This window comes from Galleria mellonella, unplaced genomic scaffold (assembly GCF_026898425.1).
Source record: "Galleria mellonella isolate WM207_F2 unplaced genomic scaffold, CSIRO_AGI_GalMel_v1 utg1053, whole genome shotgun sequence".
NCBI lineage: Eukaryota > Metazoa > Arthropoda > Insecta > Lepidoptera > Pyralidae > Galleria > Galleria mellonella.
Window position 1 is genome coordinate 446,122 of NW_026441968.1, and position 1,103,082 is coordinate 1,549,203.

General features: G+C 35.8%; 26 protein-coding genes and 2 pseudogenes across 39 annotated transcripts; 19 read left to right on the top strand and 9 right to left on the bottom strand.

Annotated features, from left to right (window-relative positions):
* Positions 1-504: 504 nt before the first annotated feature.
* Positions 505-11,362, bottom strand: LOC113511139 (cilia- and flagella-associated protein 45). Its single transcript, XM_026894739.3, has 12 exons — positions 11,194-11,362; positions 10,243-10,435; positions 9,277-9,478; positions 8,553-8,688; positions 7,720-7,855; positions 7,164-7,299; positions 5,745-5,923; positions 4,998-5,147; positions 3,897-4,001; positions 3,310-3,389; positions 2,915-3,011; positions 505-1,587 (listed from the first exon to the last, which is right to left on the bottom strand). Exons 1-12 carry the CDS (start codon positions 11,286-11,288, stop codon positions 1,507-1,509), a joined length of 1,590 nt encoding a protein of 529 aa, XP_026750540.1. The 5' UTR covers positions 11,289-11,362; the 3' UTR covers positions 505-1,506.
* Positions 11,363-11,807: 445 nt separating this feature from the next.
* LOC113511140 (S-adenosylmethionine mitochondrial carrier protein homolog) lies at positions 11,808-18,640 on the top strand. The gene is made up of 6 exons (XM_026894740.3): positions 11,808-12,100; positions 13,331-13,451; positions 13,590-13,735; positions 15,044-15,142; positions 15,695-15,850; positions 16,993-18,640. The coding sequence occupies exons 1-6, from the start codon at positions 12,044-12,046 to the stop codon at positions 17,269-17,271; spliced, it is 858 nt and encodes a 285-aa protein (XP_026750541.2). The 5' UTR covers positions 11,808-12,043; the 3' UTR covers positions 17,272-18,640.
* Positions 18,641-19,265: 625 nt separating this feature from the next.
* LOC113511087 (rhophilin-1) lies at positions 19,266-158,278 on the bottom strand. Of its 5 annotated transcripts, none has more exons than XM_052903441.1 (16): positions 158,025-158,278; positions 121,007-121,376; positions 56,088-56,204; positions 52,803-52,930; positions 33,425-33,578; positions 32,694-32,835; positions 31,475-31,566; positions 29,188-29,337; positions 28,252-28,398; positions 27,591-27,669; positions 26,637-26,747; positions 25,842-25,962; positions 24,939-25,069; positions 23,271-23,929; positions 22,328-22,480; positions 19,266-21,666 (listed from the first exon to the last, which is right to left on the bottom strand). In XM_052903441.1, exons 2-16 carry the CDS (start codon positions 121,115-121,117, stop codon positions 21,469-21,471), a joined length of 2,493 nt encoding a protein of 830 aa, XP_052759401.1. In that variant the 5' UTR covers positions 121,118-121,376; positions 158,025-158,278; the 3' UTR covers positions 19,266-21,468. The 5 variants fall into 5 exon arrangements, with proteins under 5 accessions (XP_052759401.1, XP_031767904.2, XP_031767906.2 ...); XM_031912044.2 differs by lacking the exon at positions 158,025-158,278 and adding an exon at positions 121,463-121,551; XM_031912046.2 differs by lacking the exons at positions 121,007-121,376; positions 158,025-158,278 and adding exons at positions 95,339-95,483; positions 98,748-98,862.
* Positions 37,987-39,786, top strand: LOC128202599 (uncharacterized). The gene has a single exon (XM_052903460.1). It carries the CDS (start codon positions 38,365-38,367, stop codon positions 39,445-39,447), a length of 1,083 nt encoding a protein of 360 aa, XP_052759420.1. The 5' UTR covers positions 37,987-38,364; the 3' UTR covers positions 39,448-39,786.
* A 2,186-nt stretch (positions 158,279-160,464) lies between the features above and the next one.
* On the bottom strand, positions 160,465-300,971 carry LOC113511306 (uncharacterized). The gene is given in 32 exon segments (XM_052903210.1): positions 160,465-166,953; positions 167,374-167,518; positions 167,767-167,937; positions 168,529-168,723; positions 170,247-170,405; positions 170,408-170,419; positions 171,215-171,375; positions 171,560-171,722; positions 172,265-172,383; positions 172,796-172,940; positions 173,679-173,857; positions 175,560-175,686; positions 175,831-176,013; positions 176,560-176,639; positions 177,386-177,560; positions 178,637-178,750; positions 179,842-180,077; positions 180,454-181,440; positions 181,932-182,044; positions 183,198-183,289; positions 184,576-184,745; positions 186,134-186,245; positions 187,608-187,730; positions 189,262-189,441; positions 190,047-190,229; positions 192,279-192,455; positions 193,719-193,910; positions 194,237-194,343; positions 194,895-194,967; positions 245,842-245,944; positions 248,020-248,186; positions 300,684-300,971. Coding segments are annotated over 32 exon segments (5,490 nt in total). The 5' UTR covers positions 300,739-300,971; the 3' UTR covers positions 160,465-166,661.
* A 4,337-nt stretch (positions 300,972-305,308) lies between these two features.
* On the bottom strand, positions 305,309-323,930 carry LOC113511010 (cathepsin L-like proteinase). The gene is made up of 13 exons (XM_026894566.3): positions 323,815-323,930; positions 323,014-323,104; positions 322,136-322,238; positions 314,027-314,138; positions 313,790-313,922; positions 311,602-311,714; positions 310,789-310,891; positions 310,361-310,438; positions 309,430-309,659; positions 308,365-308,491; positions 307,215-307,320; positions 306,378-306,562; positions 305,309-305,540 (listed from the first exon to the last, which is right to left on the bottom strand). The coding sequence occupies exons 1-13, from the start codon at positions 323,888-323,890 to the stop codon at positions 305,360-305,362; spliced, it is 1,638 nt and encodes a 545-aa protein (XP_026750367.2). The 5' UTR covers positions 323,891-323,930; the 3' UTR covers positions 305,309-305,359.
* Positions 323,931-329,652: 5,722 nt separating this feature from the next.
* LOC113511309 (uncharacterized) lies at positions 329,653-335,129 on the top strand. Its single transcript, XM_026894932.3, has 2 exons — positions 329,653-329,780; positions 334,867-335,129. Exons 1-2 carry the CDS (start codon positions 329,769-329,771, stop codon positions 335,122-335,124), a joined length of 270 nt encoding a protein of 89 aa, XP_026750733.2. The 5' UTR covers positions 329,653-329,768; the 3' UTR covers positions 335,125-335,129.
* A 3,385-nt stretch (positions 335,130-338,514) lies between these two features.
* On the top strand, positions 338,515-346,313 carry LOC113511308 (pancreatic lipase-related protein 2-like). Its single transcript, XM_031912050.2, has 4 exons — positions 338,515-338,942; positions 343,420-343,567; positions 344,508-344,648; positions 345,609-346,313. The coding sequence occupies exons 1-4, from the start codon at positions 338,810-338,812 to the stop codon at positions 346,288-346,290; spliced, it is 1,104 nt and encodes a 367-aa protein (XP_031767910.2). The 5' UTR covers positions 338,515-338,809; the 3' UTR covers positions 346,291-346,313.
* An 18,191-nt stretch (positions 346,314-364,504) lies between these two features.
* LOC113511307 (oxysterol-binding protein-related protein 3-like) lies at positions 364,505-424,704 on the top strand. The gene is given in 26 exon segments (XM_052903622.1): positions 364,505-364,614; positions 365,907-366,126; positions 368,604-368,696; positions 373,461-373,526; positions 373,529-373,616; positions 375,303-375,432; positions 376,217-376,437; positions 377,361-377,455; positions 384,958-385,050; positions 387,729-387,850; positions 390,314-390,448; positions 394,810-394,891; positions 404,439-404,611; positions 405,728-405,851; positions 406,516-406,595; positions 407,236-407,358; positions 408,334-408,430; positions 409,619-409,893; positions 410,947-411,159; positions 412,190-412,360; positions 413,017-413,130; positions 413,810-413,936; positions 415,098-415,212; positions 416,010-416,132; positions 417,140-417,260; positions 418,480-424,704. Coding segments are annotated over 24 exon segments (3,000 nt in total). The 5' UTR covers positions 364,505-364,614; positions 365,907-366,089; the 3' UTR covers positions 417,243-417,260; positions 418,480-424,704.
* On the top strand, positions 378,095-382,231 carry LOC116413362 (uncharacterized). Its single transcript, XM_031912049.2, has one exon. The coding sequence runs from the start codon at positions 380,076-380,078 to the stop codon at positions 381,603-381,605; it is 1,530 nt and encodes a 509-aa protein (XP_031767909.2). The 5' UTR covers positions 378,095-380,075; the 3' UTR covers positions 381,606-382,231.
* Positions 424,705-429,136: 4,432 nt separating the features above from the next.
* Positions 429,137-446,743, top strand: LOC113513379 (probable aminopeptidase NPEPL1). 3 transcript variants are annotated; one of them, XM_052903534.1, is made up of 12 exons: positions 429,137-429,325; positions 432,828-432,991; positions 433,784-433,966; positions 434,807-434,966; positions 435,251-435,423; positions 435,615-435,842; positions 436,074-436,219; positions 441,284-441,348; positions 442,320-442,411; positions 443,524-443,700; positions 444,600-444,710; positions 445,432-446,743. In XM_052903534.1, the coding sequence occupies exons 2-12, from the start codon at positions 432,836-432,838 to the stop codon at positions 445,606-445,608; spliced, it is 1,668 nt and encodes a 555-aa protein (XP_052759494.1). In that variant the 5' UTR covers positions 429,137-429,325; positions 432,828-432,835; the 3' UTR covers positions 445,609-446,743. The 3 variants fall into 3 exon arrangements, with proteins under 3 accessions (XP_052759494.1, XP_052759482.1, XP_052759488.1); XM_052903522.1 differs by lacking the exon at positions 429,137-429,325 and adding an exon at positions 429,340-429,487; XM_052903528.1 differs by lacking the exon at positions 429,137-429,325 and adding an exon at positions 431,701-431,723.
* A 2,577-nt stretch (positions 446,744-449,320) lies between these two features.
* On the bottom strand, positions 449,321-486,785 carry LOC113509239 (coactosin-like protein). Of its 2 annotated transcripts, none has more exons than XM_052903597.1 (5): positions 486,433-486,785; positions 457,572-457,654; positions 456,293-456,403; positions 454,725-454,854; positions 449,321-449,989 (listed from the first exon to the last, which is right to left on the bottom strand). In XM_052903597.1, the coding sequence occupies exons 1-5, from the start codon at positions 486,484-486,486 to the stop codon at positions 449,873-449,875; spliced, it is 495 nt and encodes a 164-aa protein (XP_052759557.1). In that variant the 5' UTR covers positions 486,487-486,785; the 3' UTR covers positions 449,321-449,872. The 2 variants fall into 2 exon arrangements, with proteins under 2 accessions (XP_052759557.1, XP_052759552.1); XM_052903592.1 differs by lacking the exon at positions 486,433-486,785 and adding an exon at positions 460,221-460,622.
* Positions 450,273-452,035, top strand: LOC113509238 (origin recognition complex subunit 5). The gene has a single exon (XM_026892556.3). The coding sequence runs from the start codon at positions 450,371-450,373 to the stop codon at positions 451,754-451,756; it is 1,386 nt and encodes a 461-aa protein (XP_026748357.2). The 5' UTR covers positions 450,273-450,370; the 3' UTR covers positions 451,757-452,035.
* Positions 486,786-487,783: 998 nt separating the features above from the next.
* LOC113520052 (EKC/KEOPS complex subunit TP53RK) lies at positions 487,784-489,016 on the top strand. The gene has a single exon (XM_026905313.3). It carries the CDS (start codon positions 488,255-488,257, stop codon positions 488,975-488,977), a length of 723 nt encoding a protein of 240 aa, XP_026761114.1. The 5' UTR covers positions 487,784-488,254; the 3' UTR covers positions 488,978-489,016.
* A 1,403-nt stretch (positions 489,017-490,419) lies between these two features.
* On the top strand, positions 490,420-497,714 carry LOC113520051 (39S ribosomal protein L39, mitochondrial). The gene is made up of 8 exons (XM_026905312.3): positions 490,420-490,615; positions 490,687-490,866; positions 491,839-491,939; positions 493,230-493,371; positions 494,022-494,240; positions 494,968-495,081; positions 496,007-496,122; positions 497,568-497,714. The coding sequence occupies exons 1-8, from the start codon at positions 490,543-490,545 to the stop codon at positions 497,643-497,645; spliced, it is 1,023 nt and encodes a 340-aa protein (XP_026761113.1). The 5' UTR covers positions 490,420-490,542; the 3' UTR covers positions 497,646-497,714.
* An 8,463-nt stretch (positions 497,715-506,177) lies between these two features.
* Positions 506,178-515,423, top strand: LOC128202628 (uncharacterized; annotated as a pseudogene).
* A 2,398-nt stretch (positions 515,424-517,821) lies between these two features.
* On the top strand, positions 517,822-527,040 carry LOC128202601 (serine/threonine-protein kinase PRP4 homolog). 2 transcript variants are annotated; one of them, XM_052903478.1, is made up of 12 exons: positions 517,822-517,908; positions 518,400-518,511; positions 519,794-519,903; positions 523,059-523,121; positions 523,343-523,970; positions 524,066-524,206; positions 524,300-524,590; positions 524,808-524,896; positions 525,088-525,231; positions 525,414-525,682; positions 525,812-526,188; positions 526,379-527,040. In XM_052903478.1, exons 4-12 carry the CDS (start codon positions 523,111-523,113, stop codon positions 526,583-526,585), a joined length of 2,157 nt encoding a protein of 718 aa, XP_052759438.1. In that variant the 5' UTR covers positions 517,822-517,908; positions 518,400-518,511; positions 519,794-519,903; positions 523,059-523,110; the 3' UTR covers positions 526,586-527,040. The 2 variants fall into 2 exon arrangements, with proteins under 2 accessions (XP_052759438.1, XP_052759442.1); XM_052903482.1 differs by having other exon boundaries at positions 517,872-518,011.
* Positions 527,041-529,385: 2,345 nt separating this feature from the next.
* Positions 529,386-538,635, top strand: LOC113520053 (serine/threonine-protein kinase PRP4 homolog). 2 transcript variants are annotated; one of them, XM_052903467.1, is made up of 12 exons: positions 529,386-529,472; positions 529,964-530,075; positions 531,363-531,472; positions 534,655-534,717; positions 534,939-535,566; positions 535,662-535,802; positions 535,896-536,186; positions 536,404-536,492; positions 536,684-536,827; positions 537,010-537,278; positions 537,408-537,784; positions 537,975-538,635. In XM_052903467.1, the coding sequence occupies exons 4-12, from the start codon at positions 534,707-534,709 to the stop codon at positions 538,179-538,181; spliced, it is 2,157 nt and encodes a 718-aa protein (XP_052759427.1). In that variant the 5' UTR covers positions 529,386-529,472; positions 529,964-530,075; positions 531,363-531,472; positions 534,655-534,706; the 3' UTR covers positions 538,182-538,635. The 2 variants fall into 2 exon arrangements, with proteins under 2 accessions (XP_052759427.1, XP_026761115.2); XM_026905314.3 differs by having other exon boundaries at positions 529,436-529,575.
* Positions 538,636-541,011: 2,376 nt separating this feature from the next.
* Positions 541,012-549,880, top strand: LOC128202528 (serine/threonine-protein kinase PRP4 homolog). Its single transcript, XM_052903229.1, has 10 exons — positions 541,012-541,040; positions 542,620-542,731; positions 544,020-544,129; positions 547,286-547,348; positions 547,570-548,197; positions 548,293-548,433; positions 548,527-548,817; positions 549,035-549,123; positions 549,315-549,458; positions 549,640-549,880. Exons 4-10 carry the CDS (start codon positions 547,338-547,340, stop codon positions 549,878-549,880), a joined length of 1,545 nt encoding a protein of 514 aa, XP_052759189.1. The 5' UTR covers positions 541,012-541,040; positions 542,620-542,731; positions 544,020-544,129; positions 547,286-547,337.
* A 437-nt stretch (positions 549,881-550,317) lies between these two features.
* On the top strand, positions 550,318-735,959 carry LOC128202604 (serine/threonine-protein kinase PRP4 homolog). Of its 3 annotated transcripts, XR_008253882.1 has the most exons (13): positions 550,318-550,404; positions 550,896-551,007; positions 552,289-552,398; positions 555,544-555,606; positions 555,828-556,455; positions 556,551-556,691; positions 556,785-557,075; positions 557,293-557,381; positions 557,573-557,716; positions 557,899-558,167; positions 558,299-558,675; positions 558,866-559,175; positions 735,711-735,959. XR_008253882.1 is itself a non-coding variant. In XM_052903487.1 (12 exons), the coding sequence occupies exons 4-12, from the start codon at positions 555,596-555,598 to the stop codon at positions 559,070-559,072; spliced, it is 2,157 nt and encodes a 718-aa protein (XP_052759447.1). In that variant the 5' UTR covers positions 550,318-550,404; positions 550,896-551,007; positions 552,289-552,398; positions 555,544-555,595; the 3' UTR covers positions 559,073-559,527. The 3 variants fall into 3 exon arrangements, 2 of the variants coding, with proteins under 2 accessions (XP_052759447.1, XP_052759452.1); XM_052903487.1 differs by lacking the exon at positions 735,711-735,959 and having other exon boundaries at positions 558,866-559,527; XM_052903492.1 differs by lacking the exon at positions 735,711-735,959 and having other exon boundaries at positions 550,368-550,507; positions 558,866-559,527.
* Positions 562,213-569,054, bottom strand: LOC113520050 (gastrulation defective protein 1 homolog). Its single transcript, XM_031912054.2, has 4 exons — positions 568,349-569,054; positions 565,469-565,580; positions 564,710-564,905; positions 562,213-563,375 (listed from the first exon to the last, which is right to left on the bottom strand). Exons 1-4 carry the CDS (start codon positions 568,880-568,882, stop codon positions 562,244-562,246), a joined length of 1,974 nt encoding a protein of 657 aa, XP_031767914.2. The 5' UTR covers positions 568,883-569,054; the 3' UTR covers positions 562,213-562,243.
* Positions 569,174-589,555, top strand: LOC113515318 (digestive cysteine proteinase 1). The gene is made up of 15 exons (XM_052903544.1): positions 569,174-569,333; positions 569,707-569,794; positions 573,649-573,754; positions 576,581-576,704; positions 577,466-577,601; positions 578,420-578,535; positions 579,474-579,588; positions 580,443-580,523; positions 581,455-581,576; positions 582,297-582,398; positions 583,763-583,889; positions 584,222-584,327; positions 584,898-584,987; positions 586,437-586,534; positions 587,608-589,555. Exons 1-15 carry the CDS (start codon positions 569,273-569,275, stop codon positions 587,792-587,794), a joined length of 1,659 nt encoding a protein of 552 aa, XP_052759504.1. The 5' UTR covers positions 569,174-569,272; the 3' UTR covers positions 587,795-589,555.
* On the bottom strand, positions 683,776-921,360 carry LOC113511494 (neuropilin and tolloid-like protein 1). The gene is made up of 16 exons (XM_052903615.1): positions 921,031-921,360; positions 832,874-832,911; positions 804,161-804,192; positions 737,976-738,548; positions 700,770-701,294; positions 698,967-699,052; positions 698,472-698,646; positions 697,436-697,581; positions 696,681-696,778; positions 695,288-695,466; positions 694,696-694,823; positions 692,294-692,431; positions 691,475-691,642; positions 691,056-691,356; positions 689,218-689,364; positions 683,776-686,731 (listed from the first exon to the last, which is right to left on the bottom strand). Exons 4-16 carry the CDS (start codon positions 738,013-738,015, stop codon positions 686,643-686,645), a joined length of 2,220 nt encoding a protein of 739 aa, XP_052759575.1. The 5' UTR covers positions 738,016-738,548; positions 804,161-804,192; positions 832,874-832,911; positions 921,031-921,360; the 3' UTR covers positions 683,776-686,642.
* An 80,697-nt stretch (positions 921,361-1,002,057) lies between these two features.
* Positions 1,002,058-1,014,916, bottom strand: LOC113510345 (phospholipase A1-like). The gene is made up of 5 exons (XM_026893795.3): positions 1,014,559-1,014,916; positions 1,011,907-1,012,016; positions 1,008,799-1,008,945; positions 1,007,414-1,007,567; positions 1,002,058-1,004,700 (listed from the first exon to the last, which is right to left on the bottom strand). The coding sequence occupies exons 1-5, from the start codon at positions 1,014,567-1,014,569 to the stop codon at positions 1,004,022-1,004,024; spliced, it is 1,101 nt and encodes a 366-aa protein (XP_026749596.2). The 5' UTR covers positions 1,014,570-1,014,916; the 3' UTR covers positions 1,002,058-1,004,021.
* Positions 1,014,917-1,026,148: 11,232 nt separating this feature from the next.
* LOC113510347 (phospholipase A1 2-like) lies at positions 1,026,149-1,047,543 on the top strand. The gene is made up of 6 exons (XM_026893798.3): positions 1,026,149-1,026,611; positions 1,031,851-1,031,957; positions 1,040,551-1,040,697; positions 1,042,101-1,042,254; positions 1,045,580-1,045,767; positions 1,047,041-1,047,543. Exons 2-6 carry the CDS (start codon positions 1,031,855-1,031,857, stop codon positions 1,047,523-1,047,525), a joined length of 1,077 nt encoding a protein of 358 aa, XP_026749599.2. The 5' UTR covers positions 1,026,149-1,026,611; positions 1,031,851-1,031,854; the 3' UTR covers positions 1,047,526-1,047,543.
* A 14,568-nt stretch (positions 1,047,544-1,062,111) lies between these two features.
* LOC113517877 (carbonyl reductase [NADPH] 3-like) lies at positions 1,062,112-1,063,224 on the top strand (annotated as a pseudogene).
* An 863-nt stretch (positions 1,063,225-1,064,087) lies between these two features.
* LOC113519230 (snake venom 5'-nucleotidase) lies at positions 1,064,088-1,087,294 on the top strand. Of its 3 annotated transcripts, none has more exons than XM_052903515.1 (15): positions 1,064,088-1,064,260; positions 1,071,758-1,071,878; positions 1,072,318-1,072,425; positions 1,073,062-1,073,148; positions 1,075,124-1,075,290; positions 1,077,495-1,077,593; positions 1,079,192-1,079,314; positions 1,080,001-1,080,166; positions 1,081,315-1,081,493; positions 1,081,727-1,081,882; positions 1,082,372-1,082,551; positions 1,083,881-1,084,005; positions 1,084,877-1,084,984; positions 1,085,968-1,086,064; positions 1,086,565-1,087,293. In XM_052903515.1, exons 2-15 carry the CDS (start codon positions 1,071,818-1,071,820, stop codon positions 1,086,643-1,086,645), a joined length of 1,737 nt encoding a protein of 578 aa, XP_052759475.1. In that variant the 5' UTR covers positions 1,064,088-1,064,260; positions 1,071,758-1,071,817; the 3' UTR covers positions 1,086,646-1,087,293. The 3 variants fall into 3 exon arrangements, with proteins under 3 accessions (XP_052759475.1, XP_052759470.1, XP_052759476.1); XM_052903510.1 differs by lacking the exon at positions 1,064,088-1,064,260 and adding an exon at positions 1,066,913-1,067,065 and having other exon boundaries at positions 1,086,565-1,087,294; XM_052903516.1 differs by lacking the exon at positions 1,064,088-1,064,260 and adding an exon at positions 1,068,834-1,068,853.
* An 11,185-nt stretch (positions 1,087,295-1,098,479) lies between these two features.
* Positions 1,098,480-1,101,541, bottom strand: LOC113519229 (protein SYS1 homolog). Its single transcript, XM_026904283.3, has 3 exons — positions 1,101,111-1,101,541; positions 1,100,440-1,100,561; positions 1,098,480-1,099,876 (listed from the first exon to the last, which is right to left on the bottom strand). Exons 1-3 carry the CDS (start codon positions 1,101,288-1,101,290, stop codon positions 1,099,687-1,099,689), a joined length of 492 nt encoding a protein of 163 aa, XP_026760084.1. The 5' UTR covers positions 1,101,291-1,101,541; the 3' UTR covers positions 1,098,480-1,099,686.
* Between the last annotated feature and the right edge of the window lie 1,541 nt (positions 1,101,542-1,103,082).

Consider the following 1,103,082-nt stretch of genomic DNA (forward strand, 5'->3'; position numbering starts at 1 on the left):
CACTTGTGTGATTTCCATTGCAGTGTACACAAATAGCGTTTTCCATTCCAGTTGTACAAGTTTTATAATTATGCTCACCTTTGCAGATGCTGCAACGCTCAGAATTCTTACAGAATTTAGCTAAATGTCCATACCTCAAGCACCGGTAGCATTGTTTAACTGGTGGTATATATGGAGTGACATTGTGGCGCCAACCTCCAATATCCAGATATTCAGGTAATACAGATGCAGCAAAAGTAATTGTCACGGTTAGAGTTGGCTGTAACACATATCCATGAGTCAAGGTATTTTTTCTTAAAATTCTTTTAATAGCAATAATTTTCTTAGAACTCGATATCATAGTATATATTTTTTTATTAGATATATTTGTAGGTACATTTCTAATAACGCCTGTAACTTCTGTTGAAGAAGCAGGAATACTGGCCTTAAAATGGTAGTCATTTAAAAAAGTTTTATTATTTAAAAAAGCATTGGCTAAGTCTGGCTTTTGAAAGTATACTCCGATTTTGAATTTATTTATAGATCTAAGATAAGTTACCCCTTTATTAAATCGTTTTAAACAGGAGGAGAGTGAGAGCAAGTCTCTGGATCCAATGGTTTTCTGACTATCTGAGGATTCTACAAAGACAACAAATTCTGTCCCAGGGGATTCCTCGGGATATCTTCTAATATAATCTGTGACGTAGTAAGGTTTATACTTATCGGCCTTATCAATTTCAGATTCTGAGTCAGTAGAAGTATCTTCCGAATATATATCCTTGTCATTACAAGGTTCATGGTCTACATCACCTGAATCGTCATCTTTTTTTTTCCTTTTTCTACAACTGCGCTTCCCCATGAATGCTAATTATATTACTGTCGCTGAATTTAGTGAAAATATAATATTTTATTCAATAATAAGAATTGATAGAGATAGTTTTAATAAATTAATAAAAAAAAATTAAAAAACCCGCTTGTTCTTATTCGAGTTTCCCGCCTTTTTTTTTCTTGGTAGTTTGTATTCATACAAATTCTTTTTTTTTTTTTGGAGTTGGTACGCGGGCGAAAGACCGCGCGAGTTTTTTGAAAAAAAAAAAAAAGCAACAGCTGAGTTTCTTGTCTATTTTTATTGGCTGTAATTCGGTCCAATGGGTGGTAATGTGAAATAAGACTATTCAAAAACACTTTAATATAAATTTACTTGAATAAAATATTTCATTCTTTCCTTTTGTTTTATTCACATCTTGGGGCGGATATGTAGGTACACCAGTAAATTCTAGAATGGGTATTGGATGTACCTACTCGCCGTATTATTGTTACAGTATCAATTTTTTTCGTTTTTTGATTCATATTCATTTGAGAAAAAAAAAAAACTTACTTTTTCTCCTGCTAATAACTTCGATTTCACCTGTATATATGTAGTTAATATTTCTCCCGCACTATCTGCTACCCTGGTACTAGTGCTCACCAACTTGCATAAGTGTAAACAAACTACAAAAAACACACACACGTATAAAAACCTTTCCCCTAATACCCATGTTTTCCTAGTGTCTGCTCTACTTCTTTGACATATTTCTCGGAGATTTTTTGTTGTCGCATAGCCGCCACCTGAAATGTAATTAATATATTATTTATCTAAACAATCCTTTGTTATTTCTCTATTTTTTTTTTATGGCTGAAAATGGTATGGTAACCCCGTCCGCGCTAACGGGATACGCTGGCGTAGCACCAGTGAAGGGTGATAGATGGGAATGAAAACAGGCCAGTTAGCCCATCATGATGAATTCATTAGGAATTAACCACGATAGTTTCCAGGGAGAACCGCGAGGATGTCGACCTGGTTGGGTATATTGCTAGCAATGGGATTCTCAGTCTCCATTACTAACAATCCCTTTCCCCCCTGTCATTTCTCTATTGTACACGGGCCTATCTCCATATAAAGACGATATTATATTCTAGTTTTTTTATGGGTGATAATGGAATGGTAACCCCACCCGCGCTATCGGTATACACCGGCGGGGCACCAGTGAAGGATGATAGGTGAGGATGAAGCAGGTCAGTTAGCCCATCGTGACGAATTTAACAAGAATTGTTCACGATGGTTTCCAGGGGGAACCACGTGGAGGTCGATACACTATATCAGGTCGATCTCCACGTGATTCTCCCTGGAAACCATTGTGAACAATTTTTGTTGAATTCGTCACGATGGGCTAATTGATCTGCTTCATCCTCACCTATCATCCTTCACTGGCGCCCCGCCGGTGTATACCGATAGCACGGGCGGGGTTACCATTCCATTATGACACATTAAAAAATATATATGGTTTTTATCCATAGTACAAAAAGATTTGTCTTATAGTTTTACGACCGGCCGCCTGTCTGACGTCAACCCTCTTTGGGAATACATACATAAATAAATAGATATAAATATTACTATATGAAACAAGTAACTGTAGGTAATAGAAGAGCAAATATCAATCTATGACACAAACAGAGTAAGCAGCGAGATTAATCATTAAATACCTGAAGTTTCAAATTTGATACTGGCCTTTGCATTGTTTCATTGTTAAATAAATTTAGCTATTTTTATTACCATAATGCCTAAAGTATCAAAAATGATACCAAATGTTTTTTCAAAATAAATATATAAAAATATCGTATTGATTTCTTTTACTATTTTTCCCCATTAGTAGACACAGTAAAGGGTACACTTATATATTTTTTAATTTGATTTAAAAAATCAGACTTTTAAAGGTCAAGTTTAAAGGTAAAGTGATTTATTCACTGCGTCATAAGGCTGAAATTACATTGGCGTGAAAACTCTGGGTACTTTTTTTTGTAATGGGCGAGACGAGATGGTAACATAGCCCGCTCTATCGGATGGCGGCTTACTCACATCATCAACAAGTGCCACACATTTGAACACGATGCTTACCTTCTGCTTGATGACCTTCCTCTCGTACTTGTCCTGCTGCTCTTGCTCCAGGCGTAGCGCCACGCCTTCGTTGTGTATCTTCTCTCTCAACTCCGCCCTAAGAAGTACACCAATAAATAAGTTTTTTTTATACTACTTAGAATGGCAAACAAGCTGACGGCCCACCTGATGGAAAGTGGTAACCGTCGTCTATAGACATGAGCAGTACCGTGGACATAATCGCGATATGTGTGTGTGATACCCCCCATGCGTTGCCATTCCTGAGGACTCAGGTGTTATTTCTCTGTACCCTGTAAATTCACACCATATCCCACCCTTCAAATCGAAACACAGCCATGCAAACACAACTGCTTCACGGTTGAAACACGAATGGAACAGAAATTTTAAATACACACCTAGCACGCTCCTTATCGTTGATCTGCTTCATAATCTCTTGTCGATGTTGTTCAATAAGAGCTTTACGTTTGTCTTGTAACTGTAAAAAAAAATTACAATTTAAAATCAGTAACTACCGCTGTTGTCTGAACCATGTAGAGGTCAAGGCCCCATAAGTTGTCTTACCCCTTTTTTGGCCAACCTTTTAAATATATACATACAAACAACATACCAAAATGAGGGATGACCAGCAGCGTCCCTTTTAAAACATCACCAAAACTTAACTGCGATTGTTAACTCTACTGCCAATCATGGAAATCACTAGTAAACCTGTTCTTTTGGGGACGGCCTATGTTCAGCGGTGAACAATTAACGGCTGATATGATGAGGAAGGTTTCTGAACCATATAATACTGCCATATTCCATGTCACCCATCTTTTGGCCTTCTACCTGAACTGTGTTTCAGGTGATGAAAACTAGGAAGTTCCACGACAGAAAGGAGAGGCCCAGAGGTCCTAGCAGACTTTCTCCGGTTCTCTGTACAGTCTTTCACCCTGGTAAATCACCTGCTTAAATTCCTCACAGATACACATACAAAACTACTTACAGCCTTCTCTCTTTGGATAAACTCTTCGTTTTGTCGCGCCGCATTGTTGAAGCTTTGCTCATCTTTGGCGATTTCCCGCGCTATCAGACGATGTATATCCTTGATCTGTAAGTAGATCTCTAAGTTATTATTTGAGATATATCCCGTCATGAGACAATATTTATTCAAACTTTTTTATCTATTAAAGTGCGGCTGAAATATTTTGAACTTTGATTATGATATTTAAAATTACAAACAGACCGACGAATCTCCTGATCGAAAATTATAATCGTCATTTATAGGCATATATAATAAAATACACTGTGATACCCGTTGCCATTCTTGAGGATTATAGTGTTTTTTATGCAACTTAGAATGGCAAACAAGCTGACGCCCCACCAGATGGAAAGTGGTAACCGTCAGATATGGGAGGGGGGGGGGAGGGATTGTTACTAATGGGGCCAAATTGCCTCATAACTAGCAATATATTCTATCAAGTTAACCTCCTCGCGATTCCCCCTGATAACCATCGTAATTGATTTATTATTGAACTCGACACGAAGAGCCAACTGACCTATTTCATCTTCACCTATCATCTGTCACTAGTGCCTCGCCAGCGTACACCGATAGAGCAGGCGGGGTTACCATTACATTATCATCCATTAGTAACCGTCGCCTATAGACATGAGCAGTACCATGAACATAACAAAGTATACGGTTCCATCCATGATACCCCCCATGCGTTGCCATTCCTGAGGACTCAGATGTTATTCCTCTGTACCCAGTAAAATCACAGCCATATCCCACCCTTCAAACTGAAACTATGCTATGCAAACACAACTGATTCACGGTAGAAACACGAATTGGACAGAGGTATCCAAGCAAACAACTTTACAAAGTCTCCTTGTCGTGTTATGCCTTGTCTTATATGAAGGCAATTAAATTGCCATATCCTATCCTTGAAACTGAAATTCCGTATAGAATATAGCACCTTGAAACTGAAACACAGTCATGAAAACAGCTGCTTTAAGGCAGAAATACGAATGGAATATAAGTAATCATGACGACCTATGTACAAAGTCCTCCTCTAGTAAAACTTGGATATAAGTGTTTTCCAGATACCTGCTGGACTCTGGCTTCATGGAGCTGTTTCATCTCCTTATTCCTCTTGATGGCAGCCTCCCTTTCCCGCCGCCGGTACTCTCGTTCCACGTCCTCCTGGATCTTTAAGTTGCGTATTCGTTCCAGTTCCTCCTTCAACTCTTGTTCTGCCTGTAAAAAATAGTCACAGGTTATGTGGCCAAAAATCATGAATTTCATAAGTTATACTACTGAATAATATAGATCTTTATAGGCAACCCTCGATTATCGATGGAAATCATAAATATAAACATATTTGAGTACATTATACAACACAAAAACCCTTATTCTTATGGCACAAAACCTGAACACCCTTGTCTAGAAAGTCCCCTTTTGTTTTTTTTTTTGCTTTATAAGTAATAAAACAAATTTAAACAATATACACCTAATCACTTATCTCAATTGTAAACCCGTGTGGTTTCCATGTGGTCCTGGCCAGAATAGGCCACCCCTTCCTTTCCCGTGGGTGTCGTAAGTGCCGACTACGGGAGGGCGAGAGATTGGCAGCAGCGTTTCTCTTAAAACATCTTCAAAGCCTAACTGCGGTTGCCGCTCCGCCTGCTAAGCGTGGCGAAACGAACTACTGGCAAAACCCCTCAAGGGGAGGCTTATGTTCAGCCGTGGACAGTTAAAGTCTGATATGATGATGATGAACTGTACGCTCAGATAAGGTAGTTAAGGTTATTTATCGATTTATTGACGTTCCGCTATTTAATTGGTTATACTTACCTTTTGTGCTTTAGCAATGTGATCAATCCCCTTTTGCTTAGCTGTTTTAATAGCTTCAGCCTCAGCCCTGGCCTTCATCTCCCGTTCCTGTTTTTGCTTCAGGAAATTTGCGATACGAAGATCCATAATTCTTTCTTCTTCGTTTTGAAGTTGTTTATAATATAGTAGTTCAGTGTTGCCTGGGATAGAAAGGTTCGAAGATGATTTGTTAAAGCAATAAATTAGATTCAGGTTTGCTTCTTATTCGGAAATAATGAATAAACAAAATAACATTTATTACTTGTCGTGTGGTCCCGGCTTTTGTTTTTTTTTTTGCTTTATAAGCAATAAAACAAAGTTAAACAATAGACACCTAATCTCTTATCTCAATTGTAAACCCATGTGATTTCCGTGTGGTCCTGGCCACAGTAGGCTACCCCTTCTTTTCCCGTGAGTGTAGTAAGAGGCGACTAAGAGAACTTAATGGTCGAGACATTGACAGCAGTGTTTTTCTTTAAACATTTTCAAAGCCTATATTTGTAGTTGTTAACCCGCCTGCCAAGCGTGGCCACTAGTAGCAAAGCCCCCAACCACTCCTTATGGTGGAAGGCTATGTTGAGTAGTGGACAGGTAATGGCTGATATGAAGATGACGATAAATCACATTAATTGCCTGCTTCTAAAGTTAAGATATTTTGTGTTATATGGAAATAGGTAGCCAATATTTGGCGGCACCCAGAACATCCAGACACGCGCAGAATTTAGGAAAGATCATTTCCTAAAATCGGCCCGACCGAGAATCGAATCGAGAACTTCGTTATGTAAAAAAATGTGGATTAGGGGTTAATAATATCTATATATTTTAGTTACAGTATGTATATATATATATATATATATATATATACCGGCCCAAATACGACGATGATAAATGTCTGTTATCCAATATTTATTGTCAAAATGAAAAACCCGATAGAAATTAATATAACACACAACTTACAACACACAAATTACAACATATATATGCAAAAAAAAGCGAGATAACATAAATGATAAAAAAATACACAAAGCTAAATACAATTTTCGTTTGTGAGTGTGCCATAGCAATACCGCACACATACACACACCACAACTCAGTTTATTGTTTCGCCCTCAAAAGAGCAAAGCACTGATATTCTGTTGCGGCCAAAGGGAATAGGGTAACAATAAAACAACACTACCAGATTATCCGTACAATAAAAAGATAGATATACGGTAAACAGACAGATATGACAGTCTATCTAGCAGACAAATGGAACATAGAGGTAACTTGCTGGAATGTCTAACTTTTGCCTCTCAATTAAGAATTTTTGGAAATTAATTTTGAAAATGGACTCTGGATCTAATTTATTATTCAAGCCAATCTTTAATTTACCAAGTATTATTTTGTAGTCAGATGTCTTACCCTGGTCAAGTATCTCCTTGAGTTTGGCCTGCCTTCCCTGTTTCTCCTTCAACTTTTGCGCCTCGTCAATCTGCATCGCTATGTTGGCTTGGTTCACTCGGATACTCTCTTCTTCGATACGTTCTGCTTCCATTATCTGGAAAAAGTCATATTTTTTTTATGCAACTTAGAATGGCAAACAAGCTGACGCCCCACCTGATGGAAAGTGGTAACCGTCGCCTATAGACATGAGCCTATAGCCGTCGCCTATAGAGTACCATGGATATGACAGAGTATACTGTTTCGCCCATGATACCCCCCATGCGTTGCCATTCCTGAGGACTTAGGTGGCATTCCTCTGTGCCCTGTAAATTCAATGCCATATCCCACCTATCAAATTAAAACACAGCCCTGCAAACACAACTGGTTCACGGTAGAAATACGAATGAGACAGAGGTGCTCAAGCAAACTACTTTTGTACAAAGTCTCCCTCTGGTATATGCATTAAAATATTCTTCACTTACAATATCTACCAGAGGGGGAAACAGTAGTTTTTTTCTCTTTGGTGGCTATTTACCTTAGCAGTTTCATGTGCCTTTATCTGTTCTTTGAGTGCGGCGAGGTTCTGCAGCCGGAGGTTGTGTCTACGCTCTTCTTCACTTTCAGCCCGATGCACCGCCGATGCGCGATTCTCTTCCATTATCGCGTCCAATCTGATATGAGCAGTGTTATAAAATTTACCAATATAGAATAGGCCACTTCTTCCTTCCTCTTGGGTTCCCGGTTTCCGTCCTAAAGGGCTACTAAAGGAACATAACGGTAGAGGAATAGGCAGCAGCGTTCCTCTTAAAACATTTCCAAAAGCCTAACTGCGGTTGGCAAGCCGCTTGCACAGCGTGGTAAGTACTGGCAAAACACCCCTTATGGAGAAGGCTTGTTCAGCAGTGGACAGTTAACGGCTGAAAGGATGATGATGATGATATAAAAAGCAATGCTGTTCTATTTTGATTTTGAACGAGACGTCTTTTAAAACTGGCAAGAGACTGACTGGCCAGAGGGAGACTGTACAAAAGTCGATTGCTTGGGTACTCTGTCCCATTCGTGTTTCTACCGTGAAGCAGTTGTGTTTGCATGGCTGTGTTTCGGTTTGAAGGGTGGGATATGGCGTGAATTTACAGGGTACAGAAGAATAACACCTCAGCCCTCAGGAATGGCAACGCATGGGGGGTATCATGGGCGAAACAGTATACTCTATTATGTTTATGGTACTGCTCATGTCTATAGGCGACCGTTACCACTTTCCATCAGGTGGGCCGTCAGCTTGTTTGCCATTCTAAGTTGTATAAAAAAAAATAACCATAAAGAAGAAGCAGTGTAAAAATAATTAAATAAAAGTAACATGATGGTCACCTTTTCTCCTCTTCGTCGAGTTCCTTCTTGATAAGTTCCTTTTCAGCTATCTGAGCGTCCCGTATGGCGTGGCACTTGGACGCTAGGATGATGCGGTTGCAAAGGCGAGGACCCTGCATGTTGTCAGCGCGCAGCACTGAACAATAGATAAAACGGAGCGTCAACCATCATTTACAATATAGATTTCTGCTAATTAACTATTTAGTTAAATATTCTGCATTGAACTAGGTGTTATTTTGTGGAAGTTCGTATCACTGGTTAGTTGGTTTAGTTTATTTAAGTTTAATTCTGCTATAATGGGTATCACCTGTGCGTACGATGTCAACACTCGAATCTATTCTTCACATCATCATCATTTCAGCCATTATATGTCCATTACTAACCATAGACTGCCAAAAGGAACGGTCTTAAGCCACCTGCATCGACTGTTTCTCAGCAATGTATTTGAGGTCATCACTTTATCTAGTGGAGGGGCATTGTTTCCTCCTATGGAATTGTCAGCACAACGGTTTCCCTTCTCCCCTATTGAATCGGTTAGGTTATATAATATACCTAGGTATCTGGTTGAATAAAAACCTATAGAAATAGTACAACTCTTGTATTGTTTTTAAAGGTGATAATAGTTACCTACACCATAGAGAGACCAATACCAAGTAAAATATGACGTAAATGGAATCGTCAAGAAAATTACAGCCTATACTAAAAATGTGTGTGTGAGGCATACTTTCAGCTCGTGAAAGGGTGTGCGCCGTCTGATCAGGCCCCTCGAGCTCGGGGTCTGCGGTGCCAGTCGCAGTTTCAGCGCCGGGCTGGGGCAGAAGTTTCTCCTTTAACATCTTCTTTCTCGCCTCGGATTCCTTCGCCGCCTTTTGTATAGCTGCTTCTTGCGCATGCATGGCTTGGAGTTGTTCCTCTTGGGTTACAATCTAGAAAATATGATATTTTAGTCACCAGATCAGCGAGACATCATGCTTGAGTCTACCTCTGCTCGATTAATGTTTACGCGTGAGGCAGCTTTTTTTAAGGGGTGCAAATGGAATGGTAACCTCGCCTACGCTGTTGGTATAAACTAGCAGACACCAATGTGATGATACGCGAGGTACACTTCTATTGGCATACCACAACCACAGATAATATAAAGAATTAATCATAATAATTATTAGTTATAGTGTGGTTTTTTTAATAGGTGACAATGGAATGGTATCCCGCCCGCGCTATCGGTATACACTGGCGGGGCACCAGTGGAAGATGATAGGTGAGAATGAATCTTGGCCAGTTGGTCCACAATGATGAATTCGACAAGAATTAACCATGACGGTTTCGAGAGGGAACCGCGACCTGCAAGGGTATATTGCTAGCAATGGGGCTGTTAGACCTCATTACTAACAATCCTTTTCTCCCCTGCTATGGGGTGGTTAGAACTTTATTACTGACATGAGATTGTTAGTTTTTTCTCCCAAGCAGTCGTGTACCCTGTCAGGTCGACCTTCATGTCTCTCCTGGAAACCATCGTGCTGAATTCCAGGTGTATTCATCACGATATGCTAACTGACCTGCCTTTTCATTCTCACATATCATCCCTCACCTGTGTCCTGTCAGTGTATACCGATAGCGCAGGCGGGGTTACCATACCATTATCTTCCCACAAAAAAAAACTGTATTTCACTTAAAATTAAGTTTAAGAGTTTACCTTGGCTCGTTCTTTGAGCTTCTCATATTCCTTCTTGTGCATAACAGCTGGATAGAAGTTAGGTTTGGCCTTCGGCACGAGGAGGCTCCGCCAGCCGCCATTTTGCGGTACCATGGTGTGCTCCCGTTTCGGTAGCTCGCATTTGTGTATTGGTCGCTTCGTTATGGGGAACTTGAGACGGCATTGCGATGGTCTGTTAAAAGTATCAATGAATGAGTATACTTGCATTATACAATATAGAACAGGGGTTCCCAAACTAATTTTGTTTACTGCCCACTTTGAGAATAAATTATTTTTAGCGCCCCCATTTTTTCACACCTACCTTTTTTTAATCTCTGTTTAATTTGGTATTTTTTATTTTTAAAATGGCAATCCTATAATATCTAAACAAGTTATCTACTGTTATAACTAAACAATGCTACTTATTAATTCACTTAAGAACAGCAAAGCAATCACCACCTCCTTAAAACCACTATTATTTCAAGATCAACAAATCACCCCCCAAGCCTCTACACAACGCCCCCATTTTTTTTGGGTCTCTTACCGCCCTCTTTAGGCCTGCAGCGCTACAAGGGGGCGTTATCACCCACTTTGGGATAGGCTGATATAGTTTCAGAATAACTCCAATTTGAATCGTGATGGAGGGGAGGAGAGTTGAAGGGAATAGGAGACTCTCTGAGGGGTGATTAAGCTGTTCAAATTACGCCTCAACTTACTATGGTCGCCGCTTCGATCCCCGCACACTACCTACAAACATCGTGAGTAGGTTTGTTTGTGTTAATCTGGGTCGTTTTTTACATTTTATATAGAAAATTATTGTTTATTTTTTAATACCATTAAGGTGGCAAACAAGCAAACGGCCCACCTGATGGTAAACAGTTACTGTAGCCTATGAACGTCTGCAATACTGGTGAATATTAATTTATGACAATAATACTTTTTACTACCCACCTGTGCAGTTGATAGCATCCAGGGTCGCTGCCCTGCCGCACACTGTGATAAGGAATGCCGTCATGAGGATTCTTCACTGGTGGGACTTTTGGCATTATAAATTAAGTAAAAATTAATAAAAAGTCTGCTTTAACAAATAAAATCTAATAGTCTATATGACGATAGATACCTGCCCACTGTTAACGGTTGCTTAGTTACGCATTTTTATATTTAAAGATGTAATTTCATTTAGGTATATGAAATTAATATGATTTAAATTACAATAGTTATGTATGACGCTATAAGATTTTGAATAATCCACTATTTTTTAGTGGTACGTCTGTATCATATCAGAATACTACTATATTTAGAGAAAGTGCATTGGATTGCATGGTTGCTATCCATTGTTTAATATTATAATAACTAGGTAATTAGAATGAATATGGTTTATTATTATGAATACAATTTCAATGAATAAATGATTTTAATTGAAGCTGTGTATTAGATAATATCTGTGCCCAAGATCGCTTTAAAAATTAAGACATCCGTGTTTTTTTTTTTAAATGTCGCGTTTGTTGTCAATGTCAATGGTCTTGTTATATAATGTCAAAATTGTCATTTGTCAAACTCACATGTTGAGGATACGAAACAGTTTTTGTAGTTTTACGATTTTGAAATTAAATTAACAAATTAATTTTTTTTTTGCTTATGATATTAATTTTTATACTAATCGTAATTGACTCTTCCAATAGCTTTCAAAAAATTAAATTCGATTTTAATTTCTGTCTCCCCCAGAATACGTGTATTTATTGAACAGTTACAAGAGTATGAAAATTCTATTTAAAATTCATATTTATAAAATAAAATCATAATGGAATCTGCAGATAAACACAGAACATTAAAGTCTACCTATTTGGCACCTTTACTGGTAAGTATTAACTCAATATTTTATACAATTATTCAATTTAAAAAGCTTTAAGGTTACATCATCCTCATCATTATTTCAGCTCTTAATTGCCCACTGATGAATAAAGGACCCTATATATTCCTCCTATATATAGCCTGAAACTTACATTATATTCCTATTAAAAATATGTTCAAATGATAGGTTTAAATTTAAAGCAACTTTTTTTTATAATGTTACTAATTGGAAATAAGCTGATGGAAATTGTAATCGTCAATTATATTTTTAACGGTCCAAAAATACCCCCTTCTAATTATAGGTTTTTTTTTTGTAAATAATAAAAATTAATTGTAATTTTTATATATTTTACTTGGCGTTTAAATAATTATTATTAATATGTACTTATTTCGTATATGTATTTTAATATATGTACCAGTTGAAATAAAGATGATTAGTTTATTTCAATTAAAAATATTTGTATTATTTTATTACATATTTTTTTGATTAAATTTTATTCATCTATATTAATATAATAAAGAGAAAATTTCATTGTTTGTTTCTAATGGATAAATCCAAAAACTACTCGGCCAAATTTTGAATATTCTTTTACTTATATAAAGCTACATTATCAGCTAATAATATAGGCTATATATTATTTTGGAATATTCTATATACTTATGTGAAACTGGGCCGAATTGCTATTTGATAATAATCATATAATGTAACTAGCGACCAGCCCCGGCTTCGCACAGGTGCACATTACATTACATCACATTAAAAACCTTTAAAATTATCAGTGTTTCTCTACAATATTATGCATGTATTATGCATATAAACCTTCCTCTTGAATTACTCTATCTATTAAAAAAACCGCTTCAAAATCCGTTGCATAGTTTTAAAAATCTAAGCATACATAGGGACGGACAGACAGCAACTTTATACTGTTTTTTTTTTATACAACTTAGAATGGTAACCGTCGCCTATAGACATGAGCAGTACCATGGACATAACAGAGTATACTCTTTCGCCCATGACACCCCTCATGCGTTGCCATTCCTGAGGACTCAGGTGTTATTCCTCTGTACCCTGTAAATTCACACCATGTAGTGATGTGATGTTTCTTCTTCAAATAACTAACAAGTAACACCCTTTGTAATAAAGAAAAGTTAAAATTGCTAATAGTTTGGAGAATTTTATTCTGCTGAAGTACCATAAGATGTATTACTTATGCTCTTTACAATGAATGTTCTTTAGGGAGGTGCTATAGCTGGTTTGTCTGTGGACGTAGCACTCTATCCATTAGACACGTTGAAGACTCGTCTGCAAAGTGAACAGGGCTTCCAGAAGGCAGGAGGCTTTAGAGGCGTATATCGTGGTATGTAAACTTTTACAGATTAATATGTTTATCAGTTATATAATTATTTCTATGAAATTCACATTGAATACATGCTGATACATCTCAGCATTTATTGATGCTGTTTTGTTTTAAAATACATTTATTCTTATTGCACAGGGCTCCTGACTGTGGCCACCAGTTCGGTGCCCACGACCTCACTTTTCTTCGTATCTTACGAGACAACCAAGAAGTTGGTGCAGCCGTATGCTCCGACGCAGTATACACCACTCGTGAACATGTTGGCAGCCAGCGTTGGGGAAGTGGTGAGTGGTCTATTGAATAGAATAGAAATAAACTGTACTAATTTATTTTCAAAAATACCACATGCATATTATGTAATCTCCTCTAGTCCCAAATTAAACAGTTTTTTCTTTCAGAGTTTATACTTTGGCTACTAGACAACTGTTAGGAATACGATTTTTTTAAGTAAAAACTTCTTTAGATGCATTGGGCATTTGTTGACATGGTAAAAAACCATATAACTTCCAAAATTGTTACCGTAACCTTCACCTCTGACGCTTCAAAGAATATATTCGTAATTGTTCAAGTTTTCACTCGTTTTTACTTCTGTCTGCACTACCGGAGTGCCACTGCCATTTTTTCCTATATACACCTTTACAGATGTAATAAATACTTATTATAGCTAGCCACTACTGCTATCATGCTTGTCTGCGAAGCCTTAAAAAATCTAAGCGCCATATTTAAATCTACAGTTTTGGACAACCATAGACTATAGAATACAATTCATAAGTTTTGTTTTTTTTTTTCATTTCTTTCTAGGCCCGATCTAGAATCGAGCACGAAACCTAATGCGACATGTTTACTAAGATATGGCCACGAGGATGGTTGTTCTGGTCATGACTATTGTTATGAATGGGATAGTCAGACTCGTTTATGGGGTTACACCCATTAGTAATTATAGTCGTAAATATATATTTAAATTTTAAATTAAAAAAAGACTTATTGAATAAAGCCAAACACACTAAACGATTACTTGAATGACAAATGTATGGTGTTAGTCGATCATGCATGGGTTTTTTAACGACCTTGTAATTTTAGACATAGTACATTTAAATAAATACACAGATAATTCAAAAAGTATTTTTTTTTATATAACTTAGAATGGTAACTTTTTTTATAAAACAAGCTGATGGCCCACCTGATGGAAAGTGGTAACCGTCGCCTATAGACATGAGCAGTACCATGGACATAACAGAGTATACTGTTTCGCCCATGATACCCCCCATGCGTTGAGGGCTCAGATGTTATTCCTCTGTACCCTGTAAATTCACGCCATATCCCACCCTTCAAACCGAAACACAGCCATGCAAACACAACTGCTTCACGGTTGAAACACGAATGGGACAGAGGTAGCCAAGCAAACGACTTTTGTACGAAGTCTCCGTCTGGTAAACTAACTAACTTTTGAGTTTCTTGCGGGCTCTTCTTAACAGATAACAGCCTTCCGAACCATGCAGTAAATTAAAAAAAGATGACGAATTAAAAGTGCTTGTAAACAATTGTATTTTAATAAAGGTAATTTCTATTTTGAATTTTTATGTTTTCCGCAGTTGGCGTGTGTGATAAGAGTGCCCACAGAAATAGCAAAGCAACGCAAGCAGACGTACGTAGGCAACAAGGCACGCAGCAGTATATCTATATTGTTAGAGGTACAGTGTACGTACTGTTTTTTTAATGTGTGATAATGAAATGGTAACCTCGCCTGTGCTATCGGTATACAATGGCTGGGTACCAGTGACGGATGATAGAATGAGCATGAAAGCAGGAAAGCAGGTCAGTTAGCCCATCGTGACGAAACAAGTATTAATCACGATGGTTTCCAGGGGGAACCGCGTGGAGGTCGACCTGACAGGGCTTGCTAGCAATGGGGCCATGAGTCTTCACTGCTAACAATCCCTTTCCCCCGAGGTATGTACTGTTGGTGAATAGAAGAGCTTGGGGGGGGGGGATTGTTAGTAATGCTCCATTGCCAGCAATATACCTTCTCAGGTCGACTTCTAGGTGGTCCCTTGGAAACCGTCGTGCTGAATTCCAGGTGGTTTTTCATGTCCTGCTTTTTCATCCTCACCTATTATCTCTTACTGGTGCCCCGCCAGCGTATACAGTTAGCGCAGACGGGGTTACCATTCCATTATCATCCATTAAAAAAAATGGCTTCTATATCTCCCTGTATAAATGTTAAAGTGACTTATTTTTTCTAGGCTTATAAAGCGGAGGGTTTCCGCAAGGGTCTGTACCGGGGGTTCATGTCGACAGTGGCGAGGGATCTTCCATTCAGCTTCATAGAGCTACCTGTTTGGGAGATGCTGAAGTCGTCAATCAGGCAGCATAATGATGGACAAATCAGTACTTTACAGGTTTGCTATTTTCATTTATCAGAATTCGTAATTGATAAACGTTGGCGTGGTGTTTGTGGAGAGCTTTCAAAATAAGCTTGTGCTTGGGTTCTAAGAATGTATTAGGGGGTACGGTATGCTTCCGTCAATTATTTATTATTGATTGATCGACCGATTGATTGATTGGTTGGTCGACCGATTGATTGGTTGGTCGAGCGATTGATTGGTCGACCGATTTATTGATCGATCGATCGAACGATTGATTGATTGGTTGGTCGACCGATTGATTGATTGGTCGACCGATTGATTGATCGAATGATCGAACGATTGATTGATTGATTGGTCGACCTATTGATTGATCGATTGATCGAACAATTGATTGATTGGTTGGTCGACCGATTGATTGATTGGTCGACCGACTGATTGATTGATTGGTCGACCGACTGATTGATTGGTCGACCGATTGATTGATCGATCGATCGAACTATTTATTGATTGGTTGGTCGATCGATTGATTGATTGGTCGACCGATTGATTGATTGGTTGGTCCACCGATTGATTGATCGATCGATCGACCGATTGATTGATTGATCGAACGATTGATTGATCGACCTATTAATTGGTATCAGGATGTACGGCATGCCTTCGCCAAGGTGAGCACGGTCGTACCATCATTGATTGATTGATGAATTAACTGATTGATTGCTTGATTAACCGACTAATTAATTGATTAATTTTTCTTCTGAACAGCAAGTTTGAATTTGTATCTAATATTGTGTGTATCCCTGCATAGAATGGGCCACTCCTTCCTTCCCCGTGGCTTAGAATGGCAAACAAGCTGACGGTCCACCTGATGGAAAGTGGTAACCGTTGCCTATAGACATGAGCAGTACCATGGACATAACAGAGTATACTGTTTCGCCCATGATACCGCCCATGCGTTGCTATTCCTGAGGACTCAGGTGTTATTCCTCTGTACCCAGTAAATTCACGCCATATCCCACCCTTCAAACCGAAACACAGCCATGCAAACACAACTGCTTCACGGTTGAAACACGAATAGGACAGAGGTACCCAAGCAATCGACTTTTGTACAAAGTCTCCCTCTGGTATATCTGATTTATACATACAATACAATTTTGTAATTTATTCATATATTTCAGAGTGCTCTGTGCGGTTCTGTGGCGGGTGGTTTCGCCGCGGCCGTGACCACGCCGCTAGATCTGGCCAAGACCCGTATCATGCTGGCCGAGGAGTACGCAGTCACCCGCAAGTTGCGCATCAGGCCGGTACTGGCCAGTATATATTTAGAGTCCGGCCTGCGGGGCCTGTTCGCGGGTGTAACGCCCCGTATGACCGCATTTATGATCGGCGGATTTGTTTTCTTTGGCGTGTATGACGATGTGAAGACGCTGATTGAGAGACGCTTGGATGGCAGCTAGCGAATGTAGTATATATGTTATATGCAACTTAGAATGGCAAACAAGCTCACGGTCTACCAGACGTAGCACTAATTGTGACCAGCTTAGCTATGGCTTCCCTCGAGACTGCTGACCTTTGTATATACCTTCGTGGTGAATTCCATAAGAACGAACCACGGTGGTTTCTGGGGGAACCTGATAATTATCACTAACAGTTCTTCTTCCTGTATATAGTGGCTGTGATAGAATATATATCGCCACCGCCAAGTCGCACCTGTACTGCTCAGTTTGCTCCCACTTATCAAGCTATTTCTCTGATTGCTCAGCAGCCAGATATTGATATATTTCATGACAAAATAGATATATTTTTTAAATGTTATTAAAAAATTTTGGGATACTGTTAGTGTGGTGAGTAATTTATAAATAAATAAATAAATACATAAATAAATAAATATAATGCCCCCAGGCGTTCGTCGCGTGGTTCCTTATAACACAGGGTACCTTAGCATGAGGAGCAGGCGATCGGTGTGGTTATAGAGCAATTATAAGTATGCATTTATTTATACTTATTTATTTACCAGAGGGAGACTTAGTACAAAAGTCGTTTGCTTGGACACCTCTGTCCCATTAGTGTTTCTACCGTGAAGCAGTTGTGTCTGCATGGCTGTGTTTCGGTTTAAAGGGTGGGATATGGCAGTGAATTTACAGGGTATAAAGGAATAACACCTGAGTCCTGGGGGGAAAGGGATTGTTAGTAATAGATGATGGGCTAGCTGGCCTGTTTTCATTCTCATCTATCACCCTTCACTGGTGCTCCGCCAGCGTATCCCGTTAGCGCAGGCGGGGTTACCATACCATTTTCACCCAGCAAAACACCTAAGTCCTCAGGAATAGCAACGCATGGGGGGTATCATGGGCGAATCAGTATACTCTGTTATATCCATGGTATTGCTCATGTCTATAGGCGACGGTTGACGGTCGAGCCTCAAAAACGAGTCAACTTTTTGTCAGCTAACTGTCAAATTAGCTGATTTGTTTTTTTTTTATCAGTGTTCTATATACTTACGCATAAAATGTATTTTGACGTATTATTTAATAAATAAAATGAGTGTTTACGCATTAAAAAGATGCAATATTTGTAAGACAAAATAAATATAGAAGTTATAAAGGAATCACTCGTAACTATTTATCACGCAAAATTGTATGAAAAAGTTGACCCGTTTTTTCTCGAAGCATTTATATGGAGACACTCAAACTATATAATTTAAGGATGTGGCCTAGATTTATTTAATATATTATAAAAAAAATTGTGACTGTTTTTGTTTATTGTTTTTAATTGCATTTGAAATTTTAATGATTAAAAATTTATTAATAAATAATTTAAAAAATACATATTTGTTGTTTTATTTATTGGTTTTTGTTAAGATGTTTGGATGGAAAAATAGACGAGAACTTTTAATATTTCTTATATTTTATTCTAATACATATTCTAGACATGCGACGCAAGTGACAGAGGAAATCAGAGAGCGAAATACAATATGGCGTGCGCCGAGTTATTCTTAAAGCGATAACAGATGGCGCTACGTTTATTACGTTATTTATATTCCATCTGTGTCACTGCTCTGATCCAAAATGCACACCTCTCTCTTCTAAAACCTCTCTTTTTATTACTTTCTTGTATATATTCTAAATTCTGATTTAAATGAAAGCAAGAGGGAAGAGGGAGACTTTGTACAAAAGTCGTTTGCTTGGGCACCTCTGTCCCATTCGTGTTTCTACCGTGAAGCAGTTATAATTGCATGACTGTGTTTCGGTTTGAAGGATGCGATATGGCGTGAATTTACAGGGTATAGAGGAACAACAATGGCAATGCATGCGGGGTATCATGGGCGAAACAGTATACTCTGTTATATGCATGGTACTGCTCATGTCTATAGGCGACGGTTACCACTTTCCATCAGGTGGGCCGTCAGCTTGTTTGCCATTCTAAGTTGTATAAAAAAAAAGCAAAATAATACCTTTATATAGACTTTATTATTCCAAAGACTTTTCAATGATTCATAACAATTTATACATATTTCATACGATAATAGGTTTTAACTTACTTTATACAGATATACACTCTTACAATAATATCTAAGTAATCTTTATACAAAATCAATAAATTTTAAATTGTGACAAAGTTTCAATCTAAAATGTATTGGTTACATGTCATTATATTTTTGGGTGCGATCAATTGTTATAAAAAAATAAAATTATTGACTTACCAGATCGATCACAACCAAAATTTATATATTTACTTCATAATCTATTATTTTTTTTATAATACTGCAAATATATATTACTCAGTTGACAGTTTCGTTCGATATATTAATACCTAAGATTATATAGATAGAGCATAGAGCCTCAAAAACGGGTCAACTTTTTGACAGCTAATTGTCAAATTAGCTGACTCGTTTTTTTTATTAATGTTTTATATACTTACACACATAATGTATCTTGATATATTATTTAATAAATAAAATGAGTGTTTACTTATTAAAAAGATGCAGAAATTACGAGACAAAATAAATATAGAAGTTATAAAGGAATCACTCGTAACTATTTATCACGCAAAATTGTATGAAAAAGTTGATCCGCTTTTCTAGAAGCATTTGTATGGAGACACTCTATCTATATAATCTGAGATTAATACAATATACATACATATAATTACAAAGTATTAAATTAATAAACAAAACGATATGTCATTATTTTTTTATTTTTAATTTGATTTCAACTCCAAGGTCATGATATAATATATATATATATATATATATTATGATATGTATATGTATTTGCTTACAAGCTGGACGGTAGGCTATTCGATAGAAGCGTTCGCAACTAAATTAAAATTCACTGTGCACGTCTTTCAATATAAAGATGCGACAGTTCACGTGAACAAAGATTAATAGTGATTACATATAAGCTTGTATCACCTCGATTTAAAGATATCGAGAAGTCTTTATTTCTGCTGTAACTAAATTTGTAGTTACAGTTTTTGGCGTAGGGCGTAAAAATGTTTTGTTTGAGGGAGAAAAATGAGAATAAATTAACAAGGTGATACGAGATTATATATAGAAAATAGCTTGGCAAGCATTTAGTATATATATTTGGTTTTCGAAAATATTTTTTTAAATTTGTTTTTAGCTTATTACAACTAAACAAGAATAAAAATGTCATTAATATATACATATTTTTATATTACCTGATATAACTATTATAATATGTATATATACCTATTATATAAAAAAGTATATAGATGTAATTTGAAATGTGCTTGCCAAAATTAAATAGTTAAGATCCTTAAGGTAAAAATAAAAGAAAATATACTTTGGATAACTTCATAGCCCAGACAAAGGTTCCATAAATCTATCTATATATTTAGGAACCTAAATATATAATAGTTGCATAATAATATGCCGATTACAGCTGCTTCTTGTCGTTGTTTCACTGCGATGTTATACGAATGATAATGAAGACCCAAAAATCCATGAAAGCTCAAATCAAACGGACATTACAATCCAGTAATTAAATGATTTTGTGATATTAAAGATCTTCTATCTCACTCTCATGCGTTTTATGCAAGGATTAAAGTTTTCATTACCTTGCTACACCACAATACGAGTTGTTTATAAAAGACGTTATAAATGGTGACTTGACCAAGGTTCAATTTATTAATTTCCAGTTTTTGTTTAAATGTGTAATATCCATTTGGTTTTAAGCTTGTTACTAACATCCTATGATGAACATGAACCGGTTACCTTGAATTCAAATCTTTAAGACTACAGATACTAGATATAGATGGCGCTTTTACCTTAAAAATAGAGATTACGTAGCTCACGTGACAAGAAAAATATTTTCGGTTTATGAAGCGTAATTTTATTTAATAGTTGTGATAATAAGGATTCCTTTTATAAAACAAACCAATCGAGTTTCTTACGTGTCTAATTCAACTTCGATTATAAAATCAGTTTCCTGTCACAGGTAGGTGGTACTGTTAACTTAACATCGACTTTTTCTATACAGAAAGTGCTATCTATTTAACGACATCGGTGACGATATATCAGTCGAACTACTTTGCATAATTCATCATTTCCATTCCAGTCGACCTGACTGAATTGCTGTGCCCTCTAATAGATGGCGCTATACATTGCACAACTGGCCGATAGATGGCAGTTATCTGAATATTACGTTGGTATGGGACCCGCGGTGGGAGCTCGTGTCCCTTGTGGTGTGTCGCCTAAATGGATTCCAAGATGGTGCCCGTCGTGCTGAGGACCGCGCTGTGACGGCGGTGGACCCGCTGGACGCGGTGGAGGCAGCTGATACTGAACCCTGGTTGGAGTTCGACTGACGAGGGGTTTCTGGTGACGCCTGTGGGATTAAAATTTTTGTGTGCGATCAATTAGTTTTGGTTCTATCATTAGCGTATTTAAAATTATTTCCAGTCTCTTAAAAAGTCATGTATTCTGAGATGTGTTTGCGCATAGTTTAAAGCTCCGCTCGCATTCTGAGGTAGATGTCCAGCTGTCGAGTCAGTATGGGAACCTTTGGAGTCAAAGTTGAAGAGAGTTTTCTAATGGATGGTATGATTTTGTGTTTTATTTTGCCGCAATAGATGCTTGCCCGATTAACGTTCCTGTTTGTTTCTAAAAAATAATAATTTTTTTGACTGCTTGGCTTTGTAGTAATTAGACTCCTAGACCCTGACTTAAATGAGTAACTTTATATCGTTCTTTGTTCTTAATATTTCTATCTATGACAACACCATACCATATCAGCCATTAACTATCCACATCTGAACATAGGCCTCTCCTATTATGGGGGCGATCCCCCATTGCTAATAGTTGCCATACTTGGCAGGCGGATTGGCAACCGCAGTTAGGCTTTGGTGATGTTTTAAGAGAAACGCTGCTGCCCATTCCTCGACCATTAAATTTCCTTAGTCGCTTCTTACGACTTCCACGGGAAAAGAGAGGGTGTCCTAATTTATGTCGATACCATACGGACATATGAACAATGCTAGTGCCAATACCTTCAGCGAGCTCTTGTCCATGGGCGAGGCCAGCCGCATGGTGAGCGTGTCCCCGCTCTGCTGTATGAGCCTCACCACCTCATCGTGACCGCTCCACTTGACGTCCTTGTCTCCTATTGAAATGATGAAGTCACCTTCGCGCATACCACCGATCTGGAATGATGAGGATTTAAATTTAACTATGATCACATTACATACATAACATATATATATCGACCTAGGGCATACTGCTATTGGGTCTTTAAGGCCTAATTACTAAAAATCTCTCCCCCCCAGTTTCCTTCGTTAGCAATATACTCTGTAAAGTCGATCTTCACAAGTTTCCTCTAAAAGCCATCGCCGTTTTTTTTTAATGGATGATAATGAAATGGCAACCCTGCATGCGCTAACGGTATTTATTGGCGGGGCACCAGTGACGGATGGCAAGTGAGAATGAAAAGGCAGGTCAGTTAACCCATGTGATGAATACACCTGTGATTTAGCATAATGGTTTCCAGGGGATACCACGTGGAGGTCGAACCTCACGGAGCGGTTTCTTCAGGGTCGATGGTCATCAGGTAAGCCATTTGCTTGTTTGTCACTTAAGTGGTATAAAAATATACTATTTCTTAGAAAGAATAGTGTCTTACATCTTAATGCAGTATTAGTCCCATGTGTATGTTAAATTGCGTTCAAATCCGTCTAGCCGTTGATACCTCATGGAGGTATAAACAGCTGGACGGTATAATCATTGAAAAATTTACCATATTTTAATATTAGTAAAATTTGAAATTGGATTTTTTTCCTCTAGACAAGTGGCAAATTAATTTATCGGTTTTTATAAGAAGATACCGAACATTGTTGTCTCTTTCTATCTCCCGCATGTGGTAGCGAAAATATATCTACTGTATACTTACAACTTGTCTAGAGGAGCTTTAAGTTTATATAGTAATGTTTCTCTTACATCAGCCAACGAGTTGGGCTCCACCGCAGCAATGATGACCGGTGCATCACCTCGCACCGAGAAGCCAAACCCGTCATCATCTGACTTAGAGTTAGACACGTTGTATTCGCTCGCCACCCTCCTCAGCTCTCCCTTTCTCCTCTCCCTCCCACTTTTCACCTTCCCATTGACCGCCTCGTGTTTACAACTCCCATTTTCGGTGCCCATTATAAATTCATTGCTAATTTTATTCTTATAATTATAATCTTTGTCATAATCTAGAACTTTCGGGTGATACTCGTAGTTGTTATTATTGTAACTATTGATATAAACGCCATTTTGTTTCATTACTCTGTGCAGTTTCTTCTTCTCGTATTCGTCTGTGTACTTCTCGTCGCTTCTTATAACTTGGTTGTAGTATGTGCTGTTATCTTCGGATCTGTCTCTCTTTTCTGATCTCTTCCCGTTTCTATCTTCGAACTCTTCCAATCTCCCGTTTCGTCTCTCAGATCTTCTGTTTGTTCGCTTGTCCCCGTTCTTCTGGAGCTGTACTAGTCGGGGTGCGCTCCAGTGTCGCTTTGCGGAGAAGATTGCGATGGGTCCTAGGGATTTGAAGAGGTCTTCCACCCGGTGCTGCGCGAAATCCGGTGGTGTCAGCGATAGTTGGAATTTTGATGATGCTGTGGAGTTAGGTAAAACAGAGAATATCATAAACGTATTGGATGTGTGTAAATATTGGTAATCATAGACGTATATTGGTATTAATAGGGGCCGGATGAGCCGTGCCCACGGAGCCAGAGGAATAACGCCTGAGTCTACAGAAATGGAAACGTATGGGCGAAACAGTATGTCTGTTATGTCCATGGTACTGCTCATGTCTAAAGGCGACGGTTACCACTTTCCATCAGGTGGGCCGTCAGCTTGTTTGCCATTCCAAGGTTTAAATAAAAGATAGCTACATGATTCTGATAGAAGGAACACTTCTAGAATAAATACTTCTAGAATAATAGATAGTATAAAATATCTTTTCTTTTTTCAAAAATTGCCAAAGATTGCCACATATAAAAAATCTTTTTTATATGTGGCAATCTTTGGAGATTAAGATTGTAGTCTCTGCTTTCCTTCTAAGGAAGTTGGGGTGAAGATAAATTATGAATAGCTATAAGAAAGCTAAAAAACTGTAGAAGCAGAGATGGACAGGGGACTGAAGCCGTGACAGAATGGCTAAGAGAAGAAGAGAGAACAGTTGGTAGACCACCAACCCAATAATTGGATAAAATAATACGAATAGCGAGAAAGTAGTGGATGAGATTGGCATAGGACTGTTACCAAAGAAGGACTATGCCCAGCAGCGGATTAATGGCTGAAGAGATTATACCAGAGGGAGACTTTGTACGAAAGTCGATTGCTTGAGTACCTCTGTCCCATTCGTATTTCAACCGTGAAGCAGTTGTTTGCATGACTGTGTTTCGGTTTGAAGGGTGGGATATGGCGTGAATTTACGGGGTACAGAGAAATAACACCTGAGTCTTCAGGAATGGCAATGCATGGGCGAAACAGTATATTCTGTTATGTCCATGGTACTGCTCATGTCTATAGGCGACGGTTATCACTTTCCATCAGGTGGACCGTCAGCTTGTTTGCCATTCTAAGTTGTATAAAAAAAAAGATAGTTAAATATATACTCACGATGTATGTGGGGTGCGTCGATGAGGTCGGCAAAATCGGGCTCGTCGACGGCGGCGGCGGCGCGGTCCCGTGCTGCCCTCTCGAGTTGAGCGCGAACAACTAAAGATAGCGCCTCCTTATTGCGCAGCTCTCTGTAACAGCACCATAATATTTTAATATTATTTTTAAAACTAATGGTCAATATTGACACGGCTGGTGTTGCAGGCGTTCATAGGCTATAGCAGTGTTTCCCAATCTTTTTTGTGCCAAGCCCCACTTGAAGTTATCTAAAAATTTTATGCCCCCATACATAATTGACGACTCTAATCGCCCAGTTGATATTTTGGCAACGTCAAACGAAATTATACCTAATAAATATATACAGCATTTTATTAATTTACTTTTATTTGTTAAATTTGGCACCGATATCTACTCGTAGCATTTAAGTGCAAATCTACTCGGAGCAAGAGGGTTAAAATCGCTTTAAGTTCATTTTTTGATTCCTCCCCCCCCCCTCCACTTAACTATCAAATTGCCCTCCTGTGGAGCGTCGGCCCTACGTTGGGAAACACCGGGCTATAGTGACCGTTTACCATCAGACGAGCTGAATGCTTGTCAGCCAGCTGTCGTGGTATAAAAAATAAAATTTTAAACTACTTCATAAAGAAAGATTGTGTTTTAAAAAAACAGACTTCAATTTCTATCTATTATTTTGTTATTTTGGTATTTTGATCTCAAAATTGGACAACTGAACCGATTTTGATAAAATTTCTATGGAACCAATATGTAAATATATAGTTTCAGATGAGAAAAGAATTTTCCAAATTGGTTTACTAACTGATGGTGTTATGAGGTAACAAACAGTAAAATACTATATTACGATTAATCTTATATTATTTTTTCTGGATATCTAATGTTTCTTACCGGCACATCCTTTGCAGCCTGAGGGCCTCTTCGTATAACGTTAAAGCCTCGGCGAGGTGTGCCCGTCCCAAGGCCATATGGTCCAACTCCTGATCTTTCAGCACGGGTGTTACGGATGAACCTTTGGAAACAACAGATGTTCTATTACACTAGATCCCTTATGAGGTGATCAGAAGAAAGCTGTTGGAGTCCTAGCGAAATTAAAGAAAACCAATATGGGTTTATGGAAGTCCACCCATCCTTCTTCTTTAGATTTTGTTCGAGTACCTGAGCACCTGCCCTGGTAGCGACATGCAATGACCAGTCTGGAAGGGATTTTAGTAGTTAGTAATGTGGACTACCAGTCCCATTGCCCCGCCAGCGTATACCGTTAGTGTAGGCGGGGTTACCATTCCATCATCGACCATCAAAGAAAAAAAATTAGATTGTCTATTGACTTAATGGAAAAAGAAGAACCACGATTTCATTGCTAAAGGTTTTGTAAGTACACATTCTATTTTAATGTAGTAAGTACTGGTTTAACTTATGCGTTTACGAGGCGCGCAGTCAGAATCGCGCTCGCGTCACAGCCGCTAAAGAGTAAGGGTTCCGAATGGTCTTGAAACTAGTCGAACTTTCTCGATTTAACTTCACGGAAGTTAAACTGGTAGTAATTACATTAAAATAATAACCACCATGTTTTCCTGCGGTAGTTGAAAGAAGCTGCGGTAGCGTAAACGTAGTTGCAATCGTTTGCCACTGGTCACACCGTTTAATCGTATAGAGACGAAATTGTCCAAACAAATAAATACATACCATTGTCGAGCGTCCTGTCACTAGAGGGCGCGTAGAGGGCGAGCAAGCGTTCACGAGAGCTTCCGGCAGGCGCGTGTAGCAAGCCGGTCGCGCAGTACTGGTGCGCCAGCGCTGGAATAAATATATCCAAATGATTTATAAAGTAACTTATAAAAGAAGGAAATCTTTTATTACGACAATGACACGCGATTGTTTTCTTATGCAACTTAGAATGGCAAACAAGCTGACGGCCCACCTGATGGAAAGTGGTAACCGTCGCCTATAGACATGAGCAGTACCATGCACATAACAGAGTATACTGTTTTGCCCATGATACCCCCCATGCATTGTCATTTCTGAGGACTCGGGTGTTATTCCTCTGTACCCAGTAAATTCACTGCTACTTCCCACCCTTCCCAAACCGAAACACAGCCATGCAAACACAACTGCTTTACGGTTGAAAAGTTTACCACGACAGTAATCGGTTTACCTCGTCGTTCATCGGTATACTTCGGCAATCATCGGTATATCTCGTTATTCAACAGTGTGTGTGTATGCGTGTGTTTATAATTAGTTTTTTTTAGGATCACAATATATTACACAATTATGGATGCTGTCACTTGATAAACCTTATTATGCTCTATGCTGAACCCTATACTGTTGTCTTTAGGGAAAATCTCTACCTTGAGTTTCGAGAAGGTTCCATTCGCAACTAGTATTCGGTGGATTGTTAGAAATGAGGTCTAATAGCCTCATTACTAGCAATATACCCTCTACGGTCGACCGCCACGCGGTTCCGCCTGGAAACCATCTTGGTTAATTTTTGTCATTATTGAATTCATCATGGTGGGCCAACTGACCTGCATTCATTCTCACCTATCATCTTCCACTGGTGCTTCGTCGGTGTATACCGATAGCGCGGGCAGAGATACAATTCCATCATTTAAAAAAAAAAAACTAGTATTCGGTAGTTACCTTTATAAAACTCAGTCTTGACGTGGACCAGCGAGACCCACGAGTATGGCACGTAGTTGTACACACCCTCTGTTTGCATCTGAAGACGAAAGTAAGTTATTTAAATAAAACACTGATATTCTGTTATTAATTATTATTATTTTATTCTGTTATTATTTATACGGATTTATTAAAAAAAGAAGACGATTACATAAAATTTACTATAGGAATGGGTTTTATGTTTGTCTCAGCTCTGATAAATACATAGTATTTCTTCTGCGTTGCCGTTTCTAAAAAGTGACGAGTTTATCTCGTTACCTTGTAATTTTATTGCCACATCCAACCTTTTAAGCTGCAATAGCCAAGCAGGCAAAGCTACATCACGGCAGAAACACGAGTAAGAGCGGGGTAGCGTATTGAGGTAGGCCCTATTAAATATTTTCCGAAATTTCGGGAACTAACAAAACAGAAATTTGATGTTAAAATTACATAATACATGCCGTTTAAAATTATTAAAAAACGTTAAAATATCGTTTCTCTGGACTATTAAAATAGGATTTATGATGAACGAAATGTTAAGCTCCATCGATCTCTCAATTGATCCAGTAAATGGTCGATTTCGGTACGAACAAAAACCCGAAATGGAGCCCGAAAATTGCGAGTTGAATGCCATGGTGGTCACCTTGTCGTAGAGCTGGCGGTAGGTGTGCGCGAGCTGCGCGCTCTCCTGCGCGAGGTCGAGGCACAGCGGCGGGTCGCGGCGCAGCTCGCCCGCCGCCTCGCGCGCCTGCAGCTGCAGCTTCTCCACCAGGCACTCGCGCGCCTGCGCCTGCGGCCACACACGCACAATCTTAGCATTTACTATTACAACACGATTGGGGTTGCCCAATCGAGGGCTCTACTCCACCACCACTCTATTATCTCAGTAGCAGTCTAAAGACCGTCACAATCTTAATTTACGCCCCAAATTTATAATTTGCAGGCTCTACACCCAAATTTCTGATGGAAAATGTACTTACAGTAGCATGGACATAACAGAGTATACTGTTTCGCTCATGATTAAAGTTAAATGGCCCGTATTATTAACAATCTTTTTTCAACTCACACTCCCCTCCGACGATACGACACGACACCCATGGAAAAGAAAGAGATGGCCTCTTTTATATCGGGAACGAAACATATGAATTGATATGACGCAAAATATTTTGTTGTTTTTGAGTTTTATTCACGCAGTTTCTATCCTAATATATTTTACAACATGGGTTCTTAGACATTCTTAGTTGAACGAATTCTATTTTAATCTACATGTAGTAGTACAGTATGGTAGATTCCTTCTGGTACTGTAGATGTACTCTGGCACAGTGTATCCTGAGCAGTACGTACAATGGCCGTGAGCCGTCGCAGCGGTTTTTTTTTTACAACACAGGGGGCAAACGAGAATGCGGCTCACCTGATGGTAAGTGACTACCGCCGCCCATGATCACCCACAACACCAAAGGCATTGCAGGTGTGCTGCCGGCCTTTTAAAAAGGAATATGCTTTTGAAGGTTACGATGTCATATCGGTTCGGAGATACTGCTGCTGGAAGTTGATTCCAAAGAGTGGCTGGTATACTGACGGTCATGAGCGCGCCGAGCACGAGCAGCGTGTCGGCGGCGAGATCGACGGAGGGCGCGTTGGTGAAGTTCTCGTGGATGTAGCGCAGCGTGCCCGCCGCGCGCAGCAGCGCGTCCACCGCGCCGTCCAGCCCCGCGCACGTGTGCCGCTCCTGCAACCGAACCGCAACCACCATGTCTGTCTTTTTTTTTTTTTTATAAAACTTTGAATGGCAAACAAGCTGACGGCCCACCTGATGGAAAGTGGCCGTCGCCTATAGACATGAGCAGTACCATGGACATAACAGAGTATACTGTTTCGCCCATGATACCCCCCATGCGTTGTCATTCCTGAGGACTCAGGTGTTATTCCTCTGTACTCAGTAAATTCACGCCATATCCCACCCTTCAAACCGAAACACAGCCATGCAAACACATGTCTCTACTAGAGTAGTGCAGGCGCCCCCTACGCTCAAGAGTTTGGCTGCTTCTCGTATAGGAGTGGAATGGTTACCCCGCCTGTGCTATCGGTATACACCGGCGGGGCACCAGTGAGGGATGATAGGTGGATAATGAAAAAGAAGGTCAGTTAGCCCATCATGATAAATACATGTGGAATTAAGCAGGATGGTTTCCAGGGGGCACTATATAGAGGTCGCCATGACAGGGTAAATTGCTAGCAATGGGACTAGTAGTCCGCATTACTAATAATTCCTTGCCCCGGAGGGAGGATTGTTAGTTACAGGCACTTTCATGTGATCCTCTGTGAAAATCATTGTGGTTGGTTAAGGCGAAAGGCGGAAGTTATACGTTCGATAGCTGCAACTCACGAGTACAGCGCTGGTGTGCCCAAAATGGATGACCTAACCACCGCACTGCTCCTCGTCTTCTTTACTGTTTTGGGTGGCTTCGATGGGCAGAATATAGCATGGAATAGTCTTTAAGTTTGATTTGTCCAACACAAAACTGTATAGTATATTTTTCAAAACGATGCGCGCGCGCGACGGGTTCGCTCGGCAAGCGGGATAATTGCACTCTGCTCTGTGGCGATTTTGGTGCGTCATTTGCCCACAGAGCATAATAAAATAGATGAACTCAGGTACAATCGAAGCGGCGTAACCAGTGGTTAATTCTAGGTTTTTTAGAGGATGATAATGGAATGGCAACCTCGCCTGCGCTATGGGTTTATGCTGGTGGATCATCATATATGTCGTCAATTGTCCACTGCTGAACATAGGCATTTTTTGGGGGATATTGTTTAGCAGGCAGGTTGGTAACCACAGTTAAGCTTTATTGACGTTTTAAGAGAGACGCTGCTGTCCATCCCTCGACTGTTAGTTCGCTAGCAGAGCACTTTTTAAATAATCTGTCAGCCGTTAACTGTTCACTGCTGTACATAGGCATACCTCTATTGGGAGGGGTTTCCCAGTAGTTGCCACGCTTGGCAGGCGGGTTGACAACCGCAGTTAAGTTTCAGTGACGTTTTAAGAAGGACGCTGCTGTCCATTTCTCGACCATTAAGTTCCTTTAATCACCTGTTACGACATCAACGGGACAGGAAGCAGTGGCTCATTCTATGCCGGGACCACACGGCAATTGGAAAAATAGTTTTTATTGTTCCTTAATTTTTTTTTACAAACTTATACCTGCTATTTTGTACGGGCGGATATAAAAGAAGGAAATTTAATGAAATAAACCATTACCAGATGTCGTACCAAAATAAATAATGTACCCATTTTTGAGTTAGAGCTTCAGGAATACTAGTGAACTACATTCAATTTGGTGTTTTTGCAATAACAAACATAGAGACAAACACACAGACAAAATTTACGTATTTTTTTATATATTCAATGTGTTTTTTTTTTTGTTTTTATACAACTTAGAATGACAAACAAGCTGACGGCCCACCTGATGGAAAGTGATAACCGTCGCCTATAGACATGGGTAGTACCATGGACATAACAGAGTATACTAATTCGCCCATGATACCCCCCATGCGTTGCCATTCCTGAGGAGTCAGGTGTTATTCCTCTGTACCCTGTAAATTCACGCCATATCCCACCCTTCAAACCGAAACACAGCCATGCAAACACAACTGCTTCACGGTTGAAACACGAATAGGACAGAGGTACCCAAGCAATCGACTTTTGTACAAAGTCTCCCTCTGGTACACCTCTGGTACCTCTGGTCTGTACAGACATTGTTCAGTTACAAATTTTTTTTATATTATTAAGAAGTAAATTGACTGTAATAACTGGAGTGTCTATTAATTACATTATACAGTATATTGGATTTTTTTTTCTATCGTACCTGTTTCGCGCCAATTTGTGTATATATGCCCGCCATATTGAACAGGACACAGGCTTTCTCGAAAGCCACTGTTCTTTGGCAGGATGGGACTCCTGAAAGTAAAATTATAATATTTAACAAATAAATATATATATTTCTTTAATTCAATAATGCATCGCCCACTTATTTCTCTGTTCGCCCATTGGTTGACTGGTAGAGAACACCGTCCGGTGTTAAGTCCACTAAATGTACGTAGAATTTTAACTATAAACTGCACTGGCATTAAAATTTAAAGAATCTAAAGATTTGTCTTTTTCCCAATGTCCTCTATCCAAATGTTGTCTGGAAGAGATTGCTTAGCGATAAGGCCGCCTTTTGTATCACTTCTCGTTTATATTTACTGTATTTGTTATTTTTCTTTTTATTTGGTGCAATAAAGTGTAAAATAAATATATAAATAAAATAAATTGAAATAATAAATTAAAATATATGTAAACATGTTGCTTTGCGCAAATAAGATTCAATTCTCGGTCGGCTCAATTTAGAGGACGTACTGAATTGGTGTTCTAGTTTTTTTATGTAACTTAGAATGGCAAACTAGCTGACGCTCACCTGGTGGAAAGTGGTAATCGTCGCCTATGGACATGAGCAGTACCATAGACATAACAGAGTATACTGTTTCGCCCATGATTCTCCCCCATGCGTTGCCATTACTGAGGACTCAGGTATTAATCTTCTGTACCCTGTAAATTCACTGCCATATCCCACTCTTTAAACTGAAACACAGTCATACAAACACAACTGGTTCACAGTAGAAACACGAAAGGAACAGAGGTACCCGAGCAAACGACTTCTGGGTTGTGCCCTTAGATGTTTTTCATCTGGTTTTTCATAACATATGAGTATCCTAGTTGGTTATTATTATTGTTATTGTTTATTTTGTTATTGTTGTGGTTGGTTATTTTTGTTGTTTGTTATTGTTGTTGTTTATTTTGTTATTGTTGTTGTTGGTTATTTTTGTTGTTTGTTATTGTTGTTGTTTATTTTGTTATTGTTGTTGTTGGTTATTTTTGTTGTTTATTTTGTTATTGTTATTGTTGTTGTTAGTTATTGTTGTTATTTATTTTGTTATTTGTTATTGTTGTGGTTGGTTATTGTTGTTGTTTGTTATTGTTGTTGGTTAATGTCGTTTGTTGTTGTTGTTTTGATTTTATTGGTGTGGAATACAGTAGGACCTTACCAGTTAACGAATCGAACCACTCAAAGTATACGCCGAGCGATCTGTCCGGCGGGAAGAATCGCCTCTCGATAAAGTACAGCTGGTTGTAGTACTTGAATAGTAGTGCCACGCCCGCCGTCGACCGGACCGGAGTACGCATCGCCTGGAACGTGTGACCATTATCGTTATAATAACCTACAGGCGCTCCAATGTTGTCCACGGTCCCCTGATCAGGAGGAGGGGAGATCGTAAAATGCCCTGTTTACCTAACCTCCCCGCCGTTTTTCTGGAAATCATCGTGGTTGTTTTAATGAATTTATCACTAAGGGCCAACTAACGGATGAGCTGGCTCATCTTTCTTCTTGGGGGGAGAGGGGAAGGTTTGTTAGAAATGCGGACTACCAGTGCTATCGCTAGCAATACACCCTGTCAGATCGCCCTCAACGCGGTCCTCCATGGAATCCATCGTGATTAAGTCTTGATCAATTTACCAAAATTGGCTAATTGCTCCGATTTCTGTTATCCGTCACTGGTACCCCGTCGCCATTCTATTTTGACGTGTTTTGCATTACTTAAAAGTGACTAGTACTGTCAGTAGCTCTCACGCTTGACAGGCGGGTTGGCAACCGCAGTTAAGCTTTGGATATGTTTTAAGAGCGATCACTGCTGTTTATCCTTCGGTCATTAAGTTCCCTTAGTCGCCTCTTGCGACACCCATGGAAAAGGATTGCTATATTAAAAAAAAGTTATACCTGTCTCATATCCATGAAGTCGGAGATCGCGTCTTCATACATAGCTGCATCTTCACTGTAGTGCTCCAGAATGAAGTCTTTGAACGGCTCCCTGAAGTCGACCTCCTTCGTCTCCTTCAGGCCCAGTGGGATCATGGGCATCACACATTGCTGGCTGTTGACAGATAAAAAAAGCATTGAAGATAATTTGATCATAAATATTAATTTTTATGTAACTTGCTTCAAGAATTGCAAACAAGCTGACGGCCCACCTGATGGAAAGTGGTAACCGTCGCCTATAGACATGAGTAGTACCGTGGACATAACAGAGTATACTGTTTCGCTTATGTTACTCCCCATATGTTGCCATTCTTGAGGACTCAGGTGTTATTCTTCTGTACCCTGTAAATTCCCTGTCATATCCCACCCCTCAAACTGGGATAATGGGGGAGGTGGGGGGGAAGGGGATGTTTCATTTATCACCTCTCACTACTACCCCGATAGAGTGCGGAGCGTCCCAGAATATTTATTTATTTTACACTTTATTGCACAACCAACATTAACATAAGTAACTTATTGTTCGAATTACCATTCATTCCGAGGGGTGAGGGATTGTTAGTAATGGGGACGTTAATCCCATTGCTCTGATTTCTCATACACAGTCAGGTCAATCTCCACGCAGTTCCCCCTGGTAGCTATCTTGATTAATTCCTGTTGAATCCATCACAGTGTGCTAACTGACCTTTCATCCTCACCTATCACCTCTCACTGGTGCCCCGTCAGCGTATACCGTTAACGCAGGCGGGGTTACCATTCCATTATCATCCATTAAGATAGACCATTCATTCCAATTGGAAGTCATTCCGAATATGTGGATGTTGACTGGTTGCAAAAACTATAACAAATTACCACAGTCCACGTACACGGTTATTTTAAAATAATCTTTATTTTTATATAGTTTTAAGGATGATTATAGCTTTTTTCTTGTATGATGGTAAAGGAGCCGCCGCGTCTATTATGTTGTCATTCAAGTACTTCGGTTAGAATCCTTGCGGTGAATGCGACATTGTTGTTTGGGTTCCGTAGCAAAAAATTTTAACCTAATTTAATTTTATTTACTACATTTTATGCTTATACATTAAAATTGTATGTCCGTGTGGCCCCGGTATAGAATAGGCCATCCCTGTTTTCCCGTGGGTGTCGTAAGAGACGACTAAGGGAAGGCGAGGGATGGGTAGCAACATCCCACCCAAAACATCTCTAAAGCCTAACTGCGGCTGCTAATCCGCTTGGCAAGCGTTGCCACGCTTGGCAATTATTCTATAGGATGAAATCGAAACCCTAGTGTTTGCGTGATATCGGAACAAACATACCGACAGAGAGCCAAAAATTCTGTATATACTAATACTGCGGTCCAACCGGGGGGAAAGCGATTGTTAGTAATAGAGACTGAGAATTCCATTGCTAGCAATATACCCAACCAGGTCGACCTCCTCGCGGTTCTCCTTGGAAACTATCATGGTTAATTCCTGATGAATTCATCATGATGGGCTAATTAGCCTGTTTTCATTTTCATCTATCACCCTTCACTGGTGCTCCGCAAGCGCATCCCGTTAGCGTAGGCGGGGTTACCATACCATTTTCACCCATAAAAAAAAACTGCGATCCAACCCATCTGCCAAGCGTGGCAAGGCAAGCAAGGCAAGCAAGGCTTATGTTCAGCAGTGGACGGTTAAAAGCTGATATGATGATGATGATGATGATTAAAATGGTAATTGGACGATGTCTATACAACACAAAAGAATATGGTAAACTATTATTAAAAGTAAAACAATATTTTTTAGAATTTTTGTCTATCTGTATGTTTGTTCCGGCACTGGCATTACGGAAAAACTACTGTAGCAAATTTAATGCGGTTTTCACAGTTGTCCTCCTGAAGTCTGACTTAAAATCTGGTGTATGCTTTATCTTAACATGACACCTAAAAGTGGTTTACTTCCACGTATTGCAGGCAATAGTTGTGTTAAAAGTAACGTTTATTTATTATATATGTATTTCTTATGTATTATGTATATTTATTTTAGTATGTTACTATAATTATGTCACATATTTTTCACCACATCTGCCCTTCATACACTTTCTGTTTTTACTTAATGGTCAGCTGGTAGAGAATGCCATATGGTATTACACTCGCCACTTGTACAAAGTTTTATTGTGCAATAAAGAATAAATAAATAAAACTACTGTATCGTAGCTTAATATTTTATCACTCCATCGTACTGTTATTAGCTTAGAAACACAACTCAAAGTTCATAACATTGTATTAAATTTTTTCATCGAACGATTTTAAATGCCCGCCATGCTCTATGGTTGAATTATGACAACTGAAGCGCGGGAAAACACAACAATGGCGGAAATAGAATTTTTAACATTCTCTTTTTTAATTTATAATTGACCATGAGAACGGATTAATTAAATGTAATTCTATTGCTCGGTTAAACTGTATTATATTATAAGACGCAATAATAGGCAAGGAAAGTTTCGTATGTTAATTTTAGTTTCCAATTTATAAAAAGACAAAGAACAGAAAACACCTGAAAAACAGGCGAGGGAATTCCTGAGAGTTCTGCCGTTTTATTCATTTAGCAATTTTAGTGTACATTTCTAAAAAAATTAAGTACAGTTCTATCGAATCTATTGTTTTTTTAATTTTCAATAAGTTTTTAATTCCAAGTGTGAGCTATAGGCAACGACGTGTTAGCTATACAGCTATTTATTGCAATATAGTTTTATTTCGAAGTAGGTACCTTAAACTTTCCTTCCGGTCTTTTTTATAACGGATTGACAGATACGTAGGTGTTGAATGACAGGATTTTACGTTTCATTTTAATTCTAAAGTGCGAACATGTCATGTTATGAAATTATTTGAAATCGTTTTAATAACTTGTTATACTTATAAATAATTATGTAATTGTTATGTACTTTTACAGTCATATTTATTATATCACTATTTGGATACCTACTTCTTTTTTTTTGACAATATTTGACAAGTTTTAAAATGTGTTTTGGTAGATATAAATGTTATGTAATTATAAATTTATTGAAGTACTTTTATGAAATGTTATTATTATGATTAAGAGGGAGACTTTGTACAAAAGTCGATTGCTTGGGTACCTCTGTCCCATTTGTGTTTCAACCGTGAAGCAGTTGTGTTTGTATGGCTGTGTTTCGGTTTGAAGGGCGTGAATTTACTGGGTACAGAGGAATAACACCTGAGTCCTCAGGAATGGCAACGCATGGGGGTATCATGGGCGAAACAGTATACTCTGTTATGTCCATGGTACTGCTCATGTCTATGGGCGACGGTTACCACTTTCCATCAGGTGGGCCGTCAGCTTGTTTGCCATTCTAAGTTGTATAAAAAAAAAAGCTATTACATTATTCACTTAGCATTTAACAGTTAAATTTAATCACAATAATTTATGTTTTATTATGTAAAAATAAAAAAAAAACCTAATTAAAAAAAGTAACTTCAATCGTGAATTGTTATAAAATTAACATGGGACCAATATGAATATTTCTAACTAATAAAAGTAAGTTTATTTGTTCGTTTGTTACGCTTTCACGCCTAACCGATGAATCGATTATGATGAATTTTGGTATAGAAATTGATTTAGACCAGAGGTACAAAAGTACAAAAGTTGTTTGCTCAACAATACCATATCCCGTACAATACAATACAAGAGGTGCCCAAACCTCTATCCCATTCGTGTTTCAACCGTGAAGCAGCTGTGTTTGCATGGCTGTGTTTCGGTTTAAACGGTAGGATATAGCAGTGACTTAACAGGGTACAGAGGAATAATACTTAAGTCATCAGGAATGTCAACGCAAAATGCAAATAGGGGGTATCATGGGCGAAACAGTATACTCTGTTATGTCCATGGTACTGCTCATGTCTATCGGCGACGGTTACCACTTTCCATCAGGTGGGCCGTCAGCTTGTTTGTCATTCTAAGTTGCATAAAAAAAGATGTGGTCCTGAAGACGGTAATAGACTAGTTTTTTTTTGCAAAAAACTTCAAGAGTGTGGGGTGAGAGAAATGTAATTTTTGTATGAACCTTTTTATTGAGTCGTCCGATTTGCTTTAGATAATTATTATTATTTTTCAAACTTTTCCTCTAAGTGGATGGGTTTCTTTTTGTATCTATTTTACATACATACATATCTGTCACGCCTGTCTCCCATTAGGGTAGGCAGAAACAATGGAACGCCAAATGCTTCGATTCAAACAAACCTCTTTCGCTTCTTCCACATTAGTATCTATTTTATTACTAAAAAATATAATATTTTATTTCTATCTATGTCAACAACCAGAATTGTTGAACAAAAACAATATAAACGCGAGCAAAGCCGTGGGTGAAACTTAGTAATATATATAATAATCAATATGTACATAATTGCAATACGGTATACCTCACGATAGTTATTCAACAAAGTGTGTAAAATTAAAAACAAGTCAAGAAAATTGAAAACTTCTGTTTAGAGTTTGGAAATAGCTAAAAATAGCTAATAATTGGAGTCAGCCGCGAGTTTTCGTGTCGTAAACATTGTTATCAATTGCGCTGTCACTAGTAATTATTTAAATCGCATAAAACATTCAATTTTGAGTACTTATCATATACCAAATTAAACGTAATTACACGGACTAAATAAACGTTAAAATAATTTAGTGTTGTAAATCATATTAAACCTAATAAAAGTGATTTTATTTTAAACTAAAAACGTTAACGGTCAAAAAGTGAAATTCGTGACCTTGCTTGCCTCTTTCAGCGGTCTCGGTCAGCTGGTGGCACTTGCTCTCTCGCACTAACTCGCGTGTGCATCTCGCTCTGGTCGGCTGTGCATTGCGGGTGAATCATCGTTTTGTGTCTGCACTTGCATATTTTTGTTATATAGAGAAATGAATAAAATGTCATCTACGGAGCTCACTTGTGCGGGATGTCGCTGTGTTATCTCCAACAGGGAATACCTTCGTTGTAGCCTGTGTCAGGAAGTGTACGAGCGTAAATGTACGACAGTTTCAGAACAACGCTTTTATAACACTATGACAAAGGAACACAAACTCTCATGGAAATGTGATCAGTGTAGAAGCAAACAGCCTAAAACGGGTAACTCAAATACGCCGGTGCGTGGTGCTGATGAGAACGTCACACATCGCCGAGGTACAGCCAGGACTGCATCATCATCTAACGAGGAAGGCACTGACTCTTTACTTGTATTGGAGATGCGCTCTGTTGGTGAGCAGCTGAGGGCGGTGCGGCATCAGATGGAGGAGCTGACGGCCACTGTCTCTGGTGCCATGTTGAAGATCGAGGCCTGTAATGAAAGGATTGATGGTCTGTCAGCTCGCATGGACGGTATGGAGCGTCGAATGAATGAGATATCGGGGAGCCAACGCGATGGTGGCTCCTTACTGCGAAGTATAGCCCAACTTAAGAGCGAGCTAAACGAACGTGATCAGGAGCTTCTGTTGAACGACGTCGAGCTATCTTGTGTACCGGAGCAGCAGGGTGAGGCGGTTGGTCACGTGATCCTGACATTGGCCACTAAACTGGGTGTACCGTTGACGGAGCGGGATGTGGTGAGTGCGACTCGTATGGGTCGTGTGCCGGAGCCTAGAGAGGGCACAGCTCCTCGTCCTCGTGTCATCGCTGTGCGGTTGGCGCGACGTGCTTTGCGAGACCAGTTGATACAGGCGGCCAGGGTGCGCCGTGGCGCGACAACTGAGGGTGCAGGCCTACCGGGTACGCCGCGGCGTTTTTATGTTAATGAAAGGTTAACCAGGGCTAATCGGCAATTATTTCAAAAAGCGCGTGAGGCGGCGAGGCAGCACGGCTGGCGCTTTTGCTGGACAAGGAATGGGAAAGTATATGTTCGAAAGCATCCGGGGGGTGATGCTGTTAAATATCGAGTTCACTCGGAGGATGACCTGGAAGGTGTTTTTGGTTTGCCTTCCGTTTGTTCGTCCGTTGAAAAACAATAGAACACGATTATTTGTAGTCACTAATTATTTATATTTATTATCACAAACTGTCCATTGTTATAAGTTTGCTTTTATTTGTATTATAAAATTTGTGTTCATAACGTTTGCCACCGTAACACACTTTTTAAGAGATTATTTTAAAGGTCACTTGGTTGTCTTTGTAAATGATTTCGAACAATACACAATCAACATAAACTTTATTAATGATCAGATGTATGAAATGTCTATTTCTGGGGTTACTTGTGTGAGTTTATTATTATTTATTGGTATTTATAATTATATATGGTTAATTATTTTATTATATCACATTCATATTTAGCACTAAGTTTTTTAAATTAGGGCTTTATAATGAGGCTCTTTAAGCACCGGACAAGATGACTTTATTGTAGCTATGAGCCGGTATAACGCTGATATTGTTGCAATTAATGAAACATGGTTACGCGAAGGTGAAGAGGCGCGTGCTCCAGTCGTGCCCGGGTATGACTGCTGTTTCCGCGCCCGCGCCACATGCGTAGCGGACGCGGCGGTGGCGTAGCTTTTTACATCAAACGCAGTTTGTGCGCGCGAGTTGTACAGCATCCTGTCGCAAATATCGAACAAATGTGGGTAAACGTAACCTTTAATGGAGTACGGGTTATTATTGGAACGGCTTATCGACCAGAATGGGTAGGCATTGATGTTTTTCTTGATGCTGTTACGGAGTCAGTAACATACTTTTCTAATTACGATTACATTGTCCTACTTGGGGACTTTAATGCTGACATGTCAGATGCTCATAATATGAAGACTAAAAAAATTCAACAGTTTCTGCAGTGTTTGAATCTTAAACAGGTGGTAACTGAACCAACTCACTTTTCTATACACAATGAGACACTTTTAGACATTATTTGTACCAATGCACACGCGCAGGACGTAACTGTGAATAACATCACTGGTTCCTTGGGTCATGCTATGGTTATCACTACCTTATCAATTAAAAAAAAAAAGTACACCAAAGACCATAACGTATAGACCTATTAAAGATATGAATATGACAGAGTTTATTGAAGATTTAAATTCCATGAACTGGGAATCCGTGTTGCTTTGCTCATCAGTCGATTCTATGGTGAATACGTTTAATTCGTTAATCCTATCATTGTACAACAAACATGCTCCTGAAAAAACGATCAAAATTAGAAACGGTCGATCTTTGCCGTGGATAACAAATACTATTAAATATATGATGGACTTACGCGATAAGGCATTTAAGAGATATCGTAGATCTAAAAATGGTAATCATAAGGAGTATTATATACAATGTAAAAAGCTAGTAAATAGTAGTATTTATTATGAAAAAAGAGCGTATTTTAATCATTTAATTAATTCTAAGTGTGACGATCCTAAACTATTCTGGAGAAATATTAGGGATAAAATTAATATAAATATAAAAAAAAAGGACTGCTTACCTGATCGTTTCAATGACCCGAACGAAATCAATGACTCTTTTATTAACGTGCCTGCCCCCTCGTCTGTGTCTATTTCCGATTTGACATATTTTGAGTATCACAGATATGGTGATATTTCACTCACTCTTAAACCGGCCGACGAGAGTGAAATAGCTAAGTACTTGTTGTCTATTAAGTCCAACGCTTGTGGGGTGGATGGTATAGGGAGAGACATGATCTTACAGACCCTGCCACGTACACTGTCGATAATAACGGCTATAATTAATAAGTCTATCGTAACAAGCGCGGTGCCCGAATTATGGAAATCGGCTATTGTCACTCCTATACCGAAAGTAGATAATCCAGTAGAACTAAAAGATTTGCGTCCAGTTAGTGTTCTTCCATACTTGTCGAAAATACTGGAGAAAGTTATTTACACCCAGTTGTCTAAGTATGTTGAGGAAAATTGTATCTTACCAGCGATGCAATCCGGCTTTCGCAAAGGTAGAGGTACAGTTTCCGCTTTATTGGACGTCGTTGACAATATTCTTACGAGTCAAGATAGTGGAGAGGGATCACTTCTAGCATTATTAGATTACTCTCGTGCTTTTGACAGTATCAGTATTCCACTACTTCTGGCAAAATTGACATTTTACGGTTTGGACGAACAGTCAGTCGGATGGTTTACGAGTTTTCTCGATAATCGTAGACAGACTGTTAAATTGGTGGGGAGAGCTGGTAGACCTGCGTTTTCTGATTCTTCGGAAGTCACGCGCGGAGTGCCTCAGGGCACAATACTCGGTCCATTACTGTTTATTTTATATAGTGCTGATCTTATAAAACAGATACAACATTGCAAATACCATATTTATGCAGATGATGTTCAACTTTATATCCCGGCTTCTCGTGGAAATGTCTCAGGAAGTGTTTCAAAATTAAATGAGGATCTTGAACGTATTGCGAATTGGTCGGTTAAAAATGCAATGATGTTAAACCCCAAAAAATCTGTATACATGGTTCTAGGATCTAAAAAACAAGTAAAATTTATATTTAGCCAGAATCCTGACATATATATTTCCGGGGAAAGAATTGACTATGTTAAAGAAGCTAGGAATCTTGGAATAGTAATCGATAGTGAACTACGCTTTGAGACTCATGTTCTAAAACTAGTTCAAAGCTGCTTTTATCGTCTAAGAGTTCTATATCAAATTAGAAATCTTCTGAATGAGGAAGTTCGTGTCACTCTTTGTGAATCATTGATCTTGTCTAAATTGAATTACGGCGATTTAGTGTATGGACCTCGATTGCATTCTAAAACTCAACGTCTTATACAGCGAGTACAAAATGCATGTACTAGATTTTGTCACAATATTCCGCCTAGAACGCACGTAACGCCATATTTAAATAATTATTCCACCTTAAACATGTCCTCTCGGAGAAACTTTCATCTCGCTTGTACAGTATTTGACATCTTAAAGTATCGGCGACCGGAATATCTATATTCTAAATTACAATTTAATTCATTCCATGACAAATATAGTACAAGACCCACGCGCTACTTATTAGCAGGGCGTCCTCATAAAACTGTGGCATTTGAGGGAAGTTTCCGCTACCAAGCTACGAAATGCTGGAATAATATACCACCCCCAATAAGATTGTCTAATAGTAAACACATTTTTAAAAAAAAACTTAAAATCTTTTTAATTAATAAACAAAAAATTGGAATACCCAATAGGTACGTAGCCGAAATATTTATTGCCTGAATATCTGAATGTGACAGAAAGTGATCTCTGACTACCCCTCATCTAATGGTATCTGTTATTTATTTATTTATGTAGAATATAATGTCAAGTGGAGGCAAATATAATGGACACATACAATGCAGTTTATTTATGTATATGTGTATGTATGTGTATGTATGTGTGTATATGTGTGTATGTGTGTGTATATGTATATATATATATATATGTGTATATGTATATGTATATGTATATATATGTATATTTATATTGTAAATTTTTAATGAAAAGTTTCGCGACTGACTCTTGGCCACAGCAGAATATCAGTGTTTTGCTCTTTTAAGGGCAAAGCAATAAACTGAGCTGTGACCATTTTGTGTTACTATGGCACACGCGTGAAGGAATTGTTAGATTATGTATTTTGTTTTTGTATTTTTGTTTTTTTATTTGTGCTTTTTTTATTTTTATTCTTTTGTCTCTTTTACTGTGTATTACGTGTATGTTTTTTTTATTTTTTTTATTGTAATTTGTGTGCTGTAAGTAATGCAAATAAATTGTCTATCTATCTATCTATCTATCTATCTAAATAGGTAAATTAAATGAGTATTGATTTATTTATTTAACTCTTTATTGCACCAAAAACATAAAAATAAACAATGACATAAAAACATTTCAACTGAAATACAGTAGCATGGAGTACAGATCAAAATATACATATAACGGTACAAAAGGCGGTGTTATCGCTAGGGCGATCTCTTACAGACAACCTTTGGTTAAAGGAGAACATACAGAAGTGGGCAGGCGCAAGAGTACCTACGTATTATATTAAGTTTATTTATATGCACGAGGATATGAAATACATTAAAGAATACTGTTACCTACTATATATATAATTAGGAATTACAATTTGAAGAGAAGCATAAAATATGCACAGAATGCGGTCACTGTCGTAACTAGAATTGTTATAAAATAAAACTATTTTAATGCAGCGGATTGTTTTCTGCATATGTGTATTTTTATAACATACAATATATCATTAAAGCTACATTTAAATTACTAAATCACTTAAATAGAATATTTGGATGTACGTTTTTTTTATACAACATAGAATGGCAAACAAGCTGACGGCCCACCTGATGGAAAGTGGTAACCATTGCCTATAGACATGAGCAGTACCATGGATATAACAGAGTATAGTGTTTCGCCCATGATACCCCCCATGCGTTGCCATTCCTGAGGACTCAGGTGTTATTCCTCTGTACCCTGTAAATTCACTGCCATATCCCACCCTTCAAACCGAAACACAGCCATGCAAACACAACTGAACAAATCTCAATGTAAATATAAAAAATAGTAATGAAATCTGTACCTGTATAACAGACAAAGCCGCAGAATATAGCTAGATTAATACGTTTTTAAGGACGAGGTTTAAAGCGAGGTCACTAAACTATTTTCATCTCTTAAAAAAAAAACAACCATCGCCATTATAAATTTTACGCGCCATTTTGCTTTTTCTACAACTCTGGGCAGCTTCTAGACGTTTCGCCATGTAAATTTTTATTTTTTTTCGTAATTGCTCGGCATTATGTAAATTTTCAAGAGCATTATGGTTCATTATTATAGTGGGATTTTTACATACATAAACGTAGTGGCCAAGATCATGGGACATTACAAAAACGTTCTCGTGTCCGGTAAGTATAAATCTACGTGCGATTTGTACATAAATAGGTTGTAGGTATAATCTATGGCTGTAGGCTGTTTCAAGTCAAAGAACTAGAGAATAATTTAAACACCACTTATAGATATAACATACATATGTATATGTAGCATATATAAGGTTTCTTTTTTTCATAAGAAGTATAAAGCAACCACAGAACAAAAATATTAAAATCTATCTATGATTTCCCGCTATTCTAGAACGTTTTAAAATATCAATCATTGTCTATGGCCCATAATAAATTTATACGTTATGAATAATATTCATAAATCGAATTAAAAAACATATTTGCATTTTGTTTCGTTACGAACGGCTTGTACTCACTGTATCGAGGGTAACGGTACTAAATATGTGCATTAGAAAGATCGCTTGATATGCTTCAAGTCTTTTATACGGAAATGATTGGACCACATTATGCGAAAATGTCGCTTCATAATCAGTATGTATTTTAGCTGACTCGACAAATAATGTTTTGCTCTTTATGTTACACTTAGATTATATAGGTAGTCTCCATACAAATGCTTAGCTAAAACAGTTAACTTTTTTATTGGTGTAATTATAAAAAAAAATGATACAGTTTTTTAATATATACCTATTCGAAAGAACTACATAAACAGTTCATAATGATTCGTAATGATATTTATCTTTACTGTATATACTTTGATTTATATCTGATATTTTTGTTTTTAAATAATTGAAAATGGCCGCCATTGTAACGACAAAGATGGCAAACTAGCATACACAACTATAAATATATAAAAATATTATGGAATATTTTATTTTACTTTTTTCTACAGACAAACAGACAAAAATCCTAAAAATCATTGTTTTGAATTCTGCTGCGTTTATAAAGCAAGCATATAATAGTTTTTCTTATATACCTTCCATGTACAGACAGCGACCAGCTACGATTTTATTATAGATAGATAGACATATAAGTGATCTCTGACTACCCCTCATCTAATGGTATCTGTTATTTATTTAGAATATAATGTCAAATAGAGGAAAGTGGTTACCGTCGCCTGTCGACATGAGCAGTGCCATGGACGTAACAGAGTATACTGTTTCGTCCATAACACCCCCCACGCGTAGCCATTACTGAGGACTCAGGTGTTATACCTCTGTACCCTGTAAATTTACTGCCATATCTCACCCTTCAAACCGAAACACAGCCATGCAAACACAACTGTTTCACGGTAGAAACACGAATAGGACAGAGGTGCCCAAGCAAACGACTTTTTAGACACAATGTACTTAAAAAAAATTCAATATTTTGGATATTCTAAACCCAAAAATGCCAAACAGAGATTGCACGACGAATTGTCGAGAGATCTTTTTCACGATAAGCACTTATCTTATACTTATATACATATGAAAGCAGTTATTTTTGTATATATAGTTAAAAAAAATTAAGTGTGAATAAAAGCATTACGCTTTAATGTGTGAATTAATTGTTATTTACAATATTATTCGTCAAGAATCATTAAAATTTATTTGAATATTATTTAGAAAGCCTTCTCTTTTCACCGTCCGTGTATAATAGGCGGCCAGATTATATATGTATGTATGTATTATGTATGTCCATGACATTATTATGATGGAGAGCACCGTGGTATATTAACCATGACTTATGGAGCGCAAGGTTCGTGAGTTCGAATTCGTCTGAACATTTTGTGAGCCAATTTAAAAGTCCGACAGTTCACGTTCAAGATTAAGGTAGTGAGTGTATTTTTTAAGCACACTTAGGAGGAGGGGAAAGGGATTGTTAGTAATAGCTTCATTGCTAGCAATATAAAGTATATTGCTAGCAATGTGGTTATTCATTCATTCAGATCAGGTCGACTACCACGCGACTCTTCTGGAAACCATCATGGTTAAAAAATCCTGTTGAATTCTTTACTATAGACCAACTAACCTGCCTTTATCCTCATCTGTCATCCTTTACTGGTGCCCCACCAGCGTATACCGATAGCACAGGCGGGGTTACCATTCCATTATCATTCATTACAAAAGCTCTTGTCTACTTTTTTATTCGGTCAATCAACGCATCTCGGTCACGCGGACAAAGTTGCGGGTAAAAAGTAATAAATAAATAGTATATATTATAAATAATTAACTATATATTGATGTTATTCCAACATCACTTTACTAGTCTAGTTTTTTAAATCTATTCAAGCTAATGCTCGCCCATTGGTCGAAATTCTACCATAACATATATTGTAATAAATGAATTACCAGAGGGAGACTTTGTACAAAAGTCGATTGCTTGGGTACCTCTGTTCTATTCGTGTTTCTAGTATGAAGCAGTGGTGTTTGTATGGTTGTGTTTCGGTTTGAAGGGATATGGCCTGAATTTAAAGGGTACAGAGAAATAACACCTGAGTCCTCAGGAATGGCAACGTATGGGGGGTATCATGAGCGAAACAGTATATGTGTGTACTGTTATGTCCTTGATACTGGACATATACATAGGTCGTTAGCTTATTTGTCATTCTAAGTCGTATAAAAAAAATTATTATGGTTATGTTCGACATAAAGTAAGACCATAGACAAATAATGTTAAAGACAAACAATATTAATCTATTCTCAATTTGACCACAGACTTTAACAATAAACAAAAGAGTATATATGCGTGTGTGTGTGTGTGTTAAATACACGGAAGTGTGTGTAATGTTTTTTTATTGATTTAATATATTTTTTATGCATAATTAAAATAAAAAAAAAAATATCATTCTTCTCTACTTCTCTATATGAACTATAAGTGTGCGAAATTTCAAACTCCTCCGTCCATGCAATTTTCATAAAAAGATGTACAAAGTTTTTGCTTTATTACGTATTAATATATAAATATATGTACATATATATATATATATATATATATATATATATATATATATATATATATATATATATATATATATATATATATATATATCGTGTTCACCTACTTCAGTTACAACTTTCGGATCAAACAACGTAACGGATTTGGTCAAAAAAAAAAAAAAAAAAACACCAATCGGCCATTTCGCAAATTGAGCATGTAAATTCATGTTAACGTGTTGCATAACGCGCGCCATCTACCGACTTTTACTCGCTCTACAAAAGGTAATACTCTAATTAAGTAAAACAAGTGTTGCGAGAATGTGAAAGTACAGATAATGAATGTCGAAATATTTAATCGATTGATCGATTAGTCGATTTCTGCAATCGAGTGGACCGAATTACAATTTTTCTTTATATAAATGCTTGTTTATGTAAAGCGATTAGTTCGTTACATAAATAACAATAAAATAATGACATAATTTTACAAATATAATAAAATTGTAACCACGCGATGTTTGTACATGGGAGATATTGAAGAAAAAATAATATGTCTTAATAAGAACAAAGGCGTGTGGTCCCAGCATAATATGGGCCAAGCCTCCCTTTCCCGTGGGTGTCGTAAGAGGCGGTTAAGGGAACTTAATGGTCAAGATATGGGCAGCAGCGTTTATTTATTTATTTCTGTGGTACAACAGCAGATTACAAACAAATCTTTTACCAATAGAATACAACAATAGCATTATAAGTCTGCAGTCCAATTATAGTTGTACTCAACATTCACAGAGGTGAAACGGAATAGGTTGATTTTTAATACAAAAAAAGAATGAATGTTAAAAAATACATACAAAATAAGAAACAAAAACAAAACTACCAAACTATGCTTATAAAATATTGGGTTATCAGTGTATGTAAAGTTTTTTTTTCATACAACTTGAATCGCAAACAAGCTCACGGTTCACCTGATGGAAAGTGGTAACCGTTGCTTATAGACATGAGCAGTACCATGGACATAACAGAGTATACTGTCTCGCCCATGATACCCCGCATGCGTTGCCATTCCTGAGGACTCAGGTGTTATTCCTCTGTACCCAGTAAATTCACGCCATATCCCAACCTTCAAACCGAAACACAGCCATGCAAACACAACTGCTTCACGATAGAAACACGAATGGTTCGAGACAATGAAAATTTCTGATAGAACATGTCAATATCCGATTTACAATCAATGTCATTGTACAATTTGCACATTCTGTACATTGGATTATTATATGACACATTATTGTTTGCGAACGGTATAAAAAAAAAGTTTAGTTTTACGAGAAGAGTGTTCAATGGCTTTCAGGTTTATGTACTCCAATAAATTACCCTCCAATTCATTTTTTACAATTTTATATAAATATGTTCTTTTTTCAATGGGTGAAAATGGTATAGTAACCCTGTCTGCGCTAACGGGATACGGTGGCGGAGCACCAGTGAAGGGTGATAGATAAGAATGAAAACAGGCCAGTTAGCCCATCATGATGAATTCATCAGGAATTAAACATGATAGTTTCCAGGGGGAACCGCGAGGAGGTGGACCTGGTTGGGTATATTGCTAGCAATGGGATTTTTAGTCTCTATTACTAACAATCCCTTTCCCCCCAACTATATAAATATGTTAGGTCAATAATTTTACGACGCGCAACCAAACTCTTCCTTTTAAAACATTACTAAATCCTGACTGTGGTTGCCAACCCGCCTGCCAAGCGTGGCAACTACTGGCAAAATCCCCCAACAGGGGAAGGTCTATGTCCAGCAGTAGACAGATAACAGCTATGATGATGAATAAGAGCAACAGATGCTAAAACAATATTACATTAAAATTTTCGTATGCCTGACTATGCATGTTTGTTCCGGCATCATACAAAAATTACTGCACCGAATTAGATGCAGCTTTTACAGTTGAACAAACCCTTTTTCACATCTACACACTCTATAGGTACGTTATAATTTAGGTTTCAATAAATAAATACAACCTTAAACTGTGCCAGGTGGGATTTTTTTATTATTCAATATATTCCTGAGCTTATAAACACAGGTTAGAAATCTTAATATCGCGTTGTAGCACACAGATACTAAAATTACAACTCCATCTAGTGGTCAACGTGAGGAGTATTTCTGTTGTTGCCATGGTTACAGCAATTAACTCAATACGGATTATACAACAGTTGTATTCCCGAAAGTTTAACTTAAAATCTGTGGTAAATCTTTTATCTTGACTCACCATCTACAAATGGTCTATTACATTGACTTTCTTACTCTGGAATCAAAGAGTATGAACTGTATTTTTTTGTTTTTTTATTTCATACTACTAGAGTGGCAAACAAGCATACGGCTCATCTGATGGTAAGCGGTTACCGTAGCGTATAAACGCCAGCAATACTTTTTTTTTGATGGGTGAAAATGGTATGGTAATCCCGCCTGCGCTAACGGGATATGCTGACGGAGCACCAGTGAAGGGTGATAGATGAGAATGAAAACAGGTCAGTTAGCTCATCATGATGAATTCATCAGGAATTAACCATGGTAGTTTCCAGGGAGAGCCGTGAGGAGATGGGTATATTGCTAGCAATAGAATTCTCAGTCTCCATTACTAACAATCCCTTTCCCCCCAACGCCAGCAATACTAGAGGTATTACGCGGGCGTTGCAGATCCTAAAGAAACCTCTACCTCCCTTTTGAAGAACCCCATGCTGTAGTCTCTTGGGAAAACCTCGGCAGGGAGCTCATTCCATAACCTGAGTTTTCGTGGGAGAAAACATCCCTGAAACCGCGTTGTACACGACCATCTAGGCTGTAGGGTATGGGGGTGAACTCCCTGTCGATGGCGAGCCGTACGATGTATGTTTTTTATTTATAAACAAACGAACTTCGTACAACCTAACCACAGACAATTGGGGAGGGGGGAGGGGGGTTGTTAATAATGCGCATTACCAGTCTCATTGTTAGCAATATGCCCAAAAAGGTCAACCTCCACGTGGTCCCCCCTGGAAACCATCGTGCTGAATTTCAAGTGAATTCATCACGATGGGCTAATTGACCTGCTTTTTCATTCTCACCTATCATCTCTTACTGGTGCCCCGTCAGTGTATACCGATAGCGCAGGCGGGGTTACCATGTCATTATCATTCATAAAAAAAAAACAGACAATTTGTGTTTGACTAATGTTACCGTTGTATAAATATTGACATCAATGTTTATACGATACTAACTTCATTCAATTGTTTCGCCTTCCCGGAACCTCTCCACTAACGCTCGACCTTTATGCTATGGTATTAAAATTCAAGTTGACTTTAAGGCATTATTACGAACACATTCAGTGATTAATTTTTATATTATGTATTGTATTGTATTGTATTGTAAAATCTTTATTGTACATAATTCATACTGAATACATTAAATGATTTAATATAGAATGGCGGACTTATCCCCATAAAGGGATCTCTTACAGTCGACCTTTGAGAAGCTGAAAGAAAACTGTAGAATGTACAAGGGTAATAACCAGTAAAATAATATATAAGATACACACTACACATATATAATACACACACACACGCACGCAAAATAATATATACCTACATATGTAAATAATAAAAGTACATGAATAATAATATATAACATTAATACATAAACCGCAACCGCACACGCACGCACGCACGCACGCACGCACGCATAAAAACGCACGCACGCACGCACGCACGCACGCACGCACGCACGCACGCACGCACGCACGCACGCACGCACGCACGCGCACGCACGCACGCACGCACGCGCGCGCACGCACGCACGCACGCACGCACGCACGCACGCACGCACGCACGCACGCACGCACGCACGCACGCACGCACGCGCACGCACGCACGCACGCACGCGCACGCACGCACGCACGCACGCACGCACGCACGCACGCACGCACGCACGCACGCACGCACGCACGCCGCACGCCGCACGCCGCACGCACGCACGCACGCACGCACGCACGCACGCGCACGCACGCGCGCGCGCGCGCGCACGCACGCACGCGCGCGCACGCACGCACGCACGCACGCACGCACGCACGCACGCACGCACGCACGCACGCACGCACGCACGCACGCACGCACGCACGCACGCACGCACGCACGCACGCACGCACGCACGCACGCACGCACGCACGCACGCACGCACGCACGCACGCACGCACGCACGCACGCACACGCACACACACACACATATATATACATACATACATACATACATACATACATACATATATACATACACATACATATATGCATAAAAAATACATAGATACATATATTCATGTATGTGAGAGCCATATTTAAAGAGAATATAATCACTCCATTTTAATCATATTTGGTTAATTAGAAGCAAAGCTTACAAGAATCTGCCTCAGGCTACAGGCTGTTCTGAGTCTGATGTCACATTTCTTTCCATGTACTTTCACCAATAATTTCTGTTCAAACGAAAAGAAAGTGCAAATATATTTTTTTTTTTTCATATAAATTATCACGTCCTCTGTGGTGTAGTCGTTAACAACTCACATTCCGGGGGTCGCGGCTTCGATTCCTGAATAATTTCTCTAATAAAATAAATAAACTAAGAAACGGTCGGAAGACAATATAAATTTAAGAATCTCTGGTCTATTTCTGTCTACGTCTGTAGTGAAGACGGTACTCCAAAAAAGAGGATGATTTCAAACAAATTAGGCCTTGAATTGAATGTGAAGGCAAATAAAGTGACATTAATGCAATTTAAAAATTGCAATTTAATATTTATAGCGAGACACGCTATAAATATTAAAACGTTTCAAACGCAAGCATTCCGCCTGAGAATACATAATTATGTCTTCGCAAATAAGCTACTTCAATAAAAAGATTTGTGTTCCAACAAAAAAAAACAGAGTTCAACTTTTTTTATACAACTTAGAATGACAAACAATCTGACGGCCCACCTGATGGAAAGCGGTAACCGTCAACTATAGACATGAGCAGTACCATGGACATAACAGAGTATACTGTTTCGCCCATGATACCCCCCATGCGTTGCCATTCCTGAGGATTCAGGTGTTATTCCTCTGTACCCTGTAAATTCACAACCATATCTCACCCTTCAAACCGAAATACAGCCATGCAAACACAACTGCTTCACAGTAGAAACACGAAGGCGACAGACATAAAAAAAAATACAATCGAATTAAAAATCTCTCTTTTTTTAAGGCGGTTGAAAAAACAAATATACTTCGGAACATTACGTACGAAAAATGATTATATATGCATATTAAAAAAAATTGCATTCCATTTTGTAAATGTTGCTAAAAGATGTAAATATTGCATACATTTGAATAGTTAAGTAGATACATTCACTGCAGGCTAGGAGTGTATAATTAAACATTGTGTACCACAAAAAACCGACTTCAATTTAGACAAATTCTGTTATTTCGATTTAAGAACTAAATTACTGAATCGATTTTGATTAAATTGCAGTGGATGCAGGTGGTTCAGGACCGTTCCTTATGGCAGTCTACGGGGGAGGCCTATGTCCAGCAGTGGACGAATAATGGCTGGAATGATGATGAAGATAAAAAACAATTCTAGCACAATGCTGGTTTACCTGTCACTCTGGTACAGTTCCACCGAGGAGTTGAGCTCGGCGAGTTGCTCTTTCAGCAACTGCAGGTTTGAGTTGACGAAGCTCAGCTCCAGGGCCACCGTCTCGCGCAGTTTCCTGTTCGTTGTGGCCTGTGAACAATCATATTGATTAATCATTAGACAACTTTATCTAATCACTAGCGGGCCCTCTAGATAAGTGGCAAGCGAATGCGCCGATGGAATCGACATCGGTAGCGAGTTCCACAGAGACACAGAGACACACTGTTTCGCCCATGATGCCCCCCATGCGTTGCCATTCCTGAGGACTCCTCTATTGTTGATACCGTCATCTGTTATAAAAGTATAATATCATTGATTTTTCTATTTTTGTAATCATGCATACCAAAATTTTTCTTAAAAATCATTGGCTTTAGTATGACGAGTAATTCTCCGAGTGAATTACATTTTATCAAGCAAGTAGCATTGTGTCCAATACCGAACAATACTACCTGTTAGTACGTTGACACTTGTGCCTTTTGGTGGAAAAAGATGCGCGTGCGCCGATCCGTGACACCCCTCGGTCTTTGAACTCCAACCTTGAGGCTGTGGGCATTGTATTTACATATCGAGACAGCTGCCTCTTTTATAGATGAGCAATAATTTTGGAAATATAAACCTTGTTGATTTATGGACAAACTTGCTTTTACACGCGACTTCGTCCGCATGGAATTAAAAGGAGGCTAGGTCTTTCATCTCATACAGTATCTGTATACCATATATTATAGTGATTGTTTAAGTCGATAAGGCGTTAAGAGGTAACAAACAGACAAACTCACTTACACGTTAGAGGACAAGATAAGTATGTATATTCCTATATTAAAAAGAAATTATTTCAATTCAATCGTGTACGCTCTTAAAATGTTTCGGACATAGGTATATTATAATGGATAATCTAAGATTGTGTTTCAACAAAAAAAAAAACGATTTTGATTGTTATAAAGCACCAGAGACTTTGTACAAAAGTCGATTGCTTGGGTACCTCTGTCCCATTCGTGTTTCTACTGTGAAGCAGTTGTGTTTGCATGACTGTGTTTCGGTTTGAAGGGTGGGATATGACGTGAATTTACAGAGTACAGAGGAATAACAACTGAGTCCTCAGGAATGGCAACGCATGGGGGGTATCATGGGCGAAACAGTATACTCTGTTATGTCCATGGTACTGCTCATGTCTATAGGCGACGGTTATCACTTTCCATCAGGTGAGCCGTCAGCTTGTTTGCCATTCTAAGTCGTATAAAAAAAAATGTTATTTTAACCTAAAACTAACCTACTGAACGAATTTTACTAAAATTTCAATGGAATAGATCTAAAAGTATGTCCTTTTAAGTGAAAAGGAATCTAAAGCGATTTTTAAATGACGGAGTTGTGAGTTAATAAACCTAAAAATGATACAACCGAATTGACAGCCTCCTTCTTATGGGGGGAGGAGGAATTGCTAGTAATGGGGATTAGTAGCCCAATTGCTAGCAATATACCCTGTCAGGTCGACCTCCTCGTGGTTTCCCCAGGAAACCATCGTGACTGATTTATTGTTAGATTCGTCACGGTGGGCTAACTGACCTGCTTCATCCTCACCTATCATCCCTCACTGGCGCCCTGCTAGTGTATACCGATGGCGTGGGCGGGGTTGTCATTCCATTATCATCCAATTAAATAAACCTCGTTCTTATTGAAGTCGGTTAAAATCGGTGTTTATTTTTTTTCAAAAACAAAAGCATACTTTTTTTAATATTTGACGGTACATAATGCAAATTTTGTGACCTTTTCTTTTAAAACAAAAGTATACTTTTTTTTAATATTTGACCGTACATAAAGCAAATTTTATGACCTTTTTAAATATAACGGTTTCCTCTATTCATAAAAGATTGATTATTACCACTATTATTGATTACAAGATTGTCATCATTGTCTTCTCATTTATTTAATATATTTTTTATACCACTGAGGTGGCATTCAAGCATACGGCCCACCTGAATGTAAGCGGTTAGTGTAGCCTATGAACGCCTGCAATAACAGTGGTATTACGCGATATATATATATATATATAGACTTATATATGTTTATTCTATATAAGTATTATATATTTCAAATATAGATATTATATATATATAATATATAATTATGTAAATACTTATTGTTGTTTTTGTCTTGCACTACTACTGCCCACTCACTACTTCCTATGCCACTGTGTTACGTTGACTGGAAGAAATCTCTTTTAGAGATAAGTTCACGTTTACTTATATTGTTTCTAAATGTTATTATTACGGTACGTTTTAGTGTAATAAAGAATATATATGTATAGAAAAGAGTATATATATATATTGAGAATAAGCCGCAACAGATGTGGCGTTTGCCAAGATTGACTTGTACGTTTGCAGCCACAAATTGTTGTGGTCAGTAGACAGTAGACATGCGGGTATTGTGAGGTTCATTGTTGGAAACTAAGTAATATATATATATATATATATATATATATATATATATATATATATATATATATATATATATATATATATATATATATATATATATATATATATATATATATATATATATATATATATATATAATATATATATATATATATATTGCATATACATATCTTTAAAAAGGGAGGTAAAGACGTTTCTTTAGGGTCGATAATGCGTGCGTAATACCTCTGGTATTGCAGGCGTTCATAGGCTACGGTAACCGCTTACCACCGGTGGGCTGTATGCTTGTTTGCCACATCAGTGGTATAAAAAAAAAGGTACAAAAGGCGGTCTTGTCGCTTGAGCAATCTCTTACAGACAATCTTTGGTTAGAGGAGAACATATCTTTCTCTCTCTCTCTCTTCAGTCGTACGCTCTTGACAGAGCGGTCGTGGTTTTCATAATGGTATTTATATACGAGGGTCATTTGAAAAGTTCTTAGTCTAACATACTTAATGAAACCACACGATTTTGAGTTTATTTTTATTTTTCAACATACTCTCCTCCGAGCTCAAAACACTTTTTCCATCGACCCGGTATGGTTTCGATACCCGTTTTAACAAAAATCTTCGTCTAACTCCTCAAAATAAGCGTCCACGGCGGCTATGACCTCTACATTTGTAAAAGACATGTTTACCACCTAAAAATTTTCTTCAGCTTTGGGAACAAATAAAAGTCGGACGGTGCTGAAACCGGTGAATATGGGGGATGAGGTAACAATTCGTATATACGTGCGACGATACAATATATAGAAACATATAAATAAGTTACGTTACCTTAAAGAGATTCTCAGCGCCGGCGCGCAGCCTCAACTCCTTGTTGATCTCCTGGTTGAGCTGGCACCGGCGAGTCTGGAGGCGGCCCCGGCACGTGGCCACGCGGGGGTCTGACCCCTGCAACAACAGATAAACACACTTATTGATGGGTTCCCATAGGAAAGTGGCGATACAATTGATTCATTACGCAACTTTTTCTATACCACTGAGGTGGCAAACAAACAACGGCCTACCTGATGGTATGTGTATATTTCGATCTGTATTTATGTTACTGTATTTCACTTGAATTATTCACTTGACATTGTATATTTTTATTTATGGTGCAATAAAGAGTTAAATAAATAAATAAATGGAAAAGTTTTTGTTCAGCAGTGGACAGTTGAAGGCTGTTAGATGATAATTTACCAGACTGGAGACTTTGGAAAAAAATATTTTGTTTTTTTTAATAGATGATAATGGAATGGCAACCCCGCTTGCGGTAACGGTATACGCTGGCAGGGCACCAGTAAGGTATGATAGTTGAGAATGAAAAGGTAGGTCAGTTGGCCCATCGTGATTAATGCACTTGGGATTCAGAACAATGGTTTTTAGGGAGTACCACGTGGAGGCCGACCTGACAGGATATATTGCTAGTAATGGAACCGGTAGTTCGCATTACTAACAATCCTTCCCCCGACAAAAGTCGTTTGCTTGGGTACCTCTGCCTCATTCGTGTTTCTACTGTGAAGCAGTTGTGTTTGCATGGCTGTGTTTCGGTTTGAAGTGTGGGATATGACAGTGAATTTACATAATACAGAGGAATAACACCCGAGTCCTCAGGAATCATAGGCAACGCAAAGGAGGTATCATAGGCGAAACAGTATACTCTGTTATGTCCATGGTACTTACTGCTCATGTTATTAGGCGACGGTTACCACTTTCCATCAGGTGGGCCGTCGGTTCGTTTGCCATTCTAAGTTGTATAAAAAAGCAATGTTATTTTGTTAAACTGTATCTACTCGTGTGAAACTGGCCTGGATCAGTCGTGTCAAAAAATAGATAATTTAATTGTTTGCTAGTTACCGTGGATTACGTATAAATGGTTAACGTCGTGTGTGGATGTGTTGCGTTTTCAATTGGTATTTTAATTGGCGTACTGTGATCAACGGTGAAAGTTACAGAACACAAATGGTCCGTTCATCACGACAGTGTACTAGGTATGCGAAGACATTGAAGATTATTGATTGATTGATGATAATGCAATCATTATTATCGCTGAGGGTTATTATTATTTACGAGGTCTGTCCGGAAAGTTCGTATAAAAGTGTTCTGGAATGCGAGAAAGAGGAGTGGGGAGGCCAGGTAAGCGCAGGACCCCTTCCTTATGTCCCTAACAATGCTTCAGTTCTGGTCTGACCGTCGTGCGGTGCGAACTGGCTTGTCACGCCATCTGTGAAGTTACCTCTTAACGAAACCCCGTCGGCATGGAGCCCGCTTCCGTTGAAGAGCAGCGCGTCAAAGTTTCTCTCGAAACTCGGCAAGAATGTCCGTGAAATTTTTGCCGATCTCAGAACAGTAAAATCCCAAAGCAAAGAGTGGAAGACATCCGGGGAACCACGAACAAAAAAATCAAGAAAATCCCGCTCAAATGTCAAGACAATGTTGATTGTTTTTTTCGATGTTAGGGGGATTGTCCATCAAGAATTCGTCCCTCCAGGCCAGACATTGATGGAAAATTCTACGTCGATGCTCAATCAGCTCGTGTAGTTTATTGGCGCGAGAGGGGCGTTGGATTCACCACGACAATGCCCCTGCCCACACCTCTCTTGTTGTCCGTGAGTTTTTGAGTAAAAATTCCATTACGGTGACCGAACACCCCCCCCTATTCGCCGGATTTGGCCCCGTGTGACTTCTTCTTGTTCCCAAAAACCAAATTGGTACTTCGGGGGCGGCATTTGGGGGACATAAATGAGATAAAAAAAGCTACGACGGGGCAGCTGAGAAACCTACAACCAGAGGACTTTCAAGGATATATATGCATTATATATATATATTTATATATATATATATATATATATATATATATATATATATATATATATATATATATATATATATATATATATATATATATATATATAGAGCACTAAAACATACAGTAATAATAAAAAGTTTAAAACAATGTTAGCAAAGGCGAATTTATCTCTAAAAGAGATCTTTTCCAGTCAACCTAGCAGTGGCATAGGAAGTAGTGAGTGGGCAGTAGCAGTGCTAAACAGAGGTTAAAATAAATATTTACATAAATTATAAATCATTATTTAAGCGATTTATATTATAAATATAATACTAGTCACAGTTCTCAGTTTGTTAAAATATTAGATAGATAGATACTCTTAATTGTTTAGAAGGTAGCAGATTTAGAATATGACCGTGTGGTCCCGGCATAGAACAGGCCACCCCTTCCTTTCTCGTGGGTGTCGTAAGAGGCGACTAAGGAGGGCGAGGGATGGGCAGCAGCACCTCTCTTAAAACATCTCCAATGCCTTACTGCCTACTTGGAATTGATTACGATGGTTTCTAGGAGGAGATCGACCTGACCTATTAATGGGCTACTATCTCCCATTACTAACAATCCCTTCCCCCCCTAAAGGGGTAGTTGTATATGCGTACCACCATCTATTTCTACAATCCCGTATTACCTAACGTAATGTGTCGCAAATGCGATCATAATGGATGCTCGTTGAATTTGTAACAATACTGTTGCATCGTTTAATGAAATAATTGTTTGGTCGCAATAGTTGCATAATGCATTGAAGAAAGCATATTGTTGAATGTTAAAACGATTGTTTTGCATATTGAAACTTTTATAGAACATGTATATAATACATACGTGAATTTACTGGGTACGGAGGAATAACACCTGAGTCCTCAGGAATGGCCACGCATGGGGGGTATCATGGGCGAAACAGTATACTCTGTTATGTCCATGGTACTGCTCATGTCTATAGGCGACGGTTACCACTTTCCATAAGGTGGGCCGTCAGCTTGTTTGCCATTCTAAGTTGTATAAAAAAAAATACAATTTTATCTTTGATACTGTGCATGGTACTGCTCATGTCTATAGGCGACGGTTACCACTTTCCATCAGGTGGGCCGTCAGCTTGTTTGCCATTCTAAGTTTAAAAAAAAATATTTAAATTGTGATCCAAAAAACCGATTTCGACTATGGCAAAATTAATTGTTTTCATTTCAAAACTAAACTACTAAATCGACTTTTCAAACAGCATTTATTAACTAAACAAAAACTTGGATTGGTCGCCTGGTAGCGACTGCTTTCAACATAATAATTATTGTGGTGAATTATTTATACTGTATGTTTAATTAATTAATGAAATATATTATTTATGTAAGTATGTATTATTATTTTATTTATTCATTAGTACAAATATGTGTACATGGCGGACTTAATGCTAAAATCATTCTCTCCCAGCCAACCATAGGGAAGTGTCAGAATACTCGAATGCGGTACTACTAATTATTGATATACATACATACTAAAATTACATATATAAACGAATAAATATATATGAATAACAAATATACTTACACATATATGATATATACTATATTATACACGAATTTGGGAATAATATAAAGCACTTATTGCTGGGATAAAAATAAAAAGTGAGCGTGAACGCTGTAAGTATGTATCTATATAATACAATTTTATCTTTGGCTGTTAAATTGGTTACACAGGTTACACTCTGGGTTTGTTGCACGCGTCCGTGTAGCCTCACTTCAGGTTGCAGCTGAAAATCAGTGCTTTGCTTTTAAGCAAAACTATCACTGAGCTGTAGCCCATTTGGGTCACTGCGGCACACTTGGCGGAAACATATTTTCATTTGTCTTTTGTTTTATATTTTAAAAAAGTGTAAATAATCAGATTGCATAAACTCATTTGTTAATTTATGTGTGTCATACATGGCTCAAATAAAGTGTTTATCTATCTATCTATCTATGTGTAGTAACCATCATGATAAAATCAGCCGTCAACTGTCCACTGCTGGACATAGGCCTCCTTCTTAAAGTTCCCCACTTTGTCAGTAGTTATTTTGCTTGGCAGGCGGATTGGTAACCATAGTTAGGCTTTCAGTGATGTTTTAAGAGGGACGCTGCTGCCCATCCCTCGCCCTCCCTTAGTCGCGTCTTACGACACCCACGGTAAAGAAGGGGTGGCCTTTTCTATGCCGGGACCACACGGCCATATAGCTGTTTATTCCACTGATTTGATTCCACTGCTGAATGTAGGCCTTCCCCATAAGCGGGCTTTTGCCAGTAGTTACCAGAGTTAGTTTACCAGAGGGAGACTTTGTACAAAAGTCGATTTCTTGGGTACCTCTGTCCCATTCGTGTTTCAACCGTGAAGTAGTTGTGTTTGCATGACTGTGTACAGAGGAATAATACCTGAGTCCTCAGGAATGGCAACGCATGGGGGGTACCATGGGCGAAACAGTATACTCTGTTATGTCCATGGTACTGCTCATGTCTATAAGCGACGGTTACCACTTTCCATCAGGTGGGCCGTCAGCTTGTTTGCCATTCTAAGTTGTATAAAAAAGAAAAATAAAGTTGTCACGCTTGGCAGACGGATTGGCAACCGCAGTTAGGCTTTTGATGATGTTTTAAGAGGGACGCTGCTGCCCATTTTTCTACCATTAAATTCTCTTAGTCATCTCTTAAGACAACCACGGTAAGGAAGGGGTGGTCCATTCTATGTCGTGTAGAGACCACATATATACGTTCCCTTTAATGGCGAGTAGCCATAGATTTTCCCTTTTTCTTTTCATATAATCTGTATTGTCTATATCGGTCAATCTTATGTGACAATTTTCAAAAAGAATTTAACAATTCTTTCTTATGGTATAAACATGAAACTGTGTTTGTTTGTTGCGTTATAACGCTTTAACGGCTTAACCGATCGCTATGCAATTTGGTATACATGTACTAAATGGGATGGAAACGAACATAGGCTTCATTTTATCTTCGTCAGTAAATATATCCCTATAACGGGGAGGGGGAAGGGATTGTTAGTAATGGGATCTAATAGACCCATTGCTAGCAATATACCCTATCAAGTCGACCTCCACGCGGATCCTCTTGGATACCGTCGTGGTTAATTCTAGTGGAATTCGTCACAATGGACTAACTGACCTGTCTTTTCATCCTCACCTGTCATCCCTCACTGGTGCCCCGCCGGCGTATCCTGGTAGCGTAGGTGGTGTTACCATTCCATTATCACCCATTAAAAAAAATTCTATCAGGTTGATGTCACACAAAGGTGGAGTATTTTTTTTTATACAACTTAGAATGGCAAACAAGCTGACGGCCCACCTGATAGAAAGTGGTAACCGTCGCCTAACGACATGAGTAGTAAATTGTAAATTCACTGCCATATCCCATTCTTCAAACCGAAACACAGCCATGCAAACAAAATTGCTTCACGATAGAAACACGAATGGGACAGAGATGGCCAAGCAAACGATTTTTGTACAAAGTCTCCCTCTAGTAAACATATCCCCGTCACGAGGGGGGGGGGGAAGGGATTGTTAACAATAGGGTCTAACATCTCCATTGCTAGCAATATGCCCTATCAGGTCGATGTCCCACAAAGGTGGAGTATAAATACAAAGCAAAGGAATGCACTATAAATGTAGCGCATTTTTATGCACCAATGCATTGTACATAAATCAAATCAATTTCCTTCCAAACAATAACAATTCCACTCATCTCCACTTTCTGGCGGTAGTCAGTGCACACAGGCAATACAAATAACACGATTTCAGGGTTCCGCACCAGAATGGTGCAAAGGAACCCTTTACCGTGCCTCTTCACCCGTCCGTTCTGTCTGCCACAGCGTTATATCTCAGCAAATACTAATGCTGTAGATTTCAAATTTGGAATACTTTCACATATTGTTAAAAAAATATTTTTATTTTTTTTAGCAATACGTAAAATTTTGGTTTCAAAATAGGTACTCAAAATAGTTCTACTAGTACAAATGGTATCATACGAAAGAGCTTCATTTATATATCGTAAAACTATTTATTTTGATATATTATCCGTGTTTCTAACATGAAGCAGTTGTGTTTACATGGCTGTGTTTCGGTTTGAAGGGTGGGATATGGCAGTGAATTTCCGGGCACAGAGGAATAACAACTGAGCCCTCAGAATTGGCAACACATGGGGGGTATCATGAGCGAAACAGTACACTCTGTTATGTTCATGGTACTGCTCGTGTCTATAGGCGACGGTTACCATTTTCCATCAGGTGGATCGTCAGCTTGTTTGCCATTCTAAGTTGCATAAAAAAAAACATTGTACTGAATTCTAGGTGTGTTCATCACGATGGACTAACTGACCTGTCTTTTCATCCTCTCCTATCAATCCTCACCGGTCTCTACGAGCAACTACCGTTAGCGCAAATGGAGTAACCATTCCTTTATTATCCATTAAAAAACACCCTAATCACCTGGCGATAAGAAATATACTTTACGATTCATTCTCATATCTACCAAATATACATAAAAAATAATAATAAAAATCGGTCGAAGTGTTTAGGGGGAATTCGACCACATACACCGTGACACGAAATCTTTATATATGTATAAAATATACTGAACCTTTAGCGTATGAGTACGAGTCAAACCTGACCGGTTTTTATATTCTAACCACGTTTACGCTCAACATATTGAATACAAACGACCGAAAATGCTTTTGGAATGAAAAATGGTGACAGTTCACTAAATGCTTTTGTCTGTAATAAACTATTTACAGCGTGACTTACACATTAAAAAGATGTGTGTTTTGTATGTACGATGTAATATTATTGAGCTGTGCTTGACCGATTCTGATAAAACTTCTCTTTCAGCAATTTAAAATGGTAAGGTATTGTGTCTCATGATCATCATATCTTTTTTCTTTTTTGATGGGTGAATATGGTATAGTAACTAGTGACGGGTGATAAATGTAAGTATGTAAACTCATATCTGTCCTGTAATTTAAAAATGGAATGACCTTTTACTTCGAAACATGGCTACCAAGGAGGTAACTAATAGAATACTTTATTTAAATTTCGAACTGGCTTGCAAATAGAAAGCTATTTATTGAAAAAAAAAAACAACGGAACATTATGGCGCGTAAAAAAATATTAATGTTCGTTATTTGTCATTGAAATAAAAAGTAAAATTGTGTTTTTGATTTCCGCGCATTGTTTGAGAAAAGTACTATACAAGCCTTGGCCACAACTAGGCATTGATGGACTCACGTATGTGTGCCTCGGCTACGTCTCGGTCCACATTTGTACTCGTATGTTCGTCCATCAATGCCTCAGTTGCTGGCCGCTGCAGTAATGTACTATAAGTTAAAATGGTGCATGAATTCTTCTCTTTCCTTCGTGTTTATACGACACTCTAATAAAATATATTGCACATCATCTATGGCAGCCTTTTCCAAAGTAGCCGATAACGCTCCCTTGTGGGCGCTGCAGGCCTAAAGGGGGGCGGTAAGAGACCCAGAAAAAAATGAGGGCGTTGTGTAGAGGCTTGGGGGGTGACTTATTGATTTTGAAGTAATAGTGGTTTTTAAATAGGTGAAAAAATGAGGGTGTTAAAAAATAATTTATTCTCAAAGTGGGCAGTAGACAAAATAAGTTTGGAACCCCTGATCTATGTTATCACAAGTTTGACAGCGGCATAAGTGCAATTTTTTTTAATGGATAATGACCAAGTCAAAAGTTGATCCCAAAGAGGGTTGACGTGAGGCAGGTGGCCGGTCGTAAAACTAAAAACTAAATCTTTTTGTAATATGGATAAAACCATATTACGCCGACCCCAAATGATTGGGATAAGGGTAGGAAGATGATGATGAATGACCAAGTCGAAGTCGAACAGCTACTTTAATATTATATCTATTGAAGGCTACCTGAATACAGGGTTGTACATTTTAAAATATTTCCAAATATCAAGGAAACATAAAACTGAAATGTTATTTCCTTATCCTAATCAATAATAAAATATGCTTTGATTTATTTTAAATGCCAAACTAATATATTATTAATGTTATAAATTTTGGATTTAATTAATTAAAATATCACTGTTTTTTTTTTTTTATTTTAAATCCACTAAATCTGTATCTAGGTATATGTATAAACTGTCAATGTTAACCTTTTAAACTAGTTTTGCAAAATATTTATTTTAATTTTAATCATTTTTAGTGTTTTTTATGCAATTTGAAATGGTAATCAAGCTGATGGGTCACAGGGAGAATGATAACCGCCACCTCTATCTAGATAGAGACACGGACGTCACAGAATATACTGTGATGCCCATAGTACCATTCATGGGTGATAATTTAATTTCAATAATTAGATATATTAATTACTTCGAAATTTTGATGCGTCGTTTGCCCCAAATAGTCGTCTTCTTTATTTTTCCTTTTAAAGCTTGTCTGGAGGAGATTGGTTAAGTAATAAGACCGCCTTTTATATATTTTTTTGATGGGTGAAAATGGTATGGTGACCCCGCCTGCGCTAACGGGATACGCTGGCGGAGCACCAGTGAAGGGTGATAGATGAGAATGAAAACAGGCCAGTAAGCCCATCATGATGAATTCATCAGGAATTAACCATGATAGTTTCCAGGGGGAACCGCGAGGAGGTCGACCTGGTTGGGTATATTGCTAGCAGTAGGATTCTCAATCTCCATTACTAACAATCCCTTTCCCCTCCGCCTTTTATATTTTGTACGTGTAATATATTATATTTTATGCATAGTGGTGCGATAAGGAATCAATTAATAAAATCGGTAGATATAATGTAAAGGAATTTGTTTATTTTGATCCAATGTTAATTCTATGAAAAAGCGTCATTATTAGTAAATACTCATATGTCGAGTAAGAAAGAACAGAGTTAATGATCTGGATAAAGACAATTACCTGTACAGGTTATGTCGAAATGTCTTACGAATATATGCGCGTGCGCCGCCCGACGCATTAGCGAAATAACATGAAACGAAAGTCGAAACTATATATAGATATGTGGTATCAAACTTTATTACCAATAATCTGTTCTCATAGCGGTACGAAACTTTATTACATGCACAATCTGTGACCCGAATTAGTTGTTCCTCGACCAATAATAATACGCAGATATCCGGACAAAACGATAATAAACATCCGTTCAAATAACGCCTCATTTTTTACTTTGAAAATTTTATAAGATTTTATATCATGAAACAAAAACCGGCTTCAGTTGTCGTGAAACCAGATATTTTGATTTAAAAACTGAATCGATTTTGATATTTTTTTTTTACAGATTGTAAAGTTTGTAAGGTAAGAGTGCAAGGTTTATACCTGACGGAGTTGTGAGGTAACAAACATAAAAAAGGACAACTGAAATGAAAACCTCGTTTTTGTCAACTTTGACTATTGTTTTGTCTACAAAAAAGTCATTAAAAATGGACATAAGTTTTGAATATAAAATAAAAACAAAAAATATTATTTGTATTCGATTTTCTAACGGAATTTTTAGTTAAAGTAGCCTTGCTGTTTTAATTCGTGGGGCGTTATTTAGAGGTGTCACATTGGAGGTATGTTTTAGTCCATTAGTTTTATCTTGTCGGTATTATTGATCGATGTTATTAACATACTCTTGTATGCATCAGAATTCTGGAAATAATTATTTTAAATGCTCCACGTGGGTGGCTGGCTGACTATGATGGATATTTAACGAGCGGGTTTTGAAGCTCGTGATTATTATATTAAGTTTGTGCCTTCCGAGAAATGCATTTATCTTTGTAGCTAAATATAATAATATAATATTTATTGAAATCCAAAAATACATGTTACAATTTTACATTTGTTCCCAAAACTTCACATTAGGACTGCCTGTGTCGTGAAGTCTTGGTACCTGGTACTGCTCATGTCTATAGGCGACGGTTACCACTTTCCATCAGGTGGGCCGTCAGCTCGTTTGCCATTCTAAGTTGCATAAAAAACCTTATATTTTGGTCTAGCTACGGCCCTGCACATGTCTAATTACGCGTCTGTACCCAGTAATTCCACGTAACCTTTATTGCACGAATTTCTATTACGTCGCCCATTTTGAATACATATACGTAAAATTTAAATGCATACAATTGGTCTGTCTTTTTCACCATTTCACTTAGAAACGAACTATTACGGAATGCCTATGCGCAGTGAATGCCCTACGTTACTTGAACCATTATTTAAAACAATTTCTAGCTGTACACGGATCAGGTAAAACTGGACAATTGTAAGCACGGGTGCCATGAATTATTTATTAATAGGCACCTCTATGGTATATGCGTACGTACTTGGCGTTTTTTTTAACGAGAAATAGCGAATATGTCTCAATAAAAAAAAGTTTCTACGCGGTTTTTTAAGTCACTTTTAAAAGATAGAGGTGTCGATTCGTCCGAAGTTTTAGATACCAAAAGGGTACAAAAGAATACTTATATTGCGACTTTGTCCGTCCGTCCGTCTGTCACAGCGTTATATATCAGCATTTATTATTACTATCAATTTGAAATTTGGGATACTTTTACATATATTACAATGAAAATAATTGAAAAAAATATTTATATTTTCTTTGTTTGGAAGCTCAGAATGGATATATAAAATTTCAAAATTGGTTGGATTACTAGTCCAAGAGGAATATCATATCAAACAGCTTCATTTGTACATTTTAAAATTTATTTTTGGTTTTTTTTATGCTGCTTAGTTTTTAGTTTTCATAAATGTGAAAAAAAAAGAACCATTCGCTCCCTTATCTCTTAAGTTTGTGAAGCGAATTCGAATTTATAATGATATATGTGAATATCATAGAAAAAATAAAACGATGATTCCAACTGGCATCGTTTTTGAGAATTTATCTAAAAACAAAGTCAAACCACAATTACGGCCCAAAATTAAAATTAAATTTCTCTCCTTGAAAAAAAAAAAACTGATAAATGTAGTCAAAGTTTGTAACAAATTCGAGAGAAGCCGGGGGGCTGTGCGTAGTGGCGCGAGCCGTGTTATTATTACCGTGCAACGGCCTGCCGGGTATCGAACCTACGTCCAGGGCAATATAACGGTGTTTCGCTTCCTGGTACCATGTTACGAACTGGACTTGAAGCTACTTTTACTGCAATATCCACTATGTATGAAAGTAATTAGAATGTTGTTAGTTAGTTGGCGAGTTTAACGACCTTAGTCAATAGTAAGATGGTTAACTTTATGTATGCTCACGGGGTAATTTGTTTATGCAACTTAGAATGGCGAATGAAGCTGACGGCCCACCTGATTGAAAGTGGTAACTACCTTTTATTCACTTTTGATGGTAAGCCAAAGCCATAAAGGATCTTAGAAGGAATAGTTTTTACTCTATCCAAGTTTATAGACCGGCTGTATAATGTTCTTTCCTTTGCCTTCAATTTAACGTAAACAAAATATAAACTAAGATGGCTGCTGGCGGTACGTTACGTAATGGAGGAATAAAGTGATTACAGAGTAATCTAATAGGTGGGTAATAATTGATAATTTACTAGTAATCAAGTAATTATTGTAAAAGAAACTAAGGTCGCAAATATCAAATAGGTAATTAGAAACCGGTCAAGTGGGAATGAACTTAAAACAAAATTCAGCGTACAATTTATACACAAATTTATTACATATTTAAAAAGTTCCAGCAGAAACAAACCTTTAGAAACAGTTAGAACAGATCTTCATAAATTGTAGCTAAGAACGACCTCGATCACGTTAGCTTTCAAATAAAAAATACCGTATCATAATCGGTCTATTCGTTTAGGAGCTACCATGCTACTACAGACACGTCAAACTTTACACCCTTTTTTTGCGTTGGGGGTTAAAAACAAATTATTGATTGCTCGACTAACGTTCCACTCCTACTTGTCACGGATGAAAATTGTATATATAAACCTTTCGTAAAAAATATCTAAATAATAGTGGAGTCCGTATCAAAATTTACTGCAGGATTTAGAAGAAGTAATCAGAAATATAGACAAATGCAGGTTAGCCCAGGAATAGATACATAGATAGATAGATAGATACTCTTTATTGTTTCCTCCAAAAGATTACAATAGTAAACTTATTATAAATATAAATAATTACAAGAAATAATCACAATGAGAAAACAATGGGCGACCTTATCGCTAAGAGCGATCTCTTCCAGGCAACCTTTGGATGGAGAGGAGTAATTATAAACAGTTTGGTAGGAGGCACGATGAAAAATTTTGTTAGTTCTAAATATGGGAGATGTGATACATATAATAATATAAATATATATATAGAATATGTATAGGTATGTCACGGGATAACGCATAGTCCTAGGGAAACATCGACGTTAATTTATTGTTGAATTCGTCCCGATGGGGGTCACTATTTTAGTTTTATACATAAAAAAAAAACAGTGGCAGTTACCCCAAATGCGTTTGCAAACTTTGGCACAATGAGGAAGAAACGCCGCAGCACTTAATGTGTGGCTATAGCCCACTCATACATAAACGACATATCTCCTTTGGAAAACACACTTTATATCCTAAGGAGATAAAAAAAATCACTATCCTACCTATCACTTTTTTTTTTATATAACTTAAATTGGCAAACAAGCTGATGGCCTACCTGAAAGAAAATTGGTAACCATTGCCTGTAGACATGAGCAGTACCATGGACTCAGGTGTTATTCCTCTGTTATTCCTCTGTAAATTCATGCCATATCCCACCCTTCAAACCGAAACACAGCCATGCAAACACAACTGCTTCACGGTAGAAATACGAATAGGACAGAGGTACCCAAGCAAACGACTTTTGTACAGTCTCCCTCTGGTTGTACTGATAGGAATAAGTAGCGGCTTTAAAAAGGGGCGAGCACAAAAGATCATAGAAAGGTCTCAGTGTCTCAGGTTTTTCTGTCTTAAAAAGGCCATTTCTCAATCATAATAATACCCTAAATGCACTGTTGACTCTGTGAGACCCTACACCACGGTGCAGTGGACCGAAAACGTAACTGCATTCGTTTCCCGTTAAATGCTCGTTTCCACTCGATAATTCGAGTGCAAACGAATTATGTTGTGCTGGCAATCTAGCGTACTTCTCTGCTTCAGTGGTGAATTATGATCAAAGTTTTAATGTATTCATCACCATCATCATCATCATCTCAGCCGTTAACTGTCTACTACTAAACATAGGCCTCTCCCATAAGGGAAGTTTTTCCATTAGTTGCCATTAGTTTTTTAATTGATGATAACGGAATGGTAACCCCGTTTAACATAATTTTTTTTTATTATTTCACTTTATACGTAGCGAAACACGGATCGGGCCGCTAGTGCTCTATAAATACATATGAGAACGGCCACTACAATAGTATCAGATATCGACTCTCACACTTTGCTAACAATAATTAAAATAACATACACACAATCTGACTTCGTCTTCCTTCCCATGTCTGTAGAATAAAACCGATTTTATATGGATCAAACCGGTTCTAGTACCCAATACCCTATAATAGAGCAGTCTTGCAACTAAATAGCACTTGCACTAGGGGGAAAGGGATTGTTAGCAAAGGAGTTTGACAGTCCTATTGCTAGCAATATGCCCTATTGGATCGACCTCCACGTGGTTCCCCTGGAAACCATCGTGAACAATTCTTGTTGAATTCGTCACGATGGGCTAACTAACCTGCTTCATCCTCACCTGTCATCTATCACTGGCGGGACATCATCATCACCCATTAAAAAAAACACCTAATAAGCAATAAACTAAGTTGTGGCCATTTAAAGTTACATTTAAGTACACGCATGAAAAATTTTTCCTTTTTTTATGTATTTGCATGGCTGTGTTTCGGTTTGAAAGGTGGGATATGGTGTGAATTTACAGGGTACAGAGGAATAACACTTGAGTCCTCAGGAATGGCAACGCGTGGGAGGTATCTAACGGATGATATTGGCCGCTTGCGCTAACGGTATACGCTGGCGGGCCACCAGTGAGGGATGATAGGTGAGAATGAAAAAAGCAGGTCAGTTAGCCCATCGTGATGAACACGTCTGGAATTTAGCACGATGGTTTCCAGGGGGATCACGTGGAGGTCGACCTGGTTGGGTATATTGTTAGCAATGGGACTGGTAGTCCGCATTGCAAGCAATGCCTTCCATCCTCTATTCATATATATATAAGGTACGAGATTCTATGTATGTTCCAAGGTCAGATTATGAAAGTACACAACGTTGAATTCGCATTAAATAAGTGATTATGTAATACTAGTTACATATCGATACGAAACTCAAGGCGATCGATACAGAAAGTGCTATTAGATAGGCAAACAAACTATATGACTCATGAGTCCACGCTAATAAATTAAATTAAATTAAATAAATATATAATTTATTTGCATTTCTTGCATTTTCAGTGAAAAGAGATAAAAGGATATATTTACAAAAAACAGCAAAATACATAAAAAAGTAACAATTTTTTCTTTCATGCGTGTGCCATAGTAACATAAAATGGCCACAACTTAGTTTATTGCTTACTAGCGGCCCGTCCCGCCTTCGCACGGGTGGACATTTTTACATTTTAAAAAGTGGCCATTAAGGCTGCACACGCGACGGAAGCTTAAAAATGGAGTAACTTCTCTCGTTTTCCCAACATTTCCCTTCACTGCTCTGCTTCTATTGATCGTAGCGTGATGAAAAGTATACTATAACCTGCCCAGGAGTATGAAGAATAATTGTACCAGGTTTCGTTAAAATCCGTCGAGTAGTTTTTGTTTCTAAAACGAACATACAGACAGACAGACAAAAAATTTACTGATTGCATTTTTGGCATCAGTATTGATCACTAATCACCCGCTGATAGTTATTTTGGAAATATATTTCATGTACAGAATTGACTTCTCTACAGATTTATTATAAGTATAGATAGATAGATTATGTTTTTTTTATACAACTTATAATTGACGGCCCACCTGATTGGTAACCGTCGCCTATAGACATGAGCAGTACCATGAACATAACAGAGTGTACAGTTTCGCCCATGATAGAAAGACCCTCAAAATCCCTCTTCACTCGTCTACGCGCTATACCGGATCCTTTACCGTCCATGCTGCTAGACTGTGGAATTCTCTTCCCATGTCTATTCTTGAGAGTCAATCCCTGAATATTTTTTCAAGTACACTTATCTTTATGAACATCTATTTATTTATTTATATGTATACGTATATACCTATATACGTGTATGGATATGTATGTATGTATATAAACGATTAAATATAATACAATTATTTATGTATAAACTTAAGTTCGTCTCTTTTATTAAAAAAATTGTCACAATATTGTACACCGCTCTACCCGCTGACATTGATGCTCCTTTCCACTTTGGGTGTTTTTTTTAATGGATGATAATGAAATGGTAACCCCACCCGCTATCGGTATACACCGGCGGGGCACCGAAGTGAAGAATGATAGGTGAGGAAGAAGCAGGTCAGTTAGGCTATCGTGATGAATTCAACAAGAATTGTTCACGATGGTTTTCAGGGGGAACCACGTGGAGGTCGACTTAATAGGGCATATTCCTAGCAATGGGGCTGTCAAACCCCATTGCTAACAATCCCCTCACTTTGGCTGTTACTGGAAGAGAACTCTTTCAGCGTTAAACTCACCTTTGTACATTTACTTACTTCTGTCATCTTTGTTATGGGTCTGTTAGACCTCTTCTTGAGAAGTCAATTCTTATTATTTATTTATATGTGTAGGTATATTACCTATATATGTGTATAAGATTAACGTTTTTGGAAGTTTATTTGCTTATTTCGTTGTTTTATTAAAAAAATATCAAGATAGGTTAAAACATAATGTCAAATAAACGTTTGCCATAGAGCCATTTGTCCATAGAGTTTAAACCGAAGCACCGCATAATTGGCGCGAATCTGTGGCAATCGTGCCGCGCTTACCACAGTTTCCCGCCAAAATTATTAGATAGATGATACATAAAAACTTAATAGGCACTGTACAATACACTCGGACTGTTATTACGCGTATATTGAAGAGGTAACGGGTAACCCAAGGCAATGTTTCGTAAATAGCACACGAAATTGGTTTACGTCGGTTATTGTTCAAAGAAATTGGACGGTCTCGGTGCGTGGATTTTGCAGCATCACGACATGGAGGAGACGATGTACATATACATGAATACACTTACAGATACATAGATAGATAGATACTCTTTATTGTTTCCTCCAAAAGATTACAATAGTAAACTTATTATAAATATAAACAATTACAAGAAATAATCACAGTGAGAAAACAATGGGCGACCTTATCGCTAAAAGCGATCTCTTCCAGGCAACCTTTGGATGGAGAGGAGTAATTACAAACAGTTTGATCGGAGGCGCGATGAAAATTCTATTATTTCTAAATATGAAGATGTGATACATGTAATAATGTAAATATATATACTTACAGATATCATCATTTTTTTTTTATTCCACTGAGGTGGCAAACAAGCATACACACCTGCAATACCAGAGGTATTACGCGTGCGTTGCCGACCCTGAAGAAACCTCTTTACCCCCCTTTTGAAGAACCCCATGCTATAGTCTCTTGGGAAAACATAACAGCTATTGTAGACTGCTGGACATAGGCATCCCTCAATAAGGTGGGTTTTGTCAGTAGTGATCACGCTTGGCAGGCGAGTTGGCAACCGCTGTTAGGATTTGGTGATTTTTAAAGAGGAACATGCCAATTCCTTGTCCATTAAGTTCCTTTAGTCGCATTTTACGACACCCACGGAAAAGGTAGGGTGGTCCCGGCATAGAATGGACCATTTCTAGATAGAGATTTAAACAAATTGTATGAATTTCTTTAAAAGTATGCTAGAGTGTATATTAGGTACTATTGTATCAGAAATCATAGAGTCTTGATTTATTTTTGCCTGTGGCAATTTATTAGGGACGCCTAAATTTAGCGGAAAATCGAACGAATGACCATAATTAGGAGATCTTTTAATGTATAGTAAAAACAGTAAAAAATAAAATTGTATATTTTTTTAAATTCTTAAATTAGTTAATAAACGCATTTTTTTTTTCACATCTGTAATATGTTATTTATTGGTTTATTTATACTTCAATGCATAACTATATAAGTAAATGTATATATGGCGGATTTAACATTAATATTTTGATAGCATTTTTTTATATATACTTCTCTCATTTATCTGTGAATAGTGGTATTGGCTTTACAATAATTAAAGATTAATCATATAAATAATAAAAAATACTTATTGTAACATAAATAAATAAATAAGAATGTACCTTTAAAAGAAAAACAAAGTTATAACCTCAAAAAAATATTCGAAGCTTGCATGAGATACTTTCGCGCCAAAACTCCTAACGGTACAAAAACGAGGTAAAATATTTGTATTTAGAATAGAGCGACGTGTTTGTACCGTAAGCGATTGAAATCGAAACCTATTCAATGCATCGAATTAACGTCCAATTAGATCTAGTGAGGTCATACAACAATCGATGCGTTCGATTTTCGAATCGGAAGCGGTCACGGACCGGCGAACTGGCCGGTTGCGTCACACTGCGACTCGATTATCAATTATGCAATCGAGTCGATATTGATTTACGTTCTAGAATCTGATCGATTTGGTAGTACGATAATTTCGTACTCCAATTTGTGAGTATATTTTTTTGGAAGATTTATGTGTCGGTATCATTTTACCATAAAAAGAAACCATATTATATTTAATTATAACTCTTACTAGTTATACCCCGAGGCGTTTTTAGTTATTTATTTTTTAATTTATTGAAGTTACAAAGGCCCACGTGAATTAGTATATAAAGTAATATATAATATAATTTTATATACTTAGTTTAGGATATAATTTACTTGTGTACCAGATTACTTTTTAAATAATCAATCGACTACATTGATAATCCTGTTTTTTTTTTAAATTGACAGATAATTGCAATATTGCCAAATTTTGTTATGAATGCTTTTAAGTCAGCACTTAATGATGAAAGTGGTGATGAGTTGTCTTCTTACTGTATCACCATAAGAAGTATTGAAAGATGGAGGGAAAATTAAAGAGGTAAATTTCTCACATTTAAAATAATTAAAATTGTTTCTGCCCCAACCAACCAACCGCATTCGAATCGGTTAAGCCGTTTCTGAGATTTGCGAGCACAAACGTACAGGCAAGTAGACAAAAATTTAAAAAATCACTGTTTTGGATTCTATGGACAGCGACCAGTTACGATTTTATTATAGATAGATACTCTTTATTGTTTCCTCCAAAAGATTACAATAGTAAAATTATTATAAATATAAACAATTACAAGAAATAATCACAATGAGAAAACAATAGTAATATAAATAAATCTAGAAATTTCCACAGTAAAGAATAAAAATATATAAAACCCATTTTACCATATTTTTTAATGGGTGATAATGAAATGGTAACCCTACCCGCGCTATCGGTATACGCTGGCGGGGCACCAGTGAAGGATGATAGGTGAGGATAAAGCAGGTCAGTTAGCCCATCGTGACGAATTCAACAAGAATTGTTCACGATGGTTTCCAGGGGGAACCACGTGGAGATCGACCTAATAGGGTATATTGCTAGCAATGGGGCTGTCAAACTCCATTGCTAACTATCCCTTTCCCCCCATCCATTTTACTATTGACAGACTAGTGAATACACCAGGAAGTTGAGCAAAGTGATTTAACGCTCGCCAACTGCGATGCTTGCTCAAGCGTTGCTCAACAAAAAGTGCGATCGGTTGCATGCCCAGCATAACTGTCATTACGACGTGCAATATTTGCTCATATGTATTTGGACCATAGACCTACATGGTCATAGACGACGCAACCTCTATCTACATAACGAGTGGTCCGCAAGAGCGATTTTGTTAATGAAAAAAAAATAGCATAGACTAATAAAAAATAAGAAAAAATGCGTTTTTTACAACACAGGGGGCAAACGAGCATGCGGCTCACCTGATGGTAAGTGGTAACCGTCGCCTATAGACATGAGCAGTACTATGTACATAACAGAGTATACTGTTTCACCCATGATACTCCCCATGCATTGCTATTCCTGAGGACTCAGGTGTTATTCCTTTGTACCCAGTAAATTCACGCCATATCCCACCCTACAAACCGAAACGCAGCCATGCAAACACAACTGCTTCACGGTTGAAACACGTATGGGACAGAGGTACCCAAGCAATCGACTATTGTACAAAGTCTCCCCCTGTAGTACCGCGTTCGTGATTCACTGTTCGTCGCAAAGGTTGACTGGTAGAGAATGCTACCAGCATTAAGTGCGCCTACATTATCCTATCCAAAGCCAGGGGACTACAGATATCTTAAACTGCGGGATGTCGTTAGGGTAACACATGGGATCTATGAAATGATGGTATAAGGCAGGGGGAAGTACAAAAGATCCCGATGGGTCGACGTGCATCGGCTTAGCTGACCCCATATGCGAATATAAGATAACGTCTCTCTTTCATACCAAAACTTAAATGCGGTTGCCAATCCGCTTGTCAAACGTCTGCTTCTAGCAAAGCCCTCCTTATAAGAGAGATCTGTAATCAGCAATGGACAGTTAACGTCTGAATGATGATGACGAAAAATTAAAGTTTTCTTTGGAATTAAAATCAGAGTAAAAAAGTAAAGTTGGCATAAAAAGCACCATAGACTCTGTCCATGTAGATAGAGTAGATAATACCAAACAAAACAAGCGCAACGTAACGCGGAGTCCACATTGTTAGATTAAGCAACACGTGCATTGTTCGTCTGAAAATTGCTTGCATCGATAAAACCGAATGGTTTCACACAAAACGAGCGATGTGTGAACAAAGATATCAATTAGAAGCGCAAAATTCATGCTAGTGTCTTTATTATCCTCTTCTCAGCCATAAGGAGGGTTTTTTTTTAATGGATGATAATGGAATGGTAACCCCACTTGTACTAACGGTATACGATGACGGGGCACCAGTGAGGGATGATAGGTGAGAATGAAAAAAACAGGTCAGTTAACCCATCGTGATGAATACACTTGGAATTCAGCAAGATGGTTTCCAGGGGGATCACGGGGAGGTATACCAGAGACTTTGTACAAAAGTCGATTGCTGGGGTACCTCTGTTCCATTCGTGTTTCAACCGTAAAGCAGTTGTGTTTTCATGGCTATGTTTCGGTTTGAAGGGTGGGATACGGCGTGAATTTACAGAGTACAGAGGAATAACACCTGAGTCCTCAGGAATGGCAACGCATAGGGGGTTTCATGGGCGAAACAGTATACTCTGTTATGTTTATGGTACTGCGCATGTCTACAGGCGACGATTACCACTTTTCATCAGGTGAGCTGTCAGTTTGTTTGCCATTCTAAGTTGTATAAAAAAAAGTCGACCTGGTTAGGTATATTGCTAGCAATGGGACTGGTAGTTCGTATTACTAACAATCCCTTCCCTCCCTAATCATATATATTAGATACGAGATTCTACACACTCTGTTCTCACATGTTTTCGTATCTCCAATCTTGCTCTCATCTCAGAGCGAAATATCGCTCGCTCGGCGGCTCGTGTCTCAAAACACTCGTATATTAGGGCACTTGTATAGCGAGGTACCACTGTATTTAAAAACTCTGTAACTCCATTCCATTACATCTAACAGTACACGGGTATAGCAAAAGGTGAATTCCGTACAAGATACGCAGGGCCGGATTATCTTTAGTCAGTGTAGGCTACCTAGGGGCCCCACATTGAGCACGAGCCCCCGTTCCGTCAAAAAATTGTTTCTGAGAAAGTTTTCTTTAAGTGGAAATTACGTTTAAAGATCTAAGAAACATTCAATGAAAAAATATATATTTTTATATTTTGATATTACATCTTTATTACATCATCCATTAATTGTGCACTGCTAAACACAGGCCTTCCCCTTGGGGTAGTTGCCATGCTTGGCAGACGCGTTGGCAACCGCAGTTAGCCAGGGGGAAGGGATAATAATGTGGACTACCAGCCCCGTTGCTAGCAATATACCCTATCAAATCGACCTCCACGTGGTTTCCCCCGGACACCATCATGCTAAATTGTAGGTGTCTTCACCACGATGGGCTAACTTGACTTGCCTTTTCATTTTCACCTGTCGTCCTTCACTGGCGCCTCGCTAGCATACATCATTAACGCAGGCGGGATTAACATTCCATTATCATTCATTAAAAAAAACCGCAGTTAGCCTTTGGCGATGTTTTAAGAGAAACACTGCTGCTCATCTTTCGACCATTATACATCTTCGTATTTCAGTATAATTATATGTAGAACTAACTTTTTACCCGCTACTTTGCATGCGTGGATATCAGAAGAAGGAAAACCGATGGAATAGACTGCTTCCAAATGGCGTATCATGATAAAATATAAGAGTACGTTAGTTCTTTAGAGACATCTGTGAAAACTGCGCCTAATTTTGTGTAATATAGTTTTTGCGTAATGCCAAAACACACATATAGGAAAATAAAGTTGTAAAAAAATATTGTTTTGGCATTTATTAGTCTTATTAAAATGTGTTTCGGTTTTAAGGGTGGGATATATCAGTGAATTTACAGGGTACAGAGGAATAACACCTGAGTCCTTAGGAATGGCAACGCATGGGGGTAACATTGGCGAAACAGTATACTCTGTTATGTTCATGCTACTGCTCACGTCTACAGGTAACGGTTACCACTTGTCATCAGGTGGGCCGTTAGCTTGTCTGCCAATCTAAGTTGCATAAATAAAAAAAAATTAAGAATTTTTATATTAATTTTTCTGAAATATTTTCCATCGTTTACTTACAATTTTATTATATAAGTAAAATAATGTTATACCAGTATTTTGCGAGGGAAACATGCACCGTCTCGGGGCCCCGACATTTTTAATCCGGTCCTGGACATAAGATTGCCACGGTTCGGTTCACAGGGCCTTAATTGTTTATCAACTATTTAATTGTATTAGATGGCTGAGTAGGGAAATGGTATAAATTGATCGCTTCGTAGAGGCCAATACTAGAACACCCAAACTCGACCCAGGTTAGAACTTTTCTTTTCCTAAATTGGCTAGACTAAGAATCGAACTCGGGACCTCATTACGTAAAGCAATGTGAGCCACTCTCTCAAGAGTGTATGACAGAAGACAAATAGATAGTATGAAAGGACATTAGCCTTGTAGGTCCCTGCATAAATTAGGTTATCTCTTCCTTTCTCGTGGGTGTCGTAAGAGGCGATTAAGGGAACTTAATGGTAGACGGATAAACACGAGAGGAAAAGGGATTGTTAGTGATGAGATTTAACAGCCCCATTGCTAGCAATACACCCTATCAGGTCGACCTCCACGCGGTTCCGCCTGGAAACCACAGTGGTTAATTCTTGCTCAATTGGTTACTATGGGTCAACTGACCTGCTTCATCCTCACTTGTCATCCTTCACTGGTACCCCGCCAGTGTATTTTTTTTCTTGGATAAAAATGGAATGGTAACCCTGTGCTGCGATTTCATTCTCATCTATCACCCTTCACTGGTGCTCCGCCAGCGTATCCCGTTAGCGCAGGCGGGGTTACTATTCCATTTTCACCCATCAAAAAAAAAACCCTGCCCGCGCTAACGGGATGCGCTGGCGGGGCACCAGTGAAGGGTGATCGATGGGAATGAAAAAAGGCCCGTTAGCCCATCATGATGAATTCATCAGGAATTAATCATGATAGTTTCCAGAGGGAACCGCGAGGAGGTCAACCTGGTCGGGTATATTGCTAGCAATTACATTCTCAGTCTCCATTACTAACAATCCCTTTCTTTTTCGCCATTGTTAATATTATTAGTAATGTGGCCCCAACGGCACATACAGTGTACAGTTAAATTACGGCTGTACACACAGTAATAATCAGAAACTTGTCAAGTTAACAAGTGCAAGAAATTACAAGAGAAAGTAACTCGCCCATGGTCCGCAAGCCCATACTTACTTGCTACAGATAGAAATCTATGCTTTCTATCGCCTTATTTATACATTAAGGGATGCTTGTGTTGATTTTCTTTTACAACACAGGGGGCAAACGAGCATGCGGCTCACCTGATGGTAAGTGACTACCGCCGCCCATGGTCACCCACAACACCAACGGCATTGCAGGTGTGCTGCCGGCCTTTTAAAAGGAAATATGCTCTTTTCTTGAAGGTTATGTTGTCGTATCGGTTCGGAAATAGTGCTGCTGGAAGTTGATTCCAAAGAGTGGTTGTGCGTGGGAGAAAGTCCCTTGAGAAACGCACGGTGGAGGACCGCCACACGTTCAGATGTATCGATTGATTCGTTTCATTGATTCTCAAAGTGGGTGCCACGGAATATGGAGGTTCCGTAGAAAAGTCAGCAGGGTTCCTCGTAATCTATGAGAGTGAAACAATTTTATTCTTTACTTCTTGAAAGTTAAAGTTAAAAATAAAGTGTTTCATTTTTAAAATATCATCATCATCATCATCATTTCAGCCATTATCCGTCCACTGCTGGACATAAGCCATAAATATCAATACATATAACAAAATTGTAACTGGTCGCTGTCTGTACATGGAAGATATATAAAGAAAAACTATTATTCCTTTATGAATTTAATAGAACTCAAAATAATGATTTTTAGATTTTTTGTCTGTTTGTTTGTACGTTTGTGCATGCTAATCTCAGAAACGGCTTGACAGATTTGAATACGGTTTTCACTAATGCATTGCGGTTTGCTCTACTAACCACTTAGTGTTTATTTTATTTCAATCGGTTTTAATTTCAATTAGTACATAAATAAAAAAAGTTATTTAAATCTAAATTAAAGACTTTTTTATTATTTATATATATATATATATATATATATTAGTTTAAAAACGGATATATTATAAATATACAATATAAAATAACTAAATAATAATAAATGTAGATACCGACTGGTATTGATTGTTAGTAATGGAGACTGAGAATCCCATTGAGCAATATACCCAACTCGACCTCGCGGTTCTTTATCATTAATTCATGATGAGCTATATATATATATATATATATATATATATATATATATATATAGGGTTGCCTTTTTGTCTTTTGAATTTCGCAGCTATGTACAAAGCGCTACAGAGCTCGTGTCTGGCAATGCAATAAATATATGCAATATATATATATATATATATATATATATATATATATATATATATATATATATATATATATATATATATATATATATATATATATATATATATAAATGTATATAAATTACAATTATAATAAACATAATTTATATATATAAATATATATATATAAAGAATTCAACATGACCAATTACATATAATTATATTATAATTAGCGCAGCACGACGCTAGATGCCGCTGTGTAAAAATGTAAACAAAAAATATTGTCTCGCTTGATAACTCGAGTTGTTCTATAAAACATGTACATCACTAAATGTTTACATTAATTTTATTACGTGTGTGTGTGTGTGTGTGTGTGTGCTCGGGTACAGCGCGTTAAATATATATAACGATTTGTTGTTATTAACAAATAGGAATGTAATACATTTATGTCCCATTCGTGTTTCTACCGTGAAGCAGTTGTGTTTGCATGGCTGTGTTTCGATTCGAAGGCTGGAATAAAAAAATACAGTCGAATTAGGAAACTCATCCTCTAAATCGGTTAATACTTTTTTTATTATGTAACAGAATCGCAAACAAGCTGACGGCCCACCTGATGGAAAGTGGTAACCGTCGTCTATAGACATGAGCAGTACCATGCACATAACAGAACATACCGTCTCGCCCATGATACCCTCCATGCGTTACCATTCCTGAGGACTCAGGTGTTATTCCTCTGTACCCTGTAAATTTTTTATGCCATATCCCACCCTTCAAACCGAAACACAGCCATGCAAACACAACTGCTTCACGGTAGAAACACGAATGGGACAGAGGTGCCCAAGCAATCGACTTTTGTACAAAGTCTCCCTCTGGTAAAGACATATAATCCACATGTATAAATCAACTATTCGTTCTTGTAACCACTCCACGCTCTGTTAAACCACGGAATTCGGTCGCGACAAGAGAAAACACATCACCTCTCTCTTTCGAACATCGGTTAATATGTATTAATGCTATATGTACATAGTGGTATAATAAATAACAAGAACATGATATGATAACATATATATTTTTAACTTAGTAAACAATACAAAAACAAGAGATCTCTTTTAGAGATAAGCCCTCCCTTGCTAACAAGTTGTTAAACTAACCGCTGTATCTATTGTTCAAGTGCAATAAAGAATATATATGTATACAATAATATATAATGGGGGGAAAGGGATTGTTAGTAATGGAGACTAAGAATCCCATTGCTAGCAATATACCCAACCAGGTCGACCTTCTCGCGGTTCCCCCTGAAAACTATCATGGTTTATTCATGACGAATTCATCACGATGGGCTAACTGGCCTGTTTGAATTCTCATCTATCACCCTTCACTGGTGCTCCGCCAGCGTATCCCGTTAGCGCAGGCGGGGTTACCATACCATTTACACCCATCAAAAAAAAAATAATATATATATATAATTGTGGATAATATTAAATAGCAAAAATCCCACGGAATATATAAGATTAAAATATCATTAACTAAACTGGGCTATTAACAAAATAAAAAATAATGCCTGTAGGTTATTTCAAAAGCTGTAAATAAAAAATACAGGTACTTAGTACCGAGCGCGTTGCAGTTTTTATAAATAATTGAACCTTCTTACAGCAATTTAGTGACGGACGGTTGACATTTGGTATGTTAAAATAATTATAGGCGAGAGCACTACAGATAAAAACTCAATAATGACACTCGTTTTATCTTAGAAGTGTTTTTTTTTATACAACTTAGAATGGCAAACAAGCTGACGGCCCACCTGATGGCATTACTAGCAATCCCTTCCCTCCTTATGGAGAGAGCTATACTCGGAGTCTCTTTGCGTGATAGAATCCGAAATGAGGATAGCCGCAAAAGAACCAAAATAACCGACAAAGCTCGAAGGATAAGCAAGCTGAAGTGGCATGGGCTCGTCACATAGCTTGATGAACCGATAACCGATGGAGAAGAAAGGTTCTTGAGTGACGACCCCGTATGGACAAACGCAGTGTATAACGACCCCCCACTAGATGGAGTGACGACCTGAAATGCATTGCAGGGAGTCAGTGGATGCAGGTGGCTCAGGACCGTTCTTTATGGCAGTCTATGGGGGAGGCTTATGTCCAGCAGTGGACGGATAATGGCTGAAATGATGATGTCACGATGGGTCAAGTGATCTGACTTCGTCCTCACCTACTATCCCTTACTTTATTACCAGCGTATACTGATAACGCATCATACATTCCATTACCATATGTTACCATTCTATTCTCATCCAAAAAAAAAAAAACAAAACTATCACTTCTCGCTTCAACTGGAATTTCTTTGATTGCATCACATCATTATAACACGAAATATGATATATTTAAATAAGTCTACACATAATTAAGCGACCGGTCTATCGGATAACAGTACGACCGGTTCACTTCGGATATTACGTGTGTCAGTGTGTCCGTCGAATACTTTCGTGTTAACGGATATTTTGTATCGTTCCGTTGTTTTGTCTGTGGGAATGCTAGTATTAGTCTGTGGTTCACAACGGAAACAATTTCGCAGATTGTATTGCTTTGAGCGATAGAGAGTCGTTTTTTTATTTGCATTAGTGTTTTTTTCTTCTATTTACTTGTAAAGGTTAATACCAACCATAGAGTTAGTGTAATGTACTTAGGTACAAAGTTAATATGCACTGTGAAATGAAAAAAATGGCGGGAAAGGTGAACGTTTAGTTTAAATTGAAGAGCTGTAGTTTGAATATACAGAAATACGCGATGGCTCAATGCATAATTGTTTATATTAAAATTTGTTATATAATATTAAAATTGATTATATTAGAATACACCACGATCACGTGGTATATTTTGAATATTACTTGTAGAAAAATCATAAGTTTCAGTACGAGCCTATTATGCATGGTAATGGCGTAAAAATGGCGACCAATTGTTTATGACGAAAACAAGAAAAAATAACAAGCGAAAAAATCGCATGGAAATAAAACAAATTGTCATCTAAATAAGATAAAATAAAAACAAAGTATTGGTAATCTTATATCGTTTTAGACTTTTTTTATTTAATTTTATCCCAAATTTGAATATATATTGTATGATTTTGCATGTTTTGTATTATTCTATTATTTTCCCCTTATCTTGAATATTTAAGGCAGAGCAAAAATGTACGTGTAGTAAGTGTAGTGTATCTGGTACCACGCTTAAAGTAAAAGAAAAAAAAATTAACGACCCTGAGATCTTGACATACCAGTGTTGAATGAATGCCGAACTCGAACATGTTGACCCAAATCTGAGAGTACCGTAACTTAGCTTCCGGAGCGACGGACATGAATACCGTAATTATTTTATATGTATATATTTTGGTCTAATGCTGACCTGTTCGGTAAGACATTGAAAAAAAAAAACGAGTCATTGTCACACAAACAGGCCAACGTCACTACGTACAATGTACGTAAAATGCTTATATGAAATCTATACAATTAATTTAACTAAATTTGATTACTTTACCCTAAAAAGTAGTAAGATCTTTTATGATTCTTATCGATATTGATATTTTAGATTAATTAGCATATTATAAATAATTTTACAACATTATGAATATTCATTTAATTCGTTGTAATGACGCTTTTAGTTGGTTACATAGATTTTTTTTCTAATTTTATAAATATAAGCACAGTGCCCACTCTCAAATAATATAGACGTCTTATTCTACGATTGTTATTTTGAAGAATGATTGTAGAAAACTGGAAAAATGGCGGGAACGGTGAGCACTGGTGAACGTTTAGTTTAAATTGAAGAGCTATAGTTTGAGTATACATGATACGTACATGCATACGCATGAAGGAAGGGAAAGAATGGAGATTGTTAGTTTATATATTTTGTTTTTTTTTTTAATTGTGCTTTTTTATTTTTATTCTTTTATCTCTTTTACTGTGTATTATATGCGTGTTTTTTTTATTGTAATTTGTGTGTAGTAATGTAAATAAATTATCTATCTATCTATCTATACATAAATACGCGATGGGACAATGCGTAGTTGTTTATGATTGTTGTGTGCTTGAATATTACTTGTAGAAAATAATAATTTTCGAGTCACGTGACTTTTATACTTGAAGCTGGCAGAAAAGATCGTAAAAATGGCGACCGACTGACAATGAGGGAAAGAAGATTGTACCGTAGAAATAAGAATCAATTGTTTTTTTTTTTACAATAATTAATGGAAGCTTAAGTCTGTGAGTTACAATGTGACCGACATCAAAAATTAGAATAATTTAATTTTTTTACATAAGTCTTTTATGATGGAATTATTTCAAAGAACCAATTGACTTCATTCTCAATTTATTATTCTTTACTAGTACCCCGTCAGCATACATATACTTATAGCGGGTTGCCTTTCATTTTATCCATCTATTTACCTACTTGTAAAATGGAATATTCTATCCTAAAATATTGGATGAGACACATTATAAAATAACAGTCTTAAAAATTAATAAATAAATTGCTGATATTGATGCTTCTTTCCATTTTAGATTTGCTCGATGAGAACTCTTTTAGAGTTAAACTCGTCTTTGTACATTTGCTTACCTCTATTCTTTGTTTTAATGTATTATTATATAAAATAAAGTATAAATAAATAAATCATATCATTATAATAAAAAAAAAAAAAATTCGTCAAATTCCAAAAGGCATCGCCCTTAGCTAGCGTTTTTAATATCATAGAATTCCCCTGTCCCCGATACAACTTAGCACGTAGTTTATATGTCTGTTATAAATAACATTCTGAACGTTTCCAATCCTATCTCGGTAGTATATTTCTGAGTAATTTATAATCCAGTTCCTATGTACTTACTTGTTATTAAGTATATAGTAAGTCGAATGTGCCTTGCACATTCGTACACTGAAAGACTTTATACTGACGACTTTTGTACAAATAGTTATTATATTAAGAGTGAACAAGGCCAGTCCGGGGTGTTCTTCTCTAGAAATCTATCCGATTCTAGAATAAGGACATACGGGTATGCGACCCGGGCCTCCCGAGCTGCTGCAGTGTCCCAGTCTTTTCCGTAACTGTAGTGTCCCCCTTTTTCCTTCCCACATAAATCCCTTATTCCTTTTATTTACCAATTTCCTTTACGTATTTCCAATGTTCCCTTTCTTTTTTTCCTCAAATCTTTCCTCCATACTGTAGATGGCGGAAAAAACCAACAAATGCATTCCCAAAGAGGGTTGACGTCAGGCAGGCCGGTCGTAAAACCAAGACAACTCTTTTTGTAATATGGATAAAAAACCATATTACTCTGACCCCAAATAATAATTGGGATAAGGGTAGGAATAAGAAGATTGAAGAGTAAATAAGGTATAAGGATCGAAAATATTGTAATTCTTCGAGACATAAAATTGTGTACCATAAGAAAGTCTTTTTGAAACAGCTTTTATTATGTATTTTTATATTTTATAAACACATTAGTAAAATCTCTATACAAAAAGATACTTTCCCAAACTTTGCCAATATTTGTCCACTGCTGAACATAGAACTTCCTCTATTCAGGGATTTTGCCAGTAGTTACCACGCCTGAAAAACGGGTTGGCAAATGTAGTTAGCTTAGGTTTTAAGAGGCCCATCCCTCAACCAACAAGTTTTCTTATTCGCCTCTTACGATACTTACGGGAAAGGAAGGAGTGGCCCATTCTATGCCAATATTCTTTTCGATTACAAATAGGTAATAATATATATCTTTGAATATGGTCCTTACCATACCTTTACGGTATACGGTACCTTTACCGAGACAACATTTTAGATTTCAGGGATTATGACTCAAACAGAGTAACCAGCAAGATATAGTTTAAAGGGAAAGTTTTTTTTTTAAGAAATATAGAATATAAAATAATATATATATATCTATTGATTTAATAAATATAAATCAATTGTAATTTACAATTCACTTGTGTAATAGCTATCCGTCAAGCGGGCCGCCATCTTGTCCGCCATTTCATGCTGCATACAAAAAAAAATTACCTATCACAAACAGATCTAGATCTTCAACTATTCGTGTGTACGCAATCGCTTAGTGTGCGAAGGGGCTTATATATATATAAATATATAAGCTTGTGTATGAATCTAATAGATCGTATATCAGACGGATGCAAATACAGTGGCGACATCTTGCGCAACTAGTGCGATGACCCGGCAGAATGGTGTGGAGTCGACATGCGTTGGAGAAAGGCGAATTTTATGATCGCAAAGACATATTACCATATTATTTATGTTGGTTTTGATGGCATATTGACGTTGTCGACTTGGTTGTATTTGAACTAGGCTTTGCTTACGATTTCGCATGAGTGGGAGGGTTTTTTTAACGGATGTTAAAAATGGTAACCCCACCTGTGTTATCGGTATACACTGGCGGGATACCAGTGAGGGATGATGGCTGAGGATGAAGCTGACGAATGAAATAGTAGTGATTTTTTACTAATATCTTGTTACTATATTTTTTAAAAATTACGGCTCTGGCACCTTGTACTTCAAAATTGCAATAATGTAATTCAAACTATCATAAATTTAATATAGAAGACTGATTTACTTTATCTGTCTACCCGTGCAAAGGCGGGGCGAATTACTAGTTTAGAATTACTAAAATAGAATGTTATACTAAAATATAAATAAACTTATTTTTTTAAACCGCCATCGAATAATTTTGCACATCTTAAAACTTGGCTGGTAGAAAATGCCTCTTAACATTAAGTCCGCTTTTTGTACCAGATTTTATTGGTCAATATAGTTTAAATAAATAAAAATTTTGCAATGTAAACTAGTTTACATTGTAAATATTTGAATTTAGAACGTGCAATCGCGTGTTTACGTGCAGATTATGCTTCGCAATAAGCAGTTTTACGTTTTACATTTGCCAAAATTCAAATGCGACCAATAAGGCAATTAACGCTATTGATTGAAAAAATAATTGTGAAAATCGGTTTAGAATTTGTCTTGTCATCGCGTGTTTTTTTATTTTTTTTACAACACAGGGGTAAACGGACGTGCGGCTCACCTGATGGTAAGTGACTACCGACGCCCATGATCACCAATAACACACAATAACAACATGAGTGATCATAGGATCACCCACAACACCTACGGCATTGCAGGTGTGCTGCCGGCATTTTAAAAAGGAATATGCTCTTCTCTTGAAGGTTATGATGTCGTATCGGTTCGGAAATACTGCTGCTGGAAGTTGATTCCAAAGAGTGGTTGTGCGTGGGAGAAAATGCCTTTAAAAACGCACGGTGGAGGACCGCCACTCGTCCAGATGGTTGGGATGAAACTTTAGTTTATGGCGGATTATACGATGGTGAAAACAGCAGCAGGTATCAATCGGAACAATTCCTCAGAGCACTCCCCATGATAAATTCGGTAGACGATGAACATTATTATGAACATCATCGAATTTGAATCAGTAACAAATCGAGACATCCAATCGAATAATCGATTTATTATTTTTATTACTATTGAACATCGGCAGATTGACCTATGATCGGGTCAATCATTTGTTTGTTTACAATTTCAATCGATTTCAAGAAATTCCAAGAAGGAGTATCTCGATTCTTTGTTATTTATTTGTTACCTCACAACTCCGTCAGTTGTAAACCGATTTGGAAACTTCTTTTTTTATCCGAAAGGATATACTTTAAAATTGATTCCATAGAAATTTTTTCCAAATCAGTTTATTAGTTTAGTTTTTTTAAATGATTGAAGATGGAATGGTAACCCCGATTGCGGTATCGGTATACGCTGGCGGGGCATCAGTGAATGGTAACAGGTGAGGATGAAGGCAGGTCAGTTGACCCAGTTGTGGTGAGTGCGAAAGCGAACCCATGTCTCCGACATATGGCACCTCGAGGGTATATCGTCTGGTTTTTGGTGGGTACACCCCCACTTTACGGGGGGATTCCCACAGTACCCATTCACCTCCCACAAAGTGCATAAAGCATTTTTCAGATGTTACACAAAAAAAGCTCCATTGACCCATAGTAGCCAATTGAACAAGAATTAACCACTATGATTTCCAGGGGAGACTGCATGGAGGTCGAACTGATAGAGTATATTGTTAGCAATGGGGCTGTTAAATTTCATTACTAACAATCCCTTTCCTCCTAAATAACTGGTTTTATTTTATTTATTTATTTATTTTTAGATAACTGGGATCCATTCTTGTTAGTAAGTGTACTTAAAAACTATGTTAATACTTAATCACTAATAACGATCTAGTCCTCTCGGAGAGCATTTTCACGAGAGGACTATCCAATTTATTAACAAACATGTTCAGGATACTGTTGCTACTCCCGCGTATTCGACGTAAAAACGAAGCTGTCTTTTTTCGCCAGACTGCGTCAAAACTATCTGTGCGAGCGTCGGCAAACATCGCTGAGGCGCTACAGAAGCGCGGAAGCCGCAACAGTAACCTGAAACCATTATTAAATTGGATACGCAAGGCATTGCAGGCCCCCCGAGTATACTGGAACCACTGACTCGCCGAAGGTTTACCACAAGCTTTCTGTTTTTACTTAATGGTTAATTGGTAGAGAATGCCATATGGTATTACACTCGTCACTTGTACAAAGTTTTATTGTGCAATAAAGAATCAATAATAATAATACTTATTACTCAATACTAGGTACTTTTTTAATTATACGGCACTGTCATACCTACTTGTACAACAATTAGTCAATTACCCTAAGGTTGTCTTGAAGAGATTGCTCTCAGCAATAAGACCGCCTCACTGTACTTATACAATTGTATCGTTGTGTTTGTAAATTGTCTTGCTTATTTCCTATATTGTATAATGCAAATAAAGTATACTCATTCATTCATTCATTTATTTAATAATAATTTTTAATACATTTACACTCTCCATGGTTGTCTTTATTCCGCACTAAGGTCTCAGGACATTATCCCGGCATATTGGCAGGAAACAACATCCACGCGCGTCAACAAAGTTGTATGCCGCCTTCACACCCACGCCGCGCCGTTAAATAAGCTATCTGTCTATCTGTCTAGTACAAAAGTCGTGACTGTGTTATTTTTATTTATTTTCTTATTTATATTTATTTATTTATTCATTAGTACAAATATGTGTACATGGCGGACTTAATGCTAAAAGCATTCTCTCCCAGTCAACCATAGAGAAGTGTCAGAATACTTGAATGCGGTACTACTAATTATTGATATACATACATACGAAAATTACATATATAAATATATATATATATATATATATATATATATATATATATATATATATATATATATATATATATATATATATATATATATAACAAATATACTTACATATATATAACATATACTATATTATACACGAAATTAGGACTTACGTATTTAGGGCCTACTGAAAATCAGTGTCGTAGCTTCAGATTTGAAACTGCGACATATGCTGAGTTACGTCCTTTGCACAAACACTGCTACATTCATTTTTTTTTTTATTATGTTTTTCTTTTTATTCTACATTCAAAGTAAAATATTTAAATTGAGAATAATATAAAGTACTTACAAAAATTTATTCTAAATAGAGTCTAATTAAATTGCGTTTCACAAAAACCGACTTATGTTGTGGGAAAAACTTTGATTTTAAAATTAAACTACTAAATCGATTTTGATAAAATTTCTATGGGACCAATCTGTAAGTATATCCTTTCAGATAAAAGGAGAATTTTCTAAATGAGTTTACAAGTGACGTTATGAGGCAACAAACATTAAAATAAACAGAATCGAATTAAGACCCTTTACCTTTTGAATTTGGTGGTAATTAGGCTTTACAAAAAAAAAAAACTACTACAAATGTGACAAAGTGGTACAGTAATGTCAATAGTCTTATTTTAAAACTATCTAGCTATCTGTCCTGCTTCGTGTTTTTTGTGTTTTTTTTTTGTAAACAAAATAAAGTCTATTTTACTCCTTGATGACGCAGGTGAAAGAATTTTTAATATCTGTTATTTTAAGACTTTTTTTATACAATTTAGAATGGCAAACGAGCTGACGGTCCACCTGATGGAAAGTGGTAACCGTCGCCTATAGACATGAGAAGTACCATGGACATAACATACTGTTTCGCCCATGATACCCCCCATGCGTTGCCATTTCTGAGGACTCGGGCGTTATTCCTCTGTACCCTGTAAATTCACGTCATATCCCACCCTTCAAACCGAAACACAGCCATGCAAACAACTGCTTCACGGTAGAAACACGAATGGGACACAGGTACTCGAGCAAACAACTTTTATACAAAGTCTTCCAAAGTCATTAGTCACTAATATCCATTATTAAATAAAATTATTTATAAATTATTAAATAAAGTAATATTTTTTCTTTATAATATTAGTTTAAATAGATAAAAGTAACTCTTCTAGATGCTCCGTAAAAAAAACAGTACCAATCGCGAAACACAAGATTAAAGTCTATATATGGTACTATTGCAAAATGAATGATCAACATCGGTTCGGAATTAGAAAACACAAATAAATTAAAATAAAGAAAGAATGAAAAATAATTTATTTAGTAACATACATAGATATTACAAAAGCTAACAATAAAAACTCTTACTCAGCACGTGTCGGGAATCCTTACGATTCACCGACGCCGGTCTACCGTAAGAATCTATACAAGGAGAATTAATGACAATACCTTCATTTTGGAAGTCGCTTATGAAAGTTGAAATTTTCCATAAATACTGACGTTTCAATATCCAACTCACGCTTCGGTTTATTTGTTCTAACAAAATATTTTATTGTTCAAAGAAAACTGAATCGACGTTCGTAATACAATACAATACAATCACCGTTTATTTTCGTGACGAATTACAATCGATTCGATCCGTCGTGGTTGCTTTAACTTTCGCGTTAATATTAGTCATAGGTACTTGTTTTTTTTAATGGATGATATTTTCTTTTTTGATGGGTGAAAATGGTATGGTAACCCCGCCTGCGCTAACGGGATACGCTGGCGGAGCACCAGTGAAGGGTGATAGATGAGAATGAAAACAGGCCAGTTAGCCCATCATGATGAATTCATCAGGAATTAACCATGATAGTTTCCAGGGAGAACTGAGAGGAGGTCGACCTGGTTGGGTATATTGCTAGCAATGGGATTCTCAGTCTCCATTACTAACAATCCCTTTCCCCCAATGGATGATATTGGGATGGTAACCCCACCTACGCTAACGGTATTTGCTGGCAGGGCTACAGTGAAGGGTGACAGGTGAAAATGTAAAGGCTGGTCAGTTAGCCCATCGTGACGAATTCAACGATAAATTAGTCACGATGGTTTCCAGGGGGAACTGCGTAGAGGTCGATCTGATAGGGTATATTGCTAGCAATGGGACTGGTAGTCCACATTACTAATAATCCCTTCCCCCCAATCATAGGTACTAGGTACTGTTTACGATAGATGCAAGTTGGAAGTGTAATTTGTTAAATAATTAATAGGTTGAGAAAATACCTTCCAGCAATTATTTGCTTAATTATTTTTATTACCCGTGACTTAGTGATCGCAATCAAAAGTACTCTATATCTTTCTCCATCCCATCTAGTTAGTGTATGTCCTTCATAGGGATTGGTTAAGTCATTAAGATACTGGGAGTAACAAACAAACTCACATTTTCATATTTATGTATTAGTAAGGATTGTCTACACTAATATTATAAAGAGGAAAGATTTGTATTTTTTTATATATGTAAATATGTTTGTAATGAATAAACTCAAAAACTACTTTGCCAATTTCTTTGCCCCTCATGGGGGGACGCCTAAAGTAGTAGGCAGTAACGTGATAACTCTATCTGCGCTATCACCAGTGAGAGATGAGAGGTGAGAATGAAAAAGCAGGTCAGTTAGCCCATCGTGCTGAGTTCCAAGTGTATTCATATACACTTGGAACTCAGCACGATAATTTTTAGGATCACGTGGAGGTTAAACTGATAGGGATATATTGCTAGCAGTGGGACTGGTAGTCCGTATTACTAATAATCCCTTCCCCCCTCCGTCACCTTGTTTATTACTGTATGTTTCATAAAAAAATATACTGTGTTATGGGAGATTACTTATAATTAGTGATAGTATTTAAGAAATTGTATATTAATTTTAATTTATTGATGAAATATAGTTTTTAGTAGTTAAATAAAAAAAAAATTAGGCAATTATCTAAAAGAATACTGTGTTCATAAAAAATATACTGTGTACACGGGATTGCGTCCAGAGTACGGTGTGACTGCACCTTTAGAGCACAGATTGTATTATCACATAAAACGACCCTCCCCGCATATTGATAGTCGTAGTTGTACTTCTAGTTTTTCCTATACTTAAAGCTGACTGGACTCATATTATCTGTATTTATTATGTTTCTAGTTTTTTAATCTATGTCTATATATAGACAGATAGATAGATACATTTTATTGTTTCCTCCATGAGATTACAATACTAAACTTATCTACACTAATATTATAAAGAGGAAAGATTTGTATTTTTATGTGTATGTATGTTTGTTATGAATAATCTCAAAAACTACTTTGCCGATTTCAAAAATTCTTTCACCATTAGAAAGCTACATTCACCCTGAGTAACATAGGCTATATTTATTGCTAGAAAAGATTAGGGATCCTTATTAAAACTTTAGTAACGTAACTCGAGGTGTACAAAAAATGCTATAAAATGTCTTTCGGCGCGTGCGCTGCGGAAATTATTGGTGATAGAACGAAAGTATGTTCTACAAAAAACTTCGCGATACTACATGTCCAACATGTCATTATGTCACAATAACCACTTTTTAAAATGTTGTAAAAATGTCCACCCGTGCGAAGCCGGGACGAGCCGCTAGTGTTTATATATAGACAGATAGATAGATAGATACTCTTTATTATTTTCTCCATGAGATTACAATGGTAAACTTATTATAAATACATATAATAAACTATGTAACTCTAACTGGATAATCTAACTATATAACGTCCAGAGGATACCAATATATAGTAATTGAATCGGTATCCAGCTTATTAATGCCTAAATACCATTTATTTTGATTTATTAAAACTAAACTATTAAATCTATTTTGATAAAATTCCTTCGAGATTAATCTGTAACACTTTCAGATAAAAAATAATTTTCCAAATCGGCTTACAACTGACGGAGCTATGAGGTAATAAACATAAAAAAAAAAATACAACCGATTTGATAATTTCCTTCTTTTTGATATCAATTCAAAAAAGTAACTGTTGAGTTTCCTGTAGGTCCTTCTTAGCAGATAACAACATTCCGAACCCTACGATAGAACAAAAAAAAAAGTTTTTTTTTTTATACAACTTAGAATGGCAAACAAGCTGACGGCCCACCTGATGGAAAGTGGTAACCGTCGCCTATAAACATAAGCAGTACCATGGACATAACAGAATATACTGTTTCGCCCATGATACCCCCCCATGCGTTGCCATTCCTGAGGACTCAGGTATTATTCCTCTGTACCCAGTAAATTCACGCCATATCCCACCCTTCAAACCGAAACACAGTCATGCAAACACAACTGCTTCACGGTTAAAGCAAGGTGATTTCTATTCTGTTACATGTTACTAACATAGTTTTAAAGTTTTGTTTATTGTATTATATTTTTTATTTAAAGAAAAACCAACAGCTGGAATAATTCACAATAAAAAAAAACAGTGAAAACAAAAAGCCAATTACAGGTTTTCATAAATAAAAACAAGATTACCAGAGGCTTTGTACAAAAGTCGATTGCTTGGGTACCTCTGTCGCAGTCGTGTTTCTACCGTGAAGCAGTTGTGTTTGCATGGCTGTGTTTCGGTTTGAAGGGTGGGATGTGGGATATAGCGTGAATTTACAGGGTACAGAGGAATAACACCTGAGTCCTCAGGAATGGCAACGCATGGGGGGTATCATGGGCGAAACGGTATACTCTGTTATGTCCATGGTACTGCTCATGTCTATAGGCGACGGTTACCACTTTCCATCAGGTGGGCCGTCAGCTTGTTTGCCATTCTAAGTTGTAAAAAAAAACTAATGCACATAACATCGCTAATACTTACAACCAACTGAATTAAACTTAGAGTAATAACATTATAGTAATAAACACATTATAGGTAGGCAGTTATCTTCTATACTTATAATAAATCTGTAGAGGTCAATTCTGTACATTAAATATATTTACAAAATAACTATCAGCGGGTGATTAGTGATCGATACTGATGCCAAAAATGCAATCAGTAAAATTTTTGTCTCTCTGTCAATCGGTATGTTCGTTATAGAAATAAAAACTACTCGACGGATTTTAACGAAACTTGGTACAATTATTCTTCATACTCCTGGGCAGGTTATAGTATACTTTTCATCACGCTACGATCAATAGGAGCAGAGCAGTGAAGGGAAATGTTGGGAAAACGTGAGAAGTTACTCCATTTTTAAGCTTCCGTCGCGTGTACAGCCGTAATGGCCACTTTTTAAAATGTAAAAAGGCCGCTAGTTTAAAATAAAAAGTTGAAGTCATTCAAAGATGAACTATCAAAGAACCACTGCACACTCAGCACACGTCTTACGGATTCTATCTTAGAATTAAACAAATGTAAATCGACATCTCTAGATATTTTATTAAAATTTTCGTTTGCACACCAGTTTTTTTATGCAACTTAGAATGGCAAACAAGCTGACGGCCCACCTGATGGAAAGTGGTAACCGTCACCTATAGACATGAGCAGTACCATGGACATAACAGAGTATACTGTTTCGCCCATGATACCCCCCATGCGTTGCCATTCTTGAGGACTCAGGTATTATTTCTCTGTACCCTGTAAATTCACTACCATATCCCATCCTTCAAACTGAAACACAGCCATGCAAACACAACTGCTTCAAGGTAGAAAAACGGATGGGTCAGAGGTGCTTAAGCAAACGACATTTGTACATATTAGATTATATTAGATAGATTTTGGTGCGAAATAAAAATTATTAATATAAAAAAAAAAAACTTACCATAAGTACAGCTGCCATTTTCATCATTTTTAAAGAGTTTTGTTCACTAATGTGTTCACATCACAACATACACTTGCACTGCACTTGAAATATTAATGCACGTTATGTAAATGGTAAGCACAGTGTATAGAAATGAAATGATCCACTTATTATAACGTAATTATATTAGGAGATTTAAAATATAGACATGTAAGTAGGTAAATATAAAGCTTTTATGCAATTATTTTTCATGCAACTTAGAATGGCAAACAAGCTGACGGCCCATCATCTGCAGACATGAGCAGTACCATGGACATAACAGAGTATACTGTTTCGCTCATGATACTCCCCATGCGTTGCTATTTCTGAGGACTCGGGTGTTATTTCTCTGTACCCTGTAAATTCACGCCATATCCTACCCTTCAACCCGAAATACAACTATGCGAACACCACTGTTTCATGGTAGAAACACGAATAGGACAGAGGTGCTCAAGCAATTGACTTTTGTACAAAGTCTCCCTCTGGTGAATAGAATAGAAAAAATTTTAATTCCACATAAAGTGAAATGAATTTATTTTACTAGAAAATATGTAATTTTTAGATGAAAGAGCTTTACATTTCTCGTATACTAATGTTTAACAATATAGGAAATTTACACATATATTCCACACTAGCTGTTGCCAGCGACTTCGTCCGCGTAATAATGGGTATCATGGGCGAATCAGTACACTCTGTTATGTCCATGGTACTGCTCATGTCTATAGGTGACGGTTACCACTTTCCATCAGGTGGGCCGTCAGCTTGATTGCTATTCTAAGTTGTATAAAAAAAAATTCTAGAGGACTACGGTGTTATGGCTCCATGCTACATATAGTAAAATTAGATTACTGAAATATCCCACCCTTTAAACTAAAACATAACTAACACAGCTTCAAATATCAATACTGAGAGGTTTTCCCTTCGGGTTCTCAAGGTTGACTGGAAGAAATCCCTTTAAGGAATAAGTCCGCCTGTGTACATTTTTGTTATAACCTAATATCTATACTATAAGTGAATATCTAAAAGCATATATAAATAAATAAATTTTTCTCAAACATGCTTGGAAATGTGAGCATTATTTTGACAATCTTCTTCGAGATAAATCAAAATTGCCGTACTGGACAGATACATGCGGGCGGTCGTGTTTTGCGGCCAGATAAATTACTATGTAAACTTATATCTGTCCTGTAATTTAAAAATGGAATGACCTTTTACTTCGAAACATGGCTACCAAGGAGGTAACTAATACAATGCTTTATATAAATTTCGAACTGGCTTGCAAATAGAAAGCTGTTAATTGAAAAAAAAAGGAACATTATGGCGCGTGAAAAATTATTATTCTTCGTTATTCGTCATTGAATTTAAAAAGTAAAATTATGTTTTTGATTTCCGCGCATTGTTTGAGAAAAGTACTATACAAACCTTGGCTACAACTAGGCATTGATGGACTTACGTATGTGTGCCTCGGCTACGCCTCGGCCCACATTTGTACGTTCGTCCATCAATGCCTCAGTTGCTGGCCGCTGCAGTAATTAATGTTATAACAAATACACTTTTTATTATTTTAATATTAGAGATAACTTTAGAAAAATAGCTGTTCAGAATCGACCCGAGTGGATACGTAATAGTATTTACCGCCGCGACATCTTTCTTAGAAAGACACGAATGGTATTATGAGTGACCATAACTTTTATTAGTGTTTCTACAAGTTCGATCCGTGTTCCGGGTTCGATTCACATTTCTATGTGTCCCGGACAGAAATAGAGGTTATGTTTTCCAAGTATAAGTTTTTATGTCGAGGAAAATAACTGATAAATTCTTTTTTTTTAATTTAGAAATACTGTAATAAGCACAAGCAAAAGCTGAACTTATCTCTAAAGGAAATAATAATGAAACTAGTTAAAATGTGAATTTAAAAATGAAGGTTACAATTTTAATATATATATTTTTTTTTATTATATTTGAGACTCTAAAGAAGGATATTTTAAAGACTATATATTGTTTTTTGTGTAACATGATACCTTCGTAACTTCTTAATGTAACTTCGTAAACCGATATGATTATTTTTTTTTAAATAAATACAAGGTTGTTTTTTTTTAAAGAGCAGTCAGAAGGGTTTTATGACACACACTTAAATAAAATAGAAATGTCGAAGACATCGGAAAATGCAGTCGAATTGAGAATCATCCCCTTTTTGAAGTCAATTAAAAAAAGGTAAAATATTTAACTGAACTCGGTGTTCTTTTGCAAATTAAAGGTAGTGGAATTAAGCAAAATAATTCTAATCAATTAATCAAAAAAATAGTTACTCAAAATAGCGACCGAAATCTTCAATTTGAAAAATGAATGATTTGTAATTGCCTTGTCAACGATTAGATCTAGTTGTGAGCTCAGTGAGATATTTTATTAATATTTATATTAAAAAAAAAAAACAACAACAACAAAGTAACTGACATTATTCCAGTTTCGAACCACTTGCACGGAAAGTGACAAGAGAAAAGTATGAATTCTCGCTAAAGTGCCAATAAAAACAAAACGAAGCCAAATACCGAGTACACGAAATGAAAGTATCGCAGCGGTGTCCGTCCGCCGAGATAAAAGTAACACCTTAATGCGTTTTGTTTTTCTTTTATTTATTTTTTTTCTATATGTGTACACGCCCAGTTATTTATTGCGTTTCGTTATTGCTGTTTACTTTTTTATTTAATTTTCAAATGCTCCAATTTTAAATGTAGCACGTAAATTGCGTTTTGTTTCTACATACCTAGGCAATGTATTGAATAATGAATAAATAATTACTGTGCTGTTGTAGCATTTAATATTATTGTTTATTTTAAACAATTATATATTTAACTTGAGGGAGAAGTTGGGAGTTTCTAAACCGGCATTGTATGAAACGAGTTATCAAAGTATATGTATAGTAAGAGTCATGTTTTTCAAGTTTAAAGTATATAAGTTAAGTCATTGCCAATATTGGCATATAAATGATAACTTTCCAGGGGTTACTTAAAAATCTATTTTTAATTGTGACATTGTTCATAGCAGACACTTCTATTCTTGTTACTAAGGTGGGCACAAAATAACTTTAGGGTGGACACGACCCAAAAACGTCTTAAATACGCTTATTTTCCAACCTGACCTGACATGATAATAATTTTCCAATCATACAGATATTTGGAAAAGCGTGATAACATTATGTAACTAAAATGAGATGTAGTATTTCATAATCATAATATTTATGCTAAAATTATGCCTATACAGAAATGTATTAAATTATTAATTAATATTACATTATACGAACTAACCTACATATTCGAATTTTATAAAAAAATGAGGGTAGAAGCAAAAACAGGCTCTATAATGTTTGACGAATTCAAAAGTAGCTAATCACCTCAGTGAATTCCAAAATCTTCATATAAAATCCTTATGTACAGGTGTACATCACAATTCACAACACTGAACTACTTAGATACTTTCTGCGTGCACGTGAACACGGCGCGACGGTCGCGAGAGAATGCGCGCGCGCAGCAAGGCGTCCGTACTTCGGTGCGCTAGAGGGATTGCTTAAGGCCAATGTGTTAATATTAAACTTGGTTAAAAAATAAATTGTATCTTTAATAGTTTTTTTTTAAATACCTACAAACTGATGATTTTAATAGACTGAGTCATTATAATAGTTTTTTTCTACAACACAGGGGGCAAACGAGCATGCGGCTCACCTGATGGTAAGTAACCGCCGCCCATGATCACCCACAACACCGACGGTATTGCAGGTGTGCTGCCGGCCTTTTAAAAAGGAATATGCTCTTTTCTTGAAGGTTATGCTGTCGTATCGGTTCGGAAATACTGCTGTTGGAAGTTGATTGCAAAGAGTTACCACTTTCTATTAAATTAATTTTTATTAAATGAAAAGGAAGGTTCTTGAGTGGTGACTCCGTACAGAGTCAAGTCAAGTACAAACGCAATGTAAAAATTGGGCCAACCCCACCATAAAGTTGCCCCCCTGATTTACTGCGATGAGATCGTATACAAACTAATTTATTGGACGGGTAAATTTAACTTAATCGTTATCTTTCCAGTGCAATGAGGTGCAGTACGGTATTTCTAATATTCATTACCTGTTAACATATACTACAGAGAAACATATGAGAAATTGATATTTTTGTAAATATTCATTTTATGATTTTTATATTCAGTACGACCCGCTACTAGATGGAGTTAAAATCTCAAATGACAGGGTGCCATTAGATGTAGGTGGCTCAGGACCGTTCCTTATTGTAGTCTGTTTGAGAGGTCTATGCCCAGCAGTGGACAGATAATGTCTGAGGTGACGATGATTAAATAAGCCAATGTTCTATTATATGACACTATGGATAGGTTTTTTTTTGATGGGTAAAATGGTATGGTAACCCCGCCTGCGCTAACGGGATACGCTGGCAGAGCGCCAGTGTATACTACGTACGTATACGTTAGCGCAGGAAGGGTTACTATTTCGTTATCATCCATAAAAAAAGATATGATGATAATAAAAAAGTCACTTACTATAACGGTGATCGATAAGCTTCGATGAGCATGTGAAACCGTCTTCCTGTCCAGGAGTTCACACCTAGGAAGGTTTGAACGTAAACGAATCAGTCAATACATTGGGTTTTTAAATGTATAAGTTACTATATCTCTTTGCCAACTCGTAACCCATTTTGATGATCCTTTTTAAATTAACAGGCTTTACTCTCGTTTCAAATCCCATAAATGTTGTCATACTTGCCTGTATTTTTTTACAGAAATCCTCATATACAAAAAATATTATAGGTATCATGTAACATAGAAAAAACTATATACTCGCGGAATACCTCTTTCTTTTTAAAGTCGCTTATAAAACGTCGCCTTAAGAGGATGCGCGGTGGGTGCGCGAACGCGGAAGTGGCGCTCGACCGGCGCGCGCGCACCGGCCACTCCGGTACGCAGTGTTGCCAGGTACGATTTTTTTATTTCCACCCAAAGTTCCGATATTTTTTTTCTCCAAATTGATATGTCAGTGGACAGATGTCATTTTGTCAAAAGCTATTCGGTTTGTTTGACGTCATTATTTTATTAAAAAAGAATAATGGTTTTTTCGTGATTTTTTCGAGCATTTTCCCAATTATATTAGTTATAAGAACCGTCTTTAGATTTTAACGAATATTTAAAAAAAGAGCTGATTGGTTCAGCTGTCTTCGACATTTGCGTTTACTAATACATATTGCGGATGGGAAAGGGATTGTTAGTAATGGTGTCTAATAGCCCCATTACTGGCAATATACCCTCTCAGGTTGACCTCCACGCGGTTCCCCCTGCAAACCATCATGTTTAATTCTTGTCGAATTCATCATGGTGGGCCAACTAACCTGCAAATCATTCTCACCTATCATCTTCCACTTGTGCCTCGTCGGCGTATACCAATAGCGCGGGCGGGGTTACCAATCCATTTTCATCCATTAAAAAAATACATATTGCAGTTTTTTCATATAGATATGTTGTATATAGATGGATTTAACCATACTTCATTATATATATTATTTCTAAAATAATCTCCAATAATTTAATTTAACTGATTGCGATAGGAAGGGATGGTTGTGTATTCAAAACTATAGTATTTGTCTTATATATACATATATGTTTTGATATAAATCATATCTTTTACATAATCCTAATCTTTTATTAATTTTCACTTCGTTTCAACAAATAACTAGAATGCGAGCGACGAGAAAGTAACGTCCGTATGCTAATCTCTTAACGTCATGTGATTAATTTCAATGGTGTATTCTATTAGTACCCAAATTATTAATCACCTACCAATCAAATTTCTCTATACCAATTTTATGTTTAAAAAAAATTCTGTAACGCAATAATTTTTACCCAAAATAGCGAAAAAATATTCAACCTGGCAACACTGCGAAGTACATTCGGGCGTAACGGTGAACGTGCTTGGTGATCGATTCTTCATTACTGACGACAAGTTCTCGTGAACCTTTACTCGACTGCGAGAGGAACAGGTGGTTGTGTATTTGAAATCTATAATTTTTAACCAGTTACAAACAACGTGTTTCCTATTCACCTGCGTATTGTTTTTTTTTTTTTTGTATTAATCGGTATCAATAAAATTTTATAGACAAGTATAATTTTTTTTTTAATTATCACTATGATCTAAATTCACTTAGTAACAAATCTAAATATTTTAACAATAAATCGATTTACAATTTTTTTTTTAATGGGTGAAAATGGTATGGTAGCCCCACCTGCGTTAACGGGATACGCTGGTGGAGCACCAGTGAAGGGTGAGAATGAAAACAGGCCAGTTAGCCCATCGTGATGAATTCATCAGGAATTAACCATGATAATTTCCAGGGAGAACCGCGAGGAGGTCGGCCTGGTTGGGTATATTGCTAGCAATGGGATTCTCAGTCTCCATTACTAACAATCCCTTTCCCCGCCCGATTTACAATTTGTACTAGTTACTTTTTTTAAATTGCAGATATCATGTTATATGTAGTATTCAAATAGTCTTCAGAAGAAACTACTGGACGGTTTATTTTTATATAAAAAAAAAGAATATATTTTATAACATTTTCCACGTCAATCTGGCTGTAAGGAAAGAAATTTGAACCCCTTGAATTGGAGCAAAAATTTTTCTTATTTCCAAAAATTATTCAAAATAACTCGTAATGTCTTATCATTATTTCAAATTCATATAAGGTTTCTAAGAACATTTTTTTTTATTTATAAATGATTAAATATTTTTAAAAGAAAATATACACATTAAAACGCCTGTTGAGTTTATATAGCAAAATATATTTCTTGAATTATCTTGCTATTTGAATTTCTGAAGGCGCGATGGTAATTTCTTCATTACAATGTAGTATACTTCCTAATTCTATTTAAGACTCATGGTGATAGATTTTAAGATTTAGTTTCACAAAAAAACTTTTTCAATCGTTACAAAATAAAATTAGCTAGTATGAGAATTGTCCAAGGGTCGGTACATGGCAAACGTTCTTGGGGTATATCGCCAATGCGATGGACTGACCTCATCACAACGGCCACACAGCCATCTATTGTGGAATGCTCTCGCTCGGATGTGAGCAGAAGTAGATGGAGACGCGAGGACCTCAATCGCGAGGAGAGCCTCATCGACGATTCACTATTACTATAAAAACCACGACCACTCTGTCAAGAGTGTACGACTGAAGAGAGAATATGAGAATAACTTCTAGTCTTATCTACTTCAAAAGGACACTTTGATATCTTTTGGCAAAACATTAGATTTAAAATCTTTTGTCAATCAAAACTCGACCTGTCACAAAAACAGTAGAATAAAGAACTTCCTCATTTTTGAAGTCGGTTGAAATTTAGTCTAGGTGACAATTCCACCAGTTACTTAAAATATTAACCTACAGTTAACAGTTTCAAGAGGGAGACTTTGTACAAAAGTCGATTGCTTGGGCACCTCTGTTCCATTCGTGTTGCAACCGTGAAGCAGTTGTATTTGCATGGCTGTGTTTCGGTTTGAAGGGTGGGATATGGCGTGAATTTACTGGGTACAGAGGAATAACACCTGAGTCCTCAGGAATGGCACCGCATGAGGAGTATCATGGGCGAAACAGTATACTCTGTTATGTGCATGGTACTGCTCATGTCTATAGGCGACGGTTACCACTTTCCATCAGGTGGACCGTCAGCTTGTTTTCCATTCTAAATTGTATAAAAAAAATGTTTTCTTATAATCCTAATATGTATCATACTGAAATGTAATGAAATTATATCATACTGATATTTATATATTTCTTTTTTTATCAATTCATCGTAACAAATTCAACAATAAATTAGTCATGATGGCTTCTAGGGGAAACCGTATGGAGGTCGACCCGATAGAGTATATTGATAGCAATGGGGACCGACCTCCCCGTTACTAACAATCCCTTCCCCCAGTTATACTCATTAGGAATGACCCTGTAAATATTTACAATAAAGATTTAGTAGAGTATCTACTCTAATAACCGTCAACTCCAACAGCAGATGGCGTAGAAAGGTTTTTAAGTGGCGACCCCGTACGGGCAAGTGTAGTGTAGGACGATCCCCTACTATATGATGTGACGATCTCAATTGCATGGCAGGGAGTCAGTGGATGCAGGTGGCTCAGGACCGTTCCTTATGGCAGTCTATGGGGAGGCCTATGTCCAGCAGTGGACGGATAACATGGCTGATAAGATCTACTCTAAATAGGAAATATTATTGTTTATTATTTCCATAATACTAAAGGGGGTGGGGGTTGGGGCTGTGGCCCCTTAACACAGGTTTTTATATATTTTTTTTAATGGGTGATAATGGTTTGGTAACCCCGTCCGCGCTATCAGTATACACTGGCGGGAAACCAATGAGAGGTGACCGATGAGGATGAAAGCAGGTAATTTAGCCCATCCTGACGAATTCATCTAGAATTAGCCATGATGGTTTCCAGGGGGAACCACGTGGAGGTCGACCTGATAAGGTATATAGCTAGCAATAAGATCAGATCCTCATTACTAACAATCCCTTTTCCCCCCAGGTTATTATATTAACCTATTGAGGAGGCCAGTTCTAAAACCACAACTACTGTACCCTTACAAAACTGTAATATTAATATTAGGAAACTTAAAAAATTACAGTTATGTTTTTTACGAATAAATCTCATTTCATTTCATTTGATTATGAATTGAGACAGTGAGTTTGTCTGTTATTTTATAACGGCTTAACTATGAAAATTAATATACACGTACTTTATATGGAATTGAGAAGTATATAGGCTATTTATTATCCCGGCCAGTAAACATATCTCGGCACGCGGACAAAGTCGCCGGTAAAAACTAGTATTTTTATAAATTCAAGCAGTAACGAGCCATCCGTCAATATGATGGTATGTCTGTCAAGGATTACTACATTGCACTCACCTCACATGCCTGGCATAGTTTACAGTACCTAGGTACTAGTATATGATTACATATACAAATACACTATGAGTCACTAGAGACTGTATAAATCTACATGGGTACATCTGTCCCATTCGTGTTTCTGGTGTGAAGCAGCTGTGTTTTTTCTTAATGCATGATAATGGAGTGGTAATTCCATTACAATTGGGAATGTTAATAATGCGGACTATCAGTCCCATTGCAGCAATATACCCCGTCAGGTCGACCTCCACGTGGCCCCCACTGGAAACCAACATGTTGAATTCCAGGTGTATTTACCACGACGAGCTAACTGACCTGCCTTTTCATTCTCACCTATCATCTCTCACTGGTGGAAAGGGATTGTTAGTAATGGGGTCTAATTGACCTATTGCGTGTTGGCAATACGGGGTGTATTACCAGCAGGTCGTCTCCACACCCTCACTCACGCCTGGAAACCATTGTGGTTAATCATAATGAAACTCATTACGATGAGCTAGAAGACCTGTTTTCATTCTCACCTATCATCATTCATTTTGTTTCTTATATGTTTTTCTTTTTATTCTAAATTAAAAGTGAAACAGTAATGTTATTATATAATTGAGTAATCTTCATTATTATGTTGTTTTGTTATATGTAACATGTATAATTTATATTATTTTTCTTAAAGAGAGATTGTATCTAATTAATATATATATATATATATATATATATTCTTTATTGCACTAAAACATACAGTAACAACAATAAGTTAATAACAATGTTAGCAAAGGCGAACTTATCTCTAAAAGAGATTTCTTCCAGTTAACCTAACGCAGTTAGTTAATGATATTATTTAAATGAAAAGTTTGTTTAGTGTATGTGTAAAACAAATAAATAAATAATGAATATAGATTACAACTACTATAGGATTTAATTAGATTAATAAATAATTAATTAGTTTAATAATTAATTAATTAGATTAATAACTAATAATTAGAGTATTAATTATTAATTAGATTATTAATTAATAATTTGATTAATAACGAATAATTTGATTAATAATTAATTACCTAATTAATTTAGATTTTAATTTAATGGTGATCTACTGTAGTAAATTATCTATACAGACTCATGGTAGCGGTGCTGTCTTCATCCTCACCTATCATCCCTCATATGTACAGTGAGAGATGATTTTTTTAATGGATGATAATGGATGGTAACCCCGCCTGCGCTATCGGTATACGCTGGCGGGGCACCAGTGACAGATGACAGGTGAGAGTGAAGCAGGTCCCTTGGTCCATCGTGACGAATACAACAAGAATTATGCAGGATAGTTTCCAGCGGGATCCGTGTGGAGGTCGACCTGATAAGATATATTGCTAGCAATGTGCTGTTAAATTTCATTCAAACAATTACTTTTCCCCGAAGTAGCTATGCATATCTGTCTTGGTAAGTCAGTTCGAAGGTTCGGGTCCAGTAACCAGCAAATTGAGCCGTCATTGGTGAATGATTATGCAAATCAATAGATGATAAATATTTGCCAATAGCATTATCCGTGCAATAATCGTTCAATCATTTCCATTTGTCGGACGTAACCTCATTCGGTCGGCGCATGCGCAGGCGCATCGGTGCTCGCGACCTCGAGCGACCTTTGATGGGAGAGCGCTGACATTTCCATGTTCTTGGAGACTGCGTACAACAAATATACGCTATGGTGACCCATTTGCACAACACAAAATCATAGTGTTATGGGAATTTGTGGCCTTATTGCAGGAAATATACAATTTAATTTATCTCACTATAGTTTTTTTTATGCAACTTAGCATGGCAAACAAGCTGACGGCCCACCTGATGGAAACTGGTAATCGTCGCCTATAGAAATGAGCAGTACCATGGACATAACAGAGTATACTGTTTCGCCCATGATACCCCCCATGCGTTGCCATTCCTGAGGACTCGGGTGTTATTCCTCTGTACCCAGTAAATTCACGCCATATCCCACCCTTAAAACCGAAACACAGCCATGCAAACACAACTGCTTCACGGTAGAAACACGAATGGGACAGAGGTACCAATTTATTGGTGTTTCCTTACGTTGCACAATCGGATACACGACAAGCTTTACCACCAATACAAAAGCAATTAAATATTTCTATTGTATGTAAAGTTACCACCCACACGAGTGCGCGCAAATGCGACACCTTTTGCCGTTATATTGCATTTGTTTCGATCAATCGCTCTTAATATATAATAATCTAAGTGCTTTATATTATTCTCAATTTCGTGTATAATATAGTATATGTCATATATGTGTAAGTATATTTGTTATTTATATATATTTATTCGTTTATATATGTAATTTTAGTATGTATGTATATCAATAATTAGTAGTACCGCATTCGAGTATTCTGACACTTCCCTATGGTTGACTGGGAGAGAATGCTTTTAGCATTAAGTCCGCCATGTACACATATTTGTACTAATGAAAAAAAAAAAATATTAAAAAGAGAGCCTGTATTTATAGCAAGATATGTATTTTTTACCCAAATGTTATAGCAATATATGTACCAATATATGTATTTGTCAATATTATATTTGTTATTAAATTCATTATAATTGTTACTTCATTTTCTCGCACTGTATAACTATGTTAAAGTGAATGCTGTGAATGCCTATAATAGGCGTGTGCATTAACATTGTATTGTATTTAATGTTTGTTATACCTATATGTTATAACATTATAATGAAATATGCTGTTGGTGTTCCTTAAATAAATAAATAAAATAAAGTATTTTATTTATATATACTTTGGCACACACAGTGGCGGATTTGCCCTAAGGCCTAGGGGGCCTGGGCTATTGGTATACACCGGCGGGGCACCAGTGAAGGATGATAAGTGAGAAAGAAGCAGTATAGTTAGCCTATCGTGACGAATTCAATAAGAATTGTTCACGATAGTTTCGAGGGGGAACCACGTGGAATTCGACCTAATATTGCTAGCAATAGGCATGTCAAACTCCATTGCTATCTAGCCCTTTTCCCAATGGAGAGGGCTATGCTTTGAGTTTCTTTGCCTGATAGAATCCGAAACGAGGATATCCGCGGATATCCGCAAAAAAAAAGAACCTCGAAGAACCGACAACCGATGGGGAAGAAAGGTTCTTGAGTGGTGGCAGTGTAGGATGACTCCACTAGATGGAGCGACGACCTCAAATGCATTGTAGGAAATCAGTGGATGCAGGTGGCATAGGACCGTTCGTTATGGCAGTCTATTTTTTTTTTTTTTTTTACAACACAGGGGGCAAACGAGCATGCGGCTCATCTGATGGTAAGTGACTACCGCCACCCATGATCACCCACAACACCAGCGGCATTGCAGGTGTGCTGCCGGCCTTTTAAAAAGGAATATACTCTTTTCTTGAAGGTTATGTTGTTGTATCGGTTCGGAAATGGGGGAAGCCTATCAATATTGGATGGACAGTGCCTGAAATGATGATGATGATGAAGTAAAACTTTAGTCTACTACCCATAGTACATTTAGACTTTTTGGTTTTTTTTCAATACCATATCGAAAAACAATAAAGTTAACCCATCTGATGGCATGTCGGCTAAATATAAACGACTTTTCGGGCCTCACGAATTTATTGTAAACCTTTAACCGCCCATATCTAGTTTTGTAAAAGCTTATGGGTGTTAGGTCATTGTCACTGGCGCGCCCTCTACAGTGGAAAGCATAAACGATTGTCAGATTAAGGTCGCTGTACGGAGATAAAAGTCAATGAGCAATTATAATTGTTTGCTATGGAATGCCAAGCCTTGGAGGCATTAAATGCTATAACGTTGGTTATTTGTTTAAAACTATTTTGTTTAATTCCGCTGCCATTAGTATGTGTTCGACTGCCAACATTCCAAGATTGACTATGTAGGTTTTTTTTAATGGATGATAATGGAATGGTAACCCCGCCTGCGCTATAGGTACACGCTGGCGGGGCACCAGTGAAGGGTGATAGATGAACATGAAAGCAGGTCTGTTAGCCCATCATGACGAGAGTAGTCATAATGGTTTCCAGGGGGAACCACGTGGAGGTCTACCTGACAGGCCTTGCTAGTAATGGGGCTTTTAGTTCCCATTATTAACAATCCTTCCTCCCCCCCCCCCATTATGTAGGTTGTACCTGAAGTTCTACAATCTTTCATATCAGACATCAATCTTTCTCTTACTATCATTTCGCCCATCGTGTTTCATCTCTTAACGAGACATCTTCAGGCAAATTATTAGATCGCTGCAGGAAGCCTAGTGTTAACCATTTGGTAACCAAATGCTGATGGTAACAGAATTAAACAAAATATAAACATATAAATATAAAATATAATAATTATAAACACCAGAGGGAGACTTTGTACAAAAGTCGATTGCTTGGGTACCTCTGTCCCATTCGTGTTTCAACCGTGAAGCAGTTGTGTTTGCATGGCTGTGTTTCGGTTCGAAGGCTGGGATATGGCGTGAATTTACTGGGTACAGAGGAATAACACCTGAGTCAACGCAAGGGGGGTATCATGGGCGAAACAGTATACTCTGTTATGTCCATGGTACTGCTCATGTCTATAGACGACGGTTACCACTTTCCATCAGGTGGGCCGTCAGCTTATTTGCCATTCTAAGTTGTATTAAAAAAAAATGTAAAAAAATAATTTTAATCAAATAACCAGTGATATGGACTTCCGCGAAATAATACCTAGTTTAGTAAAATGTTTACAATAGTATTGTTTTCAAGTATAAGCGTCAAAGCCTACTTTATTATATTTTATACACAAGTTCTGATAACAATCTACTATTATTTACTCTGGATGCGAAATTTGGAATTCGATTCAGTCTATTCGACTGTCGAATAGGTGAATTTTAAAGTTACCGATGACTGTTGCAGGCAGACAGACAAGTTCGTCACGCATCGTCGCACAAAATCATTTTACATCTGTATTGTACTCTAATAATTTGTTTATCACAAATCCATTGCAACTTTAGTTAGACATTCTCTAAAAGAATCACTAAAGAAACTGGCAATGTTTATCGAATAAGGAGAATCAGTCAGATACCGAAGAAAAGTTGCATCAAACGACGTATTTAAAACTCATTTAAGTATAAAGATCGTATTTACAATAGTGTGAATGTTAAAATAGACTTTGATAGTTTGCTTTTAAGGTATAAATCTGAGAAAAGTGTAAAGATAAGTTTGATGTAGGCTTGGTTATTGCACAAAGTCGATTGAGGTCACAGAATAAATGAGCAACATGAATGAATGGGATTCCACGGTGTCAGTGACAGCGGGCAGTTTTTATTTAATAGTTTCTGATCAGTCAGTTTACTTTTTTTTTACCTGGCAATGGCAAAATGGCAACAAAACTTAATGGTTTCATCCCACCTATTGAATATTCTAAATCAAAATGGGTAATCAAGTAGGCAGTAGTTCATCATATGCATCTATACATATAAAATATACGTATATATTTATACCACCAGAGGGAGACTTTGTACAAAAGTCGATTGCTTGGGTACCTCTGCCCCATTCGTGTTCTACCATGAAGCAGTTGTGTTTGCATGGCTGTATTTCGGTTTGAAGGGTGGGATATGGCGTGAATTTACAGGGTACAGAGGAATAACACCTAAGTCCTCAGGAATGACAACGCATGGGGGTATCATGGGCGAAATAGTATACTCTGTTATGTCCATGGTACTGCTCATGTCTACAGGCGACGGTTACCACTTTCCATCAGGTGGGCCGTCAGCTTATTTGCCATTCTAAGTTGCATAAAAAAATATGTAGGTATTAATATTTATATATTTATTTAAACTTCAATGCACAATTATATAATGTAAGTAAGTAAACATACAGTGGACTTAACACCTAATGGCGTTGTTTAGTAATGTTAGTATGTATGTAATTATCATCTTATACTAAAATATAAACAATTTTATTTTTTGAAACTGCCTTTGATTATCTTTGTACATTCTAAAAGTTGACTGGCAGAGAATGCCTATAGTATTAAGTTCGCTGTACCACATTTTATTAGTAAATGAAGTTTTAAAATAAAGAAAAAAACGTCTTTGATGTAAACAATCGAACAGCGTGAAACTAGTTACAAAAAATTTAAAAAATCAGTTAAGTATTTTTTTATACCACTGAAGTGGCAAATAAGCATACGGCCTACCTGATGGTATGTGGTTCTCACAGCCTATGAACGCCTGCAACATCAGGGGTATTACCCGTGCGTTGCCGACCCTAAAGAAAACTCTTTACCCTCCCTTTGAAGAATTCCATGCTGTAGTCTCTTGGGAAAACTTCGACAGGGAGCTCATTCCATAACCTGAGTGTTCGTGGGAGAAAACATCTCTGAAACCGCGTTGTACGCGAACATTTAGGCTGTAGGAAATGAGGGTGAACTCCTTGTCAATGGCGAGCCGTACAATGGTAGAAAGTGGTCGAATTTTATGAGATTGAACAATTACAAACAAACAATCAAATCTTTCCTCTTAGTTAGTCTATATTAGTATATAAATATATATTAAACTATATATTTTTTTACATTAATTACATATTCAAATATCGCTAAAAGTGGGGCCATACAACAAAAATTCTCAGTGGAAACACGAACGCCACCTAATTGCAGCGGACTGGATGCGGACAAAAAATTTGGCTACGTTCACTTGCTTAAGGAAAATGTTGGCAAATTGTCAGTCTGAAAAGTGATCATTTAAGTCCACGAGTCGAGACGTACAATTTTTTACTCTGTAACTAACCATAGAGGTCCCATTTTTTGTTTTTTTTTTTCTTTTATACTCCTGGAAATGGCAGATAAACTTATGGCCCATCTGATCGAAAATGGTAACTATCAATTATTTATATGAACAGTACCATCTTTACTTTCTCTCTTTTCATTTAAGAGTCTCCTCTTGTCGGTGCAACTAATTCATGCATCTTCCTCCAGCCAGCTCTATCCCAGGCCATATCCTTGACCTCCCTATACGACATGACACCTAGTGTTTCTTTTCCTCTTTTGCCCTTTATTTTTCCCTCTACTATGCTCTTAAAAAAATCGTCATGTCGTATAAGGTGGCCCAGCATTTTGCCTCTTCTATTCTCTATTATTTTAATTAATGTTCTTTTCTCGTTCACTCTTTTCAGGACTTCCTCGTTCGTTAGTTTTTCCGTCCAGCTTATCCTTTCCATTCTCCTCCATGTCCACATTTCGAATGCCTCAAGCATCTTTCTTTCCTTCTGCGTCATTGTCCATGTTTCACACCCATATAATGCTATGCTCCAAATATGAGTTTTTATAAATCTCTTAAGGATTATTTTGGATATTTTTGATGTAAATATATGTTTTTTGTCATCGTAGGCCTGTTTTTTACTCATTTTTACCCTAATCCATAATTATTTTATAAACATTATTTGTTTCATATTATAGATTATATCTCATAAAACAAAACCGATTGAAATTGTGATAAAACCATAAAATTAAATTTTGATCTAAAAAAACTAATCTACTGAAGTGATTTTGATATTTTTTTTTCTGACAAAAAAAAGAATTTTCCAAATCGGTTTAGAACTGACGAAGTTATGGGGTAACAAAAAAAGAATACTTTTTAATTATACAACTTAGAATGGCAAACAAGCTGACGGCCCACCTGATGGAAAGTGGTAACCGTCGCCTATACACATGAGCAGTACCATGGACATAACAGTACACACTGTTTCGCCCATGATACCCCCCATGCGTTGCCACTCCTGAGGACTCAGGTGTTATTCCTCTGTACCCAGTAAATTCACGCCATATCCCACCCTTCAAACCGAAACACAGCCATGCAAACACAACTGCTACACGGTTGAAATACGAATGGAAAAGAGGTACCCAAGCAATCGACTTTTGCACAAAGTCTCCTTTTGGTACTATCTTGTAATACTATCGAATTAAGAGCCTGAAAATGAAGTATTTCTTAAGAATACGTTATAGAAAATGCCGTTTAATACAGAAGAATATAAATATTTTTCTTTTTAGCTTGATAAATAATGAGTAATTAAGTGAAATGAGGAAATCCCTGTACGAAACGCTACCGGCGAAAGAAACAACGAACAAGTAAATTTATATTTGACATAATGGCCAGTTATTTACAAAACTAACCATTGTTCTAGCCTCTGTTACCGCATACAGCGACACATGGCAAATGGCAAACATAATTGTTTGCTTCCTGTTGCCAATTAGTTCGAAAAGTTTATTTCTAACTAGCTTTATGTTCGCTATTTCGTTCACGTGATTTTTAAGAAGTAGGAAATGTAATGAAATAGAACACTTGTAGTTTATACAGGGAAAGAGTGCAGAATGATAATATTTTTTTCTTTTAATTATTCATAAAAAATCCATTAAAACAATTAAAAAAATATATTACATACACTACCATCTATTTGACACACACATTCTTTTGTTTGTCGTTAAAGTCTGTGGTCGAATTGTGAATAGATTAATATTGGTTGTCTTTAATATTGTTTGTCTGGAGGGAAAGGGATTGTTAGTAATGGAGACTGAGGACCCCATTGCTAGCAATATACCCAAACAGGTCGACCTCCTCGCGGTTCCCCCTGGAACCTATCATGGTTAATTCCTGATTAATACATCATGATGAGCTAACTGGCCTGTTTTCATTCTCATCTATCATCCTTCACTGGTGCTCCGCCAGCGTATCCCGTTAGCGCAGGCGGGGTTACCATACCATTTTTACCCATCAAAAAAAAATTATTTGTCTATGGTCTTACTGAACGTCAAACATAACCATAGTAAATTCATTTATTACAGTATATGTTATGGTGGAATTTCGACCACAGGGCGACCATTAGTTCAATCAATTATTATGTGTATATTTTATTTGTACTTCTATCGGGCATCAGTAGTAAGAGGCAGTCTTTTCTAGCTCAATCCTCCCCCCCCCAATGCCCCCCCCCCTCACTTCAGCTACTGAGCCTCATTATTTAAACGATTTGTAGCACAAAAAGTTTTAGTGGTCGTAGAGTTCATATCTCGCGTCCATTTTGACGTAGTTCTCATGATTATAGAGATAGCTTTCAAAGATTTCCAGCTTCATCCCTTTTACTACTGACACCAGACTGCCTTGTGATTAATAAATTGACCATTTGTTTATATTTCTATTGTTTTTTTTATGCAACTTAGAATGGCAAACAAACTGACGGCCCACCTGATGGAAAGTGGTAACCGTCGCCTATAAACATGAGCAGTACCATGGACATAACGGATTGTACTGTTTCGCCCACAATACCCCCCCATGCGTTGCCATTCCTGAGGACTCAGGTGTTATTCCTCTGTACCCTGTAAATTCACTGCCATATCCCACACTTTAAACCGATACAGCCATGCAGACACAACTGCTTCTCGGTAGAAATACGAATGGGGAAAGTTTTATTATGTTCCATTGAAATAGAGATAGGTTTGAGTGAACATAAAACAGAGGCTCCCAAACCTATTTTGTCTACTGCCCACTTTGAGAATAAATTATTTTTACGCGCCCCATTTTTTCACCTACTTAAAAACCACTATTACTTCAAAATCAATAAGTCACCCCCCAAGCTTCTACACAACGCTCCCATTTTTTTTCTGTGTCTCTTACTGCCCCTTTCAGGCCTGCAGCGCCCATAAGAGGGCGTTATCGCCCACTTTGGGAAAGGCTGATATAAAACATTATCCTCTCTAATGTAAAGTTGGGATAGTTTTGCAACAACATTATGAAATCGTATGATCCGTAACGACTCTCTAGCGAGAGTGGTTTGGACATATATGTTGAATGACAGCATATTTAACTGGTACAGTTAAATCGACTTTCGCATTGACTGACACGGGATAGGTCTGTTTTTTAATCGATTTCACGGAAACGTGGCTCGTAATTCATTGACCACGACGCGTAGTGGTGTGCACAGTTGTTTTTTTTTAGTATTCCAGTATTTTAATACTTTTTAGGAGGAAACCCGTTTTATTTTTTAAAGAGTGATAATGGAATGGTAACCCCGTCTGCGCTATTGGTATACACCGGCGGAGCACCAGTGAAGGATGATAAATGAGGATGAAGCAGGTCAGTTAGCCCATCGTGACGAATTCAACGAGAATTGTTCACGATGGTTTCTAGGGGGAACCACGTGGAGGTCGACCTAATAGGGCATATTGTTAGCAATGGTGCTGTCAAACTCCATTGCCAACAATCCCTTTCCCCCCAGTGGAAACTCGTTAGCGCAGACGAGGTTATCATTCTGTTTTCAACCCATTAAAAAATAATGCGACGTGTGTTGATGATTTCGTGTATTGATGATGATTTAATAACGAATGTTTAAGCTGAAAGTAATTAGTCACTAAACAATTTTGGATTCGATATACTAGATGGCGTTACAATCGAAACTTGATATTTTTTTACAACACATTTGTTCTGATATTTGGTTTTGATTTTAGATAGTCCCATTGCTAGCAATATACCCTATTAGGTCGACCTCCACGTGGTTCCCCCTGGAAACCATCGTCTACAATTCTTGTTATTTATCACAAAAAGTTAACATATTTAATTAAATAAAAAAATCATCCTTCACTGGTCTGTGTATAATGTTGAAGATGGGGTTACCATCCATTATCACCCATTAAAAAAAAAAACAACATTTGTTCTGATACCTTGGTTTTTAGATAGTAAATTAAATAGGAATAAAATTAAGTCAATTTTAAGAATCAGATCTGGTCACTATCCATCAAGAAAGTTTGCATACTTAATGAAAAAAGAAAATTCACCAAATTGCATTGTCTGTGGAAAAGTTGAAGATGTACAGCACCTATTGATAGAATGTGATAGGAACCGAAGGTAAAGGGAAACATTTTTAAAAACTTTTTTTTTTACAACACAGGGGGCAAACGAGTCGGCTTGATTTGCCATTCTACCGCAGCCCATGCTACCCAAAAAACCAGCGGCATTGATGGAATGTGCTGCCAGCCTTTTATAAAGGAATATACATTTTTTTATTGAATATTATCGTATTAATAAACGTAGTTAAACGTAGTATATACATTTTGCAATTTGATTGATATTTATAACAAATTACCAATTGATCTGTGTATATATGGAGTATATTAAAAATATATGTGTGTGTATGAAAAATGTATTTATATATATAAATGAATTTATGTGTTATATATATATGTGTGTGTATATATATGTATATTTTTTTTATATATGTTATTATTATTTTCGTTGAAAGACTGACATTTTTTATATGTAAAGCACTATCATACCTATTCGAACAATTAGTCCATTATGAATAAGGTTGTCTTGAATTGAATTGAATCTCAGCAATAAGACTGCTCACTGTACTTGATACAACTGTATCGTTGTGTTTGTAAATTGTCTTGAAAAACTTATTTCCTATATTGTATATTGGGATGAAAGTTTAGTCATTGTGGCATTCATTCATTGTTCAGAGCATAATGCATGAACTCCTCAGAACACTATCAAAATTGCTTTGTGCACAGAGATGAATCTCTAAATAGTTTGTTTAATCATAATTATAATAGTAGATAACATGTTTAGATTTTATGGGATTGACATGTTAAAAAAACAAAAATCCCAAAATAAACGTAGATAAAAAAAAAACACATTTGTTAATTATTTTGTATTTAAATATAAATTGAGACAAAATTTATAAATTTGCGAGTCATGTTATTTATTTTTTACCGATACAGTAACAATTTATCATATTTTTTTATCTTTATTCTCTTGTATTTTACAATTTTACAAACATGGCCGTGTAGTCCTGGCATAGAACAAGCCGCTCCTTCCTATCCCGTGGGTGACGTAAGAGGCGACTTAGGACATTACATTAGAAATCTCTAAAATTATCAGTGTTTCTCTACAATATTATGCATGTATTATACATATAAACTTTCCTCTTGAATCACTCTATCTATTAAAAAAACCGCTTCAAAATCCGTTATGTAGTTTTAAACATCTAAGCATACATAGGAACAAACAGACGGATAGTGACTTTGTTTTATACTATTTATAGTGAAGTATGAACAGTTAGAATATTTTACAATATCATAATCTTTTGTTAGCATTTGTTATCTTGAAAAACAATATAGTGAACACTCATATTTTATAGTAGGTCAAATGAGGCCTACACTACATGTGGGTGTTAATAATAAAGTAAATTTACTTAGTCAAAAGTCGATTGCACCTCTGTCGCATTCGTGACCGTGGAGGTGTGTTTGCACAAAGGTGGGATATGGCTTGAATCTACAGGGTACAGAGGAATAACATGGGCCAGAAATCTGTCCCATTCGTGTTTCCTACCGTGAAGCAGTCAACCACTTTATTGTGTTTGCATGGCTGCATGCTGTGATTTATATATATGTCGTCACACACACACACACACGATATATATATATATATATATATATATATATATATATATATATATATATATATATATATATATATATATATATATATATATATATATATATATATACAGGGGACAAACGAGCATGCGACTCGCCTGATGGTAAGTGACTACCGCCGCTCGTGATCACCCACAACACCAACGGCATTGCAGGTTTGCCGCCTGCCTTTGAAGGAATATGCTCTTTTCATGAAGGTGACGATGTCGTGTCGTATCGTATCGTCAATTCCATTTTTGTCATTAATAAAAAAAAACTCGTCAGCTTGTTTGTCATTGCATTTTACATAAAAAAAATGCAATTACAACTTGCTCTGCGGGATACTAAATAAGTAAATGAGAATGCAGTTTCATACACTTTCGCTCCAAGTGTTGCCAGCAGGAAATATACGTCTAAACAGTCAGATTTCTTTTTTATAGCATCAGGAATAGCAAACAAGATATCCTAATGGAAAGTGGTAACCGTCGCCTATAGAAAATCGCTTATAAATAAACAGTACCTTGGGATATGACTTCTATCCCCTTCGCGTTTCTACCGTGCAGCAGTTGTGTTGCATGGCTGTGTTTCGGTTTGAAGGGTAGGATATGGCGTGAATTTACTCTGGGTACAGAGGAATAACATTTGAGTTCTCAGGAATGGCAACGCATGGGGGGTATCATGGACGAAACAGTATACTCTGTTATGTCCATGGTACTGCTCATGTCTATAGGCGACGGTTACCACTTTTCAACAGGTGGGCCGTCAGTTTGTTTGCCATTCTAAGTTGCGTAGAAAAAAAAAACTTTATACTACATCTATGGATATTTACAGAGTACATACACAGCTTAGATTGTACAGATAGTGTCCCCATATAAATATATTATCAAAAACAGGTAAATTTTTTTATCCATCTATGCGCAAATAGGGTTACTATAATGTACATTTACTACACAGTTTATGGGAGAAATTATATTGTAAGGTTAAATTAAAAATTAAAAGGGATACAAATTTTTTACGAATAATTAATGATTATTTTTATTTATATCTAAATATAAATTTATAATATGGTTTTGTTGGGGGTAAAGGGATTGTTAGTAATGAAGACTGAGAATCCTATTGCTAGCAATATATCCAACCAGGTCAACCTCTTCGCGGTTCTCCCTGAAAACTATCATGGTTAATTCCTGATGTATCCATCATGATGGGCTAACTGGCCTGTTTTCATTCTCATCTATCACCCTTCACTGGTGCTCCGCCAGCGTATCCCGTTAGCGCAGGCGGGGTTACCATACCATTTTTACCCATCAAAAAAAAAAATAGTTTTGTTTTAATTACATACATACATATCGGTCATGCCTGTCTCCCATTAGGGTAGGCAGACACAAGCAGCATTTTGTTTTAAAATCATTGTATATTTATATAATATCGGAATAAATAGTTCGGAATTCAAATTTAAATAATTAAATTGTGTGTTATTATTTTGACTTAAGAACTAAACTACTGAATTAATTTTATTAAAATTCCTACGGGACCAATCTCTAAGTATATATACTTTTAGATAAAAAAAGAATTTTCCAAATTGGTTCACAACTGACGGAGTTATGAGGTAACAAACAGAAAAATACAACCTTTTAAAGTTTGACATTTTGAAGTCGGGAACGCTTTGGGAAATTTTTAATTTAATTACTTGTAACACTGGAAAAAAGGTGCGTTTTGTTCTGATTTAAAAAATAAATGCGTCTGTCAATTTAATGTCAATTTAGCTGATTTAATATTTACACGTTTTTGACACTTGAGTAATTTATATAAATTAAGATACATTTGAAAAAATATTACATTAGCTACGTTTTTCGACAATCAGGTGAATAGAATTACCTGGTGACGTTGTCGCATGTACTATGGTGTTTATTCTCGCTAGCAATTAAACACATAATTGTATCACAATACGTCTGTATGTACTATGTATGTACAAAGAGGTCGTTGACCCAGTTCGCGGGTTTTTGTTGACGAATGAACAATAATGTTGCGGTGCTGGTGAACTGTGAAACTGCGTAAACTCTTTTATCGGTTGATAACGTGTTCTCTAATGTTTTTTTTTTTGTACTTTATGGCGTTTCTAGACGGCTAGCTAGTTGAAAATGGAACGAAATTATCAGAGAGGCATTTGTGTAATTTTTTTGGCGCGTAATCACGCGAGTCTTAGGAGCTAATTGCACAATGCCATAATAAGGTAAGTCAATGTAGTAGCCAGAAACAAAACGTATTCAGTTGACAATCTTGTGGAGTAAATAGGCATGTTGATTTACGTCAATGAATGCTAGGATTCGATTCTCACTCAAGCCAATTTAGGATCGTTGCTAAGTGTCAGTGTATTTTGGGTTGGGTTACTAATTGTTTTTTTTTTTTAAATGATACATAAGCTGACGGCCCACCTGATGAAAAGTGGCAACCATTGTCTATAGATATGATCAAAAAACACCATAGACATTGCAGCATATACTGTAACTCCCATGGTATCGCCTCATGAGTTGCCATTCCTGAATGTCATGTCTCCGTACCATGTAATTTCATACTTTTCATGAAAAGCAGTCATGCAATCTCAGTAGGTTGGTGGCAGGAACACGTGTGTTACAGAAGAGTCCAAGCTGATGATTTTTGTATTTTTTGTTGTTTTTTGTAACATTAATTATCTAAACTTGAAAACTAGGCATTAGGTATGACTTTGTGGTAAAAAAGAATGTCGTTACAGAGTAACGTTATTTGGTTGCGGTTTTCTGTTAACCGGAAGTTCTTCCCCAGTTGGGCAGCTTGATAAATTACACTGTGGCCTAGTTAATTTAAAAAGTATAACATAGAATAGTTTAAGATGATTGACTCAAAACAGCGATTCCAATTTTGAACAAAATTGTATGGGAAGAAATGTATGGCAGTCTGGGGGGAAAGGGATTGTTAGTAATGAAGACTATGTATCCCATTGCTAGCAATATACCCAACTAGGTCGACCTCCTCGCGGTTTCCTCTGGAAACTATCACGGTGAATTCATCATGATGGGCTAACTGGCCTGTTTTCATTCTCATCGATCACTCTTCACTGATGCCTCACCTGCGTATCCTGTTAGCGCAGGCGGGGTTACTATTCCATTATCACCCATCAAGAAAAAAGTATGGCAGTTTATGGGGAAAGCTTATGCCCAGCAGTGGACGGATAATGGCTGAGGAGATGAGCTTCTATGCACAGACGTCGTGTAGACACAATTTTATAATATTCTAAAATAAGAAGACCTACTTCATTCTCACCTATCATCTTTCACTGGCGCCTCGTCGGTGTATACCAAAGATTAATAATAGAAAAAAAAAATAAAAAAAAAAGTTTAGTTTAAAAAAAATTATAAGACCATAGATTTTTTTATCTGTACATATGAATGACAATTACTATTGAATGACGTCAGAGCGATTTAAAATCATAGATTGAAGATAATACCTGATAGTACAGTCGGCGTCATTTATACAATATCTATCTCAACATGATCAAGTGCAATGAGTGGGAAGGGGAGGGGAGGGAGGGGATTTTAAGTACAGTCTAGAGATCCTATTGCATGCAATGCACCGCATCAGATCGACTTCCAGCGCGGTTCATCCTGAAAACCATCATGACTAATTTCCAATAAGTTCGTCATTCGGTAATAACTCCATTGTCAGTAATATGACCCAATAGGTTGACCTGAGGGGAAGGGATTATTAGTAATGCGGATTGCAAATTCCATTGTTAGTATATACCGTGTCAGGTCGACCTCCACGTGGTCCACCCTGGAAAACATATATTGGTAGCAATGGGGACATTACACCCCATTACTAACAATCCCTTACTCCCATATTGATCTTGGTGTTCCCCACATATAATTTAAGCACGTATGTCTGTACTCTATTATTCAAAGTACAAGCTCTGCTTAGTTTGGAACTAGAGGGCGTTGTGTATTATTTCAATGATACTCGTATTTATTATTAATTGTTTTAATAATAACTTTGTTATGTATGTAATGATGTTTACAAATTTAGAAACTAAATATTGTAAATTAACGATATGGGCTTAATGTACCATAAAAGTTTATTAATAAATGTTTATTGATTTTTGTCGCTGACTGTACCTTAAAATCTTCCACGTTTCACGTACTTAAATAATAATTATGTACAATTAATATGTATAGACTAGTTGGTACAGAACATTGTAGTAACTTACCCGCACAAAGGGATTCCTCTTTGGTAGTTCATGGTCGACCTCGTCTCTCTCCTCATCGTCCGCGGAGTTGACCCTCACGCAGGTCTTATGTATCGTCTGGGGCTCACCCATATTCGGCACACATCATACACACACTGTAATACACAAAAACGTATACACCTTAAGAACACTTCACAATTCACAATCACTGGCACGTTACGAGCTCTCGGACGATTGAAAATTTAAAAAACACAACAGATCCGTTTGAATTTTCAAATTTCGAATCTCGCGATGTGAAAGTTTATCGGACACCGTATTTGATTGTGGCACTATATTTTTTTTTCGCACTGACTTTTGATTTTAGAACACCGCTCGGACGTCTGGTGTCGATCTGAAAAAAAAAAAAAACAACTAGAGTGAAACTCTCTGGCTTGTAATCGTGTATTGTTTACGATGTTAGTCAATTATTTTACAGACATTTTTAAAGTGGTAGGTGTTTGTTTGAACGATATTTTTATCTCGGTTAGCGCGCGTACCCAATACAACTTGTGCTACGATTGTAAAGATAATGTGATATATAATTAATCAATTGTGAAATATTTCAGTAATTTATGTGTCACTCGTTAAGTACTTTGATTACGGAATGATTAAATAGGATTTATGATATTTAGTCGACTTTGAAAAAGGGGGAGGTTTTTTTTGATGGGTGAAAATGGTATGGTAACCCCGCCTGCGCTAACGGGATACGCTGGCGGAGCACCAGTGAAGGGTGATAGATGAGAATGAAAACAGACCAGTTAGCCCATCATGATGAATTCATCAGGAATTAACCATAATAGTTTTCAGGGAGAACCGCGAGGAGGTCAACCTGGTTGGCTATATTGCTAGCAACGGGATTCTCAGTCTCCATTACTAACAATCCCTTTCCCCCTACGGGGGAGGTCTATATTCAGGAAGGCTGAATGATGACAATGATTATATGTTACCCTTACATTATATAGATAGAGCATTGAGCCTCAAAAACGAGTGTACTTTTTATCAGCTAATTGTCAAATTAGCTGACTGGTTTTTTTATCAGTGTTCTATATACTTACGCATAAAATGTATCTTGACGTATTGTTTAATAAATAAATTGAGTGTTTACGCATTAAAAAGATGCAAAATTTATAAGACAAAGTAAATATAGAAGTTATAAAGGAATCACTCACAACTACATTCTTACTCTTAGTCTTTTCTCCTACATTCATCACGACTCTGGAACGCGCTTCCTGATGCCATTAAGAGACTACCGACTAAACCGTATTTCAAAAAAAGTGTTCACGCTCACTTTTTATTTTTATCCGAGCAGTAAGTGCTTTATATTATTCCCAAATTCGTGTATAATATAGTATATATCATATATGTGTAAGTATATTTGTTATTCATATATATTTATTCGTTTATATATGTAATCTTAGTATGTATGTATATCAATAATTAGTAGTACCGCATTCGAGTATTCTGACACTTCCCTATGGTTGGCTGGGAGAGAATGCTTTTAGCATTAAGTCCGCCATGTACACATATATGTACTAATGAATAAATAAAAATAAAATAAATAAATAAATAACTATTGATCACGCAAAATTGTATGAAAAAGATGAGCCGTTTTACTCGAAACATTTGTATGGAGACACACGTATCTATAAACTAAGATGTTAGATTATGTCCTATCTATTACTTCATGTAATTAAAACGTCTGAAACAATGAATTATGGATTAATTTTATATCAATTATTGGATAGCAACTGTTTAAATCTGTTTTTTTTTTATACAACTTATAATGGCAGACAAGCTGACGGCCCACCTGACGGAAAGTGGTAACCGTCGCCTATAGACATGAGCAGTACCATGGACATAACAGAGTATACCGTTTCGCCCATGATACCCCACATGCGTTGCCATTCCTGAGGACTCAGGTGTTATTCCTTTGTAGGGAGAGCGTAGGATGAGCAACAGCCTTCTTAAAACATCTCTAAAGCCGTCCGGTATATACACTAAACTGTCTTTAAAAAAAAAAAAACGTTTACGCTTATTTTTTACTTTATCCGAGCAGTAAGTGCTTTATATTATTCTCAATTTCGTGTATAACATAGTATATATCATATATGTGTAAGTATATTTGTTATTTATATATATTTATTCGTTTATATATGTAATTTTAGTATGTATGTATATCAATAATTAGTAGTACCGCATTCGAGTATTGTGACACTTCCCTATGGTTGACTGGGAGAGAATGCTTTTAGCATTAAGTCCGCCATGTACACACATATGTACTAATGAATAAATCAATAAATAAAATAAATTAAAAAACACAGCAGTACTCAACAGTAATTAAAAAACTATCATACTTAAATTTAATTAGTTAATACAAAATTTTGATTTATAAAATTTTCTTCGAATAAATATCAAAATATAATAATTACCACGTAATTAGAAATTAATTTAATTATATAGAAACATGTATGTTTTGTTGTATAATTCATGCTCGGGTTTCTTTAATGTCTAATACGAAATAACATCGAATTAATTCCGTAGTTTTGGTTAAAAAAAACAGTGTTACACTACGTCAGTCACGTGTATTAATTTAATGGATTCCAACTAATATAATAAATGTGAAAGTTAGTTTGTTTATTTCTCAAACCCATCCAGTTAAATTTTCACCGAATATATCATGGGCAGTGCTCTGTAGGAATTGTTCCCACTGATACCTGCTGCTGATTTTCACCACTGTACAACCCGCCACAACCAGAAGTTTCATTCCAACTAGAATTTATAACAATTGGTCCCACAGAAATGTTATCAAAATTAGTCTAATAGTTTAGTTTTTTAATAATTAACTGGTCTTGCCACAATGGAAGTCAGTTTTTTTAAACACAATTTAAATATATTAAATACTAGCTTTCGCCTAGGACCTTGGTTATCGCAATGTGCAATTTTTGGAAATAACTCGATAGATTTGGATAAGGATTAATAGCACGAGTAAAATAAATGCGTTTAAATGTAGTCCAAAACAAATTCAAGATTTTTAAATAAAAAGTGATTGTTGTGCCTCACTCGACATAGATAGGTATAGTGTGTCGCGGACTTTTTCGTAGATATTTATAAGATCTACAATTAATTAGAACATTTTACGGTTCTATCTTTTATAGTTTAGGCAGCGTACGCAAAATAAAGTAAGTTTTCTGGTTGATTTTTTACACCTTGTGTCCGATAAAGCCAAATATTTTACGGAACCCTATTTTTTTCGAAAATAAACTTTAGCCTATGTTACTCGTGGATAATGTAGCTTTCGAATGGTGAAAGAACTTTTAAAAACGGTCCAGTAGTTTTTGAGCTTATTCATTACAATCAAACAAACAAAGTTTTCCTCTTTATAATATTAGTGTAGATAATATAAAGTACTGTCCACTCTACAAATCGTTTTAGCATTAACATAATACCTCCGCGTCATGAGATGATCTGATAATTTTTTATTCATGCTGATAAAATTTCTGAGAACATCAAGGGATTAAAAGATAAGGCGATAAAGATGGTAAATCGATTCACCTGTACAGACTCATTCACTGACACATCATGGGTGAGGTTTTTTTTTCTGATGTGTGAAAATGGTATGGTAACCGCCTGCGCTAACGGGATACGCTGGCGGAGCACCAGTGAAGGGTGATAGATGAGAATGAAAACAGGCCAGTTGGCCCATCATGATGAATTCACCATGATAGTTTCCAGGGGAAACCGTGAGGAGGTTGACCTGGTTGGGTATATTGTTAGCAATGGGATACATAGTCTTCATTACTAACAATCTCTTTCCCCCTCATGGGTGAGGTTAGCACAGTATAAGTAATAGTCCCGGCATGGATGGACCACCCTTTTCTTTCCTGAGGGTATCGTAAACCTAAAAACCTGTCATAAGTGTGAGTGCCAGTCCGCCTGCCAGTGGTAACTAATCGCATAAATCACCTTGTGACGAATTCTTACATTTTGCAGTGGGATGTTAACGGGTGATATGATGATGATGATGTAATAGTTAGCATGATAGTGTATATATATATATATATATATATATATATATTGTTTATAGGATATCGAGCCTTTAAGTCTCGCCTTAGACTTAAGGGCTCGATACCGTCTGCAAACTTGGCTTGTTTTATATTAGTTCAAAATAATCACATTGTGTATTTTATCTACTTTATTGTTTATTAAAAATTAGGCAAATGATCAGAAATACGAAAAAAAAGTACTTTGTGTTTGTCTACTTTGTATGTGTTTGTCTGTGAATCATCACATTGCTAACATTCTTGGTAGTTGATAGCATAGCTGCATTACAGGTATAAAACTGGTTAAACTCAGATTTTTTTTAAATAGATGATAATGGAATGGTAAGCCCGCCTGCGCTGGAAGGGGCACCAGTGAGGGATGATAGGTGACTCACTTGGAATAGAACACGATAGTTTCCAGGGGGAACCGCGTGGAGGTAAACCTGACAGGGTGTATTGCTAACAATGGCACTACTAATCCCCACTTTTAACAATCCATTTTACCCGCGTTAAACTCAGTTGGTCCATCGTGGCGAATTCACCAGGAATTAACAACAATAGATTAGTGTGTAAAAGTTGATCTGACTGGATTTTTTTAATGGGTGATAATGGAATGGTAACCCTGGCTGCGCTAACGGTATACGTTTGGCTGATGCCCCATCAGTGAGAGATGATAGGTGAGGATAAAAAGGCAGGTTAGGTCACGCCAAGAATTACCAGAGGGAGATTTTGTACAAAAGTGGATTGCTTGGGTACCTCTGTCCCATTCGTGTTTCTACCGTCAAGCAGTTGTGTTTGCATGATTGTGTTTCGGTTTGAAGGGTGGGATATGGTGTGAATTTACTGGGTACAGAGGAACAACACCTGAGTCCTCAGGAATGGAAACGCATGGGGGTATCATGGGTGAAACAGTATACTCTGTTATGTTCATGCTACTGCTCATGTCTATAGGCTACGGTTACCACTTTCCATCAGGTGGGCCGTCAGCTTGTTTGCCATTCTAAGTTGTATAAAAAAAAAGATTTCAGTATGTTGGTGTATATGATGGTTTCTAGGAAGGACCATGTGGAGGCCTACCTGGCAGGGTGTATTGCTAACAATGGGAACAATAGTCCGCAGTACTACTTAAATCCCTCACTGGTTAGCGCAGGCGGGGTTACCATTCTGTTGTCACATATTAAAAAAAAAACGCGTATACCGCGGTAACGGCCTATTTCATTGTTCAGTCGACGATGGACGTTTAGTCACACAGCGTGCACATACAAATTAACAATTAAAGTGTTGGAGAAAGATACTTATTACGTGTTACAGTCAATAATAGACCTGGACATTTTGATAAATTACCGATTAGCGCAAATTTTCTAAAATTTCAAAAAGACAATGCAGTATCAAAGACGTTGTTAGGAGTTTTTATCGAATACTAATTTTTGCATGACTTTGTCTATGTGACAGTTGCCAGTATATGTACATCAGCAATATTACCATCACTATCATCAACTCGAACGACAAATGCGCATGGTGTTAGTCGATCAAGCATGGGTTTTTAACGACCATGTTATTTTAGACATATTTACATTTAAATAAATACACATAATGCTAACATGGGATTTAAAAAGTAACTGTTGAGCTATTTGCGAGCTCGTCTCAACAGATAACAACTCTCCGAACCCAGCAGTATATAGATAGATAGATAGATACTCTTTATTGTTTCCTCCAAAAGATTACAATAGTAAACTTATTATAAATATAAATAATTACAAGAAATAATCACAGTGAGAAAACAATGGGCGACCTTATCACTAAGAGAGATATTTTTTTATATAACTTAAAATGGCAAACAATCTGACGGTTCACCTGATGGAAAGTGATAACTATCGCCTATAGACATGAGCAGTACCGTGGACATAACAGAGTGTACTGTTTCGCCCATGATAACCCCTCATGCGTTGCCATTCCTGAGGACTCAGGTGTATGTAGTGCTGGTAGGGTTAGCATTCCATTGTCACCCATTAAAAAAAAAACAGACGGAGTTATGAGGTAACAAACTTAAAAAAAAATATATAACCTAATTGTAAATCTCCTTTTTGAAGTCGGTTGAAATTACAAATGAAAATATTTTTTTTTGGAATCTGCTTAAAAATAATATAGAATTCCAGTAATTTTTCAAAAAGTCTACACTGCGCCTCCCCCGCGACATGCAGCCATGCTCTAATTCCCGCATATTACTATGCGAGGTCGCCACGCGTCGGTTCAAGGCTGACGCTTATTAACTGCTAATCGAATTAATAATAAAAAAATATATTATTATTTAATTAAATATTATCAAGGGGGATAACCAAGATGAAGTGGCAATGGGTTTATTTAAATGGCTAATAATGGTATGGTAACCCCGCCTGCGCTATCGGTATACAATGGCGGGGCACCAGTGATAGATGACAGATGAGGATGAAAGCAGGTTAGTTAGCCCATCCTGATGAATTTAACTAGAATTAACCACGATGGTTTCCGACAGGGTATATTGCTAGTAAAGGGGCTATTTGACCCCATTACTAATCATCCCTTTCCCCCCAGTAGCAATGGGTTGGTCACATAAACGAAGAACCGATAACCGATGGGGAAGAAAGATTCTTGAGTATTGACCCCGTACCGGTAGGGGGAAAGGGATTGTTAGTAATGGAGACTAAGAATCCCATTGCTAGCAATATACCCAACCAGGTCGACCGTATGTGTACATGGCGGACTCAATGCTAAAAGCATTCTCTCCCAGTCAACCATAGGGAAGTGTCAGAATACTCGAATGCGGTACTACTAATTATTGATATACATACATACTAAAATTACATATATAAACGAATAAAAATATATATATATAACAAATATACTTACACGTATATGACATATACTATGTTATACACGAAATTGAGAATTATATAAAGTACTTATATATATCATATAATTTTTCTTATACTTCTATGATAGCAAACGAGCATACTGCCCATTTGATGTTAAAATGGGGTTACCGTAGCCTGTGGACGTCTGTATTATATGGGCGCCTGGACTATAAAAAAAATCTATCGTTTACAAAAAACGGAGGACTTTCTCAATACGGCTGTATGTTTTTACGTTTGTCACTTCAGAACCCCGTCATTTATAATTACAAAGAGATTTGGAAATTTATATATTATTTAATGGGTATTTTATTTTGACATTTATTTTTTAGACATATTTTATTAAAATAGATAGACAATTTATTTGCATTACTTACTTACAGCATACAAATTGCAATATATATATTCATAAAAAAAAGCGAGATAACATAAATGATAAAAAAAAAGTACATAAAGCTAAATACAATTTTCGTTTGTGAGTGTGCCATAGCAATACAGAATGGCCACAACTCAGTTTATTGCTTCGCCCTCAAAAGAGCAAAGCACTGATATTGTGTTGCGGCCAAAGGGAATAGGGTAACAATAAAACAATACTACCAGATTATTCGTACAGTAAATAGACAGATACACCTACAGTAAACAGACAGATATGACAGTCTATCTAGCATACAAATGGAACATAAAGGTAACTTGCTGGAATGTCAAACATTTGTCTCTCAATTAAGAATTTTTGTAAATTAATTTTGAAGCTGGACTTAGTAGCGATCAGTCTTATGGGAGGTGGTACATTGTTCCAACATTTTGTGGCTTGACATCGGAAGCTACCATTAAAAGCTGCTGTTTTATGGGGATTACAAGCTAGAAGAAAACGTGACTCTGTATTACTGTGATTATGTAATCTGGTTTCAAATCAGTTGAGTGGTTGTTTTTTAATCAAAATAACCGGGCTCTTGATGGGCTTAGTCCGCCACTGTATTTAACCGTACCCTCATTTCCCTGAAGGTCTTCCAAGTGACATTGTAGATAACAAAGTTAATGTGATTACGCATTTCGAATGTTGTACATATTAAGGATAAATAATACGCCTACGCCTGCAATGCAGAAGCCATGTGGTTTTTTTTTTATAGGTGATATTGGAATGGTAACCCCGCCTGCGCTAACGGTATACACCGGGGGGAAAGGAATTGTTAGTAACGGGTGTTAATGAATCCACTGCAAACAATACACCCTATCAGGTCGACCTTCACGCGGTTCCCCCTGGAAACCGCTGATAACTGATCTGCTTTCATCGTCACGTACCATCCCTCACTGGTGCCCCGCCAGTGTATACCGATGGCGCAGGTGGGTTTACCATTTCATTATCACCCATTAAAAAAGGTATACACCCCTCCACGCGGTCCCCCTGGAAACCATCATGACTAATTTATCGTTATTTTCGTCACGATGGGCTAACTGACTTGCCTTGATTCTACTGCTGGTTTCTTTTATTTTATTACATGTCAGCATTTTCGATAAAAACTCTCAGTGGACTCGATTTCTTCCGACATTTTGAACAATTATCGACATATTTCAATATATTAACACAATACAATATTAAACTATATGTTAAAATGTTCCTCTTGAATCCATATTAATATCTGTTGATGAAAACTACATTAGAGTCCGTGGCGTAGTTTAAAAGATCTAATCGTATAGAGCAGTGATTCTCAACCTTTTTTTTGTTGCGGCACGTATGTTATTTAACGATTTCAAAATTTGGCGGCACACATAGGGAAAGATAAAAATTATTTACTTACTACATTTACACACTGCATAAATAGTTTATGACAAAAATTTTAAATATTTGCAAAATTTGGCGGCACACTTTTAAAATTTGGCGGCACACAAAAGTGCCGCGGCACAGTGGTCGAGAATCACTGGTATAGAGCGTGAGTATAACATCAAGAAGTGATATATGTAATCAATTATGTGCTGTAAGTAATGCAAATAAATTATCTATCTATCTACAGGAAAGCGACTTCGTTTTACACCATGTACGTATTACAACCTTTAAATTCAAGGCGACAAGTTTCAAAATGGCACGTGATAAGTCACCAAAGGTTTTACGACAATTTTCCTATACAATTTTCCTTTTACTTCATTTTTTCCTCAAGATTTTCCTTCTTTATTATAATTAATTTTATTCAATTTATTATCTGTGAATATTGCCATTGCTTTATAGTGTATTCACTTAACATTTTTTTTTATGCAACTTATAATGGCAAAGAAGCTGACGGCCCACCTGATGGAAAGTGGTAACCGTCGCCTATACACATGAGCAGTACCATGGACATAACTGAGTATACTGTTTCGACTATGATACCCCCCATGCGTTGCCATTCCTGAGGACTCAGGTGTTATTCCTCTATACCCTGTAAATTCACTGCCATATCGCATCCTTCAAACCGAAACACAATCATGCAAACACAACTGCTTCACAGTAATAGAAATACGAATGAGATAAAGGTGCTCAAGTAAACGACTTTTGTACAGTCTACTATTTTCTTAAATGTCTAATTAAATGCAGAGAAAGCCGCGGCATACAGCTATAGGATGTGTGTCATTTATTAACCTGAAATATCGGAATAACCTATCGGGTGACTCATGTTGGGATAGCAACACCCTTCGTTAAACAGTAACCACTGGCACGTAACGATATTTTTAACTTAATCCAGTTAACTTACGGCTGCGGAAACCTAGCAAGTGTACAGTTTATACCTATACCATAGTTCACTTAGTCTAGTTTTTTTTTCTAATTTTTTTTTAGACTAAGTGCTGCAAACTGGATATTTTAAAAATTGTTATAATAGATTATTGAATTACTGATTAATACTGATTCTCAAGGTTTTGTAATCATCACAATGAAGTTTTTTTTTTAATGGATGACAATGGAATAATAACCTGCGCTACGGTATTTATTTATATATTTTACATATATATATTCTTTTATTATTTCATTGGTGTCGTGTCGTATCAAGAGGTGAAGAGGCTCGCTGAAAATCGTAGCGAGTGGCAAGAGCTCCACCGACAAGAGAGCAGCTCTTAAATACGATAGATAGATAGATATATTCTTTATTGCACTTGTAAATTACATTGTATAATGCATATGCATAATGCATTTATAAATATTGTGAACAAGGGTGGACTTATCTCTGAGAGAGATCTCGTCCAGTCAACCCAATGCAGTTAGAAAGCATGTCGTTAGCGGGCAGCTGAAGTGCTACAACTATTAATATTTAGTGAACATAAACAAATATACAGTTAAATAAAATATTAAAATATTACATAAATACATATACTATGAATAAATATAATACCTACCTATTTATACAATGGATGTTAAAATATATGAGTATACTACCTACAATAGATTTTAAGGTTTGACAGTTCAATTAGAAAAATGAAAAATTAAGATTATTCATTAGTACAAATATGTGTACATGGTGGACCTAATGCTAAAAGCATTCTCTCCCAGTCAACCGTAGGGAAGTGTCAGAATACTCGAATGCGGTACTACTAATTATTGATATACATACATACTAAAATTATATATATAAACGAATAAATATATATGAATAACAAATATACTTACACATATATGATATATACTATGTTATACACGAATTTGGGAATAATATAAAGCACTTATTGCTCGGATAAAAATAAAAAGTGAGCGTGAACGCTTTTTTTTGAAAGACGGTTTATAATTCAAAGGAAAGAAAATGTAACTTCAACCTTTTCTTGAAAGAGCCTTTTTTTACAACTAAGTGAGCTTTACAGTTTCCCAATATGTTTACTCAGGAATGCATCAGTATAGTAACCCATGAATAAATAAAGGTAATTACATTAATTTTTTTGCTTTAATGGATAATAATGGAATGGTAACCTCACCCGCGCTATCGGTATACACGTGCGGGGCACCAGTGAAGGATGATAGGTGAGGATGAAACAGGTCAGTTAGCCCATCGTGACGAATTCAACAAGAATTATTCACGATGGTTTCCAGGGGGAACCACGTGGAGGTTGACCTGATAGGGTATATTGCTAGCAATGGGGCTGTCAACCTCCATTGCTAACAATCCCTTTCCCCCCAATTACATTAATTAGATTTAAATCACAACATAACAATAATTGAAATAACGTCTATATCTCTGAACACAAACAGTCTGTTGTTGTCGACGAATCTCAAGCAAGTTAGAGGAGGTAGGACGGGGTTACCATTCGTCACGATGGGCCAACTGTTCCGATATCGTCCTCGCCTATCATCTGTCACAGGTGCTCCACCAGCGTATACCGATAGAACAGACGGGGTCACCGTGCCAAGGTTATCTTAAAAAAAAACATATGAGATATCGTGGATATTTCTTTTTTCGAATATCTTCAAAGAGAAAAAGATTCTTAATTCGAACGTATTTTTTTTTATTTTTGTTACCTCATAACTCTGTCAGTTGTAAACCGATTTGGGAAAATCTCTTTACATCTGAAAGGATAAACTTGCAAATTGGTCCCAGAGAAATTTTATCAAAATCGAACAATTGGCTGTTAAATTGGTTACACAGGTTACACTCTGGGTTTGTTGTACGTGTCCGTGTAGCCTAACTTCAGGCTGTAGCTAAAAATCAGTGCTTTGCTTTTAAGCAAAACTATCACTGAGCTGTAGCCTATTTGGGTCACTGCGACACACTTGGTGAAAACATATCTCCATACTTCATCTTTTGTTTTATATTTTAAAAAAGTGTAAATAATCTGATTGTATAAACTCATTTGTAAATTTACGGGTGTCATAAATGACTCAAAGTGTTTATCTATCTATCTATCTATCTATACAGAAGTTTAGTTTTTAAATCAAAATTGGTTTTAGCATAATCGACATCGGTTTTTCTGTGGAACACGATCTTTTTTTTTAATATCGTTTTTTTTTAAAAGGAATTCACTCAGCCCTTAACCTATATTAGTAGACGATAAAGTCATCAGGAACCGTAATGAACATACAAACAAACAGTGCGTCGTGTACTCACGGCCTCAGTTAACATTCATTAACACACACGGCGAGTCGTGATCGCCGGTCACGAGCCCACGACCCGTGATCGTAATAAATTTGTTACTCGTATTTGCTCATGTTCGTATAAATCGTAAGGGTTATATTATATTTTATTTTAATCATACATTATTGTATTTTTTACAAAACAGGGGGCAAACGAGCATGCGACTCACCTGATGGTAAGTGACTACCGCCGCCTATGATCACCCACAACACTAACGGCATTGCAGGTGTGCTGCCGACCTTTTAAAAAGAAATATGCTCTTTTCTTGAAGGTTATGTTGTCGTATCGGTTATTGTACACAAAAATTGTTATAATATAATATCAGAGGGAGATTTTGTACAAAAGTCGTTTGCTTGAGCACCTCTGTCGCATTCGTGTTTCTACTGTGAAGCAGTTGTGTTTGCATGGCTGTGTTTCGGTTTGAAGGGTGGGATATGGCGTGAATTTACGGGGTACAGAGAAATAACATCTGAGTCCTCAGGAATGGCAACGCATGGGGGGTATCGTGGGCGAAACAGTATACTCTGTTATGTCCATGGTACTGCTCATGTCTATAGGCGACGGTTACCACTTTCCATCAGGTGGGCCGTCAGCTTGTTTGCCATTCTAAGTTGTATAAAAAAATATTGCTAGCAATATCTCAATACTAGCAACATACCCCATCAGATCGATCTTCACGTTGTCTCTCCTGGAAATCATCATGTCAAAATTCTTAATAAATTGTTCACGATGGGCCATCTGAACTGCTTTCATCCTCACTTATCATCCTTCACTGGTGTTATTCCTCTGTACCCAGTAAATTCACGCCATATCCTATCCTTCAAACCGAAACACAGGCATGCAAACACAACTGCTTTACGGTAGAAACACGAATGGGACAGAGATACCCAAGTAATCGACTTTTGTACAAGTTGAAGAGGGACGCTGCTGCCCATTCCTCGCCATTAAGGCATTAAGGAAAACTTTACCACAACCCTGACATTTAAAGTCATTAGTTCACAGGTAATCCGTTATTCTTTCTAATCACCCCCCAAGTATTAACTGGGAACGTGCCATCGATCACCGCGGCTCGGATAACTGTATGCGACCACAGTTAGGTGCGAGTGAGACGTCAATATGCGCATGATCGCGATAGAGAGAGAGATAACTAGCGTGGAACGATCAATTTGCGCACGCGCAAGTGGAGTGTGAAGCCAATAGGGCTGTCGCCATAGTGATAATACGATAGGATTGATTGGTTAATTATTTTTCGATTTATTAAACAAAACTTTCAACGCCAGATGGCGCCACCCTCATATTAATAGTGGTGGTATTAGAAATATTAATATTTTATTTCGTAAAGAATACATTTTGCTCCGTAAGAAAAGCAGCGCTTCAATAATAACATTAGAAATTGAATAATGATTAGACGTTTTGTAGACACATTAGATTGAAAATATTTTAATTTAGAATCATCATCATCATCATCATACTATATCAGCCGTTAACTGTTCACTGCTGAACATAGGCTTCCCCCTAATGGGAGGAGTTGCCAATAGTTGCCACGCTTAGCAGGTGGGATAGCAAATGCAGTTAAGCTTTGGTGATGTTTTAATAGGGACGCTGGTAAATTTGACAACCCTAATTGCAACTTGATCGTGCATGACACATAGCAAGCACACGCATATACACACAGACACACACACACACACACATATATAAACAGATACAACCATCTAACTGCCATGCATACTGTGTCCGGCTACTTCCTGCATTTTTATGGTGTCCATATATGCACAATGACAGGTTCTGTGTTTTATTGCTGTGCCGTGGATTATGGTGGTTCGGTCGATTTGTTTGTACGCGGTATCAGCTGTTTGATTTTAAAAAAATAAAAGTTTATTGGTAAATTTACAAAAAAGATTGTATAAAGATTCATTAAAATCGGTTCTGTATTGAGAACGTAATCGCAACGTCGCTAGATGTAATTTTTTATTTCTCCTCAGTTTATATGAAATATTTAAATATTTTCCTTCAAAATTTAAACGATTTGCTTCAGTTTTAGTGAATCATAAACTTACGTACGATTTCACTGCGTTTTTTTTAATGGATGATAATGGAATGGTAACTCCGCCTGCGCTAGCGGTATACACCGACGAGGCGCCAGTGAAGGATGATAGATGAGGATGAAGCAGGTCAGTTGGTCCATCGTGACGAATTCCACTAGAAAATTAACCACGATAGATTTCAGGGGGATCAACGTGGAGGTCGACCTGATAGGGTATATTACTAGCAATGGGCTCATTAGACCCCATTACTAATAATCCCTTCCCCTCTAAACAATGAGGTTGCTAATGCCCATTACTAACAATCCCTTCTCCCCCCTCTTATATATCAATCAGCCCTGTGATACCCTGAACTGTCTTCTTAGATAAGATATCATCTAATTTCCATACACATGGAAAGAGAGGAATTTATGGGCAAAAATAATTTAGATAGATAGATACTCTTTATTGTTTCCTCCAAAAGATTACAATAGTAAACTTATTATAAATATAAATAATTACAAGAAATAATCACAATGAGAAAACAATGGGCGACCTTATCGCTAAGAGCGATCTCTTCCAGGCAACCTTTGGATGGAGAGGAGTAATTATAAACAATTTGGTAGGAGGCATGATAAAAAATTTTGTTAGTTCTAGATATGGGAGATGTAATACATATAATAATATAAAAATTATCCCTACTCATTATTATATATACATATATATATATATACATATACATATACATATATACATATACATACACACACATATACATATATATACACATACACATACATACACACATATACACACATACACACATATACATACATGCATATAATCGTTCACGAAAAATATGCAAGAAATAAGTATGCTAACCAGACATATAAACATATTAAGGAGATGACAACTTGCTCAAATAAAAGTCCTTAACTTTTGTTTTAAAAGTAACCAGACATTTTGTATTTTATTTATTTATTTAACTCTTTATTGCACCATTAACAAAAATATACAATGACAAGTCATTTTTTTTTATACAATTTAGAATAAAAAACAAGCTGACGGCCCACCTGATGGAACGTGGTAACCGTCGCCTATAGACCTGAGCAGTACTATGGACATGTATACTGTTTCGCCCATGCGACGCCACTCCTGAGGATTCAGGTGTTATTCCTCTGCACCCTGTAAATTCATGCCATATCCCACCCTTCAAACCGAAACACAGCCATGCAAACACAACTGCTTCACGGTTGAAACACGAATGTGACAGAGGTACCCAAGCAATCGACTTTTGTACAAAGTCTCCCTCTGGTAATAAATAATAATAATAATAAACTAGTTCTTTAACAATTAGACTCGTTCTTGTTTCTTGCATTTACGAGTAATTGTCATATAAAGCTATTAGATGTGGTAGCCATGTAGCCATGGCATTTGTCATCAGAACGGAAAGTCGGCCATGATATTATGGAAACAAGAGCAAATTGTTGATACTTTCACCAGTATCACACTTTACACGTCTTACCATCAGACTAGCCGTATGTTTTCTCACTATTCAGTAGAGAGGTTCTTGAATGGCGACCACGTACAGGTAAACGTAGTTTAGGTAGATGGGGTGACGACCTGAAATGCGTTGCAGGGAGTCAGTGGATGCAGGTGGTTCAGGACCGCTCTTTATGGCAGTCTATGGGGGAGAGTTATGTCCAGCAGTGGACGGATAATGGCTGAAATGATGATGAAAATGAAAAATTGTTTAAATCAAACATATTAGAAGTATTTTTGCCGTTAAACGGTTGTTATTGAATGACTTTGAAGAGATATGGCAGTAAAATTACATAATACTAATGATAATTGACCATTTACCATCAGACGGGCTGTATGCTTGGTTGCCACCTTTATCGTATAAAACAATACACAGGTGTAACACTATAGTCTTGAAAGATAACGTATGAAGACACCACGGGCATCACAGTATACTGTGTGTGTGGGGAGGGAAGGGATTGTTAGTATTGGAGACTGAGAACCCCATTGCATAGCAATATACCCAACTACTAGGAGGTCGACCCCTCGCGGTTCTCCCTGGAAACTAACATGGTTAATTCCTGATGAATTCATCATGATGGGCTAACTGGCCTGTTTTCATTCTCATCTATCACCCTTCACTGGTGCTCCGCCAGCGTGTCCCGTTACCGCAGGCGGGGTTACCATACCATTTTCACCCATCAAAAAAGTATACTGTGTGGTGTCAACAGCGCTCCTCGTGTCTATAATCGACCGTCAGTTTGTTTGTCATTTTAAGCTATTTAACAGTTTACCTTAATTTATGTAATTCGATACCACTTAATGCCTTACAGCTTAACCAATTACAGTATCTCGATTATCCGAAACAAATAAATCCGTATAATCGAATACCCGGATAATCGATTTTAAAATCGATTCAAATAATAATTAAATCGTTCAGAACTGACAGAGTTATGGGGTAACATACATAAAAGAGATCCAACTGAATTAAGGACCTTCTTATTTTTTAAGGTCGGTTGAAAATATATTCCATTCACGCGTACGAAGTCGCGGGTGGAAACTATTTATCCATATCATGCTGACAATTCCAGATAAAGTCGAGTCGGAAAACGATGCATTTCTAAACAAACTGGCAACACAGCTATTGTTAGTTCGCCGTTGTTATGGCAACACTGTTATGGGAAGCCAGACGGTGTCGATTCGCACAAGGAAATAATACGTCTTCTATGTACATAGGTAGGGTAAGGATTAAATACCGTCTGTGCTAACTACATCTAGCGGGAGGGGGGGGGGGGATTGTTAGTAATGAGGTCTAATAGCCCTATTACTAGCAATATACCCTCCACGCGGTTCCCCCTGGAAACCATCATGATTAATTTTTGTCGAATTCATCATGGTAGGCCAACTGACTTGCATTCATTTTCACCTATCATCTGTCACTGGTGCCCCGTCGGTGTAAACCGTATATATATATATATATATATATATATATATATATATCGCACAATCTTTAATTAATAAAAAACAGATTTCAATTGTGACAAAACCAATTTGTGAAAAAAAATTGGTTTAAAACTGACGTAGTTATGAGATTAGAAACATAAAAAAATATAACCGAATCGAGTGCTTCCTTGGTCTTTGAAGTAGTTTGAAAAAAATTTTGTGTTTATTTTGTATGACAGTTTTGTATGTATTTGTTTATGTGTATATTTATGTATTTATATGTGTATATATATGTATATGAACGTGTATATGTATATATCTTTGTATATATTTGTTTATATATAATAGTGCGCCACCTACCCTTTGTTTTTCTATCTTTTCTCAATGTCCTCTACCCAAAGGTTGTCTGGAAGAGATTGCTTAGCGATAAGGCCGCCTTTTGTATTACAGTTAAAGTAATTTCCTATTACAGTTAAATGTATTTACTATTTTATAAATGGTGCAATAAAGTGTAAATAAATAAATAAATAAATGTCGTGCTGTGTGTAAACAGTGGCTTTTATCGTGTAATGATAGTTCATTAGTATAACATAAACTAACAGGGTAACAGGGTAACAGGGTAACAGGGTAACAGGTAACTACACGGAAATGGATAATTTAACTCATCACCGTATGAAAGTCAAGGTTAGACATCATACACAACACAGTGGTGTATGATTTTGCGTATTACATATGAATAAATAGAAATATGCAAACAATAATTCGATTAAAGAAATAATAATCTAGGTTCAGCTAAATTTAAAGAAACAGGAATTAGCAACGCAGCAGCCGAGTGATACCATTGACAAGTAGATTTAGTTCTATTAAAAAACACATTAACTTTAATCGTAAAATCAGTATAAAAAAAGTAAAAGAATCATAGGTATTAAAGTATAAAGATTGCTTGGACACCTCTGTCCCATTCGTGTTTCTACCGTGAAGCAGTTGTGTTTGCATGGCTGTTTTTCGGTTTGAAGGTTGGGATATGACAGTGAATTTACAGGGTACAGAGAAATAATACCTTGAGTCCTCAGGAATGGCAACGCATGGGGAGTATCATGGGCGAAACAGTTTACTCTGTTATGTCCATGGTACTGCTCATGTCTATAGACGACTTACTTGTTTGCCATTCTAAGTTGTATAAAAATATATATATATATATATATATATATATATATATATATATATTTATTTATTTATTTATTTATTTATTTATTTATTTATTTATTTATTTGGGCACAGCAACAGTATTACAATTCACATTAAATTAAATATAATGAATTTTATAATTAATTGTTTTAAAATTGTATACCATTAATTGCTACGCACAGCGTTAGCTTATACTAGATTCAACATTATATACAATAACTATAGAAAATGAGAACAATTATATATTAAACTCAGACACTTCTTTTGCCATTTTAAGAAAAGAATTTAAATTATAAGCAAAAATGTCCAATTCATTACAATTATTATACAGTCTGCACATGCGGAAGAGAGGATCATTAAAAGTTACATTGTTATTACAATAAGGTACATGAAATAATTTTAATATTCTCTTATTACCTCCTGTTTTAAACGGAACATGGCCTAATAGATCGATAGCATCCCACTTTGCGTTTATAATTTTATATAGCGTGTTCAAATCTTGGATTGAACGTCTAGATTTTAACGTAGTAATACCAAAAAAATTTAGTCGACTTTCATATGTAGATAGCTTACGTCTCATGCCAAGCTTTGAACTTAAATTACGAAGGAAGCGCCGCTGAATAGCTTCCAATCTATCAATATGAGTGCTATATTGGGGCGACCATATGACAGCATTATACTCTAAAACTGCTCGAACAAGCGCAAAATAAAGGATTAATATACTAATTGGATTTCGGAAAGGTTTTGCGGTTCGGAAAATGAAACCAGTCATTTTATTGGCTTTTGAGACAATATAATCGTAATGATGTGAATAAGTCAGCTTTGAATCCAGCCATACTCCGAGGTCCTTGACAACAGTTTGGCGACTCATTAAAACATTATTAATATTATATGAAAACTGAATCGGAAATTTCTTTTTAGTGAAAGTTATAAGGTAGCATTTTGTAATATTTAAGTACATATTATTACTTATACACCATTCATGTAATTTATTAAGATTTTTCTGTAAAGCAAAACAATCCTCTATAGTTGAAATTTCATTATATATTTTAATATCATCAGCATAGGCAATACATTTGCACGAAATTGATTCTACAAGATCATTAATAAACACAATAAATAACAGAGGTCCCAAATTTGAGCCCTGAGGAATTCCAGATGTGGATTCATAGGGAATTGAATCATAACCTTGAACCGTTACTAATTGTGTTCGATTAGAAATATAAGAATTTAACCATCTTAGAAGATCTCCGTGAATACCAAGATGATATGCCTTACGGCAAAGAATATTGTGGTCAACTTTATCGAAGGCCTTCGCGAAATCTGTGTAAAGCGAATCAACCTGCACATGTTTATTAAAACTATTATTGATATAATGTATATATGTCAAAAGGTTGGTGGTTGTTGAACGGCCTGTAACAAAACCATGTTGTTTGCTACTTATAACTGGTTTCATGTGAAAATAAATATGTTTATAAACTATACTTTCAAAAATTTTTGCTAAGCAGTTAAGTATGCTAATAGGTCTATAGTTTTTAATATCTGTTTTATCCCCTTTTTTATAAATAGGTACAATTTTGGCGATTTTCCATAATTTTGGGAAACTGCCCATATTTAAACTTTTATTAAATAATATGCATAGCGGCTTTACCAAAGCTTTCCTGCAGTTCTTAACAAAAATAGGTGGTATACCGTCTGGACCAGCTCCCTTCGTAACATCTAAAGATTTTATAGTTGCATCGATATCCGATTCAGTTATAATAACAGAAGAGATGGTATTACTTGATTCAGGGAAATTCGGTATATAAGTACTACATTTCGAGTGAGCATTATAAACAGATACAAAATATTTTGCAAATAAATTTGCAATATCGCCTCCACTATCTGCTAGATCAGAATCATTATGCATTTGACTTGGTAAAACGTTTGTTGATCTCTTTGATTTTGTATATTTCCAAAAAGCTTTAATATCCATTTTAATATTATTTTCAGTTCTTTCTAAATATTTTTTATAGCATTTACTAAATTCCGCTTTAGATCTTGATCTAAGCATTGAATAAGTATCAAAATCGCGTGGATTACCGTATTTTTTAAACTTAGAATGAAACTTCTCTTTTTCTTTTAATATTTTAATTAATGCATGAGAAAACCAAGTGGGCCAAGAATTACCAGACTTAGATAGTGGAGTGTACTTTTCGATCACTTCCCATAAATGATTATAAAATACAAGTAAAAAATCATCACAATCAAGATCTGAATAATTCCTCCAATGTACCTGCTCAAGTTCTGAGTTGCATGCTAAGTAATCAGTTTTATAAAATCTATATTTATTAGTTTTATGTTCCTTCAAAAGACATTGCTTACCATAGTTTAATGTGATTTCAATTGGGGGATGAAAGTTATCGCGACGGCTAAGTTCTTGAGCCTCTACTACAATACAAGGTGTTTGACTATTATTCAATACAAGATCCAGTATTTTGCCCTGATTATTAACAATGCAATTAGATTGTGATAAGTCTGTTCCATTCATAAATTCTCGCAAAGCGCAAATTTTAACATTAGTTGTAAATGTGAATCGTTTACTGGACCAATCTATCTCAGGAAAATTGAAATCACCTACTATTAGTGTTTGGTCTGACGATGTCGCAATAATATTTTCAAAATTACCAAGTAGATCTTTAAAAACGTCATTAGGTATATAATTTGGCAAATATACTGTGCATATATTCAAAGTCACATATTTTAATTTTAAGCTAACCCATATATCCTCTAGAGATGACTGCCAAAGCGGCTTTTCGGCAGATATAAAACATTTCTTAACAGCTACAAGTACCCCTCCGCCATGAGATTTTTTGTATTGTTTCATGAATTTCGCAGGACGGTCTCTGCGGTAAACAATATATCTATCATCAAACAGCTCAGTAGAAGCCACCGACTCATCAAGCCAAGTCTCACACAAGCAAATAATATCGTAATTATTAGTTAATATTGAACCAAATATGTCTGTAGTTTTAGATTTTGTACCTCTAATGTTTTGGAAATAAACAGTTAACTTATCCATAATAAAAAGAAAATTTAAAATACATAAACTGATATCTCAAAAAAAAAATAAGAAACAAATACAAAATAAGAATAGATCAGTCCAACAAATTCAATGTTTGCTCACTCCTGATGTGAATAAACGGTGATGTTTCATTTTTGCGCATAAATATACGCCCGTTCCGAACCCAGACGAATTTGTATGCAAGTTCTTTAGCTTTGGCTCTAGTAGCGGCATGCAGTGATTTATTCGCGGGTGATAAATGTTCGGACACGTAGATAGGTGAGTTTGGACCCGTATAATCTAGTAGAAAAGATCCAAGCTTGCCACTGGGGTGTGATCTGTTATAACGAGCTACGGCGGAATAAAACTCATCTCGACAACGGTTACTTCTCAGTTGAACTATTATAGCTCGCGGATTCTTGTTATCTTTATTTTTGTGAGCCACTCTTGTACAGTTTAACAGATCCTCATCCTTTAGATTATGAGACACCACATCCGCAATCCTGTTCACTATAGTCACAATATTTTCATTTTTTTGTTCTGGGACTCCTTGAATCTCAAGATTATTCTCTCTCAAATGTTGTTCCAATACATTAATACGCAAATTCAATGAAGAGATCATCGAATGTAATCTCTCATTGTTGGACTCCATATTTTTGTAATCCTGCATTATTGTATTTGTGGTTTTAATCAACGCGTCATATTGATTGCTAATGTATTGTACAGAACTTTGTAGTTCAAATAGTTTTTCGTTCATTGGTGCCATTTCGGCCCGAATAGCATTTCGTATTTCTTTTTTAATTAAATCAGTTAAATCAGTTAAATCACCATCTGCATTTACCATTCGGTTCGAACGGAGCGTGACATTATCACCGATCGGAGGCGAGTCTTCCGGAGTTTCTTCAGATGAGCGCCCTCGTGAATCATTTCGGCGTACTGGAGTATTCGTTGTGTCACCTTTCGGTTTCTTATTTATACATTCCGGGCAGGTCCAGACTGACTTACGGTCACCTCCTACAGCACAGTACAAGTTTTTGTATCGTTTTTCACTTACTCCAGCACACAATAAATCGTAAGTTTTATCACAGTTAATACATTTTAGAAATTGTTTACCCTTCACAGTTTTGAGACATCCAGCGCAAGTTATGTGTTTTGAAGCCATATTGATATTCGCATGCACCGCTACTATTACAAAAACAAATTTAATCTACCGACCGCTGAAAAGAAGGCACTAACACACCTCACGAGAAGAAGGTCTTAAGCGCCGTGAATTCCACGGTACTTACGCGTTAAGCCGCGGCGGTTTGTTTCACTTGCAATGTATACGGTATTTGCACTAATTTTATTGTTATGTTTACTGTATTTTATTTAAAGAACAATATGCACACTGATTTATCATTAAAAATACAGGACCATCAATACTAATCACATTCACATAATATTTGTACGAAAACAGTGAATTAGAACTACTTTTTAGCTAATTTTAAGAGGAACAAATTCGCAAACGACCTTTGTTGGTGAAGCGTAGGGTATATATATATATATATATATATATATATATATATATATATATATATATATATATATATATATATATATATATATATATATATATATATATATATATATATATATATATATATATATATATATAAATTAAAAAAGTTTACAACTGATAGTTATGAGGTAATGAACGTAAAAAAATACATCCGAATACAGGTTTTTTGCCGATTACGATCGAGACATTGAAGGATCAGTCGGAAAGTATTTCTTTCATAAAAATCCTTCTGTTAAAAGCATTTTCTTTTAGAAGTCGGTTGAAGAAAGTATTTATATTAAAAATGTTAAAGTGGGCGAGGAACGGTTAATACTAGGTTGCAAAAACAATCTAATAATTTAGGGGGAAAGGGATTGTTAGTAATGGAGACTGAAAATCCCATTGCTAGCAATATACCCAACCAGGTCGACCTCCTCGCGGTTTTCTCTGGAAACTATCATGGTTAATTCCTGATGAATTCATCATGATGGGCTATCTGACTTGTTTTTATTTTCATCTATCACCCTTCACTGGTGCTCCGCCAGCGTATCCCGTTAGCGCAGGCGGAGACCTGTTACTATACCATTTTCACCCATCAAAAAACAAACATATATGATGGATTTTAAACAAACAAATCTAATAATTTGCCGGAAAATGCCTCGTTTAGAGGGTGAAACACGTGTCACAAAAGAACAAAATGGCGATCGGAGATTGATGGTTTCTGTTATTACATATTACAATATGGAAGATTGTGTGTGTACTTCTAGTAGCAATAATGGTAGTCAATCTTCGAGTGTTGGCAGTCACAGACATACCGATGGTAACGGAATTAAACAAGATAATTCCAATCAACTGCAACTTAGAATGGCAAACAAGCTGACGGCCCACCTGATGGAAAGTGATAACCGTCACCTATAGACATGAGCAGTACCATGGACATAACAGAGTATACTGTTTCGCCCATGATATCCCCCATGCGTTGCCATTCCTGAGGACTAAGGTATTATTCCTCTGTACCCTGTAAATTCACTGCCATATCCCACCCTACAAACCGAAGCACAGCCATGCAAACACAATTGCTTCATATTTAAAACACGACGAGTACCCAAAAAAAAAAGCAAAAGTGAATTCTCTCCTTCCTCTCTCTTGATTATTTTACGCAAAAACTTCTTTTTATGTTTAAAAAAATATATACAAATGTTTAATTTTCTGCCTATCAGCTGTCGAGAGTCGGCCATGTTGCTGGCGCGGCGTATAAAAAACACGACGAGTTAACGACAAGGTCGCGGATAATTTGCCGTCATCCAACCGTAACGGTTCAACTCATTTACTATGTAATGGTTATATTTAATTGGTGCCGTTGGTCAAATGTCAAACGGGGGGGGGGGGGGGGGAAGGTATTGTTAGTACTTCTTACTTGATAGGACTTCTACACGGTTCCCCCTGGAAACCATTGTGTTAACTGACCTGCCTTTTCATCCTCACCTATCATCTCTCACTAGTGTCACGCCAGCGTATACCGATAGCACAGGCGAGGTTACCATACCATTATCATCCATTAAAGACATGGTGAAATTTATTATATTTGTAAAATAATCAACTGCACTCACGATATTTATAAAGTAATTAATGCTCATTTATACTCGCTTATTTTAGACTAGCTGTTGCCTGCGACTTCGTCCGCGTTTCCGTCGTTTTTCGTTAAATAAGTAGCCTATGTCCTTCCTCACGGTTCAGTGGTTTTGATGTAACAGACACATTTCCCTTCACTGCTCTGCTCCTATTGATCGTAGCGTGATGAAAAGTATACTATAACCTGCCCAGGAGTATAAAGAATAATATACCAAGTTTCGTTAAAATCCGTCGAGTAGTTTTTGTTTCTATAACGAACATACAGACAGATAGACAAAAATTTTACTGATTGCATTTTTGGCATCAGTATCGATCACTAATCACCCGCTGATAGTTATTTTGTAAATATATTTCATGTACAGAATTGATCTCTCCACAGATATATTATAAGTATAGATTTTTAATTCGAGTTTTCGAACTCTTATATGGGAATTTAAATTGAAGGAGTTTTTATTTTCCATAATTTTCTTTTACAACACAGGGGCAAACGAGCATGCGGCTCACCTGATGATAAGTGACTACCGCCACCCATGGTCACCCACAACACCAACGGCATTGCAGGTGTGCTGCCGGCCTTTTAAAAAGGAATATGCTCTTTTCTTGAAGGTAACGTTGTCGTATCGGTTCGGAAATACTGCTGCTGGAAGTTGATTCCAAAGAGCCACGTAAATTATTCTTCTAAATCCTCTATTGTAAATTGAAGAAACACTTAAGTACATACATATATTAACGTGCAAACAAATAACTTATGCTAATTATAAGACATCAGAATCCAAGAGCAAAAAACAAAGACACAAAGATCCGGGAGTTAAAATCGAAGATAACTATGTTCGTTTTAGGGTTCCTTTAGATGTAAAACAAAATCCAATCTTGGATATAGACAGAATGTCTCCACAGAGATGTTTAGAGAAAAACGGGTCAACTTTTTCATACAATTTTGCGTGATAAATAGTTAGGAGTGACTCCTTTAGAACTTCTATATTTATTTTGTCTTATAATTTCTGCATCTTTTTAATACGTAAACACTCATTTTATTTATTAAAGAATACGGAGTCTCTTTGCGTGATAGAGTTCGAAACGAGGATATCTGCAAAAGAACCACAATAACCGACATAACCGGAAGGATAAGCAAGCTGAAGTGGCAATGGGCTGGTCACATAGCTCGAAGAAACGACAACCGATGGGGAGAAAGGTTCTTGCGTGGCAACCGCATACGGGTAAACACAGTGTAGGACGATCCCCCCACTAGATGCAGTGACGACCTGAAATGCATTGCAGGGAGTCAGTGGATGCAGGTGGCTCAGGAGAGTTCTTTATGGCAGTCTATGGGGGAGACTTATGTCCAGCAGTGGACGGATAATGGCTGGAATGATGATGATGAAAGTATAAATAAATAAAAAAAATATTACTATATAGAAAAACTGGTAAAGAATGGCCACTAGCATTAAGTCCACCTTTTGTACCTTATTTTATTTTTGTTAATAAAGTTATTTAAATATGTACATAAATAAATAATAAATAAAAATAAAGAACCGACCATACCATGAAAAAATTTTTACTTAAAATTCTCGTAACAGATCGGTTTTTATTATCACTTCTCTTCCCAGCATCATCATTAGGCTGTTTATTTATATTCTACAAGCTTTTTTTTTTATACAACTTAGAATGGCAAACAAGCTGACGGCCCACCTGATGAAAGTGGTAACCTTCGCCTATAGACATGAGCAGTACCATGGACATAACAGAGTATACTGTTTCGCCCATGATACCCCTCATGCGTTGCCATTCCTGAGGACTCAGGTGTTATTGCTCTGTACCCAGTAAACTCATATATCTCACCCTTCAAACCGAAACACAGCCATGCAAACACAACTGCTTCACGGTTGAAACATGAGTGGGACAGAGGTACCTAAGCAATCGACTTTTGTACAAAGTCTCCTTCTGCTTTTACCCGTAACTTCAATTCCTTCGATTCATTGGGTCAAATAGTAGCTCATGACATCTTTCATATTATATAGTATATGTATATTAAATTTCATAATAGTTAGTTAAGCTGTAAAGGTGTTAAAATATAACTGTTTGTTACCTTTTAGCATGTAGTTAAGTTTTATGTTTAAAATATGTGTTTTAATGGGTGAAAATGAAATGGTAACCCCGCCCACGCTGTCGGTATACTCTGACGGGGCACTAATAAGAGATGATAGGTGAGAATGAAAGCAGGTTAGCTGACCCATCCGTGATTTCCAAAGGGAATCGTGTGGAAATCGACCTGATAGGTTATATATATATATATATATATATATATATATATATTCTATCAGAGGGAGACTTTGTACAAAAGTCGATTGCTTTTTTTTATGACAGGTGAAAATAAAATGGTAGCCCCGCCTGCGCTAACGGGATACGCTGGCGGGGCACCAGTGAAGGGTGATCGATGAGAATGAAACCAGGCCAGTTAGTCCATCATGATGAATTCATTAGGAATTAACCATGATAGTTTCCAGCGAGAACTGTGAGGAGGTCGACCTGGTTGGGTATATTGCAATGGAATTCTCAGTCTCCATTACTAACAATCCCTTTCATATACAAACATATACAAGTACTATGTTGTTTACCATATACATATGCTAAGTCTTTGGAACTCGTTTCCTGTACGTTTGTTTTTGTAAATTAACTTTTCTATTTCAACATTATCAACATAGCTGTTCATTGTTCACTGCTAAACATAGGCCTCCTTCTTGGGAGGCTTCACCAGTAGTTGCCACGCTTAGCAGGCGAGTTGGCAACCGCAGTTAGGCTTTTAGAGATATTTTAAGAGGGACGCTGCTGTCTATGCCTCGCCCTCCCTTAGTCACCTCTTACAACGCCCACGGAAAAGAAAAGATTGGTCCATTCTATGCCGGGACCACACGGCTAAATGGAAACATTATATACGTGATAATATAAATGAAATAGATTGAGTTGAATGTATGTAAATGCCGTTAAATGTTATCTTACGTAGGTATATAATATACTGTGTGTGTGTATATATATATATATATATATATATATATATATATATATATATATATATACTCACACAAAAGAATGATTAATACTGTACTAATATCTATTATGCAGTAAAAACACGTTTTTATCAAAGCACCTTACCTTATTTTCCGGGGGGGGGGGGAGGGATTTTTTTTTATACAACTTAGAATGGCAAACAAACTGATGGCCCACTTGATGGAAAGTGAAAACCAGATGATAGATGTGAGCAGTACCATGGATATAACAGAGTATACTGTTTCGCCCATTATACCCCCCATACGTTGCCATTCCCGAGGACTCAGATGTTATTCTTCTGTACCTTGGAAATTCACACCATATCCCACCCTTCAAACCGAAACACAGCCATGCAAACACAACTGCTTCACGGTAGAAACACGAATGGGACCGAGGTACCCAAGCAAACGACTTTAAGGTTAAGTAGTTTAGTATTTAAATCGAAATAACTGGTTTTGCCATGACTGAAGTAGATTTTTTTGTGGAAAACAATCTTAAATTATTTATTCGTAATTATACATAAGTATATATATGTATATAAAATAATAGGAACCTCTTATTTAAACGTAAGGTGATCACTTGACGTGTAAACTTGAATAGTTCAAGGATACATCAGCTGACAGCGTCTATTGTTCATCTCATTCTATTATGTACACGATTGTTATGTACTGCTCGCTCATTATGTAAACCGGCTTGGTTTGACGCGGTGACGTCAGTATATTCTTGAAGTGTACATTTACATATATGTATATATATATATATATTTAAAATAATATAAATAATATATATATATATATATATATATATACATATATATATATATATATATACATATATATATATATATACATATATATGTATGTATATCTTCTTTTAAAAATATAATATCTCATAAAATAAAATGTAATTTAAAAATAAATAATTAATTACAAATTGATAATTATTTAAGACATAGCTAAAACTGACATTGCTCAAATTTTATTAATAAACTATTTCTTAATTAATTCTACAATATAAATATGAATAATTATAAACTACACTATATATTAAATAACTATATAATACTAATAACAATTACGATATAAATAGATACACACCAATACTTAAATAATGAATAATAATAATAAAAAAATACGTACCTATCGTGATACAATGTCAATGACTGGATAATATTGTAACGGATCCATAGACTATTTCTAAAGTGAAAAAAGTGTTGTCCTCCTCTCTCGTACTCGTGCTTGCAGTGCCCAACAGGGTCCATAATTGAAGTTGCAATGTTAATTATATTATGGAATGCAATAAGAAATAAAGAAAGAAATAAATAAAAAAACTTTCGTAACTAGATATTTGATAGATATTTGCTGGAGATATTTGAGAGAAATTGAATTTTTTTTATCTGTTTGTATTTATGTTTGTTTTTGACATCATGCTAAAACTGGTGTACCAAACTGAATGCGCTTTTCACAGTTCCTGTAGGGTTATTTCTTTTTTTAATTTTTTTTTAAGACCACTGAGGTGGCAAACAAGCATACGACCCATCTGATGGTAAGCGGTTACCGTAGCCTATGAACGCCTGCAGACCCTGAAGAAATCTCTTTACCCCGTTTTTTAAGAACCCCATACTGTAGATACACCGTTTGTCGTATATACAAGTATACCATCCACAATAGTTACTGTATCCTATATCTGAAATCCACGCTTAGGAAGCAGCGGGCAGTAACTAGTTTCACATAAACCAATACCAACGGTAAAATGTATTGTGCAATGCTCACACCTGTAATCGTAAATTATACACTATTTTCATACATATATAGAGAAGTGTTTCTACATTATTTGTGGAGAGAATTATGCAGATTATGTAGTAGTTTATTTATTTAGAACTGGCAACCCGCCCTAACTTCACACAAGTGCAAATTAAAATATCTTTATATAGAAATAATTACATAGCGTCCATTAAAACGAAATTAAATAACAGTGAAATAGGTATTAAAATTCGTTAAGTGGTATAGTAATGAATGGAGAAACAGCCGGAAGCGGATAGTGACTTAGTTTTTTTTAACCGACTTCAAAAATAAGGAGTTCTTAAATTCGGTTGTATTTTTTTATGTTTGTCACCTCATAACTCTGACAATTGTGAAGCGATTTGGAAAATTCTTTTTTTATCTGAAAGGATATATTTACGTCTTGATCCTGTACTTTATATTATTCTCAATTTCGTGTATAATATAAGTATATTTGTTATTTATATATATTTATTCGTTTATATATGTAATTTTAGTATGTATGTATATCAATAATTAGTAGTACCGCATTCGAGTATTCTGACACTTCCCTATTGTTGACTGGGAGAGAATGCTTTTAGCATTAAGTCCGCCATGTACACATATTTGTACTAATGAATAAATAAATAAATAAATAAAAATTCAGCAATTTTGGCAATCATCAGTAATGCATAAAATAGGGCTACCTTGAGTAGAACTGATTTCTATTTTATTAATATATAATATATTTAAATTTATTACACGTGTCTACATTATGGTGTAATTAGCACGTATTGACACGAGTATACAGATAAACAGGTGTCAATTTATGACGGTCGAGTTTGTTGTGCCCGCACTATCGGTATACACCGGCGAGGCACCAGTGAAGGATGATAGGTGAGGATGAAGCAGGTCAGTTAGCCCATCGTGACGAATTCAACGAGAATTGTTCACGATGGTTTTCAGGGAGAACCACCTGATAAGGTGTATTGCTAGTAATAGATTCATTAGACCCCTTTACTAGCAAACTCTTCCCCCTCCCCGCGAGTTTGCTGTGTTTTTTTTTTGATGGGTGAAAATGGTATGGTAACCCCGCCTGCGCTAACGGGATACGCTGGCGGAGCACCAGTGAAGGGTGATAGATGAGAATGAAAACAGGCCAGTTAGCCCATCATGATGAATTCGTCAGGAATTAACCACGATAGTTTCCAGGGGGAACCGCGAGGAGGGCGACCTGGTTGGGTATATTTCTAGCAATGGGATTCTCAGTCTCCATTACTAACAATCCCTTTCCCCCCAGTTTGCTGTGTTAGAAAATTAATCGAATTAAAATAATTAAAATATGGTGTCCCACAAAAACTCGACTTCAATTGTGAAAAAACCTTTTAAATTTTGATTTAAAAACTAAACTACTAACTAATTTAAAAAAGAAATTTTATTTTATTTTATTTTATCTTTATTTGGTCTCCCAGCAATTGTTACACTGACAAGATTTAATATTAAAATTACCGTCTATTCATACTTAGTGTACAATCATTTTAAAGGAAACACAGCGTGCTAATTAACAAATAAACAATAATATGGCATAACAAACTCTTGAGGTATTCGACATAGGTATAGTTTTTTAAATTCAATAGACGATTGCTTCACATAAGTTTTAGCTATTCAAATTAACTGCAATGCTTTCAAATCAAATCAAATCATATTTATTCGCTTGCTACATGGTACAATAAGAAGTTACATACATATACAGGCACACAACATGCAGCACCCCGCAGACGTATGTAAATGTTAAAATGGTTTTAAGTCTACATTATATTTATTTATTTATTTATATATTTTGTGGTAACAATGGATGGTAAAACAATATAAGTCCTCTATGATCGACCCCATCTATCGAGGTATACAAATTTACAATTAAATAAGAAAAAATTTATATTATATAAAAAGAAAACTCAGCAATGTCACATTTATAGTAAAAAAATATAATTATGGAAATTTATTACATTTATCTTCAAGGAAATCGTCAATTGAATAGTATGTTCTGTTTATTAGGTATTCATACAGTTTAGTTTTATATTTTTTTATGTCATCTATATCTGTGAGGGATTTAGGTAATTTATTATATATTCTAGGTGCCATCCCTAAGACACGTTTAGTGAATAATGTCAATGTCAAAAAAAGTTTTACAATTATACAGTCCAAACATTTTCCAAATTACAATATTCTTTATGTCAAAATATCATATAAAATTATGGTTTATATTTTAAGTAATTTTTAATACATTACATCTTTCATTACATTGTTTTGTCATTTAAATATTCAATAACCGTAATAATAACATTTCTCTAAAAGAAAGTGAATAACTCTGATCTAAATCTCTCTATCGGAAGATCCTTTATTTCTGAAGGTAACTTATTGTATACCCGTATTGCCATTGGATAACAGTTATCACTATATTCCTATAGAAATCCCCTTATCGAAGTGAATATCCAAGCATTGCTTGTAGTCATTCAACAGCTTGCAAAGACGTGGTACAGTGGTGTTGGCACCAAGAACAGATGAGATTTATGGGGTGATTTTGTACAAAAGTCGTTTGCTTGGGTGCCTCTGTTCCATTCGTGTTTCAACCGTGAAGCAGTTGTGTTTGCATGGCTGTGTTTCGGTTCGGAGGGTGGGATATGGCAGTGAATTTACTGGGTGCAGAGGAATAACACCCGAGTCCTCAGGAATGGCAACGCATGGGGGGTATCATGGGCGAAACAGTATACTCTGTCATGTCCGTGGTACTGCTCATATCTATAGGCGACGGTTACCACGTTTTTCTCGAAGCATTTATGAAAAATCATTTAGTTTATTGTGTTGATACGTAGTGGTTGCAAACTCGACGTTACAATCCAATATCTCTGGTTACAAACAAGAATGCGACGACATCATATGATACACGATATCTCGGTATGTAAACTGCGTTTTGTTATTGAAGAGAAAATTCAGTTAAGTGAAACCAAAGTATTAAAAAATTGTAGTAACGTTGTATCTGATTGGCAGCTAGTTGTTGGGCGAAACAGTATATTCTGTTATGTCCATGGTACTGCTCATGTCTACAGGCGACGTTTACCACTTTCCATCAGGTGGGCCGTGCAGCTTGTTTGCTATTCTAAGTTGTATAAAAAAAAACTAGGATTCCATTAGCGTAACCAGGGTTCTACAATGAAAGGAAATTTCAAATTTTCGGACTCAATTTTGTGTTTTTATTCGTCCCGAAATTGGCCTAGTAAATGGAACTTAACATTTCGTTTGTCATAAATCCTATTACAAAAGTCCAAAGAAATTATATTTTAACATTTTTAAATGGTATGTATCAGGGGGAAAGGGATTGTTAGTAATGGAGACTGAGAATCCCATTGCTAGCAATATACCCAACCAGGTCGACCTCCTCGCGTTTCCCCCTGGAAACTATCATGGTTAATTCCTGATGAATTCATCATGATGGGCTAACTGGCCTGTTTTTCATTCTCATCTATCACCCTTCACTGGTGCTCCGCCAGTGTATCCCGTTAGCGCACGCGGGGTTACCATACCATTTTCACCCATCAAAAAAAAAACAACACTTGTTTGTATATACAAGTGCCTATATTAAAAGCAAAATTCAACAAACAAGCAAACAAGTAGGTACATCTTGTCTTATTCTCGGAGTCGTCAACAGTTTTTATAAACAATATAAGTACATATTGTCTCGTCTCATTTATTCCTCTGAGAAAATAACGTCAATATAATGAACAAATACGACTAGGTACACCGCCGCTCGTTTTTCACGTAAAACCATTCGAACAACCTTGGCATCGAGCGTGTGACTGGCAAATAAATCGTCTTGTTTACTTCAAATACTCTCGTTCGAGCACGTGGCTCGCTTCATGAACGATGTACAAATTGTCTGTGGAAAAACTGCTGTTCAGATGTGGCTGTATGTAGATTTGCTTTGAACTTGAATTTAAAATTTAATACATCTTCTAAATGTCTATTTAAAGGCTTCGCACGGGTGGACATTTTAACAACATTTTAAAAAGTAGGTTATTGTGACATAACGATAATAGTTGGACATATAGTATTGCTAAGTTTTTTGTAGTTATTGATATTTCCTTCAATATTGTTGAACATACTTTTGTTCTATCACCAATAGTTTCCGCAGCGCACGCGACCAAAGATATTTTATAGCATTTTTTTACACCATGACTTAAGTTACTAAAGTTTTAGTAAGGATCCATAATCTTTTCTAGCAATAAATATAGCCTATGTTACTCAAGTTGAATGTAGCTTTCTAATGGTAAAAGAATTTTTGAAATCGGCAAAGTAGTTTTTGAGTTTATTCATTACAAACATACATACACACAAAAATACAAATCTTTTCTCTTTATAATATTAAAGTAGATATACGTATATGTTTAAATTTAATCATCATCATCATATCAGGCTTTAACTGTCCACTGATGAACATAAGCCTCCGTCTTGGGGCGTTTTGCCAGTAGTTGCCAAGATGATGTTTTAAGAGGGACACTGCTGTCCATCCCTCGCCATCTCTCAGTCGCCTCTTACGACACTCGCGGGAAAGGAAGGCGTAGCTTATTCTATGCCGGGACTACATGGAGAATGTATACATATGTGTATAAATCGAATTATTATATTTTTTGTTTAACTTAATATTAAATCTAATTTGTATTTTACAATTTTTAATTTCGTGATTCTGAAATTGTTAATATTCCTAATGTTAATCAATAAGTAATAGGTTTAAAATTGTCTTTAATTCAATAGGTAATTAATGTGAATATTTGGATAATAACTAAAAATTAACTAAAAATTAAATTTGTGTAACATCATGTAACCAAAATATTTACCTACCTATGTTAATACAAATTAATGTGTGATTAATTGATACATTGCAATTTTAAAAAAGAGATTTGTACCAACTAGGATGGAATATTGCGAGTGTGCAAGTCATTATTCATTCGAGAATATGTCGCGTAAAGGGGTTTAATTTATTCTTACGCTTCTCTTTTTTCATGGCATAGAGAAACGCACTGTTTTATTAACCGACTTCAAAAAGAAGAAGGTTGTCAATTTTTTTTTGTAATGGCTGAAAATGGTATGGTAATGCGCCTGCGCTAACGGGATACGCTGGCGGAGCACCAGTGAAGGGTGATAGATGAGAATGAAAACAGGCCAGTTAGCCCATCATGATGAATTCATCAGGAATTAACCATGATAGTTTCCAGGGGGAACCGCGAGGAGGTCAATCTGGTTGGGTATATTGCTTGCAATGGGATTCTCAGTCTCCATTACTAACAATCCCTTTCCCCCCTTATTTATATATTTATTACCTCATAATTCCGTTAGTTGAAAATCGATTTGGAAAATTCTTTTTTTTTTATCCAAATGGATATATTTACAAATTGGTGTGCATAGAAATTTTATCAAAATTGATTACGTAGTTTAGTTTTTAATTTTGGTTTAAAAACTGGTTTTTGCTGTGGAACTTTGAGCCAGTTCTTTTTTAACATAATCTTATGTATACGTACTGTAACCATTAAATTAAAAAAATAAAGTTATTTGTAATTTGCGAGTCGCCATATTTGAAGTTTCTCGTAATTCCGTAAATAATTTAGCGCGATGATGCAATGATACAATTTAAACTCTCGTTAATTTATTTTTGAGTTAATTCATTTATTACAAACAGTCTAACCTTCGAGTTGGAGTCCTAACCATTTCCGTTCGATACATTATTTTATTATCATCAACATATACTAGAGATAACACGCGGCATTGCCTGTGTGTTACGACTATTATGTTAAGCATAATTCAGTAACATGTCTAAAATATATAAACAAGAACAACAACAAAAAATTTACTATTTAAAAGAGATTTTTTTTTAATGGGTGAAAATGGTATGGTAACCCCGCCTGCGCTAACGGGATACGCTGGCGGAGCACCAGTGAAGGGTGATAGATGAGAATGAAAACAGGCCAGATAGCCCATCATGATGAATCCATCAGGAATTTACCATGATAGTTTCCAGGGGGAACCTCGAGGAGGTCGACCTGGTTGGGTATATTGCTAGCAATGAGATTTTTAATCTCCATTACTAACAATCCCTTTCCCCCCTGAGTGGTACGTTAGGTAGACACTTACCGCCGACTGCAATTTGGTGTATTCGTGTTTCTTTTCGAAATAATTCTGTATGTAACATAATTATGTATTACGAATTGTTTGTAACTTCAGGTTTATAATGTCCATAATTAAATAACTATGAGGGAACATATATTTTTTAGGCGAAATTGACGTCAATTATAACAGAATTAGCGTGGGAAGGAAACATTTTTTGTAAAAAAAAAAAAGAATTACGTATATCGGGCCAGACGTCTCAAAGATTGGTATAGGCTAGTTATTTTTTTTTTTATACAACTAAGAATGGCAAACAAGCTGACGGCCCTGATAGAAAGTGGTAACCGTCGCCTATAGACATGAGCGGTACCATGGACATAACAGAGTATACTGTTTCGCATATGATACCTCCCATGCGTTACCATTCCTGAGGACTCAGGTGTTATTCCTCTGTACTCAGTAAATTCACGCTATATCCCACCCTTCAAACCGAAACACAGCCATGCAAACACAACTGCTTCACGGTTGAAACACGAATGGGACAGTGGTACCCAAGCAATCGACTTTTGTACAAAGTCTCCCTCTGGTAACACGAACATGAAGTATTTCTAGCCCTTTTTGAAATTTTCGATAACTATATAAAAATAAACAGTATATGTGTGTATGTACGTACAATATTTATTTTCATACATTTACCTATGTAGGTATCTGTAGAAAAAAACATAACTGGCCACTATAATTGTCTATACCTCTTTATTTTTTTTTCGAGCTGATTATTTTAAAAAGGTGTCATGTCAAATTATGGATTTTTAATCCTATTAATATCTTTTTATTCATATGTTATATCTAAGTAAATTGTAAACCAATTTTGATATATCTTTTGTACTTAATAAGGTTTATATATCCATTGTTGATCAAATACTATTATTTTTTTATAAAAAAAAAGAAACGTCGTTTTCAAAATCGGTTCAGAATTGTCAAATTGATGGCCTTTTTTAATATAAATAAATTGTTTATACTAAACGCAGACGAATTGGGACCTTCCTTTTTTTTTAGTCAGTTAAAAAAATATAGTCGTAAACAATGTACTTAGGTACTAGTTTTTTTTTTTGATGGGTGAAAATGGTATGGTAACCCCACCTGCGCTAATGGGATACGCTGGCGGAGCACCAGTGAAGGGTGATAGATGAGAATGAAAACAGGCCAGTTAGCCCGTCATGATGAATTCATCAGGAATTAACCATGATAGTTTTCAGGGAGAACCGCGAGGAGGTCGACCTGGTTGGGTATATTGCTAGCAATGGGATTCTCAGTCTCCATTACTAACAATTCCTTTCCCCCCTGTACTTACTAGTAGACATTTGATTATGTAGTGAACGCACCTATTTTTTATCAGATACATCTAAGTATGTACCTAATTTACTTTTAAAAATGTCTTAAGCGATTTTTTCTCTTATCAATCAATACAACTTTTTGTCTGAGCCAAAAAAGTTAACTTTGAATATAACCAATGTGCGTGACTGTAAAATGGGGTACACACATAAAACTTGAGAATGCGGCGCTGATGCAGTAAAACGGAATGTTATCTTAATTGCTATAGTGCCGCTCCAAAACTAAACGACAAAATCTATTAACCTACCTTCGTAAGTTATCGTATTATCATGGCGTAACCTGACCGAAAACAATAAGGCATCACACTGTATTTTCTAAATCACAATTCACAGCACTGATTCAAAAAAAGAAAACAAAAATCACTGCAATCAGATGTCAAATAAAAACGCGCCAACGAAAATGTATTCGAAATTTAAATTGTGACAGTCGAAAAGTTATGCGCGTTTTGCCGCGAAAACGCACAACTTCCAAACGCCATTCGGGGAACGCGACGAGCGCTCAACTGAGTTTTCAATCGCATTACGGTACCTTTTACTGTGAAATAAAGTTATTTGATTACTTTAGACTTCTTCTAGTTGGTAACAATACAACGCTGCTTTGAATTACTCGAATCCGAACGATTATAGTTACAAGTCGGCAATGTACAATGAATTATCTTTAAACAAATTATAATAAAACTTATAATGACAATTGGACACGAGTGCGTGCATTGCGTAATTAGTTCAATTGATTAATGATTTAGTTGGTTTTGTCATTGGTGTCGTGATAGTACTTTCGATTAATTTTATTTATTATTATTATTATTACTTAAGATTGTGTCACTCAGTGATAAAATTTAGAAACAAAACTCTCAAGGTCATTTAATGAGGTAACTTTTTTCTTTTCTAACACTTTTGAGGAGGTTTTCAAGTCTGTTATATAAAAAAAAAAAAATTGCTTGAAACACAATTTTAGTTATTTCATGTGATTTGCCATAATTCCAAGCATTGCTTGTCCACTGCTGAATATAGACATTCTTCATAAATTGCCTGAGGGAACGGTTTTGATCTTGCAAACACATGTTTTAAGGTCGGTGCTCCATCTAGTGAGAAGATTATTTAAATATCAATTTTAAAATAGTAACTGTGAATATTGGCTGTAAAAAAATATAGTTAAGTATCAAATTGTTTATAATTACTCCTCTCCATCCAAAGGTTGCCTGGAAGAGATCGCTTTAGCGATAAGGTTGTCCATTGTTTTCTCATTGTGATTATTTCTTGTAATTGTTTATATTTGTAATAAGTTTACTATTGTACACTTTTGGAGGAAACAATAAAGAGTATCTATTTTAATTACATATTAAAAAAAAATTGTAGCCACGATTTAAAAATTCAAACAAAGCGGCCAGGAATTAGGAAATGACCAAACTGCTGGCCCTCTAGACAAGTGGCAAAAGTATTCATCATTGGAATCGACTTCGCCAGCAAGTCTGTGTGATAGAATGAGATAGCAACGTCGGATGTCTCATTCCAACTCGTGGACTCGCTTTCGATAACGATTCCCTCAATGGACTATCGCTAGCGAGACCGTCAAATAGAATGAGATAGCTCTACGTCCGATGTCTCATTCCAAAATAACTCAAATTAATTAATATATTGTTGTATTAAAATTTTTAAATCTACTAACAGAATAAATAAATAAAGCATACAATATAAAAAAAAAATGAAGGAAAAATATAGAGCAAAAGAGGAAGAGGAAGACCGAGGAATAACTACATGAGACAGATAAAAGAAACACTAGGTGTCATGTCGTATAGGGAGATAAAGGATATGGCCTGGGATAGAGCTGGCTGGATGAAGATGCATGAATTAGCACCGACAAGCCGGTTTCTCTCCCTAGGACCCTGAACCCCGGCCGACTGTGCTTCTGCCGGGGATTAGTTGCCATCTCCTCTCCTTAAGAGGGGAGATAATATTTTTGTAAAATTTAATATAGGCCCATTTTGTTAGTTTAAAAATTGACTTAACCTATGTTAGTAAATGAGCGGTCATGACGCTCTTGCATTGATAACCTGTCCCACCCAATATTTTAGGATGGGACAGTCCATTTTATCAGCAATTGTCTTCAGGACACTGTTTGAGTTAACACGCACCCTAGCCAACAGCGAAACAATTCGTTTGCGTCGTATTGCGTAAAAATCACCCGTACGCTCCCGTGCAAACATGTGTGACACACTACAGTGACTTATTTTAATCTTAGATTATATAGATAAAGCATCGAGCCTCTAAAACGGGTCAACTTTTTGTCAAATTAGCTGACTTATTTTTTTAAACAGTGTTCTATATACTTACGCTTATAATGTATCTTGACGTATTATTTGATAAATAAAATGAGTGTTTACGCATTAAAAAGATGCAGAGATTATAAGACAAAATAAATATTGATAGAAGTTATAAAGGCATCACTCATAACTATTTATCACACAATATTTTATGAAAAAGTCGACTCATTTTTCACGAAGCATTTCTTCTATGCTTCGTGAAAAACGAATTATTATTATTTCCACAAAAAGTTTTTCGTCATTTTTCCACTTATGTTTTTGTCGTGAAATTGTTCAGTTCCACTAATAGGATTTTTTTTAAAACAATGCTGACTATTTCAGTTTCACGTGTGTACAGCTCAGTAAAAAAAAAACAATTACAATCAGATTTGAATTTAATTCATGTTTAGTTTGGCAATTAAATAGGATTATTACATTGTAATTATGAATTTTATTCAACGTATACATAATTAAAACATGCTGAGTTTATAACTTTTAAATATATTATTTTTAATTTAAGATATGTGAATTTTTGAGCGAAAATTTACATCAAAGATCAGGCAATATTTGTTCGTATTAATTATATATATATATATATATAGAGTTTTATGATTAGTACCATAAACAATAATTAAAAGTAAGTTATATTTTTTAATCACAATATAAAATATATTACATTTTATCTATGAATTTCAGATACAAAAATTAAAAAAAAATCCTAACGAATCAACCCATAATTCAATTTAAATATATTTTTTTATTATTAAGAAAACTTTATGATACCTGTTGATAAAATATTTTTATTCACCTGATCTTTGTCAAATTTCAGAGGCAAAAGTTTTCCAAACGTTTGTGCGTGGTACATACATACATATCTAACGTACTTAAGTACTTTTAAATTACAACTATAATTAGTTTATCTATTAGTTAACTTATTTAAAACGTGGACAGTTATGACAGACCTAAGAACAAGGAATTACATAGAAGGAATGACAAAATTAAAATTGTAAATCATATGGTTTCCTCCTTTCTTCTTAGGCAAATATAATTAGTAAAAAGAGGACGAAATATACACCAACAGTTGCTATTTATCTCAATTCATAGCAGGCTAGTGTATAGAAAACGTTTGATATGTCAATTATTTGTTAATAACAAATTTTACATTACTAGATTATATATTCGACACAGTTTATGTAGAAAGTATGCAAGCAGATTGTATCTGAATTTGGTAGGGTTATGCGGTCGTATAACATTGTCTATACACTAGCCTGCTATGAATTGACAATTTTCTCACTCCTACGTAATTCCTTGTTATTTGTGACAGACAATCGACGCCATCTTGCCATAAAACCACAAAGAATGACGCGGCAAAATATTTTATGACTGCAGTGTTTTTTTTTTAAATCAGAAACGAAAACCATTAAGGAAATTAGACAAAGAACTTTATTAAATATTACTAGATATTTATCTTGTTAAAGTCCATATAAAATGATTTTAATCAAATAACCTTTATTACATAGATTTTTTTTATACCACTGAGGTGGCAAACAAGCATACGGCCCACCTGATGGTAAGCGGTTACCGTAGCCTATGAACGCCTGCAATACCAGAGGAATTACGCGCGCGTTGCTAACCCTGAAGAGACCTCTTTACCCCCCTTTTGAAGAACCTCGTGTTGTAGTCTCTTGGGAAAACCTCTACAGGAAGCTCTTTTTTTAAAGAGATTTTTAAACTAAAAAATTAAATATACAAATTATTACTACCCATAAGTTTGCTTTAAATTTTTAAGACTGACGTATTCGAAATCAGAAGACTGAGTATTTTTCAAATGATTATCACAGAAAAAGAAATATTAAGAAAATATCTATTTCTTATTGCATTCCATAATGTTATTGTCAAATATTGAAACAGTTCTGATTATAGACTCTGTTTGGCAAAATAATAAATAATACAAACATCATTTTAACGTTTTCAGTTAAAATCTACAAACTCATAATAAAGCTTGCCTAATCTTGAATGAAATTGAAAATTAATATTAGAAAAATGGCAAAAGATCACGTTGTGTAAAAATGTATAAATGTTCATGCAACCATTTTTATAAAATATAAATATTTGCATGCCTACATCGTTTAAGGCAATTAAACAGGTGCCAAATTTAACACTACATGGCCTTTGTTAATAATTTTAAAGTTATTTAATGCAAATAAAATTCATTTCAATACATAAACAAATGTCCGAGAAAAACTATAAAACTATGTACTTCAAATTTCAAAGAATAATGTAGGTACATTAGATAATATCGTACATTAGATAATATATGTAAATCGTACTGTTTATTATAAAACTAAGGAAATAAATGAATGAATCATATATAGATAGAGCATCGAGCCTCAAAAACGGGTCAACTTTTTGTCAGCTAATTGTCAAATTAGCTGACTTGTTTTTATATTATTATTCTATGTACTTACGCACATAATGTATCTCGATGTGTCTATATTTAATTACTTAATAAATAACATAAGTTTTTACGCATCAAAAATATGTAAAAATTATAAAACAAAATAAATATAGAAGTTATAAAGTGATCACTCATCAGCTATCTATTATTCAAAATTGTATGAAATAGTTTAGCCGTTTTTCTCGAAGCATTTGTATGGAAACTCTCTCTCTATATAATATAATAAAGACTCGTATATGTCAAATGTAATACTAAATACAGGTATTTATTTATTTATTTTACACTTTATTGCACCAAGTGAAAAGAAAAATAACAAATACAGTAAATATTAACGAGATGTATTACCAAGTATTCTCTAAAATTTCGCTCTAAAATTGTTTTTTTCTTTTAAAGATTCTAAGCTAAAATATTTGCCGCATCATTCTAGTAGTTGCAGATTTTACGAATACGCTTTGCCGTCTTACAGTCTATGATATGGTTTTAAATATTATGAACAGCACTAATGACGCCATTTTGAATTCTTCGTGGTTGGACTTCCAATTTTAGATTCGTCAATGAGCACTGTAAGACGCCCATTACAATATATTTTGTTGTCCCTTTTGCCATAGTCATAAGTCATAGCTGATGGTTTTTTTGTTGTTTTTTATGCAATTTTTTTATTTAATAAATTCTAGATAATGAATATGTAAAACGAAAAAAATAATAAACTTTTTTTTTATACAACTTAGAATGTTAAACAAGCTGACGGTCCATTCGATGGAAAGTGGTAACCGTCGCCTATAGACGTGAGCAGTACCATGGACATAACAGAGTATACTGTTTCGCCCACGATACCCCCCAACCAATGATAATGGAAACCCCACAGTTATATTTTGATAGTCTTCTCTCTCAAAGAACTGTATTAAATAGATTTTTTTTTTTTATTTAAGTCTATCTAACAAACATAGTTGATACTGCCAAGTCGATTCTGAAGCAACATTTTCTATTTTTAAAATTCGAATTTCAATTTGATATTACAGCAAAGTGATTCTAAACAACAGAAAAATTTAAAATATTAGCAGATTGGTATCATAACTGCTTAATATATCGATGGACACCATAATAGTTTTACTGAAGTATTAAATAGAAATTGTAAATTTGGAGATAGGTTTAGGAAATACGAGCAGTGCCCCAGAATTAACCCACTTTCGCTTAATTGTATGTTATATTGAACCGATAAGTTTGCGATGCGTTACGTAAAGTCCAGTAAAGTAATGATCGACGATTACTTAATATAATCATTAAATATTGTTTTTGTTTAATAATACTAAATATATAATAATATTATTGTTTCATTTAATTTTATATTTTTCAAACAGTTTTATGTCTTAAATGTAAAGGCATATATAGATTAAATACCTTAAAGTAAAAAAAATAAAATTATTATAATTACATATCTACACTCGATTTTAATCTTTATGAACATTTTGTTAACGTTTAAAATTGAATTAAATTATTGTTCATTAAATTATTTTCCACACTGGCAAATAGCATTACATTTTTAGAATACTTTTTACAAGTATACAAGCATACAGCCCGTCTAATCGTAAACGGTCACTGTAGTCTATGGACGCCTGCAACACTAGTGGTGTTACATGCGCGTTGCCGACCCTGTTTATATTTAGGTGTAAGTTTGTGACAAACGTACAACAAAATATATTATGTCATGGACACCTAAATCCCACCGAACGAATCCCACCAAATAACCCTACAGTAACAACTATTAACTATTATTTATAGAAGTATGTACTCTAAACTTTGGCAAAGCGTATATTTACAATATATTTTTTTTTATCTATTAAAAAAAAATAGACAATTGATTAATTATAATATTAATATTATTTAAAACAGTCTTCAAAATAATATTACTTCACAATACGTAGGTTATTTGATATTTTTTTTTATAATAAAATTAAAAGTAAAGTAATAAGTAAGGTAGTTACAGTAGTAAAGTTTTTTCAAATTCTCAAATATCTAGTGGAAAAAAATTATTTATAAGTATTGTTTATTACGGATATAATTGCATAGACTTTTCATAATTTTTTTTTATCTTAAATGCGTAGTTCTATTTAGAGACACAGGTAGAACGGGAACGTTTTTAAGACGTCATTTTTCAGTAGTTTTATGACTTTAAATTACTAGAAAATTACGTCTTTTTAGAGTCGCAAACATCAGTGAGATACTTGTTTTTACATTTTAATGTTGCGTCGAAATAAAATTTAAACTATAAACGTTAACAATTAAAATTGAAAAGTTGAGTTCTTATTTTTTTTTTAATTCTATGTCATGGACTCTATTGTAGGACATTTCTTGCCAGTGTTGATTTTGGATTTTTCCTTTTTCATTTGTTTTTACTTTTTTCCGGTCAAATCTCAATAATACAACGTAATTATAAGTTAAATAGAACTTCGTATTTGTAATATGGTATTAGAGGGACAGTAACTTCATTGAAATTACTTAAACATAATTTTGCAATATAATTCTTATGAGTGTATTTATAGTACACACTAAAACAAAATGTGTTTTTGGCAGCAGTCTAATACTTTAATTCTACTCTAATTCTCTGTTTTTCAAATCCTTGCTTACACTTAAATAAATTTACCAATTATAAGAATTAACTTGGAGATCTGTTTGGTAACTTTAGTTTTATAAATGACTAAATAATTTCCTTTGCCTCACTTATTAATAATGAAACAAAATTGCAATTGCTTAAATTTAAATAAATTTAAAAATTATAAGAATTAATTTGGAGATCTATTTGGTAACTTTAGTTTTATAAATGTTATAATAACTTTTCTTTGCCTCACTTATGAATAATGAAACAAAATTGTATTAATTAACCCATGTTCATACGAGTGTTAAATTCATAGATTAAGAACAGTACCTATCTACGGTAATTTTACTGTGAGTAAAAGGCGAAAAGGAGGATAGAGGCTGTATAAGAGAAGTCAAATATTATGTCTACCAATTTCCGATAACGTAATCACGTGGGATTTATGAGATAAGTAAAATAATAATATGTACATAGTAAAAAGGGGGAAATATCTTGACCTTTTAGTATGTATCTAGCTTCTTAAAAGTTTGCCTTTTGCATTCTCTTTCTATGTATTGTCTAAGTAACTTAGCCTCTTAAAAAGAGTTGTATCTACAGATGAAGCATCAATTTCAAATATTTTAAGCTACCAGAGTGATAATAAATTTCCGGCGATACAACGCAAGTGTGATTGATATATTTAAAGTTTAAAATAATTAACGACAAGTTAAATTACGATTAGAGGCGCCGAGAATGACCGCCGTGATCGTAGATTAAGAAATATGACCCCATAATTTAGGGCACACGAACACTTTTATTTTATTTAATCTGTGACCTGTTTTGTAGATTAATACTCTTAGTTATCTAAGAGGAATATCTAATGGTACTTTTAACAGTATTCGAGCATTTAATTGGTTGTTAATGTAAGACAACATTACCTATTGATTATGCTCATTAAGCCAATTTGGAACTTCAAATGTGAATTCATTTTATAACTGATAACAAAATTAAAATACATTAATTTGTAGATTGATTTGAGGTTATCGTTCTATCAACAATTATTAGGTGGAAACGTAGTCGTTAGTATTTTTTTTAAGGGAGTGTTCTACAACGATATTAATAAATTTTCCCAAAATAATACTGGTTAAAAATAATAAAAAAATATTAAGCTTACCGGCCGATAAAATGAAGGTTCCAAAAAAACTAAGAATTGATAGTTTCACTGGTGGAACATTACTTTAAAAAGATGTTAATGATTAAAGTTTCTTTCTGTATGTACATTTCGAAACTACGTTATAGGTAAGAGTTATTATTATCAAATGTTTAATACAGAATATATATCAGAGATGGATGGGATGAAATACCTATATATTTTCGTTTATATTATCACGTAACTGAATTAGTTACTTCACAATATTTATATTATCTATGTATTTTATTTGAATTACAAAGATCGTCGAATATGACACATATATTTTCATATTACGTAAAACATTATGCCACTTGAACCATATCTAATATTACTACACAAAATCAATTCCTTTCTTCATAAAAATTACCTCTCAGTGTCCCTTCGTAACAACCTATTCACTCTAGAGATCCTATTTTTATAATTTTCAATTGGAGCTCTCCGTAAAAATTTGGCGGCCGCGACCCGCGTCATCGCGGCCTTATAACTCTCCGGTGACAAAATGGCGGGAGTTTCGTGCGTCTTCAAAATGTCCGTCGGCAATATGGCGTCCGACAACATGGCGTCTACGTCGCCTGTCAGCATCGCGACAGAATCTGACGAGGTGTAGTTGTTGATTGGCGTGCATAGAGGGATCGCATTGGACCATTTTCTATTTCTGTAAAAAAAATAAACGTTTATTTACTATTATAGAATTGTAAGAATAATATATAGATAGGTGCGTAGGTAGTTTTATGAGCCACAATAATGAACACGTGATCAATTCAATTGTAGATTTATACAATTTATTTTGTTAATTTTATGGGATAGATAATATGTATCAGTAACTACATGTGCTTACAATATCTATGTATTGGCTCAATAAAGGATATTAAAATATCTGTTATACAATATATAATAGCGAATTGAAGTACCCGATCGAAATGAATATAGATGTCTGACCGATACGGGCCGTATCGAGATAGGTGACGAGCTTTTTTGTCCCCATTAATGTCAATAGAAATCTAATATGTCAATTTATTAATAAGTTCAAGAGGAAACTCACAAGTAAAAAAGAAAAAACTTATTCTGTACTTACTTCAAACATCTTAGCATGGGCGCTCCCTTCAACCTATACCCGGGCTCACAAGTAAAAGTCACGGATTCGCCAATCTTGTAGTAGAATTTCACTGAAGACATGCGTCCGGATATAGTCGTACCCGGATATGTGCAAGCTTGAGCGCCTGAAAAATAAAGAATAATATATGAATAAATGAATGATATAATTCTCTTCACTTCACTTCAAATATAGAACTTTCCCTATATAAGGAATAAGGGAAGTTTTGCCAATAACTGCTGTACTTGGCAGGCGGATTGGCAACCGCAGTTACCCTTTGGTGATGTTTTAAGAGAAACTCTGCTATAACCATCCCTAGATGGGTATAGTGGGATTATTATTCTGGGATATTATTGTGAGTATGAGAATACTCACAAGTGGGAGGCTTGTCGCTCCATCGTCCACTGTCCTGGCATACGAGGATTGGCCGACCGTGAAGCGTGTGCTCAGGGTTGCAGTGGAACTGCAGCACGTCCCCGGCCCTGTACGGCGCCCTTCCCAGCACGTAACCTGACGCTGGGGGCGGAAGCGCTGGGCAGGACACCTCTGGAATCATCACCACAATTTATGAACTTCACTAATACTGTTAACTACATATTCATATGTTGCCTCTAATGTACCCATTTGCGGTTAGACATTTATTTATTTGCTAAGTTTTAACTGCGACTTTGTCCATATATTGATTAACCGAGGTAAAAACTAGTTCTTTCCCATTCCAAATGCTATATGTATACAGATTGCAATGAATAGTCGAGCATTCGAGGGGGCCAAGAGAGTAATCTTTTGCCTTTGCTCTTTTGTTCAACAAATTTTATTATCTCTGGTTCAACAACCAAAATTTACTTTCACATTTATAATATTTATATATATTTAGTAAGGAATTTTTTTGTTGATTAATTCCATCAAATTATTTTAAAGCCATTCAGGTCAGAGCTAGGGGAGAACGGTATTTACGTGGCAGCATCTCACCTCGCTCTGCCTCTGAAGCAGACTTCCGGATAAAGTCCAAACAATTTTGGAAACAACAAATGTAGCAAGTTTATACTAGAATAGTTTTGTTTAATCAGGTAACCGAAACTTGCATTTGGGATATCTATTGAATAAAAAGCTGTGATTACCAGGAATCTACCTATATACCTCTACAGACAGGGAACGGCCGAGCCCAGTCCGCAGCAGGCAGGCAGACGGTCTCGGTGGCTCCGCTCAGCGCCCAGCCCGGTGGACAGGAGAAGGCCGCCCTGCCTCCAACTCCTCGGGACACGACCGCCACGCGTGGCCTTCGTTCCCCTTCATTTAGCGGAGTATCGTGGATCACTTCCCCGCACTCCACACCTGAATTTTTATATAGATACTTTTTTGTATTTTTTTTTATTATTATTATTGTTTTTTTTTTTTTTTTAATTTAGACTAATTGAACTGAATTTATTATAATTGCTTTCTATTTGTATTCTATTGTTTTTTTTTTGTTTCTTTTGTTTTTGTTTCGTGTGCTACTGTATGGGTCGCATTTTCTTTCTTTCTTACTTATTGTTCCCTCCAAAAGACAACAGTAGCAAACTTATACATAAATAATTACAAGAAAACATCATACCGGGAAAATAATATGCGGTCTTAATAAAAGAATCATTGAAATCGTTTGGACGGTTTCGAAGATTAGCGTTAATGACCATAGTGAAACGGAATTTTTATATATAACTTACTAGAAACTTGCCACTGATTTACACGCAATGTCAGAAGATTTATAAATTTATTGATAATTAAATGAAATGATGAAATGAACATGTCACTTTCACGTTAATGTTACAGCGGTCAAAGAATTTTTCAATTATGTCAAGTATTTTTTAAGATTTTCCATTACAAACGGAAAATCTAATTTTTCCTTTAAATAATATTAGTTTAAGAGATTAAACAACGTGCAATGATAAGATAAAACTATACATATAATAAAACTGTAGAGGTCGAATGTCTGTACATAGAAAAAAAAAAACGTTAAATACCGAGTCAGGGCGATGTTAAAAATGAAATAGAATACATCAAATTTTTTTCAAATTTTTGTTTCTCTGTTTGTCAGTTTATTCGTGCTAATCTCCGAAACTCTTGGAGCGATTTAAATGAAATTTTGCATAGTGGTACCTTACATCCTCGATCAAGCTATCTAGCTTTGATCACGAAAAATTTAAGGGTTCCCGTGGGTTAGTTAAAAAACTATAGTAACTTATATAGCTTAATACACAACCTACTTAAGTAAAGTCATTTTGACCTAAGACACAGACGGAGAATGACACGTCATTTGTTAATTTTAGTACAGTATTCCCAGACATAATAAATAGGTTTTTTTTTTATACAACTTAGAATGGCAAACAAGCTAACGGCCCACCTGATGGAAAGTGATAACCGTCGCCTATAGACATGAGCTGTACCATGGACATAACAGAGTATACTGTTTTCGCCCATGATTTGCCATTCCTGAGGACTCAGGTGTTCCAATTATATGAATTTAAAGGTTTGGCTTTTAGTTTTACGAACAGCTGCTTGCTTGACGTCAACCCTCCTTGGATACACTTATTGGCGATATCTGCCGTCTACAGGAAGGAGGGAAGGATCTAGGAAAGGAGAGAGAAACTTTGGGAATGAGTAAAGGAAATTGGTAGAATAGAAATGAAGTACTATTGGAGAAAAGCGAAAAGGGCACACTGCATATGGGGTGTGGATACTAATCAGAAGCTGCAGTAGCTCGAAAGACCGAGGTCGCATACCTGATTGCTCGTAATCTGGAACCGGTCAGACCACTAGAGGAGAACAATCTTGGCACATAAATACATAAATATTTTAATAAATAAATATTATAAACTGACTTTCACAGACGGGCAGCGGCGCGCTCCAATTGCCCGAGGCGCGGCACACGAGCGTGTGCGCGCCCAGCAAGGCGTTCCCGTTGGCGCACGAGAACCGCACCTCCGTCCCCAGCCGCGTGCCCACCCCGCTGCCCACCAGCCCGCGCCGCAGCGGCAGCGGGGGCAGTGTACATCTGGTAAGCGAAGAGTTTTTACTCAAAAGACCATAACGAGTATTCATGAGTATCATTACCGTTCTGATATCTATATATCGTCCTAGTCGTAGAATACTGACGGATCTGACGAATATTACATATAAAGATCCGTCAGTATTCTACGACTATGACGATATTGGACTGTCTATATATTGCACTGGACATAGATGGCGTAACAAAGGTCATTCACCATTTTGATATACATCGAATATTAAAATTGGATTTAGTTCTTCATTTCAATATTAAATATTGGATAACCGGTATTTAATACGTCTGTTATTAGGGAAATATATAGATATTGTAACTACAATATATAAATATTCGAGTTATAGAAATAGATAAAGCAAGTATTTATGGGTATTTAAATAATAATCAATCAAACCAAACATTTCAAAGTGCGCTTTGTATAGTGGATCTTACGTCTGATTTGGATACATTTTTGCATAAAAATAGTATAGGTGTATTTGGATTTATTTAAAATTTTTTATTACATTAATAATATTTAATCTTAATACTTTAAATTTAATATGATTAAAACTTTAAAAAAATAGATTTAAACTAAAGGTAATTTCTAACGAATTTGTAAGAATAGATGTTTCACAAGGGTCTACTCTAGGTCCACTCTTTGGTATTCTTTGAGATCTAACGCCTTCAATTGTAATATTTCTTACTACATAGTTCTCTTTGAAGAAACCTACCTTTCTAACTCCATAATAAAATCCTATAAGGTTTATATAATATAACAAATATTTTGAAAAATGATCGTAGACTGACCTTCGACAATTATCTCGACCTGGTGACTTTGTCGGGCTGGAGTTTCACAACGATATATTCCTGAATCTTCTTTCACGGCGCCCATGATACTCAACCGATACTCCAGCTGGCTGTCTCTACCTGGATCTGTAGTCCAGCCCTCAGGGTACTTACGATCGACACTGTGGATGAACTACTTTTAGCAAAACTTCGTGCAACTATGCAAAAAAGATTACTTATATATAACAACAACTAACTGACAGAGTACATTGACAGCAATGGAACTAGTAACCCGCATTACTAACAATCCCTTCCCCATCCTATTTGTTTATTTATCAACATGTTTAATATTTATATTATACATACTCAGGATAGTGATGCGTGACGTTCCACTTCGGGTTTCCAAACCTCCTCATCCAAAGACACTCCATATGCAACACAGTTCCTGGGTACACCAATAATTTACCATCGTTGGTCTGCGCAATGGGACCTTGCGAGTGTCGGAATAGGATCGTTGGAGGCTTTTCCACTGAAAGCAAGTTGAATAATAGCAAGAATTACAATGTAATGGATAATATCAGACTTAAAATAAAACATGTTAAAGAGTGAAAAATAAAGATGTAATAAATGATAATAACATCAATTAAAGAAAAAAATTGTCAGATAAGTAAAACGTTTGATATGTAGATCATATACAAAATGAAATACTTCCGTATAGTGATGGAGTAAATATACTACATGTCAGTAATTGATTTTAATCACGAAAATTCTTTTTTTTTTAATACCATGAAGATGGCAAACAAGCATACAGCCCGTCCGATGGTAAACGATCACTGCAGCCTATGGACGCCTACAACACTAGGGGTATCACGTACGCGTTGCCGACCCTGAAGAAACCGTAATATACTCTTTTTGAAAAATCCCATACTGTAGTTTCTAGGGAAAACGTTTAGTTAAATCATGGCCCCTTCATTTCATGTTCACATGATAAAATTAGATGCACGAGTCTTATTAAAAATCATGCTGCATTTTAAACAGTAGACGTTACCACGTGAAACTATTAATACCTACTGGCATAATCATTTTCTTGGTTGAGCCCAAAACACGTGGGCTTCACTCCATCCCAAGCGCCACCCAAACACCTACGTGCTTGAGAGCCTGTCATTGCATACTTTCCGACGTCACTGCATCTATAATTAATATTAGAACATTGATTATTTCTAGCTATATAAGACCTGTGGATTTTCTTACGTAAAAATAGTATTAATCTGCAAATACAATAGGCTATATATTATTTTCAATAAAATTTCAATGAAAGGATTTCTATTCTTACTAAAATTACAATATGTAATGTAATCCATGGTATCAAAAATGTGACTATTAATACTAATATAAAATACTAATTTATCTTTCTATCTCCCATATCCCGTGCGAAGTGAGGGCAGATTGCTAGTAACATATATTATTGAAAGCTGTAAAATTCGTGACTTCTCTATAAAATGATGATTTAATTGAAAATAGCCATTCTTGGTTATATCTGTATTATTAAATGTAATCACAATTTAAAATTAAAATCGCGGATCTAGTGAAATGTAATCTTACCTGGAAATAATGATAGCACCAGCTGGAAAGTCTACGGTTTCAGTGATTTCCAGATCATTGTAGAATGACACAACGTGGGGCTCCTCATTTCGGAACGTACAACTATTATTGTTTAATAGTTCTTCACTTTGTGCTTCTAATTCTTCTGTAAAATATATTAAAAGACGTATAATATACACCGAAATACCAGAAGAAGAGTTTGTATGAAAATCATTTGCAATTTGTATGGGTAACTCTCTCATACTCGTGTTTTTGATAACCGCTATGCTTACATGGTTGTTTTTCGGTTTGAATGGGTATAGCAGTGAAATTACAGGGTGTAAAGGAATGATATCTTAGTCTTCAGCAATGGCAATGCATTAGAAGTACCATGGGTATCACAATATGTTATAATACGTCCATGATAGACTTGCTTATATTAGATCACTTTCTATCAAGTGGGCTGGTTGCTTGTTTACTATTCCATGTTGCATAAAAAATAGACATTAAGGAATTTTAATATAGCCATCATTTCACCTATTTCTCTTTGCCTCGCCTTATCACATTTCATTTGTAGCCGGTACTTATCTTCATTCGTCTTTAATTTTCGTAATGGTAGTATTAACTTTCACTTTCTTTAATTTACGGCTGTCACCACCAAGTCCTTCTCACAATATTCCCAAAATGTTCCAAAGTGATTATAATACAATACTTCAGTGCAGTATAAGAAAAACCCGAAATAAAACTGTTGTATTCTTGTTTGCCACCTTTGTGATATAAAAAAACTCTGTGTAACCATGGCCGTGGTAATAGTAGCATACACTCTTTCCGACATACATCCAAAATTGGGACTGTATTGATTATTTTGATGGCAAAGACAAATAATTGCCCAAACAAGACTTACCACAATTAAAACTCTTCCCAACCCAGTTCCCTTGTTCACAAATCAGTTTCCATGTGGTCTTCTCACCCATTATGGATGCAATGCATCGAAACGTTATCTCTGTACCGTGAGGATACCCTTCTAAACCGAGGGTCCCGTTCACCTCAGTTCCATCACGATAAATGAGTGTGCCTTGTACCCTATGAAAGAGTTGTAAATGCCTAATTACATATAATTATACTTTAACAACTATTGGGTTGCTTGAAAACTTCCATTGAATTTATAGATGACTATAATAAAAAAGATGAAATTTTATAATATTTTTAACTTAATAAATCCTTACCTATAGCTGTCTCAGTAAAGTTATAGCCACTTAGAAATTCAATTAATTTGGAAAGTTCTCAATATTTTCACAATAGAGAGGGAAATAGTATTAAAATATTTAAAGAACTTAATATTATTTTACAAAATTAATAAATATTGAAACACCATGCACTACACGTTAAAAATTTAGTAATTAATTGAGCAACAAAAACCAAGCTTGGCCAAGACATACAAAGCCATAACAATGGCCATACAAACAGCTTTTCCAATGTACATATGCACATAAAAATATTTCATTTGAACCTAAACAATCTAAGCCCTGCCGTCTGAGGATTTGATAAGTCCTATGCAACTTTTTATGGGTATGAAAAAGACGTAGATTCCTTTAAATGTAACAAGATAGGAAAAACTGATCGAGATTTTAATAAATGTGAAGTATTCGATGCAGATGATGGATCTATTTGAGTTGTTCATGATATTATATTCAATAATGATGATGAGATAAATGATGAAGAATTTAAAGAAGCAAAAGTCCGAACCTATAAGGCTCTCACCAGGGCTTCGCATCCCTGAACGCCTGTGTTCCCTTCAGTCTATCCAGCCAGCAAATAAGAAACGCAGACTCTTTGCAAAAACATTATTTTTTCGTCATTCTTCTCATCCACTAATGGATGATGTTGCGATATAATATTTTAAACAAGTTGTACTCAATATTTTTAACATTATAATAAAAGTTTTTGTAAGTTACAATAACAATACTTCAATATTCTGTTCACAGAAAATATCGATTTCAATCGTGACAAAATAAATTACTTTAAATTAAAAAAAATCAGTAACTTTGATTTAAAAGCAAACCGATTTTAATAAAATTTCTATGAGGTCAATCTAAAAGTATGATATGCTTTCCGAAAAAAGAAAACAAATAATAATATTATTGACGCAGTTATGAATAAACAAACATAAAAATGCCACCAAATTTAGAACTTCTTCTTTTTTGAAGTCGGTTGAAAAACAGTATGACCATTGGGTTCAACTTGTTATTATTACTGCTCAGAATTCACGTGACAATAGCAAAACAAAAAAGAAACATTAACTGAATGCGTCAAAGCACAAAGATCAGTGGTAACTTTTCTAGTGTTTAATTTTGATAACGTGTTAAATTATATGTTAAAGAAACAATTGAATATTGACACCAGAAAAGTAGGACTTGTTTTACAAATACATGGCGACATAATACATATCTCTGAATGAGATGTTAATACAGATGAAGGAATACATTAAATAAACACACAAGCTACAGTGAAAGCGCTTGATAAACCGATTAAATAATATATTTATATACAAAGCCAAATGTGTCCATTTCAAATAATCACTTCGATGGATAGAAATCATTATTTTGAATTGAATTTAAAGCTATAAAATTTACAATGCAATTTTTGAAGTAGAAACAATGAATATTGAAATGGGCCATGTTTATTTGGCTTAAACTTACATCCAGATATGGCTCTTAATATGAAAATATAGCAACAATTTCGTGTGGACTTAGCAAGGAATATTGCAATAACATAACATTTTTACCGTGCAGGCGGTCCGCAATCTGTGACAGTTCTTCCATCTATATCTGGTTCTAACTCAGATATATCTTCACGAACGATGTCAGAGCCACTTTGGAATTCAGATGTTGGACGGGGTCTTGATAAGTTAGCTGAAATTAGATATTTCATATTATTATGAGCAACATTTATTTCATTAATAATAACTTGCACGTGTTTTATAATTTCATTAATGTTTATACAAAATAGTAAGAAATTATATAAAAGTTCTAATGTGAATAAATTAAGTAGCATACCTAAAGGTCTGCAGAAATCATGCACAGTTGGTTGCAATCGGCCTAAATGGCAGTTTAGCGTTGCCGACGGTGCTCTGCCGGCTTCACACGCTATGTTGACAGAGGATGCGTGAGCGACAGTAAGACCGGCTCGGTATCCAGCCTCGTACGTGGCACCATGCAGGAGAGGCAGTTCACATGGCGCTGGGGATGAGTTAAGATAATGCTGGTTGATTATTCCTTTATCATACTTTATCATCATCATTGAAGAACTTTTTTTATTTAACGCAGAATTGCTTACAATCTGTTGGTCTACCAGATATAAAATGGTAACCATCACCGTAAGACGAGAACATCGCAGAATATACTCAGATGCTTACGATGATACTCATACACTGACATTCCTGAGGATAAAGATGTTAATAAGATATCATTCTACTTTCACCTTTTCTCAGGCTGTGGGATGATCGTCCTGCCGAGGTTTTCCCCAGAGACTACAGTATGTGGCTCTTCAAAAAGGATATATTAAGATTTCTTCAGGGTCGGCAACACGCACGTAACACCCTTAGTTCTAATTCAGGCGTCCATAGGCTACAGTGACCGTTTATCATCAGTCAGACAGTGGTATATAAAAAAAAACATAATGTTCTTCTAGGCACCTCTTACGACATATAGTGGTTGAAGTTGAGTGGTGCAAACTCTATTCTTACTTTTTTAGTAGTGCAGAAGTTAAAGTATTTGATACTTTACCTGCAACGCATTCTGGCATACTCGTAACCGCCCATTCTCCAAGCCAACAACGAAGATTCGTTGGGCCTTGTACATTGTAACTGGAAAATCATAATAACTCATTATTTCTATATCGAACTCCTATAATTTCTAATACATTGTTTTATCAGTGATGCTTAAAATTTAATGGAATGTAACGTATTCAATTTTCTCACTGAAAGGTTTGAGAGTATTTCGTAAAACCAGCATTTTAATATCTACTACCTAAAGTCTTTCATGTTGACTCCATTTACTAACACTTCATTAATCTATTAATATCTATCCTCTCGCTAGATCCTACTCTAAACTTCTATTTCCGACATATACCTGAATTTAGTACCCTAGAATCAATAAAATTGAATATTTTAAAGACACTATCGGGAAACACGATGATTTTTGCAGGTAAATAGTACCTACATACCTGTTTTTTTATTACTGACGTTTGCACCATATCGTGGTCACGACAGAACTGAAGTGAACGGCGTTTTCGTCTGGCAGCTCGTACAATCGGTTTTTCGTCGCATTAAGTCCCGATAGTGTATTTAAAATAGAATATTTCTCTTAAAATGTACAATCTAACTGAGATTTAAATTTATTGTCTTGTTTGAACAATTTTTTGCGAGAAAAATGTTCAGGTTCTCTAGTAGAACACGTCAAAATAAAAAACGAAAAACACATAATGTCATCGTCCGGTAAACTATATTAGAGATCTTTGCATACTACGAAAGCAGCATGGAATCTTGATGTGGCTTCTACCACTACCTTTTTAGGAGTGAAAGTAGGTTCTATAAAGTAATTGCTTACTTACCCATATTCACAAGAGAAATGGACAACTTGCCCATTAGGTACCGGGTCGGTTTCGTTCAATTCTCTTTCCTCTCCATTACCTATCCCTGAGCCCAGGACTTGACTGGCGGTCATCGGGCCGACCTCTATGGGCATCGTGTAGATGCCATACTCGGTAGACGGTACGTGGCAGGGCACTGACAATGAAGGATTTAATTTAATTCCAACTAGTCCTGTGGATACCATTTTTTACATAATTTGGAGTTATCTTACAAGCTGAGTGACTTCATTCTCGTAAGAGAAAACCGTTCAAGTTCTGGAGAACTACTCCATTGATTGAAATTTCTAGAAGGAGGCTTTGTACAAAAGTGGTCTGCTTAAGTACTTCTGCCTTACTAGTCAGTCTAACTGTGCTTTCGTAGTTGTTTTTGAATATCTTAGTCCTGAGGACTGATGATGAAACTTGAGGGATACGATAAGCAGAACCACAGTGTATTTTGTGAAGCCCATATTTGTGGCAACGGTTAAAGCTTTCCGTGGGCCATTATTTTGTTATATAGATTGACAAAGTTATATTAAATAAATTGTGTTTCACAAAAAAATCGACTTTAATCGTGGCCAAACTAGTTTTGATTAATAACTTAACTACTAAAACGATTTCGATTAAAAACTTAACTACTAAAACGATTCTATGAGACTAATCTGTAATTATATTCTTTCAGACAAAGAACCTTCTTCTTTGAAATCATTTAAAAATAAGTTTTAACCAAAATTTTCAAAACTTAGATTATATTAAAGCCTGATCCATAGTATAATGCCAATGTCAGTTTGTTCTAGGTCAAATTTTAATTTTGGGTAGAAACACTTCGACTGGGGGAAAACTGGACTATACTACACATATATTTTTTCTTACGTATTGGTACGCATTATACCAGATTGAGATCAGACTGAGAACGAATTGATTAATATTATATTATTAACAGATGGATACATTTGTTTATGCATATTAGAATGGCAAATAAGCTGACGGCCCACCTGATGGAAAATGGTAATCGTATAAACATGAGCAGTATACTGTTATGTCCATGATACTCCCCATGCGTTGCCATTCCTGAGAACTCGGGTGTTATTCTTTAAACCGAAACACAGCCATACAAACACAACTGCTTCACGGTAGAAACACGAATGGGACAAATTTTGTACAAAGTCTCCCTCTGGTATACATTGATGGACAACAAGTTTATTAAAGCATAAAAAAAATTATAGTACATACGTATTTCACATTTTGGTTTCTCTGGCTTCCACCTGCCTCGCACACATTTCGCTGTAGCGTTATTCTCTAAATTCAGTCCATAGCCTTTACCGCAGGCAACTCGAACTATTGTACCTGTTAATAAAATTTATGTTATATAAACACTATATATATAGTCACGACTGAAACCAAAAAATTGAATAAGACCAGTCAAATGTTGCTGCTAAGCTGGACTTTATTTTATAGATTTGCCATTACAATCTTTCATTTTACTTTGTCAATTAGCAGTGATTTGTCAACACCAAGGGAATAAATATTATGGACGTGCAATTCCGTGACACAATCGTTAGAAAAAATTAAATGTGTCTCCATACATTTTGTTATCCTATAATATCGTGAGATTAAAATCTTACTATCGATATATATATACATATCTGTCACGCCTGTCTCCTATTAGGGTAGGCAGAAACAATGGAACGCCAAATGCTTCGATTCAAACAAACCTCTTTCGCTTCTTCCACATTCATCAATCTTTTCATACACGCTCGCCGGTTACGGGTACTTTTAATCTGGCCCTTCTTCAGCACGTCGCCTATTTGGTCGACATACGTCCGTCTAGGGCGGCTCCTACCGACATCTCCATTCATTCTTGCCCGATAAATCTCTTTCGTAATTCATCTTTCATCCATCCTCCAAATGACCAAACCAACGCAACATTCCTTTTTCGATTTTTATCGATATACACGTAATATTAATTATAAAAGCGCCCGATATACCAATATGATTGCAAGCAGTCTGCACTGCCCTTAAATTGGTCGCTGTTGTAATATCTTAAATGGGATGCTTCAGTGGTAATCAAGTTTGTTTATTGTCTCTTTTATTTATTAATTTTATTGGAAGATGTATTAACATTAGGCTAAGATAAGAATAATAATATCTTTATTTCCTTTAACAAAATTAGCCTATGGTACAATATAGCTATGACCCCACACTAGGCAAAGCCTGTCTCGTGGAATTATTACGTTATTAAAAAGATTACGTTACTAACAAATTGTGTCATTGTAGCCTGTAATAATACAGATTATTATTATTATTATATTGTTCAGGTTTATGTTAACTTCAATTTCCAATTTCATATTGCCATTAATTTTAATAATAACTGGAATAATCTATTGCTCTTTAATCTCAGTTATATAATTAAAAAACTTATTGAAAGGTTTACTTACCAGAACTAAAAGTATTATTAGGTTCTCTCCCATATTTCACTATCTCAATATTTACATAAGGCTCACTCTCTATTGGTTCACAAGGGCTCTTCGGTCGACCCTTCTTCCCTTTCTCTGTTTGGTTGCCGTCCATTTTATTCATTCCTTCTACAATTTCTTTTATTTCTGTGCTTTGATTTTCTTCACTGTTACTTTCAGCTTGAAGGTTACGTCTGCCGCCTTTACCTTCTCGTCCTCTGGAAGTTAATTAGTAGCAAATTTATATAAATCTTAATAATTTTAAATATGACAGTCAGTATCTACTAATACAGTGTTATTATCGAATACATAATATACTATTAATGTATATTATTAGCTGTAACCCGTGGCAACATCAAAACATTTAAAAAGTATCCCATGTGTTATTACAAAATATAGTTCATCTGTGATCACAAATTTCATAAGAATCTGTTCAGCTTTTTAAGAATAAATTACAAACTTGTAAACATCTTTACAAACTTTTATGCTTGTAATATTAATATAATGCACGACTTTTTCATTATATTTACCTTTATTTATATCGCGTATGATAGTACAGCAATTAATGTTATTAACTTATTATATTTCACTTACGTTTTTGGTATAGTCGCAGTAGTTTGATTCAGTCTGTCTGTTTTTCTACTTGTCCTCTTTTCCCGTTTATCAAGTATATTATCTACTTCAGTAGAATTCGTGTTATTATATTGTAATGGAATTACAGCCATTTCTTCGCCATACACTTTCATGGTATCATTATGCGATTGAGTTTCTAAAGGTATTACTTTTAAAAAATCACCATTGATATCATTAATTGACTCTAAACTTTTCATTGTAGAAATAACATTTACTATTTCTCTATAATTCTCTTCAGCGTTAATTCCACGTCGCTTTCTTGATTTCGTTGTAGTTTCTACTGTACTAGTTGTAACTTCAACAGAATTTTCTGTTTGTAAATCCTCATTCAACTCCTTTTTACTATCATCAATAGTTTTTGGAGTTAAAAATCTTTTTCTACGTTTATCAACATATCTTTCAAAATATTGATGTTTTAATCTGTCTATGTTCCGTGCGTTTCCATTATTTTCCGAATCATGATCGGGAAATAGTCCTCCTTTTAATACAGTAACATGAGACAGGTCATTCAATTCTTCAGAATTTTCATACTCCGAAGCATCTTCGCGTACGACTAAATCATCCTCCTCTGGTTCATATACTGGTTGGTAAGAGTATAACCTATGACCAATGGGTTCTCCATGTACATTATAAACGGTATACACAGCCGTAGGAAAGTTTTCCTCATCAGAACTCTCAATATCACTACCAGGAACCATGTCCTCTTCAAAGTCCGTATCCAATTTCTTCATAAGCTTAAAGTTTGCATGCCTTAATGTTTGTTTTTGATTATTGTGATTATATTTGTTATAAAGTTGATCCACGTACTGCTGTGTTGGGTCTGTTTGTCTCCGTATATTGTTGTAATATTGGCGTAGATAAACATCTCGGCGGTGACGTATTTCTGGCTCTGTGACTGACCGTCGTCTGCGACTCCACCTTATACGTGGATGCTGATACAGTGTGCATCTAAGGGCATTTTTGATTAATTGGTACAGCAATATATAACAAGATGTACATTGGGTAATATAATTTTAAATGTTTGGGTCTTAATCGTGTATTTATTATTTTTGTTTATTTTGTAAAGATTTCAGCCTGTTATACTACTTTGATTTTGTTATTTATTAAATGCATGTATGCATGATTTTGATAGTTTTTTGCTTTATTTTGTAGTCACAAAACTTTTCATTTGATTGTATTTATAGAAATAATAAACATTTTCCTACTATTAAAAATATTTAAAAATTTCAAGCACACTCGATCTAAACCAATCAAATACAAATAAGTATATTAAAATTTAAATGGAGATGTAAAATAATCTCATAAAATGCATATTCTATGCATTATTTGTATAGTAAAATATCTACGTTGACTTTAGCAGTAGTTATTTATCATGTTACTAAATGATACATTAGAAATTTCGGTTAACGTCCTCTGGGTTCGATATCAACGTTACTTACTTCGGCAATTCTCTTGGACTCCAATGTCCTCCGACGCAAGTGGCTCCGGGAGGTCCCTCGGACAATACATACCCTTTCTCACACTCATACATTATTTGCTTGTTGTTTACTACCTGAAACAAATACTATATGTCTTATTCAATTTTAACTAGGTATCATTGAGTTTATTTTTAGTTGTACGGTTTTTACCCTTGAACATTCTATAATTTTCTTTCAGCTTCTCAAAGGTTGACTGTAAGAGATCCCTCTATGGGGTAAATCCGTCATTGTATATTAAATATTTTAATGTGGATACTTATACCAATGTTAAATATATTATTTTCCAGAAAGAGACTTTGTATAAAAGTTGTTTGCTTGGACATCTCTGTCTCATTCGTGTTTATACTATGAAACAGTTGTTTTTTTTTTTTTTTTACAACACAGGGGGCAAACGAGCATGCGGCTCACCTGATGGTAAGTGACTACCGCCGCCCATGATCACCCACAACACCAGCGGCATTGCAGGTGTGCTGCCGGCCTTTTAAAAAGGAATATACTCTTTTCTTGAAGGTTATGTTGTCGTATCGGTTCGGAAATACTGCTGCTGGAAGTTGATTCCAAAGAATGGTTGTGCGTGGAAGAAAGTGCCTTGAAAAACGCACGGTGGAAGACCGCCACTCGTCCAGATGATTGGGATGAAACTTTAGTTTGTGGCGGGTTGTACGGTGGTGAAAATCAGCAGCAGGTATCAATCCGAACAATTCCTCAGAACACTCCCCATGATAAATTCGGTAGAAGATGCACAGAGATGCAACATCTCTGCGCAGTTTCAGTGGGTCGAGTCGGACAGTAAGTTGTGTTTGCATGGCTGTGTTTCGGTTTGAAGGGTGGGATATGGCAGTGAATTTACAAGGTACAGAGGAATAACACCTCAGTCGTCAGGAACGGCAATGCATGGGGGTATCATGGGCGAAACAGTTTACTCTGTTATGTTCATGGTACTGCTCATGTCTATAGGCGACGGTTACCACTTTCCATCAGGTGGGCCTTCAGCTTCTTTGCCATTCTAGTTGTATAAAAAAGAAATTTATTAGAAAAAAGAATAATTCTTCTCCCTCCAAAGGTTGCCTGAAAGAAATCGCTATTAGCGATAAGGTCGCGCATTATTTTCTCATTGTGATCATTCCTTGTAATTGTTTGTATTTATAATAAGTTTACTATTGTAACCTTTTGAAAGGAAACAATAAAAAGTATCTATCTATCTATCTAATATAGAAATTTACTCACCTTTTTAACGTAAGGCCGATAATCATACAGTCCCATGTTACCAACAAGCAATACTTTCCCATTTTCAATGTAACCAGGAAATGGACAGAAAACTGTAATGTAAAAAGAGTCAGGTCAATCTCAAATAATAATAATAATAATAGACAAATGAATAATAATAGTAAAATGTCCCATATTCACACCGATATCCTGGTCCTTAGGGTAGGATACCGTTTGTTACGGGAAACCATGCATTGAACACCTGAGGGCATATCCTAAAACATCAAGATCCAAGCTAATTCAAAGAATATTATTTATTTATTTTAATTTAAATAACCCAAAATTTCAACAACAGAAAGATTTCATACAAAAATCAACCGAGATTTTAATGGAAACATTTTTCTTATACGACTATATTATATATGTATACATATAATATATCCATTAAGCAATTATAAGCCAATTTTGCTAGGCTTATGTCCAACAGTGGACGGATAATGGCTGAAATGACCATGATAAAGCCAATTTTAATTATATTAATTTATTATAAGAAAATATACTAATAAATAATAAAGTTTTTGTATTTTATGCACGAAAAATTATTAATTCACTCTTGCGCCACCTGCCCATTTCTATCTGTTCTCCTTTGTCTGTAAGAGATTGACCTAACGATAAGACCGCCTTTTGTACCTTTATGTGTATATTTTAATGTGTATTTATGTTACTGTATTTCACTTTAATTATTCACTTGTCATTTGTATATTTTTATTTATAGTGCAATAAAGAGTTAAATAAATAAATAAATATATTAGAAAAATACTCTGATCACCTCGTGTTACTATCTTGAAGCAACTGTACTTACATGACTGTTTTGGAGGGATATAACCTATTACAGGGTATGAAGGCATGACATCGTAGTCCAGAGAGAAAGGAATTGTTAGCAACAATGTCTAACAACCACATTGCTAGCAATATACCCTATCAAGTTGCCCTCCACGTGGTACTCTTTGAAATCATGGTGGTTAATTCTTGTGAAATCTATGTCATGACAGACTAATTGGCTTGCTTTTCTCCTCACTTATCACACTTACTGGTGCCCCACCAAATATACCGATAACACAGGCGGGGTTACCATTCCATTCTCACTCATTAAAAAAAATCGTAGTCTTCAGGATTGGTAATGAGAAGCACATATGAAGCGTGAATTTACAGGGTACAGAGGAATAACATCTGAGTCCTCAGGAATGGCAACGTATGGGGGGTATCGTGGGCGAAACAGTATACTCTGTTATGTTCATGGTACTACTCATGTCTATAGGCGACGGTTACTACTTTCCATCAGGTGGACCATCAGCTTGCTTACCTTTCCAAGTTGTATGAAAAATATATTTAGTACTACCTTCTTCGCATTTGGGTGCCTCTCCACTCCAGTTGCCAAAGGAGCACACCACAATAGGGTTCCCTTTCAGTTCGTATCCATCTTTGCAACGGAACCTCGCCTTCATTCCGTGCTCCGTCTTAGGTGCTATAACCATCCCGTTGCGCGGATACTTTGGCATTTTTTTGCATCTGAACAAAATTTTGAAAATATCATCTGCTTTTTTTTACTTATTACATAGTTAATAATAATAATAAGCTTTATACAAACAGTAAGTTACAAAATTGCTTAACTATATCCCCACACGGGTCGAGACTGTATCTGGGAAACCTACTAAATTATACTTAGTTTAGTAGGTTTCCCAGATACAGTCTCTTACTTCCAAATTCCTGTTACAATAACTGGATAGTTACAATTTAGTTTGTGTATATTGTAGGACTAAATATTGCGTATACACACACACGCGCGCAATCTTTATATTATAAATAGGATGTTTAGTTCTAGCGTGTGTGCGCGCTCTTGTGCGTGTGTGTGTGCGTGCCTGTGTGCGTGTGTGTATGTGCATAGACGCGCGCGCGCGCGTGTGTGTGTGTGTGTGTGCGTGCGTGCGTGTGTGTGCGTGTGCGTATGCGTGTGCGTGTGCGTGTGCGTGTGCGTGTGCGTGTGCGTGTGCGTGTGCGTGTGCGTGTGCGTGTGCGTGTGCGTGTGCGTTGTGCGTGTGCGTGTGCGTGTGCGTGTGTGTGTGTGATATGAAACTATAGTACATTTGCATTTCGATAAATATTTTAGACAAACAAATATTTAAAACCTATTATCAGATCCTCTGTAATTTTAATAGAATATTTAAAATGCCAATAACAAAACAATATATATACTAAGTTATACTAAATTAATAATTGTAGACTAAACTAGACACGAATTTCAAATCCTGTTTGCTACATAACACTAATAGTAATTCATGAATAGGATTTGAATTTTATAATTAATTTATACCTTTGACTAGTAACTAGTTATGCATATACTATTTTAACACATCGGACATTACGTAGGTAACGCCACGGGTTACAGCTAGCTTATGGATAAAAAACCAGAGGGAGACTTTGTACTAAACTCGTTTGCATGGGTACATATAACTTATTTGTATTTCTACTGTAAAGCACCAGTTAGAGGATACATACTCTTAACATCTAGTAGTGGGGGGGAGGTTTAGCGATGGGTCCTAACAGCCCCATTGCTAGCAATGTACTTTGTCAGATCAACCGCCCTGCGGTCCACCCTGAAACTATCGTGCTTAATTCTAGGTGTATTCATCACGATGGGCTAACTGACCTTCCTATTCATCCTCACCTATCATCCCCCACTGGGGCACCAGTGTATACCGATAGCGCAGCCAGCGGTTACCATTCCATTATCATGACATCTTAATATTCAGGAATAGTAACCCATAAGGTTACTACAGTAACTTCTGTGTCCCATACTGATCTGCAGTACTGGTCATGTCTACAAGCGATGGTTACCACTTTCCATCAGGCGAGCCGTTAGCTTGTTTACTAATTCTAGTTGCATAATAAGAACAAACCTTGCCGGTTGACATCTTGGTATCTGAGTCCAGGTTCCATTGTTGCACGTGACTGCTGCGTTGTTTGAAGGGAACTCATAGTTTTTCTCGCAGTCTACGAGGATTATCTCACCTGAGGATAGATTTAAAACAATTATATCACAGGAAAACCCACAATATTAGCTTGTTTTATATTTATTTGCCTGTCAACAGTTTACAGTGGTTATCATACTCGTATTACAACATTGGTTTTCAGTCTACGCTTCCCTCTGAGAATTATTTATTTAATCATTTAAACTTCAATACGCAATTATATAATACAAGTAAGTGTACATATGGCGGACTTAACACCTAACGGCGTTCTCTACCAGTCAACCATAAGGCAAGTAAAAATTTTTTATTATAATGACAAAAATATTATAATTATTTTAAATGCAATGAGAAGACAAATAAAATAGCACAATGAAACTTCACTTTTAGTTTCACCAAGCACAAGCACTCATTAGTTTGGTATTGATTGGTAAGCAAATTTGCAATCTATTATTTATGTATGTATTTATTTATGTAATATTAGAGTATTTACATAATTTTCTGTTTTATGCGCGCATGTCTTCGCGAAGCACTTCATTTTAACTTGTTGCTTTCGTAAAACTGGCTTAGTATTTTAATTTAATTTATATTTGTAAACCACCGTGTCATGGTAATCTCATATGGACTCCCGCGATACAGGTTCTCCTAGTGCGCTACTCGCTGTTGTATTTTTTTTTTTGTATTTAATAAATAAATAAAATAAATAAATAAATATTTGATATAATTAAAGATTGTATTCCGTTAAAAACCCTACTTCAGTTGTGACAAAACCAGTAATTTTGATTTAAAAACTAATCTACTGAACCTATAAGTATATTCTTTCAGATAAAAAAAGAATTTTCCAAATCAGTTTCTAACTGAGGGAGTTATGAGGTAACAAACATAAAAACAAACAAACAAACATTCCACAATAGAGGAATTAAGGATCTCTTTTTTTTTAAGTCGGTGGAAAATTAGTGTCACAATTTATGGGTATTGGGTTGAATTGGCAGACTACTTCTTTAAATCTTTTTTTTTTATGCAACTTAGAATAGCAAACAAGCTGACGGCCCACCTGACGGAAAGTGGTAACCGTTGCCTACAGACATGAGCAGTACCATGGACATAACAGAGTTATACTGTTTCGCCCATAATGTCCCCCATGCGTTGCCATTCCTGAGGACTCAGGTGTTATTCCTCTGTACCCAGTAAATTCACGCCATATCCCACCCTTCAAACCGAAAAACAGCTATGCAAACACAACTGCTTTACGGTTGAAACACGAATGGGACAGAGGTACCCAAGCAATCGGCTTTTGTACAAAGTCTCCCTCTGGTAATGCTAAAAATGTCCAACAAAGCTGATCATTTTCCTAAAAGAATTTGAGCCGAGAGACTTCATATTGTGGTTGGTAAAATTCACTCACCATGTTGCACCATAGAACTGCTGCCAACGATCTGAGTGTTGCTCTCCTGAGTATCATTCTCCCCAGTTTTATTTTCCACCAGCACCACTCGACCTTGAGACACGTGAGGAACCACGCATGGAGCTAAAACATAATGCATAATACAGCAATTGATTAATAATTTTGTATTAAAATGACGTATTCTCTGTGTATTGCGGATCAGAACTAAGAATACAATATATAAACCATCGACAGGTGGTTCAGACACATTCTAGGAACTAAATAAACATGCATGGGACGAGGAAGGATTACAGTATTTTTTTTATACCACTTAAAATGGCAAACAAGCTGTCGGCCCACCTGATGGAAAGTGGTAACAGTCGCCTATAGACATGAGCAGTACCATGGACATAACAGAGTATACTGTTTAGCCCATGATACCCCCAATGCATTGTCATTCCTGAGGACTCAGGTGTTATTCCTCTGTACCCTGTAAATTCACGCCATATCACACCCTTCAAACCGAAACACAGCTATGCAAACACAACTGCTTCACGGTTGAAACACGAATGGAACAGAGGTGGCCAAGCAATCAATTTTTGTACAAAGTCTCCCTCTGGTAAGTAATGGGAATTTTGGTCGTTAAGAACTGCACGCGACTCCCATAGAATTAATTTTGGTTAATTCCTGTTGAATTCACCACAGTGAAACTAGCTTTGCTACATCCTCACCTATAATCATTCATTGGTACCCCACCAACGTACGTCATTAGAACAAGTGGGGTTACCATTCCATTTTCACCCCAAATATACTACACAGTACTGTCTCAGAAGAATTCCATCTCGTGAACGCTTAGGTTTTTTTTAAATGGGTGATAATGAAATGGTAATCCCGTCATCATAGCAATCCCGGCGCTATCGTTACACGCTGGCACCTAGTAACGGATGATAGGTGACATTAAAAATAGGTGCTTTAGCCCAATGACAAATTCCACTAGAATTAACCACAATAGTCTCCAGGAAGAACCGCGTGCAGGTTGACCTGATAGAGTGCACTGCTAGTATTTTTACTGCTACTATTTTTTTTATACAACTTAGAATGGCAAACAAGCTGACGGCCCACTTGATGGAAAGTGGTAACCGTCGTCTATAGACATGAGCAGTACCACGGACATAACAGAGTATACAGTTTCGCCCATGATATCCCCCATGCGTTGCCATTCCTGAGGACTCTCTGTACCCTGGAAATTCACGCCATATCCCACCCTTCAAACCGAAACACACCTATGCAAATACAACTGCTTCACGGTAGAAACACGAATGCCACAGAGGTACCCAAGCAATCGACTTTTGTACAAAGTCTCTCTCTGGAGAAAGGATTAAAAACTACAGTACATGGTTCTTCAAAAAGTGTGTTATAAAATTGTTTTACTGTTGACAAACTACACGTTACATTCCTGACATTATAGAAATCTATAAATGATAATTTAAAATTTAAAATCTCATGTTATTGTCCAATAAACCACGTCAAAAATCTTCGTGTACAAAGCGAGCTGGAAATCTTTCATATATCTTTCATATCAGAAGACACTAACCTCACATCAATGGTATTATTAAAGTACTTATACATTAAAAATTATTTAAAAAGAAACAAATTAGTAGTTAAATATATTTACCTAAACACATAGGCAAAGGATGGCTCCATGTGCCATCGCTTTGGCATATGGCAGAACCGTTCCCTTCCATCTTCATACCGTCTTGACATCTAAAGATTATGGACGCGCCCAGACCAGTCCCTGAAGATATGTTCTCCAGCCAACCATTCCACAGTTGTCCTGGATGACCGCAGTTTATTTCTATGAACATATAAATTTAAAAAATGACAATCATGTTGCAACAGTCTTTAAAGGTTTTTCCAAGAGACTACAGCATGGGGTACTTCAAAAAAGACATGAAGAGGTTTCCTCGGGGTCGGTAAACGCGTGCGTAATACCCCTGGTATTGCAAGCGTTTTTGGGCTACAGTAACTGTTTACCATCAGGTGGGGCGTATGCTTGTTTGCCACCTCAGTGGAATAAAAAAATGTGAAAGGGATTATTAGTAATGGTTAAAAAAATAAAAGTTATTTATTGAAAATGAACTACCTTTTACCGCGTAACCGAGATTATGAACACTATCCAGGGTAAAAATAGCCTTACTTTCGTTATTATATAAATAGGACTAGCTTTTTCCCACAACTTCGTCTGCGTGACCGAGATAAAAAGTAGCTTTTAATCTTCTCCATACCATGTAGTATGGGTATACCAAATTTCATAGTGATTGGTTAAGTCGTTAAGGCGTCAAGAGGTAACAAGCAAACCCAACACTTTCACATTTATAATATTGGCGAGTTTTTTTAAATTGGATTACCTAGATTCTTTGATTAAGGTCTATCAATAAATGGTTATAAAAAAAATCGTACCTTTACACACTGGCTGTGTCCCGGACCACTTTTTATCTGCCCCACAACGCCTCGTAGCGTCACCAACAAGCCGGTATCCATATTTGCATTCATATGACACCACTGAGTTGTATGCACACGATGTGTACACAGCCTTTCCATGCCTGGGAGCTTCAGGAGGCGGGCACTGCACCTGCGTCACCACTAGATGGCGACACGCGTCGCTTTAACCTAACTCCATTTTTAAATCACAGATGGTATTGATACTATAATTACTGACATTGAAATGAATAGAATTGGGTTTATTAAAGGAAATACCTATAAATATTATTACATCAATTAAAAATTATATATTTTGAAGGGAATAGAAGCAATTGGAAATGAAACACATGCAAAACATAGATTAGAACACGGCATGCATGAAATAAAACAATCGTTCAATTTTTACCTTTATTTCGCTACAGCATAGTTAGTAAGGTAGATTTAAGAAATTCTTTACAATAAATTCTTGCACGTTCAACATCGATTTAAAGCCTTCACTACATAAATAATTGTATAATATCATCTACATGTCGCTATAACGTTTGGCTATAGGCAGTTATAGTAATTTATCATGGCCATATAAATTTCGAGTCCACTAATATTGGAAAATTACTAATTGTTTAGAATTTGAATAGTACAACAATTCTATGGTAACAAATAATTTATTAAGACACACTACGTTATCTAATGATAGATTCAGGGTGTCCCCTTCTCTCCTCCTTCTGAACAGCGGCAGGAAAGGAGAAAAAATATGTTTAAAATCTCGTTAATCACAACTAAATATTAATGGAAATCCCACTACGAAAACAAACGTTAAAACACCAAGACATCAACTTTGCATATCGAATAGCAAAGAAATCATTACCATAGATGACATTATAAAAATAATCAATAAAAACGATTAAACAAATGTTAAGAAAGAAGTAAAAGATGTTAACAATGATTTTGAAGTAATATTCAAAGTGGGAGATCCATCAATCTAATTGCATCATGACAATGATATTGCCTACATGATAGCCATGATAATAGCCGGAGTACAAGCGTCATGCTAACTAGTCACCGTTAAAGACATTGAGATGTCCACAAGATTCCACAAACTCGAAAACCATGCAACATTCCAAAAGATAACACTTAAATTGGCAACTACATTGTCACGAAGCGATGCCAGACGATTGTAAAATATCTTAATGTTTAGTGACGAGTCTGTTCTGTGATTTTAAATACATCTTAAGTAAGCATCAAGCAACAAATGACTCTGACCGTCCCATTAGAGATTATAGTAGTGAGCATATTTATTGATTTATATTTTTAAGTAACGAATGATTCAATGTAAAGATACCAAATTTGATAATATAATTATCTGTAGGAAAAGTAAATAAACCAATTGCTTTGATGCTAATAATAATAAAAATTAAAGAATATATATAAAAAAAATTTTAACACGATTGATTAACCAAAAAAATGATTTTTCATAAAATTTGTAGACAATATGATTCGCCACGATGGGCAGATTCAAACGGTACTCCAAACATCCAAATATATTCAGACATAAGTTACGCTTGAATAAAGAAGTTGGCTAGTTATGTAAATATCATCAGATGATACAGGTAAGTATATAGTAATAAAGTAATAGGTAATTGAAACTTAGGATGAAATAGCAAAAAGAATCAAAGAGAGGTAAGAAAAAAACCAACATAGTAATAACACATGTAACATTTTGTTAGAACAATGGATATTAGTAGTATTTATATATTGTAGAAAGAGTAGAGTCCTAAAGAGTGGCAAATGTACAATAAAATGATTTTAATCCCAGATGAGGAGGTAGTCAGTTTGTGCACTTTCAGATAGAACATTCGAGCATCTGTATCATGGCATAGCAAGCCGCTATGTTGTATTTGGGAACATCAAAAATTGCTCATGATTAAAAATCTCAGATGGTCCCGAAAGTGGCCGAGTTTTCTCCAGAGAAATACACTTAACATACATTAAATCGGCTTTATCTTACAGTTAAAGTTGAATTCTAAGAAAAAGCGAATTGAAGATCAAAAACATTTAAGTTTAAACTTAAAAAACATTTTGTTTGAACTCAAATTGTGTGTATAAACATCCAAATATCCGAAGTTAAATGAAAATTGACGTATTAAAATTTTGTTTGGGCCTAAACAGACTCATCCCTAAAATACAATCAAAAACCCTGACCAATATACTTACGGACACAAGTTGGGAGCTCCTTAGGAGCCCATACTCCGTCTGCTTGGCAGTATCTCTCCGCCTTGCCGACCAGTTCGAACCCTTGCCCACACTGCACCACGGCTCGGCAGCCGAACGTGTGACAGTCGGCTGTTACCCACCCGTGGGGTACATCGCCTGGCTCGCCACAGGAACGAGCTGTAAACATAAGATTATTATAATGTACACAATATACAGTTAGTGTCGTAAAAACTCGACGAAAAGAGAAAAATTCATTCGATATTTTCACATTTTTCCATTTCATCACATTAAATATAGATTTTACAATTTTTTTTAACATTTTTGTAATTTCTTAATGCCCTTTAATTTTTTTCCTTGCGTGGGCAGGCAAAGTAGATAACATTGATCTTTTCTAAAAAATCAGTACAGGATACGATACGTTTGATATACAAGTATCTAAGGAAGACAAAGCCCTAAATTAAAAAAAATAACTTCGCTAGCTGCTTCAGCGACTTTCTCCGCTTGAATCAGTATAAAAGTATCTTAGGTGCTAAATTAAAATATACAGGTGTAACAAATTTTATTCAAATCTGTCAGCTGTCTAAGCATGATTAAGTAACAAGCAAATATTTATAGTTTTAGTAGGATTAGTAAAAGTAAACAGCTTTCAATTATTTTAGGTGTAGAATGGTCCATGAGATCAATCAACTGAAGGTAACCACTGAAACTTTGTCTAAAATTCGTCTGCATAAATAACTCTAATACTATATAAATATATTCGCCGTACGATCCTGGCATAGAATAGGCCGCCCCTTCTTTTCCCGTGGGAGTCATAAGAGGCGACTAAAGTAGGGCGAGGAGTATGCAGTAGTGTCCCTCTTAAATCATCTCCAAGGCCTAACTGCCAATCAGCCAAGCGTGGCAATTACTGGCAACTTCAGCTTGTATATCATTTATAATATTATAAAAAAATCAGACTCTATTGGTCAATCTAATTCTGCAGATATACTCGCTTCCAAGTCCAGTATACCCAAGAGTCATAATAAAAAAATACTTTCTACCGCTTGTACAACGGATTGTGCTCAGAGGGATTATTCAATATGATCCCTACGGCTTCTACCATCGTACAGTTCGCCATCGACAGAAAGTTTATCCACGTTCCTCAGAGCCTAGATGGTCGCGTACAGCGCAGTTTTAAAGACATTTCCTCCCATGAACGATTAGGTTCTGGAATAAGCTCTCTGTCGAGGTTTTCTAAGTGACTACAGCATGGGGTTCTTCGAAAAAAAAGTTTCTTTAGGGTCGGCAACGCGCGCGTAATTCCCTGATATTGCAGGCGTTCATAGGTTGCGATAACTGCTTACTATCAGATTGGTCATATGCTTGTTTGCCACCTCAGTAATATAAAAATAAGAATGTTAGTAAGGAATCTTACTTTTAATTAATTTTATAGATACGTACGCTCACAACTAATGTCTGGACCATACCACGAGGCCTGACCGTCTATGGCGAGGCACTTCGCCCTCGGGAAACCATTTGTAACGTAACCCGTGTGACAGATGTATTGGACCGTGGCGTCCAGATCGAAGGTGGCCTGTTCGGGTAATGCGGAATGGCGGGCGTGCTCGATCGTTGGCGGCTGCAGGCAGTAGACTGGAAATATGAAAGAAAAAATAAAATCAAGAAAATGAATCAGCATTTACATGCAATACTGACAAATCAGTGGGATTTCTTTTAGCTATTGCATTAGAAATTTCAAAATTATAACGCCAACGCCAAATAATTAAGATAGGAACAAGATGATTAGGAATTATTAAATTTAAAAGATAAACGTTCAAAGTTCACATTTGTAGATTACATTTAAAGTTAAAATTCTAAATTTTTGTAACGAATTAAAGATTTTTTTAGTTTATCCAACAAGGCGGTTCTTTTACAGACAAATACCTAGAAGGCAAAAGGTATTAGGACATAAGACTTACTGTTCTCCTTGCACGCTGGCGCTTGGCCCGCCCATTTGCCATCTGCTTGGCAACTCCGACTCTGCAGTCCCACCACGTGGTACCCATGTGGACACGAGTACGTCGCCCTGGATGAAATGTTTGGAATAAACATGAACTAGATGACACCAACGGGAGACTTCGGATAAAAGTCGTCTGCATGACTATGTCTGTTCCATCCGTGATTTTGTAACAGCTGTGTTTTTATTATAGGTTTATTTAAGGGGGGAGGGGGAGTGCTCATTTCTGAATTTCTTGGTGCACACTCTAGAATGCAAGCGGGAGTTTTAACTATGCGCAAAGAGATATAGATTCGAATATGTAAAATGTTAATTTTTAAGGAGCCAAGTCTTTAAAAATAATCTTAAATACACGAATGGATGCTTGCATGGCTGTATTTCGATATGAAAATAAAAGATGACAGTGAAATTATATATACATATATGCAAAGTACTGTGATATCCATGGTACCATTAAAGTTCTATTGGCAGCGATTACCACTTTCCATGAGATGATCCGTCAGCTTGTTTGCCATTCTTAGTATGACTAAAAACTGATTTGACGAATTTAAAATATCAGGACCTCTGCCTATACTGCTTGTTTGCTACTTCAGTGCTATTAAAAAATTTAAATCACTCACTTTCCGCCGAATAACTTTCCGTCTATCGTCACATGACCGACTTCTGGCTGTTCCAAGTCGGGACATTCTCGATCTGTAACAATATATAGAGAAACATTGGACAAACTCAATAAAATCAAAAGCACCTATAAACAAGCTTACACTTACAGGATTGTTTTTGTCTTTCCGCCTTATTTAAATTTTATTGGTCTTGTAACTACTTTAAAATGTTTTAACTTTAACTACTTCTAGGTTTTCCCTAGAGACTACAACTTGAGGTTCTTTAAAAGGGGTTAAAGAGGTTTCTTCAGGGTCGGCAACGCGCGCGTAATGCCCCTGGTATTGCAGGTGTTCATAGGCTACGGTAACCGCTTACCATTATGTGGACCGTATGTTTGTTTACCAACTCAGTGGTTTAAAAAAATTAATTTAGAAGACAAGTTTTCTTTCTGATACGTAGGAGTAGAAGGTAAAAAAAATTATAATCCCAATATTGATCTAATAAGCGACTGCGCGAGAAAATGTATTCGGAGTGACGTATAAACCCCAAACAGATTTATGTTTCACTATTTTATTATCAGCATGTATTTCTTTCTGTTGATACTCAAAATAAACCAATATTTTAACTTCTACCTCCATAACACAAACACAATTTATTCCAATTGTATTTTAACAAACTATTTTTGCATTAATCTAAACAAATTTTTATCATTCAGCGATCTAAAATGTTTGTAAAATACTCGTAGAATACAAATAATTCTTATTTGAATAGACTTGGTTACAAGTTCTTTTAAAACAACACCCGTTCTCGAGTATGAGTGAAAGAAAGATAGACAGACAGAGAGAGAGAGAGAAAGAGAAAAACACTGAATATGATTTTGTCATGTCTGAGATTAATCCTATAACGACCACAAAATAATCGTCTATTGACTTGGAAATTTCAATTATAACTTTCTCATATTCAAACGTTCGATGCAAGATTATTAACAAAAAGCAAAACAAAATCCCATTCAAGCGGAGATGTATAATTAAATTTGTCAAAACAAAATTTTAATTAAACGCCGAATGGAAAAAATAAATTTATGCCCTTAATGAAAACGAAGTCATTAATAATAAAGGAGTCTCGGCCCACGGGTGTTCTGGACGCGACAGGGTTAGTGACGAAACAAAAATGAGGCAACGGTAAGCCGTCACAAATCCATTTGGGCAAAAGGGTTTTTGTCAAAGGCCCAACGTTTCGCTTCTTGAAGTTGGGTAATTTGTGTTTTATTTCATAAATTCTCAATGGTTAATAAAGTATATTTGGAGTTTATAATTAATTTATAAACAATTAGAAGGGAAAGGTTTTTTTTTTAATTTTTTACTTCATTAATCTGTGTTTTTTACTAATTTAAATTGGAACCATATAATGCACGTTTACGTGGTCAATTCTGACCAGATATTAACAACTTTATCCTTTTTTATCCTTTTTGGCCTTATATTTTGCCTACTTCCTTAGTGCACTGACGGACTGCTTTTTATGCAACTTTAGAATGGCAAACAAGCTGATGGCCCACTTGAAAGTATGGAAAGTGGTAAAAGTTGCCCATACATATGAGTACTACTATGGACATACCACTTTCGCACATGATACCCCCATGCGTTGCCATTCCTGAGGACTCAAGTGTTATTCCTCTGTACCCTGTAAATTTACTGCCATATCCAAACCCTTCAAACCGAAACAGAGCTATGCAAACACGACTGCTTCACGGTAGAAACACGAATGGGGCAGAGCTACTCAAGCAAACGGCTTTTATACAAAGTCTCCCTCTGTTTGCGTAAATGAGGTCCAGATACTATTCAAAGTCGAATTTAGAAAGCAGATTTTTTTAATCGGCTCGAGTTTTGGTGTTCTGGATTGTTCCAGATGTTTGACACCTAGTTTATCATATAACAGAATATACTACCTCGGGAACTAGGTGATTGGTGCGATAGTGTAGCGTTTATTATTATACTAATTGTATTATTTGATTGAAGCGGCCATTTTTGTTTCATCATCATTTTATTAGCCATTATCAGTCCACTGCTGAACATAGGCTTTTCCCATAAGTCTATTTTGGGGGTTTGGCTTTGTTACCACGTTTGGCAGGCGGATTAGCAACCGCAGTTAGGGTTTCGTGATGTTTTAAGAAAGACACTGCTGTCAATCCTTTGACTCTTAAGTTCCCTTAGTCGCCTCTTACGACACCCACGCGAAAGGAAGCCGTGACTCATTCTATGGGGGGTCCATATGGCGAATTTTTTTCACAGCAAAAACTTCTATCCAATTTACTCGCCATAAGTTTATTTAATTACGAATAAAATCTTTTTGCAGGACAAAATAGTATTATGTTACAAAGGCCAGATTGTTTAAAGAGTGAAGCAATTTATTCTAGAATCCTAGACTTTATATTCAAAGCGAGGGCTGCTCTCTGGTGGAGTGCACTCGAGCGTGAGTGACAATTGACTGTGATCTTCTTGCATCTCCACATGCTAAGTCAGCGAATCCACTTCGTTTATTTCTCTAGCCAGTTATAAGAGATAATACAACCAGTTTATAAGTGACTAACTTTTGTCAGCTTCGTATGTGTGATAGACATAAATAATGGGAAATTCCACATCATCGTCCATCAGCTGGTCCTCAAAGTGGTAACCAAGCGAAAAATATCTAAGACCAGAACCCAGAATGATCTCGGCGTGAATTTACTGGGTACAGAGGAATAACATCTGAGTCCTCAGGAATGACAACGCATGGGGGGTATCATGGACAAAACAGTACACTCTGTTATGTCCATGGTACTGCTCATGTCTATAGGCGACGGTTACCACTTTCCATCAGGTGGGCCATCAGCTTGTTGCTATCAGCTAAGTTGTATAAAAAAAATCTCGAGCCAATTTAGAAAATGTCGTTTCTCAAATTAGTAATATAGTTTCGAATAATCCGGTCAGCTGGTAAGTATCGATTGTAGCGACTAGTGTTGGCTATAGGCAATTGTCCCTGATATTGGAGTGGCCTCCAGTCGAGAAGCGTCTCCCTAACGTCTCCCGTCGTGTCAAGGTCAAGGTCAACTTTGAGAGGCAGTTAAGGGTATTATATAAAAACGGCACGTTCAGTTGTTAAGAGAGGTTATTTCGTTTGGACGCCATATTGGTCGACGTTTTGTAACCACGTGACGGCCTGAAGCCCTTTAATAATGTGATAATTTTCTTCAAATATCTATAACCTTTATATTATTGAATATTTATTTATTTATTTATAGGATTACCAACATAAGATACAGCTACAATAAAGCTAAATTTTAATACAATACACTGGCAGATCAGATCTCACTGTTCTTACATTTATAGGCAACCACAGCATGCCTTGTGTTTGACAAACATTAAAATATAATTAAATTATTAAATGAGTAAAGATATTAACAATACGAATAATAATATAATATAAATAATGGAAATTGTATTCAAATTATTATAAAATATAAATAAATATAATGTAACGGGGAGGTATATCAACACTTTAATTTAGTCATGAATACAGAATGATTATCGTTGTGAATATCAAGTCCACTTAATATCATCATCATCGGCATCAGTTGTCAAATTTCCACTACTGAATTAGGCCACGCCTTGAGGGATTTTGCCTGCAATCGTCACGCTTAGCCTTAAGTTGTCAACCGCAGTTAGAATTTGGTGATGTTTTAAGTGGGGCGCTGCTGTACATCCCTTGACCAACACTACTGCAAATCTCTGGATCACTTAATATATATATATATATATATATATATATATATATATATATATATATATATATATATATATATATATATATATATATATATATATATATATATATATTTTTTTTTTTTTCGATATGTGAAAATGGTATAGTAACCCCGCCTGCGCTAACGGGATACGCTGGCGGAGCACCAGTGAAGGGTGATAGATGAGATGAGAGAATGAAAACAGGCCAGTTAGCCCATCATGATGAATTCATCAGGAATTAACCATGATAGTTTCCTGGGGGAACCGCGAGGAGGTCGACCTGGTTGGGTATATTGCTAGCAATGTGATTCTCAGCCTCCATTACTAACAATCCCTTTCCCCCCTATTTACTAATATTATTTTGTGTACATATTGTTAACTTTTGTAATCTGTATTATTCTATATGAAATAGTATTATTTAAACCTTTAAATTGTCAGCAATATATAGTTTTATACAGAAATATAGTTAAACTGCTATATATTAATAAAAATAAATTATTAATTACAATGATGTAACATGGACTATCTAATACCTACTAGTTTATCATACCTATACGAAGACTGAGAAAATTCGATTATTCAATTATTTGTAATCTCAATCTCAAGGGGGGAAAGGGGTTGTTAGCAATGGAGTTTAACAGCCCCATTGCTAGCAACATGCCCTATCATGTCGACCTCCACGTGGTTCTCCCCGGAAACCATCGTGAACAATTCTTGTTGAATTCGTCACGATGGGCTAACTGACCTGCTTCATCCTCACCTATCATCCTTCACTGGTGCCCCGCCGGTGTATACCGATAGCGTGGGTGGGGTTACCATTCCATTATCACCCATAAAAAAATAATCTCAATCGCAATGAACAATCGACGTATGACGATTATTCTACGTAACTGGAGCAAAATTAACAGTTTCTTTTAAACCCATACATTTTCAGGTATCTTTTATGACCGACAAGTAACATTAACTAAAGTAAATAGGCACTCAACTGCCTCACTATATACCCATTTTCTATCTGACCTAAAAACTGGGACGGTCGAGACCAGGGTTGCCGGATGCGAATTTTTATTTTTACCCAAATGTGTGTAATGTTTTTTCTCCAAATCGATACAGTTTCCAGGATTCTTACCCAATTTCCAATCTCAATTACCAGCTAGTATATTATATAATAATTGTATGGATATTATTGGTTTTTCATTACGTTTTGCCATATGCCATAATGTGAACAACTACTTTTCCCTCTTCTTCTCTTATCCTGTATCTATTGTATACCATCAATCGTATATTTTACTATAATTATATTTTTATTTTGTACAACTTTGAATAGCAAACAAGCTGACGGCCCACCTGATGGAAAGTGGTAACCTTTGCCTATAGACATGAGCAGTACCATGCACATAACAGAGTATACTGTTTCGCCCATGATACCCCCCATGCGTTGCCATTCCTGAGGACTCAGGTGTTATTCCTCTGTACCCTGTAAATTCACGCCATATCCCATCCTTCAAACTGAAACGCAGCTATGCAAACACAGCTGCTTCACGGTAGAAATACGAATGGGACAGAGATGCCCAAGCAAACGACTTTTGTACAGTCTCCCTTTGGTGATAATTATATACCTTATATAGAGTACAACACTAAAACAATTATCCAAAATTTACAAAATAATTACTCAAATATCTCAAAAACCCATTTCACTTTCCTCCAAAAATTTCTGTTCTCCAAAATTTCGCGAACAGAATATTTTTTACCCATAATTGCGAAAAGCTACCCAATCTGGCAATGCTGGTGGAGACTGCCGGTTGGCTATTAGCATGCGGCGTGCTTTGAATATGGCCTCTGGATTAATGGACTACGAGACTGAACCTTGACAGGAATTACTTGTATGGGAGGTGATTTAGAAGCACTTACTGAAAGAGGCGCAATATATCACATGAATATGAGTACATTATACAGGGTGGAAGGGACCGATTGGCCAAAACGAAAACAGACGATTCAGATAAATGGTCAGACCAGATGGCAGATTATTTTCCCATCGGAAATGCCCCATAGTCATATAATTAACGATTCTTAATTTTGACGCCACGCAATATACAGGGTGGCCCATAAGTCCTTAGTAATGAAAAAAAATAATTAAAATAAAACTAATTACACTATGAATAATATTTTTATTTGTAAATATAGCTAGAAAAAACGGGAATTATTTTTTGTAAATAACGTCGTCCAAATGTAATCCGTTACAGTCACGGCACTCTTGCAAACGCCTTCTGAAATTGTCGATGACTGCGTGGCACGTCACTGCTGAAATGCTTGCCATTTCTCTGCGGATGTTTTCTTTTAGGTCATTAATTGACCGCGGGTTAGAGTCGTACACTTTAGCCTTAAGGTAGCCCCATAAAAAAAAATCCATTGGAGTCAGATCCGGGCTACGTGATGGCCAGGAAATGTCTCCTCTCTTAGAGATAACTTTGTTTGGAAAAAGTTGACGGATAACGGGCATAGCAGTATTGGAGGTGTGGGAAGTTGCTCCATCCTGTTGAAACCATGTTCGGGCATTAAAGCCTGGAAAGTTTTGCAATTTTTGTGTGAAAAACTCCTCGATCATGGCCACATATCGCTCTGAAGTAACAGTAACAGCACGCCCTCTGCCGTCCTCAAAAAAGTAAGGCCCTATGATGCCATGGGCTGACATAGCGGCCCAAACTGTAACTTTAGGGCTATGTAAGGGCTTCTGGTGCTTAAGTTTTGGATTAATCGGGCTCCAATAGCGGCAATTTTGTTTACTAACATGTCCGTTAATGTGGAAGTGTGCCTCATCAGAGAACATTATGTTATTGAACGAAGTAAACCAATTAAACATTTCATTAGCATAATTCACTCTCTGAATAGCATCAGTTTCTTTTAATTCTTGCACCAACTGAATTTTGTAAGGGTGCATAAGTAAATCTTTCTTCAAAATCCGTTGTAACGATGTCCTGGATACGTTTAATGCACTGGAACGCTTACGAGTTGACTGTGTAGGATTTTCACGAATAGATTGTGCCACTGTGTCGATGTTTTGTTCCGTACGTGATGTCCTTGGGCGACCCAACCGCGGTTTATCTAACGTCGAACCGATCTCCTCGAACTTAGCAACCCAATTCTTAATCGTTTGGAGAGCTGGGGTGTCATCAAAGTTGTGTAAACCTTTGTGTTCTCGAAATTTACGCCTCGCAACGGTTGCCGAATTGTTGTTTTGATAAAACTCGCGCACACAAAACGCACGGTCCGCTCCGGTGAAACGCTCCATCGCGACTAAATTCCCAGAAACCGAAGTTACTGCCCCCGCTTCCCCTGCACCGCTCACGCGCGCCGTTTTCGTTTAATTCATATTTTACTTTTCTAAGGACTTTTGGGCCGGCCTGTATTTGAAATTTTACGATTCATACGACGCGTGATACGTAGGTTTTTTTTCATTTTCATTTAAGAGTTTCCTCTTGTCGGTGCAACCAATCCATGCATCTTCCTCCAGCCAGCTCTATCCCAGGCCATATCCTTTATCTCCCTATACGACATGACGCCTAGTGTTTCCTTTATCTGTCCCATGTAGTTAATCCTCGGTCTTCCTCTTCCTCTTTTGCCCTCTATCTTTCCTTCTACTATGCTCTTAAAAAATCGTCATGTCGTATAAGATGGCCCAGCATTTTGCCTCTTCTACTCTTTATTATTTCAATCAACGCTCTCCTCTCGTTTACTTTTTTCAGGACTTCCTCGTTCGTTAGTTTTTCCGTCCAGCTTATCCTTTCCATTCTCCTCCATGTCCACATTTCGAATGCCTCAAGCATCTTTCTTTCCTTCTGCGTCATTGTCCATGTTTCACACCCATATAATGCTATGCTCCAAATATAAGTTTTTATAAATTTCTTAAGGATTATTTTGGATATTTTTGATATAAATATATGCTTTTTCTTGTCATAGGCCTGTTTTGCGACTGTTATTCTAGTTTTAATATCCAATGTGCACCTAGCGTCTTCTGTGATTATACTTCCCAAGTACTTAAAGTTCCTAACATTTTGGATAGGTATATTATTTATCTTAATTTGACTTTGGGTTTGCAGTTCAATTGGCTTTTTAGAAGTACTGAGTATTTTGGTTTTATTTGTGTTAATTTTGCGTGACATTTCCTTAAAAATTTTATCCATAAAATTTAATAATGTTTCTAATCTTTACGTGTTTCTGCTATTGCTGCTATGTCATCGGCGAATCTAATGAATTTAATAACTTTTCCATTGAATTGGACACCCTTATCTGTATGTTCTGAAATTTTTATACATAGGTTTTATACGTAGGTATCTAGCAATATTGCCCTATCAGGTCGACCTCCACGTGGTTCCCCCTGGAAACCATCGTGAACAATTCTTGTTAAAGTTGTCACGATGGGCTAACTGGCCTGCTTCATCCTCCCCTATCATCCTTCACTGATGCCCCGCCGGTGTATACCGATAGCGCGGGTGTGGTTACTATTTCATTATCACCCATAAAAAAAACCCTTACTAATTATAATATTAGCCATATAGATGACTTTTGTGTAAAGTCTCCCTCTGGTTTGGCTGTAATATAATTATATTTTTATTTTGTACAACTTATGCTGCATTATAATTTCAGCCGTCATCTGTCCACTGCTGCACACAAGCCTTTCCCATACGGAGAGTTTTGCCAGTTGTTGCCAACGCTTGGCAGGCGCGTTGGCAACCTCAATAATTGAGGTTGTTAGCTTTAGTGAGGTTTTAGTGGTGTTTTAAGGGAGACGCTACTGCCCATCCCTCGACCATGAAGCTCTTTTAGTCGCCTCTTATTACACCCATGGGAAAGGAAGGGGAAAGGACTCATTAAATTTAAATATTTCAATTAGACTAATGAAACATAGAGAGACACCCACAAAATCTATAAACCATAGAATATATAATACTTTATTTAAATCTCTTTTTAATTCAACAGTTAAAAATAAATCCGTCAAAAGGTCATCTGATTTATGAAAGCAAATTAGAGTTTTCACGTAAAGTTAGTAAACGCGGTTTTAGAGATGCTTTCTCCCACGAACACTCAGGTTATGGAATGAGCTCCCTGCCGAGGTTTTCCCGAGAGACTACAGCATGGGGTTCTTCAAAAGGGGGATAAAGAGGTTTCTTCAGGGTCGGCAACGCGCGCGTAATACCTCTGGTATTGCAGGCGTTGATAGGCTACGGTAACCGCTTACCATCAGGTGGACCGTATGCTTGTTTGCCACCACAGCGGTATAAAAAAAAAAAGTACACATTAAAATGACTGGGAGCCGTGCAGCTTCCAGATGTGCTTACATAAATATTATTTAAACAGTTTTATGTTTGCTTTGAACCAGTCTGTCTGGCCGCAAAGACCACAAATGAAATTTTATCCAGCATTCCGGACTTTCATAATAAACGGACGCGGATTTACTAGCTGCATTTTGATTAAACTTTTTGCAGACTAAAAAACGAAAATAATTTATTACTCATATACGCGTCTCGTGCATGCATGGGGTGAGTTATGGAATTGGATAAAGCGGGTGATATACGTATAGAAGGATGAAGGCCTTTGGCGCTTGGTTATTTTTCGTGTAGTAACAAATGGCCAAGCCAACCGGTCGTATATGGAAAAATGGTAACTACGCGGTATAGATATACAACAGTATGGTATTTTTTTAATGGGTGATAATGGAATAATAACCCCGCCTGCGATATTGGTATACACTGGCGGGGCATCAATGAATGATGATAGGTGACGATGAAGTAGGTCAGTTAGCCCGTCGTGACGAATTCAATAACAATTAGGCACGATGTTTTCCAGGGGAAACCACGTGGAGGTCGACATGATGGGGTATATTGCTAGCAATGGGGTTGTCAAACTGCACAACTAACAATTCCTTTTCCCCCTACAGTATGCTATTGTGCATTACTATTCCTGAATTCTAAGATGTTAGAAGATCGAAGATCTTACGACACCAATGGGAAAAAAGGGGTTGCCTATTCTATGCAAAAACTATATGATAACCCCATGTTATCCATTGAACAAAGTATGTTTTACCAAGATCGAAATAGTTTTTTTTTTATGTGGACCAAAATGTATCTTCTAAAGTAACATGGAAGCGATCAATTGAAATAAAGACTACATCAATCGATTTGAGCAGAGAAGATCTGAAAGTTTACGCACAGGAACGTCAAAATAGCAATCCTTTTCCGAATCCTATGATTCTGATGAAGGATAACATCATTATCATCAACATATAGATTTTTTTATGCAACTTAAAATTGCGACCCACCTGATGAAAAGTGATAACCGTCGCCTATAAACATGAGCAGTACCATGGACATAACAGAATATACTGTTTCGCCCATGATACCTCCATGCGTTGCCATTCCTGAGAACTCAAGTGTTATGTCTCTGTACCCTGTTAATTTCTTGTCATATCCCACCTTTAAAACCGAAACACAACCATGCAAACACGACTGCGTCACGGTAGAAACACGAACGGGACAGAGGTACGCAAGCAGACGAGTTTTGTACAAAGTCTCCCACTGGTTATGTTGTATATGTACAAATATACAATATGGATCCCTTACTGGAATTTAACAAATCTATTGTCAATAACGTCTAACCATCTAGACCGCATACAACCGATATTCCGATATTAATCAGTTTACGATTAATTAATTTGAAACCGCGATACTGGCTGGCGTCGGATTGTTTGATAATTAAAATTTAACGCCTTCATGAGAAATTTGGGGTTTCCTATTATATCTCCAAATAAGAGACGACGGAGGGGGGGGGGGATTGTTAGTAATGCAGAATACCAGTCCCATTGCTAGCAATATATCCCTATCGACTTTCACGTGATCTCCCCTGGAAACCATCGTGCTGAATTCTAGGTGTATTCATTACGATGAGCTAACTAACCTGCCTTTTTTTTCTTACCTATCATCCCTCACTGGTGCCCCGCCAGCGTATACCGATAGCGCAAGCGAGGTTACCATTCCATTATCACACATTAAAAAAAAATTAGAGGCGACGGTTAGGGCAATTTAAAAAATGAAGAAAGTAAACGAGATAAATGGAAAAAAAGAAAAAGGAATAAAACAAAAAATAAATTGATTTCTTTTTTGTTTTATTCCTTTTTCTTTGAGAAAGAAGAAGAAAAAGTAAGAATAATAATAAAGGGAGGAAAATCTAGACAAGAAATTGCATCTAAGAGACTCCGCGGAAATTATTGGCAATTCATAATTTATCTATTCGTCTATTGTAAAAGGAATCATAACAGTTTAGAATAGACGAAGATATCGGACAACATACACACAATTTGAAAGGCGTGAATTTACTGGGTACAGAGGAATAACACCTGAATCCTCAGGAATGGCATGGGGGGTATTATGGGCGAAACAGTATACTCTGTTATGTCCATGGTACTGCTCATGTCTATAGGCGACGGTTACCACTTTCCATCAGGTGGGCCGGCAGCTTGTTTGCCATTCTAAGTTGTATAAAAAAAAAAACACAAAAACAATAAACAAATTGAGACCCACTTCTCTAATTTTCAATATTAAAAAAAAGTAACGCTCTTCGGTTTCACATAGATCAATAATTTCTTAAAACACGCCATTTTTTTTTTAATTTTGTCATTCTTTAAATATTTTTTTCCCCATTTTTTTCCTCCTAAATCCACGGTCCTGATAAAGTAATGGGTGAAATGTAAACATTATACCGCCTGACCCAGTTTTACTAGGCTTACACCTTACGGTCCGGTCGGCCTTAATGGAATCAGAGCGTCTGAACGGTAACACCCTATAAAAATACTGTAGTTACCCCGCAAATGTACTTGCCCATGAAGTTACAAATGTATGGACATTACATTTCGGAACAAATACTAAAACATTTTTTTTTATACAACTTATAATGGCAAACAAGCTGACGGCCCACCTGATGGAAAGTGGTAACCGTCGCCTATAGACATGAGCAGTACCATGGACATAACAGAGGATACTGTTTCGCCCATGATACCCTCCATGCGTTGCCATTCCTGAGGACTCAGGTGTTATTCCTCTGTACCCTGTAAATTCACGCCATATCTCACCCTTCAAACCGAAACACAGCCATGCAACACAACTGCTTCACGGTAGAAACACGAATGGAACAGCGGTACTCAAGCAGGGGACTTGATAGGGGTATAAAGCTCTCTCTGACTTTCAGAAAAAAAGTCGCTTTGTTGCACTCATGTAAATTGCCTTACAACTGAAATATTGTTTTATTTTTTATTCGAACGTAATATGTGAACCGTACAGGTCCCGGCATAGAATAGGCCACCCCTTCGAATCCTGTGGGTGTCGTAAGAGGCGACTAAGGGAGCATATGGTAGAGGGATGGGCAGCAGCGTGCTTCTTAAAACAACACCAGAAGCCAAACTGCGATTGCTAAACCGCCTGCCAAGCGTGGCAACTACTGGCAAAACCCTCTTTATGGGGAAGATGGCTATGTGTCATATGTGTCAGCAGTGGACTATAATCGGTTCATACAATACAATACAAAAGTATGTGTGGACCAAATAACGGATATTTTCTCGTGGAGGAAGGGGATAGTTTTTTTTTTGATGGGTGATAATGGTATGGTAACCCCGCCTGCGCTAACGGAATACGCTGGCGAAACACCAATGAAGGGTGATAGATGAGAATGAAACCAGGCCAGTTAGCCCATCATGATGAATTCATCAGGAATAAACCATGATAGTTTCCAGGGAGAACCGCGAAGAGGTCGACCTGGTTGGGTATATTGCTAGCAATGGGATTCTCAGTCTTCATTACTAACAATCCCTTTTCTAGGGAAGGAGATAGTTACTGATGGGTTTCTTTTAATGGATGAAAATGGTATGGAAATCTTAGCTATACTATCGGTATACACTGTCGGGGCACCAGTGAGATATAATAGGTGAGGATGACGACAGATTCATTGGTCCAACGTGACAAATTCAACAAGAATTAACTACGATGTTTTCTGCAAGGAACCGCGTGAAGGTTAACCTAATAGGATAAATTGGGGGAGAAAGGGATTGTTAGTAATGCGGACTACTAGTCCCGTCGCTAGCAATATACCTTATCAGATCGAAATCCTCCACGTGGTTTCCCCTGGAAACCATCGTGCTGAATTCCAAGTGTCACGATGGGCTAACTGGCCTGCCTTTTCATTCTCATCTCTCATCCCTCACTGTTTCCCCGCATACCGATAGCACAGACGAGGTCACCATTCCATTATCTCCATTATCATCCACTATAAAAAAAAGCATTCTCTCTCTCTCTGTATCTTCCTCTACTACAATTACGATTATAAAATGTTATATACAGTATTTAATAATTATATACGTACAAAAAAGTTTTCATACAATATTTTCTTTACAATTTATCTAGAAACACTATGTACTCGTACGTACGTTACGTACGAGTACATAGTGCGGCACTTGAATTTTTTATTTAATAAAACTAAATTAAACTACAAATAACTTTGAGAATAGAGTTCGTGTTATAGTCCCGGGCGAGACTCCATGTTCGCAACTTTACGACAAAGGTAGCAAATGTTTTGTACGTGACCGTACCTTGAAGGGTCCCCGATTAGGGTTGTCACATTAATATAATTTATATAAGAACCATTTACAGCGTCTACCTAATCTTGTAAATAAATATATGTTCTCAAACATGCTTGGAAATGTGAGCATTATTTTGACAATCTTCTTAGAGATAAATCAAAATTGCCGTACTGCCCAGATACATGCGGGCAGCGGCCAGCAAAAGTTGTATGAAAATCCATATCTGTCGTGTTTTGCGGCCAGATAAATTACTATGTAAACTCATATCTGTCCTGTAATTTAAAAATGGGATGACCTTTTACTCTGAAACATGGCTACCAAGGAGATAACTAATAAAAGGTTTTATTTAAATTTCGAACTGGCTTGCAAATAGAAAGCTGTTTATTAAAAAAAAAAAAAAAAACAAAGGAACATTATGGCGCGTGAAAAATTATTATTGTTCGTTATTCGTCATTGAACTTAAAAAGTAAAATGGTGTTTTTGATTCCCGCACATTGTTTGATAAAAGTACTATACAAGCCTTGGCCACAACTAGGCATTGATGGATTCACGTATGTGTGCCTCGGCTACGCCTCGGCCCACATTTGCACGTTCGTCCATCAATGCCTCAGTTGCTGGCCGCTGCAGTAATGTACTATTCGTTAAAAACTACTTCACAAAAAATATTCATTCACTCTTGCGCCACCTACCTACTATTACAACAAACAAATACTAAATATACAGATCCATCAATATTCTACGACTATGACGATATGTTCTCCTTTAACCAAAGGTTGTCTGTAAGAGATCGCCCTAGCGATAAGACCGCCTTATGTACCCTTATGTATATATTTTAATCTGTACTTTATACTACTGTATTTAACTTGAATTGTTCATATAACATTATTTATTTTTATGTTTTTGGTGCAATATAGAGTTAAATAAATAAATACTTTTTTTTTAAATAAAACCGTATACCAGAAACAGTAAGAAAATCAAGAATTCACGCGACAACCCTACAATGATGTGAAGTACGTTGGCCCGGAAAATAAGTTTCGAATACTCTCAGATATATTGAGATTTTGTTGGAAATGAATCGGATTTTATATTTTCACAGTTTCCCGCGCGGAATTTTGAGTGGATCTGTCCTTCTGAAAAATATGTTACATCTATTGAAGCTAGTAAGTGCCTGCTTAACTTTATAATCCTGTTTTGTAAGTTTCACTATTTATTTATTTATTTTTTATTGACTACATTACAAAAAAAAATGTCTGGTACAAAAGGTGGACTTAATGCTTTTTTTTTATACCACTGAGGTGGCAAACAAGCATACGACCCACCTGATGGTAAACGGTTACCGTAGCCTATGAACGCCTGCAATACCAGAGGTTAACACGCGCGCGTTGCAGACCCTGACGAAACCTCTTTACCCCCCTTTTGAAGAACACCATGCTGTAGTCTCTTGGGAAAACCACGGCAGGGAGCTCATTCCATGCTATAGATCAATGGTAGCCAACCGGTAGACCGCGACTATTAGTCCAGTCGATCGTGGCAAGCCAAAAAATATAATATCTTGCTAATCTAGCGGATGATGCTCAGACGCAATGCTCACACTAGTATAAATAAGTAGTTACTGAGAATAATTTACAGTTTTATGTTTTCCATTTTAATAAAATAAAAATAAAATACTACAATACTACATAACTGTGTACTGAACTATGTTGTTTCATTCGTGATTTGAAGATGTATGCAATTGGTAGATCGCACAGGGTTTCGTCAGTACACAGTAGATCTTGGGTCTAGTCAAGACGACCACACTTGCTATATGCCCATACGGGAAATAGGTGTTGGCGATCCGCACGCATGCTAAAGGTAAAAGAGTTAAGGGGCCGCCTGAAAATCAGCGCTATGTAGGTACTTCTCGCTGGAGCTGTACATATATAGCAACAGCTGAGGCGGCTCCTGTTACCAGCAATATTAATTGTTTTTTTTTTTTCTTTTTGTTGTTTTAATTTTTTATTTTCTTAATACTGGTAATAAAGGTAATCTATCTATCTATCTATAAAGCATTCTCTCCCAGTCAACCTTTGGCAAAATAAAGATGTAATTTTGCGGTAAAAAATATCCATATTGATTTACAAATTGCAGTAGTTCTCTATTGTATATAGAGAACTACTGCACATTATGACTATTTAAACATACATGAATACATTAAACAAATATTACTTAAATATACAAATATATATCATAAATACATACATACAAATATAGATATACATATATACACGATTATATACTATAACACGAATGGGACAGAGGTTTTTTTTTTACAACACAGGGGACAAACGAGCATGCGGCTCACCTGATGGTAAGTGACTACCGCCGCCCATGGTCACCCACAACACCAGCCGCTTTGCAGGTGTGCTGCCGGCCTTTTAAAAAGGAATATGCTCTTTTCTTGAAGGACAGAGGTGCCAAAGCAAACGACTTTATTACAAAGTCTCCTTCTGGTAAAAGTTTTTCCCTTTATTTTTAAAGTTTTTAGATCAATATAAGTGGTGTTATCACAACTGAAGTCGGTTTTTTGTGGTACATTATCTTTAATTATTATTCTATTAGAACATTCGACTCAGCATTTAATCAACAATCCAACATATAGTCTAAGATCTAATGATAAAATTGAGTTAGGTACCTCATATAAATTATGCAGTTTTTCTGACAAATACATAGTTGGTGATCTGAATATCAAATTTAACCCAAGGATAGGATCGTGTGCATTTCGATAACGGTATCTGTATGCTTAGATATAATTGAATTTAAACTCTAAATGAAATATGTAACCTAAAATACCTCGGATTCTGAAAAATATTGCAATAAAATTCTTCAGCATATCACCCGATGAAATTTGAATAGTATTGAAAAATTCACAGTTGTATAGTCGAGGGCAATTTAATAAAATTTACATATGAATTGTAAAGGAAATACCAACAAACACGGTCTCAATATAACGTAATAGGGGGGAAAGGGATTGTTAGTAATGGAGACTGAGAATCCCATTGCTAGCAATATACCCAACCAGGTCGACCTCCTCGCGGTTCTCCCTGGAAACTATCATGGTTAATTCCTAATGAATTCATCATGATGGGCTAACTGGCCTGTTTTCATTCTCATCTATCACCCTTCACTGGTATACCGTTAGCGCAGGCGGGGTTACCATACCATTTTAACCCATAAAAAAAAATATATAACGTAATAACTAAATAAACTTTATGAGTAAAAAAGAATATTATTAAATGAGAATTTAATATATTTAATCATTTAATCATCATCATCATCAGCCACTATCCGTCCACTGCTGAACATAGACCTCTCCCATGCATCATTACCATAAGGAGCATTCCGGAGCCACTTACATTCACTGACTTTCTGCAGTGCATCTGAGGTCATCACTCCAGAGGGAGACTTTGTACAAAAGTCGTTTGCTTGGGTACCTCTTTCTCACTCGTGTTTCAACCGTAAAACCCGTGTGCTGTAAGTAATGCAAATAAATTATCTATCTATCTATTAAAATAAAGTACAAAATAAAAATAAAAAAAAACAACAAAAAAAATCTAAGAGGTGACAACCCTGGCAATGACAAATCGAGGTTACGCAGAGAAATTTTAAACTCGTCCAAAGTCCTCTTTGATAACTTCGCTCTTTATTAAAGAAAAAAAAAAGTAATTTTTTATCGACTTTATAATTTTCCCCCACATTTTCCCTTTGATTTTCTTTCTGAATGGCCCCTTTCAATTAAGCATACTCAGAGTTGTTTCCGGATAGGGTTTCCATGTTAATGATGTTTTCCATTAGTGATTCATATAATGAGATAATGGGGTCAAATAGCCCCATTACTAGCAATATACCTTGTCAGGTCGACCTCCACGTGGTTCCCCTTGGAAACCATCATGGCTAATTCTAGTTGAATTCGTCAGGATGGGCTAACTGACCTGCTTTCATCCTCATCAGTCATCTATCACTGGTGCCCCGCCAGTGTATACCGATAGCGCGGACGGGGTTACCATATCATTATCACCCATTAAAAAAATACTTGACTATACTTTCTATTTATTTATTTTTTTACAACACAGATGGCAAACGAGCATGCGGCTCACCTGATGGTAAGTGACTACCGCCGCCCATGGTCACCCACAACGCCAGCGGCATTGCACCTGCAATACACCTGTACTGCCGGCCTTTTAAAAAGGAATATACTCTTTCTATTTATCTTCTTCGTTTATTTTTTTAATTTCTCAATAAATAGTTATTTATCGAGCAAGAATGAATGGAGATGTCGGTAGGGGCCGCCCTAGACGGACGTATTTCGACCAAATAGGCGACGTGCTGAAGAAGGGCCAAATTAAAAGTACCCGTAACCGGCGAGCGTGTATGACAAGATTGATGAATGTGGAAGAAGCGAAAGAGGTTTGTTTGAATCGAAGCATTTGGCGTTCCATTGTTTCTGCCTACCCTAATGGGAGACAGGCGTGACAGATATGTATATATGTATGTATGTAGTTTTTAACCCGCGATTCCGTCGACGTGTCTAGTAATTAGTGTCCAATGCGTGAAATGATTAAACACAATAGAGAATAGAAGAGGCAAATTTCTGGGCTACCTTATACGACATGACTATTTAAAGAGAAAAATAGAGGGTAAAAGAAGAAGGGAAAGACCAAGGAATAATTACATGGGAGAGAAAGGAAACACTAGGTGTCATGTCGTATAGGGAGGTCAAAGATATGGCCTGGGATAGAGTTGGTTAGAAGAAGATGCATGAATTAGTTGCAGCGACAAGAGGGAACTCTTAACAAGAAAGAAAGTGTGAGGTGGAGTGACGATTTCAGGAAGGAAGTCCTCGGATGCAGGTAGCTCAGGCCTGTTTCTATATGCATATGCAGAAACAATTTCCAACTAAACGGAACAGAAGTCAATATACAGTTTATTTTACGTTCGGAACCCTAAATTGCTAGGATTTTTTTTTAATGGATGATAATGGAATGGTAACCCCACCCGCGCTATCGGTATACACAGGCGGGGCACCAATGAAGGATGATAGGTGAAGGTGAAGCAGGTCAGTTAGCCCATCGTGACGAATTCAATAAGAATTGTTCACGATGGTTTCCAGGGGGAACCACGTGGAGGTGGACCTAATAAGGCATATTGCTAGCAATGGGGCTGTCAAACTCCATTGCTAACAATCCCTTTCCCCCCTGCTAGGATTATTAGTATTTAAGATTATGTCCCAAAAAAAACCGCGAAAAAAATATTTTGATTAACTATTACTTTATTAATCAGTTTTCCAAATCGGTTCACAACTGACGGAGTTTATTTTAATGGATGATTATGGTATGGTAACCCTGCCTGTGCTGGGGGAAAGGGATTATTAGTAATGAGGTCTAATAGCCCCGTTGCTAGCAACTGACCCTCTCAGGTCGACCTCCACGCGGTTCCCCCTGGAAACCATCATGTTTAATTCTTGTCGAATTCATCATGATGGGCCAATTGACCTACATTCATTCTCACCTATCATCTGTCACTGGTGCCCCGTCGGTGTATACCGATAGCACGGGCGGGGTAACCATTCCATTTTCATCTATTAAAAAAAAAACCCTGCCTGTGCTATCGGTATACACCGGCGGAGCATCTGTGAGAGGTGACAGATATGAATGAAAGCAGCAGCCCATCCTGACGAATTCAACTAGAATTAATCACGATAGTTTTTAGGGGGAACCACGTGGAGGTCGACGTTACATGGTGTATTGCTAGTAATGAGGCTATTTAAACCCATTACCAACAATCCAACTTCCCGGGGGGAAAGGGATTGTTGTCAATGGAATTTGACAGCCCCATTGCCAGCAATATGCCCAATAGGTCGACCTCCACGTGGTTCCCCCTGGAAACTTTCTTCTTTTCTTTCTTTGTTGTTGATTTCTTGTTGATTTCGTCACGATGGGCTAACTGACCTGCTTCATCCTCACCTATCATCCTTCACTGGTAAACCCGCCGATGTATTCCGATAGCGCGGGTGGGTTTATCATTCCATTATCACCTATTAAAAAAAAACAATCCCTTCCCTCCCCCTACTGATGGAATTATTGGGTAACAAATATCAAAAAATACAATCGAACTGCAAATCTCACTCTTTTTAAAGTCATTTGAGAAATAAACATAAAAAACATAAATGCTAAGTAAAAATAATAATTTAAATAAATGCATCGCAAGGTGAACCAGAAACCAGAGGCAGTGGAACGTTAACTTCCCACAAGTTTGGTGGGCAGAAACTTTTTAAAGTTACTTCTCGGCGGCGACGCTTCGAATAAACAGCCATAAAAAGTTCAGGGAATCGAGAAAGAGGTCTGTTTAAGCTATTTGGTCGGAGCCCGATATTTGTTCAACTAATTTTGTCTTTGTTCTTTGATTTTTTTTTTTATTTCAGCCGTTAACTGTCCATTGCTGAACATAAGGCATCCCCATAAGGGGAGTTTTGCCCGTAGCTGCCACGCATTATTTTGTTTATAAAATGAATGGAAATGAAATAGTGACCCCACTTGTGTATACACAGCGTGCGGTTCTTCAAAAGGGGGATAAAGAAGTTTCTTCAGGGTCGGCAACGCACGCGTAATACCTCTGGTATTGCAGGCGTTCATAGGCTACGGTAACCGCTTACCATCAGGTGGGCCGTATGATTGTTTGCCACCTCAGTGGTATAAAAAAAACTGCATCATCACCATCATATCCACCATCCCCATAAAGGGAGTTTTGCCAGTAGTTTTAAAAGGCCGGCAGCACACCTGCAATGCAATGTGTTGTGGGTGATCATGGGCGGCGGTAGTCACTTACCATCAGGTGAGCCGCATGCTCGTTTGCACGCTGTGTTTAAAAAAAAATTGCCACGTTTGGCATGCGGAATAGCAACTGCAATAAAGCTTTGGTGATGTTTTAAGAAGGACGCTGCTGCCCATCTTTCGCTCTTCGTTAGTCGTCTCTTACGACACCCACGGGAAAGGAAGCTTCAGTGTATTTCGGCATATTTAAATAACTTAAGTAATATATATATATATATATATATATATATATATATATATATATATATATATATATATATATATATATATATATATATATATATATATATATATATATAATATACAATAGCATAGCCGTGAGAGCTACGTAATAAATACAAAAAATAACTGGAACGAAGCGAGCGTTTATGTATATTATTGTATAATATATACATACTTAGGGACGGGGCGAATTCACCCCCACCGGGGGGACGAAGAGACAAATCAAATAACATAAAACGGGTCATTGCTTCGCAGGTGAGGTAGGGTGAGTAGGCGTTCGATGCGATTTCGGATTAGTTATCCCGTCCTGCCTATGAAACTTTGATGTGAAAACTTATTGTACATTTCGAAGTCCAAACCAAATATCCAAGTTTGGAAAACAGAGGTGACAGTTCGAATGAGCTGTATAAAGTCTGTTAATGTCGGCTCAAAGGTCGTGACTTTCTCCGTAATATTTTATTAATAATTCATGATATTTGTCAACGCGAGAATAGCGTATCTTTTTTTATTAAAAAAAAATGCAGCTCAACTGATGGCAAAAAATTAAATATATACACATACACAAACACACACGTACACAGACACACACATACACACCCACAAACTCACACACACACACACACATATTACATATTAAATAAATATTTTTTTTGTATGCAACTTATAATGGCAAATAAGCAGACGTCCACCTGATGGAAAGTGGTAACCGACGCCTGTAGACATGAGCAGTACCATGGACATAACAGAGTATACTGTTTCGCCCATGACACCCCCCATACGTTGCCATTCCTGAGGACTCAGGTGTTATTCCTCTATACACTGTGAATTTAATGCCATATCCCACCCTTCAAACCGAAACACAGCCATGCAAACAAAACTGTTTCACGGTTGAAACACGAATGGGACAGAGGTACCCAAGCAATCGACTTTTGTACAAAGTCTTCCTTTTGGTAAATAATAAATATTGATTTTTAGTTTAAAACACAATATATACGTAAATTTATTTATTGTGTTTCTTATACGAAAGAAACAAAATGTTTATATACGGAATCCTCGATGTACGACTTCAACTTACACTTGACAGGTACAAAAAGGTATTATACAAAACCTAATGCTAATGGTTCTGACTTAGTAGAATTAGACGAAATAAAAAATGCCACTAAAATGTAAAGAAATGTCCTTAATGGAATATTAAAAGGGTCCCACTACAAGGACAGGGAGGCGCACACCGAGCCAAGTTAAAAGTTATATTAAATATTATAAGAGCTTCGAAAAATATAATAACATATAAACAAAAAGAACTTATTGGGAAAATTGCAATTTTTAGAAACAAAAGAATTTTCATCGTGCCTCCGATCAAACTGTTTATAATTACTCCTCTCCATCCAAAGGTTGCCTGGAAGAGATCGCTCTTAGCGATAAGGTCGCCCATTGTTTTCTCACTGTGATTATTTCTTGTAATTGTTTATATTTATAATAAGTTTACTATTGTAATCTTTTGGAGGAAACAATAAATAGTATTTATATATCTATATCCTTTATCTAACATATACGTAGACAGATAAATATCTATTTTAAATACACAATTGGGACTTAACGCGATGTTAAATTCTTTACAAGTATATAGTACCTACATACGTCGTAGTCACGATAGGACCAAAGAAAGAAAAAAAATTTTATACGGCCGTATAACCCTACCAAATTCAGATACAACCTGCTTGCATACTTTCTATATAAACTGTGTCCAATATATAATCTAGTAATGTAAAATTTGTCATTGACAAATAATTGACATATCAAACATTTTCTATACACTAGCTTGATATGAATTGAGAAAAATAACAACTAATGGTGTATCTTTCGTCCTCTTTTTACTTATTTGCATAAGAAGAAAGGAGGCAACCATATGATTTACAGTTTTTATCATTCCTTCAATGTGATTCCTTGTTCTTGGGTTTTTGATTAAAAATAATATGTGTCAAATTGAGTTAACTAAATGTCATTTTAGTGACTAAATGTTGACACGTTTTTAACACTCGATGCCCTATCTATATAGTCTAAGAGCGTTTTATTTCCCAAGCGAAAGCGTCTGCCATTATTGACTTTGTACGCCAGTCAAAGGAATACAGAAATAGATTAAGAGACATAATTGATTATCAAGATCCGTACGTCTATCCCACTTATGAATTTACGAGTCTGAAGTCCTTTGAGGTCGTGTCTTGGGGATTGAGATATCGACTTCTTTTGACGTCCAACAGATAACTGATGGGAATACCGATTGGAAACCTGTTCGTGTACTAAGGTTTCGCAGATCAAAGGGGAAAATTGGGTTGTGTAAAATCTCATGTCAACAGTACGACTATTTGATCGTCATTTTATTTTTACTCGACTTTCAAACTGTTCTCTGTTTGTACATAGATATTTATGAATATAATTATGATAAATAATAAATGGTTTGACTACAAAAAGAAAGATGTTCTCAATTAACACTTTGTTAACCTGTGAGTTAACTCATCGTTTCATATCCAAACGTTGCTGACCTGTGACGAGTTAACTCGTCGTTTCATATCCAAACGTTGCTGACCTGTGACGAGTTAACTCGTCGTTTCATATCCAAACATTGCTGACCTGTGACCAGTTAACTCGTCGTTTCATATCCAAACGTTGCTGACCGGTGACGAGTTAACTCGTCGTTTCATATCCAAACGTCGCTGACCTGTGACGAGTTAACTCGTCGTTTCATATCCAAACGTCGCTGACCTGTGACGAGTTAACTCGTCGTTTCATATACAAACGTTGCTGACCTGTGACGAGTTAACTCGTCGTTTCATATACAAACGTTGCTGACCTGTGACGAGTTAACTCGTCGTTTCATATCCAAACGTTGCTGACCTGTGACGAGTTAACTCGTCGTTTCATATCCAAACGTTGCTGACCGGTGACGAGTTAACTCGTCGTTTCATATCCAAACGTTGCTGACCTGTGACGAGTTAACTCGTCGTTTCATATCCAAACGTTGCTGACCTGTGACAAGTTAACTCATCGTTTCATATCCAAACGTTGCTGACCTATGACGAGTTAACTCGTCGTTTCATATCCAAACGTTGCTGACCTGTGACAAGTTAACTCGTCGTTTCATATCCAAACGTTGCTGACCTGTGACGAGTTAACTCGTCTATTCATATCCAAACGTTGCTGACCTGTGACGAGTTAACTCGTCTATTCATATCCAAACGTTGCTGACCTGTGACGACTTAACTCGTCATTGCATTAGCGTGTAGATACGTTCTCCTAACCACGACGGACAACACCATTTGGATTACAAAGCGTTCATGACCAAAAAATTACCTTTGTATTTAGATTTTTATCATAATTTTAGTTTAAGTTTAAAGATTTTAACCCTGACTGTATTCTCGGTCAGCAAGGAAAAGGGGAAAAGGGATTGTTAGTAATGGAGTCTGATTGACTCATTATTAGCAATAGACCCTATCAGGTCGACCTCCACGTGGTTCCCCCTGGAAACCATCATGATTAATTATAGTGGAATTCGTCATGGTGGGCTAACTGACCTGCTCTCATGGTCATCTATCATCCCTCACTGGTGCCCCGCTAGCGTATATCGATAGCGTAGGCGAGGTTATCTATTAAATTATCTATTAAAAAAAAAAAACTTTTGATACACTTTTCAGTGTCTACGTCTGAAATAAAAATTAGTAAATTTAAGTATAATTTAAAGGAGTTTTCGGTGTCTATGTTACAAAGTAAATATCAGTAAATCTGATTAACATTTGAGAGAGTCTTTTGAGTCTACATATATGAGGATTAATTCGTTGAATATTTAATAACGAAACGAATTTATTTGTACATGAAATTCCTTTATAATTTACTACCCGTATCCCGCGGCTATGCCTGTGTCAATTAATATATTAAGTATCCTATCTGCTAAGTTAGAGCATCACTTATCCATGTACTAAGTTTCATCCAAATCTGTTTAGTGTCTTTATGCGATAATTAGATTATTTCCCACAAAAGAAATCTTTCCAATTTTGTTTAAATATAATTGATTAGAAGACTGTCATCATTGTGTTCTCTTTTATTTCATATTTATTTATATGTTGTATTTAACATATGTATATGTATATATATTTATATTTATGTAAGGTTTATATATATATATATATATATATATATATATATATATATATATATATATATATATATATATATATATATATATATATATATATATATATATATAAGTTCGACTTCTAACATTGTGATTAACTTATTGTTGTTACTGTATGTTTTATGCAATAAAGAATATAATGAATATATATATATATATATATATGGGATCAATCTGTGAAATATATCCTTTTTTGATAAAAAAAACTTTTGAAATCGATTTTACAACTGGCGGAGTTATGAAGTAACAAACATAAAAGAATAAAACTGAATTGAGAACCTTCTTTTTGAAGTCGGTTAAAGTTTTTTATACAACTATAAACGGCAAACAAGCTGACGGCCCACCTGATGGAAAGTGGTAACCATCGCCTATAGACATGACCAGTACTATGGACATAACAGAGTATACTGTTTCGCCCATGACACCCCCCATGCGTTGCCACGGGATAGAGGTGTCTAAGTCAACGACTTTTGTCGTTTTCTTAGACACCTCTGTCCCATTGATGTCCCATCCATCCTTCCATCATTATAAACGTTAAGATTTTAAAATGGGATGTTGATAGGCTATAAAAGCTTTGTCTGAAGAAATTATTATAAATTTAGTATAACGTACTATAAATGTACAAGTTACACAGTATTTAGTGTTTGTAAACAAATATTAAGCTACATTTAATTAAGCGAACTTTACCACAGAGCAAACCAACCATGTAATGATTAGGCAGGGTAAGTTTACCCAAATAATTAGGCGAAACCGAGCGGTTTCGATAATTGACGATAACTACCGACTGTGTAGGGTTTATTAAATTGTTTTAATTTAATCTAAATATCTATTTATTTATTCATTAGTACATATATGTGTACATGGCGGATTTAATGCTAAAAGCATTCTCTCCCAGTCAACCATAAGGAAGTGTCAGAATACACGAATGCGGTACTACTAATTATTGATATACATACATACTAAAATTACATATATAAACGAATAAATATATATATATGAATAACATAAATTTATATTTTTTTTAAACGAAATCAACCGTAGTGCCGTAGATCGAGTGTCTGTATAGAAAAGCTTCGGTAAAAACAGGTCACCCTTTTTATCCATGCTGCGTGAATGGGGTCATCATAATATATATTTATTACTAACTATATGAAAGAAAATATATGCTAAAGTTTAAATGGAAAATAAAATAGAAAATGCAATGCAATTTATATTATAATAGAATAAACGATATAATAAATATATGGGTGTGAAACATGGACAATGACGCAGAAGGAAAGAAAGATGCTTGAGGCATTCGAAATGTGGACGTGGAGGAGAATGGAAAGGATAAGCTGGACAGAAATACTAACGAACGAGGAAGTCCTAAACAGAATAAACGAGAAGAGAACATTGGTTGAAATAATAAAGAATAGAAGAGGCAAAATGCTGGGCCACCTTATACGACATGACGATTTTTTTAAGAGCATAGTAGAAGGAAAGATAGAGGGCAAAAGTGGAAGAGGAAAACCGAGGATTAACTACATGGGACAGATAAAGGAAACACTAGGCGTCATGTCGTATAGGGAGATAAAGGATATGGCCTGGGATAGAGCTGGCTGGAGGAAGATGCATGAATTAGTTGCACCGACAAGAGGAAACTCTTAAATGAAAAGAGAGAGAGAATAAACAGTAAATAATGATTCGTAATAATATCTATCTTTACTGATAACTTTGATTTATATCTCATTTAAAACATCTCCAAAGCCTAACTGCAGTTGCCAACCCGCCTGCCAATCGTGGCAACTACTAACAAAACTATCCCAATTATAGGTACATGGTATTGTAAAGGTAAGTTTGAAAGACAGTAATGTCTACCTTCAATTAGATTAGGTTTTGCAATAAACAGTTTTTTTGAACGCAAAGAAAAATAACTGTTTCAATCGTCACATATTGAGGCAAAATTATTATGAAATTTATTATATCTTACTATATATTCGTAAATGGTGTTCCTTTAAATAAATAAATAAATGGAGATGGCTATAAACAGTTTTTCAATCCGGTCAGTAAACATAGCCCAGTTTTTTGTTTTATGGGTGATAATGAAATAGTAACCTCACCCGCGCTATCGGTATACACAGGCGGGTCGCCAATGAAGGATGATAGGTGAGGATGAAGCAGGTCAGTTAGCCCATCGTGACGAATTCAACGAGAATTGTTCACGATGGTTTCCAGGGGGAACCACGTGGAGGTTGACCTGATAGGGCATATTGCTAGCAATGGGGCTGTCAAACTCCATTGCTAACAATCCCTTTCCCCCCAATATAGCCCAGTTACGCAGCCGAAGTCACGATAGCTTTGTAAAAAAAATTTAGTTAAAAAAATTTGAATTTTATTACACGCACAAATTCGTATAGACTTTTTAAATTAAATTTTATTTCTCGAAATGTATCCGTTATTTGTGTGCCATTATATGTTTGCAAAACTCAAAATCTAACAGCCCGCCTCGAAACACGTAAATAGGTACGGAACACTTCACAAAATTTACAACCATCCACTTCCGCGCGGTAACGGCGGGCATTGTCTCGAAAAATTTATTATCAAAGCTGTATTTGTTGCAAAGTTAGTACGGTACAAAGAGTTCCTTTGCTTCGTTTGTGGAAAAAAAATAAACACTTGACATAATTAAATAACCACAGAGTAAGCAATCACTACGTTATTTAAGAGTCGGCACTACCACTATATTAACGAAACAGAAATTTTAATCTATGCAACCACCTAGGATTGTTAATACAGTAAAATATATTAATATTCATATTTTAAAACTAATTACATATAATTAACATATATGTGTTTAAGTACATTTGTTTAAAATGTAAATTGGTATCTATTTTTTTCTGATATAACATAAATATACATACTTACGAGTTGTTTACAAATTAATGTACATGTATTAATTAAAATGATGGTTTTTTTAGTGAATTAAAAATGAAAACATGTTTTCAAATATATAATTACATATACATTGAAGTAATCAATTATGGTACATTATGGTAACCCTATTCATGCATACATACGAAAAAGGTGGCCTGTTTTTGGTATTAATGTAAGGACTTATATAATTTAGGAAAAGAGGAAATCAACAAGAAAATAAAACTCTGCATTGAAAAAAAAAACGTAACCACGTTACACAGACACACTGAATAAATACTGAATAAAATGAGGAATATTTTTCAACGACTTTCAAAAAGAAATAGATTTTCAATTCAGTTGTATTTTTTTTGTTTGTCACCTCATACTCAGTCAGGTGTAAACCGATTTGTAAAATTCTTTTTTTTTTTCTAATAAGAAATACTTAGAGATTGGTCCTATAGAAATTTTATTAAAATCAGTTTAATAGTTTAGTTTTTAAATAAAACTGGTTTTGCCACAATTAAAGTTAGTTTCTTTTTGGTGGAACACAATCTTAATTATTTGCCTATCGCTTGAACACTTAATTACCTACTTGAATCAACAAAATCGGCTATCTATCATGCTTGAAACGTTTAATTAAAGGATTAACATGATAACTCCTCAGCTTTATCTAGCGCAAGGCTTGATGTCTGAGACTTAAGAGATTTACTATAAATTCAGAGCAGTTTCAGACAAAAGGGGAATAAGGTGTGGGAAGGGAGGGGGGAATTTTGACCCGTAATAATGGAGTTGGAATTAATATCAAGAAACTTTGTAATATACTAGTCAAGTTTATGGCTATTAAGACATGTTTTTCGATTGTAATAACGGAATAATTATTTCCAATATTATGAATTGAATCAAACATATAACTCTTCTCCATTGCCTGGAAGATATCGCTTTTAGCGATAAGGTCACCCATTGTTTTTTTACTATGATAATTTCTTGTAATTTTTTGTATCTAAAATAAGTTTACAACTGTAATCTTTTGGAGGAAATAATAAAATTGTCTACCAATCTATCTATCTCAATGTATTTCATTTGACATTAATTAGAATAGAATATTAACAATAATTGACTTCATTAAAGTAATAATTTAAGTAATTCTTGTTCTGTTAAACTAATAGACTATAACTAATAGATAGATAAACTCTTTATTTGCATCGAGAGATATACGAAAATTGTGACAACAGTAACAGGAAAAATAAACAGTGTTTAACAAAAAGGCGACCTATACATATATTTTTACATAACATATTATGTGAAAATATAATAATATGTGTACAACAGTGACACAAAAAGGCAATATCTCAATTAGTGGTTGTTTAATAAGCAACCCACTGATTTTCGGTTACTGCTTAAATAATCTATGCAACCATTGTTTGAATGCAACTGTTGATTTTAACAAATCGAAAATTGGGAAGACGCAGAACTTTTTGCTTAAAAATCTAAAGCCCACTGCTTGCGTTCGGAATGAACACCAGATCTTTTTACAGAATAAAGAACGTCATGATGATTGCCAACCTCTGTTAGGAGATGGTACCTTAAGATGATGAACAGTTGAAATTGTTGCATGTTCTTTTCAACTAAAATTGCAATCCGAATGGGCGGTGTAGTCAATAAATAACTACTTCACAATAATTGAAAACTGTGAAAAAAATTTCAATTATGACAAACTTTTGTTTTAAAAACTAAACTAATGATACTGATTTTGATAAAATTTCTACATGACCAATCTGTAAATATATCCTTTCAGATAAAAAAGAATTTTCCAAATAGTTTTACAACTGACGGAATTATGAATTAGTAGTGAAACTTATTAAATGTTCCAATTTCAATAGAGTGCCGACTCTCCATTAATTATTTTAAAATTAATGAAGTGCCGCTGTAATTTGCCTTTTGAACAATAATCGTTTGTCAAAAAGATATACAAAGTGGCATAACGACCAATTTGCAATAAATTACATTTTATCTCACTAATATAATAACATTGTAAATAAATGTTGTCCGTACATGGCCGTAATTTTATTTGCCTGTCTATCTGTCTGTCTACTGCGTACCTTTCTGCCTATCTGTCCGTCTGTCTATCTACCTGTCTGCCTACCAGTCTGTCTATCTGGTTGTCTAAGTGGCTATCTACCTGTTTTTCTATTTACCCGTCTGTCTGCCTGTCTATATGTCCAACTATTATCGTTATACCACAATAATCACTTTTTAAAATGTAAAAATGTCCACCCGCGCGAAGCCGGGACGGGCCGCTAGTATTAAATAAATCTGTCGACTCGCAGTCGAAATCCCATAATATTATGGAAATGACATAAACCATTGGAGTCGTCTGAATTGTCGTTGGATATTCGACTTTCGAAAGCAAACTGAACAATTATTTAATATTCATACGGGATTATAATGGGATTTGTACAGTTTTATAATTATTTCAGCCGTTAACAGTCCACTGCTGGACGTTAGCCTTCCCCAAAAGAGGAGTTTTGCCAGAAGTTGCCACTCTTGGCAGGCGGGTTGGCAATTGCAGTTAGGCCTTTAAGGATATCTTAAAAGAGAGATGCTGCTGCCCATCCCTCGATCTCCCTTAGTCGCCTCTTACGACACCCACAGGAAAGGAAGGGGTGGCCCATTCTATGCCGGGACCACACGGCGTTTCGTACAATTTTGGAGTGAAAATGTCATAGTTTATTTTTAATGGATGATAATGGAATAGCATGTACCGTGTGGTCCCGGCATAGAATATGGCACCTCTTTTCCGTGGGTGTCGTAAGACGACTAAGAGAGAGCGAGGGATGAGCAATAGAGTCCCACTTAAAACATCTACAGAGCCTAACTGCGGTTGCCAATCCACCTGCCAAGCGTGGCATCTACTGGTTAAAACCCTTAAGAGGGTGGCTTATGTTCAACAGTAGAGATTTTTTTTAATCAGTGATAATGGAATGGTAGCCCCACTCGCGCTATCACCAGTGAAGGAAGATAGGTGAGGATGAAGCAGGTCAGTTAGCCCATCGTGACGAATTCAATAAGAATTGTTCACGATGTTTTCCAGGGGGAACCACGTAGAGGTCGACCTAATAGGGCATATTGCTAGCAATGGGGTTGTCAAACTCCATTGCTAACAACCCCTATCCCCCCAGCAGTGGACAGTTAAAAGCTGTTAGAATGATAATGACAAAAGAAATAAATATTTTCTTTGTAAGCATCTCCCTCTCGATGGCGACAGTTCACCCTCATACCCTACAGCCTAAATGGTCGTGTACAACGCGGTTTCAGAGATGTTTCCTCCCACGAACACTCAGGTTGTGGAATGAGCTCCCTGCCGAGGTTTTCCCAAGTGACTACAGCGTGGAGTTCTTCAAAAGGGGGTAAAGAGGTTTCTTCAGGGTCAGCAACGCGCGTGTAATGCCCTGGTATTGCAGCCGTTCATAGGCTACGGTAAACGCTTACCATCAGGTGAACTGTATACATGTTTGCCACCTCAGTGGTAAAAAAAAACTAGACTATATATATATATATATATATATATATATATATATATATATATATATATATATATATATATATATATATATATATATATATATATATATATATATAATTTGAAATTTCAAATCAAGTAGCCTTAGCAGTTACTCAGAAAAACCGATATGATAGACGGACGGACAAAATCATACCATAATGATTCCTTTATACCATTTTGGTAATATAATATTTAAAAAAAAACTTTTACCAACATGTGAGCGTCAGTATCCAAAAGACATCAACACACTCTGCTAACGTTTGAATTGAATTAAATTAAATTGAATTTTTATTTATTTACAAAATATTGGTATACTGATTGCCAATAGCGGATCTAAAATTACAATTGTTCAGCAATATTTACCATTTCGGTGTGTAAATGTTTTGTTTTTTTACAATTACTAAAATAATAGTCATAATAACATTAATAAATTTCTTTATACAACTTAGAATGGCAAACAAACTGACGGCCCACCTGATGGAAAGTGGTAACCGTCGCCTATAGACATGAGCAGTACCATGCACATAACAGAGTATACTGTTTTGCCTATGATACCCCTCATGCGTTGCCATTCCTGAGGACTCAGGTGTTATTCCTCTGTACCCTGTAAATTTACTGCCATATCCCACCCTTCAAACCGAAACACAGCCATGCAAACACAACTGCTTCACGGTAGAAACATGAATGGGACAGAGGTGCCTAAGCAAACGACTTTTGTACAAAGTCTCCCTCTTAGTTACTTTAAATTACAATTATAAATAATAACAAGTGAATGTTATGTTTTTACAACATCAAATATTATAACTTACAATTATTTAAAAACTCTGCTATTTCACACCACTGGATCCCTGCCTACAATTACAGAGTACATATTGTGTGGCGTAAAATAAAATAAAAAATGTCCAACAAAGTCCTGTCTCTAGGGTTGCCAGTCATTGAGACGGGTTTATGGGACATTTTGAATAATAATTTGACCAGTAAATTGCCACGTAGCATCCACGCAGCTATGTATATCGACTAATCCTCGTTGGGACCACGTAATGTTTTATTTTTTAATTTTCAACTAGTATTAAATCTTACTACCTCTCACTTTAGTACTATTTTCCTGTGTTCTCTCTTCGTTTTCCTTCATCATTTTTTTTTCTGTTGTATGTGTGCTGTTAAGTATGTGTATGTTATGTATATATTTGATTGTGTATATATTATATATGTATGTGTATGTATGTATATATATGTTTGTATATGATAAAATTTATATAATAGTGCGCCACCTACCCTTTGTCTTTTTCTCAGTGTCCTCTATCCAAAGGTTGTCTGGAAGAGATTGCTCAGCGATAAGGCCGCCTTTTGTATCACTTCTCATTAATATTTACTGTATTTGTTATTTCGCTTTTTACTCGGTGCAATAAAGTGTAAATAAATAGATAAATAAAAAAAATAATAAGTAAGTATAAGAAGTGTGGATTGAAAGACGATGTAGTGACAAAAATCAAAAAAAGAATGTTGCGTTGGTTTGGTCATTTGGAGAGGATGGATGAAAGAAGAATTACGAAAGAGATTTATCGAGCAAGAATGAATGGAGATGTCGGTAAGGACCGCCCTAGACGGACGTATGTCGACCAAATAGGAGACGTGCTGAAGAAGGACCAAATTAAAAGTACCCGTAACCGGCGAGCGTGTATGAAAAGATCGATGAATGTGGAAGAAGCGAAAGAGGTTTGTTTGAATCGAAGCATTTGGCGTTCCATTGTTTTTGCCTACCCTAATGGGAGACAGGCGTGACAGATATGTATGTATGTAATAAGTAAGTATAGGTTTTGTATTAATTTACTTATACAACTATTATACGGGATGGAGAAGGACATAGTTATAGTAACAAATAATTGTTATTTCCATCAATTATAAATGGTAAATATTTTATTTATTTATTTACACTTTATTGCACCGAGTAAAAAGCGAAATAACAAATACAGTAAATATTAATGAGAAGTGATACAAAAGGCGGCCTTATCGCTAAGCAATCTCTTCCAGACAACATTTGGATAGAGGACACTGAGAAAAAGACAAAGGGTAGGTGGCGCACTATTATATAAATATTATCATATACAAACATATATACATACATACATACACATACATATATACACATTATTATATTATATATATATATATATATATATATATATATATATATATATATAAATAAATGTAAAACAATATTTGTATAACTGTTTAGATTGTATGTATAAATTATATAAAGTTACGAAATGGACTAAATATAATTAAAAAATAATAACTATTTGATTTGTATTGAGTGCAAATGAGCTATATGTTAATTTTAATTTATACTCGAAATTTTTTGTAATGTTGTTATATAATACGATTATCTATCCTGTACAATGTATTTTGTGGTTTAGATAAATAAATAAATAAATATCCGTGTACCAAATTCCAGTTATTTTAAAATAAATAAGTATCTTAAACATCCTAAATGGATACCTATTCATAGATAGATAGATAGATAGATACTCTTTATTGTTTCCTCCAAAAGATTACAATAGTAAACTTATTATAAATATAAACAATTACAAGAAATAATCACAATGAGAAAACAATGGGCGACCTTATCGCTAAGAGCGATCTCTTCCAGGCAACCTTTGGATGGAGAGGAGTGATTATAAACAATTATTATTCATACATCCAATCCATCCATTTCACCATTCATCCTTACGAATTTTTGACGGTTTACTGCTGACGGGGTACCAGTGGAAGATCATAGGTGAGAATGAAAATGCAGGTCAGTTAGTCCATCGTGACGAATACACCTGAGATTCGACATGATGTTTTGACGTTTCCATTTGGGAACCACGTGGAGGTCAACCTGATAGGGTATATTGCTATATATATATATATATATATATATATATATATATATATTTATTTATTTATATATTAATATATATATATATATATATATATATTTATTTATCTAAACCACAAAATACATTGTACAGGATAGATAATCGTATTATATAACAACATTACAAAAAATTTCGCAGTATAAATTAAAATTAACATATAGCTCATTTGCACATTATATCAATACAAATCAAATAGTTATTATTTTTTAATTATATTTAGTCCATTTCGTAACTTTATATAATTTATACATACAATCTAAATAGTTATACAAATATTAATTTTTTACATTTATTTTTATATATAGGTATATAATATAATAATGTGTATATATGTATGTGTATGTATGTATGTATATATGTTTGTATATGATAATATTTATATAATAGTGCGCCACCTACCCTTTGTCTTATATATATATATATTCCTCTATATATATATATATATATATATATATATATATATATATATATATATATATATATATATATATATATATATATATATTTATATATTTGTTATTTCGCTTTATATATATATATATATATATATATATATATATATATATATATATATATATATATATATATATATATATATATATATTTCATACCCCTCAATGATAAGGGTGATCCACCTCTAAATATTTTATTTTTATTTTTTGACAATTTTTTTTTATTTTTTTATAACTTAGCATTGAAAAATACATACAAATTCAAATATTCACGTGTTTGCGATCAAACCTTGTTTTTTAATCACGATTTTTATATTACCGCAATAGGGTTACAAGATGGCAATCGAATATAATAATTGTAGTAGGATAAATTTTCATGTATAATTCTCGAAATAATGTATATGGTAAAACAACGTTTGCCGAGTCAGCTAGTAATTATATATATATTAACGGCGAGAAATTGAAACAAAAAGTGCTTATTCTATAACGAATGGACACTATTACATGTGCGTCCTATTAATTCAAGTTGCAGCATCCGTGTGATTTATTTCAGCAATAATCTCGCTCGTTTGTCTCGCCGCCACGGACGCGGGGCGAGCTTGTCGAGTTTTACGACTTTACGAGAGTGCAACCTTTGTTTGTATTGTATTTATTTGTGAATACAAACCCTGCAAATGGTGATCGCAACTAATATTTTTCTTTCTATATTTTTCTATATTTTCTATATGAGATTTTTAGTAATGTTATAATAACATCAAACTGAAACTACCCACCTGTAAGTGAACGCTGCATCAACAAAATTGCGGTGTAATGGCTATTCGAATTTATAATAGGATACCAAAAAAAAATAAGAGAATTGCCATTAAATTATTTTAAATTAAAATTGAAAACATGGTTAATAGACAATAATTTTTACAATATTAATGAGTTTTTGTAAAATATAAATGCTGTGACATTGACTTAGTTTGAAATCTAAATTGTAATTTTAATTTTATTTGACATTTGTATCATTTTATTATTTGTAGTAGCTTTATTGACTGTTTGTAATGCATGACCAAAGTGACACTTCGTACTAATAGTGATTTATTGTATATGTAATTGAAAATTAAATATATGATGTACCTGTATAAAATAGAAAATGGATAAATTCAATAATTAATATTTGCATGCCATTCGATGTGGCGAAACATAATGGACATCTTATAAACTTCACAAATGCAACACCTTTTCTACAATGTTTCTAGCAAATAAATTTCATTTCATTTCATTTCATTTCAATAGTTTGTATATATTAAATTTATATATTGGAAAAAAAAACTCAGTTTTATACACAGTTATATTAATAATACAGATAAGAAGGTTGTCGCCTAAACAATAGCGACAGAAAACAAAGTTTTATAATAAAAAAAATAAATAAAAAAATCCAATATTTTTTTATTTTTTTTATTGGATGATAATGGAGTGATAACCCCGTCTGCGCTAACGGGATACGCTGGCGGAGCACCAGTGAAGGGTGATAGGTGAGAATGAAAACAGGCCAGTTAGCCCATCATGATAAATTCATCAGGAATTAACCGTGATAGTTTCCAGGCGGAACCGCGAGGAGGTCGACCTGATTGGGTATATTGCTAGCAATGGGATTCTTAGTCTCCATTACTAACAATCCCTTTTCCTCCTCATCCAATAGTATTGTCTACCCCTGTAATCTCGAATCAGTTACACTTAGCATTTTATATTCTTGATCTGGGGGGAAAGGGATTGTTATCAGTTGGGAGGTTGGTCCTTTTTGCTATCAATATATCCTATCAGGTAGACCTACACGCGGTTCCCACTGGACACCATCGTGACTAATTTATTGTTTGAATTCGTCACGATGGACTAACTGACCTGCCTTCTCATCCTCACCTATCATCCCTCATTGGTGCCCCGCTAGCGTATACCGCTAGCGTGTGCGGGGTTACCATTCCATTATTATCCATTAAAAAAAAAACTTTCTTGCTACACTTACATCGAAGTGCAAAAGTCTATTAAAAACTCCCCCTTATGGGGAAGGCTTATGTTCGACAGTGAATAGTTAACGGCTGAAATGATAATAAAATTATTTGTCCTGGCCAATCAACATATCCGGGGCATACGAACAAAGTCACGGGTAAAAGCTAAGTAAGAATAACAAAAAATGTTTGAAGTTTCCATGTACTTCTTTTTTTTTTATACAACTTAAACGTTGTAAAAGACTACATAACAATAAAAAAAAAATCTACGATATATATGTGGAGATGAAAAAAATCGATAGTTCTAATTTTAAAATTTGTTATTTCATAATATCATAGACAAGAATGAATGTATGTAAATGTGTAATTCATTTGTATTGTATGACATTTGTTATATTATTGACTTGTTATGTATTTGTTTTTGTTTAGTTTGTATTTGTATTTATTTAGTCTGCTACCACTAGTATGTGTGCGGCTGCCAATATTTATGGATTGATCCTTGTAGGCTATTAATATACGTAAGCCACTAAATTATAATACTTAATTTGCATGCCTTTAGATAAGGCGAAATGTGTAGATCTATTATATTTAAGACCATTATTATAACCACATTTCTAGCAAATAAATAAATTATTATTATTATTATTATTAACTTAGAATGACGAACAAGCTATGCTCCCATGCGTTGCCATTCCTGAGGACCCAGGTGTTATTCCTCTGTACCCAGTAAATTCACGCCATATACCACCCTTCAAACCGAAACGCAGCCATGCAAACACAACTGCTTCATGGTTGCAACACGAATGGGACAGAGGTGCACAAGCAATCGACTTTTGTACAAAGTCTCCCTCTGGTAAAGTTCTTGCACCGTCTTGCACTTCTTGACCAGTTCAACCAATCGTCATGGAATTTACCATACATTTGTAATCCGGCTCGACTTCCAACAAGTAGATTGAATTTTCAAAAATAAAATATGGCCACAAGTAATATATATTTGTTAATAATGTTTTTTTATGCAACTTAGAATGGCAAACAAGCTGACGGCCCACCTGATGGAAAGTGGTAACCGTTGCCTATAGACATGAGCAGTACCATGGACATAACAGAGTATACTGTTTCGCCCATGATACCCCCCCCCCCATGCATTGCCATTAATGCCATGTTTTACCACGTAGACAGAGCTTTGTTAAACACTGTTTAGATAGGCAGTGTTTTAAATTATTTTTACTGTAAGAGGGGTAATGTTTAGGAAAAGAACATCATAGGATTATAAATTCTTTAATATACACACATAAAGGTAAAAGAAAGGGGATCTTTTAAAAAATGTGCTGTATAGAGGGCAGCCTTATCGCTGAAACAGTCTCTACGGGGGTTATATTATCCCTGTAATGTGAACGAAGCCGCCGGCATAACACTTGTACTACAAAAGTATGTTTACTTAAACGCGTCTAATCAGAGGACTATCTAAAAAGAAAAGAACAAAACTTTATTTTACAGAAATATAACACCTGAGTCCTCAGGAATGGCACACAGGGGTATCATGTTCGGAAAGTATACTCTGTTATGTCCATGGTACTGCTATGTGTATAGGCGAAAGTTACACACAGTTCCATCAGGTGGTCCGGAGCTTGTTTGCTATTCCAAGTTGTATAAAAAAATACAAAATATTTATATATAAATAAAGAATATAAAATAAAAAAAAATAAAAAGTAAATTAAATAATAAATAATCTAGTTCAAAGTAGAGATGGGTAATATACAATATCGATATTTATTTATTTATTTATACTTTATTTAAAAAAAGAATGTAAAAAAATAATAAATACAGTAAATATTAATGAGAAGTGATACAAAAGGCGGCCTTATCGCTAAGCAATCTCTTCCAGACAACCTTTGGGTAGAGGACATTGAGAAAAAGACAAAGGGTAGGTGGCGCACTATTATATACATACTAATCTAAATAATAATAATAAGTAATAAATAATAAATCTAAATAATCCTTAAGAAATTTATAAAAACTTATATTTGGAGCATAGCATTATATGGGTGTGAAACATGAACAATGAAAAAAAGAAAGATGCTTGAAATTAAATGTGGACATGGAGGAGAATGAAAAGGATAAGCTGGACAGAAAAACTTAAAATAATAGAGAATAGAAGAGGCAAAATGCTGCGCCACCTTATACGACATTACGATTTTTTTAAGAGGATAGTAGAAGGAATAATAGAGAGGCAAAAGAGGAAGAGGAAGACCGAGGAATAACTACATGGGACAGATAAAAGAAACACTAGGTGTCATGTCGTATAGGGAGGTCAAGGATATCGCCTGGGATAGAGTTGGCTGGAAGAAGATGCATGAATTAGTTACACAGACAAGAGGAAGTTCTTAAATGAAAAAAAAATCTAAATAAACATACATATATAAAAAACAAATATATACATAATCATATACATATTATTTCCGTTGCATTTATTCTATCCGTGTAGCTTTCAGCATAGAATAAGCCACCCTGCCCTTCCGGTGGGTGTCATAAGAGGCGACTAAGGGAACTTAGTAGTCGAGGGATCGGCAGTAACGTACTCTTAAAACATCACCAATGCCTAACTACGGTTGCCAACCGCCGGTAGGCTTTTTTTTTATTGATTTAATGTATTTTTAAACATAATTTAAAAAAAAAATTAGCATTCTGCATCCCTTCTCTATATAAACTGTAAGTGTACCAAATTTCATATTCTTCCGTCCGCGCATTTTCGCAAAAAGGCGTACAAAGTTTTTGTTTCACATATATATATATTCATATATATATGTGAAACAAAAACATATATATATATATATATATATATATATATATATCATGAAGCAGTAAGTGATACTTATGTACCTGTGATCACCGACGAACTTGAATAACTACATTCGAACGGCGCCGCTAATATTATTTTGAATTATTCATATCGAAGATACCGGTCGCTTATCTATGAATTATACAAAAGCCATGCCACGGAACCGAGGCAGGGATGGCGGACGGATTTAAATAATTATTTATTTATTTAAATAACATCATTGGCCAAAAGAAAATATGGTACAAAAGGCGTACTCAATACTAGTAGCATTCTCTACCAGTCAACCTTTGGGATGAATGGTGAATCACGAACGCGGTACTTCATTATTGGGATAGGTGAAGAGAATAACAGCTAATACCAGAGGGAGACTCTCTACAAAAGTCGATTGCTTGGGTACCTCTGTCACATTCGTGTTTCAACCGTGAAGCAGTTGTGTTTGCATGGCTGTGTTTGGATTTGAAAGGTGGAATATGGCGTGAATTTACTGGGTACAGAGGAATAACACCTGAGTCCTCAGGAATGGCAACGCATGGGAGGGGTATCATGGGAGACTTTTTATATAGTCTCCCTCTGGTGAGACTATCTATGTATTATAACTACAATATCGGTATATTGACTCAGTAAAGTATGTATTCAATATTTGTTATTAATTATAAAATACCGAAATAAAGCACCCAATCAAAAAATATATATATATATATATATATATATATATATATATATATATATATATTGAAACTGGTATGGGTGATATCGGAAAAGGTGATGAATATATCAATATTTAGAAGAACCCAATATATAAATATTGGATACCGATATTCAGACCGTTAACAAGCTAGACACATCACTAGCGCTAACACCGCGAATAATTCACGCTGAATATTTATGTACATACATAAGATTGTGAATTTTTCATGAATATTCATAAACTGTTTTTACGGTAATTTGATGGAAGTGCGTAGTGATGGCTGAATGGGACTCGTATTTTAGGTACTGTACTGTACTATATGTATATTTGTTTATTCTCAACCTTCTTAAGAAGATGATAAGGTACTCAAATCGGTTGTACTTTTTTTAATACTTGTTACCTTATATCTTGGTTGTAAACCGATTTGGAAAATTATTTTTTTATATCTTAAAAAAATATACGCATAGAAATTTTTTGTTTAGTTTTTATTTTATTTCTTATTGCATTCCGTAATATAATTAGTAGATAATATTTCAATTATGGACCCTGTAGGACACAGCAGTAGTAGTACGAGAGAGGAGGACAACACTTTTTTCACTTTAGAAATAGTCTATGGATTCGTTACAATATTATCCAGTCATTGACATTGTATCACGATACGTACGTATTTTATTATTATTATTATTATTTAATTATTAAATTTTAATTATATAATTTATTTAATTTATATTTAATTCAAAATAATTGGTTTTGCCATAATTTAAGTCAGTTTTTGTTTGTAGAACACAATTTATTTATTTATTAAATGTACAAAACAACTTTACAATGGCACATTTTTAATACTATCAATACGGGCTGTATACATAGGTACCTGTAGTTGCAGGCCAGATCTAAGTTTTATTACAAGATAATTATTGTTTTATATATATATATATATATATATATATATATATATATATATATATATATATATATATATATATATATATATATATATATATATATATATATATATATCACCCATACCAGTATATATAGTATATATATATAATATGCAATCAGAAAAGTATACTCTGTTATGTCCATGGTACTGCTCATGTTTATAGGCGACGGTTACCACTTTCCATCAGATGGGCCGTCAGCTTGTTTGCCATTCTAAGTTGTATATATAAAAAAAAGTTACATAGAATTATACTTAATCTTTTCAATACAGCGATCGGTCAACATCAAAGAGTCTACATAGAAACGCCATTATGATTTTTTTTATACAATTTAGAATGGCATTTAAACTGAAAACATGATGAAAAATAGTATAGGCTTTCTTGTCAGTTGGGCCGTCAGCTTATTTGCCATTCTAAGTTGCATAAAAATCATTTCCATCATTAACTGTTTATTGCTAAGTATAGGTCTCTCCCATAACAAAAAAATTGGCAATAGTTGTCATGTTTGGCAGGCGTAATGGCAACTGTTATTTCCGGAGGGGAAGGGATTGTCAGTAATAGGGAGGGTAGTCCCCATTGCTATCAATACACCCTATCAGCTCGACTTCCACGCGGTTCCCCCTGGAAACCATCGTGCTGAATTCCAGTTGTATTCATCACGATGGGCTAACTGACCTGCTTTTTCATCCTCACCTATCTTCCCTCACTGGTGCCCCGCCAGCGTATACCGTTAGCGCAGGCGGGGTCACCATTCCATTATCATCCATTAAAAAAAAATGGCAACCGTTGATGATGAAGCTTTGATGATGTTTTAAGATGGACGCTGCTGCCCAGCTCTCGCCCTCTTTTAGACGCCTCTTACGACACCCACAGGAAAGGAAGGGGTGGCCCATTCTATGCCAGTGCCACACGGCAAGATGCTATAATACTATCAGGAATAATAATTCTACATCGTAATAGGCCATCTTACCTCTTGCATACTTTATGAGAAAACCATACCTACCATCCGTTGGGCTTACCACAAAAACACCTTTTCATACGATTTTTCCTTGCGGACTCATAATAAAAAATGACTCCCGTTCACGGCTATCTTTTCAAGCCATTTCTTTAAAAGTAACGCATAAAATATGCATTTCGTACTCAGGGCCGGCTACAGGGCAACGAGAGGGCGCCATTGACAAATCCAATCGAAAAATTATGTATCACGTGCACAAAATTGCAATAAAAGCTAGTATCCAAATATATTTTATTCCAAATCGTCATTATACATAGATATATTATTAATGCTTTAACATTAATAATATGCCATGAATATTCATCACTGCTGCGTATAATGAAGCGTTTTCAGCGGTAAAACCAATGGACGACTGCTAAGTTATTAATAGACAATCACACACAACATCAACCAGTCACAAGAGTCGCTCATCACGACATCGCGAGAACGCCAATCATAACGCAGGAGAAATTTACATAAGCTCTCAGGTTTCAAATTGTAACTTACTTTCAAAACAAACTTCAACGCATTCAATAAATTTTATACTCAATACAACGCTTTAAAATTATTTATTTTTATTTACCCTGGTTAAACCGCTTCAAATACTAGGTGTATTTATTCATCATCATCATCATCATATCATCCGTTCATCATCAAAACGCAAACACACATCATTAACAGTCATCGATACCATATGTTCTTTGCTCTGTTTTGTAAAATATAATTGATCATATAGAATCCATTCAGAGGAGATTCATAAAGTAGATAGTTTTACCAGAGGCAGACTTTGTACAAAAATCGTTTGCTTGGGCACCTCTGTCTCATTAGTGTATCAACCGTGAAGCGGTTGTGTTTGCATGTCTATGTTTCAATTTGAAAGGTGGGATACAGCGTGAATTTACTGGGTACACCTGAGTCCTCAGGAATGGCAACGCATGGTGGGTATCATGGACGAAACAGTATACTCTGTTACGTCCATAGTACTGCTCATGTCTATAGACGACGGTTACCACTTTCCATCAGGTGGGCCGTCAGCTTGTTTGCCATTATAAGTTGTATAAAAAAAGAAAAGAAAAGATTGTTTCAATTTATTCTGAGCACAACATTTGACACGAATATTTGTAATAAATAGCAGCACCCCAGACAACTGAGCCCTACACTGTCATTGTGTAGCCGCGCTAGTGTAAATCCGATTACAGAGATTCACTCGTTTAGCTGACTGAGTTGGTAAATGATAACCACATAAATAAAGGGGGAAAGGGATTGTTAGCAATGGAGTTTGACAGCCCCATAGCGCAGGTGATAATGAAATAGTAACCCCACCCGCGCTGTCGGTATACACCGGCGGGGCACCAGTGAAGGACGATAGATGAGGATGAAGCAGGTCAGTTAGCCCATCGTGACGAATTCAACAGCAATTGTTCACGATGGTTTTCAGATGGGAACCACGTGGAGGTCGACCTGATAGGGCATACTGCTAGCATTGGGGCTGCCAAACTCCATTCCTAACAATCCCTTTCCCCCCAAGTGTAACTCCATTGTAGTAAGACAATTTGTTTTACTGTTCAATGCCATTCTTTTACTACTTTATGCGGGTTCCCCCATGAGACTGGCAAGTGCATTACATCTTTTACAAAGTGTACAACATTTTTCACATATTTTTTTATAAATAAAACAAATGTACTTTATTTAAGCTATACTTATTTATAGATAGATAGATAGAAAGTTTTTTTTATGCAACTTAGAATGGCCAACGAGCTGACGGTCCAGCTGATTGAAAGTGGTAACTGTCGCCTATAGACATGAGCAGTACCATGGATATAACAGATAGATACTCTTTATTGTTTCCTCCAAAAGATTACAATAGTAAACTTATTATAGATACAAACAATTATAAGAAATCATCACAGTGAGAAAACAATGGGCGACCTTATCGCTAAAAGTGATCTCTTGCAGGTAACCTTTGGATGGAGAGGAGTAATTATAAACAGTATTCGTGTTTGGTTTGGCTTCGAAATTTCGGAACACATTTCATGGTAGATCCTCGGGTCACGCAGTTCTTGAGCACACTCTTCCAAATACAGGATGTAGAAAATAGCGACTCGCGCAATTTTGCTAAGGTGTTCTACATTTTAAAATATGGAATGCAGCACCAAATCGTCCCCTACCAACTTTTTGGCTTTTTATTTTAAAATCCGGCCAAAATTTTTCGCAATTATGCTAAGAAGCTGTTAGAAATATCTAACATCATATTTTGCAGTATTCAAATCATTTCATTAAGGCTCGCAGCTTAACGTCCACTCAGAATTATGTCATGGGCGCAATATTAAAAAAGGCGGGTGCAGTTTGGGCGTTCCGTACAATTTATCCACTTTTTTTTATATCACAAAGATGGAATACAAGCCAGAGGGAGACTTTGTACAAAAGTCGATTGCCTTTGTCCAATTCGTGTTTCTACAGTGAAGCAGTTGTGTTTGCTTGGCTGTGTTTGGATTTGAAGGGTAGGATATGGCGTGAATTTACTGGGTACAGAGGAATAACACCTGAGTCCTCAGGAATGGCAACGCATGGGGAGTATCATGTGCGTAACAGTGTACTCTGTTATGTCCATGGTACTGCTCATGTCTATAGGCGACGGCTACCACTTTCCATCAGGTGGACCGTCAGCTTGTTTGCCATTTTAAGTTGTATAAAAAAAACAAATAACACACGACTCGTCTGATAGTAAACAGCGCAGATAAAAAATCATATGCGCGTTGTCGACTCTTAACAAGCCTTGATTTGTAATGTTTAACTATCTACTGACGATCATAGGCCTCCCCCTTGGGGGGCTTTTGCCAGTAGTTGCCACGCTTGGTAGGCGGATTGGCAACCGCAGTCAGGCTTTGGTGATGCTTTAATAGAGACGCTGCTGTCCATGTCTCGTCCATTTATCATTGTTTTTTTCTAATGCATGAAGAACGGAAACGGAGTTAGGGTGCATCACCGCCCATCTATGTTAACGGTAAACGCTGGCGAGGTACCAGTGAAGGATGATAGATTAGGTCCAATTGACTTTTTGCAAGTCAGTTGGCCCATAGTGAAGAATACACCTGGAGTCCAGCGCAGTGACTTAAAGAGAGGACCTCGTTGAGGTCGATCTGACACTTAATATACACGGTAGTTATTAGTTTGATTATAAAATTTAAATATATAAATAAATAGGATAAAAAGTAGAAGGGGCCAATATTCAATTTCCAATGGTTTACGGAACCCTAAAATATATAGGCTTCCGAGCCAAGAGCCTCTCGACCTTTTAAGTAAAAGACGTGTTTTTTCACGGACGGCTATTTTGTGAGTCCGCAATTTCTAGGTCTTATAATGTATTTTTTATTATGAAAACACATTAAATGGAATTTATAAGTGCAGAATGGTCATAGTCTGTTTTTACTTATATCATCATCATCATCATTTCAGTCATTATTCGTCCACTGCTGGACATAAACCTCCCTTAAACTGCCATAAAGAACGGTCCTAAGCCACCTGCATGCACTGACTCCCTGCAATGCATTTCAGGAGGGGAGAAAGGGATTGTTAGTAATGGAAACTGAGAATCCCATTGCTAACAATATACCCGGCCAGGTGGAACTCCTGATGAATTTCCTAATTCCTGATGAATTCATCATGATGGGCTAACTGGCCTGTTTTCATTCTCATCGATCACCGTTCACTGGTGCTCCGCCAGCGTATCCTGTTAGCGCAGGTGGGATTACCATACCATTTTCACCCATCAAAAAAAATGCATTTCAGGTCGTCACTCCATCTAGTGGGGGGTTGTCCTACACTACCTTTGCTCGTACGTGGTGGCCACTCAAGAACCTTTCTTCCTCATCGGTTGTCGGTTCTTCGAGCTATGGGACCAGCGCATTGCCACTTCAGCTTGCTCATCTTTCTAGGTGTATTAAAATTTAATAAATAAATAAATAGTTTTAAGATTTCATCTTTTATCCGTCTTTAAATATTTTAAACGTCTTTTCATTTAAGAGTTTCCTCTTGTCGGTGCAACTAATTCATGCATCTTCCTCCAGCCAGCTCTATCCCGGGCCATATCCTTGACCTCCCTATACGACATGACACCTAGTGTTCCTTTTATCTGTTCCATTTTATTTTACCTCGATCTTCCTCTTTCTCTTTTGCCCTCTATTCATATATATATATATTTTTACAACACAGGGGGCAAACGAGCATGCGGCTTACCTGATGGTAAGTGACTACTGCCGCCCATGGTCACCCACAACACCTACGGCATTGCAGGTGTGCTGCCGGCCTTTTAAAAAGGAATATTTTAGCTTACTCGAAATTATTTTACGCCTACAAAATTTTAAGTCAATACAAAGATAATTAAAACGGTCTTAAGATAACTCATTTATTATCCAATCCTAATTAATGCCTGGCATTAATTAAGTGTTCATAATTGGAAATTGAATGTACGAACTTCCAACTTGGTTTATAAATTTTATAACCATAAATTCTCGTTATTGTTTCATACGAAACAATTTTATCCGCCGACTTCTTTTGCGTGGTTTTTTTTAAACCGCCGACGCAATAAAAGTTATATTTTTTACGATGATTCAGTTATTATTTTCAATTTAGAGATGAAAATAAAAAAGTTGATTGAAATTATTAAAGTAATTTCATGAATTATAAATTTGAACCTCAATTTAATTCATTCTCGTCGAAGGATTGAATTTCAATCGATTACATAATGAGTGAACATGTTAATAACTAATAAATCATCCTGGCTTTGTATGTATATATATATTTAACATACATACAAAATACATACACATATAAATACATACATAGCACACACAAGGAAATATAACAAATGTAGTCCAAAAATTACAAAGGAATGGAAAAGAGTAACTACAGTGAAAGAAAATGTGATTTGACTTGTCCTTCAAACGAAGCCAAGGATTGAGCACTCCGTATAGACGGTGGCAGCGAGTTCCATAGGCGCACTGCCTGAACGGAAAAGGCTTTGGTGTAGTACACGGAAGTATGTGCAGGGGTTTTTAAACATTTATTCATGAAATTCCCCTTCCAATATATACTATAGCTTCTTATTATATTCTATAGCGACTTAATGGTCGAGGGATGGGCAGCAGCTTCCTTTTTAAAACATCACCAAAGCCTAACTGTGGTTGCCAACTTGCCTGCCAAGCGTACTACAGGTAGTATATATATGTGTAGTAAAATAGTAAATAATTATTATGTACCACCTGATAGAAAGTAACCGTCCCCTATAGACATGAGCAGTGCCATGGACATAACAGAGTATACTATTTTTTTTATACAGTTGCTATTCCTGAGGACTCAGGTATTATTCCTCTGTACACTGTAAATCCACTGCTACATCCCACCCTTCAAACCGAAACACAACCATGCAAAAACAACTACTTCACGGTTGAAACATGCAAAAACAACTACTTCACGGTTGGAACAGAGGTGGCCAAGCAAACGACTTTTGTACAAAGTCTCTCTCTCCCTGTATCTCTAAAACATCTGTGAGATAATTTCCTATTACAGACTATTCTGAGCCAGCGAAAAAGTAGTCTATTTTTCTAAATAAAGAAAAAAATATTCATTTAAGAAATTCAATAGCCGGGTATTTATAACCGGGTCGCCCGGATTTCTTATTTGTACTTTCGTTGTATCCGGCTGTCAGGTATTTTGCGCTAACCTTTTGATTTATACTCTGAAAATAGACACGGCTATAGCTTGTTATTGGACATCGTGCTTAAGAAGAAAGACAAAGATTTATGATGCAAAATATTGTACCTATGATAGTAATAAATAATAATAATAAATAAAACGCGCACGTGACACCCCTAGTGTTGCAGGCGTCCATAGGCTACAGTGACCGTTTACCATCAGACGGGCTGTACGCTTGTTTACCACCTTCGTGGAATAAAAAAATGGATCGAATCTGCGACGTCGTTTCTCAAAAACATCTCTTGTAAACTAATATTTTAAATTGATAATTTTTTTTTTACAACACAGGAGGCAAACGAGAATGCGGCTCACCTGATAGTAAGTGACTACCGCCGCCCATGATCACCCACAACATCGACAAAACGTCATCGCAAGTGTGCTGCCGGCCTTTATAAAAAGGAATATGCTCTTTTCTTGAAGGTTATGTTGTCGTATCGGTTTGGAAATACTACAGCTGGAAGTTGACTCCAAAGAGTGGTTGTGCGTGGAAGAAAGTGCCTTGAAAAACGCACGGTGGAAGACCGGCATCCGTCCAGATGGTTGGGATGAAAGTTTAGCTTATAGGTGGTTGTACGATAGTGAATACATTAAGTACTATACTGTCTCTACTTCTTATTGTGTTCCTTTCTACTCAGGGTTTGCTGGAAGAGAACTCTTACAGAGTTAAGGTCGCCTGTTATCTTCATTTAATATAAATTACAACAATGGTTTCAAAGAGGGACCACGCGGATGTCGACCTGATGGGGTTTATATTCGGCAATAACGCTGTTCGAAGTCAAACTAATAGGTATACCACTAAACCAGGACGACGAATTCGTTAAGCGTAAACCACGACGGTTTCCGATCCAGAGTACGGCATGGCTGATCGCTAGCGAAGGGATCAAGTGTCGCCGTTACAAATTGTTCCCCTCTTTTTGCAGACTACATGCTACATCAATTTATTAGCCTAGTCTCCCTTTTCACTTTTCACATCGGTAGGCCCGTGACCCGCATCAAATACCCGTAGCTAAGACAAGACAGCCACTTACATCAATGTTAAATTTACTAAACTCAGAAAAATGTGTACAAGACATTGTTAAAACACGTGAAATGTGGAAAAAAACAAATAAATAAATCGGAAAAACGGTTCGGTTCGAACCAGAACAATAGTGCGAAGATCAAACGAAAGTATCGGAAGGCGAAATAAAATTAAATGAAGTGAAACGAAATTAAACGAAGTCGTACGTAATTAAATTAAACAAAAAGAAACAAGTCATGTTATTGTGATCTGTTACTGCTTGGTAGTTTATATTCGCACAAATTCATCTATACTTATAATAAATCTGTAGAGAGGTCAATTTTGTACATGAAATATATTTCCAAAATAACTATCAGGGGGTGATTAGTGATCGATACTGATGCCAAAAATGCAATCTGTAAAAATTTTGTCTATGTCTGTATTTTCGTTATAGAAACAAAAACTACTCGACAGATTCTAACGAAACTTGGTACGACTCTGGAACGCGCTTCCTGATGCCATTAAGAGACTACCGACTAAACCGTCTTTCAAAAAAAGCGTTAACGCACACTTTTTATTTTTATCCGAACAGTAAGTACTTTATATTATTCTCAATTTCGTGTATAATATAGTATATGTCATATATGTGTAAGTATATTTGTTATTTATATATATTTATTCGTTTATATATGTAATTTTAGTATGTATGTATATCAATAATTAGTAGTACCGCATTCGAGTATTCTGACACTTCCCTATGGTTGACTGGGAGAGAATGCTTTTAGCATTAAGTCCGCCATGTACACATATTTGTACTAATGAATAAAATAAAAATAAAATAAATACTCCTGGGCAGGTTATAGTATACTTTTCATCACGCTACGATCAATAGGAGCAGAGCAGTGAAGGGAAATGTGTCTGTTACATCAAAACCACTGAACCGTGAGGAAGGACATAGGCTACTTATTTTACGAAAAACGACGGAAACGCGGACGAAGTCGCTGGCAACGGCTAGTAATTCATAAAATTCTATTTTTTTAACAAAGCAACATCTTAGTTTTTTGCTCGTTCTTCGTTCGTTCGTGTGGCATGTTTTTTTATACCAAAAAGATGGCAAATAAGCGTATAGCCAGTCTTTTAATAAACAGTCCCTGTTGCCTATGGACGCCTGCTATGTGGACTTTCGCAAAACAACATCTAGATCAGTAAGATATTTATTCTACTTTTATTGTCCATTGTAGCATCTACCTAACAATTACACAAACGTAAGCCATTCAGTACAGCTAGGCGGAGGCAATACAAGCGCTCCTCGAGCCCCCTTCTTTGTAGGCGACTCGCAAAACATCTTGCTCCTTGTTACAGGACAATAGCTCTTAATTTAAGTTATAACAACTTCCAAATTTCAGTACCTGTTTCTTGTGAAATTGAGGATCTATTACTCGGTAATTTAATTTCAGTTTTAAAATTTATTTGACAAATTTCAAAATAATATGAACTTTTATTGACGGAGATGTTATAATTTTGATTGTCGTGAAATCAGTTATTTTTGTTTTAAAACTATTTTAAATTACTGAAACGATTTTGGTAAAATATCTATAAAATATCAGATAAAAGAATAATTTTCCAAATCGGTAAATAAATGACAGAGTTCTGAGGTGACGAACATAAAAAAATCACAACCGAAATGTGAACCTTTTTTAAAGCGGTTAGATTATATATATTATAGACAAAGTCGCGGGTAAAAAATAGTCGTTTACAAGTTACAGATTGTTTTATTTATAAAATAAATGGAAACGAAATTGTGACTCCACTTGTGTAATGGCTGAAAATGGTATGGTAACCCCGCCTGCGCTAAGGGGATACGCTGGCGGAGCACCAGTGTAGGGTGATAGATGAGAATGAAAACAGGCCAATTAGCCCATTATGATGAATTCATCAGGAATTAACCATGATAGCTCCAGGAGGAACCGCGAAGAGGTCGACCTGGTTGGGTATATTCTAGCAATGGGATTCTCAGTCTCCATTACTAACAATCCCTTTCCCCCGATGGAAAGTGATTACCCCGCGCATAGACACCCGCAACATTAGAGAAATTGCAGCTGTGTTGCGAGCCATTTAAAAAGGAAACTCAAAAAATATTTTACTTATTTTAAAAATTTTACAATTATCAAAAGCTACATTATAATATATGCGCTGTATTCTTTTTGCAAAAAACCAGGCAAAGTCGGGGCGGGTCGATAGTAAATTTATACAACTAAACTGACCTGGTTTGATGCACGACATGCCACAAGCCGCATCGCACAGGCATTTCTTCTTTTTACTTTTGCAGTCCTCGTCCGAGGAACACTTTCGCAGGCATTTCTGACCCTGAAAATAATAAAAAGTTAGTACCGTACCATACCATTAATTACCAATCATTCATTCATTCATAATCGTCCACTGTTGAACATAGGTCTTCCCTTATTAGAGTAGAGTAGTTGCTACGCTTGGCAAGCGGGTTAGCAACCTCAGTTAGGCTTTGGAGATGTTTTAAGTGGACAATGCACAAAACATCAAATATATATATATATACACACACACATATATATATATATATATATATATATATATATATATATATATATATATATATATATATATATATATATATATATATATATAATAACAGAAAAATGGAAAAGAATAAATACGGATTATATAGATAGAGCATCTAGCTTCAAAAACAAATCAAGTTTTTGTCAAATTAGTTGACTTGTATTTTTTTATCAATGTTCTATATACTTACGCACACTATGTACCTTGATTTATCTATATTTAATTATATAATAAATAAAATGAGTTGTTACGCATTAAAAAAAGTGCCGAATTTATAAGACAAAATAATAAATATAGAAGTTACTAGCTGACCCCGTAAACGTTGTTTTACCACTTATTACGAAATATAAAAGTCGCGATTAAAATACAGGGGTTGATCGTAAAACGATAAAAATTTAAAGTTGTGTGTATTTTTAATGCTAAATCATAATAAAATAAAAATGGAAAAATTTGTTAAATAAAAATAAAAAAAAAATGTTTGGGGAAGGTCACCCTTATCATTGAGGGGTATGAAAAATAGATGTTGGCCGATTCTCAGACCTACCCAATATGCACACAAATTTTCATAAAAATCGGTAAAGCCGTTTCGGAGGAGTTTGGTAACAAACACCGTGACACGAGAATTTTATATATAAGATAAAGGAATCACTCACAACTATTTATCACGCAAAATTGTATAAAAAAGTTGCTCCGCTTTTCTCGAAGCATTTGTATGGAGACACTCCATCTATATAATCTAAGGTGTTTATATCTATTTATTTATTTTTATGTATTTCTATTTCACGTAAATAAAACAATTTGCATTCAAATAATTTACATAAAAATGCCTCCGAGTTTGCGTATACAGACAATTTGTTTATTGGAATAATTCAAACATTCCAGACAATGTTTTCCCGCTGTTTCCCGTATAAACAGCAATCTGAGCGACATTGCCTTTTTAATTGACGCAAAGAAGGCCCCCGAGGGGAGTGCAAAAACGCTAGAACGACCCACGACGTATTAAATTGCCAAGAAAAATAATAGAACGATGTAAGCTTAGATTGTTAGTACCAGTCTTGTGTAACTACCATACTAGCTTTAAATGTATTGATTTGACCAAAAGGTTAAACATACCAGAGGGAGACTTTGAACAAAAGTCGATTGCTTGGGAACCTCTGTCCCATTCGTGTTTCTACCTTAACCATTTGTTTTTGCATGACTGTGTTTCGATTTGAAGAGTGGGATATATCGTGAATTTACAGGGAACAGAGGAATAACACCCGAGTCCTCAGGAATGGCACCGCATGAGGGGTATCATTAGCGGAACAGTATACTCTGTTATGTTCATGGTACTGCTCATGTCTATAGGCGACGGTTACCACTTTCCATCAGGTGGGCCATCAGGTTGTTTGTCATTCTAAGTTGTATAAAAAAAAAGGTTTAACAAGGTTTTGGCTTTTGACTTTACGACCGACCGCTTGACGTCAATTCTTTTTGGGTCCATCGGTTATTACATCGTCATACCAGCCTTTAACTGTCCACTGCTGAACAGAAGCCTCACCCTTGGGAGGTTTTGCCAATAGTGGCCAAGTTTGACAGGTAAACTGGCATCCGCAATTAGGCTTTTAGGTATACTTTAAGGAAGACGCTGCTGTCCATCCCTCGCACTCTATTAGTCACCTCTTTCGACACCCACGGGAAAGGAAGGAGGGTTACATTCTATATATATACTATATATATACTATTGTCTATTCGAGGAAACAATAATGAGTATCTGTCTACATATATAATTATATAAACTGCTGTTGTAGTCCCAAATAAACTAAATAAATAAAAAAATACAATAAACTAAATCAATAGGGTCATACCAGCATAGTAGCCTGGACTTCATCCCTGGGGCAGTCGACCGACGGAGAGTTCCTGGGGTTCTTGTACACACGACCGTCATCGTCGGCGTCGGCGCGGCCCTGGGTAGGTGTCGGGTCATCCTCATCCTCATCCTCGTCCGCCGTCGTCGGGCTCGGTAGGGAGGATACTGGAACAAACGGTTTCATGTAACTTCTAATCTATATTAATATTATTTGGTTTGAGAGACTTTGCCTCTCTTTGTGTCTTCTACCACCTGATGTAACTGTCGCCTTTAAAATGAGCAAATCTTGTTTTCTGCCAAGGACTCAGGTGTTATTCCTTGTTTAAAATGATGTTCCTTCTACAGTAAGAAATCCTAAGGAATTTTATCATGCCACCGCTCGCCATAGACAGGGGATTCATCCTCACACGCTTGAACCTAAATGGTCACGTACAGTGCGGTTTCAAAGGAATTTTGTCCGCGAACGCTCAGTCTGTGGAATCAGAGTCGAGGTTTCCCCTAGAGACTACTGTATAGGGTTCTTCAAAAAGGATATATTAAGGTTTCTTCAGTGCCGGCAACGCGCACGTGACACCCAGTAGTGTTGCAGGTGTCCATAGGCATAGGGTTTTTTATCTATATTACAATACGATTTGGCTTAGTTTTACGACCGGCCGCCTGTCTAACGTCAATCCTCTTTGAGAATGCATTTGTTGGTGGTTTCCGCCACCTATGGTATATAGGAAAGGATTGAAGAAAAAAGTCAGGGAACGTTGGAAATGCGTAAAGGAAATTGGTAAATAAAAGGGATAAGTAGCTTATTTGGAAAAGTAGGGGGGTACACTGCAGTTGCGGAAAAGACTGGGACACTGCAACGGCTCGGGAGGCCGGGATCTCACACCCGTATACCCTTATTCTAGAATCGGACAGATTTCTAGTAAAGAACACTTCTGACGCCCTGTAAATTATCTGTATTTATTATTTTTACAAATGGTGCAATAAAGTGTCAACAAATAAACATATTCCGATCACGTGGATGAATTCGCGGGTAAAAGCTAGTGGGTATATAGGTATAATAACAGAAATGTTGATTATATAATCCATGAATAAAGAAATGATCCATGCCAGTAACTCGTCCCGGTATTTCACCCAACATTGCGAAACAATATGACGTCGGTCTGACGTCGCCTCGCCCGGGACATGTGTGCAGTGGAGCGATTCGCAGTTCGCTGACTCATGACAGTCATTATATTGATTATTCTATAAATCCAGAAGTATCCTTGTTTTTAATAAACTAGCTATCCGTCCCGGCTTTGCATGGGTTTTTAAATATGATTTAAATTAACATATATATGTTTTATAAGTGATGGCAGTTAACCCGATCTTTTAAGTCAATTATAATCAACATCATCATTATATCAACCGTTAACTGTCCACTACTGAACATAGCCCCCCTCCCCCCCCTGGGTTACCATTAGTTGCCATACTTTTTTTATGCAACTTAAAATGGCAAACAAGCTGACGACCCACCTGATGGAAAGTGGTAACCGACGCCTATAAACGTGAGCTGTACCATGGACATAATAGAGTATACTGTTCCTCCATGATAGCCCCCATGCGTTGCCATTTCTGAGGACTCATTTGTTATTCCTCTATACCTTGTTTTACTACCATACCCCACCTTTCAAAACGAAACACAGCGGGGGGTTAAGGGATTGTTAGTAATGGGGTCAAATAGCCCCAATATTAGCAATATACCCTGTCAGGTCGACCTCCACGTGGTTCCCCGTGGAAACCATCGTGGCTAATTCTAGTTTAATTCGTCAAGATAAACTAACTGACCTGCTTTCATCTTCATGAATCATCTATCACTGGTGCCCCACCATTGTATACCGATAGCGCAAACGGAGTTACCATACCATTATCACTCATAAAAAAAAGCCGAAACACAGCCATGCAAACACGACTGCTTCATGGTATAAACACGAATGGAACAGAGGTGCTCAAGTAAACGACTTTTTTACAAAGTCTTCCTCTGGTAAAAAACTTGCCAGGCAGTTAGGCTTTGGTGACGTTTTAACAAGGATGCCGCTGCTCATCTTTCGACCATTTCTTAAGTCGCCTCTTACTACACCCACTATAATAATTCACCTGAATTGTCTTCGACTTACTCTTCATCCCGTACAGTAAACATATCCTGGTCACGCGGACGAAGTCGCAGGCAATAGTAATACGACAAATATATAATAATTTCGAATAACTGAACTAAATAAAGATTGTTAAATTGTGTTCACAGGCAATCTTATCTGTCTTACGTTGAAATAGCGATCGTTCTCGCACCCACTAATGACAAAGGGCCTTTAATTAAATATAAGGCAAGATGAAAGGCCCAAATAACAGCTTTGACTCGTTCAACAGATTTCTTTGGCCTGACTTTGATGGAATGAACGAATTTGACGGAACGACAGCTTAGTACCTAAATGGAAGGCGATGAAATAAATAGGCTGTAAAACTAACGGAATGCCTATTCGCTTCTGTATCTTCAAGGTAGATCGTGTAGGTAGAAGGTACAATCCTAATTATAGACTTACGCGCTGAATGATTTATGGTTTATAATGAATTGAGATTATTAATAATAGGGTCTAATGGCTTAATCTTCATGTGGTCCCGACATAGAATAGGCCACCCCTTCCTTTCCCGTGGGTGTCGTAAGAGGCGACTAAGGGAGAGCGAGGGATGGGCAGCAGCGACCCTCTTTAAACATTTTCAAAGCCTGCGGTTGCCAATCCGCCTGGTAAGTGTAGCAACTATTGGCAAAGCTCCCCCCCCCCCCAAGTGGGAGGCTTATTTTTTTTTATTTATTTATTTTAACTGTCCAATGATGAATGGCGTAATTGCTAACATTCGTTTCCGGTCATCCTCCAGACAGACACACGCTAAAAGCTAATATCTAGTTGGATAGCTAATAATAGTAGGATCAAATTGAACCTAACCCGAGCTTATAAAACAGAACTGAAACTAATCCAGCCGTATTTCTATCTTTTCATTCTAAGATAAACATCAACTATCCACGTCTCCATGATACATATAAAGCCGGTAATCTCTGAGATCTGTCGGTTCTCACGAAATGTACCTACAAGTAGATAGTTACGTTCAATAAACAATATAATGAATATTATAAATAAGTGTATGATAATATTTATTTATTAATTTATTTTACACTTTATTGCACCAAGTAAAAAGAGAAATAACAAATACAGTAAATATTAATGAGAAGTGATACAAAAGGCGGCCTTATCGCTAAGCAATCTCTTCCAGACAACCTTTGGGTAGAGGACATTGAGAAAAAGACAAAGAGTAGGTGGCGCACTATTATATAAATTTTATCATATACAAACATATATACACATATATAAATACATATATTATATATACACAATAAAATATATACATAAACAAAGACATACTTAATAGCACACATAAATAACAAATGAATACCAGCACCTCTGTCCTCTTCGTGTTTCAACCGTGAAGCAGTTGTGTTTGCATGGCTGTGTTTCGGTTTGAAAACTGAGATGTAGCAGTGAATGTACAGGGTACAGAGGAATAACACCTTAGTCCTCAGGAATAGCAACGCATGGGAGGTATCATGGGCGAAACAGTATACTCTGTTATTTCCATGGTACTGCTCATGTCTATAGGCGACGGTTACCACTTTCCATAAGGTGGGCCGTTAGCTTGTTTGCCATTTTACGTTGCATAAAAAAAGGTGTATCAGGTGTTAGTTTTGCTGCTATTAGACATTTGAAGATGACGCTTTTTTGTTATTATTACAGCCGTATGGTCCCGGCATAGAATAGGCCACCCCATCCTGTCCCGTGGGTGTCGTAGGAGGCGACTAAGGTAGCTTAATAGTCAAGGTATGAGCAACAGCGTCCGTCTTAAAACATCACTAAAGTTTAACTGTGGTTGCCAACCCTCTTAGCAAACGTGGAAACTGGCAAAATATCCCTTATGGAGAAGGTCTATGTTTATATATATGTGTATGTATACATACATATCTATCATGCCTGTCTCCCATTAGAGTAGGCAGAAAAAATTAAAGCACAAATATTTAGTGCTTAATTTCAAATTAAATTAAATTTCAATGGAACCCCAAATGTTTCGATTCAAACAAACTTCTTTCGCTTCTACCACATGCATCAAACTTTTCATACACGCTTACGATCTGTCTAATTAATTAAATATTAGTTAAATTAATTATACAATTTCATCTGAACTAAACAGTAAAATCGTTGTAAGACAACGATAAAACCGGTCAAAACCAGATGTTACCGGTATAATGTCGTTATACTATCCATTTACGAGCTACATCTACCGGAGTTATGGTGATATTCACAATTCTTTGGAGTCATTCCTTTTTTTACGATCCACGTTGTGCTGGTAGTTGATTTGGGACTTTATTATTATGACTGGATATTTTAGATCGCATTGCATTGTATTTTTCAATTATTAATTTTATTTCAAATTATACTGTAATAAAAAAAAAACCTATATCCTTCTCCGTCCTATATACCAAATTTCATAGAGATTGGTTAACCTTTCTTTGCGTAATGGTGGAAATTTCCATTATAACATTGAATGCCCAAAAATTTATACGAGTAAAAGAACAATTTCTCTTTATTTTCTTTTAAAGAGGAGGACTTTGTACAAAAGTCGATTGCTTAGGTACCTCTGTCCCATTCATGTTTCAACCGTGAAGCAACTGTGTTCGCATGGCTCTGTTTCGGTTTAAAGGGTGCGATATGGTAATGAATTTACTGGGTACAGAGGAATAACACCTGAGTTCTCAGGAATGGCAACGCATGGGGGGTATCATGGGCGAAACAGTATACTCTATTATTTCCATGGTACTGCTCATATTTATAGGCGACGGTTACCAATTTTAGTATAGTGTTATATTATCTGTGCCACTTTCCATCAGGTGGGCCGTCAGCTTGTTTGCCATTCTAAGTTGTATAAAAAAAAAGTTGATCGTGTCTGGATACCTTTTTAATGTCCTTTGCAAAAAAACCATAGCTGTCAAGTTTATTTTTTTTACCATTTTTCCTTTAATTTTGAACACCTTGATTTATTTCACCAATAAAAAAAAACATGCAAAGAAGGGTTAAACAGTTAAGGCGCTATAAGGTAAAAATGCTTTCTGTTATGATTATTTTTTTTTACAACACATGGGGCAAACGAGCATGCGGCTCACCTGATGGTAAGTGACTACCGCCGCCCATAATCACCCACAACACCTACGGCATTGCAGGTGTGCTGCCGGCCTTTTAAAAAAGGAATATGCTCTTTTCTTGAAGGTTATGTTGTCGTATCGGTTCGGATTTGTTAAGTCAACGCGTCGCCAAGTATCAATCAAACTCATCTTTACTTTTATGTGATTAGAACAGTTTTGTTACAATGGATGAAAATGGAATGGTAAACCCACCTGCGCGTGGGAGGCGGTTGTTAGTAATGCGAACTACCAATCCCATTGCTAGCAATAAACCATGACAAGTCGACCTCCCTGGAAACCACCGTGTTGAATTCCAGGTGTATTCATCACGATAGACTAACTGACCTGCTTTAGGGGGGAAAGGGATTGTTAGTAATGGGGCCTAAGTGACCCATTGCCAGCAATACATCCTATCGGGTCGACCTCCATGCGGTTCCCCCTGGAAACCATCGTGGTTAATTTTTGTGGAATTTTTCACGATGGGCTAACTGACCTGCTTTCATCATCACCTATCATCTGCCACTGGTTACCATTCTATTATCACCCATTGAAAAAAAAATTGACCTGCTTTTTCATTTTCATTTATCATCCATCACTGGTGCCCCGCCAGAGTACACCGATAGCATGAGCGGGGTTACCATTCCATTATCATCCATTAAAAAACACCCACCTGCGCTAACGGTATACACTGGCAGGGCACCAGTGAGGGATGATAGGTGAGAGTGAAAAGACATGTCAGTTAGCCCATCGTGATGAATACACCTGGAATTCAGTACGATGGTTTCCAAGGGAGATTACGTGAAGGTGGACCTGACAGGGTATATTGCTAGCAATGGGACTGGTAATCCACGTTACTAAAATTGCCTCCCCCCCCAACTCCTACCAAGTATTAGTACAGTTTTTTTTTTATGTGTGAAAATGGTATGGTAACCCCGCCTGCGCTAACGGGATACGCTGGCGGAGTACCAGTGAAGGGTGATAGATGAGAATGAAAACAGGCCAGTTAGCCCATCATGATGAATTCATCAGAAATTAACCATGATAGTTTCCAGGGGGAACCGCGAAGAGGTCGACCTGGTTGGGTATATTGCTAGCAATGGGATACTCAGTCTCCATTACTAACAATCCCTTTTCCCCCAGTATTAGTACAGTTAGGCAAGGAATATACAAATACACAATATAATGTGGCTATGTGAAGCGATAATCTCGCTTGGTTGAATGAAAAACGTAGGGCGTGACCTAATGGTTACCCTTTATAGTCGAGGAGGTGGCGACAGTTTTTTCCATCTTTTAGATTATTAGTTGTATTTTTATATAATTACATATATTTTTTATGGGTGATATTGGAATGGTAATCCTGCCTTCACTATTGGGATACGCTGGCGGTGCACCAGTGAGGGATGATTGGTGAAGATGAAAAGGCAGGTTAGTTATACTATCGTGATGAATTCCGCTAGAACTAACCACAATGGTTTCCAGGGGGGGCCACGTGGAAGTCGACCTTTTTAGGCATATTACTAATGAGACTGGTAGTCCGCATTATTAACAATCCCCCCGCCCCAACCATTACGTATTTTTTTTATGGGTGAAAATGGTATAGTAACCCCGCCTGCGCTAACGGCATACGCTAGCGGAGTACCAGTGAAGGGGGATAAATGAGAATGAAAACAGGACAGTTAGCCCATCATGATGAATTCGTCAGGAATTAACCATGATAGTTTCCAGGGGGAACCGCGAGGAGGTCTACCTGGTTGGGTATATTGCTAGCAATGGGATTCTCAGTCTTCATAACTAACAATCCCTTTCCCCCCACTATTACTTATTTGTGGCATATTGCTTGGAATCATTAGTGATTAACATTTACACAATTACATGTAAGAAGGAAATATCGTGACTTTGTTGACGTAAAGAAAATATCTAAAAAAAAGATATAATAACTACCTTTCCAACTTTCTAATTACATATATTCTTACATATAATTTTTAAAGGACTTTTCCCATTTTTTTAAGTACATTGTTTAGTCTTAATATATTTTTTGGATATGAAGTTTTTATGTTTTGGATAATGAAGATTGCGTTGCTTAGAGTTATTAGGCAACGAATTAACAAATATTGCAAAGATGCAATTGAAAAACCATATTTTAGGGTCGTTTGAAAATTAAGTATTTACTTATTTCACATTTCGATTGGATTGTTAGTAACTTGTTAAATTGTATTTTACCGTTATTCTCTTTCTAATTATTCTTATTACTTTTAAATTTCAAAATTTAAACATTTCATGTGTGTAACATGAAATTAAAGCTTAAATACATTTTTAGTTGTGAGAGGGTCAAAAGTAGCTCGAAATGGTTCGTGTAATATTACACATGATTGTAACGTCGCCTGTTTCTTTCTCTTTGAACTTGGCTGGACACAACACACGCTGCCACGAGTTTAAATATTATCATGTTTTGTTGCTCAATAACGCTTTAACGACTGAACAGATTTAAATGAAATTTAGTACATAGATAGGATATGTCCTAACTTAACAAAAAAGATACTTTATATGTTTATTTATTTAACTCCTTATTACACCAAAACAAAGTAAAAATAAACAATTAAAGCTAAAATACAATAGTATGAAATACATATTAAAATATACATATAAAGATAGAAAAGGCGGTCTTATCGTTAGGGCAATCTCTTATAGACAACTGATATATTGAATCATACAAGATAAGTTACGGAAAACAACCAGAATAATGCAAATAAGTTATTATCAAATAAAATTATTCATCTAAATTAAATATACAGAGCAGACCGTAAAAAAACGGGTTGAGCTCATGGCCTACAGCTTATCTGTGAGAAGCGGCGTCAGAAATGATACCCAAACCGCTGAATTATGTGCTTCAAGTGATAAATTGCTATGAACAACCCTTCAATATCTAAATTGGGCCTTCTCCAACAACCAGTTGGGTCGAATTTCCCTTGGCGGTCATTAAAAATATTGAATATTGGCTCGTAAATTTAGAGGCTCTAGGTGAATTTTTGTGGATTTAACGACTGTGAAAGTGGAGTTGACTTGGTGGTATTTTGGTAGAAATTTGATTTGGGATAATACTTAAAGAGAAAATACGAATAGAAAACCTCTTTTCTTTTGAAATCGGGTAAAAAAAATGGAACATTGTTTAACTTATAAAATCTGGTTTACGTTTTATCTTGACGTTGATCCAGAAATTTTTAACTTAAACCTTCAGGAACATAACTGCGAAAAGCCGCCTCCAATTTGGTGCAGTAGGTTACGCGATACCGGAATGAACATACAGTCAGAGAAAGTAACTGTTGAGTTTCTTGCAGGCGGTCAACAGACAACAACTTTCTGAACCCAGCACAGACAGAGGAAACTTTGTACAAAAGTCGATTGCTTGGGTACCTCTGTCACATTCGTGTTTCAACCGTGAAGCAGTTGTGTTTGCATGGCTGTGTTTCGGTTTGAAGGGTGGGATATGGCGTGAATTTACAGGGTACAGAGGAATAACACCTGAGTCCTCAGGAATGGCAACGCATGAGGGGGATTATGGGCGAAACAGTATACTCTGTTATGTCCATGGTACTGCTCATGTCTATAGGCGACGGTTGCCACTTTCCATCAGGTGGGCCGTCAGCTTGTTTGCCATTCTAAGTTGTATAAAAAAAAAAATATTAATTTTATCATGACTGAAGTAATTGTTTTTAAAGAGATATCTCGACATCTTGTACATCGATTCGTCTTTCCATTTTTACTATGATCCCTGATATACGTCGTAAAGTGAAATTGCGGTAAGTTCGTACATTAATAAAATAAGTTCGTATCTCAGAAAGGGATATAAAATGATAATAACTTTCGTTAATATGATATTACTCTTGGAAAAGGAGAATAATCTTTATATATATATATATATATATATATATATATATATATATATATATATATATATATATATATATATATATGCCCTTTATTTGTTATTTTATTTATTTATTATTTGACAAAAAACACAAAGTTACAAATACATAATACAATGGGCCCCACACTAGGCGAACCTGTATCGTGGACACCACGACCAAGTCGTGGTTAAAAATTAACCTAATATAATTGATTGACAAATTCAAAAGTTATCCAGTTAGGTAATATTGTACGTAAATGCCTCGTATCCACGTTTCTTGAATGAAAAACCGATCAATAGTGAAGTCTCAATTATCTATTAACGATTGGGTAGCTCTCCTTTCATTCACAAAATATAAAAAGTAGGGATATATATTTATATATTTAAAATATTGCATGTATTACATATATTTATGTATGACATTCATTATGTTTTTTTAATGGGTGATAATGGAATGGTAACGGTATACGCCTTCGCTAACGGTATACGCCAGCGGGGCACCACTAAGGGATGATAGGTGAGGATGTAAAGGCAGGTCAGTTAGCTCATTGTGACAAGTACACCTGGAATTTATCATGATGGTTTCCAGGGAGAAGTATGGAGGAAATTAGCTGGAGGGATCGAATTAGCAATGAGGAGGTCCTGCTTAGGGTTAAGGAAAAAAGACAAATTATTAAAACTATTGAGGACAGAAGGGGAAAAATGTTGGGACACTTGATACGACACAACGAACTTATGAACATTATAATAGAAGGTAAGATAGAAGGAAGAAGGGGGAGAGGGAGACCGAGACATAGTCACATCAGGCAGATCAAGGAAGGAGTTGGTGTCGATTCGTATCAAGAGGTGAAGAGACTCGCTGAAAATCGTAGCGAGTGACAAGAACTCCACCGACAAGAGAGCAGCTCTTAAATAGGATAGATAGGTTTCCAGAGGGTACCACGTGGAGGTCGACCTGAGCTATTGCTAGCAATGGGATTGGTAATGCGCATTATTAGCAATCCCTCCCCCCCCCCCCCTCCCGATGATAAGTTGGTAGGTACTTATATTTATTATAATGAAATTCATACATTGAATATACTATGAAAACCTATTAAAAGATATTTGAATGCTTGCAACACTAGGGGTAATATTCGCGTGTTGCCATCCTTTGTAATATAAAAATAGGCAAGCGCCATGAAAGGACTTTGTACATAAAGACTGTCCGGTGACAGATTTATGATTATTGAACTAAACAGTAATTACAACGGTGTAATTTCCCCCTTCATAAACCAATACAACAGGGGGGAAAGGGATTGTTAGCAATGGAGTTTGACAGCCCCATTGCTAACAATATGCCTTATTAGGTCGACCTCCACGTGATTCCACCAGGAAACCATCGTGAACAATTCTTGTTGAATTCGTCACGATGGGCTAACTGACCTGCTTCATCCTCACCTATCATCCTTCACTGGTGCCCCGTCAGTGTATACCGATAGCGCGGGTGGTGTTACCATTCCATTATCACCCATTAAAAGCAAAAAAAGTCATTTTCACACCTTAACTAATATTATAAATGTAACAACAAGCTTGGTTGTTTGTTTGTTACCTCTTAGCGCCTTGTTTCAATTTATTACATAACTACTTCATGGAATAGAGAAACACACGAGCTAATTTTTATTCCTTAAAACACGAATTAACATACCCTGGTCGCGCCAACGAAGTAGCATAAAAGCTAGCGATAAATAAATAGTAAGTACAATTAATTACATAAACAATTCCCATATGGTCCCGGCATAGAATAGGCCAAACCTTCCTTTCCCGTGGGTGCCATAAGACGCGACTAAGGGAGAGCGTGGGATGAGGCAGCAGCGTCCCTCTTAAAACATCTCCAAAGCCTAACTGCGATTGCGAATCCGCCTGCTAAGTGTTGCATTTACTGGCAAAACCCTCCAAAGGGGAGGTTTATGTTAATTTTTTCCTTTAAAAAAGTGTCTCGGTATATAATCATGCATGGAAAGTCGCCGACGTTGTTTTATATGTAAATAATATACATATTACCAGAGGGAGACTTTGTACAAAAGTCGATTGCTTGGGTACCTCTGTCACATTCGTGTTTCAACCGTGAAGCAACTGTGTTCGCATGGCTGTGTTTCGGTTTAAAGGATGGGATATGGAGTGAATTTACTGGGTACAGAGGAATAACACCTGAGTCCTCAGAAATGGCAACGCATGGGGGGTATCATGGGCGAAACAGTATACTCTGTTATGTCTATGGTACTGCTCATGTCTATAGGCGACGGTTACCACTTTCCATCAGGTGGGCCGTCAGCTTGTTTGCCATTCTAAGTTGTATAAAAAAAAACAATTTTTTTTATAAAACAAAATTATTTAAGGTAAAATAACAAAACAGAAATAAATGGCGCGAGATATGAAAAGATGGATTTAATTAAACGCTGTCATGAGTCTGTGGCTTCAACTTCCGCGATGCAATGTATTATTTTATTAAACTTATATAGGTGTATTGAGGACAGAAGGGAAAAAATATTGGGACACTTGATACGATACGACGAACTTATGAACATTATAATAGAAGGAAGGAGGGTAAGAGGGAGACCAAGGCACAGTTACGTCAGGCAGATCATAACACAGATATCAAGAGGTGAAGAGACTCGCTGACAATCGTAGTGAGTGGCAAGAGCTCCACCGACAAGAGAGCAGCTCTTAAATACGATAGATAGATAGATAGGTGCATTATGATTTATCGTCCATACATATAGAGGGCGGTAAGGCATACTATTTTTATAAAAGCCGGCAGATATTCGACATACCTACTTGCTAATTAAGACATTAAAACCAGATAAAATATTACTAAATTTGACTATAAAAATTGACACCTGATACAAAAAAAAATTATATTTTCCAAATTCAAATTTCATATAAACGAAAAATAAAAGTATTTTTTCTAAATTTAAATTGTATATGCCTTTGATTATTTTTTCACCGAACATTTATGTTATTTCGTTTAATTTGTATTTGGAAATTTTAATTATTTATTTTTAATATCAATTTCTTAAAGAAAAGCTAATGGATATTTTCGTTCTTTTAGCAAAACAATGTTTTTATAAAAAGGTTATTTATAACACAGGGGGCAAACGAACATGCGGCTGGTCTGATGGTAAATGACTACCGCGACTCATGATCACCCGCAATACCAGAAGCATTGCAAATGTTGACTGCTGGCCTTTTAAAAAGAAATATGCTCTTTTCTCGTAGGTTATGATGTTGTATCGGTTCGAAAATACTGCTGCTGGAAGTTGATTCCAAAGAGTGGTTGTGAGTGGAAGAAAGTGCCTTGAAAAACGCACGGTGGAGGTTAAAAAAAACCTTATAAATGCTCATACTATACAGCTCATATGTACTATAAAAAGTATTAAAGTAGATACCGCAGTTAGGTAGTATTCTTAATCTAAATCTTTAATATTAATAGATTATGAATATTATAATATATTATTGCTTATATTAAAACTAGAACTTTTTAAAAAGAACATTTAAAATCTACGTATTATAATCTAGAAACTCCATTAAGTTTATTTAAAATTTTATATTCTGTAACGTTAGACTTTCAGATTAGATATGGCAACATTTCAAAAAATGTAATAACCTCATAATCTCGATGTCCTTGAGATGATATTTTCTGATAAAGTTTTTATCAAGGAAATTCCTTCTCCGGCGATATTAAATTCATGGAATCTATTTATTCGAGCAGAAATTGTGTCTAATACGGATTCAGAAAAAAATGGAAGTGTATTCCGAAATTAAAAAGTTGGTCCCTTATTAGGATTTCGTCCAATTTTAAAAATATTGTAGGTTAAGCATTGTGAATTTTCAACTTGCGACAGATTTTTACAAATTGCGCAACATAAAAAAACTTTATAGAGATTACTCTGTGGAAAAAGCGCGCAAAAATAATATTAGGAAAAATGAGAAAATTTGGAAATTCGTATTAATAGTGAAGCATATTAGAATCTAACGTGGCAAATTTTGGTGTTTTTCATTACCGGAAAATTTAAATAAATAATCGTAAATTTCAATTGACATATAAAAGTTTTGATGTCAGCCATAACTGAACTTACGACCTTTGCGGTTTGGCAAGAATACAAGAACTTTAAGCCAAATCAAAGATTAAGAACTACGTAACAGAGATTGCTTAGCAATAAGACCGCCTTTTGTACTACACTATACGTATTGAAAATTGTTTTAACAAATCATGTTATGTTGGTGCAATAAAGTGTTAAATAAATAAAAATAAATAAATAAATAACATTTATAAATAATCTTAGATTTAGAACTCTAATTATGAATAGTTCTTCATCTAAGAATACTTAAATGGAACATTTTTTATTCATCGCAATTTTACCCGCCAAAACTGCGTTTGTCATGAACTGTCAGAAATGTCAGACCCGATGTATAGATGAAAAAGTTTGCTACAGGAAATATTATTATATCGTATTTCTTTTGAAGTTTATTACAGTGGAAACTTTGCTTCTGTTTACATTTCTATGGATCTCTAACATCGTGGGTGCGCCCCTTCCATGTTTTAGATTCAATCACACGTATTTATAAGTATATTGGAGATTAAGGGCCCGCGGGGCTTAAATGTAAATCATTTTTTTTTGGATGATCACAGCGCGTCTTGTCGAAGTTACTGGTGACCCAAGCTGCTAGCTACGCGCAAAAGATAAGTTTAGCCATCCAAAGAGATAATGCTGCCTGTATCTTGGGTACGCTGCTTCGATGCGGTGCATTGAGAGACTATTTGTAATAATAGTGTCTCAAAATAAAAGATTAAATAAAAGTTCCTAATTGTAGCTAATTCCTAACTGTTGTTACATGAGTGCAGCATTAAATTGTCATTAGCGATAGATTTGGATTGAGATCGATGTTGGATTCAAGAGTTATCCTACTGTTTGTTTGTTTATTGATTATTATTATAATTTAATAGCTTTCTATTTGTACACAATTATTATTTTCTTTTGTTTGTTTTGTTTTGATTTCTTTTGTTCTTGTTTTGTGCGCTACTGTGTGGGCCGCATGCTTCTTCGAATAAATTATTTCTTTCTTTCTTTCTTTCTTAATTATTTTTAATTATATAGATAGATAGATACTCTTTATTGTTTCCTCCAAAACATTACATTTAGTCTTATTATTTCTTCTGAAGCTACGATGAATTGGCATTGGCACACTGTCTACTACTTCCTATTCTAGATTACGCTGATTCCTGTTATGTTAATCTTACAGAAGATCAATTAAATAAACTTGAGCGACTTCAGAACATATGTATACGGTTTATATTTAATCTTCGCAAATATGACCACATTTCTGATTTCCGCAATCAACTCAAGTGGCTTCCAATTCGCCTTCGCAGGAACTGGCACATCCTATCTCTTCTTTACACTATTCTTTTTCATCCTTCAACTCCCGATTACCTCAAAATGTGCTTTGAGTTTCATGTCGATTCTCAGGGTCGTACATTGCGCAGCGCGAGATCCCTTCGTTTAGTAACTCCTATTCATTCTTCTAAATTCTATTCCTATTCTTTCACTATCCAAGCTATCCGTCTCTGGAACTCCTTACCTCTTTCTATTAGATCAGCGCAATCTCTTGCCTCGTTCAAGAGGCAGGTAAAATCTCATTACCTATCTCTCTAATTTGCTTTGACGTTTACTATGTGTGATTTATCTTGATCTATTTAGTATATTTATGTTTATGTATTATTATTTATATTATATATATATGTATGTTTATGTATTATTATTTATATTATATATGTATGTTTATGTATTATTATTTTTATAATATTATATATGTATGTTTATTTAGGTTATGTAATCTTATTTTTATATTTAGAATTTTTTGCATTTTGTCTGATTCCTTTTATGCATTTACTGTGTCTGATTTGCGCCATCTACCTTTCTCTCTGTACTTATCCATTCTTTATGCCAGGTTGTCTGTAAGAGATTGCTTGTAGCGATAAGGCCGCCTTTTGTATATGCACGTTCTGTATAAATACTCCTTGTATACATCTTTACTGTGCGCAATAAAGAGTTTATTATTATTATTATTATTATTATTATGAACAATGAATTTACAATAACGCATACAGATTGTCGCTGGCTTCACAGCCGCAGATTACAGATGTCATACAATTAGGGGCGAGGGGTTAATAATGCGTATTACCAGTCCCATTTCTAACAATATAGGGTATATTGCTAGCAACGAGACTCAGGTCTACCTCCACATGGTCCCCCCTGGAAACCATCGTGCTGAATTACAAGTCTATTCATCATGATGGGCTAACTGACCTGTCCTTTCATCTCATGTAGCATTCAATCTACGAGTATATGTAGCACTAAAAATTTAGCTGAACCAATATTATACTATGTAATGAGGGTTGAGCGCTGTTGTCTGAGATACAGGTTTTACAACCTAGTTCAGGCACAGATGTTTAAACTGATCCAAATGTACAAATGAATTTGTATCTACTTTTACTGTAATTTCCAGTGCTGAGTTTGTTACAATCATGGTTTTGCAATAAAGTTATTATTATTATTATCTCACCCCTTACTGGTGCCCCCCACCGTATACCTTTAGCGCAGGCGGGATTACCATTCCATTGTTATTCATTAAAAAAATTATACAATTAGTATATAATTGTATTAATAGTTGTAGCACTTCAGCTGCCCGCTAACGAAATGCTTTCTCACTGTATTGGGTTGACTGGAAGAGATCTCTGTCAGAGATAAGTCCACCCTTGCTCACAACATTTATAAATAGTTTATTTTATATGTAACTTACAAGTGCAATAAAGAATATATATATATAATCTATGAAAGCATAATGTTACATTATTTGTTATTAATCGTAAGTGGCATTATAAAATTGTTTGTTCAATTCTACATACTAAGATAGTTTTTTATACTATGCTAAAATTATGCTTTTTATAAGAAACCATAAAAAAAAATACTATATAATGATACCAACAAACCAATCAATTTGCATATAGTTTAAGATTTTGTTATACAAAAAAAACACCCATTTAAATCGTGGCATATCTACTCATTTTGATTTAAAAACTAAAGTACTGAAATGATTTTAATAAGATTTCTACGAGACCAATCTACAAGTACGTCCTTCATATAAATAATAAAATATTTTTTTCCAAATCGGTTCACAATTGACGAAGTTATAAGGTAATCTTACATTATGGGGGGGAAAGGGATTGTTAGTAATGGAGACTGAGAATCCCATTGCTAGCAATATACCCAACCAGGTCGACCTACTCGCGGTTCCCCCCGGAAACTATCATGTTTAAATCCTGATGAATTCATCATGACGGGCTAACTGGCCTGTTTTCATTCTCTCATCTCATCTATCACACTTCACTGGTGCTCCGCCAGCGTATCCGGTTAGCGCGGGCGGGGTTACCTTTTTACCATTTACCATTTTCACCCATCAAAGAAAAAACCATACATTATATAGATAGAATGTCACCATACAAATATTTAGAGAAAAACGGTACTTTTTCATACTTTAATAATTTTGCGTGATAAATAGTTATGAGTGACTCCTTTATAACTTCTACATTTATTTTATCTTATATTTTTACATCTTATTAATGTGTAAAAATACATTTTATTTAATAAATAATTAAATATATATACGCTATGTGTGTAAATATATAGAAAACTGATAAACAAACTGACATTTAATTTTTGACAGTTAATTTGATAATTAACTTACAAAAAGTTGGCCCGTGAAACTCAATGCTCTATCCATATAATCTAACAAAAGGTAACAAAACAAACAAAGATACAACTATTGATTACATCTTATGGATCGGATATTAAAATCGCAGTTGTCTACACCAATCAACAGATGGCGTTAGTCGCAACCCAGGAACTAACAAGAGGAAGCGCAGAAGGGAAACCGGCATGAACATTACACAACGTAATAAACACGATCATTTGCGTGTATTGTGCGCTCTCTTATGCAGAACGGACCGATAGACTGTTAATCGTATGTATTAATATGCCTATTATATACTAGATACGTTAGAAATATAGATAAACCTTAGGGCCTACCATGAAATGTTTTCCAAAATTTCGGAGCCAAACGAAACTTTGTACAAAAGTCGATTGCTTGGATACCTCTGTCCCATTCGTATTTCAACCGTGAAGCAGCTGTGTTCGCATGGCTGTATTTCGGTTTGAAGGGTGGGATATGGCGTGAATTTATTGGGTACAGAGGAATAACATCTGAGTCCTCAGGAATGGCAACGCATGGGGGGTATCATGGGCAATCCAGTATACTCTGTTATGTCCATGGTACTGCTCATGTCTATAGGCAACTGTTACCACTTTCCATAAGATGGGCCGTCAGCTTGTTTGCCATTCTAACTTGTATAAAATGATGATATAAAAAAGGACGAGATGACTCGTAGTTGGCGTCCTAGAAAAGAACGCAATCTACCAGTTACCTCGTAGTTGGCGTCCTAGAAAACAACGCAATCTACCAGTTACCTCGTAGTTGGCGTCCTAGAAAACAACGCAATCTACCAGTTACCTCGTAGTTGGCGTCCTAGAAAACAACGCAATCTACCAGTTACCTCGTAATTGGCGTCCTAGAAAAGAACGCAATCTACCAGTTACCTCGTAGTTGGTGTCCTAGAAAACAACGCAATCTACCAGTTACCTCGTAGTTGGCGCCCTAGAAAAGAACACAATCTACGAGTTACCCCGTAGTTCGCGTTATAGAAAAGAACGCAATCTACGAGATAACTCGTAGTTGGCGTCCTAGAAAAGAACACAATCTACGAGTTACCCCGTAGTTCACGTTCTAGAAAAGAACGCAATCTACGAGATAACTCGTGGTTGGCGCCCTAGAAAAGAACACAATCTACGAGTTACCCCGTAGTTCGCGTTCTAGAAAAGAACGCAATCTACGAGTTACCTCGTAGTTGGCAGTCAACGTGTTAATAAGCTTTTCATTTACCATTTACCACATAACCTTTTGGTTGAAACAATAAGGAGTATCTACATATCTACGTAATCTACGGGAAATTTGATATCGGCGTACAACAATTAATAATGTGAACAATAGCTAGGAACAAGGTGTGCTGGCACGAAAGCGGTTTGAAGTAATGAAGTTGCACTGTTAAATAAATCTATACGCCGACTATACAAGCTACACTTTAATTAGCTGCATCGAGATTGGTAGAATGGGGTGCCAGTGACAGCGGGCTTTCAACCGATTTAAAAAAAATAGTGTTCTAGATTTGGTTGTATTTTTTTTTTATTTATACTGTATTGTACACAAAAAAATTACAATTATTTTTATAAATTACATACATATAAATATAAACATATTATTTATTAATTAAACACAAGAAATATAAAAGATGAGTACATTGAAACCCGCATTAGGCGAAACTGTATCGCGGGAGTCCATACTGTTACTAAGACACAATGTGTTACAAAAATAGGTCGGTGAACCAATTTTATCGAAACAAACATGATAGAAGGACATCGTGTATATGTATATATATATATATATATATATATATGTATATATATATATATATATATATATATATATATATATTAGCCCATTTAGGAGTTCAGTTCTTAAACCACAACTACTCTATATATCTCTTTTATTTAAGAGCTGCTCTCTTGTCGGTGGAGCTTTTGCCACTCACTACGGTACCCATTTAAAATTATTATATTAATATTAGTAAACTTAAGAAACTACAGTTATGTTTTAACGAATAAATTTCATTCCATTTTTTTTTATGTTTGTCACATCATAACTCCGTCAGATCTAAAGAAATTTGAAAAATTTGTCTCATAATCATTTTATCAAAAATGGTTCAGTAGTTTAGTCTCATGAATCAAAATAAGTGATTTTGCTCCAATCAGTTTCTTTCTGAAACGCAATCTTTTGTAGTCATATCTTAACTTAGTACATAGGATACTTTTTACAATCACGCAGATGAAGCCGTAGGATACATATAGTATATAATATATTAAGATATTTTCCCAAATATTGAAAATATTGCTATTTTTTCCCCATTTTTTGGGAGTTATTTTATATGCTGCTGAAGCGTTCCATGGGGAAAGCTTATGTTCTTATGGAAGGGAAGCTTTGCCAGTAGTTGCCATGTTTAGCAGGCGGTTTGGCAACCGTAGTTAGGTTTCTAGACATATTTTAAGACGGACGCTGCTGTCGATCCCTCTACCATTAAATTCTTTTAGTCGCCTCTTACGACACCTACAGGAAAGGAAGGGGTAGCCTATTCTATGATAGGACCACATGGAGATAGGATAAATATTAATCGATAATTAATTTCATATGTATTTCCATCACTTTTAAAACATGAATTATTCCATACGCTTATTCCTTATCGCTAACAATGCGACCACTACATTTATTTATCCAAGAAACAACTCCCACGAGTGAGTTTCACGTGATATGGACCTTTATATCCGTTCAGTGTACATTGTTTAGTTTTTGTCTCAACTTCTCGTGAGCGTGTGAAAGAGATGGCTGCAGGGAATTGTTTGTTAATTGTTTGACAAGAGAGGTGAACGAGGTTAATTGTTTGGCACCTATGAGGGAAATAAGGATAATGCAAAGCAAAAATGGAGACTATATTAAAGTAAATATATTTTAAACGCTAACTCTGAATTTTTAACTTTTAAAAAGGTTTAAAATCATATATACAAAGTACAGACGTATAACACCTTGGTGCTCACAAATAACGACGTATAAAAGGTATCATGGACGAAACAGTATACTCTGTTATGTCCATGGTACTGCTCATGTCTATAGGCGACGGTTATCACTTTCCATCAGGTGGGCCGTCAGCTTGTTTGCCATTCTAAGCTGCATAAAAAAGAATTATTCTCGCTGGTTGAACACTCCCTTCAAAGTATGCTGATGATTTCGACTCCACCCTGTATACTCCGTTTTATAATATCATCATCATCATCATCATTTCAGCCATTATCCGTCCACTGCTGAACATAGGCCTCCTCTATGCACTGCCATAAGGAATGGTCCTGAGCCTATTCCATAGAGATATTCTCTGCTATTTTTTTTAATGGATGATAATGGAATGGTAACCCCACCCGCGCTATCGGTATACACCGGCGGGGCACCAGTCAAGGACGATAGGTGAGGATGAAGTAGGTCAGTTAGCCCATCGTGACGAATTCAACAAGAATTGTTCACGATGGTTTCCAGGGGGAACCACATAGAGGTCGACCTAATAAGACATATTGCTAGCAATGGGGCTTTCAAACTCCATTGCTAACAATCCCTTTCCCACTATTCTCTGCTATTAACAATTCAAAGATGATAGACAACAAACCTCAGTTACACAGAGCAAGATCTCTACCTATATAACTAGCAAGCATGATCGTATCTAGGGAAGGCATTGAGAGACAATGCTCTACCTTAAAAGGTCCAATGCCCTACCTTAAAATGTAAGGCCCCAAGAAAATTAGACAGTTTCGCTTTTTCGAAGTCACTTAATATTGGCTTCTGTTCTACCAAAAAGTTCTCTTGCCCTACCTTAAACTTGGGTCTAGCTACGGCCCTGCTGGCAAGCAATCGATAAATTATCAATGCTGCCTCAGGGCTTTACCATAGTTCAACGCACAAGCCACACTAAAAGCTAAGCTTTTTTAAGAAGTGAGACTCGTCGCCAAGGTTTGAGGGAATCCAGTGGAACTTATTTTTTATTTTTATAACAACAAATTTCCTTTACGCATTTCCAACGTTCCCGTCCTTTTTTCCTCAATCCTTTCCTCCAAACCGTAGGTGGCGGAAATCACCAACAAATCCATTCCCAAAGAGGGTTGACGTCAGGCAGGCCGGTCGTAAAACTATAAGCCAAATCCTTTAGTAATATGGATAAAACCATATTACGCCGACCCCAAATAATAATTGGGATAAGGGTAGGAAGACGAGGATGCATCTCACTTGATGATAAATGATGACTAGCGACCAATGATTGGAGAAATTGCAGACATATTGCCAGCCTTGTAGGAAATTACACGGTATAATTCGAAGACCTTTTTTATTACACACGGGGATGAGATCCACCTGATGGTAAGTGACTACCACAACGCGGGGTTGTTTACTCCCGCTTGTAAAAAACGTCCACTAGCAGCCTGTTTATCTTGTTTGAGTTTTACTCCTTTCGGAAGTAAAATTACTTAAGGATAGTCTTTTTTTTATCTTTATTTCGTTAGGGACTGTTTGTCCTTTTAGGCACGTCAGTCCCATCGTACGTTAATCAATTTTAGGACATCATTGTATATATTTTCACAATCAAAAGTTCACAACTTTACAATTTTTTAACAATCAAAAACACCACCATATCAAATAAAATAAATGAAAGGAATGTCGTGGAATAATAAAAAAAAAAACTTAATAATCTATGGTCCGATGCAGGCCTCAAGGCAGGCAGATAGTCTTAATTTTTTAAAGTGCCGCTCTGAAGAGCAAAGTGATATAGCCACTTGTTTTATATATATATATATATATATTTTATGCAACATAGAAACCTGCAATCATGCCTTGGAGGATTGACTGTTGATAAATACTACGAATGGGAATTCAGTCAAACATTATTTGACTTCAGTCCGGTAATACCAAAACACAATCTCTGCATTTCTGCTTGCAAATTTAAAAATAGTTGTTATTTACTTCATTCTTCGAAAGACATATAAACTCCTCATCCTGTAAGCGAAATCACAGCCTTTCATGCATAATAAAGGTGGCCCATAAACTCTTGATATCGAAGGGACGACCATCACATGGGTAGTGAGTGATATGGACCCAGATAGTCACTACATAGTATTGCCGGGGGAAAGGAATTGTTCGTAATGGGATCTAACTATCCCATTGCTAGCAATACACTCTATCAGATTGACCCGTGTGGTGGTGGTTCCCCCTGGAAACCATCATGGTTAATTCTAGGGCGATTCGTCACGATGGGTTAACTGACCTGCCTTTTCATTCTCACCTATCATCCTTCACTGGTGCCCCACCAGTGTATACCGATAGCGCAGGCGGGGTTACCATTCCATTATCATCCATTAAAAAAACATAGTATTATTATATACTATTTACCCACTTTGCTAAGTTACAACATTCTTATTGTACCAATTTTACGACCACTTAACTAAATGAACTAATGTAAATAAAGTTAATGTAAATAAATGTAAAGGTAATGTAAATAAATGGTTTTTTTTATACAACTTAGAATGACAAACAAGCTAACGGCCCACCTAATGGAAAGTGATAACCGTCGCCTATAGACATGAGCTGTACCATAGACATAACAGAGTTTACTGTTTCGCCCATGATACCCCCCATGCGTTGCCATTCCTGAGGACCCAGGTGTTATTCCTCTATAAATGTAAAGGTAATGTAAATAAATGTAAATATAAATAAAGTATAATAAACTTCGCTTAGCTTAGCTCATACTGTGACTTGTACACAAACCCTCTAACATAGTTCGTGTTTCGGTAAACAAGTAAACGCTGTAACTACATACGTACATATCAATTAAAACTGAACAAATTACAAGGAACACGGGCTCAAATAAATCCATAATACTTTGCTGAAATAAGTGTTACTTTACGGAAGTCCATATCACTGGTTATTTGTTTAAAACTATTTTGTTTAATTCCGCTAACATTAGTATGTGTGTGACTGCAACACTCGAAGATTGGATTATATTATTCGAAGATTATATAAACCTAGTAACAACTAGGTTTATATATTGTTATTTATATATAAACCGTGTGGCTCCAGTATAGAATCGGCTATCCCTTCCTTTCCCATGGATATCGTTTACCAGAGGGAGACTTTGTACAAAAGTCGATTGCTTGGGTACGTCTGTCCCATTATTGTTTCTACCATGAAGCAGTTGTGTTTGCATGGCTGTATTTCGGTTTGAAGGGGGAATATGGCAGTGAATTTACTGGGTACAGAGGAATAACACCTGAGTCCTCAGTAATGGCAACGCATGGGGGTATCATGGGCGAAACAGTATACTCTGTTATGTCCATGGTACTGCTCATGTCTATAAGCGACGGTTACCACTTTCCATCAGGTGGGCCGTCAGCTTGTTTGCCATTCTACGTAGAATAAAAAAAAAAGAGCCGACTAAGGCAACTTAATGGTCGATGGATGGGCAGCAGTGTTCTTTTTAAACCTAACTACGGTTGCTAAGCCGCCTACCAAGTATGGCAACTATTGGCAAAACCCTCTAATAGGAGGAGGCCTGTGTTCAGTAGTGGACAGTTAACGGCTGGTCTTTTATAGTGTAAACCTGGCCTAATAGTGTGAATCGAGCTTTATAGTAATAGTCTGGCCTTATAGTGTGAATCGAGCCTAATAATAATAATCTGGCCTTATAGTGTGAATCAAGCCTAATCGTGTGAATTTGGTCTTAGTGTAAATCACGCCTTGTGGTAATAATTTGGCCTTATAGTGTAAATCTAGCCCGATCGTGTGAATTTGTTCTTAGCGTAAATCACGCCTTGTAGTAATAATTTGGCCTTATAGTGTGAATCTATCCTTGTAGTGTGAATCTGGCCTTATCGTGTGAATTTGGCCTTATTGTGTAAATCTAGCTTTGTAGTGTGAATCTATCTTTATAGTGTGAATTTAGCCTTACAGTGTAAATCTGTCCTCATAGTATATGTATATAACCATCTCTTTCCGTGTCTAGGGAAAGTAGATAAAGTTTTGTTTGAGAAATCAGTTCAGGGTACAATAGAACTGATATACCTGAAGAAGGTAAAAGCCCTTAAAATAATATTAAAAAAAAAATGTATATAGCCTTAATCAACAAACATACCATACAATTTACCAGCAACTCCCAATTACCCAAACCTGAATTCGAACTAACTGAATTCATTAAGTTTCCACAGTGAAAAATGTAATAAAATGCAATTAAAAGCAATGCAAATTCGAAGCACGCCCGCTACGTTCCGCGCGATACAGACCGGAGCGATTTGTAAAAAAAAAAAAAAACACTCCGGTACAACTCCGGAACAATTGTAAATTCAAATTCCAACTTCATGGCGTAGTCTAGGGGGCAGAGTCCTGGAAGTGCACACTAGTTCTTTATTTCTAACAGCAGACCAGTTAGTAATGGGGTCAAATAGCCCTATTACTAGCAATATACCCCGTCAAGTCAACCTTCACGTGGTTCCCCCTGGAAACCATCGTGACTAATTCTAGTTTAATTCGTCAGGATGGGCTAACTGACCTACTTTCATATTCATCTGTCATCAATCACTGGTGCCCCGTCAGTGTATACCAATAGCGCAGACGGGGTTACCATACCATTATCACCCATTAAAAAAAAAACCGTTCACGAGTATGACGGATGAGCCAGCCATCATTGCGCTCAACCATATTCTAGAGAACTCAACGACCTGGTGCATTACGCCGCCACCAGTTGAATTGATCATAAGTTCAAATTACGTAAATACACTACCTATGTGATTATCCATACGCAAGTCTTTTTAAATAAGTCAATTTGCAATGGTAAGCCCACACGCGCTAGTGGTATACAGTATCGTGGCACCAGTGAAAGATGATAGGTTTTTTTTTTTTATACAATTTAGAATAGCACACAAGCTGACGGCCCACCTGATGGAAAGTGGTAATTATCGCCTATAGACATGAGCAGTACTATGGACATAACAGAGTATACTGTTTCATACATTCAGTACCATGGACATAACAGTATACTCTGTTATGTCCATGGTACTGCTCATGTCTATAGGCGACCGTTACCACTTTCCATCAGGTGGGCCGTCAGCTTGTTTGCCGTTCTAAGTTGTATAAAAAAAAAAAAATACTGTTTCGCCCATGATACCGCCCATGCGTTGCCGTTCCTGAGGACTCAGATGTTATTCCTCTGTACCCTGTAAATTCACGCCATATCACACTCTTCAAACCGAAACACAGCCATGTAAATACAACTGCTGCACGGTAGAAACATGAATGGGACAGAGGTATCCAAGCAATCGACTTTTGTACAAAGTCTCCCTCTGGTAAAGATGAGGATGAATCAAGTCAATTAGCCCATCGTGACGAATTCAACAATGAATCAATCACGATAGTTTCCAGGGGGTACTGCCTGGAGGTCGATCTGATAGTGTATATTGCTAACAATTGAGCTACCCGTTATTGACTATCCCTTCACCCCCATATTGTTTAAGTTAGGTTAGGAAAAAGTAAGACTGACATGTTCATATTTAGAAGAAATGTCCTTAAAAATGGTTGATCGTGGTACCTACATATGTACACGAAGCACGATATTCCAAACTAAAATTCGAGTAAGTACGCATTGTCTCCAGGGCACACAAATTATGCACAAGAGGTACGCGCCCGTGTGTAATTAATTAATTAATTAGCCCGTTTAATAATGTTAGTAGTGCGTCTGAAACTAGAGGTATATACCATACATTTATACATATATACTCTAGATTATATACACATAGAGTGTCTCCATACAAATGCTTCGAGAGAAGCGTATCAACTTTTTCATACAATTTTGCGTGATAAATAGTTATGAGTGATTCCTTTATAACTTCTATATTTATTTTGTCTTATAATTTATGCATTCTGCAATTCTTAGAATTAAATTTTAATATAGATACGTCTAGATACATTGTGTGCGTAAATACATAGAACATTAATAAAAAATAAAAAAACAAATAGATGTTTTTTTAATTATACAGCACTATCATACCTACTTGTACAACAATTAGTCCATTACCCTAAGGTTGTCTTGAAGAGATTGTTCTCAGCAATAAGTCCGCCTCACTGTACTTATACAATTGTATCGTTGTGTTTGTAAATTGCCTTGCTTATTTCCTATATTGTATAATGCAAATGAAGTATACTCATTCATTAAAAAAAATGAATCAACTAACGTCATAAGTAATTTTAGGTATCTTTTTTACAATTAAGGATGTAATAGCAGTTAGTTTGTAATACTTCATTGTACACTAAAATCTTAAATTGTAGAACACACAGCTGTTAAGAGAACAATGAAAATAATGGCGGATTTGCCCCATAAAAAGGATTTCTTCCAGTCAACCTTTGAATAACTGACCTGCTTCATCATCACCTATCATCCTTCACTGATACCCCGCCAGTGTATACCGATAGCGCTGGCAGGTTAACCATTCCATTATCATCCATTAAAAAAAAAATATTATTATATAAATATTTATAACTGTGTAACTATCCCCTGGTCTATATGGCAGCGGTTTGCACAGCATACCCATCAACGGTAACAACATTTGCAACTTGCAAATCATGCTTGTTTCAAAATATATCCATTTTAACCATCATATTGTTCATCATTACCATCATCATCATCACCATCGATTGCTTGGGTACCTCTGTCCCATTCGTGTTTCAACCGTGAAGCAGTTGTGTTTGCATAGCTGTGTTTCGGTTTGAAGGGTGGCATATGGCGTGAATTTACTGGGTACAGAGGAATAACACCTGAGTCCTCAGGAATGACAACGCATGGGGGGTATCATGGGCGAAACAGTATACTCTGTTATGTCCATGGTACTGCTCATGTGTATAGGCGACGGTTACCACTTTCCATCAGGTGGGCCGTCAGCTTGTTTGCCATTCTAAATTGTATAAAAAAAAAATTCATAACACAGCGAGCAAACGATCATGTGGCCCAACTGATAAGTGATTAAATTACCGTCCCACTTCTGGGCATATATATATATTCGTACAGACAGAAATTAATATAAACAGACATACGAATACATACTGACGAAACCTCTTTACCCCCCTTTTAAAAACCCCACGCTTTAGTCTTGAAAAAACCTCGACAGGGAGCTCATTCCATAACCTGAGTGTTATAATGGAATTCTTAAATTTTAATTTCCTAGAAAATTCCATTCCCAATTTAAACGAGACCGGATAGGGCATCCACAATCCGGTTATCCGGACCCAGTGACCCGGTTAATAAGACTGAAAGTGCATCGCATTCTATACCGGCAAGAGTTGGCCACGCGCCAGACCAACGGTTATTGTAGTTCTGAATCTTTAAACCGTGATAAACATTCTTAATCCACAATTTGACCTTTTTAACCGGTTTTGTAATTAACGTAAAACTCTGAATACTTATAATTAGATTCATTTAATTTAATTCCATTTATATATTTTGTGATACTTAGCTAATCAATACTTATAATAAATCTGTAGAGAGGTCAATTCTGTACATGAAATATATTTACAAAATAACTATCAGCGGGTGATTAGTGATCGATACTGATGCCAAAAATGCAATCAGTAAAATTTTTGTCTCTCTCTGTATGTTCGTTATAGAAACAAAAACTACTCGACGAATTTTAACGAAACTTGGTACAATTATTCATCATACTCCTGGGCAGGTTATAGTATACTTTTCCTCACGCTAAGATCAATAGGAGCAGAGCAGTGAAGTGAAATGTTGGGAAAACGGGAGAAGTTACTCCATTTTTAAGATTCTAACGCATGTGCAGCCTTATTGGCCACTTTTTAATATGTAAAAATGTCCACCTGTGCGACGCCGGGACGGGCCGCTAGTAGTACATAAGAATAGATGTTAGAACAAGATAAGTCCTCTAAGATCAATCTCATCTATCAAGCTATACAAATTCGCAAACATATATATAAGAAAAAAAAAACCAATAATGTCATTTAAAACATAAAAAATATAAGGAAATTTATTACAAATGTCCACCATTGGAAAATGTCTACAGGACGGACTTAATGCCTGATGACATTCTCTACCAGTCAACCGTTACGATCAACAGAGACAGAGTAAATGGCGGTGCATGGATTTAAAAAAAATTGTAAATTAATTAATTTACAATTTATCTCCAATGAAATCGTCAATTGAATAGTACATTCTGTTTACTAGGTATTCATACAGTTTAGTTTTGTAATTTTTTATATCACCTATGTCTGTGAGAGATTTAGGTAATTTATTATATATTGTAAGTGCCATTCGTCCTACGGATTTGTCCGGACGTGTTATAATACAATAAAAAGTCTTTTTTTATATAACTTAGAATGACAAACAAGCTGACGGCCCACCTGATGGAAAGTGGTAACCGTCGCCTATAGACATGAGCAGTACCATGAACATAACAGAGTATATTGTTTCGCCCATGATACCTCCCATGTGTTGCCATTCCTGAGGACTAATGTGTTATGCCTCGGTACCCTGTAAATTTACTGCCAAAACCGAAATACTACCATACAAACACAACTGCTTCACGGTAGAAACACGAATGGGACAGAGGTGCCCCCAAGCAAACGAGCAGTCTTCCTCTGGTATATACAGTATTGTATGTGATTTATGTATGTATAATTTTTGTAAGTATATTATTCTCGTATATAGTTGTATATTAATTTATCTTTAAACGTATTAATGTTGTTATCTCTCAAAATATTTATTTAATTTACAAATTGTTTTTGTTAAATAAATGCATCGCCATTTACACTCTCTGTTTATCGTAACGATTGATTGGTAGAGAATGCCATCAGGCATTAAATCCGTGCTGTTGACATATTTTAATGTATGCAAAAGTATAAATAATTAAATAAAGAATCCCAATGTAATCAATAAAAGCGGAAACAATAGTTTTTGGACTTTTTGTCTGTCTGTATACAAATGGAATGCCATTTTAATAGTTGTGTAAGGCGTAACTTCAAATTTGACATATATTTTATTATCCATTCTCAAAGTCTACATGTACGAAGTCACAAACAAGTATTTGTTTTATAAAAAATAGGAATAGGAAAATAGACACAAATTGTATAAGTGTGCGTGCGTGAGTGTGTGCTGTGCGTGTGCGTGTGCCTGTGCGTGTGCGTGTGCCTGTGCTGTGCGTGTGTGTGTGCCTGTGCTGTGCATGTGTGTGTGCCTGTGCTGTGCGTGTGTGTGTGCTTGTGCTGTGCGTGTGTGTGTGCCTGTGCTGTGCATGTGTGTGTGCCTGTGCTGTGTGTGTGTGTGTGCCTGTGTGTGTGTGTGTGTGTGCCTGTGCTGTGCGTGTGTGTGAGCCTGTGCTGTGCGTGTGTGTGTGCCTCTGCTGTGCGTGTGTGTGTGCCTGTGCTGTGCGTGTGTGTGTGCCTGTGCTGTGCGTGTGTGTGTGCCTGTGCTGTGCATGTGTGTGTGCCTGTGCTGTGCATGTGTGTGTGCCGTGTGTGTGTGCCTGTGCTGTGCATGTGTGTGTGCCTGTGCTGTGCGTGTGTGTGTGCCTGTGCTGTGCGTGTGTGTGTGCCTGTGCTGTGCATGTGTGTGTGCCTGTGCTGTGCGTGTGCCGTGCTGTGCGTGTGCCTGTGCTGTGCGTGTGTGTGAGCCTGTGCTGTGCGTGTGTGTGTGCCTCTGCTGTGCGTGTGTGTGTGCCTGTGCTGTGCGTGTGTGTGTGCCTGTGCTGTGCGTGTGTGTGTGTGTGTGTAAATTTATTTGAATTTAGAACACTAAATTGTTTCAAAGATTTTGTTTTGCAACAAACGGCATTTTGTTCCATAAAGAAATTCAGTGAAGCAACCATGTTTTCTTTGTAAAGCGAAATAAAAATGTAGGTACATTTTGTTCTTAAAATCATTATAAAACATCTTTTCAATATGATACTTATTGGAATGCAATAAAATTTTCAAATGTTCGTCCACAAGACGCAATAATAGAATTCCCGTTGGTCTGGAGGCACTAAAATAAAATATCTTTTGTGTCCTAGAACCAGTTGCCCAACTTTAACGCTTCTATTGGAAATAGTTGCTGGAATGTTTCCAGAATTTTAAGATAACAAAATTGTAGTTGGAAAATGGTCACTATTTGTAATACGGATGATTATTTTACACTAGTTTTGGCCGGCGACTTTGTCAGCGTGAATCGAAATAAAAAAAACTTTTTTTATTTAGATAGATATATTTACTAGAACGTTGGTTTTATTGACTTTACTTTAACTATAAAGTACTAACGATTAGTCCCGACTTCGCACGGGTAAATTATTATTATTATTATTGTTCAGGCAGAAAAACCTGTGGTACTGCGTCCTTTCGATGATCTTTTGTGTTTGCTCTTTTTTTTTTTAAATTCGCTCCTAATTCCTATCAGTGATAGGAATTTTAAGATATTTTTTGTAACGATGTTTTTTATTTCCTTAAGATTTATTTTTTATACAACTTAGAATGGCAAACAAGCTGACGGCCCACCTGATGGAAAGTGGTAACCGTCACCTATAGACATGAGCAGTACCATGGACATAACAGAGTATACTGTTTTGCCCATGATACCCCCTATGCGGTGCCATTCCACACAGCCAAGCAAACACAACTGCTTCACGGTTGAAACAAGAATGGGACAAAGGTACCCAAGCAATCGACTTTTATATATATATATATATATATATATATAGTATATATTAGTTTATATATAAGTTTGCAACTATCCTTTGTCTTTTTTCTCAATGTCCTCTACCCAAAGGTAGTCTGGAAGAGATTGCTTAGCGATAAGACCGCCTTTTATGCCTTGGTGGTGCTTTTAATAAAGTATTAATAAATAAATAAATAAAACATACATCTGTAATCTTAATATAACATTATCGTACGTAGTTATTCCTATCACTTGTTGGCGTCTCAGTTGGAAGTTCGTGATAAACATTTCTCGATGCGAACAAACTTTGTACGAGCAAACCGCACAGCCTCCCAGTAGCAAAATTTAGATAAACGTCACAACACATGTTTATTGTTTGTTTTATAGCACCCACTTTAATTATTCTTCTTGGAAACGGTTAATTAATTATCCATTTAAAATTACTTCCTTAGGTTTTAATACAATTTAATCTTGGATTATATAGATAGGGCATCGTGGCTCAAAAACCGCTCAACCTTTTGTCAGCTTATTATCAAATTAGCTCTCTTTTTTTTGTAAACTCTTTTTAATGCATAATTTTTTTTTTATGAAATGAGTTTTTACGCATTAAAAAGATGCACAAATTATAAGGCAAAATAAATATAGGATTTTTTTTATTTAACTTAGAATGGCAAAAAAGTTGACAGGCCCACCTGATGGTAAATTGTAACCGTCGCCTATAGACATGAGCAGTACCATGGACATAACAGAGTATACTATTTCGCCCATGATACCCCCCATGCGTTGCCATTCCTGAGGACTCAGGTGTTATTCGTCTGTACCGTGTAAATTCACTGCCATATCCCACCCTTCAAAACGAAACAGCCATGCAAACACAACTGCTTCACGGTTGAAACACGAATAGGACAGAGGTACCCAAGCAATCGACTTTTGTACAAAGTCTCCTTCTGGTATTATAAAGGAATCACTCATAATTATTTATCACGCAAAATTGCATGAAAAAGTTAACCCGTTTTTCTTGAAGTACTTCCATATAATCTAAGATTAGTAGCGACATACTTTATATACTAAATCATGCGGACGAAGCCGAGGAAAATGACAAGTTATGGAATAAATTCGAGACGAAAATACAACATCGAAATACCGGGATAAACGAATCGGACAGTGGCCAAACATTTGATTTTACAAACCAAATCATTGGAAAAATCCAGAGCGCCGAATTCCGCGCCAATTTTTCATTAAAACACGAATACATTATTTTGGCTCGGACAAAAATGAAATGTCAAAATAAAACTTTACGTCTTTAATATAACACAATCTGTATAAATTAAAGATATTTTAATGTATCCGTCTAATTTAATTTAATGAAATACTAGTTGTAAACCGCGGCCCTGTACGCAGGAATTTATATAATCTTAATTTTTAATCTAGGACATAATCATCTGTACCCATACAAAATTTTACAATCTTTGCTATTTATTTTTTATTTATTTATTTATTTTATTTATTTATTTACACATACACTAAACAAACTTTTCATTTAAATAATATCATTAAATACAATCGCTCTTTAGGAAAATAATATAAATTATACATGTTACATATAACAAAACAACATAATAATGAAGATTACACAATTATATAATAACACTACTATTTTACTTTTAATTTTGAATAAAAAGAAAAACATAAAAAACAAAATGAATGTAGCAGTGTTTGTTGCAAAGGACCTAACTCAGCATATGTCGCAGTTTCAAATCTGAAGCTACGACACTAATTTCCAGTAGGCGACACTGATTTACTATTTGGTCATATAGGATTCATAAACAATTTTCTTTAAATAGCATCACTATAATCCTTAATCTTATCATAGACAATTCCCGCCAAAATGCACTTTTTAAATTATAATTTTTAAGACACTCTTGTCATATTCCGTTCCGTTGTACGCTATGTCTGCTCACTGAGTAAATTACAAACATAAAAGTTGTTCAGTAACACGAATATTACCGTTGGATTTCGACTTTTTTATATCCGTTCCGTTATACGTATAAATATAATGGCATTAAATTAAAATAAAATGAAATAAATATTTATTTGCTTTAAAGAGAATATAATATTACAACGTAAAAGTTGTTCATTTTCACAAACAATATCACCAGATTTCGGCTTGTCATGTTCGTTCCGTTACTCGCAGTAATGGAACGCAATAGTTACACACTAAGACCAAGGAATTACATAGGAGTGATAAAATTGACAATTCATAGCAGGCTAGTGTATAGAAAATGTTATACGTCCGTATAACCCTATCAAATTCAGATACAACCTGCTTGCATACTTTCTACATAAGATGTGTCGAATATATAATCTAGTAATATAAAATTTGTCATTGACAAATAATTGATATATCAAACATTTTCTATACACTAGCTTGATATGAATTGAGAAAAATAGCAACTAATTGTGTATCTTTCGTCCTCTTTTTACTAATTATATTTGCATAAGAAGAAAGGAAGCAACCATATGATTTACAGTTTTTATCATTCCTTCTATGTAATTCCTCGTTCTTTGGTTATATTACACACGTCTGTAGAGAGTACACTGCAACCATATCTGTGCCCATTACTTGCAAACCTTAACTGCAAACAAACCTCGTAGCTTTAACTCGAAAAGGAATTTTGTATCTCTTGTTACCTAGAGGCAATATCTAAAGCGGTCATATATTACATCCGGGTAGCACAATATCCGATTGTTACCCGTACAAGTTGCAAGCGTAGATTACGTTCACAATAACAATATATCACACGTGATGCACCGACCGGGTATATCCGGACATCCGTATCCGTATATCCGTATACGACGTGCCCACGTCTGGCTGATTGATGTGTTTGCATTTAAGCAGCCAACCGGTTCAATATTTATGCGGAATACGTATTGGAGTGACAAATTGAAATACGAGGTACAAGTATGTTCTGAACATTTATTTATCGGGTCGAATAACAACAATTTGTGACAATTTTGTGTTGTTTATTATATACTAACTGTTCCCCGCGACTTCGTCCGCGTTTCCGTCGTTTTTCGTAAAATAAGTAGCCTATGTCCTTCATCACGATTCAGTGGTTTTGATGTAACAGACACATTTCCCTTCACTGCTCTGCTCCTATTGATCGTAGCGTGATAAAAGGTATACTATAACCTGCCCGGGAGTATAAAGAATAATTGTACCAAGTTTCGTTAAAATCCGTCGAGTAATTTTTGTTTCTATAACGAACATACAGACAGACAGACAAAAATTTTACTGATTGCATTTTTGGCATCAGTATCGATCACTAATCACCCGCTGATAGTTATTTTGGAAATATATTTCATGTACAGAATTGACCTCTCTACAGATTTATTATAAGTATAGATTAGCTTTAATAGATAAATTTTTGATACCTTAATGCACATTATTACAATTTTCACAGGGATCTCTATTTTTTTTAATAATATTTAATTCTATAGATGAAAGGATTTTTAAAATTTATTGAGTAGTTTTTGAATTTATCAGTTACAAACAAGCGTAAATCAAATCCTTTCTCTTTATAATAACATTAGTATAAACTATTCTTTATATATAACTTCGTTTTTCTCCACCCCAAGTAAGACTTTAAAATACTAAGAGATAGATATGTCCTTTTATACATACGACATACACCAATAATTAAAATTGTATTTCCCATGTAGTTAACCGATTTCATTTTTGCCCTCTATCTTTCCTTCTACTTCATGTCGTATAAGGTGGCCCAGCATTTTGCCTCTTCTATTCTCTATTATTTCAACTGTATAAATACAACAAGTATAAACTACATACATACATACATATCTGTCACGCCCGTCTCCCATTAGGGTAGGCAGAAACAATGGAACGCCAAATGCTTCGATTCAAACAAACCATAAACTACTCGTTACATATAACTTCGTTTTTCACCACCCTAAGTAAGAATACGGCCATTAAAATACTAAGAGATAATATACATGATGATAGAGATACATGTCACTTTGGCAAAACTATTAATGTAAAAATCAAAAAAATGGAATGACCTCCCGCTTCCAATACGAAATTTAAAAACAATTTACACTTTTAAAAAATATGCTAAGAACTAATATATAAATCTACAAAAAGCATGTAACTCCTTGTGATTGCATAACATAATATGGTGTTGTTGTATTGTTATTGTATTATTGTTACGTATCTATGGTAGTCTATCTATGTCTGTTACAGTGTGTCCATGTATGTGTGTGCGTGTGTATATATGTATATGTGTGTGTATGTGTGTAAAAAAATGTATGTATATATATATATATATATATATATATATATATATATATATATATATATATATATATATATGTATGTGTGTATGTATATATGTATATGTATGTTTGCTGTCGTCGTTCGTAATGTCACTTATGTCGTAATGTCACTATATTATTAATGTTATTTTTATTTAGAAACTAAACAATTGAATCGGTTTTGATAAGCTTTCTATTTAGTAATAGATTTTATTTATATATTATTATAAGCTTTCTATGGGGCCAATCTGTAAATATGTATATCCATTTATTTTTCCAAATCAATATAGAACTGACGGAGTTATCTTTATTCATTTAATGACATTTAATAATTTAATGACATTTAATAATTTAATTCAATTTTAATGTTCATCGAACACAAAGCACGCTGTGGTCGCCTATAAATGTAACAGTTAGATCTAACCTACCAGTGTATTGTACCATATTGAAATGTTTCGGTGTATCTCATGTTGGTAATCCTATAAATAAATAAATAAGTAAATGATGTAACAAACATAATAAATGGAGTTGCAGGGAGTCTATGGGGAAAATCTATTATCAGCCGTGAACAGATATGACGGCCGACATGACATTGTTGATGATGATGAAACAAAAAAGTACAAACGAATTGAGAACCTGCTTTTTTGAAGTCGACTGAAGCCTAGCTTTTACCTGTGACAACGTCTGCATTATCTAAATGTGTTGATGTTACAAAATTACATGACAATTGGTCAAATCGTTAAAACACAAGGAAGTAAAAAAACCTCTGTTAAATCCTACTACCTCTTACTTTAGTACTATTTTTCTATGTTCTCTCTTCGTTTTCCTTCGTCATTATTTTTCTGTTGTATGAGTGCTGTTAAGTATGTGTATGTTATGTATATATTTGATTGTGTATATATTATATATGTATGTGTATACATGTATGTATGTATCTATATATGTTTGTATGTGATAATATCTATATAATAGTGCGCCACCTACCCTTTGTCTTTTTTTCAATGTCCTCTACCCAAAGGTTGTCTGGAAGAGATTGCTCAGCGATAAGGCCGCCTTTTGTATCACTTCTCATTAATATTTACTGTATTTGTTATTTCGCTTTTTACTTGGTGCAATAAAGTGTAAATAAATAAATAAATAAATAAAACAAACAAACTACCACATTTATAACGTTAGTAGTAATCATACTTATTTATTTAATTTTATATTTTGCTAAAGGAGTTAACAGTTGAAATATCCCATGTTAAAAGTGCTGACCGCATTACCACAAATCCTTGCGGCATCTAACCATAATATCGTACGCTCTTTAGGCCCAATGTCCGTTCGACACATCTCAATTCGTTCGACACAAAATGGCGTAAAAGGTCCGCTGGGAGCCGATAACGTGCGTCGCTTATGTTATTGCCAACTTTGCCGGAGTTAAGTACCCTACTCTTATCGGGTATATGGAAAGAGATTCGGCAGCAATATTACAAATGGTTTCGGAGTTTTTTGGTACCTATTTCTGAATTTGGGGCTTTATTACCTATTTCTTGTTCAGTGACTTTAAAAATGGGTCAATTCGTCCCAATAATTATAAATATTTTTTATATATTTATTTATTTTTTGGAAAACGTACAGCTGAATTACAGTCAATACATAATCAAATTTATATCTATGTTAAGCCATGAATTGTTCTCACATTTTTACTGGGTCTTTTTTAGTTTATCTTTAATTGTACAGTTATTACCTTATACTTATATATATATATATATATATATATATATATATATATATATATATATATATATATATATATATATAAGCTTCTTAAAGGTTGATTGTAAGAGATCCCTTTACGGGATAAGTCCGCCATTGTATATTAAATCATTTATCAGTGTTCAATATGAATTATGTACAATAAAGATTTTACAATACAATATTATAAAATGGCAAATATGCTGACTGGTCGTTTAGTGGAAAGTGGTAACCGTCACCTTGAAATATCGAAGAATACATTGTGATACCTTTGGTACTTCGCATGCGTTGCCATTTCTGGAGGGTTGGGGGGGGGAAGGGATTGTTAGTACTGCAGACTACCAGTCCTACTAACAGAATACCTTATCAAGTCGATCTCTACGTAGTCCCCTCTGGAAATCACCCTGTCAAATTCCAGGGGTATCCATCACGATAGGCTAACTGACCTACCTTTTCATTCTCACCTATCATCCCTCACTGGTGCTCCGCCAACGTATTCCGTTAGCGCAGGCGGAGTTACCATTCCTTTGTCACCCATGAAAAAAACCGCGTTATTTTACTGCAATATCCCACCCCCCAAACTGAAGTGCCACAAGTGAAAAGTCACCAGTGAGGGATGATAGGTGACGATGAAGCAAGTCAGTTAGCCCACCGTGACGAATTCCACTAGAATTAACTACGATGGCTTCCAGGGGGAACCACGTGGAGATCGACCAGATAGGTTGTATTTTTTTTACAACACAGGGGGCAAACGAGCATGCGGCTCACCTGATGGTAAGTGACTACCGCCGCCCATGATCACCCACAACACCTACGGCATTGCAGGTGTGCTGCCGGCCTTTTAAAAAGGAGTATGCTCTTTTCTTATTTACATTGCTGGCAATGGGTCAATTAGACCGCATTACTAACAATCCTTTTACCCCCGCAGTGAACGGTTAAAAGCTGACATGATAAGGTGCACTTTATATGTCTGGCAGAATACCTTATGTAGGGGGGAAAGGGATTATTAGTAATGGAGACTGAGAATCCCATTGCTAGCAATATACCCAACCAGGTCGCCCTCCTCGTGGTTCTCCCTGGAAATTATCATGGTTAATTCCTGACGAATTCATCATGATGGGCTAACTGGCCTGTTTTCATTCTCATCTATGATCCTTCACTGGTGCTCCGCCAGTGTATCCCGTTAGCGCAGGCGGGGTTACCATACCATTTTCACCCATCAAAAAAAAATATCTTATGTAGTTTGTGCATTCATCTCGTAATATCTAGAACATCGAGTAGGTACTACCATTGTATGCTAACAAATCCGTATGTGGTATACGTGATTTACATCAGCGGTTGAAAGCAGTCGAGTTTTCTCAGGGTTCCACGTAACATGGCGACGTAACAATACTTTCCGATGTTTATGTACTATGTAAGATAGATTTACTATTAACGATTTATAAGACACGAGAATTGATGCGATCGTCTTGGTAAACTATGACAATTTACCTTTTTTTTTAATACAACTTAAAATTGTAAACAATCTGATGGCCCATCTGATGGGAAATGGTAATCGTATAAACATGAGCAGTATTATGGATATAACAGAGTATACTGTTTCGCCCATGATACCGCCCATGCGTTGCCATTCCTGAGGACTCAGGTGTTATGCCTCTGTATTCTGTAAATTCGTTGCCATATCCCACCCTTCAAACCGAAACACAGCCATGCAAACACAACTGCTTCACGGTTGAAACACGAATGGGACAGACTGTTACTATTGTATTCGACTTTTATAACTTTTCTTCTCTTTTAAAAGAAATTCAATTAAAATGTAAACAAGTATACTTTTAAAATTACTTATTATTGTTGTATGAGTCGTTGACTGTCCACTGCTAAACTTAGCCTCCCCCATAAGACCACCAGAGGGAGACTTTGTACAAAAGTCGATTGCTTGGGTACCTCTGTCACATTCGTGTTTCAACCGTGAAGCAGTTGTGTTTGCATGGCTGTGTTTCGGTTTGAAGGGTGGGATATGGCGTGAATTTACTGGGTACAGAGGAATAACACCTGAGTCCTTAGGAATGGCAACGCATGGGGGGTTTCATGGGCGAAACAGTATACTCTGTTATGTCCATGGTACTGCTCATGTCTATAGGTGACGGTTAACACTTTCCATCAGGTGGGCCATCAGCTTGTTTGCCATTCTAAGTTGTATAAAAAAAAGAGGGGTTTTGCCAGTAGTTGCCACGCTTGGCAGGATTCAGTTAGGCTTTAGAAATATTTTAAGAGGTATAGTACTACACATCCCTCCACCATTAAGTTCCTTTAGTCATCTCTTACGGTCCACGGGAACAGAAGGGCTGGCCCATTCTATGCCGGGACCACACGGACTTAATATATAAATCCTATTAATAATATCAATGAGAAAGTGTCTAAAGATGGTTGGACAGACATTTGTTACTCTTTCACGTTAAAACTACTGAACTGGTTTGACTAATATTCAATACACGAGTAGACTATATTCTCACAAAGGACATTTTAGGGGGGAAAGGGATTGTTAGTAATGGAGACTAAGAATCTCATTGCTAGCAATATACCCAACCAGGTCAAACTCCTCGCGGTTTCCCCTGGAAACTATCATGGTTAATTCCTAATGAATTCCTGATGTAAAGAGAAAAACATCCAAATTAAAAATCTATAAAAATCTAAAAGTCGATTGAAAGGAATCAACAAATTCTAGAATCAGCGAATTCATCGTATAACATAAAAAAAAAAATACTCGAATTAAGAACTTCTACTTCGGTAAGTCTGTTCTAAATCGATAGTGATTACCTTAAACCGCGTGCACATAAAAAACGAGCATATGCGGTGACAAAGATCGACATATTTCACCACATAACCACAGTGTAGGAAAATCTTTCTTACCAGTTGTACAAAGTACATACAACGTACAACATACATATAGACAGAATTATACATACTGAATTGTCATGTTATCAATGTATATATTTTTTATACAACTTAGAATGGCAAACAAGTTTTTTTTTTTTTTTTTTTTGGCAAACGAGCATGCGGCTCAAGTTGACGGTCCACCTACGGCATTGATGGAATATGCTCTTTTCTTGGTATGTTGTCGTCGCGGAAATACTGCTATAGTTGATTCCAAAGAGCAGAAAAACGCATGGACACTTGTAAGATGGTTGGGATGAAATTTTAGTTTATGGCGGGTTGTTTCGCCCATGATTCTTCAGAACACTCCCCCCATGTGTTGCCATCTCCTGAGGACTCAGGATTTTATTCCTCTGTACCCAGTAAAATCACGGCCATATCCCACGGTCATATCATGGTTAATCCCTGATGAATTCATCATGATAACTGATAGACTAACTGGTCTGATTTCATTCTTATCTATCACCCTTCACTGGTGCCCCGCCAGTGTATACCGATAGTGCAGGCGGGGTTACCATACCATTATCACCCATTAAAAAAATATAATCAAAGTGTAAGTATACGATGTTTTTACATGAGAGATATTTAAGAAAAATTTGTATAAAAGATTTTAATGAGACCTAATGATGCCAAAATGATAGATATTAAAAATTTTGTCTGTCCGTCCCGTCCGTGAGTAAAAATTCTTTTTTGCGTGATGCCACGTACTCGTACTGCACCAAATTGGCAGTTTTCACAGTTATACTCCTGATTGCCTAACTTAAAATCTGATATATATTTTAACTTGGTACGCCACCCATAAGTTGTCTTTTTTATACCTTTTCCTACTTTTTTATATCCACATATACGAAGTTGTGGACGAAAAACTAATATCCATATATTATTAAAAAAAGTAAATGTTTTTACATGAGAGAAAAAAAATATAAAAGATTTTAATGAGATGACAAAATGATATCAAATTGGCAGTTTTCACAGTTATACTCCTGATTGCCTGATTTAAAATCTGATATATATTTTATCTTGATACGCCACCCATAAGTTGTTAGAAAGAAGTTGGACGAAAAACTACATATATTATTGAAATACAAAAAAAAAAATGAACAATAAAATTCTTACACTGTGGTATAAAGATCAAGTAGGTAAGCGAACCGAACAAAAACTCGCCGACTCCAAACAACCATCGGACGATTTCCCGCCAATTTCCCCATCTACTTGTTCCGTAAAAACGTCCAATCAGCTTTAACTGTCGCATATATCATTACGAACCAATGCTGCCAAGGAACTCTATTATTTTTACTCAATTTAATAATCTATACTTATAATAAATCTGTAGAGAGGTCAATTCTGTACATGAAATATATTTACAAAATAACTATCAGCGGGTGATTAGTGATCGATACTGATGTCAAAAATGCAATCAGTATAATTTTTGTCAGGCAGACGTCTGTATGTTCGTTATAGAAACAAAAACTACTCGACGGATTTTAACGAAACTTGGTACAATTATTCTTCATACTCCTAGGCAGGTTATAGTATACTTTTCATCACGCTACGATCAACAGGAGCAGAGCAGTGAAGGGAAATGTTGGGAAAACGGGAGAAGTTACTCCATTTTTAAGCTTCCGTCGCGTGTGCAGCCTTAATGGCCACTTTTTTAAATATAAAAATGTCAACCCGTGCGACACCGGGATAGGCCGCTAGTTCTTACTAAGATTACAAATGTGACAGTAAGTTTGTCTGTTACCTCATAGCACATTAACGACTTAAGCCATCACTGTGACATCATCATCATGACATCAGCCTTTAACTGTCCACTGCTCAACATAGCCATTCCCTTGGGGGGTTTTGCCAGTAGTTGCCACGCTTGGCAGGCGGATTGGCAACCGTAGTTAGAGATGTTTTAAGAGGGACTTCATGCCTGCCCTGCTGCTGCCCTTCATTCATCCTCTCTTAGTCGCCTCTTACGACACCCACGGGAAAGGAAGGGGTGGCCTAGTCTATACTGGGACCACACGGTGACTATGACATATAATTTATTCATTTATTACCAAATGCATAGTTCCTAAAAACTATAACATTGTAATATTACTTTTAGTACTCATCGCCAATTATGGATATTTAACTTGTATGCGTGTGTACTATGTATGCGTGTGCGTGCATGTGTGCGTGTGTGTTTTTTTATACAACTTAGAATGGCAAACAAGCTGACGGCCCACCTGATGGAAAGTGGTAACCGTCGCCTATAGACATGAGCAATACCATGGACATAACAGAGTATACTGTTTTACCCATGATACCCCCCATGCATTGCCATACCTGAGGATTCAGATGTTATTCCTCTGTACCCTGTAAATTCACGCCACATCCCACCCTTCAAACCGAAACACAACTATGCAAACACAACTGCTTCACGGTTGAAACACGAATGGGACAGATGTACCCAAGCAAACGACATTTGTACAAAGTCTCCCTCTGGTGTAAGCATGCTAATTATTTCGATCTAATTCTATATCCTTATGTGTCGTAAATCAATCGTTAGGTTTTTTTTATGGGTAAAAATGCTATGGTAACCCCGCCGGCGCTAACGGTATACGCTGGCGGAGCACCAGTGAAGGGTGATAGATAAGAATGAAAACAGGGCAGTTAGCCCATCATGATGAATTCATTAGGAATTAACCATGTTAGTTTCCAGGGAGAACCGCGAGGAGGTCGACCTGGTTGGGTATATTGCTAGCAATGGGATTCTCAGTCTCCATTACTAACAATCCCTTTCTCCCCTCAATCGTTAGGTAAGTCCGTTTGAAGCATTGTCCCATCTTGTATTCGTATTCGACGCCTACATTTCATTCACGGATTGTTGATAACCCGCCGGGCGGTATTCATTCATCGCAACATGTCAAATGAATACTTCGAAGCACAAAACGTCGTTTTATCCAGACGCGGGAACACAAAGAATGTTACTAGCTATATATACAGAGTATTAATAGTGTTGGGATCGTGGTCATATCGAGAAAAAATATCGATTAAAAAATCTATATCGATACATTTTTCACGATATAATATATACATGTGGAGGGGAGAGATTGTCAGTGTTGCGGACTACCAGTCCCATTGTTAGCAATATACCAGGTCGGCTTCCACGTGAGCCCCCTGGAAACCATCGTGCTGAACTCCAGGTGTATTCATCACGATGGGCTAACTGATCTGCCTTTTCATCCTCATCTATCACCCCTTACTGGTGCCCCGCCAGCGTATACCGTTAGCGCAGGCGGGGTTACCATTTCATTATCATCCGTTGGAAAAAGTTGCGTTCATCTTACACACTATCAAGTTTTCCAATTTGTTTGACATTTAAATCACCTTTATTCAAATGGCGGGCAAGGTACCAGTAAGGAATGATAGGTGAGAATGAAAAGGCAGGTCAGATAGTCCATCATGCTGAATTCCGGGTGTTTCCAGGGAAGACCACGTGGAGGTCGACCTGATAGGGTATATTGCTAGCAATGGGACTAATAGTCCGCATTACTAACAATACCTTCTCCCTGTCTTCCGGAGTTTCACTGATTGCACGTTCTGCGTGTATGGCGAACGTGTGTGTATGATTGATCGAACATCCGAATTACATTACTACTATATGGCTATACTAAAATATAGTTCAAAAGATTTTTCTCACTAACTTTTAATATTATTATTTGAGCCGTTAACTGTCCACTGCTGGTCATAAGCCTTTCCCATAAGAAAAGTTTTGTCAGTAGTTGCCACGCTTGGCAGGCGGGTTGGCAACCGCAGTTAAGCTTTTAGAGGTGTTTTAATAGGGATGCTGCTGCCCATACCTAGCCCTACCTTAGTCGCTCCTTACAACACCCGCGGGAAAGGTAGGGGTGGCCCATTCTATTTTTTTACATGCAACTTACTCGTAGAATACCAAACAAGCTAACGGCCCACCTGATGGAAAGTGTTAACCATCAACTGTAGATATGCGCAGTACCATGGACATAACAGAGTATACTGTGTCGTCCATGATACCCCCGATGCGCTGCCATTCCCGAGGACTCAGGTGTTATTCCCCTGTACCCTGTAAATTCACTGCCATATCCCACCCTTCAAACCGGAACACAACCATGCAAAGCAACTGCTTCACAGTAGAAACACAAATGGGACAGTGGTGCCTAAGCAAACGACTGTTGTACAAAGTCTCCCTCTGATAAATATGGTCTATGTAACAGTATATTGACTGTTACTAACGGTAAATACAGTAATATATATTTTCTCAAACATGCTTGGAAATGAGAGCATTTTTTTGACAATCTTCTTCGAGATAAATCAAAATTGCTGTATTGGCCAGATACATGCGGGCAGCGGCCGACAAAAGTTGTATGAAAATCCATATCTGTCGTGTTTTGCGGCCAAATAAATTACTGTGTAAACTCATATCTGTCCTGTAATTTTAAAATGAAATGACCTTTTACTTTGAAACATGACTACCAAGGAGATAACTAATAAAAGGTTTTATTTAAACTTTGAACTGGCTTGCAAATAGAAAGCTATTTATTGAAAAAAATAAACAAATTAACATTATGGCGCGTGAAAAATTATTAGTATTCGTTATTCGTCATTGAACTTAAAAAGTAAAATTGTGTTTTTGATTTCCTCGCATTGTTTGAGAAAAGTACTATACAAGTCTCGGCCACAACTAGACATTGATGGACTCATGTATGTGTGCCTCGGCCATGCCTCAGCCCACATTTGCATGTTCGTTCATTAATGCCTCAGTTGCTGGCCGCTGCAGTAATGTACTAATATCGATACTTTGTAATATAAATATAATACGCGTCACAACACTATAGGGCTTCCAAGCTATTATATTCAGATACAATAAAGGCTTTCCGCGACCTTGCTGGAGATCCGCGAAGCTACCTTTGATATTATATATAAACGATCAAGTGATAATTGTCCCATTTTCAACAGCCTGTGAAATATTAATCCCTTACATTACATAGATAGAGTATCAAGCTTCAAAAACGGGTCAACTATTTGTCAGCTAATTGTAAATTAGCTGACTCGTTTTTTTTTTTATTTTTTTTTATACAACTTAGAATGGCAAACAAGCTGTCGATCCACCTGATGGAAAGTTATAACCGTCACCTATAAACATGAGCAGTATCATGGATATAACAGGGTATACTGTTTCGCACATGATACCCCCATGCGTTGCCATTCCTGAGGACTCAGATGTTATTCCTCTGTACCCTGTAAATTCACGCCATATCCCACCCTTCAAACCGAAACACAGCCATACAAAAACAACTGCTTCACGGTTGGAACACGAATGGGACAGAGGTACCCAAGCAATCAACTTTTGTACAAGTCTCCCTCTGGTCAAACTTTGGTGATGTCTTAAGAGGGACGCTGCTTTTTTAATGGGTGATAATGGAATGGTAACCCCGCCCGCGCTATCGATATACACCGACGGGGCACCAGTGAGGGATGATAGGTGAGGATAAATCCAGGTCAGTTCCAGGGGGAACCGCGTGGAAGTCGACCTGATAGGGTATATTGCTAGCAATAGGGCTATTAGTTACTCTGTTATGTGCATGTTACTGCTCATGTCTATAGGCGACGGTTACCACTTTCGATCAGGTGGACCGTCAGCTTGTTTGCCATTCTAAGTTGTATAAAAAAACCAACCTGCCTGCTACTACTGGCAAAACCCCCCCTATGGGGAAGGCTTATGTTCAGCAATGAATAGTTAATCACTCATATGATGATGATGATGATTTAATTATTGAATGACTTAAGCGATCTTCGCTTTTTATTCTATTATATGAAAAAAAATGCCCAATTAATTTATTAATTCAATCTTGCTCCACCTACCCACTTTTATCGGGGAGATTGGGATTGTTAGTAATGGGATCAAATAGCCCTATTACTAGCAATATACCCTGTCAGGTCGACCTCCACGTGGTTCCCCCTGGAAACCATCGTGACTAATTCTAGTTTAATTCATCACGATGGGCTATCTGACCTACTTTCATCCTCATTAGTCATCTATCACTGGTGCCCCGCCAGTGTATACCGATAGCGCAGACGGGGTTACCATACCATTATCACCCATTAAAAAAAAATCCCACTTCTATCTGTTCTCCTTTAACCAAAGGTTGTCTGTAAGAGATCGCCCTAGCGATAAGACCGCCTTCTGTACCTTTACGTTGTATATTTCAATCTGTATTTATGTTACTATATTTCACTTGAATTATTCACTTGTCATTGTATATTTTTGTTTATAGTGCAATAAAGAGTTAAATAAATAAATAAATCGATTACTAAAAAGGAATGGGTGTCCCATTCTATGCCAAGATGACACGACAAATAATTTGGATGCGTCTAAATTATTCAAATATTTCCGTGTCTGATTAAATTAGCTGCAATTAATTAATATTTATATTTATTTCTATCTATCGTATTTAAGAGCTGCTCTCTTGTCGGTGGAGCTCTTGGCACTCACTACGATTTTCAGCGAGTCTCTTCACCTCTTGATACGACACGACACCAACTCCTTCCTTGATCTGCCTGATGTAACTATGCCTCGGTCTCCCTCTCCCCCTCCTTCCTTCTATCTTACCTTCTATTATAACGTGCATAAGTTCGTCGTGTCGTATCAAATGTCCCAACATTTTTCCCCTTCTGTCCTCAATTATATTTATATGTAAAATATATTATTATTGTCGGATGGTTGTAATATTTAATTTAATGTTTTTTGTATGTTTATCTCTCATTTCAGACACAATGTACATAGTTTTTTGAATAAATGACTAATGACTACTAAATCAATTCCCTATCTTCTTCAAGACAGACGGATTGATGACCTGGAACTTAAATACGTAACGTGTTTCAATAACAGCATTATTATTTGCCGGCAACACGATGTCGTGATAGCCGGAACGTGTCGTGGTCACGCGATACTTCCCTAACATCGAATACGCTGATATTTATTACTCTCAAGTATCTATTTACTTTTCTAGTAACAAAACTATCTTATGCACTCATATTTATTATTCTAAACAACATTCTAATTCCATTTGTTATTCTAATAAATTTTGCCACAATTGTTTTTGGTACAAATATTTTACCTATTTTTTTTTAGTGGGTGATAATGGTACGGTAACCCCACCCGCGCTATCGGTATACACCGGCGGGGCACCAGTTAAGGATGATAGGTGATGATGAAGCAGGTCAGTTAGCCCATCGTGACGAATTCAACAAGAATTGTTCACGATGGTTTCCAGGGGGAAGCACGTGGAGGTCGACCTAATAGGGTATATTGCTAGCAATGGGGCTGTCAAACTCCATTGCTAACAATCCCTTTCCCCCCTATTTTACCTATTCAAGAGCACAACTTTGTACAAAAGTCATTTGCTTGGCCACCTCTGTCCCATTCGTATTTCTACCGCGAAGCAGTTGTGTTTGCATGGCTGTGTTTCGGTTTGAAGGGTGGGATATGGCAACAAATTTACAGGGTACAGAGGAATAACACCTGAGTTCTCAGGAATAGCAGCGCATGGGGGTATCATGAGCGAAACAGTATACTCTGTTATATCCATGGTACAGCTCATGTCTGTACCACTTTCCATCAGGTGGGCCGTCAGCTTGTTTGACATTCTAAGTTGCATAAAAAAAAAACACGGAACTAATGTCGTTCTAAATCATTATACTCCCCTTAAGTTGTTAACTCCTTAATCCCTACATTAACCTAACCAGGGCCGTATTCCCTTATTTAAATTAACCTAAGTACACTCGGCGGCGGAATAAATTATGTTGACGGACAGACTACTATCTGGCCGACTGTACACCCGTAAGCTTTTAATGTCTACTTGGAAGTTGAAATGAATGAGTTTTTCATGTAAATGAAGGGAACAGAGTTATAAAATTGTTTGGTTTTTCTAAAAGACTTTGTCCACTGTACGATAGAAGTAATTCTTCTATTATTAACTACGGTTATGTTAAATGTCATTGCCTTTCTTTTCCGCTGTTTTTTTTATCTTTGTTTTTCTTTTTTTTTTTAATTTTACTCCTTGCTTATTTATACAACTTAGAATGGCAAACAAGCTGGCGGCCCATATGATGGAAAGTGGTAACCGTCGCCTATAGACATGAGCAGTACCATGGACATAACAGAGTGTACTGTTTCGCCCATGATACCCCCCATGCGTTGCCATTCCTGAGGACTCAGGTGTTATTACTCTGTACCCAGTAAATTCACGCCATATCCCACCCTTCAAACCGAAACGCAGCCATGCAAACAACTGCTTCACGGTAGAAACACGAATGGGACAGAGGTGGCCAAGCAAACGACTTTTGTACAAAGTCTCCCTCTGGTGATTTAAACAAAATTCATATACAACTACGGGTAAACTGACTGGATATAGCTAGTAAAGGGTTTTTAGGGGCGCAACACGTGGCTGGTTAATATTTAATTAACATAATTTATATAAATTTAACAGATTCAGTTATTCACTTTAATCGAATGATCGTGATTGCCACCAGAAACTTGGTTTAATATCGCTTGTGGTAATAAATCAATTATTTGATCATCCTCACTTGTCTCTGTGAATGAAAGGAGAGCTACCCAATCGTTAATAGATAATTGTGGCTTCACTATTGATCGGTTTTTCATTCAAGAAGCGTGGATACGAGGCATTTACGTACAATATTACCTAACCTATATATATATATATATATATATATATATATATATATATATATATATATATATATATATATATATATATATATATATATATATATATATATATATATATATATATACATACATATATATATATATATATATAGATATATATATATGTTAATGTTGATTAACCGGGATCTGAAATGGGCGTTCGTTCGTTCATTCATCATTGTTAACATACGTTATTTGTATATTGTAAGCTTAAATTATATAGATAGATATATGTCTCCATACAAATGCTTCGAGAAAAGCGGATCAACTTTTTCATACAATTTTGCGTGATAAATAGTTACGAGTGATTCCTTTATAACTTCTACATTTACATCGTCTTATAATTATTGCCTCATTTTAATATTTTAATGCGTAAAAACTCATTATATATATATATATATATATATATGTGTGTGTATGGAACACTGATAAAAAAAAAGTAAAAAATTTGACCTGTTTTCGAGATTTTTAGAGATTTCGATCCTCTAGTACCTATATAATCAACATATAAAAGATATATACACATATATATATACCATCTTAAAACCCTTTTAAAACATTATCAAATAGTCATTGATGATGTTTGAAGAGGGACGCTGCTGCCCATCCCTCGACCATCACATTCCCTTAGTCGCCTCTTACGACACCCACAGAAAAAGAAGGGACGGCCCATTCTATACGGGGATAACACGGCGATATTATACATAAAAATATATAATTTCGCCTCATAATATCGCATATATATATATATATATATATTAGCATAAATGCACCTATTTTTTATCATTATTATAAGTACATTTTGTACACAAAAATACTTGAATTTTGAATGCGTAAATCTACTTAATAGAATTTGCTTTACCAAATTTTTTTGCTCCGCACACAATAATGGCCGCTTCGAACATCACAAAATGTGTACGGGAGCAAAACGAGAGTTAACATAACGTGACGACGCGGCCCATTTGTTGAAATCCGTCGAGCCATTTAAACAGCACATTGTGCCAAATATGCGAACATATAAAATACAAGCGAACCGACCCGGCTTCGCATGAGTAGACAGGATTTTTGTAAATCAATACTGGATAAAATAAAATGAAAAAGTTTCAGCCAATTCATCTGATCGGTCATTTTATAGCATTTTATATGTGATTCTTTAGATGGATATAACTTTTTTTATTTATAAACCGATTGAAATAAAACAAACATTAAATATTATGTAGAGCAAACCGAAACGAATTAAGGAAAACCGTATTCATATTGGCTAATCCATTTCTGAGATTAGCGCGCACAAACGTACAGACAAGCAGACAAAAATTCTAAAATCCTTTGTTTTGGGTTCTATTGTGTTTATAAAGGCTCCCTATAATAGTTTTTCTTATATATCTTTCGTGTACAGACAGTAACCGATCAGACAGTCGTTTGCTTGGGTACATCTGTCCCGTACGTGTTTCAACCGTAAAGCAGTTGTGTTTGCATAGCTGTGTTTCGGTTTGAAGGGTGTGATATGGCAGTGAATTTACTGGGTACAGAGGAATAACACCCGAGTCCTCAGGAATGGCAACGCATGGGGGGTATCATGGGTGAAACAGTATACTCAGTTATGTCCATGGCACTGCTCATGTCTATAGGCGACGGTCACCACTTTCCATCAGGTGGGCCGTCAGCTTGTTTGCTAAGTCTAAGTTGATTAAAAAAAGAAAAGAATATACCATTTGTTGAGGTTTTATTTATGTTACTTTTAAAAATAGAACTTATTCATTTTTTCTTTTATGTCAATGAAAATTAAAAAAAAAAAAAAATTTGTTTATTAGAGATACGTCATTATTTTTAAAACATCTATTATTGTACTAGGGAACAATATAATATATCTTTATTCAGTCTCTTATATTTTTTTTTTTACAACACAGTGGGCAAACGAGCATGCGGCTCACCTGATGGTAAGTGACTACCGCCGCCCATGATCACCCACAACACCTACGGCATTGCAGGTGTGCTGCCATTTTTATTGTTTTATCCAACGAACCCTTCACACCATTGTTTAGGTAATTAATATGTCGTCCAATCAACCCCATTCCACTAACGTGAGCGTGATAATATCAAAGGAAAACAGAAATGTGTCATAATAACCAGATAGTAGGTAAGAGCTCAGCAGGCTTGGCTTTTACATCAAATTGAAAACAGTAATATGAAATGAAAATTATTCGACTCTAGACTTCATTTCAAGAGAATTAATATATCATTACTAATTAATGAGACTGTCTGTCTATCCGCCTGTTAAATTCTCACAGTTAAAATGATTCTGACATAATTCAGTGTTTCTCTAACATTTTCATGGCGCGACTCCTTTAGTATGTAAAAAAGAGCCCTTACCCTCCACGGTTACTAACCTGTAAGTAATTTAGTATTATATTTATTTATTTAACTCTTTATTGCACCATAAACATTTATAAAGACAATTGAATAATTCAAGTGAAATACAGTAACATAAATACAGATTGAAATATATACATAAAGGTACAAAAGGCGGTCTTATCGCTAGGGCGATCTCTTACAGACAACTTTTTGGTTAAAGGAGAACAGATAGAAGTGGTTAGGTGGCGCAAGAGTGAATTAATAATTTTTTTTTATACAACTTAGAATGGCGAACAAGCTGACGGCCCACCTGATGGAAAGTGGTAACCGTCGTCTATAGACATGAGACAGTACAATGGACATAACAGAGTACACTGTTTCGCCCGTGATACCTCAGGTGTTATTCCTCTGTACCCTGTAAATTCACGCCATATCCCAACCTTCAAACCGAAACACAGCCATGCAAATACAACTGCTTCACGGTTAAAACACGAATGGGACAGAGGTACCCAAGCAATCGACTTTTGTAATTTTTTCATGTATAAAATACAAAAACTTATAATGCACAAAAATATCAAATACATATAATTTATTATTGCCGTGTGGTCCCGGCATAGAATAGGCCACCCCTTCCTTTCCCGTGGGTGTCGTAAGAGGCGACTAAGGAGGACGAGGGATGGGCAGCAGCGTCCCTCTTAAAACGTCTCCGAAGCCTAACTGCGGTTATCAGGGGGACAGGGATTATTAGTAATGGAGACTAAGAATCCCATTGATAGCAATATACCCACCCAGGTCGACCTCCTCGCGGTTCTCCCTGGAAACTATCATGGTTAATTCCTGATGAATTCATCATGATGGGCTAACTTGCCTGTTTTCATCGATCACCCTTCACTGGTGCTCGGCCAGCGTATCCCGTTAGCGCAGGCGGGGCTACCATACCATTTTCACCCATCACAAAAAAATAGATTGTATTGCACAACAAAAATACTGACTTCAATCGTGGCTAAAACCAGCTATTTTGATTTAAAAACTAAATTACTGAAACGATTTTGATGAAATGTCAATCAATGAGATCAATCTTTTCAGATCTGAAATATACGAAAGTATAAAAAAAAACATTCAAATCGGTTTATAAACTACAGAGTTACAAGGTATATACATATATAACCGAATTGGGAATCTCCTCCCTTTTTTAATATCAGTTGAATTAATATTAATAAATATTAAAAATAAATAAAAAATAATAATATTTATTTTCAATTTTCGATTCAAATGTAACTTTTATTCTTTTTTTTTTATTTTCATCTTCTATAGATAAAAAAATAAATATAAATATGAAATATAAATAAAAATATGAATAAGTATGTATTAATATCTATTATTACTCGAAATCATCGCCAACTCTGATGATTCTTTTTGTCCCTGCTTTACTTCCTTGTCTGTCTTATACTATAATTTTGTACTTATTAAAGTCTATATTTTTTGTACAATACCTTCTTCATAAGTGTAAAAAAAATTACAAGTTCCTTCTAAATAGTCTACAATTTTTTTTTTATAAAAATACCATAAAAACCTACAACAACATTTCACAACCATAATAATCACTATTTTTACCATAAAAAAAATATATTTCACATAATAACATTATTTATTATGGTAATACAACCCACAAAACGGTGTCATTCTTAAATCTATCGCCAAAAACCTTTCATCTTTATAAAATTGGTAACAAAAAAATTACACAAAACGAAGTATTTTTTTAATGTATAAAAAAAAAACATTTACACCATTAATTTTCTAAACTCCATACATCAAATACAGTTGAAAGTCACGCAAATATTCTTTGTTTAACATGTATTTGGCATAATAAAGATGAGAAGGCAATTAAAACATGCAACTTTCAAAATTGTAAACCTTAATAATATTCGACTTACCCACAACAAGTGAGATTGCTAAGAACACGATCAGAATTATATTGTTCTTCGACATTTTCAACGAGCCACAATTGTTTTGCTTGAAAAAAAAATCTATACCATGGTAGCGGCGAGGCGCGGGCGAACGGGGCGCGCGCTGAACGCGTTCTGAATGTGAAAGGGGCGGCCCGGGTCCGGGGGTGGTCTGTCCACACTACAGCTGAAAATCGAGTGAAAATCCTGCGTGTTTCAAGTGAGATTTGATAATGACTCTTGACGGTGACAGCTGGCTGTTTAAAGAATAGCTTCGTCCTGCTAATCTCATAAATATTGGAAATGCAAAAGTTTTATAAGACGTTTTCAGTGGTACTTATTCACGATCACACGACTGAATGGATTTGAATGAAATTTATCATCTAAACATACAGACATTTTACTTATTATATATATATATATATATATATATATATATATATATATATATATATATATATATATATATATATATATATTTTTTTTTTTTTTTAATGGATGTTAATGGAATAGTATATACCGATACCAGTGTATCTCATAGTCAGTGTAGTGTATAGCTCATGCTATCGGTATACACTGGCGGAGCACCAATGAGGGATGATAGATGAGGATGAAAAGACAGGTCAGTTAGCCCATCGTGACGAATACACTTGGAATTCAGCACGATGGTTTCCAGAGGGGGCCGCGGGGAGGTCGACCTAATAGGGTATATTGCTAGCAATGGGATTGATAATCCGCATTACTAACAATCCCTTCCCCCCTGAATTTATATTTATAATATAATATGTCATTAACTGCTGACTAACTGACATTGAAATAATTGTATTAAACTAAATTCTAACAATTTATTATTTTAAATTATAAAATGTATTAAATATGACATACTATATTTATCTCAGCCGTTAACTGTCCACTGCTGAACATAAGCCTTCCCCATAAGGGGAGTTTTGCCAGTAGTTGCCACGCTTGGCAGGCGGGTTGGCGACCGCAGTTAGACTTTTACAGATGTTTTAAAAGGGACGCTGCTGTCCATCCCTCTACCATGTGCTCCTTTAGTCGCCTCTTACTACACCTACGGGAAAGAAGGGATGGTCCATTCTATGCCGGGATCTATGTTATACGGCGACATACTATACTCGTATACTGTACTATATTATAAACTGTAGCTTCATTTTTTTTTATGATAAAAATGGTCTGGCAATCCCGCCTGCGCTAACGGGATACGCTGGCGGAGCACCAGTGAAGGGTGATAGATGAGAATGAAAACAGGCCAGTTAGCCCATCATGATGAATTCATCCGGAATTAACCATGATAGTTTCCAGGGGGAACCGCGAGGATGTCGACCTAGTTGGGTATATTGCTAGCAATGGGATTCTCAGTCTCCATTACTAACAATCCCTTTCCCCCCCTGTAACTTAATTATTGGTAGTCGTATTGAAAAAAAAAATTAAATTATAATTTGCAGACTTAATATTGGCTCAATATGGAACTGTATATGTATTGCATAAGAACTTTGTCACTACATATTTAAAGTAAATAAAGCATTTATATTCTATTCTCGTTTGTATACAATACACACATAATAGTCACAGCTTATATTTACATGAAATATGTTTTTTTATACAACTTAGAATGGCAAACAAGCTGACGGCCCACCTGATGGAAAGTGATAACCTTCGCCTATAGACATGAGCAGTACCATGAACATAACAGTGTATACTGTTTCGCCCATGATACCCCCCATGCGTTGCCATTCCTGAGGACTCAGGTGTTATTCCTCTGTATCCAGTAAATTCAAAAATATTATCACGTTTACGATCAATAAACTCTTTCGCTGAGTAGATACACTTTTGTAGGCCACTTCGACAAGATTTGTTTGAATTGATCAAGACCTAATTCTTTAAACACTTTAGAGATTGTATTATACAATTTCATACACATATAATAAGATTTTTTTTGATAAACTGCTTTTTTTGTAACACAATTTAAAACTTATTAATTTCGACGAGATAGCAAAAATACCTATTTGTCTGCTTGTTATATTTTATAATAAGCAGCCTTTCTGTTGGAAAAATGTATTTATAAAATAAATGAATTTTAGGGATATATTAATTGTGAGTTGTTTGTGGTTGCTTGTTTTTTTTTTTTTTTTTTTTTGACTGAAACTGTTATTATTATTAATTCGTTGATTGTATCTGACATTGTTTATATGTAAAATTCCTGTCATACCTATTCGACACAATGTAATATTGTTATGAATAAATTGAATTGAATTGAATTGAATACAGCGCTGACAGAAGCCTCTAGGGCAAACCCTTTTATAATAAGCAAAAATGTAATGTTACAAATGAATGATTATTTTTTATGTCTAGAATACTAATACAGATAAACTAGAGAGAGAAAGATGTATAAAAGATATATGTGTGAATTCACAGGGTACAGAGGAATAACACCTGAGTCCTCAGGAATTGTAACGCATGGGGGGTATCATGGGCGAAACAGTATACTCTATGTCCATGGTACTGCTCATGTCTAGATGACGGTTGCCACTTTCCATCAGGTAGGCCGTATATATATATATATACCCCTATCAGGTCGTCCTCCACGTGGTTCCCCCTGGAAATCATAGTAACCTGTATATCTTGTTCAAGTGGTCACCATGTGCCAACTGACCTGTCATCATCCTCACCCCTTCATTGGTGACCCGTCAAAGTATACCGATAACGTAGGCGGGGTTACCATTCCATGTTCACCCATAAAAAAAATACCTATAGCATTAACCTCATGTACCACACTTTATTGGCCAATAAAGTTTAAATAAATACCGTCTTTCAAAAAAAACCGTCTTTCAAAAAAAGCGTACACGCTCACTTTTTATCTTTATCCGAGCAATAAGTGCTTTATATTATTCCCAAATTCGTGTATAATATAGTATATGTCATATATGTGTAAGTGTACAAATACACTTATATATTTATTCGTTTATATATGTAATTTTAGTATGTATATATATTTATTCGTTTATATATGTAATTTTAGTATGTATGTATATCAATAATTAGTAGTACCGCATTCGAGTATTCTGACACTTCCCTATGGTTGACTGGGAGAGAATGCTTTTAGCATTAAGTCCGCCATGTACACATATTTGTACTGATGAATAAATAAATAAATATACAGTACAGTGCGATATTAGAGATTTCCACCTACGAACACACAGGCCGTGGAATGAACTCCCTACCGAGATTTCCCCTAGAGACTACAGTATGGGGTTCTTCAAAAAGGCGTAATCAAATTTCCTACATTGCAAACGCACATGGGCTGCAACAACGTTTTACTAACAGACTGGCCGTATACTTGTTTGTCACTAGTGTAATAATAAAAAAAGTTGAAGGCATTTAACAAACTTATACACTTGTTTCAAGGTACCTACTTGTAAATTTTGTAAAAATATAATATTAAGATAATCTATTTATTTATTTATTTATTTATTCTTTATTGTACACAAAAAATTACAACATATAATATATATATAAAATAAAGATGTACAACAGGCGAGCTTAACTCTGTAAGAGTTCTCTTCCAGCAAACCCTGAGTGGAGAGGAGCATTAATTACCAGCGGGCAGCGTGCGTACAATAATAGGAGGAAACATTATAGATGTTTCTATTAAGAAATAATAAATATGTTGACATATATAAGTAACTCATACAATTAAAATCAAAATACATACATATCTGTATACAATAATACATATACATACGAGTATAATACAGATACTCCGTATTTCTTTTAATTCGAAAATACTTTTTTACGAAAATATGAAGTTTGGAATTACATAAAATATTAACAGAATGTTATTTATAAAGTAATAATAAGATATCGCCATCTATCGGGTTTTTCTGGACTTGTGAATAAAAATACACACATTATACCTACACCATAAAGTAACAAATAATATCTTATATGTTATATAACAGGATTATATCTGTAAATATTACAGCAAGTATTTATTATTATAATATTTAATAAAACTAGATTAATACATTCCTACGTAAAGATATTGTTTACATTAGTAATACTAGAAAATATAACTAGATGGCGCTGAAACAGTTTTCGCCATTTGAAAATTCTGCCATCTCCAGTCTAACTTTGAAAAAGATTATGCATATTATAACTGAATTAGAACAATTATAATTCATTTATATTTATTTTTCTTTATTAACCAATGTAACAGTTTTCGTCACACTATGGCAAATCAATATTTACATTATAATTTTAGCTTGCTTGCCATTCTAAGCTGCATAAAAAAAGATCTATTTTTTTTTGATGGGTGAAAATTGTATGGTAACCCCGCCTGCACTAACGGTATACACTGGCGGAGCACCAGTGAAGGATGATAGATGAGAATGAAAACAGGCCAGTTAGCTCATCATGATGAAATCATTAGGAATTAACCATGATAGTTTCCAGGGGGAACCGCGAGAGGTCGACCTGGTTGGGTATATTGCTAGCAATGGGATTCTCAGTCTCCATTACTAACAATCCCTTTCCCCCCAAAAAAGATCTATTGATCTATCGCATAAGAAGTTAGTTCGGTAATAAAACAAAAATTATGTACGTGGAATATTTAATATTTAAATACAATATTAATACTTCTTTAATTATACAATTGCATAGTAAGGATAGTCTAATATGGAACAGTTATCAATGTCAGCAGCCATCAAAATGTAGCCGCCTTCGCCCCAATCCGTGCCCCAGGAGTTACGGACTATCCAGTACTCCTGGTCATCACGAACGCCGTACCCGATTATTGTTACTCCATGGTTGATGTCCTGACCTTGGCTGTTTAATTTTTAATTTTAATTTTTGTTTTTATATTAAATTATATGCGAGTAAGTCATGATTTTGAGGGGAAAGGGATTGTTAGTAATGGGGTCAAATAGCCCTATTACTAGCATTATACCCTGTCAGGTTGACCTCCACATGGTTCCCCTTGGAAACCATCGTGACTAATTCTAGTTTAATTCGTCACAATGGGCTAACTGACCTGCTTCATCCTCACCTATCATCCTTCACTGGTGCCCCGCCGGTGTATACCGATAGCGCGGATGGGATTACCATTCCATTATCATCCATTAAAAAAATAGCCCCATTGCTATCTGGTCGACCTCCACGCGGTTCCCATGGAAACAATCGTAGTTAATTCTCAATGAATTTGCCACGATGTGCCAACTTTCCTGCACATACCGATAGCGGAGACGGGGTTACCATTCCATTTCCTTCTTGTTAAAAAAAACCTCCATTGCACCACAGAAGTTGACAAAATATATATACAAAATACTTGATTTGCATTTTTTTTATACAACTTAGAATGGCAAACAAGCTGACGGCCCACCTGATGGAAAGTGGTAACGTCGCCTATAGACATGAGCAGTACCGTGGACATAACAGAGTATACTGTTTCGCCCACGATACACCCCATGCGTTGCCATTCCTGAGGACTCAGGTGTTATTGCTCTGTACCCAGTAAATTCACGCCACATCCCACCCTTCAAACCGAAACACAGCCATGCAAACACAACTGCTTCACGGTTGAAACACGAATGGGACAGCGGTACCCAAGCAATCGACTTTTGTACAGTCTCCCTCTGGTAATGCATGCTTATAGAACAGACTTACCATTCAGGATCGTAGTAAATTCCACTTGAGTATTGCTTCATGTTCATATTGACATGAATAGCCACCGCAACCGGTCCGTACTTGTTTAGAGCTACCTTCAAGGAGTTTGGGCTTCTGGGTGTCACACGTGTGAAGCCAACAATCTCGTGTACAGACGACACGTTCTCTAGCTCACAGTAATCGTCCTAATGATGAAAATAAATTATAAATAATTAAAATACATTTTGTCTCTCTTATATATATATATATATATATATATATATATATATATATATATATATATATATATATACAGACATATATATATAAAAAATAGTAATATTATTATATAATTGTGTAATCTTCGTTATTATGTTGTCCTTAGTCCTCAGGAATGGCAACGCATGGACTGTATCATGGGCGAAACAGTATACTCTGTTATGTCCATGGTACCGCTCATGTCTATAGGCGACGGTTACCACTATCTATTAGGTGGGCCGTCAGCTTGTTTGCCATTCTAAGTTGTATAAAAAAAAAACTATATCTAATTTATGATTCGATCAATCTCTTTTCATTTAAAAGTTCCTTCTTGTCGGTGCAACTAATTCATGCATTCTCTTCCAGCCAACTCTATCCCAGACCATATCTTTGTTCTGTCTAAACGACATGACACCTAGTTTTTCTTTTATCAGTCCCATATAGTTATTCCTCGATCTGGTCCTTCCTCTTCTGCCTTCTATTTTACCTTCTACTATGACATTTTAAAAAATCATGTCGTATAAGGTGATCTATTCGATCTCTTCTAATCTAAAAATAAGATCTAATTCCGTGATTATACCATATACTATTTATGCATACCAGTTCCTCATAAGTTCCGTAGTCCTCAGATGTTGGAATACCATTTTTTGCAATATATTCGAACGCCGTGTCCAACATACCACCATTGCACCCCTCATTACCATATCTGCAACATGTATATAAATAATATTAATTAATGTTATGGTATGATTCATCATAACCACAAAGGATCTATGAAATGATGGTATAAGGCAGGGGGAAGCACAAAAGATCCCAATGGGTCGGCGTGCAACAGCTATGCTGACCCCATATGCGAATATAAGATAAGATGGTTCATCACCATAGAATGATTCTATGTTTTAGGTCTTCACCAACCTTATCCATTTAGGCAATCTAAGACCAATTGTACCCCTTTGTCTTGAGGAGAAAGGGATTGTTAATAATGAGGTCGATCAACCCCACTGCTAGCAATATACTCCACTGGGGGAAAAGGGATTGTTAGTAATGGAGACTGAGAATCCCATTGCTAGCAATATACCCAACCAGGGCGACTTCCTCGCGGTTCTCCCTGGAAACTATCATGGTTAATTCCTGATGAATTCATCATGATGGGCTAACTGGCCTGTTTTCATTCTCATCTATCACCCTTCACTGGTGCTCCGCCAGCGTATCTCGTTAGCGCAGGCGGGGTGGGGTTACCATACCATTTTCACCCATTAAAAAAAATATATACTCTATATACTATAAAAATATACTCCACCAGGTCGACCTTTACGCAGTTCCGATTTATTGCTAGATACATCACGGTGGGCTAACTGAGCTACTTCCTCTTCACCTATCATCTCTCACTGGTGCCCCACCAATGTATACCGATAGCGCAGACGGGGTTACCATTCCATTATCATCCCTTAAAAAAATATATACTCCACCAGGTCAATTTCTACGCGATTCCCCCTGAAAACCATCGTGATTAATTCTTGTAGAACTTGTCACAATGGGCTAACTGGCCTGCCTTCATGCTCACCTATCATCATTCACTGGTGCCCCTCCAGTGTATACAGATAGCGCAAGCAGAGTTACCATTCCGTTCTCACCCAATGGAAAAACCCTGTTACCTTCACCAGATCATCGTTCCAGCCTGTCTTTAGATCTTCTGCAATGTTTCTTTTAATGGTGTGACTATGGGAAAGATAATTACTGCGGTACATACCCCCAAGCACAGTCAACAAGTGATTGCTCGCTTAGGTCGAAACTCTTCCCTCCAAGGCTTTTGGCTATAGCTCCTTCCACAGCGGCTGTTGAGGAGAAAGCCCAGCAGGAGCCACAGTGACCCTGAGCTGAAAGAAATGTAAAGGCAAATGAGTTGTTTGTATGCATTGAACACAATGGATACTGACGGTTGCATTACTCAGTACATACATACATACATATCTGTCACGCCTGTCTCCCATTTTTTTTGATGGGTGAAAGTGTAATGGTAACCCCGCCTGCGCTAACGGAATACGCTGGCAAAGTACCAGTGAAGGGTGATTGATGAGAATGTAAACAGGTCCGTTAGCCCATCATGATGAATTCCTTAGGAATTAACCATGATAGTTTCCAGGGGGAACCGCGAGGAGGTCCACCTGGTTGGGTGTATTGGTAGTAATGGGATTCTCAGTCTCCATTACTAACAATCCCTTTCCCCCCCTGTCTCCCATTAGGGTAGGCAGAAACAATGTAACGCCAAATGCTTCGATCCTAACAAACCTCTTCCGCTTCTTCCACATTCATCAATCTTTTCATACACGCTCGCCGGTTATGGGTACTTTCAATACATACTACTCAATACATTATATCTAATTAATTAAGTAATACCATTATTATTTACGTTTTAATAAAATAATTCTAAAACACTTGTCTTAATTTTTTTGTACAACACAGAATGGCAGACAAGTCGAGAGCCCACCTGATGGACAGTGGTAATCGTCGCCTATAGACATGAGCAGTACCATGGATATAACAGAGTATACTGTAATTTTTTTTTGATGGGTGAAAATGATATGGCAACCCCGCCTGCGTTAACGCTCAATCCCTATTACTAACAATCCCTTTCCCCCCACAGAGGCGTATTACCTTCATCACCATATGAGCTTTTCACTGCCCACTGCTGACTGGTTAAATTTAAATATGCACATACACACACAGCCATGCAAACACAATTGCTTCACAACAGTAACTCAAGTAGGGAAGAGGTACCCAAGCAAACGACTTTTGCACAGAACTAAATACTTACATTTAATTGGCCTGATGAATCCTTCAAGTCTTAGATCCAACTCTTTCGGTAACTCTTCCACCAAAGCGTCCACTTGTTCCAACGTATAGGGGAATGGATGTGTGCCTTCAACTTTCTCATGCGGAGCTCTGGTTCCAGTTAAATATTTGAGTTCCTCATCAGTGCGGTCGGAGAATTCGTTTATCGCCATTTTGTAGCTCAAATTCTTCAAATTATGTTCTCTGATGTGTCTGAAATTAAGATGGCTCGTTACAAAATGTATATAACCCCAAACACAAAGAGATTGTTCGCATTATCCGTCCACTGCTGGACATAAGCCTCCCCCATAGACTGCCATAAAGAACGCTCCTAAGCCACCTGCATCCACTGACTCCCTGCAATGCAATTCAGGTCGTCACTCCATCTAGTGGGGGATCGTCCTACACTGCGTTTGCCCGTACAGGGTCGCCACTCAAGAACCTTTCTTTCCCATCGATTGTTGGTTCTACGAGCTATGTGACCAGCCCATTGCCACTTCAGCTTGCTTATCCTTAAAATAAAATTAACTTAACCTCATTGCTAGCAATATACCCTGGAAGACCAACCTCCCCATGGTTCCCCATTGAAACCATCGTACTGAATTCCAGATGTATTCATCACGGTGGGTTAACTGACCTCCGCCTTTTCATCCTCGCCTATCATCCCCCACTGGTGCGTCACCATCATACACTGTTAGCATAGGTAGCAGCATTACATTCTCACCCATTAAAAAACACCAACAAGGTTGTTAAAAAGCTGAATTTAAACTAGGCAAAATCGCTAAATCAAAATCCCATGGAGTTCCATGTATCCATAGAGCAATAAGCTCTGTAGACACATGGCAGATGAGTCCTAAAGAATTAATGCCAACTGCAAAATACGTATAAATATTAATTTATAAATCAATACCAACCTCCAGTTATGTGAGAAAATGTCCTTCCGAAAGTCGTGTTCGCTTTCTATATATTTCTTTTTATGGTGTTGCAAGTAACTAAAAATCAAGTAAATATAAATTATGTATATAACAATACAAATGATAATTTCAGATCGTGCTCTACAAAAAAACTTAGTTATTTTTATTAAAAAATAAAATAGTTTACTTTGGTATTAAAACTAAAATACTGAAGCGATTTTGATAAAATTTCTATAGAACTAATCTAAAAGTATTTCCTATCAAACATATGTACTTGCAGATTAATAAATTAATAGATAGATAAAAAAGAATATATCAAATCAATTCACAACGAGATAAAAATACAAACGAGACAATAAAAAACAAGAGAGATAAAAATATAGTTTATATGTAATCTCGTAAGTCGTAAGTAAGATCTACCATCTTACCTTGTGTATCCTAAGTTGACGTGTGAAGGTATATCAGGATGCAATATCTGTAGATCCTCTTTCAGATTTTTACCAAATTTTGCGTCAAATGTGCAATCTAAATCTGTAATACAATATGACGAGGTTACAATGAAATAATAATAATACAGTAACAGATATGAGTTTACGTAGTAATTTATCTGGCCACAAAACACGACAGATATGGATTTTCATACAACTTTTGCCGACCCTGTCCGCATGTTCCCAGTACGGCAATTTGGATTTATCTCTAAGAAGATTGTCAAAATAATGCTCGCATTTCCAAGCATGTTTGAGAAATAGTGTAAATCCAGCGGTAATATATAATACAGTAAATAATATTATATTACCATTGAATATATACACAACGCCATCTAGTTTCCATACTAAGCAGAACTTGTACCATAGATCTAGTATCTATGATATAAGTTCGCCAGATGTTGCCGTCTCGTTATATCACATGCACGCGGTAGCGATAACCTGTCTAACCATCTGTTCTCCAAGATCTGTTATCTAAGGAAGCTGGTGATCTCCCATTAAATGAAATTCCGAATTTTCGGACTCAATTTCGTGTTTTTGTTCATACTTAAATCGACCCAGCAAATGGAGCTTAACGTTTCGTTCATCATAAATCCAATCCTAACAGTCCAGAGGAACGATATTTTAATATTTTTAATAATTTTAAGCGGCATGTATTACGTAATTTTAACATCAAATTTCTATTTCGTTCGTCCCCGAAATTCCGAAAAATATTTCATGGTAGGCACTCTGATTCCATTTAAAACAAAGACTTACCATCGCTGAGTGTTAAATCTTCAAGTAGCACAGTTGAATTGAAATTATAATAGTTCGTTATTGTATGTTTAAAAATATGTCCGTTCCATGATTTCGATTTTTTACTTTCATACCTAAAAGTTAACCAATTGTGAAATACAAAATACAACAAAAAAAATTCAAATAACTTTATTTTGTTAAAAAAGTAAGATATAAAGGATGGTACACAATATTTAAATAATAGGGGGAAAGGAATTGTTAGTAATGGAGACTGAGAATCCCATTGCTAGCAATACACCCAACCAGGTCGATCTCCTCGCGGTTCACCCTGGAAACTATCATGTTCAATTCCTGACGAATTCATCATGATGGGCTAACTGGCCTGTTTTCATTCTCATCTATCACCCTTCACTGGTGCTCCGCCGGCGTATCCCGTTAGCACAGGCGGGGTTACCATACCATTTTCACCCATCAAAAAAAAAACTTTAAATACGATTCACACTGTTCACCAAAATTTAGCATACAAAATTCATATAATTTTTTTTTATTTATTCAGGTATATAATGGTCATATAATTATGCTATGAATATAAACAAAAACCGAATGTCATATAGAATATTTTACAATGACAACATATTTACTTGTTAATTAATTATACTTGATTATAAAGACTAAAGAGGGCGAGGGATGGGCAGCAGCGTCCCTCTTAAACATCTCTTAAAGCTGACTGCGGTTACTAACCCGCCTGCCAAGCGTGACAACTACTGGCAATACCCCCCAAGGGGGAGGCTTATGTTCATCAGTGGAGAGTTAAAGGCTAGTATGATGATGATGATGATAAAATCAATTCAATTGAGCCCGATTTCAAAATTTCAAATACACATCAACATCGTCTAGGGATATTTTGAATTTTCTCAATTAACAATTAATCAAAACAGAGGATTAACACCTGAGTCCTCAGGAATGGCAACGCATGGGGGGTATCATTGGCGAAACAGTATACTCTGTTATGTCCACGGTACTGCTCATGTCTATAGGCGACGGTTACCACTTTCCATCAGCTTGTTTGCCATTTTAAGTTGTATAAAAAAATTACTAAAATAAAAATACATACATGTTTAATTCAAATATATACAAGTTCATGTTTCAATATATACAGTTAAATAAACTATTAAAATATAATTTAAGATATTTACATGGAAGAGTCATTGTATTTAGTATATTTATTATATTTTATTTTTCTTTAAAGAAATATTGATTTTTTTCTAGATCAGCGAGGAGGAGGATCAAGCGAAAGTCATTAAGCAAAAAAATTATAACTTTTTAATTTCAAAATGGATTTACGCTTAATCTTACCGAGAATCGCTAGATTGGTTTATTTTGTATTCGCAAAATTCTGCAGAAATTAAGTAGTTTGAGAAATTTTTGGAGAAACACTAATTGGACGTGGATAAATTTGGGTATTTTTTGATAGTTTGTACATTATGTTTAAAATTTGTTGTTCTTAATATTATGTTTGTGTACAAGTACAACAAAGAATAGTTTTAGTGTTTAAAAATCGAAAAGGATAACCTAAAAATATGTATATTACTATAAATATTAATATGTATGTATGTATATTACTAAAAATATGTGTATTACTCCTCTCCATCCAAAGGTTGCCTGGAAGAAATCGCTCTTAGCGATAAGGTCGCCCATTGTTTTCTCACTGTGATTATTTCTTGTAATTGTTTATATTTATAATAAGTTTACTATTGTAATCTTTTGGAGGTAACAATAAAGAGTGTCTATCTATGAATGAAATGCGTGAAGTTGACTATAATTTTACAACAAAATCAGATTGAAAGGTCAAACCACGCTATCATATTAGCAGTTAAATGTCCACTGCTAAACATAGACTTCCCATATAATGATGGTTTGGTCAGTAGTTACCACACTTGGCAGGCGGATTGGCAATCGCAGTTAGGCTTTGTTAATGTTTTGAGCAGGACGCTGCTGCTCATCCTTCGACCTATAAGTTCCCTTATTCGCCTCTTACGACACCCACGAGAAAGAAAGTAATGGTCCATTTTATGCCCGGGAGCAGACGGCAAAAATAATTAAAGTAAATTATGATTCCATTCCAAAAAGGTGAAAAGGAACTTGTCTCCGACTGTCTGTCTGTCACACCGCTATATTTGAACACACTTTATTATTGCATCGTACTTACCTTATGGGAACATCTTTTCCATCAGCCAACCTGTACGTCCATAGAGTCTCTTCTACTCGACCGCCCACGATCCCTAAGACAGTCGTCTCACCGTACCAAATTTGGATTTTTCTACCGTCGTACTCCGTTTCACCTGGTGAAAACAGAATTTTTAGGTTATTGTATTCATTTATTCATATACATATTCATTGAATCTTAATATAATAATAGGTTAATTGACATTTAAGTTTCTACTACCGTTTGGCTCCAAGTTTTCCGTGTCTGGCAACAAATTCTCCATCGAACCTTTTAACTTCACTTTGTTACATACAATTTCGTTCTTTAAATCCATAGTGGCTATCGGATGTGTCTGTAATAAATATTTAAATAATCAAAATCATTTAGAATAGAATAGAATAGAAACATTTATTGCCATACAATTACAATATAAAATATAAATAACATATACAAAAAGTGCCCATACTCGGCAAAAGGAACCGGCTCAGCTGATGCTGTGTTGCAGCGCTGGTTTTCAGCCAAGCCCTCTCTTAACAAAACATAACCAAAGTGCAGGGTACCACTGTAAATTACTTCTTACAAGAATTATTTCTCAAATATACTAATTAAAAAAAAAAGGAAGAACTTTTTATTTGTGCCTATATTTGACACATACATGGCTTTTTATGAAAGACGATGTAGTGACAAAAATCGAAAAAGGAATGTTGCGTTGGTTTGGTCATTTGGAGAGGATGGATGAAAGAAGAATTACGAAAGAGATTTATCGAGCAAGAATGAATGGAGATGTCGGTAGGGGCCGCCCTAGGCGGACGTATGTCAACCAAATAGGCAACGTGCTGAAGAAGGGCCAAATTAAAAGTACCCGTAACCGGCGAGCGTGTATGAAAAGATTGATGTATGTGGAAGAAGCGAAAGAGGTTTGTTTGAATCGAAGCATTTGGCGTTCCATTGTTTCTGCGTACCCTAATGGGAGACAGGCGTGACGGATATGTATGTATGTTTGTATGGCTTTTAATGAAGTAATAATGGAACAGAATGAAATGAAACCTCCTGCTCTATCTGTATCATTTACCAGTAGAGATGGGCAATCCACCTGGGTGGGTTTAAAGTCTGGTGGGTAAAAACCGGGTGTTTTGGGTTTATTGGGTTTAAACCCCATAAACACCCAAATTTTTGGGTGTTTATGATTTTGTACTTCATCATCGTCATCTCAGCCGCAAGACGTCCACTATACTGGACATAGACAATATTATTATGCAGCCTACAGAATAAAAAACTTTTAATTTGATTTTGAGTTTATTAAGAAAGAGATGAAAGTAAAATGTAAAACTACAGTCAATCACTGTCAGATTCAGAGTTATTACAAGCGATGAATTGTATAGGTTCGATAGGCTCTATTTCGTCTAAACTGTTATGTTCATTTACTTGCTCAATGAAAGCTTCTAAGGTATTTTTTCATTAAACTGAATGTCCTCGCATTCAGCTTTATGTTTAAGATTCCAGTTATAACAAATGAATGAAATTTTTTCAGTTCTTTCAGTTGTAAGTCGATTTCTTTTGTTATTATGTATGTAGCCTTGGATACTAAAGGAACGCTCAGTGGCTGCCGAAGTACAGGGAGCTGATAGAATACGAATCGCTACTTTGCTTAACTCAGTGGAACCACAAATACCTTTCCACCATATTAGGGGCTCAATGCTATCTAATGAGCTCCATACAAATCCTCTGGCCCAAAAGTTTTCTTTAGCTTTATAACACGCCAAATCTGCCATTACATTTGACAAACTTAAGTGTTGGCTTAAATTGTAGATAAACTCCATACCCTTAAGTTCTTCCTCTTGAGTAAGTTCGACTCCTAGAGTCCTGGGGTCTAGAATATATGCTGCAAAATGTATTGGCCTCATTGCCATATTGCATCTTGAAGATACTGATGTTAGAATCTGCTGTTTGCTTTCTTCGCTCAATGTCGAAATCTCATTTAATGCAAAACGTATCTTAGCTTGTACATCTCTAAATGTAATGTATGTGCGATGCAAACGATTCTGGTCGCTCTCTAAGTAAAATATGCTTTCAGTGACTGGTTCCAAAATACTTATACATTCCCCTGTCTTCGTCCAGAAATCATCACTTAGAATTAAATCTTTAATATCTCTTGAAATTACCACATCTTCTCTAACTGTTAATATTTGCAAAGCTATCTTATTTGCTTTCAAACTTTTTAACGAAGTAACATGACTTCCCCATCTTGTAGCACAAGGCAATTTTAGTGTTTGTGTAGAATCTTCACCCTGCCTTGATTTTATCAACAAGGAACTTAATCGTTGACTCCTTTTAACAGTTTTTATTATATTTATGGCTTGCATAATAAACACAGTTACTTCTTGTATCTTTACAATATCTTGGCACAACAAGTTAAGGATATGTGCACAGCAACCGAGAGGAACAACATGTGGATATTTGAGTTTTGTTAATTCGAATGCCTTTTGTATATTTCTAGCGTTATCGCCAATAATTTTTTTTTTTTTTTTTTTTACAACACAGGGGGCAAACGAGCATGCGGCTCACCTGATGGTAAGTGACTACCGCCGCCCATGATCACCCACAACACCAGCGGCATTGCAGGTGTGCTGCCGGCCTTTTAAAAAGGAATATACTCTTTTCTTGAAGGTTATGTTGTCGTATCGGTTCGGAAATACTGCTGCTGGAAGTTGATTCTAAAGAATGGTTGTGCGTGGAAGAAAGTGCCTTGAAAAACGCACGGTGGAAGACCGCCACTCGTCCAGATGATTGGGATGAAACTTTAGTTTGTGGCGGGTTGTACGGTGGTGAAAATCAGCAGCAGGTATCAATCCGAACAATTCCTCAGAACACTCCCCATGATAAATTCGGTAGAAGATGCACAGAGATGCAACATCTCTGCGCAGTTTCAGTGGGTCGAGTCGGACAGTAAGGCGTTGACTATCGATAATTCGAGCCGCCCGACTTTGAATGCGGTCTAACGGAAGGAGTTGGTACTGTGGCGCTCCTGCCCACAGGTGAGAACAGTATTCCATATGCGGCCTGACTTGGGCTTTATATAATTTCAGGCGGTGTTCTGGCATGAAATATCGTCTCACCCTATTGAGTACTCCTAACTTTTTGGAAGCTATCTTAGCCTTCTCCTCCAGATGACCGCAAAACTGGACGTCGCAAGATATATCAACGCCCAGAATTCCTAGACTCGACTTTTTATCAAGGGAAGTGCCCTGAAAGTGAGGAGATACGACAAACGGCGTCTTTTTTGCGGTAAACGCGCAGACTTGTGTCTTTTTGGGGTTAAATTGGACAAGATTTTGTTCACCCCAGATCGAAACTTGATGGAGTGAAGTTTCGATTTCAGACACAAGTCTATTCCGGCACTCATCGGTATGTGCCCGCGAGATCTTTGCATGACCGGTATATAATGTATCTCCTGTACTGTCGTCTGCATAGCAATGAATATTACTTATCTGTAACATATCATTGATATGCAGAATAATAAGTACAAGAAACTTATTTGCTCCATACACTTTCATTACTTTTTCAACTTCTTGGCTAAGGTATTCACTAGTGTGAGGATTACTTTCTGTATTCAAACTTTTAACGTATGCAGGTTGAGGTTTTGATATAAGAAAGTTTATTATTCCTTCATTTCTTAAATTAGACCAGCCATCGCACTGAAGGTGTAAGTAACTACAAGCATTTAGTTCCTCATTTAACTCAAAACGCATTTCTCTATATATTTTATCTAAGTATTTTGTCGCTAAAGCTTTACGTGAAGGTATTTTAAATTTTGGTTGCAATTTTTCGAAAAATTGTATCCATAAAGGATGTTGCACCATCGATAATGGCGTCCCTGTTACAAATATAGCTCTCGCTAATTCTGTTTTTATATGATCATCGGTGTCTTGAAACTCAGCATTTATTGTAGTGTTAGCAGACGACGAGGGGCTTATAAAAGAATCATTTGTCTCTATCTCTGACAGTCCAGACATTTTGGTTTTGGACGAGCTATCTTTTATAAGTTTCATAGAGTCTTTTAATGTTTCTGGAGATTTTGGACAAGTGATAAGATGTTGAAGCATTTTGGCAGCATTACTGAATTTGTAGACCTTATTACAAAGCTTGCAAGAAACAGACTTGTTTGGTAAAGTACGGTAGTGCTCCCATATGCGTAAATCTTTAGGTCTCCCCATTGAACCTAAAAAAATGAACGATGATTAGTTGGTCTGACGAAAATTCAACAATAGAGTGCCTATTTTTTTACAATGATTATTTCTTGTTATTTACAATAAATTTATTAAAAAAATAATAAAATAAATAAAAAAAACCTTTGTAAAATTACATCTCCTCGGAGGATTAAACGCAGACGCTAGTTTATTATCGTATTGTTCTGTATTTTTCTCAGCAACTTCTTTAATTCGATTAGGTACTTACGCATATTATGTTAAAAATAAATATCTAGTACACATCTTAGGCTATCCACCATTATTATCCAATGACGACTCTCAGCTAACTATGCACTATCATCCAAAATAAACGTGTATGGAAAATTTTATCCCAGTCGGTTGAGGATTGAGGATAATTGCATCAACATACGAACATACCTACATACTTTTATTTACATAACGCAAGCTAAATAAAAGCTTGTAATAATACATCTAATTTTAAGTTAAAATTGTTAAGTGATCATGATATAATTGTATCATTCAAAAATCCACTTACCTTTAATTATTTCTTGTTAAGTATAAATATTATTTCAAATCTGCTCCCTTAATATGCACTTTTTTACTGCTTTTCCTACCTAACACGTTACCAGGAAGTCACGTTACCAGAGTCAGAGTAATAGTGAACACGTTTGACAGTGATTGTCGTCGCCTCATATTCAGCGTCGACGAATAGGGGAATCCCCAGTCATAATGTATTGCATGCGTGGCGGTCTTACTTCAAATCCATAAACAAAGAGATAATTACAGAACTCGATACTAGATGGCGCTGTTTTTGTTTGAAGAAAGTTTGCGGGCTAAAATACATAGAATTTCATCAATGACTTCCACAAAGAACAACATTTCTGTTTTTTCTAAGTCCGTATCTCTTCCGTATATTTCATAAGATATAAGCTTGGGCTACATTGTTATGCAACGTGATTTTGTCGCTGTCTTGCTAGCAGGGTTGACAGATATACGATTTAAATCGTACTCATACTATTATTTGTCTATTTTTTAATGTACGATCGTAAAGATTATGATCGTAATTCGCACAAAAACATACGACTTTTTGGTTACCTGGCAACATTTTTATTATGAAACGAACATGCTCACATCATCAGTCACATGCAACAATTTATTGGGGATTTCCCCTTCACATCTGGCAGTCCTGCTTGCTAGAATATAGGTAAGTCAGCCACAGTTACTGACGATCGATATTTAAAGGATATTGTTTTTGTGCTAAATATTTCATAAAAACGTTATTTAATACTTTGTGGATTATTAATTTAGTTGATAATCACTGGAAGTAAAATGGATGCTAATTTGAGAGATCAAGATCTTCGTATAAAACAGTTAATAAAAGAAAATCTACGTAAGTACTCTTTTTATACCTAGGTAGGTAAGGTATAATAAACACAAAAGGTACTTAGATCGCGTGTGTTCGAAGCATTTATTCTAATAAATTTAATTTAAAATTGTAGAAAGAAAAAAATGTCTGCCAAGCCGTAGCCGAAGCCGATCTCCAAATATATTTGGCGATAGTGAGACCCAGTGTCCAGATGATTTACCCAGCGTCGTCGCAACAAAGAAAAAAGACGAGGATAAAGTAAAAGAAAATTTACTGAAAGAAGAAACAAACTGTTCTAAATGCTTAATTTATGGAGAAGAGGATAAAAGAAATGAGTATTTCGGACTGTTAGTGGCTCAAGAATTTAAATATATACGGCCATGTGTGCGAACGAGGTGTTATGAAGAAATTTTAAAGTATCTACGGGAAGCAAAAGGCCAACATGTTGATCAACTGCAACATGAAAACACTGAAAATTAATTACTTTCATTTTATTATATATAGATTTTTAAAATTTCCTGAAATATTATTAGTTAACGTTTTATTTAATATTGTAGAATTGATCAATACAATTTATAAAAATAATTTATTGGTATTACTTACATATTTTCAAAAAAATACGTAAAAACCTATTTTTTGGGTGATTATGGGAGTTTATGGGTGTTTATTGGGTTTTTACCAAAGCACCGGGTTTAAACCCGGTGCTTTGCCCATCTGTATTTACCAGAGGGAGACTTTGTACAAAAGTCGTTTGCTTGAACACCTCTGTCCCATTCGTGTTTCAACCGTGAAGCAGTTGTGTTTGCATGGCTGTGATTCAGTTTGAAGGGTGGGATATGGCAGTGAATTTATAGGGTACAGAGGAATAACACCGGAGTCCTCAGAAATGAGAACGCATGGGAGATATCATGAGTGAAATAGTATACTCTGTTATGCACGTGTCTATAGGCGACGGTTACCACTTTCCATCAGGTGGACCGTCAGCTTGTTTGCCATTCTAAATTGCATAAAAAATATGAGCCTCCCCCTTGGGGGGGGGGTTGCCAGTAGTTGCCACGCTTGGCAGGCGGGTTGGCAACCGCAGTTAGCCTTTGGTAATATTTTAAGAGGAATGCTGCTACCAATCTCTCGACTATTAAGTTCCCTTAGGCGCCTCTGACGACATCCACGGGAAAAGAAAAGATGGCACCTAATTAGAACAAAATAAGTATATTAGGAACGAACTGAATCGTTCTTTATGGCAGTCTATGGGGGAGGCCTATGTCCATCAGTGGACGGATAATGACTGAAATGATGAATAAAAATGATGATGAAGTATATTAAAACAAATTTCGTGAAACAAAACTAAAAAAACAACGAGAAGTTTCAACCCATACTAATCTACTCCCATACTAACTAAACAACTGGGTACATCACATTAATATGAAAGACCCAAACCCAAATTTTTTTATTTTGTTTTTTAACCAATATTCCTTTAGAAAAAATGATCATTTTGACTCCCTTTAAAGCAGGCAACAATTTTGACTTCACCCTTCACCTTTCAATAGTCAACTGCATTTTTGGGGGAAAGGGATTGTTAGTAATGGAGACTGAGAATCCCATTGCTAGCAATATGCCCAACCAGGTCGATTTCCTCGCGGTTCTCCCTGGAAACTATCATGAATAATTCCTGATGAATTCATCATGATGGGCTAACTGACCTGTTTTCATTCTCATCTATCACCCTTCACTGGTGCTCCGCCAGCGTATCCCGTTAGCGCAGGCGGGGTAACCATACCATTTTCACTCATAAAAAATAAAAATAGTCAACCGCGCCTATGAGGTCCATCATATTACTCCTGTCAATACACCATTCTTGCTAAGTATTTTCCACCAGGTCATTGTTATTTAGCCTTCTAATGGAAAACTGTAGCCGTGTAGCTCCCGGCATAGAAGGGGCATTCCCATTCCTTTCCAGGAGGGAAAGGAATTCTTAGCAATGGAGTTTGACAGCCCCATTAAATAAATAAATAAATATATACGGACAAATCACACAGATTGAGCTAGCCCCAAAGTAAGTTCGAGACTTGTGTTATGGGATACTAACTCAACGATACTATATTTATAATAGATACATATATAGATAAACATCCAAGACCCAGGACAATCAGGAAAAGATCGTTTTCCATCATGACCTGGCCGGGGATCGAACCCAGGGCCTCCACGTCGCAGGCAGGCGTGTTGACCGCTGCGCCACGGAGGACGACATTGCTAGCAATATGTCCTATTAGTTCGACCTCCACGTGGTTCCCCCTGGAAACCATCGTGAACATTTCTTGTTGTATTCGTCACGATGGGCTAACTAACCTGCTTCATCCTCACCTATCATCCTTCACTGGTACCCCGCCGGCGTATACTGATAGCGCAGGTGGGGTTACCATTCCATTATCACCCAATAAAAAAAAAACACTCTTTTCCCATGGGTGTCGTAAGAAGAGCCTTAGTCGCCTCCATTTTAGTTATATTTTCCATTTAATTTTCCATTTTATTATTATTGTTATATCAGCCGTTGATTGTCCACTGCTGAACATAGGCTTTCACCATAAGGGAAGATTTTTCCTTAGTTGCCAGGCTAGCCAGGCGGCTTGGCAACTGCATTCAAGTCTTTGGTGATGTTTTAAGCGAGGCCCTGCTACCATCACTCAACCATCAAATTCCCTTAGTCGTCTCTTACGACACCTATAAGAAAGGAAAGGGTGGCCTATTCTATGCCGGGACCACAGGCAAGATACTTACTGTATATAAAATCCCATAAGGTTTCTTGGCTTTGCTAACGTAATACTCTTTGCAGGATCCACCAAAGTAATCACTCCGATAACGATCCAACTTTTCACTGTACCTGATTTGGAATTAAACTCAGTTAAAACACCTACATTCCAACAAAGACCAAACAGGGGGAAGAGATTGTCAGGAAATGGGACTAGCGGCCCCATTAGATAACATAATGAATAAAAATGGTAATCCCGCGTGCGCTAACGGTATACGCTGGCGGGGCACTATTGCGTGGAGGTCGACATGATAAACTATGGCATACTGATAGGGTATGTTGATGGCAATGAGGACTAATCTCCCCATTACTAACAATCCCTTCCCCCGGTAGCTGATTATTAGGCTACTGTAGCCGCCCTGCTCAAGCAACCTGGTTTAGGTTCTTGTTCATTAAATATTAACAATGATAATGTGGTAACGCTGTGATGAAAAAGGCAAGACTTTCAAGTATGCATCACCATTACTCCTTACACTGTGGTATCAAACTGATAACTTTATTAATAACTTTCTAACAGTCTGTCCTTAGTCTCTCTCCCTCCCTTACTCGCCTCTTACGACAACCACGGGAAAGGAAGGTTTTTTTATACAACTTAGAATGGCAAACAAGCTGACGGCCCACCTCATGGAAAGTGGTAACCGTCGCCTATAGACATGAGCAGTAACATGGACATAACAGAGTATACTGTTTCGCCCATGATACCCCCCCCCCCCCATGCGTTGCCATTCCTGAGCACTTAGGTGTTATTCATCTATAATCCAGTAAATTCACTGTCATATCCCACCCTTCAAACCGAAACACAGCCATGCAAACTATTCTACGCCGGGACCTACCCGGCGTTACTCACCAAACCTCAAATGGCTTCACAATGCCCGTCACGAGATTAATTTCCTCGGCTCTAAGGTGATACTCCGTCGGGTAATTTATTGTATGATTGCCTGTAATTAAAAATAATTAAATTAAAACTAAACATGCCGTGTGCCCCGGCATAGTATAGGCCAATCCTTCCTTTCCCGTGGCTGTCGTAAGAGTCGACTAAGGGAGGGCGAGGTATTGGCAGCAACGTCCCTCTTAAAACACCTCCAAAGCCTGACTGCGGTTGCCAATCCGCCTGCCAATCGTGGCAACTACTGGCAAAACCCCCCAAGGGAGAGGCTTATGTTCAGCAGTGGACAGTTAAAGGCTGATAACGTTTTAGTACAGCTGTTTATTGTAAAAAAGAAATAATTAAGTTTAAATAATTTATTTTTTATCTAACATTATTTAATAATACCTAATTGTTGCTGAACATAGGTCTCCCTCTATAGGGTTTTACCAGTAGTTACCACGCTTGGCAGGCGGGTTTTTTTGATGGGTGAAAATGGTATGGTAATACCGCCTGCGCTAACGGGATACGCTGGCGGAGCACCAGTGAATGGTGATAGATGAGAATGAAAACAGGCCAGTTAGCCCATCATGATGAATTAATTAGGAATTAACCATGATAGTTTCCAGGGGGAACTGCGAGGAGGTCGACCTGGTTGGGTATATAGCTAGCAATGGGATTCTCAGTCTCCATTACTAACAATCCCTTTCCCATCCCATCAGGTGGACCGTCTGCTCGTTTGCCATTCTAAGTTGCATAGAAAAATGAATTTTTTATACTTACTTTTTTCTTGTTCACAATTACAGCTGTGATAAAACGTTATGGTGAACCATATTAGTAAAGCTGTTAAATAGACCATTTCGGACGACGCCTTGCCACTGTTTGGTTTAACAATCTTGTATTTTATCGATTTAATATTATTTGTGTTTTTATATAAAAATATGTCATAAAAAATGTACATAAAGGCCCGTATACATCATAACATGCTAATATCTATAATCTTGGGGGAAGGAATTGTTAATAATGGGAAGGTCAGTCTCCATTGCTATCAATATATTCTATCAGGTCGACCTCCACGCGGTTCCCCCTGGAAACTATCGTTACTAATTTATCGTTGATTCCTGACGAATTCAACTAGAATTCATCCCACGATGGTTTCACTGGTGGAACGTCAGTGTAGATCGATAGCGCAGGCGGGGTATATTTTTTGTTTAATGGGTGCTATTTGACCCCATTATCGGTATACAATCCCTTTCCCCCAGGATTACCCTTAGGTTACCATGACATTTTCACCCATTAAAAGAAAATCTATAACCTAGTTGTAACGTGCGATTTTTCTCGCATTTATTTCATATAAAGATAGTTAATTATACTAATTACTAATGTAGTAAACTAGTATTCCGCCCAGGTTTCGCACGGGTAAATATATGGAAAGATAAATCAGTATTTTCATCATCAACATCATCATATCAGCCTTTAACTGTCCACTGAGGAATACAAACCTCCCCCTGGGATGTTTTGCCAGTAGTTGCCACGCTTGGCAGGAGGATTGACAACCGCTGTTAGTCTTTGGAGGTTCTTTAATACCACTGAGGTGGCAACGGTCCGTTTTAAAAGTTTTAAAAGGCCGGCAGCACACCTACAATGCCGTAGGTGTTGTGGCTGATCATGGGCGGCGGTAATCACTTACCATCAGGTGAGCTGCATGCTCGTTTGCGTTTGGTTTGGGTGTTGTAAAAAAAAAAATGGTCCACCTGATGGTAAGCGGTTACCGTAACCTATAAACGCCTGCAATACCAGGGGTATTACGCGCGCGTTACTGACCTTGAAGAAACCTCTTTACCCCCCTTTTGAAGAACCCCATGCTGTACCCCCATGTAATTTCTTGGCAAAAACTTGGCAGGGAGCTCATTCCTTAACCTGAGTGTTCGTGGAAGAAAACATCTCTGAAACCGCGCTGTACGCGATCATTTAGGCTCTAGAGTATGAAGGTGAACACCCTGTCGATGGCGAGCCGTATGATGGTAGAAAACGGCCGTGGGCATCATATTGAACAATTCCTCTGAGCACAGTCCGTTGTAAAAGCGGTAAAACACGCAGAGTGAGGCAAAATCTCTCCTAAGATTTAAGGGTTTGATAGCGCTTGTAAGTAAGATGTTTTAACAGAGACGCTGGTGTCCATCGACATGAATATTAGCCTATGCCGGTACCACACGGCCAATATAATATCTATCTATATACCAAATTCCGTTCGAACCTGTACAGCCATATTATGAAGAGTTACAAATATTCAGACATTCTAAGTTGTATAAAAAAAATATAATCTTTCACATTTATTTATTTATAACAAAGTAACAGAATATCAATCAATACTTTAATAAAATAAATATTTTTTATGCAACTTAGAATGTCAAACAAGCTGACGGCCCACCTGATGGAAAGTTGTAACCGTCGCCTATAGACATGAACAGTACCATGGACATAACAGAGTATACTGTTTCGCCTACGATACCCACAATGCGTTGCCATTACTGAGGATTTGGGTGTTATTCCTCTGTACCCTGTAAATTCACTGCCATATCCCACCCTTCAAACCGCAACACAGCCATGTAAACACAACTACTTCACTATAGAAACACGACTGGGATAGAGGTGTCCAAGCAAACAACTTTTATACAAGGTCTCCCTCTGATAACTGGCGGAGTTATGAGGTGACAAACAAACAAAAAATGGAGCCGAATTGAGAATCTCCCTCTTTTTGATTAATATTGAAAAATTTTATTCAAAATAAATATGCTCATGACTATAAACCCTAATGGAGTAAACAGAGACATTTGTCGACGATCTACGTTATTTGTAATGTAAAAATCATAATTTCATTTGTAGGCATAATGTATACGGCACTTAATTATCTCAAACACATAACACATTTTCACTCATATCGAGCAATTTTAATTTGATAAGAATAATTATTAATTTATATAAATATTAATAAGGTAAATAAATAGCATTCATTAAATCGAAATTAAAAGCATCCATTTTGGATAATAGCGACAATTTATATACATATACAAGCTTTCTCCCGCGGTTTGGACCGCGAGAAAATATGTTTTTTTTTTTTAAGAAATAACTAATAGAACCGCTAGTAGTATGTTTAATTTATGTGAAAATAATAAATATAAGAAACATGATAAAAACAATGTGATATGTATATAATAAATCCTTATTGATATTATATATGTGAAAGTGAGTTTGTTTGTTACCTTATACAGAGGAATAACACCCGAGTCCTCAGGAATGGCAACGCATGGGGCGTATCTTGGACGAAACAGTATACTCTGTTATGTCCATGGTACTGCTCATGTGTATAGGCGACGGTTACCACTTTCCATCAGGTGGGCCGTCAGCTTGTTTGCCATTCTAAGTTGCATGAAAAAAAACTTTAAACAGTAATTAGTACAGTACTATTACTTATACTGTGCCTACCTTTACTTTAGAATAAGCCACCTCTTCCTTTCCAGTAGGTGTCGTAGGAGGCGACTAATTGACAGCAAGAGCAGCGTCCCTCTTAAAATATCACTAAAAGCCAAACTGGGGTTGCCAATCCGCTTGCCAAGCGTAGCAACTACTGGCAAAACCGCCCCTTATGTGGGAGGCTATGTTCAGCAATGGACAGTCAACGGATGCTACAATACAAAAAAAAAATGGTCAAGGTATAATTGGTGAGCTAGCTGCCTAACTCTTCTTGCCAGTTTCCACTGTATGTCTGTATTTTTTTTTACGACTTAGAATGGCAAACAAGCTGACGGCCCACCTGATGGAAAGTGGTAACCGTCGCCTATAGACATGAGCAGTACCATGGACATAACAGAGTATACTCTTTCGCCCATGATACCCCGCATGCGTTGCCATTCCTGAGGACTCAGATGTTATTCCTCTGTACCCTGTAAATTCACTGCCATATCCCACCCTTCAAACCGAAACACAACCATGCAAACACGGTTTTATGGTTGAAACACGAATGGGACAGAGGTACGCAAGCAAACGACTTGTTGACAAATGACGACTGTATGTCTGTATGTCAGCCTTTCGTCTTTTAATTTTATACAAACGAAGCAATTGAGCGTCTAAACGAGACAATGTCACGGTATGTCGTTCGTGCGTCACGTGGACACGCCCACCAGCTCGCAACTAACCATTGACCTACTTCTTGGGCAATATTTGCGAAAATTTATAAATATATGTATCATTTTGGTAGTATATACGTTCAGGGGGGAGGGCTTATTAGTAATGCGGACTACCAGTACCATTGCTAGCAATATACCCTATCAGGTCGACCTCCACGTGGTCCCCCCTTGAAACCATCGTGCTGAATTCCAGGTGTATTTATCACGAAGGGTTAACTGACCTGCGTTTTTATTCTCGCCTGTCTTCTCTCACTGGTGTCCCGCCAGTATATACCGTTAATGTAGGCGGAATTACCGTTTCATTGTTGTTCATTAAAAAATAAAATAATACCCTGTCAACTCGACCTCCATGTGGTCCCCCTGGAAACTTCGTGGTTACTTCTCGTGCAATTCTTCACGATGGGCTAATTGACCTGCCTTTTCATTATCACCTATCATCCCTCACTGGTCAAAAAAACCCCGCCCGCGCGTATACCGTTAACGCAGACGTGGTTATCATTCCATTATCATCCATGAAAACAAAAAAATGAATTCACATTCTAACCAGGGAGAATTCCTACTATATGCAATGGGATTCTTATTCCATTACTTTTCCCCGCGCAGGCGGGGTTACAATGTATATAAATTAAAAAAGCAGTGGTAAATGTTTATTCCACCTTAGTAAACCAACAATTTGAACGCACGCGTGAACACAGATATCACTATGTACAGAAATTAATCAATCACTATGTAATTTCGTACACAGTTGTATATACATGCCAGAGGGTGGGATATGGCGTGAATTTACTGGGTACAGAGGAATAACATCTGAGTCGTCAGGAATGGCAACGCATGGACTGTATCATGGGCAAAACAGTATACACTGTTATGTCCATGGTACTGCTCGTGTCTATAGGCGACGGTTACCACTTTCCATCAGGTGGGCCGTCAGCTTGTTTGTCATTCTAAATTGTATAAAAAAAAATTATGGCTCCATATGTATATTTATTTATAATAACTTTACTACTAAAATCTTTTAGAGGAAACAATAAAGAGTATCTATCTATATCTATAATAAAAAAAATCCGCTATAATAAATACACATGGAAACGGTAATGCCATCTTGACTAATATTAGAAGCCATACATACACGGAGAGATTTGTCTCTGCGACTAGTCGAAGCGATAATCGTAGCGATTGCTCTGTTCGGCCACCATAGATTATAGATTAAAGCATCGATTGTCAAAAACATGTCAAAGTTAGTCAGCTAATTTGACGTTTGTCTGACAATTTTTTTTTAAATCAAAATAAAACCTAAGAACCAGAACTTACATAGAAGGAATGATAAAATAAAAATTGAAAATCATATGATTGCCTCCTTTTTTCTTATGCAAATATAATTTTTTTATGCCATCAATTGCTATTTTTTATGCATATTGTTTGCCAATCCAAAAGACCAGGGGGCGTCATTAAAAAAATATTTTTTCAGAGGGAGACTTTGTACAAAAGTCGATTTCACCTCTGTCCCATTCGTGTTTATGTGAAGCAGCTGTGTTTGCATGGCTTTATTTCAGTTTGAAGGGTGGGATGTGGCGTGAATTTTTCAGAGGAAAAACTTTCAGGAATGGCAACGCATGGAGGGTATAATGGGCGAAAAATTGTGTTATGAAAATAAACTACTTTCCATCAAGCTTGTTTGCCATTCTAAGTTGTATAAAAAAAAACACATTCAGTATATAATTTCATTTCATACATAATAAGATATAAACAATATATAATTCATGGCAAAAAAAAGTAAGCAGAACGCATGGCATTCCAGACAAGCCTGTGGTTTTTGATATGCCTGCTTGTTATTTTTGTATTACGGCGAAAATAAATAAATAAAAAGACAATCAGTTGAAACATAAAAAGAGGAAGACTTTGTACAAAAGTCGTTTGCTTGGGTACATTTGTCCCACTCGTGTTTCTACCGTGAAACAGTTGTGTTTGCATGGCTGTGTTTCGGTTTGAAGGGTGGGATATGGATGAATAAATCAAAATAACATCCAAGTCCTCAGGAATGATAAGGGGTATCATGGGCGAAACAGTATACTGTTATGTCCATACTGCTCATGTCTATAGGCATGCTACAGCTTGTATGCCATTTATAGTTGCATAAAAAAAAAATTATTAAAAATTGCTTAAATTTTAATTTATTTGAATAAAATTATCTCTATCTTTCATAAAAAAAAAAGTCGTTCGATTTTCAAACTTCAGATTTCTGTTTAGCACTACTACTGCCCACTCACTACTTGCTATGCCACTGCGTTAGGTTGACTGGAAGAAATCTCTTTTAGAGATAAGTTCGCCTTTGCTAACATTGTTATTAACTTAATGTTGTTACTGTATGTTTTAGTGCAATAAAGAATATATATTTCTAGTTCAAAAATCGAACGGCGACGCGCCGTTGCGTGTATGGGGCCTCTCAGTGTGACATTAATTGAGGTCGATTACGGTGTCATACGGTACTCTAGTGGTATTTAAACGAAATGCTTGTTTATAATGTTATTGTGAGAAGTGTCAGCCGGCGAGATGACGTTTTGGGTGAGTCATACAATTTCACATCATCAAAAAACGTCGTTCACGTCCCACTAGTGGACTGCGGTACCTTTCATCATCATATCAGCCTTCAACTGTCCACTGCTGAACACAAACCTTCCTCTCAGAGGATTTTGCCAGAGTTGCCACGCTTGGCAGGCGTATTGGCAACTGCAGTTAGGCTTTGGAGATATTTTAAGAGGGACGCTGCTGCCCATCCCTCGCCGTCCCTTAGTCGCCTTTTACGACATCCACAGTAAAGGATGAGGTGGCCTATTCTACGCAGGGACCATACAGCCAATGTAATATATCTATTAGCATATAATTTGAATAGATTAACAATTGATTAACGCGCGAGACCCTTGATTCAGGGTTTTGTTGAGCCTGGACGAATCTAACTAGTTAGTTTTACTGGCCAGACCGGCGGCAAACAAGCTGACGGCCCATCTGATGGAAAGTGGTAACCGTCGCCTATAGACATGAGCAGTACCATGGACATAATAGAGTATACTGTTTCGCCCATGATACCCTCGATGCGTTGCCATTCCTGAGGACTCAGGTGTTATTCCTCTGTACCCTGCAAATTCACTACCATATCCCACCCTTCAAACCGAAACACAGCCATGCAAACACAACTGCTTCACGGTTGAAACATGAATGGGACAGAGGTACCCAAGCAATCGATTTTGTACAAAGTCTCCCTCTGGTAAGAGTCTTGTAAGAGTACATAGGTAAATGGTACCATGGGCATAGGCTTTATTTATTTATTTTAATTTATTTATTTAATCGTTAATGCACAGTCTATGTACATATGACGGACTTAACACCAGACGCTGTTCTCTACCAGTCAACCATTGGTAAAACGGAAAAATACGTAGGCGGTGCATTTTTGAATAGAGACAACCACTCTTAGGTATCAACTTCCAGCAACAGTATTTCCGAACTGATACGACAACGTAACCTTCAAGAAAAGAGCATATTCCTTTTTAAAAGGCCGGCAGCACACCTGCAATGCCGCTGGTGTTGTGTGTGATCATGGGCGGCGGTAGTCACTTACCATCAGGTGAGCCGCATGCACGTTTACCCCCTTGTAAAAAAATAGAGAAAAAAGTTTATTCTGTCATGTCCAGTTCATGACTACAGGCGATAGTTATTTTCCATCAAGTAGCCTGTCAATACAATTTGCTTAAAAAGAAACAGATTATTCAATAATTGCTTATCCCTTTATATATGTAACTTTTTCTAATATCGCGCGCAAGTCATTTTTACGCACGAAGCTGAAATAACACGATAGTGAGATTCTAAACCAGCCAATAAGAAATCATTATAGCGGTTAGGTGGTGCAGTAGTCTCGTGCGTGCCGGCAAGATGGCTTGGCTCCAAAACACAAAAATATATTTAATCAGAAAGAAAAAAAAATCTTGAGTCTGAAAGGGATATACCTACTATAAATAGACATGTCCACTCTCATTCAACAATTTAATGATTATGTCATTAATTGCATTAAATTTAAAAATAACTTGTTCCAACAAGTCGTTTTAAATGAACTTGACATTCTTTCTATAGATATAGTTCTTTGCATATTGCAACTTCGAATACAAAACAAACCAACAAACCAATTAAGTTCACTTTAATAAAATTTTTTTTTAATCAAAAGGCTTCAGGGATGAAAAGCGCCGTTATTTTTTTTTAAAGAACATTATTATTATTATTACTGACAATCCAATTGCTAAAATTGTTAGTATTTCTGACCCCGCAGTATGCCCTATCAGGTCGAACCTCCACGTGGTCCCCTTCGAAGACCATCGCGCTGAATCCCAGATGTATTCGTCACGACGATTATAGAAATGCTAATGCAATGATAATTTACACTCAGGTTGTGGAATGAGCTCCTTGCCGAGGTTTTCCCAAGAGACTACAGCATGAGATTCTTCAAAAGGGGGGTAAAGAGGTTTCTTCAGGGTCGGCAACGCGCGCGTATTACCTCTGGTATTGCAGGTGTTCATAGGCTGCGGTAACCACTTACTATCAGGTGGGCCGTATGCTTGTTTGCCACCTCAGTGGTATAAAAAAAAAGAGACTACTAGTCCCCATTTTTGACAATCCACTATCCCCCTATACAGAGGTAACAGTGTCGCGAGTTCAACAGTTTTTTTCCATTTCAAAAAATGTCCAACGCGCCTAATGAAGTTTTCACTACAATAAGATCACAGGTGTATGTACACATCTATTGATTAAAGTAAAAATTTATTCAAGTTTTTTCCCACCAAAACAATGCCTTCCATGTCACGTAACAATAGAATGAACTATGGGATTATAACCTTTGTCAGCGCTCACGGTTTCATTCAAAATCCGTCGTCAATCTGATGATTTGAGTCATAATTAAAGGACTTCTAAGAGAATAATGTTCTTGTCTATGGTTTTGTTTTGTATTTTTTTGCCAGTTCTGTTTTTTTTTTTTTTAACTAATTTTAAAAAGAAAAAGAATCTCAATTCGATTGGTTTTTTTTTTTATTTTTTTCAGTTCTCCACAATTTCATAGTATTTACGGCATTATTTTAGGTATTTAATGGTACTCAAAAGTTGAGAGATAAATAAATAAACATTATTATATACTTACAGATTAGTTTTGGAGGAATTTTTGATTGAAATTGAAAAATTCCTCAATAGTTTAAAAATTCAGTTCAGTAGTTTAGTTTTTAAATAATAAGAACAGGTTTTGTCAGAATTGAAATAGTTTTTTTTTTTTTTTGGAAGAGACAACCTTTGATTATTCACAATCGATAGGATTGACTTCCATGTTAAAATTACGAGTATATAGATATGAGTGTCTCCATACAATTTTTTCCCCCAAAAACAACACCACTTTTTTAACCCTTAAAAGCCTGATTTTTTAAATCAAATTAAAAAATATATAAGTGTATCCTTTTTTGTGTTTACTAATGGGGAAAAATAGTAAAAAAAAATCAAAACGAAACGAAAAAACATTAGGTAACATGTAAACAGCCAAATATTAAGATAAAATCGATTGTAGGCGCCCAATGTGATTTATAACCCCGGTATCAAATTTGAAACTTCAAGTATTTAAGGGTTAATCCATTTGAGCAAGGGTTTTTTTTAATGGGTGAAAATGGAATGTTAACCGATATACGCTGGCGGGGCACCAGTGATAGATGATTAGTGAAGATGAAGGCAGGTCAGTTGGCCCATCATGAAGAGTTCAACAAGAATTAACCATGATGGTTTCCAGGGGGAACCGCGTGGAGGTCGATCTGATAGGATATATTGCTAACAATAGGGTTATTAGAACCCATTACTAACAATCCCTTTCCTCCCTGTGTGCAAGGGTTACCATAATATACATTTATTGCTCAATATATGGAACAAATTATGTTTTAAGGTTAAATTAAAAACTAAAAACGGTATAAAATTCTTAGAAACACATTTGAAAGAACTAGATAAATAGTACATAATGATTCGTAATGATACTTGTCATTACTAATTACTTTGATTTAAACCGAATATAGACTAAAAATATAATAAATATGTTTTCTATATGAATATAGAATAAATATGTTTTCGTTTATAAATCAAAGAAAATGGCCGCCATTTTAATTAATAGATACTTATACTACAACTGATCTATTTTCTTATTTTTAATTTTTAATTATACATTTTAAATTTTATTATCTGATACTGCTTAGTAGTTTATTTTCAAACAAATTTATTATCCGTTAAAGTTTTTGAAAAACTGCTGAGTTGCCCTTACATACTGGCTGAAATTGCGTTCCGAATGGGCGGTAAAACAATGAAAAAATGTTTATTAAAAAATGCTTAAATCTAAGTGTATATACATTTATTATACACATGTAATGGTACATTTATAAAAGGGAAAATAGTTCCCAATTCAAATTAAAACATCAACCTGATCTGGAAAATTTGATAATATTAAACTGACGCGACTCATATAATTGTATTTTGACAGTGACATCAATATTCCCTGTGCTGTAACTGTGCTGTATCTGTCCCACTCACGTTTCAACCGTGAAGCAGTTGTGTTTGCATGGCTGTGTTTCGGTTTGAAGGGTGGGATATGGCAGTGAATTTACTGGGTACAAAGGAATAACACCTGAGTCCTCAGGAATGACAACACATGGGGGGTATCATGGGCGAAACAGTATACTCTGTTATGTCCATGGTACTGCTCATGTCTATAGGCGACGGTTACCACTTTCCGTCAGGTGGACCGTCAGCTTGTTTGCCATTCTAAGTTGTATAAAAAAAAATAAAAATAAAAATCTACCTGCCTTTATGGTTAGAGAAAAAAATATTATGATATTTAACCCTCCGCCAACCGTGTTTTTTGCATACCGTCAACCGTCACGGACGATATCGTCCCAGACGATAATTTGACCTACTTAAAGGTAGGGAAAAGAATATGTTCTAGATTTCTTTTTTCTGTTTCTATAGTTTTTGACTTGAATACTTTACCACCTAGTGAAATAAAATTTTGAAATCTCTACAAAAACCGTAATTTCTAAGATTTCACTAAAAATCGATATCTTGAAAATAAATTAGTTTTAAGAAGAAATGTTTTGAAGATTTATACTTCATATAAGCGCCTTTCAAAACCTTGCCTGCGAGGTACGCGCGTATGTAAGTTTTTTTACAGAGGGGTTCGAAGCTCCGTCCTTTTTTTCTTACAAAGATATGCATCAGGTTCAAACTTGGCGCGGACGATATTGTCCTATACGATTGGCGAAGCGTTAAGGATTTAGTTTCTTATACCAAAAAGGATCGGCAACGCGCACGTGACACTCCTAGTGTTGCAGGCGTCCATAGCTTACAGTAACCGTTTATCATCAGACGGATTATATGCTTGTTGTTGTATGCTTGCACAAAGATGGCAACCCTTTATGGTATAAAAAAAAAAACACAAAAATTGGACCCGTAGTTTGGATATAATTTTCGCCTCAAGCACGAGTCTCTGATACAGAAATAATCATAACAATAATGACCAATTACATTCGAAAAAAAAAAAGTACAGAACATTTGTAACGTTTTAAATTTATAAAGCATCTTTCTTTTTCAGACAATTCTGTTCATCGCACTGTCATGTTTCCACATTGTCTTCGCATCCAAAACCGGCCCTCATCAGAGCCTCGAGCAATCGTTCCTCGACAAACTCCACAAGCCATGGCTGCGACCTGACCTCCCATCTGATCATCCAAGGAAGGGAGAACACATTTGTAAAGGGAAACTGTGTAAAACTAAGCCGAATCAAGCGTGTGATGGATGCCAACACGCAGTACCTTTAGACTTCAAAGACTGGGATGAAATAAATTATTAGACCAACTTTTTATTTATTTTCCGTTCAGATTTTTTTATACCACTGAGGTGGCAAACAAGCATACGACCCACCTGATGGTAAGCGGTTACCGTAGCCTATGAACACCTGCAATACCAGAAGTATTACGCGCGCTTTGTCGACCCTGAAGAAATCTTTTTACCCCCCTTTTGAAGAACCCCACGCTGTAGTCTCTTGGGAAAACCTCGGCAGGGAGCTCATTCCACAACCTGAGTGTTCGTGGGAGAAAACATCTATACATCATATACCCAATAACTTGCCATATGGTCCCGGCATAGAATAAAATACCCCTTCTTTTCCCGTGGGTGTTGTAAAAGGCGACTAAAGAAGCATAATAGTCGAGGGATGGGTAGTAGCGTTCCTCCTAAAACATCTCCAAAGGGAGACTTTGTACAAAAGTCGATTGCTTGTACCACTGTCCCAATCGTGTTTCTACCGTGAAGCAGTTGTGTTTGCATGGCTGTGTTTCGGTTTGAAGGGTGGGATATGGCGTGAATTTACAGGGTACAGAGGAATAACACCCGAATTCTCAGGAATGGCAACGCATGGGGGGTATCATGGGCGAAACAGTATACTCTGTTACGTCCATGGTACTGCTCATGTCTATAGGCGACAGTTACCATTTTTCAGCAGATGCGTTGTCAGCATGTTTGCCATTCTAAGTTGTATAAAAAAATATCACTATTACATTATCATCATTCACACTAGCTTTTACCCGCGACTATCTTCGCATGGATGGGATATGTTTATTAATCGGTTTATAAAGTAGCTTATAACCATTTTCCATCAAATAAGAAACTTACTATAACGTTTATATCCAACTTCTTAATGAACGAATAAGCCGTTAAGGCGTTATAATGTGACAGACAAACGAACTAACTTAATTTTTTTATAATATTACTAAGAATTACCAATCTTAAAATTTAACGTAACAAGCACATTTGAAACGAGTACCTTATGATATTTATTTATTTAAACTTTAATGCACAGTAAAATTCTACGTACATTTGGCGGACTTAACACTGGACAATGTTCTCTACCAGTCGACCATTGAGCGAACAGAGAAATAAGTAGGCGGTGCATTATTGAATAGAGGAAAAATAAAGCAATATTTATTATATTTTGCAGTAATTTCACAATAATGGATCTGTTTCAAATGATTACATCGTAATGATGCGCTAACTGACTTGTCTTCATCCTCCCTCACCTATCCTCCCTCACTGGTACTCTGGAAAGCAGGGTTGCCATTCTATTTTTCACCCATAAAAAAGTTACTATTAAAAAAATCAACAACTTTGTCCTAAGGAATGGAAACGCTGTGTTGCCATTTTTTGTTGGGTATTACAATATTATAATATTATACTACTAATGTCTATAGGTGGCGTTTACCACTAAATTGTTTTACATGTATAATTCTATTTACTCTTAGATAAACTGCCGTTATACCCTGTCAAGTCAACCTCCACGTGGTTTTTTTAATGGATGAAAATGAAATGGTAACCCCGCCTGCGCTACCAGTACACGCTAGCGGGGCACCGGTGATAGATGATAGGTGATAATGAAGGCATATCAGTTAGTCCATCATGAAGAATTCAACAAGAATTAACCACGATACACACAAAATAAATATTTAATTACATAAAAGCAAGATAAAGAGGCAACAATGGGGAGCAGTAGTTACCACGCTTGGCAGGCGGATTGGCAACAGCCTTACAGCTGCCCCTGCCAGGCGTGGTAACTACTGACAAAACCCTTGGGGGGGGAGACTTACGTTCAGCAGCAGATAGTTCAAGGCTGATATGATGTACTTAAGTTTTACCAGAGGAAGACTTTGTAGAAAAGTCATTTGCATGAGCACCTCTGTCCCATTCGTGTTTCTACCGCGAAGCAGTTATGTTTGCATGGCTGTTTCGGTTTGAAGAGTGGGATATGGCAGTGAATTTATAGGGTACAGAGGAAAAACACCTGAGTCCTCAAGAATGGCAGCGCATGGGTGGTATCATGGGCGAAACAGTACACTCTGTTATGTACTTAGTACTGCTCATGTCTATAGGCGACGGTTACCACTTTCCATCAGGTGGGCCGTCAGCTTGTTTGCCATTCTAAATTGCATAAAGAAAACCTTAATAATAAAATGTTCATAATTAAATAAATAACATAATTACATTTTGTTCTGAATCAAGTGTCTATCTGAGATGAAGCCTTATTTCCGTGGAGTCTAGTAACTCTATCCGGGATCAGAGAGTATCTCTCGTGCCCTATCACGGAATTTAGCAATTTATATAGATAATTTACCGCGCCTGGGAAAGTAAATGTTTATCTTGAGAAATAAGAGACCTAATAGGTACGTGAACTATTTATTTCTTCATCTTGACACTGGTATCTCCATGGTATCTGCTTTTCAAGCAAATGTACTTGGTAGAACGTTTTCACCTTTACGTTTTGTTAAAAAACTATAGTTTTTTTTTTTTCAATTACATTACAATATCTATAAATAATATTCAAATTTGTATCAAACTCACCGGTAATGGTAAACATCGGTAACAAACCAAATTTCTTGTCAGCGAGGTGATAAACTCGCAGCAGTTTCATAAGTTTTAGTTAAGGAAATATTATAAACAAATGCGACCATAACTACCGCCATATCTGAGGTCATCACAGTTCAAACCTGGTAGGTATTTATAAATTGACGTTGAATGAGCGGAATGCCTTGGTCCTTCGGAAAAAAACATCCAAGATTAGCAAAGCTTTCGAGTCGAGCGGACTGGCTGGTATCTTACGCAAGCGGACCAGCGAGGAATTACCGGCAACGTTCTTGACACCACTCCCCTTGGATAAGACCTATTCGACCTCGGTACGACCCTGTATACCTATACATAGTTTCTAAATTTAAATCTAGTCTAGCCCAGTACAACTTGCTTTTGAAATTTCGTTGTGTGCCAAGTAATTTAAGAGCTAAACGTGACTGAGCACAAAATTTATGTATCATCATAGATAAAATATACCATGTAACATGTAGTAATTTTTAACTAAATTACTTGCCACTTCACTAAATCACTAAAGCAGTCTAACCAAGACTTTACGTTCAATACTCAAATTATTTTGAATTTGACTGCCAGCTACGCTTATCGAATTTCCTGTATTTTTTTTTTAATAGACAAATACTTGTTATAGAATAAGGTAAGGTTGAAAAAGGGGCATTTAATACAACAAAAAAAAAACACCGCGAAAACCATGTTTAAAGTCCTAAACGAAAGAAAACTGACGGAAAACATGTTCATCTAATTAAATTTAATATACATTTACAAGGTTGTAAAAAAATGTCCTGTGTTTTGAAATAACATCTGAGATTCGCAACATCGCCCGTCACTATTTGGCCAGTTCGCGTTTAACCGTATAGGATCCAAGTCGCGTGTTCACGTTAGCCAATTTGAACGGTACTCAATTAGAGTAGAGATGTGACATTTGTTATCTGTGAGATCGATGACATGACTTTATTTTTTTTTATTACTTTTCGCGCCAAATTTTTATGACTTTGTTCCTTTTTTAATACATTCCGCGGCATTTTTTTCGAATCAATGGAAAGTCATTATACAGCCATAAACATATACGAGTAATATTTACAAGCATTATTTTGTGTTAATACAATTTATATACTCAGTTTATCATGTTTATTTTCATCAAAATGGACAAATGGTGTGTGACATTTATTTGTATTTTTGCGGTGTGCCTTTGTGGAGGAGAAGACTCTACAAGCCAAAGGATCGAGGAAGGATACCCTAGAGGACTCATGTCAGTTTGTATGTGTAGCTTAAAAAATATTTGTATACTATCTGTCTCCTGTGGCTTTGCCCAAGTAAATTAACACATAAAGTATTCTATATGCTAAGTTAGGGTATGACCTACCCGTGTACCAAACTTCATTCAAATTCATTCAATAGTTTTTACGTGAAAATGTAACAATTATTCATCCATCCGTCCTTACAAATATTCTCATTTCGGGGGGAAAGGGATTGTTAGTAATGGAGACTGGGAATCCCATTGCTAGTAATATATCCAACCAGGTCGACCTCCTCACGGTTCTCCCTGGAAACTATCATGGTTAATTCCTGATGAATTCATCATGATGGGCTAACTGGCCTGTTTTCATTCTCATCTATCACCCTTCACTGGTGCTCCGCCAGCGTATCCATATAAAAAGAATACCTTGGTAGGCATATCAGGGTTAACAGATTTTTTTTTTTATTATAATGGCAAGCGCAAAAAAAAACTCAAGTTTTACCCGATGGGAAAAAATAACAACTAGTTAGTCGGCTATAGATATTAACAGCAATATGGATGTCACAGTATATACCAGGCGTGACCAACTGGTCAACGCGACTATTAGTCCAGTTGATAGTGGCAAGGCAAAAAATATAATATCTTGCTAATCTAGCGGAAGATGCTCAGACGCAATGCTCACACTAATATAAATAAGTAGTTACTAGGAATAATTTTCAGTTTTATGTTTTCCCTCTTAATAATATAAAAAATACTAGTCTATACTGGTCCAGTCAAGTCGGCCACCCCTGGTATATACTGTGACGCCTTGTGTGTGTAGCCTATGGTGTTATACATGTGTACTCTGTAAATTTACTACCATATAATACATTTCTTTCGTAAATTAAGAAGAGTAATTTTGTGCTTATATGACTCTATGGCATACGATGGGCCACATTTTCCTTTCCCGTGCGTGTCGTAAGAGGCGACTAAGGAAACTAAATGGTCGAGGGATGGGCAACAGCGTGCCTCTTAAAACATCTCTAAAGCCTAAATCCGCCTGCAAAACGTGGTAACTACTGAAAAAACCCCCCAAAGAGAAGGCTTATATTCAGCAATGGATTACTTAAGGCTGATATAGGATACCGATTCAACCAGTATATAGAACCAATATATAAATATTGCAACTTTTTTTTTTTAATAGGTGATAATGGAATGGTAACTCCGCCTGCGCTATCGGGATACGCTGGCGGGGCATCAGTGAAGAATGATAGGTGAGGATGAAGCAGGTCAGTTGGCCCATCGTGACGAATTCAACAAGAATTGTTCACGATGGTTTCCAGGGGGAACCACGTAGGTCGACCTAATAGGGCATATTGCTAGCAATGGGGCTGTCAAACTCCATTGCTAACAATCTCTTTCCCCCCTATAGCTATATATTATCCACCCCTTTTTTTTAACGTCTGGAAAATTCTTTATGCAGACCCATACACCTTGTGAGAGATGAATGGGTACTGTGAGAATCCCCCCATAAGGTGGGGGTGTACCCACCAAAAACCAGACGATATACCCTCTAGGTGCCATATGTCGGAGACATGGGTTCGCTTTCGCACTCACCACATCTCCGACGACAGCGACCCGCCCCCTGATGGTAAGAGCAGGTCTCCTCTCTCAAGATAGGGTGGCTGGCGTGCTCACCCGGGGGACTCGCCGGTATATTAGCACATCCCCCAGGACTATTGGGACAATACATTCCCACAGGTATCACCCCGACCCTACTGCAATGGGGGGAAGGAATTGTTAGTAATAGGGAGATTAGTCCCCATTGCTATCAATATACACCATCGGACCGACCTCCACGTGGTTCCCCCTGGAAACCATTATGACTAATTTATCGTTGCATTTGTCACGATGGGCTAACTGGCCTTTCCATCCTCACCAATCATCCCTCACTGGTCACTGCGCTATCGGTATACGCTGGCGGGGTAACCATTCCATTATCATCCATTAAAAAAAAAAGACCCTACTGCAATTCTGCATTTGTTAATAAAAAAAAATATATTATTCTGTGCTAATGAGCCAATTTACCAACATTGCAAATAGTTACCTTTACACAGAGATCAACAGATATTATGATTCATAAACATTTACCTCATAATTGATGAAATAATTAGCTGACCCGTCAAACGTTGATTGCCCCTACCGCCATCTACCGAGTCCATTTTCTCTTATCAGGATGATAAAACAAGCATAAAAACTAAGCATGGGCTATATGGATACCGATCCGATATCTATATATTGGGTTCCTCTGAACATTGATGAAGGAAAAATGTCATCACCCATTTGGATGTCGCCTATATCGGTCGGATATCTAAAGTTGCATAAAAAAGACACGTTTTAACATTATTGATATTGAAATTTTAATGAATACCAGAGGAAGTTTTAATACAAAAGTAGATTGCTTGAGTACTTCTGCCCTACTCGTGTTTTGCCGTAAAGCGCCCATAACATTACAAGGCTTTTTTTTATACGACTTAAAATGGCAAACAAGCTGACGGTCCACCTAATGTGACCGGTAACCGTCGCCTATAGACATGATCATTACCATGGACATAACAGATTATACTGTTTCGCCCATGATACCCCCCCCCCCCCCCCCGCTTTGCCATTCCTGAGGACTCAGATGTTATTCCTCTGTACCCAGTAAATTCACGCCATATCCCACCCTTCAAACCGAAACACAGCCATGCAAACACAGCTACTTCACGGTAGAAACACGAATGAGACAGAGGTACCCGCAATCGACTTTTGTACAAAGTCTCCCTCTGGTAAGGTATAGAGGCATAACAACATAGTTTGGCTTTCGAACCGTCTATTGCCCCATAAGGACTACCAAACCCTATATGAAACCTTACGCCTTGCATCAACATAAGGTCTATGTATGCTACGACAAATTATATATGATTTCACGGCGCGTTGCTTACGTATGTCACCGGAAACATATAAATAATATACAATACTATTTACGTTAGTAATTGTACATTATTTTCACTTCCTTGGTTTGACAGGCAACATAGCTGTTTATTAACCAACACACACGTCTTTGCCGAAAATTTTAAAGTATACTTTGTTCTGGAAAAAAAAACACCGACTTCCGTAATGACAAAACCAGTTATTTTAATTTAAAAATTAAAACATTGTATGTGTCGATTTGATACAATTTCTATTTTATAATAAATACACTATCGGAACTTAATATGATTACCTGGGGGATGTGCTAATATACCGGCGCATCCCCCGAGTGGTAGGGTGAGCACGCCATCCACCCTATCTTGAGAGAGGAGACCTGCTCTTACCATCAGGGGGCGGGTCGCTGCCGTCAGAGATGTGGTGAGTGCGAAAGCGAACCCATGTCTCCGACATATGGCACCTCGAGGGTATATCGTCTGGTTTTTGGTGGGTACACCCCCACTTTACGGGGGGATTCCCACAGTAGCCATTCACCTCCCACAAGGTGTATGGTCCCACAAGGTTATAAAGCATTTTCCAGACGTTAAAAAAAAAGGACTTAATACGATTAAAGTCTTGTCGTGACCACAACGTGGTGCAATCCACATCAAAACAGAGGCATTAAAGAAAAAAGTATTTAGATACTATTTACCTACAAAAAAATTTTTATCGCATTAAGTATTGATGTGTATTTAAAATATATGTAAACAACGCGAATTTTAATTATTAAATTAAAATTAAAAATTAAATAAAATTTCTATAATTTTTTTTATTACATTTGCCATGACATTTGAATGCAAATTATTGTTTATATCTTATTATGTACATGAAATGAAATTATATACTAAAGAATGTGTTTTTTTTTATACAACTTAGAATGGCAAACAAACTGACGGCCCACCTGATGGCAAGTGGTAACCGTCGCCTATAGACAATGAGCAGTACCATGGACATAACAGAGTATACTGTTCGCCCATGATACCCTCCATACGTTGCCGTCCCTAAACACTCGGGTGTTATTCCTCTGTACCCTGTAAATTCACTGCCATATCCCACCCTTCAAACTGTAACACAGTTGTGCAAATACAACTGCTTCACGGTTGAAACACAAATGGGACAGAGGTACCCAAGCAAACGACTTTTGTACAAAGTCTCCCTCTAGTAAGTGATGATAAGATCTAGTTTGGAGCGATCTTACCGAGAAGATACTTATTCCTTGTCGACTTAAAGATACCAAGATTATATTTCTTCGGGAACACAGAAGCAGAAAGGATATTTTATTCCTTAGCCTTCTTATGGGACCAAGATGAAAATATATTATTTGAAATAAAAAACAAATTCAAATCTGTTGATAACTGACGGAGTAATATAGTAACAGATATAAAACAAATGCAACCTCAGTTTCCCTTTCCTTTTTTTGAACTCGGTTAAAAACTTGGATAAATGACAAGAGAAATTATTTTATTAAATTGTACCGCTGAATAAAAGAATTTTTACTCTGTATTTCAGGTCCGGGGTCCACAAAACCTGCCACAATTCCCATCAGCCAACTAAAATACCTCGGCTTCGTGGTGCAAGGAAAGGAACGCAGCAGAAAGAAGTATACGTACTGGACAGCCGACAAGATAGCCAATGACGTCAGGATAGACTTTAACAGGTGAAGTTTACAAAAAGTTTGTTTTAAAAAAAAAAACATAATCTATGGCCATCATTATCAAGTCAGCCGGTAACTGTCCACTGCTGAAGGTAGGCTTCTCCTATTGGGGGGTTTGTCAATAGTCAGATAGACTTTCGAGATGGTTTAAGAGGTATGCTGCTGCCAATCCCTCGCCTTCCCATCGTCGCCTCTTACGACACACACAGGAAAGCATGGGGTGACTTATTCTATGGCAAGATCACACGGGAACCCTATTCGTGAGCACTAACATCAGTTTTAAGGAATGATTTCTCTCTTTTCATTTAAGAGTTACCTCTTGTCGGTGCAACTAATTCATGCATCTTCCTCCAGCCAGCTCTATCCCAGGCCATATCCTTGACCTCCCTATACGACATGACACCTAGTGTTTCCTTTATCTGTCCCATGTAGTATATAAACAATAGAGAATAGAATGATTTTTTAAGGAGCATAGTAGAAGGAAAAATAAACGGTAAAGGAGGAAGAGGAAGACCGAGGAATAACTACATGGGACTGATAAAAGGAATGAGTTATGTTAATTAAAATAATGTATAAATTTATTCTTTTTTTTTTTATACAACTTAGAATGGCAAACAAGCTGACGGCCCACCTGATAGAAAGTGGTAATCGTCGCCTATAGACATGAGCAGTACCATGGACATAACAGAGTATACTGTTTCGCCCATGATACCCCCCATGCGTTGCCATTCCTGAGGACTCAGATGTTATTCCTCTGTACACTGTATATTCACTGCCATATCCCACCTTTTCAAACCGAAACACAGAGATGCAGACACAACTGCTTTACGGTTGAAACACGAATGGGACAGAGGTACCCAACCAAACGACTTTAGTACAGTCTCCCTCTGGTGAATTATATTATATCCCTCTTATTCAATGATCTTGCAATATTACATTTCAGGAAGACGGTGCTGATCCTGCTGGGGTACCTGGACAGCAGCAACTTCCCCATCGCCTCCATGTTCGCCAACGAATACGAAGCGCTCGGCTACAACGTCATCATCATTGACAACCAGAGATTCGCCACTGTCCACTACTATTTGTAAGAAAATTACCTTATTATTCTCTTAAGAATGACAAAACATGAAAAGTGTGACGGGCGTCACAATATATTTTGTAATATTCATGTTGCTATGTTGCTGTTGATTTCTATAAACTATAGTAACCACTTCCCATCAAATAGACCGTCAGCTTGCTAACAGAAACTGGTTCATCATACTTAATTTCATAAATAAGGATATAAGAAAAAACAGGGACTTAGTGGGGAGAGTAATTTTTAGTACTGAGGATTAACAGCCCTATTGCTAGCAATTTATCCTGTCAGATCGATCTCCTTGCGACTTACCATAAAAACCATGGTGATTTATTTTTAAAGAATTCGTCTTAATGGGTTAACTTACCTGCTTTCATCCTCACCAATCATCCATCACTGGTGTCCAGCCAGTGAATACTGATAGAGCAAGTGAGGTTATTGTTCCATTACCATCAATTGATGGTAACGTAACAATATTTTTAAAATTATTTAATTAACAAATTTATTAAAAAAAAACAGTAATTACATCTCTGTTTTTTTTTTTAATTCAATTCTCTACTACTGAAACTAGGTATGATATGGTCTTATATTTTTACAATCCAGATATTAACATTTGAGAGCGTAGTTTAGAACATTCAAACCTCTGTCGATTTTTTTATTTATTAATTCACTTTTTTTCTAAAAGATAATATGTTATCGATAATCATTTACACATTATCTTTTATTAAATGTGGTTGTGTGGGTGTTTCATGTATTTCTAATTGATAATCCTGGTTAGTTGTCGCTTCAAAGACACCTAGACTTTTAGTCATTTATTTATCCAATATCATTTTAAAAGAAACGCAAAACGCTTATCATTAACACAGACTATATCAATAATTATTAGTAAATAGTTAAGTCTATAAATCTAGGAATTATGCTTCAATGTACTAATCATATTTAACAGGACAAACCTTCTTCCTTTTTCAGAGCGTCACGTCTCATGCGACCAGTTGGCAAGCACGTCGCAGAAGTTCTAGTCAAGCTCACAAACCTAGGCCTAGACCCGTCCAAACTAGAACTTCTCGGCTTCAGTCTTGGCGGACAAACTGTTAGTTACATCGCCAAAAATTACCAGCAAATGACAGGAATGAACATCTCCAAAATAACCGCTCTAGAACCTTCGGGCCCTTGCTTCAGGCATTTAGGGCCTGGTGATAGACTGGATGCTTCAGACGCTGACTTTGTCGAAGTTATACATAGCAATATAGACGGATATGGCATGGCGACAAGAATGGGCCATGTAGACTTTTACTTAAACGGTGGAGAGTACCAACCTTCCGATCTTTCGATGTACCCCTGTGTGTCGACGTGTAGCCATTTTCGAGTCCTACCTATATGGGTGTCGGCTATGAAAAACCAAAAAGGTTTCATAGCAATAAAATGCGATAGCATACAACAAGCTAGAGATTGCGACTGTTATAATAGAATACAATTAGAGATAAATTATCTTGGACCAAAAGTCATTAAAAGCAATCACGGTATTTTTTACCTTTCCACCAGTAAATCCTTTCCGTTTTACTTGGGTCAGGACGGGTTGAAAGCTGAATACGCTTCGTGGAGAAAAATCACTGACATCAATGAAGGAAATGAGACGGAAGTGTACACTTGACAAAATATATTCCTAGAAATGTTGGTCGTTTTATTTATTGGTGTTTACTGAACAAAATGCCTCTTCTATGCCGTGTGGTCCCGGCATACAATAGACCATCCTTTCTTTTCCCATGGGTGTCGTATGAATCAAATAAGGGAGGGCGAGGAATGGGCAGCAGCGTCCCTCTTAAAACATCTTTAAAAATAAGCTTCTGCAGGCGCTTGGCAGTTCACGAGGCAGGTCATCGTTTACGCTTGGCAGACGAGTTGGCAACCACAGTTGCTAACTCGCCTGCAAACCGTGGCAACTACTGGCAAAACCCTCCCATGGGGAGGCTTATGTTCAGCAGTGGATATTTAAATGCTGATATGATAACTAAACAAAAAATGTTTAATACCAAATTGTAAGGATGCCGGTTGCTAGCAGAGCCTTTGCCAAAAAAATCATGTTCACAAACAAATACTTCAGCAAATACTTCTGTGTTTTCGACTGGTGAATCATTTGACAATCGTAGCTCTAAGACGAAATATAGAGTTGTACCAAATTTGTGTTATTACAATCGACTTGCATCTATCGAATCACGAGGATGGGTCAACGACTACATCCATATACAGTAGTCTCTCTGCTCGCGTACAAATAAATCAACTCTTACGTGAACCGTACCATAAAAATGTTAACCCTTCTTTGCATAATGGTGGAAATTTCCATCATAACATTGAACGCTCAAAAATTATATAAAAGAACAAGTTCACTTCAAGTTGATCGTGTCTGGATACCTTTTTAATGTCCATTGCAGAAAAAAAACATAGCTGTCAAATTTATTTATTTAACCATTTTTCCTTTAATTTTAAACATGAATTATATCACTTGGATTTATTTCACCAATAAAAAAAAACATGCAAAGAAGGTTTAAATGGCCTCTCCCGTAACGCGTTTCCTTCATCATATAACCTCGAATCCTTCAAACGTTGCGAGAAAAAAATATTTAGTAAGCCAGCATAATGCGGTACCTATAACCTAGTTCAGTAAAAAAAAGAATTTAACGTTAATTAAATACATGGAATATGTTAATTGACGTAACTCATTCCTTAAAATTAATGTTAGTATTCATTAATAGGTACTCAATTTTTTTTTATTTCCTAGAATAAAATTTTTTATTCAACTCCATTCCTGAGGGCTAAGCTTTTTTTTTTAGATTTTTGTGACTGTGGTCATAACATGTTAACATTCATGCGTTGCCATTCTTGAGGACTAAGGCGTTTTTTTTTCTTTTTTTTTTTTAGTTAATATAGTTTTTTTTAGTTAAAACCATGGATATAACAGAGTATACTGTGTCGCCAATGACACAGTTATACTCTGATATCAAAAATATATTATTTTTAAAACTATTTATGAATATTAACACTTAGTCATATACACAAAATTATAATAAAATCCTATTACTAGCTTACCAGGCAAACATTGTTTCGCCCTCTATTGGTCCCTTATTAGTATAAAAGCAATCCCATCTCTAAAAAACAGAACACATTAAAAAAAAATCTGTAGAACTATTTTGGAGCTACACAGATAAATTATACGGCAACCAGATTGCTTGTAAACTTTGTTCGAAATTTCAAACGATTCTACAATTCGAACTATTTTCCAGTGGTGAACTCACGTTGGGGGGGGGGGGGGGCGAAAGTGACTGCCGCGGGCCTCTTGAACTATGAGGGGTGGGGGCGTCACCAAATGCCTCCATTTTTCTCTTCCATAATTATATTCTATGTATGTTTATTTAAGTCTTAATAAAAGTACACTTGCAAGGTTTAAACTAAATAAACACTTATGTGAATTGAATAAAAAGTTTGTAAATTTGCAAGAATTTCTTAAACTGGGCACCTCTTTAGTTATGCCGCCTCGGCCCCTAAAGGGCTAAGTCCGCCATTACTGATTTCTAATTTCACAGTTTCGGATGACAATCTAATTATCACAACATTGCTCTGCCTATTTTGTAAATGCCACCTATCGATTCATTTTCATAATAAATATTTCTCAGAATATACAACTATGTATATTAAGTTAGTACAAACTAAGCGGTGAGCCCCATTGCTAGCAATATACCCAACTAAGTCGATCTCTACTACTCCATTCATCGTGATGAGCTTTTCATCGTTATCTATAATCCCTCGTTAGTTCCCTGCCGGCGTATATCATTAGTACAGACGAGGCATTGCATTGTCATCCAGTAAAAAAAACTAAGCGATGAAACGCCTTACATAATTATAATAACAAAAATTCACACCCATATGCATTTACAGCTGCTATAGATAGACAAGTACGATTTAGCGAATCGTTTAAAAATATATTCGTGGACCAAAGATTTCGTAAGTAATTTATTTTAAGCATTTGTTGTCATGCTGCTTACGTCACCCGCTAACTAATACCTAGATCAGAGAATAATGCAAAAAATAAATCTTTGATAACTAGGATCTATAAGCTGCAACAAGAATTAAAAATAATTGAACGCAACCTTACTTACAATTCTTGCTATATTAAAAAAAAACTGCCAATTTTAAGCGAAATAATTAAAGAGGGGAAAAAATATTACAATTAAAAATTATATTGTATATAATAATTATTACTTAGTAAATTATTAACATAAATAAAAATTTATTTACGATTCAAAATTACTCGATATTAAAAGTATCTAAGAGGTGTTTAACGATTTGTGTCAGTGTGCCGAAATTTTAATACTAATGTTAAACTAAATATGAATGAAAATATAATATATGAGCTATAAGTATATAGTTTAAAAAAATTGCATTTCCAAATGATTAGGCAAATTGTTATTTTATTCAAAGCCACTTATTGTTGAGTAGAAAATTAACTCCACTTGACAATATATGACAGAAAAAGTATGCTAAATTGCTAATAAAAGATTATAATGGAATACAAAGCAAGCTGCAAACACTGCTAGTTGAGGACCTATATATCATAATAATTGCTTTATGCACCTATTATATACGAATATTACGATAACCTTAGGTTTGTAAATTATTATTATTGCAACACTGATTCGAGTATTGTCAGTTTGTCGCAATGACGCAAGCTGACAAGAGAAGGAAGTAAAAAAATCCTTGATTTTTCAATCTTTCAAAATGGTGTTTTCTCGCGCGTTTCCTTCTAAATTTAATCAATTAAATTAAAAATGAACTTAACAAAACGTTTTTAACACGTCAGTATAGTTATAACGCGTACAAAAAATAGATTCTTCAAAAATTCCACTAGCGATATATACGACAAAAAAAATATTGAGTGCGTGCAGCATTGTAATAAATTTTAACTGTGATGTTTGTGATCTGTTGTTTGAATTATTTTACGTAAGTACACACAATTAATTAATTTTAATACATTACTATTATATTACTGTTGTGTTTGTAATAACTGTTTCTTACAGAAATTTCGCTGCTTATCATTCAAGACTACCGCAGTGTAAAGACCTATATTATGGTCCTTACAATGTTTACTCGCTAGTTTCGTCACACTAGCATTGTAGTTCACTCGTTTTCCTACTACATAGCTTTATTCTTACCAGTTTTTCCTATAGGGCATGACATTAACGCGTAAGAGATATAAATAAGTTACGAAGCCGTATCTATTTTTTCCTTGGCCAGTTGGCATTCGTAATATTTTGATATGTAAACTCAATATATATTTTATCGCTAATCTCGTTACAGATTGCACTAATTTCATCTTTACGATTCGGTTATTTAGGTTTATTATTGTGCAGCATATATATACTTCCTGCACTGTACAATAGTGATTTTTATCTATAAATGTATTAGATATGTCATTGAAATCTGCCGACAGTATTATTTAAATTATTAGTACAGTTTTATCTTTACTTTTTGATCAGGAAAATTATTTGACTTTAATAGATATACATACAGTGCCTGGCCTGTTATGAAATGTACTAATGGATCATAATTCTGCCTGGAGAAGATTTGCCTTGACTCTCTGGAGCTGGTCTGCATGTATGAGCCAAGTTAAGAAAGTAAATGAAGCAAAACATGAATCTTTAGATACATACAGTTGCCACTCAGTTCTCTCTGCTTACCCCTTTAAAGACCTAAAGTGAATGTAGGCATATATGTTTCTAAGAGAGTTATTTTACTTTCAAGCTCAAAGAGTATGCATTTGATATGAGATGACATTGACTCAAAAATTAAAAATAGGTCAATTTAGTCATTGTATGCAACCTTTCAGTTACAGATATTTGTTATATTAAGGCTTGTACTATTATATATTTTGATATCTCTACACCAACAAATTACCAATTAATATCTCACAACTGAGAATAGATCTCAACCCCAATAGAGGGAGATATGGGCTTACAATTACCATACTGTTCGGGCAATTTTGTGTAGTTTTCTTGTTTTTTGAAATGCATAATCTCTTGCAATGATTTATGGTACTTTGTTAATCACCTTTATAGCATCATGGGGTATAAAAACATTGGTAAAACCTTTTTACTTTAAATTTTTTCAACCATTAACATTACAGACATCTCAACAAAAATTATATTGAAATTTTAGTAGAAATTTATTATATATATATATATATATATATATATATATTGCAGGGAGTTAGTGAGTGCAGGTGCCTCAGGACTGTTCTTCATGGCAGTCTATGGCTTATGTCCAGCAGTAGATGGATAATGGCTGAAATAATGATGATGATATATATATACTAGTCTTACTTCATCCTTTTTTAGGGAAAAACCCAAATCCACATAAAAACATTTGTCCTACTCTACATTTCAATTAATATCATGTCGATACCTAATTCATTCATTCATTACCCTAGATTTTATAATATAAATTAAATTCATAGATGGTGCTTGTGTTTATAATAATAATTAAGTATTAATGATTAAAATTGTGTTTTACAAAAAAAAAAAAAGACTTCAGTTGTGACAAAATATTATTTAAAAAGTTATTTTAAATAATATTTTAATCAGTTATTTTTATTTAAAAACTAAACTGCTGAATCAGTTTTAATAAAATTTCTATGGAACCATTTTGTAAGTATGTCCTTTCAGTATTATTTTGGTATCTATAGCTCTTAATAAGACTCCTGATTTAATTTTTTTTTAAATACCTCTCATGTTGTATTATAATAGTAAAATTTATAATTGATTCAATTCAGTTTATAACTCAGATATAACCAGCTGTTTGATTTCTGAATAACTGTGGAATTTGATATACAATTGGGAAGGATATGCCCATATGAATGGAACTAAATGACAGTTGGTAAAAACTGTTGGAGTATTAACTGTGTTTCACTAAAGGTCCAAAAATATTATTAATATTATTCATAGGTGGCGACTCTTGTATTATTTTTTTTAAGATAGTGTGTGCTCTCTTGTCTATGGTTCTTCCTTTTCCAACAGAAACTATATAATGTAAAAATTTGTTAAAAGAAAAATTAAATATTATAAAAATATTGTCCACTGTTTTTATAAAAAAAACCATCAAAAACTAGTCTATACTAATGTTATAAAGAGGAAAAATATTGTTTGTTTGTTTGTTTGTAATGGATAAAGTTAAAATTCAATTAATTTAAAAAATTCTTTCACGTGTAGAAAGCTACATTATCAGCAAGTGACATGGGCTATGTATTTACCAAAATTCTATCTGCTCTTTCAAAGCCGGGCTAGATAACTAGTCATTATTAATTTTGAATTTATTTAAAAACAACTGCCTTCAACTGTGACAAAATTAGTATGAAACCAACACAGAAGTGGGGGGAAAGGGATTGTTAGTAATGGAGACTAAAAATCCCATTACTAGCAATATACCTCAACCAGGTTGACCTCCTCGCGATTCCCCCTGGAAACCATCATGGTTAATTCCTGATGAATTCATCATGATGGGCTAACTGGCCTGTTTTCATTCTCATCTATCACCCTTCACTGGTGCTCTGCCAGCGTATTCCATTAGCACAGGCGGGGATACCATACCATTTTCACTTATCAAAAAAAAAAAAAACACAGAACACAGTCCCTCTTAAAATATCTATAAATTAAAGCCTAATTCCACCTAAATATTGATGTTTGGACAGATACATGCTGAAATGATGAATATATATATATAATATATATATATATATATATATATATATATATATATATATATATATATATATATATATATATATATATATATATATATATATATATATATATATATATATATATATATAATATAATAGCAATCAAACCGAAACACAGCCATGCAAACACAACTGCTTTTTGTGGGACAGAGGTACCCAAGCAATCGAATTTTGTACAAAGTCTCCCTTTGGTAAAAGTAATGTGGGCTACTAGTCCCAATGCTGGCAATATACCCTATCCGGTGGACTTACACATGGCCCCCCCTGGAAACCATTGTGCTGAATTCCAGGTGTATTTTTCACAATGAAATAAGTATGATGGGGACCAGAGGGAGACTTTGTACAAAAGTCATTTGCATGAGCACCTCTGTCCCATTCGTGTTACAACTGTTAAGCAGTTGTGTTTGCATGGCTGTGCTTCGGTTTGAAGGGTGAGATGTGGCGTGAGTGTACAGGGTACAGAGGAATAACACCTGAGTTCTCTGGAATGGCAACGTATGGGGGGGTATCATGGGCGAAACAATATACTCTGTTATGTCCATGGTACAGCTCATGTCTATAGGCGACGGTCATGACTTTCCATCAGGTGGGCCGTCAGCTTGTTTGCCATTTTAAGCTAAATAGAAAAAATCTGTAAGTACATATATCTTTTCAGATAAATAATTTTCTATATCGATTCATAAATGATGGATTTGAATTTTTTTTCGGGTAACAAACAAAAAAATACACAACCAAATTGAGAATCTTTTTGAAGTCAATTAAAAATGGGATAAATACATACATACATATATATCTGTCACGCCTGTCTCAGATATGTATGTATGTATGTATTTATAGGGATGATTTTTTTTTTTAATGGATGATTAATGGAATGGTAACCCCGCCTGCGCTATCGGTACACGCTGGCGGGGCACCAGTGATGGGTGATAGGTGAATAATGAAAAAAAAGGCAGGTCAGTCAGCCCATCGTGATGAATACACATGGAACTCAGCACGATGGTTTCCAGGGGGAACCGCGTGGAAGTCGATTTGACAGGGTATATTGCTAGCGATGAGACTGGTAGCCCGCATTACTAACGATCCCTTCCCCCCCTATTGGGATGAATTACAGCATATATATACACATAGGTGAGTAGGAAAACTGTTAATCATGTAATTAACAGGGCAAATAACATTATTCATATGAATGACTAAATGAATGAGTGAATTAAATACATATTTGCCTAGTCACCACATTACATGTGTTTCCTACTACTAAAAAATTAAATCATGTAGAGTTATTTGCACAAAATCTAGTAAACTCATGTTCTGTAATAAAGTTATTATATTACATTCAAACAAATATTTTAACTAGCAATCCACCTTAGGGAGAAAGGGATTGTTAGTAATGGAGACTGAGAATCCCATTGCTAGCAATATACCCAACCAGGTCGACCTCCTCGCTGTTCCGCCTGGAAACTATCATGGTTAATTCCTGATGAATTCATCATGATGGGCTAACTGGCCTGTTTTCATTCTCATCGATCACTCTTCACTGGTGCCCCGCCAGCGTATCCCGTTAGCGCAGGCGGTGTTATCGTACCATTTTCACCCATCAAAAAAAAACTAGCAATCCGCCCTGTACTTGCATGTTTTTTTTTTTAATAAAATACAACCCCATTGAAATGTTATCAAAATCAGTAGTTTAGATTTTAAATTATTGTTTTATGCAACTTAGAATGGAAAACAAGCTGACGGCCCACCTGATGGAAAGTGGTAACCGTCGCCTATAGACATGAACAGTACCATAGACATAACAGAGTATACTGTTTCGCCCATGATACTCCCCATGTGTTGCCATTCCTGAGGACCCAAGTGTTATGCCTGTGTACCCTGTAAATTCACTGCCATATCCCACCCTTCAAACTGAAACACAGCCATGCAAATAACTGACTCACAATAGAAACATGAATGGGACAGAGGTGCCCAAGCAAATGACTTTTGTACAGTCTCCCTCTGATGAAATGTTTAAATTAAAATAACCGGTTTTGTCACAATTTCAGTCTGTTTTTTTTTTTTTGTAGAACACAATTTTAACTATATGTTACTTTTTATTTCTCTATTATATTTTTATTTTTATTTTTTTGTTATCGAGTGCAATAAAAATAACATTCATATAAGGAACTCCTCCATCAGCAGTGGACAGTTAATGGCTGATATGATGGAGACGAAGGAGTTCCTCTGCAAGAAATTTATTCCTCTAGATCCACCTGCCTCCCTAGACGCGTAACAATGGAATCGATACATACATTTTCGCTGCAATATGTTTTTTTTTTCCTTTATGTATTGTCAGTAGCAAGGACTAGTGTAGTAGTTATTAACTATATATCATGTCAGATCGACCTCCACACGGTCGCCCCTGGAAATCTTATAACTCTACCTCTGCATCTTGCCTAAGAAGGCTTTATAAGCTGTGTAACATCGATTAGTCACTCCACTGGCTAACAATAGAAGAGTAGTAATGTAGTTAGTGGACTCTTATTGTTAGACAGAGATAGGAAACAGCCCTATTCAAAGAGAAAGAAAGAAAACTTTCCACCATCATACAAGTTATTGTCTATCCAATGGTGAACACAGGCCGCTCCCATAGACTGCTATAAGGAACTCTCCTGAGCCACCTTCATCTACTTACTGACTTGCTGCAATTCATTTGAGGTCGTAACTCCATCTAGAGGGGGATCGTCCTACACTGCGTTTGTCAATACGGGGTCGCCATTCAAGAAGCTTTCTTCCAAGAAAACTGAAAACCAATTGCATTTACAAAACAAAAAAATAGACTTAATTTATATAATAATTAATTGCCGAGGCGGACAGGACATAGATATTCCATTTGCGCTATACGCTGACGTGGCAACAGTGAGTGATGATAGGTGAGGATGAATCAGGTCAGTTGGACCATCGTGATGAATTCATCAGATATTAACGCAGGCATGTAAAGGTCCCCTTAATACGTCGCTCCAAGAAAAATTTAAATAGTACCTACACTACACTTTCCTACAATAATAAAACATTACAAAAGCCTTACAAATATTATAAACGGGAAAATGAATTTGTTTGTTATTTGTTAGCGATTTAAGGGCTTTTTTTATGGGTGATAATGTAATAGTAACCCCACCCGCGCCATCGGTATACACCGGCGGGGCACCAGTGACGTGACAGATGAGAATGAAGCAGGTCAGTTAGCCCATCGTGATGAATTCAACAAAAATTGTTCACGATTGTTTCCAGGGGGAACCACGTGGAGGTCGACCTAATAAGGCATATTGCTAGCAATAGGGCTGTCAAACTCCATTACTAACAATCCCTTTCCCCCAACTGTCGTGGTTAATTCTAGTAGAATTCGTCACTATGGGCTAACTGACATGCTTTCATCGTCACCTATCATCTTGCACTGGTGCAGGCGTCCAGGCTACAAAACTTCGTTTACCATCAGACGAGCCGTATGTTTGTTTGTCACCATAGTAGTAATATATATATTATAATATCTCGTATAACAAAAATAGATATTTCTGTTTTGTATGTATAAATACATACAAATAACACAAACACGGTATTTTAATTGCTAATCACCTATTATCCATATTATGAAATTAAAATACATAAATTACCATAGCGTTGTATGTTTACAACGTGTGTACGCCATTAGTGGCAGTTTTGAATGTTTCTTAGCGCGACAGTTCAATGTGAGATCAACAATATTGTTATTATAATAATAATAATATGGATCGGGCACTCTCGAGGGTGTCATTCCAATCGTTTTGTCGGTGAACGGTCTTATACCAACCAGTCTGGAACAACATCTCAGGCGGTTGGTATTCCGAGGCGGCTCACTCCCGGGAAAGATGCAGAAAGCTCTTAGATTCTGCCCGCATTGTACGCCGGTTTCTCTCCCTGGGGCCCTGAACCCCGGCCGACTGTGCTTCTGCCGGGGGTTAGTTTGCCATCTCCTCTCCTTAAGAGGGGAGATGAGAATTTTGTAAAAATTTAAATAATATTTTTTTTATTCAAGAAAAAAACTGGAACTCTCCTGAGCCACCTTCATCTACTGACTTGCTGCAATTCATTTGAGGTAGTCACTCCATGTAGTGGGGAGTCGTCCTACACTGCGTTTGTCAATACGGGGCCGCCACTCAAAATACTGACACCTATGTCACCATTTGCATAAGGTACAATTTTTACAATTTATATTCAACGAGGAAATATCTGCATTACCATCAGTCCCCAAACTAGGCCAGACCTGTATCTTGGGGACTATGAGTGCGGTTACCTATTTAGTACACTTTATGTTATTGACAATCTACATAAATCAATTTAAATATATTAATATATTTAATTATATGCCACAGTGAATAAAAATAACTATTTAAATCATGAGAAAATCATATTAACAAATTTAAATTGTCTTTAAACAGATAGACTTGTTAATAAGCAATTTTTAAATTGTTATTTTTTTATGAATACAATGATGTAGCACTTAAGGTTCAAAAAAAAAAATTTTTATGCAACTTAGAATGGCAAACAAGCTGACGGCCCACCTGATGGATAATGGTAACTGTCGCCTATAAACATGAGCAGTGCCATGGACATAACAGAGTAAGTATACTGTTTCGCCCATGATACCCCCCATAAATTGCCATTCCTGAGAACTGGCAACTCACCAGTTTTTATTAATCTTTGTTTAAACATTATGTATATTTATTTAAATGTACTATGTCTAAAATTACATGGTCGTTAAAAGCCCGTGCATGATCGACTAACACCATACACGTTTGTCATTCAGTCGTTGAGCGTTTAATAGGCTTTGTTCAATAAATGTTTATTTTTTTTTTATAACGGTTTTAAATTTATTAAAAGGTAGATCCAAAATATTCTTCGGTATCCTATTGTACATTTTAGATTGTGTATTCCAGCCAGTTTTTTACTCCGCAAAGAAAAAAACACGCTACTAAATTACAGAGTAAATTCTAGCGATTATACATAAAGAATTATCGAAATCGGTTTCGAATTAACGATGTAATTGTGTAACGTATAAAAAATATAAATCAGAAGGAGACTTTGTACAAAAGTCGCTTGCTTAGGCACCTCTGTCCCATTCGTGTTTCTACCTTGAAACACAGTCATGCAAACACAACTGTGTGTTTGCATGAATGTGTTTCGGTTGCAAGGGTGATATGGCGTGAATTTACAGGATACAGAGGAATAACACCTGAGCCCTCAGGAATGGCAACGCATGGGGGGTATCGTGGACGAAACAGTGTACTCTATTATGTCCATAGTACTGCTCATGTCTATAGGCGACGGTTACCACTTTCCATCAGGTGGGCCGTCAGCTTGGTTGCCGTTCTAAGTAGCATAAAAAAAAAATTGTCGAGTTGAGAGTCTCCTTTTGGTAGTGATTTAAAAATAATGAATACTAATAGAGTCTATACGCCATAGCTAATGTATGACAGCTTTGGCGAGATAGCATGTAATTTGGTTTGCTCGGTCTCAAGGCGATTGGGACTATTAAGTAAGGATGACATCATACTTAGATCACTGTGTTTGTAACGTTCCATCGATGGATACCTACGTAAACCGTAGATATATAAACACATACGCTCTTATTCATAAAAAAAAAAAAATACACAATAGAACATATAACTTTCAGCTTTTTTGAAGTCGGTTAAAAATGTCAAACGTCTCTTTTAACTCAAAACTATGTTAGCTGTTTAACTGTTTTATCTCTTTCTTTCATGCTACGTTCCCAATTTGAAAGAAAGTGACAATTGGTTCACTAGATAAAATATTAGATGTGGCAGGGTATATTGCTAGCAATATACCCTGTCAGGTCGACCTCCACGTTGTCCACCCCTGGAAAACATCGTCCTAAATTTTAAGTGTATTCATCACGATGGCCTTTTCATCTTGACCTATCATCCCTCACTGGTGTCCCGCCAGTGTATACCGTTAGCACAGGCGGGTTACCATTCCAATATCAACTGTTAAAAAAAAACTACTTTATTGTAAAGTCTTCAATTATAGGATACAGCGTCCTTAAAAAAGAATTAGTGCAATGGCAGACTTATCCCATAAAAGAGATCTCTTCCGGTCAACCTTTGAATATCTGATAGAAATTGTGAATTAGTGGAGTGGACAAACAAAAATAATAGCTAATTAAAGAAATATATAAAAATAATAGGCTTATAGTAGGCTTTGGTTTTTATGAATTAAGGGGGTTAATATTTACTTACTGTATACCTATTTAGTGTCCATGTATTAATATATTTTTCACTACTCTTTTTCCGGCGATTTCTTTTTGTTATGAATGGCAAACATCCAGCCGTTAAAGCGCTAACAGGTAACAAACAAACAAACTCACTTTCACATTTATAATATTAGTATTTTTTTATATTAGTATTTTTTTTTTCATTTGAAATTGTACATCACTTCTTTGTGGATCTATATGTTTTTTAACCACGTTTAAATCCTTTTAGAAAGAAAGATTATTAATTCCATACGATTCGATACCCCGGATGGTGTTACGTGAATAATGGCCCATGCCAAGTTGCTGATTAATGTAAATGGCAACTAGCACGATTACTCCAGTCGTTGCCAGATAAAGTTATTTTTTGCCTGTTCAGTATAAATAGTGGCGTTGACCCTAAATATAGATTTCATGGTACATTACTTTTTGCTATCGCATCACGTGATGTTGTTCGATGCAAAGTTGGGCTACTTCGCTCGTGATGACGTCATGATATTTTACTGAACTAGGTGTTTTTAATGGGTGATAATGGAATGGTAACCCCACCAGCGCTATTGGTATACACCGGCGGGGCACCGGTGAGGGATGATAGACGAGGATGAAGCAGGTCAGTTAGCCCATCGTGATGAATTCAACAAGAATTGTTCACGATGGTTTCCAGGGGGAACCACGTGGAGGTCGACCTGATAGGCCTATATTGCTAGCAATGTCGAACTCCATTGCTAACAATCCCTTTCCCCCAGTCAAATGAACTAGGTGTTATCTTACTGTAGTCCATATCACTGGTTGATTAAAATTATTTTGTTTATTTCAATACGATTACTATGTGTGTGAACAGTATGGCACAGTCGGTGGTTGATGGCTTACATTGATGATTGTGGAGCTTTTGGTAGTAATAGTAGTTTTTTTTTTAATGGATGATAATGGAATGGTAACCCCACCCGCGCTATCGGTATACACCGGCGGGGTACCAGTGAAGAATGATAAGTGAGAATGAAGCAAGTCAGTTGGCCCATCGTGACGAATTCAACAATAATTGTTCATGGTGGAGGAGAAACCACGTGCAGGTCGACCTAATAGAATATAGCGCTAGTAATGGGGCTGTCAAACTCCATAGCTCACAATTCCTTTCCCCTGGTAGTAATAGTGGTGATATTTCTGTAAAATAAAGTTTCTTTCTTTCTTTCTGTCTTTCTTTCTGATCAATTCGAGTGTTGGCAGTCACACATATACTGTCATCATCATCATCTCAGTCACTGTCTGTCCACTGTTGAACATAAGCCTCCTCCACAGAGGGAGACTTTGTACAAAAGTCGATTGCTTGGGTACCTCTGTCACATTCGTGTTTCAACCGTGAAGCAGTTGTGTTTGCGTGGCTGTGTTTCGGTTTGAAGGGTGGTATATGGCGTGAATTTACTGGGTACAGAGGAATAACACCTGAGTCCTCAGGAATGGCAACGCATGGGGGGTATCATGGGCAAAACAGTATATTCTGTTATGTCCATGGTACTGCTCATGTCTATAGGCGACGGTTACCACTTTCCATCAGGTGGGCCGTCAGCTTGTTTGCCATTCTAAGTTGTATAAAAAAAAAAAAAAAAAAAAAAAAAAAAGACAGCCATAAGGAACGGTCCTAAGCCACCTGCATCCACTGAATCCTTGCAATGATTTGATGTCGTCACTCCACCTAGTGGAAGGTCGTCCTATACTACATTTACCCATACGAAATCCTCACTCAAGAACCTTCCTTCTCTCACATACTAACAGTAACGGAATTAAATGAAATAATTCTAATTAAATAACCAGTGACATCATAATAAGTTACAGTCCTTGGGTTTCTGGTGACGCCAACGACAAAACAATATCGACAAAATATATTATGACTCGACTTCGTCTATCTTCCATTATTGGTGCCTCGCCAGTGTATACCGATTGCACAGGTGAGGTTACCATTCCATTGTCATCCCATTAAAAAAAAAAACTACGCTATACATATGGGAGTACATATGGGAGTTTCGCTCTCTGGTTTCATAGGCCTCTGAATTAGCTTGATTAAGGACTGACAGGGGTTGATTCGCGTAACAATGCTACGTAGCATGATTGCTTCCTAATCACTAGATAGATCTGCAGAGACAACGTCAATGTTCACTCGCTAATCGTTTTTTGAGTTTTAACACAAGATTCTTGGAAAAGTTCTTGGAATAAAGTAAAATATGCTTGGAGAAAATAGGATATTTCCTTGGAAATTTTAAAAAATATTAAAAGAAGGAGAGGGAATGTAAAAACAAAGGGCAGATAACCCTCTCTTTTTCGTCGTTCACTTTATGGCACACGGCAAAACCTAAAGAAAAAGGATACAAATTTGTGATTGGGCAAAAATCTTGGAGATCGTATCGATTTTAAGAAACAATATTTCACGATTGGATAAAAAATGTAAATTCGCATCTGGCAACCCTGCGCCGAGGATTTTTGGACGTCAGTTTGATCTTGTCTCCTAGTAAGCTGCAAAGTTCGAATGTTCTAGAGATGCCGACACTGAGGATACTCTGTTCCCTAAAATAATAAGGGACGTATTCTAAAATTGTAATCGTGGTGAATGGAGTTTTTTTGGGCTATAGATAACGCATCGGACTTTGTCGTTATTTTGCTATCTATCTATCTATGTTACTGTGTGATAATATCGTAATTTCTGTTTTGTAAACAATACACGAGTAAACAAGTAAAATATGAAATTTTTTTTTGATGGGTGAAAATGGTATGGTAGCCCCGCCTGCGCTAACGGGATACGCTGGCGGAGCACCAGTGAAGGGTGATAGATGAGAATGAAAACAGGCCAGTTAGCCCATCATGATGAATTCATCAGGAATTAACCGTGATAGTTTCCAGGGGGAACCGCGAGGAGGTTGACCTGGTTGGGTATATTGCTAGCAATAGGATTTTCAGTCTCCATTACAAACAATCCCTTTCCCCCAATATAAAATATTAGGTCCTTACATATGAAATTAGCGTTTTGTCGTACTAACCATTTTGATCTGAAATATCTCCTTTTTGATTAAGAATTCCAAATTCAAATTTATAAATTCATTTAGTTGGTACATTTTAGTTTTGAAAACAATTACAAGAAACAATCACAGTGAGAAAACACTGGGCGACCTTATCGCTAAAAACGATCTCTTCCAGGCAACCTTTGGATGGAGAGGAATAATTATAAACAGTATAAAAAATAAATAAATTTTATACCGATTGGCTGAGCTGTTATAAACAAGCGCTAATAAACATACGTACTTTCACATCTACACTAATATTATAAAGAGGAAAGATTTGTATTTTTGTGTGTATGTATGTTTGTAATGAATAAACTCAAAAACTACTTTGTGCGTTTTCAAAAATTCTTTTACCATTACAAAGCTCCATTTTCTCTGAGTAACATAGGCTATATTTATTTCTAGAAAAGATCCTTACTAAAACTTTAGTAACGTAACTCAAGGTGTAAAAAAATACTATAAAATGTCTTTGATCGCGTGCGCTGCGGAAACTATTGGTGATAGAACAAAAGTATGTTCTACAATATTGAAGAAAATATCAATAACTACAAACAACTTCGCGATACTATATGACCAACTATTATCGTTATGTCAAAGTAATCGCTTTTTAAAATTTAAAAAAAATATCCACCCGTGCGAAGCCGGGGCGGGCCTCTAGTTTATTATATTAGTATGGATTATTACACATACGTACACAGTATGTGATTTGTTAATTGAAATGTAATCATACAGTATCACGTGGCTCGGCTGATAACAAGGTGCACAATTCCAAACAGGTTTGCAGCGCATTGGTAACAAGGTCTCTGTATTTTACCTCAAATTGCAGCGTCGTTTTACATAATAAGTAGTTACGAGATATAATACTGGTGGTCTTAGTAATATAATTAAATTGTAACTAGAGTATGGAGGAGATTTTTTTACAACACATGGGGCAAACGAGCAAGCGGCTAACCTGAGGGCCTATCATGAATTGTTTTCCGAAATTTCGGAGATAAACGAAACATAAATTTGATGTTAAAATTTCATAATACATGCCGTTTGCAAATATTAAAAATGTTAAAATATTAATCCTTTGGACTTTTATGATAAGATGTATGACGAACGAAATGTTAAACTCCATTTATTGGTTCGATTTTGGTATAAACAAAAACACGAAATTAAGTCCAAAATTACGTGATTTGTTTTCATGGTAGGCTGATGGTAAGCGACTGCCGCCGCCCAATATCACCCACAAAACCAGAGGCATTGCAGGTATGATGCCGGCCTTTTAAAAAGGAATATGCTCTTTTCTTGAAGGTTATGTTGTCGTATCGGTTCGGAAATACTGCTGCTTTTTTGCCTCCTGTTTTTACGCCATATAAAGATAGATACTCTTTATTGTTTCCTCCATAAGATTACAATAGCGAACTTACTATAAATACAAACAATTACAAGAAAATATTATACTAATAATACAATGGCATATACGTTATCCTTTACATACAAACCCTATAAATACGTCCTCCTCTCGGGTTCTCAAGGTTGACTGGAAGAAACCCCTTCAAGAGATAAATCCACCTGTGTTAATTTTTGCTATAATCAAATTTTAAAGCATTTAAATAAATAAATCGATATTAGACGATTTAATAGGAACAATAGATATGAAAATAATAGTTTTTAGATTTTTTTTATTGTTTGCCTACCTAAGCAAACGAGCAGACGGTCCACCTGATGGGAAGCAGCTACCGTCTCCCATGAACACCTACAACACGAGAGGAGTTGCTTGTGCGTTGCCAGCCTTTTATTTATTCCGGCTTCACGCAAAAACTTATGTATCAAATTGAATACGATTTTCACAGTTGTATTCCTGAAGGTTTAATTTAAAAACTGGTGTCTATTTTATCTCGATACGCCATCTAGATTACCATTAGGTCTAAGGTCAATGATTTTCCTCCATCTGAAATCCACGTGTACGAAGTAGGGAAAAAACTAGTTCATAAAAAAATAGCAATAATTTCTGTTTCTAGACACATTATTATATTCTTTATTGCACTCAAACATACAATAGTGATAATAATTAGAAATAATGTGAGCAAAATTGTATGTTATGAACATTATGTTTATTATATATATATATATATATATATATATATATATATATATATATATATATATATATATATATATATAATATCATAATAAAATAATGCGGATAAAATTTTCCTGGTACCCGTCATCAGATATCTACAGTCTAAATATGTTTTTGTATGAAATCTCTTAGGTTCCGCCCAAGTTCATTACAAATTCTATTGCGTCGCCTACAGACATGAGCAGCACCATGGACATAACAGAGTATACTATTACACCCATGATACCCCCCATGCGTTGCCATTCCTGAGGACTCAGGTGTTATTCCTCTGTACCCCATAAATTAACTGCCAATTCACTACAATTATAGTTTATAGACTTTATATATAAAGGGAAACAATGTGGAAAAATGGTAGCTATTGAAGGGCGTCATGGTTTCTCTTAGAGATTTTTATATCTTGACAGACAGACAGACATAACAAATATGTAGGAATTCTGTCTTGTTCCATTCACTACAGTACCCTAAATGGCATAATTAAATTGTTCCAGAAAAAAAAATAACGATCGTGACATCCACGGAACCATGGATTGACACTCGCTTGTCTTGTTCGATAAAAAATAAACAATATCAACTAACATGATGTGATAGAAAGATTGATAACATTATCAATCATTATCAATCGGCCCACAACACTTTAGTTTGTGCGAGGCGTATTGCAAATCGATCGTGTATTTTTTTTTTGTTATAAAGAAAATAATCGTGTTATTTTATGCGTAGTTTTACGTGTGTTGTGTGTAATTAAAAAATATATTTTCGTTTTTTTTTTTTTTAATATAAATTTGTAAAATATAAAAAAATATAACACGTAGTTAATCATTCTCAATTTTGTATGTATCACGAGTATGTGTAATCTTAGGCCGTGTGGTCCCGGCATAGAATAAGCCACCCCTTCCTTTTCCGTGGGTGTCGTAGGCATCAACTAATAGAGGGCGAGAGATGAGCAACAGTGTCCCTCTTAAAACATGTCTAAAGCCTAACTGTAATTGACACTTCCCCTGTCAAGTGTAGCAACTACTTGCAAAACCCCCCAAGGGGGAGGCTTATGTTCAGCAGTGGACAGTTAAAGGCTGGCATGATAATGATGTCTAATTTTATTGAACAGATGATGTTTTTTTATTATTTTTATTACATAAACTAGCTGACTCGGCAAACGTTGTTTTACCATATACATTATTTCGAGAACTATGTATGGAAATTTGTCCTACTACAATTATTATATTCGATTGCCATCTTGTAACCCTATTGCGGCATATAAAAATCACGATTAAAAAACAGCGGTTGATCGTAGAAGCGTGAAAATTTGAATTTGTATGTATTTTTCAATGCTAAGTCATAATAAAATAAAAATAAATTGACAAAAAAATAAATATAAAATATATAGTGGTGGGTCACCTTTATCATTGAGGGGTATGAAAAATAGATGTTGGCCGATTCTCAGACCTACCCGATATGCACACAAAATTTCATAAAAATCGGTAAAGCCGTTTCGGAGGAGTTTGGTAACAAACACCGCGACACGAGAATTTTATATATTAGATGTAAAGTTGTTTCCGTGACTTATAGCAATTGTGCTTAGTTTTATATTAGTATTGCTTTATGTGATACATAAGGAAGTACGTTTTTTGCGATATAGTCACCTCAATGTGCATTAGAATTGTCGGAAAGTGTTTTGAAAAAAAAAAAATTAATACCTAATAATGAATTAACTTTAATAATACCACCTAAAGTAGAGATATAAAGCAGAGATCGTCTCAAAAAGTATTTTTTCACATGTGCATTATTGCTAATTCTCAACGGATCGTGATAATGCAATAATAATTACTATATTAATTATTGTTGATTCTATTATATTTTTCACGCTACAATTTTTTTTTTTTTGAAATATGTTTTTTTTTATTATTTGTGGATCATAAACTGAAATAAGTAACAAAAGTATTGATTAGTATGGAATATCTATAGCGCAGTCTTTAGTTATGTATATATTTAACTAAAATGTCAACTTAGTATTTTTTTTTTTTTTTATTAGTTACGTGGTTTTAGGCTTTGTTTAGCGTTTTAAAGAAAGGGTGTTACATTAGAAAAAAATTTACAGTGACAATGTGAAATGTGTGTGTTCTTCAAATTTTAAAGTGATTCCGTGAATGGGCATGTGTATCGTGCGTGTGTTTAATGTAGAATATTGACACAAAGTTAACAAACAGCGTTCAGGATGAAGTTAAAAAGTACATTGTCCGTGCCAAATCTAGGTTTGTATTGCTTACTAAAAATTGATAATTAACAATTTTAACTGTGCCGTGTTTGTAACACTATATCAGTGAGGGAAGGGATTGTTAGTAATGCGTACTACTAGTCCCATTGCTAGCAATGTACCCTGGCAGGTCGACCTCCATGTGTTCCCCTCAGGAAACCATCGTCTGAATTCCAGGTGTATTTATCACGATGGTCTAACTGACCTGCTTCATACTCACCTATCATATCTCACTGATGCCCCGCCAGTGTACACCGATAGGGCAGGCGGGGTTACCATACGATTATCACATATTAAAAAAAAAACGTGGTGACACGTGATTTGTAACCCACGTCAAAAAAGAAGGTTCTCGTTTCATTTGCAATTTTTATTTTATTTTTGTTATCCCAGAATTTCATCATTTATACATCTATTTAGAATTTTTTTTTCTATTTTTTATATAAATATTTTAAGGTATTTTAAATTGTTCCCATAGAAATTGCATCAATATCGCTTTAGTAATTTAGTTTTTAAATCAGAATATATGATTCATAGTTGTGATTATGCTAAAAAAGTTATAAGTTCTAAAATAAAAATTTAAGAAGTTAATATTAATTTTTTTTTTTTATATGGAAGAAAATTTACTTGTAGGTAATCCCAACCAAAAAAGTTATCTATATAATTATTATATATATAATTATTTTATCATAATATTTATGAGAAAATAATTATATATCTGTTTTTTTTTTTTAATAGTTAACTAGGATTTTTTTTTATACAACTTAGAATGGCAAACAAGCTGACGGCCCACCTGATGGAAAGTGGTAACCGTCGCCTATAGACATGACCAGTAGCATGGACATAACAGAGTATACCTTTTCACCCATTATACCCCCCATGCGTTGCCATTCCTGAAGACTCAGGTGTTATTTCTCTGTATCCTATAAATTCACGCCTTGTTCCACCCTTCAAACCGAAACACAGCTATGCAAACATAACTGCTTCACGGTAGAAACACAAATAGGACAGAGGTACCCAAACAATCGATTTTTGTACAAAGTCTCCCTCTGCTATATACTTAGCATTAAATCCGTCTTTTGTCCGAACATTTTTTTTTTTTTTATAAAGAATAATTAACAGCACCTATTTAATACAGAGGTATTCTTTAATCAATAAATTATAGTATTATTCAAATGTAATCGATCATTTTTAATCAATATGTGATAAGCAATTTTTTTTAATGAGTGATAATGGAATGGTAACCCCCCCGCGCTAACGGTATACACCGGCGGGGCTCCAGTGAGGGATGATAGGTGAGGATGAAGCAGATCAGTTAGCCCATCGTGACGAATTCAACAAGAACTGTTTACGATGGTTTCCAAGGGGAACCACGTGGAGGTCGACCTAATAGAGCATATTGCTAGCAATGAGGCTGTCAAACTCCATTGCTAACAATGCCTTTCCCCACTGTGATAAGCAGTTTGTCTCATGCCTTAAACGAGCAAATAATTATATCCTATTCTAGGACTAACTATACCTAACTTAATTATATATGAAGTAAAACCAATTATTTCATTTTTAATGACGACCTGTCGTCATGTTGTTGCCAAAGGCAACCTTTTAATATGTTTTTAAAAGAAAGAGCTTTTGTGATAACAAAATCGGCACGAAACAAAATTGAAGGTGCACGCCGCCTAATTGTGAGCCGATTTTGACGTGTATTTTTGCGACAGCGTTCACTGCGGCCAGTATTGAGCTATATTAATTTTGTGACGACTAAAACTATCGTTTGTTTTTGAATAATTAATTTCTATATATTATAATTACAATAAAACCTTTTAAGAATAATATAAAAAAAAAACACATTGTTCATAACACTTATACTGTTTTAACGAGACACATATCTTAAAATACCATTAACATAATATATACTCTGTTATGTCCACGGTACTGTTCATGTCTATAGGCGACAGTTACTACTTTCCATCAGGTGGGTCGTCAGCTTGTTTGCCATTTTAAGTTGTATAAAAAAATATTTCACATCGCACGGTTGGACATTTTTACAACATTTTAAAAAGTCGTTATTGTGACATAACGATAATAGTTGGACATATAGTATCGAGAAGTTTTTTTTAGTTATTGATATTTTCTTCAATATTGTAGAACATACTTTTGTTCTATCACTAATAGTTTCCGCAGCGCACGCGACCAAAGATGTGTTATATGTTATAGCATTTTTTACACCTCGAGTTACGTTACTAAAGTTTTAGTAAGAATCCCTAATCTTTTCTAGCAATAAATATAGCCTATGTTACTCAGGGTGAATGTAGCTTTCTAATGGTGAAAGAATTTTTGAAATCGGCAAAGTAGTTTATGAGTTTATTCATTACAAACATACATACATACAAAAATACAAATCTTTCCTCTTTATAATATTAGTGTAGATTAAAATGTTACAAAGCTAATTAATGCAATTATATGTTTAATTGTTCGCAGGTGATATAACATGGTTCCGGGGCAGTCGTAACGGCGACATGAACCACGGCGGGCTGAAGAATGCCTCCACGGAATCGCGGACCGACAGCAAACGTGAGTACACACAGCTACGCTGCCCGTATAAAACCTTACTAATATTATAAATGTGAAAATGTGTTCGTTTGTTACCTTATAGCGCCTTAACGGCTTAATCAGTTCCTATGAAATTTGGTATATAGGATGGAGAAGGAAACAGGCTGGTTTTTATCCGGGTCAGTGAATATATCCCAGTCACCTGGTCCTCAAGCTAGAGCCCTGCATAGTATTACGCTCCCAGCAAACCTTGTTGAGTCCACCACATATATCTCATACTGTAATTATTCAGCTCTCTCTCTCTCTCTCTCTATCTTTCTCTCTCTCTCTTCCTGTCTTTACCTTTTCTCTCTTTTTCTCTTCCTGTCTCTATCTTTCTCTCTCTCTTTCTCGACTTGTAAGGGATTTGAGGGCTTTGATTTTTTTCTGGATGATAGTAGAATGATGCCTAATGACCCCGATATAGATTAGGCAACCTCTTCCTTTTCCATAGGTGTCATAAGAGGCGAATAAGGGAACTTGATGGCCGAAGAATGGGCAGCAGTGTCCCTCTTAAAATATCACCAAAGCCTAACTTCTGAAGCCTGCCAAGCATGGCAGCTATTGGCAAAGCTCCTTATGTGTGGGAGGCTTATTTTCAACAGTGGATAATTCAGCGGCTGATATGATGATGGTGATATATTTAATTTCAAGATGGGTTTTTTATTGTTGGATGAAAATGGTATGGTAACCCCGCCGGCGCTAACGGGATACGCTGGCGGAGCACCAGTGAAGGGTGATCGACGAGAATGAAAACAGGCCAGTTAGCCTATCATGATGAATTCATCAGGAATTAACCATGATAGTTTCCAGGTGGAACCGCGTGGAGGTCGACCTGGTTAGGTTTATTGCTTGCAATAGGATTTTTAGTCTTCATTACTAACAATCCCTCTCCCCCCAATTTCAAGATAGGTTTGCGTTTGGGTTTACCTTACCCGATCGTAAATAATACCAAAATCTGGGATAAAGTGCACTCACCTAGAAAATACGTACTCACCATCGACTTGGTTTTATTCAAAATATATAAAGATAGATAGCCCGCAATCCGCCAATCAATCAACACGCCTGCCAATTTACGTTTTGATAATGCCAAATCCCAGATACGTTTGGAGAATACCTAACATGCCTTTAGCTCGACCTTTGTATCGAATTAATTAGTTGAAGGCCTGCTATCACTGAAACTGGTAAACAAAACAGCTCATTACTGACTGTTTTTAGGGTTCCGTGCTTCCAAAGGAAAGAATGAAACTCTTATAAGATCACTTTATTGTCAGTCCGTCTGTCTGTCAAGACCCTTCTTAGGAACGCGTGCAAGTGCCAAGTTGAAATTAATATCATACACTCAAATCTACAAAGTATTCTTACGACACCCACAGGAAAAGGAGGGGTAAATGTAGAATGGCATTCTATGCCGAACCACGCGGCAGCGACTTACTTAGGTACGTCCCATCAAGTACGTCAGCCTGCCTAGAAATATAAAGAATATTATATATGTAAGTACGTATATCGCTTCTTTGCATAATGGTGGAAATTTCCATCATAACATTGAATGCCCAAAAATTATATAAAAGACGAAGTTCAATTTAAGTTGATCGTGTATGGATAGCTTTTTAATGTCCATTGCAGAAAAAAAAAAACATAGCTGTCAAAGTTATTTTTTTAAACATTTTTCCTTTAATTTTGAAAATGAATTATATTACCTTTATTTATTTCACCAATAAAAAAAAATCATGCAAAGAAGGGTTAAAAAGAGTATTGTATATGATTATTTTAATGTGTTACTATAATTATGTCACATATTTTTCACCACATCTGCCCTTCATACACTTTCTGTTTTCACCTAATGGTTAGCTGGTAGAGAATGCCATATGGTATTACACTCGCCACTTCTACAAAGTTTTATTGTGCAATAAAGAATCAATAAATAAATAAATAAATAAAAATAAAGTATTGTTTTAATTAAATAGCAATAAAAACGACTCATCAAACAAAACAATAGATGCCAATAAAAAATAAACAATAATATATACTTGGCAAGAGAAATGTTCCGATTATTATATATTTACATAACAATGATACATACAAGTGGAAATAGTGAAGTATATACAAGTAAATAGCTGTTTTTTTTTTTCTTTTTCAATTGTTCTTTATTTTTTATTGTACACAAAATGTTATTAAAATGTAAAAACAAACATAATAGTGCACTAAGGCGAGCTTATCTCCAATAGAGATTTCTTCCAGCAAACCCAATATGAGAAAACTGACAGTTCATTAGTAGTTACAGTCCTACAGATAGATTTGATTTCACAGTAAACAGTGTTTTAATTGTTCTGTAAAAATGGTATCTTCAATCTTCGTTAACTTAATGAGTATAATAATTGAAATCTATTCAAAACTAGGTGTTTGCGTGCTGCTTTGTTCGCGTAAATTTCAGAAATAGGAGGATCAGTGAAATAGTTCACTTCTAGATGGTGTTTCGAGATAAAACATATACAAAATTTTAATAACATAAAACTTTAGGAATGCAGCTGTGAAAACTGCATTCATTTTGTTATAGTACGAGTAGTTTAGTATGTGATTCCGGAGCAAAAATACAGACATCTAGTTATAATTATATATTATATATATATATATATATATAATATATATATATATATATATATATATATATATATATATATATTTACAAAATCCCCCAAGGGAAAGGCTTATGTTCAGCAGTGGACAGTTAAAGAGTGATATGATGATGATGATGATGATGAAGTGGTAATAGTAAAAATAGAAACTGAATTGTGCAACATACAATGACATAGCAATTGTAACATACACTCAAAAAATACAGACAAATTGAGAACTCTCTTTCAGGAACCGCTTAGAAATGACTCACTGTGACCTAGTATTCCAGTGTTCTACCTCAAAGTACCAAGGTCTTGTGTTAAAACTCGCTGACAAGCTAGCTGGGGCCTCTTAAAATATTGGCAAACAGTAAATACTGATCAATCGTAATCCCAATTGATTCCAGTGATACGAATAGATAGATAAAATATTTGATAATAAATACGTAATCAAATATGTAACAAATACCATGTATATCACTATTTACATACAAAATATGATAATGTGTATTTAATAGGTAGATTTCTACACTAATATTATATAGAGGAACGATTTGTATTTTTGTGTGTATGTATGTTTGTTATGAATAAACTCAAAAACTACTTTGCCGATTTCAAAAATTCTCTCACCATTAGAAAGCTACATCCACCCTGAGTAACATAGAGAAGATTAGGGATCCTTACTAAAACTTTAGTAACGTAACTCAAGGTGTACAAAAAATGCTATAAAATATCTTTCGTCGCGTGCGCTGCGGAAACTATTGGTGATAGAACAAAAGTATGTTCTACAATATTGAAGAAAATATCAATAACTACAAAAACTCCATAATACTATATATCCAACTATTATCGTTATGTCACAATAACCACTTTTTACATTTTAAAAGTTGATAGAAATACCGATCAAAATTACACTATGTTATTCATACTTCTGTTCAAATCCTTATCCAAATAAAACATATTGTTTTCAGAATTGTTTCAATTTATGTAAATTACTTTTTGAATTGTTCAAATCGGCTATTTCATTCAATAGATATTACAAATTTAATAAGTCATAGAAATAGAAAAATAATGTTGTCGCATTGTACGTGTTATTCATACCTATTTGAGCGGTGTGGGGGCGGGCACATCTAAGAAATAGGTAGCTAGGTAGGATCAGAAAAAAATGTAAAATGTTGTAAAAATGTCCACCCGTGCGAAGCAGGGACGGACCGCTAGTATATAATAAATATATTATGTATTCTAACATAATTATAAATGTGTAAGTGTGTTTGTTTGTTTATTGTTTTTTTAATGGTCGATAATGAAATGGTGACTCCGCCCGCGCTATCGGTATACACTGGCGGGGCACCAGTGAGGCATGTTAGGTGAGCATGAAAGCTGATCAGTTAGCCCATCGTGACGAATGCAAGAAGTATTAATCACAATGGTTTCTAGGGGGAACTACGTGGAGGTCGACCTGACAGGGCTTGCTAGCAATAAAGCCATTACTCCGCATTACTACAATTCCTCCCCCCCCCCCCCCACATTATGAAATTTTATATACACGACTACGTGGTATAGAGAAGGATATAAGGATACTTTTGACCCGGTCCAAGAAGATATCCCGCTCAGGCGGACGAAGTCGCGCGTAAAAACTATATATCTCACAGTCTATCTTATCCCTGATCGATTTTTCTACTTTCCTATTCAGACAAGGAATTTGGTTTGTGCGTTTTTCAAGGCACTTTCTTCCACGCACAATCACTCTTTATTCAATCAACTTCCAGCAGCAGTATTTCCGAACCGATACGACGTCATAACCTTCAAGAAAAGAGCATATTCCTTTTTAAAAGGTCGACAGTACACCTGCAATGCTGCTGGTGTTGTAAGTGCTCATGGGCAGTGGTAGTCATTTACCATCAGGTGAGCCGAATGCTCATTAACCCCCTGTAATGTAAAGAAAAGCCCTTTCCCCCGACGGTAGCAGATCAGTTGTGGCCATCATGACGAATCCAACAATAATTAACCACGATGATTTTCAGGGCGGACCGCGTGAAGGTCGACCTGATAGGGTATATTGATAACTATAGTATTGCTTGTTCCCATTACGTAGTCTTCTAATGGCAAGATTGTTACTCATACATTGCAGGCGATCGGCGGCGCGGCGCGGCTGGGCGGGCGGCGGCGCTGCGGCGGGCGCCGTCGGACTCGGACTGCTCGGGGAGACCGCGTCGCTGTCGGCCGACAGCGGCGACCGCGCTGTGCGGCCCGCACCGCCGCCCACGCGCAGCGGCAAGTCGCGCAGGTACCACAGACTTGTCTCTCTTAGATTATATGGATAGAGTGTCTTCAAAAGAGTTTCCACAAAAGAACCAAAGTCACTTACATAGCCCGAAGCATAAGCAAGCTGAAGTGGCAATAGGCTGGTCACATAGCTCGAAGAACCGATAACCGATGGGGTAGAAAGGTTCTTGAGTGGCGACCCCGTACGGTCAAACGCAGTATTGGATGACCACCACAGATGGAGTGACGACCTCAAATGCATTGCAAGAAGTCAGTGGACCCAGATGGCTGAGGACCATTGTAGCAGTCTACGGGGGAGGCCTATGTCCACCATTGGACGGATATGACTGAAATTATGATTATGATAAGATATAGTACATTACTGCGGCGGCCAGCAACTGAGGCATTAATGGACGAACGTGCAAAGTGGGCCGAGGCGTAGCCGAGGCACACATACGTGAGTCCATCAATGCCTAGTTATGGCCAAGGCTTGTATAGTACTTTTCTCATACAATGCGCGGAAATCAAAAACACAATTTTACTTTTTAAGTTCAATGACGAATAACGAACAATAATAATTTTTCACGCGCCATAATGTTCCTTTGTTTTTTTTTTTAATAAACTACTTTCTATTTGCAAGCCAGTTCGAAATTTAAATAAAACCTTTTATTAGTTAGCTCCTTGGTAGCCATGTTTCAAAGTAAAAGGTCATTCCATTTTTAAATTACAGGACAGATATGAGTTTACATAGTAATTTATCTGGCCGCAAAACACGACAGATATGGATTTTCATACAAATTTTTCCGGCCGCTGCCCCCATGTATTTGGCCAGTACGGCAGTTTTGATTTATCTCGAAGAAGATTGTCAAAATAATGCTCACATTTCCAAGCATGTTTGAGAAAAACTCACATACATACTTGCTTAAATTATAAACTTAGATAAATCATCGAGACTCAAAAACGAGTGTACTTTTTATCAGCTAATTGTCAAATTAGCTGACTGGTTTTTTTTATCAGTGTTCTATATACTTACGCATAAAATGTATTTTGACGTATTATTTAATAAATAAAATGTGTGTTTACGCATTAAAAAGATGCAGTAATTATAAGACAAAATAAATATAGAAGTTATAAAGGAATCGCTCGTAACTATTTATCACGCAAAATTGTATGAAATAGTTGAGCCGTTTTTCTTGAAGCATTTGTATAGACACTATCTATATAATCTAAGCATACATGATATATATCTGAGTTTTTTTTTTTTTTATTGTAAAATCATTACACTTTTTATTGCAGTCGTGCAAAAATATTTTAGTAACAGACAATAAAAAAAAAGTTTTTATAAAAAAAAAATTGATAGGATGTTTCTAATAAGCATAGTTTAAGAATTTATCAAAATATCTTCGGGATCTATTTTTTTTTATGGGTGAAATGGTATGGTAACCCCGCCTGCGCTAACGGTATACGCTGGCGGAGCACCAGTGAAGGGTGATAGATGAGAATGAAAACAGGCCAGTTAGCCCATCGTGATGAATTCATCAGGAATTAACCATGATAGTTTCCAGCGAAAACCGCGAGGAGGTCGACCTGGATGGATATATTGCTAGCAATAGGATTTTCAGTCTCCATTACTAACAATCCCTTTCCCCCCTTCGGGATCTATTAGTATTATAAGTTATATGTATATTTATCCCTTTCTCACTGTCAGCCGTCGGCGCGGTAGTGAATGGGAGGTGCTCGAGGGTCTGAAGGATGGACAGCGGTTCGACAAGAAACCCGAGGTGTTCAACGGTTACTTGCACAAGAAACGCAAGTGGCCGCTCAAAGGATGGCACAAGGTTCGTTCCGTTAATTAATTATTCTTATTATTTAATATTATAATTGTTTATATTTATAATAAGTTTATTATTGTAACCTTTTGGAGGAAACAATAAAGTGTGTCTATCTATCTATCACAGCATGCTTAAGAAATAAAAATAATTAAATTATTATTTGCCATATAAATAGATAGATACTCTTTATTGTTTCCTCCTTGTTTTTTACGAATAAATCCCATTTCATTTCATTTTATTGCCCCCGCGGGAAGCCCGGGCGGATAGCTAGTTATCTACACTAATATTGGAAAGAGAAAAGATTTGTATTTTTGTGTGTATGTATGTTTGTAATGAATAAACTCAAAAACTACTTTGCCGTTTTCAAAAATTTTTTCACCATTAGAAAGCTGCATTCACCCTGAGTAACATAGGCTATATTTATTGCTAGAAAAGATTAAGGATCCTTACTAAAACTTTAGTAACGTAACTCAAGGCGTAAAAAAATGCTATAAAATATCTTTCGTCGCGTGCGCTGCGGAAACTGTTGGTGATAGAACAAAAGTATGTTCTACAATATTGAAGGAAGTATCAATAACTACAAAAACTCCATAATACTATATATCCAACTATTATCGTTATATAACAATAACCACTTTTTAAAATGTTGTAAAAATTATCACCCGTGCGAAGCCGGGACGGGCCGCTAGTATAGTATTATGTAAATGTCTTATAAACCTACGAAAATAAATAAGTTTTGGTACAATTTTTTTATTGTTGTGTTATTGACTTCACACCTCTCGTTTCACAGAGATTCTTCGTGGTAGACGGCGGCATCTTGGTGTACGCCCGCTCGCCGACAGATGTCGCCCGCGGCCGGCTGCACGGCTCTGTCGACGTGGGCCTGTCGGTCATATCGGCGAAGGCGCGCCGCCGCCGCATCGACATCGACGCCGACGAGTTCATATACCATTTACGAGCGAAGACCCCGGATGTGTTCCGGACGTGGCTGAACGTGCTCAAGACGCATCGGTGAGCTCTCATCATTAAACGATGAAAAAGTTTTCATACATATATACATATCTGCTACGCCCGTCTCCCATTAGTGTAGGCAGAAACAATGGAACGCCAAATGCTTCGATTCAAACAAACCTCTTTCGCTTCTTCCACATTCATCAATCTTTTCATACACGCTCGCCGGTTACGGGTACTTTTCGTTCGGCTCTTCTTCAGCACGTCGCCTATTTGGTCGACATACGTCCGTCTAGGGCGGCCCCTACCGACATCTCCATTCGTGCTTGATAAATCTCTTTCGTAATTCTTCTTCTATCCATCCACTCCAAATGGCCAAACCAACCCAACATTCCCTTTTCGATTTTGTCACTACATCGTCTTTCAGCACGTCGCCTATTTGGTCAACTTATGTCCATCTTCCTCTACATTCGTCAATCTTTTCATACATGCTCGCCGGTTACAGGCACTTTTAATTTGGCCCTTTTTCAGCACGTTGCCTATTTGGTCGATATACGCCCATCTAGGGCCCCTAACGACGTCTCCATTCATCCGTGCTGAAAAAATCTCTTTCGTAATCCTTCAGAAGTCTTCGTATAAGTTCTTTTTTTAGAATTGAATTGTTAAGAAGTTAACGGCCCACTGGATGGAAAGTGGTAACTGTAATCTATAGAGGGGGAAGGGATTGTTAGTAATGAGGTCTAACTGACCCATTGCTAGCAATACAGCCTATCAGGTCGACCTCCACGCGGTTCCCCCTGGAAAACAGCGTGGTTAATTCTAGTGGAATTTGTCACGATGGGCTAAATGACCTGCTGCTGATAAGGCCGCCCATTGTTTTCTCATTGTGATTATTTCTTGTAATTGTTTGGATCTATAATAAGTTTACTATTGTAATCTTTTGGAGGAAACAATAAAGTGTATCTATCTATCTATAATTGCAGGTTGTACCGTCAGCATCTACTGACATTTGGTGCTAGAGAGTCAGTGCCTAAGATCCACGCGCCACTAGAAGACCTTCCCCCCGCAGAAACATCACGTAAGCTTACCATTTTCATACAATATAGCATAGTTATGAATCCTAGCAAATGTGATTAATAGTTCACCTAACCATAGATCTTACGTGTCTAGATGGAGTGTCTCTACAGAAGCATCAAAAATTGTCCGTCTTATATTCTTGCGTGCGTCAAATTCTTTAGTAAATCTCACTTAGATATATACATAATATTAGACATGTAAAATTTTTTTTGGTACATTTTTGACGTCGACTCTCCATCTAGACTACTATATATATTCGCACACGCACACGCACACGCGCACGCGCACGCGCACGCACCCGCACACCCACACACACACACGCACACACACGCACACACACGCACACACACGCACACACACGCACACACACGCACACACACGCACACACACGCACACACACGCACACACACGCACACACACGCACACACACGCGCACACACGCGCACACACGCGCACACACGCGCACACACGCGCACACACGCGCACACGCGCACACACGCACACACACGCACACACACGCACACACACGCACACACACGCACACACACGCACACACACGCACACACACGCGCACACACGCGCACACACACACACACACACACACACACACACACACACACACACACACACAACAACAAATTTAATGTCTTAAGACACACAAAAAACCGACTTCAGTCTCCACGAAATTAAATTAATTTTGTTATTACATATTTATGTAACAGCCCTTTTATTAAAAAAAGAATAATAAAAATCTATCGAGTATTGGCCAAGATATTAAAATAAGATACAATCGAATTGATAATCTCCTTTTCGAAGTCGGTTTAAAATAGTGTTATTTGACCATGCTCGGTAGATAGTGACTATATTAACGTTATCAAAAATTTTAAGTTATGTCCAGCAGTGATTTTTATTTTTTATTTTATTTTATTTCAATAGGTACACATTATAGAGAATTAACAATTTTTCATATATATAGTCTCATATCAAAGCATTAATATCCCACTCTTGGGAATAGCGTTCTCCCCATGGAGAATTAGCCTACTGTTATAGCTGCAACGCTGGCTCAGCAGTTTAATAAAGAACTTTGAGATATTCTTCTCTTATAATACAATCATTATTTCCCTAGTCATATGTTGAAATAAAGAGTATATTCTATTCTTACTTCATCACCACACGGGGGCTAGTAGTTAGATTAAAATGGTCAAATAGCACACAATTTAAATTTTATTCCATATAGATTCTGTTTCTTCTCATCAAGTCATCATCATCATCATCATCATCTTCCTACCCTTATCCCAATCATTTGGGGTCGGCGTAATATGATTTTATCCAAATTACAAAAAGATTTGGATTTTAGTTTTACGACCGGCCACCTGCCTCACGTCATCAAGTAATGTTTTCTAGTTATATCTTTCTCAATAACTTAATTCGTTCAAAGGTACTTCCTACATGAACATAGTATCCTCGTCCCAAGCTTCCATTGAAGAAATTGAATCCCTATCCTGCCACCCTCCTCAAGAGTTAAGTTTTCCACTTTCTGTCTATACCAATATAGATGAAATTCCGTCAAAGACTGTACACAAAAAGGTCATGCAAAGAAATAATATTATAAATCAATTTTTAAATTTTAATGATGCCCAACAAGATAAATATGGAAGCTTATCTTTAATGAATTATGTCAATGGAGACATCTACAAGGAAAATTTAACGATAATAAATCTCCAAAGTTCTCTCAAGGTAGTACTAATCATGAAAAGCAAGTACATTCTACAGATCTGGACTTAAATTCATTAAACATATCAACGATTATTGAAAGATACGAAAAGATTAATACAAATATCTCAAACAGAAAATGTGTTACGAAGCATTCCTTTATTCCCAAAACGAAAACGGAGCCTGCAACGACATATTTTTTCTTCTCTCGTAAAAAAAGATGTAAATTTAATAATGTAAATTCACCAATGAGAAAAAGTAAAAAGTCCACCAATCTTGTTAAATATAGAAACATAAATGAAGAGCCCAAACTTACTCGCCCACTTAGTAAATGTATGTTGTTAACTAAATATAAAATAAAAGACTCTCGGCCTTCGATTGTTGATAGATGCGATAAGAGAGTAAATTGCGATGTTGTATCTGAAGATACCAACAACGTTCAAGTGGTTATGCCACATAAAGAAGACAAGTCGTTGCAAAATACTATGACGGTTTGTGGATACGACAAAATTACAGAACAATTTATTGTGTCTATGTCCCAAATGAACAAATGCGTTGACAATGATAGCAATGATATAACTAAAACTTATGTAAATCAAGTTGTTAAAGATTTATATGATGCGAAATTAAGTCAAAGTGACACACATCCAGTAAAAATTCTATTTAGAACGCTTTTAGAATATTGGTTGAAACATACTAACGCAGACAATTTTAAAAGTGCTCTGCAACGAGCAAAATCAATTGATAAACAGTCAAATAATTATTTCACTAACGATAAAAATCTATCCAATTTATTAATTAGCAATTCTACAAAAGGTACGTAATTTCCTAGTATTGGTAATTATGATGAATACAAAACATATAAAATATCTACGAATACATATAAACAATCAAAACCACACAAAAATATGATTGAAAGTAGTAAACCGCCTTTATATAGTCCTAAACGAGATACAAAGAGTTTCGAAAGAGAGCGTTGTATACAAGAGCTTGAAAGAATACTTAAAAACACAGTTTATGTTTGTGAAACAATACGCAGTAGTCAAAGCAAAGAAAAAGATATAAAAATTACTAAAACTCTTATAAATAATATGGAGAAATTATCAGACACTAATAACCTAGCCCAAGAACCATCGCTTGAAATTTCAAATTCTTTAACAGAATTGCCAACGATCAATAATCTTATTAGTGAAACATCTATACCACCAGATGTAGCTAAAGAATTTCTAAGCTCATATCTTGCTATCTTACTTAACGATAGCAGTAAAAGTATAACCAATAGTAGTTCTCAGTCTAACAATCAATTTAATATCAACACAGAGAGTCCTATTTGCGATGTTCAAGTTGAATTCGGACAAAAGAACGTTTCTAAAAGTATCACAGCTACCAATAATGAAATAAACAATACTAATAAAGACACTTATAAATATATAAAAGACAAAAGTGAATCAGTGGACTCAGGCCAACTATATCTGAAAGGCATACTTGATAAAAGAACAACAATATTTTCCAAAGTTAAAAATGACTGGCAAACAATTAAAAATACAAAAGTAACTAATAATCTAGACAGTACAGTGAAAGATGAATTGGGCACAATAATTAAAGAAAATCCAGAAAAACATTTGATTCATGAAAATTATGATAAAAATTCAGTTGTTATAAATTTATCTAAATTTAAATTAGAGCAAATATCGATGCAAAATGACTCCTCGATAAACGGAACCATGTCCATTACAATCAAACTTAAAGAAAAACCTCCAAATGTTGGTAAATCCCAAAAAAAACATTTAAGTTTAAAATTCTCCAATGATACCAAGCCACTATTGTCACATAATAAACCGAAATGTTGGTTGAATCATACTCCTAATAATTGTAATAGCCTTAATAATATATTCGAAGCTAATAATGACGACTTTAAGACTCTTTTTGACTATAAGCCTAATGTACAAAAAGACGATATCTTAAAACCTTACTCAAGCAGTAGTGACGCCATCTCCAAACATTTTTGCCAAATAATTCATGAAAGCGTACAATCTCTCGACTTATCATCATTCAAAAGCAGTAAATTCTTCAAGAAAAATGACTCTGAATCGAAACTTTTAAAAGATAATGAAGATCCCCAATTATGCTACATGGTGTCCGCACTTAAGAAAAACAATTTAGCAACCAAATTTCACTCGAAAAAGAAAGTTAGACTGAAGGAATGCAATGGAACCGTATTAAATTCCAAAACAAATACTTCCGCTAGAATTCAAACTAACAAATATCCTGATAAATATGCGACCTTAGATGAACCGACCCCAACAATTTTTAACGAGAAATTTGTACTTTTACTATTAAAAAACTTGACATTACTTGCTAGAAACTTGCCAGGATTGCAAAAAGATTTAAACAATCTGTATATGAAATTGCGAAAAAGATTTGAGAAATCGCACTGATTTGCAAAGTCTAAGCCTTTTAGGCAAAATTTATGATGATGAAATTAATAAAATAAATAATGTCGAAGCAAAATCAGATAAAAATGCTTATTCTAGCATGGTCCAGTATGATATAGCAACTAGTACATTTAATTAACCATCCAACAAAACTGTTGATAAATATGTTAGTACAACCAATGTAATGGAAGTAAATCAATGCTGTGAAGCACAAACGTGCACTGATTTTGAAACTGAACTATTAGATGAAAAAGATAAAGTCATTTTTGATAAAAATAATTTAGAAGTGAATACGTCCCGAACCGAAATTATATTTGCAAGTAATTTGCCAAACAATGAACAATGCAATTCCAGCCTAAATTTGTACGAATTATTACCAACCAAAGAGTGTGCAGTAAGTACTATGATCAAATGTGATTTTAACAATTTTAAATCAGATAATTTCCATAACGCTTTACGAAATAAAGTAAAAAAATTAAAAGACAAAGAGGCGTTTATAAACAAGAAAATGGGTAAAAGAAAGGAAGCAGTCGCCGAAAGTGAGAAAGGATTTGATTAAAGAAATAACACTTCTATCACCTTCATTTAAAGTGTCAAGTCGATCGCAAACAAATAACAAATGGCCTGATACAATCGGAAAAAAGAAGGTTATGAATGAATTCCAAATATACCCCGTAGTACGGGGCAGAGATGATACTTTCAAAGCTAGTTCTGAGACTATATCCATATGTGGTAGTCACGAGAGAAGCGACGATTTACATACCATATACAGATGCACTAGTGAACCGTCCTATTGCTCTGGTTAGTATAATCTACGTATATGTTGATATGCTATTGTATGTAACCAACAAGCGACATTTACCATTTTCCTTGACCTAATGGAGCGCTTATTCATTTTAATACGTATGTACCGCAGTACTATGGAGAGTTAAAAATAATTTTACATTATTTAATTTATAATTCTGATTAAATTTATTTATTATTGCTAATATTGGTTTCTTTAAATTTCGAATTATTGTAGTTAGCAATATTAAATTTGGATATTTAAATTTTAATTGACATTTGGATGTTTAAAGTATACTAGTTTACATTAGTTACTAGTACTAGTTATATGTTTGTAGTTCTAAGTTTTTGTTATATGCACTTTAGCAGATTTAGAAAATTCCTATTTTAATACCTATTCTTTACCACATTTCCTCATTTCTTTTTAGTGTAATTATTATTTTTAAACTTTAATTGTCTCCATTATGGTGTGTAAGCTTGCATATTAGTTAACCATCGTCCACCATCGTTGGATAAATTAGGATCAACAATCTCATTCCACATTTTGGACACTTTTTTCTTTTTTTTTTTATAATAACAGGTAAATCTACAGTATTATATAAAAATATTATTAGTTCTACATTCTTGAACTGTGGATAAAAAGAAAAAAAGAAGAGACAAAATATGTCTGAAATAAATTTTGAATTCTAATGTACGGAGTGGTGCGGAATTATTTATTACTTACTTGCTTGTTTAGAATAGTGTTTTTAGTTATATGAAATAATAAATTGTTTAAATTATTATTATATAAAGTATGTCATGTCGTTTATCTTTCTTTAACAGGTAGTTGAGAAAACAGTTTTTTTACGTATTTAAAATATTTTCATGTAATAAGTTTAGTTTTTAACACGCGTTCTATTGATTGTACATTTCGAATAATTACAAATGCATGTATTTATTTATCGATGACTGAAATTTGAGTAATCCATAATTTTGAAATTGTTCTTCATACTAAGAAAATAGTCTGTCTCAGTCTATCTCATACACTGAGCAGCGATATCGTATTGTAACTCGTCTATAATGGTAGTTTATTGTTAATGCCTTTTCGATTGTAACTGTACTCAACTCGAATGCTAATTCTTCATCTTCATTGAATTCATAAAAATTGTGGGAAATTAAAAAATAAGCCTTGTCTAAATCCGGCTCGAAGGACCAATTTATTTACGTCTTTTCTAGTAAAGGCTAATCTTTTAATGCTAAAACAGTGGATTGTAAAACTGTTATAATTCTCATTGTAGTTATTTGAATTTGACGAAAACAAAATAAAAATACGCGTAGTGCCGTCGGTGACGCGACTCGAAGTAGCGAACAGAGCCAACCTAAGCCGAGACCGCCCGACTGCTCTCAGTGTTGTCATTCGATGAAGCTCGAACAATGTTAATTACTCGAATTTCAATATCGATAATCTATTGATATATGAATCGATTGTTATATCAACGATAACATCTTGTTTTTTTTTCTGAAGTTCATAAAACATAAACATAAATATATCTATGTTCAACTTGGGAATTCATTAATAATAACTAAGTTTCCTAGCTGACTGACTAGCGTCCTAGTCTAAACTAGATCAGTCAGCGCTTACCAGCAAAAACAAGCAACAGTTTGTGTTTTATGAGCTGTGATATGTAGTACCCAATGTCTTCTCTGCTAGTACTCATGCATACATCTATTCATGTTTTCGAGTCGGCTGTTATTGGGATATTTGCGACATCTATGTTTATCTATATCATTGGTCCCTGTGGTAGCTCTAAAATCTAAAATCATGCGTCTGCATAAAACAACGTAAATGGCTTTGATTAATAGTTTTAAAACAGGTAAATTTGATAAAAGAAAAGAAAATATAGATTAGTGCAAAATTAAGAGATAATAAAACACTAGGATGCATAAAATAATTTTGTAAGTTAGACTTAAAGGACACCAGACTTTCCTACTCTATATAATATACATCTAGATGTATATGATCTAAAACTACCTTCAAGTCGACGATATCAAAGGCGTATATTATAAGGAAAAACTGTACCTCTTTACGCCTTAACCGCTCGACCAATCATGAATTTTTTAATACATAGCGTATTTTAGATGGAGAAAGGCATTGGCTACTTTTTATCCTGCAAAATTGATTTGGAATAAAATCGCGGACAGTGTTGCCAAATTGGATATTTTTTGCCATTTTGGATATTTTTTCTTTGTTTTCGTGAAATTTTGGAGAAAAACTAATTGAGCGTGGAAAAATTTGAATTGAAGAAGGAAAGAAGGTTTTCTTTTCGTATTTTGCTTAGTACTTTCACGTGGTAAAACTGTAAAGACCATTTGCAGGCAACAACACATATAGCTAAAAAAATTGTGATAACATACACAAAGTTTTAAATGGATAAAAAACGATGAAATCGTATCAGTTTGGAGAATAGTTATTGGACATTTGTGAAAAAATCCAAAATTGCACCTGGCAACCCTGGTCGCGGGGAAATACCAGTATAGCAACAATGTGCTGATGAGTCCATAACAGCCGTCTCCCTAACTCTTTGGTCCGTAGGGCTGATAAGCCCGACGTCACAGCCGCTGCGTGGTCCGCAAGCTGGCTTCGTCTCCGGTACACCTGGTGGACGCCTGGCCAGCTGGATCATAGGTACGAACTCAGGCTGAGATCTGAGGACCAGTTGCAACTGATCTAATCGCTTGTAGACTTTTGCACAATCTGTTCTTAAAATACCGCATGTGCTTTTAAATTATCTTCATAATCTAATCGCTAGACAATGTACAAAGAAATCTGTCAATCAAAATTTCTTAAGCACGCATTAAATTTTAATGCAATAACTACAGGCCTAACTTATGTGTAATGAGATGGAAAAAGCTTGACTAGTTTCGGAATCAATTCGAGACTCTTAATCATATAGCCGTAAGCGCCTACAGCTCGCGCTCAGCCGGCCGAGGCGCGCAGTCATACTCTCGCTCGCGACACAGCAGTTCATGATTAAGTGTTTCGAATTGATCCCAAAACTAGTCGAGCTTTCTCGATTATTAAACCGATAGTTATTGCATTAAATCTATCGATAACTCAAATGATAAAGAACTAGACAGCGAAAGTTGTAATCTCATTCCACGTCGTGGACTAGCTGGCAATAACGATACTAAATATCACTTATTACTTCAAATTAATTTGCCTCTTGTCTAAGTTAGTCTTTCTTGCGAATAATTTGATTGATAGAAATCTTTAACCTTGTTAAAGTAAAATGAACCTTATTTCGATGCACGTAGAAAATAAAATTCACTTATTGCCTGTTAACCTTTTGATTGCTCGTGCTATTTTATTATGAACCGCATTCACTGTAAGTACAGAATGTACTTACATGTACGGATATGTTTTGTAAATTGTAGACAACAAATTTGTTTTTTTTTTCTCGAAAAAAGGTAATTCAATAAAAAAAAATACGGCACCAATTTAAAAGCACTACAAGTAAAAAATAAATAAGCCACTTCATTGTGAATATACAGCTATTCTCCATTTTGGAAATTGATTGAACATTTCTCCCTAATACCAGTTTTATTCCTTCCACAGTAACATCATACGTGTATTTACTATACCGTTCGCGATATTTATTTTCAGACTTTTTATAAAAAAAAAATGGAAATTAACGCGACCATTTAAGTAAATATGATAACTATGATAATTATCCTGAATTATCTCAACGTGTCGAACGTGTTACACCGGCCGCGGTCACGAGTAGACTGATGTCGCGCTGCCATATTTCTGTTTTGAGAATTTTTTATCTTCTACCCGCACATTGTCCCACATCACACTAATTGTGTCGTTTTATTTAGAGTTACTGCACACAACGCTGTTAAATAATTTTACTTCTCTTCCTTAACTTTTTCACTGAATATCTTCTAATGAAACGGAAACGAACGGAAAAAAACGGAGAGGAAATATTTTTTTTAATATAATTTTTTTTATTTCTTATTTTCTAATGTCTACAGTTTTCAAAGTCAAATATATATTTTACTAATATATCAAAATCTTAATTAAGTGTAAAGGTTGGCATTGATTTGCATTTGAGAAATAATTATTTTAAAATTATCCTTAAATATTAATTACTATATGGTAATTAAAAATTTAAACTGAATTCCAAATAATCGAATAAAAATTATCAGTTGTATTGATATTTGTCAATTAAATGCCAACCATAAATATTGTTTATGAATTTTTTTATTTTAATTTATTTTTATTTTATTTAATTAATTTTAATTAAAACTTGTAAATATACTAACAATAATATATTTATATAGAAACGTATTTATCTCTAATTGGAGTTAAAAAGTCGAAAAGTATTATTATTACATTCAAATCATCAATGTTCATACAAAAGGTACTTATATATGATACTTTTTTTTTTTTTTTATTTAATTTCTATGCGTTTAAATTACTAGTTTACACTACTGCACGCACACCAAAGAACGAGATAGCATGTCACATGTCTCATTCTTTAACTCCTGTGCCTGTAATACTAACTACTAACCTTAGTTATAACAGTTGCTTGAATTTAATAATGAATTATTGTTAAAAGTTTCATGAGCATACATTATATTTTAATGTAACAACTACTGGTTTAACTTACGTGTAATTAGATCGAGATAGCTTGACTAGTTGCGGGATCAATTCGTGATCCTTAATCATGAGCGGCTGTAACACGAGCACGAGCCTGAATACGCTCCTCGGCCCGCTAAGCGCTCGTGGCACCGTTACAGATAATTAAATTAATTACCAAATATAACTGGTTGTTATTACATTAAAATAGGAAATTTTACACTATGTAATTGTCAAAACTAACAACTAAAAGGTATGGAAGAGACCTCGAGTCTTTGTGTTAATACTGTTTAATTAAACATTTAACTGTGGGTGTTTTCAAAGTCATGCATGGTTTCTCACGCCCGTGAGTTTTTTTACGCAGGCGATCCTCGGAGACGAAGTTTGTACGTAAAAGGAGCCACGTTTTTGCATGACTCTGAAATTTCTAAACTATCGTTTTACACATTTGTTAAAATATGTATACTAACGTTACTAATGCAGAAGAGAGGAAGGGGGAGGGCAATGCCCAGCAAAACCTTAAACAGTCTCTTCCTGAAGTAAGAATTCCTTTTTAAAAGGCCGGCAACATACCTGCAATGCCGTTGGTGTTGTGTGTGATTAGGGCGACGGTAGTCACTTACCATCGGGTGAGCAGCATGCTCGTTTGCCCCCTGTGTTGTAAAAAAAAATTATCGTGTCAGTAAGTAAAAATAAGGTTTAAACAAAAATAACTGTTACAGAATCCGGTGGGCCGCTCGAGAACGCGTCAAAGGAGCTCGGCCAGGCCCAGCTGTCCGTTCAGCAGCTGCAGCGGCTGCTCGATGCGCTGGAGTTGCAGCAACAAGTTCACCACGACACCGACGTATGATATATCTTTTCATCATCTCGAGGATTCTTCAACTATTGTTTCCTTTTGGTGTATGCCTCTAATTCATTCTCCATTCTGATGTGTTTGGGATAACAGGGTTCCAGTTGTGTTGTGAAGTCCACGTGCTGTCTCTTCATTTCATTCTTCTATTACTCGAGTGTGGGTGTCGCCCTCTGGTATCAGGAGTTTCTAAACCACTTTCTTTATAAACGAAGGCCTCTAATGCAGCTTACCAGATGACAGCTTAACTGTCCTAAAAACAAACGCAATTTTTCATTTATATACCTTTTTTTTTTAATTATTCTATGGATGTGACCACAATATGTCACTAGTCAGGAAATCAGTATAAGACAAGAAAAACTTAAACTGGAAATCTCCATACTATGTCCCATGGCTGAGCCCATGGTGACAGTAGGTTATTTTCGACTTGTATGAGGAAAATCCCATGCTCGGATCATGAAGGTAGTTTTCTTGGGTTGTTAAAAATCGTTCTCCATTACTGAAGATATTTATAACGTCTCTATCATAGACTACCGCGAGTTATGGTTTTTAACTCATTGAAGCACTGTAAGTCCGTTGATTCATCTAATACTGGGTTACCCTATACTGCGTTTGCTTATACGTAGTCTTCACCTTAAAACACTTCGATTAATTATTTTAGAGAGAATAAAATGTTCGTTGTCCAAAATTACATATTAATGCGATTGGAAACGTTTATTCCGAGTCGGTTAAAGTTGAACCAAGTTGAAACATTAAAAAGTATTTTTCGTGGATTATCCAGAATAGGGTCGAATTTAAATTTTTTTTTTGGAGTCCCCTAATTTAGGTAAACACATTCCAGGTCCAAATGATAGCTCAAGTTGAAGTGGACGTACTGTAAACTGTACAATTGTCATTCATTAACCATCGAAATATCAAGAAATATTGAATATAATCCCGCCAAGATTAAAACTACGTGTAATAAAATATAATTTTTAATTGGTATTTGTAAATAGTAAAATGTAGTTAGTATTTATAAATGTTATAACATAAACTAACTTTTTGCCCGCCATTGTATATGCGTGGACTTCAGAAGTAGGGAATCAATAAAATAAAGCAATTCTAAGTATCAAGATGTACAGTACAGATACATCAATTTAAGTTATATTTTCCGGAACATAACAGTGAAACCACATTAATAGGTATTGGCGATCCGCACGCATGCTAAAATTAAATGAATTAAGAGGCCTCCTGAAAATCAGCACTATATAGGTACATCTCGCTGGAGGTGTGCATATATAGCAACAGCTGAGGCGGCTCCAGCAACCAGCAACATTAATTGTTTTTTTTTTTTTCTTTTTATTTTCTTAATACTGGTAATAAAGGTTATCTATCTATCTATCTGTCTTAAATTTAGTGCAGTCCTTTTTACGTGATGGAAGAACAAATATACAGACAGATAGGAAAAATTTCTAAAGATTATTGTATAGACATTTGTTGGTCTTAGCAAGAGCTCTCATATAGTTTTTTTTTTTTTTTTTTTTTTTTCTTAAATATCTCCCTTCTGTCTGTACACCGTCAAGTTACAAATTTTCTTTTATAAATGAATGAAAATTTATTTCAATAATCCACAACACTTACATTTATTTAGACTGCAAGTAATAACAATATTAAAAAAAAAATAGAAAAAAGAGATATTATATTAGTAAGATATGGACTACTAGTTACTTGACGCTTCGCTCTTTCAACTCTGGGGGTCTACCATGGAATGAAACTACGAATTTTCGGGCTCAATTTCGTCTTTTCGCTCGTACCAAAATCGGTCCAATAAATGGAGCTTAACATTTCGTTCGTCATGAATCCTATCGTAATGATCCAATAATATTTTACCATTTGTAATATTTTTGAACGGTATAATATTAAGTAATTTCAACATAACATTTGTCTTTCGTTCAGCCCCGAAACTTCAGAAAATATTTCATGGTAGACCATCTGTTTTCTTTCGTTCCCGCGAGTATTTTTGGAAGAAAATATTCTTCTATAATCTTATCGGGAATATCGTTCCTATTAATGAAATAATATTTAGGATCGGTTTCAGTAAATACATACAAAACCTTTCTCTTTTCAACGAAAAGAGAATAGAAAAGAGAGAAACGAAGAGAAGATTTTGTATGTATTTACTGAAACCTGAATTTTTCTCTCTTTGAAACGTAAAAAGAAATTTGAAGGTTTACACTCAAAATCGATCATTAAACTATCTTATTACCTCTTTAGAGGATGAATTTCCAAATTTTCCTTTTTTATTTTATCCTTTCTTCTTCTGTTAACTACCTAATATGTCCTTTTTATTACTACTCTTCTTCTATAAACAAACTATTCTAATTTTCAATTCTTCAGTAGTTTCGTTGATCATTTAGTTTGGACTCTCTTTATGGTGTACATATTATATAGGATTCCAAGTATTATTTTCCCGTACAGGTGTCACTAGAGGGCGCTTCGCCGAACGTCAAAAAAGACCGGCGCAAGTTTGGGTTGCGCAAAAAGAAATCGAATAACAAATGCGCGTCGGTGGAACTCGCCCCGCCGCACGTAGACCCGTCCAACTCGCATATGGTAAATATTAGATCAAAAAATGTCCTTGCTTATCCGAGTTAAAATGCCCTTATCTAATTACAAATGTCCCTATCCGAGTAGAAGTGTCCTTACTTATCCGAATAAAAATGTACATACTTATCCGAGCAGGAATGTCCGTATCCAATTGAAGTATCCTTATCAGAGTAGAAATGTCCTTACTTATCCGAGTAGCAGTGTCCTTACTTATCCAAGTAGAAGCGTCCTTACTTATCTGAGTAGAAATCTTCTTACTTATCCGAGTAGAAATGTCCTTACCTATCTGAGTAGAAATGTCCTTGCTTATCCGAGTAGAAGTGTCCTTACCTATCTGAGTAGAAATGTCTTGCTTATCCAAATAAAAATGTCCTTACTTATCGAAATCATTGGCGAATTTAAGATTATTTTCCGCTCGCAATGAGAATGGATATAAGACAATTCTGGACAAGGCATTGAGTACCCGTCCTCCCCTTAAATTCGCCTATGATCCGATTTGAGTTCATATCCAATTGTGCAGTGGAATAGTTATACTAACCTGTATCATAAGAATAAATATTCAGGTAAAACCAATCGTGAAGTCAATAATAATGTTGGCAATTCATGAGAGCATGGTTTTCACTCGCCCGCACTCGAATCGCGTGAATTCATTTTGTATTGTAAATTTATTTGTTAAATGCAAAAAAAATTCACAACCCTATTTTATGCGGTATATATATTCTGGGGAATTGTTCGGACTGATACCTGCTGCTGATTTCCACCACCGTACAACCCGCCACAAACTAAAGTTTCATCCCAATCATCTGGACGAGTGGCGGTCTTCCACCGTGCGTTTTTCAAGGCACTTTCTTCCACGCACAACCATTCTTTGGAATCAACATCCAGCAGCAGTATTTCCGAACCGATACGACAACATAACCTTCAAGAAAAGAGTATATTCCTTTTTAAAAGGCCGGCAGCACACCTGCGATGCCGCTGGTGTTGTGGGTGATCATGGGCGGCGGTAGTCACTTACCATCAGGTGAGCCGCATGCTCGTTTGCCTCCTGCGTTGTAAAAAAAAAATGCGGAGTTTAAAGAAAAGCGTATATTTTTATGTTGTTTACAAGGTTCTATCCGATCTATTTATTCGTATGACCGTGATATATCTGTATTGCATGAAAAGAAGCGTTCGAAAGATAGTTTATACCAGGTGTGGTCACCGGTCGATCGCGACTAGTAGTCCAGTCGATCGTGGCAAGCCAAAAAATATAATATTTTGCCAATCTAGCGGATGATGCTCAGACGCAATGCTCACACTAATATAAATAAGTAGTTACTGAGAATAATTTACAGTTTTATGTTTTCCCTCTTAATAAAATAAAAAATACTACAATACTACATAATTGTGTACTGAACTATGTTGTTTCATTTGTGATTTGAAGATGTAATTGGTAGATCGCACAGGGTTTCGTCAGTACACAGTAGATCTCGGGTCTAGTCAATAATAATAATAATAATTATTTATTTATTTGCTAGAAATGTGGTTATAATAATGGTCTTAAATATAATAGATCTACACATTTCGCCTTATCTAAAGGCATGCAAATTTAGTATTATAATTTAGTGGCTTACGTATATTAATAGCCTAGTAGGAGTCAATCCATAAATATTGGCAGCCGGACACATACTAATGGTAGCAGACTAAATAAACACAAATACAAACTAAACAAAAACAAATACATAACAAGTCAATAATATAACAAATGTCATACAATACAAATGAATTACACATTTACATACATTCATTTAATTTTTTAAAAAGTCATTTATTGAATAAAAATTGCATTCCAGTAACCATTTTTTTAACCGTAATTTAAAATTAAGTTCTCTTATTGATTTTGGTATTTTATTATATATTTTTTTTTATCACAGTTTTGTTGATACAGTGTGGTTCTGCAGATGGGCAGTTTCAACATTGTGGGATCTCATTATAATGGAATTAAATTTTATTAATTTATCTTTTTAATTGTAATTAAAACAAATTAAATTGTATCAGACAGAATTGTTCGCTCATTTTACATTAAGTTCTATTAAAACAAATTGTATCAATCCACCCGAATTCAATCATCATTATCATATCAGGCTTTAATTGCCCACTCTTGAACGTAAGCCTCCCCCTTGGGGGGTTTTGCCAGTAGTTAGGTGGTTTTTTTTTAATGTGTGACAATGGAATGGTAGCCCCGCCTGCGCTATCGGTATACGCTGAACACCAGTGACGGATGATCGTCAGGTCAGTTAGCCAATTGGAATTAATCACGATTTGCCTGATGTAGTTATAGAGTTGGTAGTTAGTAAGCGGATTAGCAAGTTCAGTTAAGCTTTGGAGATGTTTTAAGAGGTACGCTGCTGCCCATCCCTATACCCAAATTCTATAACCGTATTCAATTCATATTATGCCCCATTAGTACCTGAGAGTCTACCATGAAATGTTTTCCGAAATTTCTGGACCGATCAAAACATAAAAATGATTTTCAAATTACATATACAAAAATATTTAAAAATATTAAAAATGTCAAAATATCGTTTCTTTGGACTTTTATGGTAGGATTTTATGATGAGCAAAATGTTAAGCTCCGTTTATTGGGTCGATTTCGATATGAATAAAAACACGAAATTGAATCGGAAAATTCAGAATTTTGTTTCATGGTAGACCCCTCTGTTCAATAGCATAATTCCATCTTTCATCGTACATTATTAATGTGGGATTTTTTTTGTATACGTATTGATTTTTAACATCGGTTTGGAAGCGCTGCGAATCATGCACTCAACATATGAGATAAAATTCAAAACTTTTAGTATCCTGGAACGTAAAAAACTCTATAATACACAAATCATTATAGTATTTGCTTCGTATAACCCGCCCATTGAATGTACTAATTCGCTAGTATAACGCCCTCATTGCGAGAGACATGTTTGGCGGGTTATATTAATATAACCCGCCGAATTTAACAAGTCTCTCGCGATAATTTGCTTATTGTGATTTGTTTAAAATGGGCTTTTTAAATGTACCTTAGTCTTCTGCCAGTGATATTAATCATTTTCTCCAAATAAACATGGGTCAAAGGAATTAGAGCCCTATATACTAACTCTAAAAAGGTTAAATTTTCAAATGTCTTCAAAAATAAGAAGGTTCTCGATTCAATTGTATTTTTTTTTTGTTCTTTATACTTTAAATAAAAAAATAAAATCCTGAAAATGTTTGCGGAGAGAAATGATTCTTCCCTCCTTGATAGAGATTCAGCCAACTGCACGACTATCATTTCAGGAAAGGAAATTGTATAACATTACCAATTGCTCTGAAAACTTTAAAAAATTGAAGAATATTAAAAATGAAACTCCATCTCCATCTCATTGGAAAAATGTATTTACACAATAAATTAATTTTATAAATATATTAATTGTATTAGTTACTTGATTTTCCACTGAAATTGTTATTCATATTAATTCAAACTAATTATTATTACCTTATTTGTGTGCGACATTGTTAATATATAAAACTGTTGTATGTTTGTGACTTTGCACGTGTACAGTCTAAAAAACTTATCATATTCCTCCTACCATATCATAAACTCCTACATTCTTCACGACTCTGGAACGCGCTTTCTCTTTATCTTTCAAAAAAAGCGTTAACGCACACTTTTTATTTTTATCCGAAGTAAGTACTTTATATTTTTCAATTTCGTGTATAATATAGTATATGTCATATATGTGTAAGTATATTTGTTATTTATATATATTTATTCGTTTATATATGTAATTTTAGTATGTATGTATGTCAATAATTACTAGTGCCGCATTATTTTGACACTTCCCTATGGTTGACTGGGAGAGAATGCTTTTACATTAAGTCTAATGAATAAATAAATAAATAAATATTTTATACAATGTAATACTGTTATCGAATAAATTGAATTTAATTGAATTTAACTGGGTGAATCCTTCAAGGAAGTTAGATATCAAGTATTTAGTATTAAGATCGCAAATAAAAAATAATCAAATTACATACATAGTAAGACAGCAGTAATACAATATGGTATTTTCTGTGGGGAAAGGGATTGTTAGTAATGGAGACTAAAAATCCCATTGCTAGCAATATACCCAACTAGGTCGACCTCCTCGCGGTTCCCCCTGGAAACTATCATGGTTAATTCCTGATGAATTCATCATGATGGACTAACTGGCCTGTTTTCATTCTCACCTATCACCCTTCACTGGTGCTCCGTCAGCGTATCCCGTTAGCGCAGGCGGGGTTACCATACCATTTTCATCCATCAAAAAAAATGGTATTTTCTGTCTCAAATAAGTTTTTATTTTTTACAATTCCAGGCAATATCGGCGCTCACAGCGCCACCTTCCCCTGGTGGAGGCGCTTCCTCGATGCCCAACTCGGCGGCCTCCTTGCCAATAGGTAAGTGACTTTATGTCTATACAAATAAAGCATATTTTATCTCTTCGTGTTAGTCGTGTAAGTGTTAGTGTAGACAAATCTGAAACTACCCGCTTTTGATGTAAATGTCTCCTTATATGAAATCTTTAATAGATTAATACAATTTTCTAATACTCTAAAATGTATGCCAATTATTATTAATTTATATAAAAATATACAATTTTACATACAAGGTTAGTCGAATAACGTTAAGGAAACTGAATCACTTTTCCCAAAGGTTATCATAATCATTTAGTCATCAGTCGTTATTTGTCCACTCCTAAACATAGGCTACCCCTATTGGGGGGTTTTACCAATAGTTGCAACTCTTGACAAGCGAATTGGCGAGCGCAGTTAGACTGGTGATGTTTTAAGAGGGACACTGCCCATCCCTACCACCGTTTAAGACCTTAGTCGCGTCTTACGACACCTACAGGAAAGGAAAGGAAAGTAATATTGAATAATATAGTTTGTTGTTTAGAAGGTGAACTATAATTCTTTGTGCATAATTAAAAAAACACAATGTTATACTATTATCTAATATCTTTATTATAACTGAATCTACAAAATCATGTAAATAAATAAATAAATAAATCACTCCGATAAAAATACAAAAAAAAAATCATCTTTTGTATCTTTCAGACCCTTCTTTTTTTTTATTACTACTGTATTATCAGTAAATAGTGGTTCAGTTTCATCAATTTAGTACCTGTTTCTAGACTAGCCTTGTGTCTACAACAGTCTACATGTTATAATAGTGATCATATAACTAAATATAATATAAATAAAAAATTAATAAATAATACTTGGATACACGTTATAAAAAGTATGTGTTTAGAAAATTGTAAACAATTAAATTAACTTTAATTTTAGAACCAACATTATCCCGAAACCTGATTCCTGCCCAAATAGTTCTCCAGTGTTGCCACTAAGAAAGCAATCCAATGACCAAACCAAGAGTGTATTACCTTGTTTACGTACTGTTATATACGAGTCATGTTTGTCATTTATTTTATCGTAAAATAATATTTACGTTCAAATACATTGGCGTTTTAATTTGTGTGAATAATTTTGGGGATTATGTCTAAACAAGGATTCTACGAAATTGGTAAGTTGTGAAGCTCAGCGTAAGCATGGCAACACAGTAAAAATGGCGCCAAAAACACGGTAACACGAGAGTGCACGACAGATAACGCTGCCGCATGTCGGTCTGGCTCTATAACATGTAGCTTGGCCCTATTAAAAAAAAAAAAGCTTAAGGGTATGTCACATTCAAACATGAGTGTATGAGTTCGGAGAATCCATAGATCAATCGCTATATGGCTAGTGTTGCTATACGAAAAATGGAAAGTGCAGTCCAGCAAAAGAAAAATAACACGATTTCATTTCAATTTTACTCCTCTTATTTTATTTTTTTAATTATCCAATTTTTTAGGAATAAATAAGAGATATTTCTGCATATGAATGTATTGTTCTATGATAACTTCTTACTATAAATCATATCTATTTTGTATTAAAACTTAAATATGTTTTAAAACTATAAAAAGTCTCTATAGTATACAGATATATTTATAATTATATTCTTGCTGGACCTCACTAACAGATAATTTAATTAAATACTTATTTCCATTAAAAAAAAAAGTAATAAATTATATGATTAAAACCTTTCTCGTTTGTCTTCCAGCGTTTCTTTCGACATTTCTGGCCTCTACTTTAGTTCGTAAGACTGTTTTTTGTTTTTATTTTTTTCCCCCCTATTCCGTCTCGAGCACATACCACTATGTAAATATGCCTCACATTACCTACGCTTCATTATCAACGCTATGCCATGAAGTCATAAAAATTAAAATATTTTTTATTGTAAGTATAAATTGTAAAGCCTTATTTGAATGCATGGCTGTTTTTTTTTTTTTATTTATTGTAATTTAAATTTCGCCATTCCGAATTCTATGCGAAATTTTGTTTTTTTCTTCATTTCACAAGACATATACTTGTTCATTGATGTCAAAGAGTAATATTAATGATACCTAGACAAGTGGGTACCTATATGAAAGCGTCCCCTTGTGTTCCAAACTTGAAAGTTTTGTTAATAGGCTTCTTAGACACCACGCCGGCATACACAGACCAACAGTGTATGCCGGCTGCAAACCCAGCGACCCGGAGGTCGTCACCTCCGGAGTAGAAGCCGGGGTAATGGGGTACGCCCCGAGGCCCCTACCTCGCCCGCCCACGCGTCATCTGGCGGGCGAAGAGAAGATCCTATTGTTGTTGTAGGCTTCTTGTAAAATATTAGACAGAATATAAAACTAAAATGACACGAGGAAAAAAAATAACATAGGCAGTTAGGCGTTTATGAAAAAATATAATAACTTTTTCTTTAGTTTTTTTTTTTTTTTTTTTATTTAATAGTGTTTGTTATTCTGGATCTTGTTTTAAAATTAATAAATCGCACCTATGAATGACGAAATGTTTAAAATATGTTAAACTTTTTGAATTGATAATATTTGAATTGTGCCCGTACACCTGAATTTTTTTCCGTAACAAGCAGGAATATTACAGCACTAGCCCTGTAGAGCGAGATAAGCACCTCCAGGCGCCAGTGAGCAAAGGGTACCATTCGTTTCTAACTCAAATTTGATTAAATTTTGACAGCACCTTTTGAGTGTTGATGTTTGCAATAAAAATTGATTTTTTAAAATTTTGAAATTATTATGTACTAGCGGCCCGTCCCTGCGTCGCACGGGTGGACATTTTTATGTATTTTTACGAGTGGATAAATATATATATATTCTTCTCCCGTTTTCCCAACATTTCCCTTCGCTGCTCTGCTCCTATTGATCGTTGCGTGATGATAAGAACACTATAATCTGACCAGGAGTATGAAGAATAATTGTACCAAGTTTCGTTAAAATCCGTCGAGTAGTTTTTGTTTCTATAACGAACATACAGACAGACAGACAGACAAAAATTTTACTAATTGCATTTTTGGCATTAGTATCGATCACTAATCACCCGCTGATAGTTATTTTGAAAATATATTTCATGTACAGAATTGACCTCCCTCTCAGTATAGATTAAACTAGCTATCTGGGATTTGCACGGGTAGATAACATTTTAAAAAATAAAATATAGGCTATATTACTAGCTTATAATATATAATCTTACTCTAAGTGAAAGAATTTTTAAAATCGATTCAGTAGTTTTAAATTTATCCGTTACAAACAGTCAAATCTAATTATTTACTAATCTTTTTTTTTATACCACTGAGGTGGCAAACAAGCATACGGCTCACCTGATGGTAAGTGGTTACCGTAGCCTATGAACACCTGCAATACCAGAAGTATTACGCGCGCGTTGCCGACCCTGAAGAAACCTCTTTACACCCCTTTTGAAGAACCCCGTGCTGTAGTCTCTTGGGAAAACGTCGGCAAGGAGGTCATTCCACAACCTGAGTGTTCGTGGGAGGAAACATCTCTGAAACCGCGCAGTACGCGACCATTAAGGCTGTAGGACACGAAGATGAACTCTGAGAAATAAGATCTTTTTTTATACAACTTAGAAGAGCAAACAAGCTGACGGCCCACCTGATGGAAAGTGGTAACCGTCGCCTATAGACATGAGCAGTACCATGGACATACCTATAGATTAAAGATCGAAAGAATAATTAAAATCGACTCAGAATAGACGATGTAATCGCATAACATACGCTCGAAAAACAGACAAATTAAGAAATTCCTCCAAATATAGATGAGACACGTTTACACAGTTCAATACACTGTGGTACCATCACATTAAGGTAATCTTTAGACGACATAACCTTGTTCTGTCGTCCTTATCTAAGATAATTTCTACGTTCCGCTTACTTCATCTTGTTCTATTATAGAAAGTTATTGCCTCCTTCGAATTTCTACTTTAACGCCTTGTAATAAAGTTAAATATTCGTTGAAGATTATCAATGTTTGACTCATAGTTTCACTTGAAACAGATTGGTATATTTCTAATTTATAAAATCTCAAGTTATTCCCGTTAGAAATACTTTTGTTTTCAAGTTTGAGTTGTAATGTCTTAACATACAGTTTATTTTCATATATATATATGTACTATTGCCACAATATAATTGTTACCTAATAATTAATTCAATGCAATTACTCGAATAAACGATGTAGTTTACAGTGAATAACTTGATACGTTGATAAAAAATGTTGGTATTGGCAGTACATTTATTTGTTTTTACATAAACAAAGAAACTGTGACATTTACTAGTTTTGTTTTTTTTTTATTAATTTTATTTTAATTTACTCAGTGTTTTTACGTCAGTATATTATGAACGTATTATAGTATTCTTGTATGTGATTTTTTTTATATTAAAATGTCAAGTGATAGCGGTGGTGTTGTGTTAACAACGGCAAGGATTGTCTGTCAGTATATATCTAAGACGCTGAGGGAGTGCGAAGAACGTTCTAGAAGTGAGTTGATTAGTTTACTTCTTTATGTAACTAAAAGCTAACGGTGACCTCACTGTCACATGGTGCGAACCATTTTTCCATAAAAATTATAACTTATATTAAACTGCTCATGTGTATAGGCGACGGTTACCGCTTTCCATCAGGTGGGCCGGCAGCTTGTTTGCCATTCTAAGTTGTATAACAAAAAAATTAGGCACTAGGTGTCATGTCGTATGGGGAGGTCAAGGATATGGCCTGGGATAGAGCTGGCTGGAAGAGAATGCATGAATTAGTTGCACCGACAAGAGGGAACTCTTAAATGAAAAGAGAGATTAATCAAACATAGAGTATATGTCTATTTATAAAAGACTTTACAGTAATTATAAAGTTTCAATGAATTAGGAAAACTAATTCAAATAATTAGGAAAAACATTTTCGAAAATACTTAAATACATATTTAGGATTTAGACACGTGCCACATTATTTTTGCAAAATGTATATAATTTCTTTGAATTTTTAATCAAATATTTATGATAAAAAACATAATTCTCTTTTAAAATAATGCCATTTTTTCACAATGTTCTCTACCCAAAGGTTGTGTGGAAGAGATTGCTGATCGTTATGGCCTTTTGTATCACTTCACATTAATATGTTGTTAATACACTGTGTTTATTTTATTTATAAATGGTGCAATAAAGTTTAAAAAAATAAATAATCCAAAAGCCTAACTGCAGTTGCCAATCCGCCTGCCAAGCGTGGCAACGAATGACAAAACCCTCCCAATGATAAACACCAAAAAGAAATGATGATGAAATAAATAATCTCTTTAAAAAATATGATGCATCAAATTTAAACTCCTAGAAGAAGGTTTTATAATACGCGCACCACAGGGAGACTGTACAAAAGTCGATTGCTTGGGTACCTCTGTCCCATTCGTGTTTCAACCGTGAAGCAGTTGTGTTTGCATGGCTGTGTTTCGGTTTGAAGAGTGGGATATGGCGTGAATTTACTGGGTGCAGAGAAATAACATCTGAGTCCTCAGGAATGACAACGCATGGGGGTATTATGGGCCAAACAATATAACTCTGTTCTGTCCATGGTACTGCTCATATCTATAGGCGACGGTTACCACTTTACATCAGGTGGGCTGTTAGCTTGTTTGCCATTCTAAGTTGTATAAAAAAAAAAGTGTCACCCCTAGTGTTGCAAGCGTCCATAGGCTACAGTGACCGTTTACCATCAGACGGGCTGTATGCTTGCATGCCACCTTTGTGGTATTAAAAAAAAACGTAAATTCTCTCAAAATGTTGAAACACGTGTCTCATGGCTACTAGAAAATACAAATACGAATTTTTATAACTCCCAATTCATCATACAAACTTTGCTTTCCCCTTTTTTACACCGCTAAAGGATGTATATATTTTTTTTGATGTGTGAAAATGGTACGGTAACCCCGCCTGCGCTAACGGGATACGCTGGTGGAGCACCAGTCAAGAGAATGAAAACTGGCCAGTTAACCCATCATGATGAATTCGGATTCAGGAATTAACCATGATAGTTTCCAGGGAGAACCGCGAGGAGGTCGACCTGGTTGGGTATATTGCTAGCAATGGGACTCTCAGTCTCCATTACTAACAATCCCTTTCCCCCAAGGGATGTATATTAGAAATTTAAGCCTATACAATAAAACAAGTTTAAAAAATCCTAAATTTTTCAACAAATCGTATAACTTTTGTATAAAAAGGTTAAAAATAATGAGATTTTGTATTTTTTTTTCTCCTTTTGTATAGAATGTTTAAAAATAATAAAAAATTTGTATTCACGTGTTATGGTGAGTTTTTTGGTGTTAAAAAATGTACAAAGATATGAATAATAAGTTAGAAATGATATTAAGGAATGGCAACGCATGGGGGGTATCATGGACGAAACAGTATACTCTGTTATGTCCATGGTACTGCTCATGTCCATAGGCGACGGTTACCACTTTCCATCAGGTGAACCGTCAGCTTGTTTGCCATTCTAAGTTGCATAAAAAAATGTACTTGACATATAATCATTCGCTATACATTATCTATAGATTCTAAACTCGTTATTAGTTGTGCATGATTCCTTTCGAAAAACATTGCCATTTATAACATTTTTTTTTTATTGACTGGTAATATAGTAATATCGATAAATATAAAAAATTAATAATTTCATGTCTTATACAGGATGGTATTAAAATTTTTAGCTATTATAAAGGTAGGTTCTACTGTTGTGTACTGTAGAACACCCTCACTTTAAAAGACTAACGATTTTGGTATCACTCTGTATAAATAAAATCGACTTCAATCGACAAAATTTATAATAGTATAAATAGACTGCTTCAATTAAAAAGGACTAAATAAAATCGGTTTTCGATTAGCAAAGATATGCTCTCTGTTTTGAAGTCGGTTAAACATTTTCTTTATTAGATATGTTTTATTTTGGAAATTAGAAAAGTCGAATACTTCATTGCTCTAAATGACTTCAATTATTACCCATATTTTACTTTTTTTGTGTTGATATTGTAAGTACAGACAGCTTTAAATATTCTCGTTTTATTTATTTATTTATTTATTTATTTATTTATATGCCTTTATACATTCACTTATAGTATAGATATTAGGTTATAGTAATGTAAAGTATTATTTTTTTTTTTTAACAAAATACACATCTCCCCTCTTAAGGAGAGGAGATAGTAAACTAACCCCCAGCAGAAGAACAAGTCCAGGTTTAGGATCCCTGGGAGAGAATCCGTAAGAGAGAGATATCATAAGGGGCGACTAAGGGCACTGGTCGTGGAATGGACAGCAGAGTCCCTCTTAAAACATGAAAGCCTGACTGCGGTTGCCAAACCGCTTGCCAACCCTGGTAATTGCTGAAAACCCACGCTTTATGCTGGATACCTATGTTCAACAGTGGACTTTTAACTGCTGGTATATTAATAATACCACCAGCCACCAGACCGCATGACGAGAACCTCGTGAGAGCCGAAACCGAGAAAAAGAGAAAATATCTCGACCTGGCTCACGACGTGACCGAAATGTGGGGGGTGGCATCCACCGAAATCATTCCAATCGTTTTGTCGGTGAACGGTCTTATCCCAACCAGTCTGGAACAACAGTTACCACTTTCCATCAGGTGGGCCGTCAGCTTGTTTCCCATTCTAAGTTGTATAAAAAAAATCTCAGACGGTTGGGATTCCGAGGCGGCTCACTCCCGGGAAAGATGCAGAAAGCGGTGCTCTTAGATTCTGCCCGGATTGTACGCCGGTTTCTCTCCCTGGGGCCTTGAACCCTGGCCGACTGTGCTTCTGCCGGGGGTTAGTTGCCATCTCCACTCCTTAAGAGGAGAGATGTGAATTCTCTAAAAATAATAATAATTTTTATATATTTAAAGCTGACTGTACATAATTGATATATCGAAATCCATAAATTCTAGAGTATTCAAAGTCCACAATTCAGATGCCATTGTAAAATAGAAATCGTAACAAAATTAAACGCTTGCTGACAAGGGACCGTCTCTGTGTACTTTTAGCGGGAACACTAAATATAATATTTGCTTTATTTTATTTTTTTTCTTTATTTATTTATTAAATACAAGAAATTTATGACGCGAGTACATTGGACCCCGCACTAGGCGAACCTGAGGGCTTACCATGAAATATTTTCCGAAATTTCGGGGACGAACGAAATAAAAATTTGATGTTAAAATTACGTAATACATGCCGCTTAAAATTATTAAAAATATTAAAATATCGTTCCTCTGGACTGTTAGGATAGGATTTATGATGAACGAAACGTTAAGCTCCATTTACTAGGTCGATTTAGGTACGAACAAAAATACGAAATTAAGTCCGAAAATTCAGAATTTCATTTTATGGTATGCCCCCTGTATCGCGGGGCTCCATAAGAGATTACCAAGACATGGTGATTTTACAAGTATAAATTAAATTAGTGAGCCAGTTTTACGGAAACAACAAGTTGGAAAGACATCGTTCTCTTCGAAGTGATTCATGAAAACATGCGCATATAAATATAATTTGCATGTACATATATGTAATATAAGATGCATATAAATATAATTTGTAATTTAATAAAAAATATCAACAACCGCTGTTGAATTTTTCAGACGAAATTCTATATACTTTTTTTTCTCGGTTTATTTATTTATTTATTCCAAATTTAAACCAAATCTTTTTGTAATATGGATAAAATCATATTACGCCGACCCCAAATGATTGGGATAAGGGTAGGAAGATGATGATTTATTTTTTTATTCATAGGAAAACCAGGGCTACACTAGAGCAAAAAAATACAGTTTAGGATCACAAAATAAGCCACTAATAGGTTTTTACAAGTAGCAACAATATAGATACAAAGCGCTGTACACAAAGCAACAAAAATAGGAGTTAACAAAAAAATATGAACAAACAAGAACGAAAACGAAAAAAAATATGATGAATACAGTACAAAGTAAAAATTAATTACAAGTATTTCATTAAAATATGGCCTTCTTGTCCATTATGTTTACATTTTAGCATGGGGTTGTTCAAAAAGGGCATATTAAGATTTTTTAAAGTTTACAAACGCGTGCATGACATCCCTGGTATTACAGGCGTCCATAGGCTTCTGTAACACCATTTACCATCAGACGGACCGTATAATTGTTTGCCACCAATATTATTAAATTAGACATGTCAGTTAGCCAAACGATATAACTTTTTTGTTTATAAACCGATTGAAATAAAACAAACACTAAATGTTAAGTAAAGCCAACCGCAACGCATTAGTGAGCCCGTTCCCCCCTATAATAGTTTTTCTAATATATCTTCCATGTACAGACAGCGGCCAGTTACGATTTTATTTTATGTATTGATTGGTACTACACTTTCACAACACAAAACAATGTTAGCAATTATTTAGTTACAATTTAATTCGTTAAACAAACAAATATTTTATAATTAAAAAGTACAAAAGACGATCCCTCGTGTCGGCAAGCTTTGAACTATCATATACTCATTCCTAAGGAATTTCTAGTATTAACGAACGTCCAAATTCCAGCGTGCGCAGCAGCGAGGCCGCAGTCCCTGCCCGGGGCGGAGGCGCTGGCCACCGGCGCGGTGGCAGGGCCAGCGTCGCTGACCAGCTTGACGCCAGATCACCAATTGAGGGAAGACTTCACGGTGCTAGCTAAGGATTTGGTGGCTAAGTTGAAAACTATATTATCCACTTTAGTGAGTATTGTAAATGAGTAAAACTCTCGTCTCCAAGAGCATACCTGATTTTACAATTTTGCTGCAAAATTGCTTTCATACTGGCTTTGGTCTCTGCTTTTTTTATACAACTTAGAATGGCTAACAAGCTGACGGCCCACCTGATGGAAAGTGGTAACTATCGCCTATAGATGGTAGCAGTACCATGGACATAACAGAGTATACTGTTTCGCCCATGATACCCCTCATGCGTTGCCATTCCTGAGGACTCAGGTGTTATTCCTCTGTACCCTGTAAATTCACTGCCATATCCCACCCTTCAAACTGGAACACAGTAATGCAAACACAGCTGCTTTAGCAATATGAACGGGACAGAGGGGATACGTCAGCAGACGTCTTTTGTATAAAAACTTCTTCTGGTAATGATCGGTTACTTTTGTCTAACTCTTATTTCTGCTGTAAAGAGGAAGGGGTGGCCCATTCTATGCCGGGACCACACAGCGACACTGTTTATTCCTAACATATAATTAGCTCAACATTTTTAAATGGGATTTGTTACAGATATGAATTATGATTGTCATTCGATTCCTAGATTAAAGCAGGATACTACCTCTTCTTATTTACTTGATTTTTTTTTCATAAATGATGTTTTTTTAATGGATGATAATGGAATGGTAACCCCACCCGCGCTATCGGTATACACCGGCGGGGCACCAGTGAAGGATGATAGGTGAGGATGAAGCAGGTCAGTTAGCCCATCGTGACGAATTCAACATGAATGCTTCACGATGGTTTCCAGGGGGAGGACGTGGAGGTCGACCTAATAGGGCAATGGGGCTGTCAAACTCCATTGGTAACAGGCCCTTTTCCCCCTCATGGATGATGTTAAAATGATGATCCCGCCTGCGTTAACGATATACGCTGATGGAGCACCAGTGAGGGATGATAGGTGAAAGTGAAAATGCAGGTCAGGTCAATTAGCCCATCATGATGATTACATCTGAAATTCAACACGAGGGGGTCGACCTGACAGGATATATTGCTAGCAATGGGATTGATAATCCTATATATATATATATATATATATATAATCTCTCAAGTTATTGGCTATTACTAACAAGTCTTATAATGGTTAAGGTATGCGAGCGTGGACGGCTACGAGCGGCGGTGGAGACCCTAGAAGGGGCGGAGGCGGCACCAGGAGGCGCCGTGCTGGCGGCCTTGAGGACCAACCTCACGTCCGCCCTGCACCAGAACTCGGGTGAGTCACCTTCTGCTATACAACTCTATCCTTACTTAGTCTGTCCTGATCCATCCTGGCACCCTCTTAGAACTCTCATAATATGACTTCTGGCGTCCCGTTTTGTTTAATTCCGCCACCATCAGTATGTTTGTGACTGCCAACACTCGAATTGACCACCACTATTACTACCACCTACCTACACCACTATTACTATAGAGGTGTTCATGCAAATTATTACATTACTACTCGGAGTTGATTTTTTGAGTTCTTCAATCTTAACATAATTAGAATGAAAACGACAGAAACTAATAAAAATTGAACAATATTAAATTTTTTAAAATTTGTTTTTAGACAAACATAATTGTTAAAGTTGTAATAAATATATATATATTACACACCACTTACCTATCTATGCCTTAATCCTTCTACCCAAAGGTTGTCTCGAAGAGATTGCTTAGCAATAGGACCACCTTTTGTACTACACTATATTTATTAAAAGTTCTTCAACAAGTCTTGTAATACTAGTGCAATAAAGTTTTAAATAAGCAATAAATTGTTAGAATTCTTATTAAAGCAGTCGGATATTTTAATCAGTCAAAGAAACAACAGTACACTACAACGCTTTCGCCCGTGGTTTGTCCGTTTTGTATGTAAATAATGACTGGTGAAGTTTTAACCGCAGAATTGCGCTCCCGCCTCTCCCGGATACACGACGCGTCCGACCTCGCCGAGATATCCTCCGTGGGGGCCATCTCTGACGCTGTGAGTACTTGTTTTATACTAGACTAGTGGTCCGTCGCGACTTTGCGCGATTTTTTTAGCGTTCCGTACCTAAAAGACAGCCCTAAGATCAGATTCCTTCTATACAATTGGTGCCGGTCTTTATTCCCTCTTGACTTGACTTTTAGTCCCTGTTACTAACAATCCCTTCCCCCCCCCCCCTAATAATTCCTACCAAAGAGTTCTTCTGACCTAACCCTGTATCGCCGGGGGAAAAGCGATTGTTAATAATGGAGCTTAACTGACCCATTGCTGGCAATACATCCTATCAGGTCGACCTTCACACGGTTCCCCTTGGAAACAATCGTGGTCAATTCTAGTGGAATTTGTCACGAAGGGCTGACTGACCTGCTTTCATCGTCACCTATCATCCCTCACTGGTGCCCCGCCAGCAAATACCGTTAGCGCAGGCGGGGTGACCATTTCCTTATCATCCATTAAAAATAACTGTGTCGCCTGTGTTTGTGGGGGAGAGGGGATTGTAAGTAATGAGGTCTACCTGATGTGACCTGCTTTCATCCTCATCTATTATTCCTCACTGGTCCCCCGCCAGCGTATACCTATAGCGCAGGCGGAGTTGCCATTCCATTATCACCCATTAAAAAATCCCCTGTGTCGCCAGGTGAAGCGGCACCCGCCGTCGCTGAGCTACAGCTCATCGTGCGTGTCCGCCTCGGAGTTCTTCGACGCTGAAGAGCACGACAGCAACGGCTTGAAGCCGGCTGAGATCATCAACGCAGATGAGGTATGGTTTTTTATGCAATCTAGAATGTCAAACAAGCAGACGGCCCACTTGATGGAAAGTGGTAACCGTCGCCTATAGACATGAGCAGTACCATGGACATAACAGAGTATACTGTTTCGCACATGATAAAGGAAGTTTAGCCAGTAGTTGCCTCGCTTGGCAGGCGGGTTAGCAACTGCAGTTAGATTTTTGGTCATGTTTTTAGGAGGGACGCTGCTGTCCATCCCTCGACTATAAAATTCTTTTATTTGCCTCTCACGACACCCACAGGAAAGGATGAGGTGGCCCCTTCTATGCCGGGACACACACGGCAAATTTAATTTAAACTGAATTAAATTACTAATTTGATTTAGTTTAAATTAAATGACTAATTTTAAATAAATAGTATAAAACAAAGTCGCTGTCGCTGTCTGTCCGTCCCTATGTATGCTTAAATCTTTAAAACTACGCAACGGATTTTGAAGCGGTTCTTTTTAATAGATAGAGTGATTCAAGAGGAAGGTTTATATGTATAATACATGCATAATATTGTAGAGAGACACTGATAAATTTAGAGGTTTCTAATGTGATGTCGTAAATAAACATATTTTTTTGCGCTTACATTGCAAACGCAGGCTGAACCCCACGAGATAAATCAAAATAATGTACTACAGTACTGTACACCTTAAAAAGGTCAACAAAAAAGTCCGCGACGGTATATGTCTATCTCTTAAGGATAACCCACAATAACCATTTTTTATCCTTTACATTTTACGGGAAAAAACGACTTATTTACGAAGGGATTTTAAGCAATACAGCATTAATTTTTATAATTTTTTTTTTATATTATATATTATATAGATATGTTTATTATCAGCATTGCACCCGTGCGAAGCCGGGGCGGGTAGCTAGTTTTAAATAAATTTAAATATTTGTAAATTGTTCATATGTGAAAACTCGAGTAATTGTATTAATCTGTTAATGCTTTGGTGACAGGCCGGCGTGATAGAGCTGGACGGCGACTCGTCGTCAGAGGCGGGCTCACTCAGCAGCGAGGAAGGCTCCGCCAGTTCGGACAACTCTGAGGGTGCGAGTGAGTCGTTGAACACACCGTTGGACACGATTTTGAAATGGCATTCACTATCTGTCCACTGCTAAACGTAGCCTATCCTATAAGGGGGGAGGGGCTTGCCAGTAGTTGCCATACTTGACAAGCGGGTTGAGAACCAAAACTAGGCTATTGGTGATATTTTGAGAGGGACGGTGTTGCCCGTCCCAGACAGTATTTGCGTCTATCCAATTTAATTTTTTTTTTTTGTTGAATCAAAACTACATTATACTTCTATACTCATGAAGTTTCGTAACATACTTTCATTGAACAATATTTTTTTTTTTTAATTAATAATATAATTTTATGGAAAGTCATTTCAAAATGGAGTCCTTTGTTTGGTAAAAACGTGATCTAATTTTAAGTCTGTTTGTAATAATGTCAGTGTTTAAAGGCAGCAGGATTTAGAACTTTACTAATTCAAGGCGGGGGATGTGGTTAGAATTGTATTTCATAATAAAATCGAGGTCAGTATAATCTTATACTTTTGTACAAAAGTCGATTGCTTCGGTACCTCTGTCCCATTCGTGTTTCAACCGTGAAGCAGCTGTGTTTGCATGGCTGTGTTTCGGTTTGAATCGTGGGATATGGCGTGAATTTACTGGGTACAGAGGAATAACACCTGAGTCCTCAGGAATGGCAACGCATGGGGGTATCATGGGTGACAGTAACAGTATACTTTGTTATGTCCATGGTACTGCTCATGTCTATAGGCGATGGTTACCACTTTCCATCAGGTGGGCCGTCAGCTTGTTTGCCACACTAAGTTGTATAAAAAAAAATCGCGTGTCACAGTGTTTACGGTCAAACTCCTATGAAACCTGCTCTACCGATTTGTATGAGTTTTATATATATATATATATATATATATATATATATATATATATATATATATATATATATAAATTGGACTTATCGAAAAATGAAGCACTGTGTTTAAATGTCGCATGATGGTTTATTTATTTATAAAGATGCACCAACAATATGTTTACAATAATTAAACAGACTAGGTAATGCTATAAGTAAGCTTAAGGCTAGACGTATATATCAATTAGAGGCGTATACTCTCACAGATAAGTGGTACTTCAGCATTACTTCAGCATACAGCTGAAGTAACAATCACGAGCTTGTATATTCATGGGCGTACAGTAATTAAATATACTTGTATTGCAGTGCTATCAGCGGAACAGGTGACCCTGCGGCTGGACCAGAACGGACCGGCGGCGGACGGCACCGGACCGGCGGCGGCCGGCACCGGACCGGCGGCGGCCGGAACCGGACCGACGGCAGCCGGCGGCGAGCAGTGGATACGGCGTACGCGACTCCCTAGCCCGAGACCCACGCCCGGCGGGCCCAGCCTCTGGAACCTGCTCTACAAGAACATCGGCAAGGACCTCAGCCAGATCTCCATGCCTGTCACCATCAACGAGCCGCTTAATATGCTGCAGGTCTCGCCCTCCACCTAGCTCTATTCTCTATTAAAATACATCTAGTATTTACTTTACAACCACTCCAATCAAGTGTGTTCAATAAAGAATCTCTTTATGATACTTAGAAGAACAAACAAGTTAGCGGCCCAGATTGTAGAAATTAGTAATCTATGGATATAAATAGCACCATGGACATCAAAGAATCACCTGTGATGTGTGAAAATATGAAGAATACCTCTTCATAATTTATCACTTCTCTGTACCCCATCATCTTACTGCAATATCTCACTTTTCAAACCAAAATACTGCTTTGTAAGCACAGTTGCTTTACAGCATGAAGAATGTGGCAAAAATACTACTGACTGATAATTCTTGTACAAACTCTCCTTCTAGTTGTGCTAGATTTTTTATACAATAAAAACAATACATAACCAAAGTGTACAATATTTTAAACAATTTCATAATCAAAAATAAAAAAGGTATAATGTAGAGTCGTTTTTTGAACACTTTTCTGTCTCTCTCTCTACCTCCCTCTCTCTCTTTCTCTCTTTTTGAAATTGACTTGTTACCTATCATTTAACAATTTTAACTTATTTTTTAAATGCGGTCAATAAAAGATAAATAAATAAAAAGTTAGTCTGTTGGACAAAAGTTTGCCCCATAAGGGGCGGTTTTGCCAATAGTTGACACGGCAGGTTTTTTTTTTTTTTACAACACAGAGGGCAAACGAGCATGCGGCTCACCTGATGGTAAGTGACTACCGCCGCCCATGATCACCCACAACACCAGCGGCATTGCAGGTGTGCTGCCGGCCTTTAAAGGTGTTTTAGGAATTGTAGTTTTAGTGATGTTTCAAAAGGTACGCCGATGCCCATCTCTCGACCAATAAGATCCCATTGTAACATTCATGGAACAGGAAGGGACGAGGAAAGATTTGACAGTTTGTAAACAGATATATATAAAAACTACACGACCGATTTTAAAAATTCCTATACCTGTAGAGTGGCATTGATAGCGAGTAAGACGGTTCGTGTAGAAGTGTGTCCGGACGAGGTGTGTGTGCGGGTGCAGAAGCTGTGCGAGGAGCTGGAGTACTCGGCGCTGCTGGACGCGGCGGCGGCGAGCGCGGCGGCGGCCGAGCGTGCGGCGCTGGTGGCCGCGTTCGCTGTGAGCGCGTACGCGTCGGCCGCGCACCGCGCCGCCTCCAAGCCCTTCAACCCGCTGCTGGCCGAGACCTACGAGTGCGTGCGCGCCGACCGCGGCTTCCGCTTCGTCGCCGAGCAGGTACCGACCCACCTCCCACCCCCTGGGGGGAAAGGGACTGCTAGCAATAGAGTTGGACAGCCCCATTAGGTCGACCTCCACGTGATTCCCCCTGGAAACCATCTTGAACAATTCTTGTTGAATTCGTCACGATGGGCTAACTGACCTACTTCATCCTCACCTATCATCCCTCACTGGTGCCCCGCCGATGTAAACCGATAGCGCGGGTGGGGTTACCATTACATTGTCATACATAAAAATACCTTTCCAATACAAAAGAAAAGGATTAAAAAAAAACAAACCAATATTCCCTGTCAGATCGATGTCCATGAAGTTTTCTTTGATTTATTCTTAATTCGCCAATTAACCTGATATCTCCACGTATCATTCCTCAATGGTGCCCCACCAATGTATACCGTTAACACGGCGGTCTAACCGTCACTGTTATCCATTTTGAAAAAAGCTTCTCCAAATATTGGAAATTCCTAGTAACTAGCAGCATTATTGCTGATAATACGGCCTCACTCAGATCAATCTCAAAACGATCGTAGCTAATTCACAGTGAGTTCGTCACAATGAGTCAGCTAATGATAAATCAATGTGAATATTTTGACCCAAAAGACAAGAAAGGGCTGATATTTTAAATCTTTATTCTATAGATTCCTCATACCTTACAGCCTAAATGGTCGCGTACAACGCGATTTCAGAGATGCTTTCTCCCACGAACACTCAGGTTATGGAATGAGCTCCCTGCCGACGTTTTCCCAAGAGACTACAGCATGGGGCTCTTCAAAAGGGGGGTAAAGAGGTTTCTTCAGGGACGGCAACGCGCGCGTAATACCTCTGGTATTGCAGGCGTTCATAGGCTACGGTAACCGCTTACCATCAGGTGGGCCGTATGCTTGTTTGCCACCTCAGTGGTATAAAAAAAAAAAAGATTCTTAGATTTATGTATGATCAATAAGTTCGTTTTCACTGCGTATATTACTAGCAATAGATCGACAGAAATGTGATTTGTCGCACTAATGACTCGCTTCAACAAATCCACCAGGTATCGCACCACCCGCCGATATCGGCGTGCCACGCGGAGTCGTCCCGCTGGACGTTCTGGCAGGAGGCGCGCATCAAGACCAAGTTCTGGGGCAAGTCCATGGAGTTTCAGCCCACCGGCCGCGTGCACGTCCGGCTCACCACCACCGGCGACCACTACAGCTGGAATAAAGTACGAGCATATTATGTGGCAAAATTTATCTTTTTTTTCTGCTCACATCTGTCACCCCTTGAATTACAGGCGCCCATAGGCTACAGTAACCGTTTACCATCAGACGGGCTGTATGCTTATTTGCCACCGTCGTAGTATAAAAAAAATTATAATGTTAAAATAGATGTATTTTGCTTCTAGTAATTTATTTATTTAAATAACTTTTATTTTTATTTTTTATTTTATTTTATACAAAAATTTATCTGTAGGACTATTAAATAACTTTAACACTGATGTCTAAAGCGCGTTTTTTTTTTTCTTTATTTAGGTCAACAAACAGTAAACACAATAACAATATATATACATATATATCTAAATATCAATAATTTTAGTGTCACCAACGACGTTGGCCACCTATTACTGTAAAACAAAATATGCAAAATGGTTGTGTGCAACTACTTGTACAAAACTAAACATATACACATACATGATTGACAGAATTATAAAGAGGTGCGTACCAGTGATACGCTCAAAATCAAAAAACTTCCAAATCGATGTTATATATTTTAAAAATTAAAATTTATTTACCAGCAATAAATAAGTTAAATAAGGGTTGCCACATTTTATTAGGTGGGTCATTCAGGGTCGCATAAAATAAATAAAAACTTGTGAACCAGGTAACAACATGCGTACACAACTTGTTCGGCGGGCAGCGGTGGGTGGACCAGTACGGCGACATGCACATCGTATGCCACGGGACCGACATCACGTGCAAACTTAACTTTATCAAGGTATATATAATAGTTCAATACTACTTCACACACATTTTAGTTAGATAGATAGATAGATAGATAGATAAACTTTTTATTTGAGCCATTTATGACACACGTAAATTAATAAATAAGTTTATACAATCTGATTATTTACATTTTTTTTTTCAAATATAAAAGAAAAGATGAAGTATGGAGATATGTTTTCACCAAGTGTTTCGCCACAAACTAAAGTTTCATCCCAATCATCTGGACGAGTGGTGGTTTTCCACCGTGCGTTTTTCAAGGCACTTTCTTCCACGCACAACCATTCTTTGGAATCAACATCCAGCAGCAGTATTTCCGAACCAATACAACAACATAAGCTTCAAGAAAAGAGCATATTCCTTTTTAAAAGGCCGGCAGTACACCTGCAATGCCGTAACGCCGATGAACGCCATTGCCATTACGGTGGAAGACGTTGCTGTGTCTCTTTATGGTGATCACGGAAGTTCTATAGGAACCTGGAGCGTGCCAATTTCGTCGCCTTCTGGCTGTGGGCGGCGGTAGTCACTTACCATCAGGTGAGCCGCATGCTCGTTTGCCCCCTGTGTTGTGAAAAAAAAAAAGAAGTGGGTCGCAGTGACCCAAATAGTGTTAGTGCTAGTGTTAGAGTGTTAGCGTGAAGGCTGTACCGCGTGTGGCGTGTGGCGTGTGGCAGGCGAGCGCGTGGTCGGGCAGCCGGCACGAGGTGCGCGGCGGCGTGGCGGGCGGCGGCGCGGCGCTGCGCCTGCACGGCCGCTGGTCCGACGCGCTCTACGCCGCCGACCGCTGCATCTGGCGCCCAGGTGACCGCCACACACAAGGGGTATATTGGTAGCAATGACCTCCGATAGCCCCATTGCTACCAATACACCCTCTCGGCTCCACCTCCACGCGGTTCCCCCTGGAAACTAACGGTATACAGTATAGCCTTAATGCAAGCTGTACATGGTGTCCGAGTTGGGGGCCTGGATTCCTGAGACAGATCTCTGATCTAGTTTAGGGTCCAGTCTCCCACAAGTTTTACAGACCATTGTAATTTTCTGTAAAAAAAAATACGCTGGTAGAACACCAGTGAAGAATGATAGGTGAGAATGAAAATGCCAATTCGATCATCGTGACGAATGTCGCCAGAATTTACCAAGATAATTTCAAGGGGGAACCGTATGGAGATCAACCTGATAGGGTGCTAGCAATGAGACTATAATATCCCAATTACTAACAATCACCATTACAACAATTATATATATATATATATATATATATATATATATATATATATATATATATATATATATATATATATATGTGTGTGTGTGTGTGTGTGTGCCAAATGTACACAGAATTTTACTGTGCATTAAAGTATAATTGGGGAGGCCTATGTCCAGCAGTGGACGGATAATGTTTACATATATATATATATATATATATATATATATATATATATATATATATATATATATATATATATATATATATAAAAGCACCCGATCTGTCAATTTAGTATTTTTAATATATTTTATATTTTTGTATGAGCCGTTAACTGTCCACTGCTGAACATAACCTCCCCCATAAGGAGAGATTTGCCAGTAGTTGCCACGCTTGGCAGGCGGGTTGGCATCCGCAGTTTGGCTTTTGATGATATTTTAAGAGGGACACTGCTACCTATCAGTGTTTCTCTACAATAATATGCATGTATTATACATATAAACCTTCCTCTTGAATCACTCTATCTATTAAAAAGAACCGCTTCAAAATCCGTTGCGTAGTTTTAAAGATTTAAGCATACATAGGGACGCACAGACAGCGACAGCGACTTTGTTTTATACTGTATAGTGATATAATATTTGTTTTTATCATTTTTCTTATTTCTATTTTTATAGTTCCAGATTTTAAAGTACGATGATCTGTTAAAGGAATTTAATTCTTAAGCAATACAAATATATGAGTTATGATCCGTCGACCAGGTCCAATGCCCCCCGACCACGAGCTGTACTACGGCTTCACCAGGTTCGCGATGGAGCTGAACGAGATGGAGCCCGGCATGCGGGACATTCTGCCTCACACTGACACCAGGCTCAGGTCAGTACATCCACATTGGAGGACAATGGACACGGATCTAGACACTGGGCATCCGTCATTTCTATTTCTTTACTTAAGTATTAAAAAAAGAGCCTACGTATGTCTCTGTTTGCCCAATGGTTGACTGGTAGAGAACACCGTCCGGTGTTAAGTCCGCCAAATATACAAAGTGTCTACATTAAATTTTAAATAAATAAATCAATCAATACATATAATAAAATCGTAACTGGTCTCTGTCTGTACTAGGAAAATATATAAGAAAAACTATTATAGGGGGGCCTTTATAAACGCAATAGAACCCAAAACAATGATTTTTAAAAAAATTGTCTGTTTGTCTATACATTTGTGCACGTTCAGAAACGGCTTAACCAATTTGAATGCGGTTTTCATTAATGCGTTGCGGTTGGCTCCGCTTAACATTCAGTGTTTGTTTTGTTTCAATCGGTTCATAAATAAAAAGAGTTATATCAATCTAAAGAATCACATATAAAATGCTATAAAATAATTGATCAACTATTATTTTTTGGAGAACTTTTAACATATTCGTTATTGGACTAGTATTTAGATACTATATCTCAAATATATAGATATTGCTATATATTTCCCACTATTCCCTATTTGTAATTCTTTTAAAATGCCTGCATTCACAATATCGCAAATAACATATTAAAATTTTGTTTTAAACAGACTTGTTTGTGCGTAAAATTCTTAAACTAGGATCCCGACTCCTGGTTTTACATTTTTATGAATAAGAAAGTGGTATGATTGTGTATATGTGTGTACTGTGCATGCGGCAGGCCGGACCAGCGCGCGCTGGAGGAGGGCGACGTGGAGGCGGCGGAGCGCTACAAGCTGCAGCTCGAGCAGGCGCAGCGCGAGCGCCGCCGCGACTCGCCCGACCACACGCCCGCCTGGTTCCGGTACGTGCCGCCGCACACCGCCTCACCGCCCTCGCTACCGCCGCACACCACCCTCACCGCCCTCGCTACCGCCGCACACCACCCTCGCTACCACCACACACCGCCCTCACCGCCCTCGCTACCGCCGCACACAACCCTCACCGCCCACACTGCCGCCACACACTACCCTCGCTACCGCCGCACACCACCCCCACCGCCCTCGCTACCGCCGCACACCACCCTTACCGCCCACACTACCGCCACACACCACCCTCGCTACCGCCACACACCACCCTCACCGCCCTCACTACCGCCGCACACTACCCTCGCTACCGCCGCACACCACCCCCACCGCCCTTGCTACCGCCGCACACCACTCTTACCGCCCACACTACCACCACACACCACCCTCGCTACCGCCACACACCACCCTTACCGTCCACACTACCGCCACACACCACCCTTACCGTCCACACTACCGCCACACACCACCCTCACCGCCCACACTGCCGCCACACACCACCCTCGCTACCACCTCACACCACCCTCACCGCCCTCACTACCGCCGCACACCACCCTCGCTATTCCCTTCGCACCTCCACGCTGTTCCCCCTGAAAACTATTGTGACCAATTTATCATTGAATTCGTCACAATGGGCTAACTGCCCTGCCTTTTCATTCTCACCTATCACCGCTCACTGGTACCTCGCCAGTGTATACCGATAGCGCAGGCAGTGGCGTAACAATAGGGTGGCAGGGCTGGCAAAACGCCACGGGCCCCCGACCCAAAAGGGCCCTGGCTCAAGAGGCCGCGAGCTCAGAATTTTTTGTTTATGCATTGTACCTGAGTATCTTATTTTACTTGAAAAGTATTTTTTTTTAACTGATAGGGCCCCATCAAAAGAATTTGCCACAGGCCCCAAATGGTATAGTTACGCCACTGAGCGTAGGCGGAGTTACCATGACATTTTCACCAATAAAAAAAAACTTACTCCTTCATCCACTCATACATATTGTATGTAATGCAGCAAAGTGGTGGAGAACGGCGAGGAGATGTGGATATTCAACGGCGAGTACTGGAAGGCGCGAGAGGCGGGCTTCAAAGACAACACCGCGCCCAGGATATGGTGACCGCGTCTGCTCATACACGTACGTAGCTGGCCTTTTTTTTACGTCTGGAAAATGCTTTATGCAGACCCATACACCTTGTGGGAGGTGAATGGGTACTGTGGGAATCCCCCCATAAGGTGGGGGTGTACCCACCAAAAACCAGACGATATACCCTCGAGGTGCCATATGTCGGAGACATGGGTTCGCTTTCGCACTCATCACACCTCCGACGGCAGCGACCCGCCCCCTGATGGTAAGAGCAGGTCTCCTCTCTCAAGATAGGATGGATGGCGTGCTCACCCTACCACTCGGGGGACGCGCCGGTATATTAGCACATCCCCCAGCGTACGTAGCTGGCCTACATTCTTATAACATTATTATTATGTTTATAGATGGTTACCACTTTCTATTAGGTAGCCTTCGGATTGTTAATACATAATTTTTATTTGGCTAAGATATAATATAACTAAATAATAATATTGTGATGTATATATATGTATACATCTTTAACAGACTTTTGGGAGACTTTGTACAAAAGTCGTTTGCTTGGCCACCTCCGTCCCATTCGTGTTTCAACCGTCAAGCAGTTGTGTTTGCATGGCTGTGTTTCGGTTTGAAGGGTGGAATATGGCAGTGAATTTACAGGGTACAGAGGAATAACAAGTGAGTCCTCAGGGATGGCAACGCATGGGGGGTATCATGGGCGAAACAGTATACTCTGTTATGTCCATGGTACTGCTCATGTCTATAGGCGACGGTTACCACTTTCCATCAGGTGGGCCATCAGCTTGTTTGCCATTCTAAGTTGTATAATAAAAAAATGAAAAATGTATAGAAATCATGTTATTTTAAATATTAAAATAATTATAGTTAATGTTAACATACATTTGAAAGAGTAACCTCTTTTGAGTTTCTTATAGTTCCATACTATTATTATCTTGTACATAAGTAAATTGAAAGGAAGTAACTCTCAAGTTTCTTGCAAGTTCTTCTCAGTAGATAACAACAATCCGAACCTAGCAGGATCAGAAATACAAATACGATTTAAAAGAGCTTGTAAACAAGTTTATTGGAATAAAGTTAGACATCACTGTTTTATGGGGTGTCTATAGGCGACGGTTACCACTTTCCATCAGGTGGGCCGTCAGCTTGTTTGTCATTCTAAGTTGTATAAAAAATATTATTAAACTTATATTTGGATTGACAATAAAGAGAAATCTTCTTAATAAATATTTTTTCATAATGTTTTTCTTTCCAGCGTGTACCGCCGAGCGAGGTGCTGTGCTAGAGGTTGTGTCTCGTCGCTTCCCGCTTCTAGAGCTTTACACAGTAGCCTTTATTATAAATAACTACTACCACATTGTACTGTTCGTTGGACGGGACATATACCCGTATATACAATAGGGTGCGTGTACCAATTCACCACAACCTTGTACACTTTTATATTAATATCATGTTTATTTGTGAATCAATTATGTTGTCGTTTGACATCTTTTTTTTTATTATTATTATTTATTAATTTATTTATAATATTTTTATTAAAAAAAAAGTGTTTAAATTATGAAATAGTGTAAACTTGGATTGTTATCCATACATGTTAATGATTCTCTGGGAATACATATTTTAATTTGCACTTGGACTTGCCTCACCTTACGGTAAGTGGTTATAAAATGTAAGATTATCCGCGCTTACCCCGAAATTACTTAACTGTCAACATAAAAAGACCTAAGTTGTGTTTCCCCAGGAACACAGATAAAGACATTGACATTTGACATTTGACGTTTGACATTTTTATTAAAGTGTCAATACCAATGTAACCAAAAGGCAATTATAGTAATAGCAGCTTGAATTTACTGATTTTTTTTTAACTATAAAATAATATATAACGTTGATAACTTAAAAAAGCTGTTATGTTAAATTTTACCAACTACTTACCTTAGTAATAATCACCTTATTTACTGATTGGTATACATTTTTTTTTCATAAATACATTAATTAAAATAATAATAATTATATATATATTAATTTACAGCTATATTTAACAGCTGTTGCTGCAGATATAGACTGTCGCTTTTGTATAATTTAAAATTATTTTTAATTTTACAAGTACAATTTACAATACTACATTTGTGGTTGGTTAATTGGTACATTTACCTTATTAATATGGATTCCGTATAGTAAGTGTGGGGATTTGAGAGTTTTACCAGTTTAATTAAAATTTATAATATAATTTGTTACCGTCGTAGTAATTATCGCATTATTCCTTTTATACGACATTGTACGGATGTATATTATGGCAATTATTTGTTGCTTTCAAAGTAAACAAATTTCAACCTTATTGTCTTGTGCTATAATTGTTAAATTAATTTTACTTGGCAATTTTATGCATATATGCTTAATATACTTTTTAGGTAATGACATATGATAATAAATATATATATATATATATATATATATATATATATAGCTAGACGCGCCATCTTGGCATGGGAGACTCAACTTTTATTTTTAATCTATGTTTTTTTTGGCAAAAAAATCACTTTCACAAGTCGAACGTCCTTCAAAAGGATGCATTTCGATATCAACCTGTATATGAGGAGTCATACTGTATAAGTATGTACGAAATACTAAAATGTATGGACAAATCACTGTATCTAGTATTTAAAAGGACAGTCAACACAAAGTTACCAAATTATACTTGTCACAACACATAGGAGTTGGCAATGCAACGCATCTGGCTGGTCGTATGCTGGCTTGACACGTTCGTTATATAAAAAATAAAATACATATAGGTTAATTATGATTTTACGTCATTGACACTTAAAATGCCTTATCTTAGCTCTCTCTCGCACTTATTACAAGCTGGATTAACATAGCGTGAATGATATTTGGAACTGTGAGAGTACCAGCATGGATATACTACCTTACGGCGAACGAAATAAGGTCGTTATTGCATCCTACAAAGTATAAAATTAATTAAAAAAATCCATCCGTATTTCTCATCCTTACTAATATTATAAATGTAAAAGTGAGTTTGTTTATTACTCGTCGCTTCAACGAGCCGCTCATCATAAAGTTTTCCATACAAATAGTAGCCATTTTGCATAGTAAAGAAGGACATAAAATGCTGTTTCATTCTATTCAAATAATATGCCCCAGTCATGCGGACAAAGTCACGATCATGTCTTAAATATCTTAAAACAAAATTCCAAAAAAAAAACGAAAAAAAATTATATTTGCCAATTTTTAATCATTTTTTATCGCCATATTCATTATATATGTGTATATATACTATAATATATAGTCCATAACGACTGTATGTATATCTGTGTACCCCCTTATTTATAAATCTTAAACCTACAAACAATATTTTAAGTATTATACAATTCTGTCACTTTCTATCAAATTAGGAATTCAACACCAAAGAAAGAGACAGAACTTCTCAATAGCTAAAGTGGAGAGAGATTTGACGTTTTTATAAATAAGGGGTATTATCATTATTTAGCTTGTTGCACTCTCACAATTAAAACAAGAGCGATATTTCATTTATAAAACTATAAAGCTGTCCAGACTACACGTTACGCCAAAAAGCAGGACGTACGTACATCCAAAAATGTTACCTTTATCTGTGACATTCATAAAAAAAAAAAATTATATTTCATACTAAAGTCCTATTTAGAGGATTACAAGCCGGGCATATTGCCCAATATAGTAAAATGAGTTCTTCGCGAGTTAACATACATAGTCATGTCCGAAACGACAATATGACATCATAAACCGTCATTGGTTATTACTAACTCTCCTCACATACTCGTTTGCCTTCATTCGCATTAAAAAAAAAATTAAATGTTGGTACTCTATACATTGTGATAGTAAATAAAAAAATATATAGGTATATATTGGAATATTTTGGCAATTCCATAATTTCAGTTCAATTACATCGTTGCGTAGTGCATACAATTTTAAAATTGACCTAGTAATAAGTGAATGCGTATGCGCAGCTACAAAATCTAACATACTGTCTAGCCAACCGTTGAGGACTAAAGGGCGTGGCCTAACTGTGGCTCGGTTGTCATAGACTATTGTAATTGATAAGTTGTTCATCATCGTACCAACTTTTAACTGTCCGTTGCTAAGCATAGGCTCCCCCCCCCCCCTCCCTGGGAAGTTTTGCCAGTAGTTGCTACGCTTGGCAGGTGGGTTGACAACCATAGTTGGGCTTGGTGATATTTTAAGAGGGACGCTGCTGCCCATCCCTAGACAGTTAAGTTTTTATTGCTTAGCAATATTTCATTTTTTTTTTTAATTAATAATAATAGAATGGTAACCCCGCCTACGCTGTCAGTAGACTCTGGCGGGACACCAGTGAGAAATGACAGATGAAATGAAGTCTGATCTTTCGACACATCATGACAGCTTCACCAAGAATTAACCACGATGGTTTCCAAGGGACACCACACTGTCGTCCATCTGATAGAGTACATGCTTATGGCTAGCAATAGTCCCATTAATCCCATAGACAATCGCCCCCTCCCTACCTTGACCTTTTTTTTTATACCACTGAGGTGGCCGTACCGTAGCCTATGAACGCCTGCTAATACTAGAGGCATTACGCGCGTATTACATTTTTAGAGAATCGTGTTACAGCTTTGTCCCCAATGATTGGTTAAGCAATATGCTTTTCGATCTTGTTGCTATGGATACGGCTTAAGTGTTATCTAATTTTTTTTTTCGTTTTATTAAAAAAAAAAAGTATAAATTATAAGGTTTTAGAGTATTGTGGCTGTGAAATGTTTCCATTAATGAAAGGATAATGTTAGATCTTTATTTTTTTTTTGTTGAAATTGCCTTATAATATAATTTTCTTTTCTTGCCAGTTATAGATTGATAGGTGTCATAGACAAATATTGAAAAAGGGAACGGGTAGTCTATGAAAATTTGGTTTTGACGTAATATTTCTTGACTTCACTGTTTGCGTTGTGACTTCTACATGGAACTTTATTATATCGATTTTACAATATTATTTAAAATACTTGTGTTGTATTTTAAATAATATATAGTCGTATGACTTCTTGATTTAACGTTTTGAAAAAAGAATCATATGACTCTGCTTCTTGAAGGATTAGCCTACTAAATTACAGAATAAATGTGTTTGCTAAATTTAATATTCAAATTTGGGGCTGATCCAAATGTCTAATGAGACGAGGCGTATTGCAGAGCTTTTTCACAATTGAAACATCGTTTTGATGATGAAATAAAGTACAATTATATACATCTGTAACGTCATAAATGTGCCGCTTATATAGGTACATTTAAAGGGAAAGTGGCGGGTGGAACTTGCCCACCCCAGAATTCAATTTTTTTTTTTTTTTAAGTCTAATTTTGTGGAACCATCACCACAAGATGTGTATCTCTGAGCGCTTCTAATACAAAACCAGCTCCTAAAAATAATTTCAAATATGCCAATGTGCTTATAAATTTAACAATTTATAGAAATGACATATTAAAAAAAAAATTTAAAGTTCTGTTGCTTTTTAAAATGTTGATTTAATAAATACATATTCTCTTGTCAATTAAATATTGGAAAGTCAATCGGAATATAGTTGGCACATAATTAATTAATATTGCACAATATTTATTAAAATATATTACAATATGGTGGTGCAGGTCATTAAATATATGAAATAGTAATGCAAGAGTTTATAGAAAATTGTAGAGAGAGGTGGATTGACAAATAAACGTGCTGTACTTGGTAAATTCGTATAAGTAAGGGATATAACCTTGGTCGTTGTTTGGCTTGGTATAATGTATTTCACGTCACTACCTCTATCTACATTATGTACAATTAATTAAATTATCTCGTCTTATAATCACCTTTATTTACTTCCCAATGGTGCTGTGCATGTGTGGAAATTGTGTAAGTGTGCGTGTCCGTTATTGTTTTATTTTAGTTTTCATTTTGTATTCTGTACAATTCGAAATTTGAATAAATGCGCGAACCCATTTGATGAGCAAAAGACACAGGCCTAAAGTGTTTTTTTTTTTTTTTTTTTATAAATCTACCAGTGAATGTTCTGTCAATGCTTTCATTAATAACGATTAAGTACAGACCAGTTGTTTTTCTTTTCTTTTTTTTTTTATTGTTATTACTATCAGTTATTCTGTAGCTTAGATGTAACAAAGCAGTATATTTACAGTGATTATTAGTAATAATACATATTTTATGAGCACCCAATATTTGAATACTACTATAAGTAGTCGCCATTAAAAACTATATAGTTTTAATTTGCAAATGACAACTTTACACTAAGTTTATAATACCAGTGCCCGAATATAAATGCATATTATGCGATTCGTTTAACGTCTAATGAAATCAAACCTTAAGACATTAATATAAGGCTTAATTTAATCAGGAATTAGTTCGAGCACAGACCTAGCAATGTTTTTTTTTTTTTTTATTGAAAATGTGTAAAAGACAAACGGTTAAAGGTTATAAATCTATAAAAAGTTTATTTTATAATATACTCTATGCCTTCTGCTTCTAGGTCGAGTTTGAAAGCTTCTAATGATAATTATCTATAATAAACTACATGGATGTTGTTGCTAGATAAATTATAGATATATGTTTAGATATTTGTATATAGAGGATTAGTTTCGTTTTAAAAATGTTGTTGGACGTTTTTATGTTGCAAAATGTAGATATTCGCGCCAAGTATATTACGGGATAGGCAGAGAGGTGTTTGAATTTTATGTCAACAAAATTAAATATTTTACAATTAGGATAACTTTAATTAAAGTTATATATAATGTCGATGAAATTCAATATATTAACAATAACAGAATTGTTACGTTTTACGTTCATATTATAGAAAATATCTACTTATTTAGTAATAAATAAGAGTCAACGTGCCCAAGCACAATACTTACTTACTTTGTTGTTATATCTTTTCCTTTTTTGAAAATTTGAAGCCAGTGACGACAATTATGTTATTAAAAATAACATGTTCCATTTTCAAAATAAAAACGTTCAATGTGATTTATTTTTAAATCAGCCATGTTTGCTCTTATAACATACGGGTTTTAGGTTGTTTTTTTTTTTTTTTATTCAGTATTTTGTCGGGTCACATTCTTTTTTATGAATATTAAACACTTGTCACTTTTAAAAAAAATGACAATAAAATGTTTTGTGTATAAAAATAATAATATTGTTGTAAAATGTTATATTAATGAAATTATACTGATGTATTAAATATTAACTTTTATGAGTTTAAAATGTAATTAAAAAATAATGTGAACGTGTATCAATCGGCTATTAAATCTAACAAAAAAAACAAACAATTTGACAGGTTAGGTCCTAATGATTGACTACATATGACTACATATTTTGTTAGATTTTCTAGTTTCGTACACACTTAAAATAATATTGTTTTCAAATTATTTTTAAATGTGAAAGACAAGTTCATCAATTATACTGTATATAATACGTGGTTATTTTATTCATTTCAGCTATTAATTGTCTAATACTAGGCCTCCCCTAGAATGCCAAAATGGTCCAGAGCTACCTCCATCCACTGAGCTTTTCCAATCCATTTACATTTGTCTTATACAGAAAATCTAGTAAGAATTCGTCTTAACTTACGTTAGTCTATACATGGTCGCCACCTGAGAACCTTCCTCCATATATATGACCTCAAATTGACGTCACTTAGTCCTTTAAGGTCTTTCTTCTTCATTATGCTGTTACGTCATGCAGTCAAAAGCTTCCGACACCAACTAGACAGCTACCAGCTTACTATGAACTCATCAATTATATCAGGCTTTAACTGTCCACTGCTGAACAATTAGCCTCCCCCTCAGGGGGTCTTGCCAGTAGTTGCCACGCTTGGCAGACAGATTAGCAACCGCATTTAGGTTTTAGAGATATTTTAAGAGGGGCATTGTTGCACATCCCTCGCCCTACCTTAGTCGCCTCCTACGACACTTACGGAAAAGGAAAGGATGGCCAACTCTGTGCCGGGACCACATGGCCATATAAATTTATACAAGACAGATTCTATATAGCTCAGAAAGAGACAATTAATTCTTTTAATCACGTTTTAAACACTAATTATAACCTTCTTTCACCGCAGCGTATTAGTACTAATTAATTTATCAGAAGGAGACTTTGTACAAAAGTCGATTGCTTGTGTACCTCTGTCCCATTCGTGTTTCAACCGTGAAGCTGTTGTGTTTGCATGGCTGTGTTTCGGTTTGAAGAGTGGGATATGGCGTGAATTTACAGGGTACAGAGGAATAACACCTGAGTCCTCAGGAATGGCAACGCACGGGGGTATCATGGGCGAAACAGTATACTCTGTTATGTCCATGGTACTGCTCGTGTCTATAGGCGACGGTTACCACTTTCCATCAGGTGGGCCGTCAGCTTGTTTGCCATTCTAAGTTGTATAAAATAATAATAATATTACTATAGCATTATTTTGTCTGTGGTATTAATATGAGAGGTTTAAAAAGATTTTTGACATATGTCGATAGCTTTTTTTTTTTGTTTTTTAATGGAAAAATATTAGATTTCACTGTCAGAATACTCCGTTAAGAGTAAGCAAACAATTTTAATGTCACCCAACTCATTTACAATCATACAAAAATCTCTATGTGTTTATTGTATGAACTTGTCTTCATTAATACGATGTAATTATTTTAATACAGTTCCGTTTAAAATGAGTCTATGGTTAACAATTTAACGTAATGGTTACATACGGTGGTTAGGATTAAAAAGTAATATAGTCTATTTGTCATTATTCAATTAATTTCTAATAACATGTGCCTATGTATATCTGTTACTCTAATATTTTTATGTACTTAATTATTTTAATATATTTTCCCTTCACACCTAAAATAGGAAGATTTACAATGTAGACCTCCACGTTGCACGGTGACGTCTGCGACTGTAAAGACGCCATTCTTTAGTCATTTTCAAGTCGCTAAATGACCGAAAAATGACGTCACCGTACTACTTGAACCGCCATACTGGTCTAATTGTAATAGTCACAACTATATTACATGTACAGGTGGAAATAGAAATATTTGCATTATTTTTAAGAAATCTTCTACCAGTCAAATTGAACACTGTTGAAACAGCGGTCAAAAAACGACAAAAATTAAATATTCTCCATAACTACCTAATAACTGTGCACGCCCTGTATATAAAAGAACACTCTTGGAACACCCTTAATTTCAATTTCAAACCGTATATGGCAAAATTCATGCTTAACTAATGCAGATCAAATTTACTCATTAAAGAAAATTAATACTATAAAACAGTAATAAAAAATATGTAATGCTGGCTGTTATAGCTTTTTTTTTCTTTTTTTTTTTTATTATTTAAAATACGAATTTGCAGTTGAATAAAATATTTATTTCGAATACTATAATATTGGCTTTAAATTTTTTAAAATAGTCAATGTTCCTGCCTTTACAACACAAGCATTAATTCTGTAATAATTCAGCTCCTAAAACTGATGTAGTAGCGTAGATGGCTAATACGCCAGATCGTTATGGTTGTTATGGCATTTTGAATCATATTTTTATTGTAATAGGACTCATATATTATACTACATATACAGTTTATCGTACAGCGCCATCTACTCCGAAACTATACAGAACTTGTTCTATCTACTCTTAATTAGGCCACGCCGGCATACATAGACCAACAGTGTATGCCAGCTGCAAATCCAGCGACCCGGAAGTCGTCGCCTCCGGGGTAGAAGCCGGGGTAATGGGGTACGCCCCGAGGCCCCTACCTCGCCCGCCTACGCATCATCCAGCGGGCGAAGATAAGACCCTGTTTTTGTTGTTTGTCTTAATTAAGTATGTATATTCAAATACATTTTCTTGCGTTAAACATATATAATATGTAAAAGGACGCAATTACAGTCTAGACGTATTAAAAACAGACGCTCCTAGGAATACAAATATTGTTTCTGTATGGGAATGAACCCGCAAATATCAGATATACTTGAGGCAGTCTGTTAAATTACTTTTTTTTTTATTTTTTTTTTCCTATACACTGACTTTTACATATGTACGTAATAGACACTTTTTATAGCTGGCCACTACTGCTATCACGCTTTTCTGTGAAGCCTTAAAAAATCTAAGCGCCATATTTTTATCTACAGCTTTGGACAACCATAGACAATAGAATTCATAAGTTTTAATTTTATTTACTAACGCTTAAAAAGATTAGTAATATTTAACAATGCATTATTGTAATTACTTATATAATCGAAATTATAATTCAATGTACTACTTATTTTTAAGTATTTGTTTTAAAATAAATTTAAAATTTTTAAACTGGCATACAATTGTCAGAAATATAATGGGTTATTTAATTAGTCACTCGTCACTCGAGTATTTAAAACATTAGGACCTGCACAGACGAGTTACAGTCTTTAGACAGTTTTTTTTTTTTTTTTCATAAAATAGAAGTCGCGAATTGATATATCAATGTTTAAAAAAGTTGTAAGATAACTTACCTACCAGAGAGAAATATTTAAAGTTGGATTATTTGATGAAATTTAATATTTTAATGGACAAAAAGTACCTACAAGAATTGTCGCTCGTCTACGCAAGTCGTTAGTTTAACCTGTTATTTATTTTTATATTTTCATCACCCCTAAAGACGTAAAATACGCTCATTTATTGTTACTTATTTTTTTTTTTTTAATTTTGTTACATAAAACACTTAAGTGAATTATGCATAATAATAGTATTATTGGGATGTTATTTAGTTTTCAATTTTTATCCATTTTCATTTTGGTTTTACAGTATGCGAAGATGATATTAATGTTTTAAAATATTTTAAATTACCGGTCTGTAACATATTAAAATATTATGACCTGTACATAATGGTTTTTTTTTTCACCTTTACAGATATCACGTTAGAATCTATCTCTATAAATTTATTTAGCCTGATATTTGAATCTTAAAAATAGGGTAAGTATATACAAATTATTGTTAAACCAGTCAATAAGTGTTTATAATTTTTTACAAGCGTTATAATTTGAACATTAAAAACACTCGTTTTAGGAAGAGATTGTTGTTGTTTTGTTTCTACCGTGAAGCAGTTGTGTTTGCATGGCTGTGTTTCGGTTTGAACGGTGGGATATGGCAGTGAATTTATATATTATATTTATTTATGAGAGTACAGAGGAATACTCTCTAATTACGATACTCTCATTTCTGTTTCATGACAAAAATAATTCACAAGTGAACTTTTAAATTTAAAACTTTTTATTATTAAAATAGTTTGATTCAAGCAAATTGTGAATAATTTTAAAAATTGCCGCCATTTTGGAGTACTATCATTGATTGTTGCTAGTCTGACGATGCCAAAGAACAAGCAAATTTTGTCAATATTCCTGCGAATTCAAATTACAGCACTCTTTATATTATATTTAAAACAAATTTCAACTTTTCTTAATGTATCTCATTCTTATAGAACATAATAAAAAAACTGGTACTTAACCATATAATTACATTTTTGTTTGAATAGGACAAATTCTTCTTTTTCTTTATTTATGACGCAACGTAACTAACGACTATGAATGGAATAAAAGACAGCTCACTTGTATATATAAAAAAAAAAACTTTCTAGATATTTATCTAAGAGTAATTGATTCTTCACCAGATAATAAATACCTAACAATAAATAATGAATATCTATCATCATACTGGAGAAAAAATGTCCAACAGTAAGTTTTAGATACTTATCTATTTCTATTGTATTGATCCAATAATGTCTGATGAAAACTGATATTGAACTTAGTAAAAAAAGTATTCGACTCTATCTACGTTCCTATTTTACAATATGTTTTGGTTTTGACAATGACAACCGACTGTTTCTGAACGCCCCTTTGTCCTCCTTCCTACCTCCCTCCTGCCAGCAATGATTTGGCAAGTTGGAAGTGAATAATTTCACTTTCTTTTTATAGAAAGTAAACATTTTGTATTGATTTTAAAACCATTTCTATATTTGTATATAATATAATATATCATTAATGTAATTTAGTATTTGTTATTCGTTGACAATTCGCGTTGTTTTAACGGTAAGTTTAAAAATAGCGGTCGCCTATCCGTCCTCGTATATTATTTGTTTACATTATTGACTAGTTTCTACGTTATATAAGTGACCATGTCAATTCTAAGGACATTGAGTACTTTTATAAGTGTAGTAAAATACAATAAACACCCTACAGTGTATGTGACAGGTGATTAAAGTCATATTTTTATCATCAATTCTGAGTTGTAATCGATCACTATGCACTAGTCATATGAGTATCAAATCTTATTTACTTATCCGTAACGTATGATTCAGTCTGACATACATACGAACACCTAGAAATTCTATAGATTACAATATTTACACTGCTCTGACTTTACTTCCAGTAAGTTTTTAAGTAACTTTTTTTCGTGCAAGTTAGAATGGCAAACGAGCTGACGGCTAACCTGATGGTATATGATATACGTTACCTATTGACATGAACAGTACCATACATAACTGTGTCATTCATTATACCCTTCATGCATTGCCATTCCTGATGACTAAGGTGTTACGCCTCTGTACCCTGTAATTTCACTGCTATATCACCCTCTTCAAATTGAAACAGCCATGCAAACACAACTGCTTCATGGCAGTAACATGAATGGGATAGAGGTGCCCAAGCAAATGACTTATACAAAATCTCTTTCTGGCAACTCTATTTATAAGCCTTACTGTGATGGATTTATGGTTAATTGTTGTACATACATACATACATATCTGTCACGCCTGTCTCCCATTAGGGTAAGCAGAAACAATGGAACGCCAAATGCTTCGATTCAAACAAACCTCTTTCGCTTCTTCCACATTCACTTTTATTGTTGTATGTATACTATATTACTACACACTATATTATTTTATATTTAGTCATATAGTCCTGGCATAGAATGGGCCTGGTCGAGAGATGGGCAGAAACATTCTCTTAAAACATCACTAAAACCTAACTGCAGTTGCCAATTTGCCTCCCAAGTGTGACAACTACTTACAAAACCCCTCCAAAGGGTAGTCTTATATTCTACAATGGACAATAAACAGCTGATATGATGGTGATGATGATATAGATTACTAAACTAACTACTGTTTACTGAGGGGAAAGTGATTGTTAGTAATGGAGACTGAGAATCCCATTGCTAGCAATATAACCAACCAGGTCCACCTCCTCGCGGTCCCCCCTGAAACTATCATGGTTAATTCCTGATGAATTCATCATGATGGGCTAACTGACCTGTTTTCATTCTCATCTATCACCCTTCACTAGTGCTCTGTCAGCGTATCCCGTTAGCGTAGGCGGGGTTACCATTCCATTTTCACCCATAAAAAAAATACAACTATTTACTTAAGGGGAGAAGTGGTAATGAAGAAGCTCCATTGCTAGCAATATACCTTGTTAAATCAATCTTCTCGTGGTTCACCCTGGAAACCATCGTGATTGATTTATTGTTAAATTTATCACAATGGGTTAACTTATCTGCTTCACTCTCGCCTATCATCCCTCACTGGTGCCCTGCGAGCATATACCGATTGTGCAGGTACCATTCCATTATCATCCATTAATAAAAAACTACTAACTTTGATTCAATATGTTATTCCTTTGTGTATGTTGGTTAATGGTATAAATAAAGTGCATTACTGGAAAAACAGATAAGATTTTTTTGTCAATTTATTTATATATATATATATATATATATATATATATATATATATATATATATGTAACCCCACTCATGCATCGGTATATCTTCACTGGCCACCATTACCATTATCATCTGTTGAAAAAAAAAACATTTACTATACTATAACAAAATCAAATCCAGCTACAGTGTTTGCTTCTGTTTATTCTTGGAGTTATAATTCTATTCGAGAGGACTAGATCATTATTAGTAATTAAGTATTAACATAGTTTTTAAGTACACTTACTAACAAGAATGGATCCCAGTTGTCTGGAAATAAATAAATAAATAAAAAAAAAAAATAATAATAAATATTAGCCCCAGGTCATGAACAGGGATCTGTCATACATCTTGGTGTTATCCCAAATATATTGTTTACATTTGTCTTTATAATAATAGTACCCATTTAAAAAATAATAAGCAGTCTATCTTATCTATGACCTTAAATTGAAGTGCATTATGATATTTACTGCCTATTGTTCAAGTTTACAGTAATTTATCACAGTATTGTTCACATTACAGTCAACATTTAATCTACTTGTTTAATATTCAAGTAGAGTAAATTCCATTTATTGTTAGTTTCTGAAAACAAAGAGTTTAAAAAACATTTTTATATAAATTTTTATAATCATGGGTTATGCAAGAATTGTATTTCTTTTTAATGGGTGAAAATGGAATGGTAACCCCGCCCATGCTATCGGTATAGACTGACGAGGCATCAGTGGAAGATGATAGGTGAGAATGAATGCAGGTCATTTAGTCCACCATGATGAATTGAACAAGAATTAACCATGATGGTTTCCAGGAGGAACCGTGTGGAGGTCGACTTGAGAGGGTATATTGCTAGCAATGGGGACTATTAGACCTCATTACTAACCCCTTGCCCCCCTAAGATTTGTGTTTATGTAATCATCATCTTCCTACCCTTATCCCAATTATTATTTGGGGTCGACGCAATGTTTTCCTCTTCCAGTCTTCTCTATTCCCAGTCATTTCCGCGTTCACTCCCATTCTGGCCATATCGTCCCTCACACAATCCATCCATGTCATTTTAGGTCTTCCTCTTCTCTTATAGCCATCTACATTCATTCTTAATATTTTTTTTAAAATAAGCTCCTCATTCCTGCGCATCACGTGCCCATACCAGGATAAACGGTTACTTCTTAACTTTTCTATCACTGGCGCTACTTTCATACTTCGTCTAATATAATCATTCTTAATTGTGTTATAATATTTAAATACTTAGGTAATCGTGCTTCCAACCAAACTGTTTATAATTACTCCTCTCCATGGAAAGTGCCTGTAAGAGATCGCCTTAGCGATAAGGTCGCCCATTGTTTTCTCACTGTGATTATTTCTTGTAATTGTTTATATTTATAATAAGTTTACTATTGTAATCTTTTGGAGGAAACAATAAAGAGTATTTATCTATCTATGACTTAATGGTGGCCCTACCAGTATACACCAATAATGCAAATGGGGTTGCCATGTCATTATACATTAAAAACCTGATTTTATTGTCACCAGTCATCCATTGTCATGTATCATCCATCACTTATCCACCAACATGAATAGAGAAGGTCATACCTGTCACCATGAAATTACCCTGATTGAGGATGTGGGTCAGAGTAGTGGGCATTCTTATAAGTGGTAGTACTGCATAAATGAGCTCCCAAGTTTGATTCCGGCTATGCCAATACTATTGTAAGGACCAGACATTAGTGTGATTGATCCACACTTATTTACTCGCAATGACCTCTACTACTGTGGAAATTTAACCGACTGACGCCCCTTAAATAGGCCATTTTAAATCACTATCTCCAGTACACGCTTCTCCAGTTCGCAGTATGTCCAACGCCACTGTGAACATCAAGTTCCGCCATGGCCTGACGGCGTCGGATCCTGAGCGGCAGCCGGTGCTGGTGGTGGGGCAAGTGGCCCATCTGGACAGTCTGACATGGCATGACGTCCGGTGCAAGCTAGAACCTAGGGTCACAGAAGAGGTAAGTGATATATAAATAAATAAGCTGTGATTCTATATCTATTAATGACTATATTCACTGCTGTTTATCAATTTTTTTATACAATTTAGAACGGCAAACAAGCTGACGGCCCATCTGATGGAAAGTGGAAACCGTCGCCTATAGACATGAGCAGTACCATGGACATAACAGAGTATACTGTTTTACCATGATGTCCCCCATGCGTGTGCCATTCCTGAGGACTCGTTGTTATTCCTCCGATACCCTGTAAATTCACGCCATATCTCTACCCTTCAAACCGAAACACAGCCATGCAAACACAACTGCTTTTTTGAAACACGAATTCTACATAGGTACCCAAGCAATCGACTTGTACAGTCTCCCTCTGGTAAATTATTGTTTAAATATGTTTTGGTTTTCCTATCATGATTGGTTTTCGCTCTCTGTAATTAGCAATGATTGATCCTAATAATATTTCTTATAATAAACTCATATTTCACAAAAGTAACAATAAACGAGTTATTGAAGAGTTCCTGCACCCATAAATTTATACACACAAAAGGGAAAGGCGCAAACAAGTATCTTGACGTATTATTTAATAAATAAAATAAGTGTTTATATATTTAAAATATGCAGAAATTATAAGACAAAATAAATATAGAAGTTATAAAGGGATCACTCGTAACTATTTATCACGCAAAATTGTATGAAAAAGTAGAGCCCGTGTTCTCGAAGCATTTGTATGGATAGACTGTATCTATGTAATGTAATGTGGGTTACGATTCCCTTTTGTGCATCCCACCACCCACACAGGCGTGGCGGCGCGGCGTGGCGTGCGTGTCGGCGTCGCCGGGCGACTGCGTGGAGCTGTGGCCGCGCGCGGCGGCGCTGGCCGCGCTGCCGGCCCGCCGCTCGCGCCACGCCGCGCCCTCGCGCTGCCACGCGCTGGCCAAGCTCGTCCGGGGGCTGCAGCGCTCCACCGACGAGTTCATCGTGGTGAGGACCGCCTCGGCTTACAAATACATCCCAACACTTTCCACCGTTGCCATCACATATCTTGAAGTGTAAAGTGATCATATATAGACGTTTAGCAATCTCGACTCGCAACACTAGCGACATAATGGTTCCATACTGCTCGGATAGAGGCTAAGCGCGGAAAATAGAGTCCTATTTACATTTTACTGTTCTAATAGATGCATATTAGTGTAACTTGTCAATGCGAACTATCGTAAACCGATCCCAATTATAACCTAATTGCTAACTGATATTTCATGAGTGCAGTATAAATTGTCATTGGCAATAGATTGAATTGATATTGAATTCAAGATTAAACCTGCTGGTTAGAGTAATTAAATTGATTTGACCTTCTTTTTAATTCTTGTGGTAAATGGCTGTCAAGATTGTTTGTTAAAATGACAGTTAATTTTGTATCCAGCCTTAATTGACTTGATCCTTACATCTAGTTTACGGTAGCAATAAATAAATAGATTTTTTATTAGCATTTCTTAGTGTATGTATGAGAATTTTTTTATAAAATATTTCTACTGAATTGACGCAAATGAAATCATAAGCGTATTTTAAGGTCCGTGACCATCTCAGGAGCAGAACTGTAAGCTATACGCAGAAACATGTCTAAGAGTGCATATAAGATGTAAAAAATAATTTTACACCAACTGTTGAAACTACTAAATTAATTCGAGCTAGATTTTATCCAAAGTCCGTAAGCGCCTGTTATATCACATCAACGGTATTTTTAACGTCATTATGGCCGATGTAGTCTGGCACATGGACCGGGCGCTAGGGTGTACAGTGCGGTGACGTTGCGCCCGTCCGCAGCTGGTGTGCCGCAAGCGCGACGTGTACGCGAGCTGCGTGAGCATCGCGCGCTCGTTCCCGCTGTACAGCGCGCGCTCCGGCGCCGCGCCGCTCGCCGCCGCGCCGCCGCCGCGCACGCGCACCGTCGCCGTCGAGATACTGCTCGTCCGCCGCACGCCAGGTACCGCGCCCGTCCGCCGCACGCCAGGTACCGCGCCCGTCCGCCGGCATACTGCTCGTCCGCCGCACGCCAGGTACCGCGCCCGCCCGCCGAGACACTGCTCGTCCGCCGCACGCCAGGTACCGCGCCCGCCCGGCGAAATACTGCTCGTCCAAGACGTGCGAACTATGTTCGCCCACCATTACTGTCTGAATCCTGCTCGTCGACTACGTTCAAAGTACATCCCTATACCGTCTAATGAATTTGATTTTATATTTTAATCCTAATTATAATATTTTCCCCAGACGGTGATGGGTCTGATGACGATGATGACGGTCCCGTCGATCCCTACCTGCTGGACAACACGTTGTCATCCGAAGACTTGGCGACGTTGCAAGACGCTGCGGACGCGACTCGTTTGGCTGCTCGTATTGCGGACACTCCAGCCAATATTATGAATGTGGATAAATTTATCGAAGTGAGTCATATATACATCTACGTAGTAAGTAGGTATCTCGTGGGGTAGGGAGGAACGATTGAACTGCCTCTATCCTTACATCGCTTTCATATCTAATCTTGTCAAAATATGTTTATTTGTTAATAACTCTTTTGCATTATCAGCATTACGGATGGTGCTGATTATACGTGATATCCTGTTTATCCCGATAGGAAGCTTGCCAAGTAGCGAAGGATTTAGAACTGGCCGAGCCGACCATCATCCGAGGCGAGGAGCTGCGGGCGCGCGGCATGGGAGGCCTGTACGGCGTCGGCCGCGCTGCGGCCTGCCCCCCGGCGCTGGTCGCGCTGCACTACCGGCCCGCCGCCGCCACCCGGACCGTGGCCTGGGTCGGCAAGGGCATCGTCTACGACACCGGCGGTCTCTCCATCAAGGCCAGGGTGAGAACTAGTACCCGTACCGCTGACGGCCTGCTGAAATTCCCCTAAACACTTTATTGAACAACTATCTTCCAGACACGAGTTTCTTATGCTAGAAATTACTAAGAGTAATCGTAACTTATATATGCCATACTCATTTTCAGAATATAATATCTTAAGCTATTCTTATTGTGTAATGACATTTTTGTTAGTCATCATTCTAACACTGAATATTTGTGATGTACCTCACAGACGTCGATGGTGGGTATGAAGGGCGACTGCGCGGGTGCAGCTGCGGTGCTGGGCGCGTTCGCGGCCGCCGTGCGCGCGCGTCCCTCCATCGCACTGCACGCCGTGCTCTGCCTCGCAGAGAACGCGGTCGGACCACTCGCCACCAGGTCAGCCTCACCCGCCCCCTCACACTGCACACTGTACATACTGCACGCCGTGCTCTGCTCGCAGAGATACGCGGTCGAAACTACTCGCCACCAGGTCAGCCTCACCCGCCCCCTCACACTGCACACTGCACACTGTACATACTGCACGCCGTGGTCTGCCTCGCCGAGAACGCGGTCGGACCACTCGCCACCAGGTCAGCCTCACCCGCCCCCTCACACTGCACACTGCACACTGTACACGTTGTCATCTGCACGCCGTGCTCTGCCTCGCAAGACGCTGCGGTCGCGACCACTCGCCACCAGGTCAGCCTCACCCGCCCCCTCACACTGCACACTGCACTCTGTCCATACTGCACGCCGTGCTCTGCCTAGCAGAGAACGCGGTCGGACCACTCCCCACCAGGTCAGCCTCACCCGCCCCCTCACACTGCACACTGCACACTGTACATACTGCACGCCGTGCTCTGCCTCGCAGAGAACGCGGTCGGACCACTCGCCACCAGGTCAGCCTCACCCGCCCCCTCACACTGCACACTGCACACTGTACATACTGCACGCCGTGCTCTGCCTCGCAGAGAACGCGGTCGGACCACTCGCCACCAGGTCAGCCTCACCCGCCCCCTCACACTGCACACTGCACACTGTACATACTGCACGCCGTGCTCTGCCTCGCAGAGAACGCGGTCGGACCACTCGCCACCAGGTCAGCATCGCCCGCCCCCTCACACTGCACACTGCACACTGTACATACTGCACGCCGTGCTCTGCCTCGCAGAGAACGCGGTCGGACCACTCGCCACCAGGTCAGCCTCACCCGCCCCCTCACACTGCACACTGCACACTGTACATACTGCACGCCGTGCTCTGCCTCGCAGAGAACGCGGTCGGACCACTCGCCACCAGGTCAGCCTCACCCGCCCCCTCACACTGCACACTGCACACTGTACATATGCACGCCGTGCTCTGCCTCGCATATAATATCGGTCGGCCGCTCGCCACCAGGTCAGCCTTTTTGCCCCCTCATCACTGCACACTGCACACTGTACATACTGCACGCCGTGCTCTGCCTCGCAGAGAACGCGGTCGGACCACTCGCCACCAGGTCAGCCTCGCCCGCCCCCTCACACTGCACACTGCACACTGTACATACTGCACGCCGTGCTCTGCCTCGCAGAGAACGCGGTCGGACCGCTCGCCACCAGGTCAGCCTCACCCGCCCCCTCACACTGCACACTGCACACTGTACATACTGCACGCCGTGCTCTGCCTCGCAGAGAACGCGGTCGGACCACTCGCCACCAGGTCAGCCTCACCCGCCCCCTCACACTGCACACTGCACACTGTACATACTGCACGCCGTGCTCTGCCTCGCAGAGAACGCGGTCGGACCACTCGCCACCAGGTCAGCCTCACCCGCCCCCTCACACTGCACACTGCACACTGTACATACTGCACGCCGTGCTCTGCCTCGCAGAGAACGCGGTCGGACCACTCGCCACCAGGTCAGCCTCACCCGCCCCCTCACACTGCACACTGCACACTGTACATACTGCACGCCGTGCTCTGCCTCGCAGAGAACGCGGTCGGACCACTCGCCACCAGGTCAGCCTCACCCGCCCCCTCACACTGCACACTGCACACTGTACATACTGCACGCCGTGCTCTGCCTCGCAGAGAACGCGGTCGGACCACTCGCCACCAGGTCAGCCTCACCCGCCCCCTCACACTGCACACTGCACACTGTACATACTGCACGCCGTGCTCTGCCTCGCAGAGAACGCGGTCGGACCACTCGCCACCAGGTCAGCCTCACCCGCCCCCTCACACTGCACACTGCACACTGTACATACTGCACGCCGTGCTCTGCCTCGCAGAGAACGCGGTCGGACCGCTCGCCACCAGGTCAGCCTCACCCGCCCCCTCACACTGCACACTGCACACTGTACATACTGCACGCCGTGCTCTGCCTCGCAGAGAACGCGGTCGGACCACTCGCCACCAGGTCAGCCTCACCCGCCCCCTCACACTGCACACTGCACACTGTACATACTGCACGCCGTGCTCTGCCTCGCAGAGAACGCGGTCGGACCACTCGCCACCAGGTCAGCCTCACCCGCCCCCTCACACTGCACACTGCACACTGTACATACTGCACGCCGTGCTCTGCCTCGCAGAGAACGCGGTCGGACCACTCGCCACCAGGTCAGCCTCACCCGCCCCCTCACACTGCACACTGCACACTGTACATACTGCACGCCGTGCTCTGCCTCGCAGAGAACGCGGTCGGACCACTCGCCACCAGGTCAGCCTCACCCGCCCCCTCACACTGCACACTGCACACTGTACATACTGCACGCCGTGCTCTGCCTCGCAGAGAACGCGGTCGGGCCACTCGCCACCAGGTCAGCCTCACCCGCCCCCTCACACTGCACACTGCACACTGTACATACTGCACGCCGTGCTCTGCCTCGCAGAGAACGCGGTCGGACCACTCGCCACCAGGTCAGCCTCACCCGCCCCCTCACACTGCACACTGCACACTGTACATACTGCACGCCGTGCTCTGCCTCGCAGAGAACGCGGTCGGACCACTCGCCACCAGGTCAGCCTCACCCGCCCCCTCACACTGCACACTGCACACTGTACATACTGCACGCCGTGCTCTGCCTCGCAGAGAACGCGGTCGGACCACTCGCCACCAGGTCAGCCTCACCCGCCCCCTCACACTGCACACTGCACACTGTACATACTGCACGCCGTGCTCTGCCTCGCAGAGAACGCGGTCGGACCACTCGCCACCAGGTCAGCCTCACCCGCCCCCTCACACTGCACACTGCACACTGTACATACTGCACGCCGTGCTCTGCCTCGCAGAGAACGCGGTCGGACCACTCGCCACCAGGTCAGCCTCACCCGCCCCCTCACACTGCACACTGCACACTGTACATACTGCACGCCGTGCTCTGCCTCGCAGAGAACGCGGTCGGACCACTCGCCACCAGGTCAGCCTCACCCGCCCCCTCACACTGCACACTGCACACTGTACATACTGCACGCCGTGCTCTGCCTCGCAGAGAACGCGGTCGGACCGCTCGCCACCAGGTCAGCCTCACCCGCCCCCACACGGCTCACTGCACACTGCACACTGTACATACTGCACGCCGTGCTCTGCCTCGCAGAGAACGCGGTCGGACCACTCGCCACCAGGTCAGCCTCACCCGCCCCCTCACACTGCACACTGCACACTGTACATACTGCACGCCGTGCTCTGCCTCGCAGAGAACGCGGTCGGACCGCTCGCCACCAGGTCAGCCTCACCCGCCCCCTCACACTGCACACTGCACACTGTACATACTGCACGCCGTGCTCTGCCTCGCAGAGAACGCGGTCGGGCCACTCGCCACCAGGTCAGCCTCACCCGCCCCCTCACACTGCACACTGCACACTGCACACTGCACACTGCACACTGTACATACTGCACGCCGTGCTCTGCCTCGCAGAGAACGCGGTCGGGCCGCTCGCCACCAGGTCAGCCTCACCCGCCCCCTCACACTGCACACTGCACACTGCACACTGTACATGCTGCACGCCGTGCTCTGCCTCGCAGAGAACGCGGTCGGGCCGCTCGCCACCAGGTCAGCCTCACCCGCCCCCTCACACTGCACACTGCACACTGTACATGCTGCACGCCGTGCTCTGCCTCGCAGAGAACGCGGTCGGGCCGCTCGCCACCAGGTCAGCCTCGCCCGCCCCCTCACACTGCACACTGCACACTGTACATACTGCACGCCGTGCTCTGCCTCGCAGAGAACGCGGTCGGACCACTCGCCACCAGGTCAGCCTCGCCCGCCCCCTCACACTGCACACAGCACATTATAACTTGCGAATGGTACTTTGTTTCACTGCATATAAAAAAATATAATGCTGATAAAATAAAGTCCAAAAATGACAAAAATCTAAAATTTCCCATACCAACTTGACAGCTTGCTGTAATCAAATTTTTATGTAGTTTTATAATTTCATTTTCAGGTAAACTTTTCAGTTACGTTATTAAAACTCTTTTTTTTTTTTAATTGATTTGTACAAAAAATATATATATATATATATAATAATCCCAATATCCTCCAAACAATTTACGAAAAAAAAAATGAAATTTCAATATAAAACATTTTAATTTCAACAGTATTATTTAAATATGATTTAAATTTCACTAAAATCATAATATAAGTGAATTATAATTACTATGAGTAATAGTTAGCAAATATTTCGAACATATTGGAAATATGATACATATGATATGATGATAGTAAACATATTGAACATATGGCGTGAATTTACAGGGTACAGAGGAATAACACCTGAGTCCTCAGGAATGGCAACGCATGGGGGGTATCATGGGCGAAACGGTATATTCTGTTATGTCCATGGTACTGCTCATGTCTATAGGCGACGGTTACCACTTTCCATCAGGTGGGCCGTCAGCTTGTTTGCCATTCTAAGTTCTATAAAAAAAAAAAATATATATATAAAATTTAGTATTTTATAAGTACAATAAATAATAATAATAATAATTTTTATTTCGGACTTTTTTTGTTGCATTAAATATTTATTAGTAACAATATTCTTAAAACTAATGTTAGTAAATTTACATACACAATACACATACACACACATACAATATATTATTATATCACCAGAGGGAGACTTTGTACAAAAGTCGATTTTTTTGTCCTATTCGTGTTTCAACCGTGAAGCAGCTGTGTTTGCATTTATTATGGCGTGAATTTACTGGGTACAGAGGAATAACAATATTCCTCAGGAATGGCAAATGGGGGGTATCATGGGCGAAACAGTATATTCTGTTATGTCCATGGTACTGCTCATGTCTATACACAATACACTTTCCACACACACATGCCATTCTAAGTTGTATATATTAAATAATATGCAGATAATCACCGCTGCACAATTCCATTGGAAATTGCGCAGCAGTGATTAACGTACACACAGTGCAGCCTGCTTGCTATCATATATAAATAAATATATGTCTCCCGTTATCCTCAGACCGGACGACATTCACCAGCTGTACTCCGGGCGCACCGTCGAGATTAATAACACAGACGCTGAAGGTACAGTATTTATTATTACATTACACTACATAACAGTTTTTACCCACGACTGCGTCCGCATGACTGAGGTATGTTTATTTTTTATTTTATTACTAGCGGCCCGTCCCGCCGTCGCACGTGTAGACATTTTTAACATTTCCCTTCACTGCTCTGTTCCTATTGATGGTAGTGTGATGAAAAGTATACTATAACCTGCCCAGGAGTATGTAGAATAATTTTACCAAGTTTCATTAAAATCCGTCGATTAGTTTTTGTTTCTATAACGAACAAACAGACAGACAGACAGAAATTTTACTGATTACATTTTTAGCATCAGTATCGATCACTAATCACCGCCTGATAGTTATTTTGTAAATATATTTCATGTACAGAATTGACCTCTCTACAGATTTATTATAAGTATAGATTACATCTGAAATCAACAGCTTATATCTAGAATTATTAAAAAATATTATATTTACACCGTACATTAGCAAATTACAGATTCCCAATTTGTATACCAGACAATATTATGATTATTTTTGGAGGGTAGGTTAAAAATATATAGGTAAATTATATAATCCATCGAGACGTTTTTTTGTTTTATCCGATCGAATTTTTAAAAAAGTTCACGATTTTGACTTTAAATGATCATAATCTTTAACAAAGTGCAAAAAAAATGTTTTTTCAGTTTTTTATGCATTTTTATTGACAAAAATGTTTAAATTAATGGAAAAAAAAATATGTAGGTACTGCTCAGTAAACAGTATACTGCTCATGTCTATAGGCGACGGTTACCATTTCCCATCAGGCGGGTCGTCAGCTTGTTTGCCATTCTAAGTTGCATAAAAAAACATAGAATATACATAAATGATGATTCGCATGAACAAAGCTGCGAAAAACTATTACATTCATTTATATTTGAATCTACAGTACCATACTTTGATATGATCACTTTAAAATGATGATGAACAGTAGTGGATGGTATACAGGTCGGCTGGTGTTAAGCGACGGCGTGGTGTACGCGTCGCGCGACCTCCGCGCGGACGTCATCGTCGACGTCGCCACGCTCACCGGCGCTCAGGTAACTGGCTTTCATTCAAACTGATCACTATCTTAAAGACAGAAATAATGAGGCGTCTGTTACTTAGTATTTTTAGAATTTAAGAGCAAATGGGTACTTTTTTTGATGGGTGAAAATGATATGGTAACCTCGCCTGCGCTAACGGGATACGCTGGCGGAGCACCAGTGAAGGGTGATCGATGAGAATGAAAACAGACCAGTTAGCCCATCATGATGAATTCATCTGGAATTAACCGTGATAGTTTCCAGGGGGAACCGCGACGAGGTCGACCTGGTTGGGTATATTGCTAGCAATGGGATTCTTAGTCTCCATTACTAACAATCCCTTTCCCCCAGGTGAAGGGTATTGCTAAAATGTGATGGAACTCTTTTATAAATTTGTTCAATATCTAAATAACTGTAAAATCCGTAATAGGATCTTTTGCGTAATTTAGAAGTAAGCAAAGCAACCGTTTCCCTTGTGGTCCCGGCATAGAATAGGCCACCCCTTGCTTTCCTGTGAGTGTCGTAAGAGATAATTAAAGGAATTTAATGCTCCATGGATAGATACAGCAGCGTCCCTCTTAAAACATCTCCAAGGCTTAAACTTCGGTTGTCAATTCGCTTGCCAAGCGTGGCAATTACTAGCAAAACTCCCATTATGGCCTATATTCAGCAGTGGACAGTTAACAGCTGATATGTTGATGATTTGTACAATCCTTTATGTATCACGATGACTTCCACGACTCTAAAACGTTGTCATTTTTATAGTCATTTTAATGTCACTAAATGGCCGGATAATGACGATGTACATATACAGTATTGGAATCCTTAGTACTCTTTTAAAAGAGTATCCATCACTAAACTTGAACATTTTTTTTAATCACAGAAATACTAAAAAAATTTTTTTTAATACTAAAAAAATATGGTAGCTTCTGCAATTGTAATTTAGTAGAATTATTGTCTTCAAAGAATTTTTATTATTTTGCACTGATTTTATATTAAATTAACTACATTTAAATACAAAATAAGTACTTTATATTATTCTCAATTTCGTATATAATATGTCATATATATTATTAGTATATGTATATATATTTGTTTATATGATGTGACGTGATTGTACGTGTCAGGGCACGGCGACGGGCAAGTACCACGCGGCGCTGGTGTGCAACCGCGGGCGGCTGGAGGCGCGCGCGGCGGCGGCCGGGCGCCGCGCCGGCGACCTGGCGCACGCGCTGCCCTTCGCGCCCGACCTGCACTTCGCAGAGTTCAGCAGCGCCGTCGCCGACATGAGGAACAGCGTCGCGGTACGTGCGCACTACTCGCACACACACTGCACACTACACGCTACACACTACACGCTACACGCTGTACACTACACGCTACACGCTGTACACTACACACTGTACACTACACGCTATACACTACACACTACGCGCTACACGCTGTACACTACACATACACATTACTCATTATGCAGTATACATTACGCATTACTCACTATACACTACACGCTCGTATCATTAGTTCTCCATATGGATATTTTTTTCTAAAACTTATAATGACAAACAAGCTGACAGCCTGCCTGGTACAACGTGGTAACTGTCACCTACAGACGTGAACAGCACCGTGAATATTACATAATACACTATGTTGTTCACAGTACTCTTCCTGCATTGCCATTCCTTAGGACTATGGGCGTTATATCTCTTATCACTGTCATATCTCACTATTCAAATAAAAAAGACCTTTCCATGGCTGTGTTGCACAACTGCTTCACGGTAAGAATATAAGTGACACAGAAGTAATCAAGCAAATGGCTTCCATCTAGTCTTAGATTATATAGATAGTGTCTCCATACAAATGCTTCGAAAAAAATGGGTTAACTTATATATAATTTTGCGTGATTCCTTTATAATTTCTATATTTATTTTGTCTTATAAATTCTGCGCCTTTTTAATGCGCGAAAACTAACTTTATTTATTAATAATTAAATATAGATACGTCTAGATAAATTATGTGCGTATGTGATATAGAACATTAATAAAAAAAACGAGTCGGCAAATTTGACAATTAGCTGACAAAAAGTTGACCGGTTTTTGAGGCTCGATGCTCTATCTATATAATCTAAGCATCTGGTATAATAATAATAAACCACAATAATAAATTTATTGTTAGTATTAAATATATTGGTTTTGACCGCCAGGACCGCAACAATGCGCAGCCGTCGTGTGCTGGACTGTTCATCCTGGCGCACCTCGGGTTCGACTTCCCGGGCGACTGGCTGCACGTCGACATGGCCGCGCCCGCACATTCGGTATGATCATCTCTACTTTTGAAACCATTTTTTCTATGTATAATATACTAGCGACCCGCCCCGGATTCGCACGAGTGCAATGCTTAAATAGCGCCGCCGGCTCTCCGGCCGGTACCACCGCAACCGCTATGTCCCCGCATTTTAAATCTGTAATATCTTCGAAAATATTCATTTAAATTACATGCTGTAAAGGGCCATATTGATATATATTAAATGGGCAATGTATTTAAGGTACTTTATTGCATAAATAATGCTATATTGTTTAAAATCGCTTCACAAATAATAAAAATATTTGAAGTCCACAGACTATTTAAATTTTTTTTTTCTTTTGTTTTCGGATGATGACCTAATTAAGAACTGCGCACGCTAAAATATTTCACTGTTTAGACATGAAAACTAGACACTTTCTTTCTACAAGTATTTTTTTTTTTAGATTTTCTATATGACCATTTCTCTCTGAGTTATTTCTTATTGAAAATCACCCAAAAATTTGATAGTCTTTTTTTAACATCCTTTTATTTTTGTGACAGTGTATATTATTTATTTTATTTTATTTACACTTTATTGCGCCATTTATAAAAATCGTGAATACATTTAATTGTAATGAGAAATTATACAAAAGGCGGCCTTATCGCTAAACAATCCCCTCCAGACAACCTCTGGGTAGAGGACATTGAGAAAAAAAATTATAGTGTACATAATTTATTATGAATGGTTACAGGGTGAACGCGCGACCGGATACGGCGTGGCGCTACTGAGCGTGCTGTTCGGCGAATACACGAACAGCAAGCTGCTGCGGGCGCTGTGCCCCCCCTCCTCGCCCTCCTCGCCCCCCACACCCGCCGCAGCCGCCGCAGCCGCCGCAGCCGCCGCGCCGGCACCCTCGCCCGACTCCTGAGTCACCAGCACCACGCCGCTGCGATAGCCTGACTACGCAAGGAAACTATTCCAGCTAGTCGACGACAGTGTGGTTGGTGTAGCAGGATTGGCTGATCGCGTTACCATCTCCTCCCTTGCTGTTACCAAGCAAGCGATCAATGGTTCAAATCTCATAATGTTAACCACAATAATACCATAGCAAATAATTTTTATCAAATACAAGATACGACAACATAACCTTCAAGAAAAGAGTATATTCCTTTTTAAAAGGCCGGCAGAACACCTGCAATGCCGTTGGTGTTGTGTGTGATCATGGGTGCGGTAATAATTGTTCGCAGTACAGGACAACCCCCCACTAGATGGAGTGACGACCTGAAATGCATTGCAGGGATGGCAGTGGATGCAGGTGGCTCAGGACCGTTCTATATGGCAGTCTCCATAGAATCCCCCATGGGAGGCTTATGTCCAGCAGTGGACGGATAATGGCTGAAATGAAATGAATGAATTAATATAATTATTATAGTATCAAAGTAAATAAAAACTTTAGATATAAATTAGATTAAACAACTTCTCAAGTTCAATGTTTAAATGGTTTGTTTTTATGAGAATTGAGCCCATGAATGCGCGGTGTATCAGGCCATGGAGGCGGGAATTTATATGATATTGCATGTAAGAAAAATATTTCAAATAAACATTTAGTACCTACATTAAAATTATTTAAAAATAATAAGCGAATTTTTTTATTTGCATTTAAATATATGTAACAACTGCATTGTTTTTTTTTTTATATTAATTTTTGTCTGGAAATAAAGCTCAAACGAGCCCAGTTAACTTTGATTAAATATCTTTTTTTTTTATAATTACTCCTCTCCATCCAAAGGTTGCCTGGAAGAGATCACTCTTAGCGATAAGGCCGCCCATTGTTTTCTCATTGTGATTATTTCTTGTAATTATTTATATCTATGATAAGTTTACTATTGTAATCTTTTGGAGGAAACAATAAAGAGTATCTATCTATCTATCTATTTTGGAAATATAACTGTATTTTCACTCATGTTAATATTTGAAATTTCGCTGATTATTTTTAAAATATACAATTATATAGTATTAAGTAATAATAACTTGCTAGTTTAGTAGTTATTGAACAAAATACAGACACACAAAGCAATAATGTACAATAAACTGTTGAATTTTAGACTCTAGTCTTGCCGAATAGTTGTTGGGAATTGATTATTAATCGATGATTCGATTGTGGCTACTAATAATCGATTTTGTTATTTATAATCGGATATAATCGATGGCATCATTAGTAAGTACTAGGGCTGCCGTCGCCTAAATTGTCGACACCGGATAAACACGGCAAAAATCCCGGACGAATTGTGGGCGAAATATGGTTTTTCCCCGGACATTTCCGAAAAATATTTAAAAAACAATTTCTTCAATCGACAACTATTTCGCCGAGCCTATACTAGTACCTATAAAAAAAATTAATTTCCCCTGACAACAAAAGTGTCAGACTTTTGTTTTCAAAAACCCCCGCCGGACGGACCGCGGACGCCAGAGGTCTTCGAACTAGGAAGCAAGGAATTCTGGACTGGTAGCAGCCCTAGTAAGTACTATAGATCAAAGTCCAGTAGACTCGATTATAATGCGTAAATCTTTGCATTGATACTAAATCTATGTTTAGATTATTCTGAGCGAGCACTGTCGTAATAATTAATCGATTAATTAGTAATACTACCTAGTATATACTAAGGGTGAGTTATATCTAGCAATATCTATATATTACAATATACATATATTGGTCCAATAACCGATACATATATTAGGTATTGATTATCCAATATATAATATCGAAAAGAAGATATGATAGATACGTTTTCGCCACCGCACGCATAAGAAACAAAACGCTGGACGTCGCTGTCTCATTCTATCGCATGGTTATAATAGCGATAACGTATCTACCGATAGATTTGTTTGTCGCTTCCCTAGAGGAGCTGATTGTGTGGTTTTATTGTATTTTGAGATAATATTTTTTTTTTTTTATTTAAACCTAATATATTAATATGTGCAACTATTTGTTATTTTAAATAATTAATTAATTTTCATTGACTTTCTGGAAAAACAATTAAAATTGAGGCATACATTATATATGTTATTATTTTCTTTCTTCAATAAGAGTAAAATAAAAATTGGTTTACAGAGAAATTATTAAATTCGACCCTTATGTATTACACACTCCGGACGCTTCATACGAAAACGCTGCGGTCCATCACTGATATCACTAATATGTACATATTACACACAGTCACAGCCGCTCATGACTAAGGAACACGAATTGATCCCGAAACTAGTCGAGCTTTCTCGATCTAATTACACGTCAGTTATTGTAATAAAATATAATGTGTGCTTACGAAACAACAATAAAATCTGTAAATGTGACGATGTGTGTGTAGTGAGGAATAGCGCGGGAAAAACGCACGCTTCAATGTATAGTGAAAATAAAAAAAAAAAACAAATGTACTTGACAACCTAACTGGAGATGTAATTGACACTTTGGCTCTTAGGTTTCCTTTTTTATTTACTGCAATAAATTGTATGTGTGTGTTAAATAGTATGATATAATTTAGAACTTTTTTCTATACAACTTAAAATGGCTAACAAGCTGACGGCCCACCTGATGGAAAGTGGTACCGTCGCCTATAGACATGAGCAGTACCATGGACATAACAGAGTATACTTTTTCACCCATGATACCCCCCCATGCGTTGCCAATGTAAATTATGTATTAATTATGAATTATATAAATTTCTCATTAATAATTTGCACGCCGACATACTTGTAGAGGCAGAATGTTTATGGGAAATGTAAACAACTTCTCTTCCATCTGAAACCACCTGCATTCTAGCAAAATAAATTCATTTCATATCAATGTGGATTGAGCTGTAACGTTGTCCTCTTCATACCACGTAAATAATATATCCCCCATCCTTCTCTGACATCAGCAACCATTGAGGCATAGACTGGAGAAAATAGAATGTGGTAACTGACTCGTGTTTGGGAGGGGGTGAGGTTAGATCGCAGCGGGCGGCAGGGAGTGTCCATACTGTGGTATTACTTTTTTAACGTTTTTATTTTACATTATTTTCAATTGTCTTTTTACTATGTATCTAAAGAATTTAAGTGCTCGCATTATCAAAATATGTATTTGTACTAATTGTATACAAATAGATCGGTATAAATAATTTAGATATAAGTTAAAAGTGTGTTCGACAGAGCCAAATCAATACGCCATATTGATATTTCTTATAATTTCATGTTCATTAACAAACAATGTTTTGTAATAAATGCATTTTTACGTTAACATTTTTTGGTAAATAAATTTATATTTTAGATAAGCCTGGTTTTATTGCTATTTGCAATTCGAAAAGGTTCGTGAGTGGCGACACAGTATAGGCAAACGTAGTATAGGTGACACCGATCTGCTTCCATCTTCACCTATCCATGACTCACTGGTTCTCCCGCCAGCGTATATCCGACAGCACAGGCGGGGATACCATTCTATTATCACTCATAAAAAAAAGTTTTTTAAATCTCTACGATTCATTAATCAAAGGCACATTTTTTGTTGAAATTTGTTTAAATTTCTAAAGTGAATTTCATTAATACTAATAGATGCAATGATACTCTGACACTCTAGAGGTAGTAAAATGAAATAAAAATACTTGGAGTATGTTGGTTAATTGTATTTCAGTTGTTTTACCAATAATAATGCTGAGTAATAACACTATTCAATGTATAAAAGCCCATAAAATCCAAAATTTTGTATACATTGTAAAATTTCGACATGGTCATAAAATACATGTTGACGAAAAATAAATGCACTTATCCGCGCCTTCTACATGGCAACATTTGCTAAAATTTTTGGCAAAAATCTTATATTACGATACCAAAGTAATTGCACAATATGCTGCTAAATAAATTATTATGAGTTCTCTTACAATTATAATTATATCCAAAAAATACTTCCCGATATCGAATTTTAAAAAAATAAATATATTTTTATTATGACAAAAATAAAGACTAAGTTTGTTGTGAAATGACTAATTACATGTTTAAAATAAATTCAATATTAAGTCTACCATAAAAAATCAATTTTGAGGCCCGATGATGGCCATAATTCGATCAAAATTATCTTACCATAGTGTTTTGATTTTTTTTTTTTATTGAAGAAACGTATGTCTGCGGTAAGATAAACTTTTACATATAATTTATTGTGCAATTCATAAATCCCTGATACCCGTCCCATAGTTCGCTCCACCTGCCCTATTAAGGGCATCTTTGAATTGATCAATATCTATTTCAGCTTGGCTCTCCAGTTGTAATTCCACCGCAAAATTCTGTAACAAATAATATTAAGTCAATAAACTATAAATTAAAATAACATTTTGTGCCATTGAGTTGACAAAACATATGAATCGTCTGATGGAAAATAGTTGCCAACATATTGCGTATGTATCACAAACTTTGTAGTAAGTTACATTTTTATTAAAAATTTTAAACATTTTAATATTAATTTTTTTAATCAAATGTAATTATAATTCATAACTACTAATTAATAATTATTGTTCACTATTCGCTGTAACAAGACCGCGCTTTAAATGCGAAAGAACCGAAACGTCAAGTGTCAAATAGTCGGCCGGCTGTCAAATAAATGTCAAATTGTCTCAATAGTGGCGGGTTTTAGATGCGCTTCTTCAGATTTTTATTTTCTAAATAAAATGGAAGAATTATACAAGAAAGTGCCTTGTAGAGAAAGCCAGTTAAATGACTTATTAAATTTACTGGGCGATTACGATGAACCGTTACCGTATTCTTTGTTTCTAAGTGGCAGCATGGCCACGGGAAAAAGTTTGTGTATAGAGTCTGTTTTGAAATACTTGGGGTATAAACATGTTATTGTGGATTGTATAGAGTGCTATTCACCGAAACTTATGTACGAATCCATTCTGACTGAACTTGGAAGTGACCTTGAGATCAAGTCTGATACGATGTTAGACTTAACTAATGCATTAAATCGAATAGGTAATAGTGCTGTTCGGTACGAACCTATGGTGGTAGTGTTCGATAGAGCCGAGAGGCTCCGAACTATGGACCAAAGCGTGATGTGCGCTTTTCTGAGACTCCGAGAATTGTGTAATTTGAATATTTGTACAATTTTTATCACCCACCTTGTTTACGACAATTTTTATTTCAAAATGGGCGTTCGAGAACCTATAAAGATTTTCTTTCCCAATTACAACAAGGATGAACTATTTAAAATTATATTTTTACATCACAAATCATTTGTTCGACATGTGCAGAGCAATCATGATATAGATATTGAGATAAAAGAAGAACTTGAGAAACCAGAGTTATTTGCCAACTTTCTTAATGCATTTCTCAGCGTGTTCTATCGACCGTGTCGTGATTTAATTGAATTACAGAATATGGCGCGCGTAAACTTCGTGAAATACTGCGAGCCAATCATTAAGTGTGAAATACAAGCACAGGACTTGTCTAAACTATGGCGACACATATCACCTATATTGAAAACTAGTTTGGAGTTATTGTATTTACGTATAAGTGCCTCAAAGTCGAGCAACCCTTCACCTGGCAAGGAGAATGCTGAACATGAATCCCAGTGCTATAATTTTGAGCATACACTGAAAGATGAGCTTACATCGACAAAAACTTTTGCACAGAGCTTCGAATTGCCATATTATGCAAAATTTCTATTAATAGCCGCATATCTGGCAAGCTACAACCCACCAAAGGAAGATAAGAGGTTATTTATGAAGAACCATGGCAAGCAAAGGAAACGATTGCAACAGGTCAAAGCTAAAGCCAAAATAAGTGAGAAACTGAACACTCAACTGGGCCCCAAGGTGTTCACATTAGATCGCTTGCTAGCTATATTCTATGCAATCTTAGAGGAGAAGATTGGGCTGACGAGTAATTTGTTAGCACAGATCGCTACTTTAGTAGAACTCAAATTGATAGCTGGCAGCAAAGAAATAGACTTGGACGTTTCAAAATACAAATGTATAGTTGGCTATGACTTCATATCAGCAGTTGCCCAAACAGTTGGTTTCAATGTTAGGAAATATTTGTATGATTTTATATAACATTTATAAAATTGTTTTTTTTAATAATTTAAGAATTAATGTATACTTTATTTATTGTATTTTGAATTTTAGTAAAAACAATTAAACTCATAAGATAGTTTTTTTAAATTGTCATTTGACATCTGCCTGTACTCTTGTTCTACGCTAGAGTAGTATCAATGAGAGATGAGGCAGGCAGGTCTAGCAAAACCACAAACATCTTTAAACTACAAATCTGTAACAGTCGCTAGGAATTAACCACAATAAATTCCATTCCATGTAAAAGTCATCCTGAGGGGCTATATTGACAACAAGGGGGATATTTTTTTTTGTTGGATAAAAATGGAGTGATAACCCCGCCTGCGCTAATGGGATACGCTGGCGTACCAGTGAAGGGTGATCGATGAGGATGAAAACAGATCAGTTAGCCCATCATGATGAGTTCATCGGGAATTAACCATGATAGTTTCCAGAGCGAACAGCGAGGAGGTCGACCTGGTTGGGTATATTGCTAGCAATGGGATTCTTAGTCTCCGTTACTAACAATCCCTTTTCCCCCAACAAGGGGGCCATTAGTCTCATTATGAACTCCTCTTCACCTAGATCTTGAAGAGAAGACTAAAGTTTCTTTAAGTTTGCACTTCTTTACAGCTTAGGGTTGTCATGTAATAAACTGACTGAAGATTTCACCCCAAAATATATGCATTTCTGTCAAGAAAATCTTCACTGCAATTTAGTGCATGGCAGAGTTCTTACGAATATTTTAAATATGAAAGTCAGTTTATTTGTTACCACTTAGCGCCGTTAATGGAAGGGTTATGGGATTGTTAGTATTGACGTTTAAAGTGCCCATTGCTAGCAATATACCCTACCAGGTCGAGTTTCTTGCGCTTCCCTTTGGAAACCATAGCGGGATTCGTAACGATGGGCTAACTGACTTACGGTCAGATTATACCAATAACGCCTGGCGTCGTCACCATTTCATTTTCACCCATTAAAAAAATCGCCTTTAATGGCTTAACCCACATAGTAAGGGGGGAAAGGGATTGTTAGCAATGGGCTCTAATTGACTCATTGCTAGCAATACACCCTATCAGGTCGACCTACACGCGGTTCCACCTGGAAACCGTCGTAGGTAAATCTAGTGGAATTCATCACGATTGGTTAACTGACCTGCCTTTTCATCCTCACCTATCATGGACTCACTGGTGCCCCGCCAGCGTATCCCGATAGCGCAGGCAGGGTTACCATTCCATTATCACCCAATTGAAAAAAAAAAAAACCCACATAGTAAGGTGACGTCTGCGACTCAAATAAGACGTTAGTTTTAAATCATTTTAGGATCGATACATATTTCAAATATTTGATTTACATACAAATACATATATATTTGATACATATGTATTACACTATATATATGGGACGGACATATTTATGCCGGTCGCACAAAGTCACGGATAAAAACTAGTGGTAATGTAAATGCAGCTTAATCAAACGAAGTAGGCTAATTACAAATAAGTGAGACAGTAAAAAAAAAATACAATTGAATTACAAGATCCTTCTATATTTCATATGAACAATTGATACCGTCCTACCCATGTCGTACACGACCCAGTGTCTTGAACTCCGTGAATGATCGCTTATAAGCTAACAAAGAATGGAGCATTACATTTATGCACGGCCGTATCTAGGGCAGTAGGGGGACCTTAAAAGGCCCAATGCCCTACCTTAAATGAAAAGTCCCAAAAAAAATTTTTTTAATGGATGATAATGGAATAAATATGGAATGGAATGGTATACCCTGGCGGGGCACCAGTGAGGGATGATAGGTGAGGATGAAGCAGGTCAGTTGGCCCACAGTGACGAATCTAACAATAAATCTTTTAGAGAAAAATCAATAAAAAAAAACGAAATAAATAAAATTTACTAATAGATCTTTGTAACTTTTACTTCAATATAATACTTTACTACTGAGGGGGAAAGGGATTGTTAGTAATGGAGACTGAGAATCCCATTGCTAGCAATATACCCAACCAGGTCGACCTCCGTGCGGTTCTCCCTAGAAACTATCATGGTTAATTCCTGATGAATTCATCATGATGGGCTAACTGGCCTGGTTTTCATTCTCATCGATCACCCTTCACTGGTGCCCCGTCAGCGTGTCCCGTTAACGCAGACGGGGTTTCCATACCATTTTCACCCATCAAAAAAAAAAACTTTACTACTTACTTTAAAATCAAATAAAGTACTTTTTTTATTTTGTAGTATTTTCTATACCTTCTGTAGTTTTGTACGTAAACGCCTACATTAAGAGATATTGGCAATTAACGGTCGAAATTCAATAAAGGTATTTTTTATTTTAATTTTTTTTATACTACTATAGTGGCAAACAAGCATACGGCCCGTCTGATGGTAAACGGAGTTACTTGCTATGGACGCCTATATTACCAGGAATTACACGCGCGCGTTGCCGACCCTTAAGAAACTTTAATGCGCCCTTTTTGAAGAACTCCATGCTGTAGACTCTAGAGAAAGCCTCAGCAGGAAGATGATGCCGCAACCTGAGTGTTCGTGAAAGGAAGTTCTGTTGAAACGGCACTGTGGGTGTCCATTTTGGTTCTAAGATGTAAGGACGGATTGTCTGCTGATGGCGAGCGGTACAATAGTGTAAGGCGTGAATTTACAGGGTACAGAGGAAGAACACCTGAGTCCTCAGGAATGGCAACGCATGGGGGGTATCATGGGCGAAACAGTATACTCTGTTATGTCCATGGTACTGCTCATGTCTATAGGCGACGGTTATCACTTTCCATCAGGTGGGCCGTCAGCTTGTTTGCCATTCTAAGTTGTATAAAAAAAAAACGGTAACTTTTTTATGCTTATTATATTTTTTAGGCAAACAACCTGACGGCCCACCTGATGGAAAGTGGTAACCGTGTAATGCAAAGTTGATCATGATTATTAAACGATTCATTCAGACGTCACTTACGGATATAATGTCCTTAATGATGGCCTTGTCTGTGGACATCTTGGCGCGGTTGATCACCGACACGTTGGGCCCCACCCACGTCACGAACATAAACTTCTTGCGTTTTGACATCTCGTCGCCCATTTGTAACCTGCCAACCATCAAACACTTGAAACGCGTGTCGCAACATGTGCGCGGACTGTATAACGGTCGGAGATTGATGATAAACATGAAAGAATAAAGAACTTCTGCTAATAATAGTAGTTGTCAATGCTCAAATGTTGGGGGGAAAGGGATTGTTAGGAATGGAGATTGACACCCCTATTGTTAGCAATATACCCTATTAGGTCGACCTCCACGTGGTTCCCCCTGGAAACCGTCGTAAACAATTCTTATTGAATTCATCACCATGGGCTAACTGACCTGCTTCATCCTCACCTATCATCCTTCACCACGGGTGGGGCAACCATGCCATTATCACCCATTAAAAAAAAAATGCTCAAATGTTAGCAGTCGCACGCATATTAACGGTAGCGGAATTAAACAAAATAATTCTAAACTCATAACTAGTGAATTACAATAAAATACCAACGATCATTTACATCATTAATTTTTTTATGTAATTTAGAATGACAAACAAGCTGACGGCCCACCTGATGGATAGTGGTAACTGTCGTATATAGACATGAACAGTACCATGGACATTTTACCGTACTAGGCGTTATTTATACAAAAGTCCATATCATTAGTTAGTTAACTAAGATTATTTTGTTTAATTTCACTATGAAGGAGCGGAATTAAACAAAACAATACCATATACAATATGGTAGCGGAATTAAACAAAATAATTCTTATTAGCTACCTAGTACCGTGGACATTTAGAATATTCTGTGACATCCTTGATATCCCTCGTGTGTCACACTTGAGGACTATTATCATTGCAAATTTTGGAACTCTTCCAGAGTATAGAGTGTGGAATTACTGAAACTAGGACGAGCTAAATAGGTAACCAGTTATATTAATAATATCATAGTGATATCCTTCAGAGAATTTAACGTTTCGAAGATTTAATTACACATACAATTTTAGTTAATTACTTGTTGAACGCAGCGACTTCTCCCACTGATATTTATTTTATACAACTTAGAATGCCAAACAAGCTGACGGCCCACCTGATGGAAAGCAGTAAGTTAGTAACCGTTGCCTATAGACATGAGCAGTACCATGGGCATAACAGAGTCATGTCTCTATCCCATTCGTGTTTCTACCATGAATCAATTGTGTCTGCATGATTATGTTTCGGTTTGAAGGGTGGGATATGGCAGTGAATTTACAGGGTACTGAGGAATAACACCCGAGTCCTCAGGAATGGCACGCATGGGGGTATCATGGACGAAACAGTATACTCTGTTATGTCCATGGTACTGCTCATTTCTGTAGGCGACGGTTACCACTTTCCATCAGGTGGGCCGTCAGCTTATTTGACATTCTAAATTGCCCAAAAAAAAGCACGACACAATTCTGGAATGGGCAATAGACCATTCTGGGATGGGCACCAGACCATAGCCTACTATGGGCACGAACATCACCTTAGGTATCCGAAGGCGCGGTCGTCGTCTGAGAACTGTGTGCGGAACTCTGTGAAGTCACTGCCGCGCGCCGAGCACACGATCCGGGCTCCGTCGAATTTGAACACCGCCCTGTTGGAATATACATTTTTTTTATACAACTTAGAATGGCAAACAAGCTGACGGCCCACCTGATGGATGACTATAGTGACAGCATAGAATGGGCCATCTCTTCCTTTTCGGGGGGTAAGGGATTGTTAGTGATGGGGTCTTATGAACCCAGTGCTAGCAATACACCCTAGCAGGTCGACCTCCACGCGGTTCCCCCTGGAAACCATCGTGCTAAATTAAAGGTGAATGGACCACCCCTTCCTTTCCGGGAGGAAAAGGATTGTTAGTAATGGGGTCTTATGAACCCAGTGCTAGCAATACACCCTAGCAGGTCGACCTCCACGCGGTTCCCCCTGAAAATCATCGTGCTAAATTACAGGTGTATTCACACGATGGGGCAACTGACCTCTTTTCGTTCTCACCTATCATCTCTCACTGGTGCCCCGCAAGCGTCTACCGATAGCGCAGGCGGAATTACCATTCCATTATCATCCATAAAAAAAAAAACACTTGTAGATAGCGTATTTAAATGAAATATACCTCGGATTGTAAAATTAAATCTACAAGAACACAACCGTATGTACCACTTCAATAATTGTCGCGTAATGCCAGAACAAACATGCATCTGCCCATCCCTCGCCCTCCCTTAGTCGACTCTTACGACAGCCACGGGAAAGGAAGGGGTGGTCTATTCTACGCCGTGACCACACGGCCAACTAACTATACATGACAACAATAAGCAAACTAGAAGCTACCACATATAATTAACGAAAATTTAATTACTTACAGTCTAGATCAGTGATTCTCAACCTTTTTTTTTTGTTGCGGCACATATTTAACGATTTCAAAATTTGGCGGCACACAAAGGAAAAGATAAAAATTATTTACTTACTACATTTACACACTGCATAAATAGTTTATGACAAAAATTCTAAATATTTGCAAAATTTGGCGGCACACTTTTAAAATTTGGCGGCACACAAAAGTGCCGCGGCATAGTGGTTGTGAATCACTGGTATAGATAATTAATAAATTTAAAAACACAGGCTAAACGTCGTTAAAATCAATTAATGAGTAATTTGCAATAGTTTTTCTTATATAACTGCCGTTACTGTTAAATATATTTATTACAACAATTGCTATATTCGGTTGGTTGTTTAATACCAAAGCAATAATCAGGGCGTCTCACCATTCTGTGGGTGTGCCGTCGGATCGGACGTCCTCGTACGCGGATCGGATTGTGTCACGATCCAAGCCGGTCGTCATCGTTACCTGAAACAAATACAAAAGATTTGTTACTACACAAATAAAAAAAATACAGCCACATAAGTAAAAATTGTGCCCCACAAAAAAAAACTGACTTTAATATATATTCTTTATTGTTCCCTCCAAAAGATTACAAAAGTAAACTTATTATAAATACAAACAATTACAGTCTTGTATAATCACAATGAAAAAACAATGGGCGACCTTATCGCTAAAAGCGATCTCTTCCAGCCAACCTCTCAATTCGGATAAAACTATTTATTTCAATTTAAAAACTGAACTATTGAACCGATTTAAAAAAAAAACTATTGGACCTATCCGTAAGTATATCTTTTGGCAAAATACCCTAATATCAGGCTGAACACCACAAAAGAAAAAAAAAGTATATCCTTTCAGATAAAAAAAAACGAATTATCCAAATCGGTTTACAACTGACGGAGTTATGAGGTAACAAACATAAAAAAAACATACAATCGAACTGAGAACCTCGTTTTTTATGAAGTCGTTTGAAAATTTGTCTCAAATTTTTAAACGACTTTCAAATTGCAGCATAATCAAACGTCTGCGTAATCGCCTCTAGTGAAAACTAAATTATTTTATTGTGTCACCAATTACCACAGAGTAGGCAGAGTTGAATTTTATTTAGAGATTTACCGCATCGATTCTCACGTAATTATTTGTAAATAGTTATGTATACGACTACATCTACATCCGGCAAGCTATATTACCTATAAATTAACAATTAAAAACATTGCAATCGATTGATCATTAACGAAAATAACACTATTACGTAACACGATTGCTTTCTAATCGCTGGATGGATTAGATGCACTTGGATAAGCAGGATAATTAGTGTTCGATTAGTAATAATTATAACCGATATATAATACTAATTTTAGTTCCTAAATCGCTCTATGGAGGCAGCACTAGCGCTTAGTGTTATTCACTTGTTTATCCTTTTAAATATAAAACATGTTAAAGATTATCGAGCAATTAGACTTTCGTAAATTGATCCGTGGAAAAGCTTCCTTTCCCATGTTAAATACTCGTATGCGAGTGTTTTTTAGTGCAACTTAGAATGGCAAACAGGCTGACGGTCCACCTGATGGAAAGTGGTAACCATCGCCTATAGACATGAGCAGTACCATGGACATAACAGAGTATACTCTTTCATCCATCATAACCCCCATGCGTTGCCATTCCTGAGGACTCAGGTGTTATTTCTCTGTACCCAGTAAATTCACGCCATATCCCACCCTTCAAACCGAAACACAGCCATGCAAACACAACTGCTTCACGGTAGAAACACGAATGGGACATAGGTGCTCAAGCAAACGACTTTTGTACAAAGTCTCCCTCTGGTATAAATAAAAAAAAACATTTAAATTTGGAGCCTTCTTTTTGCAGTCTATTTAAAAAAGTTTCATCTTTTACACTGCACCATAAAACTTACATTTGATTAATGATGGTTTAATTAAAAAAAAAAAGAAAGTTACCGAGATGGTTGTAAAATACAATTTAACATCTCATATTAAGAGACCGCAGTAATTACCCTTCATTTCTGTTATAAATTCGAGATTGCTATATTCTGTTAATTACTTCAAACTTCTTTTTTACCAATTTTTTTAATGAATGGAAGCGGAATGATTTGTAATAGGTGATAACCCCACCTGCGGGGGAACGGGATTGTTAGTAATGGAGACTGAGAATCCCATTGCTAGCAATATACCCAACCAGGTCGACCTCCTCGCAGTCCCTGGAAACTATCATGGTTAATTCCTGACGAATTCATCATGATAGGCTAACTGGTCTGTTTTCATTCTCATCTATCACCCTTCACTGGTGCTCCGCAAGTGTATACCGTTAGCGCAGGCGGGGTTACCATACTATTTTCACCCATAAAAAAAAACCCTACCTGCGTTATCAGTAAACACTGGTGAGGCACCTGTAAAGGGTGATAGGTGAGAATAAAAGCTGATAAGTTAGCCCATCCTGACGAATCCAACAAGAATCAACCACGACAGTTTCCAAGGGAATAGCGTTGACGTCGACCTGTTGTATCGTGTGTATTGACCCCATTACTAACAATCCCTTTCCCCCAAGTGAAATGGCAATTCCGAGTACACTATCCGTATATGCTGACGGGGTAACAGTGAGTAAATTAAACACAATAATTCTCAAGCTAACATTAAGCTAATAATTAAGCATTACGTATTTGAGAAACGACCTTTTTCAGATACTGCCACCTTTCCATGATCTTTTATGATGGCCTTTTTTTTTAATTTCGATGCTAATTCCAATCAATGATAGTAGTTTTAAGACGTTTATGTATGAGTGGGCTACAGCCACAAACTGAGTGCTGCGATGTTTCTTCCTCATTGTGACAAAATCTGCAAACACTGGGCATAAAAGCCTAGTTGGACCATGTGCTTAAGTTTGCAGTGTTCAGTCCTTCTTAATACACACATATTATTTTTACTCGAAAAGAATTTATTTCTTAGAGTCTGAGCATTAGCTAACTTCCTAGCATTATGGTCATTAATCCACATTATTAACACCATGTCAACTGTACCTTGGATGAAGAGGAAAACCCCGAATGACAAGACTCCGCATCTTGCGGATCGCTTGGACACGAGTCATCCTCTTTACCTTCCTTCACTATAGCATACAGTTCGTCGATCCTGTTCTTCAACACTCTAATTTCAGTCTTCAACCTCCTCCTATCGGTTGCCACTTCCTCTAACGCCACAACTTTGTCGGAAAACTGCGCAATAGTCTTCCTCAATTCATCCACGTTACTGGTCAACACATCGAATTTACATAATATATTGTTTTGATTCTCTGTCAATTTATCTATATGGTCTTGTATGGCTTTGTATGTGCTTTCTATGCGCGTTTCACTGTTGGCATCCATTGTTTTTCTTCACTCATGTTACGGTTAAACTTTTGGTCCAGGAATTTATTGTTAGGGGTTTTGATGCCTTTGATGTTAACAAAGCTGTCACCGTTGACGCTAGTTGTTTACTTTTTTATATAATTTGTTTATGGCCAGTTGTAATGTTTATGAAACATTACATTCTAAGAAGGCCATATGGGACTGATCAAAGTGGCTCAGCGATCTATGGCTCTGTTCAGAATTTCGTTGTGAAACGAGAATAAATGCAGAACTAAAAGGCTCGTATCAGCTTAAAGAAAGAAAGCTAAGATTTCATCTTAAAGTCAACTTGTAACAACAATTATTCCTGCTGTGAAGCCTCTTTATATTTAGTTATTTTATTTTTCTATTAATTATTCAGAACTCATATGGTAAGGAAATTACTGGATATGAAGGTATAACATTAGTCTGTCAGACTGACCAGGGATCTCTTAGTTTCGATAAACTAAGAGATCCCTGGCCAGTATAATATCTCGATAGATATTATTATATCAACCGGTAATTATGCACTTCTGAATATAGGCCCGTAATAATAACTTGGCAGGGCGAATTGGCAACCGCAGTTAGATTTTGGTGATGCTTTAAGAGAAACACTGCTGCCCATCCTTCGACCATAATCGCCTCATACGACACCTACAGGAAGGGGTTTCATTCTATACCGGGACCACACTACACTAATACTATTCATGTCAATATACAATGGTTACTTTCCATCATACTGGCCGTCGATTTGTTTGCTTTTCCAAAGACACTTAAAAAATAAAAGAGACTTCGAAGACAGCACCAATTAAGAAATTCCATAAACACACGCGGGCAAAAACTGTTTTCCGTAAAACAATCGGTATGCGGCTCTCGAGCGTGGAGCTCAGCTTCATCGGATCACTTTCATTTCAGTGAAACTGCAGTATCTGGAGCAATATGGGACGGAGCAAGGCACGAGATTTACGCGGTATGTATATAAATACACGTAAAATAAAAAATGAAATCACGTTGTGATTATTTCTTGTAATTATTTATATTTATAATAAGTTTACTATTGTAATCTTTTGGAAGAGAGAATAAAGAGTGTCTATCTATCTATCACCTCGTAAGGCATGTAGCTTACAGCGAATATTATTATTAAGAGATGGGCTTTTTCAGGCAGAAAACCTATGACACTGCGACCTTTCTATGATCTTTTGTGTTCGCCCTTTTATAAAGTTCGCTGCTAATTCCTATCATTGATAGAAATTTTAAGATGTTCTTTGTAACGATGTTTTTTATTTCCTCAGGCTACATAGTGTATTTTCCAAAGGAGATATATAACAGCGAATAACATGGGCTTTATTTTATTAAAAAAAAAAAACCTAACAGCGAATGACATGAGCTGTATTTCATTAAAAGAACCGTGCGAAACCGGATTGCGTTGCTAGTACTTTGATACCCATACCAATATTAATAATATTAAAGTGAGTTCATTAGAGGGGAGGGTATTTTTTATTATTTGAGACAATGGAATGGTGACCCGGCTGCGCTATCGGTATACGCTGGCGGCAGTGATAGATGGTAGGTGAGAATGAAAGCAGGTCAGTTAGCCCATCCTGACGAATTCAACTAGAATTAGCTACGATGGTTTCCAGGGGGAACCACGTGAAGGTCGACCCGACAAGGAATAATGCTAGTAATGGGGCTATTTGACTCCATTACTAACAATCCCTTTCCCGCCAGCAGTTGTGTTTGCATTGCTGTGTTTCGGTTTGAAGGGTAGGATATGGTAGTGAATTTACAGTGTACAGAGGAATCGTCAGGAATGGCAACGCATGGGGGGTATCATGGGTGAAACAGTATACTCTGTTATGTGCATGGTACTGCTCATGTCTATAGGCGACGGTTACTTTTCATCAGATGGGTCGTCAGCTTGTTTGCCGTTCTAAGTTGTATAAAAAAAAATAGCCACGAACTAAAAATAAATCGCCACCGCTTGTGCCGTGTACCACAATGTGAATATGATCTGCGAACAGCGGTCGTGGCTACTGTCTAATTTTCTGTTTATTCTCATTGGTAATTATATTTTTTTTACGGTGTGTGACGTTGCACGCATGCTGTTACGTGTGCGGCCGTGTTATTTGGACCTTGCAATAGAAAATGATCGTAAATTGTTGAAATAAACACCGCCACATTATTTATTTATTCATTTGTAGATATATGTGTACATGGCGGACTTAATGCTTAAAGCGTTCTCTCCCAGTCAACCACAGGGAAGTGTCAGAATACTCGAATGTGGTACTAATAATTATTGATATACATACATACTAAAATTACATATATAAACGAATAAATATATATAAATAACACATATATAACATATACTATATTATACATGAAATCATGGCAAAAAAAAGTTATTTTGATTTAAAAACTAAGCTACTAAATCGGTTTAAATAAAATTAAACCAGCCAATAAAAAATCATTTTAGCGGTTAGGTGGTGCAGTAGTCTCGTGCGTGCCGGCAAGATGGCCTGGCTCCAAAACACGAAAATATATTTAATTTGAAAGAAAAAAATCTGGGGTCTGAAAGGGTTAATTTATGTTTATAAGATTTATTTTATATATATAATATATATATATAAAATAAGTCGTCCTCCGTGGCGCAGCGGTCAACACGCCTGCCTGCGACGTGGAGGCCCCGGGTTCGATCCCCGGCCAGGTCATGATGGAAAACGATCTTTTCCTGATTGGCCTGGGTCTTGGATGTTTATCTATATACGTATCTATTATAAATATAGTATCGTTGAGTTAGTATCCCATAACACAAGTCTCGAACTTACTTTGGGGCTAGCTCAGTCTGTGTGATTTGTCCGTATATATTTATTATTATTATTTATTATATATGTTTTCGAGAAGAAAGGTTCTTGAGTGGCACTACCCCCTACACGGCATTTGCCCGTACACCACCCCACTAGATGGAGTGACGACCTGAAATATTATTCATTGCAGGTAGTTCGGGGCCGTTTCTTATGGCAGAAGGACTATGGAGGAAGCTTATGTCCAGCAGTGGACGGATTATACCTGAAATGATGACGATGATGATATGTTTTATAGCACCTTTTATCAATTAGAAATATTAAAAATTTTGAAATTAATTTTGATAGTTGCAACGTCGCCACACCTGTTGAGGTTTCCCAACAAACTACTGTATGGAATTCTTAAAAAAAAAGGGGGTAAAGAGGTTTCTTCAGGGTCGGCAACGCGCGTAATACCCCTAGCATTCATAGGCTACAGTAACCGCTTACCATCAGATGATCTATATGCTTGTTTGCCACTGAAGTAGTATAAAAAAACTTGTTTTGAGCGCTCTTCAATACACACATTTTCAATCTACCAATTCTCATGTTTCTTCACGGAGTTTATCCAAGATTTGATGAAGAGGCAATTTTTTGCGGGGCAAAACATACGTGTTAATATTTACTCCTAAATCGCTCCTTTATAAATTTGTTGAAAGCTTGTTTTTTTTATTCTTAAATTATAGGTAAGTAGATATTTTTTAAACAAGAATATGAATAAGAAGCTGTTTAGTGTAACACTGAAATAATTTCCGTGATTTCAGCAACACAATAGACACTGTAAAGTCCGTAGATTGAGGTCAAATTGACATAGAATTCGGATTACAATGATTCAGAGAAAGGAATTGATTATAAAAACTATAAGTAGGTAGTAAAAGAACAACTAATTGGACAGAGTAAAAAAGTTAATCTAGATTAATAATACCTATGTAGATCTGTAATGTAAAAGAGAAAAATATATTTTTTTTTACAACACACTGGGCAAACGAGCATGCAGCTCACCTGATGGTAAGTGACTACCGCCGCCCATGATCACCCACAACACCAGCGGCATTGCAGGTGTGCTGCCGGCCTTTTAAAGTTGTAATAATAGTGCTGAAGTTTTTGGTAAGCAATATACGCTGTTATGTCGACCTCCACGTGGCCCCTCTGGAAACCATCGTGCTGAATTCCAGGTATAGTCATCACGGTAGGCTAACTTTCCTGCCTTTTCATACTCACCTATCAGCCTTCACTGGTGACCCGCCAGCATATACCGTTAGCACAGCCAGGACAAGCATTCCATTATCATCCATTAAAAAAAAACAGTCTAGCGATATTACTCTTTCAAATAATAACTTTAATAGCATCGCAGCCAAAATAATACCGTACTAGATTGAACGTAAATTCGGAAAAATATCATCTGCAATAAATACAGATTATCCTAGCAGGGGTCGCCACCAGAGACTATAGAGTGACCCCCGCCCCCCCCACCAGAACAATAAACTATTAATCTGTGTGATCTAATTTTTTTTTTATTTAAACTAAGCGCGCGATACTTAATCTATGACATGACGCCATTGCCATTTGTGTATTAGAACGAAAAGTTTATTTTTTAAATTATATTTTTTAATGACCAGTATTCTTGGTAGTGGCCAGTCTAATTAAATAATGTTTAATCAATATTCTACTGTTATATACTATATTCCTATGTTATTAGTAATTACATATTGTTGTACAATTATTATAATAAATTTCGCAATTTTGTCAAAATTTTGCTTGTCTCCGTAGGTGTCTTATAATCCGTCTCAAAATATGTAAATATATGGTAGATTCTGCGTTATTCTTAGATAAATTCTATAAACATTTCTCGACATTTGGTAATAGGAACTCCGAATCGGAAGTTAAGCGCCCCTCTTTTCAACGTAAGGGTCCTAAAATTAAAACGTAAAGTGGCGACATCTTCATTGTATGTAGTTGTTTCGATCCAAGCGAGTGCATCACTAATTTACAAGTATGACAAACATTTAGGTACCTACCAACGTGTGCCATAAACCGGTATTATTAACGTACTTAACGTACGATCTGTTCGTTCAACCCGCCACGTCACGGCGTATATTTAAATCAAACTGTTGACCTTGTCTTGGTTGAAACGCCAGATGATGGTGAGTCTGATGTGCCAAAGCTGGAATTAGTGTTGTCCTTGTCTTGCCGTAAAAGAGAGAAAAGGACGGAGTTCCTTCTCAAAATAATTCAGGATCTCCGATCGGGGAATGACGATGCGCCCTGTGTTTTGGAGTGCTTATAATTTTTTTTCCATAAAAGGAAACGACTTCATCGTGACATAGCAAGTTTCCTTTTATGGGATGGAAATGGAATGATAATTTCGCCAGAGCTATCCGTATACACTAGCGGGACACCAGTGGGGGATGATAGGTGAGGATGAAAACATGTCAGTTGGACAAACGTAGCGAATTCACTAGAAATTAACCACGATTGTTTCGAGATCAAGGGAAACCGCGTGGAGGTCGACCTGACAGAGTATTTTACTAGAAATACGAACTCATCTTCTCATTAATAAAAATCCCTTCCCCACCTCATTGCTACCCCGCCAGCTTATAATTACCGTTAGCTCAGGTGGGGTTACCTTTTCATTTTCCCCCACTTATAAAGAAATGATGATTCCAACAGTAGGCAAATATAGACAGCACTTCAGCTAGTAAGTCAACAATCTCATGATTCATAAACAGATCGATAACTGATCCAAGCATTGGCGTTGACGAGCCTTTCCACTTTAGATTTGCTTGATAAGTACTCCTGTAGAGTTAAACTCGCCTTTGTACATTTGCATACCTCTGTCATATTTTTTATGTTTTTATGTAGTGTGTGTTATGTACTCTCTCTCTCTCTTTCTTTGTCCACTTCACTACTGAAAGTCGTGCACTTGAAAGTCTGTTGCCTCTCTTATGATGTTACTCCATTTTGCACGGTCTTCAGCTTCTCGTAGGACAGCTGCAATTGACAGTCCCGTAACGGCGGTTACTTGGTCCGACCATCGACTAGGCGATCGTCCGCGTGCTCTTTTCCATCCTATCCTGCCTATAACCATTAGCTTGTCCAGATTGTCGGCCAGAGTGTGTACAATAAAGTGTAAATAAATAAATTAAAATTTGATATTTTCCTAGAAATACTATTTAAAAAAAATCAATAAATCTTACTAATATAATTAAATACTAGACAATGTATTATTATTATTATTTTCAGCTGTTAACTGTCCACTGCTAGACATAAGCCTTCCCCATACTTGCCACGCTTGGCAGACGAGTTGGCAACCGCAATTATTTTTATGGGTGATAATGAAATAGTAACCCCACCCGCGCTATCGATATACACCGGCGGGGCACCAGTGAAGGATGATAGGTGAGAATGAAGCAGGTCAGTTAGCCCATCGTGACGAATTCGACAAGAATTGTTCACGGTGGTTTCCAGGGGGAACCACATGGAGGTCGACCTGATAGGGCGTATTGCTAGCAATGAGGCTGTCAAACTCCATTGCTAACAAACCCTTTCCCCCCTAGCAACCGCAGTTAAGTTTTTATAGATGTTTTAAGACGCTGCTGCCTATCCCTCCACCGTAAGTTCTCTTAGTCGCCTTTTACGGAATCACTCTATGCCGGGACCACACGGGATGTCTGTATATGGGAGATAATTAAAAAAAAATTAATATAAAGGTCAATAAAAACCAAAACAATAATTTTTACAAATTTTTTCTATCTCTCCGTTCATATGTCTGTCTGTATATTTGCTCCTGTATCACGCCAAAACTACTGCACCAAATTGGATACGGTTTTTATAGTTGTATTCCTGAAGGTCTAACTGAAAATCTGCTATAGGTTCAATTCTTAGTGGATGATAATGGTATGGTAACCTCGCCTGCATTATCTGTATACGCTGGCGGGGCACCAGTGAGGGATGGTAGGTGAGGAGGAAAGCAGGTCAGTTAGCCCATTGTAACGGATTGAAGAAGAACTAATCATAATGATTTCCAGGAGGAACCGCGTGGAGGTCGACCTGTCAGGGTACAATGAGCGCACAAACGAGGTAACCATTATCATCTATTGAAAAGAACATGACAGCTTGTCTGCACATAAAACGAGTTGGGGCACCTGGTACCCACGCAGCTCGAACAAAGTCTCCCTCTGGTGTAATAGAGTTGTAATTTTTTTTTTGATGGGTGAAAATGGTATGGTAACTCCGCCTGCGCTAACGGAATACGCAGGCGGAGCACCAGTGAAGGGTGATAGATGAAAATGAAAACAGGCCAGTTATCGGTTCATCAGGAATTAACCATGATTTCCAGGTGGAACCGCGAGGAGGTCGACCTGGTTGGGTATATTGCTAGCAATGGGATTCTCAGTCTCCATTACTAACAATCCCTTTCCCCCCTTGTAATTTTATTGGAATTAGAAATCATTACTCATAGATGATATTGTTACACGTAACGGCTCTTATCACTAGTAGGTATATCCAACTATAAGTTTTTACGATCTAATACTAGTTATTGGTTTTAGTCACTACATAGTTTATTTTGAAGAGATTTTCTATACAGTACAAAGAACAAACGGTGGTCCAAAGCGTTCAGCATGTCCCTGAATTGAACGAATGACATGAATAATTGAATGACAGTTCGGGACATGCTCTATCCTAAGAAGAAGGAATTCCATAGAAGGAATGATAAAATAAAAACTGTAAATCATATGGTTGCCTCCTTTCTTCTTATGCAAATATAATTAGTAAAAAGAGGACGAAAGATCGACACCATCTGTCGTTATTTTTCTCAATTCATAGCAGGCTAGTGTATAGAAAACGTTTGATATGTCAATTATTTGTCAACAACTTTTACATTACTAGTTTACATATTTTATGTAGAAAGTATGCAAGCAGGTTGTATCTTAATTTGGTAGGGTTATACGACCGTTTAAGATTTAAATCATAGATTAAGAATAGTACGTGTAGACCATCAGTCTATAAGTATCAGATATCTCTCTAAATAAAAAAAAAAACTAGTATACCATAAACAAAAATACTTTTTAAAGCTGACATGGTTCAAATGGAGGGAAAATATTTATTTCCCGCAGAGAGGCACATTTGCGGAGATATCTCATTAAAAAAGCTGATTTAAAACAATGATGTCTGAGCAGTGGCGCTTTCTTTTATTATAATAACAGAATACGTGAGGAATTATTCAGTACGCACTTGGTTAGCACCATAATTAAAGACTCACCATAATTAATTATCATTAAAATGGTCGTATTATATTTTTTTTTATTCAGTGTTGCCTTATTTTAATTATAGTATCTACTAGTATATATTAAACTCTGCCGACTACCTTAAGCGTAAATTTCAATTTCATGGGGACATTACCAATCGTTGTCTTCACGCGTGCAGGAACCTTCTTCTTCACATGCCTGCTTGCTCATTGTACTGGCTTCATTTCTTATTTCTTCACTGTTCAGTCTATTAAACATTAAAACGAACTCCCGCTTGCCATAACATTTATACTAAGCAATTTAAAAAAAAAACTTTTTTTTATACAACTTAGAATGGCAAACAAGCTGACGGCCCACCTGGTGGAATTTGGTAACCGTTTCCTATAGATTAATTTATACCATGGACATAACAAAGGAACTGTTTCGCCCATAAAAAGGACATGCGTAATGGCCATTCCTGAGGACTCAGGTGTTATTCCTCTGTACCCAGTAAATTCACGCCATATCCCACCCTTCAAACCGAAACACAACTGCTTCACGGTAGAAACACGAATGGGACAGAGGTACTCAAGCAATCGACTTTTGTACAAAGTCTCCCTCTGGTAAATCTGATAAAGGATTTATAAATCCATAAACGGAACGACTTTATATGTTGCTATTTATTCAATGTCAAATCACTAGCAGTAGTATTAATTTATCCACAACGAAAACGGCAAAGGAACTAAGTCAAACAGCCCGATCTTCAGTGAAAAGGACAAATCACTAACAGCAACCAAGAACCTGGGACAATAGAAAAAAAAAACTACACGGAAGTACTTCCCATATGGTCGTTTTTGAACGGCGCTTTGTTTGTCCGTCTGTCCGAGTTGAATGGAACACTGTTCGGCGTAATACAAGTGCAATGACCCGGTGATGTTCTGTTTATGTGGGCACATATAAATAGACTTACTGTGAAAATCACTTCAGAATTGGCGATGTAACCACGAAACATAGGCGCATAAAAATTCAAAGATTTAAGAACCTCGCTTCTATTGCAAATCACGCAAGCATTTCTGCATGGCTATGTTTCGGCTTGAAGGATGGGATATGGCAGTGAATTTACAGGGTACGGAGGAATAACACCTTAATCCTCAGGAATGGTAACGCATGGGTGGTATCATGGGCGAGACAGTATACTCTGTTACGTCCGTGACACTGTTCATGTCTATAATGACGGTTACCACTTTCCATCAGGTGTGCCGTCAGTTTCTTTGTCATTCTAAATTTAAAAATTCAAGTTGCATAAAAAATAATAATTAATCGATGCAATCTTTCGATTTGTTACTTATTTCATTAATTAAGAGATTCTGTTACAATGCCAACAAAACTTGGTCACCTTAGAATTATGTTCAATTAAAACAGATTAGAGAAGACTTTTTAACATCGATAGAGTACGAACTCTGAAATGTATGTACACGACACTCTTCGTATTGTTTACTTAACCACCCCGACTCCACTTAACGTTACTACGAAAGTTAATAATAAACTAGTATTGGCTTACATCCAGATTTATTACGAATAGTTCGAAGACATTGAAACTGTAGATCTAAGGTGCATATTACACTACAATTAATATATATATATATATATATATATATATATATATATATATATATATATATATATATATATATATATATATATATATATATATATATATATATATATATATAACAATAATCAGAAATTTAGCAAAAATAAATTGCTACACGGTTAGCCGTATTTTTTTATACCACTAAGGTGGCAAACAAGCCCGGCCCGCCTGATGGTAAGCGGTTACCGCAGCCATGGACGTATCCAGAAGCTTGAAAGTCATCAGTGAGTTTTTTTTCATTCTGGAAATCGATAACCCCGCCTGCGCTAACAGGATACGCTGGCGGAGCACTAGTGCTGGTGATAGATGAGAATGAAAACAGGCCAGTTAGCCCATCATTTCATACATCAGGAAAAATGATTGTTTCCAGGGAGAACCGCGAGGAGTCGACCTGGTTTTACTAGCAATATTCTGTAAGTATATTTGTTATTCATATATATTTATTCGTTTATATATGTTTTTTAGTATGGGTGTATATGATAATTTTTTACGGTTTTCATTCTTCTATCACCCTATGGTTGACGGGAGAGAATGCTTTTAGCATTAAGTCCGCCATGTACACATATTTTCACACATGAATAAATAAATAAATAAAAATTTATTTATAAATAAAACCCCTGTACCGTGGAATGTGGTGTTTCACTACTGCGCTACAGAGGTTGGTCGTAAACTCGATTCCATATTTGGACTCGCCTCGGAGACTCGGGCGCGTCGAGTCGCGTGCCACGCACTATAAATACTCACGTGTTACTCACTAATTTAAAGCACAAACCACATTGAAAGATAAGCTGTAACTAAGCTAAGCTATACCAATATAACCTGACTACCTAACAAGCAAAGAAACGGAATTTTCAACCGTAAAGCAGTTGTGTTGCGCATGGCTGTGTTTCGGTTTGAAGGGTGGGATATGACGTGAATTTATAGAGTACAGAGTAATAACACCTGAGTGCTCAGGAATGGCAACGCATGGGGGGTATCATTGGCGAAACAGTATACTCTGTTATATCCATGGTACTGCTCATGTCTATAGGCGATGGTTACCACTTTTCATCAGGTGGGCCGTTAGCTTGTTTGCCATTCTAAGTTGTATAAAAAAATTATTAAGAGCGTTTTTTAGTTTTGTCAAAATTATCACAGAAACACCATCCAAATGAAATAACAAATGGAATTAATTAATCCATTTTCGATTTGTACTACTAACGGATTCCATGTGGTCCCGGCATAGAATAGGCGACCCTTTCCTTTCCCGTGGGTATCTTAAGAGGGGACTTATGGAGGGCGAGGGCATGGGCAGTAGTGTCCCTCTTAAAACATCTCCAAAGCCTAATTGCGGCTGCCAATCCATTGCCGAGTGTAGCAACTACTGGCGAAACCCCCCAAGGGAGGTTTATGTTCAGCAGTGGACAATTAAAGGCTGATATGATGATGATGACATCAGTAGACTAGATGTTATGATCGAAACATCAATACGTTTGATTATATTTTCCTTAAATTCTTTAGAAACAGAAATGACCTTACGAACTATTAAGTCGAACTCCACATGGTCTTCAGGGAACCATCGTGATTAATTCCTGGTTGGCGGTAACCAACCAACTGACCTAACTCGATCATCAGGGAAAGAAGGGATTGTTAGTTGGGGATCAGTAGCCGCATTGCTACCAATATACCCTGTCAGGTCGACCTCCTCGTGGCTCCCCCTGGAAACCATCGTGATTGATTTATTGTTAAATTCGTCACGGTTAACTGACCTGCTTCATCCTCACCTATCATCCCTCACTGGTGCCCCGCCAGGGTATACAGATAGCGCAAGCGGCGTTACCATTCCATTATCGTCCATTAAAAAAAACTCCCTTGTCACCCGTTATCCTTCACTGCTAATTAGCGTAATCCAATAGCGTAAGATTACTTTTCAATTTTCATCCATGCCTACTTTGTGTGGGGGAAAGGGATTGTTAGTAATGAGATCTAACTGTCCCATTACTAGCAATAGAAGTTGGCAACTGTGCACTTCGCAACGTGAACTGAAATATGAAAAGGCGCTATGTGCGCTAAGCTAACTACGCTTAGCTTAGCTCTCAGTGTGGCTTACACTTTAATCTTCCAGACTGAATGTTATTTCTAGATGTATCTACACCTACAGCAATATCCTGCGGCTTTGCGCGCGCGAATTATAATAACACGTATTAATTTAGACTCAGGATATGATCCATTTATTTATTTATTTATACTTTTGCATACATTAAAATATGTTTACAGGGCGGACTTAATGTCTGATGGCATTCTCTACCAATCAACCGTTACGATAAACACAGAGAGTAAATGGCGGTGCATTGATTTAACAAAAAAAAAATTTAATTTAAATAAATATTTTGAGAGATAACAACATTTTATGATAAATAAACATACAAACATATAAGTAGAATAATATACTTACAAAAAATATACATACATAAATCACATACAATACATATATAAATAACTATACATAATACTGTAATATAATAAAAATAATATAATAAAATTTTTCATCGTGCCTCCCACCAAACTGTTTATAATTACTCCTCTCCATCCAAAGGTTGCCTGGAAGAGATCGCTCTTAGCGATAAGGTCGCCCATTGTTTTCTCATTGTGATTATTTCTTGTAATTGTTTGTATTTATAATAAGTTTACTATTGTAATCTTTTGGAGAAAACAATAAAGAGTATCTATCTATCTATTTACACTTTATTACACCAAGTAAAAAGAAAAATAACTAATACAGTAAATATTAATGAGAAGTGATACAAAAGGCGGCCTTATCGCTAAGCAATCTCTTCCAGACAACCTTTGGGTAGAGGACATTGAGAAAAAGACAAAGGGTAGGTGGCGCACTATTATATAAATATTATCATATACAAACATATATACATACATACATACATACATATATATATATATAATATATACACAATTAAATATATACATAACATACACATACTTAACAGCACACATATAACAGGAGAGAATGACGGAGAAAAACGAAGAGAGAACACAGGAAAATAGTACTAAAGTGAGAGGTAGTAAGATTTAACAGAGGTTTTGAAGCTAGTAAGAGTTTTAGCGCACCGAATAGAGGTAGGTAGTAAGTTCCATAGGCGAACTGCCTGAACAGTAAAGGATTTAGAATAAAAGGAAGAAGAATGAGCGGGAAACTTGAATCGGAGGTTATTGACACTGCGTAAAGTATGATTTATGTTTTATGTTTTCTAAGAGACGAGAATTAATGCGGTCATTTAGGTTAACTATAATAATTTATTTTGTTTATTTAAATCTTTATTGCACCATAAACAAAAATATACAATGACAATTTGACAATAAAAAATATACAATGACAATAATTTACCCGAGTTATCTTGACATTTCGACTGGGGGGTCTACCGTGGAATGAAATTCCGAATATCCGGTCTCAATTTCGTATTATCGTTCATACCGAATGGAGCTTAACATTTCGTTCGTCATAAATCCTACCATAATAGTCAAAAAGAACAATTTTTTTTTTTTATATTTTTAAACACTATGTATTTTCGTGTGGTTCTGGCATAGAATACGCCACCCCTTCTTTTCCCGTGACTGTCATAAAAGACGACTAAGACAGGGCGAGGGATTTGGTACAAAGACAGAGTAAAACAATAATTCTGATACCTTATATCCTATTTCTTTTCTTCTTTTATTGTAATTTTAAAATAAAATAATGATGTTCTTATATAATTCTGTAATATTTTTTTTAATTTTTTTTTAGTACGTTTGTTCCGTTGTGGAACAGGCTAAGGTCGGAGACCATGCTGCCTAGTCTTCAATATATTAATTTGTCTGGAATTTTACATAATTTTTATGTTGTTTTGTCATATTAATATGCATAATTTATTTTTATTTTTTTTTTTTCTTAAAAAGAGAGTGTATCTAATAAATGATATTATTTAAGTTAAAAGTTTGTTCAGTGAATAAATAAATAAATAATTACTTTTAATTTAAAACTACAATATTCAATTAGTTTATAATATATCAAGTACGAAGCATGATAATATTTTACTTTCTACTTTTTCTTTATCTGTGCTTACGCCATAACGGAATTGAATTGTGTAAATCGAAACACAATTCCATATATTAAAAACATTAATATCAATAAAATGTAAATAAGTAGATAATATAAAGTGGTTTCCATTGAAGGCGGATTCGAACCCTGACCCATTGGCCCACTGCATGTCCAATCTCGAACCCACTTCACCATAAACGATAAGTTGGTCCACTACATTTGGCCATAACTGGTAGCATTTACGTTATTCTGCGTGGAATGGCAGCAAAATTTAATAATACGATTTCGTAATACAATTAAAATAAATAATGCAACTTGTTTACACAATTATTTTTGTAAAATGAATAAAAAAATATTGGTCTCGTTTTAATTACATTATTAAATACTAAATGAAGATGGTAACATTTTGGATTTTTTTATATCTTGAAAGAATCTTACAGACTGCTTAGAGATGTATATCCGTCCCTCTGAAATATGATACATTATATAGATAAAGTATTAAGTCTCAAAAACGGGTCAATTTTTTGTCAGCTAATTATCAAATTTTTGTCAGTGTTCTGTATACTGACACATAAAATGTATCTTGACGTATTATTTAATAAATAAAATTAGTGTTTAATCATTTAAAATTGCTATATGCAGTGTTTATAAGACAAAAGAAATATAGAAGTTGTAAAGGAATCACTCATAACTGTTTCTAATATCATGCAAAATTGTATGAAATAGTTGATCCGTTTTTCTCGAAGCATTTAATAAATAAATAGTCCTTAGATTATATAGACAGCTATATAATCTAAGGACTATTTATTTATTAATTAATTCAGGAGTATTTATTTATTTGTTTACGGAATGTAAAAATATAAAGACGTAGATAATTTGCGGCCAGTCCATGAATTCATTTGGTTTGCTGTTCCAATTTCAAATTTAACAATTAGACTTTCTCAGTTTTGTTGCTCATAATTTTCAAGAGGCATCGAAAATATCTTATACAGCCATAATACAACGCAGCAATGAATACTAGTGACGGTTAATAATGTACATCCCGTTACAGTAACAGAATCCGAATCTACTGAATAAAACGAATGCATCGTCACTATTGCGTCATGGTGATCTTAATCTAATCTCTATCTATAGCGAACATCAATTCATAATCCATAACTAGGGGGGGGGAAGGGATTGTTAGTAATAGAGACTAAAAATCCCATCATTGCTAGCAATATACCTAACCAGGTCGACCTCCACGCGGTTCGCCTCCACCTCCACGCCTATCATGATTAATTCCTGATGAATTCATCATGATGGGCTAACTGGCCTGCTTTCATTCTCATCTATCACTCTTCACTGGTGCTCCGCCAGCGTATCCCGTTAGCGCAGGCAGAGTTACCAATCCATTTTCATCCAACAAAAAAAAAAAATCCATAACGAGGGCAGCCAACAGCCTATTGGCTGGTTGGCCTATTTACATTATGAACTGAAAAACAAAAAAGCAACTCCATCCTATGCGACATGTCTATATTAATTTCTTATTCTAAAAACACTTTTTTTGATGGATGAAAATGGAATGGTAATCGTGCCAGCACTATACTTAAGGATAAAGATTCACCAGTAGCTAACGTAGTAGTAGCTATCTAAGCCACAAGTCTACCTGACACGGTATATTGTTTTATTTATATGTATGATCTAGCGATCCGACCCGGCTTCGCACGAGTAATACAGAATTTTCGAAAATCAATACATATAATAAAAAAAAGTTTTAGTCAATTTAACTGATCAGTGATAGCATTTTTATATTCTTATGATTCTTTAAATTGATATAACTTTTTTATTTATGAAGCCATTGAAATAAACACTAAACATTAAGTGGGGCAAACCGCAACGAATTAGTGAAAATTACATTCAAATCGGTTAAGCCGATTCTGAGATTAGCGTGCAACGTTATCATCAAGTTATATCAAGACAATTAGAAATACAGACAAAATTAAAAAAAAAAAGAACATTGTTTTGGGATCTATTGTGTTCATAAAGGTCATAATATAATAGTTTTTCTTATATATCATCCGTGTACGAACAGCGACTAGTTACGATTTTATTATATGTATTAATGTATGTATATATATATATATACATTAAATCAGCAATAAGTAATATGGGCTGTATTTTATTTTCAATAAAACAGTGCGAAGCTGGCTGGTAATAATTGTCCAATTCAATCAAGGCGCATGCAAACAATATTGGTGGAATTAACGTCACAGATATCATAAATATCAGAATTCGAATCCAATCACATCCAACTAGTTTAGGCGCGTATAGAAAAAAAGTTACCGAATTGGATAATGCTTGCAGCTAGTGTGGGTGTAGGTCGACGACCTCTCTTGTCTACTATTCGATGTGTACCTACGTAACAAGATTAACACATGTGAGATTTTAGGCCGCCTATATCGAAGACTTTACGGTTTTGAATTTTCGTTCGAATTTTGAAATGATTGGAAAAACTTTTTTAAAAATATTTCATGGCCGGTCATAGATAGAAAGTATGTACTTATTCTTGATGTATTCCGACTGTATCTATGTACATGAAAGTTTAATAAATAAAGCTTGTAATGTATAACTCATTTAATTATAAAAAAATCGCAAAAAATTATATAAATAAATTTAATACTATTAAGTTTTTTTTTTTTATATTTGCCAACTCGAATCCGAATTTAAAGATATTTTTACACCAATTTTATTACGATTCACGATTGAAATTAACTTTTTTATAATATGAAATCTTAGAATAACTTTTTCTCGAAATGAAACTGTCCTCTCTTGAAACTGTTTAATTTATTTTTACGTTTGTGGTTCCGTATAATCGACGAATAGGCAAATAATAATTATCTGAATGAATGAATGAATAAAAACTCTTAATCGTTCCCTTAAAGATTAACAATATGTGTGTACATAACAAAATTAATACTTAATTACTTAAAAGCAAGAAGAAAAGTGCTTCTTTTTAATGGTTGATTGAATGAAATTGTGAATCTGCCTACGCTGTCAGTTTACACTGGCGTGGCATCAGTAAGGAATGACAGATGACGATGAGGCAGGTCAGTTAGCCCATCGTGACGAATTCTACAATTATTAACTACGACAGTTTTCAGGGAGAACCGCGTGGAGGTCGACCTGATAGGGTATATTGCTACGGGGTACTTGGACCCCATTACTAACAATCCCTTTCCCTCTAGCTAAGCGCTAGGTGATATATAGCGAGTCTAAATAATTGATAATCATGAGTAATTTTTGAGTGAAATCTTTAACATACAATAGCTGTGTAGGGTACCATATTTTTAACCCTTCTTTGCATAATGGTGGAAATTTCCATAATAACATTGAATGCCCAAAAACTATATAAAAGAACAAGTTCACTTCAAAATGATCGTGTCTGGATACCTTTTTAATGTCCATTGCAGAAAAAAAAACATAGCTGTAAAATTTATTTTTCCTTTTATTTTGAACATGAATTATATCACCTTGATTTATTTCATCAATAAAAAAAAATCATGCGAAGAAGATTTAATATCTGTTTAAGCTTGGTTTCAGACCGTCTTCCTTCTAAATTTCATCCAAATTAGCGTAGTTTATCCATAAATATATAAATAGACAAATCTAAAGCCTATTACATATATATATATATATATATATATATACATAAATCTCTATTTTCCTTGGTCATGCCATAACTTGAAAACGACTTAGCCGATTTCATTCATTTTTTTTTTATATTTTCTAATACTTTGTGTATTAGAAAAGGTGTTGGCGAGAAGAGAAATTAAGGAAATTGTGTAAAACATTGAAAAAAAAGAACTCAAAAACCTGCCTGCCAAACATGGCAACTACTGGCAAAAGCCCCCTTATTATGAATGCCTATGTTCACCAGTGGACAGTTAACGACTAATAAAATAATATAATAATAAAATACCCTGTAATTTCATTGTCATATCCCAGCTTTCAGGCCGAAATACAGCAATATGTCAAGGTCCACTGGTACAATCGCACGGAACCCCAAAAAGATCATTAAACCGGTAGTGATTGCTTCGCACCGACCCGTGACCGTCATGGGTGGCTTCAACTGGCAGCTTGCATAAAAATTAATGAAAATAATATAATTTATTATGAAGTTAACAAGAAAAGTTACTAAATTATAGGGCGAGGGGGGGGGGGGGGGGGGGGAATTTTTGCTAACGGGGATTTTTTTTAATGGGTGATAATGAAATGGGGGGGTAACGCCTGCGCTAATTGTATACGCTGGCGGGGCACCAGTGAGAGATGATAGATGTGTCTGAAAACAGGTCAGTTAGCCCATCCACCGCGATGGTTTCCAGGGGGAACCACGTGGAGGTCGATCTGATTAGTAATATTGTTAGCAATGGGGCTGTTAGACCCCATCCTTAACAATCCCTTTCCCCCCTACTAACGGGGATTAGTAGCCGCATTGCTAACAATATACCCTGTCAGGTCGACCTTCTCGTGGTTCCCCCGGAAACTACCGTGATTGATTTATTGTTAGATTCATCACGATGGGCTAACTAACCTGCTTCATCCTTACATATCATCCCTCACTGGTACTCCGCCAGTGTATACCGATAACGCAGTTGGTATTATCATTCTATTATCATCCATTAAAAAAAAATATAAGCACCAAATCCTACAAATAATATTGTTAAAATGTTCTGCAAGCTATAGGTGGTAAATCCTTAATTATTTGTGGTTACAAATAAATAAATAAATAAATCTATCTATCTCTCCTATTTAAGAGCTGCGCTCCTGTCGGTGGAGCTCTTGCCACTCACTACGATTTTCAGCGAGTCTCTTCACCTCTTGATACGACACGACACCATCTCCTTCCTTGATCTGCCTGATGTAACTATGCCTCGGTCTCCCTCTTCCCCTCCTTCCTTCTATCTTACCTTCTATTATAATGTTCATAAGTTCATCGTGTCGTATCAAGTGTCCCAACATTTCCCCCTTCTGTCCTCAGTAGTTCTAACAATCTGTCTTTTTTCCTTAACCCTAAGCAGGACCTCCTCATTGCTAGTTCGATCCCTCCAGCTAATTTTCTCCATCCTTCTCCAGCATCACAAATAAATAAATAAATACAATTTAATAGATACCTCTTGTATTACAATATCTAGAGTCTAGACTACATGTGTGCGATTGTATGTATGTTCTATTTGAAGTGTGGAATGTTTCATGTTTATGTATGAACAGCTGCATGGGTGGTCCGGACGGACCGATTTGTGAAAACTCTTTTCATTACTAAGCTATTTGTATTTAAAATTATAATTATTTCAGCCGTTAACTGCCCACTGTTGGACATAGGCCTTCCCCGTTAAGGGGGGTATTTTTTTTGTGTGAAAATGTTAATGGGTTAATTCGAAATTCGAATTCAACGATAAATTAGTCATGATTGTTTTCAGGGGAAACCGCGTGAAGGTCGGCCTGATAAGGTATGTTGATAGCGATAGAGACTAACCTCCCCATTACTAACAACCCCTTCACCCCCCCCCCCCTCTAAAGCCATGAATCAGCATAAAGATTAATTAATTTACAATTATATTATTATAATTTTTATTAAATGGGTAAAAATAGAATATCGACATTAAGCCTTACATACATGAGTGACCATGGTAAAGGAAATAGTGGCACATTCTATGCCGGGACCACACGGCGAGTCTCCTTATTAGCCCTTAAATACCTGAAGTTTCAAATTTGATACCCAGGTTATAAATCGCATTGGGCGCCTACAATCGATTTGATTTTAATATTTAGCTGTTTACATGTTACCAAATGTTTTTTTTTTTTTTCAAAATAAATATATAAAAATATCGTTTTGATTTTTTTTTCTATTTTTCCCTATTAGTAAACACAGTAAAGGGTGCATTTATATATTTTTTTAATTTGATTTAAAAAATCAGGCTTTTAACGGTTAAAACAGGTTAATACTTTGATTTATAATTATTCTGTCTACAATTCCAGACGTTATGCGATTCAGAATGTCACGATAGCTCAGTAGCTTTGTATCAATTACACGCTTAAAACCACAGATGTTATAAGTCTATACATAAAGCACATATGCCTATATGTCTATGTTTGGGCACCTCTGTCCCTTTCGTGTTTCTAACGTGAAGCAGTTGTGTTTGCATGGTTGTTTCGGTTTGAAGAGTGGGATATGGCGTGAATTTACAGGGTACAGAGGAATAACACCTGAGTCCTCAGGAATGGCAAAGAATGGGGGGTACCACGGGTGAAACAGTATACTCTGTTATTTCCTTGATACTGTTCATGTCTATAGGCGAAGGTTACCACTTTCCATCAGGTAGACCGTCAGCTTGTTTGCCATTCTAGGATGTATATTTTTTTTTAAAAGGTTCGCCGCTGTCCTTTCTTCGCCCTCCCTTAGTCGTCTCTTACGACAGCCAGGGGAAAGGAGGGGTGGCCCATTCTATGCCGGGGCACACAAGAGGATTTTTTTTAGAATACAAGCTTTTTAGATGGTCAATCGGAAACATTAAACTGTTTTAAAATATTGACAGACAATTGCAACACTTCGGTAAGCAAACATTATGAATGCTCTCAAGTCATATTATACAGATTAGACAAGTCAACAGCTGTTACTACGATTTACAGAGTACAAAATGTCGGTATATTGCATTCAAGAGCCACTTATAAATATTGTGTCAGATAATCTTATCGCGAGACAATATTAACTATGAATTTAAGTGTTTTTGCAGTTGAATTTGTCATCATTGTAGTATATAAAAAAATATGTGTACCTAAGGTTGGCAACATTGAAAATGTAACATGGCTTCTCTCTCTTTATCATGGCGTCTTACATTTAAGCTGAGAACAAGGAATTACATAGAAGGAATGATAAAACAAAAACTGTAAATCATATGGTTGCTTCCTTTTCTCTTATGCAAATATAATTAGTAAAAAGAGGACGAAAGATACACCATCAGTTGCTGTTTTTCTCAATTCATAGCAGGCTAGTGTATAGAATATGTTTGATATGTTAATTATTAATTATTGACAAATTTTACATTACTAAATTATATATTCGACACAGTTTATGTAGAAAATATGCAAGCAGGTTGTATCTGAATTTGGTAGGGTTATACGGGCGTATAAAATTTTCTATACACTAGCCTGCTATGAATTGACAATTTTATCGCTCCTTCTATGTATTTCTTGTTCTTAGGATTAAAGTGCATTTTCATTTATAAGCGTTTTTTTTATTACAAGGAAAAGTTATTTAAGAGTGCAAGGCACATTCAATGTTTTCTTTTTGATGGGTGAAAATGGTATGGTAACCCCGCCTGCGCTAACGGAATACGCTGGCGGGGCACCAGTGAAGGATGATCGATAAGAATGAAAACAGGCCAGTTAGCCCATCATGATGAATTCATCAGGAATTAACCATGATAGTTTCCAGGGGGAACCGCGAGGAGGTTGACCTGGTTGGGTATATTGCTAGCAATAGGATTCTCAGTCTCCATTACTAACAATCCCTTTCCCCCATTCAATGTTTTACAACATTATAATCATCATATCAAGTTGTCACCGTATGGTCCTGGGATAGAATGGGCCACCCCTTCCTTTCCCGTGGGTGTCGTAAGAAGCGATTAAGGAAAATTAATGGTCGAGAGATGGGCAGCAGCGTCCTTCTTAAAACATAACCAAACTTTAATTGTCAACCCGCCCGCCAAGTGTGGTACTGACCTACTACTGGTAAAACCTCTGAAGGGGAGGTTTATATTCAGCATTGGACAGTTAACAGCTGATATGGTGATGATGATGATGATGATGAATAGTTAATAGGTAGGTACCTAAAATTAGATTTTTTATTACTACATCTATTATACGTCATCTGTTTGTATTTATGTCACTATTTGTATTGCATTGTTTTCATTTAGATTAAGTAATGTAAAAGTAAGATAACTTCAAAAGTATAGTATGATGTCATACATGGGTCAACATTCATGTTTACATATGTTTGAAAGACATTTAATATCAACTCATATCTTTAGATGCCGTCAGTTTCCATTTTTGTTCTACATTGCAGATTGCATTTTTAAATAACTCCCCAAAAGAAATGAGATTGTAGATTCCGTTGAATTTTAAATCTACGTAAAATACTTTTTAATTTCGGTTGTATTTTTTTTTTTATGTTTGTTACCTCATAACTACGTCGGTTGTAAACCGAATTGATTTTTTTTTATCTGTAAAAATGTACATACAGATTGGTCACACAGAAATTTCAAAATCGGTTCGGTAGTTCAATTTATAAATCAAAATAACCAGGTTTATCATAATTTAAGTCTTTTTTGTGAAACACGACCTTAATTATTTTGTATCTGTAAGTATATTTTAAACTAGCGACTCGACCCGGCTTCGAATGGTTTTTTTTAATTATAAATTAAAGCACATTTTACACATTCATAGTATAACTATCTATAGGTGAAGGAATTTTTAAAATTGGTTTTTAAAAAAAAGTACCTATCTTTTTTTAGTTTATCCATTACGAACAAGAAATTCAAATATATTTTATTTCTAATATTAGTTTTGTCGTGTGGTGTCGACATAGAATGGGCCAGCCCTTACTTTTCCGTGGGCGTCGTAAGAGGCGACTTAAGAAATGATTAAGGGACGGGCAACAGAATTCCTCTTAAAATATCACCAAAGCCTAACTGCGGTTGCTAAGCCTCCTGCCAAGTGTGGCTACTTCTGGCAAACTCTCCCTTTATAGGGGAAGCCTATAGGGTTTATATTAGAGTCGGCAATGCGCACGTGACACCCCTAGTGTTGCAAGCGTCTATAAACTACAGTAACTGTTTACCATTAGACGAGCTGTATACTTGTTTGCCATACCATACTTTGTGATATAAAAAAAAAAAGATATGATATAAATTTTAATTTAGATTAGTGACGCCTCCCTTTGCGATTTAGATACGTTTAATTCCTATAATAAATATAATTGATTCAAAATGGCGAATGTAGGTAAGGTAACAAGGTAAATAAATTAATAATATATTTGTGTTATATTTTATATTAAAACCTGCAAACAGGAAAGTTGTTAATTTTTCCTTAATTTTGTGTACAGTAATGTAAATAATAAGTGAATATAAATAAAGTATAATAATATTATACTATATAATAATAACACGAATCGGAGGTCATCGGCTGTTCAAACACTCATGAGCATGAGGTGGGGAGTTTAAATTACAGTGATTAACGTCTCCGTTGGTAGTAATAGTAAATACTCTTTAAAAATCATCGTCGTTAATTTATGGCAAATTCCTCACTTATAAATGGGAGTAAGGGATTATTTGAGTTATTAATGGGAACTACCAGTCCAATTGCTAGCAATATACCCTATCAGGTCAACCTCTGCGCGGTTCCCCCTGGAAAATTTGTCACAAAAGGCTAACTGACTTGTTTCATCCTCGCCTATTATTCCTCGATGGTGCCCCACCAAGGTATTACCCATAGCGCAAGCGAGGTTACCACTCTATTATCACTCATCAAAAAAGACTTCATCCTCACTGGTGCTTCATCAGCGTATACTAATAGCACGGGCGGGGTTACTATACCATTTTCAGCCATAAAAAATACATTTCCATTCATTAACAAGACCCGTTAGCTGAGATACCTAAGTGAATTGTTTGGGAGATCTCGCGACGTCAAATTCGCACGACCTTTTAATTTGTCCGTTAGATGATATACATAATTTAAAAATACAATTAGATATATATTCAAAGGTAACTGTTTGTTTAGCAGGGTCGATATCGTAGATATCGCAGCGTAGTATATAGTACATATATTTACTACTATAGTATTTAACACTTTCTTTAATTTAACGAATAAATTAAAAAATAAATGTCAACAACTTTATGCGTATGAACGAAACGTTACTATACAGATTAGACGAAATAAAAAAATAATAATAACCCGCCAAATAATTGCAACTTTAGCATAGATAAAGGATAGTATTTGGCCTTTGACATACCCCATTATTTATAAATTTAAAAGCTACTAATCTATTTTAACTATTACACTGTTTAGTCACTTTCATTCAAAATGAGAATTTAGCACAAAAGAAAGAGACAAAACAGTTCGATAGCTATAATAAATAAATTTATAAGAGATGCCTCTCTAGTCTGTATGTTTGCGATCGTTCACGATTCAACCTTTTTAGAATAATTAATAACGAAGAATTAAAAATAAACATATGTCCTTTTGTTACGATTGCTCGTGTTTTTCTATGCACTTCTAAAATAAACGCCGTCCTTTTACTTTCTCTTTTATACCTTTTATTCGAATGTTTCTTCATCAAACACTGTATATAATAGCTACATCAGTCATGAATAATTATATGTATAATAGAAGTATACAAGTTAACTCCAATTACAAGAATAATTGCCAATATCAAAATTTTCACGTAAAATAAAAATTTTAAATAGTATACAAACAAAAGAAAATATGCACACATTAAAGTTTTGCGTTCTTCGAAAATATGACTTCAATTCAATATGTATTGAAGTCATATTTTTGTAGTACTAATCATTTAAAAGTGGCGCTCTCTCTCTCTCGTGGTGCTCTCTCTCTCTCGTGGTGCTCTCTCTCTCTCTTTCATGTGACGCTATCTCTCTCTATCTCTCTCTCTCTTTCTTTCTCTCTTTTGTGTCGCCGTTTCTAGGTCGTATTTGTCATAAGTGATGCACTAGTACAATGCTGATTTTAGCATTATTTTTAGATCGCCGGACGCAAAACAAGTTAATAATTTAAGTACTTATTTTCAAGAATGACTCACACAATTTTCACATTTCATCTCGTGAATCATTCTGTTATTTATATAAATGCATACTAATATAAATTCATAGATTTATTATAATGTACTTATCTAAGTATTAATGCAGCTAGCCTACCTAGACCAATGATAAAAAAGTATTTAGGTACTTTTTGTTTACTGGGTGATAAAGGATTTTTTTTAATGCGTGATATTTAACCCTGTCTGCGCTATCGGTATACACTGGCGGGGTACCATTGATAGATGACTGATGAGGATGAAAGCAGGTCAGTTAGCCCATCCTGACGAATTCAACTAGAATTAGCCACGATGGTTTCCAGGGGGAACCACGTGGAGGTCGACCTGACAGGGTCCATCCAGGCCCATCATGATGGGCTAACTGGCCTGTTTTCATTTTCATCTATCACCCTTCACTGGTGCTCCGCCAGCGTATCCCGTTAGCGCAGGCGGGGTTACCATACCATTTTCACCCATAAAAAAAAACACGATGGTTTTCAATGGGAAACTAGGTATAAGTCGAATTGGGTAGGCATATTACCAACAATGGGCTACTGGTCCCCGTTACTTACAGTCCCTTTCCCTCAGGAAAATAAGTAGTTATAAGTTATGGAGTTATCTACTTTGTCTAAAGACCTTATAGGTATTTAGATACAAAATGATCATTTTGTATCTATAAGCTTACCTATAAGGTAATAAAATGAACATTATATATATATATATATATTGTATAGATTTAACAATGATATATTTACTATAAAAGTAAATAATATAATACATACATTAATACAAAAAAATATTACATATTATTTAGTGACAAAATAAGTTTATTTTAGGTTTATAAATATTTACTCTTAATAATTTTTTATTTAAAAATAAATAAAAATCACTAGGATTTATATATTAGTGGGTATCGTTCAATCCAAGAAACTGATTCGCTGCTAATCCAATCCAATTAAAAATAAAATGCATCGTGTCGCTCGCAAGAGGGAATCGCAAGTCGGCAATATCTAGACGCAACTGCAATGCAACTCGTCGTGCCAATCCCAGTTTGTTATATCTACTAAAATGCAGCCAGACATTTCTATAGCATATCACCCCACCACCCTCTTTTTGTACGTATCGCAGAGAGAACGAATCCGGCCATATAGGCATATAGATGTCATATAGGCATAATATTAATGTGCCTTTGCTACACAAAATAAGAATATAAAAAAAAAAAAAACTTACTTTTTTTGGTCCGTTTTGGACGATGGTCTCGTATTCCAAACCTTCCACAGACATTTTATATTCACTATTAAAAAAATCCACAGTAAAATTCACACTACAAAAATTTTATAAAATTTTTGGTATTATTTCACACAATTTTGTATTTATAAGAGACAGTGGAGTGTTCGTACGTTAAACTGGCACTAAAAAGCTAACAGTTCATATAAATCACTGGTTCCATTAAAGAATTTGATGGGAATTGGGTGTATGAATTAAATTATACGTAGTGCCGCCGGCCGGCACTGTTGCAATAACCAATATCACACGCCCACAGCCTCCCTCGCTCTCCAGTGAGTGAGTGAATACAAACATACATATAACGAACATAGAAAGTAGTAGGTACATATAACTTGAAATAAGTATAAGTAGAGTAGACATACCTCTATAGGTATGTCTACTACAATATTGATGTGCGGTCTATTTAAGGCGAATTTATACAGTCAATCAATCCTAAAAAATAGAGAAGTAGATTTATAAATACTTTGTAATACTGCTGTGGATGTTTAATAATCATAATATGAATCTAATTAAAGCTCTCTAATTGATAATAATAAAATAATAGATCAATAATATAAATACTAATAACTCCCTGATTAAGAAGTCCATACATGGTCAAGTACGAATAGTTAAAGTACGAATGTAATATTCATGTAACTTAGATTTTTTCGTGTAAAAATCTAAATAACAAAATTATAAAATTGTATCACCTGAGGAAGACTTTGTACAAAAGTCGATTGCTTGAGTACCTCTGTCCTATTCGTGTTTCTACCGTGAAGCAGTTGTGGTCGCATGGCTGTGTTTCGGTTTGAAGGGTGGGATATGGCGTGAATTTATATATATATTCTTTATTGCACTAAAACATACAGTAACAACAATAAGTTAATAACAATGTTAGCAAAGGCAAACTTATCTCTAAAAGAGATTTCTTCCAGTCAACCTAACTCAGTTGCATAGGAAGTAGTGAGTGGGTAGTAGTAGTGCAAGACAGAAATTTAAATAAATATTTACATAAATTATAAATAATTATATATATATACACACACACATATATATATATATATATATATATATATATATATATATATATATATATATATATATATATATATATATATATATACATACATATACACACATACATACACACGTTAAATACAACATATCAATATTTACTGGGTACAGAGGAATAACACCTGAGTCCTCTGGAATGGCAACGCATAGAGAGTATCATGGGCGAAACAGTCTACTCTGTTATGTCCATGGTACTGATCATGTCTATAGTTGACGGTTACCACTTTACATTAGGTGGGCCGTCAGTTTGTTTGCCATTCTAAGCCGCATCGCATCTGTCAACTGCTGACTACTGGCAATAATAGTTAAATCTCAAAACATACATTCCAGACAAATTATCATATTTAAGACTAGTCAGCATAGTCTCCGACCTTAGCCTGTTCACAACGGAAAAAATGTACTAAAAAAAATCAAAACATTCACGTGTTGTTTGACATTTGATGTACTGAATTGAATCGCCTAAAAAAATACAAAATTATCTATTTTTACATAGTTATAATAACTAAACTTAATTTTATACTGTTCCTGACGTTATTCACTGACCAAAATTTTAAAGATACCAATTGCCTTACGAACTTAGTCAATATTTCCTATATTGCAAACAGCAGCAACAAAAATATGCAGTGATAAATGTAAACAAAGGAAAAAATATTATTCTTATCTGTTTTTTATAATACTTCATTGTCTATATATACGAAGAGAGCCTTAAATTATGGACGAAGAACTTAAAGTCCTGAAACAAGGCGCGGAAGCAAAACTCTATGTATGCAAATACTTGGGCCAGCCCACTTTAATTAAGGAGAGATTCCAGAAAAATTATAGGCACCCAGATCTCGACGCTACTATCACGAAAGAAAGAATAAAAAACGAAGCGAGGTCCATAGTTCGGTGTAAAACAGCAGGAGTTAAGACACCATCATTGTATTTAGTTGATTTTCAGCGACGTCGAATTTATATGCAGCATTTTGAGAACAGTATAACTGTTAAGGATTTCATCATTAATGTTGTAAATTCTGATCAGAATAGTAATGCTGCGAGCACATTGGAAGCTGTTGCTACCATGATAGGCCATACTGTTCGGAAATTGCATGAAAATAACATAATCCATGGTGACTTGACCACATCAAATATGCTGCTCATTGAAAGGACCCCAAATGATACTGATAATGTTTCAAAATGGCTGCAAAAGGATAATTTAGAGTTAGTCATGATAGATTTTGGTTTATCATATGTCGATTCGAGCACTGAAGATATGGGTGTTGATTTGTATGTGTTAGAACGAGCTATAATTAGTACACATAATGATTTTCCAAGCTTATTCAATAAGATTTTAGATGCTTATATGAATTACAACAAGCACAATAATATAAAAGAAATTATCAATAAGTTTGAAGAGGTGAGAGCAAGAGGCAGGAAGAGGACTATGGTTGGATGATTTATATAATGTTAAATAAATAAAATAAATATTATTTATAATAATCTAACTTTTACTCATATTGATAGTAATTTAAAATTTGTTTTCTTATAAACCTGGCTCTGATACATATATTAAATTTATATGCAAGATTTACTCACAAATAAATCTTAAATTCATTCAAATTGGCCCAGAATTTGTAGAAAACATACTGCTCGATTAAGAGCCGCCTTTCTAAAGACCTTTAATTTTCCCTTTCTTAAAGTAATTATTAGGTGTATCCAAAGAATTTTAGTACTTTTAAAAAGTACTGATTGTAACCTTTCACTTTTTCAAAATTAGAATAATAACAAACACCGAATGATATAGCTGTATGAGTATAGTTAATTTCTATTATTATTTTTTTTATTCTTAAAAAAAGTAACATTTCAATTTCGAATTTCGAGTAAAATCTAAATTTGTAAGAGACTGCTTTTAGCGATAAGGCCACCTTTTGTATATGCACATTCTGTATAAGTACTCCTTGTATACATCTCTACTGTGCGCTTTATTATTATTATTATTTTTGGAGTCAAAGTAGATCAGTAATAAAATCAGTAAGTACTTTTTCACGATCCACAGTTAACATTTCTAGTATCAATTGCACCATGCTATAAATCGCCGAGTATTGATTTGCCAGACTAGGCGAAATAAGAAATTAAAATAGGATTACTTCAAAATTTTCATTGAACGCTTATTTAATTAGATAATATGGAAAAGGAGGTAATTATTTTTTATTCGATCTCCGTATTGTATTTTCTTCTGTTTTTAATGATTAAGTAAAATAATGATTTTTAAGTAGTAGAGAATGCCATATAGCAATAACCTTGCCACTTGTACAAAATTTTATTATGAAATAAATAATAATATATAAATGGAAATAAACGAATCCCCTATCATGGGCTATGCGAGACGAGACTTCCGGATAAAATCGAAACAATTGCTGGAAACGGTAAAACAATTTGAGTTCATTAATTCGTAAATCGGGAGATTTGAACCCTGAAATTTTAAACTCTGTTACTTGGCAATTTAAATTCTTGTTCTTAGATTTAAATACATAGACTGTGTTTATATATTATAGTAAATAATTAGTAATTACTAATTTTATATTCTACTACTAAATTAATAATATACTAATTTTCTTATTCGAATAATTTTACTAATTAGAACAAAGTCCTTTCCTATGTATGGTACTACCAAGCCCTTATTACCTGTACCGCACAACTAATTCAACGCTAAGTGATAACAAGTAACGATTAAAAAAATGGAGACAATAGAATTGATGTATATCTAACCCTTTCATTTATATCAAATCCTAATCATTCAAAGTTAAATACGTTGTAGTCGGATTAATAAAGTCACGTATCGCTACTCTATAACGTAGTGATTACTTGCTCTGTAACGTATTTTTTATATTATTAATATCAATAGGACTTGCATCCAGAGCCGTAAAACAAATTAATAAAAAAGTAAAATATAACCTCAAAATAAATGTTATTATTATTTTAGTATTTTATTGAACTTGTTTAATTTTAATAATATATAAAATGAAGCGGCATATTACATGTCTATCGAGGATAGTGATGCAAAACCATCATGCTAAAACTATACCAAATACTAGTAAGTAAATTTTTTTTTTAAAAGAACCATTGTTCTTAGAATTTTTAAATAAAATATACAATGTTTTACAGGATTTTTAAGTACCCAAGAAGCAACAGAGCGGCGTAATCACTTGTTTACATTGGAAAAAAAGCGACAGCAGGAAAATGTTGGGAGAATAGAAAAAATAGAAGTTAATTACAAGGGTGTTCCTAAAGATTTCACATTGGTTATGAACAAAGACATTTCCACGCCTTATGACTGTGCTAAACGTGAGTTTCATTTATTAAACTGTTGCATTTTATTTGACAAAACTATAGCTGATATATGTCTGTTCTAAAAGAACTCAATAATAATATAAACAAGTGTATAATTGACCCGAACATAAGACTGCTGATGGCAAATAGTAGTGTACCTAAATAAAAAATTAACTGATTAAATTTTTCGATTTATTACTAATGTCATTTGATAAGTGTTTCTGTAATAACAAAAAAAAATAGCTTAATTTTTATTAAATTCTATTGAAACGATACTGTTAATAACAATTTTAAATGATACATCAATAAATAGTGTGAAATAAAGTCACTGTCTGTGTCTGTGTGTCTGTTTGTTTCTTCTTCTACTTCTGAATAAGATTATGAACTTTGATGCCAGTTTCACTGATATTTATATTATTTTTGTAGACCTATAAAAGAGACACAATCCCACCACACATTGTTTTGCTGTATATTAAATGGATTAAGCAGCATTTTCAATGAAGTACTCTATTAATTTGATTTCTTCCGACATCTTGAACAATTATCGTCAAATGATGAAATATTTCACCAAATTAACACAAAACAATATTAAACTACACATATAAACATTCCTCTCAAATCACTCTATCTATTGATGAAAACTGCATTAAAATCTATTAAGTAGTTTAAAAGATTTAAGCTAGATGGCAGTAAGTGTCTTTGTTTTATACAACATAGAGATGAATACTCCCCCTCACAAAAAAAAAAAACTCTATTTATTACATTCTATCACTAAAATTTTTTTACATTTCGATAGATTTTAAATGAAATAAACATAAATAAATGACTCATATGCACAACGGCCCAAATGAGAGGCTAAGCGTGGAAAAGTGAGTCCAATTTACATTACATTACATTACAAACATAAATTTAAAAAAATATGAGTATAAGCATGCCATGTTACTCATTTGATAATTTAAAAAATTGAATGTTTATTTTTTTTTTCAGATATGAGCGAGTGGCATGTTGAATCTAGTGCTCTAGCTCTGTTAGACGGAAACGTGTATTGGGACATGCACAGACCACTCACAGAAAATTGCACCTTACAGGTATGTAGAAGATTTATTATAATTATCCATAGACATATTTAGAGAGGGGGTAGGCTGTGAATCTGTGAACTTTTTATACAATGACAAACAAGGTGACGGTTACCACTTTCCATCAGGTGGGCCGTCAGCTTGTTTGCCATTCTAAGTTGTATAAAACAAGCAATAGCCCCTCTGAAATCAAGATAATAACTGTAAATTCAGTTACAGAATAGCACTGTTTTAGGTGCTGTGATGCCCAACATACCCCTTATGTGTTACTGTGTATGAACACTAAGATGATAAAAGCTATATATAAGATATATTATTATATTTTATTTATAATATATAATAATATATCTATTATAAATAAAATATATTTATTATTATAATAATTTTGACTGTATGCTTTAGTCAATAATACTTCTGACTAAACTAACAGTTAAAAGTATGTTCTAACCACAAATTTGCATTCAAAAGTACTAACAACCAATAACTTTCAGTTAAAAAACACTTGACTACCCTGTTCAGTCAGAATTACTTTGGACTAGGAGGAGAGGGATTGTTAGCAATGGAGTTTGACAGCCCCATTGCTAGCAATATGCCCTATTAGGTCAACCTCCACGTGGTTCTCCCTGGAAACCATCGTGAACAATTCTTGCTGAATTCGTCACGATGAGCTAACTGACCTGCTTCATTTTCCTTCACTGGTGCCCCGCCGATGTATACTGATAGCGCAAGTGGGGTACCATTCCATTATCACCCATTAAAAAAAAGTACTTTGGACTGGTTAAGAGTTTTGACTGCATCATATATAAGATTCTATCTCCTTGCACTATAATTTAATATGGCCATATCTCCCACTTCAAAACTGAAAATAGGTGGGTTACCAATATAACAATTTAATAATTAAAGATTGTGTCCCACAGAAAAACTGGCATCAGTTGTGACAAAATGCTGTTATTTTGACTTAACAAGTAAATTACTGAACTAATTTTGATAAAATTTCTATAGAATCAATCTGCAAGTATATCCTTTCAGATAAAAAATATTCTAATTTGGTTTAGAAATGATGGACGTATGAGGTAACAAACATAAAAAATACAATTGAATTCAATTCTTAATTAAGAACTCCCTTCTTTTTGAAGTCAATTGAAAACACTTGTGATCAAATTTTTTAAAAAAAGAATAAGAAAATTTCTATTTTATATAAATTATTTAATTTATTAGCTTTGCTTAGTCCAGGACTAGATGGCATTGTGTGAAGTGTCAAAAGTTTTTTTTTTTTAATATTTATATGATATTTTCTTCCAGCTTCAAAACTTCACAGTAGCAGAACCACAACAAGTGAATAAAGCATTCTGGAAGACCTGCTCGTTGGTGCTCGGAGCTTGTGCCAGCATAGCGTTCAAAGAAAATGTTACCGTTAAACTGCATAGTTTCCCCGGACCGGACAGTTAGTTTTTTTATACCATGATAGTAACAAACAAGCATACAGCTCAACTGATGGTAAATGGTCACTGTAGCCTATGGACGAATACTACGGGTATTATGTGCCCGTTGCCAATTCTGAAGAAACCTATATACATCCTTCTTGAAGAACCCCATACTGTAGTCTCTAAGTAAAATCTCGGCTTGGGGAGCTCATTCCACAACCTACTTGACATATGGCAGTGAAATTCCAGGGTATAGAGAAATAACATCATCGTTTTCACAAATAGCAATGGTATCACAGTGTATTTATGATGAATGTAACGAATTCCACGAGAATTGACCACAATAGTGGTAGTTGACCTGTATATTGCTAGCAATGGGGCTGTTTGACCCCCAATCAATTTGACTGACAATTCCCTTCCCCCATCTATTCCAGTTATTTTTAATGGATGATAATGGAATGGTAACCCTCTGCCTGAGCTATCGGTATACACTGGCGGGGCACCAGTGAGGATGAAACAGCTAGTCAGTCAGCCCATCGTGACGAATTCAAGGATAAATAGTCACAATGGTTTTCAGGGGAAACAACGTGGAGGTCGACCTGATAGGGGATATTGCAATGGGGTCTAACCTCCCCATTACTAACAATCCCTTCCCCCCTATCTATTCCAGTTCGCAGCGGCTCCTTCATATACGACATCGACCTCCCGACCCTCCCTGACTGGACGCCGACACACCAGGAGCTGTACACCATCACAGCGGAGTTCGTCAAGTTCGCACGTCAGGGTCACCTTATAGAGAGGCTGGAGGTCGGCGAGGAGTTAGCCCTCGAGATGTTCAAGGAGAACGAGCACAAGTCCAAGCAAATACCGAACATAGCCAGAACTAACGGTGAGTGTCATTCTGTAGAACCAGCTTCAAAAAAAGGCTCTCGACTCTGTATTTTTTTTTATTTGTTACGTCATAACTCCGTCAATTACAAACCGATTTATAAAAATCTTTCAAATTCTAAAAGGATATACTCCATATTTACCAGAGGTAGACTTTGTACAAAAGTCATTTGTTTGGGGTCATGTCTGTCCCATTCGTGTTTCTACCGTGAAGCAGTTGTGTTTGCATGACTGTGTTTCGGTTTGAAGGGTAGGATATGGCAGTGAATTATCTACACTAATGTTATAAAGAGGAAAGATTTGTATTTTTGTATGTATGTATGTTTGTAATGAATAAACTCAAAAACTACTTTGCCGATTTCAAAAATTCTTTCACCATTAGAAAGCTCCATTCACCCTGAGTAACATAGGCTATATTTATTGCTAGAAAAGATTAGAGATCCTTACTATAAAACTAGTAACGTAACTCAAGGTGTAAAAAAATGCTATAAAATATCTTTGGTCGCGTGCGCTGCGGAAACTATTGGTGATAGAACAAAAGTATGTTCTACAATATTGAAGAAAATATCAATAACTACAAAAAACTTCGCTATACTATATGTCCAACTATTATCGTTATGTCACAATGACCACTTTTTAAAATGTTGTAAAAATGTCCACCCGTGCGAAGCCGGGATGGGCCGCTAGTATAGTATAATTATAAAGTAATATTTAATATTGTAACACAGGTAAAGTGACGCTGTACAGGGTCGGCAAACACGTGGACATATCGAAGGGACCTCTCATCAGCCATACGGCGCAAATCGGACGCGTCTCCATAACCTCCATACACAGGCTAACTGGTAAATTATAAAATATACAGCATGTTGATTCACGTGTAGCATTTCTTGGAACTAGTCTTCATCATCATCATCATCATCATATCAGGCGTCAACTGTCCACTGTTGAACATAGGCCTCCCCCATAAGGGGAGTTTTGACAGTAGTCGCCATGCTTGGCAGGCGAGTCGGCGACCGCACCGTTTCTTTTTAAATGGATGATAATGGAATGGTTACCCCGCCTGTGCTTTCAGTATACACTGGTGGAGCACCAGTGAGGGATAATAGGTGACGATGAAAGCAGGTCAGTTAGCCCATCATGGCAAACTCCACTAGAATTAACCGCAAGGGTTTCCAGGGGGAACCGCGTGGAGGAGACCTGATAGAGGTGTATTGCTAGCAATGGGTCAGTTAGACCCCATTACTAACAATCCCTCTCCCCCACCGCACTTAAGTTTTGATGTTATAAGAGGGACGTTGCTGTCCATTCCTCAACGGTTAAATTCCCTTAGTCACCTCTTGACATCCACGGAAATGGAACGAGTGGCCCGCTCTATGCCGAGACTATATGGCGATCCCTGTTTGCACCAGAGGGAGACTTTGTACAAAAGTCGATTGCTTGGATACCTCTGTCCCATTCGTGTTTCAACAGTGAAGCAGTTGTGTTTGCATGGCTGTGTTTCGCTTTGAAGGGTGGGATATGGCGTGAATTTACTGGGTACAGAGGAATAACACCAGAGTCCTCAGGAATGGCAACGCATGGAGGGTATCATGGGCGAAACAGTGTACTCTGTTATGTCCATGGTACTGCTCATGTCTATAGGCGACGGTTACCATTTTCCATCAGGTGGACCGTCAGCTTGTTTGCCATTCTAAGTTGTATAAAAAAAAGCACCTTACTCTCATGCATGTCCTTCGAAATTCTAATTGTCTATTTTTTTTATTTCAGGTTCATCAGACAGCGATATCAAGCAGCTGTACAGGTTCCAGGGCGTGGCGTTACCCGCCGGAGTCATATTGGACCACTTTGCTTTCTCCATACTCACAGAACGAGCTAAAAAATTGGTAATTTTATTATACTATATACAGAAACGAAAATTTTGAGCATGTATATATATCCATACACATGTTACCAGAGGCAGACTTTGTACAAAAATCGTTTGCTGGGGTATCTCTGTACAATTCTTGTTTCTACCATGTTTCTTCATGGCTGTGTTTCGGTTTGAAGGGTAGGATATGGCGTAAATTTTTAGAGTACAGAGGAATAACACCCGAGTCCTTACGAATGGCAACGCATGGGGGGGTATCATGGGCGAAACAGTATACTCTGTTATGTCCATGCTATTGCTCATATCTATAGGCGACGGTTACTACATTCTATCAGATGGGCTGTCAGCTTGTTTGCCATTTTAAGTTGCATAAAAAAAAACGGTTAAACAGACTTAAATAAAATTTTAAGCACTCCAGAAACATAGACTTAGTATAATGTAGGCATGGTTAAAATAGATACTGATCCGATATCTATATATTGGGTTCCCCTGAACGTTGATTGCCGATGAACTTTTTAAAGTTCATCACCCATTTCGGTCATATATCTATTTTCGAATATGTTTAAAATCTGTTATCCAATATTATTTTTTAGATAACAGACTTTTAACATAGTTTTTATTGGACCAGTATATAGATATTGTACCTAAAATATATAGGTATTGTATCTAAATATATACAGATATTGTAACTACAATATATTGCTATATATTACCCACTTCTACTATAACGTACTTCACTTCATAACTTAAGAGTAGAAATGATATAATTACAATAGTTCTTTCGAAATTATTTTTATTTTAAAGTTTTTCCTGTAAAGTTCACAGTGTAATTATAAATATTAATGGTACTTGAACTCAGTCCTTGTAGGACCCATTTTTTCTTAAGTCCTCATTTCGCACTGCTGCACACTGCACTACTGTAGCACCGATTTACTTCTAACGTACAGGATAGTCTTTCCATTACTTTCAATAAGAGTACATAGGGGGAAAGGGATTGTTAGTAATGGAGACTGAGAATCCCATTGCTAGCAATATGCCCAACCAGGTCAACGTCGCGCTTCTCCCTGGAAACTATCTTAGTTAATTCCTGATGAATTCATCATGACGGGCTAACTGGCCTGTTTTCATTCTCACCTATCACCCTTCACTGCTGCTCCGCCAGCGTGTCCCGTTAGCGCAGGCAGGGTTACCATACCATTTTTACCCATCAAAAAAATAAGAGTACATATATTTTACTTGCCTTATATTTATGCTCTCTTTTTTTCTTGTACCTTTCCTGCACTAGATTACCCGTGCTACTGCACCGAGTTGGCTGGAAGATATCTCTTTCAGATATATGTATATAGATAGATTTTCCTCCCATTTGAACTTCATAGACCTTCTGCCATTTATGGATGACTGCATATTAATTGTAAATGTTTGTTTTTAGTGTTAATTAATTTCTTTTTTGTTTTAATACAGAATTTAGCAAGATCACCCATCAACAAATTCGTGGAAAGACAAGATTCTAATAAAGAGAATGTAGCGGCGCGTGCGTGATGAATTGTTTTATGATCTGTAGACTGTAGTATTATATTTGTAAGATAAGAAACCAAAATATTTAAAGAATTCTTGCGTTTTATTTACACCTAGTTATCGCCACTCTTGCCACGCTTGATAGGCGGGTTGGTAACTGCAGTTAGACTTTAGTGACATTTTAAGAGGGTCGCTGCTGCCCATCTCTCGATTATTAGGTACCCTTAAGCGCTTCTTATGACACCCATGGGAAAAGAACGGGTGGCCCGTTCTGTGTCGAGACCAGACGGTCGCCATTTATTTGCGAAGCGAAATGTAAAGTAAATACCTAAGTAAAGTTTTGCAATTTAATCTAAAGTAATAATTTGTAATCTGGTAACACTGTCGCGTACACAATTGTATGAAAAAGCTGACCCGCTTTTTTTGAAACATTTGTATGGAGACACTATCTATACAATCTAAGGTTTATGTATACATAATATTCAAATCTTTAGAAACGTACAAGTTTTGGATTGTATGGTTAAAATTTGAGTTAAATATCCATTAATTAACCCGTTTCTAGTAAAAAGAAAGAAATGTAGAAAAAAAACGTGAAAAGCGCGGGAAACGTTTAAAAAAGCGGGAGTGTTTTTTGATCTTCTTTAAATTAATTTTATTTTTAATTATATAAGGATTAGTTTTATTTATATATTGTGTATTAGATTGTATATATAATTGTATATTTTGTAGTAATAGTGTTTGTTGCTGTAAATATTGGTAAGTAAATTACCTATATTAATTAGACATTATGGATCCACCTATAGACCCTGGGGGGACAACCCCCCAGGTGTCTGCAAATATAACTATCCCATTTAATAATAGTTTTGATATATTGGGTGAATCTAGTATGGACACAGATGGTTCTAGCGTTGCAAGTTCTAAACGTAAGCGAGTACGTGGCGAACGTCGCATTTGCAAACATTGCAATAAAAAACGAAGGAGGCACACCAAAGGTCTCGAATCTAAAATTAAAGATAGTGATTGTCAATGTATTGAGGATGAGAATCAAACTCAAGTATCAATACCAGTTGTAAATAATACCGAGTCTGTTAAACCTGCTTCTCCACCCAGTACTTTAAGCAGAACTTTGTACAATGCCGAGGATGTAGCTCCTTATGTCGTTCATGTACAAAAAAATGAAACACATCCTAATGATAACACTACATTACATCCTATTGCATTTGGTCGCTTTTTACACACTAATAAGATAAATAATATAGTGAATGGTAGCCTCAAAAGAATAGGAAGAAACCGTTTATCGCTTTCTTTCTCAAATTTTGAAAATGCAAATGCATTTTTAAATAATAGTCACTTAGAAACACATAATTTTAAGGCATTTATACCTTCTTTCCATGTAACCCGTATGGGAATTGTGAGGGGTATTCCTAAAGATTGGACAGAAGAGGAAGTAATCCAAAATATATCAGTACCTATAGGTTGTGGGAGAATTCTAAAAACCAGAAGAATTAAGAAAAAGACCATTAATGAAGGACAACCAAGTTTTATTAATACTGAAACCATTGTTATTACTTTTGATGGACAAATATTACCAAAAAGAGTATTTATGTTTTACACATCATTAACTGTAGATTTGTACATTTACCCCACTATCCAATGCTATAACTGCTGTAGGTTCGGACATGTCAAGATGCAGTGTCGTTCAAATCCTCGGTGTTATAAATGCAGGCAAAATCATACAGGTGATAAATGTGAAGTAGATGAGGAAAATGTTTCTTGTATCTTGTGTAATGGTTCTCATTCAGCAATTAGTAAGAAATGTCCTGAATATGCACGTCAGAAAGCCATTAAAGAAACAATGGCCCACAGTTGTGTTTCTTATGCTGAAGCATCAAAATTTCATCCTCCCACTTCTAAACTATATTCAGATGTATTAACATCATCATCTCCGTCCAATAAATCTCATTTTCAATCTTCTTTCCTCAAAGAGAAATCATCATTACCACATATTCAATCATCACATAAAAAAACAGTTACACTTAAACCACGCTCTCCTCAAAAAGCACAACAAGGATATGATCGTTCTGCCCATGAAGCCATAGTTAAGGAATATAATATTCCTGCTCCCTCTAATGGTTGTGCATTATCATCAAATAATATTGACAATAATCAATCCATCTTTGATATTATTCTCATGCTTATTAAAGTGTTATCGCAATCGAAGATGATACAAACAACTTTACCACCGTCCAACGATGCCATTTACAATGTATTTTCTCAATTATTAACTTCTCACAATGGATTACAAAGTCCTAATAATTCAGTGGAACTGTCGTAGCATAACAAACAAGAAATCAGACTTATTTTATTTGATTAATAAATATAATCCTTTTATAATAGCTCTCCAAGAGACTTGGTTAAAGCCAGGATATCCTTTTAGGATTTCAGGCTTTACAAGTCTCCGTGATGATAGAGCTGACGGATATGGCGGTGTTGCCATATTGGTCAAAAACTCCTTCCTTTTTCTTCTTTTTCGCTTCCTGTATATAGCGGCATTAATGCAGCTGCTATAATTATAAATGGTATCTGTTTTGTTACTTTATATATTCCTGATCCTACATGCCAAATATATTCACAACTAGAACAATTATTTTCAATTTTACCTAAACCTTTTCTCGTAATGGGCGATTTTAATGCTCAACACCAATCGTGGGGCAGTTCTACTTCTAATTTTTATGGTGGAAAACTCCTGACGATAATTGACACTTACAACTTATGTATTATTAACTCAGATGTACCAACACGTAGAACTGCACCGAATGAAGGGTTTAGTGCTCCTGACATTTCAATATGTTCTTCTGATTTAGCTTCTTCACTGTCGTGGTATCCTCATTCCTCTACTTTCGGAAGCGATCACTTTCCCCCTCATTCTTTCTTTTCCAATTTCCATTCCCTCAAGTCGAAAGAGTGGTCCTCGGCTTAAATATAATTTATCAAATGTAGACTGGAATATTTACAAACAATATTTAGATAATAAAATATCGGAGTTACCTATTGTTTACCATGGAAATGAACATCAATGTTGTAATGACTTGATGATAAATATGAAGGAGGTTGCTGATTTATTATTTCCTGTTAAAAATAGTGCTTCAGGGAAAATTCCCTCGCCACCTTGGTGGGACAAAGATTGTACGGAAGCAATTAAAAATCGTAAAGAGGCTGAAAAAAATTATAATAATTACATGACACCAGAAAATTTTGAAATTTACACCGCAGTTTCACGTTCTACTCGAAAACTACTGAAAAAAAGAAATTAGAAGGCTGGAGAAGATTTTGTTCTTCTATCTGTCCAGAAGTTAATTCATCAGTCGTTTGGAATAATATTAAAAGATTCAGATCTGCCTTTAGTGATCATACATCACGTTCTGCACTCGATTTAACTTTAGCGAATAAATTTTTAGATCGTCTTGCTCCTAGTTATGTGCCGGAATGCCTTTACAATATTTCTCTATCCGTCTCTGACGAATTATTCGAACTTGACTCTCCTTTTACTCTAGTAGAACTTAAAGGTGTTCTAGCTTGTATTAAAGACTCTGCACCGGGAGAAGACGGTATACCGTATTCCTTTTTTAAAAATGCTAGCGATGCGACATTAATTTACTTTTTAAATATAATTAATTCCATAATTATTTCGGGAAATATACCTACTTCATGGAAGTCTCAGATTATTATACCATTTCTAAAGCCTCATAAACCACCTTCTGAACCATCTTCATACCGTCCTGTTGCACTTTCCTCTGTCTTACTAAAGCTAGCTGAACATTTAGTGAAGAACCGTCTAGAATGGTTTTTAGAAAGTAATAACTTACTATCCCCGAACCAGTTTGGTTTTAGGAAAGGTAAGAGCACCTTAGATAATGTGAGCATTCTTATTTCAGATATTCATATAGCTTTCTCACAAAATTTGTCAATCCTCTCAGCCTTTTTAGATATAAATTCTGCCTATGATAATGTAATAATTTCTATTTTAAAAACTAAATTACAAGCTCTAAATGTACCGGTAATGCTTTCTAATTTCATTATTAATATTTTATCAGAAAGAACAATATATATGAATTTAGATGAAGATACCAAATTATCTAGAACAGTATGGAAAGGCCTTCCACAAGGATCTGTTCTCAGTCCAATCTTATTTAACATATACACATACGATCTAGAATTATTCCTTGATAAATCCGTCAAAATTTTACAATATGCTGATGATCTTTTATTATATTTTATTGCGAAGTCCATAGAATCTGCTTCTGCCAAATTATCTGATTCATTAGATTTGTTAAAAACGTGGTTAGATGCAAATGGTCTTAATCTTTCTGTAACCAAGAGTAGTGTAGTTTTGTTTTCAAGAATGAGATCACCGCAACAAATTAAGGTGCTTTATGATAACTCATACATTCCTATAAAGACTGAAATTAAATTTTTAGGTATCGTGCTAGATAATAAATTAACAGGTCTGTCCCACTGTAATTATATTTCTACGAAATGTGAGCGTAACCTCAACATTCTTAGGTGCCTTGCTGGAGTTTGGTGGGGAGCACATCCCGTTTCACTAAAACTTGCTTATAATGGTCTTATAAGGAGTGTCATTGATTATGGAACTTTTTTGTTAGCTCCAGGAAGTTCATTTGCTTTTAAGAAATTGGATTTAATTCAATCAAAGGCCTTGAGGATTATCTCTGGAGCAATGAAATCAAGTCCAATCAATGCTTTACAGCTCGAAGTCGGTGATCCACCTTTGGTTTTAAGAAGACAATATCTATCTGATCGCTTCTTTTTTCGTTGTTTACAATTATCTGATCATCCGCTTATTCAAAAGTTATCTCAACTATATATCTTTATTTCGTCTTCATCTTATTGGAAACATAAAAAACCTCCATGTTTAATACAAAGTTATGAAAAATATAAATCCATAGAATCTCCCACTTTTACATCGTCCTGTTTTCCCATTTATAAATGCTCATATCAATCTTTAGTTTTATCTCCTAATATTAAATATGATTTTGGGTTATTAAAAAATGATTCAGAATTGAATGCCAAATTTATGTTTATAACTGACATTGAATGGAATGAATGGCACTACATCTTTACTGATGCATCAAAACCAGACAATAGCGGTTGTGTAGGTGTGGGTGTGTTTCATTCACAATTTAATATCGTTCAAAAAATTAAACTTCCACCGGAGTCTTCAGTTTTTACCGGGGAATGTTATGGTATTTTAAAAGCTGTAGAATATATACTTTTAATGAAATTACATAAGGCAATAGTTTTCACTGACTCTATGAGCTCTTTGCAAGCTCTAGCCAAATATCCGTTTAAATCAAAACCAGTTTATCCCATTATTTGTGACATAAGACAAAGTCTTTATCTTTGCATGTTGAGAGGTTATTCCGTTTCTTTTGCCTGGTTACCAGGACACAGTGGTATTAGCGGCAATGACAAAGCTGACCTTATTGCAAGAGAGGCTGTAACTTGTGGTGATATGTATCCGTATCATAATTACTGTAGTGACCTAGCTTGTCTCCCAAAAATATATTTAAGGTATGCCTGGAAGGAATATTGGGAAAAAACAAGTACAATAAAAGGAAGATTTTATCGCCTTATACAACCCGATATTCCTTTCAAACCATGGTTTTGTAAATTAAAGCTTGGAAAGACCGCAACAACTATTATAACTCGTATGCGTCTAGGTCACGTATGCACACCTTCTCATTTATACAAGCTTGGTATTGTACAAAGTTCGTCGTGTAATTGCGGTGCTGAAGTGGCGGACTTGAATCATATATTCTTCTCATGTTCTAAATTTGACCACACCTCCCTTTTTAATCATCTCCGATCCATCCGTGTTCCATTCCCAACTTCTATTCTTACTCTACTTTCTTCCAATGATCCTATTATCTATAAAATACTATCTTCATATATATATGATAACAATATTAAGATTTAGTTATATTACATGAATACATTTATAGTTGCATCAATTGCTTTTCCTATATATTTATAAGTATATTCTCATATGTACAAGTATATGTTTCATATCCTATAAATATCCTAGACCTAATCCTTATCCTTTCTAAATTCGTTTGTGTTAGGTATTTTTATTACTATTATCGTTTCCCCGTTTTGTTCTTGGCAAAATACCCTAATATCGGGGTGAACGCCACAAAAAAAAAAAAAAAAAAAAAAACGTCAGTATTAATGATGGGTGGTCAGTGTGATTGATGGACTGATTGCTCAATCTGTACCGTCATTCATTTAAGTCACTGTCAAGTGTAAATCACTTTGTAAAGTTGTTTTCAATCTATGTTACCGTTCCTAGCCTATATTAAGAAAATGTCTTCCATCATGGTCATCTTGACTAGCGCCACAACAGGCGGATTCATGGTGTCATTTGAAAAACACTTTTTTACGCGTATAAATAAATTTCGTAAAAAAAAAATACTTTTTTTTTGATAAATTATTTAATAATAATCAATAATATAAACTATTTCTCCGTGAATTGTACTTAATACAGATATGTGATTTTATCCAATTATTCTGTCAAATAAGTACTACTAGTTACATTGACGTATCAATGCCGTACATTGAAGTATCAATGCCGTAGGAAACTGAATGCGATGTCTTAATGGACTTATAGTACTAAACATGTACATTAAAATGACATGTAAATGCTCTTCTGAATTGCTCTAAATTATTTAGCCGTTCTATATCGAAACGGGGGGTTATCAACGCAAAACTTATTTAATTCCATGGGACAGGTCGTCTATAAATTCTTAATGCCGGCGACTGGTGTCGATGAATACAATTTATTTTTAGTCTGTTCGTTTATTCCACGTGTTGTTATTTCGATAAAAGATATGTAAAAATTATTTACTTATAACGTAATAAAAATACAGAATAAAGTAAAGCATCGTCATCGTGTACTTCAATATACTCTTATATTCAGAATTGAACGTAAATAGTTAAGATGACCTTCCCTTTTTGTGGGTGTCGTAAGAGACGACTAAGGGAAATTAATGGACGAGAGATTAGGCAGTAGTCTGTCCTAAAATATTACAAAATCCTAACTGCAGTTGCCTACTCGATTACGATTATATTCAACAGTGGACAGTTAACGGCTGATATTTAAGATGATATGAATAAAATTTTCTGAGACCAGGTACAGACACATAGTATACTAAAATTTGGATGTGTAAGATTATAAAAAAACTTACGGCTGTATGTACTTTAATCTTGTCATTTAGTATCAAATTATATGATGTCCAAATACGCTGTACTATACTTAGATTATTGAAAGTAGCAGAAACACATTCGATACGAGCTGAAATCTTCGACGACAAGGTGTGTTATTTGGGAATTGTCAACGTCCGAATTCGATGTCACAAGCTCGCGCTGCGACTACGCCTTGGCTCACTGATACATAACAAAGCTATACGATAAAATTGTAACACAGTAAGAGGTACTTGTGGCAATAGGCACTACTAAATTATTACGATGGGTATATTGTACATAATGATATTACGTAATATTTTTGTATATCAATGTTTTTTAAACACACCACAGATCTAAACGTTACTTTATTATATTACAAACGTTCATTTTGTTCATAAATTATAATCAAAATTGATTAATTACTCAGCTCATTCATGTCATCTTTCATTGGTAAAAATTTCAACTTTTTTGCTATTACATTTCGGTCTGTCTATTGTTTGGATCAAACGGAGAAAAGTTGCGTTTTGAGACTTTACTGCGCTCAATTATTAGTGTTATATGAGACATAATAGAAAGAAGAAGCGACGTTTCTAGTACTTTTTCCCTTAGTTTTAGTAAAGTTGAGTAAAAATAAAGTTTGTACGTATTATGTTATTAATTTGGATTACAGTTATTAACAAATTAAATCGTTTATGTATATGGGGAAATAGATTTTTTTTTTAATTCTCTGGTATTTATTTTTCCACTATGTTTTCTACTATTTATCAATATGAAATCTAATTGAATTGTAAGTAAATAATGAAGCATTATAATGTATCAATAAATAATGTACCAATTTAAAATGAAAATAATTTGAATCTCATCGTATATAATCACGATCATAAAATTTAATTACAGTTGAATAAAGTAACTAAATATAAATAGACAACAATCGATGTAATTTTTTTTGTATAGAGGTATATAGTAGTATAACAATAGTACAACTTCCTTGTTCATAAAAACTGAAACATACAAATATATTCTAACTATTACACTATTTTATCACATTCTTATAAAACGGTACTTTAACCTAAAACAAGGAAGTTACAAGAGAAAACAGTTCGATAGTCAAAATAGGTTTATGAGCTGTTTGAGGTTTATATGAATAAGGGGTTAAGAAAATGAATTTATATATAATATGTTGTTGCTTCGAAAAGGTAACTCAAATAAATTTTCAGGTTAGGTGAATACATGGCCACTGCCATCTCTTATAAGGTAGTGATTATTTAATAATGTATTGGTTTTGTGGTCTGTGGTCGGTGTGTAGGTTTGTGGGGTGTCAATATTTCGGTATTTCAAGTGTCACTACGATCAGTATAAATATTATTGTCTAAATTAAAAATTATATTAAAATATTTCATTGAAGTAATTGTTTTTGTTTTGATTATTATCAATCGAGACACATTTTGAAATTGTGTCGCTATTTATTTTTATATTAAGTAAACTTGCAAGGCACTTTTGTTAGCAGGTAGAATATTATTTATTTTGATTTAAGACATGGATAGTAGTTAAATTTCCTTGTCTAGAATGTAAAATTTACAGAAATTACATAAAACATTAAATAGGTAATTTTGATTGTCTGATTACTATATCATTCCTTAGTACTTGCGAGCTCGACGTCTTTGTAATAAGCTATACTTACAATGTTGTTTTTTACTCACTTTATTTTAATTTCGTCTTAATTTATTAATTTTAATAGTCGGTGTCGTAATTAGGCGACGAAGGGAACTGTGGTTGACAAATCGCCTGCCAAGTGTGGCAATTACTGGCAAAATCCCCCAAATGGTCTTAAGGAACGATCTTGTAAAAACAATTCAATGATGTCTATCTCATTTATTCTAAACCTGGATTCCAGGAGACAAGTGGCTGGTGTTGTGTCTCAGTATGCTGTACCTGGCGAAGGGACTCTTCCACAAAGTGGTGCCTGTAGATCAACAGTTGGATATTGACTATGCTAGGATATTCAGGTGGGTCATTTTTAATAGGTAGAAATACAATTGTATCTCCGACTGCGCTACCGGTATATGCTGGTGTGACACCAGTGAGTGATGATAGACGAGGTTGTAATGACAGGTCAGATGGCCCAGCGTGATGAATTCTACAAGGATTAACTAGGATCGTTTCTAGGGGGAACCACGTTGATATTGATCTAAAAGGATATATTTCTAGGACAGTGGCATTTAGACCCCATTACAAACATTCACATTATTTCGTTTGTAATGGATAAACTCAAAAAATATGTAACTGATCTAAAAAATTCTTTCACCTGTAGAAAGTCACACTGTCGATGAGTAACTTGGATTGTCTTATTTTAAAAAAATAAATGTGTGAAGAAGAAGAAAGCGGATATGAATATATATATATATATATATATTATTTAATGAGACATTGTACAAGTGAACTACCAAATATTGACTACAATACGGTAAAGGTGGGTATGTCTGTCCCACTTTTATTTTTACCGTCAAATATCTATGTGTTTGCACATGATCTTGTTTTGGTGTGAAGGATGTCAACATGACAGTGAAATTCCAGGGTACGAAGGCAAAAAAGGAGGGAGACCTATGTTCAGCAATGGACAGATAATGGCTGAGATGATGGTGACAATAGAATTGAATATATTCATGAATACAGCGGGTCTACTATATGTCATGTTTCTTGTAAATAAATAAATAAATACTATGAAATGAAATTCCGAAATTTCGGACTCAACTTCGTGTTTTTGTCCATACCAAAATGGGATCAATAAATGGAGTTTAACATTTTGTTCGTCATACATCCTATCATAAAAGTCCAAAGGAACAATATTTTAACATTTTTAATATTTCCAAATGGCATGTATTATGAAATTTTAACATCAAATTTGTGTTTCGTTTGGCTCCGAAATATCGGAAAACATTTCATGATAGACCCTCAGATCGTTGTATATATCATGTGACAAATGATATAAAACGTCTAGAATTGAGTTGATTCAGAAACTTTGTTTCCTCAATTTCCCTCGACTAAGAATTAATCTCTGAAGATTATTATGCAATGTGTCCACTGTTGGACCCTGACAAATAAAATAGCCATATGTTCTACTACAATAGATTTGACATTTCTTCTTCTAAATATAAATATACATTAACTAATTACAATAACATATATATTTGATTATGCATACATAATTTCAATTTTATATAATATTATTCTTATAGTTGCACCATGAAGGTCAACATAATATAGTAAATAATATATAAAACCTTGCAGAATGTCATCATCAGAACACTTGTTCCGAGTGCCACAGTTGTACACTGCCTCCCGAACTATGAATCTTAGGCGACCCGGAGGAGGCTCCAATATTCCTAAGTGAATGGATGGTGAGTAATAGAAATTGTTACCACGGTTCTCCATATGAATTGGAGCTAGTTGTGCTTTTTTTATTGGATCACAATGTAATGGTAACCCAATCTGCAAATCAATCTACCAGAGGGAGACTTTGTACAAAAGTCGTTTGTTTGGTTACCTTTGTCCCATTCGTGTTTCTACCGTGAAGTAGTCGTGTTTGCATGGCTGAGTTTCGGTTTGAAAGGTGGGATATGACGTGAATTTACTGGATACAGAGGAATAACACCTGAGTCCTCAGGAATGGCAACGCATGGGGGTATCATGGGCGAAACAGTATACTCTGTTATGTCTATAGGCGACGATTACCATTTTCCATCAGATGGGCCGTCAGCTTGTTTGCCATTCTAGGTTGTATAAAAAAAAAGTATAGTATACTATCAGTATACTGGTATGAACTGATGATATGTAAGACGAACGATAGGTAGGAATGGAAATAGGTCAGTGGGCCCATCCTGACAAATTTATCAATAACAATAATTCGGAATCGGGCGAGGATCGCTGCGGTGCGGTAGACGGGTAGCCCGACGATAATAATGAACTATGACAGTTTCATTGTTCGATCAATCACGACGAAAATTGATGGCAGAGGGAGAAATTTACAAAAATATTTTTACTATTTCATTATCATTATAACTGTTCAGTAATCATTCATTCTGACTCGTTCGTTCGAGCTCTCTCGCTCCAGCCACTCAGCACGTATAACACGTCGTCACTTTATATATAGTTTAAAATAATAAATAGCATTTGGCGTTCCATTGTTTCTGCCTACCCTAATGGGAGACAGGCGTGACAGATATGTATGTAAAATAATAAGTATTCAATATTACTAAGTACCTTTGGACTTTACATCCACTACAACCTGCATACCATAATAAGGTATATAAATACTATACAATTACTACACGAGAAGGTTATTTTCACCGCCCCCCATCTACCTTTCAACATTATCTAGATAAACCGCTCGAAGGTATTCCAAATGTCGCAGTATATTTTGATGATATTGTCATAATTGGTAAAAATCACTGAAATCATATTAGCATACGCTAGTTGCCAAAATTTAGAAATTAGTTTAAAAATATAGCTTGGTATCTATTTTACCCCAAAAATATATTATTTTAAGAAAAATAAGCCATTTTACTTAGAAATTTTGCGTTTTTAAAAATGAATTCTAAATTGACATCGTAAAAGGCCAAAACTGTCATGGCGTCTTAAATGACGTCACGCCTCGCAAAACATTCGTGTTTGTTTATAACCTCAATTATTTTTATTAGGAAATAATGAATCCCTAATATTATAAATACTCTGCAATGCCCCAATGTAAAAGTACAACGATAAAACCACCGAATAAATTATTCATATACGTTCCTAACAATAAGCAAATACGTAAAAAGTGGTTAGAAATAGCAAGGAGGCAAGATGCTTCTAATATATCAAGTGACTCAACACTTTATTTCTGTAAAGATCATTTTGATGTAAGTATTAAGCCAAGTTAATGTATCTATTAAATAAAGGTAAATATAAAGTAAAAGTAATGAATTTAGCAAAATCTAACATATAAAAGCATACCCTTATAGGTTAGGTAACCATAAGTTATAAAATGATAGGACTACTGCTATTTGCATTGGTGAAACCTGATTCCATGGCGAACTATACTTGTTTTTCGAGATTAAATTTAAAATACACTGTATCGATCTAACAATTATTGCTGAAAACGAAAAATTTATCAAATAATCTATTCACTGTATACGAAAATGCCAGTAACATGAGGCGTGACGTCACGCTTCTCTGATTGGTGTTCAATGTCACGTGATTTTGTGCATTTTATTTTTCCGTAAATATTGGTAATCCTTAATTATTTTAATGAAAAAAGTGTTTTTATTTGGTTACTATATAACATGATTAATCATAAGAAACCCTATGCCAGTCGATTTATTCTTAGTGGAAACAAGCCTATTCTGACCATAGTACTTGGAAAGCGAGAAAAGGATACTGTTCTGGATTACTGTTCGCCAAAAATGAACGAATGTTATAGTTTTTACTACTCTTTTCTAAATTTGTCTTCTTAACCCTTAAATACCTGAAGTTGCAAATTTGATACCGAGGTTATAAATCGCATTGGGCGTATACAATCGATTTTATTTTAATATTTGACTGTTTACATGTTACCAAATGTTTTTTCAAAATAAATATATAAAAATATCGTTTTGATTTTTTTACTATTTGTCTCCATTAGTAAACACAGTAAGGGGTACACTTATATATATTTTTTATTTGATTTAAAAAATCAGGCTATTAAGGGTTAAGGACAAAGATTTGTCTCTGAAAAGTGTAAAATGAATGATATTATAAGAGTGGAGGTTGAGGGCAACACTAGCAATCTTAGTGACCGCGCGTCCCGCGCCGCTAACGACGTCACGTAGTCACGGTCGGACAGTCAGTAGTCAGTCTATAGCGTACGGCTTGCAGTGCGCACACGTGCATTTCGGTATACGGTGTAGTAACGTCGCTCGTGTATATCGTGATACCCTCTTACGTGCAATTGACTGAAGTAATTGTTATTGGCCAAAGACGCCACCTCCCACACCCGGCACAGTCCCAGGACTCGTGAAGAGTGCTAACCGGTAAGTTTTCTATTCTATTTCAACGTTTGCGTTGCAGTTGTACGAAGTCGTCCTTCATTCGTTGTACCTCAAGGGTCTATTCTGGGGCCATTCCTATTTTTTAGTTTATATTGATGATTTCGCTTTTGCCATGCGACATGCAGGATAGATGCGGCGTAGTATTGTTCGCAGATGACACTTCACTTGATTTTTAAAGTTGACGCATTGGTCTAAAATTATGACGATGCAAATAGTGCTTTGCTGCGCCTCTTGTATTGGTTCAATTTGGCTCAGTGTTCATCGAGACTGTCAGATTAGTTTATTTTCGTTACTTTCATTGTCAAATAATATAATTATTAGGGTACGAGTAGTTAATTTTAAACCTTTCTTTGCGTTAATGATAGATTATACTATTTTAAATAGATAGATAGTTATACTAATAGTAATACTCTCATTACAGTATGTTGCTAGTTTAATCGACTTGTTATCAAATAAATTTATTATAATGTTCTTTTTTTTTTGCAGTGTATAAATTCCATCGATCCATAGAGCTACAACATCCATAAGAGCTACCGACATGGATAAAGAGTAAGTATCAAAAAGTTTTTATTGCAATATATTAATATACTATGTAAACAGTGAAGCTGTATAATTAGTGTTGACTTTTTTCAAGTAATGACATTTTCAGGATCTAATAGAGATCTCGCTTTGTGCATACAATTTTAACCATTAATATGACATATATAACAACGAATGGACAAAACAGTCCTAACAACACGAGCATAATACTTTATTTTTATTTGTTTCAGAATAAAATTAGAAGCAGACAGGTTCGTGTACCATGATAGTCTAAAAGATGAAGACCGGAAGAAAAGAAAGACGCACAAGAAAAGTAGACGGGAGTCTGTCGATGAGTATGAGAAAGACTATAAGTCAAGAAGCAGTAGCAATGGTAGAAGAAGTCACACGAAGAAGTCTCATGATAAAGACCATTCATTAGACGAATTAATGAAGCGGAAAGAACTATTAGAGGCATGTCTAGTAGTTTATAAGTCTGATAAAAGTGATGGTGAAATAGAACAGCCATCACATAAGAAGAAAAAAGATCGTGATCATGAGTACAGACGGAGCAATAGACACATGTCTATTAAAGACAGATCATCAGAACGCGATAGATACAAGTGTAAACGATATGGGGAAGATTTAAGACAAATCATAAATAGAGAGCGTAGGAAGGAAATGGAAAAAGAGAGGGAGTACCGTGAAAGAAAAGAAACGGAACGAAATCGCGAGAGAGACATGGAGAGGCGATCTATAGAGTTGAAGAGGAAAGAACGGGAGCCTCGAACACGTCAGACGCGAGACCGGTCGCCGATAGTGCGTCGTGATCGCGAACGCTCACGTGATAGAAACCACAGGCGAACCCACAAACATCAGGTAGGGTCGATTTTTAATTAGCAGTGAAATTTTTAAAATAAAATTTACAATACATGTAAAAATGTGAAAGCTAAAATATACATACTATATTTCAGAATTCAATCAATGAAGTGGCACAAATAGTTCCATGTTCAAGTGACGAAGAATCAAATTTGGTAATAAATACAGATGATGATGAAGAGATAGAGGAGCAGATTATCAAAAAGAGAAGAGAAGAGAGGGAACGACTAATAAAGGTAAGTACTGTTGATACAAGTGATATAGATGTTTAAATTGACTTTCTTCCAGTTGGAATCAACTTCCAGCAGCAGTATTTCCGAACCGATACGACAACATAACCTTCTATCATTATATGTTACAAGTCATTAATTTCTTTGTTCTATTATTTTATGAAGCTCCGTGGTATCAACAATGGCCCATTGGAACAACAACAACAGCAGGTGGCAGTCTCCACCTCACCGGATGTAAAGCCGGACAATATGAACTCTGACATTAAACAGGATAAATGTGAAACAAAAGGAGAAAGTGACCAAGATGAGACCACGAATTCAGACTCCAAGAGCGATGTAAGCGGGCTGGCCGGGAATATAGACAATGAGTCCAAAACTAACATCAAATTGGAGAAGTCAGTGAAGAGCAAGTCGTGGGACATGTTCGCTGATCAGGACAGCTTCAGTGTTGATGTAAGTATTGTTTATAATATTAATTCCAGATCATCTCTCTTTCTCTTTTGATAGTAACAAGACACTTTACAACCGAGCACAGAAAGAAGGATGTGATAGATTCGGTTGTTTTGTTTTTTATTTTAACGAATGTCACTGTCATTTCTAAACTGATTTAAAAAATCCTTTTTTTTTTAGTTGAAAGGAAGTTGGATTAAAGCTTTCATTGTAATTACAGACGTCTACAGCTGGAAAACCAAGAAGTGACAATGCATTAGAGAACCCTTCATTGATAGACAATTGGGATGATGCCGAAGGGTACTACAGGTATGTAAGATTTTTGTTCTATTAGTGCAATAGAAAATAACTTTTGACACACAATTTGCCATATATTTAATGAATTATAACAAATACATGAATATTCCCTTGATAACAGCTAGACATAACGAGACAGGACCGAGAACGAACCATGATATATAGTCAGAGTGTGGCATTAATATACTATGTTTTATGTACAGGGTGCGAATCGGCGAGAGTCTGGACGAGCGGTACAATGTGTACGGTTACACCGGCCAAGGGGTGTTCTCTAACGTGGTGCGGGCGCGGGACCAACGCGCCAACTGCGATGTGGCCGTCAAGATCATCAGGAACAATGCCATGATGTAAGTATACTTTCTCAACTACTTTCAGAGTTTCGCATTTTTACTTTTATTTGGTAGACAGACAGACAGACTAAATATTTAACATGTTCAGACATCGTGAAATAGTTAATGTTTACATTCATTTCCACCACCCACCACTTGTATATAATTCGACTTATTAAACGATCCATTCCATCCGCAGGCACAAAACCGGCCTCCGTGAGATAGAAATTCTGAAGCGTTTGAACGACGCCGACCCCCACGACAAGTTCCACTGTTTGCGCCTGTCCCGGCATTTCTTCCACAAGCAGCACTTGTGCATGGTGATGGAGCCTCTGTCCATGAACCTCAGGGAGGTGCTGAAGAAGTACGGCAAGAACAGCGGAATACACATCAAGGCGGTCAGATGTTATACGATGCAAATGTTGTCGGCGCTCGAACTGTTGAAGAAAACTGGCATTTTACACGCCGGTAAGTTATCATACTTGAATTATTAACTTTTCAACGATGAAATTATAATTTATTTCCGATAACGCTTATAAAGCTCCTTTGCTCTTATTATGTTATGTTATAATGCAATTATTGATTTTTTGTTCACAGACATCAAACCGGACAATATACTCGTTGATGATAGTAAGCTAACGCTTAAACTATGCGACTTCGGTTCCGCGTCGTGTGTAACGGAAAACGAAATCACACCATACCTGGTCTCGAGATTCTACCGGGCGCCAGAGATCATCCTCGGCTCCGCCTACGATCACGGCATAGACATGTGGTCCACGGCGTGCACTGTATACGAACTGTCCACCGGCAAAATAATGTTCAGTGGGAAATCCAACAATGAGATGCTAAAATGTTTCATGGACCTGAAAGGAAAGATACCAAATAAAATCATAAAGAGGGGACACTTCAAGGGGCAACACTTTGATGCAAATTGCAACTTTTTGTATCGTGAGCTGGACAAAGTGACCGAACGGGTAAGTAGTATATTTACTTGTTATAATATAGATTTGGTTTCTGATGGATGAAAGTGAACCAGTCATAGGTGAGGGAGGATAAAGTAAGATCAGTTATGAAAAAATGCTTTTGATAAGTTTATTCAATTGGAATGTCGTGAGGTTTCATGTCTACTATTTTTTATAACCGCGTTTATCTTTCCCTTCGCAGGAGAAAGTGGTGGTGATGTCAAATATAAAGGCGACGAGACACTTACAATCGGAGCTGGCCCCGCCGCACGATCGTCTCCCCCAGCAGGAGGCCAAGAAGATAACGCAACTCGGAGACTTGCTCGAGCGAATGCTGACGCTCGACCCTGCCAAGCGCGCCTCCGTAGACCACTGTCTCGCGCATCCCTTCATCCAGGAGAAGATATAGTTTGTAGCCCACGACCGCTATAGAGCGGTGCCATAGACAACCTGTGTTACATTCAATGTATTTTTTTATTCAACTATCGTGATGTTTTTGGTCATGTATAAATAGTGTAATAGTTTAGCTAGTTTTTATAACAAATGGTTCGTTTGTCATATTGTATTAATCTAGAACAGAGCTGTCCAAACTAGATAGGATCTAGGGCCTATTCCTTTTTCATTAATTTTACAATTTTGTCAATATAAACATCAATATCGGTAGTAACTAGAAAAAATTGGGGGGCCGCATGTAGCCCGCGGGCCACGGTTTGGACAGCTCTGGTCTAGAATTCTTCAAACACTGTTTCATTTAATTACATTGATATAAGTTCATGTTTAAAAGTAACTTTTACATTGGAAATGTGTAAAATCAATACACCTGTTATTTAGTTATTAAATTACTTAATAAATTATTAAGATATATACATTTGTTTCAATTCACTCGGAAACCTAGTCACCTCACACCAAACAAATTGAGCCAATACAGATTAGTTTAGGTAGGTTTTTAAAAAGAAACTATTTTCACTGGAAACATTTATTTCAGTATATTCAGGATAATCATTAAAGGTAATTGACTCTTAAAAGGCTCTTTATATTACATATTAACTTAAAAATAGCTAGATTCTATTAACAGTCAAGGGAAAGCAAAAATGCTAAGTTTAAGCTGGCTAGGCACCAATTAGATATATATATATATATATATATATATATATATATATATATATATATATATATATATATATATATATATATATGCGTTATCGGTATACACTGGCGGAGCACCAGAGGGGTGATAAGTGAGGATGAAATGGCAGGTCAGTTAGCTCATCGTGACGAATTCAACGATATATAATAAGTCACGACGGTTTATATATATATTGATAGCAATGGGGACTAAATAAGAAGATTTTAAGTAGTATTTTTAGTAAATCTTCAGGAATACAATTATGAAGAGCGCGTACAATGTTTTTCTTTAGCTCTTATTGAAACCCCTCGTAATTGTCTTCTGTTTACAGACATTATTTAATTACAGTTTAGATTTATCCGACGCGAATAACGACTAAAGAGCTAAAAAAATTTACCCAATACTGTACCTATTATTTTTAAATGCTTCTAGAACAGCTCGAAAACAGCAAGGTGTCGAGCGAGGATGGATTTTCATCAGAACTTCTGTGAGACAAATCTCAAAACAAAATTAAAAGTTTAAATATAGAACTAAAAAAACAATCGCTTATAATCGGTAAATATCTTATTTCTTTTTTCCTTTCTTATGGCACGGCACAAAGTGCATCCGCCAAAAAGAAAGTTTGGGAAACAGCATTTTTATTAAAAGAATCTTCAATTTTAAACATAAATATGACTATAATTAACTTTATTTTTAAAGAATTCGCGCCATGTGTTAGTGTTGCAAGTATCAATTTCTTTTTGTTATTTGACAGATTGCTTTCAAAATCGAGATTTGAACATTTCAAATATGGATTCGATGTCGGAATTAATCAAAATGACCGTTATTTTAATTGTCATTACCGATTATCAATCTTAGCTTTATAACCTAAATTTTGTTATTGTTTAAAGCAATATGGAAAAATAATGAACGTCCATCTACCGCATTCTTATTCTTTGCCTACGCATTATTCTTAATAAATAAATAAATAATATAATTTGTGCGAGAATATAAGTGGACTGTATGTACGATAAGTTTTTTAAAAGATCTGAGAATGCGAAAACCGACAAATTGTTTTAAAAGTATTTAATAGAAATCTATCTAAAGTGAACATAATTAAATATATAAATAAAGTTAAATATTATAAGGGATTATATAATCCTAATAATATTTTATGTTACAACCGTCACCTATTTACCTTAATCTAAAGTAATCTATACAATCTAAGGTTTATACATACATACATATCTGTCACGCCATGCCTGTCTCCCATTAGGGTAAGCAGAAACAATGGAACGTCAAATGCTTCGATCCTAACAAACCTCTTTAGCTTTTTCCACATTCATCAATCTTTTCATACACGCTCGCCGTTTACGAGTACTTTTAATTTGTTCCTTCTTCAGCACGTCGCCTATTAGGTCGACGTACATCCGTCTAGGGCGGCTCGTATCGACATCTCCATTCATTCTTGCTTGATAAATTTCTGTCGTAATTCTTCTTTCATCCGACCTCTCCAAATGGCCAAACCATCTAAGGTTTATGTATACATAATATTCAAGCTTTTAGAAACTATCCAAGTAAGTTTGGGTTGTATGATTATATAATAAGAAATTGTCTAAATAACAAATTGTATAAAAGAACAAGAAATTGCCCAGAAAGAATGATAAAATAAAAACTGTAAATCACACAGAATCAATGAATCATTGAATTAGAGTTGAATAAAGTAACTAAATATAAATAGACAACAATCGATGTCAAATTTTTTGTATACAGGTATATAGTAGTATAATAATAGTACAACTCTCTTGTTCGTAAAAACTGAAATATGCAAGTATATTCTAACTATTAAACTTACTTTGATCTAAAACAAGGAAGTTACAAGAGAACAGTTCGATAGTCAAAATAGGTTTATAAGCTGTTTGAGGTTTATATGAATAAGGGGTTAACAAAATTTATTATAATATGTAGTTGCTTCAAAAAGGTAACTCATATAATTTTCAGGTTACGTGAATACGAGGCCACTGCCATCTCTTATAAGGTAGTGATTATTTAATAATGTATTGGTTTTGTGGTCTGTGGTCGGCGTGTAGGTTTGTCGAGTGTCAGTATTTCGGTATTTCAAGTGTCACTACAATCATTATAAATATTATTGTCTAAATTAAAAATTATATTAAAATATTTCATTGAGGTAATTGTTTTTGTTTTGATTATTATCAATCGAGACACATTTTGAAATTGTGTCGCTATTTATTTTTATATTAAGTAAACTTGCAAGGCACTTTTGTTAGCAGGTAAAATATTATTTATTTTGATTTAAGACATGGATAGTAGTTAAATTTCCTTGTCTAGAATGTAAAATTTACAGAAATTACATAAAACATTAAATAGGTAATTTTGATTGTCTGATTACTATATCATTCCTTAGTACTTGCGAGCTCGACGTCTTTGTAATAAGCTATACTTACAATGTTGTTTTTTACTCACTTTATTTTAATTTCGTCTGAATTTATATAATAGTCGGTGTCGTAATTAGGCGACGAAGGGAACTGTGGTTGGCAAATGCCCTGCCAAGCGTGGCAATTACTACTGCTGGCTAAATTCCCCCAATGGTCTTAAGGAACGATCTTGTAAAAACAATTCAATGATGTCTATCTCATTTATTCTAAACCTGGATTCCAGGAGACAAGTGGCTGGTGTTGTGTCTCAGTATGCTGTACCTGGCGAAGGGACTCTTCCACAAAGTGGTGCCTGTAGATCAACAGTTGGATATTGACTATGCTAGGATATTCAGGTGGGTCATTTTTAATAGGTAGAAATACAATTGTATCTCCGACTGCGCTACCGGTATATGCTGGTGTGACACCAGAGAGTGATGATAGACGAGGTTGTAATGACAGGTCAGATGGCCCAGCGTGATGAATTCTACAAGGATTAACTAGGATCGTTTCTAGGGGGAACCACGTTGATATTGATATAAAAGGATATATTTCTAGGACAGTGGCATTTAGACCCCATTATAAACATTCGCATTATTTCGTTTGTAATGGATAAACTCAAAAAATATGTAACTGATCTAAAAAATTCTTTCACCTGTAGAAAGTCACACTGTCGATGAGTAACTTGGATTGTCTTATTTTAAAAAAATAAATGTGTGAAGAAGAAGAAAGCGGATATGTATATATATATATATATATATATTATTTAATGAGACATTGTACAAGTGAACTACCAAATATTGACTACAATACGGTAAAGGTGGGTATGTCTGTCCCACTTTTATTTTTACCGTCAAATATCTATGTGTTTGCACATGATCTTGTTTTGGTGTGAAGGATGTCAACATGACAGTGAAATTCCAGGGTACGAAGGCAAAAAAGGAGGGAGACCTATGTTCAGCAATGGACAGATAATGGCTGAGATGATGGTGACAATAGAATTGAATATATTCATGAATACAGCGGGTCTACTATATGTCATGTTTCTTGTAAATAAATAAATAAATACTATGAAATGAAATTCCGAAATTTCGGACTCAACTTCGTGTTTTTGTCCATACCAAAATGGGATCAATAAATGGAGTTTAACATTTTGTTCGTCATACATCCTATCATAAAAGTCCAAAGGAACAATATTTTAACATTTTTAATATTTCCAAATGGCATGTATTATGAAATTTTAACATCAAATTTGTGTTTCGTTTGGCTCCGAAATATCGGAAAACATTTCATGATAGACCCTCAGATCGTTGTATATATCATGTGACAAATGATATAAAACGTCTAGAATTGAGTTGATTCAGAAACTTTGTTTCCTCAATTTCGCTCGACTAAGAATTAATCTCTGAAGATTATTATGCAATGTGTCCACTGTTGGACCCTGACAAATAAAATAGCCATATGTTCTACTACAATAGATTTGACATTTCTTCTTCTAAATATAAATATACATTAACTAATTACAATAACATATATATTTGATTATGCATACATAATTTCAATTTTATATAATATTATTCTTATAGTTGCACCATGAAGGTCAACATAATATAGTAAATAATATATAAAACCTTGCAGAATGTCATCATCAGAACACTTGTTCCGAGTGCCACAGTTGTACACTGCCTCCCGAACTATGAATCTTAGGCGACCCGGAGGAGGCTCCAATATTCCTAAGTGAATGGATGGTGAGTAATAGAAATTGTTACCACGGTTCTCCATATGAGTTGGAGCTAGTTGTGCTTTTTTTATTGGATCACAATGTAATGGTAACCCAATCTGCAAATCAATCTACCAGAGGGAGACTTTGTACAAAAGTCGTTTGTTTGGTTACCTTTGTCCCATTCGTGTTTCTACCGTGAAGTAGTCGTGTTTGCATGGCTGAGTTTCGGTTTGAAAGGTGGGATATGACGTGAATTTACTGGATACAGAGGAATAACACCTGAGTCCTCAGGAATGGCAACGCATGGGGGTATCATGGGCGAAACAGTATACTCTGTTATGTCTATAGGCGACGATTACCATTTTCCATCAGATGGGCCGTCAGCTTGTTTGCCATTCTAGGTTGTATAAAAAAAAAGTATAGTATACTATCAGTATACTGGTATGAACTGATGATATGTAAGACGAACGATAGGTAGGAATGGAAATAGGTCAGTGGGCCCATCCTGACAAATTTATCAATAACAATAATTCGGAATCGGGCGAGGATCGCTGCGGTGCGGTAGACGGGTAGCCCGACGATAATAATGAACTATGACAGTTTCATTGTTCGATCAATCACGACGAAAATTGATGGCAGAGGGAGAAATTTACAAAAATATTTTTACTATTTCATTATCATTATAACTGTTCAGTAATCATTCATTCTGACTCGTTCGTTCGAGCTCTCTCGCTCCAGCCACTCAGCACGTATAACACGTCGTCACTTTATATATAGTTTAAAATAATAAATAGCATTTGGCGTTCCATTGTTTCTGCCTACCCTAATGGGAGACAGGCGTGACAGATATGTATGTAAAATAATAAGTATTCAATATTACTAAGTACCTTTGGACTTTACATCCACTACAACCTGCATACCATAATAAGGTATATAAATACTATACAATTACTACACGAGAAGGTTATTTTCACCGCCCCCCATCTACCTTTCAACATTATCTAGATAAACCGCTCGAAGGTATTCCAAATGTCGCAGTATATTTTGATGATATTGTCATAATTGGTAAAAATCACTGAAATCATATTAGCATACGCTAGTTGCCAAAATTTAGAAATTAGTTTAAAAATATAGCTTGGTATCTATTTTACCCCAAAAATATATTATTTTAAGAAAAATAAGCCATTTTACTTAGAAATTTAGCGTTTTTAAAAATGAATTCTAAATTGACATCGTAAAAGGCCAAAACTGTCATGGCGTCTTAAATGACGTCACGCCTCGCAAAACATTCGTGTTTGTTTATAACCTCAATTATTTTTATTAGGAAATAATGAATCCCTAATATTATAAATACTCTGCAATGCCCCAATGTAAAAGTACAACGATAAAACCACCGAATAAATTATTCATATACGTTCCTAACAATAAGCAAATACGTAAAAAGTGGTTAGAAATAGCAAGGAGGCAAGATGCTTCTAATATATCAAGTGACTCAACACTTTATTTCTGTAAAGATCATTTTGATGTAAGTATTAAGCCAATTTAATGTATCTATTAAATAAAGGTAAATATAAAGTAAAAGTAATGAATTTAGCAAAATCTAACATATAAAAGCATACCCTTATAGGTTAGGTAACCATAAGTTATAAAATGATAGGACTACTGCTATTTGCATTGGTGAAACCTGATTCCATGGCGAACTATACTTGTCTTTCGAGATTAAATTTAAAATACACTGTATCGATCTAACAATTATTGCTGAAAACGAAAAATTTATCAAATAATCTATTCACTGTATACGAAAATGCCAGTAACATGAGGCGTGACGTCACGCTTCTCTGATTGGTGTTCAATGTCACGTGATTTTGTGCATTTTATTTTTCCGTAAATATTGGTAATCCTTAATTATTTTAATGAAAAAAGTGTTTTTATTTGGTTACTATATAACATGATTAATCATAAGAAACCCTATGCCAGTCGATTTATTCTTAGTGGAAACAAGCCTATTCTGACCATAGTACTTGGAAAGCGAGAAAAGGATACTGTTCTGGATTACTGTTCGCCAAAAATGAACGAATGTTATAGTTTTTACTACTCTTTTCTAAATTTGTCTTCTTAACCCTTAAATACCTGAAGTTGCAAATTTGATACCGAGGTTATAAATCGCATTGGGCGTATACAATCGATTTTATTTTAATATTTGACTGTTTACATGTTACCAAATGTTTTTTCAAAATAAATATATAAAAATATCGTTTTGATTTTTTTACTATTTGTCTCCATTAGTAAACACAGTAAGGGGTACACTATATATATATTTTTTATTTGATTTAAAAAATCAGGCTATTAAGGGTTAAGGACAAAGATTTGTCTCTGAAAAGTGTAAAATGAATGATATTATAAGAGTGGAGGTTGAGGGCAACACTAGCAATCTTAGTGACCGCGCGTCCCGCGCCGCTAACGACGTCACGTAGTCACGGTCGGACAGTCAGTAGTCAGTCTACAGCGTACGGCTTGCAGTGCGCACACGTGCATTTCGGTATACGGTGTAGTGACGTCACCCTGATAGTAATAGTGATACCCTCTTACGTGCAATTGACTGAAGTAATTGTTATTGGCCAAAGACGCCACTTCCCACACCCGGCACAGTCCCAGGACTCGTGAAGAGTGCTAACCGGTAAGTTTTCTATTCTATTTCAACGTTTGCGTTGCAGTTGTACGAAGTCGTCCTTCATTCGTTGTACCTCAAGGGTCTATTCTGGGGCCATTCCTATTTTTTAGTTTATATTGATGATTTCGCTTTTGCCATGCGACATGCAGGATAGATGCGGCGTAGTATTGTTCGCAGATGACACTTCACTTGATTTTTAAAGTTGACGCATTGGTCTAAAATTATGACGATGCAAATAGTGCTTTGCTGCGCCTCTTGTATTGGTTCAATTTGGCTCAGTGTTCATCGAGACTGTCAGATTAGTTTATTTTCGTTACTTTCATTGTCAAATAATATAATTATTAGGGTACGAGTAGTTAATTTTAAACCTTTCTTTGCGTTAATGATAGATTATACTATTTTAAATAGATAGATAGTTATACTAATAGTAATACTCTCATTACAGTATGTTGCTAGTTTAATCGACTTGTTATCAAATAAATTTATTATAATGTTCTTTTTTTTTGCAGTGTATAAATTCCATCGATCCATAGAGCTACAACATCCATAAGAGCTACCGACATGGATAAAGAGTAAGTATCAAAAAGTTTTTATTGCAATATATTAATATACTATGTAAACAGTGAAGCTGTATAATTAGTGTTGACTTTTTTCAAGTAATGACATTTTCAGGATCTAATAGAGATCTCGCTTTGTGCATACAATTTTAACCATTAATATGACATATATAACAACGAATGGACAAAACAGTCCTAACAACACGAGCATAATACTTTATTTTTATTTGTTTCAGAATAAAATTAGAAGCAGACAGGTTCGTGTACCATGATAGTCTAAAAGATGAAGACCGGAAGAAAAGAAAGACGCACAAGAAAAGTAGACGGGAGTCTGTCGATGAGTACGAGAAAGACTATAAGTCAAGAAGCAGTAGCAATGGTAGAAGAAGTCACACGAAGAAGTCTCATGATAAAGACCATTCATTAGACGAATTAATGAAGCGGAAAGAACTATTAGAAGCATGTCTAGTAGCTTATAAGTCTGATAAAAGTGATGGTGAAACGGAACAGCCATCACATAAGAAGAAAAAAGATCGTGATTATGAGTACAGACGGAGCAATAAACACATGTCTATTAAAGACAGATCATCAGAACGCGATAGATACAAGTGTAAACGATATGGGGAAGATTTAAGACAAATCATAAATAGAGAGCGTAGGAAGGAAATGGAAAAAGAGAGGGAGTACCGTGAAAGAAAAGAAACGGAACGAAATCGCGAGAGAGACGTGGAGAGGCGATCTATAGAGATGAAGAGGAAAGAACGGGAGCCTCGAACACGTCAGACGCGAGACCGGTCGCCGATAGTGCGTCGTGATCGCGAACGCTCACGTGATAGAAACCACAGGCGAACCCACAAACATCAGGTAGGGTCGATTTTTAATTAGCAGTGAAATTTTTAAAATAAAATTTACAATACATGTAAAAATGTGAAAGCTAAAATATACATACTATATTTCAGAATTCAATCAATGAAGTGGCACAAATAGTTCCATGTTCAAGTGACGAAGAATCAAATTTGGTAATAAATACAGATGATGATGAAGAGATAGAGGAGCAGATTATCGAAAAGAGAAGAGAAGAGAGGGAACGACTAATAAAGGTAAGTACTGTTGATACAAGTGATATAGATGTTTAAATTGAAGTCTATCATTATATGTTACAAGTCATTAATTTCTTTGTTCTATTATTTTAGAAGCTCCGTGGTATCAACAATGGCCCATTGGAACAACAACAACAGCAGGTGGCAGTCTCCACCTCACCGGATGTAAAGCCGGACAATATGAACTCTGACATTAAACAGGATAAATGTGAAACAAAAGGAGAAAGTGACCAAGATGAGACCACGAATTCAGACTCCAAGAGCGATGTAAGCGGGCTGGCCGGGAATATAGACAATGAGTCCAAAACTAACATCAAATTGGAGAAGTCAGTGAAGAGCAAGTCGTGGGACATGTTCGCTGATCAGGACAGCTTCAGTGTTGATGTAAGTATTGTTTATAATATTAATTCCAGATCATCTCTCTTTCTCTTTTGATAGTAACAAGACACTTTACAACCGAGCACAGAAAGAAGGATGTGATAGATTCGGTTGTTTTGTTTTTTATTTTAACGAATGTCACTGTCATTTCTAAACTGATTTAAAAAATCCTTTTTTTTTTAGTTGAAAGGAAGTTGGATTAAAGCTTTCATTGTAATTACAGACGTCTACAGCTGGAAAACCAAGAAGTGACAATGCATTAGAGAACCCTTCATTGATAGACAATTGGGATGATGCCGAAGGGTACTACAGGTATGTAAGATTTTTGTTCTATTAGTGCAATAGAAAATAACTTTTGACACACAATTTGCCATATATTTAATGAATTATAACAAATACATGAATATTCCCTTGATAACAGCTAGACATAACGAGACAGGACCGAGAACGAACCATGATATATAGTCAGAGTGTGGCATTAATATACTATGTTTTATGTACAGGGTGCGAATCGGCGAGAGTCTGGACGAGCGGTACAATGTGTACGGTTACACCGGCCAAGGGGTGTTCTCTAACGTGGTGCGGGCGCGGGACCAACGCGCCAACTGCGATGTGGCCGTCAAGATCATCAGGAACAATGCCATGATGTAAGTATACTTTCTCAACTACTTTCAGAGTTTCGCAATTTTTACTTTTATTTGGTAGACAGACAGACAGACTAAATATTTAACATGTTCAGACATCGTGAAATAGTTAATGTTTACATTCATTTCCACCACCCACCACTTGTATATAATTCGACTTATTAAACGATCCATTCCATCCGCAGGCACAAAACCGGCCTCCGTGAGATAGAAATTCTGAAGCGTTTGAACGACGCCGACCCCCACGACAAGTTCCACTGTTTGCGCCTGTCCCGGCATTTCTTCCACAAGCAGCACTTGTGCATGGTGATGGAGCCTCTGTCCATGAACCTCAGGGAGGTGCTGAAGAAGTACGGCAAGAACAGCGGAATACACATCAAGGCGGTCAGATGTTATACGATGCAAATGTTGTCGGCGCTCGAACTGTTGAAGAAAACTGGCATTTTACACGCCGGTAAGTTATCATACTTGAATTATTAACTTTTCAACGATGAAATTATAATTTATTTCCGATAACGCTTATAAAGCTCCTTTGCTCTTATTATGTTATGTTATAATGCAATTATTGATTTTTTGTTCACAGACATCAAACCGGACAATATACTCGTTGATGATAGTAAGCTAACGCTTAAACTATGCGACTTCGGTTCCGCGTCGTGTGTAACGGAAAACGAAATCACACCATACCTGGTCTCGAGATTCTACCGGGCGCCAGAGATCATCCTCGGCTCCGCCTACGATCACGGCATAGACATGTGGTCCACGGCGTGCACTGTATACGAACTGTCCACCGGCAAAATAATGTTCAGTGGGAAATCCAACAATGAGATGCTAAAATGTTTCATGGACCTGAAAGGAAAGATACCAAATAAAATCATAAAGAGGGGACACTTCAAGGGGCAACACTTTGATGCAAATTGCAACTTTTTGTATCGTGAGCTGGACAAAGTGACCGAACGGGTAAGTAGTATATTTACTTGTTATAATATAGATTTGGTTTCTGATGGATGAAAGTGAACCAGTCATAGGTGAGGGAGGATAAAGTAAGATCAGTTATGAAAAAATGCTTTTGATAAGTTTATTCAATTGGAATGTCGTGAGGTTTCATGTCTACTATTTTTTATAACCGCGTTTATCTTTCCCTTCGCAGGAGAAAGTGGTGGTGATGTCAAATATAAAGGCGACGAGACACTTACAATCGGAGCTGGCCCCGCCGCACGATCGTCTCCCCCAGCAGGAGGCCAAGAAGATAACGCAACTCGGAGACTTGCTCGAGCGAATGCTGACGCTCGACCCTGCCAAGCGCGCCTCCGTAGACCACTGTCTCGCGCATCCCTTCATCCAGGAGAAGATATAGTTTGTAGCCCACGACCGCTATAGAGCGGTGCCATAGACAACCTGTGTTACATTCAATGTATTTTTTTATTCAACTATCGTGATGTTTTTGGTCATGTATAAATAGTGTAATAGTTTAGCTAGTTTTTATAACAAATGGTTCGTTTGTCATATTGTATTAATCTAGAACAGAGCTGTCCAAACTAGATAGGATCTAGGGCCTATTCCTTTTTCATTAATTTTACAATTTTGTCAATATAAACATCAATATCGGTAGTAACTAGAAAAAATTGGGGGGCCGCATGTAGCCCGCGGGCCACGGTTTGGACAGCTCTGGTCTAGAATTCTTCAAACACTGTTTCATTTAATTACATTGATATAAGTTCATGTTTAAAAGTAACTTTAACCTTGGAAATGTGTAAAATCAATACACCTGTTATTTAGTTATTAAATTACTTAATAAATTATTAAGATATATACATTTGTTTTAATTCACTCGGAAACCTAGTCACCTCACACCAAACAAATTGAGCCAATACAGATTAGTTTAGGTAGGTTTTTAAAAAGAAACTATTTTCACTGGAAACATTTATTTCAGTATATTCAGGATAATCATTAAAGGTAATTGACTCTTAAAAGGCTCTTTATATTACATATTAACTTAAAAATAGCTAGATTCTATTAACAGTCAAGGGAAAGCAAAAATGCTAAGTTTAAGCTGGCTAGGCACCAATTAGGATATATATATATATATATATATATATATATATATATATATATATATATATATATATATATATATATATGCCTGCGTTATCGGTATACACTGGCGGAGCACCAGAGGGGTGATAAGTGAGGATGAAAAGGCAGGTCAGTTAGCTCATCGTGACGAATTCAACGATATATAATAAGTCACGACGGTTTATATATAGGTATTGATAGCAATGGGGACTAAATAAGAAGATTTTAAGTAGTATTTTTAGTAAATCTTCAGGAATACAATTATGAAGAGCGCGTACAATGTTTTTCTTTAGCTCTTATTGAAACCCCTCGTAATTGTCTTCTGTTTACAGACATTATTTAATTACAGTTTAGATTTATCCGACGCGAATAACGACTAAAGAGCTAAAAAAATTTACCCAATACTGTACCTATTATTTTTAAATGCTTCTAGAACAGCTCGAAAACAGCAAGGTGTCGAGCGAGGATGGATTTTCATCAGAACTTCTGTGAGACAAATCTCAAAACAAAATTAAAAGTTTAAATATAGAACTAAAAAAACAATCGCTTATAATCGGTAAATATCTTATTTCTTTTTTCCTTTCTTATGGCACGGCACAAAGTGCATCCGCCAAAAAGAAAGTTTGGGAAACAGCATTTTTATTAAAAGAATCTTCAATTTTAAACATAAATATGACTATAATTAACTTTATTTTTAAAGAATTCGCGCCATGTGTTAGTGTTGCAAGTATCAATTTCTTTTTGTTATTTGACAGATTGCTTTCAAAATCGAGATTTGAACATTTCAAATATGGATTCGATGTCGGAATTAATCAAAATGACCGTTATTTTAATTGTCATTACCGATTATCAATCTTAGCTTTATAACCTAAATTTTGTTATTGTTTAAAGCAATATGGAAAAATAATGAACGTCCATCTACCGCATTCTTATTCTTTGCCTACGCATTATTCTTAATAAATAAATAAATAATATAATTTGTGCGAGAATATAAGTGGACTGTATGTACGATAAGTTTTTTAAAAGATCTGAGAATGCGAAAACCGACAAATTGTTTTAAAAGTATTTAATAGAAATCTATCTAAAGTGAACATAATTAAATATATAAATAAAGTTAAATATTATAAGGGATTATATAATCCTAATAATATTTTATGTTACAACCGTCACCTATTTACCTTAATCTAAAGTAATCTATACAATCTAAGGTTTATACATACATACATATCTGTCACGCCATGCCTGTCTCCCATTAGGGTAAGCAGAAACAATGGAACGTCAAATGCTTCGATCCTAACAAACCTCTTTAGCTTTTTCCACATTCATCAATCTTTTCATACACGCTCGCCGTTTACGAGTACTTTTAATTTGTTCCTTCTTCAGCACGTCGCCTATTAGGTCGACGTACATCCGTCTAGGGCGGCTCGTATCGACATCTCCATTCATTCTTGCTTGATAAATTTCTGTCGTAATTCTTCTTTCATCCGACCTCTCCAAATGGCCAAACCATCTAAGGTTTATGTATACATAATATTCAAGCTTTTAGAAACTATCCAAGTAAGTTTGGGTTGTATGATTATATAATAAGAAATTGTCTAAATAACAAATTGTATAAAAGAACAAGAAATTGCCCAGAAAGAATGATAAAATAAAAACTGTAAATCACACAGAATCAATGAATCATTGAATTAGAGTTGAATAAAGTAACTAAATATAAATAGACAACAATCGATGTCAAATTTTTTGTATACAGGTATATAGTAGTATAATAATAGTACAACTCTCTTGTTCGTAAAAACTGAAATATGCAAGTATATTCTAACTATTAAACTTACTTTGATCTAAAACAAGGAAGTTACAAGAGAACAGTTCGATAGTCAAAATAGGTTTATAAGCTGTTTGAGGTTTATATGAATAAGGGGTTAACAAAATTTATTATAATATGTAGTTGCTTCAAAAAGGTAACTCATATAATTTTCAGGTTACGTGAATACGAGGCCACTGCCATCTCTTATAAGGTAGTGATTATTTAATAATGTATTGGTTTTGTGGTCTGTGGTCGGCGTGTAGGTTTGTCGAGTGTCAGTATTTCGGTATTTCAAGTGTCACTACAATCATTATAAATATTATTGTCTAAATTAAAAATTATATTAAAATATTTCATTGAGGTAATTGTTTTTGTTTTGATTATTATCAATCGAGACACATTTTGAAATTGTGTCGCTATTTATTTTTATATTAAGTAAACTTGCAAGGCACTTTTGTTAGCAGGTAAAATATTATTTATTTTGATTTAAGACATGGATAGTAGTTAAATTTCCTTGTCTAGAATGTAAAATTTACAGAAATTACATAAAACATTAAATAGGTAATTTTGATTGTCTGATTACTATATCATTCCTTAGTACTTGCGAGCTCGACGTCTTTGTAATAAGCTATACTTACAATGTTGTTTTTTACTCACTTTATTTTAATTTCGTCTGAATTTATATAATAGTCGGTGTCGTAATTAGGCGACGAAGGGAACTGTGGTTGGCAAATGCCCTGCCAAGCGTGGCAATTACTACTGCTGGCTAAATTCCCCCAATGGTCTTAAGGAACGATCTTGTAAAAACAATTCAATGATGTCTATCTCATTTATTCTAAACCTGGATTCCAGGAGACAAGTGGCTGGTGTTGTGTCTCAGTATGCTGTACCTGGCGAAGGGACTCTTCCACAAAGTGGTGCCTGTAGATCAACAGTTGGATATTGACTATGCTAGGATATTCAGGTGGGTCATTTTTAATAGGTAGAAATACAATTGTATCTCCGACTGCGCTACCGGTATATGCTGGTGTGACACCAGAGAGTGATGATAGACGAGGTTGTAATGACAGGTCAGATGGCCCAGCGTGATGAATTCTACAAGGATTAACTAGGATCGTTTCTAGGGGGAACCACGTTGATATTGATATAAAAGGATATATTTCTAGGACAGTGGCATTTAGACCCCATTATAAACATTCGCATTATTTCGTTTGTAATGGATAAACTCAAAAAATATGTAACTGATCTAAAAAATTCTTTCACCTGTAGAAAGTCACACTGTCGATGAGTAACTTGGATTGTCTTATTTTAAAAAAATAAATGTGTGAAGAAGAAGAAAGCGGATATGTATATATATATATATATATATATATTATTATTTAATGAGACATTGTACAAGTGAACTACCAAATATTGACTACAATACGGTAAAGGTGGGTATGTCTGTCCCACTTTTATTTTTACCGTCAAATATCTATGTGTTTGCACATGATCTTGTTTTGGTGTGAAGGATGTCAACATGACAGTGAAATTCCAGGGTACGAAGGCAAAAAAGGAGGGAGACCTATGTTCAGCAATGGACAGATAATGGCTGAGATGATGGTGACAATAGAATTGAATATATTCATGAATACAGCGGGTCTACTATATGTCATGTTTCTTGTAAATAAATAAATAAATACTATGAAATGAAATTCCGAAATTTCGGACTCAACTTCGTGTTTTTGTCCATACCAAAATGGGATCAATAAATGGAGTTTAACATTTTGTTCGTCATACATCCTATCATAAAAGTCCAAAGGAACAATATTTTAACATTTTTAATATTTCCAAATGGCATGTATTATGAAATTTTAACATCAAATTTGTGTTTCGTTTGGCTCCGAAATATCGGAAAACATTTCATGATAGACCCTCAGATCGTTGTATATATCATGTGACAAATGATATAAAACGTCTAGAATTGAGTTGATTCAGAAACTTTGTTTCCTCAATTTCCCTCGACTAAGAATTAATCTCTGAAGATTATTATGCAATGTGTCCACTGTTGGACCCTGACAAATAAAATAGCCATATGTTCTACTACAATAGATTTGACATTTCTTCTTCTAAATATAAATATACATTAACTAATTACAATAACATATATATTTGATTATGCATACATAATTTCAATTTTATATAATATTATTCTTATAGTTGCACCATGAAGGTCAACATAATATAGTAAATAATATATAAAACCTTGCAGAATGTCATCATCAGAACACTTGTTCCGAGTGCCACAGTTGTACACTGCCTCCCGAACTATGAATCTTAGGCGACCCGGAGGAGGCTCCAATATTCCTAAGTGAATGGATGGTGAGTAATAGAAATTGTTACCACGGTTCTCCATATGAGTTGGAGCTAGTTGTGCTTTTTTTATTGGATCACAATGTAATGGTAACCCAATCTGCAAATCAATCTACCAGAGGGAGACTTTGTACAAAAGTCGTTTGTTTGGTTACCTTTGTCCCATTCGTGTTTCTACCGTGAAGTAGTCGTGTTTGCATGGCTGAGTTTCGGTTTGAAAGGTGGGATATGACGTGAATTTACTGGATACAGAGGAATAACACCTGAGTCCTCAGGAATGGCAACGCATGGGGGTATCATGGGCGAAACAGTATACTCTGTTATGTCTATAGGCGACGATTACCATTTTCCATCAGATGGGCCGTCAGCTTGTTTGCCATTCTAGGTTGTATAAAAAAAAAGTATAGTATACTATCAGTATACTGGTATGAACTGATGATATGTAAGACGAACGATAGGTAGGAATGGAAATAGGTCAGTGGGCCCATCCTGACAAATTTATCAATAACAATAATTCGGAATCGGGCGAGGATCGCTGCGGTGCGGTAGACGGGTAGCCCGACGATAATAATGAACTATGACAGTTTCATTGTTCGATCAATCACGACGAAAATTGATGGCAGAGGGAGAAATTTACAAAAATATTTTTACTATTTCATTATCATTATAACTGTTCAGTAATCATTCATTCTGACTCGTTCGTTCGAGCTCTCTCGCTCCAGCCACTCAGCACGTATAACACGTCGTCACTTTATATATAGTTTAAAATAATAAATAGCATTTGGCGTTCCATTGTTTCTGCCTACCCTAATGGGAGACAGGCGTGACAGATATGTATGTAAAATAATAAGTATTCAATATTACTAAGTACCTTTGGACTTTACATCCACTACAACCTGCATACCATAATAAGGTATATAAATACTATACAATTACTACACGAGAAGGTTATTTTCACCGCCCCCCATCTACCTTTCAACATTATCTAGATAAACCGCTCGAAGGTATTCCAAATGTCGCAGTATATTTTGATGATATTGTCATAATTGGTAAAAATCACTGAAATCATATTAGCATACGCTAGTTGCCAAAATTTAGAAATTAGTTTAAAAATATAGCTTGGTATCTATTTTACCCCAAAAATATATTATTTTAAGAAAAATAAGCCATTTTACTTAGAAATTTAGCGTTTTTAAAAATGAATTCTAAATTGACATCGTAAAAGGCCAAAACTGTCATGGCGTCTTAAATGACGTCACGCCTCGCAAAACATTCGTGTTTGTTTATAACCTCAATTATTTTTATTAGGAAATAATGAATCCCTAATATTATAAATACTCTGCAATGCCCCAATGTAAAAGTACAACGATAAAACCACCGAATAAATTATTCATATACGTTCCTAACAATAAGCAAATACGTAAAAAGTGGTTAGAAATAGCAAGGAGGCAAGATGCTTCTAATATATCAAGTGACTCAACACTTTATTTCTGTAAAGATCATTTTGATGTAAGTATTAAGCCAATTTAATGTATCTATTAAATAAAGGTAAATATAAAGTAAAAGTAATGAATTTAGCAAAATCTAACATATAAAAGCATACCCTTATAGGTTAGGTAACCATAAGTTATAAAATGATAGGACTACTGCTATTTGCATTGGTGAAACCTGATTCCATGGCGAACTATACTTGTCTTTCGAGATTAAATTTAAAATACACTGTATCGATCTAACAATTATTGCTGAAAACGAAAAATTTATCAAATAATCTATTCATACGAAAAATTTATATATAATCTATTCATGTATACGAAAATGCCAGTAACATGAGGCGTGACGTCACGCTTCTCTGATTGGTGTTCAATGTCACGTGATTTTGTGCATTTTATTTTTCCGTAAATATTGGTAATCCTTAATTATTTTAATGAAAAAAGTGTTTTTATTTGGTTACTATATAACATGATTAATCATAAGAAACCCTATGCCAGTCGATTTATTCTTAGTGGAAACAAGCCTATTCTGACCATAGTACTTGGAAAGCGAGAAAAGGATACTGTTCTGGATTACTGTTCGCCAAAAATGAACGAATGTTATAGTTTTTACTACTCTTTTCTAAATTTGTCTTCTTAACCCTTAAATACCTGAAGTTGCAAATTTGATACCGAGGTTATAAATCGCATTGGGCGTATACAATCGATTTTATTTTAATATTTGACTGTTTACATGTTACCAAATGTTTTTTCAAAATAAATATATAAAAATATCGTTTTGATTTTTTTACTATTTGTCTCCATTAGTAAACACAGTAAGGGGTACACTTATATATATTTTTTATTTGATTTAAAAAATCAGGCTATTAAGGGTTAAGGACAAAGATTTGTCTCTGAAAAGTGTAAAATGAATGATATTATAAGAGTGGAGGTTGAGGGCAACACTAGCAATCTTAGTGACCGCGCGTCCCGCGCCGCTAACGACGTCACGTAGTCACGGTCGGACAGTCAGTAGTCAGTCTACAGCGTACGGCTTGCAGTGCGCACACGTGCATTTCGGTATACGGTGTAGTGACGTCACCCTGATAGTAATAGTGATACCCTCTTACGTGCAATTGACTGAAGTAATTGTTATTGGCCAAAGACGCCACTTCCCACACCCGGCACAGTCCCAGGACTCGTGAAGAGTGCTAACCGGTAAGTTTTCTATTCTATTTCAACGTTTGCGTTGCAGTTGTACGAAGTCGTCCTTCATTCGTTGTACCTCAAGGGTCTATTCTGGGGCCATTCCTATTTTTTAGTTTATATTGATGATTTCGCTTTTGCCATGCGACATGCAGGATAGATGCGGCGTAGTATTGTTCGCAGATGACACTTCACTTGATTTTTAAAGTTGACGCATTGGTCTAAAATTATGACGATGCAAATAGTGCTTTGCTGCGCCTCTTGTATTGGTTCAATTTGGCTCAGTGTTCATCGAGACTGTCAGATTAGTTTATTTTCGTTACTTTCATTGTCAAATAATATAATTATTAGGGTACGAGTAGTTAATTTTAAACCTTTCTTTGCGTTAATGATAGATTATACTATTTTAAATAGATAGATAGTTATACTAATAGTAATACTCTCATTACAGTATGTTGCTAGTTTAATCGACTTGTTATCAAATAAATTTATTATAATGTTCTTTTTTTTTTGCAGTGTATAAATTCCATCGATCCATAGAGCTACAACATCCATAAGAGCTACCGACATGGATAAAGAGTAAGTATCAAAAAGTTTTTATTGCAATATATTAATATACTATGTAAACAGTGAAGCTGTATAATTAGTGTTGACTTTTTTCAAGTAATGACATTTTCAGGATCTAATAGAGATCTCGCTTTGTGCATACAATTTTAACCATTAATATGACATATATAACAACGAATGGACAAAACAGTCCTAACAACACGAGCATAATACTTTATTTTTATTTGTTTCAGAATAAAATTAGAAGCAGACAGGTTCGTGTACCATGATAGTCTAAAAGATGAAGACCGGAAGAAAAGAAAGACGCACAAGAAAAGTAGACGGGAGTCTGTCGATGAGTACGAGAAAGACTATAAGTCAAGAAGCAGTAGCAATGGTAGAAGAAGTCACACGAAGAAGTCTCATGATAAAGACCATTCATTAGACGAATTAATGAAGCGGAAAGAACTATTAGAAGCATGTCTAGTAGCTTATAAGTCTGATAAAAGTGATGGTGAAACGGAACAGCCATCACATAAGAAGAAAAAAGATCGTGATTATGAGTACAGACGGAGCAATAAACACATGTCTATTAAAGACAGATCATCAGAACGCGATAGATACAAGTGTAAACGATATGGGGAAGATTTAAGACAAATCATAAATAGAGAGCGTAGGAAGGAAATGGAAAAAGAGAGGGAGTACCGTGAAAGAAAAGAAACGGAACGAAATCGCGAGAGAGACGTGGAGAGGCGATCTATAGAGATGAAGAGGAAAGAACGGGAGCCTCGAACACGTCAGACGCGAGACCGGTCGCCGATAGTGCGTCGTGATCGCGAACGCTCACGTGATAGAAACCACAGGCGAACCCACAAACATCAGGTAGGGTCGATTTTTAATTAGCAGTGAAATTTTTAAAATAAAATTTACAATACATGTAAAAATGTGAAAGCTAAAATATACATACTATATTTCAGAATTCAATCAATGAAGTGGCACAAATAGTTCCATGTTCAAGTGACGAAGAATCAAATTTGGTAATAAATACAGATGATGATGAAGAGATAGAGGAGCAGATTATCGAAAAGAGAAGAGAAGAGAGGGAACGACTAATAAAGGTAAGTACTGTTGATACAAGTGATATAGATGTTTAAATTGAAGTCTATCATTATATGTTACAAGTCATTAATTTCTTTGTTCTATTATTTTAGAAGCTCCGTGGTATCAACAATGGCCCATTGGAACAACAACAACAGCAGGTGGCAGTCTCCACCTCACCGGATGTAAAGCCGGACAATATGAACTCTGACATTAAACAGGATAAATGTGAAACAAAAGGAGAAAGTGACCAAGATGAGACCACGAATTCAGACTCCAAGAGCGATGTAAGCGGGCTGGCCGGGAATATAGACAATGAGTCCAAAACTAACATCAAATTGGAGAAGTCAGTGAAGAGCAAGTCGTGGGACATGTTCGCTGATCAGGACAGCTTCAGTGTTGATGTAAGTATTGTTTATAATATTAATTCCAGATCATCTCTCTTTCTCTTTTGATAGTAACAAGACACTTTACAACCGAGCACAGAAAGAAGGATGTGATAGATTCGGTTGTTTTGTTTTTTATTTTAACGAATGTCACTGTCATTTCTAAACTGATTTAAAAAATCCTTTTTTTTTTATTTGAAAGGAAGTTGGATTAAAGCTTTCATTGTAATTACAGACGTCTACAGCTGGAAAACCAAGAAGTGACAATGCATTAGAGAACCCTTCATTGATAGACAATTGGGATGATGCCGAAGGGTACTACAGGTATGTAAGATTTTTGTTCTATTAGTGCAATAGAAAATAACTTTTGACACACAATTTGCCATATATTTAATGAATTATAACAAATACATGAATATTCCCTTGATAACAGCTAGACATAACGAGACAGGACCGAGAACGAACCATGATATATAGTCAGAGTGTGGCATTAATATACTATGTTTTATGTACAGGGTGCGAATCGGCGAGAGTCTGGACGAGCGGTACAATGTGTACGGTTACACCGGCCAAGGGGTGTTCTCTAACGTGGTGCGGGCGCGGGACCAACGCGCCAACTGCGATGTGGCCGTCAAGATCATCAGGAACAATGCCATGATGTAAGTATACTTTCTCAACTACTTTCAGAGTTTCGCAATTTTTACTTTTATTTGGTAGACAGACAGACAGACTAAATATTTAACATGTTCAGACATCGTGAAATAGTTAATGTTTACATTCATTTCCACCACCCACCACTTGTATATAATTCGACTTATTAAACGATCCATTCCATCCGCAGGCACAAAACCGGCCTCCGTGAGATAGAAATTCTGAAGCGTTTGAACGACGCCGACCCCCACGACAAGTTCCACTGTTTGCGCCTGTCCCGGCATTTCTTCCACAAGCAGCACTTGTGCATGGTGATGGAGCCTCTGTCCATGAACCTCAGGGAGGTGCTGAAGAAGTACGGCAAGAACAGCGGAATACACATCAAGGCGGTCAGATGTTATACGATGCAAATGTTGTCGGCGCTCGAACTGTTGAAGAAAACTGGCATTTTACACGCCGGTAAGTTATCATACTTGAATTATTAACTTTTCAACGATGAAATTATAATTTATTTCCGATAACGCTTATAAAGCTCCTTTGCTCTTATTATGTTATGTTATAATGCAATTATTGATTTTTTGTTCACAGACATCAAACCGGACAATATACTCGTTGATGATAGTAAGCTAACGCTTAAACTATGCGACTTCGGTTCCGCGTCGTGTGTAACGGAAAACGAAATCACACCATACCTGGTCTCGAGATTCTACCGGGCGCCAGAGATCATCCTCGGCTCCGCCTACGATCACGGCATAGACATGTGGTCCACGGCGTGCACTGTATACGAACTGTCCACCGGCAAAATAATGTTCAGTGGGAAATCCAACAATGAGATGCTAAAATGTTTCATGGACCTGAAAGGAAAGATACCAAATAAAATCATAAAGAGGGGACACTTCAAGGGGCAACACTTTGATGCAAATTGCAACTTTTTGTATCGTGAGCTGGACAAAGTGACCGAACGGGTAAGTAGTATATTTACTTGTTATAATATAGATTTGGTTTCTGATGGATGAAAGTGAACCAGTCATAGGTGAGGGAGGATAAAGTAAGATCAGTTATGAAAAAATGCTTTTGATAAGTTTATTCAATTGGAATGTCGTGAGGTTTCATGTCTACTATTTTTTATAACCGCGTTTATCTTTCCCTTCGCAGGAGAAAGTGGTGGTGATGTCAAATATAAAGGCGACGAGACACTTACAATCGGAGCTGGCCCCGCCGCACGATCGTCTCCCCCAGCAGGAGGCCAAGAAGATAACGCAACTCGGAGACTTGCTCGAGCGAATGCTGACGCTCGACCCTGCCAAGCGCGCCTCCGTAGACCACTGTCTCGCGCATCCCTTCATCCAGGAGAAGATATAGTTTGTAGCCCACGACCGCTATAGAGCGGTGCCATAGACAACCTGTGTTACATTCAATGTATTTTTTTATTCAACTATCGTGATGTTTTTGGTCATGTATAAATAGTGTAATAGTTTAGCTAGTTTTTATAACAAATGGTTCGTTTGTCATATTGTATTAATCTAGAACAGAGCTGTCCAAACTAGATAGGATCTAGGGCCTATTCCTTTTTCATTAATTTTACAATTTTGTCAATATAAACATCAATATCGGTAGTAACTAGAAAAAATTGGGGGCCGCATGTAGCCCGCGGGCCACGGTTTGGACAGCTCTGGTCTAGAATTCTTCAAACACTGTTTCATTTAATTACATTGATATAAGTTCATGTTTAAAAGTAACTTTAACCTTGGAAATGTGTAAAATCAATACACCTGTTATTTAGTTATTAAATTACTTAATAAATTATTAAGATATATACATTTGTTTTAATTCACTCGGAAACCTAGTCACCTCACACCAAACAAATTGAGCCAATACAGATTAGTTTAGGTAGGTTTTTAAAAAGAAACTATTTTCACTGGAAACATTTATTTCAGTATATTCAGGATAATCATTAAAGGTAATTGACTCTTAAAAGGCTCTTTATATTACATATTAACTTAAAAATAGCTAGATTCTATTAACAGTCAAGGGAAAGCAAAAATGCTAAGTTTAAGCTGGCTAGGCACCAATATAGGGATATATATATATATATATATATATATATATATATATATATATATATATATCGGTATACACTGGCGGAGCACCAGAGGGGTGATAAGTGAGGATGAAAAGGCAGGTCAGTTAGCTCATCGTGACGAATTCAACGATATATAATAAGTCACGACGGTTTATATATAGGTATTGATAGCAATGGGGACTAAATAAGAAGATTTTAAGTAGTATTTTTAGTAAATCTTCAGGAATACAATTATGAAGAGCGCGTACAATGTTTTTCTTTAGCTCTTATTGAAACCCCTCGTAATTGTCTTCTGTTTACAGACATTATTTAATTACAGTTTAGATTTATCCGACGCGAATAACGACTAAAGAGCTAAAAAAATTTACCCAATACTGTACCTATTATTTTTAAATGCTTCTAGAACAGCTCGAAAACAGCAAGGTGTCGAGCGAGGATGGATTTTCATCAGAACTTCTGTGAGACAAATCTCAAAACAAAATTAAAAGTTTAAATATAGAACTAAAAAAACAATCGCTTATAATCGGTAAATATCTTATTTCTTTTTTCCTTTCTTATGGCACGGCACAAAGTGCATCCGCCAAAAAGAAAGTTTGGGAAACAGCATTTTTATTAAAAGAATCTTCAATTTTAAACATAAATATGACTATAATTAACTTTATTTTTAAAGAATTCGCGCCATGTGTTAGTGTTGCAAGTATCAATTTCTTTTTGTTATTTGACAGATTGCTTTCAAAATCGAGATTTGAACATTTCAAATATGGATTCGATGTCGGAATTAATCAAAATGACCGTTATTTTAATTGTCATTACCGATTATCAATCTTAGCTTTATAACCTAAATTTTGTTATTGTTTAAAGCAATATGGAAAAATAATGAACGTCCATCTACCGCATTCTTATTCTTTGCCTACGCATTATTCTTAATAAATAAATAAATAATATAATTTGTGCGAGAATATAAGTGGACTGTATGTACGATAAGTTTTTTAAAAGATCTGAGAATGCGAAAACCGACAAATTGTTTTAAAAGTATTTAATAGAAATCTATCTAAAGTGAACATAATTAAATATATAAATAAAGTTAAATATTATAAGGGATTATATAATCCTAATAATATTTTATGTTACAACCGTCACCTATTTACCTTAATCTAAAGTAATCTATACAATCTAAGGTTTATACATACATACATATCTGTCACGCCATGCCTGTCTCCCATTAGGGTAAGCAGAAACAATGGAACGTCAAATGCTTCGATCCTAACAAACCTCTTTAGCTTTTTCCACATTCATCAATCTTTTCATACACGCTCGCCGTTTACGAGTACTTTTAATTTGTTCCTTCTTCAGCACGTCGCCTATTAGGTCGACGTACATCCGTCTAGGGCGGCTCGTATCGACATCTCCATTCATTCTTGCTTGATAAATTTCTGTCGTAATTCTTCTTTCATCCGACCTCTCCAAATGGCCAAACCATCTAAGGTTTATGTATACATAATATTCAAGCTTTTAGAAACTATCCAAGTAAGTTTGGGTTGTATGATTATATAATAAGAAATTGTCTAAATAACAAATTGTATAAAAGAACAAGAAATTGCCCAGAAAGAATGATAAAATAAAAACTGTAAATCACACAGAATCAATGAATCATTGAATTAGAGTTGAATAAAGTAACTAAATATAAATAGACAACAATCGATGTCAAATTTTTTGTATACAGGTATATAGTAGTATAATAATAGTACAACTCTCTTGTTCGTAAAAACTGAAATATGCAAGTATATTCTAACTATTAAACTTACTTTGATCTAAAACAAGGAAGTTACAAGAGAACAGTTCGATAGTCAAAATAGGTTTATAAGCTGTTTGAGGTTTATATGAATAAGGGGTTAACAAAATTTATTATAATATGTAGTTGCTTCAAAAAGGTAACTCATATAATTTTCAGGTTACGTGAATACGAGGCCACTGCCATCTCTTATAAGGTAGTGATTATTTAATAATGTATTGGTTTTGTGGTCTGTGGTCGGCGTGTAGGTTTGTCGAGTGTCAGTATTTCGGTATTTCAAGTGTCACTACAATCATTATAAATATTATTGTCTAAATTAAAAATTATATTAAAATATTTCATTGAGGTAATTGTTTTTGTTTTGATTATTATCAATCGAGACACATTTTGAAATTGTGTCGCTATTTATTTTTATATTAAGTAAACTTGCAAGGCACTTTTGTTAGCAGGTAAAATATTATTTATTTTGATTTAAGACATGGATAGTAGTTAAATTTCCTTGTCTAGAATGTAAAATTTACAGAAATTACATAAAACATTAAATAGGTAATTTTGATTGTCTGATTACTATATCATTCCTTAGTACTTGCGAGCTCGACGTCTTTGTAATAAGCTATACTTACAATGTTGTTTTTTACTCACTTTATTTTAATTTCGTCTGAATTTATATAAAAGTCGGTCTTTATTTTCATACTAAAATTACGAAAAAAAAATTCAAATATAGTAATTTTCGCGAAATTATGGGGGTGTAATCAATTGATTACACTGACCACCTCTATGTATGAAATATTTCCAAACACGCTTTTTCGACGCACCGCAGCTGTTTTTAATTTTAGTAGGATAGTGTCCAACTTCATCTTAGGAAAGACCACAGACTATTGATGCAGCCTGACGCGATCTCTTTGATCACCTTGGCGTAAATAATATCGTGATGTGACGACGAAACATGAGTTGAATCGTTACTCATCACATGTAATCGCCAGGCATTAGCATTAAGTCTAACATGTAAGTGAACAACACCCACCACCACTTTTTTATTCTATATAATAAAACAGACTGGTGCTCATCCACACCTCCCATATTTTTGTTCTAAATTCGACACCCAATGGTTTAAGGTTACTATGATAATGAGTTCACCTGTTTTGTCAAAAATAACAATTCTAAGCCTAAGAATTTTTCTAAATATTATGTCTGAAATTCTATATATCAATTATATCATCCAATTATTCATAAATAGTACTCTTCCTGTCATGGACTTCAATAATAATATAAACGGCAAAGAGTATGTAGGGGAACACTTTCGCTAGATCGGGTTCGAATTCAGTGCCAATCCACTTCAAATTCGAGCCCGTAGTGAATCTGGTGATTCTTTTTGACACCAGCGGTTTTTCATCACTATTGTCGTACGAGCTGTGTCTCACGTGGGACATGCCATATCCTCATCTGTACATCAGGTGGGATGATGGCGAATGGCTCTTGTTTTATTTTAGTTACAAGTAATGATTGGGACGTATTTTTATCTAATGAAATTCCTTATAAACATTAAGAAAATAATTAAAATAATGAACTTACCTCCACAGTGTGATACAACTTCAACTTACACTTTTTATCATAAAAAATCACACTGTATTCGTCAATACACTTGAACAGTTGATTGATATATATAATCTACGCGATCTGTAACTGGCACTTAAATATATGCCTGTACTCAATCGAGTACAGTGACTTCTAATGGGTTAATTTCGTCTGAATTTATATAATAGTCGGTGTCGTAATTAGGCGACGAAGGGAACTGTGGTTGGCAAATGCCCTGCCAAGCGTGGCAATTACTACTGCTGGCTAAATTCCCCCAATGGTCTTAAGGAACGATCTTGTAAAAACAATTCAATGATGTCTATCTCATTTATTCTAAACCTGGATTCCAGGAGACAAGTGGCTGGTGTTGTGTCTCAGTATGCTGTACCTGGCGAAGGGACTCTTCCACAAAGTGGTGCCTGTAGATCAACAGTTGGATATTGACTATGCTAGGATATTCAGGTGGGTCATTTTTAATAGGTAGAAATACAATTGTATCTCCGACTGCGCTACCGGTATATGCTGGTGTGACACCAGAGAGTGATGATAGACGAGGTTGTAATGACAGGTCAGATGGCCCAGCGTGATGAATTCTACAAGGATTAACTAGGATCGTTTCTAGGGGGAACCACGTTGATATTGATATAAAAGGATATATTTCTAGGACAGTGGCATTTAGACCCCATTATAAACATTCGCATTATTTCGTTTGTAATGGATAAACTCAAAAAATATGTAACTGATCTAAAAAATTCTTTCACCTGTAGAAAGTCACACTGTCGATGAGTAACTTGGATTGTCTTATTTTAAAAAAATAAATGTGTGAAGAAGAAGAAAGCGGATATGTATATATATATATATATATATATATATATTATTTAATGAGACATTGTACAAGTGAACTACCAAATATTGACTACAATACGGTAAAGGTGGGTATGTCTGTCCCACTTTTATTTTTACCGTCAAATATCTATGTGTTTGCACATGATCTTGTTTTGGTGTGAAGGATGTCAACATGACAGTGAAATTCCAGGGTACGAAGGCAAAAAAGGAGGGAGACCTATGTTCAGCAATGGACAGATAATGGCTGAGATGATGGTGACAATAGAATTGAATATATTCATGAATACAGCGGGTCTACTATATGTCATGTTTCTTGTAAATAAATAAATAAATACTATGAAATGAAATTCCGAAATTTCGGACTCAACTTCGTGTTTTTGTCCATACCAAAATGGGATCAATAAATGGAGTTTAACATTTTGTTCGTCATACATCCTATCATAAAAGTCCAAAGGAACAATATTTTAACATTTTTAATATTTCCAAATGGCATGTATTATGAAATTTTAACATCAAATTTGTGTTTCGTTTGGCTCCGAAATATCGGAAAACATTTCATGATAGACCCTCAGATCGTTGTATATATCATGTGACAAATGATATAAAACGTCTAGAATTGAGTTGATTCAGAAACTTTGTTTCCTCAATTTCGCTCGACTAAGAATTAATCTCTGAAGATTATTATGCAATGTGTCCACTGTTGGACCCTGACAAATAAAATAGCCATATGTTCTACTACAATAGATTTGACATTTCTTCTTCTAAATATAAATATACATTAACTAATTACAATAACATATATATTTGATTATGCATACATAATTTCAATTTTATATAATATTATTCTTATAGTTGCACCATGAAGGTCAACATAATATAGTAAATAATATATAAAACCTTGCAGAATGTCATCATCAGAACACTTGTTCCGAGTGCCACAGTTGTACACTGCCTCCCGAACTATGAATCTTAGGCGACCCGGAGGAGGCTCCAATATTCCTAAGTGAATGGATGGTGAGTAATAGAAATTGTTACCACGGTTCTCCATATGAGTTGGAGCTAGTTGTGCTTTTTTTATTGGATCACAATGTAATGGTAACCCAATCTGCAAATCAATCTACCAGAGGGAGACTTTGTACAAAAGTCGTTTGTTTGGTTACCTTTGTCCCATTCGTGTTTCTACCGTGAAGTAGTCGTGTTTGCATGGCTGAGTTTCGGTTTGAAAGGTGGGATATGACGTGAATTTACTGGATACAGAGGAATAACACCTGAGTCCTCAGGAATGGCAACGCATGGGGGTATCATGGGCGAAACAGTATACTCTGTTATGTCTATAGGCGACGATTACCATTTTCCATCAGATGGGCCGTCAGCTTGTTTGCCATTCTAGGTTGTATAAAAAAAAAGTATAGTATACTATCAGTATACTGGTATGAACTGATGATATGTAAGACGAACGATAGGTAGGAATGGAAATAGGTCAGTGGGCCCATCCTGACAAATTTATCAATAACAATAATTCGGAATCGGGCGAGGATCGCTGCGGTGCGGTAGACGGGTAGCCCGACGATAATAATGAACTATGACAGTTTCATTGTTCGATCAATCACGACGAAAATTGATGGCAGAGGGAGAAATTTACAAAAATATTTTTACTATTTCATTATCATTATAACTGTTCAGTAATCATTCATTCTGACTCGTTCGTTCGAGCTCTCTCGCTCCAGCCACTCAGCACGTATAACACGTCGTCACTTTATATATAGTTTAAAATAATAAATAGCATTTGGCGTTCCATTGTTTCTGCCTACCCTAATGGGAGACAGGCGTGACAGATATGTATGTAAAATAATAAGTATTCAATATTACTAAGTACCTTTGGACTTTACATCCACTACAACCTGCATACCATAATAAGGTATATAAATACTATACAATTACTACACGAGAAGGTTATTTTCACCGCCCCCCATCTACCTTTCAACATTATCTAGATAAACCGCTCGAAGGTATTCCAAATGTCGCAGTATATTTTGATGATATTGTCATAATTGGTAAAAATCACTGAAATCATATTAGCATACGCTAGTTGCCAAAATTTAGAAATTAGTTTAAAAATATAGCTTGGTATCTATTTTACCCCAAAAATATATTATTTTAAGAAAAATAAGCCATTTTACTTAGAAATTTAGCGTTTTTAAAAATGAATTCTAAATTGACATCGTAAAAGGCCAAAACTGTCATGGCGTCTTAAATGACGTCACGCCTCGCAAAACATTCGTGTTTGTTTATAACCTCAATTATTTTTATTAGGAAATAATGAATCCCTAATATTATAAATACTCTGCAATGCCCCAATGTAAAAGTACAACGATAAAACCACCGAATAAATTATTCATATACGTTCCTAACAATAAGCAAATACGTAAAAAGTGGTTAGAAATAGCAAGGAGGCAAGATGCTTCTAATATATCAAGTGACTCAACACTTTATTTCTGTAAAGATCATTTTGATGTAAGTATTAAGCCAATTTAATGTATCTATTAAATAAAGGTAAATATAAAGTAAAAGTAATGAATTTAGCAAAATCTAACATATAAAAGCATACCCTTATAGGTTAGGTAACCATAAGTTATAAAATGATAGGACTACTGCTATTTGCATTGGTGAAACCTGATTCCATGGCGAACTATACTTGTCTTTCGAGATTAAATTTAAAATACACTGTATCGATCTAACAATTATTGCTGAAAACGAAAAATTTATCAAATAATCTATTCACTGTATACGAAAATGCCAGTAACATGAGGCGTGACGTCACGCTTCTCTGATTGGTGTTCAATGTCACGTGATTTTGTGCATTTTATTTTTCCGTAAATATTGGTAATCCTTAATTATTTTAATGAAAAAAGTGTTTTTATTTGGTTACTATATAACATGATTAATCATAAGAAACCCTATGCCAGTCGATTTATTCTTAGTGGAAACAAGCCTATTCTGACCATAGTACTTGGAAAGCGAGAAAAGGATACTGTTCTGGATTACTGTTCGCCAAAAATGAACGAATGTTATAGTTTTTACTACTCTTTTCTAAATTTGTCTTCTTAACCCTTAAATACCTGAAGTTGCAAATTTGATACCGAGGTTATAAATCGCATTGGGCGTATACAATCGATTTTATTTTAATATTTGACTGTTTACATGTTACCAAATGTTTTTTCAAAATAAATATATAAAAATATCGTTTTGATTTTTTTACTATTTGTCTCCATTAGTAAACACAGTAAGGGGTACACTTATATATATTTTTTATTTGATTTAAAAAATCAGGCTATTAAGGGTTAAGGACAAAGATTTGTCTCTGAAAAGTGTAAAATGAATGATATTATAAGAGTGGAGGTTGAGGGCAACACTAGCAATCTTAGTGACCGCGCGTCCCGCGCCGCTAACGACGTCACGTAGTCACGGTCGGACAGTCAGTAGTCAGTCTACAGCGTACGGCTTGCAGTGCGCACACGTGCATTTCGGTATACGGTGTAGTGACGTCACCCTGATAGTAATAGTGATACCCTCTTACGTGCAATTGACTGAAGTAATTGTTATTGGCCAAAGACGCCACTTCCCACACCCGGCACAGTCCCAGGACTCGTGAAGAGTGCTAACCGGTAAGTTTTCTATTCTATTTCAACGTTTGCGTTGCAGTTGTACGAAGTCGTCCTTCATTCGTTGTACCTCAAGGGTCTATTCTGGGGCCATTCCTATTTTTTAGTTTATATTGATGATTTCGCTTTTGCCATGCGACATGCAGGATAGATGCGGCGTAGTATTGTTCGCAGATGACACTTCACTTGATTTTTAAAGTTGACGCATTGGTCTAAAATTATGACGATGCAAATAGTGCTTTGCTGCGCCTCTTGTATTGGTTCAATTTGGCTCAGTGTTCATCGAGACTGTCAGATTAGTTTATTTTCGTTACTTTCATTGTCAAATAATATAATTATTAGGGTACGAGTAGTTAATTTTAAACCTTTCTTTGCGTTAATGATAGATTATACTATTTTAAATAGATAGATAGTTATACTAATAGTAATACTCTCATTACAGTATGTTGCTAGTTTAATCGACTTGTTATCAAATAAATTTATTATAATGTTCTTTTTTTTTTTGCAGTGTATAAATTCCATCGATCCATAGAGCTACAACATCCATAAGAGCTACCGACATGGATAAAGAGTAAGTATCAAAAAGTTTTTATTGCAATATATTAATATACTATGTAAACAGTGAAGCTGTATAATTAGTGTTGACTTTTTTCAAGTAATGACATTTTCAGGATCTAATAGAGATCTCGCTTTGTGCATACAATTTTAACCATTAATATGACATATATAACAACGAATGGACAAAACAGTCCTAACAACACGAGCATAATACTTTATTTTTATTTGTTTCAGAATAAAATTAGAAGCAGACAGGTTCGTGTACCATGATAGTCTAAAAGATGAAGACCGGAAGAAAAGAAAGACGCACAAGAAAAGTAGACGGGAGTCTGTCGATGAGTACGAGAAAGACTATAAGTCAAGAAGCAGTAGCAATGGTAGAAGAAGTCACACGAAGAAGTCTCATGATAAAGACCATTCATTAGACGAATTAATGAAGCGGAAAGAACTATTAGAAGCATGTCTAGTAGCTTATAAGTCTGATAAAAGTGATGGTGAAACGGAACAGCCATCACATAAGAAGAAAAAAGATCGTGATTATGAGTACAGACGGAGCAATAAACACATGTCTATTAAAGACAGATCATCAGAACGCGATAGATACAAGTGTAAACGATATGGGGAAGATTTAAGACAAATCATAAATAGAGAGCGTAGGAAGGAAATGGAAAAAGAGAGGGAGTACCGTGAAAGAAAAGAAACGGAACGAAATCGCGAGAGAGACGTGGAGAGGCGATCTATAGAGATGAAGAGGAAAGAACGGGAGCCTCGAACACGTCAGACGCGAGACCGGTCGCCGATAGTGCGTCGTGATCGCGAACGCTCACGTGATAGAAACCACAGGCGAACCCACAAACATCAGGTAGGGTCGATTTTTAATTAGCAGTGAAATTTTTAAAATAAAATTTACAATACATGTAAAAATGTGAAAGCTAAAATATACATACTATATTTCAGAATTCAATCAATGAAGTGGCACAAATAGTTCCATGTTCAAGTGACGAAGAATCAAATTTGGTAATAAATACAGATGATGATGAAGAGATAGAGGAGCAGATTATCGAAAAGAGAAGAGAAGAGAGGGAACGACTAATAAAGGTAAGTACTGTTGATACAAGTGATATAGATGTTTAAATTGAAGTCTATCATTATATGTTACAAGTCATTAATTTCTTTGTTCTATTATTTTAGAAGCTCCGTGGTATCAACAATGGCCCATTGGAACAACAACAACAGCAGGTGGCAGTCTCCACCTCACCGGATGTAAAGCCGGACAATATGAACTCTGACATTAAACAGGATAAATGTGAAACAAAAGGAGAAAGTGACCAAGATGAGACCACGAATTCAGACTCCAAGAGCGATGTAAGCGGGCTGGCCGGGAATATAGACAATGAGTCCAAAACTAACATCAAATTGGAGAAGTCAGTGAAGAGCAAGTCGTGGGACATGTTCGCTGATCAGGACAGCTTCAGTGTTGATGTAAGTATTGTTTATAATATTAATTCCAGATCATCTCTCTTTCTCTTTTGATAGTAACAAGACACTTTACAACCGAGCACAGAAAGAAGGATGTGATAGATTCGGTTGTTTTGTTTTTTATTTTAACGAATGTCACTGTCATTTCTAAACTGATTTAAAAAATCCTTTTTTTTTTAGTTGAAAGGAAGTTGGATTAAAGCTTTCATTGTAATTACAGACGTCTACAGCTGGAAAACCAAGAAGTGACAATGCATTAGAGAACCCTTCATTGATAGACAATTGGGATGATGCCGAAGGGTACTACAGGTATGTAAGATTTTTGTTCTATTAGTGCAATAGAAAATAACTTTTGACACACAATTTGCCATATATTTAATGAATTATAACAAATACATGAATATTCCCTTGATAACAGCTAGACATAACGAGACAGGACCGAGAACGAACCATGATATATAGTCAGAGTGTGGCATTAATATACTATGTTTTATGTACAGGGTGCGAATCGGCGAGAGTCTGGACGAGCGGTACAATGTGTACGGTTACACCGGCCAAGGGGTGTTCTCTAACGTGGTGCGGGCGCGGGACCAACGCGCCAACTGCGATGTGGCCGTCAAGATCATCAGGAACAATGCCATGATGTAAGTATACTTTCTCAACTACTTTCAGAGTTTCGCATTTTTACTTTTATTTGGTAGACAGACAGACAGACTAAATATTTAACATGTTCAGACATCGTGAAATAGTTAATGTTTACATTCATTTCCACCACCCACCACTTGTATATAATTCGACTTATTAAACGATCCATTCCATCCGCAGGCACAAAACCGGCCTCCGTGAGATAGAAATTCTGAAGCGTTTGAACGACGCCGACCCCCACGACAAGTTCCACTGTTTGCGCCTGTCCCGGCATTTCTTCCACAAGCAGCACTTGTGCATGGTGATGGAGCCTCTGTCCATGAACCTCAGGGAGGTGCTGAAGAAGTACGGCAAGAACAGCGGAATACACATCAAGGCGGTCAGATGTATAAAAGAACAAGAAATTGCCCAGAAAGAATGATAAAATAAAAACTGTAAATCACACAGAATCAATGAATCATTGAATTAGAGTTGAATAAAGTAACTAAATATAAATAGACAACAATCGATGTCAAATTTTTTGTATACAGGTATATAGTAGTATAATAATAGTACAACTCTCTTGTTCGTAAAAACTGAAATATGCAAGTATATTCTAACTATTAAACTTACTTTGATCTAAAACAAGGAAGTTACAAGAGAACAGTTCGATAGTCAAAATAGGTTTATAAGCTGTTTGAGGTTTATATGAATAAGGGGTTAACAAAATTTATTATAATATGTAGTTGCTTCAAAAAGGTAACTCATATAATTTTCAGGTTACGTGAATACGAGGCCACTGCCATCTCTTATAAGGTAGTGATTATTTAATAATGTATTGGTTTTGTGGTCTGTGGTCGGCGTGTAGGTTTGTCGAGTGTCAGTATTTCGGTATTTCAAGTGTCACTACAATCATTATAAATATTATTGTCTAAATTAAAAATTATATTAAAATATTTCATTGAGGTAATTGTTTTTGTTTTGATTATTATCAATCGAGACACATTTTGAAATTGTGTCGCTATTTATTTTTATATTAAGTAAACTTGCAAGGCACTTTTGTTAGCAGGTAAAATATTATTTATTTTGATTTAAGACATGGATAGTAGTTAAATTTCCTTGTCTAGAATGTAAAATTTACAGAAATTACATAAAACATTAAATAGGTAATTTTGATTGTCTGATTACTATATCATTCCTTAGTACTTGCGAGCTCGACGTCTTTGTAATAAGCTATACTTACAATGTTGTTTTTTACTCACTTTATTTTAATTTCGTCTGAATTTATATAATAGTCGGTGTCGTAATTAGGCGACGAAGGGAACTGTGGTTGGCAAATGCCCTGCCAAGCGTGGCAATTACTACTGCTGGCTAAATTCCCCCAATGGTCTTAAGGAACGATCTTGTAAAAACAATTCAATGATGTCTATCTCATTTATTCTAAACCTGGATTCCAGGAGACAAGTGGCTGGTGTTGTGTCTCAGTATGCTGTACCTGGCGAAGGGACTCTTCCACAAAGTGGTGCCTGTAGATCAACAGTTGGATATTGACTATGCTAGGATATTCAGGTGGGTCATTTTTAATAGGTAGAAATACAATTGTATCTCCGACTGCGCTACCGGTATATGCTGGTGTGACACCAGAGAGTGATGATAGACGAGGTTGTAATGACAGGTCAGATGGCCCAGCGTGATGAATTCTACAAGGATTAACTAGGATCGTTTCTAGGGGGAACCACGTTGATATTGATATAAAAGGATATATTTCTAGGACAGTGGCATTTAGACCCCATTATAAACATTCGCATTATTTCGTTTGTAATGGATAAACTCAAAAAATATGTAACTGATCTAAAAAATTCTTTCACCTGTAGAAAGTCACACTGTCGATGAGTAACTTGGATTGTCTTATTTTAAAAAAATAAATGTGTGAAGAAGAAGAAAGCGGATATATATATATATATATATATATATATTATTTAATGAGACATTGTACAAGTGAACTACCAAATATTGACTACAATACGGTAAAGGTGGGTATGTCTGTCCCACTTTTATTTTTACCGTCAAATATCTATGTGTTTGCACATGATCTTGTTTTGGTGTGAAGGATGTCAACATGACAGTGAAATTCCAGGGTACGAAGGCAAAAAGGAGGGAGACCTATGTTCAGCAATGGACAGATAATGGCTGAGATGATGGTGACAATAGAATTGAATATATTCATGAATACAGCGGGTCTACTATATGTCATGTTTCTTGTAAATAAATAAATAAATACTATGAAATGAAATTCCGAAATTTCGGACTCAACTTCGTGTTTTTGTCCATACCAAAATGGGATCAATAAATGGAGTTTAACATTTTGTTCGTCATACATCCTATCATAAAAGTCCAAAGGAACAATATTTTAACATTTTTAATATTTCCAAATGGCATGTATTATGAAATTTTAACATCAAATTTGTGTTTCGTTTGGCTCCGAAATATCGGAAAACATTTCATGATAGACCCTCAGATCGTTGTATATATCATGTGACAAATGATATAAAACGTCTAGAATTGAGTTGATTCAGAAACTTTGTTTCCTCAATTTCGCTCGACTAAGAATTAATCTCTGAAGATTATTATGCAATGTGTCCACTGTTGGACCCTGACAAATAAAATAGCCATATGTTCTACTACAATAGATTTGACATTTCTTCTTCTAAATATAAATATACATTAACTAATTACAATAACATATATATTTGATTATGCATACATAATTTCAATTTTATATAATATTATTCTTATAGTTGCACCATGAAGGTCAACATAATATAGTAAATAATATATAAAACCTTGCAGAATGTCATCATCAGAACACTTGTTCCGAGTGCCACAGTTGTACACTGCCTCCCGAACTATGAATCTTAGGCGACCCGGAGGAGGCTCCAATATTCCTAAGTGAATGGATGGTGAGTAATAGAAATTGTTACCACGGTTCTCCATATGAGTTGGAGCTAGTTGTGCTTTTTTTATTGGATCACAATGTAATGGTAACCCAATCTGCAAATCAATCTACCAGAGGGAGACTTTGTACAAAAGTCGTTTGTTTGGTTACCTTTGTCCCATTCGTGTTTCTACCGTGAAGTAGTCGTGTTTGCATGGCTGAGTTTCGGTTTGAAAGGTGGGATATGACGTGAATTTACTGGATACAGAGGAATAACACCTGAGTCCTCAGGAATGGCAACGCATGGGGGTATCATGGGCGAAACAGTATACTCTGTTATGTCTATAGGCGACGATTACCATTTTCCATCAGATGGGCCGTCAGCTTGTTTGCCATTCTAGGTTGTATAAAAAAAAAGTATAGTATACTATCAGTATACTGGTATGAACTGATGATATGTAAGACGAACGATAGGTAGGAATGGAAATAGGTCAGTGGGCCCATCCTGACAAATTTATCAATAACAATAATTCGGAATCGGGCGAGGATCGCTGCGGTGCGGTAGACGGGTAGCCCGACGATAATAATGAACTATGACAGTTTCATTGTTCGATCAATCACGACGAAAATTGATGGCAGAGGGAGAAATTTACAAAAATATTTTTACTATTTCATTATCATTATAACTGTTCAGTAATCATTCATTCTGACTCGTTCGTTCGAGCTCTCTCGCTCCAGCCACTCAGCACGTATAACACGTCGTCACTTTATATATAGTTTAAAATAATAAATAGCATTTGGCGTTCCATTGTTTCTGCCTACCCTAATGGGAGACAGGCGTGACAGATATGTATGTAAAATAATAAGTATTCAATATTACTAAGTACCTTTGGACTTTACATCCACTACAACCTGCATACCATAATAAGGTATATAAATACTATACAATTACTACACGAGAAGGTTATTTTCACCGCCCCCCATCTACCTTTCAACATTATCTAGATAAACCGCTCGAAGGTATTCCAAATGTCGCAGTATATTTTGATGATATTGTCATAATTGGTAAAAATCACTGAAATCATATTAGCATACGCTAGTTGCCAAAATTTAGAAATTAGTTTAAAAATATAGCTTGGTATCTATTTTACCCCAAAAATATATTATTTTAAGAAAAATAAGCCATTTTACTTAGAAATTTAGCGTTTTTAAAAATGAATTCTAAATTGACATCGTAAAAGGCCAAAACTGTCATGGCGTCTTAAATGACGTCACGCCTCGCAAAACATTCGTGTTTGTTTATAACCTCAATTATTTTTATTAGGAAATAATGAATCCCTAATATTATAAATACTCTGCAATGCCCCAATGTAAAAGTACAACGATAAAACCACCGAATAAATTATTCATATACGTTCCTAACAATAAGCAAATACGTAAAAAGTGGTTAGAAATAGCAAGGAGGCAAGATGCTTCTAATATATCAAGTGACTCAACACTTTATTTCTGTAAAGATCATTTTGATGTAAGTATTAAGCCAATTTAATGTATCTATTAAATAAAGGTAAATATAAAGTAAAAGTAATGAATTTAGCAAAATCTAACATATAAAAGCATACCCTTATAGGTTAGGTAACCATAAGTTATAAAATGATAGGACTACTGCTATTTGCATTGGTGAAACCTGATTCCATGGCGAACTATACTTGTCTTTCGAGATTAAATTTAAAATACACTGTATCGATCTAACAATTATTGCTGAAAACGAAAAATTTATCAAATAATCTATTCACTGTATACGAAAATGCCAGTAACATGAGGCGTGACGTCACGCTTCTCTGATTGGTGTTCAATGTCACGTGATTTTGTGCATTTTATTTTTCCGTAAATATTGGTAATCCTTAATTATTTTAATGAAAAAAGTGTTTTTATTTGGTTACTATATAACATGATTAATCATAAGAAACCCTATGCCAGTCGATTTATTCTTAGTGGAAACAAGCCTATTCTGACCATAGTACTTGGAAAGCGAGAAAAGGATACTGTTCTGGATTACTGTTCGCCAAAAATGAACGAATGTTATAGTTTTTACTACTCTTTTCTAAATTTGTCTTCTTAACCCTTAAATACCTGAAGTTGCAAATTTGATACCGAGGTTATAAATCGCATTGGGCGTATACAATCGATTTTATTTTAATATTTGACTGTTTACATGTTACCAAATGTTTTTTCAAAATAAATATATAAAAATATCGTTTTGATTTTTTTACTATTTGTCTCCATTAGTAAACACAGTAAGGGGTACACTTATATATATTTTTTATTTGATTTAAAAAATCAGGCTGTTAAGGACAAAGATTTGTCTCTGAAAAGTGTAAAATGAATGATATTATAAGAGTGGAGGTTGAGGGCAACACTAGCAATCTTAGTGACCGCGCGTCCCGCGCCGCTAACGACGTCACGTAGTCACGGTCGGACAGTCAGTAGTCAGTCTACAGCGTACGGCTTGCAGTGCGCACACGTGCATTTCGGTATACGGTGTAGTGACGTCACCCTGATAGTAATAGTGATACCCTCTTACGTGCAATTGACTGAAGTAATTGTTATTGGCCAAAGACGCCACTTCCCACACCCGGCACAGTCCCAGGACTCGTGAAGAGTGCTAACCGGTAAGTTTTCTATTCTATTTCAACGTTTGCGTTGCAGTTGTACGAAGTCGTCCTTCATTCGTTGTACCTCAAGGGTCTATTCTGGGGCCATTCCTATTTTTTAGTTTATATTGATGATTTCGCTTTTGCCATGCGACATGCAGGATAGATGCGGCGTAGTATTGTTCGCAGATGACACTTCACTTGATTTTTAAAGTTGACGCATTGGTCTAAAATTATGACGATGCAAATAGTGCTTTGCTGCGCCTCTTGTATTGGTTCAATTTGGCTCAGTGTTCATCGAGACTGTCAGATTAGTTTATTTTCGTTACTTTCATTGTCAAATAATATAATTATTAGGGTACGAGTAGTTAATTTTAAACCTTTCTTTGCGTTAATGATAGATTATACTATTTTAAATAGATAGATAGTTATACTAATAGTAATACTCTCATTACAGTATGTTGCTAGTTTAATCGACTTGTTATCAAATAAATTTATTATAATGTTTTTTTTTTGCAGTGTATAAATTCCATCGATCCATAGAGCTACAACATCCATAAGAGCTACCGACATGGATAAAGAGTAAGTATCAAAAAGTTTTTATTGCAATATATTAATATACTATGTAAACAGTGAAGCTGTATAATTAGTGTTGACTTTTTTCAAGTAATGACATTTTCAGGATCTAATAGAGATCTCGCTTTGTGCATACAATTTTAACCATTAATATGACATATATAACAACGAATGGACAAAACAGTCCTAACAACACGAGCATAATACTTTATTTTTATTTGTTTCAGAATAAAATTAGAAGCAGACAGGTTCGTGTACCATGATAGTCTAAAAGATGAAGACCGGAAGAAAAGAAAGACGCACAAGAAAAGTAGACGGGAGTCTGTCGATGAGTACGAGAAAGACTATAAGTCAAGAAGCAGTAGCAATGGTAGAAGAAGTCACACGAAGAAGTCTCATGATAAAGACCATTCATTAGACGAATTAATGAAGCGGAAAGAACTATTAGAAGCATGTCTAGTAGCTTATAAGTCTGATAAAAGTGATGGTGAAACGGAACAGCCATCACATAAGAAGAAAAAAGATCGTGATTATGAGTACAGACGGAGCAATAAACACATGTCTATTAAAGACAGATCATCAGAACGCGATAGATACAAGTGTAAACGATATGGGGAAGATTTAAGACAAATCATAAATAGAGAGCGTAGGAAGGAAATGGAAAAAGAGAGGGAGTACCGTGAAAGAAAAGAAACGGAACGAAATCGCGAGAGAGACGTGGAGAGGCGATCTATAGAGATGAAGAGGAAAGAACGGGAGCCTCGAACACGTCAGACGCGAGACCGGTCGCCGATAGTGCGTCGTGATCGCGAACGCTCACGTGATAGAAACCACAGGCGAACCCACAAACATCAGGTAGGGTCGATTTTTAATTAGCAGTGAAATTTTTAAAATAAAATTTACAATACATGTAAAAATGTGAAAGCTAAAATATACATACTATATTTCAGAATTCAATCAATGAAGTGGCACAAATAGTTCCATGTTCAAGTGACGAAGAATCAAATTTGGTAATAAATACAGATGATGATGAAGAGATAGAGGAGCAGATTATCGAAAAGAGAAGAGAAGAGAGGGAACGACTAATAAAGGTAAGTACTGTTGATACAAGTGATATAGATGTTTAAATTGAAGTCTATCATTATATGTTACAAGTCATTAATTTCTTTGTTCTATTATTTTAGAAGCTCCGTGGTATCAACAATGGCCCATTGGAACAACAACAACAGCAGGTGGCAGTCTCCACCTCACCGGATGTAAAGCCGGACAATATGAACTCTGACATTAAACAGGATAAATGTGAAACAAAAGGAGAAAGTGACCAAGATGAGACCACGAATTCAGACTCCAAGAGCGATGTAAGCGGGCTGGCCGGGAATATAGACAATGAGTCCAAAACTAACATCAAATTGGAGAAGTCAGTGAAGAGCAAGTCGTGGGACATGTTCGCTGATCAGGACAGCTTCAGTGTTGATGTAAGTATTGTTTATAATATTAATTCCAGATCATCTCTCTTTCTCTTTTGATAGTAACAAGACACTTTACAACCGAGCACAGAAAGAAGGATGTGATAGATTCGGTTGTTTTGTTTTTTATTTTAACGAATGTCACTGTCATTTCTAAACTGATTTAAAAAATCCTTTTTTTTTTAGTTGAAAGGAAGTTGGATTAAAGCTTTCATTGTAATTACAGACGTCTACAGCTGGAAAACCAAGAAGTGACAATGCATTAGAGAACCCTTCATTGATAGACAATTGGGATGATGCCGAAGGGTACTACAGGTATGTAAGATTTTTGTTCTATTAGTGCAATAGAAAATAACTTTTGACACACAATTTGCCATATATTTAATGAATTATAACAAATACATGAATATTCCCTTGATAACAGCTAGACATAACGAGACAGGACCGAGAACGAACCATGATATATAGTCAGAGTGTGGCATTAATATACTATGTTTTATGTACAGGGTGCGAATCGGCGAGAGTCTGGACGAGCGGTACAATGTGTACGGTTACACCGGCCAAGGGGTGTTCTCTAACGTGGTGCGGGCGCGGGACCAACGCGCCAACTGCGATGTGGCCGTCAAGATCATCAGGAACAATGCCATGATGTAAGTATACTTTCTCAACTACTTTCAGAGTTTCGCAATTTTTACTTTTATTTGGTAGACAGACAGACAGACTAAATATTTAACATGTTCAGACATCGTGAAATAGTTAATGTTTACATTCATTTCCACCACCCACCACTTGTATATAATTCGACTTATTAAACGATCCATTCCATCCGCAGGCACAAAACCGGCCTCCGTGAGATAGAAATTCTGAAGCGTTTGAACGACGCCGACCCCCACGACAAGTTCCACTGTTTGCGCCTGTCCCGGCATTTCTTCCACAAGCAGCACTTGTGCATGGTGATGGAGCCTCTGTCCATGAACCTCAGGGAGGTGCTGAAGAAGTACGGCAAGAACAGCGGAATACACATCAAGGCGGTCAGATGTTATACGATGCAAATGTTGTCGGCGCTCGAACTGTTGAAGAAAACTGGCATTTTACACGCCGGTAAGTTATCATACTTGAATTATTAACTTTTCAACGATGAAATTATAATTTATTTCCGATAACGCTTATAACGCTCTTTTCCCCTTATTATATTATGTTATAATGCAATTATTGATTTTTTTTGTTCACAGACATCAAACCGGACAATATACTCGTTGATGATAGTAAGCTAACGCTAAAACTATGCGACTTCGGTTCCGCGTCGTGTGTAACGGAAAACGAAATCACACCATACCTGGTCTCGAGATTCTACCGGGCGCCAGAGATCATCCTCGGCTCCGCCTACGATCACGGCATAGACATGTGGTCCACGGCGTGCACTGTATACGAACTGTCCACCGGCAAAATAATGTTCAGTGGGAAATCCAACAATGAGATGCTAAAATGTTTCATGGACCTGAAAGGAAAGATACCAAATAAAATCATAAAGAGGGGACACTTCAAGGGGCAACACTTTGATGCAAATTGCAACTTTTTGTATCGTGAGCTGGACAAAGTGACCGAACGGGTAAGTAGTATATTTACTTGTTATAATATAGATTTGGTTTCTGATGGATGAAAGTGAACCAGTCATAGGTGAGGGAGGATAAAGTAAGATCAGTTATGTAAAAATGCTTTTGATAAGTTTATTCAATTGGAATGTCGTGAGGTTTCATGTCTACTATTTTTTATAACCGCGTTTATCTTTCCCTTCGCAGGAGAAAGTGGTGGTGATGTCAAATATAAAGGCGACGAGACACTTACAATCGGAGCTGGCCCCGCCGCACGATCGTCTCCCCCAGCAGGAGGCCAAGAAGATAACGCAACTCGGAGACTTGCTCGAGCGAATGCTGACGCTCGACCCTGCCAAGCGCGCCTCCGTAGACCACTGTCTCGCGCATCCCTTCATCCAGGAGAAGATATAGTTTGTAGTCCACGACCGCTATAGAGCGGTGCCATAGACAACCTGTGTTACATTCAATGTATTTTTTTATTCAACTATCGTGATGTTTTTGGTCATGTATAAATAGTGTAATAGTTTAGCTAGTTTTTATAACAAATGGTTCGTTTGTCATATTGTATTAATCTAGAACAGAGCTGTCCAAACTAGATAGGATCTAGGGCCTATTCCTTTTTCATTAATTTTACAATTTTGTCAATATAAACATCAATATCGGTAGTAACTAGAAAAAATTGGGGGGCCGCATGTAGTCCGCGGGCCACAGTTTGGACAGCTCTGGTCTAGAATTCTTCAAAGACTGTTTCATTTAATTACATTGATATAAGTTCATGTTTAAAAGTAACTTTTACATTGGAAATGTGTAAAATCAATACACCTGTTATTTAGTTATTAAATTACTTAATAAATTATTAAGATATATACATTTGTTTTAATTCACTCGGAAACCTAGTCACCTCACACCAAACAAATTGAGCCAATACAGATTAGTTTAGGTAGGTTTTTAAAAAGAAACTATTTTCACTGGAAACATTTATTTCAGTATATTCAGGATAATCATTAAAGGTATTTGACTCTTAAAAGGCTCTTTATATTACATATTAACTTAAAAATAGCTAGATTCTATTAACAGTCAAGGAAAGCAAAAAGCAAAAATGCTAAGATATATATATATATATATATATATATATATATATATATATATATATATATATATATATATATATATATAGCTGGCTAGCTCATCGTGGCGAATTCAACGATATATAATAAGTCACGATGGTTTCCAGGGGAACTGCGTGGAGGTCGGCCAGATAGGGTATATTGATAGCAATGGGGACTAAATAAGAAGATTTTAAGTAGTATTTTTAGTAAATCTTCAGGAATATAATTATGAAGAGCGCGTACAATGCTCTTCTATAGCTCTTATTGAATTCCCTCAAATTATTATCTGTTTACAGACATTATTTAGTTACAGTTTAGATTTATCTGACGCGTATAACTACCAAAGGGCTAAAAAAATTTATCTAATACTGTACCTATTATTTTTAAATGGTTCTCGAACAGCTCGAAAACAGCAAGGCGCCGAGCGAAGATGGATTTCATCAGAACTTCTGAGAGACAAATCTCAAAACAAAATTAAAAGTTTAAATAAAAAAAAAAAGAATTATATTTGTATTTAATACCTGTAGATAATTTTAACTATTCAAAAATGCTTATAATTAAATTCATCAGAAGAAATGTCTTTGTACACAAGTAAAGAAAACTACTTGTTGACAATATAGAACTAAAAAAACAATCACTTATAATCGGTAAATATCTTCTTTTTTTTTCCTTTCTTATGGCACGGCACAAAGTGCATCCGCCAAAAACAAAGTTTGGAAAACAGCATTTTTATTAAAAGAATCTTCAATTTTAAACATAAATATGACTATAATTAACTTTATTTTTAAAGAATTCGCGCCATGTGTTAGTGTTGCAAGTATCAATTTCTTTTTGTTATTTGACAGATTGCTTTCAAAATCGAGATTTGAACATTTCAAATATGGATTCGATGTCGGAATTAATCAAAATGACCGTTACTTTTATTGTCATTACCGATTATCAATCTTAGCTTTATAACCTAAATTTTGCTGTTGTTTAAAGCAATATGGAAAAATCATGAAAGTCCATCTACCGCATTCTTATTCTTTACCTATGCATTATTCTTAATAAATAAATAAATAATATAATTAAATATATAAATAAAGTTAAACATTATAAGGGATTATATAATCCTAATAATATTTTAAGTTACGACCGTTATCTATTTACCTTAATCTAAAGTAATCTATACAATCTAAGGTTTATACATACATACATATCTTTCATGCCTGTCTCCCATTAGGGTAAGCAGAAACAATGGAACGTCAAATGCTTCGATCCTAACAAACCTCTAGCTTTTTCCACATTCATCAATCTTTCCTTCACGCTCACCGGTTACGGGTACTTTTAATTTGTTCCTTCTTCAGCACATCACCTATTTGGTCGACGTACATCCGTCTATGGTGGCCCCTATCGACATCTCCATTCATTCTTGCTCGATAAATCTCTATCGTAATTCTTCTTTCATCCGACCTCTCCAAATGGCCAAACCATCTAAGGTTTATGTATACATAATATTAAAGTTTTTAGAAACTATCCAAGTAAGTTTGGGTTGTATGATTATATAATATTTAGGGTTAAACGTCCATTGGATGACCCGTTTCAAGAAATAAGAGATAATTGTAGAAAAATAATAATAACGTCAGTGAGTATTAAGGATAGATTGTCAGTATGATGGATGGACTGATTGATCAATCTGTTCCGTCCTTGAGAACAAGAAATTGCCCAGAAAGAATGATAAAATAAAAACTGTAAATCACATAGTTGTCTCCTTTCTTCTTATGCAAATATAATTAGTAAAAAGAGGACGAAAGGTGTACCATCGGTTGCTATTTTTCTCATTTCATAGACAAGCATATATTATTAATAAATTTCTAATAAATCCTAAATATAGAACTGTAAATGTTATTAAAGTATCTTTATAAATCAATATTAATAGTTGTAAATATTTAAACTCGTTGGTAATTAAAAACTTTTTTTTTAATATAGATACCAGCAAGGTTGCCCATCAGCAAATTCGTGACAAAACAAGATTCTGATAACGAGAGTGTAGCGGCGCGTGCGTGATGAGTCGTTTTATTATCTGTAGACTGTAGTATTATAATTGTAAGATAAAAATCCCAAAATATTTAAATAATTCTTGTATTTTATTTACACCTAGTTATCGCCAATGTTGCTTGCCGCGTGGTCCCATTCTAGAATGGATCACCCCATCTTTTCTCGTGGGTGTCCTATTGGGGAGTTTTGCTAGTTGTTGGGATGCTTGGTAGGCGGGTTGGCAACTGCAATTAGTTGCATTAGATTCTCTTAGTCGCTTCTTACAACACCCACGGGAAAGAAACTGATGGCCACTATCTATGCCGGGACCACATGCCGCTATTTTTTTGTGAAGTGAATGTATTAGGGGAGTAATCCAATTCTTATGTTGTTAACATTTAAAACTAGTATGAATGATAAGCAAAATTAATATATAAATAAATTTATTTAAATAATTCTACGTCTGCTTTTGCTTCTTAGCGTCTGACGGGCCGTCCTCACCTTCCTCATTATACTGGAATATAGTTTGTGGTTGTGTTTTCTTATACGCCGGCGCAACCCAGAAGGGATTTTCCTCTGCCTCCTTTGCATATTTCAAAATGGCCTCCCTTGGGTCTTGTTCGTCGTCGACCCTTTTACTTAACCCTAAATTCCTAATAACGAAAGAGCTCAGCGTGCTCCCAGAAGCAGCAACTCTACCACCCTGACCGGACGTAATGGGTAAATCTGGCCGTCTAGACTTGACAGGGTCCAACCGGTCTTTCTCCATCTTTTTCTTGCTTGTACGTAACTTTTCCTGCCTGAAGAGTGGTAAGGCGTGAGGAGTTATGATCTGCTGAGAGCTAACGACTTCAACTGAATGTTTCTTCCTGTGAACTTTAACCACACACAGTTTCGCACCTCTCAAGCTTCGTTTCTGATCGTAATAACACTTGACTACTCCGTTGCCGCATCCAACGAATATTTGGTTCAATTTCGGGTGCCATATGCTTTTTATCACGTGCGACTTGGTTACATCTATATGCATAACTTCTTCGTATGTCTTTGTATTGTAGAACAATAACCTTCCAGCGTCTTGCCCCTTCTGCAACGACTCTCCGGTGAACACCATGGTGTCATCTGGACTGAAAGAGCAGTCGGTCTGTTCGTATCTCGAAAACAAGTTGTCAAACACCTTTAATGGTTTCTTGAAATTTCTCAGATCCCATAACTTTAATGTGTCGTCATTACCTCTAGTGGCCAAATACGATCCTAAGTAAGAGTACGCTATACTCGAGATTTCCGACTGTTTTTGATGCGCATCTCTGAGTAGTAATGTTGTATTGACAAAGTTCCTTCTGTGGTCCCACATTTGTATGGAGCCGTCGTAGCAGCCGCATGCTACAGTGTTGCCATCCCGCGAGAAGACGCAAGTGGTCGGACTAGTCTTGAGACCGCCTTGCTGGCGCGGTTTGATGACTGCTTTATGTTGCTTCGGGTTTTCTGTAAGCCACAATCGGAGTGTGCCATCTTGGGAGCATGTCATGAATTCTTCCCGGATGTGTGGGTGCCAGCAACCGCTGTTCAGTGAGGCGGTGTGACCTTTTGTTCTGTAAACAACGAGTTGTATATAATAAGCTAAGAGTAAAAATAAGGTCTTTTGACAACTATACGGCCGGAACATTTCAAAGTCATTTCAAAACCACATAGTTACGACATTATTCACTAAAAGTGTCTTAGGGATGGCACTTAGAATATATAATAAATTACCCAAATCCCTCACAGATATAGATGACATAAACAAATTTAAAACTAAACTGTATGAATCCCTAGTAAACAGAACATACTATTCAATTGACGATTTCCTTGAAGATAAATGTAATAAATTTCCATAATATTATAATTTTTTACTATAAATGTGACATTGTTGTTGTTTTTTTTTATATAATTTGTTTTTCATATATAATTGCAAATTTGTATACCTCGATATATGGGGTTGATCATAGAGGACTTATCTTGTTTTACCATCCTTTGTTACCTATGTATCACAATTTAAATGAATAAATAAATATTTTGTAGCGTATTTAAGTAAACTTATAACTAAATCTAATATTTGAATTTGATAGTTATAGTAACATATAAGTAAACGAGAAGAGAACATTGATTAAAATAATAAAGAATAGAAGAGGCAAAATGCTGCGTCACCTTATACAGACTTGACGATTTTTTTAAGAGCATAATAGATGGAAAGATAGAGGGCAAAAGGGGAAGAGGAAGACCGAGGATTAACTACATGGGACAGATAAAGGAAACACTAGGTGTCATCTCGTATAGGGAGATAAAGGATATGGCCTGGGATAGAGCTGGCTGGAGGAAGATGCATGAATTAGTTGCACCAATAAGAGGAAACTCTTAAATGAAAATGAATGAGTAACATATATAATATCGACATACGTGCATGGTACGCGTACTCGTGGCTAGAAAGGCAGGTTGGATTTCATCATCATAACATCAGCCGTCAACTGTCCACTGCTGAACATAGGCCTCTCCACTAAGGGTTTTAGGTTTGGTTTAGTGAAAGCCCCAACAATGACATCTTATATATAAAATTCTCGTGTCACGGTGTTTGTTACCAAACTCCTCCGAAACGGCTTTACCGATTTTTATGAAATTTTGTGTGCATATTTGGTAGGTCTGAGAATCGCCAACATTTATTTTTCATATTTCTCAATTATAAAGGCGATCCACTACTAAATATTTTTTTAGTAAGGATCCCTAATCTTTTCTAGCAATAAATATGTTACTCAGGGTGAATGTAGCTTTCTAATGGTGAAAGAATTTTTGAAATCGGCAAAGTAGTTTTTGAGTTTATTCATTACAAACATACACATAAAAATACAAATCTTTCCTCTTTATAATATTAGTGTAGATGAAGATGAAATACCTTGCCATATCCGTTATGTACTGGTCTCCTTTGACACACTCGAGCACTTCGAATCCGTCCCGATCCAGAACTTTTGCTTGAGCTGAACCGCTCACCACCAGGATGGAGTCCCCGGTGGCAGAGTACTGTAGCGCTTTTATTGGATGGTTCTCGCATGGTTGCAGGGTGCGGAAGGAGCGGAGAGACGAGTCCATACCTGAGAAAATAAAATAAAAGATTGTTGTTGATAATGACTTGATGGTACATATTGAACTCGATACCAGCTGTCAACTGTCCACCGCTGAACATAGGTCTCCCTATTAAATAATATACATAATAATAAGCAAAACTATTCAAGTGATTTAAAAAAATTTTTCATCTGTAGAAGCTACGTACTCAACAAGAAATATAGACTATAAATTATAATATACTAGCGGCTTGTTAGTCCTCTATAAATTTAGTAATTTAATTTGTTAAACACATAAAGTTCTAATTTTAATATTGTAATGAAATAAAATAAAATAAAAAAAAAGTTTATATTCCATAAAAAGAAAACAGACTTCAATTGTGACAACATCATTTATTTGGATTTAAAAACTAAACAAACAGATATCCAAAAAATTTCTATGGAAATAATCTAAAAGTATATCCTTTCAGATAAAAAAAAAAAGATGTCTCAAATCGGTTAATAAATGTTAATAAGTATATAAAAAAGTACAACTGATTTGAGAACCTTCTCCATTTTTGAAGTCAAAAAGAGTCTTTTTGACTTCAACTCACCAGCAAAATCCCAGAACGAGACATCATAATCAATAGATCCAGTTGCTAATCTGGCACCAGAAGGATCCACAGCCAGTGCAACCACTGCTTTTGTACCATGCTGCATTTCCACCTGGCAAGAGAACATTTTGTTATAAGAAATCAGACCACAAAGACACAGACTAGTGATGCGCGACTTTACTAATTCGATTACTACTTAATTATTCAACTGAGCGATTCATTCGACGCTCATTATCTGAAAATCATTCGACTATTAATTATTTATATACTATATATATTTACTAATTATTTATAATGAAATTTTCCAGCACTTTTAAATCTCAATTACAAAAATGGCTAATTGACCATTGTTTCTATTCAATTAATGAATTTTTGAAATTAAAAGTGAAATGAGTAATTAATTAATATTATAATAATATTGTTGACACTAATCACAGACCTACTAATACGTAGTAAAATCAAATGAGATGAAGTACATTAATTGACACGAAATTGTAATTGACATATTGTTTTGTTATAAGAATTGTTAATTTAATATTTAAGTATTTAAAATTTTGCATGCCTAATTGTGGCGAAATATGTGGACTTAGTATTATTTTATCTATCTGTATATTTACCATATTTCATTAATTTATTCATTCATTAGATTACTAATGTTCCTGCTGACTCCTACATCAATAACTACTAATTAATTAGGTATTAGTAGAAACGTATAATAAATGAAATTAGTAGTCGAATGATTTGAAAATCATTCCAATAATTCGAATGTATTGCTCAGTCTAATAATTAATAGTTGGATAAGTAAAGTCGCGCATCGTTTATACTTATCAGTTATAAAAAAAATGAGCTATAAGTAAATTAATAATGACATAATATTAATTCCTATTTATCATACTTTAATTTCTATTTACAAACAACGATGAATGTGTATGGGGGGAAGGGATTGCCAATAATGCGGATTATCAGTCCCATTGCTAGCAATAGCAATTTATCACGACGGGGAAACTGACCTGCCTTTTTATTCTCACATATCATCCCTCACTGGTGTCCTGCCAGCGTGTAGTGTTAGCGCAGGCGGGGTTACCATTCCATTAATTAAAAAAAAACATGTATGTGTGGCAAGATGAATGATTAAATTTAATGGAGATGATAACTTGAAACTCTTCTAATGTCAAGTTCTATTTGGAGATGATACAGAGAGAAAATTGCAAAATGCAATTTCAAATTTATTCTCAATTTGTTTGTAATTTTTTAAGTTAGTTATTTCGTAACTCCATCATTTATAAATCAATTTGGATTTTATCTGATATGACATTTTCAGAAGAAATCTTATAGAAATTTTAACAAAATTGGTTCAGAAGGTACGGCAGGTTGGTAACCACAGTTAAATTTGGGTGATGTTTAAAGAGGAACATTCCTCTCCATGTTACAACTAGTAAGTTCTCTTAGTCACCTCTTATGACATCCGTGAGAAAGGAAGGAGTGGCATATTCTATGCCGGGACACCCAAAAAAATTTTTATACATTTTCAAATGCTATCACTGTTTGTTAAGAATTGTAGCTTAAATAAATTTCGCCTGGCAACATTTTTGCACAATAAAAAAAAAAAAAAAAAGTCTGTCGGTTGTTATCGAATGTGTCGGTAGAACGTACGTTCGTTGTCGTCGTTCTCGTTTAAAAATATTATCGCACGCGTGCATATATTGCCGCGAATATCGTTTGTCTTTTCGTATCGCTTTCTTAATCATATCACACATAACCAAGAGGCTGATTGAGAGGAGGGCATTGCACTGCTGGTCGGTTCAAGGCGGTGGATAGGTAACCTGGATCTGAGGGTAAGTTCGAACGAGCCAGAAGTACTGGGAAGCCTAAAGCCAGAACCGAATCCTGCTAACCACAAAGTTTCAGGTCAGTGGTCTCCACTTTCATTATCCTCTTGTGTTTCTTATGTTAACTACCACCATTGTATTAAATTTCATACAGTCCACTAATAACCGTTGCCGGACGATTAATTTCATTTTTTGTAAGATCTTATTTTACGAACGGTTAACACTGTTATATATAGTATTATACATGTTTGTATATGGCAATTTCCTCTTTCAATAAACCTATGACTCAAATGCATATATTTTTGTTTGCAGACTGTGAAAATTAATTCTAGGCCCATCAGGGGGTAGCTGATTTACCTACATCAATAACTTAATAAAATAAAAATTAAGCATCCAAAATTAGTCAAAATAATACCATAATCATTAAAATAAAAAAAATTAAAAATACAAATAAAGAAAACTTTGGCAGTCCAAGTATTGACTTTCTAAATATGAATGCATCTTATTTTTATTCCCAGTAGCTCTGCTCAAGTGAATAAGTATATAAAGTATCCTATATTTTAAGTTACGATACCCCAAAATTTATATAGATAGGATAAGGGAAGAAGTAGAAGATAACTTACCCATGTACCAAATTTCATACAAAAGAATTCAGTCATTTAAGTGTGATTGAGTAACAAACATACAAACATGTGTACAGAGGGGGAAAGGGATTGTTAGTAATGCAGACTACCAAACCCATTGTTAGCAATATACCCTTTCAGGACAACCTCCACTTGGCTCTGAAACCATGACACTAAATCTCAGGTTTATCCATTACAATGGGCTAACTGACCTGCCTTTACATTCTCATCTGTTATCCCTCACTGGTGCCCTGCCTATAAGATCAGGAGGGGTTAACATTCCATTATCATCCATAAAAAAAAGAACATCTGTACAGAAATTTACATTTGGTAATTTTTATAGTAGTAAGTATGATTACCAATTTCATTAAAAAGAAATGTTAACATGTTTACTAACTGTGCAACATATAAAAAAAGTATATAGATACCTCATGAGTATAAGGTATCCTTTTCTCCAGGCTTAACTCTTCATCATCAGATCCACTCAATTCATCATAACTGTCTTCACCACTCTTATCTTCTTTATTTTTATCAGAGTCTGTCTGTTTGCTTGTCTCTGGTGTAGCTTGTACATCTGGACTCATTCCTGGTGGTAAAGGTGGACCTATCAAGTCCTCATCATCACTCTCAGGTTTTTCCGGGGTTTCCACAGGTTTACTGACGTCTTCAGTTTCAAGTTTCCTCTTATTCACTTCAGAAGCTGTTTTTCTGGCTTGCTCCATCATTTCTTCAATGTTGAAGTTCTTCGCTTTCTTACCGAAATTTTTAATGCCCATAACCTGTTGCACATGCTGGTTTTCCAAGTCTTCAGCTATTTCTTCAATTTCCTTATGCTCTTGTATGGGTGTGCGCCCGAAAGTCCCAAATCCAGTGGTTGACGGTTCATCTTTGTTTTGGTTAGTGTCGAGGCTTTTATTTAGATTGAGACTGATTTTACCAAAAGATATAGCTTTCTTACTCATTTTTATTTTGTAGACTTCATTCGATGCTTTAATTTTAATTGTCTGTTTTGCTTTTTTTTATAACTATTTCTATTTATTTCTTATCAAACATATGACAATTATCGGAGACAAACAAGACAGATTAGAGAAATTCTAAAGAATAAACACAATTCGTAATTACCACAGATTAATACACCTAATCACTATGTTGTAAATTGTAATTCATTTAGGTGCAATAAAGTACCTACACTATCAATGTCAATACATTGTCATATGTCATGTATGACAGTTTATCAAATGCCAGAAGTCAGTATTGTGAATTAAGTTTGAAATGTCAGTCATTTAAATTTAATTTAAAAATATTTGGTCATTGTTGTTATTACTTTGGTTCTATACTAACCTTTATTTACAATGTTTTCTGTTGCCCTGTTATTTCTTTTTTTGGGGTCATCTTTTGCCTATGTGGATAAAAGTAAGTGAAATAATTTTATAATGATCATATCCTGTGCATGCCTACAATCGGAATGTTTTTATTTATTTATTAACATTAACAATATTTATAATTAACGGGTACTTACCTAATTAAAATGTATGAATTAACAATACTTAATTAATGCTGGAATTTATGTTTAGTAAAGGAGACCGTTTTTCTTTAATGAATACTACCACTTATCTCGGCTGCCTAAATTTTTATATAGATTTACCTTATTGTTTTTAAAACTATATACCCTATTTACTGAGCCTACTCTGCTTTTTAAAAATAAGTTGTTAAAAAATATAATTTGAATAATATTGACATTATGATACAATAAAAAAATACTGTAATGTCGTATTTAAATTTTCAGAAGCTCCTCCCCAATGGAACCCCGTGTACACAGTGAAGGGGTTACTTTTCATACCCTATGCTGAGCTTCGCGAGCCTTTCTATGCTTGGTTAGTATCTTATTTATGATTTCAATGATGTCAAAACAGATCTTACTTTATGAAATTTTTTATTCACTCAAATTATGTATTTAACAATTTATAAATATTTTTTCTTAATACTAATTGAACAGACTTTTCATACTTAATTGTTTTAAATGTATGTCTTCTAAAATGTTTAATAAAATATTTTAAATAGTTTATATTAGGATATTTGTATTTAAAAATAAAGTTTTAAAGAGGTTAGAAATATAGTAAAAAAACTCATATTTTTATAAAATTTGCATTGTATGAATACAGTGGTTTGTTGATTTTTTTTTATGAATGATAATGGAATGGTAATCCTGCCTGTGCTATCAATACATGCAGGTGGGCCATCAGTGAGGATGGAAGCAGGTCAGTTGGTCTATTGTGATGAATTCATCAAGATTAACCCCAATTGTTTTTTGGGAGAACCACATGGAACTCATCCTGATAGAATATATTGCTGACAATGGGGTTGTAATTCCTCATTACTAACAATCCCTTTTTCTTCCCATGATGTAGTGTTGGATATGTTGCTTGGTATAAATTAGAGTCCTACTGTCAATTCCTGGCCTTTATTTATGCTTTTCTGTATAGGCAAAGGTTTAGGTGTTCTGGGTTGTGTCTCTAAAAGTCTGTTGCCAGGTTTCTCCTAACATTCTCATCGGTTTTGTGGCAAACAAGCATACGGTCCATATGTTTTGTGGCAAACAAGCATATGGTCCATCTGTTTTGTGGCAAATAAGCATATGGCCCATCTGATTTGTGGCAAACAAGCATACTGCCTATCTGTTTTATAGGCTGCGAGAATTAGCTCTTTATTAAATTGTTATTTTATTATTAACTTGGCTTAGCATTGATTTCTGTAATCACTGTTATTTATAATGTTAACAAACTCGACTTATCACGGGTGGCATGACCTTTGCTACAGTTCAAACGATCAATACATAAACATGTGTGTATTTTTATTATCTTAATCATTATGTATACATACTTGTGACTTATTTGAATATACTTTGTTCATTTACTAGTTTTCGCCCGTGACTTTATATGCATAGATTTAGATATCTTTACTAAACTAATTTTCACATTTACATTTGTCCAGAGTGGGTAAATAGCCTCTGGCCTATTGTATACATGTTTAAGATGACATTCTGCTACAGTATGGGGCTCATTAAAAAGGGTATATTAAAGTTTCTTCGGGGTTAGCAACGCGCACATGACACCCCTAGTGTTGCAGGCGTCCATAGGCTACAATGACCGTTTATCATCAGAAGGGCTGATGCTTGTAAAAAGTAAAATATTTTAAATGTGAAAACTAGTTTGTTTGTAACTTTATAACGCTTTAACGACCTAACTATCTAACCTATTTAAGAGTTGCGCTATTGTCGGTGGAGCTATTGCCACTCACTACGATTTTCAGCGAGTCTCTTCACCTCATGATACGACACGACACCAACTCCTTCCTTGATCTGCCTGATGGAACTATGTTTCAGTCTCCCTTTTCCTTAACGATCAATTACTATATTTGTTATACACGTACTATATGTGTTACATTTTATCCTGGTTAGAAAACTTATTCTTATCACGCGAAGTCACGGCTAAAATAAAAGCTAGTAGGTAATAAAGCATATTCCAGATTAAAATTCACTAATACAACAATGGAAACCATATTTAATTTTTGCTGCAGTACTTTTTCCATATCCCTGGATCAAATATACAGACAGATAAAATATCAGAAAATTGTTGTTTGTTTAACTGTTTGTAACGCTTTATTGTGGGGGGAAAGGGATTGTTAGTAATGGAGACTGAGAATCCCATTGCTAGGAATATACCCAACCAGATCGACCTCCTCGCGGTTCCCCCTGGAAACTATCATGGTTAATTCCTGATAAATTCATCATGATGGGCTAACTGACCTGTTTTCATTCTTATCTATCACCCTTCACTGGTGCTCCGCCAGCGTATCCCGTTAGCGCAGGCGGGGTTACTATACCATTTTCACCCATAAAAAAACCGCTTTATTGTACAGTAAAGTCTTAAATTATAGGATATAGCGTTCTAAAGAAAAGAATGAGTACAATGGTGGACTTATCCCATAAAAGGCACGAGTGAGGAATGATGGGTGAGGATGAAGCAGATCAGTTTACCCATCGTGAGGAATTCAAAAATATATCTATTTGGATTGTTTTAAGTCGGAACCGCGTGGAGGTCGATCTGTTAGGGTATATTGTTATCAGTGGGATAGCTAATCGCCATTGCTAACAATTCCTTCTCCCCCTTATGGTAATTAATCTATATATGTATGTATCTATGGTTATGACTCTACTGGGAACGGCTTATCCAGAACCAGGGGACTACGGATATCTTAAACCGCGGGATATCGTTAGGGTAACACATAGGATCTATGAAATGATGGTATAAGGCAGGGGGAAGCACAAAAGCTCCGTATGGGTCGACGTGCATCGGCTTAGCTGACCCCGTATGCGAAAAATAAGATAAGATAAGATGTATCTATGGTTTACTAGATTCTATACGAAATAAGCAAGGGATGCCATGTTTTAAAACAAAAGTTAAGGACTTTTATTTGAGCAAGCTGCCATCATCGTAATTTATTAGTTAACATACTTATTTATTTACATATCAAACAATTTTATAACTTTTCGTTTTATATATATCGTCATAGTCTTAGAATACTGACGGATCTATATATGTAATATTTGTCAGATCCGTCAGTATTCTACGACTATGACGATTTTTGTAGGTGTGTATTAAATTTATATATGTATGTATTTAAGTACATATATGTATGTATAATAGGATATATATTTAATAGAAAGTAGGTATATATATTTATATTACTGCATATATATTTCATTTCTACATGTATTTAAAATAACAACATTTTCATCGTGCCTCCGATCAAACTGTTTATAATTACTCTTGTCCATTCAAAGGTTGCCTGCAAGAGATCGCTTTTATCGATAAGTCCGCTTATTGTTTTCTCATTGTGATTATTTCTTGTAATTATTTATATTTATAATAAGTTTACTATTGTAATCTTTTGGAGGAAACAATAAAGAGTATCTATCTATCTATCTTATTTAAAAGATTTTCATCCGGTGATAGTTTTCAATTCATCTATAGATTTTTGTGTTAACTGAATAACCACTGAGGTGAACTGACATTAATAATTCTTTTTTAATCTTTTTTTTTTCATTTTATAATTGTTTATACCTATAACAAGTTTACTACTGGCTCTCTAGACAAGCAGCAAGCGAATTTGTCGATGGAACGACACCGCTAACGAGTCCGTGACTTGGAAAGAAACATCCGACGTTGCTATCTTATTCTATCTCACGGACTCGCTAGCGATGTCGATTACATCGACGAATTCGCTTGCCGATTGCCTAGAGGGCCTGTAATCTTTTGTAGGAAACAATGAAGACTTTCCATTGTTCATCAGGTGGGCTGTCAGCTTGTTTGCCATTCTAAGTTGTATAAAAAAACGAAGAGTATCTATCATCATCATCATCATCATATCATCATCATATCATCATATCATCATAGAATAATCATCATATCACTCTTTAACTGTCCACTGCTGAACATAAGCCTCCCCCTTGGGGGTTTTGCCAGTAGTTGCCACGCTTGGCAGGCGGGTCGGCAACCGCAGTTAGGCTTTAGAGATGTTTTAAGAGGGACACTGCTGCCCGTCCCTCGTCCTCCCTAAGTCGATCCTTACGGCACCCACGGGAAAGGAAGGGGTGGCCTATTCTATGCCGGGACCACGCGGCGAATATCTAAGAGTATAATATATCTATCTATGTATGTAATTGCAGGTTTGACAGCAACAATGGTAAATCCCGCATTGACTATTACGGTGGGATGGTCAAGACGTACCAGTTGTCGGCGGCCGCGTATCGCCAATATGGTACATCTATCAAGGTAAGAGAGTACAATATTAGTTGCGGTGTCCCATCTTCGCGTAAATGAGGTGCCGGGTTCGAGTCCCAATTGGGCCAATATAGTAAACGAACATTTCTGAATTCACTCGGGTCTGGGATTTTTTGTTTTCTTAATGGATGATAATGGAATGAGGGTAGGTCAGTTGGCGCATCGTGATGAACTTAACAAGAATTAACCACTATGCTTTCCGGGTGACTGGGGGAGGGGGATCGTGTGGAGGTCGACCCGACAAGGTATATTGATAGCATGGGGCGGTTAGACCACATTACTAACAATCTACAGGGTACACAGGAATAACACATGAGTCCTCAGGGTTGGCAACGCAAGGGGGGTATTATGGGTGAAACAGTATACTCTGTTATGTCCATGTTACTGCTCATGTCTATAGGCGACGGTTACCACTTTCCATCAGGGGGGCCGTCAGCTTGTTTGACGTTCTAAGTTGTATAAATAAATCCCTCCACTCGGTCTTGGGTTATGTTATGTGTTGTTTTATAAGTGTTGCCCGGGTCCTTGTTGTTACAAGGACAAATAGCTTGTATTCGTTATCTCATAACTTCGTCATTATACTTAACTAGCTGTCCGTCCCGGCTTCGCACGGGTGGACATTTTTACATTTAAAAAGTGGCCATTAAGGTTGCACACGCGACGGAAGCTTAAAAATGGAATAACTTCTCCCGTTTTCCCAACATTTCCCTTCACTGCTCTGCTCCTATTGATCGTAGCGTGATGAAAAGTATACTATAACCTGCCCAGGAGTATGAAGAATAATTGTACCAAGTTTCGTTTAAAATCTGTCGAGTAGTTTTTGTTTCTGTAACGAACATAAAGACAGGCAGACAGACAGACAAAAATTTTACTGATTGCACTTTTGGCATCAGTATCGATCACTAATCACCCGCTGATAGTTATTATGGAAATATATTTCATGTACAGAATTGACCTCTCTACAGATTTATTATAAGTATAGAAGATTATTTATATAACTCTTTACTGCATAAAAAACATAAAAATATACAATGACAATTAAACAATTCAAGTGAAATACAGTAGCATGGAGTACAAGTTAAAATATACATATAAAGGTACAAAAGGCTAGAGCAATCTCTTACAGACAAATAACAGATTGGTTCTATGGAAATTTTATCAAAATCAGTCCAGTAATTTAGTTTTAAACCAAAATAACAGGCTTTGCCACAATGAAAGTCAGTTTTCTTTGTGGAACACATTCTTTAATGATACATCTTTTCTTTTTTTATACAACTTAGAATGGCAAACAAGCTGACGGCGCACCTGATGGAAAGTGGTAACCGTCACCTATAGACACGAGCAGTAACATGGACATAACAGAGTATACTGTTTCGCCCATGATACCCCCCATGCGTTGCCATTCCTGAGGACTCAGGTGTTATTCCTCTGTACACAGTAAATTCACGCCATATCCCACCCTTCAAACCGAAACACAGCTATGCAAACACAACTGCTTCACGTTTGAAACATGAATGGGACAGAGGTACCCAAGCAATCGACTTTTGTACATCATAGATGAATTGCTGTTTAAACATTTTGAAATGATAAAATCAACACAATAGGTAGTTAGTCATTGTTAATTAAGCTGTTACATTAACAATGGTTGCAAATAATGTGGAATTACTCATTCCGGCATGCCTACATAATTTAGGAGCCGTTTATGTTTACATTAACGAGTCATCTCATGGCTGTAGCTAGGGTGGGGGTATTGAGGGTCAATGACCTATCTTAAAAGGCAGACAAATGTCTTTATTGTGGATCATAGGTCAGGTTTTTTTTTATAATGAATGACAATGGAATGGTAGCCCCGCCTGTGCTTACGGTATACGCTGGTAAAGCACCAGTGAATGATGATAGGTGAGAATGAAAAGATAGGTCAGTTGGCCCATCGTGATGAACACACCTGGAATTTGGCACGATGGTTTCCATGGGGGATCACGACTTGACAGGGTATATTGCTGTTGCTGCCTTTTTTTTTGATGGGTTTAAAAGGTATGGTAACCCCGCCTGCGCTAACGGAATACGCTGGCGGAGCACCAGTGAAGGGTGATCGATGAGGATGAAAACAGGCCAGTTAGCCCATCATGATGAATTCATCAGGAATTAACCATGATAGTTTCCAGTTTATTTCTAGCAATGGAATTCTCAGTCTCCATTACTAACAATCCCCTCCTCCCCCCGCGCAGGCGGAATTATCATTCCATTGTCTATTGAAAAAAAAAACAGGGATGAGTTGCGTTCTACAGAAGAATACCGACATCAATTTTCTTGGATAATAATAATAATATTATTATATATTCTCGTTCTTTTTTAAGTCGGTTGAAAATGTGTTATTGCATTTTGACATATTCTATTTTTTTTTTATACAACTTAGAATGGAAAACAAACTGACGGTCCACCTGATGGAAAGTGGTAATCGTCGCCTATAGACATGATACCCCCCATGCGTTGCCATTCCTGAGGACTCAAGTGTTATTCCTCTGTACCCAGTAAATTCACGCCATATCCCACCCTTCAAACCGAAACACAGCCATGCAAACACAACTGCTTCACGGTTGAAACACGAATGGGACAGAGGTACACAAGCAATCGACTTTTGTACAAAGTCTCCCTCTGGTAAATATGATATTATATAATAGGGTGTCTACGATGCAACTCGACGTAGGACATCCACGAGACATCTCGTCGTTTATCGCTGTTTTCACGACCTCCTTTTCGGTCGCAGTCGGTTAAAAATGGATGCCATCACTCCATCACTCGCGTGTTTCATTGCAGCTGGCGCCGGTGACGACTGAGAAGGAGCTGAACAAGGAAACATGCCTGCAGGTGAACGGCACTAAAAACGAAGAGATAACCATCCAAACAGTGCTGCCCGATATGACGGACTTCAGCTATGTTGGTGAGTATTTTTTTCTAATCAAGCATACGGCCCGCCTTATGGCAACCGACCACCACTGCCCATTAGGCGGGAGGAAGGGATTGTTAGTATTATTAGGGGAGTTAATAATAATGTTAGGGGAGGCTAGTCCCCATCGTTATCAATACACCCTATCAGGTTGACCTCCACGCGGTTCCCCCAGGAAACTATTGTGATTAATTTATTGTTGAATTCGTCATGATGGGCTAACTGACCTACTTTTTCATTTTCACTGATCATCTCTCAGTGGTGCATCGCCAGTGTATACGCTGGCGGAGCACCAGTGGAGGGTGATCGATGAGAATGAAAACAGGCCAGTTAGCCCATCATGATGAATTCATCAGGAATTAACCATGATAGTTTCCAGTGGGAATCACAAGGAAGTCGACCTGATTGGGTATATTGCTAGCAATGGGATTTTCAGTCTCCATTACTAACAATCCCTTTCCCCCTCCAATGAGTAGTAATTAACTATTTTTTTTCTATTACTTTTATTCACTATTGTGTGAATAAAAATTTAAAACTAAAACTAATTATATTTCTTAAGTACTAAGACTAAATAAATAAAGCAAATAATTACTTAAAAATATATTTTTTTTATCAACTTTTTTTTTTTAAATTTGGCGGGATAGTATTAAGGCCGCCAGATTGTCCGGATACCGGATAGTTACCGGATATCCGTTTCATCTCTAATAAAAACATAACACTTCAGTTACTGATTTATATTTTTAATGAAATAACAGGATCAGAAGTTATGGAGGATTCGGAGACTTTCAAATGGCGTATGGTGAAGACTGTAGGGGACAAGATCAATAAGTACACCATGTGGGTGAAATACAGGAAGGCACTCAGGGGTGACCCCATCGCTATACCGGTCAGGTACGTATTTTATATAGGTAGTCCAATAAAAAAAATAAAGTTGTATATAAAACCTCCTCCTTTTTGATGTCGGTTTTTATTTGATGGGTGAAAATGGTATGGTAACCCCGCCTGCGCTAACAGGATACGCTGGCGGAGCACTAGTGAAGGGTGATAGATGAGAATGAAAACAGGCCAGTTAGCCCATCATGATGAATTCATCAGGAATTAACCATGATAGTTTCCAGGGGGAACCGCGTGGAGGTCGACCTGGTTGGGTATATTGCTAGCAATGGGTTTTTTAGTCTCCATTACTAACAATTCCTTTCCCCCCTTTTGATGTCGGTTAAAACAGGTGACCTTTTTTTTATCCATGTGTGCGTGAATAGGGTTACCATAATATAGGGGAATTAATGGTTAAGGGATTGGCAGCAGCGTCCCTCTTAAAATATCATCAAATAATAATAAGCCTAAATGCGGTTCCCATCCCGCTTGCCAAGTGTGGCAACTACTGGCAAAACTCCTCAATTGGGGAAGGCCTATGTTTAGCAGTGAATAGTTAACGGCTGATATGATGATATGATAGATACATATTTTAATTTTAAAATTTAAAATGGTTACCAATTCAAAATTAAAAAAAACCGATTTGGTTTGGTTCATTTTTAATCATGGTACTGCTCATGTCTTAAACGACTGTTACCACTTTCCATCAGGTGGGCCGTCAGGCCGTCATATATATATATATATATATATATATATATATATATATATATATATATATATATATATATATATATATATATATATACACATACATATATATTAATTTAATCCTGCAGGTATGAGATGAAGGGTTTCAACTCGCTGCTGGGCTCGCATTACGACCATTACTACATCAGCTACAACGAGTACGACGTGGATGACATTGACCCCACTGTGTTTGTTGTTGGCTCCGGTAAGTAGGAATTTTTGCATTATACAATATAGGGAATAAACCAAATATTACCAAATACACCAAAGAGTAGGGAAAGGGATTGTTAGCAATGGAGTTTGACAGCCCCATTGCTAGCAATATGCCTTATTAGATCGACCATCGTGAACAATTCTTGTTGAATTCGTCACGATGGGCTAACTGACCTGCTTCATCCTCACCTATCATCCTTCACTGGTGCCCCGCCGGTGTATACCGATAGCGCGGGTGGGTTTACTATTCCATTATCATCCATTAAAAAAAAATATACCAAAGAGGGTTGACGTCAGGCAGGCGGTTTAAACCGGTTGTAAATCTATAAGCCAAATCTTTTTGTAATATGGATATAATCATATTACGCCGACCCCAAATAATAATTGGGATAAGGGTAGGAAGAAGGTGATGAATATAGGAAATAAGCAAAACAATTAATAAAAAGGGGGGGGGGTGAGGATTCTTAGTAATGAGGTCTACTTGATCCATTGCTAGCAATTCACCCCGATCAGTTCTCCTCTACGCGGATCCCCTGATAAAGCAACAAACAAGCTGACGGCCCACCTGATGGAAAGTGGTAACCGTCGCCTATAGACATGAGCAGTACCATGGACACAACAGAGTATACGGTTTCGCCCATGATAACCCCCATGCGTTGCCATTCTTGAGGACTCAGATGTTATTTCTCTGTACCCTGTAAATTCACTGCCATATCCCACCCTTCAAACCGAAATACAGAGATGTCAAAACATTCTTTTTTTTGAAAATTTTTACAATTATAATTTGTAAAAATTTTCAAAATTTGTACGTGGCCAAATTTTTTTGTATGGCTATAGGAAGCTGTCACTCGCGCTATGTAGGAATACACTGAGTAAGTCGTTCGTTCATTTCATTCAGTAATGCTCGTTCATCATTCAATTCCTCTACAGATTATCAATGCACGTCGTTCCCCGGCCCCGGCTCCCGCCACTATGCCACATTCAACCCCATGAAAGAGTTCGTCCACCCAATCCACGATGGCCACGTTCATGATGAATTCGAGAGGTATGTATGTGGATTATTAGTTCAATTAATTTAACTATTACACTGATATTCAATCACAGGGTTTACTGTTTTTTTTTTATACCACTGAGGTGGCAAACAAGCATACGGCCCACCCGATGGCAAGCGGTTACCGTAGCCTATGAACACTTGCAATACTAAAGGTATTACGCGCGCGTTGCCGACCCTGAAGAAACCTCTTTACCCCCCTTTTGAAGAACCCCGTGCGGTAGTCTCTTGGGAAAATCTCGGCAGGGAGCTCATTCCACAACCTGAGTGTTCGTGGGAGGAAACATCTCTGAAACCGCGCAGTACGCGACCTTACTTTTTTTTTTTAATTTGGCACCTATATCTACTCGTAGCATTGCATTTAAATGACCCGGAGCAAGAGGGTTAAGATCGCTTCGAGTCCATTTTTTAATATTTTTTATTTTTTTTATTTTATTTATATTTTTTTTTATAACAGTTGTAAACAATTGCTAACTATCTAAACTACATAGATTCTACAGTATATAAGTAGCGTTAGGCAGTATTTTGTTGATTTGTTTATTTGTCAGAACGTTGTTTTTTACATATATTAATCCATTGTGGAGTACAAATGTTCGCCTTATAGTCTAAAGCGTGCAAAATTATTATTGGGTACAAGATACATTACATTTAATGCATACATATAAGTGTCTTAACATTACGTCAACTATTTATTCAACTAATAATAACAAAATTATAATAGTATGTTAAAAAAAAACCAATCAATAATTTTCTTCTGTATTATAGATCATTACAGGTGATAGTCTTTTAACATCAAGCGAGCTTATGCTCCTTTGTTCCTTGTACTATATACTTTTTTTTTATTTCAGATTTAAATCAAAACACGACAGGCAATATGAAGACAGTGTGGAACATGAAAAACGTTTGAATAACTTCAGACAGAATCTCAGGTAAATTTAATGTGTTTACTTCCAAGAACGAGGGATTACATAGAAGGAATCCTAAAATAAAAACTGTAAATCATATGGTTGCCTCCTTTCTTCTTATGCAAATATAATTAGTAAAAAGAGGACGAAAGATACACCGTCAGTTGCTATTTTTCTCAATTCATAGCAGGCTAGTGTATAGAAAATGTTTGATCTGTCAATTATTTGTCAATGACAAATTTTACATTACTAGATTATATATTCGACACAGTTTATGTAGAGAGTATGCAAGCAGGTTGTATCTGAATTTGGTAGGGTTATACGGACGTATAACATTTTCTGTACACTAGCCTGCTATGAATTGACAATTTTATCTCTCGTTCTATGTAATTCCTTGTTTTTAGGTTTACTTATATAATCTAAAATAATAATATAGATAGAGCATTGTGTGTTAAAAACTTTTTTTTTTAATTAACACAAAATGCGTTTTTTTTTTTCAGTGTTGCAAGTAATTAATTAATGTAATTACTTTTTTTTATATTATATGAATATACATATGAATGTGTTTCTTATTTATAAGCAACACATATATGTGTAATAGACAAAATGGCGGCCATTTTGAATTACTTTAGAAATGTGTTAAAATAAAATGGTGGAACAACAGGCGAGAAAACTTGCCCCGGTATGGGGTAGGTTCAAACCCCTTATACGCTTCGAAATCTCTTCAATCAAACAATATTTTTTATTTTTTTCATATGTTTATTTATTTATACGCTTTTGTACATTCACTTATTATAGATTATTGTAATTTGTTAGTTGTTTAGAATTATTTTGTTTAATTCCGCTAACATTAGTATGTGTGTGAAATAACCAGTGTTATGGAGTTATTGTACATTTTCATATACAATTCAGTTGCTGTGACGAAAATGATAAAACTTTTTCCCAATTATAATAGATTCGTGCACTCGAGTAACCGCGCTCGGCTCGGCTTCACCTTGGCGGTGAACCACCTCGCCGACCGCACTGATGATGAGATAGCAGCGCTGCGGGGCCGCCGGTACAGTGGACCCAACCCTGGTACGACTTGAAGTTATCTATTTTGTACAATATAAATATGTATTAACTAGCAGCTTACTACGGTTTTGCTCGCGTAAAAATAGTATTAAAATGACGAGCTATATTTTTTTTTAGAAAGAAACTGTCCTACATTTGTGTCGAATGTTGTTTTTTATACCACAAAGAAATCTCCCTTGGAAAACTATCATGGTTAATTCTTGTCGAATTCATTATGGTGGGCCAGCTGTATTCATTTTCACCTATCATCTCTCACTGATGCACCGGATCGGTGTATACCGATAGCGCGGGTGGGGTTACCATTCCTTTTTTACCAATTAAAAAAAACTTGCCTACCTTGCTTTAGAATTTTAAGATAGATAGATAGATTTATTTGCATCACTTACAGCACACAAACAGCAAAAGACACAAATGCAAAGCGAAAAAAGATAAAAAAAGGTATATGTAAAAAAGATAAAAAAAAAAATCAAAAACAAAATCAGAATGCATAAAATTAGTAACAATTTTTTTTTCTTCATGCGTGTGCCACTGTAATACAAAATGGCCACAACTCAGCTTTTTGCTTTGCCCTAAAAAGAGAAAAAACACGGGTTTTAATTATCCTTTACATAATTAAAATCCGTTTTTGGCTGTATTTATAAGAGACTTAGCATGTAGGTTATTTTTTAAGCATTGTGGATTTTTGTATTAAATAAATAAATAAATAAATATTTGTGTCTATAGGTCTTCCGTTCCCATACACCGAAGCTGTTGTGGAGGAAATGGGTGATAAACTGCCGTCGGAGTTCGATTGGAGGCTCTTTGGTGCTGTTACACCGGTAAAAGGTGTGTATTTTTGAGGTTTTTTACAGAAAAAAAAGTTGTCTTTATGAAATTAGCTGCATGTAACCCTTCCTTTATCCCTTCTTTGCATACTGATGGAAATTTCCAACATAACATTGAATGCCCAAAATTATATAAAAAAACAATTTCACTTTAAGTTGATCGTGTCTGGATACTTTTTTAATGTCCATTGCAGAAAAAAAACCATAGCTGTCAAATTTATTTTTTTAAACATTTTTCTTTAATTTTGAACATGAATTATATCACCTTGATTTATTTCATCAATAAAAAAAAATCATGCAAAGAAGGGTTATACCAGCCTTTCCTAAAGTTTTCCTAACGCTCCCTTGTGGGCGCTGCAGGCCTAAAGAGGGGCCGGTAAGAGACCCAGAAAAAAAATGGGGGCATTGTATAGAGGCTTGGGGGGTGATTTGTTGAAGTAATAGTGGTATTTGGTAGCTAAAAAAGAATTTATTCTCAAAGTGGGCAGTAGACAAAATAAGTTTGGGAATCCCTGCTGTATACAAAATAATACGCGCACAATACACTTTTTTTTTACACCACATGACATTTTGTTTCTTTGTACACCACATTCACGCAACACACAAAGTATATATAATATTTATCCATTTTTAAAATTACCGATTTGTAAAATACCGATTATTAAAAATACCGATTTTAAAAATTACCGATTTTTAAAAGAGAATCTATTGAAATTTACAATGGGTTTAATTCTGAAATACCGTTTCCTAGACTTTTCTTCTTTTTTTTTTTCGATCTTACTTTAATTCCGGTATAGCCAGGGTCAGCTTATCTGCTGTTACCAGCAGCGACCTGTCCCACTTGTTAGGCGGGCTAGATTGCTAGTACTATCTACATATGCTTATATGAAACAAAAGCCTTGGTATTTTACCGCCTTCAAAAAAGGATTTCTCAATTCTTTTGTATTTCTTTTTTATGTTTGTCACCTCATAATTCCGTTACTTGTAAACAGGCTTGAAAAAATTTTTGTGTATTTTTTTTTTATACAACTTAGAATGGCAAACAAGCTGACGGCCCACCTGATGGAAAGTGGTAACCGTCGCCTATAGACATGAGCAGTACCATCGACATAACAGAGTATACTGTTTCGCCCATGATACCCCCCATGCGTTACCATTCCTGAGGACTCGGGTGTTATTCCTTTGTACCCTGTAAATTCACGCAATATCCCACCCTTCAAACCGAAACATAGTCATGCAAACACAACTGCTTCACGGTTGAAACACGAATGGGACAGAGGTGCTCAAGCAATCGACTTTTGTACAAAGTCTCCCTCTAGTTTTTAAACCAAAATAATTGTTTTTTATTTATTGTGGTTACTGCAGACCAGTCCGTGTGCGGTTCTTGCTGGTCCTTCGGCACCGTGGGGGCTGTAGAGGGCGCCCTGTTCCTGCATAACGGCGGACACCTCGTCAGGCTCAGTCAACAGGCGCTCGTTGACTGCTCTTGGGGGTTTGTTTTTTATTTAATTCAACTTCGAATAATACCTAAATATATATTAACTAAAGCCTTTTTGAAGTTCTAAATAAGTTTTTATAATAGATTTTTTTATACAACTTAGAATGGCAAACAAGCTGACGGGCCCACCTGATGGAAAGTGGTAACCGTCGCCTATAGACACGAGCAGTACCATGGACATAACAGAGTGTACTGTTTCACCCATGATTCCACCATTTTGTTGCAGCGGCCATTTTATAAACGATTGAAATAACAATGATGATTATTATTATGAAACGATGATGATGATGGCGTGTAGGTATAAAATAAATGCTTTAAATTTTCAGTTTCGGCAACAACGGCTGTGACGGCGGCGAAGACTTCCGAGCGTACCAGTGGATCATGAAGCACGGTCTGCCCACCGAGGAGGACTACGGTGGATACTTGGGACAGGTCAGTTCATCAGGGATCTACTAACTAACCTATGTATGACCTATGTATGGTATGCAGACCAGAGGGAGACTTTGTACAAAAGTCGATTGCTCAGGTACCTCTGTCCCATTCGTGTTTCAACCGTGAAGCAGTTGTGTTTGCATGGCTGTGTTTCGGTTTGAAGGGTGGGATATGGCGTGAATTTACTGGTTACAGAGTGGAATAACACCTGAGTCCTCAGGAATGGCAACAAATGGGCGAAACAGTATTCTCTGTTATGTCCATGGTACTGCTCATGTCTATAGGTGACGGTTACCACTTTCCATCAGGTGGGCCGACAGCTTGTTTGCCATTCTAAGTTGTATAAAAAAAAGCCTATTTCACAGAACAGGGCGACGCACACATGCACACGTTTTTTGTTTTTTATTATATTGTTATATTTAGTTTTTTTTTCTTTCATTTATGCTACTGTGTGAGTCGCACGATTCTACGACTATTTGTTCTATTGATACGACCCAGAGTATTAAAGAATTTGTTTTTAATTTAAAATATTTTGTAATTTCAAGCTGTTAATAAAATTTGCCTCCACAGGACGGTTACTGCCATGTGGACAACGTGACGCTGGTGACCTCGATGAAGGGATGGGTGAACGTTACCACCAACAATGAGAACTCACTCAGGGTAAGTTTCATCATCAACATAACACCAGCCGTCATCTGTCAACTGCTGAACATGGGCAGTCACATGAGTCACACAAAATGAGTCCTCAGGAATGGCAACGCATGGGGAGTATCATGGGCGAAACAGTATACTCTGTTATGTCCATGGTACTGCTCATGTCTATAGGAGACGGTTACCACTTTACATCAGGTGGGCCGTCAGCTTGTTTGCCATTCTAAGTTGTATAAAAAAGGGCCTTTTGAACATTAGTAGACAGTGTTTTGGTGGACTCATTTTATTTGTTTGTTTACATTATCATTAAGTTGTATTGACACATTATTTAGGGACAAGTCGAATCACATTTTCAATTCAATTCAATTTATTTATTGCATTCTACAATATTATTATGAAAGATGTTTATAATTAATTAAGTATATCGTAGACACTGTCGGGCACAGCAATTAGAGGCGAGGAGGGCGTCGTTTTTTAAATTTTCATAAAGATTTCAATAATTAAATAATTCAATTTCATCAATTTGATTAAATTCTAATTGAAATTTTGTTATTTTAATTTTTTTATATTATTTTTTACTGTAGTAATAAGACCGCAATAAGACCGCCTCACTGTACTTATACAATTGTATCGTTGTGTTTGTAAATTGTCTTGCTTATTTCCTATATTGTATAATGCGAATAAAGTATACTCATTCATTCGTACTTTTTTCCATTCCTCTGTAATTTTTTGACTGGATTCGTCATATTTCTTCGTGTGTACTATGTATATATATATATATATATATATATATATATATATATATATATATATATATATATATATATATATATATATATATATATATATATATATATATATATATATATATATATATATATATATAATATTAATTTACTCTTGCACCACCTACCCACTTCTATCTGTTCTCCTTTTACCAAAGATTGTCTGTAAGAGATCGCCCTAGCGATAACACCGCCTTTTGTACCTTTACGTTGTATATTTTAATCTGTATTTATGTTACTGTATTTCACTTGAATTTCAATTGTCATTGTATATTTTGTATGTTTATTTATTGTATGTTTCTAGTGCAATAAAGAGTTAAATAAATAAATTATATATTTTTTTTTATTTTATTTTTATTTATTTAACACTTTATTGCACCAACATAACAGGATTTGTTGAACAATTTTCAATACGTATAGTGTAGTACAAAAGGCGGTCTTATTGCTAAGCAATCTCTTCCAGACAACCTTTGGGTAGAAGGAATTAAAGCATAAGTAGGTAGGTGGCGCGTTAGAAGAAATAGATCTTTAAAAAATAACATCTGTGACAGCATAGTTATATGCACATACATACATAGTTGGTCGGTTGTAAACCTATAAGCCAAATCTTTTTGTAATATGGATGAAACCATATAACGTCGACCCCAAATAATAATTGGGATATAATTTTTAGTTGGCGATCTTCAAACACGGCCCCGTGTCCGTGGCAATCGACGCCTCCCGCAAGACCTTCAGCTTCTATTCGAACGGAGTGTACTACGACCCGGCCTGGTGAGTGATCGTATAATTTTTGTAATATCTGTACTGGAAAGGAGTGGGAGGGAGGGGGGGGGGGAGCGGCGACAGTTACCACTTTCCATCAGGTGGGCCGTCAGCTTGTTTGCTTTACTTTTTTTTTTAATGGATGACAATGGAGGGATAACCCCGCCTGCGCTAACGGTATACGCTGGCGGAGCTCCAATGAGGGATGATAGATGAGAATGAAAAGGCAGGTCTGTTAGTCAATCGTGTGAATACACCTGGAATTCAACACGATGGTTTCTAGCGGGGACCACGTGGAAGTCGACCTGACAGGGTATATTGCTAGCAATGGGACTACGTAGTACGCATTACTAACAATCCCTTTCCCCCTTATTTGCCATGCTAATGAATTAACTAAGTAAGCAGTTACATTTGCATGGTTGTGTTTCGGTATGAAGGGTGAGATGTGGCAATGAAATTACAGGATACAGAGGCATAACACCTGAGTCCTCAGGAATGGCAACGCATGGGGGGTATCATGGGCGAAACAGTATACTCTGTTGTGTCCATGGTACTGCTCATGTCTATAGGCGACGGTAACCACTTTCCATCAGGTGGGCCGTCAGCTTGTTTGCCATTCTAAGTTGTATAAAAAAATTAGTATTCTAAAATCCATTGACATCAATATAGCCTATCAGGTAGACTCTTGCGCGGTTCCCCCTGGAAACCACCTTGGTTAATTCTTCTGGAATTTGGAATAATAGGCTAACTGACCTGCTTTCATCCTCACCTGTCATCTCTCACTGGCGCCATGCACATGTACTCTTTAGGATAGAAAAGAACATGGGCTACTACCGCTGTACTATCCCGGGTAATTAACTAATCGTGGTCGCGCGAACGAAGTCGCGGTTTAAAACTAGTTTACTTAATAATTATTGTTACTTCTTGGTGCTTTAATGGTTTAATCAAAGGTTAACTTGGTTGGAGTTATGAGGTAGCAAACATAAAAAAAAATACAACCGAAATACAAAAAAATAGAACCTCCTCCTTTTTAAAGTCGGTTGAACACTGCGACTGTTTTCAAGAAAGTCTTTTTATTACAGCAAAAACAAGATCGACGAGCTCGACCATGCGGTCCTGGCCGTTGGGTTTGGCATACTGAAAGGCCAAAAGTACTGGCTGGTTAAGAACTCGTGGTCCAACTTATGGGGTAACGATGGGTACATTCTGATGTCTAGTAAGGACAACAATTGTGGTGTGGAGACAGCGCCCACATATGTGCTTATGTAAGCTTATGGGTGGCGCGAAGGAAAAATTGGTAAGAGTAAGAGACAATTAAAAAAAAAAAAAGATTTTATTATTAATAAGGGTTTCTATTTTTTTTTTCTATTTTATATCCTCTCAACTGTGTCGCGTCCGCTGAACGGACATATAGAGATAATAATGTCATATATACTGTTTTGTCTAAACTAGATTGGCGATAAGCTTAAATGATTGTAAACAAACCACCTCTTGTCCCTGACGCCAAGAATGTACGTAAAGTAATGAAATAGGAGGCCCACTTAAGTGTCAATTGAAGAGGGACTTTTTGGTCCATGTTTATAAACAAGTGCTGTATAAAAAAAAATGTATTGGAATATAGGACATTTTATTTTTATTCTATCAAGTATATAATATTGTACAAAAAATATATAATTTTACACCCAGCAAGGTCTTAGTTTTTTAATAATTGAAAAATAAAAAGTAATTTATAGGTGACCCCATTTTATTTCTCATAGAACAGTTGCGATGCAATTTAAGTCTAGTGTAATGTAAGAAATTACATAAGGAATCTAGTTGGAATATAAATCTAATCTGAATTTTGTATAATTCCAATTAGATTTCGGAAAAATCAAGTTTTTTAAACCTATACGCTAAAAATACCTAGTCTGTGTAAAGTCCGCTTACAGGACGCCACAGATGTGGATTTTCCACCATCTTGCATGACACAGTTGAAAGGATATTTAAGGTGAAATCGAATTGTTAGCGACTCGATGTCGACTTTTGTTACTTTGGGTTAAAGTTTAATTTCGCTGGTAGAAATACATCACCTTCAAGGCAAGAGCTGTTTCCTTTTTAAAAAGCCAGCATACTTGTAATTCTCCCGGTATTGTGGGTGCTTATGAACGGCGGTATTCACTTACCATTAAGTGAGCTGTATGCTCTTTTGTCCTTAGTGTTTTTTTAAAAAGAATAATCTATAAAAATTACGCTAACGATTTCGTTTTCGCCTTTTAGTTTTATACTATAAAAGAAATTAATACGCGCGTTTTTTATTAATGGAAATTTGTGTCTATTTGATGACAAATAATACTCATATACTCATTAAATGAAAACCATGACATTTAGTATCGGTATATATATATATATATGTATATATATATATGTATATATATATATATATATATATATATATATATAAGTAAAGTATAATATAAAGTCATAATGGCGTGATTCTAATTTATAAAAGTAAATTTTTTGCAGGACAAATTGAAAATTAATAAAAATCGCTATCGCACTTAGATAATGAACTCTGCGATTTATAGAGTTATTTATCTATGCCACTGCTAACATTTTGATAAATGTCAAGTCCACATAAAAAGTTTTTACTCAATATAAAAAAAAAAAAAACGTAGAATTAAGACAGCAGATACTATTCTTAATTTAACAAAATTAAAAATCGAATTGTATTATTTTACTTTTTCAAAAAATATTACTGGCTGGTTAGAGGTTAATGTGTAACTTTTTAGTGTTTCATTGTACTTATTTTTTTTTTATTAAAATAGACATTCCCGCGCATTTTATAAGTAAATATTCAGATACGTTCACAACTAATTAGTTAATTCAAGAAGATTAGATGTTTTTAGATATTAAGAATGTACCATGGCAAAGCAATCTCATTTGTTAGTTTAAGTCACGGCTGTGTCATTTGTAAAACATTCCCCGGCTTACATATTTGTATTTTAAATAGTTGAAAAGTTTGTAAGAGAAAAATAAATTTGTTTAGTAAAATTTTGTTTAATTTATTGTCTACTTACGGCCGTGTGGTTCCGACATAGAATAGGCCAGCCCTTCCTACACCGTAAACTACGTAAGAGTCAACTAAGGGAGGGCGAGGGATGGACAGCAGCGTCCCTCTTAAAACATTTCTAAAGCCCAACTGCTGTTGTCAATCCATCTGCTAAGCGACTACTGGCAAAACCCCCCAAGGGGGAAGCTTATGTTCAGCAGTGGACAGTTAAAGCCTGATATGATGATTGTCTATTTTCCCGTGGGAAAAAATTTAACCTGAAGAGCTAAAATTACATTTAGCTCTTGTGGTTATTTAATTATACAATAATTTCCAATAATACTCTCCACCTATTATATCTTTCTCCTCTCACCGTAGTGGTTACGCTTCAATCTCTTTTCTCCTACATTCTTCGCGACTCTGGAACGCGCTTCCTGATGCCATTAAGAGACTACCGACTAAACCGTCTTTAAAAAAAAAACGTTCATGCTCACTTTTTATCTTTATCCGAGCAGTAAGTGCTTTATATTATTCTCAATTTTGTGTATAATATAGTATATATCATATATGTGTAAGTATATTTGTTATTCATATATATTTATTCGTTTATATATGTAATTTTAGTATGTATGTATATCAATAATTAGTAGTACCGCATCCGAGTATTCTGACACTTCCCTATGGTTGACTGGGAGAGAATGCTTTTAGCATTAGGTCCGTCATGTACACATATTTGTACTAATGAATAAATAAATAATATGGTAAGTGATGGAAGGAAAAGAGGGGGAGGGAATAATCAGAACAGGGATATTAGCAGCTCTCATATCTAGCAATATCCATTTCAATCATGATGACCACGCGGTCCCTCATGAAGATCACGTGGTTAACACTCGGTGAATTCATCACGATGTGCTCATCAACCTGTCGGGGTGAGGAAGGGATTGTTGTCCCATTGCTAGCAATATACCCTGTCAGGTTGACTTCCACGTGACGCCCCCCCCCCCCATCTACCTATGTGCTGAGTCCCAGGTGTCAATGCGATGGGTTAACTGACCTGCCTTTTCATTCTGACCTATTCTGCCTGGTGTCCTGCCAGCGTATATCGTTTGTGCAGGCGGTGTTGTTATTCTATTATTATCCAATTATTAAAAAAAATACTGCTATAATTATGTAAGATAAATATTAAACTAGTGGGACACTTTATACAGAAGTTATTTGTTTGGGTACGTTTGTCCCACTCATGTTTGTGCTATAAGTGTGCTTACATAGCTGTGTTTCGGTTTGAAGGGCGGCATATCATTTTTCTCAATGTCCTCTACCCAGAGGTTGTTACTATTCCATTATCATGCATTAAAAATACTTACCTGTACGAAATGAAACAATTAATTCCTGATGAATTCATCATGATGGGCTAACTGGCCTGTTTTCATTCTCATCTATCACCCTTCACTGGTGCTCCGCCAGCGTATCCCGTTAGCGCTGACGGGGTTACCACTCCATTTTCATCCAGTAAAAAAAAATCTATTAACCTGTTACCGCTAGCGAGTCCATGAGATAGAATGAGATGACGTGTCCACCAGAGTACGACTTTGTACAAAAGTCCATTGCTTGGGCACCCATTCGTGTTTCTATCATGAAGCAGTTGTGTTTGCATGGCTGTTTCAATTTGAAGGGTAGGATATGGCAGTGATTTTACAGGATACAGAGAAGTAACACCTGAGTCCTCAGGAATGGCAACGCACGGGGGGTATCCTGGGTGGAACAGTATACTCTGTTATGTCCATGGTACTGCTCATGTCTATAGGCGACGGTTACCGCTTTCCATCAGGTGGGCCGTCAGCTTGTTTGCCATTCTAAGTTTCATAAAAAAAAAAAACAAAAAAAGTGTGCTCTCTTGTTCTTTCTCATATGAGTGCTGATCAAAACGATTCTCTTGATAGCTTCATTTGTATTTTTCTTCTTCATAGACTTAGTATAACATACTTATTATATACTTGATTATAGCTTGGTACCGATAACGTAGGCGGGGTTGCCATTTATAAAAAAAATAATCGACTACAATAGCCACCTCTCTTTAGTTCAGTTTGTGGTAAAGTAGTTTTAAATCAGTGCTGTAACGTAGTGATAACTTGCTCTTGAGTTTACGCAGTCATATGTTAAATTTTATTAATAAAAAATATGGATTTTTTAATAAAAACGGTGTAAACTTTGTTTAGTGTGGCGGTACTTCAAGGCAGAGGTTGCCATATTTGATTAGATTGCCTTTACACTGGTCTTGATAGATTGATTTGTTGTACTGGAACGGAAAATAAATAAATATCAATGTATATAAGCGTATCACTTCGGAACACTTCAGAATAGATGTTCTATTTGGCTAATTCTTTTTTGTGTTTTTGTGTCAGGACAAGGGGTCAGGGGTGTTCTTCTCTAGAAATCTGTCCGACTCTAGAATAAGGGCATACAGGTATGCGACCCCGGCCTCCCGAGCCGCTAGAGTGTCCCAGTCCTTTCCGCAACTGCAGTGTCCCCCCCCCCCTTTCCTTTCCCGTATAAGTCCCTTATTCCCCTCATTCACCAATTTACTTTACGCTTTTCCAACGTTCCCTTTCTTTTTTCCTCAATCCTTTCCTCCATACCGTAGGTGGCGGAAACCACCAACAAATGCATTCCCAAAGAGGGTTGACGTCAGGCAGGTGGCCGGTCGTAAAAAAAATCAAATCTTTTTGTAATATGGATAAAATTATATTACGCCGACCCCAAATGATTGGGATAAGGGTAGGAAGATGATGGTGTCAGGACAAGGCTTGTACGAAACATAATACTTGAAAATTGTATGGAAAAATACAACCCTTAGATTCATACATTCCCATTCGTTAGCCCATCGTGATGAATATATTTGGAATTCAACAAGATGGTTTCTAGGGGAGAGTACGTGGAGGTCGACCAGGTGGGATATATTTCTAGCATTGGGGCTCTCACTCACAGTTACTAACAATTCCGTCCCCTTCCGCGTGAATAGGGTTACCATAATGTACGTTTATTACTCAGTAGGCGAGAGGAATAATATTGCAAAGTCCAAAATCTAAACTACTACTGTCCAAAAATCCCAGAATGAATATACAGGCATCTTTAGTTTTGGCCGTTCCGTTGATTTGTCTTCATTCACATGCATATCATTAACTTTCGCAGCCGAGTACTGTTCATCTTCTTCACCAGACTTGAAACTTCGACCTTAATTCTGCAACTTCATCTTTATAATACTTTGCTTTAACTTTTTTCAGTACACGATTCACATCTCTGACTAAGTCTTCTTTCGCCTTGTTATTTTCTTTATATTTATTTGCTAACTTGAAATGGTTGTAACAATTCATCATCTAATTTTACATTATTAATCAAACGTGTTTTAATTTTTTTACTTCTTTTATTTTTAAGTCCATCAAATAGTACTTCTTTAGCATTAGTAAAATAATTTTTAGTTAATTCGTTACTGTATTTAGGCATTGGTTTGTTTTTGTGAAATCTGACTAGTGGTCTAGTACTCGTAACCGGCGAGCGTGTATGAAAAGATTGATGAATGTGGAAGAAGCGAAAGAGGTTTGTTTGAATCGAAGCATTTGGCGTTCCATTGTTTCTGCCTACCCTAATGGGAGACAGGCGTGACAGATATGTATGTATGTATGTATGGTCTATAAAATGAGTTATATTTCGTATCATGTTCAAATTTCAACATTGGATCACCATGTGGAATTATTCTTTTAACCAATGTCTTTCGTTTTTTATTATAATCACCATTACTGTCATTACTTTTTAAAAGCTTTTTTGCTTTTAATAAATTATTAATAACATCTTTTTTACTAATAGAATTATTTTATTTATTATCATGTTTTATTTTTGTATCTATATTGTCATTAAACTCGTTCAAAATATTTTCAAATATCTTAAATTTGTCAGCATTGTTAACTTGTAGTGTAGTATAACTGTTAACAAATGATTTCACGCACAGTATCAAAAGAACTGCAACGAGTGTACACGTATTCATCACGGAGATTGGTTAAAAATAAGTAAAAAATTTACGAACAAAGATTTTGTTTTGATTGAAAGGAATCAACCGTGTAATTGATTTTACATTTTGATTTATTTTTTATCTTTATTGGCGTCACAGTTGTGAGGAAATAATTGCTTCATACACGAGCATTTACTGGTACTTTTTTTACCGATTTTAAAATGAGAAGTTTTTAATTAGATGTTTTTTTTTTGTTTGGTTGTTTCGTACACAAGATCGCCTATCAAACGACGTGTAATTACCACAGTATGAGCAATAAAGAATTCAGCCATTCATTCATTCATACGCGACATAGACAATGACCTTGTTAATGTTTTTTTTATCGATGATAATGGAATGGTCATCCCGCCTGCACTAATGGTATACACTGGCAGAGTACCAGTGAGAGGTGATAGGTGAGGATGAAGCAGGTCAGTTAGCCCACCGTGACGTATCTGACAATAAATCAATCACGATGGTTTCCTGGGGGAACCACGAGGAGGTCGACCTGACAGGGTATATTGCTAGCAATGGGGCTACTATTGCTAGCAATATGCTAATCCCTATTACTAACAATTCCTTCTCCTCCTTGATTATTTGATGAGAATTATTTTGTTTAATTCCGCTTGACTACTATTATTATTACGGGAAATTCTATAACCTTCCATATTAGCCATTAATCTCCGACTGCAATTCCGTCCACGCACGTTCTGCGCCACGTGTTTCACCTCTAAACGAGGCATCTACATGTAAATTAATAGATGGCTGTTTGGAGTCTAATGTTAACCGTTCGTAGTTTGGGTACCAAACTTTAAGGTGGGGAAAAGGGGGGCAATAGAGTTTAAAGAAGGGCGTGACAGTAGCCACGCTTCAGTAAAGGGTCGCATTAAATTCAACGGTGGTACTTTAGACTGAACAGGAAGACTGCTGTCGGCGCTCCCTTGGTCCGGCCCTTTATTATTCCGTCGCCAGGGGGCGCCGTCAAAACTTTGTACAGGGGTCCTGATCTTTATCATTCTACTAGCGTTCCGCCCCGGCTTCGCACGGGTAGATAGAAATTAGTATTTTATATTAGCTTTAGTAGGCAAGTTTTTGGTACTTTTGTTTTATGTTACTGTAATTTTATAAAAGTTCTGTATTTACAAGATTTTATAAAATAATACATACATATATATATATATATATATATATATATATATATATATATATATATATATATATATATATATATGTATGCTTATAGCCTATGTTACTAGATAATAATATGGCCTTCTGTGTATAGGTGAAACTTTTTTTTTTTATATTGGTCAAGTAAGTATCACATCTCCATATTTAGAACTAACAGAATTTTTCATCGTGCCTCCTGTTAACTTTGATTGGTGGAGCACGTCAATGAAAGAAGAGCTTGGAACACCGACTGATTTATTATAATAAAATATATAATGTGTCTACCTACATAATTATGAATAATAATCTGACACCTCCCACCAAACTGTTTATAATTACTCCACTCCATCCAAAGGTTGCCTGCAAGAGATCGCTTTTAGCGATAAGGCCGCCCATTGTTTTCTCGTTGTGATTATTTCTTGTAATTGTTTATATTTATAATAAGTTTACTATTGTAATCTTTTGGAGGAAACAATAAAGAGTATCTAACTATTTTAATATTTTTTTTTATTATTATTCCTTACAAACAAACAGTTAAATCTCTCTTCTTTGTAACATCAGTATCATCATCGCTATATCAGTCATCAACGCATGGGGGGTATCATGGGCGAAACAGTATACTCTGTTATGTCCATGGTACTGCTCATGTCTATAGGCGACGGTTACCACTTTCCATCAGGTAGGCCGTCAGCTTGTTTGCCATTCTAAGTTGTATAAAAAAAGCTGTCCACTGTTGAACATAGACTCTGATGATGAGGTTTTACCAGTAGTTGTTACGCTTGGGTTTTATTTTTAATAGATGATAACGGAATGGTAACCCCGCCTGCACTAATGGGGGGAAGGAATTGTTAGCAATGGGGTCTAGCAGACCCATTGCTAGCAATATACCTTATCAGGTCGATCTCCACGCGTTTCCCCCTGGAAACCATCGTGAAACATTCTTGTTGAATTCGTCACGATTGGCTAACTGAACTGCTTCATCCCTGTAACGCCGCCAGCGTATACCTATAGCGCAGGTGGGGTTACCATTCCATTATCATTCATTAAAAAAAAAAAGACCCACGCTAATGAATGATAGGTGAGACTGAAAAGGCAGGTCAGTGAGTTCATCGTGATAAATACTTCTGGAATTCAGCATGACAGTTTCTGGGGGACCACGTGGAGGTCGACGTGGAGGTAGCTTGCATTACTAACAATCCCTTCCATTCTGGCAAGTGGGTTAACAATCGCAGTGATGCTTTTGTTGATGTTTTAATAGGGACGTTGCTTCCAAACCTTGGACCAGTAAGTTCCTTTAGTCGCCTCTTACGACACTTATGGCAAAAGGAAGGGGTGACCCAATCTATGCCAGGTCCACATATAAAAAAAAAAAAATTAAAAAAAAAGTCTAAATCCCGCATTCAACATATCGAGAATATAAATTAGTGAACTTCAGAGACATACAAACAATTCAAATTCAATTGTTTGGAACAAAAGCACTTATACAAAGTTGCGAAGTGTCGAAATGCCAAATGCGCCTATGTAAGCTAATGTTTATACTGTAAACAAATTTATTACGTTATTCGTTGGAATTTGGAAACATAAATTTGAACTGGATTAATGAAATTTAATTCCTCTTTTGAATGAGGTACGCAGGATTGTTTCGAATATACCTAATAGCTGGGTTTCGCGGTTCCGCCCGCGTTAGCCATTATACTATTACATAAAGTACGCTATGGGGGGGGGGGAGGGTTGTTAGTAATGAGGTCTAACTGCCGCCGTGTGGACGGAAAGGGATTGTTAGCAATGGAGTTTCAGGTCGACCTCCACGTGATTCCCCCTGGAAACCATCGTGAACAATTCTTTTTGAATTCGTCACGATGGGCTAACTGATCTGCTTCATCGTCACTTATCATCCTTCACTGGTGCCCCACCAGTGCATACCGATAGCGCAGGCTGGATCACCATTCTATTATTAAAAAAAACCTATCCGATTTACAGTCTCATTGCTAGCAATATACCCTGTCAGGTCGACCTCCTCGTGGTCCCCTCTGGAAATCATCGTGCTGAAACCCAGGTATATTCATTACGATGGGTCAACGTCAATCACGACGATCACGATGGTGATTCATACTAACTTGCTTTTTCATTTTCACTTATCATCCGTAACTGGTGCCCCGCCAGTGTATATCGATAGCGCAGGTGGGGTGACCATGCCATTATTATCCATTAAAAAAAACCTATCAGTGTTTTAAATTTCAATCCGAATCGTTTAGCTGTATAATTTACCAGAGGAAGACTTTGTACAAAAGTCGATTGCTTGGGTACCTCTATCTCATTCGTGTTTCAACCGTAAAGCAGTTGTGTTTGCATGGCTGTGTTTCGGTTTGAAGAGTGGGATATGGCGTGAATTTATAGGGTACAGAGGAATAACACCTGAGTCCTCAGCAATAGCAACGCATGGGGGGTATCATGGGTGAAAAAGTACACTCTGTTATGTCCATGGTACTGCTCATGTCTATAAGTGACGGTTACCACTTTCCATCATGTGGGCCGTCAGCTTGTTTGCCATTCTAAGTTGTATAAAAAAACTTACAAATTGGTCTCATGAAATTTTATCAAAATCAATTTTGTAGTTTAATTTCGAAATCAAAATAACTGGTTTTGCTACAAATGTAGCCGATTTTTTTGTGCAACAGATCTTAATTGGGTACTTAGGAAGCTGACGGCCTACTTGATGGAAAGTGCTAACCATCGCTTATAGAGGGGAGCAGGAATTGTTATTAATGGATGGTGGTTTAATAGTCTTCCATAAAAGGTATCATACATAATATAATTATAGCAGTATTTTTTTCTAATGGATAATAATGAAATGGCAATGAATGTAAAAACACGATTCCGTATTCTAAATTCAAATATTTTAAATTTGACGTGCCTACTATACGTTACATTTCGTCGATTAACGGATTGTATTATTATTTTAAAATAAGAGTACTGACTTAAGTGTTTTTTTTTTAATTAATTCTTATTTATTATAATTAAAGATAAAAACCGATTTCACTAAGGAAATTATTGAAAATTCGTAAGAAAAAGTGAAATATTCAGTACACCCGTGTGAAACAGGAGCGAGCAGATTTTTTTAATGAATGATGATCGAATGATTACTCGTCTGCGCTATCGGTATACGCTGGCGGAGCAACAGTAAGGGATGATAGGTGAGAATGAAAAGGCAGGTCAGTTAGCCCATCGTGATGAATACACTTGGTATTTAGCACGATGGATGTCAACCACGGGGAGGTCGAGCTGTCAGGGTATGTTGCTGGTAATGGGACTGGTAGTCCGCATTACTAACAAGCCCCTCCCCCCTATTATATCAGTATCACAAGAATAGCTTTTGATAAGTAGTGAAAAGATCATCGAATCGGACATTACTGAGGTACGTAACCATTCGCGTGTCGCCAATACGCCAGTTTAAAAAATAACACAATTTTAGTAATATCAATAATACTATTATTTATTATTGTCGAATATTATTCTTTATTTTTAAACGAACAATTCATAAAAAAAGGATTTCTAAACATAGATATAAAAAAATATTTAGATTCACATCTTCATATAAAAGTTACACTTTAAAGTGTTCAGAATGTAAATTAATGAATGTAAATTAATAGAATAGAACAGAACAGACTAGACCAGACCAGACCGTCAGTTAGCCCATCATGATGAATTCATAAGGAATTAACCATGATAGTTTCCAGGGAGAACCGCGAGGAGGTCGACATGGCTGGGTATATTGCTAGCAATGGGATTCTTAGTTTCCATTACTAACAATCTCTTTCCCCCCAAATAATATGTATTGTAAATAGGAGATTCTGTGTCTAGACGTCATCTTCTTCTTTGCCTCTTTCCGTTCATTTAGGGTCAGCTTTTCTTGTCCTTATGCACCAGACTTGTATGTTGTGGGGCTATCATATTGTTCTGTCGGGCTCGATTCAAATCTTTTGACATAATGGACGTCCTAAATGCCAGTGCTCGTCCTTATTTCTTTCCTATATCTGGGATAGTTAGGGTACTCCCATCATCATTATATCAGCCGTCTACCATCCTCTGCTGAACATAGGCCTCCTCGAAAGGGGGGCTTGCCAGTAGATGCCACGCTTGGCAGGCGGATTAACAACTGCAGTTAGGTTTTGTTGACATTTTAAGAGGGACACTGCTGTCCGACCCTCGACCATGTTATGTTATGTTCTCTTAGCTGCCTCTTACGACACCCACGGGAAAGGAAGGGATGACTTAAACTATGTTGTGACCACACGCCAACTACAGCTACGGTAATCTGATAGCATAAATATGATCCCGCCGAATGTCTGTGCCCATACGCAAATTGCAGACTATTTTCGACAATTTTAACAGCAATGGTGAGAACCTTGGTTATATTTTATTGTAATATTTTACAATTTTTAAAAAGAATTAGCGCACTTGGTTATTAATTTATTTTTAATTTACTTATTTATTAAATATCAGTGGATAATTAAAGATGAGCGCATAATTTGGTCGAATGCATTCTATTTTCATTGGCGTTTTTTAGTTTTCGATTGTGCATCTTGAGTTTTTGGTATATCAATGATCATAATATCAGCCGTTATCTGTCCACTACTGATCATTGTTCTCCCCCATAAATTGGGGGGTTTTGTCAATAGTTACCACGCTTGGCAAACGGGTTGGTAACTGCAGTTAGGCTTTGGTGATATTTTGAGAGGGACGCTGCTTCCCATCCCTCGACCTTTCAGTATATGATGATTTTTTATTTTTTTTTAATGGGTGAAAATGGATTGGTAACTCTGCACATGCTATTGGTATACACCGACAAGGCACCAGTGGAAGATGATAGGTGAGAATGAATGCAGGTTAGTTGGCCCACCATGATGAATTCGACAAGAATTAAACATGATGGTTTCCAGGGGGAACCGCGTGGAGGTCAACCTGAGAGGGTATATTGCCAGTAATGGGGCTATTAGACCCCATCACCAACAACCCCTTTCCCCCCAGTATATGATGTTAGGCTCATAATAATATTTACTTAATATGACATGTACGAAAAAACAGGATAAGTATATAATATATTGCGCGGTCCCTTGCAATTTACGTCCTATAACAGTTCTCAGAAAAAGGACGAGGACTTTAGTATTATTCTAGTAATGGGGCAGTAAATATTCCTACTACTTAGAGGGGCTCGAAAATCGTCCTACTTGCACTTGTTCCCAAGAATTTATCGCGTCATGAAAGATACGATGGCGTCTTTTAAAAATCTCTGAATTTTGGATGAATATATTTTTTCCTTTGTCTAACAAAATAAAAAAAAAAACTTTTTTTTAAAAGAATCATTGATAATTAAAAGAATTATTATTATGTGTTGCGGCCTAGACTTTGTTTTTTTGTATTTGTAGCACGGAATAAATTAATTAAGTATAAAAAAATCTGTTAAGTCTTTTTTTTTTAATGTGAATACTATGTAATGCTATTCTTCTGAATGGTGTCATAGACAAAGTATTACAAATACACATTTCTGTACTTTTTCTATATATCATTTATCTATGCTAGTCCATGTATAAGAAAAAGGCTTGATTCAACTTATTGACTGATTTATGATTTATAGACTGGCGGCAAAAACATCGAAGCTAGGGAATAAAGGCACAGACCAAAGAACTAAAGGTTTTTTGAAGTATATATATTTACATTTTCTTTTAGATTATGAAAAAAAAAATGAAATATACTTAAAAAAAATCACTGTAGCTAGTCAAGTATGTTAAGTTTAATTTTATTAGTACTGCATAAACTGTAAACATAAAAATGATAGAGCTGCAAGCTATAGGTATTAAAACTGTATGATGTTATTTCCTTGCGCTTAAATCTCTAGTAACATTACGATCGTGAATATGATGTATTTTTCTTAGTGATGGGAAAATGTTAAAACTATCGTAAAAAGTATCGTCATAATTATTATATATAATATACTATTCTTAATCTACGATGTAGTTGTTAGGTAATCGAGTAGCTTTTGATATTTTTAATTTTTTTTATATAGTGGGGTGGAGTTTCCTTACTGTAGATCAATGATTCTCAACCTTTTTTTTTGTTGCGGCACATATTTAACGTTTTCAAAATTTGGCGGCACACAAAGAAAAAGATAAAAATTATTTACTTACTACAACACACTGCATAAATAGTTTATGACAAAATTTTTAAATATTTGCAAAATTTGGCGGCACACTTTTAAAATTTGGCGGCACACAAAAGTGCCGCGGCACAGTGGTTGAGAATCACTGCTGTAGATAAACAGGGATGCTTTATTAACATATTATTAACGACTTGTCCTACTGTTGTGCATGGATATCTCCCAAAAAGATTAGCCTCATCATTATTAATCAGCCATTAATTGTTCACCGTTGAACCAAGGCTTCCCTCATTGATTGGTTTTGCTAGTAGTTGCCACGATTGGCAGTGAATGACAATAGGTGGTGATGAAGGTAGGTCCGTTGGGGTAGCGTAAAGGATTCGACAAGAATTAATCAAGAAGGTTTCTAGCAGAAACTACGTGAAAGTCGACCTGATAGAGTATATTGCTAGCAATAGGGCTGTTGGATGCCCATTATCTTTTTCTCCCCAGAGTATATCATTAGATAGAGATAATGGATGTTTTACGTGACTTTATCATCACAAGGAGGGTTCGCTATTAAGAAACTTAATCGGTTGGGGTTAATACCTATCATAGACAGCGGTTTCTAAGATAATAGGATTGACTATAGTGCAAGTTGGGAGGTACGAGGTTGGTGAGATACCATATAGGCAATAAAATAACCTTCTTGGCTTTACTTATCGGTATTAACTATGTATATTGCCGGTAATTATTAATACGACAAACGTATACCAAGGGGTTATTAATAGGTCAAAAATTTTGAATTGTGGGTATAAAATAATTACAATGACATCTATCGGATATTTTTGACAATAAGCTGTTAATGTCCTTTTAATAGTAAAACTTTAAACTGTGGATATAACCACACAGCTTTCTTGAGTCATTATTATAAAAAAAAAAAATTGTATAGATATAATTAATATATTATTATTATTATATAGAAAATATTAATATATTTTCTGTATGTTTTAAAATCGAATCGACACAAACATGTCACGTCCCTATTGGAGAGCTGTGAAAATGGAAGATTTATTTTTAATAAAAATATTTCATATCTTCTCTCATCTGGTCAATAAAGTTTTGGTTCGTAAAAATTTTAAAAAACTTTATGGTTTATAGTAGTATCATAAATAGTATTCGAGAATGTTCTTATTACGTTCACTATAGAGTTTAAATTCGCATATTGATTTGTAGATATTGTAATGGAATTAGATTATTAAAATAAAATTTCCAGAAATATCTTGCGAGGGATTACATTTCACTCGACTTAAATTTTATACTTATTACGGGATCACATATTTTTCCCGGATTTAAATATTTTACGGTGTTCATCGATAATCCGGGTTAATCTTTCGGAAATTTTATTGAAACCAGTTCAGTAGCATAATTGGGATGTATCGATGCAATCTCAATTTGGGACAGCAAGAATTCAGTGTTGCCAGCATTATAATATCTGTGGTGTTACCATTAAAGTATCTTTATTACTATAATCTCAGATGGTATTTTGTAATGGATAACATTATAATGGGATTATTGCATACGCTATTGTTATACACTGGTGTAGTACTAGTTTTTTTTATGGGCGAAAATGGTATGGTAACCCCCCCTGCGCTAACGGTATATGCTTGCGAAGCACCAGTGAAGGGTGATAGATGAGAATGAAAACAGGTCAGTTAGACCATCATGATGAATTCAACAGGAATTAACCATGATAATTTCCAGGGAGAACCGCGAGGAGGTCGACCTGGTTGGGTATATTGCTAGCAATGGGATTCTCAGTCTCCATTACTAACAATCCCATTCCCCCCAGTACCAGTGAGGGCTCATAGGTGAGGATGAAGTTGGGTTCGTACTACATTAGTATCGAAAGGCACCGCATGGAAGTCGACCTGACTAGGTATTTATTAAGGTTTTAATCCTGAGTTATTTCTGCTTCATAGTCTGTTGGCAGTTATTGATTACTTTTCATTATTCATAATATTAATTATTCATAATATTATAAAAATATTAATGGTGGATCAGGGACCAGTAATTTAGGTAGACTTATTTCTGATTTTTTTATAATCTATTTATTAATTTAACAAAAAATAACAAAAAGTAAAAACACAAAAGAAAAATACATAACAAATTTATTTTTACTTTCTACGAAAAACGACTATGGCGTCAAAAAAATTGCTCATTGTCTATGGTTGGTTACAAAATGACTGCCATTCTGAATATTGGCGGGAACACCTGACGGTGTAATGTGGATTGTGAATGCTGTTATTAAAATTAATGATCGTCTGAAAGCGCAAATCACCTCCATTGTTGCAGTGCGACGATTTTCGTTTTAAGTTACGATATTCTCAAAATATCTGTTTATTTATTTACAAAACCTCGAAACCTTTGAATGGTAAACAATTTATGGTAGCTTTGTAGTCATTGGTTATTTATTAAGTTGAAAGGTGCAGTAGGTAGGTAGTATTATATACATGTATAATATATATACATATCTTAGATCTTATCTTAATATTTATGGGTAGATTGTGAAGCGATTTTATAATTTTGATTCATTAATATGATTTCGTTAACTGTCCACTGCTGGAGCCTTCTCTGACATAAGCTTTCTCTTAGCTTAGCAGGTGGGTTGGCAAGTTAGGCTTTTAAAAATGTTTTAAGAGGGACGCTGCTGCTCAACCTTCGTCCTCCCTTACTACACCCACGAGCAAGGAAAGAGTGGTCCATTCTATGCCGGAGCTCATCATCATCATCATCATATATATATATATATATATATATATATATATATATATATATATATATATATATATATATATATATAGTTTTTAAGATCAAAATAACTGGTTTTGTCACAATTGTAGTCGATTTTTTATGTGTGACACAATCTTTAAGTATATGAAGACGTTTTTAAATTTTCATGCATATCCATGATTTCTGTTTGCCATAGTCAACCATGGGTTAGTTGTGAAAAATAAAGATGTCCATTTTTGAATTCGGTACCAAGTAAGTGTATTTAATTTTGACGTTTTTATGAACAAGGAGGCGGCATAAATCACGCAGTTTCACTATCTGCGGACCTTTCATATGAATTTATTGCGATGAGAATTATATATAAGAAAGAGAGAGAGGGGGTGAATTTCCAATATTTCCTAAGACATAATAGCTACGTGTGGGACAAATTTGGGGTTGTCCAGTCGTTTGAATTTATATAACCATAAAAATGAATAACTACCCTTGCTAATATTATAAATATTTTACAGAACTATCTGTTATCTTGCGGTAGTCCATATCATTGATTATTTTATTGAAATTATTTTGTTTAATTCCACTATCATAAGTGCGGCTTCGAGTGTTGGCAGTCACACACATACTAATGGTAGTGGAATTAAACAAAATAATTCTAATAAAATAAATAATAATATATTATCTAAGTCGTGTGGTCCCGGCATAGTATAGGCCACCTCTTCCTTCCCGTGGGTGTCGTAAGAGACGACTAAGGGAGGGTGAGGGATGGATAGCAGCATTTCTCTTAAAACATCTCCAAAGTCTACCTGCGGTTGTTAATCCACCTGCCAAGCATGGCAACTCCCCCAAAGAGGGAGGCTTATGTTCAGCAGTGGACAGTTAAAGGCTGATATGATGATGATGATATAATCTAAGGTTTTTTTTAATGGGTGATAATAGAATGGTAACCCCACCCGCGCTATCGGTGTATTCCAGCGGGGCATCAGTGAAGGAACAAGTAGGTCAGTTAGCCCATCATGATAAATTCAACAAGAATTGTTCACGATGGTTTCCAGGGGAACCGCGTGGAGGCCGACCTTATAGGGTATATTGCTAACAAAGGGGCTGTCAAACTCCATTGTTAACAATCCCTTTCCCACCCAATCTAAGGTATTTGTATACGTGTATAGTTTGTATTTTTTTATAAATGTGTGAAAATGGAATGGTAAACCCATCTCAGCGATCGGTATATGTTGGCGAGGCATTAGATAGCGACAATGGATGAGGTTCAAAACAGATCACTGGGCCCATCATGACGATTTCATTATGAATTAACCATGACGTTTTCTAAGAGGGACCGCTTGCAGTTCTTTTTTTATTTTATTTTTTTTATTTTATTTTATACAAAAATCCACAGCTCTTAAAAAATAACTTAACATGCTAAGTCTCTTATGAATACAGCCAATAACGGATTTTACTTATACAAACAAAAATTTTGATTCCATAGGAGAGGCGACATGTATGAAACTCCAGTTTGATATATAAAATAATTAAAATTCATGTTGTTAAACAATCTGATTAAATAATACTGTTTTCTAAGAGGGTTAACCGTTTGTAGTGTATGTGACAATAAATGATATAGTAAATAATGTAAATATGGTGTATATGTACATGTCCAACTATGATATTATTTCATCCATTATCACAGCCCTGAATTTATATCTACTGAGTTCGACATGATATAGTATAATGCTGGTGATTGGTCCACTAGTCCACACTCATACCATCATCTGTCTCTTTACCTAACTCCTACTATCACAGGGATATCTTTTTGATTTATTTTTTGTAAAAAAATTTAATTTCAATTCCCAATTTTAAACTTTAAACCTTAATTTGGTCATTAAAAATATTTAGGAAAAGCCAAATTGAATCTACCATTCTCAAGTGATGATCCGAGAGATGTTATCTTGTTCGCGTTCCCAATTTTTTTTTCTCTTTTCCCTAAAATCTTAATCGGTTTATTGAGGATATTAAAATAAAATTAGCCGAATCCGTCTAGTCGGTTTTAAGTAAAGCGCTTACAAATGATAAGCGTTTAACTGTTAAGTGATAAAAAGATTTCCAATTTGTCTGAAATTTGTTACTCGATTACGGGCTCCAATTCGGAACCGATTGTTTAAATCATTGATTTTTTTATATAACTTAGAATGGCAAACAAGCTGACGGCCCACCTAATGGAATGTGGTAACCGTCGCCTATAGATATGAGCAGTACCATGGACATAACAGAGTATACTGTTTCACCCATGATACCCCCGATGCGTTGCCATTCCTGAGGACTCAGGTGTTATTCCTCTGTACCCTGTAAATTCACGCCATATCCCACCCTTCAAACCGAAACACAGCCATGCAAACACAACTGCTTCATAATAGAAACACGAATGGGACAGAGGTACCCAAGCAATCGACTTTTGTACAAAGTCTCCCTATTTAACTGTGCTATATTTGTATATATTTATGCAATGTAAATATAGTTTGATGTGATCCCGGCATAGAATGGGCCACAGCGTTCTGCCTTGTGGGTGTCGTAAGAGGTAACTAAGGAAACTTCATGGTCGAGGGATGGACAGCGGCGTTTATCTTAAACCATCACCAAAGCTTAACTGCGGTTGTCAACCCACTTGCCAAGCGTGGCAACTACTGGCAAAACCCCCTTATGGGGAATGACTATAGTAAGGTATATACTATATATGTTATCTACAGATATACTTATGTATGTTGAAATAAAATTATGTATATTTTTACTTTTTTATTTAGCTGATAAAATAAATACATTAATTGTAACAGTACCTATTTCGACTTGGCACTCATCTTCAATCTTTGCTTAGTACATATCAAGTTATTCCTCGATCTCTTGGCAAGTATTATCATCGGCTCTGCCAAATCCTGCAGGACAGAGTCCACCGTCGAAACCAGCTCTTCCTGTTTCAATATTCGAATCCGATTTATTCGTATTAAATTTTCCGACAACTTCTTTAGCGATACGAATGTCTCTCTTAGCTTTACTATTTTTTGTGGTCACTTCAACAGGAGTCGTTATTGTTGGAGGTGTTATTGTTGTTGTTGTAACAGATTTTACGCTTTCTGTTGTAATGCCTTCGATTGCTTTTTCAGCGTCTTCATTTTTTGTTGTAGTGCTAACAGATTCTGTAGTTACAGTTTTCGACTCTTCACCTTTCTTCAATGCATTGTTGAGTGCATTTGTTAAATCGTCGTCGATCTTCTTCGCATTGTCTGTTAATGGACTTAGTAAATTACCGACAAGTCCTGATTCTACACTTAATAAACTTAACAACAGTACCAAGCAATACTTCATTTTGTTTTAATAAATGTCCGTTGCTGTACTATGTCAATATTGTAGTAGATATTGCATAGGTTTATCCTATATAGTGTCTGATAATTACTCTGACCCACTTTCTGTTAGGGTCAATACCTTAAGGTCCAGTTATCGGCGCGGTAAATGTGTTAAGAAATATTTAATCAACTTTATGAATATATAAGCCAATAAAATGTTTGTTCTAAAATATATCGTGCTTTTAACATATATCATTTATGGTAGACATCTTTGTCATTGGATTTATACAAATAGTAATATTGCAATATGTATCAGCACCATATCAGCCTTTAACTGTCCACTGCTGAACATAAGCCTCCTCTTGGGGGGTTTAGCCAGTAGTTGCCACGTTTGGCAGGCGGATTTGCAACCACAGTTAGACTTTAGAGATGTTTTAAGAGAGACGCTGCTGCCCATATCTTCGCCCTCCCTTAGTCGCCTCTTACAACAGCCATGGGAAAGGAAGGCGTGACCTATTCTATGCCGGGACCATACGGCTTTACAATATTGCAATATATGTATAATCCTTATTAATATTATAAATATGAAAGTTAGCACACTAGATTTATAACATTGATTTGGCTTTTGCTGTTATAATGTAATTATTTTTAATAAATAAATAAAAATAAATAAATACTTTACGATATTCACATGAGTGAAGCTGCGGAATTCAGTTATAATACGAATCTGCGATACAAACAAGGTAAATACAAGGCAACAATATATCAAATGTCAAATAATATTGATAACGAAGTGACCTATATTAATTATACCCACAATATACTGATTACTCACCTTCTAAAGGTCATTGGAGGTCAACCTGTCAAGGGCTACATTATTTTTGTTTCATTTCATTTAATTTTTTTAATGCACAGGGGCAAACGAGCTCACCTGATGGTAAGTGACTATCGCCGCCCATGATCTCCCACAACACAGAATGGCAAACAAGCTGACGAGCCACCTGATAGAAAGTGGTAACCGTCGCATATAGACATGAGCAGTACATGGACATAGTGTTTCACTCATGGCACCCCCCATGCGTTGCCATTCCTGAGGACTTGGGTGTTATTCCTCTGTACCCAGTAAATTCACTGCCATATCCCACCCTTCAAACCGAAACACAGAATTATTATTATGGTATTATTTAAATATGAATTTTTAGCTTACTTTTATTTAGTTACAATTATAATGACAGAGACAAAACATATGTAATAAGTCCTCCATATTCTATCTTGTACAGGCATGGAAATACATATTTTAAAAGCTCGTTGTAATACAATTATTTTTTTATTATTTTAATATATTATAAAATCTAAGTACTATAAATATTATTAATAAGACCGTCAAATATACTCTAAGATAAATATTTTATAATTTTTCTATTATTTTGCCAGTCTACCAGAGGGAAACTTTGTATAAAAGTCGATTGCTTGGGTACCTCTGTCCCATTCGTGTTTCTACCGTGAAGCAGTTGTGTTTGCATGACTGTGTTTCGGTATGAAGGGTGGGGATATGGCGTGAATTTACAGGGTACAGAGGAATAACATCTGAGTCCTCAGGAATGGCAACGCATGGGAGGTATCATGGGCGAAACAGTATACTCTGTTATATCCATGGCACCGTTCATGTCTATAGGCGACGGTTACCACTTTCCATCAGGTGGGCCGTCAGCTTGTTTGTCATTAGTATAAAAAAAAATTATTAGCTTATATTCTTCTGTGAGAACTGTGAGAAGTAAAGGTTGGACATTTCTTCGTACCCTGAAATTTATCTGCTATAACCCACAAGTCAAACAGAAACACTACCATGCAAGCACATCTGCTTTAATGGGACAGAGATACCTAAGCAGGCGATTTTTGTATCAAGTCTAATTTTGGAAAAATTTTGATTTGGTTGGTCGTGAGGGGTAACTTGTTATTAATCATGTAATTTATCATGGACGTAGTATTTAGATTGTGTTCCTGGCATAGATTGGGCTACCCTTACCTTTCATGTCGTAAGAGGTGCTTAAAGTAACTTAATGGTCGAAGGACGGACGGCAGCGTCTCAATTAAAATATCCTTAAAAGCTTAACTGCGGTTGCCAACTCTATTTAATGGGGGGTGTCCTATACTTTTGGTCATACGGAGTCGCCACTCAAGAGTATTTCTTCTCTAACGGTTGTTGATTTTTCGAGCTATGTGACCAGCCTTTTGCCACTTCACCTGCTTATTCTTCGGGTTGTGTCAGTCACTTTGGTTCGTTTGCGTATATCCTCATTTCGGATTCTGTCATGCAAAGGAACTTCGAGCATAGTCCTCTCTATAGCGCGCTGAGAAATTTGAAGCTTTTGATTACAGGTAATGGTGTAGGACAACGTAAAGAAACTACTGTAGTATACACGTATTGTAAGTCGAGTAAAGAAAAACATATCATACGATACCTACGCAATATTTACATTTGCAAAATCAATTTTAAAAGGGTCCAACACCAGAGGCGCAGGTGTAAGAAATAAAAATGGGCCCTAACGTACCCGGTGCAGGGTCGGAACGGGTTTTTTTATGGCCAAATTTAGTACCGCGCCGTTACTGTCCAGATTTACGATGGTACATCCCTTCTTGTGGGGATTTTAATGGGGTTTGTTATGATTAGAAACAGTTTAAGCATGTAACATGTGCGGTTTGATTTATGTTTATTTCAATACTATACTCCAGAAGTGGCCGACTTGACTGGACCCAAGACCTACTGTTAACTGACGAACCCCTGTGCGATCTACCAATTACATGCTTCTTGAAATCTCAAATGAAACAACATAGTTCAGTACACAATTATGTAGTATTGTAGTTTTTTTTATTTTATTAAGAGGGAATGTTGTCGCACACTCAGAATGTTGGATTCCTTATATAGACCAGTCGTAGGGTATCTGAAGGACTTAGTCGTAAGGATTCCTGCCACGTGCTGAGTTAAAGCCTTTCGAGTGACTAGAATTTATTTTTATTGTTAGCTGTTGTAATGTTTATATATATCACTTAAAAAATAAATTTTCTTTTATGTTTATTAAGTTAGTTAATAATTTTTTTTATGGGTGTAAATGGTATGGTAACTCCGCCTGCGCTAAAGGGATACGCTGGCGGAGCACCAGTGAAGAGTGGTAGATGAGAATGAAAATAGGCCAGTTAGCCCATCATGATGAATTCATCAGGAATTAATTATGATAGTTTCCAGGGAGAACCGCGAGGAGGTCAACCTGGTTGGGTATATTGCTAGCAATGGGATTCTCAGTCTCCATTACTAACAATCCCTTTCCCCCCCGTTGACTCCGTTAGTGCTTGGGAGCTTCAGCACACACGAGAGGCAAATAGTATGTACGGAGTACTCATGACGCTAAATATCATACCATGCCATATTAGCCATTAATTGGCACTGCTGAACATTGGCCTCCCTCCATTAGGGGGTTTTGCCGGTAGCTGCCACGTTTGGCAGGCGGATTGGCAACTGTAGTTAGGCTTTGGAGATGTTTTAACAGGGATGATGCTGCCCCTCGATCACTAAGCTTCCTTAATCGCTTCTTACAATATACGGAAAAGGAAAGGGTGGCCTAGTCTATGCTGGGATCACACGGGTAGACCAGACGTTAAAATGTAACTAAAATAATTTTCATCTAATTATTTGGTGTTTAGATCGCATTTGATTGTCCAGCAAGTAGTCCACCTTCCTCAACATTCCAAGTGAATTCATCACGCCGTCGGAGATGTGGTGAGCGCGAAAGCGAACCCATGTCTCGGACATATGGCACCTCGAGGGTATATGGTTTTTGGTGGGTACACCCCCACCTTACGGGGGGATTCCCACAGTACCCATTCACCTCCCACAAGGTGTATGGGTCTGCATAAAGCATTTTCCAGACGTTAAAAAAAAAAAAGTGAATTCATCACGAAAGGCTAACTAAACTGGTTTAATTCTCACCTATCATATCTCACTGGTGCCCCGCCAGCGTATACCTATAGCGGAGTTACCATTCCATGATCAACCATTAAAAAAAAAACTGGCAAGACAGTAGCACCACCTAGACGTGTAAGCCACACAACTCTACCGCCGTTTGACAGCCGGATTTTCAAACTTGTATATGAAACTTGGAAACTCTCGCGGGACATGGCGCCAATGTGAAATTTGTGTGTTATGAAGCAAATTTAGGCCGCAAGCTTCGCTCAGGTAAGTTTTCAATAACACTGTCTACATTGTAGAGAGTTTGTGTTGTTATATGTTTATGCAATAAAGGGCAAGTATACAAGGCAAGGAATTAAAATAACAAGCCTCGATACAGCTGCAGTATTGATAAAATTAAATAATTTGCTATCCGATATATTATTAAAATTATCAATAGTATTTATTTCTATATACAATTTAGAATGGTAAACAAATGACCTGATTCGTCGCCTATAGACATGAGCAGTACCATGGACTTAACAGAGTATACTGTTTTGCTCATAATATCCCCTTATGCGGGGGGAAAGGCATTGTTAGTAATGAGGTCTAATAATCCCATTGCTAACAATATATTCTCTCAGGTCTACCTCCACGCGGTTACCCCTAGAAACCATCATGGTTAATTCTTGTCGAATTCATCATGGTGGGCCAACTGACCTGCATTCATTCTCACTTATCACCTTCCACTGGTGCCTCGTCGGTGTATACCGATAGCGTGGGCGGGGTTACCATTCCATTTTCACCCATTTAAAAAAATACCCCCTATGCGTGATATTAATATTTATATATAGTGTATTTCACTAAAATATACAGTGATATAAGAATTAGTAATAACGTAAGCAAAGGTAAATTTATCTCTAAAAGAGATCTCTTCCAGTAAACCTAACAGTGGCATAGGGGGAAAGGAATTGTTAGTAATGGGGTGTAACTGACCCCTTGCCAGCAATACTCCCTATCAGGTCGACTTTTACGCAGTTTCCCCTGAAAACCATTGTGGTTAATTCTAGCGCAATTCGTCACGATGGGCTAACTGACCTGCTTTCATCATCACCTACCTCAATGGTGCTCCGCCAGCGTATACCGATAGCGCAGGCGGGGTTATCATTCCATTATCACCCATTAAAAAAAACACAGTGGTATAGGGAGTAGCGAGTTGGTTATACGTCATCTATCACTGTTTATGTCCAGGGCATGCCCTTTTATCTCTTGGAGCGATGTAATTTCACATCGTAACTTTCTCATACGTAAGTAGTATTAGTTGAATAACTCTTATAATACTGCTTAAATATAATAAAACAGCATATATTTGCATAGTAAATATGCGAAGCTTCAAATGAACGGGAATAAGTTAGGGTTGCCCTCTTTAAATTATTAAAAAGGGCTGCGGTGGCGGGAATATCTGGACATTATGGGTTACAGACAGGACTCTCTACATTGGTATTAATTCTTATATTATAAATGTGAAAATTTGTTTGTTTGTTGCTTTTTGACGCCTAAAAAGCGATCGCGATAACTAAGTATCTTTTTATGCAATTAAGAATTGTAAATAAGCAGTAATCCCACCTGATGTAAAGTGGTAATCGTCGCCTTTATAATCATGAACAGTACCATAGACATAACAGAATATACTGTTTCGCCCATGATACCCATGGGGGGTATCATGGGCATCTATATACATCATCATCTATATACATATCAAACACAACTACTTCACGGTACAAACACGAATAGGACAGTAATTAACCAAGTAGATAAAGTGCCATTTAGCTAATTAAATTTTTACTTGTTCTTGATACTTGATGCTCTATCTATATAGTCTAAGATTATATCCTAATTTAACACATAGGTTTTCTTGTAAATATTCACGCGGGCAAAGCCACGATACTTCTCGTAACTACTAGCTAACGCAGTAATTGTGATAATACCTAACCTTTATTTGGGGTGGGGGAAGGGATTGTTAGTAATGGGGTCTAATGAACCCATTGCTAGCAATACACTATCAGGTCGACCTCCACGTGGTTCCCCCTGGCAACCATCGTACACAATTCTTGTTGAATTCGTCACAATGGGCCAACTGACCTGCTTCATCCTCATCTATCATCCTTCACTGGTGCCCCGCCAGTGTATACCGATAGCGCGGGCAGGGTTACCATTCCATTCCATTATCACCCATTAAAAAAAAAATCTTTATTTGTACTTAAAGATAACAGAGTAATTATTCGCTATATATTATGTTGGCAACCCTAAAAAAGGTGAGGCCGCCCGAGGAGAGGGTCGCCGAACTTTGGTCTCGCGGCAACACCTGGCCCGGAGTAACGAACTTATGTAAATGCATTTTCTACTCTAACAACAAAGTCAACAACAGTTTCATTTTGAATTAAAAGCGTACGTATTAACTTGTGTGAAAGGCGAAGAGTTACTTCTAAACATCTTGTTAAGAGCGTATACCAAATCTCACTGAAGTGTTGCGACGTGGGAATTATATGTCAATTGGCAAAAACAATTATAAAATCCTACTTATCTTACAAATATGTTTATGCAATGTACACAAATCGCAAGACTGCCTTATTTTTATTTTTAAATATCAATTTAATTAACATGAAAAGGTTTGCTGGAAGAAATTTGATCGGAGGCACGATTTTTATTTATATAGACTGACTTTTTGTCCGCTACTTCGTATACGATCGATCGATTTTAAAATATTAAAACTAAACTAATAAAAAATAATATAAAAGTATATGTAGTTTCTACTATAGATAAAATATTTCGAAAATTGAAGGAAATATTTCAAAACATCTTGATTTTACTGGCAAGTTTGAAAATAATTTTATACTATACACCAAGCGAAAACAAACTTAATCTCCGTGTAAAAAGATACATATTTAATAAACTGTCCGTGCCAGCGTTCATTTATTTATCGGACACAAACGGCCGAAGTCAATAGTACTTGAATACAAATGAAAACGCTCTGGAATTCAATGAATTCGTTTACTTAAAATAGATGACTTTGTTACAAGAACTTGTAAGGTTCATTCAATTAATTTTGGCGCGTCTTTGGGTGTATTTAAAATTTAAACATTACTCTGTACCACGGCCGTTTTAATTGGAAATGGCGGCTACTGAGATGACCAATTGAGTGGGCTGTATACGTAGGGTATTTCTGAATGTATCAAAATAGAATGGTAACCTCGTTTGTTTTACTATACGGGCGGAGTACCAGTAAGGGATGATAGGTGAGAATGAAGTCAGCAAATATTTTCGTGATCATGATGAATTTACCAAGAATTAAACAATGGTTTTCATAGGGAAAGCGTGAAAAACGATCTGACAAACATTGTTAGCGGCGAGCGATTAGTAAATTGGCGTTATTTCGAATAAAAATCCATTTGTATGAAGTCTATGTAACCATTTTATTGAATTTGAAATTTTTACACTATATTATACTGGATAGGTATTTTATGATGTCTATCCATATCAATGTTTTGAATAGAGGCATATAGAGGTATATTGTTGTGTAACATATTGCTGGTTGTATAGACTCATTTTCCACTTTTATCAATACGAATAACGACAATACCATCTATTAAATAACAAATAATAAAATATTAGTTATTATTTTGCGATCGTAGTACTTTTACTAGTTTTGTAATCGAGACAGTAAGTTTTGTTCGATTATAGCTTGTGTAAGTCGTATAATGTTTTAATTCTGTGGTTTGAGTCTTCTATTGATTTGACAGATGAAAAAGTACAGGTATATGGGATATTGTTATACATCTGTGTAGAGCTTTATTGAGAGTACCTTCTGTAATAAATAACATAATAAATCTCGTACATCATACAAAAGATATCGCAGGCATGCATAAACATGTTAGTCTTTTTATTTTTATTTATTTACTTACTATCTCGTATGAATCATGTTCGTTCACAGAGCGAGTAATTATTTGGCCTTCGTAGAAAGAGTCGCAGATACTATCCTCAATATATGACTACCTTGTAAATAGTAATTGCTTCTTCTGTGTTAATCCATAGAGGATGTAATTAGGTACTGAGTTAAGAGTTGGCATTGACCTGTATGAATAAATATAAATAAATAAATGAAATTCAAGTAGTGTAACAACTACATGAGTATTTATAATATGTCTCAGTTTAAAACATCGATATGATAAAAGACTTCGCTAGTTTATAGATTAAAAATCTTCAAGTACAATGGACTGGTAGCACAGAATTATGTAAATTTTTTTTTTAAAGAGATGCGTACTGCAAATGTGTGACGATAAATCGTACTTATGCTTAATCTATGACATAAATAGATATTCCTTCCATTTTTTAATTTAAACGTTTAAAATGATATCTCCATAAATTATCACTCTGTAAGGAGGTAAATTGCTCAGTTTGCACATTTTATATAATTTGTTAATTTTTTACGGATCCTTGAATATGAAAATTAAATGACCGTAGGGTTTTCTGGATGTTAAAATAAGGGGAAAATTTTATTCGTTGTTGTATAAATTTGAATAATTTTGTACATTGAAATACTCTGTAGCCGGTCGACTGGTGGTTTAATCACACTTAATTTACCAAAATAGAGAGAAAAAATAAACTTTTACACAGAAAATAATTATCCAATTGATAACCTACTCTTTCTTAAGCGATTTCATGTTTCTTTGCGTAAAAGGAAATTCTCTGAATTTGCTCGAACGTTAGTGTTCTGGCCTGTACGTTCAGATATTTCTTGTCCAATCGTTTATAACACAGTGTACCTTAGCTTGAGGACCAGGTAATTGGTGCGACTGTGAAGCATTTTTTTGTTTATATTTTGGGCTATGTCCGTCACTTTGTGTTTCCTTTGCGGATATACTTATTTCTGATTTTATCACTCATAGAAACACCAAGCATTGCCCTCTTCATAGCCCACCGAGTAATTTGAAGCTTTTGTATATAGGCGACCGTGTATCCGTGATCTTTATTTTATTATTGGTTGTATATTAATTTAGTAATGAGTAAAGTGACTTTTCAACCGCCTTCAAAAAGAAAGAGGGTGGGAGACTTTGTACAAAAGTCGTTTGCTTGAGTACCTCTGTTCTATTCGTGTTTCTATCGTGAAGCAGTTGTGTTTGCATGGCTGTGTTTTGGTTTGAAGGGTGGGATATGGCGTGAATTTACAGGGTACAGAGGAATAACACCTGAGTCCTCAGGAATGGCAACGCATGGGTATCATGGGCGAAACAGTATATTCTGTTATGTCCATGGTACTGCTCATGTCTATAGGCGACGGTTACCACTTTCCATTAGGTAGGCCGTTAGCTTGTTTACCATTCTAAGTTGTATAAAAAAAAATATACATATTGTTGTATACAAAGGTGAACTAAGGATTGGTCACCTTGTCGCTGGCTCGGTTATGCACACACACTGCAGTCACGTCTGTCCTCGTCCATCGCTCCCGCGAGACTGACCACTACTGACATTTTTTATATATGTACCCTCTTGTATATATACTTAAGACAGTGTAAATATTGTCATTGCCAAACACTGCACATATATAACAATATGCAACAGGTGAACTCCAACATCGTAGGTTGCATTTGCACCTTGGAAAATTAGGCATGACGGTAGTGTGGTGATAGGTATCTAAGTCGTGTATTTGTCATGATTCAGATGTATACTTACTTATAAATGGATAAGGTATTAATTTTTTTATACTATAAATATAACATTCGTGTTTCAACCGTGAAGCAGTTGTGTTTGCATGGCTGTGTTTCGGTCTGAAGGGTGGGATATGGCGTGAACTCACTGGGTACGGAGGAATAACACCTGAGTCTTCAGGAATGGCAACGCATGGGGTTTATCACGGGCGAAACAGTATACTCTGTTACGTCCATGGTACTGCTCATGTCTATAGGCGACGGTTACCACCAAAAGTTTCTTCAAGAATTTAATTTCTTCAAAATTTTGCGAACAGAAGATTCTTTATCTAAAATTATGAAAAAATACCAAATGAAGCATATATGTCAATAGCAGCAAGCGATTCCCGCTTGCTGCTGTTTCATTAAAATACAAATTAGACACCAAATATCTGCCTATCAATAAATTTGCATGCCTCAGGCTGAAACCAAATATTTGTACTTTATAATAAGAATAAGATCTATAAAACCAATATTGCTAGCAAATAATTGCTTCTATACTTCTATCTGTCTAATAAAATTAAGATCCATAATGTAATATAAAAATGGGGGAAAGGGATTGTTAGTAATGGAGTTTGACAGCCCCATTGCTAGCAATATGCCTTATTAGGTCGACCTACACGTGGTTTCCCCTGGAAACCATCGTGAACAATTTTTGTTGAATTTGTCACGATGGGCTAACTGACCTACTTCATTCTCACCTATCATCCTTCACTGGTGCCCTGCCAGTGTATACCGATAGCGCGGGTGGGGTTACCATTCCATTATTATCCATTAAAAAAAATGTAATATAAAAATATTACTGAAAGAAATGAACTCATTGCTTTTGTAACTTCATAAATTGGCAGTACAATTGACTTTCCTTTGTCTTGTAAAAACATTTTTAATCTATGGTCGTCGGTCCTCCATTTCTATTGATATTCTTAGATTCCCGCCAAAGGTATGCTCTGTGGCTTGACAAATGCTGGCTATTATTGAAGTTACGCCTATGCGGCTGGGCCAATTGAGCTAAATGCCCTACTATTTGTTACAGCTCATTGCTCTGTCGATCTTTCCCACCCCATAGATAATCTTCGATTCAATCTAAAAGGTTATATAGGTTATATTGCGACAATGGACTGGGGACGACCTATCTATTTGGATCATATTGGGAAGAGAGATTATGAGTAATGGGGACCGTAATTCCACTGTTAACAATATAGCCCTGTCAATATACCCCGTCGACCTCCACGCGGTTCCCCCTGGAAACCGTTGGAATTAATTCTTGTTGAATCAGTCACATCATCTAATTTCATGGGGGGGGGGGGAAGGGTTTGTTTTTAGTAATGCGGACTACCAGTCCCATTGCTAGCAATATACCCTATCAGGTCGACCTCCACGTGGTCCCCCTGGAAAACATCGTGTTGAATTTCAGGTGTATTCATCACGATGGGCTAACTGACATGCCTTTTCATTGTCACTTATCATGTCTCATTGATGCCCCGCTAGTGTATATAGTGCACACCTGCAATGCCGTTGGTGTTGTGGGTGACCATGGGCGGTGGTGACTAACTTACCATTAGGTGAGCCGCATGCTCGTTCGCCCCCTGTGTTGTAAAAAAATAAATAAAAAAAAAACCTGGTTTCATTTTCACCTATTATCATTCACTGGTATTGAAATATGTGTTACCTCTGGTATTACAGGCGTTCATAGACTACGGTAACCGCTTACAATCAGGTGGGCCGTATGCTTTTGTCATCTCACTGGTATAAAAAAAGAAATTAGCAACATCTTTGACGATGAACAACTAAAGGCAGGCTTTGTACAAAAGTCGTCTGTACCATTCGTGTTTCTACCGTGAAGCAGTTGTGTTTGCATGGCTGTGTTTCGGTTTGAAGGGTGGGATATGGCGTGAACTCACTGGGTACAGAGGAATAACATCCGAGTCCTCAGGAATGGCAACGCATCGGGGGTATCATGGGTGAAACAGTATACTCTGTTATGCCCATAGTACTGCTCATGTCTATAGGCGACGGTTACCACTTTACATCAGGTGGGCCGTCAGCTTGTTTGCCATTCTAAGTTGTATAAAAAAAATACAAACTTAAATACTGTATAATATAAATTCAGATTTCAAATATCAGCTTCTTGTGTTCTGTTATCGTATTACCTTATATGAAAGTTTAAAGGATTCATGATTTTAAAATGGCGTCTGTGTGCAGACTAGGGTCGCCAACCGTCCCGTATTTCACGGGACATTATTTATTTTATTTTATTACATAAATTTTTATATCTCACCGTAACAGACTGTGTCCCGTATTTACGAAAATCTGTATGATTCGATTCCATGCTATGACTGTAATAAATGTGCATTGAATTTACTTAAAGCCGAATCAATTAAGCTGATTTTTTTAATATAAATATGCATAAACTTAAAAAAATATGTTGCATACAGTAAAGTCTGTAATAAAGTAATTTTTTTTGGCTAAATAAAATGGAATACAACAGAAAATACAGCGAAGTTAGTTTGTGTCGGGTTGTAAAAAGAAATCCCGTATTTTTAAGGTTCGCGATAATTTGTCCCGTTAGGTTAAAAAAGTTGGCAACCATAGTGCAGACATACGGACTTTAATTCGCCTAGAAGCGTTTCGAACATAAAAAATATTTATTTAGGCAACATAATTGGTACGCCATGACCACATAATAGTTGTGGTTCTTGGTATAAAAACACAAATTAATAAATTTATCATAATTATGAAATAATAAACTAGAACGAAAATGCCATATCTATATGTGTGCGTGTGCGCTAGTGTACGTGTGCGTGTCTGCATGTACGTGTGTGTATGCGTGTGTATGAGTGCTTGTATGTTTGCATGTGTGTGTACATGCATACGTTTGTATATGCGTGTCTTAAAAATGGTCATTATATATGTATATATATATATGATATGTGGGGTACTACGTAATACTAACTTCACAAGTATATGATATATAATAAATCATAAATGCCCAACTTCTGTTAATCCATTGCCATTTATTTAACTATAGCTTCTTTAGGACTTCCATCAACAATAATTGATAAATATTTTATATAATGACCAGGTAGTTTACTATACTTGTTCACTCTTGATACGTCAGGGAGCTCCGCTCTGTTCAACGGTTGGACCAGATGTGAAGTCTCTCCACCCGAATAACAATCTTTTATATCTACAGGACCGAATTCGAGTGAACAAGTCAGCGAGACCACGTGTTCTTACAATTTCATTACTTTTTATTCAAGTATCATGACAATAAATAATTATAAAATTAATTAAAATATAAATTTGTGTTCTATATACATTACAAGAATAATTTATTACCAAATTTGGTATAATAACAACTTTAACGTTTTATTATATTTAAAGTAGTTAGTCTGATTTTTATTAATAAATGTAGGTACACATTTTAACACAAGATGTTTAAGAGAATTAAAATAATTTAAAATAAATATCTAACACGTGCATATTATGTTTTTTCATATAGGGTACATTTGTGGCTTAATTGTATAGGTAGTTTGTATTTTAATATACTCACAATGAGGTATTTTACCTATTACCATAAATTATGGTGCATTAAATGTAGTTAGCGTTAGGCCATCTAGGAATTGGTTTACGTTTTTATTTTTGCTACCTAAAAATTTACGAGAATCACGATGATAGATGCAAGATTTACTATTTTAAAGCAGCTTCCAATGCAAAAGGACTAATTTCAAACACACAAATTATAGTTTAAGCAACGAATACTATATATATTTTCTTTTTAGTTTTTTTTTATTATGAACGTAGTCCGGTAATGACGTTTCAAAAATGATTTATTTTAGAATGTTGCACCTTAATAAACGCGACGGTTAACGTTGGTATTTTAAGACGTGTGTTTCCTTCAAAAAGGGTTTTGAACTCTCGATAATGTAACTTCTAGAATATCTCTGAAAATGCAAAGGAATATTTCAACAACTACGTGGCTAATTATTTAGAACTAGTCTTCACTTGCGACTTCGTCCACGAGACCGGGATATATTAATTGACCCATATAAAAACTAGTCTATGTCCTTTTCCGTCCCATAGTATATGTATACAAAATTTTATAATGATTGGTAGAGCCATTAAGGCGCAGAGAGGTGGGGAGGAGAAGGGGTTGGCATGTTACCAATCCCATTGTTAGCAATATAGGATATATTGCTAGCAATGGAATCAGGTAGATCTCGTAGTCTCACCTGGAAACAATCGTACTGAATTCCAGATGGAATTCATCACGATGGACTAACTGACTTGCCTTTTCATCCTCACCAATCATCTCTCACTGGTGCCCCGCCAGTGTATACCGATAGCACAGGCAGGGTTACCATTCCATTATCACCCATTAAAAAAAAAAAGTTCTGAATGGTTAAGGAGCTGGTTTCCGGTAAATTTTATAAAGAACTAACGGACCGCTCAAACCTAATTATTTTGAAATGATTAAAATAAATGCGCGAACAAGTTCCTACATATATTAGGCTTCAAATTCATTATTATTTTTTTTTAAATTAGAATTTCCGGTTTCCTTATGACGGGCAATTTAGTGAACTGCTCGCTGTAATAATGTTATTTGATAAAACATTGTCTTTTTATTAACGCTTAGCTGAGTTTAATATAATAGATATATTTTTTTATATATTTGAAATAATGATTTGGAAAGAAAATTTCCTTGGCATAAAAAAAGTGCCATTTGTTTTTATGCTACTTAGATTGAGAAACACCTGAGTCCTCAGGAATGCCAACGCATGGGGCGGATCATGGGCGAAACAGTATACTCTGTTATGCCCATGGTACTGCTCATGTCTATAGGCGATGGTTACCACTTTCCATCAGGTGGGCCGTCAGCTTGTTTGCTATTCTAAGTTGTATAAAAAAATAATAATAATAATAACTTGCCATTTGGTCCTGACATAGAATAGGCCACCCCTTCCTTTCCCGTGGGTGTTGTAAGAGCCGACTGAAGGAATTTATTGGTCGAGGGATGGGCAGCAGCGTTCCTCTTGAAACATCAGCAAAGGCTAATTGCGGTTGCCAAACCGCATACTAAGAATGGCAACTATTGGCAAAACCCCCCTTATGGGGGAGGCGTATGTTTAGCAGTGAACAGTTTACGGCTGATAACATCATCATCATCATCATTGTAGTAAATTAATTAGTTTATTAAGTAATAAGTCCAAATTGTTTATAATTATTCCTCTCCATCCAAAGGTTGCCTGGAAGAGATCGCTTTTAGCGATTAGGTCGCCCATTGTTTTCTCATTGTGATTGTTTCTTGTAATTGTTTATATTTATAACTAGCGGCCTGTCCCGGCGTCGCACGGGTGGACATTTTTAACATTTACCTTCACTGCTCTGCTCCTATTGATCGTAGCGTGATTAAAACTATACTGTAACCTGCCCAGGAGTATGAAGAATAATTGTATCAAGTTTTGTTAAAAATCCGTCGAGTAGTTCTTGTTTCTATAACGAATATACAGACAGACAGACGAAAATTTTACTGATTGCATTTTTGGCATCAGTATCGATCACTAATCACCCGCTGATAGTTATTTTGGAAATATATTTCATGTACAGAATTGACCTCTCTACAGATTTATTATAAGTATAGATAAGTTTACTATTGTAATCTTTTTGAGGAAAAATAAAGAGTATCTATCTATCCCGCTTCCGCTTGCTCTTATGAATTGTACCTGTATTTTCGTCGTTAAACACCAGTCAAGCTGTACTTAGCGCCTGCAATGTATTAAATTACACGTTTCATAAATCTCTCAAGTTGAATTTGGGGATCCGTAGGTTAGTATGAGAGTTAACTATATCGACATGTTACCTTTACCTCGGTGTTTCTTTATAGAAAATCGAGATATTTATTTATTTACTCATTCCATAGATAATATAAATAGAGTGTCTCCATACAAATGCTTCGAGAAAAACGGATCAACTTGTTCATAGAATTTTGCGTGATAAATAGTTACGAGTGATTCCTTTATAACTTCTATATTTATTTTTTAGTATAAATTCTGCACATTTTTAATGTGCAAAGACCTATTTATTTATTAAATAATTATAGATATGTCATGATACATTGTGTGCGTAAGTATAAAGAACAATAATAATAAAAAAACGAGTCGGCTAATTTAACAATGAGAGGGGGAAAGGGATTGTTAGTAATGGGGTCAAAATAGCCCTATTACTAGCAATATACCCTGTCAGGTCGACCTCCACGTGGTTCCCCCTGGAAACTATCGTGACTAATTCTAGTTTAATTCGTCAGGATGGGCTAACTGACCTACTTTCATCTTCATCTGTCATCCCTCACTGGTGCCCCGCCAGTGTATACCGATAGCGCAGACGGGGTTACCATACCATTGTCACCCATAAAAAAAAACTTAACAATGAGCTGACAAAAAGTTGATCTATTTTTGAGGCTCGACGCTCTATCTATATAATCTAAAACTTATTCAAATAAATAAGTAAATATCTTATCAATGTACTCGCTGTTGTAAATTTCTTGTATTTAATAAATAAATAAATATTTATTTATTTATAAAAAAATAAAAAAGAAGAAAAAATAAAATAAAATCAGTTTGAAGGGTAGGATATGGCGTGAATTTACTGGGTACATAGGAATAACACCTGAGTCCTCAGGAATGGCAACGCATGGGGGGTATCATGGGCGTAATAGTATTCTCTGCTATGTCCATGGTACTGCTCATTACTGGTGCCCCGCCGGTGTATACTGATAGCGTGCGCGGGGTTACCATTCCATTATCCCATTGAAAAAAAAATGTGTATAGTCAACTTAGACTATTTCCGCTACCTCTTATGGTTTGGACCAACCGCCTCATAATACCGTGCAGGCGGTAGCATGTGCAATATATAGTAAATTCTGCCCCTTATATTTAACATGTGGTTTAATTTCCTTTATACGGGCAACAAATGCTCCCTGAAATGTATATTATTTCATTTAAATGACAGCTTGTCATACTGTCACTAATACTGATTAATATTGAAAATGTGAAAGTGTGTTTGTTTGATTGTCACTTCTTGACACGTTAACGTCTTGAGATTGAGTTCTGCATAAAAAAACCGACTTCAACTTTTTTTAATTTTTTTATATAACTTAGAATAACAAACAAGCTGATGGCCCACCTGATGGAGAGTGGACATAATGGACATGACTATGAACATAACAGAGTATACTGTTTCGCCCATGATACCCTCTATGCGTTGCCATTCCTGAGGACTCAGGTGTTATTCCACTCTGTATCCTGTAAATTCACTGCCATATAGCAATAAAGGATTATGGCAATTAGGATATCCTAAATGACTGGTTTCACTACAGTTGACCAACAGATTAAGACCTTGTACAAAAGTCGATTGCTTGGGTACCTCTGTCCCATTCGTGTTTCAACTGTGAAGCAGTAGTGTTTGCATGGTTGTGTTTCGGTTTGAAAGGTGGGATTCTGTTTTGAAATTCAGGGAACTGTTTTGAAAATTTACTATATATAAGCTTTTTTCTCCCGACTAGCGAACATATTCCGGTCATGTGGACGAAGTCGCGGATAAAAGATTGTCGGATATATTTCGGTATTACCACAGACAAAAAATATCTTTAAGAGAAATAGCATTGAGATCACATTTTATATTATTTTTCAAAATAATAGATAAATTACAAAGATTAATACAATGTATGTCATCTTAAATGTTCGCTGTTTAAAAACGTTAAACAATTTCTATCGGAGCATTTTAAGGACACACTCCATCTACATACTGTTGGTCTGTGCGCGCACGTATTATCAAATCGTGAATACTTTGTGTTTAAAATGTTACATACAGTAATTGTTAATGTAAGTGTAAATATTAATTAATCCACAAAGTCTGCTGGCGCGACGCCAGTCACGCCGCTAATTCTACTGTGATCTTAATGCTAGTTTTACTGAAACATAAACCAGGGACGGACTAAGGGTTTTCTTTAAATGGTTACTAAAGGGGGTCAAAAATAGGCAAGCATGAAATCAGGTTAGTGGGTCCAACATGATGAATTCATTTGGAATAAATCGTGGAAGTCGATCTGACCAATAATACCCTATTTGTAGTAATATGGACGTTAGTTCCCGTTACTAATATAATCCCCTTTTTTTTGTTCGTATTGATAGCCCCTGAATACAGTCCTGATTTAAATTTATCATTTAGCGAAGGTTTTCGCAGTTTGGACGCCAAACGGTTAACATTAGGCTCCGAGCAGCGATCCAATAATTTGCCTGAAGATGCCCCGTTTAGAGGTGAAACACGTGTTGCAAAACGTGCGCGAACAAAATGGCAGTCGGAGATTGATGCTTAATATGAAAGGTTATGGAACTTCTGGTAATAATAGTGGCGGTCAATCTTCGAGTGTTGGCAGTCACACACATACTAATGGTAGTGGAGTTAAACAAAATAATTATAATCAAATATCCAGTGATGTGGACTTCCGCAAGGTAACATCTAGTTTAAAAAATATTTCACTTTGTGGCATCAGTCAATGTTTTTTTATTATTATTATTTGTTGAAGTTTAAATTTGGGGTGGACTAAGGGCCCGCGTCGGGGGCTGATCAGACCCTATCTCTAATCAGTGAATATAAGTCGGATATAGTTAATTTTTTTGTGTACCGCCTGTACAATGGATTGTGCTCAGAGGAATTGTTCAATATGATGGCCACAGCCACTTTCTACCATCGTATGGCTGCCATCGACAGGGAGTTCATCCTCATGTCCTACAGCTTCAATGGTCGCGAACTGCGCGGTTTCAGAGAGATGTTTCCTCCCACGAACACTCAGGTTGTGGAATGATCTCCCTGTCGAGGTTTTCCCAAGAGACTACAGCATGGGATTCTTCAAAAGGGGGATAAAGAGGTTTCTTCAGGGTCGACAATGCACGCGTAAAATCTCTGATATTGCAGTTAACCACTTACCATCAGGTGGGCCGTATGCTTGTTTGCCACCTCAGTGGTATAAAAAAAAGTATTCTACCTAATATCTACGCGAAATGTGAACTAATTTTAGCTCAGTCTTTATCAAATTAGAAAAAGTGACTGATTTCCTTTCACGATGATTAGATTTAGTGTCATTTAAGTGTTATGATATTTTCTAATCTGCAATTGAATCTGAATAACAGATCTATATAAAATTCATAGTCGCACTCTAGTATTCTATCTCGGGAATATTCAGTCTGAATTTTGGGGACATATTGTAACGGATATTACCCGCGGCGAACCAAGCCCAATCTAATCTGGGGCTGCCAGATGGCCGAGAGAGCCCCCGAATTTTCATATCTCGCCCCGTTTCTAGTAATTATACGTCTCTGTACTGTTCATTAATACTTTAGTTTTTATTTTTTAAATATAGTCAAATGTTAGGAAAATATATATGTAGAAATGTAGAGATGTGGGCTTGATGATATTTATATATATAAATTCAGAAGGAGTGAAAGAAAGAAAGACTTGGTACGAGATTGTATAATGAATAATATTTACAGTAAATAAATCCAGATATAATAAGTCGCGATACAAAATATAGTTCCGTCAAAATTGCTAAGACAAGAAGATTGTCAAGAACGTCACTATTTATTTTTCTGTCACTATATAGGTTTGAAAAAGGTTGGTAGCCTACATCACTCCCCCCCATGAGACCTGGTTAAGGGCGATAGAAATCTGGAAATCGGACACGACGTCCAGAACGAGTAGTCCTAGCTACAGGATTGTTCGTGTCTTGGTTGTTAAGTGTAGTGTGATCGTTTAAAATGTAGGCAGGTTTCAACCTATCTATAGAAACAGTGACTTCTTTACCTTTGATTAGCAATTTAAAGGTTTTGTCACCTCTGAGCAATACAAGATAAGGTCCTGTATACGCTGGTTGGAGAGAACTACGCAATGCGTCTTCGCGAAGGAAAACGTAATTGGTAGTGGCAAGATCTTTGAAAATAAATATTTTGTCACTTCTATGACGAGAAGCAGCAACAGGTTTGATTTTATTGGCGAATAAACGTAAACGAGCCATAAAATCAGTGACATCAGTAGAACCTTCCAAATGGCGGTCGAAAAATTCGCCTGGAAGTCTTAAAGGTTCTCCATAGGTAAGTTCTGCTGAAGAAGCTTGTAAGTCCTCTTTAAAAGAACTTCGTATGCCCAATAGTACCCACGGAAGAGATTCCGTCCAAGTATTATTCGCATGACACATGATGGAAGTCTTAAGCTGCCTGTGAAATCTTTCAACAAGGCCGTTAGACGCTGGATGGTAGGCTGTAGTTCGTTTGTGTTCGAACCCTGTAATCTGAGATAATTGTTCGAACAGCGCCGATTCAAATTGGCGGCCACGGTCCGTAACAATTTGTTCAGGACAGCCAAATCTAGCAATCCAGCCTGAAAGTAAAGCCTTGGCGACAGTTTCAGCTGAAATATCGGTTATCGGTATTGCTTCAGGCCACCTTGTAAAACGGTCGATAGCAGTGAGACAATACCGATATCCCTGAGACAGAGGCATGGGACCGACAAGGTCAATATGCACTACCTTAAATCGTGCTCGAGGTAAGTCGTAAGTGCCCAACGGAGCAGACACGTGACGACTTACTTTAGATCGCTGACAAGCTAGACAAGACTTAGCCCACACTCTGCAGTCCTTTCTGATGCCGGGCCATACAAAGCGTTGAGCTACCATTTTAGCAGACGCGTTAGACCCGGGGTAGCTCAGAGAATGAAGGCTGTCAAAAACTTCCTTTCTGAGGGTTTTAGGAACAAATGGTCTAGGAGTTGTTGTACTGATATCACAGTACAATGAGATACAACTCCCAGGTAATTCTCGTTTCTCTAGACGTAAAGAATTTGGTTCATCTAGATAATGAGATAATTCAGGATCAGTTTCCTGTGCTTCAGCTATGGCTTTCAAACTGACTGGTGTTTGCAATTTATCAACACGTGATAATGTATCAGCCACAACATTATTTTTACCCGAAATATGACGAATGTCAGTGGTAAACTGGGAAATATAATCTAAATGTCTATACTGCCTAGGCGAACAGTTGGCTTTCCGTTCATGGAAAGCGAAACTGATCGGTTTATGGTCAGTATAGACTGTAAAATGTCTAGCCTCAAGCATATGACGGAAGTATTTTATTGCATCATAAATTGCCAATAGCTCTCGGTCATATGGTGAGTACTTTTGTTGAGAAGGGCTGAGTTTCTGGGAAAAGAATGTTAAAGGTTCCCATGCACCATTCTTAAATTGTTGAAGTACTGCACCAATAGCTGTATCAGAGGCGTCTGTGACTAAAGCTAGCTTACATTCACAATCTGGATGAGCTAACAGTGCAGCGTTCGAGAGACTTTCTTTACAGGCTTCAAAGGCTTTTAATGTGTCTCCAGTTAAATTAATAGGACTAGAGCCTTTAACTGTACCTGCCAAAAGAGAATTAAGTGGAGCCTGGATTTGGGCAGCATGAGGCAGAAAACGCCTATAAAAATTTATCATGCCCAAAAATCTTCTAAGCTGCCTTACATCTTTTGGTGGAGGAAAGTCCTTGATCGTCTGCACTTTAGTATCCAGGGGCCTAGTACCTTTTTCGGAAATTCGATAGCCTAAAAAGGTTACTTCCGATACGCCAAAGACCGATTTTGCAGTATTAATTACAATGTTGTATTCTTTCATCCTGGCAAAGACAATACGTAAATGCTGCTCATGTTCAGCTTCAGATTTGGAGAAAATGAGGAAATCGTCCAAATAACAGTAACAGAAATCCAATCCCCTAGTCACCTCATCAACAAATCTTTGAAAAGTTTGACCTGCATTTCTTAAACCAAAGGTCATATACGGAAATTCGTATAGACCAAATGGGGTTGTAATGGCAGTCTTCGGTATGTCCTGAACACTTACGGGTATTTGATTATAGGCTTTAACAAGATCAATAGTAGAAAACACTTTACATCCAGAAATGGAATGAGTAAAATCATGAATATGTCTAATCGGATACCTATCAGGAATCGTCCGTGCATTTAGCATACGGTAATCTCCACAAGGACGCCAACCGTTATCTTTTTTCGGAGCTAAATGTAATGGCGATGCCCACGGACTCTCTGAAGGCCTAGCTGTGCCATTAGCCAACATGGACTCAAACTCTTGTTTGGCAATTTTCAACTTGTCCGGAGCAAGACGCCGGGGATTGCAATGCACGGGTGGGCCAGGTGTAGTGCGTATGTGATGAACTGTGTTGTGTGAAATAGTCCTATGTACCCCTGCTGGTCGTGTAATTTCAGGAAAATCAATTAAAATATTATGAAATTTAGAATCACCTATCAAAACTTTTACAGACTGTATTGTGTTGGATGGGTGTGAAAGTGAAGCTGTAGCAGTGAGTGTAGTGGTATTATCTACTAAACGTTGATTGCGACAGTCAACCATTAAATTGTAAAAGGATAAAAAATCTACACCTATAATACACTTTGTTACATCAGCGACTACAAAACGCCATGGAAACTGTCTACGTCTACGCCTCGGCCCACATTTGCATGTTCATCCATTAATGCCTCAGTTGCTGGCCGCTGCAGTAATGTACTATTCCGCGGTGATTTTATAGTAATTTGCTAGTTTTTACCCACGACTTCGTGTCGTGGATTCTGGAATAAAAGAAGTAGGTTACCTCTAGATTATGTGTCAAGATAAAACATACAATAGATTTTAAATTCTATCTTCAAAAGCACAAGTTTGAATGTTGTATCCAATTTAGTACAGTATTTTTGCGTGATATCGGACACTTCTTATTTTGGCTTCTATAGCTCTCATGATCATTATCGTATCAGCAGTTAGTTGCCAACCGCTGAACATAGAACTCCCTCTATTGGGAGGGTTTTGCTAGTAGTTGCCACGTTTGATAAACGGGTTGGCAACCGCAGTTAATGGATGATAATGAAATGGTAACCCCGCCCGCGCGGGGGGGAAAGGGATTGTTAGTAATGCGGACTATCTTACTCATTGCTAGCAATATACCGTCGACCTCCCCGCGGTTCCCCCTGGAAACCATTGAATTCCAGGTGTATTCATCAAGATAGGCTAACTGATCTGCCTTTTCATTCTCACTTATCATTCCTCATTGGTGTCCCGTCAGCGTATACCGTTAGCGCAGGCGGGGTTACCATTCCATTATCATCCATTAAAAAACCCCGCCCGCGCTATCGGTATACACTGGCGGGGCACCAGTGAGGGATGATTGGTGAGGATGTAAAGGCAGGTCAGTTAGTCCATCGTGATGAATTCAACGATTAATTAATCGCGGTAGTTTCCAGGGGGAACCGCGTGGTGGTCGACTTGATAGGGTATATTGATAGCGATGGGGACTAACTTCCCCATTACTAACAATCTCTTCCCTATTGGCAACCGTAGTTAGGCCTTAATGGTATATTAACAGAGACGCTGCTACTCATCCCTTGACCATTATTATTTCACATATTAAAATAGGAATCATTTTTATATAAATAAATTTAGTTTTAATAAAGCATTTTTTAATAGTATTTTTTAATGATCTGCCCAATTTGGTTTATTTTTTTTTTATTTATTTATTCATTAGTACAAATATGTGTACATGGCGGACTGAATGCTAAAGGCATTCTCTCCCAGTCGATCATAGGGAAGTGTCAGAATACTTGAATGCGGTACTACTAATTATTGATATACATACATACTAAAATTACATATATAAACGAATAAATATATATAAATAACAAATATACTTACACATATATGATATATACTATATTATACACCAAATTGAGAATAATATAAAGCACTTACTGTTCAGATAAAGATAAAAAGTGAGCGTGAACGCTTTTTTTGAAAGACAGTTTAGTCGGTAGTCTCTTAATGGCATCAGGAAGCGCCTTCCAGATTCGAGAAGAATGTAGGAGAAAAGAGTTTGAAGCGTAACCAGTACGGTAAGAGAGGAAAGATAATTGGAGAGTATTATTGGAACGAAGGTTACGTTCGTGAGTTTCATAAAGATACTGGAATTTACTCCTTTAGGTTTTTCAGTTGTTAAGAACGGGCAAGAAACTCTGTTACCAAAAATAACAAGTTGTATGTATGTATGTATGTATTAATAGTATGTATTAATAGACATACACATTTTAATTGAATCTATTAAAACGTCACAATATATTTGTTTGTGTCGTAAACATCGTCTTCGCTAGACCTTATATAAGGCTCCCCGCACACGACTCTTAATTCACTTCGGCTTTATTAGCGAGACATACGCTTAATTAAGATTGGTCTGATTATGAGTTACGAATTTAGAACGATATTAGAAATTATAAACAATTTTGTATAGTCTATTCAAAATAGACTATTTAATAGAATTTTGTTAATTTTTTTATGCAACTTAGAAGGCAAATAAGTTGACGGCTCATCTGATGGAGAGTGATAACCGTCGCCTATAGACATGAGCAGTACCATGGACATAACAGAGTATACTGTTTCGCTCATGATACCCCCCATGCGTTGCCATTCCTGAGGACTTAGGTGTTATTCCTCTATACCCTGTAAATTCACTGTCATATCCCACCCTTCAAACCGAAACACAGCCATGCAAATACAAGTGCTTCACGGTAGAAACTCGAATGGGACAGAAGTACCCAAGCAAACGATTTATATTATAATAATAATGCTAACAATGGAGATTAACATCCGTATTATCAATGATCTTTTTGCTCAATCCCAAAATTATAACTCGACACAAATTTTTGATGTCAACGGATTCGAACTTACGTTTTTTGTGGTCTATAACTCGAGGTACTATATACCACTGGGCCAAGATGCTCGTAATGATAACCAGACTGCAAATTGTAATATATGGCCGACGGTGGACGTAACTAATTTTTCTCTAACAAATTCGTTGCATATAATTCTTGACAGACTTCCAGCACGTAAATTGCAATGCTTAAAAATTTAAACGCTGATGTATATTAAATACAGATTGGTTCCAGAAAGATACTTTAATCTCGATGAAATAAGTATGGGAGTACACCCTTTCGATTGCAAAACCTTTGTGGTATAAAAATATATATATTAAATCAAATTGTTTATAATTATTCCTCTCCATCCAAAGGTTGCCTGGAAGAGATCGCTTTTAGCGATAAGGTCGCCTATTGTTTTCTCATTGCGATTATTTCTTGTAATTGTTTATATTTATAATAAGTTTACTATTGTAATCTTTTGGAGGAAACAATAAAGAGTATTTATCTATCTATTATTTAGGTATTTATTATTTAGTTATTTTTTTATAATTTAATCAAATTATTATAATTATTTATTTATTAAGATAAAGGCTATTAAATATTTCAGCCATTAACTGTCCATTACTAAATAATATTTTTCCCATAAAGGTGGTTTGCAAGTAGTCGCTACGCTTGGCTGGCGGGTTAGTAAACGCAGTTAGGCTTTTATACAAGTTTTAAGATGTTTTTCGCTGCTGCCCATCCCTCTAACACTAATTTCTTTTAGTCGGCTCTTATGATACTCATAGACAAGAAAGGAATGGCCTATTTTAAGCCGGGACCACACGGCCACACCATTCCATTATCATCCAACAATCTGGCAGGGATAAGGTGTATCGCGAACGAAAGTGGTCTGAACTCCGCAGTTTGTTGGCCAACCTACTTACCAAGCGTGGTAACTTCTACCAATAAGGCTATACTCCCAATAGGACGAGGGTTATGTTCAGCAGTGGACAGTGAATGGCTAATATAGTATAGTGGTATGGTAGTCATTCTTTTCTTACAATATTAGTATAAATAAAAACCTGTGGTCGTATTGTTAAGTACCTAATATATTTATTATCTGTGAAACAGAGAGATGTAATAAACTGTGGTTGTTAGCTATGCTATGTAATCTACTCTATGGTCTCTCTCTCTGCTGCGCTACGACTCTGGAAACATAGTTCTAATAGAAAGTGAAAAATAAAGTATTTAAATAAACAGAGAGTGCATTTAATGTTATTAACAAAATTTCTAACCCGACGCCACATTACTACAATCTCACGTATTAAAGAAGTTTCTAATTCTGAAGACAAATCGATATATCAATAGAAAATATCGTACTAATATCGTTCGACCGAATATTACCGTAGTTGCACCATTTCACACAATGAGTTGAGTAAATCAAATTATTTAGGTTAAATTAAATATTTAACTAAATATACCTTTATTAGTGGAATAAATTTCTAACTCGCTTTGCGTTCTAAATATAGTCCCCGCCGGGGAGACATTGTTAGCAAGTAGGCACTTTCATAATATACAGAATGTTGTGTGCATGTTGTGTGCAGTCTTAGATGAAAGGATTTTTTTACAACACAGAGGGCAAACGAGCATACGGCTCACCTGATGGTAAGTGACTACCGCCGCTCATGATCACCCACAACACTAACGGCATTGCAGGTGTGCTGCCGGCCTTTTAAAAAGGAATATGCTCTTTTCTTGAAGGTTATGTTGTCGTATCGGTTCGGAAATACTGCTGCTGGAAGTTGATTCCAAAGAATGGTTGTGCGTGGAAGAAAGTGCCTTGAAAAACGTACGGTGGAGGACCGCCACTCGTCCAGGTGGTTGGGATGAAACTTTAGTTCTCTTTAGAAACTTTAGTTAAACTCGACTGTTTTTTTATTTTAGTGGATGAAAATGGAATGATAACCCCGTCTTCGCTATCGGTATACACAGACGGGACACCAGTGAGAGATGATAAGTGAGGATGAAGTCAGACCTGTTTGGCTCATCGTGACGAATTCCACAAGAATTAAACCATTTTTTTTATACAACTTAGAATGGCAAACAAGATTACGGTCCACCTGATGGAAAGTGGTAACCGTCGCCTATAGACATGAGCAGTACCAAGGACATAACAGAGTATACTGTTTCGCCCATGATGCCCCCCATGCGTTGCCATTCCTGAGGACTCAGATGTTATTGCTCTGTACCCTGTAAATTCACGCCATATCCCACCCTTCAAACCGAAACACAATCATGCAAACACAATTGCTTCATGGTTGAAACACGAATGGGACAGAGGTACCCAAGCAATCGACTTTTGTACAAAGTCTCCCTCTGGTAATGGTTTCCAGGGGGAACCGTGTGGAGGTCGACCTAATACACCCCATTAGTAATAATCAGAAATTCCCCCCATAAATTCGACTGTCATACAAGAGTAACTAAATTATAATATATCGTCCTTATATCAGCCTTTAATTGTCCACTGCTGAGCGTAAGCCCCCCCCCCCTTGGGGGGGTTTGCCAGTAATTGTCAAATACTGTTAAAAGATAATTGTCACCTTATTTACAAGTTGGCCGCTTTCAATTTTACCGCACCAGTCATTGGCCCGGGCCTCCCTTCTCCCTCCCCTTCTAAGTTAGGGCTTGAAAAATGTGACCTAAGCACGCCGCGTCAGCGTGTTTGCCAAGCGCAATAAAATGAGAAAAGGGGAAATTTTGTCTTGAGACACTCCACCGTCGATCGTAAATCAATGGTTGGGTTTATGGGGTTTCCTCCTGTACTATGTTAATTTTCAGTCTCAATGTGAGTGTAAACAGACAAACAATGGGGAAAAAGTTAAGATGGAATCGTGAAATAAATAATGTCAATGTTTACGCGAGAAATAAACTTTAGATTTGAATTTTTTTTTTATTTTTTTTTTATACAACTTAGAATGGCAATCAAGCTGACGGCCCACCTGATGGAAAGTGGTAACCGTCGCCTATAGACATGAGCAGTATTTTTTTTTTTTTACAACACAGGGGGCAAACGAGCATGCGGCTCACCTGATGGTAAGTGACTACCGCTGCCCATGGTCACCCACAACACCAGCGGCATTGCAGGTGTGCTGCCGGCCTTTTAAAAAGGAATATGCTCTTTTTTTGAAGGTTATGTTGTTGTATCGGTTCGGAAATACTGCTGCTGGAAGTTGATTCCAAAGAGTGGTTGTGCGTGGGAGAAAGTGCCTTGAAAAACGCACGGTGGAGGACCGCCACTCGTCCAGATGGTTGGGATGAAATTTTAGTTTATGGCGGGTTGTACGATGGTGAAAATCTGCAGCAGGTATCAATCCGAACAATTCTTCAGAGCACTCCCCATGATAAATTCGGTAGAAGATGCACAAAGATGCAACATCTCTACGCAGTTTCAGTACTATGGACATAACAGAGTATACTGTTTCACCCATGATACCCCCCCCTGCGTTGCCATTCTGAGGACTCAGGTTATTCCTCTGAACCCAGTAAATTCACGCCATATCCGACCCTTCAAACCGAAACACAGCCAAGTATAATAAGTATTGCCCTATTTAAAAAACTCAACAATATATGTATATTTTTTTTTCCTTTCCAATTCCCTTTTTTCCACCTTATTAACGATGATAATTTCAGAAATGGTAATAAAATTGCTTTTAGAATTCTATACCTTTTGTCGTACTCGTATGTCACACTGATACAGAGTGAGTTTTCCAAATTGCCCAGTGAAATGGAGAATGCATTTCGAAGGAGCGCACACAACGAGAGCTAGAAATATTTTATTTCAGACAATTATTTGATACTCTGTGACACGTCAGTTAGAAGAGTTTAATTGGGTTCCTCGGCAAATTTGCAATGTGCAGTTTAACAGGAATGCAGCAGTATTGGAGAAAAAAATCGTATTTTCATTTTGTTGATTTATTTAATATATAGTATACGAGTATATTAAACACTTTCCCCTTTTTTGAGCTGATTTTACTTGTGGTTGCTATTCAGTGTGAGTACGTGTGTGTGTGTGTGTGTATGTATGTGTATACGTATATATGTATATAAGTATGTATGTATGTGAGTGTGTGTGTATATGTATGTATGTATATATGTATGTGTGTGTATGTGTATATGTATGCGTATATTTGTGTATTGGTGCATATGTATATATTTGTAATTGAATGTATATATCTGTTGCGTATGTGTAAAATATTATTGTGACCTCAACGATTGCCTAGCTATTTGATTTGTTACATTTTTTCTGCTTTTCCTTTAACAATTGTCAAGTACATAATTTACGAAATTAATTTAGAAAAACCTGTTATTGGCTGTATTACTTTGTTATAAAATGTTTGTTAATTTTATTTGTAAACCGCTGTTGTTTTTTTAAAATAAATAAATAAATACTCGGAAATACATTTTTACCTGTGTTTCAGGAATATTTGAACAAAACTAATACGTATGCGTTAAAAAATAAAAACTTTCAAAAATAAAGGACACCCTAGTGTATATATATATATATATATATATATATATATATATATATATATATATATATATATATATATATTCACCGTGTGTGTGTGGTTAGGAATAGAATGGGCCACCCCATTCTTTCCCGTTGGTGTCGTAAGAGGCGACTAATTTATTGATCGAGGCTGGGCAGTAGCGTCTCTTATAAAACATCACCAAAGGCTAATTGCAACGACAAATGACAGATCTGCTTTCATCCTCACCTATCATCCTTCACTGGTGGCCCGCCAGCGTATACCGATAGCGCAGGCGGGGTTACCTTTCATCTTCACCCTTTAAAAACATCTTTTTTTTTATACAACTTAGAATGGCAAACAAGCTAACGGCCCACCTGATGGAAAGTAGTAACCGTCGCCTATATACATGAGCAGTACCATGGACATAACAGAGTATACTGTTTCGCCCATGATACCCCCCATGCGTTGCCATTCCTGAGGACTCAGATGTTATTCCTCTGTACCCTGTAAATTCACGCCATATCCTACCCTTCAAACCGAAACACAGCCATGCAAACACAACTGCTTCACGGTTGAAACACGAATCTTAGTGCTTAGGAATAACAACGCGTGAGGGTCACAGTGTATTCTGTAACCTCCACGGGGTCACCACTTTCCATCAGGTGGGCTAATCAGCTCGTTTGTCATTCTCAGTTGGACAAGGAAAATCTTTGAATGCTAACCGTAGCGTTCAGCTTTTTTCCCCATTGTTATTATAATTGAAGGTTGGAATTGTGCGGGGAGTAAGCCCGCTCGAAAAGCAATCAGCCGGGAGAATGGGGAAAAACTCGACGGCCGTTCGCTTCTGCCTGTTTTTTAAAACACCAGCTGAGCTTGCATCGTCGAGTTTCGGTTTGAAGAGTAATCATAATTACAAATTGTTAACCCTTGTTTGCAGGAGAAAAGGGATTGTTAGTAATGGAGACTGAGAATCCCATTGCTAGCAATATACCCAACCAGGTCGACCTCCTCGCGGTTCCCCCTGGAAACTATCATGGTTAATTCTCATCTATCACCCTTCACTGGTGCTCCGCCAGCGTATCCCGTTAGCGCGGGCGGGGTTACCATACAATTTTCACCCATCAAAAAAAAACCCTTCTTTGTATAATGGTGGAAATTTCCATCATAACATTGAATGCCCAAAAAATATATAAAAGAACAAGTTCACTTTAAATTGATCGTGTCTGGATACCTTTTTAATGTCCATTGCAGAAAAACCATAGCCATCAAGTTTATTTTTTAACCATTTTTCCTGCAATTTTGAACATGAATGATATCACCTTCATTTATTTCACCAATAAAAAAATCATACAAAGAAGGGTTAATTGAACAGAAATCATATTCATCATCATTAACATCATCATTTCAGCCATTACTCGTCCACTGTTGGACATAAGCCTCCCCCATAGACTGGCGTAAAGAACGGTCCAGGGCCTCTAGACAAGTGGCAAGCGAATTCGTCAATGGAATCGACATCGTTAGCGAGTCCGTGAGATAGAATGAGATAGCAACGTCGGATGAGTCATTCCTACTCACGGACTTTTTTTTTTGGTGGATGAAAATGGAATGGTAACCCCGCCTGCGCTAATGGGATACGCTGGCGGAGCACCAGTGAAGGGTGATCGATTTGAATGAAAACAGGCCAACTAGCCGATCATGATGAATTCATCAGGAATTAACTATGATAGTTTCCAGGGAGAACCACGAGGAGGTCGACCTGGTTGGGTATATTGCTAGCAATGGGATTTTTAGTGTCCATTACTAACAATCCCTTTCTCCCAACCTACTCACGGACTCGCTAGTGATGTCGACTCCATCGACGAATTCGCTTGCACTTGTCTATAGGGCCTGAGCTACTTGCATCCAAAGCATATTGCTTAGAAAGAAATATAGGTATATTTTATTGAAGTAAACTTAAGTGTAGGTATTTTTTTATACCACAAAAATGGCCAATAGCCGATGGGATATTGGCCATTTTTGTGGTAGAATATTAATATAATATGTGGTATATAATTATATATATAAACGAGATGCGTTTTGTTGACCCAAAATCAACCTTAAGTAGAAATTTATTATAATTCGGAATCCAATGTCAGCTGAGAGAAACGTACAAGAAATTAAGTTGTTGCTTTTTTAAAAAGTGATTTTATTTTTATTTTTATCTGTTGTGTGTGTCGTATCGTAACATTGAATATTCTAGAATCGTCGTTTCATGTACTGTATTTTTTTATACTACTTAGGATGGCAAACAAGCTGACGGCCCACCTGATGGAAAGTAGTAACCGTCGCCTATAGACATGAGCAGTATCATGGACATAACAGAGTATACTGTTTCGCCCATGATACTCCCCATGGTTGCCATTCCTGAGGGCTCAGATGTTATTCCTCTTTATCCTGTAAATTCACGCCATATCCCACCCTTCAAATCGATATACAGCCATGCAAACACAACTGCTTCACGGTAGAAACACGAATGGGACAGAGGTAGCCAAACAAACGACTTTGTACAAAGTCTCTCACTGGTGAATTTTATTGTACCTGCTATGACATTCAAATACAAATTATTGTTTATGAATAAATAAAATAAAAAAAAATGTCTTCTTCCCACCAAACTAGTCGCCATTAAAATAGGTCCAGATAAGTTAAATTGCCGTGCCACCTTTTTGTCGTCCAAGTTCTAAGGAAAAGAATAAAATAAACTGCCTTCGAAGGAAAAACTTTATCAAGTAAACTTTTACTAAGGGTTACTGTATATTGGAGATTTTTAAGGATTTTTTTAAATAGTGGGTGTTAATGGAATGCTAACCCCACCCACGCTATCGGTATACACCGGCGGGGCACCAGTGAACGATGATAGGTGAGGATGAAGTAGCCGCAGTTAGGCTTTTAGAGATGTTTTAAGAGGGACGTTGTTTATCATCTCTCCACCATTAGTTCCCTTAGTCGCCGCTTATGACACCCACGGGAAAGGAAGGGATGGTCCATTCAATGCTGGGACCTACATACGACATAATAAAAAATATGGCAAAATAAATAAAATAAAATAAAAATAAACTCCTAGTAGGTGCCAACCCTAATTTAATCTAACGGTTTGTTTTCTTTCTTCGCAATTTAAGTTTCTAGATATTCCTTTATATTGGACTACACAAAATAGATTTTAACAATGTGTCGACGTACCTCGCGCTATCAAAACTTGGACCGATAGTCTAAGATCCCACTACTGATTTTTGCAGGCATAAGATTATTATTAAATTTGATTTATTTCTATAAATTTTTATCTGTTTGTGTTTGATTCAAAATTACGATTTTATTTATTTATTTATTTAATACTTTATTGTACGCACTAATTATACATAAAATATGACATAGGTAATCAAATGTCCAAAGGCGAGCTGAATTCTACAAGAGTTCTCTTCCAGCAAAAGTGGAAAGGAGCATCAGCGTCAGCAGGTAGAGCGGTTTCACGATACTCACGCGCACTGTATTGCACAACGAAATTTATACAACTTTACATATTTTTACTGGTTATTTTCTTCTACTGACTGATGATAGATAGATAGATACTCTTTATTGTTTCCTCCAAAAGATTACAGTAGTAAACTTATTATAAATATAAACAATTACAAGAAATGATCACAATGAGAAAACAATAAGCGGACTTACCGATAAAAGCGATCTCTTCCACGTAATCTTTTATTATTTTATTTATTTATTTAACACTTTATTGCACCAACATAACAGGATTTGTGGAACAATTTTCAATACGTATAGTGTAGTACAAAAGGCGGTCTTATTGCTAAGCAATCTCTTCCAGACAACCATTGGGTAGAAGGAATTAAAGAATAAATAGGTAGGTGGCGCGTTAGAAGAAATAGATCTGTAAAAATAATATAAAATAATAAATATTTGTGACAGCATAATCATACACACGTACATAAATAATTATTTATAATTATATTAGTTTAGAAATATTTATTACTTGACTATTATATATTTTACTATGGATATTAAAAAAAAAAAAAAACAATTACACATCGAAATGGTAAATATTGCTGAACAATTACCTAACAATAACTTAAGATCTGCTACTGGCAATCACCAATATTTTGTAAATAAAATATTATTATTTGGTTTAGTTTATTGTGGAAACATTACTGATTTATGTTATGGTTGTGTATACTATTTTATATGTTTTAGATATTGTATTTTTCCCTTTATTTTATTTTATTTTTATTCTTATTGACACATAAAACAGATTACAACCATAAGAAACTTAAGTAATAATTACATTTGTGATTCGGCTAGGTTATAATCCGATTATATTATGTGCACAGCTTGAGTAATACATTAAAAGAAAACACATAATATAAAAAGAAATAATTAAAATGTTATATAAATATATAAAAGATAAAACTATATAAAAAAAAAAAACATATTTCAAAGTAAAATAAAATAAAAATAAATTATTATTATTACTTGATTATTATATATTTTTATACAGAAATCTAAATTATATTTATGAGAAAATTTAGAAATGATTTCGGCAAGATTAAATAAAAAATCGGGTTCAATTAAGATCAATTAATTTAGGTATTTGATTGACAACGAAGTCTTAATTTAGACAATAATTATCCAAATTTTAACGACGGTACCATATCAACTTTATATTAGTTTATTAATGAACGACCCAAAAGTTTTACGAGTTTTTAATAAACGCCATTGGAAATTAGAAAGAAATTATTATATATTAATGAGGAAAGGAATGAGTTGTGTAGCTTCCGGAATAGAATGGACCGCTCCTTCCTTTCCCCTGGGTGTCGTAAGAGACGACTAAGGGGATTTATGTTCGAAAGATGGGCAGTAGCGTACCTTTTAAAACATCACCAAAAACTAACTGCGGTTGCCAATTCGCCTGTCTAACCTGGCTAATACTGGTAAAACCTCCAAACTATAGAAAGAAGAAAGAAAGAGAGAAAGAATTTAATATATAGGGGATATAGGGGAGGCCTATGTCCAGCAGTTAAACGGATAACGGCAATGATGATGATAATTAATGTGTAAGGTGATCATTTAAAAGCGTTGTTTTTAATACAAGTAATCTATACATATATATATATATATATATATATATATATATATATATATATATATATATATATATATATATATTCTTTATTGCACTTGTAAATTACATTGTTAATGCATTTATAAATATTGTGAGCAAGAGTGGACTTATCTCTGACAGAGATCTCTTCCAGTCAACCCAATGCAGTTAGAAAGCATGTCGTTAGCGGGTAACTGAAGTGCTACAACTATTAATATTTAGTGTACATAAACAAATATACAGTTAAATAAAATATTAAGATACATAATAAAATATTACATAAATACATATACTATAAATAAATATAATACCTACCTACTTATACAATAGATGTTAAAATAAATGAATATACTACCTACAATAGAAATTTAGATAATTTAAATAATACAAATACAAATGACTTTATTGTGGATCATAGGTTAAATTAAGGTATTACATGAGTTAAATAGTATCTCCATGTCGTGCTATATAAGCGTACAATATATGGAACAGTTAACAGTATATAAAACATAACATTTAAAATTATACAGTGAAACAAAAAAGCGTTCACGCTCACTTTTTATTTTTATCCGAGCAGTAAGTGCTTTATATTATTCTCAATTTCGTGTATAATATAGTATATGTCATATATGTGTAAGTATATTTGTTATTCATATATATTTATTCGTTTATATATGTAACTTTAGTATGTATGTATATCAATAATTAGTAGTACCGCATTCGAGTATCCTGACACTTCCCTATGGTTGACTGGGAGAGAATGCTTTTAGCATTAAGTCCGCCATGTACACATATTTGTACTAACGAATAAATAAATAAATAAATAAATATTTATATGAGACATTATTTTTTACTAATGATGACTATTTATCATCTATCTACAATATATTACAATTCAGGAATCAAAATGTATACCAAACCTGTAATTGTTGGGGGGGGGGGGGAAGGGATTTTTAGTAATGTGGACTACAATTCTCATTGCTAGCAATATACCCTGTCAGATCGACCTCCATGTGGTTCCCCTTGAAACCATGGTGTTGAATCCTAGGTGTATTTATCACGATGAGCTAACTGACCTGCCTTTTCATTTTCACTTATCATCGTTCACAGGTGCCCCGCCAGTGTATACCGTTAGCACGTACGAGGTTATCATTCCATTTACACCCATTAATTGTTTAGAATCAGCACCAAAAAAATTTCGTTTTTTCGTTGCTGTATGCAGAAAAATGTGAATGACCTCTTAAAGTAAGTTTTATTAAAAAAATATTATATGCAGAAGTCAGCGATGAGATCTTAGACTATGAGAATTGAAACTTCGTGGAATAAACAGAAAATCGAATACATTTTGTACAAATATCGCTGCATCAATTTATTAGTATAGGAAAATCTGTACATATCGTATTTGATAGTTCTCTAGCACTTTGATGTGTCTACGATCCGTCTATATAGACGAAATGTGAAGACGAGATTATTTTTAGGGTTCTGCATGGAAAAGAAAAAAGGTTACGTTTTGGGACTAAAAACAGGTTTTTTTGTAAGTCAATTCCGTTATTGTTACAATTTTGTTTCACAGCAGAAATACGAGGGGGATAGAAGTACCCATGCTAGGCTATTGTACAAAGTCTTCCTGCCTTATTATGTTAAAATACAGTTTTTATACTTGAACATTCTATAGTTCTTACAGCATCTCAAAGGTTTACTGTGAGAGATAAGTTCGCCGTTGTATATTATTAGTATATTACTGCAGCGGCCAGCAACTGAGGCATTGATTGATGGACGAACATGCAAATGTGGGCCGAGGCGTAGTCAAGGCACACATACGTGAGTCCATCAATGCTTAGTTGTGGCCAAGGCTTGTATAGTACTTTTCTCAAACAATGCGCGGAAATCAAAAACACAATTTCACTTTTTAAGTTCAATGACGAATAACGAACAATAATAATTTTTCACGCGCCATAATGTTCCTTTGTTTTTTTTTTTCAATAAACAGCATTCTATTTGCAAGACAATTCGAAATTTAAATAAAACCTTTTATTAGTTAGCTCCTTGGTAGCCATGTTTCAAAGTAAAAGGTCATTCCATTTTTAAATTTCAGGACAGATATGAGTTTACATAGTAATTTATCTGGCCGCAAAACACGACAGATATGGATTTTCATACAACTTTTGCCGGCCGCTGCCCGCATGTATCTGGCCAGTACGGCAATTTTGTTTTATCTCGAAGAAGATTGTCAAAATAATGCTCACATTTCCAAGCATGTTTGAGAAAAATCTTTTAATGTGACCAATGTAAATTATGTACAATAAAGATTTTATAATACAATACAATAATTTTAGGTACCAACACGTGCCTAGTTCACTTTTGACAGACAGGATTTTTAGGTATGACATGTCACAAGATAATGTTAAAACTTTCGTGTCTTTCAAAAGTTACTGTAAGAGTTTCAAACTTATTTGGGCTCTTTTCAGAGAAAATTCAAGAAAATATGTATGTTTTTTTTTTATAACACAGGGGGCAAACGAGCATGCGGCTCACCTGATGGTAAGTGACTATCACCGCCCATGATCACCCACAACACCAGCGGCATTGCAGGTGTATTGCCGGCCTTTTAATAGGAATTTTTTAATAGGAACGCTGCTGGCCATCCCTCAACGATTAAGTTCCTTTAAGCCTCTTAAGCTACCCACGGAAAAGGTGCTGCGGTTGTCAACCTGCCCACCAAGTATGACAACCACGCGCTAAACCCTCCACATGGGAGAGGCCTATATTCAGCAGTAGATAGTTAAATACGTGAAGGGTAACAAGGGCGTCACAGTGTATTTCGTGGTGTCCATAGTGCTGTTTATGTATACAGGCGACGGTTTGCACTTCGAGTACCATCAGGTTGGCCGTCAGTTTGTTTGCCATTACAAATAAATAAAAAGAAATAACAATGATATCAGGGGAATGACACGAATAAAACAATAAAATATGAAGTGACTCTACATGATATTGTCACCAGTTGTTATCAACCTTCGGCAAAATATATTGTACGAATTTTACTTTTTTTTTTTTAAAATCACATAAATAAACTGATAAAGTGATTGATGGTGCATAACACCGGGATTTCCTATTATTTTTTGCCAGGAGCGCTACCTTTTTTTGTTGAGAGCAATTTTCGCTTATTGTTCGGGTGTTTTCGTAGCAATTTTGCTGAAGAATATGGTGGGTGAAATTCCAAAAAAAAATGTGCGCAAGCATTTGATATTTAAAACAAAATTCCATCGGCGTTTTTGCTTGGTTGCGTCTGTGAAAATAGTATGAAGAAGATTGAATAGTTTAGCAATTTTGGAGTTAACTTTCCGTTGTATTTAAGTATTTTCAAAAAGAATATGTTTACAATTTTTTTTTTATAAAAATAGAGATAAATGTCTATATATAATATAAATATGTACAACGAGAATTTTATAAACTAAAATAAAGGTATCATTAGTATTTTTTTTTTAATAAAATGTATTGGTAAGAACTTATAAAATATTGTAAAACACTGTTGCTATTGTATTATATATTATACAATATTATAATAAAATATGTAAAACACATGTAAAATTACCTTACCACACAAAAAAAAAACTAATAGACAAGTGTTCAATACATGTTAAGACATATTATCGCCTCTTACTACGACCACGAGAATGGAAGGGATGGCCTATTCTATGCCGGGACCACACGACCTAGATTAGTTATTAGTTTCATTTATTATTAAAGGTATTAGCTTTGTCGTTACTAAGTAAACAGTTTGAATATTCTAATTCAATCAGAACAGGCACAACACAATAACCTTTAGCGACATAATCAAAACAGATCTGTTTTCACAATATCTAATGTTACAATATCAAATTTGTACGCACACACCGTAAACAGACCCTTCCACAATGTAAATCTCTGTTTTCACCACAAACGCTAAAGGGTTAGAACACAGGACGCTCCCTAATCTGTTGGTAGGTACTTATTATGGTATCGGCCCTGTAATAATAGTGGGCATTTTATAACCGTGACAGTGTTATAAAGCGATTAAAAGGGTTTCCAAGTTTTATTTGGAGTTCGGAAAGAATTTTGTCGCGACGACGTAAATTTGGTTTGTTCATGTTTATTGAAAAGCAAATCCGGACAAAAGGTTGACGATGCCCGCCCTGGCCCTGGAATGTTTTTATGAACGGTGAGTGCGTAAGTTTCGAAAATTGAATTTTGAAGTTGAATAGGGTTGTACAAAAATGTTTTAAAGTGATTGATGATGAAGGGATTCATCGGGAAATTTGGTTTTTTTCACTGGACCGTTGATAGCTAATTTCGCGTTTAATGTCTTTTAGGAGTTAATTTAGTAGTATTTTACCCGCGGCTTTGTCTTCGTGGTCGAGATATATTTATTATGTGAAAATAAGTCTTTGCAATGCCAAAATAGAATGAGTATGTTTAAGCTTCAAAACATTATTATTTACTTTCTTTTTTATTAAAGAAAATCGACAGCTAAAAATTTCCTAATAAAAAAAAAAATAAATACAAAAAGCCAATTACAGGTTTTCACAAATAAAACAGGATTTAACTAATGTACATAATATCGCTAATACAGTCAACTAAATTAAACTTAGAATAACAACATTATAGTTGCACACACCTTATAGGTAGGTACCTTATAAACAAACAGATTTACGTATTTAATATTAATTAATTGTTGTGGGACGAATTTTTGTATTTTCCCATAATAATGTGATGTAACTTATATGAGAATCTTTCTTAAAATAATAATAATAATAAAAAAATTATAATACTTTGACAAAATTAATTATTATATTAACTGACCCTGTAAACGTTGTTCTGCCATATAAAACTTTTTGTGGATAGGGATGCCCTAATTACCTAGTATAAAATATATTTTACGACCTATTCTCATACCTATCAAACATGTATAATTTTTTTTATAAATATTCGTCGAGCCGTGGACACAACGTGTTCAAACACTGTGGACACAAAATTTTTATATATTTAGATTTATTTTAGTAAACGGACTAAATAATTTACTGAGAAATGTTACAACGAGAACAATATTTTAAAAGAGCATGATAAGTGGCAAAAAGAATTTTAACCCAAATAAAAATAAGTTAAAAATGAGTTTAATTCTGGTCAAGATTTTATACATTTTACATTTACTTATTATGTTTTTAATTTTAAGGAAAATTGATGAAGTTGAATGAATACTGAGAAATGTTACAATGAAAACGAGAAACGTCACAATGAGAAAGATATTTTATGAGAACTTGATAAGTGGTAGGTTATTATCGGGCCAGAGTACCGTCATGATGCGGCAGCGATAGTGCGCGACGAGTGCGGGGCGGGGGAGGGGGTCCCGCCCGCGTGGCTGCGTTTACAGTTTACCCCTCATACCCTCACACGCTGTAGTAACACCATGCTTTGGATACTGCATAAAAAAGTAAGTTTTATTTCATAACCAGAAGAGTCCACTCTCATCATCAACAGCTTCCTACTTTTATCTGAGTTACTATATAAGGTTGGCATATTCGCAGTAATTATTGCATTCACTCCCATTCTGGGTTTTTTTTCTGGGAGTTTTGCCAGTAGTTGCAACGTTCGGCAGGCGGGTTGGTAACGGTAGTTAGGCTTTTAGAGATGTTTTGAGAGAGACTCTGCTGCCTATCCCTGGCCCTCCCTTAGACGCTTCCTACGACACCCACGGGAAAGGAAGGGGTGGCCTATTCTATATCGGGACCATATGGCCATAATATTATAGTAATTTGGGTAAATTTGGTAAAATTCATAGCTGTCGTGACGATTTTTGATATAGATTTAGAACAAATAAAAATTTACTCTTTTTTACACACGGTAATATAATTGGTTGTTTATAAAAAAATGGCTGTAAATTACAGTTGTCACCCGGCAACTTTAGGTTGCAGCTAAGAGAGGGCAGGCAACCTTGGCATTGTGATATATTTTATTATATGATTAGTAGAGGGGCACCTCTACTAATATATTTCTTTGAGAAACTCTTCGACGTTCGCCAACGAATATCGGTGTGAACAAACAACTCGAAACTAAGTCATCCCTGCCCGGATCCTGTATAAATCTTCACGAGCCGACCGTTAAGAGGTTATATTATTTCCCCGCAGAAGAAATGGAGATATTCATGGTATATTGTGAGGATCATGTCCTGTTTACATATCCATAATAGGTGTCATCCGTCGCACGAGCTATAGGGTACATTTAAATGTGATGAAAACGAAGGTAATGGCGTTTGAAAGGGAAAATTCCCGAAGCATTTCATGGGTTATATAATTTTATTATAGAAATAAGTAAATTTTTGTACTTGGTGTGGATTTAAATTGAGAGATATACAGAAGATATAGAAAGAAGAGTGAATGCTGGGGACTGAACGAAAGGCATTATTATGTTCATAAACAAAAGGATTTTTTTTTTATAAATATAGAAAAACATTTTTTTTATACAACTTAGAATGGCAAACAAGCTGACGGCCCACCTGATGGAAAGTGGTAAATGTCGCCTATAGACATGAGCAGTACCATGGACATAACAGAGTATACTGTTTCGCCCATGATACCCCCCATGCGTTGCCATTCCTACGGACTCAGATGTTATTCCTCTGTACCCAGTAAATTCACGCCATATCCCACCTTTCAAACCGAAACACAGCCATTCAAACAGAACTGCTTCACGGTTAAAACACGAACGGGACAGAGGTACCCAAGCAATCGACTTTTGTACAAAGTCTCCCTCTGGTCAATATAAATAAAAGAAGTAGAATACTTTTTATTCAAGTAAACTTATTTATTAATATTATTATTTATTAAAAATATAGTTTTTTTTTACGTAACTATAGACTAGTATAAAATATAGTTTCAGCTGAGAAGAACGTGCAATAGCTGAGTTGGTTGAAGAATTTGGCGATAGATTTATAAAAAAATTGCTATTCAAAAATTGCTAATACTTATTTCGATTATCTGGAAGTCTTCATCAGTACGGCGCTTTGCATTACAGCGTATCGTCTTGCACTATATTTTCAACCGACTTAAAAAAGAGGAGGTGCTCAATTCGATTTTATTTATTATGTTTTTTACCTCATAACTCCTTCAGTTGTACGCCGATTTAGAATACCACTTTTTTTTATTTTAAAGAAGTGGTTTCATAGAAATTTTATCAAAATCCATTCAATAAATTAGATATTAAATTAAAATAATTGATTTTGTCGCCGTATCGGTCCTCCCATAGAATAGGCTACCCCTTCCTTTTCTGTAGGTGTCGTTAGAGGCGACTAAGGGAGGGCGAGGGATGGGTAGCAGCGTCCCTCTTCAAATATCTCCAAAGCCTAACTGCGGTTGCCAATCCGCCTGCCAAGCATGGTAACTACTAGCAAAACTTTCCAAATGTTCAACAGTGGACAGTTACTACAGGGATTAATCGTCAGGGAGTACAGTTGTAAGCAATTTTTTTTATGAAATAGTTTTGCCATAATCTAAGTCTTGTTTGTGGGACACATTCTTTATCTACCTATCTATCCTATTTAAGATCTGCGCTCTTGTCGGTGGAGCTCTTGCCACTCACTACGATCTTCACCTCTTGATACGACACGACACCAACTCCTTCCTTGATCTGCCTAATGTAACTATGCCTCGGTCGGGGGTTTGTTAGTAATGGAGACTAAAAATCCCATTGCTAGCAATATACCCAACCAGGTCGACCTCTTCGTGATTCCCCTTGGAAACTATCATGGTTAATTCCTAATGAATTCATCATGATGGGCTAACTGGCCTGTTTTCATTCTCATCGATCATCCTTCACTGGTGCTCTGCCAGCGGAACCCGTTAGCGCAGGCGGGGTTACCATACCATTTTCATCCACCAAAAAAAAAAAAACTATGCCTCGGTCTCCCTCTTCCCCTTCTTCCTTCTCTCTTACCTTTTATTATAATGTTCATAAGTTCGTCGTGTCGTATCAAGTATATTTTTGTTTATGTTAAGCGATATCTTCACCAGTTACAAGCTTGAATAACGAGTTACTGTTGTAATCGGATACATTTTACTCCAGTATTTGACTTGTTTGATATTTTGCACGATTGAAATTGTTCTTTTGTAAGTAAACCTTGTTATTTAAACAAAAGACACATATAGACACGATATCAAATGACACACATTTGTTTGTTTTGTTTTTTTTTTTTAATTTTTAAGGGCTTTTACCTTCTTCTTTCTGTTTAACCTCAATCTCTTCAGATATGTTGAAGCGTAAAACAATTATATATGGTAAAACAATGTCAAATATGTCAAGAAAATGAATGTTTGTTAGATTTTTGATAAAACTCGAAAAAGGACAAGAATTCAGAATTTCGTGATAATTACCTATATATATATATATATCCTATTATTATGTAATGTCGTTGCTGTAGATTTTTCTTTTCGGGTAAAAGGAAGAAGAAAAAATTTTTAAACCTTATTAATGAATATTAATATACATATCGTCATAGTCGTAGAATACTGACGGATCTTTGTACGTAATATTTGTCAGATCCGTCAGTATTCTACGACTATGACGATATGTTAGGTTATGAATTACATAATATAAATACCCTCTTTCTAATCACTGAGACGCCCCGGGATACATCGGGAATGAGAAAATATTACGTAACTTCCACTACCGTTGGTAATATGAACGGACACGTAATGTTCGATACAAAATAAATACATTATGTGACAAATACATTCTCCATTATTAATAATCGCTCCATCTGATGTTCTCAAAGTTTCCACAACCTATTTTTTGTTTAACTATAACTGATCCGGCAATAATAGTTTAGTTAATAATAGTTTCCAGGGAGAACCGCTAGGAGGTCGACCTGGTTGGGTATATTGCTAGCAATAGGATCCTCAGTCTCCATTACTAACAATCCCTTTCCCCCCCAAGACGATTTGTGTTCGACTGATGTTACCGTCGTATAAATATTGACATCAATATTTATACAAAATTAACGTCATTCATTTGTTTCGCCTTCCCGGAACCTCTCCACTAACACTTGAACTTTATCGTATGGTATTGAAGCATAACCATTTATTCTATATAAGTCTATACTTTTAAATATTATTATGAATCGTTTGTAAGGCAGTTAGAAAAGTGTCGTTTTTAGACTGTTTCAGGCATTTTTTAAAATTTTTCTCTCCGTGAGAACAATCCTCGTACTTCGAGGTATATTCTAAAAAAAGAATTAGCGAAATCGGTTCAGTTGTTCTCGAGATTTGCGCTTAGCAACACATTTATTTTTATATTATAGATGATTACTTACTCGACTTACAGATTGGTTCCATAGAAATGTAATCAAATGCAATTAAATAGTTTAGTTTTGAATCAAAATAAGTGATTTTGCCAAAATTTTAGTTGGATTTTTTGTGAAATATAATTATTATTGGTTTGCATTATTTTTCGATATCTACAGATTGTCTATAGTTGGGTGAATTATTAATTTGTTTACAATCTCATTAAGTTCTATTGAAACGAACCATAGTCTGTCTCAAGTTAAGACGATCCCAACGACACCACATTTGTTACAATCCTTCAAGCCATTTAGATTGCATTAAAGATCCGGATGCACGAGAAATATTGCCCTCTTTCCTCTGGAGATCAAGTGACGTGCACTGAAACTTTGAGGACTTCTGACCGATACAGAGGAATGTAAAAGGTTGTATTTATTGTTATTAAAGATCCAGATGACAGGATGGAGGGAGACTTTGTACAAAAGTCGATTGCTTGGGTACCTCTGTCCCATTCGTGTTTCAATCGTGAAGCAGTTGTGTTTGATAGCTATGGGTTTGAATGGGATTGCTGAATTAATATACAGAAGAATAACACCTGAGTTCTCAGGAATGGAAACTATCATGGTTATCATGGGATAAACATTCATCATGATGGTCCTAACTGCACATATATATAGGCGACGGTTACTACTTTCCATCAGGTGGGCCGTCACCTTGTTTGCCATTCTAAGTTGTATAAAAAAAAAGGTCCCTGTGTACTCTTCGGTGGAAAAGTAGCTTATTTGTAAAGTATGTACATGGAGATACCCAAGAAGGTTCATTAGGTGTCAGTAAATTTTGCTTGAAGTCACTGATGTAGTATTTTTTTAATGATACTTAGAATGGCAAATAAGTTTACGACCCACCTGATAGTCTTGAATAATACCATGTATATCAATGTGATGCCAATGATTTCCCTCATGCGTTGCTATTCATGACGCTATGATGTTTTTTAATGGATGACAATGAAATGGTAACTCCGCCTGCGCTATCGGTATACATTAGGGATCATTGGTGAGGATGAAAAGGCAGGTCAATTATCCCGTCATGACAAATTCAACGATAAATTAACCACGATAGTTTTTAGGGAGAATCGCGTGGAGTTCGACCTGATAGGGTATATTGATAGCAATGTAGAGTAACCTCCCCATTACTAACAATCCCGTTTCTCCGGCGCTATGATGTTACGCCTCCGTATATGTTATTTCACTGCCTTATCACACCCCTCAATTCGAAACGCAGTCATGCAAGCACAACTGCTTCACGGCAACACGAATGGGACAGAGTACTCAAGTAAGTGAATTTTGTACAAAGTCTCCTTCTAGTAAACTTCGTGGATAGAAACTTACTTAGACGTATATCTATCTATCCTATTTAAGAGCTGCTCTCTTGTCGGTGGAGCTCTTGCCACTCACTACGATTATCAGCGAGTCTCTTCACCTCTTGATACGACACGATACCATCTCCTTCCTTGATCTGCCTGATATAACTATGCCTTGGTCTCCCTCTTCTCCTCCTTCCTTCTATTTTATCTTCTATTATAATGTTTATAAGTTCGTCGTGTCGTATCAAGTGTTCCAACAATTTTTCCCTTCTGTCTGTTAATAGGTAACCTCAATCAAGTTTATCAAAAAAGGTGTTCTCAATACTTAGAGGTATTTGGTCCACAATCCGAGTTTCAGCTTTATATTTTTACATTTACACGGCTTGACATAAGTCGTAGATATTGGGTACCTAGACAGGCATGCTTCTTAAACCTTATAAGGGTCATCCCTATCAGATGTACAAGTGTCTATTGCCTTGTTGGTCTATGACTAACATGGTTCAATATGTAAAGTATTCTGTGTCTTAAGTTAGAACATAATCTATTTGTGTATCAAATTTCATTCATATATGTTCAGTAGTTTTTGCGTGAATGAGTAACAAACATTTATCTATCCATCCTTATAAACTTTCGCCTTTATTATATTAATAAATTTATTTTTTATTCTTTTGTTATATTTGTTTTTAATTATTATGAATATAGTATTTATCGTAAGTGATCCTTTTTTTAATTTCCATAATAAACTACAGCCCTTTTTATTGTCTCGATCGTTAAAATATGGCACTGAACTTTGAGGGCCACTGACCGGCACAGGGGAATGTAAAAGCTACATGTAAAAGGTCGTATTTATTACCGTTTGATTCATAGCCGCTCGGCGCCTGGACATCGGCCAAAAGGTCTGTGGATCTTGTCATGTGTGATATTTTCAACCGACTTCAAAAAGAAGGAGATTCTTCATTCGGTGTTTTTTTATTTATTTATTTATTTGAAAATTACTCACCACACTTACAGTCTCCCAAAACGTGTAGTGTACCATAGGTTTATTTTACAAACTCACAAATTTTGTACAACATTTCAAAAATATATCTATTTTGTCATTAAATATATCAATATCTGGCTGCTGAGCAATCAGAGAATTGAGCAGAGAAATAGCCTGATAAGTGGGAGCAAACTGAGCAGTACAGGTGCGAGCCGGCGGTGCCGATAGTAGTCGACAAGCACGCAATCGCAAGCGTTGGGGTGCGTACAAAAAACAACGGCTGAGAGTTGCAGGATTGTCTATTCCGCCGTTGAGCAACCGATAATAGTGCATCGACAAATTACACTTTCGCCTTACCTCGAGCGTTTCTAGACTTACCATACCGGATAGGAACAGTGACGGGTACAAATAAGGATACTATATAGAACACGTGCAAATTTTCTCTGAACTCTTTTTATCATTATCTTGTATTTTGTTTCATGAGAGTTCCAAATAATTGAATTGAATTCTAAAATTCTTCGTACAAATGAATAATATGTACAAATTTTTAATGGATGATAATGGAATTTGCTATTCCATTGCCTCGCCTGCGCTAATGGCATACCTTGGGGGGGGGGGAGTTATTGTTAGTAATGCGGACTACCAGTCCCATTAAAGGTAACTGTCAGGTTGACCTCTACGTGCCCTTCCTGAAAACCATCATGCAGAATTCCAAGTGTATTTATCAGGCAGTCAGCCGGTCAGAGGCACCAGCTCCGCCAGCGTATCCAGTTAGTGTAGGCGGAGTTACCATTCCTTCATCATCCATGAAAAAATCGGTATACACTGGCGGGGCACCAGTGTGGGATGACAAGTGAGAATGAAAATTCAGGTCCGCATCAGGTAGGCTACAGCTTTTGTTTTTGTTAGGAAGTTGGCAGTCACACACATACTAATGGTAGCGGAATTAAACAAAATAATTCTATTTAAACAATCAGATTTTTAATTATTTATTATAAGCTATATCGCGTAATTTCCTCCGCATAAATAAAAAAAGATAGATTTTCATGTATATTACTAGACTAGGTATTATCTTTCGGAAGTCCATATCACTGGTTATTTGAGAAAATAATTCTATATTTTCTTTTTATTATAAAGTTGGCAGTCACACACATACTAACGGTAGCGAAATTAAACAAAATAATTCTAAGCAAATAATTAGATTTTTACACATTCACTACAAGCTATATCCCGTGGATTCTTGTAGGTAAATCAGTAAAGAGGAACATTAAACAACTTTACAAATTTTAGCGTTTATAATAATAGTAGGGTTATTTTAATTTCAGTCCACAATCATTAAGAGGTTTATTTAGATTAATTGCTGTAATTTTCTCCGCTTATTAAAGCTACAAGACTTTACGTTAAGAGCTGAACGTTTAAAGTGTACTTACGTGTAAAATATGTAATATTGCGGGTTACCTTCCCAATTTGTTATATCCAAATAATTCTCTAATTATTTTCACATGAACTTAATTACATTTCACAGTGTACAAAATAATTAGAATTTGTTTTGTTCACAATTCCCGCCAATAATTTTCGAGCCGATGCTTTTGAGCGTGATTGACTCGTTTGTCTATCTCGCTTTAATGTAGGTACATTTTTTTTATACAACTTAGAATGGCAAACAAGCTGACGGCCCACCTGATGGAAAGTGGTAACCGTCGCCTATAGACATGAGCAGTACCATGAACATAACAGAGTATACTGTTTCGCTCATGATACCTCTCATGCGTTGCCATTCCTGAGGACTCAAGTGTTATTCCTCTGTACTTTGTAAATTCACGTCACAGCCATGCAAACACAACTGCTTCACGGTTGAAACACGAATGGGACAGAGGTATGCAAGCAATCGACTTTTGTACAAAGTTCCCTCTAGGAGACTACATATTAGTATATTTTTTGCTTACCTATCATTCATTATTTTTTATTAAAGGAGAATAGAATTGAAATTTATTTCTATTTGTGTACATACTCCTATAGCAGTAAATATTACTTTGGACTTGATTTCAGTACCAACAGTTATCGAACTCTTTACAGATCTCTTTACAGAACAGAAGAACAGTTAACAGAACTCGGGCATGCAATAGTTTTAAAACAGGCCATTATATCAGCCTTTAACTGATCACTGCTAAACCTGTGCCTCCCTCTTTGGGGGTATACCAGTAGTTGCCACGCTTGGCAGACGGATTGGCAACCGTAGTTGGGTTTTGGAGATGTTTTAAGAGGGACGCTGCTGCCCATCCCTCGCTCTGCCCTAGTCGCCTTTCACGACACTTACGGGAAAAGGAAGGAGTAGCTTATTCTATATCGGAACCACACGGCAACTTAAAACAGGTAATTAACAATTATATACATATTAGAACATTCTAAGACTACATAATTGAAAATAAATATGAAGTATTTGGCAATACATTTACTATAATAAAGAATAATCAAAATCAAATTGTAAGTCAAACAAAATTATATAAATGCATAGAAAGTAGACAGCGTTTCGTTTACATTATTATTAAATTAATGAGTTTAAGTATTGAAGTATTAAATCAAATTATAGAAAAAAATATATCAAGATGTCAGGCTTTGAGTTTAATTTTCATTTTAAAAAGATATAGGCGCAACGCACGAAAAATGGGTACAGCGCCATCTAGTGTAGAAACTAATAATTATTTTGATGATGTACTAATTACCCAATTAAGAACATTAAACACTCTCATTCTGGGAATTGGAATGTGACGAATAATATATGTATATAGGCATTAATGGAAGACTTTCCCCATATAAGTGTGTATGCATTTCAAAGCTCTTCAGGTAATAACTAATTCACGATATATTTAGGTGTATTGCGTATTACAGGAATTTGTTAGTGTAGTTAAGAGTCAACACGTCAACTCAGCGTCATGTGGTTTCAACATAGAATGGGCCACCCCTTCCTTTCCCGTGCGTGTTGTAAGTGGCGTAAGACAACTACTAGCAAAGAGGGGGGGGGGAATGGATTGTTAGTAATGCGGATTATCAGTCCCATTGCTGACAATATACCCTAACAGGTCAACCTCCCCGCGAACCCTCTGGAAACTATCGTGCTGAATTCCAAGTGTATTCATCGCGATGGGCTAACTGACCTGCCTTTTCATCCTCACCTGTCACCCCTCGCTGGTGCCCCGCCAGCGTATACCGTTAGCAAAGGCGGGGTTACCATTCCATTATCTTTAATTAAAAAAAAAACCATTAGCAAAGCCCAACCCCCCTGCCCACCATAGGAATAGGCCTATGTCCAGCAGTGGACAGTTGATGACGACTCATCAACTTGTTCACTGTTCAAGTTTCATAAAAGGAATATTTTAAGTATTCTACATCAAGTTTATATTTATTTAAACCATCGAGGCATTATTTATGACTTATAAATAAACAAACAATTTCGACACCCAAAAATCTCATTGGCCCAAATAAAAATTGCCAAAATGTCGACTGTCACACGCGTAAATAATTGGCACTTTCAACGAAACTTGGCACTTTTTATACGCGACATTTAATTTAATAAACTCTATGCAAACGAAGTAGAATGAGATTAATACTATCAAGATTGTGTAAAGAGCATTGTTCTTTACTCACCAACCTCATTTAAATTGATATAGTGCACTCATAAATGCTATTATTCCCTCAAAATGGCCGCGTCTGGCGAAATGCTTTTAGAACTGTGCAAACTATTGGAGTAATGCTGCGATACTCACGCCTGAGTAAATAGCAGCCAAGATACTGATGCGTTAGCGCGTTTCCACACCCACTGAGAGGGCATTAAAAGATTTTATTGCTATTCGCGTTTCGGTTTGAAGCGTTGGATATGGCAGTGAAATTATAGGGTACGTCGTTGTTTTTAGGTATGGCAATACACGAGGGGTACTTTTTTTTAATGGGTGATAATAGAATGGCAACCCCGCCTGCGCTATCGGTATACGTTGGCGAGGCACAAGTGATACATGAAGATGAAGGCAGGTCAGTTAGTCCATCGTGAAGAATTTGATAAGAATTAATCACGATGGTTTCAAGGGGGAACCGCGTGGAGGTTGACCTGATGGGGTATATTGCTAGTAATGGGTCATTTAGACCCTATTACTAACGATCCCTTTCTCCACACACGAGAGTTACTATAGCATAATAGTGTAGTATTTTCTGTTATGTCCATGCTTATCTCTATAGGTGAAGGTTACCGATTTCCAATATGGTCAGCTTATTTGTATTAAAAAAAAAAGGAAATATAATATATGAATCAATCAATAATTTTTCTTTTTTTTTATACAACTTAGAATGGCAAACAAGCTGACGGTCCACCTAATGGAAAGTGGTAACCGTCGCCTATAGACCATGTACCATGCAGTACCATGGACATAACAGAGTATACTGTTTCGCCCATGATACCCTCCATGCGTTGCCATTCCTGAGGACTCAGGTGTTATTCCTCTGTACCCAATGAATTCACGCCATATCCCACCCTTCAAACCGAAACACAGCCATGCAAACACAACTGCTTCACGGTTGAAACACGAATGGGACAGAGGTACCCAAGTAATCGACTTTTGTACAAAGTCTTCCTCTGGTAAAAAACTGCTGAAAAATTTAAACTGCTGAATATAAGCTTCCTTCATAAGAGGTATTTTGCCGGTAGTTGTTATGTTTGGTAAACCTAACTGTGGTTGCCAACAACCTGATGGAGGTCTGATATGATGGTGAATTATTTTGTAAATATGTCTTTTTAAGCAATTTCCAAAAGATGAAGGTTTTAATTTAATTTAAATTCTATTGTCTCTAATTCTTAACAATTCTTTTGGTGATCAGTATTTGTGTTTTTCTTTGTGGAGCAAAAAATTGTTTATTGCGCAGCAAAATTTCTTTCTTAACACAAAATTTGTTAGTCGAAATTGAAATATTTCCACTGTCAGGTATCTATGTAACATCTAGTCGTTTACCAGAAAAATCGCTTTTTTACACAATTTATTTCATTATTTGATTAATTGGTTTAACTGTATGTATAATCTCACAATACGCTCACCTAATACTTAAGAAGTATTTCTTTACATGAATGTTATGGTTGACTGGGAGAGAATGCTTTTAGCATTAAGTCCGCCATGTACTCGTACACATATTTGTACTAATGAATAAATAAATAAATAAATAAATGTTTTTAACTCTTTCTAATTATAAAAAAAAATTATCTATTCTTTCTGGATATTTTATTTGTAAACGAATAGGTACGAATGGTTTCTAATGCTTTTGTTGCTATGGATACCGTTGCGCTGTTTTTATTATGAGAATCGAGTTACAGATAAAATATTTTTTCGTTTTTTTTTCTTATTTCAATTCCGTTCAATGTGGAAATACACTTTATTTTAAAGGCAATAATAGCCTTGAGCAATCAAAGGGAGGAAATAATTGGAATTAATCTCAAAGAAGGCCGTCCCGTTTACTGTCGCGATTTGCTAGGCGAATATTTATTTATTTATTTATCAACCGACTTCTAAAAAGGAGTTTGTATTTCGTTTACGATTGTTACCACATAACTTGGTTATTTATGAAACGATTTGTAACATTATTTCTTTATTTGAAAGTATATACTTTGAGATTAGTCCAATAGAAATTTTATGAAAATTCGTTCGGAAATTTAGCTTTTTAATCAAAACAACTCGTTTTGCCACAGTGGAAATCTTTTTTTTTTATTTTTATCATTAGTTATTAAAAGTATTGTTTTATAGTCTATTTAAATAGACCTAATATACTCAAGAAAACTCAATTAGAGTTTTTTTGAGTTATTAAACTTTGTACAAAAGTCGATTGCTTGGACACCTCTGTCCCATTCGTGTTTCTACCGTGAAGCAGTTGTGTTTGCATGGCTGTGTTTCGGTTTGAAGGGTGGGATATGGCGTGAATTTACTGGGTACAGAGGAATAACACCTGAGTCCTCAGGAATGGCAACGCTTGGGAGGTATCATAGGTCTAAGTTGCATAAAAAAAAAATTCTAAGGCGCATAAAAAAAAACTTAATACAACAGTATAGTTTTCTCTGTTATGTCCATGGTATGTTTTTTCTGCTCATGAAACTATATTAATTATTTTTTTCTATAGGCGACGGTCTTATATATACCACTTTTCATCACCGGAAATTTTGTGTGCATATCGGATGTCAGCTTGTTTGCCATTCTAAGTTGTATAAAAACAAAAGTTCGTTAATTCGTAAATCGGGAGATTTGAACACTGAAATTTTAAATTCTATAGCAATTTAAATTTTTGTTCTTCGATTCAAATACACAGGCTGTGTTTATATACATAATACATTTAACCGAGGGGCAAGATTGCTAGTTATGGGGTCTAACAGCCCCATTGCTAGTAATATATCAAACCAAGTCGACGTCTACGTCTGGAAACTATCTTGGTTAAATATCGATGAATTCTATCTGTTCTCCTTTAACCAAAGATTGTCTGTAAGTGATCGTCCTAGCGATAAGACCGCCTTTTGTACCTTTATGTGTATATATTTTAATCTGTACTTTGTTACTGTATTTCACTTGAAATTTTCAATTGTCATTGTATATATATTTTTTATACCACTGAGATGGCAAACAAGCGTACGGCCTACCTGATGGTAAGCGGTTACCGTAGCCTATGAACGCCTGCAATACCAGCGGTATTACGTGCGCGTTGCTGACCCTGAAGAAACCTCTTTACCCCCCTTTTTAAGAACCCAATGCTGTAGTCTCTTGGGAAAACCTCGGCAGGGAGCTCATTCCATAACTTGAGTGTTTGTGGGAGAAAACATCTCTGAAACCGCGTTTATATTTCTGTCGCAATTCGTCACGATGGGCTAACTAACTTGCTTTCATCCTCACCTATCATCTTTTACTGGTGCCCCGCCAGCGCATACCGATAGCGTAGATAGGGTTACCATTCTATTTTCACCTAAATAAGTACATTTAACTGACGCGTAAACTTGTAACATATAAATAAACAGTCATAATTCTACGGAACCCATTCCGGTGTAACGCCTCGGCTTCACGCAGACACATCGTAAAAAATGCATGCGTTTGGCTCGCCGCCAGCACTTGAAGGTTGAATGGGCCTGTATTGTTTTTGTATATATATATGTACAAACATACATGTACATGTTACACATGTGAGTTAGTAAGTTAATATCATGTTTGACTACAGACTACAGTTTTACCTATATATCGTCATAGTCGTAGAATACTGACGGATCTGACAAATATTACCTATAAAGATCCGTCAGTATTCTACGAATATGACGATATGTGATAATTTTATATATTCTTTATTGCACTTAAACAATATATGCGACGATTAGTTTAACAACTTGTTAGCTAGGGAGGTCTTATCTCTGAAAGAGATCTCTTCCAGCCAACCCAGTGTGGTTAGAGAGAAAATAATTTAATTTGGGTAATCCAGTGCAGGAAAGGTACCGGTGAAAATAATGTAAATACAGCAAACACTAATGTGAATAAATATGTAAATAAATAAATACGTAAATAAGTAAATAGATAATATATATATACATATGTAGGGCCGTGCATAGGGTATCATGTACGCCTGATTAAAAGTCTGTTTTTTTTTATACAGGATAACATTAAAAAAAACTACTTTAATTTTTAATGTTTATTATTATACACAGGGCATCAAACCAGGAAAAAAATCAGTTTTTGGTTAACCGAAATCGGCCCAGTAAACAACTTGTAACGATTTGGCCGCCTCTTAATTTCGGCCGCCTGCGTGCGGTGCACGCAATGAACGCCCGTCAGGCACGGCCCTGTACATATGTATAAGTGCATAGAATTATCATGTACAATTGATTAAAAGATGTGATTTCAGTAATCTATTAATATATAATATAGTAATGTAAAATTTGTCATTGACAAATAATTGACATATCAAGCATTTTCTATACACTAGCCTGCTATGAATTGCATAAGAAGAAAAGAGACAACAAGAGACAATTACAGTTTTTATTTTATCATTCCATCTATGCAATTGCTTGTTCTTAGGTTTTGATACTTACATATACTTTGCGATAAATCTAGGAGTATAAGGGGATGAATGAAAGATGAACGACTCGAATGTATTTGAATTATGAGAATGAGATATGAGAATAAATTGTAATAATGCAGTTATATCCCGTGATATTGTATTTCTTGTTTTTGAAATTTGATTCCAATTTTGTAAGCAGAAATTATCGTGTTACACTCAGGCGCAGAAGGAATGCTTACAAGTTTACAAATATTTGCTTTAACTGGAACCGCTTTACTAAGAATTTAACATAGTCGTTCAATAATGAAATTAAAATTTAAAGAGGAATTTTTATTTATTTAAATATACTTATTGTAACATGTTACCAGGTTTCTTGTAAATAAATAAATAAATAAAATAGGTATTTAATCAATGGTTTGAAAGAGTAAACAAGGAGTATGAATTGTCTTGGGAATTTATTAAATAAAAATATGAATTAAAATTGAAGTACAATAAATATATGGGGGAAAGGGATTGTTAGTAATGGAGACTGAGAATCCCATTGCTAGCAATATACCCAACCAGGTCGATCTCCTCGCGGTTCCCCTGGAAACTATCATGGTTAATTCCTGATGAATTCATCATGATGGGCTACCTGGCCTGTTTTCATTCTCATCTATCATCCTTCACTGGTGCTCCGCCAGCGTGTCCCGTTAGCGCAGGCGGGGTTACCATACCATTTTCACCCATCAAAACATATATATATCTAAATGTATGCTATATATTTATTTCTATAATATATACTGTTATAAATACTTAGTTGTATGCAATGCACGCATATGCGCAAATATAAAAAATATATAAAAAAAATTGCATATTTAAAATATATATTTTAATAATATGAGTGTTTTTCTGCATTGTGTTTACCTGTACGGGGTCGATACTTGAAGAACTTTTCTTTCCCATTGGTTCTTGGTTCTTCGAGTTATGCGACCAACCCATTGTCACAGGGGAAGGGATTGTTAGTAATGGGATCTAGTAACCCCCTTGCTAGCAACATACCCTATCAGGTCGATCTCCACGCGGTTCCCCCTGGAAACTATCGTGGTTAATTCTTGTGTATTTGTCACGAGGGGCTAAATGACTGGATTTCATTCTTACCTATCATTTGTCACTGGTGCCCTGCCAGTGTATACCGATAGTAAAGGCCGGGTCACTATTTCATTTTCAGCCATTAAAAAAAACCATTGCAACTTCAGCTGGCTTATCCTTTGGGCTATGGATACTTTGTTTTTTTTTTTTCATTTCGGATTCTGATAAAAAAAGTACTGTTGAACAATTTTTTTTAAATGTGAATGGAAATGTAACTTCGCCTTCGCTATCGGTATACGCTGGGGCCCCAGTGATATACCGGTGAATGATGATAGGTGAGGATGAAGTCAGGACAGTTGTCCCATCATCGTGAATTCACTACGAATGACTATATTATTCTCAATTTCGTGTATATAATATAGTATATGTCATATATGTATAAGTATATTTATTATTCATATATATTTATTCGTTTGTATATGTAATTTTAGTACGTATGTATATCAATAATTAGTAGTACCGCATTCGAGTATTCTGACACTTCCCTTCGGTTGACTGGGAGAGAATGCTTTTAGCATCAAGTCCGCCATGTACACATATTTGTACTAATGAATAAATAAATAAAATCAATAAATGAACTACAATAGTTTCTAAAGACTCCGTAAAGGTCTGACTGGTTATATAGTTATGGGGACTGGTGTACCATTACTGACATTCCCTTCTCCCTGTCTATTCAGTTATGCTTCATGAAATAACAAATGCGCCACTCAATTCTCTATGGAAGCGACGCAGATTAATGTCACTTATGTAAGACATGATTTATTATTGGAATAATACAGAGTAATTAGGTTACGTTTGAGCTGAGAGGTTTATTTTTTTGTCGGAGCATTTTCATTAATTCAAATTTTATAGTGCGTTATTAAGAATGGCAATAAATTATTAAGAAAGTGTCCAATAATCAAATTGTATTGTGTTTCATACATTGTGATTGCTAAGGGGGCTTGGAATTCAGCACGATGGTTTCCAGGGGGACCACGCAATGGGACTGATAATCTGCATTACTAACAATCCCTTCCCCCCACCTAATAGTTAGCTGGTAGAGAATGTCATATGGCATTAAGCTCGCCACTTGTACAAAGTTTAATTGTGCAATAATGAATAAATAAATAAATAAATAAATAATATTATATATCCTGCCGGGTTGCCAGTATTAAAATAAAATTATTGCCACCATCTATAAATAGCGTAACCTACTTTGAATAAGTAGCAGTGATCGAGGACAATCTGTGCACAGTGCCCGTGCAGTGTAAGCAGGAAATATCGCATTGTCAACAGAGCGAATTTCCCCGTGGGCTACACTCGCTACCTGAACAGAGGAATTTACTTCTATTTGTTGCCTAAATGATAGGGGAGAATAAGGAAAGAGACGTTATCTATACGTGTAGGATAAATAGATGAACGCTTTATTTGAGTCACCTATTTATTTATTTATTTATTTATTTATGCTTTATTGACCATATTACAAAAAAAAATGTCTGGTACAAAAGGCGGACTTAATACTAAATAGCATTCTCTCGCAGTCAACCTTTGGCAAAACAGAAATTTTATTATGCGGTGAAAAAAAATTACAACACATACAATAGAGATTATATAAATATACATACATGAATATATTAAACAAATATTACATAAATATACAAATATGTAATAAAAATACATATATACAAATATAAATATACATATATAAATATACCTACTTATAGATTATATACGATAACACAATAAACAACGATAGAGATCAAAAGTGATGATGATGAAGATGAACTGCTTTCACAGTTTTTTCAGTTTATGTCACATGTAAGTTTATAACTAAGAATATACAATCAAATAAGTTATACAATTTTTACCAGAGGGAGACTTTGTACAAATGTCGTTTGCTTGAGTATTGTTGAGTTTTTTTTTATACAACTTAGAATGGCAAACAAGCTGACGGCCCACCTGATGGAAAGTGGTAACCGTCGCCTATAGACATGAGCAGTACTATGGACATAACAGAGTATACTGTTTCGCCTATGATGGGGTATCATGCGTTGCCATTCCTGAGGATTCAGGTGTTATTCCTCTCATTACTATATCCCACCCTTTAAACCGAAACGCAGCCATGCAAACACAACTGCTTCACGGTTGAAACACGAATGGGACAGAGGTACCCAAGCAATCGACTTTTGTACAAAGTCTCCCTCTATTGAAAAACAAAGTTGAGAGTATCATTTTATTTGGGATTTTCTACTTGTATAATTCTTTCAGTGGTAAGTCGAGAGTGTTCCGGAATATTCCGCATCGGTTCGTGCTTCCGAAGCCACAATGAACGTCCATTTTGTATTTAATACTTCGCCGGACGTGGTATAATATTATTTCGATATCTCTTGTAGTATTCATATTGAAAATTTTTATATTTTAGACTCTTTTTATTCGTTACCTCGCACACGTTAAATTCAGTAGTAAGAATTCGAAGAAAATAGATTCATTATAATACAACTGCTTCACGGTTGAAACACGAATGGGACAGAGGTACCCGAGCAGTCGACTTTTGTACAAAGTCTCCCTCCCTCTCCTCCCATTGTTGAGGTTTTAACCAGTCAATGAGGTACAGTTTAAATTACATTTCGTGGCCTGATTTCGTTCTAACCTATCCAATTAATGTAGAATTACATCAAAATACCAACTGTTTGACGCTTGTTATTTTAGGCAAGAAACAACCTTAGCTCGCCGCACTGTGAATATCTGACTAGATGCGAAAGTGTTACAGATACAAAATATTTGGAAGCGTTTATTATATTAATTTTAGTTACATATTACGATATACGTATACTATGGAACAAACATTCTTGTAACATGAAAAATAATCCTTTCATTACTTCCTTCAAGAAATGGTTTAAGTCCCACTTTTTAACTAATAATACATAAAACTATGCACTTACTGTTATATGTATTGTAAACGTGTTATTTTTATTTTTTTTTTTATCTTATTTTTTCGCATATATATATATATATATATATATATATATATATATATATATATATATATATATATATATATATATATATATATATATATATATATATATATATATATATATATATATATATTGATTATACCAACAAAAAGACTCATTCCTCCAGCTCACGGACTCGCTAGCGATGTCCATTCCATCGACGAACTCGTTTGCCACTTGTCTAGAGGCCCAGAAAAGAAAGGCTATAAGTAAACAACGCGGTACTGTGAAAATATAAGGTAATTGTGAACACGTATTTTACTGTGTGGTCCCGGCATAGAATAGACCAACTATTCCTTTCCTATGGGTGTCATAAGAGGCGACTAATAGGGAGAGCGAGGGGATGAGCAGCGTCGTCCCTCTTCAAACATCTCTAAAGCCTTACTGCGGTTGCTTGTCCACCTGCCACGCGTGGTAACTACTGGGAAAACACCAACGGGGTGGACACCTCCAAGTGGACAGTTAAAACCTGATATGATAATGATTTTGCGCTCACGATTAAATGCGGTCATGTAGAAATCGGGCTCGTTCGTACACCGAGAGTGACGTTTTAACCATTATAAATAACTATGTACCATAAAGTGTCAAAAGATTAAAAGAGTAAAATTTTAACAACATTTTCGTTCATTATTTTAAGCGCGCTCACAATTTTAGATTACCGCTATGTGGCAACAATCATGCAATAATATTTTTAATACGCTGTCACTGGATTTTGATGGAAAAAATACCGTAGTAAAATATGAAGTGTAGGTGTAATGTTTTTGTAGTAAATTTAATTATTTTACTTATTTATTCTTTATTGCACAATAAAACTTTGTACAAGTGGTGAGCTTAATGCCTTATTGTAACATACTAAAATAAATATACATAATACGTAAGAAATACACATATTATCGAGAGAACATGGTATATAGCTGAGTGACACCATTTTAGTGCTTTTTCCTTTTCATTTATTTTATTCATATATGTAGTTTATTTTTAAACATTTTTTGTTATTATGTATTATAATTATATTATTTATATATCGTATTTCTTTCTATCCCTAATCGCCACTTATCGCATCCACGGAAAGGGAGGGGTGGTCCATTCTATATCGGGACCACACGGCTTATAAAAAATAGTCGAGACACTTCTAGTTGTATTACGTCCATGTTATTTAATATACGTTAGTGAGCGGTTACAACTTGGCTTATTGCGTACAACACGCTTTGAGGGACTACCTGTGGTGTGTGTTAGTATTTAACATATAGGGTTGTACACATTTATATATTATTAATAATAATTAGAATAGAATAGAACAGCTCAGAATCTATATTCAAACAGATCAGAGGGTCTACCATGAAGTATTTTCTGAAATTTCTTTAAATTCCTAATTGTTTATGTTTTAGTTCTTAATTGTTATTATTATTATTATGCGCTAAAATAAATATTTTTCCTTATTTCAAATTTCAAAGCCGAACAAAATAGATAGATAGATAGATAAATTATTTATTCACCATTGAAAGCACCAGAGGGAGACTTTGTACAAAAGTCGTTTGCTTGGACACCTCTGTCCCATTCGTGTTTCTACCGTGAAGCAGTTGTGTTGCATGGCTGTGTTTCGGTTTGAAGGCTGGGCGTGAATTTATGGGTACAGACGAATAACATCTAACTGAGTCATCAGGAATGGCAACGCATGAGGGGTATCATGGGCGAAACAGGTATACTTTGTTATGTCCATGGCACTGCTCATGTCTATAGGCGACGGTTACCACTTTCCATCAGGTGGGTCGTCAGCTTGTTTGCCGTTCTAAGTTGTATAAGAAAAAAACTTGAATATTTTGAAATTTGAGTTGAAAAGAAAAATTGAGTATTTTAAAACAAATTTGTTGTCAAAATTACATAATACATACCGATTAAAAATATTTAAAATGTTAAAATATCCTTCCTTTGGACTTTTATGGTAGGATAAATGCTATATCATTTATTATTTCGTTCGTCGTTTATGACGACGTGGTAAGCTCCATTTACTCTGTCGATTTTGATACGGACGAAAATGCGAAATTTAATTCGAACATTCGGAATGTTATTTCATGGTAGACAACGTTTATAAGCTTTTTAAATCGTCAATTTAAATATATATATAAACAAAATATATAAAACAACATTTTCCTTCTTTCATATGACATGTGTATAGAAAATGTAAAAGTGTATTAATTAATTATATTCAGATTTTTTTTTTCTGAGCGTATGATATTGTATGCGTAGTGGTGAAATGAGCTCGGCGAACTCTCTAGAAGTTAGGTCCTCTAATATTAATCTGAGATGCAAGGGAGGCCATAGTCACTTGCTAGTAATATAAATATGGATGCTGCGTCCGTGCATGCGGGTGTGCACAGTCTACATGTAAGCTACTTGTCTCACTGGTGACGAGCAGCGATTAGAATTAACGGAAATCACGTGAGAAACAGTAATCACATCAAAAGGAGAAAAAATAATACGCAGATATGATATGATGATAGATTTATTAAATTTATGTATATTTCAAATATTTACGGTTATTAAATAATATTATAAACATCATTGATGTTTTTAGTGGTGGCACAGATAATAGGTAGCGGCTCAGAAATATCTAGAGTCGAGTTAAATACCTATATTATAATTTTGTATGTTAGCACACTAGGTTTATAACATTGATTTGGTTTAAGCTGTCGTAATGTTATAATTATTTTAAACGAATGAATAAAAAAAAAAATATATGTACATCCAATATTGAGATGTTTTGACGGTTTGAGCTTATATTTTCAGTGGGGAAATTTTATTTTATAATATATTTTTAAATATATTTACTGTATTGAATCTGTATTTGTATTACTAACAACCTTCTATTTCTACTCAGAGTGCTTCTCTTTAACGATAGTCATTCTGAGAGGATGAATAAAATAAAGGTCGCGTCATTTCTTCGAGTGAGACAGGATCCTAAGTATGGATGTATCATGTTTATTCCGTACTGCGGACATTTTGTGAACTGAATATGTGATTTAGGTGGTCTTAATTTTGATGTATTTTTGCGTAACATGCAGACAAATACAAAAAACATTATAAAAGAAAATAAATATAATTTCTTTTTTATTTTATTTTATGCAACTTAGAATGGCAAACAAGCTGACGGCCTACCTGACGGAAAATGGTGTGCCATGCACATAACAGAGTATACTGTTTCGTCCATGATACCCCCCATGTGTTGCCATTCCTGAGGATTCAGGTGTTATTCCTCTGTACCCTGTAAATTTATTGCCATATCCCACCCTTTAAATTGATGTTTTAAGAGGGTCGCTGCTGCTCAGAAAGCGAGTGTCTCCCTTAGTCAACTCTTACGACATCCACGGGAAAGGTAGGGGTGGCCTATTCTATGCCGGGACCACATAATATCATCTAAGTCGGAAACCTATGTTTTCGATATATTGGAGTTTATTACACTCGTTAAATCACATTGTCTATACTTTAACTATTACAAAGTGAATATTAATTGACATTTAAGTACAAAATTTAATTAAGCATCATTCACCTGGCCTCAAGAGCAATTAGTGTGGGCAAAATACCTATTGGAGTCCACGTGTCTTGGTTCCAATCGTTAAATTACATTTTAGACACTTCACACAGCTAATATTAACCGACATCGAAGCACAAAACTAAATTAAATCTTATTCACCTGGCCACGAGAGCAATTAGTGTCGGCAAAAGCGAGACGAGATACTCGCGGCGACACTCGACACCTGTACTCGAGAGCTACACTTGTCTAATTAAGGCTTCGAAGCGCTGCGGATGTGTGTATTAATGGTTTTTGAATTGTCTTTATGTTTAATTTGTCGCTTATGAAAGATCGTGTTTCTTAATGTTGACTACATTTACCCGCGACATTGTCTGCACGATCGGGGATTAATTGGCCGGGATAAAAAGAAGCCTATATCGTTCTCAATCGCAAACAATACGCATGTACCAGAGGGAGACTTTGTACAAAAGTCGATTGCTTGGGTACCTCTGACCCATTCGTGTTTCTACCGTGAAGCAGTTGTGTGGCTGTGTAGCAGTTTGAAGGGTGGAATATGGCGTGAATTTACAGGGTACAGAGGAATAACACCTGAGTCCTCAGGAATGGCAACGCATGAGGGATATAATGGGCGAAACAGTATACTCTGTTATGTCCATGGTACTGCTCATGTCTATAGGCGACGGTTACCACTTTCCATCAGGTGGGCCGTCAGCTTGTTTGTCTATAAAATAGATTTAAGTCTTAATAGAAAAAGCGTATTTAAAATCCAGTAATGTCTAACATATTATATGTAGTTAATTATTAGAAAAATAAAAGGTATTTTAAGTTATAAATTTGATTAAAATAATCTCTATACATTTTGATACATAAAATAAGTGACTCGTAACAATGGGTTTTGTTAAACACTGTTCGGATAAACAATGTTTTAAATATTTTGTTTTTTTTTAGTAAGACCATGTTTGTCTGTTATAGATAGATAGATAGATAGATTTATTTGCTGGAACACTGTTTTTAGAGATCTTGATTTATTGTGAAGTACAAATGTTCGCCTAATAGTCTAAAGCATGCAAATTCGTGAGGATAAGTCCACAAATTTCGCCAAGTTTTTGGCATGTAAAATTTAATATATATATATATATATATATATTGCATGAACAATGATTAGAATTATAAAAAAACATAACAACAGAAAAGTAGTTATCTCTTTATCTCTTTTTCTTGGATTAGATTCTAGATGACTAGATTCTAGATTCTAGCTCCTAAATGACATTTATAAAATTGCTGTATACATTTTTAATTTATTCCCCATACAGTTTCTTGAGTGGCGACCTCGAACAGGTAAACGCAGTGTAGGACGACCCCAAACTAGATGGAGTGACGACCTCCGAAATAAACGGAGTCAATAGATGCAGGTGACTTAGGACCGTTCCTTGTGACAGTCTATGGGGGAGGCATATGTTCGGCAGTGATACAGATAATGGCTGAAATGTAGGGTAGCCATCGAAATATGGCAGTCTATTTACCAGGGGGTACAGTTTGGGACCTTTTAGTTGTAAATTAATGAATTCTAGAGTTGAATACGGAGCACGACATTTTAGAATGGTCCCCATTACATTAACATCCGAGTTCACTCTATTATTGTTATCTTCACCCTGAGTCCACCGTTCCTGGATATTGTGACGAGAAATATGAGGCACAGAGTAAACCCGTGTACACACGGACACTAGTTTTCAAGCGACTTCAAAATAGGTTTTTTTTAATTAGTGAAAAAAAATTTTTTTTAACATACAATGGCAACAAGCTGACGGGCCACCTGATGAAAAGTGGTAACCGTCGCGTATAGACATGAGCAGTATTAGGACATAACAGAGTATACTGTTTCGCTCATGATATCCCCCATGCGTTGCCATTCCTGAGGACTCAGGTGTTATTCCTCTGTACCCTGTAAATTCACGCCACATCCCACCCTTCAAACCGAAACACAGCCATGCAAATACAACTGCTTGACGGTAGAAACACGAATGGGGCAGAGGTACCCAAGCAATCGACTTTTGTACAAAGTCTCCCTCTGGTAGGAAAATGGAATGTGGTACCGATACCGGTAATGATGGTGAGTGACTACCGCCGCCCATGATCACCCACAATACCAACGGCATTGCAGGTGTGCTGCCGGCCTTTTAAAAAGGGAATTTTTTGTCTCTAGTCTTACTGAATGTCAAACATAATCATAATAAATTCTTTTATTACAATATTATATGTTATGGTCGAATTTCGACCACTGGGGAATCACTAGTTAGTATAATTGATAACTTTTATATGAATGATACTATGTCACCCACACGATTACGTGTCCAATTTTGAACCAATGTTTACAAGAGTCACCTTGCAATCGATGGGGTTTACTCCCGTGTCGGTTCCATATTAATTGTGTGACGATTGAAATTGCGTTTTTTGATGCGATGCAACTCTTTAATCGGCTTATTTCGAAATAAAATTCATGTGTATACATGAATCTACACTGTAAATTCAAATATTTTCATTACTTCAATAAAAAGTCTCGCTGTTTATCTTAATAATAAGACACATACACATACACACACTTATGTGTGCGTGTGTGCGTGCATGCGTGTGTGTGGTGTGGGTGTGTTTGTGTGTGTGCGTACGTGCGTGCGTAAGTGCGTGCGTGCGCGTGTGTGTGTGTAAGTGTTTGTGTGTGTGCGCATGTGTGCTTGCGTGCGTGCGTGTGTGTATGCGTGTGCCCGTGTGTGTGTATGTATGAGTGTGTGAGCGTGTGCGTGTGTATGTGTGTATGATTTGAATTAATGTTTTGCGGAGAAGATTGTACTTGTTGGAGAATAAACCCCACCAGTGTGCACCACACCTTTACGTGGATTTTCATTTTGTTGTGACGCCAAGAATTTAGGATAAAGCTTTAAGTTCAGCTGTGCTCAGGTATAGTTTATATTTTATTTTCGTGCCGTGCCGCCGTCGTATCTCTTTGTCGAAAACTGGATCTTATTTCAGCGATATGAGCGGATAATGTACGTGTTTGTGTGTATTAGACTGAATTTATAAAATAAACAGGCGTATTATTGTATTGTTCAGTTAAATACGATAAACGTGTCATGTTGTACAAAATTAAACTATATGTATAATAAAAATGTAGAGGTTGAATGTCTGTACGTAGAAAACGCTAAAAATTGCGTCAGGGAGATGTTAGAAATAAAATAGAACACAACCAGATTTTTTCAAATTTTGTTTCTTTGTTTGTCTGTTTGTAGGGTCTAATCTCCGAAACTGTTGGACCGATTGAAATGAAATTTTGCTTTACTGCAATTTTACTTACTGTTTATCTGCAAAAGTTTTTGATCGCGTTAAGTCCCTATTGTGTATTTAAAATATGTGTAAACAGGAATGGCAACGCATGGGGGGGGGGGGGGGCATCATGGGTGAAACAGTATACACTGTTATGTCCATGGTACTGCTCATGTCTATAGGCGACGGTTGCTACTTTCCATCAGGTGGACTGTCAGCTTGTTTACCATTCTCAGTAGTATAAAAAAAACAACACAAAAGATTTAGTTTTAGATGATGAATATGATCGCTCTAGCGATAACACCGCCTTTTGTATCTTTATGTATATATATCAATCTGTAATTTATGCTACTGTATTTCACTTGAATTGTTCAATTGTCAATGTATATTTTTATATTTCTGATGGAATAAAGAGTTAAATAAATAGATAAATGATTACAAACAGGATGTTCTATTATTATTTTATTTATTTATTCATTAGTACAAATATGTGTACATGGTGGACTTAATGCTAAAAGTATTCTTTTCCAGTCAACCATAGGGAAGTGTCTTTTTTTTTTTGATGGGTGAAAATGGTATGGTAACCCCGCCTGCGCTAACGGGATACGCTGGCGGAGCACCAGTGAAGGGTGATCGATGAGAATGAAAACAGGCCAGTTAGCCCATCATGATGAATTCATCAGGAATTAACCATGATAGTTTCCAGGGAGAACCGCGAGGAGGTAGACCTGGTCGGGTATATTGCTAGCAATGGGATTCTCAGTCTCCATTACTAACAATCCCTTTCCCGTCCTCCTTACAGGGATGTGTCAGAATACTCGAATGCGGTACTAGTAAATTATTATTATTAATAATAATAAAATGTTCTATTAATAACATTATACGAATTATATATTAATAGAAAATTTATTAAAGCAACTAAATGTGAATATAAAAAAAAACAACGTTCTCGTAAACTCCATCCGCATTTCTCGGTGTCAGGTAAAAATAAATTACCTCGGTTGCCACGGTTAACGGGAACACCGTGTAAATCCCATAACGTGTCATTATAACACAAATATAGCCCCGTCACTCGATGGGGCCCTCCGTTACGTGCCAATTCCTCTTATTATTACAGGATAACTACTTTTGACAGTGAGGAAAATGTATTGATTGGTAATTCCTATCACGTAGTTGATAAAGTATTCCATTAAAGATTCCTTACTTGGAACAAGAGAGAAGCTGTACATAAGACGTACTTCTAGTTATTGTTGAAGTTATGTTTAGTTTTATATATATATTATGTAAGTAAATAACTTTATTAAATATATACACACACACACACACACAATATATATCTCGTATATATAATATATATATATATATATATATATATATATATATATATATATATATATATATATATATATATATATATATATATATATATATATATATATTATCTTATTTTTCGCATATGAGGTCAGCTAAGCCGATGCACGTCGACCCATACGGATCTTTTGTACTTCCCCCTGCCTTATACCATCATTTCATAGATCCTATGTGTTACCCTAACGATATCCCGCAGTTTAAGATATCTGTATACCCTTGGTTCTGGATAAGCCGTTCCCAGTAGACTCATACGCATGCTCGCTAATGAATCACAGTTGCACATTAAATGTTCCATGGATTCCAATTTCTCCCCGCACAGTCTGCACAGTGTGTCCAAAGATAGACCCATCTTGTGTAGTATATATACACACAAGATGGGTCCTTACATCTATGTACTATAAATATCGAAAACAATACCTTAAAAAATTACTTAAAGGCAAAAAACATTTTTGAGATCATTGCCAACTGTACCTCGGGGACTTGCCGCCATTTCCACGTTGAATAGCTATGGAGATGCGTTGACCAAAGTATAGGCCAGCCTTCCGGTTGCTAGAGGTTTGCACCAGCCGGCGTGATATGTTAACAGCCTTAATGTGTTACTATAATTGTCACATATTTTTCACCACATGTGCCCTTCATACGCTTTCTGTTTTTATCCAATGGTTAGCTGGTAGAGAATGCCATATGGCATTAAGCTCGCCATTTGTACAAAGTTTTATTGTGCAATAAAGAATAAATAAATAAATAAATATCTCTTTGAAAAGACCCCAGACCTCCGGTTCCCACGGGTCCAGAGTTTCAACTCCAAACGCTGCAAATCTATATCCGTTTCCAAGGGATAAATAATTTGATTGTATAAACTCATTTGTAAATTTAAGTGTGTCAAAAATGGCTCAAAAAAAAGTTTATTTATGTATCTAAATATTCACGAAGCTTAACTCGTTTTTTTTATACAACTTAGAATGGCAAACAAGTTGACGGCCTACCTGATGGAAAGTGGCAACCGTCGCCTATAAACATGAGCGGCACCATGAACATAACAGAGTATACTGTTACACCCATGATACCTCTCATGCATTGCCATTCCTGAGGACTCGGATGTTATTCCTCTGTACCCAGTAAATTCACGCCATATCCTACCCTTCAAACCGAATCACAGCCATGCAAACACAACTGTTTCACGGTAGAAACACAAATAGGTCAGAGGTAGCCAAGCAATCGACGTTTGTATAAAGTCTCCCTCTGGTCTTTTAAAAGTCTTTTAATTGTATGTATACATCAAATTCAAATCATCTTTATTCAAAAGGGAGGTAAAGAGGTTACTTCAGGGTAGGCAACGCACGCCTAATACCTCTGGTATTGCAGGTGTTCATAGGCTACGATAACCACTTACCATTAGGTGGGCTGTCTGCTTGTTTGCCACCTCAGTGGTATATAAAAAAAATTCAAATACACTTGTTTACAAGCACTTTTAATTAATTTTTTTATGAATCTACTACTGGGTTCGGATTTGTTATGTGCTGAGAAGAATTCGCAAGAAACTCAACAGTTACTTTATGAAAATTATGCTCCTTTTTAATACCATCTATATATAAATATCCCCCTTTAAGATGACTTCCGGATGACTTGCCATTTACGACAATTGTTTTGACTTCTTTAAAAATTATCGTGGTTAATTCATGCTAAATTCGTGGGCTTACTGACCTACTTTCATCCTCACCTAGCATCCTTCGCTGGTGCCTCCCCAGTGTATACCTATAGCTCAGGCAGGGTTACCATTCCGTTCTCACCCGTTAAAAAACTTAGTAATGTATCCTTACTAATAATAATAAACGTAAAAGTGAGTTTGTTTGTTTGTTATCTCACAGATCCTTAATGGTTTAGCCAATAACTATGAAATTTGGTAAACATATTGTATGAAGAAGCTAGTAGTAGCTACTAGTTAATCGGGGGGAGAAGGGATTATTAGTAATGAGAATTAGTAACTCCATTGTTACCAATACATCTTGTCAGGTCGACCTCTTCGAGGATTCCTCTGGAAACAATCGTGCTCAGTTCCAAGTGAATTCATGACGATGGGCAAACTGACCAGCATTTGCATGCTCATCACCACCTCTCAGTGGTGTCCGGCCAGTGTATGCTGTTAGCGCGGGTGGGGTTACCATTCTTTTATTATTTACTAGCGACCCGCCCCTGCTTCGCACGGGTGCATAGCTGATACTAAATATACCTACCTACTACAGAAACTACTGCCATTTTTCCCGTAAAATGTAAAGGATAAAAATGGTTATTGTGGGTTATCCTATATATATATATATATATATACCATCGCCGACTTTTTTATTGACCTTTTTAAGATGTACAATACTGTAGTACATTATTTTAATTTATCTCGTGTGATTCAGCCAGCGTTTGCAATGTAAGCGCAATATGTTTATTTACGACATCACATTAGAAACTTCTAAATTTATCAGTGTTTCTCTACAATATTATTCATGTAAACATATAAACCTTCCTCTTGAATCACTCTATCTATTAAAAAGAACCGCTTCAAAATCCGTTGCGTAGTTTTAAAGATTTAAGCATACATAGGGACGGACAGACAGCGACAGCGACTTTGTTTTATACTATGTAGTAATTAAAAAAAAACTAGTCATCCGACTTCAAAAGGAAGGAATTTCTTAATTTGGTCGATTTTTTTTAATATTTTTTACCTCATAACTCCATCAGTTATAAATTGACTTGGAAAATTTCTTATCTAAAAGGATGTACTTACAGTTAGGCTTCATCGAAATCTCCTGTAACTACTAATAAACTGTCAGTTTATCTCATATCGGGTTTGCTGGAAGAATTCTCTTTTAGAGATAAGCTCACCCTCGTGCACTATTATATTTAATTGTTTTTCTAATACAATACCTTTTTGTGTACAATAAAGAATAAAGAAAGAAAGAAATTTAATCAAAATCGGTTCAGTAATTTTTAGTTAGTAGTTTTTTTTGAGGTTTTCAATTGAAGTCGATCTTTTTGTGGGACTCAATCTTTAATCAGTCATCTTATTACTAAATATATCTTTGTCACGGGTAAAAAAGAGTAGCTTTTGTATGCTACTTAGTATGGAAAACAAGCTGACAGCCCATCTGATGGAAAGTGGTAACCATCGCCTATAGATATGAGCAGTACCATGGACATAACAGAGTATACCGTTTCGCCCATGATACCCCCCACGCGTTGCCATTCCTGAGGACTCAGGTGTTATTTCTCTGTACCCTGTAAATTTACTGCTATATCCCACCCTTCAAACCGAAACACAGTCATGCAAATATAACTGTAGATTAGCTCTGTTTGTTCCACCTCGTTTACGTAAATACTATACATGTAATTCCTTTCTTTACACCGACACTTTCAATAGAGAGTTTTTTTAATTAGATCCGTTTTATGAATCTGTTCATATTTTTAAAAGTAAATTAACTCAAACACTTGTATGTTATAATTAAATCGGCGCTTCTTCTTTCTTTTTCTTCATCTTTGATTCTTATATATATTAGTACCTTGGATTTTGTTGCTAAATTTCATGCGTGTTTCCATGGGACTTCATAAATAATTATCTCTATGTTTTAAAAATTGTTATTGGCATTATTAGGTCTATAGTTCTAAAACTGTAATGTATATTGTTGTTAATTATTTTGTAAACGACTGTTTGTTGCCATAAATTAATAAAAAAAAAAAAATTACTGCCTTATGGTAGAAACACGAATGGGACAGAGGTGTTCAAGCAAACGACTTTTGTACAAAGTCACCCTCTGGTAAAGTAGTTAATTATAAACAAGTAGTTTAATTATAAAATTGAAATAATCTTTCAGTTTAGTATAATGACTATACATTTTCCAAATGTAAGTCGCAATATTGGCTCAGACAAATGCTATTACGGGAGATTTTCTCGAGAGAGTGCCTCCAATATAATCTGTTATTGTCGAGTTAGTAGAAAAAGTTGCTTGTGAGTGCTAAGTTTAGTCGATGTACAGTCAGCACCGAACACTTTTCGTGTCAATTAAAATTTTCTATTGTTCACTGCTGAATATGGGCCTTTTTTATACAACTTAGAATGGCAAACAAGCTGACGGCCCACCTGATGGAAAGTGGTAACCGTCGTCTGTAGACATGAGCAGTACCATGGACATAACAGAATATACTGTTTCGCCCATGATACCCCGCATGCGTTGCCATTCCTGAGGACTCAGGTGTTATTCCTCTGTACCTTATAAATTCACGCCATATCCCGCCCTTCAAACCGAAACACAGTCATGCAAACACAACTGCTTCACGGTTGAAACACGAATGGGACAGAGGTACCCAAGCAATCGACTTTTGTACAAAGTCTCCCTCTGGTTTGTCTGACAGTCTATGAGGATTCCTATGTTCTAAACATAGGGGACATAAAAAAATTGCTTATTAGAGAAAGCTTTATTGGATCGGTTTAAAATAGGTCAAATCTGGATGTGACTGTACTTCTTTCCTTTCTTTCCTTTTCCCACTAAAAAGTTGCAGAGCTTTTAATTTTGTATCGCAATGCACTTTGTCATATTTCATAACGTTAGTTAAACTCAATAAGACAATATTTAAAAGATTAGCAATTTTCTTTTCGCGCGACTTCCTCCGCCTTGTTGAAATAAATTTAATGAACGAGATAAAAAGTAGCCTATGTGTCTCTATTTCATATAGTACGTGTGTATCAAATTTCATACTAATTGGTTAAGCCTGAATGTAAGCGTGAATTTACTGGGTACAGAGGAATAACACCTGAGTACTCAGGAATGACAACGCATGGGGGGTATCATGGGCGAAACAGTATACTCTGTTATGTCCATGGTACTGCTCATGTCTATAGGCGACGGTTACCACTTTCCATCAGGTGGACCGTCAGCTTGTTTGCCATTATAAGTTGTATAAAAAAAGCCTTTAAAGTGTTAAGGTTTTTTTTATACCACTGAGGTGGCAAACAAGCATACGGCCCACATGATGGTAAGTGGTTACCGTAGCCTATGAACGCCTACAATACCAGGGGTATTACGCACGCGTTGCCGACCCTGAAGAAACTTCTTTACGCTCCTTTTGAAGTACCCCATGCTGTAGTTTTTTTGGGAAAACCTCGGCAGGGAGCTCTTTCTATAACCTGAATGTTCGTGGGAGAAAGCATCTCTGAAACCGCGTTGTACGCGACCATTTAGGCTGTAAGGTATGAGGGTGAACTTCCAGAAGGTATTGATGAAATAATATATGTGTATGTATATTTATGTATATGTAAGTTTTAAAATAAAAGGCAAGGAATTTTATTTGAGCAAGTTGTCGGAGTCGTAATTTGTTTACCTGGTTAGCATACTTATTTCTTTACATATTTAACAATTTTATAAATTTGTGTTTTATGTAGGTGGGTATATATTTATATAATTTGTATATATATATATATATATATATATATATATATATATATATATATATATATATATATATATATATATATATATATATATATATATATATATTGATCTCTGTTAGCAAGAGGACTTATCTCTGAAAGAGATCACTTCCAGCCAACCCAGTGCAGTTAGAGAAAAGATAATTTGGGTAATCCAATGCAGGAAAGGTACCGGTAAAAATAAAGTTAATACAACAAACAAACACATATTGTAAATATTTATACATATGTATAAGTGCATAGAATTATTATGTATTATTGGTTAAAAGGTGTGATCTATACTATTGTATATATATTTCATGTCTAAATGTATTTTATTATAACGGAATTTTCATCCTGCCTCCAATCAAACTGTTTGCAATTACTCTTCTCCATTTAAAGGTTCTTAAGACCGCGTGACTTTAATACAAAGACCTGAAATGCACAGGGATGTGAGAAAATGAAGGCTTATGCCCAGCAGTGGACAATTAACGGCTTGTACGACGATAATGATTCTACCTTTTACATAGTTATCCAAGCATGGCTGCTTAAAATTCGAGTGGGACATAGGTACCCATGTAGATGACTTTAATACAAAGTGTACCATTAAGAAAATGAAACGAACATACAAAAATCACTTAAAATTTATTTACTTAAAAATTTAACAATATAATAAACTATTTACACACTATGTACATAGTCAAATGTCTAAAAGTTACAAAGCAAAGAAAAAAAAGTTGTATTGCCACAGTACAAGTAATAAATAATGCCGTGTGGTCCCGGCATAGAATGGACCACTCCTTCCTTTTCCTTGGATATCGTAGGAGGTGATTAAGGAATACTAACGGTTGAGGGATGGGCAGCAGTGTCCCTCTTAAAATATCATCCGTTTAATTACGGTTGCCAACCCGCCTCCCAAACGTGCCAACTATTGGCAAAACCCCCCTTATGGGGGAGGCCTTAGTTCAGGTTTACGGCTCATATAATGACAATGAAGTAATATATAGTCTACATCAATACAACTTAATGAAAACGTAAGCAAGTTTTGTGTGAAATTATCACGGAAACACTCTCTTAATTAAATTACAAAATCGATTATTCGAATCGAATGGAACCAGTATAATCGAAAATCCGGATAATCGTTTTCAAAGTCATATCACACAATAATTAAATTTTATTAGTAAATGGGTTTACATACGTTATTTATACAATAGAATATAAAGATAATGTATTGCACAATACCTATTTACCCAATTAATTTATAATACCATATCCAGAGTAATGAAGAATAAGTCTGTGAAGAATCACGATTATCCGAAAATTCGACTATCCGGACTTGTTTTTTTTTTATATAACTTAGAATGGCAAACAAGCTGACGGCCCACCTAATGGAAAGTGGTAACCGTCGCCTATAGACACGAGCAGTACCATGGACATAACAGAGTATACTGTTTCGCCCATGATACCCCCCATGCGTTGTCATTCCTGAGGACTTAGGTGTTATTCCTCTGTAGTCGAGATTCTACTGTAATAACAAATCGAGACATTGAATGTTATAAATTAAAAATTAATCGTTTTTTTTCTACTACTATTGAACATCAACAGACTGTTTTAAAGTAATTTAACATTCGTTTGTTTATATTTTCATTAAGTTTCATTGAAATAAACTATATTGCCAATATAGCATGATCTCTCCTTGCCTCACTCTGACCTCATTCCACCCTCTCTGTCCTTAATTAATTAAAAAAAAAAAAAACACCACGTTTGAACATAAACAAATAGATTTACACTCCACACATTTCCCCCTGGAAACCATTGTGGTTAATTTTTGTTGAATTTATCATGATGGACCAATGGGACCACACTGGTGCACTGTCAATTTATATCTATCGACTGAGCAGGGAAAGGGGGCATTAGTTTGAGGTTTAGATTTTTTTCAAAAGTCTATGACATTACGACAAAGTATTGCGATACAAGTATCAGTAACAATTGTTGTGAAGTTACCAGAATTTTAGTTTTTTTTTTTTAAGCAACTCAGAATGGCAAACAAGCTGACGGCCCACCTGATGGAAAGTGGTAACCGTCGCCTATAGACATGAGCAGTACCATGGACATAACAGAGGATACTGTTTCGCCCATGATACCCCCCATGCGTTGCCATTCCTAAGGACTCAGGTGTTATTCCTCTGTACCCAGTAAATTCACAGTATTTTATAAATATTATTTTTTTAATATGATTGGAAGCATTGCAGATTTTGCTCACTATTATTATCGACGTCTGAAACCGTCTGTTCATGCACTCTGCGAGCCGTTCCCGTTTTCCCGGAAATACGGCAAATTCCCGAGTCATTTCTGTGAATTTGCAAATTCCTCGGTAAGCTATTAAGTCCCCTTTACAATCGGCCAAAAATTTTTCTAAGAATTTGTAGCGAGCTTTTAAGTTAAATTCTTGAAGCTTATTTAACTTTAGTATATATATATATTTTTTATTTCTTAATGGACGAAATGTAAAGTGCATTATAAAATGTAAGGTAAAATCGAAATCATTAACGTGCTTTTAACGGAGTGTTCTATCACTGAATTCGAAGATTTTTCCTCGTAAAAAATCATCTTTCGTACCCTCATCCCAATTATCTATTTGGGGTAGGCGTAATATGTTTTTCTCTCCCATTCCTCTCTATTCGCAGTCATTTCCGCATTGCATTCACTCTTATTCTGGCCATATAAGCTTTTACACAGTTCATCCATTTTTTCTCATTGAAAAATGAGTCAAGTAACAGTAAAAAATTAGTTTCTCCTTAACTTGACAGTTATATTAACCGAGCGACGTGTTAGTACGAGAGGTTCAACTTTTTTGTTATTTTTGATATGTTTTTTTTAAAGATCCTTTAGAAAACATGATAGTTTTTGCTGGTAGAACACTTCCTCAAGAAATGTCAATGAATACTACTTTAACCTGTAGATAGTAGCGTTATGTATTTACTGTATTCAGCGATATTTATATTTCTTCCGATTTGTAGTTTACAATATTATATTTTAGTCGTGTGGTCCCGGCATAGAATAGGTCACCCCTTTCTTTCCCGTGGGTGTCGACTAAGGGAGGGCGAGAGATGGGCAGTAGCGTCCCTCTTAAAATATCTCTAAAGCCTGACTGTGGATGCCAATTCGCCTACTAAGCATGGCACTACACTGCCAAAACCCCCAAAGGGGAGGCTTAAGTTCAGCAGTGGACAGTGAAAGGTTGATATAATGATCATGAAGAATATTATTTTCGAGATAAACTTTCGGTATAAATGTTGAAGTGGTATCCAAGTATAATATTTACAGACTGGATGGTTAGTATTTATGGTTAAATGAATATGTGACAAATTTTCATATTCATTACGATTAAATAGGTCGTATAATTATTTATTACCATAAAAAAGTGATAATTATTAACTTAAAGTTAACAATAAGTAGAAATATTAAAAAAAAAAAAAAAAAAAAACTATATAAAAAGTAAGGGCCCTAATACAGATCCTTGCGGAATTCCGGCCATCAACAGTGACTTACACAGTTGTCTGTAAATTTCGGCGGCAAATTATTTATTTCTTGACAGGGGCGCCACTTCACAGCAATCCGACTCGTTTCAAAGGCCAGAACGCGTACAAAGTTTTAATTTCTGTTTCAAAGTTCAACCGAGGCGTCAGGAATTTCGTTGAGAAATTTTAGGACCGAATCTCTTTATGGGGGCAATAGAGTACTGGTGATTATGAATTGTAGTTTACGAGAAATACGCTCTCGAACGTTTTTGAATAGAATTTCCAGAATGTTCGATATTTCAAAGTATTCCAAAATTGAATTTACAATGGTTTTCTCTATAAGTGGTATAGCTTTTAAAGTAACTAAACATATAAACAACTTATAATTAATTTTACATAAAATTTCTTGCTATCGTCTCTTTTATTTGGTATCTTGAATTTAGGGTATAGATTTCAGTTTTTTATTTTATCATTTGGGTAACCGAGCATGAATATATAACTGTGTTATATATACTTATACATTAATATTTACATAAAAAATAGCAATATTTAATGGTTGAGAAATGGGCAGTGGCGTCCCTTTTAAAAAATCACCAAAATTTAACTACGTTTGCTAACCCGCCTGCCAAGCATAGCAAATAATGGCAAAACTCTCCAATAGGGAGAAGACTATGTTTAGCAGTGGACAATAAACGAATGATATGATGACGCTTATAATGAAAGTAAGACAGATCAATGAAATATATTCAATTGAAATTAGTAATCAAAATGTTCAAATGAATATACCTGAAATTCAGCATGATGGTTTCCAGGGAGAACTACGTCGAGTCGACGAGTACGAGAAGGTCGAGAAAGGTAGGTTAGGTTTGGTGAAAGTCCAAAAATGATCGCTTACAAAATCCTTACATTTACCAACTCATGATGGACAGTCTTAAGATTTACTGATATACCGACTTTTACAGTAACATATCGACCGATATTATTAACCGAACAAGAACCAGTTCTACGAAATACATCTATCACTTTTGAAATAAAGGGTTTGTGAAATTGATCTTGTTATATCCCAAAATGTTAACCTTTGAAAGTAGTAACCTAAATAAACGCAAAAGGACAGCAAAGGGTAAAAATCAAGCTACGTATAATATTAGCATCCTGAATACATTTCCCAGAAGTCAGAGGGCAAGGATGACCTGGACGTGAACAAAGAAAAATAGTATTTTACTGAACTATATGTTATTTTGTGGAAGTACATATCACTGTTGTTTTATTTGATTAGAATTATTTTGTTTAATTCCGCTACCATTAATATGTGTGCTGTTGCTAACATTTAAAAGGAAGGTCTTAGAACTTCTATTAATATTAATAGTCAATCCTCACATTCCGCCATTGTCACGTGTTGTTAGTTTGAAGGTAGTTTAGTAATTTCTTAATAAACAGTTGTTTGATACCTAGCTTGTTTCATTGAATCGCTATATGGTGACAGCGGTGAGATACGAACCCACGCTCTATGGTGTTGCTAGATTTTGGAACAAAATAATTATCAATAATAGTAATTAGCGGAATTAAACTAATAATAATAATTAGCGGAATTAAACAAAATAATTCGAATCGGCTAACCAAAGAAAAAGAAGATAAATAGGCAATTTTTATTTCAAACGTAAAGAATTATCAGAAATGCTTATGAAAATTGTTGAATTATAAATGGAATATTAATTTAAATTTGCTCAGTGGAAATTCGTTTACACAAACTTCCAAAGAGACCGGGAGTTTTACGAAAAAGTTTCATTGTTATAAGCAATAATTGGTTATTCCTCCGGCCGTTTGTTTTCAAAAGTTTACTAACAAATTTACGTTAGTAGCAACCAAATCACACAATGTTAAATTTATAACACAAATGTAACGAGAAAATATTTAAACGTCCGATCTTTGTTCGTTTTTGCTATTCGTTTGTTAAAAATTTCTAATTTAATATTAACATTTTTACTAGGAAACTATTTTATACACATAACATAAATTATCAATTTGATATTTCTGTACAAGTATTTATGATATATCAATGCAATATATTTGTGCAAATCTATTACAACTAACGACTTGGTCTACTTACAACTATAACTTGCATTCAATATTATTTCACATAACATTTGGCAAAGGATACACTCTTTAATACAGATTCAACGTCGACTCATTTCGTTTACAAGTATCAAGAATTTTGTAATTACAAAAATATAATTAAAGTTTCCAAGATTGAATGGAAGACTTGTTCAAATTTATAGATAAATAAAACACATTATATAGCTTGGTATCCATTAAAATCGTTGCCTGGTTAACTTCATAACGAAGTGTGCCAAATTATAGAAAAACAATTGAACATTTTCCAATGTTTAAGATTGATTATTTAAAAAGTACTCTGATATTGAAGTAAATGTTAAGTATGTGATAGTATTATTATCACTAGTTACTGAGATTTTGGATTTTGAAGGCATAAATGTACCTATTTGAAAAAAAAAAAATATCGAGTTGTACAATGCTGTTGGCCACATATGACTTTTACAGCTTCACCGGGTGTAGAGTCGAGTGCAGATGACACTCCAAGCCCGCGAGAGGAAAGCGACAAAGTGTCGAATCTTACCGATAGATTACAACGTATGCCCAAGGGCGCCAGAGCGGCTCGGATCTCGGCTTAGGCCGCCGCACTTCGATCTCGCCGGACGGAGGGTCGGAGCGGATCAAGAAAAAAAATTTAAAGCAAAACATGAATTAAGTGCAAAGTTGTAAGTGGTAGATTTATATATGTATTCTATAATCAACGTTTTAGTTCGTGAGCAGAGAACTTTTTAAGTAATCACTCAGAAACATTGAGCCGCATGCTCGTTTGCCCCCTGTTTTGTAAAAAAAAAAAAAAAATTGAAAAATGTTAAATTCTTTTTTGAAAATTGTACATATTGTTGCAGTGTTGCAACACTTCGGTAAGCAAAAGTTATGTACCTCTTCAAGTGCACAGTGCGGTCACGTATTCTCTATATTACTATATTCCCCTATTTACTTTGTTACAAAATTCACAGTTTCCTTACAGAACGTTACAACATATTTAAACTTACAGCCAGAAATGGAATTTACATTTTATAAACAAAGATCCTTAATAATATTATAAATGTGAAAATGAGTTTTTTTTTGTTACTTAGTGCTTTAATAGTTTAACCAATCACTAAAGAATGGATGGAGAAGGATACAGGATATATTTTAGTAGTGAAGTGGATGAAGTCGCGGATTTCTACATATTTATATATAGTTATCTGCGGTTGTCAACCCGTTTGCCAAACGTGGCAATTACTGGTAAAACTTTTTATGGGGGAAGCTTACGTCCAGAAGTGGACAGTAAATGGCTGATATGATGATGTAGGTAGACTGGTATAAACTACTTACTGGCTTTGAATTGGTCCCTCACTACCTGCAATATTTCGCTACCGCACTATTCACTTTTATACGACTTTTATACTTTTAATCGAAGGGAGATAGATCATCATCTCCCTTCGATTTTAACATAAAAACAAGATTTATTTTAACATTTCAATATATTTTATAAATAAATTATTAAATTCAAAATCTTATTTTGCATGTGCCATAACAAAAATGATGCTGCAAATAAAATTTGTTGAATTAAAAACAACGGCCCAAAAAGACAAAGTACAAATGAATCTATCCATAGTATGGTTATCTCTAGCCAGTCCATATGATAGAATGAGATGGATATATCCTGTGTCTTGTTATTTCACCATCTAGTGCTAACTAGGGCTGAGTAATATATAGAAATATCTATGTATTGCATTTACAATATTTATATATTGATCAAGTAAGGGATATTTTGAATATTATGGGGGAAGAACTTTTTTCCATCATTAATGTCCAAAAGAATCCAATATAAAAACATCGAAGCAGTGTAGATATTACCTATGTCTAGCACTAGGCGAAAAATTTCTATCGATAGATTCATTTGTATCTTGTCTAATGGGACAGATTTTCATACACATCGATAAAAACTTTAAAAGTCAACCGGAGAACTGATTCTTCGTTATCTCGGCGCCTCTATGTCCGCTCTAACCACGAAAGTCCTATTTCTCTTACAAGACACTTCATCATCAATCCCGTAAAAGCACACACTCCTCTGCGGGTACACTTTCGGTTTATAATCGACAGAGGAACCTAGATTTCTTGGTAATGTTTTTGATTTTTTACAATTAAAATCACTTTTTAAGCAATAATCGTAAATGAGTTTTGGGCCTTCGTCAAAATATTTGCTGTAATATCCCTCGCAATCTTCGAATGAGACGCTTTTGGAGAGACTGTCGTGATTACAATTGTGAGGCTGGTGGGAACCCTCAGGGCAGGTTCTTGGCTCCTTCGGGGTCCTATAGTCCCAGTATTCAGGGGGGATTGGGGCCCACGGCGGGGGCCCCAAAGGTCACCCTCAGCCAATCGGTTTTGAGACTATAATGACGTCAGGGGCTGATCGTGTGGTCTCCGTACTCATTGGACGGCGGTCTGGTATTTTCTTTTCTGTAACAAAAAAAATAAACTTTATTTATGAGATTGCATGGTTATGAACTAGTCATATAGCTCGAAGAATAGACAATCGATGGGGAAGAAAGGCTTTTAAGTGGCAACCCTGTACATTTTTTTTAATGGATGATAATGGAATGGTAACCCCACCCGCGCTATCGGTATATACCGGTGGGGCACCAGTGAAGGATAATAGATGAGGATGAAGCAGGTCAGTTAGCCCATCGTGATAAATTCAACAGGAATTGTTCACAATGGTTTCCAGGGGGAACCACGTGGAAGTCAACCTAATAGGGCATATTGCTTGAAATGGGACTGTCAAACTCCATTGCCAACAATCCCTTTCCCCCCGGCGACTCCGTACAGGCCTGTAGTACAGGATGACCTCCATTAGATGGAGTGTGCTTCGAATATATTGCAGGGAATCAGTGGATGCAGGTGGTTCGGAACTTTCCTTATGGCAGTCTATGAGAAAGGCCTATGATCAGTAGTGGACGCTTAACAGCTGATATGATATTGATGAGATTCGTACTGAAGCTTGCCTAAGTGTGGTAACGTCGAATTTGCTGACGGCCTACCTGATGGAAAATAGCAACCGTAGCCTATAGATATGCATAGTGACATGGACATACTGTGACGTCTATGATTTTTTTGTAAGCTAAGGTAAGCCTCTGTACTCTGTAATGTCGCCATAGGCCATCCCTACCTTTCCCGTGAATGTTGTAAGACACGACTAAGTTGAACTTAATAGTTGAGAAATGGACAGCAGTGCCTCTCTTAAAACATCACTAAAGCTTAACTGCGGTTATTAATCTACCTGCCAAGCATGGCCAAGTACTGGCAAATCCAGATCTTGTAATTTCACTGGCATTGAAGGGTGGGTGTCTTCAAACATACAACATATAATAGCCATGTAGATATAACATAATTGCTTTACAATAGAAACACAAGTGGGAAAGGTAGGCTACCAGAGGGAGACTTTGTACAAAAGTCGATTGCTTGGGTACCTCTGTCCCATTCGTGTTTCAACCGTGAAGCAGTTATGTTTGTATGGCTGTGTTTCGGTTTGAAGGGTAGGATATGGCGTGAATTTACTGGGTACAGAGGAATAACACCTGAGTCCTCAGGAATAACAACGCATGGGGGTTATCATGGGCGAAACAGTATACTCTGTTATGTCCATGGTACTTCTCATGTCTATAGGCGACGGTTACCACTTTCAATCAGGTGGGCCGTCAGCTTGTTTGCCATTCTAAGTTGTATAAATAAATAAAAAAAGGTTTACCAAGACAACTGTTGTACAAAGTCTCTCTCTGTTAGTAACATTTGTTTAGAAAGAACAAACTAATTATGTAATACAAACAAGTGTTGAACAAAGAGTTATTTATTATTTGTATTTCGTATTGATTTCACTCACTTTCCTTTGTAGTTTCCACTCCAAAACGTATTAATTATTAGTTGGAGCATAAGTATATTTGGAACACGATATTCAATATTGTTTTTAATTAAACAAATGATTTTAATTAGGAAATTTATTTGTGTATTATGTTCACAATTTGAATGTGACTTATTTCTGTGTTTTACTTTAATTATATTGGTCTAATGATATCAATGTGAGTAGCTTTGACGTGGTCTAGTGTTTTGAGTAGTCATGCTCACTAAAATGTCCAGACTTGTGGCGGCGTGGTGGGCCGGGTCATTGGGCTCCCTAAAATATGGTCGAGCGCAGTGATGGCTGGCTCATCCGTCATACTCGAGAACGGGTGCTGCTTGTAGGGACTGGTCTGCTCTAATCACTATGACTGATTTCCTCTTATTAATTGTTTAACCAGTTGGTTATGTATTCAATATTTTTTCTTTTTGAGTATTTAATTGAATTAGTGCTAATTGGTGGTTTGTATTCACACACTTAAACTTAAAAATGTAAAGTAATAATAAAATTATTTAAAAGAGCAACACGCAAGTTTCTTGTTCGTTCTTCTTGTGATGAGACAGCTTTCCGAACGAGCGGTAGATTAAAAAAAATGTAATGACTATTCAAAAGTGCTTCAATGTAAGTTTATTTGAATAAATGATTTTTTATTCTATTCTATTCTATCAATATTGTTTTTTCTTATTGTAAAGTATTAGTTCTATCTTTATGTCTTTTATTAATTAATTTAGCCATTTTTAATGATTACCCCATTGATATAATAAATTCGCCGTATAGTCCCGGCATAGAATGGGCCATCGCTTCCATTCTGATAAGTGTCGTAAGAGGCCACTAAGAGAACTTATTAACCGAAGAATAGGCAGTAGTGGCCCTTTTTAAACATCATCAAAGTCTAACTGCGCTTGCTAATCCGCCTGCCAAGAATGGCGACTACTGGCAAAACCCTCTTTATGGGGGAGGTCTATTGTTCAGCAGTGGATAGTTATGTTTTGATATGATGAAATTACACAATTACTAGAAATTTCTTTATTTAAAATAAAACCGTGCTTACGTTTTACAGAGTCCTGGTGTTGTGGTACTTGGCTCAGCAGCTCGATCGTGACCTCGGAAGTGTTGATGGTGGCCGGCGGCGATGGCCGCACAATCGTTGCGCCGGAGTATCCGAACGTTGAGAACCCTCGGCTGTTGCTGCCAGAGCCTGGCCAGTTAATTAATTAGGGTAAAACATAAACTGTGGCTCATTTTGGTTACCAGAAGGAGACTTTTTACAATAGTATCCACTAAGTATATCTTTATCCTACTCGTGATTTTGCAGTGAAACAGCTATGCTTTTATGGTTGTGTTTTGATTGAAACGGTGAGACCATGGCAGCGAAATTACAGGGTACAAAGACATAAGAATATAGTTCCCAGGAACGGGAACGCACGAGGCGTATCATGTGCTGTTCTTGTTTATAGGTGATGGTTATATTTTTCTATCAGGCAGCCCATCAGCTTGTTTGCCATCTTGTTGATCTTGTCTTGCGGGGGTTGCATTAGCAGTCTCGTTGTAATGTCAGGTTGACCTCCTCATGGTTCACCTTGGAAATTGTCGTAGTTTATTTCTACAAAATTCTACATGATGGGCCAACTGTTCTGCTTCTAGCTTCACACATGCTATTAATTTTCATTTAAAAGATCACCTGTTAACTGCAGGATTCAATGAGCGCCACACCAAATGCAGTCCATTTGACTAATTTCTGATCTCCAAACATTTATTTTATCGTTATCACAGACAAAACGAGGAATTTATTAACTAATATATAATGGGATACATTGGTTAACCAGAATAAAAAGTAGGTTGTATCTTTTTTTATTCTAGATACTAGCGGCCCGTTCCGGCGTCGCACGGGTGGACATTTTTACATTTAAAAAAGAGGCCATTAAGGCTGCACACGCGACAGAAGCTTAAAAATGGAGTAACTTCCCCCGTTTCCTCAACATTTCCCTTCACTGCTTTGCGCCTATTGATTGTAGCGTGATGAAAAGTATACTATAACCTGCCCAGGAGTATGAAGAATAATTGTACCAAGTTTCGTTAAAATCCGTCGAGTAGTTCTTGTTTCTATAACGAACATACAGACAGGCAGACAGATAGACAACATTTTTACTGATTGCATTTTTGTCATCAGTATCGATCACTAATCACCGCCTGATAGTTGTTTTGGAAATATGTTTCATGTACAGAATTGACCTCTCTACAGATATATTATAAGTATAGAGAACGTGCATATTAAATTTCATGACGATTGATTGAAGCATGAAGGCATCCAGAGACAATAGGTAAGTAAACAAACAAATTCGTTTTCATATTTGCAATATTAGTAAGATTCTTCAAAAAGGTTTAATATAAATTAAGGTTTTTTCGGGGTACGCGTACGTAACACTCCCAGTGTTTTACATAGACTGCTTACCATCAGATTGATTATATGCTTATTTGCCACACTTGTGGTAAAAAAGAAGTCGAAGGTCCAGCTGCATATTGTAATAACCTTCCATCTTTCTAGCCACTTTTATGTGAATTAACGTTTCATAGAAACATAACTATTAAAGGGTTATGTTTCTATTTTTAATTTATATCAGCTAAATTATACGGTCAATTATGCTAACAATTAATTAACCATGTTTAGTCTCGTGTTGATAAAAAAAAAAGATTACATGTTTATTTTTGTTATTTACATAATTTTCTTACACTGTATAATAATGTTAAAGTGAATGCTGTGAATACCTATAATAGGCATGTGCATTAATATTGTATTATATTTAATGTTTGTTATACCTATATGTTATAATGCAATATGCTGTTGGTGTTCCTTAAATAAATAAATAAATAGATTTCCTATCAACTAACCTTCAGAACTAGGCGGTGCATCTGTCTGAAACAGACTCTCCCTGGTCTGACAACTAGATTCTTTCGTATCAGGCGCACCCACGGATACATCTCTTATTTCTTTCTTCTCCCTCTCTTTGGACTCTCTTGATTTGCTCTTGATAGATTCCTCTCTTTTGCTTATGTCGCTGCGCCTTGTTCTCCCGTTCCTTTCAATTCTGATGTCTTCAACTTCTATAGGTACTCTGTCTACTTCTCTTCGCCAAGGTTCACTGTCCACATCTAAATGTGTTTCTTGAATGAAGTCAGAGTCTATACTATCCTGTAGAGAAAGAATATTTCTTTTTACAAGATTTTAGTCAACTTGTAATATATGATAATTAGTTTGTTTAATTTGTTCGATTTGTTTAGTGTTCGAAGTTTATATTATTGTTATTTACCTTATGTTTTGAGAAACTTCTTTGTTGTTTAAACATTTCGTTGGTGTGGTTATCTCTCTCCAAGCTAGGTCGCGACTCGCTGTCCCTCTGCAATCTCTGAGCGTCTAGAGTCAATCGTCTGCTTACCAAACTGTCCAATCTGTCTTCGCACGATTGTCTTATATGTTCCTAATAAAATAATTAAAAAAAAGATAATAGTAGTAAACATATATAGTTATATTTTTCTGGTTTTAAAGTAAAAAAAAAAATTGGTGGTGTAGTCCCGGCATAGAACAGGCCACCCTTCCTTTCCTGTAGGCAACTAAGCGAATGTGAGGGATGGGCAGCAGCGTCCCTCTTAAAAAATTTCTACAGCCTAACTGCGATTGCCAATCCGCCAGCCAAGTGTGCCAACTACTGGCAAAACTCCCTCAAGGGGGAGGCTCGTGTCCAGCAGTTAATAAATAGAGTCTGATATGATAATGACAGTAAAAATACAATGTTTTACTTCTTAATCTATCATTCCCAGAATATTGTAAGAGGTATTTATGAGAACAGATATATTATTTGTTAACATCCCCGAAATATCGTTAAAGGTAGGAAATTAAAACGTCGAAACAAAAAGTGTACACAAAATTGCCAGTAAGCATTCTAATAGGCTAATATTAAAGTAATTAACAATTTAACTACTGCCGTATAGCCATGTGTAGGTGAAAACATTCTAGAATTTGATGTAACATGAACTATATTATTTGCTTGACTCGACGTTGTAACAATTTATAGATTTTTAAATCACTAGTCATGAGGATTATAATTGACAGTATATTAAAGCAGACTAACCTTGATTATTTTATGGTCCTGGTATAATTTCCTGATGCATTTGAAGAGAAACACGAAGCTCATACCAGACAGAATGAGGGAGAAGATGACCAGGATCACTAATATGTGTGTTTGGCTCAACATTGACGTAGTTTCAGTCTGGATAACAAATTAAATATTATTTGTTATAATAAACAGTCTAATGAATTATACGTAAAAAATATTCATTTAATCTTGCGCCACCTACCCATTTCTATATGTTCTCCTTTAACCAAAGGTTGTCTGCAAGAGATCGCCCTAGCGATAAGACCGCCTTTTGTACCTTTATATATATATATATATTTTAACCTGTACATGCTACTGTATTTCATATTTTATATTATATTTATATGTTTTTGGTGCAATAGTTAAATAAATTTATATTATACTTACTCAATATATGAATAAAATATAGCTCAATGTATCTTGATTATATTTTAACGTATTATTTAATTTTTTTTATCAATATTCTATATATAAATAAAATGTATTTGATGTATTATTTAATAAATAAAAAAAAATGCATAATTTATAAGACAAAATAAATATAGAAGTTATAAAGGTATCACTCACAACTATTCATCACGCAAAATTGTATGAACAAGTTGACCCTTTTATTTTCGAAGAATTTCTATGGAGATACTCTATCTATATAATCTAATATAATGTGTAACGACGGAGTAAGAATACAATAAGTGACTACACTTATTTTATCGTCATGATTATCCTAAAATGCCAATAAGGAAACAAATTACAATACTCTAAGGCAAATAAAGGAAAACTAGTAATAAAACTTGTCTGGCTAGCGTAGTAACAGAAAGCCAATATCTTCCTCTTATAGAGTTGGATTCACGTTTTGTATGAGGTTATTGGGTTGTTAAAGTACAGAATTTTTAGGTTGCAATGAATTAGGCATTCGACCAGTTACAGGTTATTGGCGAGGACAAAATCATCGAAGTAGATTATCGAAGCAGATTGGTAGCATCTTGTCCTCAACTGGCTTGTCATTTAATTCAGTAAAAAGATCTATTAACTGGCCGAATGGTAAACTTGTCATTCGAAAGACATTTTATGGATATATTGTAAACTAGCGACCCGCCCCGGCTTCGCACGGGTACAATGCTGATACTAAATATATTATATTATACAATTTTTAATATATATATTTTTAATTTATCGTAACGTACTTATAAGTACGATAAAATTGTCACTGTTCCTCTACTATATTATGCATGTATTATATATATAAACCTTTCTCTTGAATCACTCTATCTATTAAAAAGAACCGCTTCAAAATCCGTTGCGTAGTTTTAAAGATTAAGCATACATAGTGACAGACAGGCGGGAAGTGACTTTGTTTTATACTCCATAATGATGGCCGTAACACAGTTACGACTAACACGGGAGGTAAAGTTTTCTTTTCGGTACATTTATATTAATACATTTTATATTATACACAATTTGATAACATAAATGTAATATTTAAATGCAAAAATTGTACTCTTTCTTACTTTTATTTATTTAATTATTTATTAACACTTTAATATTAATGAGAAGTGATACAAAAGGCGGCCTTATCGCTAAGCAATCTCTTCCAGACAACCTTTGGGTAAAGGGCATTGAGAAAAAGACAAACAGTAGGTGACGCACTATTATATAAATATTATCATATACAAACATATATAGATACATACATACACATACATATATAATATATACACAATTAAATATATACACAACATACACATACTTAACAGTACACATACAACAGAACTTTTGTTGTTTTAAATATTATTATAATTAATGCTCCACGATGTAATCTTGCTATTGACATATGCAAATAAGACTTCGAGAGGTCAATTTTTAAATCCCAATACAGTATTATAAGAATTTATTATGTCATTTGAAAGCAAGAATGAAAAAATGGAAATGCCACATCGTAATTGTCAAAAACATTTTTGTTACTGATTAACGTTAACTGAAAGTATATCTTTTATCTTACTAAATACTATATTTATTATGTTTTAAATAACACACAACCACTCTTTGGAATCAACATCCAGCAGCAGTATTTCCGAACCGATACGACAAAGGGGGGGACAGGGATTGTTAGTAGTGGTATCCAACAGACCCATTACTAGCAATATACCCTAACAGGTCGACCTCCACGCGGTTCCCCCTGGAAACCATCGTGATTAATTTTTGATGAATTCATCACGATGGGCCAACTGACCTGCCTTTTTTTCATCCTGGTGCCCCGCCAGCGTATGTGTTGACCATTCCATTTACATCCAAAAAAAAAAAAACAATATAACCTTCAAGAAAAGAGCATACACCTGCAATGCCGTTTTAAATCGGTAGTCACTTACCATCAGGTGAGCCGCATGCTCGTTTGCTCCTGTGTTGTCTTCGTCAGTTTTGAGTCTGCAGTTTGCATAGCCATTGCACGTTAGGACCTTTTCAATGCACGTGTTGTCTTCACAGTCGAATTGTGTGTCGTTGCATTTATCGTCTGTAGAAAGAAAAAATGTGGGTACATTTAATACTCACGTTTACATATAATAGTCACGTTTTTTGGTGTTTTTTTTATACAACTTAGAATGGCAAACAAGCTGACGGCCCACCTGATGGAAAGTGGTAACCGTCGCCTATAGACATGAGCAGTACCGTGGACATAACAGAGTATACTGTTTCGCCCATGATACCTTCCATGCGTTGCCATTCCTGAGGACTCAGGTGTTACTCCTCTGTACCCTGTAAATTCACTGCCATATCTCACCCTTCAAACCGAAGCACAGCCATGCAAACACAACTGCTTCACGGTAGAAACACGAATGGGACAGAGGTACCCAAGCAATCGACTTTTGCCAATTTATGTCGGTAAATCCTAAGATTTACTAGTTCAAATTAACATTTAGCAATGTAAGGGTTTTTCCGGAACAGTTTTAATGTTTAACCATAAAACTATTTAGTTACCTTTGTTAGGATCCAAGGTTCTAAATGCAGTATATGTGGCTGAAAAATTAGTGCCAGCCTTCGCAGCTTTCGATGCATACAGACGGACATACATCAGATTGCCGTCATCGCCTACTCCTTTGCTATCTCTTCCCTTGGTCTGAACTGAATTCGCCATGGAGCCGCAGTAATGAGCCAACCTGTGCAATTTTTTTTTATGCAAAATAAAATAGCAAACAAGCTGATGGCCCACTTGATGGAAAGTGGTAACCGTAGCCTATAGACATGAGCAGTACCATGGACACAACAGAGTGTACTGTTTCTCCATGGATTGCCATTCCTAAGGCCTAGGGTGTTATACCCTGTAAATTCGCTGTCATATTTGTTTTAAATAATTTTTGAACGGTGAGCATACAAAAATTATTTAAAAATTAAATTATTAATCACATGGATTTTTCATAATATCAGATAACATAAAAATAAGCTTATTAGAAATTTTCAAATATTCATTACTGATTTATTCTCTCGTAAATTATTATTCATTTGACTTGTTCTGGTGTAAAAAGCTACAAGTTTAGTGATGTGCCGAGTCGGTACTTTTTTAGTATACAAGTATTTTGGTATTCTTTAAAAAAATAATCGAACCTTGACTCGAGTCTGAGGACTATTCGAGTATTTGAGTATTTTATTTAATTAGAATACATTTTCAATTGAGTTCTGAAGTTTACTCTTATGGTGATAATAAATGTTTAATAATTTAATTTTTTTTTCTATGGCAATTAATAAAATACGGGATCAGGATTAGAAAATCCGGCCACGTGTTAATCGAACTCGCGCATCAAGGATTCCTTACAAATTATAATTAAAAAGAAATTATAAAAAAAATTGTGATTTAATTATAAATTTACGGCTGCAGGATATTTCTTATATTATCTTTTTGTCAAGTTTTATGATTCTAGGTTAACAGGAAGTACTTTGATTCCCTTGTAAAAGTTAAAATATATGCTATAAATGGCCGTATCTTTTGATCGTGTCGATTTAAAAGTTTGATTTTTTACAGTTTAATGGCATTGCACATTTAAATAATTGATACTACTTTTAGCCGACAGACAGATAGATGGACAAATAATAAAGTGATCCTATAAGGGTTACGTTTTTCCTTTTTAGGTACGGAACCCTACATATTTATGATATACACACGAGTATTTGAGTACTGTAAGAACTCGAAATCTGTATTCGAATGTCGTGTATTCTAGTCCTGTATATTGAGCATTTGAGTATTACAGTATTCGATTCAGTTTGAATCGGAACATCACTATTTCAGACCGGCCTTCACTGTACAAAAAGGTTTCCAACATAGCATAATAAGTACGAAATAAAGAGAAATAAAAATAGGTACAGGCCAAATACTTACTTCGCATCGTATTCCAGTACAGAGCCGAAAACTTGTATTACATTCTCCTCGCACTCATTAGGTTTTGCTAGTATAAATGTGGTAAAATTTAGGAATATCTGAAATGGAAAACAGCAAATGATTTTGTCTCTGCTGAGAATAATATTTATTACACACAAGCGTTTCTCTGTGATTTCGTATACACGGACTTAAAAAAAAAGCTGTTATGTCGCGTAAAAAAAGGAATCCACGAAATATGTAATATTAATATTAAAATATATAACATACTAATGGGCCGGGTGGTCCCGGAATAGAATAAGCAACCCGTTCCTTTCCCGTGGGTGTCGTAAGAGGCGACTGAGGGAGAGCGAGAGATGGGTAGCAGCGTCCCTCTTAGAACATCTCTGAAGCTTCACTGCGGTTGCCAATCTGCTTGTCAAGCGTGGCAACTAATAATAAACCCCCCAATGGGGAGGTTTATATTCAGCAGTGGACAATTAAAAGCTAAATCAATATTTTTTAAAAAAAATTGTCTGTCTTTCTATTTATTAGTATATTTGTTCCGGCATCACGCAAAAACTATTGTACCAAATTGGATACAGTTAACAGTTGCATGTCTGAAGGTGTAACTTAAAATCTAGTGTATGTTTCATCTAAATTAACATATGGGAGCCTTATTTCATTGCTTTCCCTGTTTCTAAAGCCCACGCGTACGGGGCGGCAAAGCAGCGGGCAAAAAGCTATGTTCTTTGCATAAAAAAGTAAAACAAACTTACTCTCGTATTCGCAGGGGATTTGATAGTCCAAAGAATGTCCAGGGCTTGACCCATACTCCCGGTGGTGCACGCGGAATCTATTTTCGCCGAATTTATATCACCATACATTCCCTCTAGTGTTTCGTAACATTTATCCGGTATTCTATCTGTTGGAAAAAAAACAGTAATAAAAAGAGTAAAGTATAAAAGTATTAGAAACTTGGGATGTACAATTTTTGGTATCGGCTTTCTGCATCGCCGGAATATGATATCTCAAATAAAGAATTCTCGGCGTACTGAATTGTAAAGGTAGGAATATGTTTGCTGGAAAATTCAGGACATATTTTTTGTAAGCAACCAGTATGACAAACGACCGTACGGTCTTTTTTTAATAGTAGCTAGTCAATGTAAATGAAACCGGGATGATTGAAATAAAAAACAGTTTATCATCCTAAATCCTTATTGGCTTTGTCGATGCATGAATTAAAAAAATTGAAAATTAGTTTTTAAATCGAAATAACTGGTGTATTTAAAAATTGAAGTCTGTTTTTTTAGGAACTTTTAGGAATTTTAGTCGTTGCATTTTTATTTGTTTTGTATTCAAAACCGTGGGTTGGTAACTGTTTTGGAATCATTATCATATATTTTGTTCGCGCCATTAGTATCAATGACTATATTCACGCAATATTATATGCTTGAACATGTCTATATCTCGTTTTTATATTTAATTAGCTATAATTTATTCTTAATGATCAGGAATTCAGATTCTTATAGTTAATGATCTAGTAAAAAATATAACTAGGATTGTCTATGATTCCATCTCTCTTCCGTTCGACGCTTGATCAAACAGGTGTGTCTCTTCAATTATATTTCAGTAATTCAGTAAATTATAAAGGTATGTATTTCACTTTTGTACTTGTTATTATGTTTGCAAGAAATAAATCTGAAGGTGAATTCAGTAATTTTCAGTTTCCTTTACCAAGCCATCAAAACCACGTGTGCCCACGTTCAAATATTATTTGCGTGTACAGATTAAGTAAACAATTGAAATACTTACGACTATTGTAGCCATTTAAAATAGCGATGTTTATGTGGAACCCCTCGTACTCTATGGTGTCGTCCGAATGGAATTTTAACCACGCGTACGGTCCAGTTGTCCTGATTTGCCTAGGAAACTGATGTCCACACAGCTTTCCAAGTAGTGCTGAATAGCCTTTTGAACCGTCTCGAATCTTGGAAAAGAGAATATTATTGACTTTTTTTAAAGCTCAAAAGAGGTAAACAAGCATACAGCGGGTGGGGTACCAGTGAAGGGTGGCAGGTAAGGATGAAGGCAGATCATTTGGCCTATAGTAACCATTTGAACAAGAATTAACCACTATGAGTTCCATGGGGAACTGCATGGAGGTCGACCTGATCTGACATTTGACAATACACACTGTATTGTTAGTGATGAGGCTGGTAAATATCATTACTAGCAATCGCCCCCTTCCCCCCAACGACTTCACTTACGTAAATCAACACTTTTTTTAATTAGGTAACTAATACTTACTTCTAAATAATCATAGGCGCAGTCTGGATGATACTCAATATGGAATATGTCTACAAATGTTAGTTCTATCACCGACGACTCAGTACCTGAAAGGAAGCAATTATTGTTAATAAAATTTTTGCTATTAATTTAATTAACCTGGACACTGCAAACTAAATAAGCACAAACTAACTAAACCCATCTTAGGCCCAAAAAATGTTTGCAGATTTTGTCACAATGAGGAAGAAACACCGCAGCAGATAATTTGTGGCTGCAGCCCACACATACGTAAACGATATATCTCATTTGGAAAATACACTTGATATCATGAGGAGATAAAAAAAAAACATCGCTGCAAAGAACATCTTACAATTCCTATCATTGACAGGAATTAGCAGCGAACTTTAAAAAAGGGCGAGCATAAAAGATTGAGATTTGCAGTGTTAAAGATTTTTTTTGGCTAAAATAAAGGCTGTTTCTCAATAATAATAATACTAATATGTAAACTAATATCTGGTAACAATTCCGATTCCTCTAGATACATACAAATGAAGTAATATAATCCAACAAGTTTGCCTCTAGTCTCACATGCACATTGAAATGTTCCGTGACACAAATACTGCAGTCTCTACGCCACGGTATCTTGTAGGATGCTGTGAATTGTGTGAAGTGAGTACAACTTGTTTCAAAGTGGAACTGCTTTCTGACACAATACGTACTGGCGTTTTCTCAGGTATTCTACTATATCTACGGCTTGAGTGTTTCTCAAACAACTTGATACTGTGTCAAGACTTTTATTTGTTCTAACACTGATTTTGCCAATATTAGCTTGAATCCTGACACAAAGCACCAATATGGGAGAACATAAAGTAAATATGGTTTAGTCAAAGACAATTATTCGTTTAAGAATTGTTAAGGATACGTATGCATATAATTGCATACACGTACCAGAGGAAGACTTTATACAAAAGTCGTTTGATTGGACACCTCTGTTCCATTCGTGTTTCTATCATGAAGCAGTTGTGTTTGCATAAGTTCGTTTCGGTTTGAAGTGTGGCATATGGTAGTGAATTTACAGGGTACTGAGGAATAATACCTGAGTGCTCAGGAATGGCAACGCATGGGAGGTGTCATGGGCGAAACAATATACTCTGTTATATCCATGGTACAGGTAATGTCAACAGGCGACGGTTACCACTTTCTATCAGGTGGGCCGTCAGCTTTCTCAAACATAATGACAAAACTATTAGTGACATCTTCCTCTGGTTATATATATAAATAGTAAATCATTTCTTATCTGTATTGTTTTTGCTTTAGAGACTACAGTATTGGGTTTTTCAAAAAAGGTTAAGGTTTCTTCAAGGTCGGCAACGCACACGTGACTTCCTTAGTATTGCAGGCGTCCATAGGATACAGTAACTGTTTACTATCAGACGAGCTGGTACCACCTTTATGGTATTAAAATATATTTTTATTTTTACATAAAAATTAGGTATTTTATTTAATTTGTCAGGACAAAGTATGTTTGATTATAATAAATATAACTATTATAAATAAAATAATAAATTGTTGTGTGTTCCTGGCATAGAATGAGCCACCCCTTCCTTTCCCGTGGGTGTCGTAAGAGGCGACTAAGGGACGACGAGGGATGGGCAGCACATCATCAAGAGTCAAACTGCGGTTGCCAACCCGTATGCAAAGCGTGGAAACTACTGAGAGAACGCCCCATGGGGGGGGGGGTTATGTTCAGCAGTGGGCAGTTAAAGGCTGATATGATGATGATGATGATGATGATGATGATGAAGTATAAACAAAACAACTTACCATTTATAACAGTGACACAATGCACATTACTATAGTAATTAGTATTATTCGTATCATCCTTTTGATATGGATGCCTAATTTGTCTCTGATCTCTACCGTGATATTCGAATGCCTCACAGTGACTGTCTTGCGATCGCTTCACTCTATTTCTGGGGATCCCTTCATGATATATATTCGTATATCTCTTCCCCGGGGCCTCTCTCTTTACGGGGACCTCTTTGTTATATCTATCTCTCTTTACGGGGATCTCTTTATGCGGTCCATACTGTTCCGTGGCCATTTCTTGGTTAAACCTCCTCACATTGATTTTGTGCATTTCAAAATTCTTTATAATATCATCGTTCGACGTATAAATGTCGTCTTCTAATATTTTTGTTTTACTTTTAACTTTATTATTATTTAAATTGGTCCTATTTTTGTTTAGTGTAGCATTTATATTGTCTAGTTGGTTATCTATAAAGTGTACACGTTGGTTGCTGTCATGAGCGGCTGTTTGTTCCGTTGCTGTGTCGATTGTGGAACAAACTGGAACAAAAGAGAACAACGATCAGTTGTGTTTGTCTATTGGGTTGTCACAAGCTATTTGTCGTGTTAAAAAAGTATCAATCCTATTATTACTGTAAACATGAAGTTTGTAAAATTTTGTAAGACGTTTGTTATTTAATCACGCTTATGCGGAAATAGATTAAAATTTGGTATTAAGATATTTTAATTGTTAGGATATGAATGTTTTTAATAACAAAGAATGATTATCTATATTTCGTGCTAGCTGTATCTAGCTGCGGCTTTGCCTGCGTAACTCAGTACATGAAATATCTTATGTGCTAAGTTAGGATTTAATCGACTCATGTACCAAATTTAACCCTTCTTTGCATACTGGTGAAAATTTCCATCAAAACATTGAATGTCCAAAAATTATATAAAAAAACAATTTCACTTTAAGTTGATCGTGTCTGGATACGTTTTTAATGTCCATTGCAGAAAAAAAACATAGCTGTCAAATTTATTTTTTTAACCATTTTTCCTTTAATTTTGAATATGAATTATTTGATCACCTTGATTTATTTCACCAATAAAAAAAATCATGCAAAGAAGGGTTAACTCAAATCCGTTTAGTACTTTTTTCCTGATAGAGTTAAGAAACATCTATCTAGCCATCCATCTAACGTTACAAGCTTTTGTGTTAATAATACAAAAGTTTCATAAAATTTTGCGTGATAAATATTTATCGAGTGATTCCTTTATAAGTTCTATATCTATTTTGCCTCATAATTTCTGCATCTTTTAAATGCGTAAACACTCATTATGATATAAGATAATATGGGACAATAAATAATATTTTTTTTATGCAACTTAGATTGGCAAACAAGCTGACGGCCCACCTGATGTGAAGTGGTAACCGTCGCCTATAGACATGAGCAGTATCATGGACATAATAGAGTATACTGTTTCGCCCATGATACCCCTCATGCGTTGCCATTCCTGAGGACTCGGGTGTTATTCCGCTGTACCCAGTAAATTCACGCCATATCCCACCCTTCAAACCGAAACACAGCCATGCAAACACAACTGCTTCACGGTTGAAACACGAATGGGACAGAGGTAGTCAAGCAATCGACTTTTGTACAAAGTTTCCCTTTGGTAAATATTAAATAATATGTCAAGATACATTGTATGCGTAAGTATATAGAACACTGTTAAAAGAACGAACTGTTAATTTGACAATTAGCTGACAAAAAGTTGACCCGTTTTTGAGGCTTATCTATATAATCTAAGAGGTACATATATTGTGACGAACATTTAAATAACTAACCCAAGTATACTGGGGGGGAAGGGATTGTTAGTATTGGAGACTGAGAATCCCATTGCTAGCAATATACCCAACCAGGTCGACATCCTCGCGGTTTCCCTGGAAACTATCATGGTTAATTCCTGATGAATTCATCATGATGGGCTAACTGGCCTGTTTTCATTCTCATCGATCACCCTTCACTGGTGCTCCGCCAGCGTATCCCGTTAGCGCAGGCGGGGTTACCATACCATTTTCACCCATAAAAAATAAACCCAAGTATACTATCATGAAAGAGTATTATCTATAAAAATTGTCTGAGCACAGTTAGTTCCCGTTATCAAAATTTGTCAATCTCGAATTACGGACCCATGTACCCATCTCTCGTGTTGCTGTATATCAAAGGGTAAATTCCATAACGTAGAGGTATTTTTTCCCGCCATAAATTGTGAGTTACCACAGATAATAAATCAAGGTGTGCTTGAAAGGTTGACGTGATAGTCGGCGTCATACGCAACTTCTTTTGCCGCTTTTAGTAAAAAAAAAGAAGATAAATTTATAAAAGATATAAATAGCAGGTATTATAATAGATATAGTATTTAAATAATCAGGGCATTATTTTAACTAGTAGACATAAAAATTTAGTTTATAAATACATATTAATTCTAAGTGTTATAAAAATATGACATTCTAATTAACTTGAACACGTTTTGAGCAGTTGACTATCCAGGGACCTAGTCAAACACATAAAAAATTTCATTAAAATCGGTTTAATAGAAGTTCAGTGATTTAAAGACGATGCAATTTTAGATATAGTACATTTAAATAAATACACATAATGTTAACAGAGATTTAAAAGAGTAACTGTTGAGCTTCTTGCGGGCTCTTCTCAACAGATAAGAACTTTCCGAACCCTGCAGTAGATTTAAAAATAAATGACGATTTAAAAATGGTTGTAAACAAGCCTATTTGAATTTGAATACATACGTATAGAAGAATTAAATTTAATATGAAGATATAGATAAAAAAAAAAAAAACTTTAAAAGTAATACTTACAAGTAATACTTATTTAATCAATACATATAATAAAATCGTAGCTGGTCGCTGTCTGTACATGGAAGATATATAAAAAAAAACTAAGCCATACGTTTTATCTTCAACCTCCGCAAATTCGATCACATTTCTTTATATCGGTCTCAGCTCAAGTGGCTTTCCATTCGTCAACGCAGAAACGTTAGAACTTTTTGTACCCTGTTTACACTCTTCTTCGAAACCCCCAGTCTCCTAACTACTTAAGAAGTAAATTCCATTATCTTTTTGAAACTCACGAACGTAACCTTCGTTCCAATAATACTCTCCAATTATCTTTCCCCTCTCACCGTACTGGTTTCGCTTCAAACTTTTTCTTACATTCTTCACGACTCTGGAACGCGCTTCCTGATGCCATTAAGAGACTACCGACTAAACCGTCTTTCAAAAAAGCGTTCACGCTCACTTTTTATTTTTATCCGAGCAGTAAACACTTTATATTATTCTCAATTTCGTGTATAATATAGTATATGTCATATATGTGTAAGTATATTTGTTATTTATATATATTTATTCGTTTATATATGTAATTTTAGTATGTATGTATATCAATAATTAGTAGTACCGCATTCGAGTATTCTGACACTTCCCTATGGTTGACTGGGAGAAAATGCTTTTAGCATTAAGTCCGCCATGTACACATATTTGTACTAATGAATAAATAAATAAATATATGGAGACTTTATGAACGCAATAGAATTCAAAACAATGATTATTAGAATTTTTGTCTGTTTATCTGTTTGTCTGTATGTTTATGCATGCTAATCTCAGAAACGGCCTAATTGTTTTGAATTAAGTCTTCACTATTGCATTGCAGTTTTGCTCCACTTAACATTTAGTGTTTGTTTTATTTCAATCGGTTTATAAATAACAAAGTTATATCAATCTAAAGAATCACATATAAAATGCTATAAAATAACCGTTTTTTATTATATATATTTTCGAAAATTCTGCCTACTCGTGCGAGGCCGGGTCGGATCGCTAGTTTAGAATAAGTATAAATGTTTTCACCATTAAACTCCTATAAAGAAGTTACGAATTCAAATTAAATACGAATTGCGTAACGTCTGATTATCAGATACGTGTAATCCCAAGAGTTTTCAAATCTTCGGGGATTATGGCGTGATGGATGGAAAGAGTGTAGGAAACACTCCGTTTATCCACTGCGAGAGATTAGACTGTCTTCAGACAGACAGTCAGATCTTATAATATATACTATACCAAAATAAATCTTTAATCTTTTACTATCTATTTAAAATATCAGCCTTGTGGAACCAACATAGAATAGGTCACTCCTTTCATTCTCGCGAATGTCGTAAAAAGCGACTAAGGGAATTTAAGGGAAAGGTAGAGGGATGGGCAGCAGTGTCCTTCTTGAAACATCTCCAAGGCCTAATTGCGGGGGGGAAGGGATTGTTAGTAACGGAAACTGAGGGCCCTATTGCTAGTAATATACTTAACCAGGTCGATCTCCCCGTGGTCCCCCCTGAAAACCATCGTGCTGAATTCCAAGTGGGTTAGTTCATCACGATGAGCTAACAGACCTGCTTTTTTTCATTCTCATCTATCATCCCTCACAGGTGCCCTGCCAGCGTATACTGTTAGTGCAGGCGGACTAACCAATCCATCATCATCCACTAAAAAAAAGGCCTAATTGCGGGTATCAGTCAGCCTGCTGAGTGTGGCAACTACGGGAAAATCCCCTTAATAGAGGGAGGCTGATATAATGATGGTATGATGATAGGTTAGGTAGTTTAAGATAGGTGGGATCTGAACATGATGGTCATGCAACTTAATGTTTTTGCTCCGTCGCAAAAAGTGTCTAATGTTTCATAATTTAAACTCGGCTTAATAAGTGAGTTACATAGTGAGCCACTATCAAAAGCGCTGACATCGCGTCGCATTTAAAACTCGTGTAAATGACGTAAATGCCTAATTAGGTAACGCTGACGCTACAGCTCGAGGCTGGTCTACGTGACGTCTTGAAAACGCACTCCTGGTTCACGCTTTGAACTGGGCAGTCGTTTTAGTTTAATTAGATTTAAGAATTGCACTCCTAGTTCACACTTCGAACTGGGCAGTCATTTTAGTCATAACTAGATATAGGATTTGCACTCCTGGTTCACACTTCGAACTGGGCAATAATTTTAGTTATAATTAGATTTAGGAATTGCACTTCTGGTTCACACTTTGAACTAAGCAGTGATTTTGTCACAGTATCAGCAATATATTGTAACTTTTATCAATAGAATTCAATTAGTTTTAATAAAATTTCGTTTTTTTGAGTCCTCTGGTTGTCATCCTCAAAATTAGCATATAGTAGTTAATAATAATAATAATCATTTATTCAGCTAAAAAATATATAAACATTAATGCCAACTTTATACATCGAAGTAATAATTGTGTAGTAGCAGATGAAATGGTTCCCACACAGCTTAAGCTGCAGCGTGTTCCTGCAGCGCTGATTTTCAGTGGGACCACCACTCGATAGGTGGTTTTGATCGGAGAACGTTGGATGTTTGTCTGGTAATTAGTCAGCCCGCATGCAGGTCGCATTTGCAAATTGCTCGAGAAATCACATACAGTGCTGTTTTATGTGGAAAGTTTGGACGATTTGGAAATGCAACGTAGGTGGCTCCCCTAAATGTTATAATTAAATTATTTACAATTTAATGGTTATATTTATATGTGCAATGAATTGTATAGTTTTGACAATATAGTATAATAGCTATCTATTATACTATATTGTTATTTTTTGTTATATTTATTGTTATTTTTTGTTATATTTATTGTTATTCATTACTGTTTCTTGTTTTTTGTTTACCGTTACGTTTTGTAATTATCTAACGTTACTTTTTATTGTTAATTAAAGATTACAATAGTAAACTTATTATAGATACAAATAAATCATAGTGAGAAAATAATGGACAATCTTGTCGCTAAAAGCGATATTTTCTAGACAACCTTTGGATGGAGAGGAGTAGATAGATAGATAATTTATTTACATTACTTACAGCACACAAATTACAATAAAAACATATACACAATACACAGTAAAAGAGATAAAAGAATGAAAATAAAAAAAAGCAACAAAACAAAAAAAAAAACAAAATATATAAACCAACAATTTCCTTTCTTTCCTTTCCTTCATACGTGTGCCAACAGTAACACAAAATGGTCACAACTCAGTTTATTGCTTTGCCCTTAAAAGAGCAAAACACTGATATTCTGTTGTGGCCAACAGTAACTAGTACTAAACAGTTTCATTGGAGGCACGATGAAAATGTTAGAGTAGATAAGCTCAATGGTAAAAATATTAATTCTTTTTTATTATTGACAGTCTATTGAAGTCCGCAAGTTTACTAATAAAACTTGAAGACCGATGTCTTTGTCCTGTTGTATATTATTTTATTAAGCTTTCTCCAACAGAAAATTCTATCATTTCTAAACATACATATATAATACATGTAAAAATATAAATATATATTCCTACTTATTATATATATATATATATATATATATATATATATATATATATATATATATATATATATATATATATATATATATATATAGTAATTGTCAGGCTTGGCAAGAAAGGGATAGTTCAGTCTATGCTGAGACCACACGGCATTTTTTGAATACTTAGGAATGGCAAAAAATGGGAGATATTACGGGCGAAACAGTCTATAGGCGACGGCTACCACTTTTCATCAGGTGGGCCGTCAGCTCGTTTGCAATAAAAACTCATTTTGTTTATTAAATAATTAAATATTGATAGGCCAAGATAAATTATTCACGTAAGTAACGTAAGCACACTGAAAAAAAAAACGTGTCAGCTAATTTGACAATTGGCTGACAAAACATTGAGACTCGATTTTGAGTTTTTTAAATTTTTGAGACTCGATGCTCTATCTATATAACCTAAGTTTATACATTAACATACAATTAATAGATATGCTTAGTCAAAAACCGGCCAACTTGTTATCCATGTGTGCGTGAATCTAGATACTAAAATGTATGGTCATTACTCAGTAAGTAAGAGAAATATATAAAGTAAGGTTAAGTAAAAAAATAAAAATGATAAAAATAAACATATTTTTTCAATAAAATGGACTTGGTATTCCGTATTGGAAGAACAATACAAAAAGAAGACTGTGTATTTTGTTGAAATCAAATTAATTCCTCCTGTAGGCCTAAAGCACAGAATCTATTCTGTGACTAAAGTTTCGTCTCAGGACATCCCCTTAGGGAAAGAATAATATTAGCGTTCTATTAGATAAGAAAAATAACTTGCAAATAGACATGGCTGTTGTCAATGTTTCCTTCGCGTCGGTTTTGAAATTCGAAATGAAATTTTAAAAAGTTATCAGGGTCGTTGGCGGGAAACTGTGGAATAAAATTTGAATGTACTTTTTTTTATGGCAACACGAACATGGTAGGCGAATGAAATTTGGTACACAGCTATCCTAGTTTACCGTATTGATACTATTTTATTCTGATTAATGCGGGCAAATTTATGAGATACATTTAATATTTTTATTGTTAGTTTTTTCACTGTTGGTTATATATTATATTTGTATTTTTATTTGATTATTAACTCAATTCAAAATGGAGGCGTTCTCAGTTCTTACGTATTTTTTTTTATGTTTAATTACGCGATATTTTCGTCAATTGTAAACTGTGTTTGTACCGTATAAAGGTCGGTATAATATACAGCAGTATCTATAAATTGTAGTTACAATATCTATACATATATTGGTCCAATAACAGAAATATTAATGATCGGTTATCCATATGTAATAACGAAAAGAATAACCCGTTCGTAATAAATGTAGATATCAGACTGGTATGGGCGATATGGCAATGGGCTGTTCATCAATGGATATTAACCATTTCTAGTGTAGTATTATGCTGCTATCGTCTATATTATTAATTTTTTTCACGATCGACTGTGTTGGCGACAGACCTCCTTTCATATAAGTTTACCTTTTTTAGATTTATATTTTTATATTATGAATATGTCTTTTGATACATGTTTTATTTTTCTAGTCGATTGACATATTTTTGTTGTATTGTGTGTTTGTCTTAAAAAAGTATATTGGTAAGCCTCTTTTAATATTATTTTATTATTGTCGCTGCCCTCCCCTTCTACCAGCGCCGTTTTTAGACTGGCTGTTTTTATGCAAAGAATTTTTTTGTTTAATGCTGTAATGTATAACCAGTAATGAGAAGAAATATGATTGGCCACATGATGAATAACAGCCTTGGGTAATATCTATATATCTACATAGTAATATTTATATATTTGGACCAATAACGGATATATTGTATATCAGTTATCCAATATAAGTATAATACCGAAACGAGAAATCTTTTAGTGCAATATATGCACTAAAACGTACATTAATAACAACAAATTATTAACAATGTAAAATACAGAAATTTCTGTGGAATATTTACTTTCACCAACTACTTAATCTCACACTTAGGTGCTGGTTCAGGGCTCCCATAATTCGCGTTATCGTTGTCTATTTTTCCTCGATTCATGTGTATACGTAGATAAACAATAAAAATAATAAATAATACCTAAACTTATCCCAAATAAACCGAATACTATTGATATTTCCAAAAAATGCCGTGCAGGTCGATATTTGTTTTACCCCGTCAAAATAAAACTGTCTTGTTGTACGGCATTCACACCAGAGGGCAGACATCTCCATATATCCCCGTAGTGAGTCATTTACAGGGACGATATAGATTTATGTCTCTCTCTCTCTCTCTCTCTCTCTCTCTCTCTCTCTCTCTGTGTGTGTGTGTGTGTGTGTGTGTGTGTGTGTTGTAGAATTGTGAAAGTGCAGTGCCGCGAGGTTATTAAAAATATTGCAGATAAAATAAACAAAGTTTTCAAAACTTATCTCTAAAAGAGATCTGTTCCAGTTAATCTAACACGGTGCTTCACTAGTGCAGGCGGTAGTCCCGGTAGTGCAGGCGGAATTACCATGTCATTTTCACCCATTAAAAAAACATAGTGGCTTAGAAAGTAGTAAGGAGGCAGTGTAGTGCCAAACAGTGTCACATATATATATATATATATATATATATATATATATATATATATATATATATATATATATATTATATATATATATATATATATATATTATATATATATATAGTAAGTTACCATCTTATAGGCATATCTCTTCGGTAACATGTTACGGTTACCAGCGTTTATTATTATATCGGGCATCAAACCCGCACCCTCTGGTAATACGCCATTCATATTCACAACGTGCTCGCATACGAATGCCTTACGACAGTTACGCTCAATCTTTTCCCTTGCGGGTCGCGATATAGGCTGTTCTGCGGGACGCGGGTCGCAAGCGTAAATTATGTTTGTTTAAAACTAAAAGTGACTAGCGGGTTTGCTTTTTCAAATTTTATTTTACAACACAGGGGGCAAACGAGCATGCGGCTCACCTGATGGTAAGTGACTACCGCCGCCCATGATCACCCACAACACTAACGGCATTGCAGGTGTGTTACGATTGCGATTAAATATATTTGTATACTAGTTGAATTGACAGATGTTGTTCTTTTGTTTTTAAAACTTAAGTTCATGTGTGAGACGAGATGCTGTAACGCAATTTTTTTTTATACCACTGATATGGCAAAAAAGCATACGGCCCACCTGATGGTGAGCGGTTATCGTGCCCTATGAACGCCTGCAATACCAAAGGTATTACGTGCGCGTTGCCGGCCCTGAAGAAACCTCTTTACCCCCCTTTTAAAGAACCCCATGCTGTAGTCTCTTGGGAAAACGTCGTCATGGAGCTCATTCCATAACTTGAGTGTTCGTGGAAGAAACCATCTCTGAAACTGTGTTGTACGCGATCATATAGGCTGTAGGGTATGCGGGTGGATTGCCTGTTGATGGCGAGCCGTAAGAGTCCTCAGGAATGGCAACGCATGGGGGCTATCATGGGCGAAACAGTATACTCTGTTATGTCCATGGTACTGCTCATGTCTATAGGCGACGGTTACCACTTTCCATCAGGTGGGCCGTCAGCTTGTTTGCCATTCTAAGTTGTATAAAAAAAATTGTCTACTACTGTATATAGGCCAATCCCATAAGGGGGGTATTGCCAGTAGTTACCACGTTTGGCTGGCGGATTGGCAACCTCAGTTAGGCTTTAAATAAAAAGGCTTAAAAAAAAGGTTTAAAAAGGCTTTGGCACAATTGAAGTCGGTTTCTTGTCAATTAATTATAATGTACCCTCTAAAAATTAAACTATTAAATAACTAGTGATTTTTTTATTACAAAATATCATAATTAATGTTATGGAATGAGAATGCCGAGATTTTCCCAAGAGACTGCAGCATGGGGTTCTTCAAAAGGGGGGTAAAGAGGTTTCTTCAGGGTCAGCAACGCACGCGTAATACCTCTGGTATTGCAGGTGTTCATAGGCGACGGTAACCACTTACCATCAGGCGGGCCGTATGCTTGTCTGCCACCTCAGTGGTATAACAAAAAAAATTGTACGAGTAGTTTGTGAAAGTAAAAAAACATACACCAGATTTTAGATAAAAATAAAATTGATAAAAATAAGGCGAACAAAATATTTGTATATTTTTCTTTTCATGTTGCAGTTTTTTTTGCAGGCCACCGATTGAGTGCAACTGGTTTATCAGGAATTTAGCATGCAATTGTGCTAGTATGCGGGCACCCTAAGGCAATTCGATTTTGGCTAATGGAGAGAACGAATATGATGATTCGATATTGGTTAATCGAGAGGTTTATAGGTATTGTACGTACGAAACGATTATAGCGATGTATCGATATTATCTGATTCGATGCTCGGCGAAAATGAACATGGAAATACATGTATGATATTATATCTTATAAACTTCAAAACGGTTAAATCAACTTTCTGGCAAATCTTTACTGATATATGTATATGAACTAGTTGCCCGCCCCGGCTTCGCACGGGTGTGCTTATGCAGAAAGTGAACTTTCCCCCTTACAATGCACAAAGTAAGTGCAAAGTGAACTTTTACACTCACTTTTATGTATAAAAAATTTTTGAACCAAAATTTTTCACTTTACCATACTATTTCTGAATTTTTCTTTCAAACAAACTAGGGATGTGTAATACTGTACGAACACGATACGGTAGAAACACGAATGGGACAGAGGTGCCCGAAAACTTAAATTTTAGATATAAGCGCTTAAACTGTTTATTGCACAGCACATGCTGAGTGGTGACCATGTTGGCAATAATAAATGTAAAGTTTTTTTTTTAATTCATAATGTATGTAACTTTTTGTTGTTGTCAATAAATGTTTTCTTTCTTTCTTTCTTTCTTTCTTTCTATTGTTATATTGTCATTTTTAATAATAGTGCATGTGATGTTCGCCTGCAAACGACTTTTACATTAGGCAGAGTTATTTTTGTGTTATTGATTAAGTAGAATATAAAATGTAAAAAGTTGTAGGTTAAAAACATTAGTAAATAAATAAACAAATATACTGTGACGTCCAGGATACCTTTCATGTATTTCCGAGCTCCATGGTGTGATGTACACTGTAATTTCAATGCTACATCCCACAGCAGCCATGCAAACAATTGCTCGACGGCAGAAACACCAATGGGACAAAAGTACCCAAGCAAATGTCTTTAGTACAAAGCCACCCTTGGTAAACTTTGAAGTAGCGTCTTAACAATGAGTTAAATCTTAACACAATACTTTTATAATGCCAATTGTTGAATTCATAATAATTCATTTCTGATGCTCGGTTTATTGCCAAAGCTTTTGGGGCGAACTTCCACCAACTTTAATATTAATAAGCGTTGGCAAAGTTACATTTTGTTACTGAGTAATCTTTGATATCGTAATTTTGTTTTTCATTACGCTTAAAACGTATCTACTTGGCTGGTATTTAACTGTCTTTTTGCGGTGAGGCGAAACCTCTTAAACTTTGAAATGAAATGAATAATGGCATCGTTGTGAATGAACTTTTTTAATTAAATCAACTAAAGAACAATATTTCATAACGTTGATGTAGTATAAACACACTTTATGTACTTATCTATGTACTAGTTTAAAACTCTGACTTCGTTCGCGTGACCGGGTTACGTTGATTGACCGGTTTAAAAAGTAGTACATCAAAGTCTGTTTAAAAACATTACTTTAAACGAAGTACTTATAATTTATTAATTTTATTATTCTCAAATACACGTATGTACATGTATGTGTACACATGTATGTGTACAAGGCGGATTTAATGCTAAAATCACCTCTATCCCTTTCGTGTTTCAACCGTGAAGTAGTTGTGTTTGCATGGCTGTGTTTCGGTTTGAAGGGTGGGATATGGCGGGAATTTACAGGGTACAGAGGAATAACACCTGAGTCCTCAGGAATGGCAACGCATGGGGGGTATCATGGGCAACAGTATACTCTGTTATATCCATGGTATGTCTATGTCTATTGGCGGCGGATACCGCTTCTGTCAGCTTGTTTGCCATTATTGGTTTTGCTTGTAGTTGCTACACTTGGCAGGCGGATTAGCAACCGCAGTTAGATTTTGGAGATGTTTTAAGCGCTGCTGTCCATCTCTCGCCCTCCCTTAGTCGCCTCTTACGACACCCATGGCAAAGGACGGGGTGGCCTATTCTATGCCGGTATCACATGGCAATATCTTTCTTATAGACTAAAAGCCTCATTATAAAAAAAAAAAAGGTAAAAGAAAAACAACCGAATTGAATCGTTATTTTTTTTTAAACGTAATAAATAAGAAAAATTGCACAAATTGTTGGAATATGTATAAAGATATAGATTTAGTATATAGAATATATGATATATAAGTAATAATATATATGAGTAATAGGTATGATATATAAATAAATAAATAAATAAAATATATAAGTATGATATAAGTATAAACAATATAAGTTTATAATTGTTTATACTTATTATATATTCCATTACTTCCTTCAAGAGAAGACTGAAATCACATCTTTTAATCAATTGTACATGATAATTCTATACACTTATACATATGTATATATATTTATCTATTTACTTATTTACATATTTATTTATTTATTTATTAACAGTTTGTGATTGTTTGTTGTATTAACATTATTTTTACCGGTACCTTTCCTGCACTGAATTACCGAAATTAAATTATTGTCTCTCTAACTACACTTGGTTGGCTGGAAGATATCTCTTTCAGAGATAAGTCCTCCCTTGCTAACAAGTTGTTAAACTAATAGCCACATGTATTGTTCAAATGCAATAGAGAATATATATAAAACTGCATGTACAAGAGTGCAAAGCTGCAGACAAACTGCAAAGCAGTTTCGCTGCACTAACAAAATGTATTGTCTATATAACTGTTTACTTGAAATAAATAAATGAAATAAAATATTTAAAAACAAATAATAATGTTATTTTGTTCATAATATTCTTATAATTCTGTACAAGAGATTAAACCCGTAGCAGCGTACATCCTTTGAGGGAAGCAGCGACAAAGCGGCCATTAAAAATAATTGCTCTTACGTTATATTCTACTTAGTCTTTTTGTATTTTGCAGGGTCAATGCACTGCTATTCAGAAGAGTGGCAACCCTAGCTGATAGATGTAAGTAGCCCTTCACCAGAGGGAGACTGTATAATTTAAGATTAATAAAACAAACTTATTTATTTATTTGTTTGTTTTATTTCCTTATTCAGTTATTTATTTTTCTCAAACATGCTTGGAAATGTGAGCATTATTTTCACAATCTTCATCGAGATAAATCAAACTCGCCGTACTGGCCAGATACATGCGGGCAGCGGCCGGCAAAAGTTGTATGAAAATCCATATCTGTCGTGTTTTGCGGCCAGATAAATTACTATGTAAACTCATATCTGTCCTGTAATTTAAAAATGGAATGACCTTTTACTTCGAAACATAGTTACCAAGGAGGTAACTAATAAAAGGTTTAATTCAAATTTCGAACTGGTTTGCAAATAGAAACAAAGGAACATTATGGCGCGTGAAACATTATTATTGTTCGTTATTCGTCATTGAACTTAAAAAGTGAAATTGTGTTTTTGATTTCCGCGCATTGTTTGAGAAAAGTACTATACAAGCCTTGGCCACAACTAAGCATTGATGGACTCACGTATGTGTGCCTCGGCTACGCCTCGGCCCACAATTTGCACGTTCGTCCATCAAAGCCTCAGTTGCTGGTCGCTGCATTAATGTACTATTATTATCTTGTTTCTATATCCTTACAGGACCAATTCAACATGGTACCTACAAACACATAATTTAAAAAAAAGAATATTTCTAAACTGAACTAAACTTATTTTGCTAAAATTACTATAAGACAAAATTGTAAGTATATTATTCCATATATGGCTTTATGGTATCCTTACCTGTGGGTGTAGTAAGAAGTGACTAAGGAAACTTAATTGTCGAGGTATGGACAGTCGCGTCCCTTTAAAAAATATAACCAAAGCTTAACTATGGTTGCTAATTCGCCTGCTAAGCATGGCAATTATTTGCAAAACTCCTCAAAGCGAAGGCTGCCATGTTCGGCACAGGGCATGATATGATGACGATGATTTTTCAGAAAAAAAAACCCAGATCGGTTTACAACTGACGGAGAAATGAGCTAAAAATATATATATAATAATAATAAAAATATATATATATATATATATATATATATATATATATATATATATATATATATATATATATATATATATATATATATATATATATATATATATAAAATCGAATTGAAAACTTCCTTTTTGAAGTTTGGTTGCAAATTCGTCTACCTTGGGTAACTTTGTCTCATTTGCATTTCTGTCGTGAAGCGGCTGTCGGTTTAAAGGGTGGCACATGAGAGTGAAATTACATGGAAGGGATTTTTTTTTAATGGATGATAATGGAATGGTAACCCCGCCTGCGCTAATTGTATAAGCTAGCTGAGCGCCAGTAAAAGATGATAGGTGAGAATGGAAACAGGTCAATTGGCCCATCCTAACTAATTCAATAATAATTAACCACTATGATTTCCAGGGGAGACCGCGTGGAGTTCGAGCTGGGGTTGATAGTCCCCATTAATTCCTTATTTCCCCACACAGTAGGGGTACCATAGGTGTCATGGAATACTGTAATATTCACAGTGCTTTTCGTGTCTGTGGGCGACAGTTACTTCTTTCTATCAGGCCGGCCGTTAGCTTGATTGCGATTTCGTGTTGCATTCAAAACCTCAGAGTCTAAAACAGCCTTTCCCAAAGTGGGCGATAACGCCCATTTGTGGGTGCTGCAGGCCTAAAGAGGTTAGAGACCCAGAAAAAAAATGGGGGCGTTGTGTAGAGGCTTGGGGCGTGAAAAAGTGAGAGCGCTAAAAAATAATTTATTCTCAAAGTGGGCAGTAGACAAAATAACTTTGGGAACCCCTGGTCTAAAATATGTGGTAATTTTTATCTTAATTCGTGTAAACAACACCGCGAAATATAACTAGTGAAATGTAACTTTACTAACTGACAATAAATGGTGTATAAGTGTATATAAATCGATTAAATACTTAAATTTTAACCCTTTAAGAGGGTAGTTCCAAAATTTTTCGAGCATTGACCGTTAGAACAAAATGAGCAATGAATAAATTAGTGTCTGGCTCAGGGCGGGTCCCCGGGGGCTTGTTTCAGACATGTCTAGTGATGGGCGCCGCAGGCAGTGTTGCCAGGCGCGATTTTTTTATTTTACCTCAGATTACAAGTGTTTTTCTCGAAAAATTTTTTTATACCACTGAGATGGCAAACAAGCATACGGCTCAACTGATAGTAAGTGGTTACCGTAGACTATGAACACCTGCAACACCAGAGGTATTACGCGCGCGTTGCCGACCCTGAAGAAACCTCTTTATCCCTCTTTTGAAGAACATGGGGTTCTTCAAAAAGGGGATAAAGAGCTGTAGTCTTTTGGGAAAACCTAGCAGGGAGGCGTGGGGAAACCTAGCGATGGCGTATTAAGAGAAAATGTATACTGATTTAAAGTATGAATATGTATAATACATTAAGTAATATTTTTAGTATGACTAGTATTTTAAGTTAGACTTTCAGGAATACAGCTGAGAAAACTGCATACAATTTGGTACAGCCGTATTTGTTGCCTCATTATCTTGCTTTTATTATTATTTAATTAAGACAGACAGACATTTAAAATTACTAAAAAAATAATGTATTGACTTCTTCTAATGCTCTTATTAACCCATTCCTTCCCATTGTCATATGGGAAGGAATGGATTACAGGCGGTTACAGAACGTAGCGATACATTTTTTTTTTATTTTTTTTTATAACTTTTTATTATTTATTTATTTATTCTTTATTGTACACAAAAATTTACAACATATAATATATAGAAATATAAAATAAAGATGTACGACAGGCGAGCTTAACTCTGTAAGAGTTCTCTTCCAGCAAAGCCTGAGTGGATATATATATATATATATATATATATATATATATATATATATATATATATATATATATATATATATATATATATTTGCTAGCAATATGCCTTATTAGGTCGACCTCCACGTGGTTCCACCTGGAAACCATCGTGAACAATTCTTGTTGAATTCGTCACGATAGGCTAACTGACCTGCTGCATCCTCACTTATCATCCTTCACTGGTGCCCCGTCGGTGTATACCGATAGCGCGGGTGGGGTTACCATTCCATTATCATCCATTAAAAAAAATATGTCTTTGACCAAAATATCTATCTCGATTGGTGTCAAAGACCTAGCTGCTTCATAGTGCGACATTTTGAAATTCAATCAACTGGTTGTATAGATTCGAGCAAAACAACGTTTATATGAACGTTATTTTGCACGACTCCGATGGGCTATTCAACTGATCCCTGGGTCTGGAATTTTACGCGATTGCTTGTATTTTATTTGATATTGAATATGTTCTTTACTTTCTTATTGTAATATTATTTACTTACATACATACATACATACATACATATCTGTCACGCCTGTCTCCCATTAGGGTAGGCAGAAACAATGGAACGCCAAATGCTTCGATTATTATTATATATTAAATAAATAAATAAATAAATAAAAAAAAAAAATATTATTTACTTACAAATATTAAAATAGAAAAATCGTTTTTAATAATAATATAAATAATAATAATGAGTTTAAATTATTATAAATTAACTTTTTGCCTGTGATTTTGTACGCGTGGATTATAAAAGTACATTTTTTATATGCAACTTAGAATGGCAAACAAGCTGACGGCCCACCTGATGGAAAGTGGTAACCGTCGCCTATAGACATGAGCGGTACTATGGACATAACAGAGTATACTGTTTTGCCTATGATACCCCCCATGCGTTGCCATTCCTGAGGACTCAGGTGTTATTCCTCTGTACCCTGTAAATTCACTGACATATCCTACTTTTCAAATTGAAAAACAACCATGTAAATACAACTGTTTGAGGGAAAGGGATTGTTGGTGATGCGACTAGAGGTCCCATTGCTAACAATATACCTTATCAGGTTGACCTCCACGCGGTTCCCCCTGGAAACCATCTTGATTGTTTTTTTATGAATTTATCACTATGGGCCAACTGACCTGCTTTCATCATCACCTATCATCCCTCACTGGTGCTCCGCCAGTGTATACCGTTAGCGCAAACGGGGTTACAATTCCATTATCATCCATTAAAAAAAATACAATTGCTTCACGGTAGAAACACGAATGGGACAGAGGTACCCAAGCAAACGACTTTTGTGCAAAGTCTCCCTCTGGTTATTATAACAGTAAGATTTACAATAACTATCTCGTATATAGATTATGTTTGAGTTATGGTATTGTTTGTTTCAAAGTGTATTCAAATCCGGATGGCTGTATAAGGTGAAACTTTTCCCATAAATAAATTTTTATATTGAACGAAAGTGTTATTGTATGTTTGAGTTTCTTTGTTGCTTTAAATCGGAAATATTAAGTGATTTATGTATTATTATATCAGCCGCTAACTGTCCACTGCCGAACATAGGTCTCCCCTAAAAGGTGGATTAAGTAAGTATTTGTCACGCTTGGCAGGGGGGTTGGCAACCGCAGTTAGGCTTTGGTGGCGTGTTAAGCGGGACGCTGTCCATCCATTGACCGTTAAGTTCCTTTAGTCGCTTTTACGACATCTCATTCTATGCTGGGACCACACGGTGTTATTCTAAGTACACTATTGTAAAATTAATAAAATACAGCATTGAACCCACGAAATGTTTCGTTGGCGTAGTATATTGAATTTTTCTCTCTAAATTAAACTTTTGATGTACACACAAGCACGCACACACATCACACACACACACAAATACGCACACACACAAACACATACACACACACATACACACACACACACACACACACGCACACACACACACACACACACACACACACACACACACACACACACACACACACACACACACACACACACACACACACACACACACACACACAACTGTTTGTTATCCAATACTATTTATTGGATAACAGACTTTTCACATATTCGTTATTGGACCAGTACCTAGATATTGTAACTAAAATATACAGATATTGCTGTATATTACCCATCACTACTTTAACTCTAATTTATGCGAACAGAACAGCGTGCAACATTTAATTTATAATAAAAAGCATTAAAATAAAGTGTGGGAAATGTTGAGACGGTGTCCCATCTCTACGAGTCCCAAGTTCCTTATTATTCTTTGCGTCGGTAAACGAAAGATAGCTCTTATATTGTAGACACTATGCGCGTTTATAGTGGGACGGCACGGCACGATATGACACGACTTCATTGGGACGATTTTATCAAGAGTTTTTAAAGAGAAGTTCGTCAGTTCGAGTGTCTTTTTTATTTAATTACCTCATGATTCCGTCAGATGCGAAATCCTTTTTTATCTGAAAGCTATAAACTTATTGATTAGTATATATATATATATATATATATATATATATATATATATATATATAATCAATAAGTTTATATATATAATACCGAATCGCTAGTTCTTGATAATGATATAGAACATAACAAAATGCCGAAGGATAATTTAACATTAACTATGCTATATTACTACTATATATATATATATATATATATATATATATATATATATATATATATATATATATATATATATATATATATATATATATATATATATATATATTACTAAGGGTACAGATGGACAATATGTACTCATATATGGGTACTAGTTTGCTCCATCACCCATGCTACACCGTTTGATGTTCCAATCACGGGACACTGGTTTCCATTTGACATAAATCATTCGATAATTGACATAGGTACTCGTATGTGCACAAAATACTTGGAAACTGGGGACCGGCACAGCTGAATCGTAATTTTGCAACAATATTGAACATAGATCTTACAAACCTAGATGGAGCAACTCAATACAAATGCCTTGCCAAATAGAGACTGACTTTTTTAATGTTCTCTCTGTGAATAGAGACACTAGAATGTATATGTATATTTATTATTCGGAAAGAAGATAGGTATTTAACGTGACGCGGTTTACTTACACATCTCTATGTAGGAAATATTTGCAATGTGATCATTATTTGCTGTAACGGAATGTGCATGAGTGAATTGGATTGATAGATTGAAAAGAGATTAGGTTTATTCTTGCTACGGTGTTTTTTATAAATTTTTTATTGGGTGATAATGTTATGGTAACCCCGTCTGCGCTATCGGTATACACCGGCGGGGCACCAGTGATAGATGACTGATGAGGACGAAAGCAGGTCGGTTATCCCATCCTGACGAATTCAACTAGAATTAACCATGATGGTTTCCAGGGGGAACAACATGGAGGTCGACCTGATATTTCTTATACAACTTAGAATGGCAAACAAGCCCACCTGATGGAGAGTGGTAACCGTCGCCTATAGACATGAGCAGTATCATGGACATAACGTAGTATATTGTTTCGCCCATGATACTCCCCATGCGTTGCCATTCCTGAGGATTCAGGGTAGGTTAGTAAGTGGTATGGTGTATTGCTAGTTAGTATTACTAACAAACGAGGCAGTTAGACCCAATTACTAACAATCTTCTTTCTCCCTCTTATTATAACTCGCCCCTCCCCCAAATAACTTTTCTTAAATATCTCCCATGTACAGGTATCGTCTAGATATAATTTTATTTTATTAGTAAATAATATCTTATTATGTATTATATATGTATTTATTATGTATTATTATGTATAATTATTTCATTATGTTGCTATAATTATGTCATATATTTTTCACCACATCTGCCCTTCATACGCTTTCTGTTCTTACCTTATGGTAAGCTGGTTGAGAATGCCATATGGCATTAAGCTCGCCATGGTGTGAATTTACAGGGTATAGAGGAATAACACCTGAGTCTTCGGGAATAGCAACGCATGGGGGTATCATGGGCGAAACAGTATACTCTTTGTTATGTCCATGGACCGCTCATGTCTATAGGCAAATTTTTTCACCACTTTCCATCAGGTGGGTCGTCAGCTTGTTTGCCATTCTAAGTTGTATAAAACAAAAATTGTACAAAGTTTTAATGTGCAATAAAGAATAAATAAATAAAAATAAGTTTTTGCAATCAATGGGATTTGTCCCCGTGTCGGTCCCATATTCATTTCGTTAGTCACGTTTGATCCCACCATTTTTGCGGAGCAAAAAGCCCGCTTGTTGTATTCGTTGACATTATTATAATATATTTTTTCCTCAAAAAAATACATCATTAATACGGATTTAGGGTCGATCTTTTCGACGATTCCTTTCCTAATTGCCAAGCAGACTCGACTCCCTTGAGGAAAATAAAGTATTATGTTTCTATGTAGAAAAATGTGGGCGTAATTCAACGGTATCAAATAAAAAATGATGTTAAGAATATTTTAATTATGCTAATTAGCAGTATGTATGTAATATTTATATTTGTATAAAAATAATATTATCATTATGACAGCTTCTGTTGTTGTATGTGTGCGTGCGTGCGTGGGTGCGTGGGTGCGTGGGTGCGTGCGTGCGTGCGAGCGTGCGTGCGTGCGTGCGTGCGTGCTCGCAGTCTTTTGCATGTGCCTACATCTGTCTAGAAACTAAGGCAGATTTTGTCTATGCCGTCTGTATGGTTACCTATGTCCCTTCAGTGTTTCTGTTGTGAAGTAGCTGTTTTAGCAAGGTTGGGATGTGGCAGTAACATTAGTCATCATATCAGCAACCGCAGTTAGGCATTGGTGATGTTTTAAGAGGGACGCTGCAGTCTATTCCTCGACCATGGAAATGGTAGCCCATTCTTTGCTTCAACTACATGGCAATAACACCATAATCCTCGTGAATAGTAACGCATGGGGGCATGAAACCATGAGCATCTCAGTGACCTACACTGTGCTTCTATGAAGCTGCTCATGTCTATAGGTGACGGTTACCGCTTTCCATCAGGCGGACCGTCAGCTTGTTTACCACTCAAAAGTGCATATAAAACTTCTAACCTCCGAGGACTTTCTCTCGAATAATATTAATAATTATTAAAACCAATACACAGTTACTATTTTCCATCAGGTGGGCCGTCAGCTCGCTTGTCGATCCATCTTTATGTACCTAACGGCATTTCAATATTACAAAAACCTGAGCACCATCTGCCGAGACACCGTATATCGACATAATTTATTTTCTAAACTGATCTTATTATAATGTCGTTGGAGTAGTGCCAAAGGCCCCATATGGTGCTTCGATATTAATAAAAACATGGCTTGCTCTGATGTCGAACTAAATGCGCAAACATGACATATTTGGTTAGATGTGACAAACTGGATAGAACTTTGCAGAGGAGACGCCTGTGCCACTCATGTCACTGTAATTATTTATTTATTTATTAAAAATAATTACAACATTATAACAGCAAAAGCCAAATCAATGTTATAAATCTAGTGTGCTAACATACAAAGTTAGTACAATTCTTACTTTAATTCTTTGGGCGAAGGCCACCTCCATTTTTCTCCACAACTCTCTGTTTCTGCCTATCATAAACCAGTGTTTTCCTATATATTCTGTTATACCATCAGCCCACCATCTTATTGGTCTACCAATATTTCTCTTACCTCTTGTTCCTGTCCATTTCGTACTTCGAAACGTCCATCTATTGTCAGTAAAGCGTGAGATGTGACCAGCCCATAGCCATTTTGTACGTAGAGCAAAAAAAATAATAATGAAAAATCAGCCAAAGAACTAAATTAACAGAGGCGGTCACCATACCATTATCACCCATTAAAAAAACCTGTACCTGTAAAATAAAGGTATTTGAGATGTACAATGTATTTTATTACCTACATTCAGTGCTATAAAAAGTCACGAACGTTAGAACTTTTATTTGCTTTAAACAAACCAATGTTGTGCTTTTACAAGCTTGGAGATTCAGTAAACTTGCGCCTGGATTACTTAAAGGCGAAATTAGAAAGCATTTCTTATTCCATTTAAGGTCTTTCAACAAGCCGTACTCTTGTATTTATATATTATTCTTGTTACATTTATTGTAGTTAAGAATGCAATGTCGGTCGAGTAGTTAAGCGACTTTGAAAATATTTCGCAATTCCTCGGTTTCAAACCAACTTTCCGTTTGCGTGTAGTCCCGGAAAAAAATAGGCCATCCATTCTTTTTCTGTGGGTGTTGTAAGAGGCGACTAAAGGAATTTACTGGTGGAGCGATAGGCAGCAGCGTCCTTCTTAAAATATTTATAAAACCCTAACTGCGGTTGTCGAACCGTCTGCCAAGCGTGGCAACTAGTGGCAAAACTCGTCTTATAGGAAAGGATTATGTTCAGCAGTGGACAGTTAATGACAGAAGTGGATCCCAAAAGATAAGTATGGCAATCCAAAGAGGTAATGCTGCCAGTATCTTGGGTACGCTGCCTCGATGTGGTGCGTTGGGGGATTACTTATAATTAGTATTTAAGGATTTAAATTTATATTTATTATTTAAGGATTTTAAGGATTTAGTTTTACTTATATTAGTATTATTATTTGAGGAATTATATATTAACTTTAATTAATTGATATATTAGACAAACATGAAATAATTATAGTTACATAAATATAAGTATATCTCCAAAAAACAGTGATATGATGAAACAAATTTTAAATAATATAAAATTGTTCTAAAAAAACGATATAAATTATGGTGAGTACAGTTCTTTTGACTTAAAACTGAACCAATTTTGATAAAATTTCTACAGGACTAATCTGTAAGTATATACTTTCAGATAAAAAATCCATTTTTGGTTTACGCTAGCGAGTTACAAGTGTGGGATGATAGGTGAGGATGATTTCTGTTTAGCCAAAGGCTGACTGGGAGAGAATGCTATTTAGTATTAAGTCTGCCTTTTGTACCAGACATTTTTTTTGTAATGTGGTCAATAAAGAATAAATAAATAAAAAAGTAGAATCAATTTTCTAAATCCGTTTATAAAAGACAATGTTATGAGGTAACAAACAATGTAAAAAATACAACCGAATTGAAAATCTCCTTTTTTTGAAGTATTTCGAAAAGGAGGTTTCTAATTGAGAATTGGCATAGAACAGACCACTGCTTCCTTTTCCATGAGTGACGTAAGAGGCGACTAAGGGAACTTATGATCGAGGGATTGGCAGCACCGTCTTTCTGCCAACCCCAACCTGTCTGCCAAGCGTGGCAATTACTCAAATTTAAATAATCTTTATTTAAATACACTTGTTTACAAGCACTTTTAAATCGCCATTTTTTTTTAAATCTATTGCAGGGTTGGGAAGGTTGTTATCTGTTGAGAAGAGCCCGCAGGAAACTCAACAGTTACTCTTTTAAATCTCTGTTAACGTTATGTGTATTTATTTAAATATACTATGTCTAAAATTACATGGTCGTTAAAAAGCCCGTGCATGATTGACTAACACCATGCATATTTGTCATTTCTACTGGCAAAAGTCCCCTTATGGGGAAGGCTTATGTTCAGCAGTGGACAGTTAATAGCTGAAATAATAATAAAAAAACCGGCTTTTTTCGACGATGGATAAAAGTATAGGATATGGTTTAGACCGGTGTTTCCCAAAGTGGGATCCACGCCTCACAGGGAGGTAATTTGATAGTTAAGGGGGGGGGGGCAATTAAAGGACTCGAAGCCATTTTAACTCTCTTGCTCGGAGCCATTTAAATGCAATGCTACGAGTAGATATCGGTGCCAAATTTAACAAAAAAAGTAAATAAAAAAATGCTATAAATATTTATCAGGTACAATTTCGTTTGACGTTACCAAAATATCAACTTGGCGATTAGAGGCGTCAAGTAAACTTTGTATGGGGGAAAATTATGTATAATGGGAGCATACAAATTTTAGAAATGTTCAAGTGGGGCATGGCACAAAAAACTTTGGGAAACACTGGTTTAGACAAATACATTTTTAGTATTCAAAACTGGCATTTCGGAAATACAATAAAGTCGGCTTACGTTCGCTACAGTAAAGTTGGCAGGAACACAACATAAGTTACTTTAATACCCGTCGAGGTGTCAGCAAAAAAATAATATCCCGCGCTGTCGTGTCGACCGACCCGCCCGCGTCGGTTTTATGTGTTCCCTGTTTTATGTGTCGCTAGCTTTCGTCCGCGGTTCGCATTGGAGGGAAAGAAAATGTTTATTACATGGAAAAACATTGTACGCAAAAACATATCATCACCAGAGGGAGACTTTGTACAAAAGTCGTTTGCTTGGGTTCCTCTGTCATGGGACAGAGGAACCCATTTTTTTTTTATACAACTTAGAATGGCAAACAAGCTGACGACCCACCTTATGGAAAGTAGTAACTGTCGCCTAAAGACATGAGCAGTACTATGGACATAACAGAGTATACTGTTTCGCCCATGATACCCCCTATGCGTTGCCATTCCTGAGGACTCAGGTGTTATTCCTCCGTACCCAGTAAAATCATGCCATATCCCACCTTTCAAACCGAAACACAGCCATGCAAACAACAGCTTTACGGTTGAAATACGAATGGGACAGAGGTACCCAAGCAATCGACTTTTGTACAAAGTCTCCCTCTGGCATCCACTAACAATTATCTTTGTAACATTAATACTTAGAAAATAAAACAATAGGGGAGAAGGGATTGTTAGTAACGTGGACTACTAGTCCCATTGCTGGCAATATACCCTATCAGGTCGACCACCACTCCATGATCCTCCTAGAAACTATCGTACTAAATTCCAGGTGTATTCATCACGATGGGCTAACTGACCTGCTATTTCATCCTCACCTATCATCCCTGCCAGTGTATATCGATAGCGCAAGCTTGGTAATAATTCCATTATATTTTATTAAAAAATATGAATAATCGATTGATTGACTGATTGATAAGATATTCATAAAAATATTTTCTAATAAAATAGAAAAAAAAAACAAAAAAACCAACTATGAAATAAACGATATTAAACGCTATATCAAACAGTATAGAGTATATATTTAAGGTAAACGAATTCGTAAGTAAATACGAGTAATCTATAATATTAACAATTGATCAATTCGATATGTGGAAGATGAAAAGTAAACAAACTTTCAATCAATACAATGTCAACTTAGCTATATATATATATATATATATATATATTAAAAGTATGGAGGGGGAGAGGGAGACCGAGACATAGTTACATCAGGCAGATCAAGGAAGGAGTCGGTGTCGTGTCGTATCAAGAGGTGAAGAGACTCGCTGACAATCGTATTGAGTGGCAAGGGCTCCACCGACAGGAGCGCAGCTCTTAAATAGGATAGATAGATTGAAAGTACATACTGGTTTAGTAATCATTCACTCTGACTCGTTCATTCGAGCTCTCTCGCTACCGCCATAGTTTAAAATTATAAATATTCAATATTACTAAGTGCCTTTGGACTTTAAATCCACTAAAACCTGCATACCGTAGTAAGGTATATAAATACTATAGATTTTCTGGTCCCTCGAGCCGGATCAGCGAACGAGTCAGACTGAATGATTACTAAACAATACTCTTTACTTTTTTTGTGTTATCATCAAATAATATAAACTAACTGTCCACTCCTGAACATAAGCTTCCCATTGGGAGATTTTATCAGTAGTTTAAAATATTGGTATTAGGGTTCGAAGGGCGCATATGTTATTTATAATCGCAATCAGTACGGAAAATAAAACACCAGCTCTTTGAGCTTTCCAATGACAAGTCTATATTTTAAATTATTTATTTATTTACACTTTATTGCACCAAGTAAAAAGAGAAATAACAAATACAGTAAATATTAATGAGAAGTGATACAAAAGGCGGCCTTATCGCTGAGCAATCTCTTCCAGACAACCTTTGGGTAGAGGACATTGAGAAAAAGACAATGGGTACGTGGCGCACTATTATATAAATATTATCATATACAAACATATATACATACATATATATAATATAAACACAATCAAATATATACATAACAGTACACATACAACAGAAAAAAAATGACGAAGGAAAACGAAGAGAGAACACAGGAAAATAGTACTAAAGTAATTATTTACATTCTAATAGTTTACAGATGGCCAGTTCGAAGTTTAACAAGAAGTGCCAAGCTTGGCAGAAGGATTGGCAATCTCTAAAGCCTAATTGCGATAGGTTAGGTGTATACCGATAGCGCAGGCCGATACTATTTCATTTCCACTCATTAAAAAAACACCTAGTTTAGTAAAATATTATATATATGTAATTGGGACGCGCAATTGCGAGCACAGTCAATTAGGCTATGAATACAATGTTAGTTAGGTACATAGTCTTGATAATAGAGAAAAAACACATCCATTAATCAATTGGGCATAGACAAAATAAAAAAAAAAGAAACAACGAAACTCAAAATGCATATTTTTCTACGGTCATTATTCTCACGAGAAAAGGCGGGCCAATAGAAATAAATCCAACTGCAAGGTGTGGGTTTACTGAGAGAGATAACTGTAATATTCTTTTTTCATAATAAGATTGAAGAGTTTGTCTATGGTATTCATAGTATGGTATACCATAGTTAACCATTATGATTTACAATATATACATAATATTAAAAATATTATGTATTTTGTCTGGTTACTTTTTTCTATTTACTGTAGCAGGTGGGCAGGGCGGAAAGGGATTGTTAGTAATGGAGATTGAGAATTCCATTGCTAGCAATATACCCAACCAGGTCGACCTCCTCGCGGTTCCTCCTGGAAACTATCATGGTTAATTCTTGATGAATTCATCATGATGGGCTAACTGGCCTGTTTTCATTCTCATCGATCACCCTTCACTGGTGCTCCGCCAGCGTATCCCGTTAGCGCAGGCGGGGCTGCCATCCCATTTCCACCCATAAAAAAAACACAGGGGGCAAACGAGCATGCGGCGCACCTAGTGGTATGTGACTACCGCTGCCCATGACCACCCACAACACCAGCGGCATTGCAGGTGTGCTGCCGGCCTTTTAAAAAGGAATATACTCTTTTCTTGAAGGTTATGTTGTCGTATCGGTTCGGAAATACTGTTGTTGGAAGTTGATTTCAAAGAATGGTTGTGCGTGGAAGAAAGTGCCTTGAAAAACGCACGGTGGAAGACCGCCACTCGTCCAGATGATATCTTTCTCTCTGTACTTCTCTACTATTTATGCCAGGTTGTCTGTAAGAGATTGCTTTTAGCGACAAGGTCGCCTTTCGTATATGCACATTCTGTATAAATACTCCTTGTATACGTCTCTATTGTGGGTAATAAGGAGTTTATTATTATTATTACTATCTTTCCTGTGAAAGTTTTTTTATTTGGCTGCCTAAGAAAAGCGACGTTTGGCAGGCGAGTTGGCAACCGCAATTAGGCTTTGGAAATGTTTTAAGAGTGACGCTGCTGCCTATCCTTCGACCATTTACTCCCCTTAGTCGCCTCTTACGACACCCACGAGAAAGGAAGGGATAACCCATTCTGTACTGGGATCATATCGCAAAAGTTGCGTGTAAAAGTTATTATGAAGTAATAAAACAAACCTATCTACTAAGTAACACAAACATCTGTTCTGAATGAAGTCATACAGGCGTTATTTTAAAAGTTAAAACCGCTACGCGCTCACTTGCTACCCACCCTAAAACTAACAAAGGTGTAAAAAAAGCTAGCTTAGCACAAACTCTCCGTTTCCTTATGGCCAAGAAAAATACGTTTTGGGCGTGATCAGGTCGTTTGGTCTAATATCCTAATGTGTTACCTTAACATACGAGTACCTACTGAGGGCTCGACTTCGAAGGTCTTTGTAGTACAAATAAATATTTTTTTTATACAACTTAGAATGGCAAACAAGCTGACGGTCCACCTGATGGAAAGTGGTAACCGTCGCCTATAGACATGAGCAGTACCATGGACATAACAGAGTATACTGTTTCGACCATGATACCCCCTATGCGTTGCCTTTCCTGAGGACTCAGGTGTTATTCTTCTGTACCCAGTAAATTCACGCCATTTATTTAGTTCTCCTGGGTTTATTTAGTTTATCTTTAGCTGTACGGTTATTACCCTTGTACATTCTACAGTTTTCTTTCAGCTTCTCAAAGGTTGACTGTAAGAGATCCCTTTATGGGATAAGTCCGCCATTGTATATTAAATCTTTTAATGTATTCAGTGTGAATTATGTACAGTAAAGATTTTACAATACAATACAATAGATTATAATATAGATACAATAGACACAAGGTGTAGCAATACAAAATATGTATGAAAAAACGTGTTCCTCGCATGGACTCGTTAGCCCTAATAGCCCAAAGCACAGGCCAATAACGACACGGCCGTGTTATAAATCGTATCAAGCAGGCTCGCAGGCAGATGATAAATGGCCTATCTTGATCGTTGGACAGGGCCCGATCTAGGTATTTTGCCGTACCGGGCAAAAAAATTATGCTGCCCTTGGAGTATTGTATTACATGGATGAGAAAAAAGGTTAAGCCCTTATTTTATTTATTTATTGTATAACCATGCTTATCATTGTTTTTTACAGGTACTAACTTAATATAATAATAGGGTAAATATATTTACTAGTGATCGTCCAGTGGTCGCCCAGTGGTCGAAATTCGACCATAACATTTTTTTTACAACACTGAGGGTAAACGAGCATGCGGCTCATCTGATGGTAAGTGACTACCGCCGCCCATGATCACCTACAACACCAGCGGTATTGCAGGTGTGCTGCCGGCCTTTTAAAAAGGAATATACTCTTTTCTTGAAGGTTATGTTGTCGTATCGGTTCGGAAATACTGCTGCTGGAAGTTGATTCCAAAGAATGGTTGTGCCTGGAAGAAAGTGCCTTGAAAAACGCACGGTGGAAGACCGCCGTTCGTCCAGATGATTGGGATGAAACTATGTTGTAATAAATGAATTTATTATGGTTATGTTTGACATTGAGCAAAACCATAGACAAATAATATTAAAGACAAACAATATTAATCTATTCTCAATTTACCACCACGACAATCACCACAGACTTTAACAATAAATAAAAGAGTGGATATGCGTGCGTGTATCAAGTACATAGTAGGCAGTGTGTGTAATATTTTTTTATTGATATAATGTATTTTTATGTATTGGTGGCGAGATCTTAATGAAATAATTGCATTATACAAATTAGTTACACAATTGTCAGTACTGCTAAAAAGCCTATGTTTCATATCTATATGCATGTATATGATAACACGAGTACTGCTTCCTGCAGGACAGGCTCAGCCTAGTGTAGGAAGCAATTATAAATTCTGTGCTAATACAAACATACTTTGTTAAATAAATATATCTTATCTATCTTTATCTTATCTTACCTTATTTTTATGTATGATTTTTAAAAAAAAATTAGCATTCTACACTTCTCTATATAAACTACAAGTGTGTCAAATTTCATACTTCTCCGTTCACGCAATTTTCGTAAAAAGGGAATTACTATATAGATTTATAATGTAACAATATAACAACATATATACATATTTCAATTGTAGCTAATTATTAAGATGAATCATAATAATCATAATAATCAAGATAAAACATATACCAGTTTACATTACCTTCAGGAATATAACTGTGAAAATCGAATTTAATTTGGTATAGTAGTTTGCGTTTGCAAAAATTGCCCGTCGACCCTCGCATCGGACCTGTCGCCTGATATATCATGTTACCTATTTTTTAGGTCTAGGTGAATGTTTTTTCAGCTAACAAATGGTATGCCATAATTTTGATTAGCAGTTTAACATACTGCCTAAACTTCGAATGTGGGTTCAATCCGTACACAATACAAATATATATATATATATATATTTGAGATTTATGGTTACTTTTTACGCTTTTACGGCTTAATTAATATGTGTAAAATTTGGTAATAAACGACCTATATGGGATGGTGAGGGACATAGTGTACATTTTATTAAATTTACAGGGTACAGAGGAATAACACCCGAGTCCTTAGGAATGACAACGCATGGGGGGTATCATGGGCGAAACAGTACTCTGTTATGTCCATGGTACTGCTCATGTCTTTAGGCGACGGTTACCACTTTTAATCAGATGGGCCGTCAGCTTGTTTGCCATTTTAAGTTGTGTAAATAAAAATTGTATCCTGGTCAGTGAATATATCCCAGACATGCGGACGAAGCCACGGTAAAAGCTAGTGGCTAGCTAATTATTTGCCAGAAATATTAGAAATTTATAGATAACTCTAACGTCGTGACATTTCGGCAAGCTGTACCAAGTATGAACGTAAACATTACTCCGGACCGGACACTCTGGCCGATACAAAACAAATGACTTGTACGGTGAACCGGGTTTCTATTGCGCCGGATCCGGGCCGGATATTGGACGGATGGGGCGGATATAGCACATTGTGTGCTGTGATTGATGGGTGCGACGTGATCCGGGTATCCGGTTATGCCGTCTAACGATTCTCTCATATTATAGATTAGTTCTTTGATATTTGATTCCTTTTTCTATTCCTCATGACCTTTGTGGTTTGGCGGGTTTTTTTTTGATGGGTGAAAATGGTATGGTAACCCCCGCCTGCGCTAACGGGATACGCTGGCGGAGCACCAGTGAAGGGTGATAGATGAGAATGGAAACAGGCCAGTTAGCCCATCATGATGAATTCATCAGGAATTAACAATGATAGTTTCCAGGGAGACCTGCGAGGAAGTCGACCTGGTTGGGTATATTGCTAGTAATGGAATTCTCAGTCTCCATTACTAACAATCAATTACTAACAATCGCATTCAAAGTCGGGCGGCTCGAATTATCGATAGTCAACGCCTTACTGTCCGACTTGACCCACTGAAACTGCGCAGAGATGTTGCATCTCTGTGCATCTTCTACCGAATTTATCATGGGGAGTGTTCTGAGGAATTGTTCGGATTGATACCTGCTGCTGATTTTCACCACCGTACAACCCGCCACAAACTAAAGTTTCATCCCAATCATCTGGACGAGTGGCGGTCTTCCACCGTGCGTTTTTCAAGGCACTTTCTTCCACGCACAACCATTCTTTGGAATCAACTTCCAGCAGCAGTATTTCCGAACCGATACGACAACATAACCTTCAAGAAAAAAGTATATTCCTTTTTAAAAGGCCGGCAGCACACCTGCAATGCCGCTGGTGTTGTAGGTGATCATGGGCGGCGGTAGTCACTTACCATCAGGTGAGCCGCATGCTCATATGCATGCTTTACCAGAGGGAGACTTTGTACAAAAGTCGATTGCATCGGTACCTCTGTCCCATTCGTGTTTCAACCGTGAAGCAAAAAAAATATGGCGTGAATTTACAGGGTACAGAGGAATAACATCTGAGTCCTCAGGAATGGCAACGCAGGGGGGGTATCATGAGCGAAACGGTGTGCTCTGTTATGTTCATGGTGCTGCTCATGTCTATAGGCGACGGTTACCACTTTCCATCAGGTGGGCAGTCAGCTTGTTTGCCATTCTAAGTTGTATAAAAAAAAAAAAAAATAAATGCTCGTTTGCCCCCTGTGTTGTAAAAAAAAAAAAAATCACTTTCGCCCCGTGGTTAAGCGGTTTAACATTTGTATTAATGTAAATATTTTCGTTTTTTTTATATCACGAAGTGGGCAAACAAGCATACAGCCCGTCTAACTAACTAACTTTCCATAGTTGAACAAAGTCTCCCCCTTGTAAGTGGGGTTTTGCTAGTAGTTACCATGCTTGGCAGGCGGATTGGCAACCGCAGTTTGGCTTTTGGTGATATTATAAGAGGGACGCCCACGGGAAAGGAAGGGGTGGCCTATTTTATGGTGGGACCTACATAAATGATGGGGCAAATATGTAACTATTGAGTGGGGGGAAGGGATTGTTAGTAATATGGACTACTAGTCGCATTGTTATCAATGTTATATTGCTAGACCTAATAAGATATATTTGTATATATTAGATATATACAAATATATCTTATCAGGTCGACCTCCACGTAGTTATTCTTTCTTTCTTTCTATGTAATATATCTAACGATATTTATTGCTATTATCTTTAGTTAACGATAAAATAACAAAAGTGACTTAAAAATTCGGGTCAAATAGCTCTTAGCAATTTTTCTGGCTACGATCCCATATTTTTATGATGTGTTGTAATTTCTGCGACCAACCATGCCGAAAAGAGGGGTGTGCCATATAATTTTATAGGCCAGTGGCACTCAAACTTTTGGCCGTATGCCCTGACTATTTAATTTTAATTAAAAATAACAATAAAATTGTTTTTTGTTTCAATATGAAAGATTGTTATGACAATAATATGAAAGGTCCTAATGAGATTACTAAGATCTGTTACTAGAGATCAAATCAATATTTTTTATTAGAAACTAACGGCCCGGTATGTGTCGCTACGTATAAAGAGAAATAAAAAAAATAAAAAAAAAATATCAAATTCCTTTATTCAAACAAAAAAAACTGTCAACACTGAAAAAAGTTTCAATTTGACAGCACAATCCTTATCTTAAAAAAAGTTTGAATTTGACACAAAAATCCCCATTAACAAAATGATCCGCCATTTATCGAATTCTTTTGTTAGAAAAAATGTGATAAATGAAGAACCGCTCGACCGATTTTGTGCAAACTTCACATAAACCATCCACTAAATAGTCCAAACAAAGCCTAAACATTTGGTTTGGATAGGTGAGCCCGTTCTCGAGTTATTAAATTACAACGAAAAGTGACATTAATTTATATATATATATATATTTTGTCTGTCTAGACGTTTGTTCAGGCGTCGCACAAAAACTATTGCTCGTTTTTGCTTTACGACTGCGGTTTTCAACTTTTTTTTTAAAGATAAAAAAAATGTTCTCAATTTGATTGTATTTTTTATGTTCGTTACTTTATAACTTCGTCAGTTCTAAATTGATTTTGAAAATTCTTTTTTATCTAAAAGCATTTACTATAATAAGTGAATAAATATTTACAGATTGTATTTGTCTCTTTCCCTTTTGTGTGTATAAATTTATGGGTGCAGGAACTCTTCAATAACTCGTTTATTTTTTGAATTAAAAAAATTTACTTTTGTGAATTTTTTTTTATACAACTTAGAATGGCAAACAAGCTGACGGTCCACCTGATGGAAAGTTGTAACCGTCGCCTATAGACATGAGCAGTACCATGGACATAACAGAGTATACTGTTTCGCCCATGATACCCCTCATGCGTTACCATTTCTGAGGGCTCAGGTGTTATTCCTCTGTGCCCAGTAAATTCACGCCATATCCCACCCTTCAAACCGAAACACAGCCATGCAAACACAACTGCTTCACGGTTGTAACACGAATGATTGAAATATGAATTTATTATAAGAAATATTATTATGATCAATCGTTTGCTAATAACAGAGAGCGAGTGAGTGAAGTTCATGTCTATCACCGCATATATAGCAGACCGTCGAAGTCTCACTGAACTCCGTTGACGTTTTATCCATTTCACTCAATAGATGGCACCAATAGATTGATATTATAGAAATTTTAACAAAATTAAATCAATAGTTTAGTATTTAATTTAAAATAACCGGTTATTTTGATTTATATACTTAACAAATAAATAGTAAATAAATAATTGTATATTTAGTCAAAAGAAACAAATCTTTCCCCTTTATAATAATAAGTCTAGAAAAATTAATGTAGTCGAAAAATTATTAATATTCAGCCAGACAATATTTGGACGGAGATAAAATTATATACTCCTATTTATATACATAGTCTAGACATTTCGTTTTATATTTAAATTGAGGGATAAATTCTCTTGACTAAATAAGTTTTTCTATAGAGTTATACTTATTAAAAAAAAATCTAAATTCTTGGGTGATTTTCAACAAGGGATAACTTGGAGAGAAATAGTTGTACAGAAAATCTAAAAAAAAAAAAGGAAATTCTAGCTCTGAGTATCTAGTTTTCATGTTTAAACTGTTTTGTCTAGTGTGGAAAGTTCTCAAGTAATCATCCGAAACAAAAATGAAAAAAAAATTGCAAATTTTTGTTCGTCTTTAAAATGGTCTGTGGACTTCAATTTATTTTTTCATCGTGCGTAGAAGGGGACTAGGGGAAGGCGAAGAATGGACAGCAGCGTCCCTCTTAAAACATCTCTAAAGTCTAACTGCGGTTGCCAGTTAGCTTGCCAACCGTTGCAATTACTGGCAAAACCCTCCAAGGGGGAGGCATAAGCCTGAACATAAGTTTTATTTATCTAAAGTTTACTGTTGCAATCTTTTGGAGGAAATAAAGAGTATCTTAATATCTATAAGTTCATCAGTGAAGAGTTACCGGCTATATGATGATGATGATGATTGTAATTGTCAAATGTTTAGGCTCGTTTAATGCAAACGGTATCGAACCCTTAAGTCTTAGGAAAGATTTTGCCTCACTCTGCGTGTTCTACCGCTTATACAACAGATTGTGCTCAGAGGAATTATTCAATATGATGCCTACGGCCACTTTCTATCATCGTACGGCTCGCCATCGGCAGGGAGTTCACCCTCATACCTTACAGCCTAAATGGTCGCGTACAACGCGGTTTCAGAGATGCTTTCTCCCACGAACACTCAGGTTATGGAATGAGCTCCCTGCCGAGGTTTTCCCAAGAGACTACAGCATGGGGTTCTTCAAAAGGGGGGTAAAGAGGTTTCTTCAGGGTTGGCAACGCGCGCGTAATACCTCTGGTATTGCAGGAGTTCATAGGCTACGGTAACCGCTTACCATCAGGTGGGCCGTATGCTTGTTTGCCACCTGAATGGTATAAAAAAAAACATTATAAAGATTATAATACAAAATATTTAAATATTTGAATTTAAATTACAATTTTGCTTTATTTTCTGGCACAAAATAAATGAAATAATTGCAGTTCAAACTCGAATATGGCGATACATCAATGTCATTATGATTGACGTTGCTTACGGAAATGACTTATGAAAATTGCTAAATAACTGTCAAACATCAGATTTCTTTGTGTTGCCTTCGTTTAAAAATTCATATCCGCACTTTATGCAAATTGAAGCTAGAAGTAAAAACAAATTCGTTCCACTTTTAAACTCAATTGTGATGTCATTTTTGAACGTATGATGTTTGACGCAATGTAACAAACGAAATAATAGAGAAACTATTTTATTTTCAAGAAAATAATTTAATAAAATTTCTTATATTTCGCCTACAACTTTGGAAAATTTTCAAATTTTTGGGGTTAGTCAGGGGAAACAAATATTTTACTGAACTAGGTCTTATATTGCGGAATTCCATACCACTGGTTATTTGATCAGAATTATTTTGTTTAATTCCGCTAATATTAGTATGCATGTGACTGCCAACACTTGACGTTTGACCACCGCTAAAGCCTGAAGATACTTCGTTGAGGTGAAATATGTATCACAAAACGCGCGTGGACAAGATTGAAGCGGTCGAAAACTGATGGCTAATATGGAAGTTTGTGTTACTTGTGGTAGTAATAGTGGTGGTCAATCTTCGAGTGTTGGCAGTCACACACATACTAATATTAGCGGAATTAAACAAAATAATTCTAATCAAATAACCAGAGAAACAATCGTTTAGTATTTTTGCTTGATATCTACTTAATTGTTGTTTACGTTTAAAAAAATCTGTATTTTTCTTTTTAATATTTTATATGATATATATAATATGTAACAAACAAACCGATTTTAATATTTATATATGAAACATATATGTGACCTCGAAGAACCGACAACCGATGGGGAAGAAAGGTTCTTGAGTGGCGACCACGTACGGGTAAACGCTGTGTAGGACGACCCCCCACTAGATGGAGTGACGACCTGAAATGCGTTGCAGGGAGTCAGTGGATGCAGGTTGCTCAGGACCGTTTTCTATGACAGTCTATGAGGGAGGCTTATGTCCAGCAGTGGACGGATAATGGCTGAAATGATATGTGTGACCAGCTCAACCAATTGGCATGTAATTTGGGATACTAGGTGCTTTGGAAAGATATATTGGTTACTTATCTTAGTCTATCTAGATATCCTAGTTACGCAGACGAAGTCACGGGTTAAAACTAATATTGTAACATAGAATAAATCTGATAATGGCGTAAACATTTTGGCCTTAAAGTAAAATGATGTAATTTGAAACATGATGATATTAGGCACTATTTCTTTGTAGTATTATTAGAGAATATACATCTACACGTTACTTTAATCAAAATATAAACTTATAACAATTTTGACGTCCTAAACAGGTCTGCTTAAAAACAAGTGTTTATAATACAACCCGCCATCTTGTTGCTACGGCCATTTTGAAGGATATTATTTATTTTATCGTTACCTAGTGCCCTTTAATCTATATTACTTACTTATACGTTTCTCTCATTTAAATAATACATATTAACAAGTTTACGAAATATATACCATACGCCATGTTGTGACGGCGGCCATTTTGAAAATATTATATTCTTATATTATTGAGTTTTATTTTTATTATATATATATACAAATATATACAGTGAGACTTTGGAGCGCTGTCACAAACCATGCCTCATCTCCTATCCTGCTTTTCGTGCTTCATAGCACAACCAATCGTGCTTTGGAAGTTGATAAATTCTGGTATAAATTTAATTAGGTTGCCTATTGTTTCGAAAGAAGAAGAAGGTTTGACATATAAAAGATTTGATCTAATGATCTAAAAACACTGCAAGTTAAAAGGCAAGCTTGTGAAAAGAAAGTCAGGGGTGGCTCACCTAACGCCAAAGACAGCATGATCAGTGCCGGCGATGTCATTGACCTGCCGGCCAGTCGGGCCGCGCGCCCTCATCGGCCACCGTGGCAAAACCATCAATGCCAGTCACGTGCACATGTTGACAGCCACTGGCCCGCCACTATGAGGTCATCACTCGTCGACAGGGGTCGTCAACCGTTAACCACAATCACTTCACTTCACTTTCACAGTTGCTCGATGAGCATTTAATTTCAGAGGTCGCAAACTGTTGAACTAATTTTTATTTTATATACAATAATTTATTTTCGTTGTTTCCTTGTCCACACTTCACTGCACAATTTTTTAATAATATTAGAAAATTCTTTATCCGTTATTTATACTGGGAAATTATTAAGCGACACTTGATTCTAGTAGAATTGACAGTTTAATTGAATTTGTGTGTTTTTTTATTTACACTTATATCACTGTTACTTCTAGCCTCTGGGCAGAAGTCGTTAACATTTTCTTTTAAACAAATTATTAATTTTTTCACTGCACTTTCACTTCATCTTCTTCGTACCTTCAGTTCCAAAACTCCAGAATTGTTTATTGAAATCTGTGAACAAATATAAAATTAAATATTAATAAATAGTAATGTAATTGCGATCGAGGGAGTGATCGAGGGATAAGCGTCCCTCTTAAAACAAGAATAAGGAATAAAAAAAATTATGTGTATTTGCGTTTGAAGTTGAGAAATTCTTAGTAAAATGAAATGCGTTATCCGTGACTCAGTTTAAATAGTAAAATTAGATGATACAAAATGCGAAGATTATTCGTTAAGAAAATTTAAAATTTGATGTCTAAACGTTGAAAGGTCTATGGTCTTCTAATGTTGCAAGTCTGAAAAATATTAGTTTTATCATAATTTATTGAAATGTCTGGTCTTGAACACATTGTAAAAAACTATACTTGATGTTAAAAAAAAAAACACGAGAAAAACAAAATAAAAACACAAAATGTTTCCATATGTGAAAACTGAATCAGATCCGTTAAAAAACAAACGCGTTATAACTCATAGCGTACAATACATAAAACCCTAATGGCCACTTCACTCGGTGTCGAGTGACGCCGAGTATCGCCGAGTGTTGCCGAGTACCGACCGAGTGTCGCGAGAGCTCTGCAAGTAGCGATGGCTGCTTAAAGTGGAATATGGTAACTATACGTTTAAGGGCTGTCCATTAATTACGTCATATTTTATACTCTGTTTCAATAGAAATAATTTTTTTTATTCACAACACAGGGGGCAAACGAGCATACGGCTCACCTGATGATAAATGGAAATGTAATTAAATTAATACATAACCAGACAACAAGACAGTCTGCTGATGTAAAAAAATCGATTAATCAATTAAATATGAGTTGATAGATTAATTGGTTAAATCGAAATAAATTCCAATATAATACGATATCGAATGAATTAAAACTATTAAATGTGAGTTTATTTAAAAAAAGAATGTGGTTGAATGTAAATAATTTTTGATTGAAATTGACAATTGTAGTTTTTAAAAAAAAAATGGATAAACAATTGAAATAGAACAAAAAAAATATATATAATACTGTTGTAAATAGCAGGATGCAGTAATAAAACATATATGTATTTGTGATATAAAGTAATAAGTTTAGTGAAAAAAATACAAATACAAATACAAATACAAATACAAATAACTTTATTTTGTTTGAAAAATGGTATAAAAGATGGAATATAATATTTAAATATTGATCACATTTTTCACCAGAATCTGGCGTACAAAATTATTTAATTGTTCCACTGTACTATGCTAATACTATTTTACTGAAATCGTCATATTAAATATATGTCAGTATTAATAATAAATTATACAGATTACAAATTACAATCATTTGACAAATTACAAATTACATTAATTGAGTCACATATTTAAGCTTTAAAATATTCAAAATATTCATTAACCGAGTAGAAGCATTTTTCTATCAGCCATCTTTTCAGTTTCTATTTAAATATATTCAAGGGTAGTGTTTTTATTTCGTCCGTTAATTTATTATAAATGCTTATTGTCATACAGTAGGCATTTCTGCTATACAAAGTTGTAGTTTTATAAGGTAGTACTAAGTTTTGAGGATTCCTTGTGTTAAAATTACAGAGATCACTTTTCTTTTTAAATAAATGTAAATGTGTTCTTGCGAATATGCATACCTCATATATATATTTACATGGGACAGTAAGTACATTTAGCTCCTTGAATAATGATCGACAAGATGTACGTGAGTCAACGTTACAGATTGCCCTGATGCATTGTTTCTGTGATATAAGGGCACGGCTTGCATAATACGAGTTACCCCACAGAAGTATGGCATATCTCAAAATAGAGCTGACATAACCATGGTATGCCTGTAAAGCTGTTTCTTTATTGCTAATCCTTCTTAGTCGCCAGAGAGCATACGCGAATGAATTTACTTTATTGCATAGTTTATGAATGTGATCAGCCCAGGAACATTTATCATCCAATGAGACACCTAAAAAAGTTGTTTGTGAACTTTCTTTAATTATATTGCCTGCAAAAGTTACATTCAGTGGTTGTTTTGTCCCGTTTTTATTAATAAATTGAATATATGTAGTTTTATTATAGTTAATGTTTAAGTTATTACTCTTTAGCCATTTTATTATTTTACTTATTGTTCCATTTATTTCATTATTATATGTTTCAGTATCATTGCATGGTATCACAACGGACACGTCATCAGCAAACAGTGTACAGTTATACTGTGTAACATGGGGCAAATCGTTAATGTAAAGCAGGAATAACAAGGGTCCTAGAATACTACCTTGTGGTACGCCATTTTTGTTGACTTTTATGGATGATTTGTACCTGCTAATTTCCATGCTTGAGTCAAGTTTTGATATTTCTACATATTGTTTTCTATTGGATAGATAACTGTTTATCCATTTATTGACCAAACCTCTTATTCCATACATGTAGCATTTATGGACTAATTTTTTGTGGGATACTGAGTCAAAGGCCTTACTCATATCAAAAAAGACCGCTGTGACATAGATTCGTTTGTCCAAACAAGACAAAATGTTGTCCATGAGAGAAAAGGCTGCTGATGTTGTTGATTTACCTTTTTGAAACCCATTTTGTTCCGATTTGATCAATTTATATTTATCCAGAAATTTCAGCAATCGATTAAACATTATTCTCTCAAATATTTTCGACAAATTCGGTAAGAGAGATATTGGCCTGTGATTCCCTACTTCATGGATATTTCCTTTTTTTGGTAGCGGTCGTACAATAGAAATTTTTAAGGCTTCTGGGAAAATTCCCGTACTAAATGAAAGGTTAATTAAATAGTTCAACACTGGTGCAATCTCTCTCCTACATGCCTTTAATATCATTATCTGAATTTCATCGCAACCGGTCGATTTCGTGGATTTCAGAGATTGAATGATTTTAATAACTTCAGACTCATCTGTAGGGCATAAAAACATACTAACATGGTTTGATTGCATATTTGTAATATCATCATTGTTAGTTGTGTCCGAATTTATCATGTCAATATAATAGTTATTAAATGCGTTTGCAATGTCAGTGGGATTTTCAATTATGTCATCATTGATTATAAGTTTGTCAATATTATTAATAGCAGGATTTTTGTCCATCCTATTTTTTATTATGTCCCATGTAGTTTTACATACATTATTAGATTTTTCAATATATTTCATATTAGTTAATTTTTGAGCATGGTTAATACATCGTTTCAGAAGTTTTGAATATTTCTGATATTTCATTTTTGTATTATTGTTTGCGTTTTTATAATATGTAAAGCGTAATTTTCTTTTAATAATTACAGAATTTTTCAAACCTCTTGTTAGCCAGTTTGTATATTTTTTCTGTGGCTTGACTTTAATTTTTATTATGGGAAAACATAAGTAGTAAAACATTTTGAAAGTATCATAGAAATTTTCAAATGCAATTTCCATGTCGGTTTCTTCATAGACATTTGTCCACGATAGACTAAGTAGGCACTCGATAAATTTGGAAATGTTTTCTGGACTGTAATCCCTTTTCTTATAATACCAGAATTTAGGCATTTCAACTTTATTTATTACGTCAATCGTAAGCGATTGTGCAGTCTCATGATCTGATAATCCTAAATTATGCACTTCACTTTTACCTTCAGATATATTACTGAGTATCTGATCTAAACATGCCTTTTTTCGTGTAGGATTAGATATGTGTAATTTAAAATTGTAATTTGCTGCAATTCTTTTTAATTCAATTGTGTCATTTGAATTTTTTAAAGTGTCTATATTTAAGTCACCAGTTACAATTATTTTGTATTTTGTTTTGTGTTTCAGTTTTTCTAATAACTGTTCAAATTTTTTAAGGAATATTGTAACATTTGATGTTGGAGTTCTATAGATGCATATCACAATACATTTTATATGCGAGATCTCTATTCCGCAACACTCAAAAACATAATCCTCACAAAACTCTTTCAAAAAAGTTAATTCTTGTGTCGAAATATGACAAGAACACAATATACAGACTCCACCTCTTTTTTGATGGCTTCTCGAATATGACGTTTGAAGACGATATCCTGCAATATTTATATTACCTTCACTACCTTGTTTAATAAACGTTTCACTAAAACATAATATATCGAACTCTTTATTTTTTTCTGATAATTCTACTAATGTTATTTCTATTAGTTCTTTTTTGGTAAGTATTCCAGCAATGTTTTGATGAAAGACAGTAAAGGACTTGCTGTTGTTATTCACGAAAAATATTCTTTTCAATACGGTGCGATGTTATGCTTGAATTATGCTTTGGTATATAATAATTAGTAATTAATTTAACACGTATTTTGCTTGCATTGTCATTATTTTCTGTTTTCTTTATACATGAGTTGTAATTATTATTATTACACATGTCATATTTTTTGTTTCTTTCAATGTTAGGTGACTTACTGTTTATTTTTACTTTCAGTTTATTATAACTCAAAAAAATGTTTTCATAATATATAGTGTCAATCAATAAATTTAATTTATAACATACTTTATACATAAAATTTCTATCATAATAATTGATGTCATATAAATCCAAAAAAAATACATTATCAAAATTCTTGCAACACATATTTATGAATTCATTTAATTTATTTTCATTTAAATGTATATTATTTTTTATGCCCAGTACAATTACAGTTGGCTTATTATGGACTTTTAGGAAGTAACTTAATTCCGCAATCAATTTACTGGGATTAGTATCACACTCTCCAATGTTAACAATAATTTTATCATTTTTATTAGCATTTAATGTCTCAGTGGTTTTTAATATATCTTCGCAACGTGCATTAGGCTTGATAAAAGAACTTATTTTGTAATTTTCGTATTTACTGAATTTTCTAGAGCGGTATAGTGCTGATGCCATTCCGCGACACTGTTGTCCCCCAATTATATATATCTTATTTAGTTCATGTTTGATATCTATATTTTCATGTGTGCTCGTTTTCTCTTTTTGTATCTCTTCCTGTAACTTATTGTCATCTACTGAGTTTTGTTCTATATTTTTTTGAGTTTCGATTGTTTCTTGATAGTTATTCACAAGACATGTCTTATAAAAATCAGACATAGAACAAACTTAAAAATAATATATTGTTCTAAAAAACCTCAGTGTCAACAGCCAGTAATAAAACTTCAATAAATACATCAAGTCAACAGACGGCAATTTTATTTGCAATTAAATATAATATAATTAATAATACCTATATACAACAAGAACGAGCATATTTTACAAACAATGATGTAAAAGATTTCTTAAACAAAAAACAAAAATTGTAATTGGATATCTTAAATACCTTTGCATGCTATCACAGTGTTAGCTAAACACGAATCTTCTATCACTAATTAATCTTTGATAGTACCTTGTTTAAACAAATAAAGATTATTGTTATTAGAAATAAATCGATATTGAAATTGAGACGTTTCACAATCTCGACTCGCAACACTAGCGACATAATGGTTACATACTTGTTCTGATACATGCATATTAGTAACCCCGCCTGCGCTAACGGGATACGCTGGCGGAGCACCAGTGAAGGGTGATAGATGAGAATGAAAACAGGCCAGTTAGCCCATCATGATGAATTCATCAGGAATTAACCATGATAGTTTCCAGGGAGAACCGGGAGGAGGTCGGCCTGGTTGGGTATATTGTTAGCAATGGGGTTCTCAGTCTCCATTGCTAACAATCCCTTTCCCCCCCATGTGATTTATTGACTTAATAAATAGGTAGGTACATACATCGATACATACTTAGCAGGAATAACAAATACCACGCGGACAAAGTCGCAAGCATCAGCTAGTGTTAAATAATTCCTATGAGCATTATACAAGCGACGGAGCATGCAGTCTTTCCTCAGATTTAAGGAATCTGATACCACTTATGAGTCTGACATTAACAGAATGATGGAATTTGCTAAAACAATTGGCATATCAATGATTTTATATCATTTATTTTTAATCTGTAGATATTTCGATAAAAAATACCTTCGCCATTAGGAATTCCTTGAAAATATTTAAATTATTGCGACCTTTCGGTTTTTGGAATTCAATGAATGTTAAATAAAATTATAAATTAAAAAAAAATCGTTATTAATCTGATGACTCACGATTAATTATGGAAATAATACAAATTAGTCTTTAATTTCGTTTTAATAACGATTAATTTGCACCAAATTCGGATAATAAAGAAAAATGGACGAGACGGCGTGAAATTATTTGCAATTTTAAATTCAATTTTAATGCATCTCAATTCAAACAGACTTGTTTACAAGCATTTTTAAATCGTATTTTTTTAAATCTACTGCCGATGGCCCCGGCAAAGAATAGGCCACCCCTTCCACACCAGTTAGTGACGTAAGAGGCGACTAAGGAAACTTAATTGTCGAGGGATGGACAATAGCGTTTCCTTGAACACATCACCAAAGCCTAACTGCGGTTACCAACTCTAGGTGAGTTACCAAGTGTGGTAACTACTGAAAAAACCGCCCAAGGTATAGCTTTTTTTTATATACAACTTATAATGGCAAACAAGTTGACGGCCCACCTGATGGAAAGTGGTAACTGTCGCTTATAGGCATGAACAGTACCATGGACATAACAGAGTTATACTGTTTCGCCCATGATACCCCCCTTGCGTTGCCATTCCTGAGGACTCAGGTGTTATTCCTCTGTACCCTGTAAATTCACGTCATATCACACCCTTCAAACCGAAACATAGCTTATGTTCAGCGGTGGACAGGTAATGGCTGATATAGATAGATAGATAGATACTCTTTATTGTTTCCTTCAAAAGATTACAATAGTAAACTTATTATAAATATAAACAATTACAAGAAATAATCACAATGAGAAAACAATGGGCGACCTTATCGCTAAGAGCGATCTCTTCCAGGTAACCTTTGGATGGAGAGGAGTAATTATAAACAATTTGGTAGGAGGTACGATGAAAAATTTTGTTAGTTCTAGATATGGGAGATGTAATACATATAATAATATAAATATTATCCCTACTCATTCATATATATATATATATATATATATATATATACATACATACATACATACATACATACATACACACACACACACACAAATATATATATACATACTAATACATATACAAATAGATATACATACATACATACACACATACATACATATACATATATACATACATGCATATAAACGCCTACACAAATACATAAAAATATAAAAATACTGTTCACGAAAAGTATGCAAGAAATAAGTGTGCTAACCAGACATATAAACATATTAAGGAGATGACAACTTGCTCAAATAAAAGACCTTAAGTTTTGTTTTAAAAGTAACCAGACATTTTATATTTCATATGGAAACTGGTACAGCATTCCATAGCCGTGATATCATCATCACCAGAGGGAGATTTTGTACAAACGTCGATTGCTTCGGTACATCTGTCCCATTCGTGTTTCTACCGTGAAGCAGCTGTGTTTGCATGGCTGTGTTTCGGTTTGAAGGGTGGGATATGGCGTGAATTTACTGGGTACAGAGGAATAACACCCGAGTCCTCAGGAATGGCAACGCATGTGGTGTATCATGGGCGAAACAGTATACTCTGTTACGTCCATGACACTGCTCATGTATGTATATAGGCGACAGTTATCACTTTCCATCAGGTGGGCCGTCAGCTTGTTTGCCATTCTAAGTTGTATATAAAAAAAAGTTTTTATTAGTATCGTAAAAAAGTATTTAATTAGGTACGTAAGGTTTAATTTTAGAAGAAATAATCTTTTGCGTTTTATGGGTATGTCCAATTAGGAGAAAATTTGTTTGGTGGGCCTAAAATGTAATTACTTTGAGCGCTAAAATTACGATTTAGCTGCTTTAACCTGGACGTGATGAGGTATTTATTACGCGGTTTACCCTAAAGGTTATGTAATCGGTGTTTTATGGCCTGTGTTTTGACTAACACAAAACGATAGGGGGGAAAGGGGTTGTTAGTAATGGGCTATAGAAAAGGCCTTAAAAATAAAAAGCTCCTCGTGGCCCCCAGGAACCCATCGTGCTGAATTCAAGGTGTAATCATCACGATGGGCTAACTGACCTGCTTTTTTAGGGTGGGAAGGAATTGTTAGTAACGTGGACAACCAGTCTCATTGATAGCAATATACCCTGTCAGGTCGACCTCCCCGTGGTCCCTCTGTAACCCATCGTGTTGAATTCAAGGTGTATTTATCACGATGGGCTAACTGCCCTGCCCTTTCATTCTCACTTTATCATCCCTGATTGGTGCCCGGTCAGTGTATACCGTTAGTGCAAGCAGCGTTACCATTTCATTATCATCTATTAAAAGTAAAATACCAGGACGACCTTCACATGGTTTCCCATGGAGACCATCATGGTTAGTGTTTTTTTTTAATGGATGATAATGGAATGGTAACCCCACTCGCGCTATCGGTATACACCGGCAGGGCACCAGTGGAGGATGATAGGTGAGGATGAAGTAGGTCAGTTAGCCCATCGTGACGAATTCAACAAAAATTGTTCACGATGGTTTCCAGGGGGAACCACGTGGAGGACGACCTAATAAGGCATATTGCTAGCAATGGAGCTGTCAAACTCCATTGCTAACAATTCCTTTCCCCCATGGTTAGTGGTTGTTAAATTAGTCACTAAAAAGCAACTGACCTGCCTTAATCCTCACCTAACATGCTTAGTTGGTGCTACTCTACGAGTATGGGTTAGCATATACCCATACTTGTAGAGCAGATGGGGTTACCATTTCATCTTGACTCAGAAAAAACCACAGTAGGGGGAAAGGAATTATTAGTAGGCATAGGTAATATCAGTACTGATCTGATATCTTACCATCAGGTGAGCCGCATGCTCGTTTGCCCCATTTGAAGTAAAAAAAAAAAATTTATGTCTATATATATTTTTTTTTAGCTGACCCCGTAAACGTTGTTTTACCACTTATTGCGAAATATAAAAATCGCGATTAAAATACATGGGTTGATCGTAAAACGATGAAAATTTAAAGTTGTATGTATTTTTCAATGCTAAAGCATAAAAAAATATGTCAAAAAATAAAAAAAAAAATTTTTGGGGAGGGTCACCCTTATCATTGAGGGGTATGAAAAATAGATGTTGGCCGATTCTCAGACCTACCCAATATGCACACAAAATTTCATAAAAATCGGTAAAGCAGTTTCGGGGGAGTTTGGTAACAAACACCGCGACACGAGAATTTTATATATAAGATTTTATACAATAACAGTATAGGTATTTTATTTGATTACTTGGAAAGTGAATTATTACTGACTTCGATAACAATGTTCAAAGGAGTTTATTATTGCGCCCGAGGGAGGAAACAATATTATGTAAGTAGGTACATTATTTTCTGTTTTCTTTATTTTTGTATTTTGCGAACTCAAACAATGATTTAGGGAAAATTGTAATATATATATATATATATATATATATATATATTACACAAATCTTAAATCATTGGAAAGTATCTTCTTAAACTTCTTATACTTTAAAGGAATGATAACTGAGTTCTCAGGAATGGCAACGCATGGGTGGTATCATGGGCGAAACAGTATACTCTGTTATGTGCATGGTACTGCTCATGTCTATAAGCGACGGTTACCACTTTCCATCAGGTGGGCCGTTAGCTTGTTTGCCATTCACATTTATGATATTATTGATTTTAATTCTATGAGTTACTTATATATGTATGTCAACATATTTATTATTTTTTAATAGAAACATCTCTAATGTTTCCTCCTAATATTGTACGCATATTGCCCGCTAGCAATTAATGCTCCTTTCCACTTAGGGTTTACTGGAAAGAAAAAAAGCAATAAAGAAAAATAAATAAAAAAAAAATATTCATATATTATGAATATATAGGAAATTATTCTTCACCGCTTTGTATTATTGAAATAACATTTATATAAATTACAGCTATGCACCAAATTCATTATTTCTCTATGGGGCGGATAGTTGGCATGATATCAGGACAGTGAACAAACACCATACAAAACAAATCCGGCACTTTATGAATTTTGATCCGGATAATGGCTTTCGCGGCGGACAAACAAACAAAATATTAATATCTCGTTCGTATACATTTGGTTTGTGCTAGATTAACTTTTTAAACATGAAATAATTTTAAATCGCCGACGCGAATAGAGGATTGATTTAAGTTTAACGTGTCTATGGCGTGACAGACGAATGGGCCGATTATGATGCGTTTGTTTGTTTGAAAGCTGACATAATCGAGATTGTTCTTAGCTACAGTTTATGAAGATCCGATCAGGTGTTTCAGGGGTTAATTTTATTCTAAATCCTTGTAGATTGTGCTTACAAATAAAGCCAATTTCAATCGTGAAAAAATTTGTTAATTTGTTAAAAAAAAAAAGTATTTAAAAACTAAACTAGGTATTGAGACAATTTTAATAGAATTACTATAAGAGCAATCTGTATGTCCATTTAAAAAGAAAAAGAGTTTTCCATATCCGACTATAAGTGACGGAGTTATGAGGTAACAAAGATTCAGTTGAAAAGCACTGTGAACGTTATATAATACACTGTGACTCCTATGGTACATCTCATGCATGCCTGCCATGCATTACTTATGAGAATTATGGTATATTTTGTCTCTTCATATCAGCTGTTACTCGTAACTGACCATTGCTGAATATAGGCCTCCTCCATAATGGGAGTTTTGCCTGTTGTTGCCACACTTGGCAGGTGGATTGGCAACCGCATTTAGGCTTTTGGAGATGCTTTAAGAGGGACACTGCGGATGATACTTTGACTCTCATCATATCATCTCATCTCGGCCATTATCCGTCCACTGCTGGACTTAGGCCTCCCACATAGATTGCCATAAGAAACTGCATCTGTTCAACCTGCATCCATTGACTGCAATGCACTTGAGGTCATCACTCCATCTAGTGGGGGATTGTCCTACACTGTTTTTGCATGTACGGGGTCGCCACTCATGAACCTTTTTTTTCCCATAGGTTGTTGGTTCTTAGAGCTACGTGACCAGTCCATTGCTACTTCAGCTTGCTATTCCTTCGGGCTATGTCAATTTGCCTCTGTTACAGTATTTATTTTTTATTATTAGTAATTTATTATGTTCTTTTCAAAAAATTCACATCTTCCCTCTTAAGGAGAGGAGATGGCAAACTGACCCCCGGAAGAAGCACAGTCGGCCGAGGTTCAGGGCCCCAGGGAGAGAAACCGGCGTACATGGACATAACAGAGTATACTGTTTCGCCCATGATACCTCCCATGCGTTGCCATTCCTGAGGACTCAGATGTTATTCCTACAGAGGAATACCCAGTAAATTAACGCCATATCCCACCCTTCAAAGTGAAACACAGCCATGCAAATACAACCGCTTCACGGTAGAAACACGAATGGGACAGAGGTACCCAAGCAATCGACTTTTGTACAAAGTCTCCCTCTGGTTATGCGTCTGGTTCTCGTCACGCGGTATGGTAATATCCACCAAAAACACCCTCAAGAGTGCCCGATCTATCACCACGATATCAGGTTTGTTCGCAAGAACTTTCCTGTCCGTGATTAATTATTATAATTATTAGTAATATATAAAGCGGTAGTTACACATTAAATTTAAGTACAATTTGAATCATTTGAACGCATACAATAGCAATAAGTCGTTTATTATCGAAACCGTCTTCGTCTAGACGCCGGAATGTTTTGGACACTTGGCACTGCGCCATTACGTTAGTGTCCTTTCACACTGTCCGACACCACGATATGTGGGACGCTTGCAAATAGGGCCGAGTGCTCCGTTAGTTTTAAACGGTGTTTAACTAACTTCTTGTTAAGTTAGTTGGGTCAACTCCGTTAAAAACGATCGGTGGTCAACTAACTTTAAAAGATGCACAGAAGGGGACTAAAATAAAACTAATGGGAAGGTTGTTTGTAAAAGTAAAATGACAGAATAAATTTTAGAATAGAATAATAAACTGGTAAATAACACAAAATCTTTAATTCCTTACTTATAATATAAAAAACTGAAAGTGTGTATGTTAGTTTAATGAATGATTTAATGCATTAAATAAAGAAAGATAATAATTAAAAATAATTAATACAATTGAAAAAGCATCTACCGTTCTCTGTTCAAATGAAGCCTAAATTTAAAAATATACAGGTAAGTGCAAATATGTACTCGTTTGCGTATGTGTATCGCAGTGTTCTGTAAAATAGGTTCGCGCTCAGCATATTGCTGCAGCGCTGAGGTGCTACAGCGCAGGAATGGCAACGCATGGGAGGTATCATGGGCGAAACAGTATACTCTGTTTGTGAATGGTACTGCTTATGTCTATAAGCGACGGTTACCACTTTCCATTAGGTGGACCGTCAGCTTGTTTGCCATTCTAAGTTGCATAATATATATATATATATATATATATATATATATACGTAAAGGTTGGCTGGAAGAGATTGCTTAGCGATAAGGCCGCCTTTTGTATCACTTCTCATTAATATTTACTGTATTTGTTAGTTCTATTTTTACTTGGTGCAAAGTGTAAAATAAATAAATATATTTATAAATTATTGTACATATATACAAAACAATGCAAACATATATATAATTGCTATCCTATATTTACTCATCACAACATGATTTAACAAGTAACTATTTTTATACGTAATTACTATGAAATTTGATATTCAAGTATTATGTGGGATAGAGAAGAATACCGATCACTAATTAATCTTGGTCATTAAACAAGTGTCAGTCACGGGAACAAAGTAGCTAGCAGTCAAAACTAGTAAAATATTTTTTGTATGGATGATTTTAATGTGGATGTTTACATTTTCATACATTTTGACATATACAATGCTTGCAAGTAGAGCCAAGAGTACCGTTAGTTTTGAGCGGAGTTTAACTAACATATCAAGAAGCCGGCAGCACACCTGCAATGCCGTAGGTGTTGTGGGTGACCATGGGCGGCGGTAGTCACTTACCATCAGGTGAGCCGCACGCACGTTTGCCCCGTGTTGTAAAAAAAAAAACTATATAATAAAACTAAAACTAAGCAGGTGATTTACACAGAGTTAAAGTATAGATTAAAAACTAGGATAAACAATTAAGAAGGCAATTGTATAAATTTAAAGAATTATGAACACTACAAAACGGAGTTCCTCAAAAAGGATTAAATTTCTCCATTAATTTTAAACGGAGATTAACTAACTTAACAAGAACGGTAAAAAAAAAAAATAGAACAGACGATTAAGTCGGTAGCTCGCACAAAGGAAAATAATAATTTTTGTTATCAGAACAATTAAATACATGAATATTTATAGAAAATTCCCACAAGAAAGTTTAACAATTGAAATTTAGATGCGTAACACGAAATATGCTATGAAAACTGTACAGCTTTGACGCAACACTAACATATTCATGAAATAATAATGAAAATCCCAACTTTTCCTTCTCTACAACAGGGTAGAGGGCGCCATTTGAATTAGTAATTAAGGTGAGCAAATCCTATCTCGGCTAGTAATATTTTATTAATCTTTTGTATAGTTGAAACATGAGATTAACTTAATCTTAGATTAAACAACGCTTTAAATATTTCATATAGATCATTACAAATTTTATTCTGTAAGAAAGCTAAAATTAGTATAAAATCAACACGGATAGAAGGTTTTTTTTTTTTTGATGAAATGAAGAGTCGCTCATTATTAGACTCACTTACTATATTTTTTTTTATAAGTTCACATGTTAATTACATTGATGTATAAATAACTTAGATATATAATTAGAGATAAGTAATTAAAAAAAAAATTAAAGATAAAAAAGTTCTTTGAGATCACTGCCAGCTGGTGCCTATTAGGGTATTATTAGATAAATTTTTTGAACGAGGAACTGTTAAATCAAACCATTTCAATCATCTGGAAGAGTGGCGGTGTTCCACCGTGCGTTTTTCAAGGCACTTTCTTCCACGCACAACCACTCTTTGGAATCAATTTCCAGCAGCAGTATTTCCGAACCGATACGACAACGTAACCTTCAAGAAAAGAGCATATTCCTTTTTAAAAGGCCGGCAGCACACCTGCAATGCCGTTGGTGTTATGGATGATCATGGGCGGCGGTAGTCACTGACCACCAGGTGAACCGCATGCTCGTTTGCCCCCTGTGTTGTAAAAAAATCTCTCTGGTGACGATTTTTTTTTAATTAATCATGATAATTCTGCCCAAACTATTTGATAATACTGTTTTTTTTTTTAATAGATGAAATATGATATGAGTGACCCCGTCTGTGCTATCGGTTTACGCTGACGAGGCATTTGTGAGGGATGAAAGACTGAAGATGAGAATGAAGCACCATCGTGGTGAATTCATTAAAGATTAACCACAATGGTTTTCAGGGGATACCGCACGGAGGTCGACCTGTTAAGGTATATAACTGGCATTGTAAGATCTCATTACTAACATTTTCCTTCCGGTTTAACTGTTTTTTTTTTATGGATGATAATGGACTGGTAACCCCGCTTTCGCTATCGATATACACTGGCGGAGCATCAAAGAGGGGTGATAAGCGAGATAAAAAGGCAGATCAGTTAGCCCATCGTGATGAATACACCAGGAATTCAGCACGATGGTTTCTAGGGGGGACCACGGGTCAACCTGACAGGGATATTGCAAGCAATGGGAAAGCTAATCCACATTGCTAACAATCCTTTCCCCCCGTGATACGTGGTGTTAGTTACGATACCAGTGAGGAACGAAAGTAGGGTAGGTGGCCCGTCGTGAGGAATTTATCAAGAATTAACCTCGATAATTGGGGGGAAAGGGATTGTTAGTAATCGAGACTGAGAATCCCATTGCTAGCAATATACCCAACCAGGTCGACCTCCTCGTGGTTCTCCCTGGAAACTATTATGGTTAATTCCTGATGAATTCATCATGATGGGCTAACTGACCTGTTTTCATTCTCATCTATCACCATTCACTGGTGCCCCGCCAGCGTATCCCGTTAGCGGAGGCAGGGTTACCATACCATTTTCACCCATTAAAAAAACCCTCGATAATTTTCAGGGGGAATCACGTAGAAAATATAGACTTTCTAGATTCCATGGTTAGTAATAAAAGTATAAGTGTCACTTTTACCAATCCCATTTCTATGTCAAGGGCGTCGACGGGTAGAATCCACTAACTTAATAAAAATACCTTACCTTTCTAACCTCATTAATGTTATTTAGTTATTAGTCTGTTCCATAGCACTTCCTAGATAGCAGTTAATGGATAATTACATTTCTGTTTTCCCTAAGGTTCACTGGGAGAGAATGATGTATGGCATTAAATCCGTTATTTTTACTATACCTTGAGAATTGTCGATGATTCCAGACTTGCAAGCGGTATCAAACCCTTAAGTCTTAGGAGAGATTTTGCCTCACTCTGCGTGTTCTAGCGCTTGTACAACGGATTGTGCTCAGAGGAATTATTCAATATGATGTCTGCGGCCACTTTCTATCATCGTACGGCTCGTCATCGATAGGGAGTTCACCCTCATACCTTACAACCTAAATGGTCGTGTACAACGCGGTTTCAGAGATGTTTTCTCCCACGAACACTCAAGTTACGGAATGAGCTCCCTACCGAGGTTTTCCCAAGAGACTACAGCATGGGGTTCTTCAAAAGGGGGTAAAGAGGTTTCTTCAGGGTCGGCAACGCGCGCGTAATACCTATGGTATTGCAGGTGATCATGAGCTATGGTAACCGTTTACCATCAGGTGGGCCGTATGTTTGTTTGGTATAAAAAAAATACGTTTTGGTTAGTGTGGTGAACAAAGAATAAATATATGTGAGTCACTTCTACTCAACACATTTCTATATCAGTGGCGTCGACGAGTAGAACTAATAATAATAATACCTCTTATTTCTAATCTTATTAATGTTAATTTGTTATAAGTTTACTACTAATTCTATCTGTAAATCTGCCTATTTTATTTATATATTTATTCACTCTTTATTGAATCGCTTAAAGAATAATAAAAAAAAAACCTATGTTGGAAATCAAAAATTTATACTGCAATCAAATCATTATTACACTTTTTAAACATCACCAAAGCCTAACTGCGGTTGCTAACTCGGTTGCCAAGCGTGACAACTACTGAGCCTTCCCCCTCAGTTATAGGGAAGACCTTTGTTAAATAATGGACAGTTATTGACTGATATGATGATAAAATAAAATAGTGACAACCCTACCAATCTACAATGTGTCTGGATGGAAGAACTACATATTGGCATTGCTACCTTCACATAGAAATGTATAATCTTTATCACTACACCGCTCGCTATCGACAGGGAATTAATTCTCACACGCTTGAACGTAAATGGTCACGTATAGTGCGGTTTCAAAGAAATTTTCTCCCGCGAACGCTCAGGCTGTGGGATGAGTTCCCTGCCGAGGTTTTCCCTAGAGACTACAGTATGAGGTTTTTCGAGTAGGGTACATTAAGGTTTTTTTATACAACTTAGAATGGCAAACAAGTTGACGGCCCACCTGATGGAAAGTGGTAACCGTCGCCTATAGACATGAGCAGTACCATGGACATAACAGAGTATACTGTTTCGCCTATGATACCCCCATGCGTTGCCATTCCTGAGGACTCAGGTGTTATTCTTCTGTACCTAGTAAATTCACGCTATATCCCACCCTTCAAACCGAAACACAGTCATGAAAACACAACTGCTTTACGGTTGAAACACGAATGGAACAGAGGTAGCCAAGCAATCGACTTTTGTACAAAGTCTCCTTCTTTAGAGTCGGCAACGCACACGCGACACCCCTAGTATTGCAAGCGTTCATAGGCTACAGTGATCGTTTACCAGAGGAGCTGTATGCTTGCCACCTTTAGTGTATAAAAAAAAGTATACGAGAGCCACTTCTACCTAATCTCATTTCTATATCAGTGGCGTTGACGGGTAGAATTTACTAACTTAATAATAATAGCTCACCTTTCTAATCTTATTAATGTTACTCTGTTATCGGTCTGCTGTACAGCTCTCCGTAAGTGGCGCCCGAGACCCGGGCACGTCGTGTAATTACAACTTTCCCTGTAACCTAGTAATATTTTCGGGCGTGAATCACCGAAAACTTGAATAACTTTTCACTAAGATTCTGTCTCGACGGCCGAGAGCCTCGCCTTTAGTATTGCTAGAAAGTGTATTTTTTTTTTAATTTTGTATATCACAAGATATATATATATATATATATATATATATATATATATATATATATATATATATATATATATATATATATATATATATAAGACAAAAATCTTCGTGAATTTTATTTTTATTTTAGAATATATCTTGTTTTTATTTAATATATAAATAAAAACAAGAAGAAGAATTATAAACATTTAGATAAAAATAAGAAATCCTATCTGGCAACCCTGGTTACCTATATTAAAAATAAAAACCCTAAGATGAGGTTGACGACATCGTAACTTTCAAGAAAAGAGCATATTCCTTATTGAAAGGCCGGCAGCACACCTGCAATGCCGGTGGTGTTGTGGGTAATTATGGGCGGCGATAGTCACTTGCCATCAGGTGAGCTGCATGCTCGATTGCCCTCTGTGTTATAAAAAAAACAAACATAGAAAAAATTATATCCTTTCTTATTAGAAAAAAAAAATGTTTGTAGACTTCTCAATAACGCTTCCACGACAAGGAGGTATGGAAACTCATCTACAGCGATGGCATATAACAGGCAAGACTCAAATTGCGTGCTTTAACTGGGCTTATGTCAGTAAGGCATATATGTACTATACAGGATGGATCTATCCTCGGACACACTGTGACAAGACACTACAGCATGGGGTTCTTCAAAAGGGGGGTAAAGAGGTTTCTTCAGGGTCGGCAACGCGCGCGTAATACCTTTGGTATTGCAGGCGTTCATAGGCTACGGTAACCGCTTACCATCAGGTGGGCCGTATGCTTGGTTGCCACCTCAGTGGTATAAAAAAAAAAGATTGTGCAGTGAGGAATCGAAATCCTTGGAATACTTGATATGCAACTATGATTCGTTGGCAAGTACGCTTGTGAGTCTACTAAAAATAACTTATCCAGAGCCAGGGGATTATAAATCGCTGAATAACGCAAAAGTAACACATAGCATCTATAAAATGATGGTGTAAGGCAGGGGGAAGTACAAAAGATCCCAATGGGTCGACGTGCAACGGCTTAGCTGACCCCATAAGCAAATAAATGATAAGATAATGCCCCCATCTATACATCGTAACTGCAAGAAAACAAAGGGATACCCACAAACCGATACTTCTGTTTCATTCCACACACACAACGATTAAGCAGACAATGTACAATATTATTGTATTACAAAATGCTTAAATCTAAGTTTGTTATCAATTGTATACAGCTCTCACAGATAAGCGTCAATGTATACTAACTAACAATTATACAACTAGAAAAGACGTTAAAAGTTACGTTTGTATGGCTATATATTTATTGTAAATTTTACTGACTGTTATTATTATTAAATCAGATATGAACTGTCCACTGTTAAACAATTTTCCAAAGTGGTTTAAAGCTGACAGAGTTCAAATTCAAATTCAAACTATCTTTATTTAAATAGCCTTGTTTACAAGCACTTTTAAATCGTCATTTTTTTTTAATCTATTGCATGGTTCGGAAAGTTCTTATCTATTGAGAAGAGCCAGCAGGAAACTCAACAGTGACTCTTTTAAATCTCTGTTAACGTTATGTGTATTTATTTAAATGTACTATGTCTAAAATTACATGGTCAGCTATAAGGTAACTATGGGTTCATGTCTATGTTCATGCATGCATGAATAGATACACACCAATACTTAAATAATGAATAATAATAATAATAAGAAAATACGTACCTATCGTGATACAATTTCAATGACTGGATAATATTGTAACGGATCCATAGACTATTTCGAAAGTGAAAAAAGTGTTGTCCTCCTCTCTCCTACTTGCTGTGCCCAACACGGTCCATAATTGAAATGTTATGTACTTATAATGCAGTGCAGTAAAGAAATTGTTTGTTTTTAAGTAGTTTAAGAAGATTAATAATAGTTAGTTTAATATTTCGCAGTTTAGGTTAATACGACTCACCATTTTTGTCTTAATTAATTTATTTATTTTACACTTTATTGCACCAAGTAAAAAGGAAAATAACAAATACAGTAAATATTAATGAGAACTGATACAAAAGGCGGCCTTATCGCTAAGCAATCTCTTCCAGACAACATTTGGGTAGAGGGCATTGAGAAAAAGACAAAGGGTAGGTGGCGCACTATTATATAGATATTATCATATACAAACATATATAGATACATACATATATAATATATACACAATAAAATGTATACATAAACATACACAAACTTAACAGCACACATACAACAGAAGAAAATGACGAAGGAAATGGAAGAGAGAACACAGGAAAATAGTACTAAAGTGACAGGTAGTAGGATTTAACAGAGGTTTTGAAGCTAGTAAGAGTTATATATATATTATATATAAGATCATTTTTATTTGTTAATATTGTCAGAAGAGGTTGAAATCACATTTTCTTTCCCTTGAGTCATAATTTTTTTTATTTTTCTAATTGAACTGTCAAATCTTAAAATCATTAAACGAAATTTCTAATGTAAGTAGTATATTCATTTATTTTAACATTTACTATATAAGTAGGTAGGTATTATATGTATTTATAGTGTATGTATTTATGTAATATTTTATTATATATTTTAATATTTTATTTAACTGTATATTTGTTTATGTATTAATAGTTGTAGCACTTCGGCTGCCCGCTAACGAAATGCTTTCTTACTGTACTGGGTTGACTGGAAGAGATCTCTGTCAGAGATAAGTCCACCCTTGCTCACAATAATTATAAATACATTAAATATACCTACATCTGTACCAACCTCGTCGTCACAACCCGCAACAGTAACAAACTTCAAAAAAAGTACCACTTTCTGTTTGAAGTCGGTTGATAAATACCAAATAATGGAAGCCACATTGTTATTTACAAAATCCTTTAATTTATGACGCTATTAGCACTTATGCGGAACTAACGAAATAATCCGCCTCAGTTCAATTTGATGTCTATTTTTAATGACCCACTTTACATATTTCAATGCTAAAGTGAGGCGAAGAAATAGGAACGATTTACACATTGTTACGAGTACTTTCAAGATTTTGTTTATGAAATAGCAACTATTAATTGCTTGACAGTTTCTCTTAGAAATTGCATACCGAATGGGCGGCGGAAATATGTACTCATATAAAAAAAAAAACTTTAATAAAAAAATAATTAAATAAAGACTGATGTCAATTGTGGCAAGAATGATTATTTTGATTTAAAAACTAAAGTATTAAATTTACCAGACGGAAACTTTGTACAAAAGTCGTTTGCTTGGGCATCCCTGTCTTATTCGTGTTTCAACCGTAAAGCAGTTGTGTTTGCATGGCTGTGTTTCGGTTCGGTTTGGTTTGGGGGTATCATGGGCGAAACAGTCTGTTATGTCCATGGTACTGCTCATGTCTATAGGCGACGGTTACCACTTTCCATCAGGTGGGCCATCAGCTTGTTTGCCATTCTAAGTTGTATAAAAAAATCTATTTTGATAAAATTTCTATGATAGATAGATACATATATAATTTACTACACATATAATAATTTATCACACAAATAACAATAAATATAGATACACACATTCAAAAAAAGAAATGAAAAAATACATATACGAAAAAAAAGGGGACCAATCTGATAAAGGTCATCTATCTACCTATCTATCTATCTATATATATATATATATATATATATAGATATATATATATATATATATATATATATATATATATTTATAGCCGGTTCTTTTTATATATTTATAAAAAGAACCGGCTACTTCATAGCTGTAATATAGATGATAAACTCTCCAACGAGACCGCGAATAAAACATATCCTACCGCTCAAGATTCTCATAGGATAAAAAGATAAAACAATCATTTCACTTTATTTCTCACTTTGTCCCACTAATTCCATCCAACGAGTGAGCCATAAAACTGTTAGTTTGCACCACAGTGTAGAAAATAGCAGTAGCTTAATTAAATATAAAGTATTGATTTTATTAACAAAAATAATTTGTGTTCATCAAGTGCTGATAATGACCAGTATTTTCGGATTAAATATAATATTATACATAACAGTCATAGGTAATTGCCGTATGTCTCAACGTAGAATTGGCCATCTCTTTCTTTCTCGTGAGTGTCGTAAGAGGAGACTAATTTAACTTATTTATTTTTAATTATTAATTTTTAATTTAATTATTTTTATTAGCACTAACATTGAACTGTATCTAATGTATTGTTATTGATTGGTTTTTTTAACATACTATTATAATTTTGTTATTATTAGTTGAATAAATAGTTGATGTAATGTTAAGACACTTATATGTATGCATTAAATGTAATGTATCTTGTACCCAATAATAATTTTGCACGCTTTAGACTATAAGGCGAACATTTGTACTTCACAATGGATCAATATCTGTAAAAACAATGTTCTGGCAAATAAACAAATCTAATCTAATCTAAACTTAATGGTCGATGGATGAGCAGCAGCGTCTCTTTTAAAACTTCACCAAAAGTCGATTTGCGATTGACAACCCGCTGGCCAAGTGTGGCAACTACTGTCAAAATCTCCTCAATGGTAAACTGCCGCTGTACGGCCTCTTCCTTATATCAGTCTATGGGGGAGGCTTATGTCCATCAGTGGACTGATAACGGCTAAAATGATGAGGATGATGACGAGATAATACATACATTGGTAAATTCAGTGTGTCTATGCATTAATTGTTAATAGTTTTAGCTAATTCTAAGCTGACTTCGAACCAACTTCAATGAAACTTCATTATTTCAGTTCTGTCCCATACAATTTTGTTTAGTTTTTAAATCAAAATAACTAGTCTTGCTACGGTTGAAGCCCTGTTTTTTTGTGGAAATAGAAGTAGAAAAATCAATAAATAGTCCATTTTTAGATGACGTATCAAGATGAAGCACACACCAGTTTTCTTGAGGAACAGAACTGCGGGTTTACCATGAAATGTAATTCCGAAATTTCGGACCCAATTTCGTGTTTTTGTTTATACCAAAATCGGACCAATAAATGGAGTTTAACATTTCGTTCATCATACATCTTATCATAAAAGTCCAAAGGAATAATATTTTAACATTTTTAATATTTCCAAACGGCATGTATTATGTAATTTTGACATCAAATTTGTGTTTCGTTTGGTTCCGAAATTTCGGAAAACATTTCATGGTAGGCCCTCATTAAAAACCACATTCAATTTGGAGCAGAATTTTTTTCATAATGCTAACTCATAATAGCTAGCTACTCGTAATAATATTTATAAGAGCGAGACTTTGTACAAAAGTCGTTTGCTTGGGTGCCTCTGTCCCATTCGTGTTTTAACAGTAAAACAATTGTGTTTGCATGGCTGTGTTTCGGTTTGAAGGGTGGGATATGGCGTAAATTTATAGGGTATAGAGGAATAACATCTGAGTCCTCAGGAATGGCAACGCATGGGGGGTATCATGGGCAAAACAGTATACTCTATTATGTCCATGGTACTGCTCATGTCTATAGGCGACGGTTACTATTTTCCGTCAGGTGGGTCTTCACCGACAGGCAAATTTATAAACATAAAATTGTTTTGGCTTTTGCTGTTCTTTCTATTAACTTTTCTTAAGTAATTCCAGTATATAGAATAGAAAAAAACTAAGATTACATTAAAAAAAAATGCACTACTGCATTTTCTGCTCTGTGGCGGCGCGTTAAGGTTCCTCCACACGACCGCTAAATCACAATCGGCGGTTGTAAATCTCGCGGCACGTAGATAAAGCATGTACGTGTGTCGCAGCCTAATGTATCGCCATCTTGGAAGACGCTAGTGTTGTCAACTTTGAGAGTAAGAGCGGAACGAGGAAAAATGTTGGTACAAAACTTTATATAGGATATTAAACTTTGGGTGTTTGTAAATTACAAAGAATTGAATTTGTATTATTTTTTTTCAAACGCAAAATTTTTTTACTTTATTTTTTTTTTTTATTGACCATATTACAAAAAATTTTTGGTACACAAGGTAGCGTACAGCGCTGTTTCAGCGATGTTTCCTCCCACGAACGCTTAGGTTTTGCAATGAGCTCCCCTTCGAGGTTTCCCCAAGAGACTACAGCTTGGGATTCTTCAAAAAAAGGGGAAAGAAGTTTCTTCAGGGCCGGCAACGCGGGCGTAATGCCTCTGATATTGCAGGCCTTCATAGGCTATGGTTTTTTTTATACCACTGAGGTGGCAAACAAGCATACGGCCCACCTGATGGTAAGTGGTTACCGTAGTCTATGAACACCTGCAATACCAGAGGTATTACGCGCGCGTTGCCGACACTGAAGAAACCTCTTTACCCCATTTTGAAGAACCCCATGCTGTAGTCTCTTGGGAAAACCTCGGCAGGGAGCTCATTCCATAACCTGAGTGTCCGTGGGAGAAAACATCTCTCGAAACCGCGTTGTACGCGACCCTTTAGGCTGTAAGGTATGAGGATCAACTCCCTGTCAATGGCGAGCCGTACGATGATAGTTACTGCTTACTGCTTACCATCAGGTAGGCCGTATGCTTGTTTGCCATCTCAGTGTTATAAAGAAAATGTATCAAATTACATTCAAATTCGTCCAGCCGTTCAAGTGTATTAAGTTATAAACGTCCAAATTATATACATACTAGCTTTCACCCGTGACTTGTACCGTCCGTGTGACCAGGATATGTTAGAGATAAAAAGTAGCTTGTATCTTTCTCCATCTCATATAATACGCGTATACTGGGGGAAAGGGATTGTTAGTAATTTTTTTTATACAACTTAGAATGGCAAACAAGCTGACGGCCCACCTGATGGAAAGTGGTAACCGTCGCCTATAGACATGAGTAGCACCGTGGACATAACAGAGTATACTGTTTCGCCCATGATACCCCCCATGCGTTGCCGTTTCTGAGCACTCAGATGTTATTCCTCTGTACCCTGTAAATTCACGCCATATCCCACCCATCAAACCGAAACACAGCCATGCAAACACAACTGCTTCACGGTAGAAATACGAATGGGGCAGAGGTACCCAAGCAATAGACTTTTGTACAAAGTCTCCCTCTGGTAAAAACCCTATTGTTAGCAACATAACTTATTAGGTCGACCTCCACATCGTTCTCCTTGAAAACCATTGTATTTAATTCTTGTGGAATCCGTTACTATGTATCTGTTTTAATCCCCACTGATGTAGGTGAGGATGAAAACAGGTCAGATGGTCGGTAATGGGGACTAGTAGCCCCATTGCTAGCAATACGTAATACACCCTATCAGATCGACCTCCTCGCGGTTCCCTATGGAAACCATCGTGTTCAATTCTAGGTGGATTCAACATGAGGGGCTAATTGACCAGTCTTTTCATCATCTTTCACTGGTGCCCCGCCAGCGTATACCGATAGCGTAGGCGGGGTTACTAAATATAAATAATATATGTATTTAAATAGATTTCATAGTGATAGCTTCATTCGTTAAGATGATAAGACATGACAAACAAACAAACACCCTTTCACATTTATAACATTAGTAAAGATATAGTACAGCGACAAAAAACCGTCGAATAGATATCGCCCTATTTTTAGAATTCGCTTAAAAATATGACCAAAACAATACAGGTATTAATTCAATTCCCCCACTGACTGCTCTTTCATGAAACACCCACACAGCCATCGATCGGTGTAAAATAAAAAATAAAAGTCCCTTGCAAAGCTTTTGTAAAAGTGTGCAAAAGTTTGGAACGTTATAGTCTAAGATCCCGTTGCTGGATTGTGCAGGTGTACAAATTTGGTATACCTTGTTATATTAATTATATTATGACACTTATATGCATGTAATCTGTAGTCAATGTTGTGTACGCCTGCTATAGTTATGCATAGCAGCATACTACACAAAAAATGTTACTTAATTTATGTATAATATGTATACTGTTTGTGTGCCTAATTCGAAATAAATAAATAAATAAATAAGTGAAAATATAATGTAATACAATACACCCGAATTGCCTCCTCTTAGTTAGCTGTAACCTAGGGTTGCCAGGTTAGGGAACCCGGGTCGCCAATACTATGACGCGGCGAGGAATGTCGTAGTGATTTTAGCCGGTAGGAGTCCGGTAGTACCCATATGCTTCCCCCGGAGCATATGGGTCTGCATGATGCATTTGCCCACTATAAAAAAAAGATAAAAGTGTTGCCAGGTTAAAATTGATAAAACTTGAATTAACTCATCTGCTTTTTGTTAAGATTTATGTCAAATGGAAGTTTTTTCTTTTCTATTCCCGATAACATATAGTTATATAACATAGGAAAAATGGCAAGTGAGAGTTGCTAGCGTCTAAAACTTTGTTCTAGCTAATGGTGTTATAGTTATAGGGAATTGGTTGTTTTTAATAAAACCTATACTAAACTGATGTTTATTCTTTTTTGTACGAAAACATAGTGTTATCTATAAAAAAAATGGGCGCAAGTAAGGGTTGTCACCCGAAAACCTGGTTGAGGCTAACTGAAAACTGGCAACCCAGTGTTTTGACACAAAATTTTATTATAAAAACAATTTTTGTTAAAAAAAGCGGCAGTTCAGTTTCTTACTCTTTCTTCACAGGTGAAATTGCTTTTCGAGTGGCTGGTAGAATCATAAATAATTAAAGATTACATCCTATATTTATCCAATATTAATAATAATCTAAAAGCTAAACTACTGAACTGATTTGTAGGTATATCCTTTCAAAAAAAAAAGAATGATACAAATCGGTTTAGAACTGACGGAGTTATGAGGTAACGAACATACAAAAGGTACTTTCGAATAGAGAACTACATTTTTATTGAGGTCACTTGAGAAATGACAGTACAAAAATGCAATTAGTTTATTTGAATAAAGAATATTCATTTAACTGAAAATACGTTAAAAAGTTTTATACCTGCAGAATTTAGTATCGGGATCTTAGGCTAATAGCCTAAAAAAGTTGCGTACCAATCTCGAGTTATGGCTAGAACTTTGAGTGCCAATTTAATAGACGTACACACAGGGCCTGTGTTTGGCGTACTAATTAATACCAGCTCCCGTTTTTCCTTTACTGTGTAAATATGAAAGGATTTTATATTAAATCCTGTTTAAACTAAAATATGCTTGGAAAATTCTATTTAAATATTCATTCGCTTGGTAGTAATAGATTTATAAAACATATTTGCAATGTATACTTTGTTGTGAGGTAAAACAATTATATTAATTTGTAAATAATACATTCTATATTTTATATATGTAAATTTCGCGTACTGTATAAAATATAGAATAAATATCCCATCGTTTCCATCGTTCAATTTACATTCGCGTAAATGTCCCATACTCGGCAAAAGGAACCAGCTCAGCTGATGCTGTGAGTGTCCCAGCGCAATGTGAACAGCTGCACAGCGCTGGTTTTCAGCCAGTCCATCTCTTAACAAAACATAAGCAAAGTGCAGGGTACCACTGTAAATTACTTCTTACAAGAATTATTTCTCACACATATACTAATTAAAAAAAAAGGAAAGAAGTTTTTATTTGTGCCTAGAGAGAGAGAGAGAAATGCGTGCGCACGCATGCACGAACACACGCACACACACACACACACACATATATATCATTATAATATCAGATTTTAACTGTCCACTGCTGAACCTAAGTGTCCTCCATAAGGGGGGTTTTGTTGGTAGTTGCCACGCTTGGCAGGTGGATTGACAACCGCAGTTAGGTTTTGGAGATATTTTAAGATGATTGCTACTGTCCATCCTTCGTTCTACCTTAGTCTCCTCTTACGGTACTTACAGGAAAGGAAGAGATGGCCTATTCTATACCGGGACCACACGACTCAGAATAGGCAACTCTCTTCAAGCATGAGCTATCAAATGCAAAAATAGATAGATAGATACTCTTTATTGTTTCCTCCAAAATATTACAATAGTAAACTTCACTCAAAATTATAAATATAAACAATTATAAGAAATAATCGCAATGAGAAAACAATGGACGACCTTATCGCTAAATCTCCTTCAGGCAATCTTTGGACGGAGAGGAGTAATTATAAACTGTTTGGTTGGAGGTAGGTTGAAGATCCTGTTATTACTAAATATGGAGTTATAATACATGTAATCATGTAGATATATATATACATATACACACACATTGCTACACACACAAATAATTGCTGAAACCCGACTTAGATTTTTTTTACTTTATTGCATCAAGTAAAAAGAGAAATAACAAATACAGTAAATATTAATGAGAAGTGATACAAAAGGCGGCCTTATCGCTAAGCAATCTCTTCCAGACAACCTTTGGGTAGAGGACATTGAGAAAAAGACAAAGGGTAGGTGGCGCACTATTATATAAATATTATCATATACAAACATATATAGATACATACATACATACATACATACACATACATATATAATATATACACAATTAAATATATACATAACATACACATACCTAACAGCACACATACAACAGAAAAAAAATGACGAAGGAAAACGAAGAGAGAACACAGGAAAATAGTACTAAAGTGAGAGGTAGTAAGATTTAACAGAGGTTCTGAAGCTAGTAAGAGTTTTAGCGCACCGAATAGAGGTAGGTAGTAAGTTCCATAGGCGAACTGCCTGAACAGTAAAGGATTTAGAATAAAAGGAAGAAGAATGAGTAGGAAATTTGACTCGGAGGTTATTGACACTGCGTAAAGTATGATCATTAGCCTCACTGAGAAACAAGAATCGGTCTTTTACATATTAAGGAGCAGCAGGATTAAAAAGTTCCAGAGATTAGCGCGTTCAAACAAACATATCTTTAATTATATTATATTACATAGAAAGGCCTATGTTCAGTAACGAACAGTTATCATTATTTCCTATTAAAAAGACGAATATGAATTCTCTGGTGTGTCTTTTCGCATAGCTGAGAGCTTCGCCAGCACTTTACGATGAACATTGCACAGTTATGGGCTCCCATACTAACGAAACAGCTGATCACGCCGTGCCATTTTGTGTCGTATTTTATAGAATTTTTAACCGATTTCTGAAAGAAAGAGGTTTTCAAATATGTTTGATTTTTTTTTCAATTATTTTTTATGTTTGCTCCCTCATAACTCCGTTACTTGTAAACCGATTTGGAAAATTATTTTTTTACCTGAAAGAATATACTTTTTTCTATTTTTCGTGCAACTTAGAATGGCATACAAGCTGACGGCCCACCTGATGGAAAGTGGTAATCGTCACCTATAGACATGAGCAGTACCATGGACAAAACAGAGTGTACTGTTTCACCCATGACACCTCCCATGCGTTGCCATTCCTAAGGACTCGGGTGTTATTCGTCTGTACCCTGTAAATTCACTATTATATCTCACCTTTCAAACCGAAACACAGCTATGCAAACACAACTGCTTCACGGTTGAAACACGAATGGGACAGAGGTAGCCAAGCAAACGACTTTTGTACAAAGTCTCTCTCTCTCTGTCTTACAGATTGGTCCCGTAGAAATTTTATCAAAACCAGTACAGTAGTTTAGTTTTGAAATAAAAATAACTGTTTCTGTCACAATCGAAGTCGGTTTTTTGTGGGACACAATCTTAAATATTGTTTCCAAAATACGCTGTTGAAATTGCTCGCCAAACATACCGACAGTGTGTAACAAATATCAAGATGACTTATTCTTCTAATAGTTGAGAAAATTCTTGCTATTTTTTAATGGAAATGTGATCTTAATCTTTTTCACACATTGAGTTACATTATCGAAGTTTTCATACGGATCCCTAACTATTTTCAAAATACTCTATAGCCTGTATTAAACAAGGATAATGTAGCATGCTAATGGGTAAAGAATTTTTGAAATAGAACTGATAGTTTTCGAGTTTATTCATTACATACATACATACAAATATTTCCTCTTTATAATAATATAGTGTAGATAAAATGAAAGCCGTTCGAGTAAAAATTCTGCTGATAAAGGAACGCAAGCCATATTTTTTTTCTTTGTAACGTCATAAAAAAAACAATTATGTCAAAGCAAGCAAGCGTAAGATGCACATCACAATTGTGTTTAATTTTATTTTATTGCTAAATTGTATTATTTGAATAAATTATTGAGTTTTATTGACTCCGTTATGTTAATAAAAGACAATATAAAAAAAGTCAGATACATTGAGAATCTTTAAGTCACTTAAAAATACTAAGTTGGTTGAGTCGCAAAATTTTTAATTAAAGTTGAACATAATAGCTTATGGCTGAGATTCGTGAGGCGAAACTCATATTCTATCTAAATTAGTAATGTGCCCGTAATATTGTGGATTAAATGGGCCATTAAATAAGATATAAATGGCCTGCGACCCTACTTAAGCATAATTTTTATTGCCGCCTGTGAAATAGATTTGTAAAGGTTTTTAATTAATACTGGGTATTAGTAATCCTCATAGAATATAGGGTTGAGATTGTTAGTAATGGATATTAGAAACGCAGTCAGGTCGACCTCCACGAGGTCTTTACTGGACGTTTTCGTTTTTTCTTTTTATTCTTTATTTATTTAATTCCTTAGTCAGGTAACCAGGACCCACAGATTTTTTTATACAAATTATTACATTTATGTTACAATTATAATATTATTACAATTATTAACTTACTTTTTTGTATATTAGCTAGTCTTAGATTGTATAGATAGAGCATCGAGCCTCGAGGACGGGTCAACTTTTTGTCAGCTAATTGTCAAATGAGCTGACTCGTTTTTTTTATCAGTGTTGTATATACTTACGCATAAAATATATCTTGACGTATTATTGAATAAATAAAATGAATATTTACGCATTAAAATATGCAGAAATTATAAGACAAAATAAATATAGAAGTTACAAAGGAATCACTCATAACTATTTGTTACGCAAAATTGTATGAAAAATTTTACCCGTTTTTCTCGGAGCATTTCTATGGAAACACTATCTATATAATCTAAGTAGCCAGTATGTGTGTTTTGGCATTAAGTTTTATTTTTATTTATTTATTTTTTTAACTCTTTGTTGCACCAAAAACGTAAAAATAAACAATGACATATAAACAATTCAAGTGAAATACAGTAGCACTACAGCAGTATAGGTTAAAATATACATATAAAGGTACAAAAGGCGGTCTTATCGCTAGAGTGATCTCTTACAGACAACCTTTGGTTAAAGGAGAATAGATAGAAGTGGGTAGGTGGCGTAAGAGGTGAATAGTTTTATGTGTAATGCACAAAAACATCAAAAATATATTGTTTATTAGACATAATTAATAGCTCAGTAGAATCAGCTAGTATATATATGTATATATATATATATATATATATATATATATATATATATATATATATATATATATATATATATATATATATATATATATATATATATACTAGCTGATTCGGCAAACGTTGTTTTACCATATTCATTATTTCTAGAACTATACATGAAAATTTATCGTACTACAATTATTATATTCGATTGCCATCTTGCAACCATATTGCGGCATATAAAAATCGCGAAAAAATAGGGGTTGATCGTAAAAGGGTAAAACTTTATGGTTATATGTATTTTTTTATGCTAAATCATGTATATATAATGTTGTTGGCCAATAATGTTGGCCTATTCTCAGACCGTGACACGAGAATTTTATATATTAGATATGTATATGTATATATATGTTTTATTGAATTTATCTTAAATCTTTTATTTTTAAAACACCAACAGATTACACGAACGTTTCTATAAAATACAGTCTCCATTTTAGAGGTGATAAATTATGCAATGTGGTGAAACGAGATAGCAGCTTCGGGTTTCAAGTTATTACTCACGCGCCATGTTTAGGCTAATCTATCTTATATGGCAAATATTTAAAGGTACAGCAGCGGTGGGTACATTGTCTTGTGTAATAAGGTTACAGGTTCGATTCTCGGTTCGAACAGTTTAGGAAATGTTTTTATATTTTAGTGCCATTAACTATACTATTATATTACTGAACACAGTCTTCCTTATAAGGGGAGTTTTGCCAGTAGTTGCTATACTTGGCAAGCAGGTTGGCAACCGCAGTTAGGATTTTGGTGATGTTTTAAGAGGCACGCTGCTGCCTATCTCTCAACCATTAGGCTCCCTTAGTCGCTTACGACACCCACAGAAAATATCCTTTCTAAATTAAATTAGGTTTTCTTTTATACAACTTAGAATGGCAAACAAGCTGACGGCCCACCTGATGGTAAGTGGTAACCGTCGTCTATAGACATGAGCAGTAACATGGACATAACAGAGTATACTGTTTTGCCCATGATACCCCCATGCGTTGCTATTCCTGAGGACTCAGATGTTATTCCTCTGTACCCAGTAAATTCACGCCATATCCCACCCTTCAAACCGAAACACAGCCATGCAAACACAACTGTTTCACGGTAGAAACACGGAGGTCTGGTGTTTGTGTATTATATCTAAAAAAAATCATTTCCTTGTAATAGTATTGTTCGTTTCGAAATATGAACGGCACTAAAATATCGCATCACGTTTTTTACACGCAATTATCCAAAACCCTTGGACGATCCGATAAAAACCGCCCGACTTCCAATCCAAATAAAACCGGCGTTGCGCGGTTTAATCCGGTTCCATCTGGATTTGGCCGTGTAATCTTGAAAAATGCGTCTATCGTGATCCAGTATTCTACGGAGTGGTTACGAAATGTCCCCAAGAGCATCATTAATACAGACTTGTTCATAAAGAGGAATATGACTGAAGCATATCGGGTATGGATTTCGCGTACAATATTTTCTTGCCTTCGGGAACGTTATATACGTTGGTATTGGTAGTTGATTTTATGAGCTTCGATCATATATTAAGATCATTGATAATATAATATTAAGTCAAGATGACGCATCGCGTATAAAAAACGTCCGAAAAACGAACAGACAACAGTAGATTTCAGTTGACGCATATTTTATTTTAATAGAACAAAGTGTGTCTTTTTTTTAATTTTGCGAGTAATTCGATTAAATGTTTTCATTCAATCAATCAAGTTGATTTTTTTTATATCAATTGATTATGATAAATTAATTAATTCATATTACACCAAACGTGGCAATTACTGGCTAACTCTTTCCCTTCTTCTCATGGGGTAGGTTTTTATTCAGAAGCGTATAAAAATTAATATACATGTATTAATCAAAACGATACATACTAAAAATAATTCTGATATAGCCATATTTAAAGTCTATTCTCAGATATCGAAAAAAGACAATAAATGTAGTATAGGACGATCCTCCATTAGACGGAGGGACAACCTCAAATACATTCAGGGAGTTAATGGATGCAGGTGGCACGGGACCGTTCCTTATGGCAGTCTATGGGGGAGGCCTATGTTCAGCACTGACGGACGGTTAATTTCTGAGATAATGACGATGTCTGACTAATAACTATACATTGTGGTAATAACGCCTACAAGAACAAAAAAGTTGTAATATTTTTGACAAAGCGTTTATAATGAGGCGCTCCATCTAGATGTGTGCGATCTATTTCTATGAGTAAGGCATATCGAGTCAAGTTTTAGTGTTCAGTATTTTTAGCCGGCGGGTATATTATATACGTTTATACGTTAGTGGTCGAATTTATGAGATGGCTAGTAATGAACTTGGCTGGGCGTTTTACTAAGGCGTTGATTTATTATTATGAATAGGACGAAAGCGTTATATACACAAACGTATTATATTATATTATATATATATATATATATATATATATATATATATATATATATATATATATATATATATATATATATATATATATATATATATATTAAAAGTTAAGGACTTTTATTTGAGCGAGATGTCGTCATTGTTTTTTTTATACAACTTAGAATAGCAGACAAGCTGACGGCCCACCTGATGGAAAGTGGTAACCGTCGCCTATAGATATGAGCAGTACCATGGAAATAACAGAGTATACTGTTTCGCCCATGATACTTCCCATGCTGGCAACGCATGAGGGGAGGACTCAGGTGTTATTGCTCTGTATCCAGTAAATTCACGCCATATCCCACCGTTCAAACCGCAACACAGCTATGCAAACACAACTGCTTCACGGTAGAAACACGAATGGAACAAAGGTACCCAAGCAATCGAGTTTTGTATAAAGTCTCTCCTCCTTTTGTACAAAGTTAGTCCTCTGGTTTCATCCATTAATATTATATATTAATGGATGAAAATGGAATGGTAACCTCGTCTGCGCTATCGGAATACGCTGGCGGAGCACCAGTGAGGATAGGCGAGGATGGTTTTCAGGGGAAATCGCATGGAGGTTCACCTTTTAGGGTATATTGCTAGTAATAGGTCTGTTGGATCTCATTACTAACAATCCCTGTCCCCCCCTACATATATATAATGCTAACATATCTTACTGCTAAGCAAAGGAAGTCCCCTCATTCTTCCATATACATAGTTTAAATAACATACGGAATGCATACAGTCGGTCAATCATTCACTCAATTACTGTAAAGTGTAGTGCTGTGTTGGAATCAAGTTTCATTTATTAATCAAAACAGTATCTTGAATGGTTACTCAATATTGCTATTCACTTAGTACGGGTCGTTACCAGAGTAGAATGAGATACATTTCATATAGTGATGTGCAGATTAAGACTTACTCGAATACCTAATAGATACTCGAATAAGTACTCGAATATTTAATACATATATAGAATTCGGATGCACTATAGGTACGAGTATTTGAATACAAATTTATTTATTTATTTACACATACATTAAACAAATCTTTCTTTTTCAATAATATCATTAGTTAAATACAATTGCTCTTAAGAAAAAATAATATAAATTATACATATTACATATGACAAAACAACATAATAATGAAGATTACACAATTATATAATAACTAAATTTAAAAATTATTCGAGTCTCATGAAGTACTCGAATATCTGTATTCGAGTATTTATCATTGAGTTTGAACTCGATTACTTCTTTACCGAATACCAAAATACTCGAAAACTAAAAGATTAACTCGACAACTCACTAATTTAACTTAAAGATATCCGTGGAATATCTTTATGTATTGCCATATATGGTCTTACGATAATTAAATGGGGCAATAAAGTTGTTGAAGTGTGAAGACATCCCCTAAATATAAGTTGTGGTCGTAAATTTTTATATCGGACATTACAAATGCCATGAGATATAGAGGATAGGAATTTATTCCACTTCAAGCTTAAGCAGAGAAAATTGGTCTGCGCATTTTATTTATTAAAATAACTTTATATAATAACTTTTGATTTTGGCTATGGAGATCTTTTAAGAGGAACTTGCTCCCCATCTCTTGCCCTTCCTTAGTTGCCTCTTACGACACCCACGGAAAAGAAAAGGGTGGCCTATTCTATGCCGGGACCACACGGAAGTATCTACCAGTAATATATTTAGTAGCAATATCTACCAGTCAACCTTTTTCAATTTTAATTTAGTTAATTAGTTAATGTAAATAATACATTTAAATTAGTAATTGTTGAGAAAATACCTTTTAACAACACGACCCTATAGGATTCGAATCCACATCTCTCTGTATTCCGGGTTGTATATTTATTTACTTATTTTTATTCTCCGTTATACCACGAAAGGAATATTATCAGGTGGTAAATTTTCAATCTCTTTCCTACAAAAGTCACTAAGCTTGATGTACTTCATCGTATTAATAATTTTGAATTCTCAAATGCAGAAATGAAGGGTTGCGTGTGTTTATAATAAGATTTTCTGTTTGTTTCAGCTTTTTCTTTGATTTTTCTTAATTATCAAAAGGGTAATTATTAAATTACTGAAAATTTATTATCCTCATTATTTTTATACCACAAAGTTGTTAAGAACAAAGCCCATCTTTTTTTATACTACTGAGGTGGCAAACAAGCATACGACCCATCTGAGGGTGTTATTACGTGCGTGTTGCCGTAACCATGTTGACCCTGAAGAAACTTCTTTACCTCCCTTTTGAAAAACTCCAGTAGTTTCTTGGAAAAACCTCAGAAGAATGAGCTCCCATTCCGTAACCTGAGTGTTCGTGGGAGAACATGTCTCTGAAACAGCGTTGTATGCGATAATCTAGTTATGAGGGCATTTATCATTTAATGGTAAACAGTCACTGTAGCAGTAGGTGGATGACTGCAACTTAAGATGTCACGTGCGCATTGCAGATTTTGAAGAAAGACAAAATAAATTAAAAACTATTCGAATACTTGTACGAATATTTGAGTACATGTCCGAGTCCTTAGACTAGATTCATGTTTCGATTTCGAGTCTTTTTTTGATAATTATATTACTAAGATACTCGAACGCAAATAAGCCGACTCGGCACATCACTAGGGCCATCAAGAGTTAATCCTAGTTGCAGAGTTGGCCCAAGTTGAATGACATATACGATTATATATTGCTTTGCAAATTAAAATACGAAATTGTTCTGTTATAAATGAACTATTTAAAAAATCAATCAGTCAGGACGATGCTAGACTTCTTTAATACTTCATACAACCGAATCTTTTCAGGGGGGAGGGGAGATAGGCATGTTAGTAATTAGGCTTAGCAGCCTCAATGCTGGTAATGTACCCTGCCTGGTCAATCTCCACGCGGTTCCCTCTGGAAACCATTGTGATTGATTTATTAATGAATTCGTCGCAATGGGCTAACTGATCTGCTTCATTTTCGCCTATCATCTCTCACTGGTGCCCCGCCCGTGTATACCGTTACCGCAGGCGCCATTCCACTACCATTCATTAAAGGATATATATATATATATATATATATATATATATATATATATATATATATATATATATATATATATATATATATATATATAATTTATTTAATATTTTTATATACTATCCATTAAGTTATGGTGGAATAAATAAACTCACATAAGACACACAAAAAATGTACATAAGATTTTTAAATAATTTTAAATAATACGGTATTATGTATTTCTAAAGACAAAAGTTGAAATCTCCAAACGTTACTTACACTCTTCCTATTGTTGGGAATTGAAAAAAGATCTAATCTTTCCAACGAATTGACCTCGGATGCTTGTTAAAAGTATTTTTTATGATATTACTTCTAGTCACTTCGTCTGTGGCTAACCTTATTGTACTGTTTCCAGTGTAATTGGACCTCCCCTCTCAAGAAAATCACGTTCCGTGACGCGAAATATTCGTATATAGAGAGTTCTAGAAATTCTGGACGTTGGAATAGTATATACTATGATAAATCCAATAGAGTTCTGTAAATCATATACATTTCCTGGATACACGGTGATATTTTTGCTTAGTAACAAGGTTATTTTTAGTAGTAACATACTAAAAGACTAGTAGATTAGTCTAAACCAGAGGTTCTCAAACTTTTTTCTCATATAACACTTTAAAATATAACTGCTTCTGGTAGACCCCCTGCAGCTACATTTCTACCATATACGTAAAACTCGACAAAAAATATGAAGAACAGATCTAACTATGGCAATTTGAATTTCGGCTGTGTTCCAACCACGAATCAATACTTTTCGAAACAAAAACGAGAATTGATCGTTTAATTGATTGCGCTACGATAGGATGTCAAAAAAGTAAAGTTGGCAAAACAAAAAAGTGATTCCATCCAATTTTACTTTTTTGACATCTGCTCACAGCACAAGGAAGCAATCAATTCTCACTTATTTCATTTACAAAACACCCCATTCGGAGTGGTAAAAGTGGTGGTGGAAAAAGAAATATAGTATATTTGGCGTGTATAGTATATATGGCGTGAATTTACTGGGTACAGAGGAATAACACCTGAGTCCTCAGGAACGGCAACGCGTGGGGGGTATCATGGGCGAAACAGTATACTCTGTTATGTCCATGGTACTGCTCGTGTCTATAGGCGACGGTTACCACTTTCCATCAGGTGGGCCGTCAGCTTGTCTGCCATTACTTATTTATTATATTTATTATATTAGAGTATACTGTTTCGCCCATGATACCCCCCATGCGTTGCCATTTTTGAGGATTCAGATGTTATTCCTCTGTACCCTGTAAATTCACGCCATATCCCACCCTTCAACCGAAACACAGCTATGCAAACACAACTGCTTCACGATTGAAACACGAATGGGACAGAGGTACCCAAGCAATTGACTTGTACAAAGTCTCCCTCTGGTAAAATGACTCGATAGGGATGAAGTGGTTGGTACAAATGATAAAATAAATAAATGTGCTCACTAATTGCGCAGTCTGAGACGCTTGTCACGTGTCTGCTTCTTTTTAATGAGTGCAAATGGAATGGTAACACTACCTACGCTATCGGTATACACTGTCGAGCTACCAGTGAGAGATGGTGACGATAAAAGTAGATTAATTAGCCCATCGTGACAAATTCCACAAGAATTAACCACGAATGACTGGGGGGAAAGGGATTGTTAGTAATGGAGATTGCTAGCACGTAGACGGCACTTATTCGATGTACCATTAAGAAGAACAGAGTAAACACAACTGCTTCACGGTACAAACACGAATGGAACAGAGGTACTTAAGCAATCGACTTTTGTACCAAGTCTCCCTCTGGTAATTATAAGTGATTCCTTTAAAGTTTCTATATTTATTTTGTCTTATAATCTCTGTATCTTTTTAATGTATAACACGCATTTTATTTATTAAATAATACGTTAACATACATTATGTGCATAAGTATATTTTTTTTTGATGGGTGATAATGGTATAGTAACTCCGCCTGCGCTAATGGGATACGCTGGCGGAGCACCAGTGAAGGGTGACAGATGAGAATGAAAACAGGCCAGTTAGCCCATCATGATGAATTCATCAGGAATTAACCATGATAGTTTCCAGGGGAAACTGCGAGGAGGTCGACCTGGTTGAGTATACGAGGTTTGTCGGAAAGTACGTATAAAAGTTTTTTAAAAATTTTATTTTACAATTATTCAGGTAAATCAATTTTATCCCCTTCAAAGTACTCCCCCTGTGACATAATGCACTTGTGCCAACGCCGTTTCCACTGTGAGAAGGCTCCTTGAAAGTCCTCTGGTTGTAGGTTTCTCAGCTGCCCCGTCGTAGCTTTTTTTATCTCATTTATGTCCCCCAAATGCCGCCCCCGAAGTACCAATTTGGTTTTTGGGAACAAGAAGAAGTCACACGGGGCCAAATCCGGCGAATAGGGGGGTGTTCGGTCACCGTAATATTTTTACTTAAAAACTCACGGACAACAAGAGAGGTGTGGGCAGGGGCATTGTCGTGGTGAAGAATCCAACGCCCCTCTCGCGCCAATTCTGGACGAACTCGTGCCACACGAGCTTTGAGGCGTCTGAGCACATCGACGTAGAATTTTCCATCAACTGTCTGGCCTGGAGGGACGAATTCTTGATGGACAATCCCCCGAACATCGAAAAAAACAATCAACATTGTCTTGACATTTGAGCGGGATTTTCTTGATTTTTTTGTTCGTGGTTCCCCGGATGTCTTCCACTCTTTGCTTTCACGGCCATTCTTGCCGAGTTTCGAGAGAAACTTGATTACGACGCGCTGCTCTTCAACGGAAGCGGGCTCCATGCCGACGGGGTTTCGTTAAGAGGTAACTTCACAGATGGCGTGACAAGCCAGTTCGCACCGCACGGCGGTCAGACCAGAACTGAAGCATTGTTAGGGACATAAGGAAGGGGTCCTGCGCTTACCTGGCCTCCCCACTCCTCTTTCTCGCATTCCAGAACACTTTTATACGAACTTTCCGGACAGACCTCGTATTGCTAGCAATGAGATTCTCAGTCTCCGTTACTAACAATCCCTTTCCCCCCAAGTAGATATATTGAACACGTTTAAAAAACGAGTCAGCTAATTTGACAATTAGCTGATAAAAAGTTGACCCGTTTTTGAGACTCGATGCTCTATCTATTTAATCTAAGGTATATACATATTAAATATAAGTTTAAAATACCAATGATATCTTATTTATAGATAGATATCTTAAGGAACACACACCGTTTCAATTTCTATCCGTATTCACAATGGGAGACGCATTAATTTAGTGGAATGGGGGGGAGGTGTCAGATTCATCCGCGCCATGACGAATGATTTATCAATGTGTCTCTGACTAAGGCCTTTAGGCCTCACAATGGTGAGAATACTGCTTTGAGCGGGGAAAGGATCGTCAGCAATGGGTAGATTAGTCCCAATTGCTGTCAGGTCGACCTCCACGCGGTTCCCCCTGGAAACCGCCGTGACTAATTTATCGTTGAATTCGTCACGACGGGCTAACTGACCTGCCTTTTCATTCTTACCAATCAAGATTAACTGGTGCCTCGCCAGTGTATACCGATAGCGCAGGCAGGATAATCATTCCATTGTCATCCATTAATTCCATTTTCAAATAAATAAATAAATAAATAAATTAAAAAAACTGCTTTGAGACTGGAATTAGCGTGATCATTGAGGTAAGCTATGATAACTTATAGTGTGGTCCTGGCATAGTACGGACCGCCCCTTTTTTTGTTGTAAGAGACGACTAAGGGAACTAAAGAGTCGAGGATTAGGCAGTAATGTACCTCTTATACCAAAGCCTAACTGCGGTTGCCAATCCACCTGCCAAGCATGGCAACTACTGCCAAAACCACCTAATGGTAAACTGCCATAAGGAATACCCTCGTTTTTTATATGGAGAGGTCTATGTAATATATAATTATTATATTATAATTATATGTATATAACGACTTAAATGGTGATGTAATATAAAATTGCACTTTAGTTCTCAGGAAGGGCATCATGGGTGACACAGTATACTCTGTTATGTCCATGGTACTGCTCATGTCTATAGGCGACGGTTACCACTTACTATCAGGTGCGCCGTCAGCTTGCTCTTATAAGTTGTATAAAAAAAATAGGCTGACGGCCTTCTTGATGGGAAGATAGTAACAGTAAACCATGAATATCGCAGAATATACTGCGACGCCCACAGTAGGTACAACATTAACATGTACTTTACATTAAAGTTATTAAACAAAGTTTTGACAACTGTGTAAAAGGAGGCATTTGCAAATTAGCAAACATAATACTTCTAGACCTAAATACTTGTTATGTTGTTTGACTTGAGTGATAAGCGGAAGCGATTTTAAATGTTATCATCTTCATCAATATACACCTTCTTCTGTTGACAGGCTTTCTCCCTTGTTGCTACGCTTGGCAGGTGGGTTGGCAACTGTAGTTGGGTTTTGGTGATACTTTAAAAGGGACGTCGCCTACCACTTGGCTTAATTCTCTTAGTCGCCTCTTACGACACCCACTTTAAGTGATGTATATACTTATAATAAAATTGCAAAGAAACCCACGAGTATATACAGTACATTACTGTAGCGGCCAGCAACTGAGGCATTGATGGATGAACATGCAAATGTAGGCCGAGGCGTAGCCGAGGCACACATACGTTAATCCATCAATGCCTAGTTGTGGCCAAGGCTTGTATAGTACTTTTCTTAAACAATGCGCGGAAATCAAAAACACAATTTTACTTTTTAAGTTTAATGACGAATAACGAACAATAATAATTTTTCACGCGCCATAATGTTCCTTTGTTTTTTTTTCATTAAACAGCTTTCTTTTTGCAAGCCAGTTCGAAATTTAAATAAAACCTTTTATTAGTTACCTCCTTAGTAGCCATGTTTCGAAGTAAAAGGTTATTTCATTTTTAAATTACTGGACAGATATGAGTTTACATAGTAATTTATCTGGCCGCAAAACACGACAGATATGGATTTTCATACAACCTTTGCCGGCCGCTGCCCGCATGTATCTGGCCAGTACGGCAATTGTGATTTATTTCGAAGAAGATTGTCAAAATAATGCTCACATTCCCAAGCATGTTTGAGAAAAAGTTATTTATATACTCTATATATTTATTTAATATAAATATTTAATTTATTTATTTTGGACAACTTAGATCCGTTTTTGTTAGTAAGTGTACTTAATAACTATGTTAATAATTAATCACTTATAATGATCTAGTTCTCTCGGCAAACATTCTCAAGAAAGAAGTATCTAATTTATATATTTTATGTATTTAAATACTCTGTTAAGTCCATGCTACTGCTCATGTCTGTAGGCGACGGTTATCACTTTCTATCAGGTGGGCCGTCAGCTTGTTTGCCATTCTAAGTTGCATAAAAAAGGTATTGTAATTATTTTAAAAATGTAGTGCATATATTTTTTGTTATACAACTTAGAAAGGCAAACAAGCTAACGGCCCACATGATGGAAAGTGGCAACCGTCGCCTATACATGGACATAACAGAGTACACTGTTTCGGCCATGATACCCCCCATGCGTTGCCATTTTTGAGGACTCAGGTGTTATTCCTCTGTACCCTGTAAATTCACGCCATATCCCACCCTTCAAACCGAAACACAGCCATGCAAACACAACTGCTTCACGGTAGAAACACGAATTCAATATTTAAATACTTTGTTACGTCCTAGTACTGCTCATGTTTATAGGCGACGGTTACCACTTTCCATCAGGTGGGCCGTCATTCTAAGTTGCATAAAAAAAAGAAATGGTTCTTGTAAAAGTAAATAAATAAAATAGTCACAAATATAAACGCTCGAATATTCTTCTGTCAGATCTCTTAAGACTTGGACAGTTCATTGCCATAGGGCTACAAGCGTTCTGTTCTTAGTTTTTATATTTTTTAAAGGCTACGTTTAGAGGAATCAATTATGAGCGAATGTATTTTTTATAGTAAATAATAGATAGATAGATAGATAATTAATGCTCCTTTCCACTTTGGGTGTTGCTGGAAGAAAACTCTATCAGAGCTAAGCTCGCCTTTGTACTTTTGATTACCTCTGTCTTATTTTTAAAACTAGTGTACAATAAAGAATTAAATAAATAAATAAATAATTTATTTACATTACTTACAGCGCACAAATTACAATACAAACATACACATAATACACAGTAAAATAGATAAAAGAGATAAAACAATGAAAAAAAAAGCAACAAAAAAAAAAACAAACAAAAATATATAAAACAACAATTTCAATTTTACATGCGTGTACCATAGTAATACAAAATGGTCACAACTCAGTTTATTGCTTTGCCCTTAAAAGAGCAAAACACTGATATTCTGTTGTGGCCAAGAGTCAGTCGCGAAGTGATAATGGTTTGGTAATCCCGCCTGCGCTAACGGTATACGCGTGCAGGGCACCAGTGAGAGATGATAGGTGAGAATGAAAAGGCAGGTCAGTTAGCCCATCGTGTTGGATAAATCTGGTATTCAGCACGATGGTTTTCAGGGGGAACCACGGGGAAGTCGACCTGACAGGGTATATTGCTAGCAAGAATAAGACGGAGTTTTTATTTAAAGAGATATTTCTTTCTGTTAATAAAAAAAATTAAAGGGATTTATAAAAAAAATAAAAAATAACAGCGTTGGTGTGAAAAAATTTATAACTTTATATATGTTGCAGTCAAAACTCTTAACCAGTCAAAATTACTATTGACTAGAAAAGTCAGTCAAAAGTACTTTTGACTGTATGCTTTAGTCAATAATACTTTTGACTAAAATAATAGTACAACTAACAGAATTTTTCATCGTGCCTCCCACCAAACAGTTATTATAAACTGTTTGGTTACTCCTCTCCATCCAAAGGTTGCCTGGAAGAGATCGCTTTTAGCGATAAGGTCGCCCATTGTTTTCTCATTGTGATTATTTCTTGTAATTGTTTATATTTATAATAAGTTTACTATTGTAATCTTTTGGAGGAAACAATAAAGAGTATCTATCTATCTATCTAAAAGTACCTTTTTTTACGTCAGGAAAAATGCATCGTGCAGACCCACCCAGTTTAGGGCCCGTGTGGCTACTGCCGGACTCCTACCGGCTAAACGACTTGACGATATACCTCCCAGCTCAAAACGCCAATGCCGAGGGATCCCTTTTGAAATCGACCTCGACACTGACACGAGCCCCAATGAAGGGTAACTCCACCTCGGGGCGGAAGGGTATATGCAACACGCCCCCACACGGATCTATTCAAAAGTACCTAACCTAACCGCAAATTTGCAGTCAAAAGTACTAATAACCAATAATTTTCAGTCAAAACTACTTTTGACCGACCTGCTCAGTCAAAAGTACTTTCGACTGATTTTGCTAGTCAATAGTACTTTTTACTGGTTAAGAGTTTTGACTGCAACATATATAAGATTTAGTAGATCTCTCTCCTTGGAAACTTATAAATATATATTTAATGAAAGCCTAACTGACTGGCTGGCACGGTTTGAAAGTTTCAGCAGAATATTTGGAGTAAACATGATTTTTTTTCCACTTGTTTTATAATATTTTTATTAAAATTCTTAAAAAATGCTAAACTTTTTTTTTTATCATCATCCTGTCAGCCTTTAACTGTCCACTGGTGAACATAAGCCTCGTCTTTGGGGTATTTTACTAATAGTTACAATGCTTGGCAGGCAGGTTGGCAACCGCAGTTAGGCTTTAGAGATGTTTTAAGAGGGACGTTGCTGCCCATATGTCGCTTTTCTTTAGTCGCCTCTTACGACACCCCCCATATGTCACTTTCCTTAAGTCGCCTCTTATGAAACCCACGGGTAAGGAAGGGGTGGCTTATTCTATGCCGGGACCACACGGATAGAACTTTTTTGTACTTTTTTTTATAACACTTTAAATGGAAACAAGCTGACGGCCGACCTGATGGAGAATTACTAACCGTAGCCTAGCATGAATAGTAGCATGGAAAGCACAGTTATGCACGCACGCATGCTAAAGGTAAAGGAGTTAAGGGGCCGTCTGAAAATCAGCGCTGTATAGGCACATCTCGCTGTAGCCGCCTCAGCAACAGCTGAGGCGGCTACTATTACCAGCAAAATTGTTTTCTTTTTCTTTTTATTGTTTTAATTTTTTTTTAATACTGGTAATAAAGGTTATCTATCTATCTATCTATCTATCAGTTATACTGTGACGCCAATGTTATCTTTCATACATTGCCGTTCTTGAGAACTATGGTGCTAAGGCCTATTTTTATTTTTTTTTCTTTTTTCTAGATAGTGAACGGCTGATGTCATGATAATGACGGTGTTAAGGCCCATTTCTCCCATTCTTCAAACGTAACAGCTATGAAGACATGATTGCTTCATGGAAGAAACACGAGTGGGACAGGAGTTTTTTTTTATACAGCTTAGAATGGCAAACAAGCTGACGGCCCACCTGATGGAAAGTGGTAACCGTCGCCTATAGACATGAGCAGTACCATGGACATAACAGAGTATACTGTTTCACCCATGATACCCCCCATGCGTTGCCATTCCTGAGGACTCAGGTGTTATTCCTCTGTACCCTTCAAACCGAAACACAGCCATGCAAACACAACTGCTTCACGGTTGAAACACGAATGGGACAGAGGTATCCAAGCAAACGACTTTTGTACAAAGTCTCCCTCTGGAGTACCCATGCCAGTATAGTTTTATGTTATTTGTTCCCATTTATATGACTTTTATACAATGACTCCTTGTATGTACAGTCAGTATTGATTTTTATATAGGAACACAGAAAAAAATAAAAATTGCCTTCTTTTCAGGCAGGTTGCGAGCGAAGTTTTCCCCTGAGACTGTATCAAGGAGTTTTTCAAAGGGAGGTGTGAATAGGCTCCGTCAGGGTTGGCCACAAGTACTTGAGATCCTTAATATTGCAAGCATGTATATAATGTCGCAGCGTTAAAACAACCGGTGGCCCATGCTTTAGGGAGTGAGGGGGGGGGGGGGAGAATGAATTGTTAAAAATGGGGATTAGTAGCCCCATTGTTAGCAATACACCCTGTCAGGTCGACCTCCTCGCGGTTCCCCCTGGAAACTGTTGTGTTCTATTCATCATCCGAGTGAATTCATCACGATAGGCTAACTAACCTGCCTTTTCATGGCCACCTATTATCCCTCACTGATGTCTCGCCATTGTGTTCCGTTAGCGCGGGGTTACCATTCCATTATCATCCATTTAAAAAGTGGTCCATCCTTGGGCATGTCCCGAATAATCACATGACAATTCGGGACGTATTAAACAATAATGTTTACAAGTGTATACAACCCCAAAAACAGGTGCTTAGTAGCCAAAATATAAGAGGGACAGAGGTACCCAATTAAACCAATTTTTTAATGCAACATAGAGTGGCAAACAAGTTGACGGCCCACCTGATGGAATACCAGAGTATACTATGTCGCTCATGATACCTCTCATGCGTTACTATTCCTGAGGATTACCCACTGTATTAAAAACTCTTGAAGATTGGAGAATTTAGAAAATAAAACCTTGTACTCTTCTGTTGGAAAGATGCATGTACTCAATTGATGAAATTTAAAATATTAGATCTCGAATCCTTCAAACATAGAGTGTACACGCAATTTTAATATTAATAAGTACTGTATTGTATATATTATGCCTTACTAATAACGTTTGTTTAATTTTGTAATTTTGGACAATTACTACTGGTTATTTTGTTACTTCATACTTTACACAGGGGGCAAATGAGCATGCGGCTCACCTGATGGTAAGTGACTACCGCCGCCCATGGTCACCCATAACACTTATGGTATTGCAGGTGTACTGCCGGCCTTTTAAAAAGGAATATGCTCTTTTCTTGAAGGTTATGTTGTCGTATCGGTTCGGAAATACTGCTGCTGGAAGTTGATTCCAAATAGTGGTTGTGCGTGGGAGAAAGTGCCTTGAAAAACGCACGGTGGAGGACTGCCACTCGTCCAGATGGTTAGGATGAAATTTTAGTTTAAGGCGGGTTGTACGATGATGAAAATCAGCAGCAGGTATCAATCCGAACAATTCTTCAGAGCACTCCCCATGATAATGTTTTATTGTAATGTTATTTTATGATATCTTCGTGTTATTTATAAAAAAATATTTAACTGTATTCAATATGCATTGAACAAATTGAAAATTGTTTAAAATGTTTTGTCTTTGTGTCCAATTTCAATGCCATATTCCATCTTTCAGATCAAAACACAGCCATGCAAACACAACTGGTGTATTGAAGAAACGTGAGATAAATAGATATATAATTTATTTGCATTACTTACAGCACACAAATATCAACAGACATACAAAGACACTACCGATCTGACCCGGTTTCACACGAGTAAACAGAATTTTCGAAAATCAATACATATAATAAAAAAAGTTTTAGAAATTTCAACTGATCGGTTATTTTATACCATTTTATATGTGATTCTTTAGATTGATATAACTTTTTTATTTATCAACCGAATAAAATAAAACAAACAATGAATGTTAGGTGAAGCAAACCACAACGTATTAATGAAAACCGTATTCAAATCGGTTAAGCCGTTTCTGAGATTAGCGTGCACAAACGTACAAGTAAAACAGACAAAACTTCTAAACGCATTATTTTGGGTTCAATTGCTTTCACAGCCTATATAGTTGTAATAGTTTTTCTTATCCATATTTCATGTAGAGACAGCAACCAGTTACGATTTTATTATATGTATTGATACACAAAAAAATGGGACAGAGGTACCCAAGCAAACGTTATTTATACAAAGCTTTCCCCTCCCTCTAATTTGATGAAGTATTTCAAATTAGCTTCCATATTGGTATTGACGTTTGGATAAACGCTTTAATGAATAGAATTCGAATAATGAGGCAAATTAATTAATTTCCAAGTTGAAATTCCGAGAATTTTGCGACTCGAAGTGATTTCATTACGAGAAACTGTTGACGGGAATTCAATGGGGTAGCTGTGTCCCATAGGGCCATGTGGCTACAGGCGCTGAATTAATAAACAACGCCCTCTGTTTTTAACCCCCATGTGTCACAAGTTTGAAACGATTGCAGTCTGAAGTTTTGAACGATTTCAGAAAAGGCTGGCTTTCAAATTGTCTTTAACCCATGTTTTATATTAGTGGCCCGCCCCGGCTTCGCATGGGGTTTATGAAAATAAAATATAGCCTATATTATTTGCTGATAATGTAGCTTTTTAGAGATGAATGAATTTTTAAAATCGGTCAATTACAAACAGTCGTACAAAATAATTTAAGTAAATTATTTATTTATTTATTTAAAAAACCAACAGCGGTTTACAAATAAAATTAACAAAAATTTTATAACAAAGTAGTATGGCCAATAACAGGTGTTTCTAAATTAATTTTGTAGATTATGTAGTTGACAATTGTTAAAGGAAAAGCAGAAAAAATAAACAAATCAAATAGGTAGGCAATCGTTAAGGTCACTATAATAATTTACACATACGTAACAGATATATACATTCAATAATAAATATATACACATGCACCAATACACAAATATAAGCATACATATACACATACATACATGCAAATACGCATACACATACATACTTACACACACACACACACACACACACACACACACGCACGCACGCACGCACGCACGCACGCGCGCGCACACACACACACACACACACACACACACACATGTACACACTAAATAGCAATCACAAGTTAAATCGGCTCAAAAAAGAAGAGTTATATTAAGTATACATATTGTACTGTAGAGAATAAATAAATATTTAAGTTTGAATTTGGATTTAAGCGTTAAAGCGTTTAACTTTTGGAAGGAGAGAGGGGGAGGGGAAGCATTTACGCTCGTGATAGGACTTATTTCTAGTAATATACCCCATTAGATCGACCATCACGCGGATTTCACTGGAAATCATCGCAGTTAATTCTTGAATTCGTCGTGATGGGTGAACTGATATGCTTTCATCATCACCTAGGTATCATCTCTCACTGGTGTTTCGCCGGCGTATATCGATAGCACAGGTTACCATTCCATTTTCACTCATTAAAAAAGAGGATTTTGGTACAAAATTTCATTGCTCTGAAGCCAACGTTTCGAGCTACATATTTATGTATGAATCAGTCTGCCTGTCCGTTCCTTCATATTGGTTCTGCTGACGTGACGTTTCCGCAAGATCCTGATTGCTTACCTATTAAAATTCAAATTAGTTTTACCACAAGCATAGTCTAGGGGCTCACGTCCACTCAATTTACATTGTACGTAATCCATTTCAAAGCCCCATTGATCGGCTTCCGATGGGACAGTAAGCTTTTACAAATACGCGAGGGACATACGGAAACTCAGCATATTTGAAAGTGAAATGCTGTAAAAGAAAGAGAAGAGTGCTTGTACTCAAGTGCGAGAGAGAAGAATTTATAGAGTATAGACAGATTCTGCATATTGGTTTTCTCCAAAAGATTACAATGGTAAATTTACATACATACATACATATCTGTCACGTCTGTCTCCCATTAGGGTAGGCAGAAACAATGGAACGCCAAATGCTTCGATTCAAACAAACCTCTTTCGCTTCCTCCACATTCATCAATCTTTTCATACACGATCGGTTACGGGTACTTTTAATTTGGCCCTTCTTCAGCACGTCGCCTATTTGGTCGACATACGTCCGTCTAGGGAGACCCCTACAGACATCTCCATTCATTCTTGCATTAATAGTAAATTTATTACAGATAAAAATAATTATATGAAAAGATCACAGTGGAAAAATAATGGGCAACCTTATCGCTATAAGCGATCTCTTCTAGGCAACCTTTGGATGGAGAGAAGTTAATTACTTTCTATCCAAAGGTTTGATCAATTAACGCGAAAATAAATTAAATGATAAACAGTTTGATCGGAGGTACGATGAAAATTCTATCATTATTAAATGCATATGGAAGTATAATACATGCAATAATGTTTTTTTTTTTTATACAACTTAGAATGGCAAACAAGCTGACGGCCCACCTGATGTAAAGTGGTAACCGTCGCCTATAGACATGAGCAGTACCATGGACATAACAGAGTATACTGTTTCGCCCATGATACCCCCCATGCGCTGCCATTCCTGAGGACTCAGGTGTTATTCCACTGTACCCAGTAAATTCACGCCATATCCCACTCTTCAAACCGAAACACAGCCATGCAAACACAACTGCTTCACGGTTGAAACACGAATGGGACAGAATGTAAATATATCTCTCTGTTATATATGTTATATATCCCTACTTACTATTTTTTTTAATGGATGATAATGGAATGGTAACCCCACCCGCGCTATTGACATACACCGGCGGGGCACCAGTGAAGGATGATAGGTGAGGATGAAGCAGGTCAGTTAGCCCATCGTGACGAATTCAACAAGAATTGTTCACGATGGTTTCCAGGGGGAACCACGTGGAGGTTGACGTAATAAGGCATATTGCTAGCAATGGGGCTGTCAAACTCCATTGCTAATAATCCCTTTCCCCCCTTCTACTTACTATTAGGGCAGTGCAGGACGGTTTCTACTGGATGGAGTGACGAATTTAAGTGCATTGCAGGGAGTCAGTATATATATATATATATATATATATATATATATATATATATATATATATATATATATATATATATATATATATATATATATATATATACATACAGCGATTTTAATGCAAATTATTTCATGATATAATCGTATATTAAAATAAAATTATTGCCAATTTTCCTTATATAATAAATTATAAAGTCTATAGGCGACAGTTGTTTATTTGTTGTGGGCCGTCAGTTTGTTTGTACTAATTAAATTGTATACAAAAATAATTAGCTTTATGCCTGCCAGTTAATACGCGTGGATGGCGTGTTAAGATAAAACGTGCTCAATAATAAACCAGACCTTCAGAAATACAATTGTGAAAAGTTCATCCAATTTGATTCCGTGTTTTTTACTTGAACAAACATATAGAAAGACAGACAATATTTCTAATAATTATTGTATTGGCTAATAAACTATTGTATTGTATTATTGCTCTTAGTAAGACACCTCATATTGATTTTTTTTAAATGTTTTCCATGTATTTTTATTATTTTATTATACAAGGGGCAAACGAGCAAGCGTCTCACCTGATGGTAAGTGACTACCGCCGCCTATGATCACTCGCAACACCAGAAGCATTGCAGATGTGCTCCCTCTGGTAGCCTAGTAACCTTCTGGTAGTAGTAACTTTTCATATTAGCCATTTTTTTTGTGGAACCCATTTTTTTATGAAACTTAGAATAGCAAACAAATTGACGGTCCACTTGATGGCAAGTGGTAACCGTTGCCTACAGACATAAACAGTGCTGTCTACAGAGTATACTGTGTCGCCTACGCCCTTAATGCGTTACACATTCCTGAACACTAAGGTGTTACGCCTCTTATAAATTTATTAAAATGAAAACACCACTCGACTCTTCGACTAATAGGCGTAAGAGAGGAATTGCTTGTCATTTGTAGCGTATAGGTAACTGAAGTTTCAAGACACAGTTATTTGCGGCGAAGAGATAACTCTGGCCGTTAAATATTTTAGTTGTATCCGAGTTTAATGAATTCCAATTCGGCGGTGCTTTAGTTTCTAAATTGTTCTAGAATGTAACCAATTATATTCAGAGAGTTTATGAAGTTATCTGTATGACGGTAACATTTGTAATTGTTGACACTTAGTGGAACTTTGTACCTATGCGTGTGCGTGTGCGTGTGCGTGCGCGCGCGCGTGCGTGCGTGCGTGCGTGCGTGTGTGTGTGTGTGTATGTATGTGTGTATGTGTATATGTATACGTATATTTGTGTATTGGTGCATATGTATATATTTATTATTGAATGTATATATCTGTTGCGTATGTGTAAAAATATTATTGTAACCTCAACGATTGCCTACCTATTTGATTTGTTTATTTTTTCTGCTTTTCCTTTACCAATTGTCAACTACATAATCTACGAAATTAATTTAGAAAAACCTGTTATTGGCCATACTACTTTGTTATAAAATTTTTGTTAATTTTATTTGTAAACCGCTGTTGGTTTTTTTAAATAAATAAATATTATAATATTAAAAAAAGTTCTTCAAAATGGGTGCATTAAGGTTTTTCAGGGTCACCAACGTTCACGTGACAACCCTAGTGTTGCGTCCATAGGCTACAGTAACCATTTACCATCAGGTAGTTGTCAAACTCCATTGCTAACAACCCCTTTCCCCCTGGCAATAGCAGTTAGGATTTTGGTGATGTTTTAAGAGAAACACTGCCGCCCATCCCTCGACAATTAAGTTCCCTTAGTCGCCTCTTACGACTCTCACGGGAAAGTAAGAGTTGGTCTATTCTATGCCGGGACCACACGACATGGAATGTCTTCAACCTGATTGCACTAGAAAAAAACTAGTGTAAAAATTAATCCATGTAGACAGTTTACTGTGTTTACCTCCAACCAAAGGTTGTCTGGAAAAGATTGCTTTGCGATAAGGCCGCCTTTTGTGTCACTTCTCATTAAAACTAACTGTATTTATATAACTGTATATTTCTTTTTTATTTTTATTATTTTTTTTTCAGTGGTATTTCGCGGCTCACTTTTGGCCACAACAGAATATCAGTGTTTTGCTCTTTTCAGGGCAAAGCAAAAAGCTGAGTTGTGGCCATTTTGTATTATTGTGGCACATGCATGAAGAAAAAAAATTTTTACAAATTTTATGCATTCTGATTTTGTTTTTTTTTTCATTTTTTGTACAATTATCTTTTTTTATCTTTTTTCACTGTGCATTTGTGTCTTGTACTGTTTGTATGCTGTAAGTGATGCAAATAAATTATTTATCTGTCTATCTATTTATCTATTTATAATTTTTTAATGATGTAATAAAGTGTAAAATAAATAAATACTGTTTCGCCCATGCTACTCCTCATGCGTTGCCATTCCTAGAACTAAGGTGTTTTTTTTTGATGGGTGAAAATGGTATGGTAACCCCGCCTGCGCTAACGGGATACGCTGGCGGAGCACCAGTGAAGGGTGATAGATGAGAATGAAAACAGGCCAGTTAGCCCATCATGATGAATTCATCAGGAATTAACCATGATAGTTTCCAGGGGGAACCGCGTGGAGGTCGACCTGGTTGGGTATATTGCTAGCAATGGGATTCTCAACTCTACATTTTTAACAATCCCTTTCCCCCCAGAACTAAGGTGTTATTCCTCTGTACCTTGTAATTTCATTGCTTTATTCCACATATTTTTTTTTATGTTTATTACCTCATAACTCCGTCAGATATGAACCGATTTGGAAAATTCTTTTTTTTTTATCTTTAAGATATATATTCTTTATTGCACTTGTAAGTTACATATAAAATAATCTATTTATAAATGTTGTGAGCAAGGGTGGACTTATCTCTGACAGAGATCTCTTCCAGTCAACCCAGTACAGTAAGAAAGCATTTCGTTAGCGGGCAGCTGAAGTGCTACAACTATTAATACAGAAACAAATATACAGTTAAATAAAATATTAAAATATATAATAAAATATTACATAAATATATACACTATAAATAAATATAATACCTACCTACTTATATAATAAATGTTAAAATAAATGAATATAATACTTACATTAGAAATTTCGTTTAATGATTTCAAGATTTGACAGTTCAATTAGAATTACTACAGTTTGTTCATATAAAGTTGTTTGTTTCATATAAATTTTATTAAAACTGGTTCAATAGTTTTTAAATCAATATAACAGTTTTAAATTTATTTATTATACGACTCTGAACGAGAATCAAGGTGACGGTACACCTGAAGAGAAATGGGATGGTCGATCTGCTCGAGGTTGTCCCTCGATACCGACGTGTTTAATTTCTTGTTATGTGCCACGATGGACCAATTGATCTGACTTCATTTTTGTCTATCGCCCCTCACTGGGTATCCTATCAGCGTATATTGATTGATTAATTTATTTTATACCAAAATCCACAGCTTTTAAAAACACAACTTATATGCTAAGTCTTTTTTTTATACTCTATATATATATATATATATATATATATATATATATATATATATATATATATATATATATATATATATATATATATACCCTGTAAATTCATATATGTGTACATTGTACATTGTAAATTCACGCCATATCCCACCCTTCAAACCGAAACACAGCCATGCAAACACAACTGCTTCACGGTTGAAACACGAATGGGACAGAGGTACTCAAGCAATCTACTTTTGTACATAGTCTCCCTCTGGTAATCTCTTATGAATACAGCCAATAATGGATTTTATTTATACAAATGAAAATTATAATTCCAAAACAAAGTAGGCAAGTTAGAGTGGGTGTATACAAGTAATGTAAGCGCATGTATGAAAGAAACCATTTATAATAACGAGTGTCCGTAAAGTCAGGTTAATTAATATATAAATTCAATTAAAACCCATGTTGCTACAGTTCAGTTATTGACAGCAATGATTAAGTAATACAATTTCTTGGTAACCAATTGTAAAGAGTTATAAATGTATAAGTGGATAAGATAGTGTGATATAAATAAATGTAAACATGTAGCGCGGGTAAAAAAAAATCTTTTACATTAATACTAATTAATAATAATGTTCATTATTATTAATAATTAGTATTAATGTATTAATTAGTATTAATTCAATTATTAATTAGTATTAATTCAACATTAATAATTACTATTATTACTATTATTATTAATTAGTATTAATTCAACATTAATAATTACTAGAATGCAATTAATATATCACATTGCAATAAATGCAATGAAGAACAGAACTATTATCAGGATTTAAATGTAAACTCTCTAATTACCATAATATTTATATTAAATAGTGCAATAAAATAAATAATATTAACGTTGAAACATTAAAGTGAACGCAAAATATCAATTGAAGTGAAATATCATTGTTATTTTAATAATAAGGGCATTTTCAAAGCTTAACACGTAGGTTATTGCGTCATACATGTCTCCATACATACAAAAGTGACTAAAATGTCCATAGCAGGTATTAAACTAGTGGATTTTATAACCCAATTTCCATCCCTGTCGAAATGTTTTGGGTACTATGTCGCTTTATGGCGATCATAATACTTTTACGCTCTATATTATTGTAGTAACTGAGATACAAGCTGTATTATGGACTAGAGATGACTTATGATTAAAAAGTTAGTCGATTAAATTAATGAATCGAGTGATTATGACTAATTATGCCAAGTGAACGATCAATATTCGGTTAGGAGGCTTTATTCATAAAATTGTTCGAGTTTTGAATGAAAAAAGATAATGACAAAAATCGAAATTTTAGAATATTTTTTGCACAAATACGTGTATACGGTTGGAATGGAATCATTATTATCATTTCAGCCATTATCCTTTCACTGCTGGACATAAGCCTCCCCCATAGACTGCCATAAAGAACGGTCCTGAACCACCTGCATCCACTGATTCTTTGCAATACATTTCAGGTCTTCACTCCATCTTGTGGGGGGGGGGGACGTCTTAAACAACTGATAGAAATAATAACTACAAAATATATAGGCATAAAAATATATACCATAACGTCAATAATCATACGATATATGGTATACAATATCTCACGAAGTGCCAACAACAATAACTACATGACCGAAACTTAAATAATATTTTTATTCGATTCCAGTTTATTGAAGTCATTTAAAGAATCGAATAATATAAATAGCGATTTGTTCGAATATCATTGTAGTCAATCTTTCACTTGCATTTCCCCAGCTCTACTGAAATACTACAAAAATATAAAGTCACGGTAATGTAAAATTTTATAACGTGTATAGTATAAAGTTAAAGGATTATTGTACTATTATTCATCATATCATATTAGCTTTTAACTGTCCATTGTTGAACATAAGCCTCTCCCTGTGGGAGGGGGGAGGGAGGGGGTTCTAGTAGTTGCCATGCTTGGCAGGCGGATTGGCAATCGCAGTTAGACTTTGGAGATGTTTTAAGAGGGATGTTGCTGCCCATCTCTTGCCCTCCTCTAGTCGCCTCCGACTACTACTACGAAACCTATGGGAAAGGAAGGGGTGACCTATTCTATACCGGGACCACACGAAAACTATGTATTATTATACTTCGTTAATATTTAAAGATGAAGCAGTTTTATTAAATTATTAATTCGACATTATCCATGATTAATTGATATGAGTCCCATAGTATTTAATGAAATTTCTATTATGTATTTTCATTACAAATAACAATGTATTAGCAGTTCTACATTCATCATCATATCTGTCAACTGTCCAGTGTTGAACATAGGCCTTCGCATAAGGGAAGTTTTGCCAGTAGTTGCCACGTTTGACAGGCGAGTTGACAACCGCAATTAGGCTTTGGTGATGTTTAAAAATGGATACTGCTGCTCAGCCCTCAAGTCATCGCCTTTTACAGAACTTACGGGGAAGAAAGAGGTGGCCCATTTTGTTTCACGGCGAAATTCTAACATAAAAAAGTATAACACAATATTCCTTAGGAATAGCATCACATTTTATCCCGGGCATTCAACATATTTTGGTCACTCGAACGATGTCACGTGTTAGGATCGGTAAGCAAACAAATATCAACCCAAATACTTTGTATTAGAAAGCTCATTCGAATAACTCCAATGTTTCCTGGTGACATACCGAAACGGCCGTATCTCCGCTAGTGATGTGCCCAGTTAGGCTTAGTACTAACTCGAATACACAATAGGTATTCGGGTACTCGTGTACTTAAGATACAAAACTCGAATATACAGTATTCGAATATTGGTTTCGAGTACTTCCGGTACTCAAATACTACTCGTGTGTATAATAAGTTTTCCATTTCTATTTAAGTATTTTAAAAAAGGGGAAATTATTATGTTATTTGACATTTATCTATAGTAATCGATGGATAATATTACAGAAAGGAAAGATTTGATTATTTATTTGTTTGTAATAGATAAACTCAAAATATATTCAACCCATTTTAAAACCTTTCTCCTATAGAAATCAACATTATCAGCAACATAGGCTATAATATTATATTTTAGAAAATTATATCAACTTGTGTGAACACGATCCAAACCGGGTCGCTAAACTGTTTAAAAGTAAACCTCAGTTAAGAAAGTACCGTAGTTCGATAAAGTACTCGAATACTCGTACGAGTACTAATTACTTGTTCGAGTTTCCACACTCGAATCACGTATTGATTCTTTTTTCTAATGAATAACAAATTACTCGAATACTATAAAAGGCCGACTCGGCACATCACTTGCCTATGTCTGACACATGGCAAGTGTATGCGCCTTGACCTGCGTACGCGCAGCTTGCCAAGTGCCAACTGGCCGAGGTCGGAGCGAAATGGGTTCGTGTTTATATAGATTAACTTTCGATAGATATATTTTTGTTGTCAAATAATAAAATCTGTTTTAATAAAACTGAATAAAAATGTGAGCGAGTTTCGACCATTTTGAAACGTTTCGAGAGCGACCATTTCGAAATGTCCAATCGATTGATTGATTTTTTAATTTAAACAACTATTAGAGCGGACTATAGGGAGATAAAGGATATGACCTGGGATAGAGCTGGCTGGAGGAAGATGCATGTATTAGTTGCACCGACAAGAGGAAACTCTTAAATGAAAAGAAGAAGAGCGGACTCATTTATAGTTTTCAGGAAAATTACAAATTTGTAGTCGTTTTCAAATAGTCGTTTTAAGGTCTTATATAAGTACAATAATTATAGTTAATAGATAGTTAACAGTATTTTTTTCCTTCATCATCATTTCAGCCAACTGTCCGCTGCTGAATATAAGCCTTCCAGATTAGGGGAGTTTTACTAGTAGTTGCTATGCTTGGCAGGCGGGTTAGCAATCGCAGTTAGGCTTTTCGAGATATTTTAAGAGGGACGCTACTCCCATCCCTCTATTATTAGGTTCCCCTAGTTGAACCTTTAAAGTAGTTCTTTTTTTTGTGGACCACAATCTTAAATATTTATTTATTTATTTTTATTTATTTACACTTTATTGCACCAAGTAAAAAGAGAAATAACAAATACAGTAAGTATTAATGAGAAGTGATACAAAAGGCGGCCTTATCGCTGAGCAATCTCTTCCAGACAACCTTTGGGTAGAGGGCAATGAGAAAAAGACAAAGGGTAGGTGGCGCACTATTATATAAATATTATCATATACAAACATATATACATATACACATACATACACATACATATATAATATATACACAATTAAATATATACATAATATACACATACTTAATAGCACACATACAACAGAAAAAAAAATGACGAAGGAAAACGAAGTGAGAACACAGGAAAATTGTACTAAAGTGAGAGGTAGTGGGATTTAACAGAAGTTTTGAAGAATTATTTGTATGAACACATAAATTTTGCTCTATAAATATAAATATTTATGAAAAAATGTAATCGATTAGTAAATATAATTTTTACTAATACTATAAATGTGAATGTGAGTTTATTTGTTACCTCTTAGCGCTTTAACAGCTTGAAAGGTATTTTTTTTTACAACACACGGGGCAAACGAGCATGCGGCTCATCTGATGCATGATGGTAAGTGACTACCGCCGCCCATGATCACCCACAACACCACCGGCATTGCAGGTGTGCTGCCGGCCTTTTAAAAAGGAATATACTCTTTTCTTAAAGGTTATGATGTCGTATCGGTTTGGAAATACTGCTGCTGGAAGTTGATTCCGGTTAAATTAGTTCTTTAAAGTATTTACCAGAGGGAGACTTTGCACAAAAGTCGATTGCTTGGGTACCTCTGTCCTATTCGTGTTTCAACCGTGAAGCAGTTGTGTTTGCATGGCTGTGTTTCGGTTTGAAGGGTGGGATATGTCGTGAATTTACTGGGTATAGAGGAATAACACCTGAGTCTTCAGGAACAGCAACGTGTGGGAGGTATCATGGGCGAAACAGTATACTCTGTTATGTCCATGGTATTGCTCATGATTATAGGCGACGGTTACCACTTTACATCAGGTGGGCCGTCAGCTTGTTTGCCATTCTAAGTTGTATAAAAAAAAAAACTCTTGTATCTAATGTCAGATGTATCATATATACTTAGTTAGTACAGTATGTATGTAGCATACGACGCCAACGATTCAGTTGCATGGAATTTCCATATTGTTACCGCTGTAAATTTAAAGCCTCATCCGTGGTGGTCGGCAGTTGTAATGTAATTCTAAACACGTTCTGTAATATTAATGTAAATGATCGTTTGTTTGTTTATAGGTATTTATGATAAGTAATAAAGAGAACAGAAGCAGGAAGTACATTTGGCGCGTTTATTCCTAAGACGAATATTTTCCAGTCAAGATAATGAGTAGAAATATTTTCGATAAAATTTATATTTTTTGGTTAAAATACATTATATATACGCTTACAATAAATAGTTTGTGGTTTGTAGGAAAAATACTTCAATTATGAACACACAAAAACATAAACGCGCACGTACACAAGCACGCACTCTTACGCCCACCCGCGGGAACGCTCGCACGCTCGTACGTTTGTAAGTAGGCATGAGAGCACATCACATAGAGATACGCATGCACGCACATGTAACATACACACGCAGGCTAGTATGCACGCTCACACGCGCGCGCACTCACGCACACACACACACACACACACACACACACACACACACACACACACACACACACGCATATGTACACACACACGCACGCACACACACACACACGCACGCACACGCGCGCGCACACACACACACACACAAAACACACACACACACACAAACACGCACACACACACAAACACACACACACACACACACACAAACACGCACACACACACAAACACGCACACACACACAAACACGCACACACACACGCATACACACACACACACACACACACACACACACACACACACACACACACACACACACACACACACATGCGCACGCACACACACGCGCACAAACACACACACACGCGCGCTTACAAACACACACACGCGCACCCACGCACATGTTACATTGAAAATACGATACGTGTGCAACATCTCGTCTCGACTAATTACTATGTATAATGTTTTTACAAAGAGATTTACAATCTGACAACATTTATAATCACTTTTGGTTGATTACTTTAATATATTCATTCATGTACCAGTACAAAATTATTATTAAAACTTGTATTTCCGTTTTTTTTTTGCAATTTGTCCAGCGAGCGCTGAATACTGTTGCATTATTATTTTTTCCCATTTACAACGACCGCCAGCATTTATGTATGCATGAATTATTTTAATAAATATATTCGGACATTTTGCAGACCGGTTCGAGCGTCCGTTGAAGTAATCATGCGAAATACGAGGAAGCCCGCGGGTTCGTTCCGGTGAGTTAGTATATTTATTTATTTATTTCAATCAATTTTGAGTAAATTTTTTTTAGTACATGTGTTTAAGAACTATCATCATCATCATTTCAGTCATCAACTACTGAACATAGGCTTCCTCTATTGGGGGGTTTGCCAGTAATTGCCACATTTGGCAAGCGACAATATATTATTGTTCGTGTTCTCTGAACCCTGTTGCCCAATTATCGATTTTTAAATCCCCTTAGTCGCCTCTTACGACACCCATGGGAATGGAAGAGGTAGCCTATTCTATGCTAGGACCACACGGCAATATATTTCATAATATATCACATAAATTAATACTATGGTCTATTTATTAATGTGATGATAAAAAATGGAATAAAAAAGTAATAATAATGAGTTATATATAGTAAAACATTGGAGTTAAATTATTATTTACTGTACCATAGTAGATAGATAGATAGATAGATACACTTTATTGTTTCCTCCAAAAGATTACAATAGTAAACTTTTGTATAAATATAAATAATTACAAGAAATAATCACAACGAGAAAACAATGGGCGACCTTATTGCTAAGAGCTATCTCTTCCAGGTAACCTTTGGATGGACAGGAGTCATTATAAACAATTTCTATTTTTGTATTGTTTTTTTTTAGTATTAATTTTAGCAAAATTGAAACCTAGCCTTTTTGTGTGGAGCAAAATTCCAATAATTGCAAAAGTTTGATTATCGTATTGGATTGGATCGCAGAAAGATGTTTTCCGAATTCAAAAAGGAAATAAACAAATTATGTGTGTTATATCTCGGGGCCAATAAAGTTTGTGGAGTGCCTTTAAAGTCAATTTCTGGTCCGGGACAAGGAAGAAATAATACGATATGCCCGGGGGTGAAACGTCAAGTGGGAGAATGGATCGGACGCTGTGGGGTTTGTTTATGTATTGCATAGATAATGGTGTTTCTATATAATAAATAAATATATATGTATTTAATATACATATATATATATATGTTGACAGAGATTTAAAAGAGTAACTGTTGAGTTTCTTGCGGGCTCTTTTCAACAGGTAAAAACTTTCTGAATCTTGCAGTAGATTTTAGAAATTGACCATTCAAAAGTACTTGTAAACTATTTGAATAAAGATGATTTGAATTTCAAGCAGTTATGTTTGCATGGCTGTGTTTCAGGTTTGAAGGGTGGGATATGGCGTGAATTTACTGGGTACAGAGGAATAACACTTGAGTTCTCAGGAATGGCAACGCATGGGGGGTATCATGGGCGAAACAGTATACTCTGTTATGTCCATGGTACCGCTCATGTCTATAGGCGACGGTTACCACTCTTCATCAGGTGGGCCGTCAGATTGTTTGCCATTCTAAGTTGCATAAAAAAAATATATCATAATGAATATCATAGTCAGTTTTGTTTAAATTTCCATGAAAACACTGTCTAAATTAAATTAGAAACAAATTAAAATATATATTTTATCATCATCATTATATCAGCCGTTTACTGTCCACTGCTGGACATAGATTGGGGGGGGGGGGGGTTGCCAGTAGCTTCTACGCTGGGAAAGCGAGCTAGCAATAGCTGTCGTCCATCTTTCGACTATTAACCCTTCTTTGTATAATGGTGGAAATTTCCATCATAACATTGAATGCCCAAAAATTATATAAAAGAACAAGTTCACTTTAAGTTGTTCGTGTCTGAATACTTTTTTAATGTCCAATTCAGAAAAAAAAACATAGCTGTCAAATTTATTTTTTTAACCATTTTTCCTTTAATTTTAAACATGAATTATATTATCTTCATTTATTTCACTAATAAAAAAAAATCATGCAAAGAAATGTTAAGTTCCCTTAGTCGCCTTTTACGACACTCACGGGAAAGGGGTGGCCCATTCTACGCCGGGACCACAGGATGTAAATATCTTTGTTTATATTGCGGTTTATGATTTTACCCTGCATCGGAGTACTCGATAATGTGATTATCTTCCGTAATTACCGGTATTGGGTTCGATACATAATGCATGTTAATTTACAACACGTGACGTACTTTGTCCTTCGTGACGTCACACAATGGTTTCCGCAGAGTGCCAAGGCTATGGTAATATAATTTTCACAACACATGGCGACGGCCATTTTGGTAACAAGATAATTAATATGTGTTTTAAAGAGATATACCTACCCATAATTTGTTTCTAAAAATTGGTTTATTTTAAAAGGAAGAGCCATCAAATTGGATACCTGTTCCTTGTTAGTGTATTTTTTAATAAACTCAATTGTCAAATTTATATCATAATTGATTTTTTTTATACAACTTAGAATGGCAAACAAGCTGACGGCCCACCTGATGGAAAGTGGTAACTGTCGCCTATAGACATGAGCAGTAAGTACTATGGATATAACAGAGTATACAGTTTCGCCCATGATACCCCCCATGCGTTGCCATTCCTGAGGACTCGGGTGTAACCGTAGCCTATAGACATGAGCAGTACGGTAAAACCTCGAAGGAGAGGCCTATGTTCAGGAGTGTCAGTCAGACAGTTAATGCCTGATATAATCATCATCGTCATCACATCAGCCTTCAACTGTCCATTTCTGAACACAAGCCTCCCTCTTAGGGGGTTTTGCCAGTAGTTGCCACGCTTGGCAGACTGATATAGTATTAAAAAAAAATAGTCTTTTCACAAACTATAGTTCAATTGATGACCTTTTTGGATTTACAGTGGTACCCTGCACTTTGCTTATGTTTTGTTAAGAGAGGGACTGGCTGAAAACCAGCGCTGTGCAGCTGTTCACATTGCGCTGGGGCACTCACAGCATCAGCTGAACCGGCTCCTTTTTGCCTAGTATGAGACACTTCTTGTATATGTTATCTATATTTTATATTCACTCATTCACTCACCAGAGGGAGACTTTATACAAAAGTCAATTGCTTGTGAACCTCTGTCCCATTCGTGTTTCAACCGTGAAGCAGTTGTGTTTGCATGGCTGTGTTTCGGTTTCAAGGGTGGGATATGGCGTGAATTTACTGGGTACAGAGGAATAACATTTGAGTCCTCAGGAATGGCAACGCATGGAAGGTATCGTGGGCGAAACAGTATACTCTGTTATGTCCACGGTACTGCTCATATCTATAGGCGACGGTTACCACTTTCCATCAGGTGGGCCGTTAGCTTGTTTGCCATTCTAAGTTGTATAGAAAAAAAATATTGTAATTGTGTGTTTACTGGCAATAAATGTTTTCTATTCTATTGTAAAGGAAATAGTGAACTCTCAAAGTTTCGAAGTAACAAAGTTTCTCGGAAACGAAAAACAACTTGGAACAACTGAAGCGGCATTGGCTTCTGATAAAAGCACTGATTGGATTTTTCTATTAAACCACACGCGCCATAATGTAATTATCTCAGAATTAATTTTATGAAGCCAACATCAATCAAGTAAGAAGTTCCTGTGTTTAATCATATAAAACATTCTGAAATACCAGGGGGGAAACTTTGTATAAAAGTCCCCTGCCTATCTCTGTCCCACTCGTGTTTTGCCGTGACGCAGCTCTGCTTGTATGGCTGTGTTCTACTTTGAAGGTTAGGATGTGGTACTGAAGTTACAGGATATATATAACAACCTTAGTTAGACCTCATTGAGTTCTGGCTTGTTCTTCTGAATTGAAATCATATTGCGAACTAGGCAGTAGATTAGAAAAGAAATTTCAAACTTCAAAATCTAGAACACCGCAGTAAAATTCTCAACTCGCTGTCTTCTACAGGATATGGCGTGAATTTACTGGGTACAGAGGAATGACACCTGAGTCCTCAGGAATGGCAACGCATGGGGGGTATCATGGGCGAAACAGTATACTCTGTTATGTCCATGGTACTGCTCATGTTTATAGCCGATGGTTACCACTGTCCATCAGGTGGGCCCTCAGCATGTTTGCCATTCTAAGTTGTATAAAAAAAAAGTTTTTTTGAGGTCACAATCTTTAATTATTCTTTACTGATCAACATTATAAAAAAAGGTTTGGTACAAAAGGCAAATTTAATGCTATTATTCTCTCAACTGTACTCAATTTCAAAGGTATTTGAACTTTTTGTGTTTATGAGAACGGAGCTGCAGGTCCAATATGGAGATCTTATGTAAAACAGTACCAGCATCCCGTATTAATTACTTTGATTAACTGGGTAGCTATGAAGAAGTCTATAAATATGTAAATACGAACCTAGACGTGACTAGATACTAGTGTTGGGAGCTCATATCGATTCATTTAGTGCTCTATCCCTTCTTGATGTAGTGTTGTTAAATAATCGATTATAAAATAGTCGATATTATTCACTAGGAAGGAGATCATATCGATTCATTTAGTGACTTACTTACTGACTTACTGATTTAAAGTTGTTTAATAATCGATTATAAATTAATCGGTATTATTCACTCCAAACAATTAAATTATCAATTGGGCGATTGAATCGATACGATTCATAATCGATACTTATTTAGCCAATTTAATTATAATAATAATTATTTTTTTATTGGGCACAAAAAAGATATATCTAAGGAGCGTTTATACAGAATGCCCATATACAAAAGGTGGTCTTATCGTTAAAATCAATCTCTTACAGGCAACCCGGATCGAAGATGGAACCTGGAAATTTAGCCAATTAAATCGAATATAACCTAATAGGGGTCTATAAGTGATTACTGGTTTTTACCCGCAAGTTAGTCCGCGTGATCCGGATATATTCACTGATCGGGATAAATAAATCTTTTACTATTTTTCATTTCATGTAATACATATATACAAATTTTTATAGTGATTGATTAAACATTAAGGTGCTAAGAGGTAGCAAATCCACTTTACCCTTTATAACACTAATAATAATGGGAGATAGACGTGACATGTACGTAAATACGTAAGGAGTTATAATGCAGCGAATATAGTATGTAATATTAACGATAGTATAAAATAATGAGGGACCAGGCAACGAACACCTGTTGATAAAACCCAAAGTACTCAAGCCAACCTAATTTACGAGTCATGGGGGGAAAGGGATTGTTAGCAATGGAGTTTGACAGCCCCATTGCTAACAATATGCCTTATTAGATCGACCTTCACGTGGTTCCCTCTGGAAACCATCGTGAACAATTCTTGTTGAATTCGTCATGATGGGCTAACTAATCTGCTTTATACTCACCTATTATCCTTCACTGGTGCCCCGCCGGTGTATACCGATAGCGTGGGTGGGGTTACCATTCCATTATCATCCATTAAAAAAAATTACGAGTCAAATTAGGAAAGCTCGATTTCTTCATTTACGCAAAGCAATATGCCCATCACTACATTACGGACATCGTTAATTGATAAATTGAAAATATTAATTTAGTTGATTATCTTCATTATCATTTCAGGCCTGAAATGTCCATTGCTAAACATAGATTTACTCCATAGACTGCCATATGGAACGATCCCAAGCCATCTGCATCTACTAACCCCCTGTAATGCTTTTGAAGTCACCATCTTCCTCATTCTCTTATACTTTCTCCCTATTGTTTGTCGGTTCTTCGTTATTCGTTGACACTATCGTTTAAATCAATATCTCTTTAGTTTATTATAGTCGATTTGTTTAATCGATTATATTATTGCATATCAGATCCCGTTGGGGGGAAAGGGATTGTTAGTAATGGAGACTGAGAATCCCATTGCTAGCAATATATGCAACCAGGTCGACCTCCTCGCGGTTCTCCCTGGAAACTATCATGGTTAATTCCTGATAAATTCATCATGATGGGCTAACTGACCTCTTTTCATTCTCATCTATCACTCTTCACTGGTGCTCCGCCAGCGTATCCTATCAGCGCAGGCGGGGTTTCCATACCACTTTCACCCATCAAAAAAAAAAGTCTCGTTTTCTTGTAACTATATGAACGTTTGCAACAATGGACGATTATAATTATCTTTATACTCGTCTATATTCATAATCAATTTGTAATCGATTATTACTTACTGATTTTATCGCACTATCGATTAATAAGTCGACGATACGTACCTAGCTGCTACTAAAGGCTAGTGCCGGCAGCTTCAATCGACTTTATTAGTGCTCCATTCGTTAGTCTCTATTATCTAGAGCAGGGTTTCTCAAACTTATGACTCACTTACCCCTATTAGGATTTCTGTACTACGGCGAATTCCTGAAAAAAAAAACTATCGATAGAACCAATAATTTATTAAAAAAAAAAATACAAAAGAGCAATACATAAATGTTATTTTTATTATTTAGTCAATTTAGTGTTTTTTTTATGCAACTTTAGATGGTAAACAAGTTGACGGCCCACCTGATGGAAAGTGGTAACCGTCGCCTATAGACATGAGCAATACCATGGACATAACAGAGTACACTGTTTTGCCCATGATACGTGCGGTACCCCCATGCGTTGCCATTCCTGAGGACTCAGGTGTTATTCCTGAAATATTCCTTGTTGTACAGAGTCTCCCTCTGTTATGGGTGCGCTTGGTTTTTAATGCAAATGATATCGTTTTGCGACATATAATTTGTAATTATAGGCCTTTCGGACATAAACGATATATCTCCTTTGTGAAAAATACTTTATATCCTGAAGAGATAAAGAACATCTGAAAATTCCTATCACTGTCTGTCGAATTAAAAAAAACTGCGAGCACAAAAGATCACGGAGAAGTCGCACTGGCACAGGTTTTTCTGCCTAAAAAAGCTTGTCTTTCAATAATATTAATAATAGCCATCGTGCTGAAATCCAGGTGTATTCACACCAGGTGTGTATTCATTCAAGGTTTTCGGGTGGGACCACGCGGAGGTCAACCTGACAGGATGGACCACGATCTGAGGGCCTACCATAAGTATTTTCCGAAATTTTGGGGACGAACGAAACAGAAATTTGATGTTAAAATTACATAATACATGCTGTTCAAAATTATTAAAAATGTTAAAATATCGTTCCTTTGGACTATTAGAATAGGATTTATGATGAACGAAATGTTAAGCTCCATTTACTGGGTGGATTTTGATACGAACAAAAACACGAAATTGAGACCGAAATTTCTGAATTTCATTTCATGGTAGACCACCTGATCCCTTCTCTCCCGGGATCATTGTGTTAGTAGTGTTTCTTTGAAAATATGTACAGCATTCTTAATAACAATAATAATCGTTTTTTATTAATTAGGTTCAGGAATTAGTTGATTCCTGTATTACGCCTTTAATAGGACCGGGTATGGAAACTTATTATCACACGACAAAACGAACAGAATTTCGTGCCTATGGTCAAACTGTTTATAATTACTCCTTACCATCCAAAAGTTGCATAGAATAGGCCACCACTTCCTTTCCTGTGGGTGTCTTAGGAGGCAACTAAAGGAACTTTATGGTCGACGTATGGGCAGCAGCGTCCCTCTTAAAATGTTTTAAAAAGCTTAACTATAGTTGCCAACCCGTCGGCCAAGCGTGGCTACTGATTACAAAACACCCTTTATGGTAAAGACAGTGAAGAAAAAAACAAGAAAGGCAGTTAACGGTTGAAATGTAACCAAAAGTTGTCTGGAAGAGATCGCTTAAGCCATAAGGCCGCCCATTGTTTCCTCAGTCTAATCTTTTCTCGTTATTGTTTATATTCATAATATGTTTACTACTATAATCTTTTGGAGGAAACAATAAAGTGTATCTATCTATTACATAAGTCATTACGTAAAATTCGCGTACCCCTACGTTTATTTGGTACCCCACTTTGAGAAACTCTGCTCTAGAGGCAGCAATTGCGATCGATGACTTACAATTCTGTCTGAAGAATAGAAACGAAATTGTAATTCACGAATATGGATTTAAACAGATATCTGCATGTATTTTTCGTGTCAAAATATTGTTCTATGTACGCTGAGAAGAACTTAAATATTTAGATTGCGGGTTTTTATAAGTATTTTTTTTTATACAACTCAGAATGGCAAACAAGCTGACGGCCCACCTGATGGGAAGTGGTAACCGTGGCCTATAGACATGAGCAGTATAATGGACATAACAGAGTACACTGTTTCGCCCATGATACCCCCCATGCGTTGCCATTCTTGAGGACTCAGAACTTTGTACAAAAGTCGTTTGCATTTCTCTCAGTCGCATTCGTGTTTCAACCGTTAAGTAGTTGTGTTTGCATGGCTGTGTTTCGGTTTGAAGGGTGGGATATGGCAGTAAATTTATAGTATACAGAGGAATAACACCTGAGGCCTCAGGAATGGCAACGCATGGAGGTATCATGGGCGAAACAGTATACTCTGTTATGTCCATAGGCAACAGTTACCATTTTCCATCAGGTGAGCCGTCAGTTTGTTTGCCATTTTAAGTTACATAAAAAAAAAATGTCTTATATTCGGTTCAATTATTTATTTATTTACATTATTATTAATTTCTATTCGACCAGATAATCTCGTCATACACAGACGTCCTAACAAATTGGACTGAACCGTCAATAGGGAGTTTTTGGCCAATTATTCCTCATTTGTTCCATTTCAATAGAGCCACTGGTTAGACTATCGAAGTCAAAAGTTATAATAACCTGTATTAACTACTATAATTATAACTTTTATACATGGATCGCAGAAACGGAGTTAGAATTTTACTGCAATCTCACTATTATTATATAAATGTTTGTAACTACATTTTAGATATTTGGATATTTATATTATAGAGGCCAGTATAGACCGACGGAACGGGCGGAGTTACCATTCCATTATCATCCGTTAAAAAACATAAAATAAAAAAAATCGATATACATTCCATTTTCGGGTTAATTTAAAAATTCAAACACACTCAAGCCGGGACGCGAACCCGTTATGTAATTAGTCCCTCCTTTCTTTCCAGTCGCTGCACATACCGATCTTGAGGGCTTGTTTGCCGAAGGTTTAAACGGATCCTTTTTTCCCTGGCGGTCCAATGAATAAATAAATAACTTGGTTCTATGTACCCTGGAAAAGGATCTTTGTGACAACCATTCTTTGATGGTATGGATTGCTGGGTTTAGCCAACTAAGGAAAGAAGTGTAATGTGTTTTAGGAGTATATTAAACTTTATAAAAAGTAACAGCTGAATTTCTTGCCCGTTCTACTTTGCTGAAATTGTGTTCCAAATGGGCGGTAATGAATAAAAAATTACGATTCAAAAATGCTCAAATCTGACTTTACATACATACATATCTGTCACGCCTGTCTCCCATTAGGGTAGGCAGAAACAATAGAACGCCAAATGCTTCGATTTAAACAAACCTCTTTCGCTTTTTGTGCCTATAATTAATAATATATATCCTAGTATTAGGTGCATATTTAACATATAATTTTGTTTGATTGATATGTTATATATTTTATATATTTTTAATTTGTAAAAAATGCTTTTTTAATTATACAGTACTATCATACCTACTTGTACAACAATTAGTCCGTTACCCTAAGGTTGTCTTGAAAAGATTGCTCTCTGATTGATCAGCAATAAGACCACCTTACTGTACTTATACAATTGTATCGTTGTGTTTGTAAATTGCCTTGATTATTTTCTATATTGTATAATGCAAATAAAGTATACTTATTCATTCATTCATTCTTCCAGATTCATCAATCTTTTCATACACGCTCGCCGGTTACGGGTACTTTTAATTTGGCCCTTCTTCAGCACGTCGCCTATTTGGTCGACATACGTTCATCTAGGTCGGCCCTACCGACATCTCCAGTTGAATTTACTTAAACAAAAATACTTCTGTCTATCTTTCTTTTTTCCTATAGATAGTAAATTTAAATTCATTCCTTTAAGGGATTGTATTATAAATACATTGCCGTGTGGTCCCGATATAGAATAGGCTACCTCCTTCTTTCCCGCGGGTGTCGTAAGAGGCACTAAGGGAACTTAATGATCGAGAGATCAACGTCCCTCTTGAAATTATACCAAAGCCTAACTGCGGTTGCCAACTCGCCTGCCAAGTCTGGCAACTACTAGCAAAATCTTCTAGTAGAGAGAGGCCTATGTCCAATTAACGGCTGATATGATACGGTATTATGGACTTGAAACTGGACATTTTTCTCGAATGTTTATAAAATTGTTGCTGGTTCTATTATTTTCAATTATATCTCGGTATAGACATAAAGTATGGTCACATTTATGCTCTATATGTGTGATCTAAAATTCTAAATTACGTAGACGAAGTCACGGATAAAAATTAGTGCAAGACTATAGAGTTTTATAATACATATTTTTCACCACATCTGCCCTTCATACGCTCTCTGTTTTTACCTATTGGTAAGCTGGTAGAGAATGCCATATGGCATTAAGCTCGCTACTTGTACAAAGTTTTATTGTGCAATAAAGAATAAATAAATAAATAATGTTTATTTACACTAATATTATAAAGAGGAAAGATTTGTATTTTTGTGTGTATGTTTGTAAAGAATAAACTCAAAAACTACTTCGCCAATTTCAAAAATTACACATACACCCTGAATTATACATTCACCCTGAGTAACATGTGCTATATTTATTTCTAGAAAAGATTAGGGATCCTTACTAAAACTTTAGTAACGTAACTCAAGGTGTAAAAAATGCTATAAAATATCTTTGGTCGCGTGCGCTGCGGAAACTATTGGAGATAGAACAAAAGTATATTCTACAATATTGAAGAAAATATCAATAACTATAAAAAACCTCGCAATACTATATGTCCAACTATTATCGTTATGTCACAATAACCACTTTTTAAAATGATGTAAAAATGTCTGCAGCTACAGCATGGGGTTCTTCAAAAGGGGGGTAAAGAGGTTTCTTCAGGGTCGGCAACGCGCGTGTAATATCTCTGATATTGCAGGCGTTCATAGGGTACGGTAACCGTTTATCATCAGGTGGGCCATATGCTTGTTTGCCACCTCAGTGATATAAAAAAAAATGTCTACCCGTACGAAGCCGGAACGGGCCGCTAGTTTTTTTATAAAGATACTAGTACGGACGACACTTTCGAAGCGTTGCGATTCCGGAGTTTGTTTTGTGTTTGTGTTAACAAACGGTTCTCGTGCCAGTTTCAGAACTAAAGTGATAACTGCATAGTTTTTTTTTTTATTTATTTCTTCTATAAAACCGTAGGCTAACAAGAGTACTCGTTAAAACTTAGTACGAAGTTGTTTATTTCTACTCATGTTTTATACGAATCAAAAAATGCAAGTTTTTATTCCACTGGTGTTGCGTATTTTATACGCCTATTGCGGTATGATCCCGGCATAGAATGGTCCATCTGGGTACGACACCCATATGGTCCACCCATATGGGGATCGTACTCACGGGAAAGAAAGAGATGGATGAAAAGAAAGAAAGAGAGAGGAGTTTAAGGGAGGACGAGGGATGAGCAGCAGAAACCTTCTTATAACATCAATAAACTAACTGCGATTGCCAGCCTGCCTGCCAAGCGTGGCAACTACTGGTAAAGCCTCTCTGTATTAGGGAGGCCTTTGTTCAGCAGTGGACAGTTAAGAGCTGACATGATGACGAAGTAACTATCATTAATTATATAATTATACCAGAGGGAGACTTTGTACAAGAGTCGTTTGCTTGGGTATCTATACCTCATTCGTGTTTTAACCGTAAAGTAGTTGTGTTGTGTTTCGGTTTGAAGGGTGGGATATGGCGTGAATTTACTGGGTACAGAGGAATAACACCCGAGTCCTCAGGAAAGGCAACGCGTGGGGGAGGGGGGTATCATGGGCAAAACAGTATACTCTGTTATGTTCATGGTACTGCTCATGTCTATAGGTGATGGTTACCACTTCTACATATTCATCGCGTTGGGTCCACTGACCTGACTTCATTCTCACTTATCTTTCTTCACTGGTACTCCGCCAGTAAATACAGATACCACAGGTGGGGTTACCATTTCATTATCAGCTATTAAAAAAAACCTAACTGCCTGTGCTAACGGTATACGCTGGCGGGGCACTAGTGAGGGATGATAGGTGACAATCAAAAGGCAGGTCAATTAGCCCATCGTCATGAACGTACCTAGAATTCAGCACGATGGGTTCCAGGGGGGGACCACGTGGAGGTCGACCTGACAAGGTGTATTGCTAGCAATGGGACTCGTAGGCAGCATTATTAATAATCCCCCCCCCCCTAGTGGCCTTAGCTGCCCTCATAGGCGAATAAAAGTGAAGTTTACTTAAATTAAAATATTTTTATTTTATTATATTAAGCTCAAGCTACTTATTATTTGATCCAGAATTATCGTAGTCGTGTGTATATATATGTCTGTATGTGTACATCTAAGACATAAATCACACGCTATATTAGCGGCCAGATTAAGTTAATTTATCACTTGTTTAGCGCGCATTCAAACATTCGTGAAACAATACTGCCTTATCTTAAGGGAAAATGATTGATTGTTAACGAGTTGGCATTGTGAAGCTAAACCAAAGATTAAATAGTAGTTATATTAACCTGCAGTTAAGGTATGCGAGTTATGTGAATTTAATTCGAAAAAGTAAATTTGTGATAAAAGATATGATTTCTCATTCAGGAACAAAAACGAACTGTTTTCGTTCTTGAATGAATGACAACTGAATGGTGAGTGAGTGATGAATGAATTAGGAATGAATAAATATGGAAAAATAGGGCTTATATTAATTTAAATAATATCAACAACAACAACAACAACGATTGATAAATGAATGATGAATGAATTATGAATGAATGATGAACGAAGCATAAATGAATGATAAATGAATGATGAAAGAATAGTGAATTTATGATTAGCTAATGATAGATTAATGACGAATGAACGATGAGCGGATGATGAATGAATGATAAGCTAATGGTTAATTAATGAAGAATGAAAGATAAAAGAGGAATAAATGAATAAACAAACAAATTAATTAAGGAATATTTATTTATTAAAAATTTAAAAGTAATTTAAAACTCCAGTAATACTTTACAGGGAATCAGTCAAACAGATGCAAGTAGCTCAGGAACGTTATTTATGGCAGTCTATGGGGGAGGCCTATGTTCAGCAGTGGAGGAATAGTGGCTGAGATGATGATGATGATGATGATAATATATTTTTTTATGGTTTCATTTACATATCTTCTTTCGTTTATGCTATTCGTATAGTTGCATAGCTATATAAAAGCATTACTCTATTTATGGTAGTATTAATACAAGAAGATACATGGATAATAGTTTTTGCCCTAATGTTTCTCGTGTCTTTGTCCATTCCCAATCGCTACTTATATATTGTTCTGGTGTCCAGTAGTGCATGTGTATGCACTAAGATGTGTGAATTTATGTCTATATATGTAATTGAGTATTTGTTTAAAATACACAAATGAATTTGAAAATGATACCAACGGTTACCACTTACCATCAGGTGGACCGTCAGCTTGTTTGCCATTCTAAGTTGTTTATAAAAAAAAAGATATAGCCATCAGTCACCATAGAAAATAAAATCATACGGGGAAGAGAGAAATAAGAAAAGGAAAAGAAAAATTAATAAAAAAAAATTGAAATCCATTCATAATTGCAGTTGTTCATAGTTTATATGGTCTCACTTGCCTCATTTTTTCATCGCACTAATGACCAGCTGAACAATGCAGAGCGTGACATCTATTTTACTAATAATAGCACATTTTTTGATACAACATTCTAATTTATTTTACAGATACCCTATTTTAGTAATAAAAAACATGTTGTTTACTGAATCTTGTAGTATTTTAATATAGTGAAACTGCACGAAAATATGTATCTAATTGAAGGCATTGTTGTCTAAGATACAGGCTAGGCCTAGTTTAGACACTAATGTGCTGGGCATAATGCTACATTTTGTACACATATAATTCACTTTGAAATTTCTTTAAGCCCATGACTGTATATTTTTATGTACAATAAATCTTTTATTATTAATTTTTAAATTTCTAGAAAATTCATATCTCCTCTCTTAAGGAGAGGAGATGGCAAATTAACCCCCGGCAGAAGCACAGTCGGCCGGGGTTCAGGGCCCCAGGGAGAGAAACCGGCGAACAATCTAAGAGCACCGCTTTCTGCATCTTTCCCGGGAGTGAGCCGCCTCGGAATCCCAACCGTCTGAGATGTTGTTCCAGACTGGTTGGGATAAGACCCTTCACCGACATAACGATTGGAATGATTTCGGTGGATGTCACCCCCCACATTTCGGTCACCTCGTGAGCCAGGTCGAGATATTTTCTCTTTTTCTCGGTTCCAGCTTATTATTATTTTTTAAATTTTACTAAAATTCTCATCTCCCCTCTTAAGGAGAGGAGATGGCAACTAACCCCCGGCAGAAGCACAGTCGGCCGGGGTTCAGGGCCCTAGGGAGAGAAATCGGCGTACAATGCGGGCAGAATCTAAGAGCACCGCTTTCTGCATCTTTCCCGGGAGTGAGCCGCCTCGGAATCCCAACCGTCTGAGATGTTGTTCCAGACTGGTTGGGATAAGACCCTTCACCGACATAACGATTGGAACGATTTCGGTGGATGTCACCCCCCACATTTCGGTCACCTCGTGAGCCAGGTCGAGATATTTTCTCTTTTTCTCGGTTCCGGCTTATTATTGTTATTATTAGAAACCAACGGCTGTACAGTTAATATTTACATACTAGTATTTAAAATATTAAGTCTAATAACAGGTTTCTTATTATTCTAAATGTACAAACATCTATTCTCAATTTGACCACGGACTTTAACGATAAACAAAAGGGTATGCATATATACATGTGTGTGTGTCAAATATATGGTCATGCGTGTATTTATTTTTCATTAATTTCATGTCTTTTTTCACATATTTTTAAAAAAAATTTTTAGTGCGAAATTTCATACTTCTTCGTTGGCACAATTTTCGTAAAAAGGGGTACAAAGTTTTTGTTTCACGTATTAAATATATTGATTTCAAAAAGACCCTTTATATTATATGAAAGATTCTATTAGGCCACACTATATGCTTAAATACTGAAGTTAATTTATATTTTACTTCTAATATCATATTACCAGTCAGTCGATAACAGTCGACGTCTCGTCTACAATTTATTTAATGGATCCATTACATTCAAGCAATATTATTATAGTTACATGCGTCTGAACTAATTAATTTCAGCTAATTATATCCAATTAATGTGGTCGTTTCGCAATAATAAATTACGAAACAGACTTACTGTAATTAATGGTATTTTCTTTTTAATTGTGTTCAAAAAGAAGGTGCTTTTATATCGGTTGTATTTTTTTTTTATGTCTGTGAAATATAGTTTGATTTCTAGAGAGATCTTGTTCTACAATATTAATAATTACATATTTTTATTTATGCAACTTAGAATGGCAAATAAGCTGACGGCCCACCTGATGGTAAGTAGTAACCGTTGCCTATAGACATGAGCAGTACCGTGGACTTAACAGAGTATACTGTTTCGTCCATGATACCCCGCATGCGTTGCCATTCCTAAGGACTCAGGTGTTATACCTCTGTATCCTGTAAATTCACTGCCATATCCCACCCTTCAAACCGAAACACAGTAACTTCACGGTAGAAACACGAATGGGACAGAGGTGCTCAAGCAAACGACTTTTGTACAACGTTTTGTACAAAGACTTTTGTCAAAGTCTTTAGTTTTAAGTCCGTCTTTTGTGCTTTTGCCTTTTTTCTTTTGTACCGTGAAAATGGCTTTTTTGAAGGCACTTTCTTTCACGCACAACCACGCTTTGGAATCAACATGTGTCATAAAAGCACTCTATTGGTCAATAAAGTTTAAATAGATAAATAAATTTGCTCAAAAACTCCAATGTTCGTTTCACTCATGATGCAAGCATCGGTTCAATGTAAATCAAAACGCGTGAAACCAAAACTTCCAGACAGTCCTTAGCCTACAAATATAAATTTAGCACTATGATTAATAGTGTCTGTTTGTCTGACTGTCAATTAAACGCTGTTTGTGTTGGCACAGACCGACAGCTCGACCGTCCGTGCGATGCGTGGAATTCATATTATTTTTAATTATTTACCACTGTATCTACAATAGCTTGAAAGTTTTCTTTTTGTTATTATTTTTTTATACAACTTAGAATGGCAAACAAGCTGACGGCCCATCTGATGGAAAGTCGTAACCGTCGCCTATAGACATGAGCAGTACCATGGACATAACAGAGGATACTGTTTCGCCCATGATACCCCTCATGCGTTGCTATTCCTGAGGATTCAGATGTTATTTCTCTGTACCCTGTAAATTCACGCCATATCCCACTCTTCAAACCGAAACCCAGCCATGCAAACACAACTGCTTCACGGTAGAAACACGAATGAGACAGTGGTACCCAAGCAATCGACTTTTCTACAAAATCTCCTTCTGGTATTTAATTTTTTTATAGACATCTTAATATTTTTTTGTTCTACAACAAGTATTACTCTCATCATCGTTATCATCTCAGCCCTTAACCGTCCACTGCTGAACATAAGCCTCCCCCTTGTTGACCTTGGGAACCCCCCATGAGATCCCACATTTTCAAAACACTATTGACAAAAAAAAATATGAATTAATAAATGAGTATACTTTATTTGCATTATACAATATAGGAAATAATCAAGACAATTTACAAACACAACGATACAATTGTCTGTTTAAGGCGGTCTTATTGCTGAGTCAATCTCTTCAAGACGCTTTTGGTAATGGACTAATTGTTGTACAAGTAGGTATGATAGTGCTGTATAATTAATAATTAGCTAATAATTATCAAAGTCACTCCAGAACCGGCTAAATATCACATAACATAAATAATAGTCGAATCAAGGAACTACTACTTTTTTTTTTTATACAACTTAGAATGGCAAACAAGCTGACAGTCCACCTGATGGAAAGTGGTAACCGTCGCCTATAGACATGAGCGGTACCATGGATATAACAGAGTATACTGTTTCGCCCATGATACCCCCCATGCGTTGCTATTCCTGAGGACTCAGGTGTTATTCCTCTGTACCCAGTAAATTCACGCCATATCTGGCCCTTCAAACCGAAACACAGCCATGCAAGCAGAACTGCTTCACGGTTGAAACACGAATGGGACAGAGGTACCCAAGCAATCGACTTTTGTACAAAGTCTCCCTCTGGTAGTCTGGTAGTCCCTCCTCCTGGCTATTTGATGTCGTTTACAAAATGTTTTCCTATTAAAATATAGTTATTTATTATTAAAGATTATCAATTTTGTGTCTGACTTATTTCCAATGACAGATTTCATCGGAGAAATGTCAATATTGTTTATCGAAGGAATCAAGTAGGAAAATTCAGCATTCAACATAGTACTTGGAAGAGAATTGTAAATAAACGCAGAGAACATATTATTTTTCGTCATACTACTTATTGTATTACTTGGAATATCGAACGAGCTGACGGCTTGCCTGATGGGATGTGAAAATCATTGCCTATAGACATAAACAGTAGGGATGGGTAATATACAATAAATATCTGTAAATTGTAGTTATATACAATATTTATATATTGGCAGAATAAAAGATATGTTATATATCGGTTGTCCAAAATGAAGCTTCCGGTTGAAATGAATGGATATATCTGATTGGTATAGGTGATATCGAAGCTGTACGGATATTTTTTTTCAATGGATGATAATGGAATGGTAACCCCACCCGCGCTATTGGTATACACCGGCGGGGCACCAGTGAGTAAAGGATGATAAGTGAAGATGAAGCAGGTCAGTTAGCCCGTCGTGACGAATTCAAAAAGAATTGTTCACGATGATTTCCAGGGGGAACCACGTGGAGGTTGACCTAATAGGGTATATTGCTAGCAATGGGGCTGTCAAACTCCATTGCTAACAATCCCTTTTCTACCGCTGTACGGATATTACCCATGCCTAATGAATAGTACCATAGACTAGGGATGTGCAATATCGGTACCGTTTCGATATCTATATATCGGGTTTTTCTGGACATTGATGGTGGTAAAAAGGTCATTACCTATTTCGTTATTGCCTACTCCAGATTTTTTTATTGATGCTGAAGGAATGGTTACCCCACCTGCGCTAACGGTATACACTGGGAGGGTACCAGTGAGAGATGATAAGTGAGAATGAAAAGACAGGTCAGTTAGCCCATCGTGACGAATTCAACGATAAATTAGTCACGACGGTTTCCAGGGGAAAATCCGTGTGGAAGTCGACCTGAAAGGGTATATCAATAGCAACGGGGACTTATTACATATACATTAAAAAGAAACATTGGTTTTATGATCATTTAAGCCATGATTATTGTACAATAGTTACAAGTTTTTCTAAAATTATTTATTTAAAAAAATAAAATAAAAAGTGCTAAATATTTATGTTTCTTTGGCCATATAACTTAGCCGAATCACAAATGTGACTATTATTTAAGTTTTTTTATGGTTGTGATCTGTTTTAAGCGCCAATCAAATAAAATAAATAAATAAAAATAAGATAATACTTTGACGAAATAAAAAAGATTTGGTCACGAAAAATAACATATTTATAAAACATGTTACGTTTTCGATATAACTGCTTACGTTTTCAAGAAACGACCCGCTCTTAAAAACAGCGAGCAAAACTTCTTTGCTTGAACACGAAACGGAAAAGAGATCTATAACAAGTAATGTATGGGTAGTGCTTATGTACACTGAACCTTATATTATGGTTAAAATAAAGGATATTTCACAATGTAAGTACGAAGAATGTATTTTACTTTGATGAAATTGTATTAAGAAATATTCAACGACAATAAAAAAATGTTTCTTCTATTCGTGTGAAGATATATAAGTACGTACGGCGTTTGTTTGAGTGTTGTTTAGCAATTTTTATGTATTGAGTAACGGATAGCTGATTATTTTCTGGGAAGCAGATTTTTTTTTATTTTTTTTTTTATGCAACTTAGAATGGCAATCAAGCTAACTGCCCACCTGATGGAAAGTGGTAACCGTCACCTATAGACATGAGCAGTACAACGGACATAACAGTATAGTGTTTGGGGGTATCCTCCATGCGTTGGCATTCCTGAGGACTCGAACGTTATTATTAGATATTATCTGTGAGTTATCAGAGGGAGACTTTAAACAAAAGTCGTTTGTTTGGACACCTTTTTTTTTTATACGACTTAGAATGGCAAACAAGCTGACGTCCCACCTGATGGAAAGTGGTAACCATCGCTTATAGACATGAGCAGTACCATGGACATAACAGAGTATACTGTTTCGCCCATGATACCCCATGCCATACCTCTGTCCCATTCGTGTTTCAACCGTGAAGCAGTTGTGTTTGCATGGCTGTGTTTCGGTTTGAAGGGTGGGATATGGCAGTGAATTTACAGGGTACAGAGGAATAACACCTGAGTCTTCAGGAATGGCAACGCATGGAGGGTACCATGGGCAAAACAGTATAGCGACGGTTGTTACTTTCCATTAGGTGTGCCGTCAGCTTGTTTGCCATTCTAAGTTGCATAAAAAAAAAGTTATTTTAAATGGGAATTTTTAAATCTGATTTCTGTGGTTTTTATTAATTATATACCATCATAATTCATCTACCAAATTTTAGATTTTTTTTTTCAATCAAATAATTTAATGGAACTGGCTATACCATCGTATAAATGGGACAAGAAAATGGTTACACTAGTGTGCGTGATTTGTAAATGTGTGTACGTGACAGATGAAAATATTAATTAATATGGAAGTGAAGTTGCAAAAAAAGCAAAAATTCACGTATTTGAAATTTTTATTTAAACATTAAATATTTTCTACCAATTCATGTTCAAAATAATTTTTTTTATACCTTCGCACATATTAACGTATGTCTACAGGGCGGACTTAATGCCTGATGGCATTCTCTACCAGTTAACCGTTACGATCAACAGAGAGAGTAAATAGCGGTGCATTGATCTAACAAAAACAATTTGTAAATAAAATAAATATTTTAATAGATATAAATAAACATACAAACATATAGAATGATGCACTTCTAAAAATTATTTATCATTGTTCTATAATATTGCATTTAAAGAAAATAAATGTTCCAAGCTTAATTACGTGAAAGATGTGTAATTTTACAGTTATTTTTTTCCAATTTATGTTGAATCTATATTATGTAGAGTTTATTTACTATATTAACTAACTGTATTTATTTAAAATCAATAAAATTAATCAAAATTCCAGACGTAAAAATTAGAACTAGCTTAGAACATACTCCCGCCAAATCAGCTTCGAGCCTATATTGTGTAGATAAGTGTTCTACTTATCTATCTCGCTCTAACATATAAACTATTATGTTATCTCTTTTTTACATTGCCAACCTTTATAGTTATGTGGCAAGATATACAATTTATAGAATAACCCCTTCCACTAACAAGTCCTAAGTTGGCCGCCTTCCATTGGCAAAAACTATGGGCATTCACACACAAAAGCTGTATGTCAAACTGTACGATATTATGAGGCTTTCGAGATGAAAATAAAGGAAATTTCGTTGATATTATATCCAAAAGTCTATTGTGGAGGGCCATTGTAGCGTTCAAAACATGTCGGAAAAAAATTGTATTTTTATTGTCACTCAAAAGCGCTTTCGTCTACTATTTTTTACTCTTTGGAAAAAAAGAAAACTTTATTGAATTGTCGTGAGATCTTTACGATAACGTTCGACAGTTAATGTAAGTGACATAGACGTATAATAAACAGATAGGATGGAGCAAGTATTTCAATATCAATAGGGGCAGATTTTGCACAAAAGCCGTCTGTTAGGCTACTTCTGTTTCATTAGTGTCTGTCACCAAGCAGCTGCGTTTTACATGGCTATTTATAATTGTTTTTGTAGTTTTTGTGAAACAAATGATGAATTAACGAATTAATGTTTGTTATTATATCACACAAAAACTACAAAACGGATTTGAGTGTTTAATACGAGTTAATTTTGTATCAATAATTAGTAGTACCGCATTCGAGTATTCTGACACTTCCCTATGGTTGGCTGGGAGAGAATGCTTTTAGCATTAAGTCCGCCATGTACACATATATATGTACTAATGAATAAATAAATAAATATTTTTTACTAACTATGAATCTTAGGCACACATTTAGGTTAGATGACGAAACGAATGGATATATCTGAGCTGCGGGTCTACCATGAAATGAAATTTCGAAATTGTGGACTCAATTTCGTGTTTTTGTTTATACCAAAATCGGACCAATAAATGGAGTTTAACATTTCGTTCGTCATACATCCTATCATACAAGTCAAAAGGAATAATATTTTAACATTTCTAATATTTCCAAACGGCATGTATTATGTAATTTTAACGTCAAATTTGTGTTTCGTTTGGCACCGAAATTTCGGAAAACATATTATGGTAAGCCAAAAGTTTTTATTGATAAAATACTTATAGACAAAGCATTGTGTAGGTACCATTTTAAATTATGAGCATCTAATACCTTATAAGTAACAGAAAAACATCAAAATATGAAAATACCACGAACGATTTTCACAAAATATAAAAGGCATACCCGAGTCAATTGTAGGAATGATAAATTTTCATCATTTGTAATGCGCGGCCGGGAGTAGCGAGTGATATTGCCTTGACGGATTACTATATGGACTTTTCGGTTTTTATCCGATTACTAACAAGAACATTTCGTTGTACAAAATGTTTTAATATTGCCAACCTACTTATATAGTAGTTTACTTTATTATTTAAAAGCTAAACTGCTTAATCGATTTTGATGAAATTCCTATAGGAACAATTTGAATGCATATCCTTTCAGATAAAATAAAAGAATTCTCCAAATTCGTTTGTAAATGATGATATGTGGTAACAAACATAAAAAAACAACCAAATTGAGAAACTCTTTCTTTTTTAAGTTTTTTTTTTTTCATTTAATTAGCATGCATAAATACACTAAAAAATCTAGATTTTTTAGTACCAATTAAACCCCTTGGGTTTGTGTTGTGTGTTAAAAAATAATAATGAATACCTACTGATGCGCTACGGGATAATTTGTAATCATATTTAAATTTAGAACTGAAAGTTGCGAATACAGACATAACGATAAATGATGAGACGTTTGATGAACGCACTATATTAAAAAAAAAAGTTTGAATTTAGAACTGGAAGCGTGAACACACACACTAATGAACGATGAAATGTTTTATCGATGCCTCATACTGAAAACATTTGAATTTAGAATTCAAATCGTGAACGCACACATCGAAATACTAATACATTTTGTTTACACTTTATATTGAAATTATTCGAATTTAGAACTACTCGTACATAGGGATCGCGCATACACACTGATGAACCACGAGATGTTTCGTTGACGCAATGTATTGAAAAAATTTGAATTTAGAACTGGAATCGTGAACGCAGACATCGAAATACCAGTATATTTCGTTGACCCTCTACATTTAAAATATTTGAATTTAGAACTCAGAATCGTTTATTTACACGTAGATCTTATTTCACATGCAATTTTTTCTTGGTAAAGAAAAATGGCTGCTTTAATCGTCATAAAGTCAAAATGAGACCCACATGGGAGTTTATTGAACAAAAAAAAAAAACAAATTAATTCAGGATTTCCTACTTCTGGGAGTCGTTTATTACAGTGTAATGTTATTTTAGTACATTCGAGTACAAAAGATTTTGAATAGTTTAAAAGGCTAATTTATAAACTTAATTCTCTTTTTTCTTAGTTTCTCTTTGAACTTAACCTTGCTGGTTACTCTACTTGAGTCATATATTGTTACATTTGCTCTTCTAATACAGTTAATTATTTGTATGTATTTTTTTATTTAGTATTTATTATATGTATGTATTTATTTATTTAATATATGTGTGTCGTTTATATTAGTCTATATGTTTCCCGTGTGGTCCCGGCATAGAATAGGTCACGTCTTTCTGTATGTTCTGTAGTGGACAGTTTTTTTTTTCATGGGTGAAATTGGTATGGTAACCCCGTCTATGCTAATGGGATACGCTGGCGGAGCACCAGTGAAGGGTGATAGATGAAAATGAAAACAGGCCAGTTAGCCTATCATGATGAATTCATCAGGAATTAATCATGATAGTTTCCAGGGGGAACCGCGAGGAGGTCGACCTGTTCGGGTATATTGCTAGCAATGGGATTCTCAGTCTCCATTACTAACAATCCCTTTCCCCCCGCTACGCACAGCGTTAGCTTATACTAGTTTCAATATTATATACAATAACTATAGAAAATGAGAACAATTATAAATTAAATTTAGACACTTTTTTTTTAAATGTCCAATTCATTACAACTATTGTACAGTCTGCACATGCGGAACAGAGAATCTTTAAAAGTTACATTGTCATTACAATATCATTAAAATAATAAATATTGTGTCTGCGACTGTACCAAACTGCGATGCAGCCATTAAGAGTTTTCAAAGAGCAGCGAGACCCTTTCGTTTTAGCAAAGATGAATTGCAACCTTTAGGTGATTAAGAAACAATGATGAAAGTGATGGCGAGACCCGAGCGAAGTTGGGGGTTAAAGCGAGTTTGATACTATAAACAGGGTGTAACCGGATACAGTAGCATTCTGTTAAAAGTTTTCATCATTTTATGTTATACTAGCTGTCTCCCGCGGCGTTGCCCGCTTCTATGTTGTTCCCGTATATCATTCACATTGGAACCCTTCATACATCTGGTCTTGTATTATATACTTAAATGATAATTACATACCTAATACCTTCATAAAGTTTCAGCCAATTCAACTGATCGGTTATTTTATACCATTTTATATGTGATTCTTCAGATTGATATAAGTTTTTTATTTATGAACCGATTGAAATAAAACAAACACTAATTGTTTGTGTGAAAACCACATTCAAATCGGTTAAGCCGTTTCTGAGAGTAGTGTGCACAAACGCACGGTCAATTAGACAAAAAATCTTAAAATAATTGTTTTGCGTTCTATTGCGTTCATAAAGCCCCCCTATAATATTTTTTCTTATATATTTCCGTATAAAGACAGCAACCAGTTACGATTTTATTATAAGTATTGATTGATGATCATATATATGTATTTTTTTTATATAAAACAATATTTTGTATTTGTTATACAACAAAAAAACTATACAATAAGTGTTATAACTTCTTACCCTGTAATTTACTACTATATCCAACACTTCAAACATAGCCATAACAGCTTGATGCAAGAATCACGAGTGGGATAAAAATTACCCGAGCAGATGAATTTTGATCAGAATTTTTTTTCCTTAAAGGATTAAAAATATATCATTTAAAAAATAAACAAATTTCAATTTCGTGTACTAAATTGCCAGTTGCACGGGCGATTTATGTAAATAAATGAATGGATGAATGAAAGAAGAATGAAAGAATGAATGAAAGAAAGAATGAAAGATTGAGTGAAAGAAGAATGAAAGAATGAATGAAAGAATGAATGAAAGAATGAATGAAAGATTGAATGAAAGAATAAATAAAAAAATGAATGAAAGAACGAATGAAAGAATGAATGAAAGGATGAATGAATGAATGAATGAAGAATAATTGAATGATGAATGGATGAATATTTATTTGTATGAAACATGGTAAGTACGATGTTAAAGTAGGTATAAGATTAAAAGTGTTTTTGGAAAATATTCCTTTTCCCTTGTAGAATACTCTGTCCGAAAGAAGGCCGGCTAATAATTTCGATAGCACCCTGTGTATACCTAAACAGTTAGCCCTAACTTTCCTTTAAGACCTTTTCCGAGTCTAAACGCAAAGTCTTAACGAGAGAGTATAACTCGATTATGTCCTCACTCTTGCGGCGTTTGTGAATATAATTAAACTTGTTACCAGAACTTTCGGATGGAAGTGAAAATTGGGAAACATCTGGCTATTCATTATTGCGTACCGTTATGGTATTGCGTAGTTGTGTAGTGATGGGCCCCGGATATCCGCAACCGTATACGCGGATATCCGGGAAAAAGTTTATTTAGTAAGCGGTGGCTCATTCTATGCCAGGATCATACGGCATCAAGATAGTTTTTTTTAACATAGGGGACAAACCAGCATGCGGCTCACCTGATGGTAAGTGACTATGGGCTATTGCCCATGATTACCCACAATAACAACGGCATTGCAGGTGTGCTGCCGGCCTTTTAAAAAGGAATATACTCTTTTCTTGAAGGTTATGATGTCGTATCGCTTCGGAAATACTGCTGCTGGAAGTTGATTCCAAAGAGTTGTGCGTGGAAGTGCCTTGAAAAACGCACGGTGGAGGAGCGCCATTCATTCAGATGGTTCATTCTGCTTGTAGAATGCTTTTGAAGGTGTTTAGACGTGAATTAAAGATATTAATTTGAGGACATTTAGCTGAAAATTCATTCAAAGTATGACACATACGGATGAGCGGGTTATAATACGATGTATTGTTCTTATAAACGCAGAGTGCAAATGTTTTATAACTCCGTGTTACAGTTTTTATATTGAAGGTCAAAGCAGAGAGTAGAGGAGCCGAGTGAATATGGTAATGAACTATTTTGTGTAAAGTAAGTAAGTCGATCCGTTTCCGTCTGGTAGATAAGAGAGTCACATTAAAATTTTCTAGTCTTTTTTCATAACTTGATAGAGTACGCCCATAACCACAACAGTAACTTAGAATTTTTAAGAATTTTCGCTGTAGTTAAAGTTGACTAAAAATGTAATGTATTCACGATTCTAGAATTTAATGCTGAGGAATTATTATTAATCGGGATGTTTATTCCAATTGCTAGCAATATTCCAAGTTAGGTCCACCTCCACGAGGTACTCATTGGAAACTATCGCGTTTTATCCTTATTGAATTCATTACAATGTGCCAACTGACTTCTTTCATCCTCATCTGTCATCATTCACTGGTGCCCCGCCAGCGGATACCGATAGCACAAGTGGGGTTACCATACCATTATCATCCATTAAGAAAATATCCATATCCGTAGCTGTATTGGCCAATATATATATATATATATTTTCGGCGATTCTTTACATCACTAGTTATAATTAATATTCATCGATTACTTTGCCGCAGCGTTACAAGTTTTATCTGATATCTTTGTGAAATTCGTTAAAGAATTTTGTGAGTGACTGTACAATTTAAATTACAGTTGCTACCACTACTTGACGGTGTCGCCCTCTAGCATCAAGAGTTACTATCTGATATCTTCTTAAAATTCGTTAAAATATTTTGTGAGTGACTGTACAATTTAAATTACAGTTGCTACCACTACTTGACGGTGTCGCCCTCTAGCATCAAGAGTTACTATCTGATATCTTCTTAAAATTCGTTAAAATATTTTGTGAGTGACTGTACAATTTAAATTACAGTTGCTACCACTACTTGACGGTGTCGCCCTCTAGCATCAAGAGTTACTATCTGATATCTTCTTAAAATTCGTTAAAGAATTTTGTGAGTGACTGTACAATTTAAATTAAAGTTGCTACCACTACTTGACGGTGTCGCCCTCTAGCATCAAGAGTTACTATCTGATATCTTCTTAAAATTCGTTAAAGAATTTTGTGAGTGACTGTACAGTTTAAATTAAAGTTGCTACCACTACTTGACGGTGTCGCCCTCTAGCATCAAGAGTTACTATCTGATATCTTCTTAAAATTCGTTAAAGAATTTTGTGAGTGACTGTACAATTTAAATTAAAGTTGCTACCACTACTTGACAGTGTCGCCCTCTAGCATCAAGAGTTACTATCTGATATCTTCTTAAAATTCGTTAAAGAATTTTGTGAGTGACTATACAACTTAAATAACAGTTGCTGCCACTACTTGACAGTGTCGCCCTCTAGCATCAAGAGTTACTAGACAATTTTTATTATATACTAGCGTTACGTCGCGGATCGCACGTGTAGCTAGAGTTTTCGAAAATAGTGTAAAGTACATGTTTCTCTTTGATAACGTAGATTTTTACAAGAGAAAGAATTTTGAAAATTAATTGAGTAGTTTTAGAGTTTATGCATTACAAATAAACAGTCAAATCCTTTCGCTTTATAATATTAGTACAGATAAAGTTAAAAAAGTACAAATTTCTAACAGTATTTTTTTATACCACTGTGGTGACAAACAAGCATACGCCCCGCCTGATGGTAAGCGGTTACCGTAGCCTATGAACGTCTGTAATACCAGGGACATTACACGCACGTTGCCGACCTTGAAGAAACCTCTTTAGATCTTTTTTGAAGAACCCCATGCTGTAGTCTCTTGGAAAAACCTTGATAGTATCTAGTTTAGATAAAATAAACTGTCTTCAGATCGTGTTCAATAACAAAAGAAAACTGTTATTTTGACTTAAAAACTAAATTAATAAATCGATTTTGATGAAATTTCTATGTGATAGTTTCAGATAAAAACAGGATTTTTTAAAATCAGTTTATATCTCACGGAGTTATGAGGTAACAAACATTAATAAGTAACAGAAATGAGTACCTTACTCTTTTTAAAGTCGGTTCAGAATATTTTTTTTTTACTTACACGAGCTATTAATAACGGTCCAAACCTATTTTGCTATATTAGTCAGTAATAAAAATGATATATGACGTCTAAAAAGCGTCTAAATTTAGAATAATTTTTGCCACCCCAATCATTCGTCGCAATTTATCTCACTGAAGTTTCCTTAAAAAAAATGTCAAAGGTATGAAGTTACAGACCACTCTCAGGTCCTTAGAGGGCTGATAAATCGACCGCCATTACAGTGATGTGGTCGCCGCCATCTTGCGACGCCATCTTGACGTGATATTTATGACAAACATTTTGTGTTGGTTTTTATAAGTTTAAATGAAAATTAGTAGGCTTAATATTATTGGTAGGTTTAACTAAAAGGTTTTCTTAATGAATAGGTACGCTAACGTGAAATTTAAATCGGTTATTTAAACAAATACACCTTTAAATAAAAAATACGGGTTTATTTCTTAAAAAGTAACAAATTTTTTTTAAATAACTTCCTTTTTTCCTTATTCCTTCCTTTCGCTTTTAATTGTACGTTTTGCTTCAGTCGTAGGTATTTTTACGCTTACCATCAGATGAGCCATATACTTATTTACCACTTCAGTGGTATTAAAAAAAAGACTACCAACATAGTAAATGTTGGTAGTCTTTTTTTTTCTTTTTTTTTCGAAGGATTGATGATTGACGATTGGTTTTTTTTTATACAACTTAGAATGGCAAACAAGCTGACGGTCCATCTGATGGAAATGATAACCGTCGCCTATAGACATGAGCAGTAGCATGAACATAACAGAGTATACTGTTTCGCCCATGATACCCCCCATGCGTTGCCATTCCTGAGGACTCAGGTGTTATTCCTCTGTACTCTATAAATTCACGCCATATCCCACCATTCAAACCGAAAACACAGCCATGCAAACACAACTGCTTCACGGTTGAAACACGAATGGGACAGAGGTACCCAAGCAATCGACTTTTGTACAAAGTCTCCCTCTAGTATTCAGTTGTATTTTAAAAATCTTTATTGTAAATACTTTAAAAGACACATTATACATATATCTTACATATTCATTTATATTTATATAAAAAAAAAACTTTTTAATATTATTTTCTTCCTTATGTAGAACTGGCAGTCTGGGAACTTACTCTATCTCATTTATTCATCAAATGCAAAATAGAGATTAATTTTTAAAGCGCTGAAACAGCACGCCTAAGGGTACCTCATTAAAAAATAAATAACAAAATATTTTCAGCCAACAACAATTAACACGTACGAAAAAAAAGTTAAATATTAAAAAAAAAAGAATTCCGTATTAAAGTTTGATGATAAAATCTTTAATTCTACGAGTAAACAGGCCAAGTTAACCCTAACGAAATGGTCGATATAACGGAACAATGCCGGTTGGGCTATTTACGCAGTTGTGTCTGGTGATCGGTGCAAGTTATGAGCGATTGGCGTTTTTTTATTTATTTGTAACGTTTGCCAATAACAAGAAGTTAGTGTTTTTGGGTAGGTCAATAAATTCACCGTGTAGGCCCCGGCATAGAATGGACCGCCCCTTCCTTTCCTGTGTCGTAAGAAGCGAATAAGTGAGCTTATGGTGGAGGGATGGGCTGCAGGGTCCCTTTTAAAATATGTAAAAAATCTAACTGCGATTGCCAACTCGCCTGTTAAGCATGGCAACTATTGGTTATATATTATAGTGACAAAATGTATATATATATAGAGAAATCCTACTAGAATTTCTCTATGGTAGAGTTTTACTCATCACCAATATATTTTATGTCAGAGCTGCGCCCTCTAGTATTAAGAATACGTACTAAACTAGTAAATTTTTTTTTTTAAATAATGCAAATGCTTTAGATTAAGAATCGATCTATCATTTATATCACTTATACTTATTTTGTTTAATTCGACTACTAGTAGTATGCTATCTCTATCGATTATTTATTCTTTATTGATCAGATTAAAAAAAAATGTCTGGTATAAATACTAAATAACCTAAAATGGAAACGAAAGTGAAACAGAAATGTAATAATGTAATAATGAATGTGTTATTCGGATAAGAAACATGTTTTTGTGTTTATTTATTGTTTTGTGAAATGTTTATACCGATAGAAGTTAATTTTACTTTTTCTCATTGTGGCAGTTTGTTAACCACAGATTATGTAAATATCTATGTTGTTAACAGCCCTCATAAATATATGTTACAATTTAAAAACTAAATTTGTTGCATTTAATTTTTTTTTTTATATTCACATGTTACAATTTGGAATGACAAACAGCATGGCTCGTTTAGTTGTGGAGGAAAACAGCAAAATTAACTTTAATTGTAGATTTCGTGCAACAACAACCAAGTGGGAAACGGCTGTACTCGCATTGTTTCTGCGGTTGGTGCAAGTCATAAGTGAATGGCGATTTTTTTAAAAAATATTGAGAGATTCTGATTTTAGAAATTGACGAGTAAAGGGGAGAAGTAGATAATTAAAGATTAACAAGTTTCAAGATGAAATATGCAAGTAGAGACATCTGTAACGTTTGTTATAAAACGAATATTAATAAAAATGAAAAAAAGTTATTATTAATTAGGTATGATACAAATCCTAATACAGATAGTATATGGAAAGAAGCAAGATACAGGATCCATTTTATCTCAGCTACCGACTATATCTTAGTTATATAGATGAAGTCGTGGATAAAAGCTTGTAATTAATTAAGTAAATAATTTCTAAAATTCTCATCTTATTTTAATAGGCTTAATAATAATGATATATATTTATTAGTCCTTTTATACAATCTCTTAGCTACAGTTTTACAATGGGTGTTTAAAGTATCTTGAATGGAAAACTATGTGTTGATTTCCAAGAACACTTGGCTTGGAACAATTTTGTTTATATGCAAATGTAAACAGCGGGAATTAACTCCATGAGCATTGTTGATTATTCGAAACAATGCCAAGTAGGAGACGTTTGTTGCTAATTACTCAAATAACATTTAAGCAGGGAGAGTGTCAAGTTATAGGCGTTTGGAATAATATGGGGTGAAATCGTGATCATTAGCATCCTTTTAAGATGTGTTGTAACGGTGAAATTGCATTGGTTATTTGATTACAATTATGTTGTTTAATTCCACTATCATTATTAAGTGTGCAACTGCCAACATTTGAAGATTGACTAATTGATAAATCGTAGCTTTATAAACTAGAGGGAGACTTTGTACAAATGTCGATTGCTTGGGTACCTCTGTCCTATTCGTGTTTCAACCGTAAAGCAGTTGTGTTTGCATGGCTGTGTTTCGGTTTGAAGGGTGGGCGCATATGGCGTGAATTTACTGGGTACGGAGGAATAACACCTAAGTTCTCAGGAATGGAAACGCATGGGGGTATCATGGGTGAAACAGTATACTCTGTTATGTCCATAGTACTGCTCATGTCTTTAGGCGACGGTTACCCCTTCCCATCAGGTGGGCCGTCAGCTTATTTGCCATTCTAAGTTGCATAAAAAAACCGAATACCTACTGTAAGTAATGCAAATAAATTCTATCTAACAAATTCTTTCTATGTATGTATTTACAAAAACTATTAATGTAAGTATGTTTATTAATAATCTAATATAAATAGTATATAAATTTCTTAGTTGGCACTAGATGGCGCTGTAAAATATATTCTTTTTTATACCACTGAGGTGGCAAACAAGCATATGGCCCACCTGATGGTAAGTAGTTACCGTTGCCTATAGACATATATACTTATATAGTAGTACTAAATATTAGTGGTTTAGTAAAAAAAGTTAGGAATCTAAAAAAAACGTTTAAGATTCATTACACAGACCATCCGTCAAACATCCACATTATCGTCATTACAACGCCGCTCCACTTATGACGATGTTTGCCTAGACATGTGAGGTGCAAATGACAAAAGCTTTTGTAAAATTTTTACAGCGTATTTTAAGCGGTTCAACGACCCTCGTGGTACAGCGGTAGGCATATTGTTTCGAGTAATGTAATCTTGATTTTGATATCTGGTTGGATTTTTAAATGTATTTATTATTTATTTAACTCTTTATTGAACCATAAATAAAAATTTATAATAACAAGTGAAAAATTCAAGTGAAATACAGTAACATAAATACAAATTTAAAAATACGCATAAAGGTACAAAAGTCGGTCTTATCGTTAGGGCAATCTCTTATAGACAACCTAAATAAATGTTTTTTAAAAAAAAACAATATCATTAGCCATAAATTGAAAATTTTCGTTACTATAGGCGAGTATAGCAGTGTGGTTCCGGCATAGAATGGACCGCCCTTTCTTATTCTTTGGATGTTGTAAGAGGCGAATAAGGAAACTTAATTGTTGAAGGATGGGCAGCAGCGACCCTGTTAAAATATCATCAAAGCCTAACTGCGGTTGCCAACCCTCTTGTCAAGCGTGGCAACAAAATTACCCAATAGGGGGAGGCCTATGTTTAGTAGTGGACAGTTAACATATAGTAATAATAAAGAACGAACAGGTTCGAGTCCTGTTTAAAGATAAATTTAAATAGATTCATCTAAAATTCAAACTTAATGATGATGATGTATGTAAATATATATACTTCAAGTCATCAAATATAGCAACGACAGTGAGAACGCTGATTTTAATTTAGATTAACATAGCATTTTTTAGAAGTTTCTTTGCCTGACGCTCTTTGAAAAAAAAAAAAATCACTGGAACTCTCAATTCCCACTTCATACTTAATGCTGATTGGAAGAAATCCCGTTTAGGGATAAATCCGCCGTCGTCATTGTACTATCGTTTCTTTTTTTGAAATATTTGGTTGGAAATTTAAGTTACAACGCAGAATGCGAATTTGAACTGATATTATATTCTGATGGTTGAACACGAAAAGATACAAAATGTGTTTTTAAATAATTTAAAAAATGGTGGAGGTTCTCCATACATGATGTTTTCCTCTTGGCCGTTAGTTTTCCAAATTGTTTACATACATGTAAACGATTTGGAAAACTATTTTTTTAATCTAAATATCATCACCATATTAGCCTTTTAACTGTCCACTGTTTATTTATTTATTTATTTAAAGGAACACCAACAGCATATTGCATTATAACATATATAACAGACATTAAATATAATACAATATTAATGTTATACAATACAACTGTTGAACATAAGCCTTCCCCTATGGGGGGTTTTGCCAGTAGTTGCTAAGTTTAGCAAGCGGATTGGCAACCGCAGTCAGGCTTTAGAGATGTTGTAAGAGGGATGCTGCTGCTCGTCCCGCGTCCTCCTTTAGTCGCCTCTTACGACACCGACAGGAAAGAAAGGGGTAGCTTATTCTATGAGGAGACCACAGTCAAAATCGAATGGATATATCTACTTTTAAATTGGTCCCATAGAAATTTTATCAAAATGAATTTAGTTGCTTGGTTTTTAAATCAATACAACTGGTCGGTTACTGCGATTGAAGTCGAAGTTTTTTTTTTGTGGAAGTAAAATTACTTTACTTTTTTTTTATACAACTTAGAATGGCAAACAAGCTGACGGCCCACCTGATGGAAAGTGGTAACCGTCGCTTATAGATACGAGCAGTGTCATGGACATTACAGAGTATACTGTTACGCCCATGATACTCTTCATGCGTTGCTATTCCTGAGGACTCAGATGTTATTGCTCTGTACCCTGTAAATTCACTGCCATATCCCACCCTTCAAACCGAAGCACAGCCATGCAAACACAACTGCTTTACGGTTGAAACACGAATGTAAAAGGGGTGTAAAGAGGTTTTTTCAGGGTCGGCAACGCGCGTGTAATACCTTTGGTAATGCAGGCGTTCATAGGCTACGGTAACCGCTTACCATCAGGTGACACTAAGGTAGCAAACAAGCCGTATGCTTGTTTGCCACCTTAGTGGTATAAAAAAAAGAATGGGACAGAGGCACCCAAGCAAACGACTTTTGTACAAAGTCTCCCTCTTGTAAAACTGCTTTTCTACAATTTTACATCTTATTTACAACAACATAGAGCAATAATCATAACATTTATAACAATGAATGAATGAATGGATGAATGAATGAATAAAAGAACGAATGGATGATAATTCTAATGCTTGAATACAGGTTATTACACTAGAAGTGTATATACATATATATATATATATATATATATTTAATATACAAGTGAAATAAAGAATATACGAGGGTAAGTTGAAAAGTTCTCAGCCTGACACAGAAATGGCGTTCTAATCAGCAAAAAAATATTGTTCTTGCCTAAGTGTATATGTCATTAGTTCGTATGACAAGTGGAAACTTGTTCTCTCAAATAGTTTATTTATTTACACGAATTTTTATAGTAATCGACGTGCATGTTTTTCGTAAAAATGCATAAACTTGAATACCGTGCGGTCATAAAATTCGTACGATTACGGGTTACGATTTGCTCGGTCATCCCCCCTATTTTCCTGATTTGGCACCCTCAGACTTCTATCTATTGCCAAACTTGAAGAAATTTGTTTCCGAAAAGTAGTTCTAGTCCGATAAAGAAGTTGAGAGGGCCGTAAAAGAATATTTTCACAACCTTCCAGACTCTCACTTCCGGAAAGGAATAGTGATGTTAGAGAAACGCCGTATCAAGTGCGTCGAATTCAAGAGAGATTATGTAGAAAAAATAAAAATACTTTTTTTACTGAAAATCGTGGTTTTTCATTGTCAGGTTATATTATAGTTGTCATATAGTCAATTTATTACTAACATTACCCTAACTACAATCACCTTTTTTTTATAAGTAAATTTCTGTCATAGATTTTATTGTTTTTTTTTATACAACTTAGAATGGCCAACAAGCTGACGGTCCACCTGATAGAAAGTGGTTACCGTCGCCTATAGACATGAGCAGTACCATGGACATAACAGAGTATACTGTTTCGCCCATGATACCCCCCACGCGTTGCCATTCCTGAGGACTCAGATGTTATTCCTCTGTACCCAGTAAACTCACGCCATATCCCACCACTTAAACCTTGTAATTAGAGGTACTAACATAATAATAATAATTTACTACTTGCAACATTAAAAAAACGGCGTTCTTTGTCCCGTTTTAAAAAGAAATTATGCGTCAGCTACCAGCATAACACAATATATATTAAAACAAAAGAAAATTCCATTTTCAAAAAGAGGAGTAATTAACTTTTTAATTAGTTCCGTGCAAGTGGCCAGTGTCTACAAAAGTGACGTGTTCTTCTTTTATTTTTATATAAAAAAAAATAAATTATACTGGTTATACAGATACAGTATGCATAAACATTCAAATAGAGATATAAGAAAAATGGAAACAAAAGAATAGTAATTGTTTGTTTGCTGGAGAATACACGAACTCACCAAATGAGTCCTTTTGCATTCGCTCAGCCGTCAGCAGCCTGCAACAAAATGCGTAGGTAGTTACAATGAGCGCTCACTTTGAATTAAAAGGTCTTTTTCGTATTTCAGTTAAAATTTAACCTGGCGTTAATCGAGATAAATAAAGCTTTAAGTATAAAGACTGTCTCCCCCGACCTAGATTTCGGTTGTTTGGTACAAGTTACAAGCGATGATAGTTTGTTTTATAAGCTCTTATATGGGGAGTTTTCAAAATTGAAAAGATTTAACTGTAGCATTTTTAATTTAATTTAGTAATTTTTTTATTAGCCGTGTGGTTTCGGCATAGAAAACACCACCCCTTCCTTTCCCGTGGGTGTCGTAAGAGACGACTAAGGAAATTTAATGGTCCAGATATGGGTAGCACCGTACTTCTTAAAACATTATTAAAAATTACATTCGAGAGTCCCGATTCGATGGTAATCTGTTATAATGAGTTTAATATATTTCAGTTATATAGATTTGAAAATCTATATAATATATCTAATAATAAATTTTCGAAAAATATATATAGTACAGGTTTATGTATGTTTTATATATATATATATATATATATATATATATATATATATATATATATATATATATATATATATAAGGTTCAATATTCATAAATTAGTTTGATTAGTGTCTAAATTAGATAAGCCTTGAAATCACTTAATTTTAGGGCTATATCTAATTACCGGTGTTTCAAAATCGTTTTATCGAATTTTAGTAAATTATTTAGTAGAATCCCTTGTATATTTAATAAGTTTATTAGCTATTTTACTAAATTAGCCCGGTGGGGTGTCAAACCCGGGACTTCATTTATTCAAAGTGGCATGCTTATCGCTACGCCATGGAGTTTGTTAAATCAGTACATAGTATAAAATAAATTAGATTCCCGTCTGTCTGTCCCTATATATGCTTTGATCTTTAAAACTACGCAACACATTTTGATGCGGTTATTTTAGTAGATACAGTGATTCAAGAAAAAGGTTCATATAACATATATAATACATGCATAATATAGTAGAGAAACACTGATAATTTTAAAGGTTTCTAATGTAATATCGTAATATAATGGGGGATTGCGGCCGCCTCAACTGTTGCTATATATGCACACCTCCAGCGAGATGCACCTATACAGCGCTAATTTTCAGGTGGGCCCTTAACTCATTTAACTTTAGCATGCGTTAGGGGGGAAAGGGATTGTTAGTAATAGGGTCAAATAGCCCTATTACTAGCAATATACCCTGTCAGGTCGACCTCCACGTGGTTCCCCCTGGAAACCATCGTGACTAATTCTAGTTTAATTCATCAGAATGGGCTAACTGACCTACTTTCATCTTCATCTGTCATCCCTCACTGATGCCCCGCCAGTGTGTGCCGATAGCGCGGACGGGGTTACCATACCATTATCACCCATTAAAAAAAACACTTTAGCATGCATGCGAGTCGCTAATATCTGTTTCTTGGATGGTAGACTCAATAAACTTGACAATAAATAAATAAAACATTATAACTATAAACATACATATAAATAAATAAAAAAATATTACCTTTCACAAAGTCCGTCCACTTATTTTTCTGTCGTTTTCTTCCTTTATATTCATCCACTTTCATACTTAACATTTTCTTTAAAACATGGCTTTCATTGATGCACGTGAGTAATAAATATTTTCAATCGACTTCAAAAATGTTTTAATGGTTGCCATTGTTAACTTCAATTAACCACCTGATGAAAAGTGGTAACCGTCGCCTATAGACATGATCAGTACCATGGACATAACAGAGTATACTGTTTCACTCATGATACCCCCCATGCGTTGCCATTCCTGAGGACTCAGGTGTTATTCCTGTGTACCCAGTAAATTCACGCCATACCCCACCCTTCAAACCGAAACACAGCCATGGAAACACAACTGCTTCACGGTAGAAACACGGATGGGACAGAGGTACCCAAGCAAACGACTTTTGTCCCGTCTCCCTCTGGTAAATGTTGATTGTGTTTTACAAATAAAATAAATAAATAAAATTCTCAATTCGATACGAAAGTACGTAAATTACCACAACACAAGGAATCTTAGTATGGGACCTATAATTAATATTATTATCATGTTTTGTATGTTTAAAAATATAAATGAACTATTATCCTAATCTAATTTAATCCGCTTCAGTTTCAGACGAGTAGATAGATAGTAGAAAGAAATAGTCTATATTACTCGCTGTTTATATAACTACAGGTGAAAGAATTTTTAAAATTAATTGAAAAGCTTTTCAGTTTATCCATTACAAATAAACATACAAACGTACAAAAACAACAATTAAATCTGTCCTTTTAATAATATTAGTACAGATAGATGATATGATTTTACACATTAAAATTTGAAAATCGCCACCGCTCGTGACTTAACCCTTAGTACAAAGTCCCGAACGTACACTCGGCGTATAATTAAACAGTTTTACCTCGTACAAAATTCCGTCCTTGAAGGCACATTTTGCTCAAACGTGCCATATAATTGTTATCTAGTTAGGAAATATATATAAATATATAAATGCCGAATATAAACCGACATCAAAGAAGAGTGTTCTCAATTTGTGAGTGTATTTTTTTTAATGGATGATAATGGAATGGTAACCCCACCCGTGTTATCGGTATACACCGGCGGGGCACCAGTGAAGGATGATAGGTTTTTTTTTTATACAACTTAGAATGGCAAACAAGCTGACGGCCCACCTGATTGATAGTGGTAACCGTCGCCTATAGACATGAGCAGTACCATGGATATAACAGAGTATACTGTTTCGCCCATGATACCCCCTATGCGTTGCCATTGGGGGCAACAATACTTTTCCCCCCGAGGTACATAGGTTTATTAAGGTAATTTCATACGAGGAATTTCAAAAAACGTGCTTCCGAACATTTAAAAGGCTGGCAACGCACAAGCAACTCCTCTCGTGTTACAGGTGTTCATAGGCGACGGTAGCTGCTGTCCATCAGGTAGAACTGCTAGACGGGTTCATTCAGTTCATTTCACAGCTGTACAGCACGATATGCAAATGAATTACCCATAAAAAGGGTTTTACAGCTGGGGAGCTTCAGTACCCTTGGACTGGTTCAGACAAAGACGTCTAGGTCTGGAGTGAGGAGGTAACAATTGGAACCGGGAACGAAGGTGGGAAGGAGAATTGGGATCATTAAGGGCATTATATAGGACCGCTAGGACATGTGTCTCATGACGCTGTCTGATTGGGAGACACTTTAAACGAGTGGCGGTATTCCGAGACATGATCATATTTTCATACATACATACATCTCTGTCACGCCTGTCTCCCATTTGGGTAGGCAGAAACAATGGAACGCCAAATGCTACGATTCAAACAAACCTCTTTCGCTTCTTCCACATTCATCAATCTTTTCATACACGCTCGCCGGTTACGGGCACTTTTAATTTGGCCCTTCTTCAGCACGTCGCCTATTTGATCAACATACATACGTCCATCAAGGGCGGCCCCTACCGACATCTCCATTCATTTTTGCTAGATAAATCTCTTTCGTAATTCTTCTTTCATCCATCCTCTCCAAATAACCAAACCAACGCAACATTCCTTTTTCGATTTTTGTCACTGCATCGTCTTTCAGTCCACACTTCTCTCTAATCATATTTTCGCAAGCTGACCTTATCACTAAATTTTGCATCCACTCAAGCTTATTTAGCCGCTTTTACAATAATTAAAAGAGTTTTCATACGCACGAGTTTCATATTGGTGGAAATATTAAACGAATTATTGATAAAATAAAAATTTAACAAATTGTAAGGGCTTTGATGTAGGGTTTGTTGAATAAATTTACATCGCTAATGGAAAGATAAACTGGCCGATCCGTGAGATATGTGGATGGGGCGACCCTTTCAGGGCCCGTTCGGAGTTCATTATCTTAATAGAATAGAGAATATGTACTTTCTATTCTTAACATATTCGGGTTCGGAGTGTTGTCTCTTATGAAAAAAACTTTTGAATTCCTCACAGTGTTGCCATAATATGTGATTTTATTTTCATTTCATAATTTCATTTTTTTATGTACCACGATGGTGGCAAGCGAACATACAGCCTGTCTATTGGTAAACGGTCACTGTAGCCTATAGACGCCTGAAACACTAGAGGTGTCACGTGTGCGTTGTTGTCCCTGAAGAATTTTTAACATACCCTTTTTGAAAAACCCCATTCTGTAGTCTCTAGGGAAAACGTCAGCAAGGAACTCATTTATTATAATACTTATTTACTCTTTATTGTACCAATTAAAGAATTATACTATATTGTATATATATATATATATATATATAAAGCAATCTCTTCCAGACAACCTGTTTTTTTTATACAACTTAGAATGGCAAACAAGCTAACGGCTCACCAGATGGAAAGTGATAACCGTCGCCTATAAACATGAGCAGTGCCATGGACAGAACGGAGTATACTGTTTCGCCCATGATACCCTCCATGCGTTGCCATTTGGGTAGAGAAGAAAAAAAGCTATTTGGCGCAAGAAGTTTAATTAATAAAAAAAATTTATATATTAATAAAACATATGTAAATAATAATTTGTTTGTTTTTCCTCTGAAACGATATGATTTTCTTCACTTTCATAAGTAAATCATTCTTAAAATTGTCTCTCTGTATATGCAGCTTACAAATGTCAAAATTCAAATCACAGGGCAAGGTGGCATTACACCATTGTATTTTAAAATAGCCACGCAGGAAATGTACTATGGGTGTCACAGTATATTCTGTGAATATACTGTGACACCCAATGTCAATGTCAATGTCAATGTCGTCAATGGTACTGCTCATGTCTATAGACGGTTATCTCTTTTCTTTAGATAGACTGTCAGCTAATTAGCACGTCGCTGTAGTGCGTCAAACATGTTTGCACGGGAGCGTACGGATGATTTTTACGCAATACGACGCAAACGAATTATTTCGCTGTTGGCTAGGGTGCGTGTTAGCTCAAACAGTGTCCTGAAGACAATTGCTGATAAAATGAACTGTCCCATCTTAAAATATTGGGTGGGACAGGTTATCAATGCAAGAGCGTTATGACCAATTATATAAAGCTTAAGTCAGGCCGCATATGGAATACTGTTCTCACCTATGGGCAGGAGCGCCACAGTACCAACTCCTTCTGTTAAACCGCATTCAAAGTCGGGCGGCTCGAATTATTGATAGTCAACGCCTTACTGTCCGACTTGACCCACTGAAACTGCGCAGAGATGTTGCATCTCTGTGCATCTTCTACCGAATTTATCATGGGGAGTGTTCTGAGGAATTGTTCGGATTGATACCTGCTGCTGATTTTCACCACCATACAACCCGCCACAAACTAAAGTTTCATCCCAATCATCTGGACGAGTGGCGGTCTTCCACTGTGCATTTTTCAAGGCACTTTCTTCCACGCACAACCACTCTTTTTAAAAGTCCTGCCGGTATACTTGCAATGCTGTTGGTGTTGTGGGTAATCATGGGTGGCGTAGGTGAGCTGTATGCTCGTTTGCCCCCTTGTATGTTGTAAAAAAAACCTATATATATATATATATATATATATATATATATATATATAGGTTTAGGTATTTTTAGCGCGGCACCAGTGATAGATAATTAATGAGGATGAAAGCAGGTCAGTTAACCCATCATGGCTAATTTTGCTAGAATTAATCACGATAGTTTCTAGGGGGAACCGCGTGGAGGTCGACCTGATAGGGTGTATTGCCCCCAACTAATATTAAGTACTACGATGGAGATTATTGTTGCTAAATAGCAATTTTTTTAATACAATAACTACCGGTTTAACTTACGTGTAATTAGATTAAAAAGCTCGATTAGTCTTTTTTTTCATCTGCCTATGGTACCCAATCGTTTGTACCCGAAGAGTTCCGATCGCCGTCTTTCTTATGTGACGATACCACAAGCGTCTACAGCTCGTGTTCAGAGGGTCGAGGCACACAGTGAGACCGTGCTCGCGTCACAGCCGCTCATGACTTAGGATCGCGAATTGATACCGAAACTAGTTGAGCTTTTTTAATGAAATTACACGTAAGTTGTGGACACGTGATGCGCAGGAATGAGGAGCATATTTAAAAAAAAAAGTATTTAGAATGAATGTAGATGGCTATAAGAGAAGAGGAAGACCTAAAAAGACATGGATGGATCGTGTGAGGGGCGATATGGCCAGAATGGGAGTGAACGCGGAAATGACTGGGAATAGAGAAGAATGTAAGAGAAAAACATATTACGCCGACCACAAGTAATAATTGGGATAAGGGTAGGAAGAAGAAGAAGATACGTAAGTTGTACCGATAACTATTATATTAAAATATAATGTGTGCTTACGTAACTTTTAGTATTTCTAAAGTTCATTAATAAAAACAAAAATTACCTTAAATTCATTGTACCACATTCACTTCACTCCAAAGGTTTTCCACAATCAATTTAGCTACGATTTCTAAACAAAACAACCCATGTTTATCTCCCCCAGACTAAGTTTACTACCAAATTAAGGACACCGGGCCATAAAAGTGCTGGGAGTAAACATCTTAGCCAAGTGTGAGTGGGATACGTTTTTTTTTATACAACTTAGAATGGCAAACAAGCTGACGGCCCACCAGATGGAAAGTGGTAACCGTCGCCTATAGACATAAGCAGTATTATGGACATAACAGAGTATACTGTTTCGCCCATGTTAATCCCCATGCATTGCCATTCCTTAGGACTCAGGTGTTATTCCTCTGTACCCTGTAAATACACTGTAAAAAAAAAGAATAGGTAAAAATAAAAATAAATTATTAATCAAAAATGTCACATAAAAGACCCACAAAACAGGCGAATGGTAGACTTGTAGACATACTATTCTACGTTCTAAATTAAATGTGTCTACAAAATATTTTATTTACTCGTCGCACGTCGGTGCGTTTCATTCTTTTCCAAATAAGAGGAAAGTTTTTACATTCAATATTATTTTTTACTACAAGTACTTGTTATACTTGAGATATCAAAAATAACAAAAGAAATATGAAAAATATGAGTTCTGTAATTTTCAATTATATTTATGAAAGTGTTATTATATTTTTATTTATATTTGATTAATTTAATTTCGTCGGGTAATAATTCTTTTAGTTTATTCCCATTTCGTGGAACTAAGCGTCGATATCTATCAAATGTATCAAATTATCAATTTTGTTTTTATTAGGTTGGACAGATTTTTCATCTCAATGGATTTGCTCTCTAAAATACATTTCTTTTGAGAAATAAAATTTCTAGATTCTTATTTATGAAAAATACCATTCTATAATTTACGTTTATTTGAAATAAGGTAAACAAGGCGTAAACATTTTTCGGTACTAGTAATCCGCCTCGGTTTCGTACACATTTCTGTTTTTTTTTTTATACAATATAGCTTAAATTACTCATTGATAATGTAGGGGTCTATAGGTGAAAGAATGTTTAAAATCAGTGGAGTATTTTTTATGTTTATTCACTACTAGCGGCGCGTCCCGGCTAGACATTTTTACAACAATTTAAAAAGTGGTTATTGTAACATAACGATAATAGTTGGACATATAGTATCGAGAAATTTTTTGTAGTTATGGATATTTTCTTCAATATTGTAGAACATACTTTTGTTCTATCACCAATAGTTTCCGCAGCGCACGCGACGAAAGATATTTTATAGCATTTTTTTACACTTTGAGTTACGTTACTAAAGTTTTAGTAAGTATCCCTAATCTTTTCTAGCAATAAATATAGCCTATGTTACTCAGGGTGAATGTAGCTTTCTAATGGTGAAAGAATTTTTGTAATCGGCAAAGTAGTTTTTGAGTTTATTCATTACAAACATACATACACACAAAAATACAAATTCCTTTAGTGTAGATGAAACAGTAAAACTTATGGTACTAATACAGTAATACAATTTGTCTAAATAATTCTATGGAGGCGAATCTTGACTGTCTAATTTGCGAGTGTATGAAATGGATGAGTTATTGTAAAATGGCAGTCATAACCTAAGATACTATCATCACTACAAAGTAGGTTAAAAACAAAGTCGATATCGCTGTCTGTTCGTCCCTATGTATACTTAAATCTTTAAAACTACGCAACTGATTCTCTTGACCTCTAATCTTTTCTAGCAATATATATATATATATATATATATATATATATATATATAGCCTATGTTACTCAGGGTGAATGTAGCTTTCTAATGGTGAAAGAATTTTTGAAATCAACAAAGTAGTTTTTGAGTTTATTTATCGTTTATTCATAAAATCCCTCTCCTTTACAATCACTGTTATAGTCATGTCAGTCGTTAATTGTCCACTTTCCATCAGGTGGGCCGTCAGCTTGTTTGCCATTCTAAGTTGTATAAAAAAAACAATGTATGTTTTAGATATCAAATTTTGATATTGCTTTCTCCAACCGACCAACTATTTCTTTTTTTCTTTGGCGTATAATTTCAATAAATTGCTTATATATGACACGAATATGAATTTCAGAACGAAGTTAACACAATCAAGAACATCCATGGCAGATCCAACATCAATCAAAATGACATTAACGCTCCACCATATTTGATGGTGTTGCAAATGTTCACTTCTGAATTAATTTTGTGCCAGATAAGGAAACGTAATTGTAAGAAAATGTGAATGGAACTCTAATATGTTATTAATTCGGTCCTTTTTCAATCGACGTTAAAAGGATATAGTACTCAATTCTCTACTCTCTACTCTCTACTTTGACTTTCAATATAAAAAACTGTAACACGGAGTTCTAAAACATTTGCACTCTGCGTTTATAAGAACAATACGTCGTATTGGGGGGAAAGGGATTGTTAGTAATGGGGTCAAATAGCCCCATTACTATCAATATACCCTATCAGGTCGACCTCCACATGGTTCCCCCTGGAAACCATCGTGGCTAATTCTAGTCGAATTCGTCAAGATGGGCTAACTGACCTGCTTTCATCCTCATCAGCCACCTATCACTGGTGCACCGTCAGCGTATCCCGATAGCGCAGGCGGGGTTACCATACCATTATCACGCATTATAAAAAAAAAATACATCGTATTATAACCCGCTCATCCGTATGTGTCGTACTTTGAATGAATTTTCAGCTAAATGTCCTCAAATTGATATCTTCAACTCACGTCTAAATACCTTCAAAAACATTTTACAATCAGCCATCGAGTCTCTTTGGCGTGTCCATATTTTTATGTATTTCTATTATTTGCATGTACTTCATTGTTATTTACCACATTCGTATGCTTTCTTTATATAACTTTATAATTTAACACTGTTCGCCGACTGCTTTAACCATGCTGCGTGTACACCTGTCTGGGTCTCGATCTAGTTCAAACTATTATCTTTATATAAATGTTTATAACGTTATTGATTGTAACCTGTTGTGTATACCTTTAATAAATAAAAAAAAAAAAAAAAATTAAGATGAATTTTTCTTAAATGCTTATTGCCTCATAACTCCGTCATTTGTAAATGGATTTAAAAAATTCTTTTTTTTTATATGAGAGGGTATACTTTCAGATTGGTTTTGTAGAAATTTTATTGAAATCAGCTCAGCAGTTTAGTTTTTAAATCAAAAGAAAGAGTAACTATATTTCCGACTGATTGTCTATGAAGTGCTTTACTAACAAAATAAAATGTTGATCAAACAAAAATACTAGTAAAACGTTGATAAACAAGTTAGCTAATTTGACAATTATTTGACAAAAAGTTGAGCCGTTTTTGAAATTCGATGCTCTATCTATATAATGTAAGTACTAGTCACATTTCAGAGGGACTGAGATATCTAAGCAGTACGTTTTTCAAGGCACTTTCTCCCACGCTCAACCATTCTTTGGAATCAACTTCCAGCAGCAGTATTTCCGAACCGATACGACAACATAACCTTCAAGAAAATATATTCCTTTTTAAAAGGCCGGCAGCGCGCCTGCAATGCCGCTGGTGTTGTGGGTGATCATGGGCGGCGGTAGTCACTTACCGTCAGGTGAGCCGCATGCTCGTTTGCCCCCTGTGTTGTAAAAAAAGTCTGTAAGATTCTTTTAAGGTATAAAAAAAATCCAAAATGTTGCCAACTTATTTTAGCATTTAGGGAGCTGGGAAAAAGAGCTTTCTCCTCGTAGTAATTTTTTCCTTTGTGCTATTTTCTTTTTGTAAAAAAAAAAATATAATTAGAGTGTCTCCTGTGTGTAACAGAAGTTATTTAGATCACCACACAAACTAAATGTCATGCGTGGCCAGGGAGTCTACCATCAAATGAAATTCCGAATTTTCGGACTCAATTACTTATTCTCGTTCATACCGAAATTGATCCAGAAAATGAAGCTTAACATTTCGTTCGTCATAAATCCTACAGTAAAAGTTCAAAGGAATGACATTTAATTTTGACATCAAATGCGTGTTTCGTTCGACGTTCGTTTCGACGAAAATTCGAAAATCATTTTATGGTAGACATTTGGCTTATAACACACTGCGTGTGCAATACAATAACGCATTCCGAGCGATGCTCAACTTGCCATGGCGGTGTAGTGCGTCTGGCATGTTTGCAGAGAACAGGGTTAATGATTTTTTTGCTATTTTACGTAATTATAAGGCAAAATTTCATGACAGATTAATGACAACAAGTAATAATATTGTAAAGACTGTATTTCTCACAGCATACCTGACAACAAGAGATTTTATAACGAAATAATTTAAATTGGTAATTTATAATTGATGTATATTTTAAAAATAATAATAACAATTTATTTAATTAATAATATAAAAATGTTAACTATGGGTATATACCTGAAAATAAAGAGATTTATTATTATTATTATTATTTGTTTGTATAATATTCGTACTTTTTAAAATATAATAAATAAAAATACCGTGTTTGTAAATATGTCTGTTCACGCTAATTTCCAAAAACTTTTCCGATTTTAATGGAATTTTATAAATGTGTATTGTTTACTTCAGGGTCGGCAACGCACGCGTAATACCTCTGGTATTGCAGGTGTTCATAGGCTACGGTAACTGCTTACCATCAGGTGGGCCGTATGCTTGTTTGCCACGTCAGTGGTATAAAAAAAAAGGTAGCAGATTACCAATTACATTTTACAGACCATCCGAGACTGTGTGCCGATAGATTTTTTTTAATGAATTCTAATGGAATGGTTATCCTTCAGTCTATACCGATAGCGCAGGCAGTGTACCAGTAAAGAATGGTAAGTGAGGATGAAGTAAATTGATTGGGGCCTATCGTGACAAATTCAATAGGAATTAGCCATCATGGTTAACAGGTGGGACCGGGTGGAGGTCGACCTGACAGGATATATTATTAGCAATGGGGACCAACCTCCTTATTGTTAACAATCCCTCCAGAGTCGGTACATGGCAATAAGGGATAATACAACGTTTGCCGGGTCAACAGGTCGTTTTGTAATTTCACAAGGGAACCCCGATACAAACAACAAAAGACATTCTTCATACTGATGATAAAATAATGTGATCCGAAGTACATCCCTTATCTTGTTCACGCTCGGATAATTTTAAAGGCGCCATTTTGAATTTATACGAGTCCGGTTTAAAGTCGACGTGAACCGGTTAAAAGCGGTATCTACTGGCTAATGAGATGGAATGTAAATATGGGGGCCAGCTGAACAAAAATTAAATATGCTTGTAATTAAATTATGAGAGTTAATTGTTATTGGATATTTATTCTCCCCTCTCACACAACGTAAATGGAAATAAGTGGATTTTAATCCTTTATACATACGTACAAAAGTCGATTGCTTGGATATCTCTGTCCCATTCGTGTTTCAACCGTGAAGCAGTTGTGTTTGCATGGCTGTGTTTCGGTTTGAAGGGTGGGATATGGCGTGAATTTACTGGGTACAGAGGTATAACACCTGAGTCCTTAGGAATGGCAACGCTTGGGGGGTATCATGGACGAAACAGTATACTCTGTTATGTCCATGGTACTGCTCATGTCTATAGGCGACGGTTACCACTTTCTATTAGGTGGGCGGTCAGCTTGTTTGCCATTCTAAGTAGTATAAAAAAAATGACTCACTCACTCATGTACAAACACACGCGAGCGGAGAAGGGATTATTAGTAATGGAGATTAGGAACCAGGTTGCTAGCAATAAACCCTATTAGGTCGACCTCCACGGGGTTCCCCTTGGACACCATCGTGAACAATTCTTGTTGAATTCGTCACGATGGGCTAACTGACCTGCTTCATCGTCATCTGTCATTCTTTACTGATGCCCCGCCGGTGTATACCGTGAGCGCGGGTGAGGTTACCACTCCATTGTCATCCATTAAAAAAAATACACTAACAAATTGAGAACACTCTTCTTTGATGTCGGTTAATATTCAGCATTTATATATTTAGGTTACGCACACACTCACGCACACATTCACGCACACATGTATACCAAGATATGGCGTTAATAACTTAAAAAAAAGTATAAAATACACGAATACTTTAAAATAATAAATTAAGAACAGTACCAAATGTATTAATAGATTAATTGAGGGTAGGGGATTGTAAGTACGTGGCGGCTCCATTACTAGCGATGTCAGGTCGACCTTCACGCAGTCCCTTTGAAAACCTTCGTGTTTAATTCATTTTTTTTATAACACGGGGCAAATGAGCATGCGATCCGCCTAACCGACAGAGTCACCAAGTGACTACCGCCGCCCATGATCACCCACAACATCAAAGACATTGCAGGTGTGTTGCCAAACTTTTAAAAAGGAATATGCTCTTTTCTTGAAGGTTATGATGTCCTGGCGACTTTGTTATGATGAGTTAACTAACCAGACTTCATTTTCACTTATATCCCACCAGCGTATACCAATAACTTTAGAATTGTACAAAATCTCCTTGTGGCAAATTGCTACCGGTGATAAGTATCTAATTTATTAAATATAATTTACAAGGGTCATGCACGTTTGTGAGTCAGCACTATTTGGAGCACGAGGTTTTGTTTTGGTTTACCTTCGTCATACCCTTTTCAACTTCTCCTATCCTAGTCGTTATGTATTAATACACACTTATTTAATGCTAATTATCTTCTATGTATACTTATAGGTATATAATAAATCTATAAAGAGGTCAATTCTGTACATGAAATATATTTCCAAAATAACTATCATTGATGGGTGATTAGTGATCGATACTGATGCCAAAAATGCAATCAGTACATTTTTTGTCTGTCTGTGCTGTATGTTCATTATAGAAACAAGAACTACTCGACGGATTTTAACGAAACTTGGTACAATTATTCTTCATACTCCTGGGCAGGTTATAGTATACTTTTCATCACGCTACGGTTAATAGGATCAGAGTAGTGAAGGGAAATGTTGAGAAAACAGGAGAAGTTACTCCAGTTTTAAGCTTCCGTCGCGTGTGCAGCCTTAATGGCCACTTTTTTAAATGTAAAAATGTCCACCTGTGCGAAGCCGGGACGGGCCGCTAGTTTCTAAATATAAGTGGTGAATGATAAACGAGAACTTTTCCCGCATTATGTTACTCTGGTACAATGAGAGATAATGGGTGAACGTAAAAGCAGATCAGTTATTCACCAGAGGGAGACTTTGTACAAAAGTCGATTGCTTGAGTACCTCTGTCCGTTTCGATTCGTGTTTCAATCGTGAAGCAGTTGTGTTTGCATGCTTGTGTTTCGGTTTGAATGGCGGGATATGGCGTGAATTTACAGGGTCACAGAGGAATAACACCTGAGTCCTCAGGAATGGCAACGCATGGGAGGAATCATGAGCGAAACAGTATACTCTGTTATGTTCATAGTACTGCTCATGTCTATAGGCGACGGTTACCACTTTCCATCAGGTGGGCCGTCAGCTTGTTTGCCATTCTAAGTTGAATAAAAAAAAGTTAGCCCATCGTGTCAAAGTCCACCAGTATTATTATAACACGGTGGTTTCCACAAGGAACCATGTCAAGGAAGAAATCAAAGACGACCTCCAGACTTGATAGGATTTTATTTTCTTTATACCGCTATGGTAGCGAACAAGCGTACGACTCGTCTGCGGGTAAACGAGGTTACCATAGCTTATGGACACTTATGACACCATGGATCTTAATATATCCTTTTTGAAGAACCCCATGCTATTTCTACAGCCTATCTCGCTACCCTAAATCCATTGTGTTCTCTTTTATTTGATCTTTATATGTTGCATTTAACATATGCATATGTGTATGTATGTGTGTATATGTGTATATGTGTGTGTATGTGTGTATATATGTATATATATATATGTGTGTGTGTGTGTGTATGTGTGTGTGTGTGTGTGTGTGTGTGTGTGTGTGTGTGTGTGTGTGTGTGTGTATGTGTATATATATGTATATATATATTCTTATTTATGTATAATATTGTATCTTTCATATATATATATATATATATATATATATATATATATATATATATATATGCTATTGTAGTTATTTTGATCCATATTGATTTAGCCCCACTGTGATTTTATAATTCCTGGATGAAAACGTCGTACGTTCGGATAATATTGTGAATGGAGTACGGCTGGCGCTGGATTTATGGACTGTTTCGGTTGCACGCGTAACGAAGTAGGGATTTTGAATCGAGCCGTGGATTCATATATATATACTAGTTTTACTTACGGCTTCGTCCGTGTGACTGGCATGTCTTCATTAACTAGAATAAAAAGAAATATATGTCCTTGTCCATTTTATATTACGTTTATTACCAAATAAAAGCCAATTTTGAATAGATTTTGACGCTGTTTCTTTTACGATATTTTTTTTTATACAACTTAGAATGGTAAACAAGCTGACGGTCCACCTGATGGAAAGTAGCAACCATCGCCTATAGACATGACCAGTACCATGCACATAACAGAGTATACTGTTTCGCCCATGATCCCCCCCATGTGTTGCCATTCTGAGGACTCAGGTGTGATTCCTCTGTACACAGTAAATTCACGCCATATTATTAAACACGAATGGGACAGAGTTACCCAAGCAAACGACTTTTGTACAAAGTATTTGTCTAGTAAAAATTAGATTATTATTATAAATTTTATAATCAATAATATTTACTCTCTTCTTAGTCCAATTTTTATTTTATCGTTTTAAAATACTTTTTTTCCTGAAATGAAATGAAATGAAATATTTATTTGCTTTACAATTTACAAAACAAAAAGTTAATTATATTATGATATAACTCATATTGGCAATAACTTTCATTTATCAAGATTCTGATGATAACGATGATTTCAATTTGATTTGATATCTCAAGATTGATAAAAATCTCGTATACGCAAACGTAGTGTCTGACGACCCCCTGATGGGTGGAGTGACGACCTCAAATGCATAGCAGGCAGTCAGTGGTTGCAGGTGGCTTAGACCGTTCCTTGTGGGTCTATGTTTAATCTAGTCTATGGGGGAGGCCTATGTTCAGATTCATGGGGGAGGCATAGGACAATTAATGGCTGAAACGATGTTGATGATGATAAACTCAATACTAATATAATCTTGAGCCACCTGCATCCACTGACTCCCTGCAATGCATTTCAGGTCGTCACTCCATCCAGTGGAGGGTCATCCTACACTGCATTAGCCCGCGGTCGCCGGGGGTTAAGGGATTGTTAGCAATGGAGTTTGACAGCCCTGTTGCTAGCAATATACCCTATTAGGTCGACCTCCACGTGGTTCCACCTTGGAAACCGTCATGAACAATTCTTGCTGAATTCGTCACGATGGGTTAACTGACCTGCTTCATCCTCACCTATCATCCCTCACTGGTGCCCCGCCGGTGTATACTGATAGCGCGGGTGGGGTTACCATTACATTATCACCCACTAAAAAAAAGCCCGCGGTCGCCACTCAAGAACCTTCCTTCCCCATCGGTTGTCGGTTCTTCAAGCTATGTGACCAGCCCGAAGATGTTATACATGTAAATTTATTATAATACTACTATTTGAAAAATTTTATGTTCATGAAGAAAGAACAAAGAACCAGAGGGAGACTTTGTACAAAGTCGATTGCTTGGGTACCTCTGTCCCATTCGTGTTTCAACCGTGAAACAGTTGTGTTTGCATGGCTGTGTTTCGGTTTGAAGATAGTTTGGATATGGCGTGATTTTACAGGGTACAGAGGAATAACACCTGAGTCCTCAGGAATGGCAACGCATGGGGGGTATTATGGGCGAAACAGTATACTCTGTTATGTCCATAGTACTGCTCATATTTATAGGCGACGGTTACCACTTTTCATCAGGTGGGCTGTCAGCTTGGTTGCCATTCTAAGTTGTATAAAAAAAAAATGTATCCAATATTCAATATCCATTACTAATCCAATCGCGTTGTATTGCATTATACAAAATTCCATCACCGCACAAATTTTCCCAAAAACAGATTCCAACATTCCGTCGAAGCGTCGAAATCCGCCATAATGTGAAACGACCTTACCCTTTCGTTCAGAACAGCCGGGCAGTTGCGGCGAACATTGAGACAAAGTCCGGGTGTGAATGTTACGCCGTATCCGGTTTTATCAGTTTTTATTGGTAACTCTTGGGGCCGCAGCCGACCCTGACGGAAACTGTATATCCCATTTTTATGTGGATGCGAACCCTTTGTGCGGTTGTGGTACAAGTTATAGGTGATGGACGTTTCGAATTTTAAATAATGTAACATCAAGCATCCATCAGCCGTTAACTGTCCATTGGTCCACAGGCCTCTCCCTTGGGGGTTTCACCAGTAGTTGCCACGTTTGGCAGACGAGTTGGATATAGCAGTTAGGATTTAGTGATGTTTTAATAGGGACGTTGATACCATTCCCTCGATAATTAAGTTCCCTTAGTCGCCTCTTACCACTCTTCTTTTTTTTAACAACCTCATGTTTTGGTTTCTTGAAAAAACCTCAACTTGGAAGCTTATTCCATATCCTGAGCGTTCATAGGAGAAAACATCTCCTAATCTGTGTTGAACTCGACCATATAGGTTCCAAAGTATGGGGGTGAACTCCCTGGTTGATAACGAGCGATGTTTGATGGTAGGAAGTGGCTGTGAGCACCGTATTGAACAATTCTTCCGAGCACAGACCATTATTTTTCTTTTTACAACACAGGGTGCAAACGGCTCACCTGATGGTAAGTGACTACCGCCGCCCATGATCACCGACAACACCAACGGCATTCCAGATGTGCTGCCGGCTTTTTAACAAGGAATATGCTCTTTTCTTGAAGGTTATGATGTCATATAGGTTCGGGAATACTGCTGCTGGAAGTTAATTCCAAAAAGTGGTTGTGCATGGAAGAAAATGCCTAGTAAAACGCACAGTGGAAGACCGCCACTCGTCCAGATGGTTGGGATGAAATTTTAGATTATGGCGGGTTGTATGGTGGTGAAAATCAGCAGCAGGTATCAATCCGAACAATTCCTCAGAGCACTCCCCATGATAAATTCGGTAAAAGAAGTATAAGTAGTAGAAGAAGAATATAAAATAAAACAAAATCTTTGAGCCATCAACAATAATCAACGGCCCCAGCTTCCCGTATCCGATACTTCTCTGACTATCTGTTTGAAGCATTGAAGGGAATTGTGAACGCGAACACACCGAGGTGACCGGACTTGTATAGACCAGAGCCGGCTTTAGAGTTATCGCTGCCTATGTACAATTTGACTGCGCCTCTAAGGTATATAAAGCAGGGCCGGCTTTAAACTAATTGGCATCCATGTTCAATTAAATGGTGCCTTAAAAAATTTTTACGATATATAAACCAGGGCCGAATTTAGGGTAATTGGCGCCCATGTGCAATTTAATGGCGTCTCTACTCTGTTAATTATTTGTGTTTAAGGTTTATTACATGATATCTTTTTCAATTCTAAATAGATTTATATTTTTAATAAATGAATTTATTTATTAGTACTTTTAAACAATATTACAATTAAATGTGTATAAGATTGTATTGTGCGCTTTTCCTTACACAAATAGACATCTTCATAAAAAAATTAACAGTAAGGTACATTACCTGAATAACTTATTACATACATTGACATGTCGTCATAGTGACATTTTGACATTTTTTGATACTAATAGTTTTATTAGTGATTTTTATTTGACAAAAGATACAATGTATCTTTCTAAATCATCTAAAAATAAAATAGCCACTTTAGTGGCTTATAATATTGACTACATGAACAGTTTACATGGTAAACTTAAACATAAAAATGCTGACATAACAGATAATTCTATTAATATTTGTGACATAAGTACTATGACTGCAGATTTAAACTGCTCACAAAGACAAAGGGAAAGCAATCAGAATTAATAATTGTTCATCAGAACATACAAAGTTTTCCCGGCAGCGAGTTAATTATACAATTATTTTTAGAAAAGTATAATATTGATATTGTCTGTTTCACAGAACATTGGCTTAAAGAAAGCAATATGATGTTCAATTTAAATAATTATAACGTTGTCAGCTGCTTCAATAGAAAGTCAGTTAACAGAGGCGGGTCTATGATAATTGCAAGAAATAATATTAAAGTAAAGGAACGTGCTGACATTGTTAGACTTTCTATTGAGTGTTGTATAGAATTATCTTGTATAGAACTAGAAAATTATATCCTTATATGTGTGTACAGGCCTCCTAATAGTGATTACAATGTTTTTGAAGGGGTGATGGAGGATATTTTAAAAAAAGTATTTAATAGTATTAAAAAAATTATTGTATGTGGAGATTTTAACGTTGATATTCTTTGTAACACACCCACATGTACAAAAATTATTAGTTTATTTCAGTCATTTGATTTATGTCATGTCTTTCATGAACCCACTCGTGTAACTGCCACGTCTGCTACTTGTCTTGACAATGTTTTTTGTAACTGCGAATATACAGAAAAATTCATAATAAATAAACTTCCTTCAGATCACTGTGGTCAAGTTGTTAAGTTTAGCAGTCAAATCAATAAAGTCAACAATAATAAAAAATCAAAAAGACAAATAAACGTTTACAATATTAATAAATACAAAAGCGCGATTAAAAATAAATTGGATTTGCTGTTACAATCTAGTAATAATCCTGATTATCTTTACACCAAGCTAATTAATATTTTATCCGGAGAATATGAACAATTTTTCAAAAAAAGAAGTTCATGTTAAATCTAAATTCACGGAATGGGCAACAGTAGGAATACTTAAAAGTAGAAATATTTTGTTTGATTTATACGATCAAAAAAAATATCGATTTGATGACAAATTCACCACTTATGTAAAAAATTATTCTAAAATTTTTAAAAAAGTTTGTATTATGGCTAAGTCTAATTATTTTAATAAACAAATTAAGCAGTCTTCTGACAAAATTAAAACCATCTGGAGCATTATAAATAAAGAAACTGGAAGATCTAAAATAGCCTGTAATCAATTTACATTAAATTATGATAATAAATTAATAACAACAACAAAAGATGTAGTTAATATTTTTGAAGATTTTTTTGCTAATATTCCGATTGATATTACATCTTCTCTGGACTCATCTCAATCTCGAGCAAAAAAATTACTAGAGACTAATATCGGTTGTTGTTCTTTAAGATTTAAATTTTCACATGTTAGCCCCTTTCATATCATAAAAATATTCAAACAGCTAAATTTAAAAAATACGGAAGACCTTTGGGGCATGTCTGTAAAAGTAGTTAGTTCTTTCATAGATATTGTTGCTCCATATCTAGCCACTATTTTTAATAAATGTATTGATAATGGCGTTTTTCCACATTTAATGAAATTTAGCAAATTAATCCCACTATTTAAATCAGGAGATAAATTTGAGCCAGGGAACTATAGACCTATATCTATTTTGCCAGTTCTAAGTAAGGTGTTTGAAAAGATAATGTTAAATCAAATGTTACATCACTTCAGGGTTAACGGACTGCTTCACAGTCAGCAATATGGTTTCACCGCCGGCAAGTCTACCACTGACGCAGGTGTTGCGCTAATGACACATATTTTCGAATCTTGGGAGAGGTCACAGGATGCACTCGGAGTTTTTTGTGACCTATCAAAGGCATTTGATTGTGTGGATCATAAAACGCTTTTGTACAAGCTCGAACATTATGGTATAAGAGATAATGATCTAAAATTAATGAGAACTTATTTAGAGGATAGGGTTCAAACTGTAGATATTGACGGTGTAAAATCTAAGGGAGCTAATATTAAGATGGGCGTTCCACAAGGGTCAATCTTAGGCCCCTTTCTCTTTTTAATCTACATAAATGACCTTCCCTTTATGGTAGAGAAAATTGCAGATATAGTGCTGTTTGCGGATGATACTTCGTTAGTGTTTAAAATTGGACGTCAAAGTAATCAATTAGACGATGTAAATTGTGCTATGTCTGCAATATTAAATTGGTTTACATGTAATAACCTATTATTAAATTCCAGCAAAACAAAGTGTATAAAATTTACACTTCCTAATGTAAGACTAATAAATACACAGTTATTGCTTAATGACGAAATAGTAAATTTTGTTAATGATACAGTTTTTTTAGGTATAACAGTGGACTCGAAATTACAATGGGGGCCCCATATTTCAAAATTGGCCAGTAGACTCAGTTCTGCTGCATATGCAATTAGAAGAATTAGGCAATTAACAGACGTGGCGACGGCTAAACTTGTATATTTTAGTTATTTCCATAGCATAATGTCTTATGGCATACTGCTGTGGGGTAAAGCAGCCGATATAAATACTATATTTGTTTTACAAAAGAGAGCCATACGTTCTATTTATGGTATGGGTTCGAGAGAGTCATTACGTCAGTGCTTTAAAGACTCAAATATCCTCACAGTTACTTCACAATACATTTATGAAAATATTATGTATACACGGAAGAACTTAGCGAGTTTTAAAAAACTCAAAGACTGTACAAGTAGAAACTTACGCAATATAAATAAGCTTATTTTACCTAAATGCCGTCTGCACAAAATCAGTAATTCATTCTATGGTAATTGCATAAGATTTTATAATAAACTGCCGGAATCTGCATTAAATCTGACAGAGAGGCAATTCAAATCTTATATTAAACAATTTTTATGTAAGAAAGCCTATTACAGGATAGACGAATTCATAGATGACAACATATCAAGTAAATAATTAGTTTATTAGCATACAACGTTATAATTTTATTTTCTCATTGCTTTCTTGATTTAATTGATTAATTTTAGAAATATGAAAGCGTAGCGGTTTTTTGTATTAATTGCCGCATGCATTCTTATGTAAAATGTGAATACTATAACTATCAGATGGCAATTGTGAGTAGCTTTGACGTGGTCTAGTGTTTTGAGTAGTCATGCTCACTAAAATGTCCAGACTTGTGGCGGCGTGGTGGGCCGGGTCATTGGGCTCCCTAAAATATGGTCGAGCGCAGTGATGGCTGGCTCATCCGTCATACTCGTGAACGGGTGCTGCTTGTAGGGACTGGTCTGCTCTAATCACTATGACTGATTTCCTCTTATTAATTGTTTAACCAGTTGGTTATGTATTCAATTTTTTTTTCTTTTTGAGTATTTAATTGAATTAGTGCTAATTGGTGGTTTGTATTCACACAATTAAACTTAAAAATGTAAAATAATAATAAAATTATTTAAAAGAGCATCACGCAAGTTTCTTGCTCGTTCTTCTTGTGATGAGACAGCTTTCCGAACGAGCGGTAAATTAAAAAAAATGTAATGACTTTTCAAAAGTGCTTCAATGTAAGTTTATTTGAATAAATGATTTCTATTCTATTCTATTCTTTGTATTGATAAATGTATTATTAGATGGGTATCAATACTATATACTAAGGACGGGTAATATGGATACCGATCCGATATCTGTATATTGGTTTCCTCTGGATATTGATAGTGGAAAAAAAAATCATATATCGATATTCGATATCGCCCATATTGGTCAGATTTAATTTTTTGTAAATTTAAAGGTCTGTTATCCCATATTTTTTTGCATATAAGACTTTTAACATAATCGTTATTGTACCAGTAAATAGATATTGTTGCATATTATCCACACCTACTACATACGTCTTTTCTATATTAAATTTAGTCAAGGTTAAAATATGTATCTTTTGTAAAAAAAAAATTATATAATATAAAGTTAAAATATATGAAAATTTTACTTAAATCAGGTGGGTTACTCTTGAAATAAATTCCAACAAATCTATATTGAAATTGAGACGTTTCGCGCTCTTGACTCGCAACACTAGCGACATTATGGCTCCATATTGTTCTGATAGATGCATATTAGTGTAACTTGTCAATGCAAACTATTGTAAACCGATCCCAATTATAACCTAATCCCTAGCTGTTGTTTCATGAGCGCAGTATAAAATTGTCATTGGCAATAGATTGGTTTTATATAGATATTAGATTTTTTTTGTATACAACTTAGAATGGCAAACAAGCTGACGGCCCACCTGATGGAAAGTGGTAACCGTCGCCTATAGACATGAGCAGTACTATGGACATAACAGAGTATACTGTTTTGCCCATGATACCCCCCATGCGTTGCCATACCTGAGGACTCGGGTGTTATTCCTCTGTACCCTGTAACTTGTCAATGCAAACTATTGTAAATCGATCCCAATTATAACCTAATTCCTAACTATTTACATTGGCAATAGATTGGTTTTATATAGATATTAGATTCAAGAATAGTCCCGCCGTGCTCTATTCTACGGCTCTATTCTATTATATTATACGTACCTAAAGCAGGGATTTGCGAATACTTCGAATGTTATTGATAAAAATATTCCCGGAACGGTGGATTCTGTAAATTTACTTGTAATATTGAAAGAGGTATTAACAGAGAGATTTGAAAGTTCAATATTTATATGGAAATACACTTTTCCTTTGATCGTATCCGGTATTATAAGCCTCGGATGTAAATCGATTTTAGATCCTTCATAATAATTGTAAAAGAGTGAATTTATTAATTCTTTTTGATTTATTGGCTTAATCTTTTATAATTATTATGAAGTTTACTATACACGTACTATGTGGGATGGAGAGGGATAATAGGATACGTTTTATCCCGGTCAGGTGGATAAAGTTGCGGGAAAAAGCTATTTTTTTTATACAACTTAGAATGGCAAACAAGCTGACGGCCTACCTGATGGAAAGTGATAACCGTCGCCTATAGACATGAGCAGTACCATGGATATAACAGAGTATACTGATTCGCCTATGATACCCCTCATGCATTGCTATTCCTGAGGACTCAGGTGTTACTCCTCTGTACCGAGTAAATTCACGCCATATCCCACCCTTCAAACCAAAACACAGCCATGCAAACACAGCTGCTTCACGGTAGAAACACGAATGGGACAGAGGTGTATGTACAAAGTCTCCCTCTGGTAAATATGGCCATAAAGGTACAAAAGGCAGTCTTGTCGCTAGAGCAATCTTTTACAGACAATCTTTAGTTAATGAAGATCAGTTAGAATATGTTATAATAAACAATGCTTCGAATTTTAAGATACGGAACTGTACAATGGAGTATTGGTGGAAAAGTCAATCCGGCAATGGATGGCGTGTGCGGTCTCGACAAACATATTGCGAGGTTATTGATAACAGAAAATATCGTGGCTTGTGTACTGACGAAGTGGAAACATATAAAGATGGCTCCTTCCAAGAAATACTGTGTATTTTGTCGTATCATATTCTATTTCCTGTTATACTCGTATTTTACAGCACACGTTTGTATTTTATAGACGACTAGTTATGATACCCGCGATTTTGTTCAGATGTCAAGTTTATAACTTGATTTCCTTGGATGCAAAAGAGTCGTGTGCGATATGTTACATTGTTGCCAAATTACATCGAAGTCCGAATTACACAAAGAAACAAAATCTCAAAAATTACAAAATGAACTCAAAATTGGTTGTTCTCTCGTTGATAGATGAGAATGAAAACAGGCCAGTTAGCCCATCATGATGAATGCATCAGGAATTAACCATGATAGTTTCCAGGGAGAACCGCGAGGAGATCTTCTGAATCTTAAATAAATACGAGAGAGTGTGTGTGTGAGACAGAGAGAAAGAGAGAGACATAATCGTAGACCAGTAAGTTCCTGCGGTTTCACTCACCCGTGCCGGGTCGTATCTTTTATTGCGACGCCAGTTTCCTGTTTTTATCCGGCCGCCCTGTTTCATATAAACGTACATTTATTTGGAAAATATAATTATTGATAAAAAGTCGAAATTAATTTTTTATTACGAGGTACGCCAAGTGAACATTTTTTATGATAAAATATCATAGTTATAAATGTTTAACACAACGCGATTTTACACCTATCTATCTATCTATCCTATTTAAGAGCCGCGCTCTTGTCGGTGGAGCTCTTGCCACTCACTACGATTTTCAGCGGGTCTCTTCACCTCTTGATACGACACGACACCAACTCCTTCTTTGATCTGTCTGATGTAACTATGCTTTGGTCTCCCTCTTCCCCTCCTTGTTTCTTACTTTCTATTATGATGTTCATAAGTTCGTCGTGTCGTATCAAGTGTCCCAACATTTTTCCCTTCTGACCTCAATAGTTCTTATTATTTGTCTCTTTTCCTTAACTTTAAGCAGGACCTTTTTATTACTAATTCATTCTGTCCAGTTTACACCTATGCTATAATAATAAATATGGCCTATTTCAATCAAAATTAAGGAAAAGGTGTCCAAGTTTTGTTGGAATCAACATAGAAACACTCTCTCTCTGGGGGGGAAAGGATTGTTAGCGATGGAGTTTGACAGCCCCATTGCTAGCAATATGCCCTATTAGGTCGACCTCCATGTGGTTCTCCCCGGAAACCATCGTGAACAATTTTTGTTGAATTCGTCACGATGGGCAAACTGACCCGCTTCATCCTTACTTATCAACTTTCACTGGTGCCCCGCCGGTGTACACCGATAGCGCGGGTGGGGTTAGCATTCCATTATCATCCATTAAAAAAACACACTCTCTCTCTGTCTCTCTCTCTTTCTCGTATGTGTAATCACTACATAGTATAATACAAAGTCGCTGTCGCTGTCTGTCCGTCCCCATGTATGCTTAAATCTTTAAAACTACGCAACGGATTTTTATGCGGTTTTTTTAAATAGATACAGTGATTCAAGAGGAAGGTTTATATGTATACATGCATAATATTGTAGAGAAACACTGATAATTTTAAAGGTTTCCAATGTGATGTGATGTAATGTGCATATGTGCGAAGCCGGAGCGGGTCGCTAGTTAATTATAAATCAAAACATTCGATTAATTAGTAGATTTTTGTTTTGTATTGAATCAGCTGAGTCTTATGACCTAGTGGTCGCTTCGCAATATATAGTTATATGAAATTCCGAATTTTCAGACTCACATTTTATTTGTTTATACCGATATCAGATTTCAGTACGAATGGACAGTTAAGGGTTAAATTTACAGTTAAGTTAAAGTTACATCAGTAGTCAGTTAAAAGCTGATTTGATGACGTTGATGATGAAAGCTTAGGAGGGTTTTTTATTAATGTAGATGGCTTGGTCTGTTAGTGGAGGATGAATTGATGAAGGCGAGTCTTGTCCAGTTGGCCCATCATGGCGAATTCAATAACAATTAACTACGATAGTTTCCAGGCGACATAGCGTGGTACTGACAAGGGAGACTTTGTACAAAAGTCGTTTGCTTGGGTACCTCTGTTCCATTCGTGTTTCTACCGTGAAGCAGTTGTGTTTGCATGGCTGTGTTTCGGTTTGAAGGGTGGGATATGGCGTGAATTTACAGGGTACAGAGGAATAACATCTGAGTCCTCAGGAATGGCAACGCATGGGGGGTATCATGGGCGAAACAGTATACTCTGTTATGTCCATGGTATTGCTCATGTCTATAGGCGACGGTTACCACTTTCCATTAGGTGGGCTGTTAGCTTGTTTGCTATTCTAAAAGTTGTATAAATTATATTGTTAGTAATGGGAACTAGCGTCCCCATTATTAACAATTCCTCTCCCCATAGCTTGGTAGGGTCGTAAAATAACAACATATTGCAACATTATAAGCTTAAAGGACAGTTAAAGCCCTTATTATGCAAAAACCTTGAGTATGGGATATTGGACACGAGGGTCTGTGGTTTGGCGGAGTTATGCGATAAATTTTATTCCTGCTTGAGTTTTCAAAACGTTCCCAGAAACAATACTTTTGTATTTTATTTTTATTTAATCGCAATACTAGTTTTTACCTGCGACTTCTCCGGTGTGACTGAGACATGTTCACTAATTATCTAATATATAAAATTCTCGTGTCGCGGTGTTTGTTACCAAACTCCTCCGAAACGGCTTTACCGATATTTATGAAATTTTGTATACATATTGGGTAGGTGTGAGAATCGGCCAACATCTATTTTTCATACCCCTCAAGGATAAGGATGACCTACCCCTAAAGTTTTTTTTTTATTTTTTTGATAATTTTTTTTATTTTTATTTTATTATGATTTAGCATTGGATTTGTATGTAACAAATCCAAATTTTCAAGCTTTGACAATCAACCCCTGTTTTTTTATTGCGATGTTTATATGCCGCAATAGGGTGGCAAGATGGCAATCGAATATAATAATTGTAGTAGGATAAATATTCATGTATATTTCTTGAAATAATGTATATGGTAAATCAACGTTTGCCAAGTCAGCTAGTTTGCAAACAGAAATGAACCATTAAAAAGAAAACAATACAAAAAATTATCAACACGCAGTTTGCAGTTTTATCAACATCATTTAACAGTACACGTTATAACATTTTTGCATTTGAGGTGTGCATATATAGCAACAGCTGAGGCGTCTCCTATTACCAGCAAAATGAATTGTTTTTTTTTCTTTTTTATTATTTTTTTTTTAACTATTATTTTTGGTAATAAATACTTATTATACTTTATCTATCTATCTATCTATCAGAAAGAAAGAAAAGAAAAGTTTTATTTAGAAGCAATTGCGTTTATAAAACAAAACAAAAAAAAAAGACAATAATATTAAGTTATAACAATTACAGTGACTTAAGACCATTCCTTATGGCAGTCTATGGGCGAGCCCTATGCCCAGCAGTGGGCAGACAATGCCTAAGACGATGGTGATGAAGTTACACTCTGTATACCGTTAAGAAATCTTTGAATTAAACATTAATAACGAGTAATGTAACGATTCATACCAGCGGCAGTTTTAAGATGAAATGTTTCTGTAAACGATATGCGATACGGACCACTTTAAATTACTTTTTAATCTCCTTTAAAGCCCTACACAATGGCGGATATTAAACTGCCTGTTTGCTGACATAATTTTATATGTAATTTTCTTTGAAGCGGCGACTTTCAAATTATAATTGGATTTTCGCCTCGGTTTTAAACATATACAATAATCATGATTTTTGTATACCATTGAGGCTCACTTGATGGTAAGCAGTTACTGTAGCCTATGAACGCCTGCAATACCAGGTGTATTACGCGCTCGTTGCCGAACCTGAAGAAATTTCGTTATACCTTTTCTGAACTCCATGCTGTAGTCTCTTGGGAAAATCTCGACAGGGAGTTCATTTCATAACTTGAACGTTTGTGGGAGAAAACGTTTGTGGGGGAAGAATTATGAGTCGGACAACTCCATTGCTAGCAATATACCCTATCAGGTCGACTTCCACGTGGTTCCACCTGGAAACCAACGTAGTTAATTCTTGTGAAATTCGACGCGATGCATCAACTGACCTGCTTTCTTCCACACCTATCATCTCACACTGGTGCCTCGTCGGCGTATACTCATAGCGCAGGCGGGATTACCTTTCAATTTCCACCCATTAAAAAACGAGACGCCTGTTCGATTCCCCGCGCTCGTCACTTCTCTTTCAATTCGCATAAAACGTACATTGTGCCAGCACTTTAGAAACAAAATTGGAACGTGTAATCTCTACTTTTAGTATCTTGAAAACCTATATGGGAAAGCTTTTACGTGAATTTACGAATTTTCCCCTTGCGGAGATAATAAAATTTCTGAGTCTTGTTGTGTTTTAGGAATCATATGTATTCATGGGGTTCGGTTCTCAGCGTTTTATGTACTGAAATAATCTAATACACTGGCGTTGCAACAGTTTACCATCAGGCGAGTTGTATGCTTACTATTAATCAATTAACTATTATTATTAAAATGGTTTTATGTGCTACTTCGACCTCGTGACTAGGATACATTAATTAAATGCGATAAAAAATTTATTCTTTATTCTTTCTTTATTCTTTATTGTACACAAAACATACTGTTAATTACAATTCATTATAAACATAATGTACAAAGGCGAGCTTATCTCTAATAAGAGATTTCTTCCAGCAAAACCTTTCCATGTTAATTGTGTTATTTTAAAAATAAATGTATGTTCTCTTTCCATCTCGATAGCATGTGTATGTTAAATTTTGTGACGATGGATTGAGTCGTTCAAGAGTTAAAAGGTAACAAACAAACAAACTTATTTATATTTATAATATTAGTGAGGTATTAATTTATTTAATATTTTATTGTATATTTCTTATTTGATAATCTAAAAATTGATTTTTCTTCTACAATACAACAGAATATGAAGATGTTTTTCAAATGATAGGGTTGTTATTTGGGAATCTTAATATATTACATGTTAAAAAAATTATATAATTGTTACAAAATTAATATGGGTACCAACATGGGATTAAACTCTTTGGAAAATAAAAAATACTATTAAATATAAATTAATATATCGCTTAACATAAGTAGAAAAATTAAAACCGTGTGGTCCAGGCATAGAATAGGCCACCCATTCCTTTCCTGTGGATGTCGTAAGAGGCGACTAAGGGAGGGCGAGGGGTGGGCAGCAGCGTCCCTCTTAAAACATTTCCAAAGGCTAACTGCAGTCGCCAATTCACCTGCTATGCATGTCAACTACAGGAACTACAGGTAAAACCCCCTAATGGGGAGGCTTATGGACAGTGGAGCAGTGGACAGTTAAAGCATGATTTAAAATAAATACAAATTAATTAACAACTTTCTTTTGAAGTCACTTACTTAAAAATATATTAAATAATAATAATTAAAATCTTTTAAAAGATAAATAACCTGACTATACAGACACAAATATAATAAATTAAATTGAAAACCTCCTTCGTTCCGAAGTGATTCAAAAAAAGAATTTGCGAAATAAAAATAAAAGATTAACTTTTATTTTCGTTTCGCTTGCAAATTCGAAAAACATTTTCTAAAATGTGATAAACGAATAATTTTAACAAGGAAAAATTTGGACGCGTGAGCCGGCTGGACCATAAAATCTGGCGTTCACTGCACTGCGCCACTTTGTTTCATTATATTTCACATGCCACATTCTGCCTTCAACATCAATCTTTCTTACCTATATTTCTTTTTTCAAACGATTCTAAAAAGGAGGTTTCAGTTCGGTTGTTATTGTTTTTTTTTATGTTTGTTACCTCATAACTGCGTTAGCTGTATACCGATTTGGTAAATTCTTTCTTTTTTGATCTGAAGCAAATATACTTGATTTCAATTTTGATTTTTGATTGAGATATAATTGACAGAGGGAGACTTTGTACAAAAGTCATTTGCTTGGGTACCTCTGTCCCATTCGTGTTTCTACCGTGAAGCAGCTGTGTTTGCATGGCTGTGTTTCGGTTTGAAGGGTGGGATATGGCGTGAATTTACAGGGTACAGAGAAATAACATCTGAGTCATCAGGAATGGCAATGCATGGGGGGTATCATGGGCAAAACAGTATACTCTGTTATGTCCATGGTACAGCTCGTGTCTATAGGCAACGGTTACCACCTTCCATCAGGGGGTTCGTCAGCTTGTTTGCCATTCTAAGTTGTATAAAAAAAAAGTAGATGCATAGGCAACAAGGTAATGATTGGCAAATTAAAAAAGATCGATATAAAAAAGTTAAAAATTTTAAAAATAGGAGTAATAAAAATGTATTTTTTTTTTTATTAATTTCACGACCATTCGTCCATTCGTGTCTGTTAATCCGAAATGAATTTATTATCTTAAAACCTCATTTTCAATATTCCAAGCGAAAATGAACTCTGTAATCTTCACAATAGGGATTTCATGAATCATTTACGCTCAAATATTGGAAAGCGGCAGCTTCTTTATCCCTTTTGAATTTCGAAGACCTCTTGGATTTATTTCGTAAAATTATGATTTTTATTGGACAAAATTTGTCTTGGTTTCCTTTTTGATACAGTGTTAAATTGTAGCTTTTGTAAATCTAATTTTATCTAAATATATAAAAAAATTAACGCCACTTTTCGTTGTAATGTTATAACTCAAGAACGGGCTCACCCATCCAAACCAAATATTTAGGCTTCGTTCCGACTATTTAGTAGACGGTTTATGTGAAGTTTGAACAAAATCGGTCGAGCGGTTCTTCATTTATCACATTTTTTGTAACAAATGAATTCAATAAATGCCGGATCATTTTGTTAATGGGGATTTTTGTGTCAAATTCAAACTTTTTTAAAGACGGGGATTGTGCTGTCAAATTGAAACTTTTTTCAGTGTTGACAGTACAATTAAAATAGCTAGCAAATTAATTTGATGTTAATTTTTTTTTTATTATTTCACTTTATACGTAGCGAAGCACGTACCGGGCCGCTAGTTTAATATAATTAATAAAATTGTATTTATTTATTTATTCTTTATTGCACAATAAAACTTTGTACAAGTGGCGAGTTTAATGCCATATGGCATTTTCTAACAGCTAAACATTATGTATCTATAAGATAATTATATTCAACCGATTTTAAAAAAAGGAGATCAGCAATTCAGTTTTTTATGTTTGTTACCACATAACTTCAATTTAAACCGATTTGATGGATTCTTTTTATTTGAAAAGATATACTTACAGATTGGTCCCGTAGAAATTATATCAAAATCGTTTCAGTAATTTTCTTATCAACATAACTGGTTTTGCCACAGTTCTTTCATTGTCATATTCCATCTTTCAAATCGAAATAATATTTTAATAGAAACACGTATGGGACAGAGGTACCCATGTAGATTTTTATACAAAGTCTGGTGCTAAAGTCTGGTGCTAAAGTCTGGTGCTAAAGTCTGGTGCTAAATCTAATAAGTTTAGATTAGTTAGACATTATCCAAATATTTCACTCATATATCACGACAGAAGTAGAAAACAGATGCTACGTTCCTCGGGTGAGACACATTAAACTTCGACACAACTTTACCAAACCAATGGCTCTCATACATAACTTGTTTCACGCTTGAATGACTTGTCTTTAAAATCAACATTTATCCAACTTGACATTTGGTTTCATTTGAATAACAACGTGATTAAGGTGAGCGCACGCTTATCCGCTTTGAAATATTCGAAGTTAACGAAACATATAATGATGGCATAACGGCCTCGATTATTAATAAAAGAATAAAAAAAAAATACACGAGAACTAAGCCAAAAAAAAACTGGGTTAAATATAGATGAAATGATATTGGGATTTAATTTATTGGGGAAAACATTACACTATACATCACAGGATTAAATATTTCCCTCCATTCGTTATTTAAATAGTTTTATCGCCAAATTATGATTAAATGTCATCGGGATTTTGTTTTCTTTTTTTTTAGTCTGACAAGAGTGATAAACACTATAAACTACTTCTTGTGACAATATCATTTTACATATATATATATATATATATATATATATATATATATATATATATATATATATATATATATATATATATATATATATTGTACAACTTTAAATGGCAAACAACTTTACATTCTAAGTTGTTTAAAAAAAATACAGTTGCTACATTTCATCATATCAGTCAATCAATCAATCATTTATTTATTGCTATTACATGTTGTAACAATATTGGTCTTAATTTACTAAAAGTATAGAATCAACATGAACCCTGGAAGGGCACAGCAATCACATTAATAAATATTATATAAACTACTAGTCATTACACAGACTCCCAATTAAAATGAGACCAGTCTAGAAGGTGATTACTATGGTGACATTTGGAGATATGTAGCGATTTACTAGGTTCAGTGCGAATAATATACCATACAAATATTTTTAATCTGCAGCACTTTTTATATATTCGGCGAGGACAAGTGCGCGCTCACCTTTGGAAATTTCCGAAATTGTGAAGTTTTGGCATTACATAAAACTATGAAATTCAAACCCAGACACATTGGGATTAGGGACGGTGCGGTGCTTAAATCAAGATGAAGTAATTTGTAGCTGTAACAGTATCTTGTAACAGTAATTGAGGTCGGATCCATCTGAGATGTTATTACACTGGGATTGTCAAATATCAATTTATACTTAGGTCATATATATATTTAAATATTCAATTTATTTTTATTCATTACAATACTGCGTTGTGTTGAATATTTTTACAAGTGACAAGAAGATATCATAAAATAAAATAAAACAAAAAAAAATATAAAGCAACAAAATAACCAATTGTCAAAAATAACATTACAATCAATTTACAAATGTCATCAGTAAGGCATAAAATATTAAAAGAGTATTTTAAAATTCATCAATTGAGTTTTTTTTTATACAACTTAGAATGGCAAACAAGCTGACGGCCCACCCTTTCAAAAAAAGTGACATGCGTTGATTTTCATTCCTCTGTGTAATATCCCTACCATATGTAACGAAACACAGCCATGCAAACACAACTGCTTCACGCTTGAAACACGAATGGGACGGAGGTACCCAAGCAATCGACTTTTGTAAAAAGTCTCCCTCTGGTGAGTCACCTTTCCAACAAAAGAGTATAAAGTTTTATATATTAATAGTTTTTAATGGTAATTTATTATACAATTTAAGAAATTTTGCGCCATGTTTTATTATATTTAGTCTTGGTTGGACATCATATGCAACATCTTTTCGAGAAATCATGCGTATAGAGAGACATATGTAACCACAATCAATATATTGGGATATTAGACGAAAAGATGTCGTTACATATGTTACATGAAAATCAAGGTCACAAAAAGACTTATATAATATAATAATACGTTGTAAACATGGGCCGGGTCGTTGAGCAATGATATGGTTGAACGCAACGGCTGGCTCATACGTCATACTCGTGAACGGGTGCTGCTAGTAGGGACTGGTGTATTTAAAAATATTGTAACTGATTGTACCTTTGTAGCTTTTTATTTTAAACCTTTTTATCAATGCACAGTTTGTGATAGTCATTTTTTCTATTCATATTTTTTTGTCGTAACTTTTAGCTTTTAATTGAATAAAAGCAACGGCTGGATTTTTTGCCTTCTTGTTCCTCTCAGCTGAAATTGCCTACCGATCTGGGCGGTAGATTCATAAAAACATGACATTTCAGACTTACCAGAGGGAGACTTTGTACAAAAGTCGATTGCTTGGGTACCTCTGTCCCATTCGTGTTTCAACCGTGAAGTAGTTGTGTTTGCATGGCTGTGTTTCGGTTTGAAGGGTGGGATATGGTGTGAATTTACAGGGTACAGAGGAATAACACCTGAGTCCTCAGGAATGGCAACGCATGGGGGGTATCATGGGCGAAACAGTATACTCTGTTATGTCCATGGTACTGCTCATGTCTATAGGCGACGGTTACCACTTTCCATCAGGTGGGCCGCCATCTTGTTTGCCATTCTAAGTTGTATAAAAAAAAACAAATTTCGAAAATGTTAAGTTTACTTGAGTAAAAATTATATGTTATTATTATTCGTTTAGGTGAAATTTTGCAGATTTAATTAGAATAAGTTCCTTTTAATTGAATTTGCCGACATTTTCTATGCCGAGACCACACAGATATAATTTTTTTTTTGATGGGTGAAAATGGTATGGTAACCCCGCCTGCGCTAATGGGATACGCTGCCGGAGCACCAGTGAAGGGTGATAGATGAGAATGAAAACAGGCCAATTAGCCCATCGTGATCAATTCATCAGGAATTAACCATGATAGTTTCCAGGGGGAACCGCGAGGAGGTCGACCTGGTTGGGTATATTGCTAGCAATGGGATTCTCAGTCTCCATTACTAATAATCCCTTTCCCCCCACGGATATAATTAGGATCCTCTGTGTTAATCCAATATTTACAAATTTCTCATCCAATTATCAAATGTATTTTCAAAACCATCGAAATTCAGTCATTCGAACATAATTGAATAACAAACATCCAAAAATATAAACTGTCACTTTTAAAATATTAACAGAACTAGTTCCATAGACAACGGACTAGATTTATAGCGCGAAAGTGCTGCCCCCTACTTAGTATTTACCGCGTGCCGCCATTGTCCCAAATACAGGACATCGGTCCGGGCCTATTGTTTTCATGCAATAAATTACATATTCCATGCAATATTAATATTGTAAGCGGTGGTTATATCAAAAATTGCATATTGAATGTTTAAAATCCACTAGTTTTCAATATAACTATATCTTTTTTTTGATGGGTGAAAATGGCATGGTAACCCCGCCTGCGCTAACGGGATACGCTGGCGGAGTACCAGTGAAGGGTGATAGATGAGAATGAAAACAGGCCAGTTAGCCCATCATGATGAATTCATCAGGAATTAACCATGATAGTTTCAAGGGGGAACCGCGAGGAGGTCGACCTGATTGGGTATATTGCTAGCAATGGGATTCTCAGTGTCCATTACTAACAATCCCTTTCCTCCCAATATAACTATATCGAAATAAAATCTACGTAGAGGTATTTTGTGTGTTTTGGCCTACTGTCGGTGGCTCTAGTTCTTTTTTTTATACAAAGCTGACGGCCCACCTGATGGAAAGTGGTAACCATAAAACGTAAAACATAAAGTTTAAACTAAAAGCTTATTTACTGTCCAACCTTGCTAAAACAGTAGAATATTAATGTAAATATTGACATTTGAGAACGAAATGTACAATGTATGTATCACACACAAGCCCAAGAGGTGTAAGTGGTACTAAAAATCCAGTTTTTTTTAAATGTATTTATGCATGCTAATTAAATAAAAAAAAAAATAAAAAAACAAAAAAAAACATACAGAAAACAGACTCTAAAAATCATTGTTTTGGGTGCCACTGCGTTCATAAAGCACCCCCTATAATAGTTTTTCACTATTTTATTATACATGCTGTTATTATTTAGACATATAACGTCAAAATACTATGAATTATTAGGTAAGCTGAAATGCTGGAGCCATTTTGGATTTCACGCTTATTTCGTTCCGTTCAATTCATCCCATTCATTCGGCTGTTCCCGCTCATTAAGTCGATACTCTCGTGGAGATTTCGTCGACTAAGGACAGCCATACTGTCCTTTATATATTTTATTTTTATATGTTATTTTATTTTGGTACAAACAGTCATTACCAGAGGGAGACTTTGTATAAAAGTCGTTTGCTTGGGTACCTCTGTCCCATTCGTGTTTCAACCGTAAAGCAGTAATGTTTGCATGGCTGTGTTTCGGTTTGAAGGGTGGGATATGGCGTGAATTTACAGGGTGCAGAGGAATAACACCTGAGTCCTCAGGAATGGCAACGCATGGGGGGTATAATGCGCGAAACAGTATACTCTGTTATGTCCATGGTCTGCTCATGTCTATGAGCGATAGTTACCACTTTCCATCAGGTGGGCCGTCAGCTTTTTTGCTATTCCAAGTTGTATAAAAAAATCTGTAGTTAACATGCATAGCAGGTGAATTGGCGACCGCAGTTAGGCTTTGGAGATGTTTTAAGAGGGACGCCGCTGCCCATCCCTCGCCCTCCCTTAGTCGACTCTTACGACACCCACGGGAAAGGAATGAGTCGTTTATTCTAAAATAGTAAAATTGTATACAAAATATTAAATTATTTTTATTGTCTAAATTTATCTATTCTGAGATTTTCATTGTAAATATTAGATTCAGGTACAGAGACAAGATTATCTGAACAAATATATTTTTTTTCTTACAAACCATCCTTACAAAGAAATCGTTCTGTGAAAACCATTTTTAAATAAACAAATACGTAACAATAGATAAAAAAAGACTTTTTCCTGATATCTAGATAAATATTCAGTCATAGAGGCAAAAGTGCTTAATTTTTTTTTTACAACACAGTGGGCAAGCGAGCATGCGGCTCACCTGATGGTAAGTGACTACCGCCGCCCATGATCACCCACAACACCAGCGGCATTGCAGGTGTGCTGCCTTTTAAAAAGGAATATACTCTTTTCTTGAAGGTTATGTGCTTAAATAAAATAAAATAACATTGAACAATAACTAACGTGAGTCATAATTTTTACCAGCCATTAACTATTCACTGCTAAATATAGGCTTCGCACACAGACAAACATAAGAAAGCTTAGAAGCAGCAAATAAATAAATAAATCTTAAAATTTTTACCGTACATAATTTCATTACTGTTTTGCCAAAGGTGGAGTGGGAGAGAATTTTTTTTATGCAACTTAGAATAGCAAACAAGCTGACGGCCCACCTGATGGAAAGTGGCAACCGTCGCCTATAGACATGAGCAGTACCATAGACATAACAGAGTATACTATTTCGCCCATGTTACTCCCCATGCGTTGCCATTCCTGAGGACTCAGGTGTTATTCCTCTGTACCCTGTAAATTCACTGCCATAACCCACCCTTCAAACCGAAACACAGCCATACATACACAACTGCTTGAGGGGAAGTTGCTTTAGTCCCCATCATCAATATACCTTATCAGGCCCCCCTGGAAATCATCATAACTAGTTTATCGTCGAATTCGTCACGACGGGCTAATTGACCTGCCTTTTCATCCTCACCTATCACCTCTCACTGGTACTTCGCCAGTGTATACCAATAGCGCAGGCAAAGCTACCATTCCATTATAATCCATAAAAAAAAAACAACTGCTTCTCAGTAGTAACACGAATGGGACAGAGGTGCCCAAGCAAACGACTTTTGTACAAAGTCTCCCTCTGAATGCTATATAGTATTAAGTCTGCATTTTAAATTTTGCATTTAAATAGGTATGAAACGGGATTTTAATACAACAATATTCCGTAGTTAGATTCACGCCCTAACATCAATCGTTCTAATACATAGTATGGTAAAATTTATTGCAGCCTCCACTAGGACCATTAGCCGGTTCATTAAGCTACATTCCGGTTAGCCGGATATTGCGCTAGTGGTGCATTACCAGCGAACTGTGCAGATAAATCAAGATTTGGCAGTTCAATGACATTTTAAAATTTACCTTCGTTCATAAGTCATAAATGGAATTACTAGTAATGGATCAATAATAGTACATTACCGCAGCGGCCAGTAACTGAGGCATTGATGGACGAACGTTCAAATGTGGGCCGAGGCATAGCCGAGGCACACATACGTGTGTCCATCAATGCCTAGTTGTGGCCAAGGCTTATATAGTACTTTTCTCAAACAATGCGCGGAAATCAAATCACAATTTTACTTTTTAAGTTCAATGACGAATAACAAACAATAATATTTTTTCACGCGCCATAATATTCCTTTGTTTTTTTTTTTCAATAAACAGCTTTCTATTTGCAAGCCAGTTCGAAATTTAAATAAAATCTTGTATAAGTTACCTCCTTGATAGCCATGTTTCGAAGTAAAAGGTAATTTCATTTTTAAATTACAGGACAGATATGAGTTTACATAGTAATTTATCTGGCCGCAAAACACGACAGATATGGATTTCCATACAATTTTGCCGGCCGCTGTCCGCATGTATCTGGCCAGTACGGCAAGTTTGATTTATCTCGAAGAAGATTGTCAAAATAATGCTCACAATTCCAAGCATGTTTGAGAACATATTATATATTGGTAGTAATATTATTACTCTTTTTTTTTACAAAACAAAAAAACGAGCATGTGGCTCACCCGGGGGTCTACCAAGAAATGAAATTTCGAATATTCGGGCTCAATTTCATGTTTCTGTTCGTATCGAAATCAACCCTGTAAATGGAGCTTAACATTTCGTTTGTCATAAATCCTACCATAAAAGTCCAAAGGAAAGGATACTTTAGAATTTTTAATATTTTTAAACGGTATGTATCATGTAATTTTAACATCAAATTTGTGTTTCGTTCGGATCCGAAATTTCGGAAAACATTTCGTGGTAGGAGGCCCTCTGATGGTAAGTGAGTACCGCCGCCCTGCTAATTACTCTGTCGATTTGATCTTCACATAGTTGTCTCTGAAAGTCGTCCTAACCTATTATCTCTCAATGATATCTCCTCAGTATGCCTTTTTTTTAATATTCTTCATCAGCCTTTAACTATGCACTGCTGGACATAAGCCTCCCCCTTGAGGAGTTTCGCCAAAAGTTTTGCCATGAATTCATCACGATGGGCTAACTGACCTGTCTTCATCCTCATCTCACATCCCTCACTGGTGCCCCGCCAGTGTATACCGATAGCGTAGGCGGGGAACCATTTTATTATCATCCATTAAAAAAAGAGGTGTCATGTGCGCGTTGTCGACCTTGAAGAAACCTTTATACATTCTTTTTTAAGAACTCCGTACTGTAGTCTCTAGGGAGAACCTCAGCAGGGAGCTCATTCCACAGCCTGAGCGTTCTAAGAGAAAATTTCTCTGGAACCACACTGTACGTGACAATTTAGGTTCAAGTGTGTAAGGACGAATTCCCTATCGATGGTGAGCGATAATTAACATTTTTTTTTATACGACTTAGAATGGCAAACAAGCTGGCGGTCCACCTGATGGAAAGTGGTAACCGTCGCCTATACACATGAGCAGTACCATGGACATAACAGAGTATACTATTTCGCCCATGATACCCCGTATGCGTTGCCATTCCTGAGGACTCGGATGTTATTCCTCTGTACCCAGTAAATTCACGCCATATCCCACCCTTCAAACCGAAACACAGCCATGCAAACACAGCTGCTTCACGGTTGGAACACGAATGGGACAGAGGTACCCAAGCAATCGACTTTTATACAAAGTCTCCCTCTGGTAAAACAAACAAAAAAAAAAACAAAAAAGAAATAGAACATCTTTTAAATCATACTTTTTTAATTGTAATTGAATCTTATTTGATATCGACTAGCTTTAATCGAGTCAATTAGAAATATCGATTATATTGTTGAAACTAAAAGATGTATCATTCGATTAATCTATTGTTTTTGGCGACGCTAACAATAATAGAATATTTCTGAACTGCGACATGTCACGTGTACATGAATTGGTAACTGCGTCATAGTAGACTGGTGACAAGCATAATTCTATTTAGGAATGTAGCTATAATAATATTTAAGAATAAAAACTTTACGTCACTAGAAATAATTTATTTAAAATTTTGTACAAATAATCAAATTTGTATTATATTAGGGAATATATTAATATAAAATCAATTAGCTTTTACCTGCTACTTTATCCGCGTGACTGGAATATGTTGATTGAACAGGATAAAAGTGGAGGGAAAGGGATTGTTAGTAATAGAGACTGAGAATCCCATTGCTAGCAATATACCCAACCAGGTCGACCTCCTTGTGGTTCCCCCTGGAAACTATCATGGTTAATTCCTGATGAATTCATCATGATGGGCTAACTGGCCTGTTTTCATTCTCATCTATCACCCTTCACTGGTGTTCCGCCAGCGTATCCCGTTAGCGCAGGCGGAGCTACCATACCATTTTCATCAAATAAAAAAAAAACGGGTTAAAAGTCTATGTACTTCACAATCCCATGAAGTACTTATTATTAGTATTTACCAGAGGGAGACTTTGTACAAAAGTCGATTGCTTGGGTACCTCTGTCACATTCGTGTTTCAACCGTGAAGCAGTTGTGTTTGTATGGCTGTGTTTCGATTTGAAGGGTGAGATATGGAGTGAATTTACTGGGTAGAGATGAATAACACCCCGAGTCCTCAGGAATAGCAACGCATGGGGGGTATCATGGGCGAAACAGTATACTCTGTTATGTCTATGGTACTGCTCATGTCTATAGGCGACGGTTACCACTTTCCATCAGGTGGGCCGTCAGCTTGTTTGCCATTCTAAGTTGTATAAAAAAAAAATATATATATATATATATATATATATATATATATATATATATATATATATATATATATATATATATATATATATATATATGCCAAATTTTATAGTTTAAATCCTCAAATAAATTTTAAAAATTCTATTTATTTTATAAATAAATAATGCGAAATGGATGGCTAGATGTTTATTACTCTGTCACATAAAAACTATAAACTGTGTTTCAAAAAAACGTTCACGATCACTTTTTTATTTTATCTGAGCATTAAGTACTTTATATTATTCTCAATTTCGTGTATAATATAGTATATGTCATATATGTGTAAGTATATTTGTTATTCATATATATTTATTCGTTTATATATGTAATTTTAGTATGAATGTATATCAATAATTACTAGTACCGCATTCGAGTATTCTGACACTTCCCTATAATTGACTGGGAGAGAATGCTTTTAGCATTAAGTCCGCCATGTACACCTATTTATACTCATGAATAAATAAATAAGTTTCAATTTGGAAAATCACTGCTTAACTTATCTAGTCTATTTGAAAAATGAAAAAAAAAAAAAATTATTTCGTAACAAAATTGATACAATACTAAGATCGTTGTTGTGAGCTTCTAGTAAGTGTTATCACCTGCATCAGAAGGTCACGCTCCGCCATAACCATGCAAATACAAATCATAGTACCATAAAATTAAGACACAAACATTATCTAGTAATAAGTATATCTAAATGCATGCATTTAGATATATTCTTAACATTATAAAAGCTGTCCTATCTTTCAAGTTGAAGGAAACAGTATCGTCATCATCAGCATCGCCATTATCTATCCACTACTATAAATAGGCCTTTCCCATAGACTACCGCAACGAATGATCCTGAGTCACCTGTAGCCATTGACTCCCTGCAATGTATTTGAGGTCGTCACTCCATCTAGTAGGATCGTCCTCCACTGCGTTTGCCCCTACGCGATCGCTACTCAAGAACATTTCTTCCCCATCGGTTATCAGTTGTTCAAGCTATGAGACCAACCCATTGCTACTTCAGCTTGCTTATGCAGGAAACAATATAGATTTACAAAATTCCATTAAAACCGGTTTAACACTTTCAGATTAGTTTGAACGGATATTATAACTCAGAAACAATATATATTAAGATTAATAGCAAATCCTGCAATTTCAGCCATCTCCAAAGTGATATAGGTAACATTATTTACTCATGATTGGGCGTATGATGGATTGCAGACAAGATAAACGTCAAAATCCCTTGTGGTTTCCCGCTAAATTTTCCCTCCTTTGCCTCGTACGTTGAAATTCGCTCCTGGCTGACGGCTGCTGTCACATGTCATGTTGGTAGTACAGTTAGCACGTGACAACTTGTGTAGCCACATAAGTCACGTGTAGGCCCTATCTACGATACTGGCTGTACGTTATCAGTGACGTCATGTCTTATATATGTACAAAATTAAAATAAAAAACGACGATCTTAATAATCTTAACACTAGATACAAATTCAAACTTGCTATTCCAAAGTTAGAAAAAGTTTGGATCTACCTTTTAATAAGTTTAAAACTGTTATTAAAAAACGCTTATTGAACAAATACTGTTACACACTAAACGATTACTTGAATGACAAACGTGCATGTTGTTAGTCGATCATGCACGGGCTTTTAATGACCACGTAATTTTAGATATAGTACATTTAAATAAATACACATAATGTTAACAGAGATTTAAAAGAGTAACTGTTGAATTTCTTGCGGGCTCTTCTTAACAAGTAACAACCTTCTGAACCCTGCAGTAGATTTAAAGCAAATGACAATTTAAAAGTGTTTATAAACAAGTTTGAATAAAGATGATTTGAATTTGGAACAATTTATAATTGTGTTTCATAAAAAAAAATAGTTATTTAAATTGTAACAAATTTATACCGACGACAAAATGAATATCTAAAACCAGTGATTTCCCGCCAAAATTTCACGCCACAGACTCTATATTGAGACGCCATTATCTAAAGCGATCTTCAAAACAAATATTTTAATTTGATAGTTTCGAGAAAGCACTGTTTTAATTTTACAAATAGATTTAGTTTTTAAATCTAAATAAACTGGTATTATCATAATTATGTCGAACTCTTTTTGTGGGACGCAATTTTTAATATTTGCATCAAAATAGAACATACGTCCTATAGCCTCAATGGTCGCGTACAACGCAGTTTCAGAGATGTTTCCTCCCACGAACACACAGATTAGGAAATGAGCTCCCTGCCGAGGTTTTCCCAAGAGCCTACAGCATGGGATTCTTCAAAAGGGGAGGTAAAGAGGTTTCTTCAGGGTTGGCAACGCACGCGTATACCTCTGGTATTGCAGGTGTTCATAGGCTACGGTAACCACTTATCATCAGGTGGGCCGTATGCTTCTTTGCCACCTCAGTGGTATAAAAAAATTCAAATTAATCCACAAATATGTCCTTTCAGGTAGAAACAAATATTCCAAATCGGTGTACAACTGACGGAGTTATGAGGTAACAGACATAAAAAAAAAAAACAGAATTGAGAACCCCTTTTTTTGAAATTGGCTGAAAACAATTATCATAATTTGGCGTTATTGGCAAAAAATATATAGAGGAATTGAACCTTCTTTTGTACTCGTATGTCTCTTAAAAATATGCCATTCTCAGATGATAGATACTCGTAGCCAACCACAATGGCGTAGACAAAAAAAATTGCCTTCAGAACTTCTTAGATGTGTAGGTACAAGTCGAGATCAAGGTCGTTAGCAATAAGTGAAACTTAGATTGTATACATAGATAGAGCATCAAGCCTCAAAAACGGATCGACTTTTAGTCAGCTAATTGTCAAATTAGTTGACTCGTTTTTTTCTATCAGTATTCTATATATTTACGCATTAAAATGTATCTTGACGTATTATTTAATAAATAAAATGAACATTTACACATTTAAAAGATGCAGAATTTGTACGACAACACAAAAATTTAGAAGTTATAAAGGAGTTACTTATAACTATTTATCATGCAAAACTGTGTAAAAAAGTTGACTCGTTTTTCACGAAACATTTCTATAGAGACACTCTATCTAATTTAATCTAAGAAGTGAAACTAAAAAACCAAGAATCAAATACTCAAAAACGATAAAAAAATGTTGAGTCTCCTCCTGTAGTAAGAGATGGACAGAATAACAACAGCTTAATAGAGCGAAGCATTACTTCACGCCGGATCAGCGATTAATGCTTTTCAAATCGCAAAACTGGCCCCATATGGACTATTGCTGTCACTTATGGGCGGAAGCACCTAGTTACCAGCTTGAACCATTCGATTCAGTGCAACGACGAGCTATGAGAATTGTCGATGATCCCAGGCTTGCAAGCGGTATTGAACCCTTAAGTTTTAGGAGAGATTTTGCCTCACTCTGCGTGTTCTACTGCTTGTACAACGGACTGTGGACCACTTTCTATCATCGTACCGCTCGCCATCGACAGGGAGTTCACCCTCATACCTTACAGCCTAAATGGTCGCACAACGCGGTTTCAGAGATGCTTTCTCCCACGAACACTCAGGTTATGGAATGAGCTCCCTGCCGAGGTTTTCCCAAGAGACTACAGTATGGGATTCTTCAAAATGGGGGAAAGAGGTTTCTTCAGGGTTATGGCCATACCTCTGGTATTGCAGGCGTTCATAGGCTACGGTAACCATTTTCCATCAGGTGGGCCGTATGCTTGTTTGCCATCAGTGGTATAAAAAACTTGTTTTAGCATGTCTGTACTAATATTATATTTAAGATTTGATTGTCTGTTTGGAATAAATAAAGTAAAAAATTACTCAGCTGGTTTTAAAAATTCTTTTCCCTATAGAAAGGTATATGCATAGGTAAAGGTAGGTACATAGGCTATACTCGTATATTATTTTGGAAAATTCTATCTACTCGTGCGAAGCCGAATCGGACGGCTAGTTTATTTTCCGTCCGGCATAGAATAGTGCAATTCTTCCTTTCCAAACAAACTAAGGGAACTTAGTAGTCGAGGGATCAGCAGCAGCGTCCCTTTTAAAACATTATCAAAGTTTAATTGCGGTTCCCAACCCGCCTTCCAAGCGTAGCAACTACTGGCAATGGAAAGGCAGAAGAAAACATACTGCGTCGACCCTAAATAAATACTCTCTTTAAAATAATAAACTATAAATGGGACAGTAGCACATTGTTGAGCCTTGTTTCATTTCGTACAGGTAATAAAAGAATACAAAAATTATTTTATATATCGATTTGTAATAATAATGTATCGTATCACAATCCAATTGTTCGCATGTGCAGAAACTATAACAATGTATGCAAGGAGCTTGATATCTTCCAACAATCCTTGCAATGTCACATTAAGGCTGCCAATTTATTACTTTAACTTTATAGCCGTCATTCTTTTAATGTATATAATATCGAATGTTGTGCAGAGCAGTTGTTGGAGTGCAAATTTAATGCTGTTTTATGTAATATTTATTTTATTAATATATTAATTTGTAATATGTTGCGTTGCTATAAATAAATAAATAAATGATACCCCTTATGCGTTGCCATTCCTGAGGATTCAGGTGTTATTCCTCTGTACCCTGTAAATTCACGCCATATCCCACCCTTCAAACTGAAACACAGTCATGCAAACAACTGTTTCACGGTAGAAAGACGAATGGGACAGCGGTACCCAAACAATCAACTTTTGTACAAAGTCTCCCTCTGGTAAATGATAATCTTGTGTCATTAACATTATCATCTTATCAGACGTTATCCGTCCACTGCTGGACATAGTCCTTCCCATAGACTGCCATAAGGAACGGTCCTGTACCACCTACATCCATTGACACCCTGCAGTGCATTTGAGGTCGTCACTCCATCTAGTGGGGGGTCGTAATACACTACGTTTTCCTGTCTTCACTTTGGTTGTTTTGTAAGAGAGGGACTGACTGAAAACCAGCGCTGTGCAGCTGTTCATTGCGCTTCACAGCATCCGGAACTTTATTGTATATATCATTTATATTTTATATCGTAAGTTTACTGGCAATAAATGTTTCTATTCTATTCTTTTCTATTCTTCATTCAAGGAACTTTATTCCCCATCAGTTCTCTTTTCTTCGAGCTATGTGACCAGCCCATTGCCATTTCAGCTTGCTTAACTTTGAAGCGATGTCAGTCATTTTGATTTGTCTGCAGAAATTCCAATTTCGGATTCTATCACACAAAGAAACACCGAGCACAGCCCTCTCCATAGGGGGAAAGGGATTGTCAGTAATGGAGACTGAGAATTCCATTGCTAGCAATATACCCAGCCAGGTCTATCTCCTCGCGGTTCCCCCTGGAAACTATCATGGTTAATTCCTGATGAATTCATCATGATGGGCTAACTGGCCCGTTTTCATTCTCATCTATCACCCTTCACTGGTGCTCCGCCAGCGTATCCCGTTAACGCAAGCGGGGTACCACACCATTTTCACCCATAAAAAAAAGCCCTCTCCATAGATCACTATAGGTACATATACATATATATATATACCGCCCGTTATGTAATAACTTAAACCACCTTCCGATGCACGGAAGCTCTTAAGTTAATGGCATTTAGTTTAGCGGTGAAGTTTGGAGTATAAGGGATCCATAACTTTTGCTACCAAGTGCGACTACCCAAATAGTTATGTACTTAGTTATAGAATCAAACGCCATGCATATTTATACGCCTTTTTTTTAAAGTAAATTCTTATTTTAATATACCAAAAAGAAATAATAAATATATATATATATATATATATATATATATATATATATATATATATATATATATATATATATACAATTTATATATATATATTCTACATTATATTTCCTTTCTTTTGTCATACAATATATTATTATTATTTATTACAGTAAACGAAAAATAAAAGCCTGTACAATAGTTATATATATATATATATATATATAGTGTAGATTGTGAAGTGCATTTGTTTTTTAGCGAAATATTAATTAATAGTATAAAATCCATTACATAACAACTAGGTCTAAGTCAACGGGAAGTACCCTGTACTTTGATTCCCTTTACGAATGTCAAAATATGCGATATAAATGGAACATAAACTGCCATATCCTGTGATTACGTTATATTTAGAAGCTTGATTTTATATATGTATATGTATATATATATATATATATATATATATATATATATATATATATATATATATAATGGGTAGGGATACATGTATCATATCTTTATATTTTAGATATAATAGAATTTCATTGTGCCTCCGATCAAACTGTTTATGATTACTCCTCTCCATCCAAAGGTTGCATGGAAGAGATTTGCTTTTAGCGATAAGGCCGCCCGCCGCCGCATAATAATTATTTTCTCATTGTGATTATTTCTTGTAATTGTTTATATTTATAATAAGTTTACTATTGTAATCTTTTGGAGGAAGCAATAAAGAGTATCTGTCTATAAACAAAAATAAACATATTTTTTTTCACTACTGACACACCCCCTCTTATGGGGAGATTATGTTAATAGACAGTTAATGGCGAATACATAAGATCATTGTAACCCATAAAATGCCATAAATAAATACAGCCTTTCTTGCAAAATACATTGCATAAAATTGCATTTAAAATTCACCCCGTGTTAAGTTAACTTTCCACTCAAAACTTCACTTTTGTTAAGTAACTGTTAAGTTTAAAAGCGTTTTGCTTTTAACCCTTCATACCTGATAATAGTAATTAAACTCCCCCCCCCTTCCCTCCTTCGTTCTTCTTATTCACAAAATTAGCACCACGAAGATCGTACAAACCTTCGTGGTGGAGGGAAGGTATTGTTAGTAATGGGCATTTAATAAACTCATTGCTAGCAATACACTCACGTCGGGTCGACCTCCACGCTGTTACCCTTGCAAACCGTTAATTCTTGTTGAATACTTCACGATGGGCCAACTGATCTGACCTCATCCCAACTTATCATCCCTTACTGGTGCCCCGCATGGGGAAAGGGATTGTTAGCAATGTGGACTACCAGTCTCATTGCTAGCGATGTAACCTGTCAGGTCGACCTCTTCGTGGTTTCCTTTGGAAACTATCGTGCTGAATTCCAGGTGTATTCATCACGATGGGCTAACTGGCCTGCCTTTTCATTCTCACTTATCATCCTTCACTGGTGCTCCGCCAATGTTTACATTAGCTTAGGCGGAGCTATCATTCCATTATCATCTATTAAAAAAGACCTTTGTTAAGAAGGGGAGAGAGGAGAGATTCTATTACTGTTTTACCTAAGGAAATAAATAAATAAAATCCATCGAAGACAAGACAGCCTTGCATACATAATTACTTCAAGGCAGAAGCACGAATGGGACAGAGGTACCCAAGCAGACCACTTTTGTACAAAGTCCTCTGTAATATTGGTATATTCCGGAGGGAGGCTTTGAATTATAACGAATAGTAACGGAATATTAACTACTCCTTAACTATTGGTAACTATTACTGCAGAAGTTTGATTGTTAGCTCGTCAGCTCGACCTTCACATGGTCCCCATGGAAACCATCTATCTTAATTATTATTAGTGAATTACGATGAATCAATTTGCCTAACTTTATCCTTGATAATATTTTATTATTGTAATATTAATAAAATTATTTTTAATTTATAATTGTAATTAATGTATTTTTATAATTAATAATTGTATTTTTTAATTAATAATTATATTTTATAATTAACAATTGTATTTTATAATTAATAATTGTAATCTTTCTTATGCACTTAAGATGGCAACAAAAAATCCCTATTGTCAAAAGTAGTTTTCGCGCAAAAACAAAAAAAACACTGACTTCTGTAGAAGCACTACCAGTTTTTATTTATTTGGAAATTAAACTATTGTATTGATTTCTGTCAAAAAAAAAAAGAGATTTTTCTAAATCGGTTTGTTGTAAATGATGGAGCACCGATGGAACCATAGCGAATTTACTGGGAATAAAACAAGTCAACTTCCAATGTATTTCACTTTAATTGTTTAATTGTTATTGTATATTTATAAGTTTCTAATGCAGTAAAGAGACAAATAAATAATAAGTTTGGAAGAATAAGAAGTTCTTACATGTAAAACGTACGACGAGTCACAGGAAATTGTAGCGTCCAAAAATCTGTAGCATTTGGCCGTTGGCAGAAGTTCAATTATTTTCAAAACGAGATGTTTCGTATCGAAGACGTGTTTATTCAAAAATGCTTAAATTTAAATTGACTTTTTTGAGTTTTTTACTAGTGGGAGACTTTGTACAAAAATCGTTTGCTTGGGCACCTCTATCCTATTCGTGTTTCTACCGTGAAGCAGTAATTTGCATGGCTGTGTTTCGTTTTGAAGGGTGGGATATGGCAGTGAATTTACTGAGTACAGAGGAATAACACCTGAGTCCTCAGGAATGGCAACGCATGAGGGGTATATTGGCGAAACAGTATACTCTGTTATGTTCATGGTACTGCTCATGTTTGTAGACGACGATTAGCACTTATTAACAAGTGGGCCGTCAGCTTGTTTGCTATTCTAAGTTGAATAGAAAAAAAATACTTGTTAGCTGAGAAGAACTATTGAGTTTATTGAGCATAGTGTTCAAGCCCTTCAGGATTTCCGTGCATATATATAAAAAAAAATATATATTTTAAGTTTCATTAGATTAAGCACTTAATTAACTTCGGAACATGTAAATAAAATCGTTGTAAAATAATTATATCATAATATTAGTAGAAAATCCAATTAGAAAACCCTTTACAGGATATATTTTGAAAGGCCATAGAAGCATCTCGTTTGTAATTTAATTTCGGAGTGCTTTTATGATGTTTTAATTAACTTTAAAGAATGTAAAAACAGATTTTCATTCGTTAAAAAATAACTATAGAAATGACTCATTTGGAAACAAGTGAATTTTGCTTCGAAAAAAAAATGGCGAGTTAAATAAAAAGCAGTACGTTATGGTTTATATATATATATATATATATATATATATATATATATATATATATATATATATATATATATATATATATATATATATATATATATATATATATATATATATATATATATAAACTATTGCACCAAATTAGATGCGGTTTTCACATTTATATTTCTGAAGGTCTAACTTAAAATTTAGTCTATACTTTGTCTTCATAATTTACGTGTACAAAGTAGTGGGGGAAAGCCAGTCAATTATTTTTTATTTATTTAAAAATCTTTCTTGACCGAAAACAAATATGGTCCAAAAGGCGGACTTAATGCTAGTAACATTCTCTACCAGTCAACATTTGGGACGAACAGTGAATCACAAACGCGGTACTACATTATTGGGATGGAAAAGATCATAACGGTTAACAAATTTTGTTATTATTATTATTACTGGTTCAAAGCAACAGGTTAACGTAACAGTTTGATTATTCTTACCATAAAATCCATTGTTATGACTGACTTAATTATCCACAGTCAAGAAACTTACCTGCAAACAAAAAAGTAATAAATTAACATAATAATTATAATAACAAAAGTATTCTAATCGGAAACTTCACTAGAATACATTTTGCTTCATAAAATTCATCGATAAATATTGTAAATTTGTAAATTGTATCTATACATACATATATGTCACGCCTGTCTCCCATTAGGGTAGGCAGAAACAATGGAACGCCAAATGCTTTGATTCAAACAAACCTCTTTCGCTTCTTCCACATTCATCAATCTTTTAATACACGCTCGCCGGTTACGGGTACTTATAATTTGGCCCTTCTTCAGCACGTCGCCTATTTGGTCGACATATGTACGTCCGTCTAGGGCGGCCCCTACCGACATCTCCATTCATTCTTGCTCGATAAATCTCTTTCGTAATTCTTCTTTCATCCATCCTCTCCAAATGACCAATATTTTGTTTATTTATTTTTCACTGTAACTTTTAAGTCGATTGGTAGACATGTATGCCTGTAACTACTAATAAACTGTCAGTTTATCTCATAACGGGTTTGTTGGAAGAAATCTCTTTTGGAGATAAGCTTGCTCTTGTGGTGTACAGAGGGAGACTTTGTACAAAAATCGTTTGCATGGCCACCTTTGTCCCATTCGTGTTTCAACCGTAAATCAGCTGTGTTTGCATGGCTGTGTCAAGCAAACGACTTTTGTACAAAGTCTCCCTCTGGTAAAAATATTCCAGGAAAAAACAAAAACAGTCCGATATTTTCCAATAGAAGTAAATAAGAAATTGATTCGTTGATTGAATCAATTAATCAATCAATTTGTTACTAATTTCATTTAAGTGCCCGTGATATATTAAACATGTATATTCCATTAGGTTCAGGGCTGTAGCTAAACCCAAGTTTAAGGTAGGGCAAAAGAACTTTTTGGTAGGGCAGAAGTCAGAATTAAGTGATTTCGAAAAAGCGACAAAAATTTTTTTGGGGCAATTCATTTTAAGGTAGGGCATTGGACTTTTTAGGGTAAGGCATTAGGTCTTTTAAGGTCCCGGCGCACCATTGGGAGTGACGCGAAAGACTGCAATCGCGAGCCCTCGTCCCCGGCACATGGCGCTGAGAGGAATACCGGGGTGTTTTTAGTGGGTAAAAATCCCACAGTACCCATTCGTCGTTCCGCCGGCGGATGGTTCTCTTTCTGAAGATTTTCACGCTAGTTAAAAAAAAAGGTCTTTTAAGATAGGACAAACCTCTCAATGCACCCGAAGCTACAGCCATGATTAAGTTCTGTTGAAACAGACTATATAATTTTTAAACAGAGAATGCGAACAATGCTCAATTATTCTTCATTGCCGTTTGGGTGAAATAAATATTCTTAGGAAGAAATATTGGTAGCGTTGTGGCAATTTCTAGAAGAGCGACTTCCGGGCGCGTGGCTTGAATACTTGTAACGTCACACAGGGTAATAATTATTAATTTGGGAGCAAACTCGAGTTTTTATGTGCACAGGAAATTGCTTTAGTAGTGTTTATTGTCTTTGTGTTGGAACTAATTTTTATTTGTTAGTATAGATAGTAATTAATTCTAAGCAAGTGTGGTATAAAATTAATTACTACCTATTATCTATTTAATTTATTACTCCCTCTATATGTATTTTCTTCTACAAAATCAGGGATTAACAAATTCTTTTTTTAATTTTAAAATAATTAAAGTGTTGAAAACTCCTTAATTCTTTTATAGTTTTTCACACACACACACACACACACGCACACAACCACTAATACACACAAACACACACACACACACACACACACCAGAGGGAAACCTTTGTACAAAAAGTCGTTTGCTTGAGCACCTATATCCCATTGGTGTTTCTACAATTTACAAGGTACAGATGAATAACACCCGAGTCCTCAGGAATGGCAGCGCAGGGGGGTAAGGTATCATGGGCGAAACAGTATACTCTGTTATGTCCATAGTACTACTCATGTCTATAGGCGACGGTTACCACTTTCCATCAGGTGGGCCGTCAGCTTGTTTGCCATTCTAAATTGTATAAAAAAAACCCTGCATATTGAATTCGATTTATATGATACAATATTATATACATATTTTATTTTAAGAATTTTTAATATATCGTATATTTTATGGTTTGTTACACATTCAAGAGGTACTTTTTTATTCTTTTGTAGTCATTTATTGATGATCTAATAGTAGTACGCGGAATGTTGGTATGTTGTTGGCCCGATTTCTCCTGTACTGTAATATATTTTTTATGCAACTTACAATGGCAAACAAGCTGACGGCCCACCTGATGGTTAGTACTAAACGTTGCCTATAGGGGGAAAGGGCTTGTTAGCAATGGGGAAGGTTAGTCCCCATTACTGTCAATAAGGTATATACCTTAACAGGCCGACCTCCACGCGGTTTCCCCTAGAAACTATCGTGACTAATTTATTGTTGAATTCATCACGATGGACTAACTGACCTGCCTTTTCATCCTCACCTATCACCTCTTACTAGTGCCCTGCTGGTGTATACCGAAATACTATGCCATTTTCACCCAAAAAAAAAGTCGCCTATAGAGGGGGGAGGGAGGTTGATAGTAATGGTAATTAAATAAGTAATACACCCTATCAGGTCGACCTCCACGTGGTTCCCCCTGGAAACCATCGTGGTTAATTCTAGTCTTAAATTGTCAGACACACGATTCCGCATTTCAAATTCTTATATAATATTTTCAATCTAATGTGTCTACGAAACACATGGTGTTTAGCGAATTTGATTTAAAGAAAGAAAGAACGAAAGAAAGAAGGTAAAAAAGAATTTGATTTTGTTAGACCATTAACTCTCTCTGCTTAGCGAGTTATAGAGAATGCTATCAGGTAATAAAGTCACCCTATAGAGATATTTTTATGTATTCAAAAATAAAAATAAAGAAAGCAAGACTGAGACTCAGTATTTTACTCAGCAAAATGCCCCTTCGCGTTTACTATTAAGTTAGTTAAATTCAATTCCAACTATTGGCCAGTCCTGTTCACTCTATCAACTTGGATTATGGACACCTTGAGTTAATTGGACATTACAGAGACAAGGGGACTGGGCAAGGGGCCTTTATGGGCAATTTCACTTAGGTATTCGAGTTATGTCGTTTACATGTACCAGCCTACACCCATTTAGATATATAGCGTTATTATAATAAAGAACAGGTATTTGAAAGCAGAAGGAGTCTTATTCATAAGCTATGTTAGGTATGTCTAGAGGCTTTGCTTGCGTCAATTAAAATGAAATATGTCCCTTATGTCCATTTAATTACGGTCTATTCTATATAATTGATGTTAAAATATATATATTTTAACATCTATTGTATAAGTAGGTAGGTATTATATTTATTTATTTATAGTGTATGTATTTATGTAATATTTTATTATTTATTTTATTTATTTATTTTTGGCCACAACAGAATATCGGTGTTTTGCTCTTTTAAGGGCAAAGCAATAAACTGAGATGTGACCATTTTGTGTTACTATGGCCATATGGTACACGCATGAAGGAAGGGAAAGAAAGCAAATTGTTAGTTTATATATTTTGTTTTTTTTTTTTGTTTTGTTGTTGTTTTATTTTCATTCTTTTATCTCTTTTACTGTTTATTATATGTATGTTTTGTTTTTATTGTAATTTGTGTGCTGTAAGTAATGTAAATAAATTATCTATCTATCTATTTATCTTAATAGTTTATTTTAACTGTATATTTGTTTATGTACTCTAAATATTAATAGATGTAGCACTTCAGCTGCCCGTTAACAACGTGCTTTTTATCTGCATTGGGTTGACTGAAAGAGATCTCTGTCAGAGATAAGTCCACCCTTGCTTACAATATTTATAAATGCATTAACAATGTAATTTACAAGTGCAATAAAGAATATATATTTTTGTCCCATTTTTTTTTATTTATTGATTTTTTCAACAAAGATTACGCAGTTTTATATTATACCGCCATCTGTTTAATTGCCTTAAGCGATGTAGGTATGCACATATTGATATTTATATTAAAATGACATTCATATTTTTATATTCTTTGTTCTTTATTGTACACAAAACATACTGTTAATCACAATTCATTATAAACATAATGTACAAAGGCGAGCTTATCTCTAATAACAGATTTCTACCAGCAAAACCTTGTGGATTGTTAAGTTATTTTAAAAATAAAAATAGGCAGTCATACGATCTGCATATATTGTATAAACACATAAGATATGTATACACAAAGAATAATACAAACTACACATTATAAATTACATAAAATACATAAACCCTGTAAACATACACATATACTTACGCATACATACATATACACATATATACACACACACACACACATATATATATATATATATATATATATATATATACAAGATATAACAAGGAATGGAGGGATTATGCAAGATATTGTAAAGAAGCGTCAGTATATGGACATTCAATCGAAAACGTGAAGGTAACCATTTTAATTCTTTTCGATATTTAGAGACATGGTCAAACTTACGCAAACCATAAACGAAACGAATATATTGTTAATAGATGGTTAAAAGTGAGTTTTCTTTACCTCTTAATTTCCTAATGAATAAGCCAAATGTGATAAAATTGATTCGGTTCATCTGATGATAAATAGTAATCATCGTCTTATAAACACAAATGGTACTGTGGGCGTCACAGAATACACTGTGACGCCCTTGCAACTACTTCTCAAACGTCGCAATTCCTGAGGTCTAGGGTGTTATATCTCCGTATTCTGTTATTTCACTGTCATATTACACCCTTCAAACCTAAACACTATTATCTATTATCTAGCGACAAATATACGTGTGGGGACAGTGGTACCCAAGCTGACGGCTTCAAATTCTCCCTCTGGTAAAAACGGCCGTGTTCAGCCATCATTATTAGTTGCTATTTACGGACCCTTCCCTCAATTAGGGTGTTTTAATTAAAACGGTTCAATCTACGGCACAGATTGTCAGCTCACTGGCGCGAGTCAATTGGACTTATACCAGTAATGTCGTGAGTAACTTAACTTACCTTATTAAGAGCTTATTTATTTATTCTTTATTGACCACATTACAAAAAAATGTTTGGTACAAAAGGCGGACTTAATGCTATATAGCATTCTCTGCCAGTCAACCTTTGGCAAAACAGAAATATAATTATGCGGTGATAATTTTTTTTTTACACAACTCAGAATTTCAAACAAGCTCACCTGATGGAAAGTGGTAACTGTAGCCTATAGACATGAGCAGTACCATAGACATAACAGAGTTTACTGTTTCGCCCATGATACCCCCTATGCGTTGTTATTGCTGAATTGAAAAACAATTTTAAATTTTTGCAAAAATATTTCACATACAAACAAATACAAATTGCAACACATACAATGTAGAACTTACTTAGGATTGTTCTCCAATTTTCAAACTAAGAAATGTTTTCTATGTTAGTACGTATATTCGGATTGCTAAAACTAGTTTTTTAGCTAGATCTCAAGGAAAAAAATCACTGTAGCTAGTAGAAAAACGCGGTGTGTAGATAAGCGTTCCGTGACTTAATACTGTCGAACCACTATCTATTTCGATAGATTTTAACGAAATTGTAACCAAGTTTTTCGAAATTAAAACGAAAACATTTTCTAAATGAATTTTTCTTTATAACACAGGGGGCAAACGAGCATGCGGCTAACCTGATGGTGAGTGATTAGCAATAAATTGAAATATTTTATAAATTAATCTATCATCTATTTGTACTACTATTGATCTTGAGTACTTTGACTTTGTACAAAAGTCGTTTGCTTGGGTACCTCTGTCCCATTCGTGTTTCTAACGTGAAGCAGTTGTGTTTGCATGGCTGTATTTCGGTTTGAAGGGTGAAATATGGCAGTGAATTTACAGGGTACAGAGGAATAACACCTGAGTCCTCAGGAATGGTAACGCATGGGTGGTGTTATGGGCGAAACAGTATACTCTGTTATGTCCATGGTACTGCTCATGTTTATATACATAAACTTTAATCGTAACAAAACTACGGAACCGATTTCGATAAAATTTCAGTAAAAATATTAATTTTTCTAATCGGTTCATAATAACGGAATTCTAAGGCAATTATCATTAAAAAAAAAAACGTATTACAACCAAATTGATGACCCCCACCTTTTTTTAAGTCACCTAAAAGTAATATAACAATATCTGTCCTTGATAATAATAAAAAATAAAATTTGAGACAAGATCGTGACTCTATTTTTTTTATTTAATTAGCATGCATAAATACATTAAAAAAACCTGGATTTTTAGTACCACTTAAACCTCTTGGGCTTTTGTGTGATACATACATTGTACATTTCGTTCGCAAATGTCAATATTTACATTAATATGCTGCTGTTTTAGCAAGGTTGCACAGTAAATAAGTTTACAGTTTAAACTTTATGTTTTTATATAGACTGTCTACGTGACAACTTGGCAAGATAGAAGAAACCCAGCTGTTGGATTAACTATAAATTGTTTACAGTCATTGTTATATTAAACTTGAACTGTCCACTGCCGAATATAAGCCTAACCTCCCCCTAGGGGTGTTTTACCACCACCCCCAGTCGTCTACAAATGGGAACCTGGGGATCCGGCAAGTGCGCCTCGAGATACGCCGTGTGGTTTTTAGTGGGTAAGAATCTCACACATCCCTTCTGTCCTCCCTTTAACAGTTGAGACGATCTTCTGAAGATTTCCACACGTTAAAAAAACGCGGGGTTTTGCCAATAGTTGCCAAGCTTTGCAGGCGGATTTGCAACTGCAGTCAAGCTTTGAAGATATTTTAAAAGGGACACCGCTGTCTACCCCTCGACTTCCCTTAGTCGCCTCTTACGACACCCAGAAGATGAAGGCATGGCCTATTCTATGCCGGGATCACACGGTAACTTAACAATGCACCTCCTTATTTCTCTTTTTGCGCAAAGGTTGACTGGTGAAAAAACTACGTTAAGGTTTAAATAAATAAATAAAGAAATAAATAAATATCCTCACTTGCTTATATTATATATTTTTATCGCGTACCATACGTTTATATGTTCCATCGTGTATTTTTGCCGATGCGAATACTTAATTTTTTTTTTTTACAACACAGGGGGCAAACGAGCATGCGGCTCACCTGATGGTAAGTGACTACCGCCGCCCATGGTCACCCACAACACCTACAGCATTGCAGGTGTGCTGCCGGCCTTTTAAAAAGGAATATGCTCTTTTCTTGAAGGTTATGTTGTCGTATCGGTTCGGAAATACTGCTGCTGGAAGTTGATTCCAAAGAGTGGTTGTGCGTGGAAGAAAGTGCCTTGAAAAAGGCACGGTGGAGGACCGCCACTCGTCCAGATGGTTGGGATGAAGTTAATTTAGTCTCGTTGCTCCTTCGAGGGCGGCCTTGCCGGAATTTCGTGTTTCCCGCTTCTTTTGACTCTTAAACGAACAAGTACCCTATATATAAACACTTTATTTATTTATTTATTTATGATTCCTTTGTACACAATTTCTTTTGTACAACGGTACCCTTATGGCGTGACGTAAGTGGTCATCTTAGCCTATGAACTCCAGTAACACCAGGCGTATTACGCGCGCGTTGTCGACCTTTTAGGTAGGGGGAAGGGATTGTTAGTAATGGAGATTAAGGGTCTTATTGCTAGCAATATACCCAACCAGGTCGACATCCCCGTGGTCCCCCCTGAAAACCATCGTGCTGAATTCCAAATGCGGTCATTACGGTGGGCTAACTGACCTGCCTTTTTCATTCTCACCTATCATCCTTTACCGGTGCTTTGCTAGCGGATACCAGTAGCGCAGGCAGGGTTACCATTCCATTATCATCCATTAAAAAAAACCCTATAGGTACAGTTTTTTTTTTTGTACAACTTAGAATGGCAAACAAGCTGACGGCCCACCTGATGGAAAATGGTAACCGTCGCCTATAGACATGAGCAGTATCATGGACATAACAGAGTATACTGTTTCGCCCATGATACCCCCCATGCGTTGCCATTCCAGTATGGAAACTTATTCAATATTAAATGGTGACTCGGTAAATATTAACATTTATTTGACTCCCTGCGTAGAGTTCTATGCAATGAGTCTAGAATTGTTATTCTTTGCTTTAGAGAACTAAATATAACTTTTACTACGGTATACACGTATGCTAAAAGATAACTTTGTAGAATTATATATATATCTAGTTATTATGACATAATAGAAATATTTAATATATTTCTTTTTATAAATCATTTATTACAATTTATATAGACATAAGCAGTATCATGGACATAACAGAGTATACTGCTTCGCCCATGATACCCCCAATGCGTTGCCATTCCTGAGAATTCAGGTGTTATTTCTCTGTACCCTGTAAATTGATAGTGTCGACATTTCGATTCTGAATGAATACTATCGAATAATCGATCATTCAGACAACACTACGTGGAATATGACGTTTTAGATGTAGCGTAGCAGTAAATTAAATTTACTTTGATCGTTGACTGCATCCACTTGTACTACGAGCGAACTACAAAGGTGAATTGAACGGTTAAAGGACATTATGGAACTACGGAATAGCTGACGATCTTATTTTTAAAATTTTTGTTCATTTTTTGACGCTCTTTCGATCATATATATAGTAGGTATATAGTAGGTGAAATCCTGCTACCTAAATAAGTTTAATCTTGTACTTAAGGATAAGCAGTGCTCTTCCCTATATGGCATGACACTATATATATATATATATATATATATATATATATATATATATATATATATATATATAGCAATGTAATAGTAACACTTAAAGTACTAATATTATATATATATAATATTAATAGTAGGTACTAATATTAATACAATTTGCCCAAATAACATTTTGTAGATAAATCTTGACTGTTTAATTTGCGAGTGTATGGAATGGATGACTTATTGTAAAATGGCAGTCATAACCTAAGATACTATCATCACTACAAAGTAGGTTAAAAACAAAGTCGATATCGCTGTCTGTTCGTCCCTATGTATACTTAAATCTTTAAAACTACGCAACTGATTTTGAAGCGGTTTTTTTTTAATAGATAAAGTGATTCAAGAAGAAGATTTATATGTATAATATATGCATAATATTGTAGAGAAACATTGATAAATTTAGAGGTTTCTAATGTGACGTGATGTAATGAAGCCAGGGCGGGTCGTTAGTTAATAATAAATCTTTAGTTTCATCATACTTAACAGCAAATCACTAACAATTCTTTCGCATACATGTTTTTTTTATTGGATGAAAATGGAATGGTAACCCCGCCTGCGCTAACGGGATGCGCTGGCGGGGCACCAGTGAATGGTGATCGATGAGGATGAAAACAGGCCAGTTAGCCCATCATGATGAATTCATATGGAATTAATCATGATAGTTTCCAGGGGGAACCGCGAGGAGGTCGACCTGTTTGGGTATATTGCTAGCAATGGGATTCTTAGTCTCCATTACTAACAATCCCTTTCCCCCCCCCATCGTATATATGTTTGTTTAGTTTTTAAATTATATTTACTTTATTTTTCGACCATATTCCTTCATAATGCGAACAAAGTGGATATGTGAAAAGGTGAATTGGATAGTTTGAAGGCATTATGAAACAGCTTGCTAGACGCGAGAATCTTATTTGAATAACTATGAAAACAGGATAAAACTAAAGGCTATTCGGGTAAAGGTAATATTATTCATTTCGCTCTGTAGTGCTCTTTTATCTATTTCAACATGAGAATAAAGCGAGAATTCGTCACAATTGAAGTATTTGTTTGTTAACCGAATTTAAAGTGAGATATTCTCAATTATTTCTCTCGTTTAAATACATTATCTGGACTTGGTGTGATGAAAAATTTTCCAAGTAAATAGTATATACTTGCTTCTTTATTACCGACGTTTCGATTATTGCTGATTTTTTTTTATATGTATTCTATCTATCTATCCTATTTAAGAGCTGCTCTCTTGTCGGTGGAGCTCTTGCCACTCACTACGATTGTCAGCGAGTCTCTTCGCCTCTTGATACGACACGACACCAACTCCTTCCTTGATCTGCCTGATGTTACTATGTTGTTTATGTTTCTTATCACATATATGTTTATCATTTATTTTAAAAGCATATACTTTCAGATCAATTTAATAGAAACTTCATCAAAATCGATCGATCAGTTTGATTTTTAAATCGAATTAACTGTTTTTTGTCACGGTTAAAGTTGATTTTTTTTTTCGTGAAATAAAGTCTACTTGCAACGCAAAATTGATCAACCTGTTAAATATACATATATACTTACATACTATATGCTATATTACACTTCCTCAATTAACACAAATCGGTAGAGTTTGGAAAAAGAAATTAGTTGGATGAGACGTATGTTATTGGTGCTGTCGTATCTAACGACACACCATTTATTGGAACCCATTAAGAATATATGTTACATATATATAACATGTATATATATAAACAAACAAACATGCCTCTACTTGATATAAAAGTGTAGCCATCTCCTCAAATGTTAAATTAGCATCTCTTATTACGCGTCGTATGTGGAACTTCGTGGCCTTTATTCCTGCCTCTGGCTGTATCTGCCTGGTGGTGTCTGACCACCGAAATGGGGGGCTCGGGGGGTATAAAGTTCCAAGACGTACTATTAGTAGCCAAAATTTCCGCTATTTCCTTGGTCATATTAGATTTTTCTGTATCAAATAGAGGAAGAGGAAGACCGAGGAATAACTACATGGGACAGATAAAAGAAACACTAGTTGTCATGTCGTGTAGGGAGGTCAAGGATATGGCCTGGGATAGAGCTGGCTGGAAGAAGATGCATGAATTAGTTGCATCGACAAGAGGAAACTCTTAAAAAAAAAGAAGAATATATAACATCACATCAGCCGTCCACTACCTGTCCACTGCTGAACATTGGTCTCCCCCATAAAAGGTTTTACCAATAGTTGCCAGGCTTGGTATAAGAACAGAATATGTTGGACAAATACTATTTTATTAAGACCTTGTATAATACTGTTATAATGTGTAAGAAATTGTTAGTTTTTTTTATTTTTATACAACTTAGAATGGCAAACAAGCTGACGGCCCACCTGATGTAAAGTGGTAACCGCCGCCTACAGACATGAGGAGTACATAACAGAGTATACTGTTTCGCCCATGATACCCCCATGCGTTGCCATTCCAGAGGACTCAGGTGTTATTCCTCTGTACCCAGTAAATTCACGCCATATCCCACCCTTCAAACCGAAACACAGCCATGTAAACACAACTGCTTCACGATTGAAACACGAATGGGACAGAGGTACCCAAGCAATTGACTTTTGTACAAAGTCTCCCTCTGGTAGTTTTGGGTATAATTGACCCATTTTGCTAGCACTACACCCTGTTAGGTCGACCTCTACGCAGTTCCCCCTAGAAATCATTGTGGTTAATCGTAGTGGAATTCCTCACGATGGGTTAACTAAACTGCTTTCATCGTCACCTATCATCTATCACTGGTGCCCCGCTAGTGTATACCGATAGCGCAGGCGGGGTTGCCATACCATTATCACCCAATAAAGAAAAGTACAGAAGGCGGCCTTACTGTTAGGTAATATTTTCCAGACAACCTTTGGGTAGAAGGAATTAACAAATAAATGGGTGGGTTGCGCATTGCAATTTTACTTTGGGAAAAATATACATATAGTTTCCCTGAAAGAGGACGAGTGATTCCAGCCTGTACAACGCCAATATTGCAGCCGCTCGATTGAAGCCGCCATTTGCTAGTGCGCCAATGAAGCGCGACACACATTAACCTAAGCGGTGCGCGTCTAAACAAATTGGTCCTTCGAGCCGGATAACGTTTATTGGTGCCCATTAATTTTATATATTGGCCATATATCGGGTTTATTAATATATTTATGTACGATTAAGAGTTTTAATTTTTATACATAGTATTTGTAAAAAAAAAGCTACAAAGTATTTTGGATTAAAATATAAGTAATTTTTTTAACGGGACAAATATGGAATAGTATCCCAGGTAATGTACCGTCGCCATGGTCATCGTCCATGGTACTGCTCATGTCTATAGGCGACGGTTACCACTTTCCATCAGGTGGACCGTCAACTTGTTTGCCATTCTAAGTTGTATAAAAAAAAATACAATTAATCCAGGTACTTAGGTATGGAGAATAATGATACAATATACAACATACAAAGCGGGATAAGAATTCATTATGTACATTTGTATCGGCAAATATCAATTTCACTGCCTATTTGCGGGCTTTGTATCCGTAATATTATACAATGAATGAAAATGATATCGAGTTTTAAATAATGAAACACAAATTACATTTTATATATTTGCCAAAGGTTACAGGTTAGGATTGTTGAGTAAAAATAAAAACGTAACGGGATTTTTGTATCCGACCGATCACAAAAAGAAAGATGGCTCTGATTTCGATTGTATTTATTTTGTGTTTATTTTTATTTGGGATACATTACAAACAGTTGTCATAATAAGTCTTATATAGGTACTGTTTACCAGAGGGAGACTTTGTACAAAAGTCGTTTGCTTGAGCATCTCTGTCCCATTCGTGTTTCTACAGTGAAACAGTTGTGTTTGCATGGCTGTATTTCGGTTTGAAGGGTGGGATATGGCAGTTAATTTACAGGGTACAGAGGAATAATATCTGAGTCCTCAGAAATGGCAACGCATAGAAGGTATTATGGGCGCAACAGTTACTGTTATGTCCATGCTACTGCTCATGTCTATAGGCGACGGTTACCACTTTCCGTCAGGTGGGTCGTTAGCTTATTTACCATTGTAAGTTGCGTAAAAAAACTATTTACTGTTTCTGCTTCTGAACTAAGAAACAGCGTGATTAGAGAGAAGTGTGGACTAAAAGATGATGTAGTGACAAAAATCGAAAAGGGAATGTTGCTTTGTTTGGCCATGTGGACAAGATGGATGAAAGAAGATGTTTCCAGGGTAAGTAACCATGGTGGCTAATAATTATGAATTCTCATTATGGGCCATCTGACCTGCTTCATCCTCACTTATCATTCCACGTTAGTGCCAAGCCAATGTATACTGATAGCGCTGGCAGAACCGCCATCACATTTTCGCCCATTAAAAAAAAATATTTGAATTCAGAACGCTAGCTCATGGATCTGCCGCTGCATTTATATTAACAAGATGTTTTTTTGCTCTGTAAAGAAAAACTGGCATTAGTATGGTAAAACATGCCTTCGCATAAACAAAAGTAGCCACTAAAACAAACGCACTGTGCACACAATCGCGAGATTACCAGGCCCGTGTAAAATGAAAAACAAAAAGAAAAATGTTTGTATGAAATCTATGCAACCAACTCGTCTAATTTAAAAATTTTATGCTATAAACTAGCTAGTCAGATTTTTTCAAATATTTTAGTATATTTTATTAAATTTTGAAAGGTAGCTTTTTCAAATTATCAATATCAATATTTTGAATAATCACGAAAAAAGTTGTGTCCTACAAAAAAAAATTGCTTCAATGGTGACAATACCAGTTCTTTTGATTTAAAAACTAAACTATTGAATCGATTTCAATAAAATTTATATGCAATCTGTAAATATATCTTTTCAGGTAAAAAAGAATTTTCCAAATCGGTTTAGGACTGACAAAGTTATGAGGTAATAAACATAAAAAAATACGGCCGAATTGAGAATCTCTTTCTTTTTGAAGTCGGTAGAAAACTATCTTTTAACCGCGACTTCGTTGCGTGACCGGAATATGTTCGCTAGCCGGGATAAAATGTAGTCTATGTTCTTTCCCATCCCGTACAATACGTGTATGTGTTGTCAAATTTCATAGTTATGGAAATGGTTAAATCGTTTATATGCTAAGTGGTAACAAACATACACACTTTCCCATTTATAATATCATGAAGAATAAAGATAACTTGTGTAACCCTATATATTTTTTTTGTGTTGTTACTTATAGATGGTTGCATAGATTTTCCAGTATCGTCAATACGAGTGCATTGTCGACTTTTAACATTTCAAAATGTAGTGATTAATTACTCTGTGGAAATTACAACTAAATGCAAGAGAGAGCAACACGCAAAATGAGCAAAAGTTTATGTTTAGACACAGAGTACACAGCGCGGTACAGAGGCTTTCAACGTTGAGTCAACTGAGTTGCAAGTTTCCTGCTGTAACGTTTGAGATATTACTTTGTACACGCTAGCACTAATTATAGTTTTATTATTCGACTAGCTTCTCTCTAAAATTACGCGTTGAATTCAGTTGTCCGACGAACTAACAATCTATACAAGTAAATATTGCTACTCCAAAAAAATACGGTGATTTCTTATGTTTTTTTATGTAAATTAGAATGGCAAACAAGCTGACGGGCCACCTGATGGAAAGTGGCAACCGTCGCCTATAGACATGAGCAGTATCATGGACATACCAGAGTATGCTGTTTTACCCATGATACCCCGCATGCGTTGTCATTCCTGAGGACTCAGATGTTATTCCTCTGTACCCAGTAAATTCACGCCATATCCCACCCTTCAAACGGAAACACAGCCATGCAAACACAACTGCTTCACGGTTGAAACACGAATGGAACAGAGGTAGCCAAGCAATCGACTTTTGTACAAAGTCTGCCTCTGGTTCCAATATACTGAATATTCACCGCATGCGTATCGGTTCATTTAGCCAGAAATTCCAATAAATGCATCAGTGGATAGCTATTGTGGAAATTCGACACATACGACGTTCAGAGCTCTCCAGTGTCTAATTATACTAGACTAGAGCTTCCCAAACTTTCCTTTGTTCCTTCCCGGATTATATAATAACAATATATAATATAATATTTTCGGGGGGAAAGGGTTTGTTAGTAATGGAGACTGACAATCCCATTGCTAGCAATATACCCAACCAGGTCGATCTCCTCGCGGTTCCCCCTGGAAACTATCATGGTTAATTCCTGATGAATTCATCATGATGGGCTAAGTGGCCTGTTTTCATTCTCATCTATCACCCTTCACTGGTGATCTGCCAGCGTATCCCGTTAGCGCAGGAAGGGTTACAATACCATTTTCACCCATAAAAAAAAATTACAATAATTTAATATTGTATTCTACCAAAAAACTGGCTTCAATTTTAGCAAAACCATTATTTTTTACTTCAAAATTAAACTACTTAAGCCATTTTGGTAAAATTTCCTTAGGACCAATCTATAAGTATATCCTTTTAGATAAAAGAAAAAATATCAGAGTTGTAAGGCAATAAATATAAAAACAAATACAATCGAACCGAGAACTTATTTTTGAAGTCGATTGATAAATGAAAGCAAAATCATGGCAACGATTTTTGCATAAAATTCTCCGTCTGTCAAGAAACATGGACAGAGCTAGTATGAAAAATAATGGACGATGGAGTAGATATAAAAGTTTTTATCACATCACCCAATGCTTCCTGACAATTTATCAAAATATTAATCGAAGCAAACGAAGGGTTGACAGTAAATGATCGTTTAGTAAAAGATCGATGGACCCGGAAACGGGAGTTTCAATTATTTGGCCATATATCATTTTATTTTTTGGACTTTTTCCATTCAAATACTTTTTATTAAACTTGCCTAACTAATAGTCTTCTTCTCATTTAAGAGTTTCCTCTTGTCGGACCAACTAATTCATACAAATACAATACATAACACAATAAATAATACAATACATAATAAGTTCGGTCTGTGAAGGAAACTTCGTTCGTATGAATTAAGACTTAATCATTTTAACATTAATTCTCTTATAAATAGAAGATCTATGTCTGATTTCATTACTCTCTATAAAATAATAAATTATAAATGGGACAGTAGCACATTGTTGAGCCTTGTTTCATTTCGTACAGGTAATAAAAGGGTACAAAAATTAATTTATATACCGATTTGTAATAATAATGTATCGTATCACAATCAAATTGTCCGGATGTGCAGAAAATATAACAATGTATGCAAGGAGCTTGATATCTTCCAACAATCCTTGCAATGTTACATTAAGGCTGCCAATTTGTTACTTTAACTTTATAGCCGTCATTCTTTTAATGTATATAATATCGAATGTTATGCAGAGCAGTTGTTGGAGTGCAAATTTAATGCTGTTTTATGTAATATTTATTTTATTAATATATTAATTTGTAACATGTTGCGTTGCTATAAATAAATAAATACATTCTCTTCTAGCAGCTTTATTTCAGGTCATACTTTTGACATAAATATACGACGTGACACCTAGTTTTTCTTTCTCATTAAAATAACTACATGGGAGAGATAAAGGAATAACTAGATCATCGTAATCCTTACTATCAGGTAGATAGTTATATATAGGAATATCTCTATATTGTAAGTACCTATAACTAAATATATTTTTTTTTTATAGAACTTAGAATGGCAAACAAGCTGACGGCCCACCTGATGGAAAGTGGTAACCGTCGCCTATAGACATGAGCAGTACCATGGACATAACAGAGTATACTGTTTCGCCCATGATACCCCCCATGCGTTGCCATTCCTGAGGACTCAGGTGTTATTCCTCTGTACCCAGTAAATTCACGCCATATCCCACCCTTCAAACCGAAACACAGCCATGCAAACACAACTGCTTCACGGTTGAAACATGAATGGGACAGAGGTACCCAAGCAATCGACTTTTGTACAAAGTCTCCCTCTGGGCCAATAACAGATTTTTCTTTTTTCGGTCCCGGATATTAAAATTCCAGGTTTATTAATTTATTAATGGAGTTTTTTGTCTTATTAATATTAAACATGATCTTATAAACTACTTATTTTATTATTAATAATAATAATAAACTCTTTATTGCGCACAGTAGAGATGTATACAAGGAGTGTTTATACAGAATGTGCATATACAAAAGGCGGCCTTATCGCTAAAACCAATCTCATACAGACAACCTGGCATAAAGAATGGATAAGTACAGAGAGAAAGGTAGATGGCGCAAATCAGACACAGTAAATGCATAAAAGGAATCAGACAAAATGCAAAAAAATTCTAAATATAAAAATAAGATACACTAGCGGCCCGTCCCGACATCGCACGGCTGGATATTTTTACAGTTTAAAAAGTGGCCATTAAGGCTGCACACGCGACGGAAGATTAAAATTGGAGTAACTTCTCGCCCATACCAATCGATATATATATATATCGGATTCTTGATGAACGTGTTCGTCTTGTCGAATTTGTATATTGGATAACTGATCCGTAGCCAGAAATGTAAAATTAGAATGTAGATAGTTATTTAAAGCAAACTAGATAGTTTTAATAATCTATACTTATAATGAATCTGTAGAGAGGTCAATTCTGTACTTGAAATATATTTCCAAAATAACTATCAGGCGGTGATTAGTGATCGATACTGATGCCAAAAATGCAATCAGTAAATTTTTTGTCTATCTCTCTGTATGTTCGTTATAGAAACTAAAACTACTCGACGTATTTTAAAGAAACTTGGTACAATTATTCTTCATACTCCTGGGCAGGTTGTAGTATACTTTTCATCACGCTACGATCAATAGGAGCAGAGCAGTGAAGGGAAGTGTTGGGAAAACGGGAGAAGTTACTCCATTTTTAAGCTTCCGTCGCTTGGCCACTTTTTAAAATATAAAAACGTCCACTCGTACGACGCCGGGACAAGCCGCTAGTTATAATACTAATACAACTGATTTTGTTATAAACTGTTATTTTGTTTTGAACATGGAACACAAACTTAAATTATTAAATCACACAGACAGCATTTTGATAATTATTTGTTTTTAAAAATTCATTCGTTGCCACACTTTGGTTTGAATTTTTAAGATACCTATTTGTTTTTTAATAGACGTGATACTAGTGAGGGATGATAGGTGAGAATGAAAAGGCAAATCAGTTAGTCCATCGTGATGAATACACCTGGAATTCAACACGATGATTTCCAGTTGGGATCACGTGGAGATTGACCTGACAGGGTATATTGCTAGCAATAGGACTGATAGTCCATATTACTAATTATCCCTTCCTCCCAGTTTTAAAGTATTATTATATACTTCTATTAAACGTCATATAAGACAAAGGACCTCGACTATACAGCTTAATTACTTAAGAAATTGTTTATTATTAAACTAAAACCCAAAAATGGGTTTTGAAATGCCCGTTAACGGACCATCTTACTGGAACGTAATGCGGCTGTGTATATAAACCCTTTATCTTACAAAACGGGGTCCAACGATGTTGCTGAGGGAATGGATTATCCCGACAACTTTGCACTATGATCTCTGCCTAATAATGGACAATATATAATGGCGCTTTGAGCAAATGGAAGTAACAAATTCGCAAAATATGTTTTTGATTTGAAAAACTCAATTCTTTGTTTGTTCAAACCATCTTTTGTCTAAGACTTCGTACGTGTTAATTATCGAAGTAAAAAAACTAAAGAAATACAAACACGCATTACAAAACAAAATACTTGATTTTTAAATCGTTATTTTTCTTTTAATCTATTGCAGGATTCGGAAGGTTGTTATCTGTTGAGAAGAGCCCGCAGGAAACTCAACAGTTACCTACTCTTTTAAATCTCTGTTAACATTATGTTAAATTCATCATCATCATATCTGTCCACTGCTGAACATAAGCCTCCCCCTCGGGGGGTATTGCCAGTAGTTGCCACGCTTGGTAGACGGATTGGCAACCTCAATTAGACTTCAGAGATTTTATTTTTTATTTTTTATACAACTTGGAATAGCAAACAAGCTGACGGCCCACATGATGAAAAGTGGTAAACGTCGCCTATAGACATGAGCAGTACCATGGACATAACAGAGTATACTGATGATACTGATGATACCCTCGATACGTTGCCATTCCTAAGAACTCAGATGTTATTCCTCTGTACCCTGTAATTTCACTGCCATATCCCACCCGTCAAACCGAAACATAGCCATGCAAACACAACTGCTTCACGGTTGAAACACGAATGAGACAGAGGTGCTCAAGCAAACGAATGTTGTACAAAGTCTCCCTCTGGTAAACTATCCACTACTAAACGTAGGCCTTATTATATACCTTATAATGGGGGAAGGCTTATAAATTATTTTAGTATGTATGTATATCAATAATTACTAGTATCGCATTCGAGTATTGTGACACTTCCCTATGGTTGACTGGGAGAGAATGCTTTTAACATTAAGTCCGCCATGTACACAAATTTGTACTAATGAATAAATAAATAAAATAAAATCCTAACTAGAATTATAAATGCGAGTGAGTCTGCTTGAGTAGTTAAGGCGCTATACGACTTAAATAATAACTGTGAAATATGCGACAGTTATAACTTTCCATCAGAAGCTGGAGATTCATTGCTATTCTAAGGAAAAAAAAATTAAACCATACCTCCATTGCTAATTTACATAATCAAAAAAGTTTATCCGAAAAACTGATTCAATTTGTGGCAAAATAACTGGTATTTTGATTTAAAAATTACTAAACTGATTTTGATAAAATTTCTACAGAAATAATCAATAAGTATATCATTTCAGATAAATAAAGAATTTTCCAAATTGAGTTATAACTTACAGAGTTATGAGGTAAGAAACTTTAAAAAAAATATACAACCGAATCGGGAACCCTCTTTTCGAAGTCGGTTAGTAAAGGCTTCCACTTACACAAAATGCTCCTAAATTATTTGCCAGGGTCGCGATAAAGCCGTTTATAAACTTTCCGTGCACCGCTCCATTCTTCACGGCACTGGGCGTTATTTATTTTCCGCCTGTGACGGCTCGGACATGAGACTTCATGGAATTGAGAATTTTCTACAAAATTAATCACTGCGAACAATTTATAAAGATTTTCCAACAGTGAGAAATCTCGTTAAGTCTCAACGGGAACTTTATCTAAAAGTAAGAATTACTAAAATGAATTTATTGGTATAGTTACATCCTAAATTCAGGTGGAAAATATAATAATAATAATTCACCAGTTGTAAAACTTTGTACGAAAGTCTACTTGGGTATTTTTGTCCCATTCGTGTTTCTGCCGTGGTATATGGCATTGAAAATACAAGATACAAAGGCATAACATCTTAGTTCTTAGTTATGTCAACGCATGAAGGGTATCATTGGTGAGACAGTATACTCTGTTCATGTCTATAGACCACGGTTATCAAGTTCCATCAAGAGGGCGGACAGTTTGCCATTCTAAATTGCGTAAAAATAAAATAATAAAAATTTATCATAACAGTAAAAAATAAATGGCTCTGTCTGATATATATATATATATATATATATATATATATATATATATATATATATATATCCGATAGGACATCATAACCTTCTAGAAAAGAGCATATTCCTTTTAAAAGGCCGGCAGCACACCTGCAATGCCGTTGGTGTTGTGGGTGATCATGGGCGACGGTAGTCACTTACCATCGGGTGAGCCGCATGCTCGTTTGCCCCCAGTGTTGTAAAAAAAAATTATATAATATTTTTCTTATATTCCGTACTTTAGAATACTCATAATAACTTCAATAAACTGTCGAAGTACTCAACAAGCAGATGCTTTAGAACTTCGTGCTGGCTACGGTAATACAGTAAGTAGGTCATTTACTATACATACGAGACTAAACGGGATGAGTTTAGACATTTCTAGCGACAAGTAGTTATGAAGAGAAATAAGACTTGTATAAATAAAGAGGTAAGTAGTAATTAAGTGAAATTGATCTGATACTGTTTAGTAGTTTATATTTATACAAATTCATTGTTTATATAATTAATCTTTTTGAAAACTGCAACAGCTGAGTTTCTTGCTCGTTCTTCTTGGCTTAAATTGCGTTCCGAATGGGCTGTACAATTAACTATATAATTAAACTTAAGAAAAAAGCAACAGCTGAGTTTCTTGCTCGTTCTTCTTGGCTGAAATTGCGTTCCCAATGGGCGGTACAATTAACTATATAATTAAACTTAAGAAAAAAGCAACAGCTGAGTTTCTTGCTCGTTCTTCTTGGCTTAAATTGCGTTCCGAATGGGCGGTACAATTAACTATATAATTAAACTTAAGAAAAAAAGCAACAGCTGAGTTTCTTGCTCGTTCTTCTTGGCTGAAATTGCGTTTCAAATTGGCGGTAATGAAAAAAATTTACTATTCAAAAATGTTTAAATCTACATTTAATTTATTAAAAATCTTTCTTTATTCTTTCATTGAAGTAGAAGCGACGTAGTTGAAACATTAAACAATATGGTTAGAAAAAAAAAATGATTTCATTTATAAAAATTTTTCCAAAATCTAAATACTTCAAAAGATTAATTATATAAAATAATAAGTTATTTCAAAATAGTAATTTTAAATAATTTGAAAACACACATAAGTATACTTCTTCATTCTCATATGGCCCTTTAACTGTCTACTCATGAACATACCTTTTTGAAGTTTATTGAAAGGTACAGTCAAGAATCACTTCCTTTTAAAATCGGTTAAAACAAACAAATATATATTCGGAATCAATGCCAACAAATGAAACCTTTCTTATAATGCTCTCTCGATATTCCTTCACAATACACAGTATCTAACGTGCAAAGTGGGTCATATATTTTCGGACGTCATATATAGCACAAGTTTAATCGGTCCGTCTGTCTGTCACGGCGATACGCATTATGAGATAGTTATTAATAGATCAGTTAATTCTTGTTGTACTAATCTAAATGGCTAGCAACATATTTAAATACACTATCGGGATTTAGCGCTATAAAAACTTTATTTTTTTTTTATTTTTTTTTTTATACAACTTAGAATGGCAAAGAAGCTGACGGCCCACCTGATGGAAAGTGGTAACCGTCGCCTATAGACATGAGCAGAACCATGGACATAACAGAGTATACTGTTTCGCCCATGATACCTCCCATGCGTTGCCATTCCTGAGGACTCAGGTGTTATTCCTCTGTACCCAGTAAATTCACGCCATATCCCACCCTTCAAACCGAAACACAGCCATGCAAACACAACTGCTTCACGGTTGAAACACGAATGGGACAGAGGTACGCAAGCAATCGACTTTTGTACAAAGTCTCCCTCTGGTAACTTTAATCAACGTCGGACAGATTACTAGAGAAGAACATGCCTGACTATTATTATTAGTTATTATTATTATTTTAGTTTTTAAATTTTACAAATATCCTCATCTCCCCTCTCTTAAGGAATGGAGATGGCAACTAACCCCCGGCAGAAGCACAGTCGGCCCGGGTTCAGGGCTTCAGGGAGAGAAACCGGCGTACAATGCGGGCAGAATCTAAGAGCACCGCTTTCTGCATCTTTCCCGGGAGTGAGGCGGCTAGGAATCCCAATCGTCGGAGATGTTGTTCAAGACTGTTCACCGACAAAACGATTGGAATGATTTCGGTGGACGCCACCCCCCACATTTTTATTAGTTATTATTATACGCATATCTATTATTTCTCAGCTTATAGCTGGTTTTGTAGAGACAAGGACGGGATTACCAAGTCACTTGTTCTCATATTTTATTTTATTCAGTAGAAATGTTTGGAATTGGACTATTTAAAAATTTTCTAACTATGGAGCATGTATCTGACACTGTAGATTTCTGGATTTCAATGAAGAATGTTTTAATAAGGTGCAGTTTATTTAATGAGTTGCGTAGAGATTTTGGGATAACGCCAGTAGAAGATAAGATAATCGGGATTATATCAACATTCTTTTGGTGCCACATATCTTTTATTTAAGGAAAGAGGTAAGTATTTTTGCATCTTTTCGTTTTGTTTCTGTTTTAGGTTTTCGGTGTTAAGTATGGAGACGTCTAAAAGGTAAGTTGTCTTTTCTTGTTTAAATGTGTTATATCAGGTCTATTACAGATTTTATTATTAGTTATTATTATTATTAGTTATATATATATATATATATATATATGTGTGGTGAAAATACAAATCTTTGTTATTCAGAGACACAGATATCTAACTATCAACTCGTATTGGCCTAGGATAGCATACGCCACAAGTTAAGTAGGTCGACAGTGGCCCGACCATTGCAAATGGCGTAAGTTTAACCATTCGTGCCACCATGTTACGGAATTGTAAACATAACAGTTTGAAATTATGCGGTGCCCAATTGCCGAGGGAGTTGGCCGTTTTTGATTGTACACACTTGTTTTTCGTAATAACTTTTTTTATGATACACGCTCGCTGTTATTTTTTTTGCTGTTTGCAAAAAGGTTCGTGTAAAATTTGGACTCGTTTATACATATATACTGTTTCAATAGAGATTATTGGAAAGATTTTTTTTTATACAACCTAGAATGGCAAACACGCTGACGGCCCACCTGATGGAAAGTGGTAACCGTCGCCTCATAGACATGAGCAATACCATGGACATAACAGAGTATACTGTTTCGCCCATGATACCCGCCAAGGGTTTGCGTTCCTGAGGACTTAGGTGTTATTCCTCTGTACCCTATATATAACCCTGTACCCTGTATAATAAAAAAATACTGTACAAATTTCAATTCAATTTGGTACACGGATAGTTTCTAAGTTTGCACATAGAATACTTTATATACTGATTCATATAAATGAAGCTGCAGTATTTAGCTTTTTTTAATGGGTGATAATAAAATGGTAACCCCACCCGCGCTATCGGTATACACCGGCGGGGCAGCAGTAAAGAATGACAGGTGACGATGAAGCAGGTCAGTTAGCCCATCGTAACGAATTCAACAAGAATTGTTCACGATGGTTTCCATGGGGAACCACGTGGAGGTCGACCTGATAGGGCATATTTCTAGCAATGGGGCTATCAAATTCCATTGCTAACCAACACTTTCCCCCAGTATTCAGCTAGTCTCATTTATTTAAGTATGTAATACATTTTTCCTTTAGAATCTTCTATTTTTGCTTCGAAGTACTCATGAACATTCTTTCATATCGCAATCTTGAAATAATATTGTAAATAAAACTTACTTTAAATTCAAAATCTTAAAGCGTGTTCCACACAGAAACCAGTCTCTGCTTACAGAGTGAATTTTGTTTTCAGACTCGCTACAAATATTTGCGTTGGCTACGTAAATATTGTTCCGCTGATGTTCTTGTAAACCTTACTTGAAATTATATCAGTTAATATTTATATGAGATAGTTTGTTTAAAGCAAGAGATCATTGTTCCTACCTAAGACCTATTTAATTTTATTTATTTAATTTGCTTAGTAGGGTAGGCTGAAAAACTTTAGTGTTCTTGATAGAATACTCTAGTGAGAAAGGGATTGTTAGTATTGCTAGTAATATACCCATCGGGTCGACCTTCACGCGGTTTCCTATAGTGTCTGTCTTGGTTAACTCTTTAACAATTCGTCAAGATGGGCTAAATGATCTGTTTGCATGCTAACCTAATTATCTCGTATGCCGAAAGCAAATAGAAACACGAGTGGAACAGAGGTGCCTAAGCAAACGATTTTTGTACAAAGTATACTTCGGGTATATACGGGGAAAGGGATGGTTAAAATGGGGTCTAATAAAATCATTGCTAGCAATACACCCTATCAGGTCGACCTCCACGCGGTTCCCCTGGAAACCATCGTGACTAATTTATCGTTGAATTCGTCATGATGAGCTAACTGAACTGCCTTGTCATCCTCACCAATCATCCCTCACTGATGTCCCGCTAGTGTATATCGATAGCGCAGGCGGGGTTACCATTCCATTATCATCCATCAAAAAAAAACCCTGGTATATGGGGGAAAAGGAGACTAAGTATCCCATTGCTAGCTCTGGAAACTATCATGGTTGATTCCTTATGAATCATGATCATGATGGACTAACAGACCTGCTTGCATCGTCACCTATCATCCCTCGCTGGTGCCCCGTCAGCGTATACCGATAGCGCAGGCGGGGTTATCATTCCATTATCACCTATTAAAAAACCTCTGGTATATATAAACATAGATACATGTATAATATAAACATAAATACATGTATATATAAACATAGATACATGTATATATAAACATAGATATACTTAATAGTATACATACAAAAGGAGACAATAAAGAGGAAGAACTTATTCATGAGACCAAATTATTAATATTTCTTTTTTTTTAAGTATTTTTTTTAATTAATACTAATCCACGTAAAGCCGTCATGTACAGTCAGTTTTAGAAATAATTTAAAAAAAAAAAAACTCTTTGTGTCCACTTAAACAGTGTTTCAGTTTTTACAGTTTTTCAGTGGATATTCTACATTTCAAAACAAGTATAACAAGCCATATATCAGTGTATCGAACAGTCGGAGTCCAAAACTTTTCTTAACCATTTTCAAAGTGTTCTAAGTTTCAAGAATTTTCCGATGTGTAGTGCCTTTTAAAACTTCGTTGACTTCATCTTTGTAGTTCGTATCGACGGTTATTTATTACTATTATGTACTAGTGTGATGGTGAAATAAAACGAAATTAAAAGAATTGAAATGAAAATGAAATTAAATGAAATAAAATTTAACTGAAAATGACACGAAATGAAATGAAATTAAATGGAATGAAAATGAAATGAAATTAATTTATTTTTCTAATATTGCCTACATTTCTAGATGAAAGAGGTTTACATGTCCCATGGCGCCATCTGATATAAATCCCTGCCGAGGTTTTCCCAAGAGACTACAGCTGGGGTTCTTCAAAAGGGGGTAAAGAGGTTTCTTCAGGTTCGGCAGCGCGCGCGTAATACCCTTGGTATTGCAGGCGTTCATAGGCTATGGTAACCGCTTACCATCAGGTGGGCCGTATGCTTATTTGCCACCTCAGTGGTATAAAAAAAAATATTTCATTCCAGCTGCACACCGTGGTTTTGCCTATAATACGCTGATGTTGAATAGTCTTTCGTGTTTCAACCGTGAAGCGGTTGTGTTTGCATGGCTGTGTTTCGGTTTGAAGGGTGGGATATGGCGTGAATTTACAGGGTACATAGGAATAACACCTGAATCCTCAGGAATGGCAACGCATGGGGGGGTATCATGGGCGTAACAGTATACTCTATTATGTCCATGGTACTGCTCCTGTCATGCTACACATGTCTATAGGCGACAGTTACTACTTTCCATCAGGTGGGCCGTTATATTTATTTATAGTATATATATTTATGTAATTTTTTATTTAATTGTATATTTGTTTATGTATTAATAGTTGTAGCATTTCAGCAGCCCGTTAATGATATATATATATATATATATATATATATATATATATATATATATATATATATATATATATATATATATATATATATATATATATATATATATATATATATATATATATATATATATATATATATATATATATATATATATATATATATATATATACTGAAGGCCCCTGATGGAAAGTGGTAACCGTCGCCTATAGACATGAGCGGTGCCATGGATAAACAGAGTATACTGTTTCGTCCATGATACCTCCCATGCGTTGCCATTCCTGAGGACTCAGGTGTTATTCCTCTGTATAAATAATTACAAAAAATAATCACAGTGAGAAAACAATGGGCGACCTTATCGCTAAGAGCGATCTCTTTCAGGCAAAAGAAAATTATAAACAATTTGGTGGGAGGCACGATGAAAAATTTTGTTAGTTCTAAATATGGGAAATGTAATATATACATATATATATATATATATATATATATATATATATATATATATATATATATATATATATATATATATATATATATATATATATATATATATATATGTATATATATATATATACATACGTACATATACACACGTATATACACTCACACGTACATACCTACATATATATATATTTTACCAGAGAGAGACTTTGTACAAAAGTCGATTGCTTGGGTACCTCTGTTGCATAATATAAAAGATTATTCTTAGTAACTTACTCGTTGTCCAGTTTACTATTATAAATACTTCACTAACATTGTAAAAGGATAATTTTCTGTTAAACAGCTCGTAGGCGGCGTGGTTCTTTTGTACTCATGGGATTAACCTAAATTTATTTTAGGATTTCAGCCTAAAACTTGAAGAAATAACTGCCTATTATAATACCAGTATAAGCTGATCTCTTATACAGTGGTAATAATTTTATATCGTAGATCTATATATGCTGGTTAATGTGGATTGGTCCCAAAGGTATGCTTAAAGATTTTTGGGATTTTGGATCTATTTTGGAAATTACTTAATTTTTTTTTTTCTGAAACCTATAGGTTTACTAGCTATTACCTGCGACTTTGCCCTAATGTATCAATATATAAGCTCTTACTAGCTTCAAAACCTCTGTTAAATCTTATTACCTCTCACTTTAGTACTATTTTCCTGCGTTCTCTCTTCGTTTTCCTTCGTCATTTTTTTCTGTTGTATGTATGCTGTTAAGTATGTGTATGTATGTATGTATGTTATGTATATATTTAATTGTGTATATATTATATATGTATGTGTATATATGTATGTATGTGTCTATATATGTTTGTATATGATAATATTTATATAATAGTGCGCCACCTACTCTTTGTCTTTTTCTCAATGTCCTCTACCCAAAGGTTGTCTGGAAGAGATTGCTTAGCGATAAGGCCCTTTTGTATCACTTCTCATTAATATTTACTGTATTTGTTATTTCTCTTTTTACTTGGTGCAATAAAGTGTAAATAAATAAATAAAAAATAAAATAAATAAGCTATCCTATAAAACACAAATGGGACAGAGGTGCAAAAACAAAGGACTTTTGTACAAAGTCTGCATTTATATTTAATCATATATATAATATACATATGTGTACATCCCGTCTCGTCCCGTCACAAATACGTCAGAATAGGCTACGTCTTCCTTTCCCTTGCGTAAGAGATGACTGAGGGAACTTAACGGTCGAGGAATGGGCAGAGTCCCTCTTAAAACATCACCAAAAGCCAAACTGCGGTTGCAAACCCACCTGCCAAGCGTGGCAGCTACTGGCAACCCCCCCCCCTCCCTCTTAGGGAGAGGCTATGTTCAGCAGTGCAAAGTTAGCGGCCGATATACAATACAACATATATATAATATAGCAACATACATATACATTTACATCCCCATACAATATTCAAATACGATCACTAACCATGTCCTCGGTCGACTGGAAACCATCTCTAAACTCAGTCAAGCGAAACGTATAGGTAAATCACTATTTCCCACCCTCTGATTCGCTCGCAAAGATCTCCCCTTTGAAGTGGGGAATTTCGACATTGTTTCACCGGCATTGACATCACACAAAGGTACGCAATAATAAGGCCCGCAGTGTTATAAGAGAATAAATGTTTTATCGATTACGGTATATTATTCAAAATCCACGTAATGCTCAGTGTTCTTTATTAAAATGTCTACATTAACCCCAAAAAGAGGGGTGTTATAAGTTGTGTCTGTCTGCGGCATTGTAGCTCCTAAACGAATGGACCGATTATGATGCGTTTTTTATATATGATCTAGATGATTCTAGTGACAATTTTTTATTTTCATTAACAAGCGTTTCAAGGTGATCAGCTCTTTTTATAAGGTTATTAGAGTTGAGGTCTTTTTAAATTTATAGTTATTTTTTTATTAACTTTTCGCGCGTTACTTCGAACGTATGTATTTTAGAAGAAAGATGGTATGCTATGATATCAAGACAAAATATTTGTATATTTTGTCTTTATATATATATATATATATATATATATATATATATATATATATATATATATATATATATAAACTACATCCATTTTTTTACATGTATTTTTGGTTTTCTCTATTTTTGTGAATGTTTATCTGTCTTTATCGATATTTGTGTGCTGAAGTAAAACTAATGAGTAATCTATCCGCTTATCTGCTTTAAAGTAGCGGACAAAAAGCTAAAATACAATAAAAAAAAAGCGTAGCCATTCGCCCTTTCGCAGTGTAGCTACTCGCACACTGCGCTAAAAATCGCTTAATCTTATAAGAAAACAAAAGACGGACAAACGATCTGTCACTTAAGTTAATAGTGAACTCGGCGTGGATTAGTCGACATTTCCTTGTGACAAATACCCGAGGGAGAGCCAACTTTGTGATAATTCCTTATTGATTTAATCAGTGCCATATGTTAGACCTACAGCAGAGTTAGAAATGAATCCCTATATTATACAAAACATGTCGACGGTTAACCACTAATTAACTAACTTCCTGATTGAGGGGGAAGGGATTGTTAGTAATGGGGAGGTTAGTCCCCATTGCTATCAACATATCCTATCATGTTGACCTCCACGCGGTTCCCCCTGGAAACTATTGTGAACAATTCTTGTTGAATTCGTCAAGATGGGCTAACTGACCTGCTTCATCCTCATCTATCATCCTTCACTGGTGCCCCGCCGGTGTGTACCGATAGCGCAGGCGGGGTTACCATGTCATTTTCACCCATTAAATAAAAACTTCCTATGCGACAATTAGTTTTTTTTTTTTATATATATAACATAGGGGGCAAACGAACAAGCATGCTCATCTGATGGTAAGTGACTACCGCCGCCTATGTGCATCCGCAACACCAGAGACATTGCAGGTATGCTACCAGCCTTCTATTATTTTATTGTAAAGCTACACTAAGTTTTTTTTTTTTATTTATCTCTCAGTGTAACACGACTTTCCATACATTAAACAGCTCGAATGCACTTTTCTGTAGAATGAAAATACACTGAAAATCAGCTGCTGTATAATAATACCCCATAAGACAAAACACTATGAAAATATAGTTATATTTAATTTATTTTTGACTCCAAAACGTGGTTCTGCATGACAGAAAGTACCTTAAAAAACGCACGGTGGAGGATCACCGCTCTTCTAGATGGTTGGAATGGAACTTTCGTTGTTCGGTTGTTCGGTGGTTCGGAAGATTGTGTTTCACAAGAAAAAGACTTCAATTGTGACAAAACCAATTGTTTTGATTTAAAAACTAAATTACTGAACCGATTTTGATAAAATTTCAACGAGACCAATCTGTAAGTATATTATTAAAGAAAGAATTTTCAAAATCGGTTTACAATTGACAGAGTTATGAGGTAACGAACATAAAGTAAATACAAAAGAATTGAGAACTCTTATTTTTGAAGTTGGTTGAAAAATGTACATAAGTTTTAAAAGTAAAGTAAGTACATAAAGATTATTATATAAAGCAATCTTTTTCATTAGATACATGCTCATCGTACTGGCTTCATTCTCTATTCCTTCGCCGTTCAGACTATTAAACTCTGGTACGCATTCCCACTTGACTTAAGAACCTATCCTCGGAAAATTACCTTTTAAACACAAATAGCGCTCCTACTTCTTAAAAATGGTCGATTTATAAACTTTATACTCTTCTTTTCTTACTTTCCTTTTAGACTTACTATACTTACTGGTTACTCTGTTTGAGTCATACATTGTTTTCTTTACTCCTCTCACACAGTTAATTATTTGTTATAGTAATATTTTATGTATTTAAAAAATATACTTACAATAAATATTTTGTGTGTATTTGCATTAATCGAATTATATTTATTTATTTATAGCAAAGAAAACAGATTATATATTAATAAAATAAATATAGCATAAAAAATTATTAATTTTTTACTCGAATAACCACTTTGCATAATATTTGACATTATGAACATAAAAAAAAAATCACAGTTATATATGTTTTACCAGAGGGAGACTTTGTACAAAAGTTGTTTGCTTGGATACCTCTGTCCCATTCGTGTTTCAACCGTAAAGCAGTTGTGTTTGCATGGCTGTGTTTCGGTTTGAAGGGTGGGGTATGGCGTGAATCTACTAGGTATTTACTTACTTGGAATGGCAAACAAGCATAAGGCCCACCTGGTGGTAAGCGGTTGCCGTAGACTATGCACGCCTGCAATACTAGGGGCTTAAAACGCGCGTTGCTGACCCTGAAGAAACCTATTTAACCCCCTTTTGAAGAACCCCATGCTGTAGTCTCCTGGAAAAACTCGGCAGGGAGCTCATTCCATAACCTGAGTGTGCGTAGGAGAAATAGTTGTTGCACTTTAGTTGCCCGCTAACGACATGCTTTTAAACTGTATTGGGTTGACTATATCAACCAATACAGTTGGAAATGAGGGAAGAGATCTCTGTCAGAGATAAGTCCCCCCTTCCTCACAATGTTATATATATATATATATATAGATATATAAATGTGTCACTAGAAAACTTGCTTTGCTTTTACAAAACTTTATTGATAACAAACCCACTCTCGCCATAAACCGTTCCGAAAATGCGATATTTAATGCCGTCCGCGGTCAAATCACTAAACTTTTTCCGATATATAAACTAATATTCATTTTTACGTATATTTTTAACTATGTATACTACTTTTTTATCTTTTAGTATTTTTTTAAGGTCTTATTTTTGATATTTATAGCACGTAGATGTAAGGTGTGTATATAATAGATTATATTTTTTACATATTTGTATATATATATATATATATATATATATATATATATATATATATATATATATATATATATATATATATACAATTTTGTATATATATATATATATATGTCAATAATTAATTAACTAGATGAGCTATTAATAAGTAAGACTATGTATGTATATAAATATAAACATATATATTTCAACAATGCAGTGCGAGACGAGACGCTGTGACGCAAAGCGCCGTATGCCTCCCGCAGATTTCTGGATGAAGTCGAAACAATTGTCGTAAACGACAAATACAGTACGTTCATATACATAATTCAGTGACTCTTTACCATCAGACAGGCTGTATTAAAAAAAAATTTATATACAACTAATTAATAAACTGTAACTAATTAATTTAGTTTAATAAATACATTACACTGTTTAATAGATAAATAAATTAGTTTAATAAATAAATAAATTAGTTTAATTGATAAATTAATTAGTTCAATAAATTAATTAAACACTTTATTAAATAAATTATCTAGTTAATTAATTAATTAGTTATTATATATAAAATTATATGAAATCAACATGAAAATAGACCTCATCAAATGCAAAAAGAATTGTGAACATCGATTCAGAATTGTCGATCCAATGGTGTTACATACAAAAAGAGACAGACTTATTGAAAACCTTTTTATCTTCTTCTGGAAGTTAGTGAAAAAAAGCCTATTATCATCATCACCACCATTTAACCCTTATCCAAATTATTATTTGAGATTGGTGTAATATATTTGTCTCTTTCATTCTGCTCTATCCGCATTCACACCTGTTCTGGCCATATCATCCTTCACACAGTCCAACCCACATAGGGCTGCTATCACCTAAATTGTCAAAACCGGATAAACACTTACCAGAGGGAGACTTTGTACAAAAGTCGATTGCTTAGGTACCTCTGTCCCATTCGTGTTTCTACCGTGAAGCATTTGTGTTTGCATGGCTGTGTTTCGGTTTGAAGGGTGGGATATGGCGTAAATTTACAGGGTACAGAGAAATAACATCATCTGAGTCCTCAGGAATGGCAATGCATGGGGGGTATCATGGGCGAAACAGTATACTCTGTTACGTCCATGGTACTGCTCATGTTTACAGGCGACGGTTGCCACTTTCCATCAGGTGGACTGTCAGCTTGTTTGCCATTTTAAGTTGTATAAAAAAATGTTTTTCTCTTTCATTCTACTCTACCTGCAATCATACCTGTTCTGACCATACCATCGTTCACACAGTCCATCCATGTCTTTTTTGGTTTTCCCCTGCCTTTACACCCATCCACATTCATACTTCATACCTCATTCATACTTCTTAGAACATGCTTCTCATACCTGATCATCACGTGTCCATACAAAGACGGACTCTTTAGAAAAAAAAAACAAATATAATATTATATTAAATACAAAATAGCCGATAGAGCGTACCTCAAAGTTACAAATTAATTCAACGCAAGCGAAACTTTTGACAGACGCTGTCGTGCTTGTGGCGTTACCCCTCGTTACCAGGCCTAGTAGTCACGGCTGTAGTGATAGATATCAATTTACCTGAAGGCCTTCGAGAGTTAATATTAAACACTAGAGGTCAGGCCCGGCTTCGTATGGATGTTTTTTTTTAATGGGTGATAATGAAATAGTAACCCCGCCTATGCTAACGGTATACGCTGGCAGGGCACCAGTGGGAGATGATAAGTGACGATGAAAGCAGGTCAGTTAGCCCATCGTGAAGAATCCCACGAGAAGTAACTAGATGGTTTCCAGGGGGAACCACGTGGAGGCCGACCTGATTAGTAACATTGCTAGCATTGGGGCTGTTAAACTTCATAACTAACATTCTCTTTCCCCCCTCGCATGGATGTTACTATATTGTATATGTTACTTGTTATTAATGTAATTTTTTAACGTTAATAGTATTTTTAAAATCGCTTTTTCAACAAATGAGTTACTTTGTAGCATTTTATATATGATTCCTAATATTGATATATCTTTTTTATTTATGAACAGATTGAAATAAAACAAACACTAAATGTTAAGTGGAAGAAACTGCAGGTAAAACCGCATTCAAATCGGTTAAGCCATTTCTGAGATTAGCGTACACAAACCTACAGACGAAAATTCTAATAATCATCGTTTCGGGTTCTACTGCGTTCACAAAGCCCCCTTATAATAGTTTTTCTTATATATCTTCCATGTACAGAAAGCAACCAGTTAAGATTTTATTATATACATGTGCTGAATGATTGATGATGTTGAGAGAATACCTTAGTAACAGTGTTTTGGGACTATAGCCATAAGTTTCAAGATGTCGTAGATTTTTAAAAGCGAAAGAAATGAAATGGGTAACGTCTGAACTATTGTTTCTTTGGTATAAAAGATCATTGTGTGTTCTTTCTCACAAAAGTTTACCAGAGGGAGACTGTACAAAAGTCGTTTGCTTGGGTAGCTCTGTCCCATTCGTGTTTCTACCGTGAAGTAGTTTATCGTGGAAGGCTTTAGGCTATATAACATCACGCAGCGACCAATAGGAGCGAAGCATCAGTGAAAAATATTGCAAAAATGGGGAAAATTATTCATATTTTAGGGCTTCCATTGCGTGTGCGCTAGACGGTTCAAGTTACCCAAAAATATGTATGAAAGAATTATTCCTCTTTAAATGGTCTAAACATAGGCTACATATTATTGTCCAAAAATTCTGTCTGTCCGTGCGAAGCCGGGCTGGGTTACTATTGTAGTATATGGCATAGAGAAGGACATTGGCTAGGTACTTTCAATTCCGGTCAGTGAACATATACCGATGATGTAAATAAAGTAGCAGGTTAAAGCTAGTAAATAAGTAATTTTTTTTTATACAACTTAGAATGGCAAGCAAGCTGACGGCCCACCTGATGGAAAGTGGTAACCGTCGCCTATAGGCATGAGCAGTACCATGGACATAACAGAGTATACTGTTACGCCCATAATACCCCCCATGCGTTGCCATCCCTGAGGACTCAGGTGTTATTCCTCCGTACCCAATAAATTCACGCCATATCCCACCCTTCAAACCGAAACACAGCCATGCAAACACAAATGCTTCACGGTTGAAACACGAATGGGACAGAGGTGCCCAAGCAATCGACTTTTGTACAAAGTCTCCCTCTGGTAATATGACTATTACTCTATAATATGAATTATTATTCTCTGGCACTAATCTTTTATCATCTAAGTATAGTATTAACCAAAAATATGGGCAAACAACTTTAATAGGATTATAATCTTGTTGTTGTACTGGTAAGTTATGAACTACATTTGACGTTAGATATTACGTCATGCCATAAGAAATACGACGTTACAAGTTCCGGTACGAGAGAACACGAATACATCATATATAGTTCTTTTCCCTCGTCTTTAATATCGTAGGAAATAATCGAAGGCCTAGTACAATACAGTGAAGTTATAAAAAAGGAACAAGTGGATTGTACTATGAAAAATTATCTCTATCATACATATATACATACATATCTGTCACGCCTGTCTCCCATTAGGGTAGGCAGAAACAATGGAACGCCAAATGCTTCGATTCAAACAAACCTCTTTCGCTTCATCCACATTCATCAATCTTGTCATACACGCTCGCCGGTTACGGGTACTTTTAATTTGGCCCTTCTTCAGCACGTCGCCTATTTGGTCGACATATGTACGTCCGTCTAGGGCGGCCCCTACCGACATCTCCATTCATTCTTGCTCGATAAATCTCTTTCGTAATTCTTCTTTCATCCATCCTCTCCAAATGACCAAACCAACGCAACATTCCTTTTTCGATTTTTGTCACTGCATCGTCTTTCAGTCCACACTTCTCTCTAATCACACTGTTTCTTACTCTATCTTTTAATTTAATACCACACATACTTCTCAAAGCTCTCATCTCTACAGCATTTATCTTACTTTCATGCTTCTTCTGCCATACCCATTTCTCTATCAATCATATTGTAATTAATATTGTGTTTCATAAAAACAAAACTGACTTCAAATTGTGGAAAAATCTGTTATTTTAATTTAAAAATTTAAACTGCTGAACCGATTTTGATAAAAATTTCATACGACAAAACTGTAAGTATATCTTTCCAGATAACAGTTGTGTTTGCATAGTTGTGTTTCAGATTGAAAGGTAGGATTTATTATTATTATTATATCAGACTATAACTGTCCACTGCTGAACATAGACTTCCTCCTATTGGGTGGGGGGGGGGGGATATTGCCATTAGTTGCCACACTTAGCAGGCGGTTGCCAACCGCAGTTAGGCTTTTGTGATATTTTAAGAGGGACGTTGCCGCCCATCCCTCGACTATTAAGTAACCAGAGGGAGACTTTGTACAAAAGTCCCACCCTTCAAACCGAAACACAGCCATGCAAACACAACTGCTTTACGGTTGAAACACGAATGGGACAAATGTGCCCAAGCAAACGACTTTTGTACAAAGTCTCCCACTGGTATCTGCCAATTTCGATATCGCCCATATCGGTTGGATATCTAATTTCGAATATGGTTAAAAGTCTGTTATCCAATATTATTTTTTTACTAACAGACTTAACATATTCGTTATAGGACCAGTACATAGATATTGCAACTAAAATATTCAGATATTGTTATATATTTTATTACCCACCCGTACTATAAAATATAAATAAATAAATTATTACAGTAGATTTCCGGTATCATCTCTGGGGACATAACTGTGGCAGTTACGCGAACTTTCCCTATTCAGAATCTATGTTTACTGTAACAATTTTCACAACTTAATTTGCTGAAACTGTGAGGTTTTGTTTTCAATGAAGTTTCAGAACAACTGGCCGGATATTAAAAGATTTGAATAGATTTATTTACACTTCTATACACAAATGGGACACTGGCACATTGTTGAGCCTTGTTTCATTTTGTACAGGTAATAAAAGGGTACAAAAATTATTTTAAATACCGATTTGTAATAATAACGTTTCGTATCACAATCCAATTATCCGGGGCGGTAGGGATTGTTAGTAATGGGGAGGCTAGTCCCCATTGCTATCAATATATCCTATTAGATCGACCTCCACGCGGTTTTCGCTGGAAACTATCGCGACTAATTTATCGTTGAATTCGTCACAATGGGCTAACTGACCTGCCTTTTCATCTTCACCTATCACCTCTCACTGGTGAGTTACCATGCTCTTTTACCCATTAAAAAAATCTAATTATCTGCATATTATGTAGAAAATATAATAATTTGGTGTAAGGGCCTTAATATTTTCTAACAATCTTTGAAATCTTATATTAAAACTGTCAATTTAATTAAAAATCAATTTAATTAAATAGCGACTATAGATTTAATTAAATTAATTACTTAAATTATTTAATTTAATTAATTAATTAATTAAATATTTAATTATTTATTTAATTAAATTAAATCTATAGTTGCTATTCGCCTAATGTTTATAATTTTACAATCAGCCGTTAAGTCTCTTTGACATGTCCATATTTTTATGTATTTTTATTATTTGCATGTACTTCATTGTTATTTACCACATTCATATGCTTTCTTTATATTTTTTTATACAACTTAGAATGGCAAACAAGCTGACGGCCTGATGGAAAGTGGTAACCGTCGCCTATAGACATGAGCAGTACTATAGACATAACAAAGTATACTATTTCACCCATGATACCCCCATGCGTTGCCATTCCTGAGGACTCAGGTGTTATTCCTCTGTACCCTGTAAATTCACGTCATATCCCACCCTTCAAACCGAAACACAGCCATGCAAACACAACTGCTTCACGGTTGAAACACGAATGGGACAGAGGTACCCAAGCAATCGACTTTTGTACAAAGTCTCCCTCTCTTTATATAACTTTATAATTTAACATTGTTCGCCGACTGCTTTAACCATGCTGTGTGTACACGTGTCTGGGTCTCGATCTAGTTCAAACTATTATCTTTATATAAATATTTATAATATTATTGATTGTAACCTGTTGTGTATACCTTTTAATAAATAAAAAAAAATATCGAATGTTAGGGGGGAAAGGGATTGGTAGTAATGCGGGCTACCAGCCTCGTTGCTAGCAATATACCCCGTCAGGTCGACCTCCACGCGGTCCCCCCTGGAAACCACCGTGCTGAATTCCAAGTGTATTTATTCATCACGATGAGATGAGGTCAGTTATGATCTGCTATTTCATTATGCACCTATCATCTCTCACTGGTGCCCCGCCAGTGTATACCGATAGCGCGGGCGGGGTTACTATTCTATTACCAGGTTGTCTGTAAGAGATTGCTTTTAGCGATAAGTCCGCCTTTTGTATATGCACATTCTGTATAAATACTCCTTGTATACATCTCTACTGTGCGCAATAAAGACTTTATTATTATTATAATTATCACCAATTAAAAAAAGAAAAATATAATGAACTATGAAGAAAATTATAATTTCTTTTTATACAACTTAGAATGGCAAACAAGCTGACGGCCCACCTGATGTAAAGTGGTAACCGTCGCATATAGACATGAGCAGTACCGTGGACATAACAGAGTATACTGTTTACCAAATTTTACACACTATCATTTTGACATTGACAGTGGCATCTATCTTCGTCAATTATAAACCTATTTCGATGATTCATTCCGTATCTGTGCTGCACAAATTTTGTCAAAATTACAGATTATTTTATGAAAATCTCAAAACTCTATAAGACTATGATAAAATGCGTGAAACTTTTCCAACATAGGTTATGATAAAATTTTATTTCAAATTATTTGTTTTGAATGAAAATATTTGTATGTATTTTTAATTAGTCTCTTGTTTACTAATTTTGTATTTACTTATATAGTTGTATTTTTTTTTTCGTTTTATTTATTACAGAGTCAAATGAGTCCAAGAATAAATTCTTTCTTCTTTTATACATTCCTATTACCATTAAAATAATCTGATTAAAAAAAAAAGAATAATTTTTAATAGACTTATTAGTAGCGTCAACTTAATTACGGTGTTAACAAAAAAGAACTTACATTAAAAAATCGCCAGTATCCAATTAATTTGACCGGCGAACTGTCGCAACTCGGCTAACGGCATAGTTTAACAGCGTCCTCGACTAAAATATTCTAAGTTTATTTTAATCTTAATATTCTGGCAACCACGACAAAGTCACTGTTTTAACAACACTTGGTTGGTTCTGACCAAAACTTTTTATGGCACTACACACGCGGATCCCTTCGCCCGCCGGTGAATTTAAAAAGTTACGATCTAATATATTTTTTTTATTGCACAATTTTGAATTTTCATAATTCGAACGCACGTGTTTCGCGCGCGAGTCCGGGAGCGAAACGGTCTCCCCACGGCGACGTTAGCGCTGAAACTGTCTACGGTTTTCGTTCTCTACCACTGCAAAGGTGTACGTTTTCAGTGGCCAACACGCACGGATATATATTACCGTCTCTTTTTAAACGTTCTCAGGAAAATGCTGAATGTAATACTGGCCACACATGCCATTTGGTGAGTCAGATCTAAATATTGAGATATGGTTCCAGAAGTTTTATTTGTCTGTTTCATATTAAATCCAAAGTGAATTATTATATATGCCACTAGCTTTTACCCGCGACTTCGTCCGCGTGACCGGGATATGTTTGCTGACCGAGGCAGAAAGTAGCCTATGTCTTTCTCCATTTCATATATATACTACGTTTATATCAAAATGCCTTACATTATATAGATAGAGCATCAAACCTCAAAAAGACCTAAAAAAAACGGGTCGACTTTTTGTTTGACAATTAGTTTTTCAATCATTTTTTTATCAATGTTCTATATACTTACACATACAATGTATCTTGACGTATTATTTAATAAATAAAATAAATGTTTAAGTATTAAAAAGACGCAGAGATTATAAGACAAAATAAATATAGAAATAAAGGAATCACTCATAACTATTTATCATGAAAAATTGTATGAAATCGTTGACCCGTTTTTCTTGATGCATTTCTATGGAGACACTCTATCTATATAATCTAAACAAATCTTTACAGACAAAGACTTTACTTTACTTTCTAAACAAACAAACTCCTTTTCAAATTTATATTAGTAAGTAAGGATTATAAATTAGTAAGGATTTTATTGAAATATTAAAATTAGCAACAGTTTGTATTGGAAAAATAAAATAAAAAATGCCATTTTTACATTTTACATGATAATTTTTACAAGTTTTCAAATTATTATTTTTTTTAATTATGAATAAATATTTATTTATATATTATTATATTTATTTACATTGATAATAGTGCCTTACCACCCCCACCCCCCTCCTATCAGTAACAGAAACTAACGCTCCGTTGCCGGAACAAAACTTTCGGCTCGACCTCCACGCGGTCTCTTCTGGAGACTGTTCTGGTTATCATCGTCATATCTACCCTTATCTGTCCATTGCTAATCATAAGCCTCCCCTATAGACTGCCATAAGGAACGGTCCTGAGCCACCTGCATCCACTGACTCTCTCCCATTCTGGTTAGTGCCTGATTAATTCGTCTCTCTGCACTTAATGTTTCTTCCTTTCTTCTATTAATAACTCTTCATTATCAAACGTCATCGTAAATTTCCTAGGTTTAAATTTCACATTAAATTCCTTTAATTAATATTTCGGACGTTCAAGACAGTAAAGGACTGTTCATATTACGACCGGCGCTGTCAAACCGTTGAATTTTCTAATTCACATTTGATAATTTACAAAAAATTGTCCCTAGTGATGGGCCGAGTCGATCTTTTTTAGTATTCGATTATTTTTGTACTACCAGCCGGTATATATCAGCCTTTAATTGGCCACTACAGAACATAAGCCTTCCCCGTAAGGGAGAGTATTACCAGTAGTTGCCACGCTTGGCAGGCAGTTTGGCAAACGCAGTTAGATTTTGGTGATGTTTTAAGAACGACGCTGTTGCTCATCCCTCGACCATACAATCACTTAATCGTATCTTACGACTACCACACGGTAGTAGGTGTGATTTTGAGGCATTTATTACTTCAGCCGTTAATTATCCATTGCTAAACAGAAGCCTTTTCCATAAGGAGAATTTTGCCAGTAGTTGCTACACTTGGTAGGCAGGTTGGCAAATGTAGTTAGGCTTTGGAGATATTGAAAGAAGGACGCTGCTGCTCATCCTTCAACTATTAAATTCCTTTAGTCGCCTCTTATAGCATTAGGAAAGGAAGCGATGGCCCATTCTATGCCGGGACCACATGCCAGAAGGTGTGATTTTTGGCACTTATTATTACTATTATTAATTTAGTTCAACGTACGGAGCCTGTAGAAAAATAGTCTGCATGAGTACCTTTGTCCCACCTATGTTTCTGCCGTGAAGCAGCTGTATTTCATGGGTGCGTTTCAATTTTCAGAGTGGAGTATGACGTTAAAATTACAGGGAATGGAATGGAAATATAACACCATAGTTCTTAGGAATGGCATTGCATGAGATATATCATCTTTATAATTGTGTATATTTTTATTGAATTTATATTATACTGAATTGACGTGAATGGATAAGTAAGTATATAAATACAAAAAGTGTCAAAATATATATATATATATATATATATATATATATATATATATATATATATATATATATATATATATATATATATATATATATATATGTTCAGATTTGAGAAAATGTCGCATAATAATTTAGATAAAAATGTAAGGTGGAATCCAAATTATTTGCATGTTACTAAGGAAGTGTTAAATTAGTATTATCACCAATTAGTATTAGTACCAGATGGAGATTTAGTTCAAAAGTCTCCATCTGGTACTAATAACAAGTTTTAATATTTGCACGCCTACAGTGTGGCAGAATAAGATTGGACAAAATTTTCTTGTAATGTAACACCTATAAAAATGTACCTTATTCTAGTAAATAAATGAATTCAAATTCAAATGAATTCAAATTCACAGTGCTGTTCATATCCATAGGCGAACGTTACCACTTTCCATCAGATGGACTATTTTCTTATTTGCTTTTCTAAACGTCATACTTGTTTAAAATTGGCTCAAATTTGAATATTTCACATTTAAGATATTCCCTGGCATATTTCTCATAACAAAATTCATTATTACTTGAGGATCTTGATTAGTGTAATTGTGTGGCAATTATTATTGTCATTTATTGAAGGCTGCGTCGTAGCATTTCCGGCCGATGTAATATGAATACCCCTTAATACTGTAGAGTGGAAGGTAATGAAATTTGAGCAACTAATCAAGATAGATCGTGTTTGTCGCCACCACTCCGGGACTCGGGTTCTGTTGATTTAATAAGAGAAGTGTTTTTTCTACCTCGAAAAAGAGGTCAAGTGTGTTGACGGGCTACGAACAGTAATATTACAGCTGAACGGATTTGTTCCTTTTCCGTTTGTGATATTTGAGAAGAAATAATTTTTGATCCGCTAAAATAAACTAATAAATAATCAAGGAACGAGATTTTTTTTTTCCAATCGATTTCTGTTGTAAATCGTCGAATATATAATGCGATTATTAGAATGAAAAATATATATTCAGAATTATGTATTATTAGAACAATGAAGGACAAGACAAAAGGCAATGTAATACCAACGATTTCCCATTACATTTGAGACAACTAAAAGAAGAAACAGATTGAGTGGCGGTCTCCCACCGTGCGTTTTTCAAAACTCTTTTTTCCACGCACAACCATTCTTTGGAATCAACTTCCAGCAGCAGTATTTCCGAACCAATACGACAACATAACCTTCAGGAAAAGAGTATATTCCTTTTTAAAAGGCCGGCAGCACACCTGCAATGCCGCTGGTGTTGTGAGTGATCACGGGCGGCGGTAGTCACTTACCATCAGGTGAGCCGCATGCTCGTTTGCCCCCTGTGTTTTATAACATTACAAGAACGAAGCTGCTTCAAACTTCACCCACAAGAAGTAAACCGAGTGAAAATATTTTGGTGTCAAGTTTTCAACTTAACACAATTAACTAGTTTGTTCCTTATACTTAATAACAGTTTAATTTCACCTTAAGAAATAACTTCGAAACTGAACCCATTAAACTGTGGCCGAAGTCAAATTATATCGGGGAACTTATTTGAAACTCCGGTTTGCGCGTTGAAAGCCCGCATTCGTTTGGCTTTTGATACGCGATACTTTTTCAGTGCTATTGTTAACCGACTTTGAAAAGAAGATGTTCGTATTTTTTTTTATACAACTTAGAATGGCAAACAAGCTGACATGAGCAGTACCATGGACATAACAGAGTATACTGTTTTGCCAATGATACCCCCCATGCGTTGCCATTCCTAAGGGCTCAGATGTTATTTCTCTGTACCCAGTAAAACGGCACGACAAAATTGGGACAGACGTACCTAAGCAATCGACTTTTGTACAAAGTCTCCCTCTGATGTCATTTATGGTGCTTATAAACTGGTATTCTTAGTACATTATTATGAATATTTATTAAATACATAAATAAATATTTCGTCCGGTATTGAATATGTCTATAGGCGACGCTTACCACTTTACATCAGGTGGGCCGTCAGCTTGTTTGCCATTCTAAGTTGTATACAAAAAAAAACACCACTCCCACCATAGGTACAAAGATAAAGATCAATCAGACATATGGATTTGAAATGCAAATGAGCCGCTCGGTGTACGAGAGAGAAGATATTTTCCATAATACCACGTCATTTCCCAATATATGCGGGATGGAAGAACTTGCAAAATGTACGTGAGGAATTTGCGCGTTCAGCCGCTGCGTTTGTTAACGTTCCTTTTTTTATACAACTTAGAATGGCAAACAAGCTGACGGCCCACCTGATGGAAAGTGGTAACCGTCGCCTATAGACATGAGCAATACCATGGACATAACAAAGTATAGGTGTTATTCCTCTGTACCCAGTAAATTCACGCCATATCCCACTCTTCAAACCGAAACACAGCTATGCAAACACAACTGCTTCACGGTTGAAACACGAATAGGACAGAGGTACCCAAGCAATCGACTTTTGTACAAAGTGTTTGTCTCCCTCTGGTTTTTGTAGACTTTAAATAATTATGAGTTTTTATTTAATTTAAGCCCCCTCCATTATCCTTAGCATTCATTTACTGGGACCTCAACCCTTATGTAAGATATTTATTTATTAGATTAAATTTAAAATAATTTGTTTTATTGGAAACTAACTTTTACCCAAGATGTAGTCCGCGTTAACGAATATTTTCACTGACCGTGGTTAAACGTAGCCTGTATTCTTTTTTACCCTTTATAGTACATATACATCAAATTTTATGTGATTGGTAAAGGCATTAAGACACTAAGAGGTGAAAAATAAACTAACAAACAAACCTACTTTAATAATATAATTAATGTTAATATTGTAATTAAAATATCTTTATATTGACTAAATAACAAATATATTAAATATTGGTTAACCAGTGCCGGAATTTTCTTAATTTCGGATTCCTGACAAAAGGAATAATAATATACAAATCCTACCGGTGTGAGCAATAATTAAATGGATGAAATCATATTTTTGTGGTTTAAATGTTCAGGGCCATTTAAATTATAAGCAATACTCTTTCTACTGTAGTAGAAAGAGTATTGCTTATAATATAAGAAAGAGTAAACTTATAAGTTTTTAGAGGAATCAATGAAAAGTACTTATATATGTATATTTTTAAATAAAAATGTTATTTATATTTATTACGATAAATTCACCTTTACAAAGAGATACAGTTTTTGTGTTTGAAGAGAATTTTAATAATTTAATCCTTATTTGACTGCAGCGGTGTCTTACGAAATTTACGACCGTATATTTTCAAACGGAATGCATCGAATCAGGATGAAATTCAATTTGCCATGCATTTAGCGCCCGTCCGATGAACATAATTGAGTGAAGTTTTTAAGCTCCAATTTCCAGGTTTCATTTTGGAAGTCGATTAATTAAATTGCTAATTAATTGAACCACAATCGTTTTACAACAATTATATTTAACCGACTTCAAAAAAGAAGGATATTCTCCTTTTGGTAGTATTTTTTAATGTTGGTTAACTCATAACTCCGTCAGTTATAAATAGTTATCGAAAATTCTTTCTTTTTTTATTTAAAAGGACGTATTTTCAGATTGGTTCTATAGAAATTTTATCAAAATCGTTTCAGTGGTTTAGTTTGTAAATCAAAATAATCGGTTTTGTTACTAGGAATTATTTAAATAGTCTTTTTTTTTTCAAAACAAATTAGACTGGTAAAGAAGCCGACTGATTTTGTTTTGTGAATGATGATTTTTTTATGCAACGTAGAATGGTAAACAAGCTGACGGCCCACCTGATGGAAAGTGATAACCGTCGCATATAGACATGAGCAGTACCATGTACACAACAGAGTATACTGTTTCGCCCGTGATACCCCCCATGCGTTGCCATTCCTGAGGACTCAGGTGTTATTCCTCTGTACAATTTCAATTCACTGTCATATGCCACCATTCAAACCGAAACACAGCCATGCCTCTCTCTCTACTATTACTTAGGTACTATTTATCATGATCAGTAAACATGTCAAGCGAAGTCGCGGGTCCGAGCTAGTATTACAAATCACCTAAACAACGCCCCACACGGATATTGTCTAAACATCAGCTGAATTGAAATGTTTTTTTTTTTTCAACAAAATGTACGCCCGGAAATCACAGCTGTAAATTACTTGTAAACAGCGTTTTAACATAGGAATAAATCTTCCGAAGCTGATTGACTTTGTACAAAAAGGATATTAAATGTATTTGAGTATGTTGTGAAATTATTCTACGTTTCGTAACGGAGGGTGGAATCGTGTTGGCTATATATTTTCAACCGACTTCCAAAAAGAGGCTCTCGAATTGGTTGTATTTTTGTTTTATGTTTGTTATTTTTTTTTTATACAACTTAGAATGGCAAACAAACTGACGGCCCACCTGATGGAAAGCGGTAACCGTCGCCTATAGACATGAGCAGTACCATGGACATAACAGAGTATACTGTTTCGCCCATGATACCCCCCATGCGTCGCCATACCTGAGGACTCAGATGTTATTTCCCACAACTGACAACTCCGTTAATTGTAAACCGAATAGGCTTTTTTCATCGCTCAAACGCAAACGCTCTTCTGTTTCACCAATAGTTGCCACGCTTGGCAGGCGGGTTGGTTAACCTCAGTTATTCTTTGGTGATGTTTTAAAAGCAACGCTGCATCAATCGACGATTAAGCTCCTTTACCTTTTACGACACCCATGGGAAAGGCTGAGACGAGCCATTCTATGCCAGGTCCATATGACAAAACATTGGAAACAATATAGCACTGTTTAAGTCTATACCATCGTCACGTTAGCTTTCAAACAAAAAACCGCATTTTAATCGATCCATTCCTTTAAGAGATACGATACCACAGACAGACACGTGAAGCAAATTATTAAAAGACGTACTTTTACGTCGGGGTTTAAACCGCATTATAATCGGTCCATTCCTTTAAGAGATACGATACCACTGATCACAGACACGTCAAGCAAATTATAAAAAGAAAGTGCTCTTGGTTTAAAAAATATACATGTTTTATAATATAAATTTGAAATGAAAACTATAAAGATGGTAATATGTATTATGTAATGAACACTATACAGGCGGCTAGTGAACTCACCCTGTATTGTACTAACATGATTGATGACAGTAATTATGTGGACCACAAAATTGTAATTACGGCTGCATTGTGAAGAATTTTCCCAAATTATTAACTCGAAAATAATAATCCTTTTGAATGTTAGACCCAGTTTACTGTGACCCTGTTTTTGCAAGCATTTATTACTACGTAAATTTTAATACTAATAAATAGGGGAAAGGGATTGTTAGTACATGTTCGCGCACGTACACGCACACATACATTCATATACACACGCACGCATACACACACACACACACACGCACGCACGCACGCACGCACACACACACACACACACACACACACACACACACACACACATACGCATACATGCATTTAAATATACTTATTACTAGATTATGTTTAAGTCTTAATTTTATGGTACTATGATTTGTATTTGCATGGTTATGGCGGAGCGTGACCTTCTGATGCAGGTGATAACACTTACTAGAAGCTCACAACAACGATCTTAGTATTGTATCAATTTTGTTACGAAATAAATATTTTTTCTTAATAATCTACCCATTGCCATCAATATATATATTATATTATATAGGGTATATCAGGTCGACCTCCACGCGGCTCCCCCTGGAAACTATCGTGACAAATTTATCGTTGAATTCGTTACGGTGGGCTAACCGACCTGTGTTTTCATCCTCACCTATCACTATGCTAGTGTATGCCGTTAGCGCAGGCGTGGTTACCATTCCATTATCACCCATTAAAAAAAATACAAATAAATATTACTGTGTCATCATGTTTGCATTAAAAATAAATATACTAAACCTATGGAAGCATAAGGGAGCTAAAGTAGCAATGGGCTGGTCATGTAACTCGAAGATTCGTCAACCGATGGGGAAGAAAATTTCTTGAATGGCGACCTCGTATGGGCGAACGTAGTGTAGGACGACCTCAAGTTTTTTTAATGGATGATAAGGGAATGGTTACCCTGCCTGCGCTATCGGTATATAGTATACGGTACGCGGGGCTCCAGTGACGGAGGAAGGCAGATCAGTCGGTCCATCGTGGTGAATTCGACAAGAATAAACCACGATGACTTCCAAAGGACGTCGTGCTGACTATGTAGGTGTAGTATAAAGGCTTGCATGTGTAGTGTGTAGTTATACGCTACACATACAAGCCTGTATTGTGTAATACACAGTTTGTTTACAATTACATTAAATTCCATCGAAACAGATTGTTTTTATGTCACCACAAATCTTAAAATTTTAAAATCATTAAACTAAATTTCTCAAGTAGTATATTCATTTATTTTAACATTTATTATATAAGTAGGTAGGTATTATATGTATTTATATTGTATGTATTTATGTAATATTTTATTATATATTTTAATATTTTATTTAACTGTATATTTGTTTATGTATTAATAGTTGTAGCAAGTCAGCTGCCCGCTAACGAAATGCTTTCTTACTGTACTGAGTTGACTGGAAGAGATCTCTGTCAGAGATAAGTCCACCCTTGCTCACAACATTTATAAATACATTATTTTATATGTAACTTACAAGTGCAATAAAGAATATACACATTTATTATTATTATTATGATAAACATCGGCAGCACACCTGCAATTTCACTGATGTTGCATAGGCACCCCTATGAACGGCGGTAATCACTTACCATCAGGTGGCACACATGATGGCATGCTCGATTGCCCCCTATGCCATAAAAGAAACACGCTTTTCCCATAAATAAACAGGAGGCAGAAAGATTGTTAGTACAGGGGCCGAATGATCTTATTTCTAACAATGTCAGACCGACCTCCACGTGGCCTGTCTAGATTATTACCTTATTTAATTATTTACTCTTGATTGCACCTCTTAAAGAATCCCGCGTCTGCCTTCCGTCAATAGTTTCCGAAATGTAGTTGAATATTAATGTTAGTTAAATATTAGTAAATATTATATCATATGCTGTGCCGTGTGGTCCAGGCATAGAGTAGGCTACTCCTTCCTTTTCCGTGGGTGTCGTAAGAGGCGACTAAGGGAGGACGAGGGATGGACAGCAGCGTCCTTCTTAAAATATCAGCAAAATCTAACTGTGGCCATACCTATCTCCCTAAACATTTACCACTGGCAAAAGCCCTCTCTATTAATATATACATTATATATATATATATATATATATATATATATATATATATATATATATATATATATATAATAACGATTGCTTAGGTCTCTTTCCCATTCTTGTTTCAACCGTAAAGGAATCGCAACGCATGGGGTGTATCATGGGCGAAACAGATTACTCTGTTATGTCCATGGTACTGCTCATGTCTATGGGCGACGGTTACCACTTTCCATCAGGTGAGCCGTCAGCTTGTTTGTCATTTTAAGTTGTATTAAAAAAAGTATGTATGTATAATATGACGGTTTACGCTCTTTTAATGACTTCTAATATTCGTCCCAAGAGCCTAATAGTAAAATGAATCTTCAACTTGTTTACTTCAACTTCAAATTGACGATAATCAAAAGTTACTTGACAGGTAGATAAAAACATATTTCCATGGGCAACATGAATATTCCCCTCCCATAAAAAGTTGAACCCACAGTTGCTACGGAAGAAAATTCACCTCAATCGTGAACGCATTTATAAATGTTAAGATTTTTTTTTTTTATACAACTTAGAATGGCAAACAAGCTGACGGCCCACCTGATGGAAAGTGGTAACCGTCGCCTATACACATGAGTACCATGGACATAACAGAGTATACTGTTTCGCCCATGATAACCTCCCATGCGTTGCCATACCTGAGGACTCAGGTGTTATTCCTCTATACCCAGTAAATTCACGCCACTGAAATATTTCTATGGCGAAGGTCAATTTAATGGTTGAAGAATGCGAAGCAGCATCCCTGTTAAAATATCTCTAAAGCCTTAGTAGTTTCCATTGAATTTAGGCTTTTGTTAAAGAGGGACGCTGCTTTGCATCCTTTGACCATTATGTTTTCTTAGTCGACTCTTACGGTCCATTCTATACCGAGACCACATGGTCATAGAGTGCATAATTTTATTGTTATTATTATTTCAGCGGCTTACTTTTCACTGCTGGATAAGCCTTACCCATAGGGGGAGTTTTGCCGGTAGTTGCTACGCTTGACTAGCGGGTTGGCAAGCGCAGTTTTTTTTTTTTATGGGTAATAGTGGAATGAAAACCCCGTTCGCGCTATCGGTATACGCTGGCGGGGCACCAGTGAGGGATGGTAGATGACAGCCCATTAATTAGCGATGGTTTCAGGGGGTTGGAGCCCATCGCAATGACGACCTCATTATTTTCGTTAGGTTTTTAGACATGTTTTAAGAACGCTGTTGCCCATCTCTCGCGTTCTTTTAATCTAATCTTACGACATTCACGGGAAAGAAAATGGTGACCCATTCCAAGCCGAGACCACACGGCCATATAGTATTTCGTCATAGTCGTAGAATACAGACGGATCTTTATATGTAATCTTTGTCAGATCCGTCTGTATTCTACGACTATGACGATATAATGTTTCGCATATAATAAGCACATTTCCCCAAATTATTACTAAACTGTAATGGTAAAGCCAAAGTTAGAATATGCTATCTATTGAGTTGCCATCGCGGCCGTATTACCAAATAGTTTTGTAATAGTACACTGCTTCAAAGACACTATCGATAGTTATTTAGAACTTCGACTTAGTGGCTGGAATTTAGTCTTGTTGTGTAAGTAGGCGCTTATTGGAACAGATTTCAGTTGTGGTAAAGTGAATTTGTAATCATCACTCACTATTCTTATTTAAGAGTTTAATCTTGGGGCAAATAATTCATACATTGTTTTCCAGCTAGCTTTATTCCAGGTCACATAATATTTGGGATAAGGGTAGGAAAATAGATAGATAGATTACTCTTTATTGTTTCCTCTAAAAGATTACAATAGTATTAATTATAAATGTAAACAATAACAAGAAATAATCACAATGAGAAAACAATGGGCGACCTTATCGCTAAGAGCGATCTCTTCCAGGAGACCTTTGGATGGAAAGGAGCAATTATAAACAATTTGGTGGGAGGCACGATGAAAATTTTTTTTAGTTCTAAATATGGGAGATGTGCTACATGTAATAATATAAATATTATCCCTACTAATATATATATATACATACATACATACATACATACATATACACATATACATACGTGCATATAAACGCCGAAGATGATAATGTTCTATCTAATTGCATGTTTCTTTGTTTTGGTATCATGCAAAAACTAATGCACCAAATTAGTTGCGACTTCCATAACTGTATTACTGGATGTCTAACGTAAAATCTAGTTTATTATTTATCTTAATAAAGAAAATGAGAAGTAGTCTATTCTATTGATTCTTCTTTCTCTAAAATTCACGAAATGGTTGGCAAAAAGCTAGAAATATGTATAAAAGTGGGTTTGTTTGATACTTCTTAACGTCTCAATTGAAGAGGGATGCATAGTAATGGGGATTGACTTGCTCCATTACTAGCAATAGGGTATATTGCTTACTAGCATATGGAGCAGGTTGACCTCAACGCGGTTCCCACTGGAAACCATCGTGGTCAATTTTATTTATCATGATGACCTAAATGACCTGCTTTCGTCCTCACCTATAAAACCTTACTGGTGCTCCGCTAGTGCATACCGATAGCGCATGCATGGTTACCATTTTATTATCATCCCATAAAAAGTCTTAGCTACTTAATCAATCAATAATTTACAGAGTACAGAGGAATAACACCTGATTCAACGCATGTGGATGTATCATGGGTGAAATAGTATATTCTGTTATGTCCATGGTACTGCTCATTTCTATAGGCGACGGTTACCCCTTTCCATCAGGTGGGCCGTCAGCTTGTTTGCCATTCTAAGTAGCATAAAAAAAATCACTCTGAAATTTGATATACACATATATAAGATGTACAAGGACACAAGCTATTTTTTTCCGGTCAGTAAAAATAACGTCACGTGGACGAAGTCGCGGATAAAAATCATATAGTCTACCCCTTTCCATCAGGTGGGCCGTCAGCTTGTTTGCCATTCCAAACAGCATAAAGAATTCACTTTGAAATTTAATATACACATATATAAGATGTACAAGGACACAAGCTATTTTTTTTCCGGCCAGTAAAAATAACGTCACGTGGACGAAGTCGCGGATAAAATCATATAGTCTACTCCTTTCCATCAGGTAGGCCGTTAGCTTGTTTGCCATTCTACATAAGTAGCATAAAAAAATCACTCTGAAATTTGATATTCACATATAGATATAAGATGTACAAGGACACAGACTATTTTTTTCCGGTCAGTAAAATAACGTTACGTGGACGAAGTCGCGGAGAAAAATCATATAGTCCTTTATGAAAGAAACTGCGAATAAACAGTTTCACTTTTTTTTTAGTTCTATAATGTCTTTTATATTACTTAAAATGGTAAATTAACTGACGGGCTTATTCTTATAATTCGAAATGAACTATTCTGAACACGTTTTTGTATACTAAGTATCTAGCTCGAAAGTTGTGGCTAAGCAATTATCGGACTTGCAAATTAAAAGACCGTCCCTTAATGCCCTCTAGCGATAATACGACATTTAACAAGCAATTTCTCTTAACTGGAATTTGTAAAATAATCTTAATTTACCGGTACGACAACATAATCTTCAAGAAAAGAGCATATTCCTTTTTAAAAGGCAGGCAGCACATCTGCAATGCCGTTGGTGTTGTAGGTGATCATGGGTGGCGGTAGTCACTTACCATCAGGTGAGCCGCATGCTCGTTTGCCCCCTGTATTGTAAAAAATTTTTTTTTTGTAACTATTATTCCGGTTAATAAGCACATTTTAGCGTGACGTATGATCACGAATCTGATAAAACAAAGCCTACGTTCGTACCGTCCTATTCATAAAAGTTGTTTGCTTATTGTTCTCTGGCTTGCTTGGTTGTTTTTTTATTTGTTTTTTTCTTTATTTCTCCCAATACACTCATTCAGGAAAACATCAGTACAATAACACATACGTACAATTAAAAGAAATATTATTTATTGTGCGTGCGTGCGTGCGTGCGTGCGTGCGTGCGTGCATGCGTGCGTGCGTGCGTGCGTGTGTGTGTGTCTGGCAATTTAATTATTATATTATGGCTAATTTAAATTAGTATTTTGTAATTAATGTGTATTTTAAAAATAATATTAACAGTTTATATAATTAATAATGTAACTGTAAACTATGGGTGTATACCTGAAAATAAAGATTTATTTATTTATAATTATTATTATTTAAATCCCATAAAATAACAATAACAAATATAACAATAGCTGTTCTCAAATAGTTGTACGCCCGACAAGGTATGTCAAGTCGAAAGCAATGTTTTTATACGAGTATGTACACAGTTAGCAATAAAATTCTATACTATTCTATTCTATTCAGAAATAATAGAAATAACATCTGTATCTAAAATCTTTATAATTTATTTATACATTATTTACTCGAAACATGAGATACAAAATTATATAATTTATTTATTTATTTACATTATATATATAAAAAGCATAAGTACATGTTTTCCGATACATAAACATTTATATGTTGGATCCGTAGAACTATTTTTGTTTATAATACTTTATTATATTATTTCAGAACGTCAGTGCTAATTTAATCAATTATTTGCTTCATTATTTTTTTTTTACATTTTAACAATAGCAATAATAATAATAATAATTTTTATTTCGGACTTTTTTGGTCCATTAAATATTTATTAGCAACAATATTCTTAAAACTAATATTAGTAAATTTACATACACAATACACACACACACACGCATAATATATTAAATAGTATACAGATAATCACCGCTGCACAATTCCATTGGAAATTGCGCAGCAGTGACTAACGTAGACACAGTCCAGCCTGCTTGCTATCATACTCAGGATGCTGTTGGCGCTGGCACGTACTCTGCGCACCAGGGATGCACACCATTTTCGCATCGTGGCATAAAAACAATCTACACGATGCTCGGCGAACATCAATATAATTACAAAAATATTTAATTTTTTATGATCTAAAATATAGATCAGTTGAAAGTCTGCGTTTAATTATGAAGAATTATATTAATATAATACCAGTATGATATGGACATCCATTCAAAAGACGTGTTTAATCAGCATTGTATTTGATCAACAAGTAAGTTACTATTGAACTAAACCAGAGGGAGACTTTGTACAAAAGTCGATTGCTTTGGTGCCTCTGTCTCATTTGTGTTTCAACCGTGAAGCAGTTGTGTTTGCATGGCTGTGTTTCGGTTTGAAGGATGGGATATGGCGTGAATTTACTGGGTACAGAGGAATAACACCTGAGTCCTCAGGAATGGCAACGCATGGAGGGTATCATGGGCGAAACAGTACACTCAGTTATGTCCATGGTACTGCTCATGTCTATAGGCGACGGTTACCACTTTCCATCAGGTGGGCCGTCAGCTTATTTGCCATTCTAATTTGTATAAAAAAAATCCAATAGATCGATATTGAAATTGAGACGTTTCGCACTCTCGACTTGTAACACTAGCGACATACTGGTTCCATACTGTTCTGATAGATGGGCAATAGTGTAAATTGTCAAAGCAAACCGATCCCAGTTTTCACTAATTGTTATTTCATGAGTGCAGTATAAAATTGTTATTGGTTATTGCCAATCTATTGATTGGATTGATATTGGATTCAAGATTCAATCTGCTGATTCGTATCCATATCCTGTTGTATGTATATACTAGTTTTTTTTTTTTTTTAATTAAAATAATTATTATTATATTTTTCCAATTGTTATTATAAAAATATCAAAAATATAATAATAGGAATAGTCGTGTGGTCCCAGTATAGAATAGGCCACCCTTTCCTGTCTCATGAGTGAGCGAAACAGTATACTCTGTTATGTCCATTGTACTGCTCATGTCTATAGACGACGGTTACCATTTTCCATCAGGCGGACCGTCAGCTTGTTTGCCATTCTAAGTTGTATAAAAAAAAGTGCTTCGTCAAAAATGAACAAACTTTATTTATCCATGTGTGCGTGAATTAGATTACCATATTTTAATTTATTACTTGGAATCAACATAAGTGAATAAGACAGTATTCCACACTGCGTACCCGATGACCAAGGTATTTATAATAAAATTATTTTAATTGGTATTTTATTAAACAATGTATGTATAATGTAATGTAAAAATTTTAATTAATTAAACAATGTATGTATAATGTAATGTAAAAATTTTAATTAATTAAACAATGTATGTATAATGTAATGTAAAAATTTTAATTAATTAAAAATAAATTATTATCGCAATAAATGTAAATTATGGGTATATACCTGAAATAAAAAGATTTATTATTATTATTGTAACATAAAATATCAATATTGTTATTTGTTTAATTCCCTATAATATTAAAGTGTACTCATATATTTAATTACTATACTTTTATTAAAAATAATAAAATTAATTTGAATTATAAAAAAGTCACCTTATTTGTGAAATTTATAATGCATAATGAGGATTATTCTTCGAATACTGAAATATGGCATTAACAGAGGTTTGCTGGAAGAAATCTCTTATTAGAGATAAGCTAGCCTTTGTACATTATGTTTATAATGAATTGTGATTAACATTATGTTTTGCGTACAATCTACACAAATATTATAAAGAGGAAAGATTTGTATTTTTGTGTGTATGTTTGTAATGAATAAACTCAAAAACTACTTTGCCGATTTCAAAAATTCTATCATCATTAGAAAGCTACATTCACTAAAGTTTTAGTAAGGATCCGTAATCTTTTCTAACAATAAATATAGCCTATGTTACTTTTTTTTATACAACTTAGAATGGCAAACAAGCTGACGGCCCACCTTATGGAAAGTGGTAACCGTCGCCTATAGACATGAGCAGTACCATGGACATAGCAGAGTATACTGTTTCGCCCATGATACCCCTCATGCGTTGCCATTCCTAAGGACTCAGGTGTTATTCCTCTGTTTGTAAATTCACGCCATATACAACCCTTCAAACCGAAACACAGCCATGCAAACACAACTGCTTTACGGTTGAAACACGAACGGGACAGAGTTACCCAAGCAAACGACTTTTGTACAAAGCCTCCCTCTGGTAATTAACTATACATGAAAACATTAAGCTAATTAGAAGCTACCACATATAATTAACCAAAATTAAATTATTTACAGTCTAGATAATTAATAAATGTGAAAACACGTGCAAAAAACTTAATTAATATATTTGAAAAATAATTCTTGTAAGAAGCAATTTACAGTGGTACACACACTACACTTTGCTTATGTTTTGTTAAGAGATGGACTGGGTGAAAACCAGCGCTGTGCAGCTGTTCACATTGCGCTGGGAAACTCACAGCATCAGCTGAGCCGGTACCTTTTGCCTAGTGTGGGACACTTTTTGTATATGTTATTTAATATTTTTTATTGTAATTGTATTTTTACTGGCAATAAATGTTTCTATTCTATTCTATTCTATTCTATTCTATTCCAAAATTTCGTCATAATCACTGCATGAATAATTTGCGATGGTTTTTCTTATATGACTGCTGCTACTATTAAATATATCTTTTTTTATAAAACAGGGGGCAAACGAGCATGCGGTTCGCCTGATGGTAAGTGACTACCGCCGCCCATGGTCACCCACAACACCTACAGCATTGCAGGTGTGCTGCCGGCCTTTTAAAAAGGAATATGCTCTTTTCCTGAAGGTTATGTTGTCGTATCGGTTCGGAAATACTGCTGCTGGAAGTTGATTCCAAAGAGTGGTTGTGCGTGGGAGAAAGTGCCTATTTTATACTAAATACATTATTGAAAATAGTGGAAACTCCTATTATGAAGTATTAAAAACTGACGCTTCATATAATAGATAGATAGATAGATACTCTTTATTGTTTCCTCCGAAAGATTACAATAGTAAACTTATCTATACTTATAATAAATCTGTAGTTCGATTCTGTACATGAAATATATTTCCAAAATAACTATCAGGCGGTGATTAGTGATCGATACTGATGGCAAAAATGCAATCAGTAAAATTTTTGTCTGTCTGTCTGTATGTTAGTTATAAAAACAAGAACTACTCGACGGATTTTAACGAAACTTGGTACAATTATTCTTCATACTCCTGGGCAGGTTATAGTATACTTTTTATCACGCTACGATCAATAGGAGCAGAGCAGTGAAGGGAAATGTTGGTGAAACGGGAGAAGTTACTCCATTTTTAAGCTTCCGTCGCGTGTGCAGCCTTAATGGCCACTTTTAAAATGTAAATTGTCCACCCGTGCGAAACCGGGGCGCATCGCTAGTTATAAATATAAACAATTACAAGAAATAATCACAGTGAGAAAACAATTGACGACCTTATCGCTAAAAGCGATCTCTTCCAGGCAACCTTTGGATGGAGAGGATTTTTTTTGAGTTTTATTTTTATTTTTATAATGATACTGTCATTGTCAATTGCGATAATTTTGTATTCACAGTGTGTTCTTTTGTTAGTTTTGGTTATAATTTTTTACTTATTTATTGTTATATTTATTTATTTACTTAAGGAACATCAACAGCATATTGCATTATAACATATAGGTATAACAAACATTAAATACAATACAATATTAATGCACATGCCTATTATAGGTATTCACAGCATTCACTTTAACATAGTTATACAGTGCGAGGAAATGAAGTAAATAATAAAAAGAAACATGTAACCCGAGTTGTGAGCAATATCAGAAAATACGATTATAAGTGAATTGAATTAAAAAATATTAAAAAAATATATATTATGACAATTAGAGTTAATTTTCATAAGATTGTTGTACAAAGTGCTTCAGCAATTTATTCCTGTAGGAATTCGAATTATCATGCACTATATCAATTTCAGGTAATTTGGCATTAATTTCACTGTATGACGCACTAATCCTGGCCAGAGGTTGATGCTGTCCTAGGTTTGTTCTGCAGCGCGGTAAGCTAAATGTTCTAGTTATAGGGTGTCGAGGATAATTTAGAGGTACCGTTAATTGGATTGAACTCAGTAAATCTGCACAATGAATTTTATTATTGAGAATTTTATGAATAAACAGTAATATTGAGTCTCGAATCCAATCTGAAAAATGGGTATTGGCGACCCGCACGCATGCTAAAGTTAAACGAATTAAGGGGCCGCCTGAAAATCAGCACTATATAGGTACATCTCGCTGGAGCTGTGCATATATAGCAACAGCTGAGGCGGCTCCAGCAACCAGCAAAGTGAATCGTTTTTTTTTTCTTTTTTTTTTTATATTATTATTGGTAATAACAACTATCTATATGTATTGCATATTACTGGTTAAGTATCAATAAACATATAATACAAATCCGCTGGACTTTGGTAGACTAGTCATTCTCATCGTTGTCATTAGGGATAAAGGGCGAACATGTGTAGGCCGGGTAATGAGGCGAAATATCGAGCGATAGGGTTGTCACTGCGACATTTTATTGAACACAAAATTGTATTTTTATTAATATGGTGTGATTTTTATTTTATCTATACTAGTCTATTACTTCTTTACTAATATTAAAAAAGGAAAGATTTAATTGTTTGTTTGTAATAGATAAATTAAAAAACAACAACTTCGACTTACGAATATCAATTCTTCACGCCTCAAATCTTACTTTTCTTTTACTTTTTTTTTTTCTTCTATTCTTCTAAATACTCTTGTACTCATTGGTACATGACCTTGTTCACATATATAATATAAGAGCAGTAAACTTATTATTTCAAACTAATATTGTTGTTATTCATATCTATCATTGTTGTTATCTATATTTTTAAAGAATATTTATCATTTATAGTTTAACCTTAATTTGTGGGGGGAAAGGGATTGTTAGTAATGGTGAATGAGAATCCCATTGCTAGCAATATACCCAACCAGGTCGACCTCCTCTCGGTTCCCCCTGGAAACTATCATGGTTAATTCCTGATGAATTCATCATGATGGGCTAACTGGCCTGTTTTCATTCTCATCTATCACCCTTCACTGGTGCTCCGCCAGCGTATCCCGTTAGCGCAGGCGGAGTCACCATACCATTTTCACCCATTAAGAAAAAACCTTAATTTGTAAATTTACTGTAATTCTTTCAATTTATATAATTTAATTACGTAAAATACGGTAGCCTGACCTTCATAACACAGGATTTTCCTAGCATGGACGCCAGAGACACCTACTGTAATTGTATCTGTATATTTTAATGATTTTTTTAATTTTTACAAAATTCATATCTCCCCTCTTTAGGAGAAAAGATGGCAAATTAACCCCCGGTAAAAGCACAGTCGGCCGGGGTTCAGGGCCCCAGTGAGAGAAACCGGCGTACAATGCAGGCAGAATCTAAGAGCACCGCTTTCTGCATCCTTCCCGGGAGTGAGCCGCCTCGGAATACCAACCGTCTGAGATGTTGTTCTAGACTAGTTGGGATAAGACCGTTCACCGACAAAACGATTGGAATGATTTCAGTGGACGCCTTTGACTTTCTTATAATGCTAAGTATAATTTCTAATTTACTTATGGACTAAAGAGATAAATAATTATTAGAAATGGCAACACATGAGGAGTGTGGTACTCCTTCCGGTTTTCATGGTGTATTCTATAAAAACCACAGTGTATTTCATTTTTATAGACAAAGAATATCGCTTTCCATCAGATAAGCTATCAATTTCTTTCCATTGTAAATTACATAAACAAATTTAATAAATTTTAAATTACATTTATTTTTTATTCATGTGGCAACCATAAATCGTCGTGTTGCAGGTCACCCAAGACAAATGTTCAGACGCTTAGTGACAAAATGTTAATGTATTGATGCGACCCTAACAGTCAATTTATTTAAAGGCCCACCATTTTTCAGGATGGCTGACTGTAGCGGCCTGAAATTTAGCGCTGAAAATTTCGCCCACCTTATGGGGAAGGTGGGGAATATTAAATAAAAAGATTGATTGAAGGTGCAAATGGACGGCCATTTTGTATTAAGAACTGTTTGGCTACCGTGAAAGAGAGCAATGGTTTTGTCACTTTAAAAATGTATAACAAAAAATGAAAGGGTAAGATTGATGTAGGTGAATTTGGCGGGTGTTTTGAAAATGGAACGTTTGATTTTTTTCTTTTTCAACGGCTCTATTTAAAGTTTTATTTCTTTATAACATTGGAGGCAAATGAGAATGCAGCTCGCCTGATGGTATGTGATTACCGCCGCCCGTAGTTACCTGCAAGATTAGTGAAATTACAGGTGAGTTGCCAAACTTTTATGAAGCTTCTGTTGAAGGTTTCAGTGTCGTATCTGTTCGAAAATACTGATACAAGAAGTTAGTACACTCTTAGCTAATTTGACAATTAGTTGACAAAAAGTTGACCCATTTTTATGGCTCGATGCTCCATCCGACCTAAGTACCTATCCTACTGTATACCCTACTAAATTGAATAGAATTTAGTACACAGATAGGTCAAATCCTAACATAGCTTTTAGGATAAAGCTATATAAACTGATTCACTCAGACGGAGAAGCGGGAAACAGCTATTAAAGAATATATTAGTAATACAAACTCTGTTCAATTTGATACTAGATGGCGCCACGGGTATAAAAAAAATACAACACGAGAGTGCTACAAAAATACGCTACATTTTAGGGTCAATTCAAATGCAAAATCCGAAAGTAGGATTTCTCTCTTCCATTATCAAACGTTAATAGTACTCAATGTAAAGGAGACCCTTATTTCCAGTAATCCAATAAGGTCGGGTGTAGTCGCCTCCAACCCATTGGTGAGGGTGCACACGAAAACTACGGACTACTTGTGAAATAACAATTAGATTTTGTACCACAAAAAAGCGACAGTTGGAAATTTCAACTATTTTTTTTAAAAACAGCGATCTAAATAATCTTAATCATCATTACATAGTATAAAACAAAGTCGCTGTCGCTGTCTGTCCGTCCCTATGTATGCTTAAGTCTTTAAAACTACGCAACGGATTTTGAAGCGGTTTTTTTTAAAATAGATAGAGTGATTCAAGAGGAAGGTTTATATGTATAATATATACATAATATTGTAGAGAAACAATGATAATTTTACAGGTTTCTAATGTGATGTGATGTAATGTGTTGTATAAAAAAAAACATAAACATAAGGGAATATACTACATAGAAATAATATATAAATAAATAAAATATAAAAGGTGTTGTAAGGAGTTCATAATGTGAACATGTTATTTTCTTTTGAACATGAATTTATTTGGAAGTTCTCAAAGTAGTTATGAGGTAACAAACATGAAAAAAATACGATTGAATTGATAAAGTTTTAAAGTCGTCAACCGACATCAATCTAACATCGATAAAAAAAAAAACAAAATATACTGGACTCCGTAGTTTTAGTAGTGTTCATTTGGCAATCAATTATTTTTGGGGGAGTTTTGCGGCTGTGACCCAGTGACTTTAACAGGATATGGTTCGATGTAGCTCCATCATTTGGTGGATAATTTTTAGAAAGTACTCAGTGAAAGGTGATAATTTTGTATGAATGATCGAATAAGCGTTTGAATATATGTAAAACGATGGATGAAATGAAATAAATAATTTCATTTCATCCTATTCCATTCCATTTCGTCCCATTCCCACCTATTCCATCTCGATCCAATTCCATCCCAATGCCATCCGTCCCATACCATAATATAGCTTATACAATACTTAATATAGCAGTAGACATATAACTTTTTTTTAGTGGATGAAGGTAGCCAATGAGGCTTTGGATAATAAAACGTCGAGGATGGAAGCAGGCAAGGAAGCCCATCGTGGTGAATTCACTAGGAATTAACCATGACAGTTTCTAAAGGAGACATTCTTATTATCCTCTTCCCCTCCCCCATGTCTAAACGTTGGAATGTTCTGTTATAAATAAGACCACTAGAGGGGGGTATGAGTGTTTTCAACTACGGTCATTTCCAGCATTTATTTAATAGGATAGCCATAATTTAAAAGTTTTTATGGACAAGTCTTTTAATTTTAACATGTTGTACAATTTTACAGTTCATCGTAAAATGAATAACATAAGAGAAAATCAGAGAATGATTGACTATTGCACATAGTTTAAACATTTATGTCTACATATATTTACAGGACTTCTTTATACGGCGTTAGTCGTAAGGGGTATCCTAAGTCGAAATTCAAAGATACATAATATTTAGATAACTAAACAGCAATACAATTTTTTTTATACAACTTAGAATGGCAAACAAGCTGACAGTCCACCTGATGGAAAGTGGTAACGTCGCCTATAGACATCGTACCATGGACATGATATCTGTTTCGCCCATGATACCCCCCATGCGTTGCCATTCCTGAGGACTCAGGTGTTATTCCTCTGTACCCTGTAAATTCACTACCATATCCCACCCTTCAAACCGAAACACAGCCATGCAAACACAACTGCTTCACGGTTGAAACACGAATGGGACAGAGGTACCGAAGCAATCGACTTTTGTACAAAGTCTCCCTCTGCCTCTTTCTATTATTAGTATGGGAAACAAAGAGGCAATCTTCCTTAGTACAAATAGTTTGCAACTTTTGGCTGTCATGAACGGTTTTTTTTTTCTTTTTTGGAAGTTATGAGTTACGTAGCCATGTCAGAGGGCCGTGCTCACTATTGGATACGAGCCAACCTCCCGACTTTAGTGAAAAGAATGGTGATTATTAAACGAGTAAAAGTCAACGTCAATAACAATCACAAAAATTTATCTATATATCGTATATAATCTATAAGTATATAGGTATATTTATATATGCATATTTATATTTGTATGTATGTATTTTTATTACATGTTTGTATATTTATGTAATATTTGTTTAATGTATTCATGTATGTATATTTATATAATCTCTATTGTATGTATTGTAATTTTTTCACCGCATAATAAAATTTCTGTTTTGCCAAAGGTTGACTGGGAGAGAATGCTATATAGTATTAAGTCCGCCTGTCTGATACAAAATCAGACATTTGTTGTAATGTGGTCAATAATGAATAAATAAATAAAAAATTAAAAAAAAAATCGCCAATTGTTATCTTGTAAGAAATGTTTCCCCTCAGTTTCTCACAAGGAATATTCTAGAGCATTCTTGAGCACCAGTAAAATGATGCAATGGTGTTATATTTTTGTTAAATTAAAATGTCCTTCGTGCTGTATAGAGTCCTGGCATAGAATGGGCCACCATTTCCGTTGCTGTGAGTATCGTAAAAGGCGACAAAGGGAACTTAATTGTTGACGAATGGATCAGCAGCGTCCCTCTAAAAACCTAACTGCTACTATCAACCCGCTTACCATCTGCAACTACTGGCAAAACCTCTCTTATGAGGGAGACCTATATTCAGCAGTGGAAAGTTGACAGCTAAAATGTCCTCCATTAATTTAAATAAATCAAAACTACCCTATTCACTATTAAAGTTCAACTAACTCTTGGAAAGAGGAAATGTAAGAGCTGTTTACATTAATCATAAGTCGAAGTTTAGCTTTGAATTTATGAATAGCTCCGAATGGTCCGCAACAAGCTGAAACTTTTCAGGAATATTTCAATGAAGAAGGCAAGAAAATAAATATTTTTAAAATATATTTCTCATAAAACTTATAAAATATCTAAATGAAAATATTATATGAATACAATATCAGATAGTTTTTAACAGGTGATTTTTTTTATACAACTTAGAATGGCAAATAAGCTGACGGCCCACCTAATGGAAATTGGTAACTGTCGCCTATAGACATGAGCAATACAATGGACATAACAGAGTATACTGTTTCGCCCACGATACCCCCATGTGTTGCCATTCCTGAGACTCAGATGTTATTCCTCTGTACCCTGTAAATTCACGCCATATCCCACCCTTCAAACCGAAACACAGCCATGCAAACACAACTGCTTCTGCCTCTGGTAATAGAATAATAGCTCACACACTGGGTAAGGGTTTATTTGCCAATTCTCATTTGTCATTCCTCGTTGTTTGTCATTCATCTTTCATCGCTTATTTCTCATCGCTCTTCTAGGGTTGCCAACATTCACCAGAAGAAGACTTTGTACAAGAGTTGTCTGCTTGGGCACCGCTATCCCATTCGTGTTTCTACCGTGAAGCACTTGTGTTTGCATGGCTGTGTTTCGGCTTGAAGGGTGAGATATGGCAGTGAATTTACAGGTACCTCTCATCTCATTCCTCAGGAATGAGGGGTATCGTGGGCGAAACAGTATACTCTGTTATGTCCATGATACTGCTCATCTCTATAGGCATGGGTTAACATTTTCCATCAAGTGAGCCGTCAGCTTGTTTGCCATTCTAAGTTACATACAAAATTTATTCTGCCGCTGAAACAGAGATTCAGATTGTTATTATTTATGTACACTTGAAAAAAAATACAGCATTTCTTGTAAAGATATAGAAAAGACGATTGCATGTTTGTTACCTATTTATTTTTATAAAGTCTATATTTTTTGCAGATCAAGGAAGGAGTCGGTGTCGTGTCGTATCAAGAGGTGAAGAGACTCGCTGACAATCGTAGTAAGTGGCAAGCGCTCCACCGACAAGAGAGCAGCTCTTAAATAGGATAGATAGATAGATATTTTTTGCATTTCTTGGTCAAATATCTGTTATACAATTGAAATTTATCATTTGTCATTTATCACTTGTCCTTTATATTTTCAAGTAACTTCAAACAAAAGCAGTTCTCAATTCGCTCGTATTTTTTTTATGTTATTCCTTTCCTCATAACTCCGTCGGTTTTAAATCTAAAGTTGGTGTTATAAAAAAATCTATTGATATCGATTCTGTAGTTTAGTTTTAACATCAAAATAACTGGGTTTTCCACAATTGAAGTAAGTTTTTTGTGAGATACAATCTTTAATAATATCGCATAGAATTTCCCACTAATAACGTATGTAAGTGTATGTCGAAGTATATCAAATAGTTTCGATGTTATATTTCGTACTTTCATAGGATTAATTACCTACTTAGGATTAGTTCCTCCTCGATTCGGATCAACGGCTTATAAGTAAATATGAAAGGGGAAAATAATAACAGAAATATTAACAACAAGAAATATTAAGTGCTTACTTAAATTTATTGTGAAAAATATATATATATATATATATATATATATATATATATATATATATATATATATATATATATATATATATATATATATATATATATATTATTTCGAGAACTAAAACGATATTTCTCGTACTACAATTTTTATATTTGATTGCCATCTTGCAAACTTATCATATAAAATCGAGATTAAATAACTTGTGGTTGATCGTAGTGCAGTAAATAAATATTTAATTTATATGTATTATATATATGCTAAATATATATATAAATATAAATAAAAAAAAATGTAACAAAATACAAAAAAATATATATACATACGTTAAATTATCATATAAATATCAAATACAAGAGAACACAAGGATGACAGTCTTCTAATCATTTTTTATATTTGAAATAAATTGGACAAATAATACTTATTTGTATAATCTAAATTAACCTTTATGTAAAGAAATAACATAATAACATACATTATAAATAAATATAATATTAAAAACCAAACATTTACATGGCCACAGTATATCTTACTTTATCTTATATCGCATATGGGGTCAACTAAGCCGCTGTACGTCGACCCATCGGAATCTTTTGTGCTTCCCCCTGCCTTATACAATCATTTCATAGATCCTATGTGTTACCCTAACGATATCCCGCGGTTTAAGATATGTAGTCCCCTGGCTCTGGATAAGCAGTTCTCAGTAGACTCATACGCATACTTGCCAACGAATCGCAGTTGCACATCAAGTGTTCCATGGATTCCGATTTCTCCCCGCACAGTCTGCACAGTGTGTCCGAAGATAGACTCATCTTGTGTAGTATATGCTTTATTGGCATATGTCCAGTTAAGGCACCCATACTGAGTCTTGCCTGTTGTCTGGCACCGCTGTAGATGAGTGTATCCCATCCTTCAACATTGTCATTTAAGAACTTTTTAAAATGTTTAAGACCCTTGAGGACTCTTCAAAATCCTCCATTCCTTTTGCTGTTTTTTCCTCACATACTCCTCAAGGGCAGAGTTAACAACACTTGATGCAAGTGCAACATATGATTCGGGACCTATCATTTTTGATTCTGATCCCTTTCTCGCCAACTCATCGGCCCTTTCAGTACCTTTAATCCCAATATGTCCAGGACCCATATCAAACTAACCCTATTATGCCTACCCAAATTATTTAAGTTTTGAATAGTATTTAGGGTTAACCCTGTATTCACCCTTGTTGATACAAGTGCTTTGATAGTTGCTTGACTGTCACTTAAAATATAGATATTCTTGTTTTTAACATTATTACCTAGATTCATTGCTGCACAGGTGGCAACAGGTGGAATTTGCGATAGGTCTGTCAGAATTTGTACTTATGTAATATTAATACATGCTTATTTTTGGTAATTTATAAATACGGTATAACATAAAAGTAATTTTCGTTAATTATGACTTATTTCAAAACGTGAAGATTTCATTTTTTTTTGAAAAGATTCCAGTCCATCCAGTACCTGTTGCCATTTTAGAGCCATCCGTATACCAGTATAGGTCATTCTCCTTTAGAGATGGCGGGCCATGTTCCCACTCTTCTCTCTGTGGTATATGAACTTTAAAGTTCTTTTTGAAAATGTATTTTGGTGTTATTTTGTTATATATATGTCCAAGTCTTTATCGACCTCCATTTTTGTGTGATTTGTAAGTGGCATAGATCTGTTCCATAATTCTGTCTCCTGCAGATACTGGCCACAGTATAAGTAATAGTACTAAAGTACAGTACACTTCCTGGAGGGAAAGGGACTGTTAGTAATGGTGTCTAATTGATCCTTTGCTAGCATTACGCCCCATCAGGTTGAGCACCACGCGGTTCCCCCTAGAAACCATTGTGGTTAACTCTAGTGGAATCCGTCATGATGGGCTAACTAACCTGTTTCCATCGTCACCTATCACCCCTAACTGATGCCCCGCCAACGTATACCGATAGCGCGGGCGGGTTTACCATTCCATTATCACCCATTAAAAAAAATTACACTCCCAACCGTCCGCTGCGATCTGACCTCACCCCCTCTCGAACACACGTCAGTTACCATATTCTAATGGATGTTTCTGTCTATATTTCAATAGCCAAACTAAATTTCGACTAAATTTAATGAAATTTGCTATCCCTATAACGCGGGTTGTGTCGCTGACAGGTACTAGTATGTACACCTAAGGACTAAATAGATACGGTTGAAACTCGAATGGGACAGAGGTACCAAAGCAATCGACTTTTGTACAAAGTCTCTCTCTGGTAATTTTCGTCAATTGTAAAAAGAATTCTCGAAATTGGTTCAAAACAGGTGAAGATATTGCTCAAGATATTTTTTTATGGTCTGTAGACATTAATAGTACCGTGGACATCATAAAATACACTGTGATACCCCATAGTACCTCTCTTACGTTGCCATTCCTGAGGACTGTAATGTTATACCTCTGTACCCAATAAATTCACAGCCAAATTCCATCTTTCAAATCGAAATACTACCGTGCAAGCACAGCACAAACATGAATGGGACAGAAGTGCCCAAACAAACGACTTTTGTACAAAAACTTCCTGTTTAACTAAACATACAAAGAATACAGATGAATTAAGAAACTCCTCCGTTAGACAGTCGCTTCAAATGGCATAATATAATGATAATAACGAAGTATAAATTTAACTTTCCAACAACGCCATTTTCAACTCCATACGCTGGGCCAAAACTTTTAGGCTTTCTACTTTTCTATCCGATATATTACCTTCATTTGACATTACCACTTGCAATGAAATCCTATTACGAACTATTCCAGATCGTATTACCAGGTGTGTAAAGTTGAAAATCGCAGCAAACCGATGGGAACATCCATTCTGACTTAACATGACTTTAAAATTGGGTATTGTAAGTTCTACTATACTTTGGCTTCAAGACTTTTCAGATGTTACGCTGGCGCAAGTGATAAGAAAAGGGTCTTATTAGCGAATTATGGATATAAATTTGCATGGGATAGTTCAAAAAGAGTGTGAAAGAAACTTCTGCTTATAAAGATTTTATATTACTCTCAATTTTAGAATGGCAAACAAGCTGACGGCCCACCTGATGGAAAGTGATAACCGTCGCTTATAGACATGAGCAGTACCATGGACATAACAGAGTATACTGTTTTGCCCATGATAACCCCCATGCGTTGCCATTGTTGAGGACTCAGGTGTTATTCCTTTGTACCCTGTAAATTCACGCCATATACCAACTGCTTCACGGTTGAAACACGAATGGGACAGAGGTACCCAAGCAAACGACTTTTGTACAAAATCTCCCTCTGGTAATTTCGTGTATAATATAGTATATGTCATATATATGTAAGTATATTTTTATTTATATATATTTACTCGTTTATATATGTAATTTTAGTATGTATGTATATCAATAATTACTAGTACCGCATTCGAGTATTCTGACACTTATCCTATGGTTGACTGGGAGAGAATGCTTTTAGCATTAAGTCCGCCATGTACACATATTTGTACTAATAAATAAATAAATAATAGACTACAGTATGAAACATATCATTACGATAATATCAACCTTTAACTGTCCACTGCTGAACATAAGGCTCCACTTTAGAAGGTTTTTATTGGCAACTGCAGTCAGGCTTTAGAGATGAGAGGAACGTTGGGAAAAATAACAACGCCTCATCTCACAACTTGTACCACACAACAAATGCAGTCGCGCTAGATATTCCCACATTTCGCAAGTTTGATGTTCACACTAACAGTCCAGATAATACGGGGGTAGTCAGATGGTGTCCATAAAACGTGGGCATACCCGGATACCTCTTTTGTGTATCTTTTATGTGCCTTCCTAACGACTGCCTTATTGAAGACTGAAAATTTGAAATGGTTTCCGGATTTTTTCTAGTTAATACCAAACAAAATGATAACGATCCGTAAACTGAATAGGTTATATGTTTGGAGGACAAGAGATTTTGTAATGCGGACTACCAGTCCCATTGCTAGCAATATACCCCGTCCGATCGACCTCTACATGGTCCCCAACGAAAATCATCGTGCTGAATTCCAGTTTTTTTTTATACAACTTAGAATGGCAAACAAGCTGACGGCCCAGTCACCAGTTAGTGAGTGATAAGTGAAAATGAAAGAGTAGGCCAGTTAGCTCATCGTGATAAATACCAGAGGGAGACTTTGTACAAAAGTCGATTGCTTGGGTACCTCTATCCCATTCGTGTTTCTACCGTGAAGCAGTTGTGTTTGCATGGCTGTGTTTCGGTTTGAAGGGTGAGATATGGCGTGAATTTACAGGGTACAGAAGAATAATACCTGAGTCCTCAGGAATGGCAACGCATACCATTTTGAGGGGTACATGGAGCGAAACAGTATACTCTGTTATGTCCATGGTACTGCTCATGTCTATAGGCGACGGTTACCACTTTCCATCAGGTGGGCCATCAGCTTGTTTGCCATTCTGAATTGTATAAAAAAAAAGTTTTTTTTAAGAGGAAACAATAAGGAATATCTATATATATATATATATATATATATATATATATATATATATAGCTACTAAATGATTTCTATGATTTCTAATAATAATCAGGGAATTAATTGGCCAAGATAGAGGCACATCTAATAGAATCAGAACTAATTAATACAACGTTATTGAGGGTCATTGAACTATCAATATTGATACTAAGGGAGGCACCCTTGGAACTTTATCCGAACAACATCCCTACATTTTTTTATACTGCCATAGTGGCAAACTAGCATACGATAAGGGGGAAGGGATTGTTAATAATGCAGACTGCCCGGCCTATTGCTAGAAATATACCATGATAAGTCGACTTCCATGTGCTCCCCCCTGGAAACCATCGTACTGAGGAAGAAAAGGGATTGTTACCAATGGAGTTCGACATTGCTAGCAATATCAGGTCGACCTCCACGTGGTTCCCCCTGGAAACCATCGTGAAAAATTCTTGTTGAATTCGTCACGATGGGCTAACTGACCTGCTTCATCCTCATCTATCATCCCTCACTGGTGCCCCGCCGGTGTATACCGAAAGCGCAGGCGGGGTTATCATGCCATTTTCACCCAATAAAAAACGATGGGCTAATTGACCTGCCCTTTCATGTCATCTATCATCTATCTATGGTGGGGTACCATTCCATTATCACCCATTAAAAAAAACCATCTTGCTAAATCTCAGGTATATTTATCATGATGGGTTAACTGACCTGCCTTTTCATTCTCACCTATTATCCCTCGCTGGTGCCCCGCCAGCGTATAATATTAGTGCGGGCGGGATTACTATTCTATTATTATCCATTAATAAAAAAACAACCATACAGTCCGTCTGACGGTAAAAGGGTTTTTTTTAATGGGTGATAATGGAACGGTAACCCCGCCTGCGCTATCGGTATACGCTGACGGGGCTCCAGTGAAGAACGAATGGTGAGAGTGAAAAGGCAGGTCAGTTAGCCCATCGTGATGAATACACTTGGAATTCAACAGGATGGTTCCCACGGGGCCCATGTGTAGGTCGACTTGCCGGAATATATTGCTAGCAATGAGATGCAGGCTAATAATTTCTCTCCCCTTCTCCCTCCTTTGGCTAGGCGATTAGGAAATCTAGAAGAGAAAGTCACTAAATCTTGCTTCCTTTACTATATAATTTAAGATTTACTTTGCTACATTTTTTCAAAAAAAAAACTGCCAAATAAGTGCAGCCGTGTATTGAAGCGATGCACTTGCATACATTCGGCGATTGTTTTTTATTGTTATAATAATAATAATAACTTGGACATCTCTGTCACGCCTGTCTCCCATTAGGGTAGGCAGAAACAATGGAACGCCAAATGCTTCGATTCAAAGAAACCTCTTTCGCTTCCTCCACAATCATCAATCTTTTCATACACGCTCGCCGGTTACGGATACTTTTAATTTGGCCCTTCTTCAGCACGTCGCCTATTAGGTCGACATACGTTCGCCTAGGGCGGCCCCTACCGACATCTCCATTCATTCTTGCTCGATAAATCTCTTTCGTAATTCTTCTTTCATCCTCATCATATATATATATCCATCTATATATTTTAATAACACTCCTAGTTAGCTACAGTACTAAAAGAAGCAATATAAGCCCCTCTATTAAAAAACACCTTCTGTGAAACAAAGACAGTTTTTAATTACATTTTTTAAGAAATCCTCACAACGAGGCATCATGAATCAAGAGTAATCTTGCACTAATTAATTTTGGCGGGTTTTATTAAGGAATTGTGGCATAGCTCCAGGGATATTAAGGTTAAACGGTCTGTAGGTAGATAAATTTTAATGATTAATTATAACTATACATAGTATAAAACAAAGTCGCTGTCGCTATCCGTCAGTCCCTATGTATGTTTTTTTTTATACAACTTAGAATGGCAAACAAGCTAACCGCCCACCTGATGGAAAGTGGTAACCGTCGCCTATAGACATGAGCAGTACCACGGACATAACAGAGTATACTGTTTCGCCCATGATACCCCCCATGCGTTGCCATTCCTGAGGACTCAGGTGTTATTCCTCTGTACCCTGTAAATTCACGCCATATCCCATCCTTCAAATCGAAACACAACCATGCAAACACAACTGCTTCACGGTAGAAACACGAATGGGACAGAGGTACCCAAGCAATCGACTTTTGTACAAAGTTTCCCTCTGGTAATGGTATGTATGCTTAAATCTTTAAAACTACGCAACGGATTTTGAAGCGGTTTTTTTTAATAGATATAGTGATTCAAGAGGAAGGTTTATATGTATAATATATGCATAATATTGTAGAGAAACACTGATAATTTTAGAGGTTTCTAATGTGATGTCGTAAACACATTTCTTTGCGCTTACATTGCAAACGCTGGCTGAACCCCACGAGATAAATCAAAATTATGTACTACTGAAGACAGAATGAGATAGCAACACCGGAAGACTCACTCCAACTCACGGACTCGCTAGCGATGTCGATTCCATTGACGAATTCGCTTGCCACTTGTCTATAGGGCCTGTTCTCGTTTTTTGTCTCTTGAAGAATAGAATCTAAAAATATCAATTAAATTATGATAATTTAAGATTTTGGTACCTAAAAGAAAACACAGACTTCAATCCAGTTATTTTGTTATAAAACTAAACTACAGAAACCATTTTGATCAAATTTATACAGGATCAATCTTTATAGTTATATCCTTACTTATAAAAATTGTTTGTAGTCGGTTATTACCAGAGGGAGACTTTGTACAAAAGTCGATTGCTTGGGTATTTATGTTTCTATCGTGTTTCAACCGTGAAGCAGTTGTGTTTGCATGGCTGTGTTTCGTTTTGAAGGGTGGGATATGGCGTGAATTTACTGGGTACAGAGGAATAACACCTGAGTCCTCAGGAATGGCAACGCATGGGGGGTATCATGGGCAAAACAAACTATTATGTCCATACTGCTCATGTCTATAGACGACGGTTACCACCTTCCATCAGGTGGGCCGTCAGCTTGTTTGCCATTCTAAGTTGTATAAAAAAATATATATATTAAATAACAGAGTTCTGAGGTAACAAAAATAAAACATGCAACCGATTTTAGACCTCCTCCTTTTTTGAAGTCAGTTGAAACGCGTTTAAAATTTAAATTCTACAGAATCAATCAAATCTCATTTGTAGAGTAAATCAATTTGGGCGCTGATTGCCACCAGATTATGCGATCAAATATTAATAAATCGAACGCAATGCAGACTTCGATTTGTTAACTGAAATAACGTTTATTATGTTTTTTTTTATACAATTTAAAATGGCAAACAACCTGACGGCCCACCTGATGAAAAGTGATAACCGTCGCCTATAGACATGTGCAGTACCATAGACATAACAGAGTATACTGTTTCGCCCATGATATTCCCCATGCTTTGCCATTCCTGAGGACTCAGGTGTTATTCCTCTGCACCCTGTAAATTTACTGCCATATCCCACTCTTTAAACCGAATCATAGCCATGCAAACACGTCTGCTTTACGGTAGAAATACGAATAGGACAAAGGTGTCCAAGCAAACGACTTTTGTATAAAGCCTCCTTCTGGTAAAAGTGAAAGAATTCGAAGAAATAGCACCTTAGTTCTCAGGAGTAGGTATACATGAAGGGTATCACAAAGTACTCCGTATTGTGCATGCTGCGCCAGACATTTAGCATTCCAAATTGCATAAAAATTCGAGACATAAAGGATTGGCGTGGGCGAAGCCGCAGGAAAGAGTTAATTCCATCCTAAAACTTCACACAATACCCAATTCTGCGAGACTTTCATAATTTGATTAAACCAAAGTCGACTAACCAAATTTTGTTTTTTTAATAATACCCACTAATTTTGAAAACTCAAACTTTCCGCAGCTCTTTTGGAATGCAAACCTGTGATTATGCAAAGTGACGTCAGCAATAATAAATAATGAAGCCATTAAAAGTGCATTAGGTCCAGTGCGAAATGTAAATCGTTTGAAAATGCAAATTTTGTAAGTTATGCACTTGCTCGACGTGCTGTCTCGAAAGGCGGGCATACCCGCCGCAATTTATTAGTTAAATCTAATTTCTGATATCACTTTGTGTTTTATATATACATGTAAGCAGTATTTATATATTTTTATGTATCTATGTAGATGTTTATATGCATGTATGTATATATGTATATGTATGTGTGTATATAATAGTATGTAAGTGTATATAATATATATTTTACATTATCGCATGTATCATATCTGTATATATTTTATTAAGAAATAACAGAACTTCATTGTGGCTCCGATGAAACTGTTTATAAATACTCCTCTCCATTCGTATGCTTGCTTGCCACCTCAGTGGTATAAATAAAAAAAAAAGGCTACGTTCACCATTTTCCATCAGGTGGGTCGTCAGCCTGTTTGTCATTCTAAGTTGCATATAAAAAAGTTGGGATCATACAGCCCCTTTGCTATTAATATCGCTTTTCAGGTGCGAGTCCACCTGAAAAACGCGGTTAGTGTAATTAAAATTAAACATAGTCTAATTACGATTTTATTTATTTATTCTTTATCACACCACTTAAAGAATAATACAAAATATAAATATACGCTTGTACATTCTACAGTTTTTTTTTTTAGCTCTCAAAAATTTACTGTAAGAGGTCCCTTTATGGGATAAGTCCACCATTGTATATTAAATCTTTTAATGTATATTTAGTATGAATTATGTACCATAAAGATTTTACAATACAATACAAAAATATATATTACACTTATGATGTAAAAAAGGCGGTTTTATCGCTAAAGCAATCTCTTCCAGACCATCTTTGAGTAGAGAGGAAAAGAGAAAGACGGTAGGCATCTGGCGCCAGAAGTGTAACTAACAAAAAAAAAGAGAAATGCTCATGTTAACAAAACCGTTTGATTCTGGTATAAAATAGGCCACCTCTTCCTTTCCTAGGTGTGTCGTCGATTAAGGGAACTTATGGTGGAAGGATAGGCAGCGTTCCTCTTAAAACATCTGTAAAATCCTAACTGTGGTTGCCGGGGGGAAAGGGATTGTTAGTAATGGAGACTGAGAATCCCATTGCTAGCAATATACCCAACCAGGTCGACCTCCTCCCTGGAAACTATCATGGTTAATTCCTGATGAATTCATCGTGATGGGCTAACTGACCTGTTTTCATTCTCATATATCACCCTTCACTGGTGCTCCGCCAGCGTATTCCGTTAGCGCAGGCGGGGTTACCATACTATTATAACCCATCAAAAAAAAACTGCGGTTGCCAACCCGCCTGCCAAGCGTGGCAACTACTGGCAAAATTCCCCTCATGGGAAAGGCTTTTGTTTAGCAATGGACAGTTAAGGGTTGAAATAACAATAATAAAAAAATATATATAAATCTTGTCAAACAATACACACGGCATTGCTTGTTAAGCTAACCAGTCTTACGAGAAGCGGTCATGCTTAAGTTAAAGCAATAAACCTAACTCACCCGTAACACCGCGTAATCTCGTTAAGACATTCAACAATAGAATATTTTAAGCTACCCGCTAAAACAACCGTGCATTGTCTTGAAAACCACTGAAGTGCTGGATGGTCGCTTTCCGGGCTTAATCTGAAATTGTCTATTGTTAAAAGCGATCAAAACCATAGAGTAATATCTAATTATGGTAAAATCTCTCTATGAGCTTACTCCTTCAATTGTTTTTATGCAATTTATATGGCGGAGAAATGGACAGCCCACCTGATGTGGATGGAAAGTAATAACCTAAAAACAAGGAATTACATAGGAGTGTAAAATTGTCAATTCATAGCGGGCTAGTGTACAGAAAATGTTATATGGCCGTATAACCCTACCAAATTGGGGGGAAAGGGATTGTTAGCAATGGAGTTTGACAGCCCCATTGCAAGCAATATGCCCTATTAGGTCGACCTTCACGTGGTTCCCCTGGAAACCATCGTGAACAATACTTGTTGAATTCGTCACGATGGGCTAACTGACCTGCTTCATCCTCATCTATCATTTTTCACTGGTGCCCCGCCGGTGTATACCGATAGCGCGGGTGGGGATACCATTCCATTATCAACCATTAAAAAAAATTCTACCGAATTCAGATACAACCTGCTCGCATACTTTCTACATAAACTGTGTCGAATATACAGGGTGTCTCGTAAGTAGTGGACCAACGGGTTATGGGGGTAGTGAGACCTATTATTATATCTTACAAAAATACTATTTTTTTTATACAACTTAAAATGGCAAACAAGCTGACGGCCCACCTGATGGAAAGTGGTAACCGTCGCCTATAGACATGAGCAGTACCATGGACACAACAGAGTATTCTGTTTCGCCCAAGATACCCCCCATGTGTTGCCATTCTGTGGACTCAGGTGTTATTCCTCTGTACCCAGTGAATTCACGCCATATCCCACCCTTTAAACCGAAACACAGCCATGCAAACACAACTGCTTCACGGTTGAAACACGAATGGGACAGAGGTACTCAAGCAATCGACTTTTGTACAGTCTCCCTCTGGTAAAAAACTATAGTCCTAGGTCTGGTAGTTATTAAGTTATGCTTTGTTTTCAAAATGTGGTGAAAATATCATCCATGTAAGATAAATATGAAATTTTACCATATTTGTTTATTTTTTTTTTTTTGTTATTTTATTGTTGTTTTTTGTTCAAGGTAGTTAAGAATACATAAGTCTTCCTAATTAAAATGATATTATGATGATTAACACCAAGAAAATTAGAACATAAACTAGATGCAAACTTTACGTTTAAAAGTTTCCTAACTGAAATTTTAACAAAGCTTGTGTATATCTTATACTAATTCTAAAAAGGCTAGTTATTTTACTGGATTCGTTATATTTCTTTACGTGTGCTATGTATATATTTATATGTGTATTTATACGTAGTATTTACGATTTGTTATAATAATATTAATTCACTCTTGCGCCACCTACCCACTTCTACGTGTTCTCCTTTAACTAAAAGTTGTCTGTAAAAGATCGCCCTAGCGATAAGACCGCCTTTGTACCTTTATGTATATATTTTATACTGTACTTTATGCTACTGTATTTCATTTGAATTGTTTATATGTCATTGTTTATTTTTATGTTTCTAGTGCAATAAAGAGTTAAATAAATAAGAATATATATGTATGGTTGAACTGTTAAACCGCCAATAAATAAATAAAAAAACTCACTCTCACACTGATATTATTGGTAAGGATCTTCCCTTAAAAAGGAGAAAATGAGTTACCAACAGAAAGAGCCGCAGACTCCATGTAGTTCCTTCGTCAGCATAGTTGACACCTGCTCAGCATATAATTAAAAAGAGAAAAATGACAATGGAGAGAGCTTATAATGAACATGATTCCGTATATTAGTACGGATTTACTATCTATTATACGACTGTCCAATTTTAATTGATTTCATCACATTGTTTTCTACAGGAGTAACTAGATGTCGCTACTATATACTGATAAACAACTAAACGGTAAAAGTAAAAATATTTTATGATAATATCAGTCATTACTGTCCAAAACTAAACACAGGTCTCCCCCTATCGAAGGGTTTTGCCAGTAGTTGCCATGCTTAGCAGACGGGTAAGCAACCGCATTTAGGCTTTGCTGATATGTTAAGAGGAACGCTGTCGCTCACCCCTGGACCATTAAGTTCCTTTAGTCGTCTCTTACGACACTCACAGGGAAGGAAGGGGCGGCCTATACTATGCCGGGTCCTACACGGCATTTCCGTACATCGGTATGTATCATACGCCTGTTCAAATTTCTAGTAAAATACACATGTTTTCATTGATTTTATCATATTACTGGTTATTTCATTGGAATTATACTGTTTAATTTCGATACCATTATTATGTGTGTGACTGCCAACATTTAAAGTTTTGTAGCGGAATCAAACAAAATAATTCTAATTGATTAACCAGTGATACGAATCTCCGCAAGATACATAATTCAGTGAAATACTTATCACATTAATAATATTAGATATTTTTTAAATTTCTAAATGGTATCTGTGAATTATTGCACTCTGAATAGCAAATAATCTGACGGCCCACATTATAATCTCTATTTGGTTTCAACCGACTTCAAAAAAATAATTTATATAAAGTGGTTATTCTAAAATCTCTAGCTTGTCGTAGACGGAACCCTACGGTGACGTCACTGTCTTCCAATTGTCACGTACAGTTTGGAATCCAATGAAATATTTCCAGCAGTCAGGTACAGGGGCCACGATTGGAATCTATAATGTCACAATGTCATTGGGCTGAACGTTAGATATTAATGAAATCATTGAGAGAAATAATTCAATAGAAAAAGAGTTTTTTATTTTAAAAGAATTTAGGTGTCGTAGTATATATTTTTTTTTTTATCAGCCACAATTATTGAGTACAATCCCGAGATCCCGAACGACAAAGGTAACGGGATGTCATATATATAATTATGTATAAATTTATTGTATAAATTAAAACAAATAATTAAAAATAATTTTTGAATGACCATAGACACAAAATATAAAATTATATCGTCGTTAATCAATTATAATACAAGATTTTAATCTTATTCTTATTTGAACCTTCTACCAAAAAGTTTTTTTATATTCTTCAGATAGAAGAACTGCACATTTGTCACTCAAGTAACAATTTAGTGTACACTTTCTTCCACGCACAACCACCCTTTGGAATCAATTTCCAGCAACAGTTTTTCCGAATCGATACGACATTATAATCTTCAAGAAAAGAGCATATTCCTTTTTAAAAGGCCGACAGCACATCTACAATGCCGTTGGTGTTGTGGGTGATTATGGGCGACGATAGTCACTTACCATCCGATGAGTCGCATGCTCGTTTGCTCCCGTGTTGTAAAAAAAAGAAGAAAGTTTCGATAGAAGGTTGATGATATATTTTTTTTATTGTGTCTGTGGTCATTACGTCGTCACTTATTTTTAAGTTTTTTTTTTATACAACTTAGAATGGCAATCAAGCTGACGATACATGATGACGATGATATATATATATATATATATATATATATATATATATATATATATATATATATATATATATATATATATATATATATATATATATATATATATATAATTATTACAGCTACATATGTAACAGCCCATTGCCTTTGTCATTCGGGATCCAGGGACTGTATTCTCTAACCACAATGTCAGTCGTTAACTGTCCACTAATGAACATAGGTTTCCCGCTATTGGTGGGTTTTGCTAGTAGTTGCCACATTTGGCAAGTGGATTGGCAACCACAGTTAGGCTTTGATGATGTTTTTAAAGGGACGCTGCTGCCCATCTCATGACCATTAAATTCACTTAACTTCTTACGATACTCACGGGAAAAGAAAGGGTGGTCTATTTTATGCCGGGACCACACGGCCGTGACAACATAGTGATCCTACAAGGGTTCTATTTTTCCTATCGACGTACGGAACCCTAAAAAGCTAATAAACAAGATGATATCACGACAGTAATAACTGAAATTTCAACATTTTTGTTGTATGTTTTCCTTTAAAAATCGCCGTCCTAAGTTAAAATGCTATAACAAAGTTAATTAAAAAAAATAAAGTTTCAAAGACCAAGTTGGACTTTAATAAAAACTCAATTACAGTTCTCTGAGCTTCAGAAGCATTAAAATAATTGAGGACACTAGGAAAATCCAGGTATTTGGATTAATTTCCAAGCGACATCAAACGGGGGAGATTCTTAATTTGTCCGTATTTTATTATGTCCGTTACGTAATTAAATTTTCTTCACCTATTCCAAACCAGTGATGTGCTGAAACAACTTTAGTATTCGAGTACTATACTACTCGTTGAAATAAGAATCGAATACTGACTCGACTTCGAGAACTCAGACTAGTACTTGTATGGGTACACAAGTACTTCAGCCGACGAATCTGAGAACTCAGATAAGTATTCGAGTACTTAATTCGGACAGTCTGAGAACTCTATAGTCGAATACATATAAGAGTTTAAAAGTACTTCAATTGACGAATCTAAAAACTCAAACCAGTATTCGAGTACTTAATTCGGACAGTCTGAGAACTTTATAGTTGATTACTTGTATGGGTATTCAAGTACTTCGATCAATGAGTCTGAGAACTCCGATCAGTACTCCAGTACTTATATAAGTATTCCAGTACGTCATCCGAACAGTCTGAGTTAAAGGCTGTAATAATGATGAATGAAATAACCATTGAAATATAGTGATACCCCTTAGCAATGGCAACAAGTGGCAAAACCTCCCAAAGGGGAGGCCTGATGAACCAGTGATATGAAGATCTGCAGAAACATTATTTATCTATCTATCCATTTAAGAGCTGCGCTCTTGTCGGTGGAGCTCTTGCCACTCACTACGATTTTCAGCGAGTCTCTTCACCTCTTGATATGACACGACACCAACTCCTTCCTTGATCTGCCTGATGTAACTATGTCTCGGTCTCCCTCTCCCCCTTCTTCCTTCTATCTTACCTTGGAGATCGACCTGGCAGAGTTTGTTAGCAATGGGGACATTAGTCCCCATTGCTAACAATGTCTTTCCCCTCAATATATTTTTGATTTGTAGTGGACATCAGCAGACTATCTTATGCTCGAGCCAATTGTTTTAATTTTTATTTCCATTTACATTTTCATTAAGTTCTGTAATGGAGTCTACATATTTAAATACGCAATTCCACGTTCCAAATTCAAATATTTGCAATGCAAGGCATCTATAAAATATTTTAGTAATTTATCAATGTATTTTTTAGTATTAAAGTCACTTTTTATCCGACATAAAAAAGGGGCAGGTTTTCAATACGGTTGTATTTTTTTCTATGTTTGTTACCTCATAGCTCGGTCATTTTTATTTAAAACAATTTTAAAAGTTCTTTTTTTATCCAAAAGGACTTATGCTTTCAGAATATTCTGAAATTGGTGAGAATGCTTTTAACATTAAGTCCGCTGTCTACACATTAATAAAGACTGTGTCCCATAAAAAAGCACCCGATTTTAATTGTGACAAAATCAGTTATTTTGAGTCTTAAAATTAAACGACTAAACCGATTTTGATAAAATTTTAATGAGACCAATCTGAAAATATATTCTTTAAGATAAAACAGAATTTTTCAAACCAGTTTACAACGGACGGATTTATGAGGTAACAAATATAGAAAAACAACGAAATTGAGAATCTCCATCATTTTTTCAAGTCGGTTGAAAATAATTAATTTTACTTTAAAATCTACTTTCCGCAGCAGAGCACTATTTTTTACGTTTTTTTTTTTTTTGTGACAATCCTAAATTAGGATCTTTGTTTAAATATGTATGTGGCCATACATAAAATATATTACAATCCACAACAGCGTGCTAATTATACAACGCAGACGGTTTACTCGGTACAATTCTAGTTAATTTGCATTCCAAATCCTCGTGCTCTCCCGGTGACACTTCTAACTGACCGTGTCATACATTAATTGTTACCTGAAATGAAAGCAATGAATGTTATATTGAGAGCGTTCGAAAGACAGATTTGTAGATGCGTGAGTCGTGGGTAACAATCTGGTCGAGACAAAAAATATTTTGTCAAATCGGAAAAAAAGGTTGTCGCTTCGAAAATATATATATATATATACTAGCTGACCCCGTAAACGTTGTTTTACCACTTATTGCAAAATATAAAAATCGCGATTAAAAGACAGAGGTTGATCGTAAAACGATGAAAATTTAAAGTTGTCTGTATTTTTCAATGCTAAATTATAATAAAATAAAAATAAAAAAATTTGTCAAAAATATTAAAAAAAATATTTTGGGGTGGGTCACCCTTATCATTGATGGGTATGAAAAATAGATGTTGGCCGATTCTCAGACCTACCCGATACGCACACAAAATTTCATAAAAATCGGTAAAGCCGTTTCGGAGGAGTTTGGTAACAAACACCGTGACACGAGAATTTTATATAGAATTATATATATATATATATATATATATATATATATATATATATATATATATATATATATATATATATATATATATATATATATATTCAGATTTGAGAAAATGTCGCATAATAATTTAGATAAAAATGTAAGGTGGAATCCAAATTATTTGCATGTTACTAAGGAAGTGTTAAATTAGTATGATCACCAATTAGTATTAGTACCAGATGGAGATTTAGTTCAAAAGTCGTTTGCTCGATTACCTTTGTCCCATTCGTGTGTCTGCCGTGAAACTATTGTGTTTGCATGGCTGTGTTTATAACAATACAGCCATGTAATTTAATACAGCCATGTAATTTCATTGCCTTATACTAATTATGACAACAATATAACAACCATATAAGTACAGCAAACAGCTGTGCTTATATGGTTGTAATTTGCTTTGAAGAGTAAGATATGGCAGTGAAATTACAGGATATGGCAATATAACACAATACTTTTTCAATTTTTTTAATTGTGCAGCACAGAAATACATTATATAATATATTATTTCTTCTTTGTTCTTCGTTTTTCTTGGGTCATTGCTCTTCTTTCTTCCTTCTTTATCCTCTATTTCCTATCCCATATACAATATCCCCATATTCTCTATCCTCTAACTTCTATCCTTTATTCTTTATTGTACACAAACATAATGACAAGAACATTTTAAACGTAATATGCAAAAGCGAGCTTGTCTCTAAAAAGAGATTTCTTCAAATCTCTTATTAGAGATTGTTTCTTTCTTTCTTAAAATTAATAATAAAATATATAAGATAGATATATAAATATATAAGTTTTAAAAGTAATGTTCTATTAATACCTACATGTCAACAATCATAAAAAAAACACAACCGACCTGGGAACTTACTCCTTTATAAAGTTGATTAATAAATCAACTCCCTTACGTACTCCCCTGAAAAAAATGCAAATATTTTCAATTTTACTCGACATACGGCAAAATTGAGACGTTTCCCTATCGTGCGCAGTTGTAAACAATCCAATATGTATTATAGTTTTTTTTTTTCAGATATCAAATAAAGGGACCGTTCCAAAGGCGACCCTATTAGTGAAGTGTCAAGGGCCATCAATCATTCTATTTTAAGGGGCCAGTGACTCTAAGAAGGCAGGGTTGCCATGCCACCGTCTCCTGTTGTATCTACGAGTGTTCTCACTTTGAACCGGAGGGTTGTACCCAATTTCGTTGATCAACCTGGAAATCTATTTGAAGGGTCCGTTTGGATATAATTGAAAAAATCCATTGTCAAGTGTAACAGAGTAGGTAACTGAGATTCAGTGTTGGTGTTTATTTATGAACTAGCAGTTTCCTGCGGCGTTGCCCGCTTCTAATTATGTGATTCACATCTATCAATCCCATTGGGATACTTTATGAATCCGGCCTTATATTGTATTATATACTTAAATGATAATTACGTGCCTAATATCTTCATAAAGTTTCAGTAAAAATTCAACTGATCGGTTATTTTATAGCATTTTATATGTGATTCTTTAGATTGATATATTTTTTTTTTGTTTATAAACCGATTGATATAAAACAAACACTAAATATTAAGTGAGGTAAACTGCAACGCATTAGCGAAAATCGCATTCAAATCGGTTAAACTGTTTCAGAGATTAACGTGCACAAACGTACAGACAAACAGATAAAAATTCTAAAAACCATTGTTTTGAGTTCTATTACGTTTGTTAGATATTTATTTTAAATTATAATAATTTTCTTAAACTTTTTGTGTTAAAATATATACCTACATTTATTAATAAAAATCAGACTAACTACTTTAAATATAATAAAACGTTAAAATTGTTATTATACCAAATTTGGTAATAAATTATTCTTGTAATGTATATAGAAGACTAATTTATATTTTAATTAATTTTATAATTATTTATTGTTTTTTCCTTTCCCATCATCATCATGACATACTTTCATTCTATATTTACCAGAGGGAGACTTTGTATAAAAGTCGATTGCTTGGGTACCTCTGTCCCATTCGTGTTTCAATCGTAAAGCAGTTGTGTTTGCATGGCTGTGTTTCGGTTTGAAAGGTGGGATATTGCGTGAATTTACAGGGTACATCTGAGTCCTCAGGAATGGCAACGCATGGGGGGTATCATGGGCGAAACAGTATACTCTGTTATGTCCATGGTACTGCTCATGTCTATAGGCGACGGTTGCCATTTTCCATCAGGTGGGCCGTCAGCTTGTTTGCCATTCTAAGTCGTATAAAAACATTTTACTTTTTCTCAAATTTTCCACTACAAAAAGCAAGAACAATTGTCCCTCACGTCCTATAATATATATTTTTTTTCCAATTTACACTTCCAGCTGCAAGAAAAGAGAAACAGTGATCCAGCCTTGACATGCCTGTTCACTTCTGTCCAGAACACGAACTGAATCGGTAACACACCGGCCTTCAAAGTGAAAATAGCTTTGGTGTTATGAAAAATCCATTTCCGGATTTTTCGAACAATACAAACAAAATATGGTTTTGATGGAAAAAGTTTCAAGCGGATATGAATGTTGTCGAGCGGGCCGAAGGTGGGCAGTGTACAGGTACGTTGGTAATTGCATTTAGCTTCACGGCTACCTCTCTTGCGTGGTGAACAGAGAGATATGAAAAATTATGCTTCATGCTATTAGACTTACCAGGGGGAAACTTTGTACAAAAGTCGTTTGCTTAGGCATCTCTGTCCCATTCGTGTTTCTACCGTGAAGCAGTTGTGTTTTCATGGCTGTGTTTCAGTTTGAAGAGTGGGATATGGCGAGAATTTACAGGGTACAGAGGAATAATACTTGAGTCCTCAGGAATGGCAAAGCATGGGGGGTATCATGGGCGAAACAGTATACTCTGTTATGTCCATGGTACTGCTCATGTCTATAGGCGACAGTTACCACTTTCCATCAGATATTAACTTGTGGTGCATTAATTTAATAAAACAATTTGTGATGATGTGCATCATATTCTATTAGTGTCGTATTAACATGAAGGGAAGAGAAGAATTCATGCGCCACTTTAACTTAAATAAATTGAATGTTGGTCTTATTCAAACTATGTTAGCTGAACTTAAACCAGAAATTTTTGAACATATCTGTAAATTATTGATGCCCATTAATTCTTCTCTTTCCGCATCTAGGGAAGGTAGATAGTTTTGTTTGAGAAATCAGTTCAGGGTACGATAGGACTGATATACCTGAAGAAGGAAAAAGCCCTTAAAATAATATAAAAAAAAAATACCGTAGGAATAAATCAGTCAATTTATTCTTATGTTAATACCATAGCTCAAACTATCAGTACAAACAGACTGACAGACTGTTCAATATTTGCTGATCTGTACGCAAGTCGACCGCCCGACTGCCGTGACGTGTATACAGTATGTCATACGATACACTCTATACATACATACATACATACATACTGTATATGTACAATGTTCTGAACCCAAATTGAATTTCTATTTTCAACCATGAAAAGTTTTAAAGTCTGTTCAAGAAGACTTTGATTGATTCTAGCTTTTTAGCTTATTTCTTTTATCAATACGAAGTTTGTGATAGTAAGTATTGGTCCAGTCGCTTTGTTTTTGTTATATTTACTTAACTCTTTATTTGAAATTAACGGCCCGTCACAGCTTCGCACAAGTGGACATTTTGACAACATTTTAAAAAGTGGTTATTGTGACACGACGATCATAGCTGGACATATAGTATCGCGAAGTTTTTTGTAGCTATTGATATTTTCTTCAATATTGTAGAACATACTTTTGTTCTATCACGAATAGTTTCCGCAGCGCATATGACGAAAGATATTTTATAGCATTTTTTTTACACCTTGAGTTACGTTACTAAAGTTTTAGTAAGGACCCCTAATCTTTTCTAGCAATAAATATAGGCTATGTTACTCAGGGTGAATGTAGCTTTCTAATGGTGAAAGAATTTTTGAAATCGGCAAAGTAGTTTTTGAGTTTATTCATTACAAACGTACACATAAAAATACAAATATTTCCTGTTTATAATATTAGTGTAGATGTAGATAAGTAACAGCTGTGTTTCTTGCCTGTTCTTTCCAGCTGAAATTGCATTCCGAACTGGGCAATAGATTAATAAATAAAAAAAAATATTCTAAGTTACTAACTTTACTATTATTATTTGAGCAGTGGACAGCTAGTCCACTGCTGAACATAAGCTTTACCCATAAGAGGAGGGTTGTTAGTAGTCGCCATGCTTAGCAAGGGGATAAGCAACCGCAGTTAGGCTTTTAGAGTTGTTTTAATAGGGACACTATTGCCTATCCGTCGCTCTCCCTTAGTCGCCTCTTACGACACCCACGGGAAAGGAATGGATGGCCTATTCTATAGCCTATGGCCGGGACACACGGCTGTGCCTTGTGCCATTGGCACCAACATCATATTATATTTAATTTTTGTTATAAACGTCACAATGAAATAATGCTGTTGGTGTTTCTGTGAATAAATAAATAATACATACATATTCGTTACGCTTGTCTCTTATTGGCATAAGCAGTGGAACGAATGGAACGCCAAATACTCCGAGTCAAATGTACCTCTTTGGTAATAATATATCGAATAGCAAACAAGCTGTCACATGTATGTACATAGGAGAGTATTGAGAACAGTACAACAAGCTATACTGTGACGCTCATGGTTCCCTATGCAATGCTACATACAAACACTGTACGGAATGAAATTGTAATGAAAAAGGAAGAAAGAATTTATTGATAGAATTTTGCGACTCAAACATAAATGAAGAAAACTGATAATTACCATAAAAAAGAAGCATCATACCAGAAAAAGGTATACCAGAGGGAGACTTTGTACAAAAGTCGATTGCTTGGGTACCTCTGTCCCATTTGTGTATGTTTATTTTAGCATCATATCGGTTAACTGCCCGCTACTGAATACGAGTATAGGCCTCCCTTGGGAGGTTTTGTCAGTAGTAGAGCTCCCTGCCGAGGTTTTCCCAAGAGACTACAGCATGGGGTTCTTCAAACGGGGGGTAAAGAGGTTTCTTCAGGGTCGGCAAAGCGCGCGTAATACCTCTGGTATTGCAGGCGTTCATAGGCTACGGTAACCACTTACCATCAGGTGGGTCGTACGCTTGATTATCACATGCATAAAAAAAAGTTACCAAGCTATTATATAGTTACATAATTAACATTACTATGTGTTACTATATATAGGGTATGTATATAGTTCTTGTAATTGTTTATATTTATAATAAGTTTACTATTGTAATCTTTTGGAGGAAACGATAAAGAGTATCTATCTATCTATATACTATATATAGTATATGTATAGTGTTACTACACTATTGTAATATTTCATTATTTACTTATTCATAAAAAATAATTACAACAATGTAACAGCAAAAGCCAAATCAATGTTATAAACCTAGTGTGCTAACATACGAAGTTATAATAAATGTATTTAACCCGACTCGAGACATTTCTGAGCCGCTTCCAATATCTTTGGCGGGCTACTACTAAAAACATCACTGACGTTTATAATATTACTAGCTGATCCCGTAAACGTTGTTTTACACTTATTGCGAAATATAAAAATCGCGATTAAAAGACAGGGGTTGATCGTAAAACGATGAAAATTTAAAGTTGTATGTATTTTTCAATGCTAAATTATAATAAAATAAAAATAATAATAAAATAAAATAACAATTTGTCAAAAAAATAAAAATATAAAAATTTGGGGTGGGCCACCATTGACGGGTATGAAAAATAGATGTTGGCCGATTCTCAGACCTACCCGATATGCGCACAAAATTTCACAAATATCGGTAAAGCCGTTTCGGAGGACTTTGGTAACAGACACCGCGACACGAGAATTTTATATATTAAAGATTCAATAACCGTACTGCGTGAGTGAAGGGAGCGTGCAGAAGTAGGTTAGTTCTTATTAGGTTACTTCCTGTAAAAATAGTAATGTACATATAAATAAAATATTTAAATTATAATTTTTCTTTTCATTTATCATTCAAACATTCACATAATATTTGAATGAGTTTACATGGCAACGCATGGGGGGTATCATGGGCGAAACAGTATACTCTGTTATGTCCATGGTACTGCTCATGTCTATAGGCGACGGTTACCACTTTCCATCAGATGGGCCGTCAGCTTGTTTGCCATTCTAAGTTGTATAAAAAAAAAAAAAAACATTACAACAGATTAAGCACGATTTCTGACAGCTCGTGTGGAATTTATTTCAATAAATTCACACCGTTCCGTGTAAAAATGAGTTTAAAAGGATTTATCTGATATCTTTTGCCAAATTCCCGAGCGGCGAGTAATATTTTATAATAGATTCGTGTACGTTTTAATGGTATGAATACTTACTAATATTATAAATGTGAAAGTGAGTCTGTTTGTTTGTTTGTTTATTTGTTATGTCTTAGCGTCTTAAGCAACCACTGTGATTTTTTTTAATGGATGACAGTGAGTGGTATACTTTCCTGCGCTAACGGTATACGCTGGTGGGACACCAATAAGGGATGATAACGGAATGATATATATATATATATATATATATATATATATATATATATATATATATATATATACGATAAATTAGTCACGATAGTTTCCAGGGGGAACCGCGTGGAGGTCGACCTAATAGGGAATATTGATAGCAATGGGGATTAACCTCCCTATTACTAACAATCCCCTCTCCCCAGGCAGATCAGTTAGCCCATCGTGATGAATACACTTGGAATTCAGCACGATGGTTTCCAGGTGGGACTACGTGGTGGTCGTACTTTCTGCTAGTAATTGAATGCATTTACTAAGAATCCCTTCCCACCCCCCCCCCTCTCACTATGAAATTTACACAAAGATGCTTTATAGAATGGAGAAGGCCGGGGCTACTGTTTGTCCTGGTAATGTGGACGACGTCGCGGGTAGAAGCTAGTGTATTGTAATTTTGAATCGAATTTAAAAAGGTATTAGTATATTTTTTTAGTATTTCAAATGCGGTTATTTAATTAATTATGTACCGATTTTAATGACACTTTTTAATTGCAGTTTACTTTCATGTCGGCGCTATCAATTGGCATGTTTGCTAAGGGAGGGAAAGGAAGGGGTGGCCCATTCTGTGACGGAACCACATGGCAGTAATACATAGACGTATTTAATTTTTTTTTTTTAATAATGACATAGAAAACAGCCAGATCAACAAACAAATATATTACTTTTTTTTTATATACCTTAGAATGGCAAACAAGCTGTGTTTCGGTTTGAAGGGTGGGATATGGCGTGAATTTACAGGGTACAGAGGAATAACACCTGAGTCCTTAGGAATTGTGTATTATGGGCGAAACAGTATACTCTGTTATGTCCATGGTACGGCTCATGTCTATAGGCGACGGTTACCACTTTCCATCAGGTGGGCCGTCAGCTTGTTTGACATTCTAAGTTGTATAAAAAAAAATACAGTTTTAAGGATGGCAAACATTATTTCTGCCCGCGGCGGCAAAATAACCAAATCGGACCCTGGCTACGGAGACTTATAAAAGCGCTCAGCCTCATAACTTGAGAAAAAGAAACAGTTTGTATTTTTATCTGCAGGTTTTCCGTATAATTCGCCGGCCGAATTTTCCAGAGTTATGTTGGCAATAAGACAACAAGTGAGATGGATGGAGCGCTTAAAATCGAGCGCCGCCGCGGTATGGGATAGGTAAGATTTGTGAGTGTAAGGTGACAACACTAATATACTGTTTGTAGGGACATATTTTTAATAATAAAAAACAGCGACAGTAAACCTATATTCAAATATGTCTTTATTATATATTAGATAATCGATATATTGGGCCGATATATAGATATGCTAAATCAGTGTTTCCCTACCTTTTTTGTGCCACGCCCCACTTGAACATTTCTAAAATTTTTATGCCCCCATACATAATTTTTCCCGACAAAGTTTACTTGAACACTCCAATCGCCCAGTTGATATTTTGGTATCGTCAAACGAAATTGTACCTAATAAATATATACATAACTTTTTATTTACTTTTTTATTAAATTTGGCACCGTTATTTACTCATAGCATTGCATTTAAATTAAAGCCTCATGATTGCGTACTGCGCGGTTTCAGAGATGTTTCCCCCCACGAACACTCAGGTTGTGGAATGAGCTCCCTGCCGAGGTTTTCCCAAGAGATTACAGCATGGGGTTCTTCAAAAGGGGGGTAAAGAGGTTTCTTCAGGGTCGGCGACGCACGCGTAACACCTCTGGTATTGCAGGTGTTCATAGGCTACGGTAACCAGTTACCATCAGGTGGGCCGTATGCTTGTTTGCCACCTCAGTGGTATAAAAAAAAGCCAGGAGTAAGAGGGTTAAAATTGCCCCCCCTTAACAATCAAACTGCCCCCTGTGGGGCGTGGGCCCCACTTTGGGAAAGACCGTGCTAAATACAATATATACCCATATATATTGCTGTATAGTATCCATCATTACCAACGTATGTTACGTCGTAGCAAACCAAATCAACGCAGTTGGCTCGCTCTTTGCAACGTATAACACAAAATGTCATCGTGAAGTGCGATAATGTATTCAGAGTTTGTTCTTTTCAGTTTTGATTGTAATATTTTATGTATTTGTTGGTAAGCGTATTGAGTCTCCTATCCGAGAAATAGGTATTGGCGAGCCGCACGAATCCGATTCTTTTGGTATTTATTTTTACCATTGATATTGTTGGTTTTAAATATATATATATATATATATATATATATATATATATATATATATATATATATATATATATATATATATATATAGTTTTAAATTGTTTTTTATTTTTTTTTTTTTATCGGAAAGGATATACTTATCGGATATACTTAGAAATCGGTTGAAAACTAGCTGATCCCGTACATGTTGTACTGCCTTATTATTATTATTACTTACTGGGTTTGTTTTTTCTTATCAATGTAAGAATAGTTCTTATATTTCGAGTTGTAGCAAATGAAACACGTTTACGAAATTTCATTAAAACATGGTTAAGAAATTTTGGAGATGGATTATATATATATATATATATATATATATATATATATATATATATATATATATATATATATATATATATATATATATATATATGATTATCTCAAAAATATGGACACCCTAATCACTTAGTGGTATGAAATATACTTTACGACTTATTCTCAAAAATACATAAAAATATCATAAAAATCGGTTTAATTAATCTCTTCGCCAAATCCTTTTTTATCATCATCATCATGTCAGCTCTTAACCATCTACTTCTGAATATAAGTCTCCCCCTTAGGGGGGTTTTACCAGTAGTTGCCACACTTGGCAAGCGGACTGCCAATCGCAGTCAGGCTTTAGAGATGTTTCAATTATGCTGCTGCCCATCCCTCGCCCTCCCTTAGTCGTCTCTTACAACACCCACTGGAAAGGAAGTGGTGGCCTATTCCATACCGGGACCACACGGCAAATCTTTTTACAGTCCATAAACTTCCGAAATTGTGCACACAGCAACGGAAACCGGTCCATTTATACCGCACCTGTCCCACTGTGGATAGCTCGCGTAGATTTAGTGCAGTAAAAAACTGCAGAGCCGATGCAACGCTTGCATACGAGTATAACTGCTTACTACTGTAAATAATTATATGTAAATTTTTTTTTTATTTTTTATTTTATTTATTAGGCGCACATAACAGAAGTTTACAAATAAAAACTTAAATTATAATATGCAAGTACATAACGGGTATCAGGTAAACTTGCCACAACATGTGCACACAGCATGATCCAATAATAAATGCGACTGCAACAAAGCTATTAGGTTGCAACTATTAGTGAAAAATTTAAACATCAAAATAAACATAAACATAAAGAAAGTTAAATAAAAAAACCAAAACAAAATTATTTAAGAGATTTCTAAATATTACATTATTTTATATAATTGTCTGCGAAATTATTAATACATTGAAATTAATATATATCAAAACAAGAACATATTATATTGTACAAATTATAAAAAAAAAAAAAATTGTGTTGTATAAAAAAAATCGAATTCACTTACGACAAAACCAGTTGTTTTGATTTAAAAACTAAACTTTATACCAGAGGGAGACTTTGTACAGAAGTCGATTGCTTGGGTACCTCTGTCCCATTCGTGTTTCAACCGTGAAGCAGTTGTTTGCATGGCTGTGTTTTGGTTTGAAGGGTAGGATATAGCAGTGAATTTACAGGGTATAGATGAATAACACCTGAGTCCTCAGGAATGGAATCGCATGGGGGGTATCATGGGCGAAACAGTATACTCTGTTATGTCCATGGTACTGCTCATGTCTATAGGCGACGGTTACCACTATCCATCGGATGAGCCATCAGCTTGTTTATCATTCTAAATAACATAAAAAAAACATGAGCAGACTAATCTCCACAAGCAGCATCCGTTCACGAGTATGACGGATGAGTCAGCCATGATTACGCTCAACCATATTTAGACCTTATAGTGAGCATGACTTGTTTCAAGTTACTCGAATACATCACGAGTACAAATTACGTCAATAGAAATCGTGTAACATACATACGAAAAATATAAACGAATCGGGAAATTCCTCCTAAAATATACAAAGACGTTAAACTGGGCCACGTAATTAAATATTCCCAAGATAGAAAGAGACAGCGGTATGTATCTGCCGCTCGTTTGGAGTTAATATTCCATTCCCTCGCGAAATTGCAAACGGAAAGGGGAATTAAAATAATAATGTCAAATCAAGGAGTCATCAAAAATCATCTTACATTGTTTCTTGTCCTTTGTCGGTACAGGTATGTATTCAGGGTTTTATAATTTGAACCATTGTTTTTTTATTGGGAATAAACAATGCTCTTGTTTTATAAGAGTCATCATATCATCATAATCAGTCTTTAACTGTCCACTGCTGAACATAAGCCTCCCCCTTTAGGAATTTTACCAGTAATTGCCATACTTGGCAGGCGGATTAGCAACCGCAGTTAGGGTTTAGAGATGTTTTAAGAGGGGCGCTGCTGCCCATCCCTCACTTTCCCTTAGTCGCCTCTTACGACACCCACGCGAAAAGAAGAGATAGCCGATAGAATAGGAACCATACGGCAATTTATGTATTTATAAGAGTTATAAGGTTGCCAATCCACCTGCCAAGCGTGGCAACTACTGGCAAAATCCCCAAGGGAAGGCTTATGTTCAGCAGTGAACCATTAAGGGGTAATATGATAATGATACATAAATACATGTATGTATAAATTTTTGTGTTTGTCTCTAGGTCACAACTTCAGTTTAGCCCCCAGACTGCCCCTTATTGCATACCTGTCACAATTTGCATACAAAAACAAACTTATTGCCACAGGGACGAGACAAAAGGCACAAATAAAATGTTGCACGCTGTAATGAAGGGAAATGTCCACTGAGATGAACGAACAGAGAAGCGGAAAAGAAATGCCAAAGGACCAACGAATAGGCACGAGTTATGTCGATACCGCTTCGATATCTATATATCGAGTTTTTATAGATATTGGTGGCGGTGAAAAGGTCATCACCCATTTCAACATCACAACTGATATCTATATTTATTTCTATCAGGTTTTTCATTTTGTATTGTATTGTAAAATCTCTTTGAATACTTTACATTGGACACATTAAGTTAACATTTCGTTATTATATATTGGATAACAGATATTTGATATATCCGTTATTGGGCTAATATATAGATACGCTAAATACATATACTGCTAGTCGATGGTCGGACCAAGTAACCGCCGATACAGGATTGTCAATTGCAGCTGCCTTGCGAGAAGCTGAAGACCGTGCACAATGGAATAACATAAGAGAGACAACAGACACCTTTCAAGGACACGACCTTCAGTAACGAAGTGGACAAAGAGAGAAAGAGATACTGCTATACATTGCCCATGTTTAGTAGTGAATTTTACGTCAAACAAAACAACATATTCACTTTAATATTAGTAAAAAGATTACTCCATTATGTTAATCTTTATATTTAATTCTATATAATTATATTATAATTATAATTTGTCAATTGGATTTAAAAAAGAAGTATTTTATTTTTTTATTTTTTATGTATTTACCTCAATTCAATTCAATTCAATCATTTATTGCTATTTCATGTTGTAACAATACAGGTTGTCTTTTTTATACAACTTAGAATGACAAACAAGCTAACGGCCCACCTGATGCAAAGTGGTAACCGTCGCCTATAAACATGAGCAGTACCATGGACATAACAGATTATACTATTTCGCCCATAATACCCCCCATGCGTTGCCATTCCTGAGGACTCAGGTGTTATTCCTCTGTACCCAGTAAATTCACGCCATATCCCACCCTTCAAATCGAAACACAGCCATGCAAACACAACTGCTTCACGGTTGAAACACGAATGGGACAGAGGTACCTAAGCAATTGACTTTTGTACAAAGTCTCCCTCTAGTAAGTAGGTCTTAAGTTATTAAAAGTAAAGAATCAACATGAACCTTGAAAGGGCACAACAATCACATTAATAAATATTTCATAAAGTACATAACTAAATTTTTACATTATATATATATATATATATATATGTATCGTAGATTCACATAAAATAAATAACACATCATTACATTGACACACTCATAACTTCGTCAGTTCTAAAATGATTTGGAAAATTATTTTTTTTATCTGAAATGATATACTTAGAGATTGTTACCCTAAAATTTTTATCAAAATCGATTCAGTAATTTAGTTATAGTTTTTAGATTAAAATGACTGGTAAGGTAAACCCTTGAACATTATATAATTTACTTTCAGCTTGTCAAAGGTTGACTGTAAGAGATTCCTCTATGGGATAAGTCCGCCATTAAATGTGTCCATTGTAAACTATATAAAATTTTAATTTTAACTTAAATAAAAACGAGATTTTACAATATAATACTGGATTTGTCTCAATAAGAGCTTTTTTTTTGTTGGACACAATTTTTAATTAATATAATTAAAGTCTCTATTTCATTATGCCAAGTAAAGTCTTCGATATTTAATTGAAGAAGCTACTCTACACTGTAATCTCAGTGGTTCGGTATCTAGCTCACTTGCTTTTATGGAAATTGAACGTGTGTACCATGAAACATGCAACCCCTTTAAAGTATTTACGCCATTGCTTTTACAAGGACCTGCTTGAGTGATTTGTCGAAATTGAAATGAATTTTGTATGGGGAATGTATGAAATGGATAAATTGAAATATTATATGAGAGGTATTTTCGGGTATTTTTCCCACATGGATTTTATTCAGGAAATTCTTGTGGATATTTTATGTACCCGGCCTAGATCAATGGTTAGTAAACTATTAGTTTTTATATGTATATTCTTTACTAGCTTTTACCGACGACTTTTTCCATGTGACCGTGACATATTTTTTTATAACCCCGCATGCGTTAACAGAATACGCTGGCGGGGCACCAGTGATAGATGACTGATGAGGATGAAAGCAGGTCAGTTAGCCCATCGTGACAAATTCAACAATGAACCAATCACTGGTTTCCAGGGGGAACCGCGAGGAGGTCGATCTGATATATTAATATATTGTTAGTAATAAAGTAAAGCAGGTCAGTTAGCCCATCGTGATGAATACTAATCGTGGAATTTAGCACGATAGATTCCGGTGCTCTTCCCCCAACCCCCTCCCCTCGCCCCTACTCAATTCGTATTTTTTTAATAGGTGATAATGGTATGGTAACGCCGCCTGCGCTATCGGTATACACTGGCGAGGCACCAGTGATAGATGACTGATGAAGATGAAAGCAGATCAGTTAGTCCATCCTGACGAATACAAGTAGAATTAGCCACGACGGTTTCCAGGAAGAACCACGTGGAGGTCGATCTGACAGAGTGAATTGTTGACAATGAGACTGATAGTTTATAATACTAATAATCTTCAGCCACAATCCCCTTCCTCCGCCCCTATTCAATTCGTATTGTACTCTAGCGTTTATCGTTGACTCTGTATACAAATTTTTAAAAGATTTCATTCCTAATTACCTCAATTCTTCACTCTAAGTGAACAATCAATCAAGTTTAAATAAATCTAAATAGAATGGAAAGACGCCTTGATGGGTAATAATTGTAGGTAGAGCTATATAAATATTAATTGAGTGACGCGCAGAAATGCCCAACTGTGGCCAGTAATGTGCCTCTAATGACGGAAGGAATTAGGGACACCGCCATAATGGATTGCACGTTTTATATAGAAAATGTATAAAGTGATTTATTTGTCCTTTTATGTTGAAAATTATTGGTGAAAATAAAAATTAATTTGTATTATAAGTTATATTATTTATAGCAGAGGGAGTCTTGATACAGACGTCCTCTGTTTCATGTTTCCATCGCGAAGCAGTTTTACTTTTTTAATGGATTATATAACTTGCTAATAACCATTCTTTGGAATCAACTTCCAGCAACAGTATTTCCGAACCGATACGACATAATAACCTTCAAGAAAAGAGCATATTCCATTTTAAAAGGCCGGCAGCACACCTGCAATGCCGCTGGTGTTGTAGGTGACTATGGGCGGCGATAGTCACTTACCATCAGGTGAACCGCATGCTCGTCTGCCCACTGTGTTGTAAAAAAATATTGGAATGGTAACCCCGTCTGTGCTTGTGGAGCGCTACTGAGGGTTGACAAGTGAGAATGAAAGGACAGGTCAATTAGCCCATCGTGATGAATACACCTGGAATTCGTCAAGGTTTTCAGGGGAACCACGTGGAGGTTGATCTGACAGGCTATATTTTTAGCTTGAGGCTGGTAGTCTGCATTACTAACAAATTATTCTCTTATTGGGTACACATGGGATACCAGTGTATATGGCAACGCATGGGCGAAACAGTATACTCTGTTATGTCCACGGCTACTGCTCATGTCTAAAGGCCACGGTTACCACTTTCCATCAAGTAGGCCGTCAGTTCGCCATTCTAAGTTGCATAAAAAAAATTCATAGTTGATTAATTAAGCAGTTAAAGCGCTAAAAGGTACCAAACAAAACCGACTTTCATATTTTTAATATCAAGTAAGCATTTTATTTAGTAAATTGAACAACTACTTTGTTATCGGAAAAAGGCCCTCAACGTGGGAATTAAGTCAACAGTACATTGATTGGCCGCCGACATAATCGGGCAAGTCTGACGTACCTGAGTGCTTTCAGAACTTGTAAAGAGGAAAATACGACGCAATTTTTCCATTATATTATATTTCAATATCAACAACGTATATATTTTTATTATTAACTATGTACTGCTAAACATAAGTCTCCCCCATTAGGGGGGGGGGGGGGGGGGGGTTGCCAGTATTTGCCACGCCTAGCAGGCGGTTCGGCAACTTCAGTTAGGCTTTGGTGATGGTTAAAGAGGGACGCTGTTACCCTCTGTTAGTCGTCTCTTATGACATCCAGGAAAAGAAGCCCATTCTATACTGGGATTACAATCTCAATACTATAAGGCGGGTTTTGACAGTATTTACCACACTTGACAGACGGTTAGTAACTAATATACACTTAATAAACTTAGAAATACTTAAGAAACAAATGCCATCATAACCAATACCTTTTGCGGGCTACACTTTCATTTTCTTCTTAAAGCCATATGACTTACAGCTTGCAGGGATAGCTGCTGTGCACTATAAGCCACTATCCTATCCTTCTCATGTAACTCATCGTTGGATCTATTTCTAAGGTATATCTCTTATCTTTATTCCCGTGTTTATCTTATATATTTATCACCGTTTTATATATTATTCTTATATATTTATACATTACATCTCTTGCACACATGTGTCCGTGAGTTACGTATTTAGGGCCTACTGAAAATCAGTGTCGTAGCTTCAGATTTGAAACTGCGACATATGCTGAGTTAGGTCCTTTGCACAAACACTGCTACATTCATTTTGTTTTTTATATGTTTTTCTTTAATTCAAAATTAAAAGTAAAATAGTAATGTTATTATATAATTGTGTAATCTTTATTGTTAATAAAATAACTTATATATTGTATAATAAAATAATAAAATGGCCGGAATTATATAAACACGATTTCTCTGCAAAAAAAACACATTTGAAAATTACGCAATACAGCCCCGCCATATTGATTTATATTTTTTCAATAAATCAATATGGCGGGCTTCTTTTTTTGAGCAATCGTGTAAAAAGATGAATTTCTAAATTCATCTGCAGTTCCTTCTTTGTGTAGAGAAAATAGTATTGCTGTCATCCACTAAAAAAAATAGCTTGTCATTCATTTATGTGTTCTGTAAATATTAAAGTCGCATTTTTATTATTCTGTTAAAAAAATTATATTGTGTAAATTTATTAACCGAATTAACATATAGAATACTTTTTATTGCGGTGAAATGTCACAATCCCAGGGGAACATACAATCACTCGCCGCACCAACGGAACTGCGCTGTTCGAGTCGGGATAGGTCTTTTTTTTATTGGGTGATAATGGTATGGTAACCCCGCCTGTGCTATCGGTATACACTGGCGGGGCACCAGTGATAGATGACTGATGAGGATGAAAGCAGGTCAGTTAGTCCATCCTGACGTATCCTACTAGAATAAACCACAAGGGTTTCCAGGAGGAAACAGAGAGTTATTTGGTCCCATTACTTACAATCTCTTTGCCCCTAGCCTGAATAGGTTAGCTAGTTTGAAAAAGGGATGAAATACCAGAGGGAGACTTTGTACAAAAGTCGTTTTCTTGGCTACCTCTGTCCCATTCGTGTTTCAACCGTAAAGCAGTTGTGTTTGCATGACTGTGTTTCAGTTTGAAGGATGGGATATGGCGTGAATTTACAGGGTATAGAGGAATAACACCTGAGTACTCAGAAATGGCAACGCATGGGGGGTATTATGGGCGAAACAGTATACTCTATTATGTCCATGGTACTGCTCATGTTTATAGGCGACGGTTACCACTTTCCATCAGATGGGCTGTCAGCTTGTTTGCCGTTCTAAGTTGTATAAAATATATATATATATATATATAATGTATAAATATTCATCACAATCTCCATATCAGTCGTCTACTATCTATGCTAAATATAAGCCTTTCCCAAAAGCGGATTTTTCCAGTAGTTGTCAGTCTTGGTAGGCGGACTGGCAACCACAGTTAGGCTTTGGTGATATTTTAAGAGGGATGCTGCCCATGTCTCGCCCTATTTATCCTCCCATCCCGTGAGTATCGTAAGAGGCAACTAAAGAAACTTAATGATCAATGATGATTTAATAGCACTGACATTAAAATGAATATTTGTTTATTTAAATTTCCTCTGAGGAATTGAACGGATTGATACCTGCTACTGGTTTTCACCACCATACAACCTGTCACAAATTAAAGTCCCATCTCAACCATTTGGATGAGTGGTGGTCCTCCACCGTGTGTTTTTCAAATTACTTTCTTCCACGCACAACCACGCTTTGAAATCAATTACCAGCTGCAGTATTTCCGAACCGATACGACATCATAACCTTCAAGAAAAGAGCATATTCCTTTTTATAAAGGCCGGCAGCACACCTGCAATGCTGCTAGTGTTGTAAGTGATCATGGGCGGTGGTAGTCACTTATCATCAGGTGAACTGCGTGCTCGTTTGCCTTCTGTGTTATATATATATATATATATATATATATATATATATATATATATATATATATATATATATATATCTATTATAGTGAGAAATTAAGTGACAAATTATCCTAAAACATTTAAAATTATATCCACCCGACAAATTATGTGTAAAATAATGAATAACTGGCTGTATTCATTACGAATATACTAAATGGCCGGCTCTGAGCAGTCAAATATTGCGAAATATAAAGGGAATTATTTTTTTATCGCGCCTTTTAACACAATAGATGTTATCGCCCGCCATTTTCGCAGCACTTTGGCGGGAATCATGATAAATGGGGTTGGTTTTTTTTTTTGTTCTTTTTATTGAGTTAGTGAACTTTGCTCGTCGGTTGTACTGCGCTGGCATCGGTGCGACTACGGATTCTAATATCGATTGTCTTGGCTGAGGAAGTTTTTTTTTATTTTTTTTATATGACGTAGACCACGACGTGCTGAAGAAGGGCCAAATAAAGAGTACCCGTAACCGGCGAGCGTGTATGAAAAGATTAATGAATGTGGAAGAAGCGAAAGAGGTTTGTTTGAATCGAAGCATTTGGCGTTCCATTGTTTCTGCCTACCCTAATGGGAGACAGGCGTGACAGATATGTATGTATGTATGTGACGTAGACCATAATTTTATTTATTTATTCACTCTTTATTTCACCACTACTCTACTCTTTTAACTACTGGCAAAGCTCCCCTTATGGGAAGGCTTCTGTTCAGCAGTGGACAGTTCATGGTTGATATGATGATGATGATGATGATGTAATGATGAATGATCGTACACGCTAATCTCCGAAACTATTCAACCGGTTTTAATGAATTATTTTAAATATGTATTGTTTGATAACCCCATGCGTTGCCATTCCTGAGAATTCAGGTGTTATTCCTCTGTACCCAGTAAATTCACGCCATATTCAAATCGAAACACAGCCATGCAAACACAACTGCTTCACGGTTGAAACACAAATGGGACAGAGGTACCCAAGCAATCGACTTTTGTACAAAGTCTTACGCATAAAATGTATCTTGACGTATTATTTAATAAATAAAATGAGTGTTTACGTATTAAAAATATGCAGAATTTATAAGACAAAATAAATATAGAAGTTATAAAGGAATCGCACATAACTATTTGTCACGCAAAATTGTATGGAAAAGTTGACCCGCTTTTCTCGAAGCATTTGTTGGGAGATACATACATTTTGTTGTTTAAAGTACATCTTATCTTATCTTTTTTTTTTTTATGAGTGAATATGGTATGGTAACCCCGCCTGCGCTAACGGGATACGCTGGCGGAGCACCAGTGAAGGGTGATAGATGAGAATGTAAACAGGCCAGTTAGCCCATCATTATGAATTCATCAGGATTTAACCATGATAGTTTCCAGGGAGAACCGCGAGGAGCTCGACCTGGTTGGGTATATTGCTAGCAATGGGATTCTCAGTCTCCATTACTAACAATCCCTTTCCTCCCCCATCTCTTAGCCTATTTAAAAGCTACGCTCTTGTCGATGGAGCTCTTACCACTCACTACGATTTTCAGCTAGTCTCTTCACGAAGAGACATCTCTTATGTCATATAAAAATGTTTTTATAATGTTTTTAACGTGCCATTCTATCGTCGACCGACCCAATTTAATTTTTCATTAGGTTTCTAGAAGTTTTTTTTTTTTAATGTAAAAGTTTAAAATTGTTTCATGGAAGTAATTATGAGATAATTAAGGTAGGAAAGTTAACTGTTTTAAGGAATACGTAATGATGCGTGCCAAATTAATAGCAAAACTCGAGACTTCGGCTCGAGTGGTTACTAAGGAAGGTAGGTGTCTATTATGAACAGGAATATTTACAAACTTTTATGAAGAAGGAGATTTACAATTCAATTGTATTTTTTTTTTTTATGTTTGTTACCTCTTTTCTTTATACAGCTTAGAATGGCAAACAAGCTGACGACCCACCTGATGTAAAGTGGTAACCGTCGCCTATAGACATGAGCAGAACCATGGACATAACAGAGTGTACTGTTTCGCCTATGATACCCCCATACGTTGCCATTCCTGAGGACTCGGATTTTATTCCTCTGTACCCAGTAAATTCACGCCTTTTCCAACCCTTCAAACGAAACACAGCCATGCAAACACAATTGCTTCACGGTTGAAACACGAATGGGACAGAGGTACCCACGCAATCGACTTTTGTATAAAGTCCCCTTATGGTAATTATTAAAAGTAACTGTACTATGTTATTAATATAAAGTTATTTCATTGTTCAATGTATTTAAATGGATACATAAATTCGTATTTCCGTTTCTGGAGTGTCGACTCTTAAAACAACGTAGAGGTTACTTACTCTATGGTCAATATTAACTCTATCACGATTAAAGTCGCTATTTTTTTAGCATAATCTATTTGTTTTAAATTTATTTTACTTTTTATTAACTTCATTATCCTTGATTACTCGATTAGTAAAAGAAAATAGAATTTTCTTTCGAGAAATCCCAGCAGAGTACTCACACTAGTACAATTATAAAAATGCACTTGTATTTTTGTAATCTTAACTGTACTATATTAAAAACTGCTACATTTTTTTTTATTATTTTTATTGTATCCTTTTTTATTGTAGTAAATGTGCAATAGTCGGCGTTGTGAATTTAATTTCAAGAATAATCTCCATTGAAGTGATAACAGAAAAGCCTGAGGCAACGACATTTCTCGACTACTGTCGGCCGCCGATTATTACCTCCGTCGTGAGCATTCGCATCAATGTCTTTGAATTCAATATTTTATTTATTTATCTACTCTTTATTGCACCACTAAAGAAATAATACAAAGATGTATAATACACTTATGAAGTGTAAGAAGCGGTCTTACCGCTAAAGCAATCTCTTCCAGACAACTTTTGGGTAGAGAAAAAAAGAAAAAAGACGATAGCTATTGGCGCAAGATAAACTTTATGTTACCATTCCAATTTCGCAAATTAAAAAGAAATAATTAACTTAATATTTTTAAATTTTGATGCCGTATAAAATAACATTTACGAGAATAACTATCGGACTATCGAGTTATCGTCTACTCGATTATGGTCTCGATCCGTCGATTTGACAGTTTTTTTTTTTTCTAAAAAACATTGCGAATGCTGCAAGTCTGAAAATAGATTAAATTGTTTTTTATAGACTAGATTGTTTTTAATTATCATGGCAATATGCAAAAGTGTGTTTTTGTTTACAAAAAAAGTAAAATACATTTTTACAATATGCTCTTAATAAAGTTCCTTTTAAAGTTTACCAGAGGGAGACTTTGTACAAAAGTCGATTGCTTGGGTACCTCTGTCCCATTCGTGTTTTAACCGTGAAACAGTTGTGTTTGCATGGCTGTGTTTCGGTTTGAAGGGTGGGATATAGCGTGAATTTACTGGGTACAGAGGAATAACACCTGAGTCCTCAGGAATGGCAACGCATGGGGGTTATCATGGGCGAAACAGTATACTCTGTTATGTCCATGGTACTGCTCATGTCTATAGGCGACGGTTACCACTTTCCATCAGGTGGGCCGTCAGCTTATTTGCCATTCTAAGTTGTATAAAAAAAAAAGGTAGCTCAGGACCATTCCTTGTGACAGTCTATGGGAGGTCTATAGGTTGAAACACGCACCAAGGTACCCAAGCAATCGACTTTTGTACAAAGTCTCGATCTGGTAAACACACAAGCGAAATTGATTTTTTTCTAAAGATATATATATATTTTTTTTTTCAATTTTTTTATCATAATATGATAAAAAAATAGAGTTTTTCATGCTGCATATATACACTTAATACTACCATTGTGCGACCAGTAGGTGTAAATGGAATAAATGTGCCAGTTTTTCCTTATAGGGAGTGTTCTATCAGAACTAATGACTTGCTAATGATTTCTATAGATCATTTTTTTTATAATCCGAACCAATGATGCCTTACTAATATTATAAGTGTGAACACAAGTTTGTTTGTTCTTTCATTCATATTTGATTGGTTACCTTTTATCTATAAAACCTAACCAATTATTATAAAATTTGGTATACATCAACTATAAGGTAGGAGAACATAAGAGTTGAGAAAGAAAAGATCTTGAGTGGCAACCCCGTATGGGCAAACGCTGTGTAGAACGATCCCTCATTAAATGGAGTGACGATCTCAAATGTATTGCAGGGACTGTCCCATTCGTGTTTCTACTGTGAAGCAGTTGTGTTTGCATGGCTGTGTTTCGGTTTGAAGGGTGGGATATGGCGTGAATTTACAGGGTACAGAGGAATAACACCTGAGTCCTCAGGAATGGCAACGCATGGGGGTATCATGGGCGGAACAGTATACTCTGTTATGTCCATATTACTGCTCAGGTCTATAGGCGACGGTTACCACTTTCCATCAGGTGGGCCGTTAGCTTGTTTGCCATTCTAAGTTGAATAAAAAAAAAGGTAGCTCAGGATCATTCCTTGTGACAGTCTATGGGAGAGGCCTAAGTTCAGCAATGTACATATAATGGCTGACATGATGATGATGAAGGGATGGAGGATGTAAGCAACTATTTATCAACCAATCAATCAACACGGCCCAGTCATGGAGTCTGTCATGAGTGTCGTAATTGATATACACTAGCATTTACTCGTGACTTCGTCTGCGTAATTAGGATATGTTCACTGACTTAATCTCCCTCCACCCTCTCTCCTCCCCTCTCCATCCCATATACTGTGTGTATACCAAATTTCACAGTGATTGGTTAATCACTTAAGACATTGGGGGGGAAAGGGATTGTTAGTAATGGAGACTGAGAATCCGATTGCTAACAATATACCCAACCAAGTCGACCTCCTCGCGGTTCCCCCTGGAAACTATCATAGTTAATTCCTGATGAATTCATCATGATGGGCTAACTGGCCTGTTTTCATTCTCATCTATCACCCTTCACTGGTGCTCCGCCAGCGTATCCCGTTAGCGCAGGCGGGGCTACCATACCATTTTCACCCATCAAAAAAAAAATATATAAAGCCTAGTTCTGAAGAACCAATACGTTTTGAATAACACTTGACCTTTTTTAAGAACTCTTCAATTCGCCCCTCTCAATCTTGCATTACGCTTTCATTCCCTTCAGAAGCTTAATTCAGTGCGAGTCTATTTGATGGATATTAAAAATAGACGATATCAAGACTCCCTCTCGAAAGTATGTATATCTCGTGTGATATGGCAGAATCTTTAACGTAGTAGGTATTCGAAATAATTTCTTACTGTACTGTACTGTACGATATAAATCTATTCTTGTTTCTTAAATTTTTTTTTATACAACTTAGAATGGCAAACAAGCTAACGGTCCACCTGATGGAAAGTGGTAACCGTCGCCTATAGACATGAGCAGTACCATGCACATAACAGAGTATACTGCTTCGCCCATGATACTCCCCATGCGTTGCCATTCCTGAGGACTCAGGTGTTATTCTCAGTAAATTCATGCCATATCCCAGCCTTCAAAACGAAACAGCCATGCAAACACAACTACTTCACGGTTGAAACACGAATGGGGCAGAGGTACCCAAGCAATCGACTTTTGTACAAAGTCTCCCTCTGGTAAAAACCTTAATTATAAAATAACATATAATTATAAAACTCTTAATTATTTTAATATATGTGCATAGTAATTTATCTATTAGGTACTATATTGTAAATTACATAAATACAAAGAGTTAATAGGCAGAGGAGAGTGGGGTAATAGGAGCGGTTGGGTATTAAGGGTGATGCTTATAAAACGCTACCTATATTTACAGTTTATCCAATTTCTTATATCAGTGCTTTTTATCCTTATTATTCATATAAATAAAATTAAAAATTGCTACATATTCCCAGCTGGAATAGGCCACCCTTTCCTTCCCGTGATCGTCGTAGGAGGCGACTAAGGGAACTTAATAGTCGAGGGATAGGCAGCAGCATCCCTTTTAAAATCTCACTAAGACTTGAACCTCTTTGTAGTGTGGGTGTGCAATATCTATATATCTTAGTTATAATACCTATATACTGTTTCAAAAATCAACATGTTAAATCTCTTACCCAATATTCAAAAGTTGAAACGAGGAAGCCAATCGAAATTAATGACTTTTTCCCGCCATCAATATTCGAAAGAAACCAATATTTCCTTTTTTATTTTCATTCTTTTATCTCTTTTAAAACATACACATACAACACAGTATTATGTATATGTTTTTTTATTGTAATTTGTGTGCTGTAAGTAATGTAAGGGAAAAATGTAAGTATGTTGGGGAAAAATGTTAGGACACTTGATACGACACGACGAACTTATGAACATTATAATAGAAGGTAAGATAGAAGGAAGGAGGGGGAGAGGGAGACCGAGACATAGTTACATTAGGCAGATCAAGGAAGGAGTCGGTGTCGTGTCGTATCAAGAGGTGAAGAGACTCACTGAAAATCGAAGTGAGTGGCAAGAGTTCCACCGACAAGAGCGCAGCTCTTAAATAGGATAGATATAGATAGAAGTAATGTAAAGAAACTATCTATCTATCTATCAATATATAAATATTAGAGTGGTACCCATATTGCCCATGCCTACCTCTTATTTTACCGAAATGTTCAAATATACTTGATTTAAACTGTGATTATCTGTTATTCAAATAAACAAAGTATACGTTCGTAATTACGAGTGATAGTTATAATAATTGATTGTGGTGACATTTATTAATAATTTTCCTCATTAGTTTCCAATTCCCCCGTTCTCCCCTAACTTGCGTGGAATCATAATTCACACGACTCTGTCTAGCGCTTCCGCGACATGAATGTACAATATATTTATTATTAATTATTTATCATTATTTAAAATGATAGGCTTGAATTCATTAAATAATGTAATTGTTATTATTACAGTTAATATGAATATGTATGTAATTATAACATTGTTAAACCTAATTGTGATTGTTAGAGATATTTATGGTATATTATCGGTTATTTTTTTTTTTACGACACAGGAGACAAACGAGCATGCGGTGATGGTAAGTGACTACCGCCGCCCATGATCACCCACAACACCAACGGCATTGCAGGTGTGCTGCCGGCCTTTTAAAAAGGAACATGCTCTTTTCCTGAAGGTTATGTTGTCGTATCGGTTCGAAAATACTGCCGCTTTTATTTTTTTAATTATGTAATCCTAGTATACAATCCACACACCACTCTATGCGATATAACTTACATCCATACTTCACGCACACAAACATACTACACGGGTCTAGTAGCTAGTAATGCGGTCAAATGACCCCATTACTAGCAATGTACCCTGTCAGGTCGACCTCCACGTGGTTTCCCCTAGAAACCATCGTAATTAATTCTTGTTGAATTTGTCAGAATGGGCTAACTGACCTGCTTTCATCCTCACCTGTCATCGCTCACTGGTGCCCCGCCAGCGTATACAGGTAGCGCAGGCAGGGTTACCATACCATTATCGCACATTAAAAAACACGAGATCAAGCAAAAATATTTCTAAAAATTAAGCGCTACATTGGTAATAATATTATTAGGTGCTTACTAGCTTTTTACCATGACCACTGAAATAGGCCGTATACAGATGAGGTTTCTATTGTTTTTTAATAAGGCCCTTCATGTCAATTTTTCTTAAACTTTTTTTTTGGATATCATGTACAGATATTGTCCAGTTACAAGTTTAATATATAAGTTATAAGTAAGACTTTCAACCGACTTCAAAAAAGGAGGTTCTCAATCCGGGTGTATTTTTTATGTTTTGAAAGAAAGAAAAAAAGAAATAATTGATCCAAATATAAAAAAAAAATATTATTATTATTTGAAAAATTATCAAAATCTATTCAGTGCTTTATTTTTTAAAATTAAAATAACTGGTTTTTCCACAATCAAAGGTTTTTTTTTTGTAGAACATAATCTTAATTTTTTTTTTGTATTTTCATAAATTGCTGTCTGCAATTCTCCTTGTCTTTTTTTTTATTGAATTTCCAAAATAAAACACCTATCTGATATAGAAACGTCTTCCTTGATAAAACAGGATTTCATTTGTATACCTCTAAATGGTTATGTCAAAGTGACATGCAAAGATTGCCTCCAAAACAGTGGCGTCCTGAGCGTCTGGGGGCATGAAGGCAATTTTATTATCGCTCAAGGAAACGTCACTTCACCTGGGCCGGAACACAGATAAATGACACCCAACTTTCCTAACTGCACCTAATTAGTTTTGTTTAAATTGTGAAAATTCCAAACTCGGAGCTTTAAAGTAAAATAACGAAAAGTTATATTTATCTACTAACTCTTTTCCCGTTACTTCGCACGCGTTGATTTCAGATTTAGAAAAAACAACGGTATAATGGTATATAAATAGATAAACCAATAGATCACATCATTACCAGAGGGAGACTTTGTACAAAAGTCGTTTGCTTGGGTACCTCTGTCCCATTCGTGTTTCAACCGTAAAGCAGTTGTGTTTGCATGGTTGTGTTTCGGTTTGAAGGGTGGGATATGGTGTTAAGTTACTGGCTATAGATGAATAACACCTGAGTCCTCAAGAATGGCAACGCACGGGAGGTATCATGGGCGAAACAGTATACTCTGTTATGTCCATGGTACTGCTCATGTCTAATAGGCGACGGTTACCACTTTCCATCAGGTAGGCCGTCAACTTGTTTACCATTCCAAGTTGTATAAAAAAATATTATATAGATAAAGCAGGGGTGGCCAATCAGTAGATCGTGGTAACGTAAAAAATATAATATTTTGCTAATCTAGCGGAAGATGCTCAGACGCAATGCTCACACTAATATAAATAAGTAGTTACTAGGAATAATACATGTTGTGTTTTGTGGGTTTCTATATTGGGTGTAGTATTTAAATGCTATTATTATAAACAACAGATTTATTATACGTATTAATTTTGTAAAAGCAAGTGATAGCAGACAGCGCAAATCTGACAGAACATTTTGACATTATGTGTTGAGGTGCGTTCCGAGCGTACGTAACACTCCCCCACGTTGTAACTTAAAGGTTCAATCTGTTTGTAGGTTTTCTGATTCTCGTACTTCGGCGAAGCACAACTGGTTGCTCGACACCACTCGGAGATGCCGGCGTAGCTACTGGTGCGAGCTGTGGCTGTGTCACATTCTCTGTAATAGAACCTGGAACAAATAAAGATTTTCTTTTCGAAACAGGCTTATTATTCTCCGTTCCTGTTTCATGGCAGGGTGAAGTTTCCAGTACAGGTGAGTCAGGTAAGTATTCTCTCCCATCAGGTGTATAATTCAATCTTCTTTCTTTTGATTATCTGTTATTCAGGTGATGATACAGATGTCGCAGCTGGCGTGGCTATCAACTTAGGTAAGTAAGGTAAGTATGTAACATCATTTCCTTGAGTACACATAGTTCTTCTTATCTGATCTATATGCCTTGTATGTATTTTTCCATCCACTTCCACATTGTAGTGTAGTTTTCCTTTCTTTTGTATTACTTTCCCAATTTTCCATTTATTACTGTCATAGAATCTAATCTGCACTCTGTCTCCTTCTCTATATATTTTATTAAATCCTTCTGTATTTTGTTTCATATTCATTTCTGTAGTTAGATCTCTTTTTACTAAGTCTATTTTTGTTCTATATAACCTTTTAAACATCATTTCCGCTGGACTTAATCCTGTAGTATTATTAGGAGTTTTTCTGTACATCATCAAAAATCTTGATAACTTTTCCATTAATGTGCCTTTCTCATGGATCATGCTTTTAATTTTATTTTTAAAAGTTTGTACATATCTTTCAGCCTGTCCATTTGTAGATGGATGAAACGGTGCTGTAAACTTGGACTGAATTCCATTTTCTTTCAGAAATGTCATCATTTCTTCTGAACAGAACTGTCTTCCATTATCTGATACTATAGTTATAGGTAGTCCAAATGTAGTAAATAAGTTTTTTAATATTTTAATAGTAGCTGTAGTTGTTATGGATGTAGTAGGTATTACTTCTAGCCATTTGGTGTATTCCACAACAATCAGAAAATATTGATCAAAAAATGGTCCTGCATAATCAATGTGAATTCTACTCCATGGTTCTTTTGGGTATTCCCAACTGTGTATAGGTATTTTTGTAGGATTTTTTCTGTAATAAACAACATGGTTTACATTCATTTACCATTCTTTCTATATCTGCATCTATATTTTTCCACCAGACATAGCTTCTTGCTAGTGCCTTCATTTTTACAATACCAGTATGAGCTGTATGTAATTCTTGTAGAATTGCAGGTTGTAATTGTTTTGGAATGACTATTCTTATTCCATAGAAAATGCAGTTACTTTGTATAGAAAATTCATGTAGTCCTTTTGTATAATTTGTACCTGATTGAATATCCTGATATAATTTCTGTAATTCTAAATCTTTAGCTATAGCTTCTTTAATTTTCTGGAATGTAACTGGTAGTACTGTAAGTTGATTCAAGTAGAATACATCATCATCTGTTAGTTGGTTATATTTTACTGTAGGGTGTTCTAACCTTGAGAAATAATCTGCATTTGCATGTTCCGTAGACTTCCGTACTTTTATATTGTAGTCAAATCCAGCAAGAAAATTTGCATAGTGTAATAGTCTTACAGCGGTAGTTGTAGGCATAGGCTTTTCCGGATGAAGTATTCTTGCTAGTGGTTGATTGTCAATTATTAATGTAATCTTGCGTCCATAGCAATAATGAAAGAACTTTTTCAAACCCCATATCAATGCTGCTGCCTCTTTATCCAGCTGGCTGTAGCCTTTTTCTGCACTGGTAAGTGATCTCGATGCAAATGCTATCGGTCTCTCCTTATTATCTGGCATAATGTGTGACAACACTGCACCAAATCCAACAGGTGATGCATCAGTAGCTAATGTAATTGGTAAGTGTGTATGAAAGGGTGTAAGTACCTTTTCGCTACATATTTCCTTCTTTAATTCTTGAAATGAAGTTTCACATTCTTTTGACCATATAAATTTTATATTTTTCTGTAGAAGTGTATATAGAGGATTTAGTTTTGAAGCTAGATTAGGAATGAATTGTTGGTAATAATTAACCATTCCCAGAAATGTTCTTAATGTAGATACATCAGTGGGACGTGGACTATTCTTAATATCATTTACTTTTTCTTCAGTAGGATGCAAACCGTTCTCATTTATTTTATGTCCCAAGTATGTAATAGATTTCTTCAAGAATTGGCATTTATTTTTATTTAAATGTAGTCCACACTCTTTTAACTTTTGAAAGATAGTTTGTATTCTTTTTAATAATTCTATGTATGTCTGTCCTTGAATAGCTATATCATCGAAGAAACAGGCTGTACCTGGTAGTCCCTGGAGGGTCTGATCCATGTATCTTTGCCATTGATTTGGAGCGACTTTGACACCAAACATTAGTCTATTGACTTTAAATGTACCTTTGCATGTACTGATGGCTTGCATTTCAGCTGTGGCTGGGTCAGTTTTCATGTGTAAATATGCCTGATTTATATCCAAGGTACAGAAATATCTACCACCACTTAGTTTGGAGAAAACTTCTTCCACTCTTGGGATTGGGTACTTATCATCAAGTAAATTTTTATTTAATGTGGCTCTGTAATCAGCACACAACCGTACACTGCCATTCTGCTTCACGACTGGTACTACAGGCGTTCCCCATTGTGAATATGTAACTTTCTCTAATATCCCAGCCTTCTCTAATCGATCAATTTCGTTTTCAACTTTTTCTTTTAGTGCAAACGGTACTGGTCTTGCCTTGATGAAAATTGGTGTAACATTTTCTTTTAAGCTGAATTTCACTGTGTAGTTCCTTATTTCTCCAATTTCTTCTGAAAATATCTCTCTATATTGATCTATTAATTTTTCTAAATTTTTCTTGTATTGTTCTTCAGTTATATCATTTTTCCCGATCTCTATTTTATTTATTTCCAAACGTACTCCTAATTTTCTTAACCATTCTCTTCCCACTACTGGGTCGACTTTCCTATTAAGAACAAATAATCTTCCTGTAATTTTCTTATTTTTGTATTGTATTTTTATGTTACAAATTCCTATTGGGTTTATAATTTCACCAGTATAAGTTCTCAATTTTATTTTTGAATTTTCTAGTTTTAAATCACTGAAATATTTATTATAATATTCTGTAGAACAGGTGGTGACTGCGGCTCCTGTATCCAATTCCCATGTATGTCTCTCTTTGCTATGTAATTGTAATGTAATTTTAAACTTTTCATCCTTTTCGCTGTTTTCTATTTTATGTATTTCATAAATTTCATCTTGACTTGAATATTCTTCATCTTCAATTGTTGTAATTTGTTTTTGCGACTTAAAGCAAACTGATTGGATGTGTCCTTTTCGGTTGCACTTTTTACAATATAATTTATTCTTCAAATAACATTTATTTGCCTTGTGGTTTGATTTTCCACATCTATAACAGCTGCCTTTCTTACCTGTATTTTTGTAAATTTTTGGTATAGGTTTTTGTGAAACATTTATTAATATTGGGCATATGAACATCTGGCCCCATTTGTTGTCTGTTGTGTTTCACTTTTGGATGTTTCGATTGCCATTGCAATCCTTATTATTTCATCAAATGATGTTTGTGATGATTCTTGTAATAACCTTTCTTTAATTTCTGAACTGCGAAGACCTCGTATGAATTGTACACGTAAATGTGTATCAAATGTTGTAGATTTACATGAATTGCAGATAAAATTGCATTTTCCTCCTATTTCCTTTAGTCCCGCTACGTAGTTAGCGATAGATTCATTTTCATTTTGAATCCTTAAACAGAATTTGTGTTGTTGAGCAACTTCTCCTGGTTCTGGTGCAATATGGTTCTTTAATATCTCAACAAGTTGTTCATATGTTTTATTTTCCAGTGTATCTGGAGCAGTAATATTTTTGAGGACTTGGTAATATTTAGCACCAATACAATTTAAGAAGATTTGAACTTTGTAACAGGGCTTGTAACCCCTTTAAGATTAATATAATTGTTCAATCTTTGTATGTATGATCCAAAAGATTCGTGGAGTTCGTCATAAGGTTGTAAAACAATACCACTTACTGTGTTATTACTTGTAGTTTGCTGTTGCTGCATAAACATGGTTTACATCTGCGCTTGTTGGTTCTGCACCGTACGTAGTGTCTCGGCGAGTGACGACATAAGTTGCGTAAATTGTACTTCCATTGTAATGGATACAGGAATTTGTGAAGCGGGCTATCATCACAGGGAAAGAAGGAGCCCCTGGATTGGAAGGAAGGGTATGTATGTAGGAACAATTGGGTTATTGAACACGTGGCTGTCCCGCCATTTCACTTTAGGTGTACCGATTAATGCTGCTGTACCAGTTAATCTTCGATCCTCGTCGCCAGTCTGTTGTGTTTTGTGGGTTTCTATATTGGGTGTAGTATTTAAATGCTATTATTATAAACAACAGATTTATTATACGTATTAATTTTGTAAAAGCAAGTGATAGCAGACAGCGCAAATCTGACAGAACATTTTGACATTATGTGTTGAGGTGCGTTCCGAGCGTACGTAACAATACATGTACACATATTTGTACTAATGAATAAATAAACAATAATATTGAGTTTTATGTTTTCTCTTTTAATAAAATAAAAAAATACTACAATACTACATAATTGTGTACTGAACTATGTTGTTTGAGATTTCAAAATAATATGTAATTGGTAGATCGTACAGGGTTTCGACAGTAAACAGTAGATCTTGGGTCTAGTCAAATCAGTCACCCCTGAGGTATCGAGTGTCAAAAACGCGTCAATTAGTCAGCTAAAATGACATTTGGCTGACTCAATTTGACACATTTTTTTAAACCAAAACAGAAGCGCCATTTTTACCAGTGTTACAAGTAATTGGGTTAAAAATTTCCCACTTGAGTTTGATTCCTTAAATTTAAATTAGAAGCATTTTTTTCTGATATATAATTTAAGTATACATATGTACGTATTATTTATAAATTAATAAACATGTATAAATTAAAATAACGACCATTTTTGATAAAAGGAAAACATATTTTATATCTCTAGTAATAACAGGAGTAATATTTAACAATTGCTTAAAATATATATATTATCAATATAGATTTCAAATTAACGATGTTTTTTTTATACCAAAAAATAAAATGGTATAAAAAAATTACGGCCAACCTGACGGTAAGCATTTATCGTAGTCGTGTTAACGCCTGCAATATCAGTGGCATTACGCGCGCGTTACCGACTCTGAAGACATCTCTTTACCCTCTTTTTTGTAAAACCCCATGCTGTAGTGATCTTTATACACCGTTTGCCTAATTCTTTCAAATACATTTCTAATAATTTTACATTAAACATTTCATACATTTAGAATATAATTTCTCCCAGATATTGGGTAATGAATTTATATTATGGTAACCCTATTCGCTCAAACATGCGTAGAAAAGTTAACCGATTGTTGTCGAAGAATTTGTATGGTGACTCTCTATCTATATAGCCTAAGGAAAAGCATACACCAGATTTTAAATTAGACTTAATTAGATTAATTGTGGAAACTGCATCCAATTTGATACAGTAGTTTAGTTAATTAAATTGGCATATCTCCCTCACCAATCATCCCTCACTGGTATCCCACTAACGTATATCAATAGTCAGATGGGATCATCGTTCCATTTTCATCCTTTAAATGACTATAAATTTATTAAAAATAAAAAAAAAACCGACACAAACCTATAAAAGAAATGATGAACTTGAAATGCCTGAATAGATCTCCATTTTTTTTTTCTTCAACCCGTTTTTTTTTTTATTGATGATAATGGAATGGTAACGCCGCATGCGCTAACGGTAAAAACGGAAAGCAGGTCAGTTAGTCCATCGTGATGAATTGCACTAGTATTGACCACGATGGTTTCCGGGAGGAACCACGTGGAGGTCGACCTGGTAGGGTATATTGCTAGCAATGGGGCAGTTAGATCCCATTACTAACAATGCCTTTTATCCCTCATCCTGTTTATTATGTTTATATTATAACTTGATACTGTTAATTCTGCATTAAATAAAGGTTAAATAAAGGTTTTACTCACTACATTACATTGTAGCTATGAACAATCTCGATCGTGTCAGCTTTCAAACAAAAAAACGTATCATAATCGGTCCATTCGTTTAGGAGATACAATGCCACAGACAGATAAACAGACACGTTAAACTCATAACACTCCTCTTTCTGCGTCAGGAGTTTAAAAACACTGTTAATTACCCTACATTACTAAATAGTGAATTTCTCAGTCTTTTTCAAACAAAAATATTGTACGCGACAAGCCTTTAAAAAAAAATAGAAAAAAAGAGACAATAAAATTGAGTTCAGACAATTCATAATTTACCATTTCATTAGCAGGTGCTCGCAATTTTTCGCGGCTCACACTCAAATGTTTTATGGGTTTCAGCACAGCCGACCGGCGCGGCGCGCGGCGAACGTTTTACGATGGACCGGTCTTCTATTACGTATTGCAATTGCATACATTTTTGTTCAGTACAATTTAGCAATCTTGTTAATTACTAGCGATGGAACCCTACGTCGCACGGATAGACAGATAGAAAGATATTATATTAGCTATTTAAATAATCAAATTTTTGATAATTTTGGTTATTATTAACTTTCGTAGGGATCTCTAATTTTTTTTTTTAATAACAGATTTGTATATTTGCGTATACAAATCTAAATCAATGTATTCCGGTTACTAAAACGAAGTCGCGGCTAAAAATTAGTTTGACAACCGACTTCAAAAAGAAAACAGTTTTAATTCGATCGTATTTTGTTTGTTACCTCATAACTCTGTCAGTTGCAGTTCAATTTGGAAAAATCTTTTTTTATCTGAAAGGGTATATTTACAGATTTTATCAAAATCGGTTTAGTAATTTAGTTTTGAAATCAAAATAACAGGTGTTGCCATAATTGAACTCTTTTTAGTGGAACATAATGTTAATTATGTATGTAATTCTTTTTTAAACAAATAATACTCTATCGCTTGCAGATCAATGTATAAGAGATAAGCAGTAGTCCAATGTCTTTAAAATATTTCGTATTTTGGACAATTCGGGACACAACGCTCGACTTTGACACCAGAGGGAGACTTTGTACAGAAGTCGATTGCTTTGGTACCTCTGTCCCATTCGTGTTTCAACCGTGAAGCAGTTGTGTTTGCATGGCTGTGTTTCGGTTTGAAGAGTGGGATATGGCATGAATTTACTGGGTACAGAGGAATAACACCCGAGTCCTCAGGAATGGCAACGCATGGGGCGTATCATGGGCGAAACAGTATACTCTGTTATGTCCATGGTACTGCTCGTGTCTATAGGCGACGGTTACCACTTTCCATCAGGTGGGCCGTCAGCTTGTTTGCCATTCTAAGTTGTATACAAAAAAAAATCGACTGTAACATAGAATATGATATTACTATGAAAATGCACTCTCTATTGCCATGTATTAAATTTAATTCAAACCAAACAGCGGCGCAGTGGATTTTAACTGTAAAATTGTTTTAACTGCAACTGAATAATGTATTTTAATAACGAACGAACTACATAAATTTGATATGATTATGGCGATCGTAAAGTTCACTTCAACATATTTTACAAGTAAATTTTTCCACCAAATTACAGATTTATGTTTGTTTATTGCCCGACTGTGCAAAGAAAGTGGGTATTGGTTTTTTTCTGTATATAATAATTGAATGATAACCCCGTCTGAGCTAGCGGTATACGATAGTGGGATGGAGTAGTGAGGAATGAGATGAGGATATAAACAGATCAGTTGGCTCAAGGAGACGAACTAATCGAGAATTACCCTCCATGGTTTCCAGAGGAGGTCATCTGGAGGTCGACCTGACAGCTCTAGTAATATAATAAGGCCACTAGTCCTTAATAATCCTTCCCCAACCAAGGATGTTTTTATTATTTAGATTGTTCTTTCAGGTAAAAAAAGAATTTTCTAAATCGGTTTAGTACTGATGAAGTTATGTGGTAACAAACGTAAAAAAACACAACAGAATTAAAAACCTCCTTTCTTTTTGAAGTCGGTTGAAAATTATATTAAAAGAAATACGATTCACGATTATTAATAACATTTATCTACTTTTTTTTACAACACGGGGCAAACGAACTTGCGGCTCACCTGATGGTAAGTGACTACCGCCGCCCATGATCACCCACAACACCAAAGGCATTGCAGGTGTGCTGCCGGCCTTTTAAAAGACAATGTGCTCTTTCCTTGAAGGTTATGATGTCGTATCGGTTCGGAAATACTGCTGCTGGAAGTTGATTCCAAAGAATGGTTGTGCGTGGAAGAAAGTGCCTTGAAAAACGCACGGTGGAAGACCGCCACTCGTCCAGATGGTTGGAATGAAACTTTAGTTTGTGGCAGGTTGTACGGTGATGAAAATCAGCAGCAGGTATCAATTCGAACAATTCCTCAGAACACTCCCTATGCGTACTCCCCCGTCCAATTCGGTAGAAGATGCACAGAGATGCAACATCTCTGCGCAGTTTCAATGGGTCAAGTCGGACAGAAAGACGTTGACTATCAATAATTCGAGCCGCCCGACTTTGAATGCGGTCTAACAGAAGGAGTTGGTACTGTGTGGCGCTCCTGCCCATAGGTGAGAACATTATTCCATATGCGGCCTGACTTGAGCTTGTTTGCCAACATACATAAAATAGTATAAAAAAAAAAATTTGCTCATCTTCCATTTAAACCAAGTTCCACTGAGTGTAAGCATTAAACGGCGGGATCTTGGGCTAAGTAGAAATAAATAATGAAAACGAAAACCCTCGCTGCCAAATGACATATGAAGAGATCACGTAAAAAACGTATCCGTAAATACCTCTCCCCCTGTTTACAACATAGGAACACCCTAAGTTATGCAAATTCTATTACACCCGGAGGAAACAATATCCATTGCTCAATAGTTGGTGATTGTATGATTTCCTACTTCGAACACTATTTATGAGGGGTTTTATGTACTCGTAAAGATTTTTTTTATGCAAATTAGAATGGCAATAAAGCTGACGGCCCACCCGATGGAAAGCGGTAACCGTCGCCTATAGACATGAGCAGTACCATGGACATAATAGAGTATACTGTTTTGCCCATGATACCTCCTGTGCGTTACCATTCTTGAGGATTCTAGTGTTATTCCTCTAAAAAATATATATAAAAAAATACATAACAGATTTTTAACGTATTCGAAAATACTCGTAAATATCCAGCGGATATGGGCGATATCGTAATGAGCGATGATCTTTTTTCCACCATCGATGTGCAAAAAACCTAATACATAGATATCAGATCGATACCCATATTTTCCTACCAGTAACATTTATTTATACGCCAACTTTCTGCAAAAAAATTTAATTTGCGAACTCATCAGATGATATGAGATTCCCATATACAGTCAGCGCCATATTGGACGAAAACATATTGAATTCATTAAGAGAGCCGTTTTAATTTCAACAGGCATCGTCCGGGGACGACTTTTCTGTCGGATTATCTCGCAAATGGAGAGCTCTGCCACGAAAGAATAAAAAAAATATTGTGTTCTGCAGATTAAATTAATGTGTCCTCGCCTTTCCCCCGAAAGGGTGGTGTACACTTTGATTATAGGACGTCCTGGTGGACGTTTCGAATTGAGCACACCCTTGTTTTTTACGGAACGCAAAAATTAGTTAAATGTGAGTTCCCTTTATCACAAAGTTTATTGGATACTAATTGCATACTTTTAATGAAAAAATTTAGGGCCTCCCAGAATAAAGAGTTGCGTGGCAATATAGGACGAAATTCTTTAAATTTATGTTTTTTTTTTCTGTTTCTTTTTTTTTGTTTTTAATTAAAATAATAATTTATATGGGGGAAAGGGATTGTTAGTAATGGAGACTGAGAATCCCATTGCTAGCAATATACCCAACCAGGTCGACCTCCTCGCGGTTCTCCCTGGAAACTATCATGGTTAATTCCTGATGAATTCATCATGATGGGCTAACTGGTCTGTTTTCATTCTCATCTATCACCCTTCACTGGTGCACCGCGAGCGTATCCCGTTAGCGCAGGCGGGGTTACCATACCATTTTCACCTATCAAAAAAAAATTATCTGCTCGCGAAACTTTTTTTACAACTTCAACAAACATCTCTGTTTACCCCATAGTATTCTAGTAGAAAACTCCTTTAAATATTATGTCCGCCATGTGTACCTTCGTTAAATAAACAAATAAACAACTTTGTAAAATTGGGTAAAAAGAAGGAAATCGTGTCTATTTGGAGAAAAAACATTTAATACTTGGGTAAAAATAAAAATAGCTTCTGGCAATTCTGGGTAGAACACTTACTTTTTCAATGTTATTAAAGTTTCTGCTATTTAAGTTTGTACCAGATAACTATTACAATTTCATCTCGTTAGGACTCCTACGTAGTCGTCCTCCTTGCAACTTAGAGGTCATCGCTCCATCCAGTAAGGAGGTCGACCAAAAGTATATTAACTTGTAGATAGACAGATAGATATATAATTTATTTGCATTACTTACAACACACAAATAACAACAGACTTACACTGTAAAAAGAGATAAAAGAATGCATATACCAAAATAGAGAGTATAGAGTACAAAGTAGCTACTCAAAAACCTTATGGTTTATAAAAGACAAAAATTAACGCGATAGTTAAAGTTGTTGTATAAATCGTAAACCATTAACCGTCCACTGTTAAACATAGCCTCCTCCCAAAGGGGAGTTTGCCAGTAGTTGTCACGCTTGGTAAGCTGGTTAGCAACAGCAATTAGGTTTTTGGTAATGTTTTAAGAGAGGCGCTGCTGCTCGTCCCTCGAGCATTAAGTTCCCTTAGTCGCCTCTTACGACTTAGGGAAGGAGTGATATATATATATATATATATATATATATATATATATATATATATATATATATATATATATATATATATATATATATATAGTAAAATTATAACAACTTGCTTACTATCAAATTGAGTAGATATATATTTTTAGCGTTTTTTTTAATCTATAAAACAAAAAAAAAAGTTGTAAACAATAAATTCTTCGTTGGAAAACAACATCAATTGTTCTATTATAAAAAAAAATACAATAGTTTATTTTATTTGCCATTCCATATTCGAATATTGGAGTTTATTTTTTAAACGGCTTCTGAAAGAGGGATCTCGATGTTCATATTTGTATTTTTTTTTTGCAAACAAATCGACGGCTCACTTGATGGAAAATAGTAACCGTTACCTATAGACATAATAATTATTTTTTATCAATAAATTTCATTCATTCATTCATTCATTAAAGATTGTGTCCCACAAAATAAATCAGATTTCAATTGTGACAAAACCAGATATTTTGACCTAAAAACTAAACTATTGAACTAATTTTGATAATATTTCTATATAAAAAATGTATAAGTAATATATATATATATATATATATATATATATATATATATATATATATATATATATATATATATATATATATATATATATATATATATATATATATATATAAGCGTGTATATTATATATACAACCGAATTGAGAATCAATGAAGAAGTAATGTATATGTATGAAGAAAATGAAAGAAAAGAATATACTTACAGATTGGTCATAGGAAATTATATTAAAAACAGTAAAGTAGTTTAGTTTAGTTTTTAAATCAGAATAATTAATTTTTCTACACTTAAAGTCGACTTTTTTTTGTGGAACTCAATCTTAGTTACAAATCTGATTATTAAAAATTAATATTACATGCTATGTACTTCTAAGAAACATAATTACATACTCACATACATTATGTTAAAAACAATACACTCTTTTTTTTTTTTTTTTTTTTTAATTAGGTATATAATAGTTCCAACCAGAGAGGCATGAAAAAAAAAAAACAATATAAAATTTCTTTGGTGTTTATTCCTCACTATTTATAATTTAATAAGTAATATAAATGTAATAAGTAATATAATAATAATAGTAATATAAATGTAATGCGAATAGACGAATGAAAAAAAAGTTACAATAATCGTGGGAAAATTAATGTACTCGTATGTCCAATATAGACCCCGTCTATTGTAAAAAGAATTATGTAAATCGGATTATGATTACTAAAGATACCGCATAACATAAACACTTAAAAGTGCAGGCGAATTGAAAAATTTTATTAACATAGTAGATTTCTCATAATCAAATAAAAATAACTATATTTAGTAATAAACAAATAGTGTATTTATACAATACTAGCCTTCGCCCGCTACTTTGTATGTATGGATTTTAGAAATAGGAAAATCAATAACAACGAATACTTGTAGATGGCGTATCAAGTTAAAATCACCATTTTATAATTTAGACCTTCAGAAATAAAGCATACAGATCGACAGACATGATTACTAAAAAAATAATATTAATTTGACTTCTATTGCTTTTATTATAAGACAACTTATAGAAATTTTCTTTAAATATCTTCCATGTACAAATATTATCTAGTTACAATTTCATTCTATTAGTAAAATAAATATTTTATAATATTTATTTCTAAATACCAACTAATGTATACAGGACACTTGATATCAAAACCTTTAACAAAAATTTAAAAGAGTATTCTATAAGTAAAACGAAATATTTCCTCTAACGTATGTCTCCGATACTAACACTGTTCAGATAGTTACGCTGTATTTTTAATAGGCGAAAATGAATGGTAACCCCACCTGTGTTATTGGTATACGCTAGCAGAACGCCAGTGCGAAATGATAAATAAGAATAAAAGTAGGTAATTTAGCCCATCGTGATGAATTTTACAAGAATCAACCATGATGGTTTCCAGGGGGAACTGTGTTTGGAGATTGACCTAATAGCGTCCCTATAGGGAGGTTGACCTCACTAGCAATGAGGCTGTTAAACCCCATTATCAGCAATCCCTTTCCCCCGAAATAAGCTGTGTTAGTCACTCCCTTAAAAGAATGTCAACTATATCGATATCACCCTGTATAAATACATCCAAAGATGTTACCCAAAAATCAGGTACAATACGAATGCCATATAAAAAATTTTCACAAAAAAACATCTCATAACTTAATGTTAACTCTCTCATGGCAAAGGAATTGTCATTTAGAATTGTCCTATTAAAAATATATAAGAATAGGAATACAAGATAGACATTTCTCACCGAAGATATGTTTTAAATTGTAACTATTGGAATTACACTATCATCCTGTCCACGGGATTCCCATCCTGTATTTAGAAAACGATGCAATGCCAAATTTAGTCCAAAACTTCAATTTTAGTATAATTGCTGACAATGCCAAAAGTTTTTATAACCTTAAGACCTTTCTCAATGACATGGATACATTTTTGCAATGCAACAATAGTATTTTTAATATAAAATATACAGACTTAAGGATATGGGGCACTGGAGAAAGATGGAGAAAATTTGTTGGAAGGATTCAAGTCAGTAATGAAGAAGTCCTACTTGAATTTAAGGAAAAGATAGAAATTATAAAAGCTATTTAAATCAGATGGATGAAAATATTGGGACACTTAATATGATATGACGAATTTATGAACATCATATTATAGAAAGAAAGAGACGGGAGATCAACGTGTCATATTAAAAGGCGAAGAGACTCGCTGAAATTCACAGTGAGCGGCAACAACTCCACCGACAAGAGCTTGTCTCTTAAAGAAAGAAAGAATAAATTAAAGAAATAACCTGTACCTAATCCTTAACGCAAAAGACAAGCCGTTAGAAATCACAAAAGAAAGAGTTTAACATTTTTAATTATAATTAATGTCTTAACTATTATTTTTAATCGTTTTACATTGGGCATTATTCATAATTAGTCTACCTAATTTAAACAAACGCTACTTTTTCACCACAAAATTGTCGTCAGCATTTATCTTTTTCAAAGTGGACCAATATATTTCATTCTCCGCTTTCAGTCCGTCTTTTCCTTGATAATAGGGAAACTCGTTGCTTGTAGACAAATAGTATATACCAGGTTTCTTAAAGTCGGTCTTAATACCGACATAATTGGTCACTGTATTGTTATAACAATTGGCCAGCCTCGCATCTTGGATGGAATCGCATTTGACTGCAATGAACTTTTTAGGATTTTCCACAGCTTGCCACCAATATAAAGTAACTTTCATATGACTACAGACTACCAGGCAAGGGATGTACGGTATATCACCGGGTTGGTATTCCCCACCGTTAATATAAACATCTACATGACCAAGGGCTTCTGCTATTCCAAACCCATCAATATTTGTGTGTATTGCATCGACCCTCTCTGCATCTGAAGAGCTCAACCTGTACGTCGCTGGCAAACCCCTAAAACAAGGCCCAGATGGGTCCAATCCGGTAAGCCTGGAAGGTTTTCTGCCTGTTTCAGCGTAGTAGTATTTAGCAGCATAACTGGCCATGTGACTGCCAAGACTGAATCCCACTAGTTCCAAGTCATCAGGCTTCAGACCCTGTTGAGTTAGTTGTACGATAAATTCCCCTAGTTTTTTCCCAATTGCACGACTTATGCGGACTGATCTGTAAGAGAGAGACAAATAATCGTCGTTTAGATTTTCCTTCGCATTAAACAATTCTTCGTCATCAATTGTACCAACACAAAAGAAAACTTTATTTATTGTGAAAAGATTTATCAAAATCAGTTCAAAATTTTCAAAACTGTAAGCTGTGAATCTTGTGTGGTCATATTTATTATAAATTAGTTTTATGCCCGCTACTTCGTACTCATAGATTTCGAGAGTAAGAAAACCAACCAATTGACCACTTCTAGCGCATCAAGGTAAATCATACATCAGATATTAAGTTAGACTTACAACTGTGAGATCCATTTCTAATTTGGTGCAGTTGTTTTTGCGTAACATCGGACCAGACAGAGAAAATTATAAAAATTATTATCCTGGAATCTTTTTTTTTTATTATACGACTTAGAATGGCAAACAAGCTGACGGCTCACCTGATGAAAAGTGGTTTATAAGACCTCTCATATATTTTTTTTAATATCTCCCATAGTCCATTGTCGTAAATAGTGATTAAGGGAATTTAATAGTTAAGGAATAGTTCCCAGTAATTGCCACGCTTGGCAGGTAGGTTTGCAACCGCATTTAGGCTTTAGATGATGTTTTAAATAGGACACTGCTGCCCATCCTTCGACCATTAAGTTCCCTTAATCGCCTTTTACACCTACAGGAAAGGAAGGGGTGGCCTGTTCTATGCCGGGACCACACGATTATTTATTATATATAACAAGACAATTATTAATAAATATTGAAATGGCCTGTCACAATAAATACTAAGATTTTTCCTATAATGTGTAAAGTACATAACAATTTACAATAAATGCTAATAAACAAATACATAAAACTCATTTCCTTATATACTTGTATGGTGGAAAATTAACCATTATAAGTCACTGTGAAATGAAGTGCAATATGGTTTATGATGGGGAGTAATAAACATTATTACCTGTCTTGTTTCCTCCAAAAGATTGCAATAGTAAAGTTATTACAGAGATATAAACAATTACAAATAAAATTTCGAAATAAAAGGTCATTCCATTTTTAAATTACAGGACAGATATGAGTTTACATAGTAATTTATTTGGCCGCAAAACACGACAGATATGGTTTTTCATACAACCGCTGCCCGCATGTATCTGGCCAGTACGGCAATTTTGATTTATCTCAAAGAAGATTGTCAAAATAATGCTCACATTTCCAAGCATGTTTGAGAAAATGATGTAATCACAATGAGAAATCAATGGGCGGCCATCTAATCAAAGGTCAAAATCCAATCCATCCAAAAGATGCCTGGAAGAGATCACTTTTTGCGATAAAAAAAGCGATCTCTTCCAGGCAACATTTGGATGGAGAGGTGTAGTTATAAACAGTTTGATCAAAATCATGAAAATGTAAATTCCTATTACTGTGAAATCAAAATAATTCTTCTTCGTCATCCTTTTAATAAATTAATGAATATTTATTGCCAACATTCTATTATCCTACCGCTCGCCATCGACAGGGAGTTCATTCTCATGTCCTACAGCCTCAATGATCGCGTACTGCGCGGTTTCAATAATGTTTCCTCCCACGAACACTCAGTTTGTGGAATGAGCTCCCTGCCGAGGTTTTCTCAAGAGATTACAGCATGGAGTTCTTCAAAAGGGGGGTAAAGAGGTTTCTTCAGGGCCGACAACGCGCGCGTTAATCCTCTGGTATTGCAGGTATTCATAGGCTACGGTAACCACTTACCATCAGGTGGGCTTAATGCTTGTTTGCCACCTCAATGATATAAAAAAAAACATGGCCTATAGAAGGAGACCACGTACGATTAGTGATCAATACCGATGCCAAAAATGCAATCAGTAAAATTTTTGTCAGTCTGTCTGTATGTTCGTTATAGAATCAAAAACTACTCGACGGAGTTTAAACGAAACTTGGTACAATTATTCTTCATACTCCTGGGCAGGTTATAGTATACTTGTCATCACGTTACGATCAATAGGAGCAGAGCAGTGAAGGGAAATGTGTCTGTTACATCAAAACCACTGAACCGTGAGAAAGGACATAGGCTATTTATTTTACGAAAAACGACGGAAACGCGGATGAAGTCGCAGGCAATAGCTAGTAATGTAATATAATGGTATAATTATAACCCCGATCGATACATCTGATGGTAAGCCTACTTGCGTTAACGGTATACGCTGGCGTGGCACCAGTGAGATGGTAAATCAGAATGAAAGGGTAGGTCAGTTAGCCCATTGTGATGAGTATTGGTTTCCAAGGAGGTCCATGTGGAGGTCGGCCTAACAGGGTATATTGCTGGCAAAGGGTTTGGTAGTGCGCATTACTACACTACTTTATTCCAAATCGGTTTATAAATTACAGAATTCTGATGTGACAAACATAATGACAAACAAACTGACGGCCCACCTGATGGAAAGTGGTAACCGTCGCCTATAGACATGAGCAGTACTATGGACATAACAGAGTATACTGTTTCGCCCATGTCACCCCCTATGCGTTGCCATTCCTGAAAACTCAAGTGTTATTTCTCTATACCCAGTAAATTCACGCCATTACCCACCCTTCAAACCGAAACACAGCCATGCAAAAACAACTGCTTTACAGTTGAAACACGAATAAGACAGAGGTAGCCAAGCAATCGACTTTTGTACAAAGTCTCCCTCTTCTTTTTTGAAGCCGGTTAATAAAAAGTATAATAATGAATCTCTCACCTCGGATAGACAAACGGAAGCACTGATATCGATTCAGTAACGAACACGTTGTAGCCACGTTTCGCGTAAGCGGACGCGACTGCTATATTGTGAATGAAAGTAGAACTATCCAAATATCCAACGACGTAGAGTACCGTCTTCTTATTTTTAAAATCTAGAAATTAAATATTTTATTGTTAGTAGTTATAGAGTCTGTCTTTATTAGTGCATGCAGTTATTGTTCTAGTTTCAGCCATAAATAACCGCTGATGAACACAGCCTGCCCCATGAAGAGGGTTTTGCCAGCAGTTGCCACGTTTGACAGGCAGTTTGCAAACACAGTTTTTTTTTATTAGATGAAAATGGAATGGTAACCCCGCCTGCGCTAACGGGATACGCTGACGGGGCACCAGTGAAGGGTGATCGATGAGGATGAAAACAGGCCAGTTAGCCTATCATGATGAATTCATCAGGAATTAATCTGCAACCACAGTTAGGCGGGGGGAAAGGGATTGTTAGCAATGTAGTTTGACAGCCCCATTGCTAGCAATATGCCCTATTAGGTCGAGCTGCACGTGGTTCCCCCTGGAAACCATCGTGAACAATTCTTGTTGAGATCGTCACGATGGGCTAACTGACCAGCTTCATCCTCACCTATCATCCTTCACTGGTGCCCCGTTAGTGTATACCGTTAGCGCGGGTGGGGTACCATCACCCGTTAAAAACACTACAGGCTATGGTGATATTTTTATTTATTTATTCATTAATACATAGTGTACATGGCGGACTTAATGCTAAAAGCATTCTCTCCCAGTCAACCATAAGGAAGTGTCAGAATACTCGATATTCGGACATCTCTCCACCATAAGTGTGTTTAATATGTGTGTTTATCCCTATATGTGTATATATTCGTGTATATACCAGAGGGAGACTTTGTACAAAAGTCGTTTGCTTGGCCACTTCTGTCTCAATCGTGTTTCTATCGTGAAGCAGTTGTGTTTGCATGGCTGTCCTTCGGTTTGAAAGGTGTGATGTGGCAGTGAATTTACAGGGTACAGAGGAATAACACCTGAGTCTTCAGGAATGGCAACGCATCGAGAGTATCATGGGCAAAACGGTATACTTTGTTATGGCCATGGTACTGTTCATGTGCATAGTCGACGGTTACTGCTTTCCATCGGGTGAGCCGTCAGTTTGGTTGCCATTCTAAATTAATGAAAAGAAAAAGTAAATGAAATTTTTAAGCGATAAAATTTTTGGAGGAAATTGGAATAAACGTGGAGAAATTTTGGTTATTTTTAAATCTGTTAAATTTGATCTGTTAAATTTTATTAACACAATATTTTTTACGAAATATACTCCAATATGGTAACACTGGCCATCAACAAAATCATTAGGAGCCTTACCTACTTTGTAAGATAGAACACTTTTCGCGGCTGAGGTGATTGGCATTGAATTTCTAATCACACCATTAGGAGTCCACCGGTGCCAGATGATTTGAAGTTCCTGCAGCATTTTAGGACTGATGCTGGCATTCTTGAAGGACCCTGGACCTGGAAGATGGTGTATGTCTATATATTCACGTTAAACATTCAGGCTATTTCTGTGCTCAATTATCTGATTCTTTGAGCAGCCAGCTATATCTATATCTATAGATATATTTAATGACTAATTATATATATTTTTAAGTGTTATTTAAAAATTTTAAGTTTGTAAAATAAACCTTCTTTTTTTATACAACTTAGAATGGCAAACAAGCTGACGGCCCACCTGATAGAAAGTGGTAACCGTCCCCTATAGACATGAGCAGTACCATGGACGTAACTGAGTATACTGTTTCGCCCATGATACCTACTATACGTTGCCATTCCTGAGGACTCAGGTGTTATTCCTCTGTACCTAGTAAATTCACGCCATCAACCTATGGCTCACTACACGTTTTGGGATACTGTAAGTGTGGTAAGCAATTTATAAATAAATAAACATCCCACTAACACAGAGCTCCCCCTATGAGAGGTTTTGCCAGAAATTGCCATACTTGACAGATGGGTTGACAACCGCAGTTAGGTTTTGGTGATGTTTTAAGAAGGACGCTGCTGCCTATCCCTCGACCAATAAGTAGTCGCCTCTTACGACACCCATGGGAAAGTTAGGGGTAGCCCATTCTATGTCGGGACCACATGGCAAATTATTATATTACAACCGACAAAATATTAATCACTAGCCCTAGGAGAGTTTTCCCAGTAATTACCATACTTGACAGACTGGTTGGTAACCACAGTTACAGGCTTTGCATATATTTTAAGAGGGACGCTGCTGCCCATCCCTCGCCCTCCCTTAGTCGCCTCTTACGACACCTACAGAACACAAAAGGGTGGCCTATTCTATGCCGGGACCACACGGCAAGCTGCCAACACTTACTATTATAACAATATATGTTTTATTATCTTTTACCATCGTTTAAAATACGGAAATGTTGAAATTACCATTTAACTATATTATTCAAGGGTAACAATATTTTATTCGAAGTATTTTGTAAAAAAAAAAAAATATTGTTTCTTATACTCTTTTACTGCATAGAAATATATAATATAATGAGAAGGTAAAATATGTTACAAAAATGTATACAGAATTTTAAATTAAAAAAAAAAATCGTTAAATGTTTAACATATAAGGACGAACAATACTTTTGTGTGCATTGAAAATTATAAAAAAATTAAAATATTAATGTAAAAATGACCTCGCAGAGTCTAGCCTTAACACACTGCCTCACTTTAGCTGATAATCACGAATTATAATGAATCAATATTTGAACTACTAAAGAATATTAGGTTTTTAAATGGAGAAAGGCTACTTTTAATCTTGGTTAATCTATAAAACCTAATCACGTCGACGAAATAATTAATAAAAACTTTTTTTTTTTTTTGTTAATAATAAAAATTTATTTTCTCTTCACAATTCGTTACAGTGCAATACAATGAGACATGCTTATACTAATCAAATTATAAATATAATCTTGGGAGACTGGTGCCTGAGATAGGTATAGGAATACCTGTATTACAGGTCATCAGGGCCTCACTCCGCAGCGTTACTTACTAAGTACTTGTAATATAATAAGTGAATTAAATGTTATAAAACCCAATCACGTCGACGAATTAATTAATAAAAAACTATTATCCTATTATAATATTAGTAGGTAATATAATAAAACTAGGTGTACTCCGTGGCTTTTCCCGAGTGAATAACTACGTAAACTATCATCTGTGATAACTTAGGATATATTCTAATTGTGTACCAAATTGCATTCAAATCCATTTAGTAGCTTTTATATAAAAAAATACAAATATCTACCCACATATCTATAAAGTTTACCAGTGTACAAAAGTCGCTTGTCTGGGCACCTCTGTCCCATTCGCGTCTCTATCGTGAAGCAGTTGTGTGTACATAGCTGTGATGGCAATGAATTTATCATACAAAGGAATAACACCCGAGTCCTCATGAATGGCAAGGCATGGCGGTATCATAGGTGAAATAGTACACTCTGTTATGTCCATGGTACTGCTCATTTCTATAGGCGACAATTACCACTTTCCATCAGGTGGGCCGACAGCTTGTTTGCTATTCTAAGTTGCATAAAAAAACTTTTAAATTATTATATTAATAGGATTATAGCTAGATAATAACTGTATGTAGGAGATAATTAAAGAAACTTGATATGAGGGACTTTAAAATACCAATAGAACTAAACAATTGTTAGGAATTTTGTCTATCTATCTGTAAATTTGTTACAACATCGCACAAAAATTACTTTACCAAATTGTATGTGATTTTCACAGTTATATTCTTTAAGGTTTAACTTGAAAACTACTGTATTATTATTATATTAGCTGTTAACTATCCATTGTCGAACATAGGCCGCCCTCAGAAAAAAGGTTTTTGTCAGAATTTGCCAACATAGGCCTTTGCCTATTGGAGAGTTTTGCCAGTAGTTGTCGTGCTTGGTAGATGGATTGGTAACCGCAGTTAGACTTCGGTAATGTTTAGACTTCATCCTTGGACCACAAAGTTCTCTTAATCGCCGATACCCTAAGGAATGGAAGAAGTGGTTCTGTCTGTTCTGTCTGTCTGTATGACAGGACCACACGGCAATAACTAGTGTGTTTTATTTGAATATGCTTGTAGAATAGGTCTATATCATTGATTTTCTTATTTCTTAAACCCTTTTAGTGTCATTGATTTTTTACTCATATCTACTTAAAAATGCTAAAGAAATCTTTGTCGTGTTGATGTCATTTACCCTTGTCTCTAAAAAGAACTGTATCTCCTCCAGAAATTATCCAAATTTAATTTTTTTTTACAGCAAGCTAAACAGCGACTGATTTCACTAGCGCTATGACGCTCGTGGCACTTTTAGTTGCAATGCGCACGAGCGTGATGGCGCTCGTCCGCACTCAAAGGGTTAAGAATTCAGTGTAAACTATTGGGCACTTTTTGATAATAGATAAAAGACTTACATTCAGACAGGTATCCTAAGGCATACCCGGTGTCAGGTCGAGGTGAGAAGTGACCAGCGTGAGTTCTGGTAACCAATGTTACCAATAACACAATCCATGACAGCAGACCTCTGAAATTTTATATAAATCACTTAATGGTTACTCGAATGATTTCAGAGGTAAGGGGAAAGGATTCATGGGAATGAAATAGCTGACCAATTAGCAAAGGAAGGAGCAAAGAGTGCCCAAATAGGACCAGTACCTTGTTGTGGCATACCTCAGGCAGAGTAACCATTCCATTTGGGGGGAAAGGATTGTTAGTAATGCGGACTTCTAGTACCATTACTAGCAGTATACCCTGTCAGGTCTACTTCCACGTGGTCCCTGTGGAAACCATCGTGCTGAATCCCTGGTCTTTTCATCACAATGGGCTGACGGACCTGCGTTTTCATTCTCATATATCATCCCTCACTTAGATTAAAACAAAATATTTCATTTTCATTGTATAAAAAAAATTGTTTTTTTTTTTTATACAACTTTGAATGGCAAACAAGCTGACGGCCCACTTGATGGAAAGTGGTAACCGTCGCCTATAGACATGAGCAGTACCATGGACATAACAGAGTATACTGTTTCGCCATGATACCCCCCATGCGTTGCCATTCCTGAGGACTCAGGTGTTATTCCTCCGTACCCAGTAAATTCACGCCATATCCCACCCTTCAAACCGAAACACAGCCATGCAAACACAACTGCTTCACGGTAGAAACACGAATGGAACAGATGTGGCCGAGCAAACGACTTTTGTACAAAGTCTCCCTCTGGTGACGTTTACTGAGTCATCCATATATGTACAAATATGCAATGTTCATAAATAATTGATTGTTATTTTTCATTGATCTATTACAAATAATGACTATTTGTTAATTAATGTCAATCACGATTGTCCAATAAAATCAAATTGTTATTGAATACATTAATATCAAGTGCGCCAACAGTGGAATTATGTGTTAATTTTCAAAAATAATTGAAAAATTTTCATTACTTCCAATTGATTATTGAAAATGTACTCTGATAGACAATTCAAATGTTAATTAACTGTTTGTGTTGTGATTTCTTGATTGAACTTAGTTATATTCATAATTTCAGCCTTTAACTATCCACTGCTGAGGATAAGCCTCCCCTTTGGAGGTTTTGCCAGTAGTTGCCACGTTTGGCAGGCGGATTTGCAAACGCAGTTAGACTTTAGAGATGTTTTAAGAGGGCCGCTACTGCCCACCCCTCACTCTCCCTTAGTCGGCTCTTACGACACCCACAGAATTGGAAGGGGTGGCCTATTCTATGCTGGGACCACACGGCCATTGTTTGCCATTCTAAGTTGTATAAAAAAATGAAAGTATTTAATGTGTATAGGTATACATTATTAGTTGTTATTTTTTACCTATCCCGATAATGTAGTACCGCGTTCGTGATTCACTGTTCATCCCAAAGATTGACTGGTAGAGAATGCTACTATTTTATTTTTTTATTTTTATTTTTATACGACTTAGAATGGCAAACAAGCTGACAGCCCACCTAGCATTTAATCCGCCTTTTGTACAATATTTTCTTTTTGTCAATAAAGTTATTTAAAATAAATAAATAAATAAATAAAAGAGTAACTTAAAATCTGGTGTATTCTTTATATATGTCATCTAGAAATATTTAGGTGACGTATCAAGTTAAAAATATACATGAAATATTAAATTAGACTTTCTATCAAAACCTCATCTAAATCAGTGCAGTAGGTTTCGTGTGATGCCAAAATAAACTAATAGAAAGACAGATGGATAGATAAAATTTCTAAAAATTGTTACTTTAGCAGCTATTGCTCTTACTGAGACTCCTTATATATTTTTTTCTTAAATATCTCCTATGTATATAAATCATCCAGTTACAAATTTACAAAATTAATAATAAAAACTACCCACCAATGTACGGCTTTTTTTTTAATGGGTGAAAATGGTCTGGTAACCCCGCCTACGCTAACGGGATACGCTGGCGGAGCACCAGTGAAGGGTGATAGATGAGAATGAAAACAGGCCAGTTAGCCCATCATGATGAATTCATCAGGAATTAACCATGATAGTTTCCAGGGAGAACCGCGAGGAGGTCGACCTGGTTGGGTATATTGCTAGCAATGGGATTCTCAGTCTCCATTACTAACAATCCCTTTCCCCCCCGATGTACGAAATTAGGATACTATTAGCAACATCAAGTGTAAATTAAAACGATACTTCTTGCATGGTTTTAATACAATTTAAATAATTAATGTATTTAGTATTAAAATAAATCTACGTGGTTTCTAATACAATTTTCCCATTTTCGATAGTTTTTTTTTTAGATATTGTTGGCGACAGACCTCCTTTCATACAAGTTTACCTTTTTTAGATTTATATTTTTATATTATGAATATGTCTTTGATACTTATTTTGTTTTTCTACTTGATTGACATATTGTTGTTATATTACCAATCAAGATTAGGTTTTTAAACCTTCTTGATTGATTGAGAACAGACCTGCTGTATAAAGGTGCCTTTCAGATATATTCCCAGAACACTGATGAAATACGTAGATTTGGAATGAAATTTACAAATGGAAAAATAATATATAATTATAAATATAATACACTTACCCGAGATCCATCTGTACTTAAAAATATCCGACGGCAAGTATTTCACCGATATTAAAATTTATATGTATATTATTTTCATTACCTTTGAATTTTTAAATGAATTTTATTATATTTTATTTAAATGAAAATGTCTTTGTTTAAAAAAAAAGTATAATATTTTACTTTTTTGTACGCAATTATATTTTAAAATTAAACTCCTCCGATCTATGGTCTGCTATTTATTGATGTTTGAAAATAGAATGTACTTAAAATTTAAATTACAAAAAAAAAATAACAAATTCCAAGTTTAAAAATACGGAATTGTAAATTACACAATGCGTACGACTAACGCAACACCTGTGCACGCGACTATTCACGCAAGTTTAAGTTTAAGGGCAGTACTGTTGTCGTTGATATGGCACCGTCGCCTGCGCAGGACGGCATTATGCAATACTACACCATTTCTTATTAATATATTATTATGCGTTTTAATAGAGAATTATGAAATTTTAAACAAACAAATAGTCTATCCATAAGTCAGTGTACTGATGTATAAAAATAAATTGCAAAAAAAAAATAATTTGATGCATTCAAGTATTTTTTTAAGCAAATTAGAATACATTGTATTTTTTTATCACACCCAAATTTTACCAGTAATAAATTCTATAGTTATAATACATGAACCAACAACTATATATTTATAAATTTAGGTACACTTGTAAATTACAGAGATAAAACATTTATAAATATTATAAACAAGAGTGAACTTATGTTTGAAGGAAATCTCTTTCTAACCAACCCAATACAGTAGGAACGCATATAGCTAATAGAAAGGTAAGGTTAGTGCTATATGAACAATATCAATACTAATTAATACATAAGCTACAAATGAACAGTTAAATATAAATATATATTAGAAAATTATATAAATACATAATCATAATACCAATCTATTTATATAATAACTGTTAAAAGAAATTAATATACAACCCATGGATTAAAAATTCAGTTTTTAGATTTTAAGACATAACAATTATATAATGAAAAATGAAAAATAAAAAATACTAATCCAGAGAAAGAAAATATAATTTCAACATTATCTTGTAAAGGTAGGTAGAAGGACTATCTTGTGCGTGGGAAGGGAGTTTGTTCTCTAATTGGGATTAGTCTAAAGTTGTATATACTTTTAGAAAAATACTACAGCTTTTTTTATAAGACGATATTACAGGTTGGTTACACAAAAGGTTATATAGGAACAGTTTTTTTTCCAGATTAGAACTGACGATTTTCAAAGTTTACAACGGTAATATACGACTGAGCCATGATACCTTTAACCTATATAAATACCTTCATAATTAAAGATAATCATTTGATTTGCAAGATTCCTACTCTGATTTACTGCGTCACATAATTATTTAATTAAATTTTGTATTCGTCAATTATTCAGTGTTTATGCTAATTACACTAATGAATTTGATTGAAGAAATTTTGTTGTAATTACAAGTGATCTTTTTGGAAACGAATTATATTTCTTTCTATATATATATACATCAAAAAAGTCTAAACAACACATACTATTCCAAATTATTAACCAATTATTATATCATTTCTTACCAAGTAGGTAATACCTATGTAAACTTTTTTGATCTAAAATGAAAAATAATGTTCAAAATAAAGCCTTAATCCCTTTGTAATAAAATACAGATTGTTTACAATATTGGAGTCCGTCGATATTATTTTCCTTCCACCTTAGTTTAAAAAATAAAAAACCGATTGAATGGAGGCGTGTGCGCGGACGCTTGCTCCTGTGAAATAAATGTAATTTGTGTATTTTAAACTGTATGTGCCCTGAAGGAACCTGAAGTGAGAATTTTTGTGTGCGTATATATACAATTTAAAGAAGAATTGCCGATCACGTAAAATAGAGAAAACTCACGAAGCCGATGTCAGGTTAGTCTTTTTTCAGAACTTTTTTCCTATAAAACGCTGCGGTATTTTAACTTACTATATATATAAATTATTTGATGTTTGTTACTTTCGCTAAAACTCAAAAACAACATGACTGATTTGAATATTTCTTTTTATCTAAAAGTCTAAAAACCCTTAAGTTTAGACGAAAAATCGAAGAACTAAAAATAGGTATTTTAGATGAGAATCTACTAACTAGTTTCAATAGATGGCGTTGTATGTGTTACAATATTTATCGATACATCTAGTTTTAGATATAATAAATAAATTATTAAAATTATTCGCTGTATCCACAGTATATTAAATCAATAATTAATGAAAAAGCATTTTCAACATTTTTTTTTTTATAATTATGTTACTAATTTTTTTTTTTTTTGTAAAATATAGTTAAATAAGTCGCTCGTTTGAGGGCAGCAATAAACTGAGTTATGACTATTTGGTATTGTTATGGCACACGCACGAAAGAAAAAAATATAGTACTACTTTATGTATTTTTTGTATATGTAGGTATTTTTTATTTCGCTTTTTGTGTACGCCTATATATATGTGTTGTGATTTGTGTGTTGTAAGTAATGTAAATAAATTATATTTAATGACAGCATTATTACATTATTAGCAATACCAGAGGGAGACTTTGTACAAAAATTGGGTACCTCTGTGCCATTCGTGTTTTAATTGTGAAGCAGTTATTCGCATGGCTGTGTTTCGATTTGAAGGGTGGGATATGGCAGTGAATTTACAGAGTACAGAGAAATAACACCTGATCCTCAGGATTGCAACGCCTAGGGGAGATTATGGGCGAAACAGTATACTCTGTTTTGTCTATTGTACTGCTCATGTCTATAAGCGACGGTTACCACTTTCCATCAGGTGGGTCGTCAAATTGTTTGCCATTCTAAGTTGCAGAAAAAAAAATCCGCATTAACATGGTATGGATAGATAAAGAAATAAATTAGTATTTTATATTAGCTTTAATAGGAAAATTTGTGATACCATGGATTATATTATATTGATATCATTTTCGTTGGGATTTCTATTTTTTTTTTATAAAAACATTAACCTATGTAACTAAGTGTGTGATAATGTATATATGCCTAAACTGATTATATGGGGAGGGGAAAGAAATGTTAATAATGTGGTCTAACTGACTCATACACCCTATCAGGTCGCCCTCCACGCGATTCCCTCTAAAAACCATCGTGGTTAATTCTAATGGCATTCGTCACGATGGGCTAACTGACCTGCTTTCATCGTCAGCTATCATCCCTCACTAGTGCCCCGCCAGCGTATACCGATAGCGCGAGCGGGGTTACCATTCCATTATCACCCATTAAAAAAAAACTGATTATATACCTAAAATTTGTAAATTTGTTAGCAGAAGGCCCATGACTTCACGACACAGGGAATCTAGCATTCTTAGGAGCAAAATGTGTAATTGTTACATGTCTTTTTGATTTCAATTAATATTATTACATATAATTAAACATATTATTTTAAAAAATATTCATATTAGGTACTTGTTGAAAATATAGCTTTCTAAAGCTAATAGAAATAATATTTACTTATTATAAAGTCTTCCCACTACTCGTATAATATTTACATTGACATAATATCAGAATTTAAAGCATAGCCTATCTGTATGATCAATTCCTACTACATCTGTTTACATGCTCAAATAACAAAATCCTAAATAGCTTCACAAATTTCAGCGTATAATAACAACGTAGTAATATTAAATTTCCACTGAAGTTAACAGCCAATTTCCAGACGTTCGAGCCAGAACAACGTGTGTATTGGATTACCTGATCAACACATTACCATCAATAGTGATCAGTGAACGCTACCGCCAAACCTGCAATGAGAATCTAGTACTATAGTCTAGTACAGTGATTCTCAACCTTTTTTTTGTCACGGCACATATTTAACGATTTCAAAATTTGGCGGCACACAAAGAAAAAGATAAAAATTATTTACTTACTACAACACACTGCATAAATAGTTTATGGCAAAAATTTTAAATATTTGCAAAATTTGGCGGCACACAAAAGTGCCGCGGCACAGTGGTTGAGAATCACTGGTCTAGTAACTTGATGCATGTGTAACTGGAAGCGCTTTAGCGGGTTTAATTTTTGACTAACTTTAATAAATGGAGACCGTTCTCAATTCCATTGTATTTTGAACCGACTATAAAAAGAAGAAAGTTCTCAGTTGAAATGCCGCCTGAAAATCAGCGCTACAAAAGTACATTTCGCTGGAGGTGTGCATATATAGCAACAGAGACGGCCCACCTCATGGAAAGTGGCAACCGTCGCCTATAGACATGAGCAGTACTATGGACATAACAGAGTATACTGTTTCGCCCATAATACGCCCCATGCGTTGCCATTCCTGAGGACTCAGGTGTTATTCCTCTATACCTTGTAAATTCACGCCATATCCCACCCTTCAAACCGAAACATAGCCATCCAAACACAACTGCTTTGTGGTTGAAACAGGAATGGGACAAAGGTACCCAAGCAAACAATTTTTGTACAAAGTCTCCCTCTGGTAAAGGGCAAACTTATGTTCAGCAGTGGACAGTTAAAGTCTGATAATTAATTTATTACTAAAATCCGTTTATTGTTTAAATATATTTTTCCAACAAAAGGGTGCGGAGTTTGATTTTTAGAATTGCCTAATTTGGGATAATTTTCAGAGCAATTGGTAACTTGTTTCAACTTCTTTCCTAATAAAAGCATAGAGCATAAGAGAGTAAGTATTTACTGAATGCGTAAATTCTCCAAACGGTCAAATACATATATTTCCATTAATTCCAATATAAAAATGTAATATTAAATCCATTTCATATTTAACACATCTCGCATAATAACGTCCCTCTGCTAAATGAATAACTTACTGCATTGTTATTATCTACATAACATAACATATATGTACAAAGTGAATTTAATTTATTCACTTCAAGCTTTGCATTCATCAAATGACGTCGAGCAAGTGAGATTAACAATGATCATCTTTTTTTTTATACCACTGTGATGGCAAACAAGCGTACGGCCCACCTGATGGTAAACGGTTACCGTAGCCTATGAACGCCTGCAATACCAGATTTCCAGGTTTCCAGATGGTTTCCAGGAGGGTTACGTGGGGGTCGACCTGAAAGGGACTGGTATTCCACGTTGCTAACAATCCCTTTACTTATCACGTGGGGGAGGGGGTACATGGTGCAGTACTGAGCACGTTGCATAAACGAGGTCCCAAATTCGATTCCCGATGGGGCCAATTTAAGAAACGAACTGACTCGTTTTCTAGGTGTTCTGGGTTATACCTCCACATGTTCTTGGCCTGGTTTCTCGTAACACAAGGTATCCAGGCTTGAGGACTGGACGATTGGTGTAATTATATGGCACTTATTATTTCCTTGGGGAAAATATATCTTCATCATTTCTGGTATAAAATGCCCTGAAAAGGAAGCATATTTATTTCATCATAATCATCATATAAGCGTTTAACTGTCCACTACTGAACATAAGTCTCCCACTTGGGGGAGTTTTGCCAGTAATTGCCACGCTTGGCAAACGAGTTGGCAAACGTAGTTTGACTTTTTGGGAAGTTTAAAGAGTGACGCTGCTACCTCTCACTCGACCATTAAGTTTCCTTAGTCGCCTCTTACGACACCCACGGGAAAGGGAGAGGCGGCCTATTCTATGCCGGGACCACACGGCATGTATAAGTATTTACAATCTAAGCCAGGTTGTCTGTAAGAGATTGCTTTTAGCGATAAGGCGGCCTTTTGTATATGCGCATTCTGTATAAATACTCCTTGTATACATCTCTACTGTGGGGGGAAAAGAATTGTTAGCAATGGAGTTTGACAGCCCCATTGCTAGCAATATGCCTTATTAGGTCGACCTCCACGTGGTTCCACCTGGAAACCATCGTGAACAATTCTTGTTAAATTCGTCACAATGGGCTAACTGACCTACTTCATCCTCACCTATCATTCTTCACTGGTGCCCCGCCGGTGTATACCGATAGCGCGGGTGGGGTTACCATTCCATAATCATCCATTTAAAAAAAAATCTCTACTGTGCGCAATAAAGAGTTTATTATTATTACTTTATTGTAATAGTATATAAAAATATGACAGTATAAGGTAAATAAATGTACAAACGCGAGCTTAACTCTAAAAGACTGATTTTAATTCCATAATAACATACAGACAGAAAAATAACAATTTACATTATTGTCGACTAAAAGGCAGAATTATTTAAAGTGGTTTTTTTGTATGTAAACATTCAAATACAAGGAAAGTACTTTACCCAACCTAACTGTTCAGAATTATGCATTGTAATGAATGTACGCATCCCACTAATGTTTTAAATATGGACATTTTTATTTATTTATGTATTTCTTATTGCATTCCATAATATAATTAGTACATAACGTTTCAATTATGGACCCTGTTGGACACAGCAAGTAGGAGAGAGGAGGACAACACTTTTTTCACTTTCGAAATAGTCTAAGGATCAGTTACAATATTATGCAGCCATTGAAATTGTATCACGATAGGTACGTATTTTCTTATTATTAGTATTATTTATTATTTAAGTAATGGTGTGTATCTATTCATATCGTATATTGTTATTAGTATTATATAGTTATTTAATATATTCTGTAGTTTATAATTATTTATATTCATATTGTAAAATTAATCAATAAATAGTTTAATAATAAAATTTCAGCGATGTCAGTTTTAGCTATGTCTTAAATCATTATCACTTCTTTATTAGTTATTTATCTATAAATTACAAGATAAATTTATGTTATGTTTGAATGTTCACTACTTTATTATACTTAGACAGCTGAGCGGATTTCAATGAAACTTCGTGCATGAATAGACCAAATTGGATATTAACAAATTTTTTACCGCAATTCTCGCAGTTCTGAACATAACCTCCCCTTAGGCGGTTTTGTCAGTAGTTGCCACGCTTGGCAGACCGATAGGCAGCCGTAGTCAGGCTTTAGAAATGTTTAAAGAGGGACGCTGCTGCCCATCCATCCTCCTTCCTTAGTCAGCTGTTACGACACCCACAGGATAGGAAGGGATGGCTTATTCTATGCCGGGACCACACGGCTAATGTACCATATAATACTATATACTAAGTTATAAAATGTACATAATAAACATTTATTATAATAATAATAATAAATTCTTCACGAACACAGCTTGACCTTCAAGCTTGTTTTATACCACGAAGATAGCAAACAAATATACAGTTCGTCTGATGGCAAACACACATACAGTAAGTAGCCTACCGACGCCTGCAGCACTAGGAGTATCAAGTCCACGTTGCCGACCCTGAAGAAACTTTAATATAGCATTTTTGAAGAACCCCATACTGCAGCCTCTAGAGAAAACCTCGGCTTTCTTGCTTGGCTTGGCGGGAGCTTGTTTCACAGCCTGAGCGCTCACGGGAGAAAATTCCTTTAAAATCGTACTGTACGTGACCATTCAGGTTCAGGCGTGTGAGGATAAATTCCCTGTCGATGACGAACGGTGCGATGATAAAAGGCGACTGTAGGCGTCATCATCTGGACAAACAATTCCCTTCCAGAACACAGTCCGTTCCGAACCGATACGACAACATAACCTTCAAGAAAAGAGTATATTCCTTTTAAAAGGCTGGACTGTGTTTGATCATGGGCGGCGGTAGTCACTTACCATCAGGTGAGCCGCATGCTCGTTTGCCCCCTGTGTTGTAAAAAAAAAAAAAAAAAAAGAGGATAAATTCCCTGTCGATGACGAACGGTGCGATGATAAAAGGCGACTGTAGGCATCATTTCAAACAATTCCCCAGAACACAGTCCGATAACGGACTGTGTTCTGGGGAATTAACACGTATAAACGTGGGGTGGAACACACAAAGGCAGGCAAAGTCATGTCTTAGACTTAAGAGCTCGATGCCGCCTGTGTACTTGGAACTGTTTAAAAATAGGGCTACCGCCAACTAAATTGCCAACATCGGATAAACACGGCAAAAATCCCGGACATTTAGGCGAAATATAGTTTTCTTCCCCGGACACTATTTTGCTGAGCCTTCTTGAATGCGGGTTATTGTGGATGAATTTGTTACTATGATTTAATTCAATTTATCGACTACCTATAAAAAAATTTAGATTTCCCCTGACAACAAATGTTCGGGTTAAACTTGGACACTTTTCAAAAACCCCTGCCGGACGGCCTCCGGACGGTCTTCAAACTAGAACTAGTCTGGGGAGTTCCGGACGGATGGCAGCGCTATCTAAAAGCTACAAGAAACCAAGCGACGAACGTATGAAATATAATCCAAAACATACTAATGGTGGCGGAATTAAACAAAATAATTCTAATCAAATAAACAGTAATGTGGCAATTCAATATAATAGATAAAAAATATTATTTTCTTTTAAAATTAACACCGCTGGAAAACCTTTCTTTTTTTCTTTCTTTACTTCTGGATTAAATAAATAATTAACTCCATTGTTAACCGTTTAAAGATACTGCTACAGTTCTTATAACATAATAGCCATTGTTGTACACGTATGTAAGGCATATAGCTATTTAAAATACATCTCACACAATTATGTAGATTTTATATTATTCGCATCATCACATAGTATACAGGTGGTCAGTAACAATACTCTATTGCTTATAATATGGTAAATACATTGGTTAGCGTTATGCAAGAGCTAGCCAAGTATATATTGCTTTTTTTTACGCAACTTAGAATGGCAAACAAGCTGACAGGCCATCTGATGGAAAGTAGTAACCGTCGCCTAAAGACATGAGCAATACAATGGATACAATCCTTATCGTTACCTTAATTCGAGAATGAGTAAAGGAAATTAATAGAAAAAAAAAAAACAATAAACAAACTTACTTGTACATTTAAAATATTGGTAAATATAATTAATTAGTCTTAGATTATATAGATGCAGTGTCTCCATATAAATGCTTCTAGAAAAGTGGGTCAACTTTTTCATACAATTTCGCGTGATAAATAATTATGAGTCCTTTATGACTTCTATATTTATTTTGTCTTATATATTTTGCACTTTTTTTTATGCGTAAACACACATTTTATTTATTAAATAATTAAATATATAATATATGTGTCGAAGTATATTGTGTGCGTAAACATATAGAAAAATAAAAAAAACTAATAAAAAAACGAGTCAGCTAATTTGGCAATTAGCTGACAAAAAGTTGGCTCGTTTTTCAGGCTTGATGCTCTATCTATATAGTCTATGTAATTAGTACAGAGTTATTGTAATATGTTTATTATATTAAATCGTTAATTTTCCTATAAATAAATAAATTAATAAATACTTTATTTATGTTCAGAATAAAAACAGTCATGCTAATTTAAACAAAGTAACAGTAACGAATCTTTAATATAATATAGTAATTAATACGGCATTATTTGCCAATTCTGGATCAATATTGATAATTCTTTTAGATTTCTATAAAATTTACAATTTAGTATAAATTTCTTTATGCTTGAGGTCACTATTATTTTATATCTTAAATTGTTTTAAAAGACTTCAAAAAGAACATTTTTGACTTATATCGCGTAACATTCACGTGGAAGAAATAAATATTTTTCGACCACCAATTTTGATGATTCTTTTTGCATTTGATAGATCTTGTGTTGGTCCTATATAAATTTCGTTACGATTGAAGTCGCCGCTTTGCGGATCACAATCTAATAAATTTATTGAACAACCCAAAAAAAGTTTTTAATACGCCTAAGTTAGTGTATATGTCTGCATGTATATATATTACGCGATATATTCAGAACCATTTTTTATAGTTCATTATACTTATCATTTATTTATTTAATACCATATAAAGTTTTTTTACTAACAAAATTGTATCTAATTGTGTGCACATAGCAGATATTTAAAATATATGAGACATCTTAATAAGATAGACGCCAAAACTATATAATTTTAAATTTTATTTGCCGGCCTATCTATCTGCCTTTTTTTTTATACAACTTAGAATGGCAAACAAGCTGACGGCCCACCTGACGAAAAATGACATAACAGAGTATACTGTTTCGCCCATGATAAGCCCCATGCGTTGCCATTCCTGAGGACTCAGGTGTTATTCCTCTGTACCCAGTAAATTCACGCCATATCCCACCCTTCAAACCGAAACATAGCCATGCAAACACAACTGCTTCACGGTTGAAACACAAATGGGACAGAGGTACCCAAGCAATCGACTTTTGTACAAAGTCTCCCTCTATGTGTTTGTTTCATCATCACACAAAACTGCTACACTAAACTGAATACGATTATCATATCTTTATTCCTGAAAGTGTAACTTAAAATCCAGTGTATTTTTTATTCTGACATACCATCTGGAAATATGGCCTATTCCATTGTTTCCCCTACTTCCGAAATCCACGCGTACAAAGTAGCGGGCACAAGCTAGTATGGTACAAAATCTTACAGTAATTTCAAACATGCAACGCACAAACGATAAAGTCATTTTACAATATAATTAAATAATTGTACCAATTTACCAACTAGCTGTAATTGCCACACGATTATAACTAACTTACTATTTTAAATATAATACTATTATTTATTCAAAACATATAATTCTTTTTTATTTTTTTATTTTTTATTTATTTAGGCCAACAAACAGTAAACACGATAACGATATATATACATATGTATCTAAATATCAATAATTTTAGTGTCACCAACGACGTTGGCCACCTATTACTATAAAAAAAAAATATGCAAAATGGTTGTGTGCAACTACTTGTACAAAACTAAACATATACACATACATGATTGACAGAATTATAAAGAGGTGCGTACCAGTGATACACTCAAAATCAAAGAACTTCCAAATTGATGTTATATATTTTAAAATTAAAAATTTATTTACCAGCAATAAATAAGTAAATACAACATCAACAACAGAAAATCATTCCTCCACCTCAAGTAGACCAGCTATAAGTCTCCCGAATGCACCAACACCGTTCCGAAATAATATCAACGGAGTTGAAATTTGAGTTATAAGCGTTAACAATGCGAATTCGAAGCATAAAATAACATATTTATTTTTCTGTCCAGGCATAGAACTGGCCACTTCTTCCTTTCTGAACCTTCCCTTAAATAATATAAAAAAAAACCTTCCTTTAAAAGCCTGATTTTTTAAATCAAATTAAAAAATATATAAGTGTACCCTTTATTGTGTTTACTAATGGGGAAAATTTGTAAAAAAAATCAAAACGATATTTTTATATATTTATTTTGAAGAAAAAAAAACATTTGATAACATGTAAACAGCCAAATATTAAAATAAAATCGATTGTAGGTGCCATTTTATACCATGAAGAAACAAGACTCTATGCGACGAACACCTAAAACCACAAACCATAATATCCAAACCTGAAATAAAAATTAGCTATGAATTTTCTAAACTTGCATTTTGTATGTGTCCGTCAACATTAATCACCCGGGCAGGTACTGAAGTGTGACGTCATTATTTAGTAATTATTTTAATAGCTACATGGTTGAATTTCGCATAACACCGTACTGCATGTGCGCCGATACTTTATACCGCCGGTATTGACGGCCGTGCCCTTAAACTTGGTACACTAGTATCGCGAATGTGTGCCGCGTTCGACGCATGTAAACTACATTGTTATGATAACGCACTGTCTGCTCGCGTTCCAAATTCAAAAATAGTTCGTGAAAATTTCGAATATAGAATAGAATTCTTTTGAATTTTAACAATTCTTTTTAAGTCTTTTTAAATTATACATTCAAATAAAGAACTATTAAATTTATTATTAAAATAAAATATTATTTTTATTTTAATTATTAAAATAGATTGTTCGATATCGCATGAGAACTATTTTATTTGCAATATACATAATTATTTTTCATATTTTTTATTATCATATATGATAATTTAATTATGTAAATAATAAAATAAATTCGTTAATTAGGCAATAAAAAGTACGTATAATAATAGAAAGAAGAAATATTATCGGTACACGAATTTTTGTGCTTACCTGTTTTCCTGCAGAAACAAACTCGAGGTAAGTTTTTATAATGCATTAAATATTATAATTTTAACATAATTAACATAGTAAATAAAATGTTAAAGTATTTCTAATATCCTATATCAATAACACCAATAACTTAAGTACTTTCTTTGCCAGAGGGAGACACTGTATAAAGTCCTCTGCATGCGTAAATACATTCTCATCTATAATTCTAACCCTAAGCAGCTTGATTATATCATTTTGCATGATACGCTTAAATTCAAAGGGTGTGTTTTAAATACGCTATTTAAATATGGAATGGGTAGTATCTGATATTGAGTGCCTCTCGACACTGATTTCGATATCGCCCGTACCAGTCTGATATCTATATATTCATTACGAGTGGGTGCTTCTTTTCGATATTTTTTTATGCAACTTAGAACGGCAAACAAGCTGACGGCCCACCTGATGGAAAGTGGTAACCGTCGCCTATAGACATGAGCAGTACCATGTGGACATAACAGAGTATACTGTTCGCTCATGATACGTCCCAAGCGTTGTCATCCCTGAGGACTCAGAAATGGGTATTGGATGACCGACAGTTAACATATCTGTTATTGGGCCAATATATGTAAAGATATGGTGACTACGATATATAGATATTGCTATATATTTTCCACCCTTAGTTTTAAGTGGATTGTAAATATTATATATATTTTATTTTATTTTTAATTTATATATATATATATATATATATATATATATATATATATATATATATATATATATATATATATATATATATATATATATACAGTAATAATAATAATTATAAATATTATCATTATCGGAAAAGAGAGTCCAATTTACATTGCATTACATTACAATTATCATTACTATAGTTTAATTATTTAATAAAAAAGTAAAAAAGTAATTCAATTGAGTTTCTTGCCAGTTCTTCTCAATTGGATCTATATACCGAACTGGACGGTAGGGAAAATATAAAATTATAATGTAAAAAATTATCTAAAATTACATGAATAAATGATTTTTGAATTTTGAATTTTGAATTTATAATAAATAATTACTACAGCAAAATAAACTTACTGAAAACAAGCATAAAAATATCCAATACATTCTGCAAGCTATCATAGTGTAAATAATAATTTAAACCGTACTACATATTATAACTACATTAGCATAAATACTTCAATAAACTGACTAAATATATTATACAGTGTTTCAACCGTAAAGCAATCGTGTTTGCATGGCTGTGTTTAAGTGTGAAGGGTGGGATATGGCAGTGAATTTACAAGGTCCAGAAGAATAACACCTGAGTCCTCAGGAATGGCAACGCATGGGGAGTATCATGGGCGAAACAGTATACTCTGTTATGTCCATAGTACTGCTCATGTCTATAGGCGACGGTTACCACTTTCCATCAAGTGGGCCGTCAGCTTGTTTGCCATTCTAAGTTGTATAAAAAAAAGGAGTAGGGAAAGGGGCGGAGGGGCGATAAACTAACGCAACTAAAAGCCCCATTGCTAACAATATACCCAACCAGGTCGACTTCCACATGGTCCCCTTGGAAACCGTCGTGCTGAATTCCAAGTGTATTCATTACGATGGGCTAAATGACCTGCTTTTCATCCTCACCTATCATCCCTTACTAGTGGCCGCCAGTGTATACCATTAGCGCAGGCAGGGTTACCATTTCATTATCACCTGTCAATAATAATTACTAGCGGCAGTGTTACTATCAATTTGAACACATAAATTCACGCAGTACCACCTACAAATCATGAAATTGTTAATCCATGGTGAATTCCCCACGATGGTCACTTATTGAATAGATACGCTTTTTCATTCAATTATGGCTTCTGCCCTACCAAAAAGTTCATTTGCCCTACCCAAAACTTGCGTCTAGCTACGGCCCAGCCTATGGTCTACTCACTGGTACCCCGCCAGCATGTACCGATAGCACACGGGAGGTTACCATCCCATTTTCATCATGGGCTTACAAAGCACAGGTTACCCTAATTTGTAAGCTAGGGCAAAAACATGTAACAGTGCAATTAAAATATTATTATTATTATTACTCATTTCCTTAGGATATTTATTTAAACTTTATTGACCAATAAAATGTGGTACAAAAACGGACTTAATGCTATAGGCATTCTCTACCAGTCAACCTTTAGGATGACACAAGGATGCAGAGAATCCCGGCGGTGGGTTAAAAAATAAAATTATTTATATATTAATATTAGATGGTAATTACATACAAACATTCATAAAACAAACATACATATTAATATAGTATTTATATATTTATACATGCGTATGAAGAACCACTGCCTACTTGATTACATGTTATGATTAAGAAAATTCAATAGATGAGACCGAATAATCTTCTTGAAGGCAAATTTATTAGATAAGCCACGTATGCATTTAATGTATGTCTATTAAATACATATTATTTTTAGTGTCCGACCGAAACAGGTTTTACAGCCGAAACCGAAACCGAACTTTCGGCCTTGGTCTCAGTTTCCGCCGAAACCAAAACCGAAACTTACTGAAACTAATTTCAAATTTCTCTTCTATACTGAAATCTAGTGTATTTTTTAGACAATTATTTACACAAACACACAGATAGTTAAAGGGTAATAATAAACACTAATTAAAGTATGTAACAAATATATCATATATATTTATATGTAAAAACATGTTAAAATTATGACGTACTCTTGGAAGTAAACTTAAGAAAAAAACAACTTTCATTTAGACACACACACAATACATACACACACACAAAGTTTCGGCGCGGCCGAAAGTTTCGGCTAATTTTTGGCTGAAACCGAAACTAAGACGAAAGTAGAAATTCTGGCCGAAACTAGCCGAAACCGAAAGTTCGGTTGGACACTAATTATTTTATGTAGTTTCCCTTTTATTTGAAAGTACCTCCACCAACCATCTCTGTTGGCCCCATGGTAGGTGGAAAACGCCTTTAGGTGTTGACTTTTAATAAATGATAATGGAATAATAACCCCGTCTGTGCTATCGGTATACACTGGCGGGGCACCAGTGAGGGATGGTAGGTGAGAATGAAAAGACAGGTCAGTTAGCCCATCGTGATGAATACACCTGGAATTCAACACGTTGGTTTCCAGGGGGAACCACGTGGAGATCGACCTGACAAGATATATTGCTAGCAATGGGACTGGTAGTCTACATTACTGACAATCCCTTCAATTTATCCCTTTATCATGTTTGTATTGTCTAATGACAAAAAGCTGTAAACGTTGTTTATAAGGACATTCTGTAGTAGGTAGGTATATTTAGTATCAGCATTGCACCCGTGTGAAGCCGGGGCGGATCGCTAGTTATTAAATAAACAAATATTAACTCTACGCAAAATACATTTGCCAGCTATACATTTACAAAACCAGCGCTAGTTACAGGTTACTCAATAGTTATTATATCTCATAATGCTTATCGTTGTTTTAATTTATGTATATGTATGTATGTATATATATATGTATATATTTCATATGTATTAGTTTATCCATATATATTAAAAGTAATGTTTATGTATTATATGTGCATTTCTTATGTGTATATTATATTTTAATTGTCACATATTTTTCACCACATGTGCCCTTCATACGCTTTCTGTTTTTATCCAATGGTTAGCTGGTAGAGAATGCCATATAGCATTAAGCTCGCCATTTGTACAAAATTTTACTGTGCAATAAAGAATAAATAAAATAAATAAATTTATTCAACATCTTGATAAATAAACATTCACAATATCAGATCGCAGATCGCAAGTTTGTTTTAGTAAATAAACAAAAATAAAAGAAAACCAGCGAAACAAAAAAGTATTAGAATACTCATTTAGATTTTTTTAGTGGATATGAGTGAGTCGGTAACTCTACGATGGGTTTCTCCAAGTTAAAAAAAAAATAAAGTAAAAATTATTCGTGTATGACATCACCGTGAGAGGATGAGATCACTCTTTTTTCTGCTTCAAAGCATCGTTTAGAAAAAGTTTTTTTTTTTATACAACTTATAATGGCAAACAAGCTGACGGCCCACCTGATGGTAAATGGTAACCGTCGCCTATAGACATGAGCAGTAGCATGGACATAACAGAGTATACTGTTTCGCCCATGATACCCCCCATGCGTTGCCATTGCTGAGGACTCAGGTGTTATTCCTCTGTACCCTGTAAATTCACGCAAGTTAATTCAGTTAATAGGTCCTTTATGGGAATGGGCATTAAATGTTATAATAAGATACCAAAAGATATTTTGGATTTACCTTTAAAATAAGTTTAAAACTGTTATTAAAGAACACTTATTGAACGAAGGCATTAAATTATTATATAAATATTATATAATAGTTTAATAATAATGTACATATATTAAATAAAAAATATTACCCACCAAATGATTACTTGAATGACAAATGTGTATGATATCAGGTGATCATGCACAGGCTTTTAACGACCATGTAATTTTAGACACAGTACATTTAAATAAATACACATAATGTTAACAGAGATTTAAAAGAGTCACTGTTGAGTTTCCTGCGGGCTCTTCTCAACAGATAACAATCTTCCGAAACCTGCAGTAGATTTAAAGAAAAATGTCAATTTAAAAGTACTTGTAAATAAGTCTATTTGAATAAAGACGATTTGAATTTAAATTTTATTTTCACAATTTAATTAAGATATGGTTGCCGACGTTTAAATTGTCAAAATTAACAAATTTTTGTTTATTTTTTTTTTTATTCAAACCGAAAATAACAGTGAAATTGAGTTTTTTTTTTCGTATACCATTCACAATGGAAAGTATATGAGTTTCAGATATTCATTTTAGTTATTGTTGTAATACTCTGATATAAGCTGTACATTTTGCGCCCAAATATCACCTTTAATCGTAACATAAACGTGAGTAACACTGCGCTACGCCGTGCAATTGCGCCAATTCATTTCACTGCGCTGGATATGTCAAAACATTTCTTCAAAGTGATTTGCTCCACTGAGAACTGTGAAATAGACTGGGAGAAATTTGGGTATTTCTTTGGACTTGTTAGCCAAAAGTCCCCATGAGAGTAATCCTCACGAATAACAGTGTATAATAGGTATCTTGGGCGACACAGTATACTCTGTGACGTCCGTAGTGCTGTGCATATCTATAGGAGACGATTACCATTTTCCACCAGGTCAGCAGTCAGCATGTTTGTCATTGTAACGTCTATAATAACAAAATGTAACTTTCATAATTTACAGAAGAATGTTGACCACAATAGCGTTCTTGGCAATGCTGGTGACCAGCGCTCGAGCTGCCTACACTCCTCATCCAGAAATCGGATATCCCCTTGGATACCTACCTGAATGTAAGTATTTGCAAATATTGCTACCTATTTTTTTAAGCAACTTAGAATGGCAAACAAGCTGACGGCCCACCTGATGGAAAGTGGTAACCGTCGCCTATAGACATGAGCAGTACCATCGACATAACAGAGTATACCGTTTCGCCCACGACACCTCCATGCGTTGCCAATCCTGAGGACTCAGATATTACTCCTCTGTACTCTGTAAATTCACTGCCATATCTCACCCTTCAAACCGAAACGCAGCCAAGCAAACGCAACTGCTTCATTGTAAAAACACGAGTGGGACAGAGGTACCCAAGCAAACGACTTTTGTACAAAGTCTCCCTCTGGTATTTATTCTATTTGTGCAATATAAAATGTCTTTTAGCGTTAACTTTACAGCATTTATTTACACTTTCATTCCTAACGCCATCTAGTGACTCGTGGAGTAAATTATATAATTGATAATAAAAGGGTTTAAAAAATAGCAACTTAGGTAACCTAACCCTTTTAAAAAGTGTTTTTTTTTTAACTTTATATAACCTATATGTTAGTTTATATTTAACTTGATATATTGTAAACATTTTATCGCAAATAACCGAGGCATTTTTATCTGAAGTAAATTTAAACATGCACACAACGAAAGATATCAAATATCATTTTCGCTTCAATCATCATCATCATCATTTTAGTCTCTCCCTAGGGGGGGGGGGGAGTTGCCAGTAGTTGCCACGCTTGGCAAGCGAATTGGCAACTGCAGTCAGGCTTTAGAGATGTTTTAAGAGGGACGCTGCTGCCCATCCCTCGACCTCCCTTAGTCGCCTCTTACGACACCCACGGGTAAAAGAGGGGTGATCTATTTTATAATACATATTCAATATACATTTTCAAAATATTGAATACGAGAAATCCGATCCGGCTTCGCACGGATATATCGAATTTTCGAAAATAATACCTTTGTTTATAATAGGTAAAATATTACCTTGTTACTCGCTAATAATATAGATTTATGTAAATGAAAGAATTTTTGAAAAATCAGTTTATGCAGTTTTTGAGTTTATACATCACAAACAAACAGTCGAATCTTTCCTCTTCTAATTTTATCTATTATAATCATTTTTACTATTAGCTGAACGATATGAATGATAAACGTGCAAGGTGTTAGTCGATTATGTACAGGCTTTTTAATGACTATGTGATCATTTTAAAAATATAAATATATCTTATATATATATATATATATATATATATATATATATATATATATATATATATATATATATATATATATATGTTATGTATCTGCCGATTAAGGATTTTTATTTTTTACTTGAGAGCAAGTTGTCATCTTCTTAATTTGTTCATTTGTCTGGTTAGCATACTTATTTTACAACTTTGTGTTTTACGTACACATGTGAGCAGTATTTATATATTTTTATGTAATTATAAAGGTGCATGTATGTATGTATATATGTAGATCGATTTTAGCAATAAGGTCGCCCATTGTTTTCTCATTGTGATTATTTCTTGTAATTGTTTGTATCTATTATAAATTTACTATTGTAATCTTTTGGAGGGAACAATAAAGAGTATCTATCTATCTAATTATATGGGGGAGGGATTGTTAGTAATGGAGACTGAGAATCCCATTGCTAGCAATATACCCAACCAGGTCGACCTCGCGGTTCCCCCTGGAAACTATCATGGTTAATTCCTGATGATTCATCATGATGGGCTAACTGGCCTGTTTTCATTCTCATCTATCACCCTTCACTGGTGCTCCGCCAGCGTGTCCCGTTAGCGCAGGCGGGGTTACCATACCATTTACACCTATCAAAAAAAAAAATATATATATAATTTGAATTTAGAATTTTTTACGCATGCCAACAGAATTTATAAATCATTACTAAAACAGGAAGATGTCAATCAAATAACACTTTGATATCAACGCCATTACGATTTGACATCAGCGACAACGCCATTTGACATCAGCGCCATTTAAAATAATGGGCATGATTATAATTATTTATTGGAATTTTACATCGTATTTAATAATAATAATTGTGACATACATTAAAAAATAATTGCCATGTCATTTTGGCATATCAGGAAACTGTAAAATTTTAATGTTTTTTTTTTTATTATATGTGAAACTGGTAACATCGGATGTTATATATCTAATCACATCGTTATATATTTAATATCTGATGTTAACTGACAAATGATGTGATGATGTCTGATGGTTGAAGTCATCCGTTACAGCATGATGAATGATAAAATGCTTATCATGTGCAGCGTTAAGAGAATCTCCCACTATGCTTAATTAATGATGAGCACATATAATATGGGCGATGGGGGGGAAAGGGATTGTTAGTAATGGAGACTGAGAATCCTATTGATAGCAATATACCCAACCAGGTCGACCTCATCGCGGTTCCCCCTGGAAACTATCACGGTTTATTCCTGATGAATTCATCATGATCTATCACTCTTCACTGGTGTTCCGCCAGCGTGTCCCGTTAGCGCAGGCGAGGCTACCATACCATTTTCACCCATCAAAAAAAAATATGGACTATCTAAATCAAATTTTCTTTTCCTGTTCCTTCTATGGTCATTGCGCACTGATCAAGTCTCTCATTTCATTAAAAATCCCTTTTCCTACATCCTTTTTATGCCCGTTAACTCATTCTAGAAAAAATGAAGAAAGAAATATTTATTTAGTGCTTAAATTCACACACAATAATGAAAAAAACATTTATCAACCCCATTGCTATCGATAAACCCTCATTAGGTCGACCTCCTCGCGGTTCCCCCTGAAAACTGTCGTGTTTGATTTATTGTTAAATTTGTTACGATAGGCTAATTGGCCTCCTTTCATCCTCACCTATCATCTCGCACTGGTGCTCGCCAGTGTATACCGATAGCGCAGATGGGGTTACCATTCCATTGTCATCTATTAAAAAAAAAATTGCAGCTACTATACTTAATCCATGCATACTCTTCTTAATCTACAAAAAGCATACACAAAGGAGGATAATTTTAAGTCATTTGTCCTAAACCAGTCAAGTTATTAAAAGTTTGTAGTAATTTACAAACTTTATTGTTACTTTAACATTGTCCTTAATCTACAGTTTTTTTTTTTTATACGACTTTAAATGACAAACAAGCTGACGGCCCACCTGATGGAAAGTGGTAACCGTCGCCTATAGACATGAACAGTACCACGGACATAACAGAGTATACTGTTTTGTCCACGATTCCCCGCCATGCGTTGCCATTCCTGAGGACTCAGGTGTCATACCTCTGTACCCTGTAAATTCACGCCATATCCCACCCTTCAAACAGAAACACAGCCATGCAAACACAACTGCTTCACGGTACAAACACGAATGGGACAGAAGTACCTAGGTAATCGACTTTCGTACAAAAACTCCCTAATCTCTAAAACTGTAAAGAAATTTATACTTAACGCATAAAACTTTTAGATTCAATATTTAATAACAGTGTAAGAAAATATGGGAAGAGATACTTAGACTATGACGTAACTGTAAATATGTACCAGTTGTCATTATATATATATATATATATATATATATATATATATATATATATATATATATATATATATATATATATATATATATATATATATATATATATATATAGTATATATTAAATAACTATATATATATATATATATTAAATACCAGAGGGAGTCTTTGTACTAAAGTCGGTTTGGCTCTCTGTTCCATTCGTGTTTCTACCGTGAAGCAGTTGTGTTTGCATGGCTGTGTCAGTGGGATATTGAATTTTACAGAGGCTATGCTAAGGAATGGCAAAAAAAAACTCTGTTATGTTTGTGTCATGTCTAGGCGACGGTGCACTTTCCATCAGCGACGTTACCACTTTCCATAGCTATTCTAAGTTGTTTAAAAAAAAACTTGTTTGTGTTGCCGTAGAAAAGGAAAAGTTATTTTATGTCTATGGTTCTTGAGTAAACATAGTGAGTTCTAATATTAAAAATTAGACTCCCTTTATTACGAACGACGATGTCTCGCGTGGCTTACCGTATGATAGCTTTACGTGCCTTCTGAAATACGAAGAAAATGACAAATATTTTTAACCGTTTTAAAAAAGAAGCAGGTACTCAATTCGGTGGTATTTTTTTTTTATGTTCCTCTCATAGATAATAAATATTGTGTGTAAACATTTATTATAAACATTAAACAATTAAATTAAAATGCTTACGTAAGTTATACATATAACATTATATATTTATTAATTAATCCTCTTTAAATAAAATCCTTATAGATAATATTTTAATATGTATTAAGTATATTTTATAACAAATAATATCGTAAAAAAATGAAAAAAATTAATTAATTATTTATTCATTTATTAATTAATTATTAATTTTTTAATAAAACTATGTACGTAAATAGATAAAGAATGAAAATTTATTTTATTGTATTTTAATAAACAGTTTATTATTTGTATATGATTTAGTTTGTCTCTAAAATTCTATTTGGTCGTAAAAAGAAACTTAATCCAAATAAAAATAAAAAAAAAATAAAAACTAATAATAATCTATTACAAAAATAGAAACTAATTAATTATATATTATTCGTATAGTCATTGATATGTATAATTATATATTTATAAGATTTATATTTTTTTATACAACTTACAATAGTAAACATGCTGACGGCCCACCTGATGGAAAGTGGTAACCGTCGCCTATAGACATGAGCAGTACCATGCACATAACAGAGTATACTGTTTCGCCCATGATACCCCCCATGCGTTGCCATTCCTGAAGACTCAGGTGTTATTCCTCTGTACCCTGTAAATTCACGCCATATCCTACCCTTCGAACCGAAACACAGCCATGCAAACACAACTGCTTCACGGTTGAAACACGAATGGGACAGAGGTACCTAAGCAATCGACTTTTGTACAAAGTCTCCCTCTGTATTAATTTGCACTAAACTCGTTCCTTGGTAGTTCTCTAGGTATGTTTCCAAGTACCGGTCAGTTACTTTATGTCGATCTGCGTCATACAAAACATAATATTATTTTCTATTACGCTTCTACATGAATTATACAGATGTTATCAGGTTTTTTTTTACATACACAATTGAACCTTGACACCTAAAAAAAAACAGCGAGTACCTTAAATGAAACGATCTCGTGGAAATTCACTAGATATATAATAAAATATGTATTAACACAAATTCTATTCTCGTACGCATCGATACCTGTTTAGAATACGCAATTAGAATACGCAACACATAATAAAAAATAAAAAAAATTACGTAGACCTAATAAAAATTTTGAACGAGACAATATGATGAATTTACATAGATCTCTGTTGAATATAGCCTCACACATACCTAAAGAGTGTTTTTCCAGTAGTTGCCATGCTTGGCAAGCGGGTTGGCAACCGCAGTTTGGCTTTTGACGTTTTAAGAGGGACGCTGCTGCCTATCCCTCGCCCTCCTTACTCGCCTCTTACGACACGCACAGGAAAGGAAGGGATGGCCTATTCTACGCCGAGTCCATCATAGCGAACTTACATTAATATTATTCTATTGTCTATAATTTAAATTTGCTTCGCTAAAACAATTACAACAATTTATTGGGTACAGAGGAATAACACCTGAGTCCTCAAGAATGGCAACGCATGGGGGGTATCATGGGCGAAACAGTATACTCTGTTATGTCCATGGTACTGCTCATGTCTATAGGTGACGATTATTACTTTCCATCAGGTGGACCGTCAGCTTGTTTGCCATTCTAAGTCGTATAAAATAAAAATTAAAAAAATAAAGAAACCAATTTTTCAAATGAAGAAACAATCAGATAGAGAAAAGATAATCTTTCACTTGTCGTTTGAAAGCATCAATGGATTTAGTACTTCTAATGACAACAGGCAATGAATTCCATAACCTAATGCTAGAAACAGTGAAGGAGCTATGATAAAATTTAGTGGAATGAGAATGTGTCGTAAAGGTAAGGTTTTCGGAGGAGCGTAATGTTAAAGTATGGGTAGCGGAGATGAATTGGAATCCGCATAATCCACTCTGTTCCCCTTCTAAATACCCCTATGTTAATATATAATCCTTTTAATTTTTTAAGTCACAGGTGGTGAGTAATTCTACATCATTGATAAAGGTATTCAATATAATCATCTAGGTGATAAACTCCATACTTGACACGGTCACGGCTGACTGGCCGGTGCATGTCATTGCTAACTGCATTGATAGACTGTATGCAATTATCAGCTGTTAAGTTGCAATTAGTAAACGTAATGTTACCTATACTAATATAATATGGAGGAATTATATAAGATTTGATATATATATATATATATATATATATATATATATATATATATATATATATATATATATATATATATATATATATATATATATATATATATATATATCAAATCTATATCTGATAGTTTTGAAACTTCAAAACTATTCAATCGATATCCTTACTTACTTTACTTATATAAATCTTCATTAACAGCGAGTAATTTAGGCTATATATTTATTATTACAAAAAAAATATTTATGAAAATTGTAATGCAATAATATAACCCGAAATATCAAAAATTTGCCTATTAAAGCTAATATAAAATACTACGAGTACTTTGTCTTTTCTCTCTCTCTCTCTTTATATATATATATATATATATATATATATATATATATATATATATATATATATATATATATATATATATATATAGGTGTATCTTTCGTCCTCTTTTTGCTAATTATATTTGCATAAGAAGAAAGGAGACAACCATATGATTTATAGATTTTATTTTATCATTCCTTTTATGTAATTCCTTGTTCTTAGATGGACGTTTGCAACACTAGAAGTATCATATGTATGCTGCCGCCCTAAAAAAAACTTTAACCTTTTTCAAGAACCTCTTACTGTAATCTCTAGAGAAAACGTCGGCAGAGAGCTCATTCCACAGCTTGATATTATACTTTTAATATTATTAAAAAAAATATAATAAGCTTGTAATAAAATTGTAACAAAACCGTTATTGTACGTAGAATTTTCTATTATCATAAAGTCCTGCGAGACGTGATTCGAGATATTCTATCTAACGACGAAATGAAATTTCATTTAAGTCGTTTACTTCCTCAAAATAACATATAAATTTCAATGAAAAATAAAACACTTTTCATTCGAATTATTTAATAATATATTACCTTATTACTTTCATGTTGACTTTGTTAAGGCGAAATCAAAAGCAGTTGTGGGAAAATTAATGCGTTTCCCGGAATGAAAGGTATTTATTCATATCAAAGTCATTATAATCGGTAGTTTGGTAACCGTCATACACGGTCAGGCGACTAACTATAAACAAGTGGTTATTTGATTAAAGTTATTTTGTTTAATTCCGCTACTATTAGTATGTGTGTGACTGCCAACACTCGAAGATTGATCGCCACCATTACTACCAGAAGTTCCACAACGTTCCATTTTAGGCATAAATCTTTCTCTCTCATCAGTCGTACACTCTTGACAGAGTGGTCGTGGTTTTTATATTGATAGTGGATCGTCGATGAGGCCCTCCTTCGCGATTGAAGTCCTCGCAATGTTTCTCCATCTACTTCTGCTCACAGCCGAGCGAGAGCATTCCACAATAGACTGCTGTGTGGCCGTTTTAATGAGGTCAGTCCATCGCTTTGTTAATCTACCCCGAGAACGTTTGCCTTGTACCGACCCTTGGACAATAAAACGTTCCATACAATCTTCATTCCGGATGATACGGCCGAAGTACTTGAGAATTCGTATTTGAACAGTCGACGATAATCTCTCTCTGATTTTCAGTTCGTTCAGAATGGAAACGTTAGTTCGAAAGGCAGTCCAAGGTATTTGCAGCAGTCGTCGCCGGCACCACATCTCTAGAGCATAAATTTTTCGGCCGTAGCCGCATATAGCATTAGCCGTAAATACCCGATCACTATTTAATGGTGTCTAGCCTAATGATGAAGCCTTGAAGCTATATTTATTGTTATTAAATAACCCGTTAACTGTCCACTACTGACCAGAAATCTTCCCTCATTTAGGGAATTTATCCAATAGTTACCTTAGCAGGCTCAGGCTTTACCGGGTGGAGTCTTTGTACAAAAGTCATTTGCTTGGGTACCTCTGTCCCATTCGTGTTCCTATCGTGAAACAGTTATGTTTGCAGAGCTGTTTCGGTTTGAAGGGTGGGATATGACAGTGAATTTACTGGGTACAGAGGAATAACATCTGAGTCCTCAGGAATGGCAACGCATGGGGAGTATCGTGGGCGAAACAGTATACTCTGTTATGTCCATGGCACTGCTCATGTCTATAGACGACGGTTACTACTTTCCATCAGATGGGCCGTTAGCTTGTTTGCCGTTCTAAGTTGCATAAAAAAATGTAGTTTATGCTTGACTGCCAATTCACTTGGTGTAGGTTAAAGCATTGCAGTGCTTGATAGAAGACAGAATTTGAAAAAAAGCCAGTGTAATGGACAGGTTTCTAAAAAAATCAAAGATAACGGTTACTGACGTAATTATATTATATTTCTTAAATTATAATTCCTCAGGTCCGGGATCCTTCAAGAATGCCAGTATCAGTCCCAAAATGTTGCAGTACCTTCAAGTAGTGTTACACCAGTGGAGCAACAACGGCGCCATCAGACATCGGATGCCCGTCAGCAATGCTGCTAAGATGGTCAAAATTTATAATTTAGGTAGATAGATAACTTTTCCTTTCTTATTTCTTTATGAATGAATGAATAAACGAATGAAGTAAATTCTAAAGGAAAGAAGTTAAGTTTAAAAAATCAAAACAAGTTCGTCACTAACTCGTCACGGGAGAAATAAATCGGTTAGAATAAAACTTAATTTTTTTTTTAAATAATATTAAAAAATAAATAGTGTAATATTTCACTCGTAAACGTCTTATAAATATAATACATTTATAACTACATGATGTCTGTACATTGAATAATATGAGTGGTGTACAATTTTTTCATACTAATAAAATATCCATATAAAATTATATTTTTATATATACATATAAAAATATAATGATTATATATATATATATATATATATATATATATATATATATATATATATATATATATATATATATATATATATATATATATATATATATATATATATATATATATATATATATATATATATATATATATATATATATATATATATATATGCAAACAAGTTGAGGGCCCACCTGATGGAAAGTGGTAACCGTCGCCTATAGACATGAGCAGTACCATGGACATAACAGAGTATACTGTTTCGCCCATGATACCCACCATGCGTTGCCATTCCTGAGGACTCAGGTGTTATTTCTCTGTATACATCTTCAGGAAAATGTTAAAGCGCTGCTCGGAGCCTAATTATAACTAGAGGTGGATAATATCCGAAATCTATTTATTGAGTCTTCTGGACAATGATGACCACTCATTGCAATATCCCCCATACCAGTCGGATATCTATATTCTTTCCGGGCGGGTTCTTTTTTGGATATTATATATATTGGAGAGAGGGAGAGGAAGACTTTGTACAAAAGTCGTTTGCTTTGGTACCTCTGTCCCATTCGTGTTTCAACCGTGAATCAGTTGTGTTTGCATGGCTGTGTTTCGGTTTGTAGGGTGGGATATGGCGTGAATTTACAGGGTACAGAGGAATAACATCTGAGTCCTCAGGAATGGCAACGCATGGGGCGTATCATGGGCGTAACAGTATACTCTGTTATGTCCATGGTACTGCTCATGTCTATAGGCGACGGTTACCACTTTCCATCAGGTGGGCCGTCAGCTTGTTTGCCATTCAAAGTTGTATAAAAAAAAATTTAATCAGACAACATAAAGCCCATTTTGTTAGTTATAAATTTATTTAACCTATGTTAGTAAATGAGCGGTCATGACGCTCTTGCATTGATAACCTGTCCCATCCAATATTTTAAGATGGGACAGTCCATTTTACCAGCAACCACCTGCACCACCAACCTATAAACCTACCAGCACCTTTAGTATCAACTGTTCCTACGCCCAAACTGCAAATAAAATATTTAAACTTCTATTTTTAAAATTATTAAGTTTAAAAAATAAAATTTCAGATCTTAAAAACAAAAAGACGGTGATTTACCTGGTCGGTTTCCTGGACGCCTCGGCCTTCCTCCATACTGTAGCGGTGGCGTCATCTTACGCAAAACGTGGTTACAACGTCTTCGTTTCAGAAACGATCGCCTTCCTGTCACATGTCTATCCAAAGTAAGTAAAATAATGTTGATATTTTTATAGATAGATAGATGAATAGATAGATAGATAGATAGATAGACAGATACTCTTTATTGTTTCCTCATCATAATTTCAGCCGTTAACTGTCCACTGCTAAACATAGGCCTCCCCCATAAGGGACGTTTTGCTAATATTTGATACGCTTGTCAAGCGGATTGGCAACCGTTGTTAAGCTTTTGATATTGGTGTAAGAGGGGCGCTGCTGCCCAGCGCTTGATCATTTTTTCTTTTAATGGGTATAAATGGCATGATATCCCCGCCTGCACTATCGGTATACACCGGCGGGTCACCAGTGAGGGATGACAGGTGAGGATAAAAAGGTAGATCAGTTAGTCCATCGTAACAAATTCAAGCAAATTTGTATTGATATCTAGTGTTAAGATTATTTAGATCGCTATTTTTAAGAAACAGTTGAAGATTCCTGCGTATATACAAAATGTATGCGTATATGTATTACTAGCGGCCCGTGGGGGGAAAGGGATTGTTAGTAATGGAGACTGAGAATCCCATTGCTAGCAATATACCCAAACAGGTCGACCTCCTCGCCGTTCTCCTTGGAAACTATCATGGTTAATTCCTGATGAATTCATCATGATGGGCTAACTGGCCTGTTTTCATTCTCATCTATCACCATTCACTGGTGCTCCGCCAGCGTATCCCGTTAGCGCAGGTTTTACTGATTGCATTTATGGCATCAGTATCGATCACTAATCACCCCCTTATCAGTTTCGGAATATATTCCATGTACAGAATTGACCTCTCTACAGATTTATTATAAGTATAGATAAATGTTAGTACATAATAATTTGTCTACATTTTCGAACACGTGTTTCATGTTAAAGATACGTTTCAATTACAACAATTATCAGACCTTCGTCCGTAACGAGACTAATGTAGAGCGTTGACTTCGTGAATCGGAAATAGAAATGTCTGAGGTCGATCGCGTTGCGTGACCATAGCTAGATTCCGTTTAGTTGCCATTGCCACAGTTTTTTTTATGCCACTTAAAATGGCAAACAAGCTGACGGCCCACCTGATGGTAAGTGGTAACCGTCGCCTATAGACATGAGCAGTACCGTGGACATAACAGAGTACAACTGTTTCGTCCATGATAACCCCCATGCGTTGCCATTCCTGAGGACTCAGGTGTTATTCCTCTGTACCCTGTAAATTCGCTATTATTATATCCCACCCTAATAAAACAATTATTATTTTGCTATTTTTTTTAATGGGTGGAAACGGAATGTTAATCCCGCCAGCGTATACCGGTAGCGCGGGCGGGTACCAGTGACAAATGATACGTGATAATAAAAACAGGATTTTTTACGGTTGATAACGGTAACCCTGCCTATGGGGGGATAAAGGGATTGTTAGTGATGAGATTTAACAGCCCCATTGCTAGCAATACACCCCATCAGGTCGACCTCCACGCGGTTCCCCCTGGAAACCATAGTGGTTAATTGTTGGTCAATTGGTTACTGTGGGCCAACTGACCTGCCTTCATCCTCATTTGTCACCCTTCACTGGTGCCCCGCCTGTGTGTGCCGATGGCGCAGACAGAGTTACCATTCCATCTTCATCCATTAAAAAAAAGCCCTGCCTATGTTACGGGTATACGCCAGCGGAGTACCAGTAATAGAGATGATAGCAGGTCAGTTGGCCCAGCATGACGAATTCGACAAGAATTAACCAGGATAGTTTGGGGGGAAAGGAATTTATAAGTTTTTTTTTTGTAGCTGACAAAATAAACCTTTTAAATGACACCAATTGCTTGGTCCTCGAGCTACGATATCCAGTTGTTATAAAGAACCAGGCGAAGTACATCTAGAACAATCCAGAACACTCAGACCCGAGTCAACAAACTGATTGTAAACGTGTCGTACCAAATGTACCTACAACATATAAACATGTATAACAATATTCCATTGTGCACTACTTTGCACGAGATGCACCTACGAGTATAAAAGATAATTTTATTCTCCGACATTCATAAGGAAATTTATTTTATGTGCTTGTTAATAGCACACAATAATATTGTCTTTACGTATATTACTGGCAACACCAAAAACAGAGTAAAAAAAGCAATTAACCACATTATATTTAAAAAAAAAAATGAAATTCTTTTTTTAAACTTGTTTTATTTTTTTATTGTGCACTAAGTTAGAAACGCTGTGAACAGGTCTGCGTCACATTGAATATAAAAACTTTTGCGTAAAGCATATATATATTTTTTTTTCAATTCGAACTGGTAAAACTGGTTGCATAGTTCATTAAAAAAAAAAGTACCAAATGCATTATTTATTTTTCGAACTAATCTACTGCTGTTGACTACTGATGACGTATAATTTTAGTTTTTATTATAGAAATAACAATACATGTATTTTGTGATTTACATGTGTACAAGCGAAGGTTACCACTTTCCATCAATAGACTGTCGGCTTGTTGGCCAGTCTTCATTGCATACAGAATGTTATGCCGATTTTACTCTTTATTGGCATTTCAACCGACTTCATTATATGTATTAAAATAATAAAATAAATATGAATAACCCTTAAATTATGAAATTCTAAACACACTTTTTATTTATCATGTATAATTTTTAAACTTGATGGTATAATAGCTTGAGATGCCGCCTCACATTCCAATGGTCGTGAGTTCGATCCCCGCACAATACAAACAGCGATCTCAATAATCTTAACCTTAAATGCAAATACAAACTAGGTTTTCAGAAGTATTGTTTAGAAAAATTTTATAGGCTTTTTATGGCAATACACATTAAATGTTACAATAAGATATCTATTTTTTAATAAATTTCAACTGTTTTTAAAAGAAGACACTTATTGAACAAAGCCATAAATAAGCTTATTAAGTCGATCACGCACGAGCTTTTTAATGTCCATGTAATTTTAGACATAGTAAATTTTTTTCTTTTATACCATTGAGGTGGCAAACAAACATACGACCCACCTGATGGTAAGTGGTTACTGTACATTTAAATAAATATATGTATACTTATAATATATTAGCAGAAATTAAAAATAGTAACTCTTTAAATTCTTACAGGCCCTTCTCAGGTAATACCTTTCCGAACCCTGCAGTAAATTAAAAAAATGACGGTTTAAAAGTGCATGTAAATAAGTAATGTAAACTATTTCAATAAAGATGACTTTCATTTATATAAATGAATACAATACCAAATATCTTGTATTAATAGTATTAGCTTTGCTCAGTTTGAAATTAAATGGACCTATGTAACATGCCCAATGGTATTTATTTATTTTATTACATTTCTTTCCAGATCAGTCCGCTTGGCCAGACCGATAGGAAATAAAATAGGTGAATTTCTCGTCAATCTAACCGCAATGGGAATGAAGCCGGAAAATCTAGAACTCGTCGGTTTGAGTCTGGGATGTCATGTGGCTAGCTTTGCCTCTAAATACTACTACGCTGCTACCGGCAAAAAGCCGTCGAGAATTACCGCCTTGGGTAAGTAAAAATTGGAATAGATTCTAAAACGCCAATGCTATAAAGCTATCTCTTAATCATTAGATTTTTAATTAAATTATGAATTTAAATTCTAACAAAACGAATATTATGGTTTTCTGGTAGAAAACTTTATTGGCGTATCTAAGATTAGGTTCGAAGGTGGCTTGAACGCTTAAAAACTATTTTTTTATTCACAAGCTATTTCTGGGGTGGGCACAAGCCAATTCTATGATGGGTACGCCTCCTCCTGCTTATGAGAACACTTCCTTATAAGGGATACTAACGATTTCCATTTCTCCTCGTGCTTCGATCCTCGCAAACGATAATCATAATGATCCATCTTTTATCGCAACGCACGTGCGATCCGTCGTTTCGTTTTAACGACGAATCGCATGTTGCGATAATCGCTCCATCGCATCGTTGCGATAATGGATCGGTGTACGCGGGCCCTAAAACGGATTCCAGAGGTGCTTAACTTCTATTGTTTTTTTTTTAAAGAAGCAAAGTATGCATATACCAGACAGCCTTAACTACAAATAATATTTTGTATAGTATTAGAGTTTAAAATATAAATATTACAGTAATCAGGCATGAGTTTTGAAAATGCATGAAGCTGTACGAATACATTAGTATACACACTATTCTAAGTGTCATAAAAAAAATAAGTATAGAAACCTTTAAGACTTCGTTCTTTGACTACTTCGCAACATAATTTTTAATGGGTGACAATTGAATGGTAATCCCGTCTGCGCTAGTGGTGTATGCTGGCGGAGCACCAGTGACAAATGATAGGTGAGGATGGAAGCAGGTCTATTGGCTCGTTACGAATTCTTTAACGGAACCCGTGAATGCCAACCTGTTATATTTTGGTTTGTTTGATTGATACTTGTTGCTGGTTTCATCACCGTACAACCTGCCACAAACTAAATGGCGGTCTGGATAAATGGCGGTCCTCCACTGTACGTTTTTCAAGGCACTTTGGAACCACACTTTTTGAAATCAACTTCCAGCACCAGCATTTTTAAAACGATATGACATCATAACCTTCAAGAAACGAGCATTTTCCTTTAAAAAGACCGGCACCACATTTGCAATATTGTTGCGGGTGATCATGGGCGGCGGTAGTCACTTACCATCAGGTGAGACGCATGATCGTTTGCCCCCTGTCTTATAAAAAAAAAAACTAGCAAGGGCTATTAGACCCCATTATTAACAATCCTTTTTCTCCTTTAAATAAATTGTTACTAATAAACCTTTCCTTGTCTATCGCTAGATCCAGCAGGACCGTGCTTCAGGACAGCTACACCAAATAACAGACTGGACGCATCGGACGCTGAAAGAGTCGACGTACTGCACACTAACATTGACGGTTTTGGAATAGCCGAGAGATTAGGGCATATAGACATTTATATTAACGGCGGTGAATTCCAACCGGGGGATATACCAGCGGTGCCTTGTTTAGTTCTATGCAGTCATGTCAAATCAACCCTGTATTGGTGGCAGGCTTTGGAGAATCCGAAGAAATTCATCGCTGTCAAATGCGACAACGTGCAAGATGCTAGATCAGCCAATTGTTATAAAAATAGCGATATTATATACGTAGGTTTGAATACTGACTTTGACAAACCAGGCGTATATTATTTGTCCACGACAGCCGAATATCCGTATTACAGAGGAAAAGACGGATTGACTGGTGAAAACGAGGTGTTCACGAACATATTGAGAAAAATGAATTCCGATGATAATTTTGATGTATAAAGTCGTGTTGGAAAACAAGATTTTTGTTTTTAAATATTCGTTTCGGCTTTTCTAATGTTTTCAACTGCTTTAAAAAAAAAGGTGATGCTCAAGTGCCACGAGCGTCATGGCGCTCGTGAAATCAGTCGCTGTTTAGCTTGCTGTAAAAAAAATATTAAAATTGGATAATTTCTGGAGGAGATACAGTTATTTTTAGAGACAAGGGTAAATGACATCAACACGACAAAGATTTCTTTGGCATTTTTAAGTAGATATGAGGAAAAATCAATGGCACTAAAAGGGTTAAACTTGTTACCTCATAAGTATGTTAGTTCTAAAGCAATTTGGAAAATCCTTTTTTTTTTATCTAAAAAAAAATGTTTACAGATTGGTCCCGTAGAAATTATATCAAAATTCATTCAGTACTTTCGTTTTTGAATCAAAATAACTGATTTTGTCACAATTAAAGTCGGATTTTTTAAATATTTTATTATAAATACTGTGTCGCTCAGTGCTGCTCGCGACACGGCCGTGAACTGCGCTCATAAATAAGGGCTCCTAGGGCTAGTTTTAACAATTCATAGTTTTGCTCGTAACGTATGGAAAATTTGTTTTTTTATTACATATTATTGTTATTGAGGACATTTTTAGGTAGGAAAATCTGTGACACTGCGACCTTTCCATGATCTATAGTGCTCGCCCTTTTTTTAAAGTTCGCTGCTAATTCCTATCAATGATAGGAATTTTAAGGCGTTTTTTGTAGCGATATTTTTATCTCCTCAGTGTATATAATGTATTTTCCAAAGGAGATATATCTTTTATATATGAATGATCTATAGCCACAAATAAAATGCCGCGACGTTTCTTAACTTGTTACTCATATTAAAATAATAACATTTTAACTAAACAATGTAAGTACAAGGGAGATATTTAAGAAAAATTATTATATAAAGTCCAAAATAGTATTTTCTAGAAATTTTATCTGTTGGCTTGTCTATCTGTATATTTATTCCGAGATCACGCAAAAAAACCACCAAATTAGAAGTGATTTTTCGCTGGTAAAATATATATATATAAAAATATTCTGTCAAGTATATAAATAATATTATACAGTCAGTATTTTTTATATAAATATAGGTACCAGTTTATATATAGTTATGATATAAATATATAATAGAATATCAATATGTTTCTATATACATAAATCTTTAGGTATATACCTTTTCGCCAACCTACGCAACATAATTTTATTAATATTAAATGTAAAAATAATTTTATTATACATACCTAGAGATTAGTATAATTAACATATATAAATATTTAAATAAAGTTGACTATTAGTTAATATTCTATACTTTTAAACAGATTGCCTTATTTAAAAGTTAATAAGCTGTTAAATCAAAGATATAACTTAAGTGATCTATCTATCTATCTATTCTATTTAAGAGCTGCGCTCTTGTCGGTGGAGCGCTTGCCACTCACTACGATTGTCAGCGAGTCTCTTCACCTCTTGATACGACACGACACCAACTCCTTCCTTGATCCGCCTGATGTAACTATGTCTCGGTCTCCCTCTCCCCCTTCTTCCTTTTATCTTACCTTCTATTATAATGTTCATAAGTTCGTCGTGTCGTCAAGTGTCCCAACAATTTTCCCCTTAAGTGATACGATAGACAAAATCATGTGATAAAAGTATATATATATTATAATGTGAATGAATGAATGAATGAATGAATGAAAAACTCTTTATTGTTCCTGTTGATACAGATTACGTAATACTGTTTGTTTTTTTATACAACTTAGAATGGCAAACAAGCTGACGGCCCACCTGATGGAAAGTGGTAACCGTCGCCTACAGACATGAGCAGTACCATGGACATAACAGAGTATACTGTTTCGCCCATGATACCCCCCATGTGTTGCCATTTTGAGAACTTAGGTGTTATTCCTCTGTACCCTGTAAATTCACGCCATATCCCACCCTTCAAACCGAAACACAGCCATGCAAACACAACTGCTTCACGGTAAAAACATGAATGGGACAGAGGTACCCAAGCAATCGACTTTTGTACAAAGTCTCCCTCTGGCGTTATGGCGTTTAACTGCCTTTGATTTTATAGGCCTCAATTAACGCTTTGCATTCCAACCTAGTAACTCATAGAGGATACCAATAACTCCAGCGCTATATTAGTTACAAGTACATACCTGAGATATAAAAGAAAAATGGAGTCTTTGTAATAAAACAAAACATTTATTTCTTAGTTATTTTATAAAGGTCGCTGAGTCAGCAAAACAACCGTGTCGCCGTGGACGAGACAGTGGATTTAATGTTAGCATTTTAATGTCGCAAATACGGCGAGAATGGTTAAAATTGCAAATTGTATATACATATAATAGAAAAGTTATAAGACAAAAAAAGAGAGTTAAAGATAAACGCAATATAATAAATACTTACATATTATATATATATATATATATATATATATATATATATATATATATATATATATATATATATATATATATATATATATATATATATATATATTATTTGCATGTTTGTAACGTTCCCCTGTAAAATGTGCATCTTTTTTTTTTAAGTTTCAGTTCGATATATATATATATATATATATATATATATATATATATATATATATATATATATATATATATATATATATATATATATATATATAGTATAAAATCTTTATTGTGCATACTTTACACTTGAAAAGATGTGAACGCGTTGAAAAGATGTAATATTTTATTTTATAGTATTTTTTATTGGTAGCTTAAAATTCGGCAGTGATTTTGTGTTGTGATATTTGAATGTCTTTATGATTAAAAATATGTGATATATAATTAATTTAATTAAATGTATTATAGTAATGTTATTTTTTAAGGGTGATAATGGAATGGTAACCCTTCCCCCACGCTTACGATAATGGTATACGCTGGGGGGCGCCACCAATGAGGGATGACAGGTGAGAATGAAAAGGCAGGCCAGCCCATCACGAGGGGAAAGGGATTATTAGGAAAGCAATATCGACCTCCACGTGGTCCCCCTGGAAACCATCGTGCTGAAATCGAGGTGTATTCAACACGATGGGCTGGGGGAAGGGATTATTAGTAATGGGCAGGGTAATCCCCATTGCAATATACCCTATTAGGTCGACCTCCGCGCGGTTCCCTCTGGAAACAATCGTGACTTGAATTCGTCACGATGGGCTAACTGACCTGCCTTTTTATCCTTATCTATCATCCCTCACTGGTGCCCCGCCAGCGTATCCCATTAGCGCAGACGGGGTTACCATGCCATTTTCACCCATTAAAAAACACAATGGGCTAATTGACCTGCCCTTTCATGTCATGTATCATCCCACAGTGATGTTCCAACGCCGTAGGCGAGGTTACCATTCCATTACCATCCATTAAAAAAAGTCCATTGCGATTTTATTTTTGATGGGTGAAAATGGTATGGTAACCCCGTCTGCGCTAACAGGATACGCTGGCGGAGCACCAGTAAAGGGTGATAAATGAGAATGAAAACAGGCCAGTTAGCCCATCATGATGAATTCATCAGGAATTAACCATGATAGTTTCCAGGGAGAACCGCGAGGAGGTCGACCTGGTTGGGTATATTGCTAGCAATGGGATTCTCAGTCTCCATTACTAACAATCCCTTCCCCCTTTCCATCGCGATTAATACAGATAAAATTCAGTACGATGGTTTCCAGGGGGGACCACGTGGATATCGACCTAACAGGGTATATTGCTAGCAATGGAATTAGTGGTCCTCATTATTAACAATCCCTCCCCCCCCCCACCCCTCCCCCGCTCCTTATAGTATATAAGATCACTTATTATTTAGAAGTGTGTGATACATAATTTTTATGAATAAACTTTTAATACTGTTCCTTTTTCTTGATATATTTATTTTGTTTTTAATATATTTTTTTTTATTCCGTAAATAACATAATTATTATACTTTCTGGTATTTCGTCGTCTTAGTCTTTATTAAAATAGTTTTTTTTCTTTTTTTTTTAAATTAATTAGTCTTTATTAAATTTAATTAAACAGCTCGTGTGTTTTGAGTTTCATTCTAATATTTATTGTGTTTTTGTATTTTGGAAACATAGAATTTGTTGTTAAATAAAAAATATGAAAATTATAAACTATAATAAATGTGTTTCTTTATTTTATTATATTACCTGTTATTTTTAATACCTGCTTCTGTTACGGATCCATTTCTACGTCGAGTCGAATCGAACAATTGGACCTTCTGAAAATGGCATAATATAAATTCAGCGCTAGCCATTGTCCCTTTCATATATCATAGGGTCTGATTGTCCCTTTTAGCTCGGTTCATTACATTTCGCATACCTCACTATTCAAAGAAACACATGAAGTTTAAACGCTTCCTTTTAAGTTATAATTAAATTACCCAAAAACTGAACAAAACGTGCTCAAGTTAGAACATATAATGACTTGTTAATTAAAAGTGAATGATGCGTAAATTTAATTACGTAAATTTTAAGGAAATTATTACATTGTACATACATACATACATATGTATTTTTTTATACAACTTAGAATGGCAAACAAGCTGACGGCCCACCTGATGGAAAGTGGTAACCGTCGCCTATAGACATGAACAGTACCATGGACATAACAGAGTGTACTGTTTCTGCCCAAAAAAATACTGTTGTGTTAAAAAAATTGTCAAATCTGATTCTACCACACTGTAGACGTGCAAATATTAAAACATGATGTACACATATATATAGATATAATATTTTGCCACTTTTTGTATATTAAGGCAATTAAGTAGCAGGTATGTAGGTACTATACCTGTAAAAGTTTTTACATCGTCTTAAGTCCCGATTGTGTATTTAAAATATGTGTAAACAACACGAAAGTTTAAAATTAACTATTGTAATATTTATTTATAATATAAAATAAAATGGCAGTGTGGTCCTGGCATAGAACAGGCCACCCCTTCCTTTCCCGTGGGTGTCGTAAGAGGCAACAAAAAGAAGGCCGAGTCATGGGCAGCAGTGTCCTTCTTAAAACATCTCTAAAGCCTAACTGTGTTTGCCAATCCGCCCGCCAAGCGTGGCAACTACTGGCAAAACCCCCAAAGATGAAGCTTATGTTCAGTAGTGGACAGTTAAAAGCCGATATGATGACAATTAATCATAATTAATAATAATTAAAATTGTCTTTTTCTCAATGTCCTCTACCCAAATGTTGTCTGGAAGAGATTGCTTAGCGATAAGGCCGCCTTTTGTATCACTTCTCATTAATATTTACTGTATTTGTTATTTCTCTTTTGACTTGGTGCAATAAAGTGTAAATAAATAAATAAAATTAATAAAATTTAAAAAAAATAAATTAATAATAAAATAACAATTAAATCAGATTATTTCATGATTAAATTGTTTACTTATTTTGAATGTATAAATAACTTTATTGCGACGTTTATATTATTTTAATTTACAATACATATATACAATACATTAAATTAAATTTTTTTTGACTAATATTAATTTGAATTGGTGTGAAATAAGAAAAATCATACAGAAGAGAAATAACAAAAATTGGAAGTCACTTCACCAATTTATGCCGGAGCGTTTATTTCTTATTCGCATCCGGTTGGCGGAACAGCAATCGATGTGTGGTTTAAATGCAATTTGGAATCTCATCACCCCTGTCTGCGTTTGAAATCTAAATGAGGTCTATGGAGAACGCTCTGTTGGGATAGAAATCAACGAAAATGTAAAGTAGGCAAAATAGATAAAATCTTATCCGAGAAGACACTTGAAGGTACAATTGGGGTGATGGACCTAAAAAAGGTCCCTTAAAAATTACAGAAGTAAGAAAAAAGAAATCAAATTTCATTGAAAATTATTACGGAAATATTATTGCATTAGATTAATGTTTTTTTTTCTTAATAATAATAATAATATTTATTTCTACCACAATGGCATTTCATTTATACATTTTCCAAAATAGATTATATATATTGTAGATTTCCATTGGAAATGGACAGAATCCGTACTAAAATACCCTATATTACGGTATTCTAGCCCTTATACTCTCAGGGGAAGGGATTGTTAATAATGGGGAAGTTAGTCCCCATTGCTATCAATATACCCTACCAGGTCGACCTCCACGCGGTTCCCCCTGGAAAATATCGTGACTAATTTATCGTTGATGGGCTTACTGATCCAGGGGGAGACTTTGTGCAAAAGTCGATTGCTTTGGTATCTCTGTCCCATTCGTGTTTCAACCGTGAAGGAGCTGTGTTTGCATGGCTGTGTTTCGGTTTGAAGGGTGGGATATGGCGTGAATTTACTGGGTACAGAAGAATAACACCTGAGTCCTCAGGAATGGCAACGCATGGGGGTGTCATGGGCGAAACAGTATACTCTACCATGCCATTTTTATGTCCATGGCCCTGACTTAACAAAGAACGTATTATCTCTTTTTATATAGGCGACGCCAATTTTATATTTTTTTTTACTTTCCATCAGTCAATTGTGGGCCGTCAGACTTTTGTTTTCCATTCTAAGTTGTATGAAGCAAAAAAGTATGGCAGGAATGGCAACGAATAACACCTGTGTCCTTAGAAATAGCAACGCATAGGGGCTATCATAGACAAAACAGTATATTCTGTTATGTACATGGTACTGCTCATGTCTATAGGCGATGGTTACCATTTTCCATTAAGTGAGCCATCAGCTTGTTTGCTGTTCTAAGTTGTATAAAAAAAGTGGTAAACCGATTTGAAATTTTTTTTTTATCTAAAAGGATATAGATTGGTCCCATAAATATTTTATTAAAATGAATTCAATAGTTTACTTTTTAGAACAAAATAATTAATTTTATCACAAATTGAGACACAATCTTTAATTATATTATTTAAATCCATGTGTTTTTGGGAGATATATTCAGATTAGGGGGAAAAGCATTGTTAGTAAAAAGGATTTAACTGCCCCGTCGCTAACAATATACTCCATCAGGTCGACCTGCGGTACCATCACGCGGTACCTCCTGGAACCATCGTGGTGAATACTTGTCGAATTCATCACAATGGGTTAACAGACTGCTTTCATCCTCAACCTTATCATTTCTCACTGGTGTCCCACCAGCATTTACCGATAGCCCAAACGAAGTTACCATTCTATGATCACTAAGTAAAAAATAATTTGGATCGCAGTCTGTATTTATTTTTATTATTTATTTATTTATTTTATTTGGAAAATACAACAGATAACAATCAAAAATATACATAATTAATTATAGATATACAAGACATTGGACAAGATTGATACCCTGAAACGTGTTAACAACATGAATGATATGTAGTTTAATTGAAGTTAACAATAGCAACTATTAAAACAATACTAAAACATTTGATTATATATATATATATATATATATATATATATATATATATATATATATATATATATATATATATATATATATATATATATATATATATATATATATATATATATATATATATATATATATATATATATATATAGATTACTAATACTCGTATAATAACCAATAATTTTCAGTCAAAACCACATTTTTGACCAACATGTTCAGTCAAATATAGTATAATAGTATATATAATATGCACAATAAATTAAAAGAAAGATATAGGTCCATATAAAATTATAAGGGGCATTAATTTTTTTATTATTATTATTTTATTGTAGCACGAAATGTGACCACACCGTTTGTGAGCGAGCACAGAAACAATACGAGTATGCTCCACGAATACGACCAACCGAAACGTGAAACGATTCTGTCATATAGCTATCTAGTGATAACATTTCACTTAACCCCATCTTGATGTCGTTAACATATTTCCGTCGTAATTCAGCATTGATAACGTTATTTGTTGCATGGCGTTTCAAAGGGTTCCCATTAATAATCAATCGAAATTGCCAAGCACGTATGAAGGTACCTCAATGATGTTAACTCAAGTAAGTTGGTATTGAGTCACTAGATATGACTTTCCTTTCATTAAATCGACTATAGTTTTTTTTTTTTTTTTAATGGATGATAATGGAATGGCAACCCCGCCTGCGCTATTGGGATACGCTGGCGGGGCACCAGTGAAGGATGATAGGTGAGGACGAAGCAGGTCAGTTGGCCCATCGTGACGAATTCAACAAGAATTGTACACGATGGTTTCCAGGGGGAACCACGTGGAGGTCGACCTAATAGGGCATATTGCTAGCAATGGGGCTGTCAATCTCCATTGCTAACAATCCCTTTCCCCCCAATCGACTATAGTTCAGTCTTCTTTTTTTTTTTAATTATTTGAAATTATGCCTAAACCATCTTTTATCATCGCACCGCTCGCCATCGACAGGGAATTCATCCTCTCACGCTTGAACCTAAATAGTCACGTACAGTGCGGTTTCAAAGGAGTTTTCTCTCGCAAGTGCTCAGGCTGTGGAATGAGCTCTCTGCCAAGGTTTTCGGTAGATACTACAGTATGGGTTGTTCAAAAGGGATTATATTAAGGTTTCTTCAGGGTCGCCAACGCGCACGTGTGTAATTGTCATATATATTTTTTAAGATGTATGTGTACTTTAGTACTTTTGTAAGTAGTTTAATAAATTATATGTATTTGATATTTTTGTGCATTACATGTATTTGTATTTTATGCACGAAAAATTATTAATTCACTCTTGCGCCACCTGCCCATTTCTATCTGTTCTCCTTTAAAGGTTGTCTGTAAGAGATCGCCCTAGCGATAAGACCGCCTTTTGTACCTTTATGTGTATATTTGAATCTGTATTTATGTTACTGTATTTCACTTGAATTTTTCACTTGTCATTGTATATTATTATTTATGGTGCAATAAAGAGTTAAATAAATAAAATAAATAAATACTTTAACTAAACAAATAAAAATAATTTAATATTGGTAGAATTTTGTATATATATATATATATATATATATATATATATATATATATATATATATATATATATATATATATATATATATATATATATATATATATAGTGCATAAATATCTCCATAGAACAGTTGGTAGTCACAGAGTGAAATGCATGTTTTGATGGAATACTACAATAATGTTGGTCTTCAAATTACCATACGCATGAGATATTTCTTGTGGGAACGCAAGCACTGGCAAGTTTTGATCGCAATCGCATAACACAATATGCCCAGAAGGCATAGATAAATCATTAAACTTATTTTTCTTATATCTAATATATAAAATTCTCGTGTCGCGGTGTTTGTTACCAAACTCCTCATAAACCACTTTACAGATTTTTATTAAAATTTTGTGTGCATATTGGGTAGGTCTGAGAATCGGTCAACATCTATTTTCCATACCTCTCAATGATAAGGGTGATCCACCCCTTAATATTTTTTTTTTATTGTTTTTTGACAAAATTTCTTATTTTTATTTTATTATGATTTAGCATTGAAAAATACATACAAATTAAAATTTTCAAAATACAACGCGGCTTCAGAGATGTTTTCATCCACAAACACTCAGGTTATGGAATGAGCTACCTGTCGAGGTTTTCCTAAGAGACTACAGCATGGGGTTCTTCTAAAGGGGGGTAAAGAGGTTTCTTCAAGGTCGGCAACGCGCGCGTAATGCTCATGGTATTGTAGGCGTTCATAGGCGACAGTAACCGCTTACCATCAGGTGGGCCGTATGCTTGTTTACCAACTCAGTGGTATAAAAAAAACGATAGTTTCCAGAGAGAACCATTTGTAGGTCGACCTGATAGATTGTATTGCTAGCATGGGGCTATTAGACCCCATCATTAACAATCAGATCTTAAGTTAGACTTTCAGGAATAATACTGTGGAAACCGCATTCAATTTGGAGCAGTACTTTTTAAGTAATGTCGTAATAGACAGACAAACATTTCATATATTATTAAAATTTATTTTCATATTAATAAAACCTCTCTATATGTATATATATTTGCTGTTATACTTAGAATGGCTAATAAGCTGACGACCCAATGATGGAAAATGGTAATCATCGCCTATAGACATGATCAGTACCATGGACATTACAGAATACACTGTGGCGTCCATGATACCTCTTGTAGAGGTCTACCCGGTATATAACACTACAGGTATATTACAATGAGCCTCTAGTCCCCACGCCCACTATATAATAGATTAGATGCCTCCTTGCTCATATTGGGTGTCAAACTTGTATATGGTAAGTAAATGTGCGAATTATGCATTCTCTTTCCGCAAAAAAACAATGTTAGATTCCATGTGACGACATATACTTATGACCCGATTTACATATAGCGTAAACATAGGTCGGATGTAACACGATATTTCAACCCTCAGGACGTTTTTTTATCTGTTAACGCAACACTAGCTTAAAAACTTAGATTAAGGATAAAAACTGCTCTATCTATGAAAAAAAGTAGGTTAAGTCGGAGATAAAACATATTACCAACTATATTTTATCTGAGTTTTTATTTTAATTTTTTTTTATTAAATAATAATGGAATGGTAAATCCCTTCTTCGGTATTAATATAAGTTAACAGGCATAAGTGAAGGATGGCTGGTGAGAATGATAGCAAATTAGTTTTTTTTTTTTTTGATAGGTGAAAATGGTATGGTAACCCCGCCTGCGCTAACGGGATACGCTGGCGGAGCACCAGTCAAGGTTGATAGATGAGAATGAAAACAGGCCAGTTAGCCCATCATGATTAATTCATCGGGAATTAACCAGGCCGAATTAACCGAACAATTCCTCAATTCTTCAATTCCTCAACTTAAAAAAAAATAGTACTTGCGCAAGTACTTACTCTTTCCAGTTGACAAAACTCATTGTTCATCTTAAAACCGTCGCACTGTACGTGCCGCACAAGCCGAATATGCCCTTTATCTAATTATCATTCATATTAGACACCGCATTAGCTCTTGCTTATTAAAATTTGGCAGTTTGTAAGCGGCCAGTGTTTTATTACTGGAATAATAACTAAATAAACGCCCTTATATAGAACTTCTATAATTATTATTATTTAACTCTTTATTGCACCATAAATATATACAATGACAAGTGAATAATTCAAGTGAAATACAGTAACATAAATACACATTGAATAATACACATAATTTAAAAGAATGTCAGAATGTGTTAGAAAAAATATGCTAAAGTCTAAGGGGGGGGAAAGGGATTATTAATAACCTGGACTATCAGTCCCATTGCTAGCAATATCTTTGTAATCTATATTGTATTATCTTTGTAATCTATAATAAATAAATATTATAATAATATACCCTGTTAAGTCGATCTCCACATGGACCCCTCCTGGTAACCATCGTGCTGAATTCCAGGTATATTCATCACGATGGACTAACAGACCTGCCTTTTCATTCTCACCTATCAATCCTAACTGGTACCTCGCTTGGGGGGAGGGATTGTTAGTAATGCGGACTACCAGTCCCATTGCAAGCAATATACCCTATCAGGTCGACCTCCACGTGGTTCCCTCTGGAAACCAACGTGCTAAATTCCAGGTGTATTTATCGCGATGGTCTAACTGACCTGCTTTCATCCTCACCTATCATTTCTCACTGGTGCCCCGCCAGTGTATACCGTTAGTGCAGGCGGGGTTACCATTCCATTATCACCCATTAAAAAAAAAAACTATTGCTTAGATTATATAGATAGAGTGTCTCCATACAAATATTATACTTCAAGAAAAACTGGTCAACTTTTTCATACAATTTTGCGTGATAAATAGTTATGAATGATTCCTTTATAACTTCTAATATTTATTTTGTCTTATAAATTCTGCACCTTTTTAATGCGAAAAAAAAATAATTTTATTTATTAAATAATTAAATATAGATACGTCAAGATACATTGTGTGCCTAAGTATATAGAACATTAATATAAAAAAAGCTAGCTGAACAGCTTAAAAAGCTTAGCTGACAAAAAGTTGACTCGTTTCTGAGGCTCGATGCTAAGGTTCAATGCTGTAACATAAAACTCTTTCAAATGGAGAATTTTGTCAGTAGTTGCCACAGTTGGCAGGCGAGTTGGCAAGCGTAGTTTTCATTCCTCGGTCAGCAAGTTCCCTTAGCTGCCTCTTACCACACCCACGAGAAAGGAAGGGGGAGCTCATTCTATGCCGGGACCACACAGCGGTATCAGAATACCTCCGTGTAGTCCCTTATTATGAATTGCACTAGAATTAACCACGATGATTTCCAGGGGGAACCACGTGGAGGTCGACCTGATAGGGTATATTGCTAGCAATGAGGCAGTTAGACCCCATTACTAACAATCCCTTTCCTCGTATCTAAGCAGTAGACTAGACAGTCAACATCTAATGTGATGATAATGACGTAAAAAATTACACATTATGTGGTGTTAGGGGTTTGCCGGGTCAATAAAAATAAATAGACACTTAAAAGACGAGATAACTTATACAAATAAGTCAACATTATCTCATTTATAATAATTCTTCATACTTTTAATGCCCTCTGGATAAGATATCATTGACATAAGAATTTAGCAAACAAACTTATCATTGCCAGTAATACCAACTCAAAATGTTACACTTTGTGTAATAATTATTTTAAACTTATAACTTTTTTTTTCTTATTTTTGAATAATGGCTTCAAGTAGGTTCTATTTCTTAATAGTTAATATTCTAAATAGGTAGTTTCTATTTTGCTTTAGTTATGGATTTAAAGAGATATATTTAAGATTGACAGCTATTTATATAAAAATAAAAATCGTTTAATGGCGGTAGTTTTTTTTTTCAAGGAATTATCTGTTTTCACGCCAAATTATTTGTGAGGTAGGTAAAGCAATTGTAAGGTACTTCAAAATAATTTACGAGCACTTACTTACAGTAGGTTACTTCTGTTATCATATATAATATATACTAGTTTTTATCCGCGGGATCATCCGTGTCACTGGGATATGTTTACTGAGCAGAATAAAAAGTTGACTGTATCCTTCTCCATCCCATATAGTTTGTATATACCAAGTTTCATAGGGGTTGTTTAACTCGTTAAGGCGCTAGTGATAAATAAAATAAACACTCACTTTCACAGTTATACATTATATAAGATTAATATTTTAATGAATAGTTTTGAAATAAATCGAATTTAAATACCTATTTCATTGTTGCTAATTATAAAAAATATCTCTATTATGGGAAATGAGTAGTCCGTTGTGTTTACTAGTACTTTTTTTAATTCCAGCATTACCTAATAAAATATAAAATTATATTAAAAAAAGTCAGTTACATCTTCATTGCGTGTAAATATTATTAAAACAGGTTGGGTCCTTATAAATATTAGAAATGTGATATTAGGTATGTGTAAACACCGCCTATACATGGGGGTAGTGCAATCCATGGCCCTATACGGGGCTCCCATCTGGGCGGGAGCCTTAAATAGGATGAATGTGACCTGCCTCAACAGGCCACAGAGGGCCATGGCTATTCGAGTCATTAGAGGATATCGTACCATCTCCCGCGAGGCGGCATGTGTGCTGGCGGGGTCCCCGCCCTGGGACCTAGAGGCAGAAGCTCGCGCGTCGATCTACAAATGGCGCGCGGAGCGACGTTCCCGGGGCGAGTGCCCCACCGAGAGGGAAATGAGTTTACGGAAGTCCTGCGCTCGGCGGATCCTTCTGGAGAAGTGGGATGAGAGGCTGACCGACCCAGGGGCCGGCCTGAGGACCGTCGAGGCTGTCCGCCCAGTGCTGAAACACTGGTTGAGCGGGCGGCGCAAAGGTCCACTGACCTTTCGGCTGACACAGATACTGACCGGTCACGGTTGTTTCGGTCAGTACCTGTGTCAGATTGCGAGAAGACAGCCGACAACTGAGTGCCATGAGTGTGGTTGCGACCGGGACACGGCACAACATGTTCTAGAAGAATGCCCAGCGTTCAGTGCAGAGCGCCGCGTCCTGGTTGCGGAAGTGGGGGTGACCTCTCGCTGCCGAATATAGTTCGGAGGATGGTCAGTAGCGAGAGGTCGTGGAATGTAATACTCACCTTCTGTGAAGCGGTAATGTCGCAGAAGGAGGCGGCCGAGCGGGAGCGGGAGAGTGCCCCCACCGCTCCCGCCATGCGCCACCGCCGAGCCAGACGAAGGAGAAGGGGCGCGCCCAACTCTGCTTCCTCCCCCCCCCCCCCCATTAGGGTCAGGGTGTTGCCTTGAGGGAGGCACACCCTTCATATGACCCTAGGAGGTGCGCGCACGTATCCGTGCCCTCCTGTGATGGTAGGATGGGAGGGACATTCCCCACCCTAACTAAGAGAGGAGGCCTGCCCTACACCACATACAGGGCGGGCCGTCGCGTTGGATACTCGGTAGTCAACAAAGTACAAACGGGAACCCGGGATCCAACATAAGCGCCTCGAGGTACGTAGTGTGGTTTTTAGTGGGTACGAATCCCACACACCCCAGCTGCCCTCCCTTCGGCAGATGGGACGGTCTTTCCGAAGATTTTCCACACGAAAAAAAAAAAAAGGTATGTGTAAACATAAATTTATTTAATGTACAAAATTTGATACCTTAACTGGTAACATTTTAGTGATTTACCTTACTAAACTGACACATTTAATTGTTTATTATTCATTACAATACCGTTACATAGTGGTTTTGTTAATTTTGCGCAAAATGGTGGAAAAAGTAGCTATAGTTACGGGGTCGAATAAAGGCTTGGGTTTCGCAATAGTCAAGGGTGTGTCAAAAATATACCGGCGTAGTCTACCTAACAGCAAGAAACGAAACTCGCGGCTTGGAAGCTGTAAAAGAATTGAACGAAATCGGCCTTAAACCGGAATTTCACGTATTGGACGTAAGTAACGAAGAAAGTATTAAGAAATTTGGAGATTATATTAAAGAAAAGCATGGAGGATTCGATGTTTTGGTGAATAACGCAGCGATCTTAGAATGGGACGAAGTGTACCCGAGTTACGAAGCAGCTAAAAGGAACATAGATTGTAATTACAAGAGTTTACTAACAATCGAAAAGTATTTATTCCCTTTGTTAAGAGATAACGCTAGAGTAGTAAACATTTCCAGCGCATGCGGCCATCTATCAAATTTGAGAAACAAATATTGGATTGACGTTTTGCTGAACAAAGATCTCACCACAGATGACATAAATAATTTTGTTGACAGTTACTTGGAGAGTGTGCGGAACGGAACGTTCAATAAAAATGATTTTGCCGACGACGGTAAACACGCTGAACATAGAGTGTCTAAGATTGCTGTAACGGCATTAACAATGGTACAACAGAAAAAATATTACAAACGTAATATTTCTATTAACGCTGTGCATCCGGGCCATATTAAAACTGACATGGCACACGGAGGAGGAGAAACCACTCCCGATGAATCAGCTGAAGTGGTTTTGTACGTGATTTTAGAAGCATCGCCTAATTTGAGAGGCACTTTTGTATGGCACGATAAGAAATTGGTTGATTGGTATGATGTCGAGGGTGATTACTACTGCAAAGGCCTCTGGTAAAATTTGCAATGAGTGCACTTCATACAAGCTTTAATTTCAGCCCATTTAAAAATGGATGTACGTATTATGTATGGATGTATAAGCATGTATGCATACACATGAATATGAATACATGTGTGTGTGTATGCTCGTGGAAATATTTACTAAATATAATTTTTTGTAACTACTTTTTGTTTTATAATTTATATCCCAATATCTGTTTAGAGCACACTATTTTTGTATATGCGCAATATAATATTTATTTGACAAATTTGGATCAATTTTTGTGATTTATTTTAATTTCATAGTCGCGGCTTAAAGCGACGCGATTACAAGTAAATAGTACCTACTTATATCTACATATCCGATTTTTATCGTCGATACTTTGACGTGAGCAATAAAAATCATTAAAATACCAATCGTGAATTAAAAATATATGTAAACAGCGCAACAGTCAAAAACTATTATCATGATTATTAATTACAAAATACATTTACTACTTACCAATCTAACTACCTAGTACTACCAAAAACTACGAATTTATTTTGATGTAATTCAACATTTGTAGTTATTTTAATAGACTACATTCAATTACAATTTTTTCCCCTTTTTTATACTAATCATGGCAAACAAGCTGACGATTCACCTGATGAAAAATGGTAACTGTCGCCTATCGCCTATAGACATGAGCAGTAGCATGGATATAACAGAGTAAACTGTTACGTTCATAATATCCTCCCTGCATTTCCATTCCTAAAGACTAAGGTGTTATTCCTCCGTACCCTGTAAATTTACTGCCTTATCCCACCCTTCAAACCGAAACACAGCCATGCAAACAAAACTGCTTCACTATAGGTATTATCCTAGTCTATATTAATACAACTAAAACAGTAATAAAACGTAAAAAATATTTTGATAACTATTTCATTTTGTTTTTAAATAATTTCGCCATGCTTGAACTCTGAACTCTATGTGAAACGGAACGCACTTTTGCTTTTGACAGCCGACAGTCGATCGAATTTGACAAATAACTGACAGTTATTATATATTCCGTTTGTGGTGGGTGTTTTAGTTCGATGCACATAACAAAATCCATCCTTAAAAATCGAAATATAATTTTATATAAGATTTCATTATTATTATAACACAAAAGAAGACAATTAAGAGGCTTGTCAATATTTAAAAAATCAATTGTTCCATTTAGGAACCTGCCACTCTGTTAGGTAAGCGTTTTATTTTATTAAAATTAAATTTAAATGTAAGTAATAAGTACAGCATTCGAACTAAAGAATACGAGAAAAGGAATACGCCGATCATAGTGTATTGTTTATCGTGTAATAGTAAATAGCCTGTTACGATTTTTTTTAATGACATCTGTAATAATTTTATTCTCAGTCCTAATGTTTTAAAAATAGAACGACACCTTGACCTACACAAATTTGATGCAGTGCGCAGTCCTAGTCCGTTTAAAAAAAAAAGTTAATTACTGAAATTTTTATATTTGTTAATTAAGAACTTTCAAACAAATATGTATTTTTTTTTTTATTTACTGTGAAGATATAAATTATATAGTCTGATGCTGTGTTTATAAATAATATCTGCAAAATGTGACAAGGACCTTGTACTGTGTGCTGTGACCACAGTGGTATAAAAAAAAAAACCTAAGAGTGTTAAAAAGAAAATCATTTCTTTGGACCTTACAAGACTTTAACTACAAAAAAAAAATCACATTTCATTCATCAGTCTCACTTTGTTTTATAAACATTTTCTTTGATACATTTATGAAAATATTTCACTTAAAATTTGTTTTTCATAGCAAGAAGGCAAAGGACCTTCAAGAGTAAAAATTTGGAATAGTAGATATTAATTATTATAATTAGACAATAAATATTAATATCATTACAATTTAAAATATAGAATTACTTAAATTAAATTAACAAATTCTGTATTATAGTATTTATAAATAGATTCTACATTTAAATATATATATAATATATAATAATTGAAATAAAAAAAATATTTGGATTTTGGCATTCAATGTCCATAACATGTACCACTCATACATCATTTTAACAATTTAAAAATATTATAATAACAATAATATTATATATATATACATCAAAGATATAATTAAATATACAGCTTACATGATGAAAAAAAATTGAGAGGTTTTTCAAGTAGGAATGAAAGTAAAATATATTTAAAAAAAAATAATTGTGCAAACCCAAAAATTCACAAATATTTACCTACTACATCCATCATATATGTGTTACTGAAGTAGAACTTCCTAATCTATAAAAACCTGAGTTATTTATAGCAAGGTTTAGATATGTCAAACTATGTGTACATAGATAATGATTGAAATTTAAAATTAACTAAAATCAATCATTGTGTAAATATAACTTTAAGTTGATAAGATAACATACCAACATGAATATTTAGTTCTTTTAATAGATGTTTTAAAATAAGAATTATTCATTACTTGAATATTCTATTTTTAAAATTTAATCAATTTATAAAAGTTTCTTTTTTATGTAACATAGATTGGCAACCAAGTTGGCAGATTGTCACCTACCAAATGGAATATAGGACTCTGTTTTTTTTTATAATAGGTATTTAAAAATAATAATCATTTAATATTTGAATATTCTATTTTCAAATTTATTTCATTAAAGTTGTTTTTTTATGTAACTTTAAACAGCAAATAGATAGGTTGATAGTGACATGATCGGAGTTGATGTAAAGTGGTTATGACAGGCTGAATATAAACAGCATTATGAATATCACAGAATAGTATGAAATGTATGAACTCTATCAAAAATACCACATACAATAAAGCATGATTATTGTAGCAATGTATTTGTTTTATAATCAGAATCTTACATGAATAAAATATATATTGTAATGTTAGCCTCTGACCTATATGAGCTATATATGTATCAATTATTAAATTAAATTAAATAAATAAATAAATTATTATTCTCCCAAAGAGGGTTGACGTCAGGCAGGCGACCGGTCGTAAAACTATAAGCTAAATCCTTTAGTAATATGGATAAAATCATATTACGCCGACCCCAAATAATAACTGGGATAAGGGTAGGAAGATCATGATGATATTATTATTATTCTCTTTTAACAGTTTGTTATATAAAGGGAATATTCATCAATGATTTCAAAAAAACTTTTTTTATTATATTTTTAAATAAAATTGTGCATTTTTAACTATCCCTCTGTAAAATGTTAGTAGGAATAACTTCAACTTTTATGCTACATACAATTACCATCTAGATTTTTGTATGACATTTAAATTTATTGAGCCAAGCGGGAAATATTGCACCTGGATGATTCCAAAAGTTGCAATAATTCCGATACATGATTTATTTTCTCAATGTCACTGTTTATACATTGTAACATACTGTGTATAATTTTACACAATACTGATGAAGTATGTTGTTTTACATATTTTTTTTATAATTTTGCAAAATTTTTTGTGTAATTTTACATAATACTGATGAAGTATATTATTTTACACTACTGATTATGGTTTTACAAAATCTTGTGTATCATATTGCACAATACTGATGAAGTATTTTATTTTACACATTTCTGTTTGTAGTTTTAGAAAATAGTGTTTGCAATTTTACACTATAATGATGAAGTCTTGTATTTTACACATTTCTGTTTGTAGTTTTACAAAATATCTGATGAAGATATTATAATCAAAGTAAAAAAAAAAAACAAAATCGTGTATATTTATAAGTTTACACAATACTGATGAACTGTGAACGAATTTATGGTGACAAGGTGTTTCTATACAACTGTGTAGTTACTTTGTGAATTCTAAGTCAAAAGTTGAGAATCACATCAGTTGAACAATGATTTTAGTGAAGACAGTCCGAGTTATGGCGTCGTTCGCGGCGCAAGCAGCACTCCGGTCCAGATGGAGCTCCTTAATAGAGTCGACCAGCGTCGACGTACCTGGTGAAGTCACTGATGGCGTCAGATCGGTCGTTGGATGGCTGAAACAGGCATGATATCTGTTATTGGCACGAAAAATGGGGCACATCGCACGTTTATATTCGAAACACCGAAATTGATGACATCACAAAAACTTTTGGATGTTTAAAAAATATATTTACTTTTAATGAATTTATTTTAATGTAATTTTAAGGGGTTGTCTATATTTTTTACTATATAAATTTGTGATGTTATCAATAAATTATGTCATATTTTAATTATTCATTATTATCTTAAATAATTTAATTCTCAGTTTTTGAGTTTACATCTGTATTCATACCCTTGGTATTCCTTGGTTTTTAAATAAAATCACAAATTGCTTGATGATCAGTTAATGTTCTTGGGACATGCACATTGTTTTTTTTTTTTTTGTAGATTGAGTTATTTAATTCTATATTGTGTGAAATTCATATTGTCATTTAAATAGGGAAAAAGTCATGAATATCAAATGTCATATATTTATTGCATATTAGTTTTTACCTGCTACTTCATCCGTGAATTTTAAAAGTACTACTACCGTGAAGCAGTTGTGTTTGCATGGCTGTGTTTCGGTTTGAAGGGTGGGATATGGCGTGAATTTACAGGGTACAGAGGAATAACACCTGATTCCTCAGGAATGGCAACGCTTGGGGAGTATCATGGGCAAAACAGTATGTGTTACGTCAATAGTACTGCTCATGTCTATAGGCGACAATTACCGCTTTCCATCAGGTGGGCCGTCAGCTTGTTTGTTATTCTAAGTCGTATAAAAAAAAACTTTTAGATGGTGTATGAAGTTAAGACATACCTACACCATTTTGAGTTAAATCTTCAGAAACAACTGTGAAAGTCACATTCAATTTATGCAATAGTTTTTACATAATACCGGAACAAACAAACAGATAGGCAAAAATTGTAAAAAATATTATTTTGGTTTCTATTTGTATTATTTCATTTTTTTCTTAAATATCTCCAATGTTCAAACGTTGTTTAGTTACACTTTTATTATATTGGTAAGAAGACACATGTTCAAAAAGAGAATTAATACAAATATTTACGAATTTAATCTTATGTTTAAAAACAATTTAAAAAAAAAAACAGCTTCACAAAAATGAAGACGAAATAATAGCAATACCCAACTAATTCTTCCTTTTTTGTTTGGTACAGAACTAGCACCTAAATTAGACATTTTAAAAAATGCATTCCCTTCGCATACTTTCTTTATAGTACTTAGTTCAATATTAAAAAAAAAAAAAAAGAATTACGTAAATCAAATTTATTGACTAAATTTTATTTATAAATCGCTTTAAAACTATTTCCTGGCCAGCGAATTAGTTCGAACGAGTTATTTATCAAACCTTATTACACCTATAAAGTGTAAATGGCAAAATTAACACAATATTTTATCGTTATCTACCAGTCGAGCGTAGACATTTTTTTTTTTTTGTTTCGTTGTGGAACAGGCTAAGATGGGAACCATGCTGCCTAGTCTTCAATGAGCGTAGACAGGAATAGCAGAAAATATAATTGACAGTGCAACGTAATAAACAATAACAAATTAAAACAATAATTCAAAAATACGATTCCATTATCTATGGAATTCCATAAAAAGTACATCATTTATGCTTTAATGTCAATTTGCTTTGTGTAAAAATATGTGTATATATAATGTTTCCTATATGTAATATAATTTTCTGTCTGAATTCTATTTATAAAAAGTTTTAATACTCGTAGGCCCTGGGAATGAGTTATATATAGTTGGTAACACGTCCTCGCTTTCGGTCGAACCGGAAATTAAGACCACGTGTACATCTAATGAAGTAAGTAATCTTGTCAATTTGTACGGTTCGGGGAATCGACTGAAAATTGTACAAGTGATAGAAAAAGTGTTGCCATTGCTTTAAAAAGGATAAATACGAAATAATTTCATAATTGTCATTTTCCGATTCTATTGAATTGTATTTTTTCAATTCAAGAATTTCATTGAAGATTTTTTTGGAATAAACGTTCCGTTCCAATGGTAGGACGTCCTTCAAAGTTTTTAATTGTATAACAATTCCCTGTAAATAAATCATTGTGTATTTCATTGGATGCTATTGTGGATGGTTTATTAGTAAATATTGTACTCGTGACATCACACGCTTTTGCATAATATTTGTTTATAATATATCGAATGCAGCGTTGACGATAATCGACATAGAAAACTGTTCTAGCCTGTGATAATAACACTATCAGTATATACAAGGCGAATGGTTTTTTTTTTTCAGAAAAATAAAATGCTAATATTGTAAGGGAAATAGAAGCAAAAATAATTTTATTAATAATTTATGGATACAAACACATTTGTGATTTTTATTGACAAAGAACTCTTTAATTTATTGTTCATAAACCAATAGTAAAGTTGATTTATTTCTTTCTGGTTCTAATGTCATTTCTGTGTATTCTTTTAAAAAAAAAAAATGATTTTTCTAATTATTTGAAGCATAATATTGATTTTTTAAATATTACCAGAAAAACTATATATAATTACAAACAGTTGTCACCGCTGTTTTCGAAACGCTACCTTAATAATTTAATGTGTTGACAGTTTCCGATCTAGCTGTTTTGACGCTTTGACTAGAAATTAATATATCGCGCTCCCCTTACAACTGATGACTATGTTTTGCAGTAAACACATTTCGCTCTAGACATGTGCCTAACGTCCCCTAGATCGGGTTCTGTGTATTGATTTTTTTAATATACGTACTAGAATATTATTTCTGCATGTTTACACATTATAATAAGACCAAGTACCTTTACAAACGATCCTATTTTTATAAAAAAAAAAAAAAACTAATGGAAACCTTATGTAGAGCTCTGTGAAAGACATAATAAAAACATAACAGCAAATAGTCATTGGCAGTCTACTGACAAAGAATGACTTTAAACAAATTCCGTAACGGCACGACAAAAATGTTAAGATAAATAATTTTCCCGCCAATCACCACAGACTAAAGCAGATTTTTTTTTTAAATAACGAGCTGTTTTTTAAATAACGATCGAATGTGATCGTTTATTTACATTATAAACTAGTGGCGATCATATCAGGATAAATTGACAGTAAGTTTCCCTAGAAATAATATTGAATTATTAAATAACATTTTTCTTCCCGATCAACCGAAGGAGACATAATATTCTGTCATTGTTACGCAACCGGATGAGAGTTGCGAACAAATTACATTGACCTTCTCTCGCCCCAGCTATGTTTCACGCATATATATTATAGGCGTGATGTTACAGAAGGTAACCAATTATGGGCCCCACCCTACACGCTTGTGATGGTGGAGTTATTCGTTTGAAAAATATCCGAACATGTGAAATTAAACTTTATTGTTATATACACTTACAACTCTTTTTAGATCGACAAGAATTTTATAATACGACAAAATTGTTACCTCGTTTAATTTAATACTTAAAAAGAAATCATAGTATCTTTTTCACTGTAAAAGGAGGTGTAACCTCCTTTTACTTACTTAATTCATATATTTTTTGTAACTATGATAAGTCGTCGCCAATTCTGAACCGATTTTCACATTTCTTTTGCAGTCAATAAGATTGATTTTCATATAAGGCCCGTGTTTATCGTGCGACAATTAAAGCTACAGTTTTTTTTTTTTTTTTTGCGGACTAAAAAATCTTCACGAAACAAAATTGGCGTTCTAAATTCAAATATTTTCAAACTAATGTGTTTACGAAAGATCTCGTCGATTATACTTCACTGTGTTTACAATGATGTCCTCTTATTTACCTAAAAAAAATAAAATTTATCAAGATATTTTTTTTAATAATTAAGTGCCACACAATTACATCAATCGCTCGAATCTCTAAATACCATGTGCTATGAAAAACCATCAGTTAACACAACTCAGTACACCCAGAGTCGGATCAATTCGAAAAAGTTCATATCATAAATTGGCCTGATTGGGAATCGAATTTGGGACCTTATTTATACATTTAAATATAAGGGGTAAATATTTTACTGAACTAAGTGTTACTTAACGGAAGTCCACATCACTGGTTATTTGATTAGAATTATTTTGTTTAATTCCGCTACCATTAGTATGTGTGCGACTGCCAACACTCAAAGATCGACCACAGTTTAGGCACCAAATGGTTATGGTTACTAAGCTCCGAGCAGCGATATTATATTTTAAAAATGCCTCGTTTGGCGGTAAATCACGTGTCGCAAAATTTGTGTAAACAAAATGGCAGTCGGATAATATAGAAGGTTGTGGAACTTCTAGTAGTAATAGTGGTGGTCGATATTCGAGTGTTGGCAGTTAGCATTCGCACACATACTAATGGTAGCGGAATTAAACAAAATAATACCATTGAAATAGCCGGTCACATTAGGGGCTAATCTCACCTTGAGGGGGGGGGAGGGCTTGTTAGTTATAATGGAGATTAGCAATCCCATTGCTAGCAATATACCTTACCAGGTCGACCTCCACGTGGTTCCCCCTGGAAACCATCGTGATTGGTTTATTGTTGAATTCGTGATGATGGGTCAAGTGATCTGTTTCATCATTTATCATCCTTCACTGGTGCCTTGCCAGTGTATACCGATAGCGCAGGTGGGGTTACCATTCCATTATCATCCATTAAAAAAAATTACAGTGAGCCGTTGATGAAGGGAAGAGGTCTAAAAAAGAGAGGACCTGCTAATCTTATGTTTTTGTTTGCAGGCATCACTGGAGGTGCGACAAGTGGGGCGGCGCGCCGTCAGCCAGCTCTCCGGCCGTGGCATGGGCGACGAGGTGGTCATCATACATTACAATGACGTCTACAATATTGAGCAAACCACCAGTTAGTATTAATTAAACTTCCCCTTTGCCGTGTGGTCCCGGCGTAGAATGGGCCACCCCTACCTTTCACCAGAGGGAGACTTTGTACAAAAGTCGATTGCTTGGGCGAATTAGACAGAGGTACTGTCCCATTCGTGTTTCAACCGTGAAGCAGTTGTGTTTGCATGGTTGTGTTTCGGTTTGAAGGGCAGTGAATTTACACGGTACAGAGGAATAACACCTGAGTCCTCAGGAATGGCAACGCATGCGGGGGGTATCATGGGCAAAACAATATACTCTGTTATGTCCATGGTACTGCTCATGTCTATAGGCAACGATTACCACTTTCCATCAGGTGGGCCGTCAGCTTGTTTGACATTCTAAGTTGTATAAAAAAAAATTAATACAATTATATAAAAGTCAATTTTAGATATGTTTATAAATAGATTTGTTTATTCCAGATACGGAACCCGTCGGTGGAGCGCTGAGGTTCTCGACTGCCGTGAAGGCATTACAACACCTGAACCCCTTAATTCTATTCAGCGGAGACGCTTTCTCACCGAGCATGTGTAAGTACCTTTTTTTTTATACAACTTAAAATGGCAAACAAGCTGACTGCCCACCTGATGGAAAGTGGTAATCGTTGCCTATAGACATGAGCAGTACCATGGACATAACAGAGTATACTGTTTTGCCCATGATACCCCCCGCATGCGTTGCCATTCCTGAGGACTCAGGTGTTATTCCTCTGTATCCTGTAAATTCACGCCGTATGAAAAAGTTGATACGCTTTTCTCGAAGTATTTGTACGGAGACATTCTATCTATATAATTTAAGGTTTTATTATTAATACGCCATATTTTTTTTAATGGGTGACAATGAAATAGTGTCCCCGCCTGCGCTATCAATATACACTGGCGGGGCACCAGTGAGGGATGATTGGCGAGGATTAAAAGACCTTCACGAATACAACCGCGGAAACCGCATCCAATTTGGTGCAGTAATTTTTGAATGATACATAAATGTAAAAGTCAGTTTTCTTAATTGTTGCCTCATGGCATTTTAACGGTTTAACTAATCTTTGTTAAACTTGATAAGTACATTTACTATATGAGATGGAAAAGGGCATAGAGTATTTTCGTTCCCGGTTACGCAGACGACGTCGCGTGGTAATATCTAGCTATATAGTGTTATTTTATTTGCAGTGAGCACGTTCACGAAAGGCGAACAAATGGTACCAGTATTAAATGAAATAGGCACGCACTGCGCCGTATTTGGGAATCATGATTTTGGTAAGTTACCTCTATTGTCTATCTGCCTATCCCGTTATGAACCGAGCAATTTTTGATGATGTTTGAATTTATGGATATTTTATTATCACTTTCACACAAACACTTCTGAACGGATATGAATGAAATTTGGTACATGCATTGGTTTACATCTTAACTTATATGTTATTTATTGAATGAATGAATGAGTAAACTTTATTTGCATTATACAATATAGGAAATAAACAAGACAATTTACAAACACAACGATACAATTGTATAAGTACAGTAAGGCGTTTATTATAACGATTCACGCTAACAAAACCGCGGGATATAACTAGTGCACTTTGACGGCTTAACAAACAGTCTTCATGACTGTTTGTGACATAGTATAAAAGTATTGTTTAGGATGGACATAGGCTACTTTTTATTAATTAATATATATGTATATAAAATATATAAATTTAAAAATTAACAAAAAATATAGCTAGCGTCTAGGCATTAAATTAAATTAAATAATTCATATCTTATCTTACTGATGTGTATGGCAAAACATACACACTCACAAGTATATTTACACGAGGGTAAATACATCAGAAATGCCAGTAGCGGTCAGTATATTTATTTATTTATTTAGGTTCACCAACAATTGTTTTCACAAAATAATGTAAATATATATACAACTATGAAGCTTAGAACTAAACGTAAAAATTTTTGATGGGCAAACACAGCATATACTACCTTCCTAATGCTCCTCAAATATTGCGTCTAAACTGCGCCCACCATGTACCCTCTTGTATAGGCATTCCGTCACCCGTATCCAATAGCGAGGACGGGATGCCTTAAATACTGTACCGCAAACCATAAAAAAAAAGGATATATTGATACATTTATACCAATAAATACGGAGAAATATATATAGCTTACAACTATTATTAAATGCTTAACAACTAGCAACTAAAGCCACCATATCCATAAGCAGATCCAGCGGCACGACTCATTGTATATATTTATTTATTTATTTATAGGATTACCAACATAAGATACATCGAAACATTTCAATACAATACACTGGTGAATTAGATCTAACTGTTCTTACATTTATAAGCGACCACAGCGTGCCTTGTGTTTGATAAACATTAAAATAGAATTAAATTATTAAATGTCATTATATGAGTAAAGATATTAACAATATGAATAATAACATAATATAAATAATGGAAATTGTAATTAAATTATTTTAAATTATAAATAAATATAATGCAATGGCGAGGTACATCAACATTTTAATTTAGCCATGAACACGGAGTGACAATAGTTGTGAATATCAAGTTCAGGCTTGGTTTTTACAATGTCGTTATACAGACGCGTTATGCGGACGATAGGTGATTCGCGGCCCAAATTTGTTCTGCAAGCTGCATTTTTAAATAGATTGCAAGGATGCCGCGGCACTCTAGTAGGTACATTATATATTTATAGATATTTCATACAAAAGCAATTGGACTATCAAAAGTAAGAACAAACGTTGTACCGCGGAGTTTTTTTTTTATACAACTTAGAATGGCAAACAAGCTGACGGACCACCTGATGGAAAGTGGTAACCGTCGCCTATAGACATGAGCAGTACCATGGACACAACAAAGTATACTGTTTCGCCCATGATACCCCCCATGCGTTGCCATTCCTGAGGACTCAGGCGTTATTCCTTTATACCCTGTAAATTCACGCTATATCCCACCTTTCAAACCGAAACACAGCCATGCAAACACAACTGCTTCACGGTAGAAACACTAATGGAACAGAGGTACCCGAGCAAACGACTTTACAAAGTCTCCCTCTGGAGTTTGTAATTTATAATCAAACCAATGATAAGATTAGCATTGTTTAGTTTACCTTCATACACATGATCTACAATAATTTTTTCATTAGAGATTTGAAAGTTTTTATGAGCGTATGATTCTTGTTTATTTGTACCTTTTTAATTAATATTTTGTTACAGATTTCGGTTTAGAAGTATTATCAGGCCTAGTCTCTCAGTGCAACTTCCCGTGGCTCATGTCCAATGTGATAGACAACGAAACTGGCCGACCACTCGGCGACGGGAAGATCACACATGCGTTGCTATGTAATGGCCACAAAATAGGATTAATAGGCCTCGTAGAACAGGTAAGAGCAGGCGCAGTCTCCAATAGCAATCGTTGAATTATGTCAGACATGGTGGACAGGGGGGAGAAGGGATTGTTAATAATGGGGAGTAATAACTCCATTGCTAGCAATACACCCTATCGGGGGAAAGGGGTTGTTATATACTCTATCAGGGTATATATATAAAAATATACCCTGTCAGCTCGTCCTCCACGTGGTTCCCCCTCGAAACCATCATGACTAATTCTAGTTCAGGAGAGATCAGGATGGGCTAACTGACCTGCTTTCATCCTCATCAGTCATCTGTCACTGGTGCCCCGCCATTGTATACCGATAGCGCAGACGGGGTTACCATTATCACCCATTAAAAATACACCCTATCAGGTTAACCTCCCCGCGGTTCTAGTAACTATTCAACTGAATTGGTTACCGTTGTTACATTTTTTTTATATAACTTAGAATGGCAAACAAGCTGACGGCCCACCTGATGGAAAGTGGTAACCATCGCCTATAGACATGAGCAGTACCATGGACATAACAGTTTCGCCCATGATACCCCGCATGCGTTGCCATTCCTGAGGACTCAGGTGTTATTCCTCTGTACCCTGTAAATTCACTGCCATATCCCACCCTTCAAATCGAAACACAGCCATGCAAACACAACAGCTATTTGTTATGTGCGTTCATGCCGAAATGTGGCAACATGTGCATTCTATTATGTAAATATTCGAAAACTTTATTCAAATTTCCGAAGCATTATCGAAAAAGTGATTTACTATTTTCCTTAATCGTATCACAGAATAAATTGCATGTTAATCTATCAGTTATAAACTAGTATTTTAATTTTAATAATTTGTAAGGGTTTTTTTTACAATTTCATTTCAAAATTATTTAATATGGTTTTTAGTTTTTTTTTTTTAATTAAATAATTAATAAATCTTTCACTCTTTGTTACAATATGGTTTGAAGTCCCTAACTCCCGTGGTAGGTATGAAAAAACCTGTGTTTCAGGAGTTACTTCCCTCTTTCATAAATTGTTGTATTACATTTTTAGTGAAATAAATAATATGAAACAAAGTATAAAAACATAAATTACAAGGGAGCCCGTAGTTTTACAGAAACAATAATTTATGGGTTCAGTGAATTGTGTATGATGGAAATGTGTGTTGTGTGTGGGTGTGTGCGTGTGTATGTATGACATATGAATAGGAAATGTATAAGTGTATGTATGTGTGAGATGAGATAGACGAGATATTGATAAATACTATTTAGAAATATGTAAAGTTATTTTTTATTTATTTATTTATTTATTTAAGTCTTTATTGCACCATAAATAAAAATATACAATGACAAGTGAATAATTCAAGTGAAATACAGCAACATAAATACATATTGAAATATACACGTAAAGGTACAAAAGGCGGTCTTATCGCTAGGGTAATCTCTTACAGACAACCTTTGGTTAAAGGAGAACAGATAGAAGTGGGCAGGTGACGTGGTATTTTTTATTATGTTTAAATTTTTACAAGTTATGAAATCTAATCAGTTTTGCGGTATCCTCAGATCCTCTTAAAATACCATTGTTTTATGGCGTTTTACTATTATTTTCAACCGACTTTGAAAAGAAGATGGTATTTAATTCGGTTGTGTATATATTTTTTATATTTATTACCTCATAACTCCGTCAGTTGTAAACCGATTTGGAATTTATTTTTTTTTTTTATCTAAAAAGATATATTTATAAATTGGTGTCATAAAAATTTTACACAAAATCAATTTGGTAATTTAGTTGTTTAATAAAAATAACTGTTTTTGCCTTAATTGATGTCGGTCTTTTTGTATGTTCTACATCTACTAAATCTTAAATTATACATTAAAAATAAAACCATTGTTCTTTATGACACAGTGTAATCAAGTCCTGTATTCGACAATGGACAATGAGTGATCGATTTATAGCATATCTAGCTGACTTAACTAACGTTATTTTGACTCATTTTTACTTGTAAAATAGATAGATAGATAGATACTTTTATTGTTTCCTCCAAAAGATTACAACAGTAAACTTATTATAAATATAAATAATTACAAGAAATAATAAACCATTATCCTATCTCAAGTTGGAAGAAACAATACACGTTACAAAATTGGTAAAGTGGTTTCGAAAATTAGCATGACGAACGTCTTGAGCCACGGGATTTTTGTATATAAACTTTTTATGTTTACAGGAATGGCTAGAGACCTTAGCAACAATAAATCCAGAGGAGGTCACATTTATTGACTTCTTACAAGCGGGCACGAAGTTGGCTTCACAATTAAAACAGGAGGTAAACTAAATTATAACAAGACGTGCTTACATATTTGGCCCCGAAGGACCAGTAAAAGTTTCTAGATCCTGTACTTACCCACAAATTATTATTATTTTATCGTGGGCGACACAGTATATTTTGTTATGTCAGTGTCACTGTTCATGTCTATGGGCGACGGTTTGCATCACCATCAGGTGGGCTGTCAGCTTGTTCACCATTCAATGTTGCTTAAAAAATATATAAATAACTAACTACAAGCAATTTTACATGTCTGGGACATCTTGATCGACCCGGAATAAATAGTAGCCTAGTGGTCCCGGCATAGAATAGGCCACCCCTTCTTTTCCTGTGGGTATCGTAAGAAGCGACTAAGAGAACTTAATAGTAGAGGGATGGGCAGCAGCGTCCTTCTTAAAACATCTCTAAAAGCCTAACTGCGGTTGCCAACACGCCTGTCAAGCGTGGCAACTACTGGCAAAACTCCCTTATGGAGAAGGCTGTTAAGCTTTGTCAAATTGACGGCTGATGATGTATTTTTGGATAGTAATGTAAAAAATAATGTTCTGTGAATTATTGTATTGTATTGTAAAATCTTTATTGTTCCTAACTCAGATTAAATACTGGTAAATGATTTAATATACAATGGCGGACTTATCCCATAAAGGGATTATTTTATGGAAAATGGAATGACAAGGTGATGACCCAACTATTGGAAAATGGTAATTGGTAACTAGAGTCATAAATAACACTATCTTTGTCACAGAGTACACCGTGATACCCATGACACTTTATGCAACACCATTGTCTGCGATCTAAGATGTTATGGCTCCATACCTTTAACTTTTCACCGCCTCTATATATAGGCCACCGCTTACTTTCCCGTGGGTGTCGTAAGGGACGATTAAGGGAATTTCGAATGGTCGAGGGATGGGCAGCAGCGTCCCTCTTAAGATATTACCAAAGCCTAACTGCGGTTGCCAACCTGTCTGCCAAAAGTGGCAACTACTGGCAAAAGCCCTCTTATAGGGGAGGCTTTGTTGTGCAATGAACAGTTAACAACTGTTGCAACTACCTTCAACTTTTGAATAATTCAAAAACAAGTATTTTATACTTGAAAATATTTAAAAAATATAAAAGTGTGGTTATTTCCCAATTAAAAAATATAAAAGTGTGGTTTGAATTGTAAATTAAAGAAAAAAGCAAACACGACTTTAAGATTGTAAATAATAGCTAAATAATGTGGTATTAAAATATAACTGTTTAATTATAAACACATGTTTATGTATTTTAGTGATTGTTATGATGGGTGAAAATGGTATAGTAACCCCGCCTGCGCTAACGGGATACGCTGGCGGAGCACCAGTGAAGGGTGATAGATGAGAATGAAAACAGGCCAGTTAGCCCATCATGATGAATTCATCAGGAATTAACCATGATAGTTTAGGGAACCGCGAAGAGGTCGACCTAGTTGGGTATATTGCTAGTAATGGGATTCTCAGTCTCCATTACTAACAATCTCTTTCCCCCCTGTATTTTAGTGATTTGAAAAATAAAACAATAAAACATGTAAGTATTTTTTAATTGTAAAACAATTAAAAAAATGACAAACATTTTAGGGTTGTGAATACGTAATAGCACTGACCCACATGAGGACCCCAAACGACATAAAGCTAGCTGAAGGCTGCACAGAGATCGACCTTATACTGGGTGGACACGATCACGTGTATGAAGTGTTAGAGGTAAGCTGTACTATATTATATAGCTTATTTGTATTATCCTTTTTAACTTAACTTAGAATGGCAAACAAGCTAACGGTCCACTCGATGGAAAGTGGTAACAACGTCTCTCTAGACATCGAGCTGTACCATGGACATAACAGGTAACTACTGTTTCTCTCCATGATATCTACACTGTCCCCCCATGTGTTGCCATTTGAGGGACATGATGATGTGATATATAAAAAAAATCCTTTTTTTTTTCGTATGTATCTATTTTGTACTGGCCTTTAAATTAATTATATATCTATTTATTTATCTATGGGTTAACAAACAAGCTCACTTTCATGTTTATAATATTCTTTAACACACATGGGACAGAGGGAAACCTTGTACAAAATCGACTTTTGTATCAAAGTCTCACTGTGCAGTTGTGTTTGCATGGCTGTGTTTCGGTTTGAAGGGTGGGATATGGCGTGAATTTACAGGGTACAGATATTCCTCTGTACAGATATACCTGATTCCTCAGGAATGGCAACGCATGGGGGGTATCACGGGCGAAACAGTATACTCGGTTATGTCCATGGTACTGCTCATGTCTACAGATAGCGGTTACTGCTTTCCATCAGGTGGGCCATCAGTTTGTTTGCCATTCTAAGTTGTATAAAAAAAAATTCAAACAGCAAATTTTATATGATATATATTTTCAGGTAAACAATAAATACATAGTAAAAAGCGGTACAGACTTCCGTCAGTTCTCCAAAATAAGTATAAGCTTCGCCGCCGAGTCTATTCGTGTGGATATCGCCGACGTGCCCGTCTCCAGCTCGTATGCTGAAGACCAGGTGTTGAAGGCGAAGGTCGAGAAGTACTCCGGTGTGTATGTCTTTAGTGTAATATTCATAATAGGGGGAAAGGAATTGTTAACCATTGTTACTCCATTGTCAAACTCCATTGAGTTTGACAGCCCCATTGCTAGCAATGTTCCCTATTGGGTCGGCCTCCACATGGTACCCCTTGGAAACCATCGTGAACAATTCTCGTTGAATTCGTCACGATGGGCTAACTGACCCGCTTCATCCTCACCTATCATCCTTCACTGCCCCGCCGGTGTATACCGATAGCGCGGGTGGGGTTACCATTACATTATCAGCCATTAAAAAAAAATTAAGTAGTTAATAAGAATTAAAGTATAATTCGCTAGAATTTTAGGCTTTAATAAACTGAAAATCTTATATATATAATATTAATAACTAAAATATTCTTCTAATATGTAATGGCTTCATGACATTTAGACTTTTTTTATACCACTAAGGTGGTAAACCAGAGGAAGATATTGTACAAAAGTCGATTGCTTGGGTACCTCTGTTCCATTCGTGTTTCTACCGTGAAGCAGTTGTATTTACATGGCTATGTTTCGGTTTGAACGGTGGGATATGGCGCATATGATATATTATAAAATTAGGCTTTTTTATACCACTAAGATAGTAAACCAGGCAAGTTCGTTTTTCCAAGAGACAACAGCATGGGGTTCTTCAAAAAAAGGTATAAAGAGGTTTCTTCAGGATCGGCAACGCGCGCGTAATGCCCCTGGTATTGTAGGCGTTCATAGGCTACGGTAACCGCTTACCATCAAGGGGACCGTAAGCTTATTTGCCACTTCAGTGGTATAAAAAAATATATCTGGAGGCGGAAATACAAAACATCCAAACTTGAAAAATAATATTAATTTGAAACGATTGTTGACTAATAAATAATGTCGTCGGCTGCGCACGCGCAGTGACAAACAGCTGGTCGCGCAGTACTGCTCGCGATACGGACGTGAACTGCGCGCATGAATAAGGCTCCCATTGAGTTCGAAACTAGTCGGCCATCCCGGCTTCATCGGCTTTTTTTTAATATCTATGTTGTAATTTGTGTGCTGTAAGTAAGTAATGCAAATAAATTATCTATCTATCTATTCCCGAATATAAAACGTGAGTAAAGCATACATAAATAATAACAATGATGATGTTTGTAAACAGCAATGATAGAAGGCAAGATGGACGAAGTGCTTGGCAAGTTCTGCGTGCCGCTCGAGGGCCGGTTCTCGTGTATCCGCCGCCAGGAGTGCAACCTTGGCAACTGGGTGTGCGACGTGCTGCTAGCGGCGACAGGTGCCGACCTAGTGCTCCTCAACTCTGGCACCTTCAGGTCTGATCAGGTAAGGTATTTTTTTACAGTCAAGGTTGAACACAATTTTCACAATTTGGTATTGGTTGCAGTTTTTATCAATATTAAATATTTGATAGTCCTTCTATCCATCCTTGTATAGGGGCGAAACATGTGTCGCAACATGTGCGTGGACTAAATAACGGTCGGCGATTGATGACTAATATGGAAGATTATAAAGTATAAAAAAATGAACTGAACATGAAGTAATAATCTTGTTTCCAGGTTCACCCGTCTGGGGACTTCACTCTACGGGACCTGTCGACCATAATACCCATGAGGGACCCGCTAGTGGTGGTGGAAGCGAGTGGTTCTGTCATCCTGCAAATGCTGGAGAATGCTGTCAGCAAGTACCCGAGTCTCGAGGGCCGGTTTCCACAAGTGTGTTTATGCCTTATTGAAACATATATACCTATAGTGTGTAACAGCAGTGTAGTGTTGGACCTCCCCCCCCCTCACTCCACTGTAGTCTCAAGGAAAACCTCGGTAGGAAGGTCATTCCACAGCCTGAGGGTTTTTTTTTATACGACTTAGAATGGCAAACAAGCTGACGGCCCACCTGATGGAAAGTAGTAACCGTCGCCTATAGACATGAGCAGTACCATGGACATAACAGAGTATACTGTTTCGCCCATGATACCCCCCATGCGTTGCCATTTCTGAGAATTTAGGTGTTATTCCTCTGTATCCTGTAAATTCACGCCATAACGCCCTTCAAACCGAAACACAGCCATGCAAACACAACTGCTTCACGGTAGAAACACGAATGGAACAGAGGTACCCAAGCAATCGACTTTTGTACAAAGTCTCTCTCTGGTAAACGTGGAAGTAAATTAATAAATAGTAACCAATAACTAAACGAAAATTCAGGTGGCTGGAATATCGTTCGCCTTCGATCCCACCAAGGCGGCTGGCGAGCGAGTCGCCGAACAAGTGGTCAAGATAGGGGACGAGTACCTGCAGCGGGATCAGCGATATCGGCTCGCGATCAAACAGTACCTGTACAACGGGAACGACGGCTTCACCATGCTGCCCAAGTGTAAAGTGCTGGTGAGTTGGCCATCTAGTAAAATATCGCCTCCTCAAAGAACAATTCTTTAAGCAGGAAATTTAAACAAAAATAAATCATGCTATATATACATGCTTCGACGCGCAAAACAAGCTAGTCACTACTCGAGCAAAAAACTGTTATGGCGAGCGAACGAGCGTCTGCCTCATACGGCGTTAGTAAATGCTCTACCTACCGACTTGCGAAGCAATATCACTGTTAAAAGCATAAAGTTTAAACTGAAAGCTTATTTACTGTGCAACCTTGCTAAAACAGTAGAATATTAATGTAAATATTGACATTTGAGAACGAAATGTACAATGTATGTATCACACACAAGCCCAAGAGGTTTAAGTGGTACTAAAAAATCCATAGCTTTTTTTTAATGTATTCTTATGCTAATGAAATAAAAAAGAAAAAAAACAAAGCAGGGTTTTTTAATGGGTGAAAATGGAATGGTAACTCCGCCTGCGCTATCGGTATACGCTGGCGGGGTACCAGTGATAGATGATAGGTGAAGATAAAGCCAGGTTAGTTGGCCCATCGTGACAAATTCAACATTATTTAACCACGATGGTTTCCAGAGTAACCACGTGGTAGTTGACCTGATAGGATATATTGCTAGTCATCATATCAGCTTTTATCTCTTCACTTCTCAACACAAGCCTCCCCAAGCATGCCAACTACAGACAAAACCCCTCAGGTGTTGCCAGTAGTTACCACAATTGGCAGGCGGATTGGCAACCGTAGTTAGGCTATAGAAATGTTTTAAGAGAGAGGTTGCTGTGCATCCCTCGCCGTCTTTCAGTCGACTATTACGACACCCATGGGAAAGGAAGGGGTGGCCTATTCTATACGCCGATGCCACACGGCGAATATTGCTAGCAATGAGGTACAATTACATCAGAGGGAGACTTTGTACAAAAGTCGATTGCTTGGGTACCTCTGTCCCATTCGTATTTCTACCGTGAAGCAGTTGTGTTTGCATAGCTGTGTTTCGGTTTGAAGGGTGGGATATGGCGTGAATTTACTGGGTACAGAGGAATAACATCTGAGTCCTTAGGAATGGCAACGCATGGGGGGTATCATGGGCGAAACAGTATACTCTATTATGTCCATGGTACTGCTCATGTCTATAGGGGACGGTTACCACTTTCCATCAGGTGGGCCGTCAGCTTGTTTGCCATTCTAAGTTGTATAAAAAAAATACAGTACAGTATATTTATACAAATTCAACAATAATTAACCCCTTAATAGGAGGAAGTGTATGTCCAGGAGTGGACAGATGATGGCCTAAAATGATGATGTCGTTTATTTGTATATTTGTTCAGATATCAGAGGACATGTGCCCTGAAATCGGCATGGCCATACAGAACCATTTCGCCGCGATCAACGTGAGGAGCGGCAAGTCGCGGCCCTCGAAGCACAGGCAGTCACTCGTCACGCTCAGCAGGAGGTAAACGTCATCAGAAAAACCATCCTTCTCATCAAACTCTTTGTCAAATTCATCATCATCAAAATTGTAACTGCATCATTATCAAATATCGCGATGATGATTTTACTTACAGTACCATCAAACTAATTATTGAAATATATTAATAAATTTATTAATAAGTAATTAAGAAAACAAAAATTAATTATAAAATAATTATTAAATTTAAATCAATAAAAGCATTAAATACGCCAATAAATAACATATTTGTACTAATGAATAAATAAATAAATAAATTAATTAATTAATTAATCAATATTTAATACTTTAATAATTAAGTAATACGTAATTAATAAAACAAAAAATAATTCACAAATTAATCAATAATTAATAAATAATTTGTTTGTACTATAAGTACATGAATAATTAATTACTTAAACTTAATTACATAAAAGCAAGATAAAGAGGCAACAATTGGTGGTCTTATCGCTAAATAGCGATCTCTTGCAGGCAACCTTAGGATGGAGAAGAATTATATAAAATTATGTCTGGTTAAAGCGTAACAGAAAAATAATACGATTAAAAAAAGTTTGCATTGGTTTGGCTTTTGGAGAGAATGGATGAAAGAAAAATTACGAAAAGGGTTTATTGAGCATGAATAAATGGAGATGTCGGTAGGGGCCGCCCTAGACGGGCGTATGTCGACCAAATAGGCGACGTGCTGAAGAAGGGCCTAATTAAAAGTACCTGTAACCGGCGAGCGTGTATGAATGTAGGGGTAGCAAAAGAGGTCTGTTTGAATTGAAACATTTGGCGTTCTTTTGTTTCTGCATACCCCAACAGGAGGTAGGCGTGATGGATATGCATGTTAATTCATTATCCTATTTATCACCAGGCACAGTCTAGTGAAGATGCTGGACGGCAGCGAGCTGGATGGTCCACCTCCGCTGAGGAGGGCTTCGTCAGCTGCTGTGGAACCAACACATCACGTCACCCATCATAGGTACACTCACTTTACACCATTCATACGGAAGTGTTCATTTTAAAAAGAAATATTATTTTCTCAAACATGCTTGGAAATGTGAGCATTATTTTAACAATGTTCTTCGAGATAAATCAAAATTGTCGTACTAACTAGATACATGTGGGCAGCGGCCGGCAAAAGTTGTATGAAAATCCATATCTGTCGTGTTTTGCGGCCAGATAAATTACTATGTAAACTCATATCTGTCCTGTAATTTAAAAATGGAATGACCTTTTACTTCGAAACATGGCGACCAAGGAGGTAACTAATAAAAGGTTTTATTTAAATTTCGAACTGGCTTGCAAATAGAAAGCTGTTTATTGAAAAAAAAAAAACAAAGAAACATTATGGCGCGTGAAAAATTACAACTGCTTCACGGTTGAAACCCTTCGGTTCCTATCACATACCATGAGTGGGTGCTGCACATCTTTAACTTTTCCAATTTTGAATATATGCAGTCCATTGTCATTATATAAGAACTGCTGAACATAAGCCTTCCCCTTGGAGGGTTTTTCTAGTAGTTACCACGCTTGGCAGGTAGATTGGTAACCGCAGTCAGGCTTAAGAGATGTTGGAGGGGGTGGCCTATTCTATGCCGTGACCACACGGCCATGCAGTCCATGTTACTGGCTAGTAATGTAGGTGAAGAATTTTCAAAATTTTTTTTATACCACAGGTGGCAAAAAAGCATACGGCCCACCTGATGGTAAGCGGTTACCGTAGCCTATGAACGCCTGCAATACCAGGGATATTTCGCGCGCGTTGCCGACCCTGAAGAAACCTCTTTACCCCCCTTTTGAAGAACCCCATGCTGTAGTCTCTTGGGAAATCCTCGGCAAAATTTTCAAAATCGATTAAGTATTGAGTTTATTCATTGCAAATAAAAAAAAATATAATATTTATTTAAATAGTTTTTTTTTTTTTTCAATTGGAATCTCCTTTGTAGTAAACATTGTTTTCAGGTTAACCCGTCGAGCGTCGCTGGACGACTTAGAGCAGCAATCATGCGAACTCGCGCCCAAAGTCGAGAACAGAATCGTCGTCATAGACAAACCTGAGGTATTATTAATGTTTTTTATACAACTTAGAATGACAAAAACAAGCTGACGGTCCACCTGATGGAAATTGGTAACCGTCGCCTACAGACATGAGCAGTACCATGGACATAACAGAGTATACTGTTTCGCCCGTGATACCCCCCATGCGTTGCCATTCCTAAGGACTCAGGTGTTATTCCTCTGTACTCTGTAAATTCACCGCCATATCCCACCCTTCAAACCGAAACACAGTAACTTCAAGGTAGAAACACGAATGGCACAGAGGTGCTCAAGCAAACGACTTTTGTACAAAGTCTCCCTCTGGTCAAAGTACGATAGTTTCCAGAAAGAACCACGTGAAGGTCGACCTGATAGAGTGTATTACTAACAATGTCCAACAGATCTGTTTCCATACTTACCTGTCATCCCTCACTGGTGCCCCATCAGCGTATACCGTTAGCGCAGGCGGGGTTACCATTCCATTACCATCCGTTAAGCCACTGAAATGTTTTTGTATCGCAGACGCTTCAAGCAATGTTAGCCGAAAGAGCGCGCTGGGAGTCCGACACAGTGATACGGGAAGTGGACGAGAATTCACCTTAAGAGTTACTCCATCCTCTGCTGGGTTGCTTCACCGCATACTATCATTTGCGTCATATGAATGAGTGAGTAATTGGTAAGGGGCTATTAGGTCAGGTCCACACTGTAGTACCGCCCTCGACCCGCCCCTGATATGGTCAGTGAAAGCGAATAGAGGGCCAGTATTACAGTGTGGATGCAGCCTTATACTGTCAAGTTTAGTTTTTTTTTTATCTATGGGAAATGACGTCTGTGTATTTTTAATATTTATGGCCAGTAACGTGTCGTATGTTTGTGTAATAAATAAATAAAACTATATGCACCACAGCGCTGTCTAATTCGGACTTAAGCAATAGTGATGGGTAATATACAGCAATATCTATTAGTATTTAGTTACAATAACTATATACTGGTCTAGTAACGAATATGTTACAAGTCTGTTATCCAAAAAATAATATTAAATAAAAGAGTTATAAAATATTCAAAAATAGATAAATGATTAGATTCAAAAATTTACCAGACTTTGTACAAAAGTCGATTGCTTGGATACCTCTGTCCCATTCGTGTTTCAACCGTGAAGCAGTTGTGTTTGCATGGCTGTGTTTCGGTTTGAAAGGTGGGATATGGCGTGAATTTACAGGGTTCAGAAGAATAACATCTGAGTCCTCAGGAATGGCAACGCGTGGGGGGTATTATGGGCGAAACAGTATACTCTGTTATGTCCATGGTACTGCTCATGTCTATAGGCGACACTTTCCGTCAGCTTGTTTGCCATTCTAAGTTGTATATATATATATATATATATATATATATATATATATATATATATATATATATATATATATATATATATATATATATATATATATAATCGACGACGCTCTTCATACTGCCGATTGGTGGGGACCTTAGGGAATCCCCCTTTACCCTGGTTTCAACTCAGGGGGCAGCTACCCCCGGGTCTCTGGATATAAATTCATTCATCATTTTCTTGGTGAGGCGTGGTCATTTTATCCGTGGGTGGAAATGGGTAGAGGTACTCCTCTCTGGTGTATATATATGGTATAATGATTTTTAAGACAAATAAACCTTATATAGTGGTTTCGTCTAAGTCTAATCCATAGTACGTGTATATGTTTACTCAGTTTAAGACCAGATGGCGCTGTGCTACATATCCAATGGTATTTATTTTTCGTTTATTAATGATTGTAAAATATACATACAATTTTATACACTCACCTTATAAGCCCCATAGATGAAAATTGTGTATTGTATGATTTTTCAAAATTTCCCAGCAGTGGGACGTTAAAATATACCAATGGGGTAGATTATGAAACGTTTCCTAAATTTGTCTCTAAAATGGCTAGTCTATAAGCGACAGTCACCACTTTCCATCAGGTATTTGCCATTCTAAGTTGTATAAAAAAATATTGTTAAACGAATCACCTAGAACTTGAAAGTACTTCTGTTTCTATATACATTTGAATCATTGTATATATATATATATATATATATATATATATATATGTATATATATATTTTGTATATTTTTAATACAACTCAAAGTGGTAAACAGATCTGATGAAAAGGTTACCGGTTAATCGGTTATCGATCGATAAATTACGATGTATTTTTTTTAATTCAAGGTAAAATTTTTGTTTCATATTTAAAGATTGGAGCTTCAGAAACGATCCCATTGCTTTAGATTTAAAAATATTAAAACACTTAGATGTGTTTTGTAAATCACTAATCGTAAGACAAACGTGGATTGACCACGACTTCCCTACAATCGAAAAAGGTAATTAAAAACAGTATTTTGTTTGTTAACCACCTAATATACGTAATAATATAATAAATAATAATAGTGTAACATGTTCTCGATTTTATCTCTGAAAGGCCAGCCTTTCTTGTTCTTATATACAGGGTGGAAGCGTTAGCGTTTTTGAAGGACGTATTCTACGAGTGAAACTAAAGATTGTCACCAAAGATCGAAAAATTATAAGAACATTTTAACCTCGCACACAGCACGTGCTGCACACACACATACATGAACGCACACACACGTACACACACTCGCACACGCACAGAGAGAGAGAGAAAGAGAGAACTGTTATTTAAGTGAATTAGTATGGAGGCTCCAAACTTCTTGTCAATATTGTATTTCTATTTACAATATTTCTCTCCTCATATGTTCTATAACATGGATAGATTGTTTGTTTTACGTACGGCCAACGATTACGGTTCAACCCTGTATATAAGTATAACTCTGAGTGATCAGATGTATAAGAATCAAACGTTTCATGCAGCTATGAAAATTATGCAGTCCTCAAACATTCATGTTTTAACAAAAAATTACACTTTTTTTATTTATTTATTTTCAATAAACACACCGATAATATGCATATTTATACATAATTATATAAGTACCATATTTTGTATTTTATATTAAAAATTATATTTTGATGTCGCTTCGTAACAAAATAAAATATACAAAAAAAAAAAAGAAAATTATGAACATATTAAATTATTTGATATTTTTATCAACGAAATACAATTATTTATATTTACAAATATAGCATAATATTTATATATATATATATATATATATATATATATATATATATATATATATATATATATATATATATATATATATATATATAAAACACCAAAGTTTCGAATGTTACCAAACGTTTTACTGATTTATGTCGCCGCGTTATATTAGACATTTCAATTTTAATCATATATTTTTTTTATTAATTAAAAATAAAGTATTAATTTTATTAAACTCTAAATAAATACATACATATGTATAATGGGAGCTTTATGAACGTACTGTGTTTGTCGTTTCCGACAATTGTTTCCACTTCATCCGGTAGTCTTCAGTAGGCGTACGGCGCTTTACGTCGCACTGTCTTTCCGTCGCCCTGCGGACTGCAGCTTGCAGAGTCCCTAAATACTTCACTGGGGAAAAAGATAGCAGTGGTAAGAGACGATAATGCTATATTACGACATAAATTTATTATGTCGACGTAAAGCGCCGTATGCCCTGAAGAAGACATCCGGATGGTCGAAACAATTGTTAGAAACGACAATATAAAGTTTATAAAATAACTATTATATCTATACATATAAACATAGTTAAAGAATGAAGATAAGTTTCAAAAAATAAAATTTATTGAAGTAAAAAATAAATTAATAATTTGTTATATGATTCCTATATCGAATAGATTAAATATACAATCTATTATTTTATAAACGAAAGCACAGAATCGACATAGTATAGTTGTATAATTTTTTTTAGAAATATATTTCGTAGGGTAGAATTACATATAGGTGTATTTGCACAAATTTTTAATTAGCATATATACAGACATTTTCATAATTATAAAACAATAAGTTAGAACGTTAAACGAGTCAGTGGATACAGGTGGCTCAGGACCGTTCCTTGTGGCAGTCTATGAGAGAGGCCTATGTCCAGCAGTGGACACATAATGGCGGATATAATGATGATGAAGCTGAAATGTTCAACTCTACGTAATTATGCTGTCTTGCAGAAGAAAATCAATCTTTAGAAGATGGCCTCTAAAGACTGATTTCCTCTCCGCAATCACGTTTGTTAGTAATTTAGTTGGTATTTGAAGGAATGTGATTGTTTTATTTACGATAAAGACACCTTAAACGATCATTATAAAAAAGTGGACTACTTTATTAATTTTTTGTTATGAAGCCTTTATTTAATTCAAGGCCGGGGAACAGGCAAGGCAAACTAAAAACATGCTTGCTACAAAAACACACGAAACGCAACAAATATGAAAAATGATAGCGCAAATTAAAAATCTATTTAAAATTAATTTATGATTGTTTTTAAATTAAAAAATCTAATGTCATAATTACTATTTCAGAATGTTTAATGTAAAACTTTACTTTTAGAGATAAAAAATGGCATTTCGAATGTACAAAATCCAGATTTCGAGATTAACAATACTTTTTTAACATACAACATGTTTTCAATAAAATTATATTTTCACTTTTCTATTTTAAAATTTGCATCATCTACCTCTAATAAAAAATAGTTTTCCATAATTAATCGATTATTTACATCATTTTTGAGGCTATAATACTCATTGGTCTTCCGTTCGATTCTCGGTTAGTGACGCTATATTGCTATACAATTTGGTGTAAATATAAAAGACATATAGTCCATTAATGTAGATTAAAATAGTGCCGACTGGGGGCGCCACTAGTCCTCTTTGGTGTCCCGGTTTAGACACAGAGTATAAATTATATTTTGCAAAACATTAACATATCAATGCAACCTGATTATATATTATAAATGTATCATATTTTATTATATAAATATTCATGTCATTCCAAATAACATAAGATATAATAATTTATTCTTATATTTTTTAATTGTTAATAGAATTTTCTTTAGACATCACTTTACCTATTCATAGTCGTATTTAAACTTGTGTAAGATACATGTTTTACTGCATAATAACAAAAAAATATTCAAACATTAAATTTTAAGGTTATGTTACCGTTAAATAACTACACTGTATGTTGTCACTTTCTTTCAAATAAAGAATTACGTTTGAAAAAAAGAGACAAAGCATTCGAATGATTAAACCTTTTTATAAATAAAAAAGGGAGTTTAACTCACTAACACAAGTGTTTTCCAATTGTTATTTTAAACTATATCATAGTTTTTAAAAATTATGATTTAAAATGCCAGTGTAAATGCTCGTGTATGGTATCAATTATTAAACAAAATAATTAATGTAAATCTAAGATTTATACAAAGTCAACAGCGAAATGGGCAAGTGTGTAAAAGCTCCTATGGCTGCTTTACACGATTCAAGTTGGTAAATGATTTAGTAAAGGTAACTTATTTTCGCACGTAATGGCAAGTTCGTTTTAAAGTTAAAAAGTTGCAATGTAAATTTATTAAAAAAATTAAATACAGGATTCATTAAATTTTTTTAGTTCAAAAAAAGTAACTGCGAACAAAACAGCCACAAAACTTATACTGTATCAAGTGTGAACGACAAACAGTAACTTAAAACTAGTCAACTTGAGCCGTTTGAACAAGCCAATACAGTCGCTGGATGGTTGAAAACAGTAGCAGCATTTCACGAAAGAATTCTTCTTGAAAATTGAACTTTATGACGTTGGTACGTAAAGTTACCTTCAAAAACTAAGAAAATATAAATGACATTTAAAATTGGACCTTGAATTAAGGAAAATAAGCACGATTTTATTTATCCAAAGGAAATTGTTTTGTGAAACGCATTTAAATAGGAAATTTGATCTTTATGACATCAGTACGGAAGGTTAATTTTTAAAACTAAGAAAATGTGAATGATATTTAAAATTGGACCTTGTGTTAAGGAGATTAAGTACGATTTTATTTATCCAAAGGGAATTGTTTTGAAATCTATTTAAAAAGTAAATAATTAATTTGTAAATACTAATGAACGAATAGTTGGTAAAGCAGCTTCTAATATTTATATGAAATACGTTTAAAAAACGCTTAAATATATCTAGTGCTTATGTCTTAATATGCCTTATTTTCTAAGCAATAAGATTGCTTTTCGTGTCGCCAGATGGTATTGATGTTGTGTTGTTGATATATATACAAGTGAGTGTATCATACTAAAAAAAAATACTTTGACAATTTCCAATATTCACTGCAGTTATTTTGGATAATTGAGTATCGGTGATTTAAGATCTGTTGGCGCATTTAAAAAAAATATCCTTAGACGACGGTTACCACTCTCCAGCAGATGGGCCGTCAGCTTTGCCATCCTAAATTGCATAAAAAAAAAATTGTGTATATATAAATAAAAAATATCGTGTGTATTAAAAAAATCATTTAATAACGCTGTTTACATTTATCACTTACACTTAGTATAACGTTATACACACGCACGCACGTACGCACACGCGCGCACGCACGTACGCACGCACGCACGCCGCCCTACGTACGTACGTAACGTACTTATACCGTAGAGGCACGTGCAGTTCATATTCAATGATTCATTATTGTTCATATTGTTTACAAACTAACATCGTGACAGAAAGAGACCGAAAATATAAAAATAATCTACTCTGAATTTAGCTCACTCACAATAAACCCAATGCTCATACGCAAGTGATTTTGTGAAATATGGATAGAGACCTAAGTTTTTAACTAGAACACCATGTAGATACGATGCTGTTATAGTATTAAAATAAAAAAAAACTATATATTATGAATATATAAAAAATAGTTTTATTTTTTATATATTCTCTTTTTTTTTATATATATTCTATACTCTTACTGGAGTATTCTAATATTGTCTTGCAAAATGGAAACAGCGTAAAAGAAAAGAACAAAACATTTTAATAGCTAAAATAGATTACTATGTCTGATAGTAAAAAGTCTCTAGCCTATAGACGCCAGCAACACTAGGGATGTCACGTGTGCGTTGCCAACCCTGAACAAACTTGACTTGCCTATTAGAAAATTGACAAGTATTTTTTTTTTTTGTGTGACTATGTAGATACATATAACATTACTTTAAGAACTTCTCGCTAGAAAATATTATATTTCTATAAGAAACTATAGTAATTATAACGTTAAAATGTTTATCTTTAAATAAATAATTCAGTATTGAACATTTTCCTTTAACTCGATCTGAAATATACCGTATTAAGAAGGATTAAAATACAAAATCATTAGTGTGAGTTATACAAAAAAAAAGAAATACGTTGCGGCTGCGTTCACATTTACAATCGATAATTTTATATGGAAATAGTTTCCCAAACTATCCGCTAGAGGCGCTGTTAAGATTTCAATACAAATTACCGAAGTCACGTAAATCTTTGTCCAACTCACACTACTACACACATGGGCCCGCAGAGAGCAAATTTTGATCATTATTAAAACAGTTTTAAGGTCATTGAAATAAGGTATATTTTTATATCACACTTCTTTCTCGACAGTCGACAAAAAAAAAGTGAAATTTAAAAACAAACCATATTTCAATCGTGTAACAGTATGAGCGATCACTTAACCGCGCTAAAATTAATACTGTCACTATTTCAGATCTTTATACTCCTATATTGTACCATTTGTTACATTCTGTATAATGGATGGGCTTAAAAAGCCCATTGTACACGGGCCATAACAGTATTTGCTTTGCATAACCTACCGATTTAAATATACCACTCCGTTATTAAAACACCCTCATCGCGTGGCACCTATTAAACTCGGCAGGTTAAAATAAAGACCTTTGTAAATGGACATTTTTTTAAGCCCCTCAGAAATAATTAAGATAAATACAGTGTATTTGTTTGCTACACTTGCGGACAATTTTATGTTACCAATTCGTAAGAAATAATTATTGTGTTAATATCGTGTATTTTTATTTTTAAATGATTATAGACAATTTTTAATGCGTAACTTTAACATGGAGATTATTTTAACTGTATATTTAGTAACTAAATACCGTAATACGTATGTAAAAATGTAATATTTTTATGTTGAGACTGAACGATTGTTGTGGAATTTGTTATTCATAATAAGTATTTATGGAATCATTTATATTTTCACATAATAGAGGTGTTTTATTGTTTAAAAATAAAACAGTTTAAAAAGAAACAATATATATAGTCAATATTTTATTTATGTGATTGTAATTAATTGTAATTATTTTGTTCAATTCCGCTACAATTATTATAAACAAAATAATACTTATGTGATTGTAATTATTTTGTTTAATTCCGCTACAATTATTGTGTATTATTATTATAAACAAAATAATCCTAAGCAAGTAAGCAGTGATATATGACTTCCGCAAGATAATATCTAGTTCAGTAAAATAAATTGTCATTTTAAGCCACCCAATCGCTTATTTGCCTTAAAATTAAAATAAAAAACTATTTCAACATCACAATTACCAAATTTTGTCAAAGTACTGTTTATTCTCTCCTAACCATCAAGAATGGTGCTACTTCTAAAGTTTATAATAAAATAAAAACATACGCCATTGTGACTATTCATGACGTAATTTGATTACGTATATTTTTTTATTAGTTACTGTTGGTTTGGTTTAAAACGCAGTTGTGGTAATGCTGTACATAGTTTTAAAGAATTAAAGGATTCATATTTCAAATACCATTTTTTTTTGTATCTTAAATAATCTTAATATTTTATTATTATTTTTTTTTTAATTTATTTTCAATTTGGTCGTTTTATGAAAAAGACATTATATATTTATGATGAAATATAACAATGAAAGTATTTGAACTATAGTTATAATTATTTTTGATAATCAAAACTAAGTGTTATGTATAATTGTACGCTAAAATGACATTTATATAATTTTTATAGTGTCGTAAATATTGTTTAGTTTACTTTGTCCTCAAGTGTATTTGTAATAGTTTTTGTTGATTCTGCTCCTTAAAGTTGTGATATATCTACGTAATATTTTGTTTGCTACATATTTTTTTTTAATGTTATTTTAATAAATTAGCATTAATAAAGTAATGCAATTTTATTTTATATACCTATGAAATTCTCAAACGAGAATATTCGCCAAAGAACCAAAGTAACCGACATAGCCCGAAGGATAAGCAAGCTGAAGTAGCAATGAGCTGGTTATATAGCTTGAAGAACCGATAACAGATGGGGAAGTAAGGTTCTTAGGTGGCAACCCCGTACTGGCAAACGCAGTGTAGAACAATGCAAGGATGATGCAGGTGCAAGAGCTTTACGTCTTCCTTTTTCATGCACACGGCTAATAAATGAAAATGCCTCCCTGCTTATGTTTTTCCGTCTAAATATAATCCACATCAATTTAAAGCAAATGTGAATAAGCTATTCGTGGCCCACGAGCCCCATCTTAGACCACATCATCACTTTCCATCAGGTGAGATGGTGATCAATCGCTGGACCCTTTCAATAGTAAAAAAAGAGGTGGGTCAGGTCAGACTTTTCCTTATTGCTATGTCTATGGGGGAGGGACATTTAGCAGTGGACAGTTATGGCCGAGATGATGATGATGATTATATGAAATCCTTACAACAGTTCTGTCTTCGCTTAAATTTTTCATAATAATACCTACTTTTTGTTTTAAATATTTTTTTTAAACAACTTAGAATGACAAACAAATTGTTGAGAAAGCAATCCACACATTTCTTAATATGGCAACTTTATTAGTCTATGTTTGATGTACGTAGAGTGATGCTCTCTGGTAATTGTAAAAAAAGAAATATGTCGCCTCTAATACATTTTGTAACTTAGAAACATTAATAAATATATAAATATGAATAGTGTGTTTAAATATAACAATAAATACTCAGCTAAATCACTTTAAAATAATACAAATCGACGGCTCACCTGATGATACATGGTAATTGTTACCTAAAGACATGAACAGCGACGTAAACGTCACAGGATACACTGTTAAACCCATGGTGCAGTTCTTGTGTTGCCATTCCTGAAGAGTTTACCTACGTACCTAATGATTTCATTACAACATCCCATCCTCCAAACCGAAACACAATCATGAAAGCGAAAACACTAGAGAGAAAGGTACCCATGCAAATGAGTTTTCAATCGACTTTAAAAAGGAGGTTGTCCGGAGAGGAACTGTAAGATAGGTGTCTAACAGCCTCACTGCTAGCAATGTACCCCGGTCGACCTCCACGTTGTTTCTCTTAGAAATCAGTACTGAATTCCAAGTTCATCCTCACCTATCATCGCTTACTGGTGCCCTGCCAGCGAATACCGTTGGCGCAGGCGGGGTTACCATAACATTATCATTCTATTAAAAAATCCAGACGCACTGCTAGGAAGCAATATAGACTCGACTAGACTAGAATATTGCTAGCAGTGGGGCTGTTTCTTCTTCATCAGGTCGACCTCTGTCAGTTCACATTGGAAACCATCGTGGTTAATTTGTTTTTGAATTTGTCACGATGGGCTAACTGACCTGCTTTCATCGTCACCTATCATCCCTCACTGGTGACACGCCAACGTATACCTAAAGCGCCGGCGGAGTTGCCATTCCGTTTTTCCCATAAAAAAACTCCCTATAGGATAGGATAGAGTGTATAAAAATACAAAACCATTTAGAATAATTTATTTACAATAATTACAATTCAATAAATACAATTTGAGTAACAATCACTTCATACAATTTTTTTTTATATATAAAAGAAAACAATAAGGTACCGAATTCGATTTTTAAAACCAAAAAATTATGTTTATAATCTTTATTCGACTATAAAAAGTGCTTGTAAACTTGTAGACAATTATAGGCACTTTGGATTTAGTGAGAAATATCTCTAAGACGAATGACAAACGAGTCTATCGACAAATACACTGGCTACACAGTTGTCTGTTTACAGTTTGCGTTAGTTAATAATTGCTCGATATTTGCTTAATCTAAACTTTAGTGTTACAAAAGAGAGACTGACAAGCGAACATTAAAGTTGGTGCTGCCTCTACTGAGCGATTTGGGAACTAAAATTAGTGTTAAGAATTTCTTTTTTTACTATTTGCTCACTAGCGTAGCTGTTTGTCAAAAAATGCGCATGTAAGCCACCTACCATTAGGAAATAGTCGTGATATGTTATTATTTTTGATAATGTGCAAATTTATCAGGTTATCAGTCTAAAGCATCGTTAACACACGCACTGAGAACAAGACGTCATACGTCAATGTCACGTTCTCTCTTGCGCATGAGGTAGCGATAACGTGTCTATCGATAGATACGTTTGCCATTTGTCTAAGGGTCTAGGATATGATACCTGAAAAAGACGTCAGTCCTGTATCGGAATAATTGTGTTGTGTTAATCAACAGATTTAAAATTACCTTTGAAAATAGAAGAAGAACTTAAAAAATATAAGCTCACGACAGCAATCCCTGACGGGGTAGCCAGACGCGTTTGACTATTGCTATTGTGATGAACGTAACAGCCGCCGTCACTCGAATTTGTTAACGATATTTTACCATTACACAAGAATTAATTTATATTAACAAACATTTTTGTGTGTCAAGTAGTTTCGAACTTACGACCTTATGGGATTTATAAGTTGGCATAGTACACCACTAGCGTACGACGCTGCCCATACATTACATCCTAGATTTAATCAACAGAACTTCATTATTATGTTTCAATATAACTTCATGGGGGGAAAGGGATTGTTAGCAATGGAGTTTGACAGCCCCATTGCTAGCAATATACCCTATCAGGTCGACCTCCACGTGATTCCCCCTGGAAACCATCGTGAACAATTCTTGTTGAATTCGCCACGATGGGCTAGCTGACGGCATTCCATTATCACCCAATAAAAAAAAACTTCTTGTGAAAAGGTGGGATTGTTAGTAAAGCGGACATCAGTCCCCTACCAGGTCGACCTCTAAGTGTTCCCTCCTGGAAATCATCGCACTGAATTGCAGGTGTATTCATCACGAGGGGCTAACTGGCCTCCTTTCATCCTCACCTATCATCCGTCACTGGTGCCCCGCCAGCGTATACCGATAGCGCAGGCGGGGTAACCATTCCATTATTATCCATTAAAAGAACTGCCAGTGGTCACAGATAAAGATGTTAGTAGACACTATGGGGGGCAAAGGGTATTTTATGTATTTGTTGGTAAGCGTGTTGAGTCTCCCATCCGAGAAATAGGTATTGGCGACCCGCACGCATGCTAAAGGTGAAGGAGTTAAGGGGCCGCCTGAAAATCAGCGCTGTATAGGTACATCTCGCTGGAGCTGTACATATACAGCAACAGCTGAGGCGGCTCCAGCAACCAGCGACATTGTTTTTTTTTTCCAGCAACCAGCAACATTAATTGTTCTTTTGTTGTTTTAATTTTTTATTTTCTTAATACTGGTAATAAAGGTTATCTATCTATGTATCTATCTATAAGGGTATTAAGTAAGGGTATACAGTGAATCCATTACCCATCTATACACTCCCTCCTAATTTTAGTTAGCGCAACACGAGGGAGAACCAAATATTTATTAACATATGATAATGGAATGGCAACCCCGCCTGCGCTAACGATATACGCTGGCGGAGCACCAGTGAAGGATGATAGATGAGAATGAAAACAGGTCAATTAGCCCATCGTGATGAATAGACCTGGGATTCAGAACGATGGTTTCCAGGGGGACTACGTGGATTATGACCTGACAGTGTATATTCCTAGTAATGGGGAAATTAGACCAGATTACTAACAATGCCCTCCCCCCCGAACAATATATTGTATGTTGCCATCCCTGTCGGTGTCATACAAACATAATAAGATGTCTATATATATAGATTAGTATATCATTTGTCTCAGTAGACTGTTACATACTTGAATACTTGACGCATCTATCACTAACTCGACGTTTAACCACCAAAACCTCCTAACTGACATTTATAAAATAGTTTTAGAAACTTATTAACTTACACATTTTCTCTATTACATACAGAAATGATTTATAATATAATTTATTAACAATTTATATTAAAACCAAGAATTTTTTTTCATCGTATTTGAACTTTTTTAAATTTTCGCGTTGTTAACACGTATTTTTAATTTAAATACATTATCGTCTACTAAGGTCACTAACGTTGACAATTAAAAAGCAGATATGTAGATACTATTTGCCTGCAATTTTCCATCGCGGTAAGTGCCGATCACTATTGGGACTTAATTTAAGATATATTCATCATCCATCCTCATCTCATCATAATCCATCCTCATCTCATCATCATCCATCCTTATCTCTCATCATCATCCATTATCGTCTCATCATCCAGCCTCATTTATCCACATCCTCGTCTATCATCATTCATTTTCATCTCTCATCATCCATCTTCATAAAAATGATAATGAGAGCATCATCATCCATCCTCATCTCTAATCATCATAAATTTTAGTTAGAAGGTGTTGGCAGTTAACCATCAATCTATGTCTGAGCTAGTAGTTGTATAAATAAAACTAAACAATTACAACTAGGACAGAGATCTGAGCATATCTTGCAAGTTATTATCCAGTCTAAATTTCACTAACTTTCATAAATCCACCTTCGAGCCAATATTGCTGAGGGGAATCGCTTGCAGTTCTGTCCTTAGACAGAGGAACTCTCCGGTGACGCATGTGATGGCTGCACAGGCTACGTTCAGGGTCCACCATGAGAAAGTGGTGGGGAAGACGCCGTTGTATATCCAGCAGATAATCAGATGGATGCCGTGGTAGGTGCAACTGAAAAAGTATGTTATTTCGGACAATTGTGGATATTACACTATTAATACTGTACTCACATTTTTTTGTAAATATATGAATGAATAAATAAATACTTTTTTTTTATACAACTAGAATGGCAAACTAGCTGACAGCCCACCTGATGGAAAGTGGTAACCGTCGCCTATAGACATGAGCAATACCATGGACATAACAAAGTATACTGTTTCGCCCATGATAACCCCCATGCGTTGCCATTCCTGAGGACTCAGGTGTTATTTCTCTGTACCCTGTAAATTCACGCCATATCCCACCCTTTAAACTGAAACACAGCTATGCAAACACAACTGCTTTACGGTTGAAACATGAATGGGACAGAGGTATCCAAGCAAACGACTTTTGTACAAAGTCTCCCAAAATACATAGATATTACACAAAGAAAACGCCCAAACAAATACAGACAGTCATACTCATTATTGCAATTCATACTGTAAACGGATTGAACCCATGACCAATACTGAAAATTACTACATGAATAATTATAAATAGCTAAAACAATATTTATATTGATCAAAAGGACAAACCTGAAGTCTAAGCACAACTTAGTCCGGCCGACAATGTTCCACAGCATGAACGATCCGATGATAGCGTTCAGTACAAACGCCGCTATCACTGATCTACCCTCATTGTCTCTCACATGTATTTCCTGAAATATTTTAAAAGGTTTTTTTATTTAATTTATAATAATGTCATTCTTATTTAATAATAATACTTATTTCTTTCCAATGCATTTTTCTTTTTCCATAATATCATTATCATTTTAACCATTATCTGTCCACTGCTGAACATAGGTCTCCCCTAAGACTACCATAAGGAATGGCCATAAAATATATAGATATCATATATATATATATATAGGAATATCTCAGGTATAAAAAGAATATATATATATATATATATATATATATATATATATATATATATATATATATATATATATATATTCCTTTTTTCTAATATATCAATCTCTCTTCTTATTCCAGAATAGTTACAATAGGAAACTAGAGAAGGCTTATACCCAATAAGCCTCCTCTAGTTTTGACCAATTATCCTTTATTATACTTTCTTCTTATTTCCCATTCTTTACAAAAGAGTACCTCTTTTCTCTGGTAGTCTATCTATACGACTTTTTGATCTTATGATTAAAATGTTGGACTGTTCATTCATCTAGACGTATATGATCTAGCTTACTTACATGGTACTCAAATATGTGGTCGAGAGTCCTGGTAGATCCAGTTAGGTCCTGCATAATAGCCGTCAACAAACAAAGCGTTAAATACATAACTGACTGCATAGCCACTATCTGGGATATAATCAGACACGGGTCCCATTGCGTATAGCGGAACGAGCCCGTAAGTTTCTTTATTTTCGACATATTGCGCGAAGGAATCGACTGTATCACGCATCCAATGTTTTGACTCTACGATAATCAAATTGAAATTCTTTGAATTCGACCTTAAGAATTTTATTTAGGTTGGTAACAATTTAAACAGTTGTTTTACGCACTTTCTATACCGTTTGATTATAAACATATGGGATGTTTAATGAGATTATCTGAAGAATAAAGTCGATTTCGTGAAGAGAGGTCTTATTAAAGAAAACATTACTACTCTCTTCTTGTCATGTCATTCGATTTGACGTCGATGACTTTGTCATTTTCGATATCTGACATATTTAAGTCGTCACTGACTGAATGTTGAAATTGTCAATCACTATCAGTCAGAACTACTCACGTATTTAAGATATTAGGGTTCCAGACAATTTATCATATTGAAGACTAGGCAGCATGGTCACCAACCTTAGCCTGTTCCACAACGGAACAAACGTACTAAAAAAAATTAAGAACTTAAGGTATATCATGTCTAAACTCCAAAGGTTTTGTTTTTGGCGGATGCACTTTGTGCCGTGCCATAAGAAAGGAAAAAAAAAACTCCAAAGGCCTCCCGAAATCTTTGAGGCCTACATACACGGAACTACTAAGAAAGTGTGCGAGTAAAAATATTTACAGGATTTCGACTAAGAAATATAATACTCTTCTGGGCGAACCGCTACCGATGACGGTTCCATACAAACACAAACAGAGCACCATTTCTGTATATAGACAGACACATTGAAGTAAAAAGTTATAGAAATATGCTATGTTTACATAGATAATATATATTCATCTTCTTCGATTTCTAAAATTATAAGACGGAACGATCTCGTGCCTATAGAAATAATTCCCTATAGAAAGATGAATCGTTGCATACGATCGTCATTTCAATACCAAGAATGAAAGACCTTTTTTAAGAGATTGATGATAAAATAACAACCTTACTCATGTTGTTAATACACAATGACGGGGTCCCATGATATCATCGTTCACTGCTACCCCGTCAACGTCTTAATGGCCACCATATTATAAGCGGGGAAGGGTATTTTAGTAACACAGTAAGCTAACAATCTTGATTATATATAGATAGAACGTCGAGACTCAAAAACGGGTCAAATTTTGTCAGCTAATTCTCAAATTAGCTGACTCGTTTTTTTATCAGTATTCTATATACATACGCATAAAATGTATCTTGACGTATTATTTAATAAATAAAATGAGTGTTTACGCATTAAAAAGATGCAGAATTTGTAAGACAAAATAAATATAGAAGTCTAAAGGAATCACTCATAACTAAACGCAAATCATGCAAAATTGTATAAAAATGTTGACTCGAAGCATTTCTATGCAGACACTATCTATATAATCTAATCTAGCAATATATCCTCTCAGGTCGACCTCCACGCAGTTTACTCTGGTTAAACCAACGTGGTTAACTATAGTTGAATTCGTCACAACAGGCTAATTGACCTATAACCATGGTACCCAACCAGCGTATACCAATTTGCATGGCTGTGTTTCGGTTTGAAGGGTGGAATATGGAGTAAATTTACTGGGTACACAGGAATAACACCTGAGTCCTCAGGAATGACAACGCATGGGGGGTATCATGGGCGAAACAGTATACTCTGTTATGTCCATGGTTCTGCTCACGTCTATAGGCGACGGTTACCACTTTCCATCAGGTGGGCCGTCAGCTTGTTTGCCATTCTAAGTTGTATAAAAAAAACCAATAGCGCGGGCAGGGTCTTTTTTAATGAATGATAATGAAACGGTATCCGCACATGTGCAAACG

Excerpts from the sequence above, each read along its gene's own strand:
- LOC113510345 (XM_026893795.3), bottom strand. Across the intron at positions 1,008,946-1,011,906 it reads CTTAGGATACCTGTCTGAAT|GTCCAGGGTCCTTCAAGAAT; the intron begins GTAAGTCTTTTA and ends ACCATCTTCCAG. Across the intron at positions 1,007,568-1,008,798 it reads TGTTCTATCTTACAAAGTAG|ATTTTAAAAATAAGAAGACG; the intron begins GTAAGGCTCCTA and ends TTTAATTTCTAG.
- LOC113515318 (XM_052903544.1), top strand. The coding sequence starts at position 569,273 with ATGTTTTCTGTTGCCCTGTTATTTCTTTTTTTGGGGTCATCTTTTGCC. Across the intron at positions 579,589-580,442 it reads GTTCATGATGAATTCGAGAG|ATTTAAATCAAAACACGACA; the intron begins GTATGTATGTGG and ends TTTTTATTTCAG. Across the intron at positions 582,399-583,762 it reads TGCTGTTACACCGGTAAAAG|ACCAGTCCGTGTGCGGTTCT; the intron begins GTGTGTATTTTT and ends TGGTTACTGCAG.
- LOC113519229 (XM_026904283.3), bottom strand. The coding sequence starts at position 1,101,290 with ATGTCGAAAATAAAGAAACTTACGGGCTCGTTCCGCTATACGCAATGG. Across the intron at positions 1,100,562-1,101,110 it reads ACCACATATTTGAGTACCAT|GAAATACATGTGAGAGACAA; the intron begins GTAAGTAAGCTA and ends AAAATATTTCAG. Across the intron at positions 1,099,877-1,100,439 it reads AAGTTGTGCTTAGACTTCAG|TTGCACCTACCACGGCATCC; the intron begins GTTTGTCCTTTT and ends ATACTTTTTCAG.
- LOC113509238 (XM_026892556.3), top strand. The coding sequence starts at position 450,371 with ATGGAAGAATTATACAAGAAAGTGCCTTGTAGAGAAAGCCAGTTAAAT.
- LOC113509239 (XM_052903592.1), bottom strand. The coding sequence starts at position 460,562 with ATGGATGCCAACAGTGAAACGCGCATAGAAAGCACATACAAAGCCATA. Across the intron at positions 456,404-457,571 it reads GACGGCACACCCACAGAATG|GGCGGTGTTCAAATTCGACG; the intron begins GTGAGACGCCCT and ends ATATTCCAACAG. Across the intron at positions 454,855-456,292 it reads CGCGCCTTCGGATACCTAAG|GTTACAAATGGGCGACGAGA; the intron begins GTGATGTTCGTG and ends GATGGTTGGCAG.
- LOC113519230 (XM_052903510.1), top strand. The coding sequence starts at position 1,066,913 with ATGATTTTAGTGAAGACAGTCCGAGTTATGGCGTCGTTCGCGGCGCAA. Across the intron at positions 1,075,291-1,077,494 it reads TAATAGGCCTCGTAGAACAG|GAATGGCTAGAGACCTTAGC; the intron begins GTAAGAGCAGGC and ends TTATGTTTACAG. Across the intron at positions 1,081,883-1,082,371 it reads TCGAGGGCCGGTTTCCACAA|GTGGCTGGAATATCGTTCGC; the intron begins GTGTGTTTATGC and ends ACGAAAATTCAG.
- LOC113511087 (XM_052903441.1), bottom strand. The coding sequence starts at position 121,117 with ATGGGTGAGCCCCAGACGATACATAAGACCTGCGTGAGGGTCAACTCC. Across the intron at positions 28,399-29,187 it reads TGCTCGGCGCGCTCATGACC|GCGCAGGCGCGCGAGTGCCT; the intron begins GTCAGTATACCA and ends GTGTGGCCGCAG. Across the intron at positions 25,070-25,841 it reads AGGCTGCAAAGGATGTGCCG|AGAGCTGCGCAATAAGGAGG; the intron begins GTAAGAAACATT and ends GTGCTGTTACAG.
- LOC128202528 (XM_052903229.1), top strand. Across the intron at positions 548,198-548,292 it reads GGCGAACCCACAAACATCAG|AATTCAATCAATGAAGTGGC; the intron begins GTAGGGTCGATT and ends ACTATATTTCAG. Across the intron at positions 549,124-549,314 it reads GATGCCGAAGGGTACTACAG|GGTGCGAATCGGCGAGAGTC; the intron begins GTATGTAAGATT and ends TTTTATGTACAG.
- LOC113511308 (XM_031912050.2), top strand. The coding sequence starts at position 338,810 with ATGTTTATTTTCATCAAAATGGACAAATGGTGTGTGACATTTATTTGT. Across the intron at positions 338,943-343,419 it reads TAGAGGACTCATGTCAGTTT|GTCCGGGGTCCACAAAACCT; the intron begins GTATGTGTAGCT and ends TCTGTATTTCAG. Across the intron at positions 343,568-344,507 it reads GTCAGGATAGACTTTAACAG|GAAGACGGTGCTGATCCTGC; the intron begins GTGAAGTTTACA and ends ATTACATTTCAG.
- LOC113511140 (XM_026894740.3), top strand. The coding sequence starts at position 12,044 with ATGGAATCTGCAGATAAACACAGAACATTAAAGTCTACCTATTTGGCA. Across the intron at positions 13,736-15,043 it reads CAGCCAGCGTTGGGGAAGTG|TTGGCGTGTGTGATAAGAGT; the intron begins GTGAGTGGTCTA and ends TGTTTTCCGCAG. Across the intron at positions 15,143-15,694 it reads GTATATCTATATTGTTAGAG|GCTTATAAAGCGGAGGGTTT; the intron begins GTACAGTGTACG and ends TATTTTTTCTAG.
- LOC113520051 (XM_026905312.3), top strand. The coding sequence starts at position 490,543 with ATGAAGCGGCATATTACATGTCTATCGAGGATAGTGATGCAAAACCAT. Across the intron at positions 494,241-494,967 it reads GAACATAGCCAGAACTAACG|GTAAAGTGACGCTGTACAGG; the intron begins GTGAGTGTCATT and ends ATTGTAACACAG. Across the intron at positions 495,082-496,006 it reads CTCCATACACAGGCTAACTG|GTTCATCAGACAGCGATATC; the intron begins GTAAATTATAAA and ends TTTTTATTTCAG.
- LOC113520050 (XM_031912054.2), bottom strand. The coding sequence starts at position 568,882 with ATGAGTAAGAAAGCTATATCTTTTGGTAAAATCAGTCTCAATCTAAAT. Across the intron at positions 564,906-565,468 it reads CTCGTTCTGGGATTTTGCTG|GTATGGACTCGTCTCTCCGC; the intron begins GTGAGTTGAAGT and ends TTATTTTCTCAG. Across the intron at positions 563,376-564,709 it reads TACATAACGGATATGGCAAG|AACAAAAGGTCACACCGCCT; the intron begins GTATTTCATCTT and ends CGTTGTTTACAG.
- LOC113520052 (XM_026905313.3), top strand. The coding sequence starts at position 488,255 with ATGGACGAAGAACTTAAAGTCCTGAAACAAGGCGCGGAAGCAAAACTC.
- LOC128202599 (XM_052903460.1), top strand. The coding sequence starts at position 38,365 with ATGAATAAAATGTCATCTACGGAGCTCACTTGTGCGGGATGTCGCTGT.
- LOC113513379 (XM_052903522.1), top strand. The coding sequence starts at position 429,412 with ATGTCAATTCTAAGGACATTGAGTACTTTTATAAGTGTAGTAAAATAC. Across the intron at positions 429,488-432,827 it reads CCCTACAGTGTATGTGACAG|TTCGCAGTATGTCCAACGCC; the intron begins GTGATTAAAGTC and ends ACGCTTCTCCAG. Across the intron at positions 441,349-442,319 it reads TAATAACACAGACGCTGAAG|GTCGGCTGGTGTTAAGCGAC; the intron begins GTACAGTATTTA and ends GATGGTATACAG.
- LOC113510347 (XM_026893798.3), top strand. The coding sequence starts at position 1,031,855 with ATGTTGACCACAATAGCGTTCTTGGCAATGCTGGTGACCAGCGCTCGA. Across the intron at positions 1,040,698-1,042,100 it reads GGTCAAAATTTATAATTTAG|ATCTTAAAAACAAAAAGACG; the intron begins GTAGATAGATAA and ends ATAAAATTTCAG. Across the intron at positions 1,045,768-1,047,040 it reads GTCGAGAATTACCGCCTTGG|ATCCAGCAGGACCGTGCTTC; the intron begins GTAAGTAAAAAT and ends GTCTATCGCTAG.
- LOC113511139 (XM_026894739.3), bottom strand. The coding sequence starts at position 11,288 with ATGCCAAAAGTCCCACCAGTGAAGAATCCTCATGACGGCATTCCTTAT. Across the intron at positions 4,002-4,997 it reads ATGAAGCCAGAGTCCAGCAG|ATCAAGGATATACATCGTCT; the intron begins GTATCTGGAAAA and ends ATCTACTTACAG. Across the intron at positions 3,390-3,896 it reads TTATCCAAAGAGAGAAGGCT|TTACAAGACAAACGTAAAGC; the intron begins GTAAGTAGTTTT and ends TTTTTTTTACAG.
- LOC128202604 (XM_052903487.1), top strand. Across the intron at positions 556,692-556,784 it reads AGAGGGAACGACTAATAAAG|AAGCTCCGTGGTATCAACAA; the intron begins GTAAGTACTGTT and ends CTATTATTTTAG. Across the intron at positions 557,717-557,898 it reads ATCAGGAACAATGCCATGAT|GCACAAAACCGGCCTCCGTG; the intron begins GTAAGTATACTT and ends TTCCATCCGCAG.
- LOC113520053 (XM_052903467.1), top strand. Across the intron at positions 536,187-536,403 it reads AGGACAGCTTCAGTGTTGAT|ACGTCTACAGCTGGAAAACC; the intron begins GTAAGTATTGTT and ends TTGTAATTACAG. Across the intron at positions 536,493-536,683 it reads GATGCCGAAGGGTACTACAG|GGTGCGAATCGGCGAGAGTC; the intron begins GTATGTAAGATT and ends TTTTATGTACAG.
- LOC113511494 (XM_052903615.1), bottom strand. The coding sequence starts at position 738,015 with ATGACATCGCCGGCACTGATCATGCTGTCTTTGGCGTTAG. Across the intron at positions 699,053-700,769 it reads TTGTGTCACTGTTATAAATG|GTACTGAGTCGTCGGTGATA; the intron begins GTAAGTTGTTTT and ends GCTTCCTTTCAG. Across the intron at positions 694,824-695,287 it reads AACCTTGGATCCTAACAAAG|ACGATAAATGCAACGACACA; the intron begins GTAACTAAATAG and ends TTCTTTCTACAG.
- LOC116413362 (XM_031912049.2), top strand. The coding sequence starts at position 380,076 with ATGATTGAAAGTAGTAAACCGCCTTTATATAGTCCTAAACGAGATACA.
- LOC113511010 (XM_026894566.3), bottom strand. The coding sequence starts at position 323,890 with ATGGTCTATTTAACAGCTTTACTAATATGGTTCACCATAACGTTTTAT. Across the intron at positions 323,105-323,814 it reads TAATTGTGAACAAGAAAAAA|GCAATCATACAATAAATTAC; the intron begins GTAAGTATAAAA and ends TTTTAATTACAG. Across the intron at positions 307,321-308,364 it reads CTTGTTGACTGTGCTTGGGG|ATATGGTAATGAGGGGTGCA; the intron begins GTATGTACCGCA and ends TACATGTTGCAG.
- LOC128202601 (XM_052903478.1), top strand. Across the intron at positions 524,591-524,807 it reads AGGACAGCTTCAGTGTTGAT|ACGTCTACAGCTGGAAAACC; the intron begins GTAAGTATTGTT and ends TTGTAATTACAG. Across the intron at positions 526,189-526,378 it reads TGGACAAAGTGACCGAACGG|GAGAAAGTGGTGGTGATGTC; the intron begins GTAAGTAGTATA and ends TTCCCTTCGCAG.